At 41.2% G+C, this 1,066,585-nt stretch overlaps 3 protein-coding genes and 2 long non-coding RNA genes across 10 annotated transcripts; 2 read left to right on the top strand and 3 right to left on the bottom strand.

Annotated features, from left to right (window-relative positions):
- Positions 1–5,739: 5,739 nt before the first annotated feature.
- On the bottom strand, positions 5,740–95,211 carry GAB2 (GRB2 associated binding protein 2). The gene is made up of 10 exons (XM_031595481.2): positions 94,948–95,211; positions 43,446–43,746; positions 19,344–19,584; positions 15,873–16,459; positions 14,814–14,908; positions 13,960–14,242; positions 12,839–12,929; positions 10,984–11,086; positions 10,015–10,140; positions 5,740–9,684 (listed from the first exon to the last, which is right to left on the bottom strand). Exons 1-10 carry the CDS (start codon positions 95,020–95,022, stop codon positions 9,541–9,543), a joined length of 2,046 nt encoding a protein of 681 aa, XP_031451341.1. The 5' UTR covers positions 95,023–95,211; the 3' UTR covers positions 5,740–9,540.
- A 175-nt stretch (positions 95,212–95,386) lies between these two features.
- On the bottom strand, positions 95,387–158,709 carry NARS2 (asparaginyl-tRNA synthetase 2, mitochondrial). Of its 3 annotated transcripts, none has more exons than XM_090134126.1 (14): positions 158,534–158,709; positions 155,009–155,118; positions 153,947–154,067; positions 153,099–153,239; positions 149,996–150,076; positions 141,121–141,221; positions 127,451–127,583; positions 120,289–120,387; positions 119,630–119,667; positions 117,668–117,734; positions 115,976–116,125; positions 115,152–115,249; positions 113,051–113,077; positions 95,387–107,640 (listed from the first exon to the last, which is right to left on the bottom strand). In XM_090134126.1, exons 1-14 carry the CDS (start codon positions 158,672–158,674, stop codon positions 107,496–107,498), a joined length of 1,452 nt encoding a protein of 483 aa, XP_089990252.1. In that variant the 5' UTR covers positions 158,675–158,709; the 3' UTR covers positions 95,387–107,495. The 3 variants fall into 3 exon arrangements, with proteins under 3 accessions (XP_089990252.1, XP_031451342.2, XP_089990254.1); XM_031595482.2 differs by having other exon boundaries at positions 115,988–116,125; XM_090134128.1 differs by lacking the exon at positions 117,668–117,734 and having other exon boundaries at positions 115,988–116,125; positions 119,630–119,662.
- Positions 158,710–229,212: 70,503 nt separating this feature from the next.
- TENM4 (teneurin transmembrane protein 4) lies at positions 229,213–980,134 on the bottom strand. 3 transcript variants are annotated; one of them, XM_090134119.1, is made up of 34 exons: positions 980,060–980,134; positions 836,072–836,231; positions 734,788–734,929; positions 627,476–627,573; positions 575,680–575,968; positions 569,064–569,333; positions 487,556–487,765; positions 442,433–442,685; positions 437,165–437,263; positions 434,941–435,176; positions 413,601–413,771; positions 408,627–408,841; positions 402,651–402,861; positions 383,512–383,613; positions 379,036–379,230; positions 374,262–374,462; positions 353,381–353,566; positions 347,158–347,184; positions 339,462–339,608; positions 324,596–324,812; positions 311,892–312,011; positions 306,477–306,738; positions 299,103–299,370; positions 296,743–296,886; positions 295,511–295,760; positions 285,777–286,009; positions 276,882–277,036; positions 272,706–273,583; positions 261,172–261,344; positions 255,939–256,174; positions 248,963–249,259; positions 246,047–247,661; positions 241,973–242,115; positions 229,213–232,917 (listed from the first exon to the last, which is right to left on the bottom strand). In XM_090134119.1, exons 5-34 carry the CDS (start codon positions 575,900–575,902, stop codon positions 232,159–232,161), a joined length of 8,496 nt encoding a protein of 2,831 aa, XP_089990245.1. In that variant the 5' UTR covers positions 575,903–575,968; positions 627,476–627,573; positions 734,788–734,929; positions 836,072–836,231; positions 980,060–980,134; the 3' UTR covers positions 229,213–232,158. The 3 variants fall into 3 exon arrangements, with proteins under 3 accessions (XP_089990245.1, XP_089990246.1, XP_031451343.2); XM_090134120.1 differs by lacking the exons at positions 347,158–347,184; positions 437,165–437,263; positions 836,072–836,231; positions 980,060–980,134 and adding an exon at positions 827,858–828,117; XM_031595483.2 differs by lacking the exons at positions 347,158–347,184; positions 487,556–487,765; positions 836,072–836,231; positions 980,060–980,134 and adding an exon at positions 827,858–828,117.
- Positions 306,691–309,676, top strand: LOC149920338 (uncharacterized). 2 transcript variants are annotated; one of them, XR_016463478.1, is made up of 3 exons: positions 306,691–306,889; positions 307,810–307,986; positions 309,593–309,676. It is a non-coding gene; the product is annotated as an uncharacterized LOC149920338 (long non-coding RNA). The 2 variants fall into 2 exon arrangements; XR_016463477.1 differs by lacking the exon at positions 309,593–309,676 and adding an exon at positions 308,730–308,883.
- LOC149920337 (uncharacterized) lies at positions 828,213–836,956 on the top strand. Its single transcript, XR_016463479.1, has 3 exons — positions 828,213–829,852; positions 834,445–834,533; positions 836,571–836,956. It is a non-coding gene; the product is annotated as an uncharacterized LOC149920337 (long non-coding RNA).
- Positions 980,135–1,066,585: the final 86,451 nt, after the last annotated feature.

Here is a 1,066,585-nt window from a genome sequence, read left to right as displayed (position 1 = left end):
AATCATATGCTGAATCAAAGCAAGATAGCGTGTGCCTTTGTCTCGAGTGATGCATGGTCATATTTTTAAAATCCTGATTAGTGGGATGGAAGAGAGCTAATCATTGTTTAACATCCCTTTGCCTGGGATTTCTTTCCAGGTTTTGTCTTTGCAAATTAAAAAAAGGCTAATTGATAGGCTAATAACATCATAACCAAGCATTACTAATACACTAAAAAAGCTATTCCCACAGATTCCAGCATTGGTAACATCAAATCCTGTCTACTACTAAAATAGAAGACGTGCACAACAACCTAGATAATGCTTAATAATTCTAATTCTTGAGACTGCATTGGGAGCACAGGAAAATCACTTTGTCATACCATCGCTAAGGTTGTTTACAATACAACAAATTACAAAACATGGTAATGCAGAGAGGACTGGCACTTTCCCAGAGGGAAGCAGGCAACATCTTGTCCCCCCGCCCACCTCCCACAGGACAAATAAACAAACAAACAAACAAAAATTGGCTGTGATGGGAGAACTGAGTAGCAACTTTTTTTCAACTGTTTGTAAGCCGACAGATTGGACTGCCTGGATGAGCAGTAAAGTGTCCTTTAGACCCTCTTCTTGTTCTGCTGCTATTAATATATCATCCATGTAATGATAAATGAGGATGTGAGGTCTAGCTTTTTGTACTGGTTGTAATGCATTTGCTACCAGCAGTTGGCATATTGTTGGACTATTGGGCATCCCTTGTGGTAATGCAATCTAATGATACCGCTGAGCAGGGCTTTGTTGGTTGATGGAGGGCACTGAGAAAGCAAATCATGGTGCATCTTTTGGATGAAGCTGAATGGTAATAAAACAGTCTTTTAAATCAAAGACTGCTATGGGCCAATTCGAAGGTAACATTGAAGGAGAAGGAAGACAAGGCTGCAATGCCTCCATGGGCTCAATTACTGCATTGACAGCACGCAGGTCCTGTAAAAGCCTCCACTTTCCACTCTTCTTGAGGATAACAAAGACTGGAGTATTCCAAGGGCTGGCAGTAGGCACTATGTGACCAGCAGCTAGCTGTTCTCAAACTAGCTCATGTAAATGCAGCAACTTCTCCGTTGTTAAGGGCTGCTGATCTGCCCAAATAGGTTGTTGTTTTCCAAGCTAGGGGTATAGGTTGCTGCCAATCAATGGCTCTTACTGAAAATTTGTATGCAAAATCATGCTCCATTGACTTAAAAGATCACAACCCCACAAAGTACAGAGAACCAGCAAGATGTCAGGAGCGGTGTGAGCAACGGATAAAACCTGGGCACTTTGGGCTCCTGCAAGCCCCCATCTCCTACAGTAGCAGAATTAGGGTCTTTAAGTGGCCATTCAGAGGGCCATTCACTTGACTTAATGATGTCAGGATGAGGCCATTTCCCCTCATCCTTTCACCTGTTACCAGTGAGAAGAGAGCAGCCCCGCTCTCGCTGCAATCACCTTTCAGGTGTTTGAAGAGAGCAATAAGGTCTCCCCTCAGCCTCCTCCCCAGACTAAACAGCTCCAGCTCCTTCAGTCACTTCTTGTAAGGCATATTCTTCAAGCCCTTCACAAGCCTTGCTGCCCTTTTTTGTACCTGCTCCAGCACCTCCGTGTCCTTTCTGTACTGAGGTGCCCCAAACTGATCACAGTACTCAAGATGGGGCTTCACCAGTGCTGAGTACAGGGCAGGATGACATCCCTAGTCCTTCCACGAGGACAGGCTGAGAGAGCTGGGACTGTGCAGCCTGGAGAAGAGAAGGCTGTGAGGTGACCTGAGAGCAGCCTTTCGGTGTATGAAGGGGAGCTACAGGAAGGATGCTTGAGCAGGGACTGTGATGACAGAACAAGGGGAAGTGGTTTCAAGCTCAAAGCAGTGGATTCAGGTGAGATGTAAGGAAAAAGTCTCTATCAGTGAGGGCTGAGGAAAACGGAGCATACATGGCTGTGAGGTACTAAAGTGTTTCCCTGAAGCAGATATAGATGTAGCTGTAATTCACTTTATCAACCAAATCCATCTGCGTAGGTTTCTTGTACCATGAAAATCCCTACCTTCATTCTCATGTCCATCACTTCACAGAGTGGACATGTGTAGCTGTGGGAAACACATAGCGACACGACCTGAAGAATGTTTTGAAAGCTTCAAGGTGTTGCATAACTCAAACTGACCCAGTTTCCTCCTTCCATCCCACTCCATAGCCGTGCTGACAGTCAGCAATGAGAGATGACATTTTATTATCATTCTTTTATTTTCTTGTTTCTTTTCCCCTGAATATACAGTACTTAAAAACGTGATCACTTTCACATCAGTCATGTACCATGTTTATTAACAGCAAAAAAAAAAAAAAGGAATTATCTAGGTTTCACTCAAGACTGATTTACAGGATAAATAATTGTTTCCAATTACATTAAAAAAAAAAAAAAAAAAAAAAACGACAACAAACCGTAAAGAATAAATTAATTAACTTAAGTGATTAGCTGTCCACAGTGATTTGAAAACTTCATAACCATTCCAACAGCGACACCACAAGAAGACATGTACTGTACAGTTTGCCACAGATTACTCTTGTCCTTCCTTCTACAAACTGAAAAAAAAAAAATCCTCAGTTTTTCAGAACAGTCATAGGCTTTGAAACACACAACATATCCCTGCTTCAAAGCCAGGGCTTTGACCCATCCTTGCTGCAGGTTAAGATACAAATGGCAAAAACTATTCTACTTTGGCTGGGTCCATTCCCACCCAATGATGCTCAAAGTCAGTGGGGACTGCTGACTTCACCACGAGCTGAGTGGGACATCACTAATGCTAAAGGTTTGCCCTAGCCCTATGGGATTCATCAACGTGTTTCCTTGGAGCCCTTTCCTCCACGATGCTTTCCACCACTGTGTCCTAGGGGCTCCCAAATTAAATGTGGTATTTTTGGGGACTGTGAGGCAGCAAAACACCAAAACTGTGCAAATGTTTCTTTCTCCCATTCCCTCACTCAGGAGAAAGCCCCAACAAGTGGTTTTTTTTCCCCCACGCTGGCAATTGTACATGATGTTCTCAGTGAGTTTTGCAGAGCAATGTCATGTATGATGCTGGACACAGCAATTGAGATATCGACTAATTAAACCTCACCATGCTCCTGTGAGGTGGGGAAATAAGTACTAAGATTGTAATCTTCATTTTACGGGCTGAAAGTGGGAGTTAGTTTAAATGAACCTCCTGGGCCCACCTGAAGATAAAATGCAGCGTCACCTGAAAGACAACAATAAAAGGATGGCCCTTATAGTCAATCCACTGGCCTACAAATGCACTTGTTATCTTAGAAATACCCAGCACTGAAAATTAAGAGTCTGCTGATTGCAAGCAAGCCCATCAAGAAGCAATTTTAGCTCGAGCCACGGGGTCCAGCTCCTGCTCCAGGAAATCTGGGCACAGTGTGTTAAGCAAGGCTCATTGTGAGTTGGCTGGTGACACCTTGCTACGTATTGGCTCTTCTCCAAGAGAAACCACTGATGCAGGAACCTGATTAACAGCACTTCTCAAAGAGCTGTGAACAAGGATCGGACACAAAGGACAAGTGGATGGAGGGATGGACTGCTTCAGACTGGAGAACTCATAAGTGTACACATCTCTGCCTCTGCCTTGTGATTTGATGCTGGAGTGGTCTCTCGGATTTGCTTGGCTTTTTGGCAGCCATGCATGTCCTTTGGCTCCACACCTGACTGAGGTTAGGCTCTGTTTTTTGCCCTTCCCATTGCAAATAGGGCTTCTCTATAGGCACAGTCCAACTGCACTGGTCTCATACTGACAATGTTCATCCAGTACAATGCACAGTGGAGCTATCAGCTTTTACATGGAAAAGCAATATCACCAGATGGGTAAACGTCAGTGCAATACAAATACGACTTAAGAGAAACACCCACTTCTTCCCTTCCCAGACTAAGGAGATCAGCCAGGACCTATGGAGCTATTTCACAGAATCACAGTATTAGAATCATGGTGCTGGAGGAGCCTCTGGGTACCTCTGGCCCAACCCTACCCCAGCAGAGACACCCAGAAAAGGGTGCCCAGCCCCACAACCAAGGGCTTCTGGAGATCCCCATGGAGGAGAGCCCTGGATCCCCTTGTCAGCACTCAGTTTATCTAAACATCTTCCCATCAAAGCCCATGTGGTGGTTTAACATTGGCAGGCATTTAAGCACCACACAGTTGCTCACTGCATTCTGCAGTGGAAAGGAGGAAGAAAATTGAAAGGGCAAAAGTTAGAAGCTTGTGGAGTGAAAGACAGTTGAAGAAGTTTTTTGAAAAAGGATGAAAAGAAAATTTGCATGATGCAGCTGCTCACCATGAACTGACCAATGCCCAGCTGGTCCATGAGCAATGGCAGCCCTGGAAAATTCAAATTTCTCCCCAAGCTTTATTCCTGGGCATGGCATCACATGGTATGCAGTGTCCCTTTGATCACAGCTGTGCCCCTCCCAGCTTCTTGTACACCTCCTTGTTCCTCACTGGTAAGGCAGCACGAGAACCTGAAAAATCCTCCTTGACTCTGAGCAATCATTGCTCTGCAACATCTGATAACAGCATCTGTTTTCATCATGAATCAAGAGCATAGCGCCATTCAAGGTACTATGAAAGAAAAACTACTCAAGGTACTACAAAAACAACTAACTCTATCCCAGCCAATGAGCCACGGGTGGCCAAATGGAGCCAACTCTTCCCTGTATGCTCAATGGAGTGGGATCCTGGGATGCAGGGATGCAGGTGGGGCTCCAGAGGGTCAATGTCAATGTCAAATTATGTGTTCAAGCTGTTTTCCAGTGGCTCAGACTGTGTGTCCGTATCCTAGATGACTTGGCCTGATCTAGTCAGCCCTATCCCAGGTGCAAGGGATGGCCTCAGTGTGGGTTAGGCCACTTCACCAGCGTATGTGACCTTAGGGACTGAGCTGTGCCTTGTCACTTCATGCCCAGAGAAGAGGTCCTGGCCCTGTTCAGGATGTTATAGGCATTTAGGTGTTTTTCCTTTTCCCTCACACGTAGGAGCCCCTGCTCCAGCAGTGGGGTCTAAGGGTAAATGAAGGGGAAGAGATATCTCCAGTTCCACTCCCTGCTTCAAGCAGGTGCAGCTGTGGGGTCCAGCCCATTTGTTCAGGACTTGATCCATTCTGGTCTCCAAGGACAGAGACAGCACAACCTCTCTTGGGACATGCTGTGAAGCCACAGTTATCACTTCCCAATGATTAAACCAAGGGATCCCCAGAAGCAGGTGTCCACCAGCACAGCTGAGTCCCCACCACCCTTTTTATTGTGATTCTGATTGGGATTCCTGAATGTTGGGCAGGATGACTCCCCCAAGGGTGAACTGCCCTGGATAATTCCTGAGAGTGGTGTGAGGGGAGCTTTTATGGCTCCCCATGGCTTTTACTGAGAAAAACTCTTCACAACCCAGAGATCTCTGCTGATTTGACTTGAGACTCATGCCAAATGAAGTTTTGGAGACCAAGACTCAAATCTTGCTGGCAAGCACCCCTACCTTCTCTCCTCCCAACCCATATACAACCCTCTTCAGTGGCTGGTGGCCCTGCTCCAAATGCATCCCAGTTATCTCCCAGTCAACCCAAGCCTTGGCCACTTTCTGGTGCCAACTCCAGATGTAGCCCCATCTGCCAGTCAGTCAGCTTTGTCCCAGCACAATCTGCACACACACATTTTTTCTTGTATTTGAAACTAGATTTCATCCTGGCATCCATTTAGAGATGGAAATTTATTTCTCACTGAACACTCAAATGTCAAGTCAGAGCAAATCAGTTCAAAGACACGTCATATATCTCACGAGACAGAGGAGTTGTGAACAGCAGTTGCAAACTCACAGAAAGAAATACACAGTTTTTGGAAATTTCTGCCCCTAAACCCACCAAATTAGTAGTTTTAAATCTTGGGAAGATTTCTGACATGGCTCTGATACTTCATAAAACCAAAAACTGAGATAATGATGCTTGTCCTACAGTCAACTCTCCTCCATGAACACGCATACATATAAAAGCACATCCCTTGTCATAAATGAGATTGTATAGCTGAAGAGGAGGCTCTGACGTAAGGACTCAAGTCAGATCTTTTGCCTACAATTAAAATGAATCATTAGCAGTGTTCTCAGCTTCCTAAAATACCTATTTTGAACAAAAGAATCTGTCGTATTTCAGCATCCAACTATAGAGTGGATGTGATAAACTCAGTGCCTTCGGGACAAAGTTCTTGGCAGTCCGTGTAATTAAGCCAGCTGCTTTTCAGTACAGTTTAAGACTAAATACTGCACAAACATTAATCATCAGGGACTGCTGTAATCAGCTCAGCAACAGGCAGGAATGATGATTTCCACCACAGCGATTGATTACATTGGGGCTGGTACAGCCACATCTACACGGCAATGCGTGGATGGAATCAAGGAGTTGCTGCTTAGTATGGAGGAGCCACTTGCTTGATGCTCAGCAGGAAAAAAATACAGGAATATTTCTGTTTCTGGACAAATAGGCTTCAAAGCAAGGTAGGGAGACACTAAGCAGCAGTTGTGAAATAGCTGCTTTTGGTCTGCCCATGAACAAATATCAGCATCTGTGGGACGTGGAGGAAAAGGACTATTTTCTTCAGTACTGCTTAGTACTGATTATGCTTTCCTAATCTTAACACCTCGGATTAAACATGGAAATGGGCACTAGATGCACCTACTCCCATTGCAGAATTGCATCCCAACCCTGGTTTGATTCTCAAACAACTGCACCATCAGAAGGATTTGCTGAGCTCCCCATCTCCCAGCCTCACATGAGGTAGAAGACACACATTTCTGACTGTGCTCCAAACAGCTGGATATATCTAATGCTGGGCCAGAAAAGTGAAGAAAAAGGATTTCAATGCAAACTACAACTTGATTTTTTCATGCTTTTGGTGTGGTTCAAGATTTTTTTGGTCTGAAGCTGGCTCAGTTTCATATCAAGCATAACTGCACTGCGAAAGACCCCAAGCAACACGAAGGGCAATTTCTGAAGTTTCTGCTGCAATCCACCCAGAGATGGCTGCATTTTGGGAGGCAAACAGCATGATTTTGGCAGGGAAGTACATACAGTGTACATCATAACCCCTCCTCCCCAACCTGATCTTCCTTTGTATATAGCAGGTTGGAGGATAAAATAGGAAAGCCAAGTTCTTTGCCTTTCAGCACTGTGCAGAGCTCACTTCCAGCCAGGTCGATGCACACCAGATCCATGGGACTGGCCTTTCCTTTGTGTCTCAGGCACCCTGGGATGCCAAGACCAGAAGATCTCTCCATAACCTCTTTATGAGCTCACTGAGCTTCATGGGAGTCTTTACAGTGACTTCAGTGGGCTCTGGACCAGACCCAATGTTTTGTCTCCCCTGAGAAGTGGTGATGAAAGGGGCTATAGAAAGACGAAGCACTGCACTCTGCTCTTCATTTCATTATCTCACCATGCAAGCGTGCAAGTCCTCAATGAGAGGCACAGGCCCTGGTCTTCACAAAGCATCTGGCTGTGTTAATCTTCCCCTTTGGGACTTCTCTCATCTCTCTCCTAGATGATCATTATTTTTACCATAAGCATGAGGATATTTGTTCCATTATTCCTGTAAAAGCCCAACACTGCAATGTCTTAAAAGGGTCATCAGAGCTTTTCCCTTAGTAACCTCCCATTTCATGGCAAGGCAGAGGAAAACATCAACTGGCGTTGGAAACTGGAGACTTATTTTAAGAGGCAGAGCCAAGCCTTTAAGGGTCTGGCATCCTATACCCATGTGAGATGCATCTGGCCCTTTCCATCAGGCCAAGATTAAACAAATGTGTTAATGCTTAAACATCAATAATTAATACAAATGACTGCTTTTCTTGGTGGTGGTTGTGGGAAGTAGAGCCCCTGCTGCTGGGAGGGGTTCATCTTGAAGAAAGAATAACTCAAGCTGTTTAGCAAATGTTATTACCTAATCCTGCCTTTTGTTTAGCTCTCGATTTGCAGTCGGTCTGTTTATCTGTGTCAGTGCTTGCTGTCTGGCAATCAGGCAGCTCCATGGCAATCATTAGTTCTTCCTGTTTTCATGAGATCATGAGTTATTATCTTTGCAATAAGCTGCCTCTTCCTTCTCTACTCTGTGTGCAGCAGCTGCTTGGGGAGCAATCCCAAAGCCTGGATGTGTCAAAGATGCAGGCAGTGGAACAGCAGCTTCCCATCCATTATCAGAGCCTGGGGTCATTACCATCACAAAGTCCTGTTCGTATCAAAGAGGTATCACCAAAGATGGAGAAAAATATTTAGACCAACCCTTTGTTTCCAGCATGAACCAGCTGTATGCTGTGATAAATTTAATATTGAAACACCCTGTCCTGCTTCTTCTGACCAGCCTCTTTCCAAGCCTAAGGCCTCACCACTTACCAACATTTCAGTTATTCCACTCCCTTCCCCCAAGTTACAGCCCACAGGAGCACTTCACACAAGTCTGACCTCTGAGGTACAGCACCTGCCTTCTCCTGGTCCCTACATCTCCTCCTGCCTCCCACTTATCACTCAACCTCACATCAGCCCAGGTACACAGGGGTCCCATAGCCTTTCTGAATACCTCATATAGAGCTTCTCACGATGGGGACTCATCCTCACTCTTATTTTCATGTCATAAAAGGTAGATTTTGGTTTCTAGGGCCAGATTCACAGGCAATTGGCTTCAGAAAGGCTGACATTCTGCCATCCAAAGCCAACCTCTCCAACCCACTGACTTCGAGAGTCAACCATAAAAGACACTCCATCACATCTGGGTGTTCCTGCATGCATGCAAGTGTCTGTGAACACATGCTGGTGTATATATGCATGGTGGGGCAAGTCCTGGACTCAAAGACAGCTCAACAAGGCAGTCTGGAGGCTCTTCGAGCTCGTCACAATTACAAATCACTACCAGAAACACAGAGGCTGTCCCACAATGAGAAAAACTATCAGAGGTTTTGAACACATTACTATTTACAAGAGGTGGGATGATGAAAATAAAGTCCAAGAGGAATGGTTTTTGCTCAGTTTTGGGATTGAGAGGAGGCAGAGAAGAGGGCAACCATAAAGAGGAGAGGATTGGTGCTGGGGAATGATGTCCTGGAAGAGATGCTGCCAAACCTACATGGCACGGTTTATGGGCATGGCATGGAAGAAGACGGGGAAAGATGATATTAGCCTATAAAAGATGGCTTTAATAACTGTAAGCAACAAATGTGTAAGGTGGAACCTGGTATTGCTACGTCAAAGTTCCTGGATGGTGCATTCAGCAGCTAAAGCACAAACCCAGCCAACAGACATAGTTGACCTTTATCACTGGCAAACAGTATCTGCCAAGTCTTCCTCTGCAATTAAGTTTCTTTTGTCTTAAAAGAAAATGATAATAAAGAACCCCTCCCCTCCACAGACAGCAGTTTTAGAGAAATCCAGTCCAAATGGAGCTGGAAGTCTGGTAGGGCCCCAAGCTGGGAGAACCCCTGGGACATTTGCCTGTTAGGTATCTGCCCTGTCGCTATTGCTTGGTGCTCTTGGTGGCCTCTGAGGACTGCCGCACATCAGTCCATTCCTGCATGGTGCTCTGCAGCGCCTGTGTCTTCTCTTTGTCCACTTGCACATAGTCAACCTTCTCGTCTGAAGCAACCGATGAGGTGGAGGGCTGTGGGGAGGAGAAAGACAGCCACCAGCTGGTTATTCATCAGCAGCCATCAACTCCCATCCTCCCTTATAGCTCATCACCCTCCCTCTGAACGGTCTCAGGTGAAAAATTTTGGTCTGTTCTGCAGCTTTCTTGCATGAGACCACAGTGTGATGGGAGGGTCAAACCAGCACCTGCCTTCTGGTTAAACCAGAAGTCTCTGCCCTCTAAGCAACTCTGGAGTGTGGGTCACATCTTGCTCATTTTCTTGTAAGATCTTAAGAATTCTTACAGAGACACAGAAAAATCTTAGCGTTGCTTTTAATCAGAAGTTTAGAAAATCCCCAGTACCTTTCTGTGTGGCCCTGGTGAGCTTGGCTGGAAGTCCAGGGCCAGATAATCCACACTACCCGAACTCTTTTTAGGCGCTGGGCTGTTGGTGCCACTAGGAACAGGAGAAGCAGAAATGGGGTTTTGCTAATGCAGGGAAGAGACAGGAGAGATAACGAGCATTAAAATGGGAAGAAATAATAATAATGATAAAGGAATTAACACAAATCTGGCAAAGAAATGCCTCAGTGGCACTTTCAAAAGAGGTCCTATCTTGAAGATGCTCCCTCATTGCTCACAGGAACCAGAACTGCAGAACTGCTGGGGACTGGGTTATGTATGGGTAATAAATATAAATGTGTGCTGTGGATTTGTTGCATCACGGCAGTTCTGCTGCCCTGTGCTGGCTTTATTCATGTGCCAGACATGAGACATCAGTTCCAGCATTTCCTGGGAGCCACTCCTCAGTGAACACAGTGCTGGGATCTCTGCTCAGCACAAGCGTGCTCTGCAGTGCACAGATCTCCTCAGCCCCCCTCAGTTACACACCCTTAAAAATATGTTTCAAGTCAGCAACTTTGCTGAGAGAGACAAAACCCCTCCCTGTAAGCAGTGCCACTCCCTGCTGTGCTCTGATAGCCCCTGCCCTCCGCACAAACATGACGTCAGTGGGGAAAAAAACCCTGAAAAAAAATGAACTTAATTAGGAAAATACGCCCTAGATGTTTTTATCCCCTCTTAATTCCCTGCAAGGTAGGTAATATGTGTTCCCGCTCTCATATGGAGTTAAAACCCCAGTAGGATGTATCATATCAGGAAAAAAGCCACTGTTTTGTGCATGTGGGGATTATGTAAGGATGCACACTACATCCATCATGATGCTATCGGAAGCACTGTGGTGCTTCCATGTCATGAGCGAGGAATGTGTTTGCAGCACTGAGGAATGGACATGTCCTGCCAGGACCATGTATCCTAGCTGGAGGCCCTTACCATTGCCACGTAGTTCTCCTCACTGTCTCCTGAGTCAGTGCTGGTGATGCTCTGGGAGGAGACAGGTCGACAGTATTGCAAAGAGCCGGCATTGAAGGTCTGGCTGTAAGGACAAGGTTCAACGTGTTAATGATGGCTGCGGGACCGTGGCTGGGGAGAGATGGAAGAGAGCTGCACCTGATCTCTTCCGGTGCACACAGTGGGTGATGGAGAAGAGTTGGTGGTATTGGGGGTCTTCCAATCTGACCGTCCCATGGGTCAACTAAACACTGGGTTTGATCTTCTTGTTTTTTCCCTTCCTAGAACTTTTTAAATAACACCTTGCTTACTATATCATAGAATCACAGAATCATCTGAGTTGGAAAGGACCATTAAAGGCCATCTGGTCCAACTCCCCTGCAACGAACAGGGACACCCACAGCTCCATGAGATGGTCAACCCAGTTCAGCCTGACCTTGGATGTCTCCAAGGACGGGGCATCCCCACCTCTCTGAGCATATCCATAACACTCCTGCAATCAGCTGCATAAATCAGGCTCCATAAACTCTTTCATCTCATGGGAAGTATTTCATTGGGGAGGACGCTGTGCCAGCCTCCATGGAGATCCTCAGCAGGCTTCTCATCTCCAGCCCCTTTTCAGCTCCAGGCTTTGGTACCATGCAGGGCCCCATCTGAATTTTTTGACTGAAAAAAATCTGCAAGGCGTTGCCTTGTTTTCAATTGGCCAGATCTAATTATGGAGAATAACATAATGCAATCAGCATCTGGCACTGAAGCCCATGTCTTAAAAATCTATTTGTTGCTTTGCAGTAAAGGCAGGGTCATATGATTAACTGATAAGGGAAAAATCCATTAGCTTCTATGGGGTCAGGCATCTTGTCAGTCAAAGTCTGTGTGCTGTTTCCTGGTGCAGTGATTACAGCACACAGCGCTCATGCCCTGCAGTCAGTCTCCACACAATCCAATTTATTACAAGAGTCATAACAGCCAAACCTGGCTTCTTCCTTTCATTGGACAACATCAGACTGAGAATTAGCAGCAGAACTGGAGCTGTGCGAATCCTGTTATTTCTGGCCTGCAGACTTTGCTATGAAGTGCTTTGGTTTCATTTTGCAGACTTCCTCCAGGCTAAGCTTTGCTTTCAAGGCAATCAAAACACAACTGAGTCAAACCCTGTGTGTCTCACCCTGCATTTTTAGACCAAAGCAGCATTTCTGGGGATGAGCTGGATATGAAATTGGTACTGTGCCCTTACTGCAGTTGAGCTGGGGTTGCTTGGCCATGTCACAAGTCATGATGGACTGCAGGTCCTGTGTCAGAGCCACAGTGCTGTGGCAATGTCAGATCCCAAAATGTTTCCAAGGGATCTTAATTAGCCACATTCTGAGCTTTCATGTGAAATCCTAACCTAAACCCATTTGTTTTCCTGTCACTGGCTGCGATGTGGGGAATGTGGCTCTGGCTCTCCCAACACTTGGATGAAGTTCACAAGGAATCCAAGAGAGAAGCTCCTCTTCTTCAATATCATCTGACCCAGATCCAAAGTTTGGCCATGATGTGACCAAAGAAATCCCCAAGCCCCAAATCAGCTGGTGTGAGAGGAGATTTTAGGAAATAATTACTCAGTAAATTCTTAATTCTAATCCTCTTCCCAGATAGCTCCTACTGATTCCTGATGGATGAAGACGTTGTGCAATGTGGACTTTCAGCTTAATATAGCTGCTTGTTTATTTTCAAGACATGACCCAGCTCTGCAGCTACTGTTTCTAAAATCAACAAAGGAGAAATCAAGATGAAAGAGATCACCCATTTTTTTGGGAAATTTGAGTATGCATCATACCCAACCATTACTCACCTTGGCCTGGACCAGGATTTTGTCACGGGTGATTTGAAGGGAAGCTCATCGATGACAGTGTTGTTCCTCAGGTCCAGTGGCGATGGCTTTGCTGGGATAAAAGTTTTTATTCAGACCATAACCAACACGAGAGGGGATAGTCTCCTAAAATTTACTGTTGTTTCCCATTTCGCACATTAGCCCTCCTTGCTGATGACAAATCAAAGATCTCTGCTGTCATTTATGTTGAGACCAGGGAGAAAAGGTCAGATTCTCCCTCTAGCTCACAGCTCAGAGCTGGATGGATGGCCCCAAAAGGGGAATGTGTCTCAGAAAGGAGTTCTGATGCCTCAACACAGCTGGAAAACACCAGCACTGATCAACTTCTGCCTAGAGCACTTGCCCAGAGACATTCAAAAAGGAAATCTACAAAGTAACCTGAAAGCTTTCCTCATCATGGGTAGGTTATTAAGTGGAAGAGAAGAATGCTGTGCTGCAGCCCCAGCCCTCATCTAGTGTGTTGATTAAGTTATGTGCTGACATCCTAATGATGGGAGCCCCCCTCCTAAGCTGTGACCAAAACACCCTGAATGGGCTGAGCAAGGGTCAAGGTAGTGATATGGGTGCAGGTAAAGCCCTGAGGGAAGAGTTGCTGAGAACCAGTCAGTAGGAAACAGCAGGAGAAATGTGAGTGATCTGAATACAACCATTGAATTACTAAGGTTAGAAAAGACCTCTAAGATTGTCTAGTCCAACTGTCTGTCTACCACTAATATTGCCCTCTAAACCGTGTCCCTAAATGACACATCTAAATGTTTCTTCAACACATCCAGGGATGGTAACTCCACCACCACCTAAAGGTTTTGGGGTGGAGTGTAGAAAGAGCTGCCAGCAAAAGAGGTGTGCTTGCCACGTGCATCTCCTTTAAAGGCCAGGAAGGGTGTGAGATGGGTATTTTGAGCTTCGTTGCACCACAGTCCTCTTGAAAGAGGAATGGAATGGGGAAAGGGGAGATCTGAAGATCTGACTGTGCTGCTGGTAGCAAATGAGACCTCACAAAGGACTTTGTTGAGTGTGCACAAGAAGACAGATTTAGCCAGAAGGGTTCCAGGAAAGCTGTGCCCACAAACATCCATTCTTACCTTTCCGGTCGGGTTTGAGGTTGCGGTTGACTGGTGGGGGCTGGATTTCACTCAGCCGCCTGTGGCACTGGGCCATGGCCCCTCCTTTATGCATGGGGAGGGTGGCTGAGGACAATCCCACCAGGTCGAAGTGATGCGGCCCAGGGCTCATGGGGATGTAGAGATTTTGGGCGTTGTCGTTGGCTTTCTCAGTGTGGATCAGGGGTGAGGAACCGGGGTTCATGGGGACGTAGTTGTCCTCAGAGTCGGCACTGTGGGAGCGGGCCACCACAGCCTTGGCCTGCTGTGGGACAAGTGGGAGCACATTGTGAGCATCAGACACCACTCAGAGACCCTACAAACCATTTCATTATCATCAAACACACAAATCATCAGTGGGACCAGCCTTAACAACTCAGCACAGAGGGAATGAATAGCCTTTCTTCTCCTCGGCCATCAGTTTGCACTGATGGCCCACCTCCCCTGCTTTCAAGATACTGCAGCATCCCAAATTTAGGGAAAAGCTTGCATCACCCAGACATGCACTTCTCATGATCACAGTGATCTGCAAAAGCAAACAACCTGGGAAGTTATTTTTCCCTGGGCTTTGACCATGGCTAAAACAAAATATGAAAGACTGCTCTAAGTTAATTTCCAGCTCAGGAAGTTTTAGAAAGAGCACAAAAGAGGCTGCTCTGGCAATGTGTCGGAACGCAGCTCAGCAGCATCCCTGGCTTTCAGGAAGAAGCCTAACTCCTGGTCACCATGGTTTAGGATCATAAAGCCTTTCTGTGAGGCTCCACCTGGAACTGTCTTGATCTATAAAGGCCCAAACGGTGCTTATAGAGCAGTGGCCAACCCAATAGGCAACTCACCAGGTAGGAGTTGTATCCATCATTCATGGACTCCACCGACTGCACGGCGCTGCTGCCCCCGTGCTGGGGGTAGTCATACGTCTCACAAGAAGAAGCTGCAAGACAACCACAAATGTACAAAGCATCCCAGCACAGCTGCTAATAAACTTGGCCCTGCAAGGCAATATCTATTTGTGCTGATCGTGACAAGAGACACTGGTGTGATGATGTGACTTGAAGGCCACCCCAGATCCTTTGAATCCCTGATGCACTCTCTCCCATTTATCATCTCCAACACAACACCGCGCTGCCCGCACCTAACCTGGTTCTGTCAAAGCACTGCAGAATCTCAGGGGTGAAGATGTCAAGAAAGGTAGATCATGGAGACAAAACTGGGTTAAGGGAGAGCTTCATTACAGCTCTGTTGGCAGACATAAGGGCTGGCAGCTTCTGCTAGAGGGAAGATGGGGTGAAGATGGGGTGCTAAGCACTGGCATACCTATTGTCTTCACTGGGCTAGCTTAGGAGATGCAGAGAGAAACTGTTCTTTCCAAGATTCCTCTGATCCCTGCAAGACTAGGACCAAAGTTCAGAAAGGGTACACTCATCCATGGCCCATCCATGGCCAATGGAAAGGACATCTCTTCCTCACTGGGCGTATTGGGTCTTGGAGATATGCAAAACTACTTCCCTGTCTGGTGAGCAAAATAGAGACACCTCCAGGTTGAAGTGGTGTTGCTCTGATAACCCTGGTTATGAACTGAACCACAAGCAAGCTAAAAATGGCAAATCTTGGTGAAGGACTGCATGGACAAGCAGGTTTGGGGTTTTAGTTCAAACCACAACACCTTGCTGAGCAGCTTGGATGAGGAGAGCCCTGGGGTGCCTCTCCATGCCACAAGCCTATTGCATATCAAAAGCAGGGCCAGAACCTTGCCAGAGGAAGATTCTTTGTGTTTAGCCTCCTGTAGTTGGCTTTTGTCAACGTCTACCCTGGCTCTGTTGCAACTCAGTTGGACCTCCCTGTTCAAGGTTTCAAGATAAGAGAAAGCCAACCCTGCTCCCGGTCCCCAAATTCACCTCGGTGCAGCCTGCTGTTCTCCACTGCTGGCAGTGTGTTTCTCCGGGGAATGGTGGCTGCCATGGGGGCCAACCCTAAGCTTTCACTGGGTTGGGGTCGCTGTGGTGGGCTGCCCCATCGTGGCTCCATCTGCCCAGGTTTTGGAGGCCGTGGGGGTGGCATGGTGGGTGAGTCATTGGCGGCCACAGCCAGAGCATTGTGGTTCTTGTCTAGTGTAAATGTCCTGGGGATCTGGTAGACGGAGAGCGGGGTGGCGGGAATATCATAGGAGTCCGTGGAGAGCTCTCCAAATTCCTTGCATAAGGCATTGCTGGGAGTCTTGTAGGTGTAGACTTCCTCGTTATCCGTTTCGGAACTGGTGAGGCTCAACTTGGGGTGTGTGTAGGAACCGAAAGAGCGTGGGAGGTCATACGCGCTGTCCCTGAACTCTGAGTTGTGTCGACTGGGTTTTGGCAGGCTGTAAAAGCCATGGAGCTGCCCACCCACTCCATTCATGCAGTGCCCGTTGCCTTGTGAGAGCTTCTGGACAGCCGTGTCACTGCGCATGAAAAAGGAGGACCTCGTGGCTTGGGAGAAGCTGGCGCTCCTGCAGAGGAAGAAAGAAAGGGGCTGAGATGAGAAAGAGCTGGTGAGCACTGAGCTCTGCTCTCTCTCTTCATCACCCTCCCAACCTGCACTGCCAAATCCATGGGGACAAGAACATCTCAGAGCCCTTCAAGTGTGCCTGCCCATGAACCAGTGTGTCCCAAAGCAAGTTGGATATTAGTAAAAAATTCTTCTTGGAAGAAGTCATAATGCATTGGAACAGGCTGCCCAGGAAAGAGATGGAGGTGTTAAAAAATGTGTAGATGGGGCACTGAGGGACATAGTTAGTGGGCATGGTGGGGATGGGGCTGTGGTTGGACTTGATGTTAGTGGTCTTTTCCAACCTTAATGATTCTATGAAACATCTTCAGGATGCCCAAGGACAACCTGTAACCTGAGCCTCCTGCCAGCAAAGCCATGAGCGAGAGCTGCACACACAAAGCTTCATGGCAGGGCTAAAGGCTGCAATGGGCCTTTAATTCAGATAGACAGAAACTGCAATTTTTGCATTAGTTGACAATGATCCAAGACAACTGCAATGAGCCATCCCATCATCACCACCATCATGTGTTGGCCACCCATGTCCAAGGAAGTAGGAAGGATTACTCTTACCTACACCGTGTCAATTTATTCAAGATGGGCTGAAATAATTCTTCATGGGGATTTTTTCAAAGTATCCAGGTAACACCTATATTTTACTCTCTCACAGGACAACAAAACCTCTGCTGGGAGAGATGGAACCCTTATGGGAGAGCTGGAGGGAAGAGTGCTAATTGCAAAGCTCTGATCATGTCCCTTTGCTATTCTCCTGCAGGAAGCAGCCTCTAAAACCAATGTGTTACAAGATCAGCGCATCCCGAGGACTCTGTCATGCTGCTCGAGATGCATCTCCTATTCAGGGGTGTTTGTTACTGAAACAAACAATTTCTTTCCATCGACACTCAGAGTCATAGGAAGCCAGTGATAGATAGAGATGTTCTCTTCCTTTTCATTGTGGCTCTGTTTAATCACTTGTGTGGTTGTGGGGATGTATGGACAGCAGGACAGGGATGCTGACACCCCATTCTGGAACCCCACACAGATTGGTGCAAGCTCCAAAGAAGTCAGTTACATTCTCAGCAGTTTCCAGCTGGGAACTGGGGTTTGCAGCCTTGATTGCAGTCCAAGAGGAATAATTCTTGGGGCTGAATTCAGATCTACATTCCATTCCTTGGAAGGGACACTTAAAGGTCATCTAGTCCAACTCCCCTGCAATGAGCAGGGATGTCTATGGCTTGATCAAGTGCTCAAAGACCCATCCAGCCTGACCTTGAATGTCTCCAGGGATGGAGCATCCACCACCTCTCTGGGCAACCTGTTCCAGTTCCTCACCACCCTAATAAAAAAAAACAACCAAAACCACAAACAAAAACCTTTCCTTCTTGAAGATCTGAATCTTCACTGTTTTAGTTTGAAATCATTTTAACCATATGCTCACAGCCAAAAAAAATTACTCAATCAGCCCCATATAAACACCTCCCCATATTGTGAGTCCTTCCCTGTCACCAAGGTGGGACAAAAGTGCAATGGGAAGTTTTCTGCTGCAAATCCCTGGCAAGTGTCAGCTTGGTGGGAAAAACTGGGAGATAGCAGTTAACATCACTCAAGTGGGGCTGGTTCCGTGCAGGGTGAGGGCTCTGTTTCCTGGAGCCAGCACGAGATGGCGCTCAGAAACAGGGTATATTTGGGGAAAAAAGAAACGCGATGCTGTGATAACACCAACACATCCCCTCTGCCTTTGGAGTTCTGTCTGCCTGTGAGATGTTTGGTCCTTTCAGGCAAGGATTTAAAGCATCCCATGGGTTAAGAACTCATCTTCCTCCACCAATTAGCTACTACAATCCTCATTTTACGGATGAGTAAAGTGAGAGCAGCAGAGCTGGGTTGGGGGATTCCCAGTAGTCCCGCAGCCTGACCTGTGCACTGGGCATCAATCAGGGTGATTGTTTCAGACCCAATTTGTCTCTGCCCATCAAAGCATCAGTGTTTGTGCCCTCCTTCTCCTCACTCTGGCTGCGTTTGGGATCTTGAAGTGTGGCTTTGAGATATCCTTCCAGCTGGAGCATCAGAGGGCCTTTTATAAACACTGTTCCATTAACGCCATCTGAAGTTAATTTTCTGACCCCATCTTTTTGTTGTTGTTGTTTTTGGTAGGGAAAGGCAGCTGCAGCAGGAAAACCCAGCGGAGGCGGCAGCTCAGGCTCTGCTCTCACACCCCGCCAGCTGGGCTCTGGCCACTTCTCCTCCATCCTCCTCACTGCTCTCGCCAGCCAAAACTCCTCACGCCAAGAAAGCTCTTCCCTATTTAAGGCAACTATCTGTGTCTGGAGGTGGAGAGCGATGCAAAACCTGCCCATCCCTGGGCTGGGGGTTTTCTGGTTAAAGCTGGGAAAGCCATAAAGTCGCTGGTGGAAACTCCTGCTCCAAAAGCAGACCATTGCTCAGGGTTTTCTGTATCTGAGTTTTTTACAAAACCTGAGGAAATCACTACAGCGTTGAGGTTGGAAGGGAACTCTGGGTCCATCTTGGCAAAAGGGTAAGAGAGAATGGCCTCAAGCTGGGCCAGGGGAGGTTCAGGTTGGATATGAGAAAGAATTTATTTTCAGAAAGAGTGGCATTGCATTAAAACAGGCTGCCCAGGGAGGTGGAGGAGTCATCGTCAGTGGAGGTGTTTAAGGAAAGGACAGACTTAGTACTTAGGTACACGGGCTAGTGGGCAATACTGGTGATAGGTGGATGGTTGAGCCTGATGACCTTAGAGGTCTTTTCCAACCTTAATGATTCTCTGATTCTATGATCTGTTGCCCAACGCCAGAGTCACCTCACCATGACATTTGTTACAATACCTTGCGTTTTCTGACTTTCTGCTCATACACTGGTGGAGGAAAAGGTAATCCTGGGGGGCACTGGCGGAGAGGGTGCTCTGGAGGTGGCCGGCAGGGGAGTCGAAGGTGAAGAGGGTGGGCTGGCTGGAGTGGGAAGGCGCGGAGGACTTGCGCTCACGCAGCAGGTGGTGGTTGGCACCACTGAGCTCTGCCGGCGAGGACCGCGGTGCGTGGTTCATGGAGACGATGCTCCGCAGGGCATCTGTGTGGGAAGAAAACACAGTGGTGAGTGGGAACACTCAGAGACACCACAGCTTGATTTTGCATGGATTCCCTTATTTAAATGCTGCTCCCATGTTTTGTAGGTCAGTGGGGTTTGCTTACAGCTCTAAGTGATGCAGCAGCAGGCTTCTGCACTTGGAGCAAAAGCAATTATTGGTACTAGGAAAATAAATATTTTATCACATTTTATTATATTTTATCGTTTTATCCTATGTTATTATTTTTTATCATATCCTCAGCAGCTTGCAAGGATGTCTAGGGGATACTAGGCCAACTCATAAGAAAGAAAGAACTTTAACACCATAGTTTCTGCTGCTGTTTCTCCTTAGAGACTTCCTGTGGGAGGTTTAAGAGATATGATTCAAGTCACCTCCATACCTCTGTGTGAGGACATCACTGCTGTCTTGCAATGGGGTAAATTGAGGCATGGGGTGGGAATGTGAATGGACTCAATGACAGCAGAGCTGGAACATATACACATGTTCCCTAATTCTCTATTAATTCTGTGACTCAGGAAGAGCTTCTGACATTTTACGTCTATAAAACAGGATGTGCACCCAACAACCAATGTCCTTTCCCCTTGCTGAAGAAGAAATACAACAAAAAATATTAAATATGTTTCAAATGTGGATGTCCCACAGGTCAAGAGTAATCACCCAGCTACTCCAGCCCTCCTGGGAAACTCCAGGAATTTGAATCAGAAATGAATTTTTACAGCCAAGCTGAAAATGTCATTAAAAAAGAAAATCCCCAAACCTGTATGCCGCAAAAAAATTTGGGAAAGTTGTTCCATCTCCAGCTGCAGAAGAGGCAGTGGTCTCCTTTCTACACTCCTGGTGTGTAAAACACTTGTGTGGTGCTGAGGTCACCCATTTTATAGCTCTGATTCACATTTATTTGGTGCTGATGCAAAGTGCAAAAAAATCCCAGACGCTAATGAAAAAAAGCCCTCTTTCCTTGGGCTGATTTAGGAACTGCTTCCACATTTTCTCTACCATGAATATCAGCTTCAGAAACACTTAAGGAATCAACTCAGTGGACATGGAGGATTTTCCAGGTTTCTGATCCTTTTTCCTCCATTTCTTCTCTCAAATCCTTGACCCTCTCCCCACGAAGTGCCCATTGTAGCTCAGACAAGGAGCTGCAGTGTATGGGGTGATTTTTCACTGCCTTTTGAATTGCGTCAAGATGCCTCATCGATCTGTCTGCCACTCGCTCGCTGACGCTCCATTTTTTTTTCCCCAGCAATGCTGCAAACTTCACCCTATGCAGAAAAAGTACATTAATAAAAGCCAAAGAGTGTGGCTTGACTCTATTGTTTGGTTTGTGTTAAACAGAAGAAGGATCAATACAGAACGCTGACATTAATGGTGGGGGATGAGAGCTTATAACTCCAATTCCTGTCTTCTTTGCATGGTCATTAGAGATTCCTCAGTGCTTTTCATGGGAGTAAGTGGCTACTCTGGTGTCCTTAGACAAAACAACGACTTCGCCCTTATTCTTACTAAATATTTATCCTGTTGCATCGAGGACATATCTCCATTGGAAAGGGAGTCTTCAGAAATCTCTGAGTCTTAAATGCTAGCCCTATAACAAGTGTTTTGAAGTCAATCAACACAGTGGAACCCACAGCCATGTTCCTATCCAAAATAGGACAGCTGCACCCAAAATACCCCTTGGGAACAGCACCACGGTCCTGCTGCCTCCTGAATCATGGCTGGAAATTGCCCATGACATTGGGCTTTGGCCAAGATGGTGTGAGGATGGAATGCTGGGGTCCTGTCCCCATCTGGAGACAACCATGAACTGTGAACTGTGATGAGTTGGGTCCCTGAGCAATTGTTCAGTGCTATCCCTGCAGGCTCTGCAGTTCTCATGCCATGCCTCAGCAAGCCAAAATCATAGAATCACTGAATCACTAAGGTTGGAAAAAATCTCCCCAAGATCATCCAGTCCAATCGTTCACCTATGATCAAAATTTTTCACTAAACCATATCCCTCAGTACAACATCTAAATGTTTCTTGAACATCTCCAAGGATGGTGACTCCACCACCTCCCTGGGCAGTCCATTCCAGCACCTGACCACTGTTTTGGAGAAGACTTTCCTGATGTCCAACCTGAAAATACACCCAGGAGTCAGGAATTGCAGAGATTTTCTTGTGTTGCCAGAACTCAAGGGTACAGTTAGGGCTGGTTTGAGGAGATGGCCCCTGGCATCACCATGAGGGACAGCATATCAGAATTACAACACATGGAGTAACCCATCAAATCCTGCACCACCAGGTGACTTTTCCAAAGAATCAGCTCAATTTGGGGAGATCAGAGAGAGCAGTGGCTGCTGGAAGCAGGATTAATTATGTGGATTAATTACGCACTCTATCACTTCAATGGTGTAAAATGAAACAGGAGATGGAGGGGAAAAAGCAAGTGGCAAAGCCCAGTGAAAGCACCTCTGCTTCCCCAGGGGAAGTTGCTCTATTGATGGCTGCATTGATTTTCAAAATGAATTCCCAGCCTGCTTTCCACAGTGACCCAGAGCCTGAGAGCATCAGTGAGAGTGAATCCAGGACTCACGTACTCCATTAGGGCTGTGAGATGAGCTCCCTAATAGCAGGTGAGAGATGGATGGTTTCACTGGCCTGGAAGGGGATTGCAAGGGCTAGGAAGATAAATTCTGCTACTACAGATGCTAAGATGGTTGTTGCTTTTTTCTTCTTTTATGTGTTTTTTATCTTTTTTTTTTTTTTTACATTAAAAAAGAAAGGGCAGCTTGTGACTCCATGTCACATATTGATGGTGTGTCCTGCTCAAGGTAGGAAAGGAGAAAAAAAGGTAACTAAGGTAGAAAAATAGGACTTGATGACTAGTGTGTGCTAAAGGTCAAGATATTCGTGCTCCTGTGCTTGGTACATGCTCAGCACTTTGAGAACATCAATTCAGGTTGTGTATCAGGAAAAAAATCTTCTCAGAAAGATTGGTAAGGCATTTGTAAAGGCTGCCCAGGGAGGGAGATGGTAGAGTCCGTGGAGGTTTCAAGAAAATACATGGGGATGTGGCACTGAGGGACACGGTTCAGTGAATATGGTGGGGTTGGGTTGGGGTTGGTTCTGATGATCTTAGAGGTGTTTTCCAACCTTAATGATTCTATGATTCTATGTCTGGTGGTCCCATTTGAATGCCTCGGGGCACTGGTTTCACCCACGACACAACCAGTGACACTCAACTCACTCTGGTCAGGACCCAAAAAGAGTGAAGCTTCCCCATTCATTACCACCATCTGCTTCGGGGACAAAGATAAGTCCATGGCCCTCATTTATTTTGCAGTATGGATGAAACTTCCAAATCCCTTGGCTTTATGTTGATGTCTTGAGTTTATGTTTAGGGAATGCATCAAATAGAGCCAAGGAAGGATGAGATGCCGTTCCAATGGCCATTCCCTGGGGGGGCAGCGTTAAGATTATGGAGTGGGGCCATGTGGGAAGTGTCATCTTAACCCCATGTTTCCTGGCCTGTGCTCCTCTGAGTTTGGGGAATTGGACTCTCACGGTCTGGAAGAAGTGGTGTTGGACAGCCACAACGTAAATCTTGATGTCAGCAGCACGGCTTGCATGCAAAGCTCTTGGGTTCATGCTACAGATGCTACACCTCTCCCTGCAAGAGGAGAGCCAGAAGCAAAACACCACAATGCCAGGCACGTTTTGGTCAGCAGAAGGCTTGGTGCTCTCCAGTCCAGGTTTACATGTGCCTTTTTGGCCACGTTGCAGCAAGGGGAAAGAAAATCCTCACTGGGATTCTGTCCCTGAAGGAAAAACACATGACTGCAACAGCACTGAGTAGGCTGGGAGCCAGGAATTTTTTATGAACATTTTCAATCCACAAAAGCACTGTTTTCCTCATTGCTGACAGCTCTGAACTCCCTTGCTTCCAGCACTCGGCTATTGCAATGTGCACATCTCTTTACACAGTGTTCCTGAGCTTATCTGAGTACAATAATTACTTGGGCTCTTTTGGAAATTGCTGCTCACAACAGCTTTTTTTTTTTCACCATGGCAGAGGCTGCAGCTTCAGCTCCCTAACCACCGACTGGAAAAGATGCAGTCAGGAAGATGATGGTTTTCAGTTGCAGCTCAATTCTGCACTTTCACTGATGGCTGCAGCAAGGTGCCAGGTTAGCTTTTTTTTCCCCCTAGTTCCCTGTGATGCACACACCATGCTGCCAGGGTGAATCACAGAATCACAGAATAGAATCAGAAAACCATTAGATGGGAAAGGGACCCTTAAAGGTCATCTAGTCCAACTCCCCTTGTCAGCCCAAGTGCCCTTGCAAATAAAGGAACCCTTGGCCTGCTTTGCAAAAAAAAAAAAGGCAAAAAAATGCCTCTCTGGGCAATGCTGTGCCGTACATTGGACTCTGAGCTCCATTATTTCAGCTGGTAATGGCATTTCAGATGCACCATCCCTCTGCAATGGGAAACTACAAACCCTTGGACTGTGCCACTGACTTCTGGCCTGCTAAAACTTCTGGCTAAGGCTTTATTTTTAGGAAGGAATATAGGAATCAGCTAGAAATAATATCTAAGAAGGGCACAGAGGCATACTCATAGACTGTTTGGAGCAGCTCCATCCTTTATTAGCAAAAGAAGAAAAAAAAGGGGGGGATAAAAGCCCAAGGGGATCTGCTTATGCCTCTGTTCTTGCTGCTAGTTCACCACTTGAAATAATAAATAAATAAGTAAGTAAGTAAGTAAGTAAATAAGTAAGTAAGTAAGTAAGTGTTTTTAAAAAAATATCAAAACAAGGCTGCATGCTTCTCCTGCCAAGGACAGAGCAAACAGCACATCTGTTGATAAGTCATGGTGGAGGGTGCTGTGCTGCCAGGATGCCCTGGGGTGTTGTGATACCCTGGGAAGTCTTACTGCCCCAGATTTCAGAGCTGGATGGCATCTGAAAAAAAGCCATTGTTGGCCTGAGGATATGTAGAGAGTGTCATGCTAAAGATTTCCTCCAGCAGGTTAGTGGGGAAGGGCATCAGGTTTGGGCATCTCCCCCCTCAAGGAGCTGCAGAAAAGGGCACTGTTACCATAATATTAAGTATTGCCCAAATTTGGGGTGTCACAAAGAGGGTGCAGAGCTCCTCACTGTAAGGATGGGGCAAGGTAATGCTCATCATGAGGCATCCTCCTCTGCAGAAGAGAGAAAAGGTGTGAAATAAAGTGACATTGGGCTCCTCGGCTTTTCCTTTCCAGATGAGTTCTGTGATTTCTGCCTTAAGTTGCACCTGTGGAGGTTCAGATTGCTTCTCAGGAAAAACTTCTCAGGAAGAGTGGTGGTGCATTGGCAAAGGCCAGAGGGAAGTGGTGAAGTCACCATCCCTGGAGGTGTTCAAGAACCATGAATATGTGGCACTGAGGGACATGGTAAGTGGGCATGGTGTGCTGGGTAGGGTTGGACTTGATCTTAGTGGCCTTTTCGAATCCTAATGATTCTATGATTCCATGACTTGCTTTTGAGAAATCATGCAGGACAGACTGCCTAAAGAAAAGAGGAGCATGTCCAATTTACAGACAGGGATCTGCTGCACGGAGGGACTAAAAGCATGGTTACTTTTATTCCATTTCAGCCATCAAAGTGATTTTTAGCCCAGGCTGCTCCCTTTAGGGTTTCTCTACTGACAACAGTTAAAACCTCCAATTAGCCAAGCATCCAATGCAGGATTGGAAGAATTACTGTAGCAAGAGGTGATGGGAGAAACTGTCAGTCAAACATCAGTGGAAATAAATTGTATCGTCTCCGACTGTTACAGTCAGAGATCTGCTTCTATTTGCAAAAATCACCCAAAAATGGGCTGAATGCAGGTGCTTTCAACAGCCATTGCCTTGCAGGGGCACAGGAACAGGGGGAAGTATCCCACTGCTGGCGAGGGAAGGGGAGGGAAAGGAGCCAAGTCAGATCATCCTGACCCTAAAGCATTATATATCTTAGCTATCAGAACAGAAATCAATTTGCTGAAGGACAAAGGGGCAGGAGGGAGAGGGGCTGTGACAAAAACACTGATGTTTGTCGCTGAGAGCCCACAAAAAAATCCCCCAGAACCCTGGGGAATACCCTTGGCAGTGCTGAGCTGGCTCTGCATCGTATCAGCACACCCTGCATAGAGCGGACACCCTTTAAAGAGCAAATCCTTTTGTGTCAATATTTGGAGGGCTCCCCATGCTGCTGTTTGTTTTTGGTTGAAGTGCTTCGGTGCTGGAGATAACAGCAGGCGAATGTGGGCGCCTTGCAGCTCTGATTTATGTGTGACCTTCAGCATCCCACCTGGGGCAGCCTTATCTGAGAGCCCCACTGGGGGACGATGACCTAAAGGCAGGGAGGAAGGACAGCACTGGGCAGCAGAGTGGGATGGGGTTGTCTCTATTCATGCCTCTGACCTTTTTGCCACTGCAAAAACAAGCTGATGAGGGATGAAAGAGAAAACAAGAAAAAAGAGTGGAATGGAGGGGAAAGGGCAAGGGTGCTCAGCTGTAACTCTATAAAACACAAAGCGGTCTCAGGAGAAGCATCACAGCATCATCAGCTGGCTGAGGTTGGAGGCACCTCAGGGTTCCAGCCCTGCCCCAGCAGGGACACTCAGAGCAGGGTGCCCAGAACCACATCCAAAGCTTCTGGAGCATCCCCAGGCCCCAGTCCCTCTCTGCTCACTGCACACAGCAGTGCGGCCTGGTGTCCTGAGGGACCTCCTGGGCTCCAGCCTGAGCCTGGGGCCTCTGGGCCGCGCTGATCACCTCCGTCCATCTGCTGCTGCTGCTCTGCCTGACACAGCCCAGGACACTGTTACCCTTCTTAGCAGTGAGGGCACGCTGCTGGGCTATGTTCCACATTGTGCCCACCAGGACCCCCAGGCCTACTCCTGCAGAGCTGCCCCCAGTTGGGCGCCCAGTTTGGTGCTGGGGCTGTTCCTCCCCAGGGGAAGGGCTCTGCTCTGCTCCTTGTCGGACCCCAGGAGCCTTCCCCCAGCCTGCTGAAAAAGTGAAGGACTGAGTCTTTCCAGGGCTGAACAAATTTCTTCATGCTCTGCCTGAGTAAAGTGCAGGTGACTCTCCTTGCTTGCACTTCTCTCTTCCCAAGAATGGAAACCCAGCCCAATCCCAGCCGGGGCTTCCTCCAGCTGCCTAATGGCCTGCTTGAAATTTTATAGCCCTTTTTATGGAGACTGCAGCGCAGATCTTTAATGCTCCAGGAGAGCAGAGAAAAACTTCTGTTACGAGGAAATGTGAACCTGCTTTACTTATGCATGATTTAGTGCCATTTCTATTCAATGGAGCGCACAAGAGGCCCAAATATTTGCACTTTGTATTATAGAAGAACTGCCATTCCTGGCTCTTTACAGAAGTAATTTATTTCTCCCTCTCCTTACCTTGGGGTAGAAACATTCTAACTCCTGGTTTGCTGTAGAGTCAATAAAACACCTGGTAAAGATCTGCTTTGTGATCGCTGAGCAAAGCAGTGATGGGAAAAGAAGGGATCCCCAAATTTCTCCTCTCTTTTCTTCCCTTGCTACATTCACATCCATGAGCGGTACCAAAATGCAAGAGTTTGGCCCAATTTTTCTTTCCTGCAACAAGGATTAATGTTATCTTTGCTTCCTAGATGGTGTTTTTGGGTTAAAACAATGGATGCAGCACAAGGTGTAGGAGAGATGATGGGTATGACAATGTGTTACAGTCCCAGATTTCTTGCATGGCTTCAGGAGCACCCAGCCCAAGGAACATCAGCCATATCAACTTCAAAAAGCAAAAAGAGGAGACCCCCAGAGTCATTCACCTGCACAGCTGCAACACAGAGTCCCTGAACCAGAGAGCGGGGTCAGTGTGAGCAGGGGGCACTTCAACCCTGAGAATCCCTACGTCTGTAGGGATAGAGACTCAAAAATAACACAAACTTTTTCCTTGGTTCTTTTTTATGCTTCTGGAAGTTCAGCTCTTTGTTGTCCAGTTGCTCTCCCTGGAAGTCATTGTTGAAGACCCAGGACTTCCTTTCTCAGGGATGTAGCCTTAGCTTTCAGAACAAGCATTTTGCAGAGCTGTTGCATGGCATTTTTCTCATTTAAGGGCTACTGACTTACCCTGTACACACATCAGAACCATCCAAACAGGTCCTGAAGGCAAATCCATCCCTAAGATGAATTGGGAGCAAAACACAAAGAATAAAATCTCCGCACGCATTGAGAGGACTGCACCTTGCAGGGGACCCTGCAACACCGGTGCTCCAGCAAAAGTCACACTGCTTAAAAGAACATCCTAAATCCTTCTATCCTTCTATCATTAATAATGAGAATTCTGCCCATTATACAGTCTATCAATGCTCAGTGGAGGTGGAGAAAGAAAAGATCTCTTCTGGGTGCGACTCTCATTGCCATCAGGTTATAAATGCCTGTGACCCCCAAAGCTTTATGCATGCAGAAATAGTGAGTTCAGTCACAGAAAAGATTCAGTAACAGATAAAACCTGCAGGTTTTTCCTTCTCTCTTCTTTTAATATGTATTGATGGCTAAGAGGACTTAGAATTTATTCCCTACACATCGCCATACTCAAATAATATGCTAATGCTATTAACATGGGACCTTGCATCGCAAATGACTTATAATCATATTCTCCTTCAAAATACTAGAGTTTCATTTAAATCGGTCTCCACAGCAACTGGAAACAAAATGTCAGATGAAAATCTTCATGGCTGGACATGGTGAGTGAGGAATTTCACAGCAAAGCTTGTAGACATGAAGATGGCTTGATCCAACCACGGCTGGTGGGCTTGTGCCCATCATCTATTTGATTTTACTGGTCTTTTCCAACCATAATGATTCTACGATCTGCAACCCAACAGCTGGGATAATGAATGGTATGGGAAAGCAAACCTGCTTCTCCAGGAGGGCCTCAAAGTGTGCTGATGGAAAAAGAGTGAGAAGACATGGAGCTTGTGATGATGAAGCCATGAAAACTAGGAAGACTTTCTTGGCCCTCTTTCCAACTGCTATCTTCTAAATGGCCCCAGGGAGATGTATTTGACAGGAGGTTTCCTTCATGATTCGTATCTGTTAAACTCCAACCTGACTATTTGCAAATGGTCCAGGGCAATACAGCTCCTGGTCATGGGCCAACTTCCTGTATTTTAGGGTTACAGAAGCGCAGACAAGGAAGAAGGTGTTCACTGCTGGCTTCCCTCCTCCATCTGCTCTGCTCACAAGCTGGCCTCAGTGAGCACTCTCTCTCACCAAGATCTAGGAATGGGACAGTCTGCTGCATCCTCTGGTCAGTGCTCACCATCTCTCATCCCATTGAAAACTCTCCCCAAATCCATTTGAAAATGAGCCAAGCTTTGCCTTGCCATGGCCAAAAAAACACTGAATAGAAACCAGCTCATTTCCCATCAAAATGTTATCCCTGCTGCTCCACCTGTCTTCCCTGCACTTGTTTCACTCTGTGGTCGCTATTATGTAAATGGTGGGATCCTCATTATGGTTGGGGCTTTTTGGCATTCCCCTAATGAAATGAATATTAGCAACGTGGCCCACAAAAATGTCTTTGAAAGCCATGTCAGAAGCGTCTCACTTGAGAATGACTGAAAGTTCAGGCAATGAAAAGAAAACAGCTCCAACCAGTCTCCCAGCTCTGTTAGTAATTATCTGGGCTCCGGTGGGTGTTAAAACATCTGTACTGGTTTGGCAGGGACTGGGAGCAGGGCTTGTGCCAAAGGCAAGTAATGGCGTGGGCTGAAAGCAGCGCAGCAATACATTAGAGGAGTATTCATGCTCAGAAGCACATGGCCAGCAGCCTCTCCTAGAAGTGCCTTTGGGTTAGGATCATCCTCATCCCTGTCCCCTTTGGGATCATCCCAAGCAGGAGCTTGCATAGTTAAAGGAATTGCAGGAGTGGCTTGATTCCTAAATCCTGCTGCATTTAACATCCCGCTGGACTTTGGTAACCATCACTTCATCTCAATGTTGTGCTCTTGCAATTCTTATTTCTGGGCATGAACGTTTCCACATGGACAATCTCATCTGACTCACGAGCAAAACATTCTGCAGTATCTCAGCACTGGAGTAAATTCTGTCTCCCTTGGTGATCTCTTATGGGATGGGAACTATCCCATGCACTCTCCTTACTGAGCAGCTCCTCTCCCTCCACTTTCTCATTCAAACACAGCTCATGAAATGCTGTGAGCCTGTCCCTAACACCTAGAAAAGCCAGATTACATTATCACCTCTATGGCTGTGACTGTCCTTGTGCGCACTGCAGATGGTACCAACACCTGGACTCAAATCCTCATAGAATCATAGACTGGCTTAGGCCCATTGCATCTCGCGTGCTTCATGTTTGGCTTAGGGCCAGTTGAAAATGCTCTGACATCCTCCAGCTGGAACATGCCATTTCATCAAAATAGGAGCTTGACAAGGCATCATCTGCAGCCAGAAATTACAAGACACCTGTAGAGAACATAAGTGAATTCTAAAGGAAGGGGAGAAGGTCAAAGAGTTTTGATTCAAGAGGGGATACCTCTTGACTGCTTTGACTGAAAACCATTGCTATGCACTTTCCAGACTAGAGTCTTAGAAAGGTTTGGATTGGAAGGGACCTTAAAGACTATCCAGTTTCAAACCCTGCTGTGTGCAAGGTGAAAGCACAATTCTCAGTGAAACTTTTTTTTTTTTTTTTGAAAATCCATTTCAATCGAGAATGAAAATGCATGAATCAAAATAGATGCTAAGAACAGACAAAAATGAATTCAAGAGAAAAGGAACACAGTGAATTTTTACCACCTCTGGGAAACACCACATTCTAAATAGGTGGCTGTTGAAGCAGATCTGGGTTTAATCCAGTAGCTCATGTGCCTCTTGTCCTGTCACCATGGGTGATACACCGTCCCTATCAGAGTTCTTCACTCATGAGATGAAATACGGCTTGGCAACAAATACACAGTGCATTGGAACTGTTTTTGTCCACAGATGCTGGGAGGAACAAGCCATGATATAATGGATTTTGGCTGCGACCACAGGAATGCAGGAACTACTAGGAGCAGACCATAGCAGGCTGCTTCAGCTTTCCATCTCCAGACTCTTCAGAGAAAGCTGAGAACTTCACAGTGATCAATCATGCAGCAATGCACCTCAGGAAGAACTGATTTACACCTCACTTCATCATTTACAACCCATATTAAAGCAAATACTTTAACTTATCTAATGTAGCTGTGGATGTGTTTGCACTGACGGAAGTATTAATTCTTCAAGCCAGTCCATCTGCAAGATGAACCCCTCTGTGGTGGTGGTGATGGGCTGATGGTTGCACTAGATGATCTTAGTGATCTTTCCAACCTCAATGATTCTATTATTCAGGTCTACAAGCACAGAGCTGGGCTTCCCTTCAAATAGCACTGACACACCCTCTAGCAGCCTGTGTTTCCATTACTGAGACACATTGGTGGATGTTTTACTGCAAGAAGCACTGTTTGTCCAGGGCTAGAACTCAGGATGGACATCATGGACCTATCTGCACAAAAACATGGGTGACAGACATGGGATGGGATAGTCCTTCTGACACATCGAAGAAATTCAAAGCATTCACATGCTCGTATTCTGAGTTCCTCTTGAAGGTAGTGGAAATGGTAAGACTGAGTTTCTGGAGCATCACAAAAGAGCCAGCAGGAGGCAAACCTTCAGGAGTTGATAAAAGTAAAAGTAATAAACTTGTAAATGAATGAGCTTCAAGTCACAAAATCACAAATTACAACACCCCATTCTTACAGACATGGAATGAAGTTTGGGGATGAGTAAAAACAATTGGTGTCAAAGTATTGGGACTGAAATATTAAAAGAAAGTCTTCTCCATCAATAATTGTTTTGAGATGAACCTCTAGAAGAGAGGAAGGTGGCACGTGACCAAGTTTTGACTCTAACACTAATCATTGAAGCAACCATCAGCTGGCAAAAAGACTCAGCGTGGATTTTATGGATTTCAAGTGGGTATTTGAAAGACTTTATCATGACTCATTTGAGAGCAATTTGAACTGTTATGGCAAGCCAGCAAAAATAATTACCATCATAAAGGCTTTACATCAAGGTTGAGCCTGTGCAAAGTATATGCAAGCTTGAGGGAATGGTTTGCACAGATCCCAGTGTCAGACAAGGTGGTCCTCAGCAGAATGGGTGACCTGCCAGAGAATGAAGGTGGAGATGGAGCCACTGGCAGGGCAGTAACCATTCACTTCACTTTTACGTGTGATGAAGAATTTACAAGTTCCTGAGTGCACACCCAACGCCTGCCCAATGCTTCAAAAAGGGGATTTGTTGTCAGTTATGAAAAAATAGCAAATGCAGCGAGTCACTCAACTCCAGTTTACTTTCAAAACAACAGTGTACAAGAACAGGGGCAGTTTATATGTTTGGCAGTAAAACGATGAAGGCAATCAGACCAAAAATTGCCAAGCAGCAGCTGCATTGGCCAGGAAGGAATTTGGTCATGTGCAGCTAAAGGAACACAGGATGAAATTTTTTAGGTGAAATGTTGTTTTCCACCCTAACGAAGAGACAAAGGGTAGCAATCAATCAGATGTGCAAACAAGGCAGATTACATGTGACAGTGACCCATGAAGTACAAAAGGGAGCTGAACCCCCAGCAAGGGCTGAGATGTGTAAGAGCTTCTCCACCTGACTGAGAGCAGCTGGAAGACTACTAAGGTCATCACACAGAGTAAAAAAGGTAAGAAAACAGGAGTCTGGACTTAGCCAGCACCAAGGGTTATCAGACAACATGCTGAGATATGGGTTCTGCTGGGCAATGCCTTATCTCACGCTTTGCCCTTCCACCTTTGAGGCAATGCTAACAGGGATGTACACCGGTTTTAACTGCTGGGATTGCTGAGATGCCTCTTCTCCTCACCATACTCTGGAGTCTGATATTTCCCTTCAGTGTTAGTTCATATAAATGCAAGAAGCAAAGAATATCTGAGGAGGGAAGGGACCGCTGAAGATCATAAAATCATAGAATCATAAAATGGCCTGGGTTGAAAAGGACCACAGTGATCATCTAGTTTCAATGTCCCTCCTATGTGGGGTCTTGAATGCCTCCAGGGATGGGACATCCACAACCTCCTTGGGCAACCTCTTCCAGTGCTTTACCACCCTCTGAGTGAAAAACTTCCTTCCTTCCTCCTTCGATTACATCAGATGCCTTTTGATTGATTAATCTGTTCTTCATGGTTTAGCCCAACCTTCTGCTCAATGCAGGGGGAACTATGGCAGCTTAAGACTGAGTCCAGTTGGGATTTGAGTATCTCCAAGGATGGAGACCCCACAGCCAACAGCATTTGAGTTCCATAACATCAAAGAAGTGGGTTTTTTTTTTTTTGTTTTGTTTTGTTTTGTTTTGTTCTGTTTTTAATGCTTAATTGTAAGTATTCACTTCAGTATCTGTGGCTTAAAGTGATTGTAAGCATGGACTAACAGTGAAACACACCCTTTGATGACTAGTAGAGACTAAACCCATGCCACGTTTGGTTCTCAGCGAGGGAAGATGTAGACTGAGAGCAAGGTAGGCACAGAAGAGATAAATGACACATTTTGCTAGACAGTCTCATTTTTCATAGAATCACTACGGTTGGAAAAGACCACTAGGATCATCTAGTCAAACTGTTGACTCATTACCACCACTTCCACTAAACCGTGTTTTTTTCAGGAGCTGTGGCCAAGTGTGCCTTTTAACACCATTTCCAGCTTGAGAGGGACAGGTACCATCACCGTGCTGCCTCAACACCCAATGGCAGCAAGCAGAAGAAAAGATGCTCCAATGCGTCTATGTTGTGTCTTGGTGATGTGTCCCTTTAAGCAGGGGCTTGTGCAGTCCCCACTTTAGCAGAAAACAGAGTTCCTGGCTCTATCTGCACTATGAGGGTCTCTGAGAGCTCAGATGAAGGCATGCATGGGAACATGGGAATCTGTGTGTGTTCCCCAGATCAGGTGTAACCCCATAGTCTCAGTAATAAAGTGCCGTCGTTGCAGCTCTGACATTGTACCACACTAAATAATGCAGAAGTATGTTTGAGAAGCAGGCAGTAATTATAACCGAAGCGTAGAAAACATCTAAGGAAGAAGTGTTATCTTTGCTGATAAAATCAGTAATAAATGCTACCGCATTCATAAATAAAAATCAGTCTGGAAACAAATGCTGAGCGGTGTCATGGAAAGTTCATAGTAATCGACAGCTTCAAGTCTCCTTCCTGCTACACTAGAATATTCTCTTGGAGGCTTTATAGGCTTTAGAAAGCTTTGTTTTAATTGGAAATGTAAAGCAACAGAAACCAGTAAACAAACAGGCATTGGGGTCTGCAAAGTGAGAGCTTAAATCCATCCCGTCTTTCAGAGCGTGATTCTCAAGCAGTGCTCAGGAGGCATAAAGCAAGACCTACGTTAAATGCTTTGGGGGAACAGCATGGAACGTATGGGGGGAAGTGAAAGGGAAGTCATGAAGTACATGGAGGGAAGTAAAAGGGAGGCATGTTGTCCCTAAATTATCTGACTCAGAGGTCACTGTGGTTTTCTCCTTCATCCTCCAACTTGCTCGCACACAAGTTTGGGATCCTGCCTCCATCACATTTCCTGGGCTGAGCCCTACACATGGAGCATCACTTGCAGACCTGTGTCTCATCCCAATGACTCGGAGCTCTGAAGCTCGGGTGCAGCATAGCAAATCCCAACACTACACAGCCCAAGACTCTTCTGGGAAATATAAATACAGGCAAATCTGGCTGCGTCCTTCCTCCCAGCTGGCTGACACCCAAAATGCCTCCCTCCCTCTTTCCATCCCTCCCTTGGCTGTGCTCAGACTGTACCGCTTCGTCGGTCGCTTTGCTCCAAGCCCATCAGCTGTTTTTCTTTTCAAAGGCCTTGCATGATTTTGCTTTTTTGATCTGATGCTGATACTGTCTGCTGCACTCATTTTTCCACGGTCAGTAAGTCATGCTAAAAATTCTTCTGTGCCCATTAAACTAATGGGGCTGACCTGATGCTTGATGAGCTTGTAGCGATAAAAGCCAATTAGAAAATGAAGAATTATTTCAGATGGTTTTCTGATTCAGAGTATCTGGTCCAAAAGTGAGTCCCGGGCAGGATGGAGGGGCGAGAATACAGTTTGCCAACATCTGCTGAAAACCTGTGCTGGAAAGGCTGGGTGATTTTGCTCTAATAATAATAAACCCCTCCCAAGTCCTGAAATTCACATTTCTTCCTCCCCTCCCAACTTAAATCCCAGCCATAGCTCAGTGAACTCAGTGGGACTGTGCCAGGAAAGGACAGGATTTTCCCAAATAGCCCCACACCTCCAGCTCCATATTCATCTTCGGTAGAGTTCAGCCAGGTTGCATTGCACCTGGCACCTGTGGGGAACCAGTCAACAAGGACTGGAATATTTTGGAAAGCAACATGTACATTTTCTAATCTGCAGGTTGATGTTTTTATTATTTGCAGAAAAGATGGAAGCATTCTTTATTGGTAAATTTGGTGCTCCTCTGACTGTTCCCATCACTGTAGGGTATGGTTAGATGGGACTCAACTGACACCAGTCTACTGGTGGTCTCTCCTGGAATGGCAGTGCTATGGGTTTACAGTTATAAGGCCAAGAGATTCTCCTAGATTCTTCCATCCTCATCTCTCCCAAAATGGCCAGAGTCAAAATAAAATTAAAAAATCCTGAATTCCCCAATCCCAAATTCTAGAGAAAATATTGACCCAGCACTGCAAACCTCAGATGTCTAAAACCATTATATCTCAACAGGCTCTGCTGATGAAGGGAACAGACTCTTTAGCAGGATTTGTTGTGATAGTACAGAGGGAAAAGATTTCAAACTAAAAGATGGGAGACTTAGATTGGATATAATGAAGTTTTTTATGATAAGTGTGGTGAGGCACTGGCACAGGTTGCACAGTGCGGTGGTGGATGCCCTGCCCCTGGAGACACCCAAGGTTGGGCTGGATGGGCTCTGAGCACCTGATGGAGCACCTATGTGTGTCCCTGTTCATTGCAGGGGAATTGGACCTGATGGCCTTTAGAGATCTCTTCCAACTCAAATGACTCTATGATTCTTTGTTCAATGGCTTCAGACTCTTGAACCGAGAAGTTTGGCTTTGTAATCATGTAGACACCTTAAGAATTTTTCTTTTAGTTTCTGGCTTCCGAAGTCCTCTGTATGTCTGCTTTGGTCTTTTTCCTGGCATACACAGGCTTACAATCTGCTCTGGGTGTTAAGGACAGTGACCATCATAGCAGTGCTGTGTAGACTTCAGTTCTGCAGTGTTTCTGCAGATAACACAACATGGTGAAGAACTGGATACAGCAAGCAGAGTAAAGTGTAGAATAGAATCATAGGGCCATTAAAGTTGGAAAAGACCACAAAGATCATCAAGTCCAACTGCCAATCCATCACTAACATGCCTGCTAAACCATGTCCCCCAGTATCACATCTACCCTAGCAGTAGGGGCTGATCCTCATTCAGTGTAGATAAAATGATGTCAGATGAAAAAACCTGAAAAGCCAAACATCTCAAAGGTCTTGGCAGCAGCTCTGAGATGGATCGGATTCATCTCAGCATCATTTTAGGAGTCATAAGGTAAAGTCTCCACCTGAGTTCAGCAGTGCTGCTTTCCTGGACAGTCACAGGAAAGAAACAAACACTTTTAGGGCACAAATATTCACCCCACTTCAGACTTTTTCTACCTTCTCCCCAGAAGTGGGCCTATTTGAACCACGAGTCTGACAGCAGCACCAGTTCCAGTGGGGAGCCAACACACGAGGTAAAGCACAGCAAGGAGCCCTCGATGGGTTGGTAGGGATCAGAAACGGTCTCTCCCTGCTTCTTTCTTCTAGGAAGCAAATTCCTTGGTTGTCAGTGGCTGTCTGCTCTTTAGCAGACTCGTTAGCACCTGAGCTAGCTCATCTCCAAAGGGAAAGAGGGAAAAAGGAGGGGGGAAAGCCAGCAGGCACTTAACTGCTCTCAAGCTGCTCCTTTGTGCCAAGACCACTCCATCTCTGGTATTGTTTACACTGAAATAAAAGCTGAACAGTGTCGGATCTTAAAATAACTTGCTGTTTTCAGCTCAGGAAAGCCAGGGTCAGGGAAGTTTGGAGCAAATTTAAAGAGGCAGGATGACTAAGGGATGGACTGGGAGTCATACAAGGAGGCATTCACATGCACGTGGTGCTCAATCATCAGCCTGAAGCAAACTGAGTTGAGGCCTCTGGATCTCCCTATCCATACTACCTAGACTGGATCAGGCCTTGATCAGGCTGAGATGTGACATCTGCACTTGTTCTCCCAAAGCAAAATCTGCAGCCACAGAAGTTTCCTTTGTTAGGAATTCTTCACCCATGTTAGAGAAGGACAAGTGGGACTGATCCAAACAACCCTGAGATGTGCAACCAGTCAGTCTAGATGTGAATTACTGTGTTTTAAAAAGAAGAGCTCCGTGATGCTGAGTGCAGAAAGTACTGATGAGAACACTGAGGAAGTGCTGAATTTATAGGGATTGCTGCAAGGTGACAACCATAGGGTGAAAGGAAGGGGCTCAAAGAGGAACTCCATATTGCTGTCCTAGTGCAGGCAACCTCCAAATCTTGAATGGGGTAGGGTGTATTAGGTCTTTGGGTGAGTTAACAAGACATGGTTAGTTTGGATACATGAAATGAACTAAGACAAGTCTGCCTCATACCCATCATGGTTCAAGCTCAGCCCAACCACTGATGGGTCGATGGTTGGACGAGATGATCTTAGTGGCCTTTTCCAACCTTAATGATTCTATGATTCCATTATAACCTTCTAACTTCTTGCCACAGAGTACTATGCCATCTGCTGGGACACAGATTGGCCTCTAGGTAAAGACGATGGCCAGCTATGGTTATTAAGATGAACCCAAGGCAAATCAACTTGAGTTGAAAGGAGCTGAAGCATCAAGTCCTCCTGACCCAGTTGGAGGGTGTAGGACTCAGCAAGAGTGAGAGATCCCAAAATACTGCACATGGGGCTTGGGTGCTTTCAGAGACGCAAGGACATGCCTACACCACCCTCCTTTCTCCCATTTCTCAGACATCAGCATGCTTCCCAGCACGGCTCACTGTTCATCTAGGGTGCGAGCAGGGAAGGAAGGAGGCGTGTGCCAGGCACAATAGCAAGGAAGTACCTGGTCATTAGTGCTTCCCCTTTGGTCTCATTCCTCCTGGCCATGACAGAGGTGGAGGCAGTGGAAAGTGGGGGCTGCCCTGGGCTTGCTGCTTTGCTTAGGTTCCCTGGTACCCTGCTCCTACATGCAAGAATGGTGAACACCAATGATCTGGTGTTGGTTTTGGGTGGTGGGTGGCACGTAAATCTATGTTTTTTCTCTGGTCTTATCTGTAGCCTCTTTGCTGAGCTTTCGGGCAGCTCCTATTCACTAGAAAGAATTTGGGGGGAGTACCTTTGTGTGTTGTTTTAACCCTTCACCTCAACAAACACTCACATAAACCTGGCTGCAGGGGATCAGCAGAGTGAGAGGCAATGCTGGCTTGATACTGGGACCAAAGCATACTGGGGGAAGAAGTGAGGAGGGAGCAAGAGCAGCACATGGACTGAGCAGCACAGACTACAGGCAGCCCATGCCTTACAGGCAGGGTTGGGAGTAAGCTGAGTTGAAAGTGGAAGGAGAGTCCGCTCTTTCCAGCTGGGAAACCATCAGCCCTGCAGCCTCTGCAGGCAGAGAGACTCAGCTCCTCATTAAACATTAATGCTGGGCCCTGGCTGGCATTTCGTGAGATGGTAAAAGCCCGGGGAGCGCTGAGGATTGATCCCAGCCAGGATGCAATGCATCAGTGCCGTGCTTCAGAGATGAAGCAAGGAGGGAACCAGACCCTGGGAGCACCTCGTTGAATTCATAAAGAAGAAATAAAAGAAATGAGGTCCCAGATGATATTTAAAAAAAAAAAAAAAGCACTTGATGACTCTCTTTTGGCTGGGGACATGTGTGCCCAGGCTGGGTGGGAGAGGCCACTGCTGCCAAGCACAGCCCATGGGCAGGAGCCAGCGCCGGCCCTTTCCCACGCTCCGCTCACCCTCAGCCTTCAGCTCAGAGCAGCGACGTTTACTCATCCACTAATGCATCACTGCTCCTTCTCTTTGATTTTTCACTGTGGCCTGAAAAGCCTGGCTGAGATTGGGTTGCTGTTCATTAGGGCAAAGCCGTAGTATGAGCACTTGGGAAGCCTTGAGCATTGGGGTGAGACATCATAGCTGAGCTGAGACACCAACTGTGCAAAGCAGACTGAAACAGAGGCACATACTGCCTTCCCTCCCTCTGCTGTGGGGAAAAACTTCTTGCACACAGGCAAATCCGTTTTCATAAAACATGAAAACCCACCCAGGGTTTACTTGGTGCCCATGAGTCAATGCCCAGAGAGAGAGCTCGCATCCTATGGTAGAAGAAAAGGAGCAGAGAGATGGATGGGGGAAGAAACAGGATGGTACCGACCCACCTGAAATAAGTAACCTGGGCACGGGTCCCCTGAAAGGATGGTCACTGGTCCATGAGAAATTAAATTACACACGTAGCTGCACCTCTCAGTCCTATCAGAAATAGCAGACGTCAGGATTTTGGCTGAAGCATCAGCTCCAGAAGGAGTTAAAGGCACATGAGATAAGTTTAGCAGGATTGTTATAAGAGATATATATTTTTTTCTCTTTTTTCTTCCCCCACCAAGCAAAGCGTATGAGAAAATACAGTTTGCAGCACAGACCTGGCTGCCTGCCCACTAGGGCAGGGAAAATGCAGATGGTTGGAAACTCAGCGTCGTGGCCACAGAGTCAGGCTCTGGGCACAGCACCCAGCAGAGGGGCCCTGGGAACCCAACAGCTGTGTGATAATGAGAAATATTCCCTCAAACAAGGGTCAACAGAGCAAAGCTGATGCCTTCCTCTGTGTTGCACCTTGGGTGTGTTAAGCACATACACACTGCAAACCACTAGCCACATTCCCACCCAGAATGGATTAAAACTTGATAAAAGCAAGCACACCCTCAGCGACTTTTTGCCTTTTGTCTCCAGATGGAGGAAGCATCACAGTTTGGATTAAAGGCAGAGCTGTTGCACCCTCGTCCCTCCTTGCAAGGCTCCTCTTGTTCAAAGCAGTAATTAGCTACCTAAGTAAATAGGTGTTAGCAGAAACAAAGAGCTGTGCTCCGTCTGGGTAAACAACTCAGATCTAATTTAATTTCCCCTCTTCTAGTAAACGTTCTCACTGTTACACAGCTATTTCCAGGCTGGGGCACTCACCGGTGATACCAGGGCAGCCGTGTAAGTCCCTGAGGCTGAAACGAGCTCCTTTTGATGAGCCAGATGTGGAGCACAGCTGGCGGTCACTGACAGCAGCACCACGCTAGACTCCATCCGTGCCTTAATCCTCAGAGCCTCCTAGTCTAGACAGGACACGACTGACTAATGTAAAAACCAAGCGACAGAAAATTTACTATCTCCTGTTGAGCTGCTGGCAGAAGGAAGCAACAAAGGGCTCTTTGGCCTATTTTTCTTTGTTTTCTTGCAAAGGTGTTTTGCCTTTTTTTCTTGCAATCCTTGCAAGGTAGTATGCACCCAGCCTTGCTGCCTGTAGGCTCTTTCAGGTTTCATTTGCTCAGTGGCTGTGCTAAAAGCAATGGAGGTACCCTGTAGCATGGGGTGTCCCTCCAAGCAAGCACCTTTGCTGGTGAGGTAGTGCTCTCCTGGCTGGGAAGAGACCTGATAACAGCTTTTCAGTACCTGAATGGGGGCTGTAATAAAAAAGGGGACAGACTCTTTAGCAGGGTCTGTTGTGACAGGACAAGGGGAAATGGTTTCATACCAAAAGAGGGGAAATTTAGACTGGATGTAAGGAAGAAGTTTTTTACACTAACAGTTGGAGGCACTGGCATAGGTTGCCCAGAGAGGTAGTGGGTGCACCATCCCTGGAGACACCCAAGGTCAGGCTGGATGGGCTCTGAGCACTGATGGAGCTGAGGGTGCCCCTGTTCTTTGCAGGTGAGTTGGAACCAGATGGCCTTTAAATGTCCCTTCCAACTCAAACCATTCTATGAACGCAGCCAGGAGCCACCTGGTTTTGAGGCCAGATCCAGGCTGTGGGGTTGGCATAAAGCAGTGAGCACCCCGCATCCCCCAGGAATGAGAAAAAGCAGATGTGCATGGGAAGCTTCACCAATGGTTTCTGATCTCATTACACCACACTGCCTGACTGTTGGGAGAAGTGGGTGGAGGTAATTAATTGCTACAATTAGCACAGAGCTACTACTGCCTATGATGTTTATCTTTTCCTGCTGCTTTTTGTGCATCCAATCACTGACTTTTAACACCGTGCTGCAATGGGGTGATCAGTGCTGCCCAGAGGCCCTGGGCAAAGCCTGGAGCCCAGGAGGACCCTTAGGACACCAGGCTGCACTGCTGTGTGCAGTGAGCAGAGAGGGGCTGGGGGCTGCTCCTGGGGGAGCTCCAGAAGTCCTGGATGTGGTGCTGGGCACCCTGCTCTGAGGTATGGAAGGACCCTGAGGTGACTTCAGCCTCAGCCACTCTGTGACAATCACAGAAATGGTGTTTTCACATTGCTTAGCAGGAACAGTGAACAAAAAGCATCTTGCAGAGGTCACCATTCCTGCGAGCACCAAAGCAAAGCACCAGCCCTGCATAATTCATGCTCTCTCTTTCCATAGCATCTGGCCACATCTGCTGCATTCCTGTCGCAGGCTTTTTCACAGCTGACTCAGAAAATTGCTCTTTGGCAGCTGGGTACTGTTTCAAGTGGGTACTTTCCCTCCAGCACTAACAAGCTGTGATTTAGTTACAAATAAGGAGTTTTGTTTCTCATTTGCTGATGTCACTCCGTGGTCCTGTGGGGAACATCGCTTGCATCTCTGCAGCCTGAAAAATCCTATGTTCCCTTTGGGACAGATGCACTTGAAGGCATGAGATTGTTTTTCCTTTTGATGCTCAGGTTTATATTTCAGTGAAGTCCAGTATCGATCCCACTGTCCCCACATGGAAGCTCGTTTTACTAAATGGGAAGAAAACAAGTTCCCCTAGCTGCATGCATGCAAAACTCAAACTAAAAGAGAGGAGATTTGGATTGGATGTAAGGAAGACATCTTTTACCGTAAGGGTAGAGAAGCATTGGCACAGGCTGCCCAGAGAGGTGGTGGTGCCCCATCCCTGGGGACACCCATGGATTAGCTCTGATGAAGCTGTGGGTGTCCCTGTTCATTGCAGGGGAGTTGGACCAGATGGCCTTTTTGAAGGTCCCTTCCAACTCATAGGATTCTGCGATTCGATGAAAATGGAAAATCCTGCAACCAAACAGCTCTCAATAGGCCGCGTCGCTGACATCGTAACGGGATGCAATTTATTTAGCCTGACCTTTCCCTGCCAGATTACGCTCGTGGCGTTATCGAGGATCCTTTCTGCCACTTGTACACCCATTGCCAAGGTGACGTCCCCTCTAATGCGTCAGTCAGGGAAGATTGCATGCGTGCTGTTGTGATGCTTTGTTTGCTGTCCTGCCTGACGAGATCTTGGCAGGGTTTCAGCTCACGCAGATTGCAGCTGCTCTGCACTGGACCAAAACAGACTCAAGCTGGATGTTGCTAAGGGGAGCTTGCTACATAAAAGCAGAGCATGGAGCCCAAGTTCCCTTTGGTTAGGTGTTTTCCAAGGCTGATTTTTGAAGATCCTTTGGAGATGAGATAGAACAGTAATGTACACAGAGAGGGTTTATTGTGCATGCCAGAAGGAGGTTTGAAAGGACTCAGCATGCCACTGACAGCATCTTGCAGCCACATCCTTTGGCAGCACATGCTGGGCTGGTTTTACAGCCTCATCTGAGCTCCTCCAACCCAGAGTCCTCAGGGAGAGCTGCAATGAGGTAAAGGCATGGATGACATAAAGGGCCGGATGAGATAAAACCAAGGTGGAGATAAGATGCCCACAGCTGATAGCAAGAACATCAAGACCACAATGCTGCACCCCAGGCACTCAGCCCAACCTTGTGCTGGATGTGACCCCTCCCAGTGCCTCTGAGCAAGCTGTGGAGCCCTCGGAGGGCTGGAAGCTGGTGGCACCATTTTGAGGTCCAGCCTTGGTGAAGTCCCCAGTCACGCTGGGGATGTGAAGGTGGCTCAATGGCACTGATTGCAGCAGCTTGCCAAAGCACAGCTGGGTTTGGATGGTGGAAAATGATGAGTAGAATAGGTCCTGGTGCTCCAGGAGACTACCCTATATCTACCTCTTCCCACCAAGCTTTTCTCAGGAGGAAATAGGGATGGAGATGGGGAGGGCATGCACATCCATCACACAGGGGATGGGGACAGCCCAAGCAGTAGGAAAGATATGGTCCTGCAGTCCCATCAATGCTCTCCAATGAGAGACTGAAACTGCTGAACAAAGGGAATTTTCACTGCTGATTTCCATGACTTTCAAGGGAATGTGGTGATGGATGGGGACAAAGGCTGTAGCTAAAAGCTATTCCAAACCCCACCAATTTCTCATAAGAGGCTCAGAGAGCTACAGTCATAGGGAAAAAGTGAATTAGGTAGATTGCACAGGCAAAACTTGCTCTGCTTTGGATATCAAAGGTGGGAAATACATGTGGAGTCATGCAGAGATTACTCCAGATCCTCTAGCCCTAGCACAAGGCAGCACCTTCACCTTCCTCCTATAGGTCTGAATGAAAGAGCATTTGGGTCCTGCTGAGAGAATGGGATGGGGCATGCTTTGGTTGAGGACCTGGCTCTCACGGTACCTGTGTTCTCCTCAGACTGGTTGAAGCCACAGATCTGGCAGATGCTGCGAACCCACTTGTTCATGTCGTCCTCAGTCTCGGCCACCAGGTAGAAGGTCCTGTCACTGGTCTTGATGTCGAAGATGTAGCTGTCTTGCAGCTCCTTCTTGTTGAAGGTCAGTCCCGCGTCCACTTGCTCGCAGAAATTGAGGTTGATCACACGCAAGGGTTTCTTGGAATGGTCATTTTTGTAGTACTCCAGGACGTCGGGGTCGCCGCTCATCCGACCGCTGCGCAGGACAAACCAGCGCTTCTTCCATGCCTGAAACCAAGAAGAGAGGGGATGTCAAACCCATTGCTCACATCATGAGGGCCAGGAAACCACTGCCATGGATGGAGTGACACAGATGGATGTTTCACCTCCCCACCCCAGGATGCTCTGGAACACTGATCGAGGCATCCATATAAGTAGTGTACAGACCCAGGACTTTGGTACCCAAATCTCACTGGTTATCTGAGAGAATTAAGCACTGAAATATCATTATGGCTTAAAACACAAGTGACTTCAAGAAGCGTTAATCCTGAGGCTTACAGTGACCTTGCTCAGCCGCACTCTCAGGACCCAAATATCCTTCACTCCTGGATGATAATCTGCAATTGCAATATCAAAATGCCTTTCAGCAGCTCAGAGGAGTCCTGGAGCTTTGGACACAGAGCTCTGGGCATCCTGCCCTTCAGAGAAACCCCTGAGAGAATCATAGGGAGCATCTGCAGATACTGAGCATGCCAATTCCATCTCTGTTTAAATGCCAGGATAGAAAAGCTAATGAAACCAATGGGAAACTGGTTTGGCTTTTTAAATATCAGGAATAATGCCAGGGGGCAATCCAAGCTTCATTTGTTTTTCAACATCTTCTGCTCCTGGGTACAAAGGAAGTTCCTTAGCAAAGAAAAGGTTATTATTGATTTCTATGGGTAGCAGCCTTGGAAAACAAATGCCAGTTATCAGTGCCAGTGCTGGGGTTTGAACAAAGATGCCTTTTTCTACGATAAGAATGGTGATGCACTGGTGCGTATTGACAAGAGAGGTGGTGGGTGCCCCGTCCCTGGAGACATTCATAGTCACGAGGCTCTGAGCACCTGATGGAGCTGTGAGCGTCCCTGTTCATCGCAGGGGAACTGGACCAGATGGCCTTTAAAGGTCCCTTCCAACTCAAACCAATCTAAGCTTCCATGATTCTAAGTCAACGGAGAGAGGCAGATGCTTTCCAGCATTGCTTCATGGGAGTTCTTGCTGAATAAAACATCAGTTTTGTCTATTAAATACCAGAGGGCACCAACATAAGCTCAACAAAAGCATTTAGTTCATCTGACTCACCAGAAACAAAAGCATCTGAACAACACGGGATGGATACTGCCCACGTGGATGAGCAGGGTGAGGCAGGGTATTGCCCATGCTCTCAATATGCGCAAAAGGATTCCTTTCCCACCACCCTGCCCCAACTCTGGATGTTTGTTTGAGAGATTTACACTATTTTATTTTATTTTTTAATCAACAGGTTTTGGGTTCATGTGATTATGAGAGGTCAGGGCATGAAAAAACACTCGATGTCCCTAAGAAGGAAGAACCAACTGCCACATCTTTAATAACCCTGGAGAGGCAGAAAGGTGAGCACTGTGTGAAGACTTCCATGATGGTCCCCAGGAGGTGGTGGTAGTCCCATAAGTTTTCACATACAGGTGACAGGGCATGAGCTAGATCTTAGATGTCCAGTTGCATCAGGGTGCCACAGTTTTGGAGACTTTGGTGGCTGAAATAAGGGAAAGAAACCTTTGTGATTGTTTGGATCATACTTCTAAAAGGCTTCCAGATTGCTTTTGTTTGTGTCTTTGAGATTTGTAAGCTAATTAGTTTTGCACTGATTCTCAAACTGGCTCCTGGTGCCAGGAAAGCATCTTCTGTACAGACTTTCAAATGCAGCAGAGAAGCAAACTGCTTAGCAAGAGGACTGACAGGGCTGGCAGATTTCGTTTTTGTCCAGGAGATTTTCAACTACTTCTCTATGAGATGGTTGCTCCAAGACAAAGAGAATACATGCATGACAGAGATGTGCCCATGAGGGAGGGAAAAAAAAAATAAACACAAAACCATCTTCGCCAGGCAGCGGCAATGATTTTGCATTTCCATCTCCTCAAAATGGATTACCCAAAACATTGGGAATCAATCTTAGGAACATTTTTTATAGCTCTTAAACATCCTATCACCTTCTTCCTATTAACATAAAACCATTTCTTTGCTGCCACCCTACAGAACTAAGAAATGGCACCCATCCAGATCATCCTGGATGACATGCTTGATCACATGAGGAACGAGCGTGTGATCCAAGACAGCCAGCACGGCTTCACCAGGGGAAGGTCATGCTTAACCAATCTGGTTGCCTTCTATGATGGAATGACGTCTCTGGTGGACAAGGGAAAGGCAACCGATGTCATTTACCTGGACTTGAGCAAGGCTTTTGACATGGTCCCCCCCACATCCTTATCATCAAATTGGAGGGATGTGGATTTCATGGGTGGACCACTCGATGGATAAGAAATTGGTTGAACAGCCACAGACAGAGGGTGGTCATCAATGGCTCTATGTCCAGGTGGAGGCCGGCAACGAGCGGCGTCGCCCAGGGGTCTGTCTTGGGACTGGTGCTCTTTAACATCTTTATCAATGACATCGATGACGGAATCGAGTGCAACCTCAGCAAGTTTGCTGACGACACCAAGCTGAGTGGTGTGGTTGACACGGTTGAAGGATGGGATGCCATTCAGAGGGACCTCGAGAGGCTAGAAAGGTGGGCCCGGGTGAACCTGATGAGGTTCAACACGGCAAAGTGCAGAGTTTTGCACTTGGGCCGGAGGAATCCCAGGCATCCCTACAGACTGGAAGGAGAGGTCCTTGAGAGCAGCCCTGCAGAGAAGGACCTGGGGGTCTTGATAGAGGAAAAGCTTAATATGAGCCAGCAGTGTGCCCTTGCAGCTCGGAAAGCAAATGGTATCCTGGGCTCCTTCAGAAGAGGGGTGGCCAGCAGGGACAGGGAGGTGATTGTCCCCTTTTACTCTGCTCTTGTGAGGCCCCATCTGGAGAACTGTGCCCAGGTCTGGAGCCCCCAGTACAGGAAGGACAGGGAGCTGTTGGAGAGGGTCCAGAGGAGGGCCATGAAGACGATCAGGGGACTGGAGCACCTCCCCTATGAAGACAGGCTGAGGGAGCTGGGCTTGTTCAGCCTGGAGAAAAGAAGGCTGCGGGGTGACCTCATTGCAGCCTTTCAGTACCTAAAGGGAGCCTACAAAGAGGAGGGGAATCAACTCTTTGAAAGGGTAGATAACAGCAGGACAAGGGGAAATGGTTTGAAGTTGAGGCAGGGGAGATTGAGGTTGGATGTCAGGGGGAAATTCTTTTCAGAGAGAGTGGTGAGGTGCTGGAACAGCTGCCCAGAGAGGCTGTGGATGCCCCATCCCTGAGGTGTTCAAGGCCAGACTGGATGGGGCCCTGGGCAGCCTGGTCTAGTATTAAATGTGGAGGTTGGCAGCCTTGCATGTGGCAGGGGGGTTGGAGATTCATGGTCCTTGAGGTCCCTTCCAACCCTGGCCATTCTGTGATTCTGTAATTAGCAAGGGTGTCTGGAAAATGATGAAGTTGTGCAATCACATGAGCCACCATGTGAATGAAGACATGGCTTTACAGCTTTTCAACCATTTAGAATCAAGCCTTGAGACATCCCTTAAGGTTGAGAAGTTGCTCTGAAAAAGACACGAAGTACAGTAACTAGATTCTAGACTTTCAGGGAAAAAAGAGGAGGATGTGCTGCAAGAGATGACAGTGATGCTACCACAGCTTCCCTTTTTATCTCTGTTACAAGACCCACAACTTCTCTAGATCTCTGTCGTCTGTCTGGTAGTCACGGAAAGTCCCACACGGTCAATATTTGGCAGAGAAGATGGTATAACACATTCAGGCTGGTGGCAATGGTGACAACCTAATATAAGCTGATTGCAAAAGAACTGCTTAAGCCTGGCTAAATCACAGGAGGATTTAGGCCAAACTGGAGGAGGATACAAGTCTATATGAACCTCCATACTCCAAAATCATATTTCCAGGGAGGTCCCCTTTTTCTCCTACCATGATTGGAAAACATGGGATTGGGGATGGGTTGGCCATGATGGCCAACACACATCTTCTTCACCCAAATTTGTTTCCTCTCCTTATTTTCTTTCTCCTGGCTGTTCTGATGTCCCTGCTGCTGCCAGCTCGTGCCTCACACAGTGTGAGGCAAAGGTTGTATTTATTTAACACTTTTACGATGGAAACAGGCCAACAGTTTCACAGCTGTAAAACGGTACCTGTGTGGCATACGTCTTCAGCTGTGTGGTCCTTTGCCTGCAACAGATTGCTTCCCATTTAAATCGCAGCTGGCCTTAACATCATTAGCAGATATTTTGATGCTTGGCAAGTACTTCTTTTTAAGTATTTTTGTTAAAAAAAAAAAAAAAACATCCCCATAATGCTGATGGTATGATGTGAATCCTCCCTGTCTGCTGAGAAGTAAGATGGCTGATTCATTACCAGGACGAGGGGAGGAGAGGGGAGGGAAGAGGGAAAGGGAGAGAAGGGGAGAGGAGGGAAGAGGAGGGGAGAGGAGAGGAGAGGAGAGGAAAGGAGAGGAGAGGAGAGGAGAGGAGAGGAGAGGAGAGGAGAGGAGAGGAGAGGAGAGGAGAGGAGAGGAGAGGAGAGGAGAGGAGAGGAGAGGAGAGGAGAGGAGAGGAGAGGAGAGGAGAGGAGAGGAGAGGAGAGAAGTGGAAAAAGGAAAGGAAAAGGAAAAACAGAAATACCTCCCTGGAAATCTTTCTACCCTATTCTTTCTCCCCCTTCTGCCATGTTCGCCCACAGCAGCACAGCACACCACAGGTGTGAAGTAAGTCTTCTAAAATGTAATCTGACACATATCACAGTGTTTAATCCAAGCTGGCATGTGGGGTAAGTGACCGAGCTGTGATGTTGGGCAAATGTTTCACACAGGAAAAAATCAGAGACAGAACGATTAGAAGCATCAAAACCAGCAGAGGGGCAAACATGTCCTAGTATCCCAGATTCACTATGAGGTAGAAGAGTCTTTGGCACAGAACAGCTCCTGCCATTGCTCCCATGGCCACCAGCTGCTAGTGGGGATGCTCCAGAGTGCATTGGAAGCCCACAGTGCCACCACTTCCAGCATCCTGGCAGGATCACCGCTAGGAAATGGGGATAGAGATGGAGGTGTCACAGGAGCACATGATGTGAGACTCTCCAGTGCCTTCTGCATCATTTTGGATGTTTTGGCTGGCCCAGTGGTGTTCTTGTTTTTGCTACATGCAACAGCACCAATTGTAATTGGGGCTGAGCTTTTTCCAGACATCTGTCCCTGTAGAAGGGACACAGCTGCCTACTGCAGCTGTGCTATCTGCACCATGGAGTGATGCTCAGAACAGGAGGACTGTAAAATAACCTGCTGGTGACCTGTATTATAATGTTGTCTTCGTCTGTGTCCCTGCAGGCTTGTTATCTCATCTGATGGACAGAAAGATACTGGTTTGATTATTCATGCAAGAAAACCTCTCTCTTCCCTATGCTAGTGCTAACTCAGAGGAAATAAATACATCTTGTGGAAGAAGACAGATTCACAAGAAAGAGCAGGGAGTGAGGAAAACTCACGATTCTGCTCAGGTAACTGTGCAGCTTATCAAGCACCTTGGGGCCCTACCATGGCCACCCAACCCCATGTCCCCAAGTGAGAGAGCTCCGAGACCCCTTCCAAACACACACCACTGCTCTCTGAGCACTGTCTCCTCACCTGCTGCCTGCTCCTCACTCCCTTCAAAGGGATGGAGAAGACCTCAGTTGAGCGCTGCTGCTTCCTAGAGCCTTTTCTCAGCTGCACACCCATGAGACAGGCTGCCCCGCCGTGCTGATCCCCGCTAATCATGCGTCTGCCACGGCAGAGTTCACGGCGAGTTCGTTAGTGGCATCACTTTGGGGGAGGCTTGATTGACAGCGTTAATAACACCGAGCTGCAGCAGCGCGAGCCTGCAGGGCACAGTGAGCCTTGACGGGGTGCACGGCAGCTCCTCCTCAGCTCACTGGGGAACCAGGGAATTAATAGCAATATAAAAACCACCCTGGTGTGTATCTCCGGCTGTCAAACCTTCTCTCCTGGAGGTTTCTCCCGTTGTTGAAGGCATAATTAGCCTTTGCAGTACGCATCAAATTGTTACATGCAAAACCCACCCCAAGGCAGCTTGGCCAACACAAGCCTTCCTGCACCAAGCATGGCTGGCTGGAGGCTTTAAGGAGGTTTTACAAAACTAGAACCTATTTGAAAGATCATTCAAAAATACATAGGCTTCAAAGCCAGCTCCTGCCAATAGACATTCTTGCTCCTAGGCAAAAGATGGCTTGGGATGGCTTCTACCCAAAGAGATGCCAGTGGGAACTGCAGAACCATAGCATCCATATTTGCTCCCTGCTGCTGTGCTCGGTGAACTCGGAGGGAAAAAAAAAAAAACAAAACAGTGACACAGTGTGGAAAACATTTCCCTTGGTATTTATTTTAGGGGAGTTCTCTGGTTGGAAAGATTTCAGTAGTTCAATGCTGTGCTGTCGATCTTAGGAAAATAAAGATTTCCCTGGGTGACATGAGGGCACTGATTGTGTTTCTGCTGGGATGCTGGAGTGTCTCGTTTGGAATGGGGTGGAAAAACAAAATATCAAATACTGCGGTTGTACTTACACTATCAGATAAGCTGTGACTGTCTGAGAATGAGGGACATGAGGGAAACCCCAGGGTGGGCTGGGAGTGCTCCTACCAGACAAGAGGGAGACAAACTGTGCTGAGAGATGCACAGGGACAGCACAAGGCTCAATGGAAAATTTCTAATAGATGGATAGAAAAGGCTACAAAATGAGTTGTAGTTCAAAAAGAAAACAAGATGTGGGAAATGTCCATCCTTGGAGATACTCAAAATCTGCCAGGACAAAGCCAAGAGAACATGATTTACCTCCAGACTTGGCCTTAACATCAAAGCTGGCCCTGCTTTGAGTGAGAGCTTGGACCAGAGAATTCCGAGCTCCCTTCCAACCTGAATTATCTCCAAATCTAAATGACTTTTCCATAACTAGACCCAGTTCCCAGGGAGGAATTGATACGTACTGAACTTGTATGAAGACTGATGAGCAGTGCCTGTGCACCACCCTGTCCTATGTTCATCCTCCATAACACCAATTTCATGTGCCGAAGGGCAGCATGAATATATTTTAGCTCTTCTTAAGGAAAGGAAGCTTTTCTAGTAATTCCTTTTGCAGAAGGTGCCTTTGCAAGCAGAAAGGTGCAGGAAATGAGGGGTTCAGAGGAGTGAGCTCCTGCCCTGAGGCTGGCTGCAGATGGTTCACGTGCAAGGCCTCCAGTGTCCCTGCTTTTGTTATCTGGAAGTATTTCCTGCTATTCAGCCCTGCTCTGTATTTCTCTCTGTTATTCCTAGCCGAAATTTCTTCTCCCCCACCACAGCACACCCCTCACAGAGGGACCAGAGCAGCAAAACAGAAGGGCGACAGGGAACATGGCCTATAAAAGCAAGGCTTTGGGTGATATCACTGGGGCCCCAAAAAGCCATGCAGCGAGTCTCCATCAACTGTTTAGTCTGGGTCTGATCCAGAAGCCAGGGCAGCTAAAGGGATTTTTCATGTTTAGCTTTGAGGTGCTTTGTTTTTGGCAATGTTGGCCCCAAAAGCCCCTGTATCATTCTCAGCCACATCCTGACTTGATGCTGATGTGAGTGTGGGGTAGTGGCACCCCTGAGTTGGATTGCTGGGCACCAGAAATGCAAGCAATGAACTGAGCACAAAGCTGCATTGTCTTCATCCCTCACCATCATCGGAGCACAGCTTGTTTGCTGGCTTGCACCTCGCTTCCTCTTCTGACATGGCTAATATGGACAAGAGGCTGAGATGACAGACAGGATGCTCCAGGGGGTTATTATGTGGCATTATATTTGTCATAGTATGATACTATAGTTATCACACAATTATTATGACACTACAGTTATATTTATATGATGCACAAAGAGACTAGTGCTTCTCCTGGTTTGCAAAATCCAAACACCACCATCGACTGTACTCAACCCTGGATGTCCTTCAGCATTCAGGTGGTTCTGTGCTAGGCTCTCCCAAGTGTGCCCAGGCCTCTCACGCACTGGAGGCCCAAAACTGGACCCAGCACTCCAAGTGTGGCCTCACCAGTGCTGAATGGAGGGGAAAAATCCCCTCCTTGGTGGCAGTGATACCTGGTGATACCTGGCCTAATGCAGTCTAGGACATTAGCCTTCTTAAATGGCAACAGTACACTGCTGGCTCATGCTCAACTTCATGACTATCAGGACTACCACCAGCTCCTTTTCTCTTCAGGAAGCAATCAGAGCTGACCCAACACCCACAGCAGTCTCTGGACAACTTGTCTTCAGTTAAAACATCTGTCTTGTCTCCTTTCTCGCTCTCTACAGTGATGGTCCATAGCAAGAGCTGTCTGTGGGCAGACCTATGGCATTGAACAGGTCACCCAGAGAGGTGGTGGGTGCCCCAAGCCTGGAGACACTCAAGGTCAGGTTGGATGGGGCTCTGAGCACCTGATGGAGCTGTGGGTGTCCCCGTTCACTGCTGGGGAGTTGGCCAGATGACCTTTAGGGATCCCTTCCAACTCAAATGACTCTATGATTCTGTGATTTAACACACACGATACAAGCATGCAAGCAGCAAGAAAGGAGTTTACTTTGCTTTTTGAGCTTTGGGTTACTGGAAGAAAAAGCAAACTGTTCAGAGATTTTTCTTCCCTCCTGAGACTTTGGTATCAGGCTCTGATAAGTGCTTTCCCGGCGGGATATGAGAACCAGTTGGCAGAAACAAGGGCCTGTTACACAAGCAGGGCTGGACATGGGAACTCAGCACAAACAAATGGCTTTGATAATCAGGACCGAGTTTTTCTGTCTTTCTGGGCAGTCTGAGCCGTCACTGTCTTTTTTTCTATGCAGCAGGAATTGGAGAATGTGAGAGAGAGAGCAGGAGAGCTCTGCAAGACTGTCAGTGGCTTCCATCCCTTTTCTCCTAGGTTTGGGCTGCCCCAAATTGCTCCCACATGGATAGAGATCTGCCCCAAATAACACCCACACTGCACTGGCCACGGATCCTGCCCCAGGTCCACGTTGAGCATACGCTGGTTTCTGCACACACAAAACTCACTGCAGGTATGCTTTGACCCACTGGAACGCAAATTCCAAACACTGCTTGTGTCTCAACGCCAAGTCAATCTAAAACAATACCTTCGAAGCAAGAAAAGAAGTTGAAAAAGACATCTTAGAATCATAGAATCATAGGACGGTTTGGTTGGAAGGGACCTTTAAGATCATCCAGTTCCAACCCCCCAGCAATAGGCAGGGACACCTCCCTCAAGACCAGGTAATCTGAAGCACAGTTTTCATCATTTTGGAGGTAGGTACCAAAAGGCATGTCAACTTTTGGATTCAATACTATAATTAAACTGCTCTGCTCTCCATATTTTGAGTGAAGGTGGATGGAAATAGAGATAGAAGAGAGGAATGAGAGGAGTGTCAATAGGCTTCCCCATTTGCTTGACACACTGGTTCCTTCACATAAAGAATGCAGAAAAAAAGGATCTTGCAAGGTGATACTGAATCTATTCCGAGCTTGCCAAGTCCTGTGTAACTACAAAAGACAAAAATCACCATCTGCTGTTCACTTTCAGGTGATCAACTGGAGGTACTGTAAGGCTGAAGGTGATAGTAAAGTTTTAGAGAGTTTCTCCCATACTAAAGGACTGCACTCCTGTTTTCTCTGGCTTACAACAAAGTATTTGGGTCAAGTTTGCCTTTCCAAGAATGATTTCTAACTTTAGGAAAACTCCAAAGCTTGTTAATTTTCAATCACTTTTATGGGCTGTCCTGCTGTCACAGTGCGCAACCATTGCCAGTTGGATAAACCACTGCAAAAGTGAGATGATGGGACAAAACTGCATGTTCTGAACGTTATCAGAACAGCACTATGACCCCCATCTCCTTTGCCATGAGAACAGTGGTCTCACCAATGGGATGCTGGGTGAGAGCGGAGTGGGCAGCATGGTGCTCCCAGCTGCCAAAACTTTCACCAGGCACACAGGATCCAGCACAGGGTCCATTTGTACAACATTTGGTAGAGTTTAGTTCTGCTCAGGTGAAATGCATTCCCTCAAATGTCTCTCTCTTTTTTTTTTTTTCTTTTTTTACCCTTTCCAACAAATTCCCTCAAACTCTCTGAAAAACAGCTCCAGGAACTCTGTGGGAGTTGGGCATCCTGATGCTTTTAAAATAATTTTGGATCTCCATCTTTCCCTTCTGTAGCTCTTTTGACAAGAAAACATTACTGTGGTAGCCCCAGCATGAGAAACTATTCAAAATGGGCTGCTTTGTGCCAGGTGCCATGGAGTGAGAAACAGCATTAGCTCAGAGATGCCAGACTGGAAGAGAAAAGGCAGACCTGGAATGAAATGAGAGTGCTTATCTTGCAGAGGTGAGGAAATGACTTTATCTTCTGACTCCCTTGATCTCTTGGCTACAGTAATCTTTTTCTATGGTCTTTTCCTTGTGGAGAATTCCCCCTTTTCATGTCTAAGTTTATGACTAGATGTGGTTAAGGTTCATGTGTCTGCCTGAGCTTTTTGCTCACAGACAAATCATTTTTTGACACAAAAATATGTGCTTGCCTCCAGGTGCTGGTTCAGATCTTCAAGTGGCTTCCACAGATGTGAACCAACTCCATTTCAAAGAAAATGAAGGCTTCGATCCCTGTTCAAATGTGCCCTGAAGACTGTGGGGATATAAAAAGGGCTATGGGGCTGGACTACCAGGATGTGCTCCAATTGGTATCAGACCCAGATGACACCTTCTGCCCCTGAAATACAGGAGGCAAGAGGAGGCTCAACACTTTCAAGATGTTCATTGGCTCCTGTATGGGCAAGGTCCCCACTGACTGTGACAAATGTTAGACATCATGTCCCATCCAGATTGTCTTTGAATATACTCAAGTTTTCTGTGAACAGGTTAAGATTATGCTAATTTGATCCAAGTAATTTCAGGCTGGATCAAACTCAGGTCTTCCACAAAGGCGATGGTGATGATCATTGGGCCTTCCATCTTGGGAATTCCAGCCTGGGATTTGCCACATATCTTTCAGTGGGTTTTATCAGAGAGCTGGGCAATTTTTTTTGGAGGCTGGGAGGTGGATGAGAGAAGGAAATGGGAGCATCCACTAGTCCAAAGAGTGAATGCTGAGTGAATGGGTTTGAGGCAGCCACACTGCACGTGCCCATTGCGGTGGCTCAGTACTATTCCAACAGAAACACACACAAGAAGCATTTGAGGATATTTCAGGAAAAGGGGAAAGAGAAGCAACCCTGTTTGTCTGTAAACTATGGAAAACCAGAGGAATTGGACTGGATTGCCTTGCATTGAACTCTCAGCCCTGGTCAACTGTCTTGTACCTCACGGTGCTTTCCTAAGGAGCATGGTCAGTATCACAGCTGCAGGCACTGTGCCTACAGAACAAAACTTCTCCAGAAGACCATTCACCCTCTATCCACGTAAATCATATATTCAGACAGTTCAGGTCTCCTGAGGTCCCTTGTAACTGGAATTATTCAATAATGTTACAATCATCAACTGATCTCTCTGATATCACATGCTCTTTATGCTCACTCAGAACCCAGTCATCATTTGTTTAAGCCACTACCTCAGAAAAAAAAAAAAATAAGGAAAGAGGGAATGTTGCTTATAATTTATCACTCTGTGGTTTTGGCATTTCACAGCAGGCTCTTGTGATGCCTTTCTATACCAGACTATAGTGTCCTTAGCACCTTCACTGGCAGAAAAAACTCATTCACTTGTGTACTGCAACCCCTCAACTTTTCTGAAAAATTAACCAACTGTCAGCCTAGGCACAGAAACACCATTTCTGCAATACTTTCAGCAATTCTGCAATACTTTCAGGTTCCCTTTCCTATACTTCAGCACTGACATTAGTAGCCAGACAGATAGTCTAATATATCTTGCTGTTGCTGTACGTAGGGAGAAATAAATGCATCTCTTACCCCTTCATATAGGCATCAAAGGTCACAGTAGCTGCTTCTTCTACAGCCTCTCTCATGTCAGGAGCTGTTCATGCAGTTCCTTTCTACTAAACCCAGAAAAACCCTGCATGATTCACTGCCCCTTTCCATAAGAACAATCTTAATTTCTTCTCCTTTGATGTATAACTTTGCACCAGGTTGTATTCTTACTTATTTTGTTTAAATCGACTCTGCTTGCCAAGTGACCCAGACTGTTCAGTGGTGATGAATTTGTCTTCAGCATTTACTGCTTCATTACCCTTTGTGCCACTGGCAGCATCTCCCCACAAGAGCCATCAGATCTGTTTTACTTATAGAACTGGCCAATAGATCCAGTATTAATCCCTGAAAAATGGCATCAAGAAAAGCATTTGAAGGTGATAACTTTCTGAAGTCTATCAGATTTTAATTCATCTGCCATGTACACAGGCTGTCCAAGCTGTCCTTGTTATCCTCTAGCTGACCTGCCACTAATACAGCAACGTGCTCTACTGTTTGGCCTAGGATTAATGTTGGATAATGGCCTCTTCCTATCCAAGGAATCTTTTCTGAACATTTATTCTGCCTGCTAGCTTGGAAGTAGTTCCTTTATTCGGGATAAACCCATATCTGGAAAGCTGTTGTGTTCTTTTCTCGTCCTTTGGTGCAAAGGCAAGAGAACTGCTGCTTCCAAGACCTCAGTGAGAATCCTACAAGAACTTTTCACTCTGCTCTGCACACCTCTTCTTCAAATGCCAGATTTTCAAGTCTCTCCATGGTCCTCCAGTGATGGGCTCCCATCACTAGATGAAACTTGTAGGTGAAACTTGAGATGAACTGGATGAAACTTGGAGATAGAAAATTTCAGGAAAATTTTAAGAACAGTTTATTTACTTTGAGGGTGAACTAACACTGAAATAGGCTGCCTGGATAAGAGAGGTGGCTGATGTCCCATGCCTGTCAGTGTTCAAGAGACATCTGGATAATGCTTTCAATAATATGCTTTAATTTTTGCCTAGCCCTGAAGTCGGTAGGCAGCTGGACTATATGATCTTTGAAGATCTCTTTCAACTGAACTGAACTGTTCTGCTCTGATTTGATTCTATCACACTCTACTGTACTCTACTGTACTCTATTCTACTCTTCTTTATTAAAACCAAAGGGAAGCAGCTATCTTGAATTCTGTTTGGGGTAGATGTCTTCAGGAGAGGCAGTCTTCAGAAGCCATCCGCTCAGAATTTGATAGCAAGGGAAGTCCTGGGTTTCACTGTAGGAAGAAAGGAACCTTCTTCAGAAGGTACCACCTCAAAGACAGATGACTGTTGTCTGATGGATGCTACTATGCTGTACTACTGCGCACTGGCAGAATTCATTATGGCATTAGGAAGAGCAGTCAACAGAAGATGGTCTACCCCAAAACAATCTTTTAACAGCAATGCTTATGTCACTGCTGTCTTCTAAAAAATTAGAGCTGTGAGGCTTATAGAAGCACCTGGAGTAGTAGATATGGGATGCTACAGGACTTCTAATCATTCCTATTTCCCAGTCAAACAACAACACAGTGAGAAAACAAGTTTTTGGTATCAAATATTCCTAGTCTGGCCAGAAGATGTCCACAAATCTGTCTGAATGGGGCAGAAAAATAACTTGAGGACATGGTAACAGATTGCTTTGAAATGGGAAATGGTTTTAAGTTCAGGGAGGGAAGATTTAGGTTGGATGTTGGGGGAAGTTCTTTACTATGAGAGTGGTGAGGTGCTGGAACAGCTGCCCAGAGAGGTTGTGGATGCTCCATCCCTGGAGGTGTTCAAGGCCAGATTGGATGGAGCCCTGGACAGCCTGGTCTAGTATTAAATGTGGAGGTTGGTGGCCCTGCATTTGGCAGGGGGTTGCAGATTCATGATCCTTGATGTCCCTTCAACCCTGGCCATTCTGTGACTCTGTGATTCTTTGTTTAAACACTTCTGTAAAATGAAAGAAGCCAAGGGGGAATGAATGAGCTGAAATGCTGAGAATCACTTTACAACAGCTGAGAAGCTACAGGATGAACAGGATCATTTAGTGGGATCAATGTGGATTAGACTTTTCTCCTTCAATTTAAATTACTTCATAAAAGCGGCCACATCCCTGACACAACTGCAGTCTCCTGCTCCCTGCCTGATCACACAAACCTCATCTTAGAAATCTAGCTTGGAGCCCACATTTCAGGCTTCAAAGGAGTGGGCACGAGTGCGAGCGCTGACTCCTCACCCCATAACTGTGGAAGCAGTTCCTCTGCTTGTTAATGTGTTGAAAAGCTGCTAACAACACTTCCATGGGAGGGCTGAATGGGGGAAGTTCTCCCGAACAGATGGCACTGATGTGCTGCTATCTGTGGAGGATGGGACCTACCACCTCTCTCCTGGAATCCCAGTGGCCACCGACCCTGCTGCTGACCCCATCAATGTCTGAGAAGCCTTCTCAAAAGCAGCAAACCTCTCTCCATTCATGTATTATTAAAATCCTCGCTGGTTAATTTATCAGGGTACTCTGAGCTGGAAAAATGACCTCTTTGTTGGCCCACTTAAACATGCTCCACTCAAACACAAAACGATCAGAAGGGCTAAGGGAAGTTGTGCTCAGACTGATGTCCTTTGTCTCAGCGATGCAGCTCCAAGATGGAAGTACTGGGACTCCCTGGCACGAGAGCAAAGGGCTAGACACAAGCCTTCACAGACAAAACCACAAAGGAAACATTCAGCCCACATGCTGCATGGACACTGCCAGAGAAACAAGAATCCCCGATTCTCCCTCACACAAGCACTGATCTCTCCCCAAACTTGGGGATTTGGGAAGAAACCAAAAATGCAAATGCAAAATACGATGGTAGGCAGAGGACAAGCCCATCTACATGTGTTGGTCCAGGTGTCACATTGCTTGTGTTCTCCTGCTGAAGTATCCACACCGGGAGGACTGTCCTCTTCTTTACTCCTGGGATTCTCCAGCAAAAGGATCACATTTGCTTCTTAACTCAAACTAACACATATGGGATATGGAGGATGAGATGACTGGCACGGCAAGGCAGAATTGAGGAAACCAAATGACAGTACAAACAGCAGTTGGCACCAAAAGTACTCTTGCAAGTGAAATGAATGGGATTAGTAGTCATTAGGTCTTGTTTTCCCATTAGTGTCATAAAGATGAAGCTGCTCTCCTCCCATAAAGTACTCAGACTCTATGGGACGCTCAGGCAATTAGAGAGGACACAAAAGCTTGATATGCTTCATCACTAAGAAAGCGCCTGGAAAGTGCAGTAGGGACAAAAAGAAGCTGCAAGTGCTGGTGTAACCCCCTCCTGTGCCCTGTTCATTGCCCTGTCACACCAGCTTCATGCAGGAGACTGTCTTAAAGCTCACATGCTTGGAGACAGGCCTTCGAAATAGACATGAAACACATTAATTTCTATTTGTTTTTAGCTTCATAAAACTCTCACATGATGCCTCTGTTAAAAGACATAATACAAACGGAATAGAATAAACTGCATCAGAAATCTGTGCATGAGATCAGGAGGTGGGAGTTGGTGAGAACTGATGCTGCAGCTGACATTTATCTTTCACAAGCTTGGAAAAAGGGGTTTTTACCCTGTTGTACTGCAGCTTTCCAAGAGCTATATCAGGATCCAATCTCGGATAGATGTTGCAGAAAAAAATGACTGAGCTGCTATCTGCAAAAATACTTTTGGGGGTGGAAAGTGTAGCTATATGATGGGTAGGGAGTAATTTTTCTGCCTGCAATAGTTCTGTGAACCAAGAGGTAGAAAACAGCACGTGGGAACCTGAACCTAAACCAAGAGGTAGAAAACAGCACATTGGAACCTGAACCTGAAGCTAAGAGGAGTGGAAAGAGCAGAAACTGATCAGAGCTTTATTACAGCATGTGTTTATCATCCCTCTAGAAGAGGGACTGGGATGGGGGTGGAAGACTTGGCAGCAGGGGGGAAATGACGTTTTTGAGATGTATTTGTAATGCTAACTCACATCTGGGATCAATCCTGGAATGGGAACACAGTGTGTCTGGCTTAGGCAGGCCAGAAGGAAATGTTCTTTACGGCTAACCTGCAAGAAGAACGTGACCTGATGAACCAAGCATGGCCTCTGGTGGTGAGGTATTCCTTAAGTGATCTGGGGTTGTGGACTACCACAGATGCTTCCCAAAGGGAGCAGAGAGCTTTACTCTGAACTGTGGGGACTGCCCTGTATGGAATCACAAGGGGGAAAAGGTCCAGCTCTCGGTGAGAGCCTTTGTCCTGAATCCTTTGGTGGGGCAGGCTGAGCTTGGTGGCCAGGTGGCCCTAATGAAAGCAGAAGGATTTTTTCTCCTCCGTTTCAGGACCCTGCTGCTCATTCTCAGCATTTCTGCATTCATATTTCCTTCTTATCTGATCCTACTTCACATCACTTCCACCACTGTATCCCTTCTTAGCAAAGTGACCAAGGAACCAAGGTGCAGAATCACTTAAGTTGGAAAAGACCACTAAGATCATCTAGTCCAACTATCAACCCACCAAGGCACAGGGAAAGGCATGGCACCTGCACACCATGATCAGGGCTTTCACCTAATGCACCCTGATAAAAGCTTCATGGTAATCCCTCACAGGATACCAACTGCAAATTCTATCAGAAGGCAGTTCATCTTCAGAAACAAATATTACTAAAAGATGAGAATTTTGTGACCATGCTGGAGGATGCACAGAGTACGTGGCTTTTCTGCCCCAATCTGCTGAAGCTGTTGGGTTTTGGGAAGATCAAGAGTCTGAGCTGGGCTACAATATCCAAGTTGCCTTGGCTGAGTGTTACCAAATACATACACACCATGCTCTGCAGAAGTAGGAAGGAAGCCCCTCCTTATTATGTTACCTCCTGATGCACAGGGATCCTGGACTTTGCTTTCACTGTGAACTTCCTAAACCCTCCATGTGTTCCCCACAGCAGGTGAGAGGGAAAAAATGGTTTGTGTTGACTCTGTGGGTGCTCTCTGCAAGCACCAAGTGCTCAAGAGGTTTTTGCAGCTGAGTAAATAGGAGTGAAGCCTGTTGTAGATCTCTGCCCTGTCTCTCTTGGCCTCCCACTGGCAAGGATGAGCAACGGGATCCCTGCTGATATCTCCACCCTGAGCAAACACCCGGAGAACAGCGAGGGTGGGCTACACACACAGCCCAGGTGCTCCTGAATTATTGCTCTTGGTGTCTTGGGAATCAGAAGAAAGGAAGTCCTACGCCAAGCCAAGGGTGTCCCCTTGCCTTAGCCAGAAAGAATGGGAAGAGATCAGAGAATGAAGGCTGTGGAGATGGCAGCAGGAGCATCTTTGAAAGCTGTATTATTATGCTTAGAGATTAAGGCTATTAGTGCCTTTTTCTAATGGGTAAATCATTCTGTATATGTACAGGTGAGTTGAGAGTGTCGCTCTGAAGACCCCTACATCGTTGGAAAGCTGTAGGGGGGTTTGAGCCTGACAAAGCTCAGTTTTCACTGTCACTATGGAGAAGACAGGAGGATAAGCCCAGTGGAGGGCAATCACAGAATCACAGAATTGGCAGGGTTGGAAGGGACCTCAAGGATCATGAATCTCCAACCCCCCTGCCACATGCAGGGCCACCAACCATTCCACCTAATGCTAGACCAGACTGCCCAATCAGATGGAGCATTTCTGGAGAGCAGTCCTATGGGAACCCATACGAACGTTCAGCCAAGGTGTGAGATCACTTCCAATCTACACTTTATTAAACAAGGCAAGGAGGTATCTAGAACTCATAAAACTCAGCACTCATATTGGCTTCATATCATAGAATCATTAAGATTGGAAAAGATCACTCACAACATCTAGTCCAACCCCAACCCATGCCCATCATGCCCACAAAACCATGTCACTCAGTGCCACATCCACTCCTTTCTTGGACACCTTCAGAGATGGTGACTCCACCACTTCCCTGGGTAGCCCGTTCCAATACCTCACCACTCTTTTGGAGAAGAAAATATCCGATCTTATATGCCACAAGTACATGGTTTTTCTACCCGCTGCTCGATTATCCGCAAAGATGACACTGCCCATATCACCATCAGGGCCAAGTGCCACAATCCCAGGAAAATGTCAATAAACCAGAGGAAATTCAGAGAAGAGCAAAGCAAAATATTATTACGAAGTCAGAAAGACTGACATTTTGAGCTAATGTGTTTAGCTTGGCTTAATGGCAGGTTAGCAGGGACTCGGCAACTTAACAGTCTGCAAATATTTGAAAAGTATAAACAGCAAAGAGGGAAATCACTGAGTGGGGCTTGTAGAGTAGGATGAGAAGGAATGGGAAGAAGGCACCAAACCATGTGCTGACCTGGGCTTAAGTCTCTCCATATAAAATTTATGTGACAGTACAGAACCCTTTCGTTGGATTTCACCTCTATGGACTCCAACAAGGAGAAGGTTTCTAGATACTGATGCAATTTTAAGCTCAGCAGGGCAACGGCCCTGTTCTCTGCAGGTCTTCTTTGGCTGGTCCTGCATAAAGCTAGAAAGAGGACTCAATAAACCTTATGGGTCTCTTCCAACTTGGGATGTTCTATGATTCTATGATCCAGGTTGCTCCCAAAAAGCCCTACATCCTGTTTTCCTCTTCTGCCACCACCAGCTTTAAGGCTAAAGCACATGGATGTGTGATGGTTTTCAGGTGAAACCTTGGAAGGACAGATGTGTTAACAAGTATTTTGTTAATCTGTGTTAATCTCAGGCTGGATATTAGGAAAAAATTCTTGGTTGAACGCTGGCACAGGCTGCCCGAGGAGGAGGTGGAGTCACTGACCCTGGAGGTGCTCAAGAAAAGTATAGATGTGGTAGTTAGGGACATCTACACTAGGGTTTAGTGGGCAGTATTGGTGGAAAGTGGACAGTTGTACTAGATAATCTTAGGAGTCTTTTCCAATGCAGATGATTCTATGATTCTAATCTGCAAACTTATTTACTTGGGGAAAACATACTTAAAAAAACACACACACACACACACACACACAAAAAAAAAACAACAATGCAACAACACCAGCCCCTGAAACAATTCATTTTAGTGTTTCATAACTATGTTTGGAATTTTTCAGCTCAAAGTGACATCTATTTTCAAATTGGAAGGGTTAAAACAATAGCTCCAAATCCAAATATTTAATTTACAGTTGAGGGAAATATTTATTCATCTTTCAAGCAAAATCCTCCTCCAGCTTCACTGAACTGCCAGAAATCCCCCCAAAACATGACATCTACTTCTGTCTTATAGGGTGAACCGAAGCAGTTTGAACTCCCTGTAGTGATGTTGCTAAACCCCGAATGAGAAGGGCATATCCCAGTAGGCACCAAAAATTGCTTATGGAAGGGAAGATTCAAATTTAGATTGGCTGCTGGCTATAAATAGTCTGCAGAACTGAAATACATTCCACTTTGGCTAGAAATGCCTTTGGCCTTGTAGTCATAAACACTCCTGCCTTTTATAGTTGAACAAAATATTTGGTTTCTATAGTTATAACAGTGAGCACCCGGTGGTCTTTATTTTTAATCTGCACAATGTTTGCATAAAGAGCCGGGCAGCGGTTTGTGGGGACAGCGGTGGAGTCTGGACCACAGGTGCATCATTAAAAATAAACCCATGAACAGCACAAAAAGCTCTCCCCAAAGCATCCAAACGCACTGAGGTTTGCTTGTAAACAGCATTTGCCTTTCAGATGCTGCACTAAGTGCACCAAGAGTGGAAAAGGCCAAGGGACCGGTGATTGCTAATATAATAATGAGGCTCTGTCCTACTAATCTGATGTTCTGAAAGCACTTTGTGAGCATTCATCATCCTCCCAGTGGGACAGGTTGCGGATCATCGCTCCCAGTATGTGACATCAGGAGGACTGGGTGAGAGATGGAGAGGTCGGGTACCACTGATCAGAAGAGGGCTGAATTGTTTTATATATATATATGTGTATATCACCCAGAAACCTGCTTCAAAGGAGCCTGTTTCTCCTGACAACACTCCACATGAAAGCTTTATTATTCAGTGCTTAATAAATCAAACACCCATCTGCCAGTATTAATGATGGAAGGAAAAGGAAATTAAAGCTGACCTGTGTGGCTTCGAGATCACAGGATAACTCCCCATCCATTTACCATAATTTAAGGTGATTAAATCTTGCCTGTAAGAACTAAAGAGGCTTCAATTAATGCGGTGGCCCACCTTCGAGGTGCTCTCAGGGCAGCAGACTGGGGTCACTAAGGGGTGCCTGGAGGTGATCGAGCAGACCTTGTTTTTCCATTCTCCCAGGCAGTGAGCTTGCAAACCTTACACAGCAGTTTTGCTTTTTTTTTTTTTTTTTTTCCTAGAGAAAGTCTAATTTCAGGTTTTTAGCAAAGCCATGGCTGTGCCACTGAATAGATCTGAATCAACTATCAGGCTGCGAAGGAAGGAAAATCCTTTCAGTATCTAATGGGGAGCTGTAAGAAAGAAGAGGATAGACTCTTAAGTAGGGTCTGTTGGGACAGGACAGGGGAAATGGTTTCAAACTTAAAGAGGGGAGATATGGATTGGATGTAAAGAAAACAAATTTTACAGTGTGGATGGTGAGGCACTGGCAGAGGTTACCAAGAGAGGTGGTGGTGCCCCATCCCTGGAGACATTCATGGTCAGCCTGGATGGGCTCTGAGCACCTGATGGAGCTGTGGATGTCCCTGATCACCACAGGGAAGTTGGACCAGATAACCTTTACATGTCCCTTCCAACTCAAACAATTCTATGGTTCAATGAAAATGCCCAGCATCTTCTCACCCTGAGACTCCATCACAATGAAAGAGGTGCCAGAAAGGAATAAAACAGGTAATAAGGAACCTTGAGCAACATACTATTATTAGTTATTACTAATAAGACACCAGGGTAAACGTTTCATTATTAAGGATCTCCACTAGCTGCCAATGGCATTACTGCAATGCCAACCACAGATGCAATTCCTAATGCCACACCCCACACTGTGTTCTGGATGGAGGAGTAATCTACATTTATTTATTACATGTGACACACTCCTGAACCCATCCCTGATGGGATGATGTATGTCAATGTGCCATACTACACATCCAGCAGCGTGAAGCCGTTCCACGCTGGGACTCCCCAATATCCCTTTCTCACATCACACATTCACAGAAAAGCTGGGGTTGGAAGGGACCTCTGGAGATCACCTCGTCAGTAGAGGAAAAGCTGTATCTGGCAAAAAGCATCTGGAAATCATGAGGATTTATTGTGAACCCATAATGTTGAGGCATAATATTTAGAATTACCCCAGAGGGATGGGTTGCAGCGTGACTCATGCAGTCTTGACCTCTTGTTCTCTGGAGGGCACAAGGGTTTTGAATTATCCCAGGTTAGGGCTGCCTGCACAATGCTGGATGGGAAAAATGGATGATGATGGGGGAAAACAGCACAGGAGTGGGCAGAAATATAGATGGCCCAGGTGAGATTACAGCCCCTTCCCCCAGCTTTTCTTGCAGTGCTGGAGGCAGTGTTTAACCTCCACATTTTGCTCAGAGAAAGAAATTTCAGCGCAAACCTGGCTGATAGATCCTGCTGCCAGGCTGGCTAAAAGGGAAAGGCAGAATTACAGGAAGAAATTCCATGCTCAGCAGCGTGTTGGCCAAAGGGTGACATCTCCAAATGTGGCTGTGACAATGGTGCATGCACCTGTGAGATGCACAAAGCTGGGCTTTCAACCCTCAGCAGTCGCTTCTGCTCTTATTTGTCAAAATCTGACGCCAGAGACATGTCCAAAAAGGCATAAACATCAACCTGTGCTCCCCAAATCCCTGCAGAGATGTCACCCCTGAGCTGGCACGCCTGCATGCTGTGATACTGCTCACTCTGACACATTGCACACTCGGGTTTTGCTCCCTGAAAACAGCAGCATTCGTGCTGCCAGCCCTCCCTCCGCCCCTCTGCGGCATTCAGATTCCCTGCAGTTGCTGCATCGCTGCTCCCAAGACCTGTGGTCGCTCCCTATTCCTGATATCTTTTATTTACTGGCAGACATCTCGTAGCTGAGTGGAACTACAGCAAATTGTTCCCATTATTTAATCCCTCCCCCTTGGATTCCCAATGCGCTTAAAAGCAGCAGTGGGGAAGACAAACATCACTGCTCTCCATCAGTCAGTCGGGGACAACCTCAGCTCTCTAGGGCCTTAAATCCTTATGCTTTTTGGGGATGCTCATCCCCATGGGTCATGAGTGGCTCTGGGGACCTTCAGTGGCTTTTGGGTCAATTCGTATTAGGAATTATTTAACAAGGAAGTGTTCTTAGCTGTAGATTACTAGAAATACAGAGTGGTTTTGCAGTGGAACAGCAGTCCTGTTAGGAACTATAATGCTCAATGCTTCTTCCAGGGAGCCCTGAGGTTTATTTGGGCAAGAACATGAAAATACTGCTGAATACAATCATTACTTCACCATATGGCACCAAGCAAAGTAACTGGGAATCATCCATGGTTACATGAGGAGAACAACAAGAACTGCACCTGGTTTATGATGGATTTGTATTTCTCTGCACCTTTGGGACCACAGTTGGACTGAAAGCTGACCATGTCATGTAGGAACAAGAATTGATGGATATTGTTGCAATAAGACTCTTCTCATCAGGCTGAAGCTCAAATTGGATCCAGCAATCTACTGTGTGCGTGTCCTGGTCTTTCACATGCCCAAATGTTTATGTAGGTTGGAAAAACTCAAGGAAATGGACTTTCTTTCTTGAGCAATCCTAAGGCTGACTCTATACTGAACGAGGAGACGGCATCAAAAAGTGGCATTTTGGAAACCGAACCCTGCAGTGTGCAGGGATGGAGCTGTGCCTCAAAAAGGCTGAAAGCAGCTTATTCAATGTGTTGACCCTCCTGGTGTCTGTTCGATGAGAGCTCAGAAAGGAAAACAAGAAACACTGTTTACTTCTACCCTTGTTTTCCCCTTCGTTATGAATGCTTTGGAAACTTAATGATGATATTTTTATTGTTTTTACAATTGCTTTCTATTTATTTATATATACATTTTTAAATGCCCGCTGCAGCAGCCACAGCTGGGAATCACTCTCAGCTCTTTGCCCGGTGCTATTTTGCCTTCTGTTTTCCTGCCAGCTCCCTGGGTACATAAAGAAGGTGGTTCCAGACACTTTCGGATGAGCACAAGACGTTGGGGGGAGAGATGGCGAGAGGATCTCTAGTCTTCTGCACCCAACCTTCACCATGTCCTCGTTTCTCACCAATTTATAGTAGGAGTAGAATGAAAAGATAGCCTTCAGGGCCTGGCATGGTCACATATTCTCTCACCTGCCCATGCTAAGCATTAACACCCTCAAAATCCCAGTCATCACGCTATTACACCTACCAGCTGCAATATCCAAGGTGCTGCCTGCTGTTAGCTCTCCTTCATAGCAGCAACAACACCTATGGCCATGCTATGCTGACACAATCTTGTCTCACCTCAAAAGCTAAGCAGAGCCAGTTGCAGTTCGTACTTAGATGAGAGACCTTTGGAATTGTACTTTAATATACAGCACCCTCAAATTCTGAAATTCACCCCCATTCATGCTCCATCCCTGGAGGTGCTCAAGGCCAGGTTGGATGGGCCCTGGGCAGCTTGGTCTGGTGGGGGCAACAAGCCCATGGCAGGGGTTGCAGCTGGATGGGTTTTAAGGGCCATTCCAACCTAAGCCATTCTATGATTCCATGATTCTATGATCTTGCTCTCATTATTTGCCCAGGGAGGTTGTGATCTCCTTCTATGGAGATATTCAAGACATGGCTGGACGTCTACCTGTGTGATCTATTGTAGGACATGTGCTTTAGCAGGGGGGTTGGACTCGTTGATATCTTGAGGTCCCTTCTAACCCCTAAAATTCTGTGGTTCTGTGATTTCCAGCCCTTTGCCCATCTTGTGAAAGTAGCTGAGTTTTTCTCCCAAGTCTTTTCCCTCCCCATCATCTGACAGATGTTTAGATATGTTCAGTGCATGGGGGATGAAAAGCTCTGGGGAGGGAGAAGAGAGGAATAGCCAGTTCTGCTCCGGATCGATGCACTGCCATCGAATGGGAGGCAGAGGGATGGAGTGGCCGTGCCCTCGGGACTGGCTGATCCATCAAACCTGACAGTCCCCACAGAGGATCTGCCTCTGAGGCCAGGCTGGTTATTTTTAGGAAAAGCTTTCCTCTGTTTTCCCTTTTGTGCAGCTGGAAATCTTTTCCTGGATGCTATATTAAAAAAAAGAAAAAAAAAGAAGCAATAAACAACCAAAAAACCACCTAGTTTCCTGAAGTCTTCCTCTTCACCTCCCTTTTTTCTTCCCATTTTCCCTATTCTTTCTTTCTTTCTTTCTTTCTTTCTTTCTTTCTTTCTTTCTTTCTTTCTTTCTTTCTTTCTTTCTTTCTTTCTTTCTTTCTTTCTTTTTCTTTTTCTTTCTTTCTCTTTCTTTCTTCCTTTCTTCCTTCCTTCCTTCCTTCCTTCCTTTCTTTTCTTTCTTTCTTTCTTTCTTTCTTTCTTTCTTTCTTTCTTTCTTTCTTTCTTTCCTTCTTTCCTTCTTTCCTTCTTTCCTTCTTTCCTTCTTTCCTTCTTTTTTCTTTCCTTCCTTCTTTCCTTCTTTCCTTCTTTCTCTCTCTCTCTCTCTCTCTTTCCTTCTTTCTTTCTCTCTTTTTTTATGACACGCTACTCAGCAGTTTTCACTCTTCCTCCAGACCCTCTCCTTGTACTGTTGCATTAACATCTTGTGTAAGGGAGGGATAGAATATCCTGAGTGATGCTCTTCCAGCATGCAAAGCAAGGAGCCACATCGTTGACTTTGGCCAACGGTGAAGCCAGCCCTTGGGATGCAGCCTCTTCCACACTCAGATGCTCCAGCCGGAAACATAAACTTTCTTTCTATAGGAAGACAGGTTATCCTGGGGCAGAGGAAATGTTTCCTCTTCCTGGCAGGATGTTTGCAATGAGCCCAGAGAGAGGTATGTATAGAAACCTCCTGCTGTGGTTGCACCTCTGTGGAGATTTTAGCAAACATCTCCCAGCGAATGGTCTGAATCCATGCTAGTGCCCCAGAGCTGGAAAGGGCAAGCCCGAGGGAAACAGCCAAAGACAAATATTAAAAATAATATCTGACCCTTGCAAAATTTAGGTAGGGGCTCCCTTAGTAGCCACAGTAATCAATAAAGCTGTGGGGGGAATCTGCAGAGAGAAACCTCCACATTTGGTGAGCTTCTTGAGATGCCCAAAATCCAGAGAGATGGGCATCCAGTGCCCGCTTCATTGTTCCTCCTTTCCACCTGCATTTCCTTCCTGGAAAAATACCTTTCCAATTTTTTTTTTTTTTTTTTTTGCTGAAAACAAAGGTTCTCTGCAAGATATCTTGGTTTTGAAAAAGCAGATTTTTTTTACTCCCTAAAAGATTTATCCAAAAATCTTCAACTGATTTTGTTTAAACAACTGAGCCCTTCATCTCATAGAAAGTGTAACTTGATGTGCAGCTTTGTGGAGCTCACCATGAGCTCAGTTTTCTATATCCCCTGAAAAACAGTTTGTTTATCCAAACACTGCATGAGCTCCTTAGAGAAATCACAGTTCACACTTTTGGTCATCAAACCACAGCCTCCAACACCACTTGCATGAACCAACAAACTGGTAGATGAGCAGTAACTCCTTTAGTATACTGCAGAAAAAATACCTTTTGTTGTTCTCTACTACACCATATATGGCCATAATTACTTTTTATTTATCACTATTTCCCTATACATGAAATCCAGTATGGGCTTTGCAGCTCTGCCACTCCTGCACCTTGTAACCCCTGGTGCTGGGGCAGTGGGATAGGATGGGGAGAGAGGAACTTTCCATACACTTCAGCATTTCACATGGTTTTGACCCTTCATGCAAAAGGACACAAACTAAATATTATAAAGCTTGCTGCCATGCACATAAAAACAAATTGGTTTGGAAAACGTCTGCTTTTTTTTTGGTGCAACCCACTCCTACGTCCAGTTACCGTGCTGTGGGACATCTGTAGTAGTGCACAGTTGGTTTTACCACTAATGACAGGTCAGCCCGTCGGGGTTTATTTTAATTTTACGACCTTTATGAGAAACCCTTGTGATTAAAATAGCAGCCGTCTCCTGTTTGTGCAGCAGTGAAACCGTCTGACACCGACACAGACACACACCAGGATGAGAAACGTCGCCCTAATTCATCGCCTAAACACTGTCTGTCTAAATTCATGGGCCCAAGCTCCAGGCTCCTGGCTCTCCCACCACCCCTGCCCATCCATGCAGAGGACCCAATATCCTCTTGGGATGTATGGAGGGTGAGGGCATGAAGGATGTCACCCCTTGTGCCAGGCAGCCGGCAGCCACTGAGACACAATGTGCTCATTCACGGCAGCTCCAGCTTCACAGAATCACAGGCTAACGGTGTCCTGGGCTGCACCAGCCAAAGCATCACCAGCAGGTCAAAGTGATCCTTCTGCTCTACTCAGCACTATGGAGGCCACATCTGGAGGGCTGGGTCCCATTCTGTGCCCCCAGCACAGGAGAGGCCTGCGCAGGCTGGAGAGAGCCCAGCCTGGGCCTCGCTCCTCCTTCCAACCGTTAGCAGCTGAAAGCTGTTGTTTTCTCTGGTTGTTGTTTTGTGTTGCTTTTTTTTTTTTTTTTTAAAAAAAACGTTCACGTGAATGAAGTTCTGTTTGTGGAAAATTACATCACTTCAGCTGAAGGAGACTTCCTGCTTTTCTTTGTCTCATCATCACATGACTGCTGTCTGTTCACAACACGCTGCCTTCGGTATCTCGGTTTTTGCTACATCGGTGCTATCAGTGCCCAAGAGCGTGCACGGGGTTTGAGGGGATGTGCACAGCCTTCTGGGATGATCTTTTCCCCCTTTCTTTCCTCCAGCCCACTTAGTTTGCCAGAACACACAAAATTAAGCGGTCAGCTTGATAAAGACATTATGGATACCTTAGACAGGGAATGAGCAACCTTTTAATGGTTGGACTGTTTCCACTCACGGTGATTCTATGAATGTCTTTCCAAAGGACTGGGATAAAATCCAAGTCCTCCCAAGTTCACATGTGGTGATTGGCCACATCATTAATACGTGCGGGTACCTGGGTCTGAAGGCAGATGAGCTGCTGAAGTGATGGGCTCAGAAAGGCAACTGGGGACAGATTTTAACCTCAGAAGGGCTTCTGGTGCTTATACAGCACTAATGATAAGATAATTCAGAAATATTTCGAACATGACAACGTAACGTACTTGCTCTGGCTGCAATTTAGTGCGTGTTATCAGGTTTTTCATTGCTTTTCCCTCGCTACGATGGATTCCAAGCTCTCTATTATTACAGCCATTACATGCTCGATTTTAATGGGGGGTGCTTGCAGCTGTCACAACGGGCTGAAAATATATTCTTTATGTCAAACTGCACGGGAGACATTTCCTCCTTGAGTCACTGACAGGTCACCTCCCCAAACCAATTAGCTAATTGTCTAATATCACTCCCTGAAGAGCAAGAGAAATGAGTGACTTGCGAATGAACTCTGCCCATAGAAAATGCTTGTTCTCTCTCCCTCCCTCCCTGCTTTTTTTTTTTTTAAACCTTAATTTAATCTGCCGGCCATTCCAACAAACGAGGCAGTGTGCCTGCCCATTCCTTGCATGTTGACTCTTTGCCAGGCTTTTATCTTTTTTTTTTTTTTAAGTGAAGAAGAATAAAAACTAATAGTGTTTCCTTCCTAGTATATATAGAAACTCGTTGCAGCTTGAGGGGTTCATCAGCAACCATTAGCTCATGGTTGGGTCCTAATCCCAAACCTGCCATTAGCTCCTTCTGGGTTCAAAGCCTCATCAGGAGCTGAAGAAGCTTTTGCTTAATGTAACCATGCACCTGTGCCAGATTTGGCTTCAGTCAGGGTTAGAGAGTATTACTTTATCCAGCAGGAGTGCTCCTTGTTTGAAGCCTCCCCCCTTGGCTGCTGACTTCACAAACATAAAGGAGAAGGATTTCTGAGCTCTACCAAGAAGCCCTGTGCATCCCCAGGGATGCCTCCCATGCTGTTAGATGTTAACCAAAATCTCTGCTTGTCACCACTGTCACCATGTGGCCTCGACCTTCTTCAATCCCCTGACCCCTAGGCCTCTGTATTAAGAACCACTAAATCATGTTTGGCAACCTGACAGCCCTCTATGGGGCAGATGCTCAGTGAGAGCAGTGCATGCTGCTCAACGTGATTTTAGTAATGCTTGCTAATGTTTTCTCTTTCATAATGTCTCCTATAATGTCCTCATAGACAAACAGGTGAGATATGGGCTAGATAGCTGGGCAGAGATGTAGGTCTCACTGGGGGCTGACTAGCTGGAAAGCAGCTTTGTCCTCCAGACTGGAGCTCCTGGTGGACACCAAGTTGACCATGAGCTAACACTGTGTCCTCATGGCAAAGACTGCCACTGGCCTCTTGGACTGTGTTGGGCAGAGAATACTCTGCCAGTAGATCATGAGAAGAGATCCATCCCCTATGGGTCAGTGCTGGTGGGACACATCTCAATGCTGGGTCCAGTTCTGAGCCAGCCAGTACAAGAGAAACCTGGACATACTGGAGAGAGTCCAATGCAGGGCCACCAAGAGGCCGAAGGGCCTGGAGCTCCTCTAGAGAATGGTTTCCCTTATCTCATTTCCTACATCTTCCTTTCAACAGCTCATCCTATCCCTACAGTTGTGGCTCAAAATAAAACATATCCACTTGAGCACCAAGTACCTGAATGTACACATTCAGCCCATTGCTTTGGCTGCTCTGTAACAGAGAAATAAAGAATTATAGTCTGGCCAAAGCTGGTCAAACTATCATTAACATGAAGCCTTGCCTTATGGGAATCCAAACAAGATAAAACAGTAAAGATTTAAATTTCCACTGCTCTAATGGAGGTGGTTGGAGTATCTCAGATGGACAGAGATGGCTGGGACAGGGATGTGGCCTGCTATTTTATTTTTTAGGGTTGGAATTCATGGGTTTGAAATAAAACCCATAGCCACCACAGCAGAAATGCCCTATAAAATGACATTAGTTGAATTTACTGTTTTTTGAATGGGGAGGAGCAGAAGAAATAAAGTGACAGCAGACAACATGATGTCTTGAGATCAGGAAGAAAATGAAAGCAGTGGGAAAAAATGAGAACGGTGGCACTGACCCAGCTGCTTGGTGGCTGCTCATTAAACCAGCATCCTGGGGGTTAAGTGCATTAGAAGAACCTGCCCCGACACATTGCCATCCATGCCTTTCTTTTATTTCCTTTGGAAAATGCTAAGTCACCCTTTAGCAAGAGGCCAGGAGAGAGGTTGCTTAGGAACTAAATCACTTCTCATTCTTAGACAGTGATTCTCACTGGCACGCAGGGCAACATGGAAGTGTTCAGGGAAAGAAGCCATGTTACATCAGTTGTGAGCAATGGGCTGTGGGGTCAGCCCCAAGAACAAGACCAGAAGCCAGCTCTAATCCTCCATCCTTGAGACAACCGTGTGGGGCTCTTGCAAGAAACCACTGGGTTTGTTCCAAAAATAAACTAACAAGAAAAAAAAAAAAAAGAAAACCCAAAAAGTATAAATTCTAAAGGTTTGGCCAATATCACAAGAGGTGCTGAAGTGTGTCGCAGCTCCTGCTCTCCCCAGGTCCAACAGGAGGAAGTAAGGATGTTTCAGAATAAGTGAGCCCAGTGTTTCAAAACACTTCAGAGACCCAACAGAAAGCACACCAGACTGCTCAACATAGCATAAAGTTGCTCACAAGAGTTCTCTCCTCTGGAAAAGTTAAAACCTTGCAGGGACCATCCTGCAGGATGAGCTATGGCAGCTCTCCAAGGAGATTGTGCCGACAAGGCTGCCCAGTCCCCACACCATCTGCCCAAGGGAAGCTATTTTGAGGGAATCACATGAAGACAGACCGATGAGTTTACACTTTGGAGCTGATGAGGCAACAAAAGCTGCAGGAAGAAGTTGAATCATCGAATTTCCACTGTGTGCACTTGGGGAAAGGATCAAGCCATGCAGGAAAGCCTCAGAAGAGGTAAGCTAGGAGTACAAGAAATGAAAATCCCTTTCTCCTTCTCTGCTGAGACAATCCAGCAGTTCTCTGACTGCCCTGCTGAAGATTTTGCACCGTTAACATTTGACATGAAACATGCTTGGCTTTCAGGCTCTGTAAGAGAGGAAATCCCCCATTTGCTCATCATTTCTATGCAATGTGTCAGCTGTTTCCAGAGCTTGAGGCAGGAGGTGAGGCTGAGCCAAAGGGATGTGCAGCTGATAAGAACCCCACTGGCATTGCCCTCTGTCTCACGTGCTATACAGCACTATAACACAACCCTATTTGCTCACATGCAAGTAGATGTAACTTGGTGAATCTCTGGAAAAGCCTGAGGAAAGGAACTTGCCAGAGATAAACTTGTTGAGGTATTGTTTTCAAATAAGAATAAAGGACCCTGACCATACAATCATAGAATCATTTGAGTTGGAAGAGACATCTGAAGGTAATCCAGTCCCACTCCTTGATGGTCATCTTCTTCTAACCTTCCCAATTGACTTCAGAGATTCATCTGCAAAACCATTCTAAAATCATGATCAATACAAGATAATATCTTGCAGCACTTGAGGCTGGACTAGACCATGTTCTGCTAGATCTTCATGTCCAACTTTGTCCCAGCTCTGCTCTCTTACAGTTTCCCCCAGAATGTTTAAAATAAGCAAACTCAGGAGGAAACCAACCGCACCCAACCCCAGCTAAGACAAAATTTGATGCCTTTTCAGAAGTGACGGAAGAGGATACAGAAGAAAAAGAAAGAAAGAAAGTAGAAAATCATACTGGAAAGACATGATAATTCTTCAAAGTCCTTGTCTCCCTTACCCATACATCTCTGAATCCAATAATCATCATTGAGTCACTAAGAAGTAGGGGCAGGAGGGAACAATTCAGAAGCTGCAGGGGCTTTGGCACTTTGCATGGTCTATTATAAGGTCAGGCCACCCAACTACATCCTTGTGCATCTCCGTCCTGTACTGTACAATGGAGTATCATGGCTGTGTTTAGGACCCACTGGATCTTGTGATGAAACATGATATCACTTGCAAGCATCCTCTTCCATCCTGCAGGACTCAGATGGCAGGAGAACTGCAAGTTGAAGCAAAATTATTCCCTAATGGACAAAACAGCAGCTCACCAACATGAACGGGGAGGGTGTGAGGCCAGTGAACTGGTCCTTTTCCCTGTAACTCCTACTGCCTCTCTCCCAGACCACATATTTGTGTGGGACCATCATCTTATAGCCCAAAGTAACTCACTGAGATCCGGCCAATCCCACTTCAGGCATAAGAGAGACTGCAACATTTCCAGGATGAGAACCAGAGCAGCCAGAAAACAGCTCTTGCTGGGTGCCATCCCTGCATGGCCGTAGCTCTCCTTGCCCATCAGTGGGCATGACAGCAACTTCATGTGCACTACAAAGCCTCCCAGGATGTGATTTGACTTATATCACTGTAATAAGATCAAATACACTGATTCACTTCACTATTAAATCATCATTTGCTGTCCAAGCCAGAAAACAAAATGACTATCTAGAGAAAGAGCCCAAGGAGAATTCAGCTGGCTCTGGTACGTTTAAAACTCAGTGGTATAAACCAGCTTGCAAATCCTCATTTCCTCTATCTGGGTCAGGGATTTTTTTGGCCAGCACAGCATGGATGTCGAGGAAGAGTAGATGAATCAGAGGTTCTGCATCGCTGCCCCTTTGCCCTTTGCAGCAATACCCCCCAGGTGCACTTCACTCAACTCCATCACACCAGCTGGAGACAGACTGCAGGCAGTGCTAATTTAACTTCACAAGGTGGTTTCATCAGTGTTTGGTTGCTGTGTTACAAGGTGAAGGATAAAGCCAGAAGGGAACCACCTCTGACCCTGATAACCCATGATAGACACACCCACAGTATTCTGTTTTTCTTTCCTGAATTGCCACATTCCTGTGTTTCCCTCTTTTCCTAACACTCTTCCTTCTCACCAGCTGTCTCAGTACACACAGACAAATGGGTTTTCATGCAATCACTGTTTATGGCCCTCACTCAGCTTCATAGCACCTCCTTGAGATGCAACATCCCAGAGTGCACAAACTGCAGAAAAGGAGCTGGCATCCTTTGCAGGCACCAAATCAAATATGAGCCAGCAATATGCCTTAAAAATGGTGTCTTTGGCTTCATTAGGAAAAGCATAGCCAACAGGGATCAGAGCAGGGCTGGGGGCTGCTCTTGGGAGATCTCCAAAAGCCCCTGGACGTGGTGCTGGGCACCACGTGGTGTTTCTACTGGGGCTGAATTGGGCCAGAGGGACCCTGTGGTGCCTCCAGCCTCAGCCATTCAGTGATTCTGCTCACACACTGCTTTTGGATATCAATGCTTCCAGCTAGACCCACCAAAAGACACCATGCTGTCATTCTTTCTTTGGGCAAAACCTGACTGAGTGCCTATGGGGCTGTGCACAGTGCTTGCCGTGGATGGGTAAGGTTGGGCAAAGGAACAGTAGACTTGGACCTGTAATTTGTTTGCTCAGCGTCTTGTATCTGGATGAAGCAATATGTCTCATTTAGGGAGGGCAGGAGGAAGAAGAAAGAGGGAGGAAGAGGCTGGGATTGAGAATAAAGTGGTGACAGAGATAGGACAGCAATGCTTTGCTCCGCAGTCTTAAAGCCCAGCAGCCAGCTTTTCTTGCATCTTGCATCTTTCTCCTTTCTCCTATGGGGACCGGGTCATGCTGCAAATAGGAGGGATGTGGTGTGATGCTGCACCTTGTTTCCTTGTGCAAGGAAGGTTCAGGTTGGATATTAGGAAACATTTCTTCTCAGAGTGGTGATGCATTGGCACAGGCTGCCCAGGGAGGTGGTGGTGGAGTCACCATTCCTGGAGGTGTTCTAGAACTGTGGAAATGTGGCACTGAGGGATATGGTCAGTGGGCATGGAGGGATGGGTTGGATGGTATCAGTGGTTTTTGTAACCTGAATGATTCTATGATTCTGTGTGAGAGACAGTGGGAGAGAACATGGGGGACAATGGTAGCTTCATGCAGGGGCTTAGACGAAGCTCTTAAAAGCTTCCTTGACCTCTGCCATCCTCATACTTATTCATCCAAAGAAACAGCATGAGAAAGAGAAAAACCAGGCTGAACATATTGCTGGGAGAACTCAAATTGTGCAGAAAAGATTTCCTTATATTTACACAGCCCATATCCATCAGAAAGGCTTTGCCCCCACCTTCCTCACGTGATTCCTAAGCTCTCAGACACACTTAAAATTAATAAAATAAGTAAGTAAGTAAATAAATAAATAAATAGAGAACATATTTGGGGAAAAAAAAAAAAAACAACTAACCCAAAGCATCTCTCTACAAGCAATACACTGCAAGGACACATGTTTTTCTGCTCATTTGAGCTCAGCCTCCTCCACAATCTTTCCTTGAGCCAAATGTTCCTGAGGAGGACGGCTGGAAAAATCAACTCCCCCAGCACAGCGGGGCGAGGGCTGCTCCCCTCCCCTGCACTGTCTGCGGGACATAGGCTGGGAACAAGTGCCTATTGTCCATCACTAAGACTGAAAGGCAGTTTAGTGGGGTAAAAATATAAAATGAGGCTTCAGGCCTTCTTTGTGCTCTGTGTCCACCTTCCAAGTCTGGTCCTTCTGCTTGCATTGGTGGTAAACCTTCATAAGTAGCTCTAAAACCATTCTTTGAGAAAATCATTCCTCTTATCACCTCTTAAAGACTTCTCCCATTTTTTTGGTGGCACAATGGGGAAGGAGCAGAGTATTGGGTTGGGTGCTTCAATATTGACTGCATGGTTTCCAGGCCATGGCTGGAGTAGTTCAAAGAGACCATTTGCAAACCACTGTAAGGTCCATGTAGGACACAGTCATGGCCAACCCCATCAGGGTATGCCGGCAGCTGATGCCCATCTGGTTTCCATGCTGCCTCCCATTCCCCACGTGGGATTAAATCTGCTGATTTCTCCAAGGCAACGTTTTCTGTGATCCTCGCGTGACATTTGTTGCACATATGCCAATTAATACTAATAAATATGCTAGCACTACTTCTGAAAGGATACACAGAGTAAAACAACAAACAGAGCTGAGGGAGGATGGGGAGAATCAAAAGATAGCAAAGGAAAGCAACAGCGTGAAGTTAATGATTTGAGGCACTGACGGCCCCTTTTCCACGACGTGGAAATATTATGAATACTGAAAACCCCATTCAGAAATGCTGGAGAGACCCTATTAGGCAACAAATCACCCTGGCTGCGTCTTTTAGGGCCAGCTCGTAAAAGGGCTTTGAGCACAAGAATCTCCTATCTCCCATATCCTTCTGTGGGATGAAAGCCAACACAGAACTATGGCAAAAGTCCCCAGAGGCCAAATTCCAGCTGAGATCAGCAGCAAGAAAAACCAAGGGATGTGCGATGCGTATCCACCATGGAGCCTTTCCTGCCTGATGAGGACCCTGAGTGTGCACTGATCTGCTTTATTTCCAGCAGATGAGGCCTTCCCCAGCATTAAAAATAAACTTGTGAAGGCTAAATTCAGTGGATCTGAGCAAGCTGAACGAATCCATCCAAGCCTAGTGCTTTTATCCTCTATATCCTTCAAACCTAAGCTGGGATAAAGCACACAATTAAGGACAAGCTTGTCCTCTTGACCCTGCTCTGAGGCACCTGCAATCATTCTTTTTTACAGCCATCTCCTTTCATTTCTACTGCATCTGCCACTAAACAAGACTACTCAATGTAACAGGAAGATGAGGTTTACCTTGACATAGAATCACTAAGGTTGGAAAAGACCTCCAGGATCACCTAGTCCAACCATCCACCAATCATCACTATTTCCCAGTAAACCCTCAGTACAACATCTAAACGTTTCTCGAATACCTCCAGGGAGAGTGACTCCACCACCTCCCTGGGTAGCCCATTCCAGTGCCAACACACACAAATATATCTGGCTGAGAAGCTGTACGTGCCCCATCCCTTGCATTGCTCAAGGCCAGGCTGGATGGGGCATTAGGCTCCTGGTCTATGGGAGATGTCCCTGCCATGGCAGGGGTTGGGACTGGGTAAGTTTTAAGATCTCTTCCAACATAACCCAGTTCATTCTACGATTCTGTGGTTGTGGGGATGATATTAAAAGGGTCATTTTGCCACTGAGAAAAAATATTGCTATGACTACTGATACTCATCTGCTGATGATACTCCCCTGGCGCTGGAGGAAATCACGGTGATTTCTATGCAAAAACAAAGTGAGATGAAGGCTGCTCTCTGGGAAAGTCAATGCATAAAACAGATTCATTACACAGGGACATGTCTCTACTGCTCAGCTGGATGCAGTTGGAGCTGCAGGGTTTTGGGAAGGCTCTGCCTTCCGATGTTTAAATCATTAGGACGCAGACACAGCAGTTCTGAGCTCCCCATGGCTTTTGGGGAGTAATTCTGGCAGCCTAAACCATCCATTCAGCTGTACAGCAGCACCTTCTCTTGACAGATGGATCCCCAACAGGTCACAGCAGCCCAGCACTTGGCCCTGAAGCTTTAGATTGAACCAACCCAGAATAAATCAGTGTGGGCACACTGGCTTCACCCCAATGCCTTGTCTTGCTAACTACAAGCCCGATAGGCTTGTGCAACCTGCTTCCCACATCCATCCGTTGGACCAGATGATATTTGAGGAGAGAGAACAAAAGAGGTCTTTGAGAAGGTCTCATGGATTATGGAGAGCAGCAAACTACAGGCAGAGATGAACCCTAGTCCTACATCCAGCCAACCACCATTTGCAACCCCAAGCCCTGAATCCATTCTTGCTGGTCTTCCTTAAGCAAGTTGCAAAAAAGAACTCAACGTTAAGAACTCCCATGCTTCTGTACCCTGGGATGTGGGCTTTGATTACACAATGGTAGAAAAGCACAGGGGAAAAAAAAAATAAATCATCCTTATTGTTTAGTTTTAAAAAGCCCCCTATGTGAATTGAAGGACTTGTTGCTGTTGGGATAACCTCTTCACAATGTAGGGGAAATGGGGAAAAAAGAAAGATAGAGAAGTTAAAAAGAAATTATATAAGAAAATAATATTAAAAAAAAAAAAAAATCCATCAAATAAACAAAAGCATTCCTAATAAGCTGGAAATGTCATACTACATCAGGGATCACAAGATCGAGCCCAGAAAGGTCCAAATGGCAAGAACACGCTGTTAAAAACAGATGGGAAAAACAAGAAAGGAAAGGTTGAGACTGCGTTTCTGAACTGCTGTTCCCAACACGGGTTTTAGAGGTGATGCTGGTGTGGCTGGGGAAATGGTGGGTGAAATACCAGCCGTCTGCATTGCCTGAGCCATCCCTGCGGAAACCTTAAAGCTGGGGGACGGAGGAAAAAAGTTTCATGCTTAAATCCCTGATCACCAACTTTGGAAATTTAGATTTTCCAGCATCCTGAGCCCAGGCTGGCCACATGATGATTCAGGTTAACAATGCAGCTTTTTATATCTTGGAGTTGTTTGGGTTTTTTTTTGTGTGTGTGTGAAGTGGTAAGGCTTGGTCCTCACTGTAGGATTGTGCTTCAAGGCAGGGATTCAGGCTGAGGCTGCGTTTCTGCAAGATATTGCAGCATGGGAGATGGCCATGGGCTTGCAGAATCACAGAACTGTTTGGGTTGGAAGGGACCCTAAAGGCCATCTGGTCCAATTCCCCTGCCCTGAAAGGGGATACTCACAGCTCCATCAGGTGCTCAGAGTCCCGTCCAGCAAGATGCTCTGCTCAGCACTGTCCAAGCAGGTCCTCAGCAAGCAAACACTAAAAGGTACACACCGAGGAAAGGGGGCTGACAGCAGGGATCCACTAAATGTTAAGAATTAAAAGAAAAGGAAAAAGGAGGACCAAAATAAATGGAAAGACCAAAGAGAGATGGGGAGATAAAAACTCTTGACGACAAGCTTATAGGATATACTAGATGGTATCAGCTATCCACTGACCCTGTTAGAGACTTTCCAACCTAAAAACACACATATATATAATAAAAAGCCTTCTCTGAATGTGTGAAAACAGAGCTGGAGCAAGCACAGTAATGGATGCAGGGAGCCCCTGTTGAGGCCATGCTTTCCAGGAGCTCCAACATGACCAAGCCCAGTGCTGTTATTTATCAGAAGAGAGGCTAACCTGGAAGATTCAGGCTGGATATTAGGAAATATTACTTCTCTGAAAGGGTGGTCAGGCACTGGAATGGGCTGCCCAGGGAGGTGGTGGAATCCCCTTCCCTGGAGGTGTTCAAGGAACGTTTGGATGTTGTGTTGAGGGATATGGTTTAGCGAGAACCATTGGTGATAGGCGGATGGTTGGACTGGATGATCTTATAGGTCCTTTCCAACCTTAGTGATTCTGTGATTCTGTGATTCTGTCATCTCAAAACAAGTTGAACTCAAAAATCTGGAAGATCTCAAAAATATTTGTAAATGTTAGGGTTTGGCTCAGGTGCCTTTCTGTGCGGGAGAGGAGGAGAGGAATACTTTCCAAAGCTCAAACCAATGCCTTCTATGAGATACAATAAACTCAACTGATTCCCTTTATTATTTTCCATTCCTTCATGCTCTGGGTTCCAAGAGATGCCTAAACTTCCAAGCACATAGGCTGTCAGCACAGCATTTCTATCCCAGCAGGAAGTAGGAGCAATCTCCAGGGAGAGCCTATTTTTGGAGACCTAGCCAGTTCCAAACCAAGCCTTCAAACTTTTGCTTGTTATTATTCAGATGAAGGCAGTGGAGCGGGAGAACTGAGGCATTCCCACAGAAGCTCGCACTGCTTCTCACACTGCCGGCCTCTCAGTGCTGCATGGAGATGTCCTTATGGGGCTGGGGTAGGTTTGGAAACCCATGGGTGTTGTTCTAGGGGTTTCTAAGGTCCTGAGTGGAGATGTAGGCATTTGGGTAAAGCTGTCTTCCAATTTCAAAACAGGAGTTCTTAATTTCTGCACAGAGGCCAAAGTGGACAGAGAAGATTTCTGTCCTTTTCACCCCAAACACTCCAATCAAAACCCTTGTATGTAACAAAGAATTGCATTACAACAGCTTTGCATGCTACTCTACACGCCAGTAGTATTAGCATGGATGGCAGTAGGGCACCCCAGAGCCACGCTGCTGAAGAACTGCATTACACAACATTAATTGCATCATCCTTTTTCTTATTTTTTTCCTTTTACAACTCCTATTTTATATGTTAAAAACAAACCAACACATTTAATAGCCATCCCTGATTCATTCCTTAAGATAAATAAGTTAAAACAGAAACACCGGGCAGTATGCAGTGAAAAAAAAAAAAAAAAAGAATCATACTAAAAACCCTTTGGCTGAATTTAATATCTATTAGAACCCGCAGTCATGATGGAAATGTATTTATAACTGTAAACCTCCACTAAATTATCTTAACAGCCTCTAGCTGTTGCTCTGATAGCCAAAACAGCACAGTAAATTACCAGCTCACTGTACAAAATTATACCGTGTTTTAGCCCCAGACACACTAAAGCAGGGTGAGATTTACTCTCGTTACCCAAGCAAGCTCACGTGTGTACACTGAGAACATCCCCTGACTGCAGCTGCAGGGCACAAACCCACAGTGAGCACAGCACCAGCAACAAGGGCTCAGCTTTCCCCCTCCTTTCCCACGTCTGAAGGGTTTTCCGCTCATCAGATCCTCTGTCCTGGCTCTCAGGCTGAGCTTTCCAACAGGCTGAATCCACTCCTCGCCTTGTCTCGTTGATCATAGGATTTCAGGATATCCCGAGTTGGAAGGGACCCATGAGGTGCATCGAGTCCAACTCCTGGCTCCACGCAGGACCTCCCAAAATTCAGACCCTACGTCTGGGAGCGCTGACTGCAAGGAAAGGCAGACACGAGGGGTTCTTTGTGAAGCACAGCCTGAGCAGGGTGGGACCAATGACCTCCAAGAGGCCCTTCCAACCCATGAGTGATTCTGTGGGATGCAATGTAGAAATGGGTAAGAAGATAGGACTGAAGGATGCTGGTGGATGTTGGTATCCAACTATCAGCTCTCTGACAGCCTAAGAGTCACTTCACACATCCATTTCCTATTTATAAAGCAGAGATAGGAAAAACCCAAGCATCCAGCACAGCCACAAAGGCAGTTTCTCCTTCAGAAACCTGCTGGATGTCCAACTGCTCACCCCAAACTTCTGCTAAGCTGGGATGACCAATATTAAAATCCCTCACATCCTTCAATTCTTCACCTCAGCGCTGTGATGCCAAGATACCATAATTTTCAGGTTAGATGGATGAATGTTAACAAGACAGTGAAAAAAGGAAGGTGTAAAAAGTCAGGGGAAGAAAACAAACCCAAACCTATCCTTACTTCCTTAGGAGGAAGATTTTCACACAGAGGATGGTGACGCACTGGAACAGGTTGCCCAAGGAGGTTGTGGATGCCCCATCCCTGCAGGCATTCAAGGCCAGGCTGGATGTGGCTCTGGGCAGCCTGGTCTGATGGTTGGTGACCCTGCACATAGCAGGGGGTTGGAACTAGATGATCTTTATGGTCCTTTTCAACCCAGGCCATTCTATGATTCTATGATATGATTCTATGATTCTATCCCATGTTGATGGTCTTTGGATACAAAGGGATACACATAAAGTGGCTTGGGTTGCAGGGAGACCTTAAGGCCCACCCAGTTCCAACCTCTGACATGGACAGGTTGCCCCCCATCATCTCAGGCTGCCCAGGGCCCCATCCAGCCTGGTCTTGAGCATCTCCAGGGATGGGGCACCCACAGCTCTCTGGGCAGCAATGTCTGCGCCTCACCATCCTTCGAATAAAGAATTTCCTCCTAGTATGTTACCTAAATCTCTCTTTTTATAATTAGTCATAATTTCCACATGCTTTGACAGTCACAAATCCAAAGGAGGGTTTACACCAGGCTCTCCCATATTGCAAAAGGAGGTGAAGACCGTGCCTAACTTGCAGCAAGTTGAGCAGCACTGTGCAGCAGAGAGGAGCGTGTGATCTATGAGCAGCTCATCCAGAACACGTAGTGCTGGATTCTCACCTTCAGTCTCAGCCCCAGCTACAGCTGGCTAGTGGGTGGCTTCAGGTACAAAGAAATGCAAAGAACAGGCTTTAAAAGTTCTTATTTTTCTAATTAGAAATGCAAATCTTGAAGCTTCTTGCCCTCAGCACCTTGATCCTCACTGAAACGAACGTCCACAACACCGACCTGTGGGACAGCCTACCTCCGCCTGCACATGCGTGTAATTATTGAAGCGCCTTCCGTATTGAAAAAGCGTGCAAACGACCTTCCCCTCTGCACAGAACCCATCCCAAACTGCTCCTTGGAACGCCAGCACATGATGCATCTCCTGCGTGTGTGCCAGCTGGCTGTGCTGATTTGATGCTAAAACGAGCTTCACTGATTGATTCTGAGTCGAAGCCTCAGCCAACGTGTTTTGCAAGCGTTTAAGACAACAGCCCGGTCCTTTCCAGCCCTTGCTTGTGTTGCTTTGCAAAGGGTGCAATTCAGGAGCTCAAATCACAGTGGTGGGAGAGGCTCTGTGCTGGATCTTGCTGGTCCCAGAATGATGCAGGCCGCGTTGTAGGTAGGAACTCTCCAAGAAGTCTTTCGAGCCTGAACATCCATGACCAGCTCCTTTTCTACAGTTGATGCCAAGGGATCATAAATGCCCGATTCTTGAGTGCAAAGGGGACCAACATGGGCTCTGGGCTGGGTCCAGCATCACATCTCCCCAACGGATCACATCATGAGGGACAGCTCGCCCCATTACATGGGGTCACATCACACACATCCCATTCTATGGGTGAGTTCAAGTGATGGGGTGGGATATCCACCTCACGGTGTGCTATTGGGGCCCATGGCACCTTGGTCACGTGCCAAATGCTTTGAGGCACCTCATAAAACATCCCAGCAGCCAAGGTGGGACCTCTCTGCACGGATGGCAGCCCTATGTGCTCTCCCAGGCTTCTCTCCCATTCACTCTCTCTGGAAGGTGGCTGTCCCTCGCTGTTTTGCAGACCCATGGTGTACAGCTTTCCCAGGCTCCTAATCACTCTCCTCGCCCTTCTGCAAAGAGCTTGGTGTCAGGGGTCCACCCACACACATTTCTGTGGGATAAAGTCCCGACTGCTGGCAGGAAGGCTCTCTGCACACACAGATGGCTCACAGCTCAAACCCCAATTTCCAGCCTCCTCCGGGGACCAGCCTGCATCACTTCTCAGCATCTGCCCGGCACAGACAGGAGGACCCCAAGCCCGGCGCTCCCCGTGATAACCAGCATCCCTTCTATTTTGTTTCGTAATTCTATTCATTTTATATTTTTTACCCCCGCTTCAAGCCAGCAGGAATCACACACTGCTCACTGTCTGCACCGCTGCTGTCGCTACAGATAATACACGTATTATATATAGGTAGGGATGGGCTCAGCTGCCAGCTCCGTTCCCCTCCTCTGCCACCCCAACCCTGTGCCCTGACCCCAAAACAATGAGCCCTTCTATTCCCCTTTGCCCTGCTGGAAACTCCGCTCTGACACTGTGTGCAGCAGTCAGGGGCTGGAGGAGGCAGGGAACACAAGCCTCAAGTCAGCAATTCTTCCTCTGTCACAGCAAATGACATTTTTCTGGGAGCTTCCTATCTGGAGGGGGTTATTTAGGAGTGACACAGAGAGCTGCAGAAGAGCTGGAATCAAAGGAGCTGTGTGCAGGACGGACGGCGTGGGAGCAGCATGGCTATTTTTTTGCCTTAAATATGCTGGTATGGGCATGTGTTGGGTTTGCCCCTTCCTGCACTGGATGGATCTCAAGCCCACAAGCTGCATGGCAGGAAGACTTGGATGTGCTGAGATGTTCTACAGAGCGGAGTTGAGAGAGACTTGGAAAGGGAGAGGCAGTGGTGACGTACTGAATGCCTGAGCTGAAAAAGGTCCTAAACCTTCCCTGTCCCTATGGGTGCCACATCCACGAAGGTGCTCAAGGTCAGGTTAGTTGGGACCCTGGGTGATCTGGTGGTGGCAGCCAGCCCATGGAAGGGGTTAGAAGTGGACAGGCACTAAGGTCCCTTCCAACCCAAACCAATCTGTCATTCATTGACAGCAGGAAAAGTCAGAAGACACCTCAGTGCCACCAGGAAAGAGGAGGACAAGGCAGGTTTACCAGCCAGTCTTGGGAATGAGACAATCCCCATTCAGATATGACATTAAGTGTCTGCTGAGCAGGCCAACTGACATCCTTTAGCAACAGTAAGAAACTCCACAGGGACGTTCAGAAAGTCAGGGTGGAACTTGAACGAGCAGCTGTGATCATCAGCAAAACTTAATCACTGAAAATCTATGAGATTCAAAGACCACAAATCTTTGATTCAAATGTTATTTCCATCCTGCCATATGGATGCGGGAGCTGGAACACCACCAGTGAGATGTCTAAATGCCTTCCAAAGCAAATGCCTTTGGAAAATACCAGGTTTAAATGGGATATGATGCATAACAAGTGCTGAGATGCCATTAGGACAGCGTCCTAGAGTAACCCATGAGACACAATGGAAGTATTTCAGGTGCCCAAAAGGTGCTGGAAAGTAGGAGAAAAAAAATGAAATAAAAAACCATTCTAAAGTCCAACCAGAAGAAATCTCTGTTAATACTTTACAGGGAAAAATACAGTCTGAACACACTGGATTTAAATCTACTGAGGCCATGGGAAGAAGGGGCCAGAGCAGAGCTGGCAAAGCTTGCTAAGAGGAAGAAGCAATTCAAATGCTTAATACAGAAATGTCTAAGAGCTGCTCTCAACTGGTCCTGCCGCACAGCCAGATTGAAACTATAAATAAAAACGTCCAATTTCTGGCCTCAAAGTGAACCTCCCATCCTGAGCAGGCATCAGTTTTGGGTGAGAAATATCACATTTGGACAGAGAAGTTCATTTCTAGGTATTATTGTAATGCAGACTGATGCAACATTTCCCAGATTCTTCCAACCTCCTCCAGGAAAACTGCGCAAGAGCTCAGAAAGAGAGAATCAAATACGAGAGGACAAATCCAGAGATGAAATCCCCCCACAGGTTGCTGGCATCAAATTATTCCAGATTCATTGGAGAAACAGGCACCGCTGGCTATCAGACACAGCAAGAAACACACTTCCAGCACTCACATTTTCCTTTCATTCTCTAAAGGCACAGCTCATAAGCTGAAGATGACTATGAGTTTTTTTGGAGTGAGGTTGGTATTTTGTTAATTTTTATACATTTATATATATACTACAAAAGCATTCAATCATAGAGGGCGATTAGCTCAGCACTGTAAACAACTCATTTCTAACACCAAAGACTTCTTGGCATAGATGAAAGTGGAAAAGTCAAGCAAAATCCCAAAGCTTTCCCTGCTCCCCCTTGCATTGCTCTGCTCTGAGCTGCGAAAGGAGCAGAGGTGATGCCCAGAGATCAGCCAGCATGCAATCAAGATGAGAGATTGTTCTTCTTCAAGCTACGCTTATTTAAACTGAATTACAGGATGCGTAGCCATTGGTAAACTGCAGACACCAAATGAAGCACTGCCAGGCAGATATGCTCCTGGCTTATCCATGAAACTCAGACAATGTGTATTGCTGATCCTGAGCTGAACCTCTTTTTGCTCAAATTCTTGGCAGGATGGGTCTGTGCCATGGAGGTAGGATGGGCCATGCAGTACAGCAGCGACAGAACTCAGAAACCTCTTTCAGCTCTGTGACTGCTCCCCGTGCACCCTTCCCAAGACAAGGATGAAAGTGCTGCATCACCACCTCTGGCTGCCCTAAGATCCAGCTGCAGCATCTCAGCATTACAACAGGGGAACAAGACCGTGGGAAGTCCTGACTCAACTAGATGGGATGAACTACCTGAAGGGAAGTTGTAGCGAGGTGGGAGTCAGCCTGTTCTCCCAGGTAATAGTGGTAAGATGAGAAGTAATGGCCTTAAGTTGCACCAGGGGATATTCAGGTTGGATATTAGGACAAATTTCTTCTAAGAAAGAGTGGCAGTGCATTGGCACAGGCTGCTCAGGGAGGTGGTGGAGTCACTGTCCCTGGAGGTGCTCAAGAACCGTGGAGATGTGGCACTGAGGGTCGTGGGTTAGTGGGCATGGTCAGAATGGGTTGACAGTTGGACTAGATGATCTCAGTGATCTTTTCCAACCTTAATTACTCTATATTCTAATTATTCTAAGTCAAGCAGGGATGGCCCTGAACACATGTGCAGACGAACCACAAACTCACTCTATGTCTCAGTTTCCCCATCTGACCAAACCTTTCTGGCAGACATGGCCTCGTTGAACACCCAACACAGAATCACAGAATCACAGAGTTGCTGAGCACCACTGAAAAGAGCCTGGCTCCAACCACTTGACTTCTGCCCTTTAGATATCCAATAAGCATTGATAAGATCCCCTCTCAGTCTCCTCCAAGATGAACAGTCCTGGATCTCTTATCCTTTCCTCGTAAGGGAAATACTCCAGGTCCTCAGTCATCTTTGTAGCCTTCCACTGGACTCTCTCCAGCAGTTCCATAACTTTTTTGAACTGAGTAGCCCAGACCTGGACACGGTACTCCATACATGGCCTCAACAGGGCAGAGCAGAGGGGAGGATCACCTCCTTCAACCTGCTGGCCATGCTCTTTTCATGCACCCCAGCGCAATGTTGGCCTTTTTGGCCACAAGAGCACACTGCTGGCTCAAGGCCAACACCAAGTGTTTTGAGTCCAAATTCTGGTTTCCTCAGCTGCTACTGTAATCCAAATAAATAATATTTGCTCTGCCTTTGAGTCACTACTATAAATTATGTGCTTTGGTCTGGTAAACACTATTACATCATCTCTTGCATCTAACATTCTCCAAAAGAAAAAGAGAAAAAAAGGTTTGAGTATCACTTTTGCTCTCTTCCAAAGGGAAATGAAGCAAGCTTCCCACAACACTTTCCTCAAGTATTGCTTGTGGTCCTGAAGTCCAACCTGTATTTTACCACCACTGATCTCTCACATCAACTGTGGGCTTGGCCAGGACCGTTGGCCAGCTCTGAAGTCACAATGCAGCCCCAAAGGAGAGATGTCAGCCAAACTGTCTTAGCACAAAGCACGACGTTCACAACACAGATACCTTATCCCCTTGGGCATGTCTTTGGGCTCATCCTGATCAAACCAGTTGGGAGGCCCAGTAACAGAGGAGCTGCCTTATCACAGCACACGTCATAGAATCACAGAACGGTCTGGGTTGAAAAGGACCACAATGATCATCTCGTTTCAACCCCCTGCTATGTGCAGGGTCGCCAACCAGCAGCCCAGGCTGCCCAGAGCCACATCCAGCCTGGCCTTGAATGCATCCAGGGATGGGGCATCCACAGCCTCCTTGGGCAACCTGTTCCAGTGCTTCACCAATGTCTGTGTGAAAAAAATCCTCCTAATATCTAACCTAAACCTCCCTTGTCTCAGTTTAAAACCATTCCCCCTTGTCCTATCACCATCCACCCTTGTAAACAGCCGTTCCCCCTCCTGTTTATACGCTCCTTTCAAGTACTGGAAGGCCAAATGAAGTGTCCCCAGAGCCTTCTCTTCTCCAAGCTAAACAAGCCCAGTTCCCTCAATCTTTCCTCATAGGAGAGGTGCTCCAGCCCTCTGATCATCTTAGTGGTCACATTGTTAATAAATAAATAAATAACAAATAAATAAAATAAAATAAGAAGGGCTATCCAACTGCATTGGGAGCTGTGCTAAAGCAGCTAAATTGCTCTGTAGTTTGGTGTCTCCATGCTGCTTTGTGCCACAGATATATGGGAAATGTTGGCTTGGAGGCATTTCTGGAGTTTTCTGGTCCAGCTCTGTGAGGTGGGACTATATCAAGACCGCTGGGATTTTCTCCAGCCAAGCCCTAAAATTCTCCAAAGACAGAGACCCTGTAGATCCTGTGGGCGCTTTACCCTCTGCACCATGTCCTCATTAAGGACGAGGCAGTTTGTTGTTGTTTTCCCTTGCTTTGCCATTTGCCACAACCAAGAAGAGTTTGGTTCCACCATCCCCTGAACTCCCCTTCCAGCAGATGGAAGTTTTAGGTCAAGAATCACAGAATCATGGAGGCTGGAGAAGACCTCTAAGTCACCTAGTCCAATTGTCCAGATGATCACCATGAAGAGTATCACAGTGAGAATATACCACCATCACAGTGACCCCAGGAAGTGCTGCTTCCCAAGGAAAGAGGTCCAAGAGAAGGCTGCAGGGAAGAGGCTGTATGTTTTGACTCATCAGTAATGATGCGGCAGAGAAACAAGAGAGAGGGAGCATAATCCTTGTGCAGTGTTGCACAAGAGAGGTGGTGCTGCCCTGGCAAGGGGAACGCACCCTCTGACCTGCAAACCCTTCCCTGGAAGACTAAGTGCTCATCCCTCCTCTGAATCATGGGGCAGACGACAATGCCAAAACCTTCTGATGGTTCTTTTGAATCAAGGTTGTAGATTACATGGGAGGAGCAGGGTGCAGCAAGGCAGCTGGACAGCTGGAATCACAGAATCATATCGTATCCTGAGTTGGAAGGGACCCACGGGGTCAACAGGTTCAACCCCTGGCTCCACACAGCACTGCTCAAACCCTGCTGTCTGAGAGAGGTGTCCCAATGCTCCCTGAGCTCATTCAGCCCACTGCCCTGGGCAACCTGTTCCATGCCCACCGTCCTCTTTCCTCACACCCACCTGCATGTGTGCCTGTAAAACCTCTTTCTTGTCCTTCCTGAATTCAGGCTCAAAATCCCTAAACTCACCCAAAACAGTACTGGAAAGGACTTGGAGAATTTGTCAAATTTATTCCACTGCCTCACAACAGACGCTCCCGAGGCACTGCTTGGACAACCTGCTCTTTGAATCTTCCACCGACGGAGACTCCGAGCTCATCCCAAACCATCTGTTCCACTCCTCACAGGCAGAGCTTAGGAATTTTTTTCCTAACACTATTTCCCTTACTGCAGCTTGAGCTCAGCACTTCTTGGCCTCTCATTGCTGGCTTCAGACAACAGTTTACTCCCTTCCCCTTTGCAGCTACCTTTGACATGCTCAAGGACTGTTATTTCTCCTCTCATCCCCAGACTAAACAACTTCATTTCCTTTAGCCTTTACATGCTTTCTAGGTTTTTGCTCATTTTTTGGTGCTTTTCTCAGGAGTGTCTGCAACTGCTTTCTATTTTCAGCAGCAGGGAGCATCCTCAGTAAGGCACAGACAAACACAGCAGCTTCCCACCGGAGAAGAAAAGGAGGAACACAGTTTGCCTAACAGCCATCTCTTAGACTTTCACTGCAGACTTAAAAGGATGTCTTTCTTCTCCCATCCCCCCAAATAAGCACCTTCAACCAAGGTGAAATGTTGGTACCCCAATCATTTGGGCAGCCTAGCACTTCTTTGCACTGGTTGGCCTGTGTCTTCATCCTACACCTGCTTCCTTTGTCAACATCCTATGTTCTTTTTTAGTGAGGATGTCTTTGCTGTGCAGCTTCAGGTGGGATACTGAGGATCTACTTCAGGGCCCAGAAGAAGCAAAAGAAGCCCTTCAGCAGGAGATACTCGAGGAATAGGGCTGCAGGATTTCAGCAGCTCAACCCAAAGCATCCCTTAAGCTTTTCCCACAGCACAGGAGACATAGCAAGCCTTCAGATGACCTTCAGACGGCTGGATATAATGAAAAGCTTTTTACAATAAGGTCAGTGAGGCACTGGCACAGGCTGCACATTGAGGTGGTTGTGCCCCATCCCTGGAGACACCCGAGGTCAGGCTGGATGGGCTCTGAGCACCTGATGGAGCTATGGGTAACCCTGTTCATTGCAGTGGAGCTGGACCACATGGCCTTTAAAGGTCCCTTACAATTCACACGATCCTATGATTCCATGACCTTGAGCAAACTGCTCTTGTTTGATGTGAAGATGTCCACTGCTGCACTGAGCAAAACACTCCCCTCAGTGTTTAAAACAGTGGGAGAACAAGAAAAGCATTAAAAGACTGTAAAACCAGTGCAAGGAAAAAAGGTTTTGTTTGCAGCAGAACTGTAACTGCACATCTCAGCCAGCCAGAAAACACACTGCCTTCATGGTACATAAATGCACAGGCAAAGCATGCTGACTTAACGACAGGAAGCTCCGAGCTCCTCAACGATGACAGCAGTTAATTTCTGCACTGCCTTTCTATGGGAGTCCACCCCAAACCCGGCTCTGCATAAAGAGAACTGAGCCCCCAAACCCACATGGGGCTGGGAGACAACAGATCACACAACGAAAGCCAAGGGGTTTGGTTAGGAACTGGATTTTGTATGTGTATATATATATACACACACATATATATATTCATTTATTTGTTTATTTATTGCATGGGTGTTTTGAGGAAGAGCCAGAGCTAAAGGATGGCTCTGTGCTTTGTGGCTGCGCATAATAAGACCTTTCCACGCGTGAAAGTCACAAGGGGAGAAGGTATTAAAGTGTTTGCCTTGAAAAATACTCAAGCCAACCAGTGACGGAGCTTGGCATCCCAAGCAGAGCTGAGGTATTGGTACTTTGGTGCCTCCAATGCTTTTGATCTTCAAGTGTTTGCCTGGTTTTCCTCTATGAGGCTCATCCAAGATCAGAGCCCAACGAACCAAGGCCCCGAGACCACACATGCCCCAGTTACAAGGCAAGAAAGGCACAGTTTATTTCAACCTTGAAGCAGTCATCGTTTGATCTGGTGAGCATCACACCACGGAAGAGAAACTCCTGACCCCAATATTTCCCACACACAATCCACTAAAGCAAGACCATAACTACAGATGAATGCCATGAGGATCAGGTACAGAGAAGAGCTCCCTGCCCCACAGACTCTGGATGGATAACATTAAGAAAACTGAGCATCCTCCCCTCTTGCCAAAGATCTCCTTGAAAAGTAAAACCAAAACAAAGCCCGGCTTACACAGCACAGCCCTTCCAAGGGCAGTTTCAGCAACACGCCCATGGGCAGACACGCACTGCTGAAAAGTGCTTGTCAAAAAGAAAATAAATCCATCATCTTCCCTGTGTCAATACAGGCAGAGCAGGAACTTCAAACCCAATTAGCAGCATCCTGCAGCTTGAGATTCCTCCTTTGAGGTCGCAAAGCAGAATATAAACCAAGAAAAGCAGCGAATCCTTCCTTGGAATCTATACAAAAGCCACCGTGGGGGTTTTTTGTGCGTGGAAAATCAAAGTCCGACCGTGTGTTTTTGTTGTAGGTTGCATGGGAGCAGTGCTGTCAGCTTCACAATCACAACCACTATTGGAGAGAACCATTTGATCAACGCGTCCAACCACTATTGGATGATATTAATACTATAGTAAAAAGCATAGGGATCGTAGAATTACAGAACGGCTTGGCTTGGAAGGGACCTGAAAGATCAACCGGGCTCCAACCCCCCAGCCGTGGGCAGGGCTGCCAAAGGGACGGAGCAGAATGGGTGACAAACGTCCCCAGACCCAACCCACAAGGCAGGAAGCCGAAGCAACTGGAGTGACTGGAGGGGAAGTCGGTGCCCAGCAATCCCCCCGAGCTCCATCTGCCCAGCGCCGCTTCCTGCCCCGCACGGCTGCGTGGGATGGATGGGCGCATCCCGCCGCGACCGCGCTTCCTCCGGGGAGAAGGGGGGAAGGGGGAGGGGGGATTAAGGATGTTTTGGAAACATAGGTGGCTTGCAAAGAGCACTTTGAGGTGTATCTGGATGAAAAGCACTCCTTATGCACGTCGGTAATTAGCGTGTCACGCCCTCGTGCGTGGCGTTGAGCAGATTTATGCTGGAATGCCGGAGCACAGGCTGGATATTCAGGCGGCGGTGTGAGCACCCTTTCACGGGGAGGACGCAGGGGAGCTAATGATGTTTGATGAGTTAAGGCCACCGGTGACTCAGGATAGGCAATTAGTTGATTTCTGAGGGAGGAAGGTGCTTTGCTCCATTAAGCTAAAAGCATCCTCCACAGTTCAGCGTGCACAAAGTCATCCCGTCCATCTCCCAGAAATGCCTGCATGGATTAAGGTTTGGACGTTTCCCACACAAACAGCCATCTGTACCTCTGTCTCAGTACATTTGGGGTTGGATTCCTTCGTGGCTCCATCCCTACACCTCAAAGGGGCAGAGGCATTCAAGGGAAAGGATTGCAAAGGGTCCAATGAAAGGAGACGCAGCACCACTGATAGGGCTGCTCCTGTTTTGGGGGAGGCTGCCAGAACCACTGATGTATGTCCGGCTGCCTCTGCTCTGGGTGAGGCTGGTAACCCCAAATCACAAATGGGATACATCTCCAACCTTACATTACCTTGTAAAATGGGACTAACGATCCACCTCCCTTTGAAGGGTACATAGCAATGCCTCCATCACTCAACACCAGGCAGGTGGATCCAAAAAAACACATGCACGGGAAAGAGATGAGACCGAAGGATGGAGGTCCCCAAGAAGAGAGAGCATCCACGGGTGGAGGGCCCCATGGAGAGAGAGCATCCATGGGTGGAGATCCCCATGAAGGGAGGGAGAGCATCCATGGATGGAGGGTGAATGTCCCCAGGAAAGAGAGTACCCAACCAGGCACATCCTCACGAGGTGATGCCGGCACCGGGGCGAGGGATGTGCCGAGTCATAGGGTGGCAGCTCCTCCAGCCCTGCGTGGAGCCCATCAGGCAGAGGAGGGCTCGAAGAACAGTTATTTCTTTCAACGAACAGCGGGGAATGTGACAGAGGCGGCATTTGGACCCTCTTTTACAACTTCCTCAAAATGTTTTGATCTCGGCCGCTAATGGCACAAAGGGCGATCCGAGCGCTACCGGGGCGATCTTCAAAGCGTCGGAACATTGCGGGATTCAGAGGAATCGCGGGCGGGGGGGGGGGGGGGGGGAGAAACGACCGTTATGGGGCTCGAGGAGAGAAGCGGAGATGCTTTACCTTTACCCTTAGGGACAAAGGTACCCCAGAAGCACGGCTGTGCCGAGCTGGCTGTGCAAACCAGCAGCCAATGGAGGGACCGGGCGCTCAGCGCTGTCCCCGCAGCCCGGGGTGGCTCCGATGGGCGGGGGGCACGGAGCCAACAGCGGGCAGCAGGTGCAGCGGTTGTTGGGTGCGGAGCTCTCATCCCCATCCCCATCCCCGTCCCCATCCCGATCCTTATCCTTACCCCCCATACCCCGAACCCCGTATCTCCATCCCCGTATCCTCACTCACGTATCGCCTCAACTTCTTCTCCGGCGGTGACTTTCGGAGCCAGCCCGAACACACAACCTCTCCTCCTCCGCTCATTTTGATGGAACCGGCAGAGAACCGAGAACCGGGCGCTGCCTCCCGGGGCGCTCAGCGCCCGCAGCGCCGGCCCGGGGAGGAGGGAGCCGGGAGGGAGCGGGCAGGGCCGGATCAGGGGAAGGAGGGAAGGAGGGAGGGAGGGAGAGAAGCGGGGAGGGACCGGGGGGGTGCCGAGCACCGCCTCCCCCCCGCCGCTCGCCCGCTTCCAGCGGCGGCTCTGAGCGGGGAAGCAGGAAACCAGCCCCGGCCCCGGCTCACCACGCCTCCCGCCCGCTTTAAAGATACAAAACCCGCCCGCTCCCGGCGTGGGGAGCCCGGGCCACGCAGTGCTGTGCCCACCCCCGTTTACACCCCCCCGCCCCAGGCTGGTATTGCCTCGTACCCAGGGTGTGGACCCAGCCCGTTTCTATAGGACTTGATCCATAGCGCGGCGGGTGAGCGCCTGCCTCGCTGGCTTAATCCTAAATCACAGAGTCATGGAATCACAGCGATTTGGGACCCCGAAGCCCACCCAGCCCAGCCCTTCCATGGGCAGGGGCACCTCCCATAGAGCAGGTGCCCAAAGCCCCATCCAACCTTGGGACAGGGGCACCCGCAGCCTTCATAGCAAAGAATTTCCTCCTAGCATCCAACCGAAATCTCCCCATCACCGTTTTCAAAGAGCTTGCCCCATGCCCCTTCCCCTCTCCCTATGGCAAAGGTCCTTTGCACCCCACCAATGCAATGTGTGCAATGAAGGTGCCAGACGGAAAACAAAGAGGCTGGGGAAGAAAAGAACAACAAAAGCCAACGGCATGGCAAGAGCAAAACCCTCCTGGAGGAGGGGAAAGAAAAATAATTGAGGGGAATCGATAAAAGCTTCATATTTTATTATCGATTTTCAAATAATGGAACAGTACCCACTGAAAAAGGGATTGGAGTCTCCTGCAGACGAGCTGGGTTTCGTGTTACAGGGTATTATGGCCTGGCTGAGATTAGCTATCATCTCCCAGATCTGGGAACGCTGTGCATTTACAGTCTGATCCCCTCCCCGGCTCAGGCAGCAGTAACGTCAGCCTCCTCCCCAAGAGCAGCATTAGGCTCCAACCCTCTCTTTGCTCCATCCTTAAACCCCAAATCCTTGATCAAAGTTCTCCAGAGCCCTCCTAGCACAGCACGTTCATGCTGTTGTTGTTGTTTTTAAGAAAAATACAACTCAGGCTTGCTTGCTGGGGACAGATTTCCAAGGCTGTGTGACAGCTCTGCCCCAAACCTGCTTGGGCACATTCACTCCCTGCTTCCATTTCCCTGTCCTTCTGTTTCTTCACGGGCAGGGATGGTTTCTCTTTGTGTGGCTGTGCTGTATCTGGTGCAATAACAACTCTGCATTGGTTGGGTGCTGCATGTAACACGTAGGGTTGCAATGCTTAAGCTTGCGATGTTTAAGGCTGCAAGGTGTAAGGCTGCAATGCTTATGGCTGCAATGCTTAGGGCTGCAAGGTGCAGGGCTGCAATGCTTAGGGCTGCAATGCTTAGGGCTGCAAGGTGCAGGGCTGCAATGCTTAGGGCTGCAACATGTAGGGCTGCAATGCTTAGGGATGCAAGGTGTAGGGCTTTGATGCATAAGGCTGTAAGGAGTCAAGCTGCAGTGCCTAAGGCTGCAAGGTGCAGGGCTACAATGCTTAAGGCTGTAAGCTATATGGCTGATGGAGAGTGGATTTTGTAGCACCTGCAAGCTGGGCTTGCAGCTCACAGTGCCTCTGGGAAGCAGCTATGCCACCTCTCTTTGAGAAAGGGACAGAAGTGAAGCCGTATGGTGTTTGTAGTCTCTGCCAACACACAAAAGGAGGGGAATAACCCCTGAAGGAACGTGGATAGAATTTGTTAGGAATGTACTATTTCCAAAGCTTCTTTTTTTTTTAGTGGTTTGTTTTTCTGCAAAAGGCTACGAAGAGATTTTCTGACCTTTTCACTTCCTAAAAGAAGGGCTTGGTCCTATTCAAGCAATGCAGAGGTGCCAGCTATGGGCACATCACTGGTGCATTCCCAGCAGGGATGGCTAATGGAGGAAAGGAGGACAGGGAGGGCATTGCTCACCCAACTGCCAGATATGTCAATGACCCAGAGGCACCTGGCACATTCAAGGGGACAACAGCATCCTGGTGGCTGGAGGGATCTTCCCCAGCCAGAGGGTTTACAAAGAGTGGCTGGAGAGCAAGAAAGCCACGATTACCACGCAGGTACCATGCAAAGCCATTCCACGCTGGATGTTAATGATTCACTGGTCAGGAATTTGCTCCTACTGACACAGACAGCAAAGTGGTGTCAGTTTTAAAACCAGTTACGGAGAACCCCGCCTGCATTTTTATGTTAACAACTTTCCCCACGCAGAGCTGAAACACTCCATCTGGGACAGAGATGTTTAAAGAAACGCTCCGTAATTATCATCGCGTGGATTGCAATGAATTATTCCACGGTCTTTGGTTCATTACCACGCACTGCCCTTTCTCTCTTCGTCCCCTATTGCAGATCCCAGTGACTGACACGGTTGTATGGCCAGATATATTTCAGAAGTCTCCAAAACGTGATGCTGAATTATTTTTTGACACCTTCAGCGCTGCCTGTTCCCAAAGCCTACAGCACAGCGCTCAGATCGCTGGCACTTTTGGATGGGAAATGTGATTTTGGTGCTTGCAAGCACGCTGCCAGCAAGAACGTGAGAGAGAAGCTTTGAGCATAAAAATGCTCAAAACAGACACTGTGTGAACGTGCTGTGCTCGGGGTGGGAACAGCAAGTAAACCCAAGCATTGGGCGGCCAGGCTGCATGCGATGCAGTGCATGCAGCACCACAGCACAGGGCCAGGAGTACAGATGCAACGTATCGAGGAGTTAAAGACCACAAACGTGGCTCTGATTTGGCAGCTCGTAACAGTATTCCTGATTTGATAGAATTGTTAAGGTTGGAAAACACCTCTAGGATCATCTCATCCAACCATCCACCCAATGCCACCGTGCCCACAAAACCACGTCCTTAAGTTTCGAGCTGTTCCTGCAAGCCAGGCTGAACTTGGGTTGGGATGCACTGAAAAGAGCGACTCTTCCTACTGCAGGAACCTCGGTGGTTTCAATCCTGAAATTCACCGTGCTTCCCTGTTCGTGGCCGAGACTGAAACACGGCCCCAAATGTGTGCAACCGAGCCGTGCCATCTACCGGCAGAAGGGAAGGCTGCAAGCTGTGAGCACCCGATGGAGCCATGGGTGTCCCTGCTTATTGCAGGGGAGCTGGACCAGGTGATCTTTAAAGTCCCTTTCCAACTCAAACGATTCCACAGTCCTACGATTCTCTGACTCAGTTTCCTCTCCCCGCACCGGCTGTAGGTGAAGGATGGATGCATAGGGCATTCCCAATGCTGAGTGCTTTGGGTTACTCACCGCAGCCGGGCACCAACCCCTCAGAAATGCTCTATATGCTGGTTAATACCAACCTCCACACACTGCAGGGAACAGGCATCACAGATCTGCTGTGCTGCACGCCTGCTTTTTGATTCTGAGCGGCTGCTCGGCCTCTTGAGATGCAAGTCCACAATGCGACCTGACTTTATCTTCCCTAAACAGTTCCTGCTGCAGAGCTGGATGGAAGCGGCTTTATTTCATCCAAAATTTTCAAGGTTAGAGGGGAAAAAAAAAAAAAAATCATCGCTTTTAAGCAGGGCCTTTTCAAGCTTTCCAACCTGCATAAAAGAGCACAGCAACCCCCCCAGAACAGCCAGCAATCGGAGGCAAGCCACGAGACAGCTCTGTCCTTCAGTGATAGACAGCAGCTCCAGCTGCTTTCCAAGAGAGGGGGAATATTAGCACAGGATGCTTCCATCAGATAATGAGACAGATTGGAGCACCTTCACTACAGTGTTCTGGCAAAGATGGGGGCAATGGAGACTCAGAAAAGGGAAGGAGATGATTCACGGGTCAGCAGTGTTCAAAATGCAGCGATGGGAAATCAATGGATTAAACTGGGGGGCTGGGGATGCTCCTGGAGGAGCTCCAGAAGCCCTGGATGTGGTGCTGGGCACCCCACTCTGGGTGTTTCTCCTGGGGCAGAGCTGGGAGCCAGAGGTGCCTCGAGCCTCAGCCCACTGCTCATAATGTGATGCTGTGATTCTGCGTGGTTCCCTCTCTGCTGGAGGCCTGGCCAAACCCAGCCCATCTCATTAGCAAGGGAGGCAGCAGCCAGGCAGCACTGAGATGCTGAGTCTGGATGCAGCCAGGGGATGCTTCCAGGTCTTTCATTCAAAGCTTATTAAATGGGTTTTTTATTTGGGAAGCATGATTCAACCTAAAGCCCAGTCCTGCTTTCTGCATCAAACTCAATCTAATTTCGCTGCAAGTTGAGTGAGACAAAATCCTACTGATGCTCTTCATGCTTGGTCCTTCCTCTGGGATGGATCAGAGTTCCTCATGCAAACACTGCCTGGATCCAGCTACATCAGCTCTGTATGGAACAGACACTATTTGATGCTCTTAGGGCTCTGACCACAGCTGGGCCCAGTGCAAGCAACCATAAAACAAATCATCATAAAACTAGCAGGGAGACATCTTGCCCAGCTCCCCTGCCTGGTGCACGCTCCCATCCTTAGGCATCACTTCAAGAGCAGATGGTGCTCTGCAGTAGAGCAAACGAGCAATTATCCTCCTGACACCCCGCAAGGCCTCCCCACAAGAAGTTACTTCACCCCAAGCTACGAGCTGTTGTCTGGCTTTTCAGGATAATTGGATGTAATCAAGTTTAATTCGGTCGGTGCAGTAACTCTGAAGACTTTTGTAACTGGATTACTGTCGGCTCAGCGGTCATGTGCCATTATGTTTGCTGGTCAGAACAGAAGCCAGAATAAAAACAGATGCTTTCCCCCCACTCCTGCTCCAATGACACCCCTTGAGGATATGGGCGTGTGCTGCGTAGTCAAGGTAATGAACTATAAATTCTATTAGGAGAAGGAAGTCATTGCTGTCATATTAAGTTTCGGCCTCTCCTAGAAAGTGTAAGTTATTGTTTACAGTTGTAGAGCTAAAAATACTGGAACACAGATCTATGATGCACTGAGGTGTATAAATGTTATTGTACGGATTGGGGAAAGTGAGATCATGAGCAGAAGTGATGAGGAAGGAATCCCTCAGGTCCCCTGTTTGGCTGTACATCACCAGCCAAGAAAAAGAAATAACAGAATTCTGCATCTGGGGCAGATGGACACCAAATCACAGAGGTTCAAAAAGACCACTAAGATTCCCAAGTCCAACTCCAACCCATCCCCACTTACCACGTCCCTCAGTGCTACATCTCCATGCTTCTTGAACACCTCCAGGGACAGCATCTCTACCACCTCCCTGGGCAGCCTCCTCCAATGCTCAACCACTCTTCTAGAGAATAAATTTTTCCTAATATCCAACCTGAATCTCGCCTGGTGCAATTTGAGGCCATCACTTCAGGATAGATCTACTGCAGGTGAGCTACAGGTGAGAGGCACATGGCAAACATAATGAAGCCAGCAGCATAAAGGCTTTCCAACCCCTTTGGTATTAACTGACTCAGGTAGCATGTGAAAGGATGTTCTCATCACCTTTTAGGTCAAGTTCTGCAGACTTTAGAATCATCATAGGATTGTTTAAGTTGGAAGGGATCTTTAAAGGCCATCTGGTCCAACTCCCCAGCAATGCACAGGGACACCCACAGCTCCACCAGGTGCTCAGAGCCCTGTCAAGCCCGACCTTGAATGCTTCCAAGGACGGGGCACCCTATGCTCTTTTCTAATGAGCCTCTCATGCTTAAGGCCCAGTGATTTCACCCTGACTAATGCTGAGGCCAGACAGATGGGAGACTGAAATATGGCACTTTTTGAACAGTGAAAATAATCACAGCATGGAAGTGATGTGATCTTGTGGTTTCACAGCATTTTAGACTGTTTGGTGGCATAGGAACCACATTATATCCCTGGCTGAAATGGGCAATGAACATCAGATAGACATCTCTTAAAAGTCAGTTGGTTTTGAATTGGTTTTTTTGCAGTTAATCTGCAAAGTGCAGAGACATTTCCAAGACCCGTGGCAAAGGAAGAACTCCAGCTTCCAGTCCCAAATGCTACAGAGTGGCCACCCTCAGCTGAATGCTGTTAAGCTGTGGATGCAGGCATATGCATCTCTGGTTTTGGCCAGATGGCTATTTGGAGTTTCTAATGATCTGGGAAATGAGCACTTCATAATGTTCTGTCTCAAAGGACTGAGCACAAACTTTCTTCCATTTTCCATACCAGCACTGTTACAGATGGCACCAGATCTCCATCAGTGCTAAAAGCAGTACATGTGCTCCAAGGAGAGCAAGGCAAATCACCCTTTGAGTTCATTAACAAATATGAAATTTGTTAAATACTCGAACCCTATACTGTCTAAAATCACTGTAAACGATTATTAATGCCAATAGCTTTTGGAAGTGTTTTTAAGCCATTGTATAAGCCCTCAGATTCCATCTGCGTTACCATTCGGGTTCAGCGAGTTCAAATGTGGGGCCATATAGAAAACAGCACCTCTGCATGTTTACAAAGAGGAATCCAAAGCACAAACTTCAACTGCTGTGCACAGTCCCTCCTCAGTGGCTGTGATGCAGTAGGGGCTGTTGGGAATGCCAGGACACACGTAGTGGTTTATTTACAGTACACAAGTGGAGAGGTCACCTCAAGTGCTTCGAGGAGATGCTGCCCTGAGCCTCCAGCCTGGCAAGAACAAGGCCTCAGGAATTAAAGCAATGCCAGAACCTCCTAGAGCCTGAGGTCTTCAAAGGGTTACAAGGATAGAATCATAGAACGGCCGGGGTTGAAAAGGACCACAATTGAGTTCCAACCCCCTGCTATGTGCTATGTGCCAACCAGCAGACCAGGCTGCCCAGAGCCACATCCAGCCTGGCCTTGAATGCCTCCAGGGATGGGGCATCCACAACCTCCTTGGGCAACCTGTTCCAGTGCTTCACCACCCTCTGAGTGAAAAACTTCCTCCTAATATCTAACCTAAACCTCTCCTGTCTTAGTTAAAAACCATTCCCCCTTGCCAGCACTGAATTAATGCTCAAAATCACTCTAGGAGGAAAGACACCACAGAACTACGATGATAAAGCCATCGTGTCCATGAAATATAACTATTTTCCCCCAGTGGCTGGAAATCTGGCATCTCTTGGAATGTGGCAGATAGCACAGAACGATCCAATACAGAAATGCACACAGTGTTTGTCAAGGCCACCTCCCAGAACACACCAACATTTTTTCTGAGCTATTTGTGTATTCTTTGCCAGTGAGCCCTTTGGTTGGTTGCTTCTGAGAATCCAGGCCTCTGCTGTTACAGAATAATACATTATTACACAGGAGTATCAGTACATGAAGCTGCTGAAGACAGTGAGATACGCAGCTCTTGGTGAAAAGCAAAAAGCTTTGCAAAGAAAATTAAAAATACACCCTGTTGGCTGCCTCAAATCATTCAGGGAAAAAAAAACAAAAAAAAAAAACAATTGTAAGAGTAATAAAAATAAACAGCAGCGCTGTGAAATCTGCATTGCCAGATCTGAAAGGCCCTGGGACACATAGGGATAGATAAAAGTCACCGAAGCGCAGTCTGGGATCTTAGAAATGCCAAAAATGCATTTGAAACTGGACCAGCTGCAAATATTCTGGTGTGGGTGCACCCAAAGGTGGAGGGAATTCTCATGGGGAGGCAACAAGCAGGGATTTTGGCCTGTTCCATGGTTCTGCCATATATCTTCCATAACCCTGGGCAAGCTGCTTAATTGCTCCATGCCTCCACCTTCCACAGTAAAACAGCGTCAGCACTAACAGCAAAAGGATTCAGAAGTCGTTTCACCCACATTTCACCCATAACTGAGCCTACAATTTCTGCTATTTGTCTTTTAAATGGCCACACAGCTTTGCCTGGTGCTGCCTTTCATGTGAAAGCATCTCTGCTCAACACCTTATGCAGCAGACATGGAGACACAGCTGTAGGACAGCTAATCACCCATTTTGCAGCAGCCATAAAACAATGGGAGCCATAATTTCTTTGAACTCTGGGTCAAACTTCTTGTTAGCCAAGCCTGTAAGATCTCATATAGTAAATTATATACGTCTCTTTACCAGCAGGATCATAAAATAAAACTTTACAATCCTTCCGAAGGTCACGGCTCTGCAACAAACTATATGATAAAACAATAAATTCACCCCTGAGACCACCATTTTATGGCTTCCGTAGCTTTGCTTAGATCTGAGGAAGCTGAGACTTTGACAATCTTCATACAAAATGTTACTTCTCCTTTGGACCCATCTCCCCCTAACGAGAGGCTGAAACAACAGTACTAACGAGCCGCACTGCATCCAGCAGCAAAGTCTCATTTATCTCTATACACACATTTAATCGGAACAATGACCAAAGTGTTTCTTGGCAAATTAGTCCCCTTCTTCCCTTTAAGAAAAACACAACTATAAGCTATTTCCAAAACAATCAATATTAGTCCAGCAAACAAAACTGTCTGTTACATTTCCCATCAAATTCCTGGCATTTCCTCAAGGGATGCTCTATAATTTAGAACTACTACCGAATAAACTGGAAAGAGGACTGCTGAGCTGAGCACCTTGGTGTTTCTCCCTTGTGTCTGAGGGCTTCAATGAAGGTAAGCCAGCTAGAAACCCCGTGCCAGTCTGCTGACTGAACATTTGGCCCAGGGATGGACTTTTATTTCTGTGATTGTGTGGAAGGTGGTACAACAGTCCAAGATTCCACAGTGCCTGAGTAACACAACATAAATCATATGGGAGAGAACAGCAACCCTTTAAACATTTCTCAGAGTTTACAGGGTCAGTGTTTTATTCCCAGTGGTGTTGCTCTCCCATCCTTCTGTCCTAATGTTACAAACCCAGAGATGCAGTCGTTGATGACAGTGATTCTTTCCTCTGAAATCCAAAGCGAGGACAAAGCTGAAAAGAGACAGTGCTGGTCACCAAGGAAGGAAACTGTGAAAAAAAAGACTTACCAAAAGGACTGTGGTGGTTACCTGGCCTTGAGAGCTGACTGCTTACAGCACTAAAAATACCCCAATGTGAGCTATTGTGCTACATGTCCTGCTAAGAGATGTGCAAAGAGTAACAGCTTTTTGTTTAAAGAAGTTTTTATCTGGCTTCAACTCTTACCAGAGCGTAGATTCTAAGCAAAAATGAAGCAAGGAAATGGCTTAAATCTAAAAAACGCTGTTTCCCTGCCTGCATCTCCAAGAGGAACGACCTCCCCTGTCCTCCTGATTAACTTCCGTTTCATTCTGGGAGAGAAGACTCGAAGGAAATACATGACATTCCACATGGAAATCCCAGAGAAAACATGTTGCATTCCTTAGCAATACCAGCCAATGTTATTTATACGTAACTTGAGGTGAACAATGCCACGTTGAGGGAACAAGTGGCTCCCACCATTGCTGGGTATCCATTAAACAAGCTTCTTACAAGAACACCCACTGGGGTGTTAAGCCTGAAAAGTGTCTTCACATGCAGGTCTTAGACTCTACCTTCTCCTCTGTCTCCTCTCTAGGCAAAATGGGTGCACGTTGCAGGCTGCTTCCAACCCTTTTTTCCTCCTTTTTGAGCCTAACTGTTACCTGGTGATTACCTGATTAGTTCTGGTGGGAACAGCCCTGCTCTCCTGCCCATTCTACCAAACTGGGCAAGCACCTGGGATGAGCTTTTTGATCCAAGGGCAATGCCCACCAGGTCAGCTCAGCCCACCAGATCCGCCAACTCACTGAGAGCCTTGAATCAAACAGAAGCACACGCACACAACTAGGGAAGCTGCTCCTCTTGGACACGTAGTTGGAATCACAACAAGAATCACCATCCACAGTTCACTCTTGCTACGCTTTTCTTCAAATTCTGCCTTTCTGCAAGGGTCACAACCAGGAAAACAAAAAAGAAAACGAACCCCCCTGACATCGCTTCATATGCTTACCTATCAACAAAGTGAAAGGTTCAACCTCGATCTGTCCTGCGACAATCTCTTTCAAGACAAAGAAAGAAGGGTGGATCAGATCAGCCTTCAGTTCTCACAAGCTGTCAGCTCATATAAGGCCTCGATAACCACTCCGCAAGCCTGTTTAAAACACTCCTTCCATCCTTGCCCTGACTTGTGAATCATCCCACATCACCTTCTGACTTACCAGCACCTTCCATTGTCTTCTTTTCTACACCTTGTTTTTCACCTGTCGCTCATTAGCCCCACCCTGCCCATCAGATTTGGCATTTTGCAGCCTGATCACCCACCTCCTGCTGACAACAGCCTGCTGATGCCAAAATCAACACTGCCACCCTACAGCTGCTGTGGGGACAAATGCTGAGTGGACAGGAGATGGTTTTGCCTCTCCTCCTGTCAACATGTGGGCTTTTGGTTCAAACACTCATTTCTGGTGACTGAGACAGGCTGAAGGACTAAAGATCTCAATGAGCACACTTGCTGACTGCATGTTATTTAGGAGCATCGTATGGATGGGGCTATTGGCACACGCACTCTTTCTGTATCTTTCTGCTGCGAGTGTTCCTGTATGGCATTTAAGATAATTCATTAAAAGAGGAGATAGTTCAAATGCATGAAGCTAGATGGGTGTCCTACGTAGGAAGTGGTGGTTTCAAAGGGAAGGCTGGAACCCACTCATGGAATCACAGTGAACAACTCTAAGGATTCTGTGATGATTCTGAGGCAGCACCAGGAGATACAAACAAGTGCACAGTTAACGCCTGCCTAACCAAAAAGAAATATGACAACAATCTTGATATGCAGGAGATGTCCCAGTGCATGCACCAAGCACCCCAAAGCAATGACCCTGTGGTGTATGATCATGATAAATAAGAGCCCCAGCCATGAACCAAACTAAAACGTGGCAGGTGCCACATAACATAAACATGTATTTTTAGATACTGCAGGTGCAGCATTACAGAGCCCTACTACAGAGAAAATGTGCCTGCAACGTTACCAGTGCAATGCTATTTGATTACTATCTTTCAATCTCTTTCATTTACTTGGAAGAAAAGTCTTTGGGGCTGTTCTGCAGCCACTTCACGTTCTTTGTGCCAATTTACATGGGGTTCATTAGCAATAAGGCTGTTACCTTGCTTTTTCTCTTTATATAAGTTGTTTTTACTGCAGACATCCTGGACTCCAGAGTAGTAAGCACTATGCAAATGACAATTTGCTGGATTGTGATAATTCAGAAGGGAAGAGGGATGCTGGAAACCCTCAGTTCAAGTCCCATATAAACCACTGGTTTCCAATTGCCTTGGGCAAGTCACTTGATCTGCCCTTAATCTTGTTTTCAAAACAGAAATGAATATTTCTTTACCTGGCAGGGAGGCTGAGAGCACAAACCCATTAAAGACTGCATAGGGTTCAGATCCTACAGAGATAAGCAATTACTTAATACACATGCAATGGCTGGCAGTGGATGGTGGTTGTTTCAAAATACACACAAAACTGTTTGGGTCAGATGAACACGTCACGTATTTATATTTTTTCAACAACAAAAAAAGGAAAAGCAACAACAACAAACACCAGAAAACTGCAAGTTGGCTTCAGAGACATGGATGCAACTGAACATTTCTGCTATGAAAATGTGGTTATTTGGGCACACAGAATGTGTCTCCTGCAGTATCTCCTGCAGAAGTTGTGTAACTAATTTGTGTATATGCAGAAACATCTACTAGAGACCGGAGGAAATGCTATGATGCTGAGTGCCACGGTTTTATAACAATATAGAGAACCATGAAGAGTTACAAAACAACCCGGTGTAAATCTTTATTGATGATTCACAAAAATCAAACATCATTCACCCAATTCACTCCGGCAGTTCCAATATGACATTTCTCCTTGCTAGGTTTGGCTGATTTTTCCGACGTAAACAATATTTGCTTTTAACTTAGGGTGGGGAGAACCACGCTTTATACAGTTGTCATTTCGTAAGAGCAACTACATCACAGCAGTGACAATACTCTGCAATTTTACAATCCTCAACCTTCAAAGCACTGCGCAGGCATTTAATTAAAGCCTACTAAAGCCTCACAACAGACCTGGCTCTCAGTCCATTTCAGGTCACACCTCTTTATTAATATTTCACATCAAACCCCCACTACCTCTGAACAGTACTTATTCAGGACTCCCATCCATCCTTTGTGCTCATGGGAATTTTAACTCTTTGGTTAAGTGGGATTTATTAATGCTCCCCAAATGCACCAAAGACATGAACTGCTATCAAATTAACTGCAAGCATGCTTCCATTATCTCACGAGAACATATATATTATTTTCAATAAGGCAACATCCAATTTACTGAGAGCTTCACCAATACAAAATTTCTCTCAATTTTCCTCTAAAATGCACTCGGTCATACGCCAATATTATAGACATGTGGTCACACGGGCAGTTTTCACACTGCTGAGCTACAGCAGACAGGAGTGAGGAAACCTGGGGAAAGGAATAACATCTTTGATATTGTCAACACCCAGGATGTACTGCAGGTAGCGTTCAAACCCCATTCCGAAGCCTCCATGAGGAACAGAGCCAAATTTTCGCAGGTCTAGGTACCTGTAATTTAAACAGACAGTTACATTTGCAGCACATTTATGCTGATGTAATTAGAGAGAGCTTTTTATCTGGCGTTTTGCTTTCCATCTTAATTACTTCCCTTTGACCCTAACCGCTGTGGATTCCTGCCAACGCAGCCAGCATTGAAGAGGGGCATGAAGGGGTGGAGCTCCCTGACATACATTCTTGTATTAGCAAGAAGCCCCAGGTGCAAATGTAAACCAGCAGAGCTGTGCCTTGCCAATATGCTACAGCCTGCTTTGTTTAGGAGCAAGAACTCATTTGGGTACAAAGAACAGCTTTAACATCATAGCTCTACATGTACTGAGAGCACCTAAGTTTTTAAATATATCCCTAATAGAAACACAAGTCCAGGTTCCTACAGCAACACAAAACATTCCCACTGTCCCCTGCTTGGGTTTGTTCAGCTCTTGCCAGGCTGAAATCTGCCCTACAATCAATTTTCATCTTCTGTCCAGTCATCTTTTCAATAGACTAAGTCATTTCATTTCCAGTAATTCCTTAAGAATTTAATTTCTTGGCTCAAATACATCTTCTTGTCTGCTGAAGATTCCTTCTGAGTTTTATTTTTCTCTTAGGGTAATTATAATGGCTTTTTGTCACCTTTTCCCCTCCTTCCTAGCTCCCCCAAATCATTTTCACAGTCTGATTTATTCACTCCCAAAGCAAGTCAGCAAAAAGTCCTGGACATATCTTCTCCAAAAATGAGATCTGCAACAAGACATTGCAGTTTGGAGAACAGTACCTGTTGTGTACAAAAAAGCCAGCCCCCTAGGTTGGAAGCAGCTATTCCAACTATGTAGGTGTCAACAACATTAAGATGGCTCAGCTCCCCCTCTCCCCTCCTGATTCCATGTGATGTGATATGCAAGAACTGTGTTTACAGCTACAAACTGTCACCAACAATTATGTTTTAGCAGGAGTGAAAATCAGCTCAGTGGGTCTGCTCTTTCATGGGGCCACTCCTGAGACCACAAAGTAGTGATGTATGAATGCACTACAAAGGGTCTGTGTGGCTGCACATGTATTACATGCTTATCATCCCCACGTATGAGTGTTTCATCAGCTCAGTTTACAAAAAAGCAGCTAAGCCTCAATACAAATACAAAATTATGCTTAAATATATATATCAATGCATTTAAATATCAAAACATATAAACACACATCTTGAACTATACACTTGTTCACACAGTTTGACAGTATACCTTTTGTACCATATCGCTTTTTTTCTTGCGGTTCATTAACAATAGTTGAAATTTGGGAAGTCACTTATTACAATCAGTACAATGTTTTTGGTTTTGTTTTTGTTTTTTTTCTTTTTTTTTTTTTCCTCAGGAGATTTTCTTCCTCTGCTCCACTGCCTAAGAAGTAAAACCAAAAGCAGAACTTCTTACCTCTTCCTAGCACTGAGTTTCCACTTACATACTGGGAACTGCCTCTAGAAAACCCTGCTTAGCAACTTTGCAAAGATGACGAGCAAATCTAATGCTGAGGGTGGTGACTTGTAAAATATAAAGGGCCTCATAAATCTAAGGGATATGGATGATATGGGTGCTGCCCGTGGCAGGTTAACCTGTACCAGCTCAGCAGTTCTGAGAAGAATTGGCAAATCAGCTGGTGGCAACTCTAGCAGCAAGTAGGAGTTGAAATAACAGCACAGATATTGCAGGTGACATCAATGAGAACATCTCAGCCTGTGCAAAGACAGCTGAGACTATGTCTAGCACTTTCATTCCTCTTTGGTGGCAACACAGTTTATAAAATCATCATAAAGATTAAATAACTCTGCTCCTTCCAGATGAACAATAATAATAAATTCTACCCTTGCTTATCCAGGGCTTTCATCTATAGATTTCTCTGAGAACTCTGAGCACTCTGAGAAGCCATTCTGGCAAAAGAACCAAAACAAAGCCCATTAAAGGTAATAGAAAAAGTCCATTGAATTAAAAGTGCTGAGGATCAAGCCTGTGAATCCTTCCTGATGGCTGCACTTAGAAAAAGTGAAGGAATTAAGAAATTTTCCGTTCTTCTCAGATGAAAGAAAGAATAATTTCCTGCAGATTAACAGAAAAATCCCTTTAGGCTGGAAAATGTTTCCTGAGGTTTCCTTCATTCAATAATCTCCGCACATGGTATGTTTCTCACCTCAGAAAACACTCACGAACTAGTCTGGCTATTTCTCCCAGCAGCTTGTACTTAAGAGGACAGCTGAGACCTCCATTGGCAACTGAGGGAATGTGCAACGTTATTCCAATGCGGGAAGTAAGTTTCCATGACCCCTGCTATCTTCATTGTTCATGTTCTGGACTTGGAGGACTGGTAGTTCTGAGATTTGAATCTTACTAAAATATGTGCTGCAACAACATCCCCTGGCAGTGAATTCCATGAGCTTGTTACGTGCCAAGTTAGAAAAGCATTTCCTTTCATCCCTTTAAAAACCTATATCCTTCTGTCACCATCACAAAATCCTGTGATGCACAGCAAGGCACTATGAAGATCAGTGCATTCTCAGTGATCATTTGTAAAACAGAACGTACGCTTTTTAGTCTCCTTTCAAAACAAATATAATCTTGATCTGTCATATAACCATCTTGTAATACTGAAGCCTCTGCTGCCAGTCAGAAAAAAGTAAGGCTAGGAGAACAAAGACACTGTCATCCCCAGAGTTGAATATTTTACTGGAAGAAAAGAAATACACTAAGGAAAAAATACAGGTAACAAAAAACTAGCAGTGAAATTGAGTTAGCATATGAAGAATCAGTTTTATTGAATGTTTTAGGAAATAAACATGCAAGTACCACTAGTGAGGCACTGGAACTGCTTGACCAGAGATGTGGTGAATGCCCCATCCCTGGAGACAAAGTCAGTCTTTAACAGGCTCTGTGGAAACTGAGCTGTAGGTGTCTGTGTTCTCTGCAGGGGAGTTGGACTAGATGACCTTTAAAGGTCCCTTCCAACTCAAACAACTCTATGATTCTGGGTTCTAATGCTGGGTAAAATGCTATCTTTGATATCATGCAAATTCTGCTCTGCTACAGTGTTTTGGTAATCCACAAAAGAAGGCATTCAGAGTGTTCACTGATATGAGCTGGATTTACAGTCCATTTATAACACAATATATTCAATACCCCATGGTCACAGAATTCACAGTCTCTGCCCTCTGGAGCTAACAGCCTACACTGGCAGAGAACAGCAGGAAAGAGGCACAAAGGCAGCAAGTGACTTCCCAGAGTAAACTCTGATCTCCTGACTTTCCCACCTCAATTTCATAGATCTCTCTCAGTCTAGCCAAAATCAGCATCTACAGCACTGACCTCTGTCTACAATTCAAAGGAAGGAGTGTGAAAATAAGATAAAATTACTCCAAAGGCAAGCCAAGTATTTCCCCACCTCTTACTATTTAAGGAAAGGAACCTGCACAACAGGAAAGCTGTATTGAACTGAAGAAGACTGAGAGGAGTTTGGCCATATTCCTTTATCTACAGATTGTTGGTTGCCTCTTCGATCAATGACTCCTCCACAAGTAAGGAACTCTTCAAGCCATTGAAGGAATAGTGTGCCCCAAAACACAGAAGAAAACAATGAGAAGCGGAGATATGGCATTATCTAAGGGATTTCAAAAGGGACATCTTATATAGCTGTCCATTTGAAAGTTAGCAAATAGACTTCAAAAGAAATGACTCAGCTGTTCTCCAAAGAGTTTGTGTGCCAGCTTTGGAGACTAAATTCAATCATTAAAATGGAGGAGATTAATTTCAGTCTCTCCTGCCACCTCCTCTGAGAAGGATGCTGGCAACCTACCTACCTCTTTACTGGCAGAATCTGGACTGGATTCCAGAAGTAACCTGGGATATTCCAATCCTGCAGCTTCCCAGCACATCACACCACGCTATGGCAAGGGGCAAAAACAGTTTCAGCCTCCTATGGGAAGCTGCATCATTGTCAGTGGAATGGAGGAAAAAGGGGAGAAGAGAGTCTCCCAAATGAGATTACAGGACAGCTACATATTACAGGAAACCGAAAACGGGTGATGGGCAATGTCTCTTGCGGGGGGCATAAGGCAGGGCTGAGCTATTTTAGCAATGCTGAAAGGCTCCCTCCTCCTGAGTATCAGATTGCTAAGGCTATATGTCAACATCTAACCATACACCTGATCAGCCTTGGTCACACTTTCCTCTCCAGAAGACCCAATATTTAATTATCTACGTGTGTAAGAGTTGCTGACCATGCTTACCTAGGATATCAGGTGCTTGTCAGAGTTAGGAGGAAAAACCACCATCACAAGTACCACAGAGGACCCTGGGATTCTTCTGAGTATTTCAAATAAGCTTCAAAGGGACAACTAAGAAACAGAGTAGGCTAAAAGGGTTCAGCTCGACTGCTACTCCCTTACACAGGCTGCTTGGTCTATAAGATACACTGGGGATATTAACAGCTTTCTCCCAGCAGCTTTACCTGGGAACACAGACAGTTAAACTGTATGCCTGTCTAAAAATATTTCCTATAAACAGAAGCTAAAGGCTCAGAGAAATTACAGAAAGAAATTCTTAACCTCTGGTTTGGGTTAGATGAAGTGATACAGTGCATTCTGACCCATAAATGGAAATAATAAAGGAAGACATTTCATTCACCTTGTTTGCAAATGGATGATGTAAAGGACTGCCAGGCACTGGGCTGTTTCAAAGTGAGTTCATACGCAGAGGAGAGTGTAAGAATCCTGTACTACTACTGCATTTTTCAAGGCAGTCTCCCTAATGGCCAATCCAAATACTAAAGAGCATTTGAATACACTTCTAAATTTAAAATTCTCCACACTATCAACCTCTCAGTAGCTTTGACAAAGCACATACCAAGAAACACTTGTCAAGAGGAGCACTAAAATCTTGTCATTTTAATGGGCTAAATCGTTAATTCAAAGGTTGTTCTGTCTCCTTAGCAGGACAGTTTTAATTGCTTCAACAGCTTTGTTAGGAAAGATTTTTCAACCCAGTTGCTCTGTCAATTGCAAAGGGAGTCATTCACTGTGCTGTTAAAGGTCACAAATTGCTTGTGGTTCTGCAACCTGTTTATCTCATGTGATGGTGGCCAGAATCTATTCAATTTGGAACACAATTTGATGACTTAGTATCACTGATGAGTTGTAAATTAATCCACTTTATGCAATCCTGAAAGGAATGACCTGTGCTGTCCATGGACAAATTGGGAAGATAAAGTAAGTAACATTAGATTAACTTTGTTGAAATGAACTGGCTGTTCCATTGAGACTGGCAGTGATGGCCATGCAACTGGGCCAAGAAATGTCCCCCTCAAGAACTGCATGAAAAAATGAAACAGTTGTTTAAAGAACCTCAGAAGAAAATATAGCTTGCAAAATAAGAAACAGTCTTACCATTGGTAGGCATCTGTGAGTCCTAATCTGTGGAACAAGAAGAAAAAACTTCATAAATAAAAGAACAGGGATCTGCACAAGCAGCACTTGCCTGGAAAACAATGTTATGAGGAAAGAGAGGGTCTCTGGACTAAACTGAGTTGAAAAAGGAAAGGCAGGAAATAAAGGGAAGGCATGATCAATGGGTGTCAGCTCTGGCACTTGGTAGAGAATCTCAAACAGATTCCCAACATGCTTCTCAAAATACGAAGTTTGCTTTGGAAACATAAAGCTTCATGCAAAGACTTGTGTAAATTCTTCACTTCAGGGAAATCAGTAAAACCTTCTTTCAAAATTTTGAAGAGTACAGGCCCAAATATTAAACTTACGACATGCAGCAATCTCATTTATGAATGAGGCAAAATCTCCCCATACGCGTGGCTTCTCCCCTTTCTAAGTTCACAAAACCATTAAATGGCCATGGATTTAATAACATGCTCAACTATTAAATAAAAGTAGCTTCTGTAAAGCAATTTAATAAAGACATCTTTTCCTAATTGCCACCAGTAGATTCTCCATCCTTTTCCAACCTAGCAGAAACAGAACAAAGTTGATTTTTTTCTTCCCATTTCTCTCAACAGAAACAAAAATTTCTGTAGGCAAAATGAGACCATTTCTCTGATCTCCAGTGCACTGCAGCAATCCTTGACCAGAACTTTTAGATTTACTGTAAGCGTGCATAAAGAGACAAAAATCCAGTTATCTCTCTCGTTTGTGCTGGGGCTGCAGGAAGTAGAATTTAAAGGCATTAACAAAATATTTTGGTTCAGCAGATCAGATCCTGAGCACTCAAAACAGAGAAACACGTGGTGTTATTTTTCCAGTTCATCTTAAGTGCAGAGCTATAGTCTGAGGTCACTGAAGATGCATCATTTGTAGCTCAAAACACTTCCTGTGACTTTCCTGTCACACAATAAAGTCTGGCTTTGACCTTTACAAAGATCCCTCCTCCAGTCCCACACCTGGAAGGCTGCGGACTCTGGATTCTATGGGTAGAAATTTCAAGTGCACTTTGCTTCAGCTGAAGCATGGTTCTGTCTGGAGAGTTCACGATGAGAGTAACTGCATGCATAGTGAGGCCTTGCAGGGTGTGACACCATCCTACTCCACAAACTCTGAACCAATCTTGTAGTGATTTTAATTGCCCTATCTTTTTTCATTATGCTGAAATGGATTTTGCATTTCTCCACTGATTAGATACATCTCCGTGACCAACTGGCTGATTTAAGTGATAAATTCATTCCCAATGTACAAATTACATTACTCTGGGATTAATTCTCCTCCAAAACTGCTTTGTAACAAGTGTACAAATAGTACAAATGGACTCAGATGAGTTATGAAAAGTTATTTTGAAAATTCAGACCGGATCCAGGGAGTAATCATCTGTGGAGATTCACCCCATCTCTGAAGTCAATTATTAAAAGAAATAATATTCTGAATATTCTATTTGATATTCTGACACTGAATTTAGCCTGAAATTACTCTAAGCCTCACGAGTCAGAACAACGCAGTAGGGAAGAAGACTGCCAAAGAGCCCAAATGACTTCAGTACAAGTCTCAGCCCTTTCCAGTGAAGCTTTCCACAAAACTCTTAGCAAAGAACAGTATTCAATGAAATACAGTTACTGAAGTCAACTGTACCACAACTAGGCAAAGTTTCCCAGCTGCTGTTCCTCCATTGCACAACATGGTAACAAAAGTACGTAAGCACTGATTACACAACTTTCACCTTCACAATCAACTCTCAGACACAAAAGCTGTGAAGGAAGGGCTCAAGGATGAAGTGCCTTGATGAGAATCTGTCTCAGACAGTCCCCACAGAGCTAAGGCTGCTGCCCTCCCCTCTTCTGCAGTGAGCTGAAGCTGAGTGGCACTTCATATGCCTACAAGCAGAAGCACAAGACCTCCTTCACTGGTTAGCAATTGCTTACTCAGATAAATGGGTATCTCAAAAGACAACAGATAAACAGTTGCCATCCCAGTCCTGCCTTGCAGGCACCAATGGCTGCCTGAACACACTTGTGGCCAAGCTGGTCAGCTGGCACCTGCAGGTTTTCTGTACCTCTGTAAGCGTGATTCCAGGAAGGGCAGTCGCTCCTCTCTCAAGCTGCCTCCACACAACTCCCCTATTCCTGGTACTAGGAGATCAACAGCTGCAACCTTAAAAAGGAGAGAACTAATGTAAGTTAGGCCATACAGTCTATAGTAGAAATACAGCTGGCAGTATTGAAGTGCATTAGGAACACAGTGCTATCATCGACGCTGTTAGGTTTGGGTTGATTTTCTTCCCCGTTTCGCTCTGTAGGGTTACTTTTCCACAGCTCATGAGATACCAAAATTAAAGCAAGTGAAGCAAGAGCAGTACATGGCAGTAGAAGTCACACTTTTTAGTAGAAGCACTGATTCAGACAGGTCTCGGTTTAATTGGAAAATTCTTACCTTCAAAGCAAAAGACTTGTGGAAGAAGTTTATTTCTAGTGTCCATCTGCTATTTGAGGATTACATGGTACATTTGGATGACTGGGGAATCATGGGCTGCCTGAACGCATACAATTCTAGGCTTAACTAGTAGTACAGATATATATTTGGAAAAAACACTATGGCAAATATGCCTTAAAGGATTTAAACAAATACTTCATGCTACCTATTTCCTGTATCTTCCTCCCATTACTCCTGCTTTGGGATTTCTTCTGTAACAGAAAGAAGACTGGGCAGGATAACCTACATGATGGCCATGTCTTACCTTGGCCTTCAAGACTAGAGGCCCAGCAGAAAGCCATCTTTGAGTTGGACTCGATGATCTTTATGGGTCCCTTTCAACTTGGGACATTCTATGATTCTACTTTTAAGCTAAGACACTCAATGAAAAGGAGGTGGAAGTGTGACCCGTGGACTCACTGTATGTTGAGGTCCATCTTCATTGTCCCGCATGTAGAAAGGTTTGAGGTCGTAGGGGTAGTTAATCACAAATACAGGAACATCACCACAGTGCTTCACCAGGTACTTCTCATGTTCTGTTTGGAGGTCACAGCCCCACTGTAAAGAGAACAAAAGCGACCTAGTATCTTGCTTTTGTGTACCTCACCTGCAGCAAGCCACCAAGCAAAATCCCTGCAGAGAGTGGCACACTTTTGACTAACACAAAAACATGAACATTAACTTCTGAGTTCACACAATCTACTGGGAAAATATGCTAAGAACACAGAGTTCCACAGGTTTTAGGGCAGAGCAAAGTAATGAAAATAACATGGCTTAACTTCCATGGAACAGGGCATGACCATCCTTGCATCAAGCCCGAATATCTGATATCAAAACAAAAAACAATACAAAACCAAAACAAACAAACCAACCCCTTGAAGCTCTCTCCACATAGCTTCAGGGAAATAGGAACCTATCCAAAAGTGACCTACTCAGCCCAGAATGACTTCATTACCCCAGTAGTACCCCAGGCTGGATGGGGCTGTGAGCAACCTTGTCTAGTGGGAGATATCCCTGTTTATAGCAGGGGGGTTGGAACTAAATGATGTTAAACATCCCTTCCAACCCAAACCATTCTGTCATTTTATGATTACTTCTGGTGCGCAGAAAACAGCTTTGCTAGGATGACTGCTCTCTTCCCTGCTGTGTGCTGTTACACACCACATTAAGTCTCATTTAAAAAAACTCAGCATCCTATCAAACAATTTTTTATTGGAAGCTTTGGACGTTTGCAATGCCCTCTGCTTTTCCTGCTTTCTTCCATGTTATAAATGCTGTGGCTTTTGACTAGAGACCTCCAGCCCACCACAGGATGTGCAAAGTATACAGAGGGATGGAAAAGAAGAAGGGAAATACATTCTGCAGACTGTCCTCATCTGAAAATATGCTGAGTTTGTTGTTTCAGATTTAGATAGTAAAGATTTGACTGAGGTAGTTCCTTTCAAATCTCTGTTCTTAAGTAGTCAGCTGATAAACCTCCTTTGCATCAGAAAAACTGTAATGATTTGTGCAACAGCACTGCTAGCATGATTTGTAGCTGTATTCACACACAGGATTCAAGGTTTGACACCCACTTGTTCACAGAGACCAGACAGCTACCCAACCAGCTATGAAGATGTCTTCAGGCAGAGGGTTATTTTCCTTAAAATAGCAGAGTGAGGTTAAGACTAATTGGTATACTGGAGATAAGCACTGTTATACTGGAGATAAGCACAAACACAAATGCTCTCAACGCTGCCATATATGTTTGAAACTGGGCAAAATACAGTTTTCAGAAAGTCATAATCTAACATCGTTTGTACGACTATCACATCATTCTCTTTCCCAGATGACAACTAGCCTTTGGAAAGACAAGGGATTCCCTTTACCTACATATATGTTACATGGCATTTTGATGTGGTTTTGACTTATCAACCCTGGTAAAAGTTTTGGTGCTACCTAAATATAATTCCTTTATTTGAAGACTAATGAAATAAGCTTCTTAAGATGACCGTTAATAAAACTAGAGGGAAAAGAGGGAAAGGTCCCTGAGACCTAAAGTGCTCAGACTGGCTGTGTGCACCAACAGGCATAGGGACAAACAACCAGACAACTACCTACCTCTGGCTTAAAATTGAAAGTTTGAGAAGCCTGTTTCAAAATTTCCACTGCTTCATTGTAGGAAATTCTGCAAGAGAAAAAAAAAAGGCTTTGAGATAACTGTGAAAGGAATAACAATTAAATGTTCTGGCCAAGTATTGCACTGGAAAATTAAGGAAGCATTTCCCCAAGACCATGCCAACCTGTAGTGTGATGTCAGACTTCCCAGTAATGCTGCTTGGAATAGAAACCAAAAACTTAAATTTCGTATGGCAAGAACCCTATGTTTTCCTGTGCTTCAGCTACATGCAAAGTGAAAATGCTGAGCTCTCAAAACACTTCTGCACTGTTGCAACACTGCATTTCAGTCAGAAGGGAGTTTTGCACAAAAGCAACTTTATACCAATTGGAGGATTTTTTTAATGCCTTCATTGGCATAGATCCAACACAGCTCCACTGTTCCAGTATTAAGGAAAAATAACAGCCCAGTGTGCAAAGGACTTGTACCTCGAGTGTTTTCATTTCATTTTGCAAATATCACAATATTTATTTGCAGCAATGTTTCTCTACTCCTGTGACAGTTCTGAAATCAGACTTCCCACTAATTTTCACCAGAACTGACAAACAGAATCATGGTAATACCAACAGAAAAAAAATGCAGTTAAAGATGCTGCAAGTTTGGTAACTGGAAATCAAGACTCAGTGGAAGATATTTTTTTGCTGACAAGTTTTCCACATGCCAAGCAAATGCTGCAGGCAGAAAGGATAACTTGCTCACAATAATTTCCCCTCTCTGTATCATTATCCAAACCCAATTATAAACCAAATTACCTAAAGAACATGAGCTCTTTACAGCCAGCTACAAGGATTCACTAACATGTGGAAGGCTTCTGGAGAAAATACATCAGGAATGCATTGCTCTGTGTGTTTGGGCAAAGTGAGGCACAGGTTTAACTCACATTACTGGGATGTGTAAGCTAAGAATGCCCTAGATCTGCCAGTAATGGAAGAGAGGCAGAAATGGAGAGAGAGATGGGCTGACTCAATTTCTTTTTCCATGGGAGAAACTGAGAGTAACTCTGTCCTCCTGGAAATATTAGTTAGGTACAAAGAGAGAAAGGATCAAAATGGGGAGATTCACTTCACAGAAGCCCTCTGTGGTGTCTGTGCAAATAAGATGCACAAGGAGCATCTTTCATGATCGTGATGCAAAAAGAAGCTGAGTTGCTTAACAGGAAAACCAGTGCTGGGCTGAGCAACTCTGAAACGTTCTCTTGGATGAAGAGAGAACACCACTATCTATAGAGACTGGCAAGAGAAGAGGAGAGGAGATATTCTGGGCAGCATGGAAAGAAACAAAAATCTTTCAGTTCTTTAGCACAAAGAGAACTGAAAAAATATGAGTTGCAGAAGTTATTGGAAATATTTAAAAACCCAAATTGTTTTTCTGTCAAACAATATTTTTATAAAAAGGGATCTGTTATGCGGAGAGGTGCTGGATTCTTTGTCCCTGGAGACATTCGTGGACCAACTGGATGGGGCTGTGAGCATTTGATCAAACTGGAGATGTCCCTGTTCATTGCAATGGAGTTGGATTGGATGGCCTTTAAAGGTCCCTTCCAACTCAAATGATTTTATGATTCTATGAAAATATGAGGGAAGACAGAGCAAGCACCAAAGACGAAACAAAGGAGCCAGCAAACCAACTCATCAGGTGCATGCTGGAAAGAGGATGTCCTGGTAGAAAGACGATCCTGTCTAGGTAAGCAGAAGTGAAAGGACAATAAATTCGATGCCAGTCTCATGCAGGAGTGAAAGGGCAGCTAGGGAACAGAACAAAGGAAATTTAAGTTCATGCTCTTTGGATGACATTATATTAATTCAGAAGGTATTGAGTTGGGGAAAAAAAAAGATATACAAAATAGGAATCCTCTTCCCAAAAGCCCTCCCTCCTCCAGTTCATTTTGAAATTAAAATACTCACATTACAAATTTGTTCTTCAGCATTTGTTCCAACCTGCCCTTGTTCAAAACAAGAAAAACAAAATGGTAAAGCTACTCCTAAGGGTTCACAGGTCCAGAATAAAGACAGAAAAGTTACCCCCCCCCCAAGTTCCCATTTGTAGATCTGTGTTGTGCTCTAAATGTATGTCAAAATCCACTTCGTGTCATTCTGTACTAAAAGGTGATGTGACAGCTAAAGCTCTACCACAAATGTCAACACCTACAGAAAGTTGATTCCTCTCTCTCTTGGTCTGAAAAATAACTTAAGCTCAGGCTGATTCCTAAGGTTTTAAACCGAGACAGGGGAGGTTTAGGTTAGATATTAGGAGGAAGATTTTCATAAAGAGGATGGTGAAGCACAGGAACAGGTTGCCCAAGGAGGTTGTGGATGCCCCATCCCTGAATGCATTCAAGGCCAGGCTGGATGTGGCTCTGGGCAGCCTGGTCTGGTGGTTGGTGACCCTGCACATAGCAGGGGGGTTGAAACTAGATGATCATTGTGGTCATTTTCAACCCAGGCCATTCTATGATTCTATGATTAACAGGAGAACACAGTAAAAAGAAAATCAAGCCTCTCTATTATCAAGAGCCCCCCAGATGCATAGAAGTGTTGCAGCTCTTTCCTGCCACATTTATTACCTTCTGTGCAGGAGCTACATATTTATGAAAAAGCTCAACATCACGAGGGCATTTGGAGAACACAGTGCTTGTTGCTGTCTTGAAAAGATGTTCCATAACCTAGCAGAGAAAACAGAAGCGCATGAAAAATTAACACTGCTTAGATGTCTCAGACTATAAATAAAACACAGTACACATCAACCAAAGGGTACAAAAGGAGCTTCTGTGCTTTTGCATGGTCAGACTGCATAAGAGAGTACCAGCTTGCTAATACTCCTAATTAGCAGGATTGCTCACCGGCTGAAGCGGATTAGAACCTGCTTTTCTGCTACAGGTTTCGGGTCTCAGTGTCTGCTGATGGCCTTAACATCTTCAGTCAACTATTTCCAGTGAAAAAAGAAAACAAACCCTAAAATATACAACGAGCAGTCCAGGTCAGCCACAAATGAACACAATACAACCATTTGTGGTGACTGGTCTCAGATAAATCACCAGTGAGATGCCTTTCCTGTAATGAGCAATTCTGTCCTTCTGCTTTATTGCCACAACAGACAGAACTAAAGGAGAAGAGAATAAATGCACACTGTGTAGAACCAGGCTATTCAACAAATTCCAGTTAGAAAGACCCAGAACAGTAACTCAAAGAGAACATGTATGGAGATGAGCAGTGAGCTAAAGCTAGGTACACATCAATTCAGAGATGCTTGAGAAACAAAAAAACGACCTGCTTTAATTCCCCTAAACTAGTGTGAATTATCTAAACAACGCTGGCATCCAGTTTGGATATACTTACCCATTAAAAAGGGCTTCACCTACAAGAAATTAAACGAAACAAATGCCATTTTGATTCTCAACAAAAAAAGCTCCCACACTGGATTTCAGTCTTTTTCATCAACCTGCTGTAAGAGTCATTTTCATGCTTGGTTAAGCAAAGCAGTCTATCCAGAATACTGGACAGTAAGATTTCCCATAACTACTTGTAGCCCTATGCCTCACAAAGCAGGGATACCTGTAGAGAACTGACACTCCCAACTTTTCTTGAAAATCACTTTCCTTATTCTCATCTTTGTAACCAACAGAGCAATGCATCTGGGCTGCATTTCATCAGCCTGAGATGAGACTAAGGGTTTTTTTTTTTTTGCAACAAAAAGCACTTTTGAAAGTCCTGGCACATCTCTGTGTTTTCTGTAAGCATAACAAACTGTTTCATTAACTGCAGAGCTAACGAAGGCAAAGAATCCACCAATGATACCCAGATGAACAGTGGGCTCTCGACACTGCTAAGCCCAGGGGAGGCAAAATGTGAAAAATGAACCTTACTGTCAGCAGGTCTGAGGAAGAAGCAAGTCACTGCCCCATAAGGAACCTTGTACTGGGCAAGAGGAACAAAACGCAGGGAGAAGAAGCTTGGCTACTGAAATAGCTAAGATTAGCTTTTAGGCATTTTGTTCAGACTTTCATGTTTGATCACCTGTTCTAAACTGCTTGAAACGCTGACTGATGAACAGCCTCTGCATCCCACCTGCCAGGAGAAGCTTGTTTAACAGACCATCTTCACTCCTTCAGAACCTTCATACTCTGCATCAATCAGAGCTCTATGCTAAAAAAGGAAGATCCAAATAAAGGCACAGCATTATCATATGCAGATAAACAATTTTACCCCTACTAGTACTCAAACGCAGAGGAAATGAAAAGCCAGCATTCCTGCTGCTGAGTGGCAAATAACCAAACAGGCAGCTTTGAACTTTCTTCAAAGTAGCTAGAAAAAGGCTTATGCAAATGAAATTAGAGAAGTTCTTGGCAATTCATCTGGTTTCACCGAGGCAGAGACGAAGGGATTTTACATTAAGCTTCCTCTTTCTAGAAAATGAAAGTATCATCTGTTTTTAGAAAAGCATGTTGTTTAATTAGCACTTTTTTTCCTCGCTGTGCGATAAAGTAACAATTAGGTTCCCACAGCATTCAACATAAGCTGCTTCCTCTTGTGGAAAAAAGATGTGGGTGGTATGGGAAAAACAATCTGAGAAATATTTCCAGGTTTGAGCATGAGGTTTTATCCTGCCAAAGACGACAGACACGTGGGTCATGCATTGGCTTTCTCACCACTCTTATTTATGCCAAATGTGTACCAGGCACAAACAGTGAACGAGAGAAATAAAGGCAAAAAAAGCTCCAATGCAGAAGTTATGGCTTTAAGCAGATAATATAATGCAGGACTAGAAAGCAGGATGCATGAAAAGTGAGTGGAGAACCGTAGCCACTGGCTTGCTAGTTGAGGGAGCATGAGCTGGAGGGATAGATCAAGTGACTGTGTGTGAATATATCCTGAATTAAGCATGTTTGATAGGAGGCTTATACATGAAAAACACCAGAGGACTCACAGATGGCCATCTGTCTTAGAGGTGGGACTCTTGATTTCAGAAGCCTGTTAGTTTGCTTGCTTCATAAGAAAAATACAGGAAATGTGCTGGTAGAAGTGTAGGTGAGGTAAAATTTTTCCCTTCTCTCACCTCTCTCCACTTTTCCTCTTAATCCTCACCTTTCAAAGAAGTTCAGCAGCATCAGTCCTGACCTATCCCAGTGCTGTTGTGGAACTTAACAACCATCTCTGATTTTTATTAGGTCATGCAACCATACTACCAGAAAATCACAGTAGCTACCAGTAGGATTTTTGCTTCCACATTTTCCCAGGCCATGAGTGTTGATGCAACGTAGATCACAGTAAATGTACATACCAAACATTTCTCAACCTGATCATTATTTGTTGCCCTCATGCATGCTCTCACACACACCACATGCATGTACATATACACACACACACAGGGCAGACTCACAGCTGATCTTGCTATGAAGACTCTTCTCTCTATATTCTGAACAGCTCAAGACCTAAATTTCTGTAGGCTGAAAATCACTCCTCACTGGTGAAAAAAAAGCTCCACCTGTGCTCAGTGCACGTTTGTTGCAAAGGCAGGATATACCTGTACTGCCCTCACCAGTCTTGAAAAATCATCACTTTGGAAAGCAAGTTGAACTTCAGTAGCAAAGAAAGCGTTTATGAGGACTGTAGCAGCTTGCAAGGGATATCCTCTTCACATCTGCTATGATATACTGATAATTTTTTAACCCATTAGTTCTCCAAAAAAGTTTGTAGAAGAGAAGCATTAGAAATGTGAGATCGCTCACTTCAGTTAGGAACTGTATCATTTAAGAAGATCCTGCACGCAGCTCCAAGTGAGCCTTCTTGCCCACTGTTCATAATTATACGGTCATGTACTGGTTTTCTTAGACTAGACCCACTCTGGAGAGATGCTGTTGTTATGGAAGGAAGGAGACTTGTCTGTTGGACCACTGCTTCTCTGGCCATAGAACTTAAACAGTAACTGCTGATGGAACCCAGGGAACAGAAAAAGGTTCAGCTATGACAGCTGGATGCCACTTTAGAAAGGGAAACTACCACCCTGAAGATACAGCCTCCAACTGGAGCCCAAAATCAGTGCTACTACTGATTTCATTTTGTGCCTGAATTCCTTTCTATAAAAGGGAGATAACAATACTTCATGTCACTGGGCTGTAGCAATGAATGCTTTGATGAAGTACGTAACCAGAGAAAAATGGTATTTCTGCACCCAGAACAGAGCACAAATACTGTGTTAAATTATATCTTCCATCTTATGCAGTAAGAGACAGTGGTTCTAAGATCCAATTTTATAACATCCAATTTTATTAAGACTATCACTATGCACAGACTTTCCAAAGTGTCCTCAAAAAATCTTCCTCCTGGCATTTCCTATCTTTACAGTCTAATTAATGTTATTTTAGCATGGTTTTGTATGCACGTTTGATATAATTCAATGATGATGACATCACATGAGCTCTTTGAGGCTCCATGAGTTAAACTGGGACCCTTCAAAATCCACTTTACTGTCAAGGCAGCTGAAAGGAAAAACAGAAACGTACAGACATGATGGAAGCAGCACTGAAGAGAATGGGAAGAGATGGTAGCAGGCGTCCCAGAGCACAGATAAGAATGGAGATCTTGGATTTCTCATTTGGGAACTGGAAAAGAGATGACTGGTGAGACCAGACACTTCAATACAAGCTGGACCACTTCCATCTTCTAACTTGACCCTCTAACTCTTGTTCTCTCTCAGTCACTTTGGAGGAGGAGTGCCTTGGGGCAGTTTGACTCAACCTCTTGATTAGTCTCTTTTGGGAAGAGACCACAAAGGCCTCTCCATAGAAACTCTTACATAGAGCCAGTACACTGAATTGTAATAGTATCACCCAGCCACTCAGCACACAGTGTGGCACCAAACACTGAGCATAGTGGGACTTTCCACAAAAAGTATTGTGAAACCAGTATTACAAGAGTTTAAGCTTCTTTGGAGCACTAACACACATCTTGGCACAAACCAGAAATTTAGACTGTGTGATCAAGGCACTTAAGACTTCATAAGAACTGGGTTACTAATTTAGGAATAACTGAGCATTGCTCTGTGCAATTACAGTGGGGAAAAAAGGCCTTTTCTCACAAGTACACGAGCCTTTGTTATTAAATATTGTTCTTCCTTTTATTTCATAAAGAGAGCTGCTTTTCTTTGGGAGCAAAAATCTGAAGCCTCATCAGAGAATGGTAAACACGCATTTCTTTGTAGCGAGGTTCTTCCGTACCTTTTAATGGTGTATAAGCAAATACTTCATGTCCCTGAAGAAGCTGAGCATTCCCAGCACCCTAACTTGCTAAAGTTAGAGGTATTCATTCCAAATCTTGAATGCCAATTTCAAAATTTATCTATTTATCTAAGGATAAAGTTCAGATGCTAACTCTTGTCAATAGCCCCCAAGGCTTTCAACTGAGTGTTCTGCACCAAAGAACTTGCAGATGATGACAAACAGCCAAACTGCCCAGTGAGCAAATATGTGACAGAACACTGAATTTAGGTCACTTAAATGGGGAAAAAGAAATTTAACTTAGACTTTAGAGCAGCTGTCTTTTCTTTTTTGTTTGTTTTAGTGTGGGTGTTTTTTTCTTAAAGAGATTGCCCAATGATCTAAAAATAAACAAAACAGGAACTCCATTTCTGCAAGTGAGAACTTCACTAAAGTAAGCACATGTTGCAATGTAGACTTGCTGTGGGGAATGCAAAACCATTACTGTCAGGAGAATTTCTGGTATAAGAAAGGATGATTCTCATAGACTTTGGGGCAAGAGAAAAAGGAGAGAACAAGCTGAGACTTTGTAAGATGTTTAGCACAATAAAAAATAAGGGAGGAATTCTTTTTCTACAAAGTGAAGGTCCTACGCATTCCAGGATAGTTCTCAAATCTAATTATCTGAAGCCTACGAACTGGCCAGATATAGTTATGAAGCCAAGAAATTAGAGTTCTCACTGCAACAGTACATGTTCATGCTGTGTTCAAAGGCTTAAAGACCACTTTGCAGAAGAACTTGCTTATTGTATGACAAAACCAGTGAAGGGTTCAATCAGCACCTAATTACCTTAAGAAATGGAAAGGCTGAAGGAACAGGGCTTGTTTAGTTTGGAGAAGAGAAGGCTCCAGGGAGTCCTCATTGTGACCTTCCAATAATTGAAGGGAGCATATAAACAGGAAGGGATACGACTGCTTACAAGGGTGGATAGTGATAGGACAAGGGGAGGTTAGGTAAGATATTAGGAGGAGGATTTTAACACAGAGGGTGGTGAAGCACTGGAACAGGTTGCTCAAGGAGGCTGTGGATGCCCTATCCCTAGAAGCATTCAAGGCCAGGCTGGATGTGGCTCTGGGCAGCCTGGTCTGGTGGTTGGTGAACCTGCATATAGCAGGGGGGGTTGGAACTGGATGATCACTGTGGTCCTTTTCAACCCAGACCATTCTATGATTCTGTGATTCTAAGGTGGAAACAGACAAGAGAAAAGAAAGAATGAGTTGTTATTAAAGGAGCACAGAGATTCCCAGTGGGTCATTCTGCACAGCCCAGTGCCACCCAGACATACAAGATGAAGCAGCAGCACAGTTCTGTACAGTACAGGACAGAACCACAGAATGGCTTGGGTTGGAAGGGTCCTTAATGAACACCCAGTTCCAATCTCTTCCTGTCAGCAGAGCTGGCACACTCTAAAACAGGCTGGCCTTGAGCACCTCCAGGGATGGGGCACCCCCAGCAATCTGGGCAGCCTGAGCCAGGGCATCACCACACTCTGTGTAAAGAATTTCCTCTTTACATCTAACCTAAATCTCTCCTCTTTTAGTTTAAAACCGTTCCCCCTTGTCACTATCAGAACATTTAAAAGGTCAGTCTCCCTGCTGTTAATGAGCTCCCTGTAAGTACTGGAAGGCCACAACAAGGTCTCCCAGGAGCCTTCTCTTCTCCAGAATGGAATAGTTTTGTTTTGCTGTTAGGCCAGACTGACTCTGAAGACTGCACATGATTCAGCTGAAAAAAACATGACTTGGATGTTACTTCATGCATGTATAACCAGGGCCTCAAGCTTTTTGAAAATATCATTTTTATTATTATATTATTAAGGTTATTTCCTCAACAGCCTTCCAAAGAACTCATCTGCTATATGAGAGCATATGCGGATATTTGCTCACAAGTCCTATTGAGTACAAAACGGCTCATATGCTGAAAGTAGTAAGATGCATAAGCATCCATCATGTGATTAAGAGATCTAACCTGGAATATATAAAGCTAGCTGACTGTAGGGATTTCAATCTTCACTAAAGTCTCAGTGAGTAATGTAAGTCAGCAGTTGTTGTTTCTACATTTGATTTCAATGTAGTTTTCAAGGAACTCTTTTCAAAGAGCATAATGAGGGGCCCAGTACGTAAATACTGCTCAGATTCACTGGAGAGATGCAGAAGGCTTTGAAGAGGAGAGTGCCACTTTTATTAGCACCAGTCACATGCATTTATCCATCTTCTGGCTGTACGCAGCCTCCCATTCAGAGGAAATTTCTGCTTTTCCCTCTGTTCTTTCTTATACCTTCCCTTCCCAATCCCCTTGGTGGCCCCACCTCTGCTGATCAAACCCTGAACCTTGGGATGTGCCTGTGCAACCCCTCCTTGGCTCACACATGGAGAGAGAAGCTGTGACCTCAAGATGAGGGCAGGAAGCACAGCTGAGGGAGGAGGTGGAAGTTTGGACACTGGTTCTGCATGAACACTTGAAGGTGCCTACCTGCATGATGTCTTGGAGGCTTTCAGTAAAGGACAGCTCGGCTTCCACCATGTAGAACTCTGCCAGGTGCCGGCGACTCTGTGAGTTCTCAGCTCGAAATGTGGGGCCAAAGGTGAACACACGGGTAAAGGCCCTGAAAGGCAAGGACCAGGTAGGTCAGGCCCAACAAAACAAGCAAAGAAAATCCTATTCACAAGCTCGCTTTTCTTGCAGGATCTAGAAATACTCATGTTTCCATTTTACCTTTGACCAGCTTAATGATGCAACTGTGTACGTTGCAGCTACATTCCTTCAGTGTGGTGGGAAGAGGGGTTATTCACAGCCCTACGACTAAGTGAGGTTGCATAAACCCTGTGCAGTTTTCACTGAACAACATTTACACCCACGGTCCATTCTGCAGTACCAGGTGAAGGGAGAAGCACGAGGACACCAGCCACGCTCCCCTCATCCATACCTCTTCACAGTGCAAGATCTGACATCTCTAGGTGCTATGACATCCCCAAACATGGCAGAGAAGAGAAAGTCCTGCTGCTGATGTTATAGGACTGGTGTTAGCAGGATGAATGTATGCTCTACAGCTCGCAGTCTTCTCTAGTGGCAAGATCAAACTTCATCACTGAAAGGCCCTTCAAGAGAATGGATTGAGCTCCTTCCAACCAGCTGAGAACGGTTCAGCTAAACGCAGTTCCTACAGAACACATCTGGGATAGCATCTTACACTCAAGTAATCAGTGCATTTCCTATTATGAAGTTTTTCCTCCAGCAACCTTCTGGAAAGCCTAAGTGTCTCCCATCCAGTCACGTTGAGTAGCATGACAAAGGATACAAAGGCCTTTTTGATGATCCCTTCCTAAAAATTCTTTGTAACAAAGAGCAACGCTCCTTTCAAATCTTACTTTAACTGTGGGGAAATTGCATCCAAGGAACATTTTTATACTGCAGGCTACAAGAAGGTGGGCTCCTGGACATCTTCAGCTTCCCAATCAGATCCCATGGCAGCTGTCTTTTCTGCCACACTGAAAAGGAGGCAAACCATGAATGGGAAAGAGACAGAGCTGTTTCAGAAAAAAACATGGACTGGGCAGCAGGTCTCTTCAGTACACGCCTAACTTGTCATTATTTTTAAGAGTTGACAATTTTTAGGGGAAAAAGGACACAATCAGTGGAGATCAGGCACAGTTTAATACCCATGAAAGATGTGTGTTAACTGCAGGGTTTGGCATTTCATTTGCATCTTCTGCAAGCTTTCTGCTCAAAGAGGATGTTTACTAGGGATTTTGCAGAGGTTGATTTTGTGAAATTGAAATTTAAACAAACAAAAAAAAGCTACTGAAAAGTTATATTTTTCCTTTACTTTTTAAGGAGGCATCTGTGTGGCAAACAAAGGCACATGCATGTTTTGGTTCACTCATCTGTTCTCTCATATCACATGACCGATAAAGGTTATGATCAAAAACAGCAGCACTTTCTTTTTCCTTGAGCTGTTAGTTGTATAAACACTAGAAAACAGTTCCTGGCCAAAATTTCAAGTACATAGCCTGCCTGTAGGCTTATTCTCCTCACTGGCTGTGATTTCTCCATTCAAGCAAATACAGTTTGTCTGCTTTCAGAAATCTCAGCTCCTGCTCCTGGGCTCTGACTCCATACATGATCACAACATCTCTGATGCTAACACCAGATTTTGCAGCAAATCTTTTTATCCAGGATCCCTTTCAGCATGCCTCTTTCCCCTCTGCTTGATAGGACGTTATTGTGAACTTCTGCCCTGCCTTGATCATCCTCCTTCAAACTGGCCTTTGCTACACTGTCTATAAAAACCTCAGTGATGTTTGGATAAGCAATATTCCAACACCATTGCTCACCACACTGGTCAGTATTACCTCATCAGTTCCTTGTGCTCTCCATCTGGAGCCATCTGTTGTCTCAGGTTCTAGAGAAATGCATGTTCTTCCTCACACCACCTTTTTTCTTTCCTCTCCACGTTCCTACAGCACCTGGTACAACAAGGTCTTGGATCCAAAGCTTAAAAGTCTCAACTGCTATAGCAATACAAACAACAGACATAAAACAATGACTCACTCGGCCAAAATGGTTTAATGCTTAAGGCTGAACTGGTCAAAAACTTGCTATGGAGCTTCACAGGACACAGAGGTTGGCCTGCAGTGGGAAGCAGGAGCTAGACACACATTTCTCAAGGCACAAATCACTGACATGTAACAGTGCAAGACACTGTAGCAGATTACAGACTCCAGCTACACAGACTACTGTGAGTACTCTGAACTGTCCTTATTTCTTATTTGATAGCAGCCCAAACATGATGTCTAGTTATTTATCTTCCACGGGGCTCACTGACTGCAGGCCATCTGAAAAAATAAAAAATAAGAACAACTACTGTTCCAAAATGTCAATTGTGGTCAAACACTTCACAGCCATACATGGATTCTGCACTGCTAGAATAAGGCCTCTCTGTGCCAGACATTTCGGGGAGGACATGTGCAGAACAGCTCTCACAGAAACTGATTTCAGCCTCTTCTCAGCTCTAGCCACCCTGCTGGGACCAATCTTCTCTAACCAGTACACAGAGTAGCACCTACATGGATAAAAAACATCAGCCCTGAAGCTTCATGGACTATTCAAGGTGCTCAACAACAGCAACAATAAGGATGTAAGACTTTACACAAATGCTGGCTGTACAAATCTGACCTCAAATTGTTCTTCAGCTGCTATTAAGAAACATGTCTGCAGTATCATACTGAGCATGTATAAATACATTAGAAAACAGACACTGGAGCTGGTTCTGCATCAATGTTATGGTACCAAGGGCACTTTGTTCTGTATGCATTTGACACGTAGCACAATGGAGCCTCAGTCCAGGGCTGTGTCTCCTATGCCAATAATTAATCATTTCCATTCCCAAACCTCTCCAAGATTTCCTCCAGAATTTAAAAATAGCTTGAAAATATTGGCTCAGACTCCAAAATGTGCCTAGGTAAAACAAACAAACAAACAAACAACAATCTGTTGAGCCCTGTGCTTTATCCACTACAGGCAGAGCAGTATAACGTCTGGAATGCTCGCTGTCCTTTCATCTGCTACAAAAGCATAGAAGAGAGGCTTTGAAATGATTCCCTTTGCAGCCAACTTCACCCAGAGCTCCAGATCAGAGCTCTCTGGTCAGCAAGTCCGAGTGCATTTATGCAGTTCCCAGGTGCTGCTGGGGTTGAAACCTGAAGGTAGCACAGAGCTGCTTAATTAATTACTCCCCTTCTGGGACAGTATATTCTCTATCCAGTTTCCTGAGCAAGTCTGAGAATTTAAGTAGGAGGCCAAGAGAACACCCACTACATTCCCCAACAAAATCCAGGGCCCCATCCTGCTGAAAGCTGAACATGAAATCCAGCCAAGGGCTCAGATGCCTTCAAGGTGCAGGCTCACAGGAGTCCCTCTGAAAGCAGAAATCACTGCTTGGGTGCACTGCTGGAGCACTGCCCTCCACTGCACTGAAAGACACGTAGGGGAGGCTGCGTTTGTGATCTCTACCTGTAAAATATCCAGGAAGGGAGAAACTTCTTCCTCTCTCAAGCTTACACATTACTAAAACACTATACAGAAGGAGTCTTGTCTCCCATGCAAAGAACTTGACAGCATGCAGAATGAAAACTCATTTCATTCAAACTAGTTGACAATTCATTAGTAAAGCAGTGATAGAAATCAATGGAGAAGTATAAAATATCTGTGCCCAAAGCTGCTTGAAATCGTCCTTTTAATTAAACTCACACAATGTTTATGGGCCTGAGCATCTCTGCCTTTTTGGCAATTTTTACACTGCAATTCAAATATAATTAATTGTGCTGATGGTTCCCAAGCCAGGAATGGATTAAGCTTCTTTTTCTGAGCCAGGACTTCATGCTGTTACTGCAGTAATAAAGACTTATTTGTGCTGTCAAACCAAGGGGATCTAACTCTGAGCAAGGCAATTAATCAAAAAGATGCTATTCCTGCACAGTCAGCTTACAGCCTATGCCAAGGTCACACCACACACTGGTGACACAGCTGGAGACAGAAGCTGGCTGTTGTGACTCAGGGCTAAGCACTAAACCACACCAGCATGCAGCTATTTATTTCTTCAGAGTTCTCATTCTCATCCCAAAATACTACAGGTGCCTGCTTAACCCAAAATACAGCAATTACATACCAGGTCTATGGTCAGGAGTTCAGCTGGAAGGTGATTTGTGCCAATTCTTATCTTTGGCCACAGTCAATGACCCTTCAAAACAATGCATTCCATCTCATAATCTTCCACACAGACCCTTGACATACATTAAAATCTAGATTGCAAGAAAATCTAGAAACAATAGGTTGTATTTGAAGGGTAGAACAGCACATAATATCAGCAGAGGAGGAGAGAGAAGAGCAAGGTGACCGTGAAGATCAGGAGTGCAGCTTTGTCAACTACACCGTCCTCTCCTTTAGAAAGGGAAGAAATCACTAAAGCAAGCTGTTTGATTTAATTCCACTCTGTTCTAGCACGACCATGCTCACTATGAGCATGGAAGACCTGCATGCTTCATCAAAATGAGCAGACAGATCTGCTCTGCTGCCAGGAGCCATCACTTGGCTGCAACACTTGACCCAAGCACAACTGGGATATTCAGGCATGTTGAAATATGTGTTTTGAAAGGCATTGTGGCTCGATACAAGAAGCTATATGTACAGATATGACCATTCAAAAGTAACAATCCAATACCTCCAGGCTCTTGTTTTCAAAGGAGCTGGAAACACTGAGCTCCTAAAGATGCAGGAGAGGTACAGGTGTTCAGCAGTTTGATGAATCCGTGGTTCTGGAACAGTGTTTTACATCTTTGATCTGAGTGGACTATGTTAAAGAGAAACCTAAGAGTTGGACAGAAGTATCTGTTTTTTAACTTCAATGTAAAACTAATATTCCCATTACTGTTGTTTGATGGTTTGGATTTTGTGCATTCAAAATGTTCAAGGTTTTGCTGAAAAATCAACAAGAGGAGACATGCATTTTATCCAGAAAAAGAAGCAGAAAATGTGCCACTTCCACCTGCCTGTGAGGAAAAGCTGCATCTTGACAGGGGCTTTTACAGCAGACCATGAGGCTCAGGCCTGGGCAGCAGAGCTGAGATGCTTAGTGCTCCAGTTCCAATTCATGCTGTGACAAGATGGGACTGTATTTCCTTCTGTAGGCAGTCAAAAATAAACACGCATATTAAAAAAAATTATATTGTCTAAGTTCCCAGACAGGGATTGGGAAGTGCCAGACTTCCACCCCAGCCAGCCAGCAGCAACACAGCAGTTTCCCTTGTTGTGACTTCCAAAGGGCAGAGTCCTACCAGCAGCTCTTCCCCAACCACATCATCTGCTCTGGCTTCAGCAGCAAGGCTCCTCTCCAGGCCACCCATCTCTGCTTGACAAAGATCCAGGCACAAATGAATGAATAGCAATGTGATCCATACTCCCCAGCTATCTGGTAAATCACCCCACACTTTCCTTATGAAGCCTCACTGCACACTTAGGCTTCCTATTGTTAGTTTACAGGTGGCAGGAGAATAGGGGAGACACAAAGCAGTTATTTGGAGCCACACAACCTTTTCTGCTCCAGGCTCAAAGATCTCATCAGCTTGCGCCCTCTGCCCTTTTATGAGTCTCTGTAGTACTTTATTCTCTGTGGATTCTTGTTTTGTTTGAGTTCTGTTATTATTATTTCTAATTTAAGTCAATAAAGCAACTGATTAGCAATGATAACTCGAGAGGGGCTGATGAAAGCCACCAAAGCAGTTCAGCATTTATTCATATAATTTTCCATGCCCTAGATAAAAGAGACCTTCCACAAAGAAGTGATACAAAATGTATCATGCATTTAAATAAAACAAGGTCCAAAGGTCTCTTTCAAAATGTATTCATCCCAATGACTCCAACTCTAAGCAATAAAAATACATTACCACCATGGGAAAAAAAAAAAAAAGAAAGCAACTGTGATAAATCCTTTTTCTTTTAGAGTGGAAAAATCACATGTTCTCCATAAGCTGCAATTTAATAACTTTAAAGAGGATTTTTTTTTTTGTCAGCTTTTTTTCAGATGGACACTGGCTCTCCCATCTCCACAAATATGAATAGCAGCCAAAAACCACAATGGTGGGTGCATCACTGCATAAAGAGTAGCATAGTTGGAGCCCCACCTGAAAGTTCGGGTGAGGCTATTTAAAATCTGCAAGGCCTTGAGATCTACAGTGATAAGTAAATAATTGTTTTAAGTATAGTTTTTAGAAGTTATATTAAATGCAACACACTCCAGTCGACTATAAAATATCCATCTCTGTATATTCTACTTCAGTGCAATGACTGCAAACCTTTGAAGAAATTCAACGTGCACACTGTTGTTGGATTTGTGGACTGATTTTAAGGAAAGCTGAGAAAGCAAAAGGAGATGGAGCTGCTTGCCTTAATGCCTAATACTGGAGCCATTTCCTGGGGCATAAATCCACCCTGGGAAGCAGGAGCTGCTGGAACACTGGGCATATTCAGGCTGGATATTAAGAAAAATCTCTTCTCCAAAAGAGCAGTAATGCACTGGGACAGGCTGTCCATGGAAGTGGTGGTGTCACCATCCCATGAGGTTAAGAACCATGGAGATGTGACAATGAGGGATGTAGTTTAGTGGGTGTGGAGGTGATGGGTTGATGGTTGGACTAGATTATCACAGAATCACCAAGGTTGGAAAAGACCTCCAAGATCATGCAGTCCAACTGTACACCTATCACCAGTATTTCCCCACTAAATTATGCCTCTTAGTACAACATCTAAATATTTCTCGTACACTCCACTGGGGATGGCAATTCTACCACCATCACGGGCAGCCCATTCCAGAAGCTGACCACTCCTTCAGAGAAGAAATTTTTCCTAACATCCAACCTGAATCTCCCCTCTCACAACTTGAGGCCATCCCCTCTCGTCCTATTGCTAGTTACACAGGAGAAGAGGCCGACCTCCATCTCATCACATCCTCATTTCAGGCTTTTTTAGAGAGCAGTAAAGTCACCCCTCAGCCTCCTCTTCCCCAGACCGAACAACTCCAGTTGCCTCAGCTGCTCCCCACAACACTTGTGCTCCAGACCCCCCAAGGCTCCATTGATGTCCTTCTTGTAGTGAGGGGCCCAAAACAGAACACAGCACTTGCATGGCCTCACCAGAGCTGAGCACAGAAGGGCAATCACTTCCCTGCTCCTGCTGGCAACACTAATTCTAAGTCCAGATGCCACTGGCTTTTTTGGCCACCTGGGCATGATGCTGGCTCATGTTCAGCCATGGGTCAACCAGTACTCCCAGGTCTGTTTATTCCTCCCAATTTCCCAGCCACTCTGCCACATACCTATAACTTTGCCTAGGTTGTTGTAGCCAAAGAACAGGACCCACCACTTGGTTTTGTCAAAGCTCATCCCATTGGTCTCAGCCTAGCGATCCAGTCTGCCCAGGTCCCTCTGTATGGTCTTCCTACCCCGAGGCAGATTGACATGTCCTGCCAACTTGGTGCCATTTGCAAACCTACTGAGGGTGCACTCAATGCCCTCATCCAGGTCATCAGTAAAGATACTGAACAGAACAGGTCACAATACCAACCCCTCGGGAACACCACTCGTGATCAGTTGCCAACTGGATTTAACTCCATTCACCACCACTCTCTCTGCCAGCCAGTTCTTTTATCTGTCCAAGTCATGGCCAGCCAGCTTCTCCAGGAGAATACTATGGGAGACTTAGAATTAACTCAAAATCATCAAGATTGGAAAAGACCACTATGTTTATGCCCTTCAAAGCAATCAAGTTTGCCAGATCAGCAACTGTGCATCAGGTAAGCTGCAGCACAGAGCACCCGCAGCTTCTTGCTTGCCTCTCTCACAAAGAACAAGTTTATGGAAACCACCATGAATGTGGCTATAATGGGACATGGAGATGGCTGTAATAGCCTTATCACAACTCACAAAGCCACAGCTCCTTCCCCTCTTCAGACATGAAGGTTTGGCTTGGCACACTGGAAGCTGCATGAGGCCCTAGATACATCTGGATGTTTGGATCTGCTGACCTGGATCCTGAAGCATCTACTAGTGCTTTGAACAGGGATGACAAGATGTTCAGAGAGGGTAATGGATTCAGGAGAGATACAGAATAGCTTACCTTTGCTTAGCTAGGAGGACCTGGAATTTTGAATGATAATACTTTTCACCAGATCAACATAAAACCTGTTCTGACCCTACCTGCACATGTTTTACAGCCACATGAGAAAGTAAAGAGCACAGTCCAAGACACTGCTGGGACTATGCTCAGCCCTACATGTGTGGATGGCTACAGCCTACTGTCAGCACATTCTCTCTGCTTCCTCTCCCAAAAATGTGGAGATGTGGAGATGTAGAAAGGACCAAGGAGGTATCTATTAAAGCCCCAAGCAGCCCCAGGCACTCTACAGAGATTTTGCACTGGGCTTCCCAGTGATACAAAGTCATTAACAGTCACTGCATCAGTCATGTATCAGACTGAAGCATGCAGTAATTGATTAAAACCAGACATGTCACAGTTGCTTTTTATAGCTCAAATTAAGTGGCAGCTTAATTAATGGAAGTTAGCGTGCTAATTATAAGAGTCTGTGTTGTGAGTCAGACTCAACTGTTGCACAAGAAATGTCAGAGATTTTTTTAGGGATCCAATATAAATAATTACACTTGTATTTGTTAATTTTTAGCAAGAGGAATGCTATACAACCGGACATCATTTTTGCAGCTGCATCTGAAAGTATTTGAAATAGTACAATGTAGAGCAAATATTTGCTTGAGGTCAATGCAATTTTTTCCATAATTATCAAGTCATTTCAGAATCAAATTTTAAGGCTGCATTTGCCAGACTGCCAAAAGAAAAGCCACTTTTACAGAAGAAGGTCTCACATGCATCTTTTTGCAGCTCTGCAATATCTTCTTGAACATCAATCCAAACGGACAGCTCTCTTTCACCTCTGCTTTGAAAACCAGTGAAATGGTGACATTTTTCAAATGAAATCTGTGCAATCTTCTGAAACCAACAGGAAATTCATGCTTTCAGCTCTCTGCAAACTCAGGTAGACACAGTTAATATGGTCTGAATGATAGAGATTTTTTTAGAGTCTCAGTAAAACCAGAAAAGCCAGTTGCAGGATTGCAGATAATATCTGGAATTAGAAGGAAACCAGTAAAATCCACAATTGCTTAGAAACTAAGAGGATGTGCTTAAGGAGATGAGAGCAAAATTAATTATGTTTCAACTAAACCAAGTTTGATAATTAGACATTAACAGGCAGATGCCAGTGCAAAAGGCTGAGAATGTAGTTTAGGCAGAAAAATACAAGTGCTAGGGAGAGATGCTGAACTAGAGATGGTTCATTCAGATGGTTCTGTGCATGAGATCAGCAAAGACAGAAATGGGAAAGAAGTCAAGAATAAACTTAGAATGACAGACCAATTCAAGCTGGCAGGGATCTGGAGAGGTTGCTAGTCCAACCTCCTGCTCAAAGCAGGGTCAGCAAGAAGATCAGACCAGGGTTATCTGGGATTTCTCCAGCTCTGTCTTGGAAAATCTCTGAGGATGTAAACTGCACAACCTCCCTCTGATGCTTGACCGATCTCATCATGAATTTTTTCCCCTACAAACATTCAGAAGTTTTCACTGCTTCTTATGACCATTTTCTCCTGCTCTCCTCACTCACCATTGCAAAGATTCTGTGACTGTCTTCTTGACAACCTCTGTGCAGGTATTAGTAGGGTCCTAGAAGGTTGCACCTAAGCCTTTTGCTTATTTGTAGGGAAAAACGGGATAAATAGGAGATGAGAAACCTACTGAGGGACTGAAGAAAGGGAAGAAGTAGAGCTAGGGAAGGCGAGAAAGGAGAAAAGTTCTTCTGAGATTTAGGAAGGGGGATAGCCTCCAGAATTATCTAGAAGATCAGCTCCAATGAAACTAATGATGCAAAAGGCAGAACAGACAGTGCCTGACATGGAATGAGAGGCCAGGACAGAGCAAAACAATGATGTAAGCTATTAGCAACAAGGCCGAAAAGAGAGGAGCAGGTAGATCTTGTGAGAAGTTCAGATGGGTGAAAGGAGAAATAAATGAGTAAATAAGCCCAGTGAGCTTTACTTCTTGGCAACAGTCGGTTTTGGCTGCCCACAGCATGCCTTTGAATCATCAATTCTCACAGACCCTCCAGTCCAGTTCAAATCCCCAAAAGGGCCTTTATGCTCACAGGAGGGTTGGAGGTTGACGAAATACCACAAGGACCAGTGACTTCACTGCAAACCAGTGACATTTTAAGCCAGATATTGGGGCACACGCAGTCCTACAAACCTCTACCCATAGTGTTTACTGACTCATTTAGGATTTAGAAAACTACAGAGCTGTATTACTGAATAAAGACTTTTTTTGGAGACCTCAGTCAGCCTCTAGATTTATAGCAGCTGACAATGATTCAGACACGCAGAGCAGTCAACCTAGATGCCGTCATTGCAAATGAAATGAGAAGTTGTGCCAACTAGGCCATTCGTGTCACGCTGAGAGACAAGACGAACTCCTCTGACCTTGCTTTCAATAACAAGCACACACAGCTTAGTAGATAGTCAATAAATACAGGAACTCCTCTTTTCTCCTTTTTCTTGAAGGTTCAAAACTCCTAAGTCATAACTGCTCAACTGCTCTACTTCTGTCATCAGAATAGCACCGTAAAATAGAGCCCGGGTCTCTGGACAACACAGACATTATGTCCTAACAGTGACACCCCACAGACTGCAAATGAACCCTCAGCAAGGACAGCAGAAGGCTTGGATCCAGACACATCTGGTAAGTCTTCCCATAAGGCCCCTGCCCAGACTTTTCCAACCACAGCTTGCAGCCTGCTCATGAGCTCTGAAAAGCTAAAAGCAAGCTCCATGCAAACATGACTGTCTGCCCAGTTGACTTTGTGTGCCTTAGAAAACCCCGTGGAAAAATTCCTTTCATACCTGTCGTGCACCACCCCCGGTTTCTAATGGATTTGTGCACTCCCATTTCCCAAAGCAAGTCAGAGCAGGAAACAGGCCAAGATCAGATGAGGAAGGGTCTGTCTACCAAATATTTCTACCTTGGTCTCCTCCCACAGATTCTTATGGACCAGTTGTTCCTGAAAATGGTATGACTGAAACAAGTCAACACTTATTTAAGGAAAAGGGAATTACTGAAGAATAGTTCATTTGGGGGGCACAAAGAAAAATAAATTTGGTTAAAACACAAGTGAGAGAAAGGGTAAATTTCATCAGATCAAATCTAAGACACAATTCTTCACTGGTTTAACTGCTTTGTTTACAAAGAGGACCAGAGTATTTCCACTTTTGAGAAAAGGACTCACATTTTCATGCTTTGAAAGCATCATGAGAACAAGTTCGTTTGCCAAGCAGATTTTGTTACTACTATGCACTTTAATTATTTGATTGTGTAAGAATCCTATTCACAGGCTAATATCCAACTTTTTTTACACGAGAAACCAGAAATAAAAATCTTCTCAGTATCTGAATGATTTCACAGCGTTAAGATAGCTAATATCCCAATTCCACAGCAAAGCATCACATATTTCTGCATCTAGAAGAGCTTGATCTATTTTTGAAGGCTGAAGGAATACAACAGCACTTGAGTTCTAGGCCTTAAAAACTCACTGTGTTTAAATAAAATAAGAAGAGTGGGTTCACAGAGCAGCTATGTCCCATTACGAATAAATACCACTTATCTAAATTTAGACAGCACTGGATCCATTTAAATGCCTGTAAGAACAGCATGCTACTGTCAAACAAGAACACAAAGCTATAATACAATGTACTGCATTCAGAAGAGCATTGATTTTTTTTGCCCATCTTTACAGAGCAAGGTGCACGTGAATGGCAGCAATGGAAAAAATAGTTAGCAGACAGGTCCTGCATCTGCCCAATTGAGCCTTCTGCTCAATCCCAGGGCAGGCTGTGTACTATTTAAAGGGAACAGACTGATGTACGAGGGCGAGATTGTATTTCAAGTTAATCATTACAATCCATACTTTTCTTTGCATTTATTTGATTTGTGGAATTACGTCTTTCAATAAAGGTCACAAGGCATGAAAGCCAATTAAGTCTAACACGTGTGAGTGGATGTCATCCCATCTTCTTTCAGGGATGCAAAACTCTACAGTTAAACAAACCTCATTATCTTGACTCAGATAATGTCTGAGATGACGCACCAGCCTTTGGCTGCCAAGTGACCTGTGCTTCTGTCACAGCAGCCAGGGCACCACATGAGAGCAAGTCAAAAACATCCTGTCCATTGAGAACCTCTGGCTTGAGTATTTTAGCAGATCCCAGCTGTCTAGATGGTCTGAGATACAGTCTCACAGACAGAATAAACAAGGCAGAAAACCGATTTCTGAAGAAATTGCTATTTTTATTTGCAGGCAAAACTTGAACAACTTCACTGCAACTATTTACTTACCAGCAGCCAACTGTACTCTGCAACACTGATTAAACAGAAAGCAGCTAAACATTTATTAATTGGTTCTCAACACTGGAAATGAGGCATGGATAACAACTTATACTATGACTATCAGAAATATCCATCAGAGTCTACATGAAAAGACAGGTTGTTCAACTTCTAACCATATTTTCTAAAGCTAGGGTTTCATTCCTCTCGTTTTCAGGAGACTTGCACCTAATTAGTTACCTAACAGTAACTAATCACTTCAGAAGGAGCTCTGTATCCCCTGTAAGTGCATGTCAAACCCCCTTGGCAACTGAGAAAAAGACACAGACCTACCTTATCTGTGATAGGCTTTACCAGTGTTTAGCTGGCTGACAGCAACTTGTCTAAAGCACCACATCTAAGGATAACCCACATTGTAAGTGTTCAGAGAACTTTGCTTTCACATGGTTCTGACTCCCTCTGCTTGATAAACTAACTTAATTTACTGGGAAAATTTGGTGTAGAGGAGCATAGCATTCCCTCATCAAAGGGAAACGTGGCTCTGACAGATTATGGCACTTTCACCCCTAGCAGTCTCAGTGAAACTTAATATCAAAAGCTTAAAGATTTTGTTTTTTTTTTTTTTAACTAAAGTCAGTATTAACTATTCAACTGTGATCACTTTGGTGGCCAGACTGAACTTAGCATTAAGTGTGAAATCCATGAAACATAAGAATTGAGAACTGCCAGGGGGAAGAAACACGACAGGAAGACTGTAGACACAAATGTAGTTTGGAATGAAAAGAAAAAAAGAAGAAAGTAATGTGATTGCTCAAGTTAAAAAGAATTTCTAAGACACAGTAAATGTGAAGAACAACAAAGAGACATTTAAGATATTACAACTATTGATAACAAACCTCTTGTCATTCCTATAAGGATGCATCCAGTATTTCCAATCCACACCAGATTCCTAATAACTAAATCTAGTTCACAGACCAGAATCAAAAGGAGTTCAGCTTTCACCTACATACATTGGCCTTTCACATCATCATCCAGGCACTGCTGCTCATTTTCTTTCTGGTGCACACTGCAGATATCTAATGGGTAACAATGGGGCACAACTGCCAAATGAAAGGATATCACAGATCAAACCAAAAACATGTAGTTTTGCTCACCCTGCCATCGCTTCTAAATGGAGCTGGCCAGAAACGGTAAGGAAGGTGGGCACATTAAAGAAGTGTTTTTTTTCCGCAGATTCCTTTGCCTCCTGTGATGTCTGCAAATAAAAAATCCACACATCAGTGTTTGAACAAAGATCACAGCACCCCATTTCTTTTTTTTTTTTTTTCCCTCCTAAGAACTTACATCAGAGTTCACCCAAACACCTCTGAGAAGGAACCCAACAGTCGTAGAGGATGTTACCCATCTTTGCTCAGACAACTAACAGGCTCTATAAACAATTTAAACAAAAGACAGGAAAACAAAAGTAACCCATGTGATAAAGTACTCTCAGAGACTTCTCTTTGTAGGGATTTGAAGTACCTAATGTGGCTGCATAGTAAAAAGTCATACTCTAAGCTGGAAACAACACAGCTCCCCACTTCCACTTTCAGTGATTTATGAGGATATGGGTTTAGGTATCACAACTTACAGAACAAGTGAACTGTTGCACATTTCACATATCATCAAGAAAGTTTAGACATGTCAACACAGAGGAAGAACAAACAGTTCTTTCAGATATTCCTCAAAATAACAGGGATTGCAAACTAGATGCAGAACAATCAGTTTTATGAGTTCAGCTGCAGAGAACTCATGAAGTGACACAGCTTCATAGGGTTTGACCACCAGCCCAAAACTTTTCAAGGGCAGTGGTGAGTTCATACCAACTAAAAGAATTTGTGACTCTTCTCTTCTCACCTCTTGTCTTTGTATGTTGGATGTATATGTCAGGAGCTCTGAATTTTACTAAAAGCAAAAAACTACGTAATGTACGTATCTAAATATGGGTGAGTTGAAACAGAAACAGCATTGCAGAAAGAAGATGATAAAATGTAAAATAACATGTCAGGAAGGACATATGCACCATTTAAAAAGCAAGTCAGAGAATACAGGCAGTGGAAGATCAGATTTTCTAGGATAGCCTCTGCATTTCAGCTCCAAGGCAGAGTAAAACATATTGTAGCTAAAGGCTCTGTCCATCCAGGAACTTGACAGAAGGTGCAGAAATGATATACCATGCTTCTAGGAAAAAAAACACACAGAATGAAAACTGTACAAACTGGATCATCTGTTGAGCACCTCCCCTACGAAGACAGGCTGAGGGAGCTGGGCTTGTTCAGCCAGGAGAAGAGAAGGTTGCAGGATGACCTAACTGCAGCCTTTCAGTACCTAAAGGAAGCCTATAAACGTCAATGCATTGAAAGGGTAGATAATAGCAGGACAAGGGGAAGTGGTTTTAAGTTGAAGGAGGGAAGATTTAGGTTGGATGTCAGAGGGAAGTTCTGTACAGACAGAGTGGTGAGGTGCTGGAACAGCTGCCCAGAGAGGCTGTGGATGCCCCATCCCTGGAGGTGTTCAAGGCCAGGTTGGATGGGACCCTGGTCTAAGATTAAACGTGGAGGTTGGTGGCCCTGCCTGTGGCAGGGGGTTAGAGCTTGATGATCTTTGAGGTCCCTTCCAAGCCATGTTGTGATTCTATGAGGGACAATTTGCTCAGCAATATTCAGATGAGTGAAACCAGTGTATCAACCTTGTCTCTAAACATAAAAACGTATTTTTCATTCTTTCCTATCAAGAAAAATAGTGAAAGGGAAGAATCTCTACCATTAGGAAGGTCAATAGCATTGCTTTGAAAATTCGATTTCAAGTCTACTGAAAAAGTGGATCTGTATTTTCCATGCTGAATACACTGTTTTAATAACATTTACAATCAGTACTATTTCTTGTTCATAGACAAGTGATTTTTTTTCCTCACTATTAGAACAAAAACCAACAGCAGAAAAAGCAATGGAATATCCTTTTAAGGCTCCATTGCTCTTCAGTCTTCAGAAAAGAAGAACTACAACAACCTGGATTTGGAAACATCACAGCACAGACATCGTATAGGCACTGAAAAATGTTTCATTTCAGCTTTTGCCTATAAGTTCTGGTCACCAGATATTTAAGTATAAAAAACTACATGTAATGGAAAATGTAGCAAGTTCAGCAATTACAAAAGAAGTCTGAAATAAATTCCATTCAAGTGAGGCATATATTCAGGTATGTCAAAGAGAAACTGAAAGACCTCTGCAATGACCTTTATAAATCATTTAAGAGTTCTTCTTCATTATTTCCCTGCTGAACACCAAGCAGGCCCAAAGACAGCAATGAGACCTTGGAGCGAAGAAAAATACAGGAGTACTCATGATAGATGATAATGCAGTGAGTCCAGTAAAGGTGATGAAGGAACTGGAGCATCTTTCAGATGAGGGGAGACAGAGAGCAGTGTCTGCTCACCTTGGAGAACAGAAAGCCAAGAGGGAGCTCATCATTGTCCACAAATACCAGAAAGGAGAGTGCAAAGAAGATGGTGCTAGGTCCTCTTGCCAGTGGTGCCCAACCACAAGAAAAGAGAAGATAAAAAAAAAAAAACACCATGCCATTCAATCTGAAGAACTTTTATTTTTTTCAAACACTGGTATGGACTAAGGAAGCTCCAGCTGCAGAGACGTTCAAAATTCAAGTGGACTGAGCCCCAGACAGCTTGTTCCACTTGGCTCAGCCTGAGCAGTAGGAGTTGAGTTGGACGATGTCAAAAGGTAATAAGTCTGTCATTTATTATTTATATATATATATATTAAAAAAAAAGCAAAAAACAATAAGATGAGATGACAGCAGCATCTCCTGTATCTCAACATCATCCCTAAGCTTTAGAGGAGTCAAAGGTTCAGGAAAATGAAAGAAACTCTGAAGATAATCTGAGGCTTTGTTGATCTATGTTCACTTCAAAATGAGTACTTCCCTCTGAGATAAATTTGAAATACTTTTCAAAGAGTAGATCCTAGAATTTTAAGCTAAGTGCTACCAGCTCAACAAAGCACACCACTGCCTCTATCCACCCTGCTCCTCAGCTTGCTTTGTCATGGGGAGGTTGCTCAGCTCAGGCTTGTTTGCCAGCCTTTGATATTCTACAACATGTCATTTTTCTCAATGAGTTGGAAGGTGTTGCTTTATGTTCTTAAAAAGCTTCACTGCTCATCACAAAGATAAAAAAAGAAAAAAACACTGTCAAAGGCCTCAGATCATACAGCAGTTTTATCTCTTCACATCATCACACTAAAGAAAAGAGCAAGCCTGCCTTGATACACAAAGATCAATGGAAGTAGGACAATTTGTTGCTGCAACCCCAGGACAGCTTCCTTTGTTTCATAGGTTTTGTAGTTCTAAAAAAGAAAACAAGGATGCAGAAGCAGGCCCCTATTGTTTTCTTCAAATAAATCCAGTGTATTTATTCAAAAACAATATGGATATTAATAAACATACAAGCATCCACATACCACAGTTCCAGAGCCATGCCCAGAGAACTAGAGAGAAGAGCCATGTACCACCCCAGCTTATCCTACTGGAAGTTTAGTTCAGTAACATTCCTTATCCCACCAGTGAAAAATCCCACCTAATCCTGTAGGATGCAACTTCTAAACAATGAGAAAAAGACAGACTAGAAGCAGGAAAAGAACAGAAGAAATCAGCCATGAAATCTCAATACTTCCCCCAAAGCCACAAACAGGATACAGCTGCCTCCAGGAGCTGGGCCCTGGTTTATTTTTGATGACTTTGTGTCATTTTTCATTCTTCATATCAGATGTAATTACAGTGAGGCAAAGGGAAAACAGACACAACAGCAAGTGACTGAAGGAAAACTGAGACACTACAGCTAAACTAGATTTATACAAACCTGCAGCCAGTTTGATAGACCTTTCAGGTCCTGAGATGTAAGCATGCACTGCAGGAAGCTGCTAGGCTGTTTCTAAGAAAAGGTGGAGAGTGAATATGGCAACTTAAATATAATTTTACTCTCCCTTCAAAAGTGTTCACTTTCCCCCACTTTGAGGCACAATCTTGATGAATGGGTGCTGTGAACTTGGAAAAGAAAATAATCACCAAATCAATCCACTCACTATCTGGAAAAGATGACTCCCTTCTCCTTTGGAAAAGGGCAGAAGGGACACCTTCAGCAAGGAGATGTCCTATAATTAGCAACTTCCCATTTCACACATGCAAATATTGACAAACCCACCAGAAGTGGTTCCTCCACTCTATACATAGAAGGACAGGCTAAGGCCAATGTTCTGAAGCGTTTATGCCCCAGATTTATGCTCAGCCTGCTTCTGTATAATAAATAACCCCATTCACAATGCCATCTCTTCACAGATACAGAGCAAGGTTGTTTTTTCATCTTCATGATGAGGAAAATGAAGCTACAACCTTGTGCTTTTATTTCAATTAGATCGCTTTGTTTCCCACTTCCACTCAAAAAAAAACCCAAACAACACAAAACCAAACCTACCTGTTACAAGTCAGGGAGGGGAAATAATGTGTTTGCTTTCAAGTTCTCTCCATTTCCTAGTCAAAAACTACTCTACCTCACAGTGGAAAGAGAGGGAGGTGGAATCTGTATGAAACATCTCTGTTTCAGAGTAAGTGCACTATAAACATGCTAGGATTTGACAACAACATCAAAGGCTTTTTATTTTCATTCTAAGTACGAGAACAACTGGATTTAGTACCTGTTTTGTTCTCCTTCTCAAATGTCTAATGATTTAATTTAAAATTATTCACTTTGATGTCAGTCTTGTATTAACTTCTACTTGAGGCAATTTGCTGTAGGAAAGTATAAACCGTTTGATTCTTTTACTCTACACAAGCATGAGAGGATAGGAGATGACTTTTAAAGCTCACAGAAATCTTTAGCTCTAGAGCAGGCCCACACCAGCACACTGCTGAAGCTTCACAGTAACACAGCTTCAACCCAGACTACCTTCTGTGATACCGTATTACAAACATGAGTGGGTTTTCCTCTTTAGATAAACTGCAGAATTCTTAACTTCAAAGAAGTCCTCCTTTCAATTCCAGCCCTAATTCTGCTATGGCCCAGTGGGAGTCCAGCTGATCAGCTGTTTCTGCTGCAAGAAACATCTCACAAAATGTACTGGAATTACAGACAGTGAAGAACCAGGTAGAGAAAAACAGAAACCAGGAAAACCAGGGAAGATGACAGCAAGCTCTCCTTCAGCTCAGTTCCAGCTTATGCTGAGCCCTGCTGAGCAGCTCTCTTGAAGTCCCAGGCTTCCAGGTACTGGCTGCCTCCCAGACTGTGACACATCTCTGAAGGGGAAACACCTGACGGATGCTAATCCTGTTGTATTTAACTGTGCTTCTCTTCCCAACAGATCCCAGCCTTTCTTGGTGCTGACAGGGTTATTTTTCAGAAGTACTGAAAGTATGGTTGGAGTAAATTTCAGTAGCAGACACAGATTTCTGGTTCCACAGGACATACAGCCATGAACTTACACTCTTCAGGGATCCAGAGTTACATTCTTCTCTATGAGCAAGTGGTAAGAAAACCAAACACTATACTCTCTCTGGATGCATTTTGGAGAAGAACAATACTTGGATGGTTCTCAAGTTTTGCAGTAAAGTAAATATTCCTTCATTTAATGAATTAGTCTGATCAGTCAAGCACTGATGTCAAATGCAGTGAGGTACGTGTGTGGGAAGAGAATCTGATACAGAGAACATATTACCTCTACTGAAGCCACTAGGTAGATCGCACCTCTTCTCAGGCGTAGAACATTGTCCAGAAAATAATAAGTCTGCAGGCAACACTAGATACAGGTGAGATACACTTCAAAGAGCTGTGGATGACAATTGAACTGTCATGCTAAGTGACTGCATGCAAAGTTCTTTTAACAGGCTGTGTGGCAGGGAATATGGCTGCCCAGGGTTTTATCAGAGCATTCCATGTCAGGAAAGTTCTTCCAGAGGGGAGAGGAGACTGCAACTTCCCCACAGCAGCTGAGGACAGTCAAACAAGGCAACTTTCCAGAGAGCAAAGTCAAACAGACAGAAAGAGACCCAGAATGTACAGAGCCTTCAACATTGCAGACAGAGTGGGAGGCTGCTGAAAATAGCAGGGAACAGAGACACAGCTGGGTCACAAAGACAAAAGGCAGGCACATTTCCTAGGGAGCAGCCCCAGAAGTAGACTGGGTCAAGTTTATTGCGATATACAAAGCTTTTAAAGGATTTTAGACTTCAGTAGAAGAAAAAAAAAAAAGACAAGGATCTCCCCTAAGGTTCTCAATGAAATTATTCTCTGATTAAATTAAAAATAAAAAGGGCTGTCTCACCTTGTTGATCCTAACTCTCCCTATTTGGAGGATTACCTTGTCCTACTTTGCATTTCACTAAAACACAGCTCTGAATATTCAAAGCTCTTCTGGACTTCTCAGTAAGTTTCTTTCAAGGAAGACAGCATAGCCAAGAGGCCTTCCTGCCTTCAGGGTTCCACAGAAAGATGACACTACCAAAGGTGCAGAAATCTGCAGGTTGGTGTTGCTGATGTTGTCTGTGTGGGTTAAGATTTGCCTAGCTGCTTTCAAACTTCTAACAGTTTCTCCTCAAACTTTTTGCTTTGAGCTGCAGAAAAAAAATCTCAAATACGAAGGGTTTCTCTGAAGTTCTTACCATCTTCTGACTTATTTTTTAAGATTTCCTCTGTTTACCACTCTCTTCCAATTTTACAGTACTTCATTTTAAAAGTATTTTCTTGAATTGATTTGCCCAGCAGAGGTGAAAGGGATTCCCCCTCTCTTTAAATCCTACTATGAGAACATCCCAACCAAAACTATGTACAGACTAATCAGCTCATTCAAAACCAAACAAAGATGATGAGGAAGCCAAATATATAAACAAACATGAATCTCACAGGATTAAGAGGTCTAGGAATCAAAGATCATATGCCTTCAAAAAGCTTTTCTCTCCTAACTCATGCTAATGCTTTCCCATCTCTTCAAGTCTCATGTGAAAATAGACTCTTCCTTTCTTTACTTTCCACCATCTCTAAAGTATACAGCAGTCTGAACAGTGGTCAGACATTAGTTAGAGGATTAAAACTACTGAGGCCTTAAAGGCTACTCAAAGCTTTCAGCTTATTCCATCCACAGCAGCATAACTGAACTGGTGATACTACCCATCTGCTCAATGGAATTAATTAAAAAGAAGTGCAGAAAAGCCAGCCTTGTCTGCTTGCAGAATGTCAGCAGCAGGTACATTTTACTACTACTAATTCCAGAGCAATAGGACATCAATTTATGTTCTGTTCACAACTGGAGGACTGGTCTTACAATCTTAAGTCCATGATTTACACACTCCCAAGGAAGAATTCATGTCCCCTAAGATTTCCACTGCCAAGGAACAGTCTTGCTGTTCCTGCAGAGTGCAGCAGTCACAGCAGTACAGCCAGCTGTCTTGGATCTATGCTAGCCAAGACCAACTTTGAGCAGAGCTCTGCAGAAAGGAAACCAAGCCCTAACTAAATTAGGCCAGATGATAAAACAGTGCTCAAAGAAGAAATAAATCAGGGAAAACTTCTCTGAAGGCTCTTCTTTGTAGAGCACACCATTCAATGGTATACTACTCAGTACTTACTCCATACTTTTCAAGCCCAGTTTCCCCAGGACTGGTACTATTTCACACCTAAGCAATCATGCTAGAGAGAGATTAGCAGTTTTTATCTTGAACTGTTTGTTAAGATCCAGTTGATACAAGTTTCAGATTCATATTTCACCACCTCAATCTACATTTGCATCAGTGCTTCTGCTACTACCAGCCACCTACGCTCCACTCCTGCTTTCAAGTGGATACAATTTGTACCAAAGACGTAATATACTGTACAGCTGCAAACTGTATAATGTTCTCATCATTAAGTGTCACTTGTTTTCACATCTTAATTTGCATGCAACAGCCTGGAAGGAACCTCTGGTAGCGTTAATGGATCTCAATTAAACAGTAACAACTTAGTTTAGCTAATCAACTCTATTGTCACAGCAAACAAAAAGCTGAGCCACACACACTGGTTTGGAAGGGAATCACTAGTAGCACAGGTTAGACAGTGACATCCTGAAGAATGAGTAGATGAAGGCTGCTTGCCATGAGGCTGTGCAGAGAGTGAAAGACGTGATCCTGCAGCAAGCAACTGCTACCTCAACAGTTTTACTTTTGCTTACAGATGATTCACCAGCAAGGCTGGAGTCAATGAGCATAAGTGGCAATGTATGTAATTGTTTGAGATAGAAAAGTACATTTCAAATATAGAAGTATAAAAAGCAGATGGAATCTCCTATGATTCACGAACGTGAATCATGAGGAATCTGTAGTGTTTATAGTTGTATACAAGTTTCACAGGCACTTTTGATACAAGATGTCAAGTACTTAAGAAAATGACAGACTGTGGCAGTAGTCTGGTGGACAAACAGAGAGAATTAGCAAGATCAGGAGACAAGGCAATTTCAGTAGGAAGAATTCCAATATGCAACAAGAGTAACTTGTAGGGAGGAATATACGTGTGAAAAGCAGTTTGGGATATTACTGACATTCTTTTAAGGAGTACTTTCATGGTTGCAAAGAAGAGCCAAGGTGAATTACATTCTTAATTTCGGAGCTAACAAATATTTTTGTATATTAGGCTGTCCTGAATGTTCCATTCCACCTCTCATTATCATATCTTCCTGCTCACTAATCCATCTCAGGGCACCAAGGATAAATTAACTCATCAATACAAAAGGTACTGATTAATGTACTAAACAAGACTTAAAAAATAATCCATCTGTTTAATTCTGTCTCAGTTATTCACTGAAGGAAAGGATTGCTATATTAAAAAAAAAAAAAATCACAGCAGAATATAAAGTAAAGGTGTTACGCAAACACTTCACCTAACCTTCAATGATTCCAAAATTGCTCTGCAAGTAAAATAAATAAATAGATCAAGAAACTCTACCCATTCCAACTTACCCCAATTTGAAAGAGTTCCCCAGCACCTTCACAGTCGTTAGATGTAATTATGGGAGTATGAATATGCACATAGCCATTATCCTGGAACAGACAGAACACTCAAAGTTAACTAGCTGAAGATATCAAGTATCAACTTCAAAGATGATCTTAACCAGGACAAATCATGACTCAGCTATCAGACCCCAACCAGGACAGTACGTGCAGCCTTTTAGGCAACTTCTGCCTCTCATGGACAAAAACAAGAGGACTACAAATCCAAGCATACTACTTGCGCTTTACATCTGTATTTCCTAAAGATTTATGCAACTACTACAGGTTTTTGCAACTGCTCATCTCCACAACACTCCCTCTAAATTGGGAAGACGTGGATCTGATGGATGGACCACTTACTGGATAAGGAAAGGGTTGGATGGTCACAAAGAGCTGTGGTCAATGGCTCAATTCCCAGTTGGAGATCAGTGACAAGTGGCATTCCCAGGGGTCATTAATGGGACCCAGAGCTGTTTAACATCTTTGTCAGTGGGATTGATTGCACCCTCAGAAAGTTTGCCAGTGTTGCAGGCTGACGTGTTGCAGTCAACGCATTGGAGGAAAGGATGCTATCCAAAGAGACCTGGACAGGCTTGGAAGGTGGGCCTGTGTGAACCTTGAAATTGAAAAAGGCCAAATGCAAGGTCCTGCACTTTGGTTGAGGCAAGTCCAAGCACAAATACAACCTGGGCAGAGAATGTATTGAGAGCAATCCTGTGAAGAAGGACTTTGGAGTGCTAGCTGATGAGAAGTTCAAAATGAGCTGTCAAAGTGAGTGTGGCTCAGAAAGCCAACTGTGTCCTTGGCTGCAGCAAGAACAGGGTGGCAGCAAGTCAAGGGACGTGACTGTCCCCCTCTACCTGTGAGGCCACACCTGCAGTACTGCATCCAGCTCTAGGGCCTCCAATACAAGAAGGACTTGTTTTCTCTTGCAAGACTGTAATGCCCAGTAAAAGGGAACCCTTCTAAAAATGAAGGTGTGCCAGCATTACCATGATACAGGCAATGATGCAGCATAACCCATTATCTTACTTACACAAAATACTAAAAACCGCCAAACAAAGAGTGCTCATAAAAGCTGAAGTATCACAGATTTTGCCAGGGTAATACAAATTCAATTCACACCACAAGCTCTGACCCTTATCATCAACTAGTTAAACAACTAGGAAAACAGGACTAGGACTTAATGCTCAAATTGAGAATCAAACTAAAATTAATTAGGACCGAAGAACTCTTATGGGCATGCAGTGTATTTTGTAGAAGTAATCTAACACAACAAAGCAAAGTCCCCACAGTCAGCTCCAAGTTACTTTGGTTACAGGGGCAAAGACCTTGGCTCGCCAGGTGCTCCTCACAGAGATCCACTTACTGGTTCTCCAACATCTTTCTGTGCAGAACTATTTGCTTTGCCTGGGAAGGACACTTTTAGCCTACCAATACGAAGTGCAGCTCTCTCCTGTATTCCCATTCCAGAGACCTGCTGGTCATGGTCCTCTCACTGTCCCATAAGACTTCAGAATACCACCCCTTTTTTTTTTTTTCCTTTTTCTTTTTTTTACAGCAACTATTAATACCACATGAGAGATGATACACGTTTCAATCTCCTTTCCACTTTCCAAATCACATAAGAGAACTTCTGCATGACCTGCAAAGGTCAGAAAAACTCTCTACAGCTCTGTAGAGCAAAAAGGCTGTGGTTATACTTCCCAGCAATCATACAACCTGACATCAAGTTTGAAACTGCAGCATTTTTGGGACAATGTAGGTGGCAATTTAAAGAGAATTCTTTCCTTCCATCAGAACTGAAAAAAGCTACAGCCATCCCTGGTGCAAGAAGAGTCGTGACATAAGCATTTGCAAATAGCAGGTCTTCCTCATCTTTTCCTCATCTCTCAACTTTACTGTAGCTGCTGATGATAAAATACTTCACCTTCTGCAATAATTCTGAGCAGTTTAAACAGGAATATGTCAGCCTGAGCTGGAATTAACTTGGAGAAGTAAAGCTTTTATCAGAATATGATGCTTTTTGATATCAGCTGGCTTCCTTGCCAGGTTTGAAATGACAAAGTTTTGTAGGTATTGCCATCTAGTGGCTCGATACCAGCAGAGACCAATTCCTAGTAAAGTCATGTTCTGTGTTATGAGTAGGCACAATGCTGAAACTAATAGCAGCTTTAACTGACACGGTATTACTATTAAGCTCTTAAAACACAATCTTTAAAATACTATACAATTTCATACAGACAAGCTTCTGAGCGAGCAAGCACGCTTTCTTCATCACAACAAGCAGAAAGTAAGAGCACACTCTGGGCCAGAAATTCAACCCCAACAATTCCAATCTGTTGAGACTTATAATAATAGGAATGCTGTGCATATGATTCTACACCAGCTAAAGCCAGTTTATTTCAACTGAAACATAAAGAACAACTGTAAAAGAAAGAGCTCCAGTATGTTAGAGGACTTGCTTTCTTACTTTATGTACCCACATGGTCTCTGTACAGCATCTGGAATCAGAGTTAATTCACACCCTGCCCACAGCTTGAGGGTGGGGACACATTCATGAAATACAGGTGTTTCCAATCCATCAGTTTGAAATGCATTAAAACAGAAGCTTCTTAATCTCAGCTAACAGTATCCACACAGACTTGCATAGAGAGATAATAAAGAATTGACAGCAATAACAGGAAGATTTGAGTCTGTTTGTCTGTTGCTTTCCAGTATCACAGATATTTCCACGTAGGAGGAGGCTACTGTCCAAGGTCACTGCTAAGAGGGAGTTAAATAATTCCTTATTATGCTGTGTTCTACAGACCACACACAGTTGCAGGCAATTATACTGCAACTAAGTGAAAGGGATAAAAATAACAGGAAAACAGGTGGAAAGACACTAAAAAGACCACCAATGTGCAAACCTCACCATCAGCAACACCCTGGTCAAGGTCTCAGTCTGACCTGGACCTGAAAAAAAACCTCCATGCAGTGAACACATGATGGCCCTTTCCTCTTAACATGTTCCTGTGAGGCCCAGCCCAGGTAGCAGTCTACATATAAAGCTCAGGACAGTGAGGACTACCTGAAAGAATGAGTGGATTGCTGCCGTGGCTTCACTGCGGATTCTCAGGAGGGCTCCAAGTGCATTGCTTCTGCATCGCAAGTGTGGGAACTGTCGGACATACTCCAGTGGGTGCCTCTCCTTTATTTTGAAGGGGAATGACTAAAAGCAACAAGCCAAGAAATACAAGAGGATGAGAATACAGAGTCCATACATCCCTATTGCCATGCGTGGAATAGCAATCTCTGCATTCTAAAACTCAATCATCATTACAGAGCGAAGAGGGGAAAAGCAATTTTTCCTCATCTTCTCTAATACTTTGTGGATGTACATTTTATTTTTTAAATTTTTCTAAGCCATGAACAGAAGACAAGTAGCAGCACTCTGAAATGCTTTATCTTTTGGAAGTTGAGCCCCTCAAAAGCCAACTGTTCAACTCAATGCTGCAATAGTGAACTGTTCCCAAACATGCTTGCAGCAGATTCTTCTGCCTTCACAATCTGGAGCAGTTAGCCAGACTCATTGCTTCCCTGATTTATCTTCTGGCCGGACTTACCAGGTAAACCACATAGCCCAGAAAACTGCTTCAGGGTGGGACAAATGCACTCATTCAGCTGCCAACATTTGCACCTGTTTCCACACAGGAACAGCACTGCTCTAGATGAGAGCACTCATGGCATTCCTACCAATTTTTTTCCTCACATGATGTACCCTACATACATTGCAGGCAAATCAAAGTCTGCAGGCATATTGAGATGGAAAACAAACAAACAACACAGTTTGAAGCACACTCTGCTGGACAGTTGGGCATTTTGGCATTCATTACCAAAGTGGTCCTACCAGCTGGACTCCCTGCTGCAGTGACATACCAAAGTATCACAAGGTCCCACCACATGAATGGCTTCAGCTTGCAGCTCCACATCTTGCATCTTGTGAGGGCTTTTGACCAGTTTCCCTTGCACTTCCACTGCACTTCCAAAAGTCAGGTCTCTATGAAATCAAAAGCAACAACAATTAACTATCTGTTAATACAAAGGCAACTGCAATTTAACAGCAAGTTAGATTTGGTTTAGGTTAGATATTAGGAGGAAGTTTTTCACATAGAGGGTGGTGACACACTGAACAGGTTGCTCAAGGAGGCTGTGGATGCCCCATCCCTGGAGGCATTCAAGGCCAGGCTGGATGTGGCTCTGGGCAGCCTGGTCTGGTAGTAGGCCCCCCTGCACATAGCAGGGGGTTGAAACTAGATGATCTCTGAGGTCCTTTTCAACCCAGGCTATTCTGTGAAATGAGAATAAATTCACACTAGAAGAATTTAGGACACTGGAGTGTTGGACAAGAGAGAGGAATATGGGCTTTTATAAGAACATATATTGATGTGAACAAATGAAGCTTATAAGAAAAACAAAAAGAAAACACATCAAGTGATGCACAGCAGGTTCCTGGACTATCATGAAACCCCCAAAGTACAACTGACAGTAACAAAATAAAGCTGAAAATCGGGTGTATTATTCTATTATCATCTGACAACAGAACAGGCATGCCTATCTAGGAAGTATGCCTACACAGCCATCTCTCAAATCAGCACAATAAGAACAGTGGTCATCAAAAACCTGGAGAACAGTCGTCCCCAAAAACAGAGTGCAATTTCCAAGCATGTCCAACAGTAGTCCAGAACACCCACACTACTACAGCTACCAAGAAAGTGAGATCCAAATTAATCTGACAGGACAAGCAGCTGAACCACAAAGCCATAGCTCTATCTGAAAAAACACAACCAGGGACTCAAACTGCAGCTGTTTCTTTCCTGTGGGCAGGTGCCAGCTGCTGGAGGCTCCTCCAACACTGTGGCACAAGAAAGAAGGTCTCAGGAGACCTCTTTGAGCACTGATCAACACACATATTTCTCCAGGTATTGCAAACTGACCCACCTACACTCCAGACTGGGATCAGCAACCACCTGGAGGCTTTCCAGAGAGCTCCCATCATTTATATGCAGGAACAAAACCTCCTTCTGGGATCGGACGGAGCGGACCCAGCCCTAAAGGTAAAAGAAAAAGAAATCTGTTATTTCTTGTCATCAACTCCGTATAATCATGTTTCTTTTTGTTGTTTTCTTCCCCTCCCCAGAAGAGCTGGACACGCCACAGCAGGCCTATTTCAGCTTTTCACTGAAATCAAAGGAAATATTTCTCCACAAGGAAGTTGAAAAAAAAAAAAAAAAAAAAAAAAAAAAACCAACAATGTCCTTTTTTTCTATTCACTTCAAAGCAAATAGGAACAAAACCTTAGGCAGAGACATCAGCTCTCCCCAGGAGTAAAGCAAGCATAACCAAGATCTACCTGCATCACTGTGCAGCTTAGAATAACGAAACCGGCAGAGTGCTTTGAAGATGAAAAGCATTTTAGCAACGTACACATTTCTATTAGTTATTTCCCTCCAGAGCACTTTTATTGCAGCTGTGCAGGAATGCACAGTGCTTTAAGTGAAAATACTCCAGGCTATTTTGACAAAGTTAGTACCAATCTTTGTTGCAGCAGCGCCTATATTTAGGTTCCAACTGGAAATGGTTCACTAGTTGTTTCTGATTACATGCCCAAAGCCATTGGACTGTTGAAACAATGACACTACAGCCAATTCATGCAATGTAAAAATGAAAATTAAAACTCTGTTGCTTCTTCATGTTTCTCTTTATGCCTTAAAAATCAACATTACCATGCTGTCTCCATTGAAAAAAAAAAAACCCACAAAAAACATTCTTACCCAATTTGAATGAAAGAATTAAAACAAGTCAGTGGTTCAGTGGGAGATGAATAGAGGTTGCGAGAATGAGGATTATTCCACCTGGAAAAGGCTCCAGGGGGATCTTTCTGTGGCCTTCTAATATTTAAAAGGGGTTTATAAGAAAGACAGAGTGACAGGACAAGGAGCAACTAGATGTAGACTGAAAGAAGATAGATTTAGATTGGGTATAAGGAAGAAATTCTTCACGCTGAAGGTGAGAAGGCACTGGCTGCCCCTTCCCTAGTAGTGCCCAAGGCCAGACTGGATGGGGCTGTGGGCAGCCTGATCTGGTGGAAGGTATCCTGCCTATAGCAGAGGCCAGGAACGGATGGGCTCAAGGCCCATTCCAGCCCAAACCAGTCTGCAATTCTACGATGCATTCTAAGAAATGAAATATGAAATAAAAGAATCTAAAATGTACAGTCAGTACCAAGACACCAAGCAGAACACAGCTAAATGCAAGGTTCTGCACTTGGGACAGGCATGTATACAGACTGGAAGGAGCAATCCTTGAGAGTAGCCTCGCAGAGAAGCACTTGGGGGTCCTGGTGGATGAAAAACTTAACATGAGCCAGCAGTGAGCCCTTGTGGCTCGGAAAGCAAATTGTAACCTGGGCTCCATCAGAAGAGGGGTGGCCAGCAGGGAAAGGGAGGTGATTGTCCCCCTCTAATCTGCTCTTGTGAAGCCCCATCTGGAGTACTGTGTCCACATCTGAAGACCCCAGTATAAGAAAGACAGCTGTTGGAGAGGGTCCAGAAGATGGCCACGAAGATGATCAGGGGGCTGGAGCACCTCCCCTTTGAAGACAGGCTGAGGGAGCTGGGCTTGTTCAGCCTGGAGAAAAGAAGGCTGCATAGTGACCTCATTGCAGCCTTCCATGACCTAAAGGAAGACAATAAACAAGAGCGGAATCAGCACTTTGAAAGGGTAGATAACACCAGGATAAGAGGAAATGAAGTTGAGGGAGGGAAGATTTAGGTTGGATGTCAGAGGGAAGTTCTTTAGAGAGAAAGTGGTGAGGTGCTGGAACAGGCTGCCCAGAGAGGTTGTGGATGCCCTGTCCCTGGAGGCGTTCAAGGCCAGGTTGGATGGGACCCTAGACAGCCTGGCCTAGGATTAAACGTGTATGTTGGTGGCCCTGCATGTGGCAAAGGGGGGCTGGAGCTTCATGATCCTTGAGGGTCCTTCTGAGCTGGGCCATTCTGATTCTATGATTCTATGAAAGGCAAGACATCCAAAATGCAACTCCCCTAGCAGCTCCTCATCTCACCAGAGCTAAGACAAAGCTGCTCTTAAAACAAAACCTGTCCACTGGGAAGTTTCCAGCTCACGTTACGATAATTCTGCAGTACCCTTACATCTCCTGCATAGGAAACACCTGCCAAACTGTGAAGGGCAGGTGCATACAAGAAATGTAGAAGATGTTTATGCCATTAAACTAAGGATTACCAGAACTTCAGCCTTTCTTTCAGCCTCACAAATTCAAATACATGTTTACCTGAGCATCCTCTGCACGTGGTTCTACTTGAAGCAGTGTTAATGCAAAACAAAAAAAAAAAAAAAGAAAGAAAACAAAGTCCAAAATGAAAGTTTGATTATCTGGCATGGCATCCTCATATTCTTATAGCTAAAGCAACAGGTGTTTAAAAGGTGTTTGGTACAATAACATTCCTGAAGCTGTTGTGCCTGTCTCCTGTATTCCAGTAAAACCCCCAGAACAGGTACATGGTTCATAATGGTATGCTTTTCTTAGTTTCCTTCCTTGCAAGGAAACAAAAAAAATCCCGAGCAAAGAAATTTCATGGCTTTTTCATCAAGCAGCACCAGGATTTGTTAAACAAGATGAGTCTTCCAGCCTCCCACAGGAAAATATGAGTGTGCCCTCAGGCTTATAACAGAACAGCAGAGGCTGTAGCAGAAGTGTTTGGACCACTTCACACCCTATCAGAAGCACTGCTAAGCGTTAGTCTCAATTCAGATCAGACTGCAACTTCCAATAACTAAAAACTATTCATAATAAGGATTGTTTTTAGCCAGATCAGTTCTCCAGCCCAGCTTAATGCAAAAGCACGCGTATCAACACAAGGGAAAGGCAACAATGAATCAAGGAAACAAAAAGGGAGTACTGCCTTTATCTATATAAAGCTCCTTCCTTCTCTATTAGGCTGTACATAATCATAGAATGGTTTGGGTTGGAAGGAACCTTGAAGATCATCAAGTTCCAACTCCCCTGCTATAGACAGGGACACCTCCCTGTAGACCAGGTTGCTCACAGCCCCATCCAACCTGGCCTTGAATGCCTCTATGGTGGGGCATCCACAACCCGTGCCAGCTGTCTCATCACCCTCACAGCAATGAACGTCCTCCTAGCATCCAGGTGTGTGAAGGAATATGGACGTGCTGCTGTTTGTCAGCGTAATCTGCTATAGGAACTGCCTTTCCCTGCACACCTCCGGGGTAATGGCAAAGCTTCACATCCGATCAAACGACCACCAAGTGATCAGGGACGGGCAGAGCCGGACAGAGACAGTAAAGGGGACCAGACAGTTTTACAGAACGCTAAAACCAAAGCCCTCAACTCCGAAGCTGAGGGCCTGGTGGCTCCTCTCCCTTTCTCTCCGGCCGCAGGTCGCGTTACCGCCTGGGAGTCGCTCCGCCGCCGCCACACACCTGCACCTTCACTTTGCCCGCCGCTTCCCGGGACCCCAACGCCTCCCGGACCCGCAGCCGAGCCGCCGGAACCCGTTGCTCCCGCGGCAGCGAGGAGGAGCAGTAGCGGAGGGCTCTCCAGCCGCCCCGGGTCCCCAGCATGGCAGCGGCAGGGCACGCCTGGTGCCCTCCGAGCGTCCCCGCCTCACGTGACCCCCGCAGCCAATGGCCGCTCGGCGGACCCTCCCAGCGCACCAATCGGAGGGGAGAGCGCCAGCTTGCAAGGACTGCCTTTTCCGCCGAGCGGGCGCAAGGCCTTCTGGGAAATGTAGTTCGCAGAGGGCGGGATCGTGGCAGTTTCACGCCCGTGGGCGGCTCTCTCACTGCCGCTCTTTAAGGAAGAGAGGGAGTAAATACTGTAGGCTCATAGAACAGCTTGGGTTGGAAGGGACTTTAAAGATCTTTCACAGAATCACAGAAACACCAAGATTGGAAGAGATCTTCAAGATCATTCAGTCCAACCATCCACCTATCACCAGTAGTTCTCACTAAATCAGATCTCTCAACACAACATCCAGACGTTCCTTGAACACCTCCAGGGTCCGTGACTCCTCCACCCCACTGGGCAGCCCATTCCAGTGCCTGATCACTCTTTCAGAAAAGTAGTATTTCCTAGCGTCCAGCCTAAATGTCCCCTGGCACAGCTTGAAGCCATCCCCTCTAGTTCTGTCACCAGTTATACGAGAGAAGAAGCCAACCCCCAGCTCACTACAAGCCCCCTTCAGGTAGTGACAGAGAGCAGTAAGGTCTCCCCTGAGCCTCCTCTTCTCCTGACTGAACAATCCCAGCTCCCTCAGCCGCTCCTCATAAGGCCCGTGCTGCAGACCCCTCACCAGCTTTGTCGCCCTTCTTTCAACCCGCTCCGGGGCCTCAATGTCTTCCTTGCAGTGAGGGGCCCAAAACTGGACACAGTACTCCAGGTGCGGCCTCACCAGAGCTGAGTACAGGGGGACAATCACTTCCCTGTTCCTGCTGGCAACACCGTTCCTGATGCAAGCCAGCATGCCATTGACCTTCTTGGCCACACGGGCACACTGCTGGCTCATGTTCAGCTGAACATCAATCAATACCCCCAGGTCCATTTCCTCCACACAATCTTCCAGCCACTCTGCCCCAAGCCTGTAGCTTTGCCTGGGGTTCTTGTGGCCAAAGTGCAGGCATTTGGTCTTGTTGAACCTCATCCCATTGGCTTCAGCCCAGCTATCCAGCCTGTCCAGATCTCTCTGAATTCCACCCTTCTGCTGTGGGCTCAAGGGCTGAGATGAGGACAGGGAGATGACTCACCAATTACCACAGCAGGCAGAACAGACTTGAGCATAGGGAAATTAATGTGATTTATTGCCTAATGGTATCAGACTGGAGCAGCAAGAACTAAAAGCAAACTACAAACACCTCCTTTCTCGCTCTTCTGCCTTCTCCCCTCCAAGCAGCACAGGGGAATGGAGAATGGGAGCTGTGATCAATCCATAACATTTCATAACATTTCATCTCTACTGCTCCTCTGTGGTCATTCTGTGTCTCTGCTCCACCCTGGTTCCACCTACTCCTCTCCTTAGGCTGCAGCTCTGACCCACAGCAAACTTTTGCTGGTGTTCTTCATGTTCTGCGGATTCCTCCAGGCCACATCTACTGCTGCAACATCAGCTCCTCCACTGCTGCACGTGGACATCTGCTCCGTGTGATGCCTATGGGCTGCAAGGGGACAGTGTGCTCCATCATGGGCATCTTCTGGGCTGCAGGGAACTGTGTGCTGCTCCCCACTTACTGAGTGTACCCTCAGTAAGTTTGCAGACGACACCAACCTGGTAGAGAGTGTTGATCTGCCAGAGGGGAGAAAGGCACTACAGTGTGAGTTTCAATAGGACCAAGTGTCAGGTCCTGCATTATGGTCACAACAACCCCAGGCAACCCTACAGGCTTGGGGGGGGAGTTGCTGGAAAGCTGCCTGATGGAAAGAGACCTTGGTGTACTGATGGACAGTTGGCTGAACATGAGCCAGCAGTGTGCCCAAGTGGCCAAGAAGGCCAATGGCATCCTGGCTTGTATCAGGAATGCTTTGGTGAGCAGGACTAGGGACGTCATCCTGCCCCTGTACTCGGCACTGGTGAAGCCCCATCTTGAGTACTGTGATCAGTTTTGGGCACCTCAGTACAGGAAGGACATGGAGGTACTGGAGCAGGTCCAAAGAAGGGCAGCAAGGTTTGTGAAGGGCTTGGAGAATATACCCTATGAGCAGAGACTGAAGGAACTGGGGCTGTTTAGTCTGGGGAAGAGGAGGCTGAGGGGAGACCTTATTGCTCTCTTCAAACACTTGAAAGGTGATTGGAGCGAGAGCAGGGTTGCTCTCTTCTCACTGGTAACAGGTGAAAGAATGAGGGGAAATGGCCTTAAGCTGAACCATGGGAGGTTTAGGTTGGATATCAGGAAAAACTTCTTTACAGAATGGGTGGTTAAGCACTGGAATAGGCTCCTCAAGGAGGTGATTGAGTCACCATCCCTGGAGGTATTTAAAACCATTTGGATGTGGTGCTGAGGGACATGATTTAGAGGAGGGTTGTTAGAGTTAGGATAGTATGATTAGGTTGTGGTTAGACTTGATGAACTTAAAGGTCTTTTCCAACCTGAACAATTCTATGATTCTATGATTTCTGTAAGTATCATAGAACCACGGAATATCCTGGGTTGGAAGGGGCCTATAAGGGTCATCAAGTCTAACTCCTGTCCCGAACAGGCCCACTTAAAACCCAAACCCAGTGTCAGAGAGTGGTGTCCAAACACTCCTTGAGCTCCAGCAGCTCAGGGCCGTGCCTGTTCCATGCTCACCGCCCTATTTGGCACAGCCTTTTCCTCACGCCCCTGACACCCCCTAACGCAGCTCCATGCCGTTCCCTTGAGTCCGGTCTGTCACCAGAAAGCAGAGATCAGCACTGCACCCCTGCTCCCTATGAGAAGCTACAGCCACCATGAGGCCTCTCCTCATCCACTTCTCTGGAATGAACAAACCAAGGGCCCTCAGCCGCTCCTCCCACCTCTTGCCCTCCAGACCCTTTTCCATCTATGTAGCCCTCCTTTGCATTCTCTCAAGTAGTTTTATATCCTAATATTGTGGTGCCCAAATCTGCTCATACCATTGCAGAGCAGGACAATGGCAGACAAAGGATCCCATGATATGGTTCCCCGTCCCTGGAGGTGTACAAGGCCAGGATGGATGAGGCCTTGGGCAACCTGATTTGATCTAGCAGACAACAACCCTGCCCATGGCAGGGATGAGTCTATGATATGGTGGGGACCAAGGGGTCCCCATGGAGAAGACAAAGTGTCCTGCAGCATTCTAAGATCTTAGTAGCACAGTCACCATTTCCACTGTCCCAGGAGCCCCAGGAAGGCTCCCACTTTCTCTGCTGCATGGGGGAAGCTGGGGATGGGGCTGGCTGAGTGAAAACGCAACTCCTGATGCTCTTTTGGAGCAGGTTGCAGGCCCTACTTGTGACATGGCACCAGGGACTCTGATAGGAAAGGACTGAATGGAGAGGCCGCTCTCCTCAGCAGCAGTTTAGTATGGTGATGTTGTGGAGCATTCCGCAGTGGGTTTTGGAATGGCGTAGTACCTGTCTGCCATTATCCCACTCTCCTGTCCTTCTGGGTGACTGTCTTGCTTTCCTAAACACGGTGCTAACAGAGTGAAGATGAGAAACATTGCCATTCAGCTTCATGCTCCCAATTTCCTTCCCCTCTCAAGTGGCAGCAACATCTGCCCCCAGGCCAGGAGATGCTGGGAAGCAGCTCTGTTAGCAGCACTGCTTGCAGGAAGACAAACTCCTGCCTCACTACATGCTCTTGGGTAAGAAAAAATGCACTGGCCAGAGATCTCATTTAAAAGAAACAAGCTGAGCTCATGGGAAAGAGAAGAGGAAAGCTCTGTAGATACTTGGTTTTTACTTTCCCCTGTGGCGCTTTTTATCTGTGAATAAGAAGCTTGTCCTCAAAGTCCTCACACAGCTTGCTGGGGCCTTCCATCATCTCTCTCTTTTCTTCCAGTCAGTGATGTCCCCACCCATGGCTCTCAGTCTAGACCTGAGCTCTGAGCTCCCTTAGAAGGCCATCCCAAGGAATTAGAGGTGCTGATCAGGGGCACAGGCATATCCGTGTGGAAAAGAAAGAAAGTCACAAAAAGGACAGGAGACCACAGAAAGTGATGCAGAAAGGGTGGGTGGGAGCTGGGCTGGAACCAATGTGGAGAACTTGATAGCTGGTTTCATCTGTCCTCTGTGCTCTTGCAAGGGATCAGGCAGTCTGCCTGGATGCACGTAGTGCTGGACAGAAACTCACAGCCTTATATCTCCTGGTGCTTCTTACTTGGCAGAATTAGTTTTCTTTTAATGCCAGTCACTTTCCCCTTCTATAAGGGCCAGTATTGAGCTTTGCTAAGTGTCAATACAGTGACATGATGTGGCGTCTTAGGGAATCACAGTGCAGGAAGGAGCTGGTACTGCAGTGGTGTGAGACAAAGATACAGAAACTGGTAGGAAATTAGTGCTCTACTGTTCAGGGAGCTGTTGGCTTTATGTGAGAATTAAATGAGTATGTAATAAGTGTTCAGCATATGTTAGGTCTTCTCCCTACCAGGTCACAGATGGTACTACATTTATTACTTCTCATCTATAGATTTTGCCTCTAGTGTTTGGCTCATTGTGTCGCAGAATATTTTTTTCCAGGATAGCTTGACTCATAAAACTGTCTCCAGACTGGATAAGCTATTTATTTCAGAATAACTTGGGAGTAACACCAATGCCAGCAAACTGATTGCATGAGATAAGAGGCAAGGTTCTTCCTTCACATCCCTATGCACCAGGGCCACCTATGGGTCTTTGAGAGAAGTGAGTAACTTAGCAGATCTGGCCTCAGATTTCTAATGCTTGTTATGATCTTGTCCCATCCATCTGAATATTTTTCCTTCTGAAGATGAAACGGTCTCACTGGAGAGAGCAGAACTTTGGTCTATCATCCCTGAGAGAAAATGAGGATGAAGCATTAGTCATTTTGCTGTGAGCTGCTCCAGGCCCCTGGACTGCAGATAACATTTGTGTGCTAATGAATACAGTTCCAAGCAAGCTTTTTAAGAAGACAGAGGGACAGACAGATATTAGTATATACCCAAAGCTCTCCAACGAGCATCAGTTTGTTCCTCTCACAGCTGACCATCCTCTTGTCACTGCTGGCTGTTGTCCTTACTGGACAGATGTTCTGCAGTGTTGATAACATGAATAACAGTCCCAGTGACAAGCACAAGTTGCAGGTTGTTTCAGTTCATCCTCATGGGCCTATGTAGAACTAGAGCTATCCCACGTGTCTGTTCCCTTTCTGATACCTGAGCTGGGTGTCCTGGAGCCAGTTTGGGTGTCTAAAAAGGATGTGGTGGTGTCTAAATTTGTGTTCTTCTTCCTTCCCCACAGAAAAGAGTTCTTCTAAAAGCTCCCCAGAGGACACTAGTGTTGTTTGTGCAGTTTAATAATGTAAGTCTGAGCTGGAAGGCAGAAAGCCAATTGTCAGGGTGTCTGCAAGGAGAGAAGCTTAAAGAATGGTGAGTAATAATCATTCTCTTACACTCCCAGCTGGTCGTAGGGTCTGCTGAGAAAGTTTGAATGAAAGTTTGATGGTGGTGAAGAACTTCCAAACAAGGAGCATCAGTTTTTGGATGGGAGTGGACAATTAGTGATGTGCTAAGTCATCACCTTGTTGGCATCATCTGCGTAAGCAACACTCAGCTTTCACCTGGCAGGAGAAATGCTCTGAAAAGCCTCCTCTGTGCGTGTTCCATCCTGGTGCTTTTCTCTGTCTCAACATTCAGCCTCCTCATCCATGCACTCTACAGCTTTCTGTTCCTTCACTTCATCTTGTCTAGTGGGTAGAGGAGGAATAGCTCCATGCAGTTCTGGTTTTGAAGTAAACCTGTCCTTGTTTCCTTTTGATGCTGAGGTTTTAGCTAGCATATTCCCATGATAATTGTCTGGACTTGGAATCTCTTTCAGGCCTCAAGAAGTGCAATAGGGAGAGGGGATATCTCAGTCAAGATACCAGAAAGTCCATTAAAGAAATGGAGCATTCCCAAACAAGAACATCTGGGGAAGCCATCCAGATCTGGTTGGGAAGTGGGACTAATAGCAAGAAACAGAGTGGGAGTGATGTAAAGCAAAAAATCAAATCCTGCCTCCTTCAAGAAGGCTCTTGTCTTTCTAGTAGCTGATAACTGAACATGTTTTCTTGACATAGTTAGGAATTGGAGATGCCCTCAGGTCTGGCTTTATGGAAATCTTTTCCATCTTTTTACTTCTGTCAGCCCAGAGCATGTGTTTCCCAGCAGTAGCCTTTCAGCTCTCTTTCTGATTTCAGTGAGGGTATTTTTGTCATCAGGAGTGTCCACTGTTTGCAGATCTCTGATCCTAACCCTAAGAAAGTCTTGCATCCCTTTCACTGTGTCATCAGATCAGCCTGTGCCTTCTAGTTGCAGGTCAGCATCGTGTTTTCTGAACAGGTAAAAGACTGTGTGTGCAGGCATAAGCATGTTCTCCCCAGAAGAAGAGGATTAAGGCAGATAAATATCCTTGTTAACCTGTGGTTAATATGCAGTTCTTCAACCTGACACACTTCCCACTTTATGGAGATATTTCACTGTACCAGCAGATGCCCTCTGGTGCCCCTAAAGGTCTTAGCATGAAACTGAGATGCACCAGATAGGCAGCAGCATCCTGCTGTGCTTCAGAAAGAGCAGAGAGGACACAGTGATGAGAAAGTGCTGTTCTTTTTCCTTTCTTTTTTTTTTTTTTTCCTTCCCAGTTTTATCCTGGTAACCCAAAATGAAGCACATTTGTCTTTATTCCAAAGTAAAGAATTTGTGTTTCTTTGTTTCACAGCAGTAACTTTCCAATGAAATGAGATACAATAAAAAGAACATTTCTTCCAATAAATAAAGATGATTTTCCTAAACAAATCACTGGCTTAGATAATTCATTCTTTCTATCTCAGCTTTCCTTTTCCTTTTCTTAACCCTTCACTGAAAGAAAACAAAAGCAGACACAAAAGCTGCTTCTTACACCGTCCTTTGTTTTTTTTTTTTTTCCTTTACATTTCCCAGCAGATGAAGAAAAGGAAAAGAACATATCCTTCTGTCAGAGGATAATATATGGCTTGATGTGGATGACTTTGGGCTTGTACTGATGGTACCAAGCTCCTCCCAGGTTGATGAGTGAGTAAATACAATACTCAAAGATGCTGCAAGTTCCCTGTGCTGGGCTTAAGGTGTATCATGGTCCTCTGAGATTACCCCTTCATCCCAGGAAGGAGCCAGACTGAAGATATCACTCCAAGGATGCAGCCAGGGAGATGCACAACAGTATGTGAGCACCTCTGATAACTGTCCTGCTCTGATGCTGCTTGTTTGTGGTGTCTGTTGATGGAACAACCTGCCTTCCTCCAGAAGAGATGGTGAAAGGAAGAAATTAAACCTGTTCCTGCTTGGTTATCAGTGATGTTGCCACTTCTGCTATTGAGTGGACTTGTACTGGGGGGCTGCCCAGTTCCCTCAGCATTCAGGAGTCCTTTGATTTCCTTTGCTAAGGACTTCATACTGTGGAAAGAGACATGGTTATTACCAGCTGTATCTCTCTTCAAACTATTTTATTTTCCCCACCTGAGCAACAGTGACATCTGTGGCAATTTCTAGCTTCAAAACCTTTCTGTGTTGGGGCTCTGGCAGTGATACGCTGAAGAGAAAACTGTCTCTTTGCACAGGTCCTCCAGGTGAGCAGAGATCCTGGCTATTGGAGAATAGGAGAAAACTGTAGCAAGATGTCCACTCTGAACTTGTTCTGTTTGTCTTCCCCTAGAGCATTTCCTACCACATCCAAAACAGGAGTGTTACTACATGAATGGCACTCAGTAAGCAAGGCACCTGGACAGATTCCTCTGGGACCAGCAGGAAATCTGTTCCTATGACAGTGACGTGGGTTTCTATGTGTCCACTGTGGATTTGGGACAGACAGTCAGAAAGTACTAGAACAGAATGGAGTGGCTCAGTTACCAATATGATTCAACAGAGAAATATGCAGCCTAGGATAATATTTGTCCCCCTCTGCCACCTCTCTGTTTGGCAGCCACTTGACATCAGAAGTTGAGTGGACAGTGGGAGATAGGTCTGAATTCAGTGAGGCAGGGGGAGAAGGAGTGAAATGGATTGGAGTAGTTAACATCTTTACCATGAGTCTAAGACTGAAGGAAATGACCTACAGGGACCTTGCAGAAAATAGTGGGGAAGGACTCTGAAAATTAACAAATGCATGCGCCCTCCTGCCAATTTCTAGAGCAATGAACTCACCTTGAGGTGGAGAAGTCACGAAATGCTTTTACTAGGTGCATCTTCCATGATGGTCTTTCACCGAAGGAGGATTAAAAGGGGATTAAAGATGATTATGGCTGTAGCGTGAGATCATTTTGAGGGCAGCTGGTCAAGACTAAAGGGCATGCTGAGAAATGGTTTCGGAGGAGAAATCCATATGATGTCCATAGATCCTGTTGCTAAGAACAGTTTTCAGGGAGGATGATGCAGAAGGAGAGGTGCAGCCTGTCTGCCAGGGTTCTGTCTCTCTTTTTTTCAGTTAAAACCAAAGTGAAAATTTCTGCTGTGCAAATAAAAGCCCGGATCTATACCAAGAAGGTGGTCTGTTCTGCAACAGGCTTTGATCCTTCTGAAATCAAGATCCAGTGCTTCAAAAATGGGCATGACACGATGAACAAAGCTGCCCATCACCATGGCCTGGAGAAAGAGACTGAAAATTGAGGGATCTGAAAATCTTGGGAAAAGTCACTCCCAGCAATATGGGAACAGCAGGAAACTGGAAAAGATTTTATTAAGAAACAATATCTAGCCTGGACCTTAACTCTCTGAAGTGCTCTTCCAATTGAAGTGAATTCTGGATCTGCTGTGGAGAAGATGGAAACGAAATGCTGGACTTTGTGCTGGAGTTAGGCTTCCTCATGGGACTCATCATCTATCGAAAGAAAAAGAAAGGTGAATTATTCATGAGCTAAGTGGAAACCTATACTTAACGAGACTGCAGAGAGATGTTTTAAAGCCTGTAAGACTTCACTAGAAGTTAGATTTACCATGATAATTTCCTTGGGTTCCCAGCATTCAAGTGGGTTTTATGTGGTCTAATCCAATATCTGCAGAAGCCACGGATAGCTTTTAATTTATTTTAACTGAAGTTAGATTGGGCTTTCAGTGATGAGAAGCCATTTTAGAACTAGCATCAGCTGCTGAAAGGTCAGCCCTGTCCTCTGAGATTCAGTCCTCAGCTATGGTTATGGTTTCTTATGAGAATCAAATTAGCTGCTTAATTCCCAAATGTTTCCACACTGCCTCATTGCAGACACATTTTGTAGACTCCGAAAGCAAATACATTCATACTTATTTATAAAAAGATTAAATACTTCTCTTTCAAAACTGTGCAGGGGCAAAAAAGAAGGAACATTATCTTCCGTAAAGCTGCATTCCTGTTCCCAAAATGTTAGTTTGCTGTATAACAATGTCTTCTCATAGGCTTTGCTTTCTCCTTTCTAATTGTTTAGAATTATTAGAATCACAGACAAATACTGGGTGAATCCTTGCTGTGTGATAACTTTCATGATGCAATGGGAAATATCCCTCAGCTTAATCCTGTACTGTTATTTTTTCTAAGCAAGTCATGGCCAAGATAGCCCTTTGTCCCATTATTCTCAGTGTAAAGGTTGAGGTCACCAACAAGAGGAAGACCTGAACTCTGTGCCCATCCTGTTAATAAGCAGGAATGAGGAAGCTTGATGCTGAAGATGCTGAAACTCTCTTTTTTAGACCCAAACATCTATTTCCCAATGAACTGCACGGTGAGCACAGCCTACAGATTTGACTCCATGGAAATGGAGTTTCACAGCCTGCCCAGAGCCTGTGTTTTTCAGGGCCTCACAGTACCTCCATGATAAATACTTTGGGTGGTTCTCCAATATTGTCTGAGAAACTGGATTCTCCTGCTGTAACTAAAACCCCTCTGTCAATGCTGCTGCGATGATCTCTGAAGCCCCGTGAGTCTCTGTAGTTCTATGGGTGGGTGAGCAAGGGACCACCATGCTCTTGAAGATGATGCATGAAGATGTAGGAAGAAAGCTAAAGCTTCCCAGCCCTGCACACACCTGGAGAGAGAAGAGTGGAACAAATAACAGCATTTCTCAGGAATGTTTTGAGCAATTTATCTGAGGGTCTGAAAGGACTTAATAACTGAGAGCTAATTAAATGTACTAATTAACCCAGTGTTTAATCTTACTTCTTCTCTAGTTTTCTGTGCTGCTGAAGCTGAGATGTCTCCCCGTACATCATGACATCAAGCCACTTTGCTTAATTGTGATTCCTTGGCACATGGTGCAGGCACTCAGCTGCTAAGGTGATGAGAGGAACATGAAAGCCCACATACAGGAGAAAATTAGAGGGGCGAAGGCAGCTCTGTGTGACTAACAATCCATGAGATTATTTCCATGAAGAGGATATTGACAGTTTAATTTGCTCCCTGCCATTAGCACTGGCTTGTTCTCCTCACTGCTGTTTTGCTAAGGGGGATGAGAAGCATCTGTTTCTGGACAAAATGACAAAATGGTTGTGTCACACTCTGGTCCTGTCCTTGTCACCACGGCACCGAGCAGCTCTGCTACAGCCAGGAGGATTTATTTATGAGGGTTGAGGCCAGTGCTCCTGGTGCTGTTTTGGTGCACAGCCCACACATCCAACTCACTTTTCTATATGAGCTGGTTCCTCTGCGCCCTCAAAGAAGGGTCATCCAAGATGACATTCAAGATCAGACTGGATGGGCCTCTGAGCAACCTGATCGAGCTGTAGACGTCCCTGTTCATTGCATTCTAATTGGACTAGACAATCTTCAGAGGTGTCTTCCAACTCAAATGATTCTATGATTCTATGAAGATGACTGCTGAGAGCCAGCTCAGTCCAGCAGTGGATGAGGAGCAATGACCTCTCTGCTTCCAGGCTAAATAATTCCTCCAGCCTTTTGAGAAATGGGCAACCCTGGAGCAGGTTTCTGGCTGGTGATGGGCCCTGGAGAATGTGTGCTCCATTGGAAAAAGTAAGGCAAAGGACCAAATAGATCCCAAATCCTGGCACATTGTCAGGATAATCATCCCAAGATGCACGTGCAGTATTTCTTGGAGGACATCTGAAATCCTTTCCTCGCTTTTTCTTGCAGCTGGCATGGCAACTATGCTCAGGCAGCTACCCAAAACAACAGTATGCCCAACATCACTATATAAGTCAGAGATTTCATTTTGCTCCCAGCTTTAACATCATCTACGGATTATTCATTTATTACTACTAGTATAAATACAGGATGGAAGTGAGCTTCTCTCATCCTTATGGCCTCAGTATAGGGCTACAACTCCTTTAGGAACTACTAAGTCAAGCGTGGATGGAAGTGCATCTGTGTGAGCCTGGGTCATTAAATTAGCCAGGAAAACAGGCTGCTATGGAGAGATGCAGCCAGCACCATCACTGGAAATCTCTAAGGGGAAGCCAGGCATGGATTTCTCTGGGATGTCTTCAGAGAATGAATCAGACCTGCCAGGATGTGGGGGGAGGGGGGAGGCGACCCACTGGGGGCTTTTTTTCTGAACTGAACAGACGAATGCTTTTACGAAATCACCAATCCCCCAGTGTCTCCTTGCACAGCCCTATGCAGCCAGCAGAGGAAATTGGTAACTGTACCCAGCAAGCCTGTTTTTAATTAACAAATAATTATCTACAAATTGCTGTAATTATTGCCTTGGATTCCAGAGGATGGAGACGTTAGTGTGAGATGAGCACAGTTTCCTTGCAAGTGAAATATTTTCCCTGCCTTATCTCCAGCACCCTGCTGCTGTGAGGTTTGGGGACTCAGCTGCATGTTCCTTTTCAGAAAGGGATAAAGGCAGCTCAGGCTGCCTGCAAGGGGAATTGCTATGGAAAAGGCACCAAAAAGAGGGCAAGTTCTTGCATTTATCACACTGTCTGCCTTCGTGCTGGAGTGGTTTGGGGGATGCCAGTTAAGACATAAACCCCAATATAAATGCCAGGAACAAGATGCTTGCATACCACTGGAGCAAAACCAGCGTTCTGAGTGGTGATCTTCCCAGACCTGATGAAATCAGGTTTGGAAAATGTGGGGTTCATTTTGAAAATGTTAGTATTAATTCAGACTAAATGAACAGCATGGAGTTGCCCTGTGCTCCAGCACTGTGGGAAGGTGATTTGGAGGATTGCAGGATCACCCATGAGCTTTGAATTCAGAGGGAATTCAAAGTCATTCTGCTTCTATTCCCTCAGGCTCTGTTGCCAAACCTCATGGTGGATACCCATGCCAAAACTTTCTGGCTACAGAGAGGTTCCCTATGGTAGCCTACGTACAACTTCTTTGCCAACACATAGGGATGTTCCTTGTTCTGAAGAATGTAGACCCTTTCAACAGCCCCAACTACTCATAGTAGGTGAAAATCCCCCTGGTTTACAAGGAAGGCAGTGAAAGATTGGGTTGATGGGCAAGCTGTAGAAGAACTGCCCATCCTTCAGCCTTGCTCCGTATTTAATCCCAGAGTTCTGCTGCCTTCCAAGGAACTATGCCCTTTTTTCTATCACTCCTAAGTGAGTCCTCTAAATGCCACCACTCGCTGCCAGGGTTTCTATGACAGCTTCTCCTTATAACAGCCTGGGCTCTTTTTATTATTAATCTGTGAGCTGTACTGTATGCTGCGGTGAAATGCTGCCTTTGGTTACTGTGTTCCACCTTCCCTGTTCAGGTAGACGGGTATCAGCATATGTCATCCCTTTGTTTCTAGGAAAACCTCCTCTTGGCCAGGAGACATGGCTTCTTGCTGTGGAGGAGTGTTCAAGCCAACCTTAGGCAAGCTTAGATGCTGCCTCTGCCTTCATCCTCAGCTTGCTTTTACTGGCAGGAGAATATAAGAACTCTTAATCCTGTTCAGAAATATCCCACTTATCCTGAAATACAGAGAAGGCAGCTGGTTTTCTGCTATTTTTCAGGGAGCAGGAGGAATTTGCTTGGATGCGTGAAGGTGTATCACTGCTAATACCCAACCTGGCTTCCAACCTTGGCCGATCTTGAGGAGATTCATGCTCTTCACACCACTTTAGGTTAAGCTTCCAGCTGTTGAGCCCTCGTAATGCTCTTGCTTTATTCAAGGCACAGCTATCCCTCAAATATGTGACACCAGCACGAAAACAGTTCGGCATTAGGATTAAGAAGTGGTGGTTTTTTTTTTGTCTTTCTTTTTTTGGAATGCCCACCCCTCTCCCACACACTGTGACGTTTAAATAGATGGTTTCTAATGAATGGAAACAGTTTATGGACAAAGAAGCTGTCATGGGGAATGATTGATTGTGCTTAATATTTTATTTGCAAGACTTAAAAGAAAATCTCTGAAATATCTTTTGACAGGTCAGTGAACTTAATGAAGTTATTCAGAGGAAACTGAGAGCCTGGAACCAGCAGAGCAGGGCAGCATTGATAGGCTTTCTTCTGCAGCATGGCTCAGGAATACGGTGTGGGACAGGCAAACAAGGACAAAATTCAGATTCAATTTCTTCAGCCCGGCTAAGAAGGGGAAAACCAAACCTTTCTAACAGCTCTGCAGTTGAAGAGCAAGGAGAGGAACCCAGACAGTAACTGTGTAACTGAAACCAAACCTGAACTTTCTTTGAAACTCAACTACTTGCAGACTATTGTGCCCAGCATCACTGCAGTGTTTTATTGCTGATCATCTTTAATGCCTTTAGAGATATCCCATGGGAAACCGGTATCTTCTTATGCTGCTGAGCTACAATGATGAAACAGCTTGTCCTAAATCACACAAAGGGCCAAGGTCACACGTGGGATTTGAACTCCGACCTCCTGATGTCTCATTCTGTGCACGCACCATTGGCTCTTGTTTTTCTCACGCCTCGTTTCCCTCCACCTCCTTCTGCCCAGAGAGTTTCTGCCACCCTCGACCTCTCGCAGCTGCCAGCCATGCTCGTTGTTGACTCCAGTGTGTCAGCACGGGGGATGTGTCACCCTACCAAGTACATCCCCAAATCTCTGGAGGAGCTCCTTGCTCGACCTGAAGGACAAAGCTGCACCTTGCTCGTCAGTGGTGTGGCCAGTTTGAGCATTTCTTTGAAAAACTAGTGAGGATGAGGATAAAGATAACAAGGTTTTCTGGAGAAATTCTGACTCTTCCCCAGTTGAATGTCACGTCCCAGTAGTCATAAGGGACAGCAGCCTTTTCTCATCTGCTGTGTAGGTGTCTACATCTGGGATGCTGTTCACAGTCCCCCTTATGATGGATACAAATAAGCTCTCCTATGGAGCAAGACATCCCATCCTGAAGCAGACACCTAAATAGCTTGAGTGCATGCTCACAGGGGTGCCTGTGGTGTCAGTCTCAAATAGAGAATCTCCTTGGGGAGAAGGGAGGCACTCATTTGAGATAAGTTGGCCGTGGGCACTGCTTGAAGAGTTACACCAATCTAATTGTTCTGTTTGCAGGAGGATATCTTAAAAACCATCTCAGCTGGCTCTGTGTGTACAGGTGAGGCTGCTAGCGAGCTCCAGCTGCTCAGTTTTTATTGTTCCCCCTGTCATAACCTGTTCTGGCATTTCTTTCATCTCAAGATTTTTCTTCTTTTCTTTCTTTTTTTTCCGGGTACTTCTTCCTTTTTGTCACTAGGTGTCAGCAGAGGTCTCATAACATCACACCACCAAGGACTGCGCTGAACCAGGGCTGATACCGCTCCTTTTTGGGGCTGGGACAGCCTTTTGGGTGCTCCAAGTCACCCTGACAACTTCTAACACCTCTTTATCTCTTTGTTTCACCGGCAAACTAAATACAAATCTATGCTTTAACTCAAATCTCTCACCTTTTTGTGTGGAACTACCTGGATCCCATTTCCTGCCTCATCACCTCTGCCCTCCACGTCGTATCTTTAAGAATTTCTCTTATATGTATTTAGCTCTAAACTTGTGCTCCCAAGATGGACTCTACCCATCTCACTGAATTCAGTGGGAGCACTCACAGATGCAGGCAGGCAGAGCTGGAAGCTGCACTGCCCTCCAGTTCTACACGACCTGCTCCTGTGCACCATCTTCTAACATAGAGATGGCTCCTGGGCTGGGGGGCATTTCTGTGATAACTGAGGATTGGCACCTTAATTTGAGAACTAGATAAGTGGTGGAACAGTGGATTAAAAAATATATATTTCATTATAAATGATCCCATTACCAGAAAAGCCTTTACCAGGTGCAGATAAAAGGAGGAAAATGCTAGGTGAGAAACATGAGTGAATCTAATAGTTGGTTTCTGTACCTGCTACCAAGGGGTCTGCATCAGGCTGTGCTCCAGCAACAAGCTCTGCAGTAGCACATGGACCTTGTCTGATGATTCACTGGATCAGGTCTCCGACCTGCATAAAGGTACTTTGTGGGAGGATATGATCTATGCTCTTAGCAGAGGCCAGGACACTTTAGAAACATTGCGTGTGATTTATTCGTAGTTTCATGGGAGATTCTGGGACAATATTTCACAAGGAGGATTTTCATTACAAAATTCTCCAACCTAAATCCCCAACAGCAATCGACAGTGCGTGCAGCTCTTGGGCATGGCCCAGGATTTTGTTCTTATCAAAACCAGAGCAGAGGAGATACTGAGACTGTTTGAATCCTTCAGATACTGCCAAACTAGAAGAAGTATTTCAAGCTTCTTGCCAGTAACTTGAAGAAGCTTCTACATTGTTTATTGCAGAGATTGTGGGTTGCCTTTGTTTTCCCAGCAGTATAATTTTTACTCTCAAAGGTAGTGATAACCTATAGATTGGGGCATCTCTGCTTATCAGTACAGTGCAGGCTTGCAGCCCTTGACCTCGTGCTCCAAGAATTGTGCAGAATCACAGTCTGAGGAACTGTTGTAGTGCATTGTGAAGGGAAACTAAAACAACTGAAAGTTGTCTTTTTCATTTCTGATCATTCCTTTTCCACCTGGATTAAGGAGTGAAGATGACATTGTTTCCCTGGTGTTGTGCTCTCACTGTTCCTGCTGATGGAGGTGGAAGTTTCTAAGTAATAATGCCTCTTGGTTCATTGTAGCCATCTAAATGTTGGGTAGTCAAACTAAGCTGGTGATACAGAAACCCTACATGACAAAATAGTCAGGTATACAGCTCCCTTAAATGGCTCTGTCCATCTCAAGATGAATATCTAAAACAGGAATCAGGAGCAATCAAGCCAAGCTTGTATCTCTCAGTTGTCTGTTAAGTGACAACTTGGATAATTCACTTAGAGTAAATCCTGATGGCTCTTGAGATGAATCCCATCTCTGGGAAGAAAAAGCTCAGACACCATTTGTTCTGTACCCTGAGCATCCCAGTGTGTATTCACTTGAATCCCGTGGAAGAGAACAGGATGGATTCGGGTAGAACAGGATGGGAAAGACAGACTGAGAAAGCTATACAGTCACAACCCCCCACCTCATTCCTACAGATTATGATTTTTCCTGATGACACATGCTTCATCCTCAGATGTGGGAGCTGCCCTGTTCCTAGGAGATGTGGTTGATGGATCACAGAGAAAACCTGGCTGCATTTGGGAACTGACACATCACTGGCATTTCAGTGTCACTTGACGTGTCCCAGGCCATGGAATGGCTCCTCTGTGAACCATCCTGCATCTGTCCATCTGCTTCATGCCCTATTTTAGAAACTGTGAATGAAGGTAAAACCCAGCCTGAAGGTGACAAGCATGTAGGTCATCCTGGCCATGTCCACAGCTGGCAAAGCAGGGAAGGGAGGGGAGAAGGGTGACACTGGCTGATGAATCGGAGCTGAAAGCAGACCTTTAGAGACACTGGTACAGCCTGAATGTCACAGAACAGCTACTGCTGATCTAAACAGTCACCTTGAAGCTCAAGTAATGACTCCTAAGCCTTGTTACAGCAGTTTGGGGACTAAAAGGGGTCCTGAGAAGCCCTTACAACTTGAGTTTCAGGCGAAACAGCCTGCAGTTAGACAGCTACGTGTCTGTGGTACCAATCGGGCCTTTAAATCTGGAAGCATCTGCCCCAGCAGTGATTTGATTTTATGCAATGTCTCTCATGCTACTGTATTACTAAGCATGTCACTAAATCCTTGCACATCAAAGGAACAAAGTAAATCAAGCAAAACTGCATAAGCCACATTACAATTCATTTTTGGCAAAAGGTGCTTAGGCAACCCTGGAGGCTGTGCTCCTCTAGCTGGTAGCAAAACTCACAGAAGTCAGAAAGCAGTGCTGTTTTATTTCCAGTAAAATGGCCTTGCAGCTTCAAGGTTGAGTTAGCAACTGGCTGGGAGTCGTGAGTCCTAGAATTCCAGTCCTGAGTCGGATCATAATTTACCAGGTAGCTTCAAGCATTATATTTAACTTTTTTTTGTCCCCATTTCCTAGTCCATGTTGTTTTCTTTGCATCTTCCACAGAGGAGATGAGGATTAGTTAGATAAGGCCATTTGTTGGAGACGGGAAAGCTTTGCAAGCATTAAGGACTCAGGTATACCCTTTGCTAGCTAGTTCCTAGGAGTCAGCCATGCAGGGCAGAATGTGACCAGAATGCTGCTGTTATTATTTACTACTTATATTTCTGATCACATAGGGACTGATTCCTTTTGCTGCTTTGTGCTGGTAGGAAAGGGAAACGGCAATTCAGAAGCCTGGCAGCTATTTCACTCTCTGGGATCACATTCCAATGGGAGAGCAGTCATTTCTTGGGATGCTGACACCATCTTTGGGGTGGGTTATTTGGGTCAGATGGGTTACAAGTGTGGAAGACATGAAGGCTGTGTAGAGGCCACCAGGGGGCATGGAGACATCCATCATGGTCATGGTGGAGAAAAGGCAATCCAAAAAGCAGTATGACTGCATGATGGCCAGAGTGAACATCTTCCTCCACAGAATTAAAGAAAGATCTACTCTGGAGGTGACCAAATTTCCCATAGCAAAAGCAGGTGGGAACAGAGTTCCTTGGGAGTTTGCTCTTGCCTCCACTTGGAAATTTCCAGATCAGGGGTGCTAAGGAATGCTCAATCCCATCTGCCCAGAGCACTTTGTACTGTAATTCCCTAGATTTCTCTTCATTCAACCCAACAGCCTCCCCACCTCAAATCTAATGCAGAAACTGAAACCTCTATTCCAGATATTCCCAAGACCTATTGCCTCATGCTTGCTCTATCCTTTTTTGCCTTGAGAACATGTGCATCAGTCTCCCAATAGAAAGGCTAAAATCACCAATGCCATTTAACATGGGTGAAGTCCAATCCAGCTACAGCAGCTTTTGGTCATTCCCACGCTGGAACACATTGATGTTTATAGACCACCATTGCCACGCAGAATATTACACAAGAAGTAAATACAATGCATCTCCCAGGGATCTTTTTCTCTAGAGAATCTAGATGCTTTCCATGCACTTGGTAACAGCACAAAATAGACTGCTATTAGAATTCAAAAGCAAATAAAATAGCCCTTCCCTGCAGGCTTTCTTTCTACGAGGCATTTCTGATGAGAATCCAGAGTCTCTGCAGAGGTCTGGCATACAAAATCCAAATTATACAGGTCACATTCTCCTCTTCAGAAAGCAGCTATGTGAAGCACCAAATCCCTCTGAAATTTTCTTCGGTGATAAGAGGCAGCTCCTTGTGTTCAGACCTCTGCTCTCAGCATGCCTTGGGATGAAGGCCTGCAGAAGAGGTGGCCCAGGAGCTACCTGACCATTCCATGGTCCTCTTGGCTTACGAAAAGCCCATCTCCTGCATGTTTCAGAGCACTGCAGAATGCTAATGGCAGAACCACCTGCATGCTTGTTCACAGCCCCTGGAACACCCTGGAACTCTGTCCTCCTGTCCCCATCTTGGGAGCTTTCCACTGATATCTGAAAAGACATGCCTACAACTGCACATTTAGGGCTATTTTGTCATGGGGTCAAGATTAAAAATGGTTGTTTTCACGAGTTATTCGCACAGTGGAAGTTTTCCACACAGTGAGCCATTATGAACAAATAGGTGGAGAGGATAATTATGGCTGGTGTAAAGCTGTGCCTAATTTCTGACTCCGTAAAGGGGAGACAATAACTTCCTTTCCTCCTGGAGCTGTGTGACGTTTTAATCATAAGGGGAGCTCTTTATTTAGAGATTTTAAAGATACCACTATGATTATATAGTCCCACCGTTTGCATAACAAAGGGCAAAGACCATCAGCCATTAATGTCTGTGTTGAGTTTATAATTTTTGCTTGGATTTGTAGCACATCTCTTAGAAATTCATTCATATGACAAACCTGAATGTAGATGCGTCAAATCACAAACCCCAGTTTCTATGTTGACTTAAATACTGTATTGCAATTTCCATTTATAAATTCAGCTTTGGAGTAAAATAGTTTTCTGTTTATATTATACTTACACTCTATTTGCTACAAGGTCAGAATAGTGTCACCCTATCAGTAATCTGATGAAACAAATAGGCTGCAACATATCTGAGAGATGGTCATAGAGAAATCTTTGCTATACCATTATATGACCCTGATGTCAGCTCAGGGATGCTGCCAGAAATGTTACATTTTGGGATGCAAACACCACCAGGAAATATTACTTTTTGCCACTGGATGGGTCTATGGGTTTAGCTAACCTACGTTACCGTTTGCCTTCTGTTCATATACCATATTTTGAAGGGTGGTAGTCTTAATTTTTTTGTTCCCAAGACAAGATAATCATTCAATGATGACCTGGATGAAAGTGATACTGACTGGCATCTCTTTGTAGAAATATGTATGTATGGGACAAAATAGAATCTATAGGGAATGCACGCCTGTGTATCTGTTAGTCTAGTATAATGAATGACAAGAATAAACCTGATGAAAAATCTCTCTTGAATTAAAATTTTTCACAAATGATGAAAAATCTCACTACTTTGAGAAATCATTTTAACTTGATTTTCAAAGGAAGTTCTGATTTGTACTTTATGATGTGATAGGCACTAGCATGTTGTAATCCATCACAGTATTTTGCTTGTATTTACACTAACAAAAGCTATCATGGCCTAGATTTATTTTTCTTATTTTGCTCAACATGAAAATCACTGCCATGAATTTGAGGACTTTTTTCTCCCCTACCTTACATGGGATGAAGGGATGTGCTTACCAAAGGACCTGTGGAGGGTGTAGGGCTCTGTAAAGAAGTTTATCCTTTAACATATTCAAGAAGGTTAATCTGAAGACAAAGAAGCTTGCTGACCTCTGAAATGCCACGAAGATTGGGCTCAGGGGGAGGCATCCTCTTAAGCCTTCAGTGATTTTGTGAAGATTATGAATCTGTAGTGCTCTTTAAAAGTGAAGAAATATGGTTAAAATATTCATTTGTGATTTTTTGTTATTGTTGTTGATGTCTTTCTGCTTATTTATCATCATGCCCTCTGAAGGGTGAAGGCAGGAGAGGAGGCTGAGTGGGATGGGAAACTGGGGAAGGGGAGTGCTGCATTGGAGAAAAACGTAAGATGCAAGGATTGTATCTGAGCATCTGCCCCAGGGATCCAGAACAAGGAGGACCAGATCTAATCCTGACCAAAGGTGCTGGGAAGGGACTTACAAGGGATTTACAAGATTTAATTTTTTGGTGACCTTTCTGAAGCCATCAACACACACCAAATCATGATTTAATGTCACCCAGTCACAGAGATACTGTTGTATTTTTAGGTAGAAAATATTTAGGAAATCATTCCATATTTCCATCAGAAATTTCTTTCTAGCCTGGCTTCACTGTCTAACCACCAGATGTCATTGCTCCTTTCTCCCAGGCATAAAAGCTGAATTAAATAAATACTCAAACAGAGGCACTCTGCTAACGCTAATCACAGAACGCACATTCAGTAGCTATCCGTGGTCCCCAGCTATTTTCCACCAGTTATCAATTAAGAGGACAATATTACCTACAGGACATCCCGGCACTCATTACATCAAGGTCTACACCTGTAAGGAAAGGACATGCTCCTTAGGGAACCAGCACGTGGCACTAAGATGAGTAATAGAACCAGTGAGGCCACAGAAGCAAATGGCAAAGAGAGATTTCTGAGACAGCTCAAGGTTTTTATGGAGATAAATGGAATTAAGGAGCATGGTGACAAGTCACAGAGCTGGGGCTGAGGCCCACAGAAGCTGAGAGGTAAAGGAGGGAGAAGGAGCTTTTTCTTTTTTGGTACATCCCTTATAATGCCAGGAGAACGAATACAGCCTCAACATGCTGTCCTGCCTCTGGGCCAAGAGTGTCTGTGCTGTGACTCTGAGCTCTGGGATGCTTGGTTTGCCAACATCTTCTTGTGTCCTCCTTTGCTTATCAACATCCTTAAATTTCCTGGGCTTCCTCACTTGAATCCAGCCCCCTTCTTTACCTTCATATCTTCATGAAAACAGCCACAGCACCAATCTGAAAGGAATGTTTGAAAATCAAGAGCAAAGCTTGTAGATTTTCATAAGGATCTATAATGTTTGACCTATCTTCCTCCCACTTGGTTACTTCTCTCCTTTTAATAAATCAAATAAAACTGTATGAGTGCTGCATTTCATCTTGTCTGGACTGTTTAGTCTCACATGTGGATGGAGGTAGGTGTGCATAGGGGAAAATTCTGAAAACATGAGTGATGACTTTCTCAAGCTCTTCTGATTTCACAGAAAGTTGCCAGACAGGACTTTAATTAGTGCCTATCAAAACGAATCGGGAATAGGAAAGGGTTTGTCAAGTTGTTAGCTGCCGCTTAGCTTTCTAGAGTTAGTGATTTTTTTTTGCATTATGCACCAATTTATTCATCCTAAGGATTTTACGGCCGTGCTCCCTTGCTTACAGCACATCTCTCTGCATGACAGACCTCTTCTATCATCTTTGCTGCTTGCTCAATTGGCAATTTTCCTGCTGGGGTGGGCAGGAGCGCTCAGGCGTTGCCAGGGTGGAGATTGGATTTTCACTTTGCACTTTTTTGGAGGCTGAGAACATTTTACTCATGTGCTGAAAATGCCATTATCGGTGTTTCATCTGCAAAGTAAGTCTGGAAATCAACAGCCCTTGGTATTTCGTTTGTGCTGTGAAACACAAGCATGAGAAATAATCATAGTATATAGTCTGATGGGGGGCAGGGGAAGGGGGAAGGAAGCAAAATCAGTACATTTTAAAAGAAGAAATGAGAACTTTACTTTAGCAGATTTTACTGGAAATGTTTTATTACTGCAGTTTTAATTTGGTAACGTGATTCACATTGTGTTTGGAATTCTCAGATTGTGGTTATTCTGGAGATTTCAGTCAATAGGAAGGGATTCAACTACTAAACGTTAAGATCGGCTTGGAGAGCTTTGCTGGATCAGAGCCCTCGTTATCAGGGCACTATTCTGATATCCGGGGATATTTCTTATTCAAAAACCGCAATTTAAAATAAAATTGTTAACTTTTGTGCCTAATGCAGCGGCCAAAAGAAAACACATGATAACTGCAGGCTGTAAAAACAGAGTAGGATCACTGAACACATCTGGAAATACTTGAATTACTGCACATTCAACATTGAACTACTTGGTTCATACGTAAACATAAGACAAGTAATTAACGTACAAGACTTAGACTGTGTGGCTTTCCATCTTTTAACTACTGATTTGGATGGAGAAAGGAGGGGAAAGGGAAGGGGAAGTTTTATATTTGTAGATTTTAAGGACTGTTTGACGTGGTTGGATGTAGAACAGAGTTTTCAGTTCTACCCATTTAATCCTCTTTGAAGCCCCAAACCTGGTGTTGACTAAAGCATATTTTCCTGAAGGATACTTAATCTTGGTTGGAGGAGATCATTAAAAGCTTTTCAAGTCCTTTTTAAAAACAGTGTGAGGATGTATGACATTTTAATTTGATTTGCAATAAAAGTTACAATGAGCCGTGGTTTTATCTGTAATTAATTATGTATTTTACTTAAGATGTGTTAATAAAAAAAATAGTGGAGGTCTAAAGGATATCCAGTAAAAAATCAGTTGACTTGGCAAATTATTCTGAGAAATTACTTCAAATGAGTTTGAATTCACTGGCTGTGCCGTGAAATCTTGTGTTGCTGGCTCAAGATGAGAAATTAACTGCACCGTGTAAATGAAACTGTTTTAAAAACCTCTGTTGCAAAGAGATAGGAGCATTTTTTTGTGTACAGAGTTAGGGAGTGCCATCTGGTGGTCACCATTCTGGACTATTTTCTAATGATGACCAGCTGTCTAATTTTTCATTGGTTAGAATTATGAATAAAATCAGAGAATCATTAGGGTTGGAAAAGACCAGCAAGATCATCAACTCCAACTGTTGACCCTAAATAGATATCATAGAATCGTAGAATCACAGAATCGTTGGGTTGTAGGGGATCTTAAAGCCCACCCACTTTCACTGCCTGCCATGGACATGGCCTTGGGCACCTCCAGAGATGGAGCATCCATGGTTTCTTGGTAGCCTGTGCCAGGCTCTCAGCACCATTTAAGTAAAAAAATTCTCCTTAACATCTATTCTAAATCTCCTCTCTTTTAGTTTAAAGCCATTCCACCTTGTCCTGCCACTATCGGACCATGTAAGTCACTCCTCCATCTACTTGTAAGCTCCTTTCAATACTGGAAGGTTACAATGAGGTCTCCCTGGAGCCTTCTCTTCTCCAGGATGAACAAACCCCACTCCCTCAGCCTTTCTTCATAGAAGAGGTGTTCCAGCACTCTGAGTATCTTTGTGGCCCTCTTCGCTCCAGCAGCACCAATTTCTCCTGTATTGGTGGCCCCAGGATGGGACATAGTATTCCAGATGGGGCATCACAAGGGCAGAGTAGAGGAAGACAATCCCCTCCCTGCCCTCTGCCAGCCCTCTGTTGATGTAGTTCAGGATACATTTGGCTTTCCTGGATGCAAGTGCACACTGACAGCTCACGTCCAGCTTTTTGTCCACCAGGATCCTCAACTCCTTCTCTCCAGGGTTGCTCTCAAGATGTTCTTCCAGTCTGTACTCATATCTGTGATTGCCCTGATCCAAGTGCAACACTTTGCAGATGACCTTGTTAAACCTCATGATGATATTCTCCTGTGCCCACTTTTCAAGCCTGTCCATATCCCTCTGGAAGGTGTCCCTCCCTTTCTATTGTGTCAGCTGCACCACTCAGCTTGGTGTCATCAGCAAACTTGCTGAGGGTCTGCTCACTGTTGCTGTCTATGTCGATGATAAAGATGCTGAAGAGCACCAGTCCCAGGATGGACCCTGGAGATACCACTCATGATTGATCTTTACCTGGACATGGAGCCATTGACCACAGTCCTCTGGCTATGACCATCTAACCAATCCACCTAATAGTCCAGCCTTCAAATCCATGTCTTTCCATTTTAGAGATAAGAATGAGCGAGGGGACTATGTCAAAAGCCTTGCACAAGTCTAGGCAACATCAGTTGCCATTCTTTTGTCCACCAACAGAATCAATCCATCAAAGAAGTTCACAAGATTGATCAGACATTCCCTATGGGTGCACCATTGCACAGCTAGGCCATCTATGGCTAAAGTCACATTGCACCAGCACGGACAAAGATGCATGAGCACTCAACATAAAAGTAACAAGATTTTTCTGAGTTAGGCTCTTTGAAAAACCAGGACTGAATAAGCCAAGAAAGCTGCACTGATTTCCCAGAGCTGTACTGAATTGTCAGAAGAGATGGCAAAGCCTGGAAAAAAAGTCTGACTTGTGCAGTTTCTTCTCCTCTGTGCCATTTTTTTTTTTTTTCTTCTGGAATTTAATGCAGAAAACTTGAAAATTTAGGGAAATAGAGAAAAAACACTTTATATGAAATATAACCTTCAGAATGCTAGCTGGAAATTCTTAGAGTAACTATTTTATTACTTCTACTGCACTTCTACCTTTTAGTAATAAATATTCCCAACCATGTCAGCACGTATCAAAATGTTTAATAATAATAATGATTTCCACAGGTTTTACACTTTACTACTGATACTTCAGTGCTTTGTTAACTACATCATTCTGAATATATATACATATAATTTTTCCCAAGCTTTCCTCCTAAATGATGATTTTTTTCTCCATTTACATAACAATATTAGAGGATATCATCTTTCTTTTCTTTTTTCTTTCTTTCTTTTTTTTTTTTTTTTTGTAGAATCAACAATTTTAATACTTTTTATTTGCAACTCTGTAATTTCCCTATCTTTTTTTAGGAGTATTTATAAACAGAAAACATATATAGAAGCATTTTAGTATGCAGCACTGTTGTATGCGTAGGGTGAAGTCACAATTTGGAAGTAAAAAATGGAATCAAATAGTTTAATCAAAATTTTTATGTGATATATAATGTTAATATATTGTTCATAATAAATCAATGATGATCAGTTTCAGCAAGATAAGTTTACTTTTTACATTACAGATTTACTTGTTTGAAATTCCAAGGGAATGTTTCAGAAATAAATGTATGGATGCTTGGAATTTAATTTTTTGCTTGATTTTCCCTCTGCAATCCTGGGCTGAAAAAAAAAAAAAACTGAACTGAGATTTCAACAATCCACAACCTCTGACCCAAGGAGGCTGTGGATGCCCCATCCCTGGAGGCATTCAAGGCCAGGCTGGATGTGGCTCTGGGCAGCCTGGTCTGCTGGTTGGTGACCCTGCACATAGCAGGGGGTTGGAACTAGATGATCATTGTGGTCCTTTTCAACCCAGGCCATTCTATCATTCTATGATACGATTCTATGATTTGCCCCAAGGTGATGGAAAACATCAGCAATTAAACATAGATTACAGCAAGAAAGAAGGGCACTACAGAAAGGACTGAAGTACAAACATGAGTGAGGCAAATGGGAGATGAGAGGTGGGAGATTAACAAGGGTTTTGTCACCACTTCTGCAGACGTTTGTTTTAGAAGATACAACAGCAGGAGACACCTTCATGGGTGTCCATTCTCTTTTTGCAGCTGCACAAGACTTAACTTCAAGAGTCTAATTTCACCCTGCAGGATTTCTCAAAGTGAAAGCAGGGAGCACTTGGGAGCACCAGCCAGGAGGGAATGGCTGACCCAGTTGAACATCAGGACTCCAGAAAAGGTACTTCATGTTGTAAATTGAAGAGGGCTCTCCTGCAGAGCTTACTTCTGAAGTCCATCTCAACCAGAGAGAAGAGCTTTTGTGATTCCTCTTGCTCCGCATCTGTTGGTGGATGGTTGTACTCGATAGGTCTTTTCCAACCTTGTAGGTCTTTTCCAACCTTGGTGTTTCTATGATTCTGTGATTCACCTGTGTTTTGGGGAGATCTCTTGGGGACATGGTACAGTATTGTGCCAAAAGAAAAAAAGAAAAAAGAAGAAAAAAAACAGAAAACAGTGAAGTGATATACTCAGAGAAACCTAGGATGAGAGCTAATGGCCTTTAGTTGCACCAGGGGAGACTCAGGTTGGATATCAGGAAAAATTTATTCTCTGGAAGCGTGGCTAACACTGGATCAAGCTGCCCAGGTAGGTGGTGGAGTCACTGTCCCTGGAGGTGTTCAAGAACTGTGGAGATGTGGCACTGAGGGATGTGGTTGGTGGGCATGGTGGGATGGATTGGGGTTGGACTTTGGGATCTTAGAGGTCTTTTCCAACCTGAATGATTCTGTGATTCTATGATGTGAGTTCCTGAAGTGCTTGCCACAAAACATGGGTGGCCCAAAAAAGTTGGTATACAAGGGAGATGGTCCAGCTAGACCTAACATCTGCCCTGATAAGGCATTTCTTATATGAACACTTGAATTTGGTTAAAAAAAAAAGTCTTACTTTCTTGAACTTATTATACTGGAATGTCACTATGCAAGAAAGAGAGTCTGACACTGAGACTTCAGATGAGAAATTTTACATTTTAATTCTCATGTGACAGGCTGTAGCAAAATCCTCAGTGCACCTTATATTCGCAGCACCAAAAGTACTGACTGATATCACTCCCATAACACAGATGTTGCTTTTCCAATTTCTGTTGTAGGACTGGAGATAGAGAGTCAATGAAGAAAACAATTATTGATAGTAGATATGCTCTTGAGAGCGTTTGATGAGGCCATGCTTGAAACTGATACAGAGAACAGTGCAATACACACATATTTGATCAAAAAGAACTCTCTCTTTTCAAAAACAATGTGGAATAAATTTACAGAAGCTGCAGCAAGGTATCAGACAACACAGAAGGCCATTAATGCAGTGACTGTGACTGTGATGGTCCAGGGAATTATACATAACCTGTATTTGCAGTTCTAACCAAAGCTTTGTGCAATTTGTGGTAGCCTGAAGATAACGGTGGGTTCAGAGGTATTGTGTTCTTTTAAATTCTTCAGAAAAATATAGGAATTCTAAGAAGATGTACTTATAAGAGCCTAAAAGCATGTTTAAAATGAACAATTCAGGCCAAAATATTCAAAATGGATGGAGGGAAGATTTAAATGTGTGAAATGTCACAGATTTGAGAGTATCACATTCAGCTTCATATATCTCCAAAGTCCAGCGCAGGCAGAGAGAAGACCAGATGAAAAGGCAGCTAATGGGGCTGACACCAATCTGTGCCCTATGGTGAACTCTAAGGAAATAACTGGAAAAATCAGGACTCTCACTAGCAGAAATGCTTTTCAGTGCAAAATTTACAACCAGGTTGACTACTTTATATAAAACTACCTTGAACGTAGATCTGATCTGGTTGTACCAAAGAAAAGGCATACATTGTCGCCCACCTGGGGGACAAGGAGTGGGGCAGTCTTCCATTGTTTCAGAGGAGGTCTGAATTGGCTATTAGGAACAATTTCTTCTCAGCAAAAGTGGTAATGCATTGGCACAGGCTGCCCAGGAAGGTGGTGGTCACCATCCCTAGAGGTGTTCAAGAACCATGCAGAGGTGGCACTGAGGGACATGATCAGTGGGCATGGTGGGGATGGGTTGGGGTGGGGCTAGATGATCTTAGAGGTCTTTCACAACCTTAATTATCCTATGATTCTACTCTGAAGCCTAGCAGGGGGACCTTTTGTCTAATGTTAGAAATGTAGATGTAGGTACAGCATCTCAAGTAGCTACTCTGGGTTTCACTGGTAGTGACAGGGGCATTAATGGAAACGGTTCATCTGAGCTTTTGTACTTATCTCGAATAGGAAGGGATTAATTGCATCATCAGAGCACTCTTTTCTGTGCAAAACTAGGCAGAAAGCCTGGTGGAGGATATCTGTAAAGGCAGAGGTGTCTGCACTCTGGACACCAAAATCAAGTGAGGGGAGCCTAGGGTTTGTGCTGGTATTGCAGAGGCGCAGATGACTGCAGAGGATTAGGACGATACAAACTCCTGAGGAAGATTTGTGGAAGAATCAGAGTGTACTTGCAAGCTGTTCTGAGTAAGAAAAATAGGGTTATGAAACTTGCTGAAATAGTCCTAAAAGTAAAGAAAAAAAATAAGAATGTTGCAGAGCTGTAAAGGAATAAGCAGAGAGACAGAGATGGATGGGCCTCTAAGAAGAACAACCAGCACACACTGTGCTTCTGGGAGCTCCTGAGATGCTTATTGAGTGCTGTTAAAACAGTTAAAGTGGAGCTGGATGTATTTTTTTTCGAGCTTCAAATTGCAATGTGGGCTAATTTGCTGTTGAAAAACTGAGCTGTGCTATGAGAATGTTGACTATTCTTAGAACAAGGAACAAGGTGATACTGACCAGAGATGGCAACAAAGCAGCTGCGAGGTTTCTGGACTCTGGTAAATGTTTTACTTGTATCTTGCCTTTTCTATGAAAGCCTGACATGTTCCTTTCCTGATTGGACTCTTTCTTGGTGCCTTAGTTCTTCTTTCCAAAGCTTTCCCTTTGAGCATTCCACACTTGTGACAGAGCATGACATGGCATATGGCTTCCAGTCTTCTGGCTGCAATTCACATAACCCAACTTTTGGAGTTTAAAGTTGCAATGTTTACATTTGAACTGGCAGTTTTAGCTTCCTCTACAGTCAGAAAAGAAAAATATACAACTCTAATAGTGTTCCCATGCACATTTTGTTGCCGTGGCTTGATGGTGGCAGAAAGATTTGTGCTGGAGCCAGATATAATGTTAAATTATAAAGGGGAATAAGCACTACTGGGCACGGGATCAGACCTACTAGACTAAAATTATGAGTTATTGAAACAAGATAAATATATTTTCAAGCAGGAGAAGTCCTCTTCAAACCATACAGGTGAGCTCAGCCAGTGTGAGATTCACCATCTGTGGATCTTCCCTTATTTACAGCTGTAGGTAGTAGGATGCTCACATATCATTTATTTTGTTGTGTCTTGGAAACACGCATGTGTTCTTCAACTGCAAAACACACATGTCACTCAAAGAAGGAATGTAGGTATCCTCATCTATGCACCTTCCCTCCCCAGATTACTATTGGGCAATTTAGCACACTCCACACGCCATTAGATGTGCATTGATTATGTGGCTTTAGCACCATCGATATTCAGTCCATCAACTGCAAATGCTACTCAGGGAAATAAATATCCATAAATCATTTTGCTAAAACGCCCAACCAAAATAAGGGCAGATAATGCTACTAACTGAACTGTACAACTGATTGGAAGTAAGAGCTTCTGAAATAGCTTCTTGATTGAGAATATATGTCTCATTAATCTTTTAAACAGAACAGCATGAGCTGAAGAAAGGATAATGGAGGCCGTAGCAGCATCCTCATTGTGCCCTTAGGACAAGGGCTGGTTGTTTTCAGGCCTGATTAAACAAATCACTTAGGTGGAGGCATCATTTTCTGCAGGTGCTTAAAATACTGCAGGCTATGCTTACAGAAGGGCGCAATTGCCCTGCAGGCAACAGAGTGAAAAATGGAGATCCTCCTCCTGTCCTGCTTGGCGGCTTCTCTTTTTGCAGATGGCCATGATCTTCACAAACCTCTTTTTTTGTGACTTAGATCTCCAATGTCCAAAGTCTATCTCTTGTCTTAAGCACCCTGATATTAGGGGTAGAGAGCGTGAGTTGGGTTGAGTGATGATGTGAAACTTGTCTATATGGCTTGAACTGTCTTGCTCTGCACAGAGCTGGAGGACTGAAGTGTCCCTTTCTCCATCATGTGGTGGCTGGGACACCACTCTGGAAAGAGCACTTGGAGCAGGCTTGGGTGCCAAAGTGTAAGAAGGACATAAAGCTATTAGAGAGCATCCAAAGGAGGGCTGTGAAGGTGGAGAAAGATCTGGAGGGCAAGTGTGTGAGAAGCAGCTGTGGGCCCTTCCTTTGTTTGGCCCAGAGAAGAGGAGAGTGAAGGGAGGACTCATGGAGGCTGCAGCTACTGACAGGGAGCAGAGGGGCTCTCTGATGGACCTGAAGGAATGGCACAGAGCCACTGTCCATCTTGATGGTGATTCTGGATTCTTGCTACTTCCAGTCTTTCTGTATCTCTTTTGGTCATCCTTGGGCAGAAGTCAGAAGTGACATTCGCTCTGGTACAAACAGGTGCTTAGAAAAACTGCCTCGGCACTTAAAATTGTACCAAGCCAGAACAGAAATTGTGTTACCTACATGTTGGCTGGATAGTCCCACCACTGTGTTATGCTCTAAGAAGAACATGACATCTTCTGCCAGCACTGCTGTATTGTGCATAAGGGCTATAGGTGGGCAGTTAGACTTGGGCCTGTCTAAATACAGTCAGGATTGGCCGGTCTGGAAATATTTAATTTCATGAGAAAGGTAAAGTCTTGAAGGTGTCTGGTGTTTCCTTGCTCACTTTTTATCTGACTATAAAGCCAGGAGTATTTCTGATATACTTGGTCATCTTGTGAATATATCTTGGCTGTAGCCACCAGGGAAGACATTGCCAACAGCTCAGAGGAGTCTTGGTAAATGAGAACACTTGCCTTTCATTCCCATTTGCACCAGTGAGTCACGTTATCTTTGGCTGATTGGAGTATTTCCTCTGTTTCTCTCTATTTCCTCTGTTCCTCTGTTTCCTCAGATCCTTGAACTCTATAGCCTGAATGCACTCTATACACGAAATCATTAACTGCTCTAGTTGCATAGAATGAATTCAGACAGAAACACTTTGCATATTAGTACTGAGAAAATGAAACCAGATTAAAAAAATAGCTGAAGCTTTTCCTCTCTTATTTTTTTTTGAATTGTCGTTTAGCAAAATCTATTCTAATCTCTTCTTAAAACATGTCAATAGCAGAGTGCTTCTGAAGTTTCATGAATATTCTCCAAATATTACTGAGAGACTCCTGCTATTCCCACTTAAATGGCGAGTTTGGCAGAAGGCTTTTGTGAAAATAGATGAAATGTTCTGATCATAAACATCAAGGGATGAAATAAGGATCTTCTAAATCAGACTGAAAACTGGATGCTCTGCAGTGCAGCCAAGAGGCTAATGTTTGATGAAGGTTGCCTGCAGTGAAAGACCGTCGAACTATCATTTCTTAAATCATAGTGGTTTGCTCAATTTTCTTTTGAGGGAAGAGAAAGGAATGCGTAACATTTTCTGCAGCAGACCCCTAGTTTCTAGCAACAGAAGGGGTTGTAAAGTGCATCTTCGCCACTCTCCATCCTCCCTCTGGAAATGGAGGATATTCTTCTCCCTTTATTGGGCTGCTGGAAGGCCAGTTTATTTTACAGTTCATCACCAGATTTTTTTTCTGCCTTTCCTTTTATTGCCTTGTGATGTCACGTCACAAAACCATAACATTGTCTCTTCGAGTCGCTGTGGGGAAAATCTAAGTGACCCATGGGTATTTGTACATATAGATGTATTTGCTGTTCTGCAGGGCTCCGCTTGTTACCACCATAAAGCATTTGCCTCAACACAATTTCCTTCTTCAAATGGCCTCTTGCAGTATTTCAGTCCCAAACGTGGCACTGAATTTGCTGATGCCATCAATTACACTTACAGATTCGGCCACACTTTCAGTTCATTGCCCCTCTGTGAGCCTTCAAGGAATCTGGGAGCAACTGGACGATGCGATGTGCCCAGTAGCTAAATGTGTGATGGAGGACCTGCATTCAGTAATTCTGCAGAGCAGGGCAGTGACTTTGCCTTTCTAGAAGGGAAAGGAGGAAAGCAGAGACCAGACAGAAATGCTGGATCAAGCCTTGCAGGTGATGAGGATTTGAGGAGGAGCGCGTGCTTCTGCTGCAGAGCACAGATGTTATCTGAGTTCTTTAGGTTCTTTCCATTGATTTCAGTGGATTTTAGAGAATCAAGCAGCTAAAACTATGTCTGCTTTTAACAAAGAATGATGTACAGCCTCCTAAAATGATCCTTTGTGGAGGCATCTCTCCTCCCTTTTATTTTTTAGGCATCTCCTTTGAAGCTTTCTGCTTTATGGAAACCAGTTGAGAGCTAGGAATGTTCAGCATGGACAGAGAAAGGAAGGGGAAGGGGAAGAGGAAAAGGAAGAGGACAGGGGAAGGGATGAGAGGAGGAGAGGGAAGGGAAGGGAAGGGAAGGGAAGGGAAGGGAAGGGAAGGGAAGGGAAGGGAAGGGAAGGGAAGGGAAGGGAAGGGAAGGGAAGGGAAGGGAAGGGAAGGGAAGGGAAGGGAAGGGAAGGGAAGGGAAGGGAAGGGGAGGGGAGGGGAGGGGAGGGGAGGGGAGGGGAGGGGAGGGGAGGGGAGGGGAGGGGAGGGGAGGGGAGGGGAGGGGAGGGGAGGGGAGGGGAGGGGAGGGGAGGGGAGGGGAGGGGAGGGGAGGGGAGGGGAGGGGAGGGGAGGGGAGGAACATCTCAGCCCCAGCAAAATGACACCAGAAGGACCCCAAGACTGAAGAAGCACCCAGGAAAAGATGGTGAATGTGATGGACTGCAGGTTGGTCATGTTACAGACCTTTCAGATCCTCCTGAAGCGAGACCTTTGAGATGCATGCCCCATCATCCTCCTCCATGCCCTGGATGGTTCAAGAAAAAATAGCCAGCACAACAGGATTCAAAAAGCTAGTGTAATAATAGTGACAGGATAATCGCCTTTGTTCGTTATTAATTTCCCTTTAGCTGGTTTTATTAAGACTCTCAGTCTTAGGTGCTGATGAATTAACATGAATTGCCATCTTATTAATGGCTCCTGCTCTAATCTTCCTTGTGATAAGAAAGATTGAGGTGAAAATTCTCAACAGAAGTTTCATTTTCTGGCAGTTTTTTAATTATAATTATTGTGGTTTTTTTTTTTTTTCTTTTTCTTTCTTTCTTTCTTTCTTTTTTTTTTTTCCTTTTAATTGTAATTAACTAACAGTTGAGAAAGTCAGGCTTGCAGTGTCACCTGCAATTGCTAGGGTCCAAGCTGCAGCTGTAATTTAAAGGGCTGGAATAATCACATAATTACTCTGCAGTGATTACAAGAGACTTGCATGGTCAGTGGATAAGAGAGATTAAATGGCAGTGTGAGAAAAGATGCAGACATATGTTGCTAGTTAAGTTAACCGGTTCATATTAATCCTGGCCCAAACAGAGAAACTGCTATGCTTCTGCCAAAGGACTGGATCCACAAAATCCTTGCCCACACTGCAGGGAGCACAAAGCACCAGTGCCCTGGTTCCAGTGAATGGGAAAAGTAGTTTTAAAGGAGGAAATAGGACGTCAGAGGGTTAAGTCCTGGGGGAAATTTCCTTTTCCAGCATTGCTGAGACAGCCTGGCAAGCATTCCTGTGGGATGGAGAAGCAAACTTCATGGGCTGCAACAGGAGGTGGGTCTGGAGTAGAGGACTGGTGGTCTGATGGAGTGTTTGACCCACCAGGACTTCTCCCTAGGAGGCAGAGCGTGGTAACCAAATCACATTGCATTTGTACTTTATAGCACGGTATTCTGAATCAGTCCTGAATGCTTGACAGCACAGGTCGGGTGTGCTCGTGTGTGTGTCTCAAGCTGTTTCCCATTCCTCAGCCTGCAAAGGCAGAGGGAGGATTTCTAGCTGTGACTTATTCTTTGCTAAAAGAAAGCCTGTACATTGCAATCAATTTTGTTAATGAAATAGGGAGCCTGGGCATAGGTAGGGTTGATGCAACTCTTATTTTCATATGAGAACTATTAAGGACATGTCTGTTCCCACCCCAGCTAGGCAAACAGGACTCACTGTGCCTCTTCACTTGCCCAGTACTCACCCACAGGTCTGAACCTGCACATACAGTATGGCTCAGATGAATGAGTACATGTCTCATGTACATGTCTTATTGTAAACTGAGGTTCAAGGTGGCCTTGGACTTCAGAAGAATCACAGAATCACAGAATTGTAGGGGTTGGAAGGGAACTCCAGAGATCATCGAGTCCAACCCCCATGCAGCTCATTGCCTCATCTTTGCTGAGTGGGCTGGAATGGAACATTTAGATGTCGTGTTGAAGGACGTGATTTAGTGAGAACTATTGGTTGTTGGTGGATGGTTGGACCTGATAGGTCTTTTCCAACCTTGGTGATTCTATGATTCTGTGAATCCATTGTGCATGTTTGGGTACTGCAAGGCAGTGTGAAGCTGCTCCCAGCCTTGTTCTGGGTTCTCTGCTGATGAGACTGCACCATAGCCAGCAAAGCTCATTAAAACAGCAAGGAACCTGGCATGGAGCAAGTGAGATCCATTCTTGCTTGTTTTTCAACTGGGTATATCCAGTTATGGGAGTATCCACCCAGAGCTGCCACCAGGAGAGTGATGAGGTCAACCACTATGCATGAGGGCTTGGTCAAGAGAGGGACATTTAAGCTGCCATGCAGAGGTGACCCCCAAAGCAAAGGCAGCATTTCTCAAGGGCATGGCTGCCTCTGTTTCTCTAAAAGTTCTGGGAAAAAATCCCCCAAACTTGCAATGAGTTACAAAATGCTTAAAATTCAGATGGGCTCAATTGGTGGGGAAGTGGGGCAGTCTAAAATCTGCTTTCCAAACACCGCTGTGTTATCAGTTGCACAGGTACAGTGTACACAAGGTGAATAAAGGCTGGATGGGAGAGGAATAGTAATGCACTGCAAACAAGTTTGTGCTAAGTGGCTTAGGGTTCATCCTGTCCAGCTTTTAAATACTGATTTCTGCTGTTTTCACCTTCCAAAGCACATAAACTGTTGATTTTGATTAGTAAATGAACTTATCCAGATAAGCTTTTAGCCATCTGCTAACAGCAAGATGTGTCCCCCCACCTCGTCCTTTGACATTCAGTGTGGTTTTGATGCAGGGGGAGGACTGTGGGGTATCCATGCTGACATGAATCAAACCATCCAGCACAGCCTCATCCCTGGGAGTACCCTCTGTGGTACAAGCATGCATAGCACATCCTCTCTCTGAAAATCTGTCCCGAGTTCCATAAATCAGCCTCATAAACAACTATGCAATGGGCCCCCAGCTATGCTGCAGAAGACATTGCGGTGGGGATGTGTGGTGGCACCCAGCTGTGTGGTTGAGCAATTTCCAGACCAGCTGTGTTTAGAGCTGTTAATAGCAGGAGCAGAGAGGGCAGGATCCATGAATTTTTGCTCTCTGTTCTGCAGGGAGAGGCTGTGTTTTGTTTCCTAAGTGTGAAGGAAGCTGGAGAGAAACCCCAGAAAGGAGGCAGAGCTCCTCTATGCATCAGGAGTCCTCAGGGACTGGAGCCAGCTTCCCTGCTCCCTGTTCAACAGCTTTACCTGTTGAACCATCTTCACTGCTCTTGCTGTTCCCCAGCCCGTTGTCTCTGAGTTAACCTCAAAATTAACATGGCTATTCTTGCTTACCAGGCTTCAGAAACTTCACAGTTAGGAGAGGCACTTCCAATCCTTCAGCATTCCTTACTGCACAAGGAAATTTCTTTGAAGCCAACAGGCATGGAAGAAATTTTATATAATATAGAATTTTATATAAAATGGAATTTATAATTCTATGACAGTTAACATCCAGGCCATACAGAAGAGCTCCTGAAAGGTAAAAGTGAAAAAGGAAAAGGTAAAACCCAAAGTCCACAGTGAACTTTTGCTTGGAAACCAATATACAATGATTGTGCAGCAAAGGATGAAGAGATCTGAAGAGCCCTTTAGTTCCCATCACCCGGGTCTGGAGATCCTTTGTAAATGTTTTGGTCCAGAGTAACTAATAATAGATGAGTAACTGTTTATAGTTATTCTAGAAGAATAGAAGAAGTAATTAATAACAGAAGTCAATTAAAGCTGTTTTGGAGCATTTTTTGATGGGAGAAAACAATTTCTTCTGGCTGAGCCTGTTCTTCTCTTTAGCGTCAAGTGAATTTCTTACTATTATTTTCAGTGACAAAGGGCAGTTGAGTTGCAGCCAATATTTAGTAGGAAGCTTGGAAGTATTCTCAAACTCTTCTACAAGCCATGGGCTCTGCTTGATTTGATTGTCCAAATCCACCAAAGCTCTCAGCCACACAGTGGATTCAGAAGCAATTTAAGAGCTCATTACCTCTAATTTGTTTTTAATTCTTTTCACTGAAACCCAGCGAGCTGCTAGCAGTCTCTGAGTGATTACAGGGACTATTCCTGGTAAACAAAGATCCTTGGAAGGAGGCCGAAACCTATCAGCAGGATGTGAGGCCGTTTCATGCCACTGTATTCAAGCTGTCTCCTTGCAGCATCCCATCCAGATAGTGGCTGTGCAAGATTGACTGGTGGCAGCCAACACCCTACACATGAGCATGTCAACCATTTTCCCCAGTTTATCAGGAAAACTGGGGATGATGAGCTTTTCTGTCCTTTGTAATAAGGCTCTGGTTGGTTTTGACCTCATAACACAGGCTGGCAGCAGATTCATCTACCCTGTCCTCTGTCTGCAGCACACAATAGGACTAAATGTTTAGCTTTAATTAAAGTCATTCAACTTCATGTAGGTGATGTATAGGGAGGTGATGCACCTGTGATGTACAGGAGGGGAGACTATTTCATTAAAAGGTCATCTTTTCATCTTGAACCTGTGTGTCCTTCATTCTCAAGGTGAAGATCTTCACCTTTTAATATTTCTCTTTGTGCAGAAAATGGGGAGACTGCTCCTGCACTAAAATGGTGCCCTTATGTTCCTAACCTGATGCACAGATCCATGGCAAGAGGTTCCAGACTGCTCCTGTCCTTGTAAGCAATGGCTACAGCCAACCTCATCACAGACATGTCCGACCCATGTAGGTGGAGCCAAGGCTCCCAGAGGACACCATGAGCTATGTAGTCATGGCAAGTAATGAGGACATAAAATCACAGGATGGTTTGGATAGGAAGAGATCTTAAAGCTCATGTAGTCCCAACTCCTGTAATGAACAGGGACATCTCCCGCCACATCAGACTGCTCAAAGCTCCATCCAGCCTGGCACAGAGCACTGCTGGGGATGGGGCACCCACAGCTTCTCTGGGCAGCCTGTGCCACTGCCTCACCACCAGAGTATGAGTAAAGAACTTCCTCCTAACATCTAATCTAAATCTTATAGTTTAAAGCCATTACTCCTTGTCCCATCACTACGCTCCCTGACAAAGAGTCCATCTCCACTTTTCCTGTAGGCTCCTTTTGGCATTGGAATGACACAGTGAGATCTCCCCAGAGCCTTCTGCAGGCTAAACAACCTGTCTCCATAGTAGAAGTGCTCCAACATCTGAGCATCCTTGTATCCTCTGGACTTGCTCCAAGAGCACCATCACCTTTCATCCCTTTCCTCCATAATCCATTGCTCTTCCAGCCAAACCTGCTGTACACTTGATGTCAACTTGGGTGTCTCTGGTGGAAGTGACAAACCAGACATGGCTGAAAATAATCTTGTGGAGCCATAACAAGGGGAAACACCATCTCCATAAAATTAAACTCTGAATCCACTTCCTAAGAAACCTCCCCGCTCTCTGTAAAAGCCAGAGATAGAGATGTCCATTCACCTTCCCTGCAAGGTGATTATTTCTGAGGTGAAAAACATTAAAACCAACCCAATCTCCCACTGACAGCCCAGTGCCTGGCAGCCCACCCCAGGAGGTGGCAGTCTCGCACAGCGCAGGACTGGCTTCATCCCACCCAGCAATTCAGAAAGAGCATGAAATATTTATCTGCAGATATATTTGGATCTGATTTTCTTTTTTTTTTTTTTTTTTTCCCCCTCTTTGTATCTGAACGATCTCTTTCTAGCTTTGCCTGCACAGCGGTTTTCCAGAAAAATGAGACCTTGCATTCTTGTCTACTTTCTGACTTAAAGCCTGCAGGTTTGTTGTAGGTTTTTTTTTTTTTTCTTTTTTTTTTTTTCTTCTCTCACAGTGGGGAAAAAAAAAAAGTAGAAAATGAATTACCAGTAAATGCTTTAAAGCTGATTCGAGGCTCCTGGTAAATAGAAATCATTAAAATCCAGTGTGTTTTACAATAGAAAAGGTGAAGTAAATTTGCAGAGTGTGTATTCTCCCTTTCCCCTGCTCACATTATGGTTTGCTTGTAATATTGAACCAAACTTTTAGCTAGAAACTTGCCAGGCCTTGGTCGTGTTGATGAACAGGGATTAGAAAAGATGCCTGGGACGCTTGCATTGAGGTCATGGAAGAAGAATCCAGGGGCACCGGAGAGCAACTTAGGAAATTCCTTACTGCTAAAGCTGGGACTGGCTTTTCCCCAGATTTGATGTTCTGTCCAAGAGGATACAGAACCATATAGAATCATAGAATGGCCTGGGTTGAAAAGGATGAGAATGATCATCTCGTTTCAACCCCCTGCTATGTGCAGGGTCGTCAACCACCAGACCAGGCTGCCCAGAGCCACATCCAGCCTGGCCTTGAATGCCTCCAGAGATGGGGCATATATGAAATAATGAATGTCCTGCTACTTCCTGGGGGAGACTCTTAGAGACACCGCTGCTGGCCTGAGTTTTTCTGGTCCAAAACTGACCTGAAAAAAGGGTTAAGAAGACAGAAGAGGAAACATGTGACTGTTTCCACATTTTCTGGTGGGCAAAAAAAGATACATATGTCAGCTATTCTCTTTTGGAGGGGCTGGTTGTTTTGCATAAAAAAGAACCACAACTATTGAGTTCGCTAACAAAACTTTGGAAATTAGTAGAGAAACGGGATTACTCACAGCTTGCTCTGAAGGCATCTGAGATCAGTGGGAAGTGAGTGTTTGGGCATAAAATTGGAAAAGCACAGGGTGTTTGCAGTCATTTACTGAAAAGAATGAAAACTAGTCTGATAAAAAGAGAGAGGAGCTGCTGGAGCAGCAAGGGCAGGCTGGGAGATGCTGGGCTTTGTGGTAACACCAAAGGAGGCTGTGAAGCAGAATTACTAATATTGAGGAGATGCTAGATAAAGACCCAGTGCCCTATTCCTTGCAAAGCTAAAAGAGGAAAACCAAAGGATACTATGAAGAGGACTGGAAGAAGCTGCTACGAACCAGAATGTGTGCTGCAGAGTCTGGCTGGGATTTTCCAGGATTTGTTGGCTAGGGTGAGAACTGAGCTGTAGTCAATAGAGATAGATTCAACACCGTGTTAGCTTGTTTACCTCTAAAGCTGCCCCAGTGCTGAACTTGTTGTGTATTCCACATTGCTTCTTAGGCTAGCACTGTTGGCTGCTTTCACCACAGTCCTTGAAGAAAGTCTGTATTTCATGCCTTTATGGTATGACATGGCTTGGGATCTGCCCTGCAGATGGTGCGGAAATATTGGTAGGTGGACAGTTGGATTGGATGATTTTGGAGGTCTTTTCCATCCTAAGTGATTCTATGATTCTCTGAGTCGGGCTGCAGTTGGACTTGAGCACAAATTGGGAAGGATGGCTGTGCCTGCACATGGACATTCAGTGAGGTCCTGTGTGCCAACTAACTCTGGCACACAGCCACCAGACCCTAAGCTTGAAGAAGAAAGGCGAAAAATTCAGCAACCATCTCTGTTGACAAGCTAAGTGAAATAGGGAGCTGGGAAATAATGCCCTCATTCATTGCATGAATTGCTGCTGGTCATGGGGGTGGTGCTGTCTGGAGGTTCAGACACTTGCAGTTGCAATAAGAAATGCCACCCAAATCTGGCTGCCTTGAGGACATCTAGATGGCAAGAGGTGTTCTATGGAGACAGGTCAGTTGTAGGGTACCAGAAATAGTGGAAACAGCAGAGGCTTCCAAGTGGATTAGGAGGTTGGACTGCAGCAGCCTCTGGAATGAGCCAGCAGAGGATGGGTAAAGAACGAAGTTTGCAAACAGTTCTGGGGACTGAGTGAAGGAAAAGCAGAGAAGAAGGTGAGACCTTCCTCCCCAGTCTCTGTATTCCTCTGTATACAGGTGAGCCCATTGGTATGTTCCTGTGAGCAAAGCTTGCTATGCTGCTTGTGAGGAATGACCTGGCTTTCTGCTGGATATCCGTTTTTTGTTGTGGCTGGCACGGAGCTGGCATGTCCCTCTCACTCTGGGCCATATCTGGGCTGTTCTTTTGGTTGCTGGAGCAAAAAGCAGATATGCTAGGAGGGACAGGGCAGCTGGGGCCACTGTCTGAAAATAAAAAGGTCCAGGGATAAAGGAGAGCTGGTGCAGCCCTGTTTCACACAAAAGGGAATAAACATATGGAACAGGTTAACAAGTGAGGTGGCTGAAGCTGTGCTATAAATAAGGCTATAAATAAGTTCAAGAGGCATGTCAACAGGCTGCTGGGGAAGAAAAAAATAAAAGCTGTTGGGAAGGAAGGGATTGAGGATATGAAGATGGAGGTGGAGAGACCCAAAAGGGAAGTTTATGATAAAGGGAAAATGAGAGAGAAAGGATGTTTGGCTTCTTCTGTTTCCAGCTGTGAGTTAGAGAAAAGCTGTTTCTGGCTGATGTGTATGTAACTGTGGTGATACAGCCAGTGAAGTAAATGGCAGATCAGATTTTGCCCCTAAAATTGGAGGGTGTTGAAGAGAGCTATTCTCTCGTGGTGTAAGAAATGGAGTGTTATGAGATGTTGGAGTAGTTCTAAGGGATGGAAGTGCATTTTTGGAGGCTTGTGTACTTGGAAATGTGTCTGCAAGGTGATGAAATCTCCTACAAGGCTTCCTGATGAGAGCAGTGAGGGTACAAGGGGAAGGAGCTTGGTTTTGGGAAGTGATGGCAAAGCACAGTGTCCTCCACTACCTCCACAAATCTCCAGCTGCAGTGGAGCGCAGAGAAGCCATTGTCAGATGGAATAAGATTTTGTGTTGGATCTCACGTTGGGCCAAACAAGTAGGAGCTGCATTGTGATGTTGCCTGTGGGCTACTGGAGATGTGGATATGCAGCACAGTTGTGAGAAATACCAGAAATAAGTCATGTTTCAGTGACTGCAAACATTCTTTTCTCTCTGTACAAGAATATGTGGTCAGTTGGCTCTGGGAGAAGGGAAAGAGGAAGTCAAGAACACCACTTGGATGTAGTAGATATTTTCGGGGGTTATCTTAGCAAATCAGATCTTCAGATGTGACCAAAGTCCACCAGCCTCCAAGATCTCCAAGACTTTAAGTCATCTTATATCTCTTCTCCCTTCCCTTCCCTTCCCTTCCCTTCCCTTCCCTTCCCTTCCCTTCCCTTCCCTTCCCTTCCCTTCCCTTCCCTTCCCTTCCCTTCCCTTCCCTTCCCTTCCCTTCCCTTCCCTTCCCTTCCCTTCCCTTCCCTTCCCTTCCCTTCCCTTCCCTTCCCTTCCCTTCCCTTCCCTTCCCTTCCCTTCCCTTCCCTTCCCTTCCCTTCCCTTCCCTTCCCTTCCCTTCCCTCATGGCAGACTTCCCTGCTATATGCACCAGAAATCCTAGTGCTTAAACCAAACAGGAAACAAATCCTGAGCTTTGCAAGGGAGCATGTTTCTAAAATCCTCACATGGATGAGCATCCCCTTAGCCAAAAGGAGGAAACATTCTACATTGTGGTACTTGCAGATACAGCCAAATGGATTTTACCAGCCACCATTTGGACTGCCATGGTAGGAAATGAGCTGGGAAGCTCCAGAGTGTGAAGATAAACTTTGTTAAACTGGAATTTTAGGCCACATAAGCAGTAGACTGCGCTTATAGGGAATGCAGTGAATGGATTTTAGGTATTTTCTGGTGTTTGTCCTGACACCAAGTTCTTGATGTCTGCTCTGATTGCCTGAAACCTGGCATTACCCCCAGCTTAAAGGAGATACTGTCTTCCCTGCATTGCTTCCATGAAAAGAATGACTCTCTCTTGCCACCTGAGTGGCCACTAGGAGGATCTGCCTGTCGTGGGAAGGTGATAATTCTGCTGAGTTGAGACTTACCTCCCAACACTGATGGTCTTTTTCAAGAATCTAGGCAAAAATCCGAGTTTTGAAATGGTATAATAAATATTAATGGATGCAATCTGAGCAATGTGACCTAAGAGGCAACGTGTCTTCGGTGAAACTTTCTGTTGAAAATTTAGATTCCAGGAACTTTTATGGCAAATACACCAGTGCCTGTGAGTGCTAAGATGTCTGGGCAGGACGGTCTTTCTTGTCTCAGTCACTGTATTTTTGTGGCTTCCTAACTTCTAGTTCAGCTGAAGTGCAGATACATAAGTCCCTTTGCAGATTTGGATCTACGTTTCTCTTCAAAGCTTTCCATATCCATGTCCAGAAAGTAACCTAATGTGATGTTAGCCTGTAACCATCACAGCCCAGTGAAAGCATCATCAGATGGTTCCTCAGAGTTAATTCATGCATTCATTATTAATGTGTGCCTGGAATTTCAATTTACTCTCATTAAAATGTGATTGATGGTAAAGATACAGCAGATTACGGTCACACTGCATTGGTTCTTTCCTTGCACTCAGCAGAACTAGTCAGGCAGTGCTTGATGGGCAAAATCAAGCCTTTTGCTTTGCTTTCTTTGCAATAGTGGGATTTTGGCAGGAGGTCTCTGTGTAGAAACAGCACTACCTTTCCCTCATTTAAAATAAAGATTGCTGTTAATTCATTGCCAGTTGAAAATTAGGCTGTAAATTGATAGAAATTGAGAAGAATGAAGGGAAAATGTGGAATGTCACTGCTGGGCTCTCAGTTTTAAATCGGGCAGCAGTAGAGGGATGCTTGTACCCCAGTGCTTGAAGATGACCATGGGGACTTCTTCAGCATTCCATGAAGCAGCTTTGCTATGCTGTGACCGCAACCACCCTGCTCCTGATTGCCCTCATAGCCTGGCCAGGCTCCAGGCTACACTGGGAGCCAAGCACTGGTCTGTAGTTATCCAGGAGTTAAAGCCTCATTAGTTTCTTACTCCCGTGTCAGCAGGCTGTTAGCAGGCTCTGAATTGGCAAACGGGTTTCTGGAGAAGAGCCAGGCCACAGCCATGCTTGGGGCTTGGCCTCCTGCAGCCAGCGTTGGTTCAAGAGAGGCATTTTTGTATGCATCCCATGGCAGTGGTTCCAGCTCTGCTCGCTGCCTTCTCCTGGGCACCCTGCTCATGTTGGGTTGTGTGGCATGGGGTCCTGGGAGCTCTTGGCTAGACTCCACCATTGATCCAATGTTTCTGGGGACATGTTTCTCCACCAGCCCATTTTCTCCTTGGCTATTTCTCCTCCAAATTCCCAAATGGCATGGTGCAGAATAAGCTCTTTTTAGCTGCTTGGTTCTGCAGAGAGCTGGCTGTAATCTGGCTTGTAGTGTTGTGTATTGCTTTCCTGCATGAAACGCACATCTGAAGGGTTGGATACTCTTTCATCTCTTGAGTCTAATTTTCAACGCAAACTTGGAATCAGCCAAGTCTGATCTGGACTTCAGATCTACGTTGGTGCAGCTCCAGCCTCAGCCTGTGAAGACCCACTCCTTTCATCTGGCACTAGATGCAAAATCCATTGGCAAGAGTTTCCCGTTTCTTACATGCAAGAGAAGGAAGCACCGTTGCAAATCACGCTTAAAATTCAAGCTGGCAGGAAAGCTCTGAAATGCTTTTGAAAAGCTGAGCAAAACATTTATGTAAGATGGTGCTGCCTGTCCCTGGAGAAAGGAAACTGCTGGTGTCCCAAGCATAGTTGGTTTTTTTCACCTGTTCCCTCTTGATCTCATTCATGCCTTTATTTTTTTTACTGTGCTTAGATCTCCTCGGTAATATGGTCCATATGTTTATTACCCTTCAAGTGAAAGTGACACCAGCCTTCACACCACATGCTTCTACCTTGCAGTGTTTTCCCAGCGAGCAGCAGTTTGCAAGGAGGAATTTCAAGCCTTTTCATAATTTCCAAAGGTGGCAATTAGATCACTGCCTCCAAACTGCCTCTTGCAGGGAAAATAAACTCCTATTTCCTTTACTCTCTGTCATACCAACAGCCAGGAATTCCTGAATGCTTTGTGTCATTCTCCAAAGCCCTGTCCCTCCAGGGTAATTACAGGTCATCTGAGAAAAGGTCATGAATCACATATACAGTTCTCTAGGTGGGATGTGGCCACTCCTTTACAAAGGAAAACCTCTTTTTGATCCCAGTTTAGACACTGTTCTGTTGCAGCATGACACCACGTTCATTGCTTTCTTTACTGCAGCATTATATATCAGTATCTAAAGGGGGGCTGTAAGAAAGAAGGGGGCTGACTCTTTAATGGGATCTGTTACGATAGGACAAGGGGAAATGGTTTCAAACAAAAAGAGGGGAGATTCAGATTGGATATAAGGAAGAAGTTTTTTACAATGAGGGTGGTGAAACACTGGCACACATTGCCCAGAGAGGTGGTGGATGCCCCATCCCTGGAGACATTCAAGGTCAAGCTGGATCTTGACCTGGGGTCTGAGCATCTGATGGAGCTGTGGGCATCTCTGTGCATTGCAGGGGAGTTGGATCAGATGACCTTTAGGGTCCCTTGAAACTCAAACGATTCTGTGATTCTATATGAGGAAAATTTTCTGCTCTGGGAAACTGACTGTTTTAGATACTGCACAAGGAACGTGGGTGGTTGGGCTCTTTTCCTCTCTCTTGCTCTGTTGTCCTTCTCATTCCCTGTGGTTAAGGAGGAGATGTTTGCTAAGCACCATCTGGTCCTCTGTGCGCTGTGTGGAGAGGAGTGCTAGTTTCCTATGGATGTGCAATTACAGATTCAGAAATCATAGAATTGTAGAATTATAGAATAGCTTGGGTTGGGAGGGACCTCAAAGATCATCTAGTTCCAAACTGCTGCCATGGGCAGGATTGCCAAACACTAAATCAGGCACTTGATCTGGTCATCCAGGGCCCACCCAACACTTTGAACACCTGAAATGGAGGGACATTTTCCAAAATGTATTTGGTGTCATGGAGAGCCACATGCTGAAGAGCACCGTCTCCATCTTTCAAGCAAAATCCCAAGGTTTCACAGGCTGAAGTTCTACTTTGTCTCACTTATTTTGGAGGTATAGACTCTGCAATGTTGTGAGCTTAAAAGGGTGTTTCTGGATGTCTCAGAACACTGAGCTGCATTCTGGAAAGCTATGGAACCTCATCCAGTAAAATAAAAATATGAGTGTAGGAACTGGAAAATGCTAAAGAACAGGAAGAGAGAGTTCAAAGAATCTGTTTGTGAAGAAGCTTTGCAAATCCCAGTATGAAAAGCCTAGTAATATTCTGAGGTAGCTGAAACAGAGACTTAATGGGAAGAAAATATCCCACATACTGTGGAGGAACTGTTCTTAGCCAGAAGTCTAGAGAGAGGAGATTGAGTACAGTTGTTTCTTACAGGGGCAGAAAAATTGCTTCTGAAAACAAATGTCAACAGCCTGTCCACCCTATGGATTGCTGTTCATTCACATTAATATCTTAAAATGAAAAGAATTCAACAAAGATTTCACCAGCAAGTGGCACTTCTTCCAGATCTGCCCTGTCAGGCAGAGAGTTCAATACAGGTTTGAGATGTCTGAGATCTGAAACTTGAGTATTATGGGAGACCTAGTGGCCTTCCTGCCAGGCTCTCTGAATTGTGAAATTCAAACCTTCTTGCTTCTGACTGCATATGCCAAAATTTCATCCCTGGAACTCGTTAAACTTGAAGGAAGTGTCTAGAAAGAAACCAGTTTTTGTAGTTCTATTGCATGTTGCAGTCATCTCTCATAGCACTAGTCCCAGTGATTTTTAATGTGTCTACTTGGACAACAGATACGGCTGATGAAGGCTGTGAGTTCAGGGCTGTAGTTTACACTAGGAAATAATTTGCTGATAAAAAAATAAAATAAAATTGTGGACTTGAAGAAAAAGGTTTTGCAGAGACAAGCAGCAGAGGAGAGCCTGCACTTTGGAGGGGAGAAGTCCTGGGTTAAAGTTGCTACCAGTAACTTCAGCCATGCAAGTACAGCTTGACTTGTAGAGAATCATAGAATCATTAAGGTTGGCAAAGACCTCTGATACTATCAAGCCCAACCATCAACCCATTCTCCACCATAACCATTAACCACATCCCTCAGTGCCACACTTCCATGATTCTTGAATGCCTCCAGGAAAGTGACTGCACCACTTCCCTGGGCAACCTGTGCCAGTGCTTTATAGATGATGGCTGTGATGTACCTCCCTGATTAAAGACTTCTTCCTTGGCATGTGGAATGGCTGCAAAGGAGACACACAAAAGGATGTGAGCGAACACTCATTCACTATTGTGTTGCTGTCTCACCATAGTTCATCCTGCCTTCATGCACAAGGCTGTGTCTGTGTGTAGAAAAATCAGTTTGTGGAGGGAAGGGCTTTTAAGTCTTTGTGCACAAAAAACACCTTATTCTTTGGTAATTCTGTTTAAGGACATATAGAAGGAGTCTTGATGTCTTATTTAGAATACTGTGTTATTCACAGAATTTATCTGTGTCTTCTTGCTGCCAGTGCTATCGTGGGCATGCGTCTGCACATTGAATAAGACATATGTGTCATTCTGGTTTGTTGATAGCCTTGTGGATCGATAGCTGTCAGTGGATTATAGATAATCTGCACCCTGCCTTATTGCTTGTGGCATGTGTGTGTGTTCAGAACTTTAGATAATACAATGAGTTAGTAGGCATGTGGGTACTTGTTTTGTTCTGCACTGATGTCCAGCTAAGCCAGAGGTACCACTTTATGGTTTTCTGCGCAACGCTGAATGACTGCCTGTGAAGGTGAGACAGAAGGGACAGTACAGAGGAATTTGCTGGCTGTCACAGCAGTGCTCCAAAAGTCACTTACACCATTGTGTTTCTAAGCACCCCAGAACAGGCGTGTGTGCTTAATTGTAAATCCCTTTCTGTCTTTTCATGGTCCTGTGTTCAGCCAAGACCAGTTTTGGAAGGTATGCAAGCTCTCACCATGCAAAGTTGTATCCAGTGGAGTAGCAGCTGTAGCTGATCCTTGAGCAGATAATGTGTGGTTGAATACTTTGGATAAGACTGATGAAACATGAGCCTGGACAGGAACAGAAATTCAGCCTCCATAGAGAAAGCCAAGTCATTAGGAACACTGAGATCACATCCTGTCTGCTTTGTTCTGCCCTACCACCTGCTCTTGGAGAACTTCATCCAGCTTAATCCAATCACCTGGGCCAGTGCAACAAACGCATCCTCTGCAGACTGTTCTCAAGGCACACAAATACCTGTTGGCTGATCTCAGAGTAAGAGATGCTCTTCCATACCAGACCATGCATGGTAGCATGACATACAGGGTGCTGTCGTGTCTCTGGGCACCCTCCCTCCAATTTTCATTTTGGTTGAGCACAGAACTGGGCCACAGTGTCTTCTTACAGCTCAGCTTCCCTCTACTGCAGTTCATTGCCAAAATAATTAGATAAACCCAATGGCTTCCCAACAGGCCTTCAACCCTGTCATACAGCTTAGTTTGTGAGGCTGTCAACAACATTTACATTGGGGACTAAAGCTTGCAGAAAGTCCTGGCCCAAGCTCAGCCCCTCCTCTACATTGTAACCCCATTGCAAGCAGCCAAAATCTACCCCTTGAGTTCCCTGCTGTCTCTTATGCCTGTTTCCCATCTATTCCTTGCACGTGCTCATCCTTACTTGGAGCAGTACTTCATGGGCTCCCTCCCTATGATCCCATAACCAACACAGGAGCTGGTGCCAGCACTCTCCTCCAACTCATGTTGGTCCCAAAGCAGCTCCTGTTGTCTTGCTTCAGGAAAAGAGCCTACAAACTTCTTTCCCTCACTTGAGTTTTTCACTGCATGCCCCAAACTCTTCATTTCTTGTCTTTCATTGGCTTTCTCATTGCCACTCTGTGCCAAAACACACCTTCATGTTTGCCCCAGTGCGCCAAGGTAGGCTGCAGATGGTTGTAGGTCTGGCACACACGATAGATGGAGGTCAGCTTTCTAAACAAGTTGCTTTGGGGTGTGTTGGCAGCTGTTCAACCAATTTTTTTGCTCAACCTGGAAATTCCTATCTATTGCTGTAAAGGTAATGAATAATGTTATACAGCACAGAGGATAAATCCAAGACCCAAGCAATTCCCATGTTGTGAAGAAGCATTTTGAACTTCTGGCGTTCAGCTTGACTGATGGAGCCCTTTTGAATTGAGTATGTTGCTGTATACCAAAGCTCACCTCTTCCAGCTGGCACGGGGAGGTTTAGCTGCGTTGTGTCTGCTTCACACCTCATCATCAGCAAAGATGATGCTGGAAACAATTTAGGTGGTGATGTGGTAGACGGAGCATGAGGCAGAGCAGAATGTTGGGAGTGGCTCTGCATCTGTCTTCCATCACAGTTGGTTCCAGGGTCTGGTGAGGAATTCTCAACTGATTGCAAGGAGAGAAGGATTAGGGAGCAAGGACCACATGTGTCTTTGGTGCATGGTCATGGCTAGGATTGCAACCAGAGAGGCAGTGGTGTTTAAACCTAGAATCATAGAGTCACAGAATGGTTTAGGTTGGAGGGGACCTTAAAGATCACCCACATCCAACCCCCTGCCATGGGCTGGTCACCACTCACCAGCTCAGGCTGCCCAGGGCCCAGCCAGCGTGGCTTTATGCACTGTCAGGGATGGGGCCCCCATAGCTTCCCTGGGCAACCTGTGCCATCTTCCCTCTTTTAGTTTAAAACCATTCCCCCTTGTCTTACTATCGGACCATGTAAAAGGCTGGTCCACCTCCTGCTTGTAATCTCCCTTCAAGTACTGGTAGGCATGGCATTGGATGGGGTAAGCACTGAACTTTTTAATTGGTCTGTGTCCCTAAATTTTGTGATTTGGATTTGTTGTGTAAGCCCTGCAGAGCCTTAAGCTCTTTTCTGCAGTTGTTAAAATGCACAAATTGGTCTTGCTGGATCCTGTGAATGCCCTGTCTCTGGAGGTGTTCAAGGCCAGGTTGAATGGGGTCCTGGACAGCCTGATCTGGTGCTTGATCTAGTAGCTGGCAGCCCTGCCTGCAGCAGGGGGTTGAAGCTAGATGATATTTGAGGTCCCTTCCAACCCAAGCTGTTTGATGATTTTGTGATTCTATGATCCTATGGGATATGGTGCAGCTTAAAGTTTGGAATGACATGTAAGACTGGTTTATCCATGAAGGGAACCTTATCTGAAGCATTATTGTGATATGAATTCATAGAGTAACTGATGTTGGAAGGGACTTCTGAAGATCATTTTTCCTCCCCCTCCCGCTCAGAATGGTGTTTGTGCTGCAAGTTTGCAGAGCTTTTTTTTACTGAGCATGCGCAGTCAAATCCATTTTGAATTTTTGATATTGTTTCCTTGCAAAATGCCTTCCAGTGTCTGTCTCATCTGTGTATCTTCTGAGTTTCAAGCAGCTGATTGGGCTGAATGGTGCCAAACTGCAGAGTAAGGCCTTTCCTTTCTTTTCATCTGAACCCCTCTGCTCCATGGAAAACTGCCTGGAAAACAATTTGATTCAGAGCAGATTTCAAGGCTGTGGATCCTCAACAGGACAAAGTTTTTGTCTGAGGGCTCTGATGTGTACAGCATTGAACAGAGATGGCTGAGATCCAGCTTCTACACTGGGGAAGATGCCACCATCTGGATTGCCATGATGTGCTATCAACAGGCCTCAGGTTGGGCAGAGGTACCTCAGATATCTCTGCTGTACCACCAGAAGGATGGGGCTGAGCAGCTGAAGGGGATAACAACACCAACAACCAAATATCTGCCCACCCCAACCAGATCTCCAACACAATGCAGGCCTCACCCTTGATGTGCATGGGGCCTTTTGGGTGGCAGAGGCTGAGCGGATCAGGCCGTAGCCTTACTCTCTTCCTCAGATCTGTGTTTCCTGAGCTTTTGAAACTTTCCTCCAGCCTGCACCTTTCTTCTCAGAAACTCTCCACCATTCCTTTTTAAATAATAAAGCAATCTGTTTGGTAGTTATCTGTCTGCTGTCCAGTGCCTCATCAACAGGGCACGGAGCTTATTTCTGCTTCACATGGGCTGGCACCCTTTCTTTTTTTTTTTTCTTCTTTTTTTTTTTTCTTTGCAATCTGTGAAAGGCAAACAGAAGAAAGCTGGTTGCTATCTGTGCTGTTGCTTAATCCTCAGTCTCCAATTCCCACTATCAGCACTATCAGAGAGACTTTTCTCTCTGCCACCATGTTGCAGAACAGCAGATAACATAATCCTAAATCCCAGGTACAATTTTGACCCTTCCGCTGTCCGAGCTTATTTTTGAAAGTCTCTTGCATCAGATGAATCACAGCTGGTAATATTCTCCCTCAGCCTATATTTCCTTAGTATCAAACCAAGCCCCATGTGCTTTGTGCTGCCTTATTTTCTGAAACTATTTTCAGTTTTCATTTGAAAACCTCTTTTAATGTGGCCATGCGTGTAAGGCTTTCTGGTAAGAGGAACCAAAAAAAAATTCCATGATGCGTCTTTTCCTCCTAAGGAGCTCTGATTTATGACTAAGAAGAATTACTCTTTCTGCCCGTAAAGTAATTTTTCCAGCATGTTGGTTAACATACAGGGTAAGATTAGATCCAAATCCAGATAGCTGTGGATTTATCAAGCCATCTGAAACATACATATGCATACACACACAAATACATTTTTAAAAGAATCAATGGGCCAATTTTTTTTTTCTGCTACATAAAGTAATTCAATAAAACTCATTAAGTTACTTTGGCTTGCTACCAACATAGTCAAGGCTGGGATATGGCCCAGAGGCTGCATCTGCATCAGCATTGCTGCGATCACCTGCGCTTGCCCCAGTCCAGACTTTTCTCTGTGCACCAGTTACAAAACAATAGTAATATTATATGCTTTATTTTATATTAACGTACTCTCACAACCATAATGCCTGCTTTACTTACAAACAATGAGCTCTTATAGGAACAGACTTTCATCCTTAACTGAGTCACAGTAGAAACCACATGGTTCAGGAAGGCATTTTTTTGGAAAAGCCCCAGTGGTCTGGGTTTAAGCATTATGGAAAGTAACTACAAGCCAATCTCTGTATTCCCATAGGCACTCATGGCACATCTGTTCAGGAAAAGACTATGGCTGAGCTTCATGGGTTAATGCATATAGGAGAAAGGGAAGAGGCCTTTTTCTAGGAAAGAAACAGATGCAGTGCTGGATATTCAGGGAAGCAGCTGTGACCCAGACATCTCCAGTCATCCAGGCTGACTTGAAATCACAGATACTGGTTTGCATGTGCATGTGGGTGTGAAACCTTTTCCCCGCATCTTTAAAATCTGTTTATTTCTGCAAAGTTAGGAATTTCTTTTTATTGTTATTATTGTTATTTTTAACCCCATCATTTCCAAGTTATGTTGCTCACTTGACAGCGTGACATGGCTTGTGGCTGCTGGAAATCCTTCTGAGCCCTGGGCCAGTTTCCATACAATGGGAACAATATTTGACTACCTCAAAGAAGCCACCGAAAGTATCACCTGCTTCTCTGATATCTCTTGTCTGTAATGGGAAGTGTGATTTGAAGGCACTGAGTCAAGTCAAACAGAGCATCAGGAAAAAATAGAGCCAGGATTTTCCAGAATTCATGTGGATAATTCTGGTTATGAGCACTTAGCTTGCAATGTCCTCATGTGGCATAGCCCATGCTTTGCTCCAGTTGGCATGTGCCAGATTGCTCATATGAAGACCCCTAAAATAGTCCAGTCGTTCTAGAAGGTCTTCCTGCTGGCTTCTCTTTGTAAAAAAACGTTTGTAAATGCATTAAATATGGTTATAAAGCCCACTTTCCTTTTTTTTGGGGGGTGGGGGGGTGGGGAGGGAGGGGTGTCTTTCAAGGAGGAATTAGAACAAGCTGCAACACAATGGTCAGTTTTTAGTACTTCAGTATTAAACATGATTGTTTTTCCATCACAGCAGGAGAGGAAGAGGTTGCAGCAACTGATGGCAGAGGACTACAAGCAGCTGGAACAGGGTAAAATCCAAGAAAGCTATAATGCTTTGGTAGATTTTATCTCCACCCTGGAGTTGGAATAGCTTTTCCATTTCACAGAAACACCCGTAGAAGGGTGGTACTTTTTCTCTTCCCCCGCTTAGCTGTAAAAAGGAGCATGCTGTGAATAAAAGGTGCTTCCAAGAGCATCTGGAAATGTTTCCCACCCCAAGCAGAGACTGGTGACTCCTGCTGGGAATGTTTTGCAGTGTGCACACACACCAAAAAAAAAAAAAAAAAAAAAAAAGAGAAAAAATGTGGGGAAAAAGAAACTCGGCTAGGATGTTTTCATGGGTGGTGTGACAGCAGGTGGTGGAAACAGGGCTGGCCATTAGGGAGCAGTGGGCATCCTGTGATGGTGTTGATTTATCCTGCTGCGAATGCAACATCGCTGACCCAGAGAAGTCTTTTAAGTCCGTAATGGGTCACACAGATCTTGTTTCCAGCTGTCCCTGTGCCCTTTGCAATGCGAACGCTCTGATGAGGGGCTAAGCTCAGTCTGTTGAACCTCCTGTGATAGGGATGTTTCCCAATGGGTAGCAGGTCTCCCGGGTGGAGCTGGAGGGAACCCCAGGCTTTTAGCTGATGATTGAGTCCATTTGCAGTGATGTCATTTTTGTGATGATCATTGTAGGAGACAGTCAGTTGACCGTGACCTATTCACAAAGAGGATAAGATCCTGCTGAAACAATGGCTAGGACAATGTTGGTGTGTCTGATAGATGGATTCCTCCCCTTCTATAATGAAACTATGGGAAATTTGCCTTTACAAGATTGGAGCTGGTAGGACCACACGCAAGAACAGCTGCCATGTTCTGACACAGGTTTTCTGTAAGACCTTGGTCTGATCACTTCATCTTTCCGTATTTCAGTTTCCTGGGGGAATATTAAGACTTCCCTTACCTTAAGGATATGCTTCTTAGAGTCTGTGTGGGGCCTGAGGACCACGGGAGTGATGGATGCTACGTGATTTGGCACTCATGTATGCCATAAACAGCTCTCAGCATGCTGCTCTTCCCTTTCCTGCTTGCAAACACACAGCTTGCCGTTCAACCAGTCCTGGGTGCAATGTTTTTTTGCAAGACATAAATATGGACATTTAATGATGACACTTTTACAGAACAGGCTTTACACCAGCTGCTAGGAATGCTCCAGCATTGCCTTTTGCTCTGATTCTTCCTCTTGCTGCCCCTTTAACCAGGGCACGTTGGATATATCTCTCTTTTCCTAGACAATGTCAATTGAAGATCAGAGTTTTTTTTATGACTTGCTTCATGAAAGCTTGAGGTTTTCTGAGTTGAAGGCAGAATAGCTTCTGTAACCTAACATAGGCTGCTCATTTTGCTGGCTTCCCAGTGGCAATCTCCCAGCAAGAGCCTTGGAGAGTGATATGTGGAGAATAGATAATATGGCAGAGAAGAAAATCTGAAAGTTTTCTCATGCGTGGGTCTGTCTGTAGAGATGTATTTATTATCAGTTTCATATAATTTTATATTTTCCAACGTATTTCAGATATATGGTATGATATAAAAATATGGACTCTCACGACAGTGTTATAAATGATTGGAAATTACCAGCTGGGAAGTTTGTCATGTGCAATATATAACACAATGGAAGCATGTTGCATTAAAAAAAAATCTATATTTCAAAAATAAAATAATAAAAAAGAAACCCTTGTCAGAAGCAATCTGTTTTCCAGGAATATTCTGGATGTAAAGGAGAGATTTATAAACCCTGAAGTGTGTGCACAGAAAATGGATGAAAACATGAGCTGCTAGTTGGTGTTAAACTGCATTGGCATTCCTGCAGCTCTCTGCATCCAAGCCATGTGTATAGCATGGAGTGCTTCCAGGCAGGGATCAAACAGCGCTGCCTTCCTCCTCTCCAAAACTTCGGAAGGCTGCACTTCCCTGGTGGAGTATGGGACAGATGTTTGTTAGTCAGCAGTTGGCCTTGACACATTTTGGACATAATTTTGGATGTTTTCTTTTTCTTTCTTTTCCCATAGAGACTAAGAAATGAATGGAATTATTTGAGAGGAGTATGTGAAGAGCTGCTGTTTGTTCTTCACAAAAGAAGTAGACATTTGCATTTATGTGGAAGAAACTAGATTTTTGGCTAATATATATCTCAGCACAATAGCACATCCATGGGAATACAATTTGCCTTTTTGTGCCAAATATCCAGACATCTGTCACTTGAAATAAAACGGAGCTCATTTGACTTAATAAATAGCAGGCCGCTGTTGCTACAGCCTGCCACCTAGAAAAGCTGTGGCAAAGGAACCCTAGAATTGTGGAATGATGAAGGTTGAAAAGGGTATTGAAGACCATCTAGTTCAACCATCCACCTACTACCAATATTGCCCATTAAACCATGTCCCTAAGTACCACAAATGCTGTACATTTGGCTAGCGATGACTGTTGATGTATGTGACAATTAATAGCAATAATAGGGTTAACCAAATAGCCTCACGGAAAGATTAAAAAAATCTCCAGACTTTCATCTCAGATTTGGAAATATGCTGTTTTCACAGTTCTCATGTCATCCAATACGCAGAGGGCTGTGGAGTAGGAGCAGAAAGGGCCAGAAGTGATGAAATATGTACTTCACGCTGCATTTCTGTGAAAAATCACCCGTGGGAGAGTGGTGGTGGGAGAAATGGGCCCCCTGACCTGACCAGCAAAGACATACATGAGTATCAGCCAGGGGCTGGAGTGGGGCAAGGATGTAAAGTGGAATGTCTTGGCCTGAAGTGTTCTCTACTGGTGAATCTCATGTGCAAGAAAAGAATATTTAATATTTTATTTCAAAGGGTAGCCTGATGTAGGAGTTCTGACATTTTATGTCATCCTTGACCTATTTTTCCCGGTCTCTCAACCATCTGCTAGTCATTAATACCACTTCAGAAAGCCAGGAATTTCTTTTTCCCCCACAGAGGCATACGTTTCCATGCTTCCTTGACTCTTCACAGAGCCTCCAAGAAAATCTCTTCCAGCTACTTGCTGAAAGCTATTTTTAGGGAACAGATTTACTACTGAAGAATAATTCCAGTTTTTCCTTCCACGAGGCACCAGCCTATTCATTTGTGTGGGATAAGTGCACGTGGCCAAGGTTCATCTCCAGGAGGCACCAAAGAAGTTGACACACATTGCACCCAGTGGAGGTCTCCATCTGAGCTCAGCCTTGGCTTCCTTTAGAGTCGATGAAGAGAAAATGTCACTTCTACGGTGGGAGGCATCTGCCCTAATTTAGCCATCTGTCTTAGGATGGGATGGATCACAGCCCAATTTCTCTTGATTGTCTATAAAGGGAGGGTAGAGCAATTAGTGGAATGGATGACAATGCTTCATGAGGCTAATGCTGGACAGGATGGATGCCTCCTTTGATCGCTTCAGATAAGGACCTATGCTTACTATACCTGACAGATCTGAGAAGGATCTGTGAGGGCTCTGAGTTCAACCATGCACAAAATTTTATCTGCACTCCCGGGTGGCAGGTAGCACGGTGACCTCCAGAATGGAATAAAAACCCGATGCAAAATAAATACGTGAAAATGGATAGAGAGCTACTTATGGGGATGACTGTGGATTATTTCTGTGTGTTTTCAAATATAGTAAAAATAAGCACAAACACTAATGGCCTCTTCAATGGTTAGAATGATATTATTGTTAATGGACTTCTATCCTTAAAGTCCACTCTCCTAAAATTTACTTGGTGTCAATGGCCAATTTTTGGCAATATTGCTTAGGCTAATTCTGTCTGAATGAGTTAATGGCCAACACAGGCACTCTTCTGGGATTTCAGATGGCAGAGATGTAAAATATTTAGTGTGATAAGGACTGATGCTGTTTCAAAACAGTCCTAAATAGCACATCAAAACCAATTTTAGAAAAAGCCAAAAAATATTTCCCCTGCATACAAGTATATTTTCAGGCTCTTCTTTCTTTACAGAAATAATCCTTGGGGAAAAAATGAACAAACAACCAAAAAAAAAAAAAAAAAAAAAAGAAAAAAAAAGAAATATTAAACTCAAAAGTAGGAGGATTTATAGAAATTTATATTTCTATAAATTGTGCATTTTGTTCATTTGTTCTGCTCCAGATTCCCTTTCTCCACACCCACCCCCCCACCCTCCTCCACCTTTTTTGTGTGTGTGTGTGTGTAATTGCTCTTTTAGTTTTAACAGAGTGGAAAATTTTGCTCTTGCAATTTATAATCTTGCTATATTACCATTGCACAGATCTGTGTAATGTTGGAGGAAGGTGGTGAATGCATTTCTGGTAAAATCTAGCTGCCTTTATTAGATCATATGCTAATTCCCGATCTTTGTATTACGCAGCCTTATTTACACTACATTATCATTTCATTTATGTGCCCCTTGGAGCTCTCAATCACTTTGGGGAGCTCTCTAAATTTGCCTTTCATCACGTATTAATGAAGTGTTAATAGCTCACCCAAGCCATTTTTGAGCAAACACCATGTGACGTGCTTGTTTTCTGCAAGCAGCCCACTTGCTTTGCTAATATATGGCCAATGGGGCCAAAGCGTATGCCACCTTACTGCTGATTTCTTCTAGCAATGATTACTTTGCTTTCATATTCTGTTCTGGCCATTCGGGATCTGGTCTGAATCTCTCCATACCAAGTAGAGGTCCTGAAGATCTGTGTATAACATCACATATCAGAGGGCAGGAGAATAAGGCAGAATCCTTTAAAATTAGAATACTGTGTTGGCAAGTCCAAGGCCTGAAAGTGACTGAGATGTGTGTAGTTCCCTGCCTGGAATGGATTTCCCTGATTCAGTGATTATGAAGGACTTTGTGCCAGGCTTTGTGGAACTGATAGATCTTCTAGATTTGCATATACCTGGCAACTCGCTTGTTGGGTGTCCAGAAATTGGGCAGAGCATTGCCTGGATAAGTACAAATGACAGATGACTTCTTATTGTCCCAACGGGTAGAGCTGGAGGTCTGAGATTCCCTTCCCTTCCCTTCCCTTCCCTTCCCTTCCCTTCCCTTCCCTTCCCTTCCCTTCCCTTCCCTTCCCTTCCCTTCCCTTCCCTTCCCTTCCCTTCCCTTCCCTTCCCTTCCCTTCCCTTCCCTTCCCTTCCCTTCCCTTCCCTTCCCTTCCCTTCCCTTCCCTTCCCTTCCCTTCCCTTCCCTTCCCTTCCCTTCCCTTCCCTTCCCTTCCCTTCCCTTCCCTTCCCTTCCCTTCCCTTCCCTTCCCTTCCCTTCCCTTCCCTTCCCTTCCCTATTATTATTTCCTTTTATTTTGTGTGTGTGTATGCCTTCAGTAGCTGTCTGATGCCCTGACCTGGCAGCACTTTGGATTAGTGCTTCAATAATACAGAAAAGAATAAAATCTTGAATCTCTGGGCTGGACATCACGCTGAGGAAATAAGCTGCATCATGATCAGGCTGTTGTGCTCATGCAAGCAATGGGAAAAGATGCGGCGAAGTATCTTAAAAACACTTTCTGGAAGAGCTTATTGGTAGCAAATAGATACTGTGAGCACATTTCAAACCAGTGCCATGTGAGGGAGATGGTGATAAGGCTTCTGCAGGGGTTGTATGTTTCCTCAAACAACTGGCAGCTTATTAACCCTTGCTGAGTAGTCCACAACATCTCAAGAGGAGATACAATGTCCTGTCAAAGCAATGGGAAAAGGCAACAGGGAGCTGTGGTGGGGATAACAGGAACTCTTTTTTTATAATGGATCCTGATGGCTGTTGAGGATGGGGAAAGACAATGCCTTCCTGATGAGCAGACTTAGTTACTAATTGAGCATTTCCGTTAAGAAGGAATTGTGTATTCATCTCAGCCCCCCCTCCCTGGGGACGGGGATGTGTTTGTGGAAGCTTTTGTAGCCCCACCTGGACCTCACTGCTGGGATGCATTGGAAGATCCATCACAGAGCTCAGCTCATTGCTTTTAAACATTCAAAAAGCACAGTGCCTCCTGTTTTTTATGCATCTCCCATGAATTCTCCAGGATATGTGGCAGGATGCAACCCCGTTAGAGCTGACCTTTTAATAACAATAAAGTCACTCAGTGGTGCCCTTTATTTTGATTTATCATTGCACAACATAAAGGGATTATATATCAAAGGAGGTGCTAAAATGATAAGGCTAATAGGAAGAGACCAAAGGAAGACGGGGAATAGTTCTGGAAGAGGCTTCATTGGTGTTTTCAGGCAAAAGAGATAGGAAACCATGGCTTATCTTGAATGGCCCTGGGAAGGATTTTTTTTTTTTCTCTTTTCTGACAGCCGAAAATGCAGAGATCATGTCAAAGTAGAATCATATTAAAAAATAGTATACAGGCTATGTGGAATCTATCTCCAGTGATTGGTATTGGACATTTTCTATGGGCTTCAGTGTGTTACTCTTTGCATTTAAATTATTTTCAAAAAGAAGATTTATCCAGAGACTTCATACGTTTTGATATTATTTCTTTATTATTATTATTATTATTATTATCAAGACACTTTGATCCACTGGCACAGCAAATATCGAAATTTAAACTTACCAATGCTTAAAGATTTTATTTTAAGAGGAGAATCTACGAAAGAAAAAAATCATTGCTTAATAGACGATATTAATGAAGTGATTAATGATATTAATGAAAGGAAATGATGCCCATTACAAATGCTGAGGGATTGTTTTTGTGCTTGCACATGCGATTCACAGGGAATTTGCTGATGGGAAGAGATTCCCAGCTGAGGTAGAGAAATTCCTGTTATCTTCAGTGTTGTCTGAGCCCAGGTCATGGCTTCGCAGGGCAGAATGCTGAACAGGAACATGTGATTCTGCTGGATCCTGCCATGTAGTCCTACCCAGCTGTGCTCTTGTGGGTGTTTATCCATTCATTAGCACTGTACATCCACTCTTGAGTCTGTGAACCCCACCACAGAGTGCAGATGAAGAGATATTACAAAAGAACTTCAAAGTAAACTGCTAAGTCTGAGCTGAGACCTTATAGCTCTCTACAACTAGGTTGTGGTGAGGTGGGGGTTTGGCCTCTTCTCCCATCTGACTAGTGATGGACCAGAGGGAATGACCTCAATTGGTGCCAGAGCTGGTTCCAAAAGTGTGGTCAGGTGCTGGATTGGGCTTCCTAGGGAGGTGGTGGAGTCACTGTTCCTGGAGGTGTTCAAGAAAAGTGGAAATGTTGTAATAAGGGATATGGTTTAGAGGGGGAATATTGGTGATAGGTGGATGGTTGGACTGGATGACCTTGGAGGTCTTTTCCAACCTTAGTGATTCCACGATTCTAGGAAGTGAAGCCCACTGCTATTTCATATTTGTTCTGCTCTCTCAACGCATGTGTCATTGCATCAAGACAGTAGATACTGAGCCAGATATGGCCATCAGAAGTGCTCTCCCTTGTGAGGCCCCATATGGAATACTGCATCCAAGCGTGGGGCCCCCAGCACAAGGAGGTTGTGGAGCTGTTGGAGAGGGTCCAGAGGAGGACCACAAAGATGTTCAGAGGGCTGGAGCACCTCTCCTGTGAAGAAAGGATGGGTGAGCTGGGGGTGTTAATCTCGGAGAAGGGCAGACTTCAGGGAGACTTCCTTGTTGCCTTCCAGTAACTGAAGGGAGCTTATTAGCAGAAGGCAAGGGCAGACTGTAATAGAACAAACGGTAACAGTTTAAAATTAAAAAAGAGATTTATGTTAGATGTTAGGAGAAAATTCTTAACTCAGCTGGTGGTGCAGCCTTGGCACTGCTGCCCAGAGAGTGTGGGTGCCCCATCCCTGGAGGTGCCCAAGGCCAGGTTGGATGGGCCCTGGGCAGTCTGAGCTGGTGGAGGGCAACCAGCCCGTGGCAGGGGGTGAAACTGGGAGGGATTCTAAGGTCTTTTCCAACTTAATGATTGTGTGATTCCATGATTCTACGGTTCTGTGAAGTCTCCTACCTATGGTGCACTTAGTGGTGCACAGGGCCAGCAGCAGATGGTTGCTCCAGGGCCCACGACAGACAGAACTCTGCCAGCCTTGTTTTCAGGTAAGGTCAGCAGACAGCTGACAAGATACAATGCTTGGACAATGAATATGTTTGCCAGAGTGGCATTCATAATTACTAGAATTATTTGAGAGTTTGAGATACATTCAAACAGAGTTAGTAAAAGATGTGGGGAAAACTTTGGAAATATCTAAACATGAAGGCTTTTCCTTACGAGTTGCTGTGAGTAATTTGCACTTAAAAAAATTACATTTAAAGAATTTGTCCTTTCATAGCAGCCTTTTGATTACAAAGATTAACTTACCGTAAAAGAAGAACATCTTTTAAACAGGAATTTGTCCCCAAACTAAAGGTTCAGAGAAAACCTTTTCTCATTGTTCAACCAAAAAGTAGTTCACATCCCCTTGTCCAGTGCTACCTGACCTCATTTCTCCTCCACTTTTTTCAGCAGAGCAAGAATTGTACCGGGAAAGTTCTGCTACCAAGAGACTAAAATTCAGCTCATCAGTGTGGACAAGGGAGGTCACCCCCTCCAGCCTCTCTCTTTTACTCTAAGCCTCAGAAATTACCAAACATTAACATTTCATCAGTTCAGGGATTTGTACGGCGGTTTGCACAGTAGCTGTCGAAAAGCTTTACAGACTGTGCTGCAAGTCAGCCTTTCCAGGGGTGTTTCAAGTGCAGCTGCTGTGGTTAATTCATGTGCTGGTAGTGACTCTAAGCCTGAGTAGCTGACTGATATCCCAGCTGGGCTCCAGCACTCTGCATCCCCAGAAAGATGTAAAGCCACTGGAGACTGAAAAGGAGCAAAACAAGCAAGAATGAGGTCTGAAGATACAAGAATAAGGTCTGAAAACATAAGGAAAAAGGTCTTGTAAGGAAAGTGCTGCATGCCGAGGCTAGGGCAGGTGTTTAGCAGAATGCCAAATGGGCATTTGTCAGAGCTGACACAGCCCATTCTGTCCAAGCACGTGAATAGATAGGATGACTTTCCCCATCCCTGTGGTTTTGAGATCAAGGAGGTTCTTTCGATGCGTGACTACACCTGTGTAACACTGTGGTGTAAAGGCTGCAGAGAAAAGAAATGGCCACAATGTGGTTGGTTGAACTCTTTTCCTCTGGTGCCAGGGCAAGTAGAACGGAGAACCAAATTCTGTGTTTACATGGACAAAACTTCCATTTGGATATTGAGACAGAGGGATATCCTGGGGCTCTTTGCACAGCTGGAACAGAAGATGCTCAGCATTGGTACTGGTATAATAGACTAGGACCTACTTCACGTGCTCCTGGCTGGTGCCAGGTAAAATGAGTGTTAATGGGGCACTGGAAGATCACAGACACTGGGATAAATAGAAGGAGGTAGAAGAAAGAAGCCAAAGACCCATACAGGTGAGATAAAATCTTGTAGTGAGGCTCTGTTGCTCACTGTAGTCCCAGCTGGAGCAGCCACTTCAGCCTGTTCCTGAATTAAGGCTTTCCCAAAAGATATTTTCAGCTTTTCAGTGTAACTTGACTTTTCCATTGGTCAATTTATGAGCTGAGATCCTCATTGAGTTTTTGTCACGGTGAGGCTGAGGGCTATATAATTCCTTATTCCAGGAGGGAAAAATAAGAAATGAGAATAGCAAATTTCAAAATGTTGGAGTGAGTGTTATCCATCAAATGTTGGGTTTTCAGTTGACTTTATTGTACTCTAGAGCTATTTTTACACTGACCTGAGATACCTGCCCAAGGAGGAAGTACCGTGGACAGAAGGATGGCCAGAAAGCACAACCAGATGAGAGCCCACCTAAATCTCCAACTTTTTGTTCTTCATTGGTTGTAGAGAAGTTCATGGGAATGGACATTTCAGCTGGAAGGCCAAAACCAGTGAGGATGAAATTGACCACCTCCAAGTAGTTTTTTTTTGTTGTAAAATGCAAAAATGAGACTACACTTGGTGCCTTCTCAAAGGATTTCATAGAAGACTCTGCTTTCCATGACTTGATTACAGAAAATATTTTAAAAATCCTTAGACCGCCATCACTTTCTTACCTACAAGTTCACAGCCAGAGCAAGAACTTATGCCAGCACAAATGGCATTGTTAGACATGTAGACATGCGAGGGGGGGAGAAAAAAAAAAGAAAAGAAAAGAAAAAAAAAAAAAAAGAAGAAGAAAAGTGCATTTCAAGAGTTGTCAGCTCTTCATCTGTGAAGTGCCAGGGCATGTTTGCTGCAGTTGTTTCTCAGGGTCCCCACAGAATTGTCACAAGGAAGAAAGCCGTGTTTAGAAAAGCTGCCAGCTGACGAGACCCGGGGATGTAGGGCAGCAAACAATCACACACAGCTTTGTCTGCTCAAAGTGCACCTGCAGGGAGGAGAGCAGGGACAGGGTATGTGAGCATGTATTTGTCTTTATGTGCGTACGAGGAGAGCCAGAAGGAATGGAAGACTCTCCTAAATGCTTATTGAAATCCACACATTGAAATCCGTTCTGTGGCTGTTCCTCTAAAACATACAGACATTTATATACATTTTCTTTCTTTCCATGTCTTGAAGATGTGATGTCCTGATTTTCCTGAAGCTGTGGGCATGCAGGTGACCTTCCTTGATGCTGCATCTCCATATACTGGAGGTAGCTTTTCTTGGTGGGACTTCCAGAGGTATGTTAACACAGGGGAAAATGAGAGTGTAGAGGAAAGGCAGTCAGTGAATGGTATTCTCTTGCCTTTTCTGTTCACCTCTAAGCAGAGCTGGCACAGGGAAGGACATACACAATGAATCCTAGTTCAGAATGAGTCCAGGATGACAGCGGAGACACTCCTAAAGGGGCTAACCTCATACAGCTGCCCTTTCAGGCTCCTAGACCAAAACCCAGAACCATTCCCAAATGCTTTTTGATGTATGCACTCTTAAATCAACCTCTTTAAAATAATGCTTTGTTATGAGAGAGTGAGAGCAGCTCTAATTAAAAATGCCATAGATAGCAAAATAAGGAGATGCAATAAGAAGGAAACTCGGCTCAGAAGTCACGCCAAGGAATGAATGGCATGGGGCCGCTAAGTCAAGGCTTTTTCATTATTTATGCTCCAACTGTGTGATCTCAGGTCAAACATTTAACCTCAGTGACTTTCTTGTCCTGCTTGTGAAATGGAAGTAATATTTTTTGTAGCTTGAAGGAGATTTCTAGTGGGAAACACAGTACAGGTACGAAGTGCAGCTATTGCAAATGACCACGATGTCCTTATTTTTTTCTATGCTTTGCTTCTCAATTTGTTTTAGTACTTTTTTTTTGTTGTTGTTAAAATCCAGGACCACAATTCACATTTGTAGAGGTGATCTCAGGGTGTATTTGCAGTCTTCTGCCAGCCTGTGACCTGCCTTGGCTTATTAACCCACTGCTTCATTTTCTCTACACCACTGATGAGCAGTGACACTCATTAGGGATGCTTTTTTGCCAGGCTTGATACATTCCGACTTCAAGTTGAGGGCTTGAATGTTTTGGAGCTTGGGCTGATGGTGGATGGTGAGGTCTGCTTACATAAAATTCCTGGAGGATATGAGTATCTCCCAGATGGAAAACAGCAGCATAATGATGAGCTAACAACTCTCTCATTTTCTGCTCTTAGAGCAGCAATCAGAGTATTGTGTGATCCTGCTCACTTGTAGCATCTTACTTGCGGGAATGGCATTGCTGAACAAGTTTGCTGTAATGATCTGGTTACTGACTTCCATTGCCCAGGAAGCCCCGGAGGTAAGATGATTTTTTCTGAACTTGAGGTTAAAAAATGCTGCTGAGACTCAAGAGCTGGCTGAGCAATGTCTGTATGTACCCAGTGCTGTATTTTGGCCATGGTTCTGTTTTACTCATTTCAGAAAGTGGGAGATGAGCTGTTTTGAAGGCTGAGCACGCTCTGATTCTAACCACAAGGATGCAGATCTTGTCCTCTTCCAATTCCTCCCTATTGCACTTATCTGGAAGTAGAATATGAGGCTGAAAGGGTCTTCTGTGACTTGACATGGCCATTTTTTTGTTCTTCATGAGCAAAGTGCTCAATCTCTCTCAACAGTGTTTGGGCCAAGAAAGCCACATGTTGAATTTTTTTTTTTTTCTTCTTGAAAAATCCTACCAGAAACACCAAACAAATCTGAATCTTCAGCCCTTCTCTGAGTTGCAGCTACAAAGCTGCCGTCCCAAAGGATGTGCTGCCATTTGCACAGGCTCCAGTCATTCTTCATGGAGTAAATCCTGACTAAGATGTGTTGGAGGGGCTTAGCAAAGCTTGTGTCTTTCCAAACAGCACACTGGAGGACAAGTAGGTGCTAGGGCTTGTGGTTTATGTAGTGTGCTGGTGTGAGAAGTGTTTTTTTCAGGCAAAACCTGAAAAAACAGAACTTGAAAGACATCCAAAATCACAAAAAATCATGTGATTCTCTTGCTGTTTCAGAGTTATATATTCAAGTTATATATTCCCTTTGTACTGAAAACTTTTCTACAAATGACTGATCCAAACTGAAGTTGCCTTGTTTTGGTAAAGACCCAAGAGGTTCTGACTGGACACCTGGCAACAGTTCTGCACTGTGCAGTGCTGGAATGGTTGTACAGGAACCAGAGCAGGACTGAGTTCTGGGTGCCCCTGCTGGGGCAGAGTTGAGCCAGAGGGACCTTGGAGTGCCTCCAAACTAAATCATTTGGTGATACTGTGATTCTCTGATTTTAACCCCAGATTTCCCTCAGGCTGCATGTACAGCATTGCTCTATCTACACGTTGTGGTAGAGGGCTGGGGATGTTGCAGTTGGTGGTTACTTATGGGGGCATCACTGTGACATTATAGCATCTCTTGATGGCACATACACCGTCTCAAAACATGTCACCTGAGCCAAGAAATCCTGGGGGGATCAATATTTCAGCTTGGTTGTGTGATGAGCTATGCCAGACAGTGGTCTTCTTTCAGGCCCTAGAAACATCATCCAGGTTCACCAGTTTCAGACACCTACAGGGATGCAAGAAATACGTAGATGTGGCACTTAGGGATATGGCTTAGTAGGCATGGTGGGGATGGGGTGGTGGTTGGACTGGAGGATCTCAGTGGTCTTTTCCAATTTTAATGATTCTGTGATTCTATGAATTACTTATGATTCTGTGGTGATGCATCTGAAGGCTCATCACATCTCTGTGCGTACATATTTCCCATCTGATCACAATCATCATTCTCTATTTTCAGTACTTTCCAGCTGTATGTGAAATGTCACCTAGGCCTTAATTGCTTTCTGAAAGGGATACAGAAAAAAAATTCTTCTTTGGTCCCAGCACAAGAGCAAGGTGAATATCCCAGCAGCCCATCAGAAGATAAGCCAGAGGACTCTCACTTTGGCTCCATATTCAAACATAATGTGATCTGTCTACGTTGGCCCTTTGAACAGGCAAGACAGAGTGGTTCTCATTATAGCACTTGATTTACTACCCATGATATTTTGATGAAAACATTGGTCTTATCTGGCTTGACCACATGGGGTAGAACGAAACCTGGTTCACCAAGGGAACTGCTCCAAGTGTTGCTGTTTTCCTTTGCTATCCCTAGGGATTAGTCCTTGCTCCAATGCATTTTGATATATTTATCGATAATTTAAAGCAGGTGATAATAGCTTTTATCAAGCTGAGCGGTGCGGTTGACACAGGGGAAGGAAGGGACCACAACAGACTTGAAAGGTGGGCCTGGGTGAATCTAATGAGGTTCAACACGGCAAAGTGCAAGGTTTTGCACTTGGGCTGGAGGAATCCCAGGTATGTATACAGAGTGGAAGGAGCGGCCTTGCAGAGAGTGACCTGGGGGTCTTGATGGATGAAAAACTTAACATGAGCCAGCAGTGAGCCCTTGCAGCTTGGAAAGCAAATTGTATCCTGGGCTCCATCAGAAGAGGGGTGGCCAGCAGGGACACCTGCTCTTGTGAGGCCCCATCTGGAGTACTTTGTCCACATCTGGAGACCCCAGTACAAGAAAGACAGAGACTTGTTGGACAGGGTCCAGAGGAGAGCCACAAAGATGATCAGGGGGCTGGAGCACCTCCCCTATGAAGACAGGCTGAGGGAGCTGGGCTTGTTCAGCCCAGCTGAACAAGCTGCGGGGTGACCTCATTGCAGCCTTTCAATACCTAAAGGGAGCCTACAAACAGGAGGGGAGCAAACTCTTTGAAAGGGTAGATAACAGCAGCACAAAGGGAAATGGTTTTAAGTTGAGGGAGGAAAGATTTAGGTTGGATGTCAGAGGGAAGTTCTTCACAGAGAGAGTGGTGAGGTGCTGGAACAGCTGCCCAGAGAGGTTGTGGATGTCTCGTCTCTAGAGGTGTTCAAGGCCAGATTGGATGGGGCCCTGGGCAGCCTTGGCCTAGTATTAAATGTGCAGGTTGGTGGCCCTGCATGTGGCAAAAGGGGGTTGGAGATTCATGACCCTTGAGGTCCCTTCCAACCCTGGTCATTCTGTGATTCTGTGATTCTGTGAAGAAGCCAGCACTGGGGCTGGGCCACCGTACAGTATCAAATAAGTTTTCCCATGGGTTGCTATGCCAAATGCTGCAGTGTCTTCTCCCTCTGGATGAACACATTTCTTTGTTGGGTGTTTTCTCACCATGCCATTGGTGATAACTTTATTTTTATTTTTCAGGGGGTGAAAAATTGATTTTTTTTGGGGGGGGACAATGATTTTCTGAGAGACTGACTCAATGAGTGTTGCATCACTGATAGTGCATACTGTATTATGCACGGTGCATAATATGGTACATGTAACACCTGAGCAATGGGAGAATGATCTCCACTGTGGGGAAAAAACATGCATAACAAAAGATTTCACAGGTCTTTATGGATTTAGTTTCCAAAATGAAGAGCAGAACATTCTGCTTCTCCCAGTGCCATGGGGATGCCCCAAATCTTAGGATATAACCCATGGAAATGCAAAGCCCTGAGGCCAAACAGAATAGCTTGGGCTGGAAGGGACCTCAATGATCACCTACTTCCAACCCCCTGCCATGGTCTGGTTGCAACCCACCAGCTCAGGCTGCCCAGGGTATCATCCAACCAGGCCATGGAAACCAAAACGGATGGGCCACCCATTGGGATGCCAACGGATGGGCAGCTTGTACTGATGCAAATGCTCATGGGAGTGCAAATTCACAGCATCACCAGATTGCTGAGGCTGGAGGCACCTTTAGGTACCACCTGCTCCAGCAGGAGCACTCAGGGAGGGTGCACAGCACCATGGACAGGGGCTTTTGGAGCTGCCCGAAGTGCAGCTCCCAGCCCTGCTCTGCTCCCTGAATTGGATCCACCTCCTCGGGGTTGGTTTTCCAGCTCCAATCCCATGCCAGAAGCAAGCAGCTATGGTGAGGAAATTCAGTATTTTCATTTAAAAAAAAAAAAAAAAAGCTATTTAAACACAAAATAGTCTTTTATTTGTCACCGAAGGCTACACATGGTCACTTTTGTCTGTTCATTTTTTGTTGGTGTTTTTTTTTTTTTTCTTTTTCTTTCTTTTCTTTTCTTTTTTTTTTTTTTTCCTAGAAGGTATCTACATCTGCACTTATTTACAGCCTGGTTGTATTTACACAATCGAGAATACAGCATTAGAAATGCAAAGTGTCGAGAAAAAAAAATTCTCAAGAAATTAGTTCCAGACTTCAGGAAAATTATTACAGGGTAATGACAAGAGTCTCCAGCGCTGGGCTTGTAGATGCAGCATTGACACAAAGTTCTCCTCTCAGATGCAGCTGCATTAGAAGTCCTCGCACAAAATTCACCTTTTTTTAATAGGAAAGTGTGTTTCTTTGATTTGTTAGTTCAGCAATATCCATGAATTGTCCAGAAGTTGTAATAGTTTTTGGAAAGTTCTGTTGTTTGCTTGAGCAGTTTTAAAAAAGGGGAAAAAAATACACACATATATATGTGTGTGTATATATATGTGTGTGTATATATATATATGTTAGTTAATTTTCACTCATGGTTTTCAGTGCTCTCCTAACCAGCAGGCATGGGCCACTGGAGTGGGAGGTAAGAGTTGAGCCTTACAATACTTTTCCAGGAACACCAAGTTTTTTGCTCTAGTTAGAGGAAAGCAGCATAGAGACACAGAAGGATTCCCTTTGGTGGGATGGTTCTGGGGGCACCACATTGTGCATGCTGCACAATGCCTGGGAGCAACACAGGGCTCCTGGCTGTTGGAAATTCACTTTGAAGTCACAAGTAATTTTATTGAACTGTAGAGATGAAAAAAAAAAATAAATCTGTTTTACTGTTGACAAAGCTTGGAATCTTTCAGTATAACAGGGGAATGCAAATAACCACATATTTAGTGATGGTGACAAAAAGAGTGATTTTAAAAAAGAGATGCTCAAAGGTGTCCACTGAAGGATGTGGATGCTGTAGGACAGAGGGTGCTGAGTTCATCCCACCAAACCCAACCCCAGTATATTCCTATTCCCACCTCCAGCAGCACAGACATGCAGCCCTTTGCCACCAGCAAGGGGAGATACAGGGAAAAAGGTTTAACAGCAAAGCGATCTTTTTAGCTCTATTATTAACATTATGGGTACTTATTTCTCCTCCCTGTTTAAAAAGTGGCAGAGTGAGCAGCCGAGACCCGTGTCCCTGGTTTCAATTACACTGAGAGCAGATTCAAACAGGCTGCTGTGCTGTAAATATGAGGGGGGCCCTCTCTGTAAATCGTAAAATTGAATTCTAAAATTTCATGTTAAGAGCCTTGTCTTTGCATAATGGATTGCGCTGCCATCTATCATGGTGACACTTACAAGTCACAGCTGAAAAAGTACTTTATTAGATTTTTTTTTTTTTAACCATGTTGACTTATTCTGGTTACACTCTCTGTATAATAGACAGAGTAGAATCTCACCCAGTTCCCTAAGCTCAATGGAGCAACTACAAGATATATGACAGAAATCCCTCCCTGCTTCCAACCTGCAGCCAAACAGATCCTGGGGATGGCTCTCAATCTGTGGCTTTAAACCCAAATCAAGCACCAGGCTTGTAATGACCTTCATCTTGTTAGCTCCTGCCTGGTATCATTTAGATTTGTTGTCCCATTTTCGTGGTGGCTCTATCAATAGCTGTGATGACACAGATATGATGAGCTGCATAATTCCCTCTGGTCATCGCTGATTAATGATTTTTCCAAGCTCTAGTCTTCAATTGCAAATGACAAAAATAAAAATTAAAATAAAAAAAAAAAAAAAAAAAAAAAAAAAAGAACTCAGAGGAAACAAACACTGTGTCATTTCTTGCAATGTCAAATTAAGTTCTCTCTGTCCAGGTTGAGCACGCAGGATATATCACAGATGTAGAGCCATCATGGCACCAACTTGTGTCCAAATCCAGTCGATCCCATCACTGTTACATCTCCAAATGAAGCTCACTATGGTACCAGCAGTGGCTATGGATGGTTGGAGCCATCAGCCTTCACCTACTGCTTGTATCGGGACTGACCAGTGTGGTCAGTTGGAATGGTCCTCCAGCTTTGGTTCCAGCCCTTCACACAGCTCTTCAATATGAAGACATTCCCAGGAGTTTGAAGAAATTCAAGCCAATCCTTTGCATTTTGAAGTGGTTCCTCTTTTTGGGAATCTCCAAGTCAAGCCATGAATGCATATAAGGCCAAAACCACGTCCTGTGATTCTCTGTAGCAATGGTCATGCACTTGACTGGCTTTCAGGAGAGCATCAAGAGCCATGGGATATTGGGCTTAACTCAGTGAGATTGGTGTCCAAAGCCTTCCAGAGGTGAAGCATCCACTCCCCATAAGCAAAACAAGAAGGGTTGGGCACCCATGATGTCGTCCTGCAGGGAAGCAAATGGGGTTGCACAAGGGCTATGTGGCCAGGAGTTGAATGGAAATGTTTAGTAACAGCATTAAGCAGTCCCTTACTTTGGCTCAGGGTTTGGCTCAGCACTTGTTATGCTATAGCTTCCTCCTTTACGTTCCATGGAAAAACAATGGAGTCCTGTAGAAAAAGCACTTCTCATTAACAAAGGGGGAAATGTAGGGCTTTGAGACTGAAAATGTTTGTTTCTAGTTTCAACACAGAAGTAGAGTGGAAACGTTGAAGGTTTCACAGTGGACAAGGTTTCAGAAACAGAATCACATAATCACCAAAAGGCTGGCAGAGACCTCTGGGTCTCTGCCCCTGCTCTAGCAGGGACACCTAGAACCCTGACCAGTAGATGTCTTCAGTTAGGTTTGTACTCATCACTGAAGAGCCAACCTTTTTTTTCTTCTTTTCTTTTTCCAGTTAAAAACTTTGGTAAATCAAAGAACATCACTTATATATACATGCAAATATATGTATATATATATATTTTTTCTTTTTGACATGTTGTTAATAGTTCCATACAGGCTGCAGGTCTGCAGAGCTTGGGCATGCAGAGAAGAGCAGCCTGTGCTGCCTGCACCATGGTGAGTGGGACCATGAGTCTCAAAAAATGGGTGAGCTCCTCAAAGACATTACCTCCTGTAATAACTTGAAGAATCTGTAAGGCTGTAGAGGTGCCATCTCAGGCTGACAGTGTTCCAGTAGGAAATTTTCACACTCAGACCTCTTTCCTTGATGGTGTGGTTTGTTCTTGTTCTGTTCCTATGAGCACTGTAACACATGGATGGGGATGAAAGTAGAAGCACTGCTTCTCTTCAGAGCCACTTGGACAGGAGCACTGGGTAGGATGCATATGGGACATTTATGCCTTTCCACGTATCTTCCCATATATCTCTTTTTTCTCCGTGTGTGCACTTTTAGCCACTCAAAGCCACCACAAAATCGAGGAACTGTGGGAATGCTAGTATTTCCCACGGAGGGGAGCTGGTCAGCCCTGAGAAGGCAATGCTGCCTCTTCTGAGTGGCAGATGCTATTTGGCTGATGTTGCCCCAATCCCCACCAGAGCATCCTCACATCAACCGAGGCTTGTCAAGGGCTCTACCCCAGCAACACAAGCGGTGATGCCATGGCTTTTTCATCAGCGACTGCCAAAGCCTTGAGTGGTGCTGCTGCTCCCCCTGGCTCTACCAGGGCTGGATGCCCCTTCTAACCCAGCTGCCTGTGATTCACTCCTGCTAAAGCATACAGGTTGCATGTTACAAGGGGTGGTGATGATTAGGACATTGGTTATGGCATCAGCAATATCACCCTTGTTGCAGACAGGAGAGACCGCCAGATTCAGGGCTGTATGAGTAAGTGGCCCCAAGGAGGCTCAGCCCTGGGCTCTGCAGCTGCCAAAATACAAATGATGGTGAATTGGAGGAGGAATAGTCTATTGGAGGAATTTCCATCCCATCACCTTCCTCCTGGCAAGTGCCCAGGAACAGAGAGACAAGGGAGCTGGAGTTGTCAGCCAGCATCTACAGGGAAACTGGGACTGCACTGGGGTTGCCCACATCTCGCTGCTCAAGCAGTGCGTGCCCAACATGCATTATCTTGGGGAATGGAGCCTGCAGAGAAGTAGCAGGCTGGGTTGAGGATGCCAGCAGTGGTGGCTCTGAGGACATGAGTTGTAGGGTGCTGAGCAAAGGAACAGCCTTGGCCTGGATTCACATGTCTCTGCAAAGCCAGGAAAAAAAACAACGAAGTGAATGAGGAAAAAAAAAGATCAGGATTGAGATGTTCTCAGAGAGGCACGAGAGCTCTCAGAGTCAGGATACATACGTGTCAGAGTGATGGAGATGCCTGTTAAGGACCAGGGTTGGCTATCTCCAGCCATAGCCCCAGTGAGAGATGGGCAATATCTCTGCCTGCAGGAATGGCCCCTGGCTACCATGGGGCTGCTGCAGGCAGGGAAGAGGATGCTCGGCTCATCTCCTTGAATTTCCCTTGAATTTCAAGGACTCTTGCAAATACCAGAGCACAGAGGTTATGTGAATACAAATTACATTAGCATGCCGAGTAACTCTGTCAGCAGTTTCTTATTAAAGCACTTGGTCCCCTCCGTAGTGGGCATTTCCATCCAAATTTCCCCCTCTTCACTGCTAACAGTCAACTGGGCTCTCCATTAAACTCAATCTCGTGTAAGAAACAGTGACAGGGTTGACTCCAGCATTCCCCTTCTTGTCCCACCACGCACAAGCTGTTGCTACTTATTAAACGTTTTAAAATCCCTGCTGCCAAAGTCCCCTAGAGACATTTATCTGCCATAGTCATAAATGACTTGCCAGCATGCTACTCAAAACTGCATTTCCCAGCCAATAAATACAAGTTCCAGAATCAGGAAAAGCAGGGTTTGGCTTGCTCTAATTTTCAGTGGTATGTCACTGGGATACTATAACTACTTTTAAATTCAAATCAGCTTCCTAAAAATTAACTGTATTTTATCAGATACAGCACAGTGGACTGTTAAACACGTAGCCTCATGTACTGAAACACTATACATTTAATGAAGTAATGCCATTAGCAAATGTACAACATGGGTGCATTAAATCCACCTATAGAACAGCTCTACGTATGAAAGAGGATTTATTTCAGCTTTTCTCAATAGAGCAGGAGTCCCTTTCTTGGCTTTTGCTAGGTTTTAACTAAAACCAGGATTTGCACACACACACGAAAACAAACAAAAAAGTATCTACTCTCATAATAAAAAAAGACTGATTTTTTTTCTTTTTTTATTCCAGTTCAGGAAGGAAGAGAATCATCTTGCAAGTTAATATAATCAGCTCCTTCGCCTCTATAATCTACTTCTGCTCAGCAGGAGCCCCCAAAAAACACTTTTAAGTCCCAAGTGAAACGTGAAAACTACTTGTAACGTCTCTTTTGAGGCACATGATTCAGACGGTCGCTTTCGGAGTTCAGGAATCAGTGTCATCTTCCTTTTCCTTTCTTCTCAGAAAGAGCTCTCCGGCACACCGTGGGCTCCCTATGTTTTGGGTGGAAGGCTATCTGTCCCTGCCCCAGATCAGAAAGGGTTAGGATGACACAAGTTAGCACAGACACCCATTTCTCACTTCACACCTAAGGACGTACGTTGACGACTCCCCACTTCAAATTCCTCACAAAGGGGAAAAATAAAAAAGGACAAGAGACAGTAAATTTCACTGTGATCACACTACGGCAAAATATTCCTTCTCTTCATTGCAAAAAACGTGTGAAGGCCAAATTAAAGGGGAAAAAAAGTTATGTTGCATGAGTTACAGTGCAACTTATTATTCCTTCTCTTTCTAATTTTCCTCCCCCCCCACCTTGTTCAGTTTAGAAAAAGGATTGAGTACAACACAGTCAGGTAAGTGGCCACAAAAGAGTAGCTGTCTTTGGCAAGAAGTCACCGTATCGACCCTCTCTGTCACCTTCTGCCCATTTCACTCTGTCTCATGAAGTGGATGTTGTTGGCGCTGTCTGAGAGTTCTGGGTACTGCTCCACTGAGATCACAAAATAGCCGTCGTAGCCCTGTACCCGGCCTGTGTTTAGCACTTGTTGCTTCTCCCCTTCTGTCCACGAGCGAATCCCCTCCTCCCCATCCCTCAATCTCTGTTGTTCCCGGGCCCAAGCTTGGGCCACGGCGCGCTGCCTGGCCAGCTCCAGGACACGGGCCTTCTCCTCGTCCAAAGTGGTCCCGTAGCGAGTGTTCAGACACAGCGCACCATACTGCAGCTGGATGTCTGTGTAACGTCTAGTCCTTCCAGCCAGCACTGTGTTGATCTGGGACACCGTGACGTTGACACCATTCTCCAGGGTCCTCCGCCCGCCACTGAGGCCTAAGATGGACAAGTCGCCCTCTGACGGGCCCTGCTTGATGAAGTAGTGCGTGTCCACCCCGTCGATGGTGAAGTGCAAGTTCTCTAGGTAATGGGCATTGTTCAAGATGGCGGCGATCCTCCGCCCGTCCTCATTGGCCACACTGATGATGTCGGTGGCCACACGCCCGTCCTTCATGGCAAACTTGACACCTTTGCCGAAGATAGAGCCTCCGGAGGCGAAGTTCTTGTTCTTCTTGACCTGCTGGCACCCGGCGATGCTGGAGCTGTAGATCCGTTCGAAGCGCTCAAGGGTGACAAAGGCCTTCAGCTGCTTCTGCACTTCACACTGGACCCCTAAAATTGACTGAGAACAGAAAGAAGAGAAAGATGAATTAGAAGGAGATGCCCAATGACCTGAAGGCACTGTTTAACATGATGGTGACCAGCAGAATCATAGAATCACAGAATCATTTGAGTTGGAAAGGACCCTTCAAGGTCAACTAATCCCTGCAATGAGCAGGGACACCCACAGCTCCATCAGGTGCTCAGAGTTCTGTCCAGTCTGACTTTGAATGTCTCCAACAATGTTTAATGAAGAGCTCCATGGTTTTTGTTTTGTTTTGGTTTTTTCCACCTTGCCTTTTTTTAGATCTTCAATTCTTTCTAGTGGAAAAGAGCTGTTGTCGGGTTATTCCTCCTGATGCTCAATGTTTCAATAAATAGAATTGTATTTACACTTACAGATTGAAGGAGGTAAAGGGAAAAATGAGTTTTTGCCTTAATGCTGTGAGGGTCTAGTTTGGACTCCAACAGCTGAGCTGTTATTTTGTGCTTCAGTGTTCTCCATCTGTAAATAAGAAATCGTTCCTAGAGAATCTGGAGGCCATTATGCTTTATAAAATGCTTTGAGGTTTCTGTGTCAAAGTATCAAAGTATTTGCAACAGTTCCCTCTATCTTAATTTCTCCTTGTGCCACCATACCTGCATTGCAGGTATGACACTCAAAGTTGCCACAATCCCTCTATATCCCATTCTAGCTTGGCCAAAGCAGGTTGTTCAAAACTCAAGGAGGACTCTGAATCCAACTATTTCCCACAAACCCTGTACAATGTTCCACACCTTTGTCTGAGTTTTGGTTTATATGGAAGAAACACTGCAGGGACACGACAGCCTGGATCATTTGTAGTCAGGTATAATACAAAGTCACTTTTGCTGTTAGCGTATAATGGGGCAAGCACAGAGCGAGTAAGCAGCTCATCATTACTGCAAAATGTCTCTGGAAATGCTCTCATCAATTCATGGCAGCTCAGTCTTCTTACAGACCCCTGCTCATGAACAATTATTTGCTCAAATTTCACAAAAGCAAGAGGATGCTACAACAAAACTCTCCTGGCACTGCCAATGGCTCGGTTCAATAATGTAATGACACCCAGGATTAAAAATAGGCTACAAAGAAAAGTTTGCTGCACTCCAATTATTTTGAGGAAATTTAACATCCATGAAGGGTATAGCCTTAAACAGTCCATAAGCTAAAGGCTCACATCCTTACCTGGCTGTCAGAAGACAATTCAGACAATACAGGCATTGCAGCATGGACAACTTTGGTATGATTAATAAAATGGTGGGGGTAGGGAAATAAACCCTCACTTCCATGGTGGCCATTTCTAGGGAAAGTTTTCAAAGCACAGGAGAAATAAAATTAAGGATTTAGCATAATAATTCTCCTGGTGGTTGTGAGCAGTTTGCTCTGTGAAGAAGAAAATTATAAGGGAACACAGATATACAAGTTCATGGATGTATTTTGGGTTTATTCAAGTTAAAATATCTAAAACCTAAGAGGGACTTCTATTCACAGTGCCAGGAAAGATGGAGAAATCCCCTCCACTCCCCCTTTCCATTGCTAGCACAATAGCTGGAGAAGCAATAGAAGCTCTTTCTGGTTCTCCTTGTGCAGTCTGTGGGCGATCTCATGCACAGCCTAGAGAGTGACATAATTAACAGATGGACGGGGAGCCAAGTCGAGCTCCCCCACCAGATGAACAAGAGCTCTAATTATGCAAAAGATGGACATAATTAATGTAGATGTCACCAATGATGGACATGGGACAATGAGCTTTCTGGGCTCGATGAAGCACACATAAATAAGCGTATATTGCACACCCTTGGTTACGTATTTCATTTTCAGAGAGGCTTAAATGGGGATGTATTCTTCTCACATGCTTTTCATAAGGTTTGACTCTAGGTGATCCCTGCCCACTACCCAAGCATGCTGTGTTGCTCCTCCAACTGGGTCAGTAACTTTTACAAACAATGGGAAAAAGCCTTTCTCATTACTCACACTGAATCACTATTTAATGCAGGATCCTTCATTGAAGAATGTTAAGGTCTTCTGCACTGCACTTCTACATTTATGTGCCACCATCTCTCTATACGCATCACTACGTCTACTGGAGGTAATAAGGGATCCTTAGAATAAATTGCAGCATCTACTCAATATTACCCTGGGGGAGGAAACTTTGAAAAACTGGGCAGTGCCAGCCGTGGTTTGGCAAGAACATTATAGTTCATAATGATATATTCATAAATGCAAGATGCTTGGGCAGCGAGGTCTTGCACTGGGTCTCCTATCATTCACCCTGGTTAATTTTTATTCTGGTTTATGTCATGCTGGTGTGATTTCAGACTCCTCCAGCTGCTCTCCCCAAGACATGTTTCCTAACTGTCTAGGTCACTGCCACCTAGACTCAGAGCCAGGGACTGATCCTAGACTGCTTCTCCTTGGCAGAGAGACACTCAAAGATGTTACTCTGATTCTACTGATGACAAGAACTGTACAGCAAAGTATAACAGATGATGTCCTAGGGTTTGCCATTAATTCAGGAAGGATTGCAGCCTGGTTGACACATGCTGTGATACAGAAGGTACCACAGCCAGCAACTGTGACATGATGAAGGTAGCTTCATCAACCTCCACAGCCCACTGTGTGGGACTCTCTGGTCTGAGATCTAATTTTTCAATTTTCAATTTTATGTTCAAATATTCTATAGATTTGAATTTAGATCAGCAATGGTCCATTGCAGAAGGAAAGCCAAATTCTGAAAGTCTTTTTCATTTTTTTCCCCTCAACTTATTGACACATTAATAGAATACAGGGCCTTTCCTCTGTCTAATAACAAGATGCCTTCATGGTGTTATATGAAATCACACAATTTCCACAGCTCCACTATTCATCTGGATATCATTTAGAAAGAAAATAAGCAGCACTCACTCCTCTCCTGGCAGGACTTGGAGGTTTAATGGATTAAACATGAGCTAACAGCAATGCACTGTCACTTTCTGCCTAAGGACGCTTAGACAGGACGTAAGGCCAACTGTTTTGTTGGTTTTCTCTGCATCCATCCAAGACACATCTCCACTGTACAGGAAAAGCATTTTTCCTGTTGCATGTGCAATAGCAGGACTGTTACTGACATTACTAGTGGCTAAGTTAGAGATGAAATGACTGACCAAAGCCACAGAAATCCAGCAGGGTGCCCACTTAAAGGCTCTGCAGGTGGCAAGTTTATAAGGTTGGGGTCTTGATCACTTTTGCTGGCAAAGAAACTGTAGAATCATATAATAGCTTGGGTTGAAAGGGATCTTGAAGATCACCTATTTCCACGTGCCCTATGGCTGCACCATCGGCAGGCTGCAGTGGACGTACAGAACTAGCACACATGGTGGCACCAGCATCCACAGGCCTTAGTCCTGATTTCAGTTCTAGCCCCAAGCAGCTGATCATTGGAACAGTCCTTTGGGCTCCACTGCAGAGTCACTGAAATGGTGGTATCTCATGCCATTTTACAGGGAGCCCTGCTGGCCCATCATTTGTTGCTTTAAAGCAGTGCAGGTCACCATTCTAGTAGTCATGAGGAAGGCCAGGAGGCTCTGTGAAACCTCAAATGGCATCAACAACTGACAGTGCAAATCTCTGTTGGTTATAATGGAAGTCTGGACACCAAGTTCACAATCAGAGACCTAAATTTTGGTATCTTAACTTTGAGCAAAATCACGTCCAAATGGCTTTCCATTGGATACTGGTTACTGGCCTTCTAGTATATGCCCTTTTACATCATGATGTAGTCTCTCCTTTAGGGAAGTAGGGGAACAGAGGAAGCAGGAGAATACTCACAACAATCTAATGCTGAACATCATCACTTAACTACTGTAATAATAAAACACATCTCTATTATCTTGAAAATGATGACTTTGAAATGACTTTTTAAATGCATTTCTTTGATAAAGGAATGTATTTGGGAACAGCAACTTTTTAAAAAGAAAAGCAAACTCATTCAATAGAAGAAAAAAAATACTCAATTCAGGCAAGCCATGGCATAGCTAGCTGGTATGCTCTGCTGTTAATATAAAGGGGTGGAGGCAAACAGATTACATGCAGTTCAAAGAGGCAGTGTATCCCTGACTTTGAAATTACCATTCCTGTTTCATCTTAGAACTCATTTCAATGAACTGGCAGAGAAAGGAAACAGAAAATTTCCATCCAAGGCTGCAGTGGTATATAGTATTCTCTAAAAAAACGCCACTGCTTCTAGCTACTATAAAGGAATGTGTCTGTAAAATCAGCATTAAGGAAGAAAGACTGAAATTCATAGTTACTGTATTTCAATATTTGTTCTTAGATGTGAGTGACAAATAGGCTGGGTTTGTTTTTCCTCACAGCCTCTTTTAATCAGATGTCCTTAGGTGACATTTCACTTTATCTAGCAACAACCCGCTGGAGAGAAGAGAATGACCTTCATCATTTCTTTGCTGCTGCACAGAGCTCAAGAGAACGGCACATTACAGAGCTCTCTGAATAGCCTCTTGCATTTTCCCTGCACCTCTTGAGGATTCGAAATACCACAGCAAGATCCTATCATCTGTTGTTTTTAAATACCGCCTTCCAGTGCGAGACTGAAAGCTTTAATTTCCCATCAAGGATCCAAGATGTGCAGTACGTGAATATGCTTCCAAGTTTCTCTGTATCCCCTGCCATTACACACAGATAGGTGTTTCTCTTACTGCCATATGGATCACAATGCAGAAAGTCAGTTCTTTTGAAATAACTGGCCCAAGCTACGACTCTTTTCACTGTCTTTGAGACTTCAACTCTCTTCTCCACATCAGATTGAGTGAAAATTGGCTAAAACGTTGGCAAAATGTATCAAGTGGCTGATGGATAGACATGGAGATGGCCCAAACCCAGGACAAAGCACAACCCCCCGAATGATGAGCACTGGCAGAGCCATTCCTCAAAAAGGGAAGAATGTGCCTGGGAGAGGCCATGCAGAAAGCCCAGCAAAATGCAGAATGCCTCCAAAATGCTGCTCCATAAGGGATGTGGGAATCTGGTTCTGCAAAGAACAGAACTCTTCCTGGAGGCACAGTGCTCATGGGGTGGAGAAAAGCATAGATAATATGAGGTTTCAAGAGCCATGGAGATGTGTCACTGAGGGACATGGCAGCCATGGTGGAGATGGGTTGATGGTTGGAGGTCTTTTCCAACCTTAGTGATTCTGTGATTATATGACGTAGCTAACAAGATATGCACTGCTTCACTAACATCCCACATTGCAAACAGAGTTGTTTTGGCTCCAGCAATTACCTGACAGTTCAACAAGACAAAAGGTAAGGGGGCGAAAAAGAAAAAAAAAAAACACACAAGAAATTGGATTCAGGTGCAGCAGCTCCACAATATGCAGGGGTCACCCCGCATCCCCTGTGGCCAATAACACCGTATTTGTTCAACAAACAATTTAGTTACAGCTTCGTGGCTGCAGGGAGGGTGGGGAGAAAGTGCTGCACCACAGTGTATTGGATTTTAAATGTCACTGCAGAGCTGCGGGGGGTTAGCACGAAGTTTATGACATGCTGAGATGGTGGAGGCTCAAAGCCAGAATTATCTCTCCCATCTTGCAGCCCTTCAAGGCAAGTACCAAAAATGTTTGGAAGGAGATGCTAAGCCCCTCTGGTTATGCAGGCTGAAGAGATATGATGCGGCCATTTGCAAGGAGTTGGCTGCTTTGCTGTTATGCTCCAGCTATTCATTCCTCTCTGATAAAAGAACCCACTCAATCTGCCAGCTGAGGCTTTGATCAGTGGAGCCAGCGGAGTAACTCACATTTTCTTTGGTCTATCACAAGGGGGGATGTGACCCAGAGAAACTAGGGATCGGAAGAAGCAGAGATGAGAGAGCTGTGGTACGTCATGCAGAGAATATCCCTGGATTTCAAACAGAATGGGCATTGTCCAGTGCCTTGTCCGGGCTACTTTTAAATGATAAAAGATCTGTGCTTCTTCCAAATGCTCTGGAAAGCCATTTTGCAGTGAGATCAATCTCATTAAATGAAAATATTTCCTAAGCTTCCATTTAACTTCGTTTCATTTTGTCATTTGCCACCTAAGACTTTCAAAAGTTTGAATTTTATTCCACACGCTTTGTAGAATCATAAAGGTTGGAAAAGCCCACTAAGATCCCCAAATCCAAACCCAACCCATCCCCACCTTGCCCACTGACCATGTCCCTCAGTGCCACATCTCTGCAGTTCTTGAACACCTCCAGGGATGGTGACTCCACCGGGCAGCCTGTGCCAGTGATGCAGAGAGGACCACTACAAAGGAGTACTGGTTGTTTCTGGGGTATGTGTCAGAGGGCTGGGAGCAAACAGGACTGAAACATCCGTGTTGGATGCATGGGTACGTTTAGGAGAAAATGGATCATAAGTTCAAGTATTATATGTGAATGAGTTCATTTTATGCAAATATATGTCTACAATATGTTGGGTGTGACAGAAAGGAAGGGAATTCTGCTCTACAGCATTTGAGAGCCACTTGCTATCACAGCATGATCCTGCAGCTGTAGTCTAAAATACAAATGCTCATGTTTTGTTGCTGTCATAACACGGGGGAAGAATATGAAAAAACCTGCAACAGTTAAATTCCACTTTCAATACTGTGAATGTAAAGTGACTCATCTGGAAGCACAACAGCTGCAGAAAGCCCCTATCCACCAAGCAGGTCCCTATGCAGAGCTCACTACAGCTTCTTGGCTTACAGACCCAAAGGGGACAGGGAGACTTCTCTTTATTGCTCATTCAGGCAGATTCACCTAAAATGGGTGGCTGGAAGGGAGGGCTCCTTGGTTTTATTTCCAGCTTCTGTATGAACAGCTGACAGACTTCATCTCAAGCTGTCCATTAAATTACCTGGTTATTCAGTAAGCTTAACAGTAATACTGAAATGATAACAGTAATAACAATATTATTTCTATTAATCTTTGTATGTGTTATTATGTACTGTACATAATAATTTACAGGCAATCTTTTGTGCAGCCTCTGAAGGAGCGCTCCCTGTTTGCCTTCTCCTGCACAGCTTTGCCTGGGGAGATGCTGTGTCACAGCAATGAGGGGGAGAAATCCTGAGGCTATTTCTCATTTCAGAAATCATCTCTGTTAGCACTTCACTGCTTAATCTAAAGAAGAGAGGAACAAAAGAGGAGTCTGAGCTCCAAAACCCAGCTGAGCTCCTGTGGCGTCAAGGTTTTCAAGCATCAACTCAGCCAGGGTATCAAAAGGCATAGATCCTTCTGTCCCTTTCTATTATAAAGTGATATGTCTTAATTTCCAGGAGTTGGACTCCTTACGGGTCCCTTCAATCCAGGATATTCCATGATTCTCTGATTAATTTAAATCTCTCTTACTGATCCATGAGGGTGGACAGAGATAGAACAAGGGGGATTAGATTTAAACTGAGACAGGGGAGGTTTAGGTTAGATATTAGGAGGGAGTTTTTCACACAGAAGGTGGTGAAGCACTGGAACAGGTTGCCCAAGGAGGTTGTGGATGCCCCATCCCTGCAGACATTCAAGGCCAGGCTGGATGTGGCTCTGGGCAGCCTGGTCTGGTGGCTGGCAATCCTGCACATAGCAGGGGGTTGGAACTAGATGATCACTGTGGTCCTTTTCAACCCAGGCCACTCTATGATTCTATGATTCTATGATTCTATGATTCTATGATTCTATGATTCTATGATTCTATGATTCTATGATTCTATGATTCTATGACTGAAGCTGGTCTATTTTAGTCTGTCTTTCCTGCAACTAGCTCAGTACTAAGGCTGGGTTGACACGTGACCATTCAATTAATTCGCAGTATCTCATTTGTACCTCTGAGTGATACCGTGGGGCTGGGGAAACGTGACACTGTATTTCACTTACTGGTTTAATAGCATCTGTAAAGGACCTCAAGGATCTGCTGCAGGACAGTGAGATTTCAGTAAATTGTTAGGTAAAGAGCCCGGGAAGACAGCTGGGATAATTTCCACTTGTTACCATTATCATTTTATTAGCAGAGATGTTAAAAAAGCATATCCTGATCTCCCCAAATTGATGCCTCACAGCTCTCATGATGTTCGAATACACAGCGACAGCAAGCTGGAATCTGTATCCTAAAGGGAACTCAGACTGAAGAAATAAAATACCCCTGAATAAAATCAAGTAAGGAGAGGAGAGAGCATCCTGAGAGGGAAATGATTTTTTCAAGGTGATACAACAGATAAGCAGTAGGTCTGGGAGTAACCCAGGTCTCTCAGACCCTGACCCAGCGTGCTAACCTTTAACAGTGCCACCTCCATCTTTCAGCTGAATAACTCCCAACAGAAAGAGAAGGAGAAATGATTGAGCTGTAAAAGCTTTTTCTTGCCAATTTTGTCATTGAATTTTGTGCCAGCATCTGCCAAAATGGCTTGTGATGCAGGCCTGTTTTTAAAAGCATGACCCACTGGTTTGGGATTAAATCCAGACAGGTAAAATGAAAGTTAACTATTAGCTAAAACTTCTTTCTGGGAAGACCCACTGCAATGCAGAAAAATTTGCTAGGGAAGTACTGGGACTTGTTTTTTTAAGATATTTTGAACCAGACTGAAAACTACTACTATCACTACTACTAAAAACTGTAGAAAATGATTCTGTGAAAAGATTAGCTTTTATTTGTCTCCAGTAATTCGTGGTGCAAAAGCCTTGACCTTTGTTAGCAGTATGTGATAGGATAACAAAAAACAGTAATGCATTATTTCATTGAGTGATTACCGACTGTAAAAAAGATGCAGGAAAAAGGCACAGTGGCAGTAAAGAACTTATAATCATCAAATCATAGAATGGTTTGAGTTGGAAGGGACACTTAAAGGTCATCTAGTACAACTTGCCTGCAATGAACAGGATTATTCAGTGAGATGTCATTACTGTAATGGAAAGAGACAAGCTGCCTTGGATCAGCTCACTCTTAATATTGGAGAACAGGCTGATAGAGGTTTTTTTTTAACAATGATTGCAACTGTATACTTTGCTGATAAGGGTGTGAAATACAATATGTAGTTGTATGAATCACCTTGCTGTTGTCCCATTCTTGGGTTTTCATCTGCGTGTGGATAAGCTCATATGATGGCTCCATGGCATCCATGTCTGGCTTGGGGTATCCAGGGATGACGTTGTGTAGTTGGAACCCGAAGGTGAGTAGCCAACTGTTGACATCTGGAAAGGAAGAGAAGCACACATTAGATTACCTGATCTCTCAAGAAGGGTTGCTCAGGAGATTGATTCAAATGAGGACCCTGGTGAATGGCACTGCAGCAGTCAAGCCAAAACGATGGGTGTCTATTTTATGTAACAGCTGTATGCTGTTTTCCTACACAAAAGAGGGATCACTGGCACTAAAGGGACATGATGGAAAACCAAGGACACTGAGGATTAGAATAATGGAAACATAGAATCATTAAGATTGGAAAAGCCCTCTAAGATCATTTAGTCCAACTGTCACTCCATTCCTACCATGCCCACATTAAACATCTCTGGGGACATTGACTCCACCATCTCCCCGAGTAGCCCATTCCAATGCATCACCACTCCTTCTGAGAATGCTTCCTAATATCCAACCTGAATACACTCCATTAGATGTGGAGCGTATTTACTTGACAGGAGACTAGAAAATCTGTCCGGATTTTCAGTTGCACAGCTATTAGGAATAGCAGTTTGATGTCAACCTGCTGGAGGAAATAATGATGAGGCTGGCCAACTTCTTGATAAGCACTGCTTCCCCCTTAACATCAGAGCATTTAATGATCTCAACTTGTTTGCCTTCACTGGACTCTAGAGAAGGACACACCTGCTACAATCCCCAAGCAAGATGGTGTGCATTTGGCACGCAAATAGCAACTGCAAGAAGAAGAGAGGTATGGAGGTAAAGTTTAATATCAGCTCCCAGGGGTCTTACATGTTTCGTGTGTTACTGGGATGATGTTAGTGATTGCTCTGTTCCAAGCTGGAGTGCAAGGGGCTTGTTTTTCATTTTGCTAAGCTGAATAAACATTGCTGAAAAGAGTCTGTAAAAGGGATCAAATTAAAGAATCAAATATGCATCTTTGAATATTTTTTCTTTGTCCCCCCTGAGCCTAAATGAATGTTTTGAAGAGCTGGTCGGAAAAGAAATTATGGATGCAAATGGCAAATAAGGCACTTCCAGATGACTGGAGAACCAGGAGCCAAACAATCGCACTATCTGTTGCTTGTTTTCTTACAGGCCAAAATGTTGGGGTTGGGCAGATGTCCAAAAAGCCCTTGCAACAATCCATGTGGAAGGAGGAGGATCTCTGTAATAAAAACACTTCTGTTCACTCTCTGTACAGATTGTTTTTGGAGTGTCTTTGAAACAGAGGGGTTGGGGGGAGGGAAAGAAATTAAAGGCTTGTTTGATTATTTTTTTGCTTAGCACAAAGCCAGCGTGCTTCCAACCCCTTCTCATGTGAAACGAAGACCTTTGATGTCCATATTGCAGACCAGGTGGTCAGGAGAACAAAGTAAAACTGTGAAGGTCGGTATTGGTGCAGGAATCATTTTCCGAGCGCTTCACAAATGTTAAAAAGGACGCAGAACAGGGATGCTGAGCAGCAGAAGAGTACGTAGCATGTCTGGAAGGGTTCAAGACAGGTTTTTTTTGATGCTTCTCAGAAAACTGACTTTCAAAACATTTGCAAATAGGAGCTTGTTCTTTTTGGGAAGAGGTGTTGGAATGCCCAGTACAAAAATAAAAACCAAAACAAAAAAAACCCACCATAGCAGGAAGGTGTGGAGCTGAGAAAACAGAGGGGAAAATATTAATTTGCCAAGAAGCAGTGACAACTTTTTTGACAGAAAAGTACATTTCACATCGCATAGTATTTTTCAGCTACAGTAACCCTGCCAACACATTTCACAGTAAATTCATTTGAGGGCAAAGAAAAAGAGTGCTTAATGCAGACACAAGTAATGGAAATGTCAGTTCAATCCATCAGGATTGCTGAAACTGGCAGTAAAGCTCTGTGCCATGAAGTGTACAATCACTAAAATACTCATGTTTAACAATGGGCCTCTCAAAACGTAAATACCTGCTTCTCCTGCTCTCTCCTCCACGCGTCTCCCATTTGTACCCACGGGCTCAGAAACCTCACATTTGGAGAGCAAAGCATGCGGTGTTTGGCTGAGCTGAGCTTCCCTATGGACAGCGGCACAGAGAGCAGCTCCCCGTGCCCCAGGCAGGTGTGGCCATGATGACAGGGACACAGCCATCGCTGCTCCTGTCCATTGGGAGCATGAGAGCTTCAGCAGAAAGAATCATTCATGTTGGAAAGATCAGTGAGATCATCCAAGCCAACCGTAAGAGAAATGGCAGACAGCAGCCAAGCAACACGGCGCTCATCCCAAATCTTGACCCGTTTGTTCCATGCTGATGAAGGAGGAGAAACTTAAAATTTGTATTTGGGCTCCGAATTCCTTAAAGACTAAAAAAAGAACTTTTAAGACAATGGAAAAAATTATTTGGTGCTTATGAAGTATTAATGACTTGGATTTGAGTGTCTTGCTGTTATCATCAGAGCTGGGTGGGAAAACTGTTTGTTCCAAGAGAGCATATGAAAGGTTGTCCTGTCTGGACTACATCAGGAAAATAAGATATGTCATGAAGTGACTGTTCAAATATTAGAGTAGTTCAAGACGAGAATTTCATACTGAGACATTTCATTTGGATTTTGACTCCTTTTTCTATCCTAGTTTCCTATACCAAGTAGGTTTGAAAAGGCTGAAAACCCAAACAGAATTTTTCTTTCAGATTATTTTGGAATTTGTCATTTAGGCAATTTCAAGAGCTGTGAGAAACAGTTCTGCTGAGAAATCTCTCAAGCTCAACTCTCTCTCATCAACAAATTCCATTCTGACAAACGTGCTTTTTCTTGATAGGAAAAAATACATCAAAGTTTAATTATGCCATATTTAATTATCAGTGAGGCCAACACACAGCATTTTAGTTTGCATCTTTTGGCATATTTTGCTTTCCTCGTAGCATCATCTTCATAGCTCTGGAGAAAACAGCATTTCATTAAAAAAAATAACAATCTATTCTTTATGATTATTGCAGAAGAACCTGAAAGCATGGTTGCTAATGGCCAGAAAAACTCACTGAATAAAACAACAAAGGGTTTTTATTTTGTAATATATGTATTTTTGCTATTAAGCCAATATCATAACTTACGGAAATACAAATATTCTTGTTGCATATGGAAAAGTTGTGACAGACACAGCAGGATCATCTAACAATTAACTCTATCTCCTTAAGAACTATGCACATTTGATTTGTGACTGTCACTTTGTTTTCCAGTGGGGAATGTATGGAAAGAAAAAGTCCCAACAAAATAGTTTTTTTAAACATTACTGCAGTGTCGCAGAAAGTATGAGTATAGGATGGACATTTAACCTACAGAATGATTTTCTGTATAAAAAACATACCTAGAGTTCATATTTGTGCCATTTTATGAAGTCCCTGGGGAAGCAGCTCAGAGGTTATGTCAAGCTGCTGGGTTGGCATGCCCTAAGATCTGGCCTTAAAGTCTAAACCACTCGTTTTTTATTGACTTTTAACAGAAAATGTTAATTCCATGGGGCAGATTAGCTTTGAACTGCATGGTTACTGTTGTGTGCTCTGAAATGGAGGACTATAAAAAAAGGTTTAAGTCGCCGTTGCCATTCTGTTAAAACAAATCTGCATGCCATTTGTTTAGTTGTAAATAAATCTCTAGGCAAAACTGTGTAAACAGAGCCGCCCCTCTACAAAGAGTAAGGTTATCAGGATATTAATTGGAAGCTAAACTTGGGATATCTGAGGGAACAAACAACTGGAAGCAATGTAAAGATACTAAACATCAAGAAAGAGAAAAGGAAACAGATTTGGGAATTACAATCTCTGTTTACGCTAATGAATTAAACATGCCCTCAACTACTCTCTGACACAGGGGTCAACTGGCAAAGAAAAGCTTGTGTCCATTATGCTGAACACTGGAAAACCTCATGGTATCAGGGATGCCAAGAGAGAATCTTATTCACCAATTGTAAACTGGAGAACAGTTTGTGATTACGTTAATTAATTCAAAAGTCTTACCTGTCATGTAGCATTTGATATCCTGAGAGTTGCTAATGGGATTATTGTTTTTAAACATATACAGGTTGAAAGGCATGATGTTATTGCTACTCAGGTGCTTCCACATATCGTGGTCTGGACTCGTCCACCGACCTGCCAGCACATCATAGTCTCTCCGTCCCATGTGGATGAGCTTTGTGAGGGGATCATACAGTCCTCCATGGTAGCCTATGATGATCTGGAAGTTGGGATTGGTGTCCATATAGATCTCCCCATATGCTGTGTATAGTATCTGCTTAATCATTAAGCCAGTCCCACTGAAGACAGCCAGAGGAGTGCCAATGTTATCACAAGCTATGTAAAATTCATCGCCGCTGCTGAGCTCCATTGCAAACAGGTGGCCTTGGAGATCATAATACAAGGAGGTGATCTCTGAGCTCGAGTGGTTGTATAGATGGGTGACCTTGGTTGGGTTGGTCAGGTCTGCATAGAAGAACTGCAAGTGATGGCCATGGCTGGTTTTGCTAGAGACTCTCCTTCCTAGGCCGTCGTAGCGGTACTTCACACTCCAGCCACTGGCTTTGTTGTAGGCTTTGATGAGCAGACCAGCTGAGTTGTACTCAAAAACGTCATTGCCTCTTTGTTTCAGGAAGCCATCTTCATCCATTTTGTACTGCACATCCCCCAGTCTAGTAATCCTATCCCTGAGGTCGTATCTGAGGGGAGTAAGGCGAGCACTATTCCCCGGACTCAACAAATGGAGGTTCCCGTTTAGGTCATAGCTGTAACGCCAGAGCGGTTTGTCATTGATAGACACCGTCTGCAACTGGCCATCAGCATCATACTCATATGAGTACCTGGTTGTGTTTGCATAAGGTCCAACCTTTAGCTCTTTCTTAACAACTCTCCCCATGTTGTCATACTGCACAGTCATCCAGTACATGAGTGACCGGAATATCTCGTACTGGACCTCCTTCATCCTACCATAGGCATCAAAATGTTTAGTGTGAGTCATGACAGCAGTGGTGATAATCTGATTGATGTCGTAGTAAATCACTCCAAATTTACCAAATTGCTCAGTTTTGCCTGACACATCATCATACCTGTAGAGATCAATGGGTAAAGGTGTCTCATTGATGACTGCTTGCATGCTGGTCACCCGAAAACTGTTGTCATAATTATAGTCAAAACGTGCATTCACCATGCCTTCCTCAGTGAAGCGGAAAATCTGTCGATCAATGAGGGGTCCTATCTGCCTGTATCTGATGGTACATGTGAACCCTTCATTCTGCAAGTTAATTGTCTTCAGCATGCCAGCAGTTTCATCATAGGTGAAACTGATCTTTGTGGTGTCGTAGAGCATTTCAGCTAACTTGGACAACTTTCCATACTTGTAGATGACACGTCTCCCTGTCCCCAAGTACAATGTGTGGAGGAGCTGCTCATCCTCTGTGAAATCCTGAATAACTGAGGCGTTGCCTTCTGGGGGTCGGTAGATGTTCCTGTAGTAACCAATGGAACGGATGGTTTCTAAAGTCTGACGGGCAACGTTGGGCATGGTCACTGATGACAAACGGTCATTCTTATCAAACTCAAAGATGTACTGTCTCTGGCTGTGAAGGAGCAGCACCATGGACTAGGTGGGAAGGAGAAAGGAATATATTATAATACTGGTTTTCAGGCAAAATCGATCTCAATTCTAAACAAATCTGAGAATTTCTCCAATTTAGAAAATAGGGCAAGTGAGATAAATCCATGCATCCACAGGATGAAACAGTATGTGACAGTATGTAGCTGCATGGCCCACCACGTAATCCCAAGCAGGAGTGAACTGGAGGCAGAAGCAGCCATTGCAGTGAGGAAGGTCTAAGTTTGAAATACTCATCTGTTCAGATCAATACCATGTAGCTGTCTCTGCTCAAATTCTCCACATCATTAGCTTTTACAAACTAACTAAAAAAAACTGGTAGAGAGACTCAAGCAATCCTTGAAGGAGTACCCTCCTGACATGTACCAATGGCCAAATAACTCATTGTGTCTGCATATCTGTGGCAGGAAATTTGGAACCTGGTGATCCTAGGGGTTCCATCCAACCCAAGCCATTCTATGATTCTATGATTCTATGATTCTATGATTTTCTATTACTCACTTACCAAACTTCTGCTTAGAGGCTTTTTTTTTTTTTCCCCCATGTAACAATCTACATGGATTGTATAATGCAAGGTGCAAATCAACACCATCAGCTTTTTAAAAGCTACGTTACTGTAGTTTCCTAAACTACAGAGATAAGCTCTATACAAAACTCATGGATAAAAATATCAGCCCCAGCTATGCAGTAAGTGGATCTATGGGACATGAAATAGTGTAACAATGAATAATAATACCAAAAGAAATTAAGTCCCATGCCAATCTACAAGTGCAGACTACAGAAAACCCTGCAAAGTGTTTACAATGGTCTGGCTGAATTTGTGCCTTGCGCTTCTTATAACATGTAATTCTTATGAAGTAGGAATGAGCTACCCAAAGAAGTGAGAATGTCAGACTGTGTGAGTTGTTTTCACATGGAAAATCCTACTGGAAGTCCCTACTGTTTACTCCTCTGACTTCACCTGAAGATACTTCATATTACAGTTAGCTTGGAACAAGAAAGCTGTGCCTAAAAATCAAATGCCAAAGCTCTATAGGATTTACAGGATTAAGACATGCTCTCAGTGTGACTGGGAAAGAATACTGCCCTCAGGGGTATTTTTCACACTATTTTCAACTGATCTTTGGTAGTTTGGCACTGAAGTTCCTATGTGTATCTTTGTGTAGGCAGAATACGCAGAAGAGTATTCTCCCAGTACTTAGCTGATGTGAAGCAGCAAAGCTGAAATTAAAGGACTGAAGCCCATTTCCACCAAAAGCACCACCAGTGAACAGTAAGAAGACTCTCACTTTCTCCAGATAAGTGTAGCTCCATGATTTGCCATCAGCAAAGATCCTGGATGTAATTCTGCCAGACTGATCGTACTCCATCCTTTCTGACATCGTGCCCCTCTGAATGCCTGCAATGTGTCCTCCAGGGGAATAGGTCACATTGACTCCATTGAGTCTGCTGCTGGGAGACCAGAGGCTGGGCCTCCCTGCCTGGTCATAGAGGATGCGGAGCGTGAACTTGCGGTGGTCATCATAGATTTTCTCTGTTCTCGTCACGCGATCGAAGTCAAGGGACAGCAGGTTTCTGTTGTGAACCTACAGGAGGGAGATAGAGAATTAGGAAATTCAGTTACAAAGACTGCTCTTCTTTCACCAAACACCTCTTTAGATCACACAGTAGACTATCCAGGTGTCCATTGCCTCTGGATAATGTTTTCAAGGCCAAGTGTTTGTGTAACAATTCTTGATTTTAGAGAGGACAGAAGCAGAAAAAGTTTGGAAACATCACCATGGTGAAGGAATATTGCCCATATCCCAAAACCTAGGCTTAGGACTGATACAGTAGATGTGGTATAGTCCTACAGAAGATGTAATGATAAATTGTTGCAAGGAATATTTGAAAAATACTCTGCTAATTAAATACTAGAATCATGGAATCATAGAATAACCAAGGTTGGAAAAGCTCTCTAAGGTCATCCACTCAACCATCCACCTATCACCAATAATTCCCCATTAAACCATGCCCTTAGTATTGCAATCTGGGATTATACAATTTTTGCTTTCATGGACATAAAAAAAAAAAAAAACAAAAAAAAAAACAGAAGAAGTGAATGTTGTATCACCATAGTTGAAAGTTGAGCTTTTCTCTGACTTCACTGCATGTACTGGAGGCGAAGCCTTCCACTTGAGATGAAATATGGAGGCTTTGAGCACAGCAGATGTTACATAGAGCAGCAATAGCTGGAGTTTTAGTTTCATTGTCCTGGGGTTATTCTGTGTTGCATAATTACACTTCTGTTACCTCCACTGCCTTTGCATTTCCAAAGATCAAAGGTATCTACTTCAAAGGCAGGAGAAGGAATACATTTTGATTCAGGGATTGTAGTGCACAGCATTACAAAAAGGACCTGATAATACAACTCATGTTTAGCTGCATGTGCAAGACTTATAAAACCACATCACTGCAGCAGTACAATACTGCACAAGGATGAAAACCCCACGTTCCCAGTACAAGCTTGCCAGTGAAGAAAGCTGCTTCTCCATCCCACCACTTTTGAACCTTTTTCAGCTGATGAACCTCTTTTTTTTTTGCAGAAAGGTGCAGAATTTTTTTGGGTGAACTGCAAATTCCAACAGCTGAATTTTTTCAGTTCCCTTTACTTTTTTTTTTTTTTCGTCTTTTTTTTTTTTCTGTTTCCTTCAGCTGTTGCCAATAAATCAGAGTTTTTAGGTCGCTTCAGGGTGTTCAGGCTGCAAGTGAAAATAGCCTTATCTTGCTCTGGGTAAAAGCAACACTCCTGACCCCAGCACAGCCCTCAACCCTGGTACAGCTTTGATCCTGGCTATTACTTGAGGGTATATATTGAATTCCCACTATACTTTGAGGGATGTGGGAGTATCTAAGAGCTCAGCAGGAACAGAAAGGATGTGGTAGAACCAATGGAGAAGTGGTGCTGAATTCCATGTGAGACCTGGAAGAAGGTGAGAGGGAAAGGCAGGAGCACTGCTGTGATTTCAGTGCTGAAACCTGAGGAATGGGCACACTGGAAAGTCAGATGTCAAAAAGGTCTCAAGAATGGAGGAGGGAAGAGGCAAAACCATGGATGAGGCCAACTGAGGCAGAAGGAATCTATGCTGTAATGTTAGAGTAAACATGATGTAAGAGGGAGCAACTGAAAAATTATTTTCAGTTTATGAATAACAGCGATAGAACAGTGGTACGCCTTGAGAAAAGGGGGTATGTGGAAAGGTAGATAATGCTCCAATTAAATGTGCTGCAGTGTTTAAAACAGAATGCAAATGGTAGCAAGAGAAAGGAAATCAGCCAAAAGCCCTTTATAAAAGGCAAGCTGGGAAATAATTAAAAAGGTATCAAAACTCTAAGTACAGATGCACATGTGTAAGCAACAGAGCAATTTGCTATCTCATAGGGCCTTGCTGCTGTAGATACAGAAACAGAAGTGGCAATTGCTTGAAAAAAAAAAAAAAAAAAAGGAAAAGAGAAGAAAAGCAGTAAGGAATAACATTTCTGCCTTCCAGCTATTCACAGAACAGCTCCAGCTCAGCATCTGCAGCTCCTTCTGCTCCTGGTCCATGCCAAGGGAGCTGGAAAAAGCTCTTGCAGGGCTGGGCAGTGATCTGGGCTGGAAGTGGCCTCCCTGATCCTTCTGCCAGCAGCAGTGCCATGCACTGACTGGAAGGACCAAGTAACAGTGGTCCTGAGTGGAGCCAGGAGTTGGACTCAATGGTCCTTATGGGTCCCTTCCAGCTCGGGATATCCTATGATTCAATGATAACGGGTCCCAGGGTAAATCTTAAAGTCAGCTCAAACCTCCGTATCCCATTACGGGTGCTGTAAGTCATCCCACCCTCCCCACTCTCTGGCAAGGGATTTCTGCAGGGCTAGTTGGAACCAGTCTTTTCTCTGGAGATTTTTTTATGATTTATTTTCTCCTGTTCTCCCAACACAACTTTTCCATTGCAGTGCCAACAGCCACCCCTCAGGGTGATGGGCAAAGTGAAGCTGACGCTACCAGATAGCCTCTGAACAGGGGCTAAATCTTTTCATCCTTGTTCAAGGGCACGCCTTGAACAGAAGTGAATTTCCTGCAGGAGCTCTGACAGGGCTGCAGGCTTCAGCTCAACGAGCGTGTTTTATGGTGAGCAGCTAAATAAGGTGCCATCCTATAGCCCAGAGTCCTCATACTGGAAAGAGCTCTTAGAAGCTTCTGCAAAAAGCTTTTGCCCCTTCGGAGTATTTGATAAAGCCTGCCATCAGCACAGGATTGAGAGAGAGTAAATATTAACCCACAGTGTACTTGACCTCCCTCTGTAGTGGGTAACCCCAAACTTACATTTTACAGCACTTCCATCTGATCCCTTAGTTTGCTCTGGAAAAGCAGGAACACAAACGTGCCCACATCTCTGATCTCTCCAATGTTTCCTACGGAGCTCCTTCAGCTTAAATTATAATTAAACAGCATGGGTGCACAAGAGCACATCAAGGGAAGATTTCTCATATAAAGAAAGTGATAACCTTCAGCAGAAGAGCGCAAACAGTACGTCAGCAATGAGAACTCCAGGAGCCAACAACATCCATGTGGTAAATGGTCACTTACAAAGCAGTTTCCTCAGAGAGCTGCTATAAAATTATTTGGGTGACCATATCCGAACCTCAGCTCATTGCAGAAGTTCTGGAGATGATGCAGGACTGTCCTCAGTACTGAACACACCAGGAACAGTTGGTGGCTTATCCCATGAGACCTCTCTGGTCACATTGGTTCTGGTGAGTCTTTGGGACACATGGTCTTAGTGCCAGTGTTGATCCGGTCTTAGGAGAAAGAAATCAAACTACAGTGCAATGATTAAATGACACAGTTGAGGCAGGAGCTCTGTCTCTGTTTGCTCTCCCATTTGCTTCATTGCCAGAGATTATTTTACATCCTTCCTTATTGAAAAATTAATGTTTGTTAAAAAAAAAATAGCGAAAGGAAAGAAGGAGCTCTGTTCCTTGGAGTGGTTTATCTAATGCTCACTGCAGATAGGGTTCTTGCTACTGTTGGCCAAGGAGGGGTTGAAGTGGTGGTCAGACAATTAGCAGAGATACCTTGCTGCTGTGTGGGTGGATCAGAGAACTGCAGTTTTTCATAGGAGGTGAGGGATCTGGGAAGGGAAAAGGCCTGCTTTGATATGTTTCTGCTACTTTCATAGAATCACAGAATCATTACAGCAGGAAGATCACTAAGATCATCCAGTCCAACCATCAATGCGTCCCCACCAAAGCCAGTAAACCACATCCTTCAGTGCCACATCTACCCTTTTCTTGATCACCACCAGAAACCTTCACCACTTCCTTGGGCAGCCAATGCTAGTGCTTTACCATTCTTTCTAAGAATAATTTTTCTCCCAATATCCAATCTGAAACTGCTGCCTGGCTGAGTGCAGCATCATGTCAGCATGGCAGAGTGGGGAAGAGGCATTGGAGCTGTTCATTTTGCTTCATCCATGAAGGAGTCCCTGCCTTGTGCCTTATTCTTGCCATGAAAAACACCTGCACTACATTATTTCCTAGGGTGGTTTGAGGAGGCAGCTGAGAAATTGGCCTTGTTGTGCCAGGAACTGTTTGAGCTCATGGCAACATGCCATACATCCCCTGCAAACATGACAAAAAGGGCCACAACTCATAAAGCATGGATATGTGCTGAGAAGACACTGGTTGCAGGGGAACTTCACCTTTCAGGTTGGATATCAGGAAAAGGTTCTTCACTGAGAGGGCAGTGAGCATGGAACAGGTTCCCTGGGGAAGCAGGCATGGCACCAAGCTGCTGGAGCTCAAGGAGCATCTGGACAATGCTCTCAGACTCATGATCTGATTTTTGGGTGGTCATATGTGGAGCCAGGAGTTGGACTCGATGGTCCTTGTGGGTCCTTTCCAACTTGAGATATTCCATGATTCTGTGAATCATGGGCCAGGTGCTGCCTTCCTCATCTCAGAGACCTCCTGGGGAGACGTGGGGCTGCAGCCTTGCTGGGTGAGCTCTTTCCCCATGGAGCACCATGGCTTTGCTGTTGTCTTATGGGAGCAGTGGGGTGAAGGAAAGTGGTGATTTATTCACATACGGCACAAAACGCTCAAGTTTCCCCAGACGAACAAAAACATGTTGAAATGAACTTTGCTAAGCTTCTCCCTTGCCAGAGAAAGCAGCAATTACTGGCACAAGGGGAGAGGAGAACATGACACGGAATATGTTAAATGCTGGGCAGTCCCCAGGGAAGCAATTAGCACCTTGTAGGTTTCTGGCTTAGGGGTGCAGATACTGCCATGCAGGTACAGACAGGCTGCTTAAAACTCTTCATCCTCAGATGCTTTGAACCCCTGAACAGAGCCGTAACTGAGTCCTTCCATGATGTAAGGAGGTGCTCTTCTACTTTGCTAGGAGCAGGGACAGCCCCCAGAAGGCTCAAAATGTGAATAAATGCTGGCAGATTTATTGGGACCCAAGTAAGTGGCCTGAAAATTCATTCTGCAAGTGCTTTTCCAAATGCAGCACAATATAAAACAAAGACATATTCTGCGTTTGCATGTGAAGTGAAGATTTTGGAAGATGAAACTGACACGGGCAGCTGAGCTGCTGTGAAATGAAGGGAACCTGCTTTGAACACCAAATAGCTGTGACACAGCTGCAGATTGGAGAAGTATCCTTCCAGAGACAGACTTGTCTGGTAACTGTACTGGTTATTAAAATAAAATCTCATATATGTGTGTGTTTGTATATATATGTAAAAAACAAAAACCATCCCAACTCAAACAAGAAGATTGATGCCAACTGAACTGCAGATATACAGTAGTTCCCAGTGATGAAGCAGTGTCAGCTTTCACTCCTGTTTGCACAGATATTCTCCTGATAACAAAAAAGAGTGAGTGTGTGAAGCTATAGATGCAAAGGGAAAAGAGCAGGGCCCGGGCTGGGGAGGGCAAGGAGCAGTACTTGACAAGTGTGAGTGAAAAATCACACCGAGGTGTCAGGGGTCACGCAGCAGGGAATGGGGAGAGGTGCAGAGCAAGGACTGGGAAATGCATATTCTGAATGCAGAGCATGAATATTTACTGCGAAGCTTGAGTGTGAATAAACAGCTGCAGTCCTTTGGCAGCAGGAGCACTGCACAGTGCTAAATCTGCCTGGTACTGAGCAGCTCCCCAGGAATAAGCCCATGACTTGGAATGGGCTGCCCAAGGAGGTGGTGGTCACCATCTCTGGAGGTGTTCCAGAACTGTGGAGATGTGGTGCTGAGGGACATGGTCAATAGGCATGGTGGGGGTGGGTTGGGGATAGAGTTGGGGATCTTAAAGGTCTTTCCCAACAATTAACAATTCTATGATTCTATGATTGAGAGCACCACTGGGATGCAATTATTGATTTCAGGCAACAACAGCAATTAAAACACAAGTCCAGCCCTTCAGCAGGTTCAACAGATGAGCAAGTTTCAGGAATCTCGAGATTCTTCTCGAGTGAAGAATACTGCTTGCAAAGCTTTCAGTGCTGAGGTCTATGTTACTGCCTGCAGCACAGTTTGAAAAGCTTTTCAGTACCTAAAGGGAGCATACAAACAAGAGGAAGACTGACTTTTTACATGGTCTCTTAGTGATAGGACAAGGAGGAATGGCTTTAAACTAAATAAGGGGAGATTTAGATGAGATATTAGGAGGAAATTCTTTGCTCATCAGATGGTGAGGCCCTGGCACTACTGCCCAGAGAGCTGTGGATACCCCATCCCTGAAGGAGCTCAAGGGCAGGCTGGATGGGGCCTTGGGCAGCCTGAACTGGTGGGATGTGTTCCTGTCCTTGCCAGGAGTTGGAACTTGGGGGGGGGCTTTAAGGTCTCTTCCAATGCAAACTGTTCTATGATCCCATGAAAATACTTCTTTTAATTGGTGCCTTTTCTAATGGCTATGATTGTCTCTTGCATACTTGAGCAGCCTGACATGATGTTTGGATCTGTCGTGTCTGATAGGAGGTGATGCATTCTCAGTGATGCAGAGGTCTCACAGGAAAGCCACAAGTACTGTCTGTGATGGTTAAGAGAATCTCAACACATAAGGAGACGTAAGGATGCATTCAGGCTGTAAAGGCTGCATCACTGAAGATGAACAGCTACTCCTCCATCATGCAGCCACATCCCAATTGCAGACACCAGAAATCAGCCCTTTCCCTTTTTGTCATGCGGCTGGACACTGGTGAGATGGGAAGTGGAGCCCAAAACTCCTCACACTTACCCTCAGACGACGTCCAAAGACAGTGACCTGCCCCCTTGCTTGCTCCTTCCTCTGTCTCCACTCCACGAGGTTGAGGCCGTTGTCGATGGGCAGGGTGACATTCCTCTTGCCCACGGTGGGGTTGACTGTGCCAGCCAGCAGATGTGGCTCAGTCTGCAGGGCCACCTCCATGCCATTGGCCAGCATCAGTCTGAGAGAGCCATCAGCACCAATGTAGTAGCTGTTTCGGACTTGGTCTGAAGACAGAAAAAAAGATATTTTAAAATGGCTGTGCAGTGATACAGCCTCCGTCTTTCACTTTCTTCCTCTTCCACGCTTCTCTAACACTGCTGCTGGTTGTAAGGAAATGCACTGTTACTCACTGGGGAGGTGATCATCCCTCTGTACTCAGCCTTTTTGAGGTTGCACCTCAAGTAATGCATTCAGTTTTAGGCCTCCCACTACCAGAAAGAGATTGAGGCCCTGGATTGTGTCCAGGAAAAATTTCTTCACCAGTAGTGGTAATGCATTGGTATGGGCTGCCCAGGGAGGTGGTGGAGTCACCATCCCTGGAGGTGTTCAAGAAAAGGGTAACTGTGGCTCTGAGGGACATGGTTTGCTGGCCTTGGTGGAGATGTGTTGACGGTTGTACTTGGGGATCTTAGTGGTCATTTCCAATCTTAATGATTCTATGTTTCTATTCCATGATTCACCTCTCCTACTCACAAATTGGTTGTTTCACTGGTGAAAGAGATGGACAATCTCTTTCATTCTGATGATATTTTACATCTCAAAGTCTTGCAAAAATATCTTAGAATACCCCAACAAAGAATGCAGGTTCAAACCTCTACCCCTAGGGTAGCTTACAGACCATTGCTAAAACTCTGGGTGGTGAGATATTTGTTTTAAACCACAGACCCACTGAAAACTTTCCATGTTTTTGGATCCCAAAGATCCCATTTTCACTACAATATATGAAAAAGTGGGGCCACCTACTTTTCTCAGCTTATTCACTATCTTGCAAGTGACAAGAAATTAGCACTAATGCTAACCAGCTCCCCCAGCAACAGCCAAACCCTTTCACTTGGGAATGCTTTCAGGAGGCAACCAAAGACCCCATGTTTGGAGAGAAAGCAGAAGCACCAAGCTCCCATTCATCTGATCTCAGCTAGCTCCTGAAAGACCAGCAGATTTTGAGGCCAGGATTTGGGAGATCAGAAGTGGAAGAGAATGATATCCTGTGCACGTCTTTCGGGAACCAGCAGGCTGAAACCTTGTCCTTTGGAACTCCAGCTGGCACTACTTTCTGCAGAGAGCAGCTCATGAAGGGTAAGAAAGCATGAGGCTTGCTCAGTGCAGAATAGCTTTAAAAGCACATTACACAAAAAGTGACTTATCTAAAGCTCCTCAAACGCTGGAAAGTATTACCATTTCTATCTCCCAGCCTGCCATAAATACCTAATTGTGAATAAAAATACCCCTTAAAAATTCATGTCAATTGTTTTTCCGTTCGGAGGCAAGTCAGGTTTTGTTCACTAGCTGCTCTGCCATAGCTCAGCAGGAAACGAGGTCACAGCAAAATTACCATCTCCCGTCTGGCTGAAATAGATCAGCAAAAAAGCACAGTTTGGTATAATTAGGAAAGGAAATCTGACACTAGTTGGTCTCTGTTACTGCGAGTCTGATCCTGCTCTTGCTGCAGCCAGCTGGAGCCATGCCACGCTCATCTCAGCAGGGCCACAACTCAGCGTGCTGTACACAGTTAACCTCATGATGGTGTGAAACTGCTGTGGCACTGGGTTTTGCCACTATAAATGTACAGCAGTGATTCACAGTGTAGATCCAAGCACTTTGGCTGTACTATTGTGATGGTCTTTTGACACAGATCCAAAGGGATCAAGCCCTTGATTTTCCAGAGAGTGACAGTCAGCTGGCTTTGGCTCTTTAGTTCTTAGATGCCTGGTGTTGTGAAAAACACGGTAGGAGATCCACTTTAAAACAAATTGGTGATATATCTCTGCACAGCTTATGCATGTCTCCCACCTTCATAATCAGGAAGCAGGGGAAATGCTCTCTGTTATTTACTGGACATTTGATGTTCCCTTTGAGTCACACAATCATTTGTTATGGTGGACTATTCTCAGAATGTTACAGTATGAGGCAGGGAAATCACAGAATCATAGAATTGTTTCTGTTGAAAAGAACCTTTAAAGGCCATCTGGTCCAACTCCCTTGTAATGAACAGGGATATCCACAGCTATCAGGTGCTCAGAGCCCCATCCAATCTGATCTTGAATATCTCCAGGGATGGGGCATCTACCAAGTCTCTACGTAGCCTGTTCCAGTGCCTCGTCACTCTTATTGTAAACTTCTTTATACCCAATCTGAAACTCCGTTCTTTTAGTTTGAAGCTATTTCCCCTTGTCCTATCAAAATGCAAATCCTCCACATCCAAGATTTTTCCAAGATAAGACTCTCTGTGGCTGTTGAAGGCTCAAGGGCTACATGAAATTGAGGTGTCACTGGATACTGTGCTTTAGGCTCGTTTGGCTCTGTTTCTGCACTCTATTTTTCCCTTGAAAAACTGCTCCCTTTGTCAGTAATTGAGAAAATAAAATCCCACAGAAGTGCCAAGGAGTCCGTTAGCTATACAGGCTCCTCCATCCCTCCTATAGGATCCCACAACTTTCTAGAAATGTCTTCTCCTGGATGAACAGGAAAAGTTTCGGGATATAAGGAAAACATTTATTATAATAAGAGTGGTGAAGCACTGGAACAGGTTGTTCAGAGAGGTGATAGATGCCCCATCCCTGAAGACACTGGAGTTGGATCAGATGGTCTTTAAAGGTCCTTCCAACTCAAGTGACGCTATGTTTCTATGAAAGTACCTCTTTGGTGCCCTGCTCAAGCCTGCATAAGTGCCAGTTCTTTCCCACAGCAAATGAATGGCTCAGAGCTCTTGCTCCAAGTCTTAGTGGTCACCTTGAGCTGACATGTCTTTCTCATCTGGAACACCAGGTATATCCTGAGCTCTCTAAGTCCTAATGCAATAGTGTGTGTACAGGCGTGCAAATGTCTTTTCTAACCCTGATACGTACTTTGGATAAGACAGGAGGGTGCTGAAAGCTTTGTACAGTGTTTCATTCTGACCTTGGGGTTTAAGGGCTGGGAAATGCTTAGCATTGGACAGAGGATCCTAGGAGTTGATGGGGTCTACGGATAAGAGCCTACAGTTGTGAGGAGAACTACAGCTAAGGACTTCTAACTCTTACCAAGAAAACAGGATTTAGGCATTTAAATACCTTCATGAGATCTGTTTCTGGCTTCTGTGTGGAGCCATAAAATGTCTCCATTTCACACTGACTGCAGCTAGAGCTTGCTCACAGAGTGATCCAGGCTTCTTGAAAGGTTTGTAAAGGATTTGTGAGAGCTGGCCAGAGCTGTGAGCACAGAAGGAAAGTGCACAAGCACCTCTCATGCAAAGGGAATCTGCAGTGTGCATTTTCTCTGGAGAGTGAAAGAGCAGGCAAAATGATCAAAGACCTTTACAACAGCTCCAGCTCTGTGCACTGGAGAGACACTTAGAAGGCAAATTACATTTCAGCCATGCTCAGTACATCCCTGAACAACTTGAGTGGCCCTTGTTGCAGTTTCTACATTGATGCCAACAACAAGTGCTTCATTTTGGGAATTCACAGTCCCTAACACTTGTGGCAAAGCCACCCTCAGAAGGTCACAGGCCACCTCTGCTGTGACATTATACAGATCTTCGGTTTGAGATGAATACTATTCTTCATATCCAAATAATTTCGTAATTTTATACTTCTCAAGATGATTAAGCTGTTTGTAATACTGTATGTCCTAATGGCAACAGTGGCCCTGTGCTGGAGGGCAGTACAATGAGATAATTGACCGTGGCACCATTATGTAACTGTGCCTTCAGCTCTGCATGGATAAATCACATTGCAGTCAATTATCTCACTAAAGGGCCCCCCGACAGTGGGCTCTATTGCTTAATTAGGCTCTTGAGGTGAAGCCAACCTCGTGTCTGAGCAGTTGCCAGAGGTCTTAATGCAAGGGGATGAAATGGGGCAGGGTTGTACCTGCTTTGTAGACTGGAGTAAAGAAAAAGAAAGTCATTGTGCTGCCCTGCAGGAATACTGAGTACAGCTAGAAGGAGTTGGCACCCTCTCAGCTACCCTCTGTGGAGGCAGGAAAGGCGGTGTTCAGGCATTATAGGCACTTTCTTTTAGGAAAGCTTGCTCTTATTGTATGGTGGTGGAGGGAAATGAGTGACTCAGAGATGTGGGAACAACTGTGACTCTGGAACATGTTGGTCTCACTCGGAGCACTTTGTTCTTTACAAGGGGAAATGATGTTTGACACCCTGTTGCCACTGGCCATAGACTAAGACTCAATGAGAACTAAGGAGTGAGGCAAGCAGTGGGTTTACCAATCCCTTCTCTTACTCCAGGTCCCAGGGAACAGGAGTGAGGGGCTGTAAGGAGGCTTCAGCCTTCAGAACCTGGAGATCCAGGTTGGCGTGGCTTATACATGACATCTTCTGCCCTTATCAGAATGTCAGCATGCTGCTACATCGCTCCTTCCTCTTTCCTTTCCCACTTCATCACCTTTTCCTCCACCTCATCAGCTCTCTACTTCCCACCACTGGCAGAACTGTGCTCATTTCTGACAGTCACAAATCAGTCCCACCCACACTGCCTGCATCTCCTTTCTCCTTCGTGCCTCTCCATCTCTCCACACCAGCCTTTGAGCTCAAACATAGGCCTTCTGGGGACAGGGATGGTCATATTGTTCTGCCTTCTGACTGTTTGAACAGCCAGTGAACAAAGAATCTGAGAGACTTCTGGTAACCATCTTGATGTCTTTTCCAGGAGAGTGAATGTTACACTGGAAGCCATTAAGAGAATGAAGCGAAAGGGTCAGATGGAAGCATGGCTAGATTTATGCAACCCTTCTTGTTATAACAATAATGATAATGATGATGGAGGACAATGTTGCATGGCAAGGGGACTGGCTGAGAATGAAGCAGAAAAACAGCCGCTGGGTAGCTCTGAAGCTAGGGATTGTGGCTAAGTAGGTGTGAATGCATGTCTGGACCAACACGTGGGGAGCTCTGGGATGCTAAGGATGCAGGTGACTTTTGGTGCTAGGATTACCAAGACGATGCCTGTTTCCTGATGAATAATCCATTGTTTGCAGCTCAGCTGGGAGAGCAAGAGGCCCGACTCACCTTGGAGCAGGGTGTAGAAGGCTCCTGATGCTGACAAATTGGTTGTTATTGTAACATCATCCTTGCTGGAGGTTTCCACCTGGACGTGCACAGAGCTGTCAGTGTCGCTGCGGAAGCTGCTCACTTGGCCAGTGGGGAAAGTGACGTTGGTCAGGCGGCCAAAGCTGTCGTACCTGAAAGGGAGGATAGAGGGAAGTCAGTGGCACAGTAGAGGGGTGGGATGCAGGAATCATCTTACAAAGCATAGACCAAGTCTTGAAGTCTTCACCCTGACAAAAACCTGCTGTCTGTCAGGACTACCTTATTTTTTTGGCTTCATGAAAAGAAAATTGCAGCTTTTCGCTGGAGAAAAATGAAGCACAGAACAGAAAATGACTAAACAAGTAGTCGACTCTTTTTTAGCAATATCTGATATTTATCACCTGTACTACGCTTCTTGTATTTGTCAGAAAACTTTATTTCCCATTCACTGTGCTGTGATTTATAGAGAAGCTCTGGTCTGTGCATCCTGTCTAGCAGAACTAGGAGTTTCTGAAGAACACCAACTGCTTTGTCTGGTGGTGCCCTGAGCTCTTCAGCAATTTTTTTTTTTTTTTTTTTTTTGCTATCTTATTTTAAAAGATAATGTTAAGGTAGCAGATTGGCCGCACCAGCTAAGGATCTGTCATTTGTGACCATGGTATAGGGCCCTGGGCACAGCTGAGACCCCTGGATCTACCCTTTAATGCTCCTAGGACCATCTGGAAGGACTGATTTAAATGTGCAAAAAAGCAGTTCCATTTTCACCCCTACTGAGTCCTTGGCTTTTCTAGTGAGAGAGTCAAACATAAGCACCATCTGGAAAGGTTTCTGTGATGTGGGCACCTGCCTGCTAGGACCCAGAGGAAATAAGCTATATGCATACAGGTACTACAGCATATTTTTCAATGAAAAGAAGAAGCAGAAAGCAGTGCCTAGAGGCATCCTGAATAGATGGAGCAAACATGCCACACTGAACTGAGCTCAGAGCATGGGGCTGGCATGGGGCTTCTGGAGGGAGGCTGCTGTAGGTTGGAGAACAGTGGGAAGCTCCACTGGCTTCCCCATGGAGAACTGTTGGACCTTGTATTTAATAGTCAAGGGAAAATAGGAGAAAAAATTTAGCAAAAGCAATCATTGGTAAAAATTGGACTTTTTAAAGTCCTACCTGCAAGAAAACACATTATGTGGGGATACAAAGGAAACGGTGGTTGAGCAGTTGACCACCTAGCAGTTGACCATTCTGCAGTACAGAGCAGTGAGCCTCTGATGGAGCTCAGCTCAGGGCACCATTCTTCAAAGCAATGAAGTAACACAAATGGTATGTTAACGAAAACAAGCTTAGAAAACACGACTGGAGAGGCAAAGCCAAAAGAAATAAGCAGAGGAAACAAAGTAGGAACGTGCCATCCTAAACTTGGTTGTTCTGAATGGGATTATAATTAATTGTTTGTATAACAAGGGTGTGACAAAAGGTAACAAAACAAGGGAGATTGAGGTCAGAAACTTCCAGGTCAATGGTTGCTCCAAGCAGAAGAGCAGATGGAGCACAGGAAACCCCACTGACCAATGCTTGTAGGAAGAGGGAGAGGAATGTGTCAGAGAGGGTCTGGCTGCAGCTGATCAGCCCTGATGGTTGAGGAACCAGTCTGATGGTTGAGGAACTCTTCATCCTCCTCTTCAGGACTACTCTGATCTGGGGGAAAAGTCAATGGATCCCATGTAATAACAAAAAATTACTCCTGAATTGCAACTTATTGGAGGCCCAGAAGCAGCCACTGTGCTGCCTCTGCTTTATACAGAAAAAAAAGTTATTCTCTTCAATTCCTTTTTTGTCCATATCTGTCCAGTGCTATTACTTTGCTTTTGACAACATGCTGGCAGTGGCTTTGTGTGAGGAAGGACTGGCAGAAAAGCAAATTTCTGTCCTAGTTTAATATTTAGCAGAGTGATTAAATAGGTGAGCTCATTGCAAGTCTACCTCTCCCTCTTGGAGCTTGAGACACTGGGATGTGAAAGCTTTCTTGCCAACTGGGCAGAGGGGGAGTTACAAAGGTAACATAAAGAATTTGGCCATTCAGTGTCAGCCCATCATTCATGGGATTATCCGAGCACAGAGGAAGGAGCAGCCTTGCCCTTTCCTTTCACGACCTTGGAGAAAAACCAGCTACTTGTGAAGTGGAAAAGAAGGGGGAAAAAAAACAGAGAAGGGATAAATTCAGGACTACGCTGCAGGAGGCTGGCAGGGACCAAAGAAAACCTTTCCAAATGGTCAGGAGTGCACGGCTTGGATGTAAACCGAATCTCCTTGCAAGAGCCAGAACTAATGCTCTCTCAGCTCCCAGTGCTCTGCTCTCTGTCTGCAGCTCTCCTGTTTGCAATGAGATGGGATGCATTTTGTCAGTGCTTTCTGCACAGTCATCCACACATCTCCAACTAAAAGAGTATGTAAGTAAAAACTAAAAGCATCACAGAAGACATCTTTATTGCATCTGCTGAGACAGGACACGAGGGACACCTTTTAGTCCTTTCCTTGAGCAGAGAGAACAGTTATCACTAAAAGCGTGTTACGTAACACCGCAAATTCTTCCCACTGTGACATCTATTGCTCTCTATATAAAACACAGTCTGAACTGTAAGGATGGACTTAGATCTCAAATGCTCTGATATTTAAGGAAGATGGGATCTGAATTGAGCATCTCTGACTTGATGGTGCTTGGAACTGTAACAGAAGAATCCTGCTCTGTATTGCTTAAAAATCAGCTGAGTGTGGAACATGAGCCTGCCTCGCCACTAAAAATACTGGCACAAAACTAGGCATGCTGCACTGGAGTCAATGGGGTGACAAAGCCAGGTTGGGGGCAGGGAGTTCGTATGAGGGACACGTGGCTGCTGTTGCATTTGAGTACTGAATCATTGTCCTATGTGTCATATGATTTATCCTAATTGAATGACACTCAGCACCATGCTGACAGTCAGCACAAAACCTATACTCCATACAAGCCCTACTTACTCCCCACAACCCTGGGCTCCCTACTGTGTTTCCAGACATCTGGGTAGGCCTCTTCTCCCAGGTAATTAGTGATAGAACAAGAGGCAATGGCCTTAAAGTTGCTCCACGGGATGTTCAGTTTGGACATTAGGAATATTTTTTTCTCAGAAATAGTGGTAATGCATTGGCACAGGCTGCCCAGGGAGGTGGTGGTGTCACCATCCCTGCACGTGTTCAAGAACTGTGGAGATGTGGCACTGAGGGACATGGTCAGTGGGCATGGTGGGATGGGTTGGGGTTGGAATTGGGGATCTTAGAGGTCTTTTCCAACCTTCTATTGATTCTACGATTCTATGACCTCTCAGCATTTCTCCACCAACATATGTGGCTTCCCCAGCACCCTGGGGTTCAGTCACCCTACCTGCTCATCTCTGTTTGCAGCCTCTCATCTCTCATCTCACTAAATGGTATTTTTCTGCTGTTCCACAGTGGTAATGGGCAAAGAGGCCAAAAAACTCTGCCTGTGCAAACTGGGTTACAACAGCACAAAAAAAAAAAAGAGCACGGAAGAATATGATGGTGACTGAATTTCTGTCTGTGCATTTTTCTTTTAAAGATAAAATGAGTCCATACAATAAGCATAATAAAATTGTCTTGATTGCGTGACAGAAGTCACACAATGGCAGAGAGCTTCATCAGGAGCAAGAGTTTCCAATTGGGACTTTGTGTTCTGAGAAGTAAGGCTCATTTGGGGCCAGAGCAGCTTGTGCAGGAGTGCTGAAGTCAGTTTAAGATATCTGCAAATGTGCATTAGGCTTTTGGCACCTCCTTAGTCACCACATTAGCCTCTGTCAGAAGTAACCTGGACCATCTGTGCTTGCTGTATTTGCACGAGCTGCTGCACCTCTGCCCAGGGACCTTCCAAGTGCTTGCTTTGGGGCTGCAAAGAGGTCATGCCTTACAGAGGGAGAAATGCGAGAAGGCAGCACAACTGAGCTGCTCCAGTTTTAATTATTGCTTTTTAATTAGTGGCAAGTGAAGTGTAAAACGCACATGCCCAGACTAAAGCTGCTTTGAGTGCTGCAGTGGCAGTGTGAAAGGAAGTGCTTAACACATTAAATCATAGAATCACAGAACAGCTAAGGATGGAGGGGACCTTAAAGATCATTTAGTTCCAACCCCTGCCATGGGCTGGTTACCCCCCACCAGCTGAGGCTGCCCAGGGCCCATCCAACCCATTTCCAGGGATGGGGCACCCACAGCTCTCTGGGCCTCACTGCCCTCTGAGTAAAGAATTTCCTCCTAATATCTAATCTAAATCTCCTGTTTTAGTTTAAAACCACCCCCCATCCCCCTTGTCCTGTCACTTTCAGACTGTGTAAAGAGTTGGTCCCCTTCCTGTCTGTAAGCTCCCTTCCAGTATTGGAAGGCTACAATGAGGTCTTCTGGAGCCTTCACTTTGCCAAGCTAGACAGGCCCAATTCCCTCAAACTTTCTTCACAGGAGAGGTGCTCCAGCCCTCTGAGTATCTTTGTGGCCTCCTCTGGACCCGCTACAGCAGCTCCACATCCTCCTTGTGATGGGGAATGAGTGACATGGCTGTGTTTGTTCCTTCCATCTCTGCTTTCAGCCCTATAAAGACACTCACAGAATTCATCCTCGCTTGGAGAGGAAGGCCAAGTGACTGTCCCTACTGTAGCTGTAGGTGCACCTGGTGTTTGTGGTAAGATAAATCTCCTCCCGTCAGCTCATTCCACAGCTAAGCTCCACAGGCCGTGTTTCCACAACCTCGGGATTTAGGGGTGGGCTGGTTTCCTAAGACTTTTGTGTTCTCCAAATGCTCTGAAAGCCCCAGAATTAAGGAGATGCTGAAGGGTAGCAGCGTGCACAATCCCAGCAATGAATCCATCACCTGCTAACGCAGCTGCTGCCTCCCATTCAAACCTGCTGCAGAGCCCTGGCATTTGCAATTACAGTGACAATTATTAGGCCAGCAATGGAAGCTGTTGCCATCCATTCCCAATTGGAATCGTATTTAGCTAAGGTTCAATGCACAGAATTAAAATGGCATTTGGAGCTTATGAGGCCTAATTGTTAGCTTGTAAACATTCAGAGCTTTCATTTATCACATTACCATTGTGTAGAGACCTGGGCCTTGGGAATTAAGGAGAGCATCCTAAGTACCATCTATTCAAAAATCAATTCCTTGCCTGAGTCTCTGAGTTTCCTCATTTTCGCTTTTTCACATTTCATCGGCCTTTTAAAACTACAAGTCAAATAGATTGGAAAAAAATCACTGCAATAATATTGCATTTAGAGCCAAAGTGTCCTAATGTACTTTGCAAACTATATTTTATGTGCCATTATACAGACGTGCACCCACTGCCTCTGAACAAGTTGTCTCTTCCCAATTTTTCAAACAACATTAAACACAACATTAAAAATAAATCCATAACAGACAAACCCATACTATTCAAATATGTATGAAGGCAAGTCCTCTTCCTAATGACACACAGAACTTCTGACTGCCCAAAGGAGGCAAGGAAGGCCTCTCTTTCCAGCTATTTTTATAATACTCATAATCACCTTGATTCTTTGCTAAACTTGGACACCAAGCATACATTCTGGGCTCAAAACATGACCTCACAACTTAGCAAGAGGACTGGGGAAGTGCTGTTCTATCTTGGAACATACTGAAGTTTCACGGTAACTGCAGCAGAGGAATGGTGATGACGAGCAAATGATATTATCGTGGAGAAAAGTAATCTTGCTAAAAGTGACAGAAAAGAATGGAGATCAAAAGCCAAATGGGATTGTGTTTCTTATGCTTCAGTCTGCTGCAGCCACAGAAAGAGACCCTCACTTGCACTACTCTAAACCAAGGATGCCACCAAACGCCATAAAACTCAGTGCGCGACCTGAGATATCAGCTGGTGATAAAGGGATGTTATTAATGCAGCAAGGTAGGTTTCCCAAAGTCAAGAGGTGGCTGCTCCTCTAAAGGTAATGAGTGTTATTTATCTCTGGCTTTGACTGCACAACCTTTGTGCCAACTATGATGCAGATTGAGTCTGTATCTCACTGCTGGGTAAATGCTGACAACGATCCCTCAGCACAAGAAAGACATGGAGCTGTTGGAGCGGGTCCAGAAGAGAGTCACAAAGACATTAAGAGGCTGGAAAACCTCTCCAAGGATAAGGCTGAGGGAGCTGGGCTTGTTCAGCCTGGAGAAAAGAAGGCTGTAGAAAGACCTCAGAGCGGCCTTCCAATACTTCAGAGGAGCTTACAGACAGGAACCAACTTTTTAGATGGGCAGATAGTGATAGGACAAGGGATAATGACTTTAAACTAAAAGAGGAGAGATTTAGATTAGATCTTAGGAGGAAATTCTTTACTCAAAGTATGCTGAGGCCCTGGCACTACTGCCCAGATAGCTGTGGGTGCCCCATCCCTGGAGATGCTCATGTCTAGGATGGATGGGACTTTGGGCAACCTGATCCAGTAACTGGAACTGGATGATCTCTGAGGTCCCTTCCAACCCAAGTCATTCTATAATTCTATCACTGTGGTTCTACGATTCTACAATTTTATGATAACGAGTCACTTAGTCCCCAGTCACTTAGAACAGAGTATGGAGCACCAACTGCTGCTGGTGTGGGGCAGGACCTCTGATGAGTCCTGGGGACACCGGAAGCCATCCAAGCTCTTTCTCCATCTATTAAACAGAGTTTGATGTTATGGGTCAAAGCTTCCCTTACCTCCTGCTAAAAGGTCTGGTACCACATTACCCACTGCTCTCCTGTCAACTCTGAGACACTTCTGGAGAAATCTATGAGAAGGTTTTGAATTTCTCAGCTTGACTCCAGTGATGTGTATGTATTTAACTCTGTGCTGAAGGAGGTGACATTCAGAACTAAATGGGCACAAAAAGGACCTATGTGAAAGCGCCTCATCTGGCTTAAATAATGCTGAGAAGGTTTGACTTTGACTTAGAAGGAAATTGAATTAATGTACACTGATACCATCTCAATGAGCTAATCAAGATAAGTGCCATATTCCTGACTTAAACAAATACAGTAAAAAAAAAAAAAAAAAACAAACCAAAATCTGGATTCTGCAGTAGAGATAAACAGCAACTGCTAACAAGCTATGTGAAAACTGGTAGTGATTTTTTCATGTCAAGTGCAAAAGCAGCAACAACCAAAGTATTCACACAGCATCCTTTGTCTTTGACTTGAGCTGAACAACAAGAAGCTGTTAAGTTGGCAGAGTTTCCAGACCCACTTCCTTTGCCACTGATTACAATGTTACAGGCTGGAAGGGAAGGCAAGTCTTTAAACCAGCTACTGGATAAGCTGATTCGTAAGGCATTAATTGATGGTGAATGTCAAGGTCTATGTAGTACTAAAAACCCTCAAAGAAGTCCTAAATAGGCCTTTGGGGACAGGTTAATTACTGGAGGGAATTAAGTTTCACTCCTAAAGGAAGGAGAAACTGCATGCCATCAGATGCTGAACTTTAGTGCTAAACCCAATAAGGCAGGATTGTCACAACACGCACTGGTGAAGGAAGCATGCGTGAAAGAGCTGTGTGTGCTGTGATCAGGTCCCCTTCTCCTGCTGAAATGAAGGGCCAGTGTGCCAATCTGAGCTCTTGGAGGGGCTGGATTCCCTGGTGTGCCTTTGATATAAGCTTCCAATAGTAGGATCACATTCCTCCTCCTCCTCTTCTCTCTAGAGTCACACCAGCATGCCCGTATATCAAAGGTCTTCGCAGCTGTACGATAAAAATTGAGAAATGCCTTGCTGAGAGCACCAACCCAAAGAGAACTAGGGATGCTGGATTATACATATGTAGTGTTGTCACTCTTGCAACACCACTGCTCTTCTGTGGTGGTGTCTGGTTTATGATCCTCCATAGACAGAATGGTAAAGGTAAATCTTACAAGGGTGTTCTTCATGGGGCCACTGGTGCAATGTAAACTTGCCAGCTGAATTTATGGTTACTCTTAGCTTTTAAAGCAGTGGTGTCCATCCCGTCTGGGGCTATAAACAACCATTATCTGCAGAGAGAACCATCAAGCTTTTCCTCAGAGTCAGATTTGATGTCTTTATTTCCTTGGCCACAAGCAAAATGGAAACACAAGCTTCACCTTCCCCCTTAGCCACGCTGGAAAAAACCTCAGAGCACCTTCCAGTCACTCAGGATCACAGGATTTCTCTAAATCACTTTAACTTCCAAATTTCCCCATGTTCTGAAACAGAGACCAAAAACCTGAAGTTTGAAGCTTTCAAACATCAATTTGTTCTACATCATCTTCTTTGACTTCTTGGGTATCAATGAACTTACATTTCAGCCTGCCATGCCTGCGGTTTGAGTTTGACTCATGCATATCTTCTATCTGGTGAAAATAGGGAAAGCACCCAGAGTCATGATTTAAGATACCAAGAAATGGAGAATCTACTCACAGTTGGCTGCTCTACCACTAAGTTAATCTCAGCCTTAAACAATTACACCATCCTGTCAACTTTCGTGTCTCTGTGTTTGGTTTCTAGTCCCTTGCCCTTCCCCTGTCTTTCTCTGCTAGGCTGAGAGTTGTTCTGTAGGTGAGCTTTGTGCTGACATGCTGCAATCTACACAATTCCCAGTTTTCATCGTGATAAGATAAACAGATCCAGCTGTTCTAGTTCTTCAGAATAAAGCATTTTCTCCTCATGAATGCATTTTTGTACGTTTTTCTGCACACTGTTCAATTTTCCCCATCCTTCATAAACTGAAAACACCGGAACTGACAGTATTAGTCTCATCAATGCTGTGCAGTGCATTCCCTCCAGCTCCCTTCTATTCATGACAAGTAGAGTGCAATGAGTAAACATACTCATTTTACTTGTCCATCCAAGCAACAGGTTAGACAAATTTGCCATGGAATTATGCTGAGAGATCATACCTAATGGCTTGGTGATTTGATCACTACAACCTCTGAGAGCCAGTGCTAGGCCCCATTCTTTAGATGTGGTCTGTTAGATGTGCACCTTCTTGTGTTAGAACATATTATGTTTAAATGAAACTTATTTTATCAACAAATCTAATTATCTCACATTTATTCACTAATCTTCTCATTTTTCCAGATAATGCATGCAAAACCTGGATAGAATCAAGTCCTGACAATTCAGCCCAAACAACCACACTCTGCTCCTCTGCTGCTGACTACCTTCTCTGAGAATGTTTTTAAGCCTTTTAATATGTACTTTTCACAGTTGGAAAGAGAGGGAGACTAATCTGTTTCACGAGTTCCTTGCGGAAAGGAGAGAAGAGGGGAGGAGAGGATGAAAAAAGGCAGTTTCCAATTCAAGCAAGGAAAATTTAAACTGAGCATATAAAAAGCCTTCTGACAGTAGCAATAAGATAGGTAAAGACATTCTTATCACTAGCAGTATTTATGAATAACTTAGATAACTTTGATAGAGTCCATTTGAACAAACTGTAGACATCTGCAGCGTAAACATCTCTATCTGAGCTAATCATTCTGGACTACGTTTACAGAGAGAAACTTTCAGCATATTACCTGCCTCACCACATCCTAAAGCTGATACATGATATAGCTCATCCAAAATACACCTCAGTAGTATTTCTCTCCCCTGTCTATAAAGGGAGGTTGGGGTAATTAATTCAGATATAGACTTTTACCCTGTAGTTGTATAAAGTTACATCAGAATTTGTCAGGAGCAGTTAAATAGAGATAACTGGTCAAAGGTTTGGATGAGATATCTCTGAAGACACATTCCCACCTTTATTTTCAGTGATGCTGTGCTATCACATAATGCTGACTTGCTCTAGTCAAGATTTCCATAGCGTAACCAGGGGAGAATATTGTCTTCCATTTAGCTCTAAAAAGCTTTCTTATGACTCCTCCAAAGTGCATAGGAGGACCAGAATGATGACTTTCACAAACGCTCAGTTTTGTTGGGTAGCAAGAAATAATGGATTACTGTTATAAATGCATCCACAGAGTAAGCTGGATTTTAGCTTCTGTCTCATTTTATCTCCTTTATACTTTCAGTTACACTTTTAAATAAAAGAGTATGTTTTTGGTATAAATTAGACCATTATTAGCTGTAATGTTTAGTTTGCTTCACTGCCCATGGCTACATCTGTTTTCAAGTGCAGGAACTATTGGATTATTTGCAAAAAGAAAATGTCATCTTGATTTAGCATGATGATCCTGATAATATAGCAGGTTTTCAGCCCTATAGAGAAAAACATCCCCATCTTTACACACTAAAGCCTTCCTCAACCAAAATCAATGTAAGAGATGGAAGGGTATTAACTTTGATTCACTGAGGAATATTGCTGTAGTAATTGCAAGCAGAACATTGATGGGATGCAAATAACCTTTCAAAAGATTCATCACAGAGTTTCCATCAGTTCTTTTAACAGCAGGAGCAAAGAAACTCAAAGCTGGGCCTGGAACATTTTAATGAAAGAGCCAAAGCAACTGCACGTATAACACATGAATATGTAGGATTAGCCAGCTTTCCTTCCCTGAGTCTTTTATTTTAAATTTATTTCTTCCAGTTTTTGTCTTTGCAATCTTGGGAACTGACTATTCCAGCCAAATTGATCTTCTACAGTGAGTGTATGATTATGGTTTCTGAATGCTTCCATGTAACCATTCAAACCATGTGGGAAATTATGTGCTAAGAGGAACATTTAAAAAAGGCTGGAATTTGAGAATAAAAATGGAACTAAGGAAGTGTGGGATGGCTCCTCAAGAGTAGGATGAATTTGTAGACCATCCTTCTTGATATCCTTATTTGAGTTAATGTTTTCCTATTTGAGATTAGAAGTGTATTGTCTTCATGCTATTTATAAGTAGAGGATTGCTAATAATAATACAAAATTGAAACAAATTTTCAAGTCGCTGCCATTTCTGCTTTTTTTCAACCCAACCTGTCTTCTGATAATCAAAAATTCATTGGGCAGGGATGGTCTTCAGCAGCTCTGAGACTATTTTTTAAAGCTTAGCGGAGCCAACTATAACAATAGAAACAGAACAGTCCATTAATTACAGAACTGTTTTCTGAGCAAGCTGCCATTAGTCATCGTCGGCAGTCATTTTACATAAGCAACTTTAAACAAACTCAGAAAGACAACAGATCATAGAAGTAGATAAAAGCTGGGAGAAAGAGGATCTGATGGAACTTCCACTCTTCCAATGTTTCCAAAGCCAAGCAAAATTCTCTGCCATGCAGCCTAACTTTCTAGACCTGACTACAGTTAAGGAGAACCAGATGTCCAAATTCCTTGGCAATTCAGAAAAATTCAGTATAAACTTTGTGTGAAGCTGATTTTGTAGGCAGTTTATTCAAATTCTAACACACGGCCAATAGGATGTTTTTATGTGATCTAATATTTCCTGTTCTGGACATTATAGTTTTGTCAGGGGAATTAAGAATCTATCAGATTCACACGGATCAGAGAATGCAGAATGAAGACAGCTGCATAGTACTCAAAACATACTTACTCGTAAAAAGTTGTCCAGCCGTTTTCATTGCTTTTGGTGGCAAGCAGACCAGAGTTGCCATGGTAAGTCATCATGGCCACCTCATGACCCTGTGTGGTTACACTCTTGAGTGCGCTGTTGGTACCAATCGTCACCCAGTAGACTTGGCCATCAGGCACGACCAACCAGAGGGGCATCCCTGTGGAATCTCTTCGGATATTGACTAAGTTGCCATTGTTGTCAGTGATCAAGGTTATATCTCCATCTCCAGAATAAGTAAAATTGTAAAGATAATCTCCAGTGGTAAGGCTCTGAGTATATAGGTGCTTACCGCTGGTGTCAAACAAGTAGAGTTCCTGATCTATGGGTGAGGACAACTCGTACATATTTTGAGTGTTGAGGAATGGTTTGTTTTTCCGAATAAAGCGTATTCGGATATTTCCAAGATCAGCGACGTACAGCTCTCCATCTGCACACACTGCAAGGGAGGATGGTGCATTCAGTTTGGCATCCTTGGCATAGCCATCATCCCCCGAGAAGCAGTCACAGTTAGCATCGTTCTTGCAGTCACAGCTGCTTGGTGCACCAGCAACGAGAGAAATCTCTCCATTGGTGGTAACCTGCCTGATGCGGTTGATCTTTTTCTCATCAGTTTCAGCAATATATAGGACCCCATTATGTGAGACAGCCAGGGCAGTAGCAGACTCCAGGGTGGCATGTATTGCCACCTTGCTAAGGAGAAAGTGGTCCATCCCTGGGACCTGGCAGTGCATGGGCCTCCCTGCCACTATGCGTACTTGGTGGTTCTCAGAAATCTGTAACACAACGTTGTTGTCGAGCACATACAGAGAATTATCCATTGGGTTAACTGCCAGATCCGTGGGCCATTCGAGACGAACCTTAATGGTAAAAAAAATCACAAGGAAATTGTTACAAGGAGACCTTTTTTCAACGTATGATTGATGTAAATCAATCTCAAGTGAGGATGTTTCAACACGGATTAAAGGGAGAAAGGGTAAAATAAGCACAACTGTTTGTTACTACTTCATATGATGGCAATCTTTGGATTGACAGAGTTTGGACCTGAGAGCAGAGAGACCTGAGACTGGGAATTTTGTTGGCTAAGTATCGTAAAATCAATCAGTCAAACAAAACAACGATCCTTTTACTAAACAGTTCTCCAGACAAATGGCCCATCTCCCCTCGGTAAATGACAGAAAACTGGCAGCTGTGTCAGCATGTATACATCCAAGTTATAACCACCTATTTTGTGCTTGGTGCTGCAAAAATGCAAAATAGCAAATCACTTCGAAATTTGGGTTATTGTGCTTTGTAGTCCTTGTGTCTTTACAGTGCTTTTTACTTTCACTTTTAAAAAACAAAATGGAAGAATGGCTTCAAGTGACACACCCCAGTTATACACTGATAATCCACAGTCACAGAGGCTGGTAACATCATGAGTGAGAGAGTGCTAGAAGGTCTCTGTTTCTAGCTCTATTTGTGCAAGATGCTCTCTTTTTAAGTGAGAGTACTTTTTTAGTTGTCCGTTTTTTGGGGTTTTTGTTTGTTTGTTTGTTTTAAACCAAGAACAGGAAGATGTGAAGATGGGCATTTTCTTTTTTTAACGTGTAGAAGCCAATCAATTGCTTAAATGTTTTCTTAACAGTGCCTATTTCCATTTGCAGACATGTGAAGGGGAAATGAACAGCTTTAAAGAATGCTCCTGGTCACCTCCAGGAAGACTTTTAAATAGATTTTCAATGAGCTACAAACAAACAGCCGTTCTGGTTGTGAGTTGCCTTTCAGTCAGCCAGGCAACTCCAACTTGGAGCAGGTGGATTTGATATCTGCTGGTTAACTGAGATACTTTGGCTACTTTGTGCCATTCTCCCCACTTCTCTTTGTATATTTTTATTTTTATTTTTATTTTTATTTTTATTTTTATTTTGTGTACTCAGTGGCATGATGCTGTAACTGAGAGCTCTGGGAGGGGCACACATCAAGCTGTGCCATTCCAAAATGCCCCTCTTTCTTTGCTGCAAATCTTCTTCCACCCTTCATCTTGGTTGTTGCATGTCCTTGGTTGTTGTACGTTCTTGGTTGCCTGAAGTGACTAAGTTAGGGGTGTTTTGTGTCCATAAGGTAGCAGTCTTATTGGAAAGAGGAGATAGGAATACGTTCAAGCCTAGTGTATCATCCCTCATTGTGACTTCATTCAAAACCAGGAGCAAGAAGAGGCCAAGAGTCACACAAAAGATTCCTACTTCCAAAGCCTGTAGCTAAACATATCTGCCACAGCCATACTTTACTTTTGTTGCTTCTATTCATATTGAAATTCTTTTTCAACTTTCTTAAAAAAACAAAAACAAACAAACACCACGTGCAGTGTGTTCAGTTCATTATGCCTTCTAATGGCTGGGCTTGTGAAGCTCAGTTTCGTGGCTAAGCAGTGTGCTAATCTCTGCCTGGTTTGATTTTCTGTTCACAAAATCTTTCCTTTCTCAGCTCCTGGCCTATTTTAACTGTTTCTGTAGTGAAACATTATAGCCCTTCAGTAACGCATGTCCCCAACCCTTCCAATGGTCTTTCAGCTCTGCAGCCTTGAGTTAGCATTGTGAGCAGAGTTTATTCTGAACTGACTATTCTTAACTATTCGTAAAAACCACTCCTTGTCAACACTGACTGCTAAATATTTCATGTCCTCACATCCCCAGCAGCCTCAGGGACCTGACAGAGAAGACCCTTCTAGCCACTGCAAATGATGAGAAGCGATTCCTAAACACGGTTTTGTGTTCTGTTGATTATTTTTTTTATTTGTATATTTTTCCTTCATTAATCTTGTGTTTGATATGTTTGTCCAGAACATGACTAATTAATCTGTCCATGCTAGTACAGGTTTATCTAAGAATGGTTCCCATCACTTTATGACAGAAGAAAGAGGCTTTAGATGATACATTTTAGTTCATCTTAGAAATGTTTAAATATGACATTGGTAGGCACATAAACCACACAACTTGCCCAGAAATAATTTTTAAAACTTGAATCCACAGTGGTCTTGTGGTAACTGCCCCTGAAATTCAGATAAAGAAAAAAAAATATGCCTGCAAGATGAGAAACACAGTACAAAATGGACTTTAATCATCAAAATTTACTCCTAGTAAGGCACCAGAGCTTTTAAACTCATAATTTCAGCTTGTTCATAAATTGCGGGCGGTGGGAAACAGTTGCAAAGAAGCAAGAATAACCTTTTCAAATTAGAAGGAAAAACAAGAAGAACAGATTCCATATGGGAGCACGGAAATTATCTAGGTAGCTACAAAAAGGAAACCCCATTGACATCTATTGTGGCTGAATAACAGTACTTAGCCCTCCAGCTATGATCTGTATTTTCATAAGAGAGGGTAACATTCCTCTAGCCAGGCAAACCACTAGTGGCTTAAAGGTTTCAAAGGACAGCATCTCCAAACTGGCACAATTTGACAGGTTGGCCCGTGCTCCGCAAAATTGAGTGCTGGGCCATAACAGACTTCTCTTCTGCATTATCCAGAAGTAAAGCAATCCTCAAACTGAGATTTCTTTTTCTCTCTTCTTTTCCCCTCCACCTTTAAGCAGCAGGACTAAAAAGCCCAGCATGATGGTAGCTGCAACCAATTTGCAGTCTGATGCAATTCAAGATTCTTGTTTTCCTGCTGTTGCTAATTTTGGCACCGTAGTCTCTGATCAGTATTTCCTAGATGTTAATTTGATTCAGGCCTAAAATTGTTCTGGGCCAAATCAGAATGGGAGGAAGTAATGTAAAAAAACAATGGTTTGTTATGCTCTTATAACAGAGCAAGGCATATCCCCACTAAAATGAGTATTATTGCCCAATCTTCTTAATTTAGAATAACTAGTTCCTTGAGAAATTAGCCTAATGAAACTTGCTTTCCCAGGAATCTGTGTCTCACAGCTGGTTGGAAGCTATGAACGAAGTCTTAAAATCTCTCTCTCTTCAGAAATTCTCTGAGTTCAGTCAGTTAGGTCTTCCCTTCAGCCTTTATAGGATCTTCCTTTTTGATCCAGGAATTTTCATACTACAAAATACGCAAGGATGTTATTCACCTAACATCTCTTTGTCAAACTTGTGGAGGCACACAGACAGGCAGACAAGGTGAAAGCATAGGATTCTATCTGGCAGAAAACCAAAGGTTGTCTTACCTGAGAAATATCCATGACAGAGTCACAGCTGAGAGGCCGAGCAGACGTCAAGTCATTGGAACCCAACACTGTTGAGATGATCCCATTCTGATCGATCCGCCTGATCATAGTGCCATCTACAAAGTAAATAAGTCCAAACTTGTCCACGGTGATGCCTAGGGAAGTAAAAAGTCAGTCAGTCAGAAAGGAACAGAAACCTGAAAAGACGTGATGAATGTGATAGTGTCTGGTTTGACCCTTGAAAAAGTAAGACTGCAGTTTGATTGGGAAGAATATATTTTCTGACATTCAAAAAGGATGAGTTGGACACATTCTAGAGTTCTGGACACTGGGAGCTCTGAAGCAGATCCATTACACTGAAAGCACTTCCAACCATTACTGGCACATAAAGCAATTTAGAAATTCCCAGAAAACATGGAAGAGGGCATGGCATTCAGCAAACCCCTAAAAAGAATAGGTTTTCTAATAGTTATGTGTCTGATACATTCAGAAACAGGATGCCTTGCTTGTAGTATGAATATTAAGCCATGCACGTGAAAATGTTACCCTGGTGCATGCTTCAGAGACAGTGATGAGAACACCTACGAAATACTCATCAGGTCAAATGCCAGATAAGTGTGGAAGGGTTTCTACTGGAACAATCCCACCAATCTATAGTAATTTATCTGTTTCTGAATATGGCTAGGTGATTTATATCACTGCTCAACCCCCCTCTGCTGACACGCTCCTATCACTGGATTTGAAGTCTGTCAACAACAGTTACAGACTGCTGATTCTTGTTTCCTTCCCTACAGATATGTGCTATTTCCCTTCCCCTTAGGTGTCATTTCTCAAGTACTTGTTATGTTAGCAAAACCTCCTTTAATCCTCTTTATCCCAGGCTAGCCATACTCTGCATCTTTCATCAGAGGATTTCATGGTGCTTTACACTTACTAATTAGACCTCATAGCAGTCTGTGAGTGTGATCATCTTAATTTTACGTATCAGGAAAATAAGAGATAAAGCAATTTTCACAAGGTCATGGAGAGTATTCATGACTAAAGCAGGAATAAGAAGTTAAGGGCCCCATTCACCTCTCTTTGATGCCAGTATAAATTAAAAATAACTCCATGGATACTAATAGAGTTGTTCATCTCATCTATCCCACAGATAGCACGTTGCAGAATGCTGCGTGGCATAATATTTGAGTATCTCCAGACACTCAAAGAATGTAAAGGAACAGTAAAGTAGAAGCCTGAAATGTCCTTTCCTATCCAAGTGAAAATTCTGCTTGGAATATATGAATATATGAATATCAGGATCCTTCTGCTCTGTTTCTTTCACTAGCAAAGTAGCAATCACTTGGCAAAAAGTTGACACTGTGTTGTGCATACAAGCAAGTATCTGGAGCTTTTTCAATCAGCAGAGAGAAATACCTATTTCTAGGGTGCGATGTATATCTCCCTAAAGCAGATATCCATGAGTGATTGTACGAATCCTTCCAGAAGCACCTTTTCCTTCCTACTCACTATAAAAGGAGACTGCGGCAAATATTTAAAATAGTTTAGTGGGCACAGTAGTGATGGTTGATGGCTGGACAGATGAACTTAGCAGTCTTTTCCAACCTTTATGCCCCTATGATTTCCACAGGAAACATTTGTCTGCAGACAGATGAAGTTAGTGACATGAGTCCTCTCTATGATGTTTTTTTGGCTGTCATCGTGGTGATAGATATGATGGAAAATCTGTTCAAGAGAGAAAACTTGAGAAAGTTTCTGAGAAGCGATGAGATCTTGTGCTTCTCCAAAATGCTGTTTTACAGCCTGATCTCCTTGCTTGAAACATTTACCCTCAGACTTTCATCCACTGTGAGGTATGCTGCGAAGTACACATGCGGCAGTTCACAGATTAAAAGTTTTTACCCTTCATGCAGCAGGGACTAATCCCCTGATTGCTTTGGAAATTAAAATCATGGCCTTCAGCCAGCATTGTAACTATTGTATGAGCTGGGAGCCATGGAGGTGGATGATAAGTGGAAAAATGTATCATATTTGGTCCTACAGAAATCTACAGAGGAAATGAAATGACACAGAAGATAATCTAGCCTGGAAGTAATGGCAAGAAAACCTCATTGTTTGAGGAAAGAACAAACTTTTCCATTTAGCTGAGGCAAAAGAAAGAATTCAAATAAGACTGCAACCTGTTGAGTGAAAGTCAGTTAGGAGTCAAAACACCGATGTTGCAGACCAATGAGCTGAATGGGAGCTGTATATTTTTGCTGGGAGGTAAAAACTGCATTTTCCTTAATCCTTCGCAGCATCTCCCTGCCTGAAGGGCATCACTTTGACCTGGATTGGATATCTGACCAACAGAGCAGTGAGGTTTCAGAACAGCCTCTAGGGCGATAAGGAAAAAAAATTACTTCTTGCTTCTTTTAAGATCAAGTTCATTAATTTTGGAGAGGATTATATGACAGATTTCTGAGATAATGGATGACAAGACTAAATGACCCAAAAGATTGCTTCTAGTCCTATACTCCAATACCTGTGTTTAACTTATGCCAAGACAGAGCTAATCTCAGCAGGACCATGAAACAAGACACTCAAAGAGGAGCTGCAAGAACTTTTTGCACACCTAAAAGCTACAGGAGAAGCCATGGCAATGGTGACCACTTATTACTGCTACGCAATATCATAGAGTTATAGAATGGTTTGTGTTGGAAGTGGCCTAAAAGACTATCTAGTTTGAACCCCCTGCAGCGGGCAGGATTGCCAACCACTAAAATCAGGTTGCCTAGAGCCTCATCCAGCCTGGCCTTGAACACCTTCCTCCAGCTGAACAGCTGGGATGCCTCAAAGCATCAGTTGTTTCTTAGCACTTTGTCAAAAGCTGCAGAGAGATCTGGAGGGATAGGCATCAATATTCACTTGCATCTGTGGCTTGAAGGAAGTTGTCTTTCCTGTCATGACATCTGTCAACATCGTGCCCTAGATGACACACTGCTCAGCAAGCCATCCAGGATGCTGGCACATGTCACCTGTCACTGGCATCTGCTGCCAAAGGTTATCGCTCCTCTAATTATTTTGCCCACCAAATGGCAACTTCTTTAATGTTTGGTGGTGTCTGTTTGACAACCAGCAATACAGTCGAGCACTTTAAGCAATGTGGCAGACCAGCTTTTACAGAGGAGTGCTTAGTTGCTCTTCATTGTCTTTTGTTAAGCACAAGGGAACTGGGAACCCTTCCTAGGTTCACAACCAGCGCTTCTCAGGACGCCTGTCCATTACTCTGCATGACAGGTCAAAAGGCAGCGAAGGGTGGCAGGCTGGATAATGTGATTTTAAATGAGGCAGAATTTTCTCTCCTAGCGAGTTCCATGTGGATTGGATTGAACTTATCAGCAGTGTGTGCTGACAGTGGCTCCCAGTGCTCAGTGCCGAGCTCCGATGGCTGTTCTGATTAACCAGTTACAGCAATAACAACCTGTGTGCACCTTGGCTCAGGAGCCAGCTCTGATCAGTCGATACAGCACTTTATTCTGCAGTCCAGCTTAGACAAAGCGCTTGCACACCCGAATAAGTTGAAGTGGGATGGTAAAGTTACCACTTATCATCCTGTTCGGGGGCCATGGCAGGTGCATGCACTCTTATCACAGAGCAATTCTCTGCTTATCCCTCCTTCACAGAAACCAGGCAATCTCAATTACCTTACATTTCCTAGGACGCTCTGCAGGGTAAGAAAGTTTTCAGTCTGTCTAAGCCCTGATTTCTGTCTCCACATCCCCTTCTCGTGGCAACTACTCCAGTCCCTTCCTGAGTTCAGCTGGTTGTCTCAGAATCAGTCTAATCCCCAGCCCTGGAGTGCTCAAGGCCATGTCGGATGGGACCATGGCAGCCTGATCTGGTGAGCGGCAATCAGCCCACAACACACGGTTGGAGCTGGATGATCTTTAAAGTTCCTTCCAACCCAACACATTCTATGCTTCTATGATTGATTCTAATAACAAAGGAGATCCTGGCCCTCCCACAGACAAGTCTTTAGACTCGCTAAGAGAAAGAAGCATCCCATGGTTTCCTTGCAATAGATTGGAGAGGTCAGTCCACAACTTTTGATAGGAATTTCTGTTTTCTTTCTGATTATGGCACAGTTCCAGCATTGGTTACTGGTACAGAGAATGGGTAATTCGCATGTTACACATGAAAAGCCAAAGGCCTTGGGTCTCTTTGACAGAAGGCTCCTCTCAAGTTTCCATAGTAACATAAGGGGAATTGAAGATTTGCAGCGTACAGCTTGACGTTCAGTCTCACAGTTACTAAGAGAAAACATCTGCTGCCACAAACCAGGTGGTGATGCAGACCCACATTTCGATCTTCGAGTTATGAAATACATACATTAGGAAATCACGTTGGCTCGGCTGGCAGTATTGGTGGTAGGTGGGCAGTTTGATCTTAGAAGTCTTCCAAGCTTAATGATTCTACTTAATGACTCTATGATTCCTCTTGGACAGCCAGAGACCCCATAAGACACCAAGGCTTGGAGCACCACGTGCATCACACCAGCGAGTCGTACTAAAGTTGTGACGTGATGACATTTGCTTGAAATGTCAGGACCTTGCAGTGTGAAGAGGTGACAGCACAACGTCCCACTGCAAATAGCTGCTGGAACACGGGGAGGCTGTTCTAAAAATGAACCACTAAAAGTGACTGCATTGCACTTCTATCTTTACTTAGGGGGAAAAAAATGGGTGGGGAGAACCCTTTTAAGTGGAAAAAAAAAAAAAAAAAAAAAGGTGCTAAAGGAATATAAATTTGGAGCTTTCTTGTCAGGCTGGATGCTGAACGACCGCGTGATAAAATGGCAGATGAAAATCAATGTCAATAAGTACAGAGGAGTTCACAGGGGAAGGAGTAAGTCTAACTACCCATACACAATGACAAGCTGAAAAATAGCGCAGAGGAGTAAAGATTTTGGATTTTGTGAAAAAAGTTTTTTGCAAAGATCAGCTTGGTGCTCTGCAGTGGTCAAGAAAGGAGCTAAAAGACAGGAATGGATGAGGAAAGGCAGAAAAAACAGAATACACTGTCCTAGTTGCAAAGAAGGACACTTCTCCATGCTGGGGCGAAACAAGTTCTGGAAATTAATAGCACAAGACATCCTCTGGGGAATAAGATAGGTGTTCAGGGAGATTTGTCAACAAATTGCTGGTGGCACTGAAGCACGGGTCCAGGTACAACTTCTTTAGAAAGTCCCTGATTAGGTCTGGGTTGTTAGCAAGGCGGCGTAACTCTGCCATTGCCCCTTTCCCTGTGTGTCTTTTCTGGTCAAATTAAGAGATGGCATTTTGTTCAATAAGCCTCTGGTCTTCCTTGAAATGTTCATTTTATTCCTATTTGACAAAATCGGAACAGATTGTGGAGGGCTCAGTTTCTTCTAATTCTGTCAAACTCAAGAACGCTTAGCGAACAACTGAGATTTTGTTTACACATTCAGCAGGACACAGTGAAGGAAGCAATCTGTCCCAAATTAATTACTTCATTTTGCATTGTTTTTGCCATGCTAAATGAATGAGATCCCCACCCCCAGCCCTGTCCCTTCTGAAACCATCTTCGAACCGTGTCAGACTTGTCACGGCAATCTTTCTTAATTGCAAGCTCCTTGGTAATTTCTCTGCCACATTTTTCTCAAGGAGAACTACTGGTGAGTACTCAGATGAAAACAAATGCTCTGACAAGCTGGAGTTTTAATTTTTCTTTAGATTGCTTGTGGAAGACAATTGTTATTAGCAGAGGATAATTAGAAAGTGGTAACACTTGAATTTGCAAGGATGTATTGAAATCCACTAGCATGCGAAAGGGCTGGTAGGCTCCATGGCAAATCACAGAATCATGGAATTGTTTTGGGTTGGAAGAGAGCTTTAAGATCATCTAGTTCCAACCCCTCTGCTGAATGCTTCCAGGGAGAAGCATCTACACCTACAACCTCGCTGGACAACCTGTTCAAATGACTGGGAGTATAAGCTATGATAAATATGCTGACTAAACAACTTCCACCACTGTTTCATCTGTCGATCTACCTGTCCCGTTGATCTTCCTGTGCTATTAACTTCCAGAACCTCTTTAGCCACTGTATGGAGGAGTGTTCTTTTTTGCAAAATGTTTGTTTCCACTTAGGGAAGAGCCAGAAGACCTACCTAGATCTGATGCTTGACTGGTCCAAGAGGTTAAAGGTAGATCCAAAAGACCCAGATTGGTGATGGATGCCTCATCCCTGTGGACATTCAAGGTGAGTCTGGACAAGGGCTCTGAGCACCTGATGGAGCTGTGGGTGTCCCCATTCATTGCAGCAGAGTTGGACTAGATGACCTGTAATGCTTCCTTCTAGCTCAAACGGTTCTGTGATTCAGTTCTATGAATTTGTTACCCCAGACTGACCCATCAGTTTTTATGAATTACAGTTTTTCATCTGGCAGGATTCTATTCTTTCAGTACTTCCAGCAAGCTGCAAATGCCAGCTAATTAAAAGCTACTTAATTAAAATCATGAAATTGAAGGCAAGACCTTGTTTCCTTACAACTTTTGAGCAAGCTGCAAAGATGTCCGTAAAATACATAGTAATTATCTTCAGTTAAAAATTAACTTTAGCCTTAAAAATGGTCATGGTCATGAAAATGGATATGGTCATGAAGACCAGTGATCCTTAAAGAGGTGAACTCTCCAAGTCCTGCTCTAGCCACGAGATACTTCTATAACTACGGAATCATTTTCTGATGTACTCTGGTCTTTCACTTCCCTTGCCAAGAGAGGGGAGCAGAGGGTAACCTGAGGACTACTGGTTACTTGTACAAGAAGTCACTGCTATTTCAAACTAATATGCAATACCTTCACACCAAGGAAGAGAACTTGCCAGTGTTTCTGCTAGGATGCACTGCAGTGAAGGTATAAACAATGCTGACATTACATTGTCAGTGCGAGTTTTCACTGTTAATCATTTATTGAGGTGAATGGGAAGTGAGTCACACCTGCCAAGGCTATTTGTCTCAGCAGGCATTGCAAACTTGGGCTAGAATCAGATCAGAGAACGGTGTTTGCAAACTTTCCATTGGAGGTGTGGGCTCTCTGAATTATTATTTTCTTGTTGTCATTTTGCTTCATGTCATTTCCTCTTTCACTCTCAATTTACTTCTGTTCCATGAAATTTCAGAGCTATGAGGAACGAATGCATGCATTCTGCCACTGTGTGATTGAGGTGGAAGAACGGCCTCCAGAGAGCCTGAATTGCCAGCAAGAAGGATTTCAGTGCTGAAAGCTTTGAACTCCACAGCTCTGTTTCCCACAGTGAATGCAGAAACATAATTCAGCTAAACCTTGCCACCTTCACCAATGCAGGGAGATGAATAATATTCCTCTTATCTTGTACAAGGGAGAATGGAGGTCCAACAGAAGTTGTTTTCTTTTGCACTAGCTGAACAACAAAGTGGTGCAGAAAATAGGATTACAGATCTCTGGATTCCCTGATCTCATGACTCATCTGTTGGACTGTCTGAATCTCTGTGCCCAAGTCACTTAATTTTCTTTTCACTCATTTCAATGAGACAATTTCTACTTCGCAACCTGCTTGCATGTTGGAAAGCAAAAACCTGCTTGCATCCCTTTCTATGCCTCTGACGATACTTCATCTCAATGTAACAGTCACTTCATGGGAGTCTGGAGTGCCTTAAATCCATTCTGGGCCCTTTCAATATTCCTAGGGGAGCAATTTGGCCTACAGTGCTCTTTGACACAGAGAAGATCTACCAAGGCAATTTCTTCTGCATCCTGCCAGGAAATAGCTAGCCCAAATGTAACAAAAAAATATCACAAGTACAGATGATACAAAAGGTCACTAAATCAGTTTGTTTTTTTGGATTTAGAAACAAAAATGTCATCTCTATGTCAAGAAAAATAACTTCCCAAGAAATCCAGCCAGAAAGAGAAACAACAGCTCAGCTGCATTCCTCTTGCCTGCTCTTTGTGAAATAAGTTGTTAAAAGACCCCTGAGATTATCTGAGAGGCTGCTGGGATGGGCTTGGAAATAGATGTGGTAAAGAAGGAGGGAGCTACCACTCCCAGATGCAAGGGAAAAGGAAACATGCAGCACACTGATGTCCAAGCCAAGAGCCTATAAGTAACTCCCCTCAACCCTAACATCTGGGCAAGAAGATGCATCACAGGCAAAAATGCCACATTTCCAAAAGCATTCCTGCACATTGGTCCTTCTCTCTTCATAAGCACTGCAGAAGGTGTATGTACCAGCAACATCTTCCACTCCATCTTTACATTCTGTGTGTGTTTTTTCAGAGGAGCTGTGGACAGCTGGGAGGGACAGCATCCTCCATATGCAGGGCTTGTTACCTTGAGATTGCCAGACTGAAGTCTTGGCTATGCATAGGACTGCATATGTTTGGCTAGACCTGTTTTGAACAATTTAGTTCACAGTCATGAAGGCTGTGTGATGCTTTTATTCTGATTTGACTGTGCTTTTATCAAATATAAGCAAGATAATCATGAGCCAGGTGAAGACATACTCAACTTCCTACATCAAAATTAGCACCCCCTCTATATAAGATTCAAGATAGATGCCATGATACCTAACGTTGATGTATAAACCTGAGTTTTATATATCTCTGAGCTGTCTTTAACTTTTGTTAGGATTTTATGTTAGACATGCCTCTGGTTTGGCACTAATCCCAGCCACTCAACAGTGACTGGCTGAGAGCAAGACGTACGCTTTTATTTCCAAAGGCAAGCCCTTAGCGTGCGTTTGAGGACTGGTTTGAAATCACCTGCAAAATCCGGGGGCATTTCCTCCAGCATTACAAAACCAGCCAATTTCAGAGAGATCCCATAAAAAGCCTGTGGAGAAGAAGTAGTCTCACCCCTGGGATTTGTAAGGGTAGCATCGGTGCCTTTGCCCCCATCTCCGCAGCGGGTATCATCAAACGGGAGGCACTGGTCTCCAGTTCCAGCCAAGACCTCTGAATTCTTCACAATGTCTTTCACCGAGGTGGTTGACTTTATTTTGTAGATACGTCGGCTGTTGGTGTCAGAGAGGTAGATGGAGCCGGTGATTGGATCTGTGGTCAAGTAATACTTATGAGCTGGGCTGTGGCTGAAAAACAAGGGCATGATGTTATTATTTTTTGGGATGGTTTTCCTTCTTATGTCAACAATTAATATAAGCACTTTAGAGAATAAAAATGCACAGGGTAGACACACTGGGAAAGGGAAGCAGTGCTGTATTTCAAAGTCTTGGTACAGGTGTATTAACAAGCTCAATCTGTGACCAGTTGCTGTGCCTGGGAGTGCTCTCTGGCATTGAAAAGGAAAGGGCTTGCTGAACAAAGACAAACACATGCCAGGAACTACTACAGATTGAGTTCCAGTGCCTGGGATCACTTAATTTACTTAACGTAGCCCTGAAACTGGTGCTAGGGCAGTGCCAGACAGTGAAGGGAAGATATAGTATGCTAGACCTAGAAAGCAAAGTAAAAAATAAATGTATTTTCCCTCCCAAGGAAAATCCCAGGACAAAAACCCAAATGCAGACCTAAATATAAAGCACTTGAAGATATAATTGTGAAGATCACCCCATTGGGGCTTAGCTGGTGTTCTTGCATGTAAATCCCACTGACTTCAGCAAAGACCCTAGCATCCTTTCCTGTCCTTGTGGAGATAAGGAACTTGCCACCACTGAATTCACTGGGCTTCCATGAAAGGAGAAACCAAATGACCCTTAGAGAGTCATGCTTTGCCCTAAATAACAACATGAACCAGAAGAAGGGCTGAGGAATCTGAACATCAGACCTGTGTTAAACAAGAAAAGGTGCCTATGAAAATGGAGTGAGCAGATATAAGGATAACATTTTTAGCTCCATGGCCACAACATTAAATGAATCCAGGACTGAAGAAATGGATAATGTCTCTAGAGGTATCCGAGACCAGGTTGGATGAGGCCCTGGGCAACCTGATCTGCTGCCTGATCTAGTGGTCAGCAACCCTGCCTGAAGCACTGGGGTTGGGACTAGAAGAGCTCTGAGGTCCCTTTAACTGAAGCCATTCTATGATAAACCAGTATCTGCATTATGGAAAGTATTTGATGGAATTGGCTAGTAGCAACAAACAGATTAATTTAAACACAATGTAAACAATTTTAAGAAATTGCTTTTGAAGAATTCTGTCTACAGCTTGATAAGACTTTCTTTTCTTAAAAGCTTACTATCAGTGTGTATTGAGCTGCATCTGTTCTAAGTCTGAAACCAACATATGAAACTTGCAGCACCTGCTGCCTGAAAACAGGTCTCCATCCTTCTAAGAAAGGCCAAGCAGTAATTGGAAGAAGTACAAAAATGTCTCTCCTTTTCTCCAGAACACCTCAAAAATGTCCAAACTCATCAGCTAACTAGAATTTCTAATAAATGTACAGGCCATAGTTCAGAGTTGTGCTCTTGTGGAATGTTCCAGGAGAAGCTTGTTAGAAAGCTGTGTCAATCACAGTTGACTCTGTCCCTCATACTAAGAAATTTCCTCTCTCCTTCAACCTCTACATTAGGTAAATTAACCCCTCTTCAGGCACATAAAAATTACTGAATTATTGTCAGGTTTAAGAAGGCATTCTTCATTCAAATTACTTAGTAGTTTGGGGAAAAAAAAAACACCTTTCAGATTTATTCTAGAATATCCCCTGGGATTTGTCTTATTAAATGTGAACAGATTCCATTTCCACAAATGACACTGATTCTTGCTAAATAAAGTACTCTGACCTTCAAGACAGCTCCAGCCTGACAGTTGAGTCTCCATCAGTATTCCCTCCCAATGACAGCAGGCTGGTAGGGTGTTATTTCATTTACCTGTGTGTCACTCATGCTAAGCAAGTGGCCTCAGCCCTGGTGGAGGAAGTTCCCAATGGGAATCCATCATTTCTTTTGATCAGGGCCTTGCATTGTTCACTGACTGTCCCAACAAAGCTCAGCTGAACGTCAGTCAGCTTTTGTGTTGTTTGTAATCTTTCTTTTGCACAGGAGGTGGACAAGAGGAGGAGATTTTTAATGGCACTTTGCAATTCTTTATCATCTTTGCCTGGTGAGCACAGATAGTTCTCATCAAGTCTTACAGCAGGCAATCTGCATATGGGTGAAATCAAACAACTTCTCTTTTACACAGTGAAGCTTCTCAACTTACATAGTCTAATAATAGGATGGGGGGAATGGCTTTATACTAAAAGAGGGGAAATTTAGATTGGATGTTAGGAAAAAGTGTTTACTCAGAGGGTGGTGAGGCCCTGGCACTGCTGCCCAGAGAGCTGTGGGTGCCCCATCCCTGCAGGTGCTTAAGGCCAGGTTGCACAGAGCCCTGGGCTTCCTGAGCTGGTGGGGGGCAATCAGCCCAAGGCAGATCTCCAGAGGTCCTTTCCAACTTCTACAATTCTGTGTTTTTTTGATTCTGTGAAACTGTCTTTTCAGCTGTGTGAGCATTAGGGAGCATTAGTTCATCTTTATCGGCTAGACTTATGTTTACAGGCAAGGCTCATTACAGTCTCCTACGCACTGCTCCATGCATAGGGCTGCTGTGTGTAGGAAGGCTCCCTTGGATGGCTTATTCACTGGAGTGCTGTGGAGCAGGGATGCTAAAACACGGACTGTTAAAAATGAACAAGCTGGAATTTACCCACTGGTTTTGGCCACCAGTTTTCACTACGGGGAAAGAGTCACATTCTGACCTCACATGAATTGCATAGTGTTCTACACTGGAGATTTTGTTGAACGCTTTGAGATCCTTCAGATCTCATCAAAGGATGAGAGATGTTGAATAAGCATAATGTAAAAATACTGTGGGGGGGGGGGGGGAAAACAACAAAAAACCAACAAATCAAAACAAAAAACCTGTAAAAGTTCCCAACTTGCTTTGCTTCATCTGTGATAATGCATGAGCACTGGAGCTGGGAATTTGCTGGCCTTTCTTTTTATTTAAAGTCACAATCAATAGGAAAATCTGAGTGGCAAATTGGACTGAACTGAGCAACAACTGAAATAAATCTGCCTGGGGCAAAGCAGAGAAGATTTCTGTCTTTTCCTTTCATCCTCTCTCATTGCTCAGTTAGATAAAGGAGCAAAACAAAAGACAAGATTTTCCACTATTCAAAAGACAATCAGTTACAGTATTTGTAGTCTTAAGAGTATTTATCCCCCATATTGAGAGTGCCACCACTAGGAATGGGCTGAGGGGAAAGAGCTGATTTCCAATTCAGATCATTCCTCCTCCTATTACGATTTTTTCAGAAGAAACTTTGAACACTGTATTGATAGCTTAATTCCCTGAAGCAACTAAACCAAGTTGAAAGGATGGGGTGGGCTGATCCCTACCAAATCCAGACTCTTAGTGGGTAATAGAAAGCATGATGGTGTAGTCATTGGGAATTAGGACAGGCTCATAAGCAGAAGTCTTGCACTCCGAAGTGAAAGGAAGGTGATATGGCTTGCCTATATGCTTAATGTGATGTGATAGCAGGTGGAAATCTCTCAAGTTCACAGGGATGCCAGTCGGCTGGGGCTGCATGTAGGCTCTCCCATACATCTGCCTTGTCCACTTGTTTTTTCTTCTTCTTATTAGGACAGGATGGTGCCAACACTCTCTGGGGAGCTCTCAGATAGTTTACAAGATTCATAGTGATAAGAACATTAGGTGGATAGGCAGACGTTGCACTCATCTAGATTGTTTCTGTAGTGCTATGATAGATGCACAGGCTGTTGTTATTCCCTTGGCACAGCGCCTGTGTTTTGGAGGAGCCTGAAGAGGGGACCTCCTGCTCCAGCATGAGAAGTCAGACTTTAAGAAACAAAGTTGGGAAAAGGGAGATGGTCCCTGATTTCAGTAGGTTACCTATAATAAACAGTCTGCATCTTCTAGTTCATCGACTTCTGTTCAAAGCCAGGGATTGATCTAACCGAGCTTCACACGTCTACAAGGCAGATGCTTACATGTGAAGTGGCTGCCTTTATGTCAATAGAGAGAAATGACAAATTTTAGGTATGATTCATCTGACATTTATAACCATTATGTTACAAGATGAACTGTGTCTTAGTTTTTCAAATGCAAGGCCATCTATCAACTCCTATAAAAGACAACTTCTGTCAATGGTAACAGTATGGCTGTAGCTTCCGCTGGGGTTCAGTAGTTACCCCTAACAGATAATCTGAATGGAACTCTGGTGCTTCTCTGGGTCTGATCTCTTTGTTTCAGCACATTAAACCATCCCTGTAAAACTTTCTGTGCTAGCTGCCCTCTTCCCCTCTGAGCCCTGCATTTGCTGGTGACTAAAGAACAACTGAATTCCTGAAGTCAAGAATTTTTGTTCCATGGGGCTGTTTCCATGGCTCCATGCTCAGCACCCTGCAGCTCACAAACAGAGGATTTCATTACAGCCTGTGTGAGGTACTGGGTTTTTTTTCTCCCTGGGTGACATTCAATAGATTAGCACATAAGGAGGCCACACAGCGCAGTGAGCTGAATTTACACTTGGCCTTTTAGTGTTTTCAGTTGGTGTGTGATGCCCAAGGCTCTTCTAGTGTCACAGACTGGATAATAAAACTTCATAGTAACTCAATAAGCCAACCCACAAACTGAAAAGGACTTCTGATCTGATCTAGGACAGTTTTCTCAGACATTTATTTTTGCAACTAATTGTGGCAATTGTCTCTTTGAGGTATGAATGGAAAGAAGAATGAAGGAATATATCTACGTGTGGCCATTTTCTGCATATTTGCTAGACAGGAATGCTTCATTGCCCTCCATGTTCCTGCAGAGAAAAGATAACACTAATGAAACACAAATTATTATTGCCAGGCTTGGAAAAAGCCATTAGCTTCTATTGGCCCATCAAGACAGGTCCATACACACGGACATGTGGGAGTAAGTTCATATTCATCTATCGTCAAATGACAGATGTGTGTAAAACTGGGAGAGATCACTATTTGGTGATGCTTTTTTGGTTGGTTGACATTTTCATGTTGGCCCACAGCCTTTTTGGCTGTTACAACAGAGTTAGATCTTAGCAAACCCATGTTGCACTGTAGAGCGAGGCCTCTTAGATGGTAGCTGTGGAGCCTTCGGAGAGCAAGATCACAGCAGGTGACATAACTGGGAGGAAATCTTTTTTCTCTGAATTGAGGAAATTTCTGCATATGGACTGCAGCTTTTTCAAACCACTGAGATTCCCATAACTGAATCTCTCTCTTTGCAACTATTCCCTGCCAGTGATGTCAAGCTTAGAACGTTATGGAGCTCAGAGCACTGCAGCTGTAACTAAGACTACACCCGCTCATTTTGCGGTGGCTCAGGAATGAAGAGGCTTCCTAACAAGATCTGTTAGGGGAAAATGACACAGAACAGCTGCTAATTCACGTGGATGACTCTCTTAATGCAGCCTCAGATGAGAATATTTGACCGAGAGCTCCTCCTCTCCTCCACCCTTATCGGTCACCTTTGGACTGTACTGAAGTGAGAATGTCTTCTCTTGCTTTCATTTAATTGCTTATTTTCTAGGAATTGCCCAAAGTGAAACCCTGCCAAATTCATAAAGTTCTGGTGGCATCTGCAGCATTTGTGGCCAGTCCATATATCTTGGCTCAGTTATTGCCTTCATATAGAACAACACTTCTTCTAACAGCTATTCAGCTGCTGTCCTTCACTGTCAAAGCAGGTGCACTTTAGTGGCTATGGATTTCTAGGTCATTAAGGATAGTGGCTATGTATTTCTAGGTCATTAAGGATACAACCTGGCTGTTCCAAAGAGAAATGAGTTTTTCTATTGCCTTCAAACGATGTGAAAGAGGAGCTGGGGGCTGGAACTCAGCCTGATGAAGATAGTCGGTGCAAAGATCTTGAGTACCAGCCTTGCAGCCAAACTGATAGAAGCTTTGGGCCAGTACATTATAGAAGCTTTGGGCCAGTTCATTATAGAGGGGAAAATCAGTCTTTCATTAATGTTTTGGCAATACGACAAAAAAACACTTTCTACTCCACTGCATTTCCAGGCATGCAGACAAAATGAACATTTCTGGTTTTGCACAGCCTCTATAAAGCCAGAGAAACAGTAAATAAAAAGCATGTAGCAAAAAAAAAGTTCCCAAAAGCAAATAGAAAACAAAACCCAAAACATTCCAACTCTGCAGCCTAGCAGATTCTAATTTAGAAAGCATCTGGGAAGAAGGATGGGAAACTTGTCAGAGCCAGAGAAGTTCCTTGCAAACACAAACAATGACAGGCTGACACCTTTCTGAAGGAAATTGACTGGATCAGACTCACTGCAACTCCAGTGAACCCAAGTGACAAATATTCTTAGTGACAAAGACAACTGAGGAGTCTCTCTGTCATGTTGTTTTCTTGTTGTTACTTCCTTTTTTATTGCATTTCCTGGCTAAGATTCTGTGTTGCACCACCTCCTAGCTAAGCCTTGTGCACTTTCACAAAATGTGAATGCTCTCTGTGGAGAGCTCTAATTGACGAACATTTACAAAATCTTATTCCTTAGGTGGGTGTTGCTGAGGTACATCTGACCTTTCATTTTGTCCGTCCTCACCCCAAAACTCAAAAGGAAGACATTCCACCATATGAGAATCATTTTTCCATCAAAGCTCTTCAAGCGACTTGTGTCCTGGAGCTGCTTTCTCTTTCTTGGTTAATTCCCACCCACTTTTCTTACACCCTCCTCCTACAGACACTCCTCTTGTCTCTATATTTCCTTGTCTGCAACTGCAACAGATCACACTGAAGTCTGTGTGATTCTGCTCTGTGATTAATGGCTCCCCATTCTGATGACTGATCACCTATGCCAGTTTTAATCACAGCAGCTTCATTTCCTATTGAATCATCTGGAAATGGCACTCGTGGCTCACTGTGTAACAACATGCAACAAGACAGGGAGCAGCATAAGAATTCTCCACTGGTTGGCTTACCTATGTCTGAAATCTTTATTTCTGACAGAAGACAGGAAAGCAGGGAATAGAAGAAAGAATGAGGTGTTAGCGGCTCAATTCGAAGCATTATTAGCAGATTGAAAACTTGACAGTAACTGTATCATACAATGCAATAATAAATAAAGACTTAGCTGGAATGACACTGATATATTTCATATTGGATATTACTTGTCAGTGAGCTCACTTATGTATCACTGCATATCACAAAGGAAGTAGGATCTCACCTGCTTGGAGTTATCCACTTAATGTAAAAGATAGGGCCAGGCATGCTTTATCGCACAGAGCTAAATATACGTGGAAGTAGATATCTGCACAGCTTTCTTTCACTAGCACTCAAAGCAGTATTTTATGATTTACAAAGGTAACTTCCCAGTTGCACCATTGTGGGTGGCAGTTCATTGCCATAACCTCAGGAACTCCAGCCCAGAGAACTGAAATAATGCTGAGATGGACATTTTTCATGGGTCTGGTTACATACCCAGCTGCAGTTATCTGTGACCCACAATGCATTTGCTTTCCTCTCTATAACAGAACACTACACTTAAAAAACAAAAACAAAACAAAATTAAAAAAATAAAAAATAAACGGACTAAATCCAAATAGTGAGGGTGTTAATCTCTACAGAGATGCTGATTTGAGAAGGCACAAGCGAGCTCTATTTAGTGCAAAAGCAATGGCTTTCCTCCATAGCTTTTAGTCAGCCTGCATCTGAACCCATGTACTTTATAGCACACCAGAGTGAAGAAACTTTTATTAGATCCAGTAACCTAAGTGTTTGCACAGATGAAGCAGCAATCGTTCCAGCAGATTTAAATCTGGAGTAAATTTAACTTTGTGGCTCTACGCAAACGTCAGCAAGGCCACTCTGTCAAGGCTCCCAATTTTCTCTTTTCCAATCAGGAAACGCTCTGTAAAACCTCCACCAGGTCTGGTATTTCCACTGACAATGAAACAGAGATTGGGTTTTCCAAATTGTACTTCTGGGAATGAGATATTAATCCCAATGAGTTGCAATGGGATTTTGGCCCCAAATCACCTAGGATCTTCTGGAAATCTCACCTTTGGTCATTAAAATAACTTTCTGGCACTAGAAGAATACTATATTCTTTAATGTGGACCAGTACAGAAGATTTATCCCACTTTCTCATCTTATGAATACAAGATATATTATGTATTTGTCTATCACATAAATGAATAGAATACATTGGCTCTTTGCTCATTTACTCAAAAGGAACTCCAGCCCTCTCTAAACATGTCATTATGAGCTTCCATATCCAACAACAACTGATTTTGTCATCTTTGTGTGGGCAGAGCAAGACATCTATTCTGCAGGTGCCAACCTTGTGACAGCTGTCTGGATTTTGTTCTCATACACCACAATCTACAGCTCTATTGCCAAATCAAGCCTTCAGCAAGGTCTTGTGGGCCTAATGACTGTGGTGTGCTTGTTAACGAGGGACTAAATGGATCATAGAAACCAGTACTGCTGCAGATCCTATTTTTCACCCGCAGCTTTGTGGAGCAAATGGTTATACAAAGCAGTGCTGCATGGGATCCTGCTGGTCAGCTGTGATGGGGCCCTCCACATGGCACTCCTTGAAGAAACAGGGCCTTACTTTTGTCTCCAGAAGACGGGATGTGAAAACAGAATACAGCAGGCTTTCTTGCTTCCTGGGAAATTCTCTTTCAGACCAGATCTTAAGAGCTAAATGGGGGTGCCAACAGTCCTACAATGCAGACTTCATATTGAGCTCTCAGGTAAGGTTCTCCAAGTAGAGATGCCTCATTCAAAAATACTGGTTTAACTCCAGTGACACTCCTGGAGTGAGTCTACTCCGGTCACATGAAGAGTCCAGAACCAGGTGCTTTGAAGTCTTGTACATTTTTATAGAAATGTTAGAAATGAAAAATATTACTACTGAAGTCAATATGAAATTTCAATTCCAGTCACAATCTATTTAATTTCCTCAGAACTTGTGATAAATCTCTAATGTTCTCTCCCCTTCATTATTTTTATTGGTTGCTCTTTAACAGGCCTCCAAAGTCTCTCCTGATATATTGTTTTCCTTTGTTCTTTTGAGGTAAAATGAAACGCTTCAGGTACTCTAAGATGTTCCATCTATATCTTCATCCTATAACAGCTGTTCAGTTGGAGACTAGAGGGAGGCAATATGTGTTTGTCCCTTGAAAACAACGAGAAAAACCTCGGTTTGTGACTCCCTAGATGATCATCCTGTCTTAAGTATGAATGATCATCTATCCTGATTAACCTCCATGTACTGTCATCACTGCTGTGCCCTTCCAAGTCTGGGTTATCCTGGAGGCTGGTTGTTAATTTTAAGAATTCCCACTGGCCTACAAGTAGACCAAATGGGACACATTAACACAGTTTGATTTAGCAGCACAAAAATCTGACAATATTTTTAGTATGTGATGAACTTGCATGGCCAAATTTTCTCTGGTGTAAGTCAAAATTAGCATAGTTGCAGAAGAGGCAAATCTGGACAATTTTTTTTTTTTTTCCTTTTCCATTCTTCCTATGTTTTCTATTACAACTTTTCCTTATTTTCCTTTTGGGTATGCAAGATTGTGCAGAGCTTAATTGCATAATTGTAACAGCCACATGCAGCACAATGTACCTTAGTTCCAGTATGTTGGTGACATTGCCAGAGGGAAAGATTCTTCGGATGTAGTTGAAATCTCCAACATAAAGACTTCCATCAGATCCACACGTTAGGGCAACAGGAGCCAGGAGTTTGTTCCCATCTGCAAGACCATTGCAGCTTGGACAAGAAATGCTACGTCTACGGCCATTGCCCATAATGCTTCCAATTACAGGCGGCTGCTGGGAAATAAACTGGTTTTCCCCGTTTCCCTTATGCAAGATACCTAGAGAGAGAAAACAGTAATAAGGAAATCAAGAAATTAAGATTCACATGGAGGATACGTGGCACTGTTGGAAGCAGCAAGGAGGTGTACCATTTTCACAGTACTGTTCTGTGATTGCTACAAAGAAGGCTGCGTTATCTGAAGCAAGCATTTTTTTTACAGGCCCATTTCATTCTTCACAAGGTAAATGCATACAGGGAGAACAAGACACTTTTTAGCATCTCATGAATTTTCACTTTCCTTTTCTGCTCCTCTTTGCCCTGTAATTTGCAGGCTACCAGGTAAAAAATAAATAAATAAATCACATAGCTCATGAAAAGATAAGAGACAAGAAAGCCATGGTGCATTCTCTAGAGGAATGCTTCATCTACAAAGCTTGGAGGAGATCAGTGTATGTTCACCATAAGCGTAGTGTTTTCAGCCACGGTGTGGGCTGAATTTAGATATTTGCTCCCGTATCACTGCTACCATTCAGAGACAGACAGTGCTTCCATCTTTTAATTGCATTCTGATCACCTTACAGGTCTCCCTGCTGCTGTCCTCATCTCTCTTCAAGGACTCTAGAGCTTTCCATTTTGCCTTATAACCCCTGAAGCTCATTTATGCAAGTCCACTTGCACACTGCATAATGTGGCTGGGTGGATTTATAATCACTGCTAGGTCCAACTTCACTACACTCTCTTTGTTTATTTTAGGATTATTTTCCTTGCTAATCACTTTTTTTAAGAAAATACAAAGTTAGGGGTGCCTATATATTTCATGGGCATTCATCTGATTCACATTATTAGCTTCTTTTTTGGATTTACACGCACCAAATTGTTTCTAAATGTAGATTCCATAAACAATTTGTTGGTAGAAAACAGGATAGAGTTCTTAAGTTGGTCAGGTTTCTCCCCTCTTCTTTTAATTGAATTCTTAATGATAAGTAACTGGATCTTGCCGCTCCGCAGTATTCCTTGGTTATGTGCTACAGACAACCTACCACTTTGTATGTTGAGAGCATGGTGTTTGTCCAGGGACCATCCTCCAAGCTTGGAAGCATCAATTTCATAACCCTGAAGCACAGCTGTCCTCTTCTCCCACAGGATCAAGTCAGGACACGACTCATACTCATAACCCACGGAAACTGTGAGCAAGAGAGAAACAAAAGAGCCCCCCCAGATTAGTAACCTGAAAACGTACAGTCTGCACATTAAGAATTTCAGCTGAGTTGGGTAGGAACAATACTACATGCAACTGCCTATTTCATTTAAAATGCCATCATCATAACGTGGACTTGCAGTGTTTCCCACTTTAAAGGCCACCTGCATTTAAAAAGGCTGACAGAGTTGTAGATGTTGGACAAATGTGCTAAATACTTAAAAGGCACTGTTTTAAAGACATATCTTGAAACAATGACTATTCTAGAATGTAAAGCAATGCTGTATGCCTAAATGGGAGCATTTTAATCTATCTGCCATCTTTAATGTAAGACTGCCTGCCAAGAATTTGCTGAAAATCATGGCCTTACTTCAAGAGTAAAGACCTACACAAATGAAGCAATGGGCAAAGAATGGACATCAGTTTTAGATGAGGCTGACTTATGGTCATTGATAATGTCAACAAGGTACAAAGAAGAACACACTTTTGCTTGTTATGATGTCTAATCAGGGTCTTTCATGACCCTGCTACACATATTGGAGTTATCTAGGAATAAAATGATGTCAGAAGAAGAATCATATTTTTGACAGAATAATGGCTCCTTCATGCTTTTCTCAGAAGTATCAAGATCCCGTTTTATTGGCCTGCTTTTCGTCTGCCCTACCTTATCTTTCCAGCACTAATGGCTGGAACAGAGCAAAACTGTAAGTTCTGCACAAATGAAAAGCAATTACATGGCTAATTTTTTGCCAGTTAAAAAGAAGGCTGATCTCCAAAACAGTGCTGAGCTGTAAGTGAACTCAGTATCCCCCACCAAATACAGTCTTTTGAAAGTTCACACAGGGGGAGATGTAGTTCAGGAAATGAAGGCTTGATATTTTCCACTGTGGTAGTGGATGAAAACATTAGAAGCCTGAGTGCTGATGTTCTGAGAACCCTGGGGCTGCAGAGCTGTGCCATGCAGTATGCTGGGATCACCTGCTCATCTAGTATCTTAAAGAGCAGGTAAACATAGTATTTCAATACATGCTATGAAGGCACAGTTCTCATTCTGAGATCCAGACTAGGTAAGATCAGCAAGTTGTATCGCTCATCCTGCTCAAAACAGCTGAGTTTAGTGACTGAATACAAGAAATGCACATTCCTCTCCCTCTTAGAAACCAAGATGAGAAAAAGACTTATCTTCTGGGAGGCTATGAAGAATCAGGGCACCATCCTTCTGTCAAAAAGATATCTATTTGTTAAAGATCTCTCCCATCTTGTTAATAGCTCTGCTTTACCATCCTGAAAGGGCTGGTCTACCTTCAAGATATTTGACTGTATTTCCTCTGTGTGTTCATCAGATGGGAAGAAAAAACTGCAGAGAAGCATCACCTCTATTCACTACACACTCAAAACACCTCCCTCCTGGCAATATCACACATTAGATGTCAGGGGAATTTTCCACTGAGAGAATGATGAGATGCTGGAACAGTCTATCCAGAGAAGCTGTGGATGTCCTATCCCTGCAGATGTTCAAGACCAGGTTGGATGGGACCCTGGGCAAACTGATCTAGTGTGTGATTTAGTGGTTAGCAACTCTGCCCATGGCAGGAGGGTTGGAGCTAGATGATCTTTGAGATCCCTTCCAACCCAAACCATTCTATGATTCTAGATCCTATGTGGCATGTTGAGTATGCAGAGCCTGTCTATCCTCTGACATGAAGCTTCTGACAGTGTTTTGCAGACATAACTGACTGCACAAGGCACAAAAGAGAACATGCCAGCTTGGGATGATGTTCTTAAAAAGGTAACAAAGGGGAAACTATGAGATGAGGGTAATCCTGAAGGTCAGGCAGAAGGAGGGGAAGAGATTAGGACTTCGTTCTAAGGATTCATTTCAAAGAAGCGCTGACAGCATTCAGCTATAGGTGACAAATAGCCAAATGCCTCTAGTCCCAGTTCATTCCTTCTGTACGGATACGATAGCAGCAGTTCAGGATGTATGTGCTGGGACAAGAGCCAGAGAATAGATAAGTATTCATCTGCTGGGAAAATGAGAGCTGCCTGAACAGCTGGGCCCTATCCTCTCCAAGGAAACAGCAGTGAACCAGCAGGGACCATTTTCTGTGTTAGCAGTTGGACTGTATCGATCTGCGACAAGGCTTCTGCATTGCCACTTAGCGGCTTCTAAAAAGAAACACAGGCCCTGGGGTCACTTACCGAAGGCTTCTGAAAGCCCATACACCTTCTGGCTGTAGACATCTGTCTTATCCCAGATGAAATAATAGGACAGGTCTGGAGCAGCTGCAAACCACTTTCTGAAGAGGCGTCCCTCGACAGCCACCATGAGGTGGACTTTCATGAGGTTGAAGGGGATGGTAGGGTGGGTCATGCTGATCCTCAGGACTGATTTGTAGCCAGCCGTGCGACTGCTCAGGTAACTCACTTTTATTTTACTACCAGAAACGTTAATCTCCTCCTGTAGAGCCTGTGGAAAAGCAATCCGGGAGATGTTAAATCAGCAGTGAGCAGACAGGAAATGGCAGCAAAGATGCAATTAATCAAACACACCTTTATAAAAGCTCTGGTAGTCCTGTTTAAAAAAGTACACCTAGTAGGCATCAATTATGAAATCATATATGTAATTTATTGAGTTAGTTGTGAAAGCCAGGAAAACTCCTCTCTCTCCATCTCTATTGCGTGGGAGAATAGCAGTGGAAAGTACCAGGTTTAATTGAGTACATACAATGGGACTCTCTGCTAGAAGGAGTACATGGACTCCTAAAGGTGAAAGGAGCTTGGTGTATGAGAGGATTCCAGTCTGTCAGTATAGCTTTCATTTTCTCTGCTGCCTTGGTAGGTTTCAACAGGTGCCGATGGGAAGCCTGATTTAGTGGCTGGCAACCCTGCCCATGGCAGGGAGGTTGGAGCTCAGTGATCTTTAAGATTCCTTCCATCCTAAGCCATTCTATGATTCTATTATTCTAACCTTTGCCTCTTGGCCTTTTATCCCACTAAAATATCAAGTCCTACTTGGCTTGTATCCTCACAAATGTTTCCTGGTCCTGATGGTAACCTGCCGTTCTTCCATGTCACTAACTGTGCTCCCATTCTCCCTCCTCTGTCTCACCCATGTCTCAGTGCTCTCCTTTCACCCATCTCTCTCTGTAACTGCTCCTCTCTCACCTCACCTCTTTGCCCTATATAGCTCTTTTCTCTTTTTATCCCATGCCCTGGCCATTTTTCAGCCTTTATGTTTACTCCTACTTACCCTGACGCTTGCTTAGAATTCTTTCCCTCTTAGCTGTGCCATGAAGCTCTTGACCTGATCTGCCATAGTCAGCCTCTTTTCCCTTGCTAGCATTATCCCTTCCTCTTCTTTTCCAAAGTATCATCAGTATTCTAGGTGAGTTGCTTTGTTTTCTCTTCCAGCCATGCAGTAGTGGTATTTTTGTGGTATTACTATGGGGGTATCCTAGGGAGGTGGTGGAGTCACCGTCCCTGGAGGTGTTCAAGAACTGTGTAGACGTGGCACTGAGGGATGTGGTTTTAGTGGGCACTGGGTTGATGGCTGGACTAGATGATCTTAGTGTTTTTTTCCAACCTTAATGATTCTATGATTCTCTGACTTTACAATTCTGTGATTCTGGCTGACTGAGCCAGTCAATTGTCCCAGTACAGAATTTCATGAAGAACTGGAGAAACAGTAGGAAAAGTTTTATCTGCTTTGAAAACAGAGAAGACTCAGTAAAGGTGGGATTTTCAGGTAATTTACCTGCCAAAGTATAATAAGGCCTGGAAGTCCTTTTCTAATTTATTTGTTTTATTTTTAGGCAGGGAAATGCAGAGGCATTTTCTTGAAGGCAATCTCCAACACCATGCTGCTTCTCCCTTGCAAAATACTGATTAAAAAAAAAAGTTTTTTTCTTTTTTCCTTTATTTCTTCCTTAATTCTTTGGGGAAGTGAAATTAGTTTTCTCCTTCCAGAAGACTTCATCCTTAGGTAAACACTGGACATTTTCAGCACAGGGCAGTAGCCTTTAGCAAAGTTTGAAAGATGAAGATAGAATCTTAGCAGCAAGTCTGAAAACTTGGGCTGATAATAGGATGTGTCAGAAGGTCAAAACTAGCTCTGTGCTCTCCTGCACCACTTCTGCAATATTTCATGTCCTGGACCCCAAATGAGCCATGAAAATACCTCCCCAGTGATATTTAGCTTTCGTTATACCAAGGGCATGGAGGTTGGGAAGCAGGTGGGTCGAGAGATGCTTCCATCACAAAGGGATCACAGCTGCACTGGTGTCCTCCAAGGCACATCTGTGCCTCCTACACTCTACTCCTACATGGGAGCAGTAAAATTCCCTGATGTGACAAGTTGTTCATCTCTTACAGTTGCTTCATCTCTTAAAGGCAGAGCTATAAACGACGACAGATGCAATCTGCCCCCTGAAAAAGACCTCTTCTAAGCTATTATCCAAGGCCTAACACTTCTTCAAGTGGTAACTTACAACCTTCAAGCTTGCAGCACTTGACCAAAGGACACATCCAGAAGTTAAAGTGCTGTTCCACTGTGCTCATAAATATTTACTTTCTCTAATGCAGCCTTTTCAATTTACATATCTCAGTGTTTAGGAGGGTGAAAAATGACAGGACTGGGAAAACCTAGGAATTTTAAAAGGTATTTTATGAGCTCAGCAACAAGCTGGCCTGGGACCAGGCTCAACCAGAGACCAGCTGAGCCAAGCTGCTGTAAAGGTGGTCCCTTGTATCAAATCTGTCTTTATATGTAACCCCATTAGGAAAAAGCCAGGCAGAAATAATTGTCACTGAGGTACTATTTGCAACGTCTGGTTCAAATTCCTGTCAAAAATAATTATTTCTATCTCTGTCACGATCTGTCTCTGCTGTCTGCTATTTCAGAGAAAGGGTCAGTGCAGAGGTACCAGTGCAGGGGATTGTCTTTAAAGGCGCCTGCTTGAAGAGCTGGTTCAAAGGGTAATTCGGATTGCTCAAAATGCATTCGTAGTTTGTAAGCAGTACTAAAGTAGCAACAAAGCAGAGCATGGGTGGGAACATAATTCAATAGGCCACTGGTGGGAGAAGAGGTGAAAACAAGCTTTAAAATACTCTGAATGCACCAAAATTCATTTTGCCAATAGACAAGGCAAGTTACAAATTGGCCTTTTTTTTCTTTCTTTCTTTTTTTTTGTTTTAATTAAATACAATGCTGAGAAGAAATTTTGAGAAAGGAAAGCATTTAGAGCCTGATTCAGGGACTGTAACACTGGCATGTAGTGGCTTTGAGATCTCCAAAACTTCTGCATGGGGGTGACAGATCTGACATGGGCTTTTTTGAGATCTCTGTCCCTCTGAACACTTGGAGTTCTGAAGAGACCCTTCAGGGCATCCTAAACATCACCAAATCTGTGTTGAGACATCAAACACATTAAAAATGTGTCATTTAGTTTTTTGAATAAATCCATGTAGAGAGCACTGCATTTATTTCTTGAATCTCAGAAGTTCCTGTCTGCCCAGTCCTTTAGCTTGTCAGAATTCTTTTCCCAGCCCTGCATTTGCCTGTCAACTCTTTCCAGCAATACACTCTTCTATTATACTTAACATTTTTCTACTATGGACTATGTATTATAAAATGGAGCTGCAGAAACGTGCAGCTAACATTTTATATTGTATGTATACCCAGAACAAGAACAAAAAGTAGTCCATTAATGAACTGAAGTACAGTCAGGACATTGTTGTAATAGGAGTTTCTCTTATATGACAAACTCTGTTCCCTTCAGCTGCCAGTATTTCAGGATGAACACAGTTTTATGGATTTTGGCTAAATCATTTGGTATGTGGGTAAAGTATTGTTCACCGTGTTGCATGGGATTCATCTTACACAAACACTGGAACCTAAAAGTGAGGAGAATCCTCTAAGCTGTTCTTCCAAATCTCCCCATTGGCAGCAGGCAGAGGTGGGCTCTTCAGAAGGGGAGTCTTGCCCTGGTAATGTAGGAGTGGGATTCAATTTCAGTTTAAGGCATCTAAATTCACTTGACATACAAGTGTATGCATAAGAGGCAGGCATCTAAGCACTGATTGTAGTAGAGATCTAACCGATACTGTCAGTGGGAATCAGATACTTTTAAGATGGTCAGCGTAATTGATCTGTAGGTTCTGCTGACAGTATTGATTAGATTTCTGTCAGGTTTAATGGGAGTGTGGACGTCTAGCACACATCCAGATGACTGCAGGTAAACATCTGATTTGGATGCCTTCATCTCAAAACGAATGCCAATTAATTTGATTCCATAACTATAGGTGTTGAGTGCAATTCAGGTTGTCCAAGTCGTGTGACACTGACAGGGTTTAGCAGATCTAATGCAGGACACTCATAGAATCATAGAATTATAGAATCGCAAGGTTGGAAACGACCTGCAAGATCATCTAGTTCAACCGTCCTCCCATCACCATTGCTACCACAAGCACTGAACCATATCTTCTAGCTCCTCATCCAGATGCCTCTTGAACACTGCCAGGGACGGCGACTCCACCACCTCCCTGGGCAGCCATTCCAGTGTCTGACCACTCTCTGAGAGAAAAAGTTCTTCCTTAAGTCTAACCTAAACCTCCTCTGGTACAACTTGCGGCCATTTCCTCAGGTCCTGTTTGTTGTATGGGAGAAGAGGCCAAACCCCTCCTCATCACAACCTCCCTTCAGGAAGTTGTAGAGTGTGATGAGGTCTCCTCTGAGCCTCCTCTTCTCCAGACTAAACAATGCCAGCTTCCTCAGCCGCTCCTCGTAAGACTTGTGCTCCAGACCCCTCACCAGTTCCATTGCCCTTCTCTGGACACGTTCCAGGGCCTCATTGCCTTTCTTGTAATGAGGGGCCGAAAACTGAACACTCGAGGTGTGGCCTCACCAATGCTGAGTACAGAGGATGATCACCTCCCTGCTCCTGCTGGCCACACTATTTCTAATGCAGGCCAGGATGCCATTGGCCCTGTTGGCCACCTTGACACACTGCTGGCTCATGTTCAGCTGAGATCAACCAACACCCACAGGTCCCTTTTATCTTCCACACTCATCCCCAAGCCTATAGCACTGCATGGGGTTATTGTGGCCAAAGGGTAGGATCTGACACTTGGCCTTGTTGAACCTCATCCCATTCACCTCAGCCCAGTGATCCAGCTTATCTAGATCCCTCTGAAGGGCCTCCCTACCCTCAGACAGATCGACACTACCTCCCAACTTGATGTCATCTGCAAACTTACTGAGGGTACACTCAATCCCTTCATCTAGGTCATCAATAAAGATATTAAACAAGATGGGGGACACCACTCGTACCTGGTCGCCAGCTGGACTTCACTCCATAAGCCACCACCCACTGTGCATGGCCCTCTAGCCAGTTCCTTACCCAAAGAAGGGTATACCTGTCCAGGCCACGGGCAGCCAGTTTCCCCAGAAGAATACTGTGACAGACTGTGTCAAAGGCTTTGCTGAAGTCTAGACAGACTACATCAACAGCCTTTCCCTCATCTACCAGTCTGGTCACCCAGTCGTAGGAGGAGATGAGGTTGGTCAAGCACGACCTTTCACAAACCCATGCTGGTTGGGCCTGATCCCCTGGACACCACGCACATGCCGTGTGATCTCTCCCAAGATGATTTGCTCCATAACTTTCCCTGGTACTGAAGTCAGGCTGACAGGCTTGTAGTTCCCCAGATTCTCCTTATGGCCCTTCTTGAAGATGGGAGTCACATCTGCAAGCCTCTAGTCCTCTGGGACCTCTCCAGATAACCAGGAGCACTGGTAGATGGCTGCAAGTGGCTCAGCAATCACCGCTACCAGCTCCCTCAGCACCCTAGGATGAAGCCCGTCCAGTCCCATGGACTTGTGACAGTCTAGATGAAGGAGGAGTTCTCTGTCTCCACCTGAATCACTGGGGGGTGAAGGATCCTAGGGTAATCATTCTGGATTGGCAGCTGGAGATAATGCATGAAATTTACAGGGTGTTTCAAATGGCACTACATATTATAAATATGTCAGGAATTTGTATTGAACCATTGCTTATGATCTACATTCCTGGCCGCTTTCACAGTCAACAGACAGATGCATCCTTATTGAAGAGGAGTCTTAGAATGTTTGAGTTCAATAAATATAATTAACACAATCCAACAAGTATCTCACAAAATAATGAGTGAAGTTATGATTGCACTTTCACTGTATCAGATAGTTGCTTCGAAGGGGCATTAAACATTGTTTTTCACAGTTCTTGTTGGACTGAGAAAAAGAGATGTGAAAATCAAAGAAAGAATTTGCAATTTGATGGACATTACAAGACATGGGACTTATTTAGTAATTAAGCTGGGACAAACTCAGAGAGTCTAATTGGAAATAAGTGTGAGAAAGGTTCACAGGATTTGGTCCAGAGGGAAAGGTAATGAGATGACTAGCTTCATTTATTCAGTACCTGGTTCAGTACCTGGTGTTCCTACAATTAGGAGATGTGAAGTGACTTCTTTCCTCATTAACGTTACTGAAACCTCAGTGGAGTCAAGCAGGAAGCACACAATTTGTTGCTACACTTGTTATTATTTCTATCTTGGCAGGCTACTGCACTAAAAGCAATACCCAGGATACACTAAGTACTGGCATGTAGGACCCAGGGAATAACATGTCCGAGAAAGGAAAACTTGAATTCTGCTAATCCATACATTTCACAGTGAGTATTTTTACAGAGGAAGGGTCATTCAGTTGTTTGGCTCATTCAGTTCAAAACCCACTTTCCACTCAGCAAAATACCCTGAATTCACACCATGTTGCTAAAACTAGTTTATGTGACTTTATATAACGTGACCAGGAATTGTTCTCAGTGATGATTATGGGTCCCTTCCAACTCAGGATATTCTAGGATTCTATGATACTATCCTTCATTAAAAAAAAAGGGAAAATGGGGATGAGAAAGGACAAGCCACCCCATCCCTTTGCTCAACTATTGCAGGTATCATGGCATGAAATAAAACACAGGTTCTTGGTACACTGGCCTTTTGCCATGTCATTTGCTGGCTGATTGGGCATCTCAGCATCTTTGCTGACTAATGGCAGCATCTTTAAGCCCTGTGGGTAATGCCCAGTGGGTTAAATCTGCTCTTGAACAGGAAGATGGCATCAGAGCCATAAGTTCATAAGCCTTGCATGGGGCACTGGAGTACTGAATGCCAAAGAACTACCTTAAGGCAAATGTGGCTTACATCAGGCCTCAACCTACCTACTACAGGTGCTAATAGAAAGCAAAGCAAGGCCAAGGCAGGATTCCACTGAAAGATGCAAGCATTTGGTCTCCATCTCTCAGGGATAAGGTGAAAAACCTTCTGGATAAGGAGAAACAATCTTTCCAGCTAAGTTTGTGTTTGGAAGAGAGGGCTCTTGGCAAAAGTCTGAAAAATGGGGAAGCAAAGTGCGAATGCTTCCTTTTAGAATAGTAGGTAGGGGAACAGAAAAAGACACAGGGGCATAATATTGTTCAGTTTGCTCAGAGTAGGCAAAAGAAGCAGAGAAAAGAACTGGATGATGTTCTCTCAAGCTCATACCTGGATTTCAGGAACAATAGGACCTTTTTCTGAGCAGGAACTCGCAAAAGCCGTCAGCGGAGATGGTGAGACCACAGGGTTGGGTCGAGCAAAGTTACTGAGATCGCAGCTCGGGATCTCATTCTCTTCATGTCTCATGACGATGGTCTCCATGACAAAGAAGCGATCCCATGGCAACCACAGCGTGTGCTCCTGGGTGATGAAGGGAGCCCGTTCAAAGTGCAGGATAATGGAGATCCCGCCGATGGTAACGAGATCAAAGCTGTTATAAGAGATGGAATGTGAAATTAGTGTAAGCAACATCCTGCAAGAAAACATGTTTGAAGGAGAAAAACAATCGTTCTTCCAGGCCACAGAAATACCATCAACCATTTACAAATACGGAATCTACAGCTTGAAGAAGTTTTTGTTGGGTAAGAGCAAGTAAGAGCAAGCAGAGGCAGGAGAACTAACCTGGCATCTTTTTGTGCTGCTCCCTTGTGTATAAAAACATCTCTATCTCTTTTTTTCAGCCAAATGTTTATCTTTGTTATTGATTTTCTAGTGTTATTTGACCATATATACTCATTTTCTTTTTTCTTGGAGTATTTCTCAGCCACAGTAGCAGATTGAATCCATTTGCACGATGAAATAAACTATTTGGAAAGTAGTTTCTCTGACATGCCAGCATATAAATTGTCTTGGCATCCACTGCTAACCCGACTAATACCTAATGCAACCCAGGGAACATGTGGAGCCCAGTCATGGGCTGCACTGTACTAGGCACAAGGAAGAAACGGAGACTAGAAGGCTGTCCCTGTGCCCAGTACTCAACACTCATACACATATCCTTTTTTGACTCTTAATTGTTTAGGGCAGAGTAGATAAGCCACTGCCTGTGGTCCAATTACAGTCTGCAACTTCATCCTATGCTACCCCCAGCTAAATGGCTTTTCTGTCTGAGTTTGTGTTGAAGAACATTATGTTGAGTGAGCAGACAGCCCGCCAGAGCTGTCTGAACGGATGTTATCTCAACAAAGGAAATATTCTTCCTCTTGATGTAAAGATGTTGGGATGAAGCTTTTGAGTTGTTTTCTGTTTCCTTTGTGCTATACTTAAAATTCATGCCTTGTCAGAGGACGATTTAGTGGAGCACCACAGGATATATCTATTATGTATATACTCAAACAAGAGGTGTGACTGAGAAAGAAAAAGACATCAGCGTGATTTGAAGACCTTCTGGTTTTGCTTCTTTGTTTTTTTGTTTTGTTTTTGTTTTTTTGTTTGCTCTCCTCAGTTATGTATTCAGGCACAGAAAGTTTTCTAGTTCTCTCTTCTCTCCTTCTCACTTGAGGTGCTTGGTGCTGGTGTCTGATGGTCTCACACAGAACTACAAGCTTGGTGAGGCCTCCCTGGCTTCAGTGGAGCTGCTCAAGTGCTTCAGATCAGTGTGCTGAAGCACTTTTCTGTGCACGAGGACCAGGTCCATAAGCACTCTGACAGTCCAAAGCCAGCACCTCGTAATTACAAGGTGAGAAAGTTGGTGAATGAAGTCCTTAAAATTATCATTTTAAATTAATCATGAGGCTTTTGGGTCTGCTGCAAAAACCTCAGAGTAGCAACAAAGGGTGCGTTATCCATTTTTTTTTCTGATAGACAATAGATTGAGGTGCCACTTAGCAAACACAGATATGAAAAGACTGAGTTATTCAGGAAAGAACACTAAATTGAGTCTATAGGAGGGAGTGGAAAGCATTTTAGAAACCTGAAGACATGTTTATTCTACCACTCAAGTGAGGACATCCACTTCCCAGCCCCATGGAGCTTGGATTGTAGAGCCTAACGAGCAACTTGCAGCTCCTTGCCAGCAAAGCTGCACATTTCTGCTTTGATGAGAGCATTTTTAGCAGTCAGTTAGCATCTGGCAAGCCCTTCAGCTATGAGGGAGAAACTCTTGCTGGGTGAATCTGGGCACTAAAAGGGGCACCAAGAGGGAAGAAACAAACATTACAAATGATGCCCACATTTTTAGGCAAGTGGGAAAGTGTTTTTATTTGGAAACACCTCCATTTTGCTTCTTTGTGAGTGATTCTTGGCTCCAACCAAGCCTTAGTCAGGGGTGGGGTAACCTGTTCAGGGAAACAGCCTTGTCTCCCTGCATATGTGAAACAGTAAGCAGAAGGTGAAGTGCTGCCTCCATGTTAGTTCCAGCAGCTGTGAAAACACAGAGATGCAGAGAACACAGGACTGCTGCTCACAAACTATTCTTCCCAGGGTCACAGGATTCAGCTCTGAAGCTCTGAAGCTCTCCTGATGAACTGAACAAGATTATAGCTAAAACCAAACAGAAAATCCTAAACTGAAAACACCCTTGTCCCAGCTTCCCTTAGTGAAATTAAATTTAACAGGAAATAAAGCTGTCTTGGGATTGAAGGAATGAGATACTTTTGATTCTGGTTTTGTTCCTGATCTCTGATGTCTTTTTTATCACTCTAAAAAAATCGCACTTATTGTACAGTCATATTGTTCCATTTTCCTTAAAAGGCTCCGGAGAGGAAGGCCAGAGGCTGAAATTCTCTATTTACCCACAAAGCAAGCTCAACAAAATCCCAACCCAAAAGCACAGAAAAGTGTAACCCTTTCTCACCTCTGCTCTGAAAGGTCTATGTGCTTGGACTTTATATGAGAGCTATTGACAGAGCTGCTGAACGTGACAGTGGCAAAGTCGTGCTGAAATCCTTCCCCTCATTTTATTAACACCATGCCAACATCCACGTGATGACTCATAGATTTTACAAGCTACAAATTTGATCAAATTTAAGGTTCCATTTGTAAGTATGGCTTATGGATTGGCAATGCATGCACCCTGTTACTGCACATCAGGGGAAACTGCATTTTGCTTAAAAACATCAACTTCTTAAAACACAGTGACTCAATCACATGAAAACTGCACTGTGGAAAAGCTGATGAGAAGAGAGCTCTATTTAGAAAGAATTCTGAAAGCCATCAAAATACATAATAGAAACAGTAATAGCAATAATTCTCTATTTGATTTTGAAAGTGCTTTACAAATAGTATTTAATAAATGATGTTGCAACCAATAAGGAAGGCAAGTAAATGTTATCTTCCTTTTACAGGCTGGTTGGCTGGCCCAGTAAGGCGCAGGGACACATCTCACACTACCTGCTAAATTGAGAACAAGACTCAGAGTAGAAATAAAGGATGTCTAACACTATTTGCTGCCCTGATAATTTTAGTCTGAATGCTCTTGAAGATTTTAAGGTAATTTTTAGAAGACCTCGCTACTGAGGAAGCCATTGGATTCAGAATCATAGTAACACAGAACTGTAGGTGTTGGAAGGGAGCTCTGGAGATCACCTAGTCCACCCTTTGCTAAAGCAGGTTCCCTGAAGCAGGTTACACAAGAAAGCATCCAGGCAGATTCTGAACATATTCAGAAAAGGAGACTCCACAGCCTCTCAGGGCAGCCTGTTCCAGCCTCTGTCACTCTCAAAGGAAAGAAGTTTCTCCTCATGTTCATACAGAATGTGCTGTGTTTCAGTCTGTGCTCAGTGCCCCTTGTTCTGCTGTTGGGTATTGCTGTAAAGAGCCTGGCCCCACTCACTTGACTCCCACCCTTCAGATATTTATTACACACTGATAATATCCCCAATAAGTCTTCTCCTGTCCAGGCTGAACAGTCTGTTTACCTGCCTATTTATTACCTCCACAGTATGCGGATGCACTGCTGTGCCTTTCCATTTGAGAAAATATCTGCCTGACAATTTTGGAAAGTATTTTTATGATCCAAGAGACACAGTTTTGCAGTTGGACAGTTTGTGGGATCTTCGTTATATGCGCAAGGATTCTGCAGAAGAAGATTGATCTGAGGGGAAGGTGAAGGAAATGAGTTGAGAAGAGCTGACGTCACGCTGTCTGAGCTAGGCTGCACTCTCACAGCCAGAAATCCTGGCTTCAGGACAAGTCCCACCTGATCTCAGACTCCCTGGTCTGCAATAGCTGATCTCTGGCATTTTTACCACTTGGAACCAAGGGTCTGGCTGGGGCTGAGTCAGCAAAACTCACTGAAGGCTGGTGGAGCATACTGATGTCATGGCTGCACTGCTTTCTGCCTGGGTCCCTTGCCAGAGGTTGGAAAGGATGTGATGTGCAAGACCTGGTCTAACCCTACAGCAGTAACAGAATTATTGCTACAGGAAAGAAATAGTAACACAACTACTGCAAAGGTGCTGGGATAGCACTGCTCATCTCTGTGCTCTTGCCCTGGTTAGAGATGTGGTAAAAAGCAAGGTCCCTTCTCAAAGCAGAGAGACCCTTCCCCAAAGTCCTTTCAATCTGAGGGAAATATTACACATAGTAATTGTGTGTTATCTAGGGCAAGGAAACAGGCAGATGGAAAAAGGTTCTGGAAAGTATTACTGCCCACAAACTTTGCAGGCATACATATGTGTCCTAATACATGCAGATTTTGTGCAGGTTTGTTCAGAGCAGTTTGATGCTAAGAGTGCAGTTTAAATCTCACTCTCATGCAGAGTACGTTCAGTGAGTTTGACAGAGATATTCTTAATATAAATGTGCAAGATTTTTTCCCTTTTGCAGTGATGCCTAAGCTACATGCAATACACAGGCACCAGTTCCAAAGGTGTTTTCTGAAGGAGAGCACTGGTTTTTCACTCTTTACCATCAAGATGTTGATATCACATCATCCAAAAGGTGGAGCATCAATAAGACAACTTAGTCACCATTACTGCTGGAGTAGGTGCAAAACCCCAACATGAACAAGGCAGCATTCAGCACATGTTGCTAGCACATGTACCTCTTTTTCATCACAATTCTACCAGCTTCTCTTGCCAAGTCAAACCTTCAATGAAAGTGGTGGATTGGAGGGTGCTAAAATCTATAAATCCTCTCCCAAGTGCTAGTGGTTAGCAGTCAATACATGGAGCATGTGCAGCTGGAACTCTTTATGTTTCATTTTCATTCTTTAAAGAAAGGGAGCCAATTAGCACTGACAGACAAAAGATAAGATGAAAGACTTTCTCAATTTGCAACGGTTTTGTTTTGGTTGAGTGTGATTGCTCAAATATTAAGCACTTGCCTGTAACACAACTGTAATCTTAATGACTTCTTCCTAATTATTTTAACATGAATTAGTAAGAATGGAACTGCAGGAGACATCTTTTCTTTACATGAATATGCAGTGCATTTCCTAATTGTTGGCTAATGATTCTAGTCTATATTACAAAGTTAACAGTAATAAAAAATAAGAATGAATCACCAGCAACAACAAAAGTGCATCAACATCTTCAAAATGCATCAACAATAAATGGGCCTTTTGAAGTTTTTCTTCAGTGATGACATTCTTAGTAGCTTAATCATTGCTAGAATACTGCAAATTCTATAAAGATATCCTACCTGCCATCTTGTCTGCTGATCGTGTATCCAAAAAGAGGATTGTTGACAAAACTGATGTTGACTCCAACCAGGGGGGTTCCATCCACTGTCATCACCTGGCCTCGAATCACACACGCGTGTCTGGAGGAAGGAGAGAAATGATAAGAGACAGTCATTCTTTTGACAAATAGGGAATTTTTCTCTACTTTTGTGGCTAGAAATTTCTGTCAATTAGACAACATATACACTTATTGAGGCTGGGAAGCACAGGGCCATGCAGTATTTCTTGAAGGTGGCCTGCTGCTCCAGAAAATTTTTCTCAGGAATTGAATAAGGATATTTGATATCAGAACTGAGGTTGACTTCTAACCTTCTCTTGAAAAATACAACTGCTGCAGCATATACCTCATGAACTATGAGCATTTGTGGGGTTCACAACATCAAATTGGAATTTGCTCTAACCAAGCTTCAGTGTCTTGACAATACTGCCCTAACTGAGGGCAAAATATGTTGTAATTGAAACGAACAGAAACATGGCAAGTCATGAACATTTATGGCACAAAAGCTCTCAGAAATAAGAACAATGGACTTGATAGCTTTTTTTCTTCCAGATTCCAAAAAGATCCTTAAGTTACCAGTTGTGAAAAACATGACAGATCATTTTCTGGGTTCACATAGGTTCCTTACAACAATGCTTGAGGAACTGAGAACTCTAACAAGACAGGATTTTCCTTCCCATCTTTTTCTTTCCAAGTTTGGTAGCTTGCAATATTTTATAGGCTACATCTGTTCCAATTACTCTATGCTCTTTTATCTAAAGATCATAAGGATCTTTACAAATATTGATTAATCCTGTACGACAGATATTTTACAAAGAGAGGAAATAAAGCAGAGTGCATTTTGATTGTCCAAAGTCAGTCAGAAAATCTGCAGCAAAGCCAAAGACAGATTTTTCTATGTTCTCATTCCAAAGTCTCCTTCCAGACCTCTAAGTCATTATCATGCTGCAACCTGAAGAGCTTCCTGCAAAGACAAAGCATCACATGTCCATGAGAGTGTCTGAGCCCAATTTTTGGCTGAGGGCAACTATTTTTTTCTGAGCAATATTAGCAAATAGTGGTGTCAGTGTGCCAACATGAGCTGGTGAGTAATTTTCCTAACTGCTGTCCTGGTGCAGAGCTGGGATTGAAAGGTAATGTTTCTGCAGGCACAGGACCAGATTTCAGCGAGAGTAAATCATCCCAGCTGCACTTGCTATCTACTCACTTGAGCTGAGAAATGCCAGTTTACTTCTTCATTCAGGCAAAGGATGATACCTGCAATGTTTTGTAAAGTTGCTTTCATAAACACTTGAAAGATCAAGTTATTTTCTTTGAGTCCATCTAAAAATCTGATACTGTATAATGCAATGAGATAACATATAATTTCTATTAAGTAAAGGCTGTGTTAGTTGTATTTTCCACAGCACAGCAAACAGACTATTTTTCAGGGAGTCCTAAAACTCCTACTGATGTAAATGGAGAGCTCAAATATTAACAAAAATTCTTGAAGCGTTACCAGAATGTGCCAGCAATCTGAAATGTGACTTGGTTCTTAGGCAATTTTGGAATAGAACACAGGAAAATGAGATAATAGAAGTGATTTTTCTGTCACTGAATTTTCTCTGATATATCATTGCTAGGAGTCATGAAGCTAGGAGTCATGAAGACCCAGCTTGTAGTTAATAATATTCTTCATATTTCTATTGCCTTTCTCATTGAAGGCTCTAACACAACTTCACATATACAAAAAAACTGAAATAATATTCAAGTGTGGCAAAGCAAAACATGTGTCACTCCCTACCAGACAGAGAAAATATAACTTGAAGGATCACAATACCACAGAATATACCTGGGATAATGTCAATGCTTAGAATAATCCTGCTGAAGCCTACAGGTCAGCAACCATAATGCAATTCTGCACAGGTGAGTATGTGTAACCTCACACCTGAGCTGAGAGCAGAAGACAGGCTTTCTCTCCCAGGTTTTTTCACAATGCCCACCACCCTGCCCTATCTCCTTCCATACCCTTTGGAACTATCATCTCCTCTCAGCTTCTTATCCAGAGGCAGTATCATCATCCCTGGAGGTACTTAAAGAGATGTGTGGATGTGATGCTTAAGGATGTGGTTTAGTGGTGGAATTGTAGTGTTGGGTGATGACTAGACTTAATGAACTTATGGGTATTTTCCAACTGAGATGATTCTGTGATTCTGTGATATTTTATGAAAGATAATCACTACAGATTTGCTTGAAAACCAAAATCTTCCTCTTGGTTGGGTCTCAGCGTTCTGATTTACTGATTGCATATTCAAGTCAACAACACTCTTAATATTTTAAAATCCTTTAGAAACAAGATCGGAAAATGTTTTTGCAAATCCAAAAAGAACACTTCCATTTGTTGTTCCTTCCATCCAACAGTTAAAAGCAAGGAAAAGAAAACGTGCACAATGTTGCAGGTGTCTCTCCTGCTGTCATACGTAAAACAGGTCCAAGCAGTTTCAAACATCTAACTAATATTGCAAACACATTAGCCTAGATCCTCAGCTTCTGTTAATACATCAGCAAGCATCTGTTCTATTACATATCACAGACAACTATTTCTTCAGTAACAGCGATCAGCACAGCGTGGACAAGCACAGAACTTTGCAACTCTAGCAAATACATTTCCAGCAAGAGACAGGATTCCCATTCCAGCCAATCCTTTGCAGCACATCTGTGTGCTCACTAAGTTGGATGAGGCTAACATCTCTTCTCAGAGAAGCAGCTGCATCCACCAGTCCTCTAGAGGACTACAACAACAGCTTTACTTACGTGCTATAAGGGAAGATGTTCCCACAAAGGGGATGTCCTTCCCAAACTGCAGTGATAAAAAGAAGCTGGAGCAATAAGCACAAGTCTGAATTCACTTAAAGGCAGGAGGGATGGGAACTGGAGGAAAACCAAAGTATGATTAGATTCTCATCTCTCCTCTTTCCCTAGGTGATAAAATTTGCCCCACTTGGGAAAAGCAGTGAAGACAATGCGTGGGAAGCAGCTGGCTTCTCTAGTGTCAACGTGTCCTTTCTGGAGGCAAGATCGACTACCCACAACACGCCAAGCCCCCCAGGAACCTGGTTAATGCTAATTTAGTCAGCCATTTCCTTCAGAAGACCTTGGTCTAAATGCAATTACGCTACAAACAAGTTAAGTGGTGCCGCGAAGACGCTCAGCCCTGCTAGGTCTCCCGATATATTTACATAAAATTATCTCTCATGTTAATAGAAAAGATTTATTCCATCAGTTTAGTCCTGCCAGTTCAGAGTACAGTCGAGCAAAATTAAATTTCACATAGTTGGAGTCTTGGCTTCCCACTGAAATAATAAAAGTTTCTTTCTATCTACTGCCTCTGGTTTTCGTTTGTCTCATTTTTACTTGTTTCCTTCATACTTTCATATGAGGCTGTACAGATTTTTGTTTTCCAATGAACAGTACTCCATCTGTTTTCTACTTTTAAATCAGACCTTCCTGATTTATTTTATTTTAATTTGTCCATAAAAACATCTCAGAAACCCCAAGACATTGTCAGATTGCTATTTCAGGTGGCATCCTGCACAATTTTATACCACTGCTTTCTGAAGTCCAGGATTCAAGTCCTTCTTTATGCTTTAGAAAAGTTAAGCCTTCCTGGTAAGAGCTGGGACACAGAAGCAAAGTAGACAGGGCTGCAGTGATACCTTCACATTCCCATTGGTAAGATATAAGGAAAGTTCCATAGGCTGCTTTACTTTTCTACAAAATCCGAACAGATCTAAAGAGTTTTAGAACAGAAGCCAGAAAAGTAAATCCCCAAAAGCCATTTCACAGATTCTTATTAAGGATTTGTCTTTAATACTGAGCTCTGACCCAGTGTCTCATAACTTAGACATTGGCCCTTCCAACACTTCTTATTCATAGATGTTTTCTGCTGACACTGTGCTTGGCACTGACAAAAATACTGCTTTTGCTGAGCATTTTTTCATTGTGGAAAGAAAATCCTACACATCTTAAATCTTTCTTTTTTTTTTTTCTTTTCTCTTTTTTTTTTTTTTTTGGCTGGCAGAAATGTATATTCTTTCCTTGACTGAGAATAGGTGCCAAGGGGAAATCTCACCCCCAACAAATTTCCGTAGTGCTTCAAAATATTTCCTCCAGAACCCACTGTGCCTTCTCCCTCAAAGTTTTCAGATGTATGGAGATAGTTATCAGCCAAGTTATCAGCCAAGTTACTCATAAGTATTTTAATTTGCTGTCATAAATCTCTTCATCTCTTTGATCTTATCTACCACTTCACATTTTACTGGGATAGACATGCTGGGAACCTTCAGTAGAGCATCATGGAGTGAAAATCTAGGAATTTATTTCTTAGAATGACAGAATCATAGAATGGTTTGAGTTGGAAGGGACCTTAAAGCCCATCCACTTCCAACCCCTGCTGTGGGCTGGTTGCCCCCCCCCAGCTCAGGCTGCCCAGGGCCCAATCCAGCCAGGCCTTGGGCACCTCCAGGGATGGGGCATGCACAGCTCTCTTGGCAACAGTGCCAGGGCTTCAGCACCCTTGCTGGTAAAAGCCTTACTATTGAAATTTGTCAGTCTTAGCTCTATTTCTTTCTCTGCTACAGACCTGTGCAACACAGGACACATCAGACTGCCTGTATGTGTTTTAGTACTCCTGCAAAATTAGTATTGAGGTACAGTCTCCTTCTGGGGACATGGAAAGGATAATTGTAGCAATCTGCTATTTGCTTGCATAGGGATTTTAACAGTCTTAAGCTACTTCATCTGTGACATTCTGGGAAACAACCAATAAATATAGATTATTGCAGTTGTATGTTAGAAGCACAAGCTGGTGGCTTTAGCTATTGTTACTTTTTTGTTTAATAAGAACACAGGATGAAGCAAAATATACCTTGGCCATGTTGGGTTGGATGCACCTGTCTCATGTCAAACAATCTCAGAGCTGTCTGGTCCTGGACAGGCAAAAAAATTGGTAGGATGCCAGACAGAAGCTAAGGGCATCACAGTCAAACACATGGCCACACAGAGAATGCCTGAGCTGACAGATGAAGGGCAAAAGAAGAAAAGAAAACTGCAGAACATACAGATCTTCAAGTTTATTGCTTGTGGCAGTATCCCCTTCAAAAGCTGTCTGTAAAAAAAAAGCTCTGTCTGGAAATAAAACTCTCCCCACTTGTTTCTTAACTGTGCCGAAACATCTCCTGATAGGTTTTTCTTGAACTGAGTTAATTCCTTTCTAGGTTCTTCAGTTGAGCTGTAGGAAAAGCTTAAATGGGCAACTCCTCTGCTGATCTAGATGTCTTCTGAATTAAGGAGCTAAGGTTTGAAAAAAGAATGGAAAAGATCCTGATAAAAGAGTGTTTTGTTAGAGAAGAAAGGTATGCTCATATGAAAAAAATACAATAAAATTGAAAAGTAGCCATCCAGAAAGACTCCATAACCCCCACGGGTAACACAAGTGAGTTTCTGAAAGGCTTTGGCACATGTGGGGCAGTGAGGATAGAAATCATGAATTACGCTCAGCAGAGAACCTTGCCAATAAGGAGAGCACCAGAATGCCCCTGTCAATCTGACACAGGACTGAATGTGTTGATATTCAACCAAGTCCCAACCAGGGATCTGCTAAAGTGGCTCTGGCAGACGTGGTTTGCAGCAGATCCTGTCACTCAACCTTCTAAGAAGCCCAGGAGACCCAGGAGAAAAACACTGGATAATGAAGAGCAAAGTTTAGGAGAGCTCTAACCAGGCTCAGTAAAATAAAGTCAACGTTATGTTGTTTGCAGCGAGATAGAGGATCTGCTCTGTTTGTTCAACCTGCTCAATTAAGCTCTTTATAAGGTCCCAACACTGAAGGGCTAGGAGATGTTGATGGCTCCTTATGTGGGTAAAGGCTTTAATTGTTAGCCTTTTTCAAGAAACCCTCAGCTCTCTCTCGGATATTCTGCAAAACAAACAGTACAGACAGCTGAACAAAATGCTCCAATGAAAACATTGCTTAAATTGTCTGAAGAAGGGCAGGAGAAAAAGGAATGTAAGGTTTATATGATCATGGCTAAAGAAGGTGGTATTCCAAGTATAGGAGGAAAGCACTCATTAATCAAGGTTTACAATAACAGCTTCAGAAGCAGATTTGATCATTTTTGTCTCATTAGATGAAGTTTAATCTGGCAGTATCAAGACAGTGGGTCTTCATCTGATTTCTGATGATCCGTGACTGCTGCCCAGTTTCTCCAGCTCCTCACTGTGTGCATCTGCCTTTGTTCTGCTCTGTGAATAACTGGCTCTCAGAAATCTAACCATGTTAGTTGGCAGTACTGGTGAGATTGAGTTCTAGATGATCCAAAGGGAGAAGAACGCTCTTTTCTTGCATGACAGTTAGTGACCAAAACCAGCATCATTTGAGGAAAGAGCTGAACACCTATTCCTTCTAGAAAACACAATTAAATGATCATTGCTCTCAAAACAATTCCCTATGGCTCAGTCTCTAAAGGCTCAGGTTTTCACTGTTTTGAAAACTTCTCCCAGTATTTGAGCCTTACTGCCACACTTGATGTGTGCCTTATTCCTCAAGGGATGGAAGGAGGAAGATGAAGGCAGAATCTGCCTCTCCAATCAGCCAAGCAACGTGGTCACTGCTGGACAGAAATGCCACTTGTGCTATCCAAAACATCTTGGGTCTCTGCGCCTCACTGACTCACTAGAGTCACAGATTTTTCAGTAATGGAAAGATGGGAGGATAAAAGATGAGGGAAGATGTTCAGCAAGGAGGAAATGAAGAGGAAAAGATATTGACGCTAGTCTATGAAAGTATTAAGCCGGCTCCAAATATAGCATGGAAGTGAAAGTATTTTAGAAAAGTTTTTCTTTTTTGGAAATACAATGCCTATAAAGTTGGGCTGTGCTTTACTGCAAAGTTTCAGTGCAAAATCCCTTTATTCGATGTGTGATTGGCTAAGAAGTGCTTTAAAATCTGGCTTCTTTCCCCCACCTCAGTATGACCAAAGAAACGCACCCCTACAAGGAAACAGAACCACATTCTCATTTTGTTAGGTCTGTAAAATCCACGTCAGATTCAATAGCTCATGAGATACTAGATAATTTTTGCACCTAATGTTGAATTATGCTCATTTCAAAATTTTTTCACAAGTGATCCTATAATCATTATTTCTGTGAGAGGTAAAGACTTTATAGAGCAATAACTTTCAGAGATGAATAATGTATTTGTGTCAAGTCATCACACACACAAAAAAATGTCTGCAGATCTTGCTAGTTCTGTGTTATAGTATTTTACGGCTGGTATTTATGTTATAAGCTATGGCCACCTATTCAGCTCTGCAGAAGACCCAGAATAAATGCCATGCCTCCCATTGAATTGAAGGCACCATGAAAGCAAAACTGTACAGGACAGAAGAAATACATTATTGCCAGGTTAATGATAAGATGAGCTCTCGTTTTAATGATCACAGGGAAAGCTCTTTTTAACTACACATAGCCCTTCTGATAGCTTTGTGGTGATCCAAAGGAATTAGGGAAAAAAAAGGATACAATAAAATAGAAAAGATTTTATGATTGGGGCTTTAAAACCAATCTTTTATATACGAGGTTTTAACAAACTTAACAAGCAAATGTCACACTCAAAGGACACACTTTTCCTGACAATTGGAAATGGTTGACAACCTCAGTAGGACTCAGCTGTTTGCATCCAACAGCTCCAGGCTGCTGCCCAGCGCTGATCTGGTGTGGCAGAGCATCACCCCAGCAGTGCAAAGCCAATGGGATCAGCTCATCCCTTGCAGCTTGAGGCAGGAAAACAGATTTTGTGCTGAGGAGGACGAGGGTGCCCCAGCGCCCATGTTTGCACATGGATTACCAAACTTGTGTAGAAGCAAGGCAGCAAGCAGCTTGGGGCAGAAAGCTCCAACTTTTTGAAGGATAAATAGGTCCAAGTGCCACGTGAGAATCATTACAACCATGAGTTGATATTTTCTTTGGAGGGGAAATAATGAAATAATCAAATCATTCCATCGAACAGAATACGCTATTTCTAGTGATGTTATTAAATTGAATGGAGCTACTGACTCAGCTCAGGGCTATCATGCCAGGCATGTCTATTACAGAGCAATATAAAACAATGGGTGTATGGGCTGCTTGTTTCAAGGGACCATATCTCGAATATTGAAGAAATATTAATCAAACGTCTACGTGCCAGATCCAAGAGAATACATCAGCATCTATAAAGCAGTTTAGACTCCAAAACCCAACTATGCACAACAGGAACTTCGTAATTTGGGAGGTACTTAACTCACTAGGAAAGTTTTGCTTTTCTGCTTGGGAATTTTGAAGGCTCGAGCTTTGTTTCGTTCACACCCCAAAAGCTCCCAGGTCCACTGACATTACGAGAGCTTCAAGGTCTTGCAGGCTCCAGACACGGCTCATCCAGGTGGGTCTCCCAAGGTGATGGACATAGGAACCATGAGCCTCCATCTGCATGCCAAAGGCCAGGACTCTCAAATTAAGTGTGGCAGTTGGGTCTGCCCTTATCTCTGCTTCTTCTTTTCATATTTTCCATTTCCAATCTGTTTTGTTGGCTATATATGTGGCATGCTGTTTTATCGTTCATATAATGCCAGTATTTGTTTAAATATTCTTTTGGTTTTAAACATTTCTTTCCCCACTGAGAGGAGAAATCAATAGTTTAATGTATAGTAACAGAAAAGATGAATCCATAATTCATCAAGTATGACTTTTTCTTGTGGAAGTTCCTAGAAAATCCAGTATAAGAGCACTTGGTAATAAATACTCAATAATTTTTAATATTTGTTAAAAACTGAATCTCAGCTTCTCTAATGACTGTACACAGAACTTCCTTTCACTGCCACCTGTGAAAGGGGTATATAGCATTATGATAATGCTATGTTATGAGAAGAAACATTAAAAATGGTAGCAACTTTTATTTCATAGAATCCTGGCGGTACAAATGCCACAAAATGGAAGTAGGCACCTGCATATTATGCATTAATACATTATATGGAAATAATGTCATGTTGAACTCAAAATCACTGTGAGCTGAAATAATGCTGTGGTCTATAATTTAAAATGAAAGGAGAAAGGCAAACATTGAAAAGACACACACACACACATACATATATACTCTGTATACTGACAAAAGTAAGTTTTATAAGTATGCTTTCCTGCATGTGAGAGCAATTTCTAAAATAATAACTGTTAAGTCTTTGAAAATTCCTCATTATTCTGTATTTCAAAAAGCTGTGATCTGTCACTTATAAGTAGTTCATTTAAGCAGAAAGATACAAAAATAGAAGGATGCCCTTGGAAGACAGTGAAGCTGAGATGATTTGAAGAGGTGTTGTGTTAGCTTGGTTTAAAATACAGAAAAATATGACCCCATTCTCACAGCCAGGTACAGGAACATAGGTACCATCCCTTGCCTTGAACACTCGCTCCCTTCCCAAGTGAGTCACTAAGGCACATTATCCACGTGGAGGCAAAAGGAGGTGGAGGGAATGTGCAGATTTCATTTTGCCCAGAAATTTTAACCGTGAAAACTTACTATGTTTTCTACTTAAACTATTGATCTAAGGGCAATAAGAGGCTGCTCTTGCAGCTGATATCAGATCCTGCTCGTTTCACAACACAGCAGGCTACTTCTAGCTGTCCATTTAATTGAGACGGGTTAATACATCTGGCAGCAAGTAGATATGCACAAAACATGCCAAAAATAAGGGGTACAAACCACATTTTCTTAAAAAATCACCTGATTTTTTTGCAAACATACTTTACAAAAAAACGCCAGTTCTGCCTATGATTTTCTGAGATAACTTAATCCTGTGCTGACACTCAGTTTAAAGAGCTCCATGCTCAGGACTTCAGCCTGTTCTTGCAATTTTCTGACACTGCCCCTCAAGAGAGAACAAAGATATCAGGTGTCCTACTTGAAAGTCAACAACTTGACACCACCGCGTCTTGTGCTGCTCCTTATAGTGATGGACAACTAAGAATGGCTTAAAAACAAAAAGCAAACAGCAAGAGTAAGTGGTTTCAAAATCGATACGCAAACGATCAAGTAGCAGAAGAGCACTTGTTATCTGTTCATCAAAATGATGTGAAAAGACATTCTGTGCATTCAGAATTTAATTTAGCTCCTTGCTTTATCATCATAAACACTCATTTCAATATGGGCAATGATTATTTTTTTCTTCCCAAACATGAATAATATATAATTGCTGATATTTTGGAGGAGATAAGGTCTTTACCTTTATCCATCTGGGTAATTTATCATTGTCTTTCTTTTTCCTTGCAGTGGTGAGAGAGCTTGTCAACTCAGCTTGTTCTTAAAAAGCTGGAGTGTAATTCAATAATAAATTCACTCAAAGGCTAGCTGTCATGAGGCATTCACTTATTTGTATCCATTAGGTGATCTGCACGGCTTTCTCTCTAAAGGATAGCTAAGCTGCATCTCTGAAGTTTGGGAAAGACACTGCATATGCATTCAGTCATCTTCACTCTGCTGCCTTTCCTGCATAGGCCATACAGAAATGCAAATGGGATGTGGTGTTAACACCTCCTTCCTAACTAGTATGGTTTGTGAAATCTCTGATCTAAAAGATGTCATTGATGTCTGAATGACAACAGCCACGTGGCAGACAGAAGGTCCTCTCATGTCACCTCTGTTTGTAGAACTGCCTACAGCAAGTGGCATGGATTGAACTCCAGTCATACCCCATGAAGGCACCTGGACAGAAGTAGTACTTCATGCCCAGCAACCAAAGAATCAAAGAACCACAGAATCACAGAATGACTCAGGTTGGAAGGCGCTTAATGATCAGTGAGCTCTAATTCTTGCCATGGGCTGGTTGCCCCCCACCAGCTCAGGTTGCCCAGGGCCCCATCCAGTCTGGCTTGGGGCACTCCAGGGATGGGGCACCACAGCTCTCTGAGCAGAGTATTGTCTTGATCTGCACCAAAATGGAGAAGACTTCATGAATCACAGTGGCAGCAATGGAATAACCCAAAAATGTAATGTCATTTTTAGCAGCTCAACAGACCAATAAACCCTGACTGTGTGCTGCAGTGCTTTCTCATGGGAAAAAATACCTTTTATTGGAGTCTTCTGCTGTTATTTACAACTGTTCTTGTGATGAGTCAGATTTTTAACTTGAAAGATGCTGGACAATTACAGTCTAAGGTGGTAAGTCTGTAGAGCATATTTAGCAATATACACCCTATGATGATATTTTAAGAATGGCAAACTTAACAATCATCACTATCTCTATGTAATTCTTTGTGTTAAACAGAACAAGGAGCTCCATTTATTAGTTCCACTGTAGTTAATGAAAAGCAATCATTAAAACCCTTCCTAATGATTTGAATCTCTGCATTCCTTCACTCTAGAAATCTATATGCCAGATAAACATTATTGCTAGCAGGTGCTCCTTCTGAATTCTGAATATTTAGCAGAATGTTTACAGATGGAAAGTAATTCCTTTCTACATAGAGATCTACTATTAGTTCTATGAAACACACGTACCTCTTTTAGGAATTTATGTGGCTCTAAGTGACACTGTTTCTGGTTCTCTGCTGGCACTCCCAGAAGCAAATTCAATGTAGAATGGAAATTCTCATTTTTCCCCCTAACCTCTGTGTGCTGCTGAGTGCCAGCAGCCTTTAAAGAGAAGCTGCAAATTGGTATTATGCATGCACGTTGATCCCTACAGTTCTTCAGCTGTACAGAAAATATTGTTAAACCCAATATATATGCTGCTGAAATACTCTAGTTATCAAACAAGGCAGTTACACGTGGCTCCGGTACTACAGTCCACTGCGGAAAGGCTTCCAACAGTGCATTCAGCTGATGAACTACAACCCTAAGTATATCAAAAAATGAAATTGTGAGTACAAACAATTTTGTATTCCATGACCTGACTTTAGAGCAACAAATTACAACAACTGACAACAGAGAATTCACTGTTCCACCATTTAGTCCAGAGCCTAGGCTACTCAGTACCCAGAATGTGCAAACTTGAGAATGCTGGCAAAGGAAAACTGTTTGCTACAGAATGACTGTTTGGCCTTAATCTGAATCATTGCCATTAGCTTTCATGGAGGCTTGGCAGCAAGACAAATCAGAGACTATCACATTAGGCCAGTTCTCCCACACTGGCATGCCTTCAAGTGGTTCATATCCGAGGTCAGGCTGTAGACCACTGTAGGTGTCCGTATGTGGGAAGTGATACCCATGGGGGGTGTTACCCACTGGATGCTGGCAATGTCCCTTCTTCAAAGAGCACTTGGTTACACCCAAAGGGCCTGAGAGGCCTGCTGAGATGCAAGTACTCAAATAACTGCCTGCAGGAACATGAGGATTGTATAGCTTCAGTGCCAAGCTATTCACTGCTGTGCGTGGGAAAGCTGACAGTAAGCAGTTAATGATGGGGTGGAATTCAGTGGAGTTCAAATGTAAGTGTTGAGAACCACCTCGTGGCTCAGGGTCACCACTTCTGAAAGGCAACATTTGGAGCAGGCACTGAATGATCTAAGAAGCTGATGCCCCAGGGTATGTATTGCCATTTCACATCTTACCATGGCCTACTGGCTCACACTTTTACTGAAGAAAAATGAAAATTCACTTGCCCTCCTTCGAAGGGATTGTCTCCTGGGATGATGTGAGTGCTGTCTTTGCCAATCAGGAACTTGATCCGATCGTAGAACAAATGCAAGCTCTGCTGGGAGATGGGTGCTTGTGTCTCCTGGATGATATCTAGGGGGTCCGGGGAGCCCAGGCACAGTGCGTTGACATGGCACAGTGGCTGCAAGCAGCAGTCTGGGTCCATGCAATCCACCAGGCCATCTGCAGAAGGATAAGGAAGATTTTAGAGCAAATGGAAAATGGAACATGGCAGAATTCAGGGTGCAAGAGCTCTTTATAATGCACACATAGAGAAACATGAACTTCATGCTTGCATAGAGCAATGCATTTTCCCTTCAAACTCCAAAAAGAGCATCAAATGGGTCGACAGTTGAACAAGATTATCTTAATTATTTTTTTTCCAACCTTAATGGTTCCATGTTTCTATAAATGCTAATTAACATGTATATATATGAGAAAACACATACATAGACACAAGATCAGGATTTAAAGAAACCATATTTGAGGTTGATTCTGAGATACACCATTTCCCCTCTTGGTCACTGAGATGACTTCACAATCCTTCAAGTTTTCTGCTGTGTTTTGCTTTCTGTTCATGGATCAGTGACTTTCATATGCTGTTCCTGTTCCCTGTACAAATAGCAGGTCAATTAAATCACACCAAAGGTAGCAGTCCTTCCAGCAGGACTCAACAGTGGAGAAAGCCATGCTATCTACAGTGGCTATAAAGAGATCTACACATCCAGCCCAGCAGACACTCTGGCTGGATAAATGAGAAGGCAAAGATTTTGCTGGGAATGTTCAGTCTCATTTGGCCTTTGCCACAGTTTTTCATGCAGATTCAGAGAACCAGGCAACCCGAAACTCTCAGGATATAAATCTTGTATTTTCACCAACAATAAGTTAAAAATAACAACAATAATAGCAGTGGACATACATGAAAGAAGCTCGCCAAACATAGTCTAGCAAAATGAATTTGCACATCTGCCCACTCATCAAATACACAGACAGTACTATCTCCCCTCCCATCACCACAGGAGCATTCCCCAGTTCATTTAAAGATGCCACCTCAGGAGAGGTTTGGTGCTGCATCACATTTAGAAATAAAAGTTGTTAGCATGCAGTTGAGGTGGATCATAAAAACAGATAAGGGAACTGGATTTTTATTTCCTTTTTTTCTTGGGATTTTTCAAATCGTCAGTTCAAATGAGACAGACAGTGAATTAAAATTGTTACCACATGATGGCTGTTCAGAGAGCTATGTGGAACAAGTGGTTGGTCTCAGTGTAGTTGCTGGACGGTCAACATATCAGAGAAACCACCTTTACAGCTAGCATCCTACTGACAACTTTGGTAAGAAATGAATGTGTTTGGAGAGCAAAATTGTACTGAGAGGGTAGGTTTCTCCTAAAGTGGGATTAGATTTGGAGTTGTCAGGCACTAGATGGGCCCTGGGCAACAAGATCTAGTGCGTGATTTAGAGGATGTCAACCCTGTCCACGGCAAGATGAGCTTTGAGATCCCTTCACCCAAGCCATTCTATGATTCCGTGATTGTCAGGATCACGTATTTTCTATGTCAAGGAAACAGTAAAGGAAGACAAACTTTTTTGTCATTATGACAAACTATGAGCTTCAGTTTCATCCCACTTACACTGGTGTTAATTAGAAGCCCTTTGTTATTGGCACTGCTTTGAATTTACTGCAATATAAAAAGAATGAGAATCTGATCTGTTATTATTTCTGCAGTGCTTATGATGGTTTACACGTCATGCACTGGGATTCTGTTGAATTATACTTGTCCCATTCTTGGAAGATTTTTGTGCCATAAAACATCACTTGCAACACCATAACTGTGGCCACCCTCACAAAGAAAAGCAGAAGGAAAGCCTGTTGAGTGCACCCAGAGCTTCCAGCCTACGTGTGGGTCAAAGTGGGAGGAAAACCTGCTCCATGCACACAAGCACATGCACAGTAAGCCATTTCCACAAGTGCTCTGCACCTGCCATTAACGATAATGGGAGACTAGCAAAAGTGCTTTCCAAATCCCCATCCATTATCCTTACCTCTGTCTGTTCTGATATCACTACATCTTTATAACTCCTCACAAAATTGCCACAAAAATTTATCAGCTTGGGCACAAAATCTACCCATCTGCCTTCTCTCTTGATGACTAGTGATAATGAAAAAGAACTAATTACATTTTATTTGCCCATTAAAAAAACGACTCGCTGCAGATGATTAGGCCAGGAGGATTCTGGAAGGTCAAATCTCAGATGGAATCTGAGATACCATTCAAGAACAGAGACCTGCATAGATGTAATTTGCTTATCCATAGTTACATCCTAGAAAAAAAAGACATGTAAAAGAAAAAAAAAAAAACAAACAAAACAAGCCAACTGTTACTGCACTGATTATAGTTTCAAGGAAGATATAATATTGTCATTATCTTCTCCACATTGATAATGTTTTCTACTATAAAGACAATGTAGTGAGAGGATGGCCAACCAGCTGCCCCATACCTCTTCATTACTGTCTTCATTTCAGACGTCAGAAATGTGTTTGGGGACCTGAAGCTGCAAGACAGAAAGCAACTGTTGCCTTTGCAGAAAACAGCAGAGAAATGTTTGAAGAACAGATGCACAGAACAGTGTTTTGTACCACGGCAGAGACGAGGCCTTGCCTGCAGATGAGCTATGCAATTAATATGTTTCAGGCCTGTATGCAGTAAGCTGGAGGTAATTACACCAGAGAGGTTTGCCATGGACACCGTAGATCTATTCGGGCCCTCAAGTGTTGAAGTGGATTTTAGCTACTCACATAACAGCATTTGCAGGGCAATACATTTAGTCAGCTTGGAAAATTGAAAGGCCGCTTTTGGCTGAGGCATAGAGAACAGTGAGAGTTAAAGCAGATCAGGGGAGATTTAGACTGGCTAGAAGGAAAAAGCTTTTTACAATAGGGATAGTAACTCACTGGAACAGCTTGCCTGGAGAGGTGGTGGATGCCCTGTCCTTGGAGACACTCAAGGTCAGACTGGACAGGGCTTTGAGCACCTGATGGAGCTGTAGGTGTCCCTGTTCACTGCAGGGGAGTTGGATTAGATGGCCTTTACAAGTTCCTTCCAACTCAAACAATTCTATGGTTTTATGCAAGTAGCAATGGGCTCTTCAATGTGGAAACTCCCTTATGCTACATATAGCCATGATACCGAATCATAGAATCATTAAGTTTAGAAAAGACCTCTAAAATCATCCAGTCCAATCATCAATCCATCCCACCATGCCCACTAACCATGTCCCTCAGTGCCATATCTACCCTTTTCAGAGAGGGTGACTCCACCACCTCTGCACCTCCCTGGGCAGCCTGCTCCAATGCCTCACCACTCTTTCTGGGATGAAATGTTTCTTAATATCCAACCTGAACCTCCTCTGACACAACTTGAGGCCATTACATCTTGACCTATTGCTGTTACACGGGAAATGTACAGAACAATAAGGTCTCCCTTCAGCCTTTTCCTCTCCAAACTGAACCATCCCAGTTCCCTCAGCCATATGACCATGGCACCTCAGACCAGACAACAAATGTGTTGTTGAACTGTACCAATGCAAGGCTGAAAGTGCTTTGTAGAGCGTTTGCAATAGTTTATATGCTTTAGGGTCACAAAAGCTACTCTGACCTCCCTGTCAGATTGCTATATACAAGCTGTTCATTCTTCCCCCAGAACTGGATTAAAGTCTGTCTTTTAGAAAGATATCTCATATTTCAAAGACATCTGATTACAGTGAGTCCACCACTTCCTCCGGTAAGCCATTCAGATGTTTAATTACTGCTAGGAAACTGCATCTTATTTCAAGGTTGAATTTGTCTAACTCCCATATCTCATAACTGAATGTTTTTTTTTTTGCCTTTGCAAGGTAACCAATATCCTTCTGCACTGCACGATCAGATGCCTTTTTCATGTGCAAGTCTTGCCATGCAGAGCAACAAGCTATTCAAACCCCACTTTTGAACAGCTGAACAAGACTGAAGTTCTTGTTTATTTTCCAGCTGCTGGATTCAGATTTTTCAGTGATTTCACATGGGGCCATCAACACTGGACATGAAACAACTGAGGCAGCAATATTGGGTAGAGAAGAGATAGCAATTCCCTACTTTTATGTTGGTTTTGTTGCTTTTTATTTATTTTTTTTAAATGCTAAGTTTCACAGTAGCCTTTTAGCAACAGCAAACAGCATTGCACTGAGAAACTCACGTTGAGACAATTATCCCTGGGACCTCTAAATCCTTCACTGAGCCTTTGCCTTTCAAGAGTCACCCAACCCATAAGGATTGCATGCTTGCTTTGTTCCCAGGGGTATTACCTTGCCTTCTGCTGCCTTAAGACACATTTTGTTGGATTGTGACCGTGTAGTGATGTCAGATCACTCCGTATCAAAATGATCTGGGTATGTATTTATCAAGCATGATATGGTGATATATGGTGACACGAAGATTTTATCAGGAAAGATTTAAACTATACTTGACAATGCTGAATGGGGTTGGATACAACAAGCAATTCCAAGGAGTCCCTCTAGAAACAGATTCAACCACAGATACCATTCATTAAACAAATGAATTCAGAGATCTGTTACTGTGCCAGATTTTAAGCCATCTTGTGCTCTTTTTTGTGTTTTTTGTATTTCCATCTGAAACAAATCTTTACATCTTTGAGATGTTTTCAGCATGTTCCTTACTGGTGTTGCAGACAGCTGTTCTACCTCATGTCTTCAAACACTTCCTTTTCTTATCTTCCCCATATCAGCTTTTTGCTCTGTATTCTTAAAAGTCAGAGTGCATAGACAGAGAGGAATGCATTCTGACTGCCTACCACGAGTGTGTAGCTCACATCAATTTCTTTCTGCCTGCAGAGGATGGGCCAAGGTTTGATATTCAGGAGCATGCAGTTTATCTCAGTCATTGCTATCCTAGCTTTTTTTTTTTAAACACTCTGACTGGAGCAACTGGGGCAGCTAAGTTAGATCATGATAACGGATCTGAATGCTGACTTATTCAGAATGAGTTTCACAAGTTTCTCAGTGTTACAGCAGTCTCCTAAAAATACTCACCTGGATGCCAAACGTAAGATGACCTAAAATTATGTGGCATTCAGACATTGCATGTGGCCCATCACTTTCTGAATACCATACCATTCATGACGTTTCAAGAGCCACCTAAAACAATTAGGCAATTTTGAAAATCTGGAGTTGCTGGGGTCGGCGTGGAGAATCAGGGCTGTCTCATGGAAGATTCAGGTGCATTGGAGAAAAGTGCCTCACGCTCAATGAGCTGATGGTTCCAAGTCAAAAAGAAACCAAACACAAATCACTGACAAACTGAAGCTATTCCACATGTGTTATGAATCATAGAATGGCCTGGGTTGAAAAGGACCCCAAAGATCATCTAGTTTCAACCCTCCTGCCCAGACCCACATCCAGCCTGGCCTTGAATGCCTCCAGGGATGGGGCATCCACAGCCTCCATCCACACTGGAACCTGTTCCAGTGTGTCACCTTCTGAGTGAAAAACTTCCTCCTAATATCTAACCTAAACCTTCCCTGTCTCAGTTTAAAACCATTCTCCCTTGTCCTATCACTATCCACCCTTGTAAACAGCTGTTCCCGCTCCTGTTTATACGCTTCCTTCAAGTCACAATGAGGTCTCCCCAGAGCCTTCTCTTCTCCAAGCTAAACAATTCCAGTTCACTCAACCTTTCCTCATAGCAGAGGTGCTCCAGCCCTCTGATCATCCTAGTGACCCCTCTGCACCCGCTCCAAGAGCTCCACATCCTTCTCGTGCTGGGGGCCCCAGGCCTGGATGCAGTATTCCAGATGGGGCCTCACAAGAGCTGAGCAGAGGGGGACAATCACCTCCCTGTCCCTGCTGGCCACTCCTCTTTTAATGCAGGCAAGCACCACATCTCCCAGGAGGCTGGCTGCATGGGACATGAAGGAAGGGGCAGGCAGAGGAATAACTAAAGCAGTTTTGTGACTATCTTTCTTGCACATAAGCCCTCACGTCCAGACTTTCTGGCTTCCCCTAAAGCCTCCTTTGCTAGGAGTGGATTAAGAACCAAGGACACAAAACCAGCCATTAACTGATAGGAAAAAGTATGCCTGTTGAGCTCCACTGCTCATTAGGAGACACAGGTATTCTGGCTTACCTCTGAACTATGTGACATACTCCTTCTCTAGAAGAAAAACTAATTATCGTGGTCACAGCCACTATAAGCCTGCAAAATAAGCACTCTGGCAGCAAAGGGCCACCACCCCTGTGTTCCATGGACTGCTGCTGCACTTGCTGGCTGCAAAGTGCTCACAAATCCCACAGGAGTCTGGGTTCCAAGTCCTTCAACCACCACCATGCAGTGCCAACAAAGCCTCCAGGAGCAGAGTTTAACACAGAAGCAAAGGACTGGTTTTGAGAGACTGCTTTTGCAGTAAACAAGATCAGCTGAGAGCTAATAAAATTTCAAATTAGCTGTGACTTTTCATGGCCCCACAATTGTGTTGGCTGATTTAATGGGCAGCGTCTTAGCTCGCTGAGATTGAATAATGGAGCATTTCTACAGAGTTATGGATGCTGCAACAAAAATCTGTCATGCTAACATCAACAACAGAATGCAAATAACTTTCATCTGGGAGTGTTATTATGTGTTTAAGCTGGCTCTGACAGGTGCTGCATGTCAAGTGTCAGGATAGAACAGGCGGGCCACACATAGGGACAGACCTGCTCGTACATAGGGCATACATGACAAATTCAAGTATTGCTCCTGTTGAAGAGAATGAGAGTTTTTGCCACTGATTGCATTGGGAAGAGCTCAGTGAGAAGCTGTACTAGGTGAAGCAAGACTAGAAAGAAAAGAACAGTAAAAATACATTGCCTTTCAGGAATATGTTCACTGCTATTGAAAGCATAAGATGCACTGATCGCACATAATTGCGGCTCTCACCTCATCCAGGTCTTGCCTTTCACTCTTCTTCCTGTATCATTCACCAGACAACAGTATCACCTTTCATGGGGATACTGTGTCACCATATGATGCTTTTGGATGCATTGATAGGAGAATTTGTATGGGAAGGGTTTAAAATGAAGGCATTCAGATGTGGAGGTAACATAATGTGTTATCCTCACCCTTAAGCAAATCAAATTTTACCCTTCCGGCATCAGTTGTTCAGACTCTCCCCAAACACAGACTAAAGGAATGTCTCAGTATTTTTGCAGAAAACACAAGTTATTGTTCATGTGAATGCATGGGTTCAGGACAGCTTACAAAAGTAATGGTGTTCTGCCCTGAGCTGTGGACTGACACTTAATTTACTTCTCCTGGATCTGGGAAATTAATAACTTTTCCTCTTAGGCTTTGCAGAGAACAATTTTACCTATTCAACAAAAGAGGTGTAGCTTTTGGGCTCACTGTGAGGAAGGAAAAGGAAACACAAAACAAATGTGAGGAACAATAGCAATGTCTCTGTGATCATGTTAGATATTACTGTTCTCTTAGCTCCTTCTATTCTACCTCCTCTATTTTGATTTTGCTTGAATAAGGTTCTCACTGGCTGAATCCTGAATAAATTAGATTTCTGGCTCCCTGGGAAAGGAATTGCCCTAACATCTTTCCCTAATATTTGCAGGTTCAAAACTGTATAGTCATACGTAATAGCAATCATGTATTTGTACTGCATCCCTATTTGGGCTTTAGTGCAGAAACAGAGCCCTGCAGTGCCAGGCACTACAGAAAACAGAAGTTTAATACAACAAGTCCATCCTAATCCAGCACTATGTTCTTGTTTAAAGAACATCTGAAACAAACAGAAGGGAATAGAACGGAAGGAGGAAATGACAGAAAATGCATGATAATCACTACTAGCTGACCATAAACCAGGCCTATAATAATGTGGTTACAGTCTACAAGTTTGCAGAATCTCCCAGATCACCACTGCTGTGTTACTGCAGCTGGCTTCATGGGATTTCCCTTGTCTAGACAGACTTTTAGTGAGGAGAGTTACCGATTGCAATGGAATCACAGAATCATAGCACATCCTGAGTTGGAAGGGGTCCACAAGGATCACTGAGTCCAACTCCTGGCCCCACACAGCACTGCCCAAACCCAAATCCAATGTCTGAGAGTCTCAACACTCTTTGAGCTCCATCAGGCTATGCCCACTGCCCTGGGCAAACTGTTCCATGCCCACCGCCCTCTGAGGCACAGCCTTTTCCTCACATTCCCCTGATACAGCTCCAAAAGCAACACAGAAACCAAGCAATTTATGTTTGGAGTGGAATTCCATAAGATGCTGAAGGCATGTGAGAGCCCTTCCAAGCAGACGAGATTGGCTTTCAGGCGCTGCAGAAAGCAAAGGTTGCTTAACATGATCAATAGCCAAGCAATGCTGTACCTGAAGTTGAATTCTTCAGGAGCCAAAGTACCTCTGAGAAAAAGAGGCTCCGAGCTTAGGAAAAAAGTAGAACGAGCAACGTGTTCACACCCTCAGCAGATGAGATACTTTTAGCTGAGATCTCTTTGCACCAAGGTCTCTCGTATTTCTGGAAAGTGCTGTAAGTGTTAAGCCAGTGCTGAGATGTTCATCCTAACATATTCTGCTAACTGATTCCACAGCAGTTCAAGAAATCACCTTGTCACACCTTGGAAAATAGCCTCAGATCACTCAGATAGAGTCATGGTTTTCCTGTCCTCATCAAAAAGAAAGCAGCCATGCATTCTATGCACCCGTGACAACATGTGACCTGACACACTGAAGAGCAAACCCTGAGGTTTCTAAGGGGAATGTCTACCCCAGAGGGGAGGCAAGAGTTTGCCTCAAGTGCTAAAGCAGGTCTGGCAGAGCTTTTCTGAGCTTCTTTCAGAATAAGTGCCCATGCTCTTTTAAGTTTATTGCAGAAGGGCCTTGCAAAATGCACGTCTTTTCTGAAAACGCTTCACGTCAGCTTTTGTTACATCTTGTATACCAGCAATGCTTCCTTCCCATCTGTAATTTGCTTCACCTCAGCAGAAAATGAAACATTTATTTTGGAAAAGTAGACATTTTCAATGTTTCTGAATCTATTAACCAAAGGAATTTCATTAAGGAACAGTTACAAGGAGTAGGAACTCTCCCAAGCCGCCAAGGCAAGCCACAGCCACTGCTAGACACTCACTTCACAGCACATCATCCATGCTAACAGCACTATGTGCTTCTGGATGCTGCAGTGCCCAGCTTCACACCACTCTCCTGACAGCCCCAGTGCTAACAGCCAGCAGCAGGTGATACACAAGTGTTACCGTCCAATAGAGGATCAGCAAGCTGCTGAAACCTGCAAATGTGAACGTGTCATGTTGTTCCCTTATTTGAGGAAAGGTTGATTAACAGTCATCATAAAATAGAGGAAGAGAAGCTAGGTAATACCAACTAGCAAATTTCTTTCTCATCTTTTTAGAAGTGCTCTGCATTTCCTCCAAGATGACTCTGTTGTTTGACTGGATCTATCAGTGATGGTAAATGTTAATTTACCGTGGCTGTTTTCCCAGGTGCGTTCAGATCTCAACACTTCCCTCTGTAAATGTAGCTCGCACATTAATGCATCATTTTTTATGGTTTTGAGGAAGCAGACAGCTCCCATAGCATGCCCAGGGGATGATCTTCTTGTGCTATAAAAGCCTCGCTGGCATGAAGTAAAGGTTCATAACAGTGTGCAGAAGAAAAAAGAAATCTGAAAGCATCCCATCACCTTGTCTGCAGCTCATGCATTTACATATATAAAGATTTGCGTTCTGGGGTTCTCTTGGATGATATTCAATTCCCTCTATAACTCTGCCACTGCCTTCAGGTGTAACCCTACACACTGGCAGAGAGCAGTGCAGGCTCCTGCCAGCTCTCTAACACATTATTTGGCATGTGGAGGACAGATGGTGGGCACATGGGTGTTAAGAAGGCCAACGTGCAGTGCCAAAATTTCTTTTGCCAAAAAATTTGAAATGTTGCCATCCCAAAGCATTATGCAAGTCTCCACCTTACTACAAGCACAACCTGATCCTCATGTGGGGCAAGCAAAGCATGAAGCATTACTCTGCAGAGTTACATGAATGGACTGTGATGCTGTAAAACAGATTTGAGACATATCAGAAAACTCACTCCTGGTAATTCAAGTGTGGCTATGGCAGAATTACATAGTTCCTGAAATGAGAGTGGCAGCAATAGGTACTACTCAAGGCAGTAAAGAAAGGCAGAAATACCACATGCAGTGGCTGGGTTGCTCTGACTTGGGTTTGAACACAATTGTTAGGAGGATGGAGGTAAGGAAAGCATAAGAGCTGTTCCCTCCTTGAGCTCTTAGCACCTGGTGGAGCACAGAACGGAACCTCCTAAGGCCAAACAGGGCCACATATACACTGGAACCCTGTGTTTGTGCTCAGCTGAATGCACTGCATGTAGTCATCAAGAATAAGAAGAGGGGTAGAAGCTTCACTGCTGCAGTTCTTGCAGAAGAAGAGAAAAGGAGGTGTCTGGAAGCCGGAAAGAATGGATGCAGTCAGATCCACTTAGGGAGAAAGCTCCAGGTCTGTCCAGGTCTGGAGCCCCCAGTATAAGAAAGACAGGGAGCTGTTGGAGAGGGTCCAGAGGAGGGCCACGAAGATGATCAGGGGACTGGAGCACCTCCACTATGAGGACAGGCTGAGGGAGCCGGACTTGGTCAGCCTGGAGAAAAGAAGGCTGCGGGGTGACCTCATTGCTGCATTTCAGTACCTAAAGGGAGCCTACAAAGAGGAGGGGAATCAACTCTTTGAAAGGGTAGATAACTGCAGGATGAGGGGAAATGGTTTTAAGTTGAAGGAGGGAAGATTTAGGTTGGATGTCAGGGGGAAGTTCTTTACTATGAGAGTGGTGAGGTACTGGAACACACTGCCCAGAGAGCTTGTGGATGTCTTGTCTCTAGAGGTGACCAAGGCCAGATTGGATGGGGCCCTGGGCAGCCTGGTCTAGTATTAAATGTGGAGGTTGGTGGCCCTGCATGTGGCAGGGAGATTGGAAATTCATGATCCCTTCCAATCCTGGCCATTCTGTGATTCTGTGGTTCTGAGAACCATTAAGCTCTAAGCCCACAAACAAAGCTACCTTTGTTAATCTCCCACTCTCATGGTTCCGGGTCAGTGGAGTGTATCCAGACAATGAAATTGTGAATTGGGGAATTCTCAGAGTATGGAGGAAGTCACACTGATGATTTCTCTGGAACGAAGATGGTTAAGATAGCTTTAAAGCTTGTGGATATATCCACAAGTTAGTGAATAATATCCTCTTGTCTTTCCCTCTGTTGCCCTATATACTCCATTCCTGATGGAGGACTCTACAAGTGCAGTGAAGCCCGTATTTATCCTATAGAATATTGGCCTCTTCTCAACACTGAGTCAAATGCTGTTAACTCCACTTCCAGGACTTGTCACAGGAGTTAATATCCGCAGTCTTTTAAAGCTTCAAACTTTCAACTCTTCAAGTACATGACAGGACACTCTGTGTGGGCTTACCTTCAGGATCACTGCTTTCAGGACTATCTGCTGAGAGCCTGCAGCCATGAATAGAGGCTATTTCCTGCCAAAGAGAGGCAAGAAGCCCATCTTAAGGAAACATCTCTTATTTGCTGCAATACAGGTAGAACCTTCTGAGGTCAAATGTTGAAAATCCAAGTCTTTTACACAGACTCTTAAAGCTCAGTCACTGCTTTGCTTTCCTTTGACTGATACTGGATGATTGCCTGCACTCTGTTACTTGCCACAACTCCTTTCAAGCTGATGGACTTCATGTTTAGAAGTGTAAATAAAGTAGGCCTGGGTGTGAAACCTAAGTGTCAGTTTTGACAAATGACACTTGAGTGTGGAGAGGGAAGTGCTCTCCCAGACACCTTGTTTTAACCTGACCATAGATTACATTTCACTGAGTTTCTCTCTGAGTGACTTCTACTTTGCTTGTTATTGTTTATCTGAACAGCCTCCAGATTTAAGAGGCCAGCACGCCCTGTAATTTGGTACCCATCTCCCTCAGGGTATGATTAGGCTAGGATGTGATGAAAAAGATTCTGACTTCAGCTCCCATTATCCTGAGGTATTTCCTGCTGCAGGGATCCTGATTAGCAGATACATGATACCACAACGTGGGACCAGCTTCCGATGAGCTCAGGCAGAGCAAAAGACCCTTAATGTGAATGGCCTCACATTGCTCTTCTGAAAAACCACTGTGCTCTTTGCCCTCAAGTGACTGTTTTTTGTGGAAAATGACTTGAAGGGCAGCGTTTATCAAGCAAAAGTAGGTGATGTCCGAAACAACTCAGAGAGATGATGCTATAAACCTGTTTCTCTCCACTGGTAGCATGCGTGATGATCAGTTTGGATGTCTGACTTCTAAAGCTGCATGAAATCTGCCATTTCCATTGCCTGCATGCATGTGCATACAAAGATAAGTTCAGCAATAGCCCTAAAATTCTTTGTGGGGAACAGCCAAATAAAACACCCCTACCTCTTTTGTGAGTTTATACCCTCACTGCCTGCTCTTACAATAGGCTACATAGCCTGCATCTTTTCAGTGCTCTGGAAAACACTGCAGTTGTGCAAGGTGTCATCTTGTTGGTCACAAAGTGTTTGCAATGAATACAGACTCAATTCTACTTCCGAAACACAGGGGCATGCTGTCACTGGATTGCCTTGGGATAGCTGAGAAACCCAAAGGCAGCTGTCACACATGAAACATGTATATGTGCTGTTCAGGAGGTCTAAGCTGTTGTGAAAAAAAAAGCTAGAAGCCAGCTGAGGTACTCCAGGATGACTCATGACAAGAGGCAGCAGACATTAAGCTGGAACATGAGAAATTCTAATTCGTTATTAGGGCAATGCTTACTAGGAGAGTGATCATATTCTGGGGCAAATTGCCCTAAGAAGTGGAACCTCCATCCTTGGAGTTGCTCAAGAATTGACTGGACACAGCCCTGAGTATCTAGACCTTTTCTGACCAGGGGCTTGATATAGACATCTGCTGGAGGTCCCTTCCAACCTAAATTATTCTGTGTTCCACAGATATCTCCCGCTCTCTGTCTATACTGAGGTCAGTGTGGAAGCTGGGACACAGGTCCAGAATCAGCCTTCCTTCCCCACTATGGGTAAACCCATTCAAATCCCTGTACTGAATAAGGAACTCGAGCTTCCAAGCAGAAAATCCTCACCACTACTGATCTCAGGAGTTGAAGTTCTAGATTTCAACCCACAAATAATCCACAAAAATCTATAAAGATCAGATCAAGAAGGTGAATGTATTCTCTTGGTCTTGGCCTGTTCTAGTATTAAATGTGGAGGGTTGTGGCCCTGCCTGTGGCAGGGGGGTTGGAGCTTGATGGTCCTTGAGGTCCCTTCCAACCCATTCCATTCTATGATTCTATGATTCTTTTCTACTTTCCAGATGACAGGAATAGCAGTAGCAATATAAAAGGAAGCAGCATAGTGTGTTACATGGTTATCTGTAAACTGCAATGTACAGTGTCCATGTACAAGAGATTTTTTTAGCATACCAAGAGCAAGGTCAACACTCATTTATGGGCACTGACATACGCATAAGCTGTTGCAAGATACTAAGTCAGAACCTGTTAGTTGCTTTGCTCTAGCTTTGTACGCCCATGCTTCACACAAGCTCACCAAATGCAGATTAGCAGCTGAAGTGTACTACCTTGTAAACATCTTGATGCCTTTTGTCTTTCCTACGCCTGCTGGTGAGACCACAGATGCCTTGAACACCAGGAGATATGAGGAGACAGTGTTTCACCAACTTGAGTCTGGTTATGCTCTTTTTGATGTTATACAGATGTGGTCTACCTTGTCTGTTAGCCTGGATTATTCTGTTGCTTATTTTTTTCCAGGGAAACTAGGGTTGGCCATAGCTCTATTTGCCATATTTTTACACAATTGACGTAGTGAACTTTACTGTTGCCTTGAGAATTCTGTACATAGGGGAATATGGTGAAACTCAGTTTCATGTGAGGCAAGGAGAGACTTCTGTGTCACTGTGTATGTTCTTTATATGGTTCTCCAATCTTTTTCTTTCTTTTCCAAAGGGATAATTCGGTCCATTTGCCATGCCAGATGTGCAGAAGTATTTTAAATATTCAGTCAAAATCCCAGTTGCTGTGAAGCAGATAATCACAGTCTTGGCTGCCTATTTTTTTTTTTTTTTTTAACTGTACTGTTCTTATGAATATGATAAAAAAGAAACTTGCAAAATACAATCTCCGCTTCACAGTCTGGGTCTTGGTCCAGGCTTGTGGTTTACAAAGCCTTTTGCTGAGTGACAACAAAACAAATTATGCGGCCTCCCTTATGCCTTAAATTTAATATCTCATCTCCTGCCCTCTAATTCAAACCTTCACACGGCACCAGGGTTTCCTTTGTAATGAGATAACTCTGAATATTAAGTTTGCATTACGCAGGGCTATTATTCACATGCCTGACATCACTACATATGGAACTGTAATCAATAAAACATGGTTCGAGAGGGATTGGATGGCTTGTGGGCATGGGGATCAGTCACTGAAGCCTCTCAATTACTGCAAAACATTCATCCCAAGACAGTAGTGACCTACCGAGGAGCACTGATGAAAACCTCAGGCAGTGGGGCCAATGTTGGAGCAGTTGGGGACATCTGATGTCTGAGATGGGGGGTAAATAAGCCTTCCTCTTCAGGCTGACACCCCAAGTCCATTTGAATGTTTGGATTGGACTCCACTCTGGCTGAGCCAGCCTGGCAGACCTCACTGACACGTCACACACGCTCGGGTCCTACCTCCATCGTTGTCCTTCCCGTCGCCGCAAGCTGTCTCCATGGATGTATCGCAGCCCGCTCCTCTCCAGCCCAGCTGGCAGACGCAGTGCCAGCCGTTCATGTCCAGAGTGCATCTGCCATTCCCATTGCACAAGCCAGGGCATCCCTCTGCAAGGCAAACAGCCAGATGTTCAGACATACCACAAAGGGAGAGAAATGTAGCCCGGAAAAGGGCTGGTAAACAGCCATTTCCCTTTGCTTTTGGCTCAGTTCTCCACTCCCACTTGATGTCTTCCCACTGTCACAGTTTAGAGTCAGAATGGGCCAACACTGGCTCCCCAGTGCAAAGCCTCACTGATGGCATTGACTGAATAGTGAATTTGGGGACGCACTGTGATTTTCCTGCTCCGTCATTTGCAAAACCCACCCTTCCACCTGAGTATCTCAAAGCTTTTACTTTATAAGACCAAGAGTTAGAGCTACCTAAGTTACACGTAGGGTTAAAGTTCCTAGCACTTTGCATGATAAAATAGTTTTTAGCCAGACTAAGATGATATTCAAAACTAGAATGAAAAGGAAGGTACTTTCTACATTAGCAAATGTTTGGAGAACACACAATTTCTCTATTATAGTCATTCTGAGAGGGGTTCATCTGACCCTGTTACAACTGCCCTACAACTCAGCAGCAGAGGAACCTTGCCCATAGTGAAAGCCTTCATGCAGGTTTGGTCCCTACACTGAAACATTCTCTGGAAACGCCTGTTTGTCTCTGCTGACTAAAAAGAGACTCCAGCAGAGGCAGATGTTCCTATTACAGGTGATTAAACTCAGGGGAGGGGGTTGAGCCCTATGCTTCCTGCCTGCTCACTAGGGTTTGATTTTCGCATCCGATGGCCACCTGCTGAGATTTCCATCCTTTATTTTTTGGGGGGGGAATATAGCAGAGTAATTTCCCCAGTAAGCAGCCATGTGTGGGAGGTTGCTTAGCCTACACAGTTCTGGGGGCTTTTCACCTGCAGAGCTCAAATATCTTTTGTGAGTAGCAGCCAGAAACGCTAGCTGCATTTTACAGATTAGGGAAGTGAAGCACTGAAGTGATTGTCGAGGTCACCCAGCAGGACTGATTAAAGCAGAACACAACTGAGGCCTCCTGAGCTCATACATGTGAAATCCCTTCACGTAGTTTGAGTTCCTTCGAGCCCTCAGCTTTGCATGATGGGCTTGTTTGTGGAACTACAGAAGTGATGCACATATCCTGTCCCAAAGGACACGGTGGTGAAGAGCACTGAAAGATGTAGATTGTGGTAACACTCGGTCAACCCCATCACTCCATTAATGGGAGGAAATGCTTGAGTGTCCCACGCTGGGGAAATGCAGCATGGAAATGCCTCTTCAAAATGTTTACACCTTTGCTAAATTAGCTTTTCTAACAGGTTACAGATTAACAAAGGCCAAGTGGAATAAGGAACAAAGTGGGTAGGGAAAAGTCTTTCAAACAGATCTTAAATTTTGCATTTACAAACATATCTGAAGGATTTCTAACCTTTTGAAATGTGTACTGTATGTGTGTGAGGTGGGGCATGCAACTTGTGTGCGTGTGTGAGCATGCTTGTGCTTCATTATTAACACATTACATTAGTATTTCTACACTACTGATGAGCTATTGATAAGCATGGCTACTGGAAATTCTCTATTTTAACACTGTGCCTTCGGTTACTTATAACAGTGCCAAACTTTTAAGCATTTAATGTGATTTTTTTTCCATGCTAGAGCTAATTCATTAGTTTGTTTCCTTTACTCCCTTTCAGTATGAGCTGCAAGCATTCAGCTGTTTTGGAAAATGAGAGGAAGAATCTCATTACTTGTTAAAAGGACTTGCTAAAGTTACTTAGGTAGGTAGATAATCTCACTTTGGAGCAGATAAATTCCATTTGGATAGGCCCATCCTGACAGTTGGGATATGCCATTTTCCCCCTCTTTATAAATCAGATTAAATGTGTCTAGACAAAAAGCCTCTGGAGAAAGCTGACGAAATCACTTTCTGTGTGTTCTGCATCACTTCAGTAGTTGGCAGCTCAATTCTGCAATGACAATATTGCATCACCATTGAGCACACTTTGTGATTTACTGCTCTGCTGCAACAGCTAGACTCTTCATAACCTATCCTAAAAATTCTTTTCTATCTATCTTGCCATTGCAGAGACCAAGCAGGACACTCCTTGAAAAGGGTGGTAGTGTTGTCTTGGACAGGAGTGAAGTGAGAATCTAAGAGAATTGGGCGATGAGAGCTTGAAGAGACCACTCTAAAAGTATGAGAGGAGAAAGGTTGGATAGCACCCGACTTCTAACCCAACAAGTCTTCGGAGGTGGAAGAAGATGGGTTTCAGAAATTCTTTCCTGGAGCTAAATACAATAGAATTGTGAGATCATACAGGAATAGATCCAAGTGCTGGAAGTAGTTTAAGTTAGGGCTATGATGAAAATTAAGATTAAATTCATTTTAACTTCTTTAAGTATATTTTCCATTGCTTAATTTTTGGAAGGAAGATATCAAAAGAAAGAATAATAGAATCATAGAATCATTAAGGTTGGAAAAGATCTCAAAGGTCATCTAGTCCAACTGTCCGCCCATCACCAATGCTGCCTACTAAGCTATGTTTCTTAGTACCACAAATCTAACCTTATTAGACAAAAAAAAAAATAACCAAACCAAACAAAAAAAACCCTGTACTGATTGCTTCTTGTGAGACTGAAAAAAAAACCCAAACATATTATCTTTAGATATCTCTCATGTGACAAGTGTCCAGCAGGTATTGGTAAAAAATATATAATTGTATAAATGAGGAGTTAACATTGGACTGCTGAATGTCCTCCACTTTCTCACTTTCCAGAGGGAGGAGAGGTTGTGGAGTGGCAAAAAAAGTCTGATATAATTATTTTAGAGGCACCTCCTGCCTCTGAGAAAATGAGAAGAGTTTGATTTGTACACTCTAGAATAGCAAAGGCTGAAAAGATTATGATTGTTTTCCACAAATTCATGAAACAGATAAACAGTGAGAAGGAAAACAGCTATTTAAGCTAAAGAGAATAATGCTGGCATAAGAACAAATAGACCTAAACCAAGTATGAATAATTTCTGGCTGAAAATTAGAAAGGGGAAAACAAAACAACCACATTTGTCAGGATGAAAGGAATAAAGTTTTGGAATAATCTCCCAGTGGGATGATTAAGGCAAAGAAGCCTCACTGATATATATATCGAGCTTGGTATGTATATATGAAATTCTGCACGACAGGGTTGCCCTTGTCCAGGAGTGAGATGGGTTTTGGGCTATTCGAATGGAGTTCTGTGATTTCCTGCTGAACTTCTTCAGCTGGACTCAGAGAAATTAAGTCAATCATTGCAGAAGGCAAACAGAGGGAAATCACCATTCAGGAGAGGAAAGAGAGTATCTCATAAGATGATGTCTTCACAAACTGTCCACTCCTCCTCCTTGACTGTTAAAGGCAATCTGGAGTCACTAGCTGAGATGCAAGCTGCTGGTACATACTGTGGGATGACTCCCTCTGTAAGGCCATTACACACTGCATTGCCATCTTCCCAGTCTAGAGAGCAGTTTGCCTTCCCTCATCAATAAGAGACACAACTTCAGTTTCTAACAAGAAAAATCTCTTCCAAGGAGTCAGAGATAGCTATTTCCCAATGAACTGACTTCCTCTTCACAGGTCCGTTGAGTACAAAAGTTACAGCAAAGTGTCAATGCTGTGAAGACTAAATTGTATCTGTCCTATGTGGTAGTATGGTAGGAGAACAGTTAGTTTTCATAAGTAATGACCAAGGAAATCATTAATAGAAAACACCACGATTTAACAGTGCTGTCAGAGGACTCCTAGAATCAGCAAGTTAGAAATTAATATCAATATGCAGGTCAACATATCTAGCAGAATGGACTTAGAAAGTATTACTATTTCTGAACAGTTCTGCTGCGTACAAACTTGACCATTACTACCACTACTGAGGTAGAACATATAATATTGCACATTCCTCAAACAGTGCTCTTCAAAGCATTTGTAGAAAAGGTTAGAGAAATTAAGCTTATCCACTTCACCTGTGCTGGATAATAAGGGGAAAAAGGCTTTGTATCTCCAAAGTGCTTCTGAATATCAACAGAGAAGGCTCAACCTTCCCAGATTTATAGCACCATGGAGGGGAGTTGGACGAGATGATCTTTTAGGGTCCCTTCCAATTCAAATGATTCTATGACTGTGATAATCTTGGAGCTTTGATTTCTCATAGCTAGAGTCACTAATGATCCTGTACTCCTGTTTGTGTCTCTTAGCTGTATTTGAGTGACTAAGATAATTAAATACATGAATAGGGCTTTCTGAGGGGGAAGAAGCCTTTTATGTGACTTTCTCACTGAAGCACATGAAAGTACTGCTGATACTGTGAGGCACTCACAAAGACGTCAGGTTTGCCATGCGAGAGAAAATACAGAGCAGGGAAGCATTACAGAAAGTGGACAAATTTTGAACTAGCCAAGAAAAACATGTCAAAGGAGACAGTCAGTCACCACAGTAAGAAATGATGGTGCCAATTCTAAGATTAAGATTGGTGGTAAAACAGTCTGCTCTTAATGAACTGTACAGTTAAGGCTTTCTCTAATTAGTACAATTAAAAACAATGCCTAACGGCAAATTTTTTTTCATGTTAAGGCTCATTGCCACTTGAAATTGGACTTAAAAGATATAAGACTTTCCTACTTCTGATCTTGAAGTGTTGATAGACAACAACTTTATTTCTTTTGTCAGTCCACTCTCACCAGTAAGAAAGGGTTCTTAATGGATGTTCTAGCAAGTCTCACTTGAGTAGTGGCTCTGAAATGAGTGGGCTCTGGCTGAATTGAACACGTGAAGATGCAAACACCTGCACCTTGAGAGAACAAACCTCAGTAAGGTATCTGCAGAATTTGGACTAGGAGTTTATGGTTGGAATAGATGATCTTAGAGGTCTCCTCCAACCTTAATGATTTTATGATTCCAAGTTCTGTGGAACTGAAGGGGATGAGTGAAACATCAAGGGACCTGTAAAGATTATGAAAACCTATTAAAGTGTCCTGAAAAACACGCAACTCCTAAGCTGGTGGGTATCAAGAAACCTTTCATCAGATGGCTCCTGAAAGATGAAGAATAAGAAGTGAAAGTGCCAGAGCTCCCATTGTTTCCAACTGCAGAACTGGAGGAACTGACCTTGAGTTCTCACTGCTTCTCAGAACGAAGAAGTGACTTTGCAGTCATCCCTGAATTGAGACGAAGGCAGCTGTTCAAAATCTTTATCTTTCAGACTAGCTGTTACTCACCTCACTACAGCATTAATGCAGTTATTTCTTAAGTGTGACAATGGATCAACAGCAATAGAAATTAAATATACGGATATTTTGGCAGCTCCAATAGTATTCTGGATGGAGGAGCTCTCTCTAAAACCATACATCTTTAATATTAGGTACCTATTTTCATTTTAAGCATTACTGGTGTTAATTAAGCCTTAGACTGGAACAATCTATTCCAGTCCTGGTTGTAGCTTCTTGGCTTAATCCCACTGATGTCTGCTCTTGAAACTTGCCCTCCAACTTAGAAACAATTCTGTATCTCGTTTGATTTACTGGTTTATTGTAAAGCTGTAGGAAAGACCCAGCAGTAAATCAGGCTCATTCTTGACAACACGGGATTACTGGGAAGGGATTTCAACCCAAAAGATGTTAATAATTAAGAAAGCCAAAAGAGCATGAGTAATTTAGTTTTGAAAAATGCACGCCGTGAAGTCAGCCAAGTAAAAAGCATGTACTTTTAATGTTTCAGCTGTTGCTAATCTTTCCAAAAGAGGCCATGTACTGTAAGATACGATCGTTGTTCTTAGCATGTTGCCTAAGCTGTTACCCACTTACAGTACTCACTAAATACAACGTGTCTTTATTCTTGGGTGTAAAGGTGAGTCAAAAGGTTATCCAGAGGAGAAATGACAGCTACACAAGACTTACTGAACCAAATGAGTACCAGAGATCCCTGGGCACAAGTCTACAGACTGGTTACTCATCCATTCTGTCCTCCTGGTGCTTGCCTTTTGACCCAGCCCTCTCCAATACAAGTTGAGATGAAAAGGAGAACTTTTGGGGTTTTGAAATGCAAAACACTGAGATGTGGAACATCAACAGGAGGTTCTGCTCACACTGCCTAGTGTCGACCTGTACCTTCCCCTATGAATGTCACCATTCCTCTGTAGGAGTACAGACAGTGGCCCTCTTTCCTTGATCTAAGAAGGAGAATATCATTTTTCTCGTGGTTTAAGTCAAATCAAACATGTTTCACTGATGCTAAACAATGAGGAAAAAACGACGACTGAATGATCTACTGATTTATAAGCAGTGGTTCAAGGAAAATTGCTGTTTGCTGTGCATTAGACTGAAGATAAAAGTTTCATTAATTAAACCTTGGACAATCCCCTATCATTAATATTTGCCTGCTCAAAGTTTTTCCCTGGTAACAATTGCACCTGAAACTTCTTTTAAGCAACAATGAGAACATGAAACGTTAGATTGTAAATTCATCCAGAGAAGTGAACTCAGTAGGACAACCATGTTGCTTGTCTCACAACAAGAGCTTTACATGGCAGATTTTATTTTAACTGTTCACCGGACAAATATTTTGGCATATCTGTCCTTCTTCATCAGCTTCTCACAGCTGCAATTCCTGATTGCTCACAACCTGAAAAGGAGAGTAATGCTATGGAAGAAACTGATTTGTTCAACCTGATTTTTTGGTTTGTTTAACCAGCAAACATATGATGCTGCGTGGTGTCAGCACTGTGTTGTTGTTAGTGTCAAATCAGCCATGTAGAAGGATATCGGTGTCCAACCCAATCATATTTACTGTCAGATTGTTGCATTCACTAGATGTGTACTACTTCAATATTTTTCGAAAGCTAAGTGGAACTACTTTTGTTTAAAAATCCTGCACTAATATACCTTGTTGCTCTGATTAATAGACAAGTGAGATTTTTCTAAGATCTCAGTACCTCTGTTCCATAGCAGTTCAATGCCATATCTTTGCTACTGAGAAAAGACCTGGGTCCTCAACTTGCTTTATTTTTCAAAAACAGGAAAACAGGGTAGGATTTCTTTATAGGGGATATTGATGGAACATCACTTATTTGAATAGAATCTGTTAATTTTTGTATCTAGAGGCTTTGAGGCCATAACATTTTGTATTCATATATATATAACTATTCTAAGTTCCCATGTAAGACTTGGCAGTCATGGCTCAACAATATGAAGACTCCACATAGAAAGCACACTCACCTGCTTGTTACAAAATGGATCATAGACAATTGATTACAACACATCACTGTACAGGGCTCCTGATGTATTTGTTTCCTCCTGACTTGCCTTACCTGGGTAGTAGGGGTGAGGATGAGAGATGATTCGGAGGGGAGGGCAGGGACAAGGGGAAGGGCAGGAACACTGATACGATGTTAACACAGGATCACAGCACTTACAAAAGTACTTCCTACCTAAATGACTGGAAAGTTCACCCTTCCAGACATTAGGGAGCATTTTGGTGACGATGAGGAAGAGATGCAACCTCAACACAGCATGTTCACGGTGCATTTAAAAAAAAGAAAACCACAAAGACAATAGGAAAAATAGGAAGGAAGAGCATACCTTTCACTACCTTATCCAGATAGTGAGCTTGGGAGATAAAAGACAGGACATTTAAGGTAGGATTGAATAAGTGCATTGCGGCTTACTACGAGACTGTGCAGGTGCTAGAAAGGCAAAGGAGATTTCGCTGTGATATGGAAAGAAAAACCTTGATAATGAGGAGAGAAAAGAGGGAGAAGGGTGGAGCACAGCCCTCCTCAGTCAAGGAGCTCAAGAAGGCTATGTTTAGGCATCCAGTCATCTTTGCTCATTAAGACCAGGAAGAGAAACAGGAAAGTTAATTATATATATATATTTATGTGTTTATATATATATATGTGTGTGTGTATATATATATATGTATAAATATATATATGTGTGTGTGGCAGAATATTTTAATCTTCTGCTCATTTGCAACAGTCTACCCCTGTTTTACTGCTTTTAATCATTTGAAAGCACTCTACCTCAGCTGATTGCCTTACACTTTTCTGCACAAAGACACACAGTTCTCCTGTGGCCTTACCAGGGCTTTTCCCTGGATCTTCTTAATGGGAACATACTGCGTTTACACAGCATCCTCTACCCCAAGATCAAATTATTTTACAAACATTAAATTAACCTTGTGGCAGCTTTACCAGGTAGGTAGGTCTTAATATATTCATTCCAAGGAGGGATGCAGCAAAGAAAAGAAAGTTTGAGATGCAGTGGGAGCAGTCATGTGCCCAATTCCCATGGAACATTAATTTAGAAACGAATTTCTGATTGCTTTTCTGGGGTCAAATAGAAAGCTGGTGGCAAGGCCAAAAGTAGGAGCCAGGAGTCCTGGCTGGGTGAGCCCTATGCATACCAGCAGGCGGCACTCACTCTCCTAACACCAGCTGGTCCCTGCTAATAAATGAAAGGCTCTAAGTCTTGCTCTTCTCTCTCTCGTTCTCAGTTGAAATGTTGTTTCCCTTGTTCAAGTAAAGCTTGCCTACTCTCTGCTCACTCTTTCTCAGTTGTGTCCTAGTACCTCTAGGAAAATTTTTGTTTTCTGTTCATTCACGTAGACTGCTCAACTGGGAAGTCTTGCAAGAATTATTTTCCATGTGGGATCCTTAATGGTCAAAGCACTACGGTAAGTAAGTGGAGAGGCCACAGAACTATTCAAGGCCAGCTTGGATGGGATCTTGGGCAGCCTGATCTACTGGGTGGCAACCCTGCCCAAGGCAGAGATGTTAGAGCTAGATGGTCTTTAAGGTCCCTTCCAACCTAAGCCAATCTGTGATTCTATGATCCTACTGTGGGGAAGTTACGAGGATTGGAAACGACATTCCCAAATCCTACTAGTACAGCAGTTGCCATGTGGGAAGTGCAGAATCACTGTCCACTTGGGAACTTCTCTTTGGGATGCTAAAATCAAACAGCTAACACTGTGCAGATAAAGAAAAGGGAGGCAGCTGCCAATGCCAATGCCAAGCATGTCATTAATATGTCAGTGTTACCCTCCAATAGCACAATAATAGAGTCTTTGTAAATGAATCTTCCACATGTGGCCATGCAGCTGTAGCATGACTCTTTCTTCTCTAAACCTGTATAATTCTCATTCATTTGCTATTCTTGCAGTAAAACATCTTATATCTGCAGAAGCTCCTTTGGAAAACCCATGGGCATGTGGGACAGGATGAAGAGCTGTGCTACTTTTTCTACAGAAGCTGCATACAGCTCCACATCATCAGTGGAAGCCACTGTCCCTTCAGACCCATTAATGGGAAAGCTCATGCTGTTATTTTTCTATATGAGTCCTCTCATTTCTCCAGTTTGAGCTGTCTGGGTTAGTTTTATCTGAAATATATTAGGAAGGAGTTAAACTGAGATTGGGAGAATTTGAAGGAGTGGAGGCAGAAGCTCTTCACTGATGAAGTAGTGAAGGCAGAAGTTTATGCCAGAGGGGCAGGGAAAAGATCTTTGAAGTTCTGTGCTTCGTACTCACTGCCAAACATGGTGTGAAACTACTCAAAGCCAGATTAGCTGTTCTCCCTGTTCACTGCAGGGGAGTTGGACTAGGTGACCTTTATAGGTCCCATCCAACTCAAACAATTCTGTAATTCTATGATTATTTGACTCTACCTCTAGCTTATGCAAAATCACGTTGGAACAAAGCTGGAAGGTCTTATTTTCCATTAAAAGTTATAACTATGGCCTTCTATTGCCCAGAGGTGCCCATCCCATAAAGAAAAGGTGGGTGCCAGAGATCCAGCCCAGCTCAGATTCTTCTCTGGATATGGAGTGTGCTGCAGAGAGCTGAGCATCTAATATTGGGCTGAGGCCACCCCACACAGGTGGGCTTATTTTATGCTGGGCTGCACATAGACCAAACTACTTTAAAAGGCATGAGTGACTTGTTAGAAAACTGGAAAAAGAGAGCAGAATCCACCTGCAATGTGCTTTGTCTGGATTCCAGCTGCTTGAGCAGAACCAGAGGGCAACGATTACAAGCCCAGCTATTCAGAACATGTGTGACTGTTTATGCAAGAAGACTGATGAAAGGCAAATTGGAAAAGGCAGATTTCTCAAAAATCAGAGTTTTGCTAAGTCAACCAAAAAGCAGCTTAATGGCACCATGAGCAGAAGCCTGTGTGGGACAGACTGTGTGTCTGTCTAGGCATTGTTACTGCATAAATCAGGTGTACATGCCAGAACCAGATTTCAAAAAGGGGTTGAGCAAGCATTTTTTTGCAAAGATCAATGGGAATTAGGCACTGAGGTGCTTTGAAAACCTGCTGGGTGTACCTGTGTGTAATTGGAGAGCTCGCTGCTGACCCCTTAGGTCTCTGGTGAGACCCCACAGTGTTCAGATGCAGCAGTGGAACTCCTAGCAATGCCTCCGGCCTGGTACCCCAGCCCTGAATAACTCAGCTCTGCTTTAAGTATGTGAACAGGGAACCCCTTTCTGTCCTTATTTCCAAGTAATCCTAATAGGAATCAAAGAATCAAGGCTTGTTTACTGGTAAAATATCATGCAGAGAGATTCACATCAGATTCAGTACAAGATCTCCACCGAGTGTAGGCTCACTAAACCTGACATTGTGCCTCTGCAGCAGCACTGGAGCACTCTCCAGGCTGTATCATCATCTGTATGGAATCTGAGGCCCTGGATAACCTCTGGAGTTGTTTATTCTACTTGGGGAATTTTCTGTGCTGCCTCTTGTGAAACAGTAGCCTACCACAGAGCTGGCTTTTGATTTGCTCTTTCAGGGCCTCTAATGAGAGCATTGATTTCACCTTTAAACTGAATGTTCCTTGAACCCACCATGCTCCCTGGATGCTGCTGGCGTGTTTTGGGCTGGAATAAGTCAAATTCTTTCAATGTTTCTATCTGGAAATGAATTTGGAATATGCTGGAGAGCCTAACACAGGTGTCTTGTATAATGGGTATTGTAATGATGTTTTCTCCTTTAAAATATTAGAGTAAACCAATTGAACCATTCTGCTGGGTTTCAGGCTTCCTGCAGTTCTATAATCAACTTTCTGTTCTACTCTTATGCCTGAATGTGCTAAGTTTGCTGAGTTAAAATGATGAATGCACACTTCTGCATCAATTTCCTGGTTGGGAATTAACTGGGGTTTGTCTAATGAAATCTCTGAATGTGAGCAATCAAGCTAGTATATTTGGTAACATGACTCTTTGTATGAGCAAACAGAATTAATCCACTGGGATCACAGTTCCCTTGTACATCATAAGAGCTTCCTATGACCTACAAAACAAAAGGATTTCTTACTCTTAAACATGCTCAACAGGAAATGGAAGAAGTCTACTTTACTGGTATCATCCATTTCTACCATGTTACCTGCACACATGGCAATATTGTAGAAGCGTCACTTCAGCAATGTGGTTTTATGCTTGTCAGTGCTAGAGCAAACTGGGCCATGACACAGACATAGAAGGAATTACTATCAACAGAACAAGTTGTCATGCAGGGAAATTACACAAGGACAAGGGAATGCTTTCCACATTCTTCATGTACGTAATTCCAAGTCAATGATGTCCTTTCATCTGTGCCAATATCTCTTATTACTCCTTCTAAAGCTATTCAATTTTCTTGGGTATTTATGGCTTTGCCAAATCTCCCTTATATTCTACACATTTATCAATGAAATATTCTGTAGGAAATACAGTTTACATCATCAGAGGTATGAAACTGTACAGATTTGTTGCTAAATTACCATGCAAGAAGATGAGGAGGGAGGAGAAGTGAAAAGAAATGGAAATGCTCCAGCACTCTGAATATTAAAGGATGATTGGGAACCCAATACAGCACTGCAATAGGAAGGTAGCACCATACACAATGACAGTGTGCACCATTAAAATCTCAGTGCTGACTGCATTGCGGTGCTGGCCTTTCCCAGGATAACAAGGACTCTTCATGTTTAGAGTGAGGAATAGCACAAATAATGGGGTAAATTTAATTACCAGGAAAGATAAAAGCTTGTTGTTTGAAATCAGCCCAGGCATATCAGTGGTGTGGAGAAATATCATACACTGAACTAGTGGCATTTTGGTTTTGCAAGAGAACTAATAAAATGGCACTGAGGGAATGAATCAGGCTTTGTGTGTATAAATGCCTTTCACATAAAATTGTCCCCTGGATTCGGTGCCTTTTTGCTGAACTTTTTTTTTTTTCTCTTTTAAAACCCTTTCATGAATCTGTGTAGCTTTCCAAATCAAAGTGCTTGAACACAAGGCTATAAAATAATATTACAAAAACACAGAATTCCAATTAACACAGGCCTGCTCCCTTTTCATTCTAAAGTCATTTAAGAGAGGGGTTTTTTTTGTTTTTTTTTTAATGCCTTCCTCATGAAAAGAAATGAAAGCTGTTAAGGACATAGACAAGAAAGCAGAAAGAATGTAACGTCTAATGAGACAGAGGAAGTTTTTAGAGCTAGATATTTTTCATTAAGGGATCCATGTGGAGACCATAATGTGGTAGGGTGACATTAGCATAAATAAATGATAAGTGGAATCGAGCCACAGATATGGTTTGAACCATTATCCTAACGCTGGAATTAAAATATTGAGATCAGGCTCCATTTCCTGCCTGCCTTTATGTGTGCAAGCTTACCTGATGTTCAAGAACACCAGTGGATGACTACATGCAACTGAGTTGATCATCTACAGGGATAACTGTGTTAACTTTTGCCCAGGTATTGCTAGTGGTTAATTCTGTTGCAGTGTGACCTCATGCAGGTATCACTGCATGAGGAAAGCCATGTAGGAGCAGGTTTTCTTATCTTTAAAAGGCTGATTAAAACAAAGTGCGCGGAGAAGAATTCTCACTCTGAAATAACTCTTCTAAAGTTGACTGAGTTTCTTTAGGTTCACACTGGAATTATTGACAGTGGAACTGGATCAACTCAATTAGTTTTCCATTAATGTAAAACAAACAGTTTCTGGGGAGTTATCATGCTCCTGATTTTATAGCGTGACTGTGGAATGGAGACTAAAGTGTTTGAGCATGTGACAGTCAGAAGAAAATGGAAAAATGCATCAAGGAGTTAAGTGAGATGAAGGAGGAAGGCAAACAGAAGCCCATTCATTAATGATGCTGCAAACTGCTTAATGTAGAAACTGCATTTCTTGCATGATTTCAGTATATTGGTGGTACCTTACTACGAATAAAAATAGACATGCTACTGGGAGCTCAAGGAAAGTGCCAGGTGCATGAGGAATACAGAATCAAACAGAGAGGACAACAAAATGCTTAGAAAGGTAGCAGAGCAGACAGGGAGCATGCAAGGCAGCGTTCAATACCAGGCAGAACCTGCCTGATTGCGGCTTCCAAGCAAAGTGGCAGTGCAAATAATGGAGCAAATTAAGGGAAAGAAAACTTCAAACCAGAAGCATGTTTCTAAGCTGCCAGCATACTAGGGAGAAGTTTTGAAGGCCACAGAAAGACCTTTTCAGAGAGGCAAAGCAGGATGTTCAGAAAGCACCTAGCTGCCATTTGACAGCTTGTCTCCAGATCAAACACCACGTAGGTGTACTTTGAGTCTGATAATAAAAAACACATTTCACCACGTCATCAACAAATGAAAGGACATTTTGCTCCCACGTGAAAATGTATGATGTCAGAACTTGAAATCCAAGAACAAAGGTGCTCATGCTACACTAAGTCACACATATGCAATTAAGCATGCGTCTTTCCTCCTCCCTGATCATCGATTACTCTTTGAAAAGCAGTCGGTTTTTCTTTCTCCCTACCAATAGTGCAGTGCTCTCCGTTCCAGCCCGGGCTGCATTCACACTTGCCATCCCTGCATGTCCCGTGCTCATTGCAGCGTGGGTGACACGCTCGCTGATCACAGGCTGTGCCCATCCAGCCCTCCTCGCAGCGGCAGGTGCCTCCAACGCAAACTCCGTGTCCTCCGCAGTCTGCTGCACAAATCTCTGTGGGAGAGGAGAGAAGAGAGAGGAGGGGATAAGGGTGGAGAGAAGGGAGAGGGGGAGAAAATCCTGAATGTTATTGTGAAGAAAAGCAGCCACACTTCACTACCTCGCCTTACGGGGCAATGAAAGGAATTCCTGGAGCCCGTAACACTAATCCTTCCAGACAATAAGAATCTAATAAGTATATTACAAAAAAAAGGACGGACATGGATTGCAGAGGTCTGCTGTGATTGATCCCCCTATTTGCTTTCTTATCCACTTGCACTCCTCAAGCTTTTGTGATCGCCAAAGCCGAAGGGGAAGGCTCTTCCAATAAGCAGAACAAAAGTCACATTTAATTAAAATTTGGTTCAGTGTGGAAACAATGTGCTGATAAACCACCGATGCTGAAGTTAAGTGCTGGCAGAGCCTGTTTATGGCTTGTTAACCCACGGTTCTGGGGATGGGATTCATTAAATTCTTCTTCTGTTTAATATTAATACAGAATATTTCTATTTATGCTGAGTATGCTCATCTCCTCCTTCTCTGTTCTCCTGCCACTCCATTAAAAATCTCTTCTCAGGGATCTGGAGGTACCTCCATGTTATTTTTATGAGCTACACGAACTGGGGTTTGTAGGATGGTGCTTGTTCCCAAGTCTTATTGGAGTTAATGGAAGAAGGGAGTCAGGTCTGGTTATTTCAGTAAACATCTCCTAAGAATAGAAGAGCTAAAGGACGTTGACTTTTCAGAGGTGCTGGCCTTTCCCACCCTCTGTGAGCCCCAATGAGCACCACGACACAGATATGCATAATATTTAGACCCAGAACCAAGCATATGGCTAAAACCTCACAGGGCCTTGGCATGGATTTGGGAGAAGCACTGTGTTTCATCTGCACTGTACATGTCTGGAAAAACTGAGGTCTGGTGGAGAACAGATACCATGGTTAAAGTATCTGTTACTGCCACTACATAGCACTGATTTCACTGAAAAAAATTACAACCAAATACCAACACTGTGTTATACCACTGATGAAATGAAATGATTTTATTTCTTCTTCTCATCACCTGGCTGCTCACTTTCATTCTCATGTACAGACTGCACACTCTTGTTTTCAATCCCAGTGGCAATTCAGAGTGTATTCTGGTGATCCGCCTCCTCTTTGACTTCTGCACCTAAACTGGGATAAACTCTCCCATACGTTTTGTATTCAAACCCATAGCCTGACTGAGCCATTTATGGGGCAGGGACACAGTTCCCTTTGGGGAGAATGGAGAGAAGATGTGAACAGACAAAATTTTGAGCAGAGCTGGGCCTATGAAGGGGTGCTAGGGTACACTGCAGAGCACATTTTCTCTCTTTTTCTCCCACTCCTGTTTCCCCAGAGTGAATATCTCACACACTGTCTGTGCCAGCCCATCCCCAGTGCCTCTCTTTGTGCCTCAGAGCATAATAAGCAAAGAACTCAGGCCTCGAGGCTTGTGGTGGTGGGGAGACTGGTATTATACAAGACATTTACTTCAGGTCACTGGCTGCACATAAAATATTCAAAACTACTCAGCCTGCATTAACATCACACCTGACTGAAATTCAGCCTTCCATAGGTTTGCATTAGTGTTTTGCTAATTAATACCACCAGTAGGAGGAATCTTGGGCTGTTCAGGGAGTTTGACACACTCGTGACGTGGGGTTGGAACGTACCCTTCCATGAAAGTTTTGCACCAGCCCATAGAAGAGGGCTGCAAAATCTTCAGCCCCTCATGCTGAGACAGACTGTGAGAGCAATGACAACAGTGTTTTGCATGTCTAGAAAGTCTGATTTTCCACATGCAACACAAACACAATATGTATTTCCCGCTTACTTCAGCTCAGGATAGGGGAACCTTTTCCAGCCAAACACAGTATCACAGAGTCTTTTGAGTTGGAAGGAACCCTTAAAGGTCATCTAGTCCAACTCTTTTTACTGCAGTCGCTCATGTGCCTCCAAATACTCTTAGAAATTAGACACTAACTACATAAATCTGCAATGAAAGAACTGTGGAGTTGAAACATGCTTAGGACACTGAGAACTTTTCTTTCCCATTAGGGTTAAACTTGCAAAAGTATCTGGGCTCCTTGGGTGCGCATCATGGATGTTGAGACAATATTTTGAAAATAATACTTGCTGACTAAATGTCACAGAATCTAACATAAACCTCATTGGAAGTCAGTCAAAGTTACACTGTGAAATGCTTAAGTCATGTGCGCAGAAGGACTCCAGAGTTACTTTCAGAAGTTTTTACTTTGTATTTGGCATTGAGACACTGATTTTCACATTTTCTAGATGCGAGGGAGGTAATATCATACTACCATGCCCATTACAAACACAAAGGATGGTGCAATTATTGGCTCGTTCAAGGGCTGCAGCCCAGATGTGTGCTTTCTGCCCTCCTCCCTGATTGCCAGACAGCATTGCAATGGAGAGTGGGCTGATCAGGGTGGTATGTGAACATATAGGATGTGTCAGTTACTGCAGTACTAAAGCTGCACTGGAAAAAAAAGTTGGTTTTCCTTGGCTGACCTGATGAACAAAGTCAAGGGGAGGATAAAGGAAACAGCAGACATAAAATTGAAAGCTAGATATATGATGCTAAAATTCCAACAAGCTGAGAAGAAACGCCTCAAGAAAGTACTGACTGAGACTGCTGGTACTTCAACCCAAATCAGAAAAGTATTGCTGTGGTCTCTACTGCTTCTCATCAGTCTCACTATGGGACTGCTCTAGTGTTGGATTGGAGCAGCTCCTCAGCTTACTAGTTTGCATTCTTTATTCACGTGTGCTGAAATTTATACCTTGAATTCATAGAAACACAGAATGTTAAAGCTGGAGGCACCTCAGGGTCCCAGCCCAGACACTCAGAGCAGGGTGCCCAGCACCATGTCCAGAGCTTCTGGAGCTACCTCAGGAGCAGCCCCCAGCCCCTCTCTGCTCACTGCACACAGCAGTGCAGCCTGGTGTCCTGAGGGACCTCTTGGGCTCCAGCAGTGGGCAGGAAAATTGGCAACTTGGAGTGCTTCTCCCCTTTTGACTGCAAAAGTCCATAATAACATTTTAAAGACTTTACTGCTGTCTGTTCAACATTTTCTTTTCTGTGCGAGGATATTAATCAGTTTGAATAGTAGCGGATATTTTTTTAATGTTTTGTTATTTCCAATTTCATAGACAAACAAGACACAAAGAAGCAAAGCGATGGGTCTGCACGTACACGTGAACTCTGTGAACAGCACAGGACCTCCAGGATATCCTAATGTCTTGTGTCCTGTCTGTCAGGGAAATGACAGCTCATGGAAGATAAGATATCTACAGGCCAGGGGGAAAGAAAAAAAAAAGAAAAAGCAGGGACAAAAGGAAGCTATTTTGAGTGATATTCAGAACCTTCTTGGAGTTATTTAAAGGTGTGAAACTAGGATAATGGAGTGACATTCAAAAATGGTGAAGAGATTAAATAAAAAAAAAGCACTTTCTGAAAGGCAGAATCTCTGTGGAGACAATCCTATGAAAAGGGATGGAAAACCCATGGGGATGTTTACGTCTCAACTGAACCATTTCTCAGACAGTGTGCTGTCAGGGAACAGGCCGAGGCCATGTGTTTATGGCCTGCAACAAGATCTGAGCCCAATCCAAAACTGCAACGCTGGGGATGTTTGGGAGTTCATCTCCCACTTGTAGGGACCCCAATCATCCCACTAGAGAACGCAAGCTCCAGGCTGTGAACACAGCACGGGATACATAAGGTAGCACCCCCAGGCCCCAAAAACTGTAATAGACAACCTCAGCTTTGAAAAACACTTGTGAAGCAAACTACTTATGACAGTCTCCCTAAAATGCAGTTTAATTATTTCTGACAGAGAGCCAGGAGCCAGGAACTCTCAAAACTAAATTTTCCATTTAGCTGCCAGTTTTAAGATGGATGGGAACCATTCAATATGAATAGCCCTACAATACACATTGTGCTGTATGCATCAACATGGAGCTCATAAACACTCACAGATATCTCACAGGTGATTAAACTGCCTGAGTAGCTTTTACTGTATTTGGTGGCACTCAAAGAAATGAACAAAATGGATTTCAGATTAAGTTTGCACTCAAATCCAGGTCTTTTCGGGTAGCTGAAGGCTGATTTGCAGCCTACTAAAGCTGATTTGCAGAAGAGGACAGGTGAATCGTTCCTCTGTCTATCAGTCCCAGAGATAGAATTTGCCACCTCCGTTCTTAATACAAGATGTACTTTTTGGTACATTTCCCAATTCCATTGTTAAAATTAGAGGACATGATTAGCCAACATCTGATCTATGTGAGCAAATGAGAAGGAAAGCTGTTAATTCTCCCGTACTAGTGTTCACAGACTGGCTGGCTGCATTACACTGCTCTGTCTATTTAAGCTTAGTGAGGATGCAGTGCTTGTGCATAAAAGCACTGACTGTTAAATATTTTCACACCAGCTGTTCCCAAAAGGTGACTAAGTATTTCCTTTCATCTTTAATCTCCTTTACAGTTTGTATGAATAGATTAGCCATGCTTTATCCCTTCCTAGCGGGGCATTGTGTTTTACTTCATATTGCCATCCAGCCCATGGAGCCTTGGAAGGGGATCTTCTGAGCAAATTGGGAGTTCAGCAAACTCTGCCCAATTTTAAATGTGGATATGAACCTCACTGTTTTTACAAGGCACGATCAGCCCATGCACCTCTGTAGGAATTACCTAGATTTTGAATTTGGGGTGATTCATCCAAGGAGGTCTCAGGTGCACCAGAGATTGTTGGAAAAAGATAATGCTGTTCAGGGATGGTGAACCACAGAATCACAGAACCATTAAGGTTGGAAGAGACCACAAGATCATCTAATTCAACCATCAACCCATCCCCCCATGCCCAGTAACCATCTGCCTCAGTGCCACATCTACTCTTTTCTTGAACACCTCCAGGAATGGTGACTCTTCCCTGAGCAGCCTGTGCTTTTGCATTGCCACTCTTTCTGAGAAGACATTTCTCCTAATACCCAACCTGAACCTCCCCTGTCACAACTGGAGGTCATTCCCTCTCAGCCTATCATTAGTGGGAGAAGCAGCCAACCCCCACCTCACCACAATGTCCTTTAAGGAAATTGTAGAGAGAATAAGGTCTCCCCTGAGGCTCCTCTTCTCCAGACTGAACCATCCAAGTTCCCTCAGTCCTCCCTATTAGATTTGTGCTCCAGACCCATCACAGCTCTGTCGCCCTTCTCTGGACACATTCCAGGGCCTCAATGTCTCTTTTGTAGTGAGAGGCCCACAGCTGAACACAGCATTCAAGGTACCAGTACACAACCAGTGCCAAGTGCAGAGGGATGATCACCTCCTGCTCCTGCTGGCTGCACTATTGCAGATCCAGGGCAGGATGCTACTGGCCATTGTGGCCACCTGGGCACTCTGCTGGCTCATGTTCAGCTGGCTGTCAGCTAACAGCCCCAGATGAAACAGGAGCTTTGATCTTTCCTTTTTCTAACAGTATTCTGGTTATTTTTCATGCAAATTATCAGTAAGATTTTATTTGTCTTCTGTTTCAAGAGCTACTCTATTTCACCACCACTCATCCCAGCTGGCAGCCTGACTAGGAGACCATACTACTGCCTGCTGGTTACTTTTTGCACGAATGTGTTGGGTTGCTTTTGTTTTTGTTTTTTTTTTGCCTTATCCCCTCAATATATGAGGAGAGACATCTTCCCTCTGGTCTGTAAAGCTGCCTCAGTATTGCTCAGGGCTTTCTTAAAATCTGAAACCACCTTGGAAACCCATCAAAATCTTGACAGTGGCCACTGATACACCTTTACTGCTGTGTATTGCATGGACCAAAATTGTGTTCTGGTTTTGCTCTGCCTCCGTCAGCATGTCTCTGGCTGTTCTTGTTTGCTTAATGCTTATGGATCTCAGCTATCTGAGGCCAGGATTATGCTTTTTATTCTGGGTTTGCACTGTGCCAGGTGTAATGAGGTCACAGTCCATTAACAACAGTTCAGAAATAAGAATACTAAAGCAATTATTCATACAAATAAAAACCTTGTACCTGATTATTATTATTATTATTTTTTTGTATATCCTGCTAAAAAACGACCCAAATCTGTCCCCTTAAGAATAAAACATCTGCTGTGCTGCCTTTGATATTTCAGAAGAAAAATGGGAAAAGAAATCTATCAAACACTAGCCACCAATGTAATGCTTTGTTCATTGCCCTTTTTAATTGATATAACAGACGCAGTAGCTTCCAACACAGGATGTGGAGTAATCCAGACTTTCATATTATTTTCACATTACATTAAAGAATTGGGTTGAGAAAGAGGGATAATGATGTCAATTTGTGCTTAATTTATGGCAAATCCATTTTTACATGTTTACTTCTACCCTAAAATCCTAAAATTGGCTTGACAACAGTTTAAAGCTCTCCTGCTTAGAGAACAGCAATGCAGATGAAATTTTTCTTTAGCATTCATGTGATGCAGAATCAGAGATTTAGCAGCTTCTGACCTGCCTGCTAAATCCTTTAATAAATATGGATTTAGTGCTAAAATATTAGATCAGGTGAAATTGCTCAGAGCTCCCTGAAAACTGGGGCAGTTCCACTGACCTTCAACACATTAATAGAAAATTTAATAATTAAAAATCTGTCTTAACTGGGATTTTCCAGTTCTGAGTTGGCTCATCCGAGGCAATTTCCAGCCTGAGATTTTTCCAGAAAAGAGGCACAAGAGGGAGGCACTACTTGTTTTCCCAACCTGCCTTTGCTTTAGAAGGCAAATTACAGGGAGTTTCTGGGAAAGCATCTGATAGAGAGATATGGATGGTGAGAAACAAAAGGTCCATAATGAGCATGAGTGCTAAATACATGCTTCGTAATGAAACATAATTTCCAGCGTGATGAAACTCTGGTTTATGTGATTTGATAACTCTGATCTGACATATAAACTCCTGGGTTGAAACTGAAGATAGCACAATGCTAATTAGCTATTCAAAACATCTTAAAAAACATAATGAGAAGTTCAAATTGCAGAGCAAGACAAAGCACAAAAAGGGAGATGTGAATTCGCTGTCCTTGCCATCCCAGCGTGCCATCCAAACATGGAGTCCTCCGAAGAGCATCTCTCTCCACCAAGCACTGGGAGCAGGCCTGCAATGCATGGCAGCGTCGCTGCATGAAGGTCATTTCTCTTTTCCTTCAGAGCTTATGACCCAAATCAAGGTCTGCGTAATTTAATGCCATTATACAAATGAAGTGTTGACTGATTGTTTTTAAAATGCATTGATTATTTAGGTAGTAGTAATGTGTAAGTGATAATTATTACCTCGGACAATAAATTTAAGAGCTGTACGCAAGATTTGCATTTTTAATGCCTTTATACAAATAAGCTGTTTACTTTCTCTTATTTAAAATATATCAATTATGTAAGTAATACTAACATTTAAGTAATTATTATTTATATCAGTGAGTGGAAGAGCTGTTTGCTTTTACAAATGCAGTTCACAGAATCACAGATCACAGAATCACAGAATGACCTGGGTTGGAGGGGACCTCAAGGATCATGTAGTTCCAACCCCCCTGCCTAGCAGGGCCACCAAACATACACCTTTACTAGATCAGGTTGCCCAGAGCCTCGTCCAACCTGGTCTTGAACACCTCCAAGGACGGGGCATCCACAACATCCCTGGGCAGCCTGTTCCAGGACCTAACCACCCTCCTAGTAAAAAACTTCCCCCTAACATCCAACCTAAATCTTCCCTCTTTTAACTTAAAACCATTTCCCCGTGTCCTGCTATTATCAGCCCTTATGAAGAGTTTACTCCCCTCCTGGGAGTAAGTTCCCTTCAGATATTGAAAGGCTGCAATGAGGTCGCCCCGCAACCTTCTCTTCTCCAGGCTGAACAAACCCAAATCCCTCAGCCTGTCCTCATAGGGGAGGTGCTCCAGCCCCCTGATCATCTTCGTGGCCCTCCTCTGGACCCTTTCCAAAATCTCCATGTCTTTTTTGTACTGAGGGCTCCACACCTGAACACAGTACTCCAGATGGGGCCTCACAAGAGCAGAGTAGAGAGGGACAATCACCTCCCTATCCCTGCTGACCACCCCTCTCCTGATGGAGCCCAGGATCCCATTTGCTTTCCAGGCTGCCAGAGCGCACTGCTGGCTCATGTTAAGTTTCTCATCTATCAGGACCCCTAGGTCTTTCTCTGCCGAGCTGCTCTCAAGGACAACTCCCCCCAGCCTGTACAGGTGCCTGGGGTTCTTCCGGCCCAAGTGCAAAACCTTGCACTTTGCCTTATTGAACCTCATTAGGTTCACCCGAGCCCAGCTTTCCAGCCTGTCAAGGTCCCTCTGAATGGCCTCCATTCCCTCCACCGTATCGACTGCACCACTCAGCTTGGTGTCATCAGCAAACTTGCTGAGGGTGCACTCCATTCCCTCATCGATGTCATTAATAAAGATGTTAAAGAGCACCGGTCCCAAGACAGACCCTTGAGGGACACCGCTCGTTACCGGCCTCCACCTGGACATAGAGCCATTGACCACCACCCTCTGTCTGCGGCCTTTCAACCAATTGCTTATCCATCTAGTTGTCCACCCGTCAAATCCACTTCCCTCCAGTTTGGAGATGAGGATGTGATGGGGGACCATGTCAAAGGCCTTGCTCAGGTCCAGGTAAATGACATCAGTTGCCTTCCCTTCGTCCACCAATGCCGTCACTCCATCATAGAAGGCCACAAGATTAGTTAAGCATGACCTTCCCCTGGTGAAGCCATGCTGGCTATCTAGGATCACGTGCTCGTTCTTTATGTGATCAAGCATATTGTCCAGGAGGATCTGTTCCATAATCTTCCCAGGCACGGAGGTGAGACTCACCGGCCTGTAGTTACCCGGGTCCTCCCTGCTCCCCTTCTTGTAAATGGGAGTGACGTGACCCTTCCTCCAATCGTCCGGGACCTCACCTGACAGCCACGACTTCTCAAATATGATGGAGGAGCAGTTGAACTGCTGCTACTGAGACAATTTTCCACCCTGCTCAAGGATCTCAGTTACACAGCTCAGAATATACCTGTAAGGTAATAGTTCAGGTAGCAGTTATGTCTTTTCTTTCCATGAATGATGAAATTGAGATTAAAGGATGCCCTCCAGAGACAGAAAATGAATCCATCAGCTCTGCTATCATTCCTCACTGGGTAAAGCTGCAGCAGGGCTTCAAAGGGTGATTTGGGACACCTAGGTTTTAACCTGCTGCACCTGAAGCCCTGCAGGAGCACTTATGCAGGACCAAGTTTGGTGGAAATGTCTAATAAAAGAAGGCACCTATCTGTCCCTCAGCCAAGACAAAAGCTTAATTCTGCTTCAGCTCTTTCCTCCAGTCTTGTCTTGTTATTCAGATCTTTGCTTGCATAAGGAGCCTTTCAGTTAAATACAAGGTTTCTGCAAATCCCTTTCTAGTTGTCATCTCTCTGGGGCCTTGGTTCAGGAATCTCAGTGGCTCTGAGCTAGCTTGGAGATTAAAAGTCCTCAGAGCAGCTGCTCACCTGGTGCTGGGCAGATCCAGGAGAGTTGCCTCATAAGTGCCCTGGGAACTGCCTTTGAACTCCATAAGGAGCAAAGAATGAGTTGGGTTTGGTCATTTCCTTCCACTTATATCTGCTTGTTCAAGACTGAGTCTTTTGTGCCGTAAATGTACAGCACCTAGCATAGGGGGACTCGTGGGGAATAGCAACAGTGAGAACAGGAGTCATTAGCAATCTCCATGGCAATGGATCAAAGCTCTTAGCTTTAGCTCTTAGCCAACCTACATGGCTGCAAAATGTATAGTGGTACAGTTGCCATGAATTTAAGAAAAAAAACCATTTCCCTTAGAAGTGCAATTTCAGCTTGCTCCATATTTGCATAAAGGTTTTCCAGTTTCCATCTGAAATGCTGTAACTCTGTGAGATGAAATTCCATTAAACTGGTCTGCTGTATTTTATCTGCCTCTATTTTCTACACTATTTATACCCAATTTTCATCCTTGCCTTAAATGTTAGCGACTGACTATCACATTTTGTCTGTGGCATCTCCTCTACAGCTGTGATTTACTTTTGTATTCCTGTCAATCTTCCCTTTATTTATTATTCTGAACTTTATTTGAAACTGTGTCTTGCTGTTGAATAGCAGGACATGAAATGCCAGGTACTGACAGCCTTCAGTCTCGGAGCTAAGATTTGCTGAATGAAAATAAATATCCCAAAGTACAGGATTATGTTTTCCTCTTTGAAGTTCAATTAGATCTCTGTACTTTCCAGGATGTGAGTTAAAGCTTCCCAGAGAAAAAACAATTCCTACAGTATTAAATGGAGTTCCTAACATGGATTCTTCTCTAGGCTGATGTTAATTTCCTCCCAGTGTCCATAAAGAGATCATTTGACAGTAAAGCCTTTTGTTCATGCTTACAATGATTAAAAAGCACTAATTTATTTCTTAATTCTGTGCAGTTTGGTTTTGTCTAAAATAAATTTAACAGCACTTTCTAATGTGTGTGCATAAGTAATTACAAGATTTGCTTGAGTTTTCCTAACTCTGAGCTCAGCACTATACAGGTTTTTCTTTTACCTCAGACAACTTTTTACTGGAGAACTTTAGGAGGAAATATTTCACATAGAGGGTGGTGAGGCACTGGAACAGGTTGCACAAGGAGGTTGTGGATGCTCCATCCCTGGAAGGCATTCAAGGCCAGGCTGGATGTGGCTCTGGGCAGCCTGGTCTGGTGGTTGGTGATCCTGCACATAGCAGGGGGGTTGAAACTAGATGATCACTGTGGTCCATTTCAACCCAGGCCATTCTATGATTCTATGCTTCTATGAACTTTGAAACATCATTGTTATTTCTCCTTGCTTTGTCAGAAAGAGACACTGAACACTTATGGAATGTGTGGAGCTGACATATGCCTCCACACTGGTCTGGAAGGACTACCTTTATGGAAAAGAAATGCTCTCTCCAAAACCCTTTCAAATTTTTATCTGTCAAGATCATTAGAAAGGTGCTCATTAGTGCAAATTGTGATGGTAGCTTTTAGAGCATGAACATTATGGAACTCATAGGGGGCAGATAAGTAATACTAAATCCACTGTATACACTTCAGTCAGGCTATTACATCATGGATTACCAGTCTTCAACAGCCATTGATACACTGCATGATGATCTCTGGTCTTAGGTTACTTTATTCTATTCTAGGTTATATTATTCTATTTTACTGACTCTGAGATATTTGCCCCTAATGTTTTGTCTCATCCATTTTATACTGGGACAAAACATGACTTCAGAAAGCTGAAAACACCCAGAAACACATTGCAGAAGGGTTTCATGCTCTAGACAACACGAACTCCAGTAGGGTCAGAGCGTAGGGTCACAGTGGCAGGAACCACCATCACCAACATGGAACTGACTTAATGCCAGTGCAGAAGCCATGCCATGGTAGGTAGGACCATCCTTTCCCAGACAAATAAGTGAAGTTAAAGGGTAGAGTCTTGATTTAACTCCACCAGGGGAGATGACAGGCATAGCCTAACTACACACGAGTATCCATCTTGTTGATATTCCAGCAATATTATTATCAAAAGAGGAAATATTCTGAAGCCAGGCTCTAGACTCACAAAACTTTGAGGGCATCTATGTGGTCAAAAGATGTAAGTCTAGAAACTGTAAGGCTCCTCCATTCAAAAACGGAGAAGTAGCCAAAATTTGGTCATCAGAGATGCATACATTTTCAGTGATACAAGCAATCAAGCAAATTGCTTAGCCATCCTCAAAACACACTGTTTTAACACTGACTTGATTTAGCCACGGAATGTAGCAGCTTGTTGTGGTGCTGTAAATCCTTTATTCTTTATATTACCCAAGTTAACATGGGTAACATGGTCTGGTATATCATGCTGCTTTCAGCCAGAAAACTCCACAACACAGAAGATAATTGATTCAACTAAAAGAACTTTTGAGCTCATGGTGTGACTGCTGAGGTCACACTGGAGATAGGAAAGAATGTTAAACTAAAACTGGCGTGCTGGGAATTAGCTCTAATTATCATAGAAAATAAACAGAAAAATGGAACAGATTCCTATGGCCCTTTGAGGGGTCCATAACTTGAAACTGATGCTAGAAGAACTGATATGAGAGAAAGAAGCCTAAGGTCATTGAAGACCTGGGACTGCTTCTCACATCACTGAACCTACACTGTTCTAAGCTTGAGACATGATCTAATCAGACCAAACATCTTGTGATCTAATGGCCAGAGACAGACGATGACATCACCACTTCCACTGCTTTTGGCCAAGTTTGAAATAAAAGCTAGAAGGCAAGTTTTAAGTTCCTTCGGTCTCTCCCTTGGTCCCAGTATCTGATCAACACTGCTGCGAGAAGTGACTAGAAGTAAGATTCTAAACAGATCCCAAAGATGAAAGAAGTTTGATGGATCTCTGGTTGCCCAGGGGAATGAACTAAGCCTATTTTTCAACGATCAGGCTGTAAGTGTAAATTCATGTTTGAAACACAAGTTGTACAAGTCTTACGAGGAGCAGCTGAGGGAGCAGGAATTGTTTAGTCTGGAGAAGAGGAGTCTCAGGGGAGACTTTAACTACTTAAAAGGAGGTTGTGGTGAGGTGGGGGTTGGCCTCTTTTCCTGTGTAACTAGAGATAGGACTAGAGGGAATGGCATCAAGTTGTGCCAGGGGAGATTCAAGTTGGATGTTAGGAAAACTTTCTTCTCCAAACAAGCGGTCAGGTTCTGGAATGGGCTGCCCAGGGAGGTGGTGGAGTCACCATCCCTGCAGATATTCAAGAAACATTCAGATGTTGTACTGAGGGACGTGGTTTAGTGGGAAATGGTGGTGGTAGGTGGACGGTTGGACTGCACAAACTTGGAGGTCTTTTCTAACTTTGGTGATTTTATGGTTCTATGATTCCACTTTCTGTTTTACTGGGATATTTTTCCCCTCCCTTACCATGTGGATTTTTTTTTTTTTTTCATCTACTAACCACAAAGATATTCCGACCCTTGAAGAAGTGGACTCCCAGCAAAAATAACTACAGCTCATCTCAAATATTTCCTTTTTTTTTCCCACCACATGGGGGTCTCTACACACAGGGAAAGGGAGTGAAAGGGTATTCCTGAATATTTTTATTTCATATGTTTTGGCCTTTTTTTCTGTTTTTTTTTTTTTTTAATTATTATTTTTAATAATAAAAACCCTAGAAGACTTTAAAGGGGGAGTTCACCTTGGGAACGGATAGGCTAAAGTCTGCACTCACAATCCAAATGGCATCAAGCACTTTATGTTGTGCAATGATAAGTTTCTTGTTAACACTTTTGTGTTTTGCAATTCGCTTATTGCTTCCCAATTCACAAAGCAGAGCCTCTGACAGCCTTGTGTATGAGCTCGGTGCTGCACATACTTTATTCCCTCAGAGAGAAAACTTCTCAGCACACAAATAAAATGGGGAAGATCACAAGTTCACAGATCAGCATGCTATAGTTCTGGAAGGCTGAGGATGAAATCTCTGCTGGTACAAAACATTTCCTGGCTTTCAGTGACTGTTAAGAGACAAAGTAAGGCTTTGGGGAATAGGTTTGCAACTTGAGTATTGAACCAGATCAGATTTTGATGCTATCTCGTGAAGTCTACTTTTGAAGCCCGTAATTTCAGTTGCCCCAGACTAATGTTTCTCACTGAACTCCAAGAGATATGAGAAGAACAAGCTCCTAGCTTAAGGCAGATCATTTACACTGCCATACAGCTTGTTGCTCTTCTTTCCCTTGAGTCATTAAGATCTAAAATATATGGATCTTCATCAGTTTCATATGGCATATTCTGAAGTTTAGTTCTCTTGTTCTCCCTTGTATGTATTCTAAACCTAAGAAAAAGACAAACCAGTGATTTCCCAGGCATTAATGGGAAGCAACTCTAATTTAGAGAGGAACAGACCTATTCCATGCGACAGCTGATGTAACATCCAGTTTTTACAGAGACATCCTTACCTCTAAATGAAGAAAATGATGTTCTAGAGGAGGAATTATGTGAACATTTTTCGAGGATGGATTTTTTATCTTGGTGGCCTTGGGCATGACATGAATTTAACATTAGACTTTGTTTTGTAAGGTTGACACCAATAAGCCCAAGGAAATCAATTTTTATCACACATATTGTGTTAACCCTCTTGCTGTTTGACCAATGGGATATGACGTTGTCTGGTAAGATATATGAGAACTATTTTTCTGTGTGTATGTGTGCACAGGCATGCGATAATCTGCACAATTTCAGATGGGAAAAGGTATTGGAAAATAAAGATGCACTTACTCTGGCTTTCCTCTTTAAAAATTTGTTCCTTTTGGTCTCCTTATCTACTGATGAGAATGTAGAAAAAATGTGTAATTCAATGAACTGCACAACTTTGTGGTGGTCTATTGGGTGCTTTCCGAAATATTTTCTCCACTGTTAATTCTTACAACAAAACTGGTACTAAAAAATCCAGCCACTGTCATTAGCTGATATAAAATCTTAAATCTAAACATTACTTGTAAATGGACATGAATTGACCCATACTCCTACAAACAGGAGCTTTTCCATTGACTTCAATGTGCTGTGCAATAAATTTAAAACATTTTCCCTGCAAAGAGAAAGATGGGTATGTGCACCATGCTAATTTTACTCTTGATCCAACTTTCTGGACTACGAAAAGCAGTGAAGCCACGGAGGACTGCTTTTCAACTAGTGGATAAATACCTGGTCTTCTGCCTGCCCTATGGAGACCCGCACTATTTCCCACTGCAAAGAGGCTGGGTTTATCTGGGCATACCTACAAACCACTGAATCACAGAATCATACAATGACTTAGGTTGGAGGGGTCCTTAAAGATCATTCAGTTCCAACCCCTTGCTGTGGACTGGATTGCCAACCACTAAATCAGTCACTAATTCAGGGCCCCATTCAACCTGGTTTTGAATGCCTTCAGGGATAGGGCAACCACAGTCTCTCTGGGCAGATATGCCAGTGTCTCACCCTTCCAAGTAAAGAATTTCTTCTTGATGTCTAACCTAAATCTCCACTCTTTTAGTTTAAATCCATTACTCCTTGTCCCGTCACTACCAGAGCACAGAAAAAATCAGCATCCCTCCTGCTTTAAAGCATCCTTCACTACTGGAAGTTCACAACAAGATCTCCCTGGAGCCTTCTCTTCTCCAAACTGAACATGCTCAATTCTCTTGCCCTCTGCCACCTCTCTGTTGATACAGTCCAGAATAGTATTGGCTACTCTGGGCTGCAAGCACACACTGCTGGCTCATGTCCAGTTCTTCATTCACCAGAATTCTCAAGTCTTTCTCAGCAAGTCTGCTCTCAATGAGTTTTTCTTCCAGTCTGTACTCATATCTGGGAATGCCTCGATTCAAGAGCAATACCTTGCACTTGGCCTTGTTAAACCTCATTAGATTCTTGTGTGTACACTTTTCGAGCATGTCCAGATCTCTCTGAACGGTGTCCCTCCTTTGTATTGTGTCAACTGCACCACTAAATTTAGTGTTATCTGCAAACACACCAAGGGTACACTCAATGCCACTATCTTTGTCAATGATAAAGATGTTAAGGAGCATTGGTCCCAAGATGGACCCTGGGGGACACCACATGTGACCGGACTCCACCTGGACATAGAGCCATTGTCACCAACCCTCTGGCTATGAACATCCAAATAGTATGATCGTTGTGTTACAGATGCGATCACTACTGTTTTTTAACAGGTCACATAGGCTAAAGAGGCAATTTTCTTTCTTTCTTTTTTTTTTTCAATGTTAAATGCCACAGCTCTGTAATTGCTTCTCTCCTGAGGAATCTGTGATCATGATGCCTGCTGTGACTTCTGCAGTTATTTGGCAGAACTGAGGAGCTCTGAAAAGCTGAAACCCAGACAGCTCCAAAGGAACATGAATTACCCAGATACGGAGGCAGCTAAATCAATGAGGACTCAATTAAGCTTTCTTTCAAGGATTTTCACTTAACTACAATTGGAACAGTCTTCTGCATATGTTTCTCTTCTCTAGGACAACTGTTCTGCTAAATTGGTAATGCTAAAGGAAGTTTTAAGGCAGCAGGGGACGGCATGAAACTGAACTTGATCAAAAAACATCAAGGACATTTATAACATTTCCAGCCACAGTAAGTGTGGCTAGGATAAGTGCCTAAAATTTTGGCAGTCATCTCCAGAAGTGAAATGTATAAATCCTAACTAAGTGCTGAAGACCTAGAAAACAAATTCAGATGAGCAGGGAGCTGGAGTTGAGACCCTTTAACCCTGATCTCCAGATTTTCTGTTCCAAGCATGGTGGTCAGACCATTAAGAAATGCTAAGGGGATGGATGATGAGAAGATCTGTCTCCCTCTCAAACTGTGCTTCGGCATTCTGTGCTTTGGCAAAATGATCAATGAACACTAAGACTCAGGCTGTGAAATCTCTGTCATCCCTTTGGATTGCTCCTACCTGTTCGTTCATCACTTTGAGATGATGACTGCCTATAGCATCTGCACTGACCTGGTCATTGGGATTCTCTCCCAGAAAATAGAAGACACATCTCTAGACACTGGAATATCTTAGAAGCTGTGAAAAAGTTCTCTGCAACACAACATCACAGTAAGATAATCTGCATTTGCTTAAGGTAAATTGTAAATGCATCAACATCTTTATGAGTGTAGACCTCATGAAGTCTGGCAGCAAATCAATGGATAGTAGTATTTCCTAAAAGTCACAGAGGGGAACAGGGGTAGTCATAAACTCAAATGACATATACTCAGAAACACTGCTAGCAGCAGAAGTGGTGAGAGAAGCTCTGGATAGGATCAAACTACTTGATTTCACGAGCTACAAGCACCCAAGCTCAGCCTCAATCTTTCTCCAGGAATGCTCTCTTAGTCTTTTCAGTCTGTAATTTCTTTTTTCTTTTTTTTTTTTTCTTTTTTTTTTTTTTTGAGTCCCAGTAAAATCCCAGTTTCCATTGCCAACTCTTATCATTAAATGTACAATCTGGTGTTAAGGAATCTCAGCTGTGTAAAAAGTGAATGAGTGACTGAGAATAAATCCTTGCCTGTATGCAGGTCAATGTACAATCATTATCAACTGTCCAGAAAAAAATAATCAGTATACTTATTACACAGAGATGTAATATGCTTTGTATAATCAATTTTCAGATGATTCTAGCAAGTATCTTGCATGCCAAATGTCAATTGCCAAATAAAGAATAGTGTGAAATCATCGCTTTAAATCTGAGGAAAGCAAAGGACAACATCAGATAACATAATTCCTGTAAGCATGATTGTGGATCCAAACATAATACTGCTTTGATGGGTCTGGGATTGTAGTGATGCATCACTGAGATCCCTGTGGGAAGCAGCATTTCCCAAACACAGTCAACATGGCTCACCTGCAGCAAGAATGTCTTACTGTAATGTGTTTTGTTGCCTCTTAGTTAGCCACAAATATTTGGTCCATCTTAAATAGGTGAAGCTTGAGACTCCATTACATATTAAATTCGTTTTCATGTTTCAGCATGGGGCATTTCCCTCTTCTTGCTATACCCAGACAATATGAGGTTAAGAGAGCTGCCTTATAATGGCTTTATTAGCTGCCATGCTTAGGGACAAGTCCTTTGCTAGGGCTCATTAAGGGGGAGATAGCATGCCAAAAGCTGAAGATACAGAGGATCTGTAATAGGAGGCTCTGGAGAAAAGGGGTTAAGATGAGTGGTTCCTCAGTTAGCCTTCTTGTGCAAAGCATTGCCCCGGACTTTTTAGCTGAATTGGATTATAAAGGACCTTTTTGTATTTGCTTGTACAACAGCACAAGGGTGCGAAAGGTAAGAGATTTCATTCTCTCTAGAGAGAACTCAAAATGCCCATTTCGTCTGCATACAGGTTCTCATTGGACTTATCTCTCTGCCTTTCACTAAAAGACTTTATACTAGGCAATCTACCAAAGAAGAACAACATACTGAGGGGGAGAGGACTCTATGCCTTGTATGAGAAAGGGAAGCATGCGAAGGAAGCATTTTTCTAGAGTGAAAATTCTGTGGTGCTATGGATGTACTGGCACACACATAAAGCTAAAAAATAATTTAAAAAGACACGTTATTACTTCTACAATATACTGTAGAGCAGAACACGCGAGAAATTGAGTTGTACAGCTTGTCTATGATGAGAAAGGCAAGGCGGAATGAAAAAAGATACACAAGCAGGAAAAAGAAGAATCTAATATTACTATTACGTGAAAAAAATAAAGGGTTTCATGCAGCAAGGTATATTTCTCTAAGGTTGCCTCTAAAGACAGGTGAAACACATCTACTTATTGGAAACATTGAGTCTAAGGTTCAGAGATAGCCTAGTCTTACTTTCTAGGTGTGACAGTGACACCTGACAACAGCAGGGGGTTGGAACTGAATGATCTTTAAGGTTGCTTCCAACCCAAAATGTTCTATGAGTCTGTGATCCAAAGACTTTCTCCTATCTCCTTCCATACTGGCTGATGCCTCCTAAAAGAACACAACATATCTTTCAGATAGCTAATAGCCTTGACTTGAAGATGTTATGAGCTGGAAAACCCACTGTAGGCACAGTCCTATGGATTTCACTGGCATAAACACAATTCTAACTGCTTTGCTGAACTGGGGCTGATTTATGCAAGTACTTAAGTATTTCACTTAATAATTTTTCCACGATTTGTACCTATTTTACAGAACAATAATGTCTGCCTCTCTTAGACTCTTTCGAAGACCACCTACTGCCCACTCTGGGCACCAGTTCCACATGTACTAACACACTTGCTCACTCTGTTTTAATCATGCAAGAAGGGTACTACACATCCTGTGAGTAAATCTGTCTTTCAAATCAAGTCATCAATTCAGTGGAAAGGTCTGGGTTAGAAATGGAAGTTTACAAATCACCTTAGCTGTGATTTTAGCTGTGAGGCACAATAACCTGAATGTTACAAGCAGCTTGGTGAGGAAAAAGGTCTTGGAATGATGCTCAAGTTTGTCTCAAATAACCTCACACTGCCAAAGAAAGTTTGCACTAGATGGATTTATAAAAGTAGTATAAAGAAAGCTTATAAATCATCTGAACACGACCCTGCAGGTTAACAATGGGAAACAAGTTCTATTTGCGTGTAGAAATGAACATTTTTCTAAATCCATCCCTGCAACCCCTAAACCTCCACATAAACTCAGAATAATGACTCAATTATTATGAACCACGCTACAAAATCACTAGAAATACACTGCTACCATCTCCCTTCCTGTGGTCTTATAAATGCACTTCACAGAGTATGGAACTGAAGACATTAATGTGGGAAAAGGAAAAGTCTGACACCAAATGTATCCTCCTATCAATGCCCAACAGCTTCCCCCTCTACATTTGTTGAAGTTTTGATCAGTATAGTTTTAGCTGAAGCAAAAAGGAGGACTCCTTTTTGCTGTATTCCTCAGCCCAGTCGATTTTACCATAGGACAAGCTTCCTAACATGACATCTAACCTGAATGATTATTGTACAGAAGCTTTTTTTTTTCATATCTTTTTCAAGAGCTTATTCGGTTTGCCCTATCCTTGGAAGTCACTCTCTTACAATACCTGCAAGCAATTTAACCTGATTTCTTATACAGATTACAGTAATTCCTCAGTGAAAATGTTGTTTGTGCAATTTTTCTACTACACCCAGTCTCCTAATAGTTTTTTTTGTGTGTGTGAAAATTCATTCCATTTCATTGCCTAACCAGAGCTGCCCTGGATTTTTGGCCTAGTTCCACCCCATCTATTTAAGGTAAAGAAGCTGTTATTGCTGTGATCTTTTATCTGTGAGCACAGTATTCACAAGCCAAAAGACTAATGCCCCATAGGCTCTGATTATTTAATGTATTATAGCATTCTTCAGTATGGCATCTAAAAGCTAGCTGCATTTGGAAGTAAAAAAGAAAAGCTCTTGAACACTTTTTCCTTAGCCTCCCCTTCAGATACCAGATGCAGATTTTGAGCATGATGTCCATTTAGACAAGGAATGAAGGAATTTCACATTTTGAGACCTTTGCACAAAATTGCCTATAAAAATCTGCCTTCTTGGTGCCTGTGGTATCCAATCCTACTCAGTTAACTTCTTATTCACTTGATAAGGGACAGTGCTTACAATGTTTTAATACAAACCTCATGTGACACTCATCCTACTCCAGTTGAGCCTAGAAAATCACAGCATTTAAACCTTGAAAGGAAAAGAGATCTACAGATCTGGCACCTCTTTTCTTGTTGTTTACAGCAACCTAAAGAATATTTAGTTATCTTCTAAAAATCAAAACAGAGCCTTTGTTGGCTACGAGGATTCATCAAAAACCAACACCAGAACAAGCAGTTATATGTAGACCATCAATTACATGCATAGCAATATAACATACTATAGCAAGCCTACGTGGCTTTAATGGGGTTATTTATTATATCGCTCTTTGCTCAGCTATAGAAGCAGAATTATTTATGTAGTTGAGCCATGGCATTTCTGCTTCCAGGCATGCCCTACATGAGCTTTACAGGAACGCGTTTGTAGCGTTATTTCTGCAGATCCGAGACTGAATATTTTACAAAGTTTAAATAAACCAAAAAACAACCCGAGTCATCGCTGACGTTACCGATTGAGCAGTCGTGGCCAGTCCAGTTAGGATCACAGCTGCAGAGGCCAGTATCAGGGAGGAAGGTCCCATGACCAGAGCACTGGTCCAGGCACGTGGCTCTTGGGGTTTCGCAGTTGGTTCCTCCCCAGCCAACAGAGCAGTGACACTCTCCACGCACACACACTCCTCGTCCTGAGCAGGTAGGATCCATGCAATCCACTATGGGCAAGAAAGAAAAGGAAAGCAGACAAAGGGAGTAAATTTCAGAAAAAGAAACGACCTGCTTGCAATCTACAGAAGCTTGTTTCTACAGTATCTCAGGGCTCCAAGTAGAAAGCAAAGCCACGCTGTGCACAAAATAGATGCTTCAAGGAGATACTATCCCCAAACTGGAATAAGAACTAAATGCCCCATCTCTGGAAATGTTCAAGGTCAGGTTGGTCAGGGTCTGAGCACCTGATGGAGATATGGGTGTCCCTGTTCATTGCAGGGGAGTTGGAGCAGATGGCCTTGAAGTGTTCCTTCCAACTCAATTCTATGATTCTAAAATGCATGAAAAACAGAAAAAAATATACAATGAAATGCATTCTTTCATCCAGGCCGACAGTAATAAATGACCTTCCAAGTAAGAACAGGCTAATATCAATTAAGATTAGAATAAAAATAATATTCTCTTGTACACGTATTGCATCTCCACTTACGCTATTAGAGTATGTTAAATTACACTTACTAATGAATTCAAAGCTGAGCTCCAGTTTTCTGAGAGCGAATTTTACATAAGGGCTCAGCAGAAGTTTATGTCCTGATTCAGCAAAACATATGCTTAAATTGAAGAATATGCTGAGATCTATGCAGGTTTTATAGACAGTTAAATTCATTTCAGGTTAAACATATCCTCTCTTTTTTTGGAGTAAGGATTAAAACAAAAATATTTTCTATTGTGCATTGGTACTCTTCTATTTCTATTTTTGCTCAATGAGTGCATTTTTTAATGGCTTCTGTTTTTAAAGAAGAGGTGTTTTAAAAAGAAATCATAGAATCACAAAACCAGAGAATCATAGAATGCCCTGGGTTGAAAAGGACCACAATGATCATCCAGTTCCAACCCCCTGCTATGTGCAGGGTTGCCAACCACCAGACCAGGCTGCCCAGAGCCACATCCAGCCTGGCCTTGCATGCCTTCCAGGGATGGGGCATCCACAACCTCCTTGGGCAACCTGTTGCAGTGTGTCACCACTCTTTGTGTGAAAAACTTCCTGCTGAAGGAAGATTCCTCCCAAAGGAGTAGGATAGAATTCAGTTGGGTATGGCAGCATGGTCCTTATGTCCTGACTTATGTGCTTTGTAGGCAACTGTCAGTTCCTCTATCCATGGAACAATTTCACCAGCAAGAGCAAAACATGCAACACATCAGACACCCTCCTGAAAAAGAACTGGAGGAGTTGATCACCTATTTATATATAAAAGCATGTAGGACAACCTAGAGCAATTCTTCCCATCACTGGCAGTGCCCTGGGGATCAGTGACAAAGTGTCAGTCTGGCTTGGAGTAGGAGGAAAGCTGCTGAACTCCTGGCTCAAATGCAGAAGAGCAGAACACAGCCACTGCACATACAGCAGGTCTGCAGCTTCTATTTTTCCTGCAAGAGCTAATAAGAATCCCAATGACCTGGTTAAGATCCAGAAACCTTAAAAAGAAACACAACAGCTGCTCTGATAATTCTCTGGATTCGCAAAACCTCCTTGCTCTGACAAGTAATGGCTCAGCAATTACTATCCCAAGGCATGTGAGAGCATTTTGAGTTCCCTTTGAATCTTGGAGCCCTGATCATAGCTGGAACAATTCTTGAAAATGGTAAGAGGCTGGAAAGGATGAGTCTATAAATCTCCTTCAGTGCTAGTGAGCTGGGAGCTAGGTGCCAATTTTAGCATGAGACCCTTGGAGCCCTGGCCCCGTTCTTTCTCAGCAGTAATAAGCAGGAAAAGGACTAAGAAAGGAACTAGCAGCCTCGTAGGCTCTCAGCAGATGGTTTGAACATAGGGAACAAAGATCACAGGCTAACTGACAAGAGGCTACCTCCAGGCAATTCATCATCCCCTCGGAAGGTCAATTGGGAAAAAGGTGAGTTTTACAGAGGGCTCCATCATGGGAGGCAGACAATCCACCAGCCCGGCTCCAGCACAGCCGATTATAGGAGGGGAATGTGCATGTCAGAACCCCCCATTTATCATAATCCCAAGGCCATTTTTCATGTTGAAATGAGCCCTTTCAGAAAATGTCACACACAATGGCTACTTTAATCTCAGTCTCACTAGCTGTATCTCTTTAGGCTTTCTGCACCAGCACAAGGGCCCTGGGACAGGATTAGGGGCTTCTGCTTTCTTCTTCATCAATTGCTTAGTGGCTTTGGAGTACAATGTTATATTTTTAGGGAGTTCTGCTTGACAAATTTAGCTGCTCAGGAGAGAAGCCGCTGAGAGAAGCAGAGATGAGGGCAGGAGGGCAGAGCTGACAAAATCTCCTATACTTTAAAAAAAAAAAAAAAAAAAAAAAGAGTTTTACATATATCTGTGTTGCTGCTTGGAAAACGTCCCAAATGGTCTAATTTCTGGTTAGAAAATGCCCCATTTATAGTTCAACCTTGTGCAGAACCTTTGCCAAGAAGATAAATCATGCAGCAGGCAAGGCTAGAGTCTCTTCTACACTTTTCCCCAATATGCTTCATGCTTCATTGGTCACACGAGTTATTAGGTTTTTTTTTGCAGTACCCAAAGAGTAACTTCTCATTTTTCACTGATTAAATTTGCTCCCCTCCCTTAACATCTTGCTGGCTTAGCCCATGCCTTATAAAATATTGGCCAATAAACTGAGGAAGGAGAAAAGAAAAACTCCTGTAAGATTGTTGGCTGATGTTTTATAAACACTGCTGAACTTCTGTGGGGGGAAAAGAAAAAACAGAAGAAATGCTGGAATGAAAACCCATTCTTAATACTGAGTAAGAAGTGAAGCTACAAGAACGAAGAAATAATAAAACATAATTGATGCCAGATGGTGGCTTTTAGAAGAGAAATTAAAAAGTAAAAACAATTTTAAAAAATGGAATAAATCAACTTTTTGAATAGATTTAAATAAATACAAATTTGTATATATAAATGTATGTGTGTTGTGAAGATTTCCTGTATGGTGTATTACAGAGTTACCACCCCTCTTTACTATACAATATCACTTAGGCCTGGAATATGAGAAACAAATGCAGAGTTGGAGAAATCCAAAACAGCTCATAAGGAAAATCATGTTTTTTTCATCAATCTTTTCAATCTTTTTCAGGTTGTTACCTAGTGGGACTGATGCTGTCACCTACTACAGTGACAGCATGAAACAGTGGAGTGCTATCTGACTTTTCTGCTTGAACATGACCAGGGAAAAGAGGGTCCTGTTAAAAAAAGGACAAATCTTACTGTGATTTACACACATGCAACATGACTTGCTGAAGGCAAAGTGAGTATTTGTACAATTCTGTTTATTCAGTAGAGATATGATCTTGTAAATAACGAGATCCGTGGAGATGTTTTAAAGGCACTTCAGTAGACACCATCTTTGGGGTTTTTATTGAACTGTGCCTTCTTAAGCACAGTGCAGCTTTCTCAGGAGGTGGCTTACAGTTACTGAGCTGATATTGTCTTCATCTCTAACTCTATGGACACAGAAGCCGTGGTACATCAGAAATGTCCCACTCTGACACACAAAATGCATCAAAAGAATTGCTAGATTAGATGCCATTCCTATGTCTGGGTGTTCCTATGTCTGGGTATTCAGCCTATTTCCATTGTCCGCAAAATAAAACCATTTCAGAGAAATCTTTATCTTACATGCATGGGGACAACTATAAATTAATTCAAGATCTAGTAATTCTTACACATGTATGAAGCTGATGTCTCAACTCTACCAGGCGGTGCAAAAGCCTTATTGCTGCATTTATAGAAGCATAATTGAAACATAATTACCTTTCAGATTCTCTACATAGAATTCTGAGAACATTTTTCTAAAGCACCAAAGAGTATTCTGTAAATCAGACACCTTTGGATGCATTCTTGTAACCATCCAAATGCTGTCCACTTTTTCAGTTAGCAATAAGAAGCAGTCACAGACTGGGGAAGATAAAGGTTTATGGTGGCAGGTGACTTCCTGCTCAAATAGATGAAAGATAAGAACTAAAAGGCATTGCATTTCTGAGCCACGAATCTAAATGTAAATGAAAAATGTTTGGGGGTTAATGTAAGAAAAAAAAAAAAAAAGCATATAAAGCTATGAAAGAGCTATTAAAATAATATCTGATTTTGAAGCAGAATTTAATTCAAGTCCTGAGCATTTCTAAGCTTTTAAAGAACCAAAGACTTTCATATGCCACCATTTTGTATATGCAAGCAACTGAAATCACTTGGCATAGCACAACAGAGAAGAAAGCACTATAAAAGTAATTACATGTTCAGATGTGTAAATGGAAACGATGCTTTAATAAGAACATTTGAACATATGATTAGATGTTCTGGTCTTTCAACTAGATTTGTCTGTCTGAAGCTTTTGATGGCTTTTCATTGAATTATTGAACAAATATGATATCCAACGACAAGTTATTACAACATATCATTTTTATGTTGCATCCATCTATTGTATCCCTAAGGTGCCTATTACTGTTCTGCTTAAGTGCCAGTCCTATTGTGAATTGCCTCCATCCATGTAATTATGTAACGACAATCGAAGCAAAGGCTAATTGAATGTATCTTGCAAATACCTTCTTCACAGCTCTCGCCCTTGTACCCCGGGTTGCAGATGCAGGTCCCCATGATGCACGTCCCATGGTTACTGCAGGTGACATCGATGCACTGGTTGGTCGGGACATCACATTCTGCTCCTTTCCAGCCACTGTGGCACAAGCACCTCCCTTTCATGTACTGCCCGTTCCCACTGCACAGCACCGGACAGGATGCTGAGGAAAGATGATAGAAATCACATTAAAAATAACTGCACACAATTCTCACTTCAAAAAAGAGCACAGGAGTCCAGCATGGGATTTATATTCCTTGTACACACTCTTTGAGTGGGGTATGTTGTTCTTTTCTTTGCCAAAACCAATTATTTTACAGGGAAGACATCCAGCTGTCAACTGCATTCTCTTATGAATGTTTAAAACAAACAGTGCTCTTGAGTTAGAGCATCTCTTTGCTTTGTGTCTACGATACTTGTTTCACTAACTAACCTCAGACCTTTCTTGCATTCTGACTTCCCTACGCTCTGGTGTCTCCTTTGGCAGCACCACTGACCTTAAATTGCTTATCGCTGTTCCTGACTTGCTGCCAGCCTTCATATTTGCCTCGACACAGCCTCTGCTGCAGATCTTAGCTGTACACCAATCACCCCCTTGCTTTGCTGTTGTAATTCTCAGCTTTACATTTTTCACTTTCTTTGCTCAGACTCCAGAATGCCACGTTGATACCATTTCTTTTTCTGATTTAGCTCAAGTCATACCACCATCAGCTGCAACTCCAGCCCACGTTTATGACCTCTGCTGGACTCCATTCATCATCTCACACAATGCCTCTTGGTTTTCCAAGCTCTCTGTAACAAAAGTTTTCAAATAAAAACTCTGACACTGAGGGGGAACCTCCTGGGCTCCAGCTGGTGTCCAGTGATGCTCAAAGGGAGAAAAGGAAGACAACAAGCTCAAACTGTGGCATGGTGGATTCCAGAATTTTAACTGCATAACCTGAGTTAACTTTGGAAAAAATTAGGCAGAGGTGGGTGGGATGAACTGCAAGATTCAGAGCTGGCTTCTCATGGAAGGAGGCATCAGGGACCAACCCCAGCCTCCACAACCCCAGCTTTGGTAACTGCTATTCTCTAGGCTTCCTTCGGGTCCTCTCTGAAGATCTTTGCTCCCTTTTCCTTTTCTGCATTTGCCACCTTTGCCTTCTCTTGTCCTCTGTTCTGATTTTCCATGGAAGCTGCCCTCAGAAGCACCACCTTCCTGTCCACTGTCCCTTGAAATTCTATCTTGTTTAAGTTCTGTTCTCATCAATTGCTTTCAGTGAAACTCACCTGAAAGGACATACTCAATTCAGATTTCTCTCCTTCACTGTTGCACATCATCCTCATGTGAGAGCATCAAGGTTTCTCATCTGCCCCCCATGAAAGCAATCAATGAACATTTTTATGCAGGATCTACTGCTTAATTCACCTTTGTTAGGCATGTGATGAATTTAACACACTTCTTTTGCTTTGCTCCTGGCTGAGTATGTGCAGAAAGAGCTATGAACATGGTTAAGGGAAACACTCCTCTCTTCCCTTACTACCTCTTCACATAGTAGCTGTGCAATGCCCATCCAGTGTTGTTTTCATTTATCATTATAGACAAGTCTGAGTCTTACAGAATTATAGTGCACTCTGTACAATATAAAGCATTATCAGCTCTGACTGTTAAACTGGTTTGAAATGCAGTGAATTATAATAAAAGAAATGTAGAAGAGAAAGGAATTTGACAACTGTTATTACTAAGGAGCACTCTGTTCACTTTAAAGAAAGCACGCTGCAGTGGTGTGCATCATTTGCAAGGAGAATACAAGGCAATATAATATACAATATAAGAAATAAGTTGTTTAAGATACACTGTGTTATAGATACGCTTCACAGCAAACTCACTCAGTAATTTCACTTTTCAGCTAGGCTGATGGAATTTTTCCCCCTCCTATCTCAAATTTCAAATGCTCAGTAATGGAGCCTGCTCTTTCAAGGCACCGGAGGAGGATCCTTAGCAGCTCTTTGCTACAAGAAGAAAGAATAATTGCCTTTAACCCGTGAAAAAGACTTACATATTTTCTGACAGGACAGCTGATCGCTCAGTACGAGATCAAATAAATTGCTGGCCATCTGCAATAAGACTAGAGAATACCTTCAGCATAAGCTGGAAAGTGCTGTTCCAATGTTAAGGCAATGGGAAGAACAAGAGCTCCTTTGTAGCAAGCCATAATGAATAAAGACAAAGAAGGTTTCTGGATTTCTTTCCACTGCTACTTGCATAATTCTTTTCCATGCATAAAAATAGACAATTAATTTGATCACTCCGATTCCATTCCAACAAATTTCTAAGATGCCCAAATCACAGTAATTCTCTAGTGTGGTAGCAACAGCCTAAATGCACACACTTCAGCATCATAGAGCAAGATAATTTATTTATTTGTTTTACTCTGTAGATAGTGTTAAAAACACCTTCTTTATGTTCAAGGAGGCCTTCAAAAGGCCCATGAAAACATCACTGGTGATTTGCTCTCATTTATGTTGTTTAAAATAATTAGTTAAAGATACAGTTGTTTACCAATTATGTAATTGGTTAATAATGTAATTATACATATTTCTGTTCCAAAGTTTCCCACTGATTTGGGAGGTGAATTGCAAGGTTGAATGGGAACAAAGGAGCCCAAGAAATCCTGGGCTCCTGTGACCTAGAAATCCTGGCTTGGGCAAAGAACTTAAGAGTTATTGTTCTACCCAGAAACTGACACACAGCTGCTGTAGACAGATCCTGTAGCAGCCTTGCATATGCTGCACTTTCTGTCCTTGAAGGGATGTTTAGGTCAAAAGCAGCATCTTCTATTCCCTTGAAAACCAAAAGTTATCCAACGTTGGGACCCTTGTATATTAAGTTCACGGCAAGCTCTCATTGAAAAAGCCTTGAGGGGGAATGCACATGCAAATTGCATTTTGATACTCCAAGTATTTGTCTGTCTTCATAAAGGCAGACAGTAACCTGTGATAGGAGCCCAGCTCAATCAGGAGTGTTCATATCAGCCAGAGTAAGCAACCATGTGAAATGGGAGACACTCATATGGTCCAATTGGAGTCTGGGGAAACCAGGAAAGGAGGAAAGCTCCCCTGATTCAGACTAAAAGTTCACATATTCTGCTGACAATGAAGGAGCTTTTCATTCTGCCCTCACTCTCCAGGGAGACTTCCAGGAACAAACCCCGAACTTCTGCCCCTAGCTGAAGTCAGGAGGTGTAAGAGATGGCAAAACTCCTTTTGTCTCCAGCTGCATGGACTTAAAAAGAAGCTTGGAAATGCAAACCAAGCCCAACCTGAGTCAGCAAGAAGTCTGACACCAGAGCTCTTGGGGATGCAGACAGCCACATCCATCTTACTGGGCCGCGACCTCCAAGACTCCACTGGGGTTCAGCCGGGGCCCAGCCTGCGGGGCATGCATTAGGCCTTATCTCCTGGCTGGGCTGTAGGGACGTGGCCCCCAGCCTCACACAGGCACAGCAGACCTCAGTGGGAGTGGGAGCGGACGTGGGGTTGGACAGAGTTTAGATTTCTCTCTTGGGAAGGAGCCCAGCCTGCTTCCCAGACAAAGCAATGGGCTGGGGTGAAGGCCTGGCCTGCTGCCTTAGCACAGCTCCTTGTGTGGGCACTGACTTTTTGCATTATCCCCCCATAGACTGAATTATAAATCTGCGCTGCGTCTGTTCAACTGTCCCAGCCAAAAAAAGACCTTGAAAAGACTGAAGCACAGCATTCTGGTATTTTCCACGTGTGACGTTTAGATTTCTCTGTCTGTAACATGTTCTTATTGAAAGCGATTCAGTTTGTTTTTTAAATGTTTAACTAACCTAAAAATTTCAGGTCAAGTGAAAATCCTTCCAAAACGATTTATTAAAAAATACTTTTCACTTGAGAAGAAAAATGTATTGTACTCTTTGCTGGATAAGCCTCCTTCCCAAGGCATCCCAGTATTTCCACTTTTGACTGAAGCACCCAGCCCTGCTTCCCACTGCTCTGCTTCCTCCCTCGCTCCCTGCATCCATCAGACATAGCTGAGGCCATCCTGCAAGCCCTGCAAGAATGAAAAATGTACTGAACCTAGTCTACAGTGTCTTAAAACAAAGTATTAAAATTGTGCACCATACAGTGATGGAGAAGTCTCCCAAATAAACAACAATGCCACATTTTTAAGTCATGTTTTCTAACGTAATTCCCAAAGGAAAAATTCCTCTTGTGACATTTTGCCTGTCCATGCACAGACAGGGGATCACATTGTTGCTAAGGCCACAGCAATCACGACAAGTAACAAAAAAACTCACAGATCTGACCTGGTTTCATTCTCCTGCAGCAGCCCCAGGCTTGGTAATGTGCAATTGGCAAAGGCATGAAGGTAACTTTAACACAGAAAAAAACAACAGCAGGAGAGGAGTGAAGAGTTAATCAAGGAAATTCCTACCTCTACCACAGTCAGGGCCCAGAAAGCCGAGAAAGCAATGGCAAGTCCCAGACACACAGTCTCCATTCCCATAGCAATTACTGGGACAATTATCCACTGATTCTGGAAAGAAACAAAAGTTAGATTAGGCAAGAAAATACCACTGAATTTGGGAGGGTTCTGGATGGCAGGACAGCTGAAACGTCTAAACAACCATTGCAGCTGGGAATAGAAGCATCAGCCTTGAGCTCCTGTATTGGGAGTTCATCCATTCATAGTAATTTCACATCAGTGCATAGGGACTGCAAAACCTATGACCAAAACCGCAGCCACTCAGCACCCACCAAGTTTTTTCCTCACTCAGGACCTGAAACTTTTCACCCTGCTTATTTTTCTGACCATTTTCCCTTGCTGAATGTACTGGAGAGAAACAATAAACACAGTTCTCCTGGCAGAACGTGCATTTTTGGTCTGATATTGTTGAGTGGAGAAAGTGAAATGGGGCATTTATTTGCACCCAACACAGATGATTTATGATAGACATATTCCCCTATGAAGTTCACTGGTGGCAGCCGCTTGGTTCATCCTGTCTGCTTGCTGTTGATGGATTATTTCTACAGTATTATACAAACAGACTGAAGTGCCAGGGCTAACATTCTATCTCAGTGGAACACGAATGGGATTGCTTCATTCTTTCTTCTGTTTCTAGCTAGCATCTTAAATTCCCTGACTTTAGAAAAACAGTGGCTATTCATCTTCCACAGAAAGTTAACAGGTAAGCAAAATGATATCTAGCACTTTTATCTTATTGTGAGGAAAGTTTAGAATATTTGGGCTAAAACTTATCTTTCTTTAAAGAAAAACAAAGACATCTTTTGGTAAACATCACTTTTCAAAAAGAATGAAAATCATTTTCTTGACTAAACTGTAAGCAAGCACTGAGTAAATGCGATAGGGCCTTGGAAAGATGATGGAACACTGTAGTTCATTCCACACTATTATTTCACATTTCCTCTGGGGGGGATGCATATCTGATTAAAACTGTATTCAGTTATACAGGAGGGACAGCAGTGGTGCATCTATCACAGAGCGGGGTGGAAATCTTGGCTATGTGAGTAATGACTGCAGTTTCCTAGTGCACTTCATGAGGTTTTGTGGTAGCAAAGATATTTGTGAACTTCCTTTGGGTGTAAGTGAAAAGAAACAGCTGCAATAGAGATGTGCAGATTAGTTTCTAATTGGGAATGAAAGGAGGGCTGTTTCTGAATGGGTGTTCTCTGAACAAAACAGGTTTCTGAGGGACATTTTAAAGGACGTACTATAATTTAATCATTCAAAAAAGGCAACAGCAGGCTTAAATAATGAAAACTGCTTCAAGCATTTGTGCTTTAAGTCTTGGCAGAAGACTCTGCACAAGCAGACACCTCCACGCAGCAAGGCAGGCACAAGAAAGTGCCACCAGTTTTCTAGCACTTTGTTAAGCTCATATTTGCTGTACGGTGTACAGAAACACATTCCCAGCATGTACCAACATGTTGGGATTGATCTGCCACCTTTATCCCAATCATAGAGCAGCTGCTGCATTTCTTACAATAAACAAGTAGCAGCTCCAAACTGCTTCGACAGATAATCAAAGTGTAGATAGTCAAGTGTAGCATCTCTCACTTAACAGCAGGTATAGACACAAATTAAAAGATAACATAAGCCTGTACGTGTATGATCTTCAGAACTTTGTGATGCTTTAATTTCACTGCTGAAAACTAAATGTGATTTTGCTTTAGGTCTTTTTTCTTTTTAAAGCCTTTTTGTCTGTTTCTCAAAAATTGTATCCAGAAATGTAGAAAGCAAAATTACTTACTGATGCACACACGGTGCTTACACAAATAGGGAACTGTGAGCACTGCAAACCAAGACAGCTGTGGCTGAAAGAGCCGGTCGTTTTCTCCCAATATGTGAATTATTTTTCCTGCCTGAAAACTGGGAACAGGAGCAGGACTGTGTTATTCTGCATTTGTGCAATACTTAGCTGGGGAAACCTCACCATCACGCTGTCATTCTGGGCTGGCGTCTGCAAGCTGTAGGAACAGCGCAGTGAGGTTACATGTGCCTGACCTCTGAAGTCAGTGGGGATACCTGTGTCAGTGCTTGATGCAGGACAGACTCCCCATGTCATGACAACACCTATGGTATATTGAAAACTCCAGTTTTTTTCAAGCTCTTGCTTTAAAGGATTAAACTGAGACCTTGAAAAGAAGCGAAATATTTACAAAAATTTCTTGGTGTATGTATGGAAAATAATAATATGCAAATATGCAAAATAATATTAAAAAAAAAATTAAAGAAGCATCTGAAAAGTAAAACAGCATCTAATATGGCAGCTGTTCTATTGGCTGAAGGGTAATCTTTGTCACTGGAAATAATACTTTTTATTGTATTGCATTTCCATTGTGGTTCAGTTAATGTACTTGATGTACTTGTGATGCCTACAGTAAGACATGACTGGAAAGACTCAGAATACCAAGCATATGTCTACTGTAGGGTAAACCCAACGACTCATTCAACAGAGTAGCTATGTATAACGGGATCTTAAAGCTCAGAATTACCAAAGAGATGTTGTCTATTTAGCTAACTATATTTTCCTGACTCTTAAGGTGAATCCATTCAATGAACTTCACTCCGGTTGTGGCCCTCTCCTTCTCTGACAAGTTCAGATGTAGATTTTGTTATCACAGACATCAAGATTTGGTCAGATCCGATTCACAGAGACCAACACTAATGCTTTACAAAAATAATTCACAAACATTTAGTGGTTCATCTACAGCTCTGGCATTTAACTTTGAAAGACTGAGTGGTATGCACACATATCACAGCTCACTGACTCCTCAACCCTCAATTTCTCAGGCCGTTCTCTGCAAGTATGCCCTAATTGCATCATGCCATATTGTGACCCATCGAAAAGGAATAAAGACAGGTGAAAGAAACCCACTGTAACTTCTTCACTGAAGCACCCTGGTAACATTTAATCATGCCTTGACCACCATACACTATTAATTGTAGAATCATAGAATCATAAAGATTGGAAAAGATCACTAAGATAATCAAATCCAACTGTCAACTCATCATGATATGATAGAGAAGCTCGTAAAAACCCTTCCTCCTACTTCTCCATTGTCTCCGAGCATTTTGGTAGCATTTCCAGTAAGCTCTAATTTTGTGTACACCCACTTTGCCCTGGAATAACCTGACTGATAGGGACAAAATGAACTGAAGAGGAAAAGAAATTCTCCCCATCCCGTGGCTGGAGCACTTTCTTAGCAGCTAAGAATACTAACTTGCCTGGTGTGACTCAGGGCAATTAAGGTCTTTGTACACTCCAAGAAGTTCTTCACTTCTCAGAATAATCTCAAAAAAACGATGAAGATGCATGCAGTATATTCTTGTACCAAAGCTGATACAGCACCTTGAAATGTATTGCCAAAAAGGAAGTGTTAAATGAATGTGCCTTTTTCTCACTGACTGCAGAACAAATGAGAGCAAACACGGATTATGAGCAATAAGTCTGTAAAATACTGAGCATGCTTCTATTTATATTCTCAGATATGATCACAAGTTGGAGTTTCTTTTCACTTTGAACACTGCAGGCATTAGTAAATCATGGTCACTAAAGATCTGATAAAAACCTCTGTCTTCAAGACTGAATTTAGTCTTAAATGGAGAGCTGCCTTGCTTTTCTGGCCCTTCTGATATGTACACACACATAAACGTATGCACATACACTGTTCCAATACCTCACTTTCAAATTAAACGGGATGTTATGGGTGATTTAGCAATAAGTCTAGTGAACTGAGTTGGGGGAACCCTAGAAAGCATAAAGAGGCACATGGACAAAGGTATTTTGTGCAGATGCAAGGACTTAGCTAAGATATTATTTAATGGGGCATAGATGATAGATGAGATAAAACTTAAATTCCAGGGAGCCCCTAAGTTAGAGGCACAAAGCTACTATCTGGAAGAATGTCTTTTAAGTACAAGCACAGTCAACATAGCTACCAATGAATACCAGCGAAAAACTACCAATCAATAATTAAGCCCAGTAATGGCCAACCTCTAGTTTCCATTCTACGTCTTATTCTGTAAGCTGTTACAAATAATTATATTGATATTTTCCAATCCATACAAAACTCCATGTGGCATTTTATGAATGGCACCCTGGGAATTGCTTTAGAGAATCATGACAATGATTTGTTTTGTTTTTAAGAGTTAAAGTTCACTGTGAGACCATGACAATCCTTTCTTAGAAGGAGATATATGTTCCCTGTTTTCAGTCTGACTCCCACAGCTTTCTCTTGGCTTCCAAATCTCTGAAATAATCTGATTGTCACCAGCTGGGAAGGGCAAAGATTATAAATTGGAAGGTCAGACACGCATGGTGCTTTCACATGATTGTGCTATAACGTCCAAATAGACGTTTGAAAATGCAGCTTCCTTGCCATCTTCCAACAACAAACAGCAGGAGGAGCAAACCTCCTGGAAGCAAACAACTCACGCTGGGGATAAATGAGCAAAACTCAAGGCGGTGTGGCTTCAGATGGAGACTGCAGAAGCTTGCGTATGGAAGTAATTGTCCTGCCAGCTTCTAAATCTAATTAGCAACTGAAAAAACAAGTCATATCCTGAATAAATATTGTAAACATGCAGATCTCTGCTGAGAGAAGGAGTGAGTAACATAATGAGACATGCTACTTGCAGACTCACACTGTCTCATTCTGGAGAACAGCCTTGTCTGAGGTACACAGGTATTCCTTACCCCTGTCCAGCCTACCTCACTTCAGAGAAGTAAGATGTACAAAAGTGTTGCCAGGTTAATAGAAATGATAGATGGAAGGGGTGACAGCAGGCAGGGAGGGCATTGTCCTCCTCTGCTCTGCCCTTGTGAGGCCCGTTTGGAGTAATACATCCTGGCTGGGGCTCCAAGCACAAGAAGGATGTGGTGCTGTTGGTGCGTATCCAGAAGAGGCCTCAAAGATGCTCAGAGAGCTGGAGCACCTCTCATATGGAGAAAGGTTGAGGGAACTGGGCTTGTTTACCTTGGAGAAGAGGAGGTTCCAGGGAGACCTCACTGCGGCACTACAGTACCAGAAGGGAGCTTATGAACAGGAGGGGGAGCGATTTTTTACATGGTCTGATAGTGACAGGACAAGGGGAATGGGTTTAAACCAGAAGAGGGGAAATTTAGGTTAGATGTTAGGTAGAAATTTTTAACTCAGAGGATGGTGAGGCCCTGGCACTGCTGCCCAGAGAGCTGTGGGTGCCCCAGCCCTGGAGGTATCCAAGGCCAATCTGGATGGGGCCCTGGGCAGCCTGAGCTGGTGGGGGGCGACCAGCCCATGGCAGAGATTGGAACTGGATCGGCTTTAAGGTCCCTTTCAACCTAAGCCATTCTACGAGTCTGTGATTCAATGATTTGGTAAGTGTGAAACAGATTTCTCCAAGCAAAAAACCCTTCTGAAGTGCTCTATAAGGAGCTTTAATTATCAAAGAGGAAACCAGATCATCGTCTGGAGCAAAACAGATTGCATCACACTGTCTTACAGCTACTGGCGACTCTTTGGGATATTTGCTGCTTTCTCTTGGGATATTTCTTTGGGATGAGTAGTCTCACAGCTGGTAGATCTTAAGGTAAACTTGGCTGAAATATTTACCTCATTGCTTGCTACCCCAGTACAGTCACCACTTACCCTCTGAGAAGCTATAAACCCGCATGATGCTGCCCATACCCACAATTAGATTTCACATTATACTATCTGTCACTGAATGATACCAGTGAACTCAGTGGGAAATTGCTAATTGTTACCATTCCCATGTTTCAGGCTGGTAATCGCAGACAAATATACCATGTGCTTGATATCACAAACTCATGGCAGTGACAGAGCTCCCAGGATAATGGTCTGGCTTACCATTACCTACATGAATTAATGGGATCCATGTGAAATACAATAAACATATTAAGAAGACAGACAAATGATTGGCCTCTTGATGGACTTCTCTTTTAGATACTTACCATGCTTGCCAGTCAGTGGCATAGGCACTTTAACAGATACCTGCCTTATTTATTTACTATGCAAGACCCAACTTAATAGCTTGTTTCTGTATCTTTGGGCCAGAGGCCAAGGCAGATGTTTGCCTGACACCAAATCCTATTAGAGGTTGCAGTAACACAATTGTGTGTTAAAGCTAAATATTTTATAGCCTACATTTGCCACCAAGCATCATCATTCCCTAGGCATTTAGAGGCAACTATCTATTGGAAAGAAAAAATAGTTATCTGGCTGGCAATTGAAGACTGTAGCTTTCCTAGGAGTTAATAAGCACCAGGACAGCTTTCTAAGAACTGATTAAATGCCATTCAGTGTGGTTGTATGAATTTGAACACAACAGCTTCCTTTGATAGCCTGAAGAAGCTGATCTGGGACTTGCACCATTTGGTGGCAAGAACATGGAGGAATAGCACTACAGTAGAGAAATTGTACTTCAGTGAATCAGTGTTACTAGCAGTCTCTGGAACAGAGGTCCAAAGAATAAGAAACTTGTTTTGTTGATGAGAATGCAAAATATGAAAAGTGAGATGTAAACAAAAGAGAAAGATTTTGTTGTCGTTGTTTTTAATTTATTTATGCATTATTCAGGCTTTTGGCCTCTTCTCTGAGTAGTCTACTCTACCTCTGCATGAGAAATTGCCTCCAAATCTTTTGGTGACAAAATAAATGAAGCTGCAGGGCCTGAAGGAAGTTGCCACATCTACAAAATAAAAGCCTTTCCTTATAACCTTCAACCCTTACGCAGATGCATTAATTTAAAAGAAGTAAGTAAATAAGAATAATTAAAAAAACTACTTCTGGATAAATATTTAGAGAATTGCTGACTGTATCAAACAAATATATATAGAAGGAAATAATTCCTGACTGTCCATTGCCCTTTTCTTTGTCTTGTCATGTTCCCCCAGCTAAGGAAGATGCGTTGCAATGCAGGTGGAGCAGGGCAGCAGGTAATTAGACCCCTCGGCTCCTATCTAACCTTGAAATCCCCTGTGTGAGCCTCAGCAGTGCAAAGGGCCCACGATGAGAGCACAGCATCCCTCTCACACTGCAATGAATTACATCTCATGGGAGGGAGAAGAACTCTGCATCACTTCACCTTACTCTGTGCTGCTGCACCCGCTCAGCTTTAGCAAGACACGCTATTTTTCTTAGACCCAATGCTTCTCCAGGATAAAATTGTCACCTGCAAGCTCATTGCAATAATGTCTCTCCTTCACAAAAATGCCCCCTGTCACTGCCCTGACTGTATTAGCAGTAATTTGAATAGGGAGTCAGGCAGTATAACATTAAAGACAAAGAAGATTCTGAAGCTCTGTGAACACAAGCTAGCATTTAATTTACTTCCCAGTTGCAGAGCTTGGAGCCTTGTTTATTTTTCAAAGAAATGATGCTACTCGATTGGATTTCACTGCAGGGTAGGTAGGATTCTAAGCCCAGAGAACTGTCACCTGCTCTTGTAATCGTGATAACAATGCCAAGAGAGACATGGAGGTGAGAGGCGATAAAACACGCTTCAGATATCTGAAACATCAGCCTTGACATTTTGAGCCAAATAAAAAAAAAAAAAGAAGAAGAATAAAAAAATAAGGCTCTCAAAACAAAGGAAATGTGAAAATGCTGGGTCCAGTGTGCTCTTGATGCACCTCTTCCTTTCTGAGCAGAAATGTGCAAGGACTGATTCCTTCTTATGGCGCATCCTCACCTGCTGAGATTTTGATTTTTTTGCTTCATTTGTGTTTTATAGGGCTTTTATATTTCTAGCTCAAGTAATCCACACCTGGCAGCCAGGGATGTGATAGTCTTGACAGCATCATGGAAACTCACTCATTATTTTTGAGTGCTCTTTCACAGTTTCCTCTTCTGTAGGGCGCCCAGTGCAATGCTGATACTGCTAATGTCACTTGATGTTGTGCCAGGTTTTGACTACTTTTTTCTTTTCCTGAAGGCTGGGAGGTCTGTTTTAATTAAAGATCCATGCAGATAACCCTGTTTTGCTCTCATATCCCAACTCTAACCTTCACATGGAGGTATCAGGATGCTAAATCAGGAGAAAGGCAACAAACAGGCAGTCCTTTTACACAGCTCCTAAAGTCAATCCAGTCTCTGGAAAGTCAGAGTGAAGTACAATAATCACAGTATCCAATAGCACGTTATTTTCCCTCTATCACTTGAAAAAAAAAAAAAAAAAGCCACTTCCAACAGCAGATACCATACATCTCCATCAGAGCACAGTGTAAACCACATCAGCAGTGCCTCTGGAGTCTGGGTTGTTTTAAAAGGTGATGGTGAAGCACTAAAAGTCTGGCATTCAGCATCACTTTGAGTCGTTTACTGAAACCATCAAGATCTGCTGACTCTGCCAAATTTGACAGTACATCATGTGAGTACAATTTCCCTTGAGATGTCTGTACTTCTGTTTCTATGGCCTGGCTTGAGACATCCATCCAGGTACTCCAATGGCCTCGCCACAATAACATCAGTCCTTCTCACACTATTTCAAGCACATTCAACTCCAAACCCAGCTGCAAGTACTACAATAACAGACTTGCGTGGACTATTTTTGAACTTCTGTTCTGCAGAAAGTGGGACCAAGTGGGAATAGTGTGGGGAGTAAATAATGAGCAGAACAAGCCTGCTCGCTTCAGAAGCCTGTACCACATTTGGTCTGAATTTGGTTTCCCCTTGGAGAGAGAACTTTATCTCACTGGTTCATTCCATTCTCTTACTGCTTCCTTTTTAAGAAATCTTTCCAGTACAGAATGCCTTACAATTTAAAGCTATCAGATGGTTGAAAGCATAAGGTGTAATGGGATTTCAAAAGCACTTGGGCATCGCTCTATGTATACTACCACTTAAGTTAATGGTAAAATCTCCTTTGACTTCACCGGGATCAGAATAAAGGCACCTTTTAAAAAAGCCTGCTAATGTATTTCTGCAGTTCGTAGTGATATAGAGAGATCACTGTTTTCTTTCCTGAGAATGTGAGCAATGCTAAAAGCATGAAAGGAGCAATGAAATAAAGTTCTTACAGAATTGCCTATTGACTATCTTAAAAAACCCTTTCTCTTTAAGTCATCTGAAATGTGTCACAGGTTAGAAGTTAGTTGGGGAAAAATGTCAATGGATGATTTTAAAGAAACTAGCCGTTGGACTCAAGCTGTCATCTTCCTCCTTCTAAGATGCACCTTAAAAGAATGGTAACTTCAGTGCCTACTACATACGACAAGGCTGTAGAGATCTAGAAACAACCTTGTGAAAGTTCCTTTTCTTCCTTGCTTTTCTTCTTTGCAGCTGGAATATTTTTAAACCTGAATTTCGCTCCAGTAAGTGAAACTCTCATATCCCCAATTTGCCCAAGGGAATGCAAGGAATTTTTATTTTTTTTTTTGTTCCTTCCTACTCTCATAAATTGTTACAAATGAATACAGGAAACAACAATTATTCAGCCTTCAGGGTTCAACTTCTGGAGCTGCACTAGCAAGCTGGAAGTTACTTTGCATTCAGTACATTAGAATTACTGCTATTGAGGCTTGGGGCAAGGCTAAAGCTGGCCTTGAGTTTAATTTTAAATGATGTTGTGTTGGTGTACTGTAGGGAAAAGACTGCAAACCAGTCTTGCATACACACAAAAAGGACCTCAAACATGGAAACATTTGGTTGGAACAGATGCCCCAAAACCCTGGCAATATTAATATTTTGAGTGTACTGAAGACTAAGCTTCATTTCGTACGAAGTCTTTAGCAAATGCATCCATCCTGAAAAACGGGGATGCACTAGGTTGAATGGCTGAGATGCAAGATTCAGGCATGCTGCAGACAGGTGCTATAGGCACGCCTTCAAGTGTGATGCCCAGTGCTACAGAAGGGGTTGAGTGTCTCCTAGGCCTTTTGTCACATCAATTCCATAACGAAGAATCATAGAATCATTAAGGTTGGGAAAGACCACAAAGCTCATCTAGTCCAACCATCAACCCACCTCCACCATGCCCAGTGACTGCACATCTCCTCAGTTCCTGAACACCTTCAAGGACACTGACTCCACCACCTCCCTGGGCAGCCTGTGCCACTGCATTACCATTCTTTCTGAGAAGAATTTTTTCCTAACATCCAACCTGAACCTCCTCTGACACAATTTAAAGTCGTTACCTCATCGTCCTATCACTGCTACTTGGGATAGAGGCCAATCCCCGCTTCATCACAACCTCCTTTCAGAAAGTTGTAGAGAGTGATAAGGTCTCCTCTGAGCCTCTTCTCCTGACTAAATAATCCCAGTTCCTTCAGCCATTCCCTATGAGACCTGTGCTCCAGACCCCTCACAGCTCCATTGCACTTACTGTTGTTGAAGCTCATCCCATTGTCCTCAGCCCAGCAATCCAGCCTGTGAAGGTCCCTCTGTAGGGCCTTGCTAGCCTCAGACAGGTAAACAGTTCCTCCCAGCTTATTAACTGCATATTAACTGAGGGTACACTCAATCACTATATTCAGATCATCAATAAAGATAATAAGCAGGGTCAGTCCCAGTACTGACCACACAGAGATGCCCTTGATTTCCTGTGGCCATCACAAGCTCAGATATCTGCCAGAGAAAAAGCAGAGTGCACAGCTCTGCTCCTGCCTGTAGCTGACTTGCTGCACAAACCTGGTCGAGGCATACTCCCTCACAGAGCCCCCAGCAATCCTCTGAGCCAGAAATCAGTTTAACCTAATTTATTTAACTCTCTTTCCGAGACTGTTGTAGCACTTAGATAAAGAAAGCAGCCACACATCTAATACACAGAACAGCTGTTATCATTTTAAAAGTCAACATATGCCAGGAGTTACTGCACAGACCATGTCCGCGTACCCCCTGGCCTCTGTGTGGAAAGGGAGATTGGTGACTCCTGAGGTGCCGAGCTTGTTGGCTGCTGTTCTCTCATGTGGTCAATTAAACGTGCGCACGTAAATACAGTTAAATACAGCCTTTGGAAAACGAAGTCTTAAAATAGGCTGTTGGAGCACAGAAGGGGTTCTCGCTTTGTTTGCCAAAAGTGGACGTGTAACTCCCACAACTTATTACTGTGCTTTAGCAGGGGAGCATTCATGGAAAGAAAAGTCTGCACAGAGCTGCCCCAGCAGCTCAGGAATATAAGGCAGGGATAAAACAAGCTCTGCTTGCGTTAGCCTGCAGTCTGGGATGCATGGAAAGAGCTATATACAAAAGTGTAAAAACAAAAACCATATGCACCGCTTTACACATTTCTCCAGAAACCCTCTGGTACCAGTGTATGGCGTGTCATTAAGGCAGAATTCTGCTGTTCTGAAAAAGTGAACCAAAAAAAGGGACAGAAATAACAGAAAGAAAGGAAAAGGCTTTAACTTCACTATTAAATAAACCATTCCCTGACCCTAAAACTGAAGTAATTACCCCAATCAATAAACCTTTTGTACAAGCTCTGTTGGATCAAGAGAACTTGCTGCTGCAAACAGCACCCTGCAAACAGCAAGTGCAAGGCTACCACCGCCCATCTAAATACACGTGTAGGAAAAGCTTTTCAAAATGACCAATCTATTTCTGCTTTTTTTTTTTTTTTTTTTTTTTTTTCCTATTAAATTGAAGCACAATCAAAGCCAGATAAAACCAGATCACTGGAGACATCCAGGCACTTAACTTCTACTGAAGTGAATGCTTACTGGCACCCAAACAATTTTTACAAACATGGCTCCATGTCTGCTGTACAACAATATAAATCATAGAATTATCAAATCACCAAGGTTGGAAAAGACCTCCAAGATCATCCAGTCCATCTATGTGTCTGTTTGTCTCTCCTTTTTTCCCATCCAAAATTATCACTTGTAGTCATTTAGCCCAATTGAAAGAGGAACATACCTATGCAAACTAAGCCAGAACAAAACAACAAGCAAAAGCTGCAGTGTAATGTTAAATGAATGATTCCATCCCTGCTTTAATTTTAACTGCTTCACGCACTAAAGATTTATGCTGCTGGCTTTTTCTTGCAGGGTATCAATGAAGAAATATGCTGTATTAGGAAAGAGCAGTGGTGGAAGATTTCACAGCCAAGTATCTGACCTTTACAGGCTTCTTATTATTTAATTATCTTTGAGATGTGTCCCTAATTTCTCTTTTATTAGAGATGCCTAAAGTCTTGAACAGAAGAATCCTGAAATAATAATTTGGCCTGCCATTAAGGCTTGGGAAGCAGGATAATTATGTAAGAATTGTTTTAGACACTTGCAGAGAGGAAAAGGTCACCACAAATAACATCTAGATTTGAAATGAATAGTCTGACTCCAGGTTTCTTGGAATAGCTGTGACTCTTCTGCAGGGCAATAAAACCCAGCACTGGGACACATTCCTGCTCTGGGCTCCCTTCAGTGGGAAATGAGACTGTTATCAATTTTTTGGGATAGAAAAGACTTAAGGCACACTAATAAAGTTATCAGCTGCTGAAATTTTAAGGGCTGTGTCACTATCAACTAAAACCATCACCACTGTTTTACTGAGAATAGCAAACAAAAACCTCTGACCATGGGGATTATAAACTAATGTGAAAGGCTTCCCCACCTCACAGCTCTCCTGCCATTTCCAGATCCATGCTCAGGCTAAAAGGTATTTTTTATTAAGCTCTATAAAGATTAGTTTTACACATACGCCTGGATGAAAAAGTAACGTCTCCAATCACATTACTTCACTTGTTTGGAGAGGGGAACTCCTACAAAGCTCAGAGTTCACTCACTTCCATCTCCCAAGGCAATGCCCTATCTACCAGGCTGGTCTGAGTTTGACTCTGATGGAGTTGGCAGCCTGCTGTCTTCTTGCCATTCTTCTGCATGGGCCAACTCCCCTCTCACCAAAGACCTTGTCCTGTGGCCAAATGGAAGACTGGCCATAGAATCATAGAATCACTGAAGTTGGAAAAGACTACTAAGATCATTTAGTCCAATGATCAACCCATCACCACCATGCCCACTAACTGTGTCCATCAGTGCCAGATCTCCACAGTTCTTGATCAGCTCCAGGGATGGTGACTCCACAACTTCCCTGAGCAAATGGTTTGAGTCTATCTATGGATAAACCATGGAATCATAGAATTGTAGAATACCCCAAATTGGAAAGGATCCACAAGGATCATCAAATCCAACCTCCGTCCAAATGTAAACTTTCAATCAAACAGGGCTACCATTCATGAGACTGAACTCACAAAGAAAAAAAATAAGGAGAGTCACAGCCTAGCAGGGATTCATAAATGCCCTTATTGCCTCCTACCTGAACTGAGCCCATGCTTTCTATGCTGAGACCTACAAACTTTACCAAGTTCAGAGAAGCTTAGCAAAAGTTTTTAAACGAGGGCTAAGAAAGAAAGGGACAAACTCTTGAGCTGGGTCTGTTGTGACAGAACAAAGGGAAATGGCTTCAAACTAAAAGTGGGGAGATTTAGAGTGGATGTAAGGAAAAAGTTTTCTACAATAAGAGTGATGAGGCACTGGAACAGGATGCACAGAGGTGGATACCCTCTTCCTGGAGACATTTAAAGTCAGGTGGGACAGGGCTTCAGCACCTAATCAAGCTGTAGGTGTCTCTGTTCATTGCAGGGGAGTCAGACTAGATGGCTTTAAAGGTCCCTTCCAACTCAAATGACTCTATGATTCTATTAAAAGCTAACTGAAGCCGAAGAGCAGGAAAGAAAGCATCAAACAAGGATGCTGGCAACAACAGTCATCAAAAAAGGCATTGACCATCTCATGGAGCATCTGTCAAGCAAGGGCTTGTAATGGGACACAGAGAGCTGAAGGCAAAAAGCTATTTGCAGAGCATGCAAAGCTCTGCTGTTATGTTGCAGGAGAGAGATCAATAACATCAAAAATGAAGTTGTGATTTTCCTCCCTGCCAAGGCTCTCATATGTCACTATTTTTTTTTTTTTTTTTTTTTTTTTCAGTGCAAAGCAAGCAGAAGGAAAGAGTTTTAATTTGGGGAAGGCACAAACTATTAATTGACTGTAGAGGACTACCACAAGGCACTGTGTGCATGGGATGCAATGACCATATTCACAAAGTATGTGAGAACAACACCACTGGTAACCAAGCACCTCCACAGAGCAGCTGGAGCTCCATTAACAGGTAAAGAGTCCTGATTTGGCCAACTACTTGCTCAATTTTCAGCATGTGCCAACTCCTTTGATGGACACGGTCACAGGACATGTTCAGAAGAGGGTGTCTGGGACATGACATCCATTCTTCCTGAAGACCTAACTGTACATGAGGGGGTTAAGTAAAGTAACAAAGGAACTAGCTAAGGGAAAGCATACAACGCAGAGGATAGAGGATCACACCCCATGCCTGCACATTCTCCTCAGTATTTACATGAGATCAATTTAGATTTTCCCAGATGTTAGTGAAGCAAGTGTAAATAAAGTGAATGGCTTTGAGACTTCGGTGGATAATGCCTGGGAATCCACTGAACCGGGAGCTGACAGAATTTAAGTCAGCATACACATGGGCAGTGATTGTAAGGGAAACAAACCTGAATGGGGCACTTTCAGAGCTGTTCAGGTCCCCTCTCACACAACCCCATCCTCTCAGGAGAGGATCCAGTGCCAAGCTTGTCTGTGCCCTGTAATTCCTTCTCTCCTCCCTAAGCTCGGTCCTGCTGTGAACCCACAGGTATCCTTCATGTGTGTGAGCTGTATGAGGGCTGTGATATTTTAGGCTATTGCAGGAAGGGAGTTTGCCCTTTGATGCATATTGTAAAGCACTGTATGTGCTGGCAGCCCCTTATAAATAACACTGCCAACTTGCTTGTGCTTTGATGGAGGAAAGTACTTACAGCAGCTTTCTTACGGATAGTGGAGAGGGCGGGAGGAAGAACAGGGCTTATCCTAAACTTAAGCACTGTCTCCTGCAGAAGATAAAAGCAAGACAAAACCTTGCATCCTACCACGGGTGCTGTACATGTGTTCCTGCTGCTCGTTGGGTGACACGATGGCAAACAGACGCTCACTTCTCAGACAGCTGATGCTGGTTCTCCTTTTGATTTCTCTGTGGCTGCATGCAGACAAACCTGAGCTCAGCGGTAACAGCTGCTGGAAGACCTTTTCTCTCCAGCTCTATAGATGTTTGCAGCCTCTCAGACATTTCTTACCCCCCTGAGCAGATTTCGGCCAAATCTCTGTCTCAGATGTGCTGATTCCAGCTGATTCCTCAGCCCACTATTTTGCTCCACTTGCACCAGATAGCTGGGAATAAATCACCACTATCAGGGAGTGAATCCACAAAGTGCTTTGCAGATAACTTTTTGTATTAGGAATTTCAGAAAGTGCCTCCAATATCATTTACAAAAAGAGTTAATTTATTATTGAGAGATTTGGACTGTCCATGATGATACTTGATGATCCTTGAGGTCCCTTCCAACCCAGGCCATTCTGTGATTCTGTGATTCTGTCCATTCCTTTATAAAGCCTTGCATTGTAATTTGGAGGAATGGGATATAAATATGTTATTAAAAGCTGAAAACTTTTCTAGAATAATCTTATTTCCCTCCACCTGAATTGCCTGTGCTGTGTAGAAGAACAAACTGTGACAGGCATTATATATTGCATTCTCCCCAGATTCACAAGCAATGGCATGTAACAGGCACACATTTTGACATCACATAACTCTATAGCAATGATGGTTCCGCATCCTTTTAGAAAACGGGCTCAACTGTCATCTTTTGCCCTTAAAATCAGAGCTAATGTTCCTGAGTGAATTTAGTTATAGCTATATCAGATTCCAAATCGGTATGATGGACAGCCTCACCATTTATGAAATTAAATGTGCTATCAAACTGGGAATACACATGCTTTTCTCCATTTTTCTCTGGTTTTCAGTAGGATAATGGAAGACCCAATCATTCCAGACCAGCACTGCACAGTAATTGATATCATCAAGCAGAGCCCGCAGTGATTTCACTGGCTCTGAAGGGTTCGGTCTGTTAGAACAGAGCAGATAAACTTGGAAAATCAGCATCCTTTCTATTCAACATCACATTGCTGAAGTGAAAGCTGCTGTCCTTGACTCAGGCGAGTCCTTGCTCGCAGTGCAGGAATGACTGTACAGTCTGGCTTTATGCACTTATCATTCTGATTCCCATTATCAATTCTGTGCTTTCTCCTATTATTCATGATTATTAATTAATGCTTAATGCATTTTCCCAGCAGTTCCATCACCCTCGCAGCATCTCTGGGGAAATGTCACTCCTCACGGCATGAAGCTGAAGCGTGAACTTAGGTTGGGTCACAATTAGAACATCAATCAGAGCCCACGATTTCCAGGCTGCTGGTCTTCTTCTCACATCACCAGGTCCTTCTTCTTCCTGCATCCCAGCCATACCTTTCAAACACACTCACGCTGCAAGCGCTAGAGCTGCACAATAATAATGGGAGATTTTTCTATGTGCTCCTGCCACAGAAATCAAACAAAATGGCCACTTGCCTCTGACAGCCAACACAGCTCTGCTCATGCCACACAGATTGAAGGGTTCCCATCAGGTGTGCCTTGATATATTTGTTTGGCACTCCCACTTTACACCCTGGTTCATAAACACGGTGTCAGGTTGTTGTATCCTCTTTACCTTGGCACCAGCAAAAATCGTATACTACTATACACCAGTATGGACAGACTTAAAACACAGCAGCTTTGTCTTGGCAGACCTCATGAATACACTGGAAACACTCTGAAGCTATACAATGCATTTTCACACAACACCTGCCCTGACTTTTTTTAAGCAAGCTGCTGAAATCTAGGTTAAGGAGAAAGGTACTAACCTGCTAAGGATATTAGGTTAATTACGATCACATAGGATAATAATTTAGGATAATTTAGGATAATAATTAGGATAATTTAGGTTAGATGTTAGAAAGAAATTCTTTGCTCAGAGGGCAGTGAGGCCTTGGCACTGCTGCAGTAGGTGCCCCATCCCTGGAGGTGTCCAAGGCCAGGATGGATGGAGCCCTGGGCATCCTGAGCTGGTGGGGACAGCCAGCCCATGGCAGGGATTGGAAGTGGATGGCTTTAAGGTCCCTTCCAAAGCAAGACATTCTGTGACTCTACAATTTTTATCATATTTCTATAAATGCTGAACAAATCTGGACAAATTCTACTCAAGAAGGCCCTTCTTCATCTAATTTTTTTACTTATTTCAAAATGAGTGGGTTTTCGTGTAAGCAGCTTTTCCTGTACACAACAGCTTTGTATTGCTGTACAGTTACCAAGCGATTCCCTTGTATGGGACAGGGCTCTCTTTTACTGTACAGCAAAAAAACCCAAACAACTCCCTTGTGCCAAAAGATAGAATGATTCAAGGGCAACAGGGAATCTATCATGGACTGTTCTGCTTATCACATGGTCACAAAGGTAAACAAAACAATATTGCCTTAAAGACAATCTGACATGCTTTTCACCCACACTGCTCCCCCACTGCTCAAAGACAGGTTAAGGATGTTTTGCCTTTTTTTCCCCTACGTTAGTGCAATGAGGCAGGGAGAGAAGTCTGGCTGGAAGCTCATTTTGCATCGCTTTGAAAACAAACATGTAGTGGCTGTGCTTTAAAAATGTTTTCTTCTGTGAAAGCCTTACTGATTTCCTGAGCTGGGGAATTTCAAAGTAGAGAAATTCTTACAGCAGGAAAAAAAAGCCATGCTCAGAAGGATATCTGGACTCTGCTCCAGGCAGAGGTGGAGAATATAGGGCTCAGTTCCCAGCATGATGCAGCAAAGTAAATCTGCTAAGGGGAAGTGATGTGTCTCCATCCCTGGAGGTGTTCAAGAACTGTGGAGATGTGGCACTAAGGGACACAGTCAGTGGGCATGGTGGGGATTGGTTGGGGTCGGACTTGGGAATCTTAGAGGTCTTTGCCAATCTTAATGATTCCATAATTATAAGTGAAAGTAAATCTGTACTCTACAGAGCACTCTTCAGTTTCATAAACTAATGTGTTACTGTTTCTGGTGTTGCTTAACTGTGAACAGTATAAAACTTGTGAAGTTCCAGCTTTTAAATTTAACACAGCAGTGCTTCCACTTTTGCATTAGGTAAACTTTAAAGTGAATATTGGGATCTTAATGATGGCTTTAATAAGACCTAAACTTTTAATTAACCTGCCAAGACAAATTACAGCCCGTAGCTCTTAGGCAACTATTGCAGACAGCTGAGACTCAACACCAATACTTCTTTGGGGAGAGGGATTAATGACAGCTTTGGACTGAGTCTGCTTTTTTTAGCAAAGAAAAAAAAATCCATTAAACAATCACTGTGGCTGGAAGAAAGCTGAGCGCGAGTTTTATGGAGCAATCTTTAAATTACAACCAAACGAATTTGGGGATATGAAAAGGTTCAGCGAGCGAGTCAGATTTAAAATTAAATACTACTGAGTCAGAAACAGGTTCTGCTGCTTATGGAGTGAAGTAAGAACACGTGGTGTGCACAAGCACACAAGCAGCCTGCAGGCAGCATCCTTCCTGCAATGGACAACAGCTCATCAGGGGACTTATTGCCAGAGCAGCCCAGAAAACTGTTAATCTGTACTTCTTAAGAAATCTGAGATTCTTTCTGTTAGCAAGGAGAAATAGAAATTCCTGGTGTTGTGCAGTGCTCTTTACTGGTTTTAACCTCAGTGCTCTGCCTGAGCTCCTACTGCAGTGCTTAAAGGCAGGGCTGTCAGCAAAACTGCTGCACGGTGCCACTCTGTGCTCTTCAATCATCCCTCTACCTCTGCTCCAGGAAGAATAAATTAAAAAAAAAAAAAAAGCTAAATAAAAAAATAAGATCAAAGGAAAAGTGAAGCAGGAAATTTCAAGCTTGTAATCCAACTCTGGCACCGGGTGGAATCTCGTTCCGGATATAGTTATTAAAAAGGCATACAAAATACTTACATGCTATTTAGGGCCTAACAGCACTCAGCCAGTTGCTAAATACATCCTCTACAAACATTCAGTCCAAAACCACACAAAGCTACCATGCAATTTGAGTATGTGCATTAACACCTGGCCTGAAGGCAGACGGTTTGGGAGTAAAACAGGAAACGCTTACCAATGGCAGTGGTAAGGAAAGAAACCACCTCCGACTCCTTGCCATCATTGTAGAAGGCCAAATGCCATATGCCTGAATCCAAGTACTGGATAAACCCTGTCTCGTGGCTGGACAAGGGCACAAAGGTTCTGTGTTGCCGCTGAGGTCCTTCCAAGCCTCTTGCCTCCTGGCTCAGAAGGCGTCTTCCATCGAGGAGCTCGACAAAGTCAAACTGAAATACAAGAAAGAGAGATGTCTGTGTGCACTGCAGGCTTCCTCAAGCTGTTTCAGGAAAAAGACAGATATATTTTCCATTAAATATTAAAAATGTACATATTCAGACATATCATAAGCAGTTTTTTCTCTGTTAGTGTCTATTCAAGCCAGTAATGTTTCTAGATTACCTGCAAGTAAGTCTTTTGGAAACAGAAACATAGAATCACAGAATCATAGAATCACCAAGGCTGGAAAAGACTTCCAAGATCACCCAGTCCAACTGTCCCTCTACAAGTATTTGCCCACTAAACCATGTCCCTAGTATGTAATACATAAAGAGTGAGGATAGGAATGCAATTTCCAGTAATTAGGCACAACAAGAAACAACCTTTATTTAGAATGAGATTTGGGGCACAATGACCCTACTGACATGGAGGGTTGGAGATTCATGATTAGGGGCTGGAAATTCATGATCCTTGAGGTCCCTTCCAACCCTGGCCATTCTGTGACACGCTCCTTCTGTAGAGACATAGGGAGGGAAAGAACAGTAATGCACTGGCACAGGATGCCCAGGGAAGTGGTGAAGTCACCGCCCCTGGAGGTGTTCAAGAATCATGCAGATTGGCACTGAGGGATGTGGTCAGTAGACATGGTGGGATGGGAGGGGCTGGACTTGATGATCTTAGAGGTCTTTTCCAACCTTAATGATTCTATGATTCTTTTCTGCGATTCTAAAACTGAGGTCTGGGGGATGTAGCCAAACTGCACAGTACGTATGATGAGAAACTACTCAGAAGCTTATCTGTTATAAGGGCATTTAGGATGAGGGAAATGTAGGATGAGGGGAAATGGCTTTAAACTGAAAGAGGGTAGATTTAGACTAGATATGAGGAAGACATTCTTTATTGTGAGGGTGGTGAGACACTGGTACAGGCTGCCCAGAGAGGTTGTGGATGCCCCACTGTGCAGGCATTCAAGGCCAGGTTGGATGGGGCTGTGAGCAACGTGGTCTACAGGGAGGTGTCCCTGCCTCTAGCAGGGGGGCTGGAACTAGATGACCTTCAATGTCCCTTCCAACCGTAATCATCCTATGATTCTATGATTTTCTTTGTGTCTTGGTTAATAAGACAGAAATAAATTGCCTAGCCTAAATGGATAGTTTGCCAGAGCTGCTTTTGGTTATCAAGAAAAATATGAGTGTAAGTCAAAGAAAGATTTTGTAAGTAAATTGTGACATACATTTTGCAGAAGTATTTTTCTTAGTAAGCGATGCTTTTTTCCTTAAATCAATATCCAAGGTGGTTAAAAGATCATAAAAGATGAAAAACAGATGAAGTAATGTAAAAAATAGTCCCATTTGCTGGATAGCTTTCAGAAATTTTCCTTAAAAGAACTTTTTTTTTTCCCCAAGGTAACTTCAGGTGAACAATCACTTCCATTTCGCTATTAGGATTATAACTACCTTTTGTTCCCCATTTAAGTAACACTGCACTGACTTTCTGCAATAATTGTATTTTGTCTGATGATATATTAATGGGACAAGTCGGGTACAATCCTAGCAGACATCACAGTTATTAAGTGAGCATTATCTAATCTGAGTCTTCTCTTGTGGTAGATGAACAGAGCATTTTGTGAGCAGAACTCAGCAGTCAGGGCACAGCCTCGCTTTTCTGTTCCTCAGCTCTCCTTGCCTTCACCTCTCTCAATTGCTCAATCAGATAAACTTGTAGTTTTTGGCAGGTGCAAGGAAAACAAAAACACCACCTGTTTTTGGACCAGTAAATATTGCTGTACTAAATGTCTGCATGCTTTGGCTGAACCCATCAACAACATTTAAGCTCCTTATCCCTGTTGACTTTAAACATGTGGCGTATTATTAGGTTGTCTGATATGGTCTTCAAAGTCTTGAAGACTTGTTGAGGTCTTCTCTCTTCTGCAGTTATCACTAAGTTATTTCCATCACTTTCTTGAGGCAAAAGCTACATATGACCTATCTTGAAGATCAAAAGACAGAATTTGTCAAGAGGGTATTTCTCATTACTGCATTTTAATTACTTATTTCCTTGAAATAAACAAGACCTCACTTTAATTTATGTTTTCTTTATTTCAGCACATGGATCATTCCATGCTGCAGTATCTTTTGAGAAAGCAAGTGAAGGGCATTCATTTTGGCAGTCCATGAAGTAGGCTTTGTCAGAAACAAGAGCTGTTAGGAAATGGATCAGATTTCTAAAAGCACACTAAATGAACAGGTAACTGCAGATATAACAGGTAACGTTCATCTCAAAGCGTTGGTATCTCCATGGAAGTTGGAATTAGTTTTCTAGAACTAATTCAGCAGTCAAAGAAATTTGAGACGCTTCTAGAGTGCAGTTTGCCTCATCCTGAAGTTGAAAGCCAAGTAACATCCAGTATATTGTGCCCTAAGGCATTTATTTCTTGCTTGAGATGAAAACAAATTGCAGGCATCCAGCTGCAGTAAGTTGCTGTTGTTACAGCCCAACCTAGGTTATGCTTACCTGGGGCTCCCTGCTAAAAGTAAATTTAATTCTATACATATTCTTAGATGGTGCTTTGGATGTTGATGACTTTGCAAAGTTACTACATTACTGGCTGTAAATATTACAAATCACAAGTGGATTATGCTTTATTATGTTTTAATAAATTCAGAATTTTTTAATACACAACTGGAGTTATTGAAAGCAAGAAAATTGTAGATAAAGTGCCATTTTAATCAATTCAAATTGTATAAATAAAAAAATGTATCCTACAAAATATGATGGCCAATCCCTAAAATGTACTATTTAAAAATTGGCCTGGGTTGAAAAGAGTTTAAAAACCGATTTGATTTGGGAAAATTAAATTTAATAGACCACAAGAAAATTGTTTAACTTTTATTACCATTTGTTGAGAGAATTAGAAAAAATGCCTAAATTTTTGCCTTCTACAAGCTCTGTTTTTAACACTATAAAAATATGGAGCTTGCATTTTCTTCCTACTTGTAAGTGTCCGTGGTTGCTGGCAACCACCATGAGAAGATGGATGGTCACAGACAGACAGTTTGCCAAAGAAAATCATGCAAACACAGAATCATTTGAGTTGGAAGGGACCTTTAAAGTCCATCTGGTCCAGCTCCCCTGCACTGAACAGGGGCACCCACAGCTCCATCAGTGCTCAGAGCCCATCCAGCCTGACCTTGGGTGTCCTCAGGGATGGGCACCACCACGTCTCTGTGCAATCTGTGCCAGTGCCTCACCATCCTTACTGTAAAACACTTTTTCCTTATATGCAGCCTAAAAATCTGGAAAAGTTTCGTGTTTTAGCATGAAAAAAAAAAAAAAAAAGACTTGAAATATTTTGCCAAATTCAGAAATATGTGCAAAGGCAACAACTCAAAGGCCCTAAAAAAGAATGGGTCATGTAGAGGTGCATATTATAGAAGATGGAAGACGGATTATTTAAACAGAAGAAATATCTACTTATCTAGTTTGGAAGAAAAGCTGAGATTGCCAGTTCAAATTTTACTACTGCCAACCCTTTATTACATTCTTCCAAAGAGGAGATTATCAGTGCTTTAAGCACACATATTGCTGAAGTCCTGTTTATGAAATTCCTGATAAAATTTGGAAACCTAAAACTGACTGGTTAGTTTTATGGGGTGCAGCAGATACTCTGGATTATGCAAAAGAAAAGATGAGATTTGTGTAATATGTATTAACTATGAAAGACCAGTATACAGTTTCAATACAGAAAACAAGTTAGCTGTTTAATAACTCCTAAGGCAAGTTATAGTGAGATTAAATGCTAAGATTTAAACTTCATATAAAAATGTACAGAAGGAGAACAACATTTTAATCACAGCAGATTTTTTTAAATAATAAATTTAGGAAAAAGGACCATTTCAAAACCAAGTTAAATATTAACTACTGATATATCAATATTGTTTTAATATCTGCAGTTTCCTTAAGTTATTTCTTCAGGGTCTGGGGACCTGTTTCTAATACTGTACCATGACTTGGAATAAAAAAGCCTATTTGGTAATTTTTGATGATGCTTTGGTCCAGATGCCAATTATTAGTAGTAGTAGTATTTGTATACTTGGCAGCACTTGATTTGTGCCTATTCAAAAACAGCATTACAAGGTCTTTGTAGAAATGCACTGCCTCCCCCAGCATGTAGTATGACCAACACGTGCTACATCCCACATTTTATGTCTCATTTTCAGCTGAGGATTCAACTGATACACAGCTGCACTGTTTCAAATGGGAAAGGTCCCAACACTGACAAATCATTCCCAAGATCTCAACCAAAATGAAATTAAAGAACAAAATGCGGAGATGGTGAAGTTGGTGTGGGCTTCTTAATCACTTCAAATACGGTTGGGTGGAGAGTCCTGCTAAATTTAGGCAGTTTTGCTTTAAGTTCAGTACTCTTTAGTTGAGATTTAGGTGTTACATTTCACAATTGCTATTTAAACAATTGAAACCATTCATGTAGCAAGTCCTGTTCGACAGTAGATATTAATAATCATTATAACCAAGGAAAATCAAAGCTAATATAGAGTTCCACTCTACAACTGCTATTGTTGTGACCATGACTTTTTAATTTAAATAATATTGAATATTTAACTTCTAAATGTCTGAACCTCTCCCTAAAGAGAGACTGATCAAAAATGGGCAATAACGGCACTGTTGTGTCACTGAATTTATGACCTGCTGATCCTATTGAAATATTTTAATTCTGCAGAAATGCAGGCAGAGGAAGCATGGATTTATGACACCTTTTTGACATGAATAAGTTGCAGGTGTGTTAATAAGTAGAAAATACCATGTTACACAGAATAGATGCAGTAAAAATCTTTGCTCAAAAAGAAAACAAAGGGTATTTCTATAAATCTTTAATAATGGTGTTGGTTGCTGGACTTTCAGTTTAGAATGGATGGCAATTACTAACAAAATTACTATAAAGCTAGTAATGTTTTGATAACCTGCTGATGCAAATGGGAATATGGTGTTTTGCACTGCCTGATAGTCACGTCCTAATGCATTCATCAATCTGGTTAAGAGCAGCTTAAAAACTGAGACGGAAACCAGAGAAACTAATTGACAAAATCTTTATTTAAGGGGATGGTTCTTCAGAGAATTTTCCAGAAAGTGATTTCTTGACACATTTTCTGTCCCAGCGTGTTAAGAAAAGCTACTAAAAAGACTAAAAATCCTACAGAATAGCATCTGTATCTCGATTCCTGCTTAAATACGCCCGTGGCATCCTGCAAAAACTCGGTTCTGTTTGGTTATACACCAGTTACCGTGCTCTGGCCAACCTCAGCATAATCTGACAGCCAGCATGCATAATGTGAAGAGCTGGCTCAAGGCATTTTAGCGTGGACAAGGAAAGGAGATCTTACTCCCATGAGAGTGAGAGACTGGGGTCATGCAGCTCTAATCATGAGAGGAGAGAGGCTGAAAGAGGGGCACGTGGCATAGAATACAGGGACAAAAGATGGTTCTTTCCCGTGGATGAGAGGGTAGCAGCTCATGCTGCTAGAACCAAGCAGCTGATACCCTCAGCTTTTTCCTGGTGTCAACTGCTCTGCACATCAGGCTAATGTATGTAAATACCTTGCAAATGTCACTTGATTATCTTTCTCTGGGTATTTGACCAGATTTTTATATCATGCAAGCATGCAGCAAATCCTTGAGAGAAACAGATGAAATAAAAACACCATAAAAACATAAATTCTAAGACAAGTGTTGCTTGATTGAAATGAGGTCCCATTACCTGTGTATGTGATGGTGGAAGGCCTTTTCTGCCATAGATGCCAACCAGAGCAGCCTTTCCTAAAGACACATTGAATTTCAGATGCACTGGGTGGTCGATGAACACCTGAGATCTCCAAAAGATACCAGGAGGGATCTTCTGTGTGGCTCGTCTGCCAACATCAATTTCTCCAGAGTCTATAAAACTGTCGTCTGGAAAGAAACTACTGGGCTTTCCTGCCAAAATACAGGAACAAAAATCTTGGATTAGCCTTAGATCCTAGAAGTAATCCAATCATACTGCTATCTCTGACATTGATCTTGAGAAACAGACTATTAGTGTCCTGAGTTCTTCGGAGTACTGTTTGTTGCCAATCCTTTTGATTATGAGAGGAGAACTGGCAGGGTTATTCTTGGCTTCAGTAACTGTTTTGTTTGAAAACATGAAAATGGGAAGAATAAACTGGAGAAAAATGGCCTGTGGTTCATATATTAACATCAGAGCTTATTCTAATTACATTACATAAAAATAAATCATTTTAGATTATAACATAAATCAATGTAAGTTCACTGATGGAGAAGTCATCATTACATTAGCAGAGAGAAGTGAAGAAATAGTGAAGTAGACACATGTCACAGAATAGAATGGCTATGTGGAGAAGAGCAACATGAATGATGTCTAAATGGGGAAAAAATATTTCTTTATTAAATTCACGTTTGACAGTGGTAACAATATTTTAAATTTGTTAAACAGTCCAAAAAAAAATGGACTGAGAAAAGAGATGAAGGAAATCATGCCCTGCACTTGAGTAATATTGACTATGAAACCGGAGAGGTTTTAGTTAGATTTCAATGCAATCTGCAAAGTGTGTTATGATTATCCAACTTCCTTAAGCAGCTGAGCAAATGGAGGCAGCTGCTTTTCAAAGCAGCCACCAAGTTAGAGAGCCTGGGATGGCAATCAGCATGTCTTGTAATGTGAGGGAGACAGCATGGAGCTCAGCATCCCTGGAAAACTGCTGAGAAACTCCAGATTAGACATCCATGCACTCACAGTTCTCATATTTGGTGGTTGCTCTGAAAATATTTCAACTCAAAGAAAGCCCAGGGAATGGGGGCAGTATGCAAAACAAAATCCCAGAGCACTGTCTGTTGGCTCTTTGGTATATCCAGTGACCATTCAGCTTCACAGAAAAAAGATGAAGGCAACTGCTTAGCTAAAAACATCTATATAAGGACACTTAAAGAAAGATTTTGGCTTTGGTAAGGAGAGCACTGTCAAGGACTAATCATTAATTTTATAAATCCAAATCAACTGGTTATCTCCTTGTGGTGCCCATTACAGCTCGCTACTCTGTGTTTCACAGATCAAGCAATTCCAACAAAACAAGAACCAAACTTTTCAGGATCATATATTATTTTGTAGAAAAATCATTTTGAGAGAATTTGGGGGAAACAAGAAATATGAAATAAAAATATCTTCTTCTGTTCATCATAAATTCAAGTGAAATAGTCTTAGAACTTATTGCTACGCTGAAAAGATAGAACAACCCCTAATTTTATTGTTTCAAATCATAATAGTTCCTTTGAACATCAAACTTCTCTGTATACCATCCCACTATAAGCTCAATGGGAGAGATAGAGGCAAACTGCTAGCTGTCTCTAAAATCCATATCTAAATTATCTGCATATTGACAGTTAACAAAAGAAGCATCTGCAGACATTTCTTTGTAGAAAGAAGATATTTTGTTTTTTCCTATTAAAGTTTTTATCAGAACTTTTGGTTCCTTGGTTATTGCACTAAAGGTAGCAACTGCTTAAGTTGTTGGAGTGGGAACTGATGGCATTTTTCATTTCTGTGCTATCTCATGGATATAGTTTTCTGCACGACAGCATACTCTAGAAAGCAAAGGGTGCATATTCTTTCATAGAAAAAAAGCTACTGGTTATTTTATTAAATTCTCATTTATCATTGATCATCACATTCAAATAAAAACAAGGTGGAATCTGTTGATTCTCTACCCTTTTCTAATCAAAGTGCATATTAACAGAGACAATCAGAAGCAGCTTAGGTAAATGGCCATTCTTACAGACTCATTTGTGCTGGTAGTGCACAACTGCACAATGAATATCAACCAGCTTGATTCTGAACGGGATTACTTTATGAACTGGATTGCAAATATTTATTTGCTATACTAAAAAGTACTTCTACCCCAGTTAGGATTCAAGCAAATGGTTCCCATGTCTTCATGCAAAGTTTCTTGTTTCAGTTCTATTAAAAAGCAGCTAAAAACATCACATGTTGGTTTTCAAAATGGTAGATATTTTTTCTGATTACTACTGACATGCTTTATAGATTCATAGAAATTCAGGTGAAAATCTCCAGTATTTGATGTGTGCTCTGATTGTTCATTAATATAGATGGCACACCAGAGTGAATCCGGGAAGGTGAGAATTTAATGCATTAGATGTTGATGTGCCAGAGAGAATCTGGAGAGAATTAGCACAGTGTTTATTCTGCCTGTACAGAAAGCAACACTTGCATCCTGTACAAGCAAGAAAACTGCTTCTGTGATTGAAAGATAAATTCACAGAAATAATTGTTTGCACACACAATTACAAAGCTTATGTCTCCTGTTGGAGGACAGCAGTATGTCTGAGGTGTGATGGGCACCAAGCTGCCATGTCTTGCTCCATGGGTTCAGATTTCCCCACAACTCTCTTCACAAGGCTTGAGTCAACCTCTGTCTTGCCAGCCTCAGCCTACAAAGGGATCAAGCCCTACGGATTGTATTCTTCATAAAGAAAGTACAATAAGAAAGCAATTTTAGCTTCTAATCAGAAATTAAGTTTTAATCAGAGTATTTGACTGCTTAAAATTAACTTCAGGTCTGAATTCTTAATTGGGCTGTCAATTACTTTGCTCTTTCCATGCATTACCTTGAACTTTGTAGTTGCCGTAGCAACTACTCCTAATTTATTTGGTTATCAAAATGAGCCATTTCATTTCGGCCCCTGCTGAATCCGCTGGTATTTTTGATAGCGAGGTACCCTGACTCATCAAAACACTTAAGAACACACTTTATACTCCTCTGACTTCAATCACAGTTAATTACACGCTTAAATGTAAGCATGTGATTAAGTGCTTTGCTAAACAGGGATGGGCTTAAACTCCCATAAATGCTGTGCTGGAGCACAGCCATGGATGAGAAATGGCAAGACACTGGTAATGATTCATTCACATCAGCTGTAAGACTGACTGTTCCAAGCTATTTCAGCGTGATCAAGAGAACTTTCAAATATATTTTAATCCATTTTGTAAATGAATTTAAATCACATACATTCTGAATTAGAATTGCAGCCATGCTGCACTGCTAGTCCAGAATTAGTTGCGTAGTAACTCGATGGGGAAAGAGCTGCTTTAAGGCTGGATGTGATTAGTCCTGCAAAAAAGATCTTGTCCTGGTGTGTTTATTCAGTTAGGAGAGGACTCCCTCCTCTAAGCCAATGCCTTCCTAAACATCTGTATGAAGCACTGACTCGAGGAGTCTTCCAATGACATTCATAGAGGATTTTCCAGATTTCTCTTTTAGCAGAGGTTTTTTGGCAACACTCAAAAATTTGCTGATGTCACTAAGCATGGCTGAAAAAGAAATCAAGTGGAAGATTTTGATTTGGCCAGTAGTTTTTCATACTTCCATTTATTTTCATTTGGGCTTTTAAAAGGAAATAAACAGATCAAAGCTACACGTTTCAAAAATGAAACACATGGCAAGTTAGAAGGAGAAAAAGGATCTGCCATGAAGTATTTTTGAATGCAACATATGATATCTGCAGATTGCTGTACTGTCTGGTATGGTTTGCTGAGAATATCTTGCTGAGTTGATTTTTCCATGTAGAACATTGTTTTCAGCCATCAGTTGTTAGTAAATACTCTTCTAAGGAACACACATAATCATGGCCTTTATTTGGACTGATAAAGGCAGATAGCTCTTACAGAACAATAAAAAAGCCCAACACCCTATAATTAATTTGAATTAAATAGACAAACATAGGCTCCCTGCCAAATTCCAGGGAACTCTGGAAACTTTTGAATACAATGAGTTGCCGGAATAACAGCATACTTCTTTCTCTTACCCACAAACCCTCATCCTCCAACTAAACACCAAAAATAGCCAATGACTGCAATTTTGCTGGAATCTGTTAGATGTGTATAAAGAAGTTTGACAAACAAAACAGCTTTCTGGAAATCTGAATCACAAAGCAGCTTTCTGAAACTCTGAACTCCTCATTTCTCCTATTAAGTCTTGGGAGGGATAAAAAACGGGTCCTTTGCAGATACTTTCAGCAGTGCTCCCCCTACATAGAGCATAGTAAGATCTAAAGCTACTGGATAATGCACTGCTGAACTGATAAACCATTAGTTTCTTCTACTTTTAGTTAAAATTGCAAGCTGACACCATGATGATGCTTTGAGGAGAAGAGATCTTTTACCTGTACATCTTTGTAAAGAGATGTCCAACCATGGAATATCAACACTCACTGTGCAATGTACCTGATTCTACTTACATTCTTTGGTCCTCAAAACATTTAGTACATAGTGGCAATGGGAAGGCAAAACCGAGTATTTTTGTTCATTAAATGCTCAAGGAATCTAATTTTCAAGTCTTTTTTTCCCCTTGGAAATAGCCATTTGAGACAAGAGTTTTCACAATGGACTTCTGTACTCAGTGAGACAAGTACAGATAGTTCCACCTTGAGAATACCTTGGAAGCATGATGAGGATTGTACAAACTTTTATCACATGAGTGAGTATCAGAAAGGCATGAAACTTAGAAACATATGGAAACAAGACTGACATCTACTAGCTCTAGACGTGAAAGACTGGAAAAAGCACCTGATAATGGCAGTATTGAAGGTAATGGAACATGAGATTGGATGGCTGGAGTTCAGAGGCAGACAGAGGACTGACAACATGGACACACACCAACCATACCTTCACTGGTTCCTTTGCCTTTCCTGTCAGGTAACTCTAACCCTGTGCCCCCCGAAGGATATAAGGAGACGTCCGTTGGCACTGGCCAACTGCTGGCTGTGTCTTCCGTGATTTCATACATCTGCCCTTCCATCGGCTGCAGGTGCCAGTTTAGGCCAAACAGGTGCATGGCTGTGGTGAGCAATGAGAAAAGTCATCTTTTTCTGTCTGTGAGAGTTGCAGAACTACAGGGGCACTTTCTAAACCTTCACTCCACCACCTCGTTAGCAGTCATTGTTTTAGGATAAAAATGGGATTCAGGGGGTTAGACAGCTCCTACAGATTCTGTCACACCAATTTCATGGGTCCTTCTTCTCACCTAAGCCATTTTCGGAGCAACTCTATCATTCCAGTAGAACCACTCCCAGCCTTTGTCCTATGTGAGGGAATGATCAGGTGCCATGTTTCAGAAAACTCCCAAGGCTTGGTGATGATGCAGTGAATACAAAGATATAAGGAGTATTACTTGTCATCATACCAGTAAATCCTAGGAAATGACTCATTAGTTTGCTTTGCTGTAGTTGAGGCATATTATACAGGTTCATTGCTTTTTTTGAACCTATCAATTCAACACATTCTTACTGATATCTCTGACAGTTTTTCCTAAAAAGACCAACTGAAAACAAGCAATTTTAGACCAATCATGCACACATTCCTTAGTGCTCAGTACTAGGAATGCAAGAGACTGTGATTGAGCACTCCTTAGCCCTTCAGCTGCTCCTTTTCAGATCAAAGATACATCCTCAACGTTTGAAAACAAGAAGAGCCGTTCAGATTTGTGTGATACGAAGACATTGCTCTCTGTAGGTTTCTGGGCCATGCAAAGTCATCCAGTGCACACACAAATCTATTTCAAGGCTTTACATAAAGACAAGTGAAGTTAAAGAACAAGACAAAATACTTCAAAAACAAACACATGTATGAGGAGTATGGAAAATCGTATGCTTACACAACTTATACTTGTCCCTTGAAAATATAAAGCAAAACAACGTGGCTTCCCATATCAGTTCCTCCTTTCCCAGCATAAACATTTCATATTCAATCAGTATCCAGTTTAGCTTCAGGCTTTCTACAGCTAAATGATCTGATATTCTCTACACTTGGAATGACATTTCTTTTTTAAGGGAATGCCTTGATATTTTACACTATAATTTCCCCATGAAACTGTTCAATGGCACTAACATCACAGACATATAGCATAAACAAAAAGAGTCAAAAAACATTAAAAAAAAGAGTATTTCCACTGCATATCGTTCTCATTTTATACATAAAGATACATCTGAGCTTGGCAAATGCTGTCAGGGACAAGTGGTTAGTTTATTTAAACCTGTGTATCAGGAACAGTCTTTTCAAGATGATTGAAAAGTAATCTGAGAAGTTCTCCAAAAACAACATGTTTAGGCAATTTAGCAAAATCAGTGACTTTTTCCACTTCAGTTTCAATTAGGTCATCTATCATTTACTAACACAAGTGAACTTGTCTTTGCACTAAAACAGCATCACAAAAACAATGAGAGCAAAACTCTCATTTTACCATATAAACAGGGGCTGATTGTTAACAAAGTCTTGATCATTAAGAAAGAAAATACTCTCTTAAAACTCCCAGGCAGCAAGGAAAGTCTCCCAGGGATCTGGTCACAACTCAGACATTCTTGTATAAGTACACATACCAAGAAGGAATGCTATCAACTCAACTGGTAATCCAACTAGAACACTTCAAGCAGAGTGGCCAGTATTTGGATCTGAAGGGAGAATATTTGGCAGAGCCACTGTGCAAAGGAAGAGAGGAAATCAGACTGGGAGGAAGACATTTGCATCAAGCATTTGGCATTGCTATGTCTGCATAGAATCTTTGTGTTTCTATGGCCTTCATCCTCATCAGGGTGCCTGGAGACTTCCCAGCTATTAATCTCATAAAATAAAATCAGGTAGGAATCTTTTATTTTTATTTCATGGAAAGAAAAAAGAGAAGTATGGTGAATAAGGGGGTTGACTCAATTCACTTGTTCAGGCATTAGAACGAGGCTGTGTGTTACATCCCTTCACTTACTCTGTGCTCCCAGGTTCACAATACCTAACAGAAATTTCATTCATGCCTCCTTCAGAGCTTTCTCTACAAGCTCAGTCCTACATGCCTCCCAAGGATGCTGTCCAGACTGCACCTCTCCATGGACCAGATCTGTGACCCAGATGCTGTTTTGGAGCAAATGTGGTCCAAGCACACATGAGATCCCATGTTTAACCACACAGACATTTGCAGTCAAAGCAGAATTAAACCTGGCCTGTTCGCTCTTCCAGATTCAGACAATACTAGACAGCAAGCAGTCCAGATGCCTCTGCTTGCCTTATGTGCTTAATTGCAACTCCATCTACCAAATATCTGCATACCACAAAGACTTGCATGAGCTTACACAAAACATCACTGGCTCAGGCATAAATTAAGCAACGAATTTTTCACTAGACCATTTGAATTGCTCTATCCTTCAGTTATCACAGGGTAAGCACCCTCCTCTCCTGCAAGAAAATGAAGCCAGAGAAGTCAGCATTGTTTGAGGTGCAGTGGGAAATCTATGAGCATTTCTTCCAGGCATGCAAAAAGCATTTAAATACACCTAAGAGGAAAGGACAAAATAAGGACAAAATTTTGCTTCAGACAAAGGACAGAGCTGGTAGTTTGGAAATGCAATGACTCTTCCCTAATTATCCATCTTCTTCAGTAAGTGAATCATGGTTCCTTGTCATCACTTCTTATTCCTAAATGTTTGCAAAGCATCTTACAATGTCCCAGCCTAGAAAATATGACAAAGTTATACAAAACATAGATGCTGTGTGTGTTACTACACACAAACAAAACCATCTATGTTATCCGACAGGAAAATGTTAATGGAACAACTTTTGTCTTTGGTTAATAGATTTTGTCTGAAGCAAAAAGCTTCTTGCGAACATTGATCCCAAGTGCCCTGTTTAGGATTTCTAATTCAATGCTGCCAAGTACAATATAGAAACCTATAAATATTCACACCCATAGGACAGACATCATGCAATTTCTGCTGCAGGTAAGTAATAACAACAAAAGCCTTTCTGAAACCAAAACAAAAGTCTGGTCTGCTTTGGAAACACACTATGTATGCTACTAGAAAATCAGCTGGCTAAGTGCTTATCATTGCTTTCTTTCAAATACCAGCAATATCTGTTTGTAAGCTGATGGAAAATTCAGTCTTCTCTTGTTCCCTCAGAGGGCCATACTCATGCTAAAAAGTCTAGCAGTACCAGCAGTGGATGATTCGGGCCTAAAACTCAGTGGGACATGTAAAACTGTTGATGCACAGTTGTTTAAAGGTTCTAGGAGAGCACATATCAACCTTGTTCTGTGCTAAATTGATGCAAAGTTCTTTTGTGTGGGAAAAAAAAACAACACAAGAAAGATCATAATCAGGGAAAAACCCTGGAACTGTGGAGGAGAAACACAACTTTGAAGTGTTAATGTTTCTAAAAGCAAAGTAAAGCTGTAAAAATAGTTTCAGATTCCTGATATTCTCAGTCTCCAGGTCAATTGAACCCACTGCTGACATTTTCTCTTCGACTTTTTTTTCCCTTTGCTCAGCTAGATAGAAAATGTGGCTCCCAAAGAGCAAGTGCCTTCCTAAAAGCCCCCACGTCCTTCTCCCCAACATGATGCTCGGCTGATAAGCAGATATCGAAGGCTCCCCATGTATAAAAAGAGCACACTGCAATTAACAATCATTAAAGTGTACCCTTTTGTAAAATACCATGTAGCTTTCACTGCCTGGGAAGCCTCGCGACGAGCTCTTTGCAGAAACCTAGGTTACATTTCCCACGGTTAATAAAACTCTTTTGTCTGCCTTCCCTTGAAATGGAAACAATACTTAGGAGAAACCCTACATGTGTGCTCCCTGGGCCGTTTCAGCACCAGCAACTTGTGGTAAAGTCATCTGGGACATCTGGCCCATTATGCTCCTGTTTTGACATCACATCTTTGACTTGCACATTTTAAACAATACTGAAGCGCTAGCAAAAAGGGCCCTGAAATTTGCTGATCAGGTAACAGCATGTTCTGTGGCAGAATAAACAACCTTATCCTCCGTCCTGAGGCATCTCTGGCCTTCTTGGGGGTGGGGGGAAGAGGAGAAAGAAGGGATGCAAACCCCACAGTGCTTTCAGAGTGTGATTACCCTGCCGAGTTCAGCATTTCAGCGTGTTGCAGCAATTCATTTGCTGCACTCAGATTCACTTGAGCAAAGCAGATTTACAAACAGCTTTAGCATCAGCGGAGCTATTTAACCACCCAAATAAATCAAAGTTCATATCGGTTTCACCAGGTATTTAGGATCATGATTCTTTAGGTTTTAAAACATTCTTTCTTTCTGTATTGCGTTATTCCTATTCCACAGCTCTTTATGGAGACCATAAGCTGATGATGTTAAGCCAAATAAAGAGGAATATCCTTTTGAAACTTGCCTTCAAGAAACACAGGCTTTTGGATATCTCACTGTTACTGCTACTTGCTTATGACACAGCAGAACACTGAGGTCAAAACATCTTACTCAGCGTAGTGGAGAACAAAGAAACTGGAATAGCATTTAGGATGAAAAAGGACAAACAAAGATAATAATTCACATGGTCAACAAAATGGACATCTCTTGGGACAGGTTGATGGAGCGAAGGAGTAAGCAGAGAGAAGCGGATGATTGTGATAGATCACAGGGGGAAGAAAAGACAAGACATGCTTACTGAAGCATATGAGACCCCCAGAAACCACACCAGTCAGCAAAAAATTGAAAAACACACTGCTGGCCCTTTATTAGCTTGTTGCTTTGCCCAAAGCAGCAAGCTAAGTGTAATAAATAACCGAACCAATCAATTACGATGTTTGAAATTAAGGCTGTGGCTGAAGTCACCAGCTGCTTCTATAGTGTTGTTATATGCATTCTTAAAGCGGCTCTGCTGCTGCCTTCCTTGCTGCCCCCTCAGAAGGGGCAGAAGGAGCTGATGCTGGCTGATTCCTCACCTGGGTGAAGTTCCTAGAGAAGCTCATCAATGGAAAAACAGGTTTCTCAGAGTGGGGAACAAACCAAGCAGTGAGTCAGCAGCACAAGCATGGTGCACAGCCTGGATGGACAATGAGCCCACAGAGCATCCAGGCAAGATGGAACAACTTTCAGGCTTGCGATTTTTAGTTTATCAATTCTCTTAGCACTGAGAGTGCTCCATGTTTTGAAGTTCTATTTATCCAAGGATGGAAGTGTATTTTGCATAAAGGGAGCACATAAAATGGGAAAAGGCAGTGTGAGAAGGATGAGCTGAGAGGCACTTGGTGAACAAGAATAAAAATGGGAAAGAAAGAGGAAGGAGGAGAGAAAAATGTGGAAGGAAAGAAACCAAGAAAAGGGAAGGTTAGGAGAGAGCAAAGGAAAGATGGGAAGGGAACAGCAAAAGCAGCTGGAGCTCAGTCAATGGTTGAGAAGACTTTTTAAGTGGTTTGTTTCTTTACTCTCCTGTCTTTCTGTGGAATCAAGCATAAGATATGTGGCGGTTACACGATCCTCTTTAACCTTCAGGCTTGACAATCAGCCTTATAATAACACACTTTCTACAATGAGACCTGAGTTTTGCTTTTTACCCTAATTGGGAAAAAAAAAAAAAAAAAAGCCCCGAATTCCACCACTGAATTACTCAGGGCTAATTTTGACTCAAGTAAATGTATTGCTTTCACTCCTGTCTCCGGAATAAACTTGACTGTAATTATCTGGATAACTGTGTCTCTCTACACTGAAATTATATGATTTCTGTAGAAGTGGGAGAATTGGCTGTTGCAGAATTAATCATGTTTTTGTGACATTCAGTGTTATGAAAAGGAGCCTTTCAGCATGAAATAATCACTGGTTTGTCAATCTTCAATAAATCACGGAAGAAACGCGCACGATTAAGGAGAACGGAGACAGTAAAACAAACAGAGGAGAAAGAACTCTCATGGTTTGCAGGAGTAAATCCTGGACCCTAAAGACCCGCAACTTAAGGATCTTCTGGTGCACCTTAAGGTGAAACTTAAGGTCAGTTCCTCTTGTCCTAATGCTGTTACCTGTGAACAGAGGCCAACCCCCACCTCACCACAGCCTCCTTTCAGGCAGTTGTAGACAGCAATAAGGTCTCTCCTGAGCCTCCTCTTCTCCAAACTGAACCATCCCAGCTCCCCCAGCTGCTCCCCATAAGAACTGAAGACATCTGAAATTGTTTCCTATGGATAAAAGCCTTCCTTCCATGGCTTAAAGCACTTAACTTGAGGAATGGAAAACCTGACTTCAGAAATCACGCTCTGCCCAAATGGATGTGAACTTGCACGCCAGGACAGGTCTGCAGCCCTATGGGAGCAGAGAATCCAGCTGAATTGCTGGGCAGCCAGAAATGCAAAATTAATAGGCCTAAAAGAAACAGAGCCCAAAGGACAGATTGAATACATGTTATTTAAGTGAAAAATCTCAGCTTGCGGCTGGGAGGTCCCACAGCTTCCCTTCCTGGCCTGTAGGTTTATTTGTCACAGGACAATCATTTAGAAAAATAAAACAAAAAGACACAAAGAGGGACATTTAGGGTAATGCCCTTTATTGTAAGCTCCCCAGCTGGTTCCCTTTCTGATTGCTCAGTGATCCAGCTTCAAGGGAAAAAAGGGTTTATATGCCTTCTTCGTAGGCTGAGGGTAAAGACTCTGCTAGGCAAGTCTGCAAATTCTTCACGCTGAGCAATAGAGTGTCCTTATCTGCCTGTCCGAGGGTGGAGGGTAAGGATGAAGGATTTAGACACTAAAAGAGATAATTCTAACTTTGTAGCTTTTTTTTCTTTTTGCACCCTGAATGTCTTACAGTAAGAGGCAGGTGTTTTTACAGCCACTTCCTTGTAGACACATGCTATGGGACACTTCCAGTAATCATCCCAGTACTTCTTGGCCATTCATCTGCACTCAAAGAGATCTCAAGCAGTGCAAGCCCCAGAAGCAGTTTTTTCAGTGCTAACCTGGGTTTCCTCCTTCCACCAGACAGAGTGCAAAGAAGGAATTCAAATGAACCAGAGTCTCCTACCTCTTAAAATGTTGCCACCAGAGTGGGAAGTGCTTCTCGGGAAAACAAAGCATTGTGTTAATTGTCTTCAACCCTGGCTGCAAATGCGTGCACTTGCTTTGAGTTGACACACACCAGTGATTCTCTGACCCCTCCTCACTGCAGAGCCGTATCAAAGATTTCCAAGACAGAAGCAGATGGTCTACCAAACAGTATTAGATCCTTCTTAGGAGAACACTTTATATTTTAATTTAGCTCTCAACTGCTCTTAATAGGGAAGGAAAAAAAGCTTCCAGCTGAAGCATCACATTTCTTTGAAACCTTCAAGGAATTGACTGGAAAGACGTGTTATAAAACCAAGCAGTTAAACTCAATGTTTGTTCAATGCAAAGAGTCAGCACTTCCTATTCAATGTCTCCCTAATTACCCCTGGGGATCAAAGACTTTCAAGCGATTGCCTGTCCATTCAAACTGCTAATAGATGATCACTGGCCTCTCCAGTGCTATGGGAGATTTCTGGACGTTTCTTGTTTTCTACAGGGAAGAAAACTGTCATTTTAAATGCTTAGCATACTTTTGTGGGTATTTTTGGGATGATTTTTTAAAGTGTCAACCTATGGGAAAAAAAAAAAAAATGACATAAAGGTGTTGTGGCTTAACCAAGGAGCTGTCTGCTTAAATACAATCTGCAATTTCCTTCGCCATTGTGAAAGTAGAATAGGAAGTTGAAAGATGGATCTCAGCAACATTTTGCTGCTGCTAGGCAGCTTACAGAACTAAAGCAGCTTATTTCAGCCCCCACAGCTCTAGTAAATTTGGTGTTACACATGCTCAGCCCTTTCTCTGTAAAATAATATTTTCCCTTCTAGATACCCTTTCTGGCAGAGACCACATTACTATAAATATGACTGAGATAGTTCTTCACTATCAAAGTCAATTATAAGATGGTCCCACTGTACCTCTAAATGGAGTTTTAATTTGTGCATATGATATTAGAAAATAATAGTTTTCCCATTGGGGTACTCACTTCAATTAGAGAAATGAGGACAGGCAGCCCTACCAGAGGGCCTGCTACCTTGCTCTGCAATTACTAAAATTCTGGGCTAGTCTGTTGTGGACAGTATAATTTTACAAACAACATTTCATTACACACCTATGAGCCGTGAGACACTAATTAAAAAGGGTATAATTTACATAGGTAAATCAGCAACCTCTTGCATGCTTCTTTTTTTCTTATTACATCTACCAGATAGCGTGAGAAAACCTGCTTTCCCACATTGATAGAATAGGTTGCTTAAAGTCTAAAAGATACAGTTTGTTGTCCCAAAGTCACAAAAGCTCCCTGTTTTCTTCGCCTCAGCATAACAGAGATAGGAACAGAGTTTAGATATGGTATCTGGATCTAAGGGTGGTGAAGCCCTGGCACTGCTGCCCAGAGAGCTGTGGATGCCCCATCCCTGGAGGTGCCCAAGGCCAGGCTGGATGGGGCTCTGTGCAGCCTGAGCTGGTGGGGGGGCAACCAGCCCATGGCAGGGGTTGAAACTGGGTGGGCTTTAAGGTCCCCTCCAACCCAACACTTCTGTGATTCTATGATTCTACGATTTTATGATTCTGTGATCTCGGTTTATGTGCTAAGATCAATGTACTCATGTAGAATTTGATCAGAGAATCATTAGGTTCAAAAAGACCTCGAAGATCATCTAGTCCAAATGAGGAGTGATGGTTTGTCTGCTTGCCCACCCTTTTGAAAACACATCATTTTATCATAAGGATGAGTTGGAGAGTGCTGCTTATGGTTTAATCCTAAAATCAGCTGAAAACTGCAGGTGTGTTTCTCATCACCGTGCAGGCTGAAATAGCACTAGAGCCCCACCTGGGCTGTGCTAGTTGCTGTAATAGAAATGAACAAAAATGACAATCCAGAATCCCTCGACAGCCAAAGCACAGGTTTAACATAAGCTGTACTTAGCTTGAGTGAATCTAGTGACTTCAAGAGCATGATGGAGATGCTTTAAATTAAGCACAAAATTATGCATTTGGCAGATCAGGGCAAAATGCTCATGAGCACCATCAAAACTGAGCCCTAAAGCACAATCCCATCAACTTGGTGACTCTGGGGAGAGATTCCCAACAGATTCATCTGCACAAGTATACAGGAGCATCTCACTGCTTAACTGCTCTGGATATGACAAGTATATGGGTATAAGCAGACCAAGAATATTTTATTTTCATATTTTCTTTACATGAATTTGAAAATCAAGCATATTGCCCCATCAGTTCATAAGGAGAGGGAAAATTTTGTTGTTGTTTTTTTTTTTTTTCCTTTATTTTTCTTTTACTTGCCTGTACATGAGCTCAGCAAATGGATGCAAATGTGCAGTCTGACAGTGTGTAAGTGGATGACACAGTGAACGACACTAATGACACTAATTAATGACACTAGGAATTTTTGTCTGTCCAGGCACCATGGGTTAAACCCAGCACAGTACATTCTGGTACCATAAATCCCAGTGAATGGCTCAGATCTGAAAGCTCTCTCAGTAACAACACAACCTGATGATTTGTTCCCTTGGACTTAGAACTGATTCCAGCACATAGATTAAGGCAAGTGCTCGCAAGTGCAACTCACAGCGTGCTCTTAAAAGGCCCACAGCCATCTTTATATTTAATTACACCTCAAAAAAGCATTTGCTAAGGAAACTCAAAGTTCACCAAGTCAAGCATGCAAAAGTGAGCAAGGAACAGAATTAAGATTTTAGATCAGCTCCTGTATGCATATGTACTCTGTAATAGCCTTTAATTCCCCCATCACAGGCTATTTTTTTTTCCACTGGTCCAATGCTGAGCAGAACAATTGCAAAGAGATTGCCACTCAACCCTGGCAACTCCAGCATTGTTGCACGTTCAATTGCTTTCTAGGGATGCCATATGTTCAGCTTGGTTGGTAGCAACAGGAGGGGGTTGGAAAGGGAAGGAACACACTCAGCGCAGACAATTTTGCTGTAGTACTCTATGTAAGTCCCTACTGCGCATGTCTGAACTCAGATTTTTTGTGTTTTAAGGTAGCCAGCTTCATATGGATGAAAGATATGATAAAGCACATACTATTGTTTGTTGTATCTAATAGGAAAAGATGTCACCATTCCCTGGTACCCACAACAGGGATATAAAATAGCAGCAGATCCAAAGGCAAGATTTTGCAAGAGATTCAGAACCTCTCTTCCACGAATCTGTTTAGGATACATTTACTTGTAATCACTCAGGCCACACTAATTTTGTCTCATTATGGTTCAGAGGCACAGCATTCTGCTTTGATCCCTCTTCCCCAAAGACTATATCAATACTAGCAAATTAAGCACTACAAAAACATGTTCCTAAGCACTGAAATTCGACAGTGCATAGCACAGATCTGGTCCTTGCTAGCTGGGATTCCTATGCACAGGAACTCAACGGTTGTCCAACCAGGACTAAAATCATGGTAGAGTCCCTTCTACCAGAGATCATTCTCTAGAGATGGTTTGAGTACAAAAGGTGTCCAAGCTGGATCAACTGGATGCCCAGAAACATTTCTTTCACAACCTTCAGCAGGGCTGAAAAAGGTACACTAATATGAACAAGCTGTTAATGACCACTGGGATTAATACCATTTGGAGTATCACTATATTTTGACTGTGGGGGTTTCTTCCACCAACAGCCTAAGGAAGACCATTTGATGCTTGATTTCATTATAATTTCTACTATTACTAAAAGAGATTCTGCTCCACTGATTGCCAAATTAAAGCTTCTTTTTAAATAGTTAGTTTAAGCATAGCCATCATCGTACTAACTGCCTGGTTCTGCTTTGCTTTCTAAAGAGTCTCTTTACATAATGAAGTGATGCTTACAGTTGTACCAAGCAAGCAAGGTGTGATGCTGCTGCTGCGCTTCATGCTATCGTATTTGAAAACAGTTAACATATGCTGTTCTCATCATCTTCCCAGGCACAAGCTTCTGCCTGCAATAAGGACACGCTTGGAACTGAAGGTATGATAAAATCAAATAAAGAGGTAGGCAGGAAAGAATGGGGATGGTGAGAGAGTTTATTAGATTTTCATTTAAACACAGAGATTCAACAACCTCTACCTACCTATTTATTGAGCATCAGATTCTGATATCTCAAAGTAAACTGCATAAGTGGTCCTTTTGGAGCTTTAAAGCTTCAGCATAAGTAGTGGTGTTGAAATCTTGTCACAGAGGGAAAGAGTGGGTTGGACATTTCTATTTTTCACAGGTCATCTAACACGTTACCTACACTGTGTACTTAACAGCACCACTTCACTTAATGGTGTAAAGATGTGTACCTAACACATATCTCACCTTCAGCTACAGGCGAAAACAAACCTTAGAGAATGCATCACTGCACGTATCCAATAGAAATGTATGACCTGGCTGCAAATGAAGCTTTGAAGATGTCTTCTAATTTATGCTAGAAAAGGTATGGGAGATAAACCCTAAGCTATAACTGTGGAATGTTTTTCACTGTCACTGACATCTCTGAGCTTATTCTTATGACTGCTTTCCCACACAAATGTATGGTATTTAAAGACACTGAAAAAAGCACATTGCTGGAATCATTTCTTTCTTCCTCCTTCCACTTAACTGCAATTAAATTATGTTATTTCACACTAATTAGCATGAAATAAAAACAAAGACTTCAGAAGAACTCACGTAGGTATTTAGATCTGTAAAATTGATCTCTTTTCAGTGTCTGTGTGCAAAGGTCAATCTGAGCCACGAAATGGAGATTATAGCAGCACATCTGTGCCACTGCCATAAAGGCAAGGTCAGCACTTTTGGTTCAGCATGCTGTTATTTTCTTTTCTGGGAGCTTATAGCAACTATAAAAACTCACTAAAAGCAACTGATAAAAGCTTATAAAAGCTGAGAGGCCACATCTTTCCATTTACTAAAAAGAGATGGAAATTAAACTCATACCTCTTTGTATTAAACATTCTTAAATTTAGGAATGGGTCAAATATCTCAAGGGCTAACTGCGATGTTGTGTCACTGCTGTCTGGTTTCATGATAAACCTCGAGATCAGATAGGGCCCTCTGGAAGCACAGCCTCACTCTGCTCTGGAGCAGTCAGAGATTCAATCATATCGGTGGTCTGCTTCGAAATGGAACTCGTCCTCCCTGAGATCCCACAGTGATGAAAGAGAATCAGACTCAGACAAAAGGACCTCTTCATTCAGTGTCAAAATAAAACAATGAGCAGAAATAAAAAGTAATATATATAAAAAACAAAACAATAGGAAACCAGAGGGTAATCTATATAAATCTAAGATCGTGCAGGAAGTTGATAAAGGAAGCTGAGACCTGAAGACAAAAAAACACATAGCATTAAAAAAAGAAAGAACAATAGAACATTTTTAAAGGGTATTGAAATTCAGTAAGCTGAGCAATGATACAGCTATTTACTTGATGGAGATGGGGAAATTGTTAATAATGTTTTAGTGAAGGCTAAGATGTTCAGTAAGTATTTTTGTTCTGGTTTTTGAAAACAACTAGGATAATACAATTATTTCACAGGAAATAACTTTTTTTCCAGTCCATTAATAACCAAGAATGATATTAAACTACATCTATTCAAGGACAAACATTTTTAAATCTGTAGGCTCATTTAACTTGCATCCAGTAAATGAGATGAGCTAGCAGAGGAGGAATCTGACTCACTGATTAATACTGAACCAGCAACCAAGAGATTAGAACAGGGTCAATGCTGTACAAATATTTAAGAAGGGAAAAGAAGAGGATGCAAGTCACTTGCACTGAGTAGCCTGACATCTATTACAGACAAAATAATGGAAAACATAACATGGAATTCAACTGATGAAGGATGACAAAAGTGAATGTATGTTAATTCAGGTCATTTATACTGTTCTTCTGAAAAACAGATACTAGGAAACAAACAGTTACTCATATTTTGACACAATAACAATTTTGTAAAGCTTCTGATGCAACTTGGTATGACTTTGCCTAAATTTGGTATGATTTTCAGATTCAAGAAACAAACACTTAGAACAGTAAAAAGCAGTACAGAAGCAGTATGGAAAGAAAGAAATATTTTCAGTAATGGGCTTCCTTTCAGTGCTTTTAATTACCATACATTCACGTGAGTAACTAGTCAGAAGAGCGAGCTCAGCTAGGGCTGCCATTGTCACTGACAAATATTCCTCAGTTATCTCCAAAGGGGATGAAAAGCTCACCAACAGACCTTAAAACCACCAGCACTGGGGAAAAAACCACCAAACGGTGACATTTCTGATGAAATTTAACAGTTGATAGCAGGCTTGAAGTTATTCAACCTTAACACACGGTGTTTTATAAGTAAAGATAAAAGCATGGATGTATAAACATGCAGATGACTCCTAGGTGATTGAAGAGACAAACACAATGCTGAGGACGGATCAGATGAACAGGAGAGCTGATGCCAGATGTGAAAGATTCAAACAAAATGTTCTCTGCTATTGTCAAAGGCTGACATATACGCATAGAGTCATCAAATCATTAAGGATGGAAAAGACCTCTATGATCCCCAAGTCCAACTCCAATCCATCCCCACCATAACCCTCAGTGCTGCATCTATGTGTTTCTTTAACACCCCCAGGACAATGACTCCATCACTTCCCTGGGCAGCCTGTGCCAAATCATCACCACTCTTTCTGAGAAGTTGTTTTTCCTAACATCCAGAGAGTCAATCTGAAATTTTGCTGAGAAGAGCACATAGCAGTGAGATACAATCATAGAATCATAGAATTAGGCTTAGGTTAAAAGGGATCTTCAAAATCATCCAGCTCCCACCCCCTGCCCCCCACCAGCTCAGGCTGCCCACGGCCCCATACAGCCTTGAATGCCTCCATGGATGGGGGACCCACAGCTCCCTGGGAGCCAGTGCCTCACTGCTGTGAGTAAAGAATTTCATCCCAACATCTAATCTCAATTTCCCCTCTGAGTATAAAGCCAGTTCCTCCTGTCCTATCACTACCAGACCGTGTAAAAAGTTGGTTCCCTGCTGCTAATAAACTCCCTTCAAGTACTGGAAGGCCACAATGTGGTCTCCCTGGAACCTTCTCTTCTCCAAGCTGAACAAGCCCATCTGCCTCCACCTTGAGAGGCGCTCCAGTCTATGATCATAGGTTGTGTCTACAAAGCAGGGACATTGGCCATTGGAATGCCAAGGCTGAAAGTAACTTGAGGACTAGCAGAAGAGGCTGGTAACAAAAATCCAAGGTTATTTTCATGCTCAGAAGAAGCTGATGAGATCCTCACAAATCTAGGTTGGGAAGCTAGGATCTGAAGTAGATATGTGACTTACCAGTGTGCAAAGGGTGGATTAAGCAGCTGGAGGTTACCAGCCCAAAGTGTCCTAAGCTACATGATTTAAGAGTGTTTCTGGCTTTTAACACTAACATTTACAAATAAAGTTTTAAATAAGAATTAAGGGAATGCACCCTTCCCACTTTGAATCAACACTGAATCAATTAATAAAAGATGTCTTGCTTGAACATGCTCCTTAGCACTGCAGACCTTGCTGAAGTGCTAACCACTCGCAAAGCAGAAATTGCCATCAAATGGAATAGCTCAGTTTTAATACTCCTCAGTTTTACACCTATCCCACTTGGCACATCGGGCAACTCAAGCAAAATCAAGTGTGTTTCTTTTATATTCTCCTATTCTTTTCCAGCAGAATTTTCTGGAAGTGCCTCTTTTTCAAGAGTGGATGCACGATTGTGTATTTCTCCTATTCCAACATTTTTAATGTCAGGTTGCAAATCTTAGTCAGGTTGAAACAGCAGATGTTCTTTCGTGGAGATTCTATGGGAAGTTTTTAACACCCACCTGAATGAATTGATCTTCACAAGAATAGCTCAGAAGTGAGATCTTGTATCTTTATAACCTTGATTTTAAAGCTGCAATTAGATCACCTGTATTTCTTTTTCCCTGAACTATAAAGCTAGCAGCTGACACTATCCAAAGATACAGAGCACAATCCAGAACCAAAAAAAATTTAATGCACATAATACAAACAACTCTTCCTGACTTTGAAGATGACGGTAAATAAGATGTGGGTTATAGTTAACATCACCATGCATCTTAAGCAGCAGTGAAAGATTACACAACAGGGCATTGCAGGAGTGGAAATTAATAGCCCTTCTTGGATAAATTTTGTTTCTCATCCCTGATAATTACTGTTTTGAGTACAGGTACAATACAAACAACCAAATATCTTTTCTTGGTCATGTCAGGCAAAACATATATGTAACATTCTTTAGTGCAGCTACACTGAGATGCACTTTGGGGATGTGCCAGTGCTTTGTACAGCACCGTGTGTGTGCATGTGGAGAGGAACAAGGGGTAATGCCATGAAGTGACTGGGACTGAATCGTTCCAGTGAGTCATTAACTCACTGTAGGTCTGACAAGGGAAAGTTCCCTTTGACAGATCCCTGCTGGCAGCATCCTGAGCTCCACACTGCTCAACCAGCACCTGGCAAGCTGTGCCCTCAGCAGCTGCCCTGCCTGGTTCCTTAACAAGAGCCCAGTGTAACTGAGGCTCACACAAAGCCCTGTGATCCCCACCTCTGTTATAGGACAAAGCTTGGGAAAGATTCCCGTGACTTGGCTGAAATGAGGCTGAAAGCTCACTGTGACAGCATCTCCCCATGTGCCTGAGACCTGTTTTATGATTTCTGAGCTTTGTTGAGATCACTTGGAGATCAGCAACAGAACTGATACTTCAGAATAGATGGAAGAGTGTATTTGCTGTCTTTTAGTCAGGTCAACCTCCAGAATCAGGGATTCCTAAAAATACTTGTCTTGGTCCAGCTCCTGCTGCAGACACGGGGACCAATGCCATCGACTCTGACTGCATTTAAACAACTGCTAAAGTAAATGAGATTGTTCCAATTTAAGAGAATGTGCAAGTGAATGATAAAGCCCATACTTCCCAAATATCACTGGGTATAGGGAGTTAAAAAGGTTTTTTTTCACACTGTATCAATGATACATAATCAGATGTTATGAGAATCCACTTCAAAATTGAAAACTGAAGAGCTGGATGCAATTTAAACTGTAGAATTGTCATTGAGGGACTAGCACTAAGCATGCTTGTGTGCTTTTGGAACTACAGGAGCCAGATTTAACAGAAAAAAATCCACATATTCAGGCACTGCTCTGTAACATTAAAAAGACAGCGCTGGGTTGTGATGATGATCCCTTTCAAGCAGCATCCGGAAATGTTAAGTCTTACAAGCATCTACTGTACATAAAATATATTATGGATGACACTATGGCCCTTTTCAAAATGGATTTCACCATTTTGTAGATAAAGGGTAAAATGAAGTAAATGAGATCCAGAATTACTAAGTGTGCTGTGTGCAGTAATTTGGGGAATATGTGAAAGAACCAAAAACGGACCTGGAAGCTCTTCTGTACGTAGCAGATTGAGCTCATAATGTAAAGGCTTTGCTAGAACAGATTGTTGAGCTTCTGCATTTTATCTAAGATAAGGTGGGAAACAGAAAAATCACTATGAATCAAAAGAACAAATGGTAAGAGTAGCAAAGCAGAACTTAATCTGGGATCAGAAGGGAAATACTAAAGCAGTAAAAGAAAGAAACTTGGTGGGTAACAAACTGCTTTGTATTTTAAGTTGAATAAAAGCCTTACTATTGGGGCACATAGCTCCAATTATATAGCTCAATTTTAAGAATTAAGCATTAACAATGTCTCCTATTGTCCTTAAGTGGGATGTAAGCACACATTAATTAGTATATTATACATTCATAACTGACCAGCTAGATAGCTAAGAGTTTTGGAGAACTGCTTTAAATGGGGTTTGCTACATTTCATCAAAGAATCAGAGAGACTGTGCTAGCTTTCAGGGTGATCTTCTAACAATACATGGAAAGACACTTTACAAACACATCATAGTCCTATCATGGTTTTAGTGTCACAGCATTTTGCCTGTAGCAAGTAACACTGCTCTTTTCTGAAAGAAGCTGTGTCTGAAGAGAGCTCAGACGAATGGAGACCCGAAAAGCAGAGAGTTCTGACTCCAATCAAATGAATGACTGTTTTGGCTTCATAATACGTTTTCCAGCCCTAAATTTAATTTAAATCAAATGTCCATCTTTCTTGCTGTTCATGAAACGTAACCGCAACACATGCTTAAGTATAGGAAAATTGCAAGTGCCTAACTACATCAAATCGTGCTCCCATCTCATCTGGAATCTCCATCAGGCAGAGGATAATACCTTCTGTTTCAGAAGAAAGAATCTATTCTCCTTCACTAATTCATTTAGAAACTGTTCCGCGGATCTTGCCAAACAGCTGCTGGGCATGGAGAGCTGGACGACCAAACAGGTCATTTCTATTGCTGTACTCTGAAATCCTTCTCCCAGGCAGTGCAAGCAGTGTCAGAGACTTTACAGAGCTATGCTATCAGGACTGGCATCTACCAGGTACTGAATGTGCAAGTGAAGTATTTAGACAGCAGCATACCTCATGGTATTATCTCTGCCATAAGCATCTCTCTCTAAACTGCCCCTCCAAGGCAGGGCTTCGTGCCATCCAGAAACCACAAAAATGTTCTGTGTCTGCAACAGAAGGGACAATCCTAAAATGGACAATTTAATTTCAAAGTGCTGTCTCTCCACGACCTCCTGGAACAGCAAATTTGCAGGTCAGTGGCAAGCTGCTTAAAGAGGACTTTCATTTCTGCGGTTCCAGTGGTGCCATTCCTGCTGGTTTAATGCTACAGTCCTGATCTGCCACTGCTTTTCCGTTTGGTGTTCTCACCTTCTCACCCCACGAGACGAGCTGCTGGAGAGCAACCAGGATTTGCATAAGCCGTGTGTGTGCACAACTTTGATGTGCATTGTTGCCGCTGCCTTGGTGTGTGCCTTTGAATATTTGAAAAGGTGGCAACAAGTCAATCAAAAGCCAGTTAATTCGAATGAAAACCAGCTTCTGGTGCTTAATACACCCTGTTGTATTTTGCTTGTCATTATCTCTCAGGACCAGTGACTCAGCCCTGTAAAAGCTTTGGAATGATCACAGTGCTGACACATGATAGCAGCCGTTCAGCTCCTGTGGACTTGTACTTGTGCCTCCTCCCCTCCTTAAAAGGCCTGGTAAGATAAGTGAGCCTCAGACTATTAAATACCATGAAGTCTTTCTTAAAGTAATGGAAACTCTGGCTTTTAGCCTTAAACAAATGATATAGGAAGTGTTTCAGATGAGTTTAAAAAGAAAAAAACGGTCTGGCTTCAGCAAAGAACTCCAGAAACAACCAAATGGCTCATTGTTTCATGTAGCCTTGCTCATCTCAGGTGGTCACCCCAGGTGTGTCTGAGCATCTGTCACACAGAAAGTGGTGGCAGCAGCAGAGCTCTGGACATCTCTAGCTCCACACTGTTGTGCAGATAGACAGGATATGTGATGGGTAGTTTTAAAGATTTAAACAGAGGACTGTGACATGTCTGATGCAGTGAAGAGCATAATTCATAGAATTATAGGATGGCTTGGGTTGAAAGGGACCTCAAATATCTGTTAGTTTTCAACCCCACTGCCCTGGGCAGGGTTGCCAAATGCAATGTCAGGCACTAGATCAGGTTGCCCAGGGCCCCATCCAACCTGAAGTACTAGGCATTAATCTAGTGTATTTCCATTAACTAATCAGTGTACAAAAAAACAAAAAAGAGTGAATGTCCACTGCTGTCACTGGACCAGAGAGGGGCTCCACAGAGATCTCCAAAAGCCCCCAGACACGGCGCTAGGCATCCTGCTCTGCGTACCCCTGCTGGAGCACAGGGGACCAGATGGACCCAGTGGTATGTCCAACCTCAGCCACTCTGTGATGCTGTAATCCCATCATTCTGTGGTCCTGTAGCTGATCCAAAGCCCATTCACTTAAATGGAAAACTCTCCAATGACCTCAGTTTTGGAGGATATAAAGGAGGTCATTACATTTCTGTGGTTATCTTAACTAACAAGAGCAGGTGGAAATAGTGTTCCTATACAGGTCATCCCTTCCTACTCAGGACCTGTTGTACATTACCACACATTCCCCTGGTCCCCAGGGCAACACAAGGAGCAGAATACTGCTTAAATTTGCTTAAATGAGGAAAAGTATTTGTAATAAAATGCAACTAAGCAAAAACAAAGGAAAATAAAACTAGAGGAAAAACAACAGCTTGCTTTGCAAACAGATCAGGTTATTTAAAAAAATGAAATGGTTTGGTAAATAACTGTGTTTTTTATCAGAGTGCTGAAAGCCTCAGCTTAACTTAATGAAAGCACAAACATTTTGACTCCACAATTCTTCTTCTTCTTTGGGCTAGGTGATACAATTCTCATCTGCAACTTGACAGGATGTAAAAAATAATTACAAATGAAAAGGTTATTCATAATTTTTAAATGAGTTAATTAGTAAACCCCGCCAGAGTCACTCATTACAGTAATTAATAATTGATTATGCTTGAAATTAAACACAATTTTTCATCAAAATCTAATTAAATATCTGCCTTTTTGCTTGTTGATTAGAACACTGGGTCTGGTAGAGACAATCTTTGTTAAATATGTTTATGCTGAGCTGAACCATCAAATTTGATTTTTAATAATTGATAGTTCCTTTAGAAATTACCAATTATGACCCATAATTACAGCAGTTCAACCTGATCAATGCTGCTGGCACCTTCCCAGCCAGCCACAGAGCCTGGCAGGTGCTGCAGAATTCACCTGAATGGAGATAATAGGATGGGAAGTACTCAATGGACCTACCTGTCCACCATCTCCACTGTGATTCTAAAAATGAAGCCCAATCTTTTCAGAACTTTGAAAGGGTTTTGAGCAGGAGAATAGCAAGCACAAAGCCACCAAAATCTTCTTCATCTGTCAAATGGCACATCAGTACTAACAGGCACCACTATCCTGAGTTATAATGATACTCCTCTGACACACTGAGATAATGTCCACGTTCAGGGCATAAGGAGAATACCAGACAAATGAGAAAGGCAAGTCCAAACGTACGTAGCAAACGATGAAAATTGACTGCATATTCCATCAAACTACTGCTGATTTAATGTTGGTTAATTAATCATTCCTGCTCCTCTTACAGGAGGCATGAAAGTGACCAAAGTATGATACAAGGCAGAAGTGGAGAAATATCAGTCATTAAAGACGTGTACATGAAAGGAGCACAGTAAAAGCAATCCTTTGTGGTGGTGCTAATTATACTGCTGTGAAATGAAAGTAAAAATCTTTCGATCCAGGCTAAGATTTGTAATTCTAACTGCAACCCTTTATAGATCATTAGCATACAGGAATTCACTGTGAAATCAAAAAGACTCATTTGTGCCACGAGACATCAGCATTCTTACCTATGACCACATCTGCACGTATCTGACAACTACAGTTTGCACCGCTGACAGCTTAAAACGGGAGGGTAGGAACAGACCTTTCTAAGACATTTATAATATAAATATCAAGCCTGGCTGAGGAAAACTAATGTTAACACCTCAAATTTACAGAGGGCAAAATACAATTTTTGCTTTTAACATTGCAGTTATTTTTGAAAGGAACACTGACAACCCTTATAAACCAAAGACAGTCAGGTCATGCACAGCTGAAGAAAAAAACAGTGTTGCTCTACACAATTAGCAGATTTTCCCTGATCTGCAGTAGTCAAGGAAGGCTTCATTGGATTACAACTGAGACTCAGTCCTTCCCTATTCCTTCAGGCTTACACTGTGAATTTCCGAACAGTTGTTTAAGTGGATGTGCCATGAAAAGCATTTTTGTGTCCAGACTTTGGTTCTGACCCTGCTACCATTAATCAATGGCAAAGAATTCCCACTGACCTGGATGCAATCGTGATTAGGACACGTACCTTACTGCTGGCTTTAATTAGGATTTGCTGAATGCTTTGGAAACATCTGGTGGGTTTGTCTCATTCTAGCACAGAATGGGAGCACAACACATAACTTATGTTCTGCTAGGCTCTTCTGCATGTGTTAGGCTAAATACTGTTCCCTACCATACCAGCTTCATCCAACAGAGGCCTTATTTTCCCATTATTGTGTACCATCAGCTTGAACCTCTTGTTCCCAAACAATAGCACTGTGGGTGATGTTGTAGAAAAAGGCAAGAAGAAAAAAAAAAGAAAGAAAACAGAAATAAACTTACCTATGAAATACGCCAGCAGGATCACCAGTGTGACCGAGATGACAATGGCACTCAGGGCAGCACATTTCCAGTTACAGTACTTATAGGGTTTCTTCAGGTTAAAGGCTGGCCTAGAGAAGGTACTTCTGGGAAGGGGCCTAGGGGGAGGTGAGTACACAGTGCTGGACGTCAAGGGATATCCCGGCGACGTTGTACAAAAAAGGGGAGAAGTGCCTCCAGGTTTAAACAGGAAGTGCCTGGGGGAAGAAAGACCAACAGCAAGTGATTTCACCCAACAGTCAACGCAAAGAGGGACGTGAGGTGAGAAGATGGTGACGGCTGCCGGGCTGAGGGCAGCAGCTCCACACAATGCTGGCTAAAGACACGGATGGCATGCATGAAAGAGAAGAATAAAAATCAAACACAAAAAAAGTCACAGTGCCAACAATGCCACAGAGAACTCATCAAGGGCAGGAGTCCCTTCTGTGGGAAAGCTGGCGTTAGAGTGAAATGGAGACCCCAAGCAGAGCTACGACAGACTGGTGGCCTGCTCAGCTCCCAGGGATGTGTCCGACTGAAAGGGAGCATGAGTTGAGTTAAAGAAGGGAGAGTGTTCCCCAATTCATTGATTGATCACTGCATGAGAGCGTTTTTGATATTGTGTTGCTGAATGGAGATGAGGGAGGAGAGCTTAAGCCATTCCACAGCACCCAAATTGTCACAGAGGGAAATGTTGATGCTGTCTCCACATTGGAAATTTAAAGGTTGGGCAAGGGGATGGCTGAAAACACCAAACCAGAGTTCAAGCCTTATGTAAAGGCAGTGGGGGCAGACACCTGCTTCCAGAAAGTGGTTCAGAGCATCTCAGTTTGGTGCCTACTTTAACAAGTGTGAATTACTGTCAATGGCAGCAGCGTTTCCTGTCCAGTGACACGTTGGGAGGCACCGCGTTTTGCTCATTTTTATGACTGCAGTCTGAGAGCCAGCCTATGAGGACCTGTGAGACTTTCTGTGAGACTTATGACAGAGCAAACAGAAACCACTGCGGTCCATGAGCTCCTGAAGTGAAATGTTCCAATGGGAGCTCGTTTATGGGAAGCCTAAATGAGAAACCTAACTTTGGTGGGACATCATGAAGTACAAGGCATTCCAGTTCTGGGATTTAAACATGACCAACAGATCTGACCATGATCTCACCATGCTGATGTCAAATACAGATGTTACATGTGAGGACTGAGGATCAGTCCCCATGCAGTTTGCACCTTCTGCCATGATTTGTAGGGCCAGACTTGCAGCCAGCACAAATCCAGTCATGGATCTATGGGAGTCAGTCAAGCCAGTGGATGTGATTCTTTTTTTTCCCCTGGAAGTCACTTATGCAGTCACAGGGGAAATGACATGCAAAAACATCACCATGCAGAAAAGCCACTGATTCATGCAAGATAAGGTGACATATAGCTCTCTGAAGTAGGTGTTTGTAATATTACAGCCATGGTTTTATATGTACTCAAAACATGATTGCTGACCATTAGAGAAAGATTAATTATTTCTACTAATGGTCCACATCAAAACACTCCTTTTTCCAAAGACTCAGATACTCTTCTGTGTTTCAGAAAGTATCTGTTTAGACAGATGCATCTGGTCTAGGCAAAGAGGTACCTACAGCGTTCAAGAACACTAATTAGACTTTTGGTTAAGTATGGCTACCAATTTACAACTGCCAACACAGCAGTGACATTTTTGGCACTGTCATGTTAAAAGCTGTTTATAACCTTTAAGTTAAGTATTAAAAGTTAAGTAAAAACTTAACCAGAATTGGTGTTTAAATCAAAGGGTTGATTTGAAACCACTCGTAGACACTGCACCTTTTGTAAGATAAGGTACCAGTTTAACAATGAAATATCAGGCTGCTAGCCCAATAATGATTTAAGATCATTATCAAAATGAAATTATTCTGAATTTGCATGGGATTCAAAATTGCTGTAGGTACTTCTTACTAATGAAATGACTTTTTCAAAACAAAAGGAAAGAAAGCAAATGGAATGCTGTGGCTCATTAGCATATTAATGAGTCTATTATTAATATATACAGGACACATTGCTTCAGAACCTCATTTTTTTAAAGCCATTTTTGGAGAGGCCAGCAATGGTGTTGCCCTTAAACATCACTGAAATGACCAAATGCTTTCATGCAAGGATCATAACATCTGTACAGTAAACAGGAAGACCACATAAGTGTCACATACCCATCATTGTAAGCACCGTCATGTCGGGAGGAGGTGAGAATGTCCATCTCAATGAGGTTGTCCTGCAATGTCTCTAGGAATGTCTGCTTTGCTATGTTTCTACATACATATGGAAACATGAATGAAGCCAGTGAGTCATGCATATATGAAGTGTGATCTTATAAACCACAATGGTTATAGTGCAGTTGTGCATGGAATTAGAATGAAGGGCCATATATTTATATGTATAAAATTCTACACATATACATATACAGCCTTAAGAATGCTTCCTTCTCTTTATATGCACTATATATATGTATTTACACACATATAAAAGCACACACCCATGTGCAGGTATAAAATAAGTTGAAGCCTTTGTTCATTTCACATTATTTATTGCCAGTGACACGTGAAAACTTCTCAAGTGCTGGATTAACAAAAAAAAAATAGATGTCAGTCCAGCACAGCTGTAACCTTGTTATACTCCTGTTACTGTGAAAAAGCACATCACAGCATCTCTCTCATTGTGGCCGATAACTGGAAGTACAACATCCTCATGGATCTCAAATGAACATGTGCCACATTTTGACTGGTTTGCTTGTTTCAGTTTTGGATTTGACAACTTTTTAATTGCTAACTTGATTAATTTGTCTACTTTGGAACAATGAGAGCTTGATATTTAGAAGTTGCATTTTGAAATCTCTATCTTAACTTCTGAACTTCTTGCTCAAAATGAATATTCCAAACAAAAAGTCTATCAGCGATAAACAGGTTGAAGTTGAAAAAAGGTTTTACTGGAACCCAAATTCCAATTTGGCTATAATCTGGATAATACAGGCCATAGGCAAGATACACAGGGCCTGAATATTAAAAAGCCTGCATTTGATTTTGTACACAATAGCAATATTTTGCAGTATCCGGCCTTCCCAGCATGTACTTTGATGAGTCATTTTTTGACCTATATATGCTAAACTGTTTTATGCATTTTGAGGAGAATAGCAGGAACATAAAGAATTAAGTTAAAGGCACAGCTGGGAACAGATTTTGTCTTTCTCACCTTTGGTCTTGGTTCTCAACATCTGACAAAAGTACATTCTTCCCATCTTTTTTAAAACCAAAAACCAGTCCTGATTTTGCCCATGCCTGTTTTCAGCATCAAAATTCTAAGTCTGAATATGAATAAATTCCCTGGCCAAAACTAGCAAGAGGAACATAACAGCATTGTGACACTTTCTCACTTATGCAGGATTAAGCGCTTACAGGATATAAGTGACATGATGTGAACTCAAACGAGAACTCTTCTGTCAAAGAAACTGGATTCAGGTAACATGCTATACCAAGGGAAACCAGCCCTGTCACATTATACAAACCTTGATACTGTCTCTTCTGAAATGTCCTTAACCTTCATTTCCATTTCTACTTCCTCCTTCTTCCTCCTGCTAATGCCAGCACTTGCTTAGTTCAACTCACTGCTTTTGAAGGCCTCCGGGCTTCTTTGCCAGCACAGATCTACCCCTTACTCTGAATGCAAGTAAAGTCACTCCTATTCACAGCTTTGGAGCAAAGTGGATCGACATGCATGAGCTGTGTGCCATAGCATTTGATACATCAATCCATCCCCAAGTGTTTGCTGCTTCCTCACATTCCCTAGGAATGCAGGAAAGGTTGGATGCTGAATTCAACGCAAAAAGAAGCAGCATACGTGCATGCACCAAGCATTTAATGGGTAAGGGGCAAGGCATCTAGCAACACACTGATCAAGAGAAGTTCATCAGTAGTTAAAATCCATGTTAGATTGGTTCCATGAATTTCAGTTGTGGATTGTCAGAAGAGCAGGAGTGGAGAGCATTTTATAATGTGCATATGTGTAAAAGAGAGGTGATTGGTCACTGATGCGACTAATGCAGGACTGTCCTCGCTGAAGGCTGGGCAGATTCTCCTCCCTTGGAGATTACTTGTGAACAGCTGTCTGTTTACAAACCACTCTCCCTTCTCACTGTGAGTTGAGTAATACAATCTGACCTTACACAATTATCACATGAAATTTTCTGGGAATGGAAGTCTCCTGCAAGCTGCAGGTTTGTCAACCAGACGTCCATCTAGTTGGTATTTATTTGCTCCCTGCAAGGTCAAATGTAAAGGAACAGAAAGAATGCCTAAGAAGAAGGAAGAGTGAGGAATAAATATTGGGAGAACTGACTTACCTGTCAGGAGTGACTGCTGAGTAAAGATCTTCCCATCACAACCTTGATAATATATTGCTTTTAAAGCAACAAAAAAGGGAGCAGACAGGAAAAGAATGAGGAAGAAGGAAAAAACAGAGAAAAGAAAGTAAAAGGAAACGAAAAAAGAGGAGGGGGAGAAGAGGAGAAGCTCTTCCTCTTGCAACATATAGAGTTTTTGTATATAGGATATGCTTATCATGTCAGTCATATACTTGTGTGACATATCTCTGTTGTTTTACACGTTGGAAATTGCCAGGCAATGGCAAACCACTCAAACTTTCCAGTTCTGAATACTGCTTGCAGTCCCCAGCAGTTAAAGTCAAACCTCCTCAAACCCTAGGGTGCTTAAAAATCTAGAACTGCAGGCACTTTCACAGCCTGTGACAATCTCCGTTTAAGAGACGGAGCTTTTCCTTCATGTTTGCTCTCAGTGTTGACCAATATGAAACTTGAAAAGAAGGAATATTCAAAAGAAACACAATTCCATTTTTGACATGAGATTACAGTAATCGCCTATTGCTATACTTCAAAGGCCTTAATTCTTGGATTAATGTCTCTTGGTCAGGATTTATTTTTTACATATTGGACATTTTATTTTGTTAAGTGGAAGTCATTTCTTTGGTTCTAAAAGTCTTTGCAGTGGAGAAAGTTGACTTCATGGAACAGGTGAAACTGGGCATCCAAGTTAGCCAAACAGATCTGAAGCCTTTTACATCTACAGAATTCTACCAAAGGAAATGGAAGTTCCCTGCATGCTTGAAGAGCAGATTATCAGAGTGGAGATTTGTCACAGATTTGCCAATCATTTACGCAGTGCACTGTGACAAAATTATAGGCTATTATATATTTTTTTAATGTTTGTTCAGTGAGGGAAAAAAAGCCTGTCAGTCATGTTCTGTCAATGTGCATGTTGTTTGGCATGCTTTTCCAACATGTTCATTGTCCTCTAGAACACTGGGCAACACTGTGCCATTCCATTCACGGTGTCAAAAACCACCAATCAGTCTTCAAAGAATCTGTAATCTAATTAATAAAATGATTTAACTGAGGATCAGCTACAAATACGAGTGATTTGTGAGGCATTATCATCATTAAATGATGCAGATCGAACTCCTCAAGTAAGCAGATGTAAGAAATGCAATTGAACTGACACTAACAATGTGACAACCCAACCTGCAGAAAGAACTGTTTACTTCAGCTGCTGAAAAAATTTCATCCCCAATGATTTCGTGGGGAAGAAATGAGGCCTGTCTTTAAGCAAACACTCATTTACAATTTAATAGAAACAATTCAGAACTAGCCAGGTACACTACAAACTCCTGCACTTATTATAATGTGGTACAGTTGCCTCTTCATCTCACTCTTCAATGATCACCAGAATTGGGCAACTGGAGGCAGGACGTTTTCAGGTAAGAGCTTGAACTCTGGCACTCCTCCAAAAGAGATGATCTTCCTTCTCAGTTGTTAGGTGTTGTGTTCTGAGAGACTGTGATCAGAGATGAGGATGCCTTGGCACTATTCAAACAATATAACGTCTCTTCTCTGACAAATCTGTGTCACTTCTGGTTTAGGAAAAGGCAGTGCTACAGAATTACAGACCACTACTTACGTAAGAGTTCTTGGACTACACCCTAAGTGTTCCATAATGCAATAGTTTTTTAAACAAAACAATACATAGAAGTCAGTGCTTGTGCCTATATGCTCAAGAATTAGGAAGACGATTTAATTACTGAAACTGTTGCCAAATCACACTTGCAGTACTTGCTTATAATTTTGTCTTAATCTTTCGGAGCCAGCTTCGTAGTTGGGTATTTTAAATTAAGCAGTCTCAGAGAAATTAATTATCCTTAAATGCCATAAAATGTTAGACTGAGGTCTGTTTTGGAAGTTTCAGGGAGCCAGCAGACACAGCTACTTCTCTAAGAGACCGACAGATATTAATTTTTAAAACCTATTTTTAATGCAGAAGCTGGCAAAACTGGGTACATTTTGTCCCAGGATACAGACACAGCTACCACTGATTTCAATGAGATTCCCACAGGCAGTGAAGCAACAAATTTGGCCCCTGGCTCAGTTTTCAGTCAGTAAATCTTTTTTGCTGTCTAAAATCTTTCTGGTTGGTTTGAGAAGGCAAGACTAACAAGGGGAAAAAGGCAGCTAAGTCAGCGCACCATGTTTGGCCTGGAAGATTTCTTTTTATACTAAAAACGACACCGCCCATAGCTCCAACATCTCCAATGGCTTTTCATCAACAAAGGAAATAGTGAAGCAAAACCTGTGGAGAATGTGAAAACAGAGTTTCAAGAGGGGCAACTCAAAGATGTACTCCCAGGCAGATGGGACTGAGGTTGAGGGAGTAGGACAACTCCCTTTTCCAGAATCTACATGTTTGGGAAAAAAAAGCCTATAAACTAAGTTATGAACCAGAACAACTCAGTGCAACCTTGCAACACCGTTGGTATGTTGCAAAGATGGAAAATCAGAAGTGAAAACATCATTAATTGACTGATCCTCTGTTGGCTGGTATTATACGCTTGTTGGAACGATGCTGTAGGATAGTAGAACGCAGCAGCTGACCTCTCCTCATTAGGTAAATTAAGATCAGCCTTTCTGAAAGGTGCACTACAAAAGCATCTGCTTGATGAGGCACAGCTAGAAGAAGGCTGTCTTTTCAGTGTGTTGACTGATTTCAGTTTCTTAAATAGGATATTGATTTATCCTACCACATAGGATGAGAAGGCATTATAGGAAAGTAAAAAGAAAAAAAAAAAGAAAAAAGAAAAAAATAATCAAAAACATTTAAATCTGTGATCCTAACTCTGATTTTGAATGAGTAAAATAACCTTACAAGCAGTTATTAAAAGACACTATTTTGAACAAGAGCAACGTTCTCTTCTCCTAGTCCAAATAAAAAGACATGAAGAATGATAAACACAACTCAAAACACATCATCCAAACACCTGCTCACAAACTGATCGGCTACCTATACAGAGGTATAGATGTTTCATCACATCCTTAGCACACACAATCAGAGTGTTGTAAAGTACTAAAGAGAATGACCCACCTGGTTTCCAGCGGGATGTTGCTGTTCAGTAACCAGTTGTCCTGAGCGTGGGCTGGTTCTTGAGTGCTGGCTGGTTGTTCCCCTGACAGAGAGTGGTCTGTGGGAGCTGGGCTTGGATTGCTGCGTGGAGTGAAGTTCCCTCTGTTCAGGGAATTGATGGAGGCTGCGTGATGTTGGTTTGGGGTGTGAGCGTGTGATATTGGAGGTGGTGGAGTTCGGAGTCTTGAATGATTTTGAAGATTTGGAGGATGATCTAAAAGAGAAGTGAAATATTGTTAAGGTTCAGGATGTGAGTAGTTCCATGCTTTGCTCATTTCTGTGCAGCACTTTTAAAGTGTACGACGGCTTGGATACCACATATCTTAAACTAACATATGCTTGTTCCAGATGACATGTGCATTGATCCACTAGCTGGCTAGGGAAGTATTTTGGTTTCATGCAAGAAAGTTATGAATGCTTAAAGGACTGCAAAAAGGGCCACCCTGACAGCCAGGCTAACTCCAACGAACAACTGCAGGTTGCAAATTGCAGTCTATCTGTGACACTAATTTGTGATAAAGCATGAAAAATACAACCAGCCTGGAGAAATAACACTTAAGAACAATTTTCTGATGGATATACAGCTCCCAGTGAAGTTTGTTCTGCCTGTGTTCCCCAAGAACTTTCAATAGTTAAGCCAACGGGAAGACTGAGAACACATTTAGTCACAGACTGAGTTTAGAGAAAGCCATAAAACTGTGTCAGGATTACACAATTTAACAAAATGCAGTAGTTTGTATTGTTAGAAATGTACTCAAACTGAGTAAAAAATGCATGTGGTGTAAAAACTGAGGTGTCAGGAAAATAAAGCAAAGCATAATGAAGAAAGATGTAAAGAAAGGTGATATAGCTGTTTTCAGTAAAACTCCAGTTATCCTTGTTTGTCAGCCAAGAGTTTGAGGGATGTAGACTGAAGAAGGCAAACACTCAGGAAAAGACCAGCATAGTGCTGATTATCTTGGTGTTTTTAGTTTGTATCTAACTACTTTCACATGTTTTCTGGAAGAAAAAAAAAAATAACATGTTTGATGGAACTTAAGGGAGACTGGAAGTTCAAAATACTGATATGGGCTCCATTAAACATTCCTCTTTGTTTTTAGTAGACTTCAGCTTGCAAGTTATTAATACACAACAGTTATCTGATGTCTTATCTGAAAAACAAAGATATCAATCTAATACTTCCCAACTAGACTTCATGAAAAACTAACACTCATTTACTCTCTAATTAGAGAGCTCAGGAATCAGTGTACACAGTCATAAGTTACAGTGAATGGTGACAAAATTACCAGGACATTTAATGACACTTTTGACATTTGAATTAGGACTTGGATTCAGGAAAAGAACAAGGGAAGCATTTACAATATCCCTGTAGCCTCTTGGATATTTAGACACAAGATTAAATTTGAAGATGTTTGAGATGCATCCCATCCCTTCCTTCCTCACCCCATGTTAACTCAAACAATCTCATTAATAATTATAGTTAATTATTCCAAAATCGTAGGGTGGTTGAGGTGATCTAGCAAAACAATGGGAAATATTAGTTATGAAGGTGCCTGTTATCTGCTTAGAATCATTAAGATTGGAAAAGGCCACTGAGATCACCAAGTCCAACTCCAACCCATCATGCCCACTGGCCATATCCCTCAGTGCCACATCTTCATGGTTCTGGAACACTTCCATGGATGCTGACTCCACTCCACCACCTTCCTAATTGTACTACGTGTAGAACATGCATCTCCGTTTGGCCTTTTTAAGTTAGACATTGGAGCTGGCTTATATATTACATAAGAATGCCTTAGTGCTTTTAGGGTTCGAGTTCATTTTATCTTATTTATCAAGTTCATTTATCATTAACCTGAAGAAGGTTATAGTTCGCATTAGAAGTACTGTTGTCTCTATATACTTTAACGCAACAGACAATAACCAGCTAAAAAAAGAAGTTTGTGCCATTAATTTGCATTTGCATAGATAATTTCTCCCCAGGAATTTCAGGTCTGACTCCCCATAGTACACCCAGAATTAAAAATGCTATTCTGGACTCCAGTGTAAGGCCAACTCTTGTTGAACAAGCTAATGGGAAGGGAGAGTAGCAACCATGGCTGCTACAGATGAGGAATGCCAGAACCAAAGCAGGTTCCATCAGTTCTGCAGCACCATCTGAATGGACACATCCAGCTGCCTTTGTACTGGATGTTATTTGGAACTACTGATTAAATGAAACTTAATGAGCATAGAGACAGTATGCAACAGGGGAGGATTACATATTTTCAGTTTCTAGGGCTGTCCATCCATCTATCCATTCCCAAGAATTTAATTCATCCCAGAAAAAAAAATCCTAAAAGTCTAAAAAGGAGCAGCATCCCAAAGTTTTCCAAGTTCAGCTATCCATGTTTCTGTTACAAACAATACCCGAGATGAACCCTCTGAGAAAACAAGAGAGAGAGGCAAACAGGTGAACTTCTGACTAAGTGACAGGTATTCTGGGATGTTCTCCTCCTAATGTTTGCCTTTTCCTACAGAAGCCCCATTCTCAGACTGAGCCAGAGCCTGCCACCAAAGACCAGTTATGTAAATTCCAATTTACTCACTATTACTGCAGACACATTGCAGATGCTATTATGGATAATGCTTTTGAATCAAGCAAAATGTGTCATTTTCGTGCTCTATTTGCATACTCTCCATGATTTCATTGCTAAGTAAAGACAGCACATTTATCCTACTCTGGCCCATGTGATTTTTCGTATGATTTTATTGCTTATATTTCTTTTTCTGACATGTAGGTAGCTTTTCCTCCCAGAATGTTCTTAATTTTATTCATGTACAAATTCTGAACACTTTTGTCACGTCTGAACATTGCTGCATTTAATATACCTTGACTGGGATTAGCAGCTATCTCCCCTGCCTTATGATCCTTTATTTTCCTCTTCTCAAGTGGAGAAACGTTAGAAAAAAGGTGCAGATGAAAGCACAAGCTATAAAATCTTCCTACTGACAATTACTGCAGCTCTGCAGGATTTTCTTGATGCAACAAAACTATTGAGGTTCTTACCCTCCGTGGTAACAGAAGTCCTACAGGATTTGCAAAAGATATGGAAACCCATGAAGTGAATTCATTCTTGATTTCCTAAAACTGCAACTGTCCCTTTATTTGAATATGCTCTCTTTAACTTCTTCCACAGTTTCTGAGTGATGGTGAAGTGTGTGGATGTTTGGCCCCAGGGGAAGCAGAACATTAAAGCTGGCAGCAGTGGCTTTCTTATGTTGTGTATGTGCCTGTATCTTAAACAATGGGCAGATGCTCAGATTATCCTGCTATATATTATATATAAAAACTCTATAGTTACAGCTACTTAGGCAGAACTGAATTTTTACAGATCCCTTTACATAGGAGGGATGGAGGAGAAGTCACACTGAACTTTCTACATTTAAAAGCAAACCTCTGTTGGGACAAATAATTGCAGAAATTCAGAGGACTTTCTAGAGAAGCCAGACCTTATGGCCCTGCACACAAGGTATGACATTTTCCACAACATTTTAAAATCAGCTATAGGATGGCTAACCATGTTTACTTGGAGGTTATCTTGCTTTACTCATGAGCAGACAATTTTCTGCATTTTCCTCCTTGCTGAAGGTTTCAAAAAAAAAAAAAAAAAAAAAAACCCCTTGGATTTTATCAGTCCCTCTTTTCAGAAGGACCAGGTAAGCTAACAGAGCACTGAGGAATAATAAAAACACCCCAGAAAATAATAGCCTTCCCCAAATTTCTAACCGTTCCCAGAGTCTATGGAACACAGCTTATGGAGCAATTGTGGTCTTGAAGAGGCAGCAAAAGAGATCTTAGAATCATGGAATCATGAAGATTGGAAAAGACCACTAAGATCATCTAATCCAACCATCAGCCCATCACCAGCATGCCCACTATCCATCAACAGCACGGGAGTTCTCACAGCCTTGAATGCCAGGTGCCTGTGATGTAGGGTCTGAGTACTAAAGTTCAATCTCTAGAAGATAGCTAGGCACTGTGAAAGTCTAAATAGCTTAGAGTTTAATTCATATCCCTGTAAGGTTAGTTTTCTCTAATGGCTCTTCAAAGTGTGTCTCATATGAAATATGTCAGCATTCAAATGTAACACTGAAATCCTGACTGTGAAAAAGCACCCAAAAAAATCAAGTTGCTCTTGTGCCGCTTTTTTGTTTGTTTCTTGACATTAAAATGCCATTGACTAACACTGGCTTGGTAACCACAGATGAAGCAGGACTGAAAGATAACTCAGTTAATGAAGCTTGTACTTGGCAAATATTAGAGAGAAATGTGTGAATGAAGAACTGAATAAATGTGAACCATAAAAAGATTGCCAGTGAGGAGCTAATATGACAAAATTTGAATAAAAGCTCTGAACTTCATGTTCCTTTTCTTTTCCTTAGTCTTCAGTGAGCAATACTGTTATGAAATTGGTCTATGTAACAATTACACTTTTTGATTCATTAGATTTTGGGATTGTTTTCAGGACAAATGTGCTAACCTCACAGTTAAAAATGCACTCATCTTTTTTTTTCTTCTTTTCCCAGCTTGCTCGGTGCCTCCACACATTTGTCATTCATATGTCTGCTGTATTCTGATGGCCTGATGCCTGACCAGTGTCTAGGTTAGACAGAGGAAATATTTCTCTTTACTCACTGTACATAAAACCAGGCAGGATGAATCACTCGTTCCTCCCTTGAACTCAGACAGTAGCTGTGATGACTACCTCTGCAGTGTGACTTTGGACAGCAGTGCTCGTACCCACACAGAAATCCCTCACATTGCCCACATGCAGAGGAAATAATCTGTTTTAAAGTAATTCACTTCTGCATTTGACAGCCAGGAAAGGTGAGAGCCTTGCTTTGGCTCCAGGACCATGCCTCAACCAGCTGCAGATGGAGGCTCACAACCCTCACACCATCAGTCAGCTGACAATATCTCCACAGACTCTCTGTTCCTTTGGGTGTTATTGGTGATGGGAATGAGGGGGCTTCCACTTGTTAAGCAGATGGACCTCCTGACATCAGGTGGGCTATAAAGGACTGAGCAGGTCTTCCCCAGCACCTCTTAGGGGGCACTGAGAGTTTAAACAGCAATTTGTAGGAAACTCCCTCCTCTAAGAAACATCTGACACCAGGCTCTGTATACACTGGGACAGTCTAATGATAAAGCCACCAAAATGGACATAGAGGTGAATCAGGTTGTCAGTATCCAGATGATGCAGCTGCATGCAGATGTCAGTTTTCCCTCCCTAACACTTAAAAGCTGCAATCAGTGGTGCAATTTGAAAGCTTCTTTTAGATTCTGAATGACTGAATTTCTCCTTAAGATGAATATCCACTGAATTGGTCTTCAGGCTGGCTTCTCCTACCATCAAGAAGAGTGTTTGTACCTCGCTGTGAAATGTATCTTTTGCTCTGTCAACACGTTACACTGCTGGTTTTCAAAATACTAAGCAACAAAATGAATCATAAAAGCAAACAGGGAACCAATGGATAATCTCCATGAAGTAGCTAACCAACAGTTGGAAAGCTACCTTTATTTTTTTTCTCTCTTATTTTAAATAACAGCATAAAAGGGAGCTGCACTCCAACCAGAGAAAAACCCAGTTCTCACCTTGAGCTGAAAACCAGCAATGTATATGTGCTGGTTCTCCAAGCTGAGCTTTTTACTTTTTAAAAAGTAATGCTTTAAAAGGTGCATGTCACTGTCGAAGCCGAATCGGATCATTGCAGTGGCCCACAGCTTAAGTAACTTCATTTGTTCAGATGAACTTCATCAAAAATCAGGCCCACCTCATGTTGTATGTGCATGTGTAGAACAGGTTGAAGCTTCTCTCTAGCAGCATGGATTAACACTTTGCTGTTTTTATAGTTTATAGAAAACAATGGGTGCACAAAATCAAGTCCAAACAAGCCATCTTCTCAGTATTTTTCCCATCTAATGTGTACAGTACATGCAAACTTTCCTCTCAAGTGCCAAAGTGCCTCTGCAAAAGCAAAATATTGACTTTTGGGGTTTAAATCAATTTTGTACTTGATGCTAGGCTGTCAAGCTTTGGCTCTACTCAGTCAACAAGAGCTCTGGGTGGTTGTTCGTTCATTAGTATGCATCTGATTGAATTGTACACCCTGCAAGTAATGCTTTTTAAAAGGTCCATGTCACTGACAAAGGATGCTTTGCTGACTTTTAACCCATGGTGTCCATTATCGAAGTTAATAAAAGGCCACTAAAAACAAGGCAGAAGCTTCCTATTCAGACTCTGACAGTTTATCAAGAATCATTACCTTAAACAGGGCAAGGTAAAAAAAAAAAACAAAACAGAATGCCTGGCAGAGTGTAAATGAGTTAGAGTTGGATAACATCTTTAAGTTCTTAAATAAATTACTTGCAGTATGAGAAAGTATCTTCTACAGTGCACGTCTAAGCAAATTTGCTTGCAGTTCTGGATACCTTGGATGGTTTTGCTGCTGGAATTACAAAAAAGGAGCAGCTCTATCAACACTGATACTATAGTGTGGACGCAGCGTCAAACTTTGGAGGCTCAAACCACACAACTGCTGGCATTTATAAGGGTATCTAGTGACAGGACGAGGGGAAAGGGCTTTAACCTGGAATAGTTTTAGACTAGACATTAGGAAGAAATTCTTTACAGTAAGGGTGGTGAGACACTGGGACAGGTTACCCAGAGATGTGGATGCCCCCTCCCCAGAAGCATTCAAGGCCAGGCTGGATGGGGCTGTGAGCAATCTGGTCTAGAGAGACGTGTCTCTGCCTAAAGCAGGGAGGCTGAAACTAGATGATCTTCAAGGTCCCTTCCAAAACAAACCATTCTGTGATTCCACGATTCTGATCAAGGCATACAAGCTGCTACAAGGCACAGCATCTACATGCAAGGCAAGAAAATCCATTGGCTTGAACGAAAGAGTGTGTGTGTGCCCTGAACCTGAGTTGCTGCACTTGTCAAATTACAGCCAACAAATGCTTTCTAATCAGCTGTGCCTATAACCAGAACCCACCGTGCAGCTGGGAGCTTGCTGCTCCCTCTTTTTGAAAGAACTGATGCAGAAGATATTTCTGAATACGTGTACCTTTATTGAAGTGTATTCAGTTCCCCGTGCTTTATATGTGTAAGTGTATGCTACATAAACCCTAAAACTCATCTGCAGTCAGTCAGGGTACTGACTGTGTACTCTGTGACTGAGGATTAGGCGATGCTTATGCCACCTGGATGATTACTCCTCACCAGGCTCCGTTCAGTGGCATCCAACTCATGCAGGCTCAGCACAAGCAGCTGGGTGCCACCTCGCCCACGTAGAAGCCCTGGAGGAATGGAAATAACTCTCAGATTTGCTGCCCCCCACCGCACATTTAAGAAACGTGACTGTTATTCCATGTAAGGTTATTCTTCTTGAAAGAAATGCTGCATATTTCTCTGATGTTTTCTAACTTCAGGCACGGAGGAGCTCTTTTGTACAGAGGGGTTCATCTGCTTTCTCTGCCTCTGTTGTGTGACTTCCATACAGATGGAGACAAACATATAAATAAAGAGAAAACCACACAGTTCAGACTCGTCCAACCAGACATGATTACACTGGCAAGTTTCTGAAGATTTTGCATGAAGCAGTTCCCAGAACTACAGTGTATCAGCAAAGGGTGTCTTTGGCTGCAGTAATAGCAAATAAACACAGGATTCTGCCGGCACAGCTCTGTCAAATAGTTCTGATTTTTTTGTCATATACCTACACTGGAATAGCTTTGACGTACAGACTTGATCTTCGCTTGTTTTTTCCTAAAATTAAAAGGAACAAGAAGCCTCTCTTTTGCTCATGCCCTTCAGAATCTATGATTCTAAACTGCTGTGCTGTTGTGAGTTAGCTACACATCTAAAGGGACTGACAGATCCCAGCTCCATCAGCAAAGCTGACTATTTATAGCAGCTGAGGAAATTGTCTGTTCTATATAATTTTTACAATGCTGGCACTGGCAAGTGGCTCATGATCAAGAGACCACCGTGTTGCAAATCCAAAGTGATACAGCTCACATCCAGTTCAACTGCATGACAGAGCCAGGTGCTCACTCCCATGGTCAGGGTGAGAGATTAATATGCTGCAAAGCACGTTAAGAATTTACTGTAAGGTTAGCTTGGGTTTGGACTTACAAGGGGCATGCAATGCCCAGAGCTGCCGGTTGCTGCGCAGCAGCAGACACTGAAGGGAAGGTTTTGTCCCTTTCTCTTTCAGTTGTACACATCCTGGGCTTGTGAATGAATCAGACTCTGGAAACACACAGTTCCATTATCTCACGGCAAAGCGCTTATGGAATGTGACACGATGCGGTGTAGCACAATGCCAACAAGCACTAATGCTTTTAATTATTTACTCTAGAGAAAGAAAAGGGGAAATTTCATGTTGGCTGCAGCTGAAATAAACTGCTTTATGTCTTCAGTGGAGAGTTTTTCATGCCTTTGGATCGACTCCTCTGCACGTGCTGCCAGTCGGGTGGCAGAGGCAGCAAGAAGAAGCATTGAGCGGTACAGAGCCCACTTGCCACTTCGTTTTGTTACCCTCCCTATGCCTCTGTCTCCCTTTTAACTCTATTTTGCTGCCTTTAAAGTTGTAACGATGCCATTTCTGCTAAATACCTCCAAAGCCCAACATCAGCTGGTGACAATTCTGACAGCTGTGGCTGACTTGACGCCTGTCACCATGATTAATACCTCCCCCCGCCCCATCCACTGCATGCACAAAAGCTGACTGATTCCCTTTGGTGAAAAACCATGGGTGCAGTTAAGTGTAAAATCTCCGCACAGGTGGAGAACCTTATTCCCTTTGGCACAGGAATCTGATTTGTGAGAGCTGGGCTCCATGACCTTTCCCTTCAGGTTCTATTTGACATTCTCTGAAGCACGACAGCAGAAGGCTGCGCTCCAAATAATTCTGAAACAGACATAAAACTTTTATATTTTTATTAACACTTGAAGAGGCCACTAAAAGAAAATCAAAACTATGAATCTGTCAAGACACCCTGGTAACACTGCACTTTGTTCACAAAGCTACCGTGACAGAAGGGCAGTGTAGTTTATGGGTGGGTATGTTTGTCTGTTCATAACACACCTCTGTCCCCTAAATAACTCAGCAACAATTAACACAGCCCCCCTGGCAGCACACTTCTGTGAGGAAGTGATGGCCAGCCTCATTTATCATATTCTTTTTGTTTTTCTTATACGTTTGTAATATATATCATAGGATCATATCATAGAATCATGGAATCACAGAATGGCCTGGGCTGAAAAGGACCACAATGATCATTGAGTTCCAACCCCCTGTTATGTGCAGGGTCGCCAACCAGCAGACCAGGTTGCCCAGAGCCACATCCAGCCTGGCCTTGAATGCCTCCAGGGATGGGGCATCCACAACCTCCTTGGGGAACCTGTTCCAGTGTGTCACCACCCCCTGTGTGAAAAACATCCTCCTAATATCTAATCTAAACCTCCCCTGTCTCAGTTTAAAACCATTCCCCCTTGTCCTATCTCTGGAGGCATTCAAGGCCAGGCTGGATTCGAGGCTCTGGGCAGCCTGGTCTGGTGGTTGGCAACCCTGCACATAGCAGGGGGGTTGGAACTACATGATCATTGTGGTCCTTTTCAACCCAGGCCATTCTATGATTCTATGGTCATGACATGATTCATAGAATGATAGAATGGCTTAGGCTGGAGGTGACCTTAATGCCCATCCAGTTCCAACCCCCTGTCCTGAGGGCTCACCACGCAAATTTTACAGCCAAGCCCTGAATTAACAGTAGTAGCACAGACTTCTGAAGCAAGGGGATTAGTTTGTTAAACAACGTGTGTTGGAAATGCATATTCCTAGCACTAGCTGAAGTCCAATATTAGCTGAAGGCTCCCTGAGCATGTGGCTGCTCAAGAGAGTGACAACGCACTCAGATAACACTGTGGCATGAAGCGTGCGACTTTAAAGCTCAGCCAGATTATCACAAAAGATGAATCTTCGAAGGTTCTTTTCATTACTTTCTGTAAGTGCTCTTGACATTCTCCAAAGCAGTTTGGGAGCTTCCTAGAAAAATGTCAAAATAAAGTAATAATTTTCTTATAATATTGCTCAACAAAATGTGAGCACGACATGATTTAGAAATTAAGGTTAGCAACTTCTAGAGACAGTACATGCATACACACCTATATATTACCAAGCGCTTCGCTGTGATGAAAACAATAAACAGAAATGTCATATGTGTGTTGTCAAAGAACTTGAGTTAAAACAACTGGTTCCTGTAGAGAGGGGATTTTACACGACCTTCAAGTATCCTAACAACATACATTTCAACTATATATGAAACTTCTGTTCCAAACACTGGTAGTTATTCACTAAGCAACGCAATTTACACCGGCTTCACACTTGGAAGCATTTGCAATAAAATTTATACGCCTTCTAACTCTTTTTAAACAGCACAAATCAAGTTCAGCACTAAGTCGTATTAAAATACTGCCTTACTTTTTTAGGGACAATCTTGTTAAAAGCAAGCGGCACAATTCCGTGAGGGTGACAACATTTTTTGATTTAATTAAAGAGATGATCGTAAAGACACATTTTACTATCTGTAACTCCAGGCCTCCAAGTGATAAAGGTTTTCTTTAATTCCTTTCATAGTCCCACAGCCTCCTCTACCCCCCGGCTGAATGATGTACGGTCTGGAACTGGCCCATCGTAAACCACAGGCTGTAAATAAACCTGTGGGATGGAGAACTGGCTGGAGGCTTTTAGGAGTGCCAACATAACACGTGCTATTCAGTTTACTGTGAGAGGACTTCTTTCTAAAAAAACCCAACCACCTCCGAAGCCAAAGTACAATTACTTAATAACAGGTTTTCAATGAATACTGATGGGACCCCTGTCTTAAATTTCATGGAATATGTTTATGGATAGAACTCCAGATTTATTATCTTTACCCTAAATTGTCCTAAAGCGCTTATTTAACAAATTGATATCAAAATCATAGGAAAGAATCATGTAAGCCATCACTGGAAGGCCGTTCTGTCCGATGCAGGAGAAGCCAACTGCAATGAGGGATGACAGCATTTCATGGCAGATTCCAGCTCTTTCCTAGGGTAGATAATGGCAGGAAAAAGGGAAATGGTTTTAAGTTGAAGGAGGGAAGATTTAGGTTGGATGTCAGGGAAGTTATTTACTAGGAGAGTGGTGAGGTGCTGGAACAGCTGCCCAGAGAGGTCGTGGGTGCCCCGTCCCTGGAAGCGTTCAAGGCCAGGTTGGATGGGCCCCTGTGTGATTCTGTGATTCTGTGAAGCTGCTCTGAAGACAAGAGCAAAACTTGAAAAGTAAGGTTGGAATTTTACAACTCATCTTCTGCAAAAAAATACTTTAATACTTGATGGGAACTTTAAGAGCAGAAATCAGGCAGGATTTCCTTTGTTCTTCAGTTGCAGTGATCTAGCCACGACAGTGACAGAGATGTGTACCCCGTTCTGAATCAAACAGCCCATCTTCCCATCAGTGTAGCCATTTGGAAAGAAATGTGCAGAAACTCCTGCAGAGATACACTGCCTTGATGTGCAGCAAAATTCCCGTACTGTCAATACTTGCCTTGATCTGCAAGGGAACTTGCTAGATGTCAGCAGCAGTTCTTTGCGCAGTGTGGGCAGTACACAGCTACTAGAGAAAGTTTTAGAAGATGGCAATGCACTGAGATTAATCAGTGATTGATGCCTCACTGCAGAACAAACGGGCAGAGTTTGTGGATACAGTCTGGAACATTCACCTTCAGCCAGAATTAAACATTACACTGAAAAATTAGATAGTTCCTATCTAGCCAAAGAAGAAGAGAAAGAATGAGGCAGGGTAAGGTTAGCCCTGAAGAAAGGATCATTGACAGACGGACCACATAATCCTTTTCTCTTCTACAGTATTTCTTCTTAACAATCTATTTAGTTCTGAGCAGGTCCTGATTTTTCCCAATTGGTTGGATCTAATAAGTCAGATAAACCGGGGGAGTTGGATGTAGGTGCTCCATTTTCTCCACACTTCTCTTCTACCCAATCCAATTTGTTACCTTTTGGAAGATTCACAGGCAGACTGCTCCCTGAAGTCAACCACAAACCCAAATCTGATGGGATCTTGAAGGCAAAGTACTCACAGAGAAACTCCGGGCAGCAAAGAATTTACACTCTCCATTTCTTTTAATTTATGGTAGCAAAGCTGCCAGTTACAAACCCGAAAGCTTCCATGTAATTACACAGCATCTCATGAATGAGTAAAGTGATACTTAGCCTATTTGGGACCTGATGCTTTTAAAATAATCTATGTGGTATACACTGAGAGCCACAAACATAAATAATACTTTTTTATTGCATAGCAACTTTCACCCTAGACTCTCCAAGTAATTTATAGCATTAATTAGTTAAGAGCATCTGATAACAGGACTCCATATTAAGATGATTATGACTATAATTAAAGGTAATGAAATGATGAAAAAACCTGTGCTTGACTGGAACATTAAAACAGTCAACTCTGAAGTAACAAAAACAATGTTGAGAACAGCCAAAGATGTGTGACTAAATCCACACGAACTTATGGATTTCATTTTTCTATGCCAACCCTGCCTCCAGGTACAAATATGCTGTGTGAGATCGGAAAGATTTGGTAGAAGTTTTGCAGTGGTACAGCAAAGAAATTAACATCAGAAGAGCAGAAAACCTGGGGCCAGCGAGGCATGCAGAGTTCTGTGGTGGCAATTAAAATTGGATGACTGAGCTCAAATGCTTTATGTTTCTAAGAGAAAGTGGTTTTCTTTGCAGTAATGTGAATTCTTCAAGATGTGTTGTTCTCTTTGGTTCCATTTTTGACGGACACATTATCCATGCACCACTATCTCTTGGAGATATATTTGCTGAGATCAAGGATGTATCTTAGATAAGCTTTTGGGTCCCACGTGCCATGTGGGCTAGATGTTGCTGGATCCCTCTGTAACTGCAGAATTCAAATGCAATACGATGCTGTTGTGATAGAGCAGGAATCTTTGCATTGGGAGGACAAATACAGATTGTTAGAAGAATTTTGATGCATTCTTTGACAAACCTGTCAAAATGATAGTTTATCTATCTTTATTCACTCCATATGCAGACAGTGTATGGTCTTCTTTAGGTAGAACACTGCCTCTATTTACAAAGGCTCAAAATTTCAAGGAGAGAAAAAGAGGTGCTTTCTGTCTTAAATGAAGCTCCATATTTCTTTAGGTATCAGTGTATGAGCTCAAGTGAAGTGACACATCACATAAATGTCCTTCAGTGGAAAACGAATCTTCTTGTTCTTCTACAAGACTTAGGATTTCTATGTGGCCATCCATAGAAGACAGCATGAGGTCTATGATAAGGGGATTTTCTAGCCAAATGGCCTGCTCGTAGTGGAAAAAGGTGTTAAAATTGTGGATGCAACACTAGGAGACACGAAAACTACATATGATGGTCACCAAAGTTCCTATTAACACTGCACTGATCTGCAGATCACAGGATCATGGAACCATAATGGTTGGAAAAGTCCTCAAAGATCGTTCAGTCCAACCTGTCACCACCATGCCCACTAACCATGTTCCTCAGTGCCACATCTCTGCTTTTCTTGAAAACCTCCAGGGATGGTGACTCAACCACGTTCCTGAGCAACCTCTGTCACTGCATTACCACTCTTTCTAAGACATTTTTCCTAACATGAAACTTCAACCTCCTCTGGTGCAACTTAAGGCCATTACCTTTCATCCTACCACTAATCACCTGGGAGAAGAGGCTGACCTCTACCTCACAACCTCCTTTTAGGGAGTTGCAGAGAATGATAGGTGAAGGCATCTCAGCAGCTGAAGGGAACAGCGTGGCTCCTGAGGGAAAACTATTTTGAAAAAGGCCACTAGGGAACACACTAAGATTTGCAATTACTTTTCTGCTACTTGATTGATTTAGACATATATGGGTCTTTCGACTTCCTCTTTGACATTGACCATGTGGGTCAAATGGGAGAGCTCCTAATGAACACTGAGGCACACCGCCTTGTAATGTGTTGTGACACACAGCTGCAGATCTCCAGGACAGGAGAACCCACAGTATTAAGCTGAGGTCCGTCAGCTGCAGACACAAGCATGCTGTGGAGGAAGTAGAGATTGTTGTGACTGGAAGACAGAGAAATGATATGTGGGAGGTTAACTTGGTGCTTAGCAGAGCAGCACAGACCCTATGCTGCAGTCTATTGTAGACAGGGCTGCTGTAGGTTTCTCACATAAAACAGTTGGCACAGAAGTGCTCGATGGTTGGAATACAGGAATGCAGGGCTGATATCTTGTGCTACAACCTAAGTACCAAAGACAAAGGGGTTTTAATTCTGAACTAGGGTCAGAGTTCTGCCAACATGATTACTCAGAGCTCCAGGAAAACACAGCTTGAGCCAAGGTGTGCTTCACTCAACATATAAAGAGGAGAAGCCTCTTTATAAGAAAAAATCCCAGGGGAAACTCCCCTTGTGTTTTGCCCTTGTACTTGTGAGGGTTCTCTATACATGCATGTACTTTGTTCTTATCTTTTTGTAGAAGTATACAATCATTCAGCTTGGAAAAGTTCACTAAGATAATCAAGTCCAACTGTCAAACCATCCCCACCGTGCCCACTGACCATGTCTCTCAGTGCCACATCTCCATGTCTCCTGAACATCTCCAGGGATGATGACTCCATCACCTGCCTGGGCAGCCTGTGCCAGAATGTTCCCCATGAATTGATCCTGGGCACTTTGGAATACCTCCTCAGGTACAATTTATAAGAGCAATATTCACAGCTGGACTACTTAAAATGAGACTGGAAAGAGGAGTCCAGCATGATGTGAAGGGGAAGGAAGTGAGTAGAGTATCTCCCAAACTGCCAGTCAGGCAGAGCAACGTCTTCTGAACTGATACAACTACAGAAAGTCACCAGACAATATCGATGCTAAATTCCATTGAGATATCATGGGTCAAATGTCTGCTTCTACATCAACATCCAGAGAATACATGGTCTAGAAGCACTCCAAAAAGAAATGTGGTTTGTTGTTTTTTATCCACCATTTCAGATGCTGATTTATGCTACTCCTACTCCCACTAGCTTGAGTTTACGAAACAAATAATGTGACTGCTGGAGAAACTTAAACACATGGAGCAGTCATATTCTCCTCTTTTGGCTACTCCAACTTCCTCCATCTAATTTATGTTACTGAAGTTGTCAAGAAGAGAGTGCTCTCTTGGCAAATAAGAATGAATGCAAAGGAGCAATCAACAACATATATAGCACACAAATCTCTGTACCTAGCCTCCCAGGGACTGGAAACAAGTCAGATTTAGATAGAATATCCCCAGGGATTTTACACCTATAAATATAACAAACTCTGTAAAAACACAAAGTGTGAAGCAAGCACTTCATCAAAAGTTTATTTTGGTTTTCAACAAATAGGAGAATTAAAACTCCTGCTGCTCACATGAGCTTGTGTACCTGGGTATTTCTTGATAGATAAAATTATTCATGGCATACTAGAGCTGCCAGAATGTTTAACAAGAAAAAAAAAAAAAAAGACGTATCACTCCTACAGGAGATCTAAACAACTTCATTACAGAAGCTGGAGGGAGTCACAATACATTAGGAAGGACAAACGTAGTCTGCAGTGTGGTTTTGGTTCTTTCTACACCACTGATGTACCAGAGGAAAGCACTAATTACACTTACTTCTATTGAATTTTTTTTTCTTCAGGATGGATTACCTTGTCCTCCCCTGAATCTAATGATTTAAATTAGAATGAAATAACCATCTGATGGAGGTTAGAAGATACCCTTGAAAGAAAGACATCAAACATGGTATTATAAAAAATCCCCTTTCCCTATTAACTGCCCTTCCAGAACTGTCGGAGTAAGTTGGGAGCGATGAGATCTAGCAAATACCACAGTGACAGAATGTACCACACATTGCAGGAAATGCCAGATACATTTCCTGTGGCTAGATAACTTCAGTGATCTGGATCTGGATCAAATATGATCCTGTTTACATCAACGTAAATCCGAACTAAATTCCACCGAAGCCAAGGTATTAGTTAGATCAGAATCTCGCTCTATTTCATATTATTACATTCTTAGGCATACTCTTATCTGTCTCCTTTTCCCCTTACAGACACTCCAGTTGTGCTGCCCAGACTATGAGGCTCATCTAAATGAAACTCAGATGTTACGGTCCGAATTTCTCCCAAACGTTTCCGCATCAACCTCAGTGATTTACAGTTTGGGTGGAAAAGATCAAACATTTGTGCTGATTATTTTTTTTTTCTTTTTTCATTAGCTCTATCTGCATGAGAACTCAATAATTAACAGACAATTGCCATGGTAACGTATTAAGACCAAACCTGATCATCATTAAATCAGTGGCAAAATTTCTTTAGCAAGTTGCTCTTCACAGCCAGTCCCTCCCTCTACTCACACAGGTCTGTAGGTGCTGGCCAGTCCTGCACTTTTTGCCTGCCCTGGTTTTTGGGAGGCCAAGCTGACTGATGGACCATAAAGAGAATTACATTTTAAGTCAGATCCTTGGTTTCATAATTTACAGGCTATTACAGCAACTACAACTCTCTTCTTTTTCACTCTTTTTCATATTCTCCCTTCAGGTATTCCATCCTATTCCACCCATGGCATTACTCAACCAAATCACTCCCAGTTTCTATGCCTTTGCTACATTTTCTTTGCACAGACCAATGCAGACCTCATCGGATCAAGGAGGCACTGAAAAAGCTTATCTAAATATTGCCCAGACATATAGAAAGTGACAAGCAAAAGATCTGATACTAAATAGCACAGAAATCCATACATGCTATGGACTTAAATTAGTGTAATTCTGAGATGCCAAAATTGCTGAATCTGATACACACTTAGGAAGGTGGTAAGCACATATGCTAACCTCAGGTTGGTGTGGAGCTAATTGCATTGCTTTCTTTTTGCAGTGTTGTGTAATCATTAGCATTTGAATAATACAATATTGCCACATGAGATGAAGCAAAACATGATAAAGCACAGGAACCAAAGACCGGGAGCAGCCATGACCTTACAGCACAAGTGCTACTTGCCTCGACTGACCCCATACGTATTTTCTGATTTATTTTTCATAAATTTCTATTTTCTGCAGCCCCCAGTAGCTTAAGCATTATATAATCAGCGCTTTGAAAGCTGGGAGAATTACAGGCTCCAAACATTTCTTTCCTTGTAGATTATTTTCTTCATCTGCGTGATCTTAGTGACATGCCCCAGATTTTAATGATGGTGACCTTTGGGAGTAAGAGTTGAGTCAATACCATATTAAACATGAGCCTGCTACTGTACTGTGTTTCTGCTGCTATAGCCTAGTGAGAGGGTGACAACTGTAATTGCCAGTTCTTTCTATGAGGACTCTTAGTCTGTGGACATGCAAGGAATTTTGGTGTGCTGTAACTTTATATCGCTATCACAAGTGGAAGCATTCCATTTTCCACCAGTTTCAGAAGTCAGCTGAATCTGATGTAGAAAACAAAAGTAAATAACACATACTCAGCATCCAATGTGTAGTTAAATGAATGAAAATATACTGCATTATATATACTATCTATATAGCCATCCCTGCCCACTTTAATTCCCACCTTCACCTTGTCTACTGCTGGTGGCACTAAGGCTGGCACATCGCAGCACTGGGACTGCTCTTCTAAGCTCCCATTCCTCCTGTCTCAGTGAGAGGAACCTGCTTGTGCAGGAATTGCAGAGAATGACATTTAGATCTCCATCCACACGAGGACAAAGTGTTTGAGAATGCATCAAGGTTTCAGAAATTCCAGCAATGAGGATTGCTATGTGTATCAGCAACTTTAGCACATAGAAAACCATCATCTGCAGTGCTAACTATTTTAATCAACTTTTGATCCGGTACTCCAAGTCTCTAATGACAATGAAGGAATTATTTTTAGCAACCACTGAAAGACATTTTAAAAAGTAGGCCCTTGAGCAACACTACTTATAAAAAGAAATCCAAACGGGTACAGCTTGCACACACAAGGGAAAGTGCAGCTGAAAAGGAATTTGACAAGTGCTGCTGCAAGGTATTTCTCAGAGACGTTAAATGTCTCCATTCCTGCAGAGTTTGGGTTTTGTTTCAACATCCTTTTGCTATTCAGTGTCAACGCACAGACTAATTGTATGTTACCATGGCAGTTTTCACTGCAGAGTTATTTCACATACTGCACCATATTTTATACTAACTTGCACAGTTATTACTAGGTCTGACCAGAGGACAACTTGATGGTATAATGAATTCTGTAGGAGAGAGAATCTGAGCTGAGGTACACTGAACATTAGCCTACAATAAATCTGCTAACTTCAGCAGGCTTGTGCTGGTGTAGATCATATGTAAGTTGGATCCACACGGTGTTTTCATAAAGCTACTCACAGCTGGAGGGGAGCAGACCTGCTCCTTGAATGTGGCAGAACCTGCAATGGGAACGGCCCTATTGCCTTCCTCACCTTGTTGCTGGAGAAGAAATGAGCCCATGCAGAGAGCTTGGACACTGCTGATAACAGAATCACAGGATGGCTTAGATCTGATGGGACTTTAAAGCACATCCATTTCCAACCTGTGCCATGAGCTGGTTGTCACCCACCAGTTCAGGCTGCCCTGACCAAATTGCAACACCTTGCACTTGGCCTTTTTGAATATCAGTAGGTTCTGGTGGGCCCACTTCTCAAGCTTGTCCAGGTTCTTGTGGATGGCATCTGATGGGAACAACGTGGGGATCCCACGCAGCTAATAAGAGGCTCAGCCACCCTGGTGATGCCAGGCTGGACTTGTTCAGCATCTCAAATGCATGGTTTTCAACATACCTCTTCCTGAAGAAATTTAAGTAAAATGATTAGATTTGTTTTGTCACTGTATGCTTTCTGCTCATCACAGTTACTACTACACCAAAATACCTTGCAGACAAGTGAGACAACCATTCTGATTATTTTCTCAGCCTCTCTTATCTAACCATACACACAGCAACAGATTTTTCTTTTGATTTGCTACATTTGCAAGTCACAAAAAATAAAATAGCAAAATTGAGGTCCTACAGAACTTCTAATTGAATTTTAAGCACAAGTTGGGATTACTAACAGGAAAGCCAAAGAAAAACTGCCACAGCGATGCTAATATAGTCAAATGATTATTTGAGTGCGAGCCACTTTCAGAGTGGCTCACTATTTTAAGCCAGCTCTCTTGGCTCATTCTAGAGATAGTAGAGATCCAAATGTCACTAGACACAAAGCTGGCAAGCATCCTGAAGCCACCAGGAGGACAGGAGTGGCTGCAGGGAAGGTGGCATGGCACTGGAAGGCTTGCTGGGAATAAGATAAGGACAAGGTCTTAGTGATGCTGTGAAATTTGTAAGCAAGAACAAGACAAGAACAAGTTAAGGAAGAATTGGTGATAAACAGCATCAGCCACTAAGTGCTGAGAAAAGAACTGTCTGTGGGCAGAAAAGCCCAAGCAAAAGAAGGCTAGAAGGGAACAAGAGAGGAAAAGAAAGCAAAGCAAAGCAGCATGGACTGGAAAGCTCACTTGGTCATAGGCACTGAGGAGTTCCTTGCAATATTCTCGATAGCTGTGCACCTGTAACCTCATGCAGCCATCAGCACTAACATCTGCACTGCCAGATTCTCACCCTTTGGGAAAATAAATCATCTATTTAGAAGGAGAGCACTTTGAATAATAGTATAAATAGTGCTGTAACTCAAAGTCTTATTTCTCAGCCATATTTCATCAACTCTTCCTTAAGTATCATCTCTCCTATGTGGAAACAGCTCACATTCCAAATCTGTGTGTCAGCTCTGGAAAACAAACTTTCCTGCATCAAAATCATTTTGAAAGAATTGACGTCGGGAATAGAACAGGGAAACAAGTGCTTTATAAAACATTTTAAATAACGCTTCCAAACCTGAAATGTCATTTTCATAATTCTCATTCAATGCTTTCTCAGTCTATGGAGTCTTAAGTGTAGCCTCCTTTCTCCCATACTCATTTCAGAACTATGAGACTGCAACAGCTGGGTTTAAATTTTAGAAAGCTTTGGTTCTTTACACAATCTGCTTTCTTACCATACAAATTCAGTAGTCTTGGTATTTTCAGGAATTCTTTCACCAAAAGAATTCTTGGCAATACCAAAAGACTGCTACTTTTACTACCTTCTTAATCTATGCAGTATCTCAAGACTGGATGTGTGGCTATTAAGCACAATTCGCTCGCAGAGAACTCCAAATAGAGAATAATCTCCTACATACTCGTTTCTGCAAGTCTGCAGGAGTAGGTCTAAGGTTCATTAGATGTCCTGGAGTTTACAACCTTGCCCTTTGTTTCCCTTGCCTGAATAAACATTTGATAAACGAAAGATGAAGACGTTAATCCTGAATTTGTATCTCAAGACATGCAAGGGTGAAAGAGAGAGAAAGACAAAGATCTGGCTAGATTTTCTTACAAGGTTATAGGAAAAATAATCCAAAGATACTAATCAGGGGAATTATCTCTTCTCTTATCTAAACAGCTACTTCAATGCAAAGTCAAGAAATAATTGGCCTTTCAGGAAGACTTACGTCTGCATAAAAAGAGAGATATATAGACTGCTCAGCTGAAAAGAAAACAACCAGCGCACCACAGGGCAAGCTTCAGAAATGTAGGGAATGTGGAGACAAATCATGGATAAGATCAAATGGCTCCAGAGATTCCTCCAGCAATTCGCTGCTCAGAAAAGGGTCCGAACAGAGGAGCAAGCAGCACAAGTCCTCATCTCACCACTTGCTGATGGGAATCATCCTCTCGGTCTAAGGCAAACTATTCAACCTGTATAAATCTTTCTGTCTGTGCAATAGGTTAGTAATATTTACCGACACACGTCTTTGGGATTAAGACATTATTATTTTTAAAGCACTTTGAAGATGAATCATGCTATGCAGTTGCTAAATATTATTATTACTAAAAATGTGACATATTGTTTGAGTTAAAGAAAATAGTATGTCTTTATCTTAAGGAGCTTGTCAGTGCGCAATGAACTGAAATTGTGATTGCTTAATATAGTTACCACAATTTCTAGTCTGAATGTTCTGTATTTATTGTTTGCATTGCACTGACGTATATTAAATTAACAAGATTATACTGTATGATTGCTCTCCCCTTGAGACCCTTAGGAAATGAGGCTGTCCTAGTGAGCACAATGTTTAAATAAATATTATTTTACGTATTAAATTGGACTACAGTGTTTCTGCGCCTTTGGATGTGTTTTTAATGCTATCTAATTTTGTATTATATTTAAAGGAAACTTCATTGCTTTGAACATTGAAAACAGAAGGATATAGGGTATGCAAAAATGGACTGCAGGAAAGCAATCCTGCAATGGGAGCTGAAGGGGCCAATTGTTCTACTTGATCTTTTCTTCCCTGAAGGTCTATTCTGTGCTGCACCATTCCTACCTTATAAGAAAACAATATGCAGTGAGGAAAACACTGTCCCCGCTCATGTGTGCATTCACAAAAGCATTTCCTGTTCTTTCAACAGCACTGAAAGAAGCACATGTTAAAAACCCATCACCCAGTCCAGTGATACGGGAAAAGGATAAGGAAAAGGTTTTTTACTGTAAGGGTGGTGAGGCATTGGCACAGATTGCCCAGAGTGGTGGTGGATGCCCCATACCTGAAGACATTCAAGGTCTGGGGCTCTGAACTGTGGGTTTCCCTGTTCATTGCAGAGGAGTTGGACTAGATGGCCTTTAAAGGTCTCTTCTAACTCACACGGTGTTATGGTTCATACATGGTGTATGCCTGGGCACACAAAGCCTCTATGCAGGTCACACCAAACCACCCTGCCTTGGGGCCATGCAAAGTCCCATTGCAGGGCTGGACAAACCCAGGCTGGAAGTACTGCAGAGCTGTATGGACACACTGGTGGCAGCTGCAGCTCCCTGAATACAGCACAGCCAGGACTGAGTTTAAAGCACTCAGAGTCAAATCTCTATTTCAGGGCTCAAACAACACTGTTACCATACCCCTGAATTTGTGAAATCGTTACTGGAAGCATTGGTGGTTTCCATGCACGTTCTGGGGTATATTCCACAGCTTTTTACTTGTATTGAATAGAATTCACTTACCTAGTTACTCCCAAATGAGCACCACATACGCTGTGCTCAAAGCAGAGGTTAGAGGAGCCAGTCCTTGGAACATAAATACAGAAGCCTTGCACCTCCACTCTTCTGTAAACTCAAAGCTCTGTTTTGCTCTTGTTTTAGAAGCTTTTAAGGCTGCAAATAAATCTAGACCACCCTGACACAGCTCCCAATGCACAAGCCATTCATCTAGAGTAAATTCAGCTGTCATTTAAAGCTGAAATAGATTGGACAAAGAAGCAGCAATCAAGCTATTTCCATGCAAGGCAGGTAATTACAGAATCTGTTAAATTATAGTGATTAGATGCTGCTAAGGAGAAGCCCCAAGAAATCTCAAGTAACTTTTGAAGGGGGAAAAAAGTTTAATTAAACAGCTGCAGGCCTCTGCAATTGATTTGATTTTTCCTTCTCCCCTCCTCTCCCCTTATAAAAAGCAAGCAGGTTAACAAGAGACAAAAGGCAGATAAGGGAGTGTAAGTGGATCAAGGAGAGCCTTGGGAAATCTTCAAACAATAGGTCTGAATGTGGCATTAAATGGTTCATTTGGTGGAAAGTGATTAAATGGGAGAGGACTTTCTTTATCATGGAAATTGGTTCTCTGTACTGTTGGACCTATGCTAATGATCTGAAACTCGGAGAAAAGGATGACTGTTGTAATGGTTTATAATACACTGCTTCGAGTTGAGCTAGGAGGAATATTTGCATGAGTACAGTCAGGCAAGGAAGCTGAACAGCAAGAGATTTGGTTGGGCAGGAATTATATTCATTGGTGTCAAAAGTTCACAACTGAGAAAGTGCTGGTTGGTTATACATCACCATGGAGCAAAATGTGCCATTTTGAGTCTTAATACTATGAAAACAAAGACCCTTCGTGGGATCTGATTTTACTGAGAAATCTCCATTTCCAAGTCTAATTGAAGTTAGCTTTTAGATGGGGAAAAGCTATACCACAATCAGTGGGGGAACTGCAAACTTGTATTTAAACCATTTAATCCTTTAGAGCCCTAATTTATATTGCACGATGTAAAAGTTGTATCCACAGTGATATCCCATGGAATTAAAGGCAGGAAGGCCCACTTGCTTGACCCATCAGCTAAAAGTTTCAGAGAAACTGGAGGTCCTGATTTCAATTCATTTATTAATTCTCCTGTCGTTATGAGTAGCTTTAACTTAAGCTCTCACCATATCATTTCAAATGACTTATTGACAAATGCATGCCCAACCTGTGGAGGTAGGTTGAACCTTTAAAATCACACCGACATACCAAAAGCCTTGAAGAAAAGGCCTCCTCGTGTAGCTGCATGACCAGAATCTTGGATGGAGCACAAAACAGCAACACATGGAAACCCTTGAAAAGTCGGAAAGCATCATTAAAAGGTCATCCCTCTCTGCCTCAGCTTCCTAGACGCCACTGGAGGAATAACAAATGGTTACGGTTTCATTTTACAGTGCAGCAAGGAGGATTTGAGAATCCGCAGGGCCTCATCTGCTGTTTCTTAAGCAAACATCTAATGTAATTTTAAATTTCACTTCATCATTGTGATAGCTTCAAGCAAACCTCTCCTGTGTGCTAACCCTCCCTCTTCATGGCACGCAGTCACTGCTACAGGCCTGGCAGCTCCCTCTGAACTGCAGCTCCCCTATGGCTGTGATCAGTGACACAAGGTCCACTCGTAGGGACAGAGCTCCTCATTCTTTTTCCTTTGCTTTTACATCATGAGATGCTTCGTAGTTTGTGTGTACAAAGTGCTGCAGCTGACTGTTGTCACAGTGTTAAATTATAAGGCTTAATGGAGCATGGGGCCAAGTTTATAAAGATATTTAGGTGTGTGAAAGTGCAAGAGATAAATGATGAGGTTAACACTTCCCACAGCATTTGAGATGTATTTTCTAGAAAGCCCAAGGCCCAAGTTAGGCTCCATTTTCAGAAGTGGTCCATGCATTTTAGAACATAAGTGCTCCCTAAAGTTACCGTGACTTAAACTCATCTATCATTCCGGCACTTCTGAAAAGCACACCTTGAGCAAAATGTATAAAGCTTTCTGTACTAGTAAGGAACCTTTCTCTGAGTGCCAAGACAGTGGGGCCACTCACCTGCTGGGCACTTCTTATAAATCCCCTAGGAATCTCTGCATTTTTATGTGTGTCAATAAATCTCCACTAGTAAGCTAATGTCCTTTAAAAGCAATAGGACAACTCATAAAAGGTGACTGTGTGAGTATGGCTAAATCCCTGATAATCAAATTTCCTGGTGGTTATTGATACGGACCTGCTGCTAAGGTTGGTGTAACACCAGCTTGAATGCAGCTAACTGCAGCCTGGAATTGTTAGAGCACAGGACACAGTCATCTCAGAGGTGATCTGCAGAACTGAGAAGAGCTCTGCTAAAGGAAACACACCTGGACAGCCTGACAGCTCCAGCCATCACCACGACCTCCTGATACTCAATGCACAGTGAGTAAGTTCGACAGTACTAAGTCTTGGTGCCAAAGGTGATGTATGATCCTGAGCTGGAGAAGCACAGGCATGAAAAGGATAGAACTCTAGTCAAATGTGCTAAAGAGAAAGTTAAGAAATGCAGAGGTCGAGAAAACCCTCCTCAGATGAGCTGCAGGTTGAAACTGCAGAATAACATTTGCTCAACAATGACATGCAGTGTGCCAGGCTCCTCACTTTAACTCATTTATACAGGTAAGATAAGTGAGCATGATGGACAAAGACAGCACACCTGAGGGATGGGATGGCATCCAGAGACCCAGGCAGGCTGAGCAATGGGCCAAGGAACCTCATCAGGTTCAACAAAGCCAAGTGCAAGGTTTGCACTGGATTGCTGCAACTTCCACAATCGGTACAAGCTGGGGGATGTAAGGATGGAGCACAGCCCTGCTGGAAAGGACCTGGGGGCACTGGTGGATGGCAGCTGGACGTGAGCCTGCACTGTGCCCTCACAACACAGAAAGCCAACCATATGCTGGGCGGCATCAAAAGAAGCATGGCCAGCAGGGCGAAGGAGGTGATCCTGCCCCTCTTGTTCATTCACACTGTTATATGAACTGCTCACTGGCAGAACACAGGGCTCCTGTAAATCAGAAAGATGAAATCATGCCATCTTGGTACAACTGTGTTGCTGCTGCTGAAGATTAGTTACAGCTAAGGTTATCCAATGATACAGTAGATAACGTGGAAGGGATGGACTTCAACTAAACTCCTCTGTGTCCATGGCAATTTCCAGCCCTTGAACAACATGACTTGGACATGTTGTCCTACACAAAGCACAATGAAAACAGAATATAATGAATAACTTCATCACACAGTCTATCAGATGCGGTGTTTCCCCCAGCAGAGAAATGCTCATTGACTTTTACCAAATATGGATGGACACAGACAAAAGCAAAATAGTAACTGTCACCAATCACTGAGGGAGGTCACTTCTTACTCTGATCACCCAGACTTTGCACCTTGTCCATTCTCAAGGAAGAAAATAGGAATCTTGCTTTTGACTTAAATGGGAGTTACACCAGCCCCTCCTGGACAGCACTAGGGCAGCTTCTGACATAGCCACACGCATCTTGATGATCTGTACACAGGTGGCTTCATGGGTGGGGTCCTGGGCAGAGTTCAGCCTAAGGAGCACTGCCTACATCCTCATTATTTCCTAACAACATGTTTCAAACGCTTCATTTGCTACAAGAGCTATCAAATCCAGCCAAACAAATCACAGAATAGGACCTACGTCTAAGCACTGCATGATATTTCCCACATACTGTTGGTGGGTGACAGTTTGCCCCTTGAAGTGGAAGCATTCAGGGCATAGCACAGATAAATGCAAACACCCCAAACACAGCCAGCGTGAAGATAAGTGGGAGCCTATTATGGTGGATGTGAGATTCACTAACTCAGACTCCATATGACCGCTGCAGGATATGCACTACAATCTGATCTCAGTGTTTGTCACTTGTCAAAAAATTGAGAACAAAGAGCCAATTAGCTGTGGTTTGTTTTCTTTTATTTTGCTGGAAATAAAAGCTGAGCTACGATACAAAGAGAATTCCTGGTGTGTATATGAACAGGGAAAAAAAAAAAAAAAAAAACGATAAACAAACATTTTCATGAAAACTCAAATCATTGGACTTGCAAAATAAGGACAGCTGGGATGCATAATCAGGAACATTAGTACGCTTTTATTCTATACAGCAGAAACTTTCCTATTTTGGCATTTGCTCTCTCAATACACAGTACAACCACTGACTTCAAGGGCAAGCCAGCTGAAGAATAGAAGAAAGATTTTTCAGGCCAAGCCAAAGGCAATGACTGGAACACAGTAGCCAGGTGCTCTTCAACTAACAAGGTAACATTGCTTTGTATCTGCTAGAGCTGACAATTTTAGACATCTAATGAACTGCTCCTCCCCACCCTCCTCTGCAGAACATAAGGAGACACCAGAGACACACGGCTCACATTTGAGTGGTGAAGCACATTGCCAAAAAACTGCATAGATTCGTAAATCTTCAGATTAAAAGAGGACTGTTCATCTTCTAGCCTGATCTCCTGGGTAGCTCAGGTCATTATGTTTCACTACACTGATCAATAAGCCAAAAGCTTCATATATATATATATATATATATATATAAAGGCTATTCAATCAATTGCAAAGGCACAGAAGATGATGTTAAGGATGACAGGGAAGATTTAGACTGGATGCACAGAGAGGTGGTAGTGCCCCATCCCTGGGGGCACCCACAATCAGGCTGGATGGACTCTTGGACTCTGAGCACCTGATAGAGCTGTGGGTGTCCCTGTTCACTGCGGGGGAGTTGGACCAGATGACCTTTAAGGGTCCCTTTCAACTCAGACCGTTCTATGAGTCTGTGAAATCAGAATGCAACTAGACACCATCTGCTACAAAGCTGATGTGGAATCTTTCTGGAAGCCCAAAAAAGTAGTTCAGGTTTTGATTTTGTGTTAAACCAAAGTGCTGGCTTGGCGCTGCTTAGCACAGCAAGCTGAGAGTTTGGGAAGCACCAGCACCAATTCCAGCAAGACCACCGAGCACTCCTGAGAGATTTCACCCTCAAAGATGGATCTAATTCAATCAAAGAAGGCAATCCGTGGCTCATTTATTACTGCTTGCAACTTGATGGAACTCTATAACCAATGCTGTTTAAGGTGAAGGTGGTAGCATGCAATTTACTGAACTATATGGACAAAAAAAACGCAATTAAAAAGTCAATTTTCATCCCAGTCTGGAATCTAGCAATAATAAGTACTGGGCTTTTCTGTTAATATAATATTTTGTGTAGGGAATTGACCAATAACTACTATTATAACAATATGATTGTTCCTATTCCTACTGATCTGTGACTTGACAACTGCAGTGGACCTTTTCACTTTCTTCTTAGGCTCTGTGTGGAGGGAGGAAAGCCTGCTCCCTTCTCCTGCTATCACAGCTCTTTGTCTTTCAGTGTGCTGTTGATGAACTACAGAAGCTTATTATGTTCAAATAATTAAATAATGCCAACCGAGAGAGTGGCTCTGTTCAAACAGAGATTAAAGTTCTTTACCTAGAGCCATGCTTAGGTCACTCCTAAAGGAGGCTGTAGGGAACAGCTTGTGTGCATAGGGGAAAAAAGACTTCATAGTTATGGACAACTCCCTTTCACATCACTGCCTTTTAAACAGTAATGGGAATCGAGCAATTCTGATTTCTAAGAAAAAAAAAACCAAAAAAACCCACAAATTTGCTTTCGAGCACAAACAGAGATAATTAAAGCACTCGCTGCATTAGAAAACAACTTTGCACTTTTGAGAACGCACACTGTGTTTCTTATTATGCCAATTTATTTTAATTAATCGGAAAAACATTTGTTTGAGGTATTAGCGATGCTGGTGCTTAGGCTGTCATTTTGCCTCCCCACTAAATGCCCAGAATGGCAATTCTGAAGCAGAGCACATCTGGCACAAGGAAGAATATCTCCCTCTGGCACATGGATAAAAAGGAACAGTACAAATTCAATGGGCTACATCTTTGTCACCTGGAGGAGGTGCTTCATACATAATGTGGTGACGTTCCTCACAGCACAGAAATACAACATAGCCCTTCATGAAGTGCCATGTGGTGTTTGCTGATGGATCAGGTTCGTGCTTTCCAGTGAGTGGATGGAAAGGTTGTGCAGCTGATAAAGCACTGCACCTGCAATAGGAGTCTGTGACTTCGATGGAACTTTAGAGTGTCCCACCTGTCAGCTGGCCTGAAGCTGCTCAGGAAGATGGAATAAAGAGGGAAGGCTGGAAGGATCAGAGTCAGACTGTGCCCAAGCAATACTCCTGCAATACAGAGGGTAGATGGAGATCTCCTAAGGTATTTAAAGATCAGATGGAACAAGAGGGTGGTTGTTAAGCACCGGAATAGGCACCTAAGAGAGGTGGTTGAGTCACCGTCCCTGAATGAGTTTAAAAACCATTTGGATGTGGTGCTCAGGGACATGAGGGGGGTTATTAGGGTAGTATGGTTAGGTCATGGTTGGACTCGATGATCTTTAAGGTCTTTTCCAACCTGAGCGATTCTGTGATTCTATGTTGCTTTTTGTTTGTTTCATTCAAATCACCAGGCCTGCCATCACCATCAAAATAAGCACCAAGCATCTCTAGAATGAGATGCTTGAGCAAGATCAAATGTAAGATTGAGCTTGAGCTTGAGCACGATCAAATGTAAGATCTGCCCTGGCATGTGTAGAAAGAAAGGCCACAAACATCATCAGTAACATCCCTTTGTTGGGATTATTTGTTTTACCAGAAACACCAACAAACGGAATAAATGAATGAAAGAGAAGGTGGATGTTCTGTGTAGCACAGATGGGGGAAAGCAGTCACTTGGCAATTGCTGGGGCTACTGGGTGCTCCTAGCCCAGCTCTGAGAAGCTCCAGTGCACAGGCAGTGATTCCTGTGGCATAAGTCTTCCAGCTCCCTGTCAGTGCCTCTTGTTTGCCATCAGGTCACCTCTCAGCATCACTGAAATGAAAGCTCTCAGAATAAACAAGCACGCAGAACAAGTCAAACAGCATGTGCAAAATGGCAGCAGAGAGCAAGGAGTTCTCCAGCCAAGTCATCCCTGGCAGTTGAACAGCTCTGGGGTGCAACCTGTAAGGAGTTGCTGTGTGCTCTAGATTGCGAGCAAGAAGCGATCCATCCCAAACTCACAGTGGACAGATCACAAAACCATCAGAAGGAAAGCCAACCTTTCCCTGAGTCACTTCCAAATGGACTTGAAGACACCTGAGCTTATCAGATTTTGCTTACCTTAAACTCTTGCTAAGGTCAGCGAGGCTGAGCCCTATGTTACAGACGTTCAATGCTCTGCTCAGTATTCCATTACCACATGGAAAGCTATGATTTGTAACCCCACAACTACCATGAGCTGTTGTGACAGTGCCTACACTTCCCAGTGGGTTTGGTATATTATAAACATTATCAGAAAGGGTAAATTATGATATAAAAGAAATTATCATGTTTTAGTAGAAGAAGGAAAAATGTGATTGTTAAAACTAATCAGAAACAAGTTTTTCTTTTAAATACAATCCAGTGACGACCAGCAATCAGACCAGTGTAACCAAGGGGAAAAATTCACCCTTAACATTTCACACTCTTTCACAATAATCTGTTTTTTTCCACTTTGATTTTTAACCTTCTCTCTCACCAGCAGCTCTAAAAGCTGCTTTTTTCCTCCTTTTTGCTGGAAGAACAAACAAACAGTTGCCATTTCAGTCAAAGCAATGTTATTCTTCGGCTGGTTGGCACTGGTTTCAGCTCACAGGGCGGTCAGTTCCTTTGGCTTCCATCCAGCAAGCTGAATAAACCGTTCTGGCACTAAGTGCAACTTTGTTTGGGCTCAGAAATCAGCAGCTCAGACCTGTTTCCAACCTGAGCGCTTCCAATTTACTGCACTCCAGAACCACAGGAAGTACAGCAGGCCAATCTGAAGCTCAAATATATGTGAAACAAAGCTTTCTTCAATGCTCTTAGGTCTCTTTTCACCCGCTTCTTCCTCTCTTCTTTCACGTTTGCAGGCTGGAATTTAATGCTCTTGTTCAGCCAGAAGTTTGGCTCCTGCAGCAAGTCCTCCATCCAGGTGAACCGCTTCCTCCCAAAAGCACAGCAGTGGCAGAAATCACAGACAGATTCCCCTTTTCTCACCTCCCACCTTTTCCATGGAGCGCTCTGAAAGTCAAGAAGAATTTTCCTGAGATGACAAGACTCCTGTTTCTCCTAGACATGCGGTCACCCAGTGATGAACTTCAGATTCTTGCAGAACAAAATGAAAAGCATAAGGAAAGTTGTAATGCATGAGGAACTACGGTTCAGCAAGTGCAAAGGCTGGATGGATGCATTAAAACTGCACAGAGCTGGGCATCTAAGACTCTCCCTGTACTCCACTCTCTGGCAGAAAAGCAGAATCCCACGTTAGTTTCATAAGAGACTGGACAAGGTGCTGCTTAGGAAAGGGGCAGCGGATGTGAATGCAAACTTTGAGAAACCTCACTGAGTTCCTCAGTGTTTGGGTTATTATTTTCTCTTTTCTCCCCTCATTTTTCACACCATTAAAATTCCATCTTAGCCACTGGAGTCCAGAGGAACAAACAAACAGGCATTGTTTGCTGCCACAACCCACGGGCGCTGCCGCAGCCGCGGTGACACTCGAGCTGGGCCAGCAGAAAGCACTCAGGCGCTTTGTGGGGGGAAATGTCAGAGTGACAGATGAAGTACCAACCTAATCCACACGCTGTGTTTCTGCTGTACAGGTGTGCTCAGGGATTAGCTTTCTGCCATGCAGGTCACCGACGTTGATCTCTAAAGGCCTTTCCTCTTTCTTTCGCTTCCTCTCTCCCTCTCTGAAGTAAACTTTCTGCGGCTACTGTGCTGAAAAACTTCCAAGGAAATTCATGGCATAAAACTTAGGAGTTCATCAAAATTATTTTGTACAATGCTAATCATTGTAGCAAGCAAACAACCTCTTCAAGTCTGAGCAGACAAAACTTTTTCACTTTCTTTAAAAGGACCTCAAATATTACCCTTTTTCAGGACAATTAGGAAAACAAAATTAAATCAGAGCATTAAGACCACCTCTAAACCCTGCACATACATATTACACTAAGCCAAGGAGGGGACAAATAGTAAAAAAGATGCAAGTGCCCTGGGATATGTTTGAAGTTGCCGGATAAAAGTTAGCACATACAAACTCCCATTTAGAAGCAGAAGTAATTTGAAGAGGTTCTACTTAATGGAAGGCACGGCGAATGCAGGCTCTGGTTTCCAACAAAAGTGACATGCAGTAAAATATTTAGGCAATCTTTTGAGGACTACGTAGCATTTCATAAATTAAAGGGCTTTACTCAGCTTTCCAGATGACAGCAACCGACTCATAGTTCAGTCAGGGGAGAACTGTTTGTGTTTTATCCCAAGATGGATTGGAGCAGCTTCTGGCATGGACTGACACTGATATAAACTGCCCGAGAGTTTTTATAGAGAAGAAATGGAAGACAAATCAAACAGTTTTAAACAGAAGCCACCACAATATGCAGTACAAGCCTGTGTTCCCTGTTTGGATATTCACATGACTAAGAACCAGAACCTGGTTTTCAGATACAGAATGATAGTGTCTTGGCAAGATTCTCAGCTACATTTGAAAGTCATTTATTGCTCCTTCCATGGGCAAACAGGATATTATACATCTAGACAGACATGGTATGTTGATGTCTAACTCTGGACTTTTGTGTTTTAATACAAATTCCATGCATGGACACTGTGGTCATCTATAAACCAGGGAAAGCTCCTGATAATACTGGATCATTTGCAGAAGGTGATATCAGGTCTAGGCAACGGTTTGCAGACTGTTAGAAATCAATTGTACCGAAGCACTCAATTGAGTTAAGTGTCTCTGCGCAGCTTTTGGGGAAGAACATAGCGTAGTGGTTGTTACAGAAACAGGAGAATAAGGGGAGATGAATCCTGCTGAGATGGTATCACAGAATGGCAGGGCGACCTCGGGCTAGTCACTTGTGACCTGTGTAAAATGGAGATAATCACACTTATCTGATTCAAGGAGGTACCGGGAGACCTACTGTTTCGTAATTGCTTAGAGATACGTACAGGAAAGGCAATAGAACCACTTCTGCTATTAAAATCAGTTAGATGGGTTAGGTTTCTGGAAATATCTACTGGTGACACAATAGCTTTTACCCATCTGTGTAAAAGTGTCAAGTACTGCTATTATTTTGACCTCATTGATGAAGAAAGGATGGGTGGTCTGGTAGACTGAAGCACATTTTAGCTGGAAGCTATTACCCTTTGAGATGACCTCTTGTTTCAAGTTTCATTGGTGTATCAGAAAAGTTACAGGCAGCAACAATAAGGATTTCTTTAACTCATACTATAAAAATTCTTAAGTCTGTCTGCCTTGCCTATTCTGATTTGCTACTCCTCTGCACTAATCCTAATATTTTTCCTAATCAAGCATGCATTAATGGCAAGAAGCAGCATCACTCCCTTCTGTTTTTACCTGACCTTCCTTATTTTGGCTATTCATTGTATACCATAGAATCACAGAATCACAGAATGGCCTGGGTTGAAAAGGACCACAATAATCATCTAGTTTCAATCCCCCTGCTATGTGCAGGGTCACCAAGCACCAGACCAGGCTGCCCAGAGCCACATCCAGCCTGGCCTTGAATGCCTCCAGAGATGGGGCATCCATAACCCCTTGGACAAATACATGAAGCTATACCATCCTCAGTTGTCCCACACTATTCAGGTGCAGACAAACTGAATGCAATCCGAAGAAGGATAGCAATTTATTAATTTAAGAGAAAGAACTAATTTTTAAAAAAGCAACAATGTCTGAATGAGAAACTATATGTCTTGAGGTTGGATGGATGGAAATCCTTGAGATAGTTTTATGCAGCCATTCAGTTTTAGGAAGAAAAATTGTTCAGGCTGATTTGGGCAGGAGCTATGTAGGCTGGCCATCATGGAAAAGACTTGTGTTCCATCAACAGGAATCACAAGCAGACATCACATGGTGGAAGTCCTGCCGTTGAAATGAGACCCTGCAGAGTTTTTGCAAACTCCAAATATTTGGCCAAGCAGGGTCACTGTGTCAGCACTGCTTTTAATGCTACACTCAACCTGGAGTGATCCATGCCAATACCCATTCCACTGCAGAAACAGCTATACGGAACCCAAATACAGGCACCTCTGCCTGAAGTGTTCATTTCCTACAGTGTGTTCTTGTTCTGCCAGCTGAGTGGTCACACCAGGTTGAACCAGTGTCATTTATATCAGCAATGCACCCCCACCCACACATACTTCAACCCTCGACTTGACTAATGCAGGAATCTTTATGAAATGCTGTGTCCTATCACGTTGCCACGCTACTGCTGCTAGATTTATGGCTATAAGTAAATCATCCGATCATACCACTTCTGTGCTGTGCTTCTTCCATTACCACCTAATGTATCAAAAGCATCGATTTTACACTTGTGAGCTTTCCTACTGAAGCACTCCAAGGCCTTGCAGCACTTTATTATATCCCATGCCCACTCCCATAGCTGTCATGTTAATGAGGCATGCGTCGCTACTTTAACTTTGCTGAAGCAGGTCACAGAGCTCGATTCTCCCTTCACGTGGGAGAACCTGCAGTCCAATTCCTGAGCTTTCATGGCTGGCTGATTTTGAATTGTGCATATGATGACACAGGCTCTCATTTTACTGGCCTGGCCACAACACCCCATCCCCCAAACACTGGGAAGAAATATGACCACTGAGGGTTTCAGAATGCTTTTCCCTATTTGCAGCATGTTGTACTTATCGAAAACCTATTCTCCTGAGCTGTCCAAAATGCTGAAATGATAGCCCGCTTAACTCCAATAATTCCAAAAGGCAGATTTTTGTTTCTACAATACAGCTCTTATTTCGACAGAAAGAAAATGAAACACACTCAGATTCGGAGACTTAAATCCATGGGACACCTAGAAATACCTTGCAAACCTACAGAAACATAACATGGAATCACAAAGCTCAGATCACCCAGAACAAAGCAATATATCTGCTCAGAACAGTCCCAGTTGCCTGCAATTTTCTTCCCAGACAGAGCATCTCAAGTTAGGACAGGTAAGAAGGACAAATAGAGAGTGACAACAGTCAGCTTGCAGAAAGGCATTTCAAACCCTCCTGCTACCTGTTGCAGAAGTCAATATATGGACAATGTTAGTGTCCTAAGAAGTAACAGATTAGGAACAATTAGGATGCAATTAATGAGGATCATTCCTGCCTTCTTATTTTGGTCCCTTGTCAATGGGACCACTTGTACTTTGGGACACTCCTGTTGATTTGGGCTTCAGTAGTTCAAGTACCACAGAGTCACTTGTCTTTCTACACATCATTGTTGCTTCCAGTGCAATGCTGTATATTCTCATACTTCTTTGACATTTCAACATTAATTGATCTTTCGTAAGCAGTGTGATAGAATAAATGTCTGAAGTGTATTAGCTTCTGTCATACAAGCTTAGGAATTGAGCCATGTGGCCCTTTTTCTACACATTATCTGCTTTATACTGGATAGGCTTTAATGAATAGGCTTTCAGTAATAGGCCTAATTATTACACAGAAAGACAAAAGAAAATCTGTTAAATTTTCCCTGTTTAGAGCCAAGGTAGACTTTGAGGACATATTTCTAAGAGAGCATCTAAACTTTGGGATGTCATTGCCTTTTACCCACAGAGATGCCAGCACAGTCCAAGCCAACAGTGAAGCCCTGTGCTGCTGTGGCTGTATCAGTGGGATGGAGCTAGGGCACACTGCTGTTTTCTGCTTTTACTCAGGGATCTTAATATTTCCAAAGGCTGTAAGAATTAAACGATGGTCATTATCCTCTATTTTATTCATGGAGGAGCCAGTTATCAGCATTTAGGTCTCTTGGCAAAAGCCACAAAATAGGAACAATCACCAGCATTCTGATTCCCACTTCCTGGCATTATTTACTGCAGAATAGCCACAGTGTAGTAGTGGATTTTCACCTAACACCAATCACACATTTAAAACAGAAAATAGCAGTTCCACATCTATGTAGCGTTTTTGTCTCAATTCACATGGCAGGAATTAAAAAAAAAAACAAAAACACAACACGTTTAGTCCTTCCAGTTCTCATAGAATCACAGAATCATAGAATAGTTTGGATTGGAAGGGACCTTGAAGATCACTTAGCTCCAATCCTCCTGCTGTAGGCAGGGACACCTCGCTCTAGACAGGCTGCTCACAGCCCCATCCAGCCTGGCCTTGAATGCTTCCAGGGAGGGGGCATCCACAACCTCTCTGGGCAGCCTGTACCAGTGTCTCACCACCCTCACTGTGCCAGCAAAATGAATTCTTATGTGGGATGCATATACTGGGGTTTGTAGTCCTCAAAGGCTTAACCCAATTGACTCTTAAGGAACTGTGACAGTCTTTCATACAAATCCCTCCCAGATCAAAGGCTTTTCCTGCGCTGTAACGGTCTATCACATCAGCTTTACTACCAAGCATGGGCACTAAGGGCTTGGTCCTGCTGTTAGACACACGGTTAAGGATTGCCCTCTCTTGAACAAAACATCCCTACTGCTTTGCACCCAGGTACACATGGGAAGGAACTTCAAAGGATACCTGTGGTTCATACACACACAGCAAGAAGCTGTACTGTGCCCTCACGTCATGTTCCAAACACCATTTTTTTCAGAAAACCTTATGCTGTATCCACAGAAGGCACTTTTCCCTCTGAGCTGCTGTCTCAAACATTTTAACCTGATCCTTTCCTCTCTACCCAGAGCCTCAGAGTTTCCATCCAGAATACTTACAGCTATCACTGCTTTATTCCAGGAATTTGTTGGGGTCACATGATGGTTTGAAAGCTGTGGTTGAGATTAATAGTGTGCTACAATAAACAGTGAATAATGCAAAGCACAGAAGGGATGGAGGAAGTGGGGGGAGACATCTTCTGAGGCTATGCAGTTATTGCATGTTTAGTTTGAAAGAACACACAGGTCAGAGTGAGACTTCTGGCATCTTCTCCCTTACAAATTAATCACTGGTTCACAGTGGCCAGCAAATTTCAGCTTATAAATAAAGTTCAAAGCCCCTAGGTTCTCATTTTAAAATGGAGACATATGGCTTGAAAACAGCCAGTAGAGCAAGTCTCCCCAAAGTTGGAGCTCATTCCCAACTGAGAGATCCATTTCACAGCAATAACACCAGGCAACCCCGAGTACCAGCATCAGACTTCCTTCCTGCATTTTACACTACTTTGCACTTCCACACTAGTTTTCATCTGGTGAATGCAAAGAGTTCTGAGGAACATCAGCTGTGGCTTTTTAAAACGTAGAAGACACCCTACCCTGCAGGGATGGAGGGCACACATGGCATGTGGATGAGCACCCTTACACACAGAGATGGTATGGACCTGGAAATAAATAGTTTGGTGCTATGAACCCAGAAAGCTGAAAAGAATTAGAAAAAAAGATTAGCCCTCTCCCTGAAAACTGATGTCTGTTAAGATGGAGACACAAATCCCTTCTTCTTGTTCTCTAGTCATGGCTAAATCCAGTAACATTAATTGATTAATAGGGATGAGGAAATTGTTTGGAAGGATAGTGAAGCCAACAGTTTGCAATATCCTCTATTTACAATAGAGAAAAGTGAGGTTAAGTTCTTTAGTCGAGAAGCCTGTGGCAGAAACCAGAAGGCTGAATTCCTCATACTTGCTCTAGTCTCTGGACAGCTCTGCCTTCAATGTTTTGTTCTTCTAAAGCTGCCCAGAAGCATTTTTTCTATGCAGAATCTGTTCCTTTGGAGGCTTTGTTCCTTGTTAGTCACAAATCTCTCAGTATAACCCGAGGTAGACCAAAACACTGGCAGTCCTGCAGTGAAAAAGCATCTAATGGGCCATAAATTAATGTTTCATTTCCTTTAATAGCGCAATGATTAATTCCTTCTTCAGAGCGAGATTTTGCTGCACATTTGATGGTTACACTATAAAGGAAGAAACAGGTTTTCTTAACATAGGAAAAGATCAAAGCCAGAATGCTGCTATTTTTGTTTGTGCTCTTGTAGATTGACTCTTCAAATAGGTTTTTCTCCACAATTTTGTAAGAGAAAAGGTAAAAAAAAAATATTCCATCTCAGATAAGACCTTGCGCAGCTTGTCAAGTTTCAACCCACAGTGAATTTTTACTGCAGATATAAAGCTCTGAAAGTAGGGGTTTCTAATGGAAATGCTGACATAACCTTAACTATACCAGTGCTGCTGTAATGCTCAGGTTACCAGGAATATTTCTGCTGCCAATTCAGTTTAACAAGTCTGAATGCATATAATTTGTTCCAGTTGTCTTTCCTCAGAGTGGGGCTCCTTTGTGCACACTTTTCAATGTGGCTTGCATTAAATGAAAGGAAAAAAAAAAATCCCTACTCCTATGTAAATTCATATACACACTGATACGGTTTTATCACAGCTAAAAAGCTATAAATCTGCTTTAACTGATTCAGTGTGTTCCCTACTGGCCTGGAAAGGTGACTCATTTCATTGCTGCCCTTCACTGAATGTGACAATCATAACTTTGCTTTGTTCTCTTTGGGATATTTATTCTTTGCAAAAAAAAAAAAAAAAAAAAAAATCCTGACTGTGTGTATTCAGATTATCTGCTTCTGACCAAACCTCCCTCTGTTTGAGCCAAAAGGATTTGAGCTGGGTCAGGATTTGACCCTTGTTATGCCAGGAATCTAATCCGAATGCCTCCCACCGATAATCAGCGATACCAATCTGGTTCTATGGCAAATGATTTGCTTCTCACCTTTGGCTCATCCTGAAGCCAAACAGCTGCCAGGTTAAACAAATGCCCTTGGGGATGCAGAATAAATTCAAGGGGCAAGAGCCCAAGGCAGAGCAAGGCGAGTGGGCACTTCTGGAGCTTCACATCCTCCGTAAGACCTGCAGCTTGCAGGAATCTTTCTGAGCTTTCCTCCTGACTGCAAGAGTGAAACAGGAGGAACAAAAACTCAACAGGACGGCTCCACTGCTCAGTGAATAGGAGCAGGAATAATTCATGATCTGATCCTCCTCACATCTGCCGGTTTACAACTTCTTCCTTGATCTTCCAGGCTCTGAGAGGCAATGGCTGGTGCTTGGGAATTCTCAACCTGAACTCTGTTGTCAGCTTTACCACTGAGAGAAATTTGGAGGAATGATTTGAGTACAACTTATTTAAATACGTCAGTGAGAGATTGGATGGCTTCAGTGAAATTAGTGGGAAAATCGTGTAGATGACAGCTGGGAAAAGCAATCCAAAATAACCAGATTGATCCAATAGAACTTCTTGAGCTTCTAGTCAGCCAGAAATCTTTCCACATTGAGTGGAAAAAGAGGCATCTCCTAAGGCTGATTCACACCCTGGTGGCCTGAAATGCCTCACACTAAATTGAAAGCTTATGATTAATATGTTTCTTGCTTCGTTTTCTGACTGAAATGAAAAGAGAGACATTTAGGTGACGGTATCTCAGGTTGAGCTCTGAATGTTTATTGTTCCCAAATCAGAGGATAAATTCAGTGAAAAATTATGAAAAACAGGTTTCCAAGAGTCTTTTTCCCAAGCCCTTTCCTATAACCTTTTTCTACAATCATCACTCTCCTAAATATGTTCTTTGCTATGAATGTTTTAAGCAATTGCTAAGCTAAACATCTTTCTAAGCTATTCTTCTCCTTAAGATGTTTTTTCCCTGAACTTCTGAGGTGTTTGAGAAGAGGTCTTAAACAAGTTCAGATGGGAAACACAATAATCCAAAGATTTTTAATTTCTTAAAAGACTGTCTGGGAAAGATTGGCTACATCTTCCTATCCCTCAGCTTCCCTTTTGTAATTGTGAATTCTCATTTTAAGTAACACTAACTGCTAATAAACTCTGCAAATGTTTGATAAAGGATGCAAAGATTAATTATCATTCTTACTCAAGTAGTAAATAGTGAAGCATCACAAAGCACTCTGCAAGGATGAGGCATAGTAAGGAAATGGATCCTCCATCAACAAACTTTTCTGGGAGAAAAAATTTCTAGATAAAACAAAAGCAAATTTAATTTGGGATTTATTATTAAATATTAGATGGGGAAAGTATTAATTATTGAGATTACATTTTCAAACAATCTTCTCAGTCAGATCCCAGCAAATTTTCCACTTCTAATAAACCATACATGGTACCATTCCCTCCCTGAAATGCTTTAACATTTTGTGCCTTTGGAGCTCAAAATGTGAGCAATTTGACTTCCCTGTGACTCTCTACTCCATCTCAGAGCTGCAGCCATGCAGTGCTGTGCTGGAGTGGGACTCCTATGGGACAGCTGACATGCCTGAAGTTGGATGTGACGATCAGAGGAGTGATGCCTGATGCAAAGCAGACCGATGCACTGCTCAGCCTTTCAGCTGCTCAAGTGGGGCTGCAGAGCGAGCTTGAAAACCGCAGCATCTGTGCAGCTGGGTAAGCTTGCACTTATTAACTGCGCAGCATTGAACGCAGCAAGGACACCAATGAAATAAACACTGTGCACGTACATAGATGGATTAAAACCTTTCAGCTCTCTGGGGCAGAAAGTGCCCTGTATTTTCGGATTACTTCCTTTTAACCACTGAAAGAATCCAGCCACAACAGCAGCAGACGCAGATGGCCTGGTCAGTTACTCACTGTACAGTGCCAGGAACCTAAAATTTAAATCAAATTAAACAGAGAAATCACAAATAAGTTTGTAGGAGTCCTCGTCAGCCTTTTTCTGAAGGATTTATCTTCATAAATCTGGGCCAAATCATTTAACAAAAAAGGTAGAAAGTTCCTTCTGACGGATAGGAAAGAGAGGAAAATTAGAAACGGTGAATGTCTTCAACAGCTCAAGGCTGATCATTAATGGTAAAAAATCCTAAGCAGAAAGTAGTACACATTATTCAGGATACAAATCAGAAGGTCTAGACAGGGTCAATACAGTTAGAAATGAGAAGGAAGATCTTAGAGAAACCTCCTGCTTCAGCACTCTAAACAAAGAAAAAGTGTCAAAGACAGCACACAAATCTGCATTAGCTTCCTGGCCACAGATTTGGTTGGACAAGTGGCTTGTTCATGCAGACCCAACTAAAGTAGATGCAATATGCTGTACTGCTTTGCAGGTTGGTTGTTTTGTCTTGTGGGAAGGGAATGGTACTATGTATGATTTATTAGAAGTGGAAAATTCGCAGGGATCTGACTGAGAAAATCCTTTGATAATGCAATCTCAATAATTGATACTTTCCCCATCTAATAATTAATAAATCCCCAATTAAATTCACTTCTGTTTTATCTAAAAAGTTTGTCTTGTGGGTCCTGATCTGGTTTATATTCAATTGAAATCAGTGATCCTATGAAAACTGTGCTTGTCTCTTAGAACTCTGGAATATTTATGTATGTACTCAACATCGTTTTCCCTCCTCTCCCCCACTGACAACAAAACCTATGCTGGAGGCGAGGGCTGCACTGTCCACACTTCACACAACACTAAACACACATCTTGGAATTGAAAGTTCAGTAATACAGTGAATCATGCCTTTACCTACCATCTCTCTTACAGCAGCTGTGTCACTTTGGGTGACTGGCAGTGTGACCTTCCACTTTTTTTGCAATTAAATTACCTTGCAGGTAGTAAAGGATGCTTCATCCTTGTTTTGGATGCCCCATCCCTGGAGGCTGAATGCTCCATCCCTGGAGGTATTCAAGGCCAGGCTGGATGTGGCCCTGGGCAGCCTGGTCTCATGGCTGGCGACCCTGCACATAGCAGGGGGGTTGAAACAAGATAATCATTGTGGTCCTTTTCAACCCAGGCCACTCTATGATTCTATGAAAGCAGCTTCAATCAGTGGGGAACAAGAAGAGGCATCAGTGGGGATAAGAACGTATTCAAGGGAGAAGTCAAAGAAATTGGGGTAGACATAATCAGAAGTGAATGGTAAGACCAAATCTGTGTCTTAGTTCCTTCTTCAAGAAACTTCAATATGTTATTTTATGAGCGATTTGGATCTTCTGGCTCCCATCTGTGCACGCTGATCCAAATGCTGGTATCCAAATGTTGGTACCCTGCCTGACAGGAGCAAGTCAGAGAAACATACCAGGCCCCCCCAAATGACAAAAGCACGTGTTGCATCACACTGAGTGACTGCTCACTGATGAAGGAGCTGGAAGAAGTCACACGCGCCTTGGCTCTGACTACAAGGCAGCATGGTCACTGCTCCCAGAGGAATTTAGATGTCAGACTTGCATGGATTTCATATATTTTTCAAAATCTGTTATTTGTCACTCTGCACACCAACTCCCCATGGGGATAATTGCCTTTTCCCTACCTCAGAGTTGTGCTGAGCGGCAATGCACCCACTGACATCCCCAGGGCCACAGCTGCAGATGCTCCAAGGAGCAGACAGCAGTGGCCAGGCTGATGAGCTCTTCCTAAACACCATTCCCCAAAGATACTGGGTGTTTTTTTTTAATTAGTTTTCATGGTATTTACTGGTTCAAATGGAAGAGAGTGGCTCCTTCCCAATCTATCAGCAACTTCTCTATCTCCTGCCTTGACTGGAGCTCCACCTTTCCCAGTTAGCCAGTACCCTCCTGGATGCTCACTGCTGGTGCTTCTCCTCTCGGTGCTGCTGGACACTGCACAGACTGATGTTCCAACCCCACAGAGTAATTTTACTTCCTTATAATAATCAGGTTAAGGATTGGATGCCTTCTGTCATCAGTCAGATACATACATACCAACACATCTTGCATATCTTTTCCAACCTTAATGATTCTATGACATACATACAGAGGTCTGATGAAAAACCTATGGCAGCCTACTTTTCAAATAGAGCTGAAATCCCTAAATCAGGCTTTCAGTTTGCTGGTTTCTGAAAGGAAATATATATTGAAATAGAGCCATTCACATCCCAGTTACTTTGTGTACTTCAGCTAAAACAAACTAAAAAAATTACTCTGGAGTTGATACAAATAAAAGCAGATCTAAGTCTGAAAAGTCTTTTTTTCCTCAAAGTTAAGTACCTGCTGATAGTATAGGTATAATAATTAGGGATTTTTTGTGTTCAAAGTGACTTCTACTTTTTCCTTATAAGTAAATAAAGGCTTGTAATTCATCTAATAGAAAAATAAAAGCCCTAAAAGGTGCCTGCATATTTATACGCTTATTAGGTTGTTCCAGCCTTTATTTGAAAGTTTACTTGGACATTTTCCTGGAAGTATAGAAATTATATTATAGACATTATTACCTTTCTGGAATGAAAGGAACTTTGATAGAATAGCCTACTGTATCTTCAAAAAGTAGCATGCTTCTTAAGTTCCATGTGCATTATATTTGCGATTTACATGGGGATTTGTAACAGCAGTGCTGCTCCCTGGGTGTTACTTACTTTGGATGGACTTCTCTAAGGCTGAGTTTACACAGCTGTGGAAGGAAAACCTACCCACAATCAATTAAAAAGTGCAACACAAATCCTTCGGACAGCATTCTCAGGCTGTCCTGCTGCTGAGACAGCTACTATTCTCCTGGAATGAGTGCTCTAACTGTATTAAACTTAGTCCTAAACAAAATAAGCTTTTCCTAATTTTCACCATTTAAGTAACATAAAGACCTGCCTTTGTCATTTAAACTTTAAGCTGACTAAGCCTCATAGAAACAGAACCTTAAGGAACTAAAGCAATTAAATCTATTTACAGAGGTCAGAAGAGTATCTTGGCTTTAGACATGATGGGCTTGTATGGTCTGTGGTTCTTATTCATGCAAACTCTCAGATTATAGGTTGACAGGTGGCACAGGAAGTCATCTTTGTTTCCCTCCTGATCACAGAGTGATGCTGAGGCGGTTCTGTGAGGTCACCAGTGTGCTGGTACTACCTGCACTTCTGATTACTGAACAAGTAGGATAACCACACAAATGAGACCCCAGACACCCTGTCTTTGTGTGCGATGTATTTATTGCCAACCTGCTGAATCCTACACACAAAGAAGACTTCGGGGAATGCTGAATGTCTACAAGCCAATGCAAAAAGCACTAAGAAAAAAAGGAAGGAGGATAAATAACCAGGCAGCTGAAAAGCCTCAAGTCTAACTAACTCACCAGCACATCAATAAAACAATAACGTCGTCAACCCACCATGGACTCCGAACAATGCTTTTTCTGTTGTTCTGCTAATTAGTAAAAGAAGAGATTAAGGTCTTTAATCTCACTTGCTTTCTTTTTCTCCCCTCCTTTTACCTTGAGGCTGTGTGTATATGTGTACATATATATTCCCTAAATGAACAAAGAGAAAGAACATACATTGTGATGTTGAAAGCATGAGGTGGGGTGTGAGTCTGGCTTTATTTCCAACAAGAGTGTCATCTACATGATTTCAGATTTAAATGTGCTGTGACTGCCAGGAGTCAGATGTGCGTGTGTGTTGCAGGGTGGGAGGGGAGGGGGAAAGCTGAACAGAGGATATGAATTTTAAGCAGTTTCCTGAATGAATGACACTGTATTTCCCCCTACTCTCCTTAGGATGACAATTCAGAGGAGATAACCTTCTCCTTTGAAAAGCCCTGAAGGGAAAGTTTGTTTTTACCATAACAAATGCAACAAAAGAAAAGAAGAGGGAAGCTGGGAAAAGGGTGGTGGTGAGGGGGGACAAATTAAATGTCAAACTTTCTCTCCTTACTTAGAGATAACAGGGTAGTAGGAAACCTTCCTAGAAGCTTAACATAAACGGAGTTAAGCTGTTGCCAGCTGCAGTAAACCTCTCCCTCACCTTTCTTTCTCTCTTTCAAGATATCTTTGAATGCCCTCTCCTTCATCATAAATCAGACCTGAGAGCAATTATCACTCCAGCCGGATGGCAGCGGCCTGAGTGGACACTGCTCTTCCACCATCCTAATCTGTACTTTGTCAGGTTACACTCCACTTGATGAAATCTCACATTTCCTTGCCAATGAGCGTTACCTCTCTCTTTATGACTCACTGTCTTGCAGCAGAGAGCTGTGAATCCCATTCTTCTTCAGATTTGGTTGAGCGGGTCCAATAGTTGGCTGAGCTCCCATGTGGGGAATCTCAGAATATCCCAGGGGTCTGAGCTTCCATCTGGGGAATCAGGGCATCCCAGGGTATGGGGTCTGAGCTCCAATGTGGGGAATCCCAGGGCACCCCAGAGTTTGGAGTCTGAGCTTTCATCTGAGGATTCTCAGGGTGTCCCAGGACATGGAGTCCTGCCTCAGATACTCACCGACAGACATCTCTCAGCCCCTCACAGGGTAAGGTGGCTGCAGAATCCCATGTCTGAGGGTGAGCGCGAGGTGCGGACGCTCATCACAGCTCTGGCTTTCAGCACTTTGTTTGGCTCTTCCATCCCTCGGTGACAGGTCGAGGAGACCCTCCCAGACAAAGGGGTGCTTTGGGAGAGTTTTGTAGCCCACAGAGAGCGAATAATAAGGCGAAAGCAATGGAAGGAGCCCCAGCTTCTACTAAGTTGCACTGCAACTCTGAAGTTTCTGAGCTCTGCCCAGGTACCGCAGTGAGCCCATCCTCACCTCAGCCCCACAGCAGCACCGACCCTTTCCAACAGAGCTTTTCTCACGCGGCATGGAGTGATTTTTAAATACATTTACCCCCTTTACTCCCCTCTATTCTACACTTTCCCAACAAAACCCAACACCAAACCCCAACCGGCCGGCAAACCCCCGCGCACGGCTGTCAGACGTGCAAATAAAGGACGGCAGAAAGAAGTCACTCACCGTTGGCGGCGACACAGAGGTTTCCAGAGCCGCTTTGAACTAAGAATGAGTTAGGGACAAACTCTTCCTCAGAATCAGAGTCCGCGGGCGGCTGGGCCGCTCCGTTGCCCAGCAACCGCCCCGCGCCATCATTGGCCGGCGGCGAAGGGGGGGGGGAGGGGGACTGCTCGGGGGGTGTGGAGGAGGCGGACGAACAGCGCAGGGGAGGACCTGAGGGCCACAAACACACACGGACGGACACAGAGAGAGAGAGAGAGAGAGAGAGAGAAGAAAGAAAATAAACAACGCAGTGACGCTACGCAGACAGAGAGACAAAATAAAGTCGGGCTAGGGCTCTGGGAAGGGGTGCCCGCGGTGCTTTGCCCGCTCTGGAGCACTGCGCATAGCTGCCCGCAGGCGGCTTCAATGAGGGGCACCCACAGGACACAACCACCCCTAAAAACGAAAATCCAAGCTTTTGTAGGGTTTTGGCAGCTGGTGCAGCCCCTGGTGCGAGGCTTGCATCGTGTCACAGCGCGGGCATTGCCAAGGAGGCAGAGCGCAGATGCTGGGCTGCGTTGTGCTGAAGGGAAAGTTTTGTGTTGTGTTATATGAGGTAATTTCTTTTTCACACTTCGTATCCAGACACTCACATCCCTTTCAGGATGGGATTTAACCGTGTCCGTATCAAGTTTTTGAGCCAAAAAGAAAAAAAAAAAAAAAAAAACACCTCACAAAGCTCAGGAAAGAGCGTAGCTGTGTGCTGTTGAAGCGCATCAACAAAGTGACAAACAGAGCAAACTCTGCACTGGTTCGTTTTGGTAAATAAACCACCACAAATGCAGCTTTCACAAGAAAGTAGGTCCTCAGGTAACATTTGTCGTAAAGCTGCATTTGATGAAGGAAATGTTGCTGGCGACTTCAAAAAAATGGGATCAGGTGCGTGGAGATGTGATAGATCCAATTTGAAAGATGTACCACCAGCAATTAGTGGTATCAGGGTCTTATTCTCATCAGATCAACCCCGAACTGGTGAAATCGGGGAAATGCAGGGGTCAGACCTAAACCAAACTGGTAAAATCAGGGAAATGTGGAGGTCAGATATGCGCAGTGCATCAGTAAAAGGCTTGGGGTTATGAACACAGACATAAAGTATGTTAAAATACAGGACAATGCATTGAAACGTGAATATTTCCCCTTGATGCATTTTGATATGAAAACCATTATGATTAATTTCCCACATTTCCCCAAATGCTGAAATGTTTTCATGCGAAATTCATCAAAATGAAAGAGAAACAGCACAAAAAAACAAACAAACATTAAAAAACGTTTCTTAAAAAAAAAACCAAAACCCTACACGTTTTGAACATAGCACAACACACAACATAACTGCACAGTAGTTTCTTCTAAACACAACATGAACGCTATAGGAAAGCACACAAATCAAAAACAAGTGGGTTTAACATTTAAATCCCCCCAAACTGGTTCTGTTTTAAGTTTCTTTGCTCGGTCATCATTTTTGCTCGTGATCAGCCCTTGGATGTTTCCTCCCTGGCATATGCAGGTCTTATAAGTTGCAAAGTATAATCAGAGCAGAAACTGTAGTGTTGGAGGAAAGCCTGGGGCCAGGACAGACCATAGAACTGCACCTATGCTCAAAGACAAGTGACCTCCTAGAGAGGAAACCAGATCTAGTATAGAGCCTATGTTTTCTTGCATACACATCAGTCTGTGCAGCTTTCAGACTGCATATGGTAAGATGTGGACACTGTGTGTTTTGTTTTGTGGAGTTATCTGGGTTTCCTTCCTTCTGACATCCTTCCAGGCTGGGAAGTTCCTCCTTTAGGAATGTTTTCTTTTAGGAATCTGTAGCCTACTTCACACTCCCTTTTCACAGCACTGAGTCTGCAGCCTTTCCTTTATATTTACTATAGGTAGGAACTGGAGAGAGCAACCAAAAAAAAAAAAAAAAAAAAAAAGGAGGGTGGAGAAGAGAGGGTTGTGTGCAGTTCTCCATGGTACTGTGGGAGGCCCTGAAAGATGTTCAGCAGGTACAAGCAGAGGAAGGTTCAACAGGTAGGCTTGGAGTGACAGATCTCAGATCCCAGAATCCTAGAATCATAGAATGCATTGGATTGGAAGGGACCTTAATGCATGTTTAGTTGCAAACCCCTGCCATGGGCTGGTATCCCCCCATCTGTTTTTCCCCGGGGCTGCCCAGGGCCCCATCCAGCCTGGCCTTGGGCACCTCCAGGGATGAGACATCCACAGCTCTCTGGGCAGCACTGCCAGGGCCTCACTACCCTTTGATTAAATAATTTCTTCCTAATATCTAATCTAAATCTCCCCTCTTTTAGTTTAAAACTATTTCCGTTTCTCCTATCGCTATCGGACTATGTAAAAAGTCAGTCTCCCTCCTGTTTATAAGCTTCCCAGAGACACTGGAAGGCCAGAATGAGGTCTCCCTGGAGCTTTCATAGAATCATAGAATCATAGAATGGCCTGGGTTGAAAAGGACCACAATGTTCATCTAGTTTCAACCTCCCTGCTATGTGCAGGGTTGCCAACCACCAGACCAGGCTGCCCAAAGCCACATCCAGCCTGGAGAAGCTTTATTTTGTTCAGCCTGGAGAAGCTTTCCCTACTCCAGGCTGAACAAGCCCAGCTGCCTCAGCCTTTCTATGTAGAAGAGGTGTTCCAGCCCTCTGATTGTCAGCCTCAGCTGCTTACCTGTGAAACAGGCTGACAGTACACCATTACACTATAATGAGAGGTACAGACATTTGAAAAATGGTCTCACACTAATAGGAGGAAGACTACAGAAACAGATAATGAGAGACTCCTACTACAATCCCATGAAAAAGGGAAGTGCTGCTTGCAGTTGTGGATTCAAACGTATGCAGAGACTATTAATTTTGTGTTCTTCTTTGGGTGAGGACAAGACACAGGTCAGATTATGTTGTCCTTCATCCCACACACCTCTATCCTATTGCAGATGAGCAAAGCTTTGCCGTGCCACAGACTCTGATGTGCAAATGGCTCTGGAGATTCAGCTCTTGTTCTGCTGCACTCTTCAAGGAGACTAGTCTACTCTGTGTCATTTCTACATAGTTGCAAGTTGGGATTTTGGTAAAGGCTTTCCTCCACCTCCCAATATTTTAATTTTGTCAGGGCTAAAATGAAATTCACAAGAAAAAAACAAAAACCAAAAAAAACCCAACAAAAGTACTCTATGAAAACTTTAAATTTTTAATCAACTGCACCACTGCAGATTGCACACGGGAAGTTCCCATGGGCTTTCATGGTCGTTACGTGCGCTTTCAGCAGTGTGCGAACTGACCTTTACAAGGGAAGATTCCTTAGGAATCGTGCATACTAACCACAGTACTGAGGGCTGTGCTGCTGTGAAGGGCACTGGTGCATACAACCACATTCTCTGAAAAATTCCCTCTTGGGCAAGCAATATTGGGGAGATTTTACAAGGTATTGGATGGAAGGTGTGGGATAATCAGCTCTGCTGACAACACCCAGTTAAAATGCATGAGGAGCAAAGCGATGCCTTCCTTCTTAACGTGTCAGCAACTGTGTAGACAAGAGTATCTTAAGTTGAGGATTCTTTAAGAGAATTGCCTCCTTTTCTCTGCTTGGACAGAAAGCCAAAAATTAAATCTGACCTTTTCACAGAAAATAAACGAAGGGAGAGATGAAAGATACAAGTCTGTATCCTTCTCAGGCAAGTATCTCATTGAATTTACTGTGACTGCAGGCCCAAGTAAAACAAGCAGGATTCGGCCCATAAACTTTCATTCCAGCTGCCAGAGCAAAATTTCTAATTGATTAGTACAAAATAAATTCACAGCAATACTGGGTTGCTATGGAACTTGAACAAGTAGGCCAAGTCACTTTGCAGTATGTGCCATTTCTCCTTCAAAGATACAAAACAGAAGGACTAGATAACACATTATGCACACTCTTGCAATTTGGAAAGTAACTCAAAGAAAAACAAAACGGGTTCCAAGTTTGGACCCCTTGGCATCAATTTGTTACAATCTTATATAATTTGTCCGCTTGCAGTGAACAGTCAAAATTATGTTCTTTGGACTTGAGGCAGGAATAATACAAAAGTTGAATGTCTCTGAAAGAATGATCAGTTGCTTGCACAAAGTTGGAGGAAAACAGAACACAACCTTGTATTTTATCTGTGTGTCAGGATTTCAGATTAAGATTAAAAATATGAGGGAAAGATATGTTACAGTCTCCAATAGATTTATGAAACTGCTTAGCAAACACAAACTTTGGAACTAGGCTAACACAAAGAAAGTGTTTCCCAACTTAACCATGGAGCTCTGTGAAATTTAGGCAACAGCTTTAAATTTAGCGAAGAGTCAGACCAGAGCAGCCTCTAAATAGGGGAAAGTAAGACAAACAATAAACATGCCTTCAGTTTATGCTACACATTTGGCTGTAATATTTCAAAATACTGTGTGTTTCTAGAGTTACTCTGTTATGTGGAGATTCTGGCCTTCAGAGATCAAGAGCTGATTTAAAACGGGTGTATTCATCTAGTGTGAACAGAAAGGCTGCCAGGAATACAGAACACTCAAGGAGATGCTTTTAGATGAAGGACAGTAAATTTTTTCAGAGGCTATATTCTGTGGAATATGCCATATGTTTACAATTTGACTCAAAAGAATTAGAAAAGTGTACAAATGCTGACTTCTCACGGAACAGATACCACAAGACAATGGAATTTAATAGTGGCCAATATACCCCGAGTGGTATTATCTGCAATCAATAAATCATTAATATCCTTTTTTTCCCAACGGTATCTTCTGTCAGGTCTCAGACAGGAATCTTTAAGATCTTTACAAGCACTGAGTATGTAAGCTTTGAAATTGACAGAAATCCTGGGGTCTGTTATCAGATTGGCTGATAAAGCAGGATTGTCTGGGGAGCAGACTTGTACTTCTTACAGATAAGGGAACTGAGGCACGGAGAAGTCCAAATGCTTCAAAATGCTATTGCTTCCTGTATCTGTGTACTGTATTGCTAATCATCAATAAAACAGCTTAGAAAACTCAGAATATTTTAAATCAGTAATTACCACTGTAACAGAGGGAGGGGGAAGGCAAGCAGAAGTACGATTGTCATACAGCAAAGGCAGCAGATATCAGGTAAGAACTTTTGTGTAAAGTCCTGCCACTGAAAATGCTTGGCCTTATCCAACTTTAAATATGAATGTCTGTAGCAATGGGATTGGTTGAACCTTAATGACAGGGGCAGCTCAAGCACTGTTACAAATAAAAGTGCATCACAGCACAGGTCTGGCATTAATGTGTGGAATGGGAGTTCATACAAAGGCTGTATAAATGCAGCAAAGTAGTGTGCTGGCTGGGTTTATTATCCTGTCAAAAGAAGGAGTGTAAACAGATGCTTTTGTCTTTGCACAGTTGTTTTGAGAGATCTTTATTGACATCCAAACCAAATCTTATTGATCTGTATTAAAATTATAGCTAGTCTTGTGCTGCAGAAAGCCATGACCTATTTACACAATGGAAACACATAGGTACCTCTATCTCGCAAAATAAGCTAATTAATAAATAAATCTAAAACTCAGGCAATTTCATCCCGCAGCGTATCTGATTGATTAAAACCCCACAAACATGAAGAACTGCATGGCTGAGATCTCTGTATGTGAAAGGCCTGGCTTGGTGGCAGGCAGTGGGCATTGGTTCATCACAGTAGCATCTCCAAGATGGATTGCCAACACGTGGGACAAGGTGGGAAGGGCGATGTCCTGCAGGATGTGAAAGGCTGTGAATGGTAGTATTCCAGAGCATCGAAGATCCTACTGAGTTGAGGAGGGGAGTAGGATAACATCTGCCATTTAACTTTTCAAACAGAGGGAGAACATAGTATTTGAAGACAAATATTGATTATCACATGTTAAAAGACTGCTTTCTCAGCATCAATGAGACTCACTCCTTCAGAGATGAAGAAAGAAGAGATTTTCCTGGTGGACAAACATTGTTCATGCCTTTCAATTGGCAGCATATCGTGCCTTTCCTGCAGACAGCATAAAACACTGCTAGAAAAAGAGCAAGCTGAACTAGCTTCATGGCAAAATGTGTCATTGAATCATAGGAGAAAGGAATTGTGCAGATTTATTGCTGTTCTTTAACAATAAGTGGTCACAACATTGTTAGCTCAACAGGGAATATATATATTGTGTTTAGAATTGATTAAAAAAGCAGTCTTGGAAAACTACTCATAGTTATTTATATTTTCTGAATTTCCACCTGCACTTATGTTTATTTTATTTAATTTAATTCTGTGTATTTGATTTATAGCTACGAAGCCAGAGGGGAAAATAAATGAAATAAAGGGGACAAATGAATATCATCTTAACAAGAAAAACCTGGGCAGCTGCCATGTCACCAAAATTAAGAAATGAATAGTTGGGCCTTGAAAATGAGAAATAATCACATGCCCTGTATGAAGACTGGCATATTGGGAAAAGGGGCCATGCAAGGTTAAGAAGAAATGAATAAATTCACTTGGACTGAAATGGAGTATGAAGAACATATGTTATACAGACTTCACCAGCCTTGTGGGTGATTTGTGTTATTCATCCCAAACTGTGGGGTTTTTTTTCCTCTCCTTTGATATGAAGAGAAGCAATAGTTCTCTTCATCATTGTGCAAAGATGGGATAATTTCTATCAAGGAGGTCACAAAGTCATCGTCAGTAGGAATTCCAAAACAGCCTTGTTGGGACAGGGCAGAGCATGGGTAGACCTTCCTCTGGCTGGAAAACATCTAGAACAGGTGCAGTCTTGCTACCTGCCTCTGTCCCAGTGCAGATTATGGACTGTGCATTTGAGCCTTTTGTAATTATTCTGCATATGAAGCAAAAGGTGGAAAAGGATGAGAAATACCTCAGACCTCAGGTCTCCTTTTCCCCAGCTCCTCAGGTTATTAACCCAGTCCAAAACAGCAGAAAACAATTATCCACTGAGCAAGATGAAGAGGAGCAGGGAGGAAATTGTTCCCTGCTGAAATGCAGTTCCTCTGGGGCTAGAGGTGCTCCAGAGCAGCAAAGCAGTACTTGTAATTTTTTTTTGCCAACACAAGAAAATAATACGGCAGATTTTCAGAAAATTACATGGGCAATTGCCTGAGCCAGATACTCAGCTTGCTCATTTGTAGGCACAACAGTAGAAACAGATTGTGCAAGTTAGCTACACAATTTTCTGAACATACAGCAAGGCTGAGATTGTGCTGTTATTCAAAAACAAAACCAGGTAATTTAATTTCCAAATATATGTGATATCGCTCGTATCTCTTTCCAAATCAAAGAAATACAGATCAAGAAAGAGACTCTTCTGATTGCACCAGCATAAACAATTCTAATCACCGTAGAACATTTATATAGTTCCTTGTGAAATATTTATGCAAGTAGTTCGCATAATCTAAAGTTTTAAGGGAAGCACAAGCTCCTAATTATGGATCAGCATTACAAAAGCTCATGCAGCTTTACTCAAACTCAACTTGTAAAAGAATAATGTAATCAGTAGGAAGGCTGATGAGCTGCCCGTGAAATGGCCTCTCTCAATCTGACACTAATGCTCTATCTGATCCAAAACACCCAATATAAAGTATAATGTTCTTTGCAAATGATTACATGCAAATCTCCTAAAAGGTCCATTCTCCCATATTTGAACACCAAACTGTAGGCTTTGTAGAAATTGCTTTCTCTAAGCTTTATGCTAACAAAAAGCTTTACACTAGCCTTGCAAACTATGTAGTGATTGGCTCGGTCAAGGCAAAGCACCCTTTCTTATTGCTTTTAACCTTGCAGAGAAGTGTTAATGTGTATGGACCACTGTAATACTTTTTCACCTGCCTCAGGAACTAACATTGATGCAAATACCATATAGTGTTGTCTTACAGGCAAAAGACCAACAAATGCAAAAGCTCAGCTCATGATCACTGCTACTTTTTGAGACCTGCACAGTGAGCCCTGGCTGATGCAGGTGGGTAGGTATTTATGTAGAACATTACACCTGGCGAGACATGATGAGGGAAATTATGTTTGTGAAGAAATATATCTTCCCCTGTTACTGAGAGAAGGAAAATCGCTTGAAATGAACAAAGGTTATAATTCTAGGAGAAATCCAGGAATTTTTAGGAGGAAATGAATGAATGGCTAATATGGCATTGCACAGCATAGTCACTACAGGGCTCTGTGCAGTCAGGGCAAGTGCAACTGTACTTTCCAGAGGCCACTTATCCTGTCTGCAATTTGAATTGGACTGTCTTGTTTCTTTTCACTAATTAGACAGAGAGCCTTGGGTTTCCAGTTGGATATTAGGAAAAATCATTCCTCGAAAGAGTGGTGATGCATTGGCACAGGCTTCTCAGGGAGGTGGTGGAGTCACTGTCTCTGGAGATGTTCAAGAAAAGGGTAGATGTGGCACTGAGAGACATGGTTTAGAGGGCATGGTGATGGATTAGTGGTTGGACTAGGTCTTGGTGATCTTTTCCAACCTTGTTTTTATGATTCTATGATTTCATGATCGGGAGATCCTCAATCAGCTGCCTAAATGAAAGTGGCATGAACTCTGGGCTTCATATCTAGAACCAATCTGAACACAAGTCAGTCTATCTGAGACATTTTTGTCAGTGATGTTTCATTTGCTCCATACACAATACCTGATGTCCTGTCAGGTGCGCAGATTTATCGCTTGCCTTCCAAGCTTGTAGACAAAGACACTGTATAGAAGTGAAGCAAGCTGATTAAACCCACAGCAGCTAGAGATAAAAGTTGTAACGATGGAGAATTTTGAAGCCAGAATATCTTATGCTTCTCTTGGAAAGAAACATAATTTGCCTGAGTAAGGACAGTCCAAGGAAAACATGATGTTGGAGGTCTCTGGAGCGTGACAAAGAGGTATCAAAGTTATAGTACAGTGAGAACGCAAGCCATCTAGTTATAAACACCCTGGGGATGAAATTTGGGATGAGAAGAATGTGGCCTGAATAAAGAGATCATATCTGTTCCAATTTTGGTTAAAATTACTGTTGTCTTTCTGTGCTACGTTAAAACTAATGAACTTGTTTAGCCTTTTATCCTTATTAGGACAATTTCCTCCTGCTTCCACTCTTTACCCACATTATGCTTGGATGTTTGCATCTGTAAAATTGTGTGGAGGTTTTTTTGCAGTGGTTGTTATTTGTTATATTCTAGCCAACATCCCTTAATTCTGAGAAGACCTTTTTTTTTCCAGTGAACGATTTCAAACAAAGCATAGAGCCTCCCTTCAGCATCTGAGAGTCGTGGTTCAGAAGATCATTCTCTCTTCAGCTAAGGAAAGAGATCAAGGCAACATAGCGCTAAAAGATTCTTCTGAGATAGACTCTGTAAAGAGTTAATAAGAAAGGTTTTTTTCCATAGCAGGTTCCTTCTGTGATTACCCCTGGGACCCTGGAGTTGAAAACAGAAGGGGAAGTCACCTATAAAGTGTGAAACTGCTGCAGAAGAGGAAGAGTAGCTGTACCAGAGCAATGCTGAGCCTGCTCAGTTCACATGCTCTAGACAGCAGCAGTCTGGGCAAGGTACCATGCTAAAAGGAGCTGCACTACGTGCCAGCACCTGTGTACAAGGCTGTACTGTGAGCATGGCAGTCTGCAGGATTCAAACTCTATCTGTCTGTGCCCAGGTTGGTTCTAAGTGCAGTTCCCTTGCCCCTGAATCCTCCTGGGGAAAGAACCCTTCAGACTTGTCATATGTGAGACATATGAACTGGACTCCCATTTGGCATCCACCTCATGCTCCCTCAGGGAAAGCATTTGAATCTTGCACATATCCTGTGCCTGGCATTTAAAGATCAGACCTGTCCTACATCTCCCAGGGTCACTTTGGACATTTTTGGCTTATTCTGCATGCTTTTTGAGACGTAGGCTGTTTCTCTTTGTGTGATTGTGAAGGTAGCAAAACAGAGGGACTTTGTGTTTGGCCACTGGGTGTTCTTGCAGTGCAAGCTCTAAGAGTAGAGAGGTTGTCTGTGTTCAAGTAGCTGTAATTATCATGAAGGAGGGCTTTCACAATGTTCTGCAGGCAGTGAGAGGCAGAGTCCATTTGCTACAATCTGAAGGCAGGAAAAGTGCTGTGCTTCCAGGGAGGTCAAAGAGAAGACCACACACTGAAAAAAGCTGCAAAGAAGCTGTGCAGTCCTCATTGCTCCAATCCAACATTTTGCCATATAAACATGCACTTCAACATCCTTTTCCCAGAAAACTTATTCAATTCTTGCTAAGGCAAAGAGCCAAAATACAGCTATACTTCTGTAGATGATTCTCTTCTCTCCTGGGAAAGATTGCTAGTCAAGAGGATTGCCCAAAAAGGTAGTGCAGGAATATGAATCTGTTATGCCAGAAAACAAAACCAAACAGAATATTTGCAGGTAAGGAACAGCAGTAACTTGCTCTAGTTTTAGATTGTTAAGTGGGAATTCCCAGTCTTGCAAAAAAGGAATGATTAGTTTTCCTGTTTTTCAGCAGACAACAAACCAACTTGCAAATATAATAACAGAAAACTGTAGAGATGTTATTGGTGTTATTGTGTTTATTTTTTCTCCAAAGTCTTGATTAAGATCTTTAGAGCCACAATCTGAATACTTTAATCATTGTGCTTTGCTGACTTCTGCCCTATAAGACAAAAAGGTTCACCTTAAGTTTGGTTCAGTTCCCTGCTCAGTAAGAAAAGCTGAAATTCTTCAAGGCACTCTACAAAGTGAGGTATCAAATAAAAGAGATAGAGGGAAGACAATTATAATTCAAAACACATACAGGGCAGGTGAGGATTATCTGTAAAAAAAAACAAAAAAAACAAACAACACTATAACAAAACCCACTAGTTGAGGAAAGGATTCACAGTACTGTGGGTTGTAATGTAGGGCAAAATGTTATCGTTCTTTCAGTTAGTGTCTCTGCGTCTCATCCTCCAGCCTCTTTTTTTACCAAGGTATCGTTAAAGGAAATTTTATCGTCCTCAAAAAAATCCATTTTAGAAAGATGAACTCAGTATTAAAAAAGAGTTTACTGCTTCAAAGTATGGCATACAAATCCGTGTTAAAATGCACTACAGGCTTTGCTACGACAGGGCAAACTGCTGGTCCATCTGATGTTCCAGCTATTCCCCTTCCCTGGCACACCCCTGGCATGCAGCCTTCCACTAAAGCTCTTAGTTACACCTTGTGCTGTAGGGGGAAAACATCTTCCTGATCCAAGTCATGAAATAAAGAAAGATGACTTATAGCCCTTATTTTTCTCCTGACTGTAGAGACTATGTGCCCTATGTATTCCAACTCACAGGCATTATTTTTTTTTCTCATTCTAAGGTGTTTGTCTCAAAACTAACATGAAAGAAGTAGTTTCACATACTAGGTATAAAATAATCACTGCTTCCCTTTTTTAAAATGTAATAATTTTGATATTATTCCATGATAAATGCTAACAGAAGCAGGGAGTTCTGCTTGTTTTGGATAAGGTGAAGCCCTTGTAGGTTATCTTGTCCGTTTCTGAGGGTTACCAAAGTAGCTATTCAGTATAGCATAGAAGTCCCTGCAATAACAAATCTAATTTTAAATTCCTGGCCAATTAGGCTGGGCAGCCTGTTCGTGAGTCGTCCAGGTCCAACACCTCCCACTCTCAGATGTACTTACGCCATGCTGTACGAGGCACTCTTCATTAGTCTGGTGAGCTGACTGAGTAGCATAGTGGTCTCTCTTATCTCTGATTTGGATGATTACCTACCCATCCTCTTTGACAGCTTTGACCTTCTGTACACCAGACAGTATCTTGTACAACTATTTTCTTTCAGTCTTACATTTCTTTCAAAGCCAAGGCCCGGATCTGGATGCAGGGAGCAGCCCCAGCTGCCTTTCATCAGGTTGCTGCAGAGTCCACATGTGTTTGGCCAACTGGCTGGAGTGGGAATCTCATATGGAACAGCCCCCCAAGGCTCTGCTGTGGATGTCACAGCACTTCCACCATGCTTTAATGAGCAGCACTGGCTTCAATTTTGCCCTAATTTCTACCTTTTGGCTATCTCTGCACACACTCATATGAGCCCCTTTTTCCCCACACTCTTTTAAATATTCTCTGCACAGATCCTGCATACATAGAGAGGATCTTTTCCCTACCCTGGACTATGTTTCAAGTGATGCTTTTCGTCTTAAAAAAAAATAATGGAGAAAGAAGTTAACCTAAAGCCAAGTTTTTCACAAGGCTATATTGTAAATCTCATGGGAGAATTACACACAAAAAACCTTGTACGTATGAAACTTCCCAGCAGTATTTTATTACAGTTTTCGTGTACTATACAGTAGCCATGTTATTTCTCTGGGCTGTTTCATCAGCTTCCTTTCTAATGTCACATCCTATATCATGATCTTATCAGCAAAAATGATAGTAGAAACTTTGCTCCGACTTCAACTCTTCAAATGTCCATTTATCTCACCATTATAAAAATGCTTGGAAAAAAAATGTATTTGCCAATGATTTCACTCCATCACCTGGAAGAAACTCAAAGGAAGGAAGTGCTAAAAGATGACTTGGAAAAAATTAAACAAACGTAACAGCTATTGCTTATCAGTGAGAAAAAGAAGATAAAATAAGCAGGGTTTTTTGTGCTAGGATAATTATCCAGACCTTCAATTTCCTCACTTAATATATTTATTTAGACACTATAATTAAGCCATTTAATTGCTCAGTATCCTCTAAGAACTGACCTTGATGTGTATAATAAACTGATATTAGAGCAAGATGGGAAAGAATAACTAAAATGAACTTGAAAAGTCTTGAAGCAGCAAAAGAACTTCAAAACGTATGACTTTTTGGTTCCATGTATGATCAGCTGTCTTTTATTCATGAAGTGTTAAAGATCACAGAATACAGCAAAATGAATGTAAATTATGCTGGGGAAGACTCCTGAAATCCCAGATGGCCTACCAGCTCGATCACAGGACTCCCCAATTCTTAAGGTTTCTGTGCTTATTAAGTATCTTCCTACCTAACCTATTGCTTCCCTGATTTTATTTTTATTTTTAATTAGGAAAGATAATTTTGCTGGAGAGATACTAATTTTTTATCCAGCTTCTTGGGATAGAAATTGAGAGGAAAAACCTTCCTGATTCTCTCTATGTTCCATATAAGGCACAGAAGTAGCTAATCCCACCCAAATTAAATGGAGCCTAGAATTCCCCTTCTTAGGGAACTGCTCCAATTCCTCAATTATTTTGGAAGGGCTTTGTGTTGTCATCACACACTCATCATCAAAAGATGGCTTGACAGAATGGAAGGTTCTTATTCTTACTGGAAGATGTCAGAGGACACATATAGAAGACATCTAAATGTCTTCTGCCGTCAAGATCAGAAAGATTCATTCAGTATATTGGCTAGTCTGGAACTTTGCTTATCACCAAGGACATCTGCCTCTTTCTGCTTCCTCTTTCACATGCAAAGTATGAAAAACAAAAATTTCCCTATATTAAAACCTAAATAGACTTCCCCTATAGACTGCATTTCTCCAGTCTACTTGAGTATGGTCCAGATTTCAGTGGGTTCACTGTCCAATAAATTGTGTGGATGAAATTTGCCTAAGAGTCACAATTTTCATGCCAAAGCAAAGTACCAGAATTCACCTTTCTTAAATGGGAAGGCTGATGTCACTGAGTGTTGATGCCCTGACATCCTGCTGATCGGGAGTTTTTGACAGTGTTTGAGCTTGTTTTTTCAAGATTCTCGTGCACTGATGCAAAGGTTTTGTTGTATCACAGAATGGCCTTGGTAGAAAAAGACCACAATGATCTTCTAGTTTCAACCCCCTGCGATGTGCAGGGTCACCAACCACCAGACCAGGCTGCCCAGAGCCACATCCAGCCTGGCCTTGAATGCCTCCAGGGATGGGGCATCCACAACCTCCTTGAGCAACCTGTTCAGTGTGTCATCACCCTCTGTGTGAAAAACTTCCTCCCAATATCTAACCTAAACCTCCCCTGTCTCAGTTTAAAACCATTCCCCCTTGTCCTGTCACTATCCACTCTTGTAAACAGCTCTTCTCCCTCCTGTTGATATGTTCCCTTCAAGTATTGGAAGGCCACAATGAGGTCTCCCTCTTGTTTAAGTAAAAAATAAGCAACTAAAATTGTGTTTTAGAGCAAATGCTTACAATTGCAAAAACATATTTGTATTTGGGTTATTTGAAATATATCTCAAATGGTCAACATTTACTGGCACACAAGCTTTGCACAGAAAGAAGGAGTTGTATATTTATTGTTATTAGTTGAAAAAATGCTGCTGTCTAGCCTCGTGCCTTTGGGCATAAACTAACCCACCTCACATTTGAGGATGCTGTTCTGAAAAGAACAACAAAAGCTCATTGCTCCCTGCCATAGGCTGGTGTACCCAGAAGCTACAATAAAACTCGTTTACATTTGGACTTCTAGCAAGGGACAGGTAAAGGTGCTATTGACAAACTGCCTTGCATCTAAAGGTTCCCCAGTGCATTGCTTATCTAGGGCTATTTCTAAGGTAGCTCTGTTTGAACATCTTTGTTGTTGCACAGTAACTGTGCTGTCTTTTGTAATTTTCTTTTTATTTTTTTTTTTTATTTTCATTTTCTTTTATGCTGAAGCTGATGCAAAGATAAACATGAAAAAAAGCATGACATTTCCTTTTTGTTGTATGCTTGTGATTGTTATTATGCATGTCCCCGAGGTAGCTCAGCCACCACCTGGCACTGTTTGCACATTCTGGCCTTCCCATCAATGAAAGCTCTGGAATCTGGGAGCAATAGACCTACTTTGTAATCAAAGTGGTCATTTCGGTGTGAACATTAAAAGTCCTGACACATTCACACAAAAGGGCTCTGGTAGCCATTATTCCATCCCATTTACCCTGCAAAAGTATACACACTCATACAAGCTCTGTTACAAACTCTGAGCAATTTCTCTAAACTTGCACTTAGCTGTGAAGTCTGCTGCTTCTATTACGGAATTGAAAAAAGCTTGTCTATTTTTTTTTCCAAGTATATTACTTGTAATAAAAGATACTACCTGTGTCTACAAGTGTTTTTTTGACTAACTCCTTAGATTATCACACCTACAAAAATATGCCACGAGGCATATATTTCAAGACCTCAAATGGCATACAGATGCTTGCTGGCTCACTTTGAGAAACAGCGTTCTACTACTAAATTGATTTTATAACTGTATTAGTAACAGTTATAATCATTTAAAGCTCTTCGGGTAGTAAAGCACCAAACAGATTTATCCACATCCTCCCATTTTGCTGGGGAACACTCACTCACCTCCATAACAAAATGATGTGAAAACCTGATGTGGATGACATGAAATAGCCCTATTATTTCAAATATAAGAACATCTACAACAAGTCTCAAACAGCGCAGATAAAAAGAGAACCTGAATGTGTACAATTATAGGAAGATCTATACTTTGTACACAGATTTAATTTTTTACCTTTCTGTTAAATAAATGAAGCCCACCGTATGACCCTGTAAATGTAGTCAGCAGAAGTAAAGGCCAAATGGACCACTAAATGGAGAGGTGAAGGCTGGAAACACAAAGACCGCAGTAGCAGAAGAAATTAAGGCAGTGCTGTGAAAAGAGAGGGGAATGCCACCATGAACTGCCAGAGAAAACTCAGAGAATGTGGGGAAGGGACCTAAAGATGGGGAGTTTTACATGACATTGCAAAATGTGACATGCAGACAGAGATTAATGATATGGTGGGGATTAACTTGGCCATTGGACTTGCAGGATGCAAAGTTTTAGCATCTGCAAATAATTGTGTGTGGTTTATTCTGTCAAACATACATAGCATTATCAGAAAACGTGTCATGGGGAAACAGCCTTCTGCTACTGTGGCTTGTGAGCAAACTCAGGTAACAGAGTAGAGATTGGTCTGTGGCTGCAAATCTCCACAGCAACAGGCATATCTGCTGGTTTAGTCACTGCTAGTTCAGATGTGAAAAGTACATTTTATTTAGAGAAAGTTCAGTTCCGAGAAGCCCCAGTCATCAGTAGAGGCTGATCTGGCTGAAAGCAGCTCTGTGGAGAAGAAGCTGGAGGGCCTGGTGGCCACCAAGTTGGTCATAACCCAGCAGTGTGCCTTTTGGCCAGTAGGCCAATGGTGTCCTGGCTGCACGAGGACAGGCATTGGCAGCACATGGATGGAGCTGAGCCTTGCTCTCTACTCAGCCCTGCTGAGGCCTGACCTGCAGTGATGGGTGCAGTTCTGCACCCTCAATGAAATGGAGGGAGCCCAGCAGAAGGCTGCTAAAATGGTGAATAGTTTGGAGCAGCTCTGCTGTGAGGAGAAGCTGAAATAGATTTACTTAAAATGAGTTCAGCTCTGTCCAGTCATTGTAAGAATTAGTGCTGGTTTTTGTGAAATAAAAATAATTCAAGTTCAGCTTTTGCTGTGGGCAAAGGCCAGATGGAGGAACAAGAAAGGTTTTACGATTTGTTCTGTTCTCCCTTCTTATTTGCTGTTGCTGTGATGCTGTGAAGTCATCCAGGAGATGGATCAATGAATACCTTCTTTAAACTTCTCGTTTTATCCTTCCCAATGGGACAAGGTGGTTGCTAAACCATATAATGGAAAACTGGGCTGGAAGAGTGATTTCTGTACCCCTCACTGATGAAACTGGAATTATAGTTCTTGGAGCAGTACTTTTCAAACTATTATATTTTCCCAATCTCATTTGTTCATTAATTCACTGATCCTTTTCAGCATGGCTGCTACCAAAATCCATAAAGAAATGATCCATCTAGCAAACTGCACATTGCTGTAGAGGAAGGAATTACTCCCTTTAGATCCCTGACAGGTGATACGCACATGCCATTGAGCAAGAGGTTTTTTGCAAATCCCTGCTGCATTATGCAAATCTCTAGAACTGATTAGAACATCTTACGAATAACAGTAGCTTCTTGTGCCACCTGTTCACCAAAGCCATGGAAGCCACTGGGAAAAAGTCAGGAATAGATTTTCTAAAGCTGTTTGGACGTTGCATTGTATCTGACAAATTCTTTGATAGAAGCGAATGTGCTTCCTAGAGGATGAAACCAATGAACATTAAGGCTTCCAGGCCAAAATCTTGCAGCAGATCAGATAAGAGAACACGTGTGCCTTGGTTTCGCTGTTAAAGTTGCATCCACTGAATCATCCCATTTGCTTAAGGAACTTTACTAGCAGTGTACTATTAGAAAGGATGGCATCATAACCAGAAAGAAAGCAAATGAAGCCAATCTACCTCCCAAAACTTGGTGTTTAATGGGAATCTGTAATGAATAGCTGCATTTTGTTAAAGGTCTGTTTTAATAAAACTGCTCGCTATTGCAAAAGGGAAAAGGAGTGAAATTGAACACTAATAACCCCAGCTTATCGGCTATTCTGTAAAATCCTATTTATGAGCCCATGGATGCTAATTAACTGTCTTGCAATGTCAGACAAAACTGTACATTATTCCCAAATGAAAGAGCATGGAAAGTGTTAAAGAAGACACTGCACCAATTAATGTCTACGTCAGGTGTTTTGTGTACCCAGACTCTTCCCGTCTAACTTTTCTTCATTATTTTCCTTTTCTTTATAAGGCTCCTGTGAACTCTCTCAATAGCAATTTTTGTTCTTTCCTGAAAGACCACAACTTGGCAACAGCACAGTGAGCCTCTGAGATCATCCCAGAGCCTGAACTTGCCAGAAACCAAGCAGAAGCAACTGTGAATAATAAAATGGAATGAATGCATTTATGATTGACTTTTGAGAAAAGATATTATCTCGTAACATGGTTGAAAATTCATAGGATGATTGAGTCATAGAATCGTTTGAGTTTGAAGGGACTTTTAAAGGCCATCTGGTCCAACTCCCCCGCAATGAACAGGGACACCACAGCTCAGTCAGGTGCTCAGAGCACCATCCTTGAATATCTCCAGGGATGGTGCACCCACTACCTCAGTGGAAAACCTGTGCCAGTGCTTCACTGCCCTTACTGTAAGGAACTTCCTTATATCCAATCTAAATCTCCCCTCTTTTAATTTGACCCTGTTAAAAAATCTGTCCCCTTCTTTCTTACAGCCCCCCTTTAGATACTGAAAGGCTGCTCTCAGCTGCTCTCGACTGAAGAGCTCCAGCTCCCAGCCTGTGTCCTCATAGGTGGGTTGTTACATCCCTTGGATCATTTTTGTGATCCTAATTCTCTTGGCTGTGCAAAGGTACATTCGTGAACAACCCCACTGAAATCAATGCATGTCCCTATGGAAATAAAGTTTGCTCGGTTTGAGTAGAGAAAAAAACCTGGCTTGTTTGGATGAGATATGTTGCAATGAAGCATGCCATTATTTTTATGCCCTTACCTATTAGTTTTTACATTAAAACCCACATCACTTGTCAAGAGCTATGAGCCATTTTGGTGCTGAAAACGACTGTAGGTTACAATCACCCCTGTTGTTCCATCAGATGGATGGCTTTTCTGTGGTGTATCCTATCTGGCCGAAATATCAGGAGGGTAATTTATCTCCAAATTATGGCTATTAGTAATTAATAATCTTTTGCTCTGGACTTGAGTGCCCTTTTTAAAGAAGCAGTTTAAATTCAGGAAGAGAAAAAAGAAAACAGAGGAAGAAAATACCAATCCTCTACAAAGGAAAATGCTTTTGCCTTAAATTTGCAGTAACTACAAAAAGACTCAAAAAAAAACCCCAAAAAACCTGCAGTGGACTCAAAATAGTGTCCAAACGATGTACACCAACTTTTGCTGTATGTGAGGATAAAATATTTTCCCATCACAGCAGTGGGAAGCCTGTGACCTACCCAAGGGTTGCCAAAACCAGGTCATCTCAATGATAAACTGCTCAGGGCTGCATTTCCATTCTGAAAAGTTTCCTGATGAAGTGAGAAAGAAAACGTCCGGCCTCTGTAGATACGATGTTTCTTAAAACCTTGATCAAAATCAAATGTCTCACTCCCTTTAGTAGGAACTTTAAACAGAAGCAGCTGTGCTAGGGCCATGTAGGCTGGCAGGGTGACCTTCAGGGCTGGTACCTGCTCACCGGCAATTACACAGCGATAGCTGTTGATCATACAGAAAGTGAATCCAACACCTTGTAGGAAATACCTTGGAGGAAACAGTCTCATGGTGAAATGCAGCTCTGCTTTATTTTTTTGTGGGTCAATGTTAGCGTTCGTAAAAATAAATGACTACCGTGACGGATAAGAAACAGGCATCGTTTCTGTGCAGATTTTGTCCAGGCTATTCCAGGTGAGACATCTCTGTTGTGGGTGATTGTCTCATTTTGCACATTCTTGGCTTGAACTTTTTCTTTTGTTAAGAAAGAGAGGGGAGACCTGTTTGAAACTGTCCCAAACTTGTGGAGAAGGACAACTTATTGTATTATATTTTATTTTTTCATTAAAAAAAGGGGGAAGCAAAAACAGAATGGTTTCTGCTAAAATGATCCCTGTGTTTGGGCTGCCTTATTTTTCTGATGGTAGGCAATTTTGGGGCTATTGAAGAAGGCAGGGAGCCTAGTCAGCCTGGCTGGGAAGGTTAAGTGAGGAAAACACTGTTTTGCAATATTTATTTTTTCTCATCTGAAAATCTGGGAGCTTATCTAAAGAACAGTGGCAACTTCACTTTCAGATCAACCAATCGCTTCCTTCTCAGGTTCACTGTATGTGATTTTAAGCTCTGTCTAATTGAGACTGCCTTATCTGTGTTATTCTTAGAAACCAGAAGTTAATCCATAAGAGCCACAAGTTTATCTTTCTTCTTTCTATCCACATCTCGACTCAAAAAAACCCATGCCATCACTCTGCTCTGCCTCATTTATCAAAATAATATTGCAGCTAATCCTTCTGGAGGAACATGGTGTGAGACAGACAGGGCAGAACACCCACATTCCCAGGGCTTTTTGAGAAAAGGAGGTCTGGATGCTTGTTCTTTGTCCCTGTGCTGCCAAGGAGTTTGGTTGTATAGTTGGGATGACCGGATGATAACACAGTGTCATAGGAGAGATTAAAAGCCTGAACCCTCTCCAGATCCCCACTTAGGGAGGAAAACCAGAAATGATCACCCGCAAGACTAAGACGTGCTCCTTATTCCACCACTGTCTTACCATACCCTGTCCTGTTTTGTGATTTAACCCCAAATCAGCAGTTTCCAGAGCTGTCAGCATCGATCATCACTCCCGGATTACCTACATAGAAAAGCTATCCTGCTCTCCCCACTTCCCAGAATATTCAAATCTGAGTCAAATGCCCACATGGTAAATGAGTGTATTAAGTGTAAAGGTTCCCCTGGAGAACTGAGGGCTGTGTTTATTTGCAGAACAGGTGAGGTCTGCTATTGAGGTTAAATGAGAGAATGGGATATTTGCAGAAAATGTGTTTAAATAGTTCTGGTTCAGTGAATGCAGGTTCCTATTGACCCTCTAACAGAGTTGTATAATGGACGCTAGAAAGTTAACTGCTTGGCCAGGTTTGGGCACGACTTTAACCCCAGGTAGAAAGCTTTCTGAAGCAACTGTTTGGCTTCTTGAGTATAAACTGAGCAAGCAAGAAGTTTTCTGCCTCGGACTGTGTTCCCTTCTGAATTTTCTTATGCAGACTTTTTGTTTCTTTTAGTCACGTTGAAGCAACAAAACCAAACAGCTCACAGCAATGTGCACATGTATACCATGCACATTCAAAGCTCAGCTCAAGTCTCCAAATATCAGGCAAAAGACCTATGCACCTGAATTGGTTTATTCCCAAAACTCAAGCTCTTGCATTTCAATTATTCCACAGAAAGTGATGTTTTCATCTGCACCCAAACCTACCAAAATACACAGTGGTGGCCCTCTGAAGGAGTGGCATTATCTGAAGAAATGGTTAAAAAGCATTTTTGGGGGAAATTGCTCTATTGACGTGGTGGGAAATACGTGAACTTCAATGTGAGCCAAGTCCTGAAGCACAAAAAGTGATTTAAGATCAGTGAGTTGGACAATGTTGTTGATCCCTGGAGCAAAGAGGATAGCTTCAAAAGAGCAACAACTATACAGGCGGCCCAAACATGAGTACTTAGTTGATGGTTCACAGAATCAGAGGCATTAGGAATGGAAAAGACCTACAGGGTGAACTGTGATTATTCTGCTTCGGTGCTCTGTCCTGTGCTTCTAACTGGACACAGACTTCTCTGACCCAAATGCAGATTTTGAGTCTTGCATAATCAATTTGATTTAGGGTCCTCAGTCAGTCTCTTGCAGAAGAAAGATTTGAAATGTGTGGATATGCTCATGCAAGGTCATTACTATCTCTTTGTCTTCCCTTCCCTCATCCCTTCCCTCATCCCTTCCCTCATCCCTTCCCTTCCCTTCCCTTCCCTTCCCTTCCCTTCCCTTCCCTTCCCTTCCCTTCCCTTCCCTTCCCTTCCCTTCCCTTCCCTTCCCTTCCCTTCCCTTCCCTTCCCTTCCCTTCCCTTCCCTTCCCTTCCCTTCCCTTCCCTTCCCTTCCCTTCCCTTCCCTTCCCTTCCCTTCCCTTCCCTTCCCTTCCCTTCCCTTCCCTTCCTTTTTTTTCTGTTTCCAATGGGTTTAAAATAGCAGCATGCATTAAACTACCTACAAGGCCAAAGAAGTATTCTTTTCTGTAAGGAGAATACTTTCTTTCTATCACATTTGAAACAGGTGCATACAGTGCAGGGATTCACACCAAATATGAGTCCACTGAACAAAAGTAGTTGCTACACCAACTGAATGGAGGGCAGATCCTCTTCCTCCCCTCTACATCATGGTAGAAACAGTATGTTAAGAAAAAGATGATCTTACAAGAGTAGGAATTTAGTCTAAATCATCCTTATGGAATCAGGGATGAGGGGAGGAAGGAAGGGCAGGAGAATGTGAACAACTCCTAACGCAGCAGTTTCCTCTACAGCATTTCGATGCAATCAGCTTGCAAAATTAGAGAGGAATCTCAGGAGAGGTAACTCTGATAGGAAATCTGAGCTTTCCTCCAATTTGACCAGACCCCAATCTCTGCATGTTGGGCTTCAGCCTCTCCTCCAAGTCCATTCCACCATGGGAATGTTTGCAGATTTGCCTGGCGGCTGTGCAATGCGCTCAGAAATGAAGGCATGAGCAGGGAGCATGGGTACAAAGCCTCAAAGCCAGCCTGAATGAATAGCTATCTTAGCTGTGCATCGAGAGCAGAAAGAAAGAAATGAAATAAAATCCAAAAACAGAACACAAGATTTCATTTCCATGCTCCTGAAGATCCTGATTGTATTATGGTGGCTACAGTCTTCCTGCCGGGTGAGCTCGCTTCCCTTCCTAGTCTTGCTTTAACCTGCACTGCTTCCCAAGCAGACTGATCTCAAGAATCCTGGGGCTTTGTATTCTCCCTGTTCTCACTGTGTCAGTAAATATATTGACATAGCCTTAGCAAGAAAACACGAGTTTGGTCTACCCAGGTGCTGAACCCATGAGAAGTGGTTTAGCAATCCTAGCACAGTGGTGAAATAAAGCTAATTTGATTTAATTTGGAGACCTCCCTTTTTCTGCGGTTTAACAGGTTAGCCTCAGCCCTGCAGTGTGTGGCTGCATGGCTCGAAGGTTTACAAGAAATATGCATGGGGCTGGCAAGGAACTGGATTGTGGGAGCCCATTCAAGCACCCGGGGCAGTGTATTTACTATCTCTGAAGCTGTTTAAATATTCTTTGGACAGGAGCCTTCTGAGTGGGAAGGAGACATGGGAAAGATACTAATTAGAAACTTGCTAAACTGCCTAACAGATGAGAAATGTCATGGCATTGACAACTAGAGGTGAAAAACACCGTTTGCATCTTGTTTATCCCTTCCTACCTGAGATCTGCCACGACCCTCTCCTCATGCATTTTCACATACATTACTCTGATGGGCTTTAAATTACCCAAGTGATAAGGTCTGCACACCGTGCAATATGCTGTACAGTGAATGCAATGGCTTTTTGAATGAGCGTTTGTACTCTAGATAGATCGATAATCATAGTATTGATGATGTAGATGAGGGGGTAGTAGAGCACGACTCTCTTTTTATCACGCTGGCCTTTAATCAGATGGAACCTCAATTCTCATTAAAAGCAGCAGCAGAATGCTGTACACAAGGTACTTAAATGCTGCCATAAAGGAGAGCAGCTGTCCAAGTGCTGCTGGGATGTATACCGAAAGATGTTTCTGTCACCATGGAGAATTCCTAACGAAGGTTGGACTGTTTGCTGAAGAAGTTCAAATCTCTTTCAGAATCACCTGCCTAATGAGTCCAGCTTGAGGGGAGCAGCAGAAGAGATGCTGTGCACAGAAAATTTTAAAAGAGTTAGAATAATGTCAGCCCAAGTGTGTTCTCCTGTGTGCTGAAGTTCTTTCAGGTCAGAATACCAGATATTCAGCAGAGTTGTTTTTTTTTGCAGAAAGCTGTTTCTTTTTTTTTTTTTTTTTTTTTAAATATATATTCTGATGAGAATCATGAAAGCACCTTGAGTGTAATTCACATTTCAAATCTTTTCAGAGAACTTGTTTTAATTCTGGTGACAAAGTGCTGCAGGCTAATGCCATCCATGAAGTAGGTATCTGTGGGGCAATCAACCCAAAAAAGAACACCGTGTTGCCATTTATCTTTAGGCAAGCTGCATAATATTCCTTGCATACCACTTTCTAATGTTGGGTATTTGACACTCAGCCAGAGCTCATGATGATTATTTGCATTGCTTTCTGACCTGCAGTTCTCTGCCTGCTATCAGAGTTACCATCACTACCTCTGTGAACAGCATGCACAGCACCAAGGCCCGTATGACTGCACTGAACTAAATGAGCAGCACTACCTCCACAATAATGCTTTTTTTTTTTTTTTGAAAAATCCTAACAATTCCCATGGACTTCCTATCCAACGGACCCAGACTTCCCTCCCCGTTAAGCAGTTTTGCCATTCTGCACACACAGAGCCTTTTTCCTTGGCCGATCCTTGCGCTGATCCCACTCAGCCCAACCCCTAGAACACATCCCATGTGCTCACTGAATTTTTCATGAACCCCACATTAAATGTGCAAGCGTAGAGGTGTGCAGGGAGCTGACATATTTACCCTTCCAGATCAGCCCCTGCTCTATCTTTCCCAGGGAAGCACAGCAGCACCTCTGTTTTCCAAAGTACATGTGGGCAAAGGAAAGGCTGTGTCCTCGCTGCTCACCCAGCTGCCACACATCATCATTCTCCCCAAGTGCATTCCTTATGCCATTTATTAGCATTGCTAATACCAAGCACCTCATTTTTATGCTGCAAGCAGCGATTGTGAAAGCCATACTGAACTTCCTAATCCATTTATCTATTAATTTATTATCTAATTAAGGCTCACAATGACAGTGCTATTTGTTTAAAATTGCCCTCGAACTAAACCAATACAAAACACACGTGCATTCAAATCAATTAAAATGGTACTTGCTAATGTTTTCCTTAATCAGTTGCTAACTGTTCCTCTACCATTTAAAGGCAGGCAAAATTCATTTTAACTTCATCATAATCGTGTGACCTACTTGCATGGTGCCAAACTGATACAAATGGATGTTACTGTCATGTCATAAGGGCATGGAATAGTACCAGCCATGAATTTTGCAAGAGCTACCCTTGGAGTCAGGCTTTTTTTTTTTTTTTTTTTTGCATTAAAGAGCCCTAGAACACTGATTCAAATGCAGCCACAGTAAGGCAGGCGGGCAGACCTGAGATTTCTGATGAGTTTATTAAAGTTTACACCGTACCTCATGCTGCATCTTTGTGCTTTTTTCTCCCAAGAGCTGTCTTCAGCACAACAGCAGCGGGGTGTAGCATTGCATGCTTATGCTGCATGTTCACTCCAGCAAAAATCATACCTGTCCTCCAGTGCTGCTTAAACAAAGCCTCATCCTTTTGCTGCTGTGTTGTGCCAGTGAGACCTGCCACTTTGGCACCTGCAGACAGAGAAATCCTGCATCACAGCAGAATGGCTTTAAACTAAAAGGGGAGATTTAGATTAGATATGAGAAAGGAGTTGTTTACTCAGAGTGCGGTGATGCCCTGGCACTGCTGCCCAGAGAGCTGTGGGTGCCCCATCCCTGGAGGTTCCCAAGGCCAGGCTGGATGGGCCTTGGGCAGCCTGAGCTGGTGGGGGGCGACCAGCTCACAGCAGGGGTTGGAAGTGGATGGGCTTTAAGGTCTCCTCCAACCCAAGTCATTCTGTGACTCTATGAAATGCCATTTGTTTTGGTACCTGCCTCCCAAACCAGGTGCCAATGTTCACCTTCCCAGCACCATGCAGGATGGAGCCTGATGTTAGAAAGGGCTTTTGGGGCACAGCTGTAAGAAGGCTCCATACCTCCCCTCTCTCCTGTTTCCCCCTCCCCTCAAGCATGCACTATGCACAGCACAGCTCATTGCACAGGGGAGACGCTCCATTTGGTTATTTAGAAACATTTTAAGAGCATCTTTCAAAGCCCACAGTAACGCACACTGACATCAAGGTCTGGAATGCAAATCCCCGGAGTCTCAGGCTCTCCTGTTCAGCCTGGAAATGGATCGAGGGACGTTTGTTCATTCTCAGTATTTGTGTTTGAACATGATTAAGGGCAGCCGTTGCTTTTTTTTTTTTTTTTTCCCTCCCGCATCACTTTCCCTTCTGCTGGTTATTTATAGTAGCACATAAGATATTTTTAAGATAAGGAGGAAAAACAGACTGAAGATACGTGAGATCCATACAGCTGTATGTTCTTTAAAGCAGAATGACTAAATAATGTTCGTCAAGTGATTCACTTATGGAAAGTTTCTCTTCTCAATACTGAACAGGTAGCCAAAAGGGAAGGAGCAGCTTATCTGTATACACTACAAATCCGTGCTCAGATCAGTTTTACAGTTTCCCCTCCATTCTGATGGAAATGACACAGATGGACCTTGGGCGGAAATCACTGTGCCTGAACATAATGCAGTCCTATAACAGAAATAAACCTGGAGAGACTTCTTCCCATTTATTTGCAAAGAGGAAGGACATCTCAGGACCTGACCTTGCACCTTCTGAAACCCAGAGGAGATGGCATCTGTGAGCCTCACACCCTCGCTGCCTTCCAGCACCAGTGGCTGCCCATGGGCTTGCAGCTAAGCCAACCAAAATCATTCCGCTTTCTCAGTTTAGAGGAGATATATTTGATCAGGTTGACTGGGTGATGCCTTCCTGAGTGACAGCCATGGCTCTGAGCAGCAGATGAATGTTCAGCAACTCATATTCCACTGCAGTGTTTCTTTCTTTCCTTCTGTGCCTTATTTACCTTGGCTGACATCATGACACTCAATTAGCCTTAACATTGAGAATGTTTTCTAGATTAGATATTCCTGTTTAATAAAGCCTGGGAGGAAGTGCTATGTCTAATTAGTGATGCCTGACTCAAAATAAGCTCCCCAGCAGCCTGCTGACAGTCAAACCCCATCCTGGAGAATGCTGAGAAGGGTACCAGTTGGGAGAGGAAATCCCGACTGCAGAGAATTGGGACCTATGGCAAACAGAGGCCAGGTAGGAAACTTCCTATCCATGTGACTGCAGCATATCAAAAATGAAATACACTGTGCAGTTCGGACAGCAGGAGAGACCATGCCATGACCAAGGTGTCCCTGCCCAGTCCTGTTCTGTCTCGCAGATCACTGTCTGTGTGGGATGCAGCAAGGATGCTCGCTGTGGGGTGGCACTGCTCACTGCATTATTGAAATAGGTCAGGTCACAAGCAGGCTAAAAATAATCATTCAACTATTATCCTGTCCCTTAGGATCTTTCATCCTGAAGAGAACTCAGAGACAATCTCTGCCATCAGCAGAGAGAACCTGTGCTGATGCTGCTCTCCAGAAGGGGAGGGTCTGCTGTTAGATTGCAGGGGCAACACCATGAGCACAGAGGGTAGGAGAGAGTATGAGGGCAGCAGTTTGTGAGGGGGATGCTGGCTGCAGCTTTATCTGAAGGGATGGATGCAAAAACGCCTGAGGATAAATGGTGATGGAAAGCCCATGCTGGAAAGGGAAAGGTCTCCTCAGGGAAGGAAGCATCTTCAGGAGGTCAGACACAAGGACCTGGGCACCCTGATCGAGCTGCAGATGTCCCTGTTCACAGCAAGGGAGTTGAACTACATGACCTTTACAGGTCCCTTCCACTCCAAACCATTCTATGATCCACTCAATGATTCACCAGTGGTGAAGGAAAGGCAAGCCAGGGTCCTGCAAACAAAAGGGCTGAGCACGGTCATGCCCGCGGCTCTGCTTGCAGGTTTGCTGCCACTACAGCTGCATGCTTGTCCCTGAGGGCAGCCCCAGGGATTAAAGGCATTTCATGTCCAGCTCTGAATGTATTTTCAAAGAAACTTAGCAGTAAAAAAATGAAGAGAGCAGGAAGATGAATACTGAAGGTCACATTCTTCTTTCCAAAGTAGTACACACCAGCATATATATAATCCACTAATACCATAATGTAATAATAAGCTGGGAAAGGGATTGGTTGAAGATTTGAAAATAAATGATTCTGGTGGCACATCTTAGTTGTATTATAGTCATTTTGAAAATGCTTCATGTAGCGACACACAATACAACCCTGTCACCTCATCTATGTCCTATTTAAATACATGGGGTGAAATAAGTCTGGGAGAGTTCCTGTGCAATACTGTGGTGGGTTCATTGCTGAAGATGCAGTCACTGACATTGAAACATAGTTTCTATATTCAGGATAATTCCAGAAATGCACTAGAATAGAGTGAAGATCTTCTGTTGCTCAGTTTTCAATTTTCAATTATTTTTATAGCAGAAGCAATGGTGTGCTCTGGAGAAGTTGACATGAAAACAGGTTATTACAGCAAGTTCTTTCAGAATGTACAGCTTGTATTGTTAATTCTGTTTTAAAACAACTATCTCGGCATGCAATTATATTTCAATAAGCAAAAGGTTATCTCTGCTGTAAAGACACATAATGGAGGAAACACTCAAACTCTCGCAATGTTATCACTGGAGTTTATCCTCCAGCATGACTGTGTTCTCAATTACAGAAGAACAAAGGTATTAAATATCAGTCAGATAGGGACATCATTTGGTGGCTGTAAATTTCTGAATAGTTTTTAGATCCCAAGGAAAGAAGACGTTTTTCAGCTATATTATGTCCAGTTTGAGAAAATATAGGAACAGAATAGAAAGAGCTGAAAAAGAATAGGAAAAATCTGCACGCTATGACCCAGAAGGGGAACCCAGGATTTCTATTTATTAGAATTGTGATTGGGATTGTTACAGCATCATCCACAGTGTGCCAAACCCCCTCACTGTGAACTCATGCGAGTCGCCAGTCACCTATGATTCACTTCCCTCATCTATAAAGCGGAAATAAACGTCCTTCCCACAGCTGGGTCTTGTAAAGACACATTGCAGAATTGGAGCACCAGTATAAACCGGTTTCTTATTCAAAGGCTTTATAAGCTGTAATGAAAAAAGGCTGAGTAATCACCAGCCATGTTGATGTCTTATCTGAGATTCCCCCTGAGATCTTCCTAGGCATGGGAAAGTGACAAATTATTCTTCTTGTGTTTCTAATAGAGGCAAAATGAGCACGGCTCCTTGTAATAGTTGGATGCTTAACGAGCTCTTAAACTTTCACTTTGTCTTGCTCTGCTGAAATATTTTTGCTGCAGAACCAGACATCAAAGATATAACTTAGCTCTGGACACTGGGGCTGCTTCCCCAACTGCTGCTTTTGGGTTATCTGTAAGAGAGCAACATATTGTTTTGTTTTTATGAGATCCTGTAAAAGGAAAGCTGATATTTAGGAAAAATGATATGCCCTGAGCAATATACTGGCCGGATTAAGCTTACCTCCAATACTTATGATTTTGAGGTATCTCTACCAAGTTTCAGTCTAAACACATTGTGGCTGAGCTCACATGGGACGTAAAAGTGGGTGCAAGCTCCAACTCATACAAATTTCCTGCCTGATGTTGCTGTGGGTTTGGCTCACCGTGGTCTTATTTTGATCCTACTGTGTTGGCCCACTTCCAAGGCTACGCTTGAGGCCAAACCCACCCTCCCTCATCCATGCAGTTCAACAGAAATTTCCTTGCTCATGTCCCAGCAGGAGATGCCCACTCAGTTATGCATTAAGATCTCACCTATCTTTAACTCCCCTGCAATGAACAAAGACACCTACAGCTCCATCAGGTGCTCAGAGCCCATCCAGCCTGACCTTGGGTATCTTCAGGAATGAAGCACCCACCACCTCTCTGGGCAACCTGTGCCAGTGCCTCACTGCCCTTATCAGAAACAACTTTTCTCTTATATCCAATCTAAATAAAGCTTTGCAGATAATATTAGTGACAAATCAATAATGACTCCCCCCATATATGGCACCACAGCAGCTTCTGGGGAGATGACAGTAGCTGCCTCGGTACTGCTGCCCATTGAGATCTGGAGTGAAAATGGTGAAATCTCTCCTTTCACACTGTATTACACATCTATTGGGCAAAACAGGAAAAGCATCACTGATGGATAAACACCTCTGCATTGGGCTAGGGAGCCAAAGAATGAAAAACCTTCACTGAGTTGGTACAGTCCCAGTCCTGCTTCCCCACCTCCACTCCTGCCTGAGCATCTTTGTTCTAAATCCCCAGTGAGTGATCAATTATCTTCAATTATCTGATTTTCTCAGGGGGACAGTCCATCAAAATAGCTAGAAGCTATGCCAAATACAAAAGAAAGGGCTTGGGTGAGTTGATAGCTCTGTTTCCTAAGAGATGGGAGATTCTTCTCACGTCTGTCTGTATTAAAGGCATGAAAATAAGCTACTGGTATATAAGGAACTTCACTTATTCTTGTCTGTAGCTTATCTTATTTTCTATCATATCTGGATTAGACTTGAGGCTTCTTCATTGAGACTGAAAATGTGTTTACAATAAAGTAACAATATTTATTGTCTCTGATCCACATCATTGAGAATATTACCTGCAGATAGATCATATTTTTTCCAAAAGCAGGTAGCAAGATCCTTGTTAAGCAGAGGGAAGTGCACACCCTCCTAGAACAGTTTTCTACTTCTGGAAAGGTAGACTGATTGGAGAAGTATTACAAGAGTGTAAGTCTGTACTAAAGCTCTGTTATTAAGTTTTGGTCTGAGCACATTATATTTATTTTTTGTTATTTTAGGAGGGTTGGGGGAGGGGGAGAAGATCATAGGATCTTCAACACAGAACGAGACAAAGTATTAATGAGAAAGATTACTGCTGTATAATCCTTTGCAAATGGCACAAAGACGTTCGATACATACTATGCCTGCTTGCAGAGATATGTCATTGCCAGAAATTTAGTTTCTCCTTTTATTGCCTCTGCAAAGGTAAGAAAAATTCAAACTGAAGCCATTATTCTGTAAGGTCTTGCAAATCCATGGGATTTTGCTCACAGGACCATAAAAATTGCCATGCTGGGTCAGATCAATGGTCCATGTAATCCAGTATTCTCTGTCTGACAGTGACTAATACTGTATGTTTTGGTACATCACAGGAAAATGTAAGAAACCATTCATGACCAGTTATGGAATAACCTTCCCATAGAGGAAGGCTCATCCTAACCTCTGGCAGAAAACTCTGGTTTTTTTTGCTAAAACCTACCAGATTTGTGTCTTTAACTCTTGTGTAATATGACTCTGATTGCATTCAGTGTTCACAGCAGCACAGAATCACCAAATGTCTGAGATTGGAGGCCCCTCTGGATCCCTCTGCATCTTCACCTCTGGCTTTTCTGCATCCTGGTGGCCCTGCATCAGGCTCTCCAGTGCTGACACCAGTGATGACCAGAGTGGAAGGATCGCCTCTCTTGACCTGCTGGTGATGCTTTGCCTAATGCAACCAGGAATGCTGTTCAGTTCTTTTTTTTTTTTTCTTTTTTTTTTCTTTTTTCCCCTGATCTGAATAAGTTTTATTTTAAGAATACTGTGTTGTAGTGAATTTCACAGGTTAAACTGTCTTTAGAAGCATCCCTTTTATTACTTCTAAACTTATTGCCCTTCAATTGCACTGGATGGTTTTTGTTTTGATTTTATGAGTGGGAGTAAATAAGACTGCCAATTTACCTTCTCTGAAGCACTCAGGATGTAATATACTCCCATCAAACATCTTTTTATTCTCCCTTTTTTTTTAAGCCAACTGTTCCTCCATTTTTGGTCTCTCTCTTCTTTACAATCTTCTTAAAACACTGTTTGCTGTGGGAGACTCCCTCCACCCTGAAATCCTTCTATTTCTTTATATATAAATGGAGTTATTTATTCAAATGCTTTCCCTTCTGGTTTTTGATTTCTAATTAAAAACAAACAAACAAAACCAAAACAAAAAAAATTCTGATGACTTCAACACCTAAATCTGATTTCTGACAGTGGGATTGGGAATGACCTGAAGTAGCCTCTCAATCCCTACCAGTTGCCTGTTGACATTGCTGGATGTGCTGTCAGACATATTTAGAACTGTTCTTAAAATCCAATTTTACATAGTCTAGAAATGTAATTTTATCTTCATAAGTGTAGATATGCACTGAGCACAAGATTTCCCTAATCTGTTGTTCATAGTGACCATCCACTTGTCCCATAAATTCCTCCAGAACCTAACAATGTGCTTCGATCTCCAACCTCTGTATTTTCACCTATAATTTTCCCACCTGCATTTCCTCACACAATGGTTCAATTGCTTGCTGTGCCAGGGGATGGTTCTGCATTTCATCCTCAGCCTCCTTTAGTCCTGACTGTCACTGTTTTTGTGCCATCTGCCAGTGTTGCCACTTCTCTCTTACTTTCCTCAGTGAGTGAAAGGCATATTAGATGGATTCCATTCATACTCCTTTCCCTTAACATTTTCTGTCAAAGAGGTTTTTTTAGAAGTCCACATTAAATATAATCAGCAGTCTCTTTATCCACATTTTTATTAAGCTCAATCTAGATTGGAAAAGACTAGCAGACTAGGAAAGCATGTTTACATCTGTTCCATCATGTACATATGGCTTATTTGTGATCTTTTGTAACGCTGTTATAACACTATTTCCCTTTCTAGCTAACTGTCTAAGGTTCATTGGTTCACCATCCAAGACTGCAACTTCTGTTTTAAAGAAAGAAGCAGAAGATGTTCAAGCACTCCATCCTATCCCATCCCATCCCATCCCATCCCATCCCATCCCATCCCATCCCATCCCATCCCATCCCATCCCATCCCATCCCATCTCATCCTATCCCATCTAATCCCACTCCATCCCATCCCATCCCCTAAAGCGTAACCACGCAGTCTCAGCAGAGAGGCACTGTTTGTAAATGTAATTGTACTCTAGCACCTTTGCAGTGCAATTCATTGACTGAGACACCTGTTTTGTTGGGACAAATTACCCTCTGGAGATACTGATTGCTTCCTGCTGTATACTAGGGCTTCCTAGAGGACCAGCTTGAATCTAACAACTGAGGTTTGCATAACTAAAGTTGCCTGAGATGGACCTTACTCTTAAGGTCTTTCTTGTGGTCATCTATAGTATTCAAATTCAACTCAGATGCTGCTTTTAGATGTGTGAGGAACTGCAGAACTCAGAGGACTGGTAATGGGTTATGGAAGCTATAGGAAAGGAGGCACTTCTGTGACATGCATGTATCAGAACACTGACAGAGGGACCCATGTCAGTGGGACTGGGGGCTTCTTGGGAAGCTCAAGAAGTGCCTGGGCATGGTGCTGGGCACCCTGCCTTCCACCTCAGCCATTCAATGAATCTGTGATTTTGAATTAAAATCTGTTTGGGATCATTTGAATACATTAAACTGGTTTTTAGACTTGGTTTGACAATCTCACAGTAGAAAGAAAGAATGAAGTAGAAAGTAAAGTAGAAATAAAGGAGTTAAGGACCTGCCAACTTAGTTCCAGGCCTCAGAATTTGTTGGCAAAGAGGGTTCAAGTCCTCAAATCTGTACTCACTCTCTCAGAAATGCTGTCAAACTTGCTGCATTATTATGAATACCATTCCCTCCTGTGCACAATATAAAGCCAATCTGAGCACTTCACTTCAGGAGTCTCCATCTCTTCATTTCAGGAGAATATTTAGGAGCCTTTTTTTTTTTTTTTTTTTAAAGAACAGTTGTCTAGCAAAGGTTTTATTTGCTATATATACATGTATACCATGTCTGTACCTCATAACACCAATTTTATTTATATTTATACAAATATTTTAAAGCCACTTAATTTTATTTCTCTAGAAAAACAATTAAAAAAAAATTAATACGTTTGGTGTTCCATTGACTGTGGATATGAGATCCTGTCAGTTGGAAATGTAGCAAGGAAATTGTGTTATGTGGTGGGATGAGAAAAACCCTAGGCTGTATGTCTCAGGAGAAATCAATGCACCAAGTCTTTTAATGTCATAAAAAATACTTCTCAACAAGATGTATTCAGAGTAGTATTACCAAAAAAGTGAACTTCTAATGGCCTGTATTGATTAGGGAAGAAACAGTAGACAATCCAGAGGATACTCTTGTATGAAACAACTGGAAGTATCGTCGCCTACCTGTACTCTGATAAGATTTAGTGAGGCTACCCAAAACCAAATATCTGCGGAACCATCATCAAAGGAAACACAATCATTTGCTTCACTGAGAAAATGAATTGCTGAGCCTGAAAGATGATTCTCAGTCAACTCTCAGAGAATCACAGAATCATCTAAGCTGAAAAAGACCTCCAAAATCAAGACCAGCCACTGACCTGACCTACCACGTCCCATCACTAAACCATGTCTCCGACTACCACATGCAACATATTTTCAACAGCTGATGGAAAGGGGACCCCACCACTTCCCTAGGCAGTCCATTCCAGTTCTTGAACCATGCTTTTTTTCTGAAGTGCAACACACTCCTTGTCCTTCTCAAAGACTTCCTTAACTGTCCTGTTGCCCTCCTTAGCATCCTTCAGAATTTTGCACTGGGAAATGAGGACAGGAGTCCCCTTGAGGGACAGCAGCCCTAATGGCTTCTGCCATTCATGAGGAAAAAATGACTGCTTTGGGGAACAAATCCACAGGAGCTGTGGGACTGTCTGTAGGAGAGGACACATAGGCAGATGCAGCTGTGTTTTGGAGGGCTGATAGCATGCCATCAGCAGCACCGTTTTAGCTCAGAAGGGTGGACACAGGTCCTGTGTGGCTGGAGGGGACAATGTCATCTGATGCAGAAGTGTACAGCACATTTGATGCAGAAGTGCACAGCACATTGGCAGATGCTGAGAGGGACAAAAATCCACTCGTGTGAATTTGCTCCTGAGAGTCTAGAGGCTCACTCCTAATTGGGAGATGGAAAATGTTGCTTGGCTATTCTTTCCTTAAGGTTTATGCTGGATTCACTGAATTAAAGTGTCACAGAATGGCTGAGGTTGGGTCCATCTGGCTCAACTCCAGCCCAGCAGGGGTACCAAGATCAGGGTGCCCAAGACTGTGTCTAAAAATTCTTCTATTCCTCCACATTCTTAAATTCCTCTGTCTCACAAGGAGTGAGCTAAGATGACTGAGCCCCAGGTAAATGGACTGTGGCAATTCAGTGGTATTTGGTTGCTTGCCCGTATCTCCCAACAACCTTCTAATGGGCACAGACCATGTCAGCAGCCTCTTGACTCACCGCTCTGCTGCGTTATTGGGATGAGAGCTGCTAGGAGTCATAGCCAAGGCCATTAAGAGCCCAGTGGAGTGCCTGAACGCCAGCCACATGATGCTGTGAAGAAGCTGGGATGAATATTTTGGGTAAGGGCCAACTGACTGTAGACTCTAGCCAAAGAAACTGGTTGGTGACTAGCCCCTGGGTGAGTATGCATTTATTCAGTCTAAGATTAATATACCTAAAGTAAACAGAGAGACAAAGAGACAGACTCTGGAGCAGTGTGAAGAGGTGACAATAAATGGGGATGATAAAGAGCATAAAAAAACTCTGCAGGCAGCCGTAAAAATCCTCATTCCCCAATGGCTATTTTGCAGAGAGTTGATTTTTTATCTAGCCAACAATAAAGACTGAAGGCAGGTTTTGCAGCAGGGGGAAGTTCAGTGCTGGGGGCTGATCAGGAGGAGCAAGGTGCTAAGCATTGCATGGGGCATTTAAATTGGATGTGGGGAGCACTGCTGTTCTGCTGTTGCTGCAGACACTGGAATCCCCCCCAGCTATTGAGCCCTTGCCAAGTTGTTCAGCACTCCGTGGACAGACTCTGCTTCTTGTTCATGTTTGCTGATCTGATGCAATTCCTAGTGCTTAGTGGTTTAGCAGAACTCTTTGGGAGACACTCGATTTATCACTGATAAATCACTGATGAAATCTAAAGTTCAGTTATAAAACGAGGGCTCAGCCACAGCTGTATAAAAGGTTTTTGCTGGCTTAGGAATGCACTGGTGAAGATACTTCAAATGATAACCCTGTACCTTTCAGGTCTTGTTTCAGGATTTTGTTCTTAAGATGCAATTATTGCTTTTGGCTAATGATTAGAAAGGTCTGCACATTCGTATGGCACATGACCAGCCCTGTCCTCCATCAGCTCTCAGCTATCTCATGCACACAGCAAAGGAGCTGGGTGCTGGATGTGTTGCTGGCTTAAGTCCTTCCAGGAAACTCCACCTATTTACTTTACATGTGATAAAAGTAACAGCCAGTGACACAACCAACAGCTCTACAAGGTATTTTTTGAGCTGCACTGTGTATACAATGAGTACCTGGAAACAACACTGAATAGGGAAGAGAACCACACTGTAAATATTTTTCCCCATGTGCTCAGTGCTCATCTCCCAACTTTTGTAATCTGCCTCAGACATCTTGCTGTGGATCTACCCCAGCACCATCACACACCTGCAAACCAGGCTTTGCCCTTGGACCCAAATGCACACTGAAACCAGTAAGAGATTCACAGGATGAAGCAATGCCTGATTATTTGTGCATATCTGCTATATCCCAATAACAAATGGAGAGATGTTTCTCCAGATCTTGACCTCCTTTGCACCTCTACAATGCAGCAACTCCACTAGCTTCCTTATTTTAATCTTGAAAGGTGATAAAATTGTGGGGAATGGTTGTAGCCCTGCTTTGCACACTCACTATGCATTCCTCCCTCATCTCCATGCATTTCTTGTGTGACACCAAAGAAGAAACAACACCAACACAATTCTGCCTTCGTGTCTCCTAGGCATGATTTATGTACCTCATACAGCAGCTCTAGGATAGATTATTCTTATTTATATGATGTTCTAGTGTCGTTTCTCCTGAAACTAACTCCTTGGATACCTCTAAATAGAAGCAAAAAATGAATAGAAATGAAATGAATCACAGCACCATCAGCTGGCTGAGGCTGGAGGGACTTTGGGGTCCCTCTGTCCCAACCCTGCCCCAACAGGGACACCCAGAGCAGGGTGCCCAGCACCACATCCAGGGGCTTTTGGAGATCTCCAAGGAAGAAATCCCAGCCCCTCTCATGCTGCAGTGCAGTTCCACCAGTATGCTGCTACTTGAATAATGAGCCTTTAGGGATGGTTCATTCAGATTTGACAAATTTGCTCCTAGTAAAATAAAGCTAAATTGCAACAGGACAATTCTAAAGCAAAAGTAACAACTGCAAGAAAATAAAACAGTAATGCGTACACACAGACAAGGAAAAACAAACCAAAATCCCCATAGTACCTATTAAGCTACTTTGTTTTGCTTAAGTTAGGAAAACGAAGGCTGGGGGGGAATATGCAACATTTCAAGCAGGTAAACACTGGCAAGGGAGAAAAACAACAGAGCTAAAACAAAATTTTGGCATTGGAATAAATTAGTGTAAAATGGTATGAATTATTTTAAGCTGAAAATGAGCTGAACATTTCTGTCTGAAGAATAAAGCAACTGTCTCCAGTAAAAGTGATGGGAGTAAGGGGCCAATTTGGCTTCAAGACAATGAATATTGAATGATTTTATCCCTGTCTGTAGCATGAATCTGAGCTTGAGGGCCAGTCTGTGTCTTTGGGGCTGATGAAACACAGATCACAGTTCTCAAAGATTTGGCCAATTTCCTTTGTGGAATGTCCTCATCAAAATTATTCCTGCAAGAGGAAGAAAGAAGGGAAGAAGGGAAGATGGAGAGGGGAGAGAAGGAAAGGAAGATGGAAATGGAAAGAGAGGAGAGGGGAGGAGAGGAGAGGGGAGAGGAGGGGAGAGGAGGGGAGGGGAGGGGAGGGGAGGGGAGGGGAGGGGAGGGGAGGGGAGGGGAGGGGAGGGGAGGGGAAGGGAGGGGAGGGGAGGGGAGGGGAGGGAAGGGAAGGGAAGGGAAGGGGAGGGGAGGGGAGGGGAGGGGAGGGGAGGGGAGGGAAGGGAAGGGAAGGGAAGGGAAGGGAAGGGAAGGGAAGGGAAGGGAAGGGAAGGGAAGGGAAGGGAAGGGAAGGGAAGGGAAGGGAAGGGAAGGGAAGGGAAGGGAAGGGAAGGGAAGGGAAGGGAAGGGAAGGGAAGGGAAGGGAAGGGAAGGGAAGGGAAGGGAAGGGAAGGATGAAAATAGAGAAGTAATAAGGGAGAGAAAGATGGAAAGAAAAAAAGAAGGAAACGAAGGAAAGAAAAAGAAAATAAGAATGAAAGAAAGAAACAAAAAGAGTGGTAAAGCAAGAGAAGATGAGAGGGAAAAAGAGAAGGAAAAAAAGAAAAAGAAAAGGAAAGGGAAAAGGAAAAGAAAAAAGGAAAAGAGAAAAAAAAAAGAAAGAGGAAAAAGGAAAAAAGAAAGAAAAAAAGAACATGAAAAGGAAAAAGACTGAGAAAAAGACAACAAGAAAAAGGAAAAGAAAAAGGGAAAGAAAAAAAAAGTGTAATAACCTCTTAAACCAAAACCAGCTACACCTAAAGCCCAGATGACTTCAGTGAAGCTGATTTACTAAAGCTTTCTAACGTTTCACATAATCAATTGCATCTCACCATTGCCTGACTATTGTTTAACATACAAGAGCAATATAGTTCCAGACCTTGCTTGGGGCAGGTAATGATGGTGTGTTTGTGTGAGATGGAGTAGTAATTCATTTCAGACATGGAGGTAATTCATTGCAGACACTTTTTAAGAGACTTGGGAGAGAAAATAAAATGACAGATGATTTTACAATAGTTCAGGATTTTTTTTTAACTGCTGACCCTGGAACTGGTAATAGCAGGAAATGGAAAGATTAGCATAAAGAATGGCCATTGATACATGGGGTCTGATAGCCATTTTTGCTGAGCCTCTATAGTTATTTTGAAAAGAATCAAGCATTAAAAGCAGCTAGCACTTTTCTTTCTTGCACATACACAGTATTGCAACACTTATGGAAAGTGTAAAGTGGGTGAACAGGAATTATGCCAAAGGGTTTCACAGGAAGAATTCTGAACTTACACAAAACGTGACAGAGAATTAGGACTTTTTTTGTTTTATATTCAGTAAGACCATTCAGAAACATAGAGAGGTCATCAGTTTACATAAGATTATTTTTCTGTATGAGAAGAAAGGATAGATTTAGTCTGCTTAGTAGTACAACGTGGCTGGGTGCAGTAAATGAGAACAGTGGACGTTCTAGACAAATAGTCTAAATAGTAGGGAAATAGTCTAAATATTCGAGGTAAGTCAGAGATGGAGATAATAGGAGGGTACAAGGAATGCCTTTAAATGCAATAATAGTCAAGATGATCCTTTAAGACGTGCCCTCAGAACTTGAGCATTTTATGGCCAAGTGACCATTAAAGGATACTGCAGGGATCATGATTTATTAAATCCAGTTCAGCTCTGCAGTGCAAAGGTGCCTGAACACGTAGCAGCAATTCCAACAGAACTACTTTGTGTTCAAAATGAACAGAAGTGGATTATACTTATTCACACCTGATCTGCTCGGTTCAGCCTGTAGATTTACCTCCCACCTCAACAGACTCTTCTATAGTTTAACCTCAGGGTGGAAAATCCGGCTGTTCCTTTTCCCTATCACTGTTCTGAGTTTATTGGACAATTTTAGTGGTGCAACAGGTAATCCACTGCCTTCTTACATAGCTTTGCAGGTGAAAGATGCAAAATGAGTGCTGTGACTTGAACAGTGTCCTAAATAGCCTCGTATTTGTTCCCATTTCCTAACCACAGGAGTAGAGCGTGGTGTGAAAAATACTTGGGAAAGGACTGATTTTCATAGAATCATAGAATGGCTTAGGTTGAAAGGAACCTTAAAGATCATCTTGTTCCAACCAGTTTCGGGGGAATGTCATCAGTAGATGACACAAAATAGATAAATTTGATATGGATAAAAATAACAATAAGAAGCTACTTGTGTGACTTTGGATCTTGGGCACTATGAGTTACTACAAGAGCAATGGCAGGGAGATATGGGATAAGGAAATAAGAACTGCTGAAACTGGACATTTTTCTTGTCCTGATCTCAAGCCTGGGAAAATCCTACAGCATTCTCTCTGCAATGGGAAGTAGATTCCAGGGGAAGAAGAGGGGAAGAAGAGGGGAAGAAGAGGGGAAGAAGAGGGAAAGGGAGGGGAGGGGAGGGGAGGGGAGGGGAGGGGAGGGGAGGGGAGGGGAGGGGAGGGGAGGGGAGGGGAGGGGAGGGGAGGGGAGGGGAGGGGAGGGGAGGGGAGGGGAGGGGAGGGGAGGGGAGGGGAGGGGAGGGGAGGGGAGGGGAGGGGAGGGGAGGGGAGGGGAGGGGAGGGGAGGGGAGGGGAGGGGAGGGGAGGGGAGGGGAAGGGAAGGGAGGGGGAAGGGAAGGGAAGGGAAGGGAAGGGAAGGGAAGGGAAGGGAAGGGAAGGGAAGGGAAGGGAAGGGAAGGGAAGGGAAGGGAAGGGAAGGGAAGGGAAGGGAAGGGAAGGGAAGGGAAGGGAAGGGAAGGGAAGGGAAGGGAAGGGAAGGGAAGGGAAGGGAAGGGAAGGGAAGGGAAGGGAAGGGAAGGGAAGGGAAGGGAAGGGAAGGGAAGGGAAGGGAGTTGGATATCATGCTTCTGTCCTAATTGTGGTAATAGCGCATTTCTCAGGCACAAAGGAGGATGCAGCCCCTTCTACATTAAAATGAAAGTGAATTTTATGAGTCATAAAAGAGGATGAAACAGTAATGTTAGCTTAACGTGATAAGAAAAATAAAAAAGATGTGAAGACATTCAAGGCTCATTCTGTCTAACATGGCATCACAGGAGCTGGAGGTGTTCAGCAGCTCTCTGCACCATGCTTTTTGTCAGGGAGTAGCATCTTTAGTGCACCAGGAAGGAAGTATCCCCTGTAGCAACCAAGACATACATGCCTCACACAAAAATGTGGAAAAAAAACCCATGTGTACAGGAAATATCTTCCTTCTCTTGTATGCTGTTCACTTTAAGGCCCAATTCTACAATTGCTTGCTGCTTGACTTGCTTCCTGACACCACAAGGAGTCCCATTTAATTAACCTGGCAGCCTACGGGGTGAAAATAGATTGGAGCTTGTAAGCCTGGAGATTGACAGTCTCTGCAAGCTGCCTCGGTTTGCTTAGCTACAGACGTTATTGTTTCTCAATTATTTGGACCGTATGATTCCAGGTTGTACATCCAGTGGCTGGCTGCAGCTTCAACAGTAGTGGAGGAGGACTGGGACTGTTTGACATGGAGCATCAGCAGTTCACCTCCCTCGCCTGTATTATATTGGGTATTGAATGGCCTCTGGCTAATCGCAAGCCTTCTTAACATTTTCCTCTGAGAAAACAGATGATCAAATGCAAGAAAGCCCACTCATTAAAACAAGTGCTGGGAAGGTTTTGTTCTGTTCAGACCCATCCCTGTGTTTGAGTGCCTATAGAATCAAGTGCTATTAAGCTGAATAGCATCTGTTTACCATCAGCTTTGTCTGAAGCTTTTTTTTTTTTTCCAAGTTAATAAAATCGGAGTTTGAGAACTGGTTCTGATTAGGCAGGTCAAATAGAGAAAATACTCTCTTAAGGCCAGAATACTCCTGAGGATCCCATCAGAACACAGCAGAACAACAAGCAGAAGAGTGGCAGATCCGGGCAGACCGAAATGTTCATGGGTGTTGCTGGGCTGGGAGGCGGGTTTGGGGGATGCTGCCATAGTGTTGCAGTGGGAGATGCACAAAAATTATTGATGAGATTTTCTGCATTAGGTGCCTGTGCAGTGGTGTTACGTACTAGAGAGGATAAAGGTAAAGAAGGTGAAAAAGGTGAAAGAAGAATGGATAGCCAGGGGAGGAAAGACAGTCATCATCTCCATTTACCAAAGCAAACGTGATTCCTTCTTATCTGTTTGTGCACTTTTGTGGGTGTTGCAGAATGAAACTACAAATACTTGTTATAAAAATAAAGCATGATGCACAGGCAAAGCAGGTGAGACAGAGCCAAGTGTTAAATGCTGCTATTTGGGTGGTTGGGTGGTTGCCCACGTTACACAGGTTTGTCAGAGATGTGGACAGCTTTGCAGCTCTTTCTCTGGGGGAAGGGAGTTTCTGATGCCTGGACACCTAAACAAAGCCTATCTGTTCCAGCTGACACTCCATTGCAGATGCCCTGTCTTTGTGAGGGATGCATGTATTCTGGAACCTACTCATGTAGACTGGCCTATATCCCAGCTCCTCATGCCTATTACTTGGAACAGCTGAACAAAGCCACCCCAGAGACAATGTTAAGCCACGCATGGCTTGTGGCTCCTGACCACATTACCACATTACTGCTGAGTCTTGTCATAGTTTGGTTTCATCCTTACTGCTTTTACCTTAAAAAGGACAGACAGCTCTGCTAGGGACCTTATGTAGGCGCTACGAGCGTGAATTCCTCCCTTCTCCATACATCTGGGATAGCTCAAGGAACATTGCTACTAAGGTCTACCCTTCCTTCTGGCTCTTCCTGCTCTTCCCTTGTGCCTTGGACAGTTGGACATCTTTTTTCCAAGTTATTAAAGAATTAATATTTTGCTCATAATGTGCCCAAGGGGGCCATCCAATAGCCAGCACATCAGAGGTGATGAGGATATGGACTGCCTTGTCTGTTCTACAGGATCCATCCTTGAATTGAACAGCCCACCATAAGTCTTTGGAGGCTGTTTTCTCCTTGAGGAACAACACTGTAGAATCACACGATGAATCACTGCTAAAACCAGTAAGATTATTTAGCTCTCCTAGCTGCCAAATTCACATCAAATCAACAGGCTGCACCTTTTATGTTAAGAAACCTGGAAGATCTGCTCTCTCCAGCATGCAGAAAGATGCTTTCAAAGAAATGTTTGAAATAAAAGGTCTTTTCCTGGGATCTAATACAGCACAGATTTCTTCACCAGGTTTCTCTGTGAGGAGCCCATGGTCCTGGAATCTTTTCTCCACATCTGGCCAGAGCCAGGGTTTGAAAATGCTGCGATTGGAGTAAAACATGGCTTTGTGAAATTGTATGATGTCTGTGCCAAGTTTTATGGAGAAATCTAATTCTCGGATTTAAGCTCAAAAGCTGGGTTTAATCCATTACTGGCATAGACTTAAAAACAATGTAACACTTTATATATTGCCTTAACTCCATCACACGCACGCGGATTATTCTGCTTTATAAGTGCAGTATATTTGATACTTATTGGGAGCTAGAGGAAAATGCAGGTTTATCTACCACAAAAATGCAATCAACATCTCCACGCATCTTTGGGGATTTCAAGGAATTTTTTATTAAAATTAGTTTTGCTACTTAGGAACCAGTTTTCGCTCGCATCCATTGAGAAACTGCCAGTCAATAGGAAGGATTAGCCTGTAGGAGCACAAAAGGCAAGATGTACAGTGGCTGTGAGGTTGGACTCTGTGATTTATACTTTGCAGAGTAAATAACAGCATAACATGGGGATACATACGGGCAAATAAAGTCCAGTATGAAGTATGTAATTGTAGTAGAAAAGGGAGCTGAAGGACTTGCATAATGTTGAGGACTTGCTTTCTTCAACAATAACGATGTTAACCAGTTCATTACATAAACAGAAGGGAATGTGATATTTGATGTGATATTTTAAATAGGATTGGAAGGAAATCTCATTAAGTGGATTAAAATAACCACAAGCTAAGAGCAAGGGTATCTTGTTATATGAAGTGCACAGATCTGTGTTTGCAGATCTTTTGCTTGTGTCCAACACAAAGTAATTAAAAATATAACTATTACTGCAAAGCTTTATTTCTATATGCAGAGCTCTGGAAGCTGTTGGCATTGCTTGGGTTATTGCGTGGTTATATTCGTGTCTATGTGATCAGGTGTACATCTGTCCTTCACTCTGTCCTCAGGAGCTGGACTCAATCCTTGTGAGTCCCTTCCAACTCGGGATATTCTATGATTCTATGACTCACTTAAATCAGAAATATGAATCTGCTGAAAATTAAACCTGCCGATACTAAGAAAATAAAAACCTGAGGGGAAGAGAACAGTCCTTGCAACCTATTGTGATACAGAAAAATACATTTCATTCAAGGGATGTGCTGAGAGCACACAGAAAAGTAAAGGGTTGAATTCAGGACCTGTAGAAGTCTATGGGAGCTAATGAGCTCTCACTGTCATGGGTATGAAGCCACAAATGGCCCCCAAAATAAAAACTCCTTTGTCTCTTCTCCAACCCTTCCCAGTCTCTCTAACATACTGTTCTAAAGTACAAACAAATCTAATAAGCTTATCTCATGTGGAAAATAAAAGGCATAAACAGCACTATACCCATGGGTAAAAGATCTCTCTGGATGTGTTGAGGTCAATTGCCAGTCCATGCATCCCATGCTGGCAAGAAAACAGCATGGAAGAGTAATCCCAGTGCTATTCTTTATGCACAGAAGGGAGTGCACCAAAGGGTCTCCATCTCCCTCTCTGCAAAGTGAAAATCGTCATAGGAGGTTCTAATTATCCTGCAGCAAATTAAATGACAAAAGCAGCGTGAGCCTTGGAGGCTCTCTGTTGTAGAGCGCAGTTTCTGGTGGGGTTTTTGTTGTTTTGTTTTTATTCTCTGGCTTAATGCACTGCTTGTCATTACCAAACACTTCGGTTTAGCTGGTGCATTGCAGCCTGGGTTGGGAATCACATGGAACTAATCGACATTTTTCATTGTGAAAGCATGGGAAAAGCATGTCCTACCCTGGGCAAAACACAACAAGTCAGAATCCAGTATGAAAGCCAGTTATCTGATCAGGAGAAGCAAAATACCAGTGTTTTGGCTTTGCTTTTAGCAGTCCGGTTGATTGTCTGCTCCTCAAGGATCCCTTCCATCTATGGAGCTGCCTGTGCTGTTAAACTACCAAGGTCAGAGTAAACACCTCATCTGTGAGACTTAACTCAATTAATGTATATCAATATATACACTTTATAATCAGACAGTATTTATAATTAAAAATTGCATATGTATATACATATATATATATATACTTCCATATGTTTATGCACACATACGTGCTTTCTTTCCTACTAAGGGAATTTGGGCTTTTTAAGCTTGTTTTCTACTTTCTATCCAGCAACAACTTTAGCTCATGTGTTTAAGGTAGGAAGGCAACCTTTCTCCCATTTCATAATGGTCCAATATTAAGTTCTCCACTAGTGTGGGGTACCTTTATAACTATTACCGTATCAATATTTCCCAGTTGAAACACAGAACAATAATTTCTAGCTGCTGATGTAGTTATCCTATATATCTCAGCTCCCAACACATGAGGTAAGACAGTGATGTAGTAAACTTCGCATTTGAGCTGAAAATCTCGATCTAGGCAATGATTTGTTAAAACTTTGGCACTTCCCTTTGTTGCCTCACTTTGTAGGGCTTTGTTGTCGGTTTATAAGACACTCTTGGCAAGCTCCAAACTACAAGGTAAAGAAAAGACAGCAATATCTATTCCTGTTTTGTTAAAGCCTCCTGATTATAAAGTGAATTTCATGGTTTTCAAAGGAGATTTGAGGTCTCTGAGTGCTGCTCTTTGGCAATGAAGGCAACAGATATTTTACCCAGTTCTTCTGTGACATGACAGCAAGATTGCCACCAGAATTTTCAACCTGCGGATAGCAAATTTTCCTCTGTTTGAGAAGTTATGAGCTTCTAAGTTGCTTCCAATCTATACAGTAGACAATAAAACAAATCCAATAATGCCTACCACTGTTTTCAGTACTCTGATCCACTTCCCTTCCGGTGCATAATTTAACATGAAGCTCCATCTCCTACAGGATGTAATATGGTATGCTGGGAAAGCACGCTACAGGACAGCCATTATTTCATATAGTGAGGGCTGAGAGAAGTATATTTTTTTTTCCCCCTGCAGGGTTCACGACACTGCTTTTATTTATTTATTTATTTTCTGCAATATTTCAACTACTTCTCTTCTGAGGACTGCAGCTGCAGTTTGTCTTCCCAAAGAGCTGTGCTCAACAAGATGCCATACGTGCTCTTGGGAGTGGAAGGAGAAAAATGACCTTAGTAGTTCTCCTTGCCTACCTGTAGTCAGCCAGCCATGACTCTTGGGAACTATACACGAGACAGAAGTGGTGCAATGTGCTTCTTCTTTAGTGACCAGTTTGTTTCACTGAGACTGAGGACCAGATTTTCCACTAGCACAAACTGCTTTCCTTACAGAAGAACTGGAGCTGGAGACCAGCTGTGGATATGGCCACTTCTGATGGCCTTGACATTGGGTGGGTCCCAAATTCCTCCCACTCCAAAATGGGAATTTCTCCAAAAGTCCTTCACTTTCATTTGAGACTTTGGTCTTCTCCTGTTTCCAGATCAAGAGAATCTTTCCATTCTGTTTTGTTTTTAAATGGAAATCTGCTCTGTCAACATCAAAACCAGTCTTTAAATTGATGTTTGTTGTTCAGCCTTGACTGTTGAATCAGTAATCAACACCACAAAAGAGAAGATGTGTGACAAGCCAGAAATCATTGCCTAGTCACTGTTATTTGACAGCTCTGTCCTCATCAACCAGCCCATCCTGCAGCTGGAGCCCCTTTGCAGGTATCACTTCTGAAATCCCAAGAGGAATTACCCTGGATAGTCACCCAAGCAATGATGAAATCTGAATTTTTTTTTTGTGAGGATGCAAAGGCCACTGGGATGGGAAGGAGGAGGATGGAGAACATGAGAATGGGTCTCAGAATCCTAGGATGGAAAAGTGGGGAAAATCTCCTTGTCAAATGTCTGATCTAAAGAGGAGGTAGATATATTTTATACTACTGGGTGTTTGTGTATTCCTCCCTCTCCCCAACATGCTGCAGCTTTTAAAGTGAGATATTCTCAACAGAATACGTGGTATACATACTTACATACATATAGATATATATATATATAAAGGAGCATTGATCTCCAGATTCAGAGATAATTTGGGAAGCGCAATAAATATTCCTAGAGTGGAATATAGATTAAATCTTCTGACTAAGTCAGTAACATATGGTTTGAAAAAGACTGCGTAGCATTAGGAAAAGGGAGATATTTGTGCCAAACCTCCCACATGTCTTCAGTGTATAGATGGGGAAGATGTAGTGTCCCAGAGACCTTAACCTGGTCCTTCTAAGGTCAGTGATGAAACATCTATGAACGTTTGGACAGGACTCAAATCTGTTGTGGTTTGATGTATATTTAAAACCAAGACCTAGTTTTGTATTTGTTTCTGTGCTTGTTGGCATCACCAGGATGCCTGAGCTCAGCTCATCTGATGTTGGCACCTATTAAAATACACTCTTTAAAGAAAGGTGGTTAAGTAGCTTTATAAATAAAACACTGGGCTCACATCACTGAACGTGACGTTCACATGACATGTGAACAAGAAACGTACACAAAGCCTCAGAGTAGGTAGAATCAAATCACAGACAGCATATTGTCTCTGTTTTCAAGTGTTTTGAAAAGGGCAAACCAACCAGGATGCTGGGATAAGACTTTGATCCTCTCTTTGTAACAGTGCTATGCTTTTAAGTTGTGGGTTTTTTTGTTTTTTGTTTTTTTTGGAGTGCCAAACCACTCATGAGTTAAGAAAACACCACAGTGCAGTCCAGCATGAAAAAAGCACACACCCCACAACAAGGTATAAATAATTCACTGCTGCAGAGCAAGGCTGGAGCACTACAGGGTAAGGCTGATGGAGAATTCAGCGATAGCCTTTGTAAACGTGGGCACAAGGCTTTTATACGACAGCAACGGCAGTGCTAACAGGAGGGAGGGCCTCTGTGTGTGTTTCACAAGGCTCGAAAAGACTGTAAAAGGCTCTGCAGAGACCCGCATGTTTTATTTAGTAATCTCAGAATACAGCCCAGGAAATCTGGCCTCTTGGAAGAAAGACGCCGTAGATGAGAGGAGCTCCTGAGCCACACACGAGACAAAGGGGGAAAATTCCAGCTGCATTTTTTTTATTTTTTTTTATTTTTGGTACCATGAGTACCCTGAAAGTCTTATGAGAAAACAGAGAGAATTTTGTGAGAGCCAGCCACATTAATGTTAAACTTGACTTGACTGGAAGAGGATAAACAGCCCTGCTGCAGAAGGATCTCTAAGAACTTGTACTCACACTACCTGATGAGTTTTTTCTGGATAACTGGATTTGTGCAGCACCTCTTGAAGCCTGCACGCTAATTTTGCAATTAAAAGGCTTCAGCCCAGGACAGCCACAGTAGAACCAAAAAAAATTTGTTTTGCCCCATTTCTCCACCTTAAGGCTCTGTTTTCTCTTCTCTTGCTAGTAAGATACTACATTTTTACAATGCACTTTGATGGAAAAAGACAGAAACCAAGAACTAAAACCAACACTGAGACCAATGTAAAGCTTAAGTCTTTTTAACACCATATGGACCAGAATGATCCTCATTGTTCTCTCACTGTGGGTCAGAGTATCAGAAAAGGACAGCATCCTTGTTTGTCACATTGTGTTTAGAGTATAGGACATCTCAGAATATGGGTATTTTTTGAAATTTGTTTCTATGCTTCCAGCTCTTCTATTGTTATAAAATCATTGGAGCTGGAAGGAAGCCTTAAAGGCCATCTAGTCCAACTGCCCTACAGTGAACAAGGCCATCCACAGCTCAATCAGGTGCTCAGAGCCCCATCCAGACTGGTTCTGAATATCTCCAGGAATGGGGCATCCACCACCTCTATGGGCAATCTGTGCCACTGCTTCACTGCCCTTATCATAATTTTTTTTTTCCATATATCCAATCTAAATCTTCCCCTCCTCTTGTCTGAAACCATTTCCCCTTGTATTATTACAACAGGCCCTGCTCAAGATTCTCTCCCCTTCTTTCTTAACCCCACTTTTAGACACTGAAAGGCACTTCTCTATCAGTTCATCAACATACTGAACACAGCTTTTTAAATCATAAGAAGTAGTTCATGGTAATTGACTTGAAGAGGAAAAGAAGAATCTCACTATTCTTGTTTGTTTAATGACAGTCTCTGAAAGCTGGATTCTGCAAATAGACAGCAAAATCTCAGGGCTGTGGATTGCCCTTTCTAACCAAGTGTATCACACTGCACAGCAGGATCCTGATAATTGCTTGAGGGCTTGAGGTGTTACTGAAGGAAAAACCATCACTGGAGTGCCAAACACAACAATTAACATTTGAATTATTTACCGACTGCAGGTGGGCTATCCATATACATCTGTCCTAACACTTATAATCTGCTTGCCACAAAATTCTTAATTGTATTTCATATACAGAACTTTTTGCAAGTGGTGTATATCCATGCAATAAGTTTCCCTGTTCCAAAATGGGAATTCAAGTATGAAGGGTAATTAGGGCACAAGGAAATTAGGGACTGGAATTTATGGTGCCGTCACCTTTGTTACAAAAGGAAATGATGCTCGCTCTCCTTGCAATGAGAACAGCAAGGATGCTACTATCCCACAGACTGAAAGCCTGAATTTAGCATTTCTGCATGGAGCCTCCAACTGCATTCAAAAGAGCAAAGGTTGGAGTGGAAGGAAGGTCCAACAATTCACCATCAAGGTAGTGTGCCACCTATTTGTAAAACCCTAATGTACAACACATAGGGAAGCAAGGAACTAGTTGCAGTCCAGCCTAATTGTGCATTGAGAAGCATTCAGCTGTTCACATTCTGGAAGCTGCTACCCTACGGGAGCAGCACAAGTGTTTTCTCTCAAATTTATAGCCTAGTGAAATCTCTGTCTTTGGGTATGACAAATACAGGTTGAAACAACACCTGTGTATCTGTGTTTGTAACACATTTCCATTGTCCTTCTGTGGTCTTATCTGGCACTGATCACCATAGAAACTCCACAGATCCTCTCGCACTCCATTTAAACCATACAGGTCTTCACAAAATACAAAGAGTACAACCACTGCGTAGAGCTCTGCATCATTAAACATCAGGTAATGGCCAAGCCCCAACTGCTTCCCCCCTTTAAATATACGCAGGTTGTTTCCAACAGCTAAACACAGTGCTTGGAAACAACAGTCCCACTGAAATGGACTGTTAATGAATGATTTATTAGAGTGGCAGCAGCAGCTTTCACTGGGATCATTTCTTAATTAACAGCCACTAACTAGCTGATGTCTGTGAAGAAAAAAAAAAAAAAAGAAAAAAAAAAGGAAAAAAAAAAATCAATGTTGTCTTTTTGCTTTTCTTTCCCCTAAGGTTTTAGAAGTCTGCTGGTGTTCTCAGTTCCATCCCCTCAACAGAGGTATCCCAGCCCATCCCAATCCCATCATCATGAAAAACATAAGAAGTAATCTGTGCTGCTTTTTCTACCTGCATTTCATTCATCCCTGCCCCCATATTGATACAGAAGAGGAAATCACAGAAGGTTTGGGGGAGAGAGGGAGGACCCAGACATTCACATGAGGTCATGGGCAAGACTTTGCTCATTCAGCATCACTGGTGTCTCAGCTGCTACTGGGTAAAGAGGAAGGGAGAAAAGGGGAGGATGCTGCTTTGTTTTGGGTTCAAGGCCTGGATCACTGCAACAGCAGCTGGAAGTGTAAACAAGGATGCAGAAAAATTTAGATGGTCCTGCAGAGAGGAATTGAGCTTCAAAACTGAATAAGGACAGGGCTCTGTATTAAGGCATGTGATTCAGCACTCAGATTCATTATGGGATACTTCAGATCACAGGCTTGGGTTCTTTAATATAAAGTTCCCAAACTTGAATATGAAACAATAATAAACCACATAGAACATAGAAATACAGTTCCTGGTAAGGAGTTACTGTATCAGATGCTCTTGGGGAATCCTTTGCAATGCATGGAAACCCATTTTAGAACTGAGATATCATCAGAAAGTTGATGTAGTCCATTACGAAAGAAGAATAAGCTACCTTGCATTCACGCAGACATGGGAAGGATCTGTGACTCAGCTGGCTGCTTGGCCAGACTTCCATAATGATGTTGTTGGCACAAGAAAACCATTCCACAAAGCATCTCCTACCAGCTTTCCATCTGGTCACGTTGTTGCTGTCAAAAACGCAAAGGTGCTTCTGGCTGGGCTGATATTTGTTTGTTTGTTTTGGAAGGTGCCTGCAGTGTGGCAGTCCCATAGAGGAACTGGGAGAAGAGGTGTTTGCATTGCCCAGCTAGAATCTTCCTTGTCATCTCCTTTGTCTGGAGTGCTACCTGTTTGATATACTATGGACCACTTATCTATAGTAGATGATCTTGAAGGTCTTTTCCAACCTAAGCAATTCTATGATTCTATGACTAGTGACAGGTAACAGGACAAGGGGAAATGGCCTCAAGTTGTGCCAGAGGAGGCTTGAGTTGGATATCAGGAAGAATGTCTTTACTGGAAGTGCTGTTAAGCACTGGAATAGGCTCCTAAGGGAGGTGGTTGAGTCACCATCCCTAAATGTGTTCAAAAACTGTTTGGATGTGGTGCTCAGGTACATGATTTAGTAGAGGGTTGTTAGAGTTAGGATAGGATGGTTAGTTGGACTTGATGATCTTGAAGGTCTTTTCCAACCTGAGCAATTCTATGATTCCACAGTGTTGTGTGCATGGAGGGAGATCCAGACATGCCATTTTATATTTTCCCCACATTAAAAATTAACTCATGGTAATAACATAACCAATACAATGATCCTTCTCATATATATGTATGTATATATATATATATATATATATTTGTCTTTTAGTGAAATCTGGCACAGGTTGCCCAGAGAGGAGGTGGACGTCCTATCCCTGGAGATGCCCAAGGTCAGGCTGGACAGGGCTCTGAGCACCTGATGGAGCAGTAGGTGTCCCTGTGCATTGCAGGAGAGTAGGACTAGATGACCTTTAAGGATCTCTTCCAACTCAGATGATTCTATGATAATCTATAATAATCTATAGTCTCCAGTCAAGAGCAGTCAGCATACCCTTATTGTTAACAGGTAGCTGGACACAAGTTATCTCAAAGGTTTTTGATTATCTGTGGTCCAAATGAGGCCAGTTTGCATGCTCTCATGTAATGCTCCCATCTGCTCTCATCCTTGGGCTGACCCATCAGCCAAAATTACCTTCTACCTCCAGCCAAAGCCGGCTCAGAGCAACCCTGTTGAAAGAACTCAGCTCTTGGTTTGCAACACTACAAAAAATACATATCTGGGGATGGACAGAAGAAACCCTGCAAATTCGGAGCAGAGTGGAAACTGTAATTTGAACCCAGCCTGCTCTCAGTGGACACAGGGAGAAAACATGATTGCCTCGCAGATGTGCAAATGAATGCTTGGTGGGATGAAAGGGCAAAACAAAATGATGGGAAAGAGATCCCATGTATGGCAGCTGGGACAGCAATGTTTGCCTGTGAAATATAGTAAGTGCCATTAAGCTGTGCCTTGGGTTACATTGACAGAGGCAGACAAAACGACAACCTGTGTGTTCAGTTTTAGTTTCTTTTTCTTTTTGCTGGGAAGGGAACTGCCCTGCATCACTCACCCAGCCACCTTCATGGTGGTTTATTTCCCCTCTGCGCTGCACTCTGGCCTTTATACCATTTTTTCCCCCTGAAAGTTACGGATCAAAGAAGCCAGAGCAGGGGAATATTTCTATTCAGGGACCTCAAACAGCCACATCACTTTGCATAGCTGAGTGTATTTCAAAGCACTTTGCTCTTGCTTCTCTGTGACATCTTGTACCAACCCTGGAGAGCTATGCCGGAGACTTGTTGCAGAAGGAGAAATTTAAGAACTATTTTACTCCTTTTTCTATTGTCACGTGGGTTATGTGAGGTGGGAGCAGCTGTACAACCCCTCACCCACACCACATACAGCTTCAGCACTTTTAAATGTGGATGCAAATGATTATTTCGGGGTCATGCTGTGGTTCAGGGGCAAAGCAGGGAAATAACTGAAGATTCCTGATATGTCTTTCATGACTGAGCCAGAAATAAATCCCCTCCCCTCCTGGGAAAGGGCAAAAGGGGAGCGAAATTCCTCTTTATACCTAGGGGAGAAAGAAAGATATTGCAGAAGAAAACAGGGTTGTTGAACGATGGGCTAATGCAGACCATGGGGGCTGAACCCTGAGTCCTCAGTAAGGAGGGGGGTAGAAACTGGAGCTGGAATAAGAACATAGAGTTCCCCCCTCTGGAAAGCAGCAAGATTGAATGTTGGCTGGGGAACCTGTAAACTGAACATGAGAAAAAATGAGTCTTACAGCAAAGAGGGAGGTGTGTATGTGGGTGGAAGTGGGTTTTCAGACATGATCCAGGTCTGTGGCATTGCCACTTGGGCTGGGGACAGTATATGTCTCTGTCCTCCTCCAGATGAAAGCAGAAAATACCGCTCTCACCCTAACTATTGTGAGACGTTTGAAGCTGAAGGCAAACTTGTCAACTTCTTGTGAACTGCTCAGGTTTGACTCAAAATCTTGAAAACAGATTTGGATCTAAACGCAGTGTCCCAGCTAGCTCAGACATAATCCTTTCCATGGTGTGAAGGACATGGAATCAGACAATTTCTTCCCCAGTCATTTCTGTTTTGAATCAATTTTTATTTTTACGAACCTCCAGGATAAAATTAAAATTGTGTTTCATTTTATTTTGTCTAGGAGTGTCAAACTAACTTCACTTCTTGTTTGGACATACATCCAGGACCAAAATCCCAACTGAAAAATGCTTTGCAAACTTGTCAGTTTTCACATGCTAATAAAGATGAATTCTCAGTATGCTCCAAATGAAGCAAATTTTGCAATACAAAAAAAAAATATATATATATACATATATATATATATATAAATCCATTTTCAATGACAGTAGAATCTCTTTTCCTGTAACAATGAAAGAAAGCCAAAAATAAATTTACTTCACTATTCTTATCTGTCCTGTTGCATAGCAGAGCTATAGTAAATGCCAGGACATTGGAAGCACAGCACTTACTAACTGTGCGAAATCAGTACAGACCTGAAACAAACTTTTTTTCTCTGTATTTCTTCGTTATTCTTACAATGGAATTTGGATGTCGGGTTTTCTTGGCCATGTCAAACAGCTTAGAAAATGTAATTCTTAATAATCCTGGAAGTGCTTTCAACTTTTGAAAGCCTCTGATGTTAGACAACTTCATAGTGAGAGCTTTCAACAAGCCTCGGCTTACTCTGGCAGTGATGAGATAATGAACAATTTAAACAAAATGAACGAGAAAATTAAAATTAACAATCCAGAAAACTCTAAATGATGAGGGAAGAGCCTTTGATGAGTTCAAAATATGCAAGGTTTTTGAAGGATTTTAAGTATTTCCCTGTGTGGATGTGTGTGTATAAAAATTCATAACCCTGTTCACAATAACCTTTATTACTTGAGAACCTTGAGAGTATACAGGCCCTCGAATATCCCACATATTGGCAGCATTATGTCTTCTGTTTATGAGTGCACGCTGGAATTACATTCATGAGAACACAGGAAAATTATTTATGTTAACAGAATGAATCCAGCAATCTTTTATGCTTTTTGCGGAAATGTCTTTTTTTTTTCCATTCCTTGTACAACTGAGTCATGTTTGAGACTGAGCAGATTGAAGGCAGGGTGATTAAATCTCTTCACATTGCACTGAAAGAACCTCTTTAAAGAGACATAAGAGCAACCAGGAGACAAGTTGTTATCTACCAAAATGTGGCTACTTCTGGATTGAACACAGTGTCTAGAACACACAGTACCTGAGACTCAAAAACAGTGTATGCTTGGTGGAAAAGAAAAAGAAACATGGAAACAGCAGAGGGAAATGAATGGCACCTTCGTTCTCTTATTTTATTTTCCTCTGAACTTTAGCAGAGAACATGAGAAATACCCAATGGTTTTGTGTCTGAGTTGGACCTAGTAATGTCAGATGAGTGGTTCACAGAATGGGGATATAATAAGCCTGGTTTACAGCTCCCCTATCAACTTAATAACAGTATGAACCAGGATGGTGTCCAAGACTCAAACAGTCCTCGTAATTAAGCAATAAGAGTTACCAACTCCTAAAGAGGATGCCACGGCTTGAGTTATATTGTTCTGAAGCTTTTAAAATAGATTTCTGACTTTAAAAACCTCATTAAAAATAAAAAAGGAAAGAAAAAAAAGAAGGTGATTATCAGGCAGCTCTAGCAGATGTTTGTGAAAACGTTTAGTTGTGATCCCAGTGCTCAGACAGGGTTTGCCAACAATTGCTTAGAGGTTGAAGAATGTAGACTGAATCTGGATTAAGTCACTGCGTCTTCAACTATGGAGGCAAATAATTCAAACGTGGTGTTTTTGTCTTGTTTCAACAAAAGGCAGTTTGACTTCATGGAAACTGAATGGCTGCAAATTTGTGACATGCTTTTTTTTCCCTCCCTCCCGGCTCGGGTCTGCAAAACAAGTTCGAATTTATGAATCCTTCCTTTTCTTCCCATTAATCTGCACCCCCTGGGCCAGATCCTCAGCTAATTTGGCAGGGCACAAGCTATCCCACAAGCTGTTGACTGAAAAATCAAGAAAAGCTTTTGGATTTGATTTGCCGGTGCCTTGCAACACGAGAAATCATTTATATTGTGCAAAGTGAGTTGAAATTGTACTAAAATGCTCCTATATCAATCTGAACTTTTTATATCCACTCTGAACCTGACTTTTACCAATGTATGGATAGCTAAAGTACAAGTCAGTACTCCTCTATGAGGCCTTTAGGTTCCAGCTGGTAGCACCAGAAGAATCCCTCAGAAGCTAGGCTGCTTCCTATTCAGTATTAACTTTACACAAGGGAAGCCTGATCATGTGCTATGAAAGGCAATAGGATTTTTACCGTTGACTGTAATGAGCAAGCCATCAAACTATATGCTTTCTTCTCTCCCTTCCACTCTGCTTCTAAGTTTCCTATAACCTTACTTCAAATGACTTTCCTTGATTTTTTATACTTTCTTTGCCTTGAACTTTTCTGCCATTGATACCCCACTTGCAAAGCCAGTGTTTGAATAGGAACTGCAGCATCTGCGAGCTTTAAAATTGCAGGGAAAACATTTTTTCTCCTTTCCAGGCACAACTGGGTAGATTGTGGAGCTCTCAGCAGAGCGCCTTTGGAGGCTTGGTTTTTGTTCAAATCAAATTGAAACGGGGCATGAACATGAGTGAACTAAAAGCGATCAAAACCAATATAACACAGCTGGAGAGGCCCAGCTTGGCAAAATGCTGAATATCCTATGCTCCTGATGATTAAATGAACCATGAAGGTTTTTGGCATCTCATAGCATTATGCTCTGTTGAGGATTTCAGCTATGCCTTATTTTAAGCTTTTGCTTGTATCCCAATGAGATCAACAAGGTTTAGGCCCAGATCCATGCCATCTACCTATAGATACTTAACTGAAGTAGAGCCGAGAGGAATGGTGGTCCTCAACTTCACTGGAGGACAGACAACTCCGAGATGTTGTCTGTGTTACAGCTGTTGAAGTGCTTTAAATATTTATGAAAACTGATGACACTGAAAGGACTAGCCCAGGTGATCTTAAACAGCATCTCAGGGGCTTCGAACAGAACATTTCTCCCTCTACTGTGATACAGGAATTGTACCCAAAGACATGTTCAGGCACCAATACGTCAAGTACTTAAAGAACTGCATCAGCATTACAAAATCAAGCACTGTAATCTCAAGTAATTAAACACAGAGAGATGGTATAACTCTGGCATAAACCTGGTCAAATTTCTCTGTAATTAAGGAAAAGAACTGTTTTGGCACAGAAACAAAAAAAAAGTAGAAAATCAAGCATGCATGCAATTTCATTTTCTTCCAGGCTGTTCGTATCAGTGGAAGGAAATGATCTAATTAGTTCGTGGACAGTGTTTGTCCCTGAAGATCACAGGCTGGACTTAGGGGAAAAAAAGTCTATCTGAAGCAGCTCATGTTTTTCATATCCTTAGTGAGTTCTGGTATCTGTGAAATGAGTTATGCAAAGTAAAAATAATACTTAAAAAATCTGATATCCACCCAAACTCTGTCTAAGGCAGAGGAAATGAAGGCAATCAGTTCCAAAGGCTCTAAAAATAGTTTTGTTTCCAGGTTTGTGTAGAGATTTGTATGGATGAAAATGTAACTGGTCCCCTAAAGCAATTTGATGTTAATGCCCTTTTTTGGTATCCAGTGAATGATAAGACGTACCTCCTCTTGCATATATATTCTTGAGAGGACTCAGAAACTCTCTTCAGTTCTTTTGAATGGCCTCTATGTGCTCAACAAGGGCAGCCAGAGGTCACATTTTTCTAGCTGCTTTGGAAAAAGGAGATTTGAATTCTTGCAAGATTCCAACATCAAGGATGGACTTGTCTCGGTCTACGTATAACTGTTTCTCTATTTCACAATTCTCACTAGATTTATCTTTATAATTCAGTTGACTTATCTAAATCCTCATTTTTTTATTTATGTCTATCAACACTTTCAGAACAGTTTTAGGAACGAAACTGACAAAAAGGTTAACAACCACTGTGTCCCATCCTGACGTTGTATTTAAGCCTTGAAGAATAAGGTAATGTAGTTATCTTCAAAAGCACAAAAAGAACACTGGATATTTTCTACCTTTCTTGAGGTTTCCTTTTTGGTTGTTCTAACTGAATCATCCACTTGAAAACTGTTGTAGTGAAGTTCCTGGACCAACAGTGAAACACAGATGGTTCATGTTCTGATTTTGTCTTTCTTGGATGCTTTGCAAGGATACTCTGTGCCTTAAAAACTTGTGCATATCTTTCTTTTGTGCTTTTCTGCTCCCTTGCTCTGCCTGCACCATGACAAATGATGTTAGTAAAGAAGAATCTGAGCGGTGGCGGGTAGAGAGAATGATGGCGGACTGCATTAATGAGATTTGGGTTGTAGGGCCAATGTTGGCATTATGAAAATCTTTGGAAGTGACATAAAGCTTCACTAAATTCTCCAAGAAGAGAAATTACATACGTTTTGTGCTTTTTTTGGTAAAATTAATTTCTTGATTTCTGACCTGTAGATGTCAAAAGCCTGCCAGTTCATTATCACTCGTGCTAGTGCTTAACCCTTACCATAGTCAGACTTCAACAAAATACTTTCCATGTTTTAAAGCCGCTTGTAGTCTGTATTTATAATGACTTATTTCATTCCAACTTTTAATAAACACGTGTTTAGCATCACGTCAGTTCTTTGGGTATTATTAGGCCCAATTTAACACCGGATGAAAAAAGATGTTGAACTCAAGAGCATCTAGTAAGTCATCTTCACAGTTTGGATGCGACGGCAGGAGTCCTGACTGCTAGGCTGTTATTCTAACCACTAAACCACATTCTCTTCTTTTGCCTGATGTCTTCTGGGAATCATCCATCAAGTAACTTTCCTGCATTTCCTTTTATTGCTTCCCAGGTAATGTTTATTGCTTTGAAAGTAACTAATCATTGGTTGGGCTGTGCTCAGATGCAATTAAAAGAATATTCCTCCCCCTCCTCTTAAAATGCAAAGCATCTCTGAGATTCCTAATCATCTAAGTTTTATAACTCTGTTTTATTACTTTCCAAATATACAATGCTCATAAAAAAGGTAATTGGGTCTTTACAATAATGCCATTTCCTAATGTTCACCAATGAGAGAAAATTATCATCATGTAGTGGAATATTATGCTTTAATTGTTTTGCTCTCTTATCCCGTGTCAAAAATTTTAAAACCAAATTTTAGATATAAATACTAAGCCATCACTGCTAAACTAAAAAGGTTATAAAGAGTGGTGGTAATTCTATTAAGCAGAGAATATCTATGAGGAAGGTAGGAAAATAAAAACATACAGACTAGATTACTTGAAATAGTATGGGAAGAACACAAAATACTAAGTGTTTGGAGTAAAGCCTTATTAGATAGTAAAATTGAGAGCCATATCTTTGCCTTAGTTCTTAAATTACATAGCATGTAGCAAGACAGCTCTGCCCAATGGAGGTGCACTAAAAACCTTCACTTTCCAGAGTAGATCAAATGTGGCTCTGACAGCTGACCAAATATGAAGAGAAATACACTGCAGGGGTTGTAGGTTGGGTCCAGGAGTCAAAAGATGTAAGAAGCAGAACAGCAACATTTTTACATGTTTACTAGAGGTGGAAAAAAAAGAAAAAAAAAGACGACTTTTTTTTTTTTTTTTTCTTTTTGGTGTCAGGCTTTACAGCCAATTGCTATTATTTTGAGAGAAATTGGCAGTAAGATTTGTCACGTGAAGGCCCAAGCTGAGGCCATTTTTAGAACAGTAAGGCACTAATATGATGCTCTGTTGAAGCTCCACATGTACGAGGTGAGGACAATAGCCTCTTTCTCTGACAAGCCTTGTAATTCCTTTAGGACGGGGGCTGTTCCTTAATGTGAAACGAGCAGCACTTTGCCCAGCAGGACTCTGACTTTTCACTGAATGGCCTGATTTTGCAGTGAGGTAAAAAATACATAAACAGAAAGGATAACTTGGGGGCATGGATCACAAGCTGGTTTCAGATTTATCTTGTTCCCGTATTCCCGTGCTGAGCCATCCTTTCTGTCTGCAATAGCTTGCAATTAAAAAGGTGCTCTGCTCTCCTGCATGGGAAGAAAGTCTTCAAGTACAGCACTCTTTGTTGAAGTCCTACCACCCTGCTTCTCTACCCTGTGAAATATCAGTGTTTTAAAACAGGGTCTGCCAGTATGAAGAGATGACCTGGATGACACAACTCTCTCTAGCACGTTGCACAGAACAACAGAGGCATTGGATGATGCAGAAATAAAAGAGGAACGTAGAATTAAGAGGGATGATTGAGGTCAGCAACTCTACCCCTCAAATGTAAGAGGCATAATTTCATTGAAGCCTCCCCAAAACTCTCTCTTTTTCATAAAACTAACTAATTTTTGGTCTAATCTGACTGAGAAAAAACTCCAGAACTCCCTGAATCATCAGAAAATTTCTGGTTTCCTGCAGGAATTTTTTTTTTTTTGACCTACCATAGTCAAAGTCTGAATTTTTAAGAAAGAAATGAAAGCCCATAGCAAATTGAACAAGTTAGCACAACAAGTGGCTGAAATGAGGTGAATTTGAGCACCAAGTCTCCAAATCCACTACCTTTGAACACTTAATAGTATCATCATAGGAAATGGTTATTAAGACATGAGACACTTGGATGTCAAAAGCAGCATTTCACCTTGTGATGTTATAAGTCACATCCAATTTGCTCATGAAATGAAAATCTAGAAGGAAAAGCGTTTGATGGCTGTGCATATTAATACGAGTTAAAACAAGAGCTTTCATTATCATCTTCAATGCTTGCTTTTCCCTTTTGCCACAGAGATAGTGTGAAGGTTACAGCTAAGGTTGACTGCAGTCCATGTTTATTGGTTTATTCCCAGATTCTGAGTTATTGATATTGAGCTTGTCCAGGAAATCCGTTCAGTGCGATGTAAGGCTAATCAATAGCCTGCTGCTCTTTTTGCATATTAAAAAGATAACCTTATGAGAAAAACAAAAATGTAAAGGAGCTCAATGTCTTTCCACTACCAAGTCAAAGCTTTACAAACTCTTGGACAGCTGTTTTCATTTATTTCTATGCTCTCTTATTCTCTAAAGCTGCCTTTAATGGTCAAAGCAGGTTTCTTTCTTGTTGTAATTTTTTTTTTTTTTTTTTTCTGAATATGAACCAAATGCCCCCCACGTAGTTATTCAGACGGCTCTCCCATTTGAATTTAGTAAATGTATATTGTTGGTCTTCCACCTCGCAGGGTGCTAAGTGTGAAAACAGCACCAAGGTATCAGCTGAGCTATGCTGTGTGGCCAAATGCTGATTCTCTGACCATCTCACTGATGGGCTCTGTTATTTGTCCTTTCCTTGAAGCTCAGATCAACCTTCTGCCCAGTATGTTACTACCCTTCTTTTTTAGAATGCCTAAAAATTCATCAAGATTTTGCTTTTTATACTCCTGTCTGCTCATATTGCACATTTGCTCAGTTGCTGTACAGTTCCCCTCCTATCCCTGCCCTAATGTTGCTATATTATATTGCTGTTTGCTAAGAAATGAAAGATGATATTTAAAAGGATGCTACTACTAGGTTGACTGCTGTTAGATCTCAGAGTGACTAGTACAAATAGTGAATTATATTACTTTCACAGTAACAGTGTCCCCAAAGGATTCTCCTCTTGCTTCAGATGCTCAATCCCCGGTCAGTTTGGATCTGATTGCTCATCTGTTAGATATAATAATAGCATTGTGCTGTAGCTCTACAGTGCCTTTCATCTCATGTGTTTCACAGAGTCTGGGCAGCTGTCGTAGAGAAGCAGGTGGGAAGCCGAGTGTTGATACTCTTTCTAAAGTAATTTCAGTTGACATATATTTAGTGAACCCATCCTGCAGATAAAGAGGTACAGCGTGTATTGTATATCTGTATATATACACACAGCTAATTAAAATGACAGCACTGGCACCAGCAGCCAGCTGGGACAGATCTCTCTCGTGGCACCTTTCTCCATCAGCTAGACTCAGCTGGTCACCAGCCCTCGAGGTGCACATCATCACTGCTGCTATTCCAACCATGGTTTTTGTAGTACTGTCACGACTGAGGGAATGTGCCCACACACAATTTGGGAACTTGAAGGCAAAGCTGCCATTTTGCTGTCTTGCATTGCCAGTGAAGCAAGAGCAGGCCAAGAGAGGATGGATCCTGTCTGCCCAGGAATAAATCAGAAATGTAACAACTACGATAGCTATGTTGCTGGCAATATAAAGATGGTAATTGGAGAAAACAGGGTTGACATCATTTATTTGCAAAAGAACTGTGCTTTTAGAGGGTAGAAAAGCATCTCAGAAAAGAGTCCAGATATCTCCAGATGTGTCCACTCTGCTCAGTGCAGCTGAACTTGGAGCACCTCAGGTCAGCACACGTAGATATAATCTAGCACAGTGCTCTGTCAGGGTATTATTAGCTGAGGTCCTCAAAGCAAAACTAACTGCTCTGGGCAATGGCAGTGACAGTATTTCTGCTGAATGTTGCTCCAAAGGACTCTCAGGGTCCCTGAATGCTGCAGCTTTCCATTGCTCGGGACCAGATCTCCAAGCTGGTCTTCAGTTTTCACAAACCCAAACAGCTTGTTTTCATTGCTGTTCAATCCTGAAGCCTGATGAGCAAGAGGGGAAATTCAGATGAAGCAGTGAATTATGAAAAGATTGGCTTTTTTTTTCCAGTGCTGAAGATGCACAGTACAGTCCCTGGTATGGATACTATAGTCTTCAATGCTTCCTTCCTGCCACAGATTGGAATTTCTCCTTCCTATTAAGAATCGGGTGCATTTCAGTGGCTAATCATAGAATCGTTTGAGTTGGAAGAGACCCTTAAAGGTCATTTACTCCAACCCCCCTGCAATGAACAGGGACATCTACAGCTTGATCAAGTGCTCAGAATCCCTTCCAGCCTGACCTTGGGTGTTTCTGGGGATTGGGCCCCCACCACCTCTCTGGGCAATGTGTGCCAGAGCTTCACCATCCTTATTGTAAAAAACTTTTTCCTTATATCCAATCCAATCTAAATCTCCCCTCTTTTAGTTTGAAACCATTTCCCTTTTTCCAGTCACAACAGACCCCGCTCAGGAGTCTGTCCCCTTCTTTTTAACAGCCCCCCTTTTCAGATACTGAAAGGAAATGATCCATTAGTGGGAATTGCTTTCGGAGAGCCCTTGCCTGTTCTGATTCTGCAGTAATTTAGGTGGCAGAGGCTGGATGTGCAGACCATAGGGAAAGAGCAGCAGAAAGTGAGAACAGCAGTGACCTTGTCACAAGCTGAATGGCAAATCTGTGTTTTCTAAAAATAGTATTTTGCCTTCCCCACAAAGGTAACCTGGCTACAGCTTCACATTTGCTTGTAAATCTCCTCTCCGTCACACACAGAATCACTTAACTCAAACATGGCAACGCGATAAATTTGAAGTGACCTGCTCAGATGCGGATTCAGGACAAACTCAGGGCAGCATAAATTTCTAAAACTGCTACCACTGTCCACTGCACCTCTCTCATAGAATCACAGAATAACCCAAACTGGAAGGGACCCACGAGAATCATTGAGTCCAACTCCTGGCTCCACACATGACCACCCAAAAATCAGACCATGTGTCACAGAGGTGCCCCAACACTCCCTGAGCTCCAGCACCTCGGGGATGTGCCCACCCTCCTTGGCAGCCTGTTCCATGCCCACCACCCTCTGTGCATGCACAGCCTTTTCCACTTCAGCCACTCTTTGGTAATGCCTGCCCTCCAGCACCTTCCCACCATTCTCCCCACATCTGCAGCAAGGACAACTTCTTTTACAATTTCCTTAAGAACTCAGGGCGAAGCTCAGCTTCGTGGCAGTGCTAAAAACCACAAGATTTGCCCCAAGTGATCTGAAAGGCTCACACATACAATAGAGCACAGCGGCACGGACACTGAGATCCAGGAGATATTTTACAGTAGTGCTGCTCTGACACCAGCTGGGCTGCTCCCTGTCGAAATGCAGTTACCCAGCTCTTCAGTGAAGACAGATGCTAAGAGCGAAAGACCCTTCTGTTGTGTGTGTGGGGGGGTGACCAGCGTGACTATACATTCGTGGAAGCAGATGGAACAGTTTATACGACGGTACTCATGCATATTTGGTTTGTATTTGAATGAGGCCTAACAGATGCAATGTGCTATTTTATTTTTTAGGAAATATACGATTAGATATGGTTAATTTGCGGAGGGTAATGAGCTACATACCCTTATTAAGAAGTCATATATTTATGTATATTTTTAGCAGAAACATCTTTCTCTTAAAAAGAAAGAAAGAAAGAAAGAAAATTTCTCTTAAAAAAAAATAATTAAATAAAAGTTGGCCTCTTTGGACTTGTCTGCTGAAAGGGTAGATAACAGCAGGATAAGGGGAAATGGTTTTAAGTTGAAGGAGGGAAGATTTAGGTTGGATATCAGGAGAAGTTCTTTACTATCAGAGTGATGAGGTGCTGGAAGAGCTGCCCAGAGAGGCTGTGGATGCCCCGTCCATCCCTGGAGGTTTTCAAGGCCAGGTTGGATGGGGCCCTGGGCAGCCTGGCCAAGGATTAAAAGTGGAGGTTGGTGGCCCTGCCTGTGACAGGGGGGTTGGAGGTTCATGATCCTTGATCCCTTCCAACCCAAGGCATTCTGTGATTCTACTATTCTATGACTCTGCTATATGCCTGCTCTTTCTGTTCAGTCACTGCACCTTGGAGCATCTGATGGAGCCAAAGGTGTCCCTGTTCACTGCAGAGGAGTTGGGCTACATGACCACTGAAGGTCCCGTCAGCCTCAAACAATTCAATGATTCCATGATATTCATTAAGAAATCCAGACAGGGGAAGAATGAAGATGATGATAATGAAGACTAAATAGCGATCATCCAGAATGTTGCTCTTTGCAGCTGGTTAGATTATTTTCATATGTATGCCTCTAAATCATTTTAGATATTCTTGCAAATGTCTCCAGGATAAGTTTACTTAATTCTCACTGTGTTGACAGGGTCTTCAGCATCTTAAACCTGACTGGCTTTGATATTTCAATCATCATCTAATGAGACATTAGGAGAAATGTTAGTAAGTGGACACCTTCTTTAAGACTGTAATTTACTTTGCACCTTAATCAAATAAAGCAGTGCTTCTATTTTCATTGGCAGCTACATTGAAGTACCTTTTCCTTTCTCATCTACAAAAAAGACAGCTGATATACAGGTGCCTTTTCCCTGATTTCAGTAAATCAGAGATAAAAGCCTTTTCTTCCAGTCTCATAAATTCAAGCCTTACGACTGATGCTGTAAAGGGTGTACACCAACATTTTGTGAGTGCTTCGGAGTGCTGGATTCAGTAACACTGAATCACCTCCTATTCTCTGAACACTGCAGCAGCATTCTGGGGAGACTCGTGGGACTGTGTGTCAGACCTCTGGGCTCCAGTCCCAGTCTCACCAATGACCAAGCAGACAGAGCATGCAACACCAAACAGATGTAACTAGCAGGACTGGAAACGTATCCCAACAGAACAATTTCACTTGCAGCAATTCATATACACAGCCACACTTTGCACATCCCTACACTGCAGCAGTTTCATGAGCTTTACTTTTCATATTTTGTCGCAACAGACATTTACAACTCTAGGATGTGGGTGCCTGTAGTGTTAAGGATGGCAGCCAGTTGCTTCAGTGATAGATGTACACTGCTGATGAGAAAAGATACCTGAGGATAAAAAACACCCGGATCAACCTTTAAATTAAAGCACTGTGAGGTTTTTAACAGTCATGCAGAGCAGAGGAAATCAAAGTCTCCTTCAAAGCAGCCAGTGATGGTGCCTTGTAACTGTGTTTTCCTGTCCTGGTGGGATGAAAAGCTGAGCAGACTCCACTGAGGAGTTCAGTCTGGTGGAAGTGCAAGTCCCCTTGACATCTGGCTGGGGCTTTGCTGATTGTGCCAAGCTGTGGGAACAGCACTTGAGCCAATTTGTTGAGCAGGAGCAATCTGGCTATTTTTTTTTTTTTTTTCCTTTTTCCCCTTTTTCTTGTGTGGTATGTATTATCAGATCAGGTATATCTCAAATAAATCATACTGGCCCACTCTGCAGTCTCCCTCAAACCACATTTAGGTAAAACTTCCATCAGTCAAGCTTACATGCACAGAATTTGCACAACAGGGAGTTTGCCAGAAAAAAAAAAAAAAGAAAAAAAAAGAAAAAAAAAAAAGAAAAAAAAAAAGATTTGGCCTTTGTATGAAAGATAGCTTCCTTTGTAGAATTGGGTAGGGAGAAAAGATTGCGATAAATATCATTACTAGCAAGTAATTTTTCCCTTTCTGATGCAGCTCTGAAGTGAGTTTGCTATCTGCCTGTGTGAAAGATCTTTTCAAGATGTTTCTTGTCCCCACGGAACCAAGATACTAACAGAGTCTTCCCAATAATAATAAAAGGGGGGGGAGAAGATGTCTCTCTTGTTCCTCTAACACTTGACAAAGTACTTTCCTCCCCCTTCCCAGAAGTCCTAAGCAGTTCGAAAGGAAAGTGCTTGCAGATATTTTTATTCTATAGCTAGAGAAACAAATGCTTTCACTGAATATAGCTCTGCCAAGAAAATAAGAACATGGGCAGGACTTTGAATGGAGTCACTGATGGGAACGGAGAAGAGGAACAGTTTGCTGTCTGAATTGCTCATCAGGAAGAAATAAAGGTGAAGAAAGGGAGAGAGGAAATAGAGTTGTTGGAGCAAAAATACTGAATGCAAAATCTGAATGGTAGAAACTGGAAGTGCTGAGAAGATGCTGGATGAGTTCGAGTCATGCAGTAGGTTTATTTTTCCCAAAGGTGTGTAAAACAGACACTGCAGCCACTCACCTCTGAAACCTTTCGTACAGTCACCACACAATTGTGACCTCAAAACAAGGCCATGTCTTTTTTTTTTTTTTTTTGCAAGACAGACATGAGAGCAAGAGTGGAACAATGCAAGGGCCTCATACCAAAGAACATCACTGCAGAGGAGAGAGATTCGTGATACCATTTTCATGAAGGTAACACACACCCAGGCACTGTGAACTACCTTTAGTAAGATATGAACAAAGTGATGTTTTTTCTTTTTATGTCTCTTTTGAGTGAAATCTCAGGGGGTTTATGGCATGTGATGATGAAAAGATTTACTGACTGCATCACAACTTGCTACACGGCTGCACAGAACCTCAACAAACTTACTCATTGTCTTCCTATATCAGCTTTCCAAAAGCAGTGATATTTTTAAGCACCCATTCCTAGCAATCTTCTGAATTCCCTGTAATTTCTATCACTCTGGCTTCAAACTATTGGAAATCAGAATCAACAACTACTTTCAGGCAGGATTTTTGCAAGTCCAATGTATGTCTGCATACTTGAAAAAACATGTACAGTAAAGGATCTATTATTTTTTCTTTTCTTTTTTCTTTTCTTTTTTGTTTTGTTTTGTTTTGTTTTGTTTTGTTTTCTTCCTATTCAGAAATCCTAGTCATAGGTTTATCTGGACTTGGCAATATACCAGTATAATTATTCCTGGAAAATTATTTGGAAATATTCATTTTGAAGTGACTCCCTACATAGTATTAGAATGATCAGACAGATACTTGTGCCAAAAGAAACGATGCTGAAATAATTATTTCAGAACAGCTCCATCAGTAAATTTCCAATTGGAGAGGAGCTTGTATACACAGGAAGGAAGCAAACTCTATTGTCTCCCTCCTTCCTTGTAGCCCTTGTTTTACAGCCGAACAAGCAATAATGAGGCTGTAGATCTATGTCTTCTTCTTAGAATCCAAAAGGCTTTACAGAGTCTGTTGGATGAATTTCAATACCCTGATCAAGTCCAAGGAGGAAATAAACTCTTCCAGAAATTCTTCTTTGTATCTGGCTGCAGCTCAAAGGAACCTTATGGACCATCTGTCCCTCCCATCCTCTCAACCCCCACATGCCACCATCGATAAGACATCAATCTGTGAAGCAGCTCTGGGAGAGGTTTTTTACCTAGTTTCTCCTGGAAAACATCTGAGTGATTCCTCTGCAGAATATGTCTGCACTCTCTGTCTGCTGGGGAAAAGGAATATCGACATCTCACCATCTCTACTGTGGTCTGGACATTCTTCTCTTGATGGATGCAAGTGAATTTGCAAGAACTTTAGACAAAGCCAAGAATGAATTAACCAAATCCAATTCAAGGAGGACAAGGAATAGCTTCTGAGACCACTGGAGGTTTAGAAAACATTACTTACAGTGAGAAAAACCAGAAGAAAGGAACTTAAAGTTAAGAATTCAGTTTATCACAGTCTATGACAATGTGAATCTTTTGAGATGCTTCTCAAGGTCAAGAAAAGATGCTAGCACTGAGGATGTCTCTGGGATCACTTCCTGAATGTTTTCTTTTGGTGGGACCATAATATGATACTGAGATAAAAATGACTGGGGGCAGCATTTGTTTCAGAGTTTACAGTGTGGCTCTTCTTAAACATTTCCAAATAAAGCCTCTGTTCAGAGGTGGTAACTCCATGGAGAAAAGCACTGATCTCTTCTCAAACATTCTTTTGGAAGGAGATTTTTTGCAGAGTCATGCAGTTTTCAGACAGAAGTTTGTCTGAACTCTTCTGTATTACAGATGCTTTCACTCAGTTGCTCTGTTCCTTTTGTTTGCCTTCCAACAGAACATCCACTCATGGGCTGAAAGACACCAAGAGCATCACACGGAGATGCTGCTGAGTGTCTTGCTCACCCTGATCCTATGGCTCTTTATAGAGCTAACACTTCCAGGCTGTCACCCTGCTGCATTCAACAGCTTTCTACTTGGACAGCATTAGACATTAGTTTTTTTTTTTTAGTTGTTGCTATTGATAAAACGTGACTCATTTATAACCAAATAAGGGCTTGGTACCTTCAACTTATATAAAGGGATAGGGCTCTCCACTGATGTGTCACCGAGGCTCTGCTTCAATTCACATGAATTCTGAGGACTAACAGGAGCAGGAAGAAACTTAATAATCCAGAAGTTATCTGGGAGCCAGCCTATTCACTGTCAGCTCACATGAAAGAAGCTACCCTTGTGCCAACAAACATGACCCCCATAAATTAGAGTTATGAAAATATTCCCTTCACCCTAGATGGGAGCCATGGAAATTTTGCAAGTTTATCTGTTTTCTGCTTTTTCCACTCACAGCCCCAATAGAAAGAAAGGAAATTTTTCATGACTTGAGGGCAGGCAATGTACCAGAGGAAGGAGTTCTATGCAGAAGGAATGGCAAGGACTCCCCTTAGGTGCCATGTTTCATGGACACTCAACAGCCAAAAATGCTCCACTGGGATGATCACAAACCCTTGGGAGCAAAAAGGAGAGCAGGTTTTCTCCTGCACTGTGTATCACAAGTCTGGTCTAAGGATTTAATTTACAGATACAAACATCTATATTCTCTTTGCATAAATGTCTATGTCATCCTTTATCTAAGTGCCCAAGACAATGCCATGCAAAACTCGACGTTTTACACATATATAAATAGTCCTTTTTTTATAAACCAAACTTAAAATATGCTTAAAGACTGAAATTTGACTTACATGAAGGGCCCTGTTTTCTTGATAACCCCATCATGTGAAATTCCTATATGTCCATTTCCTGTTCTTCAACTTACAGAGTGATGCCATGTCAAGTTTCCTACTCTTATAACACCAGGGTGCAATTCCCAAGGTCATCACCTTGTTTCTCCTGGGAAATGGCTCAAGATTAATACTCCTTCAGACATTTACAAGAGGGCACAGCACTCATTTCATGGTCCTCTAGCTTAAGTTGGGACAACCCATCAATTTGGGAAACAAGCAGCTTTAAGAAAACCTGAAAAATGCAACCTGCACTTGTGCTGTGTTTACCTGTCATTTCTCCTAGAGTGAATGAGTTGTATTAAACACCAACGAGGAACAGAACCAGCTACAGGAAAAGTTTGCTTTATTGAGCATTAATAAAACTAATGGAGTATGTTTATGTAGCACCTTTCATTCCCAGTGATCAAGTGCTTTGCTAGCCTTAATCATTTCACCCATCACTGAACTGCAGACACCTCTGGGGTGGAACATTAACAGCTGCTCGGTAAAGCAGAGCAGCAAAACAGAGCAATTTAATGGAGGAGAAACACCTCGTCCAACTGCAGGTGCAAAGGGAGTTTTGTTAAGTGGAATGTAATTATCCAAAGCAGTGGTACCTAGGAGAGAGGGAGTCACTCCCTTAGTACTCTAATATGGGGCTAGGGCTGCTTTTCCAGCCCCTGTGTTACTAGAGAATCAGCACCACAGCCTGGCTCTGGGATTGCAGTTGTGTCAATTTAATTACCCTATCAGGGCTCCCAGAAGAAATAAAACCATCCTGGAGACTGTGTGGGTTTCCAGATTTGCATTCTTGCAGGTGAGGATTGTTATTTGTCTACTTCAAACACTGAAACCAGAAGCGAGCAAAGAACATGGCTGGAGATGGAGAATCGTTACATCCAAGCCCTGCAAGTAGCATGATGCTTTGTAGCTAACAAATCCACAAGTAATGTAAGAGGGAGAAATCATTGTCCTTAAACTATTCATGGCAGAGTGACTTGATTTAAATTGTAATCATGGTCTAAATTAGCAAACAGAGAATCTTGATTTAAATAATCAATTTTAATCTTGTTTTGCATTTGTGCTTTTCAGTTATTTTCTGTTAAAACTGGTTGATTCTCGCTGATTGGTATAATTTGCTGCTCTTTTATGCTAAATCAAAGAATAACCTATATCTATACATATTTATTTCAGCAATTATATAGTTTAGCATGCATTTATTCAGATTTCTACTTTTTACAATCTTTATGAAGCGAAAATGGTGAACAACAGATTTCTTATTCAGTAGATGATTGCTGGATTTTTTTTTTGCTTTTTCTTCCCAATTATTTGGAATTCACGTCAAACTGCATTTAAATGGCAACTAGAATTCAGTTATAATTTCACCCTCTTCTCACTGTGATTAATAAAAGAGCTCGAACCTACTGGATATACAAGAAGAAAATAAGTCTTGCACAGAAAATTAATTGGAACTAACAAAAAGAATGTGCTAGCTGGAACTGAAGAACATTTCCAAGAGAGCTCAGAAATGCTTTTGCCTGGCTGACAATGGTGACTTAAATATTTCCCAGGTGCTTTCATAGTCCATCTTCAGCCACTGACCATTTTTTGACCCAAATTGGGAAGATTTTCTTTTGGGAGGGATTTCTGCTACTCTACCGTGGGTGAAAGTATGTGTGGGACAGCAGCTCTCCCAAGGAAAAGCAGCACACGGAGGTGAGAAATCACACCTCGGTGACACTCTGTCCTTGAGAACACATCTTTTTGAGGTACAAATCAGAGTCAGATGATGCAAAATGTTGCAGAGATGTGACTGTGGGTACAGTGGATCTCTACAAGGGTATGGGGCAAATGGCAGCCTGGGAGCTCTCAAACCAGCTGTCCCTCCAAACACAGTTTGCATTATAATATAATATCTTGTCTCTAATTTCCATCCTGTTCAAATGCTGTGATTTTCTCACCTCCCTACATGCTCATTGAGTGGATCTACTTGAATGATTTGAGGTGAAGAAAATCTCCCTTTTCAGCTGCAGAAGAAGCAATTTGTCAGGAGCTGATTTAGCACCTCCATAGACGGGCGTTGGTGCTTTCTCAGATCAAGACTTTGACTTTCTTTGAAACTTTGACAGCTAAGACATAGAGACTTGAAAGCTATTTGAGAATCATGGAATCACAGAGTCATAGAATGGCTTGGATTGAAAGGGACCTCAAAGATTATCTAGCTCCAGACTCCTGCCATGGGCTGGTTGCCACCCAGCAGCTCAGGCTGCCCAGGATCCCATCTAACCTGGCCTTGAACACCCCCAGGGATGGGGGACCTTCAGGTCTCTGGGCAGCAGTGCCAGAGCCTCACCACCCTCTGACTTACAAGAAGGACTTACAAGTCTCTAAGTAATTATTCTGAATTTAAGCCAATTCCCAATTTCACTTTAAGCAGTTTCTCTTTTAAATGACTAAATGTGTATTTAAACTAAATTAAAATGATTTTTTTTATCTCCCAACTAGAAAAAGACCAAACCAGCAATCAAAGCCCGTGCTTCCAAATGCAGTGAAAAGGTGTCCCTTTGAGGAAGTGACTCTTCCCCAGTTTTGCCACATTTGAAGTTGGTCATAGGAACCCTGTGGCCCTTTGGAGGTCATTAAATGCAGCAGTAAGAAGAGGGATGCACTCATGGCTAGGAGGCTTGAAAAGGTCTCGCCTGCAGAGAGAGCTGCAAGGGATGGAAAAAATGATTGTTGGATGCTGTGAGGGGAGATGGCACATTTCTGAGCCTTTTTGAGTTGGTTTTCAGCTAGTTCCAAGAGCATAGGTGACCATTAGAGGACCTGGGAAGCTCTGGTGATCTCCTTTGACACTCTCCATCTCACAGTCACGCAATTTATCTCCCCAGCTTTTTATGAAGTGCAGCAGTGTCAACAAAAAGCAGAGTTTTTTGCCTCCCTCAAAGATATTTGTTGCATGTTTGAGGGTGCCTATGCAAATATTTTAAGTACTTGAGTGCTGAGGATTCACTTAATATGCTACTGGATAGAAGTGGAGTACCACTGCATTATTTGCTCCAGTACTGATATATCTGATTAGAAAACCATAGAATTAGGCTTAGGTTGGAAGGGAACTTAAAGCCCATCCAGTTCCAAACCCCTGCCATGAGCTTGTTGCTATTTACAAAGTCAGGCTGCCCAGGGCCCATCTAACCTGGTCTTGAGCACCTCCAGGGATGGGGCACCTCCAGCTCTCTGGGTATTCAGTTCCCATGCCTCATAAAAACAACTGGTTTCAACACTTCGAAAGAAAGTGAAAGGAAGTTTTTAAATAAGGAATTATTTTTCAGAAGGAGAAATGAAGTGATACAGCCAAGGATAAGCAATGTCCGTAGCAGAGCCTTGGGTTAGATCTGGACTGCCCTTCAGTGCCCACCCTAAAGCAGCCCTTCTCTGAATCCTGTATTGTCCTGTATTGTCTGTTCTAAATAACACAAATGTCATTGTATTATTTAGACACAAATGGCAAAGACTTTCGACTGGGTCATAATAAATTATGTTTGTAAAATATTTATTCTAGATGAACACCAGAGATGCATTATTAGTAAAGCCTTCCCACTATATGCGTGTTTCAAAACAATCTGTGGTGGGAAGAACCAAACAAAAGAACAACTTGCCTTAAGGCATTAAAGTTTTTAGGGGCAGTTCAAAGAAACACTGAAAATTTTGCAGAATTAGGGCAGTCTTGCATTTTCTATCACTGCCCTGGATTGAACAAAATGGCACTTTTTGCCTAACAGTTAATCAAAAGAGCCTCTGAGAAATAAAGAAATGAGATTTTAATGAACAAATTCTCATGACAGAAGCTGTGCTTTCCTTTATTTGGATCTCACTGTACACCTTCAGGTATGTGTAAAACCAAAATAAAGTGTTATTACCTCTCGCTCTGTTCTGCTTATGGGCTTGTATCCCAGCTGAAGACAAAGGGGTGCTTGAGGATACTGGACTAGATATGACCTAACACTGCATCCTGCACCTAGAAGTACACACAGTAGCCCAAAGGGGAATTCAGAGAAACAGGTATGAGCATCTGGAAATGTCAGGCTGGGGAGAAAGCCTGGAATGCCTTTTCTCCTGTGCAGGAAATAGTATAGTATCTCTTCAGAGAGTGGAGATAGCATATTGACCTACTGCAGCTTGGTGTGACCCCTGGAGTGGAGCAGAAAAGGTAGAAAAGGCAAGGGACAATAATCTTTGTCTTTCTCGTCCATGCTCACCAATAGGCTTAGCTCTACAGGCTAGAGATCCTTCGGCCACAAAAAGATGCCAGACCATTCTGAGCCCTTAGCCTTCACCCTTTCCTTGTTTTGATTTATTTCTCCCTTTTAGTCATTTGATTTTTTCCACATTGTTTCTCCCTCGTCCATCCCAGGAGGGTTCAACTATTAGCTTAGGATAGAACAAGTGTTCCATGTCTGTGCAAGAAAAATCCTGCTCCAAATACACATCAGGATGCAGGTCCAACCTGCCCCAAGCATTGATGTTCACACCAGCTCTGACAGCCCTTAGTATCCTGACCATATATCTCCCATCATGGCATCAGTCCTTCCCCATTGGCAGTGGCACACAAACCCCACCTCAAACCCAAGTATTTTTATTTAAAGAGCAGTGGATCACTACCACTACTACTAGCTGTATTCCCCCTAGAGTGTTTCACACCAAAAGGAGTTATTTGCAGCACTCAGAAGTAGTATTAAAAAGCGCACATTTACTTGGCTGCTGATCAGCAATGTTACTGAACGCAATTATTTTCCATAAAAAATTATATATCTCCATGACAAAGCAGTTTCAACTGGTGAACGAAAGGACAAAAATTAGCAGTGTAATTGAAAAGAACAGTAAATTCTTACCTACTAATGCTGATTTTACTCAGCATCTCCCCCAGCATCCAGGCTATTAATGAATTTACAGAGTTTGGGCCTTATTCTCCTGCTTAATGGCCTCACTATCATCATCATAACATGAAACCTACACACTAACCCATATTCAGCTGCAGTTCACTACAGCAGAATACTATTGTGGAAGGTTTTAATGTCAGCATCCGTTCGTGTGTAACACAGAAAATACAGTATATATGGGACATATCATATGGAAACAAAATTAAATACATTGAAAACCTTATTTTTTCTGTAAAGGCAAACAGGCCAGTGAGGACACAAATTAGCCTTAGAAATTAGTGGGAATCCTTTCACTGAGAAACAAAATGAAGGTACTATTCAGTAATGCAGCAGTTTGATTATTAAACTCAGATTAATCTCATGTACCTTCATCCTCTAAATTGGGAGCACGGATGCAGCTGGCACAGTCTCAGGTCCCAGAGTGAGCTCAGTGGTACCAAAAGGAGCTTCAACATTCAGTGGGTTGAAAGCTGAATGAGAGACAGTGACATCCACTTCTTTCCTAATTTAAAAGGCTTTTTTACATCAGTGGTCATTAGTTGAAAATTGAGGGATATGAAAGGTTTGTTGCCCTAAACCTAATCAATGTATCATCCCATCAGGATAAAAGTCTCTGAGACTCTTGTGAAGTGAGAAGGTACCTCACCTTTTCACTTTCAAGAAGCATCTAGGGTCTAATATCTGGAAGAAAAAAAAAACAAAAGAGGACAGAGAAATGAGAGACATTAGGAATCCATTATCAAGGATGTCAGCAGTTAGAAAGTTGGATCACAAGAAAGGAGGATGTAACAGCCTTCAAGGGAGACATTTTCCACCAGAGAATGTTGCATTTTGGATGGTCGTGTAGCAAAAGACTCCTTTTTAGGACTAATACTCTTCATAGGAATATTAGTACCTTTATGGTTGGAGGGCCCAAAGGCAGATTCCTTCCCCTGACCTTCACACTTCAAGAGATCGTCAAGTCTCTGAATATCTCTATAAAGCAGCTTCAATTACAATCAGGCTGCAATATACAAGCAATCCTAATGTAATATCAAGAAGTAAAGGAAGAATGTAAAAATTTCCAGGAACTGAAACAGGGAAGGGGATTAGTGAAAATCCCTTTCTGGACCTGCTGCTCATTTCTGTAATTTTCTCTGTCTTCTGCAACTCATGATGGATATTCAGTCTTAAAGGTTCCAGCTAATTATTATTTCAAGTTGAAGCATCTTGTTCATATTAAGGTTACAACTGATAGGAGGCAAGTGAAAGATGACAGCCAGCAGATGCTTGATCTTGAACTGGAAATTCTAATTTATTCTTGTCTACTTCAACTCAAAAGGCATAAAGGAAACTTAAGAAAATAGAGCTCAGAGCTCATAGCACATTTCTTTAATACAATTTATCTATTCAAAAAAGGATTTTTTTTTAATCTCTTTTCTAAACTCTCCAGAGACTGAGTATCATATTTATGCCTACACGTTTTGCAGAAGAAGCAGGTCTGAAGCATACACTCATTTACTGGAAGTACTTTATAATGCACTATTTAATTCAAAGGGAAAAAAAAAAAAAAAGAAGTTGCTGCAGCCACGGTAACAATATTAACAATGGAGTGTATGAAGCCTGAAAGGAAATTACTCAGCAAAACATGCCAATAAAAAAGAAAAGTCACCATGGATTATCAACTAGAGTATTAACAAATAATTTGTAATGCTAAGATTACACAGGAATTGTGGCACTGCTAATTGCACTGATTTATTGAACTGTTTGAGCCAGTAGTTTGGGTCAACATGGTTTGGGAAACAGGGAAGTGAATGCAAAGAAGACTGAGTAAAAATCTTTCCTGAGCAGAGGTTCATAGCTATCTAGGAACATCTTGCAAGACCACTGGTGGATACATTAGGTAGACACATTACAGATAACATTAGGAGGATGTGTTCCAGACAACCAAAGAGAACAAGAGAAATACTCAGAAGAAATTACTATTTGCCTAATGTTCCACTAGGTATTTTAAAAGAAAAAGAGAAAATACCTGGAAAAAGCGGATGAAATTCAGGAGTATGTCGCTTGATAATCAGAACAGCTTTCTGATTTAATAAGTCAAAATGAATGCAAGAAACCTGGTGGTGAACAGCATATTGCACTGTGTTTAAACAGTACATTTACAGCTTGCTGGTACTAGGTCTGAGAAGGAGTTTCAAGGTCTTTGGTGAGGTCTGTATCAGATGCAACTGAATAAGTGGAATAACTACTTAGACTTCTTAACAACCCAGGAGAAATAAAATTATATAGTTTTTCTGGTGTTCCTTGCTTGAAGAACTTGTCTTGAATTATTTCCTGCTATAATGTATCCCTGTGTTTCTAAATTCCTTATATGAGCATTCATTTCAATCAAGTCCTAATTTCCTATGCAGTTTCTTAAGCACTCCTTCCAACAGCAATAATGGCTTTAGCAATGTGGAATCAGAAAGTGTGGTGGTTACTGCAAGAAATGCTCTTTAAATCATGTATTATGTCAATTAAATGGCTAAGAGTTGGGTCTGTGATGGTAGAACGGGCAGAGCTATCATGTGAGCTTTCCAGCTCCTGATTGCTAGTGCATTTCAGTTTTACAAAAGCATATGATAATTTTTTAGAAAGGCAATTTATTTGATGGGAAAGCAAAAATTAACTACAATGTATTCACTACCTTTCTAGTCATGCTGGTGAGGCTTGGAGAGCAGGTTTGGATATGTGGCTGACTGTTTTCTTGACAGTTTTAAAGCTCATTTAAATGCAACCCAGAACAACAGTGACTAAAAGAAAAATTATTTCTCTCTGTAGGATGTGGGTCCAGGAAAGTAAAATGAATTGGTACTGTTAATCTTGTCACCAAGTGAGTAAGTGTTTGAATTGCTATACCCACCATACAACTTTTGGTACTGACTGGTGATTTCAGAGGTAATGCCAAAGACAAATGGACCTTGAGATTAAACTGCTCTTACTAAACAGAGGCAACCAACAGACGAGTGACAGAAGTGTTGGGGCTGATTGTTCTTACATCCAAATCATGGGAACTTTGAGTTCCAACAACGCCTTTCTCACTCTTTCTACTCACTTAAAATGCAAGTAGAACTGTTGGCAGGAACACATTCTTTTAATTACTAAGGTGGAAAGGAGGACACACACGGCAGAATTTAGAAGTGACTGTCTTGCAGCTTAATTTTGGCTTCCGTAGCTCTTAGATCTGGAATTTTAGTTTACTAGAAATTACTGAAATTTAGTTTACTAGCTTATAAGTCTACTCATCTCTCAGACTCCTAGATAAGGAAATTCCACTCTTCAGCAGCACTTCTGCAATGATTTCTTTACGCAATCTATCACAGCTGGTTCTATATTGTCTCCAGCTTGGTCAAACTGTCTTGAGCCACCTGATGTTACTTATCCTGCCTGTGAGATCCTTCTGCCTTCTTGATGCTGCCCACACTCTTTCCAAAAGGAGATGAGGATGAGAAACTTATCACTCCTAACTCATCCTACTAAAGAAGAAATGCTCCCCCTCTCTCTTGCTCCTTCTCACATGTAACAGGTTAAAACTAAAATGAATACTTTCATCTCAGCTTCCATGGAATAACTAAGAATTAAGCTCAACTCCTCTTTCCCAAAGACGAGTGTTTAAAATTGGTGATTCTGAAGCAGATGTGCTGAATAAACCAGTTAGCTCTCTATCACATTGAAGGTAGACACAAAAGTATTAGTTTTTGGTTTGCTTTGGTTTTGGTGTGTAGAAGGTATTCTGCGTGGGAATACTAACACTTTTTTGCTCATCTCTCATGTTCAAATCCATCAGGTGACTCTTTGCATGATTCATAAGAGTTTGAGTAGATGTAAAGTAGGATCTTCCCTATAGAGCAGTGGGAGGTATTCACAGCCTTTGTCACAGGTCCTTACCCACAAAAGCCGTCCATCTATGCATCTGTTAGGAGTACCCTAGACAGTAAAAAAGCCTGAAGTTCTCAAAATCCAATCTGAACTGTTCTGCATAGCTTTCAAATCAAAGAAATCTCAGCAGTGCTACAAACTATTGAAAGTGGAGAAAGTGATGTTGAAGAGGCAGCAAGTACAACCATTCTGACTGAGGCAGCATCCAATCTAGACCATTGCCAGCTGCTATTTCTCTTGTTTACACCTCAAAACTTCTAAAACTGGGGAGTTCCCAGACTTTTTTGACTGTCTCTGCCAGTGCTTACCGACAATTAATGAGGAGAAGAGGATCACAGTGGCTTTGCTCAGTTCAAAGAGATGGCAAAAGGGAGATGTTGTTGATATCTTTTAACTGTTTTAGGAGTGAGGATATACAGAAGACAGAACCTGACTGCTCTTGAACGTGCATGGTGAGCAGACAAGAGTTGTAGCAGTAGAAACTGTGACTACCTCCAAGGAGAAGATTTGTTCACAATGACAATGATCATCACCAAAACTGACACAGGGGTTGTGGACCCTCCAGCCTGGCAGATACTCAATCACAACTAGTTAAGGCACAAAACAATCTGATCTAACCTTCAAGTTAGCCCTACTTTAAGCTGAAAATAGCTGGATCAGGGACTAATACTGGTGACTTCCAAGAAAAATTATTCTGCGGCTCTGTATTTTTGTGATGATGACTCTGTGATTAGAAATATTTTGGCTTTGGTGAATTGCTGCAAAATAAGTCAATTTCAGGAAGACAATTACTGTGTTCTCATTAACTGTGTTCTTCTCTATATTAAAGATCTGCTAGCTCAGTGCAAAGACTGTTCAGGGTTACCTAAGGTAATGCTGGTGAAGTCAATGTCAGGCAAAGATCCAATGACCACCTCAGGAACTTCTTTTGTTTGTATCAGTCTTGTGGAGAAACTGCAATCTAATGTAACAGAAAGTATCCTCCAGAATTCTTTTCCAGTGATGCATTATGCTGGAGGAGACATAGAGTGGTCTCTTTCATTACCTTTTTCTGCCAAATGAGGAGTCATATTGAGCAAAAAGCATTGGCCATATGAGGAGAGGTCATCAGAGCTGTTTGGCTGTGCAGGAACTGATCTCAAGGCAATGTCAGTGTTAAAACACAGGCCTACGTTACTGAAAACTAACTCATAACTTAGTAAAGGTTTTCAACCTCCTGGACAGTCTTGGAACAGTTTAGATAAAACATCACATGGTTTGTCGTGCCACCTGCCCGTGCAAGTGATTTATGGACTGCAATATGCCATGGAACCAGGTCGCTTCATTGGTTTCCTTAAAGACGGGTGGATTGTGTCTGAATTTACTGAACGGAATATCTCTTCCTTCAAGGTATCACCACTCAAAGAAACCTGCAAAAGCTGAGGGAGTTAGACCTCTTATTTTCTAAGAAGAAAATGAATATCTCAGTAGAGTTGTGGTTCGACAGCTTCAGATTTAGAAGCATCAGAAGTAAATTCTGATTATTCATTTTGGATAAATAATGAACAACGTAAAAATTGCTGACATTCACTTTCACTAGAAAAGTTGGTTTAATGGGCCCCGTAAAATCTTCTATTGATGGCAGGTTCATAAAGCTCCTTATTGACTTCAGCTAAAGGCTATAACTTCTATCAATACTGTCAACAATTAATATTGACTAATAAAGGTATCCTGTAAACTGAGTCATAGCATTATGTTACTTTATGCTGCCATTAGCAAAATTTCATGTCATCTTGAAAACATTTCTCCTATAAATCTAGGATTTCTTAATATATCCTATGTGATCGCTAACTGTGTAGGGCCCATAGGAACACTGCTTCTGTGCAACGTGAAGAAACAAAGCAACCTTCCTATTTGCATGACAAAATTTCTGAAGTGTATCCCAGACTTCATTTTCTCCAACAGCACATTTAAGATTGGGAGAGTTTTGTTTGCAAATGTTTGTCACACCTTTATCTTTGCCAAGAAATTACAAAATGGAAATGTCCAATTTTTATTTGTGTATATTGAAAGCTTCAGATTTTGTCCTTAGTCTTTCTTTTCCTTTGCACTTTGTATTTTGATTCTTTATACCCCAAATTCAACTGAAATACTTATACTGAAATTATGGATCTCTCAGTTCCAGGCAAATTTTTCCAACTTGAACTTGGCTGGTGTTTTTGTTATCTACCCAGTGAAGTCTCAGTATCAGTTCAAGCTCTCCAACAGTACAATTTGGGTTGTAGCATTTTCCCTTCCATTCTACCAGCTCTTTTTATTGGTCAAAAAATAAAAGAATAATAAACAGGAATAATTAGATACTAGTCACCACCTCTGTCTAGATCCTATTAATGCTGCACAGGTTTTAAATTTTCGAGTATGATATAGTCTTTTCATATAAAACACTCAATATCTAAGACAGCAAATGCATTGCGCCCTAAGAATCTTCTACATTTATGCAGCACTTAAAATCCTGCAAGCATGTTCTCCACCTTGCTGTCTTTACTTTTCTAACTGCAGTGAAAAGGTGGTTCAACAAATGGTTAGCGTGTCATCAAATTTAAGGGAAGAAGAATTGGAGGTTGTCTGAGTCCTGACATGAGTACTACTTTCTCTGTTATTAGTTTCAGTAAAGCCTTTCAAAGCATGCGCTGTTGCTAATGTGTTGTTGCTAATATAATTTCATTTGTAAGTAATCTGTAGGTACAAAGTTGCATTTGAACACATAGAGATAGCGTTACGGATGAAACGGGTGAAAATGGCTCTGTCAGCTAATTCAATTCTTCCCTATTAATGTAGAAAAAAAAAATTAAAATTCTGTGCTTTGTTTTTTGTTTTTTGTTTTTTTTTTTTTTAGGCATGGAAAGAAAGATGTACGAAATAGTATCATGGCTGCACACATCACCATAAAAAGCACAGGAGAGTGACATGCATAAGCGAGAACAAAATGGAATTGCAAGGTGTTTGCTTTGTTTTTTGAGTCATTTGTTGGGAGTGTGCAAACTCTAATCGACTCTCATAATCTCTACAAGGCTAGGAAGTTAAAATATTAAACTGGCACTGCATATCTACCTGTTCTAATGGGTGAAACCCTATAAGATGCTACACTAACAAACGTAAAAAAATATTGTAAGGATAAGTTAAAAAAAAATTCTGCACATCCTTTAAAGAGAAGGTCGTTTATCTTTGAACTTTGCCTAATACATCATTTTCACTGAACAGAAACTTAATAAGCTTCTACTGTAATTTTGTTGGAGTTAAACATAAAATCATGTGGGTGGTGTATGTCTCACTGTGTCATGGCTTCCCAAGGAAAAGTTATCATCATTTGTCACTATAATACTGTGGCAAAAAGCATAAAGAGAACAAGCCATGCAGTCATTTCACATCAGCTTTCAAGCGCTGAGCTTAAGCTCCTGATGACTTGGCTATATTAAGAAGCAGACTGTGCCATAATTGAATTAAAGGTGCAAAGGCTTATATGGTTGTGTGAACCCCCGGGTCACGCTGCAATTGAATCAAAATCCTCTCTCCTTCCTACTCTGCCTGGCAGAACTGCTGACCAAAAGGTTCATGGAACCTACAAAAGGCATGCAGGAGTCCCTTCAGCTGGGGATGCAAAGTTATCGAGATAAAAAATCCGTGACCTTCAGCTTTTATTTCTCATGAAGAAAAAAGCTTCTAAAAATATTTCACCGCCGTTTTCCTTCAGAGAGCAGTCAGCCAATTTACATAAATGAAACGGCTCCTGTCAAGGAACCAGCAAGGAAAAGAAGGAAATTATCTGCCCCAAAAATCTGTAGCAAAGATAAGAGCAGCATTGGCCAGGGGAGGGGAGATTTAAATGCTTTTTGTCTGAAAGGTCGCTACAGAAAGCAGAGAAAGTATTACAGCCGCTTAATGATCTCTGTCGCTGTGATAAATAAGTAGGAGCTTCTCCAGCAGTTTATTAACAAACACTCTGTAGGACAGTACAAAAGGCCGTGACATGGGGCTATTAGAAGAGCACTTTCACTGAGTCTGATAAAAAAAATACAACTAAGGAAGATTAAGGCGGAGTGCAAGAAGAAGCACTGCTGGTAGAGCTTGTGGCTGCATCGCGTTTGCTGCCATCACTCACCTGTTTCGGTATTCTCGTGCTCTGTGTCGGTGAGGGTGAGGTTGGAGTTGGCCCGGCTCGACAAGCAGGAGCTGCGTCCAGATTTGGTGTTGCGTCCCCAGAGCCTCACGGGGTGCTCAGGTGACATGACCACATCCGCCTCCGTGTCGGCATCTGAGCCAGCGCTGATGGAGTAGCCGCAGTGAGGCAGCCCAATATCAGTCCGGTATAAAGTCCCATGAGTAGGCGTCACGTCTTCAAGACCCAGCTCCCGCAAAGAGAAGTTGGCTCCTAGAATCATAGAATCATAGAAAGATTTGGGTTGGAAGGGATCTCAAGGTTCATCGAGTTCCAGTGTTCCTGCCACAGGCAGTGCTGCCAAGTGCTAGATCAAGTACTAGACCAGGTTGTCCAGGGTCCCATCCTACCTGGCCTTGAACACCTCCAGGAATGGGGCATCCACAGCCTCTTTGGGCAGCCTGTTCCAGCATCTCAGAATCACAGAATCACAGAATCACAGAATGACCTGGGTTGGAGGTGGCCTAGCAGGGCCACCAAACATACACCTTTACTAGATCAGGTTGCCCAGAGCCTCGTCCAACCTGGTCTTGAACACCTCCAAGGACGGGGCATCCACAACATCCCTGGGCAGCCTGTTCCAGGACCTAACCACCCTCCTAGTAAAAAACTTCCCCCTAACATCCAACCTAAATCTTCCCTCTTTTAACTTAAAACCATTTCCCCGTGTCCTGCTATTATCAGCCCTTATGAAGAGTTTACTCCCCTCCTGGGAGTAAGTTCCCTTCAGATATTGAAAGGCTGCAATGAGGTCGCCCCGCAACCTTCTCTTCTCCAGGCTGAACAAACCCAACTCCCTCAGCCTGTCCTCATAGGGGAGGTGCTCCAGCCCCCTGATCATCTTCGTGGCCCTCCTCTGGACCCTTTCCAAAATCTCCATGTCTTTTTTGTACTGAGGGCTCCACACCTGAACACAGTACTCCAGATGGGGCCTCACAAGAGCAGAGTAGAGAGGGACAATCACCTCCCTATCCCTGCTGACCACCCCTCTCCTGATGGAGCCCAGGATCCCATTTGCTTTCCGGGCTGCCAGAGCGCACTGCTGGCTCATGTTAAGTTTCTCATCTATCAGGACCCCTAGGTCTTTCTCTGCCGAGCTGCTCTCAAGGACAACTCCCCCCAGCCTGTACAGGTGCCTGGGGTTCTTCCGGCCCAAGTGCAAAACCTTGCACTTTGCCTTATTGAACCTCATTAGGTTCACCCGAGCCCAGCTTTCCAGCCTGTCAAGGTCCCTCTGAATGGCCTCCATTCCCTCCACCGTATCGACTGCACCACTCAGCTTGGTGTCATCAGCAAACTTGCTGAGGGTGCACTCCATTCCCTCATCGATGTCATTAATAAAGATGTTAAAGAGCACCGGTCCCAAGACAGACCCTTGAGGGACACCGCTCGTTACCGGCCTCCACCTGGACATAGAGCCATTGACCACCACCCTCTGTCTGCGGCCTTTCAACCAATTGCTTATCCATCTAGTTGTCCACCCGTCAAATCCACTTCCCTCCAGTTTGGAGATGAGGATGTGATGGGGGACCATGTCAAAGGCCTTGCTCAGGTCCAGGTAAACGACATCAGTTGCCTTCCCTTCGTCCACCAATGCCGTCACTCCATCATAGAAGGCCACAAGATTAGTTAAGCATGACCTTCCCCTGGTGAAGCCATGCTGGCTATCTAGGATCACGTGCTCGTTCTTTATGTGATCAAGCATATTGTCCAGGAGGATCTGTTCCATAATCTTCCCAGGCACGGAGGTGAGACTCACCGGCCTGTAGTTACCCTGTAGTCACCACCCTCTCTGTGAAAAATGTCCTCCTGACATCTAATCTATACCTTCCCTCCTTTAGTTTAAAACCATTCCCCTTTGTTCTATCACTTGTAAAAAGTTTATTTCCCTTCTGTTTATAATCTTCCTTTAAATACTGGAGGGTTGTAATGAGATCTCTCCACATCCTCCTCTTCTCCAGACTGAACAAGCCCATCTCCTTCAGCCTGTCTTCATAGGAAGGGTGTTCTAGCCCTCTGATCACCTTGGCAGCCCTCCTCTGGGAGAAATTCAGCAGAGTGGTTATTCTTTAATAGGAGACAGTTTTATCAAGTGTGCGTCAATGGTGAAACCATTCATCTCCTGTCTTCAAACGTGACCCTGCTTCTTCCTGAGTCCTAGCATCACACTGAAAGTCCAACTGTTTTGTTGTGATGGCTAACTATGCCAAGACCAAAAAGCAGATGAATTCCTGCCACTGGAGCCTTGTCCTGACAAAAATTCAGGTCTTCCTCAATAAAATTATCATGTTTGAAAGTAAAAGGATGGAGAGATGGTGGAATTCTTTAGAAGAATGAGAAAGTAAACTTTGGAATAAGTCAAAGTGGGGAATGTAATAACTAAAAGCCCTATCGTACACCTCACAACTCTACTACTGTAGGAAATTTGAATGAGTTTTACTCCTTAAAATCACTGAAATTACTTACGGGGTATTCAAATTTATTTTGGCAAGCTCACTTTATTTTGGCAAGCTCACTTTCCTCTTGCTGACCACTCATGACTTGACTAAGTTTAGCCATTCATTCTTACAAAGGCACAGCAGAGGTTGTTCAGCTGCAAATAGATATAATTGTTCAGCTGACTAAAAACATTACCTCAAAAATAACTCCTGAGTTCATGTTTAGTTACATGCTGAGCTTTATAATCAGACCAAATTGATGTGAAAGAGTCTTCAAATATTAGCAGACTTTGTTCGAAAACTTATATGAGGAAGCTGAGGAGAGCAATTAGTGGCTCCATTTTAATCCACATTTGTTTATTAATGCACACTTTTATTTTGCAGTCCTGAATGCCTTTAAAGGATTTTGGCTACCTGTGAAAGTCTTTATCTGCACATTGTGTTTATATGGCACAATAAGCCCCACTCCTGTTATGTTATGCCTTGATCAGATGGATTAAGGAACTTTATCTATAGCCAGTAGGAGGCATCAGGCCCTGGATAGTGGCCAAATACCAACACCAGTGATCAAAATCAGTCTAGCTGGCTTCCTCCCGTTATTTCAATAAATTAATCCCCTCCAATCAAAAGAGATATGGATCCCAACCTGCCAAGTTTATGCACAGGCTCCAGACTCAGTTTTAGAGTGGTGTTTGCAGTTCAGACATGTTTCTGCAAGCTGAGTCCCAATGCATAATCACCAGGAATGTTCAGTTCCCAATCTAGCTTGGAACAGCAATGTTCTTATCTATTCATTACTGAAATTCGTTCATCATGTCTGGACCTCTCGGTTGTATCCAAAAGTGAGTTATGCATCTCTCAAAACCACACAAGCATGTGGTTCTCCTTGTGTTTGTTTTGTTATGGTGAAAAACATGCATCCAATAGAAACAGTCAGATTTCTGCTTTTCAAGAGTCTGGTTTCATGCTTGTGGGAACAATCTGCCTTGTCCCTGTGCCCTGCTGCATAGGGAAGGGCTCACATTATAGCACAGATGCCCTTAATGATCACTTGGCCCCAATAAACCATTATTTTAGTATGCATTTTTGTTCTATTGACTTTGCAGCTCATAGAGAAGAGAGAGGTGATGTTTAAATGCAAAGCGAATAATGGGACTGGACAACATTTCCACATAAAGTTTAGAGAAGGAACTGTATGATGTCAGGAGGAAATGACCATGGTTCAGCTGGTTATGGATCTACATCTGATAACACTTAAACTATTTGAAATATTCATGAACTTCACACCTTCTTAATTGAGCAAAAAGTACTAAAGCTTTCAGACAGAGCGGACAGATAAGGTTGCTTGGGGCTCACACATCCGTCCAAATCTGGAGCTTGGCTTGGGGAGCACATGCAAGCTTGTGGCAGATTAATCCATTTAACTTGGCCGCAAAACAATCTGAGAGAACATCCACTACTACATGGCACGAGGTAGCAAATGAACTTGACCTAAATTGCAAATTATTTTTATCTCTCCAGATATCTTATAAGATATCTCTCCAGAGATCTTACTTTTCACTTCCAGTTTTGACTTTAGAGCAAAGCTGGATAGTTTTTAAACTACCTGCCATGGAGTACTGGAGGTCATCTTTTGGTTTTCCTTGCATGTTTAAGTCCCCAGCTGTGAACTCCACCTTCCCTTGCAAGGGGCCACATACAACATCATCTGACACATCAACACGCAGCATGATTGATACTCTCCAGTAACAGCAGCTCATAAATTATGAAAAATGACTGCTACAATTAACTGAAAATCAAATTTATTTGCAATAAACAGCAGGAGATGCATTGATTTTCATATTCTATGCTCACTGTTGCCTTTTAAGCTGGAAGAACTCAAGTCAATAAAAGGAAGATAATAAATATCTGAGACTTTTTAATTCAGATCTGGTCTATTTTTTCCTATGCTGACTTGCACGTTTGCTGGCACTCACACTCTAGCTATAACCGTTTAAATGCTGACTTGTTTATTTACTGAATTTATTTGGTCAATTTGAAAAGTTTCCCTCCTCTGCCTTCCAAACCAGCTCAGGAGAGAAATTCACTTTGCCTTGTTGATGTCATGCAAGCTAATAAGTCTTGGTTTCAGTTGTCATTAGCCCAAGCAGCACCATTAAATGGGGTCCTTTCATGACTTTATGCCAGTGGAAAATTTGGCATAGAAAGTCCAGAGTAATTGTTATCATTCTTCAGGGCAGCTTTAGGACTCTCTGGATAAAATGGGGAAAAAATATAAAATTAAAAACATGTGGGTGATATATCAGAAGTAGAACCAGACTCTGACATGTTTAATCTTAACTTCTCAATCAATTTCAGCCACATAGACCATAGATATTCAAGTCATTTCAATATTCTTCAAAATTTTTCTAGGGAAGTAGGAGCTTCTGTGTAACAAGTTTATACCCCCATCAACAGACAGGATTTTCTTTATCTTTTGTGGACTTCTTAGAAGAAGTCCATAGACCTGCATGGCCTCAGACCTTCAGGTTGAAAACCGCTGACCTACACTAATTCACATCTCTCCTGCATAGTGAATATATTGCATGAAGTGAGCAAACTCAATGTCCTAAAAGGTTTCCTTTTCTTTATAACCTCCTAGATTCCTTAGAAAGGATGAAATACTTCAGAGTTGCTAAGAAGGAAAATCCTTTTATGATTGCAAACTTTTTCTGAAAACACCTACTGCCCCTTTTGTTAATTACTGCTTGCTGCAACTTTCCTGAAACACAAATAGTATGTGGTGAAAGAGACTTATGCAAGTCATTTTGCTTGTGAATGCCTTAAAGATGTGTGTTGCACCAAAACCACAACTACATGGTACTTAGAAGAGTGAAATTAAGCAGCTCTCAAGTCAAACTGGTGCAATTGTATGCAATCCCTTTGAGGAATCATCTCCAAACTGCAGTGGGTGAGCTCAGAGCAGTCAGGGTCAACTTTTTTATGTTCATTCTCTGGAATGCTGCCTCTTCCATTTTACTTTGCCATTTTATGTTTTCTCGATGGACTTCTAAAAATCATTTACGTGAAAGCCTGCTTGGTTTCTGAACTAAGTTACACATGTCTTTACAGAAAAAAATGAGGATGAGACTATAGCAGTGGCCAGAAATCTACCTAATGTAAGTAGCAACAGCAGCAAGAATGTAACTGTGCTGACTCAAAGTTAGCAATAAAAGGAAAATATCTGGAATCTTTATTAGGACTCTGAAACCCATGTGGAGTCATGTACCTTCAAATCATCACAGCTTCTGTGACCTATGTTCACTAAACTGGATCCTAAAAGTCTTAAAAATGTCTCAAAAATGTCTCTTTATCACTCCTCTAATACTGGAACCTGTCCCTGTCTGAAACCTGCTGCCTGCAGGCCATGTGCAATGCCAAGGATAGTTTAGCCCATCTGCAGTTCAACTGACCCACTTCTTCCAGGCTTCTTGGGTTTTGCTGCAGCCAGATGAATGGTGTGAAAATGGTACTCTCCTTTGGTTGCCTTTTGTATTGAAATGCGTGTTGACTTCCTTCATGACAGAGTAGGCACATTACATAGCTTAAAGGACCTTTGAGCAGGCAGGGACTTCAGAATCACAGAAAGGTTCAGGTTGGAAGGAACCTTTGAAGGTCACCTCATTCATCACTTGCTGAAGTAAGGGCACATGAAGCATGTTGCCCAGGAATTTATAAGATTTTCAATGCAATAATAGTACACATGGAGATTGACTGTGCAAAGTGCACCTATTGTGTCTGGTTTAACTGTAGGAAGTGTCAAAGGGCTGGTACAGATGCACACAACACATGTAACATTTCTAGAATTTGGGATAAAGGTAGTACCTCCCTGTACTTCCAACATTTATAATTAGAGAATGCCTTTTAGTAAATGGTAATGAGCACAGACTTGTGGTATCCCACTTAATGACATCAGTTTGCATACATTTCATGTCCGTGTAAAACATCAAAGTTGTTCCTTGCTTGTTTTATTTCATTAATCCTCATAGTCCTCCATAGGTAGCCCCTATCCAGCCTCAGCTCTCAACACTGCGTTGGTTAACACACACTGCTTACAGCAGTACCTACTCAGATACGCTCACCTGCTCGGCAGAATTCGTCGGCCTCCTGGTGCACCATGTCTTTGACCCGATTGCTGTAGGTCAACCTGGAGTCTTGATCATAAGCCTTCAGAGTCTCACTGGAGCTATAGGACTTCTGAGGAGCCTTGCTGTCCTCACTCTCAGCTGAAGAGCTGGTGTAGCGGCGCTCTGTGTCGCGGCGCCGAGTCAGAGATCGATACGGTTTCCTTTCTTTTACATCCATGGCACTCTTGTCTGAGTATTCAACATTAAAATAATGATGCCCGTGTAGCGTTCAGAATGGAAGAATCTGAAAGAGAAAATTAAAGAAATAGGGCTTAGGTTCATGCCTTTGGGCACCAGCAGGCTAATTTGCCTTTCATAAATTCTTGCACTGAGCGAAAGAGAGGTTACTTAATGAACTGCAGGAAAGCCCTCCTAGAATAATTACTGATGGGGAGAAAGTCTCAATTATGTGTTACTCAGAACTTTGCTAATCACAACAGCTAACGGGACACATGCATGCAGAAACCTGCATCTGTCTGAACTGGGCTTGCACTTGAGGGTTTCAAACTGAGCGTGATTTTCTGAGTCTTATTTCCACAGGAAGTGATTCAGACACCTCCTGGAGGCATATTTTATGTACATCAGTCATGTAATCTCTGGGAAATCAGGCCATGCTGAAATGTCTCTATTTGGGCATATGGAAGACTGGAAAAATGCTACACTATGCTTTTAAGCGTTTTGGTAACTCATGAGTTTAGAAGGAATGAACTAAAGAATGAGAGACAATGAAAGAAAACACATGAGCAGAGAGAGGGAGAAAGAGGAACGAAGAAGTGAATGAGTGATATATGGATGGTAGTCAGATGAAAATGTCTTCGTATTCAGAGGGCTCCTCTTAGCCCAGCTAGAAATATATTAGAACTTAGCAGAATTGAAAAAGTTCAAATAAATGATAGTGCTCTCCTTCATGTAACAGCATGGCCAGGGATTTATGCCTGTGGGAAACCAGTGTGTATATGCACTGACATGCACGCACACATCTGCACACAGAGAAAATTGATATCAGAAATAAACTATGTATTAAAAGTATTTTTGTCAAAGTAATTTATACGTTGTCTTTTCACAACAAGTTTATCAAATGAAACAACGCACTGAAAAAAAAAAGTCAATGACTTGCAGCAAGATGGTAAAACACGTATCTTAACTTGTTTATGAGAAAAATACTGCAAAGACCCACAAACCAAACACAAAAATCTTCAATTACAGGCTGTTTCTTGGGAGCTGTCTGTCTTGACTGCGAAACAACATGAGCTGTGTCTCTGAATGCCACATCAGGATGTGTTTTTTTTTTTTTTTTTTTTTTTTTTTTTTTTTTTTTTTTAATTACAGCACTTAAAAACAGAGAGGAAAAGGAACGGAAAACACCAAACAGTCCTCATTTTTTTTTTTCATATAAAAAAAATATGGAATACATTGGCAAGGAATGCATCGCATTCTGTTGGCATTTCTCCCTTGAAAGGCTAAATCCTGAATGTGCTACAGCATGGATTTGTGCTGCAGCTCAACATAGCTACAGCACAATAGTAAAGGTGAGAAGTGGTGAGACTTTAACAGGTTGTTTTGGAGGGATGTGATGTAACACAGCATTTGTGGCTCTCCAGGCTATATGATTCTATGAGGAATGGAAGACCCCGAGCAGAGTTTCTGATACCCTACAATTCATAATAGTAATGCAGGGGCTTGAAAGCAGCATTTTATTATGAATTTCTCACTTGCTGAGCTGTCTGGAACAAACATAACTAAACGTATTTTCAAGGTGATGAGAGAATGCAGGAGGGATTCTCTTCCCTCAGCGTTGGTGAGGCCACATCTGGAGGACTAGCTCCATTCCTGGGCCAGCAGCACAAAGGTGAACTGGGCATACTGGTGAGAGCCCTGCACAGGGCCACTGGGATGCTGAAAGGCCTAGAGCTGCTCTGCTGCTGAGGGAGCTGGGGCTGTTCGGCCTGGAGAAAAGGAGGCTTGGGGAGAATCCCACTCCTGGACACAAATCCATGTGGGATGTGCTGGAAGGACTGAGCTCTGTTCAGTGCTGCCCAGAGGCCCCGAGCACAGCGTAGAGCCCAGGAGGGCCCTCAGGACAGCAGGCCGCACTGCTGTGTGCAGTGAGCAGAGAGGGGCTGGGGGCTGCTCCTGGGGGAGCTCCAGAAGTCCTGGATGTGGTGCTGGGCATCCCGCTCTGAGTGTCTGGGACCCAGAGGTGCCTCCAGCCTTAACACTGTGATTCTGTGGTTCTACAATGCGAGGACTGCAGAGTGGCCATGAGATACACCTCCAGTTGTGCTGAAAAAAAGAGATTCCTGCTCCCTATTTCTGCAGTTCTGTCTTTGCTAAGAATACTCACTTGGGTTTGGCCCTTTAGCTTCCAAAAGGAACTCTTCAATGACAAAACCAAATTCCAAGGACTCTTACAGTTCCCGTGGCATTCTTCCCGGAAATTAAGATGCTACTTTAAAAAGATCCACTGAATTCTATCCCATTGTATTGCAGTGATGGCAGCAGACCAACTCTGCACATCCTATTTGTCAGCAAAACACACAGGAACTACCGAACACAAATGGAAAGACTGGGAGCTCGTGTCATAAATGAGCTTTACTTAAGTCATCTGCAGAGCTTTTGAGCACCCATTTGATTGTAAACATGTGTTTAAACCCATCAAGCTCACTGACTTATTTTCAGTCATGAGCTATATACAATCAGTACATTAAATGCAAATGGGACTGCTCAACGGCCGAAATTTATACATGTTAAACATTTTGCAGAATAAGGGCCTGAGAGTTGCCAAAACTATGCCATGGATGAAGAAGGAAAGATCTTCTAAGGAGCTGCTTAATACAGTAATAGTGTCTAAGAGGTCTACCTAATATAGGTAGTCATTTTGTTGTCTTGAATCAAACCTACTGGTACCTTCACACTGCAGAAACATAAAAGGAATCAAGCATCTGATTGCTTTTCAGTGCACTATCTTCCTCCTCTAAAAAAAATCAAAGGCTTTATTTTGCTTGAAAAATTGTGCTTCTTTGTTTTTTCAGTTGTTATTGAATTGGTTTATCTCCTTTATGTCACCTCTGTTTGTGTAAAATTCTCAAAAGGAACTGGTTTGCTATACCTTTCAATAAAACACCTTAAAACAGGCTCCTTCATGAGAATGCTGTTGTAAGAGAGCTCTGGAATTGTGGTTTATTATCATGGGGTCTTGGGAAACAAAACTTGAGTGAGAAATGTGGTTACTGTATTCTACAAGAATGAAATGAGGGAAGGGGACTTCTATCTGCTCATGGGGATTGAAGTAATTCCTACCAAGGGTCAGTCATTTACAAACCCTCTGGTGGGAGAGGCATACATGCCAAAAAACCTTTCTGCACAGCTAGAGCCACAAGGTACAAACACGGTCTGTAATTACCATTAGTAACCTTGCAACTTAGGAAATGGCCAAAAAAACATCAGGAAATTGACTGAATTCCCACCAGATGAAGGTTTTTCTTTTTGTAAAGCAAGGTGAAAAACTGAAATTCCTCCTACAGTTCATCAAAAATAGCCCTGTAAATTTGCACCATTCATATATACATTCCTCTATAGCAGTGCATCAATTCCCAATTCATTCATGTCTTTATAAATTTAACTCTCCTCAGCCCTTTCTTTCTCTCCCTCTGGTTTCTTGTAAGGAGGCACTTTTCAACAGGAAATGTCAACCCCAAAACACACAATGAAGTTGCTTTTTTTTTTTTCTTTTCTTTTTTTAAGGAGGAGCTGTTGCATTTAACTGACTTAAGTAAGTTTCCAGCATCTCTCCATAGACACATGATCCTTGTTGTCTCCTTTTTATGGCCAAATTTCCAGCTGGTTTAGGTACCTCACCATCAGTGGAGCTGTGACGGGGAATTTATCTCTCTGATTGATTAATATTTTTTATCTGCTACTCCTTGTGTCTTGATTTCACTTCACATTTTTTTCTGACTTCTCTGGCTCACAGCGAATAGACTCACACTTGTTTCAGTTACATACTCAAGCACCAGTTTCTTTCGGCCTCTAGCTCACTATTGCTCCTCATAATTTTAAAGTTTTCCATGAATGTGCTGGACTGATATAAAAAAAAATATTTAAAGCTTCTAATACCGTCCTTTCCATTCCTCCAGTCCTGATCCTTCCATAAAGCTCAAAATCCTTTTGCTCTGAGCTATTTCCACTCAGAAAATACTTTCTTGTTCTATGATGCGGTGTTTCTGTCTCCGTTTGATTCTTTCATCATCCTGCTGTTTGCATAACATATCAAATTTCACCTTTTTTTTTTTCCCCTCCAAGACAATTAATGGCAATAGCCATTCTTATTTCTGACAACCCACTGAGTGTACAATGCCAGCTGGACCACAAGCTGGTTTGGAACACAATTCACAGCAGAAGCATCCCTCCGGCTTTACTTACTCAACTCAGAAAATCCCACTGACCCCAGCAAGGGTTACAAACAGGCTAAAATGTGTAGCATCAAACTCCTCAACATGGTTAGATTTTTCAGAGATGTGAGGCTCTTCTCATATCCTTGAATATGTGTCAAGAAATGGAACAAAAAAAACCTAACTTTCTAGTCTGGTGCAGTATGTGCACTGCTTATTTGCAGCTGTTTTTATTTTTCTTTTGCTCTGGTTGGCTCCCAAATAATCCTTTTTATTATGTTTTATCCTTTATATCTATCCTCCTCATTCTCGGTTCCGTTGCTTTTTGTTGCTCTTTGGAGCTTTGATTAACCACACCAGCTTTGTGCTGCAGAATCGCACTCAATGAATGGAGAGGGGAATGATTTATTTTCTGAGTCACTGCTCAAAAGACAAACTTCCATCAATCAAAAACCAGACAAGAGAGTGTGACACCACAAAGCGATATGCTAGGAGGCGCTTACAGCAAAAGGGACAGGTGGTCTTTGATAGCTGACTTACATTGCAGGTCACTAATCACAGAGATTAGCAGCAAGGTGATAGACAGCACCTGTTCTAGAAGGCAGCATGTCATATCATCCAATTTTCTGTCAAAATGAGGGTGTTTAAATGGTAGAGATTGCTTTATGTGTCTCCTATATAGTTACAGCAACAGAGCGATGAGAAAGCTGGAAGAGTGAAATATCTCTTCTCCATGAAGACGTGAGCATGAATCCTGGTGGGTTGATTCAGTCCACCTTTGTGCCATGGGAAGCAAAGTTTTCTCCTTCAAAACTGTTTATGCTAAAATGGCAACTAACTTGGCAGGACGTGCTTTTTTTCTTTCTAAAATAGATTCTTCTCATTCCACTGCTTTGGGCAATTTTTTCCCTAATCTTTTATTGCTGCTGCCCTTTGTAGGATGAATAGAGCCACAGAAAGCTGAGCAGAAAGATAGATTTTATTTTTAAATTGTTAACTAAGACCTAATGCTGGTAAGTAGCAGGCAAGAGTCCTTTTCTTCATTTTACAGAGGAATGGATGAGACATAGGAAGGCAGAGTAACTTGCTTAAGGTGGTATAAGAAGAAAGCAACAGAACAAGAGAAGACTCTTGATCTCCCAGGCAGACTCTGATACAGAGCCTTAGATTTTTTGAGAAACAAGTCACACGAGCACTTCAGAATACTTAATTCAAAAAGTCTCTACCAATCCATGTCTGATATCTTTGTGTGAAAAGAGTAGTATGAACCTCAGGTATTATTAACAACATGCTCTTTCATGTTTGGAGAGTGCCCTTCAGTCAGAAAAGCTGTGAAATATATACACCTACAGCTATGTCTGACCAGTGAAATCCCATGGTGAGTGATGAAAACACCACTCAGAGGCAGAAGAGAGAGAGCTTTCCACCCATTTACGCATCAGTCTTCCCCAAAACACCAAGAGAAATTGGGATCCAACAGTCATGCTATTTGGGAAGTTAGCTTCAATTCAAGATCCTACGCTTCAATAGGATATGTCAGGCATTCAGATTCATAAGTGACTCTGTGGTTGTAGCTACCTACACTGTTATCATTTGATATTTGCCATCCTAGATGAAACAACTCAGTCCTTTGTGACAGTTCCCACTGCACTTTGGTGAGGATGCTAACACCACCTGGTACCAGGCTTCATGTTCTGGCCTCATGAATGCAAAATAGTGGACCTGGGAAATCTTTTTTGGCCATTTCCATTTGTCTGAAAACTTCTGTGATATTCCCTGCTATTCCATAGCTGGTCTGAAGCACAGACCCGGCATAAGTGTAGTGTTGAATGCTCCTATGTTTTCAGCAGATATTTAGTCATCTATTTAGGAGTAATTCAAATTGAATTCTTATTGCAAGGTGAATTGTGAGCTGCAATGATCTGATCTTAGCAAATACACAACCGTGGCTTAAACTGTGTGATACTATTTACCAGGACTCTGGGAGATTCTTCTGTTGCACAGAAGATTCCTGTGTTTTTTATTAAACTTTAATCTTCAGATTTATAATAAAGGTTTGAATCCCAGGGAGTTCTTGTAGGAAATAAATTAACCTGTAGGTATAACATCCTTTCACATTTTTGGCAAAGACCATGGAAAGAAGCAGGCACAAGAGAGAATAATGAGAAGTTAACTCTGCTTGGCTCGAACCCAGCGCTTGAAGAAAGTAACAAAACCTCTCTTTTCTGGACACAACCACTGAGTCTTTCTTCTGCTGGTATGGGACTTGCTAGGCAATTGGTAATATCCTGTCCAAAAGATGTGGTTTGTGACCTTTGCATAAATAAATCTAAAACTACAATGAGCTGGAGGTCCAGAAAAGCTTGAAACAGTAGTGGAGATTTGAGGTATTGTGGGAAAGCATGAAGCAGGCTGGAATGCAATTTACCCTAATTATTTCAGTTTTGCAAGCCCACAGGTCTCCCCTCTTGAGTTGCAGCTTTTAACTAGTGAGAGGGCAAGATTTGGGGGGCAGAAATTAAAATATTTTCAAATACATTTTGATTACTGTGAGCAGTGTGTTGCTGTTGTCATCAAAATCCTACTCTGGCTTCCCCCAAAATGGAAATTAATTGGAAAACATTCTTATTTTTACATTGAAATAGCATTTATTAGTCTAGCAAGCCATTCTTGGACAAAGGGTTTTCTTCAGAATCTCAATTTAGTAGATAATATATGCAGCTATTTGCCCAGAGAGGTTGTGGATGCAACCCTGGAGGCATTCAGGGCCAGGCTGGATGTGGCTCTGGGCAGCCAAGTTTGGTGGTTGGCGACCCTGCACATAGCAGGGGGGTTGAAACTAGATGATCATTATGGTCCTTTTCAACCCAGGCCATTCTATGATTCTATTTAAATAATGAATGCCGGAAGAACCAGCTTGACAGTGTAGTCTGATTCAACTTCGAGCTTCACATTTTCAGCCATTCATAATGTCAGGCTCAAGCACTACGTGTGCAGTGTGCCAGGAATCCACAAGCTGAGTGGAATCAGCCTGCTTGTTAGTGAGTCTCAGAGAGAGAAAGAGATGGTGGCATCAAATGCAGATGTGACATCTCCATTGCAGGCAGTCACTGAATGAATCTCACTGAGGTACACTGCAGTCCTTCCTCTACCAGCCACCACCTGAAGATTTGGGCTATTGCCTGGGATACAGGAGATTTAAGTCTTTAATCTGAATTAGGCAGGAAAAAATCTTGAATGTGTCTCAAATATCCCAGATGAAGGCACTAGGAAGAAATTTTCAGGCCCTACAGAGGGATTTGGATAGGCTGGATAGCTGGGCTGAAGCCAATGGATGAGTTTCAACAAGACCAAATGCCGGGTCCTGCACTCTATCCACAAGAACCCCAGGCAACGCTACAGGCTTGGGACAGAGTGGCTGGAAGACTGTGTATTATTGCTCTCTATAACTACCTGAAGGGAGCTTGTAGTGAGCTGGGGGTCGGCCTCTTCTCTCGTGTGACTAGTGATAGAACTAGAGGGAATGGCTTCAAGCTGCGCCAGGGAAGGTTCAAGCTGAAATACTACTTCTCTGAAAGGGTGGTCGGGCGCTGGAATGGGCTGCCCAGGGAGGTGGTGGAATCACCGACCCTGGAGGTGTTCAAGGAACGTTTGGATGTTGTGTTGAGGGACATGGTTTAGCGAGAACCATTTGTGAGGGGTGAATGGTTGGACTGGATGATCCTGTGGGTCTTTTCCAACCTTAGTGATTCTATGATTCAGAATCTCCTTGGGGGAATCTTCGCTTTTTCCTCTGGAGAGGAAAAATGGTCGAAGTTGTGTTTTCTTTGTTTGTTTGTTTGTTTTTATTTCTTTTTTTTTTCCTGAAATCAATGTGTTTTCTGAAAAGCAATGTGTTTTAAAAATCTCAAGACATACCCTAGACAACAAGAAAAAACTGGTAGAAAGACCAGCGTGGTGAAAAGACTTCTTTTTTCGGGAAGCTTTGTGTCTAATTCCTGAAGAAGAGAAGGCTTAGGGGAGACCTCTTTGATTCCTTCCAGTACCTGAAGGGGACTTATAAATTGGAGGGAGAAGGACTTTTCGCATGGACTGATGGTGACAGGACAAGGGAGAATGGTTTAAAACTAAAAGAGGAGAGATTAAAGATGTTGAGAGGAAATACTTTACTCAGAGTGGTGAGGCCCTGGCACTGCTGCCCAGAGAGCTGTGGGTGCCCCATCCCCGGAGGCGCTCAAAAGGCAGGTTGGATGGGGCCCTGGGCAGCCTGATTTGATGGGTTGCAACTCTGCCCAGGGTTGGACAGGCTTTAAGATCCCTTCCAACCCAATCCATTTTATGACTCTATGATAATTCTTAGTTGTTGTTTGTAGCCAACAAGAAATTTACATTATAAGATGGTGACCCACAATGAAGTATGGCAAGAACACCAGGACATCCTACCTCTTTTCCCACCATTTGTTAAGACAATACCAACAATTAGACATATTTTCTTCTGCATCCTTCTCTACCAAGGAAACTGAATAAGGATACTACACTACTGTATTACCCTTAAATGGCCTCTACTCAACCATAGATAATGAACACATTTCTGTGAGATTCTGGGGAGAAAATAAAGGGGAATTAAAACCTCTTTTTCTGCACATAGATGCTCAAAGCAGAACTAGTCATCTTGGTAGAGCATCAGAGGACAACTGAATTATCTTTACACATTAAAAGTTCTTGAAGGACTATGCATTAACTGATCAAATGTCTGATTATACGTAACTCCATGCTTATTGAGTATTAAGTCATGTGTCAGATTTGACCATCCTGTGAAGAACATAGTTCATGGAAGCATGATTTAACTGGGTCAGACAAAAGGACTATCAAAAGCTATATTCTGTCTCCCAGTGGCAGGTGCTTTGGAAAAGCAGAAAGCAGTCACAAGCAGTACTTTAAACAATAAGCTTGTTCCTTCCTCTTGATACACTCGCAGTACTCTAAGGATCAACAAATTTCTTAGTTGGACCACTGGGTTTGTCAGTCTTTCATTGATCCATCCTCTGTAGATTTGTCTAATCCCATTTGACACTCAAACACTTGTGGCCTTTGCAACATCCTGTGAACATTCCCATAATGTAATTATGTGCTGTGTGAAAAAGCACTTCCTTTTTTCTCGTTTAAACTCTGTCTGATGTGTACAGGTCTTGTCTCTTCTATGAAGATACTGATGAACCCGCAATCCTTTCCATAAAAGCAAGGCTTTGAACTCATATCCACTTTCAAACTTACCTTATTTATCATTGTTATCCCTAATTTCTGCTCTCATGGCAGAGAACTGGATGAGGAATAGGACTCGTAGGAAAGAAAGCATGTTTGCCTTTCTTCCCTGCAGTCACCTCTGCAGGCTTTAATCCTGCCTTGAAACACACTGTCACTATCAGGAGTGTTTGCTGCAGAAAAACTAAGATCAAGAAAACAGTTTGTAGACAAAGTGTAAACCTTGTCATATATCTGTAACCCTTTATGTAAGTATCATGCTGGTGTGCACCGTGTATGTAACACTGAGTTCAGGCCACATCTTCCTACACCCCTTGGATCCAGCCTGGTGTCTGAGCTGCTTACACAGAGACAGCTGTGACTGAAAGAGAGGTATTGTGTAAAACTTGCAGTTTTCTGAATTCTACTTTTTTTTTTTTTTTTTTTTTTTTGGAGAGGGACAAGAGCTTGGCTGTGAATATAAAGAAATAATAATAGAATAAAACACTGTGCCTGCATTGCCTTTCAGTACTGCAATTATGTCATAGGCTCAAGAGAATTTGGAGGAATGCATTCAAAAGTATGCTAAAAAATCATATAAATATATTAATCTGCCTTTTTGTTTGTACTACTTACATAAACAATCTGCAAAACTGTGTCAGGCAGGACAAACAGCATGAGGAAAAGTAAATTTTGCCATCCCTCAATTGCAGGCAAAATCAAGTATCTGGCCTAGGTCACGGGATTCAAGCAACTAGCATCCAAGCCTCCTGCAGGATTAGTCACAAGGCCACCGTGTCCTTGTCTTACAGTATCATGTGTGAAATTGTCCCTTCTCTTGTCACAGATGCAGAGTTACTGGGTAATCTGTCCTCACTTTCCTTCATCAAGGAAAGAAGCAAGACTGTTTTCTTCTTCTGATAAAATCCCCTGAAGAGTTCAACTTCAAACTAAGTTTATTAAAATATGAATTATCTGCAAAAAGACAGCAAAGAACCATGAATTGATTTCTGATTTTCTATGGACTTATTTCAGGACTTCTCTGTGAGATAATCAGAGAGCATTGAGAGATGCTAGGGATTGATTAATCAGTATAACCCCCACCGTGTCTAAAGCTAAACTTTCAATTGCACATCAGGCTTATGTGGTAGCAGTATATTTCCCTTAGGTAAAATGCCTAGGGGGGAAAATTAAAGAGGTAAAAATAGTAAATTAGGTATATAAAAGAATTGCTATTTGTATTTGTGAGTTTCTATGTGGTTTTATGTCTTTTTTTTTTTTTTCTTTTTTCTTTTTTCTTGAAACAAAGGGCTACTTGACTGGAATAACAAGGAGAGGTATCATCTCTACCATGGGATTTTAGGCAGATGCAATCTATGATACAAAGTGAGAGCTTCATCTGAGGTCCCTACAAATTGCCACTGCTTAACACGGACTACACTCTGGCAAGAGGACTCACACCTGATTGCTGGGCTGCCGCTCAGCACTACGATGTAGAAGATGTGACCAGTAAGACAGACCTTGATGCACACTTTCAGACACACAAATGCTGTAAAGCTGCACAATGCATTAAGGAGGGGGATTAGGAAGGTAAAGATAACTGATACCATTGGCTCAGTTGTCAATAGAACATTGTGTTCATATTATCCTTGCAAAATTCTGCTTGTTCAAATATATCAGAACAATATCAAGGCTTATTTTTATTTTATTTTATTTTATTTTTTTGCCTTCTTAACACCATGGTAAATAATCAGGAGGTAAAATTTACAATCTGATTTTATGCTTTGATTGTAAAACTACATGGCAGGTTGAACAGGCTGCCCATACAAGTAAAATTAGTCTTACCTAAATTTAGACATCTATCCTGAAAATACCTAAAACTAAACACTTACTTACACTTGCTTACTTTTGTAATTAATTAAGACCAAAAAAAAGAGGATTTCTAGGGCAAGATTTATAAAAACAAACAAATGAAAAATGATCTACTTTAGACATCTATTATAAGCATAGATCGTTTTTATCTGGAAGTGACTATGGCTCTCCATTAGGCTACAAAGAGAACTTAGGTTGATTAGTTTGGCAGTAGGGTTGAAATAATCAAACTGTAAAGTTCTTAATTCAATTATGATGTTGTATGATTGTGTTTTCTTGATGATTTAACCATTCAAGGAGGTGCATCTTTCCCAATATCCAGGCAGAAGGGAGATGACCTGAGCATGGTCATGCAAGAAGTCAGTGTTAGAGCATGAACAATCCCCAGCTCATGTTTGCACTTCATAAACCGGAGTTCATTTATTCTGTCAATATTCAGGAAAGCCAAATATTTTTCTTATCTTTCAGTGCATAAAATGTTAGTTAAGATCATAAGTGATTTATCCAAGCCCAAAATAGAAACTGGATTCCAGATTATTGGTACTGAGATCACTGATTTAGGGACTAAGCGATAAATTGTTCAATTTGCCACAGGAAGGCATATGTTATATATGACTTTCTGTGGCAAAACAGAATGACTTATTAAGTCATTCTCATAATGAGCAGGAAGGTTTTTTACACTCCATTTAACAAAAGGAGTGGAAAGATTCACTGGTCTGCTGAAGGAGAGCTTTGCTACCACGCACTGGAATCCAGCTGGAGGAATATTCAGCAAAAAGACAGTGCAGAATTAAAAAGAAAAAGAAAATGAAAGGAACTAGTGAGTGAGGAAGGTAACTGAAGATGTAAATGGCTCTTTTTAGCCAAATCTTTAATGACTAGTTAGACCAAAGATTAGAAGTAATTGAACTAGCTCTCAGTCAACAAAAGATGCAAATAGATTGTAAAGTAGAGTCAGATTACATTAATTTACACTAAACCGAAAGTAATTAGTTAGTGTTTGTGCAGTGCTTAGAAAGCAGAAAGTGCTGTATAACTGTTAATTATTGCTATTTGTTTCAAGGAGATGCAACAAACACAATTTTTTATATGTCTTATAAGGTAAAAGACCAGCAAAGCAAAACTCTTCAAGAGGCTCTCCGCTATTAAACTGAAATGTGATGGAGCACCACAGGCTTATTTCAGTAAATAGCTCTGAACTGTGAACTTCTGAGTTGAAATCATAAGGCGAATTTCTATATCTGGAAAGTCTATCTTCTAGAAAATAATAAAATTAATAATAATAAAAAAGCCAAGACTAGCTGCTTATCATGTGGCCTCTATCTCTGCCTTGTACTCTGTGCAATTCTGACCTTGCACAAGGCCAAAAGACAAGAGAACTTAAGAGGTCAAGGGCACAATTCAAAGTAATGAGCAAATCATCTTCATCTTGGACTGTACAATCGTTCCCAAGATGGAGAGATAGTTATGTCTCCTGCTGAGAGGCAAGAGGGAAACTGGGAAACAGCACTAGATTCTCTTACGCCTAACTTTACCACTAATTTATTGCGTGATCCTGGACATTTAACCTTTTGGGCCCATTATGGGGAAACCAGATATAACCATTCCTAGCTGTTTCACAGCCAAATAAAAGGTCTAGTTTGATGCTTTTAAACATGTCATTTCAGTCAATTATCTGTGAGACATAGATCATTATTAAGAAGATGATTGAGGAAGTCTAGGAGTCTGAGAAGAAACTTATTGGGTGAGATCATACAGTTTCAGGATGGATTTGGGGCTATGACATGCTAATGATTTGCAAAAATTATTAGGCTCATCAGAATCATGGACATAAAAGAGCCCTAACGTGAAATGCTTATCTGCTTATTGCAATAAATTCTTGAACTAATTTCCTTCCTACACTGGTAAACTTTTGCAGGGAAGAATGATAAATAGCAGAGGTACAACCATGTTATATGTTTTAACATTGCAATGGATAATTGACTTTTAAAAAGTAATTTATAAGGAAAAAGAATACTTTGCTAGGATATGAGCTAATAAAGACCTATATATACTTAGTATGGAGGATTCTCAAAGCAGTATATAAATGTTAATTTATTAGCTAACAATTATTTCTGTAGAGAAGAAAGTGGTACAGATGGAGATGGGTGAGGTAGCAACATCTATAGATGTGAGCTCTTGAAACCAAATGGGTCATTCTACATATCATTACCCATACAATACAAGTGAGGCTGGATCAGCACTTGCTGAATGCAGAAATCCTCCGGAAATTCAACCGCCAGGTATCCTTTAAACATAAGTTTGTTTGTTACCAAAGTTTAGGCTCTGGGGTTTGAAAATGTCAGCCTTGGTGGAGGAATGGTTCTTCCTTCCAGTGTTCTGATGGCAAACTCAACTTGAGATTCTGTGATTCTACGAGATGTTTCCTCCTGCTTGGGCTCAGCCACTCCACTATGTGCTGCCTTCCTGGGGATACTGATGCAGCAGCTTGTAGAACTGTGCCATAAGGAGACTGGGGAAATAGGATGGAAATAAAAAGAAAAGGAGCCCTTATCTGCCAAACTTTTATCTTTTCAATTTTTTTTTTTTTTTTTTTTTTTTTTGTAACCTAACCCAGATGTAATTGGGCAAATTTAAAACCAGTCTGAATTTAAGATGTTACAGGTAGTTGCACTGGCATAGGCAAGAAGGCAATACGCTGGGGTGGGAAGGAAAACAGATTGAGAAACTCCCTGCCACGAACAAAACTGGAAAACAGAACCACATCCTCTTTAGGTCATGACATACAGGAATTCCCTGGATCTAAAATCTGTATTTGTAGCCAGTTTCTCAAGCCACAGATTTCTAATAACCTTTCTAATACATCTTTTCCAGCTTCAACCCCTACCATCCAACATCTGATGTACATTTTGTAATACACTGAGTTATTATTGCTCTATTTCTGCCAAGATAGCTGCTGCTGCTTCACAGAAGCTGCCCTGCTAAAACCCCCTTACTTCATGTCTACTCTTTATTTATTCCTCCTTTCTTGCAGACCTAAGTTTCTCTGTCATTAATTGGAATTTCTCTTAATATTTTATTGCCTCTTCAATGTTTTTTCCACACTGTTTTCAAGAAAAGTTGAAAACTGTTGAAAGTAAACCAGTCAAGCACAGTAAGCATTTTCTTCCTCTTTTTCTTCCCTTTTATTTCAGTAGCAACTGTTGGTATCCCACATAGGAGAAATGCACATGAAAAAATGATTAGATCTTCCATGCTGCCTTGGACCTTTTTGTTTTGTAAATCATGCTGTGTGCAAGTTATTTTTAAGATATTCTATGAAAGACATTATTTTCCCTGTATTTCTGACCAATGAGGAGTGAATTGGTTGTGTCAGTTTCTGTCTGGCAATGGGTTTCACACCAGCAATAGCTTCTATGAATGTCTGATCCAAAGCCCACTGAGTTATCTAAAAGCATTTTCCACTCATTTTGTTGAAGAAGAGAAGTAGGGCTTTGTAAGCTCAATTCTGACTACAAAACCTTTTAACATCTACATTTATGGCATGGGCTGCATTGCAACACATTTCAGCCCTTGGAAGTATCAGTGCTTAGGATGAAGATGAACAAAATTAAGAAATTGGAGTCTTTTGGAAATCACCTTCTTAGAGTGACCCAAAATGAACTGATGAAGAAACTCACAACAGAGCATACTGGCAATTTTTTCAGATGGGTAGTGATAGGACATGGGGGAATTTTAAACTAGTTTTAAAGTAGGACATAAGATGCTTAGGTTAGATATTAGTAGGATGTTTTTCACACAGGGGTTGGTGACGCACTGGAACAGGTTGCCCAAGGAGGCTGTGGATGCCCCATCCCTGGAGGCTTTCAAGGCCAGGCTGGATGTGGCTCTGGGCAGCCTGGTCTGGTGGTTGGTGACCCTGCACATAGCAGGGGGTTGGAACTGGATGATCATTGTAGTCCTTTTCAACCCAGGCCACTCTATGATTTTATGATTCTATGACTTCAGCAGCCTCCAATATGCAAGGATCCCCCAAAGGATCTTCACGGGGCCTTGTGTTTGATAGAGCATGTATTTCTGCAATATTAGGCTCATTCTTGACACTGTATGCAGAGTGTTTACTATCATGAAGGCATTTTTAAAACGTTCATACTGTAATTATATGTTGCTGGGGTTTGGGACAGCTTGGCATTCAAGCTGTCACTGAACACATTCAGTGCTGTGTTGGGTCATTAGACTTATAAACAGGTTGAGCCTAAACACTGGGGCCTGTGCATTTAAGCTGATTTCTTGAGTAGGTAAGGACATATTTATATTTTCATTTAGCTTGAGTGATACCAGCACCTGCCACTTGCTCTAAACAGAGCAGTTAACCCATAACTCCCTCTGTCAACTCCTGTTGACAGAAAGCAAAGCAGATAAATTAATGGCTCCCCTGAGAGGTAGGAACTGAGGAGACTCACGTAAACAAATACCTCACAAAATGCAACTGTGTTAATGGGAAAGAAAGCAAAAGAGAAAAACCCACTCTCTATCCTTTGTAGACACAGCAAGAAGAAAAGCAGGGAAAGACAGAGGCCATTCTGCTTGGCCTGTGCCCTCATCTGAGCTGGTTTGGTTCCTTCAGACCTGATACAAACTGAAGAGTATTCAATTATTTCCTCTGTCAAGGGCCATTATCAAGACACTTAAATAAGCCGGTGCTGGCAGTTTATAAAATGCCACATTGGGAGGTCAGTGCATTGGGCCCTTGTTTGGGGACAAATCTAATTAAATAAGAGATTTTTTTTATTTTTTTTTTTACTATTTGCTTCTTCATCTCTCTCCCTGGTCTGTTTCTCTTCTTTTTCCTGTGATGGGAAACTCACTGTTTTAGTCAGTTTTCTCATTTGAAGCTTTCAAGTGATCCTGGACAACATAGGTTTGTGCAGTGCTCTGAGGCAGAGAAATGTTTGCATGGACAAAAACTTAAGGCAAAAGCCTTTCTTTACCTCACACCAGCTGCTCAATTTTACCCTTCCTGGTGACGATGGAAGCAACTATGTCTCCCTCTTCCAGTACAATATTATTGCAGAAATATCAATAAATTGAATGTGCTTTTGCAGATCACTTTTGTGTGGTAGGAATGGAAATTTATGAAAAACCTTAGGATAAATGTAATTCCCATGTCCCTGTGACCCTGCTGTGCCAATGAGGACTGTACCTATAACTCCCATCTGCTCTGCATCTCCAGATGCTGCAACATCTGGATGGAGAGGGTGTGAAGATGTTAGCCAGACTGAAGGATCTTAAGCAGCTATCTGTCTCCTTCACACCTCAGCTCACCCAGGAATGTGGAGGAGAAGCCCAGAGCAGAGCTTTCTCCTGGGTGTTAGGCTACAAATTGCAATAAAAGGAAGGATGTGTGCAGGGAGAGGACAAGTTCAGCTTTAAAGGACGGAGCCGTAAAGGGAAATCTTATTCACATGTGTTTTACCTCCTACCCTGGCATTGTTTAGTGTCTGTGTATTGGCTTGGACTGAAGCCAACGAGTCAAACGACAGTCTCTGTGTAGCCACAGGAGTTATGGTAACAAGCAGAGGTCTTGGGTTTGGAGAGGATTGTTTCTTAAGCAATTGCCTCTGAGGAAGAAGTGGGAGGAACACTCTGAAGTTGCAGGGATACAATGGCAGTTGTGATAGGGGCAGAAGGTCTAGGAGCTCTTCTGTACCCTCCAGCCTGCTCATCTCCACTCTCCAGCAATCACTGGCTGCTACTGCATGTCTTCTTAGAAATACAGAAGCATGGAATCAAGGTTGGAAAAGACCTCCAAGATCATCTAGTCCAGTCATCAACCCAAGTCCCACTGGAGAGCTTCCAGCCACAGCTCTGAAAGCAAGTGATGGCACTGAAGTTGCAGTGATATTATTTCCCTCCTAGCCCAGCTACCCACATCACCACTTCTTTCAGAGGTTAACAGTCCTATAAGGGCATCAACAATTAGGAAATGTGCCTACTTTTGAGCCCCATTAATGCAAAGCCAACCATTGTAATTCAATTTACTAACTTGGTTGGCGTGAGAATGGGAGATGTGAGCTTCTGTCCACCTTCCCTTCTACCTTCTCTGCTGCAGCAATGATAGGAGAGCAGACTGAAAGCCAGGATTGGTATTAAGTTCCTAATTTCAAGCTGATCTTGATGGGAAGGCTTTACAAAAACATATGAGGAAGGGGTGTTAGGATCACAGATGTCATTGAGACCTTGACCTATGGTGAGCAAGCTTGTGGCTCTCTTGCTTCATGCTTATCAGCTCTCATTAACTGATCCCTATTGGAGTGGGAAGCTGTTTGGTGTGGGAAAGAGGAGAGGAGGTGTAAACCATGTATTTGTCTCTAGAATTTTGGAAACAATGTAAATATGAGAGGCAATGGACTCAACCCAATCGTTGGGAAACCTGAACTTGGCTGAGTCAGTTCAACACTTACACCTATAGGGCTGCAGACAGAAAAACACTCCAAAAGAGCATTTAAGTATATTAATTATGTTAACACTAGCTTGTCTGCATCCCCTTCAAAACCAACATCTCTAACCCCTTTCCTAGCTATTGCTTGTGTTTCATAGACCGGTATGAAAACATCAGTATCTTTCCAGCTGGCCCAGGGTTTTATACAGGTCAAGGCTGAAATGAAAGCATTTCAGTAAGAGATAAGAAGTGGCCTTAGTAATTCCTAAGTTTGGAAACAAGTGTATTTAAACTTTCTCTAAAAGAAACAAGGAGAAAAGCTGAAAATGAACACTGCATTTATTGCTAAACAGGAATACTAATAACGTATTGGTCCTCGATCAGATTTCTCACCACTCTAATCTGGAACAGATCTACAGAAATCGGAGACACAAAGGCGATATCTACACTAGTAAATCAAATATTTTATTACAGCAAATGAAAGTCTGGGACTGTTCCCTGGTACCGAGGCCAACTGGCATGGAGAAACATTCATCTGTGTAATAAACCTTTCTGGTATCCAGAAGAGGATGGCTGTAGTCTTCAGCCTTTTGGGACTGGTCCCTGGCTGATGTTAGTAGTGCCTGAGCTGTGCTCAGAAACTCTTTGGCCCAGGTCAAAGCATTGCCAGGGGCCTCTATTAATTGTTATTTAGCTGTTATTTAGCAACTTAACAAGCTAAATAGTAACCCTTTGGCACTGCTTAATCTGATAGCGTATACATAGCCAAAACTGCAGCTGGCAGGACTGGGTAGCTGTGTATTTACAGTAGTTTTCAGATTCATTTGTAAAAGAAAATTTGCTCATTATATTGATTATAAGCTAATTACACAAGCAGCATTTTCCATGCGATACCCTGCTCTTTAACCCAAGTCAGTACTACCCTATGAGAGTTGCAGCGACCTTGGAAAAGCAAGGTGGTTACTGTTTTAGAGCTTTCAGACTTAAAGGTAACAAAAACTAGGACCTTGGAACGAAGTTGTGTGAGAGTGAAGGCAGTACCAGGCAGAGATGAAATGTTGTCGGGTTGCCCTCCCAACTCTAATCTCTTATTTCAAACCATCACATGGAGTTCCGCAAATCAACAAACAATGCAAACAATAATGTGGGACTGTTTAAGAAAGAAAGATGCCATTTGGGGGGATTACTGGACATGAATGCTATCTCTCCAGGCTCTTGGAGGAGAATGAATTGGAATTGTGTTTTGACCAAATGAAATATATCTAAAGCTCCCCTAGGGATTGTTTTGCAATTTTGTTAATATTTTAAAGGCATCCCTTGATCTCTCTCATGCCTGTGTGGAGTTATGGTTTCATTACGTTCTTCTGTCTCTCTTTTCCCTCTTCAACTTCAGATCTTCTGCAATCAAAAAGATTTGACCTTAATAAGGTGCATTACAAGCAAGTGATTTTGAAACCTTTGAGCACACTGAATCCAGCAAGAGAGCACGCAGTTGAATACAACCATGCTTGTAGAACTGGGCTTGGCTAAGAGCATAAGACACTTCTTAGAGGCAAAACAACAAAAACTTTCCCTCAGAGACATCCGACAGAAATGCCAGAGCCACAATTGTCCAGAGTGGCTTGGTGACCCAATACTGAAAGCTTGTCACTGAGTTGACTTCCCAATATTATCTAGTATCACTTATAAGTTACTGTCTACAATCTTTGTGCACTTTTTCTATGAAAACCACTCAGCAGAAACCTAACAGGAACAAAGCTATCTACCTCAGCAGTATTTATGCTGCTGTTTATCTTCAAGATGGTTGACACAAAGGTATGCTCTCCCTTAAGGCCAGGGCTGTGACATTGCTTGACATCCATAAGGTGCCATCCATCAAGTATATTTATCATAAATCCCAAGATGATAGAAACTGCGGGCAAAGCAGGTCAAATGGCCTGGCCCTGATAAAAGGACAGGGAGCTAAGTCATGCTATCCCTAGCAACAACCCAGGTTCCTGCTTATCTATCGTCACAAAAATGAGCTTGTTTTCTGCCTAAGCCCTTTCTAGTTATGGAGATATATTTGTTTTTATTGTTTTTGTGGTTCTCAAATATGGATATCACACCAAGGTAAAGATAAAGGTAAAATAAGTGAAGAATTGTACAGTCATAAATTAGGGGAGTTTCCTTGCTAAGCTGGCTGTGCTGTGAATACAAATGTTCCATCAGTAAGAAGGTCTTTGGAATGACCACAGATAGCGTGTCAGAAAAGCTCTAGTTACATCTGGTCAAACAGAGGCAAAGAGGGAAAAATTTGAGGGGCAGACCCTTGGGATGAGTCTCTTGATACCTCCTAGCCAGTCAGCAGCAAAACCAGGAACTGCATGGAAGTTTTCTGATTCCTGATCTAGAGCTTGGATTGCATTTAGGCTAATCCCAATTTCGGGAAGTTTATGCCTTCCTGTCACTGCTGGGAAAGCATTAACTGCTGGAGAAGACATTTTCATCTCAAGTTTGTGAACTAAACAGCTAAAACCCCTTCTTTCCTTCCTTTGCCACATATCTTGGCTTCTTCTTTCTCCCTAGTTAAGTGTATTCAAATATGCAGATGCTTCAGTGAAGTCAAGAGTGGATATTTAATTGGTGACTTCACATGCTCTTTTTTAAATTTGTCAATTAATCCATTTTCTTTCTTTAACTGACTTTCAAATAAAACAGAGCTAGATTGTTGGATATTTCTTTTTATCTCTTTTTGCTTATTTGCTTAAAGCTCCTATTGCTTTAAGACTCATTTAATATGTAGACTTCAGACAGCAATTGTCAGACATATGTTTTACTTCTCTAGAAAGGCACTTGTTTGACAGCAGAGGACCAAGCAATGCCCTAAATCAGAATTCATGCTGTGACATAACTGCTGCTAGTTGAAATTAGATTAGCCCTAAAGACAGGAGGGCAGTTTATGTAGGTGTAATGGAACCTCATTGTTTGGCAAACATGGAGACAGTACTGATCAGAGGAAGATAAGGACAAGCCTTCAGTTGGTGTAGACATTTTTTAGCAACCAAGGAGGTTTTCTTTCCAAATCAAGATGATCAATCTCCAGAACACCAAAAGAAGGAGGCAGGTCTTGAAGGTGTTGTGGATTTTAACAAATTTAGGAGCGCTTCAGGGTCAGAACTGTAAACATTTAAAAAAAAATTATTTTGAAGGTACAGAAGGGAGTAGTGGTATCCCAAATAAAGGAAAACACTGGCATGATGAAGGAAATACACAGCAGAAATGCAAGATGTGTATCAGGAACTCTTGTTTCCTTAAGGCCCAAGTAACTTGAGGCTAGCAAGCCCTGATAACTACTTGCAAGCTGTCTGATAAATAGATCAGATTCTTTCTGTCACACTTAGCTGGGAATGTTGACCACAAAACAAAGAAGTGGATTTGTGTGGAGCAGAAGGCCCATGTAGACCATGCTGTTTGTGTCACTGCTTTGTGAGTCACTGCTGGAGACAATAAAAAGGACCTTGAAGTACACCCTGGAAAAGACTGCGCAGTGGTGATAATCTATTTATGCCAACTGTAATGTGATGTTCTTCAAACCTCTCTTATGTTAAGACCTGACCCACTGAAACATATGTCAAAGACAGAAACTGAAGTTTTCATCTGTTAGTCTAAGATGGACAGGATGGTGCATGTATTGGAGAGTCTGTTTTGAGAATAGAAGGAGACCACATAAACTTGTCATGGCATATTAGAAGCAATGAGGTCAGAACATGGTAGCTTCATCTGTCCAAAAAAATTTGTTGCCTACTTCCAGATCAGTAAAAGTTGACATAGATCAGTTCAGCTGAGTCTCAGTGATGCCAGATCAAGCATGTAAATCCAAAACCTCTTACTAATAGAATTAACTTGCTTTATTTGTTTCAGTCCAATATATGCAAAGGGTTGCTGGAAGTTTTGCTCTTCCTTACCTGTAAAAGAGGAGGTAATCTTAAAAGCAGACCAGAACCAAGAACTGTTCAGTCTTATACATGTGTTCCATAACACAGTGCCAAGGTGACTCCTTTTTCCATGAATTGTTCCCTTCTTTCTCTCTCTTGAAGTCTATCAGACCTCTGCACTTCCAGTGCTGCCTGTTGATGGATACACTTCTGTTAAGGGAGTTTTAGTCCCTCCAGACTGAGGAGGAGAGTCCACTGAGTTTGTAGAGTCATAGAATAGCTTGGCTTGGAAGTGACCCTAAAGATGTAGTTCCAACTCCTGCCAATGGGCTGATTGCCTCCCATCAGCTCAGGCTGCCCAGGGCAACCTGGCCTTGAGCACCTCCAGGGATGGGTCATCCACAGCTCTGTGAGGAGCAGTGCCAGACAGCAGTGCCTTACTGCCCTCTGAGTAAAGAATTTCCTCCTTGTTCTCAACAGATGTCCTAGCTGCTCCACTACTCCTCAGCATTTTAAAAATAAACTGTAATGGAACAGTGGAGGTGTTCACTCCCTGTACTGCAGTTCTATATCCCTATCAAAGCTACACGATATGAGCAATAAGAGCAGAGGTATTGTTTTTTTCATTTGATTTAGGGTGTTATTGGGAGGGAAGATGGGGGAAGCAGAGTGTCCTCATCTGTTCAAATCATTGACCCAGTGGCACCTCTAGCTCACTGCAGTTTCATAGTACCTCCTGCAGCATGAAAACATGCATGTCTCTAACATAACTCTGCAATGAGCCAGCTTAGAGTGTGTCATATATCCCTAGATGGTTAACAAAATATATCAGTATGCTGAAAAGGGTGTGTGTGGGGAGGAAAGCATAAAGGGAATGGGTAAAAAGGATTGATTTATTAAACATCTGTAATAAATGCATGCAGATTGGCAAGCATTAGAGACAAAGGAGTTATAAAAATCCACAGAAGTCTGAAAGACCCAAGCATCAAGGAAAAATAGGAATGGATATCCGTGCTATTTTATTAAGAAGAAAAAGATTTGATTAAGAAAAAGAAAATTTCTGACTAATATAATGAAATATTTGACGTATGATCAAATTCCTTGAGGAAGTAGAATAAAAATAAAATATAAAATAAATCAAACATCTGAAATAGGATTTCCTAGAGCACTATAGAAACACGTATGTAGATGAACAGCCTTATTTTGGATTGGGTGTGGAACAAAATATCTTGGTAGATTCTCTTCTGCTTCTTAGGCTTACCATATGGGCTAAGTAACTGTGGATATGTACCAATGACTGTAAAAACCTGGCAGATGTGGGCCAAGCTCCTAATCACTTTACCACTGCCCAGTATTGTAACAGAAAAAGAAATAAAGGTATTTTGAATTAATGGAAATCTATTTCTAAGTCACAAGGATGGGGTAATCTCCACAAACCCAGAATGCAATTCATTGACCCCAAGAAAGCCTAAATTCATACTGTTGGCATTAGAAGGATCACTCCTCTGTGAAGAAAATCTTTGGAACTGCAGAGCTGCCATTAAAGCATCTTCCCCTCCAAACATCTGCTTGTTATTTGTATGAAGCGTGGGCTTGATTCCTTACTCAATGGCAATCCTTAGCAGTTTGTAATGGCCCCTAAATAATCCTTAACTTATCGCAACAGCTGTTGGAAAGTGGCCCAGGAGGGCGGTTGAGATGATAGCTTGACTGAAGACAGAAGATTCTTCTCATAGTAACTTTGACAGAGAGGAGAATCAGAGCCACCAAGTAACATCACTAAGCTTTGAAATATTCCAGTGTTCTCGCTTTTGTGAAGAATATTCATTGGAGATCTGGAAACTGTCAGCTTGTTCCAGCTTTGTAGAACCCTCAGGGAGGAAGCAAATCCTCTGCTGGCTATGAAGATGTGCAGCCATCACTGCAGTAATTGAACAGCAACAGAGTAAAAGTGAACAGACCTACCCCTACAGAGAGGGCACCAGAATGAAGGGACTTAATTGGCAGATGTGAAATGCTCAGCATTAGTGAAGACAATGAAAGTTCAAATTCGTGAGCATTAATGCAGACTTTATCTGATCTACAGTATGTCTGTGCCTTAAATTTCCTCTAGAGCACAGCTGGGTGTTAATCCCCTTTTCATCTTATACCCCTTTCTGGCATTGAATACACTTGTCAATTAAAATATACACTTTGATGTTAGTTCAGGCTTTCCAGAATAAAGAGCTGTAAAGTCTCACCATGACCCAGGATTAATTAAGAAGGGCCAAATTTGATCTCATTTATGGAAGTGTAAATGTGTGGTAACTCTACTCCTAGCATTGCAAGAGAAGATGTTTATCCTTGGTGGTAAATTTTTTATTATATTTTTTTATTTTATCTCAATCCAGAAGAAGATGAACTCCATATTCTTGTGGACTTAGCATTGCACTGAATCTACAAACAAATAATTCCATCTCTGTGTGTTATCCGAATGACCACGACTTGTAATCTGCTGGAATACTTGCAACAAAATTTAAGTTTATTATGTTTACCCTCTACGGTTTGAAGTGCTACATTTCCAGTGATCAGTGGTCTACATTTGCACTAGAAATCCTTTCCGTTGACTGGCAAGAGTGACATGGACACAGAAATGAAAATCATCTCAAATCACAGAATCATAAAGTTATAGAATAGATTGAGTTGGAGAGGATCTTAAAGATCATCAAGCTCCAACTCCCCTGCCATGGGCTGGTTGCCAGCCACCAGATCAGGCTGCCTGGGACTCTATCCAGCCTGGTTTTGAATGCTCACAGATTTGAACTCCAGGTTCTGGGCATCCATAAATTCTCCTGGCAACATGCTCCAGTGCCTTACAACCCCAACAGGAAGTTAGCTAAATGCAAGTTTATGCAGTAACAGGCATGAGGTCATCTGTATCAGTTTTGTTAAAATTCCAGACCAATATGATATGCCAACAATTGTTTTTTTAATGATTTTATTTGATTTATGATGACATTATTTTTTTAAATGGTCTCTATTAAATGTTGTATCTTATAAAGAATTCAAAATTTGAGGTGGTTCATTACCTACTTGAAAGACCTCATTTCAACATCAGATGCATGGGTTTTGCTACGTGAGTTGAAGACACAGTTCCTCAAATGCAAGTCAGACACTGATGACCGTGGCCCTGAAGCATGTCCAGAGAAGTGCAGCAGATCTTTGAAGGGTCTTGTGAGGGGTGGCTGAGTGAACAGGAATGGTTCAGTCTGGAGAAGAGGAGGCTCAGGGGAGATTTTATTGCCCTCGTACAAGAAGGAGGTTGCAGCAAGGTGGGGGTCAGTCTCTTCTTCTAGGTTACAATGATTGGACAAGAAGTAGTGGTCTAGAGTTGCACTTGCATGGAGATTCAGGTAGGATATTAGGAAAAGAAGAGTGGTGAGGCATTGGAACAGGCTGCCCAGGGAGATTTATAGTCACTGTCCCTGGAGAAGTTCAAGAAACAGGAAGATGTGGCACTGAGGGACATGATTTAGTAGTATGGTGGTGATGAGTTGATGGTTGGACTATAAGATCTTGGAGTTCTCTTCCAACTTCCATGACTTTCTGATTCTATGAAAAGATTCATGATCTCTTCCAATCAAGTAGTGATGATAACCAGATCCTCCATACATGGCTATGGATGGGTTGTGCATGTAAAAGGCATGCTGTGTACACAAAATCTAGATGTGGCTTGGTAACTTGGCATAAGGAGTGTTTGTGGGAGAAATCAGATAGCCCTTAACAAGATTTCTAGTGTGCTACTGAGAAGACCTGGAGAACGTTTGAAGAAAAGAGGGATGCAAGATAGATTACCCTATAAGCTGGTAAAAGGAGAGGATAACAAAGGCTAAAATGATGTTCAGACTAACCTGGTTAGCTATTTGAAGCACCTTCAGCCATTTGATGGGGCTCAACAGGAACATCACAGGAGTGGAGGGAGCAGAGAAGAGAGCAAAGCCATACAGCTGGAGGAGGAACCGTTAACCAGGCACTAAAAACAGAGATGGAGCCCTTATTGCCCCCAGGAAGGGGCAGTCAAAGACACTAGTGTAAACTGAAGCCAGTAAGAGCCATACTCTTCCATGCCATTTACCCTTTGTAATCATTTAATCCTTAGGAGGAAAAGTCAAAAAGTTCTTGAGTCAGAGGTGCTCTCAGCCTTGAGTCGAAACCTGGATAAGGATTGATTCCCAGAGATTCTGTTGAGGCTTCTCAGCATCACATCTGCTACTGATGGTGACAAATGCAAATGGAAAGCAGCTGCCTACCATTCTTATCTGATAGATTTTTACATAATGTTACAAAGGTAAATGATCACAGGAGAGGCGAAGCTGTAAAAGAACAGTCAATAGTATTTTACAGTAGAAGTTCAATAGTACAACACTGCTCTTTAAATAACACAGAAAGAAAAACACTGGAAAAAGAAATCACCAGCTGAGTGTTTGGACATATTCCTTGACTATTTCATTAATCCACCCTCATTTATTTTTAGCTTGATACTGTGATCCACAGCAGTTGATTAAACTACAGAGAGTGGTAATTTGTTCAGCTAATGTGAAGTAAATGAAAGATAAGCAGACATGTTACTCGAGTCTTGCAAAATTTGATATAATAATCCCTGACTCTGTGTGCTTTCTTCAAAACATTAGCACAAAGTATCATCACACTTCAGTACCGAATTACCACCAGGTATTACTGCTGAGATGTACAAATGAATAGAAGGATTAGAGTATCAGTGATCTTCTTCTCAAGAATATGTCTGAAAAACAAAGTACATCGGGAAGTCTCATTCACCTCTGCATTAGTCTGGTGTCCGTATAATGAATTTTTGCCCCTGTAGGATGACTGTAAAGGTAAATCATTTCATTTGGCATTTATGTTTCTTTCACTGCTGTATTTTACCACAGTGCAACAGTAAGTGAAAAAATCCAAATATGCAAGAGAAAAAGAAAAAAAAACCAACAACTTTATTTTCTGTAAAATTCTTCTGCAAATGACACTATTGTATATTTAATGTTATTTGCTGATAGAGCAAATGTGGCATTTATTCCATCAGTGTAAAAAGAAACAAGGTCTAGTTCCTACTTTAGGATGTTTGTATGCATTATTTTTCAAGTAGAAGCTGGTAGAAGGAAAATCAGTCTGTAGGTTAGTTAAGATTTATTTCCAGTGTTCTTCTATGACTGTTATTATCTGAAATTCATGTAGAACCCCTCTCATGCATGCTCATGATATGGCAGCTGCAACAGTGGGACTGATAATCATGTTTCACTGTTATACCCAGCCTCTATGTGTTTAATACATAATGTTGCCCCTCTTTCTCTCCCTGCATGGTTTTTTGAATTTACTCAGTTTTCTCTCCCTGTATTTTATTTTATAAAAAGAAAGAGAGGAGGGAAACACAACAGTTAATGTTTATAGAGCTGCAACATGGCAAGATAAATCTCAAAGACAGTCAAGGCTCAAAGGCAATACTACGTTTGCTGGGAAGCCTGTGCCTATTAGAACTCTGTTCTCATTTATTTCTTGATGAGCACTCATCAGAATGGGGACTATGAGGGGTTGATCTTTGTGTTGTCCGTTGAGCTTACTCACTCTAAGGTATCTTAAACAGCAATTCCCATACTAGCAGAAATGTAGTGACTTCTATGTAGTATTTCTTTATGTAAAAAAAACAATTTGCTATCAACAACTGTGAAGTAATGACTCCCTTCTGAAGCCCAAGATCTACTCCTTGTTCCTTCTGATGACCTTTCTCTATTCTTTCCCTAGAGCAGGTGTCTGTCATCAGTTCTTCCTAAAGAAGGCGCTATTTAAATCCTTCCTGCCATTGTTTGCTTTTATATATTCTTTCATTACTTACCTTACATTCTCTATCTGAGCTTTGAGACAGGGTTTCAAAGACATGGCCTTGTTGCAAACTACCATGATAATTGATCTAGGGCAAAGCTGTGTTTGCTAATATTTCATTGTGTATGTTATTTGAATGTCATTATAACTGCTGTTCACTAGTGAGGAATTAGAATCTGTAAAAGCCATATCAGAGTAATGATAATGGACAAGAATTTTTCCAAGTTTACAGAACAGTATGAAAAGAAAGAGAAAAAAAATAATGATTTGGGATTAATCTTTAAAAAGGGAAAGTGGCTCCATTTTCATGAAGGACAATCTCCAAAAGTTTGGGAAAAAGTAAGTCTGGCCAGAAGTTTCTGTTTGGAACTATGACAACTGGGAAGCTTCAAATGTCAAAGTACCATGCAGAGTACTAAAATACAGCCAAAAAAGTGAAGAGAGAAAATGTACTGTGCTCAGGAAATGTGTGCTTTCTTTTAGTATAGCAAACTCCTGAGATGTGAGACTGCAAAATATCTTCTTAGCAGCTGGATCTCCACTGAGGAATTCTCTACATTGGCCACGAGACATCAAGCTTTGTGAGATGCTGAGACTCTTGCCAGTTCATATCCATGTGAGATATCACTTCCGTAGCCATAGAAGATGATCTGAGCACTGGATGTAGTGAACATGTACTTCCAAAACAAAAAGCAAGGGAAACGGTGACATATAAAGGAATTGGAAAACAAATTTGCTTATGAACTCCAGGCACAGATCTGATCACTCACAAAATCAGGCAGGGCAGCAGAGCCCCTTTGGTGAGGCAGGATGGCATCCTGGCAAAACAAACTCTGCAGGTTTTGAAAAGCTTTTGTTCTGTTACATACAACTTAATTGTCGGGTTCTCCTCTAGCTCGCATTTCTGAGTCACTCGTTTTTAATTAAGCCTCTAATTGCCACATTTTCTTGGATCATGCTATTGTGTCCCTGAAAACATCATCTATGAGTGTTCAGTGTTTGCTTCCTACCGTTCTTACCCTGAAGAAAAAGTCATTTTGTGGATGGGTCCAACTCCACCTCTTTCTGCCTTCATTAGGGGAACTGACTGTTGAACACATACTGAGCACAGACCATTTTGTCTCTTTTGTCCTTATATATCACCCCTTGTAAAGGTTTCACTGGGGTATCTGTTGCTGAGATCCCAACCTTCTAAGCTCCTACACACCATCAGCACAGACATTTACAGCAATCCTGAGTCATAGAAAGATCTGGAAAAGCAGAGGGTTTTTTGACAAAAGAGCCAGGTGCACTGGAGCTAATTCCCTGTTAGTAGACTACCTTATGTCCTATTTTCTGCCAGGGATAAGGCAGTTTTTGTTCCACCTGGGAGCCGAGTGGCAGCTTTACCATCAAATGCTGCAAAAACAATGCAATGAGTCCACTGCAGATGAGTACTTTGGGATCAATCCTGCCTTCTTTCTCACTACCTTGCCACTGCTTAGAGCTGCCCATCTTCCCCTGGAGAACAACTGTCAATTGCTGGCCCACTGCGCAATCTTATCACATCATCCCAGCCCTTAACACTGTAGACAACTCTGATCCAAACACAGGCTTGGGTTGCTGTCTAATAGGACAAAGAAAAGCTTTGAAAGTGGAAAAAAAGAACAAACCCAAACAAGCATAAATGAGAACATGCTGGGTAAAAAAAACACAACAGATTTTGTGATTTAGTCTCTTCTGTGCATAAATGTGGGCTGGTTTGGATTTACACACTCGCAAAAACAGCAGCAACACATAGGTTGGGAGAGCAAATGCACTATAAGGGAACACAGAAATAGGCTGATTGTTTTCCTCTGGCAGTGCTTTGCAGCCATATCGCTGTAGAGTACGTGATGCTGTTGAGTACAGAGCAGTAGAGATTTGAGTCCCTGGAGCCCAGGGCTGGGAAAAGAGCCTTTATCTGGTCTAGAGATAGACAGATGAAACACAGCATGGAAGAATATAAAATACAGCAAAACACACAAACAAACTTAGCCGTGCTCAGACAAAGGACTTGTGGTTGTTTCCTTCTCACCTTTTCTCTCACGACTGCACGGGAAATAAAAACAGTGGTGGCTATAAATAGAGCCGCCAAGGAAGGAGGACAAATCCTGCATCATTCATGAACACGAGTCTCAGACATTCTGCCAGAGCATAACTTAAACATTTGCTTACATCAAAGCAGAGCACGATCAAAAACTGCGGGCTTCCCTCAAGGCTTTCATTCAAAAGAGAAATAGGGAAAGAAATGTGCTCTACCTCTTGTTACTAGATGCTTTGTATAAATGAAAATTAGTGTAAACAGTCTGGACATAACTAAATATTAAATGCACACAATTTATATAGCTTGAAGGAAAACAGTAATTGGTTAAACTCACTAGAGAACTGAAACTCCACTCTCTATTGTTTTATTCTTTAGCAAATGTAGAAAGAATTGGATAAAAAGAGCTACAGCAACGTTTGTAGGTCGTCATTATCACCCTGAGAACTGGAGGGAACTGCCTTTGTCATCATGTCCAGTCCCCTATAATCACAGGTTATTATACCAACCTAAACTTAGGCATTCAGATGATGTATGCCTCTCTCCCCCAGGGATTAGTGTAACCCACATCAGAGGAAGCAGCTCCACCCCGGAGATGCCTGATTTGGCAGGAAGGCTCCTAATGCAAACATCGAGTTATTCAGCAACAAAGCCAAGCCCTTGTCCACACAACACCCACTGCACACACCAAAAACAAGCCATAAATCACTCCTTGAGACAGCATAACAATACCAAGACCTCCAGTACCTATAACCACAAGAGATAAAATCTATGGTGGGCCACAGATAAAAAGCAGGATAGACTGAGGGCATAGCCAATGCTGTAAATCCCCTATGAGAAGGGAGAAATCTTGTGAAAATGCCTCAGTGGACACCCCCCTCTCTTATACAGAAAAGCTTGATGATCTCTGCTATTATTTTTTTTATTCTCCAGCCCCAAGTCTCCATCTCTGAGACTCCCCAGTGTCTATGCCACATCAGCCTGTGCTGATAAATATGCCATTTCTAGTCAATCAATTAATCCACTTAATGAGGGATGCACTACAAGCTTAAGGATAGGATGTGAACCCAGAGGACTTGATTTTCTCTCTGGGATACCACTGTCTATAAATCTACACAGCCTTCATGTCTGAATCCAAGCCTTTTCCTAAATTTTTGTTATATATTCTCCAGGGTCGGAATCAGAGAATCATAGAATCATTAGGATTGGAAAATACCACTGAGATCATCAAGTCCAACTGTCAATCCATCAACCCATCTCCATCATGCCCACTAAATCATGTATCTCAGTACCACATTTCCATGGTTCTTGAACACCTCCAAGGATGATGACTCCATCACTACTCTGGGCAGCCTATTCCAATTCCTCACCACTTTTTCTGAGGATAACTTTTTCTTAATAACCAATTTCAACCTCCAATGAATATTTTTTTTTTTCTTACGTATGGTTGTACACTGTCCACTACTAGCATGTGATGCAACTGTAATGCATACGTGCTAAGTTTTCTGTAAGAATTCCCACTGACTTCAGTAGTGAAATTGCTCCTTGAGTCCACCTAGTTCCTATTGAAATCTGAAGGAGGAAGAAAAGATGTCAGAAATACCTCAGATCCTACAATCAGTTACAAAATACATAAGAACATTTCTAAAGCATAATTTCCATCCATCGTGGATAAGTCAGATATTTGCTTAAAATTTCTGAGCGTACCTCACTCCCAGAGCAACTGAATGGGATTCAGATCTCCCAAATTATTTACCAAGAAGTTCTGTGTTTCTGTTTTAAATATGCATGGGTCCAAGACACTATTTAGAGTGGAATAGGGACTTTAGCAGTCCCTATTTAGCAGATCATGAAATATGCACTGAAGTCATACGTTTTAAAGCAGAAGAGCTGAACTTTTGGTTATGGTGGGTGAAGATACTGACAGAATTGTTTCTTCCATCTTTTTAGTACAAATCAGCTACGTGCTTCTCCTTGGTTGTATGGTTTTATTATTTTCCAGATTAAGATCAAAACATCAGGAACGTTTCTGTTCTTTGTGAACTTGGAAGAACCAAAAGTGTTCTACTATTAAAAATATTTTTCCCCGTGTTTGGTAAGCATTTCTGTCTCCTACAATTTCCTTTTCACTCTCGTATTTGTACACCCCACGTAATAGCAAGTCAACAACATGTGAGCAGCTCTGCTGAAAAATCTCTAAGGATCTTTCTAAATGTCAGTATAGCAAATATAGGATAACAATTCTTATGCCTGTCTTTCTTTTTTTTTTTTTTCCAAGTCAATAATATCAGCTTCTTCAAAGGGACAGGATTTGGCCTTGTTGTAAGTCATTCTCACTGATGATCACTCTATTGATGTTTGCTTTGTGCTCTCAGGTCAGAATGAATCAGAAACACCTCACGTATTTTCAAGTCCCTGATGGACTGTCACCGTTTCCCATTTAAATGGTTATGTTTAGAGTGTTATAACCACTACAATTTGCCCTAATGGCAAAGATGGAAAACAATGCAATTTATAAGCTAGCATGATATGCAAGTTTTCACTCACCACAAGCCAGAATATAGCATGTGATCTTTGCATCATGTATGAGGACCAGAAAAATGAATTAGCTTGTCTGTCAAGCAAGGAACAATACAACACTTGTTTTTTTTACTGGATTTCCCCCCTTTTATTCTGTATATTTTATACTATTGACACATAGGTAAACATTAATATTAAAATAACTAGCCTACAACCTCCAGCTACTCCCACTCAACAATTTAAAAAATAATATCCTTGCATGTGTTTAGTTGGAATATATCTGGTTTATACTCTGGTGTTAATGCAGCTCCCTTAAGGTTTCTGGACTCCATCATCATTGTTACCCAAGAAAGCTTAATATGACAGGTTGGCTATTAGGAAAAATTTCTTCAAAGAAAGAATGGTGACGTATTGAAACAGATTGCCCAGTTAAGTGGTGGAGTCACTGTCCCTGGAGGTGCTCAAGAACTGTGGAGATGTGGCACTGAGGGATGTGATCAGTGAGCATAGTGGGGATGGGTTGGGGTTGGACTCAGTGGTCTTTCCCAAACTCAATGATTCTATTATTCGATGGTCCCATAACAGGTTAGCTCTTCAGTTTAAGAATCTTAATTTTTGTCTTACTGTTTAGACTGATAGCTGAATTACAAACTGAAGGTAGTTACAGTGATACTGGTTTCTTCCTTACCTGCCACTCTGCTGATATCTACTTATAGATCTAGTCTAATCAGTGAAATTCATATTGCAAACTGTGAGAGTTGGCCCTATGAATATTTTTATATCTTTTGTTCATTTCAGCATCTTTCTCTTACAACCGGAAGTAGCATTTTTGCCATTCTGGGATACAGTAGATGAGACAATGCAGGTCTCAGGTTGATAACCGTAACTGATGAGTATGTGAGGAAAACAGACCAGAAGTTCCTATTTGGCTTAATTAAATTATTTCTCTTATTAAAAACAGCAAAACCAACCAACCAAACAAACAAAAATCAATAACCAAACAAAAAAAACACCGCAACTGACAACAAAAACCCAGACACTCAAATCACAAATAAAAATAAAATTTTGCAACCCTGCCCATTGCAGGAGGGTTGAAAGACCATATAGTTTCATCTCCCCTGAGATGGGAAGGGTTAGTAAACTTGATGGTCTTTTAACCCTTCCAACATAAGCCATTCTGTGATTCCATGAAATAAGCTACCATTCTCAAAATAACCACAAAGAAACAGTGGTGGATAGACTTGGTCTTCCTTCCTCATTGAAATCCCACTGAAAGGTGGATTTCCTAGGATAGCTGCCTAATCTGTGTGCAGGATAGCTTTTATTCAAGAAAATTCTGCAACCCTCTTTGGATGAAGGCTCACAAACCTCATCTTCAGCTGCAATAGTTGCTGCACACTCTGGTTGTGCACTGAGGATGAAGAGTGAGTTCTCACCAGTCCCTAAGCAGATAAACTCAGGAAATCAGATTCAAGTGTCCTGACCTATGTACTTATCACTTGCGGTTGATTTCTTGGTCAAGGTAGTAAAGATTCAGGAAAGACAAGAATAAACAGATGGTGTGACCTCAGAAAAGGTCCATGGTGTGATTACTTCTTTTTTATTAGCACAATCAGTTGCAAAAGTGCATTAGGGCAGGAAAGACATACATACAAAGTGTGTTTTAAGTCACTGTATGTCATTTTGAGGAGGAGGAGGAGGTAGATTGCACAGAAGCGAACATCACTAAGCAAACAACTTCCCATGTTTGAAGAATTTTGCTCTCATTCCTATCTTCTCTAATGAATATCTGACTGAAATTTAATCATACCCTATCATGAGTATCCATTCTGTATCAGTAACGTCCAGAGAGTTAGAACACTTTTGTCCAATCTATAGCAATTTATTTTTTCTTATCTCATCTGTCTCAAAAAATATTTAACTAGACATGAAGCATTCCAATTCTGTATTTACTGTGTCATATAATTGTTATTACAAATTAGGTTTTCATTCTTTGTTACAGATGTGTTTTACAATGTTTATAATGATATACAAATGAAAATCCAGTTAGATCAATACTCAAAGCATATTTTCCAGTTAACAACACCGATATTTCTCCTTTGTTTTCTCTACCTATGTCAGCAGATACCTGAAAAAATAATTACTGTTATATCATTGTGGAACTAAAGGAATAAATTGACTTCCAGGGCTGGAAAATTTTCAGTGAAAATGAGATTTTGAAACTATTAAATAAATAAGCTGTTGTTATTTGAAAATTAAGCTTATTCATACAAGGCTTGACAAAGCCCTGTCAATAACCTAAAATCCTAATAGCTGTCTACTGCTACAAGAATATGAGGATCAGAGAAAGGTCCTGATAAATAAGAGCCTGCTTTCTTTTCCACTGAAACGCTGTTACTCACCCGTATTTATAACATGCCATTTAATGAAGTCTGCATGTTTATAGGCTCTCTGGAAAAGTCTGATAAGGGCAATGATTGGTGGCATGCTACGCTCCAACCGAGTTGCATTCAAACTTCTTTTTTCCCAACTGATGCTGACTTTCAGCCAAAGAGGAGCAGAACGTTGTGTAGTTCAGCTGTGCACCCTTCAGCAGTTCAACTTCTGTGCTCTCCTTGAGCCCCATGGCAGCAAGCACCAAAGGAATGCAAAGTCACGCTCTTGTGAGCTGCCCTTCAGCTTCATTATTTACTTTACACTCTTCTACCTGAATGCATCAGAAAAGACTTTTTTAAAATCTCTTCCCTCCCTGCCTGCTTTTAGCAGGATCCTGCTGTGTTGCAGTGTTACTCTAATTTAAGCTAGCGGGAGAGCGTACTCAATGGTTCCACCAGGTGCTGGGCTCGAGAGGTCTCCTCATTGCCATGTTCTGAAAAGCTTCATTATTTTTCTCCCTTTTTCCAATGATTCCCACCCATTTTGCACAGTAATTCTTTAACTGCGGTCCCGGCTTAACTCAAATTCTTCCTGAAAGCATTTGTAGCCTGTTCCAAAGTTGCTTTTCAGTTACAAGGGTGGAATAGTAGTTCCAACTGCATATATGCATATATACAAGTAAATACATACATACATATATATGGCTTAGTAAAATAGGCATTGTAAAGGAAGTAAGAAATGCCTTTGTCGTCCTTTCAAAGATTCAGTATAAAACTTCACTTTCTGATGGAGCAATAGGAATTTTTCCAGAGTAAGAAATAGCCTAAATAATTATTTCACTAATAGCTGATATGGAGAACAAGAAGTAATTATCACGAATTAACTCACTATAATTTTAGCATGAGGACGTTTTGGAGGCTTAGAAAGCAAACAGCATAAAACCAGTCTGAAACTGATGTCAGAGCTGCCAAACTTTGGAAAACTGGCCCAAGAACTGAAACAAAAACCATGTTGGCATTACGCTCTGCTGATAATGTCCTTCCATCAGTTGTGTGGCCCCGAAACAACCTCATCAGACGGTCATTTGTCAAAAACAAATTTAGAGCAATCTATCACATGTAATTTACAGCCATGGCTTGACAACATACTGCAGTTATCCCCAGCAGACACAACTGTTTACATTTTATACACATAATTGGGTCTGGTTCAGTAACATTTTTCATTGGTGTGTCTGCCAAAATTATTAAGCTATTAGTACATGCTGAATCGGTGCCAAGCAAAATATTTGCCAATAAAAATGGCCTTATCTGTATAAATGCTAAAAAAGTTTGTGTTTTTTGGTGTATGCGTGTATTTTAGAGACTCTCCTCCACCTCTATATATGTAAATGCATATGTTTAACGATGCTATAACTTGATATTGATGTAGCATATAAGATCAAGATAGCCCAGAAGTTGGATGTGGCCCATGGGATGATATCTATTTCACAGTGTTTTCTTCTGTCACCATGGATGAGACACATGTAGTCCAGTAGCAACCACATGCAACCAGCTCACTCCTAAATACCTTCTCAGAATGTTTTAGAGATGTTCCATCCATCATAGCCAGAATGGACTTCAGAAGGAAAGGGGTCCTCAAGCTGCTCAGCCCCCAGCACACAACGCTCAGACTACACACAGTGCAGACTGTAGTTCCTATTCTGGCATCCGTCCTTTTGCTCAGCTGCCCTAGCTCCACTAAATTCATATCCCAGTCTTTAGCACCTACAAGGAACTGTAAAAGCTCAACTAGTAATGTACATTCTTTTTATTCTTTATGAAAGCGATTTTGGAAGTCTTAATCTACATTCATTTAGTGACTGACCACGAAGTTCAACAGAAAAATGAGCAATGTTATTTCTGTGAGTTTGACTTTATTCTGTACTACCTGTGGCTTCAATCAGTTCAAGAAAATGCTTTCTCAAAGCCACTTACCAACACTGTGTCTCTACTTCACAACTGAAGAGGAGATATTCTATGTTATTTAAAAATACTTCTTTTTAAATCTTGTGGAGAGGAAAACAGTTTGTAAGTGGCAACTCTTCAGAAGAATTTTCTCCCATCTTCTCAGGAAATAAATGGGTGGTTTGCTGTAACATTCTCAACTTTTCTTATCCAGAGCCTCAAAAAGCGAGTTCCATCAGTGCTACAACTACTTAGGCTTTTTCCATTCCCTCAGCCCATGGGAAGCACAGAACAACCTGAACTCCCACAAACTTAAAAAGGAGCTGATATGGCTTCAATTTATGGTGAATGGGGCTGGTTGTTAAGTATTGAGGCTCCTGTGAGGTTAAAGAGCAATGCTGGGATAAAGAAGAAAGGCACAAGAGCTTTACTGTTCAGTGTGATTTAACTTCAAAGACAGACATATGTATTTATTTTGATTAGAAGGTATGTAATCAACGTAAGAAAGGTGGACCTTAGAGCCTGCTAATCTGTCTCACCTAATGATAACATCAGACCTCAGTCCAAATAATAAAAAGGGTGCAAATCTTCCATCCACATTAAAATGTCTGCAGTGTAGCTATTTACATAGAAGTGCCTAAATTAGGGCTTTACAGGTGCAATTCATCTTATCTTAATGCACGTGTATAAAAAAGATCACCTAAATCGCTCAGTAGACGTGTTTCCTTCCCTTCAATGACTGCCTATGAAATCCAGGGTGACATTCAAAATGTGGATGGCTGCACTGTGGAGAGCAAAAGAAATATCGCAAGGTAAATTCTACCTCAATGAATTACAAAGTGTTTTGTGGAATCTGCCAAATTCTTCATGTACCAGAACTTGGATGGGTCTTGCAAACATTCAGTAAGTCCACAAGAGTTATTCAAAGTCTGTGGAAATCATTTTACTCTTTGATTAAACTGAAAAAATGTATTCAGTGTAACATCTCCAGATAACGCGTTTCCCTAGGATGAATGCACAGATGTCAAGACTTCAAAAACAAGTTTAATTCCTCTGTGATATGAATGAGCACACTGAGAAATGCACAGGTTTTCCTATTGTCACATTATAGTATTTTTACTGCGTTATGTTTGTTTTTATTCTCCTTTTTAAGATAATCCACACTGAGTTGCCTCATTTCCCACTCTTTGGATGGCATTCCCTCAAAGGCATCAGCATGAAAGGACAAGAAGCCAGCTTTGATCTCACCTTCTCTGAATTTGAAATCGGGCCTTTATCTTAATGTTCTCAAGTTGTGTGTCCTGCTATGATTAATACACCCATTAGCTGTAACTTACTTATAGGTTTTTTCAATCAATCAACATGCACCTCCCATCAAGGAGCCTTGAGGTTAATTTTAAATGATTTTCCATATGGTAACCAAGAAACTGCATTCCTGCAGTGCTGACTGGGTGGCTGCGTGGTGTACAGCCATGCCCTTTGTCTTGGGGAAGACAGAAAAAACACAAGATTCATACCTGCATTGCCTTTGGGCAACGTAGCCTTCAGCTTCAACTCACGCAACATGGCTAATGCATCTAGATAAAAATATAGTTTGTCTGGGTGTTCCTCCTTTAATTGATGCAAACAGAATGGAAACTTCTGAGGGTGGCTTCCTCATCAAGGCCTATGAATGTCCTCTAGAGCTGTCTGTATCCAGTTGAAGCCCAGGGGAATTTAGGAAATAGGATTAATCTCAGCAGACAGCTGCCCCTTGCTAGTTTCCTAAATTCCCTTGATGCGTAGACAATGGACAGAAAGTTACACTTTCATGTGCAATTTAGCCAGTCTGTTTGATATGGTCACTGAGGATGAGATTAATTGGCCATTTAATGCCTTTTTCTTTCTGAAGTTTATAAGAGACACTTAGTAATTTTTTTAGGTGAGACAAATACTGCCTGCAGTGGGCTTAAGCAGGGTGACTCCACACTGTAGCTCTTCCATTCATTATATTACTGCACTGTGAAAATGAAAATCCATTATTTCTCATCAGTAATGGCTTATATAAATCCCTTTAAAAAATAAGGGTTATAAAAGTTCTATGAAAAAATAAAAGGCAACATAAGACTTTTCTACTGGGAAAGACTTCTCTGGTGTGTTCTCCAGTATGTGTTACATCCTACTTTGGTTGCTCCATTGCAGAGGGCTACACAGCTCTTTCAAAGAAGACAACACTCTCTTTGTGAAGGACTACAACCCCTCGTTGCTCCCATGCTTCTGCCCTTGCAACTTCTGACCATGAACAGAGTAATCTAAGACAGGAATTGCCTTTATTTTATTATTTTTTAAGCAGCAAAGAACAAAACCTCCCCATCTGCTCTCATGCAAACAAGTTTCTATTCTCTGGTGCCAATATAGCTGCTTATTTCCCTCCGGTTATGCAAAGTGGGGTAAGGATGGTCGTGCCAGCAGGGTGCAAGACACACACATCTCTACTGCATCAACAGAGATACCCTCAGCTCTTAATTTCTGTGCGAAACTCAGCATTTTGCTCTGGACTATATTGAGCATGGTGTTTCTATACAACCAACAGCAAAATTATTTCATTTGATTTTTTTTATTATTTTTTTATTTTTTCCACACAGAAATACATGCTCAGGGCTTTTTAATTTTATTTTTTAACAACCAGCAATCAGGAGGTGGCAAATAATCCCCAGGGATAACTCCACGTGTCAGCATTGGCTCCAGCTCGTGGTGGGACTGATAAGGGAAACTGAATATCAGAGGACCTGGAGCCAGTGATAATCTGATAATGAGGGTTACTTATTAGGTGCTTTTCTATGTGTTTTCTTTCATTTAGAGTCCAGTCCCTAAATATCAATTTGTTCACATTATCAGCCAAACAACTTGCAAGGCCTCTCAGAGACCAGGCAAGCAAACACTTCCAGCAGCCTCCACAACCCTTATTTTTCTGGCCTGAGCTCATTTGTGCGCAGTACATTCTGGTGACAAGCCTGTGAAAAGTCACCTTCAGCTTCCACACAAAGCCAGACGTTAAATGGACTCAGAAGGTACTGCACATCCACTGTGCTTGATGATTACCAGAAGCCTCTGCTCTCCTGACAAATTAGGCCTGAAATATTATGACAGACACCACTGGAGACCAAACAAGAGCTGAGTATTTGAGTATCAAACTGTGGGGCCATCAGTGATTAGGTCATTTTACAGTTGGAAGTGGTGTGATAGGCATTTAACTTCAGACGTCAGCTGGAAAATGACCTCAGTTTTCTTATCAGTAAAATAGGTCTAATTCTATTTGCCTTCCTCCAGTGGAGCACGATGCATTCAGTTTACTAATGGTTTTAGGTGCTCCAGGCTTCTTAGGAAATGTGAAATACTCCCGCAGTGATGAAGAAGATGTAGGCACAGGTGCACTCTGCATTATACAGTATACAAGCTATCCTCATAGGATACCAATGCCAGTCTAGAAGGCAAAAAAAGAACAAACCAAAAACATAACACACACACAAACAACGGAACACAAATAACCACAAGTCCTGAATAGATATTTTTCTGAATTAGGGAAGAATTTCAAGTGAGGCAACAAATAAAATCTTGACCATGCATTATTAAACTCTCAAGAAATATTTCATGAGAATGAAATTGTTGAAGTTACCCTTTCACATAATTATAAATGCCTTCATTATTTATGTAATATTCTGCCCTACCTAAAGCTTTCATTTGCATGTGTCATTATTCACTTAATGGGTGACTCTCTTCAGCATGTGTTGTACAGCACTCCCAACACAGGTCCATTTCAATAAGGGATGTAACCACGCATGTCCAGATGTTGGAATGGACTCAGATGAACACTTAATGACTATTTGTAAAGCACAACCAGTCTTGTTATAAGTCTATCTATAAGGAGAGAATCACAGAGTTGTAGGGGTTGGAAGGGACCTCTTTCAAGACAGGTCTTGAATACCTCCAGATAAGGAGACCATACAATCTCTCTTGGCAGCCTGTTCCAGTTCCCTCTCTCTCTTGAACTGGAGAGCCCAGAACTGGACACAGTACTCCAGATGTGGCCTCACCAGAGCAGAGTAGAGGAGGAGGATCACCTCCCTTGACCTGCTGGCCACGATCTTTTAATGCACCCTAATATACTATTGATCCTCTTGGCCACAAAGGCACACTGCTGGCTCCTGGTCATCCCACTGCCCACCAGGACACCCCCCAAACATCCTCTGCAGAGCTTATTTCTAGCAGGTCATCCCCTAACCTGGACTGATGTGTCCAGTAACTCCTCCCCAGGTGAGGACTCTTCACTTGCTCCTGTTGAACCTCGTAAGGTTCCTCTCTGCCTAACTCTCCATCCAGCCTGTCTGGGCATCTTAGATTCTTAGCTTTAAGGATGAAGACAACTTTGGCACAGAAAAATAAAATTAGCTATTATTAGAAAGAGCCAGGTTTAAAATTTAAACAAGAAATAAACTCTTAAAAGAACATAAGGACATAAGACTTTGTCTTATGATTAATCACACAGTTATCAGGAAAGCTAAGCAGTTTGAGTTCTTTCCTTCCAGAATATAGCTACAAACCTGTACTCATTATTAATTACTAAGTTAAGTCTTTGAGTGTTTGTGGTTTGAGGAGCTACTGTAGTTGCATAGGGTAATTTAGGCTGGAGGGATTCTTTGGAGGCCATCCAGTCTAACCTCCTGATTGTGGCAGGGCTAAATTTAATGTTGGGTACAATTGAGGAATTAGATTATGTTACTCAGAATCATAGACAAACCAGTTCTGTCTATCTCCAGTGATGGAGATACCTCTCATGTCCATGTTCTAACCTCACTGTGAGCATTATTTTTCTAATCTAAAGCCAAATTTTCCAGTTGCAAGGAGGATGAGGTCAAACCTGGGGAAGTTTCAATTTACCTCCTTAAAAGTCTTCCTCTATAACATCATGAGAGTTGCAAGTCACCCTCTGACCGCAGTCCTCACTTGCAAAATAGAAATAATATTTCCTAATAGGTACTCTTTTCTTCATTGTTCCCAAAAGCACTTGGGGATAGGAATTCATGCAAGTTGTCCCCAGTATAACTCACAGTACCAGTAAATTCCGTACTAGAAGTATGAAGTGATCATGGTGATGAGAAGTATACAACAGAAACATTTTTTGGTGCTTCTGTTTGCAAGAAATTTGGCTATTTGAAACCTTCAGAAAGTTGAAAGTACCTTCAAATATGCAATATCCTGTCTGAGCTTTAAGAGGAGGTTTTGGGTACATTTTTAGTAAAAATTTGTTTCCCTGTCAGATAAAAGCCCCTCAGAAATCACTCCAATGCCACACACAAAGCACTTCAACATCATTAACTGGTGTGCAATGTTGATTTCACACAGCAAATTTGATTGAAAACAGAAGTTTATCAGTGAAATGCTGAAGTAGCCTTGAATATGGGGATGTGAATGAGTGTAATTGCTGATGGGTTCTTTTTATTATCAAGGAGTCTTGATTATAGCTTCATAGACTTAAATTATGGCAAATCTAGGACAAGATCAATTTAATATCTAAGCAAATATTTATATGAAGCTGGAGATTGGCATATATTGATCTGTTTATAAGGAGCATAATTCTGTCTTTCCATTATGTACTTCCACAACAGCAAGAAGCTGCAAGACATGAATAAAAAGAAAATACAGCTTGAGAAGTTGGAGTGTTCATCCCAGACAGACAGAGCTACAAGCCAAAACCAGTGGAGAACGACCACCCTTTAGATGAAAATCAGTGTATGGTAGATATATTGATAACCAGCTCATGTAGTAAGTTAGGAATCCTTGAAGGAATATAAAGCATTCAGAGTATCTATCAGACTCTATTTTATCAAACTGGCAATTGTCTGTGGGCAACACCACCCAGAGCAGAGCATCAGCTGCAACATCCCTATTGTCCCAGCATTGGTGAGAGGTCACCCTGATATCAAGTAGAAGAGCATTTCTAACTTGTGAGACGAAGAAGGATCCTTGTGAAATGATGACCCTCCCAACAAAGGCTGCTTTTGTTGGAAGCAAAGGCGGCTGTGGGGGTAGGGAAGAGAATAAGTCGGATTACCTTTTGTTACTTTTGACAGCTGAAAAGGCCCGGGTGAATAATTACCCTTAAAACTAACAAACAAGGAGAAAGAAAAAAAAATACAGAAAAAGAGAAAGAAAGAAAGAAAAGAAAAGAAAAAAAACCCTTGACCCCTCCTCATACACAATAGCTCATCTGAAGTTAAAACAAAATAAAAATAACTTACATGGGGGGGGAAAAAAATCCTCATTTTGAATTTTCTCTCTGCTTTTGGCAAGTGTATATGTACAGATATACATACAAATGGAAGGCTCCCACTAGGCTTGGTCCACTCAACAGCAAGCCTTACACAAAATGCCATAACAATCAAGGGAAAGCACAGCAGCAAAAAGCACACCCTCAGTAGAATGCTGCATTGTTTTAGTCACAAAAGAATGATTCCTGGTGAGCAGCAGTTATCATCTGTTTTGCATACTCTTTATTTTGCTCTTAATTGGCATTATGTGAAAACTTATCTAGAAGGCCATGGGAACCAAAAGGCATCCCTCGTCCCCTCCCTCTTTGAACAAACAAATCCCAATTAAAGCATAATTATCTCTCTTGCTCTTAGCACTCTCAGCTAGCAGATAGATACAAGGAGGAGAAACATGATTAGTGTGGGAGCAGCTACCTTCTCTTATGAAAATTCTTGAAAAGATCATAAAGAAAACAAAGGGCGTACAAGTGGACCAGGTTTGGGTGAGCTAAAGAGGAGTGGTCTTTTTTTTTTTTTTTTTTTTTTGAAATGTGTGATATGTGTGATCTGCATATCCGGATGATTTTCTAAAATCTTTTCTAAGTTATTTTCTAAAATCTTTTATTTTAGAGTAACTGACTTAAGACTCAAAATGCACTTGTGGAGTTTGGATGAAAGCCTAGAAAAAAATGAAGACAATGGCCAGAAAAGGGAAAAAAAGACACAGGTGTCCTTCCTGAAAGCCTAAATTCTTCTAGAAATCCATAAACATGACAGTTCCACTATAGTTCCTCTGGGGTGATGATGGAAAAATATCCCAGGGGAAATAAAAAATATCATTTTTAATTGGTACCTAGTGCTCACTTCCCCAAACCATATCCTGCTGCTGAATATTGCATACCTACAGCCACTTCAAAAATTTCTTCAACTCCTTCATCCACATGTACATTCAGCAATTGGAGATGGCTGTAACTTGGAGAGGGTTTCAATGACATCATACTTAGGCTTTTTTTTTTTTTTCCTGTTGTTGGATTATTACTTTTTTAATGCACTCTTTGAAGTGTCCTTGGGGAATGAACACTCGCTGCTGATCCCAGTTACATGTGTGCTGGACTGCTACAGACTTCAAAGATAGCTCTGCATACCTTCCATATCAGAGTCTATCCCTAAGTTAGCAAACGTTTGCACTCCACTCATCCTGTCTCATCAGCAGCTACTAAGAATATGCATATGTCAGGAAACATCATGCATTTTATCACTTCAGCAAGTCATGCCATCATGAAGTGGTATGTGTCCCAGTTGTATCTCTTGGATGTAGCTATAGGCTTCACAGATCTGAGCAAGGAAATAACTTCTCTCCTCTCCTCTCCTCTCCTCTCCTCTCCTCTCCTCTCCTCTCCTCTCCTCTCCTCTCCTCTCCTCTCCTCTCCTCTCCTCTCCTCTCCTCTCCTCTCCTCTCCTCTCCTCTCCTCTCCTCTCCTCTCCTCTCCTCTCCTCTCCTCTCCTCTCCTCTCCTCTCCTCTCCTCTCCTCTCCTCTCCTCTCCTCCTCTATGAGCTTTTGGGTTTTGTCACTGCATATATGCTCTTTGTTTTCACCATGCTTAGCCAGTGCAATGGGGAGGAAAAGAGACAACGTCCTCTTCAAGAGCCAACTGGAGCAAAGAAGACCCTACAGACACTTCAAATACACAGGCAATTACAACAGGGAAAACAACCCCGCTTACACACATGTCACTTGAAACATTTTCAGATTTTGTGAGCTGCTGTTGGAGGGGTAAGTGAGCTGTCAGACTGCCAAGCAATTGGTTAAAGGAGTGGTTCAAACAAGGTGGAACAATGTGGAAATTATTCCACTGCATTTAACCACAAAAATATGTAATTTCTTCTGTGCCCTCCCATCATCTAACACCTAGAGGCTACTCAGGGAGAAGGATGAGCAAATCCATGCCTCCCAGAACAAAGATGAAACCTGCAGGGAGACAGGTGTGATGGAAAGGATCAAAATTAATGTCAAGCCAGAGATGAGATTTCGGTTGAGATTTTGATGAGATTTATTGCTGCAAATGTTTTCCCTGGCAAATGTCAGACCATTAAAATGCAAAAAAATCCAAAGCAAAAAAAAAAAAAAAAAAAAGAATCTAAAACAGGATGAAGAAAATAAAGTGACACTGTGAAGCATGCTTCATGGGTTGAAACTCAATCCTCAGACTCTTGGGAACATGGACGGCCTAGCAAGTATGCAGCACTGCTAAAATGTTTTTTCATGTAACCAAAGCCACAGCAATGGCTGTAACTCGTATATTGTATGCACGCAAGGATGTTTTGCCAGCATCCTTTGCAGTGTGTCTGGGAATGCCACTCGGAGCAAATTGTTAGCTGAAGACTGCCCAGTACAGCTGCAGAGTTCTTGTACATGGTCTGATAGGGGCAAATTTTTGGTACTGAGAAATGCAGATGGACTAGATGTTCCTTCCAACTGTAGTTCCCTTCCAACTGAAGTATTCTTTCTTCTCTCCTCTCCTCTCCTCTCCTCTCCTCTCCTCTCCTCTCCTCTCCTCTCCTCTCCTCTCCTCTCCTCTCCTCTCCTCTCCTCTCCTCTCCTCTCCTCTCCTCTCCTCTCCTCTCCTCTCCTCTCCTCTCCTCACTAAGATCTCATAAAAAAATAAGCAGAATATTCCACATCCCCCTTTTGAAGAAGCTTGTTCTGTCCTTGAAGGGACTGACATAAGGACTCCTTATTGCCTGGTAATTACACTTAAAAGTGACAATTTCCCAACCCTGAGAGTGAAAATTGAGGGTAGCAGGTGAGTTGTGTATTTGCCTTGATCAGGGCAGAAACTCTGCATGAGGCTGGTCAAGGTAATTTTTTTTTCCAAAGGGACTGAACGCTCTGCAGATCTGAGCACATGCCTTAGGCACATCCCCACCTTTCCCTCCCCACATACACCGTATTGTGAGAAATCCTTGGAGGAAACAAATTATTTCCATTATGCAGAGATGAACAAACTCACTTGACCCAGATGTCCAGCTCAGAAAAAAAAAAAAAAAAAGAAAGAAAGAAAAAAAACACATTTGTGCACCCTCTGGCTTCTCTATACCTAGGCTGATGTTGTCATGGGCATGTGTATTTCTTGTTTCATATAGATATGTAACATCTTTGCAAAAGCAATGACAAACTGCTGCTTATATTTTCAGGGCTAAGCTATATTTTCAAGTTGCCAATCTCCATATTTAAAGATAATCTACTTATCTTTTCCAGGAGACATTAGGTTAATACAGTGCTAATAGCAAGTGTTCGGGATACTGCGTTTAGTGGAGTCTGACTGCCTACTAACAGGTTAAATGTTGACATGAAGAACTTGCTTCTTCATTTATGATGACAGTTTGAACATCTACTCCAGGAAAATAAACTACCCTTAATTAGCAAGACTGTGAAAAAGGTGACTCCTCTACCTCAAAGGCACGTGCACCTTCCTAGATTCACGATAATCGTTACAGCTAGCAATACTACACTGTTATTACAAAACACAGAGAGGAAGAATTCTACCTGTTGAAGTATATTTAAAACTGCCCTCCTTATTTCAGCCTGCCCTTCATGTTAGGACTTAACATGACTCTTCAGAGGAGCTGAACACAGTTTTGTAGCAGCAGTTCTCAGGGGTGCTTTCCTAGACCAGGTGCAGATAGGTTCTTTAACTCACTTTCATTTATTTCACCACACTACTGTTTTCCAGGTTATCCTGTTGCATGAGAGATGGATGCCTCTACTCTATCTGTTTGTTTAACCTTATGCTATGCAATAGCTTTTTAATCCCAATGAGAAAGCACATAAAAACCAAATCTACCCAGCAATGGAATCATGGACATTGTCATATGCAGTTGAAAAAAATAGCACTGTAATTAAATGAAAAAGCTCTATATGAAAAAACTCTGCTTGTTTTTCGTATGGAAAAGATTCTAACGCAGTTAACCAGTGCTTGCACATCCCATAGCAGATTTCACAGCCTCTTACCACTGCTCTCCCCACTCCATTGGTCAACATCTAATTAGAATCTGTACATTAAAGCAGATATCACCGAGAACTGCTAGAGTATTTGAAAGCTTCACCAAAAACTATCGGAGTTGATGTCAGCTAAAGCAAGCAAGTGAAAATACACTGGTTTTGTCTCTGCATGCATAGTTGAGAGCGAGATTTAGAATAGATGCCAGGGGAAAGTTTTTCACAGACAGGACACTGAGGCCCTGGCACTGCTGCCCAGAGAGCTGTGGATGCCCCGTCCCTGGAGGTGCCCAAGGCCAGGCTGGATGGGGCTCTGTGCAGCCTGAGCTGGTGGGATGCAGCCAACCCACAGCAGGGGTTGGAACTGGGTGGGCTTTAAGATCCCTCCCAACCCAAACCATTCTGTGATTCTATGATGATTCCCACTGGGACCCGTAGCAAAACTGTCTGCATGCATGGCACTGTTTGATGTCTGTAATGCACGCTGCAGAATCATGCAGAGATATACATAAGGAAAACCTGAAGGTAGCAAAACCATGCTTAAAGTGTCTGGAGGAATCTGCCTGTTGGTGGAGGTGGGTGGTATGTGTAAATAGTGCAGTGTTGTGCAGGCTGTGGGTTAAGTGTAATGTCATTACTGCTTTCCAAATGGCACACGGTTTTCAGAAGGAAGATGCTATGATATTATGGTATGTAATTAAACCTATGGGGAGATGAGCAATAAGTATCCTCAGGGGAAGATTTCTCTGAGATACTCCATATTTGCTGTTTCATTGCCATGAAGTTATCTCTTTCTCCAAACAGTAACGATGGGATCTTTGTTATGGCATCACTGTTGTGCATCAGTTCTGTGGAGAGTGTGAGATCACATCTCTTGCATGTCACAACAGGCAGAGTAAAATCTGGGCTGAAAATAGCTTTCTGCAGCACAGCAAAAGGCAAACAAAATCTGATATGTCCAAGAAATACAGCCGCAATTCACTTGCAAATCAAAACAGGGAGAAAATGGTTGGCTGACAACATACAAACAGATCTCGTTTTAAACTTCTGATTTCATACTGGTTTCTACACCCACCCCTCCATGTACCCCACAGTCAAGTTACTAATTACATCCTTTCTATTGTTTTGCCAGTTCCTCCTTTGGCAAATAATGGGAGGGGAAGGGATGATGGAGACTGATGCACTTGAGATCAAAAACGAGTGAGTGAATGCACAAATAAATAAATGATGCCTCTAGTATTCACGAAGACAAGCCTATTCCATCCCTCCCCTGGTATTGTGAGCCAAACTTCAGAGGTTACTCAAGAAAAATGACGGTCTGGTGCCTGAGAGATATAAGTATCAATTAATGCTTAATTAACATTGCATGACAGATTGATTTAAATAAATGGAACCTTTTAATGAATGTCTCTCTGTATTGTGGGTTTAAACAAGATGCTTTTTAGGAGAATGAGCTGCTCCCTGTTATTATATAACATCTTTATATTACTTACACCTGGAGGCTTGAAATGTGTTACTAGCCCAAAATATTAGCTGCTGCATAAACACAGAGTTGGTAAGGATGCTTATCTTGGATTTATAGTGTAAATGAAAAGATAGACCATGTGAATCCTATGACAGGTAGATCAAGGCTAAGAAACTAGGAGACTTAAGGCAATTAGAAGAGATGTACACATCCATCAGTTCTTGGTAAGCTAGGAAAAAGGAATTTTTTAATGAATCTTTATTCCCCCAAAGTGATTCGTTAAAGAGTTTGTTTGTAAACATGCTGAAATGCATATGAGTTGTCTTGTGGGATGATAGGAAAATAGATGGGCACAGGCTGCAATACAATGGTGTGAAAGCCTACAACCAACAGCCAGTGATTTCAAGGTGAGAAACCTAAAGCCAGCCATCTAATTCCATCTTTCCTCACCTAAAAGTAGTCTGATGTCCATCAACGAACCCCAGTTGCCATTGAGAGCTGCAATCGAGCAGCAATTGGGAATCACCTAGTTTCCAGATCAACTGCTCCAACACAAAGACATTGGCTGCAAAGCACCCTGAGAAGTGTTCTATTTACTCTGAGGCATTTTATTCCTTTTATAGAGACAGTGAACTAATAGCCTATTGTTTGTACTGCTTGTACTTATTGCCTGTGTGCTTCTCTTCTTGCCAAGTCAGTTCAGCAAGAAGCTGGGACATCCAGCATGGTGTACCCAGCAAGGTGTACCCAACAGAGGGCTGTAGATCAGCTCCTTAGGGTGCAGATGTGATTGCCACAGTAATGGCATGGGTGACTCAGTTGTACATAACTGGGGAAAAATATTGTGATTCCATAGAAAATAATTGATTTGAGGTCTACCAGTGGCCCTCTGACTTTTTGTCACAAATCAGATCAACTGGCGGCAACAAGAATATTAAGTACCTCAAAGGTGTTGAAAGGATTAGCAAACTTTTTTTTTTCCTTTTAACCTTCTTCTGATTGTGTTGACAATGATCGGTAGCAATTCGCCTTCAGTAAAAAGCCATCTAGATATGTCCTGTGAGTTGACCCATCTCTTAAGAAACAGAACTTGTCATGTTCAGTCCCCAGCATTTTGGGGAGTTTTATTTGAGAGATCTCCTCTCCACTTCCTCACCAAACTCAGTTAGCTGTAGTCAGTCACCTCGTTATCCTGTTACTATTTAACATGAAACTGACTCTGAAAACACTGTTGTTTTATTTCTGAAAAAAAAAATCAACTTTTTTTTTTTTTCTTTTAACATATAGTCTTTTATGTTGGAATGAGATCAGAAGTGTAGACTGAATCCAGACTACAGCCACATTTTAATTCACACCAGCTCTAATAATTGCAATCAATCTAAATCCCGATAAACTATAAATTTCATTTCAGTAGGCTTGGTATGGACAAACAGAGGTTGCAGGCTCTGAATTCTCAGTTAATTCATAGTAATTGTTGTTATTATGGAGAGAAGCAAGCTAATTCCTTATAGAAGAAAGTGGTTCTCCAAAGAGCAAATAAAGAATGAACTTCCAGACATATTCCACAGGTAGAGTTATGTTTTGGGAAGAGTCTCCTATTATTTATTTCAGTACCTACACAGAGGTGGTGGTTAAATCACTGGTGTGCACTAACCACTCCCTTTTTTTTTTTTTTTTTTTGCAGATGAGCATAATTCTGCATCAATTTCCTTGAAATATTTTTTTTACATTCAAGATTATAAGTTTTACAACTTCCTTTTCCATTCTTTTCATAGCTTTTCCTTAACAAGATTTTTATTTTCTCTATTCATCACTCATGTAAAGACTTTCCAGGTTGAGGTGAACATCTTTTTGCTTCATGTATGGCAGAAGCCCTATAGATGACCCAGACCTTATTTGCAGTGCTAAGTGCTGTTTGTACACCTTCTGCATGAAAAGCTTTTAAAATCTGCATAAAGAAGGTGAATATCAAAGGGAAACTTTGAACCAATGTGAAAAATGAGGGCTCCAGGATCTTAATTCCTGTAATTTTCCATCTAGTTTGGGATGCCTAGGAACCTGCTTTTCATACGTTCCTTCCTTATTTTATCAGCTGCCCAGAACAGCAAACCATTCAGTCTCTTATTTTTGACCTTTTGCCCTCGGTTTGTTACCTCAGTTCCTTTCCAGGTTATCTTTTCTGTCTTTTTTTTTCTGTAGTAAAATGTAATAAATTTATATTATTCCTCATTCCAACTCTTAATGTTTGCTTCCTTTCTCTTTTTTTACTATTCTTATCTTTTTGTAACCTTACCCAAAGACACCAAGTCTATATTAGCACTAGGCAGATGATGATAGTAGGAAAAATTTGGGTCCCTGTGTTGAATGGGGCAGAAGATCTGCTGACAAAGGACATGGGGAAGACTGATGTACTCAATCTCTTGTTCACCTTGCTCCATACTGGTAGGACTTGCCCTCAGCAATCCCAAGTGCCTGAAACTGGTGGGAAAGCTTGGAGACATGAAGACATACATATCAGTGGTGAAGGAAGATGAGGTTAGGGAACAAACAAGCTGTGCACAAGTCCATGGAACTCACTAGGACACTCATGAGTGCTGAGAAATCTGGCTAATGTTCTGAGGCCCCACTCATTAATCTTTGAAAGCTTGAGGCAATTGAGGAAGATTTCTGAAAAATGAAACTCTCATCTTCAGGCAGTGAAAAATGGAAAATTTGGGGAAACAAGACTGGTCAGCATCGTCTTGATCCTTGGGAAAGTGTGGGAGCAAATATTCCTGGAAATAATATTTATGCACTGACATCCCTTTTCCTCATCATAACAAAGCTAAGCTGTCTGCATCCAATCAACCCACACAATGATCTTCCATGAAACGTGCTGGATTTTCAAATGGATGCTTCTGTATTTTCTTTCATGCTGCTCCCCACAAACATCTATAAAATAACTTTGTTATTCCCTTCCCTTCTCTGTAGTGATGCCTAGAAAGCACTGACAAAGGCTAGGCTAATGACACTGTTATCATTGCCTGTCATAGTTACTGGCACTCTTATTGCATCCTTGATTCTCCATCAATCTGTCACTACCTATGTCTTTTTGATTTGTACTTTGATGTAAGTCATTTCATGCAGAGAATATCTATATTCTACAGTGCCCAGCACTGATTTTTACTGCAAATAACTCCTTGAAAGGCACTCACAAGTTTGACATTAAGAAAAATTATCAACATCAAATAACAGTAGTTCTGCAGAAATTAGTGAAATATTTCATGACTCCAGTCATGTTCATGAAACAGTACAATGATCATAATTTGATTTTAAACAGCAAAGCATAATTAAAACATCCCAGACACAGGGATTAGTACTCACTTTTTGTGTTTAACTTCTTAGAAACGTCTAGGAATAATCCATCAAATACTTCTTGTAGGATGCAGTTTTAACGTGGACATGTGTTATTCTCAGTCTACCTGTCAAAAGACACAGACAAAAAGCAAAACAAAACCATCAATGCTTTGTTTTGTGATTTTACCTTATTTTCTATGCTGAACGAATTTAAACCAGCTGCTGGGGCACAGAAAGGAGTCACCTATACATTCATGATGACATGCCATCACTGTAATAGGATACGATTATTTATTCCATGGAAATATTGTGTTTGTTAAATACAAGCTAAAGCTTTCTATGCAGTACTTAGAATTAAATGCTTGTCCTTGGCTAACTGTGTAAACATCCATCTCTGCCAAGAGAGTAAGTTTACCAGTTCCTCTATTGTAGTTTAAAGGGTTTCTGAATAATGTGGTGGTTGTTCCTTTCCTGTTGTGTGATTTTACAGTCCTCAGAAGGAGGGATATTTTTTTATTTATTTCCCCAATCACCCCAAATATTTCCTTCTTTAAATGCTTTGTCTTTGTTGAGGTGAAATGACTTAGATCTTAGACAAATGCTCATTGCTGCTTCCACTCATATCAGTAAATTCTGTCTTAGCTGAGCTTCTTGTGGCGTAGGAGAGCCCCACTTTAAATGTAATGAGCCTTGTGTGACAAACATGTCCTGCCACAAGAAGGATGTTCAAAGAAATCGGCTCCTCTGGAAGCTGGCCCACATTTACAACACAGCACCAGGGCTCTGCTCTTCTATCTGTCATCATTATGATGAATGAGCTGATTAGCTCATTTCCTCTCTCTTAGCTCCTCTCCTTGTGCTGGGTGACACAATCCCATGGGGACTGAGGTAGTGAGAAAGACTACAGTAGATGGATAGCAGTGGTTTCAATTAAGAGCCACATTTGCCAGGGCCAGCATCTTTCCCAGGCTACCCATTTTGATCGATATGCAACAATTTTACATGTACTCTGGTGCACAGGGTCTTTTAAAAGTGCAAAATAATAATTAAAAATTAAAAAAAAAAAAAATCTGAGTAATGTGGCAGCAGGCTGCTATGGAAGTGGGCTTCCATGTCTTTCTCAGAGAAACCTGTTTCTGTATACATTGCATAGTCCAAAACTGCATTGACCTTTTTAATCTTGCCAATTGGAGATGAATTTTGAATCCAAGCTTTCCACTGAAAAGGTGCAAAGGTTGCCTTAAGTAGCTGCTCAGTACGTTGTCCTTTACTTCATGAACCACATTCTTTCATTTCCTCCCATTAATTTCTCTTCTTGAACAACCCTCTCTAATGCTGATTGTGTCCTGGTACAGATTGTTCCTTCCAAAATGCATTTTTCAACGCTGCATTTCATTTTGTGATTTCCTGCCTAAGGTTTTCCAATCTCTCTATCTTCACTGATTTATGCAGTACCTCCCAATTTGGATCATCTGTGATTCTAATTAACACAAATTCTTTTTTTTTTTTTTTGGCTAATGAATGAAGACATTTGAAGACTACTGGACTCAAAACTGCTCACTGATATTCCCCCACTAGAAAACTCACACAGTGTAACACACTTCCATTTAGTATCTCACTCTGCTAATAGCCCTGCGGATGGTTTTTAATCAACATCACAGAGTCCTGATCTAAGCCAATCTGAATTAATTTTGTGAATATCCTCTCTCACAGAGGTTCATGTCAGTGAGCAAGAAAACAAAAGCAAAAGAGGTCATCGCTCACCAAAACGCTTTTCTAAAAGACCTGAAAAAGACGAGGAGGTAAGAATAATTTTTTTCTTGGCCTTTTTCAGGCCTCTGGTACACATGTATTTCCCCCACCATAATATCGATGCTTCTCACAATTTTAATGTATTGCTCGTCAAGGCAGAAACTACTTTTGTCATTGAGCTCCAGTACAGAGAGAATAATGAGGCTATGGGTCCCTTCCGACTTGAGGTATTCCGCTATTCTGTATCTCCAGGATAACACATCAAATGCAACCTGAGAGTGAATTAATCTCTTAAAAAAAAGCTGAGGTGAAAACCTGGACCAAAGCACTTTTCTGGATGTTATGCAGGAATGTCTGCTGGATTTGAATCCAGATCTGTAAAGTTTAAAACCTTTTCTTACCAGAGGATTGCTCTCCTTTCCCAGTAAAAGGAATCCATGCAATGTCATGGGTTTATATGCTCTGGACACTGCTATTTGACTGTTCTATTCTGTTCCCTCAAAAGCAGAGTCTCACCCTATCCCATGAACAACTTTGCTGTCAATTCTTGATATGACAGTCTTAGTAGGATAATTACGTTCCTCCTGGAATTCTGGAATTAAAAAACGCTTTTATGCTACAGACAAAAGTGCTAAGAAAGACATCTGTAGCATGATCATACTTCACGTGGATTGCTTACATTCTAAAATGTTAGCCAATGATTCTGAATTAGCTCTAAAATATGCCAATTATTCAAATTCCCGTGTTCTAAAAAAACCCACAGCACGATAGTAAAAAATGATGATCCCCCTCTTGTTTCCCACCCCATCAACAACCAGCATTATTAAATAAATTAAGGGGAAAAGGCCCATATGCTCCCAGAAGCATCAGAAGTTATACAGAAACTGATCTAAGCCAAGAAATAATCTGAAGGAGAGCAGAGGAACGTAGAAAACATTAAGAAGAAAATTTGGAAAGCATTTTTAGTAGCAAAATGGATAAATATTTATCATATTTCTTAAAAATTAAGATGCGTTGCTGATTCTACTTTTCTTATGAATATTTTTAGTGCCAAAAGACATATAGTACCAAAAGTTTGTCACAGAGGTTATCCTCATATTAGGAAGAAATCACACTTTTTTTTTTTTTTCCAGTCTAAACTTTTAAATGTGCCCCATTGGAAATGAATTGCTTCTGACCTATTAAAAATTAGCATAACTACCTAAATCCAAATCCATTGCCAGTGCAGTTTATGTTACACACAACTTCATGGAGGTGTAATTAGCAGTACATGGCAATAATTTATTATTGGTTTAAACAGCCTGAAAAACTGGGGAAATGGGAAGCTCTGTGCCAGACATACTATTCTGGTTTACATTAATTTAGTTATTTTACCTTCGGTGCACATTCATCTATCCATACAGTGTGAATGTACCGTTGAGAAGGATGCTGAATATTGAACATTTGGCTGAATATGAAATATGAACTCTGAGGCAGAGTTGCAATAATACTTCCATTTGCATTATTATGATTAACATTCCTCTGAATAGGAAGCATCCAGCAATATTAATTACAGAAATAGTGAGATTCCAATTGTCATAAATCACCATGCAGGGTACAGCAAGCTCTCCAAAAACCTTATAGAATAACTCTTTTTCTGTGTTTTTTGGAATTAATTTCAACCTCTTTTTCACCAGGCTTTCCCACTTGTGTCTGTTGACAAGACAGTAATTATGCTTTTCTCTTGATTAACACATTCTTTTCAATAAGGTCCCAAACAGCCTTCACATGAAAGGCTGAATCCAACTGAGCATAGTTTTTCTCATTAAAGACTCAGCGTTCACCCATAGTAAATTTATCACACAGATACATCCTGTCTCGTAGGAAAAAGGGTGGCCTTGAAGCTAACGCTCTCAATTTGATCAGAAGTTTATTTCCACAACAGTTGAAATGAATGCCTTTTCAGATATGATGGTTATTGAGTTCATTTAATAAATTAACATTGCTGAGAAAATTGTTATACTGTTTCTCCACTAAAGCACAGATCCAGCTGATTTATTTAGTACTGAAAGGCTTATTTTGCCTTAAGTACATAAGAATATACATCACTACAGACATACCCAGGAAATTTATTCTTTCTTGAAACAATATTAGCCATAAACCTCTACAAACATATCAAACTTTTATTTCTATCTTTGTATCCAGCCAGAATTTCCCTCTTTATTACCATTTCTTCCATCAACATTCTTAGCAAAATTGGCAAAATTCATTAATTCATCAAAGTGAACAGCCCTGACGTTTGGTGCATCAGGTTTCATTCGTAACAGGCATACAAAGCAATGATTTCTTTTGATGTATTACACTGCATTCTACAGACCATCCAAAAATAAAAATTCCTTTATAATCAGTGTTGTGAAAACAAAGCAACCACATCACTGACCACACACAAGGAGAGAACAATTTCTTGCCACCTGGGCTCTGGTTGTATTGTTTTGAGGTTTGTTTGTTTGTTTCTCAGGTATGTTATTTCCGAATTTATCAAACAATAGCTAAGAGGTTGATCTGCTGTTCAGCTTTGGAAGCAGCAGTACTCCTCCCAGCTAGTCTGCTGCTTTGGTCCTTCATATTAACACACAGCAGGTGAGATGCCCCTGAATTACTCTGGTACCAATTGAATTCCTCCAGAAGCTGCATCCGCTTTGCAAGAAAGCAATTCCTGGGGGATGGCAGTAATTAGTGTCGTCCTCAACAGCACAATAAATGGTCATAGGTAGCCATGCTGCTGCCATGGGGCTGATGGAAGGAGATCATGAATATCCTTGCTCAGATAAGCTGTAGGTGCCCCATCCCTGGAGGTGCCCAAGGTCAGGTTGGATGCCCAGGTTGGATGCCCAGGGGCCCTGGGCAGCCTCAGCTGGTGGGTGGCAGCCAGCCCATGGCAGGGGTTGGAACAAGATGGGCATTCATGTTTTTTTCCACCCTAAGCCATTCTATTGTTCTATTATTCTATGATCAGTCCCATCTCTGATCCTGTTGAGTTGGTCCTAGAGAATTCCACAAAGCACTCAGAGTTATACTTTAGATTATCTCAACTCTGAATAATGCTTTTAGGAGACATTTACCATCACGCACATGTTTAATTTTCCCTGAACTCAGCAGAGCTTCAGTATGCTCCTGAAGTCAAGTGTTCTCTCAGAGCTCCCGTGGCTGAATGTGGACAAACTGATGAATTGGAGGCACTCATGACCAGGATTAAATAAATATATACATACATAAACTGGTCACTGCTGCCTCTGTGCTGCGTTTTTCTCCATCTCTTTTTCCACTATCACGCTCGACTCTAAATGATTGCTGTCTAACACAGCAACAAAGTGGAGGCAGGAAGCAGAGACAATGTGTGTGGAAATGAGCTGAAAATCATCCTCCCAAAGGAAGCCCAGTGCACAGGACAACCTCTCATTATTTTGAGCTCCTACAGAGAATGGAAAGACATATCTGATATATTCGGAGATCATAGATGTGTTCCAAAAGGCATCAAATAAAAGCAGAAGGGAGTTTCATTGGGTTCAGCAAAGTCAAAGGATGTCTTTAAGTCAGCATATCCCTTCATGATGACTGAAGCCCAACCACCACTTCAAACATACCCCAGACCTGCACATCCTCTCTTTTCACACCAAACCAACATCCTGTGTAGACATATTTTTGACTTTGGCCTAATGTTTTATTGCCACTGACATTACACTGACACCTCATCATTGGCAAAACATATAATTATTATGAATATCATCCACACAGTAAGTCCTTGCCTAAAAATACATGGAGAAGGCAGTGCTCAGAAATTTAACAGATCTTTTTTTCTCATCACCAGACCATACTAGGTGATGAGATTTGCCTGGAGAGATGACCATTCCCATACATAGATTTATATGGCAATGAATTAAGAGTTGTGATCCATCCCTCTTCTAGATGAAAGGAAACAAGAGACAGGATGGCGAGTGCAGGCTGAACCATCCTGGAAGAGAAACTGCAGACATAGTTAAGCCTGGAGAACTGTTCTCTACCAATGCATCTCTTCTTTTTAGCCCACACATCAAGCCAATTTTGAACTCCTTCATCCACGACAGCTCTCAGTGAGTGTTTTGCACATCCCATTCTGCTTCAATCATGCTGGAGGGGCCATTTCACAGCATTTTATCTCTGCTGTTATTATTATTATTTTTTTAAGAAGACTGATTTTTTTTTTTTTCTTTTAAGCAGTTGGAGGACTGCATTTATAGAGCAGGTTGGAAAAGGCTACACGGTGAAGGCTTCTCAGAATTAAGATAATTTTCTCAGTGTGTAATAATTTCAAATGAAAAATTGGATTTCTGCAAAATGGTAGCAGAAGCAAAGGATGTGGAACGTGTCCTGTTGAGTTTCTAGAGAATTACTTTTTAATGTTCATCAAAGAATTGCTGTCTTGTGCCCTTTGTGTACCAAGCTCTTCTTCCTTACTTGTTACAGGACAATAAGATATGCTCTGTGCAAAATGTTGGCTTTCATACTCCACTTTAATCATACTGTTTTTTAATCCTCATTTGTTTTTACTTGCTTTAGTAGTCATTGATTTATCTTTAGCCATCTACACATGGTATTTTAAGGAACTATCAATCTTGATTCACTCAGATATCTAATTTTTAGCTGCATAAGTTATTGGCAATGAGTTGCACCCCAAGATACACTTTCAAAGTGCAGATGAATACTTAGGTCATTACTTGTAATGTTGCCTTGATAAGGTCCAAGCAATAATGCTGGCAATGACACTATTCTAAACATCACAGTTGACCACAATATTAAGCCAGTTAAATAACTTATTTTATGAAGCAAGTAGAACTCAATGTAATTCCTGGTTTTGGCCAACTGGAACAAACAAACCAGTCATTTTCACCAGTCTAAGTAGAATAATTTGACTTTTGAATTGCTTCTGCTGTGGCAATTTGATCCTTTGAACTCAGATTTCAGGTTGGCTGAGCAGTTGTTCCAAAATGTAACAGCTTCTCTTTTGCACTGAAGTTGGTCAGATACTTGCTGAGTTTAAAGGTAACATACCCATCTGATGGAAGCTTGCTAAGCAGTTCAGAAAGCCAGCTTTTCTGCACATACAGAACCTTTCTTTAAGCTTACCACAACATTTGTTTTGAAATGTTCCTAGTTTGTATTGCAAAATTCAAAGCATTAGAATATGTCTTTTGTGCAGTGGAATCTCCAAGCTAAATATTTCTCTTGTCTACTGTGGAGGAAAAAAAAAAAAAAAAAAAAAAGTCTTCTTTGGCTTCTGTGTCATTTTCTCTGCTACTGCTTTTTCTAGAGGAAAAACATTTTTATTCTTGGGTTCATTTCACAACTAAAAATCTTTTCTCCCGTCCCACTTGAACTGTATATTAAAAATGTCCTTGTAGAAGAAAGAATTTCTGCATTAGCTAGAAAAGCTTCAGACTACATTCCCTGGGTCAAAACAGATGTTTCTATAATTGTTGCTCAATTGTTGCCTGTAAAGGTTTTAAATCTTTCAGAAAAGCCTCGACCGACAATAAAACATAATCTTAGCATCAATACACTTTTCTTTAAAGCTGTTAAATGGAAGCAGTAATCTTTATCCAGTGCTGATCTGTAATCCAAAGGCCTTCAATGCTTTGTAGTGAAGGATAATTGCCATCCCTATGTCCTGCTTGTGGGTTGGTGAGCTGACACTGAGAAGCTTACAGGAGCACAGCTATTGAACTGAAGGGTGGAAAACTTGACCCATCTCTGAAGGTTCTGGAGAAAGTCTGGCAGTTGTGGACCCCACATTTCCCATGGACTTTAAGCATTCTTCTGCATCACCTTGAGTATGCTATTTGCACATCTGAACTTGGATGTATTCTGGCTTCTTTTGATAAAGATAGCAACTTTCTTGCAATGTCTTTAATCCACTTGCCACAGATCACCCATTCTCTACAAAAACTCAAGTTTCTGCAAACTTCTTAAGACTATAATAATCACAGAATATGTCAGACACCAATGAATAAGAATGTATAGAAAGCAAAAGATCTCAATGTAACTGAAAGCACGTTGATGATACACAAAATGGATAAAATATTTTTAACATATTTTTGAAAGCTGCTTTCTCAGCAATTAAAACATCACAAAGCTGCTGGAATGGACCAGGTAGATCAGCTTAGACAGTTCTGCACTGCTGGGGAACACATTATGCCTGTAAGGTGCTGCTGAGCCTATTCTTTATCGTGCAGCTGCTTTACTGGTCTAGGTGGTTGCATTAGTGAGAGCAGTACCATATGAACAGAGGGCAATTAGACTTTCTTCTGAAGCTCAGTGCTTGTGGGCAGTAAGTATGGGCTTCTCGCTGTTGTTTTCCTGCTTTGTGGGAATGTAACATTCCTGGGGAGGGCATATTCAAGGAGGATGGTAAGGACCTCTTCAGCACTTCAACTCTGCCACTACCACAGCTGTTCTCTTCCAGGGCAATGTGGTCATACCCTGACATGCGACAGATGTAAATATGAATGGATAGAGATTGTCCTGGGTACTAAGGCTACTTCTGATCTTGAGAGATGCTACCACCTATCCCAGATACCTGCTAGACTGGTAAGTATGATCCAACTCTTGAAGAAGACCTACACACTACTAAAACAGCAGAAGGAGACCAGGTTCACCATCCTAGGGTGTCCCAAATGGCACGAGATGCCATGAAATGGTTTTCTTTTGTGGCATCTCAATGCTCACCTCTCCCTTCTTTGCCTAAAATGGGAGCCCATGGCAAATAATTGTTAGTTCTAGAAAGTCCCAAGAATTAAATGTTTTAAAAGAGTTCAGAGGATATACTCTACTAGAGGTATACACTCTACTGTGACTAGGCATACACACACAAATATCTACATATATATATATAAAAATAGATATACACTATATATACACATAATGAAATATGCTGTTATCAGAAGAACTATGTGTTCCAAGAAAGGGCTGAGCAGCTGGAGTTAGATTGGCATTTTGCTCTGTACTCTAACAATTTCTTACAGCAGTATTTAACTTTCTCCTAGAGCCAAAATGTTTTTCTTCAACGGGAAAGACTGCAGAGGCTGAGCTGCCTTCCATTTTTGCTGAATATATACGGTGATATTAGGGGTTATACTCTTACAAGGGAGATAATGTGGATCAGAAAGACAGCGTCTTTCTTAATTTCTGATAGAATAAGAAAAATATATTCCAATATTAGCTACACAGAAGAACTCAAATCTCTTAATATTCACATCCAAATGCAAAAGTCTCATTCAGTTCTTACCTCTGCCGGAAACAACTGTGTCATGGGAGAAGCCCCATCATTTCAGAACTTCCTTCTGCTCTGTTCCCCAATGAAACAGAATCACACCCGAGTGCCAGGACTGCAAGGAGTGTAATGAGTGAGATGCTACAGCAGCCTCTCCACTAGACTTGTCATCAGGATTTTACAGCTGTGATTGTACCAGGAGTAGTCCATCGGATTATTATTACTTTAATTTATAACCGACCTCATTATTCTCCTTTCACTGCCTAATTAATAATTTATATAAAAATAAACACTCCGTTTTTAAAGGAAAACTCTGAATTCACTGATGACCGTAGGCTTTCTTCTGCACTAGCCTCCCTGCACAGTGTATTGTATGACTTTGAGCTATTCTTCCTCATTTCATTATTCAGTGTTTCAAGGAGGCCTTGAAGTTGATGCTGTAATCTTGAGGAAACTGATAGGATCTTTCTCAGTGCAACAGAAGTTGAGTAAATGCAGAAGCTTCTTGCAGACTCTTTGACCATGCTGCAGCTCTCCTCCAGCAGCTCCATCCCTCCTGACAATGTTGCATGCAGGAGATCTACATTTCACTGCTTATCAATAGATCTCCATCCTTCTGTGAATGGGAATGGCGTTCCTTCAGACCTGTTTTTGTGAAGCATACCTATATCCATAGGAGCAATTAACTCCCTGCTGTGAGTTTAGACATGCCAGCTATACTGCAGTTGCTCTCTGTTGCTAGCACTAAATTTTCCTCAGTAGTGGATCAACGTGTTTAAACACTTTGATCTTCTTTATCTCAGTGAGGAGATTTGAAAGCCTCCTGGATGAACAAGCTTTCTTTCGGGTGCAGCTCCATCTCCTCCACCATTTCAGTGCTGACCCGAAACTTTTATGCTTTATTTACTGGAGAGGCGTCATCTTTTGAAATGGCTTCTCACATCCTCTCAGAAAAGCTTTTTCTGGTGTGTTTTTTTTTTTTTTTTTTTCCTTTCCTCTAACACTGAGCTTAAGTAACGGTACTTCAAACAGCAGATAAGAGGCACAAAGGGGACTCAGACTTATACACAGCGATTCAGAATCATCTTAATCTCCGTCACGCACTTTTTCTGATTTTCTTTTTAATCTCCTGTGGCACAGTGTGCACCAGACACAACTGAGAACTTGCTATTTAAGCTGCCTTATTACTGTTACGCTATGAAATCTTAACTACTCTTTGGTATATATGAGTATGCACAAATCAAAGTGAGGGAATGCACATTTCAGATGTGGGTATGGTGGGAGATGAGAATTAGTGTCACCATCCTCTTCCTGATGAGTTGAGGCTGACTCTGTTTTCACACCTCCCAAGGAGCCAGGACATGACTATTTGTGATGGGAAACTGCTCAGAAGGAAATTCCTCTGTATTCAACTCTGGTGAGGCTGCACCTCGAGTGCTGTGTTCAGTTCTAGGCCCCTCACTACAAGAAAGACATTGAGGTCCTGGAGTGTGTCCAGAGAAGGGCAGAGGAGCTGTGAGGGGTCTGGAGCACCCTATGGGTCTTATGGGGAGCAGCTGAGAGAACTGGGATTGTTCAATCTGGAGGAAAAGAGGCTCAGGGGAGACCTTAACTCTCTCTCCAATTGCCTGAAAGGAGGTTATGGTGAGGTGGGGGTCAGCCTCTTCTCCCAGGTAGCAGCGATAGGACGAGAGGTGATGACCTTAAATTGCACCAGAGGAGGTTCAAGTTGGATGTTAGGAAAAATTTCCTCTCAGAAAGAGTGGTAATGCATTGGCACAGGCTGCCCAGGGAGGTGGTGCAGTCACCATCCCTGGAGGTGTTCAAGAACTGTGGAGATGTGGCTCTGAGGGACGTGGTCAGTGGCATGGTGAGTTGAGTGAACAGTTGGACTTTGTGATCTTAATGGTCTCCTCCAAGCTTAATGACTCTATGATTTTAGGATTCTGTGAATAAGATTATCAGGCTTATTCTTCCGCCAACACAGAAATCCCATTTTCAGTACATAACCAACTCTATGTTTCTTTGCCCATCATGGCACAAACACAGTCACAGAGAGATGGGAAATTCAACTCGTTAATGAAATTAGCAATCTGAGATTGTCTATTCATTAGTTTAGCCCCAAACTAATCTAATACACTTGCATGTAAATTTTTACTGCTTGCAAGAGTATTACACTGCTTGTAAAGCAGAGGAAGGAGAGAAAGAAGCCCGGAGTTTAACAAATATTAGAACAGCCTGGATGGTAGGACAAAATTAACAGACTGCACTCTTATCAAAATACTTCCACAGAAATGTAGGCAGGGCATTTTCACCCACCCCAGAGTCTTTTAGTGCTGGCGGTGACACTGAGCTCCAGAGTAAACGACATAATTAAAGATGACTTTTTCCACAAATATTTGCTCCCAAGGCATGATTTTAATACTCCAGGCAATGGGAACATGTGGCAGAGAGACAGATAATTCAGTCAAGACTTTGGTGTAGATTATTTGTGCTACGGTCGGAGTGCCCCCACCCTGCCCCAGCTGGCTTTATTACACAGGTGGATGGAATGTGCTCTGCTCCATTTCCAAGGGAGCCACACAAGCCCTGCATAAATCAGTCAGCAAGTACCTTGAACCACACATATTAGGAATGTAAGCTAGAGGAATTCCAGCGTGAAGCGTGTTTAGACAAAGAGGTGATTATGACATGGAGAGGAGTGCAAAAAAATTCATCTGGAAACAGGGAAGGAGCACAGTAGCTCAAGGAGGAAGAAAGTCTGATATTGTATATTTATAGCCTCATAAATGGGGTGATTTTAATCTCCCAGGTGTGTTACAGCAGTATCTATTGGAAGTGAATTTCTGGCTCCAAGAAAAAAAAATTGTGCAGACTGGATGTATCCATGCAGTTTAGGAGACCCAGATTCTGATCTCATTTACAAAGGGTCTGCCCAGGTGAGCTTTTGTGGACATCAATGGCATTATGCAGCACAAAGCAGAATGGAGTCAGATGATATCTAAGTGTACTGTTTGCATTGCAAAAAAAAGGAAGGGAGAACAAAGTGGTTCATATCAGTGTCTGCTGCAAGCTTGACCATAAAAATGCGTTCCTAGTGGATCAGCACCTGTTTAGATAAATGGTTTACTTGAAATACACAATGCAGTACAGCTCACATGTTTATCCATATGACACGAACCCAAACTACCAGCTGTGGCCAGTCGTCCAGTATGTTCTCTCTTCATCTATGACATATGAAACCACAAGGAATCATCTATCCATTAGGAAGAGATCATTTTCACACAGGAAGGTTTTCTGACACAATTATTAGCTGTGGCATTCTTGACCAAAATAGGCAGGAAACAAAAAGGGTCTTATGTTGTCTTAAAGGGTCATGTGAAGAATTTTCTGTTTTTAAATCATCTTTCAAGCTAGCCCCCTTTTTAAAAAAAGAGTGCCTTTTATCTCCAAGCTTAACATCAGACTGCTGTATGAGCTACTTTTCTCTCCACCATTTCTGTGATGAGTGATCGTGGTGCATGAGGGCTACTGGTTTCCCCTGGGTTTGATTAGGTCTAGCAGACAGGTACCTGACTTGCTAGAAATAATCCTTTTTAGGAGTGACTGATGCAAACCCTTTTTGCAAACAAGTGGTCCCAGAACTGGGACTCAACAGCATTTCCTTCAGAAGTGACCTTCTCTTTGCACACGCAATGGGCTTCATTCTGAACCAAATCTAAACACTGCATATCAGCATAGAATCAAAGGAAAACAGTGACAAAACAGACTCACTGGCTGAATTCAATATCTTTATTCAGACAGAAAATCCTATTAGGGCAGTTCTCCTGCTCTCAATCTGGCATAACTCAATTGCTCTTGATTTGCACCAATGCAAATGAGATGAGAATCTGCCTCCAGAACACTTGCTAGCTATGCACATTGACATGATCAGAAGTACAGTGTTCCCTGTAATCAGTCCTGGTTTACCTCTAATGGATATAAGCAGAGACAAGAGCCTCAGGCATTTCAGACTCTGCAGAGAAGAGCCGATCTCTGTCTGCCTGTAGAGTATGCACATGAAGTACTGAGAAGCCTATTTTGGGAGTGATGTGGCCACCACAATGAGCCTGAAATGAGGAAATATTTCTTAAGAGGAGTGTTCAGAGATGCTGGACCTCGCCTTCAACATGCCCTGCCCCTCATTTAATACTGCAGAAACATTTCTCCATTAAATCAGTGTGCAAGAAAAATCAGCTCTGATCGATGATACACTACAGAATATCCAAAGAAGAGGAAGACAACAAAATTACTGCTTACATTCAGAACAAATCTGAAGGAATAAACTCCTTGACTCAGCATGCCAGTACTTCATTAGGTCTCCTATACACTCCTAGATCCTAGATAAACACCAATTTGATAGATATCAGTTCAAAACTCACTTATATAAAGTGCAGACTTGACAGATGAAATTAACACAGCCAAAATTTTATAAACTGGTCAGTTACTGCCTCCTACGTATTTAACACAGCAAAACACAGTTGTTGGTGTCTCATCCCTGGAGATGCCCAAGGCCCAAGGCTGCATGGGGCCCTGGGCGACCCTGAGTTGGTAGGGGGCACCCAGCCAGGGCTTGGAACTTTAAGGTGATCTTTAAGGTCCCTTCCATCCTAAGCCATTCTATGATACTACGATTCTACAACTCATCTGCAGTCCTTTCCTCTCCCTTCTCTTTTAACAGGAGCTACCCACCACTGAATGCATTTGGAAACGGGTAACAAGATCTATCCATCCTGCTGACACTTTGACCTGATGTTCTCTGAAAAATGCTCTGAAGATTGACTGTTTTTAGTCCTGGCATTGCCCAAAATTAGGGCAATATAACAGGTGGCACGAAAACAGCGACACATTTTTTGAAAAATCAATCCTGCATGCAGGTCTTTGAATATCAGTCTGATTGAGCCTTTGATAACCAAATAAAGGTATTATAGAATCATAGAATCATTTAAATTGGAAGGGACTATTAAGTGTTATCCAGTCCCCTGCAACAAACAGTATTCACATAGTATTTTCTTTCTTGTCATCTGTACCATTTTCTGTATAGTTGTAGACAAGAAAACATCAAAGCACTCATGAGAAAACTTCAGCCAAGGACCTCTGTGAGCAGACTTACATCATAATGGAACAATTTCATGTGTAGTAAGTTGAAGTTGTAGAAAACTTTCTCCTGGCTCAATGGCTATGTAGAAAAAGTGACCACAACAGATGCACGATATTATACTTCCAAAAAATTTTGGCATCTAAATACTTGAAACACAAAACATCTGAAAGTGGGGAACCTAAATTCTCTGCCTAGTTAGTGGATCTATTTCAGGACTGGACAACTAACATTTAAAACTAACATTTAGCTAACATTTAAAATCAGATGGTATGAAGGCACCAGTAATTTTTGTTGACAAAATCTTCAAGGAGTTATTAAGAAGCAGTCTTATCTAGAATCGGATCAATAGAATTGTCTCTACATTGAATGTCCTCCATATGTTAATCTTCCCAGGAACATTAAACAACAGTTTTCCACTTCAACTTTGCTAGGACTCCAGATGAACAAATAAAGCATGCTGTTGTCCATATACTAGTCACAATCAGTTGTTTCAACATCTCTCTCTTCTTCCCATGACCATAGACACTTCTGTGATTAATCTGATGCTCAGATGTTTCTAAATAAGTGTCACTTTCCTGAGCCAGAATACTGAGCAGCACTGGATAGCAACAGAATTTGTCACAAGTACAAATCACTGTGAATATACAAAGCACCATCAAAACACACGTACTGCACAGATGATACTACCACTCTTGATTCTAACTAGAATCTTCTCTACAAAAATGTTGCTAGACAAGCTGCAGGGGTTGTAAAGCTCCAGAGCTGCTCCTCAGCCACTCCCAAAGTCACTGCATTAAAACCACTGACAGAAAGTGAACTTGAGTTGACTGGTTTATCATTTGTCACACTGAGTCTTGAAGGAAATTCTGGAGGGAGATTTATTCTCACACCTTTTTGTAAGAATTTTAAGCCAACTGGCTTGTTGTTGGAATATAGCAGAAATTACGTTGGTTGCTCCAAAAGTAATGCCTCCTATTTATTTCCATGGAAATGACAACAGATACAAAGAGTGCAATAGCACTGTTTGATAGAGCAAATCCTCAGTTACCAAACGCTAATTTTCAACATAGCCACCACTGTTAGGTATGCATTTTCACCAACGATGGACAAGAAACTGCATGCTACATTCATAAAAATATACACCAGCAGAAGTGACTCACTGTCACTGTCACTACTACTGAAACACACCACCTGCAACCTCACCATGCTTACATGCACTGTTTGGTCTCCATAAATGTTCATCAAGCATCAATGAAAGTCAATGGCTGCAACATTTACCGCACGGAGGAATTCAAACCAACATGTTTGCTTCATCTGCACTTCCATGTCAGGCACCATTTTGTTACAGTAACAAAATGCAATGGAATTCTGGTGGGAAGGTTCAACCTCTACTGCTTTCCCACCAGCATCCACCTCTGATGTCATGGGCCACTATAATTAAACAGGAGGCATTACTTTTGGAGCAGCCCTTGTTCATCAAATGATAATGGGAGTTGAATTCCTTCTTATTTTAGTTTCAGGAATCAGGAAGAAGACAGATCAAGCAGAAGATAGATCAGGCTGTAAGTGCTATGCATTGCAGAGGTGCCAGCCAGCTGCTTTCTGAGGAGGCCCTTGCACACTGACTTGCCAGTGCTGGAAACAACAAAACAGACCTTTGGACTGATGGGGTCTAATGAGTCTATCCTGGCTTTTCATTAACTTTAGTGGAGTTAAACTGAGACCTGATGTGGCATAAAGATGAAGGCTAGACTGTCTCCTTACATAGCAGACAAATGCCAACCCTGATCCAAGGATCAGAGAAGTACTTTGTCCAGTGCTATCACTCAACACATCCGTGTCACATTTATGCCTCTGATTCCTTTTCCACTTGTTATCTACTGAGATGTGATACTGTGGGTCAGGGTCTGCCTTAGACACATATACCTGTGGACTGATGTTGCCTGAAACTACAGCAGCATTAAACTGCTGGAGCTGCATTCAGATATAAATACTCAAAATGACAGAAGAACATTTACACCTGCATCACTTCTCTCCTGTGTGGGAAGAGGAATAAGCTGCAAAAGCAGAAGGCAAGAGTGCTGTAATGCAGTACTATGGCATGTATATTATATTCTCAGCTGACATACTGTTATCTAGTGCTGACCAAGGCTGGGCTGGAACAGAATCTCTTATGACGCTGCTACAGTACCTGTGGATGTTACTGTAAAGCAAATAATGAATAATAAAAAACAATAATTGGACGTGAACAGTGTACGCTGCACTGTCGTGGGCAGACAATGCAAATTACTTGCAGAAATTTTTCCTACGCCCTGTATTCTGCTCTAGGTGACAAGCTCTTTGTTAACTTTTTTCTTTGCTTTTAGCAATGAAAATGTGCATATGTGGCAGCTAGTAACTCAAGCTTCCCACGGGGACAGTTAATCCTCTGCTTCTTGGCCCTATGCTTAGCTCCCTCCATCAGTTTTCCCCTACGGATCCAGTAACAGAGCAAGAGAAGACACGCTGGGAAGAGAACGCGAGCAATAATTAACCACAAGGAATGGAGAAACATGGTTTGAAAGAGCAAGAAACAATGGCTTGTCAAACAGCAAAACATCAGCACTTAATGGTTTAAACAAGTAACATGAAAGCCTTGTTCTTTCTTGTCCAGTGACACTGGAGTCTCCCTAGCCACAGAAATATCCCTCTGTTAAAGGATAACATGAAACAATCCCATCTTTAATAAGCCACTGGAAACCCAGAGGCACAATACAGACCCCCTTTGTTTGTCACAGACCTTATATGCGCAGAGGTCTTCAGATGAATGAGGTGCTAGACAGCAGTCTGGGAAGGCTGGGGGTGTTAACTCAACACCCTCCATCAGCTTCACAAACCATCACTGCATGCACTCAAACTCTACCCTGCCTTTCCCACAGTGCCCAAAGATAATGAAGAAATTATTCTGAAACTATAGGCCCATTAAAACGTCGAAAATAATTCCACTTCTATATAAAAGCGAGTTTTATGACATATATTTACTATAGGATTGACATTCAGAGAAAAAAAAACCTTAGCTTTGATGAGGTCAACAGTCAAACTCCAAAAAAGTGACTCACTTGCCTTAGTGGAGGCATTTGGTGGTTTTGAGACCTCCTGGGGTCTCCCACTGCTTCTTGCCTGTCTTATGCACATCTTTTGGAATACTTTGTGACATCTCAAATAGCAGTGAATGCCTATGTCTAGATATCTGCATCGCTCTTCAGTCTGTACTGGGCTGCAGTTTCACCCTAAGGCTACTCTATGATGAGCCAGCAGCTTGCAGAAAACTTCTTTTTCTTGCCTGAATCACAATAGCAATCAGTCCTTGGAGAACACGACATTGCAGAGGAGAAAGGAAGGAGAAGGAGGAAAATGTTTGACCAGGACAGAGCTCATTTACCCCCTCTGACATGCAGCATATGGAGCACTTTTTAACCCACCACAAGCGTTAGGAGGAAAAGCTTTGTTCCAGATGTCAGATCTTTAAGGCTTTTTGTTATGGGCTGAAGCTTCAAAACTGCAACAGCACCTAAAACAGGGATTTGCTTAATAGATCTCACCCTACATGCATGCCCCAAATAAAGTGCACTGTCTGAGCTATGCTCTAGTATCAGTTTTACTGCTAGAATCATAGAATTGTTAAGTTGGAAAAAAAGTCTAAGATCCCAAGTCCAACCCCAACCCAGCCCCACCATGCCCACTGACCACATCCCCTGGGCAGCCTGTGCTATTGCATTACCACAATTCTGGAGAAGAAATTTTTCCTAATATACAACCTGAACCTTAACTGGCGCAACTTGAGGCCATCATCTCTTGTTCTATTGCTAGTATGTGGGAAAAGAGGGTGACCCCCACCCCATCACAACCTCCTTTCAGGCAGTTGGAGAGAGCAATAAGGTCTCCTGCTCAGCCTCATCTTCTCCAGACTGAACCATCCCAGTTCCCTCAGCTGCTCCCCATAAGGTTTGTGCTCCAGACCCCTCACAGCTCCCCTGCCCTTCTCTGGACACTCCCTGTGTCTTTCTTGTAGTGAGGAACCCAAAACTGAACGCAATACTCAACACTGCATAACAGCATTAGCTTCCACATTTGTACCTCTGGGTGACCAACTCTATGTTAACTTCACTGCAAGCATAACACCTAGAAGCAGAGATCACAGAATCACAGAATTGCCAGGGTTGGAAGGGACCTCAAGGATCATGAATCTCCAACCCCCCTGCCACACGTAGGGCCACCAACCATCCCACCTAATGCTAGACCAGGCTGCCCAGGACCCCATCCAATCTGGCCTTGAACACCTCCAGGGATGGGGCATCCACAAGCACCCTGGGCAGCCTGTTCCAGCACCTCACCACTCTCTCTGTAAAGAACTTCCCACTGATGTCCAACCTAAATCTCCCTTCCCTCAGCTTAAAACCATTTCCCTTGTCCTGCTGTCAATTTCAAGACCAAGGATTTCTGAAGACTCATCCAAATGTTTGATTAAGACGAGGAAACCCCAAGCTGCTTGCTTAATGTTTCGCTTTCAACAATAAACTAACATTGGGTGAAAAAATGAAGCTTCCGTTCTTTGCATGGGAGCTGAGCTGGCAGGTCCTGCTCAGGGCTTTCTACACATCCAGCTTTAAGTGCAGACACCCAGGAGTCACTTGATTCCGAGTTATTCAGGCTCATGGCAGCTTCCCAAGCAGTCTTATGTTTATTCTGAGAAAAGAGATCCGATGAGCTCTTTAAAAGTGAAGCAACCCAGAGCTCTGCCCCATTAGTCCTGCAGAAAATAGATAAGTTCAAAAGCACGTTGGCAGGGAATATGTGTCTGACACCTTTTCCTTCAGTGATGCCTCTCCAAGTAGAGTCCTAAGCTAAACCACAGACTTTGATAGGACACCAGATAAAACAGAAGGGGAGTTAGGAAAGTATCTGGCAAAGATGTCCTGCTGAAGAACCGGTTGATAATACACATTTTGTCCAGAAAATTCCTTTGAGCTCACACTTCATCAAACTGGATGATTCTCTAAGAGGAACACAATCTGAAAAGGTGGTGAAGTGCATGAAAATAGGTAAGTGAAATCCTGTACAAAGTGCAACTCCACTCTCAAAGTTGCCATGGAGAATTAAATGCAGGCAGGCTGGGCAAAAATCCCTCACTTACACCAGGACAAGAGCATGAAATAGACCTAGGAGTTGGACTCGATGATCCTTATGGGTCCTTTCCAACTCAGGATATTCTAGGATTCTCTCTTTCTATACTTCTTTGCTACTCTCACTTCTCACACTTGCATAATAGAGTTCCAAACACTTTAAAGCAGCCAGCATGACATTTACTCCTTGCTACAAAGAGCAGCACAGTTTTGATCATGCAAGCATTCTTCAGGGTGAAATGATCCTGTGAAGGGGAAGAGACAAAACTGGGAGACTGTAGAAATGATAGAAAAAGTTTGATTTTTCTAACAGGCCATATCTAGATTGGATATAAGGAAAATGATTTTTTTTGTGGTTGCCCATAGAGGTGGTGGTGCTCCATCACTGGAGGCACCCAAGGTCAGGCTGGATGGGCTGTGAGCACTTGATGGAGTTGTGGTGTCCCTGTTCATTGCAGGGGAGTTGCACCAGATGGCCTTTAAGAATTGTTTCCAACTCAAATAATTATATGACTTTATGCTTGAGTTTATGGAGTTGGTCTTTGGGAGTTTACCAAACTGCCACGTCTCTAAGCAAACCTCCAGTGTAGGATGAGCTTAGCTGACAAATCATCAGTTTGCTCTTCCTTTTTTTTTTTTTTTTTTTTTTTTTTTCCCCAATTCTGTTCAGCTCTGCAGACCCTTGAGATGGATTTGGCAGGCAAATGGAGCTGAGCGTTTTTTGGGAGGATGCCTCATGGGCAGGGAAGGGTTACAGCTGCCAATGCCCCACATTTGCAGTGCTTCTCTAAGCCTCCCTATGCACACAAACAAGACACGCTGCTGCGCCTCTCTCCTCTTGTTAAGAAAGATAAAATCAGGTCACTTAAAATGGGGAGAAGAAAGAATACAACAAAACCAGAGCTCAGAAATCACCGCTGTGGGAACATCCTGTACATGTAAGACTAATGCAAAGGGAGAAATGAAATTCCTGAAGTCAGGCTCTGGTTCTTGCACTGATTCCCTCTGTTGCCATGAGAATATATATATTTTTTTCCTGCCTTTGTTTCCCCACCTACAAAATGAGGACACGACTTACATAATCACTTTGCAAAGTGATTAGGAGGATTATCTATTATTTGTCATACGAGCAGAGTGTCAAGGAGTGTTTTTAATAACTAGCTCATCAGCTTGTTATAATTTTGACAATACTTCAGCTCCTCCAAGGAAGGATAATTAAATTGTATTGCTCCACCACTCCCCTGAAAAGTGCAGACCCTTCAGCCATCTCTTTTGGGTTATCTTTACCTGAAGTGACTTCCCTCTGTGAGCTGTGTATGCGAGTCACAGTGAGCAGCGCATTAAACAATAACAGATTGATTTGTATTTTAATAATCTGACCTCGTTTTAGCTGGGTGGGCAGTGGTGTTTTACATCCCATCATGCTGCAGACACGACAGGTTATAGATCCTCGTTACACTGCTGTGAATATTGAGTGAGTTCAGTGGAGTGAGTCCAGCTTCGGACTTCTACCACAGAAACAGAGATGAAAACAACTTAGCACTATTTAAATAACTCAGAAGCAGCTGCAGCCGTGCTCTCCTGGCTTTAACCTGCTCAAGAGATTTTGTGCCCTTTGCAACTAAGGGCCTGGGTAAATTTCTTTTCCAGCATAACCAAAGCCTGTTTTATTTGTTCTAATCAGATTGACCTGTATTCAGTTGGCTTCCTCCAAGCAAAATTCGCTGCGTTGCTCAAGAAAGAAAAAAAAAGCCCTCGCAGTATCTGCCAGATGTAGTGACCCTCAGCTAAAAACTAAAGATTTTCATCAGCATATTATTTTATTTCTTCAGCTGATTTGCTTTTGTCTACTAAAAGCCTGTGGGACACAAAGACAGCACTAACTTTCCTCCCCATCACAATGCTCGCTGATAACATTAGCTGACCCACTTCAGTGCAGCAATGAGTTATGCTGTGAAATGACTGAAGGCAAATCGACTCTTCCATCTTTCCACAGTGCAAGTCTCAATGCATGGAAAAGAAAATACTTACTTTATTTTATTTTTAGTCATTGTGAGAGTCTACCCTTTATCAAAGATTGCTTCCTAGAGAGAAAGAAGCTGCCATATGACCAGGGTAAAGATGGTCAATAGTAATTTAGACTCTATTTATTTTGCATGTTACATAAGAGGGCGACTGTAATAGCTGAAAAGTTCTCAGTAATGATAGAAGGGTATTAGTCACTGTTTTCCTGTTGTTGACCAACAGGACAGGCATGATGGATATGGCACTTGGCTGTGATTGATTGCGATCAAGGATTTGCTGCACACTATCATTTTGTAGGGAAGGGAAGGGAGGGTTTAATTTCATTATCAATCCATTATTAATATTCTATATTGTTAACAATGACTTTTGTGTGTGTGTGTGTTTTCCCCATGTCAGAAAGCAGCGTTGGGCATATTTTGAGCTGAAGGGGGAGAGGAAGATACCTTCATGGGCTGAAAAATCTAACAAGAAGAACTGGGTTTCTGAAGGTTGCACTATAAACCATGTGTAGAGCATGTATTACAGTAATCTCCATCACTAGGGACTCACTAATTGGGCATTTAAGAGTGAGCATATAAATAAAATGCCTCCACATTGCAGGCAGATTACATGCAGACGTTCAATTCTGTTATGGCTACACTTTCTTCATGATTTCTGTTATATGGTCCATTGATAGCATTTTAAAATCTAATCCCCCAGGCCAGCAAGTACTAAAAGTACTTCCTAAATAACATATTGCCAATACTGATCTGAATTAAGACCAGCCTGTAAATGCTTTACCATGCAATTGACACGACTTTGCACAGTTGGTTTGGATTTTTTTTTTCCTTCCCATTCTTCCCAGATGACATCAAACAATAACTGCCTTTCAGTAAAAAGGGAGATAAGGAGATGATTCTCATTTCACCACTCAACACAGGAGCAAGAATAATACCACTGAGGGATTTAAAGAATGCTGCCAAACAGCCTAAGAACATAATTTTGGTCTTGTAAAAACAGTGACAGTTGTAGCTTACATAGATGGAGCGTGTCTCCTTTCAGAAGATCCTGAAGATCCTTACCGATTGAAATTGGTGGAGTGTGCTGGTGTGAGTGGAGAAGCGTTTTGCAGCAATCTGATGAACTTTGGACATTTTCTTTTTAGTGTAAACACGAGAGATGGATTCACTTTGTCCAACTAAGTGATCTTCGGTAAAGAAAAAAAATATATTGTAAATAATTTACTATAGAACTACCAAACCTTGTACATTTGGTTATTTTTCTTCAAAAGTCCAGTCTCAGTTGTGATTTAAAATTTAAAAAGTGGCTATCAATAAGAAGATTAGATACAAGATGTTGAATATAAGATCACCAGGTCAGTCATTTTGGTAAGTCTTAATTCTAAATAAAAAGACTTCAAACTTTCCTTGCAAGGAAAGTCATAGTTTAGAAACTTACCCTAAATTCAAAATTTTCTTCTTCAAATGATTAAAACTCTAAAAGAATTGAGATAATCAACCCCAAATACCTGAGTTTCCCAAGGAGTCTTTTATTACATCTGCTTTAGGTCTCCTTGACGCTATTTCTGGCCTCTATTTTTGGAACATTAGGTGATTCCCAAAGTTACTCATTACACAGCTGCACAGCTTCACTCCTTGCTTCAGGCTGGGGTGAGCACGCCTGAACAGAGCCCAAGTTCTCCTTCAACACGTCTTGGTGTGTACAGGTGGCACATGAAATATTGACTTTTTGTTGCTTTAGCTGCAGAAAAGAGCGGTGTGTGGAGGAAAACTTGACTAAGAAATGATCACACTGTTGTGCTTCTTGGCTTCTTCAGGTCTGGTGTAACCAGATGGATGGACACAATGATCCTAATGGGTCCCTTCCAACTTGGGTTATTCTATGATTCTATGATGTGCAGCCCTTGCTGAGGGCTGTACACTGAATTGGATGGCACTTTGACACTTAGCAGATGCTAGCAGAGGTCCATTGGGTCAGTGGGCCAAGGGGTTTAATGAGGTGTAAGAGGTCAGTAGGATGATGCTGCGCTGCATCAAGACAGAGTTTGGCCAAGGCTCTAATGCTGATCTTTGAGACAAATGCAAGCTTTCCTACAGGTATTACAGAGTGAATCTAAACTCTAGTACACTATCACATCTCCAATTGCCAGCACTGGTTGATTTCTGTGTTTTGGACCATTCATGCTAGATCTAGATTTCACCAAAATTTGGCACTGGTGAGGTTGCACTTCAAGTGCATTGTTCAATTTCAGGACCCTCACTGCACAAAAGACATTGGGGCCCTAGAGTGCCCTAGAGAAGGGCAACAAAGCTACGAAGTGTCCAGAGGACAGGCCTTATGGGGAGAGGCTGAGGGGATTGAGATGGTTCAGTCTGGAAAAGAAGAAGCTCAGGGAAGAGCCTATCGCTCTCTGCAAGTGCCTGAAAGGAGGTTGTGGTGAGGTGGGGGTCAGCCTCTGCTCCCAGGTAATAAAGGCAGGACAAGAGGGAATGGCTTTAAGTTGCACCAGGAGAGATTCAGGTTTGATATTAAGATAAACTTCTTCTCAGAAAGAGTGGCAATGCTGTGGCATAGGCTGTCCAGGGAGGTGGTGGAGTCACTGTTCCTGGAGGTGTTCAAGAACCGTGGGTATGTGGCACTGAATGACATGGTCAGTGGACATGGTGGGGATGGGTTGGGATTGGTCTAGATGATCTTAGACGTGTTTTCCAACCTTAATGATACCATGATTCTATGATTCTATGATACCAGCGGTAGAAGGGGAAGCAGCGAGGATGAGAGCTTCTTGCTATTTCTCCTTTAGGGTTTTTTTTTCCTTAAGCAGTATATAAACAGCCATAGAGGTCACAGACACCTCATCTCTTTCCAGGGGAGGTACCCCTCAAGTGTATATTTCTCAGTTTTCCTTTCCTTGCCATTCCATTTATTTTTTATTTTCTTTTCCTTAAATGCATATCCTACAGAAGCTGCACCGCTGACCTACTTTTTTAAATACATCATAAAACCCCCTGTTTTTTCTGAATGATTTAGTACAGAATTTATACTGCAAGGACTAGTCCAAGCAGGTAATGGACCAAAGCAAACATTTACTGCAGGGAGTGTAAAATTAAAAAAAATAGAAATAAAACATAGATTTTGTCAGGCTGTTTGAATAATGCAAGCAGTGTGCTGAATTGTGTCAAAACATAAACCAAGCAATTCTTTTTAGCCATGCAAATCTTCTGTAGCCGGTCTGAAGTCTCAATTGCGAGGCTTTCTCTACAATATTAAAGCGAAGACCTTCCTTTCACTGCAGAGTGATAAAGAGGCACTAAGCCCCGCTCTGTCGTTAGTCACAAGTCATTTTAATGTGGGTCTGCAACACTGTGAAAGATGACCTGCAAAAGGCAAGTGGCAGGCTATAATTCTGTGCCTTGGAAGGTAACACCAGGATCTACTAGCTGATAATTGACTTTCCTGTTATACACTTATCATCTGTAACACTTTTAGACCCTCAGTGGGTCCTTGCTAGCAGTGTGTGCGTTAATCCTCATGATAGGGATGGAAAAGTAAGCTGTCCTATCATGGAAATAACTGTCTCATCCCGTTTGAAAGCACTAGCAGCAGACATGTAGCTATGATCCCAATTTCAGACACCAGTCACCAGCCATTAATTATCCTTCTTTTATATGATACGAGCACTGAAAATTACCAGGATGCTGTTGTAGAAGAATATTGTAAGATACTGCCTCTACCCTGAAGAATTTATATCTGACTGTGCTAGAGGAGTATTGTAGGAAGTACCTTGACATCGGTGCCCTGCTCTTGACCACTTCTCTAAGTGCTGACATGTGGCTGCTGTCAGACATACAAGGATGGATCTTGGTTTTGCCAGGTCTGAGTGCTCAGAGATGCCGATTTCACAAGTGCTACCTGGGCTGCTGGCACTGCTGCTGCTTTACTTTTGACATTGGGGAGTGGCAGAGCTAGCAGCAGAAACCAGCCTAATTAACACATATAATGAACCTATCTGCATGTACCTACTCCGAGCAAGCAGTGCTACATTCATGTGTGGATTAGAGGTGTGTGGATTAGAGATGTGTGGAGGATGATGTTCACCTGTGTGAGATGAGACAGCCCGCAAGGCAGTGCTGCAGACATAAGTACAGACTGTGGGCTGCTCCTCTACAGATGCAGAGATTTAAGCAGGGATGAAGTACGGCCAGAGCAGGCTGAAAAAGCAAAATACAGCTGGGTAATCACATGCTGCACCTCGCTAGCCTGGAGGAATCATAAAATCATAGAATCATTAAGGATGGAAAAGACCACTAAGATCCTCAAGTCCAACCCAACCCCCACCATGCCCAGTGACCACGTCCCTCAGAGCCACATCTCCACAGTTCTTGAACACCTCCAGGGATGGTGACTCCACCACCTCCTGGGCAGCTGTGCCCATGTCTCACCACTCTTTTGGAGGAGAAATGTTTCCCAACATCCAACCTGAACCTCAACCGGCGCAACTTAAGGCCATCACCTCTCATCCTATCGCTGCTACCTGGAAAAAGACATCAACACCCATTTCACCACCACATCCTTTCAAAGAGTTGGAGAGGGCAATAAGGTCTTCCCTGAGCCTCCTCTTTTCCAGACTGAACAATCCCAGTTCCTTCAGCAGCTCCCCATAAGACTTGTGCTTTGGATCCTTCGCAGCTTTGTTCACTCCAGGGCCTCAATGTGCTTCTTGTAGTGAGGAGCCCAAAACTGAACACAGTACACAAGGTGTGGCCTCATCTGGGCCAAGCACAGTGGGAAGGCCTAACTGGTATAGGAACATGAGCCAGCAGAATTACTCCCTTTAAGAAACACAAGAACTGATAAATACTTGGCTTTTTACTCCTTTCCTGCCTTGGTGAAAGATGTCTCCTACATGTGATTCTTAGCTTGCACTGTAATCCTCACTCGCCTTAGTGTGTGTATTTTGTATACAGACTTGAAAGTCCTGATGATATCCGGTTTTCAATAGTGTTGCCCCAGCTAGACCTAGCAGGTAATTTGGCTCTGGTTTATTTTGTATATTTGATACATCTCTTCATAAGGAGATGTGTTTTCCTTAGTGGAGCAGAGAGGGAAGGGACAGAGAAAAGGGATGGAAGCATTGCCAAAATTTACATTAAAAATACTGAAATCCAAGAGAAATACAGACCTATTTCTTTCCTTCTTTGGTTTCTTTAGCCTAAGTCATGTGCTAACACTGATTCTTTTTTCTTATAATTCATTTGGCATGTTGAATATGCAGTGACTTTCAGAGAAATAATTTGCTATTTCTAAACCAAGTTTCACTAAAGGAAGCTCATGGATATAGGATAATGTCTCTACCCAGTTTCAGTTCTGAACTAGACCATGAAATTATAAATAATAGTTATGCTCTTCATAAGCCAGTGAAAATATGCTTGTAAAATAGCTCACTTTTAGGTCACAGATAAACTTGAGCATCTGAAGGCAGTTCAGAAGAGCTGCATTTGGAAGCCAGCATATGATTGCAAAAAAACCTGAAAAATGTCTGCCAGGGGGTTATGATCTGCGGGCAGCTATTGTAGAGCTGCAATTGGCTTGAAGTTGATGCGCTGATGGTTGGGCTAGATGATCTTAGTGGTCTTTTCCAACTGACACGATTCTATGATTGTAAGTTTTCCTTTATTTTCCTGTATTCTGTTTAAATTGATACCAAACTAAAAAACATTCCTTTCACCTTTAATGCAGGAATCAACACTGGCCCCCTTTACCATGTGATAGTAGATTTCAAGGTCAGATTTTTATCGGTGATGTGGAGGCAGGATACATGCTGCACTGCAAGCCTTTATATTTCCATTTTCCAATTTCATCTGGAGCAAAACATGTACGAGTTATATCTTGGCAATTCCCTTACTCCCAATCAACTCAGACACCACAGTTCTGAAATGTAACCACTTTCTTCCTTGATCTCCTCCCTTTTGAAAATTCCCTGTTTCCTCTTGTATGTTTTTCTTCCCATCTTTTCTCTTTACATACTCAGAAATTCCCTGACCTAAAATGCAGCCCTCGGCAGCATCTCTGCAACAACTGTTCAAATATTCAACTTCAGCAACTATTCAAACTTTACTATTTGGGTTCAACCCATCAGCTACTGCTCCAGAACTAGGAAAATAAACATTCCCCTGCAGAATTCAGAGCAAAGCAATATTTGTATTAGCTATTGTATATACTTCATCTTTTCAGCCACGGATGTGTTTGGGCTTGGGAACAGGCAACTCAAGTCAAGGTTTCTGAAGAGAGGTTTCTCAATAAGACATTAATAGAAGAAGTCATAAAGTCTAATTTGGGCAGACTTATGAGATCTGGAGCTCACCAAGGGGAAAAATAAATAAAAAGTTTGACGGTCTTTAAGCTTTTTGTTTTGCTGTTCAACTCTACCCCAAAAATTTCACATGAAAATTATTGACACACATTACACTATGTGAAGTTATTCTTTTAAACAATATCTGCTTCATTTAAATGTATTATTTGGTTTAGTGATTAAGATGTGTTTGTTTACACAGAAAATTTAATTGCTTTAAGCAAAATGCCAATTGCTGCATGGAAAAAAAATACAATTTGTCTGTTTTTAAGTGTTCTTTTTCTTCTAGAGCTACGTGGTGTGAAACAGTCTTTCTCTTTTAGGGGAATCAAACTGTGACAAACATTTTGTTCTGGAACATTGTGCTACTGCCTGGTGCTTTTGAAGATGCGGTGGCCTGAATTCAGGCACGTCTGAAGGACATTTCTGGATGTAGGAGTGGAAAAACCACTTTCCTTCTAACTGGATTTTAAATAAAACAAAGAGATTGAGTGGGGAGTTCTGATAGCAGAGAAGGTGTGAACATTTCGTATGTCCTTCACTATCATATGTTGTCATAGATTTATAGAATCATCTATTCATGCTGCATTTACAAACATGCATTATATATAATGCTGTACGTACAGCTGTTGTGTATGCACAGAAATTCACATAGACAGAAATATCTATTTATATATACATAAGCAGGGCGTGATTTTATGTTATAATTCTATACCACCAAGACCTGCTGCAATGATGTAGCTTCAACACCTCAAATGGCTTTTGTTGCTAGTCTAAAAAAGCAGCACTCAGCAGCTAAACTGAATGGTCAAAACCACCTGCCAGTATAAACATATGTCTTCATAAAACAGGTTTGTAGCTACGTCTACACTAGAAAATTTCTCCTTATGTAGGCCATACTTATACCCTCCAAGGAAAAATAAGCCCTGTGGACACCTCTAAATTTGCATCATACACAAATGTATTTTTTTTCATAGTCTATGAGGAGCTACATAGAAAAAACCTCAGTCACATCTTTTCTGAGCTACTTAAGTGGATGTACAAACCAATTTCCTTTCTCTTGAGTGGCCATTCAAATTTCCTGCATTCCCAAAGAACCATGAGTAGATCAGGAGCTCAGTTGTAGGCCTTCAGGTAAGTTATAACTGCAGGGAGAGGCATTTCAAGATGTCTGGAAAAGTAGCAAAACCATCCTCAGGTAAGATGTACTACATGTTAGGGGCAATACTTCTTTGTTTTCATCAGAATGTCTTTTAGCTATCAAGAAGTGAGGACTGCTAGATAACTCCAAGAACCTTTCAACCCACTTTCTCCAGCTGGCCAAGGAAAGGGCAATTAAATGGCACTGTCAGTACTCAACATCATGTATTGCCATTGACTACAATTCCCTGTGCTCGGAGGCAGGAGGATTCTTCTGCAATCTGCAGAGAAGAGCAAGCAAGAGTAAAGAGGAAAAGTACTTTGCCCAAGGTTGCTCTACAGGTTGAGACTCAAACTCACAGCATTAAACTAAGTGCCCTGTGTTTTGCAGAAGACTGATATTCAAATTTCTCTGAAGCCTCTGGCTAAGCAGAGAGCATAAGAACAGCCTAGATTCCTCGTCAATATGCAGAAGTAGAGGCAAAGATACAGCCAAGCCCTGAGCCTTCTCAGAGTAATGCAAAATTAACAGGTCACCAGTGAGTGCTTCATCAAACTTTTCATTAATCCTGAAATTAATTTCCATTTGAACTTAATATTCCCTTTCCTGAGGAAGTTCCAGTTCTTGAGAAATCTAAGTATAACCTTACTTTCAAAGAAGCCTTTACAAAGAAATCCTATTGACTATCATTTTATGTGAAGAAATGAGCCTCTTGAAGTTCTTAGAGAATTGTAGTTTTCTGTGATTTTTTATTGCTGTGACAAGAGCTCACCACTCAAAAGAAACATGAATCATAGAATCATTTAGGTTGGAATGACCTCTAAGTTCCTCTAGTCCTACCGTTCACCTGCCACAAATATTGCCCACTAAACCATGTCCCTAAAATACCACATCTCCACATCTCTTGAACGCTTGCAGGGTTGGTGACTCCACCACTTCTCTGGGAGGGGTAACAAAAACATAAGGAAGTGAATGGGCTTATCTAGGACCACTTATTTTTCAATAGCAGACAGAGGTACCACCTAAACCTCCTGAATTCCACACAGCTGAGATCTCTAACAACACACATACCTTGCCTTCTTCTTGTGATGAGAACTGAAGAGTATACGTTCCTAGAAGAACAGAGGGCTGAGAACCATGGGCAAATCATCCTTCAATGCTTGGGTGAGCTTGAAGGATCTAGGCAAACCTTGCTAGGCTCTACAAACTCCTCTCAGTCACCCCTACCAACTTGCCCTCTGTCTCAAAGCCCTTTCTGTACTGCAGCCACCCTCTATACAACAGAATTCATTTTCCCATTCGGTACTTTATTTTGATGTTCCAGGCATAAAAAAGCAAATAGTTCCCTCAAGCCATTTCCTCTCTATGAAACTGTGAAATAGGTTTGCAATTTTGGAGCAGTTTTAAATGCGTTGTTATATTGTGAAAGAAAAGGGGAGGAGGAGGGAGCTTCTTTTCTAACTTTGAGCACTGAATGCAAAACCAGATTGAAATTCTTCAAATAAGGATTTCATAGCTTCTGCAGTTATCAAGGCGGATGGCTCCCTATTTGCATACTGCCATCTATATAAAGGAAATGAGACTCAACGGTTTCATTATAATTATATAGCTTGGTTTTCAGTATTAATAAGCCTATTGTTATCACCACTGCCTTTCCAAAAATCCTCCATGTTTCTGTCACGCAAGCTGAAATACTGGAATTTATTTTTAAGGCACATACTAGAAAAGTAAATCCATTCCAAAGACTATCCTTGGTTTGTTGCTGAGTACTGAACAAGTTTCCTGGAAATTATCACTGAGGTCTGTGCTTGATCGTTGGGTTTTCAATACTCCCTTGCTTGCCAAGTCTGCTCGGGATGCACAGTGCTTTATTTAAAATTCACAAGGAATGGAGATGCATATTTTAAAGATGGTATCAGTGTCATTTTCTGTGGAACTTCGGGCAGTTCCCTGGTGCATGGGTTGATGTTCTGTTAAAATGGAACATCCTGCATTGAACTACAAAAGAAGGTGACTGATAATTAAGGTGAAAATGCAGCTCTTCTGTCTAAACTGCAGAACTCTTATCAGATATGTGAACTCTTATCAGGCGTCCTCTTATCTCTCCTCCTGTGCCTCCTGCACTGGAATCCCACACCAAACTCCTATTGAGATCAATGGGAGCCCTACCTGGGAAGTGAACGCTGCAAAGCACAGTCTGATCTAAGGGATATGGCACATAGAAGCAAGATGCAAGAGGAAAAATCAATGGCTTTTGAAGCTAATAAAATATGCATATACTTATAAATAAAGTTGTTCATTTGCACAACCAGAAAAACCAGCTAAGACTCAACACTGAAATGCTTCAACTTCACATTTCAACAGGAAGACACTCTGGTAGGGTGAAAAAAGTGTTTTTCTGCCAGGATAGATAAATGTAAAGAACTCTGCAGCTCAGTTTCACAGACAGTCTTCAGCAGAGATGTAGCTGAGCATTTTGCATAGAGAAAATAAAAACACAACTCCTTCAAGCAGATAACAAAAGGGAGCTTTGTGAAGAAGGTCGCAATCACAAAAGCAGGTGGTTTATCTATCCTACATCTCTGCATGTCAGACATTTCAACTCCCAGAGATACCAGCAGGTTCTATTTGCCATCTCTGCAGCTGATCCCAATCCGCTCCTTTCAGGCACAATGAGAAATGGGCCTTCAGGGAGAGGTTGGTGAGGAACGGATACTTGAGGTATGTGAAGGAGGTGGGCAGAGGTTTGAACTTCAGGTGATGTAAAGGGGGCAGTTAAAAGAGATAAAAGGAGAACAGGAGGGAAGTGTTTTACAGACATAAAACAGGAAAGAAATTTTTGCAGCAGGATTTTTTGAGAGGGTGGAAAATAAAGATAGACAATATTCCAGGGAAGAGGTTGCTGTAATCAATAAGTGATATACTGAAACTTCACAGCAGCGTTCCTACAAGGATCAAGCCCACAAAAAGCTGATTCCAAGCACATGAGAGAAATAAATTTTGATAATAGCCTTTTTGTTCGTATTTACCCTAAGACCTCACTTGTGTGCTTTTGGATGCTTTGAATTCTTCTTAAGCCCTGAAATTTGATGCAATTATAGGAAATGCAGACCCTAAACCATATCAGATAATGTAAACCCATACCTGTAAAGCACTGCACCACAGGTACATTTCTGAAGAACTGCTCTGTAGGAGTTACTAGGCACATGACTCTTTCATACTGTTTTTCATGGCAACCACATGACCAAAACTCTGTGTGATGCTTAAAAAAAATTACCACTGAAATTTAATCCTTCCATAAAAACAGTTCTAGCTCATTCTTCACCTACCATGAAAAAGACCTCAAGTCTAGATTTATCATCTCCTCACATACTTGTCAGATTGCATTATCCTCACAGAACAAAAAAAACTTGAACACATACCCTCTAGTAAGGAATACACAGAGTCCTGATGTGGGAAGGATTAAGCATCGTAATAGCCAAACCAAACAATTTCTAAGGGCTTCATATAAAGTCTGTCAAACATGTTTCATAGCTCTGAGGAGAAAAACAAATGCAAATGTAAACTACCTCTAGGAAAGGCAACTTCTTCTAGGTGTCCAAATGCACTAAATCAATCTATTTATTTTCATTTGGTCAGAGTCCCCAAGCTTTCACCATCTACAGAACTATGAAAGGAGGGAGAGGACTGACTCTGGTGTACTTGTATCAAAGATTCCCAAGGCAGTTTAGTGGACTGAATGCACTTTAATAAAAATTAATGCAGCTGAAAGATGTTGAGCGAGGAAGGAAAAGTAAGTTTCGTGTTTTGAACACTGTCAAAAAAACTGCTCCTTTCAAATCTTCCACAACCACATTTTGAGCACTATGCTCTTGACCTAAGCTGTGGACATTTGGGCCCAAACTTGCACCTACTATAAAACACGGTTTTTAGGTAGCTATTCTGGAAGATACAGCAAAAATGAACACTAGATGTTGAAACTGAATTACAACTTATTTTGGAAGAATCCGGACCTTCAAAATCATTGACACTTTCAGGGAGGAATACGTATGGCCATTTGAATTGCTGAAGAATCTGCACTCAACAGGCTAAGAAGACTATTCTCTGGTGTATTTCTCAGATCAAGTTAAATCAACAAATTCCTTCCAATACCAATTCCTACCAATAAAGTCAAAACTGCACAGCAAAAAAGTTCTTGATAAGCAGTTCCTGTTTCCATACCAACTTCAAAGGTCTGTTCCTTCATTACAGGGTTAACTTGTATCACAAAGAAATGCCCATGTTGTAGAGTGAAATATATCTGCTAGCAGACAAATTATCAACAGAATAGACAGGAAACTTTAATGGCTGAAAGTGGTAGATAAATCCAATTATTTTAACTCGTAGACTCAAGAATAATGAAGGTCTTGCTAAAAGTTCCAGTGGAGTAACCAGCAATGGCCATTTCTGAAGTGTTAGATGACAGATTCCTCACCACAAAAACACAAAACATGTTGCAGTTCAGAAAGGAATTATCTCAGAGAAATGCTGTCATCCTTGTGACAAAGTAGATGTCAAAAGTGCACTCTTCTTGCTTTCTTAACTAAGCATCACTGCATACCAAAATATGCCTTTGGCTTGGTAAAGTCTATGAGGCGGATGTTTTCTGTTTACACTCAGTACTTGTTAGAGTTTGAGACAGTCTTTATGCACCCAATCCTTTTAATCTCTTAACCTACCACAGGCTGAGAACTCTTCTGGGGACAGTGTGTATGTATGTGTTCCTATGTCCCAAGGATGTGCTCCTGTGTGGGATGGTGCACCCAACTATTTGCCGTAACTTTGTTGGAGTCCATTTGTAGCACCTTCTATTTTATTTTATTTTCTCTTCTTCCTCTTCTCAGTGCTATCTTTCAGCAACTTTATGCCAGCTAATGCAGCAAATGAGATTACACTGTCTACTACTGTTGATATGCTCAGACAGCATGCTGCCCATGTTATCAATGTCACTCTCCACCATCCTCCTACATTCCTTCTAACTTAAACCTTTTGAAACCACTGGCCAGCACGGACTGATCTATTACTAATCTCTGGCAAATCCTATGTTAATCCTTCCTCGCTTGTGGCCTTATCACTTCCTACTGAAGACAATAGGAATTTGATTCAAAAAGGACATGAACATAAGTGAGTCACAGGCAATATTCGAATATGGAGTAAAACCAGACCTGACTCTTCCCAAACTGAATTTCAGGGAAGTGGAGAGATCAGGTTGCCTGTTATCTTCTACAGGATTAATGAAGCAACTGTGCAGAGAGGATGAGCACTTAGTGATAGACAGCTGTATGCAAGTGTTTTTCTACAGTAGATGGATAAATTCTTACAAGAATTGTGTTATCCTATCAAGCAGCTATAACTCATACATAAGCTGTGCAAGTATAGTAAGAGATTTGTACTTTTCATTATACTATTCATTTCCTAGAATGCAAGAGGGTTTCTATGAGAACCTATAATTTGGTAAATTGACTTTTCTGTCCTGCTTCTCTACTTGCACTGTTAGCAAAATATTCTGATATAAAATTTTAAGTCATCTCATTATGGCAAACTTCTTCAAATCTAATTTTTATTTATTGTTCTTATGGTAGCTACTGGGAAGACAAATCTAGAGCCAAGTTTCCTTTAATGTATATGCTGAGCACACAAGTATTGTGGAAAAAACACATACTGTTGAGATGGAGAAAGAGATTAAATAAGCACAGAAGGAAGAAAGGTGAAAATAAAGAAGCGAGATCACAAAATGATAAAATCATCCAGAGCAATGAATTTCAATTTATTTTTCAATATATTAATGTAAACACATGCTACTAACAATCACAACAACCTCTGTGCTCAGATAGTAGTCACACTGCTTCAGAAACGCATTTGGTACCTTAAACCTGGGCAGTAAAAAATATGAGTAAAACTCCAAATACAAGGTGAACGACAGTGCTGGTTCCATTTGCTTTAGAGTTAATATTTTTGTAATACGTAAATTACATCAGTGTGCCTAAAAGACCACAATGAAATATTTCATATAGGAAGAAAATGAAAATATTGAGTGATCTAGCCAGGGTCAAGGAACTTGTGAAAGTAAAATCTAAGTGCCTTACCCTCAAGCTTGTTCTCTGTATTGAAGTATGTTCTTTCTTAAGAAAAAAAAAAATACTAGAGAAAATGGACAAAGAGTCATTTGGGGATTATCTTAAACAATTAAAAGTCAGTCGTGCTTGCCAAAACTATTGACGCTCTCCATTCTGCAGTGCAGAGGGACTCTTTCAGGGCATATGTGCTCACTTGCTAACTTGTAGAGCCTGTAAGTCACAAATAATGATTTGCTATAATATACTGCAGAGTTTCACAATTGCAAGTTTCTGCTTCAGCAAAATAAAATTTTATCTGGAGCATCAGAGAAATAATTAAACACCACTGAGGTTAAGTATCATCACTGAGCTGAGGTTAAGTATTATCTTTATTTTACAGACAAGGAAACTGAGGAATGGAAAAACTGAGTGTTGACCCCTTTTTAAGAAGAGAATGGTGATATTCAGACCTAGAAACAAAACCTACTTTTTTTGTTTGCTTGAGTTTTGTGCCCTGGACCATTTTCAAGTAGGATATTGTAAATCTGTTGAAAGATTCCTAAATAAAAGGACCAATGATATTGCTTTTGTTTTGATTAAAGGTCTAATAGTCTCCTATTGAAGTTACCAATGTATAATTAAATTTCTATAGAAATTATGCTAACTAGGACTTCAATAAAGAAATCCGTACTATGAGACTTTTTAAAGAATCCTATAAAATTCCACACAAGAACTATAACTGTAAGGCATGCCAGCCAAGCACTTATTAAAAACTGCAGGAGTAGAAACACAGAAAACAAGCAACGCCCTATTACATTCTGCCGGAATTTCCAACATGTGATGGATAGCCAAAAATCCAGACCTCCTTCCTAAACTGTCCCACGAGAAGGGATCTTTACAGAAAACATCTCTTCCCTGCTGTGTACATTCCCAATGAATTAGCATTAAGATTACCAAAGTCCTTTTCCGTCCATCCCCATATCGCCGGGTTTGTTTCATGGGTTTGGCACTTTGTTCTTGCCTCCTTGTGTTGCCAAGATCAGTCTTGACAAGGGTTTTCAAGGCGGGGGGAGCAGCCACGGCTAGGGGCAAAATCACAGCTTCTGAACTTCATGCTTGTCAATAGCTGTTTTACTTTGCGTTGCCACACTAATGTGCCTTATAAATATTCCCTGGGGCTCTACACACCACCACACTGCTGTTGTCTTATTCATCAATACGGTCAAAACAGAAGCAGATGCTGTCAGTTAAGGTCAAAGCGTGCTTCTTTTGGATTTCCAGAGTGAAAAGGCCTCAGTCTCGTCTTACTAAAGAAGCAAATATTCTGTATTCATTTAACAAGTAACTCTCAGGGCTTGGAGATCTCTTATGATGACCCTAATAATTAACCTTAACTGCTGAATCAAGCTTTCCCCCTTCACGCCAACCTCTCTGCTCTCCCTATTTCACTTGCTCTTTTCTCTCAGGGTGTTTTTAGTTCTTGGCATCCAGGACGCAGCACTGCCCACAGGCCATGCTGGGTGAGAAGGCATCTAACAGGATAGGAAATGACAGCCCAGGCTTCCTCCCAGATGAAAGACAGGAGTGAGAAAGGTGTGGGGAAGGACAGTTGCTGCTTATCTACAGGGTGGCTGAGCAGGCAGATGCTGCTGGTTTGAGCTTTCCTCACATGGCTGCATCCCTACATTTGAACCCTCAGCACTACAGATGTTTTCGAAGTTGGTAACGCAATTTATCAGATTAGTTATTAGATGCAATTTCATATATATATATATATATATATATATATATATATATATAATTTTTATCCCAAAGCTTCACATCTACTTGGGAACAGGTTTTTAAACTTGATTTTTGTCCAGCTCGGATTGGATATCAGGAAGAGTTTCTTCACTGTTGTTTGGGCACTGGAACAGCTCCCTCAGGACATGGTCATGGCACCGTGCTGCTCGAATTCAAGAACATCTGGACAATGCTCTCAGACATATGGTCTGATTTTTGGGTGGTCCTGTCTGGAGCCAGGAGTTGAACTTGATGATGCTTATGGGTCCCTTCCAACTTGGGATATTCTATGATTCTATGTTTCTTGATTTCCATTAAGCCTGGAAATATGGGTTTGTATGCATAAGCACATGCGGACCACAAATTTCCATTGTTTTTTTATTCCTTAGAAAATTTTGCTGTGGGTTCCACATCAAAAATCAGTGACTTTGAATATGATGGTCAGTGTCTCTCTAATAAAGTACCGACATAAAATTAATTCTGAAACCAACAGAAGGCCAACACTTTAAAATAGCTCCAGGGAAGAGGAATTTATCAAAAAGTCCTTGTCTTTTCTTCCAGAACTACTAACAAAACAAACTTCTGGCATGTGCATGAATTTCTGTGTATGTGGACTTGTGTTTGTGCAGACTTCACGGCATCGGCCACAATGTCTTCTCAGAAGTTGCCCTTGCAACTTGTAGTAAGGAAGCTTTATGAGTCTCTTCTGTTACTTTCTTACATATTTATTACAGTAAAACTTAGTCTTGGGCAAATTGTATTGCTTGATGGAGAAATTCTCCTACAGTGAATTACATAAATATAGTGAAACACTGGCAGAGGTTGTCCAGAGGGGTGGTGGTGCCCCATCCCTGGAGATATTCAAGGTCAGGTTGGATGGGCTTTGAGCACCTGAGGGAGCTGTTGGTGTCCCTGTTCATTGCAGGAGAGCTGAAGCAGACAGCCTTTAAGGGTCCCTTCTAGCTCAAATGGTTCTATGATTCTGTTGTACGCTCTGTCTTTTAATATACTACAGCCATACAGTAAATAAGCAACCTTGTAACTTTCACAGCTATGTGAAATGGTTAGCAAACATTTCACAAAATGCCAGTAACTTGTGCAGAACGCTTTGGAGACCTCTCAAAGCACGCTGATCTATTTATGGTCCCCTAATTGCTATGTGCACGTACCAAACGGGGAGGTTTGCTCTTATTTTAATACCAGTCCTCTTCTGCAAAAGACATGGCATGTCAGAGAAGTAAGACAGCTGCCTACACAGCTGTGATTGTCTGAAGGCTTTAATAAAAGTGGCAGCAGTGAGAGAAGTAAAATACAACCTCCATTTCTCATGCAAACCTCGTTTGATAACACCTGTACTCATTCAGTAAGCATACATGTTAGAAAGAAGGTATGCTGAGAATGGTAGCAAGTGAGCAGGTTTATGTGGGGAAGTAATGGGGATGCAGACCTCTAATAGCATTACCTGGCTCTCTTTTTTAAGGGAAGATTGATCCTGCCCCTCTTTTTTTCTCTGTTATTCTGCAGTCTTGTAAGCAATCTGCCTCAAGATACTCATTTCTAGAGGGAAGAGTCTACTCAAGATTTCCCCTGCAAACTCTGATCTCCTTCAGGCTCTTTGTGTGGCACAGCCCCACCTTGGGCCACGCCAATAATTTTGGAACTCATCTGGTTGAACATTTTCTCGTTGTTCGAAGAAAGATAAGATGTTCTCATTCGAGACCTAGTCCTTGTTGAACACTGGTGCACAAAAAATATTAAAGCAATGTCCATCCCCTTTTGTGTCATGTGGTTAAATATTCAGCCTCCGCTTCCCAAAACTATTTGGACTGATGGCTATAGGCTCACTGTCTGATGATTAGGGTTAACAAGAAGTGTTAAGAGAAAAGAGCCCCTGCAGCCACATCTTACATTGAGAGTGCATGCCAAACTGCAAACTGGAGGAATGGCAACAGCTGGAACTCTGTTTTGACAAAAGACCATCATAAAGCCAATTCTTGCAAACGTATTTGGCTCCAAGGAAGCATTATAGATGCTCACCCCTAGCCTAAAGAAATGCAACATGCTCCAGAAAGCAAAATGGAGTCAAAATATGTATTTGATTTAGAATGAAAGGAGAGTAGTGAGTAGAATGTGAATCTTTCCATTGGTTTATTAAAATCTCCTTGTTAAAGCTGTTTCTGTTCAAATGAGAAACTTACCAGTTTAGCTTAAGCTGATAACTTCAGAGCCAAATGTGCTCAGTTGCAGTGCCATCAAAAAGGACAGATTATGGAGCTGCTGCTCATTTATGTGTTTGCTCTGATGAAATACAGACATTTATCTTTGTGGAACTGGTAAAACAATTGCATCATTTTCCACTGAAAATTGAATCAATTCACCCAGCAGCTGCTGAACTAGGAGAGATGAAAACTACCTTCTGCTATGCAGCCACTTTGTAGAGTAGGCTCCACTTTGCATTCATCTGCAGTGCCTTCACCTTTCCCATTTATTCTCAAGTGTCTTTTTGAAAGCCCATACATACAACAACAACAAAAAAAGAGGTTTTTTTTTTTTTTTTTTTAACCCCATAAACCATCCACTTGTGAGCCTGAGGGCTTTCATACTGGTGGTCCTTTGTCTGAGTATGAATTGCTGGGGAGATGACTGTCCCTGTTCAAAATACAGATCCCACCTGCAATTCCCCACAATACTCAGAGATGTTTGCCTCTGGGATTTTCACTCAGGTCACTCAAGTCCCCTTACAAAGACTCAAACAGTGTTCCACTCTCATGTCAGACCCCACACGGAGTAAACTATTTGGTCAAAAATCATAGCTATTTATTCAAACAAAGAAGGAAAGGACACTTGCTTTGACAGCTCATGCCCCCTGGGCAAGTCTCAATGTCTGGAATCGCCAATTGAACGGTAATCACTACCATAAACAAAAATCACTGCTTCGGATAGTACAGCTCTTTGTGACAAAAGAAACAACTGTTATGATTCATACATACAGTGGAACTGACAAAAAGCTGTGCAGAAATGCCACACCAGTATTCCCAATATTTCCTTGATATGATAATTAGTTGTTACTCATGTTGTTAATGCCCTTGAGGATCTTATCCAAGGAGCTAACATCATCCAAATGGATTTTAGTTACCTGAGTTACCTGAGTATTGTCTGGCTTGATTTCCATCTACCACTCCAGAGCTTGGTGAATCTCCTACAGATCCTGTATCATATCTTTCCAAGCTGGAAATTTCAGATCACAGAATCACAGAATCACAAAATGACTTTAAAGACCATCTATTTCCAACCCCCTACAATGGGATAGGACACCTCCCACCAGACCAGGTTGTCCAAAGGCCTTTCCAACCTGGTCTGGAATGCCTACAGGGATGGGTCATCCAGAAGTTTTCTGAGGCTTCACCATCATCATAATAAATTATCTCTTCCTAATATGTAAATTAAACCTACCCTTATTTTTAGTTTAAATCCATTACCCCTTGTCCTATCACTACTCCATAAGAATCTCTCTTCAGTGTTTCTGTCATCCTCTTTAGGTACCATAAGGCTACTACAGCCTTCTCCAGGCTGAATAACACCAGCTCTGAGTCTGTCTCCATAGCAGAGGTGTTTCAGCCTCTGAGTATCTTCGTGGCCTCCTCTGGACCCACTTCAGCAGCTCCATGTCTTTCTTGAGCTGAGGGCCCTGGAGCTGAATGCAAAAGTGCAGATGAGGTCCCACATGAGCAAAAGGGGATAATCATCTCCCTTGCCCTGTTGGCCATCCCTCTTTTAATGTAGCCCAGAACATGGCTGGCTTTCTGGGCTGTAAGCACACAATGCTGGCTCATGTTGAGCTTTTCATCAAGGAACATCACCAAGTCCTTTTCCCCAGGGCTACTCCAATCCATTCTCTGCCCAGTCTGTATTTGTCCTTGGGATTGCCCTGTCACAAGTACTTTGGCCTTGTTGAACTTCATAAGGTTTGCACAGGCTGACCTCTCAAGCCTGTCCAGGTCCCTGTGGATGACATCCCTTCCTCCATTGTGGTGACTGCCCCACACAGCTTGGTGCTGTCATCGAACTTGCTGAGGATGCTCTCAATCCTGTTGATTGTCACCAGTAGTTAATAAATATTGCTGGGCATCTCCAAAGACAGATGATACTCAAGTTTAGGCACTTGAATCGTACTTCTTACATCTGCAAAGCCAGAAGATCCTTTCCAGTAAGGAAGCTTGCCACTAACGAATTATAAATCAAGAGGTAAGAGACAAACATAGGCAGGCAGAAGGGTGGGCATAAGAAAATGATGCTCACAGTTGGCTGATAACTGGGACTTTTCAAACATCCAACAAAAGGTAGCTCAGGTAGGACTGTGATGTAGTTACACTTACATTAATAGGAAAGTCTCTTCTAAGAATGACTATCAGCAGTGGAGGAAAGCACAGAGGCTCCTTCTCCACAGCTAATAAGCTAGAGATGCTACTGGCTGCCAAGTCAGTATAAGGACATCCACAAATTAGGTGGAATGCATTGCAAATAATGTTCTGTGGGGTTTTTTTTGTTTGTTTGATTATTTGTTGGGGCTTTTGTTTGTTTGTTTGTTTTTTAAAGTCAGTCTTTCAACTTTGATTTCTATAACTCTCTAAGTCAGAAAAAGTAGTCCAAAGGTAGAAAACAACAATATAATATCATACTCTGAAGAAGACCTTGGCAGTGCACTAATTTATGCTATAAGAAATGATTCAAAAAATTTCCAGCTGGCTGAGATAGCTGTCCTCTTTCCATAGCTTGTCTCATTCCTGAAATGGTTTTGTTTTGTAAATCTGTAGTTCAGAGTCGTTCTGATTTTATTTATGTACATTCCAGTAGTGTCTAGAGACTCTCAGCAGCATTAATGGTGCCTACCATGCTAACTTAGATAAAAGGAAGTCTTTTTCCTGAAGGCAAATAGAAATTGGGAAAAGATGCATCTGTGGTATAGAATACTACAGAAAGGAAAAGCCTGTTGTCATGAGGAATGATCCAAAAGAAAGTCAAGATCTTCAAAAGTGTTTGGTTGCTCATAGGGCCTCAGGGTTTCACTTCTCCATTTGATATGCTTCCAATTAGGGCTGATAATATTCAGCATTTATTGCCATGAAACAAGTATTTGAGCCTATCTCAAATTAGCCACTCCTAGGAACTGAGGACCTCATTCTTCTGAGCTTTCCTCACTTTATCTTCAGCCTGTTCTAATGGTTCCCAGTCCTGGCTCTGAAAACTCCACACATGAATAGTTCACAGACGTGTTGCCTTCAGGTTTTTCTAGTTGTGCTAAAACCAGAAAGCACTGAAATAAACTGAAAATATGCTTCGCAGGAAACAATGTGTGGGGAGAGATTTTGTCTTTTATTAGTCCAGCAGACCAACTCAGAGATGCTCAGACGTGTTACAGGACCAGAAAAATTCAAGCTAAATCTGAACAGAATAATTGCTCCAAATTTGTTATTCTACAATGCTTTGTGTTTAGCTGCAGAATTAACTGAAGATTTTGTACTTGTCATGCCAACACCCAGTACTCTTTGCTCATTGATTTGGCCCAACACAACCGTCCGCAAGACTGTGATTTAAACAAGTGTTTGAAACGATGCTTATTTAAAAGTGTCGTTTCCTTTTCTTTTTATCTAAATTATTCCAGTGACTATATGCACAACGCAGACGACAAGCAGCATAACAAAGTGGGGCAGCAGTCTCCACAGAAGAAACAAGATGGGGATAAGAATTTCTTAAGTGGCTTTTAGCGCCAAAGGCAACATACTGGGTTATTACACACTTAAATTTAATTAATCTGTGTTGCTCAATTAGGCTATTTGAGAGAGAAAAGATTGCTGGTGCCTTTGGAGCAGAGGGAGCTGCTGGCCATAAGAGAGACGATTTGCCTCGGTACAAGAGGAACCAACATTTATTTAGTTATCCAAGGCACTAGTTTGAGGACTGCATTGCACTTCAGTGAAAACATTCATACTGTTCACCTGTGTCCTGTATTGAAATATCCTTCAGAAGACAGTTCCAGGTCACTCGTCAGTGCATCAGTGGGGCTTCACTGCTCACTTCTACATATGGGCAACAGCATGAAACCGGTATTGTCTGCCAAACAGCCCATAGATCAGCATATACCTGGCTCTGAAGCTGCTGCTTTTTCTCCCCCTGTAGATCGCCACAGGCTACAGACAGATGAAACAGGAAATATTATAGCCTTTCAAAAGGCTGGTGTAACTCTTAAGGGGAAATTATCCTTTGATTGTACAACAGAGATTCCTGAACACAGCTGATATTAGGAAACACCCATGTAACACTACCTTCAATAAAGAGGCACAACAAAACATAAGTGTTTCTAAAGTCAGAAGAATGAAACCTGGCAGCTTTGTACGGCTGCTTGGCAAGGAATATGAGTGCTCTAAAGTGGCTGGTTAAACACTAGAATTATAATGGGAACTGGAAATGGAAAAGTCTGGAAACCTTCTAACTTTGGAGGTGGAGGGCTATTTTTTGTTTCTCCTGGCCAATATATAATGAGACACTACGACTGCTCTCTGTTGCTGTTCTTTTGCATAAATACATGCCAGAAATAGGAGCAGACAGCTGCAGAAAAATCCATCAAGGGCTATTAAGCACAGAGATACCACCTCTGGCTCAAGTAGTCCCAGAAATAGCAGATTGCTGGAAGCTGGGATGTGGTACAGAGGAATTGCACTGCGCACTCATTCTGCACCAATGTGACAGAGATCGGGTACCATGCTGGTAACTTCTGCCCTGGCCCAGTACAGCTCTTTATATGCCCTGGTGTTAAATGAGCACTTTGTAATATTGCATTCACTAGGCACGTCTTGAAGCTGATCCTTTGCCAAAATGTTTTCAGGAATGATTTGGGCCAGTTAAAGAGGCTTTCACAAGGATGTAGAGGATGTTGTCTCTTGTACTACACTACATCACTACATCCCCATCAGACATGGTAATGCAGCCTAGGCTAGATTCCACTGAAAAATACAGACTGAAAATAATATATCTTTTCAAGTGCCAAGATCTTTGGATGTAAGACAGAGAAACTCTTTCAGGTCAGATTCTACTTACAGGCTATTCATATTTTCTGTTCCCTTTATCTGAACAGAGGTTGTGGTGAGACAGGTGTTGGCATCTTCTCCCAGGTAACAGTGATAAGACGAGAAGTGATGACCTCAGGTTGCACCAGGAGAGGTTCAGGATGGATACTAGGGAAAATTTCTTTCCATAAAGTATGGTTATGCATCTGCACAGTCTGCCCAGGGAGGTGGCGGAGTCACCATCCCTGGAAGTGTTCAAGAACATGGAGATGTGGCACTGAGGGACGCACGCCCATTGGGCACAGTGGGGATGGATTGATGGTTGGATTCAGTCATCTTGGAGTTCTTTTCCAACAGTAATGATTCTATGATTCTGTGCAATGTAGGGCTCAGTTTTCATCTCACACCCTGTGCTTAATCAAGTAGTTAGCCAGGTCCTATAATCTACTCAGGAAACATATATTAATAGAAATAAGAAAACAACAAAACCCAAAAGAACAAGAAACCACCACATCTAGCTTATGTAGATGACCAAGTACTACTTATTTTCCCTTTTTCTTTAACATCTGAAAGAAGAATTTGCTCCAACTGTAGGTTAAAAAAACACCTGTGAGAAGAGGCCAACCACAGAAAGCTTCATTTGATACAGTGGTGATCTCAGAAACTTTATCAGCAAAAATAATATAATAAATTACAAAGAAGAATCATCTGTAAACTGAAAAGTAACAGTGGGCCCCAACAGAAAAATGTAACATATATTTATACAAGCACACACACATGTAATAATGTGCTAAAGTTATTCAGAAAATAAAAGGACCAACACATAAAGATGAAAAGGAGGAATTTTAGGATAAAATAGCAGCCAAATAAAAAAAGTCAAAAATATTTATCAAGACATAATCCAAATATTTTTTTAAATGTTCAACATGTAGCAGTCAGAGCTAGTGTATCCAGTCACGTCAGCAGCCCCTAAAGACAGAGTTCTGGGAAGTTTATAACCTCATAGGAGGCCTAATATAGAATCAATAAGGTTGGAAAAGACCATTGTAAGAACATTGAGTCAACTGACAACCTAGCCCCAGATGTCCACTGATCATGACTCTCAGTGCCACATCTCCATGGTTCTTAACACCTCCTGTGATGTTAAGAACTTCCTTGGCAGCCTGTGCCAATGCATTACTATTCTTTTGGAGAATAATTTTTTCCTAACATCCATCCTGAACATCTCCTGGTGCAACTTGAGGTCATTATCTCCTCACTATCACTGCTACCTCGGAAAAGAAGCTGATCCCCCACCTCCTCACATCCTCCTCTTAGGTAATTGTATCAGATTTAGGCATTTCAACTTTGCTGAATTTAGTCTGGATTTGGGACATTCAAAAACTGTAAGTTCTTTTCATGTCTAACTGCAAGTGTCAGTGCCTAAAAACTCTGGCTATTTGTTGGTCTTGTGCAAATTTTTGTCTCTTCTTTCAGAATCAGCAGTATTGTCAAACTTGAACAGCCAGAATCACAGATTTTCTGACTCCATGAAGATGCTACCATATGGGAAAAGTGGAAGAATGAGGCACACTTATAAGACAGCATGAGAAATGATGGCTTTGCTTGGCCTGGGTAGTGCCTGTCCTCTCCTCGAAGGATTTTCAGCTTCCTGAGCTATCAATCCAAGCACTAAATTTGCCTCCTCTTGTCGTTTTTAAAGAAATCTACCAATAAATCCCCGTAAGACTTTGTGTAACCTAGATCAGTCAGTTATTTCTCTCTGGCTCAGCATTCACCGCCTAACCAGCCGGCTCAGTGCTGCCCAGGAACAAGCCTTGTTAAGCACTGATGGCCTATGGAGACAGCCTGCAAGTTGCTTTTGTGTTGCATTTCTAGGAGCCAGGCACACTGCAAAAGCTCCTGGAATATACTTTTTTGTGTAAGAACAAATAAGCAGGAAAGCCCCAAAGTAATTTGTTTTCTTTTATGCTAAACAGGAAGATGTATGGGAAGAGGAATGCTGTTTATTAATCCCAACCAAACAGTCAACTCCAGCTGAGCAAACTCTGCCATTTGGCGGGCTGAATTTCTTAATCAGGAAAACATATGGGGAGGCAGTTTTCAGCAACTGAGACAGGAGCATTTGCAAATGCCTTCCAATTGGTGTGGACCAGAAAGACAGCACAGTTTGCATTAAAAAAAAATAAAAATGGAAAAAAAAAAAAAAGCAGGAAATCTTTTTGCTTTTTTTTCTTTGCAAGAGTAAATTAATGTTAAGGGAATTCAACAGCTTCCCTGTAGTGTCGTGAGAGCAGAAAAAAAAACGGTAAAGATGGCTCAATTACAAAAATAGGAATGTTGTATACAAGCTGAAAATGAAATGAAGCAAAACTAACCCGTGTTTCTGCTCAGCTCATCCACCCACCCCGGGAATTTTTTTCAAGAAAACAGCTCAAAATCTGGAATCTATTGCTATAAAAAAGAGACAGAAAAACACTCTGAGTAGCCCAATAAATGGCAAAGCAAAGTCTTCAAAGAAAACCTGCTGCATTTTGCCAGCAGGTTTATCTAGCCAGTAGCATCTTTCTTCCCCAGCGAAGCAGAAGTGAATGTCCAAGCATAGTGTTTGTGGGCACTGTTCTAGTGAAGACACAGTCTCTTGGTAGACTTCAAAGCCAATCTCTTGAATACTTCTGCTCACGTATAGGACCAGCACTAAGGCCATCAGTTCCTTCCTAGGATCAAAGAGGTTATGAATGCATGGAGCAGATGCTGTGCTGCAGGTGTGCTTTTGCAGAAGGATTCCTCTGTGCTCTGTGTACCTTAAAACACATCCTAAGTGCCCCAGAATGTAGTCAGAGAAACAAGTAAATTCTACAGGCTAAAATGTAAATGCAGAAAATGCCTCTCCAGGATAAGGAAAGGGGCAATCAACATTTCTGCACATTAATGTACTACAAGCTCTGTAGTACATTAAGGGGGGAACAGTTTTAAACTAGAAGATTAGATTTAGATTAGATGTTGAGGGAAATTTTTCACTGAGAGGATGATGAGGTGCTGGAACAGTCTGTCCAGAGAAGTTGTGGATGTCCCATAGCTGGAGGTGTACAAAGCCAGACTAAATGGGGCCCTGGGCAGTTTGAACTGGTGCTTGATTCAGTGGTTGGCAACCCTGCCCATGGCAGGAAGGCTGATGACCTTTGAGATCCCTTCCAACTCAAGCCATTCTGTGATTCTATGATTTTAGCATATTTAAATACCTGAAGTTGTTGAGGTGTAAAGTGGGCAAAAAGGTAAGAAATTAGCTGTTCCACAATATATTTTTTTGTAAATGCAAATAATCAATAACCACTTCTATAAAAAGAAAATCATTTGCAAACCCTTTGCTAAGAGAGATGAGGCACAGGTGTAAGGCTGCTTTTGAAGAGACATACCAGAAATGAGGGTTAACACCCCAAGAGAATTCTGTAGCGAAGGGAAATGCATCATTAATCTGTTCACAATCAGCAAATCCTGGAATTGAAACTGAGTGACTGAGTAACTGGCCTATGACCTTGACCAGGCAATGGTATCCAGAATCTGTAGAGGAGCCCCAACTCTTGGGTTTGTAAGGAATAAAGCTCTATATGCAACAGGAATTTCAAATCCACAGTATGAATTGCAATTAATTCAGAAGTCGCTCTGTCAGGATAGATGGACTGCTCTTTTTTCACCCCAGCAAGGAAAGCTGTGTGATCAGACCTTCCCACAAGGATCTCATTCTCGTGTAACACTTGCCTACCGGTAGAAAAACATATTATGCTGTGAGCATGTCCCATCCTGCCTTCCTTTCACATAACTGTAGGATCAAGAGCAACCCCCTGCCAAGAAGAAATAGCTTGACCCCAGTGAGGAAGAGAGATGAGTGGGGCCAGATGGATACCCAACACCATATCAAGGGCCAGAGGGAGCAGGATGACACCAGAGGAAAGAGTCTCACCATGAAGCAACTGCAGGGAGTTTTTCACCTTCTGAAGGCATTGCACCAACATCTGTTTGTCACGGATATTAATATGGAACCTTCACAGTCAGAACTGAACTAGACAGCTCCATCAGTAGGCAGTGCAAAACAGCCAGAAGCTGTAGCTGGCACTGTAAGATGAGGAAGAGTGGGACAGGGAGCTGAAATGGGACACTGACTGCACAAATGATCTTGAACAAAGTGGGTGCTACCTTCAGAAAAAGGTCACAAAAATGGGGCCAGACACCCTGTGAAGAGCCCTCCTGGCAAGTTCAGAAGATGTGGGAAAGCATGATGACGACCTTGCTACCTGTCAAGATGTCAGACTAGTTTTTAAAATCACAGCTTGGATGAGTGTCATCCAGCAGCGAAACTCTATTTTGCTTCCATTTACTACAGGAACTCAGATCACCCTTCTCGGAGGGGTTTCTGAACATTTTAATGCATAGGTTCTAAAGGACTTTACCCATCTCAATTCTCTCAATGTTCATAAGACTACAAGCTTTGTGAGTTTTGACAAGATTCATCTCTATCTTTAGACATCTACAAAGTACATCTCCACATCTGAGTGAGTCTTTTGATACTCACTTTAGAACAAAAGAAGGTGCTTCTGGGGCAGGATTCATCCCATCCTAAGGTAGACATCTGAAACTAGTCAGATAAATCACACCTAAAAAGTGTCTATTTTGCCCCTCTAATGACTGCAGCAGGAACTCACAGGCAGAAAACCACACTGACATGTCTGAAGCTGAAGGAGGCAAATCCCACCCTAGAATTAATCTCTCCCACTATTGCCAAAGCTCTTCACTGAAACTCTTTGAGGCAGGGAATTATTTAGCCTGTAAAGCTGTAGGGGGTCTCTTAATTTCAGGCTTGAATAGTTATTGATGTATTGGAAACAGTCTCAAAGCAAGTCTTTGCACCTTGCAGTAACATTACCGGGTGGGAGTACCCAGATGACTCCTGTTTAAAAGAAAAATGAACACAATCCTTTGCTTGTTGATAAACATAATCCCACTTTCAGAATCGCATAGATGGTAAGACTGGTCCTCATCCAAACTACCCTATTGTAAGAAAAAGTTGCACCACCAAAATCTGTACAATTATTTTTGCCAAAGTTCGAGAGGAAGTAAGGTCAGAATCAGGCCCATTGCATTCCACATTGATTTTTGTGTTTTCCCTATGTTCATCTCAGAAAATGTCTCTAATATTGATGTCACAGAGGAGTAAAGCCTTATAAAAAGTCTTTGATGAGCATCTTTGATGTTCATTTTATCCTGCTAATTGTGGCTTAGTACCTTTCACCTCTTATATTTACATTTAAAGAATATTCAATTCCAATCCAGTGAAATTCTTTGGCCAAAGGAGATTCACATGAGAGATTCAACCATTTTCATTATCTTGGGCTCAAAACCTCTCTCAGAAAATAACAAATACAATTGTTTGAATAAACACAAAGAGAACATTTAGTAAAATCTAAAGGGAATTCAAATGTTCAAAAATGTCAAATGCTTAAATAAATATCTTTGTCTTACTTTATGCATATGTATGTTAATTTGGTTCTTTTTTTCTTTTTGTGAGGTTGAACTTTCTGGCATAAGAACATAAGCCTATGAAACATTTCAAAATTTAAAAGACTTAAATCTGTTAGTAGAAATTATAAAAAGATTATTTCTCAGAATACTTTTGCTAGTTGTAACAGTAACAGTTGTTTTGTCTTCTCTGTGTAACCTGCAGTGGTTCTGTCAGCAACATCTCCTTGATCCTGCATAATGCAAGTCAATCAGAGCATTTCCAAACACCCCAATCTCTGGTCATGCTTTTCAGCTCTTGCAACAGAATTCCTTCTCTGCAGTGAATAATCAGAAGAACAACCTTGAGCACACAGCCTATTTCCCAGTCCACCCACCTTCCCTGCATGTGGTTCAAGAAAATCCATGGTCTTGCAGGAAGCTCAGGGACCAGCAGCTCTCCTATGCTTGGTGGTTTGTAGGATCTGTTTTGTTAGGAAGCCAGTAAAAGGTCTGAAGCTTCAAGAGGCAGAAAGCCTGATCTTTAGGGTAGCTTCAGAGCAGGCTTCAGTGAAAAGGAGCCTTTTGAGCAATAAGAACCACAGTCATGCAACATCTCCCAGGGCTGGTCAAGCATGGGAACTGACTTCCTTACTGTTTTGGAGGTTGGATGAACAACGAATCATAAAATCATTAAGATCTTGGAGAACTCCAAGATCACCTAGCTTAACCCCAATCCATCCCCACCATGCCACTAACCACATCCCTCAGTGCCACATCTCCATAGCTCTTGAACGCCTCCAGGGACAGTGACTCCACCAGCTCCCTGGGCAGCCTGTGCCACTGCATCACCACTCTCTCTGATAAGAAATGTTTCCTAACATCCAACCTCAACCTCCCCCAGTGCAACTTAACGCCAATACCTCTCATCTATTACCTGAGAGCAGAGGCTGATTCCCACCTTGCCACAACCTCCTTTCAGAGAGTTGGAGAGAAGAATAAAAAGAGGTGATATATAAACCTTGCAACATCAGCTAAGGAAAACATTTTCATCTGGAAATACTAGACATAAACAAAATAGAAGATTTATCTTGCCGTAATATTCATCTATGATATTTTGCATCCACATGGAGTATTACCATAGTGTTCCAAAAGGAAGGATGTTTCACATGTCCTAATGGTAAGGATAGAAGAACTTAAGGCAGAAGATGAAGCAAACAGCTCTACTTCAGGTCTGGAGCTCAAAAAAGTGTGTTTATGCTACACACACACAAATGCATGAGGAAGGGAGACGAGAGAATAGTTATTTTCAAAAACATAAAAAACGTTTTGCTTCTAACACTTTGGAGCATAAATGTAACAGAGAGAAGGCATATATAGAACAACTTATACTGAAAATTGACTGAGCTCTGGGGAAGACATGTGTTGGTTTCATACTGGTTGTAGATTTACTTTCTATACCAAAATGCAATTTCTTCCATCAGAGGATGTTTACATTTAATTAGGTGATTATATTTTTTATTGCGTGTTAATACTCTCCTTTCTTGTCATTAGGATTTTTGTTTACAAAAGCCGTGAAAAACCCAGTGGTGAAGAAAAACATTGAATACAGGTTTATTAGAATTCTCTTCCTTAAGCAGAACTAAAGCAAAACCAACAAAATAATTCCAAGGCCATTAATTACACACCCTGCTCTTTGTGAGAGGTGTTTCCAAATGCAATGACTCTAACAACTTTGTTCTACTCTTGTGACTTACATTCACAGATTCTGTGGGGTCTAAATGGAGCAGAAGGATTAATTGCATACAGATGCTTTCCTATTTTTACTTGCCACCAGGTTTTATTATTCTTTCGTGTTTTTTTTTTTAAACAGAGTCAATAAAAGGAATTTACATTATACTAAGAAAGTTAAATGCAACCTGTGAGAAGTAATTACAGGAACAAAACATATGGAAATGCCACTTCTTGTTTTGGTTATATTTGCACATAATATATGCAGAGCAAGTCATGATTAGCAGACAGGAAGCACGGTCTGTGATTATGTAGGATTTGGTAATTGAATCCACCAAGGATAATGATGCTGACCTTCCCATTTGAAAATAAACTAGGCATTCAAGTTTTAAGTGGTTTGCGTTAATTCTAATTGCATAGACATGTCTACCCAGAGCTGCAGCTGGGAGGACACGGGACAGGTAAATAATGATTACATTAGAGTGTTTTATTAACAACAACTAAAGTAATGCTGTTTACAGTAGCAGTGTCTGGACAACACAAAACTGAAATTTAAATATCTAGGAGCCAGTGTTTCCACTGAGATGCTCATACTTACTCCAAATCAGCCAGTAGGATGCAACAGGGTCTAGTATTATGGACTCTACCACTTGCAAACCCACACAGAAGGGAGTAGAATTATAGAGTCATTCAGTTTGGAAAGACCAGTAAGAACATCTAGTCCAGCCATCAACCCATAGTAGTAGCTAGTTAATTCATGTGATATACGGTTCCTTTCCTCATCTTTTATCTTTCCATCTTACAAAGAAGAATGGGCTCCAAAAGGTTGGAGATGTAATGGAATTTGCACGGATAAAAGCAATATTTGTACCGGAGACATGGAAATGTTTGAACTATTCACCAGATTACAGCTTGTTGGTAATATTCTTATTTTCTTCTGCGGTGGTTCTGTTTTGCTCAGTTTTACTGTTTTAGTTCAAGAAGAGAGGCTACTTGTCATACAGAAACAGACCACTGGTGTGTTAAATCTGATATCTTGCCTCCAATGCAAGGTGACCCAGTTCTTAGCTAGACCACCAAACCCACCCCCAAGCCCATCTGTGATGCTCTTGCCTAAACCCTGAAGGCAAAGTTGCCTCAATCTATAGCCTGCAGAATAATTTTACTTGCTGTACTACCAAGCCCTTGTTTCCTACTCTGCATCATGACAAATTAATCAGGGAACAGAGAAGAAAAGCAAGGAGCAGCGTGCTTAGAGAGAGCTGCATGGGGCTCACTATTCCCATCACAGCAAAAAATGAGCTGCTGATTGAGAGCAAAGTGATGGGCAGAGCCTCCTAGGTACTGTCTCTGCTAACACTGCTGTCTGTCCAGAGTCATATGGCTTTCATTTGGGGGGGAGGGGAACAAAACAAGAAGGATTTTTACATTTCTCCTAGATTTCTGATGTATTTCAGCTCTAGTCAGATATGCCTCGTCCCTGGAGGTGTTCAGGGCCAGGCTGGATGGGGCCTTGGGCAGCCTGATCTGGTGCCTGATTTAGTGGTTGGCAACCCTGCCCAGGGCAGGGCGTTGGAAATAAATGTTCTTTAAGGTCCCTTCCAATCCAAGCCTCTTTGTGATACACCATGGGATCCAGTCACCTGCTGCAAATCTGGAAATTCCAGGCATTTCCATGTTGCTTGAACAGATCTGCTCTGTGCAGGCAAGAAAAACAAGCATTTTCCCCTGGAAATGCTGGATTTACACATGTTCTACAGTCTCAGGCTGCCAACACAGCTCACCCATTTCTTGCAGCACATTCCAGGCACACAAGGGACTCACTTGGGAAGGTGTCCAGCACTGCAAGTCCAATCTGTTCCGTAGCTATTAGGCTTATTGCATGTGTGCTTTACAGCTGCACACAGCTATTTATGCCCAGAAAATGAAATACTGAAGCTTAATTTCTACTCTCCTCTGATTGAAACAAAACTATGCTGTTGACTGATTTCCACAGATATTTGCACCTGGCCCATAAAACTGATGCCTTTAGGAGAAGCTCTGCACTTGAGTACTGCATAGTGGCAACTTGGCTTTAGCCAAGCTATATGTAATCCAGGGCTGAAGAAGCATCTCTGGAATGTCTGTCCACCAGAGTAGATAAACTGCAGTATTTCTGCTAGGACACAGGGGTGGGAATAACCATTCATTGGTGATTATAGAGTAAGAAGCTCCCAGCAATAGCAAGGAACAAGGATAGCTGCTCTATGGCAGACTGCTGAGCTGAAAGAGTGCTCAGAATTTAAATTACTGAAAAATAGACTAGAGGAAGCACACCAAAACAACATAACTGCACTGGAATTAAGTTATATACTTAAATTTTGCATGTGTAATAAATTGACAATATAGAATGCAAAGACTTTCACCTCTGGGTCACTGGCTTACTGCTCCATTATTTTTTACGCACAAACAGGAAAACATTATGTAGTCCTCACTTAAAGTGTATTTATGTCTCAGCAACACTTTTAAAGTATGTCCAAAACCATTTTTTCAGCTCATTAGAATAACTACCGGAGAGAACCATGATAGTCTTGGGTTCATAAGGTAATGCGGAGGTCAAATCCATCCCAGGATCACTGTGAGCAGAGGACTTTATTAGTTACTTCTCAGTCTCTGTTGTCTGCAGTTATGGATTGATGGTCTCAATCCAAGTCCAAGTGGTTAGAGATGCCTATCATTACTTTCAAATGGATAGCAAGAAAGCGTAAAGATAGTTACTAATCCAGAAAAACACCAGCATTCTTTATCTTTCAGTGCAGTGCTTCATTCTTCAGTCTAGAAAAGGGCCCATGAACTCCCAGGTAATAGGGACTGTTCTTTACCAGTTGTTTCTTGCACTATCTCCAAGCTCTTGGATACAAGAGCAATTAAGTACAACACAATTTAAAGGGCAAAAAATGTAAGACCTGTGAAAATTTATGGGTACACAATGAGCTTGAAACTTGCCATCCAATGGTGCCTCTTTTCTCTTGCCCTCCACACCACTCTCTGATTTCAAGAAAAATTTTAGCAGCAATGTGTGAGGTAAAGGAGTTTGAATCCTGGGGATAAAGGCAATGATGACGGCAGCAAGAGCTCGTTGCTGAGCTATTGAATTGCCTCATTTCATGCAGTGTTGGGAAAGATAAAGAGAAGTGGCAGAGACAGTGGAATGCTCTTTTCAAGGATGATGAGCACCCAAATGAGTGCATGTGATAGTCAAAGCAGAAATGAGGAGATGTATCCACGTGGAATCCCCTCCTGCCATGGCCAGCATGGAGCACACAGAGAGCCATGGATCAAGCTGATAATAGCCTGCTGCTGTTCACAGATGAAGGAAGATGAGTCTCACATTACTAAACCTGTCCCTGGGTTTTGATGCTATCGTGCATACTGCTGATATTCAGCACCAAAGTCATTGCAGGGGCAAACAATGTGGCACCAAGGAAGGACAGTTTTGTCCATGATAGGACATGCAAACATACAAAAACAAGCAAAAAAATAAAAATAAAAAAATCCCTTCTTATATCTGCCTTTCTGTTCTTTTCTATCATATTTAGTGTTATGATCCTTATTTTCTTACGCTATCAATTCACATGGTGCCCAAAATATTCCCCAGGTTAACAAATGGTGAAGTCAGGCACAAAAGCTACAACTATTCCGCTAAATTAAGCAGGAACTGGGTTAGGGCTTGAGAACTCAGGCATGACTGCCCACACTGTTTCATTTCAGCACCCTCTTTGGTTTGGGTTTGTTCCATAATAACAAGTAGTCTTCCCTGGCATTCCTTGGGGGATATATAGCCAGGTAAATGAAGCCTGTGATAATGTGAGGAGATGGTAAAATGCACAGCACACCTATGGAGAGCTTGATGTACTTTCCTATCTTCATCCAACCACCTTGCTACTTGTGCTTCCAGACTTCTTTCTCTACCACTGATGCATCAAATGATCAGAGCAAAGGACAGTGAACTGGAACACACAATACTAATTACAGCTCTGACACTGATTACAGTTACAGTGGCTTTAGTGACATGAAAGAAGCACAATTTTTACAAGAACTGCTCTCAATAATAGGAGCATATGTATGGTTAATAGATTCATTAGTTGTAGGCATCATTATACACTGGCTTTTCTCTCACTTTATCCTCTGAAGAGCAGTGTTTGGTAGACAGCTGAAGGAAAACAGTTAAATATGGACCACGGACACCAGCTCTGATCACTCATTATTCTCTTGCTTTTCTATGTAGTAGAGACAGAAGATTTGGAGTTCGGCTCAAATTTAATGGAATTTGTGCCATAAAGGACGGAATAAATGAAGATTCAAATGAAGGGATACCAAATGTTAACACGAAGCTCCAGCAGTCAAAAGCAAGGCTCCTGCCCAGAGCAAAAAAAGAATCCAACAGTGCTTTTATTTAGTGCTTTTATATTGCCTTCCCTTTATGGAAAATGAGCTGCTTCAAAGGTCCACCTTCTTGAACAGGTAAATTTTATGCCAGCAGAAAGGGATGCAGTGATGCTTTGCTGCATAAGTGGTCCCAGAAGAGGTCTCTGTGGGATGAGATAATATAATGACATATATAGAAGGGCATAGATCTTTTATCAGTGAATTCACCTTGAATCTGATATAAACCAATATTCAGAGATTCATAGACTGTAAAGGACCTTTATGTTCACCATTCTGCATTCCTGCATGATAGCTTTGAACTAGCTCTTATCTTTTAAGAAAATATCCTATCTTGATTGTAAAGCCCTCAGTTATTTGCAGGATTAACTATAACCCTTGAAAAAATGGTGCCTAATTTCAAGGAAGAATTTGTCAGTTCAGACTGCACCAAAACTTCATCTCTGTCAGTAGAGTGAAGAACTATACACAGTGTTCTGTTTTCTACAAAAGTATATATAAGGACATAATCAAGTCTCTTTCTACTTCTTTAATTCAAAACATATTTATAGCATTCTGAAGTCTTCTATTATGTTTCTAACATGTGCAATTTCCTGATTGCTTAATCATTCTTGCGGATTTTCCCTGATCCATCTCCAGTTTGTTAACATCCCTGTTGATGTGATCCCCTGACTACATGCAATATTCTCACAGCAGTCTCATCAGCACAAAGCACACAGGTAATACACTCATTTTTAATCGAGATTCCCCCAAAATACACATCAAGCATTTCTGTCACTCTGGTGAGCGATAAATCAGGAATCCTCAAATATATCACTGAATCACTACCCTTGAAAATAGAATGAACCTGTAGACTTTGTTCCTATACTTTTGTCTCACACCCCACTATTAAGCAGTCCAGATTGATCTGTATCAATGACATTCATGATTTATGACTCCATCAGTAGCTTCAAAATCTTATAACTTTATCAGTAATGAATACATCTTCTTTCATGTTGTGAGAAATATCAAACAGAAGCTCAGTAAATCATTTCTGCTTAGTCTACTAGAAACAGCCCTTCTTGATGTCCCCATTCACAAACACATTCTGAGACCTAATATTCAACCAGGTTTTATCCTTTTAATAAGTTCTGGTTTGAGCTTGTACCATTTTGGTTTCTTAATCAACATGTCATGCAGCACAAAGTAGAACCTTACAGAAGTCTCAGTCTATTACATCAACACTATTACATTTCTCTACCAAACTTGTAATCTCATAAAAAAGACATCAGGATGATTTGACAAGATATATGCTTTTTTTTTTTTTCTTTTTTTTTCTTTTTTTTTTTTTTTCCAGAAAACTACATTGATTGGCATTAATTACATTACTCTCCTGTATGTCTTTGCTATTTGAGCCCTGCATCAGCTATTCCATTATTTTGCCTAGGATCAATGTCAATCTGACAAGACTATAATTACCTGCGTTGTTCCATTTACCCTTTTAAAACATTGGTACAACGTTAGGCTTCCTTAAACTTTGTTGAAGGTGGAGGTTTTAGGGGAATTTTCACACCTTTCCTCCACGTTTTGACAACTTGAGACCACAACAGAGACTGACAGACTCCATGGGTGAAGTTATCATTAACAATAATTATTACTTCAGGTCTTCCATTCTTGCAAAGATTAAAAGGTCAGAATTACTGTCAAGAATCCAAGCTTAAGAAAGCCTGTGAGAAGCTCAGGAACATGTGAAACCACACGCCCTGAGGTTGATATTGGTCTGATATCACCTCATGTGCTCTCACTGATGTGTCCTACCAAGCTTACATGCATCCAGTACTCATTGTGTGGTCCTCTTTCCCACTATCTGGCCTTGTACGTTCTTCTTTGGGACATGAGCCGTAAACAAGTTGTGCATGAAACCACCAAAGAAGAGAGATTTCAGGCCTCACAATGCCCGGGATGTCTTGCCTCCAAAGAGGACCAGTCAAACCACTGCTGGTCAAGCCAAGCTCCAAAATGGGAGAGGTTAGCCGAAAATTAGCTAGGACTGAGCACAGAGAACGTTCAGAGATATTTCCCAGACAGCTCTGCTGGAAGAGCTCCTAAAAAACCCTCTGAACAAAGCTCAAAGTTGCTTTTCCAGTGGAGAACTGAAACACAAGGCTAAAGTGCAGATGGCTGTATACTTGTTGGAAGGAATAAGCCTTGGGAACAAAGGGAGATTTCCTTGTATGAGTAAGAAGGGAAAATCTGAGTAAAACTGAAAATTGTTACAAAATCCAGCTGTATCACACTCAGAAACAAACTCTACTGCAACAACACCTCATTTTACCTTAAGTCCTCATCAGCATTTCTCCTATTCGGTGCACAGACCTGAAGGAGAACAGCTGCATTGTGTCTGTCTGACACACAGCAACTATCTCAACGTGAATCAGTCACAACCAGCGATGTTATCAAGACACAAAGGTCAAGACAATTCCTTAAAACCTGCAGAAAAAGGTCTTTTTTTTTTCTTTTTTTTTCCCCCCAGCTCTTGTAGTTGGCAGTTTTGCAGCACATCAGTTGCTCTCCCCGGGAGAGCAGAGGTTATGTCTGGCCGTGACATCTGCTCTGAGTTTTAATCAAGGTCTCCACCTTCCAGATCTGTTCTTTTTTTTTATTGTTTTTATTACTACGGAAAACTTTGAAATGCTTTATTAATATTGGTTTTACCCATATTGTTTATTTCAAGTGCTAATTACAGTACTACTAATTTAGCAAATGCTTGCTTAAACTATTAGAAACCTACCAGACTCAATATATTTGTAGCTCTGTCATCAGCCATAGTTCATAGGCAATACGTACATCTCTGCACAATATCTTTTCCTAAACCAAGACCATAATCCTGAATGCTGTATTTGGTGCATGCTATGCAGCATGAAGTTTGAGTGAGAATGACTTGAAGTGAGGATTCATTCACGCTGCTTACTATGATTCTCCTTATATTAGAACACATCCTGTAGCATGATAGAGGAAACAAAGGATTGTTAAATTTTTTCCACCCCTCAAACATTTGAAAAGAAAACTCTATATTTTGTGAATACTCAACAAAAATACCTCAGAAGCACTCTGCTGATGGAGTACTGCAATGATGTAGAACACAAAGATATGTAGAAATAAAAATAAGGAGAAATTTTCTTGCGTATAATTAAATATGGCCATACTGCATATAATCTAATTAAGACACTTTAATGTGCTCCTGTGTTCTTGTTGCCTAGTACCTGCACTCAGGCAGTGGTTAATTAAACATGCAGCTTAGCAATGGTGACTGCATCACACATTTCACAATGCTTTGCATTAAAATTTTATTTGAAAATCAAAAAGTATTTTTTTTTTTTCCCAGTTTTCTCATTTCACATAACTGCAAAGAACTATAATCAATCTGAGAAGGTGCAATGCTTATGACTTTTAATACTGGATGAGACCAAGAAGAAATAATATATGAAATACTTAATAATATGTAGAAAATAGAAGACAGCTCTTTTGGGAGCAACCATGTATAGAGAGAATAGATTCTGGTGCGATATATCATTTTTGTATTTAAGGTATGTCTACATTAGAAATGAATCATCCTCTTCATAATTCACAAAAGCTGAATATAATACTTCTTTTCTTTGTCTGCTAAGGATATTTTAAATACTGTTTGGATTATCTACTGTTCTTTTTTTTTATTATTATTGTTAGTTTGTTTTTCTGTCTGGGAATTGCACTTGCCATCTGCAATGATGCAAAGCAAGTAGCTGAGTTTAGAATGTAAAGAGGATACTTCCAGTAGACCAGGAAGCTCCCAATCTTCCTCTTTGCTTCTGCCCCATGAAAAGACACGTTCAGGTCTTGTGTCTGTAAAGAAGTGGCTTTTAAATATCCACTACTTTGATTATCCCATTGCTGAGCTTACCATCATGCCCTGCATATCCATATCACAGAATCACAGAATCACGGAATCACTAAGGTTGGAAAAGACCTATAAGATCATCCAGTCCAACCATCCACCTATCACCAATGGTTCTCGCTAAATATATCTAGAACCATCTTCACATCCTTCTGAATCCAACCCTCTAGGACACTTATTGACACACCATCGAGAAGACTCTTTGGAATGCATCTCATTATAATGTATAGAAAAAATATTGCAAAATGATTCACTTTGTCAGTACATTAAGTGGCTACATATTCAATTCCAGGCAATTAACCGCCCAACACAGTCAATTATCTAATAATAAAGCTGGACCCTTCAAGTCTTCCAGCTAAATTAAAGGGTCTCCTGCAGAAGGAATGGAGTGGCCATAAAACTCTCTGCGACTTAACACTGTTATAGGAGTCTAAACATTTCCTGAGTCCATTTGGAATATAGATTTTTTATTTTCTTCCCAAATGACCACAGGAAACAGGTTATATCATTTTAATTATTGCTGATGCTGCTCAGAGGTTCTGAGGGCAAGCCAATAATTCCGAAAACAGGTCTCTTCTAATATGCAGTTCCTCTTCAGCAGACCTTCCACTCCTACACTTAAATTCTCCATCCACCTTTTTAAGAAAGCCTTGGATATTGTACCTATAACATTTGTGTTATTCCCCTTCTCCCCTCTCTGTTACTCCTCCCCCCATAGTTAACTACAAAGTCCAGATTGTGAGACTTGCAGGCTAATGGAATGTCTAATGCAGAGCAGCTGTACATTTTTAATGCAAAAGGGGAAAAATAAAGGCAGCATATGGTTTTATGTAATCTTCCTATGAATTTTTAACGGAGTGTCCTAATTCATGTCAGACAGAAAGAGCTTTTTTACTGGTCCTTTGTGGTTAGAGCCTGCTAGCATGAAGCATGCAGTACTTTAAAGCCGCAGTGAGTGCAGGTGAGATTTCTCTGCAGTAGAGTTGCTGTGGATGGCACTTGGTTTGTATTGATGAATTTAAACATCACAATTCAATGGCTGGAAAAAACAGAGGTTTGTATGAGCAGGGTGGATGAATCAGTTTCCTTTGGACTTGCCTATTCTTGAGAGTTCTGTGCAGTATTGCATAAGCACTGTAAAAAGAGGTGGAAAGTACCATGAGAACTTCTTGTGGTTTTTTTACTTGTAAAGTGCTCACAAAGTGCAAAAAAAGGAGAGAGGGAAGGAAGGAAGGAAGGAAGGAAGGAAGGAAGGAAGGAAGGAAGGAAGGAAGGAAGGAAGGAAGGAAGGAAGGAAGAAAGGAAGGAAGGAAGGAAGGAAGGAAGGAAGGAAGGAAGGAAGGAAAGAGAGAAAGAGAGAGAGAGAGAGAGAGAGAGAAAGAAAGGAAGGAAGGAAGGAAGGAAGGAAGGAAGAGAAAGAAAGAAAGGAAGAAAGGAAGGAAGGAAGGAAGGAAGGAAGGAAGGAAGGAAGGAAGGAAGGAAGGAAGGAAGGAAGAAAGAAAGAAAGGAAGGAAGGAAGGAAGGAAGGAAGGAACGAAGGAAGGAAAGAGAGAAAGAGAGAGAGAGAGAGAGAGAGAAAGAAAGGAAGGAAGGAAGGAAGGAAGGAAGGAAGAGAAAGAAAGAAAGGAAGAAAGGAAGGAAGGAAGGAAGGAAGGAAGGAAGGAAGGAAGAAAGAAAGAAAGAAAGAAAGAAAGAAAGAAAGAAAGAAAGAAAGAAAGAAAGAAAGAAAGGAGAGAAAGAAAGAAAGAAGGAGAGAAAGAAAGAAAGAAAGAAAGAAAGAAAGAAAGAAAGAAAGAAAGAAAGAAAGAAAGAAAGAAAGAGAGAAAGAAAGAAAGGAGAGAAAGAAAGGAGAGAAAGAGAGAGAGAGAAAGAGAGAGAGAGAAAGAGAGAAAGAAAAAGAGAGAAAAAAAAAGAGAGAAAGCAAGAGAGAAAGAGAGAAAGAAAGGAGAGAAAGAAAGAAAGAGAGAGAGAGAAAGAAAGAGAGAGAGAGAAAGAGAGAGAGAAAGAGAGAAAGAAAGAGAGAAAGAGAGAAAAAGAGAGAAAGGGAGAAAGGGAGAAAGAAAGAAAGAGAGAAAGGGAGAAAGAGAGAAAGAGAGAAAGAAAGAAAGAAAGAAAGAAAGAAAGAAAGAAAGAAAGAAAGAAAGAAAGAAAGAAAGAAAGAAAGAAAGAAAGAAACAGAGAAAAAAAGAAAGGAGAGAAAGAAAGAATAAAAGGAGAGAAAGAAAGAATAAAAGGAGAGAAAGAAAGAAAAAGAGACAATCTTTGAGGTTGATATATTCTGAATCTGCTCCTTGCCGTGGCATATGTTTATGTGTTGAGCATCATGAGGTTTTTCCTTCATTCAGCCCTAAGTGATAATCATTTTCTTTCCATACGGCCAGTTCCAAAATCCTAGATATGCAGTATATTGTAAGCAACCAGTAAACTGAGCTATGTGGTACTTGGATCTCACAGTTGGTATGAGAACTTGGGTCTAGTTAAGAATGGCATTGATATATTTGAGGTAATCCCAAAATAACATCTCAGCATCTTCTAGTAAGTAAGTAGGTTAGTATGTATGGGTCTCCTGAGCCCCTTTCAGACTTACTCATGATTCTTTTAGTATTTACGGTACCCTCTGTAGCCCCAGAGATGACCAATACAGATCCTTCTGTTACTTATCTACCACCTTCTAGGTGGCTCCACATTAAACTAATCTCTCACATTTGTCAATTGTTTTGCTTTCAACTTCTCTCCTTCCATAGCTTCTTGCTCACTTATTTTTTCTAATGTTGCATTTAAGAACTTCCTGCATCTGTCTCTCCATTTCACTCTCTTGTATTTTTAAGGCAAAGTGCTGCCTCCCCTCTCTAACATGCCAGTTCCACTCTTCATATTCAGCTCTTTCAGCAATCAGTGGAACTCAGAAGTGTTTTAGAAAGAAGACAAATATGGGAAAACATAAGGAGGAGCTGAAGGGACAACCTGTGATCACATTGCCATCCAATAGGACTAACGTTATAAAATTAGTTATTAGACAAATAATTATCAGTTATTAGACAAATAAATCTCATATTTTCTTGCACAGTGCTATCTACTTTTGTCCTTACATCTTCATGTATCATGAGCAGTTTTACTAAAATGGAAAGGAAAAAAACTACTATACCCTGGAAATTCTAACAATTTGTTCTATGGCAAGTTTTCAAGCTAGTTCTTTGTGACAAGAAAACCTGATGACATTTTCTTTTTCATATAATGGCTTAAGTTGGAAGGGACTCAAGGATTATCTGGATTCGAGCCCCTTGCTGTGGGCTAGTTGCTTATCACTAGATCAAGCACCAGATCACGTTGCCCAGGGCTCCATTCATCCTGGCCTTGAATGCTTCCAGGGATGCGGCATCCACAACCTGAAGAATCCCAAATATAGTTAGACATGCAGAAGAACTGCCAGTATTTCCAGCACTGAAACCATTCTCCTAGGAAGGGGATGACATCACATTTCACTCTCAAATGCTCCTTTTTTATAATTAGTCTTTGCCTCATGTCATGCTTGTTACCTTCTGTTATACAAATGTCTATGGAAAAACAATAACATAGAGACATTTGGTCCTAATTTTCTTCCAAAGGTAGGTTATCTGGAGCTCTGTTTCCAATTACTACCTGCAGATTCCCAATTCACATACAGATGAATCCCCTGTGAGTACTCCAGCAGTGTTCTATACAACCAAAGCACCTTACTTTTCTACCTCGTGGGGCTTTACTTGCTTTTACCATCACCATTAATCATAATCATACATCAAGGTACACATGGGTGCTTAAATTATCAATGTATATGAGGATGCAGCCCTATGCAGTTGCATCTGAAGACAAACTATCATTGATTTATCAGAGCTCAATAGCATTACAAGGACCAAAGTGGACCACTTGTCTTACCACCACATTGTCATGGGGTTTAACTGTGGACTATTCTTCTTTTGCTTCAGTGGGGCAAATCTCACACTAATACCATAAGCCCAAATAATTCTGAAATTACTCTGCATTTACAGTAGAACAAATCTTCTAATCACACCTGTCATATAGACATGTACCTCATTCTGCCAGAGTTTCAAGAATTTACAGAGATGAGCAGAAAAGGAAGCAATTAAAAGTCAGGCAGGCCTCCTGTAGTGCTTGGAAGCAATCAGCTTGGTTGTTTAGAGAAAGAAATGCCTAACTGTCCAGCATGTCTGAGCCAAAGACAGCACAGATAAACCCAACAGCCACACATAATTTCCTTTGTTTGCCTTAAACACTGAGTAACACTTTCTTTATCTCTGACTTTAAGGTCTTGTGAACAATCAATAAGGAAAGTTACATTTTTTAGGGCTTATATTTTAAAGAAGAGTCAGATGGATTCTGTCCTCCCTTTATAATGAAAATGAAGATTTAACTTTCCTGTCTGGTAAAGACACTAAGAGTAAAGAATTCAATCTAAAACATCACACAAATGCATGGAAGTGTACACCATCACAAAGTCAACCTTTCAGCCATCACAGATGCAGTGATACTGAGAAAAACACCCACATTTTCTATGTCTGGGAAGAGAGGTTTATTGTCCTCCCACGACTTTTGGAATATACCTGGTCCAAAATCTTATTTCAAATATTGGAAGACAAGACTGTATGCTAAGCAACAGTTCATATTGTCATTTAATCACTTTTATAGTCATTTTACCTTTTGAAGATCTCTCTTCCCTTGTATGGATCACTTTTTGCTTATTTACATCTAAAGCACTTTGATACCCTTTGTTTAGTTATAGCCTGAATATAAGAGGTGTACGTAACAGTATTAATAACTGAGTCACAGCAATAGGTAAATAAAGCTCTTCACATTCATCTCAAGCTTGATAAAATATCATTTCTTGTAAAATGTGTTTTAATTTCATCTCTTCCTCCTCTAGTCTGATCTGCAGCATATCCTTCCATTGCAAATATTCTGTTTCAGTCATAGTTTTCTTGGTACTGGCCATGTGAGCAGCCCTCTGTGAGCTGCAGATCTGAGAGCTGCGGGATGCAGGGCAGATCACAGTGGAAAACTTCACTTATTAGAAGCTAACGAAAAGCTTTAGAAAGAATAACAAGAATAAAAAAGGATTATTTGGAAAACCCTAATCATGATGAAAGTGGCCACTGTTTTTTGATTGGAATGATAATCATGTTGGGATTACCTTGTAAATGCTCCCTATCTAAGATTAAAGTGCAATCACTTTACATGCTACAAGTATGATAGGTTACTGATTGTGCATCTTTATCTTCTGGATCAGTGAATAATTGGTTCAAGCTCTGGCAGGAATTCATTCATCCTTAACATCTGAATGAGTAAGAGATGAAAAACGGAAGATTTCCTACAAAATGCGTCTTCTTCCAGGTCTCTTATAAACTATGTTTTTTCAAAGTTTCATTGTTCATTTCCATCCTGCTGCGATCCACAGAAGATCATGAGGAGCACAGCTTTCAGAAACCTTTGCTACATTCACAGCCACAAGTGTCACAAAGCCTAAGATATGTCAGAACAGTAGGGGTTCATTAAATGTGGTCACTGCAGTACCACTTTATTCACAGGAACGTGTAACGTGTTGGCTAATGAGGAACGATTTCCAAAGGTAAATATACAGAATGAGGCTTTATGATGACAAAGAATGTGTCAAACAGCACTTAGACGTTGGGAGATGTCATCATCTTTGAGATAAGGGAACTATTTAAAATGGCACAACACCATGGTGATTGGTTGCACTGTATGTCTTTTCCAACCTGAGTAATTCTATGATTTTGTGATTTAAAAATCAAAAATAGTAGGGTTACAAGGGAAGGAAGTCATCAGAAAAAAAAAAAAAAAAGAGAAAAATGGAGTATTAAAAATAATTGTGTTGTCAGTAGATTCAATGGCTCTGGATAGATTGATAGAGAATAGAAAGTTACCATCCTTGACAGATAAACGTAGCTTTCCTTCTTTAAATCATACAGAATATCATCCAGCTACATCATCCAGTTAGGTTTACAAAGGCATTATTTTATTATTTTTTTCTTTCCCCCTTTCATTTGTATTTATTTGCTGGCTGTATTTATTTGCAATGCAGAGAGCTGTAAGCACATCCACATGGAAACAGTTAAACAAACACTCTTTTGCTGAAGATATATCTCAGACTCCACAAACAATATTCCTACTCTTCCAGTCATGTTAATTTGAATGGTCAGTAGTCATTCTAGAAAGACATGACCTAGCAGCCAAGAAGGCAAGACCAAACTAATTTTCATTACTCATCTGTCATTTGAATCCAAGAGCCCTGAATTTCTGGAACTTACTGCTGCAGGGGATCACATAAAACAGGAATCCAGAAGATTTGAAAAAGAGTATTTTGTAACTGCTAGTAACTTCTGTTGACTTTATCAAAAACTAGTTGTCTTTCTAAGTCTAAAATCTAAAAAAAATTTGAACTAGATCTTCAAGTACCTTTAAGTAGCTTAAAAATCTTTGTTGCCATTCTGGGTTTTTAATCATTTCATCAGAATTCAGGCCATGTTTCCAGGCTAATCTCACCCATCAGTATAATATAGCTGTATTTGAACTGATAGAGACAATGAGTTTGTGGTTGTGTTAGTCATGCCAACTGACTGGCTTTGGTTTCCCTTGAAGCATCTTGGGCTTTTTTTTTTGTTGGAAAATGGAGGGCAGGTAAAAGGGGATCATTTTTTATTCTTCAGCCACCCACTTCAGTAGGGTTTCGAGGTCTGGCAATATACTGTGAGCAGGTATGATACTGTTTTCTCTACGTAACTCAGCTCAGCTCCGGGCCAAAAAGTGTGACTGTGTTGGCAAGGCTACAACTCTGAGCTAATATAATCCATTAATACAGTGCCTATTAATACGGGTTTGGCTACATGCTACAAAGCCAACAACTTAACTTGGAAATACCAGCAATATCAGCTTGGAAATGCCATGGGAGCGCACAAGATGGGTAACCATCTCTTGGGAAACGAAAGTCCAATTATGATTGTCCCAAATACCTTCAAATACCCAAGGAAAGCCATTAGGAGAAGAGCAAAAGGGAAGAGGAACTTTCAGATTCATACTCTAGGTGAATATAGTCATAGTTATTCACACTCTGTGGGGTTTAAATGGGCTGCTATATTGCGGCATGTCCAACTGGCATGACTCTGAGTATCAAGCATGTGTGCTGGCTGCAGGGCACGTAGATTTCATTGCAGGATTTTTATCCATGTGGTTGGAAGGCTGTTTGTATGCATGTTTCAACCAACCTCAATTTTTTTCCAAACTCAGACAGTAAATCAGACACAGATACAATTTCAAGCCTGAGAAGAGTTAGGGGTCATTTTTTTGGCTTTTTATTTTTTGGGCTGCCAAGAGAGAACAAAAAAGATGTAATCTGAACTGGAATGTATCTGTGTAACAACTCCCAGTGCTTTTTCTTTACTAACTGGACAATGACCCTTGAAGCCAGTATTTTGTATTTAGAAAAGCACAGAAAATGGCCTGCATAATGCTGCAAAGAGTTGGGAAATTACAGATTGTTATCAATAATTAGTATGATTTTTGCCATTTACTTAGCAAAAAGACAGAAAGAGGCTGGGTCAGTGGCAGTGGTTCAGGCTTGTCACTTTTCATCAGCTTAAGTGCTGAGAGCAGATGTGAATCAGGTTACAGCTAAAAGCTTTATACACCAGTATTCACAGCCAAGAGTGCATCAGCCGTGAGCATTTGGTTAACTTTTATATGTTATGATTTCTAAAAGAGGAAGGTTCTTGATGACTAAGAATCCATTTGAGGTAATGAGAGCTCACTTGCAGCTAACAGGCTCAACTTTGTTAAGCAGTGAATGCAAATAACTTCAGTCTTACTGCAAGCTACAACAACACCGATATCAACAACATCCACAGATCACTGCAAACTTCAGCATCGCTCAGCCTGTATGAGCATTTCCAACCTGTTCTAAGCAGAGAAGTCATATTTGTTGGTATTAATACCCAATACATAACAATCTAATACATATAACGCTCAGAAAAGCTGTATATACTTGGGGTAGCAGATCAGCAGAACAGCTCTTCAAACAGACTCCTCACTTCTCTTTCCAAGTTGGCCCTTATAAATTTCCTGTCTCCATTCTAACCGCTCAGTTAGCTGAAAACAAGCAATCATATTAAGAAGATAAAGCCTTTTTGTGGCTTCTGGGATGTAAGCTCCCATTTTGCATTTGGAAGTGTTTGGAGACCAGCTGTGTGAACGTCCATCTGCCTGCTTGTCTGAGCAAAAGAACTCAACATCCTTTATTGAAGTCTTCTGTGTCATTCCCTTCAGTTTCTTGCACTGTACTGGGGTGGCAGAGAGCCACTACTCAAAGCCGTCTGAGTTTTAATTAATTAGGTGACCTAATTTTCTAGCAGTGTTGTGGCATGGGAAGCTGTGGACACATAAATCACGAGTCCAACACAACAATTCTAAACTTTTTATCAGCAAGTTAAACATCAAGATTTCAGCTAAGTAACTCATCTGAAACACCTCTCTGAAAAAAATGTCACCACATTTTAACGTGGTTCAAGACAAGAGGTGAATTTTGGCTTTTATCTGGGGAAGATGTAATGAGAATGAGTGAGCCCAGAAGGCACTTCTTTTCTGGCTGATAGAACCTTCTTCCACAGAAACCATCTGATCTGTGTATAAACTTGCAGAAGGATTTGGAACAAATAAGATTTTTTTTTCTTTTCTTTGTAAAACAATACGCGCTCTATATTAGCAGCCACATTTTAAAACTTCCTGACTGCAACTGTCAAGCAATAAATGCAAATAACAACATTACACTGGTTTAAAAGTAACAGCTTTCTGAAAGCCTCTTGTCTCTATAGTTCCTGTGTTTCTTGTCTTTTAGTAACTCTACACCACCATAAGAAGAATGTCAGTTGTTTTCCTCTGCAAACCTAGGTTTAATGATGTAGTGAACATATGCACTGCAGAAGAACAGACAGTAAGGTTTTTTCCTTAACATAATAAGTTGTAGGCAGGGCTTGAGACTATGAGTAAAAAGTATATGAGAAAGAGACAGATTTTAAGAAACAGTCAAGTGGATCTTAATTCCGTTCTCAGCCTTGTTTCCCCATTGTCTTCAAACCTAGATGATGATGAAGATGTATACATACCTACAAATGCACAAATGCAAATAAATGACAGTTGGCTGTTGGACTCGTTGATCTTAGTGGTCTTTTCCAATCTTAATGATTCTATGATTCTATGAAAACAGCAGTGTCTATTGTAAAACTGTCACCCAAGAGCTAATAATGGCAATCATCATCAATGATGAAAGCCTGGTGCAAGTAATAGCTGAACCAGTCCCAACTGGTTCTCTAATCCTATTGCCAAATCTACTATTGTGACAGAGAAGCCTGGTACATCTCAGACAATCTGAATGTGGATATTAGGAGAAAGTTTTTTTATGATAAGAGTGTTGAGACATTGGAACAAGTTCCTTAGAGAGGTGGCAGTGACCCATCCCTGGAGACACCCAAGATCAGGCTGGATGAGGCTCCGAGCACTTGATGGGGCTGTGGGTGTCCCTGTTCACTGCAGGGAGTTGGACTAGACGTCCTTTAAAAACCCTTTCAACTCAAATGATTATATGATTAAATAATAAAGGGTTAATAGAATCAAAGTCTACTTTTCAGGTAAGCCTGCAACTAGATGAATGTTAAAAAAATCCTGTGTCCCCACGATTCTGGTGGTACACTGACCACCAGGTGGAGTCAGAAAAAGTAATTGTGCCATCATGAAGTATAAATCATTATATTTTTCTTCTGAAATATGTAGCTTTTGTTGTTTCAGCTCTGGCAGAACAAAAATGGGGTTAAGGTCCAGATTCATTCACCTGAAATTACACCTCCATGCAAGAGGCAGGTGTCTATCTTCACTTCAATTACAGTCACAGGAGACCTAATCAGCACAGTCAGTGGAGTCTAGAAAGCCATTTGGCTGGTCAAATGCAGGTGTCTACTTCAGGGTCAGAGAAATAACTCTCCAGACTCCATTGCCTGCATTGAGTAGATGACATTTAAAAGGAGTTTTGCCAACCAACTCACATATTGATGCACAAGATGCTAAAATTCATGTGGTTGTACATGCAGATGTATCCCATCCAATACTCACTTACATATTCTGATGTGACAGTTCCTAGGTTATCTGCATGCATGTGGGTACTGCAATGAGTCAGCTAAGGCAGAGCAATCCTGAATCCTAAGACGTTTACCTAAAGCAGAATTCTTGCTGTGATATTGCAAGCACCTCTGCCAATATTATGAGGCAGTCAAAAACCACACACTGTCTTGATTGCTGTGCAACTGCAGGTTTTCAGGAAGATAATAAACCACACATTTTTTTTTTTTTTCCCCAAACTGAAGCACATTTCCTCCATTTCTACATCCCCCTCATTCTGATAAAGCTTGCTCTCTACTTCAAACTCATCTTCCAGCTTTTCATGCTTTAATGAAATTCCTCCCATGCATACTTAGAAATACATGGATCTGAGATAGTAAACCAAGGCCACCGTAATTGAAAGTAGAATATTGAAATGTAAGTACCTCTCCAAAACTTGTAGGAAACATATAACACAATCGAAAAGGCCTACCTTACAACAATCTAAACTCTTCTTAATTTATGTTAAGGATCTTTTTATTTTCTTGCCTTTTTTTTTTTTTCTTTCCCAGTGAAACCTCTTCATAAAGAACAAAAACCAGCAACTGCTGCCAAGCAAACATTATTCAAAATAACATGCACTCACAGCTTTTCATCTTTCCTCACCTTGACTCAGAAGAATCTCAAGTGGGTGCATGTGATGTCCAAACAGACTGCATGACCTCCTCTAGAACAGCACATCAGTAGGAAATGAATGGAAATTGTTTTTAGCCTTTGTAAAAGCTTGTTGCTATCCTTGAGAAAAGTGTGAGCAGCTAAACATTATGCTCAGTGAAATCGTTTATTTTTGTAAAATGTCCAAGCTAATGCATTTTGTCACTGATTTCGTGGAAACAAAGGCAGTATTTTTATCAAAGATGAAAGACTAGCTTGGGCCAAAACTGATAATCAGATTGACATTTAAAATCATGAGGTTTGCCAAACTGTTTGCAGCTATCAAACTGAAATAATGAACATCCACTCCACCTTGTTTTGATAGAAGATCATCCTACGAGTACCCCCCATTACATAGAGTTGGGATAAATATTGTAACTGGCAGAGATAATATCTCAGGATCTCCCGCATCCAAACCTTCACTCAAATCACTAGGAAAAAAAAAAAAATCTTCCCCAGCTCAACACTGTTTGTGTCTTATTTCTTCCCAGTTTCATAAAGAAGGTGAAACACACCTCTTTAGAAATGAGATAGAGCCCATTAAACCTTGTGAAGAGTGAAACAATAGCAATGACACTGTTAGCGCCAGCATTCAACTTGCAAAACCCAACTTTCCTCTCAGCATCAGTTCCAACGGTTTTAACAACCTTGTTGATTTTCCACTGACATCAGTGTTTGCTGGAAGGATAAAAGAGCACAAGTGAGCGAAATCAGACCTCTTTTGTAGGATAACACCATACAGTATAAGATACTGCACCACATCTGTATGGCCAAGTAATTTTCCATCTGTCACAGGAGAGTCAAACCCAATCCTTTATATACCCTGAGGTTCTGTCATTTTGCCTCTCCAGAAACAAAAAAAAATTGTTCATTTCTTATTAACTGTCCTTTTTACGTAGAGGTTTCAATTGAACTGGGAGTAATGTTACATACACTCTTTATTTTGTGATATTAGCCCCTAATGATTAATAGACTGCTCATAATTTCTGAATTGCCGTCTGTGTTCTATTATGCTCTCTTCATTTGTTCTGGTTATGAAACCAAAACAGAATGTGTCTCACAGAGAGTGGTGGTGGCCATCTGGACCCCTGTGGGAACTTTTTGGTAGATACAATGGCCAACCCAATCTGAAATCAATGACAAACCTAAATGTCTGCATGAAGCCTACAGCTCCATGGAGAGTGCCATCCAAATTTTAGTACAATTTAACTCCCAAATGATATAATCCAGGTGTCTTTCTGCTCTATCAATTCTGTGTGTTTCTGAGATAGTGATTTTTTTTTTTTTTTCCTGCTGTTAAAAAAGACTGGAAAGAAAAAGAACCTTACAGTTATAGGGAAAACTTGGTTTACAAAACTACATCTGAAGAGGAAACAATAGTAAACATATTGTGTAATTAACTTGTGGAACTTAATTCTATGCTTTTATTGTTCTTATTTCATGCTTCCATTAGATAAATACCATAGAAATATCTTAACAACTGTGCTAAGAGTATAACAGCTATGCTAAGTGTGTTCTCTCAAATTTTACAGGATTAAAATAAAAACAATAACCGTACTTATATTCAAAGTCTTGTCACCAAAAGGAAAAAAAAAAAAAGGAAAAAAAAATCCCTAATGGCATCAGGGTTGGAAATAATTCTTGTTATGTCTGCTTTATAATCATCCACATTAAAAGAGTTAAAATTTCCAAAGAAATATTTAGTAATAATGCAGATCCCCAAATCAAAGAATCATAGAATCACAGAATCACCAAGGTTGGAAAAGACCTACAAGATCATCCAGTCCCACCATCCACCTATTACCAGTAATTCTCACTAAACCATGTCCCAAAATGTGAAACAAGATGGATTGAGCCTGACCTAGCAATTCCTGTCGCTTGGAAGGAAACTGTACAACTGTGAGTAAGGAAGAGGTACACAGCAAGCTCAAGAAATTGAAGTAAGTACAGCTTTTCTCACCTCAGCACTTTCTAAGACAAATGAAAACCTACACAGAAAGTACAAGTAGTCATAAATTGTCTGAATGAGAGCATGTACCTTTAGCTACAGCTGAGTCCAGTGATATCTCAAGCTAGATGAACAATTAATGACAGGTAGTTCTGCTGAGATCACATCTGCTGTTATGAATCCAGCATCACCCAGTATGTCCAGTAGTCATCACCAAGGCTCTACAAAGCTATCGTTACCTGTCATAGTTCATGATCACTGATGTTCATAGTATCTCTCTTTTTTTTTGCCTAACAAGTCAAGAGTTTTCTTTTGGGAAATGAGATAGTTTTTATATGTATTCGTAACTGTTAAGTTCCAGTTGCCAAAAAACCTCCATTTGAACAACTTTTTCGAAGTTAATTTGAAATCACACTTGACAGCCAGCTCAGCTGTTGGCTTTGATTAAACAGGTGCTCTGAATGCAATGCTTAATCACCTAATTCATAATAGCTAATACTGAGATTCAAGAACAGATAAAGCTGTTTCACTGCTCAGTGAGAAAAAAAGCAGAAAATACACTGCCTGATTCACGTTGTTTTACTAAATCATATTACAAGCTAATTCTGACCCAGTGATGGCTAAGCCAAACTTTTGCTCAATGGGAATATCTCTCATCATGTATAAATACAGTTATGGGACTCTATAAAAAAATAAAAAATAGAGCTGCTGTTTAACAGGATCTTATGAGATTCAGATGCAAATCCTGCAGCTGTATTGTACTGTATGTCTTAAAATGGCAGGTGTGCTCCCTGTCTGATCTTCAGAAAATCTTGTCTGAAAAGCTAAAGAACACTTTGTACCACTGTGATTACTTTTACTCCAGTTCCTTGTTTCCAAGTGGACTCTGGTGTTGTCACCATCTCTTGACGCAATTCTGTGAAGTGAGTGCAAAACCAGGACCTGGACTTACACTTCCATTTTGACCAGAGAATGGATGTTGTTGGAAACAGATGAAGAGATGCTCACTGTACAATGACCGATGATTTTCAGGTGGAATTGACTGTGCTGGGTGCCTTTGACAGTGGTGATCCACGAAAGCTCTTAAATGATGTAGTTTAAGAAAACCTGTCTGTAGGGTTATTTCTGAGGAGAAATTTCCATCTTAATCCTAACTGTTTCAAACCAGCTGCCTTGCAGGTTAACTCCCATGTACTTGTCTCTCGTTTTGTGAAGGATATGATAAGGTTGAGTACTCTGGGGTAAGGTAGAATATAAGTAAGGGCCTGATTTCATTTGTAGGATGAATATCCAGGAAGTGAGGGAGAAAAAATAGTGTAAACTAAGCCTATATAGTGACCATTTTTAAAATGTTTAAGTGGACAGATAATAAGCCCTTTCTGGGATGTGACACTCTCAAATATCAAATAATAATAAACAACATAAAATTCAGATGAGAAGAAAAAAGGTATCTTGATATAATGCTAATATAATGGGGTCAAAATGCTTCTGAATTTCAGAACAGTCCAAGGATGCTCAAAGCAATATTTTGTAATGGGCCGCATATCTTCTGTATGTCTGGCAGAAACAGATACACAGGAAATGCTATAAAGAAGTTCACACATCATCTGGTGGAATAAGCATCCAGACTTTTTATTTCTGATATTTTAAGTTTTGGACCATCTCAATTAAAATCGGTTAGAAGTCAATTTCACAGCTGTTGGTTTTTAAGATCTCACAAAAATGATAATTCTCTGCTAGGCAATAATGTACTTCAGTGCAGCCATCCTCAGGATAAATATGAGGCATTTTAAATGTCTGTCTCTTTCCTTCTCCTTGTCCTCCCCACAGCTCTCATCTCAACCACTCTGTAAGCCAAGGCTGGGAAAGAACAATGATCCTTCTCACACACTGTGGGGAGGAAGAAGTTTACAGAGCTGTTCATTTAATCTACAGCCACATCTCACTGACATTACTCCCTGGGTCTAACATGAATGAGAGCTGCCTTTACCTTGTCCACTGAGATCTGAACACTCCTAATGCTTAACACTCATACATTCAATATCACCAGTAAGGAATTCCCATGGGAAGACAAACCCGAGTGCAAGTCATTCCAAGGCTAAAGCCTGACAGTTTTTTAATACAAAATCTCCTTTGTCTTGGTCAGAATATTTGGACTATATTTACATTTTGAAACCTATCCTAACCATTCTCCTGAAGGATTATAACAAGATCAGTCCTTTGGTGAAAGTTGTTTTTCAAGTAAAGGCCAGAAAAATTGTTCTGGAAACCTTAGACCCATTTTCAAGTGGGCAGTTAAACAATCCCTTCCCAGTAGGGGTGGCCTTCAGTGCAAGTTTGATGGCCAGTACACATCTATTTAATAGTTTGTATGTTGCTTCTTTCATGTTTATTTGGCTTGTGTTTGACTGTGTGGAATTGGAAATACACTGAGTGATGGCCATTAACTGAAGTTATATGGACTTGGATTGCTCAAATAGGAAAGTGACAGGGTAGAGAACTACACAGCCATATATTCCCAGCCAAGGGCTGAACTAGGCTAACATGAGGTTTTGGAGCGTAATGCAGAACACCTCTAAAAAACAGCCATAAATGGCTTTGTTTGTGTCTATGAGAAATTTGTTTGTGTCTATGAGAAATGTGGGAATTTTTGCTCAGATCTAGTGAAAATCTTTTTTTTTTTTTTTTTTTTTTTTTTTTTTTTTTTTCCCCCCAAAGCAAATCTGTGCACAGCATTGCAAAACTTGAGAACAAAATCACTTAGCCCATCCAATATATAACTGGCTTCTGGTAAATCTCCAGCTTATCTTTTCTCTGGGGCAAAATTCACTATATTTTATAGTAAGTAGCAAAATGATGCCTTGATCTCAGCTAGATACTGATGATATATGAATGCTCATCTTTAATAAACATGGTCTTCAGAGGCCTAACCAATGGTCTGTATGAAAGAGAATCTGGATTGAGCTCATTTCTTATAAAGATATGTTTCCAGCACCAAATCTAAATGTTATCCCAGTTCACTCTTCCTCTCCTAAAGACCGTGATTTCAACAGCAATGAATTATCACAGCTCCCACGCTGCCAGTAGGATTATACATGTAAGAAACTAACTCATAATATTTGAAGCACATCCGCTTTCTTCAACGTTATTTCCATTTATTTTCCTCAACGATAGGCTTCCATTAATTTTTATGTATGTTATTAAAATAGATCATAAGCCATCTGACTTCAACTTTCCTCTCCGTTACCTAAGTTTGACAAGGTTATGTTTGAAGCAGTCTACAGCTGTAATTAGTGTGCTCCCAGTAATCCACCCGACACAGAGATAGCCTTTGTTTTATTACGTACAGCATTCTGCACATCAGAGTAATTTGATGCAAATTACCAATTACTGCATCCCAGTGTATCACTTGCAAAGTACTTTCGGGTAGTGAGATATGAATGGTAGTACAGAAACATTTCTCATTCATTCCCGATGTGGATGAACATGACTCAACTGTAGACCACTGCTAAATTAAAAAAAAGAAAAAAAATGCAGTTTCAAAGAGTCAAACATCTGCCCAGTTCCAAAGGGCATCATCAGAGCACTTAAACAAAAACACAGCAGGGAATTTAATCATGAGAAAACTGAAGCGAAAGAAGATTTTGTATGGGCACAGCTAGTTTTGGTTCTTTCAAGGCAAAAATAAAGGGGTCAGAGAGATCAAGAGGTCACCTATTCACGGGTTAAAAAAAAAGGAAAAAAAAAAGAACAAAAAGGACTTTTCTGTAGTCTACTATGCAGTGTTAGGAAATGTCCAGATCAGGGTTTCCCCACCCTGTATTCTACCCACCTTGAAGAATAAAGAAAACAAAATCCTTGGGCTTCAGCCTCCCAGCCGGCTTTTATCATAATCCATATTATTCGCAAAATAGACTGGAGGTGACTTATGTGGTGACCTCTCACCACAATTCAAAACGAGTCTTAATGAACTAGGGTAATTCATTCCTCCGGCAGAGCTTATGAGATAAGGCAAGACCGCACTGGTGGGCTCAGCAGACTGAAATGTTAATCTTTTGTAGTCCCTGCTCTGGAGGACCCCCAGGTCAAATCCCGGTGCTGCTGAGAAGTAGCAGCGCCTTTGTTTGGAGCTGGAGAAGCATGGTTCTTGATTTCAGTGTTACCATTCACTCTGCAGAATAGAGTACGTGTGCGTAAGTAAAAACAGGCCATAAAGTTATTTATAACCATACAACAGAACTATCTGTTGAAAGGTGGAGAACAAAGGCTTAAAAAAAAAAAAAAAAAAAAAAGGGAGAGGATTTAAGGAGACTGGAATAAAAAATGACAATAATGCTGTAATCCCAAGCTGCACTGGTAGTCATTGTTCTCCTCTCCGGGTCATTAAAAATCCACCGTCCCGTTGCTTCAAGGTTTAACTGGAGAGAAACCCCAAGTGGAATGGCTTTGATTATTCTTTACAGGATAGGAATGCATTTCCCCTCATCCTCCTGTTGCAGCAGCAATGTATGGTTTACCTTAACAAATGTGACGGCATGTAAACATCTCTCATTTTCTCCCTTCCCTGCTCCTAGCCATGCTAGATGCCTCTCTATTCCAGAGCACATGAAAATCACTGGTATTCCTTATTCAGCATCAGTAAAAAGAAGTGTTCAGAAAGCAAGAATGTGTTTACAGTTACAATGGAAAAGTAATGGGAGAAGAGTTGAACTGCAGATCCCAGATTCGGTGCTCCTTCCCTAATCATCCTGTGTTCTACTTTTCTTTCTCCTGACTGTGGTTGTCTTTTCAGGCAGACTTACTGGAAAAAGAAAATGGATGTAAGGTTAAAAAAATAAAAGTCGGATTGAAAAGCTTGCCATTCTCTGTCCCTCTTTCAAGAAGATATCAAAATGAATGTACACAAGACAAAGAGCCTCCTAACACAGTAGCAGCAGACAACGGACTACTGGATAATGATGTTTGGGTGGGGAAGACAGCTGGAAATAACTTACAGTCATCTTGACAGCAGCGAGTCCATCATGAACATAGGATCAAAGAATTACAAAATCACAGAATGGTTTATGTTGTAAAGGACCTGAAAGATCACCCAGTTCCAAACTCCCTCCCATGGGGTGGTTGTCCCCCATCAGATCAGTCCTTTCAACTTTTGGAAGGCTGCAGTGAGATCTCCCTGCAGCCTTCTCTTCTCTGGGCTGAACAAGTCCATCTGCCTCTACCCAGCTTAATAGAAGAGGTGATCCAACCCTTATACACCTTTGTGGCCCTCTTCTGGACCCACTTCACAGCCTGTTGTACTCTATGAGTGGATGTCATAAAGAACACCAAGATCAATTTCCTTCTCCTAAGTACTTTTTTTCATTCAATTTGATTTCTGCAAAGGGGAAAAGAGAGACAGGTTTTCTTTTCTAAGGCTCCAGAATGGGATTTGGTCAGGGATAATTGCCCCATCATACCATAAAGGGTCCATATTCTCAATAGAAACCTCAGTGAATAACCACGATCTCTCACATAGATGCCCAAGTTGAGGAAAGAGGGCAGCGTACATAAGGACCATGACTGAGGTCAAAGGGAAGTTGTCTCCACAAAAAAAAAAAATCTCACCAAATTTAATGTCAGTCATCTAAAGCCAATATATCCCAAAGACTCCTTGTTCCCTTGCACACATCTGTAAGAGCTGTGTACACCAGCAGCAAGTCCAGTCAAGAAGTTTATAATCTCTTTCTTATTATTATTTTTTTTTCATCCTACTATAATTTCTGTTTGCATTCAACTGCACAGTGTGCATACTACTCAAGCCTGATTCTAAAACCATTGGATGAATGGAAACAGAAATGGAAATTGCATTTGAGTACCTGTATTAAAGAGGTATCTTTACTTCAGGGTATTTAGTGGCTAGATTTTGTGCAGCAACAAGAAGGCATGGTTTCAACAAGCTGATGATTATTTTCTTTTGCAGACCAAAGTCTGAAGAATATTTCCACTGTGAAAGCAACTCATCTCAATGAAAACTAGTTATAGTTTGAAGAATGCTGCTGCTCCAACAGCTGAATTCCTATAAAATTACAGGGAAATATTTTTCCTCTTCTTTTTTATTACCTTACTTAAATTGGATCAGTAATGACTTTTATTTTTAAAAAAAGAGGGAGAAAGAAAGAGAGAGAGAGAGACAAAGAGAGAAGGGAAAAAAGGAGAATATATGCTGCAGAGTAATATACTTGGAGAGAGCTCAAATAAAATATATGTTATCTCAGGAAAATACTGTATAATTATATACATTCCTTTATTTCCTGCAAGTTTGTATAATGCAATCCACTAAACCAAAAGGCCAGACCACTGAGCTACCTAGATCCCTTGCAGTCTACTTAGCCAAGGGTGAAATTAATTGAAATTCAATGGTGAAATGCTGATTTATAGTGGAGGATCTCTCAGAGTACCATAAATGTCGCTTTTGCTTTTAAATGGATGAGTGGTTAGATTTAGATTAGAGAATTTATATAAACACAAAAAGATAAACTGTTTCCATAGCCTTTTCTCAGATCATAAAAATAATCACATGCAGGGTTAGCTTTCTAAAAAGAACAGTCTACAGAAGGAAAAATAAAGGAGCATCTTAACCTACTGTCACCGCGTTCTAAATTGCTGCCACAATAGGTTCACTTCAGAGTGAAACCAGTCTTCCTTTTGGTTCATTTGATGACGTTGTCTGATGGGCAGCTTTACTCTTTGCAAATAAAGGCTCAGAAGTCCTGAGTGAAAGCTTCAGAGCTGATGGAGAAGACAATCGTTCATCCGCTCTGCAATCACAAAATTTGTGTTCACGGGGCTTCCTTGCAAAGAACTACACTGAAACCCAGGATGTGAGAATGGCTGTTTGCTCTCAGCACAAGCGTCTGAACCTGGGCCCCCAGAAGTATTTAACCAGAAATTTGCCTTGAGGGTCTTCTTGCCATTTGTCTTTTCTGCTTTCCTCTGTATCCAGAAGGGATTCCTTTTGATAAATGTTTTCTATCTGTCACAATTCCCCTTAAGGTGAACCTTTATGCCCTTTCAACAACATTGACTAGAGATCCAAAAGCAGAATAAATGAAAGAGGAGGGAAAACACCTCCGGCAGGAAGTGTTGGGTGTCCAAGAGAGGAAACCTGGATCTCATTCATTGATCAGTTGCTGAAAACACATTCCTGGCTAATACATGAAGGGAAGCGTCAGGGTGTTTCCAGTCTTGGCAGAGATGCTTTTGTGATATGAACAGCAGGCATTTTCTGTTGCCAGGTAATTGTGTGAGCTTAGTCCTCACACCAAACTTAGTTGGAACTTCTGTTCCAACCCCAAAAGTGGGATGGTATCTTTGCCTATTGCCCATCCAACTGCTCTCTCATGCTCAAAAACCATGGTGGGAAACATGGCAGTAGGGTAGTGTAGATGTGGGAGGCCTGAACCACAGGGATCTTTAAGTGAGGTCAGGTCAAAGCATTGCTGACAAAGTTGTAATTAGAAGAAAAGCATTGAGCATTAAATCTGTTCTACTCTTCATAGCTAAGGTTGATTCTCTTTCAAAAAAAAAAAAAACCAACACCACCACCACCAACAAAACAACAACAACAAAAAACTGCCATTTAGTTTTCCTTTACTGAAAACTAAAGACAGGACAAGCAAAGCCAGCAGGACTTAGCCCAGTGTGTTCAGTGTGTCCAGCTGACTGTTCCCAGTAACAAAATTCTTTGGTCCACTATCAGTATTGTAGAGATCAGCTAAGAATGATGATCTAGAAGGTATACGTTTCAAAAAGCACCACTATTAAGTAAAACTGCATTTTCACTACAAAACTACAAGACTCTGCATGAGAGAGGTGAGTGTTTCTGCTTGGTATTCTGATCTCACATAGACTTATCATTAGCATTGGTGATTCACATTCCCAGACAGCATATGACCTAGAATGACTTGAAGCCTGTTGTATCACCATGTTCCTTAGAGACAAGATACCCAGTACTAAATGTTCCTTTCCTCCCTCAGGTTTCCCCACATACACACATTTAGGAACCAGTGCAATGTGCTCCCCTGCTCACTTAAATTGCCACTTAGAGGAAGACACTGTTAAACATGGTCACCTCTGGTGATCTGCCTGCTGCACAGTGATGAAGTCATCAGGGGGCCACTAGAAAAGCCAGCTAAAGAGGGTCAAGAAAGCTGTCCTCTACTTGGAAGCAGCATCTTAATAGTTTTCTAGAAACAGTAGGCCATCAAGTACCCAGACAATTTAATTTCACTTCTCAGCTGGAAAATAAGTACAACAGTTGCTTTCATTCAGAAAAGAGAGGAAAAAATGAGAACTCATCTGCGCATTGATTCATTTATTTATCTGTTTTCTGTGTTTACTTCCACATACTGTGAGATGAAAACTTTCTGAAAGTTTTCTAAGACAATACACAGACACAATTTTCTCTAACTCCGGTACATTCCCTGACACTCTTGTAAACTTCTAGGGTACTTGGTTTTCTCATGATGCTATAGGAAATGCCGAGGTAATATTCAGAGATGATAGTCATTGCCTGACTGTAGTTCTGCTCTGCTTGGAATCACAGAATATCCCAAATCAGAAGGGAACCATAAGGATCATTGAGTCCAACTCTACTGCTTCACAGTGATAAAGTTAATAATGTTGATATATGAAGTTGGGCACCAATTTTTCTTCAATCTTTTGAAAATATCCCATAATTAAATAGTTTCCAAATTCGGCATATACAAGTCAGAGCTCCTCATAACCTTATATCATTTATTGGAGACATTGACAGACACTGACAACCATGCAGACTCGGTGTTACATAATCTGCAATGATTGGTTAAGCAAAAACTTGGCAACATCCAACTTTTGCCAGATTCATCATACATAGTTAAGGTCAGACATTTTTTCATTTTGTTGTTAACTGGATTGAAATTATCCAAATCAGTGCTGGGAGTTTTGCATAGGCACTTTTTAGCTCAGCTTCTAAAGGATTGCTAAGTGACTTAGACAAAGCAGAGATTTGCTCTTTGCTCTCAGATCTGCAGTCTCAGAGTACAACAGTCACAAGAATCTCACCATAAAGCAACTGAACTTTGTGAAATTAATGTGGATTGGCATCAGAGCAGCAGTCATCCTAGAATGGCAAGAGCAAACCTGTGGCTTATGTGCCAAATTTGAGATTCATTGCATACAATGGCATGTGATCTTTTTGTCAACTAATGGTCTTTAAGCTCATCTTCTCTGACTTTATAAATTGAGGATATGTCTATAAGTCTACAGCTTCAGGAAGATGGCTCCATCAGTAGTGGGATGTATGAGACATAAACAGAATAATAATAGTTCCTATATAGCTAGATAGAATGGTGACTAGTTAATGAATGTTTACAAAGTGCTCAGACAACTTAAGTAGCTAAATATGATTATTCATTATTAAGGTGATCAGGTTTGTCTCTTCCAACTTACAAATCTACAATATATGCCTTTTTAAATCCTTGAGTGCGAATGCTTTCAAATAAACAAAGATGGTCTGGGAATTCCTTATAGTGCTCCCACCAATGTCATACGGGCAGTCTTTTATATTCTGTGCAACTTTGCAGGCAGAAATCTCGTCAAGGTACCAAATTAAACTGTCATGCTGTTCTGTGACCCTTGAACTACTGGCACACCCCAGCTGTAGTTCACGTTATTAATAAAAACAAGTTGTTGGGAAGAGTTTCCAGGTCATGTTGTAAAGGCATCTAATTGGTAACAATGAATGACAGATTTCCTTTAAAGTTCAGGAAATAACTGTTTGAGCCAAAAATGATGCAAAATCCAGATAGCCAAGGCAAAGATCTCATTTTGGAACAGTTGCACCTCGCTAAGATCCTTCTCAAAAGCCAAACTAAACTATTTGCAGAGAGTTTTAAGCATTCAAATGCTTCATTTTCCAGGCAGGAATGAGTTGCAGGAGAATGAATAAATAATGCAGGTCACAGTGGATCATTATCATTAATCTATAATAACTAGCTAACCAAACATAATATAAAGGTTAAATTTCTAGAGGTATTGAGGTAATATCGATAGGGTCATGTGACCAAATTAAGACCATCAAACTTCTATCCTAAATTCCCTCTTTAACCTTTGGAGGAAAATAGGCAATTTTACAGCATGACTCATCTTGTCTTAAAGGAGGCATCTGTAATAGCTGAGACCAATCGTTCCTTTAATAACACCTTTTAACAGAGTACATACAGAGCCCAAAGTGCCCAGCTTAGATGGAGACATCTAATCTTAAATGAGAGGAATCCCAACTTTTTAGAATAAAAGTCACGCGAAAGAATAAAATAGGTGTAAGGCTGCATTGCACATGCATCAAGTGGATAAGTTTGATAACCAAACTGTCATATATCTCCACTGATTGTCACTGTTTCACATGCAGGGGTAACTAAAAAAGCTCATTAAATGCTATTTTTTTTTTTTGCTTCTGTTTATGACTCAGTTAATTTTATTAATGTGGTAGCAATCTTCTGTACTAAAGTACAACCTACAGTGTTTTGAGACCTGTCTCTCAGGCAGTCTCTAGGGGCAGGGCATATGCTTGGGATGTGAATGACATCTCCTAGGATAAGCACCAAGGAGGATATCTACATCCCATGAGTGCATCACTTCTTGTTTGAGGACAGAAGGGTATTTAAGTAAGACCTTAAAGTAGTTGTATCACTTCCACAGGATGAATTCCACCTGAAATGCCTCAGCTGATTGTTTGTAAAGTGATTCAGAGGTGCACAGGTTCTATGGCCAGAGGGATCGCTCATCAGCCCATCTCAATACACAGACAAAACAGCCACTTCAAGCAGTTGGATTAAGCTTTTCCAAAATATAGCTGATTTGGTTTAATAGAACCACGATGATGATGGATGCCACCTCTCCTGGTTAGGTGCTACAATGCTTAATTAACCTCACTGCTACAAAATTGCACATTCCTTCAAGATTGAATTTGTTTAACTTTGCCTTCAAGTTAACAAACTTTGTTGCTCCCTTAGACTGCAATATCAAAAAGGCCTCCTTGTTTCAGAGCTTGTCCAGACATCGGTGTTTACATACAGAACAATCCCAATTCCCTCAGCTGCTCCTCATAAGTCCTGTGCTCCAGACCTCTCACGGTTTCGTTGCCCTTCTCTGAACACGCTCCAGGGCCTCAATGTCTTTCTTGTAGTCAGGGGCCCAACACTGAGCACAGCACTCAAGGAACGACCTCACCAAAGCTGAGTACAGAGGGACAAACACCTCCTGCTCCAACAGTGCTGGCTGCACTATTGCTGATACAAGCCAGGATGCCAGTGGCATTCTTGGCCACCTGGGCACACTGCTGGCTCGTGTTCAGCCACTTGTCAGCCAACATCCTCAGATCCTTCTCCCCCACACAACTTTACAGCCACTCTGCCCCAAGCCTGTAGAGTTGCCTGGGGTTTTTGTGACCAAAGTGCAAGACCTAACAGTTGCTCCTCTTGTTAAAACATAGACAGTTGGCCTCAGCCCATCGATCCTGCCCATCCAGATTGCTCTATAGGGTCTTCCTACCCCCAGGCAGATCAACTCTTCCTCCCAGTGTGGTGCCATCTGCAAACTTACTGAGGAGGCACACAATCTCTCCACCCAGGTTGTCAATAAAGATATCAAACAGAACAGACCCCAGTACTGACCCCTGGGGAGCACCATTAGTGACTTGCCACCAGCTGATTTTAACTCCATTCCCCATCACCAGGAGCAGATGGCCATTCTTGTGTTTTTGCCACTCACCTGAGCAAAGGGAAAAAAAGCAAAAAGAAAAAAAAAGAAAAAAGAAAAAAAGAAAAAAGGAAAAAAAGAAAAAAAGAAAAAAAGGGAAAAGGGAAAAGGGAAAAAAAAAAAAGGAAAAAGGAAAAAGGAAAGAAAGAAAAAAGGAAGAAGGAAAAGAAAAGGTAAAAGAGTAAAGAGAAAAGAAAGGAAAAAAAGAAAACAGAAAAGAAAAAAAGAAAAACAACAAAGAGAAAAGAGAAAAAAGAAAAAGAAAAAAGGAAGAGGAAAAAAAAAACAAAAAAACCCTGAAGAATTATTCATCAGCTCAAGTGAGATTGTATCTGTAAAATCTGCACAGTAGCAATTCCCAGGAAGAGCTGGCAGCAACACAAACCTGACTGGGGCCCTCCAGCTCTAATCAGCTCCTCGATGCTGTGCCTTGCAGGAGCAAAGCAGCGACTGCAGTGATGGATGATTCCCCAACTGCTGCTACAGGCACTGCAAGAAGGGCTTCACAAAGGCAGAAAACAGGGACCGGGGAGGGGAGGGATGAAAAAGGAGAGAGAAGATAAATATACGAATGAGGAAGTCAGGTAGGGGACTGATAACCAAGTAGGGGTTTGCAGGTTGTAACTGGCAAAGGAATGCTTCCATGTGAGGGCATGAATAGACATCTGTACAGAAAAGAGGAAGGGGGAGAAGAGGAAAGTGGGAGTGAGATTTGTAATAGGCTGGCAGTGGAAATGGATGAAATTAATCAATAAATACCTGGACAGCAGAAAAGGTGACGTTTGTGAAAAAGATACCTTTGCAGAAAGGTCATGGGTAAATTGTAAAAGTGATAAATACTAATTCAGGATATTTAGATTTGGTAAGAATAGTTTCGTTCTCATCAGACAAATGAGAAATTAAGAGCTGGCAGAGGTATTTAGGAAGAAGATATAGGGTCTGTCTTTGCCAGTGTCTCTGCCAATATGCAGCCTAGGGCAAGCTATTTTAATATTGTCTCAGTTCTATTTTGCATAAATGATAACTGTGTCACTTTATAGACATTATTTATGTCCACACAGTATCATTTTTGAAGGACCCTTATCGTTATGGGATAATTAGGCCTAGGGCCTCCGGTATGGGAAGGATGTGGAACTGTTGGAGCGGATCCAGAGGAGGGTCATGAGGATTCTCAGAGGGCTGGAGAGCCTCTCCTACAAAGACAGGCTGAAGGAGCTGGAAATGTTTAGCTTAGAGAAGGGAAGGCTGAGGGGAGACCTCATTGTGGCCTTCCAGTACCTGAGGGGAGCTTACAAGCAGGAGGGCTTTTTACACAATCTGATAGTGATAGGACAAGGGGGAGTGGCTTTAAACTAAAAGAGGGGAGATTTAGGTTAGATGTTAGGAAGCTATTCATTACTCAGAGGGAGGTGAGGCCCTGGCACAGGTAGCTCAGAAATACCCCATCCCTGGAGGAACTCAAGGCCAGGTTGGATGGGGCCCTGGCAGCCAGAGCTGATGGAGGGCAACCAGCCCATGTCAGGGAGTGGGAACTGGATGATGCTTAAGTGCCCCTCCAACCTAAGCTATTCTCTGATATGATTCCATGTTTCTATGCTATGATTCTGAGTCTTCTAGCAGATTTTCTTTCCGAGGACAGCAACGTACCACACCAAAGAACTAACAGGTGAATACAAGTCATCTAACATAAATCAAATATACTTTTGGCACCACGTCCCACTGCTAATTTCCCCACTTTGACTTCCAGGTTGCTCATACACGGTGTGTGGTTGAGCTCATTGCACACAGTATTGCACAATGGAAAGACACCAAGCAAGCTGTTAAGGAAAGACCCCAATTACAAGCACTGGGATGTCATCTCTAATAGGGCAGGAATCAAATGGCCTCCCTTTGACTTGCCACTCTGCACACTGAAATACCTGCCTTTGTGTACACACACACTGGGCACCACTTGCCTTAATGATGAAGATGGTGAAAATGTATGCTGCGTTCAGATAATGTGCATTAAAGGGGTTTTATCCACTGCAAATAAAAAGACGTTTTAATATCTTCTTGGTATTTTATAAAAGTTCTTCCATAAAGAACATGCACATGATTTACTGGCATTAAATAAAGGAAATATCTGAAGAATCATCTACCTATCCTTCCATCCATCTATCATTAGATGTAATTTAATACTTAATGACATTTGTGATCATCATGCCATGCTTGTAATTGAAAATGAATAATTGAAATTCCAATTACCACAGGGGTCAGCGTAAGGGGAATTTGTATAGTAACTTGCTAGGCAATAGCCTAAATTTGCAGTCATGTTAGGACTGCAAACAATGTGTCTCATTCTTAAATTATTTATTGGGAAATGCCGTCTTAATTTCTCTTGGCTATTTCTATGAACAGTCGGGCATTGTCCTGAAAGACAGAAAATCTAAGTTTCATTATGCTCATTCAGCAGCTAGCTGGAGAGCCCATCATCAGCACTTCTGGGGATTATCCACTGTCCTTATCAGAGCACCTGAAGATGACACCAGTGAACCAGTTGCGTTTGAATACCATCCATACATCTTTCAGCATGGGGGAAAGCACAAGAAAGCAAGAAATACCACGAATAGGAATAGAATTAGCCCCAAATAATCAATTCTCGGCTTCAAACAACATCCAGTGGCAAATCATCAACATAACAAAGGGGACTCATTTTCAGCCCATTAGCTGCTTGCAATACAAGGAACTTTTCTGGCTTTCTCAGAAATTTGATCCCCTAATGACTGCAGAAAGGGCATCAGGACAGAAAATAATTACAGTCTGTCAGACAGTCTGGCATTCAACCCTCCACATGGTCCAGCAGACGGTGTCAAAGATTTGACCTCAAGGGGGTTTGAAGCACATTGTCAGAAAATACTCATCTAAACGGTCTACAGAGCATCCTACAGCTGATCAATGTCTTAAGTGAGCAATACTTAGCAGCTGGAATGTTTTTGATTAGTACATCTAACCCCTGATTGATTGGTATTCTAAATAATTAATTGTCTTGTTCGTGGGGGAACAAAATAAAACTTTAATAAGTGACAAGGATCTCAGTGTCTCTACTGTGGGCTACGAAGATGTTAGCTCTGCATTTCACTGGTCAACTTAAAACTTGCATATGAATCAACATGCTTGTGTATTCAGAGTTGCAAAACAGCATTTATTTCCTAACATGAGGTTTAAACCTGAGAATATGGATCAGTTGCCATTTCCCTTCAACTTGCTACACCTCCAGGGATTTTAGGGTTACTTTCTCTTTTAATCTAGCTGATCTTTTTTAGAAAAGTACAAGGCTTTAAGCATTAATCTTCAATCACATGTGTTTAGAAAGAGCTATGAATACAATGCATAATCATATTAGTTTGTGTTTGTCTGAGTAGGGTGCTGATCATCCCACATTAGGTACCTCAGCTGATGCCCCTTGGCTTCTTGGAGGTGTTTTCAGACAACTGATTTGATCTGCCTTAAGATGCTTCTCTTTAAATGCCCGGGTTTGTGCAGTGACTTCTCCACTGTATGTTAGCCTTTGTGAATCCAAATTAATCACATGGTTCCCCCATTTGAGAAACAAAGTACTAATTCTGATAACCCAGATAGAATGGGACTTGGTACCTACGTTAATCACCTCCAGCAGGAGGATGTTGGTATGCAGTCATTTGTTAATAAAGTCTGAGAGACTGACTGACTGGATCTGCAGCCACTGAAATTTGTGCACAGCCTGGCATGAAATGCAAACAAGCTGGACATCTCCCTTTTACAGAGATATCAGCCAAAGAGCAGAGGATAAGAAAACTGGGCCAGTCTTCACTCATTCCATATTGCCCATTTAGGCCTGTCTGGCTTTTTTTTCTTTTTCTTTTTCTTTTTCTTTTTCTTTTTCTTTTCCTTTTTCTTTTCTTTTTTTTTTTTTTTTTTTTTTTTTTTTTTTTTTGTAGGAAGGCCCCAGATGAATATAGGAATCCTTCATCTCTAGAGCTGGAAACACTACACTCAAGATCTAAATTCACCCCTTCAGCAGATAAACAAACATTTCCTAAATACTCCTAAATAGCCACAACCCCAGGCATAAATAGGGGGACTGTAAGAAAGAAGGGGACAGACTCGTGAGCAGAACCTGTTGTGATTTGACGTGGGGAAATGGCTCCAAACTAAAAGAGGGGAGATTTAGATAGAGGAACATTGTTTTTTACAATAAGAGTAATATGGCACTGGAACAGGTAGGTGTTCCCACCATTTCAGGGGAGTTGGACCAGATGACCTTGAAAGGCTGAATCATGCCTTGAAAGGTACAGAATCATAGAATCAAATGATTCTATGATTCTGTACTGTAAAATCTTTTTGTGTATACATGCTAATGTTTTTAAATGATCTACATGATGTTTGAGCCTGTGTATTTTTTATTCAGAGCTACTAGATGGCCAGGCAGCTCACAATGTTGTTATTAACATCGGATTTATAAGGACCATCATCATTGACTTTCAGTGGGTGAAGTGTCCTTGGAGAGGCTTTTTAAACAAACTTGATTTCAGCTTATGGACCAGAGACCATCATTATGTCTCTCACCAGCCAAAGAATGCATGTTTACACAAGAAGGGGCCACAGGTCAGAGGCAGAGAGCAGAAGCACAGACAGTGCAAATCAATATTTTTAGATAGCTTACTGTTAAATAAACTGTAAGACCAGGTCCAGCTGGTTTGTATCAGCTTCACCACACTTGGTATCAATGGAAGAAGAACTGTTTACTCCTATCTGAGTTACAAGACTCAGCACAGTTATCTCAATAAACTTCTAGCTGGAAAACATCACAGCTTCTCAGGGTAATTGGTTTGTCATTGAGTATACGGAAGAGGCATAGAATAGAACCACAGAATTATTTACATTGGGTAAGACCTCTATATCACCAAGCCCAACCCCAATCCATCCTCACCATGCTCAATGACCATGTCCCTCAGTACCACATCTCCATGGTTCTGGAACACCTCCAGGGATGGTGAACTCCACCACCTCTCCGGACAGCCTGTGCCAATGTCTCACCACTCTTTCAGAGAGTAAGTATTCAGCTTCCCTGCTTACAAATAAAAAGTAATTTAGAAATCAGAGTAAAATCAATTATTTACGTTCCTAGATTATTTGAGTAATCAGGGTATGGTGAGCGTCAGACAGGTCACAGTGTTGGGAGGATCTGTGTTGTGATCAAGCAAAGCAGTTTTCCATCTCCTGACTCTCAGCCTAGAGTCCTGCCCTGTGGATGCCAGGTCCCATCCCTTCTAAGCACAGCAAAAGCCAAAAGGCAGAAAGCCTGAGAGAAGAAAAAAATGAAAAATCCATCCCATTAATCAACAAATTTAGGCAAACTCTTCCTAAATGGCTGGAAGCTTGGCTGTAATGGCACGGCAGGGTGGAAGAATCGCATGAGCAATACTGCAGAGGGCAAAAAGAGTTTTAAGTCCAGCTATAGGAAATGTCATGTGGAATAAAATTCCTGCCAGGCTTGGCAGCAGTAATGTCAGGGTTGTTCACCTGTTTCCTTGTGAGTCATGTCCAACTTTTGGACATGCATTTCCATGTGTATCCAGCACAGCCTGAGGTGGGAACTAATGAGAGGTCTGTTTCTGACATGTGTTGATATACACAGCACAGTTGCCTAGCACAGATGCTGCTTTGCACATATTTCTGCACACTGGATTTGTAAGTCAACAGGGGCCCTGGCTCAGCAACACTCGTTTGGGAACTCCTCACTCCAGGCTTTGAATTCTGCCAATACTCTGCACAGCTTCTATGAATACATTAAATACCTGTAGAGCATCTACCTTCTGGGAGGATTACCATAAGCCTCGCCCGATAACATAGGCAAAGAATTACAAAAAAATTCAATTTTTTTAACCAGTGAAGCTTGCACAGTGGCTTTTTTTTCTTCCTGCCTTCCTATCTTTCATAGAATTTTGTAAGTTTTAACCTTTTAATTACTTTTTCCTGACTGAAAGAATCGGAATTGATTTTGTTTACTGATTAAGACACAGAGACTCAAAGAAATGATGAAGTTACCTGAAGGTTAAAAATTATTAATAGTTCTACTCACTTTTCCCTTGAAAGCCAAAACTTTTAAACATTCTCTTTAAAAATCATAATAGTAAATGTTAATTCAAAAATTCTATTACATATCCCTCCACTGAGAACGTGACTAAATCATCTTGTTTCAAATAAATCTAGACAGGATATGTGTCTGATGGCCACATTTTTAAATATTATTATTAGGAGAAAATATTTATGGTATGATAGCATACAAAATTCCAAGAGGAAATTATTATTGTTGCTACTTCAACTCTCCAGCAGCAAGGGATCTGCAGATCCATAAGGCATCTCTATATCTGTGTATTATAAGATACAGTCTTACACCACTGAGTTGAATTTGATAATCAACATTTATTTCACAGTGGACACTTTATTGATTTCTGCTTTGTTATTTTCCTAGCACTGGCACTGCAGGCCAGAGAACTGTGGTGTCCCATCCCTGCAGGTGCCCAAAGCCAGGTTGTATGGAGCCCTGGTGGGGGGCAACCAACCCATGGCAGGGGTTTGGAGCTGGGTGATCTTTAAAGTCCCTTCCAACCCAAGCCGTTCTTTGATTCTGTGTTTCTATGATACTTCATTGCTTTCATTATCTTTCCATTTCCCCGTTTCCCCTATGTATTTTCAGTGTAGCATTCTTATACAGAAGACCTGATTCAAGCAGTGACATCAACTAGTATAAATTCATACTTAAGGGTATACTTTGGCTCAAGTTTAAAATAAAGTGAGAATTAACTTCACTGAAAAAATTAGAAGGAATACTAAGCACTATTATTACTGCTTGAACCTAGCTCATGTACATTCATTCATTCATTTATACTACTAAAGGAACTTTGAAGACTTTGGCTCCATTAAACATCTTGATTCACAAAGTGAACAAAACAAAACAAAAAAATCAGTTAAGAAAGGAGCAACTATATGGTAGGCTGACCTAAATGAGCTTCCTCATTGTTTTTCTTTTCACTAAAAAAGCAGCTGTGTAATTGGAAGAAAAAAAAAAAAAAAAAAAGTGGGATCAACGGAAACATTTAGCTTGGACCAACATATCAAGTTTTCCTTTGTGGAGGAAGTTTTCCTTCGTTCTTTTACATTTTTTATTTCTTTAGGCCAATAGGTTTAAGCTAACAGTTTCTACTAAGCTATTGAAATCTTTCGTGTCAATGTTTTTTCTTATTTTTAGTTTTGCTTTTCTGGGATGGAGAACTGATAATATATATGGACATCACATCACATTATACAGTAAACAAACCACTGAAATATTTTACCCAGATCCATTTATATATGGCCATTTTTCCATAATATCTGGACATGCAATCATCAGCAGCAAGGCATTAAATCTCAGACAGACTCAGTACAAATTTGTCCTATGTACCTTTTGGCAAGAGAATATCTTCTGTAAGAGAATAGCCTTACATTTCCACTGCAACAATAGTTTTCAACCTTTACTCCGTTGCAATCTGCATGAATTTCTCATTGCAGCAAAGACCTCTGTTTCTTGTCTAAAAGTCCACTAAAAATATAGAGATTCTATTTCTTTGTTACCTTTCGTGTTTATGCACAGAATTAACAGAATTCCAGTTGATTCTGGAAAGGCAGCAGAGGACAACACTAAAAGGGGAATGTCACTTAAGTTCTGCCTGCATTCTTGCCTTAGGAACTGAAAATCTTTAGTTCATCTAAACCTGACATTCATTCAGCCTCCTCAAACTGAGTATCTATAGCTTTTCAAGAGCTCCCTGTTCTTCCAAAACATTAATGATGGTACATTGCCCTTTTATGTAATAATGGAGTAAACTAAACTTCCTCAAAAGGAACAGATATAGGTTCAAAACACACTTCTGCAAGCAGAGGTGAGAAAGAATATCTGACAACACAGGAGTTAACCTCCTCCCTGTTGAGTGACCTTATAACAAGTTTAAAGGCTGTGTAGAAGGGGATGTTCTCTTTGCACCTTTGCAAGATGGAATTAAGGCTACCCAACTACCCAAAGGAATGGGATGGTGACTTTGTAGCTTGGTATTTAAAAACTAATCCACAGCCTTGATTCCTTACCCATGGAATGGAGCTGGCAATTGCAACACAAATGAAGGAGAGAGATCCCATGCTAACAGGGAAAGAAATCTTATAACTCGAATCTTCTCCAGAACCTATCCAGACATGTCACCCTGGACACTTTTTCTAATCCCCAGAATGAAGCAGACAATGCCAGCCACATGTCTTCATTTTTAGACGTCTCTTTTAAAATGAAAAGATTGCAACCTAGATTGTTTCTCTCCACTGCTAAAAATGCAGCCTGTGGTGATTGCCTCAGCTGTGAATATTTACAGTTGATCAGATGCATCTAATCCAGACTGCTTCTTTCCATATATGTTGTCATCTTTTTTTCCAAACAAAACTTGCATTTCTTTAAGAAAACTCCTTCATACTATCTCAAACAAAACCTCTATAAAACCCAGGATGAAAAAAAAAAAAGGCAAATTAAAACCTCCTGTTTTTCAGGCATTCACGTCCCAGAATAGACCCTGAAATCTAACCACCACTATTTGGGCAGCCAGAGGGAGAAACAGACTATAAACAAAACTAAAACAGATTTTATTGATTTTTCCCCATGCAGGCTAAGCTACATGCAAAATCAAAATCAAACACAGAAGATCAATAACTAACAGCAAGTCAAGTGCATTTTCAAATGACTTCTCTCTCCATGGTTTAAGGCATTTCTGCAATAAATCAGGTTAAGAAAGATACCTACAAATTATGGTTTGAAGTGGATTATGTCCCTTTTAAGGGTTCGTTTCAATATATTTTCACAACGATGTACTACTCCAAAGCTGTTTGCCAGGTGTACTTCTCTACTGTCTGTGTATCGTAACAGTAAGACTCAAAATGTTTTCTTTCACAGCAAAAAGAGCTACTATCAGTTGCTGCTCTATGCTAAGCCCTTTGACCCTGAGCTATACGTACACACTTCCAGCTTACTGAGCTATGGCACTCCACCACATCAGTGTTCTGACTCCAATAGCTAACTCATAAATAGGGTTTAACCTTAGAATCACAGAATTATAGAATCATTATGGTTGGAAAAGGCCACAAAGATCATCTGCTCCAATTCCAACCCATCCTCACCATGCCCACTGACGATATCCCTCAGTGCCACACTTCCATCTTGAACAGGGATGGTGACTCCACCACCTCCTTGGGCAGCCTGTGCCACTGCATTACAACTCTTTCTGAGAAGAAATTTTTCTTTATATCCAATAACCTAGCAAATTTTGCTCAAATCTTGGCATAAGCCAAGGATAAACATAAAGATACTATGAGTTACTGCACATGTGCAAGGGGCATTCTGGGGCACAACTCCTCTCTCATGAATTGAAGACTGTTTGCTGGAGAATGGTTGATTCCAAATAACTTAGATTCCAACAAAGACACAGCCTACAGAAACTGTCTGGATGGAAAACTTCTATAGTATTTTATTCCAGTCCCTGAGATAGTTTCTAGACCCCACTAGATTGCTTATGTATCTTGCATTTAAAATTCCCTGGAATTTCTCATACAAATAAGTATTATAAAAGGAAGGACAATTCAATTTACATTTGATGGGGTACAAAAGTCACTGTAATTGAATGATAATTTGCCGTGAAGCACGGATGTGAGTCCTCATGTTTGCCTCTTGACCTGAAAGGATACGGCTAGTGAAAATGTCTAGCGGATAATTACTGCTGGGCTAACCCTGAGGCTTGGCTATTATTCACAGGTCAATCTCTCTAAGATAATTCCCAGGATAATATTACTGAGGAACATGCTCCCTCTGCATAATGCAACACCTGCCTCTCTCTGGTGAGATCCCAGGAATGGGAAGATGAGCTTTGGCTTTTCTTTGCTATCTGTATTAGGCTTTCTTGTAGGGCAGAGAATGAGAGCTGCAAAAGGGGAAAATAATGAAAATATCACCTTGTAACAGGGAACCTGGGAAGACTTGGTTTTCATTATTTATCAGGTCTGTAACTTCTTGCAGTCTGTAAAGACGTGGGTACGTACAAATGTCATTTAACTTGTCACTTATATTGCTGATGACTAAAAGGAAAAATATACCTGTTGAATAAGATCAGAAGTTTACTTCCAGGACCCAGATATAGAAGTCAACTCTGTGCTCTATTCAGATAGTACTGGGATGGTCCTTGGGCTTCTATAGCAGTGCACGTGCACAGGACAGACCAGGTCATAGCCATGCACTGCAGTGAGCTCAGCCTCCTTTATTCCCCTCTGGGTCCTCTATAGAAACTTATGGCCAGAAAAGCTCTCCAAAGGTCATCTATCCCATCCCCTTGCCCCAAGGCAGGCTTATCTATGGGGAGGTCACATCTGACAGATGTTTGTTTAACTTGCCCTCGTAGTGATGGAAACTCATCAAGCATTGTAGATTATCTGTGTATGGTGCTCAGTGTCCTTAGTGTTAGAAACCTGTCCTTCCCAGTGTTATAAATCCATCTTTTCTGTTGGAAGACAAGAAGCAGAATAAGCTGATCAACTGTGCAAAAATATATAATTAGGGGGGAAAAAAAACAATACCCAAGGGAGAAAATCAGGGGAAAAAAGCCCAGCAGTCTAAAACCAGTCCATGGGTTGGTCTGCAACAGATCAGAATTTTGCAACTCTGGAAGCAGTACTGAAGGGAAGAGTCTAGAGAGCCCGGTGCCAGCAATAAGACTAATAATTAATAGCAATTACACATCTGGTCAAAGGCCACTGATATAGTAAGGCTACATGGTTAGTCTGGACAGCAACATAGGGGGAGGATGGGAAAAGGTATATAAAGGCCTTAATTAATGCTACTTCTAATGCTATTAATAATGTATGATTAACTATTTAAATATTAATTTCTTTTATTACTTTCTCTTATTTTGCCATATTATTGCTTAGATAAAGAAAAAGATCATCTTCACAATAGCTCGTATATGAAAGTTACTGGTAAATTTTCAGCCCTGCACGGCAAGACACACAGGTCTTCATTTTGTGATTCATATTATTATAAATCTCTTTAATTTCAGTTGTGTTAATTATGTCTTTCAGATCATTAGATAGATAAAAGAACTGGAAGTATCATGTGTACTTACTAATCTAATTAGTAGCTTCTGTGTGTTGTTTCTTGTTTTGTGCAATCTTTTTTTGTTGTTGTTGTTCCTTTTAGAAAATACAGACAAATAAACTGGTTTGTTGTACAGCAACATTGTGTGGAACAACTCCAAAAGATACCGGCTTAAATTGGAAACAGCTGGGAAAGGGGAAATCAGCTATCAGCCTCGAGTTACTACTACTGTAACTGGAAACAACTTTACAAGTACACTTGGATAATTCATATTATTTTGCCAACACTTTGAAGTTACACTTTCCCCCTTCATTTCTTAAGTCAGCAAGAAACGGTTATTAAAGGCATCTCTTAAAAAAATGAAACTGTCAAGATGTGGCTTTGAAATCTCTGAAAAGACGCCTGTAACATATAATGTGCTATAAGCACGTCTATTAAATCATGGCTCTTGTGGTTCTAACACAGAAATACCAGAAAAGAATTCTTTTCACATAGGATCAGTAGCAAGACAATAATGGAAAACATTTGGGCCGAAGGTAAAAGTTGGCTAAAGCAAGCTCCTTTCCATCTGCTTGTTATCAGTAGTTATAGGAGCCAGGCAGGTGACCCATAATTTTCTTTTTAAATGACAGACTTTTGTTTTTGACTGTGTCACAATGAAGGGTCTTGTTTTAACTTTACAGAGATATTGTCCAGGACTTCAACATTAAACAGCAGCTGTTAGTGAAGAAGAGAGAAGTGCTGGGAGAAACAAGAATGATTTCCCTGTGTTGGAAACAAGAAAAATGCTAAAAAACAGTCTTCAGAATTTACTAAACATTGTTGCGTTAGAAAATTAGTAGACTGAAATCAACATGAGCAGTGACCAACTAACTTCCCCCATCCCACATAAAAGAAATCAAAAGGGAAGTAAAAGCATGAGGAAAGACAGCAAAAAACTTATCTAGGTGTGCAAAGAAATCCATAAAGAGGAGACACTGGGGCACACTTTATTTAGCATTGAACCGAGGATTCAAAGGTGAAGCTCCACAAGCTCACACCAGAAAAAAGGTGCAGATGCTTAACAGTGAATGCACTTAACCACTTAAGCACACTTGTGATAGGCACGGGGGGGGGGGGGGGGGGATCTCTATCTCTGAATGTGCTCAGAGCGTCTCTGGAAGATAAGAGTTGTCTGCACAGGAGTTTCTAGGCTCCAACCGGGAATGAATGAAATTCCATCACCCTCATTAAAGAGGAGGTCAAGGTGGAAGAGCTAATGGTTTCTCTGACCTCAACAATCTTTGAAATTATGAAACTGTTAGATTAGGTTGCTGATCTAATTGTCTGGGTCTCTTGGAGTTTATTATTATTATTTTTTTTTACGCAGGCTTTTTCACATAATATATTGCTTGTGACTTACTATAGTTGAGATAGATGCAGTGATTAATCTTAGGTTATTTCTCAATACATAACTTCTCTAAAAATGATGCTTACTTTAGTAGAACATAGGTGCAGGCTGCATTCAGTAGCTATAATGTGACAAAAACCTGCGAGTTCCCTTAAAGGCATTCTTTATGCTGCATCCTCTCTCAAATATTTTTCATTCACCAAGAATGTTACTGAATTGATAAATCAATTAAATAATTTTAATTAACAGCAGTAAAGGCAAAATAACATGTAATTATAAGTGAATTAAAAACACGAGCTCTGCGTTTTATTTTACTTGCCTTTTTAAAGCTAAATTCCTTCTCTGCCATCCATCCAGCAAATTTCTTGGTGCTCGTTTCGTAACCAGGGGTTCTGCAGATGCAGGAAAAGAAGAGTGCTCTTGCAGAGTTATGCCATGTTTCCTAACCAAGCAAAGGCAATGATGTGAAATTCTTTAATGATAAGGCTCTGGGATTGATCTTTCAAGACAGCACCAAAGGGGAAAAAAAAAATATATATATATATAAAGCAACTTTTAAGAAATCTCAAATGGACTTCAGATGAGATTATATGCATAGATGATCTACCTAACCTTTAGGGCAAATCTGGTTGCATGTAAGCTTTTCCACTGAAATGAGAAATGAAATCAATCTATGAAGTTAAGACTTAGATCTTGAGTCAAGGCTGTGCAATTACAGGGTTTTATTCTGTCCCATCGAACAGCTCTTAAAGTCAGACAACAAAATCACCATCAATTTTCATGAACGTCCAGGCCAGTTCACCTTTGAGGGAAATTATACAAAAACTGATGTCTCCTGTGGTTTTAAGAAGAAATGAGAGGAAACTCCACCTTTGAGCTGACCCTGAGATTTAGGGAAACCTAAGGGTTTGAATAACTGTTAACTATTGGCAAAGGAATTTAACTCATTCTTGTGCAGAGCCTCATCCTTTGTGAACTGAAAGCACAGGAAGATTCAGAAGTTGAAACATCACAGATTGGTTTGGCCCCATATAAGAGAACTTCTCACATTTTGACAAAGGAATGAAATTCAGAAAAGCGCAGACAGAGTGCAAGAGACAAGAGACTAATATCTTTAAATGCTGGTATTTAAAGCATCAGTAGCAAGTGGCATCTTTAAAACTTGCCTTTTTACTGGGGGGGGAGAATTAATTTGTCAGTATAGAAGGAAGGTGTGATCTGAATGATGAAATCAATGCAGACTGATTGGTTCTGTGATATTATGGAGCAGCACCTGATTTGTCAGTATTCTCTTCTTGTGCTTGTGTGTTACACATTTAATACACATGAAAAACAGAGAAGTAGAGAAGGCCAACAAAATTGTTCCTCATTGAAAATGAAAATGAACAACAGAAACAAGCAAAGCACTGGTGCATATGTGTCTTCGAGTCAGCCATCAGCCTGAACACCCACAGAATTCATAATATTTCTTCAGGGATCACTTTCTGTTGCTAATGCTGCTGTAAATGGTTCCACATCTTCATAAAGGAAAGGCTATGGGCAGCCAAAGGAGCAAGTGTTGGCAGCAAAGAACAGTGATTAGAGTCAATGGCTGGGAGAAAAGGTCAACCATGCGAGCTGCTGGGCTTAACACAGGTTTAACCAATGAGATCCTGTTACACAGAAGGTGAAAGTCAGTGATCCAGTGCTTTACTTTGGCAAAATCTGTGTGTTTATTAATTAAATAGCAGCCGCAGAATGTGGGGAGAAACGTAGCTGCTCTTTGCTTTGGCCCTCACAATCAGGCACTCATAGAACCTGGGGTACGTTTTGGTGCCAATCTTGTTCTTCTTGCACTGTTCCTTCCATTTGTTTGTTCACTGCCTTCTTTTCTGTGCCTCCTGACCCTTATTCTTACCCTCCTTTCTCAAATGTATTTTTTCATTTTTTTGTTGTATAGCTTCAGCTCTCTGGTCACCCTCCTTTGGTTTCGTGTGGGCAACAGTTCTGGGTATCTGGTGCTTTTCACTTCACTCCCTGCCTGTCAGCAATATTAATATATGAAGCTTGATGAAAGAAAAACAAACCTGCTGATAGGCCATGCCAGCCAGAGCCTTGATGCAATTAAATATCAATTCAGATTCAGATTTGTGACAGTTTGCAAAGCAATCCAATCCCAAGTCCACTTTCTCCTGAAGATACATTTAAGGTAGTTCTTTTCTTAACAACAATGGAAAAGGGATGTAGTTCTATGTATTTCCACAATGAAAGATATTTTGCCTTGCTAAAAGCAACTTAGTCTCACTGGGGCTCTTTTCCCCCCCCTTTTTTTTTCTTCGTAAAACAGTTGGAAAGCAGTAGTTTTAAATTGTTGTGTAAAGGATGTGGAGTTGAAGCTCTCTTGTGAGATGACAGCGCTGTGTATTCCCATCGCTGTTTTCCCAAATCATACATAACCATTGTTTTAGGATTTACAATCCAAAACCAGGTATGTTTCATAGAATTATTTTGAGTTGGAAGGGACCTCTAAAGACCGTCTGGTTCAGCTCCCCATTCAATGAACAGGGATGCCTACAGTTCCATCACAGTCCCTTCCAACCTGACGCTGTATATCTCCAACGATGGGGCATCCACCACCTCTCTGGTCAACCTACACCAGTGCTTCACTACTCTAAGCATATAAAGCCTTTTCTTATATCCTTAGGCTCCCCTGTTCTATTTTGAAACCAATTCCCTTTCACCCATATACTGAGTACAACTGTAGTTACTTGCATGGCTATACTGATACAACACCTAAGGTTCAATTAAAAATGCGTAGAAGCATCATAACTCTGTACCTCATTCCTTTTATGACAGAAGGCAGCCTGTTCCAATGCCTGATTATCACTTCAAAGAAGAAATTTTTCGTAGTATGTAACCTGAACCTCCTCTGTATCAACTTCAGGCCATCACTTCTCATCCTATCTCTAGATACATGGGAGTAGAGACCAGCCCCCCTACCTTGCTACAACTTCCTTTCAGGAGGCTTATTTGTGTTCTGTGACTGTGTGTATTTGTGTGTGCTTTTAAAGACCTCCTAAAGATTTTCCAAAGACTTCATGCTCATTGTCTCCATTTCAGGAAGAATCACAGAATCACACAGAATCACAGAGTTGGAAGGGACCTCTGGAGATCATCAAGTCCATCCCCCCCTACAGCAGGTTGCACAGGTAGGCATCCAAACAGGTCTCAAATATCTCCAGAGAAGGAGACTCCACCACCTCTCAGAGCAACACGTTCCAGTGTTTTGTCATTCTCATAATAAGGAAGTTCTTCCTCATGTTAGTACAGAATTTTCAGTTTCTGCTAATTTGCTCTTGTTCTCTTGCTGCATGTCAACAAAAAGAGTCCATCCCCACTGATTTCACTTCCACAAAAGAACTGATCTAAGAACCTACTGGCAAAATATCTGGCCCCGCTGTGATGCGCAACACTACACTGCAATAAAAACATGCAGACATTATGTGTGCCAACCCCATCCTTCAGTCTGGCTCCCTGTACATCAATATCACAACAAACACAGTGCACCATATATCACCACACAGTTCCTGTAGAAAGACACTGGTTCAATATCAGTGTTCAATCTCCTGAGCTAAAGAACAAAACAATGCATTCAGGGAGGTACTATTTTATAAATATGGTTTATTAACCTGGCAGGCTGTAATGTTTGAATGTAAAATGAATCCCTCCATCTCACATGAGTATTGACAAAAAATGCCATCACAAATGGCACCACTGCACAGGATGGTAAGAAAATTGTTTTCTTGTGCACCATAATTATTCTGCTGGAGAAGATACTCAGCAAACTTCTCAGCTGCTGATGGAGGAACTTACACTTTCACCTAATCTTATAGCAGCCTGCTTGATTTAGTTCAGCTGATTCTTTATGAACTTCTAATTTAGTTGTGTACGGATGATTTTAAATACCAGCTACAGCCAGGTACATAATAATGGGAGATTAATTGGGTATGATGCAGTATAAGAAATCCAGATAATTAAACCGTAAATGCAGTATACTTATCTACAGGAATATCAACAAATGTAAAATAAAACAGCTCAGTATTTCACAATACAGTGAAATGAAAATGAATGACAAAGTAGGAAAGATTGCTACAGACATTTTACATATTTTAAGCATGTTTTGAAAAGTAATATACGTATAACTGAAACATTTCTACCAAGTCCTACTAGACTGCTAACAGAACTGTAACTATTTAAGAGATAGAGAACACCAAATGAACAAAAAGTACATCCAGGAGGTAAATATCTGGTTATTTTCAGTTTGTCTCATTGTGGAAAAAAGGCAAAGTAATCACATGAAGGTTTTGGAGTTTGCAGAATCTTGCATATATTTTGACAACTTATTGGTAATTAGGTAGATATGATTTCAAAAATACCCTCACAATATACTCAAGGATGTTTTTGCATATCCTTCTCAAAGTTTTTATCATGCATTTGCTCCTTGCACCTATTAATATAGACTTCACAATTTATTTATCTGCACTGGCAGAGAAATGCAAGATTTGAAAGAGAACGTTTTCACAATATCCTTGTTATCCCAGGTAACAACCTGGGATTTGTTTGTGTCCTTCCAGACAGATGCCAATTTAAAAAAGGGGAGGGAAAAAAAAAAAAAAGAACAATAGCAAGGGACTGATTGACAAATGCTTTGAGCAAGAGTTCCTTCAACTACTTAATGAAAAGAACACTGGATTTCATTAATTTTTTGTTTTCAAAAGCTATCTATATTAGAAAGAGTTCATTCAGAGGTATTAACTATTTTTGTCCTGCAGATCATGTACCCAAATTCAGAGCTCACCTTCTCATGGCAGGCAGCCCTTTTCCCCCTTGCCCTGTCTGCAGTAGGCAGATAAGAGGCAAGTGGAAAGGTCTTGCATCCTTATTATATGCAAAGAGTAAAGGCATTTATACAGGGCTGAGTATGCTTTGAAGGACCAACTTAAAATACATAATTGCTTTATCTGCTGATACAATGAGGATTGTGCTATCTTGGCAACACAGGTGGGAAAAAAGAGTGCTCAGAAAACTGCCTAAAAATTTTCTAATTTGCATGCTCCACAGTAAACTTCTCAACATGGAAATTTTTAACTATTTCTAATGGCAGGACACTTCAGATCATTCCTATCAGCTGCAGGCCACCAAAGTGCAATGAAAGTTAACACAGACCAAGACCATGGCTGAGACAACGCTTGGCCATAAACACCCTTTCCTCCAAGTATGTAGATATTTTACTCAGATTTATTTGATGGGGAGTTGTGCAGCAGGCATGGATGTGAGTGTACAGAATAAATCTTTTCAAGGAGAATCAAGGAAATAATAGAGGTATTTGGAGCTACCAGAAATGTCACAGAGCTAGATACAGAGAGGACAACATAGTGCACAGTTTTCTTCAGAGAAGTGGCCAAGAGAAAATCAAATTAGCTGGATCCAAATTCAGTAAAGCCTGAGGACAAAGACAATATAAGAATTCTACTGCTGTGAAGATTAAAGAGCCTGCAACCACTACTGTGGATCTACTCACAGTTGCAGTTGAGGACAGGATTGAAATGATGGAATTTCCTTCTCAAACTCAGTGTTGATTTTCTACACACAATCTGTCTTCCTGGGGTACAGAAATAAGGAAACTAGCAGAAAAATTTGTTTTCCCCATCCATGCCGTAAGTAGGAAATCAAAGAAGGATACAGGAATCAAACTGAAAAGAGATGAGAAAGGTGGGAGAAAATGGTAGGAGAATCCCATCGAGTACATCTCATTGGGCATCTGCATGGCTTACTTTCGCCTGGTAATTTGCCTCCAGGTTGAAACAAATCACAGTATCCTTTGGATAGGAAATTTCTAAGAGGAGAGAAGCCACTTTGGCAATAACTTGACTCCTCGGGCACTTCAGATTTGGTTATGGTGTATGTCATGTTGCTGTTATGAATTAGCCAAGTCAAGGATCCAGAGGATTAACCTTCTCCTTAGCAGGGATATTGTGAAGTGGCTGATAACAGTTCACTGTACCATTCATGTATGCCAACTGCAATGGCATTAAGTATGAAAGGAACTTACAAGGATGGAAATGCCTCCAGCCAGGAATCTCATCCCGCTTCTTTGCCTGAGGATATCTAGTCCAGATAGGCAATATAAATCCCCACTATGGAAGTGTTGACACAGAGGAAGGAAACTTCAGCTAGCATTTAGCTGAAGCTTCAATATGTGTCAGCAAATTCACTCAGTCTCCCCTTACACTGTTTTCAAGAGCTGACAGAGAACATGGACTTGTCTTTCCCCCTAAAAAGACAGATAAATGGAAGCACTAAGATATCTGTAGCTACAGAGCCTTTGGATGTTGACAAAGATAGGCTTTCTAGTTTTTTCTTAATGTTTTCTTCTTTGTTGGTCTCCTTTCCTCGTTTTTTCCTCTGATCCTCCTGTTTATAGTACAGAGAACCACTAGATAATTCAGGTTTGACAGGGACTGAGGGAGATCTGTAGTTAAACCTCCTATCAGGTCCAGTTAGATTAAAGACTTGTCCAATTATTAGGGTGGAGATTTCACAACTTCACGGACTTACACAACTTCAGTGGACCACCTGTTCTAAGATCTGATTGCCTTCATGTTTAAAATGTTAAAAAAAGAAACGATAGTATTTTTTAAACACATTATATGAATTCCCCCCATTATACAACTTGTATTCTCAAAGATTGGCTTCAAACTTGAAGTTATCAAAGTCACCACAGAGGCAGTCTTGTTAATTCGGTTATAAATATTCAATTTTTAAATGTATTTTTGCTTTGCAACAGTGCTCTGTGTTTCAGTCCATATAATGTAGCTATGATGACAGGTTTATATCTGAGGAAAAGAATTACTGTGCACATCAGCAAATATGTTTTTCCTTGTTCCACCTGTAAAAACAACATCAGCTTTACACACTAGTTTGGTGGCACTCTATGTCTCTTCCAAATCCTTCTGATAAATTATCATGGATCAATGTCAGCTGTGCACTATAGAAATGATACGTCTAATGAAAGAGGTAGTGTACTTTAATATTTTCAGCTAAAGGACAGGGTTCTGGAAATCAATTTATATAGCATAGGCTGCAAGGGTCTAAGTATATCACCACTTCACATCCAAAGTTTATTTTCTGGAAAGACTGTATTGTGAAGGAACAACAGCAAATAAGATAATAAAACAGTGTAAGTCCTAAAGGAGACAGAGAAGGTTGTTCTATTTATCTCATCAGCCTTTACAAATATCAGTAAGCCTCATTTTTATCCTATTATAAACTGGCAACATAGAATATTATAATCTACCAAAGATTTCTTTGCAAATCCAGAATAGATGTAAGATTACTAGATCTCACCTCTCCACTCTAGGTCCCTTTATGTCCCTTAGTTCAGGTTCTGAGCAAGATCTGTAACTGAAATGTGATTGAAGAGAGACTGAACCAAGCAGGATACAATGTGAGAACAGAGGGCATGGTCAGATGCTCATCTCTGATCAGTGTCTGCGTTTCTTTCTTGTAACAATAGTAGTGAACCCTTATGAGGCGACAAATGGCTTTATTTTGCAGACCATTAATCTGGCGTCCTGGGGACATCAAATTACTGTCTCTCAGGGAAGAGGATGGTAACAGCTGATAGAAGAAGAAACTATCAATTCTGCAGTAGAACCAATAAAAATGTGCTAATTGCTGTTCATCTGGACACTCCTTGACACAAGAAACCATGTCTTTTGAATGAGGGTTGAACTTGCTTGGGGAAAATACTCCTACCTCGATACGTGCTGTCTTCTCGCCGAAATTCAGTTGTGCCAAAGGCTCCAACAAGCTTGAGAAATATCTTTAATAAAAGTGATAAATGATTGCTCCTGTTTCATGTCTCCATCAGCTCCCTACTTGCAGTAAGCAAAACAGAGTTCACTGCTATAGGAGATCTTTCAACCTCGAGGTCTTTGAGGACATGGCACCAGCAAAACAATGGCCTTGATTCAGTAGATGCCCTACAGGAGTTCTCTGTGTGTTTATTATGGAAGCTCAACATGCCCAGTGTGCAACCAGAGATTATTTTTCTTCCAAAGGCCAAGCTTGCCTGGAATTCTGCTAATTAAATGCACTATAGAAATGTCAGCCTTTACCCTCTCACATATATACATTGCATCCTTTGTCCTTCACATAATGCTGTTAAAGTGTTCTGCAGACATCATTTGATAGAATAATAAGATATTATTATTGAATCTTTATGTCTCCTATTGTTCCAGGAGCCTTGACCTTGCTTCCCCAGTACAGAGGTCTGTCTACCAGGCTAATCATATTGATATCTGAGTACCTCAGAGGAGATCCTTATGTGGCAACATTTCTGCAAGAACTCAAAACTGGCCAGGCACATTGATAAAATCCATTTATAACCCTTGTGCATTTCTGCAAGGTTATAATCCAATTCCTATTTCAAATGTAAATCTCCATCCTGGCAGCATAGAGATGTGTGGTTCTGATAACTCAGACTCCCCCAGTTCTCAGAGTACCCTATATAGGTACTGGTGGATGTGATTTGCTGTCAAGACAGTAACCACTGGGAACCAGGATGAATAGATCTCCATTCACTGCACAGTCATGTAGTACTGATTAATGTCTTTGAAATACGGAACTGCTGTGGGAGCAACTCTTCATTTATGTCCTTCGCTTTTCGTTTGATAATACAATGTATTAACACTGTATGTTTTACCACGGACAAACAGATATTAGCACATCTTCTTATGAACATGTTGCTTTTCCTTGACTGCATGTGTTGTATAGATGTGTCTATAAATATCCACGCACACAGCAGGGTACGTATGATACATCTGGCAGGGAATGGTTACCCCCAGCACAATACCGAGTTTTAATTTAATCTTGGCTTGTTTTCATAGCTGTCAAAAAGTCTAGGTTAGGTTGATGGTTTTTTAAAGAGAAAAAAATTGCAATTTGTGCTGGTTGTGTTTTATCCCTCCTCTTTAGCAAGTCGTGATACTTGTGAGGACTTTTTCCTCCAGGAATGAGATAAAACAAACTTTGATACAAAAGCTGGAGATACAGATATATGCCACGGTATCATCAATGCCCTCTGAATATCTGTATATCTGACAAAATAGCCAACTGCTTCATTTTACCATTCACAGCCTCTTCATTACATTTAGTTTTTAAAGTGAAAACAGAGTGCTTCCCTATTGCCTCACCACACTTTTAGTTTGTCCTGAAAAATGTTGTGTTTTTTTTTTTTCTCTCTAACACTGTTGAGATGCCTAGGCTATGGTTTCTTTTTATTGAAATATCTCCAGGAATCCCCAAAAGAAAAAAGAAAAGAGGCTTTATACAGCGATGTTATTGCTATATCAACCTCTACCAAATCAGTCAGATAGAGTCAGAAATATAAACACTCCTTAAAACACATTTATTTTAATAAAGACATTTCAAGAACAACGTTCCTGTCACTGTTAAAATGTGCATTTTAAAGAACTTGCCCAAAGCTGCACAAATCCAGACTCATCTCGTTACTATATAAACATCATAATATGAAATATGTAACTACAGCCTGGGCTGAGGGAAGAATACAAGCATACACTTACTGTTTAAAACCAATGGAAAATCACTACCTACATAAAGTATAAAGCTATACATTAAAGTTACGTCTGAATAAAGACATTCTTCTGTGTTGGATTTCAAAACCAGAAATGTTATAAGACTCACAGCCCCATCCTTACAAGTCAGGCCATTATATCTCCTGCTAATTTATTTCTGTACTTTGAAATGTGGAGTTCCTAACTTGAAGCTGTAGAAATACATTTTCCACATTTTATTTATCTTTTTTTTTTTTTTTTTTTTTTTTTGAGTCTGCTTAAAACCTCAGTTCATCACTTTAATAATATGCCAAATTTCTATTGATTTTATTTTCCAAAATACTTTGGGATGCGCACTCACAGAATTGAGGGACAGTATTCTGTGGCTGACAAGTTCTATTTATTATTTGTTAAATACAAATAATATTACAGTTCTAAAACGCAACATCATTAGATGAGTCAAAATAAGTAAATCCACAAGGTATTGTAAAATCAGTGGTAGTCACACTCATTCAGAATAAGTGTTGGTAGAAGTCAAGATAAATTTATCAATTTGGAAGTCAATATGAAGTCTGTAATTGTTGTGAGAAAAGCATTATCTTTGTATTGAGAGTGTTGAAAAGAAAAAAGGCGACTTTTGGTGGGTGTTAGGAGAGTTGGGAATGCTGGTGAGAGAACAGAGGCGCAACAGTCAAAAATAAGTTATGTTAAGGAGTATATGAGCTGCCATGAAATTATATGCTGGTTGTTTCTTACACTTCAAACGAACTTCTAGAACAGTACATTGGCATGTCAGCATCATTTATTCAAGCTTCAGGAACCTGGGAGCATTTCTTGTCTTGATTCAATCACTTTAGTTAAACCTCTTGTTACCAATACAGAAAAAAAAAGTCTTTTTTCAAGTGATAACAATTTATTAAACAATGAATTTTAAATGACACTGCAAATATAATTTTGTGCATTCTGTTCTTTTCATTTCTTTAAAGAAAACCAAGGATGAAATCAAGAGGCAAATAATGGTGCTTTGGAAGACCACAAGAAATAACTTGATTTATCAGCTCCACTTGGGTATTAATGCATATGGAGGGAAAAAAAAAAAAAAAAAAAAGATAAATGTATAAATCCTATATACACAATAAATTTTTATTGTTTTCTCTCATTATTACAAATAAATCTTAAAAAAAAAAAAAAATAATGGTGTACTTACATATTTCAGATCCTCATTTGTGTAAGAATATAAAGCACTCAAGTCATGTGCCAGAATAACTCCGATGGTGTCTTCTCAATCCCCTTTCGTGTTCACGATCCACAAAAATCAGAGTGCCACTGCAGTGGTCCAACCATTCTCACTACAGAAAAGGAGCCAGGTGTTGTGTGTCAGAATAAAACTGGCATGGATTTGTAGAGTTTGTTTGTTTGCTTGGCAACTGTCAGGATATTGCCGGTATGAGCCTTCATAATTCCAAAGACCCAGACAGATTCTTCCTATTTGTGAGCAATTGGTTGAAAGTACCTACACAAAAAGGTGTAGTGAAATACCTCCACAACCTTTTTCAGAGATTACCATCTCAACAGAACAGCAATCAGCACCTGTCTTTAGGTATGTATTGATATTAGGAAATTAATGTCTCCTTCCATATTTCCAAGTCATCCACCCCCAAGCTGTCTTCCCATGCTTTGATTTCCACAGGAATAAAATACGGTCAGCCAAGCTCTGCGTAACATCCTTGTTCCTACCCAAGTTCCTCCTGGATCAGTACATAGGAGATGCCACAACCCACTGGTGGCTTCACCATTTAGATGTGGTCTCAAAGGCTGGATAATTTCACTGTGGTTCTTTTCAACCCATGCCATTCTATAATTCTATGATTCTAAGATAAGGAGCAGCTGTACACCTTATTGTGAGATGCTTCAAAGTGAGTAGAAAAAGACTGGGCCTAAGCTAGTATGTACTCAGATTTAAACCTCAACAAAGAGAAAATATGCATTCAATGAGACGAACTGCCTAGCAACAAATGTATTTCTGTATTTCTTCCTTCCTAGATTTCATGCTTAGTGCTGGCTATAAAGCTTATTTAGTTATTTTAAGAGATAAGTAAAATAGTGGAGTTTTTACAGAACTTGCACCGATCTTTTTTAAGAAATTAGGGAAAGAGTCCAGAGCTTTACACGTAGGAAAGTCCAACTGCTTCAACATATACAAAAAATGACTGTATCAGCCCATATTTTTCACTTCTTTATGTTGTAAGTTGGTAGCACCCTGAGATTTCTTTAGCAGCTCAATATTTAATGGCATCTCAAACAGAACTCTTAGTTTTGTAGACACTTAAACCCTCCTATAATTTTATTGTGAGGTACGTTTGGACAATACCACTTATTTAGGGACAACACTCACAGGAATGTGTGGCATAGCAGTGAAAACGTACCAATATATGATCTTGCTAAGGGCCAGTGGCTTCTGGTAACAATTAACTTGCTCTTCAGCATTAGCAAAAAATAACTTGGAAAAATTGTAGCTACAGATGTAAGATATAGCTCAGCTTGGCTGTCCACACAAAATGGTCTGCATCCACTACAGGTACACTGATTACCCTGAATGTCCTTCAGCTGCCACTTCAGAAAGATAGTTTTTCTGCAGATCCTGCACCTTCTTTGCCAGTCCCTTAAACAAATTTGGACATCTCAAGAGGATCTGCTCATTTCAAATGGCTCTGGATGTATTATAAATCATTCACTAAGTCACAGGTTATGAATTGAGAACAGTGCTCTGAGTTTCTCTACCTCACCAAATTGCAACTCTCCTCATGCACTGCATGCACACTGTCCCTTCCCACAAGTACTGCTTTAGGCATTAGATTGCACTAAATTTCCATGCTGTACACTGTTTATGCACATAAATGAATGCTGGAATAGGACACATATATCTTTTAAATAATATACTTGTTGTTTTTGTAAAAACTAAAACAGCAACATTTTCCAAGAGGCTGTTAAACTTTGATTTTTAGGTGCTGGCATGAATGGATTCAAGTAGAGATAATGCTGTAAACGTTGACTGTGTTACAAGTACACCTACTGTCACTTTAGAAAGTAGTTTAAATATAAAGCACTTATTTTTAACTGGGTTAATATAAGAACTGAAGGAGATGTTCAGCTGGGGCAAACAGTAGCTTCATGGATGCAAGTGGCACTACACTTAATTACAGCAAGGAAGAAAATGAAGCAGTGCATCTTCTGTCCACCAGCAGCTCTACTATCATATTCATGATATTAATTTAATAAAGAAAAGAAAAATCACAATAAAGTTGACATCATTCAGAAGTTTGTGGTGAGCCCTTACAAAGTCCTATGAGTAAATGAATGGAAATGCGGAGTATATCAGCCCACTAGGCTGTTTCAAATCCCCGAACTAAAATCTGAATGTTAAATAACCATGTTTTATTTACAAGAACCAGAATATTCCTCATGTAATTAAAACTGAGAAGATCTGTACTGAATACCTCCTGTTGACACCAAAGTTTTGTTAAACGAAAAAACAAATTAAGCAACAACCAAAAAGATGAACAAGAAACCAAAAAATCAAGCCACTAGTTCAAAATATTTTCAAATATTAATTTTTCTTCTTGAAGCTGCAACTCCTGAAACATTATTATTAAAAATAAAAACGAAATAAGAAATACGAGTTCCGTATTTGAAGACAAAAATAAAAAGAACAAAAATGCTGTAATAATTAGAACCACGATTTCTGAATACCTTCATTTATCTTGAGTTATTAAATATCCCGGAGTTGGAATACTCATTTTGAGTGTCTACTCCATAATGCTTGGACTTTTTAATACTATGTAATCAAAATTACAAAATCGAATAAGTATAGCCCAAAAGAACCTTACTTCTCAAAAAATCCAACTATAGGAGCCAGAGCTGTGTTTTCTTTTTAAATTATTTGCTCTATCTTTAGCTTAAGTGTTTAAAGACTCCATAATGAAGCATAGTACAGACTCAAGTATAAGAAGGCTGAGACTATAGGCTTTAGGGAGATCAAGGGCAGGCAGAGCTGCTCACTTTTTGTTACGTTAACCTGCCCCGGGAAAGCAATTCCCTTCTCAGCCCCCATGCCCAATCCCCATAAGTAGATACATATGGCAGTACTGTGATACAGAGAGCACACTGTGGTAGTTTTATTGATACTGGAACTGCTCCTTAAGCAAAGTCTTCTCTGCTCAGCTATGAATTCATGCCATTGACTCTTGGTGAAAGGTGAGTAGTCATAAAGTTTAATGCTGGCCTTAGAATTAGAGTCCTGCTCTGAATTACCCTTCGAAGGTGCCTCTCTGTGCTGACTTTAGAGAGAACTGCTCATTAAAATTAGGTTAGAGACAAATTTTGTGCATCTGCCAATTCAATGGGATTGATTTGCAATGGTGTGCTTTAGAGTTTGTGAGCGTTTGGTCCATAATGCTTAGATGTGCGTGTAAAAAACCAGCAGCAGCAGCAGCAAGGCATGTTGGGCATGGCCGTCCGAATAAACATGACTGGATCCATCAAGATCCTTCAGAAGGTCTTTTCCTTCTTTCTCAGAACATTGGTTGAAATAAAACCAAAAAAAGGCTCTTCCTCCAGTGGTTTCAACCTATTTTACAGAGTTAATCATCACCTGAATAGTCTTTTTTTTTTCTTTTTCTTTTTCTTCCCTACTTCCAGCATTCTGTGGCAGGCTATTATTTAGAAAATCCATCTTTCTTGAAGAATTATGATGACCTGTAAAGGTTGAAATGTTGGCTATCAAAAACCTTGCCTATATCCAGAAATGTTTATGTAAGGCTTGAGCTGTAATGCCAGATGAACTGATGACAGATTCATTTATCATTAGTAGGAACAGGCACATTAATTGGCTACAGTATCAATACTATCCTCCTGCATTAACAAAACTCTTCTTGATCCTGAATGTACCACCAGAACATCCTTTATTAAATAAGATGAATAATACTGGGGCCAAGGGCTGCCCTGCTTCAGCTGAGAAAACTCAATTATTTATGAATACTTCACTCATTAAGACACCAACAGGTTGCCAGGCCTTGTAAAAACAGCTTTTTTGGGGTATATATATGAATATATATATATATGAATAAAGGTTATATATATATATATATATGTGTGTGATATATATATATATATATATATATATAATATATATATGAATAAAGGTTATTTTTTCTACATGCGTGCATCAAGGAATCAACAGCAGAAAACTGAAAACATTCGAATCCTATAAAGCTTTTGGCTTGTGGCAGAACCTTAGAATGGTTTGGATTGAAAATGGTCCTAAAGACTCCCTAGTTCCACTCCCTTGACACAGACAGGGACACCTCTCACTACAGGGAGGTTACTCAAAGCCCCATCCAGCCCAGCCTTGAACACATCCCAGAATGGGGCATCCAGCACTTCTCTGGGCAACCCATTCTAGTGCCTCATCAGCCTCTGAGTAAAGTATTGCTTTTGAATACATAATTGAAACCTATCCTACTTCTGTTTGAAATCATTATTGGTTATCCTATCTCTATACTTCATGATAAAAGAGTCCCTAGCTTTCCTGTAACCCCCCGTAGATACAGAATGGACACAGTAATGTCTCCGCAGAGCCTTCTCTTCTCTAAGCTGAAAAACTTCAACTCCCTTCATAGAAGTGCTCCAGCCCTCTGAGCATCTTCATGGCCTCCTCTGGACCCACTCCATCAGCTCCATGTCCTACTTGTTCTAGGGGTACCAGAGTTGAACACAGCTCTACAAGTGGAGTCTCACAAGAACAAATTAGAGAGAAGGAGTCCTCACCTTCATGAACAGTGAACTAGGATGCTTAGGGAGACTGCAGAGTATCCATTCTTGGGGATATTCAAAATTTGACTGGATACAGCTCTGATCTGCTGTAGTTGTCTTTGCTTTGAGCACTAAGACTAGTCTAGATAATCTCCAATCCTAGTGGCCACATGTAGCTACAACAGCTGCACTCAATACATATGAATTTTGGTGTTACCAACCCCTTTCCATACATCTTGTTGACTAATTATGTGTTGATCCTCTCATAAATGTCATTTCCCCCCCCCTCCTTTATCATCTACTTTCTTTATATTGTTAAGAAAGAATTACAGCTTTTTCTCTTTCACCAGGGGGCTTGGGGATTTTTTCCCTCAGAATGTTAGAAAATTTTCTCCACACTTGGAAAGAAGCATTTTGTTTGCACACAACACACATTGTTGGGGGATTTTCACTGCTGACACTGTGTTGGGTTGGCACCAATGCCTTATACCTGTGCAGCCAAAAGAACTGGCAGATGGTTGGTGACAAAAGGAGCATCCTATGGAACTGCAGGAGAATCATCTCAACAGATTCTGGATTTCAGAGCCTGAGCGATACTGTTCAACAGCCAAACCATAGCACAGCTCAGCATTCAGCCAGAAGCAAGGCAGGTGCTTGAAACATTTGCCAGGATTCCCAGATTCAAAAGAGCTTAGTCTCCAAGCCAGAAGTAGATCTGACAACTGAGTATAGGGAGCTCTTTCAAAGGGATCAAAGGGCAGCTACCCACTGTAGGACAGCATCTCCAACCTAGGCTATGTGGCTTCCTGATAGCAAGATGATAGGCTTCTCCATCATTGCTCTTGCCAGGACTCAAAGCAGGACAGGGGAGCAGTAAGCATGTACAGTATTAAATGAAGTGGCAGCTCAGAGAAGAAAGGTGTTACCCAGCAGGGATTCTTTGAGTACATCACCAGGACCACATGGTAGAATCATCTTACACCCCACTGTATTTGGTTCCAGAGACCAAATAAGTAAGGTCCCACAGTGCTGCACAACCACATCAAACAGAATCCTTGCTGATGGGGCTGGGGAGGAAGGAGTCAAGGTTGTTGAGCTTAGTATGTTAGATTTGCCAGATTGGGATCAGTTCTGCTCCCTGCCTGATGGCTTCATATTTCACGTCATTCTACCACAAACAGGAAAATGACATACTTGGAGTTCTGTCTTCCATCTGAACTTAAAGAAAATTGCTTTCATCTTTTCTTTTTCCAGTTAGTGGAAGGATACAGGTCTTTGCTACTCACTCTTAATTTATTTTCTTTAATTTCCTTCCCTATTTTCCAGTATTTGCCCCTGCTCAAAATCTTCCCAGCTGCAACTGCAATAAATTGTCATGATTCACACTTCTTGTTAAGCAATAGTGAACCAGTCCAGAATATGTTGAACCTCCTTTTAGAAAAGAAATGAATGAAGCAAAGATCGGTGCAATAATCTGTTTTCAGACTCAGGAATTCTTCCACATCTTTGCATTTCAGAAGATGACCTTTATCAGATGGAAAGTCTACAAATATGTGTTGACTGCAAAGAGCAGACTATGGATACAGAATTTGATGTACAAATGTAATAGCCTTTCTGCTATCATACATCAGCCTGTGCAGCACAGGTACAATGTCACAAATGGAAAGCATAAGATAGAGACAAGAAACACAAAAAGTAGCTTGCAACTTGCAAATGGAGAAGAAGAATCCAAGTAAAACAGTTTATACTGAACGTCCAACGGAGTCGTGTAGATTTAGTCTCCCCAGAGGAGACAAGAGAATCAAGAACAATATTATGTCTCTAAACGCAAACATTGTTAGGGAGAGAGGGTGCTGATGGGATCAGGCCAGGGAGAACAAGAGAGCTCTTTGCTGAGTAAGTGACTGGTGTAGGAAAGGTTGTTCACACTGATGCCTTAGGGCTTTGATTTCATGACCAGGAGACCTTGAGACCTGCCTCAACTGATCCTTCCCATAATGAGTGGATTGAGTGCATTAATCAAACCTGAGATTTTGGGGCTCAGAGTTCAAAAAGCTACCGGAGGTGAAATCATTCCCCTCCTTCCTCCTTTTCTTGTCCTTTCCAAGAACAACCCCACTATATTTCTTTTTCTTCCCATTTTACTGAAATCACCTGGGGGTCAATTATCTTTCTGGGATGGAAACCATATGCCCTTTCACATTCTTGAATAAGGTTAAGCTGCATATGATGAAACCGATCAATTAAATCTTGTGGGAAGGAATAGGGAGAATGAAGCTTGGCCCGGAATTACCAGTAGTTCTCATTTGCTGACAACCTAATCCAAGGTATCAGATATATATAGAAATGTGCTTGACACGAGGAACAGGAGAAAAAGTGCTGCTTATATCATTGTAAAATCTAGCTATGCTGGAAACATTAATATAAACAAGATGGGGCTAGGTCTTGTCAAAGACTGGTAAGAATTTAACTATGGGAGGATTTAATTATTTCAAAGATAAATGTTCCATGTGATTTTGTGTTTGCAGCTTGCAGAGTGCTTTGAATACAGCAGATACCCTGCTGATTTATGTTCACAAAACCATAGAATCACAAAATCATAGAATGGCTTCATTTAGAATGGACCTTAAAGATCATTGAGCTCCAACCTCTGTCTCTCATCACTTCAGGCTGACCAGGGCTCCATCCAACCTGGTCTTGAGCACCTCCAGGGATGGAGTACCCACAGCTCTATGGGCAGCTTGTTCCAGTGTCTCACCTCACTCTGAGTAAAGAATTTCTTCTTAATACCTAAGCTAAATCTCCCCTCTTTTAGTTCAAACCCATTCTGCTTTGTCCTATCACTATCAGACCACGTAAAAGGTCAGTTCCCCTCTTGCATATAGGGTCCTTTGAAATACTGGAAGGCCTCAATGAGGTCTGCCCTGAGCCTTCTCTTCTCCAGCCTGAACAAGCCCAGATCCCTCAACCTGTCTTCATAAGAGAAATGCTCCAGCTCTCTGAGGATCTTCACATCCCTCAGGACCTGCTCCAACATCTCCATGTCTTTTTTTTGCTGGGAGCCCCAGAGATGCAGTACTCCAGATGTGACTTCATGAGGGCAGAACAGAGGGGAACGATCCCTCCTTGCCCACTGTCACCCTTCTGTTGGTGCAGCCCAGATCCTGTGTTGGTTCTTATCATTGCAAATGGTTATCCTTCAAGACAGAATCTGGATAAATATATATATTACATACATATAGTGCTAATCTGGCAGAGATAAAAGAGAAGGGAATACGAATTAAGAACTGATCTGTTGACTCTTACACTGGTCAAATTCTACACAACCAAAAACTGCAAGTGGAAATAAGAGCTGCAGGCAGAAGCAAGAAACTATAAGGAAACAGAACAACAGAAACTAAGACCTGTTTACAAATAATTTCTCAATAGCCTCTACATTGAAAACTTTGTTGTGTGTTTCACTTAATTTCCTTATCAAACAGCAACTTTTCCTTTGTCAGTGAAAAAGAATAACTCTGAGAACCACTCAGTCCAGGTTTGAAGAAGGTCAGTTGCACCTGGGGTAACATTTCAGTGCAGTTATGCTTCCTCATTAGTGAGCATTTGAAAAGTGAACTACTGAAAAGAAATAAGCATGCACACACACACACACACACAAACACTCACAGATGTCCACTGTTCTGGCTTCAAATAACATTGTGGAGAAAGAAGGGTAGTATATATATAGGCATGCACGTGTGTGGGCATGCATGGGAAAGCAAAGTGAGCTTTATTTTTACTCTGAATCCCACCTAAACAAAGATCCTAATGTTATCCCTTGGAATGAGGTAAGAAACATGATCATTTGGTTCCAAGACCTGCCTGCAACTACAGTTTGTGTAGCCCTGAATGAGCAGCAGGCAAAGCTAGAGAGATCAGATGAACCGCATTTAGAAGTGATGCAGTGAACTGGTACAAGGGGAAAGTGCTTTTAGTGATCAATATGAAAACAAGGGTTTTCATCTAACCACAGTAAGGATGGCAAAGAGGAATTTGGGCAATATAATATGGGATAAAAGGGCAGATAGCCTCTTATTTCAATCTAAAGACTTAATGATGCTTATTAAAAGGTTGTTACTTGGTTTCATGGAAGACTTACGGCCCTCCTCCTTCCTTAGAATTAATGGCCTCAGAGGGAAAGACAAGATTTTTTTTTGTCTTTTGTTCTTGTTAAGGAGGTGTTTTTCTTGCTTTTGTCTACTTTCTGCCCAAAGATCAGCTCATACAACAACCAACTTACCTATATGTTTTTTAAATGAAGTCCATTGCTTATTACATACACAATGCAATTCATCAGGAAGAGCATTCATAAAGCAGCTAGTGGATAATTAGTTATTATGTCTTGCTACAATTAAGATGTGGGTCAACTTCAGTGATGCTTGAGAGCTAAATAGTGAACTGGCCTTATGTTTCAGAAAATGCACTACAGCAAAGTCAAACCTGGAAGAGGACACGTTGGAGTCAATGAACCAGAGGTGAGCTGGGCTGCACAAGTCTGCAGCCAGCCTTCCACCACTACAGCACTTCATTGGAGCTGCCATTTTGTCTGTGAATTATTGCTTCCTTGTCAGATTTACCTCTCTTTCCATTTGAAAGCAGTCACTTCCAGGGGAACAGGTCAGCAGCCAAAGAAAACCTCCTGAAGGGTAATGTATCAACAACAACATAAAAAGGTGTGGGTCCAACTCTTGTAGAGGGGGGCAGAGCCATTTGGTGCTTGTTCAGCTACAGGAATTTAATCTGTCTATCAATGTAATGGGCAGTGCTATTTTTTCTGGCCTGGGAAATCAACAGCGTCCTGAACTCACTGCTACTGGATAGTTTTAGGCTACTTAGAGTGTCTCAATGCCATACAGTTCTTCAGCAGCAGCTAGCAAATATAATTCAGAAGAATATCATAAAAAACCCACAATGTATTCATTAGCTTTTCAGTCACTGTTAGGAAATTCCGTATGGCATTCCAGTGTAAGCTTACAAGGCTACAATTCTACACTAAAAGGAACAATGCAGAGAGAGGCACTGGGAGATAGGAGCACAGAGCACCAAGCTGCCCTTCTTGTTAGATAAACTCATTTCATTAGCATGAATTGGTCTTTTGTGCATTAAAGAACTCTCCTTCCACTTATCAAAAACAAATCATGGGAGATTATTTCTGATATAGTTATTTAAATTAAGGTAAACTGGGTAAAACCTATGCAAAACCACAGTGCTACTGTATTCCACTTCTGTGCTAAACCTAACTCTATATACCCAGAGGGAGCCTAGCAGTCCAATATGCAGACTCAAATACCTTTCAAGTTGTAAAACGGGAGAAATGTTTTGAAGTTAAATTCTTTCAGACATGTAGAACATGTGAGAATGTTCCTTTAGAAATTAAAATGGCATGGAATCAAGGAAAGATCAGATGAATTAAATTAAAGAGCCTTTCCTCTGTTGCCTTCCTTGAACAGTCATTTGTGAACCAGAAAGAAAATGCATAAAGAATCTAAAATCACGACCAATCACTCCAAGAAAACTTCTGCGCTCACTTCACACCACTGGATGGCTTAAAAGCCAACTGCAACAGGAAATAAGGTCCAACTTTACTGGAACAAATTGTTCTTTGAATTATATTGGTGCAGTGCCACAGAAGTCAATGGGATATAACCTTCACACCTCATGAAAGAGATCTACAAAATTTGTCCTACTCAACTTGGATGCGGAGCTGTTTTGCACATTCACTGCACAGCCCCTTGTTCTCTCTATTGGGGTAAATAAAAAATTTCAGGTGAAGTTTAAGCCAATCAATGGGAAAGATACTCTTTAATATTAAATCTTCCTGGTAATAAGGACAATACACTAAAAATGGCAGATCAGATTTACATAAAAACTGATAGAACTTGGACTTGATGACTCCAAGTCCCTTCATTGCAAAGTCTTTTCGTAAGGGAACACATTTATTAGGAGATGGACCAACTTTTTAGAGCACTGTCCACTGCAGTCCTGTTTATTGCTTGTGCAACTGCACAGCTCTGTGGAATTGATCCTCATCCCTTTTTCTTCTTTCTATCCAGATCACATCTGCTTGCAGGCCTGCATATGACGGAGGGATAAAGAAATTTCTGAGATGTTGTCCCAGACAATCTATGGAATGGCACACATTCACCTGATGATCCAGACAAGCACACATTTGGGAGATGTCTACACAAGTCGGTTTGTTTATTCTTTAAGGAATAGATTCATTTAGGAAGAGAAAGGAGGGGGAAGGAAGAAAGGAGTAAACATAATGAGAAATTAATATAACTATCATCATCCATAAATATTAAAGCAGATTAACAGATTTTGAGATTAAAAAGCAAATGGAACTTCTGCAATTTAAGGCTCTAATAGCATTAAGGTTCTATTTCCTGTCAACTTGTTATAAGTTAATTGCCATTAATTTTTCATAGCTAAATAGTGGAAAAAATGAGATTCTTGCATTATTGGCCATACACTCTAGCTGGGAAAGGAGTCCAATGTAAAATGGTGAAAAAGCCTCATCAGAAGATAATTGAAATTACAGCTGAGAAGCCTTACTAATCCATAACCTCACCACAGCAAATTCTTCTCTACAGTGAAGCATCTGATGAAGTAGCTCACTCAAACACAGTTTAAAAACAACACAGTGATTTAGAATTTTTGCTATTAATTATTTTTTTAATGAAAACTCTCAGCAAGTAATCTCTAAGAAATGTATGGTATGCATCTGTGTGTAATTAGAAATATACTTTAGAAAGACATCTGAGCTCAGTGCAAGAGAAGGAGCTTCGTTTCTTCTTTTCAATGCAAACAATTTCTTCCTTCTTATTTTCAGCATAGATTTGGCTTCAGTCTGTAAACAGTGTTTGAGGATCTTGTTCAAACCACCTTCATTAGAAAGGTGACTTCAGTTTCTTGAATACTTTTCTCTATTGACTATTACTGGAATTTCAAGTTCTGATAATCCCAAATAGGAAGACAATCTAAATAAGTCATTTCTGCCCTGATCTTGGTGCTGCAAGAAAGTGTTCACAAAGCAGTTAGTATATCCAAAGCTTCTTTTGGATGACTGTCACCACTGCGTCATCAACAGAATATGAAGGATGGAGGATTTCATGCAGCTAAAAAACCCAGCGGTGGTAGGATAAGTATTAACCTATGCTGCTGAATAGAAAAGTGTATACGTACTTTAGCATCAGCTAAAATGCTGTAACCAATTCATAAAACTCTTAGCTGAAGGTGGCAGAAAATCACAGGGAGTTAATATTAATGTTTATTCCCCAGAGCTGTTCATACGACTGACTCTATGCCAGTTCATCATCATAGCAGACACTCGCACGGTACCACATGCCGTCAAATGCACAGACTGCACAAACTAAAAACACAGGTTGTGATTCTCATTTCCTTTAATTTTTAATAACAGCGTTAAGTTACTTGTAACAAATGCCGGAACAAATTGAGTTCTGATTAACTTTTTTATGATGACATCTCCTTTTAATTATCTTAAATGGCTTCCACCGTCAACTTTGGAAAATTCTTTTAAGTCATGCTGCGAGAGGAATTTCTTCCTGATTTGCAGCTCAAATTTTCTTTTTTCTTTAACGTAATCCCATTGTGCCTGTCTTTGTCACCTTAGGGTAAAAAAAACAATCTTTTCTCCTTATCCTCTGAATGTATGGCTTTCTTTCTCCTACAAAAGTCGGATTGTTCTGCCCCTTAATGATTTTTGCTGCTGTTCTCAGAATTCTCTTCAATTTGTCAACATCCATCACTAGATTCAAGGTGCAATCTCATCACTGCCATATAGCAAGAAAATCACTTCCCTGTGGACAAAGGAATGAAGACTCTGCACGGACAGACCCAAATCACACCATCCCTTTTTGTCATCCTCAAGCGTTCCAGAATATATATATATTATATGCAGTCTGCTAAAACCCCAAGGTCTCTTTTGACATTTCTGCTTTCCAGGTATCTTTGTCCAACTGCATAACTGTTCTCTAGATTATTTCCCTCTCAGATTTATTAGCTCACATTTTTTCTGGGTCAAATCTCATTTTTTTTTTACTTGAAGCACATATTTCTGACATCCCCCATTCTTCTTGCACTATTTCCTGGTGATTAAACATAACTTTTTATTTAGTGGCATATGTTGGAAGGCCTTTGTTAAGACAGGGGTGGCAATTGATCAGAATAGTTCAGTCCTTTTATCTTTGTATGTCCTGCCATGATTCTACTGATTGCTAAACCCTTATTCACTTCTAGGACTCTTTTTTTCTCAGTATTGCAGATATCAAAAGGCAGCCCTAGAATGCTCTCCTATGCTAACGCTTTGGCCAGAAGGAAACATGCAACTATCAACCTCTTCAAAGGACAGCAGTTATCACTGGAAATGTGTACCTGGAATATACCAAAAGGGTCTTCCATTGCTTCACATACAACAAGGTACTTAGCAACTTTCTATTCCTACATCCTGTGCAGGATCTTGCTCTTAGTTTAGCTGCAAAGACAATTAGCTTGTTCGTCATGATTGAAAGCAATAAATGCAGCTGTGACAAAGCAGGTTCCTGTAGTATCTCAATGGATACTTTCCTACAACAGGTTACACTTTATTTTAGCCATTCAATTAGTCTTTGAGAAGTCACAGCCTGTAAAGAAAGCCCACCAACATAAAAACAAGAATTTTAATGCTGTTCTTTTTTTTTCCCTTCAAACCATTTCTGTAGATTTCTTAACTCAGACCAAAGGTGGAAATTTTCTTAAATACCTTTTGATATCTATAATGTAGACAATCAACACCTGAACCACTCTAGGCTCTCCTGTGCATAATTTAAAAATAAATAAATAAATAAATGACATGTTCAGGATATAACTAAAATCATCCTGAAATAAGCATCAAAACTTGATCTTAGAAATTAAACTCTGAAAATGTTTATTTTTAGCGGCCATGGAAAGAGATCAGCAGAGCTAGTTATAGATACGTTAACACCTATAGACAATAGCAGATCTCTTCTGGAAGAATCCCAATCAAAATCTCTTTCCTCCAATCTGGAGAATGCATACCACTGTATTTTGTGCACTAGCTCATGAAGAATTTAAACAGTTCGGTGGCCACTGGCTTCACAATTTATACTTTTGGTTTTTTTCCTAATCACTAAAAATAACGCATTACTACAAATTCAATTCTCTTTTCTTCTTCGTCAAACTTTTCCTCTGTGCTACTTATGAGAACTTTTGAAGATCCATCTTTCACAGTGTTATTTACCCAACAGATGTCTAGACAGTTAAAGCACCACGTGAATACTGTATCCTGTACCCAGCTTTTGAGTAGCCAGTCTAAGGAATTCATATTTTCTTCCATTTCAAAGTCTGCAACAGATGCCTACCGTTGTCTTTCATCCCTTGTAATTTAATCCAAAGTATTCTACCATTCTGCTATTCATTATCAAATTGTATCTCAGTGTCAGTGCAAACATGAAACTATTCAAGACTCCAATGAATAGCTGTAATAAAAAAACAAAAACAAAAACAAAAAAAAAAACAGAAGATGTGTAAATAAATGAACCAGCCCGCTCACATATTTACTGCCTTAAAACTCTTGAAAATTTGGACATCATTCTTTCTAAGGTCTAAGCAATGGCCCAAAAAGTTTTTCAAACAATACTTTAAGGGAACAGATAACACAACTGTAACTGCAGCAGTCTGCAAACCCACAAATTTCTGACTTCACTGATCTATTCTAGACTTAAGAGTTGTAAAATTCAGACTGTATTCTGGCTTCTCAAACACCGAGTGGAGTCATGAGTTGGACTCAATCCCTGTAGGTCCCATCCAATTTGGGATACTCTATGCTACTAAAAAATCCCCGAATCCCATTAAATCTGTCAAATATGAAGATAGTTGCCCAGCACATGATACCGTACATTAAGTTTATTTTAACAAGAGAAATCTCTTTAAGTTTCATTACAGGAATAACTATCAGTTTTATTTTTTGTTTAATAATATGAAACATTTCATAAAGATCAGAAACCTTAATTACCTCTCTTTGCCTAATCCTCTGGGCATTTTAAACCCCTTTTCTAGTTCTGGACATGGCTATTCTTTTATTCATTGCTGCTCACCAGCCATCCTTTTTAAGAGGAATCAAATCCAACATATCAGGTAGCTTTACAAGCCAGTGGGATATACTGTTTTCAGACTAGTTTTAGTCTCAGGAATATATAGAACTTACAGTAAAAGCAACAAACAACTTACTAATATGCAGTGCTAAACTGCAAAAACAAAGACTGTGCAAAAATGATGTCCTATTTAGTAGGTTTATTCCCTCTTCTTTTACTATCTTCCTATTGATTTCAGTTGTCTTTGCTGTTTGTCTGTCCTTACAATTCTAACACAGACACAAACTAGAATCTGCTCCCATGTATGCTTTTTCAAACTGTTAATTATGCTCCAAATAATTGATACACCCAGTCTGAATTGCAAGGGTTGCATATCTATCAATGAGTGCATCATTCCAAGAGGAAGTCTTTACCCAGAAATAATCAGGGAAAAATTATCCTTTTAAGTATCTCTCATTCAGAAAGGCTGAAATCCTGCTTGACTCTGAGACGTGTCATGTTTGGAAAAATCTCCTGACACAGAACAGTACAGGATTCTACATTAGACTGACTTTCATAAAAGAAGGTACAGAACCAAGTGAAATTAGCAATCTTTATTTATGCATTTAATTGTAACTTCAGTACAATATGAAAGACAGAGAAAGGAAACAGAAGACAGGTCAGGACATCTCTTTGAATTAATTTACAGTCAAAGAAACAATGATTTTACAACTGGTAGTGACCACTCTGTAGGAAACCACTGTAATAGTTCAACATTTTCTGTGTGGGAGTGAATCCCAGAACTTCTGCATTAATGGCATGCTTTGGGAATGTGGGCAGCTTTATGGAAACTTTATTAAAGGAAGAATTTTTCCAGCCTTCTTTTCTCGTGGACTGAATATCATTGGAAAGCAGGATGTCCCTCAGGCCTGAGACACAGGCTGAATTCATGGAAATGATGCACGCTCTGTGTGCCTGGAATAGCATCAACATGAAACATGGGATGTTCGCCCACAGAAAAATGTGATTTGGATTAAATTACTGATACAGGAAACCAAAAGTATTCCAGAGATTGTTTCAGAAGAAAGTGTACAAGATGATAATCAGAGGGCTGGAGCACCTTCCCTACAGGGACAGAGCTGGGGTTCTTCAACCTGGAGAAGAGAAGGCTCTGAGGAGACCTTACAGCGGCCTTCCAGTACCTGAAGGGGCCTATAGGAAAGCTGGGGAGGGACTTCTATAAGGGCATGTAGTTACAGGCTGAGGGGAAATGTCTTTAAACTGGAAGAGTATAGATTTGGACTAGGTATAAGGGAGAAATTCTTCACTGTGAGGGTAGTGAGACGCTGGCACAGGTTGCCCAGAGATGCTGTGGTTGCCCCTTCCCTCAAAGCCAGGCTGGATGGGGCTGTGAGAAACCTGGGATAGAGGGAGATGTTCCTGACTCTAGCAGGGAGGTTGGAACTAGACGATCTTTAAGGTCCCTTCGAACTCAAACCATTCTATGATTCCATGATTCTACGATTCTGAGATGGAGACACTCATTTATTTTCGTTCTTTTATTGAACAAGAGGACATGTTCATTATTCCTAGCTTCTGGTTAAAAAATGTATAAATCTGTAGACAGTGCTTTTTCACTCAGGTTCAAAACTTAAATTAAACTGGGTTTGAATATACAAAATCAGAAAAAAAAATCTTAAATGCTGGAGATTAAAAACTCACAATAATCTTCATTAGTTATACTAGGGAGCTTTGAAACCATGACTGCATATTTGAAAATGTTCCTAATTTGGATTAGTTTGATCCTAACTAGCACAATTTCTTCATATATAAACAAGAAACCTACCAAAATTTTTTTACAGCTTTCACTAATGAGTGGATAGAAATTATTTATTTTTTCCAAAAATATATGGCAAAACACAAGTAGACATAGAGATAAGGAATAATGGATAAAGAATACGTTGGAAATTGTAATAGGATGGGACAATAAATGAAGGATGTGATACTCAGTTCAAAACGTGAATAAAGATATAAGGATAGATATTACTTGTGTTTCAACATTTCCACCTCACAGGTTAAAAATAGAATTAAATTAAACCTGCATTCTGTTTTCCAAATTTATTTATTTATTTATTTATTTATTTATTTATTTATTTTAAAGCAAACCAAAAAAAAAGAAAGAAAAAAATAAATAACCAATCCAGGAACACAGATTTTTGGACCTCCTTCAAGTAGTTGGAAATAAATAAATAATCAAATGGGGATGCCAAACAATAAAGCCAATAATGTAAGTAATTATTTTTACAGACATGATGAAGCAGACTTGCAAGTGGGTGTCTGTTGCTACTTCTAAACCACAAAAAAGTAGGCTGCCAATACTGCAAACTGAGAGGAAACAAACACACATGCAACTTCTCAGCACTGAACAGTAACCAGTATTTATTGCATTTAAGCTCATTTTATCTGATTTTTTCATTTAATTTTGCTTTGTTCCTCATGGAGTCCATTATATTAAATATTTACTGTCTTGGTTAGAATGTCAAGGCACACTTTACTGTCTTATTAGATTACTGAACAGTAGTTCATGGAGGAATTATTTAGGGTTGCTCGAGGGTAGAGAATTAAATGTGGTGAGGTGAAATTAAAAAAGGAAGAAAATATAGACAGCTAATCCAGTCGTATCCAGAAAACTGTAAACTGTTTGCTAGGGAAGGACCAGATTTTTACTTCCTCCAGATTATTTTCAAGTAGACTGAGTAGACTGATATCAGCTGCTCAATAACAAATACTGCTGCATAGAAAGGAAAACTCCCTGACTGTTGACTCAGTAGCACCATGGTCTCTTGTCGTATGCAGTGGCCTGGAATTCAGAAAACATTTCCCCATCTCTATCACTGACCTGCTTCATAGCCCACCTCAGTTCACTTCAGAAATTTCACTTTTACCTGAGTGTCTCACAGGGATCACAAAGTGAGAACAAAGTGAGTTAAGGCAATGCAAATAGTACATAAATGCTGTAATTTCTAGCGATGATTGCACTCTGCATCTTACGCCACATTCTATTTCTGTGGGTTTTTTTTTTCCCCTTTCAATTGTGCCAGGATCTTAAAGAACAAAATCTCTTTACACCCCTGAAAAACTGCCCACATTAAAAGAAGCTTGCCATCTACAAGAGAAAGGATTGCAAATCTCAGAATTTCTCTTTTGCTCTATCCCTTCATTATCTACCAGCATCCTCTCTTGGAAGAACTCTACCATTTGACAGCTGTTTTTCATGTTACATGGCCAGTAATAACCTTCTCAAAGACAATTTTCTCAAAAATAGGTTTTCTTGCTCTGTTAGTTTCTGGACTTAGTGTATATTTGAATATTGAGAAGCAACTGTAGAAAATGATTTGCTGCCTATTGATATAAGAGGAGGTCCAAATGATTCCCCCAGGAATAGGTGTTGTGGGTTGGACCAATGACCCATCAAGACAATGAACAACACAGAAAAACAGTATGAGAGTAGGCAAGCATACCAAATGTTAAGTCCCCAGATTATTCACCCAGATCCCTGCAAATTGTTGTTTCAGACCTCTTCAGTCAGAGAAGGAGATGCTGTGAACAGCTAGATGGCTGATCTTTAGATGGCTAAAGTGAGAAGAAGCTCACACTGTATTTCATCACTGTTGTATGGTAATTTTGTTCTTTTCTCAGCCCTTATGACATTGAGCAGTTGCCTCTTTTTATCTCCTGTAAGCCCAAATATTATTCAGTGATCTCTGGAAGGCAGGAGGACGAGATATCTCCCAGGCAGATACTGGACCAAGTGGTCTGATTACCTGCAGGGACTGAAGAGGAACTGGAGATAAAGGCTGGAGAAGAGATTCAAGGACTGAGGGAAATAGGAAAAAGATGTCATCTTTCTACCCACCAAACTACACTTTCAGGTGTGGCTTGAAGCCAGGAGTCTGTTCTGAGTGCACCTCTGAAAATGGTCCACCACACTTCCCGGGAGGTTAAACTCATTAATCTACTCCTAATATTTTATTGAAAATTGATAGCTTGTTCTGATCTATAAACTCCCACTCCATGGAGTAGCTGTCATTTAAATCATGGTTTGGAGGCTTTCCCAATCTTCAACTTCTAAAGTCTACCCAGTTGTCACTTAACTACTATTTTCTCCCACGTGTGCTTACAATAGCCCTGCTTTATGCTTGCTTATTTTGTGGCTGTGGATTTATTTTGATCCCAATGGATCACTGTCATGGCGTGAATAATATCTCCAAAACAGCAACCACAATCCCATCTATCATCATGAATATCCTCAGAAAACAGCAGTACAACCTCTCCTATTCTTTGCGAACTGCTAGACCAACTCTCACTACATTTTCTCCCACATTCAACACTGCTTTCCCTGTGATCATAGAAAAACAGTAGGAAATCGTTGATGGAGAATGAGAGAAGGGCTGGATTTTTAGTGTAAATAAGCACTCAGCATTTCATGATGAGGATCACATCTATGTAATCACCCTGAGCACTTCCTGATATTTGAGGGGAAAGGGATGGGATGAGATTTTTATTAAGGAACATATTTTCCTTTATTATTTCACATCAAGTTCAATATTCATCAATAGAAAATGTTTCCATCTACTTGAAATAGAAGATGAGCTCTCCACTGTACACTCTCCTCCAAGATGCTTGATTAGCTATCAGTGTTCTCATTTGTAAATATGTGCAAGGAGATAGGCAATAAAATTAAAAGCAGAACAGTTCAGAATGAAATTTCTGCAGGAAAGGGAATGTTATTTCTTCAGTTTTAAGGGCTACGTTGAGGAACTGACTGCCACAGGAAAGTTTTGAAGACACAGATACGGCAGGAGTCAAGGTCAGCCTGAACTTGTATTTGCATACCTAGAATGTTTCTGTTCTGATTTTACTAATTTGTGAATTCAGATTTATGTAAGTATCATTTTCAGGTATCCCTGATAGTTCAACTGACACACATAAGCAGGTAGCTCTGATGAAATATGGCAAATTCTGCAAAGTTCATGTCTGACTTCACTCCTTTTTATCGGTGTCTTATGTGTACTAGAAACTTTGAGATCCCAGATCAAATGACCCATAGAGATATGCTCTTGGATGGACAAACACCAGAGAGGTTGTGGATGCCCCATCCCTGGAAGCATTCAGGGCCAAGCTGCATGGAGCCCTGGGCAATATGATTGAGCGGTCAGCAAACTTGCCTGAGGAAGGGAGGTTGGAACTAAATGATCTCTGAAGTCCCTTTCAATCCAAGCCATTCTACTATTCCATGATTGTATGATTCTATGATTCTATAACATCTGAAATCTACCTAGAAAGATTTTGTGATGAAACACCAGTTGCTGTTAATCTTGTGATCTTCATTCATAGATTTATAATAACTTTGGCCAACTGTCCACCTGATAGGATGAATTTTGACCAGGGCACAAAGACTTTCTTAGTACTAAAGACCAAAAATACCCCATTTGTTACCAAATAAATCTGGGAAAAGCTCTGGTGAGAGGTTCAAGGATGAGACTAAAAGTAACAGATGGGATTAGTGAAGGAAAAAAATGAAATGCCAAGGGAAAGGGAAAAAGAAAAAAAAAAGAAGCAAAGCAGCAGTTTTAAACTGCCAAAATGCCCAATCAGCGGTAGCTTGCAGCTCAGTCTGATACTTTAAATCCACTTCCCAGTGTCAAAGCTGAAGTGGAATCTGTTCAGTGCTCAGCATTACTTTTCATTAAAGAAAGTGGCTGCTGGGAGTACAAGTTGCAAGCAGGCTTTGTAGGAAAAGATGAGCAGGGAGAGGATCAAGGAAATCTCAGAGAGAGAGGACTAGAGAAAACAGGCTTGATTTTGCTCTCACTTAAAGCAGTTTTTCTTGTTAAAACTCAGCTGATTTCAAAAGAACTGTCCCACATTTACAGCAGGATGAGACCTAGTAAGTACCAGGGAAATGTATTTTATAATATATACCATCCTTGTATTATATTCCCTTTTCCTTCCTTTTTTTTATTTAGGCATTTTCACAGTTGCCATGAAAGCACCAACTCCTGAACACCACCCCCCCTAAAAAAAAAGACAAAACAGAAAACAAAAAAGAAAAAAAAAACAACCAACAATCGCATAAAGGAGATATATTGTTTTATACAAAAAGCAAATATAGAAATAAAAAGAAAAAATGATGCTTCCCTAGAGTTTTCATCCACAGGCCATTTATGATATACTGGCACAATACACGTGTGATTTTGCCTGGTGACCTATGCAGGTGAAGACATATACCAACAAGTATATGCATTAACAAATCCCCCTACAAAACACTACAATATAATCCTACACTGTCATCATGCCTTATCCAACCAGAAATCTCCATATATCTGCATTAGAGAGCCCCAGAAAATGTAAAGATAAGCATTGCAAAGTCAGATAAAATTGCTGAACCATTTCTAAGGGCAAACATTTTGCATGATGCTTGATGTTGAGTAGCCAAAACGTCTGCAATCTTAAAGTAGATTTGTTTACATGTGAAAGCATGAAAATGAGTATTAGGAAAAAATATATACATATAAACATAGTATTTCTTGGCCCTTGACAGTTGAGGCTATGGACAATGTATTACACACAGATGTACATTTTGTAATACTTTCATTTAAAAGGTTTAAGCTGTTTCCAAGGGGACTGCTCCAGCTCCCAGACAAACGGCCGCTTGACAGCTCTCCTAGTGCTCAAAGCTCTCATGCAATTTTGTTCAATACACAAAGTGCCAGACTGAAGGAAATTGCTGTTCCTCATCTGATGTTAAGTGATTGGCTTTCTATCTTCATTAAATGTGTGCTACTCGATGCCTCAAAGACATTTTACCTTGTCCTAGAACGTGAACTTTAGCAGCTTTGTGGAATACCCAGAAGGGCTCTGCAGAAATAAGAAGAAAAATCCTAAATCCTGCCTGCATGTGCCCTTGCCCCTATTAAATCAGTTAGAGATTGGACAGATCAGATGTTGTCTCACTAGATGTACTGAGTTACTCTTAAAGTTGGTTTCTGAATTCAAGTAAGATTTTATTTCCAAGAACTTATATCATAGAATCAGAGAATTATTTTGGTTTGGAATGAGCCATAAAGGCCGTTGAGTCCAACCCTCCTGCAATGCACAGGGACACCCACAGCTCCATCAGGATTCAAAGCCCATCCTGCCTGACCTTGGGTGCCTCCAGGGATGGGACATCCACCAGCTCTCTGGGCAGTCTGTTCCAGTGCCTCACCATCCTTAAAGTGAAAAACTTCTTCCTTATATCCAATCTAAATCTTCCCTCTTCTGGTTTAAAATTATTTCCCTTTGTCCTATACGCAAAGGTGAATTAAAAACAGAGGTAGTGGGGTAGAAAGGATTGAAGGAAAGAAGAAAGAATTTGGGTTGAGAGGGGATTTATATACAAACGGTTACAAAATGAAGGCTGCAGGCGGGATGTGACATCTCTGTGCTTCACTGATTCTGATGAGAATTTGGGTTCTTAGTCTCATGAAAAATAGGGTTGAGCTGAAGTATCTGGAACCTTCCACCAATTTTACAGAACATGATGAGATATGCAGCACCTTTCTGGATCAGACATGACAAAGAAAGGGAGATTTGTCTCTCAACAGTCATTAAAGAAATGAGCATCCTTTTTTTACCCCATTTTGGTAATAATGAAGAGCTGCTGCACATCTGAAAGCCTGAAAACACTGCTGTGCTGTTGAAAGCCACTATAATGAGATCTCTGTTTGAGAGTCAGATCTGATCAAATAATAGACCTTCCCTGTTTGCGTTTCAGCGTGGGTAAACAACCTCAAAGTGAATCCTAACTAGAAGAAATTGCATGAGCTTCTCACATTTTTTGCAGCTGGTTTGTTCGGTTGCTATTCAAAGCTTAACTGGTCTGTGGCTGGACCTAGGTCCTGTAAAAAGGTCTGGTAATTATTTGCAAAGAAAGGTGAATATTTACACCATTGACAATTTAGTGCACTAGAGAAAGGTTGCAAAAAGGCAAAAGCGTTATTCCTTGTGGAGAACATAACCATCTCTGAAAGACCAGATGGAGAGTGGCATTATGTGTTTTCATTCACTCCTTCCAGTACTCCCCAGATAGCAAATACCTGTGTAAAAGGGATGGAACGGTAAAGAACCATCAGTGGGAAAAGTGGTATTCTGAGTAGAATGAGCAACAGCCTTTTCTAATGAAGTATGAAAGGACAAACTTGCATTGAACAATCCCAGGAGGTGAAATCAACCACAGTCCTAGTGGAAATGACAGAGCAGCTTCCAGGTGAGATTTGTCCCCACAGCACTCTGTGGCCAACTAGAGGAAAAAGATCACATTTATACTGGGATATATATGCATACTTTTCTATCCCATAAAAATATTATAGCCTGCATAGTCTGAGTTGGGCAGGAAAACAATAATCTCAAAAGTTAGGGAGTTCTTGCAGGCCAAAGATGAGGTTAACATACTCCTGAGACGTTTTTCCAGGTGGTTCCACATGATTTACCAAAATGAATAGCTCAACATTCAGCTAGGGCATGGCATTTGAGGATCTGAGGGTCAGATTCCTTTCAGCCTAACCTTAAACACTTAACTGAGCTGCTCAATTAAAAATGTGATCCTTCTAGAGAATGGAAATAACACACTGACAGCTGAAGCTTCTGTCCACTGACTTAAAAAGCAGTCTAGAGCAGCTTAATTTTTAACGTAATTGCCACAATGAGAAGCCTCAAATCAAACGGGATGAATTCCTGTTCTTCCCCTTGTCAGACAGGATTTCCTCTGAGAGATTAGCCACTGTACTTCTGCAACCTTCTTCAGTAAGTATTTAGAATCCTAACCTGGTCTACCTCATGCCATGAGAATGAAACCAGAAAAACACAGACACAAAACGTCTTACATTTTAGACTCAGGAGAAAATGTGAACTGAGTATTTAGACTGATCATCTCCCAGTTCATCAAGAGCCATGTGATGTAGGAAAGCAGATAAGAGTTTCTGTGTTAGCTATTGCATAGGGATTGTCTATAGGAGAACTTAGAGTTAAAAAAGAACATTGTTTTTCTACCATACAGTGCAGAGGAATGAGGATAAGCAACCGATCAGCTTGGAAACCCAATTCCAGCAGTTGTTGTTTGCAGTTATGAATGTACAAGCCTATCTTTATATTCCATATGTGGATATAAATTGCCAGCCCTGCTCTGCACTTATCAATATGTCGTACCTGTGAAATATTTTATTGTATAAACAAAACAATGTTTTACTTTACATGAGCCGGTATTTCTAAGTAGGTACGGCATCAAAAATGGTGCTGCACTACACCATAATTATATTGTCTATCAAGAAGCTTAATCAGTGCCAGAGCTGGGAGACAGCCCTTTGCACTTTGAGACAAAGAGCAAGGCGTATATCCTCTCTCCCCATCTCCCTCCTATTAAATGAGGGAAACAGCTGTGTCTTCCACAGGGTGGCGAGTGTTTGTAAAGTTTTCAAAAGACTAGTTGAAATTATTCATGAAGTACATAAATATTAATGGCTTGATTCAACGCAGCAATAATCTGTCTTTCTTAAAGGCGTTACACTGTTCTCCATCACCACAGTGTCAGGGGGAAAAAAAAAAAAAAGAAATCCCAAATAATATTTCATGAACAGTTTTCAGTTTTCGATCTTGCTTTGATCTGTGGTTTTAAAGGTTGATTGATTTGATTGTGTAACTGATTTTATTTTGCCATTATTTAATTTACGACAATCACGGTTGTGAGGGATTGTTCCAAACTAACTTCTTGTTATGTTAGAAGGAGATTTTTCCTGGTTGAATACTAGCCAATTTGCTGTAAGTCAAGATGCACTGAAATGATGGAGAAAGTGCAAAATGGTTGTAGTTATCAACAGCAGTGTAAAAACCAAAGAATGACATATTGTTTATCAAATAAATTTGATGGAGTAGGTCACAAAGATTTCTACCAGAAACAGTGTTGTAACCAGGTGTAAAATTGTGCAGAGCCAAATGTCTGTTTCTTCATTTGCTTGGTACTGATCTATGCTGTGAGGTTGGGAAGATAGGCCAAGGTTTTGCCCTGTCTTTGCTGATGGAGAAGGATGATGTCTGAACTCTGCTTATCACAGCTGCGAGGACTGGCCCCAAGGATATGCTAAATTATAGCTCTATTCTAAATTAGACTACACATATAGAGGTAATTTAAATGCATGAGAGACATTCATGAGAGCTGAGACCATGTGGGATGGAGTAGTGTCTATGCTAGTGTTGTGAATTAACCCTGGTAGGCAGCTAAGCACCGCTCAGCTGCTTTCTCACTTGTCCCCCAGCACCAGTGGGATGGAGGAAGAAGAGAGGAGCAGTAAAATCAAGAACACTTGTGGGTTGGGATAATAAATCATGGAGAAGTGGAAGAAGAAGGAATGAAGGCAAACCAAGAGAACTGAACAAAGGCAATCATTCACTATTTCTGTGAATAGACAGATTCCCAATCAGTCCCTGAGCAAGAGATGGTTGACCACCCTACACATCCTCCTCTCCCTTTTTATTGCTCTGTATGATGATATATGGCATGGAATATATTTACTGGGGTCATCTGACTGGCTGTATCCTCTCTCAACCTCTGGTACATCCCTAGTCTATTCACTGTGGGAGCAGAGTGAGAAACAGAGAAGACCAGGATGCTACGCAAGAACCACTTGGTAACAGCTAAAATGTTAGAGTGTTATCAGCATTGTTTTGGTCAGAAATCTGAAACAGAGTGCCTTATGAGCTGCTATGAAGAAAATTAACTCCCTTCCAGCCAGACTCCATAAAGTTAGCAACCTCCCTTAGCCTTCAAAACAACACATGCATAAAATGTGCCTGGTGGGAATGATCTTTTTTGTTTTCCAAACGCAGGAATTATTTGAGAGAGTGCTTGTTGATGCAGGCAAACATCATGTCACAGATGCCTCTAACAATGCAGCAAAAGAGACGATTGCGCTCTAGTGCCTGGGACTGTTCCCAGACACTGTTTAATTTACTTGCATGGAGATACTCTTAATGTTTCCATCAGTGAGATGAGTGTTAACATCTACTACAGAGCAACAAACTTATTCAACGCGTGTCCTGAATATGCCAAGGCTGGATGGTGTGGGAATACTAAATTAAAATGCTTGCCAACTAGTAATGCACCATTTTTTAATTATTCAGAACAACTCTACCATTGTCAACAACGAGGCCTTGGCAGAGAAAATTGAGATTAAAATCCCACCACTACCACCATCAGCAAAGCTAACAGGGAATTCAGAACTGCCAGGTGTTTCTTTCCAGATGTTGTCTATGATGATATTGTCAAGTGGATTTAACTCTTGAGCCAGAGGATAAATGTGAAAACGACTGTCCTATACCCATGCCCATCTGCACCTCTCCAGTACAAACAGCACAATGCAAGTAGAGGAGGTTAATGATTTCCCACACAATGTAATCTAGTTTATAGATCCGTATAAAGGTTTTATGGCAACACTTGATTATGTGATGTCCCAAAAGATTTATCAAAGAAGCTGATGTAAAAGACCGGCAAGAAATGCTCGGGAATTAACTACCTAATTCTTTCTGGGAAATAAACACTCAGAGCCCTCAGGAAACTTGAAACCCGTCTGTTGCAGAAAACAACTTGTAATTTGTTTGGCTTTGATGACTCTCCTTAGTCGCAGGTAATAGTGATAAATTCACAACCTGTGACAAGTAAAAAGAGGAGTGGGAAAGGCACAACACACATTAAAGTCATTTAATCACCTACAGAATATGGCATCTAAGAACAGGTTTCCCTCACAAAGCTTTATTGCTCATACTGGGGGGAGAAAAGAAAAAAAAAAAGCAGGCTGCACAATTGTCTTTGAAATGCTGAAATAGCAGAATACCAAGAATAGAATGGCAAATAAAAAATGAAGACTAGCTGAGGGAATTGAATCATCCAATTTTCATTTTTCTTATTTCTTCACAAAATCAAGAGTATTCTTACTACACAGGTCACCAAAACACAAAATGCATCTATAGTACTTTCCCTCCACATGATCAACATCTAAATGTTACTCTCAAAGCAAAAGTTTCATCCACTGCAAATCAGCATGAGCTGTGACTATGAGTGAGACCCTCTCCTCCATGATAAAAAAACTTTCTTAAGGATGAAACCATATCAGAAAGATGATCTGGGGCTTGGGATGCTACTCTTTTAACCAACCCAGTGATAACCCCCTAATCTGATTATTTCCTATGCACCTGGACAAGACAGTTAGCCACAAATCCACTCCATGCTGAATGCTCTTACATGAAGTATCTGAATGGAGGTCCACGTAGTCCTAGAAGGAAACTAAGCTGAATAGAAATGGTGGAGTCATCATCTCTGGAGGTTTTCAAGAAAAGGGTAGAAAAGGCACTGAAGGACATGGTTAGTTGGCATGGTGGTGGTGGTGTGTTGATGGTTGGAGTAGATGATCTTAGTAGTCTTTTCCAATCTTAATTATTCTATGATTCTTTGGTGATGGACACTTAGTAAACTAGTGCATCTCAGTCTTAAGGCCTTACTCACTGTAAAACCAGAGCTAATCTTTAACAAACAGAGATAATTCTTTAACAGAAATGAAGTGCAACCATGCTGAATAAACAATAAAATGGTTTAAAGTTGTTCTTGAGGAAAGAGTCACTATTATTGAGGTGGCAGTGTGCTCCTCTCTGACCAATTCCACACTTCCTACGTAGACTCCTGGGAATATCTATCATTAAAGAAGCAGATAAATTAGCACAAAAGCAACAGAGTGAGGTCGAGGATCTGACCTTTTATGTCAAGCATTTTGACCATTTGGAAAGTGATGCAATATTCCTACAAGAGTCAGAAATGCTTCTTGGCGAAGGATTTGCAAGCAAGGCTGGAAGCCTGACTGCTGAGTGCTGTAAATGAGTTAGATGACCAAAAGTTTATTTCTTGAAGCCACTGCATGAACAAGATCTATTTCTGACTTAAATAGCCAAAGGTGTCATACTTGTTGGTATGCAATCACTGAACACAGCTCTAGCATAACACATGCTTGCTGAACCCAGAAGATTTTATCTAAGTCTGCAAAATTCTACTGATACAGTATTTTTGTTGTTTTCATCTATACTGGATAAATTAAAGTTTGAGCATTAACCTGTGATTGTCTGCACTGCTAATTTGTTGAACTGTGCCCTGACAGAGGACATATCTCGGGAGTTTGAGCAGTTACAACCACTTTTGGGGAGTATTTCAGGTTTGTATGGAGTAGAGAGCATTCGTAAGAGGAAGCAGGCAAATATTCACCTCTATTTGAAAGAGAAGAGTTCAGAAATAAATTCCTAAATTGTGCAAGTTATCCAAAATAATATATTGTTTTATTATTATATTATGTATATGTTTTATATATATATATACATATATTTATTTGTTGTATATTATTATATTTATAATTTACAAAGTAATACTATATTTTATGCTTTGATTTAATCAACATGAGAGAAAAATAAAAGAGCTATTCAGGCTCCAAGAGGAAGTGCACTGCCTTGGTAATTATCAATGCATAAGAAAGAAAGAAAGAGGCATTCACTGGGACGTGGACAACTTCATAAACCACAGAATAAGAGCAGTGCAAGAGTAGAAGGTAGAATAATTAACAGTAACTAAAGAAGTTAAACTTTGAAATGGACAACAGTAGAGGAAATAAAATCCACCTAAGCTGTTATTTGTGAGAAGATAGGAGCCAAAGTTTGATATTAACATTTACTATCTACATAACATTCTCAGATCAGTTTGTATGGACACAAAATACAAAGTCCCAGAAACTGAGCTCTGCAGGTAAGACATCATCTTGGCAGAACTTTCAGAAAGAGGAATCTAAGGCTACTCAACCCATTCAGGTAGGACAGCATGTTCATGCCAACATCATCACGTTGCTTACTGAAAGCCCAATGATGAGAAGTGAAAAGGCCCCTTGATCTGAACTGGAGATATGGCAGTCTCCTTCAAAAGGGGCAAACTGTGCAAGACTGAGGCAACGCCATCACAATGAGTGCTATTTTTGCATTATGACTACAGCTGATGCAATGTATTTTTTGGTTGTGAACTGTGATGTAACACTGCTCTAGAATACATCAGCTGTTGTGGGTCAATAACATGACTGGAAAAAATGGAAAAGGTGACAAATGAAAGAAGCTCTGTGCTATTTCTTAGCGAGCAAACAGATGATCAAAGGACATTTTAGAAACCGTCAACAGTTTGCAGGTCACCACTGAAAGTGCGTATCTTCAAAACAGAATCCAAAAACCACTTTGAATTTATACATATGTGGATGTATATGCTTTTGTACACATACATACATATTACACTTACATGTATAGGGAAATGAACAGATGAAAAGGTTGTTTCATTTAATATGATGAATGATATCTAATTCTTAGAAAAGGCAGGAATTTGTGGGGTAGACTTTGAATGAAGCCATGCTGGTTAATTAGGCCAAGAGGTAGCTGGTCTGCTAAGATGTTTGCAGTTCTTTATTGTCTGTATTAATTAATGATAATGGTTAGAGAATTATATTCATGATCTCAAAGATGAGATGATCTCATGATTTAAAGACTCTGAGCTACACAGACAGACACAAATATATTATCAATGAGGAAACAAAAATCTTGGAGTGGGATAAACAGTTTATAGATGAAAATATTATTTATATGAATACTGGAGGGAATATTTCTGATTCTTTTTTTTTTTTTTTTAAGAAAGTGGACTAATGATACTGTATAATGAAGAACTTGCTCTAAAGATCAGAAAATAGTGAAAAGCTGACTGAGAAGCTGAAGAAATACATGACATCAGTATATACACGTTTTCCAAAGTAGCATTTTTACTGAATGGTTTTATTAACTAAATGTAAACATTAAAATTGAGCACATGCATGTATCTAACATGTTAAAAGGAAGTCTATAATAATTTATTGTATTTTCTGGGCAGTACTGCTGCTTCTATTTTAGAATAACACAAAAGGAAAAGAACTTCTTGAAAAATATTTCTTAGAGAGAAAGTTTTCTATTCTTGAGGTCTGATCATCTTCGTGACAACTCAGCACAGTTCTGTGTCTTAAATCTGAGAAGGACAAGAAAGGTGTGGAGACTATTTCTTGGCATGGACTTTCATGTTGATAGGATCTGTCTATGTTTAATTTATTTCCTCCTTGCAGTTGACAAAGTGGATTTGTGAACATTCTGAGTAACTATCTTGGATGAAAATTGGAGAGCCACAAGTCATGTATAGCTGACATCTTCCTGATAATATTTTCAATTCCTTTAGTTTTATCCTCTGAGAGGCAGTCATTGTTATCCAAGAGCAGCCTTTGTGTGGATGTTTTGACCAGCACTGATTCTGGCATCTCTCTACATTTCACTGATGTTAGCTGGTTTAACATCTGCTTACCCTTGTACAAGCAGGGTCTGAAAACAGAGTATAAAAATTTAATGTTGTAATCACAATTACAAATCATTTAAAGCCAGAATAAATTGCTAGATAATTTTCCCTGACTGTACATATGTCACAAGCCATCACAACGTATTAATTTCAAAAATTAAGATTGATTAAATTGTGTAGATCTATACTCACCCAATATAGCTCTTCAACTTTCAACCCTTTGCAAGGGTAGATAATAGCAGGACAAGGGGAAATGGTTATGAGTTGAAGGAGAGATGATTCAGGATGCATACGAGGGGGAAGTTCTTTACTGTGAGAGTGATGAGGTGCTGGAACAGCTGCCCAGAGAGGCTGTGGATGCCCTGTCCCTAGAGGTGTTCAAGGGCAGGGTGGATGGGGCCCTGGGTAACCTGAAGTATTAAATGTGGAGGTTGGTGGCCCTGCCTGTAGTGGGGGGGTTGGAGCTTAATGATCCTCGAGGTCCCTTCCAACCCAAGCTATTCTATGATCCTATGATCCTATGATTCTATGACAAAAGGAACCAATGAAAGGCCCATCCTTGATCCTTTGTAGAGTATAATCTATGCAAAGATGTAACACCTCCAAGGGACATATTAGGCCAGGATATGAGATGTACTGTGAAGAAATCCTTGAACTTTTAAAAGACCTGGGAGTTTTAATGACTATTTCTATGATATGAGCTTTGTGGCAACTCAAACAGGAGAAGTAAAAGAACATCAGAGAAATTAGAAGAAAAGAAAAAGCAATGAAGAACAAAATGAAATGCATTAGTACGCTATCAAAGAAAGTGACAATGTGTCTACTCTTCAAATACAGCATGCAGATCAGCAAAATGTTGATGGAAAAAAAAAAAAAGGAGCATAAAAAGGGAGTGAAGATGGTCGGAAGTATGAGTGGGCTTCGAAATTATGCACAATTAAATTTTCTGGGATTCTTCTGCTTGCCACAAATACAGCTAAGAGAGACTGTGATTGAAACCTGCACAACCATGAGACAATTTTGGATGCTTCATGGCCCCTTGCAATACAAAAGTCAGGTAACAGCAAACAAAGTCAGGTGGCAGGTTGAGGCCAAAGGGAGGAGATATTTGTCTATGCAATTATGCTACGCAGTGTGGAACTCAGAGGTTTCTTAAAACAAAATAAAGAACATTTATTATCTCAGGATTCAGCCTGCTTGAAATTTTGTCAACAAATGTCCTCACTGAACTACTGTGCTTCCTAAGTAGGAAAGCATTTGGCTATTTAAATTGTGCAGGAGATATAAATGATATAAAAGAGGCAGAGAAAAAAAAAAATCCACTTGCAGCTTCTGCAGCTTCAGGAACAGACACTGTGTACACACCAAATAGCAGCTCAGGAGCGATGATGCCTGGTGTTGGGCAAAGCAACATCTGTCTGAGCCAAAACATCTGGGCTGCCGCAGCATGCAGGAGAAAACAAAATTTGTCTTGAAAATTTCCCCAGGGACTGGCAAAAACGTATTTTCCAGACAGAGCTGTATTTTAGCTGCATGATATGACTGTACCAGAAACTGTAGGTGTACTCCAAAGTGTTGATAACTGACACTCTTTTGAGGAAACTTGCCATTAATAGTGCGCTATGTTCAAAACACTTCCAAAAATTGTTGAGAGCCAGACCACACCTCACATGGTCAATACAGACTGACACCCATGTTTTTGTAGTATGTGAGGATTCAGAATCACAGAATCATGGAATGGTTCGAGCTGGAAGGGACCTTCAAAGGCAATCTGGTTTGATTCCCTTGCAACGAAAAGGAACTCCACAGCTCCATCAGGTGCTCAGAGCTCCATCCAGCCTGACCTTGGGTGTCTCCAGGGATGGGGCAACCACCACATCTCTGAGCAACCTGTGCCAGTGCCTCACCGTCCTTATTGTAAAACACCTTTTCCCTACATCCAATCTAAATTTCTCCTCTTTTAGTTTGAAACCATTTCCCCTTGTCTTATCACAACAGAACCTGCTAAAAAATCTGTCTCCTTCTTTTTTATATCCCCCATTTAGATACTGAAAAGCTGCTCTCAGGTCTCCCAGTGCCTTCTCTTTTCCAGGCTTTCTATGCTCCACTTGGAGCGCATTAAAACACTTGAGAAAGCTGTGAGCCTACCCTCCCAGGTGTTCACCAGCAGCGTGGCTGAACAAGCTTGTAAATTCAGAGTGACTGGAAAATGCTGTCTTCAGCTGGCAAACCTGAATGTCACAGTGAACAGGCATATGTTAACGAAGATCACGGGCTGTTCCAACCTGTATATGCAACTGGATTTTGGAGAAAATATGCCCTCTGTAAGCAGAGCCTACCTGCAGCCCATGGTGGAGCAGACTGTCCCTGCAGGCTGTGGGCATGGTATGGAGCTAATCTCCACATGCAGGTATGGCAGGGGCCATGGTGCAGCAGTGGATGTGGTCTGGAGGAGACACAGCCTATGAATATCCCCATAGGAGCAGACCTGTGCTGGAGCTACAGCCCTGGAGGGGAGCCAACGGTGGGGCAGGAGGGATGGGGGAGATGAGGCCTGTGGCAAGCCCACATGGGATCAGTTTGAGAAGGACAGAATCCCATGTGAGGGACGTATATGGAGGAACAGAGAATAACTATGGAGGAGCAGCTGTGTTATAGACAGATAGCAGCTCCCGTTGCCCACTGCCCATTTTCCTTCACCACTCACAGGAAGTCCATATTCACATCAACTGCTCTGAATCCTTCTTGCAAGTTGCAACTACCACAATACCTAAGGAGTAAGCAATTCAGATCATCTGTACTCAAGGCAGCCAGGTCCTCACCCATCCTATCCATCCAGACAAGAAAAGAAACTGTGACATCGAAACTAAACATAGACAATAAGCAATCTGATCTTAGACAAATGAGTAAGGGTTACATGCCTTAAAATTTCAAACTGATTTATGCGCAAGAACGAATCACAGAATCACAGAATGACTTGGGTTGGAAGGGTCCTCAAAGATCATCTAGTTCCAACCCCTCTGCCACTTAAATGGTTGCCAACCGCTGGATCAAGCAGCAGATCATGCTGCCCAGGGCCCCATTTAGCATAGCCTTCAACACCTCCAGTGATGGGACATCCATAACCTCTATAGGCAGCCTGTGCCAGTGCATCACCAGCCTCTCTGTGAACTTGAATGTATGCTTGTTTAAACCTTAAAAGGAGAAAAAACAAAAAAAATACAAAACAAAACATATATACACATAGCTCGGCTAGAAGTTATTCCATATGAGTCACCTTTAGCTCCAAAACTTGAGTCCATTTGGGCTCAATACATATTAGATAAAGCGCAATTCATTAGATTAAACTCAATATATATTAGATTCAGATATATAATAAACTCAAATGGTTGACCTAGAGACATGCACGAAATCTGTTGCAAAACAGCATAAGGCATCTTACCACCAACCTAGAAACAGTAATTAAGATGCCCAGACACGTGAAAAAATGTTTTTTTTCTTAATCCTATTAAAATTCTGTCATTACAAGGAACACACTCTGTTAAATGCATGGTTTGCTCCAAGTGTTATGCTATTGCATTTTTACCTAGAATTCTTAATTGTTTCGGAAGAATAGCGAATGGTTAACAACTCTCCAAACAGGGGCTGCAAAGCTAGCTCCTGCAAATCACTGCAGTTCCACTGACTGCATTTACACTGACGGAAGATCTGTTTTTTCAAGGCAAAAAAGAAAAAGAAACAAAAAAGAATTGCACAGGGGGAAGCAGATAAGCTTTACACATCCTAAAAGGCAAACGTGGAAGCAGTGCATAAAGCAGCTACCAAGCTACAAACAGGAAGCTGTCTGCTGCAAGAGGCAGCGCAAAGTAACTCTGAGGTGTCAAAATACGCGGGTATAGCGAGCGATACGGCTTACTCGGGTTAATGGCCTGATAATATCACTGCTGAAGCCTGGAAAGCCACTGCCTCAACATCCTTTGCTGGCAGTGTTGATATAGAGCTGGAGCTGAGGGTAAAGTCTGGGGCTTTGCGTGCCAGACTGATGAAAGAAGGGAAATCTATTTCAGCGCTTTAAAGGGCGGAGCGGCTTTCGGTGCGGAAGGTCAGACAGATACACGGGTAAGTTTCTGTACAGAAGTATTTTAGTCCTCAAAAAGGACTACTGAAATAAAAACCAGATAAGGCTCTGGAACAAGATCCTACAGTCTATCAATGCCCTGGGATAGTGTAAGAGAGACACCTGGGAACTCAGATGTAAGGAAAGCAGTGTTTCCTGCAGTGTTGACAATAAATATGTTTGTTCTATGGTGGAAAAAAAACCAAAACCTTACAACAAAAAGCTCTTGCAGGCTGATATGGGAAGAAAAGCCTGTTTGAGGTGAAAACAATGGAGAATTTGTTCACGCCAATGCAGACAACCCCATCGCTTGAAAACTTGGGTTATCAAGTCAACCCAAATGGCATTTAATCCCCTCACAGCTGGGGAAATCCATCCCTCTTCTCCTTCTTGAAGAAATGAAAGCTGACTCCTGTAGGTGTATTCCCAGGAGGCTCAGGTCTGGCAGATACTCTATATGGACAGCACCCTGCTGATGGCTGTGAGCCTTGCTGTCACCCCATGCAAGGAAGCCACCCCAGCATGGCCCCATGTACCAAAACAAAGACAATAAGAATTGCTGCTAGCCATTCCTGGCTGTAGCTCCCATTGCTTCTCCCTGTTAAAGTGCACAGCAATCTTGAAAATCTGGCACCAAAGAGTTTGCATTTGCAACTGCATCTGGTTATATCTTAATTTAGGTTACTATGCAATATATTTTCTTCATCTCAGACCAAATCCCTAGCTAGAAGTAGAAATTAGTAACTCCTTTCAAGTACACTTGAGGAAAAGCACATTTCTATACAAGAAGGCTTTCCTGATACAGGATACAATAAAGCAATGGGATCTAGAAGCAAAATAAATCAAAAATTACAGTATGGAGATAGAAGAAAGAAGACCAAATTGTTTAGAGTTTTAGTAAACATTCGGCTTCCAGGCAAATTTCAGGTGAAAATACAGGGAAGTGGAAGAAGATGTGTTATGATCAGATTCCAAAGCAGCACAGGCTTCAACAACAAATGCATCTGCAAGCAAGAGGGAAATCTGACTGAAATCACTACTTGGGATTACAACGATGTGCAGCTCACACTTTCCTGCTGGAGCTGGGCTTTTCCCAGGAAAAGATGGTTTTAAGATCAAGATAAAGTTCTCTAACAGGTACCTGAGATCATACTTCAAATTGAATAATTTTCTATAGGCTATATGTGTTTTGTGATGACAACTGGATGCTTGCATGAGACTGGAAAGCATAAGAAAAGCACAAATAAAATTAATGCTAAATAAATAGAAGAAACATTATGCAAAGAGTTATGTAGAGTTCATAATGACATCCCACTGTTGTTTGGACTAACAGCCATGAATGAATACAATCCTTTGGCTGTTTAAACATTTTTCTGCCTTCAGTGCCCTCATCTCTATGAGGGTTATTGTCTAATTTTCAGGAAATGAATTGAGCTTTAAATAATTGTCTATGTTTAAAAAATTAGGTTTCTAGAAGGAAGACTCAGCTTCCATGTGTTCTTTTGAATAAATATAACAGTGTAGAAATTGAGGAAGAAGCATAAACCATAACCTGATCTGAAGACCTGTATATTTGTGAACCACTGTTTTAAAGGAATTCACACATTTCAAGGCTGGATAGGACTTGATCTCCCAGATAACAGACTCTGAGGCAAAGCTGTCACGTACTTTTAGATAGCATTTACAAGCACATTACATGCACACTTTAAAATCTTGACTTGTGCCTGCAAGTCTTACTGACTTCAAGTAATTAGGAAAGAAAAAAAAAAAAAAAAAGTGGATTTGTAATGACATCAGTTTTGGTTTCGTAATTTATGCCTGAACAAGTAGAACTTTGGCTGGAAGCTGACAGCATGTGCTTCTTATGTACATACGTTCATGGTGACACTCAGATGTATGCACGAGCTGGAAAGCATTAAATAGCATAAATAAAATTAATGCTAAATAAATAGAAGAGACGCTCAACAAACAGTTATATAGGATTTTCGATGGCTTCTCACTAATGCCTGGACTAACACCCACGAGTGAATATGATCCTGCTTAAGCAGAACTGAAATGAGAAATTTACTTTTATTCTAAGCTCTATTTGCGGTGTGATGATTATCAGTTTCTCCATTTCACCCACTGGTTGCGCTCCCTCCAGGTCAAAGATTGCAAGCAAACTGAGTGAAATCAAACTCCTTTTCCTCCCCCTTAGTTTCTATCCCAAAGTATCTGCTGAGAGCCCTTGACACGGTAATAGAAAGGCACAGAAGCCACGCCAGTTGTAGGAGCCCCTGACCAAGAAGTCCTGGTAGACTCATCATCAGCCACAAAGATAGCCACAATTATGACCATATCCATATCTGGATAGAGTTCCCCACACCTCATGTCATCAGCCCATAGCACAGGTGTCTGCATTTACGGCAGCCACCTGGCTCTTTTATAGCAGCTGCAAAGAAAAGGAATCTCCTGGTGCTTCAATGATCTCATCCAAAATGAGACATTTAAAGTAAGTCATATGGATGTTGCCCTAGTTTCATAGGATCATCTGATCCTGAACAGTGCTGCACTGCTTTGGGCAATCTCAGCTCATCTCTCTGTTAATTTGGGCATTTCATTGCATTTTCTGTCCACCACCACATGATCTGCTGATGTCCCAAAGTAGTTGTCTGCAGCAGTATGGATTTGCACCCAGTTCTCATTAAATGCAAGCTTAACCTGTCCCATCACCCCTGTTTTTGGTCCCCAGGTTCATGCTGAAGCAGAAGGATGAGGAGTGAGGGAGGAGGCGTTAATCACCTTGTATCTGCTTGGCACACAAAGGGCTTCAGTCACAGTACCTGTCTAACTAATATCTTTCATCATCAGTAAATTCGCCCAATTTTCCTATTATCATTTCCAAGAATGTCGACTGGCGGGTGGTGGGTAATCCTAGACGTGGCAAGGCTGTGACTGCAGCTGAAATCACACAGAGATGAAAGCTTCAAAGCCAGGTTTAAGCATTAGAAAACATTATTTAAAGAAGATTAATCATCTGTTGTGGGAGGTGGCATTTTGGACGAAAATACAAACACCTTCACCTGCACAGTCAAAACGGCAGCAGGGTCTGAGCAAGCCTGAAGATGTATGAAATGATTCACCAGGGAAATGGATGAGGTTTTCTTCACCTCCTTTTTCTCCTAAGACTCACCCCTTTCCCCCCTTCCTGTTCTGAAAAGCGATCCTCTGCCTTTCATTTCGGTCACGGCAACTGCTGCCTTGATCAGGGATACGAGGCAAACACACTCAGAAGTTTCTGCAAAGCACTTGGCTTCCCTGCCAGCATGATAATACAATTACACACCGTAATGGGGTACGACGGCATAGCTCTGATGGCACCGCCAGTACAGCTGTTTCTACCTCCTTTTCCTCAGCCACAGCTGCAATTACGTCGTCTAAGCACAGTATGTTGGGCTGCTGAATTTTCACGTTCCCCTAATTTCTGCTCGGTGTGTTCTGGTTCTGTTCCTTTCATGTTTATTCTTTTTGCCGGAGGGATTAATAACAGTGGAGGGTTTGTTCTCAAAAGCAACATGCCAAGTTTTACTATAATATTTGCAGTTGTAAAATCATATATTTTTGGAAGAAATGCATGGTCTCTTTCTACTTCTCCATTGTTCTATCCTACCATCAAGTAAACGGAATAAATGGAATACGTAACACCAGTCACCACCTGATTTTGAAGACTTTTACATGCTGCAGTCTTAGTATCCAGCATTTACAGATGGAGAAAAAAAAGAAACAGAGGAAAAAAAGTGAATGGACAAAAGTCTGAACAGAGGATACAGCTGAAGTGTCCTCATTACAAGTTTGTGGATCTGTCTGCTGGAACACAATGATTAAAAGTACAATTAATTCCAGTAGTTTGGGTTGCAGGAAAAAATTCAGACTAATAAGAAACTGTCTTTTTAGCTGTGTCTAAATATTGGGTTTGAAATCTTTACTAGACTAAGAAATAATCTGGACTTATTGATATTTTCTATTGCATCTAAGTTTCAGCAACTACTAATAATAGCAATACTGAGACAAACATATAAAACAAAGACACAAAGTACGTCTCAAGATAAGTATTCCCTAGGATACTTCTATGGTATCCAGCAGACCCAGCTCAAAATCTGATAGTACTCCATGCCCAAGATCTTCATATATTGCACCCACATGGGTATTGTATGGCACTGTCTCTCAATGGATATGAGATAACCTAGTGGTCAAACAGTCCTCCCAGTCTGCCATGGACAAATCTTCCCTTTAAAATTAATGTGTAGAATGTATAATTTTCCTTGGATAGCAGAGATGCCAGAACCTCTACCTTGAATGATATTAGGAAGACACTGTAATGAATCAGTAAGGAATACAATTTATCATTTAACGGCCATCTTTCCTAAGGAGCCATTGGGGGACAAGACTAGGTGGCAGAGATTGACTGAGGAGGAGGCAGCTGCTGAGCAAAAGGTTAAGTGTTGTCACTGCCCAGGGAGCTGGTGGAATCACTGTCCCTGGAAGTGTCCAACAGAAGGGTAGGTTTGGCACTGAAGAACATGATTTAGTGGGCACAGTGGGGTGGGCTGGCAGTTGGACTTGATGTTCTTAGTGTTCTTTTCCAACTTTAATGATTCTGTGGATGGACTACTGACTGTGTTTGGGGAATAAAAATTGGTGCTAGGTCTTACTGAATCAAAACCAGGGGTAAAAGTAAGAGTGATGAAGAGAGAGGAAGAAAACAGAGGGCTTGAAGAAAGAATTCAGTGTGCAAATAGCGATGAATGGTAATGTCTTACAGGAGAGGCTGTGTTTTTGCTGAAGAAATCAGAAACTTTAGATTCAGCATAAGAAGGTGGGCTGATTTATGACGGAAAAATCCTTCTAGTGCAAAGTAACAGCAAGAACTTTCAGCTGAGGTTAGATTTACATCGTATACAAACATGTAGCTCAAAATAATGCCTATCTAAGAATATCAAGCCAGCAAGCACCCTAGGTTGTGACAGACTGTAAGAAACAAGCCCAGGGACAAGGGCAGCTCCTGCCTACATCAGCGCTGCCCTTCTTCTCACAGGTCTTGGGGAACAACCAGAGCTCCAAGGAAGCTGCCTGAGGTTGGGAGCATCAAGGACATGGCATTATCTATTCTTGTCTGTTTGCCCAGGATCACACTCATCTTTCATAATCAGCAAGACAGAAGCAAAACTGTCTGGCATAGCACCACATTTTCATTTTTCTTCATTTAATTGTGCTCCAACCCACGGCATGGATCAACAAACAAACAACAACATGCGGAAAAGAAACCAAGAGCAGGCCAAGCTGGGGAGATTTACTTAAGTGATTTACTTAAGAGCCAAATCTACCTAACACTGGGACTTGCAATGGAAGATCAGGCTGTGATATGTTCTTGTAAAATCTCTAAGAGGCCAAAAACCTGAAATCTGAAAGAAAGAATATTTCAGTTTCATATAACAGGACATAAAAGTCCACATGGAGAAACTGATAACACCCTGAGCCCATGCCATACATCGCTTCATCTTTCTTCATGGCCTCTGCAGACAGAGATTTACAAGAACAGAGCAAGGCCAGGTTTCATATTTGTCTATCCTGGCAAAGGAGTTATGTGGTTCAACTGAAACACCTTTCCTGACATGCAATTTCTTTTCTCTTGCATGTTCCCACATTCCATCCCTCCATCTCTTCCTCCATCCACAGATCAGACTATTTCAACAAGCAGCCTGCACATTTCAATGCAAACTTAATTTGTTTTCCCAAAAGGCACAGAGTCTCTATTTTTTCCCCTCCTTTTCATGCATGCTATCTACAGCAGTGATGACGCTGAACCTGTTTTTTTGAGTGGAGGCTGTTAGTGCCTGCTCAGCTATTTTCTGATGAGGCTGACTTTTCACACATCAGTGAGGTGCTGGGAAGAAAACAGTACCCTGTGGTTAAATTCATGCAGGGGGCAAGACAGCAGGGAGGAGAAAGAAAGATGTCTCCTTGTCATGGATTCTCCAAAAGCCCCTGTAATCCTCCAGCAAAATCCTGTGACAACAGAAACAACGCTGCTGTCTGCACAAAGATGCCAGAGGCAAGACCTCAGTGCCAGTTGTGCACACTTTGTTTGCAATAGGGAATGGAGGGAGGCAGAAGATATGGCATGCTTCACCCAAGAAAAGCAGGCAGTAGACTGTGGCTGAGTAATACCCAACTTGCTTATTGCAGCTGTCCTCAATGAATGTTAGGACTCTTGAAAAGGCTCTGAAGTATGATTACCCCATGTTATGCATTGACCGGGTGATGCACACATGACTGTGACACAGAAGAGATATCTTCCTCTTTCCAAATGCATAGAGACTTATTTAAAGTTATGGGATGTGAGGCAACCAAGGCAGTAGTATTTATTTTGCTAGACCTGGATGGGGGAGCCATTCCTTCAGGCTGAGAATGAAGAATGGAGAGAGGGAAGGCAGAAGAATCTCAGCTGAAGTAAGAAAAAAACTGAAGGATCTGCAAAAGTAAATAAATATACATTGCTTTTATCTAATGCAGTAGAACGAATTTCCTCTATGAAGACAGGCTGAGAGAGCTGGCCTTGTTCAGCCTGGAGAAAAGAAGGCTGCAGGGTGACCTAATTGCAGCCTTTCAGTATCTAAGAGGAACCTATAAACAGGAAGGGAGTCAACTCTTTAAAAGGGTAGATAGTTTACCACATCGCACTCAATCTAGGTCTGAACACAGCTGATCTTCAAGTCTAGTGACCATCTTCCTTACTAATATTCTATGCATCTATTAAGATAAACTGCTGCTCCATAAACATTTCTTTGCGTGCATTTTTGATGCTACTTACAATTACAGGTTGTGCTCTTGTGACATACAGGACCACTTGCCTACTTTTATTATTGCTCAAAAGTTATGATTTGCATATGATAAGGCAGGGAACTCTTAAGTAAGTCTCAACTTCAGCACAAATTTTCTCTTTTTCGTGAGACAAGCCCTTATTTCTCATCGAAGTGCACTTCAATATGTGTTAGTGCATTTAGGCACACACACTAACAGACTGCACTGTTGACACTTTCTCAGTGCAGCTGATTTCAGTAGATGGTTTTGTTCTTAATTTTTTGGGTTAAAGGCATAAATTTTAAAAAGTAAAAGAACAGCAAGAGACATGTGGCACAGAAGGAGCTGATACTGTGAAAAGAACAGCATCAGAAAGGAACTGGGTCCCCATTTTTCTCGAGGCTCTGTGTCTTCTGCTACAAAATCTGGCTTCTTGCCTCTTCCTTTGAACTTTTTCGTCTGGATTGTGATAAGCCTGTGCTCCTACCTCCTGACATGAGAAAGATATCACCTCTGTCCAGACAAGATGACAGTGCAGCAGAAAATGACTGCCTGATGCTCCTGTGCAGTAGAAATGTAGTGGAAAACTTTTATCTGATTTTTGCTGCTAGAAAAACACATCCATTTTGCAACTTTATCACTGTGAGCTGTGATTCTGTGAAACTCCACAAGAAAACAATGGTTGGTTTAAATAAAGATTTGTACAGGAGAAAAGGAGATGCTTCAAGGAGTACACAAGGGCTAGGGTTCACACTAGAGGAGCAAGGAGCAGAAGGTGAAACAAGTAACTGAAAATCTATCCTTTTAATGAAGAAGCTTTCATCCATAAGCATAAAAAGGGAGTCGGAAACTAAAGAGCTTGTTCCTCCATTGCTGTGGGCAATGATGTTCGCTTATTGCCCTGTTCCAATGTTACATTTGTCAATTACAGCTGAACTACATAAGTTCTGTCTATATTGTCACCTGGCAGGAGAATTTTTAATTTGGTCTCCAGATTTTTCATGTTATGAGGCAGGAAGCTGTCAGGTTAGCTGCTGAGTTTCACCTGTAAGTTAACTGCCTTACAGAGCATGGTATATTATACATTCATAGCCAGTGATGAACGTGGCAAGTATCAGATGGGACTGTGCAGATGCAAGATCACAGTCATCATAACCAGGGAATGATCATTAGGTATTTGCCATCTGATGGCTCCATAGGTTGTCACTTGAAAAAACAGCAACGGACCTTCGTCAAATTATTCCTCTGTTCCTTTCCACCCACAGGCACAGATCTAGAAAAATCTACCAATTTACACAGAGCAATTTAGGCCTGATCCTCTGATATTAAGATAGCAGGACTGTAGGACAAGCCCTCATTTAGTCTGAAAAGGTGAATGTGTGGTCAAGTAAGGTTGAATAATGCCTGCTTGATTTATGTCAAAGAGTTATTCAGTCAATTTCTGTGTTTGATGCTGACTCTTTCTCTGCAAATCACAATACCATTATTAAAGCTAATTATCCTGGGCTAAGTAATATGATCATCATGGAAGGAACAACTTTGATGTGTGTGACATCTGATAAGTGGTTCAAAATTGCTCTGTTACTACTCAATAAAATGATATTTCTGATGATTAAATATAAGAACGGGAACCTCAGCTCCATTAAGTTAATGGCAAAACCCCCAGTAACTACAACAGGATGAGCACTGTTCACTTTTATAGAATTCACTAATTTCCCTGCTACTTACGTCTGAGTAAACAAGAACAAATTAGGTTGTGTCACTACCAAAGCATTTGTTTCTCCTACAAACCTTTTCATCCCCAGCAACAGTTTCAATAATCTGATCTTTGCCTTTTTTAACCCAGTCTCGGTCCATAGTGCTTCATACAACATGCACGTGTTTCCCAGCACTTAACTGACACAAACTGTCAGCCATCAGTGAGCCAAATTTGGAGCGTGTACAAATTCTCTTATGGTAGTCTAAATAAATCTATTCATCTTTACCTCAAAAATTTTCTTGCACATATCTTCTCAAGATTTAGTTTTATTTTGTTACTGACACCACAGATACGACTTAATTTTGAGTCTGAATATCCATTATCATGACTGGAGAAGCAGGTCTGACTATAAAAAAGGGTAGGATAATATTACTTCCCTTTCAACCCAAGCCATTCTATGATTCTAAAATATCAGGAAATCTCAACTGAAAGTTTTCTGCGTAAGTGCAGGACAACTCTTTGGTGGATGCACAGCGAATGTAAGCTGCTCATATGTTAGCAGTAAATCCAATGCATTCAGTAAATATCGGGTGACACATGGACTTACTATATCCTCCAGATATAGTGGGTGGGATGTGTTGGGTTTCTATGTTTTGTGCAGGCCATCTGTACAGACATTACTGCATCATCTGTCTAGCGATATCCCTGAGAGAAATACGATGTCCTTGAACAAACTTTCATCCTAACCAGCATAGCTCTAAATACAGCCATAACTTGGATCTGTCTTTAAAGCTTGCCCAACATTTTCTATTGCATGGCGTGTAATATTGTGCTTCTATTCTCTGCCTACATTTCTTTACAGCTTCATCTTAGACGACCGTGTAGTCAAAGGTAAGACCTGCCACCAAAAGATCTAAAAACCCATGGCATAGGGCAGTGTCAACTGTGTTCTTATGACTGTTACTATCACCTGCCTAGGTGCTTTCTGTGTTTTTCAAAGCTTGGGTAGGGTTTTCTTACCTGAGAGGTCGTAGCTAGACTGCAATCCCTTCATGCAGAGTTCTCAAGTTCTCTTAATCTTCCTCCCTACATCAAGTCCTCCAAACCTTTTATCTGCTCAGAAAGGAGATTACTGTAGTGCAGAAGAAAATATATGTATGTACAGATAGAGTTCTTCAAATAGCGTACCTTAATTACCATAACATTTGAAGAAGATATATAATTCCCTTAATCCAAAAGGCTAATGAATCATTTTTAATCATACAAAAATGTCATGTCCTATAAGCAGCCTAAAGAAAATAGTAGGAACTGGTCAGCATATGCTGGCTTGTTCTTTCTCTAGCAAGAAAATGCACCAGCCTGCTGCTGTCTTCTGAGTGCACATGCCTTTCTTAACTCAGGAAAAGTAATCAGTTTCTCTTCAACTCATTCTTCTCTCTTTGTCCTTTGATTACAGATTCCAGATAGGTTCTCTAGCCAGTAATTACTTTTATAACTAGAAATCACTCACAATGCATCAGGTTAATGTTAATGGCATTCTCTGCGGACACTCATAATCTTCTCTCTGTTTTCTAACTTCTTTTCCACCCTAATATAATTGTATTTCCTTACTACTAACCAAACAGTGATCTCTTATCTGCTTTTCTTTTTTTTTTTTTTTTGATGGCAAGTGTGTGTTTGAGGGATCAGTTTACATTTTTTCCAGGCTCTCCCCCTCTGCTTTGCTATGTTTATTAAATCTGTATCTGTTATTTTTATGTCTTAATGCCAATGGATTTTCCTTTTAATTACAGCAATCTGATTTCAGTTTATTTAAATGCTGATTTATGTTTATGCTATCCCCTGGTATCAATTTCATTCCAACTAGATCCCAGTGTAACTTAATTACTTGTAGTCTTGTCATTCCAAGCTAATGCTAATTAAAACAGTTTTATTGCTGCAAGGTATTAAAGATTAACCCCTCCACTGGTCTATGGGAAATAAAATAGTATCATCAAGGCTGGGAAAGAAAAAGCTTACAGAGCCAGAGAAAGGAGTACAGCAAAATGACCACTGCATACGTTTCATTCCATCACATGACTTCCTTTTATTGGCAAAGGTTCTCAGTCATGTAGTATCATTTCATCAAATCATAGAATGGCTTAGGTTGGAAGAGACCTCAAGGATTATTTAGTTCCAAATCTCTGCCATGGGCAGGGTTGCCAGCCTCTAGCTCAGGCTGCCCTGGATCCACCTGGATTCATTAACAGATGTCTATCAATGTTCATCCCACATTGTACTTCTTTTTTTCCTGTCTTTGGTCAAGAGTTTCAAAAATTAAGGTTTCAGGCCCATCGGTGGGCAGCCTCTCCTCCTCATGCCCAAACTCTGTGTGCCTGTCCATCCCATTTCCACCAGTACCTCCATCCTTGTTCACAGTGCTATCTCATCTGCTTTTGTCATCATATATATATATTTTTTCCTATTTCCCCAACTAGCACACTTAATGTCAATCAAGAAAAGCAAAATCCTCTTCCTTCTGCACTTACATCACCTCGAGATCCTTGTTCATACCTTGCCCACTCCGGTTATCTTCTTCTCTAGGAACAAGAGGGAGCTGAAAAACTGACCAGCTTAATAATAAATTCACATGAAGTGCTTTGCAAGCAAGGAGAGATCAATCAGAGACCATATGTACCGAGTAATAACAGAATATACTGCTATGAGTCTGCAAGCAAACTAGTGAAGTTAGTGGGACTGTAAAGCACCAGCTGAGTGCAATTATCTCCTGCGCAACGCTTGTAAACTTTACCTGTCACTTCAACACTCTCTATAAATCCCTGTGCTACATCACTGCAGCTGCTATACACACCCACTGGCTTCCCAAAATCCTCACTATCTCACATACAGCTTTCCCCCCACAAGCTGCTTCTCCTAAGTTCACATTTGCATAAATGATAATGTACTAACTCAGCTCTCTTAAGAAATTCCCCAATTCCTTACTCTTTAATACTGAAATAACTCCACTTCAGGCACATATATGCACATAAATGCAAATGGGTACAGCGTTGTACTCAGGTGTTTTGGCTTTCCAGCATGCTTTTTCAGTTGGTTGCCAGGTTACTGCAATACTTTTGATATACATAGGCAGAAGACTTACTCAATTGCTTTTCACATGCACCCCAATGAGGAGACAGCAAAGGCTAGTGTTTTGTTTTGTTTTTTTTTTTCTGATGATGAGTAAGTGACATCTGTGGGAACACAGAAAGCTACAAAGTGTGTCTGTCTGGGGCTAACTGATTTATAAAACTTGCTGACAGACAGATGTGAGCAAACACTCCCGACAAACAATATGATTATAAATTAGCTTCTTTTTATAGGAGATAGGCTAAAAACACACAGCGAGGATATGTAATGGGTGCAGGAGACAAGTTATTTGTTTTCTGCATCCCGTGAAGCACAGCAATTGTACACTTGTTCTGTGAGCTGATTTTCCTTCAGTGTCTGGGAGCAAGGGGAAAGAAGTTGAAGAATGGAGATTACTGCAAAATGAGAAGCATATTGCAGTATTCCAGAAAAAACAAGCTGCTAGGAAAGATGTAAATGCAACCTCTCTGAGCCTTCTGACTCAATCTGGGCTTTTTAGCCAATGGTAGTGGATCGGTCATACCGTTGTTGAGGAGTTTCTGTAGTTCCCTAACTTAATGAAATTCACTCCTACACAGCTCGAGTAACTCGATTTTGGAATTTCTGTTTTAGAGAAAGGAATGTGAAATTCATCACATTTCTCTGATAAGTGAATAAGGTTGTGCAATTCCTTAAAATTGTCTTCTAAGTCAATGAGTGCTACTATTTTGCCAATAGAAAAAGGGAGGATGTTAAGCAAGGTAAGCCCATGGGATAACTGAAATCCTCTACCTGATTTTGTTGATGCTGAAATCACTCTCTAAATGACTTAAGTCCTTCCCTCAGGGTCCCAGAACAAGTTCATGAAAGAAAAGAAGCTCCTGATTCCTGAAATTCAGCTCCATACACTCTTGGCTAGATCAGAACTTCACTCTGCATTCTCATATATATACAGGGGTCAATGAGAAATAAAAATGAAATTTATTTGTATCATAGAATTATAGAATCATAGAATGGTCAAGGTTGAAAAGGACCTTGAAGATCATCTAGTTTCAACCCTCCATGCTATAGGCAGAGACACCTCCTTGTCGGCCAGGTTGCTCACAGCCCCATCTAGCCTGGCCTTGGGATGGTATTAAATGGAATTATAACTGGTTGATACACAAAAAATAAAAACACCACAACAGAAAGTCAGAACTCACATTGTCCGAAGTGATTTAAAATGAAAATGAGAAAATCAACCTTCAAACTCCCCACATCCCCATCCGTACTGGATGTTAACAGTCCCTTCAACAAGCGTGTGGCAGCAACAGTAAGGCACAGTGAATGTATTTTACACAGAGAAAAGGTTCACCATCGATCATCACCACTCCAGAGGGAGAGGCAAGCCTAAATCTTTCCTCTCTAATGCTTCCCACCTCAATGTGAAGAAATATCAGAGAGAGAGAAAAAAAAAAACAAGTACTAAGTGCACCAGCACAAGCTTAAAAGTGGAAAAAACACATCTATTTCCCATCAGTCCATATGATCTACAGTCATCAAGGCCTGTAGTGAAGGTGGAAATAAGCAGAGGTAATTTCTCAGCTAAGACAGGACCTCTCTTGGTTGTACAGCCCTGAGCAAGATTATGATGGGAAAAGGGGCAGAGAAAGGCCCTATCTGGAGTACTGTCCCCTGGGACTAGGGCCCCAGCACAAGGAAGGTGCAGAGTTGTTAGAGCAGGTCCATAGGAGGGCCATGAAGGTGCTGAGAGGACTGGAGCACCTCTCCTATGAAGAAAGATTGAGGGAGATGAGCTTGTTCAGCTTGCAAAAGAGAAGGCTTCAGGGAGACCTCTGTATATCCCTCCATTACTCGTAGGGAGGTGCCTGACTTTTTACATGGTCTGATAGTGACAGGAATCCCAGAATTGCCAGGGTTGGAAGGGACCTCAAGGATCATCAAGCTCCAACCCCCCTGCCACATGCAGGGCCACCAACCTTCCCACCTAATGCTAGCCCAGGCTGCCCAGGGCCCCATCCAATCTGGCCTTGAACACCTCCAGGGACGGGGCAGCCACAGCCTCTCTGGGCAGCCTAGGAAAAGGGGCAATGGCTTTAAACTAAGAGGAGAAATTTAGGTTGAATGTTAGGAAGAAATTCTTTACTCAGAGTACTGATGCATGGGTACAAGTTGCCTAAGGAAGTTTTGGGTGCCCCATCCCTGGAAGTACATGAGGCCAAGTTGGATGGGGCCCTGAGCAGCCTGAGCTGGCGAGGGGACAACCAGCCCACAGCAGTGAGTTGGAACTATATGGGCTTTAAGGCCCCTTCCAGTTCTACGACTTTATGATTTTAGGATTTTATGGCACCCAGTTGGTATCAGGAAGAGCAAGCAAACTCCTCCTTTAGGTCCCGAAGGTCATGCAAATACTCAAAGTGACACACACCACATGCTACTGGGGAACGCCACAGTAGTCCTGGGTAGGTGATGTTAATTATTCTTGTCATTAAGAGCAGCAGGAAATAGGTCTTTATGTGCAGGTTGTCTCACACGCATCCACACTCGCATGCGCTCACACACAAGGCAAGGCAGGCTTTAGGAGGCAAAGCTGCTGCTCAGTGCAAAGGAGACTAAGTCAATATTATCTTTTAATAACAAATCCAAAAGGAGGCAAGCTGTCCCAAAGAATGAGCCAACAGAAAACATGATTCACAGGAATATGACAGATCAAGGGGTCTCAGCTGAACAAATTAGCATGTGCAAATATTTGGGCTGATGAGCTTGATGGAAATTTAAATTGTAGAGACCATATTAACAAGCGACATCCCAAACTTGAGCTCCATAAAAAAGAACCTCTCACAAGTGAGGGACTGTTTCCCGCTCCTTGTTTTATTTCACGTAGGAGAAAACAGTTTTCCTTCATGCTGTGAGAAACAACCTTTTTTTTTTTTTTTTTTTTTTTTCCTCATCCACATGCTCTCTCTTTCTTTTCTGATGACTGCTCTGGGTTTAATAAGCTGCTGTCAGACGTGTACAGCTAGAGCTCGGGGTTGCGGTTTTGTTTTCCCTCGTATTTGCGCAGCACAATTCCAGCAGTGTCACTTTTACAAGGCATGATGCAGCTCAGTGCAGGAGCCGTGCAAGACAAAAGCAAGGTGTTTGTGGAGCACTGAAGCATTCCTCCCCTGCTGTGGGACATATGTGCAAGGAGAAGGGAGAAAAAAGATCTCTTGTCGTCCTGCTTCACCTTAACCTCATCTGGGTTTTTCTGAAGTGCTCCCTGGATAAACACAATAGGAAGGGCTGTGTGTTATAAGCACAGAAAGTGCACAACTCACTTGTTTTTTTTTCTATCTTTTCTCTTTCATAGGCTTCTGCTTTCCATGCTTTCATCTGTTTCACAGAATAAATGCTAGGATCATATAAATGGAAGCCACGGAAATGGAATATATCAGAGAAATGGTCTGCTCACTCCTGTTCTGCTTTGATTTGTATATGTTTGGTTCTTCATCGCAGGGAGGAAGAAGATGAAGTCACAAAGTTCTTACGTGAACATCTTTTTTTTTTTTTTTCTTTTTCTCCTCTACTGCCATCAAGGAGAGAAAGGGAAAAAGTAACACTGGCAAGTCCTGTGCGCCTGCATAGGGTTTAATGCATCCCTTTCTGAGCTGAGAACTGAAAAATCTTACTACCTTGATACAAATGAATTGGAAAAAAGCTCTTGATTTTGTATTTATTATGCTTATCTCAATTATGAGTCACAGTCCTAACCCTTACTCTAGCTGCCATTTTGTGCTGCTCACTGTGCTAGACGGTTGAAAAGCTTCTGAGCATATGGCAGCATTTGGCTGCTCCACCATTCTCAATATTTCACCCACTTCTCATTGACTTTCAATGGCATCTGGACACAACTCATTGCCATAGGCAGCTTGTGAAGCCCCAGCTACTTACTGTCCCCCATATTATACAGGCTGCTTAACAGTCTGAACACACCAAACAACAGGTGTCCTGCCTCCAGGCACTTACACCTAATGTTAGATGCATATCCTGAAGAGTGGAAAAGATAAGGCAAGCAAGGCAGAGCTGTTATAGAATGACAGAATCATAAAGGTTGGAAAAGACCACTAGGATCATCTAGTCCAACCCCACCATGCCAACTAAACAGGGAGATCACTGCAGAGGTCAGGGTAACCAAGGGTGTATAAAAGCTCCTAAAAAGGTGTATGTTGCTGCTGAATTGCTTTGCTTTCATCTCCTGAGCTTCTCAGAGAATTGTATTCAACCTTGTGTTTCATAAGGACAAGCCCAATGAGGCTTTGGTCTGCAGCACTTCCAGCTCTTGTCTTCAGTGACACTCAGGATGTCTTTAAAGATTAAAAAGGAATTTAAACTTTGTTTGCGTGTAATTTTTTTAATTCAAACCACAAAAGAGCCGAGAGTTTTTATACCTTTCCCATTTCCTCCCTTCAAATATTACTCATCATCTAATTATTTTGTTTCTATGTTATAAAACAGACCTGGAGAATAAGATAGCACATAACAATGAACTGTTTGCATCTTACAACATGCCTTCACTGAAAAAAAGTATATATATACATAATGAAATTTCACTTCTATTTCCCATAATAGGGCTTAACATGAAAATGGGAAAGAGCAAAGAGGATGCACTGATGCACACAGTCTGTACCATAGAATTGTATCCTGCTGTGAAAGTCTGCTCAATTCAAACTTAGTTTCAATGCACTTTTATGGATATTTTGAACAATTTTAATAACATTTCCAATATAAAAACAACAAAAGTTCCCATTAAAATTTCCATAGAAATTATTTAAGTGTTCTTTTTCTGCAGTATAGGAAAGCTTCACTTCTCGATTCTAAAAATCTGAAAAGCAAGTTGATTACAAAGCACAAAGAAGTAGTTCTTCGTCTTCATTTATTTATTACATCTTTCCTTTCCTATTTCAGTCAAAACCAAGGAAAGTAAACATATAAACTGGCATTTTTCAAGTCAACTTTTAATAACCATCATGGTTATACTGAAATAAACTTAGGAAAATAGTTGCTTATGGCATAATTTTATTTGGCTGTGCTCCTTCAAAAGCAGCTGGAATAATGGCCCATCTGCATTCATGTTCAGAAAATAGCCCTCTGCAAACCTGGTAGAATGTTTTTTTCCCTTTATTAAATAGGCTGAAAGCCACCTCATCAGCTTATGACAACCTCTGTGGAGCTCATGGGTATAAGGGAGAATTTATTTTTGATGTAAATATTGTACTCTTTAGGTGCACAATTCCTGGACCAAGGAGATCAGCGATAACACTCTGCGTATGGCAGCTAAAAGATGAACTATTCTAAATGCAAGAAAAGGCTTCCCAGTTTCAAATGTTAAATAAGACAATTACCATATCCAAAGTTGTATGAGTTGCTTATATAAAGAGAAGTGGGGAAAAAAATCACCCTAATTAAACCTGCAGCCTGAGGATAAGAGCAGTGTCAACTACTGCCACATGATCCCAAGGTCTGCAGAACCAGAACCCCAATAACAAGAAAATCTATTAAGCACTTCAAAGTCTACTTAATATTAAATGTGATCCCATAAATGAGACAGAAAATAAATATTCTTAAGGGATACCTTCTGTTTTCTACTCTAAGAGTGCAAATACATGTCTGACCTTGCAGCTTCATACTTGCACTAAACAAAACATTTGAGTCAGGCAGATACAAGCAGCTGTACCACTTTCAAAGAACATCTCTCCACGTTAGGGCATCTTTAAGGCCATAAAGATTTGGGAGGGACTTCAGCACACATTTAAATTTAATCATGTGCTTATGCATCCTTTCTGAAATGGGCCCAACTGCCCACTTGAATCTTTCAGAAACTCTTCAGTCTTTACAGACCCCAGGGTGTGCTTTCCCATTTTACTCTATCCCTGAGATTTGGGTACCAGGGTGTGTATGCTACCACCAAGAGCAGGAGGAGAGGTCACTCACTTTGAAAATCCCATAGGTTTGTAATGTCCAATTTCATTGGGAGCTGGGGCTTTCAGCACTCGTGGGCATCCTCACCTGTATGGACATCAAATCTCTGCAGCAGACAATGCCTTCACCTTTTCCTTTATATAGTGTTTGTAAATAGACATATTTACATCCCATATTAAATGCCAGCATTGCTACTCCCTCACCTCTTCCTCTAACATTTTTTTTTTTTTTCCTCATAGATTTTAAGTTGAAATTCAGTTTAATTAAATACACAACTGAACTGCTGGATTCCGCTGGAGCACAGAAATATCTTTCCATGCTCCTACAGGTCAATTTACCTGGAGGTGATGCCCTTCAGTGCTGAAGGCAGTTCATCTAAGGAAAAGGTAACAGGGAAGTCAGTCTCTTCCCTCCACTTGCTCCAGCCATGTGAGGAGTGAAACAAGTGAGAGGAGCTTGAAGTAAGAGCTGGAGACACACAGCTCCTTGCTTGTAGCTGCCAGTGCACCATCTCAGTTGAGCATTCTGGTGGTGCAACACATGGCACTCATCGTAAAGATGAACTCTTTGACACTCTAAACACACTGCCAAAAGGCAAATTGTTTCCTTACTGCCTATGTGAGCAGCATTCACTCACTGAAAATCTTACAAAACCCCATCTGTGCACAAAAGAACCAATACCTGCATGTTGGTTCACCTGTGCCGTGTCATCTCCTGTCCTGCAGTGGAATGCAGCACCTTCATGGACAATAGCACTGGCTAGAGTTTTAATTAATAATGAAGTACTTGTTGCAAAGGTCACCAACCAACACCCACCCAGATCCCAAAGCTGTAATTAATATTGCCCTTGTTGCTCTGGGAACTCCCTCTGTGGCTTAGAAAAGAGATCCCCTGCTCCTCAAGGCAAGCTTTCTTGCTTGCTTAACATCCCTTCTCTCCAGCACAGGAACTCGATGTTGAAAATGAAATTAATAATGGAAGCATGAATGATCAGCCATATAGGACTATTCTACAACAAAAGGTGTAGGAATCAATGAATCAAGGTATAAGGAATAAGGTATTTATGCTTTAAAATCATGGGAAAAAAATAAAGGGTTAAAATGCAGCTTAAGGGAGGGAGAGGTTACAAAAAACAACAACAAAAAAAAAACCACAACAGGTTGTAAGGCTAAAAGGAGTGATTATTTATTATTATTACTATTATTATCTTAAATTTTGTTGCCCTGGAAATCACTACTTGAAAATTTCACAGACAACACAGCCACTTGAATAATGAATAAAGTAGACTGGTTTAAATGCAGTGACACTGCCCTCTGCTCAGCTTTCTTTTAATCTTTTGTGGCCCTACAAGGGGCCTGAGAAGAGGAAGCCTTGTGACATGCTAATACAAGTCCTCCAACAGCTCTGATTAAACAGTCAGCAAGAGCCCAAGCCACTATGCAGATTTTCGTGCAGAAACATCAAATTCTGTTTTTGATAGCTAAACCCTTGTTGTTTTTACATCTGGTGAATTAATCGTAGGAAAAATAAAATATAACAGTAACCGCAAGCAGCTTAAATGACTAAATCCACATTGCTAATAATTTCCTAATTGCTAACCTGAAAGTCCGTAGCAGTCCTGATTGCTGACTGTCACTCAAGTTATTTTATAAATGCATGTTGTTTTGAAACTGTAATGATGCTGAATTAGTAAACGGATGGGGCAGATTGGTTTTCTGAGTCAGGGGCCCTACATTATGAATGAAAAGATTTCCCATCTGCGTAGCTCCTGGGACCTCAAAACATTTAAACAAAAATTAATTCACTGTCGCTTAGAACAGTCCGGGAAGTAATCAGATATTTGTGGTGCACAGAAATTAAAACCAAAGCATTAACACAAACCTGATGCCTTGTCTCCTTGCACCAGGTCCACTGTAGCATGAAGGTGAGCCCAGTACATCTCTGACCAGGAAAAAACCCCAGAAAAGCTGATTTCAATGGAAAATGATATAAAATCTTTCTTTTTTCTAACTTTCTTTGCCTTGTAATTAATTACCAGTGTGCCTAGAGAGGCTCCATCTGGAGTCATGGTTTTGCCTCTCTCTTCAGATTTCACTCTGCTGTCTTGCATGCTCTTGCAGAGCACCCCCAGCTTAGGGTGGCCAAAGGGTCACTTTCACTGCAGAACCCCAATAACTTCTGAGACCATGATTTTACCAAGAAGAGGTGTGGTAACAACAAAGAAGCAAATCATAGAATTAGAGAATGGCTTAGGTTGGAAGGATCATTTGAGACCATTCAATTCCAATCCCCCTGCTATGGGCTGATTGCCACCTTCCAGTAAAGGCTGCTTAGGGCCCCATCCAACCTGGTCTTGTGCACCTCCAGGGATGGGGCATCCATAAACTCTTTGGGCAGTTTGTCTCAGTGCCTCACCAACCTTTGAGTAAATATTTTTTTCTTAAATCTAACCTAGATTTCTCCTCTTTTAGTTTAAAGCCATCCCCAGGTGAAAAGCCAGTCCCTCTCCTGCTTATAATCTCCCTTCAAGAGTACTGGAAGGCTACAATAAGGTCTCCCCAGAGCCTTCTCCAAGCTGAACAAGCCCATCTCCCACAACCTTTCCTCAAAAGAGAGGTACTCCAGGGCTCTGAGCATCTCTGTGGCCCTCCTCTCAACCTGCTCCAACAGCTCTGCATCCTTCTCTAGAAATACATCCATCAAGAAACACATCCAAGCAGTCACGTTGTAATTTTACCATCCATTTTTAAAGAACACTGTCCCACTGTCCAGGTGTGCTTTTGTCCAACTCCATATAGATGGGAAAATGGATTTCCATCTCTAAATGGTTGACCCAAAGACCATCGGGTGATTCATATGGGGTTAAAAGTCTCCTTCTCGGGAGAAGCCAACAGCTGATGAATGTATTAGTTTAACTCAACTCCATTCCCCTCCTGACTATGCAAAGGGAGCTATATCAGCGTGCCCAAGCCGGGAATCAATTACCTATCGTTCCCATGCTGTTAAATATTCAGATCCCACTATTGCATCTCCTGCTGTTTGGCTCCAGTTCTCTTGCAGGTTAGCAAGGAAATCAGATGCAAATCACATAGGTGATTCCTCGGTGGGGGAGTGGGGGACAGAGCTGTGGCTGCCAAGGAGGAGGCAGGCTGCCTTTGTGTTTTTGGAGTCACATGGCACTCAGCCACACAGTTCCCATTGACTTTCAAATGGAAAATATGTAGATGCAAGTCAGAGTTATGGAAATGTAGCCTTTCACTGTATCATTAGTTTTTTGTTTCCACATGACAGAAACTCATGATTTATTTTGAATATTTAAACTGTGTCAGTGCAGCTTTTTTGGGGGTTGTTTTGGCGACTGTGAAATAAGCAATCCCTACAGAATTGGCAGTGTAGCACTAAGAAACTACACTGAAGCAGCTGATGAACATTGTAGAGGTGTTGATTTTGCATTCAATCTAATCTAACTGCAACATATGCAGTGCTCTTACAATTACAGAGCAAGAATATGGATGCGGTCACCTGCGTTGTGTTCCTCCCTGCTGGAAAAATCAATTATTCTGTGTGTTACTTTTGTAAAGTGGAAATAATACTTTCATCACATGCAAGTTTTAAGTCTTTACAAAGCTTTACAAGCTTTGATTGATGGATGCTCTGGTATTTTTGTACTCAGAACAACATACTATCTAGGCCATATACAGATATCAGCAAGCTCAAGACTATTATAGTTCCCTTGATCACACCATCCCACTAAACGTCTTTTATTGGCATCTTGGCTGCCACTTATGTCTGTGGTTTAAGGCTGGGCTACGTGGGACACAGTCAGCAGGATTTTCTGTCCTCTCTTTGACACTGAAGAAAACCTGAAATTAACTCAACCAAAAGCTGCTACCAGTTTCAAACAGAGCTGCAGAGATGCAAAGAGATGGAGGCTGCCACAATACGTATACAAAATCTCCTCAGTTTTTATGCAATCCTGAACATTTAGATTTAACAAAATCCTCACCTGATAGTTTGATTTATCTTGCTCAAGCCTGCAAAGCAGTTGGGCTATTTAGCAATTCAGCTGCGATTATGGCTGAAAAGCATGCTGGCATGTCGTGCTGAATCACGTCCCTGTTAAAAGAACTTCAGGGACCACAAGATGATCGAGTCGGTGAGCTGAGAGTGGTTGTTCCTCTTAGCTAGATTTTCTCAGACAGAAATTGACATTTGCATATTTTACCACTTGAATTAGGCTTTGAATAGTTAAAAGGAAAGCATAAAGTTGTCTGCCCATAAATTGTCCCCCCACAAGTACCTATCTGTATGCTATTTTACTATTCGAGACACACATTGGAGCCTCTGCAAGAGATTATTAATCTCTGCACAGAGATTATTGGTCTCATTCTTCTTAAGCAGCATAAATCATGAGCAGTTGCACTGAGAACAGTGAAATTTCAGTAACGTAAAACTGATGTGGAAATAGAAGGCGGCCCTTGATTTTCATCACTCTATCTTTAATGTACACACACAGTCCAAGGTCCATCAGCACACGGCCCCTCTCTACCACGCAGGAGTCTGATGTAAAGTATTTTCTCAGATTGGGGCTAAATTAGCTTTTTGCCACGGAGCGGGGCTGTTTATTAATAATTGTACAACATAACACCCCCTTCCCAAAATGCTTATATGAAACAGAGACCATAGTATAATCATCTGCTTCCCTGCTTGAGAACGGATTCTTCTACTGCTGAATAGAAAATCCTGCCTAAGTTTACAGAACTGGGGCTGGGATTGATTTAACGGCAAGGATTCAGTTGTGTTAATACTTTAGAACAACAGCTGGGTGATGCAGCTTGCAAAGAAAGCAAACAACTTAAAAAACTGTGTGGTGAACAGGACTAGGGACGTCATCCTGCCCTGTACTCAGCACTGGTGAAGCCTCACCTCGAGTACTGTGTTCAGCTTTGGGTACCTCAGTACAGAAAGGACATGGAGGTGCTGGAGCAGGTCCAAAGAAGGGCAGCAAGCTTGTGAAGGGCTTGGAGAATATGGCCTATGAGGAGAGACTGAAGGAGCTGGAGCTGTTTATTCTGGGGAAGAGGAGGCTGAGGGGAGACCTTATTGCTCTCTTCAAACACCTGAAAGGTGACTGCAGCAGCACGGGGCTGCTCTCTTCTCACTGGTGACAGGTGACAGGATGACTAGATGAGAAGAAATGGCCTCATGTTGCTCGAGGGGAGGTTCAGGTTGGATGTTAGGAAACACTTCTTTACAGAAAGGGTTGTGAAGCACTGGAATAGGCTCCCCAGGGAGGTGGTTGAGTCACCATCCTGGGATGTGTTTAAAAACCGTTTGGATGTGGTGCTCAGGGTTGTTAGAGTTGAGGTAGTATGGTAAGGTTGCAGTTGGACTTGATGAACTTAAAGGTCTTTTCCAACCTGAGCAATTCTATGATTCTAATCCATCCCATCAAAATGCTTTGGACAGACTACAAAAAGAGAGTAAAATTACAGAAAAGGGATGAAAATAATATAAATGACATGTAATGAAGAGCCCTCTCTCCAAAGCCTTTACAAAAGCAACTGTCTGTGATGATATTGGGCAGCTTTTGGTAGAGATCCTGTATTTCATAGCTGCACAGGTTCCCAGACAATTTAGTGCAGCATTCCTAGATGCTCAAGACTCAAGAAGATCAAGACTCTTTCCCTAATAAGACATAATGGAAGCAAAAAAAAATTCTACTGGGGCTGTGAGAAACAAGCACGACGTTCAGATGCTGCAATTTCAGATCTCTCTTACCCTTCTATAGCAACAGGGGAGGATAGGATATATGCACACAGGAGGCTGAACAGGTGGAAGGAAAGAGGAAGAAATAAATGCACAGCCTCTGTTCCCATATGTCTAAGCCTCAAGGTGTTTATTACCCTTACTGTTGCTAAAAGGCTTTTAAAAACTTTTCTCCAGAACATGTCTTCACCAAGTTTTTTCACTTCACTCCTATTTTTTTTTTTTTTAATCTCTGCCAAGCTCCTGTCTTAAGAATACAACAAGAAAGCTCCCCATAGAAATTTCTTTTGAGACGGAAAAGCATAATGCAAGCATGTATTGGCATCAGTTTTGGTCACTGAGAACCAAAGGTGCTGAAACAGCAACAAAAAAGAAAAGGAAGAACCAGTTTTCAGCCCAGGAAATCCTAGAAACTTAATCAGAGTTTGCAAACATAACCTGACTCCATCTGTATCTATACATTTTGTTATTCCAAACTGGAGGGGAAGATGAAACCAGTGTTTACAATCGGGTCTTGCAGGTGAAGTCTGAAGATTTCAGACCTCTGATCACCATTTGCTTTTCGTCCTTTCTTTCATTCTTTATCCTCCCTTTCCCTGGTGATGACAAATGGGGGCAAAAGGAAATAGGGAAGAACAGAGGTAAGTGTTTTTCTCCAACAGGCACTTGAATTTTGAGCAGAATACGGAAAGAACTGATAAAGAAGAAGGACGGCTTTTTTTTTCTTAAAAAAACCCAACAACCTCACTCCTTGTTAATTTCACAGACCAACAAGTGTCCTATTTTGAAAAAGGAACAAAAATATCCACTCACTTCTCCAGCTCCCTAATTAACCTCTTCTAATGTCCTAGTCTACATTTTCCATTATTTGCCTCTGTTTTCAGTTCTGGCTCTTGTGAGATAAAATGGTGGAATATGACACAAAATGGCAGAAGGATAAACTACCAATAATTGGGAATCTTTTCAAGAAAATCATTCTCAAAGCATATGCAAAGGTGCAACTTAGATCATTTGCTTGGCAGCAGTAAGTGATAGGCTAAATCAAACCAATATTCAGAGATTTACAGCTGTAGATCTCAAGTTTTGGCAAGCTTTTTTATCATCGTTTTCCAAATAGGAAAGGAAAGGGAAAGGGAATTTGAGAACATACGGTAACAGAATAATAAATTGGTAAAAACAATCCTCCCTGGCTCTGTCCTTCAATGAACCCAAAAAGCTATAATTTATGCAATTTGATAATAATAGAAATGAAACATGATTTTAGAGAGATATAAAGCATGACTTTAGAGAGCCAGAGTATAGCAAATAAAAGAGACCACCCACAGTCAGACCTGAGTTACAGAACAGTTCAACTTTATACAACTTCTACAACAGAAGAGTTCACTTTAAAAACAAATAAACAAAACAATAACAACAATTAAAAAATTATCATCAACCACAAACCAACCAACCAAATCAAAACTCAGCACTGAATTTTGCCATTTTGCTGCATGCTGTGTTCCCACTGCCTCCACTTGAGCAAAGCTTATGGGGATTAAACAGGTCATGAAAGAGAAAGGTAAAAATCCAGTTTTGCAACCAAAATTTATCTATCTGCAGAAACTTTTTAAACTAAAATGAAGCAAGTCTAAAAATGTATCTATTGAGATGATACTGAATACAAGAACCTTCTTGTTTACTAATACAGTCTTCTAACTCTAAGACCATTATCACAATCATGCTCATTTAAACTTTGGAAATCTATTATGTATTTAATTTAGCTAAGCACAGGATAATGAGCACTATACTGGTAAGTATTTGGTTACCTACTGATCTGTATACTGAGAAGGGACACGTGGAAGAAGATCTGTTGCTAAACAAGTTACTTTCTTTTATTGCATTGGATGCCAGCACCCCTGAAGTTCAGAAAAATTAAAAAATGGAAAAAAAGTAATTAAACCATGCTAGGCCTAATTACTTTCCAGCCTGCTTATGCAGTGTTTTTGGGGAGAGAAATCATAGCACTTTAAACCCCTGCGTCTGCTTAAGAACTGCAATCCCCAAGCCTTCTGCTGAGTAGAATTCCCTATTCTCAACTGGACAGACTCCTGCTTTCATCAAGAAACCTGACATCTTCCACAGCCAGCTCAACAAGGAACTTTTCCAAAGATACCATTGAGATGCAGGGATTTGAAGAGGAAAATATGAATGACTATTTGTTTTCTCAGCATGTTGAGAATATTGTGAATCGGATGCAGGTCACTGAAGGATGTTGAGAATATTTAAGCTTAGAGAGTAAATACTAAGAAATAAACAGGATTGTTGTAAGGCAGGGAATGGTTCATGCTTTAGCATTCCCTGTAACTACTCCGAAAACAGCTCTTTTAGAGGAATAGCAACAACTTAAAGGTTGACATAGAAAGGTCCTGGAAATAAACAAAACCAGAAGGAAAATATCTGACAAACAGTGAAAGAAAACAAAATTCAAGAGGGAAGAGAACACTGGGAAGAGAAATCAGAGAAAACAAATGTAAAATTTGACTGGGGGAAAGCACAGCAAACATACAACACAGGATAAATACCTACTAGGTTATTTTTTATTTTTTATTTTTTCTTAAGTAAGAGAGAAGGAGAGGAAAGAGAATTGAAGCCAGATTAAGAAAGTCAAGATCTTAGTTGTTTTTTTTTTTTTTCCTTGTAACTTGACAGTCATCTGGCCACATCTGGAATATTGCATCCAGCTGGGCCCCCAACAAAAGAAGGATGTTGACAAACTTCAGGGAGTCCAGAAAAGGCCACCAGAGTGGTAAGGGCATTGGAGCATGTGGTGTATGAGGAAAGACTGAGAGAGCTGGGTTTGTTCAGCCCGGATACTCAGCAGGGACCCCATAGCAGCCTTATGACGCTTGTGAGCAAGTTATTAAGGAGATGGAGCCAAGCTGAGGTGCACGTCAGGAGAAGAAGAGTCAGTGTTCATAAACTAAAACAGATCTCTCTGGATATAAGGGGAAAAAAAAAAAAATCCAGTGTGAGATAGCCAAGGCCAGAGAAACTTCAAGACCACCAGCTTTGAGGCTTTCAAGTTCCAACTGGAGAAAGCCCTGAGCAATCTGATCTGAATGCAGAGCTGATCCAGCTGAGAGCAGGAGATTGGGCTAGAGACCTCCCAAGGTCCCTTCCAAACTGTATAAACCTCTGATTCCGACTGAGCAAAGACAAATGGAGCAACCCAGGAGAAAGTATGATTAAAAGGCAGAAGGAAAAGCCCTATTTACTGAACTACAGGACAATGTGAGCACAAAATATTTCAGCAGTTAAGGCAGGTTTTCCGTTTTGAAAACGAAACTAGAAGATTTAAAAGACTGGGAAAGATGGAGGAAGATTTCAGTTAAGGCAAAATAATAATTTGGGAATTAGGAGGGATAAAATTCTAGAGTAAAGCATTCAGTGAAAAGCAGGCATACTCATGTTTTCCCTTTCCATCTTTTGAATAGTCATGGAGAGATAGATTATTCAGAATGTAATTCATTGCCTTCTTGTTCCACCCTTCCTTATCTACATAAATAATTTGGGTTTGTTTGTTTTAGAAACAAGTTAGTACACTTTATACATTGATTTCTGTGGGTCTAGATCATTCAGATAAAACTTTATCGTTGTCCTTCTTACGGTCAAGAATACATGCGCATCAAATATTTGCTTGATAACACAAAACAGTTATTGCCCAATTTGTATAGGACAGGACACATTCTAACTCCTTTATCCATGTGTGCACTTGACTCCTTATCAAATCTCTGTTCTCTGTGGGGAACATTTGGAGAGCAAGGTTTTGGATAAGCAAAATCTTGGTCTTCTTCAGAGTGAATGGAGTTTTGGTCTGACTCTCCATTGAGGACAGGATTTTAACCAATAGATGTATGCATGGCCTTTTGGCAGAAAGTATAGTTCACGTCTATCACCAAGTGGTAGTAACAGCTCTACAAAATGAAACTGCTCTCATACTTTGTTTTGCATTGCCTACTGTGTATGCTCAGTGGGTCACTGCTGTCCTAGAGTTTCATTCCTTAGAGTGAAAACCTGATCATTAAATCTGATGCCAAGACTCCTTTGCAAAACCTTGCATTACAGTTGATTTGCTTCAAGTGCAATCAAGAACAAAATGTGGTACTTTCCACTCTTCACTGCCACCTCCTCAGACCACACCACGCATCTTAGCCCTTCATTCATTTGCCACTGATTTGTATGCATGTATTAGAAAGATTATGTTCATGCAGACAGCTTGTGAACCTTTCAGGGAACACATTAACAGGCCCGAATAAAACATGCATAAATTTGGATGCCTGAGGTCTCCACCAATAATTTAATCTCACTAAGTTCCACAATGTCCTGACTGATTCTGAGGCATATTCTCAGGTGAAAAATCACGGTGTCAGACTTGTCAATTTAATATGCAATGACAAATTGCAATTCTAATGATAAAGAAATTATCACCTCCCCCAGTTCTTCTAAATTCTGTGTAATCTTACAGGAGCTCAAACATTTTTCCTGAGAAAATAAAGGCAGCTCTTGTACATGCTAGCACTATTTCCTCACAATCGTTGACAAGTTCCCATGATGAATGTATGGGACTATAGCAAGGGGCATCCTCTATGGAGGAGCATCCACATCTCCGCTAAAAAAATGTTTGTGAATCTTTATTTAATTTGCTTTGCAGGATGATGAGATGGTGACACTAGACTAAGTGTCACTCTTTTCCACTAAATATAAGAACACAGTCCCAAGAGATGATGGCAGTAGTTGTGCCTGCATGCTGGGGGACAGCCAGTGACAAAAGACTCTCTAATATCAGGCAGTAAATTATGCAATGCTTAATTAGCTATCATATTTCTATGACAGGAGATGCTTTAAGAAGAACTTGAATTCTAGGACATTGATTCAGCACATTTTTTATGACTTAATTCCAAGAGATAGGACTTAGAGGTCAACTCCTGTGTTTCTGGAGACTATATCGTGTAATTTTTGCTAGGAATACAAGTAACATGTTTTAAGGAATCAAGGCCCCATGCTGTATTTCACCCATAATATCTCAGCATCAGTTGTAATAGGAAGAGGGGAAAAGATTTGTAACTAAAAGAGGAGATAATTAGATTGGATATAAGGAAAAAGGGTTTTACAACAAGAGTAGTGAGGCTCTGGAACAGATTGTCCAGAGAGGTGGCGGATGCCCTGCTCCTTCATTCACATTCAAGGTCAGGCAGGATCGGGCTCTGATCACCCTGATCTAACTGTAGATGTCTCTGTTCATTGCAGGGGGTTGGACTACATAACCTATCACAGTTCCTTCCAACTCAAATGATACTATGATTCTATTGAATTCTATTGATGAGATTCCACAACCTCATTCTTTGGAAAGGAATTTAAAGCTTTCAAAGCTGCTGAGAAAACCTTTTTGTGAGATTGCTTACACTTACACCCACCTTATAGTAGCTGGATATTATAAAGTTTTTGTTATTCTAGAGGCTCCAAATTTTATCCAAATGTGAATTACGCTGACAGTTTGCCAGAAGCCATACTGTGACAGAAAAAGAAGTTTATAGTATTCTTTTGTCTGAAATATATATTGGAATGATTTGCTTGAGACAGTGAATTTCAGTACTCTGTCTGACAGCCACCTTCGTCTTTAGCCTGTGAAGTTGAACAAAGTTGAAGTGTTGCCCTCTGGGTTGCATAGTCTACATGATTTGCTCAAACACCACCAAAAGCCCCAGGGCCCAGAATTTCTTGTGACGGGTTGGACAGTGCATACAGCCACAACTGATATTCTAATCCACAAATTAGATCAGGAGATACGCGTTAAATGCAAGGGCTGTTCTGAAATTAATGTCTTCTGTTTTATTATTCTGTCTCACAAAGTCAGAGGCGGATGTTGGTGGAATGGCAGTGGAGGCTGAACCCTCCTACCAACATTCCATTACATTTTGTTGCCATTGTGACAGATGGCAGCAGTGGACTAGTCTGACAAAATGGCATCTGACACTGAAGTGTGGATGAAGCAAAGGTGCATCATTGAATTCTTCTGTATGGAAAAAAATCACATCCACTGACATTCATTGACATTTGCTGAGTGCTTATGGAGACCAAAAAGTTGGACTGTGTGGGAAACATTTTCCTAGCAAAAATGCTGTCATAGCAGCTATGAAACTGTGGGTCCCATCCTCTGGTGCAGATTTTGATGAGTGTAGCATGCAGGCTCTTGCTCATCATTGGCAAAAATACATAAATAATGGTGGTGACTATGTTGAAAAATGGTGTTTTGTAGCTGAAAATTTGTTCAATTAAATAGCATTATTGTGCTTTCTGTATCTGTTTTAGTTTCCAGGGAAATAAGCAAAAGGCATTACTTTCAGATCGACCTATGTAGAATCAAAACCAGCCACAGTTACATTTTCTGAAAATCTCCAGAGAAAAATCTCCAAAGAAAAGGATGCAGGGAATTAGAGTTAAGACATCTAATTTATTTGGTATATGGTATTCCAGTGGAATCAAGAGGATCAAAAGGAATTATATGAGAAAAATGCAGAGAAGACACACTGTAGCTTGCTGTTCATTATCAAATTAGCACCTTTTGTATCATGTTTCAACCTCCTTTCAGGCTTCTCCTTATAATACATGTGATTAGAAGTGAATTAATAATAGGACTAAAGTGCCAGAGAGTCCATTTTTAGTGACTACCTTAAAACAAAAATGAAAAGAAGGTGCATTTATAATATCATTAATGAATACTTCATTGAGTGGAGGGAGGTATTCTATAGATTCAAAGCTCCATGCCCATGAAAACGCAGAACAAGCACACATTTTCCAGACCTCTGCCTTCAGTTGCATCTAAAAGTCATTGTTCCTTGAACAAAAGAAGCCATGGAGTGAGTGTTTTATGTTTCACTGTGTCTTCATCAACTTTCATCACTCAATATGCAAGAGGCACAGAAGTCAGTGATGCCAAAGATCCGCTAGTTTCTCACTGGTCTAGCTGATAAGGTATTCTTTTTCCCAACTAAATTTATCCTCTCATGAATATTTCCTTGCCTTACAATGTGCAATGGTCATGTTCATCTGGTGCCTCTTCTCTGATGCCTTTAAATTGTTTAAAAAGAAAAAAAAAAGAAAAAAAGAACATTATTTTGCATTGCCACACTAAAGGGAAGATGCTTTGCAGAAGGCATAGACTTTGATTAGTGGGTTGCTCAAAGTCCGAGGTCAATAGTTGAGCCAGGGGTGTAATTTTTTTTCAAAGAGTGGAAAGCATCACTCTGTGACTTTTAATCCTGTCCTCTGGTCCCACAGACATGCAAGACAAGTGCATGATGCAACATTTGCTAAAACCATACTCAGTCCTAAGAGGAGGATGAGTTGTTTTGTTGCTTTCCCAAAATTAATCTGTCAGACAAAAATGATCTAGAGGACAGGAGATAGAGGGAATACAGTACTTACTGTCCCTGTGCTATTGTTTGAAAAGTCTCAGGAACCATAGGGAATAGTGTTTCTGGCTATAAATGAGTAAGCAGAATGTACCAGACAGAACAAAGTTATCAATGAAGAAACGTAAGCATAGAATGTGTGATTTGATTTCCACTGTGGCTTCAATTGAATGAATATATTTATTTTCCTCTTCTTTTCAAACTCTTTCCTCATCCATCATTTTTTAGCATACAAAGAGGAGGAAGAGAAATAAGTTTACAGTGTCCACACAGCTTGGAAAAAAAGGCGTGAAAAGCGAAATAAGTGCTTGAGAGCAGGATAAGTAGATCTTCTGCTTCTGTAGATCTTCAGCTTAGTAGATCCCTGGCTTTAGCAGTGACGAATGGAAGAAACATTAGGATTCACGAGAGACATCAAGTGCACACAAACCAATCACAGTTAAAACCCATCTGTCCCTTGCAGACACACAGATGATACGTTTTTCTTTCAAGTGGACTGGTGACACTACTCAGCGTTGCCCTGTTGCCCCAGACCCTCCTCCTTGACTTTCAGCATCATTCCCAATGGGAAATCTGTTAGAAGAGCTAATGAGTAACAAGAGACAGGGATTTTAGCTATTCTGTGGGCAGCATGCACAAAATAAGGATTCCTTTGTTTCACAGAAGTAAGACAGTATATCTGTTAATGAGCGAGTTTTTTCTTTTCTTTTTTGCTTTGAGTGGCCCTGTTTTCTTTCTGGTTAAAAACCACCTAGCACTGCTAAGATAGCACTGTGCAGCATAAAAATGTCTGGCTTTCTACAAAGGTTGAATCCAAAAAAACAAAAACAAAACAAAACAAAAAAAGGCAAAGTGGGCCTTCCAAACATCTAATTAAGACTAAGTTTGCATACTGATTTCAAGGTTGACTACCTTTGCCCATTCACTGAATATGGACCATATGTAAGTAACAGCAGGATATTAATCACAATGAAAGAGCACATTGTCACCCTACTTTGACTTGCTGAACTTGTTCTTTTTCCTAAATGTTTTACGTTCAAGATAAACTATTAAAACAGAAACAATAACTTTCAATTGCTGTTTTTGCAGTGAAGATGCAACACACATTTACTCTGACTTTATGAAAAATAAAGAAGCACAACGGATTACATAGTTTTCTGTTTGCTTATTTCCCTGCCAAGCAATACCCCACACTGTCTTTCAGATAATCATCTCTTCATTCCATGATCCCCAGAAACAAATTGAAGGCACTTTTTACTTGGTCCTTCTCATTATCTGGAACTCTTATTCCTTGAACGACCATTCCCCTTCCCAATTCAGTTCTTACAATTTAGAGAGGCATCTGAAGGAAAAACTTTCAGAAATGCTCTGCTTTGAAAAAGCCTTCCTATGCAATTGCTGCGGACTTACACAGAAGACAAAATCTTCTTCCTTCGTTTTTCTTTGCTAGGCTTCACTGCTGATTCTTTAATTATGCATATAAGTAACTTGATTGTTAATTACAGACTATAGGATGTCAGACTAGAGAGAGCAGCTTAAAGCAGAATTTTTCTACATGACAGTTTTCATTTCCAGAAGACTTTTGAGACTTCTCTATTGATTTTACCATTACAAACACTAGTCTTTGTATGTGCAAATGGAAAAAGGAAGCACACACGACTACACACAATAAATGTACAAATACAAACCAAATGACTGTTACTATAAGCAGGGCATTTATATAACTGAATTAAAATCTGTCTTGAAAATAAAGCATTTAAAAATAAAACGGGAAGAAAACAAGTGAATTTCAGTTGAAAAGGAATAGATGTAAAAATACAAAAAAAACCAAAATATATTTCACTTAAACCTGTTCTCACATTACTGTATGATTTTTTTTGTGAATCTTTCTGCAATCTTCCCCACATATAGCAATGAAAAACTTTTTTTCACTCGTTCATTCCACTTGCTAAGCTTCTTCTCCAAAGCTTTGAAAAGAGAGACAAAATCTACTTCTGCTTTTCACATGCTTGCCTTGTGAATATGGTGCTAGGTCCATAAAACAATTCTCTGTTCAAGCACTTAACGGAACTGCAATGGGAAGTGGGCATGGCTCCTAGAACTGCTGATTTTTGGGTGCTGGGAATTGAGGAGGAGGCTGTTGTAAGGCTACATGTATCGCCAAACCTCTGATACCTAAATTGGCATTATTCCTTCCAAAAAATTCCTTTGCCTTCTAGGGAAAGAAGGGCTCAAGTATGGCTCCTTTCCATTAGATGATCTCCAAGATGAGCTCTGGATGTACCTTGGTATTTACATCTGCAGACATGAAAGTCAAAGGGTATCCAAGGAATAGACCAAAGAAATGACTGACAGTATTCTGTTGGTGGTTTTTTTTTCTTCTTTCTCATTGACAAGAAGTAAAAAAAAAAAAAAAAAAAAAAAAAAAAAAAAAAGACCTCATTTTCCTGTCATTACACATAAAGATGGCAGCTTGCACCTATTCCTCAGTCCTTTTCTCATTTCCTATGCACCTCAGCAGCCCTGGCCTCTACATCTTGAGCCTGACTATTCTCCCCAGTCTTTTATGTACAAACTCTATTTTACAAAGGCAATGAGATTCCCTAGGCAGCTCATTTCAAGGAATTATTGCATTTTTTCATGCACTTAGCCACTTGGCCTTCAAGGTCTATCTTTGTGCCTTGTCAGGACACACCATCCCTCTCAGTAAATGCTGGGAATACAGTGCCACATCCTAGCATTTGCAGACTGAAGAATAAAACCTCTGAGGTTCCTCTGCCCACCAGCTTTCTCAGAACTGCAGATTTTAGTCCCTCCCTACTGTTGTTGAATCCCTCTCATCTCTATGCATTTTCTTCACAGCTGTCTTTCTGACACCTTCCCTTTCCAACTTCCGTATGTGCCGAGCAAATTTTCCTTATTGTTTTTTCCCCTCCTCTTTCTTCCCCATCTTTTTGCTTCTTCCCTCAGCTTCCACAGCTCATTAAGGATATAATCTTCCCATCCCAGAGATCTACTAATCTGTTCCTCACTTCTGGAAGCATTTCTTATACCCTCTTTTCTTTGTACCAGTTGTCTATTTTTCCACTCTCTTTCATGTCCCCAATACCCTTACATTAATTATTCCTTCTTCTTTCCCCACCAGTTTCCCCCTCTCAAAAACCTTTCAGAATCCATGCTGGGGATTTGATAGGTAATTATTCTTTGCTGAGCCTGCTGACAAAGTGAATGAGCAGCCATTTGGGAAGTCTTGATGTCAAACCATGAGACAACTGCATGACTCATTTAGGCAAATCACAGGAGATGCCTTCTAATGAGATGATGAGATCCTCAGCTGATGTAAAAATGCATCATTTCTTTCAGAAGATAGTCCAGTCAAGGACCTGCCACTCTAGGATCAGTCTCTGAGATGGAAATGCTGAATGTAAAGAAAAAGTCAACATCAGCCCATGTATTTTCAATATGCCCTAGTTTGCTTTAGATGTAAAGAGGACTAAATTCTGACTACTTTAATACCAGGGAATTAAGCACTCCGTTCGGAGAGCTATTTCTTTGCTATTTTTTTCCCCAAAGATTATATGCAGCACTTAAACCTTCTTGCAAGATAATCAGACTTTTTGGTATTATAATTATTTACATTTAACTCTTATCTGAACTGAGGATGCGAACAGGAGCAGCTCTGCTGGCTCAGCAAGCTGAGGGCTGCTGCATAGGCTGTTCTGCACTCTAGGGATTGGATTCTGATCTCCTTCCCACACAACCTATTTGGGTAGAAAAAAACACAACCACTATAATGAGTAGTATCTTTATCTCCATGTGTCAGCTCAGAGGGTGAGGTTCTGGGAGAAAATTAAATGTGACCTTCCACTGCTGATGTGACACAAGCACGCATACATCGTGCAAACATCTGGATCAATGGCTGTTGCTTGCAGCTCTTTGTTGTGCAATGCTTCTTAGGAGAAATACAAGCCTCAATATCTTTTTTTTTTTTTCTTCTTTTTTTTCTGTTTCAACATTAAATTTGAGACATTTTGGAAATGACCCGAACATGACAAATGCTTTAGGCTCTTCAACTTGGCCCAAACTGGATGAAACATCACTACTTCAGTGTTGCCTCTGGATTTATGATGTTTTGAAAGTGGTTTGGTAACTTTAAATGGATGATTCACGTAATGTGTTGTGAGATTGTTCTTCTCCACACCTCGAACTGCCATATAATGTAAGTTTACGGTTGGCTCAACAACTTCACCATTTAAGCTAACAACATTATTGATTCCTGGTCGGATTTAATCTGGGAGTAAATCAGAAAATTCTTCTTCAGTCAAAGAATGTTTGTAGAAGCATTGAAGAGACTATGGTCCAAACCATGTGAGATTCAAAACTCAGGACAGCCCCCCCCTCCTGCCTTTATTTCCTTCTTCCCTCCTTTCATCTCTGGTCTTGAGAGAAGACAATTTTCCCCATGTAAGAAGCTCCTACAGAACTACCAAACATTCTTACCAAGTTTTTCTAGTCCTTTTGGTCATTGTTGTATAATTACTGAACTAATCTAAGGACTTTCTTTCATAAAACATCAATACTAGAACTGCCCAACAGTCTAGAGACTCCATCGAGAGATGGAGTCACTCTCTGAAGAAATTGTGGCATATTTCTGCTGTTTGCAGATGTGCTGAAATATGAGGGGATAATGAGGAGACCAGTGATGGTCAGTGATCAGATGATGAGCTTAATGAAACCCTCTGTTCGATCACCTCTGAGGTGTGAAAAGAGCACCTATGAATCTGAATCCCATTTCTCATTTGCTATAGAAGACACATAAGTAACTGCATCTGAGAGTATATTGCATTGTTTAGCAAGGATGGATCATTGTGGATCAAAACTGAATTTCCAGAGTATAGGAATTTACCACTCAATAATACCACTGATAGCAAACATATAACTCCAGCGATGTCAGTGAAGACACACTAGGCTATAACTGGACTAATGGGAATGAAAGCCCATCCCATGAGTAAAGATAAAAAGATATATAGCATTAAATAAAAACAGACAGTCAGAATAACTACCTCAGCCTTGGGTAATATGTTGGGTAATAGCCTTTACTATTAGTCTGACTCATGGGAAATTTTACACAGAGAGGAGAGGCTAAATTTTGTGTGGAAGAATCAATTCTTGGGACAAAGCAAGATGACAAAGATAAAAGCAATGACAAATACGGCTGAAGGTATCAGAGAGAATCAATTGCTTTTCAGATTAACCACCCCCTTTTTAAAATTGCTAGTGGCACTCTGTTTTCAAAAATAAGGTATTTCTAAAATTAGTATATTAAGAATTTTGGGTCCCAATTTGAGACAAAGTCCCGCAGAAACGGCAGAAACTTTTGAATCACTTTTCATTATTTCTCCGCTTCCTCAGTGCTTTGCTTCTGTTAAAGTAGGAATGTAGATAAACTAAATGAATGTACACAAAGTTGGCCCCCTGTCAACAAATCCTGGAGTGTGATAAGGAAAGCTTTGTGCAAAGAGTAGGTATTTTATGATGCCATAATGATTGGTCCAATAATCAATTGCCAGAGGTTTCAAGCTGCAATGAAAGCTATTGCTTGCCAAACCAAACACTAAAAAAAAAGATGCCTGAATGTTGCTGCACTTGTTAGTTACCATTACCTGTAGTCATATCTATGAATGAAAGATCTGCTAGGCTTTGCAGAGTCCAACAGTTTTGTGGAAGTGAAATAATATGGTCCCATAAGACTGATTTTGCTGCTGTCACTTATGTTACCCAAAGATCCCATTCATTCCTATGAATACAAAACCCTTGTCCCATTTTCTCCTATGACAGAAGAGAAAACACTGCAAACCTCTGCAACATTTGGGAGGACTGAAATGAGGATAGCTGGAAATACAAACTGCAGAAAATATTTTTTTCTGTGTTCCAGTCTTTCAGGGTTTGCTTTTATTCCTTTTTGAAAAGTCAGAAGCTAAAGTCATTGAGAGCCAAATGGATTCAAATTCAGTTACACAGTCAACAAACCATTTTCCCATTTCATACAGCCTCGTTATGAAGTGACTTTGAGTGACTCTTCTTTCCTTGAATTTGTTTTGCAGTTTCATAACTGGTTTCAAAAGGCAAGGCCAACAAAGAACAAGGATCTTGAAAAATCACAGAGTGGCCAAGGCTGAAGGCATTTCTGGCTCAACCCTGCTCTAGCAAGGGACACTCAGAGCAGGGTGCTCAGCACCACATCCAGGTGCTTTTGGAGATCTCCATGGAGACAACTTCATATCCTTGGAAGGATATGGAGTGAGGCTTCGTGTCCTGAAAGAGCCTCCTAAGCATCAGTTTGTATCCAGGGCCCCTTGTCCTGGCCCTGGGCACTGCCAAAAAGACCCTGGCTCCATTCTCTTTGCACTATCCCTTGTGGTATGTATATACACTGATATTCATATATTTGTATATATTAACATTTCACATACCCAAGTTTGCATCAGTTATAAACAGTTTGAGCTAGTGAAACCCTTTGGTGGATCATGCTTTTTCAATTTAATTCACACCTTTTCAGTTTCATGCTGACTTATTCTGCTTGCAGTCTGAGGTAATGAATAAATGAGCAAATCCAGTGGTTTTAAGAAGTCAGCAACCAATTTCTGCCTCCAGACCTGTCCACGTGTTTGCTCACAGCCATTCCCAAGTGCTTATGTTTCAGTAATCCAAGTTTTAACTTTGATGCTATCATAAAGAGTTACACTAAGAGATGCACAGATGATAGAACTGATGCTAGATATAGATCTTTTTTTTTTTTTTTTTTTGATAATAAGATCAATGAATTTGTTGGCTTGTTCCTCTTAAAACAAAACATATCTCTGAATAATGTGAAGGTAGTACTACAGGCTAGGCCAAATCAGAAAACTAAGAGACCTGAAGCTTGAAACAAACATGTCTAGTGCATTAATAGGATCCAACTGCTCTTACTGAGATTTGTCTACGTTAGCAACAGATAACAAATTTCATATTAAAAACATTCTATGAATTCATATCCATGTTTTCACTTGATTTAGAAGATTCGTTTCACTTTTGGATCTGTTCATAAATTTCAATTTCATCTAGATCCATGAGAGAACACTTTGATCTCTGCTGCCTTCCATTCTCTCACATTTGGGTATAGAAAAGTATGTAAACTGCTATGAAATTATAAGTCATTTGAATTTATTTTGTCCAGATGCAGATGAGTACAAAAGGTGAAGAATGGCAAACATTCCAGATGATTATAAGCAAACCTCCTGTCTTACATGTTTATTATATTCTGATTTAGGACATGTAAGTACCTCTGAACAAGCTTTTGGTACAAAAAATAAATAAATAAATAGAAATAAACCACAGATAATCTGTATAGTTTTAGAAATTAAATCTCAGCTCGGGAAACACAGTTGTCACAATTTCAGTAACATACACGGGACAACAAGACAACTGTTATCTTCACAGTAGGCTGCAAGAAAGAAGTGCTTTGTTGGCAAAATATATGTATATCGTGTGAACAGAAATTATACAGTTAAGAGGGACCACTGGCCAAACCCTTTCTTTACACAGGGTAAATGATTTATCTGAGTTAATTCCAACTTGAACAACAACATATATTAAAAATGCCACAGAGCAAAGTCAAGTCAATGTCCAGAGAATGACTATATTCCTCCTCACATCGTTCCCTTCACAGTAAATAACATCTAGCTTGCTTCAGGTCTTTTTTTCTAGTTTCAGCTTCCTGACATTTCTTAGTGACACATCGTTGTCACATATATTCAGAAGATCCCTCCATCAATGAATTTCTCTTGCCTCCGTAGGTAGCCAAAACGTTTACATCTGTCCTCAACTTGCTCCTAGAGGAATTAAACAATTGGAAATTTCCCTGTTGTACACTGTATGATATGTTACCAACCATTTAATCATTCTCAGACATGTTTTCCTTTTTTTTTTTTTTCTAGTTTATCAACCTCCCTTTTTCGCCATGGGTACCAACCTAAAAAAGCATTTCATTATCAGCTAACTTGTGACAAATGCTGAGGCAATTTCGCTATGCCTGCACGAGACTCCCCCAGTTTGTGCAAAGGTTCACATGTTCACATTAGTTTAATACTATGAACAAAGGGCTAAGAATTCCTTTTTTTAACTAATTACCCATTTCACCAGGGAAGTATTTTGCAGTCTTAGTGCCTGGATAGAGTATCCCCAGTGACAAGTAGGCCTTGTTTTGTCTTCTCTTTGATATACGAGTCCACATTTCACTACATTAAATAAGATATTGCTTGTCTGTATGTTGCTCACCAAGACACTTACGTCCCTATCAGTATCTCCTAATCTTTCATTACCAGCTCCCCCAGCTACATCTGGCCATATTTTTTCTTTGTCCCGGGTCATTGATAAACATGGAAAACAATGTAAGTCTAGGAAATGCTCGCAGAACAGTTGTGAAAAGTTAGTTGGAAGAACACATAAGAAAGTTAGATATATATATATTATGTATATATTTTCTAAAAAGAGACTTAGGCACAGAAGGAATGATTCTTTCTGTGAATAAAACTTTCTTCAGAAATAATCCGGCCAATATAAATAAATGTTAGTTCTATGTTGTTACATCTAACAGACTTTGTGAAGAATAAAAAAAAAAAACCTTTTGAATTACTGTGTTTGAGTTATTAAGAGTCACCTGACACCTGCAGATGACCAAGGACTAATAACACCAATATGGAAACCATTGAATACTTATTCATCTCACAGAGTAGTCTTTAACCTCCAAGTTTTCATTGTTCCTACACTTTGATTAGTAAAGCAGTCTTCCTGTCAACACAAGCTCTTTGCCAATAGTGGATACCAGGACAACTCTAAAAATTACACTTGCTATTGTACAACATTTTTTTTCTGGAGTTAATCTTTTCCTTTTTCCTTTCCTATATTCTCAGCGTCCTCCCGCAAAATACTGTTTGGCAGTTTTTATGTCTTTATCTCTGACTTTCAGTCACTGTTTCTCAAGTGGGAAATAATATGCCTCAGAGTTATTAATAATCATATGGAACTTTTTGAAAAAGTAGTTGGGGTGTAAAGAATACAAACCAAGGACATCTGTGTCATCCTGATACCTTTCTATCCAGATATTAGCTGCCCTATCAATCATAAAGCATTTCTAATTAGGACCATCAAGAGATGTAGCCAATAACAAGCAATGACAGGTATTCCAATTTTGCCCCCCAAAACACTTTCAAAGCTTAGAATTTGACAAAAATTTCCTTCCAGATTATCACTGACTTATTTTGCAAGTAAGAAAATCCTACATCATACAATACTACCTACCTGTCCTGCATTAATGTTGAGAATATAAACTGACCTGAATTGCTGGTGTGAGCCTAATCAGCATGACTACAGTGTGAGCAGTCCCTCCAATGTAATCATTTATTAGCTAGAAATCCCTGGGTCTTGGCCAAAGCAAGCTTCTTGCCAAGGAGATCTCAAGAAGAAAGAAACCTAACCCACAGAGTTTTCTGAATCTTAGGACAATGAGTTTTGACAAGGAACTTTCCCTCATCACAGTCACCCCAAATTAAGTAGAAGAAAGGGGATTTGGCACCGGTTGGGCTGTGGTGTTACTTCAAGGTCCTATTAACAATCAGCTCTCGGGTGACCGCAAGACAGGTAGTAGTCTCCATCAGTAGCTCCTGAATTGTCACTTATCAGAGAAGTTGCATCTGCTTTGGATTCACTCATAAAATGAATGCTTTAACAGGAAAGATACTGAAAAATATTTTGGCATGTTTGCCTTAGGGTTTTTTCCCAATCTGTCTTCATCATATCTCTCAGTGCAGCTTGTAAAGAAGAATGGAGGCATCTTGTGTGAACATATATATATTTTAATGTATTTTTTCTACTCCTTTCTTCTTCTCTAGGAGGCTCACCAAAAGGATAGCTAAACTAACAATGATTGCTATGAGCAGGGCTGGAAAACATTTGAGCTTTATCAGCTTATTTTGGGATCCTCCCTTCCTTCCTCTTTTCTCCTTCTGTTTTAATTTGAAGAGCTGGTCTTTTCACAAGAATGAATCCGAATCATCCTGGATGACCCTTTTATATATTATCTGATTTGTGTGGCTTTACTACATCAGTTAGTCCAACTGATCTGAAGGCAAAGAAAACTTCAAGACCTGGGGAGGCTTTTTTGACCTCCCATTCAAAAACTTCTCCCAACACCCTCATTCAGAGAAACAGAAAGAAGCCTGGGCATAAGTGGTACTTGACCAAGCAGTTAAGATAAGGCTGTTTGTGATTCTATCCCTCACAAGGTCCTTTTGTCCACCTATGAGGATAAATTAAGGTAACAAAGGTGACTTGCCTTCACCTAGAACTGCAGATTTTTTTTCTCTATTTACACTGTAAGGCGGATATTTCATTTGGCATTTTCTGTCTCCACTCCAATGTTCCTGTGCAGAAAACACTCCATCTCCTCAGATAAAAACAAGCTGGAAAATTAACTGTATGGCTGCCAATTATCAACATCCTATGTGCTACGTTAAAATTGTATGACAGATACCAGCATGCTGTTAATGCTCAGTCTGAACTGGTTTTGAATTATTATTATTTTTCCAAGACTACAGTTGGAATGAGAAAATGGAAAATTCAATAGCCAAGAACATGAGCATGGGAGTGACTCTGCAGCTAAATTTTGTTGTCTCTGGAATTATCCCTTTCTGATGAATATAGGACCTACAGGAAAGAAATATGCATATATCCTCAGCGTATCCCAGGATTCAGCTCTTTTGATGAGAACTCAGCTTATTTCTAAATCTGACATGCAATTATTAGCTGAAACATGTAGAGTTGGAAATGCGCCTATACTGACCACAGCGTATTACAGACAGTGCTGGATCCTGAGAGCTCCTGACAGCTGAATGTCTAATCTTTTCAAAGGGGAAGTAACAATTCTCTGCCTAACATAGAACAATGAATTTGTAATTGAGAAGATCTGACAAATTTAGGAAGGATTTTTGCATGTGTCTGAGGAAACTGACATTTTTACAGCCTTGCCTGGAATCATCTTCTAGGGTAACACTGAAGAGATCAAAGAAAACATATGTAGGAACCTAATAAAACCAAATGCTCCAAAAGACAGGTCGACTAGCTTTCTCCTTTCCAGCTTGACTACAAATGTGATTCCCACTCAATAATTTTGTATAAAGAATGATGGACTGAATTTCTGTAGCCTCGAATGAGTCCTGCCAGGACACTGAAGTGATATATTAAAGGAAGGGAGGATGGGAGATATAGAGCTGCCAGAATACTTAAGCGGTTTGGCAAAGAGGAAATAACTTGGAAGTTATTATAAAACTTCTTCTACAGACAGATAAATTAAGAGACAAAAATGCAAACAACTTGTCCTGGGTCATAAAACAGAGCTGCAGTCAGAAGTTCTAGTGTTCCATCCTTTAACCCACTTACCGATGTAACTTATTAACATGTAGCTACAGCTGCATATAATTTAATCAAGACATTCAAAATTGTATTATATGTATGTTTAAATTTAAGGTCCACCCAGCATTAAAGCACAGGGAGCTGGAAAAGGAGGGCTGCAATGAAGAAGTTGAAGAAGCTAGGAAGAGTTGTCTCTATCACAGTCAAGAAGTTGGGACAGAAAAAAGATAGTTAACTTGCCCAGCAGGATGCTATCTGCAGTCTAGGGGCTGTCCAGCTCCCACTCAAGCTGTCTAGCACATATGCTGTAAAAGCAAGTGCCAGCTAATGGACCATGCCCTTATGCTCAAGGAGAGAGCAAAGTGCATCATGCTACATGTCCCAGCAGGATATAGCTCTGGGCAGCCATGGACAGACCACACAGACTGCCCATCAGGTGTTAACTTTCAATATCAATCTGTCATTCTTCCTTGTTTTCCCTTACAGGTGGTCCCTCAGGCCAAGGATAGCACTGTTGTCATTCCAAAATGATACTTCCTTGAGTTTTCTAACTTATTAGAGAAAGGACAATGTCTACTGTATGTCTGCTCTCTTTTTGAATAGGATCTCAGATGTGTTAAAGTTGATGGTGATCTTTTTCTTTTTCCTTTCTTGGCATTAAATAGCTTCTTCCAAGAAATACACACCAGAGGCAGAGGGTTAAAATCAGAGATGAACAGCATTAAGCTTCCTTTGCTTGGCATCGCAGCTGTAGGAGTCTAGCATTGTGTTCCCTAGTCAGACAGGGATGACTGGGAGCTGGGCCAGCTTCACCAATGCAAAGAAACCTATCAAGCAAAATATCATTTGTAGCAGTTATGCTGAAGTTCCAGAATGACTTCCATGAAATCTCAAAGGTGAAATATCTAGCAAAGAGGTAGAACTGTTCTGAAAACACCATGTGACAATAAGTGTGCCAAGAAAATGAAATGCCTCCCCTCTTCCTGTTCTGACAGAGAAGTGGTTGTCATATTTGGTGAAAAACGCATTTAAAAGCATTAAATTGGAGGTTTAATTATATTTGGTATGTGTTACTGGCAGAGTCTCATGAAATGATCAACAATTATCTTTCTCATCCATCAAGTGCTTGGGGATCACACAAGGACAGGGTGTAGGAATAATGAAATACAAAGTGCCAAAAATATAAAATGTGTTGTTTCTCTTGTAGCTTTCTTCATTTTTACCATATTTTCCTTGCACATCAATCAAATTGAAGAGGTTTTGTTGTTGTTGTTGTTTTCAGCTACTTTCCTATTTATCTGGAAACAATCAACCCAACAAAAATATTTTTAACATCACATTCACTATAGGAAGGCATAAGTTGTTGGATTTTCTTTTCAAACCAAGAAAAAATTAATGCATTCATATTTAACTTGAGCACTTGATTAACCCAAAATGAATCAAACAATGCTGCTCATTGACATGCAAAACCGTCTTTATTCTATTCCTACTCATAAAACTTTGTATGCAACGACACAACTGTGCCAAAACACTCTGACAAAAAAAACTGCTTAATTTCAGAGATTTACACGTTTCTGAAAGACAGAGATATTTCATGCCTACAACCAAACTTTAATTAGAACTAAAATTGCAATACAATGTATCCCATCAAAGTAGGCATGCTATTTATAGCTGCATATTTAACTCTTCAGTCGTCAGGTGCTCTGTGCATCAGGATCACTAACATCCTCTTTAGCTAGGAAATTCATTGCTCCGTGCTTAAAGCACAGCTGGAGGGAGACGCACAATATGCCATGCTGTAAATGCCACTGGAAAGATGTGCAGCTCCTGAATGGAGGATCGTGGATACAACTTCCATGCTTATCTACTTACTTTCTAATTACTTTTCTTTGCGATACTCATCCTATTTGAGAAGGACAAACAGTAAAAAGGCTGATACTAAAAACACATGTATGCTATTATGCAGAAACTCATGACTTCAAGGAAGGGCCAAGATTTCTGAGTCTCTCCACAGGACTAAGCATTCTATATTTGTACATACAGCAAAGCAGGTTTTTTTTACTTGCTGTTTATTACAGAAGTGTAGTCTAGTGAGCTAGCCTGGATTCTTAGAGGTCTGTAACTTAATTACTTAACGTGCACAATTTTAGTTAAAAACAGGCTGTTAAAAGGGATCACAGCCTGAATGCTAGTAGCTGATCATACAGGCTGACCATCGTAACTGAAACATAATTCTCTGTGTGTCATCAACTTCCAAAGCTGGATGTCTGAGGGAGAATATAATGGAATTGTCCTCTACCACTACACAATCCATGGCCTGAACAAGCTTGAACAGAAAGTTGGTGCTTGCCAGCCACTTGGGAACTTTGTCCAGATATTACTGAAGACCCTCCTCAGATAGAAGTAATAAGGACATTCTTTATCTTCCAGGTTTGAAGTCTGAAGGTTCAACTGTCACCAGTTACCCTCTCTCAAAGCAATTCTCTCAGGGGTACATGTGCAGCTGGGTTGAATCAGGGTTTCAGTATGCAGAGACAGGGAAAAGTATGTCCCATTCAGTGGCAAAGTGACTGGCCACTTGCTGCACCACATAATGAGGAAGATACAGCAGACATTTTGACCCTGCCAACTTCTACTAGCCATTTTAGACATGCAATTAACACTAGTTAGTTTAAGGATCTCAAAATTATGCAAGTTAGTACCAGCTAGTACCAATAATAGGATGTTCTGAAAACAAAATGTAATCTTCTGTTTTCAGGGATGGAATAATCCAATGGCAATTCCACAAGGTAAAAATTAAATGCTCTGACACCTTTAAAGAGCTATTTTCAAGGGTCATATATATTGTTAATGGAAAGCTGGAATAACAGCAAGGAGAAATCTGTGAAATATCCAATATCTCAGATAGAACAACAAATATCAGGTTATAGACAACAGTGCATGAGGCATGATCCTAATCTGTAGGTTTCTTTTCAAAGCTGGAGGTCTACTTGCAGATAGTCAGTAAAGCCCACACATTAATTACAAAGAGAAAAAGATAAGAGTTCAATTCACTTAGTTCTTTTGTTCCAGGCATTTCATGGCTGTCAGTCTGAAATTCTGAAAGAGGCCAACAAGAAGATAACCCCATAAGCAGTATAACATGGGACTTATTAAAAAAAAAAAAAAAAAAAAAAAGCAGGGGAAAAAAAAAGGTATACTTCCCCCACATATGGTTCTAACAGATGTGGTTTTAAATTACCGTTGGGACATAATAATGCTTTTTGAATGGACTGAATGTTAAATAGTTGGCTTCTCCTATGTGACAGACATTAGCGCTCAGCGGTTTAAGCAGAAAACTCCCTGTTTATGTCTTAGCTGGCATGTACTTCATTTTTAGTCCATGCAGGTCAGTATGATTTAGTACCTTGGCCTGATGTCCCTCAAACCAGCTACAGAAAGGATAAAATAGGATTAAATTAATGAAACAAAACAAAAACAGGCAACACTCTCTCCCCTCCCCTACCCCCCCAAGAGCAGACAATACCAGGCTGCCTGCATTGTTTCATATACAATTCCTGCAGCTCTGTGATGGAAACTCACTGGAGAGGACAGCTGAGGAAGAAAAACATTAAATAATTCAAAGCCACTAACATCAAGTCTGATGTAGGTATAAAAATAGTTGCAAAACACCACTCTACATGTTTTCATTATAGGAACTTTGACTTGGAAACATCAAATATCTCCCAAAACCATCACCCTCCCAGCCTCACACAGTCAATTAGTCCAGCATTCAAAATGACATCAATTTCCAAACAAGCCTTGAGTTTTCATGGCCATTTCATGTTTCTGCAATAAGGGAACCAGCACTTTTCCACAGCAGGAGTTAAAAAGTCTGATCCAGAGCCCATTAAAACCAACAGGAGACTTTGAATTAACAGTAATGATCCTTGGATCTAGCCCTAGTTTAGGTTAAAGTGCTTCAGTGTTTTGGGATTCAAGAGAAATTGGGTATGATCAGTTTTTGTATCTCTAAAAATCTTTGTCACTGAGAATGTCCACTTCAAATACTTAGTCTGCAAGAGCACTGCACATTTTATAAAAAGACCTTCATGAAATATTTAAGGAAACATGATGCAAGGCCAACTACCATATAGTCTCTGTGATGACTGTAAAATTAACTCAAGGTATTTTCATTTGAACAGGGGAAGGGACAGAGAAAAAATCCTGAGGATGGATTGGTGAATCACAGAATCACAAAACTGTAGGGGTTGGAAGGGACATCTGAAGTGCAAACTCCCAAATATGAACAAATATGAACCCCCAAATGAAGAAATTGCACCTGCACAACAATACACACTCATTTGACCAACAGCTTTGCTGAGTTTGGATTTGAGAAAAAAAAAAAAAAAAAAACCAACAGCTGACAAGTAAAAACCATCCTGATATATATATATTTAACTACTACTGCAGACACAGCAGAGATGTTATGTAATTTTCAGCCCTCCACGCTCTAAGAGAAAAAAAATATACAGCAATCTTCACTGCACAGAGGACAGCAGAGCACTGTTTGCCACAATGTAAAGAGCTCTAGCATGAGAACAGAAGTCAAAAGACCCTCAAAGCCTGCTCTTTCTGCATTTCCTTCCCCCCAGTGCCATCTCCTCAAATTACTCACTTTTCCTCCATATTATCAGCTTTTATTTCCCCTTCTTTCCTGCTAGCACCTTATCAGCTAGACACTTGCTGCCTGGTAATCTTGGGAGAAGACATCAGAAACAAAAGTAAAAACATAAATTTCTACAAAATATGAATTATGCAGAAGTTATAAAATAATAAAACACTAGGTGATGCAGGTGTACAACAGTGTTGTTCCCCAGTGATGTTTGGCACAGGGAACCACGAGTGGATGAGATTTTAAAGCATATGAGGGGTACACAGGGTTGAAAGCAAGATCTGTAGCTGCCATATGAGTCATTTGTGTATTCCTCCAATCTATACAGAGTAACAGAGATAATTAGTTATGAAACCCCAGCCCTAAAGTTGCAGCTGTTTGGGTGGACCCAAGCACCAACAAATAGAGCTTTAAGTAACAAGAGGTAGCTTTGCCTGTTCTCATTTTCTTCTGAGATAAAAGCATAGACAGGAGGGCATTTCCTGTTTCCAATTCAGGAGGAAGCAGTCAGAAAACGACTCCTCCAAATGGACTGTCACAAATCCATGGGGCCGGATGGGATTCACCCAAGAGAGCGGAGGGAACTAGTGAAGGTGATAGCTGAGCCGCTTTACATCATCTATCAGCGCTCCTTGATGACTGGTGAGGTCCCAGAAGACTGGAGGCTAGCCTGTGTGACTCCTATCTATAGGAAGGGTTGTAAGGAGGATCAGGGGAACTACAGGCCTGTTAGCCTGACTTTGGTGCCAGGGAAGGCTATGGAGCAGATTGTCTTGTGGGAGATCACACAGCATGTGCAGAACAACCGGGGGATCAGGCCTCACTAGCATGGGTTCACGAAGGGCAGGTCTTGCTTGACCAACCTGATCTCCTTCTATGACCTAGTGACCCATCTGGTGACAAGGGAAAGGCTGTTGATGTAGTCTACCTAGACTTCAACAAAGCCTTTGACAATAGGCTTCCATAGTATTCTCCTGCAGAAGCTGGCAGCCCATGACTTGGACAGCTACACTCTTGGCTGGATAAGGAAGTGGCTGGAAGGCCAGGCCCAGAGAGTGGTGGTGAATGGAGCTAAATCCAGCTGGCAACCAGTCACGAGTGGTGTTCCCCAGGGGTCGGTGCTGGGGCCTGTCCTCTTCAATATCTTTATTGATGACCTGGATGAGGGCATTGAGTGCACCCTCAATAAGTTTGCAGATGACACCAAGTTGGCTGGAAGTGTTGATCTGCCTGAGAGTAGCGAGGACCTAGAGGAATCTGGACAGGCTGGATAGCTGGGCTGAAGCCAATGGGATGAGGTTCAACAAGACCAAATGCCAGGTGTTCAACAAGACCAAATGCCAGGTCCTGCACTTTGGCCACAAGAACCCCAGGCTTCAGACTTGGGGCAAAGTGGCTGGAATATTGCGTGGAGGAAATGGACCTGGGGGTATTGATTGATGCTCAGCTGAACATGAGCCAGCAGTGTGCCCGGGTGGCCAAGAAGGCCAATGGCATGCTGGCTTGCATCAGGAATGGTGTTGCCAGCAGGAACAGGGAAGTGATTGTCCCCCTGTACTCAGCTCTGGTGAGGCCGCACCTCAAGTACTATGTCCAGTTTTGGGCCCCTCACTGCAAGAAAGACATTGAGGCCCCGGAGCGGGTTGAAAGAAGGGCGACAAAGCTGGTGAGGGGTCTGCAGCACGGGCCTTATGAGGAGCGGCTGAGGGAGCTGGGATTGTTCAGTCAGGAGAAGAGGAGGCTCAGGGGAGACCTTATTGCACTCTATAACTACCTGAAGGGAGCTTGTAGTGAGCTGGGGGTCAGTTTCTTCTCTTGTGTGACTAGTGATAGAACTAGAGGGAATGGCTTCAAGCTGCACTGGGGGAGATTCAGGCTGGATGTTAGGAAATATTACTTTTCTGAAAGAGTGGTCAGGCACTGGAATGGCTGCCCAGGGAGGTGGTGGAGTCACTGACCCTGGAGGTGTTCAAGGAACGTCTGGATGTTGTGTTGAGGGATGTCGTTTAGTGAGAACTACTGGTGATAGGTGGATGGTTGGACTGGATGACCTTGTAGGTCTTCCAATCTTGGTGATTCTGTGATGCTGTATTTAAAGTTTCCAAATTTGGGGCATGGACATAAAACTATTAGTGTCCAAAGGAAGGCTATAAAGATGGTGAAGGGTCTGGACTGCAAAAAGTGTGAAGAGTGGCAGAGGGCTTGTTTGGCTGGAGAGGAGGATGAGGGGAGGCCTCATAATGGCTACAGCTCCTTATGGTGGCCTGCAGCTCCTCACAGGGAGTGAAAGGGCTGTGCTGACCTCTGCTTTCTGGTGAGAGACGGGGCCTGAGAGAACGGCATGAAGTTGCATCAGGAAAAGGTTCCTAATCCAGAGGGTGGTTGCACTCTGTTAGATGTTGTCAGTGAGAAGCAGAAATACTTGAGCCACAGACAGATGTCACATGACAGACAGTCTGTTTGTTCTTGCTTGATATTAAGTGTATTTTGTTGGCTATATTTTTATTTAGAATACCCCCAGGACAAGAATAAAAGTCAAAATGAGAGCTTTGTACATTGCCAGGCTTTCTGATTTTCTCCCAAAGCTTGCAATCATTAAACAACCACCTCCTCTCACAATACTGAGTAACTAGCTGGGTGATAAAAACATCAGACAAAACTCAGCATCAATAAAAGCAAAGTAATCCATAAAGGGAAATCCAATTCTAACAATACATACACAATGTGGGTTCTAAATTAGCTGTTACCACCCATGAAGAAGGCTGGGGAATCACTATGGAATGTGCTCTACAAATACTGGCTCTATGCTCTTGCCAATCACATATGAAAGAAAAATCTTGGGATATATTAGAAAAAATAATAGAAAACAAGAGGAAGAAAAATATCATGGTGGTGTTGTGTAAGTTAATGATGCAGTCCTGTCTTAATACCACATGCATTTTTGGTCAACACATCTTCATAATACATAGTACAGTTAACAAAGATAGAGAAAAGGCAGCAAAGATGATGAGGAATATGGAAAGACTTTGCCAGGAGTGATGGAGTAGCGATTTTGAACTTGGACAAGAACAGCAAAAAGTGGGAGGAACTGAACTCAAATTATTCACTATACCTGTAATTACAGTGTAAGAGTAATCTAATGAAATTATCCAATTGTGAATTTAAAGCATTTTCACTCAGTCCATGACCTTAAAATCTGGAACTTTCTGTTGCAGGATATTGTGGCCCCCACAATTAAACATAAAGTTCAAAAGAAATTATTGATGAAGTACAATTCCTCCAGTTCCTATGGAACAGGATGCCAAAGGACTCTCCACAAGATTGAAGAGTACAATGAAAAAGTCCACTCTGTATGTCAATATGAAGAAGTCTAGCTTTCAAATCAATAAGATAAAATTCTGCAAACAGTTGGTGACCAAGGAAAAATATATTGGGTCATAGGTGTAATCTGAAAACTGAATACCTCCAAAAGGCTTTATGTAGGTCTTTCTCCGTTCTCCTCTCCAAGTGCTTCCACCATACTGACTCCATGTAACTCACCAACTCAACAGAAAACAAATGCACCAAAGGACAGAGCTAGTTTTCTGCTGGGCTGATGAATCAAATCAGATGATCAGCCATATTCTGAAGGAGTGGAAGTACAGGAGGAGAAGAGGAGAGGTGAAGAGCTGGAGTAGGTGGCATGTAGGACCTCACAGCAGTAGGTCCTGAGATTGGCTCTGATGTGAAACTACAGCTTTAAAAGTCATCTGTACTGATGTTAAAAACAGGATGGAAATAAAGATCTCAAAAAGAATAAATTGATCTCTTCACTTCTAGTTTTGGAGTGTTGGAGTGTTGCTTTTTTTTTTTTTTTCCTTTCTTTTTCTTTTTGGTGAGGGGGAGCTATGATTTCAAATAACAGCTGCTGTTACAAGAGAATATTATTTATATTAAAGCAGAATTCTTCTGCCAGAAAGACCATGAACCCAAATGTAGGATACATGGGAGTTTGTGTGATCGTTCTGTCAATGCAGCATCTCCTGAGATTTCTTTGTTTTTAATCTCATTCTACAAATCCTGCAATGCTGTACTCCTTTGATGCAGCTTTGTGGGATTCCTATTAATTGTATTCACTTTTGTTTCCAGGAAGCTTGTGATTTCATCTGCTAACATATGCTGAAATGCATGTGTCAGTTTTATAATAAATTCCCAATATATAAAAATATAAAACACACAAACACAAAATTAGTTTGTAACAAAATCTCAAGTTATCTGTTTATTAGGGAAAAGCAAAGTTGGTAGTGCTGTCAATTACAGGAAGAGCGAGGCAGTTTTAATAATAAAACAGCATTCACAGCTTCTCATAACTACACTAAGCAAATTGTTTGGGCTGAAAATTTCCATGCCAGCTGTCCGCCTCAGGCTGAAGTTTTTTGGAGAAATTCAGTCAAAACAGTTCAGCAGATTCTGAGAACAAGGCTAGGGAAAAATATGTTGTTTTACCCATGTTAAAAAAAATGCCTTCAGCCTTCTCTCTAAAATCTCCTCTGGGATCTTCAGGACTTTAGAGGAAGGACTTCAAAATTTGCCTGGGAGAGGACTATTTTTCTTTCAACAAATTTTATGGGAATCTGTGTAAACTTGGCCAATTTTAGACATCTTTGACAAAACGCTTCTGATACGTGCTCCTGGGTGCAGTTGTGCATGTTTGCCAGCTTCAATCACTTACATTTCCACCTGTGTGGGACTAAACAAGATGCTTTGTGCCTTGGGATGTGCCAGGTCTGCTTCCCACTACTAAAATTAAAATCAGAGGCGCTCGTCATGTTTGACATTCACCATGTGGTCATCCCTAGCCAGAAGGAGCTGGATGAGTTTGGGAAAAGAGACCTGGCATTCAGGGAATGTCACCGGGATTGCAGGATGGGGCTGGAAAAGGCAGCAAATGAGAAGAACAGATTGAGTGGTATGGACCAGGAGGGATCTGTTTTGGGGAGCAGAGTACTCTGTGAAATCAAGCTATGACCATCTGTTAATTTAAACCACTGACACGTATAAATACCAAAGTGATGCAACATGACAAAGCTACTAGTTTTTAGAAGACTTCTTTAAAAATGCATCTAACCAAAAAGAGACTAACAGATCAATAATAAGATTTAAAAGGCCATGCTGGACACCCACCACGTAAAAAAAAACCAAACCACACTGAAAGTTGCTTTAATGACTCTGCCTTCAGCATGATGCAGTCATTATTCACAGGATCGTGTTTTATCCAAACCAGCCTGGAGATGCAGCCAGTGAGAACAGGGAGAAGATGAGGTTTATGATCCCTGTCTCAGCCGGTGCAGAGCTGGAAGGTTTGTAGTGACTCAGCAGAGGATGGAGGAATTACGGTGAATATGTTTCAGATTAAGACAGACAAATGATGTCCTGAGACCACAAGCAACACTGAGCAAGTAATTTCAACCTAAAATTTTGCAACGGTGTTGAAACAAAGCATGTTGCAACCTCTGGATACTCATTTTGATAGCTCAGAGTCTGACCTGCTTACATGCCAGTTGCCCACAATAGCAATTAAAGTCTGCGTGGATTTTGCTTTACCACCGTAAGTAGCCTCTGGCCGCAGCTGTCTGCACGAGCAAATCCTCAGATCTGCTCTTGTGATTGCTCTTTGCTTTCTAGCACAGGGATCTGTGCCAATGCCAAAATGCTGATCACACCTTAAACCCGTCCGCACAAAGGGCAATCTTCTAGAAATAGCAGCATTGTTTGTTCCAGGCTGTCGGGATCTGTGCTGTACCAAGCCCAACCAACCAATGCTTTGTCTATCAGCAAGCAGGAATGACATTACAGGAACTCTCATGGCTCACTGTCTTTTTCTAACCACTTCTGGCAGCTACTTCTGAAGACTTTTTGACTAACCAGACTCTCCCTTCTTAACTCTTCATTACATGAGAGAGTTGAAGATGGAGGTTTTCAGCATCCAAGGAAATAGAAGAGGTTCAAAAGTAATTAATTGGCAAAATATTGCAACTTTTCCATTATCAAATTTGGGATTGGGCCATTTAAGTCCTGGTGACCCGGGGGAAGATATGTTTTATGACTGTGTGGTCTCTGGGACTTTGCTTTCATGTGGATAGATTGCAACTGAAGACACTTCTTCCTAGGAATTAAATCCTGGCATCTCCCTCCCTCCATGCAGTATGATGCAGAAGTCCAAGCCTGATTTTATGCATGGACACAACATTACAAAACACAACACACAGCCCTAGATTCCAGATTTTAAGGATTTGATCCTGATATTTCCTAACTATTGTCTGTTTCATTAAGCAACCTCCAGAATATTTTGAAGACTCTGTGTACAAACACAGGCAAACACTACAGCTTCTACTCAGGGTTAAGAAAGCTGCACTGAAAAATCACCTAAAACTTACAAAAAAGGGCAATGAAACATCTCCTGTATCCATGTTTGCTCTTGCTGGCTGCATCACACACATGCCACCAGTACCACGGAGGTCCTTGCAGCAGCGAAGCAGAACTTGAGCTTCTGTGGTTTTCCTAGACTGTAGCAAATACGACTTTACTGAAACCTGAGGCGGTATCAGTGAGATCTAACTGAATCATCTCCATTTAAATGGACTGATAAAAGCTCCTCCGCCTAAATGGGCCAGCAACTCTTTACTTTTCCCCCTTTTTTGTCTCTCTCCTTTAAGAAAAGCACAGATGTGTCACATCCTAGAAAACAAGTCTTACTTGGAATAGGAATAGGAATAGGAATAGGAATAGGAATAGGAATAGGAATAGGAATAGGAATAGGAATAGGAATAGGAATAGGAAAGCGAACTGCCAGCCGTGTACCTTTTCATACAGCATTTTCCTCCTTTTGGTTGCCAATACACTGGGAAGAACACAGATTTCCATGTCTGGTGCTTTAACAAGAATCTTTACATCAAAAGAAATCATCTCTGTTGATACTTAACAGATAGCAGGGCAATATATATGATGGAGTTTGAATCTTCCTACAGAATAAATAGCTTTGTTTACAGCAATTTGACATAAAGGCATTTGTGTGTAGGACTCAAACTTCCCCAAAAATGTAAACTTTCTTTAGGAAATGTTTATCACTCCACAGAGACAAACGAGCGTGCCCTCCTACTCAGATTTCATCTCCACCACTAAAGATTCTCCAGGAAGCCAGCAAAATAAATCTATATATACATTATGAGGAAAATATTGTGAATATCAGCACAGTGTAGTAATCATAGAACAGAATCATAGAATCACAAAATGTCGTGAGTTGGAAGGAACCCACAAGGATCACAGACTCCAATTCCTGGCTCCACGCAGCACCACCCAAAAATCAAACCTGAAAGCAGTGTCCAAACACTCCTTTAGCTCTGGCAGCTCAGGGCAGTGCCCACTGCCCTGGGCAAACTGTTCCATGCTCACCACCCTCTGGGGCACAGCCTTTTCCTTATCTCCAATCTGACCCTCCTCTGTAGATAACAGTAATACATGTATGTCCTATAGCCACACCACAGCATCATTCCTCAAGTTATGGTGATTAATCAGAGGAAAAAAAAAAAAAATCTACAAGTTTTCCTTTTTAATCTAACAGCAGAGAGAAATCATATAATTGTATACTAAAATAAATAAAAAAAATAAATATTTTATGATTTTCTCTCAACCATGCTGGTCAGGGACCCATGAACATACAAAATCACTGCCAAGCGGTGCATGATGCTGCCTCAAAGTGCCCAGCAATGCCAATGTGACAGTTCAAAGCAGAAAGAGAACATTTCAACTTTTAGTTAAAATAAGCTATGCTGATGGATCCCGTAGCAGGGCAGGTAACAGCCAGACTTTACATGCGAATTGACATTGATTTACAGAGTTTCATCTCTTTGAATCGAATCTGAGAGTTTCAAGCTGCTTTGCTTTTTGATATGACAATTACGCATTTTTTAGGAGGTCTGCTTTAAAAAGAGAAAGCAGAGACTCAAGTGCCTATGGAGATAAGATAAAAAGTGAGAGCGCTGTTAAAGGATGTATCAAATGAGCAAGTTTTTTTTTGTTTATTCATTTTCTAAAATCTTCTTTTTCCCCAGTAATTTTTTTAAAACGGCCTTCATTTGAAATCTTAATGTGAAATCACTTTTGTCGTGCAACATCCATCCTGCCAAATCCCCCTCATCATGCTATTACTGCAATATTTGTAACTTTTGATCTGGAAACATCAAGTTATGTAAGACCATAGATCTCCTTCTTGCAAGGAGGTGATTCTGTCAGAAAATGAAGCAGTGAAGCGGTAACTTGAACAGAACCAGAGATGACTTTCCCAAGGAAAAGGGTAGTAGTGTTCTTAAGCATCTCGGCAGTTTTAAAGTGCAAGAGCTCTTTTTACTCCTGAGATGAGAAATGGCAAACTAGCAGGTGAAAAATAATCAGAGCGCACACTCTTAATTGGGATATTGTACTTGTTGTAGAGGGAATGAAATCACATTTTAGTTATTATGCACCCTGGGAAGCCAATCAAATCAAACAAAAGCAAAAGCAAAAAAAAAAAAAAAAAAAAAAAAAACTTTGCTCACTTAATAAAACAAAAGAGAACATTTTCTTTTGCCAGCCTATTATCTGCTCAGCAAAACAAAAGGAAAGTACTGAATTTAAATAAGTAAAAAATTAAGAGAGGAGAGCTTCCATATTCTACTTTTCTCTGCGTGCATCTCTCCTTCCCCAGACCCACTGAAACCAGTGATGAATCCCTTTTTCTATCCATGTAGCACAATAAATCATCAAAGGAGGATCTCCCCTTCATTTCCAACCAAAACCAGATGAGCAGTTTCACCCTTTTCGTGCCATGATTATTTTTTCCCTGCTTTCCCATCCTTTAAAACCAGAGAAAACAATTTTTTTTTTCCTAGAAAAGCCTTTCTAATCCAAGTCCTCTTGCTGATAAAACAAGGAAACTGTGAAGTTTGCTTGCGTGCCTCGCTCATCCCTTTGCCCTGCCAAAATACAGCCTGAGTACCTCTGCACGCACACACACACACACACACACACACACACACACACACACCCTCTTTCTCCACCCCAACATAAAATCTGCCCTCAGGTCCCACCTATAAAGGATAGCTAAATCTCAAGTTACCCCTTGTATAGAGGTGTAACCATGCACACAGGTATGTAGGGGAAGAGAGGGTGAGACACAGGCAGAACTCGCTGCAGAAACAGAACTCCCTCTTAGTTCAGTGACAGTAACTCCCAGTTTGAGTGAAGGTGCTTTTTTGTGTTTTCTTTTTTTTTTTTTTGGGGGGGGGGAGGGGGTGGGAGGGAAAACTGAAGCAGGTTTTGTGCAGATGTCCTTCCTCTCCCTCCCCTGCCACAGCTGTGGGTGCAGAGCCTACATGAGGAGATCCTATGCTGATGTCTACGGGATACACAACCCAGGTAACATCTTCACGTGGACCTCATGCTGCCCTCCTTGTCCTAAACCTGACCATATTCTTCACATGCTGTCCCAGGGGTCACATTTATATGGGATCTTAGCAGCATGGAATCCTCTTGGCCATGAAAGGACCCACAGCAGCAAGGACTGATCAACAGCACCGAAGCTGGGGATCAAAGAGAGAAGGGCAGCTCACCATGGCCACAACAAATTCCTACAGTCTCATACGGCAAGCAGAGCCTTGCTCTGAAGGCTCACCTCGCTGCAAAACAGTGCAACAGAGAGAGAGATGCCTCTTCCTACCTTTATGGCTCAAGAACCCTGCCACACACACACAAATATACAGTTCTGCCCTGTTTTTTCCACCCAAGCCCATGAAAGTGCTACAGGCTGAGACACCAAGTGGGAGGTGCGTGGCTCGGAAGAAACCAATGAAATAAATTAAATACAAGGCAGTGGCTCAGCCTCCCCCAGCGAGGCAGGAGGGATACGTGCGGGCTCCGATGGCCGATCCCTGCCCTGGGCTTCTCCCTGCCAGATCCTGCTGGCACAAGTGCATAATGGCATGGTAAATGGTAAATCTTGACTATTGCAGGCACACATGGAGGCACATGTTGGGAATAGAGGGGAGGGGCTGCCCTACGAGCAAACAATTTTATTAGGGTCAGCGAGTCTGAAAGAAATGGAGTTGGGAGAGTTCAGGGTCTGCTGAGGTGCTCTGCCTGAATTCGAGGCTCTCGAGCAGAAAGCCCCACACCACAAACCTGCCACGCTACAGAAGTTCCCCCAGCAAAGCACACAGACAACTTTCAGCTTGAAAGCTTTGCTCTCATTTCCTCATTTTCTGCCCGTCCCCTAACGTGGGACATAAGGCAGAAAACAAAAATTAAAAACTAAAAATTCAAGATGAAACTTCTCTGCAGAAAGTTAAGAATGAAGATGGAAGGGGAGATTATTTATGAATTTAATGTTTTTTTTTTCCCTTTAATTATGACGAATTGAACTTTCCTGGAAGAACCATGAGTAAATGCATTCAAAGTGCAGATAGGTCTTGTCTATGTGGGCAGTAAGTATTGAGCAAGCTGTGTTTTGGCTGCCTGAAAATCGTATTTCAAAGACTGAGGGTCCCATAAGACAGGAAGACGGTGGCATAAATATGTATATATATATATATATTTCCAAATTATGTGCTTACATGGTTATAACTGCTGCAAATTTCTAAACGTGGTCATGGTGAGGCAGAGTGAATACATACTGCCTCCTACAAAGTGCTTTTCAATTTTTTAATTATTTTTTTAAAGGCTTGGCACACTCTAACTACTACTTGCTCCAAAGTAAAATAATTCAGTATTGTAGACCATTTTTTTAAATTAAAAAAATAATTTAATAAAAAAAAAAAAAAAACAACAGGAAATAAATGCCGTTTGTTATTATTCTGTTCTGCAGCCAAAACGTGTATTTCAGAATGCAAATTGCTACGAATATCAGCACGAGTCTGAACCACTGCACCTCTCCCAGTCACTCTAGCATCTTTTTTTTCCCACCACCACACTGTTTGGGGAACCTCAATACTAGCAGGGCATGGCCAGAAGCAGAGCTTTCACATTTAACGCCTGAGACACGGAATTGTCAGCCAAGTTGTAGCCAAGCACATTCCCTCATAATTTGTCTTGAAGGCAAAGTCACCCCCCTGGAAAATGGGAGACCCCTTCCCCATCCCCTACTCCAGCCCAGATCCAAATGTAAACACACACACACACACACACACTCCGACAACACAGTCCCCTGCCGCAGGACATGGGGACAGGGCAAGGGTTCAGTTAAAGCAAAAGCAGCTTTGTGCAGCTGAGAAATACTGAAGGACTTCCTTTTTATTTTTATTTTTTTTCCTCTTTTTCTCTTCCCCCCCCCCCCCCCATCCTTTTACTATTACATAAATAACACCGATTGATTTGAAAGCTGCATCCTTGCTCCAGTTCCTTTCCATCTGCACTGCTGCCTCCCCCAGCACAGCCGCACCGTTTGGGGTGCAGAGGGAAAGGCTTTGGGGTTCGGCTGAGAGAACCCACCCCAAACACACCCCGAAGCAAGGTCTGCTCAGGCTGAGGGTGTCTGATCCCTACCAAGAGCCTCTGGCAACATCTCCGGGCTGCTGCTGAATTGCTGCAAACTGTGCGGAGGGAGCAGCAGGGGCTGAGATGCGAGGGGAGGAAAGCAAGCTGAGTACAGGGAGGGATGGTGGGGAGGGAAAGGCAGGGATTCAGGGAGATTCTCCCCAGCCCTAAGCCCTGTGCCTGCCTGCTCAGTGGGGAGAGGGAAGGGGGAAGGGAAAACTGGAGGGAGGCGATCACAGAAACGCACTTTTCGGAGCAAAACGCAAAGCTTACCATGTCTGCAGGCTTCCCCCAGCGAAATGCCACTTATGTGTCCAGCGATCCCAAAGTGGGCAACTACAGGCAGGCACCGGAGCTCATCTCAGCAGGCAGCTCGGCAACACACCACCGCCACCCCCAAAAATCAAAATCAAAATAAAAAAGACCGGTCCAGCTTCTTTCTTGGCAGGAATCGTCCCTGGTAGGACTGCCCAAAATAAGCAGCTGCAATCCAAAGGCTTTATTTAAAGCTTCCCCCCCTCCTCCTCCTCCTCTCCTTGCCTCGCTCTCTCTCTCCCTCTCTCTGTTACACACAGAGAGAAAGAGAGACACACACAGGTTACATGAATGGGAGGCAGGAGCCGGCGCTCCCGGGCTGGGAATGACAGGCACACATGCGGCCGGCTGCTGCGCACCGCGGGCGGCTCGGTGTGGCGTGGGCACGACGGTGGCGTGGAGATGGCTTGGGCATGGCTATGGTGTGGGGATGGCTTGGGCATGGGGTTGGGATGGCTTGGGCATGGGCATGGGGTGAGGATGGATTTGGTATGGCGGTGGGGTGGGATAGCTTGGGCATGGGCATGGTGTTGGGGTGGATTGGGCATGGGCATGGGGTGGGGATGGGTGTGAGGTGGGAAGGGGTTGTGATGTGGGCATGGGGTGGGGATGGATATAGGTACAGGCGTGGGGAGGTGGTGGACATGGGCATGCATATAAAAGGGAAATTGGCATGGGCATAGGCATGGGCATGCAGGGGAGTTGGATGTGGGCACAGGGAGGAGTTGGATGTGGGCATGGGAAGGTGATAGATGTGGGAATAAGCATGAACATGAAATGGGCATGAGCATAGATGTGGGCATGAGAACATGATAAACACGGATGAGTGTGAAATGGAAATTGGCATGGGCATAGGCATGGGCATGGGGAGATAATGGATATGGGCTTGAGGAGAAGACGGACATGGACATAGGAAGGAGTGGACGTAAGGTGGGAATGGGGAGGTGATCAATATGAGAATAAACATGAATGGGAAATGGCAATGGGTGCAGCATTGATGTGGGCATGGAGAGGTGATGGAAATGGAAGTAGGCAGGAGAATGAAATGGAAATGGTCATAGAGGAAATGGACATAGGGAGTAGATGAATGTTGGAATGGGCATGGGGATGGGGAGGAGACAGATGTGGGCATAGGTACACGCATGATGTGGGAATGGACATGTGCCCACATGAATATGGCATGGACAATGGGAGGAAATAGACGTTGGTGTGGACGTGGACATAGGAAGGGAATAGTCATGGCAGAGACAGGCATGAGTGTAACATGGGCATAAGGAGGGAATGAGCATGAGATAGATATGAACATGGTTATGAATATGAGTATGGGAAGGTTACCAGTGTGGGCAGTCCATGTGATAGGGATGCACAGATCTGGGCATGAGCATGAGATGGGAACACACATGGGAATGAGTAGGGAGATTACATGGGCGTAGGAAAAGAATGGATATGGCATAGGAATAGCATTGGCCTAAGGTGCATAAGGGAAGGATAAATGTCATGAGCATGGGGGGAGGATGAGTAGGGGAGTAATCATTGGACACAGCTGGACATGGAATTGGCATGGGAATGAGATGATGATAGGCACAGTATATGAAGGGAATGAGCATGAACAGGAGCATGAGATGGGAATGGCATGTCAAAGGAATGGACAGAGACACAGGAAGGGTATAGACGTGGGCATAAGAATGAACATGGGTATGGACATGGTGGTGAGATGAGATGGGTGTGGATGTGAGTGTGAACATGGGCCTTTGAAGGTAACAGAAAGCAGAGGATGGGAATGCACTTGGGCATGGGATGGGTCTGAGTTGGGCTTGTGAATAGGTTGAGTGTATGCGTGGGGTAGGCATGGGGATGTGATAAGCCTTGGCATGGGAGTGGGATAGAGATGAGGTTAAGGACAGGGGTGGGAAGCAGATCCACCTGAAGCAGTGCTGCTGTGCCCTGATTCTGGTGAGTCTCTCTCTATTTTCCCAGGGTCAGCGGGGTTCTAGCTTCAGCACGTGTAATGAAGAGGAAAAAATGTCTGTTCCTTCCTATTCCTAGTTAGACAAATTATACAGTACCTTGCTTTTGGGGTCAGGAAACATCATCCACAGCGGTGTCAGTAGATTATTGTTATTCTTATTAATAATAATGCATAATTGTTTTGTTTAATAATTTAAGCCAAATTCTCAGGAAGAAGGACTGTAAAATTTCAGTTGCATAATTTAAAGTTATGTCCTCATTGAGAGGAAGATCAATGCTGCCAGTTTCTACCTTTTAAGTATTTGTTTGTGTTTTTTTTTTTTTTTAATTTAAACTGTAATGATGGGGTATTATATCCTTTTAATGCTCTTATTCAACGTGGTTTGAAAGGAGAAAGGGGGGCGTTATTTTTAAATGTTAGGCCCTGCTATTGTTTCATTTCATTTCCTGACCTTGAGCAAGTCCTTCATAACTTACCCTTATCGGATTCATCTGTTGCTTTTTACACTCAGTCCATTATTTCCTCATTCACCTAAAAATCACACTTTTCAGTTTCAAGTCCCTCCTCAAAATTTACTCCTGCAAAACTTTGCAGCACCAATCTCTGCGTGGCTTAAATTGGAGTGATACTAGATGAAACCCTAAAGCTGCATTGTAAGAAGAGTGCAGAACATAATGGATTGCAGTATTTTATGCAGTGCTTTTAGGTACGTGGGGACTATCCTCTTCGTGTCATATCTTTAAATCAGCCAGGTGCAACTCAGCTCTGTTCTGGTTTTATTTCTCGTCCTAAAATTTCCAGCCTTTGAGAAAGGCATGAAGGGGAGATGGTATTTTAGTCCAATCTCAGAAATCAGGGTAGAGGGAAATCAGAACATTAACTTAAACAGCGGAGTTCTCGATCTAAAGGTCTGCTGTGCAAAATAGCTGCTGCTGTTCACTGTCTTTGCAGCCATGCACATTAAAGAAGAAATACATCTACATTGCTCTTAATGCCTGTGGAATGTATTCCACATCAGGAATTTAGACTCTAGAAAAAGGTAATTTAGGTCCCTGGAAGGGCAAAGTTTAATTGAAAAATATATATATTGTTAGGAATAGACTGCATACAAATTCAATGGTAATTGTATAAGCCTTTCAAAAATCATACAGTATGCAAGCTTCCAAAATTTCTGAACAAGAAACATTTCAATTTAAATGCCAAGAGGCAATTTTCCCTCTCTTGTTCAATACTAAATCAGTCACATGAGCAGTTTTCATTTGATTTTAGAAAGGAAATGGAACATCTTCACTTCCAATTGCATATAACTTTTGCTTTCTCTTGTTCTTGGTGCTCTGCCTTGTTTGCAGTACTTTCCTGCAGTTTTGAAATTCTTCCATTTGATCTGCCTGTTCACTCCAACATTATTAAAAGAAACTAGTAAACCCAAGAGTGCAGTAGCATATTGTTTGCATCCTGGTTAACAGATCAGCATCAGCACTGTTTGTGTAATTGGCCTTTCCCTGTTAACTGAATTAGACAATAATGCTCTTGGAATAATAACATAAAATAAAGCAGTAGTAATTTAATGGAAAAAAAAATGACTTTGCTTAGGAAAATCCCCTGCTTCAGTACATAGCAAATTACCGTGGTTGCAGAAGTGTGCTGCATACCAATTTGTGGCATATTTCATGAAGATGTTAATTTTGAAATGTCAGTGTTCACCAGCCTGCCATATTGTGCCTGCATCCTGCACTATAGTAGATTGTCACAGTTGAAATAGTCTTTGTGAACAGAAGCTATTAAGTCAAATTCTCTTCCAGATAGTGCTTATGCAGTGTTTATAAAGAAGGTACATCTGTGGAACGAGAAGGTGATTGAAAAGACTCATGCATGAGCCTGTTAGACCTTGTGCTTGAGGAGACAAGGAGAACAAGTCCTGGAGCTGTCATTCGGATTAGTATTTAATAGTCCTGATGTTGGGTTGTGATTCCATTTACTCCCACAAACCTATGAAAACACCTGTCATGAATTCCCCATTAATCAAGTAAAAAGTAGCAACATCTGCTCTGGTCAAAGGTTTCTTGCTGAAGAAGCTCAGCAGAAGTGTCTTTTCTTTGGTTGGTTGGACAAGCACTTTGCAAAGAGGTGCTGCACCAGGTTGCAACCTCTGCTAGAGATTTATTTAATTTTTTTTTTTTTTTCCCCCAAGAAATAATGCAGACAGGAGAACTCACATGTTTTAATCAATGGAAGTGAAACCATTTGCCTTTCAGAGACTATAAAATAATACACACCCTAGGGTTCAATGCTCTTTTCTACTCCTCCAGAACATTCTTAAGGGGAAATCACTCTTTTCTTGATGAAAGTGCAATTCAAATGTGGAAATATGCCATTCTTCATGCTTTCTCCATAGGGAGCAAAATGATTTCTGTAATTAAACCCTTTTTACCAACATTTCCTGATGAGAATAGGCTTTTTTTAGACAGGGGAAAAAGCCACGTACAAAAGGATTTGCAAAACCAGGTCTAGAGGGTTTGACCTTTAAGCCTCTCTTTGAATTAGTCATTTTGTTTGAAAGGTGCATGAGGATGAGGCACGTAAAAGCTGCAGCTTAAGTTTCCAATCAGGCACTGCTGAAAGGACATGGCTGCAGGACAAAGGAAGGTGTGGGGACCTCTGCTAACATTAGTCTGGCTATTACGAATAGCATTAGCCCTGAAAAGACACACAGCCCAATCTTTAGCAAGCTTTATCAGCCCCAGTGTGGAACTTGGGTCCTTGTTGGGCTTGAGCTGTGGTCTGTGCTGTGGCATCATAGTGCTCTGGTACCTGTGGTTGCTAGATTAAAGAGATCCAGCTTCTCCAATATATAGGAATATGTATTTTAGGGGAAAAAAAAATCCTCTGAAAAAGTGGTGAGGCATTGATACAGGCTGGAAAGTGGTGGGGTCACCAACCCTGCAGGTTTTCAAGTGCCACCAATGTGGCACTGAGGGACATGGTCATTGGGCATGGTGGGTATGCAGTGGTGGTTGGACTAGATGATCTTAGAGGTCTTTTCCCACTTTAATGATTCTATGATATCTGGCTATTATGGGCAGCGTAGACAAAAACTGGAGTTAATTAAGGAATAGAGCCTATGTGTGTGTTCTATATGTGTGACTCAGAAATGAAGTACACATTCATTTCTTGTCACCATAGAGTGGATCCATACAGAGACCAGGATATGGGGCCGAATCTCTTGGCACAGCTGAAGGTGTAGAGCTCACTGCTGTGTGATGGATGTCAGGGCTGAACCAGAGCTAGATGCTAAATCCTGAAGTTCTCACTTCAGGATGTGAGGTTTGCCAAAAGTCTTTGAGTGGAGTGGGGGCAGAAATCACACAGGACTCTTAACAAATACTTTGGGCAATAATTTCTCTTCCTCCTCACTCTGCAGCTTAAGTCAGCCTGTGCTGACTACTCTCCATCACCAGCACCATAAGCTGGTCACCAGGGTAGGAACAATGTTAACATTTAATTATTTTTTCACTTTATTAGCTGATTTCTAGCAGGATGCTAAAGATGTGAGGAGCTCCTGCTATCTTGTCTGTGCCTTTTGTAGCATCCCACTGGATCTCAGGGCATAGGGAGGACAGAACTCAGCACCTACCTGCAGTACTAGGTCTTATCCTTTCCTTGTTTACAACGTATCACTGTCTGTTATCATACCTGAGAAATCAGCAAAGGCATAAGATGGAGATGAGAGTCTGCTACTACTGCTTACTCAGGAAAAGTTCCCATCAAGTGAATTGGACATTTGCCTGAGTGAGTGTTGCAGGATTCGGCCCATATGCTTCTCAGCTCTTATATTTGCATAGTGAAGAATATGCTTACAGTACAGTGCCAATAAAACAAAACTATATACAGTCAGCACAGAAAAATCAAGAGCACAGTTAAGACCATTTACAAACAGCAGCTGAGCTCTGCAGCTGACATCCAGGTTTATAATGCTGCCAGAGACCATGCTTTGTTATGGGTAATATGTACAAGGCAATTATTTATAGGCAGTTAGATGGGAGGTCCTGTAAGTCTATTCTCTGTTCTGTCTTCCTTAACCTTATTATTTTCTTTCACTCTGTATTATTTATATTTCAACTCTGTAAATGTGTCTTCAGAAAGAGAGAGAAAGTAGAAAGAAAGAAAAGAAAGAAAAGAAAACAAGAGAAAGAAGGGAAAAGAAATGGAAAGAAAGAAAGGATGAAAGAAAAAAAAGAAAAAAGAAAGGAAACATGGAAAGCGTTTCAGGAAACATCTTTCATGGGGGACCACTGTTTTTCAAGTGCTTGCTCTGGTATCATATAAACATGTTGCATACACCATAAGCAGCCATCTCCAAGTGAGATATTCGTTCATCCATTTTAATGAAGTAGAACGAGGACCCTTTTTTTTCCAGAAATTACAAAGATATCTTATGAAGGAGGAAGAAGATTTGCATTAGGAAGGTGCATATCATGTCAAGAAGAGTATAAATTGCCCAGAGGATCAAATTACTCTTTTCCATAGACATATTTTCCTCTCTAAATATCTAAAGCATGCTTTTATTTTAATCCAGGGGATAGGAGAGAATACTTCTTGATCCACTGTATATGACAGAATGGCCACAAACAACTGTAATACAATACATCTTCTGTACAACAGGCTGTAAGTATATTACAAGCAACTCCAGACAATAATTACTCTATTACTGCACTGTGACTTCACATCCAATTTTGCTCACCACACCATACAGAACGGATGAAGTAGATGACTTTTATATTTTTAATAATAATGAAATGTTCAGGATTTGATATAGAAACTTGGCTACCAAGGTGATAGATACAAATAAGACCCTATTTAGAATAGCTGTGTGAATGGGAAAAGCTATTAAATTCCTATGAAATACTTTATCATATCAAATAATATTTGAGATCAAATAAAACTTGGAAGGCTGATACGCAGTTATAGTCAAGGCATTCTCTCATTGTGAAGGAGACTTTTTCTGACGAAATCTGCTGTTTTAGACAACTTTGTAATATATCTTTATTCTCCAGTAAGGCTGCATATCTTGACTAACTTTGAATGACTCACTCTAGATTTATGTTTGTGCAATTGCAAAATTTGTATGAATAGATGCATTCATGTGCTAGCTGCTCTTGGGAAATGAAAAGTCAGTTAATTCACTCTTAGACAGATCTGGTCTTATTAAAAGAACAGGTCTGAACTGGAGACACCTTCTTTCCCCTTTAAGAACAATCTCTGAAACAGCAAAATAAAACCCTCCACTTCCCCAACACCTTCCATTCAGGTATCTTCTTTCCATGTATTGAACCAACCATTGACCTCCGAGATGGCAAAGTGAATTTACAGAACAAAAAGATGAGCTTGTGGCCATGACGCAGCAGGTCTCAGTGCGACTACCATTTCTTACACGCATATTTCATCATTTATTAATCTTATAGGGCTCAAATCATCCCAATGAATCCTCAGCATACAGGTAAAGAACATCAGAATTTCCTCTATCCCATGCTCAGACCACCTCCGTCAGAAAACATGCCACTGTGCATGAGCAGTGAGCAATCAGGCTCTGCTCCCATTTTCTGCTGTTACTTCCAGACAAATTGTGTTAGTTTTACAGGCAAAAATCTAGTTTGTATTATTGTTTGCACTTCAGAGTCAATACGGGTATGGAAGAATAAGCTGAGATATATACCTTGTGCATCATTAATAATAGCGCAGCTTCTCCGTAGCTACAATACAATTCCCAAACATTTTGTTTAATAGTAAGCAATTTATCATGTCTGCTGTATCACAATCAGGTGGTTCAGTATCCCCAATTTACAAGAGGTGCTATGCTCTGCACCTATTTGTACTGCTTACACCGGGTCAGATCAACAATCTGAGTGCTATCTTTCAACCTGGAAAATCCAGTTTCAATTCCCTGGTGTAGCAAAAAATGATCTAGGCTTCAGTATCCTGTATATAATACATAGATAAAAATACTTCCTTACTTTATCAGATGCTGTGAGGATAAATGCATTAAAGTCTGTAAGTCCCACCAGCACTACAATAGCCATAATTATCTTGAATAGATACATGCAGTGCAAGTACGGCGATATTTAATACATATCCTATGTGTATAAACCATGAGTCAGGGCTGGTACAAACACAAGCTATGCTAAGGAATTAAAAATGGTGCTTACTTGCATGCTCTTCCCCTGCTTATGCTCCATTAAAATGTGTATATCACAGACCGGATTCGTTTCTCACTCACGATGGAGCACATCTCCCAGAATCAGTGGTTTTATCCCAGCTGTGCACTTATGTAGGCAGGAGCCCATTGTCCAAGTTGAGCCACTCAATCTGCAAGAGAAAGAATGAAAGGGCTCCGGTCTGTAAAGTCATTCATTACAATTTGGAAATCAGTGGGGCTGTTGGAGGTTAAGCAAGGGCAGAAATTGGTCTTTTATCATTCAAATGCCATAGGGGAGAATATATATATGTAAAAAGCAAGGGATCTAGTACTGCACATCCCTCCTCATTTTTCTTCTCTTCATTGCAAGAGGTCACAAAGAAACAATCATGTACATTTGTAGGACCGGATGCTAAATTCTTTCGCAATGGAATTTCATAAGCAAACAACTTATTTTGCCTGGGATGAAGCTCCAATGAAATTTTTATACGATTTCTATATATTTTCAGATAAAATAAGATTATTTCGATTGCTATGCTACGTAAGGAAATTTTCTGCAAGAACTCCAAATCGTGAGACATAAAAATACCTCTCTGAAGTGGGTGAAATTTCTGAAAATTGGACTGATTTTTTTTTTTTTAAAGCAACTTTTACAGAGGAAAAAAGGAAGAAAGAAGACTGATTACAGATCTTTCAATATTGAAGGCACATGAGATTACTGGAAAATGTAGAATAAAAGTTGTTCTGAAGTGCTCTGGCAACTTCTTTGCCTGCTTTACTGTACAGGATTCTCTCAGCTGTGATAGCTACACACAGTATCAAGAGCACAGTAAATTTTTGTGCAAATTTAAATAAAATTTTAAGTAACACTATTTCAAAAACAGTGTGAGCGATTTTGGTTTCAGCAACATTTTATTCTCCCCATCTCAATACTGCATCACCCTGCAGCATTATCGTGCTTATCGACAACTCTTCAGACAGGATTTTGGATTCAACCAAGGATTCTCCCCTCTTTCCTGCGAGAAATCTGGTAACCACTACAGCTAATTTTGCTCTCCTGTCAATTCTACATGTGATAACCCTCCAAAAGGACATGATTTAGCAGTGGATTGTTAAGAGTTAGGGTAGTATGGTTAGGTTATGGTAGGACTTGATGATCTTTAAGGTCTTTTCCAACCTGAGCAATTCTATGATTCTATGATTCCATGATTTCATGATTTCACCTTTCTCTTCCTTTGCATTCCCCACCTCTCATTCCAGGGGGTAACTGAAAGGGGATAAAGGATATGACAAAGGTGAGATGCTACAAAAATTACCACCTACATCCAAGAGGGTAAATAAAATGAGTGGTTGATCCTCTAGACTATTAGGCAATGATGAGTGTAACAGGGACCAAACAGCTAAAAAATGGAACCTCTTTTGTACACCACTCCTAAGTCCTGAAAAGGGGTTGCAGAGGCTGAAGTTTTACTGTAGCACTATTATATGTAGTAAGTATAGCATTAGAAACTGGTGTTTAGGCATTCAGTTGAGGATTTGCTAGATAGCAGATTTTAAAATGATCTTTTATCCTTGTCTGAAATCCCCAGATGTAGGCTGTGTTGCCAGTTAGACTTGATCATGCCTGATCCAGTAATTTCCAGTGTGCAAGTGGGTCAGAGGGTGGGCTCAGTCATTTTCAGGATCAGATGCTACAGCTTTAATATGCTATTTAATTTAGCCTATTGGGTTGGGCAGAGAAAACCATCAAAAAAGGTTTCCTGAGCCTATTGTGTCAGATTAAGGAAAGTCATATTAATGCCTTTAAATGGTAGTGCACAAAGGAGTAATGGAGCTAACGAGAAATTTGCCTTCCTTTTCCTTTCCCTTTCAAATGAGAACCTACCCTAGTCTACACTCCATATACCAGAGGCAGAGCAAGACAATCTCACGCCTTCAGAACAAGTGAGGCATTTACTCTACCACTGTGTCGCTCTGCGTAAGTGCCTGATGCACAACATCAGTTTTTAAGGGCATAATCCCCCTATCCTATAACCCCATACTATTAGCACTTAGACCCAATGGCCTCTTTTCCTAAGAAAATAAAGCTTTTATAGGAGTGCTGTCTGTCCATCTGGCTCCCCATCTGTCAATCCTGCACCCAGCAGTATATTCTGAACCTGGTGGCTAATTTCACCTCATTCTCTAGAGGGGTGAAAGCTTAAAAGATAAAAATATCTCACATTTTATGAAAATCAGTGGTGTGGGAGAAGAGAATTGACAAAGCACAGCTCACTTGAGTGAAAGGCAGTGGTATAAGCTCGTTAGCTAATTGCTCAGGTTGGGCTGCCAGCTGGCCAGTCAACATGAGCAAACTGGCCAGCTCAGCTACCTGCTAACAGCTTCTTGGACCTCTGCACAGTGCATCCGGCCAGCCAGCATAGCAGGAGAGGAGACTTTTGGGGAGGGAAGGTGTGTATACTAAGTTAGGCAAAAAAAAAAGACATGGAGACATGCTGAGGGCTGTGGTCACAGAATCACAGAATGGCATGAGTTGGAAGGGACCTCAAGGATCATGAATTTCCAACCCCCTGCCACAGACAGGGCCACCAACCTCCACATTCAATACTAGACCAGGCTGCCCAGGGCCCCATCCAGTCTGGCCTTGAACACCTCCAGGGATGGGGCATCCACAAACTTGTTGAAGAGCATGTGATGTTTTTGATGCAGATGGAGCAAAAGAAAGGATGATGGGTGCAGTCTTTTTTTGTGAGAAACATCATTTCTGGTTTAAATTGATGTCAGGAAGATATGTTTGTTCCTTCTGTGCTCAGGGATAAGAGTGGGCTTTGCTTCTCCTGTGAAAATCTTCTAGTGCCTTGAATGGCTGGCATCTCAGCTCACAGCAGGGGCTGAAATAAGATAATCTTCAAGGTCCCTTCCAACTCAAGCCATTCTACAATTCTGTAATTCTATGATTTTATCTTTAGAGCCCCCAAACAACCACTCTTTTCCCCATAATCATCTAACCATGATCGATTTTGATGATTACCGGAAGAGAATAGTTAAGGGAAGAGCATGAAGGTAGGACACAACCAGAAAACGGACTGCAAGAGGAACCTTGTTATCCCCTTTGCACAACCAATAAAAAGAAGAACCAGAAGACAATTGGAATATTTGTATGGACGTGCAAATAAATTCGGTACAGTGTCCCAGTCAGAGCATCCGACATCCATGTTGGTAACCCTTCCCACAGCAGGGGGGGTTGAAGCTAGATGATCTTTGAGGTTCTTTTCAACCCAGGCCATTCTATGATTCTATGATCTCCACAGCCCTGAGAAACATGTGGTGATGACATTTTCATGTGTGGTGGTAAAATAGTGCAAGCAGAGCTGCTCTACTCACCTCCGTGCTCAGGCACTGTGCTCAGCAGTATATTACTGCCTGTGGTCCAGCCATAGAGAGTGAAAAATCTACTTTTGGCTTGGTCCCACCATCAGTTAAGCAGATCTCACCTCTGTTCATCTTTCAAAGACATTTTAGCATTATTTAGTACCATCTCTGCTCCCAGAACACTTTTCTTACACCTGATATTCCCTTCAGTGTTTAATACACTTTTGTGGCACAAAACAGGAAGAACAAGACTGACCCAAAAAGTCAGCTGAATTCAGGATTTCAGAAGATAAGGTGCCCAAGTCAACCTAGCGATAAAATATGTGGTAAGCAAACCCTGTGATCAATGCAGATAGCTTAAGCTTCTGCAGCGCTAATTGCTATTACAACCTTAAGCTAATATTTGAGCCTTTCTTTTGAGCAAGGATGTGTAACAATTAGATTACAGGATTTGGGGCATTACATAGAGAGATAAAAGCAGCAGTTTTGTCATGGTCTGTAGTATTTTGTTTGCATAGAGATAACAGCAGCGATGATAATATTAATAATAACTACCCATTTCAGTCCAAACTCTGTTTCGAGGTGCATCAGACTAGATCTAGAATCATCCTCTTGCCTGTAGAAGATGTTATCCTAATTTTTTTTTTTTTTGAGCTGGAGCAAGAAGCTCGTGAGGCATTTTGTCCTTGCTGAAGAGCGCAGCATGGTGTGCAATGAGCTCTGTCTACTCACAGTCATAAATGGAATCATAGACTCACAGAATGGCTTACGTTGGAAGGGACCTCAAAGCCCATTCAGTTCCAATCCCCCTCCATGGGCTGGTTGCCCCCTACCATATCATGCTGCCCACGGCCCATCCAGCCTGTCCATGAGCATCTCTGGGGATGGGGCATCATTTGCAAAGCATGGTCTGAACTTGCTGAGTGCTCCGCTGGCTTTTATTGTGCTGTCATTCTGATGTCTGTGTCACAGCTACAGCAGTGAAGAGACCTCTGTTATTTTTGCTATCTATGAACCTTATGCTTTCCTTTCTCCTGCTAGAAATGCATGTGCATAAGTGAAAACACAATATGTTTGAATCCAGTGATAAAGTAGAGCATGGAGGAAAACAAACAAACAAATAGTGCTAAACTACAGAGAAAAAACAGTTTGCTACAACAGCATGCCTGATATAATGCATGTTATATTGTAATGTGGCCTGGGTCAGCATCATTAAAACTTTCTACAGCGTATTAAAAAGAGAAGGCATCTTCTTATGCATATTCTTGGGGAACGTTTTTCTATTTCACACTGCTTTTTTGATTTCTTCTCCTGGGCACCCAAAGGGAAAAAATTCACCCCACATCTACAACAACAGCCAGCTTTCCCAAAGAACCATGGATTTCCTTGCCTTGGAGATGGGTCAACTCACACAGCCAAGCATTTCCCCCCCATCTCCCCTCCCCCCCCCACTCGAAGGCAGAATTAGTCCCAGAAAGAAAAGCAAAAGTGTGCATCCACTGAGCTATACTGAAACTACTACAATTACATTAAAAATAGACATCTCTGATGATAGCAGTTAAGCGTCTCACAGCAGCTGGAAATCTGATCCCATGGACACACACAGAAAACAAGCAGAGTAACTTAATAAAACAAGAGAAGTTCCCTGTTTAAGCATGCCCTCATTTGGTCTATCTGAGATATGTAAGAAAACTAAAAAACTCAGGGAAGTAGCCCGATAGGATATTTCTTACCCATAGGCACCAAGGTCCTTTCAGAAAATTGCATCCTGCAGACTGTTGATACTTGCTCAGAAACTTAAAAAACAGGTTTTAAGCAGAATTCTTTGGAGAATTAGATCCAGACTCAAGAGGCTGAAAGCATCACTTGAAACAGGCAGTTTAATTTATTCAAATAAAAGCCACATAGCTCAAGGACAGGTAAGTAGGTAAATAAGCCATCACCAGCTCGTTCTTCAGAAAGAAAGGCACCGTGAAAAGCCTGCATTAAAGCAGATCTCCATGTCGGAAATGAAGGAGCCTCAGGTATAGACATTTGATTTATTTTTTTTTCTCACCGTGGCACAGGGGAGGGTGCAGTGGCTCAACCTGTTGTAATAGAACATGTGGGTTGCTCGTTGTTGCGATGCTATTGCAGCAGCCTCTTCATTAAAAGAGGCTGCGTCTTTAGCAGCAAGGATTAATTTCCTACTTGTGAAACCAAGGCGTCACCAGTGCTGGCATTGTTCCTTGCTACTCTTTTCCCCCCTTTCCACACCTTTTATTTCCCTTCTTTCTGACTCATAGCGAACTGAAAGGAACGCAGTAAAGGAAAGAGAGGTACTGTATGTTTCTGATTTGCTGAGCTGACAATCCTTTTGCGACTTGATTTTGCTTTAATAGGATCTTCTTGTTACCCACCTACTGTAGCTCAGAGTGGAAAATCCATGCATCAAAAGGTTGAAAGCTTGAGGCAAAACTTGCCTCCCTGCAGCTCCAGATGGGGTGAGGGAGAGACAAAGTTACCCACTTGCTTTGCAAACAGCATTATGGCAGTTCAAGGAAGTCTGGGTTAAGGACATTATCTTCCCTATAAAGTAATCTCCAGCAGGCTTCTATTCTTTCTAAAGGCAGAGAAGCAAAGGGAAGAGTCAAATGTATTTGAAAAGTGTAGAGATGTCAAGGAGAAGTGCTCAAAGGATTTCTTCCATGTGAGATGTGAGTGAATTTCTGTTTGTTTCGTGTAGGAGGGGGGTGCATGCATGTGTGTGCATACACGAAGTGGACCCTGTAACAGAAAGATGCAAGACTGACTGGAAAAAGAAGTGAAAAAAAACACTAATATACCTGGGCAACCTTCTGTTGTGCATTGGTGTGCAGGGCTATGAGTGTGCATCTGCACATGTCACTTGGGTGCATCTCTGGGGACCACCTGCATGAGCTTATCACAGAATCATAGAATGGCTTTGGTTGAAAAGGACCCTCAAAATTCACTGTGCTCCAACCCCCTGCCATGGGCAGATTATCCCCACCAGCTCGGGTTGCCCAGGGCCTGGCCTTGGGCACCTCCAGAGAATAGCTCTCAGGGCAGTAGTGCTAGGCCCTCAGCACCTTCTGAGTAAAGAATTTTCTCTTAACATCTAACATTAATTTCCCTTCTTTTAGTTTAAAGCCATTCCCCTCTTGATGGGCTTGGTGGGCTCCCTCTGTAATCCCCCACCCATGAGTTGCAGAGACAAAGCACTCAAGCTTAAAGTAACCTCTGGGTATGATATTAAGACATTACACTTAAAACCAAGCCCTGAGTCCACTCATTTTTTCACTTTATTTACTCTGAGTCTTAAAGTCCAGCGTCTACATCAGTTTTACTGCAAGGGGTATATGTGGAGACACTCTTTTATTGGTCCTGGGGATGTGGAGGATGAGACCAAGTCACCAGAGTGGCTTAAATCAGGCATTGGCAGTGTTGGCAGTGGATATTTCAGCTCTGTAAATACAGACCTAATGCACTTTCTTGCTTGACAGAACATGCTGGGAAGTGTGTGTGTACCACTTCCCTCTGCTGGAGGCAGCCCAGACTGTTACCTGCCTCCATCCAGGAATATTTCTACTGATGCCAAAAGTGTTCCAGTCCCCATGATCCATCTCAGCATCGATAACGAAGCGGCTTCAAATCATTTCAGTGTCTCTCATTTATATAAAAATCTCATTGCTGATTGTGGGATGAAAAACAGCAGCCCTGAAAGCACAGGGAAATGTGTGCTGCAGGAACTGTTTAAGCTGACACGTTTTGAAAGGAGACAGAATACCACAGCCTGGGCATGTAACACTTCTTAAAAGTAGAGTGAACCATCTGATTGCTCACAGATCTGCACAGCCACATGCATATCCCTTGCCATCAAAAATGACTGTAAAACCAGTCAGAGTGCGCCTTGTTTTTGTTTTTTTTTTTTTAATGTGCTGTTGTTCATATATCCATGCACAAATCAGGATTGTTCTGGGCAAGATCATAGGTCAAGAAGATGTGGGGGGTGCAATAAATGGGTGAAGAACAATCTGATTACAAATTATCTTCCTTGGTCCTCTCCTGCTTCATTTTACAGCTTTAAAATGCCACCTGTGGAACTGCATAATTGATAGCTTTCCCCATCTAATCCCTTTCTTATAGACTGTAAACATCAGTGTTATAACAGAGGACAGGTATACGATGTAGAAAGGTATAGCTCAGATAGAAATTGATTATTTTTTTTTATTAATCTCAGGTATGCAGAACATTCCCCAATATTATATGTATTATATTTCTCCTTTGATAAATACTCATAATTTGCTCCATTTGCCTGGTGGGATGAGACACAATCACGTTCACTGCCTTTGCAAGCCCTCTGGCTTCTAGAGGTTTTAAGAGTACAGGTGGAGGGAAGTCCTGGTGACCCAGGGCTGGCCAGAAGCCTTCAAATGGTGGCCTTCTGGCACTCTTCTGTGTTTTTTTCTGATAGCATCCTTTGCTATCACCCTCTCATGGATGTTTCTGTAAGAGAAATTGTAATCTGGTAGCATTTTATCATCAATATGCTAAAGACAATAGATTTCTTTATGAGTAAGAGAGTCAATGTAGGGAGGCACATGCATGTTTCAGAACAAGATACACAGCTGGATAAGTAAGCACGACATTTATTATTATGTACCAGAGGAGCTGTGGGTACCCCATCCCTGGAGGTGCTCAAGGCCACGTCGGATGTGCCCTGGGCAGCCTGAGCTACTGCTTGATCTAGTGGTTGGCCTTAGTAAAACATCAGCAAATGTCCCTATTGTATTAAAAAGAAAAGAAAGGAGAATGAGGAAACATGGAGAGATTCCATCACATTCCAGTATTTATTTACTTGTTTATTTTAAGGGGAGATGGGTGGCAATTGCCTGACAAATTAATTATGACACTCATCTAAGCTACTGGAGATGCTTGCTGCAAATAGGAAGGATGAAGCTTTCTGTTAACAAAGATGATAAATAAATCTGGAAATAAAGAGGAGACAGGATTCCTGGGACTCTTAATCTAGTGTGTGGAATGGACCCCTGGTGACACACATGCAGTTGTGACCCATGGTCACATATACATGCTTTGACATCTTACTTATGGTCAGAAGGGTATTACCAAAGCAAATCTTCTGACAGTTCCCTCTCATTGGAATTTGCTTTGCATCTCAGATTATTCTGTTCAGATAAAAGTGAAGGGGAATATAGGCTTCAGAAATTTCTGTAACATGTTCCATCTATTAATGAGTATTTACTCTTTCAGGCTACAGCAGAGCTGGCTCAAAGCAAGCTATCAAGAAGCTTTTAATGAGAATATTGAATCTTCAGAATAACCTCCTTCAGTCTCTGAATCTGCTCCTTTTATGCTGTATAAATTTTCTCATGTAGTTGTAGCTGAATATGAGTCAAAGTGTTGTGTTTCAGCCAGGTAGAAGAATCATGTATTAAAAAATGAAATGGCAGCCTGAGGGACACATGAAAGTAGATTCCTCTGAGGATAGCCCAAGGGATTCTAGGCTATGTCCACACTAGCATTTATAGAAAGATTAGTGGGCTGAATTAGTAGGATAGCACTTGTTAAAATGATGGAAGAAGGCATCTAAAGGAATTTGAAACAATAGTGTATGGTTCATAGACATCAAGACAGAATTTCTCATGATACTCTACCACACAGACAGGAATTTTCATGGAAAAGGAATCAGTTGCAAGTGGGAAAGTATGGAAAAAATCTGTCTAAGCACTGTCTCCACAAATTGAATATATTACACTTGACTTTCAAGGCATCATACAATGGTTAAATGGAAAATATGGTTTATTTGCTCACCTTTGAAAATAATGCCTACATTTATCATGAAATCATAAAACTGTTTGGGTTGGATGAGATCTTTAAGATCATCTAGTTACAACCCCTCCTCCTATAGGCAGGGACACCTCCCTCTAGACCAGGTTGCTCGCAGCCCCATCCAGCCTGGCCTTGAATGGTTCTAAGATGCAGGCATCCACAGTATCTGTGGGCAACCTGAGCCAGTGTCTCATCACCCTCATAATAAAAAATTTCTTCCTAATATCTAGTCTATATCTACTCTCTACCAGTTTAAAACCATTTCCCCTTGTTCTTTTGCAACATGCCCTTATAGAAAGTCCCTCTCCAGCTTTTCTGTAGGCCCCCTAACAGTTCTGGAGGGCTGCTATAAGGTCCCTCAGAGCCTTCTCCTCTTCAGGCTGAAAAACCCCATCTCTCTTAGCCTGTCTTTAAAGGGAAGGTGCACCAGCCCTCTGATCATCTTTGTGGTCCTCCTCTGGATGTGCTCCAATAGCTCCATGTGTTTCTTGTGTTGGGGGCCCCAGACCTGGACGCAGTACTCCTAGTGGGGTCTCACGAGAGCGGAATAGAGGGGCAGAATCACTTCCCTCGACCTGCTGGTCACATTTCTCCCAGGATATCCTTGGCTTTCTGATCTGCAAGATTGCACATTAACTCATGTTGAGTCTTTCATCAAATGACATCCTCAAATCCTTCTCCTCAGGGCTTCCTGTTCAACTATCCTGCTGTCCCATGTTCAACTGCACTGAAGCCAGTACATTATAGAAATGAAGATAGTCTACAGTGTCTATTAGCCTTCTGCTTTTGCATTAAATCAGTGAGAGCTTCCAAAGGCAGTTCCTTATTCATATTAAAAAAAAAAAAAGAAAAAAGTAAAACAAAACAAAACAAAACAACCAAAAAACAGAGACGGAGAATAACAAGGAGAGGAAGGAGGAGAAAGAGAAGAAAGAAAATTAAAGATACAGGTAGAATGATGTTTTAAGATGGATTTTGCTTTCTGGGTGGATAGGACACAACAGATCTTTCTTCCTTCTGGATAAACTATTTCTGGTTTTCATAGAAGCAAGAGAAGCTAAGTAAATGATAGAGCATATGAGCACAGCAGAGATGCTTTATTTGGAATTGCATTTCTCTTTGTCTGATATCCCTGATTATGTAGCACTCTAAGCATTCACCTGACAATGAATGTCCCTGCAGTTATGGTATGATACTGTAAATGCTTCTAACATGTAAATCTCTCTAATTACCATTTGAAATAGTTGCCATCCTATTTCCCAAGAATCTTACTCTCCCTTTACCAGAAAAGTAACAGATGTGAAGAAAATAAAAAGGTAAATGCTGACTTCCCTTGTAAAGGGAACAAAACAAATAAAATACTTCTCCCTCTGATTAATGATTGCCTGGAGTAGGATGGACCTGAGCAAGGGACAGCAATGGAGAGAGAAACCTGAGGCAATGTAAGAACTGGACTGGGAGCTTCCAAAAGAGTGACACATTTGGCTGAGGAATGAGAGCCTTGGCAGTGCTACAGCCAGTCCATCATCCTGCTGGAGAAAGAATGAGGCCATGAGGCTGATTAGGGAGGAAACAATGACCTTAATTTTGTTTCCAAAGAGACTACTCCTTCCTTAAGTGAAATGTAAAGAAAAAGCTAATTAAAAAAAGAAAAGAAGAAGAAAAATGAAAGCACAGTGTTACTTGTGGAAGTGAAATACAAGATAATATAACACGTGTTGCATCCTCAAACTCCCTCTGAAGTCATGATACTTACAGGGTTCTAGAAGAGGATGCCACAATGAAATTCCAGTTCTTAGAATAAGCACTGCTAAGCCTCAGCTTACCCCACTCAGTAAAATTAAGTAACACACACTTCTGAACACTTCACTGAAATCCTTTAGTACAAAGAATGTGAATTCTGTTACGATATTTAAAACCACTGAATTATGTTTTCACGATAAGAGTGTTTTCAGAAGACAGAAGATAGATATTCTCTATACTGTTAGACTATCAACTTTGTGAAGCTTCATCAGACCTGCCAGATGCAATAAATATTATAGATCCAAGTAGGACTTCCCCATTCTTGTGGATTTGGGCTTTACACAGCAAGATGTGTAAGGGCCTTCGGTTACAAGAAGTGTCCTCATTTAAGACTGCACCATTCCTGATGCTTTTTTTTTCTATTTATCTGTGCCTCGTGCTTTGCTCTGTACAAAGGTTTGCAGTGATTTGTAAGCAATCTATGCAGAGGTAGGCCTAGCCGAGAATTATTATTACACTCAGACAGCTTTATGCATTGACAGAAGATGAAATACACCCATCTCTTTAATACTCTCTCCCTCTCTCTATAATTTTAAACTGTCCTTACTGACATTTTAACATAAGATCAGTAGTTTGCATTTATATTTACACCTCTTTTCTTTAGACCTACCACAGTAGTGTTCAAATTAAACCAAGATAGCTTTGTTTAGTTGTGTTCCAGACTATATAGTTTCTAATGTCTCGAGGGCACTGTGGTTCAGAGCATAACTCTTCAGACCAGGAGTCTGGACAACAGCTCCTGAGCAACTGTGTCCTCAAGTCTCCTTACCTTCTATGTAGATTGAGGAGTGCAGTGATTTGTAAAACTGCCTTGAGATCTATGGCTGGGAAGTGTCAGGTAGATGCCAAGTGTGACTATAAATATAATTTGGACAGCAAAAGGAGCTGGAGCCAAGCTCTTTCAGAAGGATATTTTTAAACTAAGGATGCTGAAAGTCTCAGATTCCCTATCTAAGCTAGACTGCTTTCAATGCCTGCCAAACCATTTGCATTGATTTCAGTGGGAGAATTCATGAAGGAAGGGACTATTGTCAAGAAGACAAGTGGCCTTAACCAAGCTTTCTTTGGCCGCTAAAATCAGGAGAATCAGCGTTAGTTACTCTATTGAAGTAAGATTGTTATAAGACTGGGTTATTTGTCTAGCAGAGCTCTAGAACTTCAACCACGACTTTGAGTCACTGATAAAACAAAACCTAAATATATGTTCCTACGCAGAAAAGCAGTTCAGAATTTTTTCCTTCTATCCATGAGCACTCTTTCCTGATTAAAAAGTCGATAATTAACAGACGCTCCCATGGCTCCACTAAGATTTTTAAAGCAAAGTCAACCCAACTCATGTGAAATCTGTTCCCCATTCTTAAGGTTCAGTGATTGTTGGGTCAGTGCTGTTAATATGAATTTCTGTGCCGATGTAGCCATAGCATTAAATGACAAGGATGACAGTATTGTTAATTTATGCAGGCACTGAAAAGAGAGCTAACCCATAATTTTGTTATATTTTCAGGGCTTGACTTTTGTTCTAAATGTCAACAGGGTGTGCAAATGCCATGCAAGTCTCCCTTAGGACTTGGCTCAAATTCATATGCAGATACTTCTGAGAATGCCTTGGATTCATGAAATTAAGAAATTCAGTTAAAATATATCAAGGGAAAAATAGCCATGATATGAAATGTAAAAGTACTGATAAACTCCTGAGGATTCCTATGCATTTGTATTTAGATAGGTATTTACATGAGCCCACACAAATACGCATTTATATGCACACATGTACATTATGAACACAGGACTTCAGATAACCTCATTGACCAATTCCAAAACAGTTATAGAGTGTAAAATAAACTTCATTTACCTGTTTACCTCCTTGGATTATATTTCAAGCTAATTTACATTTTTTTCCTACATTTCCCTGGACAGTAAGAAGTCTTCTTTTGGAATGAAACACAGTGTTTCTCTTTCAGGCTTAATTATAGGTTCAATTTATTTCCATTAAACCAAATCTCTTAAAGTTTCCAAGCAATCAAGACATGAAAACTTTCCACCTATTCCTGATGAATTTGAATAATAAAATGTTCCCTTTCCTCCATATATATCTAGCAGAAATATAGTTGCTCTGCCACTTCTCTCTCATTTCTTGATTTTTATTATTGAAAAAGATTGCTGCACAGGAAACAAGCAGGTTACCATTATTTAGAAATCTGCTGGTCTGTTCAAAATTGTAGAAGATGTTACACCTACACACACTACTTCACTACTTCACTTAAGTAGCAAGTCTGTTGATTTACTTCATATGAAAGAAAGAAAGAAGGGATAAAGGAATGAAGGAAAAAAAAGGATGAAGGAAGGAAGGAAAGGAAGGAAAGGAAGGAAAGGAAGGAAAGGAAGGAAAGGAAGGAAAGGAAGGAAAGGAAGGAAGGAAGGAAGGAAGGAAGGAAGGAAGGAAGGAAGGAAGGAAGGAAGGAAGGAAGGAAGGAAGGAAGGAAGGAAGGAAGGAAGGAAGGAAGGAAGGAAGGAAGAGTGCTTTGCCCATATCCCTGTTCCTAATATTAGGAGTGGCTTTTGCCCCGTTTATGCACTGCATGGTAGTGGCCAATGATATGACTTTAGGCTAATCAAGCAAGAAACATATATTTTGGAGGACAGCTTCCTCTCATTGTCAGAGAGTCTCAGGGGATGGGCAGATACTATTTGTTCTCCCCTTTCTCTCCCTTTACATGGAAGTGTTTAGATACTAACAGTAATCTGGACTTTCTCTAGCTTCTCAACTTGGAACAGAGATGGATCTGGACAAAGTACAGGATACTTAGGTTTTCATAGTGGCTGTGACTGTTCAAACTCATTCCCACTTGACTCTCAGGGCAACCTTCTCATTAGTTCAATAGGTTTGGTTACAAATCTTCATCTGGCATCTCCCTGTCAGATCAGGTATATGACCATTACACACTTCAAGAAATCAGAGTTACGTACTCTTATAACTTAATGAGACCACAGACATGCACACAAATGCTTCTTCCACCTATGCTCTTGAACAAAAAACATCATTTAATTAAGCCTTACCATTCCACCACCACCATCTAACTTTATCTCTTCTGCTTTTCAGCTTTCATGTCAAATACTTCTTACCCTTTTATCACAAAGTAGTGAACATATAGAATTATTTGAAGCCAACATCAATGCTGATCTTTTCTGGCACTGTACAGAGAGGAGTACAGAATTATAAAACTGCTGGCAATTACCTTTCCTTACTGACTGAACATCACTTGAACACGTGATATGCATTGCAGCATGCAGAATGTTTGACATCCCCAATCTTCCCTTGTCAAAGCAGGAGCAGTATCTGATCCCATGGCTGCAATGGCTTCATTCCTTGAAAAACTGCTAGCAGCTATTGTGTTTTTCAGATTTATTCTATAACAGGGTTTCAAAGTTGTCTCTTGAATGTCAGTATCAAAGATAAGGGTGGTTTTATGCCTATGTTTTGGGCTGTTATGTTATTGCAGAGTGAAATATACTTTTTTGAAATATCTTTCTAAGGCTTTCCTTGTTAATGAATGTTTTCAGAAATAAATGCTGGGTGTCACAAAAAAAAAAAAAAATGTTTTGCATTTCTATTTCATTTCCTGTCATTTTATAAGCTCTCTTGAAACTGACCTTTCAAAATAGTAAACAGATGTTCTAATAATAATTAACAAGTATTTCTGCAAGTAGGAGAACTAACGGAGCCTGCAGAACTGAGTTTCTGTTCTTCCCTATCTTCAGCCCCCTTCACTACAAGAGTCCCCAAAGAGTCCCCATTTTTTCCTGCCTTTCTGTTTTCCCTATGATCTCAGCTGCTATTGCCAAAGCCTGCAGATAGCCTGTAGATAATCATTTCCCCTTGGTACCTTGCATGCCTCCAGGCTCTCTTCAAAGTCTAGTAATTACCAGCTGGCAAAAGGCACTGTATGCTGTGGCTGGTTCCAAAATATACATGTGAGAACTGACCACTCACTACAGACTGATTATTCAATGTCAGAACAAGCAGAAAAAAGTCAAAGCGCAGCCTCTCTAAGATGAGGGTTTTTCCCAGTTTCATAGGGTATTAATTTTAGTCTTTTCCTCCTGCTCTCTTATTAATGTTCATGAAACTTCTCAGTACCTTGCTCTATTTTCTTGGAGACTTCTAGTCCTTGTCCAACATGATTAATTAATTAAACATGATTTCAGTTGTTAGTAAAGAGACTGATAAACAAATGGATGGACAGGAAACTGCACGAAGCTTTAAGAACACAGAATAAAAATCAGGTTGTCATAATGCATGTCCTCTAAGGAGCTCTGTAGACTTGATATCTATTCTTGAATTTTACATCATGACATCACCTCATCAGCAAGAGAAAAATTATTGTCACTAGTTCACAAATAGCTCAACAGGAGCATAAAGGGTCACGGACCAAATCCATAGCAAGGACCATGGATACTTTTTTGGGTGTCCTGTACTGTAGCTTCAAAGCCACTGAACTGAATTGGCTTTTTGGTATAGGTGTGACTTTATCATGCAGTAGAACTAGAAATAAAAGTACAAGGTACCTTGCAAAGTACAAAGATTCATTCTCTTTACAGGTAGTGACTGCTGTCACCTGAGCCTCACTTGAATGAGGAGAATGGGATAAGTGACACAGATGACACTTGCAGACTTACTAGATTTATGAAAGCTATTTCTTCTATTCCAGACACCCATCATGTAGGCCCTTGACTCATCTCACCCTTCTATGGTCCCTTGGCTGTTTCTTTATCCTTTCCATGGATCTGCTCTTGCACTGACTTCTCCTAGGACCAGGTTTACTATTGAGTGCCTATGAATCAACTCCTTTCAAATTCAGATCTTCTTGATTAAACCATATCTGCTGTCCCTGTCCTCCCTTTAAAGGAGATGACAGCTTCCTGCCATGGGATATCCTAAAGCCAAGGATATCAAGTGGCCATTAATGCTATTTCCCAGTGCCTCTGCATTGTAGAGGAATCTTATTTCCTTTCATGGATGGGAAAAAGGAGGCACAATGAGGTTATGCAAGTCATGTAACTTTGATGAAAAGTGAATTAACTTCGGGAGCCCTAATGTGAAATTCTACCTCTCAATGAACCCGACAACAGAAATGTTAATCCTCAGTTCTTTTTCCCATAATCCAATGATTCTCTTTGCCTGGAGCTGTACCACTTCATCTGAAATCTTTAGCCTCAGCTGAGTTTCCATGGGTTTATTGCATGAGTCTATCTTACAATTCTTTAAACTCCTTGGATATGATCCTCTTTCCCAAGTCTCTATTTGCTGATCTGGTTCCGTGACCTCTTCACAGACCTCATAAAGAGAGGTTAAAGGAGTTTACCAAGTAACATTCTGTCCTTCAGACTCAGGTATGTTTTTGCAGACACAATATGGAATGGGAGTCTGTATGACTAAGGACCCAAAGTACCTCATGGAACCTTCAGTGGTTCAAATAGCTGTTGGTATCTTAAACAACAGTGCTTAGATCTTCATACCCCTCACTGCCCAAACATGTTTACACTTTTGAGTTTAATTATTTTTAATTAAACTATGTGGTTTCTAGGCTTCTATTGTTATCAAGTCCTGAGAAAAGATATCATTGCAACCGCCTCATGTGATTTTAATAAGCTACAAATATTCTGAATATTCTAATATGAATATTCTCCATTCTTCAGACTGAGTTTTGCCCACTGAGGGGAAAAAAAGAGAAATTGTGATATAGTTTTTAAAGAGGGCCCCACTAAAACAAGACAAAGCTAAGCAAAGTAAGGGAAATCAAAGCAAAACAAACAGTTATTTCATCTCTGTTTTTCTTTCAAACTGCTACACTGCTAATCTGTGAATCAGGGAAAAAAAAACAACCAACAACAACAACAAATCAATCTTGTAAGTTATCTCCTAGATAATGATAGAGGGAACCTGGATTCAGATTCTGCCTATCATTGTGACTTTTATGTGACTTTAGGCTAGGTGTTTCCTCATCTTGAAAAGAAGTATCAAAACATATTCTTGCATTTTTTGGCAGAATTAAATCTTTAGCTCAACAGACAAGCAGTGCCTGTTACTATAGCCCTGCATGCACATACGGTCTTGATCTCAACTGATGTCTCTAGGTGTTAATGCAATGCAAAGACTCTGTAATCAAAACTTTGCAGTCAGCTGTACTGTCTAAGTCAATCATCTTGTGCAAAATAAAAACTCTGAGGATCTCCTGGCAAGTATATATAAAGATAAATAATGAGATAAATAGATAGATGAGATAGAGATAAATAATGCCCACCAAATTTCAGATCATGCTGTTTGGGGCGAGAACATGAATTTCCTAATGGTGTGATGGCAGCCCTCAGTTTTCCTCTCTAAAAGATCCCATTGAAATTGCTGCCTTACTGCAATTTACATTTTATTACTGGAACAGTGTCACAATGTACTAAAAATAAAATTAAACATATTGTCGCCCAACCACCTTGCCATTGAGGATTCTAGCCATTTATGAGCTACGATAATCTCTTAACTACTTTCCTCAATTAAAAAGGGAGCACTCTAGTCCACTGTAAAAAGAGATTAACAGAGCAGAGCTGGCTGAGGTTGAATCCAATCTGCTTCAGGTTCTACTAGAACGGCAATCCTCATATGCCTCAGAGCCACTAGTTTTGGCTATCAGGAGCCCTGCTTGTACCTGTGCTGCTTCCTGACCCACACTATAGTGCTTTGACAACAAAAGACTTGGTCACTGTAGATCTACACGGGACTGTGGAACAAGACTTCTGGTCTGCAATTCTGTGTGAAATTCTTTATTTGCTGAAACATACCAATTTCAGTCTACAGGTTTTTTGTTTTGTTTTGTTTTGTTTTTGTTTTTGTTTGTTTGTTTCCCAGAAAATAAATTTCTGATTGCAGCTATGTGTCTGTGAAGCAAAGAAGACCTGGTTGCTTGGTGACCAGTAAGCATAAATAGTAGTTGCATAAATAATGAAATATTAATGACAGACCCTTAATTTCCTTGGTTAAAAACTGATCTGGGATGATAGAACAACACACGATAAAGTCCTTGCTCCACTAAAGATGTATTTATTCACATAAAGAGCTAAGGCATCAGATAAAGTGTGAGAGAGATGCCTTAAGAAGCTCCAGGAGTATTTTGATGTTCAGCATGTTTTTTCTGAAAACCAAGTGGTTACAATAGGTAAAGACTACAGGCTTCTTTTCCCCCTCTTCTCATGAGGGTCTGGTTTGACTTCATTATGAACGGTTTTCAAAATCCTGAAGAGTTTTCTTGGGACAGGAAAACCATTTCCTTCCCAAATCTACATGGCATCCATCACCACAGAAGCAGACATTCAAATACTAATGGTGCCTGTAGAGCATAAATTGAACTCTGCTAAGTAAAATTAAACCAATTAATCATAGGCCAAAACTTTAGAAAACAATAAAGCAACCAGAAGTCTTTCTTTGTCTTTCAGACAGTCACCAACTTCTGGGACTTGCAGGAGTCTCACAGGACCAGTGTGTTACCTTGCTCTTGCAACAGCTGTGTCAAAAACAGAACTTTAAAAGGGCCAATAGCATTGTAATTTAAAGCGTTACCCTAATCTCACATAATTAAGACTCGCAAAATTAAGAGCAAGAATTCCTGAGGATGGTTTGTTTTGAGGGTTGCTAAGTCTTTCTGGCCCCAGTTTTCTATTGAATATAGGTGTCTTCTTGCTTTTTCTCTTCCTTTTCTCATGATGACACCTGTCATACATGCACTCACACATATACATAGATATGACAGGTATACACTTGGGGAAATATTCAGACCTTTGCAGTTATAGTTCCTCTTAAGTGAGCGTCGCTTGGCTTTTCAACAGCTTATTTTTCTTCACTGACCATAGAGAGATTCACAGTGGCTACTCTTGCAGGCATAAATATTCTTCTGGAAAAAAAAAGTCTTTGCTTTTTCAAGCTGGACAGATGGTTTGTGTATGGATCCAGAGAGCACTTCCAACAATGCCAGTTGTATAGGTGGTGACAAGCCAGGTTGGCTCGTGGAAGGTGGAATTCACACCGTTGCTCTTGTGACTGGTAGCACAGTGGATGGTTCCCCGTTAGCATACTGTGAACGACTGCATATGTGCTGTCTGGCAAAGGGGCCTCCATGCTATAATGCATTTGCCAGCAGAGTCCCTTACTGCTTAGTTCAAGTAATTCTGGATTTAAAAACAGTTCTGCTGTTGTATGCAGAGGTATTCACCTGTGCAATCTCTCATCCCACCTTGCCCCTGTAAGAAAAAAAACCACTGTCCTCCTACGTAGAGAGACAGATATCCTTTATCATTTAAAAACAGATCAAATGATTTAGTGTGAAGGATTAGAATATGCCATGTTGTTCCAGAAAGATTTTAAAATAATCTTTTTCTGCCTTCTTACGAGATTTAAGACCACAGTTGCTAAGTATCTCATGAAGGGTGATTTGAATATTATTCAAAAATCCTCCCCAAAGCAGTATAGATCAGAAAACACGTTCCACATATTGCCTAGCTCTGCAAACTCAGGGTGTATCATCTGAACTTTTTCCCTTAGACATAAATCCAAACAACACTTATTCTGAGATAATGTTATATCCTGGAAGAAGCAGTGTTGGCTTGAAGTACCTGAGAACTTAAGCGGTTTGCATTTTGGTCCAGACTTTAATCTCATTTTACTTGTTCAAGAAGAGGATGCTGCTTCTCTGTAAGTGCCCAGTAATGCATACCTTCTTTTTTTGGGGTTTTGTGATGAACAAATGAAAAATACAATGTAATATGTAGCCTTACATAATTCTTTCAAACTCCATGTATTGGGCTGAAACCTTTTTCTATACACAGAATATAGAGTTGTAAGTGGAAGAAGTCTTCATATGCTGTCTAATGCATCCCTTGAGCCAAGCTTAAGCCATCATACATGCCTAAAGCATCACAGATGCCTACTTAGCCTCTTCTTATAACCATACTTTATCTTCTCAGAAAAAAAACAGTGTCTCTGTACCTTTAGCTTTAGAAAGTTTATTGAAACTGTGTTCATTTTTCTTGAACTATCTTTGGTGAATGTTTATGGAATCTATTCATGTCCTTTGTGAATATTTTAATATTGGAAATTTTAAGACTGCCACTCAGCCCTCACTTCTCTTGACTGAACAAATTCCACTTCTTCAGCTTGCCTTCAGTCTTTTCACTGGACTCTTCACTGCTTACAGAAATTCATGGTACGTCAAACTGGTCGTGGTCCTTCTCCTAAGGCATTTGTTAGAAGTAATTGATGAACTGGACATGCGTGTTTTATTCTACATCACAATATGATATTTTTGACCTGGAGTATATTATTGTGAGTTTCACTTCAAATATGCTTCAGGCACAGGTAGACAGATCTGCTCTCTGTAGTGCAGCTGTTCGCTCCCTAGTAAACTCTTCACACCTTCCTTTCTTATTTTGGAGTATTTACCAAGATTAGTTTTAGTTCTCCACATATATCATTTTATCTACACGTTTGCAAGCTCTCTTTGCTTGACTTGACTCTCTAGACTAGGAAATGTGTTCTATTCTATTTTCCCAATCACTGATGAAAATATTCAATGCAATGATCTGAATTGCAAATATTCACATGAATCTCTTTCACTAAAATCATTCTAGAACTTGTGATATACTTGTGATGTAGTTTTGCCTAAGATTAGTTTTATTAACAAGCTGATTTCTCAAAGCCTTTCCAAAGCTGTACTGATATTAAGGAATAGGGTTTACACTGGGAATGGAATTATCAAGGATAGCCTCTAAAATCACAGAATCACAGAATTGCCAGGGTTGGAAGGGACCTCAAGGATCATGAATCTCCAACACCCTGCCACATGCAGGGCCACCAACCATCCCACCTAATGCTAGACCAGGCTGCCCATGGCCCCATCCAATCTGGCCTTGAACACCTCCAGGGACGGGGCATCCACAACCTCCCTGGGCAGCTGTTCCAGCACCTCACCATTCTCTCTGTAAAGAATTTCCCCCTGACATCCAACCTAAATCTCCCTTCCCTCAACTTAAAACCATTTCCCCTTGTCCTGCTGTCACTCACCCTTTCAGAGAGTTGATTCCCCTCCTCTTTGTAGGCTGAAGAAAAGAATTCTTCTAATTTCTTAAATATTCTATGAGGAACAACACCAGTTTCTCCTGATTTGGAAACATTAACTGATCCAAACAATATCTTATCATACCTTTCTTGTTTCACTGAAGGTTGTTACTCTTTCAGTCCTGATATTAATTTTGTTAGTCATCCAATAGCAGTTAATCTATGTAGGGAAGACAATAGTAAAAATACATTAAATGCTTCAGTCACATCATCAGTTATTTTCTCTCTTTGTTCATCAAGCGATGGTCCTATGGTCACATTTCTTTTAGTGGCAAAACTGCTTTAGGCAGTTCTCAGCCCATCCTCCTTCTATCCCTTTGCCGTATCCCTTTCCCTTGCATTACCATTCATTTGTGCCAGTACAACAGTTTGCAGGACCACATGGTGAACAAATTAACTGATTCAAGTTAAAAATAAACATGTTTTGCTGGGTTATTTCTTTATGCTCTTTCCTTCCTCTTCTTCTTATTACTAACGCACCTACCCAATATGCTTTTATATTGCTGTAAATCCTTTGCATTTTATATTTTCTGCTTTTGTCCATACGTGCTTATATTATTCCCCATTGATCTGATCTACCACTTTCTCTCTCACTTCTTGATTTTCAGAATGGAGACATCAAATACAGACAAGCTTGTATTAAACTTCCTAAATATACCATATGATGTTACTCTTAGCCTAAAGTTGTTTCATTCAGATTTTTCCCCTTATATTTGCTTCCTGTGAGACCTCATCTACCAATCAGTCATACTTACTTATGTCACCTTTCTAAAGCTTCTTTGCATTTTGCTTTCATTTTTGCTTTTTTTCCCTCTTCTCAGGAATTAGGATACTCACTCTCTTTCTAGTTCATTCTTATTTTATTGTCTAATCAATTCACAGAATCCTTACAGTTGGGAAAGACCACTAAGATCGTCTTGTCCAACCATTAATCCATCACCACCATGCCCAATATACCATCACGTCTATGGTTCAGAACAGAATCTACAGGAACTTTTTCTCTAGCCAACTGTCCCAATTTCTAGGTTAAAGCCCACTTCCCAAGCACCATAAGAGTCTGCCATTTCTGTTGTCCTCCCGCCCCAGATGATATTTGCTGTCAGTGCCTCCCACTGACACCAGCACACAGAGATTTAGGTGTTCCATGTAGCTGTTCATGCCATCCCTGTCATCTCGCCTGCCTGCTCTGCTGGTTTCCACAAACGTATCCCACTGCTCTGCTTGTTTCTCTGTATTTTTCATTGAGACAGTTTCAGAGTGTCCATCTCAAATTGAATTCTGTCTCTCAGAGCCAAAAATTTGTCCTTGATCTATAAGCCACAATATCTTCTCTCTTTTTCTTCATCCTCTCAGAACAAGCTGTACCTTTTCACATCAATATTCCAGCCATGTGAATCAGCCTAGCAAACCTCCACTAAGCCAATTAAGACATAATTCTAATTATGTATTAAGATTCCCAGTTCCTCTGGCTTATTCCCTATGCATCATACATTAGTGTACAACCATTTAAAATGTTCACAAGATTGACCCAGTGGTTTTCTTTTTATCTCTCCTTTGAACTTCTGTGTTTACACTCTTCTTTTCCTGACATATTTAAGTTTATCCTCGCCGCCTGCATTTATAACTGGTAAGGAAAGTACTGCAGTCATGTGGATCAGTACCCAGGTAAATCATAGCACTCAAATCTGGCAGTATTAAAATATTAAAATCTTAAGCACTTGAATTTTACAAAGGAAGATCTTTTCTCTGAAATAGCAGGACAGCTATTAGGCATGCTAGTAGCGCTAAAACAAGAATGACTGAGAAGGATAAGTATTAGTCAGTGGAAAAATATCACCCTCAAATAAAAATCACCCAGTCTTTGAATGAGTCATGTAAATGATTTGTCACTAACAGTGATTTTTTTTTTTTCCAAATCATGTTAGGCCATGCCCACACCTTATCCCTACCTCAAGCTATCATAAACACTGTATATTACTTTATTCTCAAATAGTTCTTTCTATTTTTTTTTTTTTTGGGTCTTGGAGAATATGTCCTAAACTTGAATAATCTTTGTGTTCATGCAAATCTGTACCTCTGTGTATTCATGTATGCATTCAGACCACTCAAACACACAGCCAGCAGATCAGCTATAGCTCCCTAAAGGTTACGAGACCAAAGAAGAAAAAACGGCCACATTACAGTGCAGCTGAAATAACAAATGATAATATTTTACTTAGCATTTCCGTAGTACTTTCCATCCATCATGCACTTGTATTTTGGCAGCAGCTTTCTGTGCATCCATGCTTTTTTCTTGCTGGCATTCTCCAAAGTAGGAAACTATTTAATCCTAATCACCTTAAATTTCCTTTGCTTTCCCAGAACATGTGGTACCAGTCATAATTAATAAGGTACTACTTGGCATACTGATATCCTACAGAAATGCTGTTAATATGAAGCAGGGTATAAAATTGGGGCTTGAACATACATCAATAACAGCCTTTGGTTCCTCTGTGCTGTAGGTCTCTATTGACTTAGATAGAAAGCTACTACACCTATTTTACATAAGCAAAACACAGTGGAAATCTTCTCCAAATAAATTCTCAATGGCCTCAGTTCATGAAACCATAAGACTGGCAATCCTTACATTATTGAAAGAATTGTGGTAATTTTACACAGCAGTCAAAAAAATAGGAGATTGAAGACTAGAGTTGCACAAAATCTGTAAGGAAAAGACTATGGCTGTAAAGGCTTACGTCTGTCAGGTATAGACAGACAGCTCCAATAGGACACTAAAATCTTGTGGATCCATCAACAGTGGAAGAGCCCTGAACCCAAAACCAGGCTGCTTGGTGAAATACCTGAACTGAGGTAGGGTGGATCCAGCTGCATATGACTCATGTGGACTTGGCAGCAGAGTCAGGACTACAGACAACTTCCCAGCTACCTACACACTGCTGTAACGATCACACTGTTTCCTGCAGAACAAAGCTTTCATGAGGGAAGCCATGTGCAAGATACTCATAGCACCATCCAAGCCACTGCCAAACCCTGGCATTTGGCTTAGTGTGCACCCATCCCTACTGATAAGCATCCTCCTTGGAGTCATAATTGCATACGTCATTTTAAAATAGTTTTGAATATACAATAGAGAAACAAGCTGCCTCAGAGGTTGGGAACCCTTAAATCAAGGTCACCATCATGTGCAAGTGAATGGTTCGTCTCCCATATAAGCAGTGAAGTACTGCAGTGCTAATAAAATAAGGCCTGCTCACATCAGAAGCAGGCATATCTTTCAGCCCACTCTCTGTGATAATAGATGTAGTAACATTTTGACTACCGCCTTGTGTTTACTGTGGGTGTTAGTTGAGACATTTCCACGTAAATAAAACATTTATCAAGCTCACAAAAATGTCTGCAGAGCAATTATTGCACAAGAATGGTGAGCACTGGAGAAGCAGGCTCATTCATTGATTCCATCCAACTGCTTAGGCTTGTTGCAAAGGAAACTGCTGCTTTCACAGATGTTGGTATTAGGTCAGGTTTCCTGTATAGAAGCTACATAGGCCAAAAAATAAGGCTTGGCACCAGGAGACCTGGTTTCTATTTGCATAACTTCTGCTGAGTTACTGTATGGCCTTGAGCAACTCACTTTGCTGCTCCATGATGATGTTTCCCACCCATCTGTAAAATGAGGTTAATGGTACTTAGCAGCCTTTGCAAAGTACTTTTGTGATACAGGGTTGACAATTATGGTGAGTGCTAATTGTTCTTCCTCTCTCCATAGAGAGAAGTTCTTTCCCTTTTGGGACTCTAAACCCAAGAACATTTTCTGCTGGCTGTAGTGTTTGCTACTATACTATTATTTGCATTAATAGTAACATCTTTTCCCATAACTTCTTGTGTGTATGGTGTGCAGCATCTGAGACTGAGACTGTGAGGCTGGGTAATGTTCAGCCTTCTAGCAACTGTGGGCACTGTAACTGTGTTCATAATCCAGAGATGACAAAAAGAGGCAGCAGAAAGGAGGTTGTAGCAAGCTGGGGTTCAGCCTCTGCTCCCAGGTAACAGTGATAGGACAAGAGGAGTGGCATTAAGTTGTGCCAGGAGAGGTTCAGGTTGGATATTAGGAACAAGTTATTCTCCAAAGGAGTGTTAATGCACTGGAACCAGCTGCCCAAGGAAGTTTTGGAATCACTGTCCCTGGAGGCGTTCAAGAAATGGTGGCTGTGGCACTGAGTGACATGGCTTAGTGGGCTTGGTAGGGATGAATTGGAGTTGAATTAGATAATCTTATAGTCTTTTCACACCTTAATTATTCTGTGATTCAATGAAGCCCATATCTCTTGGTCTCCAGGTTAGAATTAGCCACAAGAATTTCCTTATGTCTGCCACAGTGTCCTTCCAGATTAATAGCAGACATTACCATGAGACAATTTTTGGTGCTTAGATTTTGTTTTACAAAATATTCACAAATTCCAAATAACCTTTCTTTTTAAGTAATGATCACTGACATCATGCTGTAGCAAAGTAAGTATCTGAAATTTCTTGACTACTGAAAAAGAAGGGCTTCAGAAACCTTATCTTATTAGCACATTAATTGCAGCTGTCACAGACAGCAATTATTTGCTCAATTTTCCTCAAATTCATCATTTTCTTAAAAAACAAAACCAAATCCAAAACTGCAGTAATGAATATTCAGAGTACTCTGGCACTTGAAATCCTGTTCTCAGTTTTTTAGCTGTCTTTGTCCTCCTCTGAATGGCTTACACACCTATCAAGCATGTATGATTGACAGATGTCCTGCATGTGTAGCAAATCAGAGTTTAATCTCTCATATCATAGACAAACTTACTTTGACAGTTTCAGTGCTGAGCAGCACATGCTGTGCCATCTGCCCAGATCAGGTACTCTCTAGAGCAAACAACATCTTGTCACAAGTCCAGTGGACATTTATGGTTCATCTGCAGTTGCCCGGACACTGAAAACCATCTATAGCTATTAGATTTGCAGCAGTAGGAAAGGGAGTATTCCATGTATATGATTATGCCTCTCTTTTAGGTATATCAACTAAAAAGATCAGGAAAGCACATTTCTTTAATATTTCACTATGTCCAAGTTTTTCCACCATCTTTGGAAGTGCTTGAGGCCCAGTTGCATAGGGCCTTGGACAGATTGATATAGAGCCTGATTAGTGGTTGGCAACCCTGTAGATAATCTACAACTAAATGATCTTTGAGGTCCTTTCCAATGCAAGCCATTCTGTCATTCTATGATTCTAAGCTGTTTGCCTTAATACACTCCATAAGGAGTGGAGAGTGCAGTTTAGGAGAATTACTGCATCTCCAGGAAAGGGGTAATTCCTTCAGATTTGAGGAACCTTGGGTCTAAAAACCATTCTCAGCAACCTTAATGTGATTTTTAACAAAAGCACTCATATATATATATAAATGAGCAATAAAGACTCTACACTGAAAAATTGTGAGTTTGGAAGGTGATGGATTGGGTTGCCAAGAGCCTGTAGGGAAGGAAGAATATATGCCTATTGTTGGAATGCTGAGGGAGCTCTATGCTTTGTCCACGTGCACCAGATCTTTAATGTGCAGGCAATTTCAACTGTGCAACGTTGAGCTGGAACAGTATATGCAAAATGAATATGTTATGATGGAATATTTAGTATCATTATTTAGATTAGTGCACTTTATCACTACACAGCGCTTTTATGACCATCTAGAATAACCTTCTACATATCACCTAGCAATTTTTGTAGCTTCATAACTAATTCCATAGCTACAGCACATCTTTTAGAGAGACATCACATCTTGATTTAGAACCTTCAAGTCGTGGAAAATCTAACACCTTCATTATAAATTGCTAAGGAGCTAAAATTCGCTGCTTATCTTTAGTTTGAATCTGTCTGGCTTCAACTTCCAGTCACTGGATCTTGTTATACCTTTGTCTGAGAGATGAAAGAGCTCTATCCTATTGAAAATCATCTTCCTGTGTAGGTACTTACATAGCAAGTCTCCTCCTAACCTTCTTTCCAACAAGTTAAATACACTCACTGTCAAAATTATTCTTTCTTGAGTGGGAAAATTGATAGAGTCAGGCAACTATCTGTGTCTACTTGCCTCAGCATCTCTCTGTCATCAGTGGAGGTTCCTCCAGAAGGCAGTTTAACTCATCTGAAATGTGAACATGTCCTGAAGATATCTTTTTCTCTCAAGTAATTATTTAGGTGTTCTAGGGCAACTATGACCTTCACTTGATGCCTTCTGTAAGAGAGTGAAATTTGGTGAGATTTCCAACCTCTAAATCATCTCTTTATCTCCTTGTAAGATCCTTTCCATTATCTCAACAACTTTTAAGAAGGATGGACATATGAAATGGAGACACATGTCATCCCTATCTTCTGCCAGTATCCTAATACATGGTTAATGCCTATGTCTTCCTGTTCAACTTGCATGTATTTGACCAAGAGCAAAATTAGCCTCGTATCTTAGCCATTAGTTCCACGTTAAGAGTTCATATTCAGCACATTGTCTGCAGTGACCTTTCAGTCATTTTTTTTTCAGAGCTTCTGCTTTCCCAAATACAGTCCCATATCCCCTAGGGCTCAGAGATACAGAATTTTCAATTTGGGGTTATATTAAAATAGATTTGTAGTGTACTCAGAGCTGCCAATCAGGATCAGGGCCTCACCACGCAAACACACAGTGAGAGACAGTCCCTGCCCTGAAGAATTTACACTCTAAATTAGACAAGACAGACAGTAGTAGTGTGTGGGGGTGGTTAGATGGAGACAGTGAAAAGTGAAGGCCGCAAAGAAATTTGAGGTTTCCTAGACCTTCCCATCCTCACTAACTTATAAAAATGATGTACAGGTGTTGTTTTCCTGATACCCGCTGAACAGCTCCATCTTAGCATCATTCTTGCTGCAACCCCCAAATGGCTGCAGGTGCAGGGCTGCTAAGGGTTAGCTAGTTATGCCTGACATGAGTCTAAGTGCATTTTTAGCAGCAGCATTGACCAGATGGACTTTGCGCTGCAAGAAGCCCCAAGGCCAAGAGCATGGCTGAGATGAAGCCTCCTGCCAATGCTTCTCCAAGGCAGAAACATAGTTCATAGCTGTGGCAAATCAGAATTATTAGAGTTGGAAGGGGCCATTAAAGGTCATCTAGTCCAACTCCCTTGCAGTAAAGAAGGACACCTGCAGTTTGATCTGGTGCTCAGAGCCCCCTTCAGCCTGACCTTGAATTTCTTCAGGGATGGAGCATCTATCACCTCTCTGGACAACCTGTGCAAGTGCTTCTTACTGTAAAAAATTTTTTCCTTATATCCAGTCTATATCTTGCCTCTTTTAGTTTGAATCACCCTGCTAAAGAGGTGTCCCCTACTTTCTTATAGCCCTTCTTTAGATGCTGAAAGGCCACTCAAGTCTCCCCAGAGCCTTCTCTTCTCTAGGCTGAACAGCTCCAATAATAATGGAACTGTGAAGGTTTTCAGATGTATTCAAGCTATCTCTATCAACACTATCTGCAGCCTCACAAACAAAGTGCAAACCCAGGTGAGCTGCGAAGAAGAGGGTGGAGTGTAAAGCACCCACTTTCATCTGTTTTCAAGTCCTCCTTTTTTTTGGGTAGCAGTGTGGGTCATGGATACACCAGTAAGATGGAGGTAGTATTTGCAATGTATGTTTTCCCATGGATCCTTTTTATTTCATTTAAAATCGGTATAACATCTTCCCACTTTTAGGGAAAACAAAGATCTGACCCATTTTAATCTTACTTTTTCTGCCATCACCTAGATTTTATTGCTCTGTAGGTTAAGCTACTAAGAAAGCACAATGAAACAGAACAAAACAAAACTGTTTTAGCAATCAATTCCTGCCACTGAAGGAGCAGTAAGTACTTTCTTGGGAAGAAAATAATTTAATAGAGATTTTTAAACACACTGTAAAATCATTTCTAGAAAATAACATACAGCTTTTGAAAGCAGATTCTCTGTGACAAGAACCTGCAAAATGCTGAGCAAACTCACTTTCACACAATGCCCTTGGGAGCTGAAGACAATCAGAGTTTAATCCTGTAGGAACTGTAGTCAAGAGCAGTAAGACAAGGCATTCAACACCTTCCAGCAGGTGTTCAGCTTCAGTGCTGCTGCTCTCTGTGCGTTGCTTTTGTTTGTAACAAACCCTGTCCTGCTCAAAAAATAAACCTTTGCTAAATGTATCCGATCCTTTCACAGCTCCTAGCATTGATTATGTTTTCAATGTGATGCTGGGGCAAACTGGCAAAGTGTTTTCAATCCAGGACTTTACAGGGTAAAGGCAGATTTTCCCTTGTGATGGTTGCTCACATTTACTCCAGGTTGGGGTCAGGAACTCAGTTGTTCGTGACCCCATGACACCATCAATGTAATATTCAAAAATAGAATGGGAGAAAAGTCAAAAGAGGAAGAAGTGAAGCAGAAAACGGCAAGAGGCATCTGATGAGTCTAGGGCGATAAGAGCAAACAAGGGCTGTCTGAAGTAGAGAGGTGAATGCTGGCCATGATATATCATAGAATCTTAAAATCATAGAATAATAGCTTAAGTTGGAAGGGATCTTAAAGATAAAAATCATCGAGCTCCAACCCCTGCTATGGACTGGTTGCCACTCACCAGCTCAGGCTGCCCAGTGCCTCATCCATCCTGGTCTTGAGCACCTCCAGGGATGGAGAACCTACAGCTTCTCTGGGAAGTCTGAAGCATAGGCAACCTATACGACATTATGCTTTCAAACATGGCACTGGACGGGAAAATGAGTGCTAACACCTCTCCTTTACCTTACAGAAAAATATAAATATAAATTGAATAACTTTTCTCAAAGACAAAGCAAAAAGAAAGTTGAACACCACAGAAAAGAACATGGGAAAATTAACTTGTTTGCTTGTTTTCAGTAAGCATAAAAAAAAAAAAAGGTGAAAATTATCTATCTATACATATGACATATTTATTATATTTATTTATACACATATAAAATTGAAAGATAAAGATATCTAAGCACCCTCTACATCAGTTGATGAATGAAGTAAACAGTTAAAAAGCTGAATACCAGACAAATAAACATTGTGTATTTAATTAATCCTCCATAAACGAGGCAATAAATGTCTCACAGGGAATCTTCATTTTGGATTTCCTATGCTCTTCAGTGTTTGAATTTGAAGCATTAACAACATTCCTCCACTCTGATGTATTTTGGTTTTTGGTAGCATCTCTCTGACTGAAGTACCTGCTTGCCCTGTGCTATACTTGGGGTGAAAAAAAGGAGGAAAAAAAAAAAAAAAGATAAAACCAAATGTGCTGGGTACTAATCTGATTGCTTAACTTGTTTTTGGAAGATGCTCTGATACCATGATGATTCAAGTTAAATGAGAACTTGCAGATAAATGGAACTAAGCCCCAGGTTGTCAGTAATGAACTTCAACTAACTCATACTGGGCCTAAGCCCAACAGCACTGGGCACTTTTACATCCCACAGAAGGCAGTGATAAGGCACGAGTACACTCATCTCCCTGTGGATCCAAGATATGATACCACTTGCAGGCAAAATGACATTAGCTGCTTACTGTGCTGCAATTTTTAATGGTTTGTGTGAAAAATTTGTATGAATGATATAAAAATCAAACAGAGTTATGGAGGATGTTCCCTTAGATCTCAGCTGAGTTATACTTTATTAATATCCCGCTTTCTCTTTGTTTACAGCACTGATTGTTTTTATGAGTGGATAAAGTATATTTTGCTCATTTGTTTGTATTTATCATGGGGGAACATGAAAAAAAAAAGGAAAAACTTCTTGCTGCTTTCCTCTTCTTACTTTCCACATGTCATGCTCACACCAAAGGAAGACTTATATTAGTGATAGCAGAAGTGCCACTAAACAGAGCATTGTTTCCTTGATGATGTGCCTCAGTGCCATGGTGATGAACATGGAAGTGTTCTGAATGAGGACGTCTACCCTTTGCTTTTTCCCTCAGATATCTTCTTGTTGCTGCCAACAGTTCTGTGTCTGTAGCAGGGACAATAGTGTACACAGGACTGCTGTTTAGACCCTCTGTGGCTGATGACACACAAAAAGAAACATAGAATCACAGAATGATTTTTGTTGGAAGGGACCTAAAAGCCCATCCAATTCCAACTCCTGCCATGGGCAGGCATCATAGAATCACAGAATCATGAGGGCTGGAAGGGACCTCTGGAGATCATCTTGTCTGACCCTCTGCTAAAGCAGGTTTCTTAAAGTAGGTTGCACAGGAAAGTGTCCAGGGGAGTTTTGAATATCTCCAGAGAAGGAAACTCCACAACCTCTTGGGGGTCCTATTCCAGTTTTATGTTACCCTCAAAGTAAAGACATTTTTCCTAATGCAGGATGGAGTTCCAGTTTGTGCCCATTGCTCCTTGTTCTGTTGTTGGGCACCGCTGAAAAGAACCTGACCCCATCAATTTGACTCTGACGCTTTTGCTGTTTATAAGCATCAATAATCATAGAATCATAAAATCACAAGGTTGGAAACGACCTGTAAGATCATCTAGTCCAACCATCTTCTCATTACCATTGCTACCACAAACTAAGCCCCATCATGTAGCTCCTCATCCAGACGACTCTTGAACGCTGCCAGGGATGGCAACTCCACCACCTCCCTTGGCAGGCCATTCCAGTGCCTGACCACTCTCTGAGAGAAAAAGTTCATCCTTATGTCTAACCTAAACTTCCTCTGGTCATCAATAAAGATATTAAACAAGATAGGCCCCAGTACCGACCACTTGAAACGGGTCGCCAGCTGGACTTAACTTCATTAACCACTACCTGTTGGGCACGGCCCTCTAGCCAGTTCCTTACCCAAAGAAGGGTATACCTGTCAGCCTGGCAGCCAGTTTCCCCAGGAGAATACTGTGACAGACTGTGTCAAAGGCTTTGCTGAAGTCTAGGTAGACTACATCAGCAGCCTTTCCCTCATCTACCAGTCTGGTCACCCAGTCATAGAAGGAGATGAGGTTGGTCAAGCACGACCTGCCTTTCCGCCAGCCACCCATGCTGGCTGGGCCTGATCCCCTGGACACCATGCACATGCCGTGTGATCTCACCCAAGATGATTTGCTCCATAACTTTCCCCGGTACCGAGGTCAGGCTGACAGGCCTGTAGTTCCCCAGATCCTCCTTACAGCCCTTCTTATAGATGGAAGTCACATCAGTGAGCCTCCAGTCCTCTGGGACCTCTCCAGTTAACCAGGAGCACTGATAGATGGCCAACAGTGGCTCGGCAATCACCCCTACCAGCTCCCTCAGCACCTGAGGGTGTAGCCTGTCTGATCCCATGGACTTGTGATAGTCCAGATGGAGGAGGAGTTCTCTAACTGTTTCCACCTGAATCTCCCCTAAGTCTTCTCTTCTGCAATTTGAACAGTTGTTCCTCATAAGGGAGATACTCCAGGCTCTCATAATTTCTGTAGCCCTTGGCAGGCTCTCTCCAGTAGTTCTGTGTCTGAACTGGGGATCCTCAAAATGAGCACAGTACTTCAGATATGACCTCATCAGGGCAGCACAGAGGGGTAGAATAATGTCTCTCAACCTGCAGGCCACTCCAGGATACTATTGGCCTTCTTGGCCACAAAGGCACACTGCTGGCTCATGGCCAACCTGTTGTCCACTGGGGCATCCAGATCTTTCTCTGTACAGCTCCTCTCTAGCAGGTCAGTCCCTAACCTGCACTGATGCATGTAGTTATTCCTCACCAGGGGTAGGACCCTACATTTGTCCATGTTGAACCTCATCAGGTTCCTCTCAATCAAACTCTTCTACCTGTCCACATCTCACTTGAATGACAGCACAGCCTTCTGGTGTGTCAGACATTTATTCAAGTTTGTATCATCAGCAAATTTGCTGAGGGTGCACTCTATTCTCTCATCCAGGTCACTAATGCAGCCTGGCCTTGAGACTTCCAGGGATAGGACATCCACAGCTTCTCTGAATATCTGTCATCGTGAAAAATTTATTTTTTCTAAAGACATGTGTCTGTCCTTACCATGTGCTCATACTTTTAGGTAAAAAAATTCCCTGTCAGAGGGCACTGCATATCCTGCCTTTGCTGAATCACCTCCAACATCTGCAAGAGGGGTGGCCAGCAGGGACAGGGAGGTGATTGTTCCTCTCTACTTTGCCTTCGCAAGGCCCCATATGGAGTACAGTGTCCAGGTCTGGAGCCCCCAGAACAAAAAAGACAGAGGGCTGTTGGAGAGGGTCCAGAGGAGGGCCACAAGATGATCAAGGGGCTGGAGCACTTCCCCCATGAAGACAGGCTGAAGGAGCCGGGCTTGTTCAGCCTGGAGAAGAGAAGGCTGAGGGGTGACCTCATTGCAGCTTTTCAGTACCTAAAGGGAGCCTACAAACAGGAGGGGAGTCAACTCTTTGAAAAGGTAGCTAACAGCAGGACGAGGGGAAATGGTTTTAAGTTGAGGGAGGGAAGATTTAGGTGGGATGTCAGGGGGAGAGAGTGGTGAGGTGCTGGAACAGCTGCCCAGAGAGGTTGTGGATGCCCCATCCCTGGAGGTGTTCAAGGCCCAGACTGGATGGGGCCCTGAGCAGTCTGATCTAGTATTAAATGGGGAGGTTGGTGGCCCTGCATGTGGCAGGGGGGTTGGAACTTGATGGTCCTTGAGTTCCTTTCCAACCCTGGCCATTTTGGGATTCTGTGATTCTGTGTTTCTGTGAGTTGCAGTGCATCTACCAGCTTGCCAGCTTGTGTGAACTTGAGCACAATAAAATAATGCCTAGATCCTTTCCAGTTGCCCTGCGTGTCCCTTTATAATGCCTTGTTTATTCCGGAGATATGTGGCATACATCAAAACTTGGAGAAATTATTTCAGCTATTTGGATGAATATCCAATATGTCTGATGAGTATGGCTAAGTCCTAAGGTGCATATTTACCACTCAGCCTTTAACACTGAAAAAAAAGATTTGAGATTTTCCTTTGAGTCCTGGGAGCTCATATTCACATCACCCATGCTAACACGTGTAGCCAGAAGTGTAGGCAAAAAGTGAGGATGTGAAAAAGCTGTGCACAACACAGTTTCTCAGGTACATGCACCTCTGAATGAATGAATGGGAAGTGAGATGAATTAGATGCAGAGAAATACATTTCCTTCTGTCTTACTACTAAGCTCCTTGCTCAGAGACAGAAATATTATATGGACGGCTTACAAGATGTGCACACTAATACTACAGCTGCCACTTAGAAGGGTAGTGGGGAGGGAGTAACAAATGCTGCATTGTCAGTCTGCAACAATACAGGATCATTTTCATTCCTTGTGCACAAGAGCTCCAATTATAATCTAATTCAATTCAGATTAACTATGCTTTGATGGCATTTCCATTACATAAAAAATAAATTTATTAGCCAAGTATAATGTGTTTTGACTGTAGTTCTAATGCTAATAAGGAAGATATTTAACTGCTTTAATGCTGCATTTTAACCACAGTTATAAGCTATTTCTTCAAGATTTATAATCAAGGTGTGCAAATATTACACTGGAAACTCACAGAAAGAAAAATTATCAGGATTTACAGGTAAGCTGTTAATAAAGGTTTATAGTCCACAGAGTTTAAATCCCACCCATTAAGAATTTTCATAGCACACTTTCATCAAAATCTCTTTCCAAGAGCTTTGTCCCAAACTAATAGCATGGTCTGCTGAAAGGTGGCAAAAGTGATGGGATCAAATTAATGTTGCTTTAATCTAACGATTGTTAATGACTCATTGCAGGTATATCTGAACCACAGACACCAAATCTAATTATAGCACAAGAGCTGTCTCTTTATGCTCTATGATTGGACTCAAAGCCTTTCGAATCGCCAGACTCTCCAGCAACCCTCATACTCCCCACAGAGCTCCTGATGAGCTTGTCATCTGCTCATTGTTCCTAGTTTAATATCTGCTGTGAACTCTTTAGAACAAGGTGCTCACCATCACCCACTTTCCCCAGTATGCAAATGGAAAGAGGGTCCCAGCTGATTACCCATTCTGATTGATGGAGTGTGCATTTATGATACCAACCAGGGCTTTGGAGCATGCTTTAGGGCATGTATTTGAGCTATTTCACATGAAAACCTAAAGAAACCTTCCATCCAACCCAGAACAACAGCAGAACCAGATCAGCTGTGCATCACTTTTCCGGTCTTCAAGTCATCATTTGTCTTTTGGCAGATTGTGCACAGGATGCTGGCATGGAGCTCGCAGGCTGACAACTCTGCCATTTGCCAAGATGCAAGAGACTCTATAGAGCCAAAACAAACTATAAAACTGGGAGGAAATACGCTCAGCCTACACTCACCCCATTTATTACGGAAAAATACCTAACTTAAGAATCCATCTCACAGTACATGGCATTTATTTCTTAGCTTGCACTTGAACTGAAACTGCCACTGCTTGGGCAGCTTGCTTTAGTCAAGGAACAGTTGTCATTGAATAAGCTAGATCCCTTGGCTCTGGAACCACTCAAAAATGGATGCAGTGACAGATGGAAAATACTGATTACTCCAAACTTATATCTATGAAAGCTCCTTTTTAATTACATTCCATGGTGACAGAAAACCAGACTCCTGCTGTACTTATGAATTACTCTTTATTCAAATTTACTTCTCATTGATGTTGTTAGTTTATGTGAACAGAATTTAACATTTGATTTCTTTTTCACAGTTCTTTTCCATAATGAAAACACTTTTACTGGGAATTCATCGGTGAATTAAATTGTATCTGGGAATAATAATAACAATAAAAACACCAAAAAAACAAAAACAAAAACAAAAACAGTCCAACCTTTGAAGTAAAATGACTTTCAAGAAAACAGAAACGTCAAAAGGAATTTGGACCATTAGTCAATCTTCTCCAATTATATATGACAAACTATTTATCCACGCTTTTTAATACTCTTATGGGGAAAGCGCATTTTCCACAAACATATCAACAATTTAATATTAAGGGTTATTTTTTCCTCAGCTTAAATCTTCTTTTTTATTGCTTAATACACATCTGTACACAGTATATCTAACCCCCTGAGTCTGACATTATTATTATTATTTTTTTTTTTTTGCAAGTGCATTTGCTCACATGAGAAAGAGATTTATGATAGCAATCTAAAAGATCAAGAAACAACAAGATTTAATGACTGGACTTTAAAGCTGGATTAATTGACTCCGTGTATGCTAATTTTCTTCTTTTTTTTTTTTCAGCTAGAGGAATTAGTCATTCAAATAACTTATCTGGAGATAAGGCAGGATGCAAATCTCTGAGGCAAGACCTTCCATCTGAAAGGGAAGATGGGAAGATGGGAGATACTTGTCAAGCACTATGGCTTTATGTTTGTAAAATGTCAGATTAGATAATCATAATGCTCCTTTCTGGCCTTAAAATTTACAAATTTATTTTTTTTTTTTTTTTTTTTTTTTTTGAGTTGGTCTCTACTAGTCACCTAGGTCAAATAATAGGTCAAACATCTGTGAAAAAGTAGACATGTAGATACAAGCATCACCATGGGTTGGAAAATGGCAGTGTGCACCCTATTAAATACTTCAGCCAGATCCTCAAAGTGACAACTAGACAGCTGAGGGCAACCTGCAGCTCTAAAACAGCAACTCAAATGACAATTCAAGGGGAAACAACCAAGACTGGAACAAAATATCGCCACCTCAGATGGCAGGTCACAGCTGTTGAGAAAGTGCTCAAGTCATTTACGCATTCCTACTGTGTAAATTAGACATAAATTTACAACTGATACATAAGAGAAAACAAAACAAACAAAAACTCTTCATTCCAGAGTGTCTAAACAGAATCAGTGTAGGTTTCTGCTTGAGGTGGTAACAACCTCCCCTTCGTGCCCAGTGCCACAACATCTGGAAAGGTGTTTGGTGGAAACACCTAATTATCAGAATGAGCTGGAGGCACTTCAGAGTCATCCATTCAAACAATTAAAGAGGTAGGAGGACTGATCCGGGTGGAAACTACTTCTGGGAAAGTAATGACTAAGGCATTGTGTTGGTTCTTGTGGACTGTTACGGAAAGATTTACAGACATTTCAGTGGGATCTAGATAATGGATGGAAATACGCTAATCAAAGGCAAATGCTCAAAATGAATGAAAAAGAGGAGGAAAAGGAATCTTTAGCCACTACATGGAGTAGAAATGAGATAATTTTAAAGAAAAGATAATAAATGCTAACTCTCTGAAAATACCAAAATTTACATTGAACAAATGAAAATAAATATCCCATGGAGCTGAATAGGCTTTTTGATAATTTTTCAGTTAATTTCACTGGTGGTAAAAGTATTAGGAGTTGACAAGACACAGCCTGGAAACTGAAAATTCTTAGGTGAGCTCCAGTTCATATTCCATTTTTCCATTAATCTCAAGCCAAAGCCTTTTGCTCTGAGCATATTCAAAATACCTTTTCAAAACCTCTCTGTTCAACCCTCTTTTTTTCCCCGACTCTTTCTTTAATAGAGCTTCAGGGCAAAAACTATACATATGTATCTCTATATATGTTTGCAATTCTGGTTTTAGAGGCTTGTGCCTTACTGCCCATTATGGGAAATTCTGTCTCCTAAAGATGGAGACAAATTCAGCATCTGATGAACAGTGAGGTACACAGCACCTGAACTTCTGACCTCCCCAGTGAAAAAGAGCCATGCCAGTCTTCATCTTTTGCCTCCTCATTATGCACTGTTTATGTACTTCTACACAAAGCACTCCAAATATTTAAATTATGAATAATGAAGAGCCAACAGAAGGATATATAGTCCAATATTTCTTTCCATTAAGATTAACAAGACATATATTTTTGTTTGATTTCTCTACCAGTGTTTATTTATTTTATTTTATTTTATTTTATTTTATTTTTTAATCGTTTTTTATTTTATTTTATTTTTTAATTGTTTTTTATTTTATTTTATTTTCTATTATTATTTATTTGGCTTCACTTTTTTTTCTGGAGAGTGAGTATTGTAAGAAAAATGATCAACTTTAAGAAGGGGCAATTATTATCATCTTAATTATCAGTGAGTAATCAGATCCTTCAATGACCTAAATGCTCACAGTTCAGCAAGAGTCAATGACTACTAAAGACAAACAGCTGTTCTCAGTATCAGTTGTTATTTGCACAAATCAAAAAACCCTAGAGTAAGGGAAACCATGCTGAAGGTAACAGACATTTATGGTCTTGAGGAGCTGCTGTTCCCTGGAGACCTGTAGGTAAATACTCAGCATTTCTCTCTCTGCAGCTATTACAAATAATAAATAATTTCAGTGTTGGATATAGAACTATTTTAATAGATTTAATTTTAATATAGAAATATGTTGAGATCCTTTTTTTCTTTTTTTTATGCACCCTCCCTGTCTGAGCAGTTACCTTGCCTTTTATTTCGTGTAGAGCTGGATAATGCATGGAATATATTGAAGTAGTTCTTTCCAAGAAATAAACTAACAGGAATGCATGAGGAATGAAAGAGAAATGTGATGAGAAAGGGAAAAGAACTAAGTAAAAAATGAAAAATAAACTGCATGATGTTAAAATAACAAGAATCTTCTAAAAATGTCTTATAGGAGAAATAAAGTAGTCTTCTCTACAGTAATGTTAATGTGAGTTGCTTGGAAGCAGCCCTTAAGCAAGGAGTAACGATTAATCAAGTAGAATCTTGCAAGATAACATCCCACAAGGAAAGTTAACAGAACTGCTGTAAACCTCTCTATGACTCTTGTCAGCCAAACCATGAAGACTTGGCACATTTACACCATAGCCCCTCTACTCCAAATCTGTGGTGGTCTTCTCCATGTTTGATTCTGTAAAACCAAGCCCTTAACCCAGCTGTATACATTCTGTATGTACTACTGGACTCATTGCAGCATCTGCACTCCCAAAGCACTCCTCAAGAAGAAGTCTTGAATGTGCTACTGAAACCTGCTATACAATAAATAACAGAAGACTAAATGATGACCAACCGTGGTCTCTATCATAGTCTTCTGGAAATTCAGGTGCATCATCCTCAGCACTTTCCTCTGTGCCTGACTGCAGAGTGAGCAAAGGTAGGATTTTATTCTGAAAACATCAACTGTGCAGAAACTGGATCCACTGAGGAGGAAAAGAAAGATTTATATCCCTCTAGACTTGGGTGCTGATACAGGCAGTCACTTCATAGAGCAGGAAAGTACTGAGCACATGGCCTGTGACAGACGTTATACTGCCAGAAATGGGAGCTTTGCACAGCACACTATATGAGAAATGGGCTGTGGAGGGACTAGGAGGAAGCATGGATCAGGGTGTGCTGAACAAGCAAAGAGGAAATCATATAATCAGGTTGCAAAGGTATGGCCCTTGGCAAGACCTCTGGTAGTAAAATCTATGCTAACAATATCACTTTGTAAATTTGTTGAATACATGGGACTGTGTTTCCTCTGAATAATATTTTTATTGTGAAAAAAGCCGACCTCAAAAGATAAATGTGTTTCAAAGTAAGTTTGAATGGAGTTTTAACAGATCACTCTTACGCTTTTGTAAAAGAAATGCGACATTCGAATATTGCTTGAAGTACAAATGAAAAATTAGTGGCCAGCTGCAAGTCTTTTTGTTTTCTTTTCCAAATTAACAATGAGGAGGCCAGCTCAGTTTGCTTTTCTGACATCATAGCCAGGGAATATTTTTTTTTCATGCATATTGGCAGTTGCTTAGGGGGGATATTAAACCATTTGCATTAATAATAATCAAGGACTATCTACCATCAAAACAAGTCGTAGACTCGACAGCCTGATTACATCATTTTGGAGAGAGGAAATGAAGTTTAGCATTTGTTTAAACACAGGGAAATGAATTTAAGAGGTTACTAAAAAAACATTAAAACTCATCTCTCACTCATTCAGTTGCATTATGGATAAGAATCAGCAGACAGGGAGAGGAGGGGGACTGAGATACACTGACCTTTGGGAGTGTTTTGTTAAGGGTGACTCATTTTGTAAAAAATGCATTTCAGTTCAGACAAATGCAAGATTGTCCATCTATGAACCAGGGATACAGACCATGCTTATGCTATATGAGATATAAGGCTTCTTCCTGGATAACCAACTGAAAAGAAGTATAGTGTGATGCTGTAACAAAGTATGCAAACAAAATCTTTGGATGCTTTAGCATCAAGATGGGATATAGAGGTGGTACAGGCTATAGGGTTTGGAAGATTTTTCCTGGACTGTTTCCAGTAGTCACACTTCCAAAAAAGATATCAATTAAGAAATATTTTGGAAAATATCTTAAAAAGATAAGCGTGGCAAATGTTTCTTTAAGGGAAAATCATAATATCCCTACATACTTAGTCTATTTGTTGATGACCAAGAGTTTACTTGATCATGAGTTATGTGTACTTAGATAAACAAGAGCTTTCTGACCACACTGTAGTCTTTATCTTAATGGAAGTAAAACCGAAAAAGCCATTGTTTGAAAGATGAAACTAGACAAATTCAGACGAAGCTTTACTGTGACTAACTCTTTATATAATGTTTCTAGAATTTGTTTTCCATCAGTTAAATCAACTGACATTCAGCATATCCATTAAAAAAAAAAAAAGAAAAAGAAAAAAAAAAGAAAAAAAAAGAGCAAAGAAACACAGGCTGAAGATGTAGGCTTGGCACTTATTAAGTGCTATGCTGTATCACAGCACAGGACAAGAAGAGATCTACCAGAACATCACATCTCCTGTGGACAACTGTATCACTGAAGGATGTAGGAGAATGTCCTTACCCTTACTGCCTGTGAAGATGCAACAGCAGATCCAATCCCATGGCATAAAACTGTGGGTTACCTCTGAGTTCTCGATCTGTCAATTCTGATGCAAGTAATCATCCAAGAGAACAGCTGGCCCCAGTCTGTGCATTATTGCAGCAGATGAGAGCCTTTTGCATTGTGTAATAGTTAAAGGACTTGTTCCTCTTTCTACCTCCTCCTTTCTTGATTTTCAGCAAAACCTCTCTTATCATCCCCTTTAGGGAGGGGATGCTCAGCTCTGTCCACCACTGAAGTGGTGGATGACTGCCAATTGTCTTCATGCTGTCTTGATGAGACGTTAAACCAAATAATAATACTGGCTCTCACTCACAACTATTTTGCATCTTAAAAAAAGACTTCCTTTTTCTTTTATTCTGATATTACATTATTTATATGGAATGATTCAGCCTAGACCAAAAAAACATATCTGTTCAGAAAACTACAAGTTTAACTGAATAGTAATGTATGATCCTTTTTTCTTGCTGGGTAGAACAAAAATATTCAGACAAAAGCTTATACAATTTTCTAACTTTGAATGAATTACTTTGGTATGGCATAATAGGTATATTATGCAAGTAAAAGTTATTATGATCCTGTATGAAGGTCCTTATCCATTTTAGTTAATCCTCACTAAGACATTTGATTAGATTTGCATTTCCTTATTTTACTTTGTTAAGAGCAGATTCAACACTGATGGGTATTTTTTTAAAAAAAGCAGGATGGCAATAAAGAACTGACATTATCCATTATCTACACATAGAACTTACTGTAGTAGTTTCCAATGCTGCAGACAGGTTTTGAGTAGATCCATTGGAAACACTTAAGAATGAATAAATACATCAAGGTGCTTTGTTTCAAACATAAGCCACCACATTAAATATTTTCACAAGATGAAAATATCACAGAAGATTTTGACCTTGCAGAGGACGTACAGAATCCTACTGGGATTTCCAGGTCAGCTGCAATCGGTCTTCCTTTCAGAGACTCAAGATGATGCAATCTCTATCTTTGTACCTTTTACCTACACCTACACTCCAAAAAAACTCAGTCACATAAATTGAACAGGTTTTGCGTTCTCTGGTATTTGGTTCTAAATGGAAACGCTGTTCTGCTTCTAGGCCTGACATATATTTTACGAGTGATTGCTGTCTTTATTCCTTTTTTTTTGCAGCATGTTTGTACAGTTATGCTGTGGGACTGAGAGTATATGTGTATGTATGTACAACAGCACATTCACATATTATGTTGGTATCCAACAAATTCTTCTGCTGACTCTCTGAAAGGCCCTTGCATTGCTCAAAGAAATCTGGGCAGTCACTACTTGAGGATCACAGGTTATTAAACACTCAGTGTTCTTCACCAAGGACAAAATACTTGGTAGAGTAGCAAGGAAAACTTAACTATTAAAAGCATCTTGCTTAAAGGAAGAATTGTATCAACAAAGGCAAGTCATTAAGAGAAAAACCTGCAGGCAGCATGGCCATTCTCAGGCCAGCTGATGCTCTGGCATTATTGAGTAGGTAGTCCTGTTGCACAGGTACACGTGATACTGCCTAAGGGCAGAGACAGGGATAGTAAATGATAAAATTGGGATCTGTGCAACTACTTGGTACTCTTGTTGATTCTACTCACCATTTATTCCTTAATTTTATACACTGATATCACTGCTTCCATAAATTATCACGTTTCATGATATTATTGCAAGTAAAATAAACTTTGATGGCATATTTAAAAGATGTCAAGGCTATGAAAATGAGTTTGTATTTGCAGAATACTTGTAAGTTACAGTATTTTCAATATATTACAGTCAAAGGGGAGAAAAAAAAAGGTGTTTAAATAAAGGTGACACAGTGAAGGTTATTCTGGCCACATATACCCACAGACACATGCAAAAATGACCTTGAAACATGTCCCATCTGCCAGGTCTTTCCATCTGACTGAAGCAGGGAGTTGCTTTGCAGCCAACACGTGCTAAATAGAATGAATTCAACAAAAACGTGGCAGGCAGCTTCTTGTCAGTCTAACTAATTAAAAAAAAAAGCAAACAGATGGACAAGCAATGACTCTTATTCAACAGGATTTTGGGAACTCTGAGTGAGAAGGCACTGTCAGTTTTCCTTAAGATGTAAAAAGGAATGTCCTTGCAGATTTCTTTCCAGGTTCTAGATTTTAGGGCTTAAATCTGTGTTTCTGACCACAAGCATGGACACATTCCTACTGCTCTCATTCCGAACTTGCAGTGCAAGTGTATGGATCTGAGTGATGCTTGGCGAAATGAGTGAGAGAAACAGTATATTACAGATTTGGTTTGATTATGCTGTTACGCTAATTTCTTTGAATTCCCTTTTTAAGTGTTCAGATTTTATGCTTTGCGAATTATTACCACACCTGCAGTGGCTAGGAGGGGTGTGAAGGTGGGGGAGAGTCTCGAGGGCAAAATACGTGAGGAGCAGCTGAGATCCCTTGATTTGTTCTGCTCAGAGAAGAGGAGGATGACCGGAGGTCTCATGGCGGCCTGCAGCTCCTCATGGTGGCCTGCAGCTCCTCATGGTGGCCTGCAGTTCCTCACAGGGAGTGGAGGAGCAGCACTCATGACAAAGGCTGAGGGAACGGCATGGAGATGTATCAGGAGAGGGTTGAGGGGTGTTGAGGAAAAGGCTCTGCCCCAAAGGGCAGTAGGCATGGAACAGGATGCCCAGGGCAGCGAGCACGGCCCCGAGCTGCTGGAGTTCAGGGGGTGTTTGGGCAGTTCTTAGACACAGAGTTTGAATTTGGAGTGATGCTGCATGAAACTGGATTTGTTGTGGGTCCCTTCCAACATGGGACATTCTCTAGTTGTATGATTCTTCCCCAGAGCAGTGAGCCTGAAGAAGGCAACTGAAAGAGGACAAGGAGACACAATTCTTGAAACATGCTCTAAGATGACAATAAATTTGGGTAGAATTGGTACAAAGCGACTAGATCCTGCACATGATGGTAAGGATGAAAGGAGACAGAAGAAGAAAGGGGTGTTCTATATTGCTTCTTGATAGTCTGTATCAGGAGGCAATGACTGCTTTATTTGCAGTAGTTAAGGGGAACTGAACTGGGAAGGTAATAGTTGAGTGTTAATGACTAACAATAAAACTTGGTTACTACTTCTTCAAAGAAGAATGAGCATTTACTCTGCCACATTGATATGGCAAGAATCAGACAGAACTACAGATAGAAAAATTCTACATAAAAATGATGCTTGCTCTTAACCAAAAACGTGGAAACATATGCTTTGCAATTGATTTTTCAATATTCTGTCCACAAACATAAATAAACCATCTCATTTGAACCTTTAGCATCTCTGTAAAAGACTTTATAGTAAGTGAAGACATCAGTTCTGCAAGGACTCAAAGACATTATTAATTCCATATATAGGATAATGTTTACAGGGCTTTTCGGCGTATAACAGTAAACATGTTTAAGACCTTCCTGGGCAGAAAAACTAGCAATTCCAGGAACTCAAGAATTGATGAGATGAACTGACAAAGTCATGAGATTTGGCCTGAAAGTTGTTTAATTTTCTGTATGAGCCTCCAAAATTTTGTTTTTTGACTTTGCGCATATGAGCCAACTTGCAACAGTTTCTAGCATACAAGGCCAGCTTTTTGGTCTCTTTGGGAGCCCTCACTAGAAGAACCAGCTGGGACTAAATCACAAAAAATCTGCCAGATGGTGTAGGCACCTTTCTCCCTCCAACTAAAATGCCCAATGAGAAATAATTATGTGCTTCTCTAACACAGTATCTGCCAGCCTTTTAATATTGCAGCAACTCACTACATATTCCCTCTTCCCTCCACTGTATCTCAACATATCTCTCCTTTTCTGTAGCAATAATGCCACCTACTCTTTCTGCTTAGCTCATCCCAAACACTCCTGGCAGTCCTAGAAGGGAAGAAGGGAAATGCCATTGATCTGATTTAACAACTTCAGTTGCTTTGTTTTAGGAAGTCATATTTCCTAGCTAGCCAGCACAGAACAGTTTCCTCAGGAGTTTTGACAGTAGATATGGTCATGATATTGACAGAATGTTGCTAAATGGGAAATATCTATGACAACACCTGTGGGAATGTTTTCTTTATTTTGGTTTCATGCTCCTACCCTTAACAGTTTGTCCTTTTAACTGATGACAATTGCAGTATAGTTAACCCCAAATATTCCAAAATCATGAATTACTCTCCAGATAATACCAAGAAGCTTAGAGGCTGCACTAAGATCATATTTTTAAATATTTCTTTTATGCAAAATTGAAGGCTCAACTGAAGGTGCAACTTTAACAAAACTGATAAAATAAAGCAACATTTTGATCCAAATAATGACAGTTACATTAAAACTCTATGCAAGTGTAAATTTAAACAGATCAATGGTTTTCAGCATCAGTTCACAGCCTACAGTGGGGTCTGCAGATAAAGTCTAAAAGATCTGGAGAAGAAAACCAAAACCCCCTAATAAACAAACAAATCAAAATGAGTAAAATGCAAATAGGCAGCTTCTCTTAGGGAAGAATTTCTTCAACTGAAGATTTTAATGATTCATATGTTAAAAAAATGTTAAAAATCTCTAGAATAGATAATTTTCTTATTTATGGTCCAGTTGGATATATTTTATTCCTTTTAAAAAGCAAAAACACAAATCCCAGCAGCCAAATTTGAGGGAAAAGCTGAAACCCAGATGTCCTGGTCCTGATCCCAATTATCTGAGTGTTAAAATGAGGAATAACTTCATGAATGCAAATGCAGTTCACATCATCATCAGCTCTTGAGAACTATCATCTGTGGAGAACAGAGTACAACAGAACCAATATCTACAAACTTTGGAATTTTACCAGTGTCATCATTAGCAAAACCAAATTGTGAAATTCTCAGCCTGCTCCTTCTAAAGCAAAACTCTTCCAGACTTACATGGGACTTCAGAGTTAAGTCTGAGCATAAATGTTTGACTTGGAGTCTCACCAGTCTGTGCACAGCCCTATCAATGGGATTTTCAGGTTGATAATGCTTCTATGATTTTCTCTGTGGGTCAGGATCTTGGATCAGGTTCAGAATCTGCCTTTTCTCTAAAAGTCCACTAAAATATTTTTGAACTTTCCTACATGAAGGTCTAAAAGGAGCAATGAATGAGTGACCCCCCTCCTCTACGACAGAGATGCCTTCTACCTTTAGGAAGTGATGAGTGCGTGGGGAATTAACACACCTGCAGGACTATAGCAGACTTTGTTATCTCCATCTAATATATGACCACACTGTGTGCAGTCCTATACTGAAAGCTGCACATACATTATGTGTTTAAAAAAATAAAAAGGATAGAAAAACTTCCCTATATCCTGCCAAAATTGAACTGTTTCCTGCACGTCAAATGCTCCCACTTTGTGAGGGGTGTGGTGGTGATGGAAAAAGTGACAGGGAGAACGAATCTTGATGTGACAGATGTTAGTCATACTGCTTAATGTGCTCCTGGAAAGCACTCAGATCGTGCAGTGATAAAGGCTGGGTATGAAGCAAAGCAGAACATAATTCTTTTTCTGTCATGTTTTGGAGCTTACACCCTCTACTCTCTCCCTCTCTTGCACGGTGATCATCTTTCTCTCTCATTAGGTCCGAATGTAATTTAAAAGATATTCACACTTATCAATTTCATTTGCTTGCTCAGCTGGGTGTGCAGGACTGGGGAAATAACCCTTGTAGCCTAAATCATACATTTACACTTTATTTTGCATATATGAAAACCCTAAAAGCTCACAGCAACCGAACAATAATGTGATTCCACCTGTTCTTTCCATTCTTTCTACTCTTCTTCATGTTTCAGATTGCTGTTATTAATTACTTTTTTATTTATTCAGCACAGTGAAGGCACTCAGCTTAACAAGACACAAATGTAATAACAATCCCTAATCCCTAAAAGAGCTTATGTTAGTAAAAACAAGGATTACATGTTACTCTAACTCTGCTGACTTATGACAGTTCCCTGTTCTTCTGTCTTTTGCCATGTTTTGAATAATTAGTGAAGGTGCTATTTGCAACATTAATTGCATCATTACATGGTTTAACAAAGACTTTTTGGCTATTGCTGTGCATTGGGCTGGCTATACTATCATTCTAAAAAAAAATAACACCCTCCATCAGACAAAATCTTTTTTTATACAGTTGAAATTTCAACCAACTGATTTAAATTTATTTCACCCTGCATTATCTTCCTGAAGGATTTGCTGTAAGGCAATCACTGGCAATACTTTTTGTTCTTCAAAATTTTAAATTCCTATTCTCTGTTTCTATTCCTATTAATTTGTGGTTTTCACCATCAGATCTTCAAGTACTTCACACAAAAAAAGAGTCATTAGTGACATTTGTCATTAGTTCCAGTGCTCTTTAACATCTTTATCAATGACATTGATGATGGAATCAAGTGCACCCTCAGCAAGTTTGCTGATGACACCAAGCTGAGTGGTGCGGACATGGTGGAAGGAAGGGATGCCATTCAGAGGGCCTAGAAAGGTGGGTCTGGCTGAACCTGATGAGGTTCAACACGGCAAAGTGCAGAGTTTTGCACTTGGGACGGAGGAATCCCAGGCATCCATACAGACTGGAAGGAGCGGTCCTTGAGAGCAGCCCTGTGGAGAAGGACCTGGGGTTCTTGATAAAGGAAAAGCTTAACATGAGCCAGCAGTGTGCCCTCGCAGCTCAGAAGGCAAATGGTATCCTGGGCTCCATCAAAAGAGGGGTGGCCAGCAGGGACAGGGAGGTGATTGTTCCCCTCTACTCTGCTCTTGTGAGGCCCCATCTGGAATACTGCGTCCAGGTCTGGAGCCCCCAGTACAAAAAAGACAGGGAACTGTTGGAGAGGGTCCAGAGGGGGGCCACAAAGATGATCAGGGGACTGGAGCACCTCCCCTACAAAGACAGGCTGAGGGAGCTGGGCTTGTTCAGCCTGGAGAAGAGAAGGCTGAGGGGTGACCTCATTGCAGCCTTTCAGTACCTAAAGGTAGCCTACAAACAGGAGGGGAATCAACTCTCTGAAAGGGTAGATAACTGCAGGACAAGGGGGAATGGTTTTAAGTTGAGGGAGGGGAGATTTAGGTGGGACGTCAGGGGAAAATTCTTTACAGAGAGAGTGGTGAGGTGCTGGAACAGGCTGCCCAGAGAGGTTGTGGATGCCCTGTCCCTGGAAGTGTTCAAGGCCAGATTGGATGGGGCCTTGGGCAGCTTGGTCTAGCATTAAATGGGAGATTGGTGGCCCTGCATGTGGCAGGGGAGTTGATCCTTGAGGTCCCTTCCAACCCTGGCCATTCTGTGATTCTGTTTTACAGGTGGAGAAACTGAGGGAAAGGTTGTGGAACAAGTAAAACATGGGGTCACTGCATTACATGATCTTTGCTCAGGGACATGATTTAGCAGAGAGTTGTTAGAGTTAGGGAAGTATTAGTATTAATATTAGGTAGTATGATTTGATGGTCTTTAAGGTCTTTTCCAACTTGAACAATTCTATACCAAAGGACCATCCTGAAGAAAAAGCTATGTAATAACTGAAGTACAGTTCCATAAACATTAATTTATGCCTTAAAACAACTCTGTGTATTCCAACCATCTGTCTAAACTCTGAACCAGCTAACAATTGAATGTACCCATGAACAAATGAAAGAAATGCAGATTCAGCAAGTACTGAACAAAAATGAGAGGTGCCAACTCTGTAAATCCAACATGACATTTAAAAACATCCCTCTTTCTGCTCACTTCTATAGGAGTTCCCTTGGTCTCTTCTGCCTTTTATTTATTCAACCAGCAAAGATCTTTTTTTCAGGTCAAGGGCTGCATTTTATCCTCGTTGCCTAACAAAAGTGAGACCTAATTCTGGGCATTTTTTTCTGGTATAAAGTCTGCGATCAACACTGTCAATATTAAAAAGCATTCACTTTCAGAGGGAAACTCTGACAGTCAGCAGAGCTGCTCCATTATCTGTACTCTTGATTAAACTGTCAGCAACTCTCTCTGCAGATGCATGTTGTGGTACTTGAGAAACAACGTAGGAGGAAAATTTGGAGGCCCAAGCAGTGGGACCACATTTTTTGGCACAAAAGACAAATCCCTGACACTAACGCAATTCTTGAGTGTCTCCTGTTAGCCAGCACAGACCAGCAGAAGACAAGCCAGCGCCAGCCCAGGGATGCATCCATGCACACGCTGCTATCTCTCTGCTGCATCGCAGTTGGTGTCTGCACGGCACAGATCTGCCAGTGTCACATAACCGCATTGGCTCGTCTATATCTGACTTGGGGCTACATTAAGATACATCCTGCAGCCTTATCACCTAGCAGCTGAATTAAGTGGACAGAGCCCAAGACGAAGAATAGAAAATGAGATAACTCGGACTGCTCATCAGGAGAAAAGGCTGATGCAGGCATCACCTGCAACATGCTCTGCTGAAAGCAAGAGCCACTGCAGAAGGTTAAAATGTGTGAGGAAACAAAGATAATAGACATTTGGGCTTGCTCCAGGAGTTCTGACTAAATCCTGCTCAGCACACAGTGACTGAAAGGAGAAAGCATGAGACAAATCAGTCTCCTGTCCTGGGTTAAAAAAGAAAAGCAACAAAAATAAATAGTTGCAGGAGCAAAGGAGGAGCAGTTTGATAATAATGAGAATGAACAGCAGGCAAAATAACTTAATGAATATCAAGGGTTAAATTAAATTCTTCTTTGCTTTAGTGGACGATTTTACGGGGCGAAGGGAGTTCCTAAGCCTTTGTTTTGTTGCTCTTTCTGTAGTGAAAAAAAAAAAAAGAGAAAAAGTGAGAGAGACTTCTTGCTCGGGATTAATTATTGAGTGTTGTAGGGCTTTATAATATATTTATATACTCCCTAGAGCCTGGTGTGCTCTCTCTCCCCCTCTTTCTGTTTTACTGTGTCGTCTCTATCCCAGTACTTTTTGCTCAAATGCCTCATGAGACTACCTGGTATCAACAGAGATGCTAACGTTAGGAGAAATGCCGGCATGCTGTGCAGCTCCCACTAGCGATGCTCCAGCAAAAGGCTTCCTGAGCACCCCCTTCAAACCAGCAGTCCAGCACAGGGGCTGCAGAGGCTTCTAATTACACCGAAGTCTAATATTTAAACTTGCGTTTCATCTAGAAATACGTTTTACTCCTTTAATTATGATCCGCTGGTGAATTTGCTTCCTTAACAAGCAATTTGTTTTTCCTTTTAATCTTTTCCCTCCCTTTGACTATATTATAAGAAGCAAAACCAGATTATGTATTTAAGGTGGCAGGAGGATCTTGATTAATACCTGCAACAGGAGAATTTTATTAGATGGACATGCTACTGTTGGTCAACTCAGATGACCCAAATGATGGCACAGAGTTGAGGGACAAATACTGAGAGTGTAGAGTGGAGAATGGAAAGTCTGAGCTTCCCATGGCCAGGAGTAGGGACACAGATTCCTGTGTTTGCCACTGTTAATGAGTGCTTTGGTGGTACACTGCCTTGCCAAAGACCTAAGCAAACATTAATTAACGCATTCATTAACAACCCTCCACTTGCAGAGATGTGGAAAGAGGTGAAGGAGGTGAAGTCTTGGCCTCGTTGACCTCAATAATGGTTAGGGCAAGCTAGCCAGAGCCTCACCCCCAAGTGGTTTTCTATAGACTATGTAGAAAACACAGCTCATCCCAGAAGCATTCCTATGCTTTCCCACCATTGTTACGCTGGTGATAGTGAATGCCCTGGTTTAAGTGGCTGCCTTGTCAAGTAGAACACTAGATCTGTTTCTATATAAATCTTCTACATTTTTGGTTTACCTCTGGAACCTGAGAACAGTAATAATTTTGTTTTGTTTTGTTTTTGTTTTGTTTTGTTTAATGGAAATGAAGCCAACTTTGTTTTCTCGTTCCATATTTAGTAATTCCTACAACAGATACTGTATCTGGACTTTTTCACCATTAATAGCATGAAAAACAGTAGATAAATATCTGAGGCACTGGCTACAGGCAATAACTAGGAATATTTCTCAGTAGTAAAAATATCCTAAACATTTTATAAAATTGAGATTGTAGAATTCACAGCACTTGTATGTTAAATCAAAAGTGAACTCATATCTTGACTACTGTGTACCTACATACATTTCAATATAGACACAGGTTGTAGCAAGCCCTGTGAGGATATTTTGCAATCTATCGAATAAATGGCATGAATTTAAGTATTACAACATCTAGCACTTATATGAAGGACACAAGGTTTATTGACCTACCAAACAAGCACAGTTCACAACTTATTTAAATTCTGCATGTGAAGGTAGGGAATCTATTGCAATCTGTTATCTTTAGAACATAGATCTGGTAATGAAGAAGGAATATTTGCTCAAATGCAAATTTTTGTGATGTTCAGATGACCTAATCTGAGCTAGCCATTCTGGGATTCTTTTGCATTGCTTAGGCTTCACAGGGAGGAAATATGCCTTCTGAAGAAGAATCACTTCGTCTTAAAACAAACCTTTGAAATAACTTAGATGTATCTTATCTCATTTTTCTTCACGCATTCTGGAGGAAATCCAGTCAACCAGCTTACATATAGTCACCAAAACAGTAAATATCTAAAGTTAGGGGAAGCAAATCTTATCCCTGGTAACTTCTGATACTTCCCCAGCAGCATCTCAAAGCAACCATCCCCATTTTTTTTTTTTTTTAAATACTTATCAGTGAAATAATCTAATTCAAACTGGTCAATGTAGAGAGATAACTACTTGCAGACAGCTACTCAGACCACCTGAGATACCATCCTGTGGAGTTACATTTCTTTCTCTATCTCCTCTGACAGATAAGATACTTAAATTTCATGTGGCTACAAGCAGGGAAAAAAATTCCCTGAGGCTGAATGTCTTCTTATGGTTCAGTGAACCAGTGGCTGATTTCAGATTAATTACATCCTGCAATGTTTTGAGGAGCATGGAATGGTTTACCTTTATCCTTGATACACACGACCTGTCTTAAAAAGGATGCATCACAACAAATGATAAAATCTTGATCACCTGATCTTTAAAAGTAAGACAGCATTACTTGAGGTTACATTTTCAAGACACCAATGAACTTATATGGATCAGTTTCAGGAGTCAGACTCAGAACCAGAGCTATTTTCAGAACTCCTCTCTGGTCCTGATAAAACACAGTGGTACTTGTAAAGCATTTGGTCTTAGTGCTCAGAATAATTAGTTGTTTTAAAAATGTAGTTCCTAGTACCAATTACTGTCTATAGATAACTGGAATAACTCCAGGCAAACATATTAACATTTTGGTTATATTTGTCACGTGTCAATATTTTAAAATCATTAATTTTACAGAATGCTGTATCCTGACTTAATTAAGATGTGATTCTTTCTAAATAGTTGAAAAAAAAACCTCTCAAAACAAGCAGGAGGAGGAAATATTTCCAGTTACCATAAAATCAGCATAAAAAGTTTGGTATCCATGTGGGACCAAACCCATGTGAATGAGTGAGGGCAAATGGGGTAAAGTAGGGCCATGTACCAGAAACACTCCTGAGAAGGCATAACTTGCTATAATGAGCAACGCTAATCTTCAAATTAATTTTGAAGATGCTGCCTCAGAAGATCACATACTGCCCTTACTCTTCCATCTCAACCAGCTTTCACCTTCTGCCAGCTGGATTTGCATGTAAGAAAGAATTTAGCCCTCTGGTTTCTTAATTTTACCAACCTCAGATACGTGTCTTCTGCTGTCAACGTGAATCCACTGCAAATCGAATAGAGTCAGCATACTTTGTTTTACTATAGTAAGCACATAATATTTTTTTTTTTTTAATGAATCAACAGAGATTTGTCCCTATTCAAATTTTAATGTTAACTGGTTAATAAATTCACTGGTTAATAAACCAGCTGAGATCAAATTCAGATTCTACAGGGTCATGCAATGGAGTGATCAGTGAATATCCGTAACTCAGCTGTTATAACACAGAAGATTAATGTTGTACATTCCAACCAGAAAGAAGCTTCCAGATCAAAATAAATCTTCGCCATGTGTGACTTTATATGCAGTATCATGAAGACTTTTTACTAATTCAAGTAATAAAAAGCCTGTTGTCTTTTCAGTTTAACTTCCATGAGCCTGCATGTTTACGTTAGAGGACGAGACTATATTCAGTTATAGGTCACAATGGTAATCCCTTCTAATACATTCAATAAATGAGAAGCACATTTCCTATCTCCCTTTCTGATCCAACTTTCAAGATCAATGTAATGTCAGTATTTCATTCCTGGTAATCGTTTTCTTAACCACTGGATTTTTCTAAGATGACCTCCTGGGTAGCTACTTTGTTTTTGTGTTTGCTCAGTCTCCATACAACACATAACTGTATTTAGTCAGGCACTTCTCTAGCTCCATTGTCAGTAGGCTTAATGGAAATGACCCATTCTCCTTCCAATAATAATTCTGGAGTGTATCCAAGGCATGGAAGTATCAGCTCCTGACTCCACTTTTTTCTTTCCTTTCAAACGTACTCTCTTTTTCCATCAAGACTCTTCTGGTTTTGTATTTCGTTCGGTACACATTGACTGCTGGGATTGAAGTGAAAAAGTAATCAGTGTGAGAAGAAGCATTAAAATCCAAGTACCACTAATAATGTATTTTCCCAGGAAGAATTAACAAATAACTGTGCTGTCTGTGTCAAACTGTGTCTGTTTGCTTCTAGTGGAATTTTCTGAACTTCTATCTTAAAAGTCTTACAACAAATAAATCTCATACAATGCCAGGCAGAGTTCAGCCTGTAATAACACAATGCATAACTTTGAGCCAAAGGAGGCTTGCATGAGCCAAAATGAAAGCCTGATGGAAGATCTCAAATCCTGCTTCCTTTAGGCATGTCATTGCTGGCTTGAGCCAGCATGAGACACAGTTGATGCCAAAACTGCCTCCAGCACTTTAATGTGGAATCATAGAATCACAGAATCATAGAATCATAGAATGGTTTGTGTTGGAAGGGGCCTTGAAGATCATCTAGTTCTAAGCCCCCTGCTATAGGCAGGGACACCTCCCCCTAGACCAGGTTGCTCACAGCCCCATCCAGCCTGGACTTGAATGCTTCCAGGAAGGGGGCATCCCAGTTATTTCTTTGACTGTGGACGACTGGGTGAATAAAGGTGAGTTCCATCTTCAGCTGGTTCAGCATGTGGGAAACTTCGATCAAATGGCCCTCACAGCTTGTGGAAAGTTCAATTCATAGATCTTAGTCTATGTCAGAGTGCCCAGAGTATGTATAGGGCTGCTGAATGTGTACTATATGGGCCTGCATAAAGAAGGACAGCAGGTAGGAAGACAGCAAGATTTGGATGGCCAGAGGTTGAGCAAGAAGGGTCTCACTGGCATTCAGTGCCAAGAACACATGGTAGGAGAAAGAAGCCCTTATTTCCTGCTCCTTTTCTGTTTTTATGAGCCACATTTATGTATTTCTGGCAGTAAACTATATGTTAAATGGTCTTCTTATTACTGCAGGAGTTGCACAGTGCTGATATAGCTAGAGAAATCTCAAATTTAGTGCAGTTTCCTACATCAAGTTTCCCTGTGCCACCCTCCTTTGTGCAACGTAGGCAGCTTGACATTTGATTTGATTCCTGGGTTGTTCACAGGGATGTCAGCACTAAAATCCAATGTAAGATAGGTATTAGGTGCCTGAATTCTCGCTGGGTGTAATCCTCTAGGCTTCACCTCTGATTATCCAACATACTATAACATAGTGAAAGAGAGGTTGAGTGAATTGCCCAGTGTTTAACAAGGAGTCTGATGGAGAAAGAGCACTGGATTTAGTGCTTGCTGTCATTTCCATGAGCAGACTACTGAGCTCTACTGCTTCATGAAGCCAAAAGTGACACAACAGTAAACTAGGTGGGAGGCAAAAAGGGCAAGCTGAGAAAACTCGGGTAGAATAAAAACTAGGGTTTTGTTATTGTTGTTGTTTCAGAATGAAAATTGTTGTAAAAATACTCTGTTACAAAATATGAATGATTTGATTTGGTTTTCTTGGATATGTTGAAATGGAGAAAAGATTAGTGAGATGTTGTAAATATAAGGACTAGATTAATATATTCAGTTTGTGAGTACTTCTGAGCTAAATCTGGGCTGGTGGCTTTTTCATCATTCCAAAATGTACACAGTGGAAGTCATTTTTCAATCATACTATTCAAAATATTGTTTTAATCAGGAACAGTTTACTCCATCAAAAAGTGGAAACAGGTGTGGCATTCAGTACATTTCATTGAGTCTTGGAACTTATTATCCTTTGTCAACATTTTAAACTGATAAAGAATGCTGAATATATTACTACACTGAAGTCCTGTGAACAAGAATGACACAGCATTAAGGCTAACCATGCATGTGCAGAGGGTCAGTCATACCCTGTTGCCAATGAAAAGCTTGCACAAGGATCAAGGATAAAACAGTAACCAAATAAATAACAAATGTTTCTTACCAATTACTTCAATCTTTGAAAATATTTTCACCTTCACAAAAAAACAGGTTTTTTATTCTCTTTTCCTTTTTTTTTTTTTTTGTACTGTTTTTCTCCTTCCCTTTATTCATCTCTCTCCATTGTTTTTACCCTTTAATTTTTTTGTTATACTATTTCCTGGTTTTTCATCTTGGCCTTTATCTTCATCTCATAATGCAATCAGTAATTTTGTAGTAAATTATTACATGAGAAAGTGTTAGACTCTAATGCAGCATCCCAAAGAAAACAGAGGCAAGAAATATGCATATCCCAAGGACATGGTTTTAGACTGTTGACTCAAGAAAATAAACACTGAATCAGTGGCTCTGTACATTTGGGAACCTGTTCTTCCATATATGAAGTACTTCCATATGAAGTATAAGGAATATATTTCAGATAGAGATGTGAAAAAAAAAAACACCACCAAACAAATAACCTTCCAAATCTGAATATGTCATAAACATATGAAGCAGAATGGAATCAGCCCTCAGGAAGGATGTTTAACACCTCTGCTCTTCGTATCATCTTGTCTCTCCTCGATTCAGGAAAACTGCAAAAAGCTCACTGCCAAACTCATAGGACTCTTATACAACTGCATTCATCCAATCATTTTGCAGAAATGATCTTCACAACAGCTGGGTGCTGTAGACACACAACTATTCCTTGTTTTACAACTGGGAAATTGAGTCATGGTGAAACTAAATGGCTTGGCCAGAAGTCATTCAGTGAAAACAGTGGCAGAGCCAAGTGGTCTCAGCGATGTCTCTATCATGGATCAATAGATTATATTTCCCTTCTCTCTGTCATTCTTCAAGGGCATTCTAAATATGTTGAATTTTGTTTTGACACTTTTGAAATATGACTTTTTTTTTAAACTGAGTTCTTATATATTCCATTTGTACCATCTGCAGAAATTCTCAGAGCTGCAGTTTAACTTGGCTTTTGTTGCATTGCACTGAAATAGAGAAGATTTAATGAAACTCATATTCCATCCCATTCATACTGAAGAATGAATCTTACTTTACAGTGCAACAATTAATATCGATTGTATTACTTGAAAATGTAAGAGACTGCATGTATATATTTTCTGTGAATTGGTGTTCTAGCAAGAGCCTCTATTTATTAAAGCTATTGAATATGATCAAAGAAGTGAATCTTTAAAGTAAATAGTTCAATGTATAAAATTAAATATCAAGATTCATTCTTTTTAGAGGAGTGGTACATCTATCTATAAGGCAGAAAGTGGAGAGAAAATCTGCAGTAAGAATTGCTCACAGTTAAACGGACAGTTTGGAATACAGCAGAGAGGATTTAATTCTCTGCTAATTACACGTGTATGGCAAATTATAGTCACTCTGCTTCTCAGTTAGCCATATTCAAGTAATGTTTCATGGGACATCTCTAGCCCATAGGGGACAGTGTCAATTTACTCAAAACATTTGTGCTAAAGTTATAGATGCTTCCATTCTCAAATTGGGGAGGTTGCCTCAGTTCCTGGAATATAGTTGGAAAAAGAAGGAAAGACTCACTGTGAGGGATCCACTGGATCACGTCTGAGGAGGTAGCTCCAGGAAGATAGCAGACAATGCACAAGCATGTGTGGAGGGACCTACATGTGTCACAATCTACAGTCGGTTGAATATGAGACAGCAGTGTACCCAGGTGGCCAAGAAGGTCAATGGCATCCTGGCTTGTATCAGGAATGCTGTGGTGAACAGGACTAGGAAAGTCATCCTGCCCTGTACTCAGCACTGGTGAGACCTCACCTCGAGTACTGTGTTCAGTTTTGGGCTCCTCAATACAGAAAGGACATGGAGGTGCTGGAGCAGATCCAAAGAAGGGCAGCAAGGCTTGTGAAGGGCTTGGAGAACATGCCCAAAGAGGAAGGACTGAAGGAGCTGGAGCTGTTTATTCTGAGGAAGAGGAGGCTGAGGGGAGACCTTATTGCTCTCTTCAAATACCTGAAAGGTGACTGCAGCAGAGCGGGGCTGGTCTCTTCTCACTGGTGACAGGTGACAGGATGAGGGGAAATGACCTCAAGTTGCACCAGGGTAAGTTTAGGTTGATGTTAGGAAACACTTCTTTACAGAAAGGGTTGTTAAGCACTGGAATAGGCTCCCCAGGGAGGTTGTTGAGTCACCATCCCGGGATGTGTTTAAAATCTGTTTGGATGTGGTGCTCAGGGACATGATTTAGTGGGAGGTTGTTAGAGTAGTATGGTTAGGTCATGGTTAGACTCTGTCTTTAAGGTCTTTTTCAACCTGAGTGATTCTATGATTCTATGATTAAGTAAAACCTGTCACTATCATTCCTTCCTTTTGACACCATCCTCCTTCTATCTACATTGTGAACTGCACTTTCAAGAAAGAAGAATCAACTTTGGGCCTGGAATCTGATGCACAATCCCTGAACTGAAGTGTACTTCAGGGACCCCTGTAAGGTCCCTCAGAAATAGAGCCCTATAGAAATGCTAACTGCCAGGATTCTGTGACATAGGTGTACATATGATTAAGTTATTTTTCCCTTTCCCTTTCCCTTTCCCTTTCCCTTTCCCTTTCCCTTTCCCTTTCCCTTTCCCTTTCTCTTTCCCTTTATTCGCTAACTTCCCAGAGGTAGTTCAAGATCAGAGGTGTTCAAGATCCTGTGATTTAATACCAACATGCTTTCATATAATACATTTACAAAATAAAGACCAGCAAAACATTTGCATTGTGCTTAAGGGAAGCCACACTAAATGTTGTACGAATCTACACAAGATTGATCAATATGACCTCATAGCCAATCACCACATTTTTTTTTTCCTCTCATTAGAAAAAAAGCCAGCTTGATGATATGAATAATATAGTCCTACAATGTGGTTATTCTAAATGTCTTAGCACCCTTTAACACTAATGAAGTTAGTCACTGCCTACTTTAAAGCATACTGGGATAAGACTTTTATACTCTTTTAGAAATAACAGGCTTTGGGCAGAGCTGAGCTGATGGAGGTGTCCAAACATAGACTCATAGACTCATTAATCATAGAGCCCTTAGAGTAGGAAGAGACCTTTTAAAGGTCATCTGGTTCAACTCCCCATGCAATGAACAGGGACATCTACAGCTAGATCAAGTTGCCCAGAACCTGATCCAGACTGGCCTTGAAAGCTATTGGGGGTGAGGCATCCACCACATCTCTGGGTGAAGCATCTCAGAGGTGTTCAGCAGAGATCAGTAGAAAACAGATACCAATTAATCAATAGCTTCAATAGAATCATAGAATCATAGAATGGGCTGGGTTGAAAAGGACCACAATGATCATCTAGTTCCAACCCCCTGCTAGGTGCAGGGTTGCCGAATACTAGACCAGGCTGCCCAGAGCCACATCCAGCCTGACCTTGAATGCATCCAGGGATGGGGCAACCACAACCTCCTTGGGCAACCTGTTCCAATGAACGGTTTAAAAAAAGATGGAATCCAACTTTTTCCACAATATGGCTGTGATAGGACCAGGGGAAATGTTTTTAAATGAGAAAACAGGAGATTTAGTTTAGATTGTAGGAGGAAATTCTTTACTCAGAGGAGGGTGAAGCACTGGCACAATCTTCCCAGTGTAGGTGCGGATGCCCCATCCCTGAAGGTGCTCAAGGCCAGGTTGGATGGAGCCCCAGTCAGATTGAGCTGGTGGTTGGCAATCAGCCCATGGCAGGAGTTCAGAAGTGGATGGGTTAGATTTAAGGTTTCTTCCAGTCTAAGTCATTCTATGGTTCTATGATTCTACAATTACCTTTCTGCTGACAATGTTACAGAGTGTTGGCCAAGGGTCACACACTAAACTTGGAATGCTGAAGTTTCAGAGCAATGACAGGCACAAAACCAACCCATTTCTCTGTAAATTGAGTAATAAAGGGTTAGGAGACAGGTTTAAAAGAAGGAGGGTTGGGGGGGGGGGGCATTCCTCCCAACAACTCAGATTTCATAGATCAGAGCCAAGAGAAGCAGTAGGTTTCTGGCTATGCTGCATTTAGATCAAAGACTCTGTTATAGCTTGTATGATTAATGAAAGATGAACAGCATTCCACAGATTAACAAATTTAATTCCTGAGAGTGGAACAGCTATCTCTGTGGGCAGACTGACCCTTAATCTCTAACTTGGTTCTTGACCGTGCCACTCTCATGTTTCCTCTCTCTGCCTCTACTGCCACCTTCATGCCAGCAACTGAAAAGATGACATTGAGTAGATAGGTTCAGTACAGGGTGATAAAAACAATGTGAAAGGATGGAGATTGGGAGCTTATCAGCCAAACAGGACACAGGATATAAAATGTAATCAAGTTAAGGCTCTTATCAAAATGTCTCCCGGGAGTATTTTTTTCCCCTTAAAAAAAAAATAAATAAAATTATCTGTCATTGCTCAGGAAAAATTATAGGATTCTTTTAAAGCAATTTTATCTGATATACTCTGAATGTGGAGGTGTATATGTTTCCTGAAGAATGCACACCCTTTGTAATTTGAGGTGTTTTAAGCGAAGGGAATCAAGTTATCAGATACAAAAGAGTGTATTTAAAAGAAGAACACAGACATGACATTTTCTGTCTTATTTAAAAAGTGAATGGAAATGTATTGAAAAAAACCCCCACACACTGCAATATGTTAAGATCTTAAACAATTAACAAAATATTTAGACAAATTGCATATAATTATGTGCTAAAACAAAATAGCTGCCTGTAAGTTCCTCCCTACCAGGATTCTATAGAGCTTTGTTTGCAGAAGTGCTTCTCTGAAAAGGTTTTGAAATCTTTCAGAGAATCCTGTAATCTGATTATAGCAACCGACTCTTCAAGAGGGATATTTTTGGATTTCTGTTGTTGCTGCATTCAGTTTTCAGGAATAATCATTTTCAGTTTACAAGTCCATTCTTGTATGGATCTAATCTCTTCCCTATTGCTAACAATCTGCATCTCCTACTCTACAGAACATCACTCCTCTCATTTAAACAGTCTCCGGTTCATCCTATTATTATTATTTTTTAATCCCGTGGAAATGTAGCTTTCTTGCATTAGTTACCTATTTTTGTTGTTTATTTGATGAAAAAATTATTGGGCATATGAGTGAACTTTATGACAAAGAGAAATAACCTCTTAAGTGGAGAGATAATATAAGAGTACTAAAAGAGTGAAAATAGAGTAATGAATTACTAGGAAAAGGAAAATATAACAATAAGGCCAAAGAGATACTTCCAACAGTAAGACCTTGATTCTGCCCTGATTTCTTCACAGCATTTGGCACATCTTGCTTGAGGGAGCGTTGAAGGCAAAGTTGGCTTTATGCCACATTTCTACTCCAGCAATGAGTTTGGTTGCCAGCATAAACTGGAGCGGCTTTAGGGCTGCTCTGGTTTATATGTAGCTTTCTATGCCTAGATTGCAGGCTCTTTTGTGTTTTAAGTTCTGTGCTAGCCAACAGGGCTCTGTGTGTTGGAAATCCACCAGTGTAACAAATTATGTCATGGTTTTGGTAGTTTTTGGATAAATACTTTGGTCAGAGACATCTCTTCTAGATACCAGAAAACCATCTTGTTAGGAAAGGACAGAACTTCAGCTCTTCCAGAAGTGAAGTTCATTTCTTTAGACACAAAATGACTTCACGCAACAGATACCACAACTCTTCTGGTGTTCATACCTCATTTTTCATGCACACACAATGAGAGTTTCGGTCAGGTTTGAATTCTGTAGTAGGTGTTTCCTTAATATTCAGTCACTTATGAATATTTAAAGGTAATAAATGTCAGATTAAATGTTTAACGATCTTGTTTACACTTAAAAGACCTTGAGAAGGATCAGGAAGAAACCAAGCTGTCTAAATTGGCCAGTCACTATGCTCAGAGGAACACTGCTCTCTACAACTCCCTGAATGGAAGTTGTACAAGGTGGGGGTTGGCCTCTGCTCTCAGATAACAGTGATAGGATGAGAGGTGATGGGCCTTAAGTTGCATCAGGGGAAGTTCAGGTTCGATATTAGGAAAAAGTTCTTCTTGAAAGAGTGATAACTCATTGGCACAGGCTTCCCAGGGAGGTGGTGGAGTCACTGTCACTGGAGGTGCTCAAAAACCATGGAGATGAGGCACTGAGAAACGTGGTTAGTGGGCATGGTGGGGATGGCTTGATGGCTGGACTTGGTGACATTAATGGTCTTTTCCAACCTTAATGATTCTATGATTCTATGATTCTATGATTTTATCCCCCACAGCTTATGTTTCTGTGAAACAGATACCCTGTGATAGCAGTATAGGAGGAGTTAAAAGATACAGGGCACTAATGCTTACACTGGATGTAGGCATGCTCAGGTGCTTGCACTTGCAGCTAATTAAGATACATGTGCTTTGTACAATCTCACTAGGGCTGGTCTAGATGGACCCTGAAATAATGACACAATAACAGGGTGTCATCCTTCACAATTCTTTTTTCTTATTTATTCTTTCTGTTGCACACTCAATGTTGTTTTTTTTTTTTTTTTTTTTTGGTTGTTGTTTTTTTTTTTTTTAATACAGTGAGGCTTATGCAGTAGATTTTAAATGACCTCAGAATGGTTAATGAGAGGAAAAATTATGCACTTAATCTACCCATTTTTATGATGCATCATCAGGATCGATTTGGGTCCAGTCTAAAGAGAAGAAATCCTCCTATCTCCACTAGAAAGTAGAATGGTTTACATACACAGACTCCAAGAAAAGGTATTGGTTTTACCAGCTGTCTAGCAGCTGCATTATTATACCCTCCCTTTTGTTTTATATATTTTATTTCTTTTTTAAAAAGAAAGTGAGAGTTCAGGCCTCATTACTGCAGACTGTGGAAACAATATCCATAATATCAACTATTAAAGAACAGGGAAACAAAAAGTGAATTATGTACAATTGCAGCTACCTTCACCTTGGTGTGCTTTAATGAACTAAGGGAGTTTAATTCTGTACACATGAGTTTTACAGAGGTGAATAGGCTGGAGACAAACTTCAGAGCAACCTGTAAGTCTCTGCAACACAAGGGGCTGGAGCAAAGGTGGAGGCTAAAATCATGGTAAGAGAGCGCAGTGTTCCTCAACCTCTTCACATTTTGTCCTTTCTCTACTCAGCTCTGCATTGGCTTGAGTTTTTGTCTTGCATTCACTCAAAAACAGGCAAAGCTTTTAAAATTTAATAATGCCATAGAAGCATTCTTTTGATTTTTTTTTTTTTTTTCCTTTTCTGATGGTTTGAACAAAGACAAGAAAATATGAACAAGCTTTCAACTCAAAGCCACTCACCCTATTCACACACCCCAGTGTGGCATTTGCCTCTGGACTAATTGAGTTAGTCCTGCTTCATTAATCGAAGCTGAAGGCAAACAGAAGTCTCACATCATTGACCTGAACCTCAGTTATGCTGTCTGACAAGAATGCAGATATTTGTTTTATTATTATATTTTTCCTGTATTGTAACTTCATATGTGTGTTGGGGATCGAGAATGCTTGGAATTTGTCACATACACATTAAGGGTGTAGTTTCAAACTTTTCAAGCTCATTATACACGTGAGATGTCTGGAGGACAGCAATGCCATTCTCTCTGAGCTTCTCTCTGGTGAGACTTTACTGGCAGAACAGCCCATAACTGCTTATTTTCTTTTTTTCTTTTCTATTTTTCTATATCTGAAGTAAGTGCAAGTTTTCCTTTGTGCCTGCAGGAAACCTTTCATTGCCCTATTTCCCCAACCAAGCAAACAGTCGTCAGCTTATAATCAGGTAAATTAGTCACAGGAGAGAAAGCAAACTTTAAAATAATTGCTCTTTTTTCCTCCTGTATATCAACATCTTTTCTACAGCAAGCAACCTGGCTCCAAATATTTCTTTTCAAATCACAGAAATAGGAAACTCACCAGACTGCAGATCCTGTAAGATCCTGCTGAAAAATCTGCTAAAATCACATTAGTTTCCAAGACCCATTCAAAAGAAAAAGATTGGCAAGGCATACTCCCATACCGTGCATCTTTTGGCTGGGAAGTGAGCCCCCCTGCAGCTCAGAGCTAAGGAAGCAGGAAATTTCACTCTTTAAATCACATGAAGTATACAGAAAGAGGGAGTGAGGCAGCACAGGGAAACTAGTGCTGATCAGAGGAACTACTAATGGAACAGAAGAGTTTGAAGATGTGTGATCTCTTCTCTGCCTTGACTGCAGACAAACTCTTAGATGAATTATGAAACACACGACTCTACCATGCCCCCCTGAAAGTTCAAGGAATCACACAGCTATATACTCTTCCCTGGGTACTTTGTCAATCTGCTACTTTTTCTCCACCTACTTTACAGAAAGAGATATCTAATATATATGTCTTAGATAATTTGCACCTATTTTTATCAGTATTACTCCAGTGTGCTCTGAGTCTTTAAAATGCTCGTTGAGTTTGCACATGTGTAGGGAGACCACAGGCTATTACCGTACTATAAATTCTACTGTGATATAACAGGTCTCAAGAGTCATGGAATCATAGCATCATAGAAGGAAGCTTACCTCTGCCCTACTGACCACCCACATCTGTAGGACTCATAGAATCATAGAATCATAGAATGGCATGGGTTGGAAGGGACCCTAAGGATCATTAAGTTCCAACCTCCCTGCCACAGGCAGGGTCACCAGCCTCTGGATCTGGTACTAGACTCCTCTTCTTGTGGAGCCCAGAATACCACTGGTCTTTGAAGCTGCAAGAGCACAGTGCTGGCTCATGTTCAGTTTTTCACAGACAAAGGACTTCCAGGACCTTCTCCGCAAGGCTACTCTGAAGGAATTCTTCTCCCAGTTTGCATATGTATCTGGGATTACTCAGATCCAAGTGCAAAATCTTTCACTTTGCTATGTTTAACCTCATTACCTTTACAAGAGCCCACCTTTTGAGTTTATTGAGATCCCTCTGGATTGGATTCCTGCCTTCTAACGTGTCAGCAGCACCACTCATCTTGGTGTCATTGGCAAACTTGCTGAGATTGCACTCAAGCCCACTCATCTTACTCTTTGCCTTTGCAGGTTGCTTGCATGTGAGCTAATTTTCATCCTCTGCTCCCTACAGCCACAAGAAAGTAAGTCTTTCTAAGAAGTGATTCATTTGGCTGGTTTCAAATAGCTACTTCATGGTGACATAATTAGACCTTAGAAAAGCCTCATTATTTCCACTGAGGGCAAAGGGAATCTTGAGAACTACTAGAGTTAAAGAAATAGCTTCTGGCTCAGGTATTTCCTATAGATTACTGGTGGATGGAAGAACAGCTAAATCCTCACCTTACTTATTTGTTATTCCCTCACCATCTGTCATCTATCACTGGCAATGGGCCAAATGGTGTTTTGGTAAAGCTCAAGTGAATTTTGAGAAATAGTGCAACCTTTCTCAAATACTCTCAGCCTTACTTCTATTCATGACATCTGAAACAAGACAGGAACTGCCTGAAGAACTTAAAAAACACTCAAATTTTTGTGCTTCTGCAGTTCCAGAAGACCTTGTAAGGCAGGCAAGAATAACTCATAGAGGCGTAGACATATCAGAGTACATCCAGAGGGCCACAGAAAGAATTCAAAGGATGGAACACTTCCTCTATGTGTACAGGCTGAGAGAGCTGGGGCTGTTCAGCCTGGAGAAGAAAAGGCTTCAGGAAGTCCTGATAGCATCCTTGCAGTATCTTATGGGGGTGGTATGGAAGAGGACAGACTGTTATTATAGTCTGTTGTGATAGGACAAGGGTAAATGGTTTCAAATGAAAAGACAGGAATTTTAGACTGGGTATAAGTCAAAAGTTTTTTACAGTAAGGGTGGTGAAGCACTGGCAGAGGCTGCTCAGAGAGACGCAGGGTGCCCCATCCCTGGAAACACTCAAGTCTGGGTGTATGGGGCTCTGAGCACTTGATAGAGCTGTAGGTGTCCCTGTTCATTGTGGAAGAGTTGTACTACATGACTTTTAATGGTCTATTCAAACAAACTATGATTCTATGAAATTTTCCAGTTCAGGAAATTTGTGCATGCTCTTAGGATGTGGCCTTGATATGCAGCACATGGACCAGCCAATGTGATTTTTTTGTGTAGTTGGGGAATAAAGGGCTGAGTGATGGTACAAACTTGTCTTCAGAAATGCTCTCTTCGGAGGTGTAGCTACCTTAGGACTTCCTATCTTGTATTTTCCTACAAACTGGCTCACAAATAGACAATCTATTCTTCAGATAGCTTCTGAAGGGATAAATGGTATGGCTATCCATCTATCTATCTGTCTGTCTCTTTGTCTGTCTGTCCATACCCTCTTTTCTTCAGTCTAGGCTCTCCTCTTGGGTACATTTTTCACTATTCTTCATAACCTCAATTAAGGCCTACAGTAATTAGCCACAAGTGCAAAGAGAGCACTTCCTACTGCAAAGATGAAAGTTATAAATTCGATTTCCAGGTCTCTGCATCATGCTTTTTAAGCTCTTTATCAGAGCAATACTTCATCAGTGCCGGTCCCTTTGCTACTGTCAGTTATTTCAAGAATGCTATGAAATTAATGAGGCTAATGTTTTTTGTTTCTTTTGTTTTCTTTGTTTGTTTGATTTTTAAAAAGGTCTAATTTGTTTAGAGGTTCTTTACAGCCCACAAAGCTCCCATTACACAATTCCCATTATATACTCAGAAAGTCCATGGCCTTCTTATGAAAAAGAATAATTTGGGAAGCAGATATATGCCATCAACCTCCCCTCTGAGAAAACTAAATGGAAAATCTAAATGATGTTGTTTCAGGAAGCACTCCTATATAGAAATCTTAAAATATGAATTAACTGGCTAGGTTCACATAAGTTTTAGGGTGGCTAAAACAATTCACAGATGTGACTTTATGTCTTTATTCCTGTCATTTTTGATGGATTATGATATAATTTTGAATCTTTAATTATTCTGTGGAATTAGACATTCTCACCTCCATCTTATATCATACATCAGATTTCTTTGCAAACACATATAATTTTGTCTTTTTATGCATATAAAGTAGTAGAACCTGAGGATGTGAGTGTCACTAACATACACATTCCCAAGACAATATACACAGTGTTATTGCTGAATACTTCACATTTATTTTTCTAAAACTACTACGCTTTTAGGTCTTTTATTCATAGTGCAACTTAAGCATACAGGGAATTTTCAGCAGACAGGCCTGCATGGGTTACAGAGAGTTTGGATTACCTGCTCTATTGTGGATTATTGATGCAAAGAGAATAGTGTGAGGTAGTAAGGATTTTCCTTATCTGTACACCTATCTGTAGGATTTGTGACTGGTTTTATTTTGAAAGACTGTTGTCTTGACATCTCTTTGTAGTACTGCAGTTGTCCTCTGTGTCATAGAATCTCTGAGAAAAACTTGTCTTAAAATCACTAAAGTTAATTTTTCATCAGAAAGAAGGAAAACATTTTTGGAAGAAGAAAGTTTTCATTTGTGCATTCACTGGTTACAATGAAGTCCCTACTGTCTACCCAGAAGAGCTTATATAGGATGACCTCAATTCTGTGTAGGGTAGAAACTGCACAGGAAATTTACTGACATGAACACAGAACGATGTGGTCAGGAAGTTTTCCCAGTGGTAGGAAGACTCTTGTGAAAGCTGCGTTCTTTCTCTCAGGCCAAAAGTAAGGAAACCACATCCCCACAAGCTCAGCTAATGCTACAGTCAGTCCATCCCAGGACATCAAGAAAGAGAAACTTGCTGGAAAGCTGACAGGATTCCAGACTCACCAAAGAAATCAGGAATGGGTTATTATAAGTCAGCACGTCTCTTGCTTGTCATTTAGGCAGTCTGCCAATGCAGCCGAGTTCCTGGATACAATGAAGGCTTTTAATTTTTCCTTTTTCCTAAGCGCAAAAGCAGATTATATATTCTAGGAGACTTACACTAAACAAGCCACCACTACTCCTGCTTACAATTATCATACAATTGCATGTACACACAAACCTGCTAATTTCCAGAGATGAGAATTATTCCACATATCAGACATCCTGTCTCACTCACCTTGTATTTTCTTTTTCTTTGTGTAGAAAAATGTCTATGATTCTTGAAGAAGATAGCACTTTACTATGGAGGATCACTACATGATTAAAGTCACAAAAATACAAAGCAAACAACTGTTCCTTTCACTTCAGTGCGCAATAAAAAAATATCCTAGTACACAAAACACAAAGAACTTGTAGTAGTTCATCAAATTCAACATAGGAACCCAACAGGAGTCAATTAAGAAGTAAAGGAACACTTCCACTAATTATTTACATGACAATGGGGTCCTGTTTCATCAGGTTTTATTATCTTGTTTAGCTTGAGCAGTATATCCTGCTGGAGACAATGAACGTATTGCTACCTGAAGTCATAGAATCATAGATCCTGAGTTGGAAGGGATCCATAAGGATCACTGAGTCCAGCTCCTGACTACGCACAGGACCACCTAAAAATCAGACCCTATGTCGAAGAGCACTGTCCAGATGCTTCCTGAACTCTGACAAGCTCAGTGCCATGACCACTTCCCTGGGGAGGCTGTTCCAGTGCCCAGCTGCCCTTTCAGTGCAGAACCGTTTGCTGATGTCCAACCTGTACCTCCCCTGAACGTGTTCCTCCAGCAAGAGGAATTCCTCATGCACAGTGGACCCACCAGGATATATTCTTTGACTGATGTGCCAGTAAAGCATGCAGTAAACTTTCATCTGACCCAGCGCTTAGACTCCACTGACCTCAGCTGATATTTTCCAAACTATCATTTTGTTCAAGTTTCACATTTTAACATTCTGAAGTGCAAGATGCAAGCACAGTTCTAAGAGTAGGATTATTGTGCAGACACATCAGTGTGGTAAACACTGGACTGTCCAGACCTGTTCTGAGTATATGACTTTCCCAATCCAAATCAAGCTTACCATGGTAGTAAAGAATGGAGCTCTATAAGGAGAATATAAAGAAAAATAATACTAGTTTTGGCATAAAGGTGCATGTAACTATGCTTGGACAGTAGTCAAAGACATTGTCTCCAGCAGGCAATACTGCTCAAATAATTTTTTTTTTTTTTTTTTTTTTTACATGCGTTTTATGTAAGGGAAAACAAAAAGCAAAGAATAGAAAAAAACCAACAACAACAAAGAAGGACATCAAGAAATCCTGTCAAAAAGCACTATTTTTATATTCAGAAATATGCAAAAGAATGTAAAAATAATAGGAGATGCTGTTTTTTTTGCAAATCTTTCTGACCAAGATATTTTTGTTTTATCTTCACCAGTTTGAGCTGATTGCCAGTCTGGGATACAGCCAGAAATTTATTTTTCTTCTCTTGTGCCTAGTAAACACTTGCATATTTAGTTAAAATGCAAATATTGTTAAGAACATTTTACCAGATGCTTCCCTGGGTTCAAAACATGATTACTTTTAGAGCTTGGATTTGGATATTTTATTCTACTTCTGATAATGTAGACAACTTACATGTTAATGGTTAAATGCTCACAAATTCACAAATTCTATGCTCTAAGTCATGTGTAACTCAAGGGATCATGTCCAGGAAATAGTGACTATAAATATAAATATATTAAATGATACAAAGAGAACCTTAATGAGAACACAGTGTAAATGTCAGCTTGAAATAATATACAAGATTCAGTCTTCTGTTATTTGTGATTTTATGTCTTTAAATGAAAGAAGATGTCTGCAGAGACAATAAAAATTATTGCACATTTTCTAACAAATTTAAGGAACTCTGACTAAAACTAAAATTTGTGTCACTCCTATTGGCCTGTTTCATTACTCAGAACACAAGGCATTGCTCTGAAGAATATTTATGCTGAAGTAAGATTATTTGCAGTTCCAATGAAACTTCTTCATACTTCATCGAGGGAGGAGAAGGGAACTACAAAGATGACACTGTCAATAATTATCTTTCTCTCTACATTACATTTTTATACTCATTTTTTTTAAGGGTTGGTGGGGGTAACAGCCAATTCAGTGGTTGAATTACTGAGATCTGATATGTCTATCAGTGTGCTTTCACATCAGCTGGGGGATCAACACAACAACAAGGCTGCAATTTTAAACTAGAGAACAAACAACCCTGTAAGTGTTGCAGGTTGAAACATCAATCTCTCCCCGTGAGCTGCATGAAGAAGTAAACCTCCAAAGTAAGGTAGCTGTCTCATCCTACAAATGTGAAGGTTGTATGACAGAGAAATCAAGTGATCTGATAAAAAATCTGACTAGGAAGTGGAGAAATAGACCTATACTTCTTATGCCATCATCCTTGCCACTGGAGCAATGATTTTCTCATTCCTGTGAACGTGTTATGGGAATTCAGTGACAATTCAATTGTTCTTATTCTTTTATGTTTTGAAGTACGCCACCAGTTCAGAAGCAGACTAGGCCATCATCCTTGAAGTTTAGGTTCATAATTGTATTTTCAAGTACGTATTTTCCACAGTGTATCTAGGAGACACATGTGGAACAGTAATGACTCTTCTCTCTGAGTCCTTCTCTTTTATACCCAACTCACACTTCCATGTTTCAACTTGGAAGATTGTCATATGTGTTTCTGTAATGCCCAGTGTGTTTGTAAGATCAGACCAGTTTAATTATTACAGTTTCATTTTCATAGAACCATAGAATCAAAGAATCATAGAAACAAAGAACCACAGAACAGCTTAGGTTGGAAAGGACCTGAAAAATCACCCAATTCCAACCCCTCTGCTGTGGGCTGATTGTTCCCCACCAGCTCAGGATGCCCAGGGCCTCATCCAGCCTGGCCATGAGCACCTCTGGGGATGGGGCACCCACAGCTCTCTGTGCATCCTGTGCCATGCTTCACCATTTTGTGATTATCCTTCTTCAAGGAGCTGTCCTGATAACATTAATATTTTTCTATGCTCTTCAACAAATTATTCTTAAGTTGGCATTACAAAATCTGTAATGGTGTCTTAAAGATGAGCATTGTATTCCCTGTGCCAATACTTTGGATTCATCATAGGCTTTTTCTTTGCTTAAAATAATAAGATCTAAATAAGATTAATTTTCAATTCCTATTACTGATTTGATTTAGGAACCACTAAATTAAAAACCATATCGTGTCACTCAGAAGAAAGCAACAATGACCTTCTGAAGCTGGAGTCCCTGATATTAATAATCTACAGCTGTGCTTCCACTGGGCACTTCCACCCTGGTCCAGCAGGATCCCAAAGGGCATGTCTATGCTTCAGCTGCTCAGGCACCATTAGATTTATTGTCATAACCAGGAGCAGGTGCTCCACAATGAATAAACATTGCTGTGGCTCTGTCACTTTCTGATTGCACCATTTAACAGATGGACATACAAATCTGGGTTGGCATCCGCTACTGCATCATTTCCCCCTTCTATTCCCAAAGAGAACAGAGTTTTTCTTGATCTATGCCAATGGATGTGTAAGGGCAGAATCAGACCCGAAACTCTTAAGTAAGGAAACACAAGTGCACACAAAGATAATGACTTGCACAGCTCTGGAAAATATCAACTTAGATTGTTTTAAATACAAATAAACTCAAGCAAGCTCAAGCAATTAGCTTGGCACAACTCTGAAATGTGTTTAATGGCTGAGTGATCAAAAGGTTTTCCATCAACTTTAGCTGAATCAAACTGGCAAGTAAATCTTTCCTTACATATAATTTTCCAAAGTTTGAAGTGACAAATTGGACTGAACTCAATTAAAGCAGCAGGTTCTATGCATTTAATTGCAAGCAGTGTCTAAGATTGTGAAGAAATCCAACTCAGAATGAAAACACAGATGTGGCTGTGGCATAGCTCTGTTAAACACAAAGAGACAAAACCAAGTTCAATCAAGAAAAAGTTACAGGCAATGTACAGTGATGTATTTTGCCATACTTCTGGAGCATTAGCTGTAGGCAAGTACTAAAATGTGAAATTGGGAAATGTTCACCTATCTACACCACTGAATTCAAAAACTGATATGAGAAAAGTAAACAAATATTTGTAAAGCAGTTTGACTGTGGGAAGAGCATGAATATACTAATGGTATTTCCAATTACTGTGCAATGACACTTATTTCAGCAAATTAATTCTATCATCAGTTAGAATATATTAAAGGAAAAAGTTTGTGCTAAAAATGGTAATTAAAGAATGACTTTGTAATAGGACACTCAGTCATTATGGGGGAAGTGCTTAGGGGGTAAATTTAGAATTTAGTTCTTTAATGCACACACATGGCTCCCATTGATATTAATGGGTGCCATGCACACTTTCAAGGGCAGATTTCAACCTACACTGGGAAAGAGAAACTAAAAAGGAAGCAAATATATCAGATGAAGTTATTCTTAAAATTGACCCAGGCAAACAAGACATGTGCTAGCATTTTAAGTCCCGCACTCAGTGAAAATTAAAGTTGTTAAATAAGCAATGGAATCAATTTTAAGCAATTGCCATGTGTATTTATAGAAACAGCACCTCCATCAAATATCTAAACAACTAAAAAGGGAACCTATTACTGTTTAATTTCGGTCCTTGGAAGAAGATGATTTCCATAGTAAGGAAAGTGTGAGAATCATTTTAAAAGCTCAGCAGGGAATTTCTGTACAGTCTATGAGTTCTGTTTGAAATTGGGTTTTTTTTTATATGTATCTGTGTCAGACTGCAGACATTATTTTAGATGTGGGATTTTTTTGTCCTTTCACATCATGGTTGGGGGTGAACTGTACAGATTGTCGTGAAAGGACAATCAAAAAACCTAGAAAGACCTAAAAATCTCCAAACCTGACGTGGATAATCAAGAAAGGTGAAAAAAAAAACCTATTTGAACTGAAAGGATATCCTTCAGAAAGCTGAATGAAACCCTCCAAAAAAGGGAAATAGAAAAGAACTAGTTAAATATAAAAGCATAATACAGCAGGGCAAAGGGAGAATAAATCATTTTGAAGAAATATTGCCAGAACTATAAAAATGAAAACTTTTTTTCCCAGCACAAGAATAAAGAGGTCTGCTAGAAAGTTTGTAGGACTAAGAGATGAGCAAGAAGTAAAAAAAATAATAATACAAAGAAGGTAGGACTTTAGAAAAAAAGAAAAGAATTCATCCTTATGATCAATGTTTATGGACTTATGTTAGATTCTCACACCAGAAATTTGCCATATGAAGGGATGGATTGGAAGAATTGTATCAAATTGGAGAATGAGTAGAAGAGTTTCAAGAGCCATTCAATAAAAACAGCAGTATCAAATCACCAAGAACAGATGGTATTCACCCAAGAGTTCCTGAGGAACTCAAGTATGAAATTGATAAACTATTAATTATGCTGAGTAATCTTTTGCCTATAACAGAGTGCCCACTAGAAGAATGGGATGCAAATGTGGAAAAAAAAGTAAAAAATAAAAAAAATGCAATAAATAATTACAATAAATGCATGGAGAAATGGCAGATAATGGAAAAGACTAAACATTTTTTTTTTTTTCACGAGGAATTATGCTTCCAAAGTCTATTAGTGTTCTTGCTGTTTACGAAGGCTTTTCTTACATTTTCCTGATTATATTTTGCCTCCTGCAAACTAAGTTAATAATGCTAGAGGTCAGAGAGAGAAGAGTTATCTGCTGCTGAAGAGGATATATGTTTATATGATAGAGGATATAAGAGACTCTCCACTATAGGCAGGGAGAAGCAGGCATGACAGCACCTGTGAGATTCAAAGGAGACCTTGTGGAAACTTTCAAGGAGACCTTGTGGAAACTTGCCTGAGAGGGACAAAGGCAATGGAACCTCATAAGATGTCTAGACAAGTTATGTGCTGGTAGAGATGAGAAGCCTGCAGTTTTTTCTTGTGCAAGTATATATAATGAAGGCTCATAATGATACCCACTACTGTTAATACTGTTATTTTTTGTATTTTTGAAGGTCTTTAATGAAGAAACATGATGAGTGACAGATGATACTGCATAAAAAAGCACACAAAATCATGGCTTTTCATTTCCCATGTGCTTACCTGCAATTGACATATGAGGGAAACTGAGAGGTGTGCCCCCAGTGTCAGTTCATGGACTCCAAATCGTTTCTTCTGGTCTCATTTTGACCCTGCTGCTGCAACCTCCCATGCAGGAAGATGCAGGAAGCTGCAGTAATGTGCTACCCAGGAAGTCAAGAAAATATTTTATTTCTGCTATATCATTTTCTACATGCTCTGATTCAGTGTCCACCAGTTCCTGTATTGCAGGCATAATGGGACTTCCAAACTCATCTTACCTACTGTCTTCATCACTCTGCAAAGATCTATCAGACATCCATTCATTCTTTCCAGAATGAAGGTCCCAAACCTTTTAGTCTCTCTTTATGAACACTCACTTGATCCCCTTGACTATTTCAGTTGCCCTTTGCTGTCTTTCTTCCACACTGGCTATAACTTGCTCGACATGGAGACATGAGACTTGCACGTAGCCTTCACAATGTGGGCACACATCAGCTTTATAAAACAGCAAAATGTTGCTCCTGTCCTCTTTTTTGTACCTCTCCTGATGATACAGGAAATTTTATTGGCTTTTTGGGTTGTCAGTTGATGTTAAACTGATTACTCCAGAAAAACATCAATAGTGACTTCGAGATCTGTTTTTTATAACTTTTTTTTTTTTCTTTTTTTTTTTTTCTGAGTTCAGCAGCATGTCAGCATGGTTCGGATTATTTTCACTGGATTCATTCATTGCCTTCTATTTTTCTAGATGGAAATTTGTGTGACAGCTTTTGGCCCCTTTGCTCAGTTTGGAGTTCTGCATCTTCTGCATTTCCTTATTATAGCTGCAGCATTTGACTATCTAAAAGAGCTTAACAACATTTTTAAGAATAAAGATTTCACTGATCTGTGCTTTCTCAAGGGCACTGGTGACAACATAAAAGTGCTCAAACAATCCTGGGGGCATCCTAATGCTGACTCTTCTTCACTCTGAAAAGCAGCTATTAACCCTTTGCTTCCTATCCTTTACATGGCTTTCAGAAAATCTTCTATTCCCATAGCAACTTACATTCTTTAATAATGTTTGACACAAAGAGTTGCCAGAAGCTTTTCAAAGTGTGAATGCATTATGACCACTTTATCCTTTTTATTCATGTGCTATCAATTCAATGTAAAACTCGAGCACACAATGAGATATAATTTTCCTAAACAATAGCCAAGGTAACTCCTTCCCAACCAGTGATGCTTATCTATGCACACAGAGATTATATTATTTGTTACAAATTAGTGTCTTACTAGGATGGCAGCAGACTTATCAGTCTCATATCTTCCATAGAGATCTTTTTGTACATGCATGTTATGCCTGCAACTCTGCATTGATCTCTCATGGTAGTTTCTTGTAAGTAGAAGTGATGTACTTTAGTCATTAGCTTGTTTTTAATCCTTTCAGGATTTCTCAGTTGAATGCAATAGAGCTTTGGTACTTCTTAATGTCCATCTTCTCTAATTAGTGTATTCTTTGCTTTCATATCTACATCAGACTGATCAATCCTCTCTGACCTGTAAGCACCAATAAATGCATTGGATTTGAAAATATTCCTAGCCTTTCAGTTCTAAACACTGATACAAAGGTTTCACGGAGATTCTTCACTGTGGCTTTATCATCACTGAATGCTCCTTTGTCACCAAATATTCATTACTGACTGAGCAGCACTCAGTGATCCTTATGGATCCCTTCCAATTTGGTATATTTTATGATTGTCCAAAGCAACATGTGAAAGAATAAACTTCTGAAGAAATAAAGTTTTGAATTTCCATGCACAACAGGTAGCTCTGAGGTGGTAATGTCTAACAAGCATTTCAGAGCTGTAAATAGATTGTATTAGGCAAATATCAGCTTACTGCTCAGTAGCATTTGGAAGGAAAATTCAGTGTTAATATAATTAAGATTGGAATAGATATTTTAATGGGATGGATTATGATGAACCCTTAGAGCCCCCACATCTCAAATATTTTATGTACTCCTTGTTCTCCTAAAGGGAAATGAAAAAAGGGGAAAAATTGCAAAAACGGTGAGCAGAATGATCTAATTACAAATCAGCATCTGTGTAAGGTGCAATTAAATAGGATAGAAAAGAGGCCATTGAGAGAGAGAAATGGTATAAAAATCTATAGGAGCTAGAGTGTCATGAAAAATATATGGATACCCATAATATTTAACTGTTCAAGATCTCAATTGAAATGTATACCTGAACTGCAATCTTTTCCCAACCAGTAAGTCCATGGGGTGCAATCCTAACCCAAGAAGAGCTATGGAGATTTGATGCCTCCCTTTCCCTTATTGATTCAGTGTATGTGTTTATTTCTTTATGTGGGTGACGAAGGGGCACTCTCAAAAAAAAGATAGATGAAATATGGGAGATGGAAAAAATAGGTGAAATAAGGGTGCAGCTATAATGCAGTCTAGAGAGCACTCAGAGAATAACTACACAAGAATATTCACCTCTTGTGTTTACAACTTGAGGAAACAAAAGAATTGGTGATAAACTAGTCAGCCTGCTAGAATACAGTAGAGAAGAAATAACAGTTGCACTGATAGAATGGTGGCATTATTATTTGCTTAAAATAATTTGGGATCTTTTAGTAATTTGGGTGGAATTACTGCAAATATTCTTCTGAAAATATATGGATTTGGGGTTTATTAGATACAAAATATAACTGCAGTTTCAAACTATTTTGGAAAAGAAGTATGACCATGAATGAAGGATAAAACATGACCTTTATTTTCTCTCCATTTGAGTAGATGAAAACTCCTTGATTATAAAGACTGAAATGCTTTTTTACGACTTTATGACAACCAAACCAGTCCTAAATCTGAAGTAGTTTGTTTATCAGTTATTTGGTGCACCTGTGAAATTTCCTTGTCAACAGTCTGTGTGCTTTAAAAGATGATACTAGATCTTGGTTGTGAATTTAGATATAGCTCATCTTGGAGGAAGATTATATTCAGAACTGAGGACACTTTACATCTGAATAAGAGTTTCCACATGGGGTTTTAAGATACTTGAACTACGATGCTGTAAGTTCACACCTCCAATTAATTTGAATTAATTTTTCTAAGTGTGTAGATGTCAGCTGGCTCCAGAACTCTAGATATAAACAACTTCACACTCTGGCAAAGCCTAGATGTAAACTTGACAGCTTGAATGCATTTGTATTGATTTGAAGCCAGGACTTGAAGCAGACACAAAAAATTAATGTGTGAAATACCCTTAACCACTACTTTGAATTCCAAGAAACAAGTTTTACCAAAAAGTGCTTGAGAAAGTCTGAACTGTATTTCCACAGTTATCATGTTTTAATAAGGTTTATCTTAACTCAGCCTCTGGAAACTTTGAAGTTTGCTGTCTCTTGATAAAACTTGTTTCATTCTGTATCTACATGTTCTGTGCTTAAATGGGCTTGGCATACTTCAGATCAGCTAATGCAGCATTAAAGAGCTGTATGTGGCACAAAAATGTCAAAGACAGCTTTAAAATGTAATGAAAATGCTCTGAATGGAGACGTGGAAAAAGATTCTTTTGCTGTTACATATTGGTACATGTATTACTGCACCAACAGATATCAGAGCTTTGATCTTACACATACCTAAAAATATCCAGCTTCAGTAGAGTGCTCAAACAATTCTTTTCCCTCAAAATGAACCCATGTGCTTTCAACACAAAAGCAAATTAGCTTTTACTACTCAAAATTAAGTGCTGGGGAGCAAGCCAAATATAGGTCATTTTTGGTAGGGCTGTGATCCTATTAGATAACATACAGTTAAGAAGGCTCAGGTCTGGGCAGCATCTGCAACAAAGACAGCCAGAGACTTGAATAAAGCAGTAATGTGGGAAAGAGAATGCAAATGGACCCAGTATTGAACAATGCAACCCAGTATTGAACTGAGGTAAAAGGCAAACAATCAGTTCAGAGGCAGGGAGGACTGTCATGACAACTTGGGGTTTCATACAGAATAATGCCAGAATATTCGTCCAAGAAAAAGCTGTTTTAGTCCATGTGTCCCAGATAAATTCCAATCTGAGTAATGATATTCCACTGACCTACATTTACCTAGCAGTTTGAGCTGAATGAGGCTTTTCTTTCCATTCGTGCCTCTGTGGCAGTTCATTATTGCTGCATGTTGACAAACAGATGTTATGCGATTCCCAGGAGATGAGTGTGCACCACACGTACCGCTATGATAGTTGTACAACAAAACTCAGAAAAAATAGGGGCTGAACATGTGACTCTGCACCTTTCTTAGTCACAATGACTTGTTACGTTTGTACAAAATGATGAGGCCAAATTCATTTAAGGGTCTCTGCATCCTGCTGGGACTCTGCATTAGAGGAATAATTCTATTTCAAACGTAAGATGTACAAATTTAAAATGACAGTACAAAGGGCTCGTGTTTCTTGCTGTAACTTATGTAAGAATTCATGCATGTTTCTATCTTTAATAAATAAATAAATAAATAAAAGCAGGGAAACAATTTTGTTTCAAAAAGCAGTGTTTTCATCAATATTTCCTGTACATGTAAACAAAAAGCACAAACATCTCCCAGTACCAACTCACTGTTACACTCTGTTACCTTTCAATACCAGCAGTTAGGGCTCGACATGACAGACCATAACCCCCAGTAGTCATTGCCTGTGAAAGTGGTTTGAAATGGGCAACAAAGTGATTGCCAAGACAAAGGGGAAGCCAGGTACATGCAGTGGCTTGAGAGCAATGAAGCATTACCAGGTAGGAATAAGTGAGAATATAAAAGAGAGTCAGGAAACGGGAGACAAGAAAGATGAAAAAGAGGGCAAGGGGGTCTAATGAAAACTTAATGGACTTGTGCTTGTGAGTGCTGTTTCTCTGTCACAGCAATCCTTGGTGTGAAGCAGCAAGACTCTTCCTGCTGTATGTAACCGTTCTAGGGAAGGCATGTAGTAAATAGGAAGAGACAAAGCTGCATTCAGTCACAGTAAGATCTCATTATTTAATTTCCCTTTTGTGGAAAAGATCAGCTTAGGAGATAACCTAACCTTTTGCTAGGCTCAGGTCAGAAGCCAGAGGTGATCTCTGGTGTTGCGGAGCATTGAGCCATGGGATCTTGGATGGCTCAGCAAAATGGCTCAGGAACTCTTACTTTTCTGTCAAGAGTTAAATGCCTTGTTCTGCTGGTTGTGATGGTCCCAGGTGATTACTGTGAATTGGCTGCTTGAAGGCTGACATGAAATTAATTTGTCATCCTAAACCAACACGGGCCAATTGAATATCTCCCTCCCATGGTGAATGATGCAAGACATTAGAGAAAGAAAAAAAATATTAAAGCAATATGGAGCACCTGTCTGCACTGCAGAAACTATGCCTCTTGTGGGACACTTTCCTTGCCAAGGACTACATTTTCCATACTTACATACTTGGAAAGAGGCTTCAGTTTACAGTGCTGCCATAGTTGAGTCAGTTCTAAAAATATATATGGGGGAAGAAGTGAGGTTCTTCCTCTCTTCGTAATGTAAGGTAAAAAATAAATATGGAGGAGTAAGCTCAGTTCCTGGTTTTCTATCACCAGTCCTTTGGTTTAGCTGAGACATGTTTTCACTTGGGTTGCACTCTGGAGTCTGACCTGCCTGCTCCTATTGCATCGGTTTCTTCTAGGGAAATGAAATATTACCCTATTTTCTTAACTTCTGTATTAAGAAGACAAGTTAATTTTTCAGCCCTCTGGTGAATTATTGTATGATCAGTTTATATGAGAGATGTCCCAGGAGTGAGAAAATGAGTCATAACTCACAGGAGGTGAAGCTACAAGTGAGTAATGAAGAATATGAAGATCATTCTTCCTTCTCAGTGCCTGCACAGGCTTGTTCTACAATTAGGAGGGCAGGGGAATAGGTGTCATACATAGCCAAGCCAAGAGTCATCTCTATACTGTGATCTTTGGGAAAGAGTCTTGCAAAGTTTATTTTTATTGGAAACGAGCATGTGTGGCTATAAAATACATTAAAAACCCTTCACTTCCCATCTAAGAGCTTAATTCAAGTGCCAGCCTATGGAGCAGCTTGTGGAGAAGTTTCCTGAGAATGACAGTGACTCTGTCCAGAGCTCTGGGCCTTCACATTGCCTGCAGTCTCATAAAAGTTTACTCTGCAAAATCAGCTTACAAGAGGAACACCATAAAAAGACTCTAAGCTCTCGCTTTGTTGCACTGTTGCAAAATAGCTCTTGCTACCTTTTAGTGCGTTATATTTTTAGCACTGATAAAGATTTGCCAGCTTATGCACCATACATAAGCTCTCTCATGGAATGACACTGTAAGTCTCATAAATCTGTATTTAGTAGAACAGGATTCCCAGAGAGGTGGATGTCCCATCTCTGGAGACACCCAAGATCAGGCTTCACAGAGCTCTGAGCACCTGATGGAGCTGTAGGTGTCCCTGTTCACGGCAGGGGAGTTGAACCAGATGACCTTTAAGGGCCCTTTCCAAATTTAACAGTTCTATAATTCTGTGATCATTTGAGGTGAATTTTGTCAGATGAAGTAGGAAACCCTTGTGTGGACAGCAGCTCATGTGGCTGAGCAGAAACTAGTGGAAATCATCAAGGTGTTCATGGCCAGACTGGATGGGGTCCTGGACAACCTAATCTAATGCCTAATTTAGAGGCTGGCAACATTGCTCACAGCAGGGGGGTTGAAGTAGATGATTTTTGAGGTCCCTTCCAACCCAGGCCATTCTATGATTCTAAGATTCTATATTTCTACGATTCTATGATGATTCTGTGAGAACAGTAGGAATCACAGAAGTTTGCTTTTGGTGTTAAAAAAAAAAAAAAAAAAAAAAAAAAAAAAAAAAAAGATGGTCTTTTAAATTATATTGCCTTTTGTTGACATTTTCTTCTGACCAAGACAAAGTAACCTCAAGAACAGCCAGTAATATTTTCTGTTGCTATGTTTGGGACCAAAAATCTGCACACTCTAGAATTCAGATGTCCCTAAAACCTTGGAGAAATTTGCCTCCAGTTGCCTTCAAGTTCCATTTTGTTGATGCAGCATTTCTTAATTTCTTTGTTCTTCCTGTATTGTTTTACTGCCTACAAAGTTTACAGTAAATGTCAATGAAAAATATTGATGCAAATGGCCACTGAAAACAGTGATCTCAGAGCATCTCCAGAACTGAATCCAGCTCTCTGAAAAGTCAACCCCATTTGCTCAGCACACTTGATGATTTTTTATATACATTTCTCCCAGTATGAGCAGAGGAAGAAAGAGAGCAGTAATAAGACCTTCTGCATGAGAAGACCCAGATTGGCAGCAAATCTCAAGAAAATTTGAAACCTTACATCTGCTAGCATCTCCATCTAAATGCAGGGGTTTGTCCTTCCTGCTGTGAAAGCCAGTAGCTGTTGGCCCCCTGCTGTGAATACGGAATGAAGCAATTTATTACAAAAAGGACCTCTCTAAATCAATCTAGAAATTGCTACCAGAGGCCTGGAAGCAGATGTGACATTCAAAACTCGACACCATCCACTGAACAAGCGTTTGTTCATTATAACAATGCCTGGCGAATTCTTCCTTGGAGTTTGAAAAGATTCCCAAGCAGACTTTAAAGGCCAACATTTCAAAATCACCAGTTACACAAAGCTGTTTCCTTCTCTTCCTTTTATAGATTGGATGCTTGGTATATTTTGGAGACACAGGCAATGCAGAAAAGCTGTTTTTTGCCCTTGCTCTACAGACTAAATCTATGCTAATACATCTCTGTGTGCACTTGGATGTTTTATCTTCTACCTACTCACATAGAGGATGCCTGAAGGTCATGTGTGAAACCCTTTGATTTGTTGGATGCACACTGTTTGCTAAACATATTTTTCCTATTATATGTTACCGATTTCAGTTGTGTTCTGCGCCAATTGCACCTTGAGGTTAACATATACAATAAGAATCACCTACTTAATGTACCTTGAATTTTGAAGGCTCCCTAGCAGCACTTTCTGACTGACCTTATGCTCCTGTCTGTACAATCAGTACCTCTCAAAGCCATTGCCTCCCTTCCCAACAGCCATATTTATAATCCTGCATCTGAAAGTAGCACAAAGAAGAAGGTAAGAAACAAGCAACCTCCACCTCCTCCTTGTTAGGGTCATCATATCCATCTCAGAGGTCACACATGGTGACTTCTGAGTCTCTGACTCAATTGTAGTTCTAGTTCATGCTCCAGGCGAGAAGTGAATTAAAATATTAAATGATACAAATAACAAACTTCCATTCGTTCAAAATAAAAGCTGGGATATTCCACGTACCAACCTTCTGAAGTGAACACACATATCAGAAAAAGTGTAAATATTTAATCCAGTGAAAAAATTGAAGTTCCTTTAAAGACTTTATATATGTAGTAATGTTTAGGATACAGTTCATCCAAATTCTGTCGTGCCTACTCGTATCTCGTGGAGGCTGGTTGTTTTATTAGGGGATGTTTCCAGCATTTGTAGTGAATGACAAATTCATTAAGAGGCAACATCCTGGAAATGAAGCCTTGCAAAATCAGAGCAAAACAGGGCACTCCAACTGGAGAACAACACTGGGCTTTAGTGGACAGGCACAGACATGGCTGCTACGCAGCAGGGCTGTATGTCACTCTAGATAGCATCACAGATAACAAATATTTTTGCCAGAAAATCTATACATTCTGTTTGACCTCATCAGACCAGGCTATGCTCGCAGTGATGCAGACATTTCACACTTCTTACTCTTTCATGCACGACAGAATCAAAGTTTTGCTTGTGCATTTGGTTTCACTGTGACAAGTGAGGTCGGGGGCAGCCCACAAAAGACAGCAAGCCACAGCACAATACCTCCCAGTGTTGTAGTAAATAAACAGCAGCCTAAATGGAAGAGATTATGAATATCCAATTACTGCAAAAGCTTCACACATTTTTGGTGCCATCTTTAGCATGAGGTAAGATTTTGTTTATTCATTGAGAAGTAAGAAGACACAAATCCTGCTAAGCCTTCCCCCACTAAAACATTTGTAATGTATTCTCCCAAGTGGATTTTCTAATTTCTGGACCTAAAGACACAGCTTTCTTCTCAGTAGAGGTATTTTTAAGGCCTCCCTCCATCACACAGCAGTTTATTTGTGTGTGCCTTATAAAAAATTAAGGTTTATACTTCATCTCTATCCCGGATGTGGCTTAGTTTATCCAGCAGGTTCAGAGGCCACTAGAAAATGGACTGAAGGATGGAGGAGCTGACATGCACTGTGACTACAGCAGGCCCTTTTCTGAGCAAAGAGACTAAAACCCCCTTATAACTGGCAGACGCTGTCTGGTTTGCATCAGGATGGACCGAATTAGCTCATTAGCTAATTCGTTATTGTGATGAGCAGTGCCACTGAGCTCAACACTGCAGCAAAGTGCTTCCTGCCACTTGAAGATTACAGGGGACTCCAAGAGCATCTCATCGAAATTTTATGGATTATGCCATAAGGCGGAAACAAGAGTTGTGGATTTATGGTGATTTCACCCTGATGGGCAGCTCAGCTCCACCACACTATCATAGAATCATAGAATCATTAAGGCTGAAAAAGGCCTCTAAGACCACCAAGTTAAATCCCAACCCATCCCCACCATGCCCATTGACCATGTCCCATGGTACCACACATCCACAGCTCTTGGTATATTGTTTATTTCTTATGTTAAGGCTTCTCTTTCTGGGAGTCCTTTTGTTGTCTGTAACTTAGCTTAAACCTCTTTCAGGCAAGTTTTAGGCTTCAGCAAACTACATCCTTTTTTCAGTGGGCCAAGAGCATGCCTCTCAGTTGTTACTACAGATCACAGGCAGGGGTAATTTTTTAACACTGGTTACACAGCTGCAGAACTGTGAGCCCCCAGCCTGTGATCTAACTCTTTTTTCTAGCAAGGAAGACCATGAATCAAGTCTCTGAATGGACAGTGCAAAGAAAAAAGGAAAACAGAACAACAGTGTAAAGAGCAGTGGTTTGCCAGTGTCACAACACTTCCATTTTATTCCTCTTTTTTATGGATGATTGAGGTTTTCTTTTTTTTTTCTTTTCTTTTTTCTTTTTTTTTTTTTTGGCAGGAGTCAGTTTTTTAAAAGGCTTTTGCTAAGCAGTGCAAGCTCCTAATGCAAATATACTTCAATGGGTTTAACTACCATTAGCATGTTTTGCTTAGTTGAGGCTTTTGCTTATCTTTGCCAAAGCAATTCAAGCAAGGGTTAAAATGTTCCTAAATGCATCTGGTCTGCACTACCACATGAGCTCAGTTTCAAATTGATTTAGTTAAATTGAAGCAAGTTTTCTGATCTTCGCAAGCACTTAACTAATTTAATATACATGTTACTGAGACTACTCAGTCTGGCTTCTACCTTTTCCTTTTGCAGATTAAAGACACACTTTCTATAGCCAAAGGACTCTATGGAGTGTAAGATTATATTTAACACTTCATTTTTTTTCTGTTTTTCTAAATGTCAAGTAACCTTGGGATATAAAGAAGGCAAACATACTCTGACCACTAATACGTACTACATCAGTCTCTTCTCCATTCATTTCTTAAACACTCAGAGTGTATCTCTACTGGATGCAGAAGGCTGCACACACAACAAAAATCTTCATGGGATGATAGGTGTTATCTAGCTTAAATTCAGAGGTAGACTGTTGATTCCGTTTCATCATGGGAATAGCTTAGGTCTGCTCAGATGAATTTTTCTTAGAGTGAATCTTCCCATAAACTTTTCTCCCACCTACTATTAAGTGGCTAGTTCATTTAATAGCCACTGCTGCTGATTCAAAAAATATTTTGCTTGCTAAAAACTCTTGTGCCTATCCCATATAAAGCAGATTCAGTCAACAATTTTAACATTTGAAGTGCTTGATTAAAAAAAAAATATCCAGATGTATTGAAGAATTTACTGAAGAAGACGCTGAAGAGACATTTCACTATAAAATATAATGAACGTAATATGATTATCTTTGGTATTTGACTCAGAACTTAGTATCTTCAAATGTTCATCAAAAGATAAATTGACTATCTTCTATCCAATTATACTGACAATATTTAGAAACAATAAAAAAAGAAATAATAATAAAGAAAGTTCTTTAGAAGACATTTCCAAAACAGTGAAGACAAGGATAATCAAGATTCATTAGTCCTGCACTTCTGTGCTTTGTTCCTTTGACAGATAAGAGAAAGACAGTATGTCTGACTGATGATACAAATTCAGATGTGATCAACCATGCAAAGGAGAATGGGAAGTACTTGGTGAACCCTACTGCAAATATGGAGTTTCTTGGGGAATTATGAGAAACTGAAGAAACAGAATCTGAAAAGTGAGATGGAGTGCATCCTCAGCAAGTTTGCTGATGACACCAAGCTGAGTGGTGCAGTTGATACGGCAGAAGGAAGAGATAATATTCAGAGGGACATTGATAAGATGGGCCCATGAATCTAATGAAGTTCAACAAAGCAAAGCGCAAGGATTTGCATTTGGCTTGGGGTAATCCCAGGTATATATGCAAACTGGGAGAAGAACTCCATGAGAATAGCCCTGCTGAAAAAGACTTAGTAGTTCTGGTGGATGAAAAACTTGACATGAGGCATCAGTATGTGCTATGAGACTGGAAGGCCAACAATATCCTGGGCTACATTGACAGAGGAGTGGCAGAGGGGCAGGAGTGGATTGTCCTTCTCTTCTCTGTCCTTGTGAGGACCCAACAGACTATTGTATCTAGGGCTGGGGCCCCCAGCACAGGAATGATGTTGAGCTTGTGGACTGGGGCCAGAGGAAGGCCATGAAAGTGATCAAAGGGCTGGAGCATCTCTTCTCTGAAGACAGGCTGAAGGAGCTGGGCCTGTTCAGCCCAGGGAAAAGGGAGGTTATAAACAGGAGGGAAATAAACTTTTTACATGGCTAAATAGTGATAAGACAAGGGGGAATGGTTTAAAACTAAGATTTAGATTAGATGTCAGGGGGAAGTGGTGAGGTGCTGCAACAAGGTGCCCATAGAGGCTGTGGTTGTCCCATCCCTGGAGGACTTTAAGGCCAGGATGAATGTGACCCAGTACTTGATCTACTGATTAACAACCCTGCCTGCAGCATGGGGAGTTTCAGGGAGGTTGAAACCTCATGATCTTGGGGTCCCTTCCAACCCAGTACATTGTATGATTCTGTGGTACACTTCAGATCAGCATCTCAACAGGAGCAAATTTATACAATGAACAGATAGCTTCCTATACAGCTCACTTCCTAAAATAGTCCCATAAAATGTCAGAAGACTACAATGACTAGAAGTCTCTATAAGAAATGAAGACAAAAATAGAATATTTTAAGACCAAAAAGATGGAATAATCCCCCTTACACAAAATTACTGATGAGTGAGATTCTGTGCAAAGTTAAGTTGGTGAAAGAAATTCAATAAAGATTACATACTTCAAAAAAAGATTTCTCCAAGGAAATTTAACATTCTGTTAGAAAGTTAACATTCTTTTTACTGTCCATAGTGCATTTCCAGAGGGGCTAATAGAACACAATTGTTAAAATAAATGAAAATGTTATTGTTTGGCTTTCCAAAGTGATTAGATGTATCTCACATATATAATGTAGTTGCACTGGGTAAGCAAAACCTTGTATGTATAGCATTTATGGAAGACACACTGAGAAAGCAGAATTGTATTCTATGCCTCAAGCACCCCAACAGACAAACAAAAATAACTACAGCAAACAGGGCAAAGTCAAAGTTTTATCTGATGAGGAAGCTGGATTGGGAAGGATGAAGGTTTAAAAGAGCTGACAATTGCTGCAGGATAAGTCAGCTCTCCAGCATTTGCATGTCTCCATCAGGTGGGTATTTTATGACTTTTTTCTTTTTCTCTTTTTCTTTTTTGAATTATGTGTGTTGGCTTCCTAAACTTTTCACCTAACTGTGGAATGATGTGGAAAAAAAAATCCCTTTTATAACAATAGATGGTCTTAGGGAAAATGTTCTTCTGCTGTGCTTTTTTTTCCAATCATATTTTGAGTGTAAAATTATTGAATTAGGAAATAATAATTCAGAGACACCAAGTCGCTTTCTTTCCTTTGTTAGTCTCTTTATTTCCCTAGATACAACATAAGTAACTTCTATGTTTTGGATGATGTCACATTGGTTATTTTAAGATTCATCTATTTTCTACAAGTTGAAAAATGTTCAGTTAATACTTTAAATGTCTTCTACATAAATTTCTTTGAACCATGAATGGAATTTGGTTAGCTATAGAGCTCATTATTTTACCAGTGTTACTTATAAGGAGAAAAATCATCAACAAGGAAATAAGAGGATGCCATTAATATACAAAATTTGCAGTGTTAATTCCTTCCATAAATAGCAGGAGTCTGAAAATCCTATGAGCTAAAAGATATACTATCAGAAGTAGCAAATGGTGTTACAGTTTGGCTTTTGTCTGAATGGCCTTCATACTCATGTCAGACTTATCAGCTGCAGAAGTCAAAATATCTACAATATTAGTCTCCAGCTGAGAAGACAGAACAGACAGGTGCAAAATTATTAAGTTCTGATAACGTGAGTAGTGCCAGAAATGAATGACAGTCTTCATATTTTATATGATTTGCCTGGCTAATTATATTGGCATTCAATAGCACTATCTAGTTAAGGACCTGTCAACATTTTTTCCAGAAAAAAAAAAATAATCAAAAACCTTATTTGCAGGATTTTATAGCAGAGCTGTAAGGAAATAAATTCTAGTTTGAATCGTGACACACACAGCTAAGTACTTAAGATGTATTGGTTTCCATCAAACAACACGCAAACTGCACTCAGCAGCTAAAGAGTCAACATTGGCCAACACAGCAAGATTAGAACTATAGAGCATTTCCTTCTATGTACAGCAGGAGATAACTGCATTAACTCAGCTATCCTATTGTGATTTTTAATGGAGGAAAGCATCAAGTTAATAAAATAGGTAATTTTTCATTTATATGATAAGTATCTCTTTTTCTCTTTCTCTTTCTTTTTTCTTTTTTTTTTTCTTTTTTTCTTTCTCTTTCTTTTTCTTTTTTTTCTTTCTCTTTCTCTCTTTTTCTTTTCCTTTTTCTTTTCATTTTTCTTTTCTTTTTCCTTTCTCTTTTCCTTTTCCTTTCTCTTTTTCTTTTTTTTGTTTCTTTTTCTTTTTATTTTTCTTTTTTTTCTTTTTTCTTTTTCTTTTTTTTCTTTTTCTTTTTTTTTCTTTTTTTCTTTTTCTTTTTTCTTTTTTTTCTTTTTCTTTTTTTTTTCCTTTTTTTTCTTTTTCTTCTTTTTCTTTTTCTTTTTCTTTTTCTTTCTTTTTCTTTTTCTTTTTCTTTTTCTTTTTCTTTTTCTTTTTCTTTTTTCTTTTTCTTTTTCTTTTTCTTTTTCTTTTTCTTTCTCTTTCTCTTTCTCTTTTCCTTTTCCTTTTCCTTTTCCTTTTCCTTTTCCTTTTCCTTTTCCTTTTTCTTTCTCTCTCTCTCTCTCTCTCTCTTTCTCTTTCTCTTTTCCTTTTCCTTTTCCTTTTCCTTTTCCTTTTCCTTTTCCTTTTCCTTTTCCTTTTCCTTTTCCTTTTCTTTTTCCTCTTCCTTTTTCTCTTCCTTTTTCTCTTCCTTTTTCTTTCTTTCTTTCTTTCTTTCTTTCTTTCTTTCTTTCTTTCTTTCTTTCTTTCTTTCTTTCTTTCTTTCTTTCTTTCTTTCTTTCTCTCTTTCTCTCTTTCTCTCTTTCTCTCTTTCTCTCTTTCTCTCTTTCTCTCTTTCTCTCTTTCTCTCTTTCTCTCTTTCTCTCTCTCTCTCTCTCTTTCTTTCTTTCTTTCTCTCTTTCTCTCTTTCTCTCTCTTTCTTTCTTTCTTTCTTTCTTTCTTTCTTTCTCTCTTTCTCTCTCTCTCTTTCTTTCTTTCTTTCTTTCTTTCTTTCTTTCTTTCTTTCTTTCTTTCTTTCTTTCTTTCTTTCTTTCTTTCTTTCTTTTTTGAATGCAGGTAAATGTACTAAGCTAGATTGTTCTTTGTTCTCCCATACTTTCCTTCTTCCCCCATCATGGATATAATTTTGCAAATCTAGTAACAAAACTAGTAGCAAAGTATGGGTTAGCGTGCTGGCCAGATTTTACCCACATTAGGCTCACAGACTTTCTTCTCAGAATTCATGCCTGCTCATAAAAAGAGCCTTAGCATGGAAGAAAACACCAAGTGCAGACCACATCATCCTCTTACTGCTACCAATCTGTTCAAATCTACATCTATAAGCACTCAAGGCAAATGCCAAGCTAGGAAAAAAACAAGTGAAAACAGCAATGTTTCAGGCACGTGATAATGAAGAGCTATGAAAGAAAATGTTAGCTAGTTTAGTAACAGGTGCTGTCCCTGTGCTGCTTTACATTTCAGAAGCTTAACTCTTAATTTGTCCCTCACTGATACTTATGCTGTTTATTGAGCAAATTCATATTTCTGAGCACTTAGGAAATATATTAGTTGCATTATTCATGGAAAGCAAAGCAAAAGAGCCTTGTTACTCTAATGCTCTGTATCAATCACCAGATGAAAAAAGATAACATTTCTTTACATGATTTTGAAGTGACAGCCTGTGATGTCTGCTTATCTACATTCATGCTAATTCCCAACTATGCATTTTTCAGAGTCTTTTTATTGTTTACTTTCATGCTTTTTTTTTTTGTAGTTTTTCCTTTTTAATTTTACATACCAGTAAGGTCCAGTGCAATCAATTTATTCACTTCACTAGGAAATAAATTCAAGATACCATACTCTGAAGTCTTGCTCTGCAGTGACAGCAAGGCCCCTTTCTGTCCAGTCTACTCTTTGCAGTACATAGAACAAAGAAAGATAGGGCTACTTTTTACATACAGCTTCATATAATGGCAGAAAAGAAAACATACCTTGGATATTAATTTTCAGAACAACATTTACAGGTTACTTTTGTCAGTAGCTGGTAATTATCAGAGCTGGATGAAATTATTCCATGTTCTTGACAAACTATTTTTGAATATTTCTTTTTCACAGACTCACTGACTTCAAATGAAACAAAATCCAAAAGTGGCTTCAATTTTGAAGGCTGAAAAAATATTTGCTATATTAATTTTTTTCCTTCTTGTGCTTGTTTTCTTATCAAAATATGTGGAATGATACACAGATGCAACCAAGGAATTAAAAACTTGAATAATGTCACCTTGAAGAAAGCAAAGTTACCAACTTAAATTAATAAAATTTCATCTCTGAATTTGAATACAACCTTTGTCCTTAGTTTATAAAAATGGAAGTAACAGCATAAATGTCCAATTCTTGCAGATTTCCTTAAGGTTTTTCAACAATTTTCTCTTTGTGAAGCATTTCTCAAGCGTTCCATCGGTTTCAACTCTTTCCTCCCCAGAGACTGAGGAGCTAATTGTTATTTTCTGTTCACACAAGGCCTATACTGTTCTCCTGGCATCATAGTCATGAAATCTTATTACAATTCTTGTTCTTCCTTTCCTCGGAGACTATCATGATGGTCCCCGATTGGTGGGTTATAAATGATAATACACTCAGGATTCAGTCAGCCTGTGCTTGTATATGTACATATTTAGAAGACTGCTTGCAGTAAAAAAAGATTTAATAACATTCACATTACTCTGACTTCTTCTTTGACCTTTGATCTTGAGAAGTTACCTTCCTAACAGTATTCTTATCTCTTTCCATCTCTGTTCCTCAGAAGTTTCTGTTCCAATTTTAAGCATCAGAAACATGATGTGTTCAAAGTCAAGACTGAGGAAAAAATGTTACAGAGATTTTCAATCAAAGCATCTGTTGTGTCTCTAAGAATGATGTTTTATTTTTTAACATTTTTATTTTGAGGAGGTGAAGCACATTTGAATAAATGCTGAATGAATTTTGGCTACAGTTTCTACAAAATAGATATGCTTTAGTCTTTAGATTGTAGTCTAGCTGAACAGAAGTATGGACATCTTTAATTTTCAGAATCCTTGATATTTATAAACAAAATATTTTTATTAGCAGAATACAATATAGAACTAGCACTAGCAATATTAGACCCTTTACACAACTGCTTTCCTCACGTTAGATCCCAAACTGACAAATAGTTAAAGATGTGATAGAAGCACTGATGTTCTTTACCCCCTTTTTCTTCAAGGTCCTGTTTGCACCTTTAAACTGTGTTTTACCATTCCTACAGATGTACAGAAAGAACCACTGGGAGAAAAGAACATTAGTTTTGTTGGAGCAGGATCTCTCTCAACTGTTGCCTACTGTCTCCTGCCAGAGACAGGATATAGGTTAAAGGGACAAGTAGTAGATCTCATATGGCCATTCTCATACTTACAAAACTTGACTGTAAACTTACTCAATGCAACATTCTGGGTAAAGGAGGCTTGCTTTTAACCTTGTTCATGTGAAGAATGTAATTAATAGTGCTTCCATAATGCTACTGCATCAGGAGAGGCAATGAGGTAGATGTTGCAGAAACAATGATGAAGAGACAAGGAGGAAGGTATAAGCATGGGAGAGTAAGAAGTATCTTAACTTACTGATGATGATAACTTATGTATCTTCACCATTAAGGCATGGCTTCATCACACCAAATGCTTCAGGCAAAAGATGTCAGGTGCCTACTCCATCCCAGCATCCCAGCTCTGCTACAGCTCCATTTTTCTGTACCATGGTACACCAATTCTGTTTAAAACTGTAATGGATAACTGATGGAGCTTTTAGAAATCAAAATGATGCAAAGTATTTTTTCTAATCAGGTTCCCACTTAATGCATCCTATAGTGGTTCTGGCACAACCGAGGGGATGGCATGCTTCATTGTAAGCATGAGATCATGCTGAGGCAAGATCATCTGAAGGTGAAAGCATGGCTCTTGCCATGTGCATCTATCTTTGAACAAATGCATTTATTTCTGTAACCAAAATCACATTCATCAGATGTTTTGAAAGTTTTTTAGAAAATTTCTAATTCATCGAAGAGCATGTATTTTTGTTGGGTTGCAATCATGTGCTTATGGAAATCATATCCTTCTTTTTACTTGTTTTGCGTGCTATCTGCCTTGTCCTCCCTACTTCTGATTCCAGATTAATTTCACTGGCTCCTCACTTTCAGGCATTACCATGTGAGCTAACTGTAGAGCAGATATTCAGTAGTTTCCCAAGTACATCTACCAGATAGAACCACAGTGCTTTATCTTGTGAGCTCTGTATTCAGTACAACCAGTGAATATATAGAGATGAATTTGTTTAAGATGTCTTGTGCTGTTTGAGTGGGACTTATGGCATCAAAACAGTCCTATGGTATCAACGCTGTTCACCAGTGCTTGGTGGACATGATGAAGAACCTGTGGGAGACATGTGTCTGCTAGAGAAGCAACCAGAAGACCAATGAGGCATTCATAGAAAAATACGAGATGTTTAAATGGGGAGCTGAATCAACCCTCTACTGTGCACATAGATACTTGTAAGCAGAAACAAAAGTGCATTTGTACTAGGCTAATGCTGAGTCTCACCATAGATGTTTGCAAGGGAAATGTCAATGTATGAAATACAGACATACTCTGAGACTTGCCTAGGTCTTAACTGAAGGCAAAGTCAGCATGCCAGTAGGCAACAACAGTGTGAAGCTCTCGACTGAAAACTAGCTAATACACAACCTACAGCTACAATCTATTTGGTATTTGTTATTGAAATTACCCCAAAAGTTTTCTAAGTTTGATAAACTTGTTTTGTGGGGGGAGGAATGAGGTGCAGTATGTGTATACACCAAAAATAGATCCATATCCTTCCTCTGCAAGAATGGTTAAACCTATGTTCTGTGAACAGAGCCATAAGGCCTATGAACTATCTCATCCCTCCAAGAACTTTGAATCTGGGATTTCAAATATGACTTTAATATAGCGCCTGGGTCCTGTTCTGGCTCATCTTATGGAATTAAGCAGTCAAACAGGAAGGAAAAAGCTTAGCCAGTGAAGAGCTGCTTCTTAGCACAAAGATTCTTGGCTATTTCTATACAATAAAAACTGACTTAAAACCCTTATAACGGATGTCTTATTTGTTCACCGCTCCTGTAGAACATTACATCCTAAAAAGCACACAGCCATATAACATTCCGCTGACGAAACTTCTGCAGCTTTTAAAAGTGGAATTAGCACAATCTAAAACTATCTCCTCTCATTTCTTATTGGTCCAGAAACACAGATCTATTATGAAGCTTTTTCAAAACATTTTTCATTGTGGTCTAAATACTTCAGCCATGATATCACAGCTCTTAAAACAGAGCAGGCTCAACATTACTCCCTCCTCACACACAAGAGCTGTAGCATATTCGTCATTGCATTTCAGTCATATCTTGGTACCTATTATTTAAACATTCTGTTCTTTGCCCACTCTATTCTTCATGCAATTAAGAAACCTTCTGCTAGCATAATATCCACAGCTTTATATAACCAAGCCCTATTTAGACAAGCCAACGTTTTAGACCTCTTTTACTGCAGCTGCAGTAAACTGGATAGAGAATGTAAAACACTGGCCAAAACACTGAAAAAAGATGTTATTTTGAGTGTCCAACTTGACACACTTTCAAAGATTTAAATTTGAGAGGCTGGGTAGATGCGTTAATGTTGTTCTTGAAAGCTGGACAACCTTTAAGATATCTCAATGTCAGCCATCAGATTCTTCTTGTATTTCACAGTAATTATAATGCTCTGTGAACTCTGGACCATTTGGATAATATCTGAACATCTCATATATTCAAATGCATTTCAGTAAAATCGGGCTCTTCGTTAAAAGATACAGCCTGGCTGAAGCTAAGTCTGATTTCAGACAGTGCACAAACTGAAGTGCTCTAGAGAAGAATGTGGGGCTGATCAGTGGTAGAAGAAGGAAGAGAAAAAAATCAAATGCAAAGGATCCAGCAGTAATAAAATTCTTTCTGACTGCATAAGAGTTAACTCTTCTGCTACTGTAGAGACATGAAGTTTTCTCTGAATTCTGTGATAAGACAACCTGCTGAATTCCCCACCCTAATCATATTTTTTTGTTGTGCATGTGCAAGTAGAGAAAAAAACTGGTTCATGCTGAGTGGGAGAGATCTGAGTTTCCCTTAGTAAAAGTATATATATATATTGCTTTTATTTATGCATTTTGTATGTGATCTTTCCTTCTTCCTGCATGAGTGAATAGGACTTATAATGGGTTAACAAACTCAAAATATAAGCACTTGAAGGATTGCACATGGTGACATTGAGAAATTTATTTTACAGTTTCCCTACCATCTTTGTAACATTTTCAGCAAAATCCCAGGAAAATAGCTGCTCCAAGGGCAAAATAAAATCATCAATCCTCAACTTATTGTTCTGGAGCAAGGGAATATATTGGATTCCTTGTGGTTTATGGGTTTGATTTACTGTCTTGAGGATTGTGGTCTACTTTTCTGTACCTTACTGGTTCAAAGTGTATTTGTTCTAGTCACCCAGTCCTTAAGAAAACTAGATGGCTATCCTAAGATAAATGTGGTAGGTGAATATACTTAGTTTTCCATGGGTCCAAAATATGCTTTTATTGTGTATGGCAGTGAATGGATCTAATCAGATGGACCACACATGACCAAGCTGTCTAAAAGCCAAAATACTAGGTTAGAAAGAGAACCCAAGATTTTAAGAAATTTGATCTCTATGATCTAAGAAGAAAAGATGATCTTGTTTAGTTCAGTATAAACTGTGTGAGGCCAGGAATTGAAGCATATCCGACTGTTCCTACCTTGATGCAATGCTGGAAGATCTGTTGTGATCACACTCACTAAATGCTGTGCCTCCACACTGTCCTAGGGAATATGATTTTGTACTCAAACACTTAACTACAGCCTCAAAGTATAAAGAGAGAATGAACAAGGGGTGCAAGAGAGTTTACAAGCAGGGAGAATTTGTTGCTCTCTTTCTACTTTTCTTACTTGTTTGCTTTAGGAGCATAGAATCATGTTGCAATAGTTACCGCATTAACAGTTGTTTTCACACATAAGAAATGGGAGGTGTCAGCTTGTGAATTTCCCTGGGCTGTCTGTCCAAGATCTCAGGCCCTGTGTGCAGGAAGAAAGTGGGAAGCTACCATGCTTTATCACAACCAACATTGCTGCCAGGGGATGGCAATTTGTTTCTGGTCCCAGCATGCCAACCTGGTTGACTCCCAATCAGTTGAAGGTTGACATCATTAGGCAGAGGAATTAGGAGCTGTTTTCAGGATTCACTCTGAGACAAGCTCTGAATGGCCCTGTTCATTTGACGCTTTCATTAGAAAGCAAGAAAGTGTGGGATTTTTTTTTTTTTTTTTTTTTTATTATTATTATTTTTTTACACATTCTTCCTGCCCAGTATCTCATTAAAGAAAATAATTCAGTTAAATCCAAACTTTCTGGCTCTTAACTCTGTTTTTACCTTCATTAGCAGTGAAAGACACTGGTATCATAGAAGAATCATAGAATCATAGAAACACAAAGTTTGGAAAAGACCTCCAAGATCATCAAGTCCAACTGTCTACCTACCACCAATATTTCCCCACTAAACCATTTCCCTTAGTTCCACATCTAAATGTTTTTTGAACACCTCCAGGGACAATGACTCGACCACCCCCCTGTGCAGTTTATTTCAGTGCCTGACTACTCTTTCAGAGAAGAAATTTTTCCTAATATGTTCTGTTCTCCAGCAACTTCTGATCTGCTGCACTACGGACACACTGGGAAGAAGAGGCAATGCACAATCTCCCCATGTAATGTGGTCCACAGTTCACATTGCACCAGGCAGCGTCCACTAACTTGTATCTTACATGTAGGTGTTGCTCTCAGGTACACCACTTCTTTCAGAACTGGATTTTGTTCTCGTGCTTTGCTTTCTTCGACTCATTTAGAATAGTAAATATAGGCCACTTTTGTTTCTGGTTGTCATTTTCTCCTACACTGTCAGGGTCTTACACAGACCACAGCCTATGTCTTCAGCCTGTTCAGTGAGCCTGAAGACTATAATTGCTCCCATAAAACAAGGCCAATGGCACTCTTTCTAGACAGATTTTGTGATTGACTATAGTGAAGAAAACCTGCTACAGACATCATCTTGAGAAGATTACCTCTGGATGCATTTATAGAAAGCTTAGTTTTGTTTCGTGTCCATACCTCAGGATTATGTATCCTTAATTCGGAACTTTTATCAACTTCTAAGATTGTATCCAATGCAATGAACAGATACACACAGTGTTCTGTTAACTTAAAACTTTCAAATTATGGCCCTGAGGGACGTGGTTAGTGGGCTTGTGGGGATGGGTTGGTGATGGGTCTGAACATTTTCCAACCCGAATGGTTCTATGAGTCTGTGAATCTATTATCTATGAATGTCTTTTATGATGTCTACTGTTCCATAGAAGAGGTGTGTATTCTCTTTGTCTGCAGGGCTGACATGTCAATGGTGGCCATAAACATGATGTATATTATGTTTGTCTGACCCATGCCAAAGCACCTTCGATCCCTTGGTGATGAAATACAATCTTTCAGGAGATCAAATTTTAAAAAGAAAAATATCTGAGCACATCAGAAAATCTAAAGGGCACTTTAAGGAAAGCATGTATCCCAAAGAGGGTGTTGAGGTAAATAGATATGACATTTCTTCTAAGAGCACCTGCCAAAGCCTCACCAAACATAATATGTCAAATACAGAAAATGTTATTTTTAATATATTTGTTTAATCTTTTAGTGAAACAGAGATTTTCTTCCCTCTAAAATAAAATAAGTATCTTTACTTTACTTTTAGGCTTTGCTCCATTGTTTCCAGCACAAACAAGATTTTATATCTCCTCCTTTACCACTCACTTTTTATATAAGGACAACTCTCCACAGAATGAAAATTAGTGTCTTTCAGCTACATTTGTCATGCTAACAGCTTACCTATTCCCAGGAATACACTTTTTAAAACTCTTCTATATTCTCATCTTCAACAAAGTTTTATTGAGACCATCTGTAAGATGCACTTTTAACCTAAAATGATTTTCCTCCATACTAATGTGGTTATAGATTGCTTTTTTTTTTTCTGGGTTTTATTTACATATAAATCTAAGATACATATATCTTTAAGGAATAAAAGCTTTCACCCACATTTAATTTGTTTATCCTTCTATTATCAGCAACTCTTTTACTGAAGCTTAAATAATACTTCCATCAGCAAAATGGCTTCTGCATTAGCATCTTTCTTAAAAGTCTTAAATGTCCCATTTCATTTCTGGTAGTTGATTCATCTTGTGCAACAGCTCTGTTTACCTCCTTATAGGTGTCATGGTTTTATGTTTTTTGGTTTTCACGACAAGTTGCAGAGGCCACTGAAGGGAAAGGAGAATCAAGGCAATTTGCAGAGGTAAAGGCTGTCCAACTGGCCTTAGATGTTGCTGAACGGGAGAAGTGGCCAATGCTTTATCTTTACACTGACTCATGGATGGTGGCAAATGCTTTGTGGGGGTGGTTACAGCAGTGGGAGCAAAATAACTGGCAAAGAAGGGATAAACCTATTTGGGCTGCTGAACTGTGGAAAGATATTGCTGCCCGAATAAAGAATATGGTCGTGAAGGTACGCCATGTAGATGCTCATGTGCCCAAGAGTCGGGCTACTGAAGAACAGCAAAATAACCACCAGGTGGACCGATCTGCCAAAATTGAGGTGGCTCAGATAGACCTGGACTGGCAGAACAAGGGTGAATTATTTCTAGCTTGGTGGGCTCATGAGACCTCGGGTCATCAAGGGAGAGATGCAACAGATAAATGGGCTAGAGACCGAGGGGTGGACTTAACTGTGGATGCTATTGCACAGGTTATTCATGACTGTGAAACATGTGCTATAATCAAACAAGCCAAGAAGATGAAACCACTCTGAGAGGAAGGGCGATGGCAAAAGTATAAATATGGGGAGGCATGGCAGGTTGATTATATCACCTGGCCACGATCTCGCAGTGGTAAGTGTTATGTGCTTACTATGGTAGAGGCAACCACTGGGTGGCTTGAAACATATGCAGTGCCCCATGCTACCGCCCGAAGCACCATATTGGGTCTTGAGAAACAAGTCCTGTGGCGACATGGCACCCCAGAAAGAATTGAGTCAGATAATGGGACTCATTTCAAAAATTCTCTTGTAAATACTTGGGCCAAGGATCATGGCATTGAGTGGATTTGCCATACTCCCTACCACGCACCAGCCTCTGGTAAAATCGAACGATACAATGGGTTGTTAAAAGCAATGCTGAAAGCAATGGGTGGCGGAACATTTAAGCACTGGGAGAAGCATTTGGCAGAAGCCACCTGGTTAGTCAATACCAGAGGATCTATCAATCGTGATGGTCCTACCCAATCCAGCTCCCTACATACCACAGAGGGAGATAAAGTCCCTGCTGAACATGTAAAGAGCACGTTGGGAAAAGCAGTTGGGTTCTTCCAGCTTCTGGAAAGGGCAAACCTCTCCGCGGTACTTTTTTTGCCCAGGGACCTGGATCCACTTGGTGGGTAATGCAGAAAAACAGGGATGTTCAATGTGTACCACAAGGAAACTTGATGCTGGGGGAGTGCAGACAGTAATTCTATGTATATATATATAGACGTGTGTGTAATGCATTTTAATCATTTTTGTTCGTTGTATACATATATATATATTAAGCATGATGTAGTGATGTAGAATAAGGGGTGGAATGTCATGGTTTTATGTTTTTTGGTTTTCAGTATTCCACATCAAAACATCATGTACTGGAATTAAAGTGTTAATGCACCAACTCCAGGTACCTGTCCCTATACATTACGGAAGTCATGGGATCTGACCCTTCTGGGTGGGGCGGTCTCTTACTGCCTGGCAGTGGGTGCTGGAGGGTGCTTTCCATGCTGTTCCAAGCTTTTCAGGTTTGACTCGGTCTCGGGAACTCTCTCTCCTATCTTATTTGATTTATTAGTCTCAATTTCAATTAGATTATATTATATTGTGTTATCTTGCATTCCGATATCATAGTTAGTAAAATAAGTTTTCCTCCATAGATTGTTGCTATTATTTTTTTCCTCCCTTCCTTCCTTCCCATTTTGTGGGGCAAGGAGGAGTGGGGGGGCAGGGGCCTACTGCCCCTGTCACAGGCATAGATTGATCTAGTTAACTCCGTGACAATAGGGAACTAACATAACATTGTGCTGTCCTGAGTCAAATACAGTGATGGCAATTCAAATTGTTGAAAAGTGGCAAAATCTTCTGCAGTTTATTTCATTTTCCCAATATACTTGCCGTTGACTTAGATTATGCTGGTCCTCAGCATTTACTCTGTGTGCTACTCTTGTTTATCTTACATTTCCCAAGATCTTCCAGCTCTCAGCAGTATGGTTTCCCATCCATGTTTATACTACTATCATCAATAGCCTCCATATCCTTCATTCGAAAATGAATCATTTCTTTTTTTCTTTTTTTTTTTTAATTTTAAAATTAACCGAGTCTCCTGTAGCAGTTTCTGTGTTTTTGTTTCAACCATAATCCAATCACTTACCAGAGACCAGTAAAAAAACTGCAAGATGGTCTGTTCAACATCATATTTAAAAGGATTGTTTGTATAAGCTCATGCTCATTTTAAATTTTTTCTAAATATTTCATGTTTACTCTGAGTACAATGCATTCTTTTCACTTATAGTTTATATTCATAGTTGTTAGTTGAATCAGAAGGATGCTTGTGAGCTCAATTTGTAAAAAGAAAACCTCTTGAACTGCTTTTACTGTAGCCAAAGATTGATTGCAGCTGATGTTTACAGACTGAAAATCATTGTCCATATTTATAGACAGTTTTAGTTCAAGTTTCATCAAATAATAGATGACTGAATTTATGTTGGGTTACTCAGAACCTTGTTGAACTATGAATACCTCTGTGTTATTCACAATCACTTTAGGCTCTGTTTCAATATCTCACTATCTTCATGGTGCAAAACGTTTTCCTTATACCTAATCATAATTTCCCACATTTCAACCAGTGCTGAGTACAGAGAGATGATCACCTTCTGCTATTGCTGGCTGCATTATTGCTACTACAAACCAGGATGTTGTTAGCCTTCTTTTCCATGTAGGCACAATTCTGACTCATGTTTGCCAGTGCTGTAATTATATACGTTCAAGATCATGTGATACTTAGTGCTATCACCCCAAATGGATTAGCAGAAGTGGGTAATTGTCTAAAGGCAGGGTGATACTCATCAGTCTCTGTGCAACATCCCAGATTCAATCCTTAGCAGTTGAAAAGACAACAAGCCTGTCTAGTGAATGAATGTTTTTGTCTTCTGCAGAAATCTGCAGCCATGAGCATCCTCTGTTGTCTCTGTCTGCCAATATGTGGATCATTCACTGATGCCCATATGTCATCCCGGAGGGAATTTGCTTCTCCTCACTTGTGGCAGGCACATCTGTAAGTGTACATCTGACATCTGCAGGCAAAGAAAAAGTCTTCCTTCTATTACTAAATGGCACAAGCTTCCAGTCTTCAACTTGGCAGTGTCAATCTTCCTTTAGTTTAGATATACCATCTATCTACCTATCTATCTGTCTGTAGCATCTGTCTGCCCTTCCTTCTGTGCAATAAAAGGTTTGGGTCCTGACTCTCTAAAGATTTTGGAAACAACCTGTGATTCTCTGCTTTTGTTTTCCTTCCTGATGAGGCACACCCTGCTTACTTCCTCTAACAGATCTTTTACCTCGGAGCTCAGTACCTCAACCAGAACTCCTTCAGGATGAAAACTGAAAGTCAGACCATTACTTGTAACATACCATCATCTTACATACATTTCCTAACTGGCATTTCAGCACACTCTTTAGGAGTGCTTCTGCATCTTTTTTAGTTGGTATTATTCATATAAACAGGTCACTCTCATATCTTTATCCCTCTACTGGGACATGAATAGTTTTCACAATGTTTTAAAGCTTGGTATTGCCAGTCTAGAAGCTACTGATATGATCTCTCTGGGGGTAACTCTCAGAAATTTGAGTGCAAACTACTTCTGGTCACCTCTAACAGTTATAGTGGTAGTAGTGTGCCATGCTCTGTTCAGATGAGAAAACCAAGTGATTGATACAGTTTTTAAATATAAAATGTTCTGGGCTCCTACCATAATAGGCTCCTCCCTCCATCAGTGTGCCTTGGAAGAGCATTTAAGATCTTCTATTTTGCTTTTCCTTTGATGACTAAAATTTCACTCCACAATAGGAGTAGATGAAAATACCCACAACCCACAATCGCCCATTTGCAAGACTTTAAGCACAATGCAGTGCATACATGATGAATTGCCTGGTACTGGCAATGTTAGATAGCATCTTATATTTTGGATTACGAGCTGATGAGCTATGACTGCAGTTTATTGCACTGATTATCATTTCACTACTACCTTCTGCTTCCCCAGCTGTTGTGTTCATTGGTTGCTGCCTGTATTGGACTGTAAGCTCTTTGGAGCATGAGATATCTTTCAGATACTGCTATGTAACGACTAATCTGTGTTAGGAGTTACCCTCTCTCTTCATGCAGAAGAAGATAACTGATCATATTAGCATCTAATATTGCACATTAAACAAGTTTGTGGATGACATCAAGTTTTGTGGTGCAGTTGACATATCTGAGGGACAGGATGCCATTCAGAGAGAACTAGATAGGCTCAAGTATTGGGCCTAGGTGAACCTTGCAAGGTTCAAGAAATCCAAGTGCAAGGTTTTGCAAATTTGTCAAGACAACATCCCCTAACAATGCAAGCTGCTGAAAAAGCCTTGGGGATACTGGTGGATGGCAGCTGGGCGTGAACCAGCACTGTGCCCTCACAACCCAGAAAGTGAACTGTATGCTAGGCTGCATTCAAAGCAGGGCAAGGGAGGTAATTCTGTTCCCCTTCACTGCACTGGTGAGACCTCACCTGGAGTACTGCATCCAGATGTGGAGTTCTCAATACAGGAGAGACATGGAGCTGTTGGAGAGCGTCCAGAGCAGGGCCACAAAAATAATGCAAGGGATGGAATGTCTTTCTTAGAAGGACAGGTTAAGGGAGCTGGGCTGTGCAGCGTGGAGAAGAGAAGGCTCCAGGGAGACCTAAGAGTAGACTTTCAACATCTAAAGGGGGGGCTAAATGGAAGAGAACAGACTCTTCAGTGGGGTCTGTTGTGATAGAACAAGGGAAAATAGTTTCAGGTGAAAAAAGAGAAGATTTAGACTGGATAGAAGGATGAAGTCTTTTATGGTAAGGGTGGTGAAGCACTGGCACAGGTTGCCCAGAGAGGTGCTCAGTGTATCCCTGGATACACTAAAGGCCAGGCTGTGCACCTGGTGGAGCTGTAGGTGTCCCTGCTCATTGGACTAGATGACCTCTGATGGTCCCATACAACTGAAAATTTTTTATAAATGTATGCTTCTGTGATGAATTTTAGTCACAAAATAAATTTTCTTTTATTATTTACTGAAGGACCATTCTCGTGAAGGTACGTTTAAAATTAGCTTGGATCTTGCAGAATCTAAAATCGTGCACTAAGAAAGCCCCTCTGAACTTCCAAACTATAGGAATAAGAGGTGGAAGTGGTATAGATACAGCACAGCTTTCAGCAAGTTGATAGAAGGGAGTTGCCTAAAGAATTCAGAGAATCTCAAACTGATTTCTTCTAATGAAGTGCAACATTGTGCAGAACAGAAAAATCTCAAGTACTTTCATCTACAGACCCCTTTCAAAAGTCAGAATTTCAAAGCAACACAGTAATTTCTGTTACACATTGCTGAGTGCACTTTTCCAGATACTCAGCTTGCATTTCCAGTTTCCATTCATTTCCCCAGAACTATGCATTTTTTTTAAATATTTTTTTTTCCTTTCTTTCTCTTCCTTTTCCTCCCCTTCACATACCAGAAGCTGTTCAAAATTTCTGGGAAATATTTTGGATCCCTGCCTCATTTCAAGAACTTCACGTGACATTTTTCAAAAAAATGGCTTTATCTTTTCTGTCCAATTTAAACCTACTCCCATGTTTTGTAAGAATCCATACCACACATAAACGTTTTATGCCTCAAAGCTTCTAAAATATATTTCAATGATTTTCTGATGAAGGACATGGTTACTGAAAGTTCTGTGATTAAAAAGATGCACTTTCTTGTCAAAGTAGCAAGAGTGGGTAAAACTAGTTGAAGCTCTTAGTGCGCTAGCACTAATCTCACTAAATAATGACCTAATATGCCATCAGATTTCACAGAATCACAGAATCACCAAGATTGGAAAAGACCTTCATGATCATCCAGTCCAACCACCCACCTATCACCAATAGTACTCATTGAAGTATGGTCATTTTCTAGAACATATTTCCATTTGCATTACAGACACAGCCAAAGGTCATCTTAGGCTTATCAAGCTACAACATGCAGCACTAGGATCAAATTCTGCCTGCAAGAAAATTGCTCACTAATGTTCTCATTAGTTGCACATATGTACAGGGTCACCAGTAATATAAATAAAAATCACATGGAATATGCTTAATGGTCACTAACCTTCATATTCTAGTCATATACCATTTATGAAAGTATTCAGTTACATTAGAAGGATTTAACTTGTAAAAGGAACATACATTAGATGAAAAACAACAGTTAACTGATGGGAATGAGGAATAAATTTGCTTAATAGCTTGTTTTGAGTTTGTCGATAAGACACTGATATTTTGAATGTCTAGTGTTAGCTATGAAATAGCTGATTCTGGTCAGTGCTGCAGTGAAATACAGTGGGTTAATCAGACTAATGATCTGATTCGATGTATTTATTTCTATATTCCTGTATCTTCTGATATAAATCTGTGGAACTCTGAGTCACATTACAAAAGGACAGAATTGTCTAGTCTTATAATAGTAGATTTATAGAGATTCATTTTGTTCTTGTTGCAATTCACTATTCTACAGAACATTTCGAAAAAGCATTGCAGGAATATCTTCCCCCCCCACCCCCCCCTCCTCCCCCACCTTGGAATGACAATCTGCCTCCCTAAAATCCATCTGGAGTTTCCCCTGAATAAATAATTTGTGATCTAAATTATTCAATGATACTGCTATGTGATGTTAAACATCTGTTGTGTTTCATCCCTCAAAGTTCATTTCACTGATTGATTACGAAATATTTTCTTTTAGTTAAAAAAAATTGTTTTGGGTGTCTTGAATTAAATGCATTAAATATATGCATAGAAGAAAATAATATACATTTTATCACCTATAATGATAGTAAGGTCTTTGTAGGTGACAGATATTACTAATCCCGTAGGTACTACTAGAAAGGTTTTTAATATAAGTGTCCTGGAAAATATTAGACCAAAAATGACTATACCAGGATTCCTGAGTTATAAATAAAGTTGTTTTTTTCTGGGAAAGCACCTGCTTTTATATATTAATGAGAAATTTCACGGGGGCATATTCTGCCCTCAGACACTCATGCATAAATCAAATTGATTTCAGTAGAAATCATGAGTGCATATTTGGTTGCTTTTACTGGAGCAGCAGTATTGCAGAGGCTTGTGCAGAGATTACACAGCTAGATTTGCCTTTAACCTTAAAATCCCCATTTTACACTTGAATTGGCAATTTTAGCTTCCAGATCTGACAAAGTCATTCCAGAGGGAAATAAAATCTCCCGAGAAGAGCTAGAGATTGGCAGAGTGTCCTAGAAAAAGTATCAGTTTGTGCTTGTTTTGTTCCTACACCCATCCCCGGGCATCTGCTCCAGGCCATGTTCAGACCAGGATGATGGGTTACAGGGACCTCTAATCTAATGTCAAATATATATATATTTGCAGTTTAAATTGCTTTCAGTTTTAAACTTTCATTTTCTTAGTTTGTTGACTAGGAGCCACCACAGCCTATAGGTAACTTCTTCAACATGGTGGTGATGGGTTGATGGTTGGAGTTAGAGATCTTTTGCAACCCTAATGATTCTGTGATTTTGTAATCATTTTGGAGAGTGTGGATACAACTTCTCATCTCAGTAGACTCTTAAACTTGCTTTCTCCAGGCTTACAACTGGGAGTATCAGAGTGAAGTTCTCTACATGACAACAGTCTTCATTGTGGCAGTTGTACAGAAAGGAGAAAATAGGTTGAAAAAAAAAACTCCAAACAAATAAAAATCTAGCTTCCTATTAAACTCCTTTAAAGCAATTTTGTCTTAATGCAGGGAGAAGAAGAAAACTGAAAAAAGTACTTACCTATTTGATTCTCTCTTAGCTGTATATTTTCTTTGAAAAAGACCAGATAAAACCACCTACTGTGACTTTCTCCACATTCTCCAGCCTTGGATGCTATCCTGAGACCCTGCTCTCCTCTCAGTGCATTTTTTTTTAGAATGAATCTACTTCTCACATTTTCAAAACACTGTCTGAAAGCTAAATGTGGTAATGGTACATTTAGTGAGTCCACACCACCTCGTTATTTCTTTGACTGCATTCCTCTCAACACAAATAAACTACTCCCGTGACCCCTCTCCCCTACAACTGCATCTCAAATTCAAACATAGCAGGTTATTTGAGAAGAAGCATTGATAACCCATGGCCCAGTGTGTACATTTAGCTCTGCAAGAATAAAGCCAGTGACAAAAAAAAAAAAAAAAGCACCCACTTTGTTTATAATCCATATATTAAATGATTGAGAATGATTTGAGAATGCTGCTTTTCCCCAATTTTATATCAATTGGGAATGCAGCTAGCATCTTTATCAGTGATCAATACATCATCAAGCCAACAATTGACACCTAGGGGATCTGTATGTGTCTGAAAAATCCCACCACAGGTTCCCTTGTATCTAAACAAATTATTTCAAGACAGTAAATTAACTAGACTTAAATATATTCGTATATGTGTTCTATGGTTAAATATGGAATTATTTTGACTTTTTTTTTTATTATTTTTTATTTTAGAATTCTAAGTCTTCATCAATTCATATTCATCAGTTACTTTATTCTTTTGTAATAGTTACTTATCTCACAACTCACAAAGTATCATCTCAGATAACAGACTGTTAAAAGAACATTATGACCTTGTGGGCATCTTGGTATTTTGATCCAAGAATCATCCTAATAAGAACATTTTTTCTATCAGCCACTAGAGAGCAATGTCTCAGCTCACTCCATCAGCAATTCATTGACCTTCTTAACTTTAAGCAATTATTGCCTGACATTCAAACTGGGTTACATTTTGAGCTTTACTATTCTCTTTACTCTCTCTTTTGGTAATGATGGTGGATGAAATGTGGCAGTCAGTTGATTGGGTACTTGAGTTCAGCTCTTACTAATCATAAACACGTGTTCTATTCCAACCTATTTGTACATGGAGTAGACTTTCATAACACTGTCATCAGATGTGCAGGAACTTTATTGCCAAAGGTCAAGTGTCTTGTTATAGTCAATGTCTGTACCTTGGCCTCTATCAGCTACTTAGATGGAACGTGAACAGAAAAATATCTAGCGTGTGGTCACAGAGAATACTGAGATTTGAAATAATGATTACAGTCCCAGGATTAGTATGACCCACAGAATAATGAGGGAACCACCATTAGTCTTATTTTTCTTCATAAGATATATTTATTCTAAACTCCTACTGTTAGATCTGACTCCTTCCAGTTAGAGTAATTTCAATGATGAAGAAGGACAAAGTGTTAAGATCTGCCCATACAAAGCTTTCAATCAACAATCATACCTGATATTTGAAATGAAAACAACTCCCCCCCCTCTCCACAGTAGTTATCACCTAGGTAGAACTGTGTTCTCTTGCACTCTCAATATCCTTTCCTACTTCCTAACTTTGCATGCTTTACCATCTTGGGGCTGAGCTTCACTGATGTGAGCAGGACCCTAAAATTATTCAAGATAGGAAATGAATTATATCATTGTTATATCAAAATGGAAAGGGGAGGAAATGAAATGGTCTGCAGTTTTACATCTAGACACCATTATATTCAATTCAAGAGGTTTCACACAGTGCATATAACATGCTATCTACCAGGTAAGTAAAATGAATGTAAATCAGATTTACTCTGTTCTCTGTCGTTTTCCATAGCACAGATACTGAAGATATTCACTCTCTGTTCTTTGGTCTATCTATATGTATACTAATACTAGCATTTGCAAATATTTCTCAAACTTCATACACAAGCTCCAGGATTGTAACCTGATGACTGCCATTATCAGTGACTGTTGCTTGGACACGTTGTTGTTCCCAAGCAGCTCCAAACTGAATTCCTCCTCACTTTGATGAGTATTTCTTTTCAACTTCTAATGACTCTGAAAGAGTCATGCATAATAAATATATGATTCACAGTCAGCTACTTAGCCTGCTGTCTTAGAAATCTCTAATTTGTTATCTAGTAAATATAGTAACACTTAAAATACAGAAACTCAATCAATGAACATCTCTTTCTGTCACTTATCTGGAATACACAAATTGCCATGCACTGCTGCTAGACATGATTACAGGTTACATGTACAAACCATGATTTAAAGAATTGTACAAAGTGCATCAAAATGCTGAAGAAAAGAGTCGTTTAAACATATTATTATTAGCTCTCCTCTTCCTGCCTCCTTTCTTGTAGTGACCTGTTAGGACTGTTCCCCAAACACAGAACTTAGAAATGGAGAGTTATCTGATCAAAAGCCTGTATTTAGAACAGACTCCTGCAGGTGATCCTTTCTTTTATTACAGTGGGATTTAGTAATATTACTTCAAATTGGCAGGACAGAGTGCCAGACAGCACATCTACCTCTGTGGTAGACATCATGAGTTGTATGGGAGAAGCACAGAGCCACAAAAACAGATGATCCCAAATGGGGATATTTGAAAAGCATCTAGTCTGTGTATGGAACTGAATAGAAATTGAGAAAGAATATTAGAAAACTCAGTACCTAATTCATTTCATGGGTGAACTAGTCACATCCAGAGATCTCTTCAAATCTCAACCATTCTGTCATCTGTCTAGTAGCATTTTCTTTGAGTTTCCAATGACAGGCTGAAGTTCTATGAGCCTATGATGTAAATATAGTCAGGATTCAGAAAACAAGAAGCCTAAATCCTGCAGATACTAAATACACCTAACTACCTACTTCAGTAGGAACTGTGCTGTACTCTACTTGTGGTAATGATGTAGCACATGTTGTCTTAAGTACATAGTAGAGATGTTGTCAGGATTGATAGCTTTATCTCACAATTTAGGTGGATTTTAGACATGTCAGATATTTCTGGTTTTCAAAATGCATGTGAATATGTTGTATGGTTTTAATCTGTGTGGGTCCATGATCCTTTCCCTCTGTTATGTTTGAATTTTGGAACTGAAAATAAGAAAGCTTGTCAAAGCCTTTATTTTCTCTGGCTTCACGTCAAACCCATGTAGAACTGTACATTCAACATGCACTTTCATAAAACAGCATGGGTTTAATGACATTGAAAAGATTTGTCAACTTTCAGAAGATGTACAGCTGAGATATCAGTTTGTAATTATATTTGAAACGTGGTAGTCAGTTAAGCTCCCTTCATTGGGAACACTGTTCTCAGTTTTGTCTTTAAAACTGTATGCTTTGCCAAAGAATGCCACAAATGGTGTGCTTGAGCTTAAGAAAACAAACCAAAATAAATTAAATTAAAAACTCAAACAATTACCCAGACTAATCAACCTATTCATAGGCTGGATCAATAGGCTGATGCCAATTCTATGAACATCAACAAGACCAAGTGCCAAGTCCTATGCTTTGATCACAACTTCATACATTGCTCAGGCTTTGGGCAGAGCACCTGAAAAGCTGTGTGGAGGAATATTATGCAACTATTGACTGAACATGAGCCAGCAGCGTGCCCAAGATGTAATAGCCTTAAGTTGCACTAGGGGAGGTACAAGTTGGATACTACAAAAAATTTATTCTCAGAAAGCATGGAAATGCATTTGCACAAGCAGCCCAGGGAAGTGGTGGAATCACCATCCATAGAGGTTTTCCAGAAAAGGGTACATGTGGCACTGAGGCACATGGTCAGTAGGCATGGTGAGGATGGTGTGGTGGTTGGGTGAGGAGATCTTAATGGTCTTTTCCAATTTTATTGATGCTACGATTCTATGATTCTGTTTTCTCAAACCTATTTGCTATGACTTCCAGAATATTCATTAACCTTCTCAGGTGTTACCACTCACATTTACACCAGTGAGATCTTTCAAATCACTAGAAAAGTTTAACTATTAGAAGTAAAAATTGAATTGATCATAATCATGAAAAAATGAATACATTTCTAGTGTTTATTTGTTGAGCACTTGGATAAATAATAGGTTACAGATTATAGTTATAAATTAAGAAACTAGGAAATACTGTGATCTCTTGTTCTGCTATCTCAGAGATTTTTTTCCAAAAGACGTCAATCAAAATTTTAAGTCCAGTTCTGTTCTCAAATCATTTAGGGTTGTTTTTTTTTTTTTTTTTTTTTTTTTTTCTTGTTATTTTTGTTTGTTGTACACTCTCTGGGGAAGTTAGAAAGAGAAGTTCTTTCTGATAGTTTGATGTAAATAAACCATTACATGATAAAAGAAAAAAATTCCTAGAAATATTTAAGATAGGAATGAGAGAAAGGATGTGTATGGAGGCTAACATATTTCTGCCCCCTCCCTGGAGGCATTCAAGGCCAAGTTGGATGGGGCTGTGAGCAATCTGGTCTAGAGGGAGGTGTCCCTGCCTGTTGCACGGGACTGAAACTAGATGATCTTCAAGGTCCCTTCCAACTCAAGCCTTTCTATGATACTATGATTCTTTGTAATTTTCGTCACGGCTGCTGTCCAAATTATTTTGAAGAGAAAGTAAATGAGATTTTAGATGCAAAAATAATCATTTTTACATTTCTGCTGTTGCCTGATGGCCACAAATTCTGTGTCCAGTCCACTTAAAATTATACATATCTGGTGAAAAGACTCCAATAAGAAGTAAAATATGAGAGAAAGTCTTGTATTACTTTTGCCTTGAAGTGATTTCATGCAGTTCCCTCCCTCTGTAGAAATAGATCATCTGTCATTTAGGGATTCTCATTTAGGAGTGATTTTTAAGGATCAGTCTGCCTTTTTCCATGCCTTTAAATCAAAAGATGAAAACAACAAGTGACTTCCAATGAGAAGGACTGATTGTGGATGTCGTTTTTCCACTTAATCCACACTAGGCGTTAATTGTAAATCTTTTCTCTGATAGCAAGTGTCTCTTCTAGCATGGACTGAAATCTATGAAAGATCTGTCGTTGACTTCAGAAATTATTAAACCAGAATACTTGTACCACATGACAAGGAAAGATTGTACGTCAGATATCAAATTTTTATTAACATTGGAAAGGTACTCAGCCTTCTCAATTCCATTTATACGATGACAGAAGACAAAGAATTTAAATCAAAATTCCTATGTTAAAAATGGTTTTGCTTGTGTTATTAGTTTCATTTAGATAAGAGAAAAGATGCAGGATTTTTTGTTTGTTTTTGTATTTTATTCTTACTATTTTTTTACTCAGACTCTTCCTCTTACTATATTTCTTACCTAAGAGTTTCACCTTAGTTTATATGTTATTTAAGAAATGAGGCTCTTACACACCTTATGTGTAAGTGTCAGGGAATTTTTTGCTAAAAATCCTACTTAAATGTAAAACAAGAAAACAAGATTTCCTGGAATTGTCCCAGCAATATGTCAACAGTAGAGGACAGCTGAGGATTTGTGTGTTGTGTGCGTGAAGGAGAAACTACAGTTTTGGCTTTTCCCCCTATATTACTCATGCACACAGAAACACATGCACAAGCACAGACACGGAAGGGCAGCACAGAGGAAACAGAAGACATTGCATTTGATGCTAGTATCTCAGGAAAATATAACTGGTTCTGTTTGGCCAGTGTGAAGTAATTTTAAACTGAAAAAAAAAATAAATCCAAAATATAGTCATTAACTACTTTGGTAGTCCATTCAAGAGCACAGTAGTACAACGAAGTCAGAGGAAAACTATTAAGTAATAAAACTCTCATTGCAAATTCGATACCGAATAAGTTATCTGGAGTTTTCAAAATATGTCCTTTTTCCTCTTAAATAGAAATTTCACTCAGAAGCACTTCATACATAGTAAGAGTTCTCCCTGATCTCAGTGTTAGGAATAAAACAAATTATTTTACTGCTGACAATAATTAAGCAGAGGATCATTAGCAAAATTCAACCATAATCTATATGCTTACTGAAGGAGCACTGAAAGAGACTCCACAGATCTTTTCACAATTGCTATTTCCTGTCCCTTTTGAATGCACATTACCCATTCTCTTCTCCTATCTATCAAAAAGATTCCCATGTACAGACTGAGTGGATGTTTACTATAGTCTGTCAAACCTCAGAGCTCAGCTCATGGGAGGTGCACATCTGCTTGCTTAATATGAGGATGCTCAAGCAGTGATGAGTTTCTTAGCATAAGAAAATAAAATAGTGAGCTGCTTTGTCAAAGGATACCATAAATACTGTGCTGTAAGTGAGCACTGTATTAATAAAAGAATTAGGAAATGAACCTATGCAAATTGTCCCCAATTCCAAACTTTAAACACAAGAATATAATTTTGATTGTATCACACAATGAAAATACATTGATTAATGTAAACTTTTACTTTCCAAACCCCAAAGCACTTTATGAGCTGTGCAACAAATACAGGAGCAGTTTCACTTATTAACAAATGCTGAAATCTCTGCAGTAGAGCTCTGCCTCTGTTAATTAAGGTACATATGTAGCCCAAATTTCTTTTACAACACCCTCGTGTGCCATCTCCATATCTCAGGCTGGGAACCAAAGCAGTGAAGTTGCTGTTAATCTCCACCAGCTCAGATTTTATCCCAGAGATATTATGAAATTAGATAAAATCTATATAGAGATCTCATGGCAGTGCAAGGAGTTAAACACGAGTTGAAGAGAGAACTCCTCTATCTGAACACCAAAAATGGTGCTGGTGAGTGGTATTAATCTTCCAACCTCAAACATGGTTTTCTTTATTCTGCTAGGAGATGAGTTGCATCTGAAAATCTCATTGAGTTCTAGGGAGGTTGGGCTTTTCAAGCATCATAACTAATAGATTTGTAATTAACAAGCTATGCAGCAGGAAGAAAATCATAGCATGATGACTCGATTACAAACCCAGTTCTTTCATCCTGTTTCTTGTGATTTTGCAATGGCTCTGATTGTAGCTCCTCTGACATTTGCATAACTTCATAAGCATTTGAGGTGCATGCTGATTTTATATTTTATCTCATTTGATGTGTTGCAGGTGCTTGTCAGTGACTACCAGAATTTCTTTTACAGTCAGCTTTTATTCTCTTGAAATATTTGTGCAGAATAATATAACACTGAGGCATGTCACGATTCCATGTTAATCCTACTAAGTGGAAAGACTTACAGAAGGTATGAAAAGAACTGTAGAAGAGAGGGGCTTGTGTCTGATGGCTACAGGGGCACTCAGGGAGTGGGTTTGACTTTGAATAGTGTATGAGAGAATTTAAGAGTGACTTTGCATCCATCTGTATTCAGCAAGATATCTATGCATATGATTAATGTTGTCTCTTCTTCTCCCTAGGTTGCTGCCTTTGCCTCATGATTAACACCTTCTAGTTTCTTGTCACCACTGAGACATCAATGGGAGTTCAGTATGACAGATGCCCTCGTGGTAAACACACTCAAAACTGACTTGAGATAAAAGTTTGGGCTGCAGAGTTGGGAAGTGTTAGCAGCTGTGGATAAGTACGGCAGGATATTATGCACAGGTTATTGGACTTAGTGGTTTGAGGTAAGATTTTATGTTAGTGACTTAGAACACTTACTCCAACTCGTTATTTCCCAGGTTTCTTCATCTTCAGCAACCTGGATTCCTTCTCTGACTCCTACACTGAGATCGAAATATCCGACTAGATAATGTGTGAAGCTTTATTCATTCAGGTGTATGTAGAAATTCAGGATCTTTATGTGGCAATATTTACAGAAAGCAGATAGGAGACGTGTAACTGTATTTGTACGTAAAATGGTAAATAGAACAGACGTTGCATTGTTTTTAGCGGCCACTTCAACTTGTATTCCATTCATTCAATTGGTCACTCACACCAAAATCATACAGAAAAATCTGCTTATATCTTCCTTGGGACACGAGAAGTTGGTACAGAGTAACCAAATATGGGCAATACAAAGAGTCTGTACAAAGGAAATGCTTCACTCTGACTGAAAACAGAGTCTTTAAGAAAAATGTGTTGAAGAGTTTTACTGCCCAGCTCATATTGCACTGAGAAAGACGTCAGCATAATCTTCTTTTTACAGGACACTTGAAAGCATTCACCTTTCCTTTTTCTACCTTTTTGACTAATTATATTGAACAAAAAATGAACTATCAAGACTCTGAATTTTTTTCTTTGTAGTTTTACTCAGTCTTAGAAGGGTCATTACATAGCAAATGTGACTTCAAGAAGGAACAAGGATTAAAATTACCTTCAGATACTTCAAACTCTGTTATGTGGTTGGTGCATAGAGGGGGAGAACCGTAATTAACCTTTGGTTATGCTACTATCCTGCAGTAGGCAATAACACATATTATCATTGTCTACATATTTTACTGCATGTTGTAATGGAATACCAGTAGAAAGGTTCAACCTCTACTGCCAAACTACCAAAATCTTCCTCTGATATCACCAGCCAACATAATAAAATAGGAGGCATTACTTTTGGAACAGCTCTGGTGCATAAGTCTTCTTTATTTCAGTAATGAGAAGATATATTATACCAGGAATGTAGCATATTTATAAGAAATGGCTGCATTTGTAAGAAAATTACATGCTTTTGCAGAATAAACTCTGATTCAAAAAATAAAGCCTTTCTTCTTAGTCTGCATTAATAACTGCATGTAGAAATAATATAGGCAGCTGTTGTAGAATGTACATCATAGAAACTCATTTATAAACAAATTTAACTTTGTATATGGGACCTATGACAAAAGGGAGGTATTTTGCAGAATAACTCATTTTTATAGTGAAAATGACTCATATGCACTTGACAGCTTTTTGAGAACAACAAAATCAGAATTTGTCCACCAGCTATACAGGGATTTTCAGCTTGCCTGTTTTTTGTACTTCACAGGGCCAGCTACTCCCTCTGCCACACAGCCTGCACAAGGAATAGTGAATGGGGGTGGACTTTTATTTGCAAGAAGAAATGACAGTGCCAGTACCACTGAATTTTTTAAAGAATGAAAAAAAGAGAAAGAGTCTACTTTCTTTGCCCCTGCTCCAATGTGCTAATGTGCCAGAGTCACTTTAACAGAATATCAAAATAATACTTGTGCAGATATTGAACCTGCCTTTTACACGCTCAGCGACACATTCTCAATCACCCTCTCCCAAAATTCCCCTTTATTTGCTAGCAGAATTTATTCTTATACAGTAAATCTGATGGACAACTTATGTTGGATTCTGTGCCTAACACGAGTATTGCATCAGCCAGAAGGATTTATAGCATTACAATTTATTTTCCTGCATCTCAGAAAGGTTTGCTATACTCAGGTATAACTTCATCCACAATGTTTTGGAGAAACCTTTCTGTCCTTCCTCCTCATTTTACTAAAACCACACTCACGATTTCCTATACGTTTTACTTCTGGAATTGACACATAAGTACATTCCTCTGCAACTAATATCCCTTTGAAAATATTATTGGCTTTCTATATTGAGTCTAAAACGCTGTGTTTGAGGGCACTCATGGCTATCATGAAGCACACATTCCTTGACTGCCTTGTAGTTGACAACCACAAGACGCAATTTTTTGCCATCCTGTTGTTCTCACTCTTTGTATTTTGCTGCAGGTTCACCACTGTTAGGTACTTAAAATAGTTGCTATTACTAATAAGGATCAACTTAGAGATATTATCCATCATCTTGGTGCTTTGGACTCAGTCCTCCAAGGTACAAAAGCATCATCATTGAATGATGAACCGTGAGTGTCTTGCTGAATGATTCAGAGGTGAACCCTGCAACACCATGGTTAATATTCAGAGGTGTGTGACCTCTGATTTTGCAGTCAGAAAAAAGCTTGCCTTCTTTTATTTTTCCTGCCTAGGATTACAAAGATAAGGAGATGAAATAAATTGCATATTTATGCTCATTTCCATCTCCCACAAGGAATCTGAGAGGTACTTACAATGCACTTATTTGGTTCTGATATTTTGTTCAGGAAAATGTTTCCACAAACATTTTATAGACTTGCTGTAAATAATACAATCACACACTTCAATGATAAGTAAGCAACAAAGAGAAGGAGAGAGACAACTGGGGCACAAGCAGAGATTTTCAGTGTGCTGCTGAACGTATGATACAGCTGAAGGCAGAGTGGCTGATCTAGAATCACAGAATCATAGAGTCATAGAATGGACTGGGTTGAAAAGGACCACAATGATCATCGAGTTTCAACCCCCCTGCTATGTGCAGGGTCACCAACCACCAGACCAGGCTGCCCAGAGCCACATCCAGCCTGGCCTTGAATGCCTCTGGGGATGGGGCATCCACAACCTCCTTGGGCAACTTGTTGCAGTGTGTCACCACTCTCTGGGTGAAAAACTTTCTTCTAATATCCAACCTAAACCTCCCTTGTCTCAGTTTAAAACCATTCCCCCTTGTCCTATCATTATCCACCCTCCTGTTTATATGAGCCGTTCCCCCTCCTGTTCATACACTCCCTTCAAGTACTCGAAGGCCACAGTGAGGTCTCCCTGGAGCCTTCTCTTCTCCAAGCTAAACCATTCCAGTTCCCTCAACCTTTCCTCATAGGAGAGGTGCTCCAGCCCTCTGATCACCTTAGTTACCCTCTTCTGGACCTGCTCCAAGAGCTCCACATCCTTCCTGTATTGGGAGCCCCAGGCCTGCATGCAGTGCTGCAGATGGGGCCTCACAAGAGCTGAACAGAAGGGGACAATCACCTCCCTCTCCCTGCTGGCCACCCCTTTTTTAATGCAGCCCAGAACACAGTTGGCCTTCTAGTTGGCGTCTAGGTGATGGGGCTTAAAGAGGAGAAACCAGGTCTGCCAGGCATGGCAAGATTGGGTGAAGAAGAAAGCCAAATTCTGTGCAGGAGTCTCTTGCAGCCCTAAGAAGAGTTTTGTAATAATTTACCTTATTTTGATTTTGATTTTGATTTTGATTTTTTAATTTTATTTATTGGAGGAGAATTTTGCAAGCTGTCTTCTCCTTCTGAGGAGGTATTTTAAAGGAATATATAAAATAGCAATGTCTTTCTTTTGTGGGTGATTGCACAGAGAAGTGAAGCTGGATCATTACATAGAACTGAAAACCATTACTGTTGAGTATACTCCAGTGCCATTAATGTTATTCTCACAAGACTCAAAAACAACAAACAAACAAACAAACAAAACCAAAACTCCATAGTTGGAGAGATAGAGACAAATGGGTTTGTTCATGTTCTTTTTAGAACTGTAAGACTGCGCATGGAAGTCTTCATAGAGCTCCCGTGAGGGAAATGGGTGAAAAATCCCTGGAGAACAAAGTGAAGAAAATGGGTGCCTCTTCTCTAGTGAGAATGAAAGAAAGCATGAAGGTCTGTTCGGGGAAAGCATAGGAATACATGAATATACTACAGAAACTTCAAGCAGAGATAAAATCTGTTTCAAAATTATCCTTCTGTCAACTGAAACCTAATGGTCATTTTCAAAAGTAATGTTGGATTTCAGGAGAGGAATCAACTCTTTGAAAGGGTGAGTGACAGCAGGACAAGGGGAAGTGGTTTTAAGCTGAGGGAAGGGAGATTTAGGTTGGACGTCAGGGGGAAGTTCTTTACAGAGAGAGTGGTGAGGTACTGGAACAGGCTGCCCAGAGAGGTTGTGGATGCCCCGTCCCTGGAGGTGTTCAGGGCCAGATTGGATGGGGCCCTGGGCAGTCTGATCTAGCATTAGGTGGGATGGTTGCTGGCCCTACGTGTGGCAGGGGGGTTGGAGATTCATGATCCTTGAGGTCCCTTCCAACCCTGGCAATTCTGTAATTCTGTGATTCTGTGATTCTGTGGATACACTTACATTGCCATTGTTGAACATCAGGGCTCATTGTCTACATGTGTCCAAAAGTAATCCTTGTCACATAGGTCAACTGGAACATAACAGTCCGTGTTTGGGGTATTAGTTTTTCTCAGACTTGAAAGGAGAATCACCATATGCAAATTGCCTTGGTTTCAGGTGCAACAAAAATTCTGAACCAGTTTATTGGCATACATATATCTATCATGACCAGCCCCATTATATGACAGTGCTTTGGCATTAGATGCCTTTTAAGGGCACATGATAGCTATTCATACTTCAGTATGAATTTCCATATCCTTATAGGATAAGTTTTGTCATTTCTGAGCACAGTACTATCTGCTGATCTCAGACCAAAGCATTGTGAATTACAGAATTCAGTCCTGTGTTTGACATCAGTTCTGCTCTAGCCTCTGACATGTCTCAGTCACTCTACTTCAGTTTCTTTCTTTATAGAAGTTTGGAAAAATTCAATCATTGCAAGAAAGCTCTTTGGAGATGAGAATCTTCATTGGTTATGCACAATTATCCTTCCCTATTTTAAACAAAGTTGACACCCTGTCTAAGAGAATCTGGTTACAGCAAGGAATGCTTTGGCCCAATGTCACTCTTTTGACAAACTGTAAAAGATATGCCAAACTAAATTCTGATGAATATTATATTCAATTATTTTTGAGACTTCTGTCATATTTAAGCCTTCATGAGAAACGTGAAATATTAAGATCTAGACTTGATATTTGATTGAACTATTCAAAAGGCTCCAAATAGTATATCCTGAAAATGTGAGACTACCTGATAGGCTTCTGGCCATAGATGGCTTATATAGGTCATCACTTTTCCCCAAGTGACACCCATCTATATCTTTCCTGACTTAGTCTTCTATTCTTTTCTTTCCCATTTATTTGCTTGTCTTGGCTCTGTCATCTCCTGGCTATACCATAACCCTTTCCTGCCGAATCCGTCAAAGCCTGAAGGCATAGTATGGATAAAGAGTTATTGCTTTCTGATGTTTCTATCTATGTTATTGCCATACTTCACTTTGCTCTCGGGATGAAAATTCCAAGATTTGCCCTTGAATCTGAAGTTATTTTTACCTCCAGCAGTTTTTCACCCCATTTCCACACGTTGAGCTTTCCCTGGAGTGCTGCCAGAAGTTATCTTTATCCCATCACCCTCCTGCTGTTGCCAAAACCCTTACTCATATGTCAATTGCATTTCAATTTTTTAATAATCTTCCTTTATTTCTAGTACATGCATTTTGCAGGGAGTTGCCAAGCTACTCCAGCCCATAAGGACTATCAGTGCTATACCCACTATTTTATAGCTACCCTCTTGCTGTCACATTATTATCACTAAATGTCCACTAACTGGAACGCAGGACCCAGAAAAAAAGGTCTAAACAGAGGAAATGAAAGGAACTTGGAGATCATAGAATGAGTCATAGAATCATAGAATGATTTACCAGTTTGGCTCTCTAACTGCTTCTAACATTCATTTTCAGTTCACGTTTATAAATCATAACTTAAAAGTGCAGCAAATATCTTCTCCAAATTGAAAACATGAGATTTAAAATTCAGAATGCCCGATGCTGAAGTGACTGATACTTCCTGCCACCTGGTGGAAAGGTTTATTAGTTGCATTTTTTCTCTTGGATGAGTTCACTAAAATGAAGATTTTTAGAATTCACAGGTTTTTAGTGTGCAGTGCAGCCCAGAAAGACTACATAGTCCCAATTAACTAGCTGAATTGTATGTTCCAGACCATCAGTGAGACCTCTAAGGACAGAAGAGTAAAGGAAATCTACCCAAACTCTGGATACTCTGTGGTTATTCTCAGTAGAGTCAACTGTGCTGTAGCTACTCTGAAGCCTTGTTTGGTTTAAAGCTGTGTTGAGTTTGTTTCCATGAACTTCAGCATTTTAGACTTTCTATCAGGTCTCTCATGTGCTAATTTAAAACATATTGTCCTGTGGCTAATCAAACTGTGACAGCAGTGGGTGTTATGTCCTTATTGGTTTTACTCCCGTAGTTCACCCGTTTATGCTCCGTTCCATAAAATGGGCAGACTAGTAATGTGAGTACAGGACCTTCTAGTGTATACTGTATATTCACATCTATACTTGCTTCACAGTAAATATTGCGGTGAACAGTTGCCAATGCTATGGAAAGATGCTACATCAAAAAAAAAAAAAAAAAAAAAAAGGTCTATTGAGATGAAGGTCACAGTCCACCTTGAAAAGTTGACTTCAGGCCTTCACGATGATAAGGAGCCTAGAGATTTCAAGCTCTAGTTACTATGTTCCATTATGTCTAAAAAAAGGTCTTACAGCTGATTGTGAACCATACAGATATGAGAGAGATACTGCTTGAGGCAAGGGCATTTTTACATTCTGGATTGTGGTAAGGACGTTTTTAGCAACATTCTAAATATACAAATTCTGCATTTAATCCTATGACTCCTGAAGGTAAAACATAAAATCTGCTCTGATAACAGTTCTTCAGTTCAGTTCAGGACTAACATTTCCCAGGCAAATATTTCCTAACTTTGGGATGGTAGATTTGCTTCTCTGATCCGTTTTGTTCTTGATCGCACTATGCAGCAAATTAAAAAGCAGAGATAGAAGACATTTCTCTTGTCTGACCCCAAATTAACCAAAAAGTAATACTCTCTTCTGGATTGTAAGAACCAAGTTTTATTTTGGAAGGGAACAATATAAACCACAGTGAAAAAGGTGAGAAACATCCCCCCTTTTCTTGATTTCACCTTAGTACTTCTATGACACCAAAGCCAATGACAGTAATGCCTGTAACTGCTACCATGAAATGTTTGTTCTTCATGTGCCAAAATCACCAGAATACTTGGTTCCGTGCATTTGGAGGACTGTAAAAAGCTGTTGTACAGCCTAAAATTTAGATATAGATGAATTTGGATGCCTAGTACTCCTTACAAAATAACTGTATGTAGCTACTAGTGATTGAGTTTTAAAATTTCCATTTGGATGTTAAAATGCAAACTCCACATCACCTTTGCTGGAAACAGAAGCCAAGTTTGTAGGCATTAAAATAATTTACTGTTTCTAGTAAGATGTGAATTCTAATGAAAATTTATTAAATCCCATCAAAAAGTTGTATGTGATTTAAATATACTGAAGAATAGAATTGTATATTGACTCTAGGTACAGAATAGAAGCATAACAAGATACCACCCTCCCAGTATACTTTTGGAGGGGAAGATACTCAAAATCTGTCATAAGACTGCAACTGTAGGTTAACATCAAGACAGTTAAGGCAAATTCTTCCTTATCTGTTACAGAATTATTTTTGTCTGAGTGGTGAAAAGGGTTCTCCAGTTTGGCCTCATTCCTCCAGGAAATGTGTAATAGTGTGTAATGACTTTAGAACATACTTTGTCACAGCTGGCAATACCTCACTCATTTAGTGACTGTGTGAGGCCTCAGATCTGTTGTATAAGGGTAGAAACATCAGGTAGGCTGCCTTAACTGTGCTGCTGAGAGATCAGATACTGGATAGTTAATGGAGTTGCATCAGGTTGGCAGCCACTGAGTAGTGGGGTTCCACTGGGCTTCATTTTAGGGCCAATTCTCTTCAGGGTTTTCAAGAATGTGTGACTTGAAGGTATAATAAGTTAAGTTAGTGGATGATACTAAAATGGGAGGAGCTGTTGATTCCTTCAAGCATAGAGAGTTCTTGCTGAGAAATCTTGGCAAATTGGAGGTCTGTGCAAGCAAAACCCACATGAAGTTTTACAAGAGCAAGAGCTAGTTCTTCATTTGGGACAGTGCAACTCTGGATATGTGTACAGACTGAGGGATGAGAGAATGGAGGGAAGGAAGGAAGGAATCTAAGGGGTTCTGTTTGACAGTAAATTGAATGAGTCAACAGCGTGCCCTGGAGCCAAAAGGGCTAATTAAATCCTGGGGCTCATCAGGACAAGCCCCATAAGCTGGGAAAGGGAAGAGATTATCCTCTCTGCACTGTGATATAACTTCACCTATGATGATGTGATATAGCTTCAGTGGGTGCAGTTTGGGCACCACAGTTTAAGACGGGCATAAAACTACTAGAGAGTGTCCAAAGAAGGACTACAAATATAATTAAGGGTCTTAAGATCAAGATGTATGAGGAGTAACTAAGGTTCCTTGGTTTGTTCAACCTGGAGGAGACAGATGGGAGGCCTCATGGCAGCCTACAGCCCCTCATAGGAAGTGGAGGGGTGGCACTTATCTCTGTCCTCTGGTGACAGACAAAGGACCTGAGGGAATGGCATGGAACTGCATCAGAGAGGTCCAGATTTAGTATTAGGGAAAGGTTCTTCACTCAGAGAGGATGTTCAGGCACTAGAACAGGCTTCTTAGGGCAATGGTCACAGCACCGAGCTTGTCGGAGTTTAAGAAGGGTATGGATAATGCTACCAGAAATATTACTTGAATTTTAGATGATCCCATGTGGAAATAGCAGTTGGTTTTGATGATAATTATGGGTCTGTTCCCACTTGGATCGCTCTGTGATTACATGATTCTAAGAAACTTATCACCTTGTAGCAAAAAAAAGCCTCTTCTGGACTAACCTTATAAATAAGTATCTATCAGCTGGACAGGATTATTTACTTATCAATACAAAGTGATAGACCTCTATATGAGTAATCAGTATGATCGTGAAAAATACAATCTTCTTTCCAATGTCATCTGGGTTCACTTGTTCTAGACTTCCTACAATATCTACTATCACTTGTAGTGATGCTCATGATTCTTATTAGCAAACAAAGAACGGAAATGAAAAAATGAAAAAAAAAAAAAAAAAAAGGAAAAGAAAAGAAAGTGGGAACACACAAATAAAATCATCCTAGTATAAATTTTGCAAAGCTAAATGGTACAAATTCTGTAAGAGAATATGACCTGCTGCTTGTCTCATTACTAAAACAAGTAAATGTTTTAAATTTATATATTACATGCTACATTAAGTTTTTTCTTTCTTTTTATTACATGGAATTATTTTTAGGGAAAGGGAAATAAAAATTTCTCCATACCTGCGTGGAAAGATCTATAAATAAAAATTAATAATTCTTTTTTTTTTTTTTTTTCCACTGGACCTCTCAGTCACTGACAGAATGGGTGCTCTGCTTCTTTGTGTTCTTTCAAATTGAGATTCTGCAAAAGATGGGATAATAAATGCTCTTTTTACATTTAAATATGTACTGGGGAAAGCATAAAAAAAAAGAACCCTATTGTGGAGTATGGGCATTTCTGTCATGGATCCAATCTAAGGTCTTGGGAGTGAACGTTTCTATCTATGCTCATTCTGAATGTATCCATTGAAAGGGCTATGTATACAATCACTGGAAAAATCAGTGTTACATAGATTTTCTCTCTTCTTTATCATGCTTGTATGGGTACAAATTTACAAGAAGATTTTCACAGCAGTGTACCTTCAGCTCACAAATAGAAAATCCTCCAGAAAATGAAATGAGAGATATGCCTAATGGAAGTTTTCAGGAGTATGTGTTAATTTGTATTGAATTTTTAAGATAGTTTACCTCTGCAGGAAAGACTGAGTTGCTATTTTATTTGCATAAGATTTATCTAAAGTTCAGCTGGATCTCTGAATCTTAATACAATAAGGAGAAGAGGAGAGATACCGGAAGCAGGAATATGGAGAATGTGTCTTACAACTGCCTTAAGCAGAAAGAGCAGTAAATAAATTTTAATATTGCTTGGCAGGCTGCTGCTCTGCTTATCAAGGAAGCCAGTTGTAGAACCAGGTTGGTTCTTAACCCATATTGAAGTCAAATCAAAGATCAGTGTGACTGTTAGATCTTTGTGAATGGGATGACAGAAAGGGAGAAAACATGGATCAGAGAAGAAACAAGTAATTGAAATTCAAAAGTGATGAATAACAGCAAAGCCGACACATGGACTTATGAATTCAAGTAAAAGGGACTATGTGCACACTGAAAAGTCAAATAAGAGTAGCAATGGGGAACTCAGATCTCTGACAGATGTTAACCTTGTCCTGAAGAAGGATAAAACAGATGGGAGGAGGAAAAGACAAAATGAGAAAAGAGGAAGAAACAAAACTAAAGACAACATCCACACTGATTTTATTAGTTCTGCTTTGGCATTCTATTTTCATATCAGCCACTTCTTAGGCAGTGGGTAGAGAAATAGATTTTTTTTTGTTATATATATAATATCCATACATTTTATTATACTGTAATTTTATTAAATCTAATGTTATTCAATGACTCTATTAGCTTAAAAGCAAATTTTTAAATTTACTATTCATTTTCTCCCAGCCAGAATCTTGGACCGGATCTGGCTACACTTGTCTCTCTGCCATCTCTCAAACACATAGATGACTGTCACCTCAGACTGAGGGCCAAAAAATATAGCTTCATATAGTTTTGACAGCATACACACCTGCCCTCCCTGCCTCTTGTCTGTTGCCCATGAAGAAACACCACTGTCAGCTGGCATCTACTATGACTAACCTCCCACTGACCTTCACCAGTCAAATGCTTGAAACTGGTAACATTTTAAAATATAATTCAGTGACAACATTTGAATTCAACAATGAAGTATTAACAGACTGGAATTCTCATTCCGTCTCTGAGCACAGTTTGGATAAATAAAATTACTCTGAAGTGGTAAAGCTTTGGATATAAAGGAAAATATGTTATCTGTCTTTTGTTGACGAGCATCAGATTCTTTTTCCACCTCTCAGAGTTATGGCAGTACAAGTCTGTGTCTTTGGCTAATGTGACTTGACCGATGTGTTTTCCCATGCAGTGTACCAAATTGGGCACCTGTTTGAGTCTGCAAGGTGATGCCCTCTGATTTTGAGTAGCTTGACTTACCTTGCCTTTTCGTGTACACCCAAGCATATATAGAGAAAGGGGAGAAAAAACATGTTTTGTATGAAAACAGAAGTACTGCCTGATCGCTCCCCAAACACAATTTTGACTCGATAGAAGCAGAGTTATTCTTAAGACCTGACTTGCAGCAACTAAATTCCATTTAGAATTCCCAAATATTATACAACTTTCAGTCCAAACAATGAAAAATTATATCCTTTTTGGTTTTGAAAAAACCAACAGCTTATAGCTCATGAATAACCTTAACAAAAGCTGTTTATGTTTGCTTGTGCTGAGTTTCACCTATTGTCGTGAAGCTGCTGCTTTTTTGAGAAACATTTACTTAGAGAAAGCACTGTGTTTACAACACACAACATAGGTTCTAATTCAGGAAAGCAATAACAATAGATGAGAGATATTATGTCTATTAGTTAAGACACAAAGTGACTCACTTAATGCATAATACCTTTCAATAATCAAGACAATTTACTGTCATAGATCAGTATGGACCTATGAAAGTGATTCAGGGTGACTGAAATACAAAAATATTTCTCCTCAGAACCCCTTTTATTTCGCTGATTTTTCAAACACTGAAAGACTATACCTTCTTCTGTGCAGATTTATTCTCTTTAAGAGTTCCTAATAAAGAAGTATCATAGTAAGTTATGTCCTCTGAGACATCTTTATGTACTGTTTTATTAACTTTTTAAAGGAATCTGAACAGGTCAGAGGTGTACTATTTTTCTTTGGACAGTTTACGACCCTATTCTCCAAGAATTGTACTACTCTCTCCTTAATTAGCTCCCTATCATTTTGTTGTCCATTTTATTTCCAGCTGGCACCTTAGCTGAGGTAGTTTATGTCCCAATATACTCACTGATAGAGTTTCCAAATCTTTAAAACAAGCTTTGTGTCTTGCCTTCCTTTCTTAACCCACAGACATGACATAGCTTGTGTGTGTTAACAGTGGACAAGGATTTCCTTTCACAGCAGGAAAACTCCAGATTAAAAGGGGTTAATAATTGAGCAAATTTTTCAGCTGAGGTTCACTGCTTTTCCTAGTGAAACACAACTTCAATGGATTTATTGGTAGGGTGGCTGGAGGAGACTTCTGGAGATGTCTGGTTCACATTCCTGCTTGAAGCAGAAATGGAGTCCAGCAGCGGATCAGGCCCACTGTGTCATTGTTTAGGACAGTCCTGAAAGCCTCCAAGTATGAAGATTCCACGTTCTCTGTGCATAACTTGTTGAAATACTGTACTACCTTCCTAGTGCTGTTTTTTCCAAATGTCTGATCTGAGGTCATCGCTCCTTCTTTACTGCCTTTCACGTCTGAGGAGAGTTTGGCTTCATTTTCTCTGAAACTCCTCTCCATGGCTGGTATCAGATTTGCCTTTTCATTTTGCATATTGAACAAGATCAGGTATTGCTGTGGACCATGTGCCATTGGCCTCAGCCAAACGTCCTGAATCCTTCTCCCCATTATTCCTTAGTTGGACTGAGTACTATTTACTCTATGTGAGACCTTACCAACACTGAGAAAAGTAGTATCTTCTTTTGAACTTCTGTCAGTGCTTTTTAGTAGATTGGTATGGAACATATTCAGTGGCATATATTCCTTCTTGGAGACAATTTTGATCTCCAAAGTCTTGTCAGCAGTCTCTGCTAGACTCTTCTTATGTTAATGTTCGGGTTATTTTGCTATAGTGCAGAACTTTCCACTTTTCCTTACTGAATCTGATACAGTTTTTGTTAGATCAGTCTTCAAGTTTGTCTATATCACTCATTTTAGAAACTGTCATTTCTTGTAAATTACTATCCAAGTTCATAGACATCTACAAAATTGCTGAAGGTATACTTGATTGTTGCTTATATCTTTGATGAAAATGATGAACAATATGGGTTCCATCACTGAACTATGGGTTACTCCACTCGTTTCTGCCAGTCCTCTGAATGGTGAGCCATGATCAGCACTCCTTCAGCTTACTCTTCCAACCAGTCTTTTAGACTATCGTATTGACTGGTCACGTAGACTGCATTACTTTAATTTCTAAATGAAAAAGCAGTAGGGAAAAACATCAGAGAAAGCTGCAGATCTACATACCTGAACTAAAACTGAGTTCAGAATGGGATACAATGCCCTCAGACCACTTCCTGGTAAACCTTAATAGCTGACATTCCTTTTTGTTTTGCTTTCTCAGGAGTCTGTTAAATACTTTCCTCAGTTTATTACTCTGAAGATTACCAAGATAAATCTATGTCTGTTTTTGTTGAGGATCAGATCTTAGCCACCAGAATTCTTGCAGTCATAACACGCTCTGATTCTCATGTGGTGATTTACCCAAGTTGTTTAGGGAACAACAGAACTAATGAAGCTTGGTTTCCTAGGAGTGTTTGTCCAGTAACTCTCTATGTGCCAAGCCCCAGCTGCCTTCTATATAAGTTCAGAAAAATATTTCAGAATGTACTGTTTCAGTTACCTACAGAATTCTTGGTAACTTCTCACCATGACCAAATTTCCCATGCCTTTCCATGTCTGATAGGGCAAGAAGAAGGTTCTGTGCTTAGTTTGTATACATATTTGTGGAAGGACCTGTGCACTGGATGTGTAACAGACATTCACTGAACTGAACCTCAAGCCTTTTCCTCAGTGAGGTACTTTATAAAGATTGTTTTCTATAGCCAGTCTCTAGTTTTCGCTAAAGTATGCATTTTCTTACCTGTTTCTCCCTCTCTGCACAGCATGTTTAGATGGATTACTGCATTTGGAATTAGCTTGGCATGCCAGATAATGACAGACACAAGAGGGGACACAAAACTTATTTCTCTAAAAAACCAGACTAAGACACTTTTGAGCTGCTTCCCTTCTAGAAAATAAAATCAACAACTAAGTTTTCTCTCTTACTCTTTTTTCTCTTCCTCTGATACAAATGATTTAAACTTCTACAGTAGTCATAATCATTAATCTAGGCAAAAAATGTTCGGGTTATGCTTTGCTTGCTTTTTCTGTCATATTTCTGACCTTGAAACCATAAGCTTATCACAGGGTAAGGGAAGACACCACTTCTGATTTTCTACAGTATTGGACAAAGTACTGCTTCTGCAGAGCACTGAACATTCCCTTCCGATACAATTTACATTGCCTCTAAATTCAGTCAAAATTTCTAAAAAGTCCACTGTGTTATTCCTATTTCAGATTGTGCAGTTTTCTTAAGATAAATGTAATTTTACAGGAAAGAGAAAGGAGAGAGATCTGAGACCAAACTAGTTTTTTTTCAGGACCATTAACTGGAGGACAAGAATCAGCAGATCTCTTACCCACCAGTAAACCACTATGAGGTACTTACCTACTTGCCAGGTGAAATTACAAGAGCTGTCTAACACATAGCAGCTGGCAAACTAAGAGCTTCATTCATTCTCTACAAAACTACAAGCATGGTTTTAAGATCCCCGTACAACACAATCTTTTTTTTTTTTTTTTTTTTTTTTTTTTTTTTTTTGTCTCTGTAGGAAAAAAGGAAGTAAAAGTTAAGTTCTTTACTATAAAAGTGGTGAGGTGCTGGAACAGGCTGCCCAGAGAGGTTGTGGAAGCCCCCATCCCTGGAGGTGTTCAAGGCCAGATTGGATGAGGCCCTGGGCAGCCTGGTCTGGTAATAAATGGGGAGGTTGGTGGCCCTGTGTGTGGCAGGGGGGTTGGAGATTCATGGTCCTTGAGGTCCCTTCCAACCCTGACCATTCTGTGATTCTATGATTCATTCTGAGAAAAGCATAAAAAGAAGACTTTTGCTTCCTACTAACTTGAACGAGGATTTTGGAGGAAGAGAGTCTTTTTCCTGGTATATCAATATAGGGTCCACAAAACTTAATGTTTTAAAGTTGTTTCAGTTCTTAACCATAATTTTTGCTTACACAGCTTCATTATTTCTGCACACAGATCTGTAGAGATACAGTCCGAGCAAGTGGTAGTGCTATTTCCATGAGCTAGAGCACAGCTTAATATTTCAGCCTTTGCAAATGAAAAGTTGTGAGTAGAGGAACAATTCCTAGCAAATGCCCCATACCGTCATAATCCTATACAAACACTGAGATGACTGCAGCCCCACAGTAACTCTGATGACTTCAAAATGCTTAGAATGGATTTAGCTCATCAAGAGAAATGCTAGACATGTCTCACTCTTTAAATATATTCATTTCCCTTTGAAATTGATTTAATGAGGAAGCTGATTTGGCCTATACAATCAGCAGAATCAGACTTTAAAATGCATATTATATTATATATATATATATGTAAATATGTATGCATGTTCAAGCACATACACAGCTATATTTGAATATAAATGTATATATAGACAAACAGTCTAGTTTTGTTCTTTTGGTCTTCTGATTATCTTTCTACAGAAGATAGTTAAGATCCCTTCATTCCCTACTAAAAGACTGGAGTACAGCATACCTATTAATGGCTTATTGAACTCAAGGCCCTTCTTGTTAGCAGGAAAAAAAAAAAAAAAAAAAAGAAGCTCAATAGCTTTTTATGACAGGATAGCAGTAGGAATTCACAGAATTACAGAATTGCAGGGGTTGGGAGGGTCCTTAAGAGATCATCAAGTTCAACACCCCTGCTAACGCATGTGCCCTACAATATGTTGCACAGGTAGACATCCAGATGGATCTTGAATATTTCCATACAAGGAGAGTCCACAACCTCTCTGGGCTATCTATTCCTGGGCTCCTTCAAACTTTCTAAGTTTCATAACAAGGATGTTGCAGGAGATGGTGTCAAACACCTTGCTGAAGTCAAGGTTCACAACATCCACTGTTCTCCCCTCATCTACTTTTCTGTTTCTTTTTTTCTTATAGTATATCATAAATTCACTCTTACAAAACAACCAAAATAAATGCTGTCCTGTTGATTTCACAGGGGATAACATATCGCTCTCTACAACTCCCTGAAAGGAGACTGTGGTGAGGTGGGGGTCAGCCTCTTCTCCCAGATAACAGCAACAAGACAACAGGTGATAGCCTTAAGCTGCATCAGAGAAGGTTCAGGTTGGACATTTGGAAAAAATTCTTCTTGGAGGCATTGGAACAGGTTGCCCAGAGAGTTGGTGAAGTCACCATCCCTGGAGGTGGTTAAGGTGAGGGTAGATTTAGTTCTTAGGGATACGGTTTAGTGGGCAGTATTGATAGTAGATCAGTGGTTGGACTTGATGATCTTAGAATTCCACTCTTAATGATTCTACAATGTGTATGCAGAGTATTTTTAAAATTGGAACAATTTTCTTTTCCCCTCCTTGCTCACTTTTGAATTTTACTTGCTTGGAATGATTTTAATTTATTTCCAGGAGAATGAGAAATCTGTGTCTACAGATTTTTAAGCAAAGCAATTGAAATGCTATAATTATCAGGTAGTAAGAGAGGAGACAAAAGTTCAGGAAGTCCTCATTTGAGGTAATGTGTGCAGATTAACTTAGGATGTAATTGCTAAGAGACGTTAGCTCATTTCTATTGTACATGTGCAATTTTTATGCAGAAGATATGTGGAATGCTATTTTTCATACTGTCAACATATAAATCAACTTTTAAGGTAATTAATTATCACTATTCTCATATTGTGATAGAGAACTCTTGTTTGCAAGTCTATTTTTGTAGTAATCTAAAAAAATAATCTAAAACCCAAGATCTATATTCACAAAATGACTTTGCCTTCCTTTCCTGTTCTATTCACTATTTTTAAGGATAGTAACACACCTAGAGATGCAGAGAGGAAAATGATAACTGCCTAGAGCAATTTGATAGGTTTTAGTTTTAAAAAAGGTATGAATTAATTTAGTGTAATAATGGGTATGACTACAAGTTATGGGATAAAAGCAAGAAATGGAAAATAATGGTAAAGTGTTGAGAGGAGAAGTGGGAAAAGAGAGGAAAAAAGAGAGTAAGGCCTATTAATCTTTAGAGAAATCTCCAAAGGGGAATAATATCAGCCCTATTTCTTGGTATTTAAAAGTAGACTGAAGAAGAGGTGAATAAATGTACAGCAAGGAACAATACTGCATTATCAGAGATAAATGAAATGATCTAATATAGAGCTCTGCTGCCTGAGTGGCTGTCCACAGATATAGGCCAATACAGTCTCATACTAAGTTCTCTTTTAGTGCAAATATAGGACAGTTTGGACTTTTCTTAACTTTGATCAGAAGTATAGTAAAGTTATTCAATGAAAATTATTCTAACCTTCTCCTCCTTTTCCCCCCCCCCCCCCCCCCACAAAACTGCATAATTTAAAGTCAGATTAGGCAACCTCTCCCCTTCCCTATTCCCTTCTCTTCCTTTACCTGAAATCATACACAGAGATCATAACTATGAGTGACGCTGCAGATGGTAAAGCAGCATTGGCAACAGAATTACTACATTTTTTCTAAATATGTATACATTTACATATAAATATTTATTTATATTTAAATTTCACAGGAATGACCATATGAGTTTAGAGTATGATGTTTATGGTATTCTTCAACAAGATTTTACAAAGGGGATATCAATCTTTCCAATGAACTGTTAAGAAGTAATATTATCTTCAATAAAGTTTTTGATCTATTTTCATCAAGAACAAAAGAAAAAGGACAGGATTATGTTTAGTTTCCTGCTATATAAAACTGCTGAAATCCTCCTTTCATGAAATACTCCAACTTCTTAAACAGTTAAGTATTTTAGTTTTGATATTCTGCCTGAAAGTTATGATCTTGTAAGGGCTTCTTTTTTTTTTCCCTAAAATTGTGTCAAATTTAATTCAAAAGCAGAAGTCATTTATCTTCTCTTATCTTTCTCTGGTACTTACTTTTGATGTATTTATAGGTAGAAACCATGCCCTCTGTCGGATTTAATTTTGTCAGACCAAATAAATCAAACTCATCTAGTTTCTTTGTTCCTCTCATTGTTTGCATAATCTTTTTTTGCACCAATTCAAATTTTCATTAAACATTACTAAATATGAATACCCTAACTGGGAACAATGCACAACAATATTTTGCAACAGGAATGACTGTTACAGTTGAATTCCTTTTTTTTTCAAAAAAGAACAGCATAAATACTTTCCTTCATGTGATGCTAGAAACAGATTTGATATTTTTCATGGTCATATTATGCTTCTCACTGGAGGGTGTCCTGTGCATGACTGGCAGATGCAAAGTCCGTATTACGTGCAAACAATGAGCTTAAAATCTAAGTTCTTAAAGGTCTCAATCTCACATTTATCGTTAAATGTCTTCCCACTTCTGCTTTTCTCATCCTTAAAATGATCTAATTTGCTCTGCACAATATTTCATCCATCCACTAAACTGATAATGTCACCTCATTATCTGATTAGTCTTGTGGTCATTTTGTTGATGAAATAAAAATAACCCCTAAATCCAACATGCTCGATGAATATCTTTCCTCTAAAGTTGTAGATTCGTTCCAAACACCTTTTGTAACTGTCCCAGTAGCCAAATCCTTACCAGCTTTAATACTTGCACTAACAGTATCTTCACGTCTTAAAGTAAAGATTTCCCATGTGCTATTACATCCAATCCTTCACAGAAATCTTGATAAATTGAATCCTCCCATGAGTGGTAAAGTTTTTTAAACTCAGTCCTAATTAGCTAAATACTCATAAAAATTCAATCTCCCCTCAAAGGACAAGGAAGACTCATTTGATTTACATTCTGAGTCATTCGTCTCACGTACCCCAAATGAAGCCATCTCAGCTCCAACCTGGGAAGCACAACTTGTTTCATTATCTCCATTTGTCAGCGAATGTGTTAATTGCCCTTTCTGGAATTCTTTTTATAGATCCTGCATTCCTACAAATGCTGAATACACTGCCCTCAAAGCAAGACAAAGCCTGTGTAGAGACTTTCATGATTTTGAACTTGTACTGACAGCCTAGAAAATGAAATTTAAACCGTTGGGTTCCAATGATGCAGAACTATTTTTACAGGCTCAGAGGGTTGTGATTACTGACTATCAAGTTGGAGGCTAGTTGTTGGTTTATTCTGGGGTTCAGTACTGGCACCAGTGCTGTTCAACATCTTCATTCACATGCTGAATGATGGAGCATTATACACCTTCTGCAAGTTTGTAGATGAAACAAAACACTGGAGGAATGATGTGTGCACTAGATAGTTGGTACGCCATTCAGAAAGAGCCCTGACAGGCTGGAGAAATGAGATAACAGGAACTTCATGAAGTTCATCTAAGGTGTCGTACAGCAGAGGTTCTTTGGTCTTGTCACAAAAGGGAAATATTTAATCCTGCTAATGCAGAAGACTAAATCTATGCATCAAGACAGGATGAATCCAAATGGCTGGAAAGCAGCTTTGCAGACCTAACAGTCATAGTGGACGCTGAAGTGAACATGAGCTAGCAATACACTCTTCTGGCTTCTTGGGCTGCATTAGAAACTATCAGCAGTGAAGGTGATCCTGCCCCTCTGCTTGGCACTGGTGAAGCCACATCTCAGTTGCCCGTCCAAGTCTGGCCCCCACAGTTTGAAATGATACACTGGAGCAAGTTCAGCAAAATGCCATTAAGATAATCAAATGATTTGAGCACTTGATATCCGAGGAGAGGCTGGGCCTATGCATCCTGAAGAAGAGGTGGCTCAGAGGTATTTTAGAAATGTATATAAATACATAACCAGTGTGAACATGACCACAATTCTGTTTAAGGAAAAGAAAGCACATTTTACTGTAGCAGTGTTCAAACACTGGAACCATAAGCACAGAGAATTTGTAGTCTCTGTCTTTAGAGAAATTCAAATATTGACTGTGCACAGCCTTTGAGCAACTCAACTTGCTCTGGCTAACTCAGCTTTGAACAGGGTCTTTGGGCTATACCATCTCCAGCTTCAGAAATTCTGTGATTCATGGTTTTGAATTTCAAATAATTAATATCTGAGTTGTTAATGAAGGAAGTTTCCTGTCAGAGTTTTATTCACCAAAGGAAATGTGAAATTCTCCCATTTACTCTGTGCTTCAAGTGTCTGTAACTTACTAAAAGTCATTTACTGAATGTTGTCGTTTTATGCAACTATTTCTGGAGTTTAAAAATTTGTATGAGATTTATACATAAAATATGATTTCTACTTTTCCCACTGCAGTCTTCTCTCTTGGTGGGATGCAGATAGATAAATTCAATATTCAAGACACATTTCCTTTCACAGAATAAGCAAAACAAACTTCCTGTCCCACTCTTGGATGACATTCTAAGTATAATCTAGGACAACTTGAACAACAACAGTAAAAGGTAGTAAAATATGGATTTCTTGTTAACAGCTTTTATTGAAATAGATACTATTTTATGTGTAGCTTTTGCAACTGCTGGCCTGTAGCTCAGATTTGGCCCTTATGCCTTCCAAAGGCAGCATTCACAGACATATAACCTCCTATCAAAGGAGGACTGGGGCAGGGCAGGGAAGATGTTAGCACAGTGTCTGTCTTAATTGAATTAGTACTGGTCCCACAGTTCAAGGCAGTTACTGAAGTAAACTGAACAAATATGGCCGTTTAAATTCTAGCCAAATGGAACAGGTTCATCTGTTTTTCACCATTTCAAGGAAGCACCCCAACTGAATATGATTTTCACATTCGTGTTTAATTGTTATTACTTAACAAATGTTCTCTTGAGCTGTTGAGTTCTGGCCTTTGTTTTGTTTTGCAATATTTTCTTTTTTTATTGCATCTATCATCAAGAATAAACAAAATGTGTACCAAATCTGTAATTAATTCTGATTGAGTGGAAAGTTTTCAGCAGCATTTTTTTCACGCCTGGAACTGACTTAGTTTAGAGGTCTGAGTTCCCAGATACATTTGGAGGAAAGAAGGAAAGATAGACAGACAGAAGAGAATGTACACAGACTAATGAAAGTCAGAAAAGAATCCCTTAAACGTGTAATAAGAAAATAACTCAAGAATAAATGTATATTTTGCTAAAGAGTTAGGTCTCTTAAACAGAAGTCTGCAAAAAGATAATGATTTAACAAACGTGACTGACAGTTACCACACTACCTCTTTAATCATGCTTTTTTCACTCAAGAATACTCTATATTTTCAGCACATTTCAAACACGTTTTTGAGCTGAATGAGCCACTGAAACTTCAAAGGAATGAACAAACAGAGGATTTATGTAGAGCTAAATGGACTGATATGTTCAGTGAACACTTGCAAAATGGGACCATGCTAAGCTACAGTCAATCCCAACAGAAAGGATCTGCTTTATCTTCTGTAGTTGGTGTTCTCAGTGAGCCTACACTGTAATTGACATTTTAGGTCAAATTTATTATTTATGTGCTTGTGTGTTGAATATCTGTTTTAATTATTCACACAATTGATGTGTTTGACCATGAACTCATCCTAGCCAGTGTGGTAAATTTTCCTTCAGGCAGCTGCAGTCTCATACCTCAGATCCTTCTATAATCAAAGAAATAAGACACTAATCATTTATGACTGATGTTGATGTGTCTGAATGTTCTCAAATTATTGGGTTCTTCTCAGGAGATATCCATCTCATTTTTTAAAAATATTTATTTATTTTTTGTTCTAGAAATATGAAGCACAGGTACAACATATGCAGTTGGAATTCCCTAACAATCCAGGCCAACTTCTACATTTGTGAGAGGAGTTCTGAGCCTTACTGATTTCTTACTATGGAACTGCTTTCAACCCACCAATTATGTCAGTTGTGAATTGTCTACAATGCACCATTTCTTTTATTGCACTGAAGGTATTGTAGAGCTGGAACAAGTACAAGTACAAGCATTTCAAGTACTTAAGTTGGACCTGGGAAGCTTTGGGAATATCTGACCAAAATTAAAGCAAAGCTAATTTTTGGAATTTTTAAAACCACAGAAATGTGTGGGAATACAAGAAAAACTGCTCAGAGCAGAAGCTGTGGAGCAAGATAAGCAGCAGAAATGTACAAATGAATAATGTGCACAATTAGTTGACCCTACTCCAGAGGAGGGGCAAATGCTTAAATTGACAGTAGGGGTAATGTCTTTTCACGGGTGTTAGTGATTCTCCAATGACAGACATCCTTGAACGTTCACTAAGACTTTGCAAGAGATAACAACCTGTCAAAATTGTCTTTGATTGCAATGAAAGAAGAGGGGTCAAAATTACAAGACTGCACTCAGTAAATATGGAACTCCATATTTAACAAAAAGTAAAAATAATCAAGGAGTGGTCATCTTGAAGTTGGGCTTTTGTGTTCAGTTACATTGAGTGCCTGTAGCATGTAATCTGTAGTCTTGGTCCCTTTTTTCTCTGGATTGCAGATGACACTTAGACCATTCGCTTCACACATAGATGTAGTTCAAACAAACATAGAAGTATAAAATGAAGTTTGTGTATCCAAGTCCCATCTCGACAGGGCATTAGGCTATGAACAGAGGTGCAACACTGAATATAAGGTAAAATAATTGAAATTCCAAAGAGGCCATTCATCATGAAATTTTCCTTAAGAATGTCATACATCATCTTCTGTCAAAGGACCCAGAATACTGGCAAAAAATACCATCCACCTTAAAAAAATTATTCATATGCAATCACCACACAAAGTAATGTAATGTATTTTAGCTATATGGGAAATTGAAAAGGCTCACATTCTATCATTGAAATTCAGTTATAAATAAGAGTTCAAAAATGCAACAGGAAATGAAGAAAATACTGAGAATTTTCAAAGAAAGGGCATCTTAATTTCTACAGAGGGAATGGGTGTCTGTCGTACTGTGATTACAGCACAGGTATAAAAGTAGAGCAGTAATGATATTTCTAACTCTTCCCGCAGTAAGCTCGTAATCTCTAGCAATTTGCAGTTCAGTGACTTCTGAGACCCTTCTGCCACTGAAACATGGCCAAGTATCTCTCAGAAAAATTAGGAGAATCAAGTGGTGTTTTCAGAGGCTATCAAAAGACAAAGGTAGCTTTCTCCTTGTGCTCCAAATTTTGAAAGAGAAAATCCTATGACTGCAGGTTCATTTTCTAATATATATGTATTATTCTTTTTTAAAATAATGTATCCCATAAAAATTAGAAAGACTGGCCTCCAAAAAGTGGCTTTGATACATTTCACACTGAAAAAGACTTGTTCACATATTGTCTTAAAGGTAGCATTTTCTCTCACTAACTCATTCCTTATTTAACACACTTATGAATGTAACTAGATCAGCTGGTCAAATATAATAGCAAGTACTCTATTTCTTCCTGCCAGTAACTTATGGATTTCTTAAATGATTTTCAGTTTAAAATAGTTGCAAAAAATTAGAGTAGAGAAAATTTGTATTACTATGCTGATTATAGAATTCATTAGCAGCAACCAGATCAAACAGAATGTAAGTCTAGGATATGTCTTTCTTATCAGTTTTCCAGACAAATGTATTATTATCTTCTACATATAAAAATCCTGTAATATATTCCTTTTTGTAATGTTTACTTTCAATATTATATGTTCTATAATATTGTGAAGCATTTATTTTTTGTTTTATTCATGTACTTATTAATGGAGATCAGATAAGCTAGACGAGTAGATAGGAGGTGAAATGTAGAAGATAATTTGCACACACTTACATGACAATATCTTGTAAAAATTGGTGCTTCAACACATACCAAAATCTAGTTCCCAAAATGTTGATTGTTTTGACACAAACTTATTTTTTGAAGAGAGTTCTTTTAGTTGTTCTTATTGCCGTGTAAAATTATGCATAAAAAAAGGATTATATTCCATACAATTCCTGCTATCTAACTATACACACACAGTTCAGTGTGAAGCAGATTGGTCTTTTTCTGCCTGAACATATTCCAGTCTTTGAATATTAGCTGTAATTGCAAACATGGATATATGTAAAAGTGCATCATATGTAAATTGTTAAGCCCAGAAAAAAGCAGTCCTGTTTGGATCGCTTTTGCTCTTATAAATCAGCAATCTAAAATCTCCAGTCTAGGAGACATATAAGAGTTCAAGCAGCAAATAACTGTATAAATACCTTCTTACTACATTCTGACTGCTTTTGACAAATGTAACAGCAAGCAAAATCATTTGTAAAGGCTGCATCTGCCTTTTTAGAATCCATTATGAGAACTGCAAAGACTGGTTATTTATTTAAAAGTGAAGTCTATGTTCAGCAGATTTTGTCTAATGTGAACAGTGATATCACTTCTGTGCCACCTTTTTTCCATGCCTAAGTGGACCACAAGTAGTTTCTAATTACCTAACCTGAATGTTTGGTATTGTAGTTTAGTCTCCAAGTACATCTGGCAAGCAACTTTTGGTAGCAAACCCTTGTGAATTAATTTGCAACATCACCTCTGAAATGCTGACTTGTTTTGCCTGGATAATGATATTACACTCTAACAGTATAGCATGCTTGGGGTCATTTCAGTGGTGAAAACTTCAGTCTATGCTAGTATTCCAGTATTTATTTTAAGCTTTTTATTTTAATGGATATTTCTTCCCATAAAGCTAGAGCCCAAAATATTCATGTTATCAAACACATGGATTCTCCTGTTCTCCTTATGCTGAAAAATTGTTGAAAAATTATGCTGTGCTTGGACAGCACTAGTATTCACTGTGCTTTATTACGGGTAAACTAATGAGGACTAGTTCTGAGAAGAAGAGGAAAAATTTGAATTTTCAGGTTTTGTCATTAAGGTCAGCATAGTGACAACTCTAGCAAGACCAAAGAATCAAGTTTTCAGGAGGCACCTTCCTTTTTCATGTAAAGGCTCAACTTGATTCTCTCTTATCAGTAATCCTTATTACCTTAAGATAAGCAACTAGTTCTACAAACAGACTTCAGACATTTTGAACTTGGGCTGCTGAGACATGGAAATAACACAGCTTTTATTCAGGCTGCTAGTGTTAACACAGTTCTTTCGTGTATTTTCCTCTTGCCATTTTGAAAATATACCATTAACTGCAAGACACAAATCATATAATCTGACCAAATATGCTCGGTCAAGTTTCTATCAGAAACACTACAGCAAAATTATCTGTTTTATCTACTAATTCAATCATATTGACCTCCTTTTCTCCTTTTTTTTTTTTTTTTTTTTTTTTTGCCAAGGACTCAAACGCTCAAGAGTTTGCATGACTTTGCCTGTCTCTTATGTGACACTTGCCATCTTCAGGGACTATACCTGGATGAGATGAATCACTATTGTCTTTTCCCTGGAGACTATCTCCCTCTCAGTCTTAAGCTTTTTATTTTCTGAGGCTGAATTCTTGAGCATACTGCAGGCATCATTTTATGCTATCAGTGAAGAAAACTATCCTTCCCAGTAGGCAGAAACATAAACCCTTATTCATTATCTCCAAAGTCTGTTTACTCTAGAGTCTGCTCTCCCATATTTTTCACAGCTCTCACTGCAGAGGAGGAATAATTTCTCTTCTACCTGAGAGGAGAAAGTATTTTTTGCTGATTTATTTCTACATATATATATATATGTATGTATATTTGGCTTTCCAGAAAGTATTAAAATCTTTCTAATTGCCTGGGCTTTGATCCTGTAATCAAATTCACAAATGTTGCAGAACAGATAAGAGAAAAGCTTTGAGTTTAACATAGAGGAAAGAAACTTGGCTAGTGGCTGGAACAAGGGACTAGAAGACAAGAGGCTTGGGATTTATTCCTATCATTGCTATTTGCTTTTACATGATCATTGTCAAGTCATTTAACCTCTGTGTCTCAAGTTGCTCTATATTAGAAAGAAAAAAAAATAACATTTCTCTATTCCAGGAGGATATTACATGGAGTGAGGCCTAATTAAAGCTAGTAAAGTGTTTTGAGATTCTTGGATAAAAGATATGATAGGAAGTCCAACTATTAATTGCTTCATGCTCTCTGGTAGATCTTAAGTCACATATCTCTTTGAATCATGGATCCCTATTACATGAAGATTGCTAACACTATGGAATCCTGCAGCTGTTGGCCTTTTAATTTCAGAAACAGATGTCTTGTGAGATTGAGCCATCCTTACTGATAAACTAACCTAAAATCTTCAGAGTTCTGAAATGATGCAGGAAAATAGCATACCAGTAATTATTTTTTTTTTCATCATTTTCTCCACATTATTCTCACTTTCTGTGTTAAGCCCACACCATACATATGCTTTTTTTCCCAGCTGTTAGGTGGATTAGAAGTAATCTTTATTTTTTCTATCCTTTTTTCCTCCCCTATTGAAAATAAAAAAATCTTCAGGAGATGTTGCGGGAAGGAGCATGTGTTGTATAAAATCACAAGCTGTGGAATATGCAGAGAGAAATGTAGTGCTCAAATCAGCACAGCCTTACGTGAATCCTGAGCAGTCACAGTTTCTTCTAAGCATGTGCATGGTTGTCAGCCATTGTGTGATGCAATCGCTTCTCCTTTGTCTGCCTTTTCCTCATACAGGATTACAACTGGCAAAGCACTCAAAAGACAGTGACCCAAAAGTGCGTAATTTCACTTAAATTCATTAAAGAAACCATCCAATTTCTTTCCATCTAGCAAAACAAAACAACAACAAATAAAATAAAACCTGACTTTTTTTTTTTTTTTAATAATAGCTGGGAAAACTACAGACTACTGCCTTATCCATAACTTCCTAGATGCTGATGGAAGCTATTTGATTAATCACAGCATTGTATGGAACAGAAGAAAAGACTGCTTTTGTAGAAGGCCCAAATACAAATCCAAACACACCTTAAAAAAATGAACCTTTTGGTACCATGTACTCATCCTCTTTAATTGACAACAGACAGTTTTCTTGAATACACAGCACATGTCCAAAAAGAGCTAAGTTCACTACCACTTGGCAAAATTTTTCTACAGAAATGTAACTACAATACCAATGTCACTTTGGTTCAGGTAGAAATAAGATTATTTGATGAGTTGGATTTATGTGATTAAACATGAAGTTGGTAAAACACAGTAGAGACAAGAAATGTATATTTGAACAATGGGTGAAATAATACTGCTGCTCAGTTTTGAACCCAGCATTGATGCTATCAGCTCTTTATGACTACCTGAAGATACTGTAGATTCACAGTTGCACAAGTATGAGCAGCATTACCTGGTATCTGATCTCATTCCCACTATCTCCAACTAAACACAACTTTATCACCTTGCTCTTAGTGAAGTCATATAGCATGCAGAGCACTTCAGTAGTTAGCAATAACAGGATGTGGAATACCAAAGTCTGAGTGAGCTGCCCAGCTTCATCTAAACAAATGCGAAAGTACTTCAAGGAAACTATGAAAAGTCAAACTCCAAGCAAATTTCACTGTATAAAATATATCTCTACAGGTAGTTCTGGACTGGAGATAGAGACCATTCATCACCATATGGCACAAAGTTCCATACAGCCATGTCAAAAAAACTCCAGCAATGATGATGAATGTAACTTTTTTGAAGTAAAACAGCATTGTAAAATATTTTCAGGGGAAACCATACCTTTCAGTCTAGCAAAAACAACTTTAATCTCTTGCCATTTACCTGGGGTGTAATGTAAAATAGGAACTAGTGTGTTGTACTCAAGTATAGGTGAAACCTTCCCACTCTTTTCCTGAGTTATATTTAACTCTTTATTAATTAAAAATGCTGCAGCTGCAATTGGAATCACGTTGTTCAATATTTATTATCATTTAAAATGTGAGGAAATTGAAACATAGTGAAAATATTTTTGATCAGTGTGTTCAATCTTGAAAGGCTTTCAGGTATGGCTGACCATTATTTCTGCAGATTAAATCTATAGTTTCAACTCTACACTCCAACTATTTGCCACCTAAGAAAGTGTTTTGTGAAAGGTCATTTTAATTTTTATAATTGTACTACTTCTACCACAATTTCAGTCATCAGGCAGTGAAAGACCAGAATGTGATACATAAGCAGTTTTACTGCAATCTTGTAACTGCTGTTACCTAATGTAATAGTTAATATTTTCAAGGTTATCGGTGCTGTTTCAGAGCTTTATTTCAAGCTGCTTCCAGTAATTACATAGTGGAGCACCTGTGCTGGATGAGAATCAAGGGTATTAAGACCAAAAATCTCATAGTCTGAAATAATGCTTTCTTTTTTTTCTTAAATTGATTTTTTTTCTTTCTTTCTTTCTTTCTTTTTTTTTTTTTTTAATTCTAGCAATCCAGCAGAATAGCCAACATCCCAACTTGTGAGTATATAAAAGCATGAGAAGTAGAAAATTAAAAGGTGACTGCACAGCAGATGCTCTAGTTGGCATAATTCAAGCTGGTAAAGTACAGATAAAGAGCACAAAAAAATGAAAAACTAGAGCTCAGTTCTAAAGATCCCTTTTCAAAGAGGTTTCAGATTTTACTAGTAACAAAGAAAAGTACTATTGTAATGACTTAAATTTCTATACAATAGTGATATCTACAGAAACATGTCATCTGTCAGTGCACATCTAACAGCAAGGCAAATAAACAAATGATTATCTAGTAAAAAGATTGCAATTCCTAGTATTTGGAACAGAGCTGCTATTCCTTATAATTGATTTATAGAGTTTATCATGCTTTCATTTCCAGCTGCAATGCTTGTTTCTTCTATATCACAAACAATAATGTGCCAAAGTATGCAGTATAATTGCTTTTTTGTTCAGGAATCATCAGAACCCCAGTATGGCAGTAGTTTGCTACTAAAGAATCAGTCTACATCAAAAATCAGTAAATATGACAACTCTGATAATTTATGGAATATAGGGGCTGTTGAGTTTGGATTCGGTTCCCAAGCAACTTCATGTTAAAGTGAACAGGGTAACCAGATATTGTTTTTACATTTTCAGCAAACTAAGAGTGAGTTTTGAGAAATCTTTATGATTGCAAATGATGGACTCCTGTCAGGCATTTGGCTTCCACTAAAAACAAGTTGTTTTTCTCTAGTCATAGGTCAGACAATACAGATTTTACCTGGTAATCATTACATTGATTACCAACTGTAATGTATGTTAAAGAAGTGTGCTTATCAACAGCTTTTACCATCCCCCTACTTGTGTACAACTATTTCCTTTAAGAACTGTAAATTTGCATTTGATAATTGATGCTCCACATCCAGAAACAACCAATTAGAGAAAAACGGGGTTGGGGGAGAAACACCAGGTGATATATTAATGCACATCTTTATCTCAGTGAGGATGAGTTCCACCTGAAAGAAGTTCCTTCAACCTTTTCTGAAAGCATCCCAGGAAACATCTCCACAACATACCCAAACAGTTTAGTCCAGCATTCAGTTTTCCCAACCCTGTCCAAGCTTTTTGCTGCTGCATGAATATATTCAGCTTGAATTTAAATTCCAGCTTCTTTCTCTCTCTCCTATGAGCACAGTGCAGAGAAGAAACTACCTACTTCTTTTCCCAACAGCTTTTTCATCTACTTCTAGCTCATCAAGCTTCCTTCACCATAAACTACCTTCAAGGACTTTCATATTTCTTTTAAGTCTCACTCAAGAAACTTGTAGCTCAGCTATGTTTCTCCTCTGATGTCTGCATCCAGCTGGTTCATAGCTTTCTTAAATGTCTTGGAATGGACCCTCCCTGAGATTGCATCAGTATTAATCAGAGCAAAAGAATTATTTCACAGTTTGCAGGTAGTACCCTTATTTACACTGTAAAAATGCCATTTGACCTTTTTTACAGCAATATACTATTCTTCGCTCATATCATCTTGGGAAATTCCATAGCATTATTCCTGAGCGACTGGACACTGAGTTCCCTGGATAAAACCAGTCATGATTCCCCACGTGAGCTTAAGTTTTGCGCAGCATGGACAAATCTGTGTCCTACAGTGATCAAAGCAGTCAGTGATCACACTGACTTCTAAGAGAAAGTCATACTTTGAAACAAAAGCATTTAAAAGATAATCTGGAAACCACAGGACAAATTATATGCACACCTATGGCATTAGGTAACTAATTATCTCACACAGTTGGATCCTAACTTTACTTTAGAAATTGTTCTTCCTTTCTTCTGTTTCCCCATCTTCCTTCAGCATCAATGGAGTTCCATTGGTCTTCTCCACTGGATATTAAATGATGTGATTTCTCTTGATATGTAAAGTATGCTGCAGTGTATAAATTGTATAACAAATGGCTGATAATCATATGAATTGCCTAACTACACAAACTCACAGACTCACAGAATAAGTTAGATTGGAAGAGAATGACCTCTTGACATACACTTCAATCTCTGCTAGTTGGGCTGTTGGTCTAACACACTGAGTTTTCTGTGGGACGTGTCCAGTTGAATTTTCAGTATTGCATATGGAAATAAACCACTAAATACCAATATTTTCAATCCCTCCTTCCAGTATAAGTTCATGCAATATGTAGAATCATAGATCAAATACGTTTCTCAGGATTATTCTCTTCTCCCCATTAAAACAAGCAAATAAACAAACCAATTAAAAAAAAAAAAAAGTCAATTTGTTTTTAATTAGTTATATGTCAAAGGGACAAGGATTTCAGCCACTGTGGCTACTGCCCTCAAGTAAAATTTCATTTGTTCATTATTAGTCTTTACATTGTGTATCTACATGTACAGTAATCTGGCAAGTCATATCTACTGAGATCACCCTGGGTTTCTTCAGCTTAAATTAATGAGGTTTTTTTCTCATTGTCAGGTACCAAATCCTCAACAACATCTGAAGTATAGATTTTACAGATGATTGAATGAAGTAGGAGTCCACAATGAGGACAGTACTGGAAATGCAGGAGTTAAAGTAACTAAAAAAAATAAAGTTATATTTTATATTATTTCATTTTTTTAATGATTTTTTTTTTTTTTGAAGAAATAAGTCTTATCAGGCTTAATGGGTTTTAGTCATTCTTAACAGCTATCTAATGAGCTCTCCAATTATATAAAGAAGAGTAATTCAGTTCATACATTACCGTATTCCCTCACAGTTCCCCCTCTTCAGAAATGACTCACTCAAGGTCAAGTAATAAACCAGATGCAGTTTTAGGACTAGAGCACAGGTGTTTCTGGCTTTTGACCTTATAACTACTCCTTTATGACGCGTGGTTTTCTTGATACTCCCTTTTTGAATACGTTAATATTTTACAGGCAATAACCAGTTAGGAATAAAAATGGTGCCCATGTTCATAGCCCCACAAACATTTTCAGTATCAAAAATGAGTCAAACTGACATGGTCTACAATGTGTATAACCACAACACTAGGAAAAAGGAAAAAAAAAAAAATCAAAAGCTTTCTTACTCTTTCTATGAAAGAAGATCTTTACATTTTCCTTAAGGACAATATGTGGGTAAAAAAGCCTACAAAACATCACGATGCACAGCAGCACAAAATACAGTCTGCAAATTTATTTCTCAAGGGAGAGTGGAAATGTGACCTAACAGTTCTGAAGTTATTTAGAAAAAGGTGAGACAACTGTAAATATTTCCAATATCCCTTATATTTAGAAAACCTCTAATTGGTTATAATACTAGCTTGCATTTGTGTAGCTCAAAGTTAAATACTGCAAAAGACAACAAAGCAAATAGAAAGTTCTTACCAGCACGACTGTTTGCTAGGGTAGATATTTCATCCACTTCTTGTATGATACTTTATCTCCAATAGAATCCATATACTATTACCAGGGTCCTATAAAATGATAAAAACAAATAAACACCATAATTCTTTAAAGAATATTGTACACAAGAAATACAGCCATAATAAGATATACTACGTTACCAATTTTTTATATTAAATCTAAATAGAGTAGCTATTATTACAAGGCATTTTAAATAAGAAAATTGTTGGAAGAAATGTCATATGAAAGTAAGACAATCATATGAAAGTAAGACAGCAAAATTTACTGGCTGGTTGTTGAGTTTTGTCAAAAAAAAAAAAAAAAAAAAAAAAAGGTTGATTATCTATACTATAACATGTTCATGATTAAGATGGATAAAAATGGCATTGTGCACATCTACATGAATGCAGAGATTTTCCCAGTGCTGTCTGAAATTCCAGTGGGAACCTCAGTAAAAATATTTTGAAAAAAGAAAAAAAAGGTGGGATTTGTCTTGCTCTGCTTTACCTCTTGAAATCTAAGGCAATTACTTTGGAGCTTTCAGAGAATAAGAAGCACCTTTGAGAGCAAATCATGTCACCTCTGAGGATGTCCCTCTCTTCACACAAGCCGTTTAGATGTTCAGTACAGATTGGACTAACAGGTACATAAATTAGACAACATGAGCCTCCATTCAGAAAGTGTACAGGAAATAGGAAGAAAATAATAATTAAATTGTCAAATTTCATTTCAACTATGTTTAGCTGTCCTCCACTCCTGCAATCTGGTATGGTTCAGAAAGTCATCTGCATGGTTGTGAAGTTCTGCTCTTAGCTGAGTGTTCAAACTTTATTGCACGTAGCTGTCACTGAACAAACATATGGCTTTAGGACTAGGAAAGTATTGTAAATCAGACTTCAGTCACCTTTCTCAACAACTGCATTGAGATGACATGAGAAGTAAAAGGAGCAACCTTAAGACTTCTTTTCAGACTAAGGAAACCAAATGCATGAAATCATGTTCAAAACTACTCTATTTAGACACACTTTCCACATCTGAAGCAGTAGTAGGACACATAAAGCTAAACATTTACAAATAAACTGCAGTATATTCAGAGTACAGCATAAATATTTTATAAGTGTTCAGAACTTGCTAAAAATGTGTTCATTTTCTTTCACTTTTAGTAATGCAGCCTATGTACTGACAGCATCCATTGCTGATGTAACCACTTTGTGCAAAAGGATTAATCTTGCCAACTATGCGATGGTTGCTGAGATACAGCCTGGTCTGCCCACTGAAGAAAAATTTTTGCATTTCAATTTGCTTTCATTGAGTTCAGGAGCATCTTCACCCTAAAAGCTCTTTAAGAATATTCTCCTGCTTAACGTGCACCAATTAAAAGTAGGAAAAGCAGATGGCCTAAATAAATTAGGGATAGCATTCCAGCCTTGTCTCAGTTCATCACCATTGGCAAACCTAAGCAGCAGTACCAGCCAGTCAATAGTTAGAAAGAGAAGTATGTGTATTTTTTTCATTCCATTCCTTTCCGGAACAAAATCAGAGAGGCACAGCAGCTGTTGGAGTACTCAGTTTGCAGAGATGTAGAAAGCAGAAGCCTGGACAGGGTGTATGATGTCTGAACATTTTCAGACAATGCTTTGATTTCTTGGTGTTGCAAGCACTTCAAACTTCCACTGAAGAAAAGGACTTTCATTCCCTGCACTAAATCTGGCTGTGTGGTATTGCAGCCTTAAGTACAAACACATTTTCTTCATATGCATTTCTGAATGGACCCAACCATCTCCATGCCTTGGAAGACCTAGAGCTAGCAGGTTTTTTAGATCTGAATAAGTAGAACGTTCTTTATAGATGTTAGGCAGAAGTTGGTACAAGAGCTTACAGGAAATCAGAAAAATCTGCATATCAACAACATCTTCCACACAGCACATCATTGTCACAACAGGACCAATTCAGGAAATTTTTGTGGTTTTCCATCTCTCAAACCTCTGTGCAAGGGTGTTGACAGGTAGACTGGTAACCGAGCTTTGAGAATTTAGGTTGCTTTCTAACACAACATCTGTGCTGCTAATGGAAATTAGCCTTAATGATAGTCATGGGTCCATTTTATTTATCTATTTATTTGTTCATTTTAATAGTGATGGCTCCAGCTGCTCCACGGTGTTGTTATTAATGGGCTGTAATTCTTGGCTATAGCATAGCTTCATGGACTGCACACTTGGTGATGTTAGGGTACAGACACTGAGTGGATAGCTGAGCAGGGCAAACCTTAAGTCAGGCATTAAAATCACATGCAAACTCAGTAAATGCCCTACAGAATTGTCTTATGAGGGAGTTTGTTTGGAAGAACCTGTAACAAGCAGATCACACTAGTAAGTGAAGTCATACACAGTTCAAGACTGTTGAACGAAGGAGTAGAGTAGTATTTAGACCTGGCCTCTGACTGAAATCAAATGAATGACTAATTTTTCAAAGTGCACATTTCAAAGTGTACAGTTTTCTGACCTAAATAGACATGCCTGTCTTCCCTGATACACTAACCCTATTACACTTTAGATAAAATCTTTTCCTCTCATCTAAGAAAATATGAAAGATTAGACTAAGCTGTAAGTAAGAAGAAATTTGAGGAATTTCATCCAGATGAAGAAAGCAACTTTCCCTCCTCTATACACAGACTGGAAAGTGCAAAAAACCTCACAACTTCATAAAGAAGGTATGCCTAACTTCAGCTTTAAGAGATGATGAAGCAAAGTACACAGATGTGAACATGGAAGACAGAAAAATGGAGGAGAAAAAAGAGATTTAAAAAAAAGGGATAGATGAGTGGACAGTGAAGTGGATTCAGAGCTGGCTGACTGGCAGATCTCAGAGGGCTGTGGTCAGCAGCACAGAGTCTAGTTGGAGGCCTATAGCTAGTGATGTTCCCCAGGGGTTGGTGGTGAGTCCAGTCTTGTTCAACACCTTCATCATTGACCTGAATGAAGGGATAGAGTGCACCCTCAACAAGTTTGCTGATGATAAGAATCTGGGAGGAGTGGCTGACAAATCAGAAGGCTGTGCTGCCATTCGGTGGGATCCGGACAGGCTGAGAGTTGGATGGAGAAGAACTTGATGAGGTTCAACAAGGCAAGTGTAGAGTTCTACATCTGCGGATGAATAACCACACTCATCAGGTCTGACCTGCTGGAAAGCAGCTCTTCAAAGAAAGACCTGTGTGTCCTGGTGGAGGTCAGCAGTGTCCAAGGAGGCCATGGTATCCTGAGGTGCATTGAAAGACAGTGTCCAGCAGGTTGAGGGAGGTGATTTTGTCACTTTACTCAGCCCAGGTGAGGCCACCTTTGGAGTACTGTATCCAGTTCTGGGCTCCTCTATTCAAGCAAGATAGGGAACTACTGAAGAAAGACCACAGAGATGACTGGGGGCCTGGAGCATCACTCTTATAAGGAAAGGCTGAATTACCTGGGTCTGTCCAGCCTGGAGAAGAGAAGACTGAGAGGGGATCTTGTCAAAGTTTATAAATAAAGAATAACTGTTCAGTGTAAGGAGTCAGAAGCTTTTCAGTGGTGCCCTATGACAGGACAAGGGACATTGGACACAAACTGGAACCCAGGAAGTTCCAGCTGAACGTGAGAAAATAATTCTTTACTTTGAGCGAGACAGAGAACACGCTCTGTTGTGGTGCCTCTTTCTGTGGACATATTCAAAACTCACCTGTAATGCTTTCCTGAGTAACCTACTGTAGGGAAACTGCTTTAGCAGGGGATTTTGACTGGGTGATCTCCAGAGGTCTCTTACACTCCCTATGATTCTGTGATACTGTGATTCTTTAATTTTCATTCTATATTTTAAGCTGAAGACAAATTATAGGCCACAAATGTATGCAAACATTCCATCAACCAGTTTACTTCTTCCTATGGACAATATAAATATATATATATTTAATTGCAGTTGGATTTTTTCCACCAGATAACTAGAAAGCATACATAGCATATGCTGCATGTAAATTACACGGCTGTATTTCAAATTTAGAAAGCTGGGCATTTTGCTGTTCAGAACTAAGTGTTTAATGTGTCGTGAGCATTATTAGATACCATTTGATTTCAATCTGAATAGCATAACTAGGTAGCCCAGTCCCTGCATAGCTAGTTGCTATTGTGCTTTGACATGCCATCTTAAATATTTTTTATTGATGAGAAATAATTGTTATTGGTGTTTCCATTGTTAATGAAGGGTTTCCTATTTCTTTATATTGTACTTTTCTTGCCAGTCTAACAGCTTTATTCAATTTCTGTATACATTATTTTTGTCCTTAAGTCCTTTCACTGGTGGTTCTATTTAAGTTGGGGCACTCTTAAAGTATCTGGATTTTTACCTGGGATAAAGAAATGTCAAATTTTTTTTTTTTTTTTTTTTTTTTTTTTTTTCCAGAGCTTTTGGAAAGCCTTACATTTGGGAACTTGTACCACAATTCTCAAAAGATGAGACTCGTGCATTTCATGCATTCCCAGATACTCACTTTGGTTACAAATATCTTTTTATAGCATTTGAGCTTTTTCAGGCTTACTCAAATCTGGGACTTACAGAATTGTGTAAATATCATATCCCTGTATATAGCACTATTTGAATTAAAGTCCTGCTGTTTTAGGCACTGTGCACAAATTACATCCAGATTGTCCTTTATCCCTAATTACTCTCAGTTTTTATTTATAGGTTTAAAAGAAGAGACAATTGGCTGTACCAAGTGCTGGTCTTCCTTAATCATTACTTACAGACACATCCCACTGTGAACAAAACCAGCTGCCATCTTCTATTATCTATGACAATCATTGATAAAAGCATAAAAAAGCACCCTTCTAAAATTGTACCTTTGACCTTCAGATTAAACGGAGATTAAGTACCAAAACCTTAGAGGAGAAATTAATGTAGCAGACTGAAATTCAAAAATGAATGAATGTGAGTTCTGAGTCATAACTAAACAAGAAAATCACAAGTTATGGCATGGCTTTCACTAGCCACCAAATAATTGCACTAAACTTTTAGATTTGCTTTATGAAACATGTATATCCATAACCTTGCACTGAATTTGCAGGACTTAAAAAAGGCACTGTCTTGAAGATGTTTTGTTTTTCCTTGTTAGTAAGAACCAAAGGCAGAGCAGGTGTATAAAGAGGAAAGGAAATCTCTGCATCATAGTAGCTTTATAAAGGTCCTGTTTCCCAACATCATGTGAATGTTCTGTATGTATCTGCAGAACCTCTGAAATGGCAGTTCTCTCCTATGTTCAGACATCTGAATTGTACCCTAAAAGCCTATTTTAGGTAGAGCTAAATAGTTGTTCAAAACTGTATCCAGATTGATTGATAAGAAATAAAAAAAATATAAAAAAATATAAAAGAAAGGATTCTTGATAAAAGAAACTTATCTGGGAGATGCTGCATTTCAAAGAAAAATAATTGTCTCAACATACAGAGAATCATAGAATTATAGAATCATTATGGTTGGAAAAGACCTCTAAGATCATCTCGTCCACCCACCCACCCACTACCAATATTGCTCATTAAACCATGTCTCTAAGTACTACACTTATTCTTTCTTTGAACACTTACTGGGACAGTGACTCCCTCACTTCCCTGGCCAGCCTGTTTCAATGCATTACCACTCTTCTGGAGAATAAATTTTCCCAATATACAACTTGAATCTCCCCTGCTGCAACTTGAGACCATTCCCTCTCATCCTATCACTGTTACCTGGAGAAGATGTCAAACCTCACCCCTCCACCACCTCCTTTCAGGCAGTTGTACAGTGTGATAAGATCTCCCCCAAGCCTCCTTTTCTCCAGACAGAACAATGCCAGTTCCCTCAGCTGTTCCCCATAAGATTTGTGGTCCAGACCTTTCACAGGGTGCCCTTTGTTGCTCTTCTCTTAGCGTGCTTCAGGGCCTCGGTGTCTTGTAGTGAGGGGCCCAAAACTGAACACTGTACTCGAGGTGCGGCCTCACCAGAGCTCGATACAGAGAGACAATCATTTCCCTGCTCCTCCTGGCTGCAGTGTTTCTGCTACAAGCAAGGAAGCCATTGGCCTTCTTGACCACCCAGTCACACACTGCTGATTCGTGTTCAGTTGAGCGTCAACCAACAGCCCCAGATCCTTTTTCTCTGCTGAGTTTTCCAGCCACTCTGCCCCAAGCCTGTAGCACTGCAAGAAGCTCCTGATTGCATCAATTTGGCAGCTTGGTGAAAGGCTGAACTTGGAGGTGCACACTGGGTTTTCTTTTTGTGCTATGTCACATGTACTGCAAATTATTGTCAATTTATAAGATGTATCGGTCAGTTTATAAGATATACGAGAATGCCAGAGTTCTTATCTGGGGCAGAGTTAACAATCTCTGATCTGCTGTTGCAATATATAACATTTTAAAATGCTCACAGAGAGTAATTAAAGAAATGGAATTATAAATCAGAAAAATAAACAGGAATGAGGAAGGCAAATTGTGTGGTCCCTCAATAAGCTGAAAAGATTCCTTTTCTGAAAAAAAGACAAGCTAATGTAACTTTGAGCAGCAGTGCCGATGTAGCTGATACTTGATGAATCAGACGTGCTTGCAGAAGATGTCAGTTCCCATTTTCCTTCCTGTAACCTTTAAATAAAAATAAGTGACATTCTGACTTGTACCAGAATCCCTAATGAAACTGAAAGGCTGTTGAAATAATTACCTGGCAAATCAACATGCGTATTTATATAGATCATTTTCCTGCACCTTCTCACTTAGGCACCTAATTTCTCCTATCCATTTTGTTATTAAATTCCATGTGTGAAGGAGTTGGGAAAAAAAAAAAGAGAGAGAAATGGAGCATGTGCAGAAAGTGATAGAGTTTAGAGCTTAAAAACAGGTGGAATTAAATGGAAATCTGGTCTTGAATTCCCTTCTTCTACACAACTATCTATTCAGTCAAGTTTTTCTAGGGACCCACGTTACCTGCAATTTTCTTTCTCTTCAGATTTTTTAGCTGACAAAAAAAAAAATGATTAGAACTGCTTGTATTTCAAAATGTTTTTATGTTTACATCTATTTTGTCTGTGTATTATGTCAAGCATGATATGAAAGTGCAGCCACTGTTTAGAGGCACTAACAACAGGCATTTGCACATACTATTTTGATATATCTCACAGAGGGATATTCACAAAGGCTGACTTAAGACTTAGACGACTAATTTCCCCAGGCTTCCATTACACTTAGTTCAGATGAGGGATCCTTCAGACAGTGATTCAGATTAGTAGAGTAACTTTTGTTAACCTTTCTGACTGTCCCCCAACGAGTATCATTTTATGACTAATTGGCATCCTCAGTCAATTCTCTTGCAAACAAACACCTACCTCAAATACACAGACCACATGAAATTGGTCTCTTGCTGGCATTCTCAGTAGTCTCTCACAGTAGCATTCATTCCTTTCAAGTTATTATAATTATAATGAAAAATACTGCTTTAACAGCAGGGTCTCTGTATGAAGTGACACTGAATACTTGAATCATCACTGCATCGTTTTTCAGCTTCGCTACATGGAAATATCAAACCTGTTTCACCTGATGGTCTAGATGGACCCCATTGAGAGATCTCTATATCTGATCAAAGGCCAGGTTAGAGATGATTCTTGCACTGATACTGCATGGAAGCTGAGACGGCTCAAATCCTATTAGCTAGTAATTTTAGGAATTATGTATTCATTTCTAGGATTCATCGGTGCTTTGAACAGAAAGTCTTGAGCTTTTTGCCAGCAACTTGTGAATGCTGTATAGATCTTATGGGAAGATAGGGACTGACAAATTGCACATGATGATGTATCTGGTTATTGTAATACTTCAGTTATGTATGACTAACTGGCACTGCTAGAGTCAGTTAACACCAATCCCATCCATAGAATGTATTTACTGAGCTAAGTTCAGAGTGTAGTGGTTAAAAAGTTGTTACTGTTGCTATAAAGAGAAGGAAAAAAGACTTCTCATCTTATGTGCTATATATTCACAAAGTGAAAATTAAAGTCCTACATCTCTAAATTGCATTTTCTTTTGGTTTTCTTGCTTCTTTTTTTCCCTCCATTATTTTCTTGAGAATAGCCTAAAAGCTCTGTGTTATATGTTTGTTTCAAAATTAGTCTTAAAGTAGAAGTTTTAACTTGTAAGAAATAGGTACGTAAAGGTATTAAGGACTTGAACATAGTAGTAAAATCATTGAATCATAGCATCATGAGAAGAATACATTTGAACACTGGAAATTGAACTGAAACATTGTGTGATTTTAAAAAGTTTAGACAACTTGGTAATCCTTTCTGAGCAACTTTGTATTTTAGAGCAACCCAGGAACAATAAAAACAAGCCTTATAAAAATGTGAGATTATATCCAACTCAGATTTCCTGAACAGTATGAAGTGCAAATGTCTAGAGCAATGGTATTTATATCCCCAGAATTCTTTTATCATTGCACTCAAATGCTTGAAATGGAAAAGATTTTATAATGGCTAAAAGCCATGAAGAACTAGAGCTGCCTGTAAGGCTCATGTCCAAAAGCTTTCAGCCTGAAGAAGGTTTATCACTGCTGTTAACAAGGAAGGACAGCAGAGACCCTAGAGAGAGATTCATCACACCTAAGTTAGACATCCACATCTCACCTTAGGCTCCCTTTCCACTCAACAAGAGTGAATAGCACTGTTACAATATGAGACATCTGTCTCTTTTAGACATCTTCTTTAAGATGACGTGTTTCTCACCCTGAACCTCTCCAGTTTCTCTTCATTGATTATAACTAGAGTCTGGACAACTAGCTCAGATAGTAGGCATTTAAAAGCACATTTTCTACTTCTGCTAAGTTCAGGCCCTTCCAGCATGGTATGTTGTATATCTCAACATGTCAACATGGGCTACAGTCATCAGTATTGGCTGCCAAGCTATGCACAGAGTGATGTATCACCCAAACTTTCTCAAAATGGTTAAGAAGAGCAAAGTGGCTGAGTTCAATGCAATTGAACGCTTAATAATAATATTTAGATAAATAAATGAAATTATTTTTTCGTGTTGCTTTTACTAGTGATTCTGATGAATAGTTACTTAAGGGACTTGATCTACAGTGTTTTTGGAGGATTCACATAAATAATCAGAAAAATACACAGTGCTAAGAAGGAGATATAAGTCAAGTCTCCTAATGTATGTTCCTTAACAACTAACTTCTGTATAACACACAGTGATGAAATTTCCCCTGTCCTTCTTTGCATGACCATAGTGGTTCAAACCTTTTGAATACTTGAGTTTTGGAGGTACTCCTTATGCATATTGTTATTCTCTAACTGTATTGCTTATTATTATACTCATTTTTAAGGAAGGGTATTTTGCATTGAAACCTATGCAAGCTAAATAATATTGTATTTTTCATACACACTAATAAGAAGAAAGATTCTAGCAGAAACATTTGGAAAGGCACATTTTGTAATTTACTAGATAGAAACTAAACAGAATTAAGGAAATCTCTCAGTTGAAGATGCTTAGAGGTTAGGCAAGGACTGGGGTGCATGTTCAGTTCATACTATAGTGCAGTCTGCTTGCAGACACAGCTGGAGCAGGGGCACTGTGCTAGATGGGCCCAGGCTCAGCTCAGTCTTTCTCTGTCTTTAATACAAACTGAAAAGAAGACATATGTGTGAAATAATGACCAAATGATGCAGAACATTTCTATCAGCACTGATCCAACTAACTTCTGTAACTGAAAGATATTACTGTTATTCATTCTTGAACATTGAATCAGATGTTCTTTACATATATCTGATAGCAATCAAATCAAAACACATCTAGTTCTTTACATTTTTTATATATCCTAATTCAAATCTGACCTTTCATTAAAAGATTTGTAATTTGTAGAAGCAAATTAGCATTTGCTTGTTAAAAGGAGTCTCAGTCCTCCAACATTTTATAAAACATCTCTAAAATTCGAGTTAGATGCATTGGTTTCTATAAGGATGATTGTTTCTGTATGCACTTGAGTATCTAAACTATCTATTCATTCTGAGTAAAATCAGTAAACCAGGCGGGAGACTCTCTGTGTATCTATTTTGCTAAACTAAAAAGTACTGTAGTGTATTCTTAAACAGAATGAGTAGGATGGATGCTGATGGATATTCTTATATCAAGAAAGACCTACCATCATCTCTTGTAATCTTTCATCCACACAGTGTAGAAAAAAAGAAAGGAAAAACAAAAACAACCACCAAGGAAAGTTTCTGGTTTCAAATTCCATTGATTTATTCTTTAGTTGGAGAGTGATTCATCTAATATTTCCAACACTAACTTCATGATTCTCTTTACTTTTTATTTTTATTTTCTTCAAAATCAGATAGTTTAGGAGGAAAAGATACAGACTTACTGTTCTATCCTGGCTGTATAATAAAAATATCAGTCATTACATACATGTCTATGTGTCCCCATGGCACGCATCCCAGGATTCTATAGGAGCTGGCTGATGTAGTGACCAAGCCAGTAGCTTTCTATGTTGAAGTGACAACTTACATGGACAAAGGAAGAGCAATTGGTTCTGTCTACCTGGACTTCTGTAAAGGCTTTGGTATGATTCCACACCACATTCTTATCTGTAAATCAGAGAGATAATAATTTGATGGGTGGGCTATTCAGCAAATAAGGAAGAGGGTGGATGGAACTGTTGAGGTGGGTCCAAAGGAGGCCATAGAGATGACCAGAGGGCTGGACAAACTCTCTTATGAATAAAAGGTCGAGGGAGCTGGGCTTCTTTAAGAAGAGAAAGATTCAGAGAGACCCCATTGTAGTTTATCAATACCTAAAGAAGGCTTCTAAAAAAGATAGAGAGTATTTATTTATAAGGACAGATAGTGATAGGACAAGGGAGAATGTTTTTAAACTACAAAAGGAGAAATTTTGGTTGGATATTAGGATAAGACTTTTTTACTTGGTGGATGGTGATGCACAGGCTGCCCAGAGAAGCTGTGGATGCTGTGTGTTCAAAACCAGCTTGGATGGGGCCCTGAGCAGCCTGATCAGGTGGGTGGCAATCAGCTCATGGCAGGGGGCTTGAAACTGAGTGATCTTTAAGGTCAATATAAGCCATTCTATGATTCTAATCTTTCTTCCATTTATTCTTGTATATCTGTCTTACTCTCTGGACTGTCATTACAAGAGCAAGTGTAATTTTTGAGTTTAGCTAAAGGTCTTGAAATCTGTGTTAGAAATAGAGCTCAGGTGTGCAGGAATTTGTGGCTCTTTTGTCTAGTACACTTGTCATATGCTATCAATCTTCCATGAAACTGTAACTGCAGTCTCAATATGAGCAAAAATCTGAAGAGTTTCTGTATAATGTGAAGGCATGTATTCAGTATTTGCCTGAACTTAATGGATTTAATGCATGAACAGACCATTAGAATACCTTTCTGATATCCAAGCAAGCACATGGCAAAGAACTTCACTAATTCCTGCATCAAACTTACAGCTCTTCTTATTTCAAGGATCCAGTCTTGACTTTCAAACTTCTGATGGTGAGGAGAACACTGTATCCCTACAAAACTTTTCCAGTGCATAAAATCATAGAATGGCTTCAGTTGGAAGGGACCTCAAGGATCATGAAGCTCCAACCCCCTGCCACTTGCAGGGCCAACAACCTCCACATTTAATACTAGATCAGGCTACCAAGAGCCCCATCCAACCTGGCCTTGAACACCTCCAGGGACGGGGCATCCACAACCTCTCTGGGCAATGAATGAAGCATGATGAGCTTCACGTAGTGAAGTGAGGAAGAATTATTTTCACTCAGTACTTCGTTTCTAGTCTGGGTTTATCTAACATCACCTTCTACACACTGAATCTCATTATCATTTTCTAGAAAATTGGAAAGGTATCACCATCAGAAATTCTCACTTAAGTCCTCACTTAAGTGCATTAACTTCTTATTGAAGTTATTAAGTAGCAAACATACCAGTATGTTCTCTAAAGGCTTTCATAAGCCCTCTCGTGTATCATAAGCCCAATGTTCATGCTATTTCTTTCTTGAAACGTGGAATAACACAGTGTGAAAACACAAGTGTGCACTGAAGTTCTTTCTCACACACTCTGTCGGTGTACCCAGAGTCTTTCTCCATTCATCTCAGGAAAAAGAGGCATGACTTCACATTCCTTGGCAGTAAATTTATACTTCTCTTTTTTTCCTCCTGTGCTTAAGGGATTGTTTTCAAAAAAAGAAAGCTCCCAAATACACCTGTTACTGTCTCTTGGGAGTGAAAGCAGTTTTGCAAAGTTACAGCAGTCTTGAAAATCCTCCTCATAAAATCCGTTCAGTGTCTCCTTTCCAGTTAGTGGTATTCAAACTTCTGTTAATAAGAGGATTTTCCCTTCTGGTTTTATAGATAGGAAACATCTCCTTTAAATGCTATTGATCTGATGCAGTCATATATGAAAAGAACCCTGCTCCCTAACACTGCAAATCGTTATCCCCTCTCGTTATATGAATCAAGTCAGATATACAGACCTTTGCTGTTCTTTTCTGTTATAAACTTAGGCAGAACCTCAGCGTTACGCAAGTAGCTAAGAGCTGCAGTTAACTTCAATAAGCCTTATAGACTCTCTGTGCTCTCAATCCATAAATTGTTGTAAAAGTTGCTACTCTGGAATGTATCCTCCAGCAAGAACAAGCTTCAAAATTGAAAAGTAGGTGCCACTAGTTTTGAGATAAATTCATGGCAGCAACAGCATTCTCCAGTTTTAACCAGAGTTCAGCTACAGCTTCATCATTCTTCCGTTGTCTGCCACTAAAAGTGTTTTTTATACACCTAATTTGACTTGGCTTGGATCATAAAATTCTCCTATATACATTTGTAGTGGTATTTTGTACTAGTTTCAGTAAGAAAGAAGGAAATCAATGTGATTCTCTCTTTTGTGACAGTATAACACACTGAGAGGAGAGCTAACTGAGAATAGTCATGGTTTGACTGCAGTTAACTGTTGCTGAAGATTGGAAGCCTCTTCACAGAATCACAGAATCACGGAATCACACAGAATGGCCAGGGGTGGAAGGGACCTCGAGGATCATGAATCTCCAGCCCCCTGCCACTTGCAGGGCCACCAACCTCCACATTTAATACTAGACCAGGCTGCCCAGGGCCCCATCTAACCTGGCCTTGAACACCTCCAGGGATGGGGCATTCACAGCCTCTTTGGGCAGCCTGTTCCAGCACCTCACCACTTTTATAGTAAAGAACTTCCCCCTGACATCCCACCTAAATCTTCCCTCCCTCAACTTAAAACCATTTCTCTTCCATATGATTAATGCTTTGCATTAATTATATCAGTGCAAGAAATTTAATTCTAGGCAGTGCTGGCTACATTCTATATTTGGACTTAAGAATGTTAATTCTGAAAAAAAACAAAGTAAAATGAAAATATTCATTATCTGGAAGGTATATTCATTTTAGCACTTTATATCCTTTAATATGTTTAAGGGTGACTCTGAAATATGAACTGGTAATACATCAGTCCCTGCCTTATTTCCAGACCTGAGGTGATACGGCACATGTTTCAGATTGGTGTGTTCACACCTGCTTTTAGGTCTGCAGATAAAAAATAAATTTTCTCTCAATGCATCATGCTTCCTTGGCATTCTGGTATAAATATATATATATTCTAGAGCAGAGGTTTGGATAGGTAACAGCATCAATTTCGCCTTTGAACTTCAAAGTTTTAGGAGTTGCATTATGATGTCAAATGTCGAAAGCGTTTTGCAGTCTAGGTGAGGTGAAGTATATTTTTATAGGGGTATCCAAATATTCAGTGTGATGACCTTGTCCCTCACACACTGTTTTAGATTTGTTAGGCCATTACCTGAATAATAATCCGCTCACACAGATGTGAGAATGGCAGCACAAATGGTTACTTGTGCTTATTTCACTTGACAATTCCTCTTGCTTTCTTTTTGCTAGTAATTTTTTTTTTTTTCAAATTTTAATTTTTTAACTATTTTTCTTGACAGAGATCCAGCTAATTCTCTCAGTTTCTAAGTTGCAAAGCTGCCATCTGGCCTGTATCTTGAAAAAGCTGTTCTCATTGTAGAGATTTCCTTGTTTGACACTCCATCTAAGACTGCTTACTCCCTCTCCTCCCACTATCCTAGGCATGCTAATAAAACAACAACGACAACAAATATTTTTAAATGGAACCAAAGTAAAACTTTTATGGTAGGAAAATAATTCATGCCAAAAATTCTAAATAAGTTTTAACTCACTTCAAGAAATAAAAATCTGCATAGTTGGAAAAAAAAAACAAAATCAAACTCTCACATGTCTCAACAACAGATACTATGGGGAGAAGTACTCATTATATCACAATACAAGAATATTTGATCAGGCATCCTGTTTTCTGCTGTTAAACTACTAGAAAGAATGATAAAATGTCCAGCCACTCTTACAGTTTCTTAAATAATACAATGAAGTTGATGATTTTTTTTTCTTAAGAATGTTCATTTATTGTAGCATATCAAAGTAATCAAAGAACAGTGAATTAACCATAACGTGGAGGGAAACAATGTAATATACTATATTGTGTACTAATTTCTACCAAATCAACACTTTCCATATCTGGTTTGCAATGCTTGCACCCTGACCTTTGATTTCTTAAGAGCTAGATGCACTGCAATGCAACACCAGGCAGAAGCAGAACAGCTAATTACACTAATTCATTTGTAACAGACACTGGCTGGAATATGCTCACAAGAAGAAAATAAAGATTCATAAAGCAATATCTCCTGTTGAAAACAAGTTTCACAGAACTGCACAAGAAGAAACAACATGAGCACTCTTTGTAGACTGAGAAAACAAATGAAACCTGGATGCTTTTTACCCATAAACATCTAAATACTGTTGATAAAAATCAGAGTTAATTTATATATCCCATTTATTTCCTGAACTCTTTTTTTTTTTTTTTTTGAAGAATATTATGAACATTCATAAACAAAGATAATTATTTTTAAAATAGTTCTGCTTGTGATATATGGATTAGAAAATATGTGCTTCCAAAGATCAAAATCTATTGTATAGCCCACTAAATCGTATGACACAAAGGCAATAATTTATTAGAAGATCTTAGTGAATCACTGCCTAGTGTTCTTTTATTCAGAGACTTCTGTAGAACTGAACAACATCAAATGCCTCAGAAGAATAAATAAACCTCATAATCATGGGTCAAAGAGTTGTGATCACCACCAGCAAAGTCCTGATTGTTAAGGGCCAATACTGAATCCATTACGGCTAGAAGCATTAATAACTTGGGCTGTTGGAAAGAGTGCACCTCATCAAGGTTGTGGATGAAACCAAATTCTACTGTAGCACTCATTTGGAGGTCAAGGCAGCCCTTCAGAGGAAGCTCAAAGGGCTGGAGATACAAACTTAAATGAACCTCATGATATTCAGAGATAAATGTCTCCAAAGTCCTGAATCTGAATTGGAACATCCGTGTGCAACCACACAGGTTAGGGACTGGTTATGTATGGAGCAACTGGATAAGACTTGAAGAAGCCTGACTTAAACTGGTCATGCTTTGAGGTGGAAACTAAACCAAAGAGTCTCCAGAGATTGCTTCCAATAGAAGTTACTGTACATGTGAATTAAGATTTAAAATCTAAAAAAGTTCTGTCTTTTTATTTTCCTATAAATTCTCTATTTGCAGTACCTGTTATATTTTCTCATTATTTTTGTTGGTAAAACACAACAGTTCAATTCCTCTTGCCTCCCATCAGTCTTTAAATTTGGCTGGTTTAATTTGATACTCCATTTCATATTTAGATGGCTATTTGAAATTTATTTGATTTTACTGATCAGTGGTATTTTTTTCATGATAGATGAAATTCTGCATTTTTAGTCTTTTCATGCCGCTCATCTTGGCCAATTTCTATAATTCTACAACATCTAGTATAAGACTAACCATCTATTCTACATTTAAGAAGAAACAACACAGTTATGTAGAATGGCATAACCTTTGTTATGCTGTTGCTTACTTGGTAAAAAAAAAATCAAATTCTCACACAATTCCACAGCAGATACTATGGGGAGAAGTACTCATTAAATTCCTTTCTTTATTTATTAAATTATCATTTATTTCTAACAGCAGCTACACCTTAAGCAGGAGAACTGTTTTGCATACATAAAGCGTATTAAGACTGTGTTTATAAAAGAAGTGACTTATATTAAGAATAACAGGAAATAAGAAAAAAAATCTAAGGGGCCATTTGTCCATTACAGGACAAATATTTCCCATAATTCCAAGTTGAAAAACAATATGCAAAACTATGGCACAGTGTTTTCTAGATGAAGGTTTACTTATGAAGTATAAATATGAATACAAAATCTAGCTTTCACTGCTTAGGGTTTAGCAGTGATCTTGTTTTCAAGCTAAATAGAAAATGTTATTCTATGACTATTCTGTCCCTGTCTCTAGCATGTTATTTTCTCCTAGACTATTATGATCCTTCTCTTTCCATTTATGCTATCAGGAGTGTGTTGCATGAGGAGAGAATGACAGGACATAATTCTTATTGTCTTTTACACTTGTTTGAATTTCCAAGAACCTGATCAGTACCAACAAATAAAGTAGTCACATTCTCTTAGCCACGGGTTTGGTCACTAACACTGATTTTGTTTTCTTAAAACCTAGAACTTCTAAATTCCACCTCTATGAACTCTATAATATATGAGATTCAGCAAAGTAATGGAATGAAGAGACCCTGAAATTAGAACCACTTAAGATGCTGTGGCCATGTTAAATGATGCAGTTTGTAGAGTCTAACCTGAGATCCGAAAGTGGGATTGCTATATTCAGACCACTGTTACATTAGGGAAAAAATATCCATTGAGGACAGAATGAATATTAAGCCCTACTATCTTGATCCTTTCTGAGATTTCTCATGGGTTCAAAAATGAAAACAGTAATTCTAAACAGATCTATTATGAAGGCTTAATGGAGTCTGCTACTTTGAATGTTAAATGCTCTCATGTCTACGTACATACATATGTAAAATATGAATTCCTACGTCAAAATCTTTTTTTTTTCTACAGATTAAATACAGTTATACCCAATTGTTTTGCAGGAGAGCACAGTATTTCACAAGCTACAATTTAACAGAAAGAGACTATCACTATGATGTTATACTTCTTTGACAAATATGTACTTTTGCAGCATATTAAAGCGAGGTCAACTCAGACTTCCCATTGCTTTTTCTGGTAAATGCCAAGAGGCAAGAAATTGTAGCATAACATCTCTTTTGATTTTGTGTCAAGGTTTGCATAGAAGAGAAGGGAATTAAGTAATCAGTGCAAAAATTTATCATTGGTATGTATGTAAAATTTCTATTCACCGAGAATGATCTCAGGAAGCCTTGATTCCCAAGGTAGAAATTTCCATTTACTTTTATAATTAGGTGATCAAGTGAAAAATTAACACACAGTATTTGGGTATCTACATACTTGAAATTATATAAGGAAGAAATTACTGCCTTGTTTCTCTGATGCTCTTATCAATTAAAATAATTCAAATCTAAAAAAGAAAAGAAAAAAAAAAGAAAAAAGAAGAAAAAAGAGCTCTTCTTTCCGCCTCTCTTGTTCTGTAATCCTCATGCATGGAAATGATCAACATCAAGAAGCTTATTCCCTCTGACTGGGATGCTGTGGATGACAATGTGCGGCCTTATTGGTAATGAGAAATACACAATGATATTTTAAATTATCTTAAGCAGCCAAGAAATGGAGCATCAAGGCAGCTTTCAAGGACATACAGAGAACTCTACTGTAGTCATGTTGATCTTGAGGTGTTCACTGTGGACACACACAGGACAACTTGGATAGCTGGGGTGGAATTTTAGTTGGACAAACAAAAAGAATGAGTCTGTCATTTCTCAGCACTATGGGTAGCATTTTTATTTAATAATTGTTCCCAGAGGTAAATATGTGAGAAAAGAATCCAGGAAAAATACAGCCCTGTGGAAAACTAGAGGGGGGGAAAAAAAAAGAAAACTGGGGGAAAAAGAAAGACCAGCAATGTAGTGAAAACATTAGTTAAAGGCAAATCAAATTAGTAAGTACTTGAGTAAAGGCGGTAGGGATTAAAACTGAACATCAAAAGAAAGAGAAGAAAAAATTAGTAAGTGATGTCAAATCACAATAAGGAAGCCGAATACTATGCAATTAAACATGAGTAGGAAAAGTGGGATGCAGAAGAGAAAGATTTGCCTCTATAGTAACTCACATGTGCATTCACAGAGGAAACAGTTTTTAATGAGAAATTTCTTCATCTTCTCTCATTAGGAAATGACAAGTTTCATTAGAGAAATTTTTGGTGATTTAAGTTCTTCTTTTCCTCCTATTGGTAATTCAGCCCTACTCATGTCACATTCCATTTTTGTCTTCGGTGAATTTTCCCATTTATGAAGAAAGGAACAATAAATGAAGTGTTACCAACAGAAGAAAGTTGGTAAGTTGGAATTGGAAAAAGAGTTTAGTAATATAGGTGGAAGGAACAAGAAAAAAGGAAAATTTATTTTAAAAAGTAGAGAGCACAAAAGGGGAAAAGAAGTCAAGACTGGAAACCTAGCATGTTCAAGGGCTGTAACCAATAGTTTTACTCAGATCTCTGTTCATTTTGTGCCAGCTTTTTTTTGTTTGCTTGTTTATGTTTTGATTTATGCCAAAGCTCTGTATTTGCTGAGGACAAGAGCATATATGCTGAAGTGTTTATAAAACACTTTGATATTTTTTACAGACAAAATGTAAAAGAAGTGAAAGTATAATTTTTGAGCTAGAAAGGGCCACTGACGTTAGTGATCCAAGAGTGAACATGAACTAATATACCAAATAAACTTGGAATTAGAGTTTGACTTAAGTATTTAAGTATTTAAGTATTTAAGTATTTAAGACTCCAATATGTGGCAAATAGAATTTACATTGAAATAGTTTAATTTTACAATACAGGTTGTTGTACACAATGAACTTCTATTTTGTTTTACTTCTCTCCACAGATTTTCTCTCACTCCTTTCCAAGTACAAGAGAGAAAAACAGAGGATCACAAAAGAAAGCTCGCTGATGCTAGTACAGTGACTCTGCTCACACCAAAAATTGCAACTTTGAAACTAACAGAATTATGGAATTAATGAAATTAGAAGATTATGATGAACAAGCTGGTAGCACTATTAAAGAGTGGCTGAGGTAGTATTCGCAAAATAAATAAATGAACTTGTTCATGGCATTCTAAATTAATCTTTATAAACTGAGTACAGAATGATAAATCCATAATTATTACAAGAAAGATCACTAAGAATGATTTTCTGCTATGACTATTTATGTTTTTTCATTGAAATATTATTTCTACTGTAATATACCCATTGAACACATTTTTTTCCTGTGGAACCTGCTGAATAGCACAAGACAAAAAAGTGCCCTTCTTGCTAGCCAGGTGCACTTGGAATAATTTATCTTCTCTTGACCTAATCCAGTTCAACAATGGCTAACTAATTCCTACAGCACCTACACAGGCAAGAACTATATCTTGAGCAAAAAACTGGTTCAAGAAACATTTCAGCAGATATTTTTACATTGTTTAGTCCTTTATAAATTCTATGTAATATATTTTACCACAGTTTTTTTTTTTTTTTTTTAATAAAGTCTCAATATTTAAGTGAACATCCTAGAATATTAAAAAAAAATAAAATAAAAATCTGAGAGCCATCTTTCAAACTCCAAATTCCCATGTCTTTATATACCTACTGGAATTCAGTAGCCATAACCATCTAAGCAGATTAGCATTCATGAAAACCACATTCAAACAGGATTTCAACAAAAGTTACTTAGATTTTTGGGGGAAAGGAATTATGTATCTTAAATATCAACAAGTATTTATTCAACTAAGAATCTGCAGCTTGAGTAGACTCTAGAAATTTAAAGAAAGGACATATTGTAGTACTGCATGATAAACTCAATATTAATTAGTTCTACCAGTCTGTTAACTAATGCAGACAAATTTAAGCATATTTTTAGCTAAGCTTATTATGTTTAACAAAATTTAGAGAAGCATAGCTGAAATAACAGCATCTGGTCTATAACTACTGACCTGTCAGTCTCACTTCTGTTCTGGGGAAGATCATGGAGCAGATTCTCCTAGAAGCTATGCACATAGAAGACTGGGAGGTAATACAGGAGAAACAGCATGGCTTCACCGAGGGCAAATCCTGCTTGATCAAACTAATGGACTATTATGATGGTGTAACTGTAAGAGTGGACAAGGGAAGAGCCACTGATGTTATCTATTTGGACTTCAGTAAGGCGTTTGACACAGTACCCCAGATAGAAAGCACCAGCCAGACAAAAGAAACAGTGGAGGATCTTGTAAAAGACGAATGGATGAGTCACTGTGCCGAACAAATTTCAACCAGGATTTAAATGAGACATCTCCAAAACAAATTTTAGAATCCTGTTAGTTATGAGAATGACTGTCCATTCCAAACTGTCAGAGCAGGGTCAGGATAAAACTTGGTAAGCGCTCTTTCCTAGACTTTCTGAAAACCTGACCAACCAGAGCATCCTAATCCAGCACTAATACAAATAAATAACAGTTCAGCAGGAATGTTTTCCATTTTGTAATGTATGTGATAGGTATCTAGAGACACGCAAGTCATTAAGTCAGAAAATAAATGAGTAGGTTATTGAGGACTCTCTGCTCTCCAGAGTAGTTCATCTTCAACATCTTTCATTTCTCAGCACTTTGCTAATTTTTCTGTTAGGAGTCTAGGTTCCCATGCAGCAAAGTTAAGTCTAGTTCTGATAGGATTATTTTTTAATTTCTTTTCATGTGGGCTTTAATAGGAGTGCAGTGGTCCCAGGAGATCACAAGAAAGCAGAATAAAGAGTGTTGAGCTTGTGTTTCCTGCCCATAGATGACTCTAAGGGAGCAAATATCCTATATAAGAAATTCAAGAAGGATAACACCACATTTATATATTTTAATACCATTATACTGCTACTCTATATGACAAGGTAATTCCACAACTTAGCTCTTAAGTGAAAGTAACTCACCCAACTCCCCAGCTCACCTTTCCTTTCCTTTTACTCCTCTCAAGCCAATTTTCTCCCGAAGGCCACCACTACCAGCTTTCAGTGTTGCATCCTATCTCATCAGGCACAGCTACAACCTGCATTAAATAAGAAACAAATATATTTTTTTAATGTTTATATACTAATGCAGAAAAGTAATTATAATATTTTTTAATTTTCTTTTTGCATTTTAGGGGAAGTCTTGAACCTCTTAATTTTGATGGTCTATGCAAAGTGGCGAGTAAATATAGATGTACTAAATTATTTTGCATTTCTCAAAAAATGTTATCTTGTAGATACAGTTTACTTAATGAACAAGCTTACTCCTTACAGTGACATATATTTCTATCTATTCTAGTTATTTACACAATTATGTGTTTCTTTTGCTTTCTCAAAGAGAATTTTACCCAGAGTCATAACTTCAGAGATTAAAGTACATCATTTTCCCCTGAGTGCTACTTAGATTGATAACTTTGATTATTTAAAGCTTATTAGAGAACCTGGTAAAACATGGCATCATAATACATCTTTCAGATTTTGCCAAAATTGATTATTTGGAAGGTTGGTGTATGATGGAATGATAGTCCTGTTGGATTTGCAGATTACTGAAGGAACAAGTTGTGCCGTGGCTCACTGAATTGTGTTAAAAGGGTGTTGGTTGTGCCATAGCACCTTTCACATGCCCCGCATCAGCGACTTCAGCCTCAGCTGGGTTTCTTAAGATGTTCTTAGGCTGTATTTTTCCACAGTTTACTCTCACCATACAACTAGTATTTCTGTTATGAACCAGGAAAATTGGAGCCACTGGTAAAGCAGCCACAAGGCTGGCTTCTGCATCAGCCAAGTAACCGTTTTGAAATGAAAATTCACACAAATCACCAATCAGTAATAAAATGGCATTTTCATGAGTAATAATATGAAGTTTTTGCATTCATGCAAAAGCCACCTCAATTGGAAATTCATTTGGCTCTGTTCTTCCTTGTTAAAATATTTTTGGAATCATAAAACTGGATTCAAATTTGTGCTTCCCCAGATTTATGTTTGAGGGAAAAAGGCAAAGGAATATAAGCATCTCTCAAAAAATGTAAGTCTTTATGAGAAGTTACTCTTGAAATGAACTCTGAAATACGCTGTGTTTTGCATTATACTCTTTAGCACCCCATCACAGTTTCAACCACAGCCTAGTCCTCCCATAATTAGGTATATTGAATCAAGGTTGTGTTTCAGAAGAGCTTAACCTCACATCTTGTTTTTTAAGGAAAGCACTATAATAGGTGGGATATAAATGAAAATACTATTGGTTTTGGTAGAGAACACTCTATAAATTTGAAAGATCGTTTTTCAGTTCCTTATTACACAGTAATTAACACAAAATTGGAACAGTTCCTGTGTAATACACCTTCTGACTTTCTAGTTGGTTAGATGATACTGAGTTAAAATGCTAACACCACAAAGGTGCTTATATATCATTTTGCAGAGGAAAAATGTATGCTTTACTAAAAGAATGCTGAATAAGAGCTAAATTCTCAGTCACTAGATACAAGGTGAAGCAGGCAGTACAATTCTTTTAGTTACCCAGAAATTCAGCAGTTCAGTGTTATTTTTTTCATAATTTATATAAAAAGCATAATAAAATTTTTTATAAAAAGCATGTTGATAAATTCATCTTGTCCAACCTATCACCAATATCGAGCACTAAACCATGTTTCTTACTGTCACATTCACATGTTTCTTGAACATCTCCAGGACTGGTGACTCCACCACATCTTTGGGCAGCTTGTGCCAGTGCCTGACCGCACACTCTGAGGAGCTTTTCCTGATGTCCAACCTGAACATCTCCTGGCATATTTTACTTGGTATAATCTGGTATATGTTACTCAAAAGAATGTGTCCAAACTGTTATCTTTAAATCTTTGTCTGTTCATTCAGTAAAGAAGGCAACATGACTATACTTCAGCCCTGAATATATACTCATGAACCTACAGTGAAATAAAATGGAAAAGCAAAGACCTGTTCTACTACACACTGTGGTCCATCTAAGCTTGGGGAGTGGTTCACAGATTCTTTTCAGTTTTTCCTTCTATGTCCCTCTGAAGCTGTGACAGGAGTAGCAATGACCCACATTTCAATTTTATTTTATTTTTTTTTAAAGCAACTGTTACAGCATTTCTTTTTTATATATTTCACTATCTCACTTTTGTCCCTTGGCTGATATTACCCATCAGTTTTTACCCACCAGAGAGCTCTCTGTCAAATCTCCCAGCATATGAACACAATAGCTTTTCTGCATGGCTTCTCCCATGCCAGAACAAAAAGCAATTAATCTGTTAAAAAGTACAGTCAATTGAAAGGAGGTTGGTTATTTTGAGTTTAGGATTTTTTTTTCCCCCTTTGGTAATGCTATGCAAATAAGAGCAGCAGTCATGGTTTAATTCTTTTGGTTTGCAGTTCAATCAGGACTTCTTTAAATTGCTCTCGTGTGGAACAATAATCCACAAACACAGAAAAGAGGAGTCAAGCCTGCATTTCAAGGACACCCACCTCCACTACTTTGATAACCAAGCTAAATATATATATATATTTGCACATTTATATACTCCTTTATCATTAGGAAAGCTTGTAACACATACTAGCAAAGCACAACTTACCAACTTACCAAAAATTTGTTCAAACAGCATTATGAATATTTGACAGGATCAAAGAAAACATTTTTTGTTTAGGTATAGTTTCTTTTCTTTTTTTTTTTTTTTCTCACTCTTTCTGCAAGAAAGGCTTGCAATCTGTGATGCAATAAAGAAGTTATAAAAATTCTATCTGAATGATATTATGAATGCTGCACTAATACAGAGTCCGCTTTCCATGTCTGCACAGAAATAAACCAGCTGTCTTCACTAGAAATGGTTGGGACTTATTGTTATTCTATCTTGATTCAGAAACTACTGACATTTCCCTTATGGTAGAATTTTAAATATATATATGAAAAAAAAAAAAAAAAAAAAAAAGATAAACTTTTCATTTCTCAGAAACACTTAGAGAAAGTAGATTTTCTTTTGCTTTTTTTCCAAAACTTGTTCTTCACAGACATATATATATATAAAACTGATTATTCAGTGCAGCTCTGTACACCTGATGATATTGAATATAACAGAAAACATTTGTGTTCTGTTCGGAAAGAGAAGTCGTCTCCATGTGGGTTTGAAGACAATCAACATGACAGGCAGAAACAACCACAAACTATGCTGTATGCTAATGTGGCCTAATTTACTCTTCTTATAAAATGATGGATATTCAAAAAGTCACAGGAAACTATACTGTTTTTCAATTACAAAGGTAACTTTACAAAGGCACTCCAGTGACTGGGGCATCCAGTAAAAGGATAGAAAATTAAAAGATGAATATAAATTTCCTTGGAATTTATGTACCTTGAGGCCACACCTTGAGTACTGTGTTAGTTTTGGGTCCCTCAGTACCAGAAAGAGACTGACATCCTGGAGTGTGTTCAGAGAAGGGCAACAAAGCTTTAAAAGGTCTGGAGCACAAGTCTTATGGAGAACAGCTGAGGGAACTGGGGTGGTTCAGTCTGGAGAAAAGGAGGATCAGGGGATACCTTATCACAATCTACAGCTGCCTGAAAGGAGGTTGTGGAGGGGTGAAGTTTGACATCTTCTCCCAGGTAACAGCGATAGGATGAGAGGGAATGGCCTCAAGTTGCACCAGGAGAGGCTCAGGTTGGATATTAGGGAAAATTTATTCTCTGAAAGAGTGGTGAGGCATTGACAGAGGCTGCCCAGGTAGGTGGTGGAGGCATTGTCCCTCAAAGTGTTCAAGAACCTTGGAGATATGGCACTGAGGGAGATGAACATGGTGGGGATGGGTTGATGGTTGGACTAGCTGGTCTTACTGGTCTTTTCCAATCTTAATGATTCTATGATTCCATGATTCACTCTGTTAAATTTAAAGTAATGGTGTAAATTTACAGAATTTAATAAGCAATAAATAATGCACCGATTTTTCCCTTCATCCAAATATTAACAATTTCTATGCATTCTAATTCTAGAACTATCTCTAGGTATCACTGCACAAAATTAGCACAGAAATAAAAACTTAATCCATTTACAAATAATCCACACCCTGGAAAAACTCATAGAGGCTGAGAAACCAGATATTATGAGGTATTTATGTACTCAGTATCATGGAGATTAACTGTGTTTCTATTCTTAGTGAACACTATAGGAGTACTGTCAATGACTTCTGTAAGAATAGGACTTTGAATAGAAAATGATCCTATTGAATGGTCACCGACCATAATCTGCATAAAGATGCCACATAAATCAATTTATTATAATCCTTATAGAGTCTTATTATTATAGTGGAATGTAACTTCTAATCAAATTTGAGCATAACATTGTTAGAATAGTAAATTCAATTTCACGTTAAATAAGGTTTTCTGTTTTGTTTGTTTGTTTATTATTATGTGTGTGTTTCTATTTTATATTTCTGTACTTTCAACTTCCAGGCACTGAATCCACCTGCAATACTCTTTTGCCTTCCACAATCTTACATCCCTATTACTGTCTTTTAATCTTCTCTAGTATATATTAACTGAAGGGAAATGGCTTAGCTGCCTGCATAGATGTAAATCAGCTTATCTCCTATCTCTAATGGTGACTATTAATTTCTTTATATTTCCCTTTCAGCAGTGGGCAAAGAACATTTTTTATGGAGAATAAGCATCTTTTTGATCTTCACCTCCAAGAATATGTTCATTATCTAGGTATATTATCTAGTCAAAATTAAGAAGAAATATTAGTTTTCCTCATGTAAAGCGAGATACATGCAGTGGATATAGCCACTTCTGAGTCAATAACCCCAGACTCCCTTTCCCATCTGCAAGAAAAGCAGACTCTGCTAAAGTGCAGTTCTTCACTCCTAAAATAGACATCTGAACTCAGTCAGATGAATTGTGCCCTAAGAGCACCTCCATCAACTATAAATGGAAGCTAGGGCAAGAATCGGATATGGAGATATGTATAGAGGAGATGCATACAGTTATGGGAAATTAATTCCAACCAGATTTTGAATAGAAAGATTGGTTCAGAAAAAAATACTGAATATCCTAAAAGTATTTCAAAAATGGAGATGCTTAATCAAGGGTCTTTATTCCTTCATGAAGCAAATGAAATTCCTGATTTCTCAACAGATCTTTTTTTTTCAGAGAGAATAGGGCAGCTCAGCAAGGGAATTCATTATGGCATGAAAGATCAAGATGTTAATGAAACTACATGTTCTAAAAATATTTTTTTCAAGGTGGAAACATCCAGAATTATCAGAATTATCACAAATGTGATCAACTCACAATTAGGTTTTTTTTAAATTTTCTCCCTATTTGAGATTCCTTTAACACTAGAAGTAATTAGATTCAATTAACTGGGAATGAATATAAATGAAATACCTGGATATTTAGGCTTCCAAGTGTAATTTACTTTAATTTCTGTTTTGTTGAATAAAATAATTTTTTGAAAGTGCAGACATTCTTTCTTAGAAACAAACATCTCATATCAGAATCTTCTAAAACTTATGTTGTTGTTTTAAAATTATTATTTCTTTTCTTCTCTTTTCCTCTCTGTTGATATTTTTTTGATTTTTTTTTTTTTCACATGGAATATCAGTGAAATATCTGAATTAAGTAAATTTAGAGTTACTGTAAGAATTATATATATATATAATGAAATCAGCAATTTTATATACTCATATTGGCATAGATGCCAAGGAGAAAAGAAACAAAATATCACGTGGGAAGGAATAGATTTTTTAAATTAAAACCTTCCTTACAAAAAACAATGATGTAAATGTAAATCAGAAAAAAAAGTAAAAAAAATATATTGCAGTCAATCTATAAGAAGTAATTAGATGACATATATGGAACTGAGCTATTAAATTTAAAACAATAATATTAATTGCTATGTAGTTCAGCAAATTGGATTCTGACATTTTAACTAAATGTAGTTTTTGATAAGCTTGACTGGTAGATAAATATTGTTAATGTAATATATTTGTGCTTCTACAAGCCAGTCATGATATTATGAGACTTTTTTTAGTTTCATAACTAGAGATGACAAAAGCTCTGAAAACAATAAAAAAATAAAAACAAAATGAAATCCCACAACCTAAAACTTGCTCATTATATTTAAAACTGCTTAAAATATCTCTAAATATACAGTGTTAATATTATGGAATCATATCTGAGTACCTGTGCCTCCCTTGAGTCCATCAGAGAATTTCTTCCTCTGAGGTATTCAGATTTTTTTAAGAATGACTGGGCAAAGATATTATCACTGTGAATATCATCCATTGGTGACATGTGAGGAAGGAGAGCTGTTAATGAGAAATGCTATAGAGACTTTGGTTTCAGTAAAGCAGTATCTATTCCAATATGGCCAAAGGCCATGTGTATTGAAATAGAGAATGTAAATTACACTAATGGTATGGGTTTGCTAACCTGGGATATAGTAACTCTGAAAAAGACTTAGGGCCATTGTGGATAATCAACTAATAATGAGATCCCAGGTGACACTGCAGTCAAAAGGAATAATGGATATAAACATGGAATAGTGAGTAGGAGTTATGAAGTTAGAATAACTCTGCTTTTGACAATAATGAAACCATTCCTGGAATAATTTGTCCATGTCTGTTATCAGTAAGAGAAGCTAAAAACCTGGAAAGGATTACAGGGGAGTAAAGGAAATGACTAAAGGGATGAATAGCAGTGGGGAACGTGAGGCAGTCCATCTTTTCAGTTCACCAAGGAGAAGAACACAGTGATTTGCTGGTGTCTCTAAATATGCATATAGAGCACAGACATTCATGGAATCATTAAGGTTGGAAAGGGCCAATAAGATGAGCTAGTGTAACTATCAACCCAGGACAACAGAAGTCCTTTCAATCTGGAGTATTAAAGCAGAATACAACCAATATTGGAAAGCAAAAATAAATTCATCAGAAGCAAAGGCAAAATAAACACAGAAGTAAATTAGTCAGTGGAATCACAAATACTGGTGAAGAATTTTTCATCATGAAGTATTATAAAGCAGGACTGGATATTACTTTCATAAGGCACCATATGCTGTGCTTCAATTCTGACCATTGAACTTCAGGCAGAGATTAGTGCATATTTTCCTACGGTTTGAACTTTTCATAAAACAAATGTTCCCTTAAGTCCAGCAAAATCTATGAACAGCATTTATTAATATTATATGTTGCAGAGAAAATTAGTTGGCACTTGCAACTTTCCTTTTGGAAGTGTGCCTCTCGTAGTGAACAAAAACATCCTTTGAACTTTTATGAAAGACTCCAGCATCTCAATTTCTTACAGCTTGTACATGCTTAACTTAGAGAAGTCATGACTACTTGGCGGTCAAGTTCTCAGCTTTAGGCAGTGGATCCTGTGCTTGATCATAGGATCATAGACTTGATCATACAGATGCTCCACACATGGAATCACACAGCAAACATGTACTGCCAGCTTGTAGGGTGCACAGTTTGAATAGCTTTGGTCCTGGTGTCCTATAAACACATGTGGGGGGACAGCTGCCTAAGCTCAAGACGTGTTAAACAAGAACACTGATGTGAAAACTGTGGTGTGGCATATCCAATTAGCAGGTCTGGACACAGATCTCAACAGTCTAGGAAGACAATGAGACTGATGACTCCTTACTAAGCAGAGACCCTTAGTACCCTTGCCTTAAACTAGGACTGACTCAAATGTCTCCTTCTCCTGTCCTAAGGGTACAGGGAATGGCCCCTTGATGAAAGTCTGCAATAAAGAAAATAGCAGCAGATACAGCTTTGAAGGCTACCTTAAGCCACTGCCATTTAGAATGTAATTTAGAGAGACTAGTCTGAACTCAAAAGGTATCATTCTACACTTTCCTTGTGATTCTAGTGCTTCATTTCCAGTGCTTTTCCCCAGGAGGCTGTGCCTGAATTCCATTCCAGGAGCAATTCAATAACTAGAATGCAAGCTGGGTCTTATTTTTGAAAATTAACATTTAACTTTAATTGCTCCTTCCCACACTACTTTGGAAATTATTCCTCTGTGCAAACTGAATCTGGATGGAAAAGGTCATATAGAATTGTAGATTTTGAAAAAAGAAAAAAAAAGAAGTAAGAACTCTAGCTCTAGTTTACCACCTTGTCTTCATCTTAAAAATAGCAGTAAAAACAAAACAAACGTCTGGTTACCTGCTTTACATTTGAACTATACAAGGAAAGTTATATTGTTGTCTGTAGCTTTGCTGAAACAAAAAATAACCAATTTACTCCTGTGTGGTTCAGAGGAAAATAGCCTTGAGAAAATGTTATTGATGTAGTATATTTATGTAGGGTTGCAAGACAAATTATGCCATCAGCAAATAAGGTCAGAGTAGCAGAGTGAATTACTGGTAAAAATAGGTTGCTTGCAAAGGACAAAGGTTGTTTTAACTGCATATAAACCTTGAAGCCAGATGAGAAAAAATAATAATAGACTCAGTGTGGAATGCAGTATTTTAAACCTTCCCAAAACTCTAACTGATTTTTCTATATGAATATTACCTTTTAAGGAAGGATGAATAATGTTGCACGAGTGAGTATCTGCCTATGATTTTTTGGATTCTGTTTAAGTGTCTTTTGTGAAATACAGAACAACATCTTCAGCTGCCAGACTTTGAACCTTGACTTAAAAAAGGAAAAGATTTGATTTTCTTATTCTTTCTCAAACTGTCATAAAGAATTTAAAGTAGTTTTCAACAGTTAGAGAGAAGGAACCCATCAGTTGATGCTGGACAACCCGTTTAACCACAGGTATATATGCTCTGTACATAAGAGCACAGTATTTAGCTTCTAACAGCAGAATTCAATTTCTGGATACTTGCCTTATGTAACTCTTCATCTATCTGAAACATGTTTAACACAGGTTTTGCTTTATCCAGGGCTGACAACGCCAGCCAGAAAATGCTTACTTATTCTTACTACACTTGAAGTTTTTCAGTTGTTCATAAAAATGAGCTTTGAAGGTCTATTCCTATGCTGGTTCTGGGCTAGCCATAATTATAGCATCAGTTCTTAAGAAAAAAAAAAAAAGTCATATTGATTTGATAAATAATCTTTAAATAAAGCAGCATTGATTCATTACTTACATTTTTTTTTTTTTTTTAAAGGGTCACCACATGGCTAGATATATCCCAGGCATTTGTTGCTCTCATACAGTGTTTCAGACATTGGCAATGCTGAAATTATTGGAAAAGGGCTCGGAGTGGACAACTTTCCATTTTTGGAGTTGCCCTAATTTCTGAGGCAGCACAACATGCTGCCATTCACCCATACGTTTTCCATTCTGCTGACTCTGAAACCTGTTATAGTAAAGTACCTGAATTTCAGTACATGAAGGGAGAAAGTCCTCTTGAGCACTGGCATAAACAAAGCCACGGCTATGTTTACAGCACTAATGATGCCTCAGGTCCATCTGCCCACAACGAGCACCAGCTCAAGAGGATTTATTCTGGTGACAGCTAATTCAAATGGCCCAGAACAGAGCCCGGGAATGAGCTATCACTACGCATGCAATTAGTGTAAGTCCCTCATCAAGCTCAAACCTCATCTCAAGCACTCAGGTTATACCTGGACAGTTGTTCAGCCATATCAGTACTAAATGGTGAGACTCAGCCCTACCAGCCTTGAGCCTGGCACCTCTTGTGGATGACAATAGCCTCAGTGAGCAGTCTTGAAACACAAGCAATCAACAACTATTCTTTTGAAACAAGAATTTTCTCTTTTTAAACCTTTAAATATCACTGCAGAGCTAAACTTTCCTGACAGTAAATTTCTGCAATATGGTCACTGATGTTAAACTGACAGTTACAGCTGCTTTCTCATATTTTACACTGCTCATTTTTAGCTTTCCAAAACTTTACTATGTAACTTCACCTCTTAATTCCTGAGGATGTACAAAACTTTACCATTCTGCTTCTGCTTTCACAAATGTTACCTCCTGAATAATACAAATGAACATTTGTGTCATTTGCGTCTTAAGAAAAAAATTCTGTGAAACAGGTCTCTGCCTGGAGGAAGAAGAATAGGTATTTAAGGAGTGTGACTGAAAAGGAGTTGTCTTCCTTTCATAGGAGGAAGATATATACTTCATAATTATCATAAAGGATGTAGAGCCAGAAAGTTCTGCTGTGGATCAGTAGTTAAAGCAATAGCTTGCAAGACAAGATTCCTCGATAACAAACATAGTCTATCTGTAGCTCTTCTGTTAACAGAAAATCAGCTCTCTTTTGAGCCCAATTTCAGCATTTTTTAAAGATAATTTATGGTAACGTAACTCAATTGATTCTGATGCAGCCACTTTCATGTTACAACAATGAAAGTGAAATCAGGATATAATTGCAGCCTAGTTAACCAAGTAGATTCAATCTATTGATTAGGGCTATGGGAGAAGTTACAGATGGAGTTTTTAATGTATTTTGCTTAAAAAAAAAAAAAAAAAAAGTTTTTTAACAACAAAAAAATAGGAATTGTGTCACTGCTGTTAGTTGTGTTGGACTCCTGGACTGATAGAATGCATCATTTCGAATTCAGTTGTGCATTCACAATGCATTATTTTGAGACACTGTGTCTACAAGCTGCTTGCCATTCTATCCCCTGCAGGCAACTTAGTTTGAGTCTACTTCCTTGACTGTGGACCTCAGAGGCTCCTGTGATGCAGATCTAAAAGACCTGAGACCACACAGCACTGTCCTCCATCACACTGCATGCTGAGGGAAGTGGAAGATATCGAGGAGCTGCTCTGTTAATGTTGCATGAAAGACAGATTCAGGAAGCAACTCAAATTAAAACTAAAATATGGCTGAAATGACACATTTTGAACCAGTTAATCAAACATTGTACAATTTAATTCAGTAATGCCAAACTATTCTCTTTCAGCATGAATTCAATCTTGCAAATTTTAAAGTACAGTGGAAGACAAACTGTTCGTAGGATGTGGAACTAACAAAACCCATTTTCTAGAGGTTTGTTTCTTCAATCCTCTGCCTCAAAAAATCTTTAACACCTTTGTCACTCTATTAGGATCTAGATGATCTTTGGGGTGCCTTCCAATTCAAGCCATGCCATGGTTCTATGCTTCCACAAATATATGCACTCTCTCCTTTCACCTGTTACTATGAATTTAATATCTCTACTCAATTGTGTGTGTTCCCACCTCTTCTTGAAGCAGGGTTATGTTCCTCAGCAGGGAGAACTTGTGTGTGATTAACCATGGGATGCCAGAGACAGATGAGTGCTGAATTCATACTGCAGTTCTTTTTCTCACTTGGACATTCACTTAAGTTATTTCTATAAATCTAAATTAAATGTGTAGGATTTAATGTCTCTGAAATCCTTTACTGCAGTAACCAAAGAATTCAGGTGTATTGAGGTGAGGAAAAGAAATTGGATGAAAGCACAGAGTGACTTTCTGTCTGCACAAGGCTTTCTTTCCCAAAACAGACAGAGAGATATTACAGGAAATCACACATTTGCAAACACTGATTTTTTGGACCTTTCTGTTTCTTGAGTATTTTTTTTATCTGTATAGAAGTGTTAGGATGTTCAGTTTGTTTTTAAAAACTAAAACAGAACTTTCAAGGGGTCAAACTTCAGCTTCCACTAATTACCACCTGGCTAGGGCATCATTTCTAACTGTCTTGAAAGTAATGAGACTGATTTCTATCACACTGTTAGTCTCTTCAGGCTGCATATTTTCTGGAATGGTGTTATATATATCACAATGGACGAATCTAGTCATTTCTGCAAAAAAAAGAAGCCCAGGTAGCAGGTGGACTATGTGCCTTGATGTGAAAGTTGTTGTCTTATTTGCTTTATTAGCTACAGTAAGTTGTCACTGTGGAATATAAAAGTACAATTTAATATATTTACTTTCAGGTGAGGAGGTAAGTGCATTACATATTTTACATGTGGCAAAGTAACAGCAGACAGACTGTCAGATAGATATTTAAACTTTTGAATGATTAATTTTCTAAATGCCAGGCTCAGGTGTCTGTTAAAATTAGCCTTGTTTTATTATCATTAGTATTATCATTAGCATTATTATGATGATAATGATCAGACACCTGCTCAAGCAGCAGCTAAATTGTTTTTGTCAGTCTTTAAATAAACACATAAAAGAAAATGATTTTATGCCTATGCTGCTCCTCACCTCAGAAAGAAACAAGAACCCAAACTGAGATATGGACAGGGTAACAAGCTGCAAAGGAACAGAACCAAAACTCTGTAATGTTTCCAGTCCAGCATCCTTAGCTGCCAGCACAGAAAGGAAACATGAAGGACATGAGTTAGTGAGAATGGTGGTGATGGGTTGATGTTTGGACTAAATGATCTTACAAGTCTTTTCCAGTCTTAATGATTCTATGATTCTACAAAATATTTTATGAGCTATTTGTGTACTCAGTCTGGGCTTGCTATTATATAAAGTATATGTATATCTTTATAGATGGGTGCATTTATATATGAAGTGTGTATTATACAACTTCACATCGGGTTATAAAAGTTCTGATAAAACATCAGATAAAAACTACAGAGGTGCCCTTATGAAAGGATGATATAACTGTTGTAGGTAAACGTTTATAGCTGGTAAATAAGGAATAGTGAGTTAGTGGTAAACCATGAAGCACCTAGAATCTGAAGACTGAAAGTTTTATTTTAATGCTATGAAACAACAAATGAAGGAGTATCAATAAGGGAATTATGATCGTGAAAAGAAAAAAATCTTTTCAGAAGAAGGCTAAGAGAAGCAACGTCTTTCATGAAAGCTAAAGAAAGATTGTACTTCACAACACAAAAAAGGTATCTGTAATTTAAGTAATTGAGTTTTCTGAAGGATTAAATAGCAGCCTACAGTTTTTTGAAATGGAAGGGGGTGAAAAATGTTTTTACTCAGGGTGGATATGGAATATCAGTTCCTGAGCAGTTACCAGACTGACCTCATCTAGTTGGATGATAGTTCCACTTTGAGTAGAAGTTTGAACCAATGACCTTCAAGCATTTCTATCTTCTTTGAGCATTTCTATTGCTCAAAGAAGATAGAGCAGTAGCTATTCTGCAACCCATTATGCATATTTTCGAGGGAGCCAGAGAAGACTGTCTGATGTGGACACCACAGTTCTGATGGGAGAGTAAGGATTAAAAATAATGAAAAATATAGGAATGGTAATCATTATACTATACATACATATCTTTATACTATACTATACATATCACTTGGTCACCTAGCATTCATGTGCTAAAAAAGGTACATCATGTGTGTTGAGTCATACAGTCCTGTAATAATGTTATTATATTGTCTGACAGTTAGGGCTGAAGGGAAATTAATGGGCTTTTAAGGACAATGGTACCCACCTAAAGTTAAGCATACTTGAACAGTACTTGACTAGCTTCTGCTAATTTAATGTAAGAATGTCATATATGTTTCTGCACAATTTTAATTGCAGGGCAAATGCAAAACACCAGTGCAGGGAACTTACATCTGCACTGATTTAAAATGGAAGCTTGGGAGACTGAGTAAACATCAGAGAAAGAAATGAAGAAGCTGATTATTTAAATCTGAACATTTTAAAACACGATTAGACGTCATTTTTGGGGGTACTAATAAAACACACCTTTTGTGACATATTTACAAGGTAAAATGAAAAGAAAAGTAATGCAGGAGGGTATCTGATAGGGCGTGTTTAAATCTTCAGGGCTTGTGTGTGTGCAAAACTATTAGGAAAATGTCTAACACAATATAAAACATGTTACCTTTGTGACCAGATTCAAGACTTGACAACTAACTTAGAAGTCACTCCCATTCAACTTCAAGCAATATTCTGAGAGAGTGAAAAGGTGGAGAAGGAAACTTGAAAATGAAACCTCAAAAATGTGAGAACAATACTCTGACATATAGAAAGCTGAAATTCGGCTTTCTGCACTACCCAAGGAACACAATGGCCTCTCAGAGATTTCTTTCCCCAGAGGCAAGGATTTCAATTTACACCAAGCTTCCAGATGTGGATATCAGTAAAATATCACAAAGCTTCCAAACCCTCTGGGGCTGAACCAGGCCCCAGATTAACTCCCATTGGGTTCAGGGAGAAAGAAGGTGATAATTAAAAGAGAAAGTTGGGAAGCAGTGTACATTTATTGCAAATGTCTGATGTTGGGAAAAGAGCAGCATTAGTGTCTGAAAAGGATATGAAATAATTTCAGTGGTAATAATCACATTATCTTTACCAGAAGATATACAGAATGAACAGAATGATTTACCTCCTATGTCATTTCCCAGTGTTAATAAGCACAATACTTTAAAATCTACTTGTTGAAGAAACCCTTCAGGTGATGTCATGTGATGATGTGATTCAAAGACCTTAAAGCATCTACTCTTTTCGGTTCTGGTATTGACAGAAAATTGGAGTTCCACATCAGAGAGGTACAATCTATCTGTAGAAATTAAGCTAACTAAGTGTCAAGGAACAGCCATTTCAAATGGTTGAAATCCTCCTCCTGGTGCTGCAGCTGGTACTGCTAAACAGTAACCATAACCATGGTTGTGATGGTAGAGATAGTGAGGAGAGATGTGCTAAACTACAGACAAAAAAAATTCAACTAATGAAATTTGCCAAAGCAGTAGTAAGGAAAGTGAAAAAAGCTATAAGAGCTTTCTATATAAATAAAGTTATTTTTGCCAGCTGAGGTGGGAAAAATAGTTTGTTCCTTAACATAATAATATATTAAATATATATATATATTTATATATATATATATTAAAATAGTTAAGGAACAAACTATTTTTCCCATTTTAGACTTTAGGAGACTTCTCAATCTTGAAGTATTTGGACATGCAGACAAATGCTGACTACAGGGGAAAGCTTTTGTATCTGTGTATGTTCCATGTGGGTATCAATGCATCCCATATTTGCGTTCTGAGCACTAGAAATTAGTCAGATATTTTTCAGTTCAGGAGCAAGGTGATACAGAAATCATAGAAATCACAGAAATCACAGAAACACCAAGGTTGGAAAAGACCTACAAGATCATCCAATCCAACCACCCACCTATCACCAATACAATAGCTCTCCAACAAGAAAAGTAAGAAAGGAAGCAGAGAATATCAAGGCAACCAAGATCTCCAGGAATGAGCGTGCTACAAGGTCCAAAGGTGTTTTAGGGTGGAGCTTGATCACTGTGGCAGGACATCCATTTCTACATTCTATATTAAAATATTATTAAATCCTGAGATCTCTGAAGAATTCCTTTGTTCTGAGTGGTGCTAGACCAGGGAGAGAATAGAGTCTGAAATACAAAACCAGAGAGAAGCAAGTAGACTACAGGGACTTGCAAAACCTGAGTGGAGTTTGTTCCTACTAATATCCAAGGGTCTTTTGCCTCTTAGATGATCTTTGTCTTTTTCCAAGCCAGTGCCACTCCAAGGCGACTTCATAGCTCTTCACAAGCTTTCTAGTTCATTCACTAAATATCCTTTCTTAGTGGCAACATTCGTTGTTACAGAAATTTTCAAATGCTCCCCCCTTGCTCTCTTTCTTTTGCTATCTCTGTCTCATTTTAACACACTAAGAACCTCACACTTTCAGGTCTTATTTCTCAGATGAGCTCCATTTTCTGCACCACTATAGCAGTGCTTAAAGCCTGAAAGATCTTCAGATTTCATGAACCGAGATTTTTGCTGGCATTATAACATCCCTAGCTGGCACACAGTCAATGAACCCTGCTAATATACCATCAATCCTCGCTGGCCCTGGAGAAAGAAGAGTGCCGGGACTTGGCCAGAATACTACTGTGCTTGGCTTATTCTCAGCTGGAGTTGTTTAAAACAGTCCCCAGGCTGCTCTAATGTGTGCCAAAGACAGCTTGAAAGTCAGAGAGATGACTCCCTGAGCCACCCCATTTCCTACACCTTCTGTGCTTGATGGGCTCTGGGTACATCAGGCACTGGGGGCCAGGCAGTGCCTCTGATCCTCTGCCACCAGCAAACTTCAGCACCATCAAAGCTTCCCGATATACCTCTCGCTGCCACGTAGTTCACCTTTATTATGCACGGGCAGATTGATTTTGACAGGAACTAGAAGGACATGAATTTCAACTTTCAGATACGCACAACTTTCTTTGTACCAATATGCATTAGACCATTTTAGAAATGAAGTCTTGAACTTCACACATGACTGATGCATGTGTGTATACAAGCCACAAACTCCCATTCTGTTTAGTTACGTTAATTGCCACATGGTGATTTCTCTCTTCTTGTCATAAAACAGAGAAGTGTTTCTCTGTAGAAACTTAGCATTTCTCTTCTGTAAATCCCTTGGCTACTTTTCAAAGATGAGCTACTGAAGAATAGGTGGTCAAATTGAATTTGTGGAGTTTGAACCTTGTTTCTTGTTACCTTGTCTTAGGAAAGGTGTTTAAAAAAGGGTGTAAAACAAGCGTGAAAATCTGTTGTTATGGTCTGTGAAGGTTTCTATACTCCCTGTGTGCTCCATGTATGGATCTAAGCAATGGCACAAAACAACTCAGAAAATATCCAAAAGTCTTTCATTCTCCTTCACTACACTCATCTGATTTATTCCTCAGATCTGCCGAGATCAATATGAAAAGGTTAACTTTAAATGGAAAAAAGTTCAGACACTGAGCCATCACCATGACAGTGTCCATTTCCCATGCTAACTTGATTCTGCACATGCCTGCCTGGCAGCTTCACTGACTTAGCATGGGCAGAGAACGTGCACTGAGCATTGCTGGGAATGTTTATTCTGAACAGCACTGCAGGTTTTTCTTTTTTTTTTTTTTTTGCTAAGGAACACAGGACAGCTCATTTTTCCTGAAATTCAACCTGCTCCTCTTTGAACTCAAGGATTTACTTTATTTTACCAGTGGATTTTGGCAATTGTAATTGTGTAGCTTTTGTGGTTTGGATTTTTTTCTTTGTTCTGTTTTGATTTTAATAAACCCACAAGTGTTTCTGTTTTAATACACTAATTCAGGCTCTGCTCTATGAATAAATGTATTTAAAGGTAGCACTGTGGTCTGACAGCTAATAGTACTAGAGAAATTAAGTGCTGTCTAATGCTGTGACTCATTCTCTTGCTCTGCAGACCTTCTTCAGGTCATGGACTGTAAATTTTTCTGAGCATGGATCTTATCTTCTCCTATTTGTTTTTGAAATGTTCTATGTATATATAACGTTGGGAAAAAAGATGGCTTTTGACAAATAATATCTAATATTCAACAAGGTGCTAAACTCCAACATCCATTATTTCATCCAAATAGGCTTTTTCCAGAAAATATCTGTAACTTTTAATAAGATATTTGCATTATTCACTGAAGCAGTCTTTTATTATTTTGTGTGTGGGGGGAAGGTGCAGAGGGGGGGAGTGGACTCTATGATCTCTTGAGGTCCCTTCCAACCCCTGCAATTCTGTGATTCTACGAAACTAGTTTTAAAAATTATCAGTTTTTCTTTTTATTATGTTTATATCTCTTTTCCTACCAGTCTGTTCTCATTCTCCTTATTTAATTTCTCCACCCACAAGAAACACCCCTGAGCTCTCACTCTGGTTTATCTTTGAATCCTTTGTTAATACATTTGCCCTGCACTCACCTTCAACACAAATATACACTTAATGCTCCCACATAATAGCACTTTCAAGAAGGACAAATAAACTGATGAACAAAAATTTAACGAGGGTTAACCAAACACATCGGCATTTACCTCCCAAAGACCTAAATCTCAATTCAGCGTGTTTACACACCACAGTCTGCACAAAAAGATTCAAAATCATTTTACAACAAACAGAGTGTTGGCATTTAGGGGGCAGTGTATTACTTTAAAGGTAATTACCAAATAAAATATTGAAAAGAAATGTTGACAGAAGACTCTTTCATTGGTTTTCTGCACAGAATAAACATTTAAGCCAGAACAGAACAGGTCTACTGGGACTTGACAAGGCCCCCCAGAGATCTGTGGTCCTGCAAAGTTTAAAGCAGGCAGTGGAGGACTTGTCAGATGCCATCTACTTTCTGTGACAGGCAGAAGCTTAACTTAGATTGCAAAAGGAACAAATAAAGATGGGAGAATAGTCTGAAAGGAGCCTTGAATTGGCTGTACATCTGCATATATATTACTCTCCTTTTGTTATCAGTTGGGTCCTGAAATTCCTTGTGTTGTTATCTGGTGAGAGGAGTTACAAGTCAGGATAAGCCTGGCTGCATGCATACCTTAGCAGGCAGTCAAAACAAAGAAAGGATCTGCTGGAAAGCGAGGGGAATAATTATGAGATCCTACATAAATACATTCCTTTTGGTATGAAGAAGTTTGTGCCCTGGGTCACAGTGGTGATTCATCATATGTAGAATCTGGTCTCTGGCAAGCAGACACACTCTTCCTTTGAGGAAAATATAAGAAGTCTCTGAGAGTGTAACTCTATTATAATAGGTAATGCCTGAGATTATGTCCTAAAGCATAAAGTTTGTACCCAAACAGAAGAAGGATGCTCACACAGCTTGGTCTTGCCCCCATGCACCTTCAGAAGGCACACAAGGTGTGCCCTCAGCAGGGAGCTGTGCATTGTACCTAATCCCAGATCTGATTTTCCAGCTAGAAATGCTCCAATTGTCCTTACATCACCCTCTATTTGCTTCTTCTCCTTTTCACAGTTTGCTCCCTTAATTTTCTTTTCATACAATCATAGAACCATTAAGGTTGGAAAAGTCCTCTAAGAGCACCTAGTCCAACTGTCAGCCCAACCCCACTATGCCTAGTAATCATGTCCCTCAGTGCCACATCTGCATGGTTCTTGGACACCTCCAGGAATGGTTTCTCATCACCTCCCTGGGCAGTCTGTTCCAATGCATTACCATTCTTTCTGAGAAGAAATTATTCCTAATTTCCAACCTGAACCTCCCCTGGCAAAACTTAAGGCCATTCCCTCTTGTCCTCTTGCTGTTTCTTGTGAGAAGAAACCATTTTATAAGTTATGATGCTTTAAAATGTGTTTTACCTTCCCTTTGCTGTTTGTTTCTTTATGTTTCTAGCTTGTATTAAACACGTCTGAATGCACGCTCTACTAAGGATTGACATTTTGTGAGTCCTGTTGATCTCACATCCAAGGGAAAAATATAACATTTGCTCATACCATGATTTTAAATAACAAGACAGATGAGGCGGTTGAAAGCTTTCATCCAACATGAGAAATAATAAGAAATTGCTTCTTGTAAGTAATTAAACATAGTCATGTAGTGTGGCTGTGCTTCATTTCAAAGAAAAAGGCCATAGAGAAACGTGAGATCATGGGAGTCAGTCACACAGTATATATCTGAACAACCACCAGTGTGCCTTTTATGCTGATTGGAGAAATAATAGTAAGCTACACTCAAGAAATCCTTCAAAAACCCCTTCTACTTGAACTTAAAAATAGGAAGAGATAAAAACAAAATGCTGAAGCAACTCTTTTTGCGGTGATGCAAGAAGACTGTGAACAGAGAACAGAAATTGGGGAATGATCGCCTTACAGAGCTGCTGTTGTAAGAAGTAACACTTTGCATGGACTATCCTGAGCTGGACAAGCAGCAGTCCTCTAAGTGCTGGGGACATGTATTTTGGCAAGACACATTCAGTTCCTTGGAATAATAGAAGAGATTAGAATTGTAGAATATCCTCAGTTGGAAGGGATCACTGAGTCCAATATCTTGCTCAACACAAGACCACAGAAAAATCAAACAGTATTTCTGAGAGTGTTGTCCAAACACTTTTTGAACTCTATCAGGCTTGGTGCTGGGATCATGAACCTAGGGATCTCGTTCCAGAGCCTAACCACCTTCTCAGTGAAGAATCTCTTCCTAACACCCACTGATCCTCCTCTGATGCAGCTGCAGATCATTCCCTTGAGTTCTGTCACTATCACTAGAGAAAATAGATCAGTGCTTCTCCTCTGTTGCTCTGTAAGGATATGCCGGTCACCATGAAGATTTGCAGGTTACTATGAGGAGCTGCAGAGCACTGTGGAAAGCTGCAGACTGCTGGGAGGCCTCCCCTCAGCCTCCTCTTCTCTGGGCTAAACATATCAATTCAGCTCAGCTTCTCCTTATATGCCTTTCCCTCTAGACCTTCCATCATCTTTGTAGTCCTCCTTTAGAAGCTCTCTAATAGCTTCATGTTCTCACATTGTGATTCCCAAGACTGCACCCAGTGCTCAAGATGAGACTGCAGCAGCAGAGCAGAATGGGACTGGAGATCTGATGCGTGCCTGGATACAGTTGGCACTTTTGTCTGCCAGGGCACACTGTTGACTGATATTCAACACACCATCAAAGAGAACCCCCAGAATGAGTGCACAGGGATAAAATAAATGCAGGCTTCAGTGGGAGCCTTATAAGGGAGATAAAGCAGAAAGTGTGATTCAGCAGAAAATCCAAATGCCTAAGGTCTTAAAAAAAAAAAAAAGAAAACATATAGAAGGAAACTGGGCGATGAAGCAGGCTAAGTGCTTCAGCCTTCTGTTTTATCAGACACAACCTGTGTAAGTCAGGAACTGAAAGCCTGGGCATATGTATGGATTGTATTACAAGAAGCCTTGTAAAAAGAAGTTACGAGGAACTCATCCTGGGATGAACATGGGAAATCTGACATGTTTTCTGATGCTGGTTCTTGGGGTTTAAGTATGGCTCCAAAGGTGCCATGGGCAGCTGGAACCTTCCAAAGCTTTTTGTCACTTAGCCGGATCCTTCAGCCTCCTTTCTGAGATCTCTGCTGAGGAATCTTACATGAAGACACATTTTCCATTCTCCAATCAATCACAGAATCATTAAAGTTGGAAAAGACCTCCAAGATCATCAAGTCCAACCATCAGCCCATCACAGCCATGATATTTCAGAATTTGTTTCTTTAGGACCTTCAGCTTTCCTCTTGCATTTTAACCTCCATAATCAAAATGTTTGTTGGTCATCAATATTGAAAAAAGTGGGGCAGCAAGGTTTTATATTGCATGCATTTTGAGGAGAGACAAAGATACTCTGAGAAATAAGTTATACCTGAGAAATAAATTCTACCAGAACATTATATTTGCTTCTTTGATGGTTGCAAAGAAATTTAAGGGCTATAGCATGTAAGGTGCTTCAGAGCCAGAGTTGGTTAACTACCAAGCTATGAAGATAAGGAAGGGTCTAGAGGGCAGGAGTGGCTGGAGTCCCTTGGATTGTTCATCCCAAAGAAGATGAGGATTAGGGGAGGCCTCATGGAGGCCTCCTCATGGTGGTCTGAAGCTCTTCACAGGGGAACAGATGGGCAGCACTGATCTCTGCTCTCTGTGACAGTGACAGGATCTGAGGTAATGTCATGGAACTGTCTCAATGAAGGGTCAGGTGGGGAATAAGAAAAGGTTCTGCCCCAGAGGGCAGTGGGCATGGAGCAGGTTGCCCAGGGCTGTGGGCATGACCCCAAGCTTCCAGAACTCAAGGAACACTGGGACATTGCTCTCAGACATTGGATTTGAATTCAGGTGTTGCTGTGTAGAGACAGGGGTTGGACTCGATCATCTTTGTGAGTCCCTTCCAAGTTCAGATATTCTGTGATTCTATTATATACAAGCATGTTTTAAAGCAGAAGGGTCGATTCTGTCAACCAGTGAACCACACATCCGGACAGCACAGTTGTAATACCAGTAAGATGTGCTTTAGATCAGATACATCATCTATAACAACTAAGACTAATAACAACATGTTCTCTAGGTCAGATATCAGGCTGCTCTGAGAAACTATGAATGTCCCATCCTTGGAGCGGCTCAAGGATGGGTTGGAAGTGACCCTGCTGGGTGGCAAACAGCCCATGGCAGAGGGGTTGGGGTTCAATGATATTTGTTGTACCTTCCAACTTTTTTTCATGTGACAGATTGCAACTTCCAAGTTTCTGAATTTTAATGTCTCTCCCGCGTTGCACTTGTCTTATGACTGAGTCTTAAATTCCTACCTGAGCCTATATGCTTTTGTTGTTCACTTCTATAGATTTTCTGCCAGCTTTCTGTTTCATTTTTATGGAATATTCATTTGATGAGTTTTCCCATGTTTTAGCTGCTGTCTGCCAGCCAGAAACATCAAAAACCACCTCTATTCTCTGCAATATAAGAGAATTTCAAACAGAGAGTGATGAGATATCTCCAAGTAAAAGACAGAGAGAAAGAAAAAAAAAAAAGAAAAATAATCCCTTATTTCTTCAGAAGCATCTCAGCCATCTCAGACAATCCTTCACTGCCCTGGCAGTTTTAGAAATGCAGCTCTGCACCACTAGAAAGGAAAGGTGTCTCAAAGCAAATATTAAGTATATGCTTTGAGCCTTGAAATGTTGAAATTACATTCAAACATTACCCTGCAGGTGCTCAGAGGATGGTTAAAAATCTCATTCCTGCGGTCAGAATGCTCAGCCCAGGTTTTATGAGCAAGCGGTAGGCAGACTGAGGGGTCTTCTTGGTGGAAGGCTTGCCTCATCCATCTCCTGTGGATTTCCTTTTCTTCAAAAAGAAAAGCCAGGACGGGTAGTAGAGAGCCCTAGCATCAATCTGTTTTCCGGATTAGCCCTCACTGGGGTGTACAAGTGAGCTCCATGTCTGCTCCCGTTCAGGCTGCAGGCAAAGACACCCATGCTCATATCTTTTTCATAGCAGTATGTATTCATACAGAGCACTGTAGCTAAAGATTTTTCTGTGCCAAATGGACACGGAAGAACGCATTAGCACTCAGGGGTAGTGGACAGCTTCCAGAGATTTACTGTCGCTTCTTTTTGTCTGCTCAATGAAATTCTTGTACCACTGGTCTGCCTGCAGCCTCAGATTTTGCATGTTTTTCCAGGAATGAGGCATTTTTTTTTTCATCCAGAATTTCCCCTTATCACCACTGCTCATTCAGCTGCATAATCCTCTTCTATTTTGCCTTGTACTCAGAACCAGCAACTGACAATTTGCAGCTGGTCTCAGACTAAGCCTTTTCTCTCAGAGAGAGGTCAGACACTGGAATGGCTGCCCAGGGAGGTGGTGGAGTAGTCAACCTTGGAAGTGTTCAGTAGGCATCTGGATGAGGAGCTACAAGATGTGGTTTAGTGCTTGTGGTAGCAATGGTAATGGAAGAATGGTTGGATTAGATGATCTTGCAGGTTGTTTCCAAGCTTGTGATTCTATGATTCTATGATTCGAGTATTATCAGGATATTTCTTCTGGCAGCTCCCAGGTGTGGGGAAGGGATGCCACACATATCTTAGTAAACACTGCGTAACGCTGCGTCTCAGATCCAAACTTTACTCCAGAGCTGTAGCAGTCCTCCTTGCCTTGCTTGACAGAAGCAGGAAGAGTCGAGAAATTCTTTTTAGCCTCAAAAATCAGAATTTTTTTGTTCACAGGTGTGTAGTAAAGTGAAGAAATTAATTTAGGGAGAAATGGTTGAATAGGCAACTCTGAGCACTTGGGTATCTGGGAGGGCAACTCACATGGAGAGAAGCTGGAGTCTTCTGGGATTGAAAGGTGCTTGTAGTGCATCCCACCTTGCCCTTAATGAAATGACTCCCAGGGCACTGGCATAGCAACCCTTTTACATATTTTTTCTCATCTTTCTTTCACCTACTGAAATAACTCATAAGGAACTGCAATGGATTGTTACACTGATGTTGGCTGAGCAGTGGTCAGCTGCTGCCTCTGTCTGTCACACTGCAATTTGGTGTCATAGGGACATTTTTACCCATTTTTATGATTTTTTTACCACTATATTATTAATAAAATAGAATATCACTACTCTACAAATGTTGATACATAATCAGTGGATGTCTGTAGATGTCTCTAGAAAGAAAAATTATATTTAGCTTAATCAAAAAAGATTCTCCGCTGCTTAGACAACACATCCCACATAAGTGTTGCCAAAATTAATTTCTAAATAAGCCCAAATACATGTTGATAAATAAATCTCTGAAACATCCTTCCTCTCTTAGCACAGAAAAACACAAAGTTGGGGAAAAAGAGGACATTTTCCTCCTGTCACCTTGGTCAGCCACATACGATATCTAGGTTGGACATACCTCAGGTTGGATATTAGGAAAATTTATTCTCAAAAGAGTGATGAGGTACTGGAACAGGCTGCCCAGGGAAGTGGTGGGGTCACCATCCCCAGAGGTTTTCAAGAACCATGTAGATACTTCACTGAGGGACATGTGCAGTAGGTCCAGTGGTGATGGGCTAATGGTTGGACTAAATGATCTCAGTGATCTTTTCCAACCTTAATGATTCTATAATTCTATGATTCTTTGATATTCCTTACCTCTGAAAGAATGCAGAAGTAAACACTTGGGGACAGCATTCTAGAAGATGGTATGAGAGTATCTCGGGGAAGTAGCTGTTCCAAGTATTTCTAGCTGTGTACTAACCATTGAGGTATAGTGAGGATATTCATTAGATATCACAGAAAAAAAAACCCTCCAGATTTGTAAAAGCAGATATTTTACATTGCTAACCACTGTATTGCAAAAATAAAAAGCAAAAGAATAACAAAACCCAGCAACAGCAAGGCAACAAAGGAGACATTTGAGGCATTTTATCTCCCTGTGCTGAATAAATGCAAATAAAATAGATGCAAATAAAAGAAGAGGAAAGCTTATTTCTTTTCTTTTTTTTTTTTTTTTAAATATGTGAATGCCAATAACAGGCCTAGCAGTGGCAACATCTGCGCGTAGGATCATCCAATACAATTCACAGAGCATTTTTTGAGATGGACACAAACATTTACTTGTAAATTAGCCAGCAGTAGGTGCCCACGCATCTTCACAGATTTAATGGAGTTTAAGGGAAGCATATTAGAGATGTGGAAAACAGCACAAACCAAGTTTTAAATGTACTCAAAACTTCTTAAAAAAAAAAGTTCTAAAGGTTTATTAAAAAAAAAAAAAAAAGCTGAAATGTTCAATTCTTATACAGCTTGCTTATAGGCAATAAAGATGACAGTGTGGTGAGAATGTGGTCATCTATATTACAGTGAAAGGAAAACAGGCACAAAAAAAGTTTATTAAGGAATATCCTTTAAGGTTTCAAATTACAGCCTCTGAAATGAAAGGCAGACAAATTCTGCTTAAACTCTATGGGGAGTTAGAACTAAGTAATGCAATTGTTAAATTAGCTGAAAGCAGGAAGTAACTTTTTTTTCTCTATGTATAAAGACATGTGGGTGACCAGAACATACTAAGAACAGTAAGAAGGGCTCTTAGGAAGGTATTTGAGTGACTTAAACTAATAATTTCATTTCTTCACCAATAGCTCTATGATAATACTATCAATATTTTCATCCTTCAATGTCAATTTTAATTTCTAAATACATTACCAGAAAAGCAAGTGGTGATGTATGCTGCATTTTTTCATGCTGAAGTTAGATGTTCTAATAATTATCTGTGTAGTGCTATGGTCAATTACATACGTAACAGGGCAGGAGAAACTGACAGCCCTTGTTTCTATCATGAGTTAAAGTCATTAAGCCAGGAGGTTTGGTTCTTTTTCACAAATTCAGCTTGATTTATTGTGGTGACTCTATTCTGTTATGTACTTTTTTTTTAAATGGGATAGTTAATTAAGTAACTCTGATTTTTAATATGGTAAGATGTACTTCTCCATATTGGACTTTTGAAGCATTCAGTTTTGAAGCATGTCTTTTTAAGTAATTGTGGGACTAGGAAACATGAGTTCTGAGACATATAGGCTGTTTGTGAAGTGTTATTGTACTGTGTACCTTATGGTTTCTACAGTACTCTCTATACGTGAGAGTATAAAAGAGGAAAACTGCTAGCTATTATACACACACCCTGAAAGCATTCCGTTTGAAATCACCTTGTTAACTCACTAAATGGAGACAAATTAAACCTGTTATAGAAACTTCTAAGGAGATTGGCTTCTTTCTGCTTTCTTCTAGGAACATACAGAACTTAAAAAATTATGAAAATACATAAAAATAGAACAATCCATATTTCCTGAAAACTTTCCAGGTAGGTATTTCAGATTTCAAAGGTTTTTCCAAGCTAAAAGAAACTATTTTGATTGTTGTATGTTTTCTGGCAACAAATGCTTTGCTGGTTTATAGAATATGAATGTTAGAGTTTTATTGGCTTCATTTTATATCAGCAGAGAGAAAACAAACAGGAACCATTTTTTTGCTTAGGAATGTCCCCGAAAAGGAGTTGTCTTAGCACTTGATTTTTGATATTTAATTTTTGATATATAAACTCAGTTGTTATTTTTGTATCTGTTATTTACCCAAGGATTTTAAGAAGGCTTAAAGAATCTCTTTTAACTGAACTTCCCTGTGAGTGCCCTGTGAGTATCAGATGAGTTCTGTGCATGAGGAATCTGAATCACAAGGAAGACAAATCAGATTAGTTCTCCATGGCACCAAGAGTGTGGCATCAGGTTTTGTGACCAATCTTCCTATGGCTCCAAGCCACAGCAATCTTTCCTAAGTATTTCATTTAGAGAGGATTTTTTCCTGACATAGCAAAGCTAGAGAAACCACTGGAGTTCCCAGGCCACTTCTTGCAAAGCCTGTGTTTTAATTAACATTTAGCTAAGGGAACTTGTGCAAGTATTTTTATGGGCATAGCTAAAATCCTCCTGCCTGATGAGTGACAATATTACATCTCTCTTCAGCAGATGGATTAAATGGGAGGTATGTTGGGATTCAAATGATGAACTTGGCTTCAGAATGTTAACTATTTCATACCTAATACAAAGATCATACCACTTTACTTTCCTGCTCTCTTTATTATAGGAAATAATAGCTGGATATGCCCTTTTTGAGGAGGTGAAGGGGAAGGACTTCAAACACTAAAGGTAAGAAGAGCTGAAAACAAAAACATTGATCCTGCTGGTTCCATTTTCTTCAGTTTATATTTCTGAATATAGTAACAACGATAGTGCCAAGGGACTGGTTCATATTCAAAATTTAATACCATTTCCATTAAGATTGCTGTACTAAAAGCTACCTACAAAAGAGGCAGACATTTTTGTCTTATGCATGCAGCTTCAGGATAGACATAACATTTCTGCTAAGAACTAAACTTACCCAGTCTAAAAATCTCTAAAAGAAATAGAAGAAACTTGTTCTTTTTCAATGTTAAAACAATATGTTTTGACTTTTCAGTCCAAAAGGATGTTTCTTGCTAAATTTCACTTCAGTGTATTAAGAGAGTTTTAAGGAAGTGAGCTTGCAATCCTGAAATGAAATGTGATATGACAGGTCAAGCTAAAGATCTTTTTCTCTACCTAAGATAATATTTTTCCAAGCTTCTAGAGCCACCAATTAATCAAATCTGCATTCTCTATGCCCTCATCCACTCTACAAAGTACATAGTCTGTAAATATCAAAGGGTTTATTCTAGCAAGTTACACAAGGTCCTTAAGAGTCCGCTGACTTCAGTGGTATTTGGCAGCCTTCAGTATCTCACTGGAGAATAGAAAGAGTGAGAAACTATTTGGGGAGGAGTTCACACATGGAGAAGGATTATTTTTAAAGTGACTTGAGAGATAACTTCATATTCTGAGAAATCTCACACACTGTGACCTTTCATCGTGGTATTTAAAACGAAAATGTACAGTGGACTCGAAAAACATAACATAGGAATGGATCCTGAAGTAGACTTTGTAGCTTTAGTTTCTAAAGTACTATATGCCATACACAAAATAAATACAGCGTTTATTTGCACCCTATTTCTTTCCTTTCACCACAAATTTCAGCTCTATGCAGGAAAGCAACAACAATAAAATTGGCATCTTATTTTTGTCAAGGCATTAAATAACAATTCTGAGACTCATCTCATCTTGGAATCAATGAAACGATGTTAAACAGTGTGTTTTCCTAATACTGACCTCTGTATAACACCTCTTGTCACTGATCTCCATCTGGTTAAGGAACCTTTGACTTCAACGCTTTGAGGAGACCATCTAACCAATCTCTTTTCCACAATGTGGTCTATCTATCAAAAGCATGTCTCTCTTTAGAACAAGAATACTGTGCAGATAATGATGTAGTAAATTATAATGGAGGAAGGATATTTGTGCCAACAAAACCTATGTCTGCTGCTGGATCTTCATCATTGCAGGCACTGAACATCTATATAACACCGCTGGATACAGTTGTTCTGACAGAAACCTTCAGGTGACTTGCAAAGTAGTTATATCTGCTTTAGACATGTGGCTGGCCCATAGAAAAGCCATTTCTGCTTTGACTAATTCTCATTGCCATCCAATTTGGCCTGCTCGTCCCAGGCATTTATGATTCTGGAGAACTGCCCTGGTTTCTCTGCTCTAAACCCATCCCTGTAACATGGCATTAATAAATACAGACCATTCCTCTACAAAGATAGTCACAGTAGTCCCTTTAAATCTACTCAGCTGTAAAATTCTTGTACCTGTGCCAAACTCTACTGTTTAAGGAGACATAAAGAGACACAATTAGAACAATGTAATTGAATTAGATATAGAAAAGCATTAGACTGAATACATGAGTAACCTTCCTAGTGGCAAGAAACTGACTTCAGAGGGGCTGCATATGGGTATAGAGTTGGAGGCACTGGAGAACTGGGTCTTCAGGTAGAGAAAAATGGAAGAGGGCAAAATAAAGTCAACTCTAATTAGCTCACAGAGTCGCATAGGAAGCAGCCATATGGGTCTGTGCAGCAACAGCTCTTTGAAGTGAATTAATTGCTTTGACCTGGTGCTGATTACTGCTTGCAGAGAAGGTGGGGTAAGTCTGTCTTCTGGGGAAGCAACTTAAGAGAGGAAGATGCTGAACCTTAGAAAACAGTGACCACATAATTCCTGGGGCAGAGAGAACTTGAAAAGTGACATCTTTAAATCCTAGGTACAATACATCTTTAATAATTCAGTAGTTAGACTGGATGGCTACGTGTCATAATTGATTCTCCTACTTCAGCTACTTTACCTACATATCAACCCAATGCAGAATGATAATGCTGTGTTATTGATGACAAAACTATGTACTCTCCCAAGTCTTCCAAAACTTCTCACTCAGCTGTTTACTTTACACACCTCTGCATCTTCTATTTGCTTGAAGAGAAACCAGATACTTAGTCATGAGATCTGCCTAGATTTGATGTAGTGAAGTATGATACTCATGTATTAATCTCAGCTTTGTCCAAGATCAGTTTGACCAAGCTGATGTAACTTCTAAATGAGATGCATATCTTGTTTTCCCTAGTGGCAAAATAAATAGGCTTCTCTCAAGTGAACTTTGGAACAAAATGTCTGGACTGTTTTTGTGAAGTGGGGAGAACCCTGGGGTACTGTATATGCTCTGCTATGTAGCAAAGTGTGTTAGCTTCACAAAAAGTGCTCCCCAGAGCTAAATTGTTCAATCACCTGGGGAAATGTAAACACACTTTTCCCCCTGTCATTATATCTCTCTAGTTCTTCAAGCAAAATGGAAATGTCCATTGGTTTGATGATGTTATGTTGCCATGAGTTCTTTCTCCACTTTGCCCAACCAGATTGAGACTTAGAAGAGTTGGAAAGGAAGAAAAATGTAACATATGAAGACAGCTTCCTTGCCAAATTAAATAATTTTTCTCAGTTCCTGGATTAGTTTCATTGTTGTATCTAACAAAATCAGTATCAGACATTATTTTGAACAACAGTATTCCTTAAAAGCCACTTAAATCAGAACTTTGGAAATTGCATTACTTCATCAGGATATCTGAAACTACCTTAGTGATTTCCTTTACAAACTATAGTGAATGCAATGATTACTATTAGAGCTGATTGAGATGAAAAATAAATTATTTGGGCTTCCATAGACATTTTTAGCAAGTGCATAGCTTATATTTCCAGTGAATGAGCCCCGCTATAAATAGATGGATTCACATCTTCTGTGAAAACAAATCTCATGTGGTAAATGTCTACATTTAAAGAGCTTTACACATATACTTTCATGCATACTTAAGGCTAAAACAAATCCAGAGTATAGCCTACTGTAGGTATTCAGTGAATCACAATACAATTTCTTGAAGGGGTTGTCTGTGTAGCCCCAGTGATAATACTCAGTCTTCCTGTTGTGTGACAGATTGCAAACTGTTTCTCAGATCCAATTGCACCTGGAGTTCAGCTAATTCAGAGATCATAGCCTATGACATTCAGCTCAGCTGCATCTAGCTGTCAGCTCCAGCTAATGTAGAGTTTAATAAATATTTAATTAATAGGTGGTTCTTTAAAGATACTGCTGCAAACAGGGCGCACTTCCCAGTTTACTTTTTCTGGGAAATTAGTTACTCAGAGTAACATACACGTTAAAATAAAATAAAATAAACAAATTACATTAAACTTCCTTCTTATATTTTGTCTCTTATCTATTTGTGCTACAAGCTCCATAGGGCCAAAGGTTAGTCTTCCCATCTTAAGTTTCCCAGCACGGAAAGCTCTCAGTATAAAAGAATCTTAAAGTAGGTTTGAAAATGTTTAATAGCTCTTGGGGTTTCTTTTATTAATTTTTACCATCCATGTTCTATTAAAAACTTCATATCTGTTAAAGTATAAACTAAAAATATATTTTGGGGAGGTAATTTTTTTTTTTTTTTTTTGGCACTTTCAAAGAAAATATTTGTCTAAACTTCTATGTGAGGTCAGGCAAAAGAAAAGACTGGGCTGCCCATGAGCTACAAGCAGGGCAGATGACTTTGTGCCTCAGGATGCATGAAATTTCAAATCCTACCCTCCAGCTCAGGCTGCCCAGGGCCTCATCCAACTTGGCATTGGTCACCTCCAGAGAAGGGACATACCCAACTTCTCCAGGCAACCTTTTGCAATGCTTTGTCCTGTTGGGACTACACTGCCTGTGACATTTTTGAGCTAATTCCCACAGTGTATAATTCTATCACATGCTCTAGATATAAGAAAAACCTCTTTTTGTTTTGTTTTTATTTTCCCCTGTGCTACTTAGTTCTGAGTTCTCATTCTATAGTTTCCATGACTGCTCTTATTTCATCCCTGACAGCAAATCAGTCAGAGACCTTTCTGCAGACCTCCTAAGATATATGGAGGAAATATTTGAAAGTGTTGTAAACTTCATAGAAAGAATATTAAACATATTGAAAGCTGTATTAATATTTCAGTTAAGAATGACCAACACCTGAGCAAAGCAAGGGCTTCTTGGACTGTGGGTGCATACTTATGGGCTCAGCTGCGTGCAGCCTTCAGTGGGATGAGACTTGATGTGACCAAGAAAGTTGCTGGGTGGCAAAGGGTTGTATAAGATGGAAACTTTCTGGCTTTGGAAGTTGGAAACTTGTCTGAAGTAAAGTGGAAACTGATAGAAGGGAGCTGACTTCTTCAGTGTCTACATTTGCATGGTTGCCATTACCAAATTGTAAAAGGGTTATTAATGCAACTCCGTGAGTTTATTTCTCCCTTAGGTACTCACTAGCAGCAGACTTTATAGCCTATGCTGGTAAAACATTGCAGTTACTGATCTACTTATACTAATGCATATTCACATTCTTATCCTTCTGTTCAGTTACATTTCAATTGAAGAAACATGTGTGAAGGAGCTTGGAAGATATTTAAAATGAGATATACAGCACGACTGTACATGATAGAGATAGCTGCATAGTGCAAAGTAGCCGCACTGAACACATGATAGTGTGAAATATACAGTGAAAGAAGGGCATCTTCTCTTAAATTCCTACCTTATTAAAGATAGTTATTTGTTCAAGCATAGCACTACCAGAAAAGTTACAATGACAAAACAGAAAGAAACAAAACAACTTGATTAAACATAGCATAAATGGGGGGGAGGGGGAGGGGGAAGGGGGGGAAATGTCTGACTAACACACACCATCTAGACACAAAATACATCTAATACATCTGTCTCCTCCCTAGGGAAGAAAGGCAATACTTCAACACTTAAGCTTAACATTCTTCCAGTAATTTAATGGATAAGCATAAAAAAAAAAAGAAAGAAAGAAAGAAAGAAAGAAAAATCCTTTGTGCAATTTAGGGCAAAAAGCCAAGTCTTTATTGAAAAGGAAATAAAGGAAATATATAGCAATTGTACTTCACAATAGGCTGCTTTTATATACTTGTTCAACATGATGCCTAGAGCAGCCCTCACAAATAAATAAATAAATAAATAAATAAATCTTTAATGCAATTCAAGCTTGTTTATTTATTTATTTATTTATTCTCTTTCTATGAATTATTTATTTATTTATTTATTTATTCTCTTTCTATGAAAAGAAGAAATTCCAAATTCCACAGAAGGGACTGTATACAGACATATTTGATGAGTTGGAGCCTTTACACTAACTCTCACTAAGTACAGAGTGGTAGATCTGGTCCTCAGGTCACTGAATACAAGAGCAATATTCACCTCTAGCAGCCATCACAAAATGAATCCTTTTCTATCAGAGTAGAACCTGCATTTGCTCTTCAAGCAATTCATAATTAACAGGAAAATCATCAGTGGCTACTGAGGCATCGTTAATCCTCTTTTGGCCCCCAGACTCACTGATGTTTGACTCAGTCAACAGTCAGTCTGGGTTTAGTTATGTGCATCCTGCTTCATTTGGAAGGGCTAATCCAGCCCTTCCGTGAGGAAATAATACAAAGGTTGAAATCATCAGTACCTCTTCTCCTATTCTTACATCATATAGACAATGTACTTGATGACCCAAATCTTCAAACCTTTCAACTTACCCTGAACAAAGTGTACAAAAGCTGCAAAAAGCAGTAAAAATGGTGCTGATTTCAAAGACAAAATGCCACGTTCTTTAACCATGTAATTTAAACACATCTGTTAGTTAAGATGCAGTTGTTATGACTGGCAGGAATGTAGGCAGACACCTTGCGCAGCACTCTCTTACTTGTAGTGGTCAGATCCAACCTCATTACATTGGTGTCAAATAAAAAGGATGACATTTGGGTAATTAAAATTTTTTTCATTCATAGTAAACTGTTAAAAAATGGAAATTTTCTTAGAATAAAGAAAAAAAAAAGCTGGTGTTGATGGATGAGGAAGAATAAAACATAAAGGGTGAGTTTGCTAGTGAGATTTGGTTTTGATTTTGCTGTTTATTATTGCTACACACGACTTCTTCCTTTACAAAAGACACTATCAGCCTGTACAAATGGTTTAAGCTGTATACTTAACGGATGACTGGAGTTTTTTATTTATTGACTTTGTAGTAATTAATAAAACAACTATTAGCTAATGAGCTTTAGCAGTTGCAGAGAGTTAACACTACATGTCCAACGTTATTAAATTTGGAAGTGTACATTAAGCCTTGAGTTTTGCAGTGAGACAAAAGTGGCTGTAGTTATTACTTTGAAATCACTTCAGTTACCATGCTGGCTCTGAGATTTTTGGGAATTTTGAAAAGGCTTATTTACTGTTTCTGAAAAAAAAAAAACCCAAAACCAAACCCAAAAACATTTCAGCTCTGTCCAGATTTAGAATCACATAAACCTTAGAGTTGGAAGGGACCTTTAAAGGTCATTTATTCCAAATCCCCTGCAATGAACAGGGACGTCCACAGCTAGATCATGTTGTTCAGAGCCTCATCCAGCTTGACCTTGAATGTCTCCAGGGACAGAGCATCCACCACATCATTGGACAACCTGTACTAGCTCTTCATGACCCTTACCTGGGTCCTTTTTTTACCCTTTAAAAAACTTCCTTATATCCAGTCTAAGTCTCCCCTCTTTAGTTTGAAGCTATCTTCCCTTGTCCTGTCACAAGTGACCCTGCTAAGGAGTCTGTGCCCTTCAATATAGTCCCCTTTTAGATACTGAAAGGCTGATATCAGGTCTCCTCAGATCCTTCTCCAGGCTGAAGAGCCCCAGCTCTCAGCCTGTACTCATAGAGAAGATGTTCCACCCCTTGGATCATTTCTGTGGCTATTCTCTTGATGCACTCCAACAGGTCCACACCTGTTTTGTACTGCACTGGAGGACTCTTCATCTGGACACACTAGTCCAGGTGAGCTCTCACAGTGCAGAGCAGAGAGGCAGATCCCCTGCCTCAACTTGATGATCATGCTTCTTTTGATGCAGCCCAGGATATGCTTGGCTCATGTGGTGAGGACACAATGATGGCTCATGTCCAGCCTACTATCCACCAGTACTCCCAGGTCCTTTTTGACAGGACTGTACACTGTCCTTACATCCCCCATGGGATTCTTTATCCTTACATCCCATTGTGGCAGGGTTGCCATGACCCAGGTACAAAACCTTGCACTTGGTTTTCTTGAACCTCACAAGGTTCAAATGTGTCCACTGCTCAAGTCTGTGTAGATATCTCTGGATGGTATCCTGTCCCTCAGATATGTTGTCTTGAGTGCACCCTCAATAAGTTTGCAGATGACACCAAGATTGCTGGAAGTGTCGATCTGCCTGGGGTTAGTGAGGCCCTACAGAGGGATCTGGACAAGCTGGATAGCTGGGCTGAAGCCAATGGGATGAGGTTTAATAAGACCAAATGCCGGGTCCTTCACTTTGGCCACAGCAACCCCAAGCAACGCTACAGGCTTGGGGCGGAGTGGCTAGAAGACTGTAGAGGAAATGGACCTGGGGGTGTTGGTTGACGCTCGGCTAAACATGAGCCAGCAGTGTGCCTGGGTAGCCAAGAAGGCCAATGGCATCCTGGCTTGTATCAGAAGTAGTGTGACCAGCAGGAGTAGGGAAGTGATTGTCCCCCTGTACTCAGCTCTGGTGAGGCCGCACCTTGAGTACTGTGTCCAGTTCTGGGCCCCTCACTGCAAGAAAGACATTGAGGCCCTGGAGCGTGTTCAAAGAAGGGCAACAAAGCTGGTGAGGGGTCTGGAGCACAGGCCTTATGAGGAGCGGCTGAGGGAGCTGGGATTGTTCAGTCTGGAGAAGAGGAGGCTCAGGGGAGACCTTATTGCTCTCTATAACTACCTGAAGGGAAGTTGTAGCGAGCTGGGGGTCGGCCTCTTCTCCCGTATAACCGGTGATAGGACTAGAGGGAATGGTTTCAATCTGCGCCAGGGAAGATTCAGGCTGGATATTAGGAAATACTACTTCTCTGAAAGGGTGGTCAGGCACTGGAATGGGCTGCCCAGGGAGGTGGTGGAATCCCCGTCCCTGGAGGTGTTCAAGGAACGTTTGGATGTTGTGTTGAGGGATATGGTTTAGCGAGAACCATTGGTGATAGGTGGATGGTTGGACTGGATGATCTTATAGGTCTTTTCCAACCTTAGTGATTCTGTCTGCACTACACAGCTTGGTGTGTGCTCCAGACCCTTGTTAAGCTCCTATGAGGAAAAACTGAGTGACCTGGGTCTATTCAGACTTGAAAAAAGAAGCCTTAGATGGGATCTTATTATGTTTATATATATATATTAAGTGTGGGAGTCAAAGGGACATGGCCAACATCTTTTCAGCAGTCTGTGAGGACAGGACATTGGGAAATTGCTGTAAATTTGAGCATAAAAACTTCTGCATCACTATGTGAAAAAACTTCTTCACGGTGAGGGTGACAGAGCACTGGAACAGGCTGCCCAGGCAGGTTGTGGAGACTCCTTCTCTGGAGATATTCAAGACCTGCCTGGACACCTACCTGTGCAGCCTGCTGTAGGGAGCCTGTTTTGCAGGGGGATTGGGCTTGATGATCTCTAGAGATTCCTTCCAACCCCTACAATTCTGTGATTTTGTATCATCTACAGTGTTGCTGAGGGTATACTCTATCCCACAGCTGATGTCATTGTTAAAGATGTTACAGAACACTGGTCTCAGTGTTGAGCCCTGAGGTGCACCACTTGTCACTGATCATCATCTGAACATTGAGCCATTGACCACCACTCTTTGGCTGCGGTCTCACAGACAGTTCTTCAACCATCAAACTCTCCACCCATCAAATCCATATATTTGGAAAGAAGTATGTTATAGGGGTTCACCTTCTAAACCATTTGATTTGCAGATTTCAGATTTTTCAGCAGATTGATTTTCACTTCAAGCTCACAGATATGCTATGGGATCTCTGTCCTTCACATCCTTTCCATGTATTGTCCCAGTAAGGCACTCAGAAGGGATTTATGGGTCCAAGCTCTAGTCTCCCATTTATCAGACTAAAAGTGAAAATGTGCACCAAAATATTCAACACTAGCCTTTATGTAGCTAGGCAATCAGAGGAATGAAAGATAAGGTTAAATCTGCATAAATCTATAAATAAATGTATATATAAATACATATACAGATATATAGTTTTCCTTTCCAGATTACTGTCAAGGTAGAGGATTGTGCCAGAACAGAAAAAGGATGTAAGGATAGTGTACAGTCCTGTCATATCTTCTTGCAATACCAGTGTTGGTTCCTGCCATTGTAAAGTGATTATGAATCCATAGCACCCCGCTGGAATGATGTAGTTGAATGAGTACAGCACCAAACCACACACACGGGACATCCAGAAAAATATATCATTCTTTCAACAAAGGCAGCATCTTCAAAACGGGCACTTCTTCAGCAGGCTCAAGATGTCATCAAGCATTTCTTGCTGGTTTTGTTAAATCTGATCAGAATCTCTTTTCTCTGCTCCTTTTTACTGCCGTTCCTTTGTGTTTTCATCCGGAGTATTCATCTTGATTATTCTTTTTTATCATTTTGTATCATCAGACCAGCTTCTTTATTTTCTCTTTCATTACTCATATGAATATCTTTGTCAGTTGCTGTGACTGCCTCATAGTACATATTATTTTCTGTTGCAAGGACAGAAAATAACCCTGAAATTTGAACAAATGTCTGAAAGATTCTGACTATTTTTGTTGGTAGCTTGAAGTAATATTATTGACCTACGTGTTTTTTCTGTCTTATTATACATGAATCTACCAAAATAAGCAATACAGTGTTCAGGTTATATGGAAGACAGAGTGAACTCTTCAATTAAAAAGTGCTAAGTGCATTCAGTCAAATTTTAAAGTTTCTTGTTTTTTCGCTGTTCTGGTTGAAAGCTGTTTTTCAGTTCAGTTCAGCCATGACACGGGACTTGGTTATATACTGCATTGCATTCTCTATAGGTTGTAGGAAACATTAAGCCTCAGATGGTTCACATATGTCTTTGGCTGCATTTTATGAGTTTTGAGGTTGTCACTGTTGCATTCCCTAGAGTTGCAGCAATGATTCTACTCTGTTGGATTAGGCATCTCCTCAAACCTATAGTTATGTTTTAAATTTAGAGCACTGGGCAGATGGAAGTTGAGCGCAGTATTAGGTAAAGTTCTGAAGGATTGTTTCCATTGCTTTCTGCAGTCTGCTGTTTTTCTTTTATATTAAAAATAGCTAAATAATTTTTCTTTCATGATTTTGGACCATGAGTCACTGCAGCCCAGGACTTACAGAGTTAAACAGCCATCCATGAAGATGATTTCTGGGTATACTAATTTCAGCTGCAAATCACAAGAGACTGTTCCTCTGTATTTAATACCAATAAATTTTGAGGAAAACAAACAAAGCTTTATTTGCTCACTGTGTAAGTAATTATTAGATGATAGAAAATATTTTATAAAGTGAATGGAAGATGCATCATTTGACTTATTTAAGACTGTTTCAGAGAAAAAACTGCATATGTACTGTTGGAAAAAAAGGCTTTTGTCAAATGTAAATTCTGTTTATCAATGCATGCTGTTAACTTCCAAGCCTTTATATACAGGCACAATGTGATTCGGTAGTTACTATTATTATTATTATTTATTAAGAGCTTCTAGATATCTTTGTAACGAATGATGATAATAATAATCTTGGTCATGCACTATTGAAGCTAATGGTACTGATCCCATTACTTTTAGCAGCAAAAAATCAGACTACCTACTATTTCCTTTGTAAAAAGTATAAAGAACTGAAAAATTACACAAGAGAGTACACATATATAAAATTACTTTTAGGGGAAAGTTGACATGTGATATTTCAAACTCAACATTCGCCTTTCCATAATTTCTATACTATTTAATATCTATATCACTAATTTCAAATGAATTCACACTTTACGTGTACTTCTGTCCCTAAATAGAAATATACATTTTCTGTTTTGATGATGGGTCCAGTATGAACATATTTGTTCCAAATAAAATAATTTATGTACAGTCTTAGAAGTTAGGCTTTTCTTCTCGCCTCAAAACGTGATCAACATTCATTTTATTTGCTCTAAATAAATTATTCAGATCTTATTTACCATATTATTAAATTTTAATTGTTCCATTGCATTTTCTCAAATGTAAACAAACCTGTGCAAGAACAAAACACTGCTTAATTATGGCAGCTTCAATTGCTCAACAAAAGAGACATTGCAGAGAGGAATTTTTAGGTTGTCTAATTCTTCCCCAAAGGCAAATACAGCTTTCTCAAAGATATTGCCTACTAATTTTGTTACATATCCACAGTAGTACGTTTTCTAAAGATCTTGCAAAAGGGAGCATTTAAAGTCTTGATTTTTTTTTTTCCTTTAAGATAATTACATATTAGTAAGTTTTTCCTTTGTTTAGCACTGCCCAGAAACATATATTAAAAGTGATAAGTACTGCATATGAGTATAAACCAAAAAGAAAGAACACACAAAACCCACCAAACAACTATAACAGAAGATACCTGTGTTCTGTCTCTTACAGCTACTGAACAAGTGCTGACTTTATATGTTGCCTACTATGAGGTCACAGCACAGTAAGGATGTGTTGCAATTCACACCATATTAAACATACTAAAATAAAATCATAGAATTATTAAGGTTAGAAAGACCAATAAGATCATGTAGTCCAATCATCACCCCATGCCTGTGACTGCTCTAGACCATGTCCCTCAGTACCACGTCTACCTTTTTTCTTGAAAACCTCCAGACACAGTGACTCCATCTCTTCCCTGGGCAGCTTGTGCCAATGCATTACCACTCTTTTCAAGAAGAACCTTTTCATTGTATCCAACCTGAATCCATTCCTGTGCTGGAAAAAAGCACTTGCCTCACTGAAGGTTTCACTCACAAGGCTTACTGGAAGGCAAAGCCATACATAGGTGGTCTGCACTCAGCAAACCAAGCCTGCATTTCACCGTAACTCACATAGCACATAGTGGTGTGATTCTCCTGGAGCTTCAGGCAGTCAAGATAGTGCATGCAAGTGAACATGCACCCCATGAGATGAAGCAATGACCATTTCTTTTTACATTACTTCCAGTAGCAAAACTCTAATGAATGAGGTGTGAAATCTGGTCCCAGATACACGTCTGTGAAAGAAGCCTCTGCCTGCCCACCTGGATTCAATCACATTAGAGCAGGACTCTGAGATGGTGGAATGTGAGCCAGCAGAAGTCTGGTTTGGACTTTGGTATATAATTACCGACCTGTGCTTCAGCAAGTAAGTCCTCTGAAACCATTAAAAGCAACAGTGAGACCACAGTGGGGCTCATTAGTGAGTCACAGACCTAAGTCCATGTGCTTGAATGGTTCCTGAGCTGTCTTGGAGCACAGGAAGAACTGTCACACAGTTGTCAGTCTTCAGTTCTTCCTGACACGCCTGTAGAAACCCTACCAAGAACTTAAGACCCTGGAGTGTTAACAGGTCAGCTGGAATTTTTTGGTATAAATGTTGAAAAAACTGCGGAAAACAGTTGGATAGTTGGTAGACAGAACAGGAAGGCTGTTTTGTCTGAAAGGAATGAAGAACATAGTACTGCAACAGGGAGTCCAGCAACTACAGCATTGTTTTTCAGTTAGCGTATTATACTCTCATTTCATATGCCTCAAATTATGGACAAAGAAGCACATTTTTGTTCATATTTAGCCATGATTATAGAAGGAAAAAAAAGTCAGTGTTGCTGTCGGCAAAATCCAGCTGTAATCTAGCAATCACAGCTTCTCAGAAATAGTCTCTTGCCCTATCAGAAAATACATGTGTGGTCTGATTATAGCCAGAATGTTTGTCTGGCATTTCTCCACTGTTCTCATCTATGGGTAATGTTTATGACTACTTTTGCACAGCCCTGGGGGCCCTCTGTCCTTCCAAATATGTCTTTTTCTTGATGATAGATTAAAGGGCTCTATCTGTAACCAAGTGTTCTGCTTTACTATTGCTATGCAGGACTACACTATTGCTGATCCAGAAAATAGGCCTGAAATTCAGAGAAAATTTATGGTCCCTACATATGTTAAAGAAATAGCAGAAGGCTAACAGAGCTGCAGATAGCTGTCTGCTGAATATCCAAACTTCAGTGAGTAGGTGTCTGCAAATTGGTGTCATTCTTATATACTGTAACTCACCTCCTTGTACTAGAACCAGACAGTAGATACCGTGCTTCAAAGCTGGATCTCAGTCTCAAGTTGGGAGACAAGAAGTGGGAAGCTCTGAGAGCTGAATGCTACAAATTATTTAGCTGAATTTATCTAACAAGAGGAAGTGAGAGTTATCAGGAGTCAATATCAAGTAGAGCCTCTGGAGCACCAGGTGAGACCAGAAAGCAATTACTGCCTGTTTGTGATCTGCCCAGTCCATGTGTGCAAAATTTAAAGAATTGAGATTGCCTGGGATCAATCCTTCCTCATGCAATAGCAGTTGATATATGTGTGTGTATATATATATATATATGTATTGCCAAGAAGACACAAGAAATGAGGTTGAACAGCAGAATCAAGATTTCTTACATACTTTTTATGGGCTTGCTTCAGGTTTTTGTTTAGGCCATGAAAGGCCCACGGGAAGTAGAATGAGGAACTTAGAAATTGTGACTGCAGGGTGATCCATGACCATCAGTAGTGTCACTCCTAAAAGAAGGATTTAGGAATCACGTTGCTACCCCAGGAACTCATGATGCTCCGTTGATGCGCCAAGTCCCAGCTCTGTAAGGTATCCATACAGCCACATGAAAGATTTGTTCAAACACTCACTACAAAATCTCCTCTTACTAGGTAGTACAGCAGGGCTAAACAAAAGATCTGTCCTGTCAGTTGAACTGTGGAGTTTCAGTATGGTCTCGGGCAATACAAAGTTTTAATGGCAGTGTCAAAGCTAATAAATGGCTAACAAGTAGAGCTGCAGTATCAGTTGAATGAAATGAAGACCTCCATGTTCTTCGCAGCTCTAATTATAACATATGCAGTATGTTCAAACCTAGATAAGAAATATTCATTTCAGCTCTGCTGCCTGCCTGAAATAACCTGAATAACTCTTCTCTGTCTGTTGTATTTGCAAATCTAAATATACCACACAAACCCATTCAGTTTAAATTACATCTAGAGAGGTACCCAAACCTGACCTCACTCCTTAGCTCCCACTGAAATTCTATTTTGCAGTTGGGAATCTGTGTATGGACAATTTCAAATACAAATGATCATTTATAGTAAGTCTGTTTCGGGTCATCTAAGTAAGAGTGGCTCTAAAACTGAGAGTAATAAACAAAACTGTGTGACTTTTGCATTGTTTTTTTAATGGTTGATCCTTAAAAGAAACAGAAAAGATGGGAATGGAATCATAGAATCGTTAAGACTTGAAAAGGCCATGAAGATCATATACTCCAACCATCAAGAGCTTCAGTGTTATTTCCATCTTTATTTTTGTTCAAAAGTATTTTCAAAACAGATTTTTTTAAAAGAAACATAGGAATATTTCTAACAACTTTTGTAATCAAACCGGAACCAAATTTGCAGATGTTTCTCCCTTCCAAATTTATATTTGAAAAAAAAAAAAAAAAAAAAAAAAAATTGTCAAAAACGTTCCCCAGAACTAGTCACATGTACCTGCCAGACTCACATTTTCATTTGAAAGAATGTAATTTTCATCCCACGTGATCCATAACGCTGACCTCAAGCCATAATTTATGTTGCTAATAATGTGTTCTTGGGAAAAAAAAAAAAAAAAAGAAATAATACAAGGTGAGGCTGAAGGAAAGGTTTGCTTGTCAGATGCCATGGCAGCGAGCAGAGTTTGACAGCAGGGAGCACGGGGTGAAGAGGAAAGAGACGGCTGTTATTATGTGTTATGTTCCTCCATGAACCGAGGAAGATGGACCCACTCCTGCAGTTTCAGCTGTTCCCCCTTCAGCCCAGGATGCTTATCCTTGAACTGTGACACTGAGCTGAGAAGTAATGGCATTATTTTGCAGACTGGAAACTCGACAGGGCAGGGACTATCTCTCTGTTTGCACTCCTTCAGCACTTAGCATAATGCAGCCTTGGTGGAGACTCAGCCTCAGGACAGTGCAAACAATTATATAAATAACTCCTCATGCACAAGAAAGCCTCACTGGAAAGTTTAATTTCTGTGACAATACCAACATCTGCTCCGGTAAGAGCCTACTTGTATTCCTACATCACATTAGCAATTTGGGATGATTCTCCTTGCATATTGGCATCTAAAGTATATTTTACTTTGCCTACAAAGCTCCCCTGCTGTCAAGTGCTTCAGCTTTCCTCCTATGCAGCATTTTTATTCTAAACACACATTTTTAAGTGCAGCTGGGGCTAAGTGACCAGCAAATCTGATTACTGTGAGCGTACAATGCCTGACATCCTTTATGCACTTGATTCTTGACTCAACACAGTGGGGGCTAATGGGAGCTGTGAGGATAATGCCCTGCGTGGCAGGTTGAGTGCACGGCTCTGAAAATTAACATGGGAGCCTTTCCATCTTCATAAGGCTATTTTGCTGGCAATGACAGTGATGGGTAGTGTGTAATATCAGCAAAGATCAGACCGTGGCACAAACAGAAATCTTATGACACCAATGAAGGGGCTCTTGAAGACCTTGGATGTTGTAGAGAGGACCTAAAGTCTGACTATTACAAATTAAATAACATCTCAAAAAATCATACTGATTAAAGAAGAGGTGGGAGAGAGTTACCATATTAAAGTTTTTTCTTTGTGCATCAGAAAAAGAGTGGCTGTGTGTGTAAAACAGAAAGCTGGAAGAGTTATTCGCTGGGATTTCATATAGATATTCTGAAAACTCTTGGAGACAGCAACATTTCTTCCCTTTAACTCTATAAACAATCAAGTTAAATTAGTAATTCTTTCGAGGAGGGGTGATCCGTTGTTATATGTCTGCTACAGTGGCACCCTGGCCCGTGAACATATGCTGGTGTTTTTAATAGCTCTGTGATGAGATTTGCTGTAAGAATGGCTCAGTGAAAATGCTTGCACTGTGTGGGAGGTCAGACTAGATAATTTTAATAGGCCCTCCTGAACATGAAATATATTATCAAACAGCAACAGAGTAATACAGGCAGCAATTATTTTTGTAATGAGAATGGTGATTGTGTGGACAGCATTGAGTGAAAATAAATGAGAGCCAGAGAATAATAGCAGGCTTCTGTAACATGAGAAGGAACAAACATTCCTATAAACAGAATTAGCACTATTCATGCTTCATATTCACGCATCATTTTGCTGAGCTGTCACCTCTATTTTGCAGAAGGAACAAACAGGGAAGAAGGTTGAAGTGGATGCCCAAGAGCACACAGTGGTGTGCTGGGTGAGAGCTGCATTTCCTGGCACTCAAGCCACTTCTGCCAGCTCCTTTTTTTCCCTGAGACTTCTCACTCACATGGAAGTTCTGAAGTACATTGCTCTGATGAGTTGTCCCTCTCTTGGCCTGCCTACTCCCACCCTGTTGAACACAAGTGACATCATGGGGACCTCTGACAATCGTTGTCCCTCACATCAGATCAATGTGACGTCTCAGGACAGTTTGGACAGAGAGAGCCCTTTGCATTTATACTATCTTCTTTTTTCTTGGAAATTGTGCTGCTTCTGTGTTGGGGGATTATTATTCTTTCCTTTCATTGCTAGACACACATTTTCACATTGGATAGTTTTCCCTGCCCTCACTAGCTACTTGAGACCAATTTGCAGATGCTATGCACAGTGGCTATAAGGCCAGAAGCCAAGTTACCAGCAGATGTAAATCAGGAGCTGCAGCAATTTGCATCAGCTGATTATCTGATATGACACTAAATGTGTCCTTCCTTCCGTCCCCAACACAGGATGCTCTGTCTACAGGATGCAATAACAGTAAAATGCTAGTAAGATTAAAGACCCTCTCAGTAACCTTTTGCAATCTGGTTTATTAATTGGACCATGGGACTCACAAACCAGCGTGCTTCTACTTCTACCTCAACTACTAATTATCTAGCACTCAAATCCTAAATTAAAAACCTTACACAGATGATTGGAATCTTTGGGGTACATGATTCTCTCCCATCATTTTAAGGAGACAGACTCATTCTGGACGTACAAAACTGGGAAGAAGATGACAGGAACAATTTTACTGCATTGCTGTTAACACTCATGACAACCATGGAATCCAGTGGAAAAAAAAGAAAAATAAAAAAAAGAAAAATAAGAAAAATAAAAAGAAAAGTAAAAAGAAAAAGTAAAAAGGAAAAGGGAAAGGAAAAGAAAAAGGAAAAGGAAAAGGAAAAGGAAAAGGAAAAGGAAAAGGAAAAGGAAAAGGAAAAGGAAAAGGAAAAGGAAAAGGAAAAGGAAAAGGAAAAGGAAAAATTAAACTACAATAGTGATGTTTTGGCAGTCTGTGAACAAGTGCACTTATACAGGGCTATTAATAGATTAAGATCACGTCTACTGTACTCCCAACAGCTATCTAAGGATCCTGAAGTGTACTCATAATAATAGCAATGCTCAGTTATAGAGTTTTATATCTCCGAAGTACTGTACAAACATTAACTAATTGATCATCAGCACCGCAGTGATCTGTCAACATTAATCAGAAATACCTTTTGAAGAAAGACCAACCCTGTATTTAACTTGTTCAGGTGGCAGAGCAATTCCTTGGAGGGCCTTGTACAATGGAGGCTGAGTGCCCTCCTACAGTAAAATTAAGTGTTGTAAGAAACACCTGTTGTGGATGCTCTATTTTCTCATTTGACCTCTTGGAAATAAATATTAGAAAGTGAAACGCTTCCATGCTTTGAGGTTTTTGCATTACATCTGTACATCTTACTTGTGATTTCTAAATACACTTGTACTGTATAATACACTTGTGTATTTGTATAAATCTGTACTAAAGAAAATACTGACAAGAATTTAGTATGTTTTGTGGGAGTTGCTACTTGGTAGATGAACATATTCTGTGTCTTTAAATGGTCGCGCTGTACAAATAGAACAAAGTTCTTCACTATTCAGCACATTTAAAGTAGCAAGATTTGTTTCTTTTGACTGTGAAAATTAAGTAGATCCAGAAATAGGAACCACATTTTTCTTCCTTTTCTATTGTTATGAGTCCTGATGTTCTTTCAATGATGTTAACATACCAGGAAATGATTCTCAGAGTTTGCCTTGTGTTGTTTCTATTATTTAAGTTGTTGTGACAGTGTCTTTTTAGCACATGACAAACTTAAATCATAGAATCACAGAATAACCCAAGTTAGAGGGGACCCATAAGGATCCTTGAGTCCAGTTCCTGGCTCCACACAAGGCCACTCAAAAATCAGACCAGATGTCTGAGAGCATAGTCCAGATTCTTGAACTCTGGCAAGATCAGTGCTGCGACCACTTATCCAGTGAGGCTGTTCTAGTGCCTGACCACCATCTAGGTGAAGAACCTTTTCCAGATATGCAACCTGAACCTCCCCTAATGCAGCTTCATGCCGTTCCTGTGGTTTTATCATTAGTCACCAGAGAGATCAATGCCTGGCTCTTTGCTCCCCCAAAACTCCCACAGACTTATCAATTATTTATTCCATCTGTCTCATCTTACCAACTCTGATGGAAAGGAGAGCCACAGGATTCCATCACAGTTGTAGAAGTAGGTAATAGTATTTCCTTCCTTGGAGAAGGAAGCCATCTGGACATGGTCCTGAAAACTTGCTTTAGGTGTCCCTGTTTGAGCTGGGGGGTTGTACCCAATGACTTTCCTTCCACACGCAATAGTTCTGTGATATCCTAGATAAATCAGGAAAAAAAAAAACCCAAAAACTATGACATCTTCAGCACTATCTAATATGCAGAATCTAGTGACTATTTTAATACAGAAGTACATGCAATAACACAGAGGTAACTATCCATCCTCTGAACATAATGAAAAAAGTAATACTAAAAAGCAGAAAATCAATCTCTTCTTCAGAGAATTTTAGTTGCTTGCGCCACCTTAAATCAACATATTTACACAGGTTGTTAATTATGTGACCATATAGTGCTCTTCTGAACAACCTGGTTTCCCTGAGTACCCTGAAATGCAAAGAAGCAGTAATGTTCTTTGCACATTCCTACTCAGTGTGTGGCCATTTAAATAAAAAATATATATATTTTCTCTAATTTTATTTTTTTTTATTTCATTACACACTATCGAGCCAAACTTTTCTGTTCTTTTCCATGTGGGATTATCTGTCATTCTAAGTGCTTCAGAAATATTAATGAACTCCAGCTGTATTCCAGTACAGGGTGGAGGACAAGAGAAGAATAAGATGATTTAATTTCTCGTTTATTTAACTATTGCATGTCGGATTTTTGTAATTTTGTTATAACTATAATAAGATTAGGCAAAGTTTTTGTATGCAGTGTGCTAGATCTTCAAGAAAAGTAATAAGGAACAAAATCTCATTCATTGTCATAATATTAAGATGCACGTAATTCATTGATAGGTTTGGGAACTATAGTTACATCTCACAGACTCCTGCCACTAAAATAAGAGAGTTATCTACAGTACCATAAGGGTTCCTCAGATGGAGTGGTTAGCATATATTTTGTAAGCCCCACGAGGCTCTGTGTTGCAAATGTGGTTTGCAACATTTCTGCAGAATGTGAGATGGAAAAAACAAAACATTAGTAAACCAACTGCCCATCGGTGTGCAGACTTCCAGTGTGGGCTGATAGTACCAAGCACTGACTGATCCAGACAACATCAATAACACTGGTAGGTTGGCTGGATGACCAAAAATGTAAGTCTTTCTGAATTGTTCATTTTTTCATTTTTCCCTATCTGACTCCATGAACACAAGAATCTTTTTTTCCTTTTTTTTTTTTTTGCTCCCAGGCTTCTTCTCCACAAAGCCTCTTTCCTCCCTCTTATTCTTAGCCTTCTGCTTCATTTTTTTTCTCTTTTTTCTTTTTTCTTTTTTTTTTCCCCAATTCGATTTCAGCATCACCACTTGAATTCTCTTTTTCCCCCAGTAACTCAATTTTCTTCCCACACTTCTCATCAGTCGTAATCCTATCCAAACAATTTTCTTCTCTCCTTCTACCTTGTTCCCTCTTGCTTGTTACTGACCTCAATTTCCTCACCAACTCATGGTCTCGCAATGCTGTTATATCCCTCATCCTGGTCCCAAACATCTGTGATGTGCATGGAGATGTACCTCAACAACCCGTATCCATTCTCAGTCCACTCTTTGTGTATCCTAGTTCCAGGGCTACTGCTCTGACTTTGTGTTTTAATTACCTAAATCATCTTCTTTCTGATTTGTTTTTAAATCAAATGGATACACCTTCCAGCTTGGCCATCAGCAGAAAAAGTGCAAAATAAATTTTTTGCTGTTAATGGAGGATCCTGAATCACATGAGGCTAGGAAAACAGAGTTGTCCTTGAAGGATTAATTGGTCTATCCCTCAAGGGCAGAGAAAGATTAGACTATGCTTACCCCGTGTTTTGGCCATAACAGCTTCCCAGGGCAACTCTAGAACTAAAAGCAGTATGATAGCATCAGCAAGGTGCTGATATGTAGGGTTACCACCCTGAACTGTCTGAATATAGCTGTGCTCTTTCCAACACACTTTTTATCTCTTGGAGAGAGAAAGAAAGAAATTTCATTTGGGAATTTAACTCAGGAATTTCATTAAGGTCTGCCTTACTTATCATTTAGGCAAATAGTCAGATAGGCTTCCAAAAAATGAGCCCCTCAGCTTCTATGGAGCACATCCAAACCTCCCAAGCCTGCAGAAATCTCAGGAGAATGTGAAATTCCTCTCTGTTCTGCGAATCTCAGCTTCCAGTATACGATTTTTTTTTTCTAATCCCAGATGGAGTGTGAAAGGGAAATTGAAATGAAAAGCTTTCTGTCATAGACTTGGGGTACCTCTAAGTCTTAAATACCCTTGGAGAGGATATTTTTTGATTTAATACATATTATTCCAGTCTACTGGGAACAGTCTCTGTACCACTTGCAAATTCTGCTTTGCTTCTATGAGCTCTCTGTGCATTTTCACCTTTGTACTATCTTTTGGTGAATTTGCTAGATGAAATCACAGCAAGTCTGTTGCTGAAGGGAAAAATGAACAACAGATCTTCTGAAACCCAGGTCAGACCTCCTTCCAGTAGACAGTTTCTCCCTACACTACCAGTAAAAGTGGAATCTTTTTTGCTTGATGTTATGTCAAAAAACAGGTCACTTCAATGAAGCAGTACCAAAATTTTATGCACTTAGGTTTTAAATGTCTCAGCATTCATAAATGAAATGGTAGTGTGAAACTATTTTGTTTAAAATAGTCTCCCATGGGATAAAAAAAAAAAAAAAGCTCAGTGAATTTTCTCAAAAAAATGCAATCCTTTTCTTCGTTTTGACTGAGTGCAAAAGGCAACAGAAACATCTTTTTTTTTTTTAATGTAGTGTAATGATTGGCTAACCTCAGTATCTGGGATCAAAAAACCCGCACACACACTGAAAAAAAAGAAAAATACACCTGTGGAGAAACAAGTATTATTCTAAGAAATTGGCTTCATACCATACAGATCATTCTGCATGGATAAATCCTCTTTTTCTGGAAAGAAACTTCAGTATAAAGAAAAACCGCCATAACATACACGCAAACACACACAAAAACACTACTTGTATGCTTCCCTCCTTCCTTCCTTCCTTCCTTCCTTCCTTCCTTCCTTCCTTCCTTCCTTCCTTCCTTCCTTCCTTCCTTCCTTCCTTCCTTCCATTTTTATTTCCAATTGATGGGTGACCATAAGCAACAAATTAACCATAAGTTTGCAGTGGCAGCACAAAATGTATGAGTTATATCAGAAAAGTTTACCTTTAACCTCAGAAGTAGAAGCTTTGTAATGCAGAGAAATACCATTCATAAATTCCTCTTTGATCTCTATAGCCAAGGCATACACAGAAGCAAATGCATTTTAAATGAGGCTACTTCCAAGCTGCTATAATGGATATTTTATCATGGTTTACACTGCAGAAAGAGCTGAGAAAGGAGCAAGAGTAAGGGAATAGCAGCACAGAAGCACTGTATGTTTTTATACCCTTTTAAGGATGTGTGTGAGGTGTCTCATGTACAGGACAGGGAGTAAGGAACTACAAGATGGCTTTTATGCTCATTTTCTTGAGTCTGTAGGCAGGAAACAACTTTTCTTTTCTACCTTATTTATCCTTATTTTTAAATTAATATGAAAATATTTTTTTCTTATTTAGAGTATGGGATTTAAAGTCAGTGACAGAAAATCTGAGCTGAAGATATGGAAAAAATAAATATCATTACCTATGCTCAAGCATCCTGTTCCCCTCTATACATTTGAAAATTACCTTTGATCTGTTCCAAGTGTGTACCTCAACACCAGTTGTATTTCGCTTGATGCAAGTCATGGTTGGACTCTCAGAGGGAGGAAATCCCTGATCTCAGAATCCCACCAGTATTTTTGCCAGTGAATCCAACCCCAAGTTCTGTTTCTAGTGTGTGTTTGAAGTACACCACCCCTGTGAATACCAGCTCTGTTAATCTTCCATCAGTTACTCAGCTGACTCCAATGTAAAAATGCACTGTGAATTCTGATAGAACATTTGTTGCATTTCAGCTATCACGGTAAGTAAATCAAACCTCTGTTCTTGGATGAATTCCCTCTTTCTATCCCAAATTGCCCTTTCAACTCACTATCCTTCAAGGATGTTATTTCATTGTTAATATTTTATGCATTTAACTATGATAAATAAAGAATGTAAACATGGAAGATGAATGCATTCCAGAAGGATAAAATAGCACTGTAAAGACTCAATTTTGCTTTGATTTTCAGAAATTATTTCTTAAGAGAATTAGAGGTGTACAGAAGAAAAGGCTTGCCAGGCAAAAGTTATAATGAAAAACAGAACAAGAAAATAAACAATGTTTTAAAGATCTAACTATCTTTTTACAAAAAATACCTCGGGGAAGTGAAAGTAAGAGTGGTATGCATTGATTAAAAGATGTACATGTAACCTTTGATTTCTTTTTCTTTTTTTTTTTAATGGAGAACTTCAGACTGATAGGAAAAGCACGGCAAGAAAATGAGATTTCTTCAGCCATATGGGGGCTGGGGGTGACGTTTCCAGGACTGTCAATTTTTTGTCCATAACGTTTCTGGTGCTCTGAATCTAGTAAACCTGATGCATTAAAAACGCTCAAAATAGATAAGACTAATGTATTTGAAGATTTTTCTGGATGCAAGAGGAAATTCAAGCAATGTCACATTTTTTGATAGAGAAATTCTGCAAATATTAAAAAAAAAAAAAAAGAAAAGAAAGAAAAAAAGAAAAAAAAAAAGAGTAAAAAACCTAACAGGGAAATAAAGTAGAAAAGTCTTTGTAACATGGTCTCTGAGTATTCTGGGATCTCATAAAAACATACAGAAAAACTAGGGATAAATGAAAAAACAGGGGGAAGGTGAACTGAGAAAACATATAATTTCTCCTTCAGGTCAGGGGAGCTGATATTTTTGCTGTTACTGTAGCATCAAACCAGAGATTTTGCCTGAGTAATGCTTGAAATGATGAGCGATAGACTGACAATAAGTAGGTTGAGATGGGGTGGAGTTTTACTTCCATTTTTTCTTGGGTTCAGTTAACTGGCATTACAGAAAAAGAAAGGATATCTGCTTGAAAATTTTCAATGTTTTGAAGGCGTGATAGAAGCAGAATTTCAGTCAAGATCTAGTGCCAGCGTGAGATGTTCATGCCATCTATTTCTTTATTCTGCCTTTGAACATCTTTCCTCCATCATTTTCTAGATGTTGAAGTCTGCTATTTGTGCTTCTTCAGAAGATAAGGAAACAGAAATTATACGCAAGCCCATACTTTACAGAGTACAACATCATTTCTGACTTGTTCATCCTGAGATATTACTAATTTTGAATTACAAAATACCACCTAGTACTCTATAACTAACTCTAGAGCTGGATGGAGACCTTGCATTTTACGTTGTAAATTGACACAAATGATGCCACTTAGAGCATTATGGCAGACTTCAGCAGGAGGCTTACAAATGCTACTTGTAATTAATAAAAACTCCAATCTCAAATACATTTCACAGTTTGTTCCTGGGGAGAAGTACTTCACACTTTTTGAACTTTCAGGCTGATGGGTTGAGCGCACAATTGGTGCAGTTTCTTTTGAAGTGGATAATCCAGTACACGGCTGAGCACATGACAAACCAGATGTGGAATGAAAGGTACCCCTCAGGGCTCAGAGAACCTGAGAAACAATGGAATCTGCGGGACATTTTTAGTGAGTCAGATCCTTGTTCTCCTCCACAAAAGTGGAGAAGAAAAAAACAAAACCGTGGTGACACATAAAACACGCAGCAACAAATTGATGGTAACTTCTGCAAATGGGAACATGAACTACATGGCATGTGGATAAAAGAGAAAGCATCTGCAAAACATGTGAGGAAAACTGTGAATATAATTCTAGCAATTATGATTATAGTGTTGTATACGCTACTGCACTTAATTACAATTTTCTGTTCTTTTCATGCTATGGAAATGGACTAAATGGACTACAAAATATATCTCAAAAGACAAGCAATCTGTGGCATGAATAGGATCCTTCTTTATCTTAGTACAATGAGGACTACATTTCATAAACATGGCAGCATCTCCCTGATAATTCTTCAGAACACGATTTTGATTAAAAAATGAACATTGTGAAAAAAATTAGCAGCTATTATTATTTCATCTGTGAACATGAATAGGATTATTAGGACAGTTAAGAAGAGGGTATTAAAAAACAAAAAAACAAAAAAACAAAAAGTAGTTTACTCTGAGAATTACATTAAAATGGTAATGTTTCCTTTTCTAAAAAACAATCCAGCGGTATTTTATGAAAGTGAAAAGGCAGAGTTTTTTAAAATCTTCATTTGCATGTTTAGAGTTTTCCTCATTTTTCTTTATTGGAATGAGAAGGTGTACAACTTTTGTAGTGCTCACATACTCAGTTAAAAGTTAAAACAACAGCCATAATCATTAATCTTAAATTGTGAACCAGAGCAGTTTTTCTGGGTAGATCTGTAAAATATTTCGCAAATAATGAATTCTGTTTAGGAACATTGCTCGAGAAGGGACCCCTGAGGGAACTGAATTAATTTGCAAGGGCTTTGTTTTTTTTCTTTTTATTCTGTATGCATTTAAAAAACGTACACTCATGTTTCAAGTGTAGGTTTCAGGCAGTTCAGATGTTCCACTGAATTAAATGAGCCAGTGCAGATTTACAGGACATGAAGAAGTAAGACATTATACCTATTGATAGGGAAAGTTATATGAAAGCATGGTGTTGTACAACATAAGGTTTTCAATGGCATGAATTTGGGACAATGACATACTTGGGAATAGTAAACCTGCGAGTTACAGGATTCTCTGTAAAGACACACTGATAAAACTTGACAGTTCATTGCCCCATCATGTATACTTCAAGCCTCATCCATTTTATAGATTTTTTGAGTGTTTAAGAGTGCGATGAGTTGGATAACTTGTCTCTAAATAACTTAGAAACTCTGGTTATGTGTTTGGAGAGAAAGGCTTAGACGCATGGGAAAGCTGCTGGAGGCAAACAGCAAATAAAAAAGCTGAAAATCTATGTGTGTGTTTGAAGAGGGGAAGGAAGATCTAAATGCAGGACTATGAAATGAGAAGGAAGACAGCATGTGTTGTATTCCGGACACATCTGAGGTGGAAAGCAAAGAAGAGAGTGGCTGTGAAGATGGGAGAGTGAGGTGTGAGCAAGGCAGAGAGAAGAGTTTAGATTTATTGGAGGTGGAGGAGTAGATGGATTTAATGCAGGTGCATATCAGCCTTCTGGGCCATACTGTCCATACTGGACATTCCAAACATACCACCTGAGAATGCTTGAGGGAGTGAAGAAACTGAGTGAGATAAATGCTTATAAATGTGCTTATTGTGCAAGTTATCCATGTTTATACACAATTTTTTTTTTTTTTTTCCTCAGAAACACTTCTGAAAGTAGTAGGGAGAGTTATTTACTTTCAAGGGAATTTTTCTTCAGTATTCTCTGTGAAGACACATAACTTAGATTGTGCTCTTTGAAATGCAGTAATTTAAGGGTACCAAATACATCAAGGAATGAATCCTGCTAGGCTCATGGGCACAAAAGTCCAACTATCCACTGTTCAGTCATACTTGATCAACTACACAGTGTCTACTGAGTAGTTTGTCTTTGAGTTCATAAAAAATGGTCTGAAGTTAAATTCTTAAATGCTATTAATTACAAATTCATCTTCCAGATTTTCTGCAGACTTCTACTAGAATTCTCCCGATTGATGTCATCTATCAACATAGAATCATAGTCTATCTTGGGTTTGAAGGGACCTCAAAGATCATCTAGTTCCAAATCCCTGCCATGGTCAGGGTTGACAACCACTAAATCTAACATTAGATCTGGCTGCCCAGGGCCTCATTCAATCTAGCCTTAAACACCTCTAGGGATTATTACGCCATTGGTAATGCTGGTACACATTTTAGGATAAAGTCAATCCATCTCCTGTCTGAATCTGTGTTAAATTAGAATATTGCAAATCTCCAATATTTACATGAGAGAGTTAACATGCATTCAGACATTGCGTGACATATTCTGTGACTTTATTAGTAGTTTCTTCAGTTTCTTTTCTGCAACCATCTAATTTAGGAGCAAACTAGACTCTATTGCTACAGATTTTACAAAATCTAACACCCTTGCTCGAGGTCATGTTGCTGAACATTTCCTTCACTACCTACTGCCTTCCACAGAGGCTTTGTCTAGACTTAGCAACACAGTTAAGTAAGATTGATTTATCCCAGTCTGGACAAGCTGTACAGCTCTCAATCTCAAATTTGATCTTCTCTGTATTTTCATGGATTTATACAGCTCAGAAAAGCTCCTAACACTCCCTCTGCAATTGAGACAGCCATGTTTCATTAGTGGGTAACCACACAACTATTTTGTTTGTTTAAACTTGTGTTTCACCAACAGTATGAAAATGACGTCTCTACAAAGGCTTTTTCTTGTCATGCATTCTCTAAATATGTAATTTTTGTTTGAAGGAAAATTCTTGTTGTGTTTTTTTGTAAGAAGTAAAAGATGGTGACTTTTTTGTTATGGACAGCTGCATCTAGGAATGCTGACTACTAAAAAGTTAATTTGAACATGTATAATGAGATTACAATAATTTAATTAAAGCCTATTTAAAAATCTAATGTTTATTATTAGCTTGTGTACTTTCTAATTATTTTATAGGGGTTTATTATTTATGGCAAGAGTCCAATCATTACAAAGCTGTGAAACTTGATACATATACGAGCAAAGAAATGCATTTGCAAACTTTGTTTAAAGAGGGAATTGTCAGAAATGTCACAGTACAACATTTCACAAAAATGAGAAACTTTGCTTTTAATGGCATAATCCTTCTCTTCCTTGTTAATATACTAAAGACCATATCAATAGTTTTGGAGGGCAAGAGGGGAAAGAAGACCGCACTTAGAAAGCACAGGGCTGTGTAATATCATCACCACCAAAAGATTAAGAAGTAAAATCAATATCTCAGTGTTCACCCAATGCATTGTCTTTTCCAATTTTTCATGTGAACACCAGAAATAGATTCTGATGTCTGCTTGAGTGCTGATCTTGGAAACATTATCCTTGCCCACAAAGAAAAATAATTTAACTGATTTTAAATGAATAGCAGTTTAGAAAATGAGATTTCAGAATAGAAATATTTTTCTAAAGACTTTCATGGACTACTGTGTGTACTTAATTAAGTAGTACCCTTATACCTGAATTCATGAGTTATGTACACAGAACACCTACAGATACAGTAGTGTCAGCTAAGATGGAATCAAAGCTGTTAGTAGAAAATGCTAAATCTGTTAGTCTTGTTTTCTGAAGATTTTCTGGTGTCTTGTCACCATCCTTGTTCCCTCAGAAAATCCACGGAAGTCCTGCAATTATTTTAAAATACTTTAATCAAGATTTTTTCCACCATTTTTGACTAGGAGAGCATAACACAAATAGCTTATTCATCTTTAAATCAGGCTTTCCTGAAAGACAAAGAGGTGCTATGAAAATAATGATACTATAGTTACCCAGAGAATTAAACCCAGGGGGAAGTGACTGTATCATAAAGATCATGTTTTTAATCTACCTCTATGTGAGTGACAGATGGTCAAACCAAAGAAACAACACATTAAACAGATGGACTTGGTTTCTGATTCCCAATTACAAGAATTGCCCCAGGTGGAAGATTACTTCTACTGATGAAGGAAAGTGATTTGTCCCAAGTTGTTGTCCAAAAATTTTTTCACTCTATTCACCTTTCAAAGTTAGGTTATAGCATTAAAGACCTGATAAAAAAGCTCATGGAAGATGGCTGTTAAGCTTAGTAGGTTATGGATCAAACTTTAAATGTGAATGATAAAAAGTTAGGGACAAGAAGTTGTTAAAATATGCAATCCAGGTGACTGGGCTTTGCCCTAAGGTTGAACATGAGAAAATATTAGATACAACACAAGAAACTATGAGACGTACATAGCAAACTACAGTTTGGGGAGTGAATAACCAGCTACATTTACACCCAGTTTGTGCACTGAGAATACATATTCAATCTTGCCAGTGCTGGACTCCAAAATGGGAAGAGCAGCAGCTTCATATCTAGTAGAGCAGAAGAGAAATCCCTTGCCCTCAAAGACCACCAGATGTATGTTTCCTTTAACAAAAGTGCCAGAAGTATTTAAAATAATCTTTGTATGTAATGTAGGATAATAGAGCTGAAAACAATAGAACCCTATGAAAGGCAATAAAGCTCCATTAAACTTTGTTCAGGCTTCTGCAGACAATCACACATTAGTTACCAGCTGTACATAACTATTTATCAAAGCATGTATTTCAGTAATAATTCCCCATCAAGTGGATAAATGGAAGTATTGTTGTGATGGATTCAACAAGTTAGTTCTGTAGATTTCTGTGCATCCAGGGGTTAGAAACATGTTCTGCTCTGAATATAGATCATCCCTTCTCAAAGCTGACACAATCAAACCAGTTTCTCAGATCTCTTCCCCTATCTCATGTGCTCATGGCACTTGCATTAAGTTACATCTTAGCAAATGAGAGGATGTTTAATTAATTAATTAAAAGTATATAAGCATATATTCTTTTGAGGTCAAACCAAAATACAATTTCTGATTGATAAATATAGGCTTCCATCGATGATACCATTCATGAAAATTGAAAACATTGAATAAACAGAGAATTATACTGTTCATTTCAAATTGTTCACCCATTTCAAACACTGACACTCAAAACTATTTCTGAAACACAATTCTGATTGCAAAGCAAAGAATTATAAGAGTCCTTATGAACATCAAATGCTGTAACATTTCAAGATTTTTCTCTTACTTCTTTTGATCATGGTTAATCTCTCAAGCAGTGAATTTTGTGAGTAGTTTCAGTATGTTGCAGTTTCTCTCTCCCTATTTGCAAATATCTCTCTGTGCTAAAAAAAAAAACCAAAACCAAAATCAGAACTCAGTGTCCCATCTGATTATCTTCAACTATCTGCATGGAGACAAAGATGAAAACTTCAGCGGGCATCGGAGAGAAGTGTTCATTTGACATCAAGTAATGCCACACTGTGCAACATGCTTCACTTCTTTTTCTTTAATATAAATAGTACTGAAATTGCATTTTGATCCAGTTGTAATTAAATCCAACCTTTTGTCATTTTAGCAGATCAGGTTTCTAAACTATAACATATTCTTGGATTGATATTTCTGTTCCACGACCAGGTTGAGAGAGGCAGGGACTGCTGCTTCTCTTCTCTTTGTTCTTAGGGACTGCTTTAGTTTCCATACAAATATAACTTGCAGAAGTAAAGGATGAAATAACCTTTTTGTCAGTAAAGGCTGGACTAAGCCAACTCACCTTTGTAAACAGAAGGTGAAGATCATATTATATAGCTCTTTTGAGCAAGGCTTTGCATCTGTTTCAGATGCATCTGGCAGTAGAGATAAATTTAAATACAAGCACTCTGCAACATCGACATGATATTAGTTATAAAACAATGGGAGACACATGTAACTATAGATTGGAACATTTGAAAGGAAATTGCACTAATCAAGAATGGAAGAAAAATGTTTCTTCCTTGCAGATGTGCATTTTCTTTGGCTAGATATCCTGCTGAAACTGCCTTAGCTCAGTAGCCAATGCCTTTTGATTTGTTCCAAAAGCGAGGCAATAATTTTAATAGCAAAGATAATGTAATTCTTCTCTAAATATAAACTACTTTGGAATAGAAATAATGAAGGTCTCTCATACACAAAATAGTTCCAGTGAGGACATAGGGCAATGCTACAGCTGTGCAATGGAGACAGCATCACCCTACAGATTTACTGCATTGCATCATAAGGAGATACAGGAGAAAAGCAAATAGCCTTTTAGGTGAGGGGGCGAGACTTGACATTGACCAGACAATTTAAAGATGGTTTACAAAAAGAGAGAAGTTTGGTATGACCTTCTCCTGACTCTTGTGTTATTTATTTTATAACAGCAGGTTAGTGATTCTCTATGGCAACCACTCCAGGTTGGTTCAGGAGCATCTGAGGTTCCCAAGAGACTCACTTGAAACAGCTCCTCTTTTTATAATAACTCACTGCAACTTGGACTGTGAGGTGGGCTATAGAATAATTATGATCAAAACTTTATTGCAGAGATCTTCATTCACAGGCAGATCTGATTCTTTGGGATATAGGAGAAGCAGTGACAGGAAGGTGAAGGAGACCAAGAGATGACAGGCAAAGCAAGGGGAAGCAAGGAGCAGAAGCAATAGAGTGGCAAATGGAAATATTTATAGTGACTTTATGACTTTCTTTTAAGGGGTAAAATTCCCTATGTGTCTAGAAAGTGTCTGTGATAAGTCACAGAGCTTGGAGCTGGGTCTGTCTACAACTCCTGTTTTAATGGAGGGGCCCAAAGCACACCAAAAGAGCTTGACAAATCTAGAGCTAAGTTTTATCAGAACATAAAGGAGATCCTTAAACTTTGTAAAACAGAGAAACCACAGCATACATTTAATACAATATAAAAGGGTTTGAAACAAACTCTTCTCTTGTCCAGTTTGCCCTTATAAAAGAGGACTGTTTCTTCCTAGCCTCCCTCTGCAAGCTCTGATTGGGAGCCTTATCCTTCTTCCATTTGTGCATTTGCCCCACCATCTCCCACCATTTTGCTCTGTGCAGTTCTGTTGCTCTCATGGAAGAAGCAACTCTGCCCTAGTAGAGGGAAAAAGGAAATACCAGCCTCTTTGTAGAACAAATGCTGAATTCCAGCTGGAATACACTGTGCAGCTAACACATCACCACATATCCATGTTCAGCTAATCAGACACCGTCCTTCTGTCTATGATTTGGTAATGTGAGTACCACACTTTATTTTCCTACTTTTGGTTGACTGAAGTTAGATAAAAACAATTTCAGTCTGTGGATGTGATTTCCTTGATCTTTTGCATAAGCAGTTATTCAGTTTTAGTGTATTCAGAGAAATCACTGTTGCACAGGCTTCCCAGAGATGTGATCTTGTTTATGTATTTTAGTTTAAAAGATTACAAGGCAGGAAGGTTTTATAATTCGACTCCACCCAGTGATTTGTAGAGAAGACATTCTATATATAAAAATCAGTACTTTATCTTAGAAGGCATTCTCTAAAAAGAAAGCACTATGAAAATATGTTTCCAATAATTTTCAATAGCTCATGGGCATGAAATCAAACAGAGATTTGAAATCTTTTTTAGTATGCTACAAATAATGCTAAAAGTGAGGTTGAATAAATCAGGACTTAGTGCTTCACCTAATTTTTTCCAAAAAATATGAGTTTGGATTTAGTAGACCAAGTCATATCTTTCTTCTCAAAGTGAAGACACCTTGAGAGAAAAAAAAAAAGATTAATATTTGCTCAAGGTTGGAGCAGTTCATTCATTTTTGCTTTTGTGCATTTCAGACAAGATTGCCATCTTCCTTCACTTTAAGCTAAGGGAATCCTGTTTGGCCACTCTCCTTCCTTCATTCCCAAGTACTCTGAGAATCCATCAGTCATTCCACATCTCCCACGTACACATTTCTTTCTGAAATATAGCAAGGAATAAAGTGGGAGACCAGGATGTTTCACTGATATTAAAAAGGAAATTAATTAAGAATAATTAAAAGGAAAATAGGAAGTTTTCTGTAATTGGTAATAACTACACAGTTTGCCTAGTAAAAGGTGAAAAACATGCACTGCCTAAACATAGCGTTACCACTCAGCTACAGAAATGAGCAATTAATGGATCAATTACTGATATTTTTATTTAGGATTTTTTGCTGTTTTCTATAAAAGTCTATAAAATTTAGCTCCGTGAATAAGCAAATATAAATAAAGTGAAAAACATATCAATTTAATTGTCAATTTGTAGCTCAATTCACTATAATTTTGTAAAGAAACAGTGCAAGCAGAGAAGCACCTTTTCACCATTCTCCTCTGTACTTGTATTTGACTATCAATCCAAAGTATTGATAGGGCAGGAAGGTCAAATTTGTGTTTCTTTCCCTTTCCAATTCCTTTTTCCAGTGGTAAATCTAACAAGGATATGAGCTTTAAAGAAGCTACTAAATATCTGTTAATACTTCACTATCACCTCATGTGTACAAAAGCTTCTCAGAACTTTCAACTTACTTCTGGCAACTGTTATGGAGCTCACCCCTCTTCTATTTCCATCTCATACCTAGTTAACATGAAAGGAAGACCAAAGAACTTCTTACATAATTTAGAACAGAGAGCAAACTTGTATATTAGTGTATCAGGCAGTGTGTTCAAGTATTCCAAATAGTCCTTTATTGAATGAAAACTCCATTCAGTTCGACCACCCAACAAAAAAAGACATTGTCTGTGAGTCTATCATTTGGCTTTCCATTTCAATCTCAGTATTTATCAACGTTACAGCTGAGTTATTGCAAAAAGTTCCATGTAGCCAACCTGCACATGCCACTGCTATCCCAATGTGTTAGATATGTCATTCTCTTATTTTCCCAGACACAAAACACAATCCATGGTAAGACTTATACAGATAAAATGTAGATTTCACAGGTATTGCTTCTCAAAAATCTTCTGTTGTCCATGTGATTAAGTGTAAAGTGCAACTACAAGCTTTTACATATTCTTTTAATGAATGGTAAGAAGAGAGCTGTGGGACATGAAGGGGAGTAAGCAATGCCATCCACAGTAGTTTTAATTCAGGGCCCTTAAGAACTGAATAATAATGGTGAAACATTTTGCTTCCTCCATCTGACCAAAGTGAATAAATGATACTAAGACCTTTTTCTTTGGATTAACACCAAACTTGAACAGAAACAGGAACCATTTACTTGTTCAGATTTTTGTTCTCATTACTTAAGTATCAAATTATGTTGGATATTAGGAAAAAAATATTTTCCTAGTAGAGTAGTAATGAGTAGTTTTTCCTAGAAAGAGTAGTAATGCATCGGGATGTGCTGATCAGGGAGGATGTGCAGTCACTGTCCTTGGAGGTATTCAAGAAAAGAGCAGATGTGGTGCTGAGGAACATGATCAGTGGGCATGGTGGAGATGGGTTGATGGTTGAACTGAATGATCCTAGTGGTTTCTTCCAACCTTAATGGTTTTAAGACTCTATGATCCTAAGATGAATGTACATCTGTAACTTTTCCACAATCTAAACTCACTAATTTTGAATAAGAAATCACTGTCCTTGGAGATTAATGAAATGTTTCACAGACCACAATTGCAAAATATTCATTTCTGTAAAAGAGATAAATAACACTGTAAAAAACAAAACAACAACAACAACAAAAAACTTCAAAATACTGAAAAGTTCGGTTCAGGTGATTGAAAAGGAAAGGCTACAGATGCAACTTCAGTCCTCTGTACCCAACCAGAGTGCAAGTGTCTGCACCTGAGCTCAAACCAAAGCTCACTTTTTTGACATTCAAGAGAGGTATTTCCGTGCTGTTATTCATTAAGCTCCCTCTTGCCCAGTTTATAGAGTAGGTCAGCATTGTGGAAGGAGATGTGCCTGTTTCATGCAGTTCAACAATAACTGTGAAAAATAGAAAACTAAAATCACAAACCCTGGTGAAATTCTTGTTGAATAATATATATATCTCTATATATGTATATATATACATATTTGGTATAGATATTGAAATTGATGCTTAAATTCCCTCTAAATGATTAAAGCCATAAGCTGTCTTAAGAAGGTTTGGTGCAATGTGAGGATAAAGAATTTTGTATTTTTATCCATTTTATTCTAATTGACAGACAAGTTGGCTGAAAAAGTCTCACCTTTCAATTTAATGAAAAGATCTCTTACTATATTAATCTGTGATAAACAAAAATCAAAGGAATAAAAAAGAAAAATAAAAAAGTACACTTTATTTTAAGGGGAAAAACTAGGAGGAGAAATATTCCTAAACATCATGAAATTTGATTTTATTTTGTTGTTGTTGTTGCTGAAACCTGAATGCTTTTTATGTCTAGTCTAGTTTTTTTGTTTGTTTTTGTTTTTGTTTGTTTTTCCCACAAAAATATATATATTTTTTGCCATTTTTATTTTTACATACACAGGGATTTTGTGGAAACAATTCTGATTAGAACTATTCTTAGGATTTTGGGGTTAAAAAACTTTTTGTGGTACCAAAGAGAAGTTTCACTTCTGGAAGGCTCAGTGCTCATCTCTACAATGAAAATCAGAAAAAATGATCCAAATTACACAATTCTATAAATATGACATGCTTTTAAAATAAGCTAAATTATATCCACATTGATTTCCTGATAATATGCCTTTACATTGCTTCATTAAACCATTAAAAATTAATTTGGAATTAATTTCCTGCAATCTCCTATGCAAAGAAGTTCTTACAGAAAGAAGTGATTGCTCCTCTTCAGGTTGACATATATCTAATTTATTGGCCTAGATGTTTATCATGCATTCATTCATGACAGATTAAAAATTTGAAATAGAACATAGAAGTGATGAAGATATGAGCTTTATCTGCATGTGCTCTTCAGTGGTCCTGGGTCACCTCTGATAATTTTCTAAGCTGCAGAGAATGTCAAGAGCATGTAGAACTGGTCCAGCTGAAGTTGGTCGTTCAAATTTTGGATGTTTGTCCTTTGTGGTGAATAGGCAGTTCTCAAAGGCAAAAGGAAGACCCTATATTTTCAGTGACAAGCAGTGGTGATGTTTCCTAAGAAACCTCTAGCTTTTTATGTCCAGGTCCTTGTAGGCAGCAGAATGGAGAATGAACATTAAACATTTTGATAGGATAAGGGGAAATGATTCCATATAAAAGAGGGGAGACTCAGATTGGATACAAAGCAAAACTTTTTTACAATATGGGTGGTGAAGCACTGGCACAGGTTGACCAGAGAGGTGGTGGACCGGGAGACACTCAAGGTCAGGCTGGATGGGGCTCTGATCACCTGATGGAGCTGTGGGTGTCCCTGTTCATTGCAGAAGAGTTGGGCTAGATGGCCTTTAAGGATCCCTTCCAACTCAAATGATTCCATGCTTCTATTCTATAGTTCTATGATTTTCCGTGATTTCAAAAACTGGTGTGGGCACTACATTTGTTTCTACTTGGCCTATAATACACTTTTTGTTTTCCCTTCATTGACTTTCATGATTTCCTAGTCTCTCAGTTCTGTTCTTTCTTTGTATCTTTTAAAGGATCGTCCTTATTCTGGATCTGCTCATCCTCCAACCTCCATTAGCCCAATGCCAGGCACATGAAAGACAATTTTGGGAAGTCTGCTGCATAGTGTCCCTACCTAACAGAAACCCTCTGAAGCATTCCACAAATCTCTACTTTCTTGCAAATCCTTCATGAAACTCTATCATTGAGTCTGCTGAGAAAAGCCTTAATAAATTGACTGTTGACTGAGTGAACAAGAAATACAACATTTCCTCGTATTGTCCTGTCTCTCTGCATGAGCGTGTTTTTTCTTGTCTTATACTTTATATACAGGGTCTCAAAGACAGTCTGTCACTTTAATCTGCATTTTTCAGTGTTTAGCACAACAGTTCACGACGAGGCCTCCAGGCATTATAGTAGAATAAACAACAGAAAAAGATAAGTATGATGTCTATTCATGAGGGTTGGGTTGAAAAAACTACATGACCAGTTCACTTCTCTGGACCTTTATTCATTCAAGGTCAAAAAGAAGAAAGAGCAGAGCTCCCTCCATAAAATCTCTCAGCCCTTCCCAATTCAAGGCACTTCAGCAAGTTCTTTTTATTGTTACTTGTCACATTACAGTTCTGCACAGTTAAAAAACATCATAGAAGCTACAGTTATTATAGTTATTAACATTTTATGGCCTTGTTATTCATACCTTAAGCTCCTTAAAATGAAGTGGTGCATTTTAAAGAAGCAGCCTGTATTTAATTGATTCCACTGTAAAAAGATTGCCCTACTTCAGCGGTTTCCAATCTTTTTCCTTGAGTTTTGCCTATATTAATGACGACAATATCAATTTTATCTCTTTAAGTGAAATGATACAAAGCAGTTCAAATTTCCTTACTGTGCTGTGTGCCTGCGTTTGGTTTAAATATTTTCCCCTTTTTCATAATTGAGCACCGTGGAATGATTTGCTGTGCTCTTTGCTACTTGTTCATGCACATTTCTTTTTCACTTCAGAGTGTAGAGTCATGGATTCATTTTTGTTATAAACTCTCTTGAATTATATCACATCTATGATGTTTTAAGTGCATGCCCTTGAGAAATGCAAGCAAATTGCTGATTCTTTTGAGGACAGTTCGTCTCACCTAACTTTAGATTTCTTTTGAGAAGATGCCTATGCTCAGAGTGACTTAATTAGAATCCATTTTCAATTGCTGTAGAGAACCAGGACTGCTGACTTCTACAACTTCAGTAATATATTGCACCACGAGACTAGTCTCTTCTAGCCAGGCTCCTTCATTTCCCTTGACTGTGTTGGAATCCTAGAGTGAAAGAGAGTTGAATTGTATTGTGTTTCTAGATCTGAGCTAGGTAACCTGCTGACCTGGCTCACTCTGCACACATCAGAGAAAGAAGTCATGATCCTTCACAGCTTTGGCGTGGTGGCAGTTTTGTGTGTCAAAGTTTCTCCGTGTTATGACTTCTAAACATCATAATAATATGACGTTTAGAATATTAGACGTATATAATAATTTTAAATAAAAATATAGAATTATAGAATCATTAAGGCTAGAAAAGACCACTAAGGTCACCTAATCTAACCACCAACCCATCACCAACATACCACTGGCCATATGTCACAGAATTCCACAGTTCTTGAACACCTTCAGGGATGGTGACTCCACCCCTCCCTGGGCAGTCTGTGCCAATATCTCACCACTCTATTGGAAAATATTTTTTTTTCCTAATATGCAACCTGAACCCCCCAAAACACCATGTATTGCCATTCTGTTTGGTACATCTGTACCAAGAAACAAGGACAACCTTACTCAAAGCACTTATATAGAAGAAAACAGAAGTGTTATTATTCACCACAGGCGATTGTACTCATTAGAACATAAAACTCAACTATTCTGGTCACTTCTGAAAAATAACTTCCTTATCTTTCTCACTGAAAGAACTGCAGCCACTTCTGTCTGGATGAGGTTAGCTTCTATATCTATGAGATCAAGAAGATAAAAAACAAAATGAATGAAAAAAACATAGACAACTGAATTACAGAACAGAGATAATGTCAAAGTGGTGTGTGCTTACTTTTTATAATGACGGCATAAGTCATTATAATTTTGATAATTCAGTATTGTGACAAACAGTTATGGAATAGGAAACGGCCATGTTAAATCTGCTGTTTTCAAAGAGGGTAGGTAATGAGAAAAGGAAGTAGTACAAATGTAAACTATTCTTCTCTACACCGTAAACCCTTACAGACTAACACACTTCTGCTCCATTGGCAGCCTCTGAATTGGAGAGAGCCAGGAGCTGGATGTGCTGTGACTGTTCCCAAACACACTGAACAGGACAGAGGAGTACTGTAACACAGTCTGTACACAGAGCATGCCAGGATGGTGTCTGGCAGCT

The sequence above is a fragment of the Phasianus colchicus genome, chromosome 1 (genome assembly GCF_987193195.1).
Source record: "Phasianus colchicus chromosome 1, bPhaCol1.hap1.1, whole genome shotgun sequence".
Taxonomy (NCBI): domain Eukaryota; kingdom Metazoa; phylum Chordata; class Aves; order Galliformes; family Phasianidae; genus Phasianus; species Phasianus colchicus.
This window is presented reverse-complemented; position numbering and strand designations above follow the sequence as displayed.

Excerpts from the sequence above, each read along its gene's own strand:
- GAB2 (XM_031595481.2), bottom strand. The coding sequence starts at position 95,022 with ATGAGCGGAGGAGGAGAGGTTGTGTGTTCGGGCTGGCTCCGAAAGTCA. Across the intron at positions 16,460-19,343 it reads AGAAAGTCAGAAAACGCAAG|GAGCGCCAGCTTCTCCCAAG; the intron begins GTATTGTAACAA and ends CTTCCTCTGCAG. Across the intron at positions 14,243-14,813 it reads ATGGATACAACTCCTACCTG|CAGGCCAAGGCTGTGGTGGC; the intron begins GTGAGTTGCCTA and ends CTTGTCCCACAG.
- NARS2 (XM_090134126.1), bottom strand. The coding sequence starts at position 158,674 with ATGCTGGGGACCCGGGGCGGCTGGAGAGCCCTCCGCTACTGCTCCTCC. Across the intron at positions 155,119-158,533 it reads CGGGCAAAGTGAAGGTGCAG|GGCTGGGTCCGCTCCGTCCG; the intron begins GTGTGTGGCGGC and ends TTTTACCTTTAG. Across the intron at positions 127,584-141,120 it reads CATTTAGAAGCGATGGCAGG|GGCCTTTACCCGTGTGTTCA; the intron begins GTGAGCAAAACT and ends CTTGCCTTTCAG.
- TENM4 (XM_090134119.1), bottom strand. The coding sequence starts at position 575,902 with ATGGATGTAAAAGAAAGGAAACCGTATCGATCTCTGACTCGGCGCCGC. Across the intron at positions 402,862-408,626 it reads TTCCACCATCACATACACAG|TTTGACTTTGTCGAGCTCCT; the intron begins GTAATGGGACCT and ends CTTGTATTTCAG. Across the intron at positions 277,037-285,776 it reads TACCCTTACAAATCCCAGGG|GCATCACCGTGGACAAGTTT; the intron begins GTGAGACTACTT and ends TTACTTCCCTAG.